Source organism: Podarcis raffonei, chromosome 4 (genome assembly GCF_027172205.1).
Source record: "Podarcis raffonei isolate rPodRaf1 chromosome 4, rPodRaf1.pri, whole genome shotgun sequence".
Lineage (NCBI taxonomy): Eukaryota > Metazoa > Chordata > Lepidosauria > Squamata > Lacertidae > Podarcis > Podarcis raffonei.
In genome coordinates this window covers 7,374,806-8,310,491 of record NC_070605.1, presented here as the reverse complement: position 1 = coordinate 8,310,491, position 935,686 = coordinate 7,374,806, and the positions used below count along the sequence as shown (strand labels likewise).

The 935,686-nt window shown below is 46.7% G+C and overlaps 26 protein-coding genes, 1 long non-coding RNA gene and 3 pseudogenes across 57 annotated transcripts; 18 read left to right on the top strand and 12 right to left on the bottom strand.

Moving 5' to 3' along the window:
* Window positions 1-14,561: 14,561 nt before the first annotated feature.
* MRPL48 (mitochondrial ribosomal protein L48) lies at window positions 14,562-38,505 on the top strand. Its single transcript, XM_053385382.1, has 8 exons — window positions 14,562-14,720; window positions 21,444-21,496; window positions 22,935-22,978; window positions 25,554-25,639; window positions 28,472-28,638; window positions 34,305-34,407; window positions 35,930-36,019; window positions 38,268-38,505. Exons 1-8 carry the CDS (start codon window positions 14,700-14,702, stop codon window positions 38,340-38,342), a joined length of 639 nt encoding a protein of 212 aa, XP_053241357.1. The 5' UTR covers window positions 14,562-14,699; the 3' UTR covers window positions 38,343-38,505.
* Window positions 38,506-39,311: 806 nt separating this feature from the next.
* Window positions 39,312-41,663, bottom strand: LOC128412453 (cytochrome c oxidase assembly factor 4 homolog, mitochondrial). The gene is made up of 2 exons (XM_053385381.1): window positions 41,508-41,663; window positions 39,312-39,815 (listed from the first exon to the last, which is right to left on the bottom strand). The coding sequence occupies exon 2, from the start codon at window positions 39,803-39,805 to the stop codon at window positions 39,542-39,544; it is 264 nt and encodes an 87-aa protein (XP_053241356.1). The 5' UTR covers window positions 39,806-39,815; window positions 41,508-41,663; the 3' UTR covers window positions 39,312-39,541.
* On the top strand, window positions 41,650-58,166 carry PAAF1 (proteasomal ATPase associated factor 1). Of its 3 annotated transcripts, none has more exons than XM_053385379.1 (12): window positions 41,650-41,908; window positions 43,569-43,609; window positions 44,528-44,631; window positions 45,245-45,334; window positions 46,567-46,665; window positions 47,747-47,897; window positions 50,025-50,219; window positions 52,044-52,135; window positions 52,785-52,900; window positions 53,782-53,864; window positions 55,347-55,429; window positions 57,503-58,166. In XM_053385379.1, the coding sequence occupies exons 5-12, from the start codon at window positions 46,630-46,632 to the stop codon at window positions 57,578-57,580; spliced, it is 834 nt and encodes a 277-aa protein (XP_053241354.1). In that variant the 5' UTR covers window positions 41,650-41,908; window positions 43,569-43,609; window positions 44,528-44,631; window positions 45,245-45,334; window positions 46,567-46,629; the 3' UTR covers window positions 57,581-58,166. The 3 variants fall into 3 exon arrangements, with proteins under 3 accessions (XP_053241354.1, XP_053241355.1, XP_053241353.1); XM_053385380.1 differs by having other exon boundaries at window positions 41,676-41,799; XM_053385378.1 differs by having other exon boundaries at window positions 41,764-41,916.
* Window positions 58,167-61,744: 3,578 nt separating this feature from the next.
* Window positions 61,745-73,884, top strand: DNAJB13 (DnaJ heat shock protein family (Hsp40) member B13). Of its 2 annotated transcripts, none has more exons than XM_053385377.1 (8): window positions 61,745-61,913; window positions 65,972-66,075; window positions 68,152-68,313; window positions 68,634-68,791; window positions 69,127-69,240; window positions 70,522-70,635; window positions 72,729-72,827; window positions 73,642-73,752. In XM_053385377.1, exons 1-7 carry the CDS (start codon window positions 61,846-61,848, stop codon window positions 72,816-72,818), a joined length of 810 nt encoding a protein of 269 aa, XP_053241352.1. In that variant the 5' UTR covers window positions 61,745-61,845; the 3' UTR covers window positions 72,819-72,827; window positions 73,642-73,752. The 2 variants fall into 2 exon arrangements, with proteins under 2 accessions (XP_053241352.1, XP_053241351.1); XM_053385376.1 differs by having other exon boundaries at window positions 61,748-61,913; window positions 72,751-72,827; window positions 73,642-73,884.
* Window positions 73,885-75,112: 1,228 nt separating this feature from the next.
* On the bottom strand, window positions 75,113-99,386 carry UCP2 (uncoupling protein 2). The gene is made up of 8 exons (XM_053385374.1): window positions 99,220-99,386; window positions 95,358-95,512; window positions 85,964-86,199; window positions 83,798-84,005; window positions 82,327-82,521; window positions 81,515-81,616; window positions 80,099-80,279; window positions 75,113-76,700 (listed from the first exon to the last, which is right to left on the bottom strand). The coding sequence occupies exons 3-8, from the start codon at window positions 86,087-86,089 to the stop codon at window positions 76,586-76,588; spliced, it is 927 nt and encodes a 308-aa protein (XP_053241349.1). The 5' UTR covers window positions 86,090-86,199; window positions 95,358-95,512; window positions 99,220-99,386; the 3' UTR covers window positions 75,113-76,585.
* A 10,437-nt stretch (window positions 99,387-109,823) lies between these two features.
* UCP3 (uncoupling protein 3) lies at window positions 109,824-126,610 on the bottom strand. The gene is made up of 8 exons (XM_053385373.1): window positions 126,408-126,610; window positions 120,943-121,159; window positions 118,092-118,296; window positions 116,349-116,546; window positions 115,609-115,710; window positions 114,052-114,232; window positions 112,005-112,482; window positions 109,824-109,973 (listed from the first exon to the last, which is right to left on the bottom strand). The coding sequence occupies exons 2-7, from the start codon at window positions 121,066-121,068 to the stop codon at window positions 112,368-112,370; spliced, it is 927 nt and encodes a 308-aa protein (XP_053241348.1). The 5' UTR covers window positions 121,069-121,159; window positions 126,408-126,610; the 3' UTR covers window positions 109,824-109,973; window positions 112,005-112,367.
* Window positions 126,611-135,079: 8,469 nt separating this feature from the next.
* On the bottom strand, window positions 135,080-198,852 carry C2CD3 (C2 domain containing 3 centriole elongation regulator). 8 transcript variants are annotated; one of them, XM_053385049.1, is made up of 33 exons: window positions 198,658-198,851; window positions 194,043-194,312; window positions 192,026-192,183; window positions 191,194-191,408; window positions 188,621-188,859; window positions 188,325-188,454; window positions 187,426-187,548; window positions 187,043-187,187; window positions 184,940-185,097; window positions 182,202-182,420; window positions 181,688-181,800; window positions 179,693-179,811; window positions 178,607-178,729; window positions 175,804-176,294; window positions 173,881-174,027; window positions 170,307-170,550; window positions 168,631-168,805; window positions 166,870-167,056; window positions 165,813-165,985; window positions 164,576-164,699; window positions 164,083-164,351; window positions 162,610-162,699; window positions 161,835-162,461; window positions 159,696-159,995; window positions 156,804-156,942; window positions 155,503-155,567; window positions 152,283-152,488; window positions 151,785-151,915; window positions 150,579-150,743; window positions 149,179-149,387; window positions 144,806-145,811; window positions 142,578-142,686; window positions 135,080-135,323 (listed from the first exon to the last, which is right to left on the bottom strand). In XM_053385049.1, exons 1-33 carry the CDS (start codon window positions 198,719-198,721, stop codon window positions 135,165-135,167), a joined length of 7,092 nt encoding a protein of 2,363 aa, XP_053241024.1. In that variant the 5' UTR covers window positions 198,722-198,851; the 3' UTR covers window positions 135,080-135,164. The 8 variants fall into 8 exon arrangements, with proteins under 8 accessions (XP_053241024.1, XP_053241023.1, XP_053241025.1 ...); XM_053385048.1 differs by having other exon boundaries at window positions 168,631-168,808; window positions 198,658-198,850; XM_053385050.1 differs by having other exon boundaries at window positions 150,579-150,740; window positions 168,631-168,808; window positions 198,658-198,850.
* A 1,277-nt stretch (window positions 198,853-200,129) lies between these two features.
* On the top strand, window positions 200,130-452,252 carry PPME1 (protein phosphatase methylesterase 1). 2 transcript variants are annotated; one of them, XM_053385106.1, is made up of 14 exons: window positions 200,130-200,334; window positions 204,276-204,370; window positions 204,743-204,834; window positions 211,772-211,829; window positions 213,268-213,319; window positions 216,661-216,815; window positions 218,024-218,114; window positions 222,627-222,692; window positions 225,278-225,407; window positions 226,862-226,991; window positions 227,998-228,042; window positions 230,502-230,566; window positions 232,730-232,797; window positions 452,214-452,252. In XM_053385106.1, exons 1-14 carry the CDS (start codon window positions 200,234-200,236, stop codon window positions 452,233-452,235), a joined length of 1,170 nt encoding a protein of 389 aa, XP_053241081.1. In that variant the 5' UTR covers window positions 200,130-200,233; the 3' UTR covers window positions 452,236-452,252. The 2 variants fall into 2 exon arrangements, with proteins under 2 accessions (XP_053241081.1, XP_053241082.1); XM_053385107.1 differs by lacking the exon at window positions 452,214-452,252 and adding an exon at window positions 234,522-234,598.
* P4HA3 (prolyl 4-hydroxylase subunit alpha 3) lies at window positions 246,634-280,442 on the bottom strand. The gene is made up of 13 exons (XM_053385095.1): window positions 279,804-280,442; window positions 274,942-275,084; window positions 273,740-273,963; window positions 271,857-272,006; window positions 270,921-270,972; window positions 268,946-269,109; window positions 267,985-268,161; window positions 261,104-261,168; window positions 255,644-255,803; window positions 254,362-254,424; window positions 252,322-252,390; window positions 250,687-250,783; window positions 246,634-247,482 (listed from the first exon to the last, which is right to left on the bottom strand). Exons 1-13 carry the CDS (start codon window positions 279,983-279,985, stop codon window positions 247,412-247,414), a joined length of 1,617 nt encoding a protein of 538 aa, XP_053241070.1. The 5' UTR covers window positions 279,986-280,442; the 3' UTR covers window positions 246,634-247,411.
* LOC128412242 (uncharacterized) lies at window positions 286,156-293,437 on the top strand. Its single transcript, XR_008330041.1, has 3 exons — window positions 286,156-286,252; window positions 290,538-290,661; window positions 292,445-293,437. It is a non-coding gene; the product is annotated as an uncharacterized LOC128412242 (long non-coding RNA).
* On the bottom strand, window positions 293,729-297,851 carry LOC128412224 (sialidase-3-like). Its single transcript, XM_053385103.1, has 2 exons — window positions 297,264-297,851; window positions 293,729-295,951 (listed from the first exon to the last, which is right to left on the bottom strand). The coding sequence occupies exons 1-2, from the start codon at window positions 297,468-297,470 to the stop codon at window positions 294,869-294,871; spliced, it is 1,290 nt and encodes a 429-aa protein (XP_053241078.1). The 5' UTR covers window positions 297,471-297,851; the 3' UTR covers window positions 293,729-294,868.
* Window positions 303,920-544,127, bottom strand: POLD3 (DNA polymerase delta 3, accessory subunit). 2 transcript variants are annotated; one of them, XM_053385100.1, is made up of 12 exons: window positions 543,915-544,126; window positions 541,980-542,035; window positions 541,417-541,519; window positions 539,061-539,100; window positions 536,225-536,357; window positions 534,743-535,010; window positions 531,612-531,684; window positions 529,680-529,830; window positions 527,286-527,392; window positions 522,725-522,813; window positions 521,121-521,199; window positions 517,008-519,239 (listed from the first exon to the last, which is right to left on the bottom strand). In XM_053385100.1, exons 1-12 carry the CDS (start codon window positions 543,972-543,974, stop codon window positions 519,049-519,051), a joined length of 1,350 nt encoding a protein of 449 aa, XP_053241075.1. In that variant the 5' UTR covers window positions 543,975-544,126; the 3' UTR covers window positions 517,008-519,048. The 2 variants fall into 2 exon arrangements, with proteins under 2 accessions (XP_053241076.1, XP_053241075.1); XM_053385101.1 differs by lacking the exons at window positions 517,008-519,239; window positions 521,121-521,199 and adding an exon at window positions 303,920-303,976 and having other exon boundaries at window positions 543,915-544,127.
* On the bottom strand, window positions 307,818-319,332 carry LOC128412223 (sialidase-3-like). The gene is made up of 3 exons (XM_053385102.1): window positions 318,838-319,332; window positions 314,416-314,646; window positions 307,818-309,425 (listed from the first exon to the last, which is right to left on the bottom strand). Exons 1-3 carry the CDS (start codon window positions 318,874-318,876, stop codon window positions 308,376-308,378), a joined length of 1,320 nt encoding a protein of 439 aa, XP_053241077.1. The 5' UTR covers window positions 318,877-319,332; the 3' UTR covers window positions 307,818-308,375.
* On the bottom strand, window positions 329,101-331,763 carry LOC128412227 (sialidase-3-like). The gene is made up of 2 exons (XM_053385105.1): window positions 331,087-331,763; window positions 329,101-330,119 (listed from the first exon to the last, which is right to left on the bottom strand). The coding sequence occupies exons 1-2, from the start codon at window positions 331,285-331,287 to the stop codon at window positions 329,136-329,138; spliced, it is 1,185 nt and encodes a 394-aa protein (XP_053241080.1). The 5' UTR covers window positions 331,288-331,763; the 3' UTR covers window positions 329,101-329,135.
* Window positions 342,249-356,518, bottom strand: SPCS2 (signal peptidase complex subunit 2). Of its 2 annotated transcripts, none has more exons than XM_053385116.1 (5): window positions 356,340-356,518; window positions 348,159-348,242; window positions 347,786-347,945; window positions 345,601-345,736; window positions 342,249-342,507 (listed from the first exon to the last, which is right to left on the bottom strand). In XM_053385116.1, exons 1-5 carry the CDS (start codon window positions 356,487-356,489, stop codon window positions 342,321-342,323), a joined length of 717 nt encoding a protein of 238 aa, XP_053241091.1. In that variant the 5' UTR covers window positions 356,490-356,518; the 3' UTR covers window positions 342,249-342,320. The 2 variants fall into 2 exon arrangements, with proteins under 2 accessions (XP_053241091.1, XP_053241093.1); XM_053385118.1 differs by lacking the exon at window positions 356,340-356,518 and adding an exon at window positions 351,683-351,805 and having other exon boundaries at window positions 345,601-345,734; window positions 347,784-347,945.
* On the top strand, window positions 352,092-393,867 carry XRRA1 (X-ray radiation resistance associated 1). 3 transcript variants are annotated; one of them, XM_053385058.1, is made up of 19 exons: window positions 352,092-352,203; window positions 355,327-355,421; window positions 359,567-359,679; window positions 360,617-360,774; window positions 362,251-362,322; window positions 363,018-363,090; window positions 365,440-365,537; window positions 367,007-367,140; window positions 368,163-368,261; window positions 378,247-378,476; window positions 379,520-379,560; window positions 381,038-381,148; window positions 383,071-383,164; window positions 384,006-384,124; window positions 386,238-387,956; window positions 388,763-388,925; window positions 389,849-389,964; window positions 391,636-391,741; window positions 393,234-393,867. In XM_053385058.1, the coding sequence occupies exons 3-19, from the start codon at window positions 359,583-359,585 to the stop codon at window positions 393,530-393,532; spliced, it is 3,729 nt and encodes a 1,242-aa protein (XP_053241033.1). In that variant the 5' UTR covers window positions 352,092-352,203; window positions 355,327-355,421; window positions 359,567-359,582; the 3' UTR covers window positions 393,533-393,867. The 3 variants fall into 3 exon arrangements, with proteins under 3 accessions (XP_053241033.1, XP_053241034.1, XP_053241032.1); XM_053385057.1 differs by having other exon boundaries at window positions 352,110-352,203; window positions 355,207-355,421; XM_053385059.1 differs by lacking the exon at window positions 355,327-355,421 and having other exon boundaries at window positions 352,099-352,203.
* RNF169 (ring finger protein 169) lies at window positions 398,051-417,366 on the bottom strand. The gene is made up of 6 exons (XM_053385192.1): window positions 417,057-417,366; window positions 410,759-410,835; window positions 407,477-407,623; window positions 404,748-404,860; window positions 403,278-403,374; window positions 398,051-401,955 (listed from the first exon to the last, which is right to left on the bottom strand). Exons 1-6 carry the CDS (start codon window positions 417,364-417,366, stop codon window positions 400,750-400,752), a joined length of 1,950 nt encoding a protein of 649 aa, XP_053241167.1. The 3' UTR covers window positions 398,051-400,749.
* CHRDL2 (chordin like 2) lies at window positions 439,901-485,063 on the top strand. Its single transcript, XM_053385129.1, has 11 exons — window positions 439,901-440,266; window positions 448,173-448,285; window positions 449,887-449,980; window positions 453,841-453,986; window positions 455,212-455,305; window positions 464,243-464,292; window positions 466,977-467,145; window positions 467,603-467,797; window positions 472,009-472,182; window positions 478,360-478,452; window positions 483,953-485,063. Exons 1-11 carry the CDS (start codon window positions 440,191-440,193, stop codon window positions 484,030-484,032), a joined length of 1,284 nt encoding a protein of 427 aa, XP_053241104.1. The 5' UTR covers window positions 439,901-440,190; the 3' UTR covers window positions 484,033-485,063.
* A 5,718-nt stretch (window positions 544,128-549,845) lies between the features above and the next one.
* On the top strand, window positions 549,846-814,173 carry LOC128412208 (zinc finger protein 850-like). Of its 11 annotated transcripts, XM_053385083.1 has the most exons (7): window positions 729,141-729,197; window positions 730,335-730,827; window positions 730,995-731,076; window positions 731,362-731,444; window positions 735,463-735,589; window positions 738,083-740,340; window positions 763,433-765,989. In XM_053385083.1, exons 2-7 carry the CDS (start codon window positions 730,426-730,428, stop codon window positions 765,794-765,796), a joined length of 5,316 nt encoding a protein of 1,771 aa, XP_053241058.1. In that variant the 5' UTR covers window positions 729,141-729,197; window positions 730,335-730,425; the 3' UTR covers window positions 765,797-765,989. The 11 variants fall into 11 exon arrangements, with proteins under 11 accessions (XP_053241048.1, XP_053241051.1, XP_053241058.1 ...); XM_053385081.1 differs by lacking the exons at window positions 735,463-735,589; window positions 738,083-740,340; window positions 763,433-765,989 and adding exons at window positions 809,180-809,306; window positions 812,304-814,171; XM_053385072.1 differs by lacking the exons at window positions 729,141-729,197; window positions 730,335-730,827; window positions 730,995-731,076; ... (1 more) ...; window positions 735,463-735,589; window positions 738,083-740,340 and adding exons at window positions 750,189-750,259; window positions 751,433-751,925; window positions 754,806-754,887; window positions 755,173-755,255; window positions 760,693-760,819 and having other exon boundaries at window positions 763,278-765,989.
* On the top strand, window positions 575,071-578,160 carry LIPT2 (lipoyl(octanoyl) transferase 2). Its single transcript, XM_053385120.1, has 2 exons — window positions 575,071-575,594; window positions 577,513-578,160. The coding sequence occupies exons 1-2, from the start codon at window positions 575,126-575,128 to the stop codon at window positions 577,743-577,745; spliced, it is 702 nt and encodes a 233-aa protein (XP_053241095.1). The 5' UTR covers window positions 575,071-575,125; the 3' UTR covers window positions 577,746-578,160.
* KCNE3 (potassium voltage-gated channel subfamily E regulatory subunit 3) lies at window positions 588,126-605,640 on the top strand. Of its 5 annotated transcripts, XM_053385126.1 has the most exons (3): window positions 588,139-588,243; window positions 591,571-591,665; window positions 604,500-605,640. In XM_053385126.1, exon 3 carries the CDS (start codon window positions 604,528-604,530, stop codon window positions 604,807-604,809), a length of 282 nt encoding a protein of 93 aa, XP_053241101.1. In that variant the 5' UTR covers window positions 588,139-588,243; window positions 591,571-591,665; window positions 604,500-604,527; the 3' UTR covers window positions 604,810-605,640. The 5 variants fall into 5 exon arrangements, with proteins under 5 accessions (XP_053241099.1, XP_053241097.1, XP_053241101.1 ...); XM_053385124.1 differs by lacking the exon at window positions 591,571-591,665 and having other exon boundaries at window positions 588,126-588,237; XM_053385122.1 differs by lacking the exon at window positions 591,571-591,665 and having other exon boundaries at window positions 588,126-588,243; window positions 604,503-605,640.
* On the bottom strand, window positions 608,702-676,124 carry LOC128412209 (maestro heat-like repeat-containing protein family member 7). Of its 2 annotated transcripts, none has more exons than XM_053385085.1 (24): window positions 675,957-676,124; window positions 664,502-664,749; window positions 661,830-661,954; window positions 660,524-660,646; window positions 660,212-660,285; window positions 658,566-658,710; window positions 656,513-656,608; window positions 655,268-655,372; window positions 652,620-652,755; window positions 642,607-642,722; window positions 640,815-640,967; window positions 639,465-639,625; window positions 637,696-637,825; window positions 635,662-635,840; window positions 632,803-632,940; window positions 631,376-631,490; window positions 628,776-628,916; window positions 626,227-626,391; window positions 624,424-624,579; window positions 622,710-622,832; window positions 615,422-615,521; window positions 614,152-614,217; window positions 612,398-612,950; window positions 608,702-609,163 (listed from the first exon to the last, which is right to left on the bottom strand). In XM_053385085.1, the coding sequence occupies exons 2-23, from the start codon at window positions 664,746-664,748 to the stop codon at window positions 612,676-612,678; spliced, it is 3,069 nt and encodes a 1,022-aa protein (XP_053241060.1). In that variant the 5' UTR covers window position 664,749; window positions 675,957-676,124; the 3' UTR covers window positions 608,702-609,163; window positions 612,398-612,675. The 2 variants fall into 2 exon arrangements, with proteins under 2 accessions (XP_053241060.1, XP_053241059.1); XM_053385084.1 differs by lacking the exon at window positions 675,957-676,124 and adding an exon at window positions 666,961-667,051.
* Window positions 676,354-714,519, top strand: PGM2L1 (phosphoglucomutase 2 like 1). Its single transcript, XM_053385090.1, has 14 exons — window positions 676,354-677,112; window positions 691,597-691,764; window positions 696,996-697,102; window positions 699,431-699,515; window positions 700,997-701,080; window positions 704,786-704,979; window positions 705,704-705,893; window positions 706,000-706,097; window positions 707,989-708,169; window positions 709,554-709,647; window positions 710,115-710,244; window positions 710,890-711,079; window positions 712,584-712,717; window positions 713,162-714,519. The coding sequence occupies exons 1-14, from the start codon at window positions 677,002-677,004 to the stop codon at window positions 713,262-713,264; spliced, it is 1,869 nt and encodes a 622-aa protein (XP_053241065.1). The 5' UTR covers window positions 676,354-677,001; the 3' UTR covers window positions 713,265-714,519.
* LOC128412284 (zinc finger protein 135-like) lies at window positions 770,550-771,746 on the top strand (annotated as a pseudogene).
* A 10,130-nt stretch (window positions 814,174-824,303) lies between the features above and the next one.
* Window positions 824,304-828,178, top strand: LOC128412319 (zinc finger and SCAN domain-containing protein 31-like). The gene is made up of 3 exons (XM_053385224.1): window positions 824,304-824,703; window positions 827,573-828,066; window positions 828,165-828,178. Exons 2-3 carry the CDS (start codon window positions 827,664-827,666, stop codon window positions 828,176-828,178), a joined length of 417 nt encoding a protein of 138 aa, XP_053241199.1. The 5' UTR covers window positions 824,304-824,703; window positions 827,573-827,663.
* An 89-nt stretch (window positions 828,179-828,267) lies between these two features.
* On the top strand, window positions 828,268-881,752 carry LOC128412218 (zinc finger protein 883-like; annotated as a pseudogene).
* LOC128412283 (zinc finger protein 91-like) lies at window positions 831,461-862,102 on the top strand. The gene is made up of 5 exons (XM_053385190.1): window positions 831,461-831,543; window positions 832,580-833,672; window positions 833,754-834,541; window positions 856,553-857,544; window positions 861,903-862,102. Exons 1-5 carry the CDS (start codon window positions 831,461-831,463, stop codon window positions 862,100-862,102), a joined length of 3,156 nt encoding a protein of 1,051 aa, XP_053241165.1.
* Window positions 881,753-899,792: 18,040 nt separating the features above from the next.
* On the top strand, window positions 899,793-901,465 carry LOC128412318 (zinc finger protein 420-like; annotated as a pseudogene).
* A 3,139-nt stretch (window positions 901,466-904,604) lies between these two features.
* Window positions 904,605-928,824, top strand: LOC128412238 (zinc finger protein 850-like). The gene is made up of 3 exons (XM_053385128.1): window positions 904,605-905,678; window positions 905,880-905,882; window positions 926,985-928,824. The coding sequence occupies exons 1-3, from the start codon at window positions 904,605-904,607 to the stop codon at window positions 928,518-928,520; spliced, it is 2,613 nt and encodes an 870-aa protein (XP_053241103.1). The 3' UTR covers window positions 928,521-928,824.
* Window positions 917,760-925,045, top strand: LOC128412232 (zinc finger protein 213-like). Its single transcript, XM_053385115.1, has 4 exons — window positions 917,760-918,374; window positions 918,571-918,652; window positions 918,937-919,019; window positions 922,968-925,045. The coding sequence occupies exons 1-4, from the start codon at window positions 917,973-917,975 to the stop codon at window positions 923,196-923,198; spliced, it is 798 nt and encodes a 265-aa protein (XP_053241090.1). The 5' UTR covers window positions 917,760-917,972; the 3' UTR covers window positions 923,199-925,045.
* Window positions 928,825-935,686: the final 6,862 nt, after the last annotated feature.

The window sequence follows — 935,686 nt, the reverse complement described above, 5'->3', positions numbered from 1 at the left end:
CGGGCAGGGAGAGGGGGCACGTCCCGCCCCTCTTCCCGCCTGACGGCCGGACGGACTGAGGGGAAGGAGGCGCGCGCGCGCCCGACTCGCCTGCCACTCATACCGCTAGAATAGCCCAGGCGGCCGCGGCGGCAGAGACGAGCCCACGCGCATGCGCGCAAAACGATAAAGAGGGCGTGGCCCGCAAGGAGCAGCTGGGTGGGGCTTGAGGTTGGCGGCGGCTGCAAGGTTCTTGCCTTGTTGCGCGTGCGCCCCCGGCCAGTGTTGATTGGTTAAGGTACCCTCCCCTGGGGAGGTGGGGTTTTCCCTCTCTTATATTTCGTCCTGGCGTGGCATTTATTCTGAATACCCCGCGGTGGGTGCAGTGCAGGTAACCTGTGCTGCATTTAGGTATAAGCTAAACAAGCTATAGCTTGGGGCCCCACTCTCTTGGGGACCCCCAAAAAATTTAAAGGAAAAAAACCTGGATGTACATTTCCAAAATTCAGTGGTACCTCGGGTTACAGACGCTTCAGGTTACAGACTCCGCTAACCCAGAAATAGTATCTTGGATTAAGAACTTTGCTTCAGGATGAGAACAGAAATTGTGCTCCGGTGGCACGGCAGCAGCGGGAGGCCCCATTAACTAAAGTGGTGCTTCAGGTTAAGAACAGTTTCAGGTTAAGAACGGACCTCTGGAACAAATTAAGGTACCCGAGGTACCACTGTAAAAGATAAAAAAATAAAAATAAAACCTACATACAGCAACAGTGTTTTGTGTTGTATTGGCTCGTGTGATGTAAGTCATGGGCCCCGCCTGCTAGCCTGCTCCCTAAAATATCACTTGTTTGCTCATTTCCATTTATAGGGATGTGGGTGGCGCTGTGGTCTAAACCACTGAGCCTACGGGTTGCCGATCAGAAGGTCGGCAGTTTGAATCCCCACAACGGGGTGAGCTGTTGTTCAGTCCCAGCTCCTGCCAACCTAGCAGTTCAAAAGCACGTCATGTACAAGTAGATAAATAGGTATCACTCTGGCGGGAAGGTAAACAGCGTTTCCATGTGCTGCTCTGGTTCACCAGAAGCGGCTTTGTCATGCTGGCCACATGACCCAGAAGCTGTCTGTGGACAAATGCCGGCTCCCTCGGCCAATAAAGCGAGAGGAGTGCTCAACTCCAGAGTCGTCCGCGACTGGACCTAACGGTCAGGGGTACCTTTACCTTTACCTATTTATAGGGTGCCTACATTCTGCATTATGGTTTATGAATTATTATTTTGAATTCTGGTGCTGGAGGAGACTCTTGAGAGTCCCATGACTGCAAGAAGATCAAACCATCCATTCTGAAGGAAATCAGCCCTGAGTGCTCACTGGAAGGACAGATCCTGAAGCTGAGGCTCTGAGACTTTGGCCACCTCATGAGAAGAGAAGACTCCCTGGAAAAGACCCTGATGTTGGGAAAGATGGAGGGCACCAGGAGAAGGGGATGACAGAGGACAAAATGGTTGGACAGTGTTCTCCAAGCTACCAACATGAGTTTGACCAAACTGCGGGAGGCAGTGGAAGACAGGAGTGCCTGGCGTGCTCTGGTCCAGGGGGTCACAAAGAGTCGGACACGACTAAACGACAACACATTCTGCATGTGCAAATGGCTTTAGATACCTGTTAGGTCCATAAATTACCATATAGCATATATTAAACACAAAAAACAGCAGCAATTTGTTGTTGACAATGGACAGCTGGACACATAAAGGGCCCCATTACCTTCAGTAGCTTAGGGCCTCATCAAACCTAAATCCGGCCCTGCAGGCAAGGGCTTTTCCTCCTGAAGTTGCACCTTGGAGTGTACATGAGAAGTCATTTGTTTCCTTTTTCCTTTTTTTTTGGAATAGAATTCGTGAGGTGCTCTGCCTTTGGCTGCAATCTGTATCCTACTTACCTGTAATAAAAAAAACAACAACCCTTGGCTTAGAATTAATAGAATTGTAGAGTTTGAAAGGACCTTGCAATGCAGGAATATGCAACTGTCCCATACAAGGATCGAACTTTCAGCCTTGGCATTATCAGCACCATAACCAACTTATATTATAACTAAAATTTGCATTTAGCTCCGGCCTTCAAGGTAGTGTAGTAGTGGACAGATTGTTGCGCATGTTAGACTGGGCCTCAAATAACCTAGGAATATCACCAAACAAGTTGCTATCTCACAACCTAATCAACCTCAAAATGCACATCCTTGAGCTTGAAGGAAACGTGGGGTACAAATGTGATAAATACTTTAAAAAATAAAAATCCCAGTGTTGATTCAGTGCTGAAGAAGTTACCCTGAGTGAAGGTTCAATAAAGCTTGCTTCAGAGGAGACATGGTTATAAAGCATTACCTTTACCTTACCAGGGATGTGGGTGGCGCTGTGGTCTAAACCACTGAGCCTCTTGGGCTTGCTGATCGGAAGGTCGGCGGTTCGAATCTCCGCTCAGTCCCTGCTCCTGCCCACCTAGCAGTTCGAAAGCACACCAGCGCAAGTAGATAAATAGGTACCGCTCTGGCGGGAAGGTAAATGGCGTTTCCATGCGCTGCTCTACTTCGCCAGAAGCGGCTTAGTCATGCTGGCCACATGACCTGGAAGCTGCACGCCGGCTCCCTTGGCCAATAAAGTGAATCTCTGGGTTATCTGTGGGGCATAAGAATTCGTTCATTCCCCCCATCCCAAAAAAATATAGTCTGGACCCCCACAAGGTCTGAGGGACAGTGGACCAGCTCATGGCTGAAAAAAGCTTGCTGACCCCTGTTCCGTGTTAACCGGCTGATGAAGTGACATACATTGTGAAGAAAGTGTACCAACTGACCAGAAGAAAGCTGTCTTGACCTGCTCTCTTCTGCCTTTTATCAGCAGCTTCACTTGCAGGAATCGGCAGGTGTCATTTTCACAAAGGAGCACTAATCCACCTGTTAGGTCTGCGCCACCACCTCACGCTAAAGCTATCACCAACTCGAGTCTAGTCGAAAAGCCAGTACCCCTAACAACATCTTGATTTATAAGAATGTAGAATGCATCCAGAGTAATTACTGTTCCTAATCCCTGCTGTGAAAGAACAATAAAAAGGGCGACTTGTCAATAAATAAGCACATATGTACCTAAAGCTATCTGCTGGCATTAGGGGCTTCCATTGTGCTTTCTGCCGAATTCCTGCACATTCCCAAAGGGCAGCCAGAATAGGATCCATTTAAATCATTTTGTGACTAAGGGTTTTCTAAGTGGCTTACTGGAAGCGCTTTCGTCGGTGAGTGAGCTTCAGTGGGCTGGAAAGAGTGGAAATGGCAGCAGGGCTCTTTCTGCAAGAGGGAGGCTGCTGGGGGCGAAGTAGCTGGTGTCTCTTTTTAGAAAACCAGCCTTGCACCAGCTGCGAGAGCCTGGAGAAGCTTGCACAGGAATGCTCTTGGTCACCATCTGCTGAGAATGTACATTTCATAAGCCCCTGCCTCCCCCACCCCGGCTGAAATGAATGGGCGCCGCCTGTCTTCCTACACAGGAACACGACCCGTGCTTTTTTATTTTTTATTTTCTTTATTTTCTGCACGCCTCCCATTCATTGCAAGCAGGCGTGCAACCCCGGGGGAACTCCCTGACTCGGAGCTGAGTCACGGGTTGCCAAGCACCTGTCCCCGAGAACATAAAAGCACGTCCGCTCCGCAGCAACAAATCATAGAATCATAGAATCATAGAGTTGGAAGAGACCACAAGGGTCATCGAGTCCAACCCCCTGCCAAGCAGGAAACACCATCAGAGCACTCCTGACATATGGTTGTCAAGCCTCTGCTTAAAGACCTCCAAAGGAGGAGACTCCACCACACTCCTTGGCAGCAAATTCCACTGTCGAACAGCTCTTACTGTCAGGAAGTTCTTCCTAATGTTTAGGTGGAATCTTCTTTCTTGTAGTTTGGATCCATTGCTCCATGTCCGCTTCTCTGGAGCAGCAGAAAACAACCTTTCTCCCTCCTCTATGTGACATCCTTTTATATATTTGAACATGGCTGTCATATCACCCCTTAACCTCCTCTTCTCCAGGCTAAACATGCCCAGCTCCCTTAGCCGTTCCTCATAAGGCATCGTTTCCAGGCCTTTGACCATTTTGGTTGCCCTCCTCTGGACACGTTCCAGTTTGTCAGTGTCCTTCTTGAACTGTGGTGCCCAGAACTGGACACAGTACTCCAGGTGAGGTCTGACCAGAGCAGAATACAGTGGCACTATTACTTCCCTTGATCTAGATGCTATACTCCTATTGATGCAGCCCAGAATTGCATTGGCTTTTTTAGCTGCCGCGTCACACTGTTGGCTCATGTCTAGTTTATTATCAACCAAGACTCCTAGATCCTTTTCACACGTACTGCTCTCAAGCCAGGTGTCCCCCATCTTGTATTTGTGCCTCTCATTTTTTTTTGCCCAAGTGCAATACTTTACATTTATCCCTGTTAAAATTCATCTTGTTTGTTTTGGCCCAGTTCTCTAATCTGTCAAGGTCGTTTTGAAGTGTGATCCTGTCCTCTGGGGTGTTAGCCACCCCTCCCAGTTTGGTGTCATCTGCAAATTTGATCAGGATGCCCTTGAGTCCATTATCCAAGTCGTTGATAAAGATGTTGAATAAGACCGGGCCCAAGACAGAACCCTGTGGCACCCCACTAGTCACTCTTCTCCAGGATGAAGAGGAACCATTGATGAGCACCCTTTGGGTTCGGTCAGTCAGCCAGTTACAAATCCACTGAGTGGTAGCATAGTCAAGACCGCATTTTACCAGCTTCTTTACAAGAATATCATGGGGCACCTTGTCAAATGCCTTGCTGAAATCAAGCAAATGTTTGCTGGTTTTCTTGCCCACCCAGACCCATTATAACCAGCTGGTGGTTTGTGCTATGTTTGGTGTTGAGTTGGGGCCAGCAGTTATTTTCATTTGGGCATAACTGTAAACTGTTTATTCCTATTGTTATTATTGGTTTCTCTTGATATGTTTGTTTGTTTGTTTGTTGCTCATATAGGATATTTGGGTTTTTTAAAAAAATGTTTGATGCTTTGTTGTGTTTTTATATACAGTGGTACCTCGGATTACAGACGCTTCAGGTTACAGACTCCGCTAACCCAGAAATAGTACCTCGGGTTAAGAACTTTGCTTCAGGATGAGAAGAGAAATTGCGCCGCGGTGGTGCGGCAGCAGCAGGAGGCCCCATTAGCTAAAGTGGTACCTCAGGTTAAGAACAGTTTCAGGTTAAGAACGGACCTCTGGAACGAATTAAATACTTCACCCGAGGTACCACTGTATGTTGTAAGCCGCCCAGAGCGGCTGGGGAAACCTAGCAAGATGGGGGGGATATAAATTTTAAAAATATTATTATTGTGTGCCCCTAATGCTATGGGGCTTCATGCATACAGTGGGGTTAAGAACTTAATTCATTCCAGAGGTCTGTTCTTAACCTGAAACTGTTCTTAACCTCGTATCTATGCGACCGCCTCTCCTGGTCTGCCCCGCGGAGGACCTTAAGGTCCATAAATAACCATAGTTTAGAGGTCCCGGGCCCTAAGGAAGACAGACTATCCTCCACCAGGGCCAGGGCCTTCTCAGTGATGGCTCCGACCTGGTGGAATGCTCTGTCCCACGAGACTAGGGTCCTTCAGGATTTAACCTCCTTCCGTCGGGCCTGTAAGACAGAGCTATTCCGCCTGGCCTTTAATTTGAATTCAGCCTGATCTTTTATTTCCCTTCTCTTCCCTCCCCCTTCCCTTTTATGAAGATCACCCGCTCCGAGACCCCACAGCTAATTCTCCCCTGGCCTCCTTGCTGGCCCAAGTAGGACCAATTCAGCCAGCTAGCCCTGGGGATTATCTAATTGATTTTTTATTTTTTAATTTGACCGTTATTCATGTTTTTATACTGTATTTTATGCTGCTTTTATAATTACCGTATTTTTCGCTCTATAAGGCGCACCAGACCACAAGATGCACCTTGTTTTTGGAGGAGGAAAAAAAGAAAAAAAATATTCTGAATCTCAGAAGCCAGAACAGCAAGAGGGATCGCTGCGCAGTGAAAGCAGCAATCCCTCTTGCTGTTCTGGCTTCTGGGATAGCTGCGCAGCCTGCATTCACTCCATAAGATGCACACACATTTCCCCTTACTTTTTAGGAGGGAAAAAGTGAGTCTTATAGAGCAAAAAATACGGTAAGTGTTTTAAATTTGTTGTTAGCCGCCCTGAGCCTGGTTTTAAACCGGGAAGGGCAGGGTATAAATAAAAAAATATTTATGAAGTTGATGATGATGAAGTGAATGGACCTAAATTAGCCATGTGCACTAATTTCAACGGATCTGCTCTGCTTGTGGCAAATGTTGGATTCAGAAGCCTTCTGCCTCCAACCGATCCCAGTTGCTCAAAACCACAGGAGGGGAGAGTTACTCTTGTGCAATGGTCCTGCTTGCGAGTTTCCTGCAGGCATCTGTGAATGTGTATTTTAATGAAGAGGCTAAACAGAGCGAAAGATTGAGTCATTGGGGAAGAAGGTGTGTAAACCTGTGTGTGTGTTTAGCTTCATTTTTCTTGCTATTTTGTTCATAACGGTTTTACACGTTATCAATGCTTTGTTAGTCATATAATGGGACATACTGCAGTTGCGATGTTTAGCCTGTTTCTTTGTTGCTGCTTTGCTAATAGTGTTTTATAGGTTGTAATTGTTTTATTGATGTTCTGCTAATTATATATGATTTATGCTGTACTTGTTATGTTATTGTTCTTTATTGTTTGGAAGCCGCTTCAATCAAGAAATCACTCCGGCTGGACACTGTGAGACAGGATGCGGGCCATTGGCCATTGGCCTTATCCAGCAGCCTCTTCTTATGGACTGAAATAAAAAAAATTAAGGTATACACACACACACACACATATATATATGTAATACATATATATATATATATATATATATATATATATATATATATATATGTTCATAAATATACCAAGCAAACCCGTATATAAACCACATGTCTGAAGCAGCACAGGAAAACAGCCCTGAAACCATTTTGACTCCCAAACTGACCAAATGTTTTCTCTGCAAGGTCAAGGAAAATGGAAAAGCCTCCCCATTGTCTTTTCATTCACAAATCCTGTCTTAAGGGTATGTCTGTGTATGAATAGGGTGTGCCTGTGACCTGGCTCAGGAACTAAGTATTTATCATTACAAAAGACTGGCCAGGCTTCCCAGGGTATCCAATCAAGTGGCCATTAACAGGTAACCTGCCAGACAGGAGGTAAACAACGCACTCAGATTTCTGTTGTAGACCGCCCTTTCTGCGATGTAGGTATGATGTGTTTGGGGGGTGGTCTTGAGCTACACCCCTTCTGTGATGTAGGTATGATGTTTCTGGGGGTGGTTTTGGACTCCAAGTTGGGCAATTTAAAATGTCTATATAAGGGCGGGCACACCTTGGTTTGGGGTCCTTCTCTTGCGTGTGAAGGGGGCACCCTGTTGCAACAGTTCAATAAAGATCAGGCTTACGAGCTGCTTTGCTTCTCAATATTTTCTGCTTGGCCTCTGTTATTTTCTCCGACCGATGGACAACCTACAAAGAACTCTATAAGTGCTCTTGTGTCCCCCATAAGGGAATAAGGGCAGATTTACATTTATTACAGACACGACTTACTTTGTAGTGATCTGCCGAGCAGCTTTGGGCCAGGTGGTCTCCCGTAAGATGCCCAATGTCATGTCTGAAGACCCTTCATTAGGCTTCCTCGTTTGCCTTTCCACTCTGGTGACACTTGATTAATAAGATGGGTTCAGTAGCCCTTCTGCTTAAGGGACTCTCTTCACACAGGTCTTGCTGTTTCTCGAAAGCCTATTAATAATGGAGGAAGTGAATGCATAGCTATTTTGCAGACTGGGGAGTCTATAGTTTCTATTTTCGGTCTTTTCAGTCCCGGTTCCTCGATGTAATGAACTGGGTCTCCGAGGGCTGCTCCAGGCCACAAATGACATATAATAGAAGTGAAATTACGGCTGTAATCAGGCAGCTGTTTTCAAAGAACTGGTAAATAGCGAAACGGAAAGTTCTTGTCATTTTCTTCACACTGATATTAGAATATCTTCCTCCTTTGTCCTGCAGAAAAATAATACCTGTATCTCCGGCTTACTGGTGTCAGTAACTTGATCGACGGTGAAATCTGTGAAAGCCACTCTCTGGTTCAACAAGGATTAGAATAAACGGGGCCAGGGGAAAGACAAATTAAGCAACATTAATCTTTTACAGGAATCAGTAGAGGATGGCAGTGGACTCAAGCTGTGGGTGGAATAAATCTATTGTTGCTGTTTAGTCGTTTAGTTGTGTCCGACTCTTCGTGACCCCCTGGACCAGAGCACACCAGGCACTCCTGTCTTCCACTGCCTCCCGCAGTTTGGTCAAACTCATGCTGGCAGCTTCGAGAACACTGTCCCACCATCTCGTCCTCTGTCATCCCCTTCTCCTTGTGCCCTCCATCTTTCCCAACATCAGGGTCTTTTCCAGGGAGCCTTCTCTTCTCATGAGGTGGCCAAAGTCTTGGAGCCTCAGCTTCAGGATCTGTCCTTCCAGTGAGCACTCAGGGCTGATTTCCTTCAGAATGGATAGGTTTGATCTTCTTGCAGTCCATGGGACTCTCAAGAGTCTCCTCCAGCACCATAATCCAAAAGCATCAATTCTTCAGCGATCAGCCTTCTTTATGGTCCAGCTCTCACTTCCATACATCACTACTGGGAAAACCAGAGTGTTATGTACTGAGTTGAATAGGATCCAAAAGGCAGCAGTCTGATTGGTCCTAGAACAATAGGATCCAAAAGGCAGCAGTCTGATTGGTTCTAGGACAATAGGATTCAGAATGCAGCAGTCTGATTGGTCCTAGAACAATGCAGCAGTATGATTGGTTGGCAGGAACTACCCAATCATGCTCCAGATAGAAGTGAATCCACAACCTGATTGGCTTACAGTAGAATTCCGGAATTAGCCAATCATGTGCAGCCCATTGTGTAAATAATGTATATAAAGCAGATACTTTGAGGGGACATTCATTCATTCCTCCTCACCACTATGAGCTGAATAAAGAGCATGAAATCACTTTGCGACTCTGAGTATATTACACAGAGCTTTAACTATACGGACCTTTGTTGGCAAGGTGATGTCTCTGCTTTTTAAGATGCTGTCTAGGTTTGTCATTGCTTTTCTCCCAAGAAGCAGGCGTCTTTTAATTTCGTGACTGCTGCCACCATCTGCAGTGATCATGGAGCCCAAGAAAGTAAAATCTGTCACTGCCTCCATTTCTTCCCCTTCATGGATCACTGCCTTGCTGTGGCGAAGGGGCTTGAATAACTCAGAGAAGCTATGAGCTATGCCGTGCAGGGCCAGCCAAGATGGACAGGTCATAGTGGAGAGTTTTGACCAAACGTGATCCACCTGGAGCAGGAACCAGCAAGCCACTCCAGTATCCCTGCCAAGAAAACCCCATGGACAAAGACAACAGGCATATAAAATCTATTACAAATCTTTAACTACTTGATGCTAATATTTCAGTTATCACTTCTACCTGATGTATATCCCAGTCATTTGCTCGTGCAGCCCATTTCTATTCATGCTTGCCTGGTGGGGAGAAGAATCTGATTGATTTCAGTATGGCTTACTCCTAAGTAAGGTTGCACAAGATTGAAGCCTTAAACCTCAGTACTTTGATTTCAGCTTGTTCGTTTTTAATTATTATTTTTACCAGCCTTGTTTCTTTGCCTCTTGTGCAAACCTTAGCAGTTAATAGTAATGCTTATCTTGATGCTGTGAAAAGCTTCACCTGCTTACAAATCAAGCTACTCCTTAAAAAGCATAAGAAGCCAGGCCTTCTTTCCTGATCAACTGACAGCTGCAATTCTAAGTAATTTTTAGGAAGTTGTATAAAGCAGCCTACCTGCTAAACCTACTCTGGATCTAAAAGCTTTGCGAGAGTGCCCACTTGATTAGTAGGGTTGGTTAGGGAAGTGAGCAAAAGGACCTTTTTTACCTTATTTGAAAGAGTCATATGACACACATCCGACAAAAAAACAAACAAACTGCCCTGCTCCTATGCTTTTAACAGCACTTTTGAAATATACTCTGAGTCCTGCAGTGATTTCATGCTCTTTATTGCAGCTTGTAAAACAGTGACTGAATTTCCCCCCAAACCTCAGGCCTTTATATAGTCATACCTCATGTTACGTTTGCTTCAGGTTGAGCATTTTCAGGTTGCGTCCCGTGGCGACCCAGAAGTACCGGAAAGGATTACTTCCGGGTTTTGCCACTCGCACATGCGCAGAAGGGCAAAATAACATCACACACATGCACAGAAGTGGCAAATCACAACCCACACATGCGCAGATGCACTGCTGCGGTTGTGTTCTTCTCATGTTGCGAACAGGCCTCCGGAACAGATCCCGTTCGCAAAGTACCACTGTATACATTATTTACACAATGAGTCCCGTCTGATTGGCTGATTCTGCTTCCCTCCTGGAGCCTGATTGGTCTTCTCCTGCAGGCCAATCAGTTGTTGCATTCTACGATCCTACCAGCCCAATAGGCTGATTAACTTCCTCCTGGAGCCTGATTGGTCTTCTCCTGCAAGCCAATCAGTTGTTGCATTCTACGATCCTACCTGCCTATTGTTCTAGGATCCAAGCTTAGTGCATAACAACTTTGGTTTACAGAAATCAACAGCTGAAATATTGAATGGACGAGATAAACATTTTCGGCTTCTAATGTCTGATACAAGGGTGTATGGAATGTTAGGGGAGGGGTAGTACCTCTGGTAGTGCTCCTTCTGGGGTGGTTTCCCCACCTTTGGTCCTCAGCCTGTACTCAACTCTCACCTGTGTCTTCTAGAAGATGTCAGTATGTGACAGCAGCCACACCCCAGGAAACAGCTTTGACCGGCCAGTTAAACCAGATGAGGGTAGCTGATGGGTCTCAAACCCTCAATGTGTTAGGGATTTCTCCGGTGAATTGAGTGGACAAGAGCAAGAGTGGGTCCAAAGGTCAAGCAGGCGGTTTCTGCGTGTGCTGCAGAGGAAAGCGAGGGGCAGAGGGGTCTTGTCCACCTGGGAAGGGAGCCTTGTGAGATATCTTCATTATGTTCTAAACATGCCTCTTCAAATTTTGAGACCTTGCTTTTTTTATATATTTTGCAGAATGTGGGCATACAAGTTCCCAACTCTCCAAAGATCATGCAACCTAGAGCCCAAGTCTTAATAGGTGTAAGCATTCCAGAAATCAGCTGGAACCATAGCTGTCAACTTTTCCCTTTTCTTGCGAGGAATCCTATTCAGAATAAGGGAATTTCTCTTAAAAAAGGGGAAACGTTGACAGCTATGGCTGGAACACCATTAAGCACATTGCAAATCACTTAAGAGGTGCCTTGCAAGAGGTAATTCATTAATAATAAGAAGAAAAAGAAGAAGAAGTTGCAAACATTAACAGGTAAAAATTGGGAAGACATTCTAAAGACAGTAACAAATAAAAAGTGAAGGCATCCAGAACCAAAGTGACATAACTAGTTCTAAATGAGCAAAGACCGAGCTGATATATACTCTGCTTTTAAAACCAGATTTCCCTCCCCGAAATGCCACACTCAATATGGCTCTTTCTTGGGGCTGAGAGTATGGGCCAATCAGAAAGCTAGTTCTTAGGAGCTGCCTCCCGGGGTCCCGTTGCTTTGATTGATGCTTTTGCAACCCAGTGACAGAGGCAGCAGAGAGGCCCAATCACTGTGGAATGGGCGGGGAATTCCTGCCAATAGGGTAGGATGCCCCGCAGTTTGGCTGCACCGTGCAAGCTGTTGCCACGTTTGAGATTTGCTGCTTTCTCAGCCTCCTGTGGGTCTCCCAGTGCTGCGCACCAGCCTTGTGCCTGAGGAAATATGACATCCTCTGGACTTATAGGAAAGGCCTATGCACAGAGGCCAATAGGAATAAGCCCCATGAAAACCTGCACTGTGTTTAATAGGTAAAGGTCAAGGGACCCCTGACCATTAGGTCCAGTCGTGACCGACTCTGGGGTTGCGGCGCTCATCTCGCTTTACTGGCCGAGGGAGCCGGCGTACAGCTTCCAGGTCATGTGGCCAGCATGACTAAGCCGCTTCTGGCGAACCAGAGCAGCGCACGGAAACACCGTTTACCTTCCCACCGGAGTGGTACCTATTTATCTACTTGCACTTTGACGTGCTTTCGAACTGCTAGGTTGGCAGGAGCAGGGACCGAGCAATGGGAGCTCACCCCGTCGCGGGGATTCAAACCTTCTGATCCTAGGCTCTGTGGTTTAAACCACAGCGCCACCCGTGTCCCTCTGTTTAATAGGTAAAGGTAAAGGGACCCCTGACCGTTAAGTCCAGTCGCGGACGACTCTGTGGTTGCGGCACTCATCTCGCTTTACTGGCTGAGGGAGCCGGCGTTTGTCCGCAGACAGCTTCCGGGTCATGTGGCCAGCATGAATAAGCCGCTTTTGGTAAACGCCGTTTACCTTCCCGCTGGAGCGGTACCTATTTATCTACTTGCACTTTGACGTGCTTTTGAACTGCTAGGTTGGCAGGAGCAGGGACCAAGCAATGGAAGGTCACCCCTTCGCAGGGATTCAAATCGCCGACTTTCTGATCGGCAAGCCCTAGGCTCAGTGGTTTAACCCACAACGCCACCCGCGTCCCTGTTTAATAGGTAGAGGTGCATATATAGAGTTGAAGCATGGTTCAGTCTGCCAGCAGATGGAGCAACTTAAATGTGCATGCCTGCAGCAGCTGAGTCACTATTGTATTGAGTTCTGCCTCTGCCTCTTGCAAGGTGATTCAGACAGTGCATTTGTCCTATGAGAGATCTGTCTTTTGTGCCAGCTGGTGTGTCAGTCAAATAGATACTGGAACCCACTGGTTTCTGGAAATCTCCTCCTGGCTGCTTCCAAGAAATGTTCTTTCCCCATAAACTGGTGCATAGATTTTTTTTTTAAGACAGAACAGATCTGAGTCTGGGATCTTCTGATGCTCTTCCTCTGAGCTCAGCGATTTCCTGATCACTCACTGTCAAAGAATATTTTGTTGTTTAGTCATGTCCGACTCTTCATGGCCCCATGGACCAGAGCACGCCAGGCACCTCTGTCTTCCACTGTCTCCCACAGTTTGGTCAAACTCATGTTCGTAGCTTCGAGAACGCTATCCAACCATCTCATCCTCTGTCGTCCCCTTCTCCTTGTGCCCTCCATCTTTCCCAACATCAGGGTCTTTTCCAGGGAGTCTTCTCTTCTCATGAGGTGGCCAAAGTATTGGAGCCTCAGCTTCAGGATCTGTCCTTCCAGTGAGCACTCAGGGCTGATTTTTTCCAGAATGGATCAGTTTGATCTTCTTGCAGTCCATGGGACTCTCAAGAGTCTCCTCCAGCACCATAATTCAAAAGCATCAATTCTTCGGCGATCAGCCTTCTTTATGGTCCAGCTCTCACTTCCATACATCACTACTGGGAAAACCAGAGCTTTTACTATACAGACCTTTGTTGGCAAGGTGATGTCTCCAAGCCTCAATTTTAAAGGAGCTTGGCTCATTCATATGAAGCAAGGTGCTATGAAATCAACAAGGACACTTTGCAACCTTCCTTCCTTACCTGTGCTGATGGTGCAAAGGGCAAAAAGAAAAGCAATCCCAGTGGAAGAATCGAAATAAGTTGCAAGTCCAGCCTTACAAGCTCTTTAAAGCCACTTCAGATGTTGCTGAACTCTCAGTTCCCATCATTCCCAGCCAGGATAGCCAATGGTCAGGGAGAGTGGGAGTTGAAACCCAGCCACGTGAGGGCACCAGGTTGGCTATCCCTGAACACACAAGGTACACTATAGTGAGGTATAGGCTTGCTTTGTTTTTGTTTTCTTAATGTATTTCGTGTTTTTATGCTGTGAACCGGCCTGAGATCATCGGGTGAAGAAGGGTATACAAATGTAATAAATAATAATAAATTCCAGGTGCACATTCAGCACATAGCAACCATAGCTTTGATATGATTATTATTTTATTATTTATTGAATTTATATACCGCCTTATACCCAGAGGTTTCAGGGCACTTCACAGAACAAAATCAAAATATTAAACCAAAAAAATAATAATCAAAATCAAAAAATATATGATCAAAATAAAAACAACCCAATAACCCCTAGATAGATGGATAGATAGATATAGGCAAGTGTATTAAAATGAAGGGAAAGAAGAATCATGCGTCTATTTAGTAAGTAGAAGCGGGAAAATATTCAGTAGTGCTGATGAGGCTTGCTTTTTGGGTAATGACGGATACAAGCCTCCTTCTCAGTAACAGGGAAACTCTTGAGCCTTGCAAAGAAAAACTGATTTAAAAGCCACGCAGACATGAGACCCCGCCTTCCTCTGTCGGTCTCCAGGCTCCCCGTCCTTAACCAATCGGAGCAGCCGTCGGGAGGAGGACGCCGCTGATTGGCGGCGACGGCCGTCTCCTCCGCGGCCTCGGGCTCTTTGATTGGAAGGACGAAATTGCGGCGGAACCCTGTGCGGACGGGCCGGGTGAGCGAGGGGGACACATTTTGTCGTTGCACGCGAGAGGCTTGGGGGGCGTGTGTCGGCGGTGGACCCATAGAAACTCGTGCTTGTCCCGCTGCGTCGCCGTGGTTACCGCCTGGAGGGGTTCTAGGAGCGGCTGGGGAGCATGAACGCGGCTCTGGGCAGAGTACGTACGCTTTTTTGGGTGGGCAGAGGGATGAGGAGAGAGACGGGGCGTTTTGACCTTCTTACTGCACTCCCAGGAGTCTTTGCTTCTGCATTGATTCTCATTAGCCTCCCTGGTCAAAGCAATAGCTCAGGGCCCAGTGATTCTCAACCTGTGGGTCCCCAGATGTTGTTGGACTACAACTCCCATCATTCCTAGCCAGCATGACCAGTGGCCAGGGATGATGGGAGTTGTAGTGCAACATCAGGGGACCCACAGGTTGAGAACCAGGCATAGGGAAACTCAGCCCTCCAGATGTTTTGGGACTACAACTCCCATCTTCCCTGACCACTGGTCCTGTTAGCCAGGGATGATGGGAATTGTAGTCCCAAAACATCTGAAGGGCTGAGTTTGGGGGTGCCTGCAATAGGTCTCTGCATTCCCAGAATCCTTTTTGGTCGGTGCCAGTGATTCTAAGCTGTGCCCATATGTTCTCAATGGGGCACCTTGTTAGGTATAGGACTGCATTGCGAATTTCCCTTTAATTTGCCGTGGATCCTCTCTTGAGTGGGATGAGCTGACTTACAGGGTTTGGGGAGGTTAAAAAAGGTAAAGGACCCCTGACCCCTAATGGTCAGGGGTCCCTTTACCTTTAAAGGACCCCTGACCGTTAGGTCCAGTCGCAAACGACTCTGGGGTTGCAGCACTCATCTCGCTTTACTGGCCGAGGGAGCCAGCATTTGACTAAGCCACTTCTGGCGAAACCAGAGCAGCGCACGGAAACGCCGTTTACCTTCCCGCTGGAGCGGTACCTATTTATCTACTTGCACTTTGACGTGCTTTTGAACTTCTAGGTTGGCAGGAGCAGGGACCAAACAACGGGAGCTCACCCCGTCGCGGGGATTTGAACCGCCGACCTTCTGATCGGAAAGCCCTAGGCTCTGTGGTTTAGGCCACAGCGCCACAGAGTTGAGGTCTATGGGGTGTTAGAGGAGGGGTGGTACCTCTGATGGGTGCTCCTTTGGGTTTGTTTGACCACCTTTGTTAAAATTTATTTATTTCGTTTTTCAAATTAAATTTTTAACAAAGATATATCACACAGAAATCATAGAAACAAGATTCCAAGGAATCTCCTAGACTTCCATCCTCCCCTTTGTGTGTCCACAAAGAGAAAAAAATTCTTTCCTCCCGCATCTTTTATGATAATTCAAAACCTTTATCTCTTCCGTTATGTTCGGAATTCAACCTTAGACTACAAGTGATATTCCAATCCTACTAATGATTTTAACTGTTTACAACAGTCTTTAAGTTGTAAATTTTCCCCATTCCTTCTTAAAATGTTAGTCTTCCTGATTTCTGACTCTTTCGGTCATTTTAGCCATTTTAACATAGTCCACTAACTTCATCCGCCATTCTTCTTTGTTGGGAACTTTTATCTTCTTTCCATCTCTGGGCCAGTAACATCCGTGCAGCCGTGGTCATATACATAAATGGTCTCTTCTGCTTTTTTGGGATTTCGGTTTTTCCAAACTGGTCCCCATCCTGCACTCAGCTCTCACCTGTGGCTTCTAGAAGCTGTCACCAGGTGACAGTGGCCACACCCCAGGAAACGACTCCCAGTGGCCGGCTAAACCAGGTGAGCGTAGCTGATGGGTGTCACACCATCAGTGAGTTAGACACTTCGCCTGCATGCGAAGGCGGACTCCAGCTGATGGAGAGTTGGGTATGTTGGGAGAGTGTTGGGTATGTTTAGCCTGGAAAAGAGGAGACCTGAGTGGAGATACGTTGTTGTTGTTTAGTCGATTAGTCGTGTCCGACTCTTCATGACCCCATAGACCAGAGCACGCCAGGCACTCCTGTCTTCCACTGCCTCCCACAGTTTCGTCAAACTCATGCTGGTAGCTTCGAGAACACTGTCCAACCATCTTGTCCTCCGTCGTCCCCTTCTCCTTGTGCCCTCCATCTTTCCCAACATCAGGGTCTTTTCCAGGGGGTCTTCTCTTCTCATGAGGTGGCCAAAGTATTGGAGCCTCAGCTTCAGGATTTGTCCTTCCAGTGAGCACTCAGGGCTGATTTCCTTAGGAATGGTTAGGTTTGAGCTTCTTGCAGTCCTCCAGCACCATAATTCAAAAGCATCCATTCTTCGGCGATCAGCCTTCTTTATGGTTCAGCTCTCACTTCCAGACATCACAACTGGGAAAACCAGAGCTTTAACTATACGGGACTTTGTTGGCAAGGTGATGTCTCTGCTTTTTAAGATGCTGTCTAGGTTTGTCACCTTCAAATATCTAAAGCAAAGCTTTCCAAACCTTTCATGCTGGCGAAACTCTTTTTAGGCATCATTTTGCGGCACAACAATTCAATTTTACTAGCAAACCAGAGGTTAAACTAACCCCTTCCCAGCCCCAGGAGGAGTGCGGGGAGCATCTGTGCGACACACCTACACATTGCAGCCAACGCATGAATGTGTCGTGACAGTTTGGAAAGCTCTGGTCTAAAGGACTGGCACATGAAATATGGAGAAAGCTTGTTTTCTCCTGCTCTGGAGGGTAGAACTTGAACCCATGGCTTGCAAGAAAGGAGATCCTGACTAAACACCAGGAAGAATTTTCTGATGGTAAGAGCTGCTCAACAGTGGAACGGACTTCTTTGGGAGGTGGTGGGCTCTTCTTCCATGGAGGTTTTTAAGCAGAGGTTGAATGGTCACCAGGGATGCTTTAGCTGAGATTCTTTCATTACGGGGGTTGGACTAGATGACCCTTGGGGTCCCTTCCAACTCTACAATTCTATGACTACAAAACCCTACAAACAGCTTGGAGGTAATCCCAAATTTTGGAGTTTGTAGTTAATGAAGCTTCCTTCCTCCATTATTTGCCTGATGCTGGTTGCCTTTTTTGTCTCAGGTTTCTCCTCCCAACAGGAAGCTAGGTCTTTAAATGTTTGTCTCCAAGGGACAGCCCTTTATAGGGTTGCCGTATTTCAAAAAATAACATTGTTGAGCTTTTGGAGGGAAACCTACCCCAAGCATAGTGATTTTAAGCTTTTTGACCTGTTTCTGCTGATTTTTCCATCTCGTTGCCATACATTCCCTGACATTTGGCCAATTCGGCAATATCCCCCCAACGCCATTTTTACACCCTAAAACCAGGACATGTCAGGAATTTTCCTGACGTATGGCAGGCCTAGCCTTTTTGATCTTTGCAGGTCATTTCAGAGCCCTCACTAAGGTATTCAAAGCTGTTTTAATCCATCCAGGAAACCTGGAAGTTCAAGCCTCATGGGACCCATCCTTTGATTGCTTGTTTTAACCCCAGGTAGCTTCCCCCACCTTCTCCCTTCTCCCGCTGTTTCCTTGCCACCTTTCCATTGTTGTTATTTTCCTCTGGTTAGCAGGAACCTCAAGGGGACGTGAAGTCATGTGTTCTATTTTTGGAACTGTCTTGGGAGCCTTATAAGAAACCCAAGTTGCTTACACAACATAGGACTCAAAGGTGACCTACAAAGGCTTGCCTATCTCCACAACCAACCTGTCCTCATTCACTGATGCAAACAGATAACAAAGGGCAAGGATTTGCGCATTCTGAGAATGTTGGTTTAGGGCTTGTCTACAGTTCCTCTATGGAAGTGAGAGCTGGACCATAAAGAAGGCTGATCGCCAAAGAGTTGATGCTTTTGAATTATGGTCTGGAGGAGACTCTTGAGAGTCCCATGGACTGCAAGAAGATTAAACGCATCCATTCTTAAGGAAATCAGCCCTGAGTGCTCACTGGAAGGACAGATCGTGAAGCTGAGGCTCCAGTACTTTGGCCACCTCATGAGAAGAGAAGACTCCCTGGAGAAGACCCTGATGCTGGGAAAGATGGAGGGCACAAGGAGAAGGGGGCGACAGAGGACGAGATGGTTGGATAGTGTTTTCGAGGTTACCAGCATGAGTTTGACCAAACTGCGGGAGGTAGTGGAGGACAGAGGTGCCTGGCGTGCTCTGGTCCATGGGGTCACGAAGAGTCGGACACGACTAAACAACTAAACAAGAACAGCAACAACACAGTTCCTCTTGTCCTGCTGCTTTCTCCCGGGGAAAACTGCTCTTTAGCGCTCAGTCGGAGCAAAAAGGCAATTCAGGTTTTTCATGGATTGCTGTTTGTTCCAGTTTAGAGCTAAAGAGCAGGTTTTCACTGGGAAAGGACTGGGGCAAGGGGGACATCACTTGGACCCGTGCCTAAAAAGCACGAGTCAAGCGCAAAACTGCTCAGACTGTGCTTCCTAGCCATGGGACAAGCAGAAGAAGAAGAAGAAGAAGAAGAGGAGGAGGAGGAGGAGGAGTTTGGATTTGATATCCCGCCTTTCACTCCCCTTCAGGAGTCTCAAAGCGGCTAACATTCTCCTTTCCCTTCCTCCCCCACAACAAACACTCTGTGAGGTGAGTGGGGCTGAGAGACTTCAAAGAAGTGTGACTGGCCCAAGGTCACCCAGCAGCTACATGTGGAGGAGCAGAGACGCGAACCTGGTTCCCCAGATTACGAGACTACCGCTCTTAACCACTACACCACACTGGCTCTCCAGTGTGGTAGGTCCAATAAGGGCTGTTCCACCCTTACTCTGCCATGCCCACTTACCCCATAAAACACCGTGTGTGGATGGGTAAAGCCTTGGCTGCAAAGGAACAATTGAAAGCTGTAAAGCATGCTCTTGAATGTTGCTTTGCCAGCACGGCTTGCCTTGGGCTCCTTTAAAATTCAGCACCGATTGCAAGCCTGATAGAATTGGTTCCTTTTGGGAGCTCCAGATCAGAGACAGTTGGTGCAGAGGAACACTTTTCTTTTGCAAACTAGCCTTTGCGGTACACTCTGTTTCCTTGCTCCAAGCTCTTGGGTCCTGGTGATACCAGGAAATCCACTCCTCCTCTCTCCTTGGAACAAGTAAGAGGGACTCCTCCATTTTCTCTTTCTCTCTCTTTCTTATCACCTCCATTCCCTAAATCTCACTTTTCATTTGCCCTTGCATGGCCCAAACTCGTGCCACCTTCCTCATATTTTGGACCGCAACTCCCATCATCTCCAGTCAGGTTGGCCAATGGTCAGGATTGATGGAGGGCGTCAGGTTGGCCAAAGCTTCCTGGGTGCATCTATGCTTCCATTTCAGCCTTCCCGTTCCTTAATGTCATCCTTTATACAGCAATAGTAGATTTCCAGCCTCCCATCTATCGCTGTCTGTGTCATCAAAACAAGTTAAGTGTAAACTGTTGTTCTGGGCAGAATGGGCTTTAAAAACTCTTCTGTACTATTCTCAAAATATGTCACCAGGATTATGTATGTAGACATGTTTGTTGGCATGTAATGTATGATTAGGGACAGGTGCAGACTTGGGAACTACCTCCCAGATTTGCTCTTTTCTTTTTAAAGATTGAAAGCCAGTGGGCAGATTTTGAAATAGATTGACTTAAGTGCATGTGTACAGTGGTGCCTCGCAAGACGAAATTAATTCGTTCCGCAAGTTTTTTCTTCTTGCGAGTTTTTCGTCTTGCGAAGCACGGTTTCCCATAGGAATGCATTGAAAATCAATCAATGCGTTCCTATGGAAACCGCCTTCAGACCAGGTCCGGGGACAGTCTGTCCCCCAACCTCTTCTGAAGGCTGGGGGGGGGCAAGGGCTTTTCTTCCCACCGCCAGCCTTCAGAAGGCTGTTCTGAACAGGACAGGAGGGCTTTCCTCCCGACCGCCAGCATTTTAAAAGCCCCCAGGACAGCGGAGACTTCTCCGCTGTACCGGGGAGATTTTAAAATGCTGGCGGGCGGCAGCGAAGCCTTCGCTGCCGACCCCCAGCATTTTAAAAGCCCCCGGGACAGAGGAGGTCTTCTGAAGGCAGGCGGTGGGCGAAAGTCTTTGCTCCCCCCCGCCTGCCTTCAAAAGCCGTCCGGGATAGCGGAGAAACGTGCTGCGCTTCTCCGCTATCCCGGGAAGGCAGGCGGGGGGGAGCAAAGACTTTTGCTACCTGCCGGCCTTCAGAAGAGGTCCAGGACCTCTTCTGAAGGCCGGCGGTGGGCGAAAGTCTTTGCTCCCGACGGCCAGCATTTTAAAAGCGGTCCGGGATAGCGGGAAAGCGCAGCGCACTTCCCTGCTATCCCGGACCGCTTTTAAAATGCTGGCGGTGGGGAGCAAAGCCTTTCGGCCCCCGCTGGCCTTCCTGGATCTCTTCTGAAGGCCGGAGGGGGGGCGAAAGGCTTTGCTCCCCACCGCCAGCATTTAAAAGAGGTCCCCGGAGATTTCCCTATGGGCTTTCTTCTTGCGAAGCAAGCCCATAGGGAAATTCGTCTTGCGGAACGACTCAAAAACGGAAAACTCTTTCGTCTTGCGAGTTTTTCGTTTTGCGAGGCGTTCGTCTTGCGAGGCACCACTGTATCATCTTGAGCTGAAGACGAGTCTGTGGCTTCAAGAGTAAATCCTAGCGTGTTCCCCATCCCCCTGAAGATTACGCTGTGGAAATACACAAGTACAAGTGACAGAGTATGCAAAAATAGAAATTGCACTCATCTGTCTTCCTGTTGTTCTCTTGTGAACAGCAGCCTTGAGGGCTTCTAATAACAGGTTGAGAGGTTTGCTGGAGGCTTGCAAATGCGGAGCTTTGAAGTAGGAGGTGAACGCTGGAATAGATGGCCGGAGAGCCATTGATGCCCTGAAAAACTTTTCAGTCTTTCTTGACATTTTAAGGGTATTTTTCTTTTCTCCCCCTTCTCCATCCCACTAGGCCTTCTATCTGGGAAAGGAACCCCTTTTAAAACAGACACCTGCGCTTATCAGGTAAGGTGAATAACATTGAAGCAAACATGACATCCTATCCTGAACAAATTTATTCTTGTCGGTAGGGCGGTAGCAGGAAAATAACCAAAATAGGTCAGGGATTGTGGCCTGGTCTTAAGGCATGTCTACACTGGAGGAGCAGCCTTATGTTCTCATATTCCACAGTCAGATGTACAACCAGGGAAAAGGGAAGAAACGACCCACCCTGACCCTCTGTCAGTTTACTCAGAATTAAGTCCATTTTGATGTTTATTTTATAGATTCATTGAGTGCATTTATATTCCACCTTTCTTCCAAGGCATCCAGTGTGGTCTACATTTAAAATACTGTATTGTTCCATGTATCAGACGCCCCCATGTATAAGACGCCCCCCTAATTTTGGGGACTCCAATTGAAGAAAATGGGGGGAGATGGCCCAGAGTTGTTGACCTTTTGGGAAGGGTTGCACAGAGTTTTTGAGCTTTTCTGGGGGAAAATCACTCACCGCACTGACAAGCGCTGCCTATCGCATGCGCCAAAAAAGCCATAAACAGCCTGCCCAATCGCAACCATCGGCCGGCAAGCGCACACACAATTGACACAGCAGAAGCCAATCAACAGCAGTCCTTGCCACATCCAACAATCACCATTGCAGTTGCCGCGGCAGCAGCCAGTCCAAAGCAGCCCTTGCCGCAGCCACCAATCACCCACCCAATCACCGCTGACAACTTCCTGCTCGCGGCTGCAACCAGTCGCCCCTCTGCACTATCTGTGTATAGGGCAAGCCCCAATTCTGAACAATCCTCAGTAAAAAAAGCTAGTCTTATACACGGAAGAGTATGGTACTTTGATTAATGGGACTATTTCTAAGTACAGTCGTACCTTGGTTTTCAAACACCTTCGTTCTTGGACGTTTTGGCTCCCGAACGCCGCAAAGCTGGAAGTGACTGTTCTGGTTTGCGAACTATTTTTGGAAGCCAAACGTCCGACAGGGCTTCTGTGGCTTCCGATTGGCTGCAGGAACTTCCTGCAGCCAATGGAAGCCGCACTTTGGTTTACGAACATTTTGGAAGCCGAACGGACTTCCGGAACGGATTCTGTTTGACTTCCGAGGTACGGCTGTATGTACACTTGGCTTTGGAGGCCAGCCTTAGGAAAGTTTCGAAACACGAAACACACGCATGTGGGTGAAGGAAGTCACATGGGTATTTGGGTATAAGGGGAGGTGGTTGCAGGGTTAGATGTGGGAAATTTGCAGAAATAATATATTCACGTTATGTACAGTGTTGAAGGTGTATGGCAATTAACATGTAATGTGAATTAATTGAAAATAATTTTAAAAATTATTAAACATAAAATAAAATGGACACAGACAGTAAAAAAAGAAAATTTCAAAGCATTTTGCAGATGGAGACATCAAGAGCCTGTAATGACAAACATTCTTCTTCTTTTTCTTTAGTCTTGCCTTAAAAACGTCCAGAAGGAATCCTGTATGTTCCGTAGGTAAGAATTGATTTCCAGGAACTTCTGCGCCAGTAGCCTGAGTGCTGTGCTGTGCTTTGTTGAGTGGAAGTTATAATTTCCCCCCCTCGTGTAGAGAGGCAGCCTGAGAATGGACAGAGCAGGCCTTCCACTGACAGCGTTCACATCAACATTATTAATGACGAGAAATGACAATACATTGCTAGACTAGCCTTTGACCCTCCCAGATGTTTTAGACTACAGCTCCGACCACCCCAGCCAGTATTGGTTGAGACTGATGGGAACTGCAGCCCAAACACCTAGGAGATTGTTGAAGGCTAGTCTAGCACACGTTAGCATAACGATGTGTGATGGGATGATGAGCTGCTTGTGCATAAAGTCCTAGTCCCTCAGAGTTTGGCTAAGTCCACAAACCTCTGTCTGTGACGGAGCTCCTTAAGCATGGCTCCGTCATTCGCTTGTAGAATTGGACAGTGGGCGTTTACGGAACTTCTTCCAGCATAAAAGTTCCTTAACGGAAACGCGTCTTCTGGACTCTTGGCGTGACAGTTTCCAGCGAGGAGTGGGTGTCCCTATGGGAGGTCCTGAAACCTCCCCACTGTTTTCGCTGGAAGTGTCTCTGAGCCCTCCCTCCGACTCACTTTCCCTTGGAACTCCTCCTCTCCCCCTGCTGGTTCCCTCCTCAGCTGATAAGTCTCTCTCAGCCTCTGTGAGCCCTTTCACCTCCTGTTTCTCCGATGGCAGTTCCCTGACACGATGGTTTGAATGATTTGCTAGATGTGATGCTGACAAATCTTCCCAAGTTCTTGCCTGCAGGTTTGCAACCTAAACATTTCTCACATGGTTAATTCAAGAGTAGGGGTGCATACCCTCTTTCTAACAGTAGTCTGTAATCATCCTTTTTCTTCACTTGATCTCCTTGTTTAGTGAAAACTGAAGCTGAAGCATACCAGCTGCTTGATCCTGTGCATGTTTCATTGTGCATTAATCACAGGGTGGATAAAAATCAATGATTTATTTAAAAAAATAAATCGAATTTTTTAAAATTTAAATTGGATTTTTAAAATAAAATGCTTTTGGAGGAAAAGTCTTTCTAAAGATAGTTTTCTATTTAAGTTACATTATAGTCCAAAGGCTATTCATCAGGAAATAAGGATTTGTTTTAAGTTTTTCATATGTGCAGTCTTTTTTTCTTTTAACTGTTTAACCACATCAGTTAACAAACATGGATGCATATGCTATAATGGTATTGTTTTAGTTAAATAAATTGTTTCAACTGTTATTCAGGAAATGGTTATTTTTCTCCTTCCAATAAAGTACAGCAGAAAAGTTGTCCAAATATAAACAGTTAACTTATTAAACCTCACAATAATTCCATAATTATCTGTCTATGTATTTCTAAGAGTATAACCAAATCAGTAATTTTTGATATAACTGTAAAAACTACTCTGAAAATTTATTGTTCCAAAAATGAAACCTTCATTTGGTTGTAAATATGCAAGAATGAGTCTTTCTGTAAAAAAACCGATTTAAATCAAGTCTTACTGACTAGTGATTTAAATCAATTTTATTTAAACCAAATCTACCCTAATTAATCATTTTGAGCTTGGGGTTTTGAATAAGCATGCATTGGATAGGATTGCAAGGGCTTGTTAAAGCAAATAGCTTTCAGATACCCATCCACTCTCCCTTCGTTTCTATGTCCTTGGGACCTCTCCCCAGTGCCCAATGCCTTTGATTCTTCTTCTTTTAATAAATTTTTATTCACTTTCTTTTCTGTCATTACAAACATCTCTTATCAATAACATACATATTACACATCTTCACCCCTTCCCTCCCGGGCTTCCCTTAGCTTCCATTTCTGGTTTGTTACCCCCTTATTACATACTGCTGTTTCTTACAACCCACTATATCATTTCTTCATTATTTTAAACGTTCTCTATTAATAAAGATGTGAGTGTTTATTTAAATCCTGCCATCAAGTCAATGTTCTTTCTTTGTTTCTGTAAATATATTATAAAAGGTTCCCACGCTTTTTCAGTCACTGTTGTCCTTTTCTCGTAGTCTATCCGTCCGTTTTGCCAGTTCTGCATAATTCATCAATTTCTCTTGCCATTCTCTAGTCCTCCAGTTTTGTTTTATCAAAGTTCTCGCCGCCGTAGTAGCATAGATAAATAACGTCCTCTTCTCTTTCGGCATATCTTGACCTAAAATACCTAACAGGAAGGCTACTGGTTGTTTAACAAATGTTACTTTCAACATTTTCTTCAATTCATTGTATATCGTTTCCCAATATATTGGGCAGTGTCTTTGCTTCTTGATGCAGCTGCTGTGAGTGTCTAGGCGATGCTGTGCAGCTCCTGCCGTCCCATCGTGACACCTGTGGCTCATTTGTGGTTTCATTTGAGCGGTTGGAGAGAAGAACGACACAGAAGGAAGCAGCTCCTGCTTTCGCCTGACACTGTCTTTCAGGAAGACGTGTTTGCCATGGTGAACCCAATTTGCTGGGTTCTTTGGAGCACAGTTCAAAAAGCGTTTGGCTAGTGGGTTTAAGGTTTCTGAAGGGACCTAACTGTGTCTGTTTTGTTTCCCAAAGGTAGCATGCTGCTGGACTGCCCCAGGCAGTACAGATCCCAGCCTACTCATCGCATTGGCCGGTTCAAATACCTGCTCCCCAAAGAGGTAAGCACCTCTGATCTTGGACTCTGCTGACTGGGCAGTTTCTTGAAAGAAAAAAAAATCAGAGATTGATGGGAAAACCTTCAGTGTAAACCATTTGATGTGGATTGGTGGAGTTGAGGAGCGCCTGTATTTCCTTTCTTTCCCTCCCAAAATATTTTTATTGATTTTGATGTGAAGAATTAATAAAAAGAAGGAAAATAAAAAAGGAAAAGGGAGCCGGCATACAGCTTCTGGGTCATGTGGCCAGCAGGACTAAGCCGCTTCTAGCGAACCAGAGCAGCGCACGGAAACGCCGTTTACCTTCCCACTGGCACAGTACCTATATATCTACTTGCACTTTGACGTGCTTTCGAACTGCTAGGTTGGCAGGAGCAGGGACTGAGCAACGGGAGCTCACCCCGTCGAGGGGATTCGAACCGCCGACCTTCTGATCGGCAAGTCCTAGGCTCTGTGGTTTAACCCACAGCGCCACCCGCGTCCCTGATGGCTACTAGCCATAATAATAATAAATTTTATTTATACCCCGTCCTCCCCAGCCAAGACCGGGCTCAGGGCAACTAACACCAGGTATAAAAACAATTGATTAAAATACAACTTAAAAACAAGATTAAAACACAACATTAAAACATTCAGTAGAAACTCAAATCAAAACCTTTTTTGGGGGGATGAAAACGTCAAATCTTCACCAAGGCCAACTATCCAGACTGGTCCTACATTGGCCAGAAAAAAGCCAGGAAAGTCCCCAAATAGGAGTTCCATCACAGGAGAAAGGAAAGAGGGGGAGGGGATCAAATTGATTCCAAACCAAAGGCCAGGCGGAACAACTCTATATTACAGGCCCTGCGGAAAGAAATCAGATCCCGCAGGGCCCTGGTCTCATGAGACAGAGCGTTCCACCAGGCCGGGGCCAGTGCTGAAAAGGCCCTGGCTCAGGTTGAGGCTAATCTGACTTCCTTAGGGACCTCTAAAGGTAAAGGGACCCCTGACCATTAGGTCCAGTCGTGACCGACTCTGGGATTGCGGCGCTCATCTCGCTCTATGGGCCGAGGGAGCCGGCGTTTGTCCGCAGATAGCTTCCAGGTCATGTGGCCAGCATGACTAAGCCACTTCTGGCGAACCAGAGCAGCACACGGAAACGCCGTTTACCTTCCCTGCCAGAGCGGTTCCTATTTATCTACTTGCACTTTGATGTGCTTTCGAACTGCTAGGTTGGCAGGAGCAGGGACCAAGCAACGGGAGCTCACCCTGTCACAGGGATTCGAACCACCGACCTTCTGATCGGCAAGTCCTAGGCTCTGTGGTTTAACCCACAGCACCTTCTGCGTCCCTTCTAGGGACCTCTAGGGTGTTGCTATTTGTGGACCTTAAGGTCCTCCGCGGGGCATACCGGGAGAGGTGGTCCCGTAGGTACGAGGGTCCGAGGCCGCGAAGGGCTACGCTTTGCCTCCGCAGTCTGGGGCAGCAACACTTCTGAATACCAGTTGCTGGAAGCCACAGGAGGTCAGAGTGTTGCTTTTGTGTTTGAATCCTCCTTGTTTGTTTCCTACAGGCACCCGGTTGGCCACTGTGAAAATTGGATGCTGGACTAAATGAACCATTGGCCTGATCCAGCAGGCCCTTCTTATGTTCTTAGGTTCCCAGTACCGGGACCAGAGGGGGTGGGGAAGAGCCGAAATGGTCTTGGAACAATTAAAATCTCTCCCTGCTCTTGACAAGCTAGGACAAACTGCTCCTATTTCAACTTCTGCCTTCAAGACATTCTGCCCAGATGAATGATTGGTTCATTATCTTTCCAAATTGCAAAGGCCTCCCCTTTCAGACTTCTCGTTCTCCGAAAAGTTCCAAGAGTGGCTTTCCATCTCTGCTGCTCGGCAACAGCACACAACTCAATTTGTGCTACTTCGAGTGTGATCCTAACGCCCCTTTCTGCTACTGGAGGGCGCCTGGAGTCAGGCAGAAGTGCCAATCTGGAGCTGGTGGAGCAAAGGAAGAAGAGGAAAAAAATCACCTGCCACCTTGGCCAGAGTGTGCAGCAAGGCTTGGGACAATTGTTGTATTGTTCCTTGTTTGTATCTCTATGCCACTTTTCAGTGAGACGAATCCTAAAGTGGTCGCCTGGGGTTTAGGATTGCTCTGCCCATATACAGTCATACCTTGTGTGGCATTTGCTTCATGCTACGTTTCATGCTACGGGTGGCGCTGTGGGTTAAACCACAGAGCCTAGGACTTGCCGATCAGAAGGTCGGCAGTTCGAATCCTCGCGACGGGGTGAGCTCCCGTTGCTCGGTCCCTGCTCCTGCCAACCTAGCAGTTCGAAAGCACATAAAAGTCCAAGTAGATGAATAGGTACCGCTCCGGCGGGAAGGTAAACGGCGTTTCCGTGCGCTGCTCTGGTTCTCCAGAAGCGGATTAGTCCTGCTGGCCACATGACCCGGAAGCTGTACGCCGGCTCCCTCGGCCAATAAAGCGAGATGAGCGCCGCAACCCCAGAGTCGGTCATGACTGGACATAATGGCCAGTGGTCCCTTTACCTTTACCTAGCCATCAGTAGCCCTCTCCTCCATCAATTTGTCTAATCCTTTTTTAAAGCCTTCCAAGTCTGCCTCCTCTAGAGGGAATTCCATAGTTTCACTATGCACTGTGTGAAGAAGTCTGTCCTTTTTATCTGTCCTGAACCTTCCGGCCTTCAGATTCGGTGGAGGAAGTTCCAGCGTTAGGAGGAAGAAAAGCTCCACTCGATCCATTTTCTCCATGCTGTGCTTCAGTTAGATCCTTTTACGCTTGCGGGTGCTCCCAGCTGCGTTTGAGACAATTCTGCTTCTTTCGTCTCAGGTTCCCAAGAAAAGGAGGTTACAAATGAAGGAGATTGACCCTGGGACAGAACACGAGTATGGAGTCTTGAACATCGTCATGACCGGCTACGACATGACCTTGGTCGAGCACTACGCGCAGTACGTCCACAAGCTCTGCAACCGACACTCCATCAAAGTGGAGGAAAGGTATAGATATCTGCTGGATCCCTTCCTGTGTTCTCCAGTGAGAGATCTACGCTTTGCCTCGTGCGGTTGAATGTTGTGGGCTGGCACGCCTGAGGCCTTCCAGATAGTGGGACTCCCACTGCCCATCAGCCCCAGCCAGCTTGGGGCCCAGTGGTCAGGAAGGATGGGTGTTGTAGTCCAGTGACATCTTGGAGCTTGTTGTTGTTGTTCAGTCGTTTAGTCGTGTCCGACTCTTCGTGACCCCTGGACCAGAGCACGCCAGGCACTCCTGTCTTCCACTGCCTCCCGCAGTTTGGTCAAACTCATGTTGGTAGCTTCGAGAACACTGTCCAACCATCTCGTCCTCTGTCGTCCCCTTCTCCTTGCGCCCTCCATCTTTCCCAACATCAGGGTCTTTTCCAGGGAGTCTTCTCTTCTCATGAGGTGGCCAAAGTCTTGGAGCCTCAGCTTCAGGATCTGCCCTTCCAGTGAGCACTCAGGGCTGATTTCCTTCAGAATGGACCGGTTTGATCTTCTTGCAGTCCATGGGACTCTCAAGAGTCTCCTCCAGCACCAGAATTCAAAAGCATCCATTCTACGGCGATCAGCCTTCTTTAGGGTCCAGCTCTCACTTCCATACATCACTACTGGGAAAACCATAGCATTAACTATATGAACTGTCGTGTGATGGGCCAATGGCCGTAATAAAGATCAATTCAATTCAATTCAATTAACTATATGGACCTTTGTCGGCAAGGTGATGGAGCAGGGGTTGGCAAATTGCAGGTGAAACCCAAAAAATTAGAATATCGTGGAAAAGTTTATTTCAGTAATTCAACTTAAAAGGTGAAACTAATATATGAGATAGGCTCATGACATGCAAAGCGAGATATGTCAAGACTTTATTTGTTACCATTGTGATGCTGCTTGTGCACCTTTTTCTTCCACACTTTTCCCTTCTGCTTAACTTTCCATTAATGTGCTTCAATACAGCACTTGGGAACATCCAACTTCTTCTGCAGTTACCTTTTGAGGCTTTCCCTCCTTATGGAGGGTCTCAATGATGGCTTTCTGCACAACTGTCAGGCCAGCAGCCTTCCCCATGATTGCGCCTCCTACTGAACCAGACTGAGAGACCATTTAAAGGCTCAGGAACCCACTGCAGGTGTTATGGATTGAATAGCTACTGCACCTTTTCACAATATTCTAATTTTCTGAGATTGTTAATTTGGGGTTTTCATCAGCTGTAGGCCATAATCTTCACAATTATAACAAATAAAGTCTTGACATATCTCGCTTTGCATGTCATGAGTCTATCTCATATATTAGCTTCCCCTTTTAAGTTGAATTACTGAAATAAATGAACTTTTCCATGATATTCTAATTTTTCGAGTTTCACCTGTAAGGCCCGGGGGCCAGATGCTGCCCCCCAGGCTTGCAAATCCAGTCCGCAGACCCTGCCACCTGCTCAGTCAGTCCCCGTGTGCTGCGGACGGCTCGCCGCACAGGGACTGACTTCTGCGACGCTGACACAGCTTCTGGGCGGGCGGTGACGCTGGCGCGGCTTCGGATTGGCTACAGGAAGTTCCTGCAGCCAATCCAAAGCCTTCCTGCCCATGGCTGAGGTAAACCCAGCGCAGCCATGGACGCCAGCGGGCAGGACTATTGGATCAAAGGTCATGATGACGCCTTTGCTTGATCATTCAATATGTGCGAAGAGGAAACTGCAAAATGGAAAAGCCAAATTGCTGAGTGAAGAATCTTAATTATTCTCAGAGGATTTGTCACTGGAGGAAACCCCAGAATGCCTCAGGGCATCCCCACCTTTGCTGTCTAGGTGGCCACCTAAATGCGTTCTCTGGCTGCTTCTCTGGCTGCTTAACCTGCTGCGATTTGTCCTGATGACATGGCTGCATTCTTCGGTTCTCATGCAACTTAAAAAACCATCGCTGGATTGCATCTGTAGCATGTAGTCACACACACTCCCTCCCACCTCCAAAATTGGATTAAAATCTGATGGGATCCTACCCTCCACTCTTTCCTGCCACTTCAGTGCTTACTTTCTGAATTCTGCTTGACCAATCAGGCTGGCCCTTTTTCTTCACCCCCCCCCCAGCACCAATGCTTCCTGCTGATACAAACTGGCTAGAATACAGTGGTGCCTCGCAAGACGAAATTAATCCGTTCCGCGAATCTCTTCGTCTTGCGGTTTTTTCGTCTTGCGAAGCACGGCTATTAGCGGCTTAGCGGCTATTAATGGCTTAGCGGCTTTAAGAAAAAGGAAACAAACTTGCAAGAACTCGCAAGACGTTTCGTCTTGCGAAGCAAGCCCATAGGGAAATTCGTCTTGCAGAACGACTCAAAAAACGGAAAACCCTTTCGTCTAGCGAGTTTTTTGTCTTGCGAGGCATTCGTCTTGCGGGGCACCACTGTATTGGTGTGAAAGAGAAGAGAGCGCCTTTAATAGGCACTCAGAATCCACAGATGCACTCTGGTGTCTAGGTCAGGGGTCAGCAAGGTTTACCAGCCATGGGCTGGATCACTCCCACGGAGATTTTCTGTGGGCTGGACTGGCGCAGCGCAATGCCGGAAATCCCATATGCGTATGTGTGCGGTGCCGGAAATTGCTTCTGCGCATGCCCAGATGCCAAAAATCGCACCTGTGCAGAAGCAATTTTCTGCCTCTGGACATGCGCAGGCGCAATTTCTGGTATCTGCGCTTGCGCAGACGTGATTTCCGGCGCCGCTCAGCGAGTCCCCGCGCTGTGCTGCGCTGGTTTAGCACAGTGCACGGGCGACTCGCCGAACAGGCGGCTCAGTTCGGGGGTGGCTTGGGGGCCGGTAAAACGGTCTTCGTGGGCCGCATTCGGCCCATGGGCTGCATGTTGCCGACTCCTGGTCTAGGTCCATGAAACATCGTATGATCTTTGAGGAAGAAAGGGGATTGTCTTCCATTGTAGTATTCTGAAATCTGTTGGGTGGTTGGTTTGTTTTTTAAAAAATCTCTTGTACTCTATTCTGGACATCTTAGAAAAGACTGGAGGGTTATGTTCAGCATCAACCTGCTTCTCTCTCTCTCTCCTGAGTTCTTCCTGTTTTGTGAGTAGACCTATTTTTTTCCTACCCAGCCCAGAGACAAAGGTCCGTTCAGCCTCTGCAGCTTGACCTTTTCCCTCTGCTTGGCTCTTTGAAAATCCCAGGAGCTGATCAGATCAGGCAGAACAGCAAGCTGGCTTTGTTCCGCCGCAAAGAGAAGCCTCCCAAAAGAAGATATCTTTAAAGGAATGTGTGGAATGGGCTTTTGAAAGGTGGTAGATAACATCAGAACGAAGGCTCACTGGATTGTGAGATGGAACAGAGGAAGCTGCCTGCTATATATATGAAGTTAGACCTTTGGTCCATCTTGCTTAGGGTTTTGTACATTGATTGGCAGCAGCGCTCCAGGGTGTCAGACGAGGCACTTTTCGTATTGGAGTGTTTCTTCCCCCCGCCCTGATTGTGTTTGATTTCTAAGTGTTTTACCCAGTCCTTTAAACTGCGTTTTTATTTTCACAGAATGTGCATTGGTGTAGTAGGACAGTGTGACTGGAGAGGATAATGGATGGGCAGGGTTCGGAATCTGTTATCTCTTGAATGCTAGACATATTTTCAAACTTCTGTCTCTATAATAATGAAAGCTAGAAGCGTCTCATGAATCCAGATCATGTGCTTGGTGTCACTTTTCTGCATGGGTCACACACATTAACAGCCCCCCACTTTTTTCCAGTTCACAAACAGCGGAAGCTTGCTTGAGCCAGTTGCAGCCTGTGCATTGAGCTAACTGCACATTGGTGTTTGTTCCTTTGAGACCTTTGAGCCAGTGTGGTGCAGTGATTAAGAACGGTAGACTCGTAATCTGGGGAACCGGGTTCACGTCTCCGCTCCTCCACCTGCAGTTGCTGGGTGCCCTTGGGCTAGTCACACTTCTCTGAAGTCTCTCAGCCCCACTCACCTCACAGAGTGTTTGTTGTGGGGGCGGAAGGGAAAGGAGAATGTTAGTCGCTTTGAGACTTCTTCGGGTAGTGATAAAACGGGATATCAAATCCAAACTCCTCCTCCTTTCCAGGTGAACAGTACATGCGCTGTTACCTCGCCTCACACATCCTTGCTGGGCAACTGTGCTCCTCAAAAGAGGCAATGCTGAGAGTACTGCCTGCCTCAGAGGTGCACTTAGTGTGTAAAAGAAACCGGGCTTTTAGTGTTGCAGTTCCAGGCCTTTGGAATGAGTTACCAGCCAATTCCCCAGCATTGTGATGTTTAGACAGGGGTCAGCAAACTTTTTCAGCAGGGGGCCGGTCCACTGTCCCTCAGACCATGTGGGGGGCCGGACTATATTTTGAAGGGGAAAAAAATGAATGAATTCCTATGCCCCACATAGGAACACACACCCGGAGATGCATTTTCAATAAAAGCACACATTCTACTCAATGCATTTTCAACATGCATTGAGTTCTACATTCTACTCATGTAAAACACCAGGCAGGCCCCACAAATAACCCAGAGATGCGTTTTAAATAAAAGGACACATTCTACTCATGTAAAAACACGCTGATTCCCGGACCGTCCGCAGGGCGGATTGAGAAGGCAATTGGGCCGGATCCGCCCCCCGGGCCTTAGTTTGCCTACCCATGTGTTTAGACATCTACTGAATATGTTTTTCTTTAATGAGGCTTTCCCTGTATTGTGACCCAGTCACTTACAACATATTAATCATACATCTGCAGGAATGGTTTTATTGTAAAGCTGGTAAAAAAGGTACCGCTTGCTTATAGAATTTGCATGGGTGGTTTTTTTGGTATTTCATCTTATTTTTATTTTTTTCTGCATCACTTTGATTGCCCTACACTGTAAATCAGTCTATAAATTTGTAAAATAATAAATGAAATGAAGACATCATTTTTTAAGATGGCAGGAGATTCGCCATCTTAGAATTGGAACTTTCACTTAAAGTCAAGTAGCTAGGCATTAATGCTGGGGCAGATAGCATGTTCAGATTGTTTAAACCAGAGGGGAAGTTGCACAGGGCATCTGGGTTTAGTTAATGTTGCTTCTCCCGGGCTACTAGAAAGAGAGACACTTTATAAAATATATGCAAATCTGCATTGTTTTTGCAAATTGCAAAAATCAAGCTTTCTCGGCATCAAATTTTAATGAACTTTCTCCCAGTTGAAGCCCACTCAGGGAACTTCAGAGCTCAACGGGAATGTTGCTGTCTCATGAAATCACCCAACCGAGCGCTCTGTGTCTCCTGCAGCACTCTGGTTATCTTGAAAATCAACCTACGGGGCATGTACTTGCTTTTTCTTGCGTTACACCCACCCCATGAGCCTTTGGGACGAGACCTGTAAACAAATACGCCTTGCTGGTTTTTGCAGAAACCATTTTCAATGCAGATTTCCCAATTCCGCTGGCACAGAGGTAGGAGTTTAGCGCCAACAGGCCTCATTAACGCAGGCGGCTGTGCTCCATTTAACGAAGGCAGCCAATCTTGTCTGCATCGCTAATTTGTCATGAAGGCTCCCTCTCAGGAGCCTCGCTCCCTGGGGCTGGAAGTTTGGTTCTTTCTGCTGAATAGTGCAAAAGTCTCCTTTCTCTCACTCGCCCCTTTCGTGCCTGTGGAATGCTGATAACAGCCGCTGTTTCCACAGCTATGCGATGCCCACCAAAACCATGGAGGTGATGCTGATGCAGGAACAAGGCTCCAAGTCACACCTGGATGCTGTTCTTACAACCCACCAACGTGTTGTTCAGGTAGGAGGTCTCACCTGCCCAATTTCCTCTTCGTTTTTGTCTTTTTAATAGTATGGTGACATCATGTTGCCCGGCAGTCTTTCAGCTGTGTTCTCTGTGACTTCTTTGGAGTAAAAGGTAAAGGACCCCTGGACGGTTAAGTCCAGTCAAAGGCGACTATGGGGTTGTGGCGCTCATCTCACTTTCAGGCCGAGGGAGCCGGCGTTTGTCCGCAGACAGCTTTCTGGGTCATGTGGCCAGCAGGACTAAGCTGCTTCTGGTGCAACGGGACACCGTGACAGAAACCAGAGTGCACGGAAACGCTGTTTACCTTCCCACCACAGCAGTACCTATTTATCTACTTGCACTGGTGTGCTTTCAAACTGCTAGGTTGGCAGGAGGTGGGACAGAGCAACGGGAGCTCACTCTGTCACGGGGATTCAAACCGCTGACCTTCCGATCGGCAAGCCCAAGAGGCTCAGTGGTTTAGGCCACAGCACTATCCGCCTCCCTCTTTTTTGGAGTACACTAAAAACAACAGGGGCAGTGCTGGAGATGCAGTCATTTTAAAGCCCCACTGCTCTACTTTGATCATCTTGGTGGAACACCTCTGCACACATTACAGTAGTGGATAAAGGTAAAGGGACCCCTGACCATTAGGTCCAGTCGTGTCCGACTCTGGGGTTGCGGCGCTCATCTCACTTTATTGGCCGAGGGAGCCGGCGTACAGCTTCTGGGTCATGTGGCCAGCATGACTAAGCCGCTTCTGGCAAACCAGAGCAGCGCACGGAAATGCCGTTTACCTTCCCACCGGAGTGGTACCTATTTATCTACTTGCACTTTAACGTGCTTTCGAACTGCTAGGTTGGCAGGAGCAGGGACCGAGCAACAGGAGCTCACCCCGTCGTAGGGATTCGAACTGCTGACCCTCTGATCAGCAAGCCCTAGGCTCTGTGGTTTAGACCACAGCGCTACCCGCATTGTAGTGGGTAGAGGAGGTCAGTTCCCCACATTTGGAATAGAGTGTTTTACAAGGGAGACCAGAACAGAGATACGCCGCTGTGGAGCTCAGTAGCTGGCATAGGTCAAGTCTTTTCCTCAATGTATAAAATGGGTGAAGACACATCTATCTCCTTCAGAGGAAGGTTTGGATATGACAGTAATAAAGAAACGCATCTTTTCAGGCCAGCCGCAGACCTACATAAGAATCCTGGTTTCACACTGTGCCTTCGGTTCCTGCTGGAAACAGGCTCTTTCCCCCCATAATCTTTTGTATTTGATTTTCCAAAATATAATCATACAACATAAAATAGTACAAAATCCAGATATTGAGATGACTCTGAATCTTCTGACTTTTCCCATACTTTAAAAATTGATTTTCTTATTATATGATTCTGAAAGCCTTTGTGTTACTTTCATCTTATCGTAATGATGTGTACTGATAACATAATAAGCCCGGTTTTGTGAGGGGGGTTTGCTCTCTTCCCCTTCTCCGACAACGATCCATTCCGCTTCTTTTTTCTTTTTTCCCCTTCCCCTTCAGATCAGCGGTTTGAATGCTGCATTCGCTCCTATTCTCTTGGAAATCGTTCAGAATAATCGGCCGGAAGGAGTCCATCTGTTAGTGAAAGAGGTATGTGGATTCTTACTGAAGCGTTCAGGTTTAACATTGTGGCTCCTGGCTTTTAAACTATTGTTAAAAAGCAGGTTCTGAGAAGTGCTCCAGGACACACACACACACACACACACACACACACACACACCCTCTCTCATGCGCATCCTTTCTCCCTCCTGAATTTGGTAGTTGGACACCTCTTTGGAATAAACTCCCCAGCAGCCATGATACAGAGCCTCCCTGTTCAGACGCAGTTTGCCTTGGAATACCAGGGGCCGGAGACAAATAACCAAGGAGGGCTGTTGTCGCTGTGCCCTGGAAGAAGCAAAGATCACCAGTGTTGAAGCAATGATTCAACTTCATTGGACTGGTCATGTTGTGCGGATGCCTGATGATCGTCTTCCAAAGCAACTACTCTATTCTGAACTTAAAAATGGAAAGCGTAACACTGGTGGTCAGCGAAAGAGGTTTAAGGACTCTCTCAATGTAAAATGTAGTATAGGTAAAGGTAAAGGGACCCCTGACCATTAGGTGCAGTCGCGGACGACTCTGGGGTTGCAGCGCTCATCTCGCTTTATTGGCCGAGGGAGCCAGTGTACAGCTTCCAGGTCATGTGGCCAGCATGACTAAGCTGCTTCTGGCGAACCAGAGCAGCGCACGGAAACGCCGTTTACCTTCCTGCCGGAGCAGTACCTATTTATTTACTTGCACTTTGGCGTGCTTTCGAACTGCTAGGTTGGCAGGAGCAGGGACTGAGCAACAGGAGCTCACCTGTTGCGGGGATTCGAACCGCCGACCTTCTGATCGGCAAGTCCTAGGCTCTGTGGTTTAACGCACAGTGCCACCCACGTCCCTAAAATGTGGTATAAACACTGACAAAAATGTAGTATAAACACCGACAACTGGGAAACACTTGCCTGCGAGCACTCCAGTTGGAGAACAGCCTTTTCCAAAGGTGTCATGGGCTTTCAAGACGCTTGAACTCAGGACGCAAGGGAGAAACGTGCTAAGAGGAAGGCACGCTTGGCAAACCCTCACCATAATCAACTCCCACCCGGAAACCTATGTCCCCCACTGTAGAAGGACGTGTGGATCCAGAATTGGCCTCCACAGTCACTTACTTACTCATTGTTAAAAAGACTTGGCTACTTGGCTACAAGGGATCGCCAAAGAAGAAGAAGAAGCTTGTGGGGTTCCAGGATGCACCTGCCTGTCCATTGCTAGGAGGAGGATGCCAGACCCGATGGATCTTTTGCTCAGACCCAGCAGGACTCATGTGGAAATGGTGACTTCTTGAGACAAGCTTCACAGCAGATTTGAACCTTGGTGTCTTTACTGCCTGGTCCCTTTGCACCACAGGAAATTTGTTCCAGAACAAACGGGGAAGTTTAAACCGAATGGCCGTGATTGCAATGGTAATGGAAATGACCAGAATCAAGCAAAACAGGCAAATTACCACGCACCCCACGTATTTGCATACTTTGGCTTTGAGCACAGAATCTGAGGGCATAATTGATTTTACAATGTACAGTCATACCTCGTGTTGTGTTTGCTTCAGGTTGAATGTTTTCAGGTTGCTTCCCGCAGCGACCTGGAAGTACCAGAAAGGCTTACTTCTGGGTTTCGCCGCTTGCGCATGCGCAGACACTCAAAATGACGTCATGTGCATGCGCAGAAGTGGTGAATCGCGACCCGCACAGACGCGGGTTGCATTCTGCTCGTGTTGTGAACAGGGCTCTGGAATGGATCCCGTTCGCAAGCAGAGGTACCACTGTATTCTCAGTCTTATATGGCCACCCATGTCCTGGTGCTCAGGAGGGGCGCAAGGCATGTGGTTTCTCTGCCAGGCAAGGTGCAAAGCCCTTCTTTTGCACCCTGTGAATCATAAATGCACAGTTTTTTAAAAAAACTGGGCAACGGCCACCCACCCGCGACTCCCCCAATCTGTCAAAACAGAGGGGGAAGGGGGCAAGAGATCAGGAAAGGCTTGGGAGTCATGGGCAGGCGGCAGACCGTTGTCCCGTTCTTTAAAAACTGCGCATTTATGTTTCACTGGGTGCAAAAGAAGGGCTTTGCACCTTTATACAATATGCATGTGTGCTTGGGCCCAGGGTCTTTTGCTTCACCATCCCCACTACTGACTCCCTGTTGCTACTCAGCTTAAAAAAAAAGTGTCCCCGGATTCATTGAAAAAAAATCTGGCAACCATATGCTAATATCTATAACGTCCTGCTGTTGTTGTTTTCCCCTCCCTGTCCCTCCACAGCACACGGAAGAAGACTTCAAGGTTCGGCTGAAGGCACGTCCAGAACTGGAGGACCTGCTTTCTCAAATGAGCTGAGTCAAGCACATTACAAATACCCATTTTACATGGGGGTTTGTGGCCGATCATCGACCTTTTCGCAACGTTCCACGACACGGTGGAAGTGGACCTCTGTGTTTGCTGCAAAAGCCAATACTGTCATAACGAGTCTGTTTTTTCATAATAAATGGTTTAATCTTTATGGCGTGCTTCTACGGAGTGCTGTAACATGAGGCAATTTCTGCTGCTGGAGTTAAGCAAAAGTTCATTGCGTCACCTGTACCAATTTAGACTTCTGCTTACAGAATCTGGGTAGAGTTTTCTGGGTATAGTACTGGCAATTCAGCACTGTGTACAGGGCAGGCCCAACCAGTTTATTGTTTGTGTGTGTGTATTGAGAGGGGGGGGGGAGAGGGGGAGGGAGAGAGAAAGAGAGTTAAGGTGTTATCAAGGCCTGAGCTGTAATGTGCCCCTGAGCTGGGCTGCTGCTCTCATGTCTGGTGGGGGAACTTTCCCATCCTGTCGTGAAGAAATATTCAGCTTTTGGCAGTGTTAGACACTGAGATAGAAAAGCAATTCCCCACATGGCTCCTGGAACCTGGGTTGTGGGTGCCAAAGCAAATTGTCCAGTAGTGTAGCCTCAAAGACAACATCTGGATTTTGAAATCAGCACAAATAGAGCTCTCTAGCAGATTTCTTCCCCATTCTGTGAATTGGTCTTAAAAGCAGTTCCATGTGCATATACAACACCAGTCTGACCTGCCCTATACTATTCCCCCCCCCCCAGTCCGGTTGAACGATAGATTCCTGAGCAACTATCAAATCCAGCGTGGGACAGGGGCAGGATTCATGAATGCCAACTAAGCAGTCTGGTCCAGGACCGCAGTTAAGTTTGTACGCATTAAGGGACAGAAAATAATTGAGAGTGATAAGGATGTGCTTATCTATCTCTACAATAACTTCATCTTTAGAAAACCCCTAAACGACAGAGAAAATGAAGAAGACATATAAATTCCACCTTTTATTTTTTGGCAAGAAAGTTTTGCTTGTTCTGTTAAAAAACCAGAAGAATTTAGCCAGGGGATTACTGCAAGAGCAATGCATGCAGTTACATCCCATCTCTTTGAACCACCTCCCACAGCAACCGTTTCCCAGAGCTCAACCTCTGTGCTGCACTGCCGTTATTTAAATATTTCCTCCAAGCAAGGGAACTGCCCTTTGTGCAAAGCTGGCTCTTGTCAGCTTGTGGTTTGATGCTGTTTCTGTTTTCTGAGCAGCTCTGCCATCCTCTGCTTCTCATGTTCCATCATGCAATCCTTGAAGCTCTTCACCTGCTCCTGGCACTTGCGCCAGTCCTGGTGCTCAGCCATGCACTCCTGCACCGCATAGTGGAAAGAGGCGCAACCGGTGCGGGAGATCATTTTGTCGAAGGGATCTTCCTCTTCCTCCTCCGCTTTTGGCTTCCGGTTCCAGTTGTGACCCGATGGGTTGGCGCTTGACATCCTGGTGGGTCTGGAGGGAGGATGAGAGAGAGAAGGAAATGGGCATTAAAAAAAAAGCAGAGAAGGGAAAGAGATCGCCCGGTTGTCATTAACAGCTGCTTGAACAATACCTGCTAAAGACTTGGAGCTGGATAAAGGCATTTTATAAAAGCAGTACAATGTCTCTTAGCCTCTTAAACATAAAATAATGCAAGAGTTTTATTCGCATTTGTGAAAGTAATCAGGGAAGGGCCATATGATTAATAGATTAAGATTAAGATTGCAGTCCTAACCCCATTTACCTGGGAATATGCCCCATTGAATTCAGTAGGACAGAGTAAACCTTGAACGTGGAATGCCCTCCCACCAGATGTCAAAGAGAACAACAACTACCGGACTTTTAGAAGACATCTGAAGGCAGCCCTGTTTAGGGAAGCTTTTAATGTTTAATAGACTATTGAATTTTAATATTCTGTTGGAAGCCACCCAGAGTGGCTGGGGAAACCCAGCCAGATGGGCGGGGTATAAATAAATTATTATTATTATTATTATTATTATTATTATTATTATTATTAGCAATGTGCTGTATGTTTTGTTACCTGAACTGCAGCCTTACTTTCTCTTTGTCATCTCTTATTACTGTTTATTGAGTTTATATACTGCCCTATACCCAGAGGTCTCAGGGTGGTTCACAGAAAAGATAACATACATAATCAGAATAAAAACAGCTACCCAATAACACCCCCCCGAAAAGAACCACATTTTAAAAGGGTATAGGATGTCAAACAGATCAACCAAAGCTCTTAAAGGTAAAGGGTAAAGGGACCCCTGACCATTAGGTCCAGTCGTGGCCGACTCTGTGTTTGTGGCGCTCATCTCACTTTACAGGCCAAGGGAGCCAACGTTTGTCCACAGACACTTTTTTCCAGGGTCATGTGGCCAGCAGGACTAAGCCGCTTCTGGCGAACCACAGCAGCGCACGGAAAGCTCTTAGGTGGTAGTTATTATTATGCCCTATACCAGGCTTCCTCAACCTCGGCCCTCCAGATGTTTTTGGCCTACAACTCCCATGATCCCCAGCCAGCCGGACCAGTGGTTAGGGATGATGGGAATTGCAGTCTCAAAACATCTGGAGGGCCGAGGTTGAGGAAGGCTGCCCTATACCCATAGATCTCGGGGCAGTTCACAACATAAAATTACAAAAAAAACAACACAAAATACATAATAAAAGTAACAGAAACAAACCAATCATCTGCTCTGCCACAGCACATTTAAAAGGGCATCGGATGTGATTATTTTGCCTTATGAATGGGGGGAATGAGAAAGAAAGATGGGAGCACAGTGCATAGCTGTCAACGTTTCCCTTTCCTTAAGGGAAATTCCCTTATTCCAAATAGGATTCCTCGCAAGAAAAGGGGAAAGTTGACAGCTATGGCACAGTGTCTTTTGCATGTGCAATATACTGAATTTCCCACACTTTGCATTCAAAGGCCCTAGAGTTTCTCCCCCACTTTCCTGACAATTCTCCTGGATTACTAAAGTCAAAAGAAATAACTGAAGCTTTTCCGGCAAGTTGATGTGAAGAAACTTCACTTGCGGATCCTTAGGCTGACTCCGCTTCCTACATCATCCGGAGAACTTGTCTTATTTATAAATAGCCTTCCTGCAGGAGGAGATGGGGGACCCTCTCCTCTGATACTCCTGGACGGCTATATAACCTTACTCGGGAGGAGTCTTTGGCCAGGTGCTCTGCGGGGAAAGGCCAAGCACGCGCGAGCTACGCGGAAATGACGCCGCCGCCGCTGCTCCGGTCTCCCATCCGAAAGCTGTCCGGGGCTGAGCCTGCTTAGCTTCCCGCGCGCGCCGGGCGCCCCGCCCACCGAGCTACGCAGGCAAAAAAAGAAGAGACCGCTCGACCGCCCACGCCCGGCGGCAGCCTTCCCACGCCCGCCCGCCCGGCTCCCCTCGGCCTTGGGCTCCCCTGAGGCCTCCTCGCGGGCCAAGCTGCTTCCTTGGTGGGCGGCGCCCGGGCCTTCCGGGGGGAGGGCAGCGGGATGCGCTTTCCGGGGAGGGGCCCCGGGCAAGATGGCCGCGGTGGTGCGGATCCAGAGCGACTGGGACCAGGTGCTGAGGTGGGCGAGAGGGCCTCCTCGCGGCCACGCGGGGGCACCTGAAGTGGCGGCACCCCCTGGCCCCCCGTTTCCAGTGCCCCCCTCAACCTCTGCTCCCCCCCATGACCCCTCGACCCCATTTTCAGTGCCCCCTCAAACTTATCTCGTCCTCTTCCCCCTCATTTCAGTCCCTCCTCAAACTTGCCTCTTCTCCCTGCCTCGCCCCCAATTTTCCGTGCCCCCCTCAAACTTGGCTTTTTTCCTCCCTCGCCCCTCCATTTTCAGTGCCCCCTCAAACTTGGCTTTCCCTTCCTCCCTTTTCAACGCCTCCTCAAACATGTCTCTCTTGTTCCCTCTTGACACCCCCATTACAATTCCCCCCTCAAACTTGCCTCTTCTCCCTGCCTCGCCCCCAATTTTCCGTGCCCCCCTCAAACTTGGCTTTTTTCCTCCCTCGCCCCTCCATTTTCAATGCTCCCTCAAACTATCTTTCTCTTCTTCCCCCTTGACCCCCATTTCAGTCCTATCCTCAATTTATTAACTTGTCTCTTCTCCCCCCTCCTTGCCCCTCATTTTCAGTGCCCTCTCAAACTTGGCATTTTTCCTCCCTCGCCCCTCCATTTTCAGTGCCCCCTCAAACATGTCTCTTTTCTTCCCCCTTGATCCTCATTTTCAATGCCCCCTCAAACATGTCTCTCTTCTTCCCCCTTGATCCCCATTTCAGTGCCCCCCTCAAACTTGTCTCTTCCCCGCCTCCTTGTCCCCCATTTTCAGTGCCCCCTCAGATACATCTCTTATCCCCCCCTTGAACTTTCACTTGTTTTTCAGCCCCCTTCACATCACCTGCTGCTGGTGGTCCTTTCAGCAGTCATTCTCCCCACCTCAAAGTAGGGCAGACCATTCATGGGGCTCCAGGAGTTGAGTTTCCATCTTGGGCTCACCTTTTTGAGTCAAGCACAAAGGAATCTGCCTGCCTGCCTTCGCCATCCTTTTCCCCCCACCCCTCGAGGTTTTGTTTTTTCCTTCCAGAAGGGTTGCCTGCTTTGACTTGAAAGGTTTTGCCCATTTTCTTTCACTGCCCTCTCCTTGCGTATGGTGCCAAGGTCCTCCCATAGTCTGCCCTCCACCATCTGTCATTTGCAACCTCCCTTCTCCCACCCCACATCAAATTTTGGTGTTTTTTTTGTCCCTTAAATGCTCTCCAGTTCCCCCAAATACTTCAGCCTGCACTAATAATGATAAAGAAGTGGTCCCTCCAACCCCTTTAGCCTTCAATGAACTCAATAGCTGCTCCTTTCCAAACCTTCATCTACTTCAGTTTCATTAATGTATAACCCCAAAATTTTGCAAATGGATGCCAATGTTTTGTGCTCATTTTGGTCTTGTGCTTCCCCACAAACTGAGTAATTGACACAGGAAACAGGTTGCAAGTTAACACCCCCAAATCCAACGTCCTCTGATCCCCTCCAAACTGATGCCAAGTGAGCATCTGATCCTTCATGCTAGGGATAGCCAACATGGTACCTTCTGATGTCGTTGGATCACAACTTCCCTCAGCCCTAGCTAGCAAAGTCAGTGGTACAGGATGATGGGAGATGTAGCCTAGCAACATTTGGAGGGCACCACGTTGGCTGTCCCTGCTTTATGCTAACTGGAGTTTCTCATCTTTGCAGGAAGAATGAGGAGCAAGTCTGGCTAAGCTGCAGCAGCCCAGGTGAACAAGAAGAGTCCTCTGTCCCTTTTGTGGTGATAATGTACAGTTCCATTCTCTTTGTGTCCAACCAGCTCTCTCTCCACACTTTAGCTTAAGCACCAAGCTCTGAAATTCTGCCAATATTCAGAGTTAGAGAGGCTTGGCTTTTCCACCAGCTAATGCCATTTGTGAAGCAGAAATAACAAATTTATTTTTTAAACAAGCCAAAATCAGTTTTAGATGAAAGTACTACGGACAAAAAACTTCAGAATTATAAGCCATTGGTACTTGGTGAACAAGTGTGTTAAGACTATAACAAGCCTCGTTTTCTGATTTTCTCTTATTTGATTACTGTTTATTTATGTTAGTTTGCTACAAGTGGGAGTCGAATAATAAACCTGACAGAGAACTGTTTGTGAATCATTAACTAAAAGTGGATCACATTTGTCTCTAGCTAGAGGAACTCATGTTGAAGGTCTCCATTAAAAATACAGTGGTACCTTGCAAGACGAATGCCTCGCAAGACAAAAAACTCGCTAGACGAAAGGGTTTTTTGTTTTTTGAGCTGCTTCGCAAGACAATTTTCCCTATGGGCTTGCTTCGCAAGACGGAAACGTCTTGCAAGTTTTTTTCCTTTTTCTTAACACCGTTAATACAGTTGCGACTTGACTTCGAGGAGCAACTCATAGAACGCGGTGTGGTAGTCTTTTTTGAGGTTTTTAAAGACTTCGGTGATTTTTGAAGCTTTTCCAAAACTTTCCCAACACCGTGCTTCGCAAGACGAAAAAAATCGCAAGACGACAAAACTCGCGGAACGAATTAATTTCGTCTTGCGAGGCACCACTTAAAACCTAAATAGATAAGGATGGCTTTATAAAGTACTGTCTCAAGGATTTAACACCTTTTAAGTCTTTCGTTTGTGTTTTTTGCATGCTGTAGGAAAACCTACTTTGTATGGTAAGCTGACTTGTCAGGGGGTGAGCTCAGATGGAATTCCTGAAGTTGTAGCCTCTGAAGGATTTGTTGTCAGTGAAATAACTAAGGTACGGTCACTTCCGTCTATGGGGTTGAAGGGCAAACTAGTGGCTCGTAGCAAGAACTAAGATAACTCTATGGTTTTCTATGTCAGATTTATAATCTGAACTTGATCTGGATTAAATTGAGGTGGGGGGATACGGGATGTTATTTTGACGAGGATGGTGTCCTGTGCAGATTACACAAAACATACATCCATGAGCAGCACTGAATTCACAAGAAACTGCTGCATGGAAGTGCCCTCTGTCATAACTGCAATTTTTAATTTGTTGGATTTATATTGTGCCTTCTGACTGTCACAGCCCCAATTCAGATTATTATATTTTATGGGTTTGGGCTTCTACTGGAGGAATAAAATGATCTCTGATGGCCTTAGAGCAACTTAGAGCTCATTTTCTTAAACATTAATATTTCCCCCCCTTAAGGCAACACTCAAAATTACTCATTACTGCAATGATTTATATCATATCTATGATATTTAACAGAAAAATCCAAAACAATTGTGGCTACCTGCTTTATTGTCTGGAGTTTTCACCATATTAGTTATTGGGTTTTGTGATGATGGGTCATAATCAGCTTCCAATAAATGTTATCTACTCCTTTCTGTTCTACTTACTCCAGAAAAGTCTGCTGGTTTCCTGCCCTCGTGAAAATGCGTCCACCAAATTTCTGGCACCCTACACAACCTTCTGTAGAATCCATCAAAAAAGTGTAAGTATTTTTACAAAGTGGTTTTTCATAAGATGACTTTAAATGATGATGCAGCTTCAGTTAATTAAATGAGTTGCAGTGTTCTTCGATAACTTGTCAGTGCTGGGTGTATGTGCTGTGGAAGCTTGCCACAGAAAACAGCTGTACACCACACTACATACACACACTAGTTACAGGTGGTACAAGAAGTCTTCTCTTAGTCCAGAGAGGATTCTTTGCTTCAAAGTCCTTGCTGTGTTAAATTCCACAGCCAAGCTCCAAGTTCAGCTTCTTTGAAGTCCTACAACTCTTCATAAAGTCTTCAGGCTTTCCCACAGTTCCCTCTTCTTCAGACTGTTTCACAATGTCTCACACCAATTATCCATCCCACCACACCAAATGCTAAATTTCCAAGTACAAACTTGTCTATATGCTACACAGGTAGGTATGTCAGATGAGTGACAGCAGAAATTCAAAGTCATCTAGGGAAGGAGGTGGTCAAGGCTGGGGAGGACATGTCAAGTGCCAGGGGGGCAGGGGGACTGAGATTTTGTTGCATCATTTGCTCCTAAAGGAGTGTCTCCACCCCCATCGTTCAGCCCGGACACTGAGGTCCAGCTCTGAGGGCCTTCTGGTGGTTCCCTCACTGCGAGAAGTGAGGTTAAAGGGAACCAGGCAGAGGGCCTTCTCGGTGGTGGCGTCTGCCCTGTGGAACGCCCTCCCATCAGATGTCAAGGAAATAAACAGCTGTCTGACTTTTAGAAGACTTCTAAAGGCAGCCATGTTTAGGGCAGTTTTTAATGTTTGATGCTGTATTGTGTTTTTAATATTTTGTTGGGAGCTGCCCAGAGTGGCTGGGAAAACCCAGCCAGATAGGCGGGGTATAAATAATAAGTTATTATTAATTTATTATTATTAATATTAATATTCCCTGTAAGTTCAAAATGGTTTTTGCCCGCTATTTTATGCACAGTTGTATATCATCTGTATTAGAGGTACTCAAAAACCTGGCAGCCATTTTTGATTGTTTAACTATTTGATTTGATCTTTTATATGTCTCCTTGAATAGCCTGTGTTTTACAAATTGGCAGTTTAATTATATGGAATAGAGATTTCTCAATAAACTCATTAGCCTATACATCGTAATACATTAGTGATACATGGACTGAACTGTATAACATGCCAGTGCCCATCAATATTTCACTTTTCTAGATTGTGGTCATTTATTCATTTTCTCTTCCTCTCCATCTTAGATTACTTGCCTTGACATTTCTAGTGGCGGAGGACTTGGAGTATCAGCCAGTGCTGATGGAGCTATGAAAATTTGGCAGGCTGCTAATGGAGAAATAAGAGTAAGACCAGTATTGAGGTTGAAATTTGCCTTTAAGAAACCTGCAGTCTAAATCCTTGAATGTTGAACTAATCCCTGCCCCCCTCAAACTGCTGTTCAAACTCCAGAGTTTTAATAGTCGTTTGATATCATTGGGAAAGAGAGAGAGAAACAACACGATAAATCTTAAGTGCATGTGCATACCTGCGAGTGCACCTGTGGATTGTGGCAAGGAAGTTGTTTCTGATATTTAACCTAACCCTCCTTTCCTGTAATGTATTATTGCTGCATGTTCTGTCTTCTCAGTGGGTAGAGAAATCCATTTCCCCCCTACTTCTTTCCATAAAGGAATTGGGATCTGGTCTCCTTACCATGTTGAGGATCATCTGACTTCCATGTCACAACACTCTGACAGGATAAAAATCAGTTCAGGAAGTCAACTATTATCTTACTTCTGATCCACCCCCTTCCGCCTGACTGCTTTCTGTATAATGAGTTTACTAACAGTGGCCCAACTCTCACTGTGATGCTAACCCTATGTCTGGACTACAGTTTCAGGTAGCAGGTAGAGTCTCACAAAGAGAAATATATTGGGGAAAAGGCTAGACTATGAAACTTCTTTCTGACATGCTAGTTGATGTAGGTTTTTGTTTTGTTTTTTTTAAATCAAGATCCCACCTGCAGTCTTAAGTTGATGGAAGTTTAGCATCTTAGTGAGAAACATAGTTGTCAACTTTTCCCTTTTCTTGCGAGGAATCCTATTCGGAATAAGGGAATTTCCCTTAAAAAAATGGGAAACATTGACAGCTATGGTGAGAAATAGATCTGCTGTGTCCTGGAAATCTGAGGCATATATGTACCTTGTTTGGGCAGCTGGCCTAGATTTAATTACCCTTGATTATGGTTTTAGGATACTTCCAGAACCTCAATGATACAATCTCTGCTAAAAAACAAAATAGATGATGACAATCTAGGATGCAGTGATGTCATGGAGGCAGTGCAGCCAGCCGGTGTGCTTGGCAAATAAGATGGCTGTTGCTAAGTAACAAGGCAGAGGATGAGATGAGGCTTTTAACTAGCGCTCAGTTCTTTTGTCTTCCCAGAGATGTCTGGAAGGCCACGTCTACGATGTGAATTGCTGCAGGTTTTTCCCGTCAGGCATTGTGGTCCTGAGTGGGGGGATGGATTCCCGGCTGAAGATCTGGTCTGCGGAAGATGCCAAATGCGTGGTAACATTTCAGGGTCACAAAGCAGGTACAGGAAGTTGGCAACTGAAATAAATGTAGTTGTGATAGCAGCTGAAGTTGAGTTAGGCTCCAAGCTGGAGAAAGAGGCCGGTGTTTCTCTTTTGTGGCTGGGCTGATAAGGTGTTATGAGCACCTCTGCAGCTCACCACCTAAATGAACTTGGAGGACAAGGGCAGTTGTACCTGGTGCTGCGGCACTCCAAAGCTCAGTGCAACTATAAAGATGGCTCCCACTCTACTTTCCAGTTCCAGGAAGTGAGCATGGGATGGTCCCTGCCCCTCGCGCATATGCACAGTGTGAGGTCAGGGATAAAGGCATTGGCAGGACCCTGGTGAATACAAGCTAGCTGTCAGCCAAAAACTCCTGATCATCTGTCCTGAAAAGCTCAAAGTTACAGATTGCCAAAATTATGCAATTTCATCTTAAGTACACAGTTATCAGAGCCAGCTGTCTCTTGCTGGAGAGGTTTACCACAGCAGAATTGAGCAGATACAAGAATTTGTAGGATTGGATTTCTTTTGTTTTATAAGTAAATGTATCAGCAGCTGTGGACAGCTGCGTCTATTAGAATCAATGATGTTATTGGAAAAGAGTGAATGCTCTTCCTTGCTCATTTCACAAAGGCATTTTGTTGGCCACTGTAGGAATAGGATGCTGGACTAGATGGGCCATTGGCCTGATCCAGCATGCCTCTTAAGATCTTATGTTCACTTGTAATCATTTGGTATTGACCTATTAGAGCTAAGTGCTAACACAGTATGGAATTTTGCAATTGCACACACACAAAAAAGACATTTGAGGCCCCAGATATCTGAGATTAGCCAATGCAATTCTGGCTGCATCAATAGGAGTATAGCATCTAGATCAAGGGAAGTAATAGTGCCACTGTATTCTGCTCTGGTCAGACCTCACCTGGAGTACTGTGTCCAGTTCTGGGCACCACAGTTCAAGAAGGACACTGACAAACTGGAACGTGTCCAGAGGAGGGCAACCAAAATGGCCAAAGGCCTGGAAACGATGCCTTATGAGGAACGGCTAAGGGAGCTGGGCATGTTTAGCCTGGAGAAGAGGAGGTTAAGGGGTGATATGATAGCCATGTTCAAATATATAAAAGGATGTCATATAGAGGAGGGAGAAAGGTTGTTTTCTGCTGCTCCAGAGAAGCGGACACGGAGCAATGGATCCAAACTACAAGAAAGAAGATTCCACCTAAACATTAGGAAGAACTTCCTGACAGTAAGAGCTGTTTGACAGTGGAATTTGCTGCCAAGGAGTGTGGTGGAGTCTCCTTCTTTGGAGGTCTTTAAGCAGAGGCTTGACAACCATATGTCAGGAGTGCTCTGATGGTGTTTCCTGCTTGGCAGGGGGTTGGACTTGATGGCCCTTGTGGTCTATTCCAACTCTATGATTCTATGAGATTAGACTGGATTTTCATCTAAACTAGGCTCACATCCACACCATACATTGGAAGCACATGGCTTCCACCTAAGTATCTTGAGAACTGTATCTTACCCCTCACAGAGCTACAATTCCCAGCACCCTTAACAAACTGCAGTTCCCAGGATTCTTTAGGGGGAAGCCACATGTTTGAAATGTATAGTGTGGTTGTCACCTAGATGAGCTGGCAAATCTTCAACCTCATAAGATGATCCGGATGGTTGCCAGATTCTGTGTACAGATCTGTAGGCACAGACTGTCCCCCGACTCAAACTAGTTCGTGAAGAAAATCCCCAAATTCAGTTCCATGGGTGACTCTGAGTCATATCTATGCCGTAGCTTATCTTAAAGTTTTAAGTGTCTATATGCTTAACGCATTTATAAATTTTAAATTTATTGTTGTACATTGTTTTAACTGTTTGTTTTCTTTCTGGGATTGTACCCCCAAGTGTGTTTTATAAGCTGGTCTCCGACTGTAATAAATTATCTATCATCTATCTATCTATCTATCTATCTATCTATCTAATCTTCAACCTTCTCTTCGGTTCCCTGAGGCTGTCTTAGCTGCTGACTCCTTGCTTTTTCCTTGTGGTGTGCTTTGGTCAGGATTATGGCGCACGGGGGCGGCGGAATTGTGTCAAAGTGTGGATAGACTTCCTTTCGCTTTCCTAAGAGCGCTTCCTTTGCCATACTGCAGGAATTCTGGACACAGCCATTGTGGATCGGGGAAGAAACGTGGTCTCAAGCTCTCGGGATGGCACTGCCCGCCTCTGGGACTGCGGGACATCGTCCTGCCTGGGTGTTGTCACAGATTGTGGCTCTCCAGTCAATGGTGTTGCTTTGGGTGAGGCCGACAACACCTTAAACTTGGGCTCTCCCGAAAAAATACCCAGTAAGTTAACAACATTAGGCAAGCGTTCTCTTCTTCTTTAAAAAAAAAAAAAAAGCAGAAGCACTTTTTATGGTCGTAAAGTCATGTCAAAAAGTTGCACACCTGAAAATAACTCCAGGTTTTATTTTGGCTGTAATTCATTGCTGGGAGAGCGGAGGATGTTTTGTATTGGCTAATTGGGCAGGGCCAGACCAGCAGGGGAGGAGCTATAGCCATGTGCCACTGACCTTTGAGCACAGGAGAACCCAGATCCGGTTCATGGGTGCTTAGTCCTGCATTGGCCATGTTTACAATATTGGGCTCAGTCAGACTTTCCCAACCTGGTGCTCTCTCTCCAGCTGCTTTGGACTACAGTTCCGTCCAGCCCCAGCCAGTACGGCCATGCGAGCTGCGGCTTAAGGAGTTTGGTAGTTCAATAACATCTAGAGCAGGCACGTCCAACTCACAAGAGACTGCAATCTACTCCCAGTATAAAAATTATGGAAGTGATCTTCCATGAAGGGGTGGGGGGATGGGATGCCAAAGTTGTTGACCTTTTAGGGAGGGAGCAATCCAAAGTTGTTGATTTTTTTTAGGAGAGGAAAATTGCTCACCTAAAAAAACGATGCAGTGCTGACAGATACTTTAATTTTCTAACCCATTTGACGCATCGGACTAACACAGTGGCAGAGCGGGGGGGGGGGGGCGGAGAATGTTGGGACACTGCCAGGGAGATAAAGTCCATCTGAGCCCCCAAGCTCGGTGCCGGACGATCCATCGACCTCCCGTAGTCACGCAGTACCAGCAATTTAGCGACACTAAGCCTCAGGCTTAGTGCACACTCTAACAGCAGAATTCACACAGCAAAAAGTTGCACAGCATGAGAGCAGAACATGCATATTTACAGTTTTATTCAGCGTTGGTCAGAACAAAGAAAACATGACCGTCTGCTCCGACTGCTCAGGCAAAACAGCCAGAAAACGAAAGGAACAGACAACATAAACATCCTGTGAGACAGGAAATTACGCAGGCTGTTATACAAACATCCTGCTCCCTTTTAAGGTGGAACGGAAATATCCTAACAGAGAATTCCCTTGCATTGCTTTTCACTTCCTCCAATAGAGAGGGATCGACCTCTCGATCGCGGTCGACCGATTAGACATCCCGGATCTAGAGGGCTCCAGATCTGGGGGAAAGCTGGTAGACCAGCCCTCTAGCTCAGTATAACGGAGTTTCATATGACAAGTGTAATAATTAAAATGTATTAAAGATAAGGCAGAAAGGTAACATTGATGCTGACCTGTTAACTTTTTATGGAGAGGTTTGTGGTCCAACTTTGTTTAAAAATAAAGCCTTTATATTCAATCAAACAAAGTTTGAAAAAGCATACTGAGAGCAAGGACAGCCTTATGCACACCTATGTATGCACTCACTCATTCATTCTCTCTCACTGCCATTCAGAAAAATACGTTGTCAATCTTTGACCATAGCATCTGGGCACAAACACACTGTGCTTAGTGAGCAGAACTGAAGGGGCAAATTCAACTCACTAGGTTTGGTCATTCACGTGTCTGTCCTGTTCCAAATACATGAAAAGCAGAGTGTTGCTTCGGGAACATTTCTCCTAGTTTGGCTCACTTCCGGGCAATGTGGAGCAGGGATTAGGGAGGTTCTGAATCTGAGATGGCAGGGAAGTAAAATAGGCGAGGGTCCTTATATAAAAATCAACCATGTAAGACACAAACATGGCTACTACCATCACCCCTAGTTTGGCCATGATTCTGGCCTTTAACAAACGACAAGGTGAGCAGCTGCTAACCCGAACCATGTTTCTTTCCAACACAGGTGAGCGTGAAATCGGAACAGAAGGGAAACTCCTGCTCTTGGCTCGAGAGGACAAAAAGCTGCAAGGGGTGGGGTTGCATAGCAGGCAGCCGGTAAGATATCACCATGACCATGTTTTATGTTGCCTTTTCTGCTGTTACTTGTTTTGAGCCTATCGGCAGACACACAATGCAACGACCCAGCCAGATTCGGAATGGGAAGATTCGGAATGGCCATGATGATTTGTTCCAAAAGGACTAGGGCAAATTTATACTCTATATGAAAGAAAATTGCAAACGGTTGAATACTTTTGTAGGTTTAAGTTGAAATGTTTGGTAATGGGAAATTAAGGAGCTGATTTACTTATAAGTAGGTGATTGTTAAAAGATCGATTGAAGGTAAAAAAGTGAATTTAGGAATGTGGAGAAATTGGTAATGAGATATGGACGTCTGCTAGAGGGAAGGAAGGAAGGTCGATTATTTAAGCAAAGTCCTAATTCATGAATTATTATTTTTTGATATTGAAATGTAATAAAATATGAAAAACTTAATAAAAATTATATTTTAAAAAATGCAACAACTCAGCCAGACCTAGGTCAGAGGCCGATTAGGAACATGCTTTTTTCAACCAGAATTTCAACTGCCGTTTTTCCTAGCTTCTCTCTCTCTCTCTCTCTCTCTCTCTCTCTCTCTCTCTCTCTCTCTCTCTCAGAGTAGCATCACAATATCCTTTTCATTCGCTCTTGCTTGTTTCCTCCTCAGGTTTTTCTGTTTGTTGGCTCGGATGCATTTAATTGCTGCACGTTCCTCTCCAACATCTACCTCCTTGGCGGCACGCAAGATGGAAATATATACCAGCTGGATGTGCGAAACACCAAGTGAGTAGAATTGAAGGGCAGCTGTTAATATGGCCTTAGGAGCATCGTTGCTGCTTCCCATGTTGCTCCAGCCATGCATGTCCCTGGGGAAGGGCTGTAAGCTCAGTGGCAGAGCCTCTACCGAAAGCCCTGGGTTCAATTCTCAGTGGCTGTGGCAATCACACAGGGTCCCCGGACGTTTCACCGTCTAGTGAACCCTGTGCCACCACTTTATTTCTCGCTGCCACCATCCAGGCCCTACCTGGTACAATACTGAGTCCAGTCAGGGTTTAAATTGGAACATAAACTTCTGTTTATTTATTGCAGTTCAACAAGCGTTTGGTTTCATAAACGATATAGGTCCATTACAATCATGGGGTGCCTATCCAGACCTATAACTTCCGCTATCTGCTCTCACTCATTAAACCACCTCTCATATATTTACTTCTCTTCCTAGCTCCTAACTGTTCCTGACTCAGCTTATTTCGCTACACTAACTCAACCTCCCCACAGACTATCCCAATTCACTCCCACTTCAACCAACCAACTCCCCCCTTCGCTCCTCCCAGAGCTGGTTTTATAGTCCCTCTGACTCCACCCCCTGGGTTCTGATTGGGTAACCTGTTTAACTATTTCACCTCCAGCACTCTCATATGTTAACGTCACAGTGGCATCTTGAGGTAAGAGGAGAGACTCCTTGCTTGAAACCCTGGAGAGCCCCTGCCAGTCAGTGTAAGCAATATAGAACTAGGTGGACCCGTGATCTGGCTCTGATTCAAGGCAGCTTCTTATGCTCCCTATACAACATGGCCCAGTTTATTTGTCTCTTTAAGAAGAATTCTGGCAAACTTGTTATAACGTGAGCGACTCTTTGTGATAAAGGTTCCTGCTGCTCTTTCTAGGGCTCCAGTTCGTGTTGTCCATAGATCAGGAGCACCAGTTCTTTCTCTGCTCCCTTTTAGAGATGGATTTATTGCCAGCCAAGGTAAGGTAAAGGTAAAGGTACCCCTGCCCGTACGGGCCAGTCTTGCCAGACTCTAGGGTTGTGCGCTCATCTCACTCTATAGGCCGGGAGCCAGCGCTGTCCGCAGACACTTCCGGGTCACGTGGCCAGCGTGACAAGCTGCATCTGGCAAGCCAGCGCAGCACATGGAACGCCGTTTACATTCCCGCTGGTAAGCGGTCCCTATTTATCTACTTGCACCTGGGGGTGCTTTCGAACTGCTAGGTTGGCAGGCGCTGGGACCGAACGACGGGAGCGCACCCCGCCACGGGGATTCGAACCGCCGACCATGCGATCGGCAAGTCCTAGGCGCTGAGGTTTTACCCACAGCGCCACCCGTGTCCCAGCCAAGGTAGCGCTCCTCTTTTCTTTCACTTACTGAGTTAGCATCCGCTTCGTCTTGGGAGACAATGGAGGGGCCCCTTTTGGGTGAGGGGGTGAAGTCAAATTGTTGGAACCATTAACGGACCCTCCTGAATTTCTTGCACCATGAGTTCTCAGCTGTTAAGAAGAAGTCACCACAGTCAAACCTCGGTTCCCGAACAGGTCTGTTTGGAACGTTTTGGGTCCTGAATGCTGAAAACCCAGAAGTAAATGTTCCGGTTTTTGAACACTTTTTGGAAGCCAAATGGCTTCCAGAAGGTTTTTTCCTTTTTTTTCTACATTGACTTTGCCAACTGCCCTTTGATCCTCGGTTGTCGAACGTTTCGGAACTGTCTTCCAGAACAAATCATGTTCGACAACCGAGGTTTGAGTGTATTCTCCATAGACAAAAAGCCTTACAGCACTGCACTTGAGGATCCAGCAGGTTTCTCACATTTGATTTCTCAGTATCTTGCACCGGTGGGTGGGCAACATAATGACATTGGTATGTAGAATGTAGAAAGGCTTGGAAGACGCAAGATTTACCCACTCTGGAAGAATGGCAGATGAAACTGATTGACTGTATGGGATTGGCAGAAATGACTGGCAGAATCCGTGACCAGGGAGAAGAGTCGGCAGAAGAAGATTGGAAAAAATTTAAGGACTACTTACAGAAATATTGTAAAATTAAGGAATGTTGAATGATGCTGGATTGAAATTGAGTGGTTTCTAGCTGTAATGGTATAAAGGAATACGAAAAAATGGTTCTTTATAAGTAAAAATTTAAGGTTATAATAACTTAAGATGTTGGATAGAAAATAAGGTGTTTTTATAAGCTGTAATGCTTTGAGTTAAGGATTTGCTGAACAAATAATTTGAATTGGAATACAAGAAGGGGAGGTATGAGGAGGTCAGAGAAATATGTTATTGAAAATTAAGTATTATGAACTATATGTCTTTTTAATTTTTTTGTTTGTTTTTTGTTTGCATAAAAAATTGAAAATTTTAATAAATATCTTTTTAAAAAAAAATAGAATGTAGAAAGGCTTGCGACATAAAGTGCAGTTTCTTGTCTTTCACATGTTCTGCATCTCTTTCCAGGTGATGGAACCTGCTTTATTATGCAGCAAGATCTGGACCATGTGGCTGAGCTCACTGGGCCAGACTGTGACCCCGTATACAAGGTACCATACAAGGGGAAATGCCCGTCTTGGTCTTGGTCTCGGCAAAGGGAGTTTCTGCCTAGAGAAATCACGGAAATTGCTGCTTAATAATATAATAATAATTTATTATTTATACCCCGCCCATCTGGCTGGGCCTCCCCAGCCACTCTGGGCGGCTTCCACAAAAACCAAAAATACAGTAAAATATCACACGTTAAAAACTTCCCTGAACAGGGCTGCCTTAAGATGTCTTCTGAATGTCAGGTAGTTGTTTATCGCTTTGACATCTGCTGGAAGGGCGTTCCACAGGGCGGGCGCCACTACCGAGAAGGCCCTCTGCCTGGTTCCCTGTAGCTTTGCTTCTCGCAATGAGGGAACCGCCAGAAGGCCCTCGGCGCTGGACCAGGGAAGAAGGAAAATAGGAAAACTCAGGGAATAAAATTATGATAAAATGTTTAACTATTATTTTATCATACGTGCTCACTCATAGAATCTCAGAATCATAGAATTCGTACAGGTGGGAGGGACCTGAGAGCCATCTAGTCCAAACTCCGGCAATGCTGGAATCTCAGATGGATCATACATGACAGATGGCCAAGCCTTATGAGGAATGGTTGAAGGTGCTGAGCATGTTTAGCCTGGAAAAGAGACTGAGAGGAGATATGATTGTTGTTGTGTAGTCGTGTCCAACTCTTTGTGACCCCCTGGACCAGAGCACACCAGGCACTCCTGTCTCCCACTGCCTCCCACAGTTTGGTCAAACTCATGCTCATAGCTTCGAGAACACTGTCCCACCATCTCGTCCTCTGTCGTCCCCTTCTCTATTAATACTTAATACTATTCTTCCCCATAGATTGGTGCCCAAATTATTAGACCTGGGACTTCCACCATGTTTGTGCAGGTGGATATTAGATTTTCTATCAAACCGTTCCCAAAGGGTCAGGTTGGGTTCCCACATCTCTACGGATCTCATCACGAATACGGGGACGCCGCAGGGGTGCGTGTTGAGCCCGCTTTTATATACGCTCTATACAGCTGACTGTGCCCCCAAATACCCCAGTAATAAGATCATTAAGTTCGCAGATGATACAACGGTGGTTGGTTTAATCACGGCTGGAGAGGGGGAGGCGGCCTATAGGAAGGAAGTTGAGCAGTTGGGGGAGTGGTGCAGGAAAAACAACTTACTCCTTAACTTAAAGAAAACAAAAGAGATCATTGTGGACTTTAGGAAATGTAAATTGAATATTCAGAGTTGGTCTCTAAGGTGCTACTGGACAATTTATTTATTTATTTTATATATTTCTACTGCGTCAGACCAACATGGCTACCTACCTGAATCCTACTTTTAAAAGACATCTGAAGGCAGCCCTGTTTAGGGATGTTTTTAATGTTTAATGGTGCATTGTGTTTTTAATATTCGGTTGGTAGCCGCCCAGAGTGGCTGGGGAAACACGGCCAGATGGGCAGGGTATCTATGTATGTATGTATGTATGTATAATTAATTAATTAATTAATTAATTAATGAATAATAGTGGGAATATGTGTGGCCAGTTCAGAGGAATTACTGTAATTTAACATAAATATTAAGTGTCCTTTGATAGCGTCTATTCTATTCAAAGTACACAGAGAGATCTTTGCCACCAGTAGGGTAAGATGGGGTTCTTCTTCTTTTCATTCATTCATTCATTCATTCATTCAATAAACCACCCTTTATCAAAAGATCCCAGAGCAGTGCACAACAATTAAAAATGCTTTACAGAACATCAATGATAAAAATATAATAAAAAACATGCTGACGGACAGCCTAATAACTGGGAAACAATGCATCTGTCCCTGCTTTATTTATGGTTTTAGGTGAGTGTAAAAGACCGAGATAACAATTAAACCTCCTTAACGCAATACAGATCAGAGCAGGTAAGATCAAACTTCCCAGGCCCTTGCATTGTAAAACAAAAAGCCCTATAACATACATGGAAAATATATATACAGATCATAGCATGGGAAGGGGTCAGTGTTAAGGAATGAACTAATCCAGCTTCTTATTTGATTGTAATAATACCACTTCTGAAACCTCTTTTCTTACCGTCTTTTTAGGTGGCCACATGGGAAAAACAGGTGTACACGTGTTGCAGAGACGGAATAGTGAGGAGATACCAGCTTTCAGACCTCTGACTTTACGAAAGCCATGAACACTGCGCTATGAATGCTGGACGCACTTCAGGGATTACTTAAACACCTATTTGAAACAAGTCATATATCCGTGTCCCCCGTTTCCAGGACTTTGTACGGTAGCGTGAATGGAGTGCGCAGGCATGAGATGTAGGGACCACGTTGAGACAGCACCCAAGGCCAAGCTGTAGGTAACCTTCCTGCCGAGCGATGTGAACACGGCAGCTCTGAAAGTTTAACGCCGTTTCCCTGCACCGAACAGCACGGAAAGTTTGTTGGGTCGATTGTGCCCTTTTTGTGTTTGCAAAAGTGTTTTTGATATCCACTGTGTGGCTGGTGGTTGTTCCTAAGTGAGGGGAAAGGAGCTGATGCGGGCGAGGAAAAGGGAGGCCAGCAGATGTCAATAGAAAGGGGTGTGTTGCTCAGGCTCGCCTGCTTCTTGTCTTGAGCTGCAAACTGCAGCAACCTTTTGTTTCCATCTTATGCCCTCCTTCCAGAATGACTCCTCTGTGGCAATTCTCACTGCCCACCAGCAAGCAGTCTGCTAGTTGTAAGTTTCCATCTTCAAATAAAGCTGCTTTGATCTCAAGCTGTTTGCCCAATTAAGTTGATTCTCTCGGGAGCAGCCCTCATTGATTTCTTTTTAATCCTCTTCCCTTACCGCTCTTCGCTTGCCATTCATCTTTGATTCCCAACAACCAATTGCGGAGGGTAGTTTTTTGTCATTTGAGGCTCTCACCAGGCCTCCTTTCATCTTTGACAAGACGAAATTAGGGTTCAGCTCTCTCATCTGACCTCATAACACAAAACGCAAAAATTACTTTTCAGGAGCTACACAGGAAGAGTAGCTGGTGGGGTCTATTGCAGTCTGGTGGAACCGAAACACTCTGTTTTCACTAAACTATGTTTATACCCTGCCCTATCCAAAAGACGAGTAGATAACAACAAAATAAAAAGAAACAAAATAGTTAATTCAAATGAAACAACTAAAGATATGAGAATTAAATTCTTCAATCTGCCATTATGTTTGCTAGTGCTGACGGGAGTTGGTAGTTAAGCAACATCTTGCTAGAGGGCCAAGGCTTCCCCACCTGCTGTAACTTAACAAAGACAAAATCGCAACATCAGTTCCTGTAACTTCGTTGTTGATGAAGAGAGTGATCAGTCAGGAATCTGATACAGTACAAGATGCCAAGGCAGTGGAAGTTGCTCCCAGTACTTGTCACCCCAGGGAAGCAGCTTAAGGTCCGAATGGTTTACTGTTGTGGAAGATAAGGCTCAGTCAAACAGTTCTGGATATAGATACAGACATATACAGATACAGATACATACAAGTATATATGTTCCTCCATATAAATCCTAGCAATTCACTGTACAACACTGGACAAGTAATACCAACAGACTGACGACTCAGACTTACAGAAAGACAACTGAGCTGACATGCATTGAACAGAGATGGAGTCTGAGCACTGGGCCACTGCTATAGCAATTGGCTTGGCTTGTAGTGCGCCTACGATTAGCTCATCCACTGAGTGATTTACTCTCATGAATGTTACCATCCCCTTCTCACATCCAGTTACTTCAACGTGATCAAGTACATGTGTTTGAAGTGGAAGACAGGACAGGTCAGAACATTTGTCCGTTTAGCCAGATTTTTATTATTTACAGTGGTACCTCGGGTTACATATGCTTCAGGTTACACACTCTACTAACCCAGAAATAGTGCTTCAGGTTACGAACTTTGCTTCAGGATAAGAACAGAAATTGGGCTCCGGCGGCGTGGCAGCAGCAGGAGGCCCCATTAGCTAAAGTGGTGCTTCAGGTTAAGAACAGTTTCAGGTTAAGAACGGACCTCTGGAACGAATTAAGTACTTAACCTGAGGTACAGTGGTGCCTTGCAAGACGAAAATAATCCGTTCCGCGCGTCTCTTCGTCTAGCGGTTTTTTCGTCTTGCGAAGCAACCCTATTAGCGGATTAGCGCGCTTAGCGGCTATTAAAGGCTTAGCGGATTAGCGGCTAAAACGCTATTAGCGGCTTAGAAAAAAGGGGGGAAGGCGAAAAAAATCGCAAGACTCGCAAGACGTTTTCGTCTTGCGAAGCAAGCCCATAGGGAAATTCGTCTTGCGAAGCGCATCGAAAAACGGAAAACCCTTTCGTCTAGCGGGTTTTTCGTCTTGCGAAGCATTCGTCTTGCGGGGCACCACTGTACCACTCTACACAAAATACAGTGGATGCTTGGGTTGCGAACATGATCCATGCAGGATGCACATTTGCAACCCCCAGCGTTCACAACCCGCAGAATGGACCTCCGGAACGAATTACCGTAAGTACGTAACCAGAGGTACCACTGTATTAGATTTATATACTACCCTTTTATCAGAAGATTTTCAGACTGAAAAGCAGCTCTCCAGAATCTTGAAGCAGAGGCCTTCTGATTCTTCTCTCGAAGCTACCAGTGTTCTCGAAGCTACCAGCATGAGTTTGACCAACTGTGGGAGGCAGTGGAAGACAAGAGTGCCTGGCGTGCTCTGGTCCAGGGGGTCACGAAGAGTCAGACACGACTAAACAACTAAACAACAACAACATATTGAGATGCTTCATAATTACATTTGTTAGTCACTTCATATGGTGGGAGAGCCCTGATGCAACTTCACAAGATAAAATACAACAGATAGAAACTAATGAAACCAGGAAATTCAAAGCAATATATAATGCAACAAGCTTAAAATGCTCATACATTAACAAAAATCCTACCCACTCCACTTCTATATTTTTTTTTATTAGGGGTACAAATAACATTAAAATGCTGCATAATGCTGTTGGGATTGTCTAGCAATGTAGATTTGCCAATCCTTTCTTAAAAGTACGAAAAGCAAGCTCTGGAGAGAAAACCCCAGCATTTTGGCCATTATTACTGCAATCATGTGCCTAATTCCACTTGTGAAATGACATTTAGCTTTTAGTCTCTTCCCCTGGAACTTCGATAAGAGCCGAAGGTGGGAAGACATTTACTTTATGTATGCATTTGCTGAATTAAAAACTGTCCCAAACTCCGAAACCTTTCTTCAATTGGGAGTTGCTCCTTCCTCTTGAACGTTTTCGGAGGCTCTCGAAAAGAAACATAAGAAGAGACTGCTGGATCAGGCCAATGGCCCATCTGGTCCAGCTGAGCATCCTGTTCTCACAGGAACCAAAGAGATGTCTGATAGGAAACCAGGAAGCGGGACCAGAGCCCAAGAGCAACTCTCCCCTTCTGTTTTTTCCAGGGAGTTTAGAAAGAAGCATTGTTGCCTCCAAATTTGGAGCGCAGAGCTATCCTGGCCAGTGGACATCGATGTTGTAGCTCTGCGTTCCACAGATTGGTGCGCTTCTCTTTTAAAGATCTCTAGGTTGGTGGTCAGCATTGTCTCCTGCGGGAAGGAGTTCCGCAGTTACATAGTCCTCCCCTTCCTTTGCCCCGCGCGCTGAGGTCTTGCTCTCCCTTCGCATCGGGACAGGGAAACTCCGCAGAAAGCCACAGCTCCCGTTGCCAGCGTTGCTTCTTGGAGAGGGAGAAGCGCGGAGCTGCCTGCCGGGGTTTCTAAAAGCCACCCAGCTCAGCCTTTCCCCGTTGGGGCTTCCTCGTCCCGAAACGCGCCGGCGCCGGAAGAAGGGGTGCATGCGCTTGCATTTGCTGCACTGCCGCATGCATTTGTTGCAGCAATTGCAAACGCATGAACGGGCGCGCAAAATAGCAATCATGCAGCAAATGCCCGCGGCGGTTGCGTGCGGCAGCGCAGCAATCGCAAGACACGCGGCGGCGCGCAAAATTGCAAGCACGCATCAGTGCGGGAAATGCAAGCACGCAGCAAGTGCATGTGGCGGTTGCGTGCAGTGGCGCAGCAAATGCAACCATCCAGCAAATGCACGCGGCGGGTGCGTGCGGCGGTTGCAGCAGTCGCAAACATGCGACTGCACAAAATTGCAAGCATGCAGCAGTGCGGGAAAAGCAAGCACGCAGCAAGTGCATGTGGTGGGTGCGTGCGGCGGCGCAGCAATTGCAAGCATGCAGCAAATGCACGCGGCGGCGGCGCAGCAATAGGAAAGCTTGCAGAGAATGGGGCTCCGGGCGCGGCCAGCTGCGCAAAAGGACTACGACTCCCGCCATGCACCGCGCCGGGCGGGGGAGGCGGGGCCGGGCGGCGTCCCTAGCAACGGGCGAGGCAGCGGGGTCGAGTGGGCAGAGCAGGCGGGCCGGACCTGGCCTGGCCCGGGAGGAAGCGCCGCGATGGGTCAGGATTACTACGCCGTCCTGGATCTCACCCGCAGCGCCAAGGATGCGGACATCAAGAAGGCGTGAGACCCGGGAGGGGTTGCGGGACACGGGTCCCTGCACGTGTGTGTGCGTGCTTGGGGCACATGCGGGATCCACGCGGTGGCGTTTGCGTGCACACGTTCCCCTATCTATGCGCGCGATGCACTTATTATTATTACCAGTGCGTTTCTGCCTTAAAAAATGTTTGGGGTACCTGACATTGCGCACGGCTTTTCCAGGGGATGTTTGGCCCCTGATTCCTGCCAGCCCCCTCTCCTTGCCTCTCCTATCAACTCTGGAAACAGATCTGCTTGAGAGCAGTGGGCTGGATCCTTACCTTCCCCTGCCCACCACAGGCCACGCACCTTGTCAATCACCATGACATCAGGGTACCCATTTCATTGTTGTTGTTTAGTCGTGTCCGACTCTTCGTGACCCCCTGGACCAGAGCATGCCAGGCACCCCTGTCTTCCACTGCCTCCCGCAGTTTGGTCAAACTCATGTTCGTAGCTTCAAGAACACTGTCCCACCATCTCATCCTCTGTCATCCCCTTCTCCTTGTGCCCTCCATCTTTCCCAACATCAGGGTCTTTTCCAGGGAGTCTTCTCTTCTCATGAGGTGGCCAGAGTATTGGAGCCTCAGCTTCACGATCTGTCCTTCCAGGGAGCACTCAGGGCTGATTTCCTTCAGAACGGATGCGTTTGATCTTCTTGCAGTCCATGGGATTCTCAAGAGTCTCCTTGCACGGGAAACTCCTTTTGCCCCAGCAAAAACGGATGTTTTGGGTCTATTGGGTCTTTGCAGGAGGGCATTTTCTGATGCTGATAAGATGCTGGAGCTGCAATGATGGAGACGTCTCACTGAGGCATGATGCGGGCATTTTGAAGGGTTGCCATATTTCAAAAAGTAAAAACCAGGACACCCCAAAAGTTGTTGATTTTTTTCTTTTGTTTGCTTGTTTTGTTTTGTTGAGCTTTTCTTAGGAAAAGATGAAAGTTGTTGAGCAATTCCGCCGTTGAAAACCCGGACATATGGCAGCCCTAATTTTCAGTGATGTAATCTGAAATATACTCAGAGTCGAGTGTGGATTTCATGCTCTTTATTCAGCTCAGAATAGTGAAGAATGGAAGTTCCCCCGAAATGTCTGCTTTAATATACATTATTTACACAATGGGCCCACGTGATTGGCTAATTCTGGGATTCTTGTGTAGGCCAATCAGGTTGTGGATTCACTTCCACCTGGAGTTGGATTGGGTGGCTCCTGCGGACCAATCAGACGGCTGCATTCTGGATCCTATTGTTCTAGGACCAATCAGATTGCTGCATTTTGGATCCTATTCAACTCAGTACATAACATAATATTATTATTATTATTATTAATTGAATTTGTATACCACCGGTGCTTTCATTCTTAAAAAATATTTAGGGGTCATTCTGACTCAAGAAAAGCACCATTTTATAGTTCAAATTGGGAAAAATAAATGCAGTAAGTGGACAAAAGTACAAAGATTCACAAAATATTTAGGGGTATGCGTCCCCCCCCCAGAAAAAAGCACTGATTATTACACTTCTTGCCACTCCCCTCCCCTTTCCTTGGAGGAGCGCTCATGCTTCTCTCCCCCCCCCCCACATTGCATTCTCACAACATCCCTGTAAGGGAGGGAGGTTGTCAGGCAGAGAGACCACCACCGACCCAAGGACACCCCAGGGTGCTGCGTGGCCAAGTGGGGATTTTAACCTGGGTGACTTTGGTAGCAGCCCACCCTAGGAAAGGCTGACATTTGATGCCCCTCCCAAAGGATCTTCTCAATTAGGGATCTCCTCCGTTTTGTGCCTACTCAACTTCAGCACCCTGCACAGGGGAACCACCCCAAAATCCAGCCCTGCTGGGTCTCTCTCTCTCTCTCTTTTTAATACCTTTATTGTCAGTGTGGTGTAGTGGTTAAGAGCGGTAGTCTCGTAATCTGGGGAACCGGGTTCGCTTCCCCGCTCCTCCACATGCAGCTGCTGGGGGACCTTGGGCCAGTCACACTTCTTTGAAGTCTCTCAGCCCCACTCACCTCACAGAGTGTTTGTTGTGGGGGAGGAAGGGAAAGGAGAATGTTAGCCGCTTTGAGACTCCTTAAAGGGAGTGAAAGGCGGGATATCAAATCCAAATTCTTCTTCTTCTTCTTCTTCAATGTACCACCTGTGTACAGTGAAATTAACCAAGCCTCCCCCCTCAAAACACTCAATCTCATTGCACTCTGTGTGCTTGTCGCACAACACACCAACCCTGAAAGTCAGTTGCACTATATTATTTTCCATTCAGCAGCCTAACAGCCCATGGATAGAAACTGTTTTTTAGCCTGTTGGTACAACTGATTATACTTCTCTATCTCCTTCCCGAGGGTGGAAGATTAAAGAGGTGCTGGCCAGGGTGTGAATCGTCCCTGAGAATTTTCCTCGCTCTCCTAAGGCAACGATCCCTTGCAATGTCATCTAGTGGGCTCAGGTGACTGAGGAGATTTCACCCCTCCCATTCCAAGAATCTGCTGATGTTCTCTGCTGATTCTCCAGAGAGGAGGGGGGCGGTTTCTGCTGACAGTGACAGCCCATGATATCATGCGCTGTGTTCACCACCCTCTGTAAAGAATTTCTGTCTGTGGCTGTCAAGCCAATGTACCACACTGTGATACAATATGAGAGGACACTTTCTATTGTGTAGAAGGCAAAGCTGCTGAGTCTCCCAGGTGTTAGTCCAGCACATTACAACTTGCTGAAGATACCCATATCCCCTGTGTGTTTTTGTACACACATATGCTTAGGGCTTGGGACGCGGGTGGCGCTGTGGGTTAAACCACAGAGCCTAGGACTTGCCAATCAGAAGGTCGGCGGTTCGAATCCCCGTGACGGGGTGAGCTCCCGTTGCTCGGTCCCTGCTCCTGCCAACCTAGCAGTTCGAAAGCACGTCAAAGTGCAAGTAGATAAATAGGTACCACTCTGGCGGGAAGGTAAACGGCGTTTCCGTGCGCTGCTCTGGTTCGCCAGAAGCGGCTTAGTCTTGCTGGCCACATGACCCGGAAGCTGTACGCCGGCTCCCTCGGCCAATAAAGCGAGATGAGCACCGCAACCCCAGAGTCGGCCACGACTGGACCTAATGGTCGGGGTCCCTTTTATGCTTAGGGCTTAACGGTGCTGCTGCTGCTGCTGTTGTGCTGCTTTTTAATGTATCGCTGGGCTCATTTAAAAGGGGATTAGGCAATTTTATGGAGGCGAAAGCTATCAGGTGGACCACTGGCCTGATGCAGCAGTGCTGCTGCTGCTATTATTATTATTATTATTATTGTATATGCAATGTATATAAATAAATAAATATTGCAATGTATATAAATAAATAAATAAATAAATAAATAAATAAATAAATATGCAATTATTATTACTATGTTCTCTGGTCGGCCACTCGTTCACATTCATTTCGGTGGAGGAATCTGACTCACAGAAGTCGATGGGTGTGTGGATCTGACCCCCGGTTGGAATTAACCAAGTTGGTCTTAAAGGAGGATGTGTGTTTGTGTTTTTGTGTATCAATTGCTGGTAACCCAAACCAAAAGACAATGCCCCCCATCTCCTTGCCCAGAGACAATGCCAGTGTAAAATGTGAACAATGATTCGTAAATTTTTTTAGTTGAATGGAAGGATTACACACTTGGCCGGTGCTTTCAGGCCTGTTAAAATCACTTAGCGAAAGAGTCTTTAAATGTATATATTTAGGGGAGCAGGGGAGACACAGAGAGAGAGAGACTCCAGACAGGCATCTCCAGGTAAGCCTGATAATATCCTACACCTGAAACCCTGGAGAGATGCTTGTTGTCTGTGCCAGGCATGGCCAAACCCGGCCCTCCAGATGTTTTGGGACTACAACTCCCATCATCCCTAGCTAACAGGACCAGTGGCCAGGGATGATGGGAACTGTAGTCCCAAAACATCTGGAGGGCCAAGTTTGGCCATGCCTGGCACTGTAGACAGTACTCAGCTCAATGGGCCAGCTTGGTTGGTACAAGACCACTTCCCCTGGCTCTGTGACTGCAGCAACCTCTTTGTGTGTGTTTTTTGCAGCTATCGGAAGCTGGCCTTGAAGTTCCACCCCTATAAGAACAAGGAGCCCTGGGCCAGAGAGAAGTTTAAGCAGCTTGCGGAAGCCTACGATGTCCTGAGCGATCGTGAGTAGGAGGGGATTCGCTTCTTCTGTGTGTGCTGCGCTCTTTGGAAAGGCCCTGGGCCAAGGACGCTTGCCTGAGTATTTAATGATGCATTTCTTTGGCTGTCGTTTATTTTATCAGAAAGCTTTTTAATGTCTGGTGTTTTGTTGTGTCCTTTTATATTCTGTTGGAAGCTGCCCAGAGCGTATGGGGGAAACCCAGTCAGATGGGTAAGGTGCAAGGACAGTGGTACCTCGGTTTACGAACTTAATCCGTTCCAGAAGTCCGTTCTTAAACCGAAACCATTCTTAAACTGAGCTGCGCTTTCAACGCAGGAAGAGACACAGATTGGCTAATTTATATGCATAGATGCAAATTTGAGAAATGATAACTACAGTGTACATCTCACCATTGTGGGAGGACTGTGACCAGCTGAGCTGTTTGCCTGCTCAGTTTTCTGCCCAGCTGCAAATTTTGAGGCCCCTTCTCCTTTTCCTTCTTGGGGTTCTTCACCTTTAAACTGGCTTGGACCTGGCAACCCTTCCACGAGAGGACTGCCCTCTGTAGATCAGACCATCAGGCAGTCCACCTTCCGTGTCCCAACTTGTCTCCCGTCTGCTCCCACGCCAAAGATAATTTTCAGAGTTGGTTACATTATAGACAATTACATGAGTTGTACAAGGAAGATAATAAGAAAAGGTTTAGTTACACCACTTCTAGATTTCAAGTGGAAGTGAAAGCTGGACCATAAAGACGGCTGATCGCCGAAGAATGGATGTTTTTGATTTATGTTGCTGGAGGAGACTCCATGGACTGCAAGAAGATCAAACCCCTCCATTCTTAAGGAAATCAGCCCTGAGTGCTCCCTGGAAGGACAGATCCTGAAGCTGAGGCTCCAAGACTTTGGCCACCTCAGGAGAAGAGAAGACTCCCTGGAAAAGACCCTGATGTTGGGAAAGATGGAGGGCACAAGGAGAAGGGGACGACAGAGGACGAGATGGTGGGACAGTGTTCTTGAAGCTACCAGCATGAGTTTGACCAAACTGCGGGAGGCAGTGGAAGACAGGAGTGCCTGGCGTGCTCTGGTCCAGGGGGTCACGAAGAGTCGGACATGACTAAACAACTAAACAACAACAACAACAAGATTTCAAAGGGAAGTCACAGAAGAAGACGTGAAGCTGCTGAAGAGAGCATATAGCATCTTGCTAGAATGGGAAACAAAAGATGAGGAGGTAAAATCGGTCATGATCAAATGGGCACAAGATATAGGACATAATATACAATTTGAGGACTGGGAAGAACTGTGGAAAACAGTTTTAAAATGTACAGACTGTTCCCTTCTGAAAGAAAATTACATGAAAATGATGTATAGATGGTATATAACACCAGTACAGATAGCAAAAATGTATAAATCCGGCTCTAATATTTGTTGGAAATGTAAATAGAAAAAAGGGACTTTTTATCGTATGTGGTGGGAATGTAAAGACATTTTTAAAAATTGGGAAATGATATATAATGAATTGAAGAAAAGGTTTAAAATGACACTTGCAAAAAAACCAGAAGCATTTTTGTTAGGGATTGTAGGACAAGGAAAATAAGGAACTTATTTATGTATGCTACAACAGCAGCAAGAGTCTTGATAGCACAAGGATGGAAGAATGAGGAAACCCCGACAAAAGAACAGTGGCAAGAAAAATTGATGAAATATGCAGAACTGGCCAAATCGACATACAAATTGCGAGACAAGTACAATTGTGACTTCAGGGAAGAATGGGAACTTTTTACAAATTATTTAAAAGGACAACAAAATGAACTGGACTCCTTGGCAGGTTTTGAATAAACATACACAAATTTAGTGTTGATAACATAAAGGACAGATAGGTAAGGATATATATGATTTTATAATATGCAGAGAAAATATGTGCAAGCGAAATCAGGGCGAGGAGCTGAGGGACGTCATTGGGGGGGAGGGAAAGGGGGGTTATGTAGGTGACTGTATGGTTTGATAATTTGTTATTGGAAATTGAGCAATAACAATATTTTAAAAAAACAATAAAAAACCCTCTCCGCCCCACCTGTTGTCTCCTTCTTCCTTAGCACTGAAGAAGGGCATTTACGACAAATTTGCTGAGGAAGGCCTCAAAGGAGGAATCCCCTTGGAGTTTACGGTGGACACCCCCTGGACAGAAGGCTATGTGTTCCACGGAAACCCCGAGAAGGTCTTCCGGGACTTCTTTGGAGGAGACAACCCCTTTGCTGGTAGGCCCAAGCACCGCGTTTTGTCAAGATACTCCACTCATCTCAGATCTCCCCTGTTTTCGAGCATTTTCCAGATCAGAGCCCTTTCCACAGGGTGAGGGGCGGGGGGTGCGGTTATCAAAAGCCAGACGGCAACTTGCAAATGCCACCAGCATCCTTTGCTTTCTTTCATTTAAGGTAGGCTGCCACAATTCTGAGTATTTATAGGGGCCTTCTTAGTGGTGGCACCCAGGCATCTCCCGACTTTTTCAGTTAGCAATGTGTAAAAAGAATAATAATCACTACACACCCGCCCTGACACTGACTTTTTTCTTGCTTAGAGTTCTACACTGCAGAAGGGGCTGAAGTCAACATGGCGTTTGGGGGGCTGCGAGGGAAGGGAGTGAAAAAGAAGGACCCGCCGATCGAGAGAGATCTCTACCTTTCGCTGGAGGACTTGTTCTACGGGTGCACCAAAAAAATCAAGATTTCTCGCAGGGTAAGGAAAGGAACTCCTTAGGTGTTTATTTCCTTGACATCTGCTGGGAGGGTGCCACCACTGAGTAGGTCCTCTGCCTGGTTCCCTGTAACCTCACTTCTCGCAGGGAGGGAACTGCCAGAAGACCCTCGGAGCTGGACCTCAGTGTCTGGGCTGCATGATGGGAGTGGAGACACTCCTTTGAGGCTGTTTAGGGCTTTCAAGGTCAGCACCAACACTTTAAATTGTGCTCGGAAACGTACTGGGAGCCAGTGTAGGTCTTTCAGGGCCGGTGTTATGTGGTCTCGGCAGCCACTCACCCAGGGACTTCCATGATTCCTCTCTAAACCTTTCAGGTCATGAATGACGACGGCCACGCTTCCACCATCAAAGACAAGATCTTGACCATCGATGTGCGCCCGGGGTGGAAACAAGGAACCAGGATCACCTTTCAAGAGGAGGGAGACCAGGTAGTGCCACCTTGGGGGCGAGGGAGGAGAGAGGCTGCTTAAATCTTGGAGCCCCTGTCCACGATTCCATCTCAATATTTGCTGTTACGAGAAGAATGATTCCGACTCGAGGGTTACCTCGCACGACCCTGTGCTAAAGTTAGTCCCCACAAAACTGGAGAGGTACCGTATTTCTCGCTCCACAAGACACACTTTTTTTCTTCCTAAAAAGTAAGGGGAAATGTCTGTGCTTCTTATGGAGCGAATGCGTGGTCCCTGGAGCAGAATTGCCCAGGGGCGAAAAGCAGATCATGGTTTGTTTGTTTTTTGAAAGAGGGAAGGGGGTGTTGAAAGGAAGCCGCTGATCGGCAAGCAATCGGGAGGGAGATAAGGGAGGCTAGCGATAAAGGAGGCTGCCTGGGAGCGGGGAGGTAAAGACAGCGAACTTGCAAGGAGAGGAGACAGGAAGACTAAAGCAATGAGGGGAGAAATTAGAAGAAAAGGAGGAGCAAAAAACTGCTCCAGCTAAGGAAAAGACACTAAGGCAAACAAGAAAGAAGGGAGTGTTGAAAGGAAGCAGTTGATCGGTGGGATCAGGAGGGAGATAAGGGACGCTAGAGATAAAGGAGGCTGCCTGGGAGGGGGGAGGTAAAAGCCCATGGATCCTCAGGATTTTTGCATTGGGTCACCCCAAATTCACCATCAGATCACATAGCAGGTCCATGGCTACAGCCTGCACCCAAAAAATCACGCATCCACTGTTGCGTGGGGTGCAAAAACATGGTTACAAAGCATGGATCCTCAGGACTTTTGCATTGGGCTACCCCAAACTCATTGTCAAATCACATGTCTGTGGCCAAAGCATGAACCACAAAAATCATACATCCACTATTTCGTTCAGAATATTTTTTTTCTTGTTTTCCTCCTCTAAAACCTAGGTGCGTCTTATGGTCAGGCACGTCTTATGGAGCGAAAAATACGGTAATTCTCACAGGGCTTGCTTCCAGGCAGGGGCAACGCTCCTGCCCCCAGCCTCAATAGCTGTAGCATGAGCGGTTTTTCTCCAGACTGCAGCCATGGGTTTTATAACGTCAGGTCGAAATCCAACCAGTGCAGCACTTGGTTGTTTTGGGGGTGGGGAGGTGGGACCGGCCTTGCCGCTGTGTGGGCACTCTTCCCACCTTGTGGTGGGCAAAGGGATCAGTGGGTCCCATCTTCTGCCCTCCCTGCAGATGCCAGGAACAACCATTGGGTCTGAACCCCCCCCTCGCCCTTTGGGCTTCTTCCTGCGTTTCGTTCCAGGGCCCAAACATCATCCCAGCAGACATCATCTTCATCGTCAAGGAGAAGATCCATCCCAGGTTTAAAAGAGAAGACGATAACCTGATCTATGTGGCCCCCCTCCCTCTGGGGAAGGTAATGAAGGCATTCCGGGAGCCAAATTAGCTCCCTTTTCCTCCCCAGGTTGACTAATAATGCCCCTTCCGCTTATTATGTGTTACTGGGGAGCCTAGCAGACTAACCCTCGTCTCAGGATCCATGCAGAGACCCGCCCTCCTGAGCTGACGGAAGACTGCCCAGCAGAGACTCGCGAAGAGGGGCAGCGGGCAGCCTCTTCTGAAGGCCGACACCTCGGCTCCGGCCTCGATTTCCTTTCTTTCTCACCAGTGAGCCCTGGCAGCTTGAGAACGAAATGTCTCGCGGGGGAATTTCATTCCCATGTTTGAAGAGCACAGCTAGAACTGAATTCCCGCAGCCTGCCTGCATGGAGGGAAGCGCTACTGGGGGAGGGGGGGCGAGAAATGCGTGTCCCTTCCTGCTTTTGTCGACGTCGCCAATCCTCTATTGGTAAAACCTATTTGGTGTTTCGCAACTTTCTGACTAGTTGCAGGACCTTAGCCAGACCTAGCAGAGTAAACGCAGAATCCACAGAAGCAATTGGCAACTTGGCTGCAGACACGATAGATGAATCAGGAACCAGGAACTTGTAGTTAGGTGTTTATTATATACAGTGGACTATGTACAGGAACAGAACACGGATCTTATGCTAGCTCTCTCTGACACGACTCACAACTCCTACACTGAAACACAACTCTGAACTCAAACACTGAACCTCTGAACACTGAACTAACACATTCCAGTTAGTAGACCATTAATTATCACTCCATTGAGAGAGCTTGACCAATTAGGGAGCGGTCTCCATGTCTCTGTTATCACCAGGCAGACTTACTCCTTCAGATTGCCTTCTGGCTCTCTGCCAAACCTTAATTGACTCTGTGTGAGTAGCTGCATGTACACAGTTTCCCAACATCCTCTTCCATCCGCGTGCTCAGTGTCACTGCAGAGCCCATTTATTCTTAGGTTTGTAGTCGCCGCCACCCCTCCAAGGAGGCTTCCCGTCGCTTCTCTGTGTGAAGCCCCGTTCTGCTTCCAGAGGCAGGGCCAGCACTCACGCAGGGACAGGGAGTACGGACTCCTCCACAGAGCCAGCCGTCCTCAAAATGTTGGTCGTAAGCTGAAAGCCAAGCTTCTCTGAGCACATGAGTCAAAGTGTGACTCCGCTACAATACAATAACCTTTATTGTCATTGTCCCATACAGAACAACGAAATTGAAAATCTACATCAGACATTCAGAAACCAACAAGCCTGCTATCCCAGCCTGGTTAGCCCCCTAAAAACTCTGATACCCCATAATTAAATACAATATACTCCCATAGAGACTATCTTAAAGGTAAAGGGACCCCTGACCATTAGGTCCAGTCGTGGCCAACTCTGGGGTTGCGGCGCTCATCTCGCTTTATTGGCCGAGGGAGCCGGCGTACAGCTTCCGGGTCATGTGGCCAGCAGGACTAAGCCGCTTCTGGCGAACCAGAGCAGCGCACGGAAACACTGTTTACCTTCCCGCCAGAGCGGTACCTATTGATCTACTTGCACTTTGACGTTCTTTCAAATTGCTAGGTTGGCAGGAGCAGGGACCGAGCAACGGGAGCTCACCCCGTCACGGGGATTCGAACCGCCAACCTTCTGATCAGCAAGTCCTAGGCTCTGTGGTTTAACCCATAGCACCACCCGCAGCCTTAAGACTACCTTACACAGCGTTTAAAACCAAAATCGCATTTGGATAGAAACTGTTTCTCAGTCCTAGTCTTAATAACCCTGGACCTTCTTCCAGAAGGCAGAAGCTGAAAGAGATCATTTCTGGGGTGCGCACTATCCTGCGCTATCTCTGCAGCTTTCTTATGGCACCTGGAAGCATAGATTTCATCTAAGGTGGGAAGAGTGCACCCAATTATTCTCTCCGCAGTCTTGGACAGCATTGTTTTTTCCCTGACCGTGCAGCTCCCAAACCACACACACAGGAGACTCCTGTTGTAATTCAGAAATTAAGTGTGCCTCAGCTGTCTGAAATTTAGGCTACCTTAACCTTGGTATTCTGTGAACCGTCCTGAGATCTTACGATGAAGGGCAATATTTAGATCTAATAAACAGATAACTAACCTGCCCTCAGCCTCCGGCACTTTGCTTTGCAGGCTCTGACCGGATGCACCGTGGATGTGAGGACCCTCGACGAACGGCTGCTCAATATCCCTCTCAATGACATCGTACAGTAAGTGCCTGCAGCCCACAGTCCTTATCCCAGGAACCCTAAGAGTTGTAGAGCTGGAATCCAGAATGCGGCAGCTAGACTGGTGACTGGGAGCAACCGCCAAGACCACATAACACTGGTCCTTAGAGACCTGCATTAGTTCCCAGTACGTTTCCGAGCACAATTCAAAGTGCTGGTGCTGACCTTGAAAGCCCTAAAATGGCCTTGTCCTTGTATACCTGAAGGAGCGTCTTCACCCCATCGTTCAGCCCGGACACAGAGGTCCAGCGCTGAGGGCCTTCTGGTGGTTCCCTCCCTGCGAGAAGCCAAGATACAGGGAACCAGGCAGATGGCCTTCTCGGTGGTGGCACCCGCCCTGTGGAACGCCCTCCCATCAGATGTCAAGGAAATAAACAACTATCTTACTTTTAAAAGACATCTGAAGGCAGCCCTGTTTAGGGAAGTTTTTAATGTTTGATTCTATTTTTAACAACAACAATTTATTATATATACCCCGCCCATCTGGCCGGGCTTCCCCAGCCACTCTGGGCAGCTTCCAACAAAATATTAAAATACAGTAATGCATCAAACATTAAAAGCTTCCCTAAACAGGGCTGCCTTCAGATGTCTTCTAAAAGTCTCGTATTCTGTTGGGAGCCACCCAGAGTGGCTGGGGAAACCAAGCCAGATGTGTGGGGTATAAATAATAAATTATTATTATTATTAAGCACCATCTTCGAATGCAGAAGCCCCTGGTTCAATCCCCAGTGGTGTCTCCCCTTTTCTACCCCCCCCCAGCCGCTGAATCTGACTCAGGCCTCTCTTTTCCCTTCAGCCCCAAGTACTTCAAGGTGGTGCCAGGAGAGGGGATGCCCCTGGCCAGCGACCCCACATGTAAGGGGGACCTCATCATGTACTTCGACATCCTCTTCCCCCAAAGGCTCACCCCAGCCAAGAAGGAGATGCTGAGACATGCCCTCCTCACCTGAGCAACGCCACCCCCCTGAAAGTCCACTCATTTGCTCCTTCCCGTGACCCCCTCTTTCTTCAAAGAAATAAAAGCTGACTAATTTTGCCAGATTTTGGTCCTTCTTTGCGACTGCTGGGGAGAAGCACCCTCAACCCCACAAACAGATGCAACCAGCTCATTTGCTGACAAACCTAAGCAGCATCTTAAAAAGCAGAGACGTCACCTTGCCGACAAAGGTCCGTCTAGTTAAAGCTGTGGTTTTCCCAGTAGTGATGTATGGAAGTGAGAGCTGGACCATAAAGAAGGCTGATCGCTGAAGAATTGATGCTTTTGAATTCTGGTGCTGGAGGAGACTCTTGAGTGTCCCATGGACTGCAAGAAGATCAAACCGATCCATTCTGAAGGAAATCAGCCCTGAGTGCTCACTGGAAGGACAGATCCTGAAGCTGAGGCTCCAATATTTGGCCACCTCATGAGAAGAGAAGACTCCCTGGAAAAGACCCTGATGTTGGGAAAGAGAAGGAGAAGGCGACAACAGAGGAGGAGATGGTGGGACAGTGTTCTCGAAGGTGCCAGCATGAGTTTGACCAAACTGCGGGAGGCAGTGGAAGACAGGAGTGCCTGGCGTGCTCTGGTCCAGGGGGTCACGACTAAATGACAACAAGTTGAGGCCGACAATGCAGAGGCGTATTTACAGATCTGTAGTACTGTGGTACCTTGGTTCTCAAACAGCTTGGAACCCAAACACTGCAAACCCGGAAGGAAGTGTTCCAGTTTGCGAACATTTTTCAGAAGCCAAACGTGCTCCGTTTTGAGTGCCACACTTCCGTTTTGAGTGTTACGCTGAGGTCTGTCTGTTTTTGCTATTTATTTTGCGTTTTTGTTTCTGCAGCTCTTTTTTGTTTAGTTTTTGTGACTGTGTGGAACCCAGTTCAGCTACTGATTGATTGATTGATTGATTGTGTGACTGCAGTACATTGTTTATTGCTTTCATTTTATGGATCAATGGTCTCGTTAGATAGTAAAATCCATGTTAAATTGCTGTTTTAGGGGTTGTTTTTAAAAGTCTGGAACGGATTAATCCCTTTTGCATTACTTTCTTTGGGGAAGCGCGACTTGGTTTTGGAACGGACTTCCAGAACGGATTAAGTTTGAGAACCAAGGTACCACTTGAAGGTTGCTTCCACCTGCAGATCTTTCTTCCAAGATCAGGACCTGGTCCATGGGCCAGGGGGAGGTATTTCACATTTTCTCGGTCAATTTGAGCCGCCTTGTGGAATCAGATACGCACCCACGATGGAAAAACCCAAAGACACTGCAGAAACGAGTACAGGGGCAGCTTTGTACTTCAGCTTTATTTTTAAAAAACAAGTCATGCACAACACAAAAGGTGCTTAAAATAAAAATCCACCGCCACTTTCCACCACCACAGACAACGCCACTGAAATGTTAAAACACACAAGAAGACTCACAATGCATTTTTCTCTACTTGGAAAGTTTTTAAAGTTGTGCACCGTTAACCGAAAGACAAGGTGCTTTATTAAGCTCTGCAGAAAATCCTAAAGGAGAGAGACGCTTCCCAAAAGAGAATGCAGACTGCAAGGACAACTTGGGCTGGTGGATTGGGACCCGGAAAGGTTTCCTGTTTGCCAGAGATGCCTTCAGCCAAGGAGGGTGAGGGTGCCAGATTCCCTCTCCACCAGCCAGCAACTCCTGCCAGCCAGCTTGATGCCAAGGAGACAGAACCGATGGCCAGGAGGCTTTGCCAAGTCGCAAACAGGCAACCCTAAAAAAATTAAATAAATACAGGCTTTTGGGGAAGCCTAGGAAAGGTCTACTGTTTTTCCTCTCTGCCCAATGGGACAGCCACACAATTAACTGGAGTTATAGGGCTTATGCCGAAAGCCTTGCGAGATGCGTAATGGTTTCCAAAAAAAAACCCAGTTTGCCTGAAACTGACCTTGACTCAAGAGGGACAAAGCAGTCGCAGTGGCAGATGTTTGTGTGCATGCAAGACAAGGTCCCTTGCCGACTTTCTTCAAAGCGGGGAGACACCGTACAGCACGGAAGGTTTTTTCCTCCCCTTCTGGGGGGCTCTAAGACTGGAAGCAAAACTACTTTTTAAAAAAAGGTTTATTAAAATGCAAAAGCACGGGAGGATTGCTACGCAGCCCAAACTCTGCTTGCAAATCGCCAGCACTTCATAAATAAATCGGCAGGAATCTGCACCTTGCTTGGTCAGAGCAACCCACAAGAAGCGCTGCCTTGCCCCAACCTGGTGCACTCCATTTGTTTCAGACTACAGCTCCCATCAGGACCCAAGCCAGGCTGGGGCAAGGCTGGGCTAGTCACTTATGAATTATTCCAAGCATCTCTGCTTGGGAAAAAAAAGCACAGCCCTGCGTAACGGGGGTAACTGACGTTATCTAGAATATCTAAAGCACAAATTTATAACTCTGTGCGGATGTCAGAGATAGAAAAGGGGAACAGGAGCTCTCTTGCAAGTTGAGCCCCTGCGGTCTAAATTCCTCAGAGCTTAATAAAGCACTTGCATCCCGCAGTTGAAAGGAGAAAGGTAGACCGGACCGTAACACGTTAAGAACAAATTTAAGAACTTTTTAAAAGCAGCCAGGAGCTTCTGTTTGTAACGAAACGGAAGCCACATAAACGTTAAGACAGGAGTAGTTAAAAAAAAATGATTATAAGGGAGAAAAGACGAGGGAGAAGGTTCTGCGAGGGGGAGATCTAGATTGAGGATCCGTTGCGCGCGCATATGCGTGAGATCTGTGAAATGCGCCCGCCCGCTAGCTCAGAAGGGGGCCTCCCGCGATCCGCGGGCCGCCATCATGGCTCGCTTCAGCTGCTCGTAGGTCACGAACATCACCACGTTCCAGGATCCCAGCCGCAAAAACGAGGGAGTGAAGCTGAGAGACAGAGAAAAAAGAGAAAAACAGAGCTTGGTGTTAGAACAAATGGAAAATGAGAGGAGATCCTGTTGATGGATGCCAAGGGGCGTTATTGCTTTTGTTACTAAGATATGTATTTTTCGGTTTTTTTATATTGCAAACTGCTTATAAAGGGCCAGGGCCTTTTCAGTGATGGCTCCAACCTGGTGGAATGCTCTGTCCCAAGAGACCAGGGCCCTGCAGGATTTAACCTCCTTCCGTCGGGCCTGTAAGACAGAGCTATTCCGCCTGGCCTTTAATTTGAATTCAGCCTGATCTTTTATTTCCCTTCTCTTCCCTCCCCCTCCCCTTTTATGAAGATCACCCGCTCTGAGACCCCACAGCTAATTCTCCCCTGGCCTCCTCGCTGGCCCAAGTAGGACCAATTCAGCCAGCTAGACCTGGGGATCATCTAATGCTTATTTCCGCTAAATTGATTTCCGAATTTTGAATTTTATTGTTATTCATGTTTTTATACTGTATTTCATGCTGCTTTTACAATTAAGTGTTTTAAATTTGTTGTTAGCCACCCTGAGCCCAGTTTTTGGGCCAGGAGGGGTGGGGTATAAATAAAAAAATATTATTATTATTTACTATTTGTGAGCCTCGGATGAAGGCTGACAAAGGAATTTAGCAAATGAGATAAAAGGTAAAGGGATTGGCAGAAATGACTGGCAGAATCCGTGACCAGGGAGAAGAGTCGGCAGAAGAAGATTGGAAAAAATTTAAGGACTATTTACAGAAATATTGTAAAATTAAGGAATGTTGAATGATGTTGGATTGAAATTAAGTGGTTTTTAGCTGTAATGGTATAAAGGAATATGAAAAAATGGTTTTTTATAAGTAAAAATTTAAGGTTATAAAAACCTAAGATGTTGGATAGAAAATAAGGTGTTTTTATAAGCTGTAATGCTTTGAGATAAGGATTTGCTGAACAAATAATTTGAATTGGACTACAAGAAGGGGAGGTATGAGGAGGTCAGGGAAATATGTCATTGAAAATTAAGTATTGTGAACTATATGTGTTTTTAAATTTTTTTGTTTGTTTTTTGTTTGTATAAAAATTGAAAATTTTAATAAATATCTTTAAAAAAAAAAAAAGGTAAAGGGACCCCTGACCATTAGGTCCAGTCGTGAGCAACTCTGGGGTTGCGGCGCTCATCTTGCTTTACTGGCCGAGGGAGCCGGCGTACAGCTTCTGGGTCATGTGGCCAGCATGGCTAAGCCGCTTCTGGCGAACCAGAGCAGCGCACGGAAATGCCATTTCCCTTCCCGTCAGAGTGGTACCTATTTATCTACTTGCACTTTAACGTGCTTTCGAACTGCTAGGTGGGCAGGAGCAGGGACTGAGCAACGGGAGCTCACCCTGTCACGGGGATTCGAACCACCGACCTTCTGATCGGCAAGTCCTAGGCTCTCTGTGGTTTAACCCTCCGCGCCACCCGCGTCCAAGGTACAGGTAGCCATGGGCAAAAATAGCTGGTGCCCATTGAGACTGGTAGGGCAGAAGGCAAGTAGCCTGCCACTAGGTGGCAGCAGAGCCCATAAAAGGCAGAGTCAACGACTGTCTTTTTCCATGTATAAGATGCCCCCAAGACTTTTTTTTTAAACCCAAAATTAATAAATCAATATTGCTTGAGTTGTTGAGCCTTTTTGGGAGGGGCAGATTTCCCTTCACTTGATTCCAATCACTCCCCCCCACATTCACTATCCGTGTATAAGCCGACCCCCCAATTGTTGATAATAATTTTTATTTGTTTTCCAATTACAATAATCCAATGATAGCTTCATAATAACAGTGCCGAATTAAAATACCATTCCCTAATACAAATCACTCAGGTGCCAAATTTAGGCGGCCTGCCGCGTGCTAAAATTGACGTTTTGATGATTCACTTTGTTTCTGCGTTCCAAAACCTTATTGATTTCAATTCCATTACAGTCATAATAGCAAGCCCTTATACATCAGCTGCAATATTTATAACTTCTATTCGTGTTAATGCATTAAATAATTTATGTGAGATCTTCACTTGTAGACCCCCCCAATTTTTGCCATTTTTTTAAAAAAGAAAAAAAAACAGTCCTATGCATGGAAAATTCCGGCAATTCTTTGTCTTGTCCCCATATTCCTCCTTCTGTTTCCCACATTGCACAAAGGGAAACATCGACACTAAGGAGGAGGAAGAGGAGGAAGCTGAAAGGCGGAATTGCCCCCTGGGCTGATTGCCGGATTTAGGTTTGATGTGGCCCTAAGCTACTGAAGGCAATGGGGCCCTTCATATGTCCAGCTGTTCTTTGTCAACAACAAATGGTCACTGTTTTTTGTGTTGAATATATGCTATATCAGGGGTCAGCAAACTTTTTCAGCGGGGGGCCGGTCCACTGTCCCTCAGGCCTTGTGGGGGGCCGGACTATATTTTGAAGAAGAAAAATATGAACGAATTCCTATGCCCCACAAATAACCTAGAGATGCATTTTAAATAAAAGCACACATTCTACTCATGTAAAAAAACAGCAGACAGGCCCCACAAATAACCCAGAGATGTGTTTTAAATAAAAGGGCACATTCTACTCATGTAAAAACACACTGATTGCTGGACTGTCCACTGGCCAGATTTGGAAGGCGATTGGGCTGGATCCGGCCCCCGGGCCTTAGTTTGCCTACCCATGTGCTATATGGTAATTGATGGACCTAATAGGTATCTAAAGCCATTTGCACATGACAAAATATGTATTTTATCAAAGTAATTGTTGAACTGAAATACAATTAAGAAGAAGTATATTTTAGGGGAGGGACACAGGTGCTGCTGCGGGTTAAACCACAGAGCTTAGGGCTTGCTGATCAGAAGGTTGGGGGTTCGAATCCCCGCAACAGGGTGAGCTCCCATTGCTCAGTCCCAGCTCCTGCCAACCTAGCAGTTTGAAAGCATGCCAATACAAGTAGATAAATAGGTACCACTCCGGTGGGAAGGTAAACGGCATTTCCGTGTGCTGCTCTGGTTCGCCAGAAGCGGCTTAGTCCACATGACCCGGAAGCTGTACGCCGGCTCCCTCAGCCAGTAAAGCGAGATGAGCACTGCAACCCCAGAGTCGGCCACAACTGGACCTAATGGTCAGGGATCCCTTTATATTTGGGGGGGGGGGGCAAGAGAGTGGAGCTCTATAGCTTGTTTAGCTTATATGTAAATCTGGTTGCAAGGAAGAAGACATGCCAGCAGGGGCTGGATGAAGGAGGGTTGAGGCTGGCAGGGGCACTGGCCTCCGATGCCCAGGCGTCTCCAGCCCCAAATGGCTGCAGACATCCCAGTCGCCTTGCCCTAATTCCCATCTCCCGCCAACCTCCTGTCCTGTGGGGGCCTTCAAGGGAGATGGAGACTCACCCTTTGTAGAAGGCGAGGGGCCCCTCCTTCCGCAGCATGGCGAGGGCACACTTCACGGCACTTCCGTATTGGCCAGGGGCAGAGTTCATATATCTGGTCTTCACTACGTCGACAGGGGAGGCGATGACGGTCGTGCAGAAGCCGGCTCCAAACGCAGAGGTGAAGTGGCAAGGGAGGTTGTCTGCAAGGACAAGCGGGAGGGAGGCATCATGAGCCGGGAAGAAAACCAAATCGCTTCCCCAAAGCTAGCCATTGCGGAATATGTGGCTGGACAATAACACGACAAAGCTAAAGCCAAAAGCTCGTGATGTGGAAGTTGCACAAAACAAATGAAATACCGTGAAAATCCCTGAAACGAGAAGTAATCGACTATAAATATTATCTTGTGGAAATCAACTAAATAATAAAAATCAAAAAGCTTAAGGGAAAAAATTAGAAAAACCTAATTTTCTTCCTTAAAGGTTTTGTTCTATTTTAGGTTTTGATTATTGTCTTCCAAAGCAACTGCTCTATTCCGAACTTAAAAATGGAAAGCGTAATGCTGGTGGTCAACAAAAGAGGTTTAAAGACTCTCTCAAGGCAAATCTTAAAAAAATGTAGTATAAACACCAACAATTGGGAAACACTGGCCTACGAGCGCTCCAGTTGGAGAACAGCCTTTCCCAAAGGTGTCCTGGGCTTTGAAGACACTCGAACTCAGGACGCAAGGGAGAAACGTGCTGAGAGGAAGGCACGCTTGGCAAACCCTCACCGTGATCAACTCCTACCTGGAAACCTGTGTCCCCACTGTGGACGGACGTGTGGATCCAGAATTGGCCTCCACAGTCACGTACAGACTCACTTGTAAAACGGTGTTTATGGAAGACAATCTCACTCGGCTACGAGAGATCGCCAGGAAGAAGAAAAAGCCCAGCGTGGAGAACCTTGAAAAATCAACATTTGTCTGTGAGAACTTACAGACTTTGGCTATTGCAGAAAAAATGCCCATGTCTCCAGTCCATGTTTAGGGCTTTAAAGGTACTGACCTTGAAAGCCCTAAACGGCCTCAGCCTTGTATACCTGAAGGAGCGTCTCCATCCCCATTGTCCAGCCTGGACACTGAGGTCCAGCACCAGGGGCCTTCTGGCAGTTCCCTCACTGCGAGAAGCAAAGCTACAGGGAACCAGGCAGAGGGCCTTCACGGTGGTGGCACCCGCCCTGTGGAATGCCCTCCTGGCAGATGTCAAACAGATAAGCAGCAATATGCAATTTTACATGGTGATATTAGACTGTCAGAACCCTTTGGTGATCCGCGGTAAGGATCCACCATAGCGTGGGCGACTTTTGCAGGAACCTCGCAAGAAGTGGACTCTCCACGCATCTCAAAATCCAGGAACTCCTTCAAGCAACAGCCCAGTCCTGTCCATCAGTCCTCACCTGTCATGAGGTTGTACTTGAGCAGAGCATCCTTGATCAGGTCGTAGGTCACCAGCTCAGCGCAATTCACAAGCGCATTCCGGGTTATATTAGGGGAGGTACCTAGACAAAGCGGAAGCAAAAATTATTTGATGTGTTAATGCGAACGGAGGTCGTCAAAATTGCAGCTGAGGTTTGTTCTTCGGACTGGCAGATCTAACATATAGAATAAGAGAACAAGAAGAAAATACGTTTAAAGAAGATTGGAATATTTTATTGAATATATGGGGGGGGAATTGTGCACACTTGAAAACGTTAGCAGCGTTAGGATAAATTCAACAGTGTACGTTTGATGGATGTAATAATGGAAAACTGAATGGTTTAGTTTATGTAAAATACGCAGGGATTCATGTTATGCAAAATGAACCAAGGAAAGTCATTGATATTTTAAGGTTGTTTAATGAATTTTTTTTTTCTGTTTTACAATTTAAAATAAACAAAGCAAAAGAAGCAGTAAGGCAAAGTCTCTTTGTAACAGGGCATGAGTTAGCAATTCTGAATTGAGCCACCGTGATATAGTGCTCAGAGTGCTGGACTTGGACCTGGGAGACATCAGGGTTCAAATCCCCACTCGGCCACAAAGCTCACTGGTGGCCTTGGCCTACCTCACAGGGTCGTTGTGCGGATGAAATGGGGAGGAGGCAAACTGTGTTAGACCACCTTGAGCCGCTCGGAGGAAAAGATGGGATATAAATGCAATAAGCAAAATAACAATGGCTTGGAGGACTTTGGAAGCGTCGGTTCCCCCTTTGCCAAAACCCAAATTTACTGACCTTTCCAGAGGCCTTGAACCCCTTCCTCTCTCGCGATGGTCTTGTAGGCGTCGAGGGTCCCTTGGTACCGCCGGCCGCCCTCCATCCGGGCTTGGGCTTGGAATCTTACTTTGACCACATCGGTCGGCTGGGCCACGGCGACAGCCATCGCTCCGGTGGTGCAGCCAGCGAGAAGTCGGCTGCCGATACCAGCATCTGCCAAAATCAGAGAAGGCAGCCACATAAGAACAGGATTCATTCCCAAAATAGGATTATAAATGAGCCTCTTTCATGTGTACCATAAGTGTACAAAGTCACTGAGAGGTGTGTGCTTGCTTTGGCCGGGTAATCTCATTTATATTAGGTCTAACTGGAGGCAAACAAACTCCTTATCGACCCAAAGAACCTCGTTTGCTTATCTTTCCTATTTGTCACAGAGTTGTTCGCGACAAAAAGTCGTGGAGAACTGTAGAAGAATAGCCAACGCTCTGGAAGAGAGGCTGTTTCTGGTTGTATATCCATTTATTTATTTTTTTACTATACTACAGTGGTACCTTGGTTCTCAAACGCCTTGGTACTCAAGCAACGTGGAACCCAAACACTGCAAACCCAGAAGTTAAGTGTTCCAGTTTGCAAACTTTTTCCGGAAGCTGAAAGTGTTCCGTTTTGAGTGCCACCCTTCTGTTTTGAGTGTTATGCTGAGGTCTGCCTGTTTTTGCTATTTATTTTGCGTTTCTGTGTCTCTTTATTTTTGTGACTCAGTGGAACCCAGCTCAGCTACTGATTGATTGATTGATTGATTGTGTGACTGCAGTACATTGTTTATTGCTTTCATTTTATGGATCAATGGTCTCGTTAGAGAGTAAAATCCATGTTAAATTGCTGTTTTAGGGGTTGTTTTTTAAAGTCTGGAACGGATTAATCCATTTTGCATGACTTTCTATGGGAAAGTGCGCCTTGGTTTTGGAACAGGCTTCCGGAATGGATTAAGTTTGAGAACCAAGGGACCACTGTTCTAAGTTATAGTCCAGTGGTACCTTGGTCCTCAAACTTAATCCGTTCTGGAAGTCGGTTTATTGTGTTTTAGCAAACAGCTATTATACACATGAAAATGAGAGCAATAATAACAGTGATTTACATTTATTCTCCTTGAGCTTTAAATGATAAATCACTTCCCTACCCCCTTTAATTTTTATAGCACAATTTGTAAGGCCTTAGCAAGAAATTTAGACCTCCTGAAGGTTATATACTATACCACACTGAAATGTTTCTTTGATTGCCCTTGAATCTTCCTGCCACCCTTTCCTGCCCCACGCTTTGAGAACCACTGTCTCTGGGCTTAGGAAGGAAGACCCCCATGCTGGCCTTCAGGTTCTTCCATCAGGGATTCCGAACTGCGGTCCCTGCACTGCAGCGGGTTGGACTAGATGGCCTTTGGGGTTCCCCCTCCCAACTCCACGATCCTTGGCCCCAGAGGCCCAAGTCCACTTACGCTCGGAGCCCTTGGTGTAGAAATGCTTCACCGAATCGTACAGCCCGATGCGGACAGAGGCGAAGCTCATCTGGCGCTGCAGGCCGGCCACCAGCCCGTTGTAGAGGCTCCTGGGCCCCTCGTTCTTCACCATCGTCGCCATGGTGCCAAAGACCCCTCTGTACTGCGCCGTCCTGGCTTCCACAGCCACCTTGTTCTCCCCTTGGATCTGCTCAGGAGGAGAAGAGAAGAGGGAGAGGGAGAGAGAGAGAGAGAAACAGGATGAAGAAACTTAAGAGTGAACTGGAGCCTGCCTGCCTGAGCTCAGAAGCAGCATTCTGTTTTTTGTTTTTTTAATAATTTTTAAAATTAATTTTAGCATATAAAAATTTTAAGACATACCACACAAATTATTATACATATATCCTTATTTGGATTTCCTTCAGCATCTCTGATAGCCTTCCGTCTTGATTATTTCTCCTGCAATTCTTAACTTAATATTGCCTTTATATTTTCTAACAAATTGTTTCTTCCTTTCCATTTTTACAATATTTCTTAAATTACTCCTCACAGAACTTCTTGTAGTCCTACAAATGTAATTTGATCATCGCAAATACTTTTCAGATACTCAGTAAATTCAGTCCAGTCTTCGGTAAACCTCTGGTCCCGGCGGTCTCGGATCCTTCCTGTTAGCTTATCTAATTCTGCATAGTCCATCAATTTCATCCTCCATTCTTCTGATGTTGGTAGTTCTTCTTGCTTCCATTTTTGGGCCAATAATATTCTTACTGCCAGAAGCAACATTCTGGTGCTATTTTATCCCAGGTTCAACAAGCAAGACAGGGGCCTTCTTCCAACACTCCCTTTGCCATCCAGGAAGATCTCCTGCACATAATTCCAGCGAACTTTGCACACGCTGTATGTTTTGGTAGGTGTTCAGCGACTAGCGTCCCACTTCTGACACCAAAGTTGCTGCCTAACCTTGACTTCTGGATGACAGATGCCGGCTGACTTAGGCGATTTCCCTGCAGGGTTATATACAACTCCCCGGAGGGGCTTCCTAGCACAAGCCTGCAACAGGGCTTCTCCTTCGCAAAGGAAAAGGGAATTCTGGGCTGTGTGGGGAAAATGTCACTTGGGGGCTCAAGTACGCAGGCTCACACCAAATTCTCAGCTGGTCAGGCTTTGTTCGACAGTGCATTGCAGGACAGAGTCCAGCCAGCCTGCAAGAGCTTTCCATTGAGACACACACTATATTGGAATAATATATATGCCATCTTAGCTATTCATCCTCTGGCCAACCCCCTTCCGCCACCCATTGCCCCATCTCTCCATCCAACTGCGGTGCTTGAAAACACTTCCTCAACCGTTTTTTTTTTTTTTACTATATGTGCAGAGCCCTCCTTGTACCTTATGTGGATCTGTTTTTCACTTTTAACAAAGTGTTAGGTTCCTCTTAACCTAGACAGCATCTTAAAAAGCAGAGACATCACCTTGCCAACAAAGGTCCGTCTAGTTAAAGCTCTGGTTTTCCCAGTAGTGATGTATGGAAGTGAGAGCTGGACCATAAAGAAGGCTGATCGCCAAAGAATTGATGCTTTTGAATTCTGGTGCTGGAGGAGACTCTTGAGAGTCCCATGGACTGCAAGAAGATCAAACGCATCCATTCTGAAGGAAATCAGCCCTGAGTGCTCACTGGAAGGACAGATCGTGAAGCTGAGGCTCCAATACTTTGGCCACCTCATGAGAAGAGAAGACTCCCTGGAGAAGACCCTGATGTTGGGAAAGAGGGAGGGCACAAGGAGAAGGGGACGACAGAGGACGAGATGGTTGGACAGTGTTCTCGAACCTACTAGCATGAGTTTGACCAAACTGCGGGAGGCAGTGGAAGACAGGAGTGCCTGGCATGCTCTGGTCCAGGGGGTCACAAAGAGTCGGACACGACTAAACGACTAAACAACAAGAAGTTCCTCTTATGCTGGTTCCCACCAGTTTTACATACATGACACTGATCTCACCGATAACGGGTTTTGCAGAAATCCCACACCAGCTATTTCCAAGCAGACAGTGGGCACCGTTAATTCAGGGTGCCTGACCCTAACTTGGGAGCTGCTCCCTGCCCACAAAGGCATAGTAGGAAAAGACATGGAAAGTCGGCCTCTGGGTGTGGCATCTGCTGGCGCTCACCTGCAGCCGGACTTTAGCCGTGTCCAGGGGGAAGGTGATCAGGTCTGCAATGCAGGCAGCCGTCCCGGCTCCAACGAACTTCACAGCAGCCGTCGGAGGGACGTCGGTGGGCTTGAATCCAACCATTTTAAACCAGCTTCACGCCTGTTTTTTTCGGAGGAGATGAAGGAAGCAGCGAGGGTCGCTGCTGGGTGCCGATGTTGGAAGAGGACAAGACCAATGAACTCTGCCCCTGTCTGGGGAGAAGAGAAGACACTCTTAAAATCCAGGTGTAAAACATGGAATAAATAATAATAATAATAATAAATAACCATAGTTTAGAGGTCCCGGGCCCTAAGGAAGTCACGACTATCCTCCACCAGGGCCAGGGCCTTTTCAGTGATGGCTCCGACCTGGTGGAATGCTCTGTCCCAGGAGACCAGGGCCCTGCAGGATTTAACCTCCTTCACTCAGGCCTGTAAGACACAGCTATTCCGCCTGGCCTTTAATTTGAATTCAGCCGCTCTGAGACCCCACAGCTAATTCTGCCCTGGCCTCCTCGCTGGACGAAGTGGGACCATTTCAGCCAGCTAGCCCTGGGGATTATCTAATGCTTATTTCCCCTAAATTGATTTTTGAATTTTATTGTTATTCATGTTTTTATACTGTATTTTATGCTGCTTTTATAATTGTTTTAAATTTGTTGTTAGCCGCCCTGAGCTCGGTTTTTGAACTGGGAAGGGCAGGGTATAAATAAAATTATATATTATTAATTATTATTATTATTATTATAAATGATTTATTCCCCAGCCACTCTGGGCGGCTCCCAACAGAATAATGATAATAATCAGTTTATTACAGTCATAGACCAGCAGTCAGAGAATAGAATATTAAGTGGATAAAAAAACAAAAACTGATAATTAAAACAGATAAAATCTAAAAACAAATATAACATTCAGTTAAAACAACTGTAAGAGCATAAGAACTAAAAGACTTGCAGTTAAAATAAATAATAATAATAATAATAATGCGACAAAACATCAAACATTAAAAACTTCCCTAAACAGGGCTGCCTTCAGATGTCTTCTAAAAGTCAGGGCAGCAAATTCCAGTTGTTGGACTACAACTCCCATCATCCCTAGCTAGCAGGGCCAGTGGTCAGGAAGGAGGGGAGTTGCAGTCCAAAAACAGCTCAAGACCCAAGTTTGGGAAATCCTTCTGTATTGGCTGATTTGGAGATAACAGAACCAGCCTAGTTGCTGCCTGGGCTCACTCGCTATAGCCTATTCCTGATCCTCGCCTTGTCTGATACACAATAAGATTCGAGGCTTCGTATTTAGGTTAAGAGTTCAGCATGCCGTCCACTCCCTAAACTGTGGTTCAGCTTCATGAAGCTTTCTGAAAAGCCACCTTCCTAAATGACGGTTCGAAGTTTCGATCAAGGCACAGTTAATTTTAATCACTGTTTGTCAAGACTGAACAACACAACAATCTGCAATTAATCTAGAACAGAGGCAAAAGCTTCCTGTCTCCTCCACAATAACAGAACTAGGGCTGCCGGACGTACGGACATATCCAGGATTTGTCCACCCAAAACAGTGTCCAGGCGGAATTTTCTATAATCAGCTAAAATGTCTGGGGAAACCCATATTGGAAGGATTGGGTTTTTTTGGCAAATTTCCTTAAGAAAGCTCAACTATTGTGTCTAATCTAATCCAGAATAGCTCAGCAACTGGTATTTGAAAGCATTGCAGCCTCTAGAGCGATGGAGTCAGTACAGTGCCATAATAATAATAATAATAAATAATAATAATAATAATAATAATAATAATAATTTATACCCCACCCATCTGGCTAGGTTTCCCCAGCCACTCTGGGCGTCTTCCAACAAAATATTAAAATACAGTGGTCTATTAAACATTAAAAGCTTCCCTAAACAGGGCTGCCTTCAGATGTCTTCTAAAAGTCTGGTAGTTGTTTATCTCTTTGACATCTGATGGGAGGGCGTTCCACAGGGCGGGTGCCACCACCGTGAAGGCCCTCTGCCTGGTTCTCTGTAACTTGGCTTCTCGTAATGAGGGTATTCGGGGTCAAGATCGACCGGGGGGGTCCGGCACACTTCCCTCTGCGCAGCTCTGGTCTTCCCCCCGGGACCTTTGACTCAGCAGAGCATAAAACACAGCGGAAGTAGAAGCTTGAACGTTCTGTCGTGTGGTAGCAATAACTCAGGCTGAACGCTGCAGTGTCCTTATCTTAAAGTCTTTATTGCTGTACAAATCAACACATCGTAAATCTTCCCGGTGAGACGCAACTCATGTTGCTCCTTTCTCCTTGAAGCAAACACGCAGACTGAAAGCACACACAGAGAAATCCACGCCCCTTCCGTGTTCTCTGCCCGCCCTCAGAATGTGAGGCGTCATCACTCAGAACTCTTAACCCTGTAAGTTCTGAGCCCCCTCAACACCCCCTCTCGAATCACATTCTGAGAGGACTTCTGAGTGTTCAACACCTTCCCCATTGCCTTCCGCCCCTTCCCGGCATCGTTGTTAGGCACCTGTTGAACCTCACAAACCTCAGGTTCGCACTGTGCGAAACCAACCCACGCATTTGTGACCTGAAACCTCTCAGGTGGAATCCCCTTTGTAGCCCTTGAAGACCGCCTGGGCACAAACTGGGGTTCTTCTCCTGACCCACTGGGGCCAGCATGTGCGTCTTCCTCATCAGAAGACTCCCCCTCTGACTTGACACGTCTGTGAGCTTTCTCCATTATGCGCACAGGAGATGAGGGCTCACTCTTGGACACTCTCTTAACAACCTGTGGAGACGCCCTACTCTGTTCAGGGACCTGGTCTCCACCAGCAGGTTCAGGCTCTGGCTCTCTTTCCTCCTCAGAGTCGGACAGACAATCTGAGTGAACGTCAGAGCGCACTTTGCGCCTAGCCCAGCCATCCTGCTCAAAGAACTCAGCCTGTTTACTGACCAGAAGCTTGGTCTGATCACCTTCTGGGTATGCGAATCTCCACCCCTTGGTCGCGGGTTCATACCCACAGAAGATCATTTCCTGGTACTTTGGACCACCTTCTTGCTGCAACCACTTTGGTACAGGCACCATGGCTCTGCAACCAAAAGTGCGAAAGAAATGCACAAGCGGCTTCTGCTGATGAAGCAGGAAATACGGGGTATCACCTACCACTGCATTGTAGCACCTGTTCATCGTGAAATTGGCCGTTTTTACCACCTCCCCCCAAAAACTGTGAGGCAAACCAGAGTCATCCAGTAGAATCTCGGATGCTCGGACCAGAGCTTTACTCCTAAGCTCTGCCACGCCATTCTCCTGAGGAGAAGTCACCTTGTGACGTATCCCCCTCTGGCGAAAGAAACCCTTTAGAGCAGACCCAGTGACCTCAGAACCACGGTCAAACTGGAAACCTTGCACCTTGGTAGAGAACCTCTGTTCCACCTCTGCAACCCAATCTTTGATCAGTTGCGCTGCTTCCTCCTTCGTTCTCAGCGTGAACGCCCATGCGTTCCTGCTAAAATCATCTGTCAGCACCATCAGCCACTTGGCCTTGCCCAGACTTGGCTGTGGCATACCTACAAGGTCTGCATGCATAAGCTCAAAAGGCTTTGTGGTGACTCTCTCTTCACTGGGATCATTAAACCCCTTGTTTCTGGCTTTCCTGCAAGCCTTGCACTTCAAAGGTTTACCACATTCTTTTACCTTGCAACCTTTGGTGCACTCTGATAACATCTGGACGTCCTCACAGGACCCATGTGACATCCTCTTGTGCCACACGCAAGCACACGACACATGAGTTTGGTCAGTGGCTTTCCCCTCACCCTCGAGAGGTGATTCCAGAACAAAGAGGTTGTTCTGATTTCTTTCAACACGTACCAGTTGCTCTCCACCTCTGGAAATGGTACAAACATCTTTGTCAAAACTCACAGAATATCCCTCCTGTAAAAGAGAAGGTACAGACAGCAAGCAATGCTTTATCTCAGGGAGAACATAAACCTTCAATTCAGCCTGTAAAAAAGAGACAAACAAGTTAGAAATATGGGTTACACGGCCCTGTGCACCTGTAGCAAATCTAACAGTTTTCTCAGTTGAAACAGCTTTGCAGTTCCACATTTGTCCATCAGGTGGCGCTGTTACCAAATGGGCATTCGCAGCTGAGTCAACAACCCAACGTAGGACCCTCCCCCCACTGGAGTTGTCCTTCTTTGTTGCCTTAGCAACTGACTTGACCTTGGAGCTCTCGCTGCAGGTGGTGGTGTCCAAAACCGCCATCGACGCAGACAGTTGAAAAACTCTCACACGTCTGCTCCCTCTGTTGCCATGGAAACCCGACTGGTTCCCATGGGAAGTGACCTTGGGACTTTCCTGCCCTTTGTCTCGTTGTGGACAGCTTCGGCGCAGGTGTTCAGCCGAGGCACAAACAAAACATCGCCTAGTGCCTTTGGTCTTCTCTGCCCTCCCAACCTCTCCAGCAGCCCTCCTCCTTGAGGCTTTTCTGCTGTTGGGAAAATGGCTTTTGGCTTCTGCTGTGGTTTCTCTGCAAACCCCATCCAGCTCCTGCCAAACAGCCTGGGCACTCTCAAGACTCTTGGACTGGCCTTCCTGGCCTGCATCCCCAAACTTGGGTGCACAGCCTCCAGAGGAACAGCTTGCCTCTGCTTTCCTCTTCCCAGCTTCCAGCAGCTTTCCAGCACACGGCTGCCTGTCTCTCTGGCGTGTCAAAGCATCGCAGCAGCTTTTAGACACGGCTCCAGCCCACTTTGGGCTTCTAGGGCGTCCCACAGCCCCTCCTTGACGCTCTGGGCGTTCCCCAGCTTCTGTGCAGCTCTTGGCCCCCTCTGGGCGTCCCTCTGGGCTTCTTGGGCATCCACCAGCCCCTCCTGGGCATGGTGCTTCCTCAGAGCAATTCTCAGCCCCCTCCAGTGGTGTGGCTCCCACTCTCTTCAGTGCCTGCCAACCGACCCAGGGCTTCCTCCCGTCTGCCTCTTCAAAAGGGACTGCACGCGATTCATGGCTGTCTGCCATCTCTCCCCGGGGGCCCGGCCTACTCACGATACAGTAGCACCTCCCGGTCCGGCAGATCCTCAGCTCCTCCCGGCTGACTCCAGCTACTCCTTAGCTGGCCTTTGGCTGCTGGCCTCTTTGCCTGCAGTTTCTCTTTCCCAGCGTCTCATCAGCTGGCCTCCTCACACGCACGAACGTTGCTTAACTTTATTGCTGGTCTCCCATAACCTATTCGGGGTCAAGATCGACCGGGGGGGTCCGGCACACTTCCCTCTGCGCAGCTCTGGTCTTCCCCCCGGGACCTTTGACTCAGCAGAGCATAAAACACAGCGGAAGTAGAAGCTTGAACGTTCTGTCGTGTGGTAGCAATAACTCAGGCTGAACGCTGCAGTGTCCTTATCTTAAAGTCTTTATTGCTGTACAAATCAACACATCGTAAATCTTCCCGGTGAGACGCAACTCATGTTGCTCCTTTCTCCTTGAAGCAAACACGCAGACTGAAAGCACACACAGAAATCCACGCCCCTTCCGTGTTCTCTGCCCGCCCTCAGAATGTGAGGCGTCATCACTCAGAACTCTTAACCCTGTAAGTTCTGAGCCCCCTCAACAGAGGGAACTGCCAGAAGGCCCTCGGAGCTGGACCTCAGTATCTAGGCAGAACGATGGGGGTGGAGTCGCTCCTTCAGTGCCAGATTTACATATAAGCTAAACAAGCTATAGCTTAGGGCTCTCTTGGGGCCCCAAAAAACTTTAAAGGAAAAAAAACTGGATGTACATTTCCAAAATATAAGATAAAAAACAATAAAACCTACATACAGCAAGAGTGTTTCGTGCTGTGAAGGCTCCTATGATGTAAGTAATGGGCCGCGCCTGCTAGCCTGCTCCCTAAAACATCACTGGTTTGCTCATTTCTGTATCAATTACTTTGATAAAATACATACTTTGTTATGTGCAAATGGCTTTAGATACCTATCAGGTCCATAAATTACCATACAGCACATATTCAACACAACAAAAACCCCAGGGACAATTTGGTTTGCATCCAAGCCAACTGCCATCCTAAACCTGGTGGGTGAAGAAGATGCATCTGAGACATATGCAAAAAGAAGAATAAAAAAGGCACTCAGGCAAGGAACTTTGGCCTGCTGACCTTTGATTCACAGGTCTGAAAATCTGATAAGTAGAAGCCATCTCCAGATAATAGAGATATGACTCCAGTCCGCCTAGGTTAAAGCAGCCGCACCCGAATGCTGCCTCAAAATGCTGCAACAGCAGCTTGGTTGCTAGCAAGGAGACGGACTCTGCTGCAATGACCTTTGCCGAAGTTCCCTTTTCTATTTACTGCCTGGACTGAGTCAGCGATAACCGGAACCCGGCTGAATCACACATTGCGTGTGGGAAGCAGGGACAGCCCACCCATGTCATTTTACAGCTTTCTCGCTGAGCAGACTAACTGGAGAGCCTGGGAGTGGATGCAATTTATCCTTTATTATCCTTTATCTAGGAAGCTCAGGATGCAACCCTCACCAAGCCTTCCTCTGCTCCCATCTCAACAGCTTTCGCTCGGCTGAAACGCAGCCTTGTTGTCACGTCCATCATCACAACTTCTGCTTCCCCCCTCTGCCGCTGGCATGCGGCCCCCAGAAAGTTATGAGGCCCTCGATCTCAACAAGGATACTGTTATGTACTGAGTTGAATAGGATCCAAAATGCAACAGTCTGATTGGTCCTAGAACAATAGGCTCCAGAATGCAGCAGCCTGATTGGTCCACAGGAGACACCCAATCCAGCTCCAGGTGGAAGTGAATCCGCAACCTGATTGGCCTACAGGTGAATCCCAGAATTAGCCAATCACGTGGGGCCCATTGTGTAAATAATGTATATAAAGCAGACATTCTGGGGGACCTTCCATTCCTCCTCACCACTATGAGCTGAATAAAAGGTAAAGGTAAAGGGGCCCCTGACCATTAGGTCCAGTCGTGACCAACTCTGGGGTTGTGGCGTTCATCTTGCTTTATTGGCCAAGGAAGCCGGCGTACAGCTTCCGGGTCATGTGGCCAGCATGACTAAGCCGCTTCTGGCGAACCAGAGCAGCACACGGAAACGCCGTTAACCTTCCTGCCGGAGTGGTACCTATTTATCTACTTGCACTTTGGCGTGCTTTCGAACTGCTAGGTGGGCAGGAGCTGGGACCGAGCAACTGGAGCTCACCCCGTCACGGGGATTCGAACCGCCAACCTTCTGATCGGCAAGGCCTAGGCTCTGTGGTTTAACCCACAGCGCCATCCACTTTCGACTCCGAGTATATTTCAGATACCCTCCCCAGATTTTGGCCATTAAGGAAATCACAGAACAGCCTTCCCCCACGGCAAACCGGAGTCGGTTCACCACCTCCGCTTTCTTCTTCCCTGTCTTTATCACCCGACTGGTGCAATACAGAATGGAATATATAGTTTTACAACTCTCACTCTGGTATTGCATGGGTGTGGCACCCAGGATCCGCACCCCCACCCCTGAAAGTACGATTTGAGCTCAAAAGTGCATCTTACAATGAGATGGTGCCTGCAATATCCTGGAATGAAGAGGGTTCATTATCACAGAGGCAGGTGAATTAGAGCATAGAGATTTGTACTTGGCACCTTTATGGCACAATAATGGTGCCTTAGGGCTCCAGTGTTCTCTCTATCCCATGATGCAGCGCAAGTTGATACATTCAGAGAGGAACAGGAAGCCCAAGTTTTGGGGGAAAACACAACTTCTGCAAGGGGTACGCTGATGACTCCCGAAATATTTATTTTCTTGCAACTGCTTCTGCAGCACATATTCTTGCAGGGGTGGTCAAACCCATCAGCGACTGCAAACAGGATTTTTGGGAGTTATTGCTTGTTAAGTACTTGAGGAGGCGGCTTTGTCAGTTTGCAGAAGTGCCAGTGTTTTGCTGAGAGACCGAGATAACTTGGCCTTGCAGAATTGGCTGGAAGAAAACTGGCTTAATGATCAGAGCCAGAGATCGTATCATTATGGTGAAATTTCGGAGGGCAAAAAACCCCATCACGGTTTGCAAGCAAGCAAGCAAGGTGTAAACAGATCAGCTAAAACAAGCTAATAATATGGCAAGGAAAAACTGGATGGATTTTCCTTTCATCCTGTACACATTATGGAAAGAGCAAGCAAATGTTTCCTTAAGTTATTCTGCTACTCTGGAAGAGAGGTGAGGGGTTACCCAGGGCAATGAGAGCCCTTCTGGGACAATTAAATCCCATTGCACACCAACTGAAAATCTCCAGAAGCCGGGCTAGAAGCCAGCTAGAATAAAACAGGTGCTGTCTGTACATTTTCAGACCTACATTTGCATCCCAGGGGTCTCAATTGCCTGCTCCATTGCTAAAAATCAAAGCAGGAACGCTGTTTTCAGAATTCTCAGGAACCAAAAACAATTTATGCAACTTGCGCAATATATTGAGAACCAACGTGGTCAGATAGAAATGCAGTTAATATACCTAAAGGTAAAGGTAAAGGTAAAGGGACCCCTGACCATTAGGTCCAGTCGTGGCCGACTCTGGGGTTGCGCCGCTCATCTCGCTTTACTGGCCGAGGGAGCCGGCGTACAGCTTCCGGGTCATGTGGCCAGGATGACTAAGCCACTTCTGGTGAACCAGAGCAGCGCCATTTACGTTCCCGCCAGAGCGGTACCTATTTATCTACTTGCAATTTAGACGTGCTTTCGAACTGCTAGGTTGGCAGGAAGTTAACATACCTAGAACTGCACTGCAGAATACATAGACTTCTGAATTGTCAGTTTGGCAAGTCTCAGATAGAGAGGATTCTAAATTTTTTCTCTCTGCATGATTTTTCTCCTGGTATTCAGAGCGAGCAACAAGATATACAGTGGTACCTCGGGTTAAAAACTTAATTCGTTCTGGAGGTTTGTTCTTAACCTGAAACTGTTCTTAACCTGAAGCACCACTTTAGCTAATGGGGCCTCCCGCTGCTGCTGCGCCGCTGGAGCACAATTTCTGTTCTCATCCTGAAGCAAAGTTCTTAATCCGAGGTACTATTTTTGGGTTAGTGGAGTCTGTAACCTGAAGCGTCTGTAACCTGAAGCATCTGTAACCTCAAGTACCACTGTACCAAGTATCCCCCAGAAGTCTCATTAATGCAGGCCTTCTACCATTTTTGAGATTTCTTCCATGTATTACCAAGCGTATCTTTACAACCAAACAGGACTAGAAACTTAAAGCTTATTCAAAAACTCAAATGTTTCGGAAGAGCAGTATTGCACCCAGCACCCTATTTTCCCGCACTTGTGTACTGTTGCAACACAGAGAGAGCTGTGATTTTACGCCATAGTTGTTCTCAAAGTCGTAGCTTGAACCTGAGAAGCCATCCTCACCTTATTCAAGTATTTCAGGATGCCGGCAGGTTGATCAGGATTCTCTAAAGGTGTCCCGTTCGTCGAAGTTGCTCAAGACCACCACAGTCTGAGTCCCTTTACTTTCCATAGAAAGATGGTTTGAAAGACGACACCTAATAATCATACTATTTATCCTGTGAAAAAGAAGAACAGAGGAAAAGCTGTCTGAGAAACTGGGGCATCAGCTCAGGTTGAGGTTGTCAGGATTACAGAATGATGCCAGAGAGCAGCCGACTTCTAAGATGCCAGCCTGCCAACGCTAAACCCTTATCTGGCCTTGCCACACCTCAGATTTGCATTAGACGCCAACAGCTTCTAATTCACAGCTCACCGGAGTCCAGCAATCCGCAAAGACAGAACCGGTTTAGACTGGCACCCAATAATTGCAGAAGCACCGGAAAAAAACAAGAGCCAACTTCAAGTCCACCGATGCAAAGCAGCACCCAGATAAAAACCGTTTAGGTGAACTTTGCAACGAGAGGACATGTAACAGCAAGCAGCGTTGCAATCGCCCTTGCGGAAGGGAATCCTCTTTTTGCAAGACCGGCACACACCTGTGCTAGCCACGCTTTAACACACCAGGGAGGAAGGCAATAAGATCTTGCAGATCTCCACCAAACAAGGCCATAATCTGCAATGAGTCCCAATGAAAAGAGGCACAAAACAGGCCCCAGCAAGCTTTGCTAAGCCTCTTTCCATTGGCAACACGGAAAATAAAATTAATCGGCAAGCTTCTTAAGTTAGGTAGAACTGTAGCTTTTTTTTTTAGCCAAGGAGAGAACTTTTGGGTCACCCTCCTCTCCCCCAGGGTTGCAGATGGATCTGGTAATTTGCAAGGAACAAAAGTTAAAATCAATTGCTTAAAGAAAAAAAAAGAGTAACAGATTTGGAAAAGGGGAAAGGGGCAAGTGCCAAAATTTGGAGAGATGCAAGCGCCAAAGGATGAGTGTGATTTGGTTCAGGGATTGTTTCGGAAAACGACAATTAGGTAAAGTTGCCTTTAAATGGGAATTGAATAACACACACACACTCCCTGCAAAACAATAACCCTATCTAGAGCAGAATATACAGCTCAATCCGGTAGCTGCCAAATGTTTCGGATTGCAGCTCTTCTGACCCCAACCAGCAGGATGGTCAGTGACCCAAAATGGGGGCCAGAGTGGACTGGGGGGGTGCAGGGGTCTCGCAACATCTGAAGAACCCCTGGTTTGCCATCCCTGTCCTAGAGAACTGAGCTTATGCCCCAGCAGTGCTGGCCACACAGGGCGCCAAGTTGACTAATAAATAATAATAATAATAATAATACCACCACGTATATTTATATGGGTGCCTACGGGATGCAGGTGGCGCTGTGGGTAAAACCTCAGCACCTAGGGCTTGCCAATCGAAAGGTCGGCGGTTCAAATCCCCGCGGCGGGGTGCGCTCCCGCTGCTCGGTCCCAGCGCCTGCCAACCTAGCAGTTCGAAAGCACCCCCGGGTGCAAGTAGATAAATAGGGACCGCTTACTAGCGGGAAGGTAAACGGCGTTCCGTGTGCTGCGCTGGCTCGCCAGATGCAGCTTGTCACGCTGGCCACGTGACCCAGAAGTGTCTTTGGACAGCGCTGGCCCCCGGCCTATAGAGTGAGATGGGCGCACAACCCTAGAGTCTGTCAAGACTGGCCCGTACGGGCAGGGGTACCTTTACCTTTACCTACCAAAAGTTTGGAACACCAAATTTTCTCCTTGCTCAGGGAGAAAGCCTGCCCTGCTCCCAGCAGCCTTATATGCGGGGGGGGGGGGGTTTGGTGATAGCTATAAGCAGTGCAGTGTACTGGTTAGAGCAGCGGTCTTCAACTGTTCGGGATGCCATGGAAAACACTGTCCTCTGTGCCTCTTTCCTTCCTTCTCTCCCTCCTCTGATGGCCTCTTGCATCTCTGCCTCCCAAAGGCTTGCACAGCCGTTTGTTGCAGCAGCCCTGGCTACAAGCTCCATAGGCGAATGGTGGCTCTGGCGCTGGCCAGGGGGGGGCTGGTTGCCAGGAGCTGAGGCAGCCTTGGAGTAAGCAAGGAAGTGGGCGAAGGAAGCCCAGCCAGTCTGCCAGGCCCTGCTTTTGGGAATGGACAGACAAGTCCCAGTGCCCTGTGGGGCAGTGTGAGGGGGCACCTCTCTTTGGGACGGGGAGGGGGGCAGCTCAGAGACCAGGGGTGGCAGCAGCAGATACCCAGAGGACTCCCAAGGAGAGGGGAGAGGAGAGGAGGCTGAGGGAACCCTCCACAAGGGAGGGTGTTGGAAAAGGGGTCAGGGGCTGCCAGCTCTGCAGGCAAGGGGTGACATAACTGGGCTCCTGGGTCCCACAGGGGTGCCAGAGAAAGAACACAGTTGGTCAAGGGAGCTGTGGACTCAAAAAGGTTGAAAACCTCTGGGTTAGAGTATCAGACTAGGACAGGGGTAGGCAAACTAAGGCCCGGGGGCCGGATCCGGCCCAATCGCCTTCCTTTCTCCTGCTGTGATGAGGCTGCATTTTAATGTTTCAATCTTTCAATGTTGTATTTTAATCTTGTTTTTAAGTTGTATTCATTCAACTTGTTTTTATTATTGCTTGTTAGCCACCCTGAGCCCGGCCTTAGCTGGGGAGGGCGGGGTATAACTAAAATTTATTATTATTATTATTATTAAATCCAGCCCGCGGACAGTCCGGGAATCAGCATGTTTTTACATGAGTAGAATGTATCCTTTTATTTAAAATGCATCTCTAGGTTATTTGTGGGGTATAGGAATTCGTTCATTTATTTATTTTTCAAAATATAGTCCGGCCCACGATATAGTCTGAGGGACGCTGGACTGTCCCACGGCTGAAAAAGGTTGCTGACCCCTGGCACTAGGTCCTGGGAGACCCAGGTTCGAATCCCCCGCTTTGGCCGTGAAGGGTGACCTTGGGCCAGTCCTTTTCTTCTCTCAGCCCAGCCTCCCCTCAATCCTGGTTGTTGTGGGGATTAAATGAGGAGGGAGTGGAGAGCCAAAAACACCCCCTTGAGCTCCGTGGAGCGAAAAAAGTTGCATATAAAAATAAATAACTTTACAGTTCTATGTGGTTTTTATGTAGGCAGCCCTGCTCAAGGAATCGCTAATGGTTGATGTTTCACTGTTTTTATTACTTTGCTGAGAGCAGCCCAGGGAGGCTTGGGCAACCCGTCAGATGGGTGGCATAAATACTAATTATTAATTATCATTAGTATGTGTGATTATTGTTTGGGTGCGTGCTGCAAATTGCTTTGATATTTTCTGTGCAACTGAGATGTGCAAGTATCAAAAGAAGATACAAGTTAAAACAGTGGCTACAGAAATGCAAAGAATTTGTAAAAGATGTTGGGGAGTCAGAAAGAGGAAGGGAAGGCCTCGGTTGACGCTTTGTTTGAGCAATGTTATATGTTTAATGAAAAAGGGAAAACTCAATAAAAATCATGGGTTGTTTTTTTTAAAGGAGATGTACAAGTCTACATATAAAATACTTGTACATCTCAATTGCGCAGATAATGTCAAAGCAATTTACAACAAACACACAAATAATTATAAATATATACGCGTAAAGCTTTGGGGAAGGCCAGGCCAGCCCCCTGACAAAGGCGCACAGAGATGCTTGCTGGCAGGAAGGCAGAATAAAGGCGGCGGCAGGAGGAGGGTGATGAAAAAAGATTTGGGGTGCGCATAGGGAGATAAATGAATGAATGAGAAGAAAACACATCCCCGGGTATCAAGGGGACCCCGGAAAGGAAACCCCACGCATGGGAGCAGGTTGGAGCGGGTAGAAGGGAAAAGGACCTCCCCACCCAAATAACCCCCCACCCAGCCACCCGCTCACCTTATACCGAGGGGGAGAACAAAACACCCGCGAGGCAAGCAGAGGCGGCTGTCGGCAGCGAGCGCCCAGATGCGGCGGCGGTGATGGATGCGCACGGAAGGGCGATGGCGAAGCCGGGCGAGCGAAGGCAGAGCGAGGCAGGAGCGGCCGCCTCTTTATAGCGCCTCGGGCGCCGCCTCCTGCCCGCTGGCCGCGCCTCCGACCCGCCCGCTTGCCGGTCCGCGCCCCCTCCGCACCTGCGGAGCCCAAGCGCCCGCAGGATCCAGCCCGCCGGGAGCAGAGGAGGAACCAGTTGGGCGCCGGAGCAAAGCCCCAGGGCGCACGCACGATTTACGCATAAGCTAAACAAGCTGTAGCTTGGGGGGGCCACTGTTTTGGGGGCCCCCCAAAAAAATTAAAGAAAAAACCAACTGGGTGTACATTTCCTTTTTTTTTTAATACAGTGGTACCTCGGGTTACAGACGCTTCAGGTTACAGACGCTTCAGGTTACAGACGCTTCAGGTTACAGACTCCGCTAACCCAGAAATAGTGCTTCAGGTTCAGAACTTTGCTTCAGGATGAGAACAGAAATCATGCTCTGGCGGCGCAGCAGCAGCAGGATGCCCCATTACCTTAACCTGCTTTAGGTTAAAAACAGTTTCAGGTTAAGTGCAGACCTCCAGAACGAATTAAGTACTTAACCTGAGGTACCACTGTAGTAATTTTTATTGCATTTTCAATTTTATCATAATCACAGTTTCCATACATAGTTCAGTAAATTCAAGCATTGCTCTAACAGAGCATGGACCTCTTTCTGACTTCCGTACATAATTACTTTATTCTTAGCATTTCTGTAGCCACTTTTTTACCTTCTCACTTATTTTTGTATTTCCCTTCATTAAATGTAAACCAGTTCCTTATATTTTCATTACATAACATTTCAACTCAAACCTACAGATGTTTTCAGATGTTTACAGGGCTGGGTGTGCATTTCCAAAGTATAAGATGAAAAGCAAATAAAATAAAACCTACATACAGCAACAGTGCTTTGTGTTGTGTAGGCTCCTGTTTGTTATGTGCAAATGGCTTTAGATACCTATTAGGTCCATAAATGACCATATAGCATATATTCAACACACAAAAACAACCATTTGTTGTTGACAAAGAACAGCTGGACATATAAAGGGCCCCATTACCTTCAGTAGCTTAGGGCCTCATCAAACCTAAATCTGGCCCTGCACACATCCCAGCCCCCCTGGGGGGGGGCTTGTGAGCCCACCGACTCATGAGTAGGCCCCGTTTAAGTCAGTCGGGGAAGCAGGATTGGGCAAATCCCTGGCGCAACAAGCCTCCATCGTCTCCCAAATGTGACACTCCCAAAACCACCATGACCCACTTTCTAGAAAAACCAAAATTTAGGATTGATTCAGCATCTTTCTGGGTGGGAAGACAAGAGCATAGCTGTCAACTTTTCCCTTTTCTTGTGAGGAATCCTATCCGGAATAAGGGAAAAGGGAAATATTGGCAGCTATGGACAAGAGCCCCTCCCCTACGACCCAGGACCTCATTTTGGGCATGCATTTAAACTAACCAAGTCTACTCGGAAGTAAGCCCTGCTGAATCCAATGGGTCTTACTCCCAGGTAAGCGGGGCTCGGCTTGCATCCTAATGAGGGAAAAACATCAGCAAGAAAAACAATTAAAAACAAAACCGCAGGTGAAAGCAATTCCACAGAGGCAAAACAATTAAAAACAGCTCCGTGTGGAATTGACAGCAATTGTCAGAGCTAAAAATAATTTTGAATCCCCTTAAAAGGGCTGCTGAAGGGGTTTGATAAAGACCTGCAAAGGGGGAGAGTTTGCAAAGGTTAGGTTCCACCCAGTGCTTTTCTTCCTTAAAAAAATGTTTGGGGTACTCTCATTTTCCTACTCATATTGAAATACTGCCCCTTAATAAGGCCAAATTTAGATTCACAAAATGTTTAGGGGTATGCGTACCCCCTGCGTCCCCCCAGGAAAAAAAGCACTGGTTCCACCACACTAAGATTATTTGCAGTCTTTCTGATTTCAATGATTTGCACCTTCTTTTTCTTTGCTTTGCTTCTCCCTACCTGAATTTGGTATGTGCCTGCCGCAAAACTCTTTTATTGTGTGTCCCCCCCCCCCCCCGCTGCTTGACTTAACATGGCTTCTCCCTCTCTGGAACCTTCATATGCTCAGGAGCCCTCTTGCCTAATTCCTTTGTGTTCTTTATTTCGTAAAATGTATACAGCGCTTGCTTCTAGGAAACACTCAAAAGTGGTTTCCTCCAGCTGTATTCCACAGCTGAGTCCAGAGCCGGATTTAGTTTTGACGAGGCCCTCAGCTACTGAAGGTAATGGGGCCCTTTATATGTCCAGCTGTCCTTTGTCAACAACAAATTGTCCCTGGTTTTTTTGTGTTGAATATATGCTATATGGTCATTTATGGACCTAATAGGTATCTCAAGCCATTTGCACATAACAAAATATGTACTTTATCAAAGTAATTGTCGAACTGAAATACAATTAAGAAGTACATTAATAGTGAAATAATTATTAAGCTCTAACTTAAAATGACTTTTTATTCATAACAAACTTAATAATGCAAACAGTTTACAACGACTCTAGTCTCTAGAAACTTGCTATAAGGTGAAATAAGAATAGGTGTAATTATATAATGCAAACTACTAATAATTATAAATAGTGGAATGTAGGCACCCTATATATAGAAAGGAGCAAACCAGTTATATTTTAGGGAGCAGGCGGGACCCATTGCTTACATCATAGGAGCCTATACAACACAAAACACTGTTGCTCTATGTAGGTTTTATTGTTTTTAACTTATATTTTGGAAATGTACATCCAGTTTTTTCTTTATTATTTTTTTGGAGGGGGCCAAGAAAGTGGGGCCCTAAGTTATAGCTTGTTTAAAGGTAAAGGGACCCCTGACCATTAGGTCCAGTCGTGGCCGACTCTGGGGTTGCGGTGCTCATCGCTTTACTGGCTGAGGGAGCTGGCATACAGCTTCCGGGTCATGTGGCCAGCAGGACTAAGCAGCTTCTGGGGAACCAGAGCAGCGCACGGAAATGCCGTTTACCTTCCCGCCGGAGCGGTACCTATTTATCTACTTGCACTTTGACGTGCTTTCGAACTGCTAGGTTGGCAGGAGCAGGGACCGAGCAACGGGAGCTCACCCCGTCGCGGGGATTCGAACCACCAACCTTCTGATTGGCAAGCCCAAGGCTCAGTAGTTCAACCCACAGCACTGCTTAAACGTAAATCTGGCACTGGTCCTGACAAGCTCTGGAGGTGAGCTCAATCCCATCCATAGCTGTCAACTTTTCCCTTTTCTTGCGAGGAATCCTGTTCAGAATAAGGGAATTTCCCTTTAAAAAAGGGAAACGTTGACAGCTATGATCCCATCCCATTTGCTGTGAAATTCACTTTAAGCAACGTTTCCCCCTTATACACTGTGAGGCTCCCTTCCATCATCATTACCGACAATTAACCACAAGGAGGCAAAACAAGCCGGAAAGCACCTCTACAAAACTCTAATTTATAGCAGTGGTTAATGCTTTCTCGGGGAATTAGTCAATCCTTTGGACCTCTCCTCTGAAACACCTGGCAGACCAAATCACTGCTGAATGCATGCACCTTCCCACAGCAAACTCGTTCCCCAAGTGCAGTGGCAGTGTGGTGCAGTGGTTGCAGTGCTGGATTTTAGAACCGAGAAAACAAGGCTTCCAATCCTTACTTGGCCATGGGGCTGGCTGGGTGACCTGGGCCCAGTCCCCATCTCAGCCTAACCTACCTCACCTGGTTGTTGTAAGGCTACAGCGGGGAATCGCTGCCTCGAGCTTCTTTCGGAGAGGAAGTGGGAGATAAATGCAGTAGTGGATTTTTAAAAAGACATATTCCTATCCATGCACTAGATATTGGCATGTTTAATACCAAGTGTTACAAAGGGTAAGCAATAATATCCTAAACACCCCCTTCTGTTCTTTTTATTATTAATTAAATTTGTAAAGGTAAAGGTACCCCTGCCCGTACGGGCCAGTCTTGCCAGACTCTAGGGTTGTGCGCCCATCTCACTTAAGAGGCCAGGGGCCAGCGCTGTCCGAAGACACTTCCGGGTCACGTGGCTAGTGTGACAAAGCTGCATCTGGCGAGCCAGAGCCGCACACGGAAACGCCGTTTACCTTCCCGCTAGTAAGCGGTCCCTATTTATCTACTTGCACCCGGGGGTGCTTTCGAACTGCTAGGTTGGCAGGAGCTGGGACCGAGCAACGGGAGCGCACCCCGCCGCGGGGATTCGAACCGCCGACCTTTCGATTGGCAAGCCCTAGGCGCTGAGGCTTTTACCCACAGCGCCAGCCGCGTCCCAATTAAATTTGTATACCACCCTAAACCCAAAGATCCCAGAGCAGTTCACAACCAGGCAGAGGGCCTTATCGGTGGTGGCTCCCGCTCTGTGGAACACCCTCCCATCAGATGTCAAGGAAATAAACGACTATCTGACTTTTAGAAGACATCTGAAGGCAGCCATGTTTAGGGTAATTTTTAATGTTTGATGTTTTACTGTGTTTGCTGTTTTCATTTGTTGGAAGCTTCCCAGAGTGGCTGGGGCAACCCAGTCAGATGGGCGGCATATTATTATTATTATTATTATTATTATTATTATTATTAATAATAATAATAAATAATATGAGCCTAACTATACCAGTTGCCATCTCGCACAGATCCCCTTATCTTTGTTCTCTTCAATGGCCCATCACCCAGGCAATCACCTGACCAGAAAGCTAGCCTGGCTTATATTTTAACTTCACACACAGCCTGCTTCCTCCCCGCCAGTTTTTAATGGTTGATGTTTTGTCGCATTATCATTATTATCATTATTATCATCATGTTGGGAGTTGCCCAGAGTGGTTGGGGAAACATAGACAGATGGGCGGGGTATAAATAATAAATAATTATTATTATTACAAAGGGGAGGAGAGAAGTCCAGGAGATCCTTTAGAATCTTGTTTCTAGGTGACTGTAAAATTTTAATCTGAAAAAGCAAATAAATATATATATTTTTAAAAAACCCCCAACATCCTGCCCTTTCCCTGAGCTCCTTTTCTTGCGTCGGATGGTGTCCTTGAGCGGAGATAGTGGCCTTTGCTTCGCCGGATGCAGAGATGTGGGGGGGTCGAGGAATCTCCCAACCGTGCATGTTGCTGGAACATTGCCTGTCGCTCGGTCACGTTTGCAGTTCTGTGCGCTGTACTTTTTGATCTGGGACAATCCGGCCTCTGGAAGGTCGCCCTCCCACACCGGCGAGAAATCTCGCCTGCTCAGCCCTGTTTTATCAGAAATTCTCCCAAGGATTCGACAATGCCGGGTCTGGGTATAAAATGCATTGACCGCTCTTCCTGTCCACAAAAATATCACAAGCCGTTCGGCAGCAAGGTGCGGGAATCTTGTCCGAATGCTTAAAAGGGTCTTTCTACGGTTGCTGCATCAGCTGATCAATGCCGGGTCCCAGGACCGGAGCCATAGCTGTTACTGTATTTTCCGTTCTATAGGACGCACCTGACCATAGGACGCACCTTGTTTTAGAGGAGGAGAAAAAGAAAAAAAAATCCTCCCCCTCTCTGCTCAGCGCCCCTTCAGCAAAGCGGCAGGAGATACGGAGCCCCTTCCATTTCTCCTCCCGCTTCACTGAAGGGGTGCTGCGCAGAGAGGGGGAGAAATTTTTTCTCTTGTTCTCCCCCTCTAAAACAAGGTGCATTCAGTGCGTTCAAGGTGTGTTCAGTCGCCTTCAGTGAAGGCAACCCGAAGCCTCCGGAGATGCCCCCACCGCCAGCCCCACAAGCTCGGGGGGCAGTGGGAAGGCTGCGCGCAGCCTTTGCGCTGCTCCCCGACCTGGTCTTTGAGGCTGGCTGTGGGGGAAAGCAGCCCCCAAGGTCGGGGAGCAGCACAAAAGCGTTGGGGGGAACTGCCAGCCTCAAAGATCCCTGAAGCCTTCGGAGCGCAGCTCTCCCGGCTTCAGCAAAAGGAACTTGAAGCCTGCGGAGCACAGCAGGAACTCGCGCTGCGCTCCAAAGGCTTCAGGCGGCTATCCCTGAAGCCTGGAGAGTGAGAGGGGTCGGTGCGCACCTGACCTTGCTACGCCACTGGGCAGAAGCGGAACTGCCTTGCACCTGCTATAACCTGGCCAGGAGCCCCCAGGTGTCCTTAGTGTTAAGTCGTGGGTGAACCTATCAGACAACGCAGCGATTCTTCAAACAGCTCTTGTTTATTCACAGGCCAGAACAGAACTAAACTGAAGGGTTCAGCCAGCCTGCTTATATAAAGCCCCACTACAACCAACTGTAACAACTTTCTGTAACTATCCAATCACTGAACGTCACTTTCAATCCCTTATTTGCATATGTGGACCTGAGTGAAAACTATCTACAGTATCCCCCTGCTGGCCCAGGGTGAGAACTTCAGTACAGTGGTACCTCTAGATGCAAACGGGATCCGTTCTGAAGCCCCCTTTGCATCTAGAAGCAAACGTAATCCATGTCCGCGTGTCCGCGTGTCACGTTTTGGCACTTATGCGCATGCGCGTGACATCATTTTGAGCTCCTGCGCATGCGCAAGTGGTGAAACCCGGAAGTAACACACTCCGTTACTTCCGGGTTGCCGCGGAGCGCAACTTGAACGTGCTCATCCCAAAGCACATTCAACCAGAGGTGTGACCATACATAACACTTAGGGATGCTGCTATCCTGAGTCACCTCTCAGTCCAGTCACATTCTAAACATGGAGGAGACGCGTTGTGCCAATTTGTGTTTTGCCACAGGCGGCAAAATGTCCCGGGCCAGCTCTGCAAGGCCCCCCACCATCGCAAATAAGTTTGTGGGCTGTGCATTTTCCGGGTTTGGCTTCCGACCATCCGGGTCAACTACAGTCATTTTGGTGCCAGGTGATTGATAGGTGGGAAGGCCCCGCCGGCCGGATCCTGTCCCCTACTCCCACAGAAAGGTGTGCCAGCTTCTCTTTCTCTCTCTCTCTCTCTCTCTCTCTCTCTCTCTCTCTCTCTCCCCCCCCCCTTTTCTGGCAAAGTTCCTGCATCTGATCTGACAAGGAGAAAGTTAATGGCCTGGAAAAGCTTTTAGTGCAAGTCGTCCAGCGCATTCTAGGAAGAACCAATGTTTCGGGAACTTCCTGCTAAATGAGAAATGCTTTTCATTTCCTCCTACGTGTAAGGAGAGATTGTTGTCTTGCTCTCCCTTGCCTGACTTCCCTCGAATTTCTAGCCTTTCACCTGGATAATTAAAAGTGCTATTAACAGTCTAGTGGTGTATTTGTGTGTGTGTGTTCCTAAGAGTTATTCTGTGGGTGTATATTAAGAGAAATTCTCATTACAATGCTGAAGTTTCATGAGGACCTTTCCCTTCCAATCTGGTGTGGAAATCTGGAGAACTGAATTTTAAAGGTGGAAAAATGAGAAATGGAGATACAAGCTGAATTCGACGTATATGTCCATCTCCATCTTTGGCCTTGTAGCTGGTAGGAATAAATCCTAGCCCAAATCCAATTATCTTCCTGATTATCTCAGCAGGGCAGTCCTTAAAAAAGGTCTATGACGAAGGTGCTGTACAGAATAGAATGACCTTTCTGTATTATGGACATTAGAGGGTCAGGTGATTTTTGGGGGGAGGCAGGGGAATAATGGGGTGGTGCATGGCAAGATTTGGGGAGCACTTCTAACTAGGAATGTGTTTCATTTCCATCTGGAAATTTGATTGCAGACTTCCTGCACGTGCCCCGGAAGCAGATGTTATATAAAAACAAAACCCGTGTTCTTATTTTTGATGATAAACTCTATTTTAGAGCCCTTCTGAGATGCTGCTACGAAAAACACACAAGGGTAGTCTAAAATAAAGTATCATTATGAGTTTAGTGGGGAGGAAGCAGGCTGTGTGTGAGGTTAAAATATAAGCCAGGCTAGCTTTCTGGTTTTCCCAGTAGTGATCTATGGAAGTGAGAGCTGGACCATAAAGAAGGCTGATCACCGAAGAATTGATGCTTTTGAATTATAGTGCTGGAGGAGACTCTTGAGAATCCCATGGACTGCAAGAAGATCAAACTGATCCATTCTGAAGGAAATCAGCCCTGAGTGCTCACTGGAAGGACAGATCCTGAAGCTGAGGCTCCAAGACTTTGGCCACCTCATGAGAAGAGAAGACTCCCTGGAAAAGACCCTGATGTTGGGAAAGATGGAGGGCACAAGGAGAAGGGGACGACAGAGGACGAGATGGTTGGATAGTGTTCTCGAAGCTACCAGCATGAGTTTGACCAAACTGCGGGAGGCAGTGGAAGACAGGAGTGCCTGGCGTGCTCTGGTCCAGGGGGTCACGAAGAGTCGGACACGACTAAACAACTAAACAACAGCATGAATCCACTACCTTTCCTTCCAGCTCTGAATCCTGTGATCCCAATCACGTTGTGGAGGATGCCACGGAACAATTCAAAGATGCTCCGTTATTCAGAAAACTGTCCCGAATCTTCCGCTAAGGCCCTGATCCACGGGGACGACAGAGGACGAGATGGTTGGATAGTGTTCTCGAAGCTACCAGCATGAGTCTGACCAAACTGCGGGAGGCAGTGGAAGACAGGAGTGCCTGGCGTGCTCTGGTCCATGGGGTCACGAAGAGTCGGACACGACTTAATGACAACAGCTTTCTGGTCAGGTGATTGCCCGGGTGACGGGCCATTGAAGAGAACAAAGATAAGGGGCTCTGTGTGAGATGGCAACTGGGTATGGTTAGGCTCATATTATTATTATTATTATTATTATTAATAATAATAATAATAATATGCCACCCATCTGACTGGGTTGCCCCAGCCACTCTGGGAAGCTTCCAACAAACGAAAACAGCAAACACAGTAAAACATCAAACATTAAAAACTTCCCTAAATGGGGCTGCCTTCAGATGTCTTCTAAAAGTCAGATAGTTGTCTTTCCCCTTGACATCTGATGGGAGGGTGTTCCACAGGGCGGGCGCCACCACCGAGAAGGCCCTCTGCCTGGTTTCCTGTAATGTCACTTCATAGAATAATAGAAGCTTAAGAGCTGAAAGGGACATCTGAGTGTCATCTAGTCCAACCCCCGGTGATGCTGGAATCTCAGCTAAAGCATCCATGACAGGTAGGCCACCCATGTTTCATCTTCAGATTGTATATGTGTGTAAATAAGCCACGTATTTTAAAGGCACTGCAGTCTCTGCTATGCCTCATTCCCAGAGACAACTTGAACCCTGAGTAAGCGCTGAGAACCCCTGGAATCTCACGTTGCTTGGAGACTGGAAACACTTCTTGTTTCAAAATTATTATTAATATGCAAATCTGATCAATAAACCAGTGGATTAATCAACTAACGCTTGTATGATTAATCCGTGTGAAATCCTATACAGTCATACCTTGGTTTTCGAACAGCTTAGTTCACAAACAACTTAGAACGTGAATGTCGCAAACCCGGAAGTAGGCATTCTGGTTTGCGAGCTTTGCCCCGGAAGCCAAAAGTCCGGCGCAACTTCCGATTGGCTGCAGGAGTGTCCTGCAGCCAATCGGAAGCTGCACCTTGGTTTCCGAATGTTTCAGAAGTCGAGCGGACTTCCGGAACGCATTCTGTTCGAGAACCAAGGTACGGCTGTACACAGTTACTCAGCCCTGTTGAACTCAATGTGGCTTACTTCTGAGTAGACATAGAGGAGAGAAATGTGAAGATTTCTATCATCAGGTGTCCTATAGAGTGTCTTTAGATGTTAGTAGGGGATTTTTTTCTGGGAGTAGCAGACTTCCTACCTCCACCACCCAGATTACAATTGCTTCTGAAAGTCCCTACAGTGCTGCTAATAATAATAATAATAATAATACCATTTTGTCAACTGGAGTCACAAGTCTGAGAAAAACAAACCCAGGCCACAACTATCCTACCCTTCCCCAGTTGGGGACCACATTGCTTTGAGAATCTGGGAGTTGATGGGAGATATCTTTTAATTATTTTGCATTCAGCCACAGCTGGAGAATGTCAAATCGTGGGTCAGCTGCTAAATTAAATGAAACTGATGTAGATCTGAAAGAGAAAGTTCTGCAAAGTAGAAAAAAAAGCTTTATCTGGGGTGGGGGAATGCTACAAAAATGGGAACATTGCTGAAATATACTCAGAGTCGCAAAGTGATTTTATGCTCTTTATTCAGCTCATAGTGGTGAGGAGGAATGAATGAAAGTCCCCTCAAAGTATCTGCTTTATATACATTATTTACACAATGGGCTGCACATGATTGGCTAATTCCGGAATTCTACTGTAAGCCAATCAGGTTGTGGATTCACTTCTATCTGGAGCATGATTGGGTAGTTCCTGCCAACCAATCATACTGCTGCATTGTTCTAGGACCAATCAGACTGCTGCATTCTGAATCCTATTGTTCTAGGACCAATCAGACTGCTGCCTTTTGGATCCTATTGTTCTAGGACCAATCAGACTGCTGCCTTTTGGATCCTATTGTTCTAGGACCAATCAGACTGCTGCAGTTTGGATCCTATTCAACTCAGTACATAACAATTGCAGAAGAGCTTTGATTTCCTCTTGAACAGGGGGGTGGGGGGGGGAAATTGCTTCTTCTTCATCCAATCTGTATTTACAGCAGGAGTTCCATCTGCCAGCAGATTTTCCGTGGTTTCAGTAGGGCAGGCGCTGGTGTGTTGCAGAAGTCATCTCTAGGCAAAGGAGAAGGAAATTTAAGTTAGTTCTGGGAAGGAGGTTCTGCAGCAGTCTGCAAGCACAGATATCTCTATGTTCCTACTCAGACAACAGCATCCCCCCATCCCTTGTCTGTTCATGCCCAACCTGCTTCAGGCTGCAGAATGCCAGTAAAATGTTGCATTATCAGATGTGTTTGCTGGTAGACTCGGATGGTGTTGCCGTCCCCTGTTTCCTGCAACCTATAGCCACTGTAGTTTTACTGGTCCACTTTTTCCTAGCCATCACCTGGAACTAAAACTCCCTTTAGCCACATTTTCCTTTAGGAGAGGAAAGTCTTCTTCCCGTCCTCATTTTTGCCTGCGACACCTCCCTGTTCAGTGTCATTGCGGGTAGCAAAAACAAGGTGTATTTAAAGACTAAGGGAGGGACGCAGGTGGCACTGTGGGTTAAACCACAGAGCCTAGGAATTGCCGATCAGAAGGTCGGCGGTTTGAATCCCCGCGACGGGGTGAGCTCCTGTTGCTTGGTCCCAGCTCCTGCCAACCTAGCAGTTCAAAAGCACGTAAAACTGCAAGTAGATAAATAGCTACCACTCCGGCGGGAAGGTAAACGGTGTTTCCGTGCGCTGCTCTGGTTCGCCAGAAGCGGCTTAGTCCTGCTGGCCACATGACCCGGAAGCTGTACGCCGGCTCCCTCGGCCAGTAAAGCGAGATGAGCGCCGCAACCCCAGAGTCGGTCACGACTGGACCTAATGGTCAGGGGTCCCTTTACCTTTTTAAAGACTAAAGGAGCTTCCAGACTGTTGCCATTTTCAGGTGAGATTCAGTTGCATACTGGCAAATTTAGGTTGCATAATTATGGATGACTGGGAGGTCAGTGTGGGATAATGCTTGCTTTGATGCATCACCTAAGATCCCTACAAACACTTCAGAGCGAAGGCTGAAAAAAGAGCCAACATTGTCAGATTTCCTTGAGAATAAATCAGGACAAAGGTTCTGTAAACAAGGATGACTGGAAGTGCCTTTATAAATGTATTATGGCTTAAATCAGGTGTGGCTAACCTGGTGTTTCTAGATCTTTTAGACCAGAGTTTCCCAAACTTGGGGTCTCCAGCTGTTTTTGGACTACAGTTCCCACCATCCCTGACCACTGGTCTTGGCAGCTAGGGATGATGGGAGTTGTAGTCCAAAAAACAGCCGGAGACCCAAGTTTGGACAACACAGTTTTAGATAAAGTGGTACCTTGGTTCTCAAACTTAATCCGTTCCAAAATCCAAACGTTCCAAAACCAAGGCATCCTTTCCCATAGAAAGTAATGCAAAATGGATTAATCCGTTCCAGACTTTTAAAAATAACCCCTAAAACAGCAATTTAACATGGATTTTACTATCTTACGAGACCACTGATCCATAAAATGAAAGAAATAAACAATGCACTGCAGTCACACAATCAATCGATCAATCAGTAACTGAACTGGGTTCCACTCAGTCACAAAAACAAAATGAAAAAGAATCGCAAAAACAAAAACGCAAAATAAATAGCAAAAACAGACAGACCTCAGCGTGACACTCAAAACAAAAGTGTGGCACTCAAAACGGAGCACGTTTGGCTTCCGAAAAATGTTTGCAAACTGGAGCACTTATTTCTGAGTTTGCAGTGTTTGGGTTCTAAGGCGTTTGAGAACCAAGGTACCACTGTACAGTGGTACCTCAGGTTACATACGCTTCAGGTTACAGACTCCGCTAACCCAGAAATAGTGCTTCAGGTTAAGAACTTTGCTTCAGGATGAGAACAGAAATTGCGCGGCGGCAGCAGGAGGCCCCATTAGCTAAAGTGGTGCTTCAGGTTAAGAACAGTTTCAGGTTAAGAAGGGACCTCCAGAACGAATTAAGTACTTAACCCGAGGTACCACTGTACTGGCAACATTATTGCTACTCTGTAGGTCTCTTTGCAGTAAGATTGAACTAATCACTTTTTTCCTTGTGAAATTAAGTCCTTCTCCCTAAAACAATGCAATGCTATTAATATTCCCCATGGCATATTTACCTGTCAGTCAGAATCTTTGGACCAGGCCACACGAGACCCCATTCAAATCTGGATAAACCTCCTGGGCAAGGAAACATCAGAGTCTCACGGTAATCTTTTGCTGGGGTGGCAGCACCCAGAAGTCACGGGCACATCTGTCCTTTTTAAAGCCTCCTTTTCTCAGCTTTAATATTATGCGCCACGGAGCCACACAAGCCCATTCTGAAGCAATTAAAACCATTGCCGTTTGCGCCTTGCCGCCGCGACAAGAGTGTTTCCTAAAAGCTCCTTGGCCAAAGCTGTCTCTCTTGTGTTTTCCTCTCCCGTGTTTTCCTCTCAGGGAGTCCTTGGAGCGATCCACCTTCTCCTTCCCGGCTTCCGGTTTCAGAAAGGGGATTCCCAGGTGACCTGGGCCAGAACCATCAGTCTTTTCAGCTGCTCAAAGGACACAAACATCACCACGTTCCAGGATCCCAGGCGCAGGAAGGAGGGTATGAAACTGAACAGGACAGAGGCACCCAGTTAGACATGTGCTTCCCTTGAAAGACATAGGAAGAAGCTCCCATGGGCATCATGGAGGCCAGGGGTCGGGAACCTTAGGCCTGGGGGCCAAATCCAGCCCTGCAAGCTTCTGGCTATGGGGGGCTGCCTTTGAAGGTGACCCGGAAACTGCAACTAATCCAGAATGCGGCAGCTAGACTGGGGACTGGGAGCGGCCGCCGAGACCACATAACACCGGTCTTGAAAGACCTACATTGGCTCCACGTACGTTTTCGAGCACAATTCAAAGTGTTGGTGCTGACCTCTAAAGCCCTAAAGCAGGGCTTTAAAGGACCAGGTGCACAGCCTGGGAGTCATTTTGGACTCGCAGCTGCCCATGGAGGCGCAGGTCAGTTCTGTGTCCAGGGCAGCTGTCTTCCAGCTCCATCTGGTACTCAGGATGAGACCCTCCCTGCCCACAAATTGTCTCACCAGAGTGGTGCATGCTCTGGTTATCTCCTGCTTGGACTACTGCAATGCGCTCTACGTGGGGCTACCTTTGAAGGTGACCCGGAAACTGCAATTAATCCAGAATGCGGCAGCTAGACTGGTGACTGGGAGCAGCTGCCGAGACCACATAACACTGGTCCCGAAAGACCTACATTGGCTCCCATTATGTTTCCAAACACAATTCAAAGCATTGTTGCTGACCTTGAAAGCGCTAAACGGCCTTGGCCCAGAAGACCTGAAGGAGCGTCTCCACCCCCATTGTTCTGCCCGGACACTGAGGTCCAGCTCCGAGGGCCTTCTGGTGGTTCCCTCCCTGCGAGAAGTGAGGTTACAGGGAACCAGGCAGAGGGCCTTCTCGGTGGTGGCACCCGCCCTGTTGAACACCCTCCCATCAGATGCCGGACAGACAAACAACCAACTATATGACCTTCAGTAGATGTCTGACGGCAGTCCTGCATAGGGAGGTTTTTTGTGTGTGATGTCCTACTGTGTTTTTACTATTTTATGTTGGGAGCCACCAAGAGTGGCTGGGGCAACCCAGTCAGATGGGAATAATAATAATAATAATAATAATAATAATAATAATAATAATAGGCTTTTTAGTTTATTGCTGCATTTTGAAACTTTGCTTTGTGATTTTATTCTGCTCTAATATATATATATTTAAAATTGTACACTGCTTTGAGGCCAGTTTAAAAGGTGGCATAAAAATGTGTTTAAGATAAGGAAACTGATACCAAAAAAGCATAGATGATGGCAATAATAATAATAAATCGTATTATTTATACCCCGCTCATCTGGCTGGGTTTCCGCAGCCACTCTGGGTGACTCCCAACAGAATATTGAAAACATTAAAAACTTCCCTAAACAGGGCTGCCTTCAGATGTCTTCTAAAAGTCAGATAGTTGTCTGTTTCCTTGACATCTGGTGGGAGGGCGTTCCACAGCGAGGGAGCCACCACCGAGAAGGCCCTCTGCCTGGTAGTGAACTGCTCTGGGCTCTTTGGGTATAGGGCGGTATACAGATTTAATTAATAATAAAAAGAACAGAAGGGGGTGTTTAGGATGTTGTTGCTTACCCTTTGTAAAAAGCTGTGGGTCCCTCTTTCACCACCATAGTGAACATACAGTTCAGAGCGTTCTTGTACTGTCCAGGGATGGAGTTCATGTATCTCGTTTTGACCACATCCACGGGAGATGCCACGATGGTGGCACAGAATCCGGCTCCGAAGGCGGCGACAAAATGGCAGGGGAAATTGTCTGTTGGCGACAGGGAATGGATACGAGATGGTTCAGGTTTGGAGCAGCCCCAAAACTGGGAGCTTCCTTCCTTAGAAAGCCGTTCCAGAAGCTACCTTTTGAGGGTTGGCCGCCTAGGCCAAAGGCTGGTTGAAAGATCTAGACTTATGAGGTAGTTTGGTGCAGCAGTTATAGTGTCTGATGAAGGACACCGGGAGACTTGGGTTCAAATCCCACCCTGCAACCATGACACACACTTGGTAACCCTGAGTTTCTCTCTCTCAGTCTAATTTGCCACACGCCCAGTCTCCTCCTCCTCTCACTGCGCGGGAGTCTTCTGCGCAGGGAGGGCGTGGGTAGTGGAGGACCTGTGCTCTCCCTGCTGGTGTCCAGTGAAGAGTCCTGGAGCCCTCGAGCCGATTCCCCCCTCTGCCCCCCTTTATCCCTGGTGTTGCGCTGATTTGCTTCCCCCTCTGCTGAGCTGCCTCTCTCCCTGCTGGGTCCTTCTCCAGCATCATCTGGGAGACTCCCCTTCGCCTCTAGCTCCGATGTCAGTTCCCTGACAGATATGTAGTATAATGCTAATGCTAATACTAATACTAATAATAATAGAAGGATCCCTGAAAGGGAGGGGGGAAGTAATGAGATTCAGAGAATCTCATGAAATTAGTATATAAATGTTGATATAAAGTTGTATCTGTAAAAACCAATAAAAATATTTCAGGGGGGAAAGGAGAGAGACTGGACTATATGGAAATGGCTGAGATGACTGGCAGAATCCGAGACCAGGGAGAAGAGTTGGTGGAAGAAGATTGGAGGAAATTTAAAAATTATTTACAGAAGTATTGTAAAATGTATGAATGCTGATGACATTGAAATAAAATGAAGGGGTTCTAGTAATAAGAGATAAAAATTATAAATTATAAATTTGGGAGGTAAAATATATAAGGACAAAGTAGTAGGATACGAATTTGCTGAACTAATTGTTAAAAAGGGATATAAAAAAGGGAGGCGTGAGGAAGTCAGGAAAATAAGTTAATTGAAGATGAATAATTAGAAAAGAGTGATTTGTGTTTTTCTTATTCTATGTTTTGTGTGTTGATTGTTCTTTTTTCCCCCTTGTTAAATGTTTGTATTTTATGTATTGTGAAAGTGTGTATTGTTGTGTTTTATATTTTCTCTGTGTTTTTATTGTTCTATTTTTCTATTATTAAACTTAATAAAATATTATTTTTTAAAAAAAGAAAGAAAAGGAGAGAGACTGAGCCGCCATTTTGAATCCCACCTCCTTCATTGGCTGGAGACTCCATAATCTTTAAGACCACAAGTTAGGTAACTGGAGCAGACCTAGATTTGAGGCCTTGATTTCCAGCATCTGGAAGAGGAGGTCTCCCTACCTGTCATCAGGCGATATCTCAGCAGCGTTTCCTTGATGAGGTCATAGGTTACCATCTCCCCACAGTTCACGATAGAGTTTCGGATGATGTTCGGCAGGGTCCCTGTAGTGGGTGGAAGCAAAGGGTTGGGGTGTGTGTAGAGATTCTGGATTTCGTGATCTCCTGGCTGGATCCCAGGAGCTGACCAGGAGGTCTCAGTGGCTAGAATTATCTGTTTTCACGACTGTAGTTCAATAAATGTTCTTGCTGTTATCGCTGCGTCTTGCCTCATGGGAGCCCACCTACTATTCAGAGAGATTTTTAGGCTCCGATTTTAAAATCGCTTGAACCGATTATAATTTTGCATTTTCATACTGCGGCATCTGACACCCGCACCCTGGGACCTTAGGGTGAGAGGCGGGTAGGAAATAAAATCACCGTATTTTTTGCTCCATAAGACGCACCAGACCATAAGACGCACCTAGTTTTTGGAGGAGGAAAACAAGAAAAAAAATATTCTGAATCCCAGAAGCCAGAACAGCAAGAGGGATCGCTGCGCAGCGAAAGTAGCAATCCCTCTTGCTGTTCTGGCTTCTGGGATAGCTGCGCAGCCTGCATTCGCTCCATAAGACGCACACACATTTCCCCTTACTTTTTAGGAGGGAAAAAGTGAGACTTATAGAGCAAAAAATACGGTAATAAATAGGACAATCATAATAAATATCATGCAGAAAGGGAATGAATGGCGGAAGACAACGCACCTTTCCAGAGTCCTCGGACCCCTTCTTCCCTGGCGATGGTCCTGTAGGCGTCCACAGTCCCATTGTACTTCTTTGGTCCACCAACCAACCTGATGTGTGCTTGGAAGCGGACCTTAACCACATCCGTGGGCTGGGCGCAGGTGACGGCCATGGCTCCGGTCGTGCAACCGGCGAGTAACCGGGTGGGGATGCTGGCACCTGAGAAAGAGAAAGAGGCGGAAGATAAAGTCCCTAACAGAGAAGAAGGGCAAATCAAGTTGATGGACTATGCCGAAATAGCAAAACTGACTGGAAAGCTCAGGAACCAGGAAGACCAAAACTTTAATAAGGAATGGGGAAAATATATATATAATTTACCTCAAAGACCATTGCAAGCAGCTGAAAACATTAGCAGGACTATAATAACACTTGTAACGTAACAAGAAATATGGTATAAGGGAGTTAATTTTTTAACACAACATATGGTATGTAGATACACAAAATATGGTATGTAGATCCATTGTTCAATATGTGTGCTATATGTTTTATTTCCTAATTTGTTAAAAAAACTACATTACAGTGGTACCTCGGGTTAAGTACTTAATTCGTTCCGGAGGTCCGTTCTTAACCTGAAACTGTTCTTAACCTGAAGCACCGCATTAGCTAATGGGGCCTCCCGCTGCCACCGCGCCGCCAGAGCACGACTTCTGTTCTCATCCTGGAGCAAAGTTCTTAACCCGAGGTAATATTTCTGGGTTAGCGGAGTCTGTAACCTGAAGCATATGTAACCTGAAGCATCTGTAACCTGAGGTACCACTGTATTATGTTTATCTGTATTATTTAGAGTTCTTTCGTCTGATACCTGCATACAGCAACTATATTTTGCAAAGCATATGTGAAGATCTTTCGTATCTTTCGTCTGATACCTGCATACAACAACTATATTTTGCAAAGGCATAGGTGGAACATTACAAAGAACAAGTTCATTTTCTGCAGGTACTGCTTCTTAAAGGTGTCGCGTCTGACACTTGTATTCGTAAAGACATACGTGGAACACAAAAAAAAGTTTCTATTTGGACATTACACATATAAGAATATTTGTATTTCCTGTTCAAAATGTTGGTCTTTAGTTGCTTCTGCTTAATTTGATAATGTGAAAAGAGGTATGCTTATATGATGTATAAAGAATTCATATAGTTAAACACAGCCCGTTGTGTTGTGAGTATATTTGTTAGTTGAATTTACGTAACTATAGGTTTGATAGTGTAGCGTAGGATGACAGGCTGATGTTTTGTCAATGGGATAGCTCATGATGATGATGATGATAATAATAATAATAATAATAATAATAATAATAATAATAATAATAATAATAATTTATTTATACCCCGCCCATCTGGCTGGGTTTCCTCAGCCACTCTGGGCGGCTTCCAACAAAACACTAAAATACAATAACCTATTAAACATTAAAAGCTTCCCTAAACAGGGCTGCCTTCAGATGTCTTCTAAAAGTCTGATAGCTGTTTTCCTCTTTGACATCTGGTGGGAGGGCGTTCCACAGGGCGGGTGCCACTACCGAGAAGGCCCTCTGCCTGGTTCCCTGTAACTTGGCTTCTCACAGTGAGGGAACCGCCAGAAGGCCCTCGGAGCTGGACCTCAGGGTCCGGGCTCAACGATGGAGGTGGAGACACTTGGAAGCCCGCCATGTTTCCGAACGAGACCACCGCCGGAGCTCGGGGCCACCGGAGGGAGTGGGGAACTTACTGTCTGAGCCCTTGGGGGTGTAGAACTGCTTCACTGAGTCATACAGGCCGATCCGGATGGATGCAAAGCTCATCTGCCGCTGGAGGCCGGCCACCAAGCCGTTGTAGAGACTCTTTGGCCCCTCCGTCTTCACCATGGTAGTGATGGTGCCCAACGCCCCTTTGTACTTCTTCGCTGTCCTGGAAGCCTTGCATTCCCCTTGAATCTGAAAGGAGAAGTTGACGAGAAATCGACCACTCATCACATGGCACAGCTCCGTTTTGTAGCAGACTGAGTCTGCATTCAGCAAGTAACATCCTTAATGGTACACTAGGCAGTAGATATTGGTCAAAATACAGTGGTACCTCGGGTTACATACGCTTCAGGTTACAGACTCTGCTAACCCAGAAATAGTGCTTCAGGTTAAGAACTTTGCTTCAGGATGAGAATAGAAATCGTCCTCCGGCGTCGCGGTGGCAGCAGGAGGCCCCATTAGCTAAAGTGGTGCTTCAGGTTAAGAACAGTTTCAGGTTAAGAACAGACCTCCGGAACGAATTAAGTACTTAACCTGAGGTACCACTGTATAGTCATGGAAGAAAACCGGGTCAAACACATGTTGGAAATGTAAAGAAAAAGAAGGGACTTTTTATCATACGTGGTAGGAATGTACAGAAGTTAAAAACTTTTGGGAAATGATATATAATGAATTGAAAAAAACGTTTAAAATGACATTTGTAAAGAAACCAGAAGCATTTCTGTTAAGGATTGTAGGACAAGACCTGCCAAGAAAAACGAAGAACTTATTTATGTATGCTACAACAGCGGCAAGAGTCTTGATAGGACAGGGATGGAAGAATGAGGAAATTCCAGCGAAAGAACAGTGGCAAGAGAAATTAATGAGCTACGTAGAGCTGCCTAAACTGACATACAAATTGCGGGACAAGGACAACTGTGACTTTAAGGAAGAATGGGAGCTTTTTACAATTTATCTAAAAAGACAACAAAATGAATTTTGAATAAAAATACACAAATTTATTGGTTGATAACATGGTAGATAGACAATGTAAGGATATGTATAATTGTATAACATGCAGAGAATATTATGTGCTGAGAAATCTGAGAAAGGAGCTGAGGGAAGAAGGGTGGGGAAAAAGGGGGAAAATAATGAATATGATATGTTTTGATAATTTGTTATGTTGAAATTGTTAATAAAAACTTTTTAAAAAATATAGACATGAAAGCATGGGAACAATTGTGGAATATACATATGGTCTAAGAGAAAATTACATGAAAATTATCGTTGGGATCTAACACCGAGTAAACTGGCAAAAATGTATAAATCTAAATCAAACAAGTGTTGGGAATGTAAAGAGAAAGAGGGTTCTTTTTATCATATGGGGTGGTCTTGTAGTGAGGTTAAAGCTTACTGGGGAATGATATATAATGAATTGAAAAGGATGTTCAAAATAAGTTTTGTCAAAAAAACCCAGAAGCTTTTCTTTTGGGAATTATAGGGACAGAACTACCTAAATTGTACAGAAATTTATTCATGTACAGCAGCAAGAATATTAAAGGTAAGGTAAAGGTACCCCTGCCCGTACGGGCCAGTCTTGACAGACTCTGGGGTTGTGCGCCCATCTCACTCAAGAGGCCGGGGGCCAGCGCTGTCCGCAGACACTTCCGGGTCACGTGGCCAGAGTGACAAGCTGCATCTGGCGAGCCAGCGCAGCACATGGAAACGCCGTTTACCTTCCCGCCAGTAAGCGGTCCCTATTTATCTACTTGCACCCAGGGGTGCTTTCGAACTGCTAGGTTGGCAGGCGCTGGGACCGAGCAACGGGAGCGCACCCCACCACGGGGATTCGAACCGCTGACCTTTTGATCGGCAAGCCCTAGGCACTGAGGCTTTTACCCACAGCGCCACGCGCGTCCCAAGCAAGAATATTACTCGCCCCAAAATGGAAAGAAGCAGAAGCCCCAGCAAAGGAAAATGGATACAGAAACTTACAGAATATATGCAGAAATGGCAAAACTTACCAGAAGAGTAAGAGATCAAGATAACAAACTTTTTATAAAAGAATAGGGTATTTATTTATTGAATATTTACGGATAAATTGCAAACAGATAAAAACATTGGTAGGGTTATTGTAATAACCTGCAATTTCATAAGACTAGACTGGACGCTCGGGTTGCGAACACGATCCGTGCGGGATGCACGTTCGCAATCCGCAGTGTTCACAACCCGTGTCTGCGCGTCTGCGCATGCGCAGGTTGCGATTTAGCGCTTCTGCGCATGCGCGACTGCCGAAACCTGGAAGTAACCTGTTCCGGTACTTCTGGGTTTCGGCAGTCCGTAACCTGAAAAAACGCAACCTGAAGCAGCTGTAACCCGAGGTATGACTGTATACATTTAAAGTAGATTGATAGATGAGGAAATTAAGTTAATTAAATTAAAATTAAAATTAAGTTAAATAAAATTAAATTTATTTGGATATGCAGAAGTTAATAAAAAATAAATTTAAGGAACCACAGAAAGAGGGGGAAGGAAGTGAAGTCTTAAAATGATTGTAAAATCAGTGAAATGTATATATCTGAAAAGTATAAATCAAATTTTTAAAAATGTCTGCATTCATACCACTTTAAGCAGCTGGGAGTGCTTCTTGCTTGTGCTCATATGCCACCTTTTCCCTGAAGGAAGTCAAGCTGGCATGCATAGTTTTCCATTTAATCTCAACAACAACCCTGCGAGGTTGGGCTGAGAGGCAGAGATTGGCTCCCATGGTCACCCAGCAAGCTTCATTATGGCTGAGTGGGGGATTTGAACCCGGGTCTCGCTGGTCCCAGTTCGGCACCCTAACCCAGCGGTTCTCACCTGCAGCCTGACTTTGGCCGTGTCCAGGGGGAAGGTGAAAAGGTCAGCAATGCAGGCAGCCGTCCCGGCGCTGAGAAACTTGACGGTTGCTGAGGGGGGGATGTCCGTGGGCTTCAAGCCGACCATCGTGCCACTGTTGACGGAGGCGTTTCAGCCCCGGAAGATGTCCGCGAACACCGAGAAGGAGGCTTTGCCGTCCTTGGCAATATAGATGAGCCTGGGGAGGGGAAATAAATCTTCATAAATCCTGTCCTTTCTCACTGTCCTGTCCAATTCATGACCTTGAAAGCCCTAAACCAGGCGTAGGCAAACTCGGCCCGCCAGATGTTTTGGGACTACAACTCCCATCATCCTTAGGTAACAGGGCCAGTGGTCAGGGATGATGGGAGTTGTAGTCCCAAAAACGTCTCGAGGGCCGCGTTTGCCTATGCCTGCCCTAAACGGCCTCGGCCCAGGATACCTGAAGGAGCGTCTCCACCCCTGTTGTTCAGCCCAGACACTGAGGTCTAGCTCCGAGGGCCTTCTGGTGGTTCCCTCCCTGCGAGAAGCAAAGCTACAGGAACCAGGCAGAGGGCCTTCTTGGTGGTGGCACCCGCCCTGTGGAATGCTCTCCCATCAGATGTCAAGGAAATAAACAACTATCAGATTTTTGGAAGACATCTGAAGGCAGCGCTGCTTAGGGAAGTTTTTAATGTTTGATGTTTTATTGTGTTTTTAATATTCTGTTATGGGACGCGGGTGGCACTGTGGGTTAAACCACAGAGCCTAGGACTTGCCAATCAGAAGGTCGGCGGTTCAAATCCCCATGAACCCCAGAGTCGTCCGCAACTGGACCTAATGGTCAGGGGTCCCTTTACCTTTACCTTTAATATTCTGTTGGGAGCCAGCCAGAGTGGCTGGGGAAACCCAGCCAGATGCGCGTGGTATAAATAAATAAATCATCATCATCATCATCATCATCACTGAATGGATAACAGTCCACACGTATTGAGAGCCTAAGAACTGACTCCTGGATCTGGAAAATGGCCAGTCTAGACCAGCATCCTGTTCTCACAGTAGCCAACAGGGAACCCACAAGCAAGATTGTTGGTAGACCTGATATCAACAACATTGTGATGGCCTGGGATTCGGACTCGGAGGCTGAACCTGAGGGATCCCAGCCTGCACAGGAGTCCCCGCCTCCAGAACCAGCTGAGGGTGTGAGCCTGAAGGGTCCTCACCTGTGCTGGATCCTCAGGAGCAGATACCAGCTGAGTCTGCTCTGGCTCCGGAGGTGATGGAGGACCCATTGCCTGCAGGTGCTCCACTCTCAGCCCCGTCATCGGAAGGTGAGGTTGCCTCTGGGTCCGATAATCCTCCAGCCTCTCCTGAGCTGCAGAGGCTCAGGGCAGAGAGGCGGAGGGAACTAAGTTCCCGCAGGAGGAGTGCTGGCCTCCAGGCCAGGAGAGGCGAGTCACCTGTGGACCGGGGCCGCCCTATGCCTCGGGGCAGATAAAAGCCAGCCAGCCCCAGTCCCAAGATGCGGGAGCAACATTGTTGGTAGCCTGTTCCTGTCTAGACCCTGTCCTGCTCTTCTGCCAGAGTTCCTGACCACGCCCGACTCCCTGCCTTGGACCACGCTTCAGCTTTGACGGACAGCCTCCATACCGCACCCTCGACCTCGGACTGGACTTGGACCTTGCCGCACGGTTAACCCTCGGGACCAGCACAAACATAAAACTAAATCAAAAGAGATACCAGTAGACCACTGTGGGGTGTATACTCTTCCTTGCCTGCGTAGGCCTGGCAGGCGTTTTAAAGTTGGCACAGGAGGTGACTGCTGAATCTCTAGTGGCAGTGTGTTCCACAGGACTGGGTCAATCGCCCAATATACCAGTATACCTGAAGGAGCGTCTCCACCCCCATCGTTCTGCCCGGACACTGAGGTCCAGCTCCGAGGGCCTTCTGGCGGTTCCCTCCTTGCGAGAAGTAAGGTTACAGGGTTACAGGGAAGCAGGCAGAGGGCCTTCTCGGTGGCGGCGCCCTCCCTACAGATCTCAAGGAGATAAAGAACTACACAACCTTTTGAAGACATCTGAAGGTAGCTCTGCACAGTGGATGCTGGAGTTGCGAATGTAATCTGTGCAGGAAGCACATTTGCAACTCACAGCACCGTGTGTGCACATGCGTGGGTTGCGATTCGGTGTTTCTGTGCATGCGCAAAGCGCGATTTAGCGTTTATTGCGCATGCGCAAGCGCCGAAACCCGGAAGTAACCAGTTCCAGTCCTTCTGGGTTCAGCGCAGTGCGCAACCCGAAATCGTGCAACCCGAAGCATCTGTAACCCGAGGTATGACTGTACTGTACTGGGAAGTTTTTAGTGTTTGACGTTTTAGTACAGTATGTTTTATATGTGCTAGAAGCTGCCAAAAGTGGCTGGGGAAACACAGCAGCAGATGGGTAGGGTATAAATGATAAAATTATGATTATTATCATTGCCTTACGACAATGTGTTATTTTCTTGTTGGAAAGGGGAAGACAGGAAGAAGGGGAACAAGGAGGGTGGGAAGAATTGCTATGACAAAATGTGCATCTCACAATGCCAAATCATTTAATCTCTGGGCAAGGTGGAACTTGTAGGATGACGGGAAACAACAGAAACTAGCCTGAGCTTGAGGGCCAGTAATTTAAGCCAGCGACTATTTGCATGAAGATTCCTGGAACGTACCTGAGAATTAAGACCGCTTGCCAAGACTGGGAAATGAAATATTTTGCCAGTTCTAAGTGCTAAGAGAATTTCGGAGAGAAATAAACTGGAAGTTGCAGCAAGAGTTGGGGGTTGTTTTAGGGGGAATTAACAATGTTAGTTGTGTGAAGCTGGCGCTGCCCAAACATTTGCTTCTCAAACGCTCCCACTTCATAGCTGCTTAGCACGTGTTGCAAAAAAGCGAATTATGACAGACGTAAAGACATCTTAACTTCCCAGCGCCTTTCTAAAGCGTCATGGCTCCTTAAAGGCTGCTGTGAATTCTGACTGCGTTGGAAGTTGGAGGAGAATGTAATTCTTGAACCAACGAAGTGCCCCTAGCCCAGCAGCCTAGTCTAACAGTGGCAAGCTTGGAAGCAGGATCCGAGCACAAGAGCAACTCTCCCCTGCTGTGGTTTCCACAGTTTAACCATTCGCTGCTTGAAGAAGGACTTTTTTGGGGGTGGGGAACTGACTGCTTTGAGAAGGCTGGTGCCATGCTGCTTTTATTGATATGGTTTTAAAAGATTTTTTAACAAAAAAAATTTAACAGATTTTTATATACGTGTATCTTTTTAATTCTATCAGTGTTTAATTGCTTTTCAATTATTGTTTTTCCCCTGTTTTCAGCAGTTCTTATTTTTATCTATAAGCTGCCCTGAAAAGACCCCAATGACTCCAATTTCCATTCCTAAGGAAATCAGGCCTGAGTGCTCACTGGAAGGGCAGATCCTGAAGCTGAGGCTCCAATACTTTGGCCACCTCATGAGAAGAGAAGACTCCCTGGAAAAGACCGTGATGTTGGGAAAGATGGAGGGCACAAGGAGAAGGGGACGACAGAGGACGAGGTGGTTGGACAGTGTTCTCGAAGCTACTAACATGAGTCTGACCAAACTGCGGGAGGCAGTGGAAGACAGGAGTGCCTGGCGTGCTCTGGTCCATGGGGTCACGAAGAGTCGGACACGACTAAACATCTAAACAACAGCATGAATCCACTACCTTTCCTTCTAGCTCTGAATCCTGTGATCCCAATCCCGTTGTGGAGGATGCCACGGAACAATTCAAAGATGCTCCGTTATTCAGAAAACTGTCCCGAATCTTCCGCTAAGGCCCTGATCCAGTGACAATCAGAATCGTAGAAGTGTAGGGATGGAAGGAACCCAAGGAGTCATATAGTCCATGGGTAGGCAAACTAAGGCCCGGGGGCTGGATCCGGCCCAATCACTTCCTCAATCTGGCCCGCGGACAGTCCGGGAATCAGCTTTTTTTTACATGAGTAGATTGTGTCCTTTTATTTAAAATGCATCTCTGGGTTATTTGTGGGGCATAGGAATTCATTCATTTCCCACCCCCCACCCCCACCCCCTGAAAATATAGTCTGGCCCCCCATAAGGTCTGAGGGACAGTGGACTGGCCCCCTGCTGAAAAAGGTTGCTGACCCCTGATCTACTCCAAGCCCCTGCAATGCAGGAATCGCAGCTAAGTCCCATTAAAAGTCCCAATAAAAGGAATTAAAAGAAAGTTTCTTGCTAAATAAGTCCAGGGTCTGAAATCAACCACAAGGCGAGTGCATGCGTAATATGGCCTCTTCGCATTCTCTAGTGCAGGCATGGCCAAACTCGGCCCTCCAGATGTTTTGGGACTACAACTCCCATCATCCCTAGCTAACAGGACCAGTGGTCACGGATGATGGGAATTGTAGTCCCAAAACTTCTGGAGGGCCAAGTTTGGCCATGCCTGCTCTAGTGCAACTTTTGCCAGCCTGGTGCCTCCCAGCACAGCTGCCTGCGGCTGATGGGAGGTTGTCTTCCAAAACATCTGTAGGACAGCAGGTTGGCAAAGGCATCTGCTCAAGTGCTAGTAGTAGTAGTAGTAGTAGTAATAATAATAATAATAATAATAATAATAATAATAATAATAATAATATATTACTTATGCCCCTCCCATCTGGCTGGGTTTCCTCAGACACTTTGGGCGGCTCCCAACAAGAGATTAAAAACACATTAAAACATCAGTGATTAAAAACTTCCCCAAACAGGGCTGCCTTCAGATGTCTTCTAAAAGTCAGGTAGTTGTTTATTTCCTTGACATCTGATGGGAGGGTGTTCCACAGAGCGGGTGCCACCACCGAGAAGGCCCTCTGCCTGGTTCCCTGTAACTTTGCTTCTCGCAAAGAAGACCTTTCAATCCAACCAGTGCTATTTCTCTAGAAAAAGAGGTGCCGGAACTCACTACGAATGCCTCCTTTGCTCTAATGGCAACGGCATAGGGACGCGGGTGGCGCTGTGGGTTAAACCACAGAGCCTAGGGTTTGCCGATCAGAAGGTCGGCGGTTCGAATCCCTGCAACGGGGTGAGCTCCCGTTGCTCAGTCCCTGCTCCTGCCAACCTAGCAGTTCGAAAGCACGTCAAAGTGCAAGTAGATAAATAGGTACTGCTCTGGTGGGAAGGTAAACGGCGTTTCCATGCGCTGTTCTGGTTCGCCAGAAGCGGCTTAGTCATGCTGGCCACATGACCCAGAAGCTGTATGCCGGCTCCCTCGGCCAATAAAGTGAGATGAGCGCCACAACCCCAGAGTCAGCCAGGACTGGACCTAACGGTTAGGGGTCCCTTTAACTTTTTACCTTTAATGGCGACAGTGCCCACCTGAGAGATGCCAGAACCGAATCCCGGCTGAACAAAAAGCCCTGAATCCGGCCAACCAACTCCATGCAAGCAAAGATAACCAGAAAAAACACACACCTTAGTTGGCCCCAGATGTTTTCTGCTTGAATCCCTTGCGGGCTGATCCGTAGTCGTTCCTGCCGAAAGGCGGTGATGTGAATTTTGCAGAGAAAAGTATTACTAAATCAGGGGGTTGGATCGACAGCCTAGGAATCGCAGCAGCAGCGAATGTTACGTTCAGCTCAACCATCCACCGAAGCTACTCTGTTTGGCATCTTCTCATTGAGACTCTCATTTATAAGATTTGCCGCGGTTGGCATTTCAGCAGGGAGCAGACGGGTGAAAACAGAGATCAGGTCTCCTCGGGTCAGTCAGTTCAAGAAGAGCACATGCCCCAGTCGCCGTGTCCTCATGTGAATTAAAATAGAAACGGGCGACTTCTGTTTGGTAATATCCCCAGTGGTGGTAAAAGGTAAAGGTAAAAGGTAAAGGTAAAGGGACCCCTGACCATTAGGTCCAGTCGTGGCCGCCTCTGGGGTTGCGACGCTCATCTCGCTTTAATGGCCGAGGGAACCGGCGTACAGCTTCCGGGTCATGTGGCCAGCATGACTAAGCCGCTTCTGGCGAACCAGAGCAGCGCACGGAAACGCCGTTTACCTTCCCGCCAGAGTGGTACCTATTTATCTACTTGCACTTTGACGTGCTTTCAAACTGCAAGGTTGGCAGGAGCAGCGATCGAGTAATGGGAGCTCACCCCGTTGCGGGGATTCGAACCGCCGACCTTCTGATCGGCAAGTCCTAGGCTCTGTGGTTTAACCCACAGCGCCACCCGGTAAAAAACCATGCAGTGAGGTTGAGGGTACGTTCTATCATATGTGGCGGACTTGTAAAAGGGCAAAAAAAGAGTATTGGGAAATAATTCATAACGAATTGAAAAAAAAAATGTTTAAAAGTACTCCCCCCCCCAAAAAAACCCAGAGTACTTTTTGTTGGGGATAATTCAGATTGAAATTCCCAGGTGTCAAAAGCGGTTATTCATGTATGACAGCACTGCAGCCCGTGTTTTCCTAGCACAAAAATGGAAAACAAGCAAGGTCCCAAACAAAGAAGAATGGCAACTTAAACTGAAGGAATATGCATGGCTTGCAGACTTAACATATAGAATAAGAGAACAAGAAGAATATTCGTTTCAAGATGATTGGAAAATGTTTATTGAATATATGGGGGGAAATTGTGCACACTTGAAAACGGCAGCATGAAGATAAATTCGACAGTGTAAATCAGGCATAGGCAAACTCGGCCCTCCAGATGTTTTGGGACTACAACTCCCATCATCCCTAGCTAACAGGCCCAGTGGTCAGGGATGATGGGAGTTGTAGTCCCAAAACATCTGGAGGGCCGAGTTTGCCTATGCCTGGTGTAAATAAGTTTTGACGGATGTAATAAAGGAAAACTGAATGGTTTGGTTTATGTAAAACATGCAGGGATTTATGGTATGCAAAATGAACCACGGAAAGAGAAAACAAAAATTTTTTTTTCTTTCCAGTAGCACCTTAAAGACCAACTAAGTTAGTTCTTGGTATGAGCTTTCCTGTGCATGCACACTTCTTCAGATACACTGAAACAGAAGTATCTGAAGAAGTGTGCATGCACACGAAAGCTCATACCAAGAACTAACTTAGTTGGTCTTTAAGGTGCTACTGGAAAGAAAAATTTTTTTTTGTTTTGACTATGGCAGACCAACACGGCTACCTATCTGTCACGGAAAGAGAAGAAGGGAGGGAAGCCATTGATATTTTAAGGTTGTTTAAATGAATATTCTAAAATGCAAAACAGAAAAATTGAATAAAAAGTATACCCCCCCCCAAGTCCCCAACACAGGAGCCTGGCTTGCAAATGTTATCTGTGGAGAAAGTAGGACCCTATTACTGCTTACAACCCCACTTTTAAGCTTACAAAGCGATTTAGAGTCTGGCTGTGCTTGCCCTTACAACAGCCTTGCGAGGTAGGACCCTGCCGTTCCCATTTTACAGATAGGTATGAGTCCCGCACTGCAAGGGAGCACTGGATGGGCCCCTTTCAGCTCTCCAGTCCCAAAAGTCTACGCTAGCAAGCTCCTCCAAATAATCAGGTTTTTTGGGGGAGGATTTTTCCTGATTTGCTTGCACAAAGTTTACGAGGAGATTAGCAGCGACAGGCGTTTATCTCGTGTCCTCAATTGACCTGGGGAACTTGTTATAAGCTTTGCAGAGGGAGACCAGCTCTCCTACGTAACTTTGCTGACGACTCCGAAGTTTATGTCCCCCTCGTTTCCTTGTAAACCGAGGACCTGGTGGTCTGGATATTGGCGCATTAAAAATAGATACTGACAAACATTGAGAGGACCTGGAATTTGACCAGGGCCTGGGGCTGTCCACCTGCTCTTCTGCTATTTAGAGAAGCTGCTTTGGTGAAACGAGCGAGGGAAATGTGGCCTTTGCACCAGATAGTTCATGTGTGTCATGTGTTTTTTGGGGGGGTGCCACATGCTGCAGCTTCTTTTGCAATTAGGGCTAATTGCTTGCAGGCCACTGATTGAGACGTCTAATCGCTAGTTCAGGGACGTTGCTCAGTTTTGACAGACAGCAGAGCTTGGAGGTGGAACAGCCCTGTGGATTTCCTGGAATCTGTTATGCGGCGAGGACCATAGCTGTCAAATTACAGATTTGAAAATAAGGGACCAGCAGCCTCGAAAATAAGGGATAAGCAGCCAAAATAAGGGATCAACCATTACTTTGATAAAATACATATTTTGTTGCGTGCAAATGGCTTTAGATACCTATTAGGTCCTATAAATTACCATATAGCATATATTCAACACAAAAAAACCAGCAACAATTTGTTGTTGACAAAGCACAGCTGGACATAGAAAGGGCCCCATTACCTTCAGTAGCTTATTTAAGGGACATCATCAATAAGGGAGAGCAGCGGGACATGGCCCTGGGACAAGGGACTGTCCCACCAAATAAGGGACGCTTGACAGCTATGGCAAGGACCCCTTGCGCTGCCTCTTGGTTCCAACTTCATGGGAATCAATCTGCTGCAATTTTGGGTATCTAACACCAACCCAACTTGCTAAAATGTATAGGACAAGAACTAAAGCATTTTGGAAATGTAAAGAAAAGGAAGGAAGTTTTTATCACATGTGGCGGAACTGTAAAGAGGTAAAAGCTTACTGGGAAATTATATATAATGAGTTAAAGGAAATGTTTTTGCTATGTTAACGGAGAAATCTGAGGGCTCCCTTGGACAAAAAACAAGGACACCAGCCAGGAATACCAGAGCAAAAGAGCAGCCAGTAGGCTTGGTCTTTATCGAAGACTGTCACAACAGGACTCCCACCTGCCACAAGGTGGAACAAGATGGAAGCCCCGAACAAAAGAGCACCCAAACTTTTATTAGCTGCTAATCCCCATGTTACACCCCCCCCAAACTACATCACTAATACATCATGGTTACATCATGAAAGGGGAGGTCTGGTGGCAGTAATCTGAGCATCCTGGACCCTGCCCCATGGTTCCCCTTGCCTTCCACCAAACACCCACAAATGTAACAAGAGATATTTACATTTCCCTGTTTCCCAGCCAAGTTCATCACACCTTTTTATCTTCATCTGGGTTTGGTATTTCTGGAATGGCTACCTGTCTGGCACTCAGGTATCAGGATGCCAGGGATTATCACTCAGGCAGAGGGGCTGCTGAGGAGCTGAGCTCACATGTCTAGATGAATTTCTGAAGTTTTCCCAGTGAGGCAGTACATAGATACATTTATCAGTGAATTCTTACATTTGGTATTCTGCAGCAGAGGCCCTTTGAATAGATAGGAAGAAACTGTGATGAAGTGTTTTGTGGGGACAAATCACAAAAGTCACAAAAGTGATTGCGCTGATTTTGGTAGTGGGCTGCATGTGCATGATATCTGCTGCAGGGGCACCCCCCCAACCTATACATAAATTTCTGCAACAGCTAAAACACCAGAAGCTTTCTTATTGGGTATGGTGGAGGAAGAGATACCAAAGGGAGATAAAAAGAAACTGTTTATGCATGCAACAACTGCAGCAAGAATTCTTTTAGCCCCAAAATGGAAGCAACAGAAAGTACTAATGAAAGAAGAGTGAGATGAAGATGATGGACTTTGCAGAACTGGCAAAGCTGATGGGCAAAACCCGAAACCAGCAAGATCAAGCATTCCAAAAAGACTGGAGTAAATATATACAATATTTGAAAGACCATTGCAAGCAATTAACACTAGCAGGGTTGTAACAGGACTTGTAATGATAACCGTATTGACCCTTTTATACAAAGAGCCCGAAATTAACAGGTCCGTGGCAAAGTACTGTTACATTGCAACAAGAATAAGACGAGCAATGATGTCAACAACGGAGTTCAAATTGTAAACATCGAAGGAACGATAATAAACAGTAGTGACACCTGAATTGAATTTTTAAAACCTTAAAAGTCGAAACCTGGTCATAAATATAAGCACCAATTCTGTGAATTGGCCATATTTCTACTGTTATTTGTAGCACAATACTACTTTCAATGTCATATTTTTATAAATTGCTTTCTGGTCACTGACCGTATTAAAGATATTTGAACCCTTTTATATTCATTTTAAAATTGTGAACTCTTAAAGGAGTGAAATGTAAATTGGAAAATGCATAAAATAAATGTATAAAAGCTCAACATCAAAAAAACTAAGATCATGGTCACTGGTCCCATCACCTCCTGGCAAACAGAAGGGGAAGAAATGGAGGCAGTGAGAGATTTTACTTTCTTGGGCTCCATGATTATTGCAGATGGTGGCAGCAGTCATGAAATTAAAAGATGCCTGCTTCTTGGGAGAAAAGCGATGACAAACCTAGACAACATCTTAAAAAGCAGAGATATCACCTTGCCGACAAAGGTCCGTATAGTTAAAGCTATGGTTTTCCCAGTAGTGATGTATGGAAGTGAGAGCTGGACCATAAAGAAGGCTGATCGCCGAAGAATTGATCCTTTTGAATTATGGTGCTGGAAGAGACTCTTGAGAGTCCCATGGACTGCAAGAAGATCAAACGCATCCATTCTGAAGGAAACCAGCCCTGAGTGCTCACTGGAAGGACAGATCGTGAAGTTGAGGCTCCAATACTTTGGCCACCTCATGAGAAAAGAAGACTCCCTGGAAAAGACCCTGATGTTGGGAAAGATGGAGGGCACAAGGAGAAGGGGACGACAGAGGACAAGATGGTTGGACAGTGTTCTCGAAGCTACTAACATGAGTTTGACCAAACTGTGAGAGGCAGTGGAAGGCAGGAGTGCCTGACGTCGTTTAGTCGTGTCTGACTCTTCGTGACCCCATAGACCAGAGCACGCCAGGCACTCCTGTCTTCCACTGCCTCCCGCAGTTTGGTCAAACTCATATTAGTGGCTTCGAGAACACTGTCCAACCATCTCGTCCTCCTCTGTCGTCCCCTTCTCCTTGTGCCCTCCATCTTTCCCAACAGCAGGGTCTTTTCCAGGGAGTCCTCTCTTCTCCTGAGGTGGCCAAAGTCTTGGAGCCTCAGCTTCAGGATCTGTCCTTCCAGTGAGCACTCAGGGCTAATTTCCTTAAGAATGGATGCGTTTGATCTTCTTGCAGTCCATGGGACTCTCAAGAGTCTCCTCCAGCACCATAATTCAAAAGCATCAATTCTTCGGCAATCAGCCTTCTTTATGGTCCAGCTCTTACTTCCACACATCACTACTGGGAAAACCATAGCTTGAACTATATGGACCTTTGTTGGCAAGGTGATGGTCTCTTTGATGGCAAGGTGCTAGTCCTCACCATTAGGGGTTTCCACCTCTCTGCCCTGGAATGGATCTCCTCCCATTTTCTCCCTCCCTCTCTCCCATCTCTGTGTGGCCCTGACTCTTGGCTTTTTCTCACCATTCAAGTGTCTGGTCCTTATTTTTAATCTGCAGCGACATCATTGCAGACTTCGCTGCAAAACAGCTTATCTGTTCCTTTTCTCAGGAACAGTGTTGCAAGCGTGTTCCTTGGATCGTGGCCCTGCCGTCAAAAGACAGGAAGGGGCTGATCTGAGGCTCGGCTTGCCAGCCAGCCAGCCGACCAACCCCTTACTGGATTTCTGGGACATCCAGTCCAGGAGAAGGCGTCATCACTTGTTTATAGAACTCCGTGATATTTGATAGCTTCACAGCAATCCGGCCTTGCATCTGATGAGGCAGCAAATTCAAATTGCTCCATTGTTTGAGCTCAAAGAGGAGGGGAGGAGAGTGAGAATCCAGGCACTGAATGTGATGTTGGATGGATGGAAGAGGAGGTCCAAGGATGGGCAAAGGGGCATAGCCAAAGTGCCAAATGTTACAGCTGCAGTTTTGAAGGGCTGTGAGTTTGCAGAGGGCAGAGAGGAAAGGATCCATCAGTATCTCTGACAGTGGCACATTCGCACAAAATATAGAAGAATATTCGCACCGGGGGTGTGTGTCCAGCAGTGTGGAAAATTAAAACTTGTTGAAGGAGTGTAAGGATCATAACGGAGCTATCTATCTTTTCGGTCCGGCAAGGTCAAAATGTATAACAAAGGGATTAGCTTGCTAGAGATCAGGCCAGAGTCCAAATACCACTTGCTGCAAATACCACAGCAGGGGAAGAGGTGCTCTTGAGCTCAGATTCTGCTCGCAGTTTCCTACAGGAACCTGACTGGCCACTCTAAGAAGAGGACGCTGGACTGGACAGGGCCACTGGCCTGATCCAGCAAAGGCTGTTCTTATGTAGTCCATCTAGGGTAACTTCAGCACAGCAGATGAAAAGCCCTGATGGAACTAAGAGAATGTTGAACCCAGGGATATGTTCTCAGCACCTCAATGGAACTGAGCTGACAGCCCCTTGCCCTGCTTATAATCTTTCTGCTTCTCAGTCGGCAGAGCACGAGACTCTTAATTCTAGAGTCATGGGTTCGAGCTGCATGCTGGGCAAAATATTCCTGCATTGCAGGGTTGGACTAGATGACACCTGTGGTCCCTCCCAACTCTACAATTCTATGAATTGGGAGTCAGAAATATTTGATGACCGGCTGAAAAATCACCTAGAATGGGAGGAGGGGGAAAGAGAGCTTTTGAGCTTGAGGGCTACATTCTCTTTTGGACCACCTTCCGGCTGGACCAGAGGTAAAAGTGGGTAATGATTCTAAATTTTAGCATTATACGCCAGGCTATTTTCTACACCCCTCTCTGTCCCCCATTCAGGCAAGCGAGAGGCATTATCAGAGTTCAAGGGTACATTTCCAGCGAGGCAAAAACACCTGGGTTGCGAAGTATGACCAGTGAGAGGTGTGTGGCCTGGAAAGAGTTTCAAAGGCCAAGTGCAAAGATCTGGAGGACTGGATTCGGCCCCCAGGCCTGAGGGTTCCCACTCCTGGCTTCGTTATCTACTAAGCAGATAATGATCTACCTTCCACTCCGACATTTGCAGTGCTTCCTAGGAGCTTCCAGCATTATATGAACAACTATTGCACAAAACATCACTTACTGAATAAACACGCTCAAGGTCACAAAAATATAAATGCCGTTTTATTGTAAAAAAAGACAGTGAGACTCGCAAGTCTTTAAAAAACTCTTTACAAATAAATTAGCATGATTTCCCTTTAGGGCAGATACTTTTCAAGCCCCGGTGTGCTTTTTAAAAAACTGACTTAAAAATATATATATGTAAATATGTGAAGATATTTATATCCACAATATTGCCTGTATTTTAACAAAAAAGTGCAACAATTTTATTTGCATATAAACAGTTCTGATCCTGGTGGACAACGTGCACAACCTACTTTGTGTGCATTTAGCAAAGTTTGCAAATGGAGGGACTATGCTGGGCAAGTCTCCCACGTTCACAGGCAGCTCACGAAACTCAGCAGGAAAGAGCAGCTACAGCAAGGTTTTCGTCTGAGCCCAGGGTCCTTTGCATTGCCCTTCTGCACGTTGTCAAGTGCACCCAGATGTACATGAGACCCGTTACCCTGGGCTGCGTTCTAAAGGACTGCGAGGATAAGAAACGCAACGCGGCAACTTTCATCGCTCACGCTAGACTCTCAGGCACTGTCTGCTTCTGCTCGGAAAGGCGTTTCTGTCCTGTTTGAACGTTTGGAAAACAATGAAGCAAACTTCATGGCCTCCAAGCGGGTGAGATGTCACACGAATCCCAGGCCTACAAGGGTGGAACAGTTGCTGCTACCTCTTGGGCTGCCAGGGTGGAAGTCTGACCAGCCCCAGACTTTACTGTAGCTCCTTCCCCACACCAGCACTGCCCTCTGGGAAACTGGGAACCCGGCGCAATGATAGGATGGACACCCAGGGCAAATCTCCAGCATGGTGTAAGGCCTCTCACGTTACTTAGTATAGGGAGGGAAGGAGCAGCACTGCTGCAACAGCTCCTGGGGTAAGAACACAGGCTAGGAGATGGAGCTGAACGCAGGACGGAGTGAGACTGGAACTGTAGCTCCTGGCAGAGCTCGGATCCGGAGGGTAGGCAGGGATCTGCCGTTGCCGTTACCTGTCACCTAATACCTTGGCTTATTTGACTAATGCCACGCGTCCTTCTAGGAGGAATGGACAGACTGCGTATGAGGCTCAGGAAGAGGGCAGGCTGAATCTCTGGCATATAGCAACAGATGTGTCTCCCGCTTTCACACCGGGCTCAGAACCCCCATACAAATCCAGAAGGGGCGTGTGCGGCTCCCGGGGCTCCTTAGGACGCGTGCTTGCTACGGCAGCCCAAATGAGCCATCGCTGACGGGCCTCCCTGCCCCCCCTCGTTCCACTACTGCTTTTTGGAGAACTGGGCTGAAAATATCCGAGCGATCCTTCTCATTTCCTTTTCCGGGAGCTCGTCTGGCGTCAGGCTCGGGTTGTGACGGGCCGGCCTTCGGTTAGGGATTCTCCCGGCAGCAGCAGCAGCAACGGCGGCGCCACTTCCAGCCTGAAACAGAAAGCGACATTGCACCAACTTCCTCTGAAGACACAGAAACTGCAGATCTTTGCTAATCATAAGAACGTGGGAAGCTGCCTTAAAGGGAGTCAGGCTGCAGCAGTGGGTGGCAGGGGGCCTTTCTCGGCAGGTTTTATACGTCAGGGACCGATTCCAAAGGCTGCTGGTCTGGCAGCTCCTTCTTCCCCTTCTACCCTCCAACCTGCCTGGTGTGATTCCAGGTGTGACCCCCCCCCCCAGTTTCAGGGGCCCCCAGTCTTTAGCTCCTAAGAGCAGAATAAAATGAAACCTTACGGCCCTTTCTTTTTATTCAAGCCTTCAGGGAAACCTAGGTGTCAACAGTCCTGTCTGAGCACCTATGGGTGTATATTTTTTATTTATTTTCAAGAATAATAATATCTAGTTGCAGAAGAATAAGGGGTTTTTCATTCTTCAGTCAGTAAAGGTGACTGCAAAGGTTGATGAATGCAATATTTTAGACACACGAACAAATAACTACATTGAGGTCCAGCTCCAAGGGCCTTCTGGTGTTTCCCTCACTGCGAGAAGTAGCGAGGTTAAAAAAAAGTTAAAGAATCCCGGACGGTTAAGTCCAGTTTAGGCCAAGGGAGCTGGCGTGAAGTAAAGTTACAGGGAACCAGGCAGAGGGCCGTCTCAGTAGTGGCGCCTGCCCTGTGGAACGCCCTCCCATCAGATGTCAAACAGGTAAACAACTATATGACTTTTAGAAGACATCTGAAGGCAGCCCTGTACAGGGATGTTGATGCTTTATTGTTTTTTAAAATATTTTGTTGGGAGCTGCTGAGAGACCCAGTCAGATGAGCAGCTTATAAATAATAAAATTTATTACATTATTATTATTAACACACACACCCTGCTGCCACAAGACCCCTCCTGCCCTTGAGCACCCATGTTTGGTGATCTTAGCCACCGATTCTGAACACTGCAACCTGTCCTGAGCTGTTGCTAAAAGGACGAGCTCAAAATCCAAAACAGATGACACTTGCGTCATTTTTAAACGCCTGTTACATATCGATATCTATCTGTATGCTTAAGTTTGAGTCACATAAACATGAATGCTGCTGCTGAAACACTTGAGAACGCTGAAGTTGCAGAACTTGCAGCCAGCTACAGCCGGCCTGGAGCTCGTGTTTTTGACCTCTGTACAGCTTTAGCCAGCAAGCAATGCAGGCAGGATACAGAAAAGGAGAAATGTGAACTTGGGCGTCTCCTAAAGCCTCCTTTGCCACAGGGTCTGCCCCTCCTTTCCAACTTGACATGCCTGAGAGCGGCTTAGCATGTTTCCTGTTTCAACACCAGGCCTGTGAATTCAGGTTGATCGGAGCTGACGGGATCGGGCTTGGTATTCAAGAAAACTCGCCTCCTCTTTCTGGGTCACTTAAAGATAAGTCAGCTGGCAGCCGTCCAGCCCAGGCAGCTGCCTAATGCTGTAAGGAAGCAATTCACAGCAGCCCCACGGGCTTTATAATAGGGCGACTCACAGAATGCTAGCGTTGGAAGGGATCCAGAGGGTCATCTAGTCTAACGCCGTGCAATGCAATCGCAGCCAAGGAATCTCTCGAGTAAGCTTTGCAATGCAAGTGTCTCGGCTGTGGGAAAGGCCAAAATTGAAGCCCCTCGCAGCAGAAACCATCTTAAACTTGCAACATTTAGGGCAGGGGTAGGCAAACTAAGGCCCAGGGACCAGATGAGGCCCATTCGCCTTCTCAATCTGGCCCGCGGACAGTCTGTGAATCAGCGTGTTTTTACATGAGTAGAATGTGTCCTTTTGTTTAAAATGCATCTCTGGGTTATTTGTGGGGCATAGGAATTCATTCACCCCCCACAAAAAAATATAGTCTGGCCCACCACATGGTCTGAGGGACGGTGGACCGGCCCACAGCTGAAAAAGGTTGCTGACCCCTGATTTTGGGGGTCTATAAAGCCACGGGTGCCTCCTGGCAAACCCAACTTTACAAGCCAGAACTGAAGAGTTGCATGATTCCGTCTGTGCGATAATTTTCATTTGTAGTGACAGAGCATGAACTAGGAGCTTTACCCCAAAGGGAAAGAAGTTAAATCGGATCAACTGAAGGGTTCAACAACGAAGGCTCTATGGCAGCCTCTGCAACCTGGTGCCCTCCAGATGTGTTGGACTACAACTCCCATCCGCCCCAGTCGGCTAAGGTTGATATGAGTTGTAGTCCCGAACATGCGAAGGGCACTAGGTGGACAGAGGAGACTCTTTGGCAGGGTTTCCCAAATTTGGGTCTCCATTTTTTGGGGGGACTACAATTCCCATCATCCCTAGCTAGCAGGGCCAGCGGTCAGTGACGATGGGAATTGTAGTCCAAAAACAGCCGGATGCCTGAGTTTGGGGAATCCTGCTCTATAGTAACAAAGCAACAGGAAGCAAGATCTATACAGGGCCAAATCTTATTCGCAGGACAAGGAAGACACAACACAGCTGCCTTGCTCTGGAGCTCACCTCACCCCACAGTGCAGACGCTGCACAACCTCTGCACTCATTTCATCAGCGAATGGCACCAGCTAATGAACATCAACCAAAATTCGCCATGGCACCAGATGGTTGCTTTTCCCAGCAGCTTCAGTTTACACCCACTCCACCCTTTTGGGGGAAGAACGTCTTCACTCTGCATAGTTTTCAGGGCAGCTTTGGCACTCACGTTGTGTTTACGCCATCTCTTGCCAGGGAAAAGCGCTTGGGCAGGTTCAGCTCAGGGCATGTGTGCAAACACCAGTTAACACCTCCCACGCCTGGCTCAACCTTTTTTCTACAGGGCTCGCTGCCAAATGCGGTCATACAGTGGTACCTTGGGTTAAGAACTTAATTCGTTCCGGAGGTCCGTTCTTAACCTGAAACTGTTCTTAACCTGAGGTACCACTTTAGCTAACGGGCCTCCCACTGCTGCCGCGCGATTTCCATTCTCATCCTGAAGCAAAGTTCTTAACCCGAGGTACTATTTCTGGGTTAGCAGAGTCTGTAACCTGAAGCGTCTGTAACCTGAAGTGTCTGTAACCCGAGGTACCACTGTACAGGGACTCTACGGCCTCATTGCGAGAAGTGAGGTTACAGGGAACCAGGCAGAGGGCCTTCTTGGTAGTGGCGCCTGCCCTGTGGAACGCCCTCCCTTCAGATGTGAAGGAAATAAGCAGCTATCTTATCTGGTTTATCTTATATGGTTTTGGAACGCTTTGGTTTTGGAACGGACTTCTGGAACGGATTAAGTTTGAGAACCAAGGTACCACTGTAGAAGCTGCCAGCATGCGACAGCAGCCACATCCTGGGAACAGCTTCATGTGGCTGGCTAAACCAGGTGGTGTGATTGGAACTTGAGTATATATATCCTTTTGAGGATAATTCCATGGCTGCCCCATTTAATATCAGATCCTGCTCATTTTATCAGGCTCACAAGCGTCTGCCTCCAGTTTTATCCAAGCAAGATGTTCTTTATAGAGTTCCCCCGCCACTCACCTCCATAGGCCATAGGGCAGGGGGGAACGAACCCATTAAACTTGCTTTGACGACCAGCAGCTGATAGGTCTGGCTACCATAACAACAAGAACTTGCCTGGTGAAACTTAAACCAGCTCCCTGGATTTATGGGGACGGTGTAAGCAACATTTAGAGACCAGGCTATAAAAAACCCAAACACCTGACGCTTTAAGGAAACTTCTTCCAAAGAAGCAAGCATTCCCTTTCAAAGCAACCAGTTTGCAAGAGGTACATTTGTGCACTTATAAATTAGCAACCAAATGTATTTTGATGTATTATTAATGCACACTGATCCCTTCCTAAGATTTTTAGTGCTCTCTCAGCTTTAACAGCCCGTCTGGTCTTCTCGCTCAGCAGCTTTTAGCCATAAGCTCATTTGTTAAGCCAGCGTCTCCTGCCAATTCCTGAAAATTCAACAGCGGCTTCTGCAAGTCCCTGCCCTCATTTCGTTCACTGATCTCTGAACCACAGACCTCTCGGCTCTAGATTCAACCCCCAGTCTCGTTTGTGCCAGCGTGAATACACCAGAAACCTGCCCCACTGCAGTGATGACAGCTGCCTGCGGTTGTGCGAAGGAGCGAGTTGTGTGGAATTCATTCAGATCAACTTTTCAGGGCCATCACAACTCAGCAGGCTGATTTAGGGCACAACCCAAATCGCTGGCCAATGGCTGGGCTTGATGGAGTGGATTAGCCGCCGTTGTATCGACTGCGCTGCAGTTTGCAGTGGCGAGAGCTGAAAGGGGGGCGGGGGGAGAGGAGGGAAGGAAGCGCCTCTTTGCTGTGCCAGCATCCAGGCTAGCGAAGAAGCCTGGATTAGGTCCATTACCATCATCTGACGGCAGCAAAGCTGTCTTAGGATCGTCCGGATCCAGTGATGGCCTAGTCCCATCCCCTTAACACTCCAGGGCGATCCTGCTGGCCGCCATTTGGGCATTCACTGGTAAGGCTCCCCTGCTGGCAGGGTGCGTCCGTCACATCCAAATTCCTTCCAACATGGTGGTGCACTTGGGGTCTGAACTGCTCTGTTAGTGTGATGGCCTGGGACTTGGACTCGGAACTGGGAGTCTCGGTCCGCACCGGATCCTTTGCCTCAGGCGGCATCTGAACAGAGTCTGGGGCCTGATTCTGAAGAGTCCCAGTCTGCAGAGGTTCCCCTGCAACAAACACCAGCTGGGCCGAGTCAGGGGCCTGAGCCTGCCCTGGCTCCAGATGCAGGGATGACCTCGTTGCCTTCAGCTGGGCCATCACTTACAGCTGCTCCAGCTGGCTCAGGGGAGGCTGAGGCGGCCTCTGGGTCTAGTAACCCACCGACGTCTCCCGAGCTGCAGAGACTGAGGTCTGAGAGAAGGAGAGACCTGAGTACTTGCAGGAGGAGTGCTCGCCTTCGGGCAAAACAGGGAGGTGAGTCGCCAGGGGATCAGGACCGGCTGTTACCCCATCAGCGATAAAAGGCTGCTGGAGCCCGCCCCAGGTTGTGGGAACAACATTGCTGCTTGCTAGAACCTGCCTGTTACCCTGTGCCTGACCTTGCCTGGTTTCCGGCCTTGGCCCTGTTGGACTGACTCCTCGCGGAATCCTTGGGTTCGGGACCGGACCTGGACCGCGTGGCTCGGGTTACCCCCAGGCCTAGCAGAGTTAGGTCCCTTAAACAGTTTTAAATATTCTCTGCCCACTTTCTCCACCCCACACCAGCACAGAATCTTCTGGGTCAAGGAAAAAACCCAACTTGTGCAACTTACAAATGATGCCCATCAAGTCACTGAAAAACAAAAAGAACCAAGTGCCCTGCGGAATCAGATTTAGGGCCACCAGCATTTGGTTTCCTCTAGCGGTTTGGCCACAGGCCTCCAGGAAGCTGGGGAAGGAAAGCCACAGGCCTCCCTGTTGCAATTTCTCAGCGTTTGCATTCAGAAATATTGACTGCCTGTGAGCACAAAGGTTCCACTAACTGTCTTGGGTCAACAACCGTTAATGGCAACCTGTTTGCACTTCATTTGCTAACTGTGCATAACTCCTCCTTTTTTACGTTAATGGGAAAGGGCACCTCTTGGATCAATGGAAAGCCTTCTTCCACTCAACCCTGCTTCCTAGATTCCACCAAACACAAGGCCATCTTCACAGCATTTATGGCTAAAAGCTTTCTTTCTTAGAAATGTCCTCTGGGTGCTGGGCCTGGCAGCAGACTCCAGGATTGTGAGGACCGTATTCCTGCACGCACACAACTCTGCCTGTGGGGCCCCCAGTGCCTCTGACTCTGCAAAGCCCTTTGCCTTGCCAGACTCAGCCTGCCCAATTGTACTTGAAAAGTCCTAGTTGTCGGCATCCGTCCATCTTGAGAGACAATGCAGTGTGCCTCCGGGGTGAAGTCAAATTGCTGAAGAATCACAGCGCCTGGTGTGGCTGCAGAGACCGGTAACTTCTAACTGCTGCCTCCTGCAATGTGTTAGTGACTTCCCTGGGGTACAAGCCTGGGAAGTGTGTCTGGGGGTCCTGGGCTGCCCTGATGACAAGACCCCCTGATGTGGTCCAAAAGAAAGCAGAGCAATACACTTGGCACCAGCTTGGCTGCAGGAGTTGCTGGAAGGAGGCGTACAAGGCCTCAGGGGCTCTACTCTGGATCTGTGTAGTGTTCACTCCTTAGCCTTTTCTTCTCCCAAAGATATCCCACAAGGCAGTGGGTAACTGGCTCTATTAGTGGGTTCATATCCCTATAATCACATAATCATATCCCTGCTCCTGCCAACCTAGCAGTTCGAAAGCATGCCAAAGTGCAAGTAGATAAATAGGTACCACTCCGGCGGGAAGGTAAACGGCGTTTCTGTGCGCTGCTTTGGTTCACCAGAAGCGACTTAGTCCTGCTGGCCACATGACCCAGAAGCTGTATGCCGGCTCCCTCGGCCAGTAAAGCGAGATGAGTGCCACAATCCCAGAGTTGGTCAAGACTGGACCTAATGGTCAGGGGTCCCCTTTACATTTTTATAACTATAATCTACGGACCACAGCAATGGACCTAAGTCGTCTCTCTCTTCCCCCTTTCCTTCCTTCCTTCCTTCCTTCCTTCTCTTTCTTTCTTTCTTTCTTTCTTTCTTTCTTTCTTTCTTTCTTGGGGCAAGGCCATGGTTCCTCTACCCCCTCCCGTGTAAAGCCACCACATACCTGGGTGAACAACATTAATAATAATATTATAATCATTTATTATTTATATCCTGCCCATCTGGCTGGATTTCCCCAGCCACTCTGGGCGGCTCCCAATTGAATATTAAAAACACGATAAAATGTCAAAACATTAAAAACTTCCCTAAACAGGGCTGTCAGATAGTTGTTTATTTCCTTGACATCTGATGGGAGGGCGTTCAACAGGGCGGGCGCCACCACCAAGAAGGCCCTCTGCCTGGTTCCCTGTAACCTCACTTCTCGCAGGGAGGGAACTGCCAGAAGGCCCTCGGAGCTGGACCTCAGTGTCCGGGCTGAATGATGGGGGTGGAGTCGCTCCTTCACGTATACCGGACCGAGGCCGTTTAGGGCTTTCAAGGTCAGCACCAACACTTTGAATTGTGCTCAGAAACATCCTGGGAGCCAATGTAGGTCTTTCAGGACCAGTGTTATATGGTCTCGGTGGCCATCCCACAAAATTCAAGGGGAAAACAAACAAATCACTCAGCCCTCTGCCTAGGCTCCTACTTGAAGAAAAGGCTGGGGAGAAAGCACAAGAGGCCATTCTACTTACTTTAACAGCAGCGGCCACTGGAGTAGGAGGAGTGATGCTGAGCAGTCGCATGGAGGCTTCCAGATGCTGCGGTGGAAGGAAGAAGTTGGGGACGACCACGGGGTCAGATCTGCAAGGCAGAGTTAAGGAAGATACTCTGGAAGCAGGTTGGGACTCCTGCTGGTGCCGCACTGGAACCAATTCCTCTGCAAGCCCTACTGGGAAAGGGCAGAGACTGCGTAGCTGCTGCATCTGCTGCTCTGGGCCTGTTGGTGCAAGGCGGCCACTTTGTGTGCATGTCCACAGCAATACCTTCTGCAAAATACCTTTTTTGGGTGGACAGGTAGAGAACAACACTGAGGGTGGCCATTCTTACACTCTGTGTGACTTTCATGTCAAGCAGCAACTCCTGCAACCAAGCTGGTGCCAAACGTATCTGGCACCTCTCTTTGTAAGATTAAACATCTTTTCTTACATGAAAGGCCACTGTATCTCCCCCCTTGGGCCCAGGAGTGATATGCCTCCAATTTTTGCAGACAGCAAGATGCTGCCTTATAGCAGCTCAGGCTATTTGCCTATCTAGCCTAGTACAGTGATAGCTTGGTTCTCAAATGGCTTGGTTTCCAAACAAATTGGCTCCTGAACGCCACAAACCCAGAAGTGTTCCAGTTTGCGAATGTTTTTTGGAAGCTGAACATCCAACGCGGCTTCCGATTGACTGCAGGAAGCTCCTTCAGCCAATTGGAAGCCGCGCCTTGGTTCTCAAACGCTTTTGGGAGTCGAACAGACTCCCGGAATGGATTAAGTTCGAGAACTAAGGTACCGCTGTATTGTATAACTGTTGGTGCATTCCCTCCCGCCCCAGCCCAGGTCTTCTCCCTGTTGCCTGCTACCCCAAACTTTTTATGTCTGGAGGGGCAGGGGTTGAGTTTTGGGGGTTTCCACCTGCAAAGTGAGTGCTCTAGCAATGATCTACATTGCCTCTCCAAACAGTTTTTCTGGTGAAGACTTCTGTGCAACTCACTTTAAGCTGGGTCTTTACAAGACAGGATTGTCTGCTGCCCAGATAGCACTTCTTCAGTATCTCACATTCTGTGTCTGAGATCATTTTAAAGGGAAAGGAGGGTTGCTCTGCCACTGACCTATGGACCCTTCATCTTGCGTACCCCTAGATGCAGAACCTGGCCTAACAGGAAGAGCCAAAATGTGGCATCATCATCCCAATCTATTCCCCCCCCCCCCCAGAAATCAGTGTGGTAACAAAAATCTGCACCACCTTGACATTAGCTTCCTGTGAAGGTGAGTTATGGGAATCTTTAAGATCTCAGCAGTGAGAAGGCTCACTGTCAGGGAATCTTAAGGGTACTGGGGTGATGTCCTGGGGTTGCATGCACTAATCCCAATCCAGTTACATCCTGCGGTCATTTGGCTGCATGGGGCTATTTTATCACTTGCAACGCTGAGGACACACGTGGCGCTGCTTCAACAAAATGTTAAAATTTAACTTATATAAGGTGGAAGAATCATCTTATGTTACGCAACGCCTTCTCCCAGAGAACACAAAATAAAAACAGGTAAGTGGAACGGACAGGCGCCGCCACCCATAACGAACAATCACTGCACCTTGTTCTTGACTGATCACAGATGTAGCTTTTGCAAGGAGGCAAAGCAAGGTTAGCCAGCGACTTAAAGCACAAGCCTCAACCTGGGCCTGTAGGGCAAATGCTACCGAGATTCTGACCCCCATCTAATGTGGGGCAGAGGTTGCGGCCAGCCCTACCAGCCAATTCTGCTCCATGAAACCTTTCCTGTATGGAAGCTGCGTCTGCCACAGCCTGTCCTGTTTTCTGCCTTCCCCAACCTGTTGCCAACCAGATGTCTTCAAGTGGCTGGGGCTGATGGGAGGTGGAGTCCAAGACACCTGGAGGGCACAAAGTTGTGGGGTTTTTTTGGGGGGGGGGCTGCACATTAGGCAGCAAAGAAGGAACCTGGTCACTGAGATGCTGTTTCTGAATGGAGGCAGCACTTCTGGGCAACATGGCTGGCTGCCCCCTCCTTTTGAAAAGCCACTTCTGCTCTTAGATAACCCCGTCAGGCTGCATGGCACTGAGGGCCTTGGACGCTATCTGCCTGTTCACGCTGGCCACAGCAAAGCTGGACCAAGAGAAAGGAAGAGTCTTCCTAGGAGAATTTCACTGTTTATTTGAAGCCCAGGGGGCTTGCTCAGTTAGCCGGGTGAAAAAGGATACAGGACTACACTGGGCTCCAGAGGCTTCTCTGACTCCTCAGGTAGGTCTTCATGGCTCTCGTCAGAGCAGCTTCCAGAATGCTGTTCAGCTCCCACTGTTCTAAGGCAAGTGTCTTCGCTCAAACGCCTTCCTTCCTCACCTCGGGGGCCGCTCTCTAAGCCCAACTTGCCCTCTCCCGTCTCTGGAGCACGGTGCTTAGCTGCTCCAAAGTCTCCATCACCACCACCGCCACATGGAATAAATGGTTCCTCTTCCACTATCTTGCCCCCGAATTCCTGCACTCTTCCGTCATCTTCCCTTCGCTCTTCTGCAACCCCATCCTTTGTTTGGATGGGAGCAGTTGGCAAGAACTCTTCCAGACTACCCTCAAGGTCCCGCCTCCTCACATGTCCGTCATCCCCATCTTCTCTCAAGGGGCTGTTACTGGATCTGGCGCTGCTGGGCACGCTCAGAGGGTCGTCTTGGGTGACGCTGGACACGAGGCTGCTTCTGACACTGCCTTCTTTCAGTGCATGTTCAGCAGTCCCTGCAAGCTGGCCAGTGCTCCTAAGGATTGCAGGATCATGCTCTGGTTCAGAGACAAGGCTGGACCAAGGGCTGGTTCTGTCCGTCACGGTGGTGATTTCGTTCAGCGTTCTCGGTTCTATGACGTCCTCCTCGTACTCTTCCTCCTCCTCCTCACTGTGAGACTGCGCAGAGCCTTCGCCTTTCTGGGTAAAGCAAGCAGGTAAGGGATGGCTGATTTGGGAATTGGCTTGGCCAAGGAATTTGTACAGCATGCCTACCCCGTAAGGGGATTCGCCAAGAGGGAGCGAAGGCTCTTTGTCGACACAGGTGCTTGAAGGTTCGTTCCTCAGGTGGCCTTTGAGAACCTCAGCCCTGGCAGCACCTTCTGTTTCGTGAAGACCATCCTCGCCGTGGGAGGCAGTAGCGCTTGAACACCGGCTGCCATCCACACAGGCGCCCACAGATCCTTCAGCATTCTTCCCCATGTTGTTCTGCAGGTCTGTGGGAAGGAAAACAGATTCAGGGCGTTGCTAAAAATGAACAAACACCAAAGGGGAAAAAGACCAGGGTTTCAACATTCATGCAGAGGTCAATCATGCCATGGCTGTTTCTGCAGTGCACAAGGAATGGAGTGGAAGAATGATATTTGTGTCGCCGGGTGGTGCATCTGGCCCAGTGCAGGTGTGATACAGGCTTCCTTGAAAGTTAGGAGCTGGGCCTGCGAATCGGAATCCAGTCTCAGGGTTGCAGAGCACCTCCCACCCCCTTTTTTGACTAGCATTACATCACGGTTTACCTCTCCTAAATTTTGAGTAGCTGGAGCATGAGCTAGAGTTCACCCACCCTTAGTAGTGGAATGCACACACCCTGCTTACAATTTCTGCAGAGCCACCCTTCTGGCAATGCCTCTCGATTAGAAAGAGGCAACTCCAGAGCAGGGAGTCTTGGACTACTCTTCCTAGAGCGGCACGTCTGACAATTAATTTACCTTCTTTTTGACACCAGGATAATACTAAAAAGAAGGACCATCAAGAAGGCTGATCGCCGAAGAATGGATGCTTTTGAATTCTGGTGCTGGAGGAGACTCTTGAGAGTCCCATGGACTGCAAGAAGAACAAACCTATCCATTCTGAAGGAAATCAGCCCTGAGTGCTCACTGGAAGGACAGATCCTGAAGCTGAGGCTCCAATACTTTGGCCACCTCATGAGAAGAGAAGACTCCCTGGAAAAGACCCTGATGTTGGGAAAGATGGAGGGCAAAAGGAGAAGGGGATGACAGAGGACCAGATGGCTGGACAGTGTTTTCGGAGCTACCAGCATGAGTTTGACCAAACTGTGGGAGGCAGTGGAAGACAGGAGTGCCTGGCGTGCTCTGGTCCAGGGGGTCACAAAGAGTCGGACACGACTAAACAACAACAACAATACTAAAAAGAAATGGACATATATCTCTATGCCTAACACCATTAGCATTTTTTTTTACCCTCACTGGATATTATTTAAGGTCATTATTTCAGTCTCTGCAGCTGATCCGTTTTGGAGCTGTTGTAGGAGAGCTGAGCTCTGTTGATGGGGTTAACCAGACAGGTGAAGTCCAAGACCTTCAAATCTTCACCAAGTACTGTTTCATTTTGCTTTCTATGTAAAAAAAAACCCCTAAAGCCCTTCATTTCAGGGGTTTTTTGTCTTCCATTACCCCTCATGTAGCAGGCTTTTCTCCCACATGCACAGCTGAGAGGTACGAACCAATGAAGAACAAGGGTCATGAGGGCTTTAATGCAAAAGTGGCAGTACTTTCACTAACTGTTTGTGTGTGTGTGAGTCTGTACACACTGAGCTACAAAGGGTTCTGCTTTATTCCCTGGTACCTTTGCTTGTTGAACTTAATCCGTTCTGGGAATCCGTTTGACTCCTGGAACAGTTCGAAAACCGAAAAACTCACTTCTGGGTTTGCGGCATTCGGGAGCCAAAACATCCGAGTACCAAGGCGTTTGACAACCAAGGTATAAGTGCACCAGGTTGGATCATTGGTGCACCTAGCTCAGAAATGCCTGCCCTCTAGGATTTCAGACAGGGAGCCTTTTCCCTGCCCTGCCTTGAGATTGTGCAGACTGAACCTGGGTCCTTCTGCATGCAAAACACCCCAATGAACTGCAGCCATCCCTGGATTGCATTAAGCCTATGAATATTAAGCTACACCATCCAGTCAACACAAAATGCATGGCACTTAGTTCAATCCCTACGTTTGTTGACTTGCTCCTGGGGAGCGAGAGGGAGGCTTATTTTTCACAGTTATGAACTCCGTGCCTTGGCTGATACTGGGCAGGCTGTGTCCAAAGAAGGAAGCCAGTCAAACCCTTTACGTACATATACTGGGCACAGAAAGAAAAAACAAGACGTTGCAGTGAAAAGGAAATGAAGCACAGCATCACTCGTTTTCTGCAAAAGAGGAACACAAACTCTGGCTGCCTAGGAAATGGCCCTGCAATATTGTGTCACCTGAGCTACATCACAACTGAATGAGAAGGAGGAAAGTCTCTTGTTTAGTTGCTAGGTGAAGCCTCATTTCCTCTGAGCATTCGAAAATTGGCACCCATCCAGTTAAGGGCAAGATTAGAAGGAAAACAAAAAGGTCACTGGAAAAGGAAAGTGCTCAAAGAGAGATCTGGGGACAAGATGTGATGGTAACATGTTGTGGGAACAAAAACAGAAAACAGTAAGGGAAAGAGCGTCAGGGTTGCTTGAGGTGTAACTTTGTTCCAACATAGGGGCTCATTCTTGAGTTGGAAAAAGCAGCACGTGAAGCAGTCTTGAGAAAGGGTTTTAGAGAAGACCACTTAACTAAAACAAAACAAAACAAGCCATCTTGCAATGATTGTGGAGGAGAAAGAAACAAGTGGAAAGTCAGAGAAACAGGAGCAAAGAGTCTGGGGGTCAAAGTGGTTGTAGCAAATGGCAAGGAAGGTTTTGCCAACTTCCCCCTCCTGTTTCTTCTCTCTCTCTCTCTCTCTCTCTCTCTCTCTCTCTCTCTCTCCCTCTTTCACCTTCTTAGGGCTGTTTCTGAATGGGACAATACATTCCATTTCATTTCACTTTGTATATCTCCTTTCTATATTACTATACATAAGGTAGTTTACAGGGACATAGGTAGCGCTATGGGTTAAACCACAGAGCCTAGGACTTGCCGATGAGAAGGTCGGCGGTTCGAATCCCCGTGACGGGGTGAGCTCCCGTTGCTCGGTCCCTGCTCCTGCCAACCTAGCAGTTTGAAAGCACGTCAAAGTGCAAGTAGATAAATAGGTACTGTTCCGGGGGGAAGGTAAACAGCGTTTCTGTGCACTGCTCTGGTTCGCCAGAAGCGGCTTAGTCATGCTGGCCACATGACCCGGAAGCTGTATGCCAGCTCCCTCAGCCAATAAAGCGAGATGAGCGCCGCAACCCCAGAGTCGGCCACGACTGGACCTAATGGTCAGGGGTCCCTTTACCCTTAAGGTAGTTTACAAGCTGAAGAAACAACAAAATAGACAACATATGTGGATAAGGCAGGAAGATGGGGACAGGAAGAGCACGAATCATGTTTCCTGTTCCCCATGCGCTCTTCTATTTCATTTGAAACCAACATTGTGCAGCACCCTGCCCTCCATGACCAGGTGCCCCATACACTTTCATTGGGCTCCGCAGAGGTTCACCCTGCACAGATTCATCTTTCAATGTACTCCTTTGCCCTCCCTGTCTCCGTCCCTCCTCTGAGCCTTCTGCCAGGTTTCTCCATTTGCCTGAAGTGGTCTTCTCCTCTCTGCCTGTCAAGCTGCACCCTCCCCTCCTCCCATTACTGCCACACCCCCCAACCCCCAATTCCAACATCTCACCAGCAATCAGGCTGCTGACTTGAGAAACCAGGTGACTGGATTTCTCCAGCAGATGGCGTCCTTCCGAATCTGCCACCATGGAGGCGGCGCTTTGGTGACTGGCACCCAGATCGTCCGTGTTTCTCCGTGGAGAACCCAAGTCGGGATGAGGTTTGGTGAGCTTTTGACTGAAGTACCTCTGAATCTCATCCAGCTCACTCAGGTTTTTCCTGGAAGGGAAGAGAAGTCAGAGAGGAAGCAGAGCCCTATCACATAAAGGGCCTTATGTGCAGCAATGGATAAGCAGGTGGAGGTCAAAATCCATTTTATTTCCCACTTCCTTAGCGAATCCTTTTGCCCTTGGGTCTCAGTTCTAGTTAGGTCTCAACAGGGGCTATGTCCCAGAACCATAGCTGTCAACGTTTCCCTTTTTTTAAGGGAAATTCCCTTATTCCGAATAGGATTCCTCACAAGTAAAGGGAAAAGTTGACAGCTATTCCCAGTAGTGATGTATGGAAGTGAAAGCTGGACCATAAAGAAGGCTGATCGCCAAAGAATGGATGCTTTTGAATTACGGTGCTGGAGGAGACTCTTGAGAGTCCCATGGACTGCAAGAAGATCCAACCTCTCCATTCTGAAGGAAATCAGCCCTGAGTGCTCACTGGAAGGACAGATCCTGAAGCTGAGGCTCCAATACTTTGGCCACCTCATGAGAAGAGAAGACTCCCTGATGTTAGGAAAGATGGAGGGCACAAGGAGAAGGGGACGACAGAGGACGAGATGGTTGGATAGTGTTCTCGAAGCTACCAGCATGAGTTTGACCAAACTGCGGGAGGCAGTGGAAGACAGGAGTGCCTGGCGTGCTCTGGTCCAGGGGGTCACGAAGAGTCGGACACGACTAAACAACTAAACAACAACAACATGCCCAGTACCCTTTTGCAATGCCAGGAGTTAGCTCTCGCCCCCCTGGATTCAAAGCAGAGTGCCACCTGCCTTCTCCTTGCCACTGAACAACCAGAGTCAGCTGAAGGGAGATCTGGGGTCAGAGGCATGAAGCCCCTGGATATCGGACAGTGGAGAAAGCCTGCAGAAAGGTTGCCTTCTTTGTGGGCTCCTGTAGAGGCATCTGCTTGGCCACTGTGGGAAACAGTAGGCTGGGACTAGACAAGCTTTTGGCCTGACCCAGCTGCAGGCACTCCTGATGTGGAATTCAAAAGCACCAACTTTCAGCAACAGAGGAGAGCTCCATCAATGACCAGGGAACATCCTAAGCTCTTCCTCTCCACTCCGCAAGCCTGCAAAGCATCTTGCTGTGATTTGGTGCGGAGGGGTGTTTGGGAAGAGCTAGCATATTATTTTCTAACAGAGCTCCTGCTGACACAGAGCGTTTTGCCGTCCTGCCACCTGCAACGTGGCTTTACCTGAGAGTTCTGAGAAGGGAAGTGCGTGAGGAATGGGAAAGGGAATCCAGCCTTCCCAACTGGGACGTGCTGCTTTCTGCCTGCTGCAGCGACTCGTGGAATCGGCGGATGTTCTTCACGTGCTCTTCGTGACGGGGCGTCCAGGACCCCAAGGACCCAGTCCTGCTAAAGGAAGAAACGCTGTTAGTGATTCTCTGCTCCATGCTTCACCTTCCGCCACTCTTGCTCAAGGGACAATAACATCTTTCTCTCCATTTCTGAAGATTCAAACACCTTATGCACAAAATCGCAGCCCGGTACACACTTCTTTCTCTGGAAAAACCATCCCCCTGGTTCCATGCTCAAAATCATTAAGGATCCCCTTCACTTAGAGAGGCCTCCTTTGAAAGCATGCGGATGTCAACACAGGGCTGAACACAGGCAGATCTTTCAGCCTTTCCTTACCAGATCTTTGACTTCTCCTTGTGGTTCTCCTTTGGCCCCTGCCCAGTTTGCTGGTTATTCTTTTGGAACATGGTACACAGGAAACAACCTTGCTGTTGGAAGTGGGTGTAAAGGTAAATACAGTGGTACCTTGGTTCTCGAACTTAATCCGTTCCGGGAGTCCGTTTGACTTCCAAAACCGTTCAAAAACCAAGGTGTGGCTTCCGATTGGCTGCAGGAGCTTCCTGTACTCAAGAGGAAACCACGTCGGACGTTTGGCTTCCGAAAAATGTTTGCAAACCGTAACACTTACTTCTGGGTTTGTGGCATTTGGGAGCCGATTTGTTCGTCAACCAAGCCGTTCGAGAACCAAGGTACCACTGTAACTATTTAAGGTTTTTTAAGGGGGGGGGGAATGGGGCAGCGTCCCTCCAGCACTGAAGACGTGGAGTGCACAGTCCACAAACATTAAATAAAACATGTCTAGCTAAACACACAGTATTGGCACTGAGGGGTTGGAGAACAGATGAGTTCTCAGTCAGCAGTGATGTTACAGGTGCTCTACAACAGGTTCCCGTGGAGCACATGGAAATGCCATAAATATGCTGAAGGCTGGTGGGAGGCAACAAAATAGTGATGTTTGAGTACTTTGGGAAGAGTGGCAGCCACACCGTGGAAGGTATTCTTGGCAAATAATATCTGGTACAATTACATAGTTACTTCACAGCCCCCTCTCATTTTTTTGGGGGGGGGGCTTGTCATTCCCCCCCATATTCTTCTCACCTCTCCAGACTGGTGGCATCAGTGCCCTTCAATGGGGACTTTAGATGTTCGCTGGTGCCTCTTGTGGAGAAGCTGGGGAATGCAGTGTACAAGTCCTGCGCTTGGAGGGCAAAAGAGCTGGTGGCTGGAACCTGCAACACAACAGAGAGGGAAACTGGAAGGAAGAAATATCTCCTGGGCTGAGCCAACATGCAGCTGTTTTGGAAGCCACAATTTCATTGGAATGAAAGCTTCCCCTCTAACTTTCCTTCACAGAATGAATGAACAAGCCAGAACATCAAAGGGGATTGTAGATAAAACTACCACAGGCCTCTTGGGTTAGATTTTTTAATTTGTTCATAATATTTGCCCAACGCCTGTGTCAAGTTAGTGTGAGAAAGGCCATGTATTATTTCTGACAGCTGCATCCCAAGACCCCTAAGCAGTCAATATGGAATATTTGCAGTAATTCTGTCAGTCCAGAAGTCAGAAACCTGAGAAACTGGGAAATGGACATACTGATGATCCTGAAGATTTGGTCTGGCTTCTTGCCTGTCTTTCTTCTTTGAGATGAGTTATATTTTCGAGGGGGGAAACGGCGACTTTGATCTGCCCCTGACACTGTCCGCTGAAGTCTGTGATGTTGTACCAGCCACAGACTAACTGGAAGCCGGAAAGGAGGGGGGACAGATCCACAGAGGCAAATCCTATCACCCGTTCAACATCTGTAAAAGAAGAAGAAGAGTTTGGATTTGATATCCCGCTTTATCACTACCCAAAGGAGTCTCAAAGTGGCTCACATTCTCCTTTCCCTTCTTCCCCTACAACAAACACTCTGTGAAGTGAGTGGGGCTGCGAGACTTCAGAGAAGTCTGATTAGCCCAAGGTCACCCAGCAGCTGCATGTGGAGGAGCGGGGAAGCGAACCTGGTTCCCCAGATTACGAGACTACTGCTCTTAACCACTACACCACACTGGCTCTCATATCAATGGTTGCCTCTCATCTGTAGGGAAAGCAGGGTGGAAAATACACAGGCGTCAGCCAGGAAAATATGGCCAAAAATCACACCTAACTAGCTACAGTAGGTATGTCCAAAGTCCGTTTCGGGGGCCTAATCCGGCCTGCCGGTTTAATCTGGCTCAACAACTTCAATCCTAAAAAAGGTCAACAACTTTGGTCAGCCCTCACACATGTTCACTTCATCAAATCTGGCCCTCTTTGAAAAAAGCTTGGGCACCCCTGAGCTACAGTATACCTTCTTGTTCTCAGAGTGGCCAACCAGGTGTGCCTGGGAAGCTCACATGGGGAACATGAGTGCAGTCACACTCTTCTCTGATGCCAGAGGTTAAGTACACAGCCACCATGACCAGCAGCCACTGACAACTTTGAATTCCTCCATGAATTTGTCTGACCCGCTTTTAAAGCCATCCAAGTTGGTGGCCAACACTGCATCTTTAGGTCGCAAATTCCAATACAGTGGTACCTCGGGTTACATACGCTTCAGGTTACAGACTCCGTCAACCCAGAAATAGTACCTCGAGTTAAGAACTTTGCTTCGGCCTGAGAACAGAAATCGTGCTCCGGCGGCACGGCAGCAGCAGGAGGCCCCATTAGCTAAAGTGGTGCTTCAGGTTAAGAACAGTTTCAGGTTAAGAACGGACCTCCAGAATGAATTAAGTTCTTAACCAGAGGTACCACTGTATTAGTTATGCACTGTGCAAAGAAAGTTTTCCTGAATCTTCCACCACTGATCTTCACTGGATGCCCCCGGCTTGAGCATTATGCAAGCAGGAGAAAACACCTCTATCCACTTTTATCCGCATCGTGTATGATTTTACGCACCTCTATCATGCTCCCCCCACCCCCATTTTTCCTAATCTAAAAAGCATTTTGCACTGCAGGAAAGAAGATTCCACCTAAACATTAGGAAGAACTTCCTGACAGTAAGAGCTGTTCGACAGTGGAATTTGCTGCCAAGGAGTGTGGTGGAGTCTCCTTCTTTGGAGGTCTTTAAGCAGAGGCTTGACAACCATATGTCAGGAGTGCTCTGATGGTGTTTCCTGCTTGGCAGGGGGTTGGACTCGATGGCCCTTGTGGTCTCTTCCAACTCTATGATTCTATGATTCTATGATTTAGTCGCCCACAGCCTTAAGGCACACACTCTCTGCGGAGGAGGGCATTCCGAGTGAAATCTTCCTGTGTGGAATTTCACACTGCCCAAAATTCTGCCCCTGGCTGTGGCATTCCTTCATGCCCAAGAGGAAAGAGCGCAACATCACCACCCCATGATCCTGAGCCTTGCTACTGGTGTTGGGGGAATACACTTCTAAAATACCTGGATAAAAAGGGTGAATAAATATATCCAACATAACCATCTCTTGGGTGGGCAAGGCTTTGGAAAAGAAATCACCTGAGTGCCCCCATGCGGAGAAGGAAACAAACAGGCTCCAAGGCTGTCTGAATGCACCCCCCAAATTAGGGCTGTTTGTATACTGTACGTTCTTCTATCTCTGCCCATTGCCAGATGGCCTCTGAATATTCAAGGACATTGAAAGGAGACTTGCTGCAGTTTTCCTTTGAAACAATCTGTCTGTTTTTTCCCTTCCCTGCACGGATGCCGGTGCAAACAAGAAACAGCCATTCCTTCTGGCAAGCACAAAAGTAACCATTGTTTGGATTATCTCCTGCAAGCGGATTTTGGCATTCTGGAGCAAAGCCCCGAGGGAGTTCAAATTCTTTTCTCGAAGCGCACAGACCTGCATGCATTTGCCAGACCCCAATATCTGAGATGAGGCAGAACCTGAGATGGTTGGGAGTGGGAGAACCCGGCAGGAACAGATGCAATCGTGCGCAAGAGCTGCACATATTAAGGCTGCAGGGAAAGGATGGAGAGCCATGAAGGGAATAAGAGGACGCTGCCTCATGGGGCATTTGGAGTCACTGTCTTAAGAACTAGAAACTTGATTTGGCTTTGTTTTATTTGAACCAAACTTGGCGGGGAGTGACTGATGAAAATCCCTGCATGCCTATCTCTCGGATGACAGTTGTGGCCAGGAGCGCATTGCCTAACTTAGGCTGGGTGGGCCCATTCCTGATAAGGGTAGACCTGACCACAGTGACACACGTCTTCCTTGCATTTACCTTTGAAGAGTCTTTGGAGGCAGCAACTACAGTCATACCTCGTGTTACGTTTGCTTCAAGATATGTTTTTTCAGGTTGTGACCCGGAAGCACCGGAAAGGGTTACTTCCGGGTTTCACCGCTCGTGCATGCGCAGAAGTGCCAAATGGTGCTGTGCACCTGTGCAGATACGGCGCTTCAGGTTGTGGGCTTTTCATGTTGCGAACGGGCCTCTGGAACGGATCCTGTTCGCAACCAGAGGTACCACTGTAGTCCTGAATGCAGCAGTGAGGATGCTGTGGGTGCTGGCTTACAGGATCCTACCACTCCTCTCCTGATACCGATTTGCTTCTGGGCACGATGCAAAGCACCCAATAGGTGTGTCTTCTGGATGCATGTAGAACTTCCTTCCTACTTAGAACACATACATGAAAACGGCCTCCCAAGTTAGGTCCAAGCCCTTTACCATTAGTTTAGTTGGAAAGAGCTCAACAGTCCACACAAGTGAAATGAAAAGGTTTCCGGGTCCTCAGCTGCATAAGGTGCTTTATTAACAGTTCCCCTTGGTATAGAGCTTGGGGGTTGTTGGCTATACGGTAACTGCATTTGGAGAATAATACCTGCTTTGTGCCACACTTTAAAGACCAGAGTTTGCTGAGGATCCAACAGAAGCTCTTTGGAGAGTCTGTCAAGAAGAAGAAAAAGTCAGAAATGCGCCTTGATCATGGTCGGATGAAACATTGCTGAAATTCAAGTTACATGTCATATGGAAAACTCTCCCTGAGGTATGAGAACGTAGGAACTTAGGAAGCTGCCCTACACTGAGTCAGACCATTGCCCCATCTTGCCCAGTGCTGCCTACACTGACTGGCAGCCGCTCTCCAGGGTTTCAGGCATGAGGGTCTCACAGCCCAGCATGGAGATGTCAGGGATTGGAGCTGGGACCTTCCGCAGGCAAGGCAGCTGCTGCTCTAACCACTGAGCTATAGCCGCTTCCCAAATACATATGGGGGTATGTGTGAATAGGTAGGCATGGGTGGCAGCAGCAGGGTCCACGCGCCTGAAAACTGGTGTGTACATTTCGACACTTCTGACTTTTGCTTAGAAGGTAAAGGTAAATGACCCCTGGACGGTTAAGTCCAGTCAGAGGCGACTATGGGGTTGCGGCGCTCATCTCGCTTTCAGGCTGAGGGAGCCGGCATTTGTCCACAGATAGCTTTCTGGGTCATGTGGGCAGCAGGACTAAACCGCTTCCGGTGCAATGGGACACTGTGATGGAAACCAGAGCACATGGAAATGCTATTTACCTTCCTGCCACAGTGGTACCTATTTATCTACTTGCACTGGCATGCTTTCGAACTGCTAGGTTGGCAAGAGCTGGGACAGAGCAACAGGACCTCACTCTGTCATGGGGATTCAAACTGCCTACCTTCTGATTGGCAAGCCCAAGAGGCTCAGTGGTTTAGACCACAGTGCCACCCGCGTCTCCTTATAACCCCTTAATCCTCATCCTTGAGCAAAACTAAACCTAACTTATTCTACCCCCTCCCTATTATTGTCATAGCTGTGGAAAGATTTAGATTGCAAGTTCTTTGGGGCAAAAGATTCTCTCTCTAAAGCACCATTCTGTTGGGTGGTGCTATATATATATACTACTGCTCCTAATTGGTACCTGCAGTGCATTTTTGCCTCCTAATGGGAGTGCTCTTGTTCAGGGTTTATCGATTTCCAAAAATTTAAGTACCGCTTGATTGCAAGCACACAAACAAAGAAAAAACCTCAAATGTGTAACATGCATTTCTGTTGCTTTGACTGGAGAAATCCCTCCCTGTGCAGGAAGCCTGCTATCCCAACTGATTGTCTGCATAGCAGATGATGGGGCTTCTGAGATTCCCATCTGTTAAAGGGTCACACTGCATACCTGGTCTGCTGCTGAAAGTCCCAAACAGGTGAGTCGGAATTTTCAACTATTTCCGTGGCAACGGGATTATCGGCATCGGCAGCGACAAAGGACACATAGCTACTGGGTGCCACGACCCCACGTTCCGTGAGAGGACTCCCTGAAAGACAAGTTGGGCAAATGTTGGTTTGGTGTGAAGTTATGAGAAAGGAGGAAACTTCAGGAGGTGCCACGGAATGCAGACTCTCCCCAGAAGAGCCACAATCCGTGAGGTCAAAGGAAAGGGCGCTTCCAGATGGTTCTGGGGGAATGACTCCATGATCCCAGGTTCCTGTGAGCCTGCCTGGCAGGCAAGCAAGCACAGCCTTGCAACTGGCAATGCGAACAAGAACCAGGTGGCTGGGGGCACCAAAGCCCCATTGCTCACATGCTCATGCACAGGCCTGTTTGGACAATAAGCAATCTTGGGAGAAGCAGGGCAGTACCCAGCTTGGCTTGGCAGCAGCTAGCCTGGTAACTGGCAGTAGCCGCCTGGACCATATAACACCGGTCTTAAAGGATCTTCACTGGCTCCCAGTACATTTCTAAGCACAGTTCAAAGCGTTGGTGCTGACCTTTAAAGCCCTAAATGGACTTGGCCCAGGAGATCCGAAGGAGCATCTCCACCCCCATTGCTCAGCCCAGACTCTGAGGTCCTCCTCCCAGGGTCTTTTGCTGATTCTCTCACTGCGAGATGAGAAGTTACAGGGAACCAGGCAGAGGGCCTTCTTGGTAGTGGCGCCCTCCCTGTGGAATGCCCTTCTTTCAGATGTCAAGCAGATAAAGAATTACAGAAGACACCTGAAGGCAGCCCTGTTTAAGGAAGTTTTTATTGCTTGATGTTTTTATTATGTTTTTAGATATGCTGTAATCCACCCAGAGGGACTGGGGAAACCAGCCAGATGGGCGGGGTATGTATGTATGTATGTATGTATGTATGTATAAATAAATAAATAAATAAATGATGATGAATGTTCTGGGTGATAGGTCTTTGTAAGGCCCACTGTCTTACAGCAAGCGGAAAATGCAGGGGGAAAGTGTAGGGGGAATGTGCAAATACAGTGGTACCTCGGGTTACAGATGCTTCAGGTTACAGACTCTGCTAACCCAGAAATAGTACCTCGGGTTAAGAACTTTGCTTCAGGATGAGAACAGAAATAGCGCAGCAACAGGCCCCATTAGCTAAAGTGGTACCTCAGGTTAAGAACAGTTTCAGGTTAAGAACGGACCTCCGGAACGAATTATGTTCTTAACCCGAGGTACCACTGTATAGAATTTGCTGAATGTTACTATAGCACTATAATACACAAGACAGGCCTTTAGGAACTGCCAAAGAGAAGACCGAGGGTTCTTTGGTGCAAGAGAACGGACAAATAAAAGGCTCCCCCCCCCCGATTACTATAATCTCTTTCATGGCTGGAGCAGAACTAGAGCTTACCAGCCCCCCAACCTGGGACTGTTTATCTCAAAAGCATGGGAAGAAGCCTGTAAGAATAGAGATTAGCTAATCGTTTAATTGGCTTGACCTAGTTTGCTCAGCACAAAGTTGCTGTTGTGCACCCGCAGAACAACAAGGTCGCCCTCTGGGAAGAGCCGCAATGCCGTTTCAGAGACAGAAACAATGTGGAACATGAATCCCAGGAAACTTTCCTGGGAAGGTGGTGATGCGGAGCCCAAGGCTGCCCAAATCAAGATCAGGACAAAGGGCATGTTGATGGCAGTTCTTTCGAAAAGCAAATTCCCTTCCAGAACACTTCTGCCCAAACGCCTGTTACCGATATCTTTTTGGAGTTTTGCAGTACTTTATGATTATCATAAAGGGATAGGAGTTTATAATAACTTCTGTCTAAAAGGGCTGGGCATATAATGCAAGAATTCCATTATGACTACAAGTGGTTAACATGCAAACATACCGTATTTTTTGCTCTATAAGACTCACTTTTTCCCTCCTAAAGAGTAAGGGGAAATGTGTGTGCTTCTTATGGAGCGAATGCAGGCTGCGCAGCTATCCCAGAAGCCAGAACAGCAAGAGGGATTGCTTCTTTCATTGCGCAGCGATCCCTCTTGCTGTTCTGGCTTCTGAGATTCAGAGTATTTTTTTTTCTTGTTTTCCTCCTCCAAAAATTAGGTGCGTCTTGTGGTTTGGTGAGTCATATAGAGCAAAAAATATGGTAATTAAATTGCTCGCTTATTTATTTATCCCCCTGCCTTCCAGGCTATTCACCCCCAAATCCTTTCTGAAGCAGCTTATATATAAGATCAATAACATCAGCAGCAAACACTGAGCTCCTGCTTACAACCTAAAAAGACACTAACAGAAGGAAAAATCATTATTTCACACAGAACTTTCTTCTTAACGAAGACTTATTACAGCGTGAATAATTTCCTGGGAGCAGACTGCACCTTTTCATTTTAAAAATGCAAACACTGGGAACAGTTCTTAGGATGAACCGGAGCTGTGCAAGGAAATTCATGTGCTCATGTAACAGATTAGTTGTTTATGCTGTTTCCAATGTTTAATTGTCAACTCACCCTGATAATGGGTGGAATTTAACTAATGTGTCCCGTAAGCAGAAGCACAGTGTAGGGACGTCCACTCGTGAAGTGGGGCGGTTTTCCTCAACTCTCCTCCCTCTGACACTGGCTCGGGGTGGGATAAACTCTGGAACAGGGCAGGGAGAGGAGAGGGGGGGGATCATTTTGTCTGGAAAACTGAAATGTTTGCCTTGACAAAACAATCACCTTGTTCAATTCCTCCTAGTGTTTTTAAAGGTGAATATAAACCTAAGCAAACAAGTAACAACAGAACACCGCCTTTATGTCCCATTTGTGGGATTTCAACCTAGACCCCAGGGAGCCCAGAGTTTTACTCACCTTTTAAGCTCAAGTGCATGGCCCTTTCCACAAGGATGCTGACGGCAAATGTCTGCTCGTGACCCACTGTGTGGGGAGACTCCTTGGATGGTTTCTCGCTGAGGGTTTCCACAACGGAGGTCTGATCAGGTTTCAAATCTTGCTCAGGCTCCTTCCGTCTTTCCTCGTGGTCACTGATGCCACTGCTGCCCTCTTCGGAAACATCAGGTCTGGAGGGGCTTTTGGGAGCCGCCACAATGTGGACTCGCACGGCGGCTCCCAACAAGTTTGAAGAATTGCGCCGGAACAAGGGGAAGACACCTGCAGTGATGGGAGAAGGCACATTTTAATAAGCAGAAGAGAGGCCGGGGGCCAAGTGTCTGGTTCTGTGATCTCTGAGATCTTGCTGGTACAGTGGTACCCCGCAAGACGAATGCCTCGCTAAACGAAAAACGCGCAAGATGAAAGCGTTTTCTGATTTTTTAGCCGCTTCGCAAGACAAATTTTCCTATGGGCCTTTCTCGCAAAACGAAATTTTTTTTGAGTTTTTCCCCACAGGCTCCCTCTAAACTTCAGCGGAGCGGGGCGGGCTGGGAGGGAATCCCTTGGACCCCCGCCGGACTTCCCGATGCTCTTTTGAAGTCCGGCGGGGTCCAAGAGATTTCCTCCCAGCCGCTCGCGTTTAAAAGCACTCCGGGGAAAGCAGCAAAGCGCGGTGCGCTTCGCTGCTTTCCCGAGTCCTTTTAAACGCGGGCGGCTGGGAGGGAATCCCTTGGACCCCCGCCGGACTTCCCGCAGCTCTTTTGAAGTCCGGTGGGGGGAGAAGGGCTTTTCTTCCTACCGCCAGCCTTCCGAACAGCCTTCTGAAGGCTGGCGGTGGGAAGAAAAGCCATTCTCCCCCCGCCTGCCTACAGAAGAGGTTCGAGGAAAGAGGCGAAGGAGCGCTGCCCCTTCACCTCTGTCCCCGGAGCTTGCCGTTCTCCCCTGGCCTGCCTTCAGAAGAGGTCCGGGGACAGACTGTCCCCGGACCTGGTCTGAAGGCGGTCTCCATAGGAACGCATTAATTGATTTTCAATGCATTCCTATGGGAAACTGTGCTTCGCAAGACAAAAAACTCGCAAGAAGAAAAAACTCGCGGAACGAATTAATTTCGTCTTGTGGGGCACCACTGTATTAAAAACTCTCCCAGAGGACCTTAAGGTCCATAAATAGCAACACCTTAGAGGTCCTGGGCCCTAAGGAAGCTAGATTAGCCTCAACCAGAGCCAGGGCCTTTTCAACACTGGCCCCGGCTTGGTGAAACGGTTTGTCTCATGAGACCAGGGCCCTGCAGGATCTGATTTCTTTCCACAGGGCCTGTAAGACAGAGTTGTTCCGCCTGGCCTTCGGCTTGGAATCAATTTGATTCCCTCCCCCCTCTTCTTTTTCCCTTTTCCCTCCCTGTGATGGAACTCCTATTAGGGACTTCCCTGGCTTTTTTCGGGCCCATGTAGGACCAGTCTGGAAAGTTAGCCTTGGTGAAGACTTGACGTTTTCATCCCCCAAAAGTTTTTGATTTGAGTTTCCATTGAAATGAGGCTGTATTTTAATATTTTAATGTTGTATTTTAATCTTGTTTTTAAGTTGTATTTCAATCAATTTGTTTTATATCGGGTGTTAGCCGCCCTGAGCCCGGTCTTGGCTGGGGAGGGTGGGGTATAAACAAAATTTATTATTATTTATTATTATTATTTCATTCATTCATTCATTTGTTGCCTCCCACTCCTGCTCAGGCAGCAAAGTGTGGGCAGCTTCCCTTTCCACCTAGGCTGGAGCCAGCCATCCCTGTTGGCCCCCAGCACCAGGTGATTGGAAGTATGTGACTCTGAACATGGGAAGTTATTTCCTGCGTCCCATGGACAGCGCTAGACCTCTCCTCCAAGAAACTGTCCCCATACTTTTTGAAAGCCATCTGTAGTGGCAGCCATCACCACATCTGTTGGTAGCAAACTCCATATGGTAAGTGGGTGTCGCATAAATATGCCAATAGGAACACAGCTGTTATAATCTTTGCTTGGTGATGGGGTTAAAAAGGAGAATGCAAAGACTACGGGTTGGATGGTAATTGATGGTTTGAGCCCCAAATCTGCCCAACGTTTTTTAAGCTGCTAGTGAACATACCACTAACTGTCCTTTTCCCCCTTGAGCTCTCCCCGAGCGCGGCAAGGTCCACGTAGGCCGACCCAATCAGTCGATCAGTATCCAGGGGCCTCTCGGTGTTGCTCTCGTTCCCATAGGCTCGCCATGCCTGGACCTCCAGCCTCTCCTCCTTGAAGTACCACAGTAAGGCTTGGCTCAACGGCAGATCCATTTCTTTGCTTTTCTTGAAGCTCACGGTCACGTGCTTCTGGTCTTCGGCTAATTTGGGCCTCCTAAGAGACGTCCACGTGGCTTCTTGGTCATACAGCTTATAGCGGAGGTAGCAATGGATGCTTTTGTTTAAGTGCGTCTCTCCTGCAAGTAACACACACTGCACTGGCAGCCACAGCCGAGGGATGGAAATGGCCACGGCTGCAGTGTTTGGAGTAGGCTGGCATTCGCCCTCACTGTCGTCCTGCAGGCGCTCAGCGCTGGCTTCCTTCAAATTCCAGCCTAAAAGTTTAGCCGCATCCAGGACACGCTGCCGGTCCCCAGGATGGGCAAAGGTGACAGAAAGCTCCAGGCCTCCAACTATGGTTTGCAGGATGTTTGCACAATGAGCAGGCACCAGATCCTCCGGCAGAGTTATTGGGAACCAGCCTCGGATACCTTTCACAAAGCACACAGGAAAAGAGTGTCATTATCACCTTTCAATGGAAAGTGGGGGTGGGGGAGCAGAACATTTTCATTTACTGAGCACCTCCCTATCAGAAAGTAACTCTGTTACATACACCAAAGGAAACATAGGTATCTTTACCTGATCTTCTGTTCAGCAGGTCTCTGGTTGGAATCTTGGCAGTTCCCAGGAGGTAATCCCTCGAAGCCTGGGTTTTTGCTCCATATGGTGCTGTAAGATCAAAATGAAGGACATAGCATAAATATGAAATAAATAAAAAATCATGGTTCATACATCCAGAATGTATTCAGAATGGCCGAGTGTAGAAAAGGTGCAATGGAAAAGCAATCCTTGCGCTACTGGCAAGGATGGATTTATAAGATCGAATCTGTGTGGGCAAAAATTGTCCTTCCTACAGCTGGGATGGGTGAGCTCCCGTTGCTCTATCCCAGCTTCTGCCAACCTACCAGTTTGAAAGCATACCAGTGCAAGTAGATAAATGGGTACCACTGTGGTGGGAAGGTAAACGGTATTTCTGTGTGTTCTGGCTTCCGTCACAGTGTTCCATTGCACCAGAAGTGGTTTAGTCTTGCTGGCCACATGATCCAGAAAGCTGTCTGTGGACAAACGCCAGCTCCCTCAGCCTGAAGTGAGATGAGCACCACAACCCCATAGTCACCTTTGACTGGACTTAATCGTCCAGGGGTTCTTTTCCTGACATAGTTGCTTATTTATGTGAAATGATTTCAGTTGTTATCCCTTGGAACTGGGCATGTTTGCCGCAGTTAACTGTGGGGCAATTCTTTGGGGCAATTCTTTATGCTAAGTGGTTGGTTGTTCTATGAAGGGTAATTCCCTGTTCTGTCATTGGGTGATAATCTACCACTGCTTCCTCATTCTTGGTGTACAAAGCCTAATGACTGGCAACCTAGTTAGATGAGTGGCATATAAATAATACAAATACAAATACAAATACAAATACAAATACAAATACAAATACAAATAATAATAATAATAATAATAATAATAATAATAATAATAATAATAATAATGTCATCACCACCACAACCATCATGGCCTCTGTTTCATCAGAACACAAACTCAAAAGCATGAAAGCAAGGAGCTCAAGTGATCTAGTCTAGGAAAGCTACATACAAATCCAGGAAATGAAGCACATATTGATCCCTTTGTAATAGAAATTGAGGGGCCCCAGTAAATGGACTGTTTGCTGGCTATAAGCTTGAAGGCAATCACTGGACCAGTCCCAAAGGCTGCCAGCTGCTGACGGTTTAAAGCCAATGTGTTGTGCTTTAAAAATACAGTAGAATATAGCAGCTGGATGGCTAGAAAGAGCTGGTGCTTGCTGCCAGAGCACCATCTAAGCCCTTGCTGTGCCAGTGCTGGAAATGTCTCTTGCACAAATTTGATGGAAGTTGATGGATGCTGTGCAAAAGAGCAGGTGGGAGTGCTGGGTGGGTTTGCAACCTAAGCAATCCTTCATTGGTAGCTTGCTGGGTCCATTCCCCTTGCCCACCCAGCTCAGAGTGATGGCGTGATGCAGGTTCTGTCACCGGCACAGCAAAAGTATGGGCTGCCCCCGTGTATTTTACATACCTGAGTTCAGGCTCTTGTGAAAGACGGAAAAGACTATCTCCGAAATCTGCAACAGCTCCCCCAGGGAACAGGCTTCTCCACTGCTTCTCTGGACCACAAGGTTGCACGGGAACTCTGTGTGGTGCTCGAATTCTGGGCAGAAAGTACGAGCCACGGCTCGGGTGTTGCGCCTCTCTGATTCGGGGAGGAAGGGCAGGTGCACGGAGACGTAAGCGTTCACTCCAACTTCTGCACTGCATTGGAGCGAAGGGTTCTTTTCTGCCACGGCTCTTAGCAAAGAGAAGAAAATATCCCAGAGACGCATATAAGGAGCGATTACAAAAAAATTAGACAGGGAAGCACATGGGTTTGTGTTCATTGTGCGTTGCCATATTTAATAGGGGCAGGAAAGCAGGATGGCTGCCCTTATACAAACTATCTGGACCATCTAGCCTAGGGCAGTCGGCTCTGACTGGCAGCAGCACTCAACACTCTCTTGTGGCTGTGAGCTTACCTGGCTGCTGCCTGCAAACCGGCTGCAAAGTGTATCTGAACGGAAATAGAAACTGCTTGAGCTGCCAGGATGCCTTCCGTCGCTTTCAGGGAGCGCCTGTATTTTACGCTCACATCAAGAAAACCTGGGGGAAAGGGGAGGAAAAAGGAATACATATTTAAGCTTTCCGTTGCTGAAACCGCAGGCAAGGTCTGCATGTGGCTGATGTGACAAGAAGTCATAGCTGAAGACCTTCCTGAAAACAGACGCTCCGGTCCTTCTCGTCAACCACGTGAAGGTTAATACTTGGAAGCATCTAAGGAAGGTAGAAAGGGGGACACAGGTGGCGCTGTGGTCTAAACCACAGAGCCTAGTGCTTGCCGATCAGAAGGTCGGCGGTTCGAATCCCAGCGACGGGGTGAGCTCCCGTTGTTCGGTCCCAGCTCCTGCCAACCTAGCAGTTTGAAAGCACGTCAAGTGCAAGTAGATAAATAGGTACCACTGTGGCGGGAAGGTAAACAGTGTTTCCGTGCGCTGCTCTGGTTCGCCAGTAGTGGCTTAATCATGCTGGCCACATGACCCAGAAGCTGTCTGCGGACAAACGCCGGCTCCCTCGGCCTCTAGAGTGAGATGAGCGCCGCAACCCCAGAGTTGTCTGCGACTGGACCTAATGGTCAGGGGTACCTTTACCTTTAAGGAAGGTAGAAACAGAATGATATGGCGGACAGAATGCAAGATGCTCTTTCTTAGCCTCAGGGTGGGAACTGACATTATAAGGCAAACACAAGGTTCCCCAATACCATGTTTGCCTTCTAATTCCAATGTGTGTGTGTGTGTGTGTGGTGGTGGTGGTGGGGATTTCAGGAGAGGCTGTATAACCAATTGGTCCTTCTTGCACCAATTCTCTCAACCCCTCTACCCTGGGCCTGTTTTCCCCCTTCCCCAGATAGCTATAAGACCAAAATTAGCTCAGCTGTGAGAAAAAACTGGAGGTCAAGAGAAAGACGAAGCCTTCCTGCCTCCACTTGATCTACCTTACACATACAAACACACCCCACCCCTGTTTTACTGTTAATCTCCAAACCTGTCTGCTAATATAAGAAGTTCTGCCCTGTGTCACCTGTAAAATAGGACCTCCCGTACAGGATCACCAGGAAGGTGAAGCTCATTTAAAGTCCTGAAAAATTATGCCTTGCACTCCAGTATAGTAAAACCTGACCAAACTCCAGATTTGCTCTGGGCCAATGTCTTCTGTTACCTGAGGAATGGGGATGGGGTTCCCCTGCACTCTCAGTCCTTGGGATTAAGGGTAGACTGAAGGTCTGGGTGCCCACGTCCTCTCGGTACTGCATGGTCACCATGGCACACAGGCGGGACAGCGGCAAGGTCCCCCTGGCTACCATCTGGTCTCGGACGTTAGGGTAATAATACCTACAAGAAGAGATGAAATGGAAGTAAACGTTAGGGGTAAACCCTTCTGAATGCAAAGAGGGCCCACCAAGCCAACTGCGGCCATGTACTGTATCCCGACAGCCCCAGTCATAGGAAGCTGGTTTATGCCAGGTCATACTCCTTGTCCATCTAAAGCAAGGCTGCCTGCTCTGACTGGCAGCCAGCCGCTCTCCATGGTCTCAGGGGAAAAGGGCCTCACTCATCACCTGGCCCAGTTGCATGCAAACTCTTAAGGTTTTGTTACAGGATCAAAGAAATGAGTCTGAAAGGGATAATTCTGAGAGTGAAGAGATCAAGTACAGAGGACTCAATTCCTTTAGGACTTTCTGTGCCCCGCTTTGAGGAGGATCCTTCGCATGCTCATCCAATAATAATAATAATAATAATAATAATAATAATAATAATAATAATAATTTATTATACCCCGCCCATCTGGCTGGGTTTCCCCAGCCACTCTGGGCGGCTTCCAACAAAACACTAAAATACAATAACCTATTAAACATTAAAAGCTTCCCTAAACAGGGCTGCCTTCAGATGTCTTCTAAAAGTTTGGTAGTTATTTTTCTCTTTGACATCTGGTGGGAGGGCGTTCCACAGGGTGGGTGCCACCACCGAGAAGGCCCTCTGCCTGGTTCCCTGTAGCTTGGCTTCTCGCAGCAAGGGAACCGCCAGAAGGCCCTCGGAGCTGGACCTCAGTGTCCGGGCAGAACGATGGGGGTGGAGACGCTCCTTCGGGTCTACTGGGCCAAGGCCTAACCACGGCTTGATGCCAGCAGAAAGGAGAGGGTGGGTGTTTGCCTTGGCTGCAAGTGCTGCTAAGTAGGGGGAATTGTAGGGATGGTGAGGGACGCCAGAAGAAATACCTGCACCAGATTTCAAACTGGATCCCTCCTCCTCCTCCTCCTAAGCCCTGGGCAGAGAAAGAGCTGAGCAGGAGCCTTTGGACAGGGACATCAGCAGGGACCATCAAGGCGTGATGACGCTCGTCGCCAAAGTTGGGGTCGGGGACGCACAAGGTGGTTGTCGAGCGGAAAGGCTTCAACACAAGGCCTGAGGAGGTAAAGCAAAGCCAGAAAAGACCTGTGATGGAAGGGACAAGGACCCATGTGCCACCCAAGCCACTAGCCAAGAGGACCCAAGGCTGCTCCTACGGCCGTCATTCACATTAGGCCTGTCTTTGGGCATTCATATTGGGTCCTAGCTTATTTCAATAATAATAATAATAATAATAATAATAATAATAATAATAATGATGATGTAAAGGTAAAGGGGACCGCTGACCATTAGGTCCAGTCGTGACCGACTCTGGGGTTGTGGCGCTCATCTTGCTTTACTGGCCGAGGGAGCCGGTGTACAGCTTCCGGGTCATGTGGCCAGCATGACTAAGCCGCTTCTAGTAAACCAGAGCAGCGCACGGAAACGCCGTTTACTTTCCCACCGGAGCGGTACCTATTTATCTACTTTGCACTTTGGTGTGCTTTCGAACTGCTGGGTTGGCAGGAGCAGGGACCGAGCAACGGGGACTCACCCCGTTGCGGGGATTCAAACCGCCGACCTTCTGATCGGCAAGCCCTAGGCTCTGTGTTTTGGACCACAGCGCTACCCACGTCCCTTCTTAATAATAATAATAATAATAATAATAATAATAATAATAATAATAATTTATTTATATCCCGCCCATCTGGCTGGGTTTCTCCAGCCACTCTGGGCGGCTTCCAATAGAATATTAAAAACACAATACAGCATTAAACATTAAAAGCTTCCCTAAACAGGGATGCTTTCAGATGTCTTCTAAAAGTCAGATAGTTGTTTCTTTCCTTGACATCTGACGGGAGGGCGTTCCACAGGGCGGGTGCCACTACCGAGAAGGCCCTCTGCCTGGTTCCCCGTAACCTCCCTTATCGCAGTGAGGGAACTGCCAGAAGACCCTTGGCACTGGACCTCCGTGTCCGGGCAGAATGATGGGGGTGGAGACACTCCTTTAGGTATACTGGGCCGAGGTCGTTTAGGGCTTTCAAGATCAGCACCAACACTTTGAATTGTGCTCAGAAACGTACTGGGAGCCAGTGTAGGTCTTTCAAGACCGGTGTTATATGGTCTCGGCGGCCACTCCCAATTACCAGTTTCTAAGCTCAGTCTGGCATGTTTGTGGGCCCTTGCTCATCCAGCATGTTGACCTGGGCTGACAATGACATTCAGCAGGTTGGGATGCTTGCAGCTGTCACTTCCTGTCTCTTGGCCACTTACTTTCTACATTCAGCTGAAGGGGTAGAGCAGCAGAACATACGGTATGTCTGCACCCTGAGGAGGCCAGTAGGCGATAACTCAGTTTTCTGGCAACATTCTCATGTGCAAGCTAGCCAGGAAGCGGTTCCATGCTCCAATCCTGTCCAATTACCTTCTAAACAGGAGAGGAGGCAGGTGCCCTGAGTGTAAAACCAGTCACCATCAGTGAGAGCAAAGCCCTGGCAAGCAAGCCACTGCTGGTCCTATTATAGATGAGCACCCTTGTTTCAGTTTGGAAGCTCAAATGCATATTTGTCCATCACCATGGCACTCTAGCCAGTTCAGTTCAGAAGCTGTGACGAACACCCGGAATAGCCTGATGGGCAAACAGCACTTACCATTCTCACAGAACTCGGTCCCATGCAGTGTGTCGGACTCCTGAACGGGAAAGTGGTACTGCACGTAACAGTCAGCCTCTCCCCAGACCGTGGACTGGAGGGGAGTGAGTCCTTTGACGCTCTCAATGTGGATCTCAAAAACGTGCTCCATCATCCCTTCCTTTTCTCTGCCTGACTGCTAAATAATAAACAAAATGGAATCCCTGTGAAAGAGGGGAATCCCTGTGGGGAGAGAGACCCCATCTCCGGTGAACAAAATGCCCAATCTCAGCATGTTCTGGGCAGGTAGTAATAATAATAATAATAATAATAATAATAATAATAATAATAATAATATTTATACCCCACCCTCCCCGGCCAAAACCGGGCTCAGAGCGGCTAACATCAAATGCATAACACAACATAAAATCAGGCAATCAATTAAAATACATCCTAAAATCAGATCAGGATTAGAATAAAATACAATCAGATGGCAACCCGCAGATTAGAGTTGGGGTAATAACCCACCGTCATTATTTATTTCATAAAAATTATACACCAGCTGACTGTGAAAGCAAAACAAAACCTCAAAGCGGCTTACGAAAAGAAGGTAATGAAAAGAACAAACAACAATATTTGAAACCATTAAAGCTCGCTTCAGTTTTCTAAACATCTGGGTAGGATTGTCTGAACACAAAGGTTCAATACGTGCCCAAGAGAGGTACCGCAAAGGCACCTGACTTATGCCCTGAGGCAGGGAGTTCCAGAGAGTAGATGCTATTGCACTAAGAGACTGATTGCTCACAAATGCGGAGTGATTTTGTGTGGCATTTGCAACAGCGCCAGTTCTGAAAACTAAAGTGGTTGAGTGGGTGTATATTGGGTATAGTGATCTCACAGGTATACCGCAGGTTTGCCACACCTGTAAGACAATCACTGATGTATAAACACAACACAAAACACACACACACACACACACACACTTTAAATGTTCTACACTCCTTCCCCATCAACACCACCCCAAGGACAAAGCTCTTGGAGACACAGCCAGGTGTGGTCTCTGGTGGGTCTCTAGGCCAGGCACAGGCAAACTTGGCCTTCCAGATGTTTTGGGACTACAACTCCCATCATCCCTAGCTAACAGGACCAGTGGTCAGGGATGATGGGAGTTGTAGTCCCAAAACATCTGGAGGGCCGAGTTTGCCTGCTCTAGGCGGGAAAAGTGCTGATTTTTAAAAAAAACTTTTTATTAAAATTTCTAAAATTATATAAAGACAAAACAAAACAAAAATACAAAAATACAAAAATACAAACATACAAGAATAAAAAAACAAGTATACTTTCAATCCCTTATTTTCTTGTAACTTACTTTCCCGACTTCCTCATACCTCCCCTTTCTGTATTCCAATTTCTAATTTATTAATTCAGCAAATCCTTTCCCTTAATTTCATTTAATTTTTGACCTTTCTTTTCTTTTTACTTATCCATTACAGCTGGAAACCACATAAATTCTAAACCAGCGTCATACTAACATTCATTAATTTTGCAATGTTTCTTAAGATAGTCCTTAAATTTCTTCCAATCTTCCTCCGCTGTCTCTCTCCCCTGGTCTCGGATTCTGCCAGTCATTTCTGCCAGAAAAGTGCTAATTTTGGGGGCAGCCTCAGCAAACACAAAGATATGTTTGATGGAAATACCTTTGGAAGAGGCATGGCCAGAGAGTCCAGAGCATGTGGAGGGCGCATTGCCACAGGAGGTGCCATTCCTTCCTCGTTCTTGAGCCTCTGCAGTGCCGCGATCTGCTCCGCGGAGCCCATGGCCAGAATGACCTTCAGGCTCCCCTTTTTGCTGCCGGTGAAGACGTCCACAACGGGCATGGAGCCATCTACAGCCAGCACCGGATACTGAGCCTGAAGCAGCAGGCTGGATATCTTGGGGTCCCTGGGAAGGGAGGGAGGGAGACAGTCATGCTATGCAAACTGCGTAGCGATTCCTGTTGACGCATGAAGTGGTGAATTAACTAACTAAAACATGCAGAAGAGTCCAATTTCCCTACCAGTGAATCTCCTTGCCACCTTCGCCTTTAGCAGAGACCGGCAACTTTTTCATGGAGGCTAGGCATTTTAAAATGCAGGAAAGCTGGGCTTCTATGAATTTGACATGTGAGATTACAGTGGTACCTCGGGTTAAGTACCGCATTTTTCGCTCTATAAGACGCACCAGACCACAAGACGCACCTAGTTTTTAGAGGAGGAAAACAAGAAAAAAAATATTCTGAATCCCAGAAGCCAGAACAGCAAGAGGGATCGCTGCGCAGCGAAAGCAGCAATCCCTCTTGCTGTTCTGGCTTCTGGGATAGCTGCGCAGCCTGCATTCGCTCCATAAGACGCACACACATTTCCCCTTACTTTTTAGGAGGCAAAAAGTGAGTCTTATAGAGCAAAAAATACAGTACTTAATTCGTTCCGGAGGTCTGTTCTTAACCTGAAACTGTTCTTAACCTGAAGCACCACTTTAGCTAATGGGGCCTCCTGCCGCCGGAGCACGATTTCTGTTCTCATCCTGAAGCAAAGTTCTTAACCCAAGGTACTATTTCTGGGTTAGCGGAGTCTGTAACCTGAAGCGTCTGTAACTTGAAGCGTATGTAACCCAAGGTACCCCTGTATATTCTGTAGTTCATGCTGCAGTTCCTAGACTCTCTGCTTAAGCAAGCTGCATACTTAATCTGATCTGTGAGCCTTCAAGGCCTCATCACTCATCTGAATTGTGCTGGATACCTGGGGCGAGCGTAAGTCTGGGGACAGGGGGAACTTTTCCAGCTTTAGGGTCGTATTTTCTGATGGGCAACCTTTCCAAGGGTGGCTGCATGTCATACAGGAGAGGTGGAAGGCAAGAGTGGATGGAGGAAGTTATGGTTTGTTTCTGTATGGTAGGGCACGTTCCAGCCAGATGAATTTTACTCACCGCTGGAATTCCCTCCATCATTTGTCAAAGCAAATTGAATGACAGTTCAAGGGCAGCCAAGCCAGTCAAAAGCACCTGAGGAGGGCATGGAGCAATGGCCTTGCTGAGTGTGTGTGTCCTGACAGTGTGCCAAGGGGCTAGGACGAATGCAGGGCCACATTTGACCCTCAGACTCTCAGTCCCCTTGGCTCAAATTCCCACTCAATCTTTCTGTGATTGTGTTTTCAATTTATGTGCCATACTCTGGAACCTCAGGGTGAAAAGTGGGTGAGAAATGCAATAAATTTGCCCGATAACAAATGTTGGAAATGTAAAGAAAATGAAGGTACATTCTTTCACCTTTGGTGGACGTGCCCTAGGATTAAGGCTTTCTGGGAAATGATATACAATGAGTTGAAAAAGGTATTTAAATATACCTTCTTAAAGAAACCAGAGGCCTTTCTCCTGGGCATGGTCGGCCAATTGGTGTCAAAGAAGGATAGAACGTTTTTTATGTATGCCACAACAGCAGCAAGAATACTCATCGCAAAGTATTGGAAGACGCAAGATTTACCCACTCTGGAAGAATGGCAGATGAAACTGATTGACTGTATGGGATTGGCAGAAATGACTGGCAGAATCTGTGACCAGGGAGAAGAGTCGGCAGAAGAAGATTGGAAAAAATTTAAGGACTACTTACAGAAATATTGTAAAATTAAGGAATGTTGAATGATGCTGGATTGAAATTGAGTGGTTTCTAGCTGTAATGGTATAAAGGAACATGAAAAAATGGTTGGATAGAAAACAAGGTGTTATTATAAGCTGTAATGCTTTAAGTTAAGGATTTGCTGAAAAAATAATTTGAAATGGAATACAAGAAGGGGAGGTATGAGGAGGTCAGAGAAATAGGTTATTGAAAACTACGTATTATGAACTATATGTCTTTTTAATTTGTTTGGGTTTTTTTGCATTAAAAATTGAAAACTTTAATAAATATCTTTTTTTTTAAAAAAAAAAGAGAAATGCAAGAAACGGGAGTCCACGGATTACTTGCACATGAAGGTGGCAGGTGGTTGGTGGCAGGACCCTGTGAGTGAGAGGCAAGGAAGGGAAGGCCTTCCAGGGTGAGAGACCCCACCCCCTGGGCTTGGGAGTCCTCATAAGGAAGCTGGACCTGGAGGAAGACTGTGAGGGGAGAGACTCCATGAGAGTATCCTCCTTCCACCTGCCTTGCCCCACCCTCCAGTCTCTGCTTCTCAATTTGTATTGCATTATTTTATGCACTGTGGCTTGCCGCTATTTTATTGATTGTAGTTTCGAAATTATTTGTTGCAATTGTTAAAAGTGGGTTTCTGTTTAATTTTTATATGCTGATATTATTATTCTATACTATTCTAAGGAATGTTTAACTTTATTTGATGTAGATTGCTTGTTTTAAAGCTGTTTTATTATCACGTTTGTACTGCATTAGATTGTTATAAGGTGTACATTCTTTGATTCTTCAGCTTGTAAACCGCCTTGAGTATTGTAAGATAAAAAGGTAAAGGTAAAGGTACCCCTGCCCATACGGGCCAGTCTTGCCAGACTCTAGGGTTGTGCGCCCATCTCACTCAAGAGGCCGGGGGCCAGCGCTATCCGCAGACACTTCCGGGTCACGTGGCCAGCGTGACAAGCTGCATCTGGCAAGCCAGCGCGGCACACAGAACGCCGTTTACCTTCCCGCTAGTAAGCGGTCCCTATTTATCTACTTGCACCCGGGGGTGCTTTTGAACTGCTAGGTTGGCAGGCGCTGGGACCGAGCAACGGGAGCGCACCCTGCCGCAGGGATTCGAACCGCCGACCTTTCAATCGGCAAGTCCTAGGCGCTGAGGCTTTAACCCACAGCGCCACCCGCGTAAGATAGAAAGGCGGTATACAAATTAAAAGTGATGGTGATGATAAGGAAGGAACGGTCCCAGTGAAAGCTGAGAGGGTCCATGGCTTTTTGTGAGAGACAAGAGAAGACTCTTTTCTCTTTCTCTGTTTTTGTTTAGATTACATATATGAGAAATGAAAGGAAAAAATGAATCAAAGCAAACTGGGTGGTGGATGTTTTGGGCAGCATACTACCCCTTAGCTTACTTTAGGATGAAGTCACAGCAATATATCATATGTAGCCCAAGTTAGGGATGGAAATTAAAAATCACTGCCTGGAAGTGATTTTTGGTTTTTTAATCTGATGGGGGGGCATTATCAGTGTTTCTTGAGCACTGAAAGAAGAAAATTGAGTAAATATGCCACAACACAGTAAAATAAAAACAATTTTAAAAAGGAAGAATGAGTTTTTACTTGAATGAAACGTAGAACTGATGCAGTGGAAGCTTCACCAGTCCTAGTAGGGCATCTCCTCCTGGAGTGCACACCTTGTTCCAGGCTTCTATGACCATCACATTGTTCTTCAGCCTCTCCAGATGTTTTGATGTCAGTGAAATAGGAGTTACCTAGAGATTTGATCAGACTCTTTGGTCAGAGAAGCAGGCCTACACACACACACACACACACACACACACACACACCCTTCACCTCAGCCTTTGCAAATATAAAAATAAACACCGTGGACCCGATACAGCTAACGGGGGCGGGGGCGGGGGTTAAGTCCCCTTGCAAGCTTACCCAGGTTTGATTAAGTTGCAGGTAAAATGTTTGCTGACAAGTTTTCCTTGTGAGGAAAAGAAAATGAGTTTCAAAAGTTAATTTTCTTTAGTGATGTTCTAGGCCAGGGGTCAGCAAACTTTTTCAGCTGTGCCTCAGACCTAGTTGGGGGCGGACTATATATATATATTTTTTTTGGGGGGGGGGGAATGAACGAATTCCTATGCCCCACAAATAACCCAGAGATGCATTTTAAGTAAAAGCACACATTCTACTCATGTGAAAACGTGCTGATTCTCGGACCATCCACGGGCCGGATTGAGAAGGCGATTGGGCCAGATCCGGCCTCCGGGCCTCAGTTTGCCTACCCCTGTTCTAGGCTGCCCCATAAAAGATGTGTTTCGCACACTTTAATATTTGGTCTCTCGTGGGGTTCTGTATGCGGGTGACCTGGGCATGCCTGAGCACACAGAGAATCACAGAATTGAAAAGTGGGCAGGGAACCCGAGGGTCACAGTCCAAACCCCTGCAATGCAGATGCCCATCCAACTTCTGCTTGAGAAGCTCAAAGGAAGGGGAGTCCACTGCCTCCCAAGAGAGACTGATCCACTTTCAAATAGCTCTTACTGTCAGAAAGTTCTTCCTACCGTTTGGTCAGGATCTCATTTCTTGTAATTCTAATCTTACCCAAACAAACTTGCTCCATCTTCCAAATGACAGCCCTTCAGATATCTGAAGATGGCTTTCATACCACCTCCCAGTCTTTTCTTCTCCAGGCTAAACATCCCCAACACCCTCATCAGGTTTGTTTTCCAGACACTTTATCATCCTGGCTGCCCTCGTCTGCACACATTCCAGCTTCTCAATATCTTTCTTAAACTCCAGTGCCCAGAACTGGATACAGGTGGGGTCTGACTCATGACTGAGACGTCCTTTGCTGCTGGGCATTGGGCGACTTTAATTATGGGGCCGAGCCAACTATGAATACCTGTATACCTGAAGGAGCGTCTCCATCCCCATTGTTCAGCCCGGACACTGAGGTCCAGCACGGAGGGCCTTCTGGCAGTTCCCTCACTGTGAGAAGTGAGGTTACAGGGAACCAGGCAGAGGGCCTTCTTGGTAGTGGCGCCTGCCCTGTGAAACGCCCTCCCAGCAGATGTCAAGGCAATAAACAACTATTTTACTTTTAAAAGACAACTTCCCTGTCTAGGGAAGGTTTTAATGTCTGATGCTGTATTGTTTTTAATATTCAGTTGGAAGCCACCCAGAGTGGCTGGGGAAACCCAGCCAGATGGGCGGGGTATAAATAAGTTGTTGTTGTTGTTGTTGTTGTTGTTGTTGTTGTTGTTGTTGTTGTTGTTATTGTTGTTATTATTGTTGTTGTTGTTATTATTATTATTATTATTGGCAGCAAAACACATTCTGCCTCCTGGCCAGTCTGACAACTACCCAACACTTTAGAATACAGAAACTGGCCCTCCTGCTGTAAAGCAGTGGCCAAAATTACAAAGTTTTGGGTCTGTATTTTGTTCTCTGACCTCACAAGTTTAAGGAATTGATGTTAAACACAGAGGTGGCACTAACCTTACCAGGATTACTGCGCACATGTAAAAACTGAAGCTTGCCTGAGAAAACTGGAAGATGGGTTGTGTGGTCCCCCATATCACAGCAGACCTTGTGGCTTCTTCTGTGCTGAAGAGCTTGCAGTTTAGATACACGTTACAAGAGCCATGAAATCCAGCATCTTTGGGAACAAAGACCTTCCCTTCTGGGACCATCAAGAGTACGTGCAACAGCAAACCTTCTTCTTCTGATGCACACAGCTGGTTCAGAAGGTTACGGGATACGGGGATGGGGACTGGCAGCTGACTCACGCCAACGTTGGCCCTTTCTGATACTGCAGGTGAAGACTCTTGGTTCCTCTTTGGGAGCTGGCAATTACTTTGCTTCAAAACTGGGGGGCTTCCAGCAGGAGTGGTGCTCCTGCCAACTTCTTGAAACTTGACGCCGGGACTCCTGATGGTGTGAACTGGAGCTTGTGGTGCCCCATTCGCTGCCTTGGCACTGGTGCTGGAGAAATCTTTATTATCAGCTGCAAGTTCCAATGACACCTGCCGGAAGAAAGTTAGAAATAATGTGTTACCTGCTGTCTGTTGAGAGCACAACCTTCTGCAACTGTGCTTTTCAAACTCTGCTCCTGTGAACCATGATGTCTCCACCACCATCGTTCTGCCCGGACACTGAGGTCCAGCGCCGAGGGCCTTCTGGCGGTTCCTTCGCTGCGAGAAGCCAAGTTACAGGGAACCAGGCAGAGGGCCTTCTCGGTGGTGGCACCCGCCCTGTGGAATGCCCTCCCACCAGATGTCAAAGAGAAAAATAACTGCCAAACTTTTAGAAGACATCTGAAGGCAGCCCTGTTTAGGGAAGCTGGTTATTGTATTCTAGTGTTTTGTTGGAAGCCACCCAGAGTGGCTGGGGAAACCCAGCGAGATGGGCGGGGTATAAATAATAGACGCGGGTGGCGCTGTGGGTAAAAGCCTCAGCGCCTAGGGCTTGCCGATCGAAAGGTCGGCGGTTCGAATCCCCGTGACGGGGTGCGCTCCCGTTGCTCGATCCCAGCGCCTGCCAACCTAGCAGTTTGAAAGCACCCCCAGGTGCAAGTAGATAAATAGGGACTGCTTACTAGCGGGAAGGTAAACGGCATTTCCGTGTGCGGCTCTGGCTCGCCAGATGCAGCTTTGTCACGCTGGCCACGTGACCCGGAAGTGTCTTCGGACAGCGCTGGCCCCCGGCCTCTTGAGTGAGATGGGCGCACAACCCTAGAGTCTGTCAAGACTGGCCCGTACGGGCAGGGGTACCTTTACCTTTATTATTATTGGAAGCTTTGTAGGGCTTCTTCTTCAGTAGCAAAATCAGTGTGTGTGTGTGTGTGTGTGTGTGTGTGTGTGTGCGTGTGTGTGTGTGTGTGCGCACAACAGGAAGGAGAACCAGCGCACCAATGGGCTCCAGTTGTTGGCATCACTGCACTTCCCGGGAGGGAGAGGGTCAAAGCAGCAGGGAGGCTGGCACAGTGCAAAAGTGCAGCAGCGGAGGTAATCTGTCCTTGCTACTGCGCTGACCTACCTGATACCTTGTCCTTCTCAGTAAGCACTGCAACACTGCTGATGGGAGGACAGGGGTGCGGTGACACCCCTCCCCACTGGCCACCCAGACAATCAGTAACAGCAGAGACAAGCTTCCTTGAAAGACACTGTGACTATTCCTACCCATCTTCCATTCCCTTGTGCAGCCACAGGAGAGTTTGTTCTGGGTTGCACCATCCGCTTAGAAGAGGTACAGGGAGAGCCCAGGCAGCCCTTGCCAGTGTGGACCTTGAAAGATGCCACAGAACCTTCTGCAATATGGAAAGCTTCTTCAGCAGACATTCTGCTTGCCCCCAAGGGAATCACTCTGTTTTCCACTGCTTTAGAGAACCACCAGCGCCATGGCGACATCAGGAACCATCCCTCCAGTCCCCACTTTCATCTCCAACCCCATCTGCGTGATTAACAGGCAACAGACCTCACAGTGGTGAATAAGGGAAGAGCAAATATCACCTTCCACGGGCCTGGAAAGCAAAGGGTCAGGAATGGAGGTGGCCCTAAAAAACCAAGCAGCACCCAGCACAGCCACTCAATACATATTCCCATCATTAGGTGACTGTTTTACTCTAGATACAGAAGGTCTTTGTTTTGGAATGAGCTGGGGCCCCTCTCTTCCCAGATGTAAACCTGACACCTGAATGAGCTCCAATGCGGAAAGCAGCCTCCTAGAAAAAAATTCCATGGCCAAAGCAAGAGGCAATGATACAAGCCAATTCTTTAGTCTCCTTTGGCAACAAACCTGTGGGCAATTCATGCCCTCACAGATTCAGGCCGTACAGTTGTACCTCCTCCCTCTGGTTACGGAAACTTCGGGATGCGCACGTGGCCAACCCGAAGTATTTTACCGGGTTTTGCCACACGCACATGCGCAGAAGCAGTTTGTGCATGCACAGAAGTGGTCCTCAGGTTGTAGAAATCTTGGGATCCGACTGGACCTCCGGAACGGATCCCATCCACAACCGGAGGTACCACTGTATTCGTCATGAAACTGAGAGGAGCAGAGAAAAGGAAGCTACTGATAAGATTTCACAGTAAAACAATAACCAATTCCCAAAGGCTACAGGGCAGGGGCTCACCCAGTGCTAACTAAAGCACCAAAGCCAAGGCAAATCCTTGGCATAGAATATATCCTGATATGCCATTAACACCCAACAACAATACCAGTTCTAAATAGTTCAACGATGTTGGCAGATTTTAGAAATAAGAGCGTATGACACCTAAGTGTTGCATTAAGATAAGCTACCTGTGTGTAGAACGGTATAGAAGCAGGTTGTGTATACCTTTAAAGGCCCGAGCTGGGCTGGACCTCCGACTTCTTTCACAGGCAGTTCACGGCTGACTGTTAGTTGCTCAGACTGAATTATGTCTCGCAGCGGGAAAACGGCTGAGCCAATCAACAGGGGCTGAAGACAGGAGAACACAATGGGGAAGGAGGGGGTAACATTGCGCATTTCACTTTTCAATATTACATAATCTATACTATATTGTGCTCATGGTAGTAAAACCTCTAGTAGGGTTTGGGGGCTGGGGTTCTGCTAAGGTCTTCAAGGAAACGTAATCAGTAAGAAAAGATATGTACTGTACTGGCCCGAATATAAGCTGCACCCGAATATAAGCCACACATTTAAAATTGGAGGGGGTGGGGAAAGGAAAAAATACTCGAATATAAGCCTCTCCATTCCTCGCTGCTCCTGGCTGCATACTTTGGGGGGGGGGGTGCGTTTCCGGCGGCCTTTCCCCTTTCTTGCTGTCTCCCTTACCAGCCTTGGGGGAGAGGACGGGGGACTATGCATGGGGCAGGCGCCACTTTGCAGCACTCCTGGTCCTGTTTGTCCTGCGCTCCTGGCTGCATACCATAAGGTTGCAAATATAAGCCACACTTTTCACGGTCAGAATTTAGGGGAAAAGTGAGGCTTATTTTCAGGCCAATACGGCATTGAGAACATTAAAATCCTGACTTTCTGACAAAATAGTGCTCTATGTGGCTAACTGTAAAACAAAAAAATTAAATTACCAAACAAAACTTATTAAAAAAATTATCATAAATTACACACAGGTCTAAAAAGGGTATCCATAAGCAGACAAGGTTTAAAATATCCATTTAAACCCAGTTAATACCCAGTTGCCCTCCTCCACCAGCGGAATGCCAAGCTATGCCTCTCAAAGGAGGGGTTGCAAAGTCTCAGTGGAGCCCGTGAAAAAGTCTCCTTGTTGGCTCTTGCCACATAGACATCCAACACTGGTGGGACAAAGAGTGAGGCCTTAGCTGCAGATCTTAATACGCAGCAGTCCCATGAGCAGGGCTTAAAGGTAGGTTGAAATGGGTCTACATAATCTGCTTCATCCAGAAAAACAATAACGAATACCTTTCTTTGTGTGCCTTGTTTTGAGTAGACGTGAAACTCAAGGTCCGAGTTCCACCAGTGGGTTATCATTGTGCCACTGAAGTGAACGGGGAACACGTACCGCTGTTGAAACTTCACCACTGAAAAGGTAAATTGACAGGGATTGGGTGCCCGATGGGATGGAAGAGGGAAGAAAAAGATGCTCAGTCAAAATTTCAAGGATACGGCAGAAGAAAGGTCTCCGGAGGCTTGTGAGGGAAAAGGTACAATGAAAGAAGAACAGAACTAACTACTTAACTAACCCACTCCTCTCTGGCAGATTATTTAGGCTTTTTGAATTTACAGAGTGATCCTATACATACCGTATTTTTGGCCCCATAGGACGCACTTTTCCCCCTCCAAAAATGAAGGGGAAATGTGTGTGCGTCCTATGGGGCGAATGCAGGCTTTTGCTGAAGCCTGGAGAGCGAGAGGCATCGGTGCACACCAACCCCTCTCGCTCTCCAGGCTTCAGGAAGCTATCCGCAAGCCTTGCAAGCCCGGCAGGAGTTCCCGCGGGCTCACAAGGCTTGCGGGCAGCAGCCTGCAGCCCGAAGCACGGGGAGCCCTCCGGAGGGCTCTCCGTGCTTCAGGCGGGTGTCCGCAAGCCTTGCGCGCCCGGCGGGAGGTCCCGCCGGGCGCGTGAGGCTTGGGGCGGCAGCCTGCAGCCCGAAGCACGGGGCGCCCTCCGGATGGCGCCCCGTGCTTCGGGCAGGTGTGCGCAAGGCTTGGGGCGGCAGCCACGGCTGGGGGGGGAATAATTTTTTTTATTCATTTCCCCCCCAAAAAACGAGGTGCGTCTTATGGGCCGGTGCGCCCTATATGACGAAAAATACGGTATATACTCCAAAGGAAGTCTATGAGGCTGTCTCCCAGGATTTCAGCATTTAAAATCCATTTTTATTAACCTGATTAATAAATATTTTTTTCTTAACTATCTAACTATTCTTTCACTCCCTTTCTTTTTGTTGTTGTTGTTTAGTCGTCTAAGTCGTGTTTGACTCTCCGTGACCGCATGCCTTGGAAACTCTCACTTTCTTCTCAAAGCTTCTCCTTTTTTATATCCATGGAGTTTTGTTGGAAAAACGCTGGAGTGGTTTGCCAGTTCCTTCTCCAGGTGGATCACATTTAGTCTCAACTCTCGGCTATGACCTGTCCATCTTGGGTGGCCCTGCGAGGTATAGCTCATAACTTCTTCGAGTTATTCAAGCCCCTTCGCCATGACAAGGCAGTGATCCATGAAGGTGATCCCTTTCTTTACAGTGGTACCTCGGGTTACATACGCTTCAGGTTACATACGTTTCAGGTTCCAGATTCTGCTAACCCAGAAATAGTGCTTCAGGTTAAAAACTTTGCTTCAGGATGAGAACAGAAATCGTGCTCCGGTGGCACGGCAGCAGCAGGAGGCCCCATTAGCTAAAGTGGTGCTTCAGGTTAAGAATGGTTTCAGGTTAAGAACGGACCTCCGGAACGAATTAAGTACTTAACCCGAGGTACCACTGTACTAGTAGCTAAATCCTATTGACCGAACTGCGGGAGGCAGTGGAAGAAAGGAGTGCCTGGTGTGCTCTGGTCCAGGGGGTCACGAAGAGTCGGACACGACTAAACAACAACAACAACAAATCCTATTCTGGTTAACTAGACTGCCACTCTTCATTTTCTAGTTGTCTTATAAAGTTCTTTGCCTCTATTTTTTTTTTGCGGGGGGGGGGGGGGAGCAGCTGATCAGCTTACTTTTCCTTATCAGAAAGATCCAATCCCCCCACCTTTCTCCACCTATAGTAGGGGCTGCCAGCCTTTTGGGGTCAATGAGGACATTTGGAATTTTGAGGAAGTGCAGGATTGCGGTGTGGCATAGGACAAAATGGATGCTACACCTAAAAGGACAGGACCAGAAAGTGGTGTTGGGCATGACACCATGCAGTCAGCTGCCCCATCCAGGGGAGAAAGGGCCCCTTTCCCCCAGGCAAGGCTTACCTTCCCCCGAGATTTTACTTGACGCTATCCGAACTATTTCTGTCGTTATGGCGGCCTGCCCTGCTCCAATCTTTGAAGCTCCCACTGGAAAGTGAAACTCGACAAAGAATGTCCTGTGAATGGGAGAAACAGAAAGCGTATTGGGTGAATCAACCAACTGTTTTTAATATAATGGGCCAAAGTGGAAAGGGCATCAACACAAGTCACTGAGCTCAAGCTCAGCGGCTGAGTGACAGCTTTGAATGCAGGAAGTCCTGGATTCAACCCCTGGGAACCCCAGGAAATGCACGGAAACACCCTTTTCTGAAATCTTGGAGAGCCATTTGCCAGTTAATGGAGGCAGCACAGAACTAAATGGGCCAATGGATTTGACTTGGTATCAACAGGGATTTTACATCATCCCCAAATCTTTGCTCTTGTGATAAAATGAACGATTCTAATGATTCCTGCTGAGATGGGATCAAGTCAATGAGCTTACATGCCTCGCCCCTAAGTGAGAAGGAAGAATTATTACCTCTTTTTGGCCAACGCTGGCCTGGGCGGCTTTCCAGTTGATCGTTTTTTGCCTGGAGTGATGTTTTCAGGGGGCACCTTTAAGCTCTCCACGACTGCTCTAGCTAATCGGACCCGGCCCAGCACTGCCAGTCTGTCAAGGCTCAAGTTGACAGCTCGTGTTTCCTCTGTAGATTCCATGGAAGCCTCATGAAGAGGAAGCGGCCCAGCAGGAGAATGGCTGAGAAGGGGGACACGAACGAGCAGGCTAAGATAACCTTCCTTATAAAAAGGAAAGAGAAAGGTGCTCCAAGGAGTTGTTTTATTACATCTCTTGCACATAAGAACATAAAAGTAGCCTGCTGAATCAGACCAGTGGCCTAACTAGTCCAGCACTCTGTTTTCAAAGTGGCCAACTCACAAGAGGCATGCAAGCAGTGCCAGAGTGCAATAGCACCCTATGAAGCTGTGATTCTCAGCAGCTGCCATTCAGTTACTGTCAGGGAACTGCCATCGGAGAAACAGGAGGTGAAAGGGCTCACAGAGGTTGAGAGAGACTTATCCGCTGAGGAGGGGACCAGCAGGGGGAGAGGAAGGGCTCCAAGGGAAAGTGAGTCGGAGGGAGGGCTCAGAGACAGTTCCAGCGAAAATAGCGGGGAGGTTTCAGGACCTCCCATAGGGACACCCACTCCTCGCCGGAAACTGTCACGCCGAGAGTCCAGAAGACGCGTTTCCGTTAAGGAACTTTTATGCTGGAAGAAGTTCCGTAAACGCCCACTGTCCGATTCTACGAGCGACTGATGGAGCCATGCTTAAGGAGCTCCGTCACAGACAGAGGTTTGTGGACTTAGCCAAACTCTGAGGGACTAGGACTTTATGCACAAGCAGCTCATCATCCCATCACAGTTACGTACTGTCTCCAACAGTGGAGATAGTACCTAGCCATTCTTGTGAGCAGCCACTAATCGTCTGATCCTCTATGAATTTGTAAACTCACACATTTGATACAAATGCACCAATTCTGTGTAGGGAAAAACACCTGAACTGAATTGAAGTTCAGAGGAAATCAGGAGTTGTGATGTCATTATTATTATTTCTTAATTTGTTAGTGATTTTTCTTGCCCAGGGCAACCCAAAGGGACTTAAAACAGCAGATAGAGAGAATTGATAAGAATAATGATCTGTTGTGACCTTGACGGAAGCATACAATATATGAGCCTTCTTGTGTTTTGGCTCATCTTCCTCTTTTTTCCTTTTTTTTTCTTTCCTCCTCCTCCTCCTCCTCCTCCTCCTTTCCTTTCTTTTTTCTTTCCCATAATGGCTTAAGTTCTATGCCATGTACTTAGATATTTTTTGTAGTTTTTTTAAAGCTTTTTTATCATCATCATTATTAAGGATTTTTCTTTTGTAATTTTGGTTGTTTATATTTATCTGTATTTGTTTAAAGCAAAACAAAAGTATTAAAAAAAAACAACAACTAGCCAAACAGGTGGACAATTCCCCACCCCAGTAGTTTTCAACCAGTGTGCCGTGGCACCCTGGAGTGCCTTGAATGATGGTCAGGGCTATCATGGGCAGTACTGGCCTCTGTCCCTCTTTCCTTTCCTCCCTACTTGAATGCCCTCTCTCACGTCTCTGTCTCCCAAAGGCTTGCACTGCAGTTTGTTGCAGCAGCCCTGGCTTCAAGCTCCCCAGGCGAATGGTGCCTCTGGGGCTGGCCAGAGTGTGCTGGCTGCCAGGATCTGAGGAGACCTCAGAGCAAGCAAGCAAGCAAGCAAGCAAGCGGGTGAGGGAGCCCAGCCAGTCAGTCTGCCAGCCCTTGCTGTTGGGAACAGACTGACAAGTCCCAGGCCCCTGTGAGGCAGTGTGAGGAGGCACCTCTCTTTGAGGCAGGGTGTGTGTGTGTGAGAGAGAGAGAGAGAGAGCGCTCAGAAACCAAGGACGGTGGCAGCAGCAGCTGCCCAGAGGACTCCCAAGGAGAGGGAAAAGGAGAGGAGGCTAAGGAAACACTCCACAAGGGAGGGTGTTAGAAAAGGGGTGAGAGGCTGCCAGCTCTGCAGGCAAGGGGTGACAAAACTGGGCTCCTAAGCCCCACAGAAAGAATGCAGTTGGTCAAGGGAGCTGTGGGCTCAAAAAGATTGGAAACCTCTACCCCACCCCATAGGTGCATTAAAACCACAAGGAAAAAGAAACACAGTGGTACCTCGGGTTAAGTACTTAATTTGTTCCGGAGGTCCGTTCTTAACCTGAAACTGTTCTTAACCTGAAGCACCGCTTTAGCTAATGGGGCCTCCCGGAGCCCAATTTCTGTTCTCATCCTGAAGCAAAGTTCTTAACCTGAAGTACTATTTCTGGGTTAGAGGAGTCTGTAACCTGAAGCGTACGTTACCTGAAGCGTATGTAACCCGAGGTACCACTGTACATTTAAAACACCCCACCCACTTCAAAAAGGCCACAGGTAGTTAAAGGCCCACGGCCTGGTTGTAAAGCAAAGTTTTTGCCTGGTGCTTAAAGACGTATAACAATGGGGTCTGACAAGCCTCCCTGGAGGAGCATTTCACAAATGGGGAGCCACTGCAGAAAAGGCCTGTTCTCGTGCTGCCGCTCTTCAGATCTCCCTTGGAGAGGGCACACAAAGAAGGGCCTCGGATGGTGATTGCAGAGTCCTTGTCGGTTCATATGGAGAGAAGTGGTCCTTAAGGTATTACAGTTCTGGGCTGCTTGAGTCATGTGTAATGGAGCCCGCAGCAACTGGTTTACCTGGGTTTTGCCTCTCGAGTCCCTTTCTGACCCAAGGGGCTAGAATCTGAAGCCTTGTTTGATCTCCGACACTTGCTGTTCTGCGATTTGTTTAGTTTTCCGGAAGCAACAGCATCTTCCTCGTCACTGAGGAAGTCACTTAAGCTGCTGTCGGACTTCTAAGGGAAAGAGTGAGAAAAGCAAAAAACATTTAACAGTCACAGAACACTCAGGAATTAACGATTCAATTACCAAAAGGAAGTTCTCCTTATCTTGAGATTAAAGATGGTAACCATTTATAAAAAACAGATGATGGAACGGAGGGAAGTCGAAAGCTCGGCAGAGCTAAAACTTTGTAAAAGGTGATATGATGTTATAATATTATCAAAAAATGGAAAATGAATAAAAAATATTTTTTTAAGAAATGTAACTCTAAAATTCAAACTCAGTTGCTGAAATACATGATCTGTTTTACTAGGCACATTGCTGGATTAATAAAAGGAACAATAGAATTATTTTTTTAAAAATATGGTGACCTTTTCCAAACACTGCAAGTTTTTAATCTCCACTCAAATTCTATTTTGTGGCCAAGCTAGACAGAGAGATATGAGGAGCATCTGGAAAGGTGTTAAGTTAAAGGGGCAGAGGCAGAACCTCTGGTCTTCACCCACTCCTCCAGCAAGACCCGGCACAAATGAGAGGTGTGGCAGATCTGATGTGTTCCTATATGAATACTTTTTTTATGTGGGATGCCTCTAGCTGCCAATACAGCTGTGATACAGATGCCTCACACTAAAAGAATTTTCATGGTGAGTACCACACATTATTTTCTCAGGAGAACACTCTGTGGACGAGCTGTGCTAATCTTCTATGGGGGGGGCACCACATAAATCTGATTGACCTAGGAGAGGGCTAGTGTTTTAAACTTCACTTAAGTCTTTTGCACACCTAAAACAAACGTTTTTGTCTTTCGGCAGCTCTCGTCTTTTGGACGATGCCCAGCGCAAGAGAGGTAAGACGGGATGAAAGGAGAGGCAGAGAGGAAGCCCATAAGCCAGCCTTCCCCAATCTGTTGCCCCCCACCCCCCCAAATGTTTAGACTATACCGTATTTTTCGCTCCATAGGGTGCACCGGACCATAGGGCGCACCTAGTTTTTAGGGGGGGGGAAATCCCCCCCCCGGTCCAGGAGCGGCGGCAAGATTGCGCGCAACCTCGCCGCCGCTCCCGGAGCTTGCGGGGCTAGGGACGGGGGAAGCCCGAGCTTCCCCTGACCCCACCCCCCAGAACAGGTCCAGGAGCGGTGGCAAGATTGCGCGCAACCTCGCCGCCGCTCCCGGAGCTTGCGGGACTGGGAAGCCTGAGCTTCCCCCACCCCAGCCCCCAGAACAGGCAGCTATCCACAAGCCTTTGGAGCCCGGCGGGAACTCCCGCCGCGCTCAGAAGGCTTGTGCATGGCTGCCTGAAGCCCAGTGAGAGCTGCGGGAATTGGTGCAGCGCTCGCCGGGCTTCAGGCTGCTATCCGCAAGCCTTCGGAGCGCTCCAAAGGCTTGCGGATAGCTGCCTGAAGCCTGGAGAGCGAGAGGGGTCGCTGCGCACCGACCCCTCTCGTTCTCCAGGCTTCAGCGAAAGCCTGCATTCGCTCCATAGGACGCACACACATTGCCCCTTCATTTTGGGAGGGGGAAAAGTGCGTCCTATAGAGCGAAAAATACGGTAACTTCCAATGTCTATGGATGCTGGGAGTTGTAGTCTAAAACACCTGGTGGGCGCCAGGTTACTGTGCTGACATAAGCAAAGCAGACTCTGATTTGCAGAATTGTTGCCTGGTTCATTCTAGCCCAGTACAGACAGCAGCCTTCCAGTATCTCAGGCAGAAAAGTATTTCACAGCCCCTCTTGAGACTCTTTTAACTAGAGATGACAGAGGTTGAATCTGGAACCTTGCACAGGCAAAGCATGGGTTCTACCACTGAGCAAGGCCCCCTCCTTCAAACACAGGATAAGAGACTAGGTACAAATAATGTTTTCTAGCCAGGAAGCTGACTGTGGTAAGACTGGCTTGGTTCATGGAAAGCTTAGTCACAATAACATGCCCAAACCACCTACACGCCTCTGGCGCTTACTCGAACAGTGTAGAACAAGTTTTCCAGGAGGCTCTGGTCATAGTGGGGGTCGTTCAGCTCACTGTCGTACACCTCACTCCCGGGAGAGATACATTCCAGGGGAGATCCTGTACCATCCAAAAGGCGCAGAGGGGAAGAACCAGAACTGTGGGGGAGAAAAGGAAAGAAGGTAAATATGCACATCATCTAGCTACGTACACAGACATGAGCATGCACACAGTAACGTTGAATTCAGCACTGTCCTAGCTTTTTGGTTTTTATCCAGCACCGCTCTGCTAGGTGATGTACAGGACACAAATGAGACTGAGCTGTGTTAGACAGAATCTATTGTACTCGTGATGACCCTTGTTGCTGCAGGATTCCCCACACATTTCACATCTTACCTGCCCAGCAAGAGCTGGATTGCTCTGTTTTCAGCATGTAAATCAAATTCTGAGCCATCAGGCAGTGGCTGAAGAGGCTCTTCAACGGCAGGTATGAGGCCAGGGTGCAGGTTTTTAAGATTCCTGGATAAGAAAATATGCCAATAAAGATGAACTAGGCACTTCCCGGGCATGGTACGCTCTGGATTCTTTGGACTACAACTCCCATCAGCCCCTGAAGTCATAGTGAATGGCCAGAAGTGATGGAAGTTGTAGTCCAATTTAGCCAAAGGGCACCAGGTTGGGTAAGGCTGAACGGGGGGGGGGGTTATGATATTAAGCAAGGATAAATTACCAAAACCAATGAGGTTTGCTTGGTGCCAACATTAGCATTATTTAGGCACCAGGCATTTAAACAAATTTTATTGCTATAGGCTGCAGTCCCATATACATTTAACTTGTAATAAATCCCATTGGACTTCAGACATATTCCTGCAGCAAAAAAACCCTAAAAACAATCTGAGCCCCTCTCTAGTTCAACAGGCTTCCATTTTCACTCATTTGAGTAAGAATTCGGAAAACAGGGTACCGAATGAGTAAAGATGATTACAGACTGTTGGACCAATCTACTGATTCCATCAATTTAGTATACACACACAAAGTTAGATCATATATCTCTGAAATGAGATGTAAATGTACACACTTCATGGTTGTTTTTTTCTGATACAGAGTTGGCAACTTGCATATTCATAATCCAGCAGATGTCAGAGACAAAACCATAACTATTTTGTCTGTGTCTATAGAATTGTTGGGCCCAAGCTACTCTGAAAAAGTGATTTGATACATACTGCTTTTATTAAGCATCCTGAATGCCATTATATCCATGACACAAACATTCCCACATACTCTCCCAAACTCACTTTTCAACTAGTTTGGAGACATCCTGCTTCATGGGCTGAAGTTCATAAAGCTGTATATCGGGGTCTGGATTCGATGTCATTGCAGACACTACCATAGCGTTTCGGAGTCTATTGCCTCTATCCAAAAGGGCTGGGGAAAAGAGGACAGGAGTGAACACTGAATTTAAAATAACAACTGTACATACTGACTTATGGGCGAGCCATTCCTAGACCACTCCTATAGGGGAAAGTGCAACGTGACAGAGCTTTTTAAAACGATAACATCGTAGATGAAACCCAACTATTTATATACATACCTGAAAGGAGATCTTTTGTGGGTGGGTTGTTGCAAGAAAGAACACGGGCAGGTTTGGGACTTTCCTTAGCCAACCTCACTTGAGCCTCAAGATCAGAGCCACCGGAAAACAACCCTTGTTGTTTGGGATCATTTGCATTGACGGAATCATTGTGCCCTTGGAGGTGGTGTTGGTGAGGTCGAAAAAACCCTTCTTTTAGGTTCTCGGAGTTCTCCTGAAAGTACAAGTGATCCTTGCCCCTGTTCCAAAACATAAGCACCATCACAAAGTTTAACTCAAGGATGGTTTTTCCAAAATGCCCCTAATGCTGTTCTGGGCATGCATATAAAGTACCTGTATTACTGACGGGTGGCGCTGTGGGTTAAAGCCTCAGCGCCTAGGACTTGCCGATCGAAAGGTCGGCGGTTCGAATCCCCGCGGCGGGGTGCGCTCCCGTTGCTCGGTCCCAGCGCCTGCCAACCTAGCAGTTCGAAAGCACCCCCAGGTGCAAGTAGATAAATAGATACCGCTTTATAGCGGGAAGGTAAACGGCGTTTCCGTGTGCTGCGCTGGTGCTGGCTCGCCAGAGCAGCTTCGTCACGCTGGCCATGTGACCCGGAAGTGTCTCCGGACAGCGCTGGCCGCCGGCCTCTTAAGTGAGATGGGCGCACAACCCTAGAGTCGGACACGACTGGCCCGTACGGGCAGGGGTACCTTTACCTTTACCTTTAATTGCATAGAGAGTTTTTTTTTTAAAAAAAAATGGTGAAGCAGTAAAGGTAAAGGGACCCCTGACCATTAGGTCCAGTCGTGGCCGACTCTGGGGTTGCGGAGCTCATCTCGCTTTACGGACCGAGGGAGCCGGCGTACAGCTTCCGGGTCATGTGGCCAGCATGACTAAGCCGCTTCTGGCGAACCAGAGCAATGCACGGAAACACCGTTTACCTTCCCGCTGGAGCGGTACCTATTTATCTACTTGCACTTTGAACTGCTTTCAAACTGTTGGTGGGCAGGAGCAGGGACCGAGCAACGGGAACTCACCCTGTCACGGGGATTCGAACCGCCGACCTTCTGATCGGCAAGTCCTAGGCTCTGTGGTTTAACCCACAGCGCCACCCGCGTCAGGGGTACCTTTACCTTTATTACTGACAGGGAGAGCTGAATAATGGGGACAGAAAACACACCCTTGCCTTCAGAGCACTGCAGAGTGAAGGGCTAGGGGACATTCTGGCCTGCAGAGTTACTTGGGCACTGAGACATTTGGCAATATGTTCTCCTGAGTTCCACTGCGGCGTGCAGTCTCCTTCTGCATCACCTGGCAGAGGTCATCATTACTGGGGGACACAGAGACAGGGCTCATGAGCCGTTTTGCAACCCAGGATGTTCAAGTCATGGCTTCACATGAACTGGAAAGAGACTGGCACGCCCGCCCACCCTGAAATGCTTATGGGTAATGACAGCAACCCACTTTGACATGCATAACAGACATCTATGCAGCTTCTGATCTGGTGAAATAAGCTTTCCTGAGGAATACTGAGCTCCCTGGGTGCTTAATGGAAGCCAGAGTTCAGCCCATTAGCATTTTTTTTTTAAGTACTTTAAGCAGGCATAAGACTTACTAGCAGCCGATAGTCTTGTTCAACCCAAATACATGAGAATGCAGAACACAATCATGTTGGTTCCTTGCCAGCAGTGGAAAACCTAGACCATGCTTCTCCCATGCCATTCTTCAAGGGAGGTGTGCAATCTTGAAATGGAGAGTGCTTTTCCCGGGCCAGTGGGTTGCCAGCTTTCCATCAATAGGAGATTATGGGACAAGGAACCCACTGGTGACAATATGGCCTCTCTTTCCATCTCAGATGAGCTCTAGCTGTTCTCCACTTACAAATCAAACCAAAACAAAAGTGTCCAGTACCCTTTCCTGGGTCTCTTGAGGGCCTGCCCTTTCTAGGTTCAGAGGCAATGGAATCCACGAGAGCCAAAGATGCCCTGGAAGCAGCTCTCCAACCCACCTGATGGGGTACCACATCCAGAACAGCCAGAGGACCTTGAATGCCACCTTACCCCTTGAATATGTGCTATGGGAAAGCGAATGGAGCTGTTTAGGGAAGTTTTTTAATGACTGAGGTTTTAAGGTATTTTTAATCTTTTGTTGGAAGCCACCCAGGGTGGCTGGGGAAACCCAGCCAGATGGGTAGGGTAGAAATAATAAATTATTATTTATTATTTCAAGAAAAATGGCAGTTGATATGACCCCATGAAGCCTTCTAGACATTGCTGAACTCCTGTTCCCATCATCCCCGATATTTGGCTGTGCCAGTGGGTTGATGGGAGTTTTGAGGGTCCCACCTCTGGAGGGTCACATGTTCCCCATCCCTGCCATCACTTAGTTAATTTCTACCTTACCCTTCCTCCCAAGGGAGCCCAGGGCGGCAAACAGCAGGTGATAAAATGACAAAAGCCCATTAAAGGGCTTCACAACAGAAACAAAAGCCTCCACCCTGACAAATGTGCGCCTCAAATATCTTTATCTGTCTCTTCATCTTAAAACATTCATTGAGATCAAAATGGAAAACAAAAAAAGAGAAGAACACCTTGGTGTGGTGGCCCTACTACTGCTAGCGGACTCTCTTCCAATGATATTCGTGCTAGCCGGCCTGTGAGGCTGCGAGGGTACAAGGAATGGGTTAGAGTCAGCCGCTTCTTTGGTTCCCCGGACTGACAAACCAGCACTGAAGCTGACGTCTGTGTTTGGGACGGAGCTGTTGCTGTCATAGGTTTCGGACAGCGGTTCCAGAACAAGCGATACCTGTAAGAAAATGTTTGAAAGGACTCAGCAGTAGTAGTTAGCATTTGGAAAGCGAGTTTTTTAATCGCTTCACACATTATTAAGGTAAAGGTAAAGGTACCCCTGCCTGTACGGGCCAGTCTTGACAGACTCTAGGGTTCTGCGCCCATCTCACTTAAGAGGCCGGGAGCCAGCGCTGTCCGGAGACACTTCCGGATCACGTGACCAGTGTGACATCGCTGCTCTGGCGAGCCAGAGCCGCACACGGAAACGCCGTTTACCTTCCCGCTAGTAAGCGGTCCCTATTTATCTACTTGCACCCGGGGGTGCTTTCGAACTGCTAGGTTGGCAGGCGCTGGGACCGAACAAGGGGAGCGCACCCCGCCGCGGGGATTCGAACCGCCGACCTTTCGATCGGCAAGCCCTAGGCGCTGAGGCTTTTACCCACAGCGCCAACCGCGTTATTATTTATTATTATTATTATTGTTATTATTTATTTATTTATTTATTTATTTATTAAATTCGTTAGTAGCTTTATCTTGTGCTTTTCATGCCCACCTCACCATGTGTTGAACTTGGAGCACATGTCTGACGTGGGGTGGGGGTGACCATTAAACAGGGAAAGGTTTGAGAGTTACCTGTAGCTCTCCCATCTTCTCAGATGTCGGTGAGACAATGGTGAAAAATCCGCTGATTGGGTGACTTGGAGAGAGCTGTGCCAGCCCATTGATTTGCACCCGGCCAATTGGAAGGTGATTTGGTTTGGCCATTACTTCCAGGACAAGAGCACCCATATCTGTAGGAGGCAAAAACAAACAAAAATAAACGAGCGCAATAAACAAAACGTGAAGAAACAGAACAATGTGTGCTTTTACTTCAAGACGCAGAAACAAGTGGCTGAGCTATTCAAGCTACCCTGTATGCAAAAACCAGTTCCTCACCTCCATCTCTTAGCCATGGGTGGATACTTACCATGATGGAAATAAGAAACTGGTATGGAGGTGGCCCAGGCTGGGCCCGGAACAAGGGGTGATGGAAGGAGCTGAAATGGGGAGAAAGTGAAAGGGGCAATGGGAAGGGGTCTCCCTCCCACCAAAAATAATAATAAATAAAATCCTTCTACCCCTTCATGGATCACTGCCTTGCCGTGGCGAAGGGGCTTGAAGAACTCAGAGAAGCTATGAACTACGCCGAGCAGGGCACACAAGATGAACAGGTCATAGTGGAGAGTTTTGACCAAACGTGATCCACCTGGAGGAGGAACCGGCAAGCCACTCCAGTATCCTTGCCAAGAAAACTCCATGGACAAAGACAACAGGCATATAAAAGTTATGACACTGGAAGATGAGCCCCTCAGGTCGGAAGGCGTCCAACATGCAACTGGGGAAGAGCGGAGGGCAAGTAATTAAAAGAACCTTTTAATGAGGGTGAAAGAGGAGAGCGCAAAATATGGTCTGAGGCTCAGCATCAAAAAAACGAAGATCATGGCCACTGGTCCCATCACCTCCTGGCAAATAGAAGGGGAAGAAATGGAGGCAGTGAGAGATTTTACTTTCTTGGGCTCCATGATCACTGCAGATGGTGACAGCAGCCACAAAATTAAAAGACGCCTGCTTCTTGGGAGAAGGGCAATGACAGGCCTAGACAGCATCTTGAGAAGTAGAGACGTCACCTTGCCAACAAAGGTCCGTATAGTTAAAGCCATGGTTTTCCCAGTAGTGATGTATGGAAGTGAGAGCTGGACCATAAAGAAGGCTGATCGCCGAAGAATTGATGCTTTTGAATTATGGTGCTGGAGGAGACTCTTGAGAGTCCCATGGACTGCAAGAAGATCAAACGCATCCATTCTGAAGGAAATCAGCCCTGAGTGCTCACTGGAAGGACAGATCGTGAAGCTGAGGCTCCAGTACTTTGGCCACCTCATGAGAAGAGAAGACTCCCTGGAGAAGACACTGATGCTGGGAAAGATGGAGGGCACAAGGAGAAGGGGACGACAGAGGACGAGATGGTTGGATAGTGTTTTCGAGGTTACCAGCATGAGTTTGACCAAACTGCGGGAGGTAGTGGAGGACAGAGGTGCCTGGCGTGCTCTGGTCCATGGGGTCACGAAGAGTCGGACACGACTAAACGACTAAACAACAACAAAAATCCTTCTAAAGCAGGCATCAAACTGAGGGACCATCAGCTAGCAACTTTTATAAGGCTCTGAAAAAGCAGAAGTTGCCCACCAATTATGAGAATGAAGCTTATCTGCCAGCAATGCAGAATAATTTCACTGTTTGTTCCATCTCATTCTAAGCTGACTCACTGGGACTTGACTTGAAGGGGCAAAACACAATCACTGCCTTCCATTTAATAGCAGTAGTAGTAGTAGTAGTAGTAGTAGTAGTAATAATAATAATAATAATAATAATAATAATAATAATAATAATTTTTATTTATACCCCGCCCTCCCCAGCCAGAGCCGGGCTCAGGGCAGCTAACACCAATAAAATCACAGTAAAAACATAATGGGGGGGGGACCAATTTAAAATACAGGTTAAAATGCAATTTAAAATGCAGCCTCATTTTAAAAGTAGCCAATTTGTGCTTTAGCAGCTTGTCCAACCCTAAACTAACAAGCCACACGCTCATACTTCAAAGGAGTAGCTGTACCTGTCAGATAGGAGACAAACTGTTTTGGTCCACACCGAACTGGGTAGCGGGTCGTAGTTTTGAGGTTTTTTTGCTCGGCCTGTGAGGTATCCCGGGGAACAAAGGCTGTCCCGTCTGAGGTTTCTCCCCACCACCTCACCCGGATAAGAAAGGAAGCAGGTGCCTTGGCAACCATCCATAAGATTTTGCTAATGGTCAGCTTCAGAAAGCAGCGCAGTTGTCCTTCTACAAGCGGAGGCAAGCTTGTAGAGGGGGAGATATCACTGACGTCTGTGGAGAAGAGGTAGAGCGCAGCATTACTATTTATCCAAAACAGGCCAGTTAGTTTATTTCTTTTTAAAAATGAACTTTGTTTATCATCTTTCAGTTATTAAATAGTAACCCAATAACATCCAAATACACAACAAAACATCAGCTTCTCTTCTCCCCGCCCCCCTGGTCCATTGTTTTAACTTCTCCCCCCCCCTTATGTTTTCTATTTCCTCTCCTCTTCCTTCTGTTTCAATTTTATCTGTTACAAAACGGAGCTGTGCAATTTAGGTAGTTCTGTCCCGAGAATAATTCCCAAATTCTATCAGTGCTAAATTGTACTTTGATGGTTGCTTTCCTTTTTTTGTTTGTAGCGGTTCTTGCTGTTGTCTGTAAGGCACCTTGAGTCCCTTACCAGGCGGCATATAAATATAAATGCAGTTGTAGTAGTAATAGTAGTAGTGATAATAATAATAATAATAATAATAATAATTATTATTATTATTATTATTTAAGGTATATGGTGAGCCCAGTAATTATACTAATACTAATAATAATAAATTTAAGGTATGTGGCGAGCCCGGTAATCATAATATTAATAAATTTAAGGTATGTGGTGAGCCCAGTAATAATAATAATAATAACAACAACAACAACAACAACAATATAAATAAATTTAAGGCATGTGGTGAGCCGGGTAATAATAGAAATAATAATATTAATAAATTTAAGGTATGTGGTGAGCCCGGTAATAGTAATAATAATAATAAATTTAAAGTATGTAGTGAGCTCGGTAATAATAATAATAATAAATTTAGGGTATGTGGTGAGCCCGGTAATAGTAATAATAATAATAATAAATTTAGGGTATGTGGTGAGCTCGGTAATAATAATAATAATAAATTTAGGGTATGTGGTGAGCCCGGTAATAGTAATAATAATAATAAATTTAGGGTATGTGGTGAGCCCGGTAATAATAATAATAATAATAATAAATTTAGGGTATGTGGTGAGCCCCCTTCATGGATCACTGCCTTGCCGTGGCGAAGGGGCTTGAAGAACTCAGAGAAGCTATGAACTACGCCGAGCAGGGCACACAAGATGAACAGGTCATAGTGGAGAGTTTTGACCAAACGTGATCCACCTGGAGGAGGAACCGGCAAGTCACTCCAGTATCCTTGCCAAGAAAACTCCATGAACAAAGACAACAGGCATATAAAAGTTATGACGCTGGAAGATGAGCCCCTCAGGTCGGAAGGCGTCCAACATGCTACTGGGGAAGAGCGGAGGGCAAGTACAAGTAGATTCAGAGCTAATGAAGCGGCTGGGCCAAAGCTGAAAGGACGCTCAGTTGCGGATATGCCTGGAAGCGAAAGGAAAGTCCAATGCTGTAAAGAAAAATATTGCATAGGAACCTGGAATGTAAGAACCATGAACCTGGGTAAGTTGGAGGTGGTCAAAAATGAGATGGCAAGAATAAATATTGACATCCTGGGCATCAGTGAACTAAAATGGACGGGAATGGGCGAATTCAGTTCGGATGACCATCACATCTACTACTGTGGGCAAGAAACCCGTAAAAGAAATGGAGTGGCCCTCATAGTCAACAAAAGAGTGGTGAAAGCTGTACTGGGATGCAATCTCAAAAATGATAGAATGATCTCGATACGAATCCAAGGCAGACCTTTTAACATCACAGTAATCCAAGTTTATGCACCAACCACTGGTGCTGAAGAAACTGAAATTGACCAATTCTATGAAGACTTACAACACCTTATAGAAGTGACACCAAAGAAGGATGTTCTTCTCATTATAGGGGATTGGAATGCTAAAGTAGGGAGGCAAGAGATAAAAGGAACAACTGGCAAGTTTGGCCTTGGAGATCAAAACGAAGCAGGGCAAAGGCTAATAGAGTTCTGTCAAGAGAACAAGCTGGTCATCACAAACACGCTTTTCCAACAACACAAGAGACGACTCTACACATGGACATCACCAGATGGGCAGCATCGAAATCAGATTGATTATATTCTCTGCAGCCAAAGATGGAGCTCTATACAGTCAGCAAAAACAAGACCTGGAGCTGACTGTGGCTCAGATCATCAGCTTCTTATAGCAAAATTCAAGCTTAAACTGAAGAAAGTAGGAAAAACCACTGGGCCGGTAAGATACAATCTAAGTCAAATCCCTTATGAATACACAGTGGAAGTGAGGAACAGGTTTAAGGACTTAGATTTGGTGGACAGAGTGCCTGAAGAACTATGGATGGAGGCTCGTAACATTGTACAGGAGGCAGCAACGAAAACCATCCCAATGAAAAGGAAATGCAAGAAAGCAAAGTCCAACGAGGCCTTACAAATAGCGGAGGAGAGAAGGCAAGCAAAATGCGAGGGAGATAGTGAAAGATACAGGAAATTGAATGCAGATTTCCAAAGAATAGCAAGGAGAGACAAGAAGGCCATCTTAAACGAGCAATGCAAACAAATAGAGGAAAACAACAGAATGGGAAGAACCAGAGATCTGTTCAAGAAAATTGGAGATATGAAAGGAACATTTCGTACAAAGATTACCATAATAAAGGACAAAAGTGGTAAGGAACTAACAGAAGCAGAAGATATCAAGAAGAGGTGGCAAGAATACATAGAGGAACTATACCAGAAAGAAATGGATGTCTCGTACACCCCAGGTAGTGTGGTTGCTGACCTTGAGCCAGACATCCTGGAAAGTGAAGTCAAATGGGCCTTAGAAAGCACTGCAAATAACAAGGCCAGTGGAAGTGATGGTATTCCAGCTGAACTATTTAAAATTTTAAAAGATGATGCTGTTAAGGTGCTACACTCAATATGCCAGCAAATTTGGAAAACTCAGCAGTGGCCAGAAGATTGGAGAAGATCAGTCTACATCCCAATGCCAAAGAAGGGCAGTGCCAAAGAATGCTCCAACTACCGCACAATTGCACTCATTTCACACGCTAGCAAGGTTATGCTTAAAATTCTACAAGGAAGGCTCAAGCAGTATGTGGATCGAGAACTCCCAGAAGTGCAAGCTGGATTTAGAAGAGGCAGAGGAACCAGAGACCAAATTGCAAACATGAGCTGGATTATGGAGAAAGCTAGAGAGTTCCAGAAAGACATCTACTTCTGCTTCATTGACTATGCAAAAGCCTTTGACTGTGTCGACCACAGCAAACTATGGCAAGTTCTTAAAGAAATGGGAGTGCCTGATCACCTCATCTGTCTCCTGAGAAATCTCTATGTGGGACAAGAAGCTACAGTTAGAACTGGATATGGAACAACTGATTGGTTCAAAATTGGGAAAGGAGTACGACAAGGCTGTATTTTGTCTCCCTGCTTATTTAATTTATACGCAGAATACATCATGCGAAAGGCTGGGCTGGATGAATCCCAAGCTGGAATTAAGATTGCCGGAAGAAATATCAACAACCTCAGATATGCAGATGACACAACCTTGATGGCAGAAAGTGAGGAGGAATTAAAGAACCTTTTAATGAGGGTGAAAGAGGAGAGCGCAAAATATGGTCTGAAGCTCAACATCAAAAAAACGAAGATCATGGCCACTGGTCCCATCACCTCCTGGCAAATAGAAGGGGAAGAAATGGAGGCAGTGAGAGATTTTACTTTCTTGGGCTCCATGATCACTGCAGATGGTGACAGCAGCCACGAAATTAAAAGACGCCTGCTTCTTGGGAGAAGGGCAATGACAGGCCTAGACAGCATCTTAAAAAGTAGAGACATCACCTTGCCAACAAAGGTCCGTATAGTGAAAGCCATGGTTTTCCCAGTAGTGATGTATGGAAGTGAGAGCTGGACCATAAAGAAGGCTCATCGCCGAAGAATTGATGCTTTTGAATTCTGGTGCTGGAGGAGACTCTTGAGAGTCCCATGGACTGCAAGAAGATCAAACCTATCCCTTCTGAAGGAAATCAGCCCTGAGTGCTCACTGGAAGGACAGATCCTGAAGCTGAGGCTCCAAGACTTTGGCCCCCTCATGAGAAGAGAAGACTCCCCGGAAAAGACCCTGATGTTGGGAAAGATGGAGGGCACAAGGAGAAGGGGACGACAGAGGACGAGATGGTTGGACAGTGTTCTCCAAGCTACCAGCATGAGTTTGACCAAACTGCGGGAGGCAGTGGAAGACAGGAGTGCCTGGTGTGCTCTGGTCCATGGGGTCACGAAGAGTCGGACACGACTAAACGACTAAACAACAACATGTGGTGAGCCCGGGGGGCGGGGTTGTCGTTTGCTTCCCTGCCCGCCTCACTCACCAATCCGGGGTTGGTCGCTAATGACACCCCGCCGTCCCCCGTTACTTTTACGGGGTCCCCGCCCCCCCCCAGACCCCTCCTCACCTTTCTTCTTGCGGCCGGACCCCGGCCGGGCCGGGCCAGCCGCCTTGGCCTTCCTCTGCTTCATCCTCCCGACTAGGCCCCCCGAGCCCGCTTCCCGCTGCTTAGCAACGGCCGCCGCCGCCGCCGCGCGGCCTTCTGGGAAACCGGCGCCAACGGCGGGAGGAAAGCCCGGGGGGCACTTCGCCGCCTCCGGTGCGACCTCCGACCTCCAGAGGGCGCTGCGGGGCTGCAGGCGCCGCCACGGAAAAGCGTCTCCGCGGGGACCTTGGCTAGCACCGTAGAGATAAGATTATAGAGGAGCATTCCAATTGAGATGCTGCGTCTCTGCTTCTCCCAAAAGCGCAGGGATGGAGAACAAGGGAGAGAGGGAATAATGGCAGCAAAGAGGAACGGCGGGTGAAAAGGGTGGAGTATTCAGATTTAGCAAATTCAACGAATTTAGTAATTATTAGTAATTATTATGATTACTATGATTATTAGAATTAAAAACAATGTTAGATTTTTAAATAATATTAAGAGTTAGTTAGTTATTTTTATTTATTTTTAAAATTTATTGTTTATTTAACATAATTGTTACAAAATATAAGCAAAATATTACAAATAAGCACATATATATATATGAAAAAAGGAACAAAAGAGAGAAAAAGAAGTAAAGAAGAAAGAAGAAAAAATAAAGAGGAAAAAAGAAAAATTGGAAGAATCTCTTCCAACTTAATTCTACAAATATCTCAATACGAAAATAATAATAAAATTTCATTGATTGACTTCCATCGCTTACACTGCACTTCCCATATACATTTTAAACAAGATTGTATCTGTTATTCTGTATTTTCCCCATACAATCTCACACAAGTATTCTAATCAATAAGTTTTCAAAATTTCTCATAAATCTATTCTAAACACATACCTTACATTTAATCCTTGTCTACATAAATAATCATTATTAATTTTAATAGTGATATTAATATCAACATTATTATTATTAACAATAATAAATTGTTGTTCTTATAGAATAAGAGATCAGGAAGAGTGGAGTATTTAAAGGAGAGTGGGAAATGTTTGCAGGTTGAAACGTTAGCAGGGATGGAGCGGATTAAAGTATATGAAGGTACGATTGAGGAGGGAGGACAATAAAACCTATGGAGCAATTAGAATATGCAGTCACAATGAGTAAATATACAGAATCGCGGAAGGGAGGGCAAGGGAAATCGATGATTATGACTGCATGAGTGAATTGAATGGAATATGAACATTTGTAATGGAAAAAGTATAAATATATTTCAGCTTTTAATTATGGAAAACTAAAGAGCGACTCTACACTTTACTATCTCTACGGCGCCGACCCGCCTCGCTCATATCCCTAAAACGGAACCGCGCCTCCCAGGGTGCACCGCGGCCGCTCCCGTTTGGAATTTTCAGAAACTCCATTTCCCAGCAGGCCTCGGGGCGCGGGGAGGCGTCCTTCCGGCGCACAGAGGCTGCTGGGAGCGGCTGGCCGGCGGCTCCTTCTGGGAGGGCGGGGGCCGGATCCTGCCCCTTCGCCGCCGCCGCCTCGCCTCTCCCCGCCGCCCTCGCCATGTCCGCCTTGGAGAAGCAGCTGCAGCTGGGCCGCCTGCCCCCTCGCCCTCCGGGACCCGCCGGGGGAAGCGGCCAGGCCCTCCCCAAGATGCGCATGGGGTACGCGAGGGGGAGACAGGGGGGGAGTCGGGTGACGTCACGCGGGACGGAGATGATGTCACGCGGCGGGGGGACCGGGGAGGTGGCGTGACGTCATGCGGCTGGGGTGGGGAAGGGGGCGCCGAGTGCAGGAGGGGGCGTGGCTTTGGGAGGATGAATGGGGCGGGGCGGGGTTTGCCCAGGGTTTATTTGGGGGGGGTGGGGGGATTGTCCACAGCACGCGTGGGTGGGGGAGTCTTTTTTGGGGGGGATGATTGTCTGCAAAATGATGGGGGGCTCTGAAGGGGGGGAGGGGGTGATCTCTGCTTTCAATGGAAGCCTGGTGTGTGTCTATACATACACTGTGTATATTCTCATATATATCTGTTTTTATATATCTATATGTGTGTATGTATATAAATATACAGTGGTACCTCGGGTTCCATATGCTTCAGGTTACAGACACTTCAGGTTACAGACTCTGCTAACCCAGAAATAGTACCTCGGGTTAAGAACTTTGCTTCAGGATGAGAACAGAAATTGTGCTCCGGCGGAAGCTGTACGCCAGCTCCCTAGGCCAATAAAGCGAGATGAGCGCCACAACCCCAGAGTTGGCCATGACTGGACCTAATGGTCCCTTTTCCTGTACATATATACAATATGGATATGTGTGTATATATGTATGTGTGTATCATGGGGGTTTGACATAAAGGCACACTCCTCCATTGTCTCCTGAAACAGACAGATCCCAACAGCAAATAGGAGATGTGTAATATGGGGGGGGGGGTTATATTAATGAGGGGCCCAGTTCCAAAGGACAGGGCAGAAGTGTGTAAAAGTGCCTGCTTTAAAAGGGCGGATAACAACAGCTGCGGTGCTCATAATGGTGTTTTCTGAAATGCATTGCGTGCAAAACAGCCCTGCAGGGTAGGCCAGCCTAGTTTCCCACTCCCCCCCCCCGCCCCAGTTGGCTGAGAGCGTGCGAGAAATAACCCTCACCCGCTCTACAAGGTTGGTTCATGAGCAGGACTGAATTTCTGCATGCAAGGAGGTGCTCTGAAGGCGGTAGTGCGCCCCATAAAAAGCACTGCTCCTGGGTTGCAGACGTGGACAGAGGCCACCTGGGGAATCCCCAGGTTGACTGCGGCTTCTGGCCTTATGCCATGGGGCGTTGCAATTTCTTCACCCTTACCCAAAGGGTTTAAGGGGTCCTTTTTTTTGCCCGGTGAGAAAGGATAGAGAAGGGGATTCTCCTGGAAATTGAAGGCTGTCGTTTGCGATGTGAAAGCTTAATGCGCTTCTCTCTTCATTGTAAAAAGGTAAAGGGTAAAGGGACCCCTGACCATTAGGTCCAGTCATGGCCGACTCTGGGGTTGCGGCGCTCATCTCGCTTTATTGGCCGAGGGAGCCTGCGTACAGCTTCCGGGTCATGTGGCCAGCAGGACTAAGCCGCTTCTGGCAAACCAGAGCAGTGCACGGAAACACCATTTACCTTCCTGCCAGAGCGGTACCTATTGATCTACTTGCACTTTGACGTGCTTTTGAACTGCTAGGTGGGCAGGAGCAGGGACCGAGCAATGGGAGCTCACCCTGTCGCGGGGATTCAAACCTCCGGCCTTCTGATCGGCAAGACCTAGGCTCTGTGGTTTAACCCACAGCGCCACCCACGTCCCGTCATTGTATGTGTTGTAAAAATCACATTGCAATAGGGGCAACCTCAAGACGGCAACCAGCTCAGAGAATGGGGGGGGGGGTTGTGCCTGATCCTGGTGCATGAGATTCCATCAGAGGTAAGTGATGTTCATCCGGCGCAAGCAATGCATGGGGGCTGTGAGGGATCGCGGGGTGTGCCGTTTGCAAAAAGGAGGGACTTGAACCCTACTTTAAAAGAGGTGGTGTTTGGGGGAAGGAGAGGGCGGTGTTACCATATTGTGGCGCTTGCTGGCCATTTGCCAAGGAAGGCTGGGTGGGGAATCGCTGAAGGAAACCTGCTGTGCATGGAAGATGCAAAGTGACAGCGGAAGGCGTCTGTCTGGGAGGGGCCGTCGCTCGCTGCTTGAACACACCATTTGCCCGCAGAAGTCCCAGGTCCACTCCCCAGTGAAAGCAATAAAAAACCAACAACACTGGCAGTGTAGCCAGCCAAGATCTCCGCCTGAGACTTTGCGGTGAGAACAGCTAACCAGCCTGGACCAGCCTTCCCCCAGTCTTCATGTTCTCCAGATGTTTTCGACGCTTCACTCCCAGCAGCCTTGTGGGAGTCCAAATCATCTGGAGGGCACAAGGTTGGGGAAGCTTGCTCTGCAGCACATCTGGCTATGCTTCTGGTAGATCTGAGCAGCTTTTTGGAGGACGGAGGCCACCTTGAACTAATAATCTCAGCTTCTGCCTGCACGGTGAAAATAATGAGAGAGGCGAGACTGTTTTGGTGTTCCTGTGGGGGAGAAATTAGGCAAGCGCCCCTTTCCTGGCTGGAGTAGTTTTAGGTGAAGCTTCAGAATACAGTCATACCTCGGGTTACAGACGCTTCAGGTTACAGACTCCGCTAACCCAGAAATAGTGCTTCAGGTTAAGAACTTTGCTTCAGGATGAGAACAGAAATTGTGCTCCGGTGGTGTGGCAACAGCAGGAGGCCCCATTAGCTAAAGTGGTGCTTCAGGTTAAGAACAGTTTCAGGTTAAGTACGGACCTCCAGAATGAATTAAGTACTTAACCTGAGGTACCACTGTATCTGGTTGTGAGAGAAGGAGATTTAGCCCCCAAACCCATATTCCAATAATCTCATAGGTAAAGGTAAAGGTACCCCTGCCCGTACGGGCCAGTCATGACCGACTCTGGGGTTGCGCGCTCATCTCGCTCTAGAGGCCGGGAGCCGGCGCTGTCCGAAGACACTTCCGGGTCACGTGGCCAGCGTGACGAAGCTGCACTGGTGAGCCTGCACCAGCGCCGCACACGGAAATGCCGTTTACCTTCCCGCTAGATAAGTGGCCCCTATTTATCTACTTGCACTTAGGGGTGCTTTCGAACTGCTAGGTGGGCAGGAGCTGGGACCGAACGGCGGGAGCTCACCCCGCTGCGGGGATTTGAACCGCCGACCTTATGATCAGCAAGTCCTAGGCACTGAGGTTTTACCCACAGCGCCACCCGCGTCCCATTTTAGTAATCTCATAGAACACCTTCTTTGTATGGAATGTGTTTGGCCTTCTCAGCCCCTGATGCATCCCTCCAGCAGGGGAGGAGGCTCTTGTGTTCGAATCCTGCTTGCAGGTTTCCCACAGGCATCCGGTTGGCCGCTGTGAGAACAGGATGCTGGACTAGATTGGCCATTGGTCAGATCCAGCATGTTGTTCTTATTTACCCACAACTCCCATCAAGCTAAGTCAGCATGGATAGCAGCCAGGGATGATGGGAGTTGTAGTCTGGCAACATCTGGAAGGCTGCAGGTTGCTGGATGTAGATCAGGCATAGGCACCTTCTTCCCTCCAGGTGTTTTGGGACTACAACTCCCATGATCCCTAGCTAACAGGACCAGTGGTCAGGGGTGATGGGAATTGTAGTCCCTAAACATCTGGAGGGCCGAGGTTGCCTATGCCTGATGTAGATCTTAGTCTTCCTTATATTCAGTCCCAGGATGATTGTAAAATGTCTGTGTGCCAGCCTGTGATATTACTTCTGTTGCCTGACTCCACCATCCAGCATTAGAGATTTCTAAAGCTTTCTTTGGTAAATACATGAAATGTTGAGTTGCTGGCAAAAGATGTGCAGTGATGGAGCCTGGATTATTTTGTGGTACCCCAGGGGAATTCAATCTGTAATGAAAGGAACGGCTGTAACTTTCTTCTCCTTCTTTTAAATTGCAAGAACAAGGCTGTCGTTGCACATAAAGGGCCTTCCTGCACACAGCAAAATACTTCTTAAGCCACCCATTTGCAATATTTAAGCATCGTGTCTCTGTTTTCCAGGCCTGGAAGGAAGCGTGATTATTCTGCTGTCCCGTGGAGCCAGTACTTCGAGTCCATGGAGGATGTTGTGGTTGAGAGCGACTCTGGCAAGGATATATCCTTTTCCCCCTCCTTTGTTAAAAAAAAATCCTGATTTATAGGGTCCTCTGTTGCGCACGTAGCCATAAGGCCACCTGCTTAGAAGCTGCCACCCTCCACGCAGTGTGGCTCCCGGCAGATGGCCTTGGGCGGTGATGTTTGCAAAATGTTTCCCTGATTGAGCTCGCTTTGGGTGGCACTGAACCGATTCAGCGCTGCCAAAGGACGGTGCCAAAGTCTTCTGGGCGTAACAAAATAAAATAATGTCCTGTTGACTGAGTGACGATGTGTTCTTGGGAGGCACAGACGATGTTGCAGCTTGCATCTTAACTCAGAGGTCTTTCTCTTTTTATTTTGAGAAGGTTACCATGTCCTTAACTGTTCATACACTTTTCGAATTTACAAGAGTGGGTCCGAGGGTCCCGTCTTACTCCTTCTACACGGCGGAGGCCATTCTGCCCTCTCCTGGGCTGTGTTTACCGTAAGTGAACAGCTGATTGCACGTCTTTTCCTGTGGTCAATATTTCGTTGTTTACGGAGCCCCTTCTGCTTGCGAGGCGCCTTTACAGAAAAAACCCGGAAAGCGTCCTTCGGGATGAAAATCCATCTTGCGGCTTGATGGCCGCAAGCAAATGCGTTGTGGCTTTCCAGCATAATAGCTGCCTTGTTTTTAAAGGCTACGACGGAGAGCAGGGCAGCTGCTGTGAATGTAGAAGCATCTCCAGTGAGAAGGAGATCTGGTTGCAGGGCTGGCAATAGGACTTGAAGAGAAAACCATACATCCTAAAGACACCACAGTCTCCGCTGACCTTTATTCCAAGGAGGCAAGATTGTTGAATCCCCTGGAATCTTCACACTCTGAGATTGTGTTGGTGTGTAACATTATACAGAGACACACACATGCACCCCTCTCCGTCCAGGCAAGCATAGAGGCATTATTGCTCTTCCAGGAGCCTTCCAGTCAGTCAGGAACACAGAATCCCACCCTTTTAACTCTGCGCTGCATGAAACAGACTTTTCTTCAGTTTGTCCTGCATCTTCCAATATTTAGCTTTGTAGTGAGGGGCATATTTTTTTCTGACTAAGCACCGGGAAGAACTTTGTGACGGCAAGAGCCATTTGGCAGTGGAACAGGCTCCCTCGGAAGGCGGCAGGTCTAATAATAATAATAATAATAATAATAATAATAATAATAATAATATATTTTTAAACTTAACCCCCCCAATCTGGCTGGGTTTCTCCAGCCTCTCTGGGCGGCCTCCAACAGAAGGCCAAAAATGCGCTAAAACATCAGCCATCAAAAGCTTCCCAAAATGTCATATATTTGAATAGAATTTATCACGGGACCTGGCCAGACTCACAAACCGTACTAAACAAATCAGAAGCACAATAAAATTAAGTTTAAATTAACAATATAACTATAAACAATACAATTAAGGCAGCAGTTAAAATATCATATAGTTGTTAAAATGTCATATAGTTGTTTATTTCTTTGACATCTGACGGGAGGGTGTTCCACAGGGCGGGTGCCACCACCGAGAAGGCTCTCTGCCTGGTTCCCTGTAACTTGGCTTCTCACAATGAGGGAACCGCCAGAAGGCCCTTGGAGCCGGACCTCCGTGTCCGGGCTGAACAATGGGGGAGGAGACGCTCCTTCAAGTATACTGGGCCGAGGCTGTTTAGGGCTTTAAAGGTCAGCACCAACACTTTGAATTGTGCTCAGAAACGTACTGGGAGCCAATGTAGGTCTTTCAAGACCGGTGTTATGTGGTCTCAGCGGCTGCTCCCAGTCCCGAGTGTAGCTGCCGCATTCTGGATTAGTTGTCGTTTCCGGGGCACCTTCAAAGATAGACCCATGTAGAGCACATTGCAGTAGTCCAGGTGAGAGATAACAGAGGTTTGGTGGTCACCTTTCAGGGATTCTTAAGGTGTGATTCCTGCATTGCAGGGGGTTGGACTAGATGACCCTAGTGACCCCTTCTTCCAACTCTCCAATTCTGTAAGCTGCTGCTGCTGCCAGTTAAGCTATCCCTGTTTTTCCCCCTAACCTAGTGTCCTCATTTGTTTTTTGACTACAACTCCCATCAGCCCCAGCCAGAAGGGTCCCAGGTCAGGGTACATGGACCAATGGTCTCACTCTCCCCTGTATCTCCTAGTAGAGCTAGGAGAGACTTGTCCTAAACCCTGGACAGCTGCTGCCAGCCAGGGAAGACAATACAGCTCTCAATGGAACAATGACCTGACTTGGTTGCAGGCGGCTTCCTGTTTGCTTGGACCACTGATGGAAGCAGAACCTTAGAATGAAACTAATGGACTATGCAAAACTTGATAAATTAACAGGAAAGATCTGAAACTGACGGGACCATAAGTTCACCGAGGACTGGAGTAAATTTGTAGATTATTTGAAAAGTATATGTGATGAACAAACAACGTTTGTTGCTTTGCAGGAAGCTCTGTGAAGAATTAATATTAGAAATATTGTAAAAAAGGGAGGGGGGAGGTTATTATTATAAGGCAATATAAAATTAGGAAATGCGCAAAAAAGAATCAAAACGGAGGATTGTCAGAAGAGCTGAGGGAAGTCTAAAAAGAATGTATTTGTGAGAAAGTATGTGTTATGTTCCTATAATTTGGTACTGTAAAATTAATAAAAATGTTTTTAAAAAGAAAGAAAGAAAGCAGAACATTGCATGGGAAATCCGATTCAGCATGGCTCTTCCTTAAGGCAGCAACCCTGGGTCCACTTTACCTGGGTAGCAAGCCGCATTGCCCTGCACGAGATTTTCTTCTGAGCAGACATGCCTAGGTTTTTGCCGCTACCGACTTGCAGAAATTCCCTCAACCAGCTCCTCTTTGTCCTTCCTTGGATTCCTGCAGCACAATAAATTAAAATAAGGGGAACCTGGATCCTTCCAGGGGCCGTTGAACTCCAACTCCCATCAGCCCCAGGCAACATGGCCTGTGGGATGATGGGAGTTGGAGTCCAGCTACGTCCAGAGGGCCACAGTCTCCCCATCCCTGGCTTAAAAGTTGGAGGGCATAATGGCTTCTGCAATTGCAGGCATCCCTTGTCTCCTTGGCTCTTGGGAGCCTTTTCAACAGGCATTCTCCGCCGCTGCCGGGTGCGCCTGGTTTTTTGCCACCCAGTCGATTTTCCTGGAACAAAAGGCCTATTTTTAAAACCCGCCTTGGAGCCTCAATGCCGCTTAATCACTGCAATTCCAAAAATATGTTATTTAGGTGGCAGGAACAAATCATGAAGCGTCATCGTCTTTGCAGCAGGGCTCTTATTTTTCATAAGTTTGCCTGGTGCAAATCCCACCCCACCCCTTATTTTGGGAAAGACGAGCTTTTTCCCTATTTCCACCCTTCCGGCTGAGAATTCACACATCTCCCCACCCAGTGCAAAGGAAACTCTGATCCTGCACACAAAAGGAGGCAATCGCTGTACTAGGTTCAGGTCTAAGGAGGAGCTGGCATGCAGATGGTTGTCTTCAGTAAATGCCAAGAGTTGAAAGTTACAGAATTGTAGGGTTAGAAGGGACTTCTAGAGTCATCTAGTCAAACCCCCTTCAATGCAGGAATCTCAGCTAGATCATACATGGCAGATGGCCCTCCAACCTCTGCTTAGAAACCTCCAAGAAGAGACGAGTCCGCTGTCAAACAGCTCCTACCCCCAGAAAGATCTTCCTCCTGTTTAGTTGTTTGGATTTGTAAGCAGTCAGGAAAGAAGGAGGGGCAGTTTTTGGATCAGCCCAAACCATCCTCTTGACCTGATCTCCACTGGATCACTCACCCAGTAGATCACGATCCCCTTATTTCTGCCTGCATCTCTAATAGTTGGACCATGGGTAGGCAAACTAAGGCCCAGTCGCCTTCTGAATCCGGCCCGCGGACGGTCCGGGAATCAGCATGTTTTTACATGAGTAGAATGTGTCCTTTTATTTAAATTCATCTCTGGGTTATTTGTGGGGCTTGCCTGGTGTTTTTACATGAGTAGAATGTGTGCTTTTATTTAAAATGGGTTATTTCTGGGGCATAGGAATTTGTTCATATTTCCCCCCCCCAAAAAAAAAATATAGTCCAGGCCCCCCACAAGGACTGAGGGACGGTGGACCGGCCCCCTGCTGAAAAAGTTTGCTGACCCCTGACATTTTCTTGTGCCTACTTGTTTCCAAAATCTGTTAAATTTGTTGGCGTTTTCTTATGAATATTTAACACAATGTAATTGCATAGAAAGGTTTTTTTTAAAAAATAGTGAAGCAGTAAAGGTAAAGGGACCCCTGACCATTAGGTCCAGTCGTGGCCGACTCGGGGGTTGCAGCGCTCATCTCGCTTTACTGGCCGAGGGAGCCGGCGTACAGCTTCCGGGTCATGTAGCCAGCATGACTAAGCCACTCCTGGCGAACCAGAGCAGCGCACGGAAACGCCGTTTACCTTCCTGCCAGAGCGGCACCTATTTATCTACTTGCACTTTTGACGTGCTTTCAAACTGCTAGGTTGGCAGGAGCAGGGACCGAGCAATGGGCGCTCACTCTGTCGTGGGGATTTGAACCGCCGACCTTCTGATTGGCAATCCCTAGGCTCTGTGGTTTAACCCACAGCGCCACCCGGCAGTTAAAACCTGCAGAATAAATTATTCCAAACAGGAGGGGACATGCATCGCAGGGGGTTGCACAATTCTACAATTCTATGACTCCTATGTTTACTTTTCATGAGTTTAGCTTGGGTCTGCAGAATTCGTTTTCCCCCTTCTCTGGGGATGTGGGTCACCTTGTCCCGATTTCAGCCTTTTCTTCTTTAAGTGGGTCGCCTTGTCCCCGTTGCACAGCCCCCCTTCCACTACTTAAAAGACCGGAGGCCCTCCGAGAGACTTGGCCTTCTCCCAATCCCACTGTTTCCCCACTCTCTCTCCCAACCCACTTAGCTTCATTCATATTCCTGGTGGGGCCTCCTTGCTACTTTACGCTGCTCCAAGCTGCCTGCCCTCTTTGTCCGAGGCCACCCCTGGCTAGTCAATGGGACCAGAGTGCTTCCTCTGGCTGGCAGCCCTTTCCCTTCCCAGGGGGCAGGTGAAGCACTTGCGCATGGCTTTACAAACTAGGCACATCGCAAACTGACAGATGCCGCCGTTACAAGAAAAAACTGCTCCTTTTCCCTTATGGGGTACCCAAGAGTCCTTAAGTAGGTTCTCCATCGGTAAGAGAAAATAACGCAGGCCAACCAGAGAATATTGAGATGCCTAGTAAGCCTGATCTTTATTCAACTCTTACAACAGGGTCCCCACTCTCCACACACAGGAGGGAAGAGGAACCCAGAACCATGGTGCACAAGCCCTTATATAGACTTTTGAAATTGACACCCTGTAGCTCAAGACCTGGGGCGCAGGTGGTGCTGTGGGTTAAACCACTGAGCCTCTTGGCCTTGCTGATCAGAAGGCCAGCGGTTCGAATCCCCATGACGGAGTGAACTCCCGTTGCTCGGTCCCTGCTCCTGCCAACCTAGCAGTTCAAAAGCACGTCAAAGTGCAAGTAGATAAATAGGTACCGTTCCGGCGGAAATGTAAACGGCATTTCCGTGCGCTGCTCTGGTTCGCCAGAAGCGGCTTAGTCATGCTGGCCACATGACCCGGAAGCTGTACACCGGCTCCCTCGGCCAATAAAGCGAGATGAGCGGCGCAACCCCAAAGTCGGTCACAACTGGACCTAACAGTCAGGGTTCCCTTTACCTTTCCCTTAGCTCCCCAAAAAAACATTATACGTACATCACAGAAGGAGGCTGGTCTACAGCAGAAAACCTGTCTGCCAGGATACATGATAAAGGTCACTGATTGCTTTTACCTGGGCAGCCTGGGCATTCTTTTGTGGTGGTAAAAACTCAGTTCCTAAATCCAAGTCACAAGCTCACCCTATTCGTACACAGATACGCCCTTAAGACAGGATTTGTGAGCAAAGAGACAATGGGGAGGTTTTCCCATTTCCTTCCTCCTTGCAGAGAAACGTTTGAGGTCTATTTGGGAGAGTCAAAATTGTTTCAGGACTGTTTTCCCGTCCTGTTTCAGACATGTGGTTTATATACTTATGTATGTGTTTGCTTGGTACATTTATGAACATTTATTTTATATCTTAGACCAGGCATCCCCAAACTCAGCCCTCCAGATGTTTGGGGACTACAGTTCCCATCATCCCTGACCACTGGTCCTGTTAGCTAGGGATGATGGGAGTTGTAGTCCCAAAACAGCTGGAGGGCTGAGTTTGGGGGTGCCTGTCTTAGACCTTATAATTCTCATAACACCACATAGTATACGTTCCTCGCTTGCAAGGAAACGATCCTCTGGAACTCCCTGCCCATTGATATTAAGCATGCCTTCGCTATGCTGTTTACAGCACCTTCCCAAAAATATATTATTGTTCAGGCAAGTTTCCCTGGCATGTAATTTTGACAAGTGCTTCAACATGTATCATAGAATTGTAGAGTTGGAAGGGACCCCACGGTTCTAGACCAACCCCCTGCAATGCAGGCATATGTGTGTGTACTTTTACTTACATTTTCACTTTTTAAGGTCGGCTTAATGCCTGATCTTTTTATAATCATTATTTTGAGTGGATAGTTCATATTGTTCTATATATAAATTAAATTAAAATTTCTGTTTTTCAATCTAAAATATTCATTTAAGCGACCTTAAAATTTCAATACTTCCCTTCCTCTCTTTCCATGGTTCATTTTGCATAACACAAATCCCTGCATATTTTATATAAAGCATTCAGTATTCCATTATTAAATCCATCAAAACTTATTTACACTGTTGAATTTATGTTAATGCTGCCAGCGTTTTCAAGCGTACACAATTCCCCCCAATATATTCAATAAACGTTTTCCAGTATTCTCTAAACCAGCCTTTCTCAACCTTGGGTCCCACAGGTTCTTGAACTACAGTTCCCATCATCGCTGACCACAGGCCATGCTGGCTAGGAATGATGGGAGTTGTAGTCCAACAACACTTGGGAACCCAAGGTTGAGAAAGGCTGCTCTAAATGTATGTTCTTCTTGTTCTCTTATTCTGCATGTTAGGTCTGCAAGCTACGCATATTCCATCAGTTTAAGTTGCCATTCTTCTTTGGTTGGGATCTCGCTCATTTTACATTTTGGGGCTAACAAAACACAGGTCACGGTAGTGGCATACATTAATATCCTTTTTTGACACCTGGGAATTTCCACATGAATTATCCTCAAAAGAAAGGACTCTGGGTTTTTTTGGAAAAGTGCTTTTAAACATTCCCCCCCCCAATTCATTATAATTCCCCCCCCCCAATAGTTTATATTGTACTTTTGTAAACGCCTTACAGGTATTGGTGATTAAGCCTTACATAAGCCCTGTTAAATAAAATGGATAAATGATATCTTTTCCTTCCTTGCAGTCTGCCATCATCAGCCGTGTCCAGTGCCGGATCGTGGCTTTGGATTTGAGAGGACATGGTAAGGAATCCTTTCAGAAATAAAAGGCGACTCTTTTTTTTTGGTACTGCTGTGGGTTTTTCTCTCCACAGCCAACCACCCTCTCTACTCCCTGACCTTAAATATAAATGGCAGTTCTTTCCAAAGGATTCATTAAAAGATTATATCGAGCCATCTAGCCCCACCTAGTGTGGTTAAATTATTTTATTCCAAAAACGTTTTACTCTGCTGTTCACGCAAAAGGCTCTTGTGATTGCCAAGACACAGGAAGTCTTTTTTTTTTTTTGCCGGGCCTCCGGCAGAGTGTGATTGAAAGCCCTAACCGGCTAGTAAAATGACAGAGACTAGACCAAAATTCTAGCGAAAAGCAAGGCAGCTAGTTAAGCCTGATCTTTATTAAAAGCTGTTGCAACAGGGTGCTCCCCCACACGCAGGAGAGAGGAGGTGGGCCCAGAACAGAGGTGGGCCCGACCTTACGTAGACATTTTAAATTGCCCGCCCTGGAGTCTAAGACCACCCCCAGATACATCATACCTACATCACAGAAAAGGCTGTCTACAACAGAAATCTGAGTGCACTGTTTTTACCTTGTCTGCCAGGTTACCTGTTAATGGTCACTTGACTGGATTACCTGGGCAGCCTGGCCATTCTTTTGTAACGATAATATTAATTCCTGAGCCAGGTCACAGGCTCACCCTATTCACACCTTAAATGTGCCCTTAAGGCAAGATTTGTGAGAATAGAGACAATGGGGAGGTTTCTGCATTTCCTTTTCCTTCGATTTTGTAGAGACATATTTGAGGTGACTGAAAGAGTCAAAATGGCTTTAGGACTTTTCCTATGGGTTTCAGAAATGTGGCTTATATATTTATGTTCGTGTTTGCTTGGTACATTTATTATATATCTAAGACCTTAAAATTCTTATAACAGGGCTCCTCTTTTAAATTGTTTTTAATTTCTGTCTGTGTTGTTTTAAATGAGACCACCTTGCGAGCCCTGGAAGACCACCCTGCCTTGCTGGCGCTTTCCCATCTAGCCTGGGAGTGCGGACTGACTCCAGCTACAAAAGCTGAGGCTGTCGAACAGATTCTTGGGCTGGTGTATATGTTCAGGGGAGGTTGAGAGAGCTTGTTGCTGTTATTGATATTATTGTTGTATCTTAAGTTTTAGATCTTATGATTTATGTGGAAATTGTTTTCATTTGGTTGTGTACTTTTTGATGTGCTTTATTTATTGTTTACGACTTTGGTAGTGTTTGCAATTATGTAAATCTTGTCATGTTGTAAGCCGCCTTGAGCATAGTTTCAATTATGGAAATGCGGTATACAAATGAAATGATGATAATGATGAATTTCAGGAACCAAAATGTCATATTGAGAGTCAGAGGCTTTGTTAGAATAAAGCAGCATATGAATTTTGTCAAACGGATCAAGTAAAAGAAATCCGCTTTCCTTTGCAGGTGAGACGAAAGTTAGGAACCCAGAAGATCTCTCTGCGGAGACGATGTCCAAGTAGGTTGTTCCGTAATCTAACCTTGTTGTGCTTGGTTTTCTTAGCCGTATAAACACAACCCATTCCGAGGTGCCCTTGATTTTGACGAGGACTTAAGAATGAAGTTGGAAGACCTGAGACTGGCCCTTAAGCATCTGTCAAAGCGATGAAACTCTCCATGCTAAAAAGTGGCCAGGCTGTGGGCATTTGGCTGTCTGCCTAGCACAGGGGTCAGCAAACTTTTTTTGGAGGGGACCGGTCCACTGTCCCCCAGACCTTGTGGCGGGCCGGACTACGCACATGGGGGAGGGGGCTTCCCTCCCCTCCCCCTGCCTACCTATGGTGCTGGTGGCGCAAGGGTGGGCTGGCTGGCTCTGGAGAGGTGCTGCGCTGCACTCTGCCAACCACGGCTCTTGTGCCTGCCCTTGCTTTCGGGCCGCTCGTCCCTCCACCGCTGCCGCCAGCCTCTGCCGTTCACAAGGGCAGGCATAGGAGCCGCGGTTGGTGCAGTACAGCGCCTCTCCGGAGCCAGCCAGCCAGCCAGCTCTGCCAACCTCGGCTCCTGTGCCTGCCCTTGCGAGCGGCAGAGGCTGGCGGCGGAGGGATGAGCGGCCCCAAAGTGCTGGCTGGCTCCAGAGAGGGGCTGCCCCAAATGGCGCTCAGCCAGCTCAGCCCAGCCCCCTTTATCCTCTACGCAGGGCGGGGAGAAGCCAGGAGGAGAGAGGGAGAAGGTGCCACGGTGCGTGGGGGGGGGGGAATGGCGGCGCAGGGGGGGAAATTAATGAAAATTAACAAACAGAATTCACACGATCCATGGACCATCCTGCAGGCCGGATCCTGGGGGCAGTTGGGCCAGATCTGGCCTGCGGCCCATAGTTTGCCGACCCCTGGCCTAGCAGTTTGAAAGCACACCTGTGCAAGTAGATAAATAGGTACCACTGTGGCGGGATGGTAAACGGCGTTTCCGCGGGCTCTGGTTTCCGTCACGGTGTCCCGTTGCGCCAGAAGCGGTTTAGTCCTGCTGGCCACATGACTCGGAAAGCTGTCTGTGGACAAACGCCGGCTCCCTCGGCCCGAAAGCAAGATGAGAGCCGCAACCCCATAGTCGCCTTGGGCTGGACTTAATCGTCCAGGGGCCCTTTACCTTACCTGGTCCTCAGCTGTAGCCCAACCGTTCTTGGGCCAGGCTCTTTGAAATTCAGTCATCTATCCACCCTGCAAATTTATTTTCTTGAGTCTCCAGATAGCTGCCTTCCGAAGGTGACAGAGTCCTTCACGCTGGCAGGGACATTTGCCTCCTTGCAGGGCGGCCATCTGTGAAACCACCAACAGCCACTTGCTCTGTTTTGGTCTAAAAGCAGCAGCTCTGCCCAACACAGCAGTTTGCGACGTTTGTGCGTCGGCACCAGGGTCTTGGAGAGTTCCCTCCCCAAAGACTTTCCCCCGATAACGGCCTGGAGCGAGAGATTTTGACAGACGGCTGTTGCTAACTTGCTTAAAAAAAAGTAAAATAAAAATCTAGCCTACCTTTCGTCCGAGCATCTTTCTGGACGAAATCAAGGCGTCTGTTTTCTAAGGGCAAAGTGGGTTTTGTGTAAGAGATACAAGTGCAGTATCTTAAATCCAACTCCAGGTTTATAGGGAGACAATGGTGCTTTTGCCAACTTTCCCCAAAAATCGGAACGGGGGAGGATGTTTGCACTTATCTAGTATTTTCTGATTTACAGGCAACTCCCCATATGCACAAGGGGTTGTGTTCCAGGCAACTCCCCATATGCGTTCCATGTCATTGCACATTTTCTGGGAAATCGGAAATCCATTACAAAAAGCCTGCAGACACCCCATTTGGCCTTTTGTTGTGTTGTTTCAGTGTCGTCTTTATGACGTTTCTGGGTCACTTCTGGGTTCAGTGCTGTGCCTCGGTCCTGCCTAAAATGGGAGTTTTCTGTTCAGTGGTACCTTGGTTCTCAAACTGTTCTGGACGTCCGTTCCAAAACCAAAGTGCGAAGAGATCGCCTTCCAACTGTTCACGGGTGTCGAGCTCCTGAGGAACGGGAGGGAAAGTTGCTGTGGTCCCTCTTCTCCCTCGGAAGCCTAGGTGCTCAGGGACGTTTAGCACCCCAGGACAGAAAATGTGGGTGCCCTCGCTTGCCTCTCCTATGTCTCCGCCATAGTATTATACGGTGCAGGCTTTGGAAAATGACCGTCGTTTTTGGGTGACGATAAACAGGCCCTCGCTTCTGCCTCCTTGGAAGCAGCCAAACGAAAACGAATTACAGTGGTACCTTGGTTCTCAGTCATAATCCGTTGCGGAAGTCCGTTCCAAAACTAAAGTGTTCCAAAACCAAGGCGCGCTTCCCCATAGAAAGTAATGCAAAATGAATTAATCCGTTCCGGACTTTTAAAAACAATGCCTAAAACAGCAATTTAACATGGATTTTACTATCTAACGAGACCATTGATCTATAAAATGAAAGCAATAATCAATGCACTGTACTATGAAATAAATAAGACAGTATTGTAGATGATAAAAATTAAAAGTATTTTGTTTTCTTACCTGCACTGATGATAGTCATTGGATGGGGGGCTTTTATCCATTTCTGCAGTCAGTAGTTGAACTGGGTTCCACACAGTCATAAAAACAAATTAGCCTGAAAAAACATCAAAAACAAAAACGCAAAATAAATAGCAAAAAGAAAAGCGCCAAACTTAAGCCGTTCTGGAAGTCTGTTTGACTTTTGAAATGTTCGAAAACCAAAAACTTCTGATTGGTGCAGGCGCCCCGGAAACAATCGCCGACAGCCGCATCGGATGTTCGGCTTCTGAAAAACGTTTGAAAACCAGAACACTTCCGGGTTTTCGGTGTTTGGGAACCAAGGCATTTGAGAACCAAGGGACCATTGTATTTGTGTGGCCGATATGGGAATCGAACCCACAACCTTGGCATTGCCAGTGCCTTGCTGCAACCAGCTGAGCTGAAACAGTGGCTCCCAGCTTTTTCTTCAAGGAGCTCAATGTGCATGCATGGTTCTTTGCCCTCGCACTGGAAGATAGGGGGCTAACTTATGCAAAAGCAAACCGTTGGCCAATCTAGTTCTGTGTGTCCAACACTGACTGGCAGCAGCTCCCCAGAGTTTCAGACACCGCGAGACACGAAGGATTATACCTTCTGGGGCTTGAGTAGGAGACTCTTAATCTCGGGGTTGCGGGTTCGAGCACCGCCTTGGGCAAAAGATCCCTGCATTGCAGCGGGTTGGACTAGATGACCCTTGGGGTCCCTTCCGGTTCGACAGTTCTGTGATTCCAAGTATTGTCCTGTGTGCAAGGAAGGAGCAACCAGCTTGTGCCTTTCTATTTGCAGGGACGTCGGGAGCGTGGTGGAAGCCATGTACGGGGACCTCGCCCCACCCATCATGCTGATTGGCCACAGCATGGGCGGGGCTATCGCCGTGCACACAGCAGCGTCCAACCTGGTGCCCAGTTTGCTGGGCCTCTGCATGATTGACGTAGTGGAAGGTAAGAGTCGGCGTCACTTGGTGCTTGTTCCCTCGGTTCCTTTCCTCTTTTTCAGCCATGTTTCCCTCCCCTTATGGTCTTGATTTATTGGCTATTTTCAATTGCATTTTAACCTGTATTTTAATATTGTTCCCCCCCCTTTTCCCCCTATTATGTTTTTACTGTGATTTTATTGGTGTCAGCCGCCCTGAGCCCGGCTCTGGCTGGGGAGGGCGGGGTATAAATAAAATTTATTATTAATATTATTATTAGTCTCGCTGCGGGACATACTAGGCCAGCATTTGCCTCTATATAGGCCAGCCTTCTGGGAAAACACCAGCCGCCACCATTTGTCTTTTCTTTCCATTAAAGCAAACCTCCAGGCATGCCCATAGCAGTTTTCCCCTTTCTTTTTGTGTTTTGTTTTTTTATTCAGTTTTCTATTTGACAATTTAAAATAGTCGTAAAGCAACCTTCAGATGTCGTTGACTTCCCTTCTTCTCTTTCCATGGTTCAGTTTGCATATCGTAAACCCCTGCATATTTTACGTACACCGGGCACATCCAACTCTCTTGAGACTACGATCTGCGCCCAGTATAATAAAACTGGCAGTGATCTACCCATTGTCGAACTTTTTTTGGGGGAGAATTGCCCATAGTTGTCAAGCTTTTTTAAGGGGGGAGTAGTGCACCCAGAATTGTTCAGCTTTTGGGGGGTTAAGAACTTTGCTTCAGGATGAGAACAGAAATCGTGCAGCGGCAACGGGAGGCCCCATTAGCTAAAGTGGTGCTTCAGGTTAAGAACAGTTTCAGGTTAAGAACGGACCTCCGGAACGAATTAAGTACTTAACCCGAGGTACCACCATACATCCATCAAAACTTGTTTACACTGTTGAATTTATCTTAATGCCAGCGTTTCCAAGTGCACACAGTTAGGTCTGCAAAGCTGCACGTATTCCATTGGCTTAAGTTGTCATTCTTCTTTAGTTGGGAGCTCGGCAGTTTTTCTTTTTAAATCATGGGGTCTAGAAACTTAAAAAAAAAAAAGCAAGTAAGTTTCTAGACCACACGATTCAAAAAGAAAAAACTGCTATGGGGGTATAAGGATAGGAGGAGTATGAATGGGCACCCTTGATTTCATCCCAGTCACAGTTATGTAGGTTTGGATATCATCTCCTCTGTAAAACACTGGTTTACTTCATGCCAGGTTCCCCCCTTTCTTGTTCATAGGCACAGCCATGGATGCCCTCAACAGCATGCAGAATTTCCTTCGGAGTCGCCCAAAGACATTCAAATCTCTGGAGAATGCCATCGAATGGAGGTAAAGGGGAAACTTTGGGTGTCGTACGCAGCCCATTGCAAAGGGAGCCCATTTACAGTCTTCTCTACTAGGAAAGCGATTCATTCTCTCTCTCTCTATTTTTAAATTAAATTTCCTATTTTACAATTTCAAGTAAGCATTTTACAAACTTTAAAATATCCAGTGACTTCCCTTCTTCTCTTTCCATGGTTCATTTTACATATCATACACCCCTGAGTATTTTACTGGTAAAGCGTAAAGGGACCCCTGACCATTAGGTCCAGTCGTGGCCGACTCTGGGGTTGCAGCGCTCATCTCGCTTTATTGGCCGAGGGAGCTGGCATACAGCTTCTGGGTCATGTGGCCAGCATGACTAAGCCGCTTCTGGCAAACCAGAGCAGAGGACGGAAACGCCGTTTACCTTCCCGCCGGAGCGATACCTATTTATCTACTTGCACTTTGACGTGCTTTCGAACTGCTAGGTTGGCAGGAGCAGGGACCGAGCAACGGGCGCTCACCCCGTCATGGGGATTCGAACCACCAACCTTCTGATCGGCAAGCCCAAGATGGTCAGTGGTTTAACCCACAGCGCCACCCGCATCCCTGAGTATTTTACCATAAGCATTCAAATCAGTTTTCCACTTTTACATCCATCAAAAATGAATTTATCTTAATGCTGCTGGCGTTTTCAGCTGCATACAAGTATTTTCCAGATATTCAATAAATGTTTTCCAGTCTTCTTTAAACGTATGTTTTTGTTCTCTAATTCTGTATGTTAAGTTTGCAAGTTGTGCATATTCTGTCAACTATAGCTGCCCATTCTTGAGTTGGGACCTCGCTCATTTTCCATTTTAGGGCTAACAAAACACGGGCCGCAGTTGTTGCACACATACCGTATTTTTCGCACTATAGGACGCACCGGTCCATAGGACGCACCTAGATTTGGAGGGGGGGAAATAAAGGGGAAAAATTTTATTTCCCCCCTCAGGCGCGGGGCTGGGGCGGGGGAAGCCCGAGCTTCCCGCTCCCCCAGAACGGGACCCAGAGCCATGCCGAAGCTGCGCGCAGCTTCGGCATCGCTCTGGGAGCTTGTGGGGCTGGGGGAGGAGGAAGCCCTCCGCCAGCCTCCAAACCATGTCAGGAGACAGCGGGATGGCGTGCTGCGCCTCTCCCACTGTCCCCCGAATTTGCGGGGCTGGCGACGGGGAGGAGCAGGCTTCTCCCGCCAGCCTTCTAACCGAGTCGGGGGACAGCGGGAAAGGTGCGCTGCGCCTCTCCCGCTGTCCCCCGAGTTTGCGGGGCTGGCGACGGGGAGGAGCAGGCTTCTCCCCCCGCCAGCCTTATAACCAAGTCGGGGGACAGCGGGATGGCGGCGTTCCGCCTCCCCGCTGTCCCCTGAGCTTGTGGGGCTGGCGGTGGGGCTCTCCTGAAGCCTGGAGAGCGAGAGGGGTCGGTGCGCACCGACCCCTCTCGCTCTCCAGGCTTCAGCGAAAGCCTGCATTCGCACCATAGGACGCACACACATTTCTCCTTCATTTTTGGAGGGGAAAAAGTGCGTCCTATAGTGCGAAAAATACGGTAAATAACCTTTTCTGATGCTTGGGAATTTCAATCTGGGTTATCCCAAACAAAAAGGACTTTGTTTTTTTGGGGGAAAGTAATTTTAAACGTTTTTTTCAGTTCATTATAAATAATTTCCCAATACCCTTTTACCTTTTTACATGGCCACCACATGTGGAAGAACGTTCCCTCTACCTCTTTACACTTCCAACACTAATCTGATTCTGTTTTATAAATCATAGCCAACCTACTCGGAGTTAAGTACCATCTATGAATCATTTTCAAATACGGTATTTTTTGCCTTATAGGACGCACTTTCCCCCCTCCAAAAATGAAGGGGAGATGTGTGTGCGTCCTATGGGGCGGATGCAGGCTTTCGCTGAAGCCTGGAGAGCGAGAGGCGTCGGTGCGCACCGACCCCTCTCGGTCTCCAGGCAGCTATCCGCAAGCCTCGCGCGCAGCAGCCTGCAGCCCGAAGCACGGGGCGAGCTGCGGAGCCCGCCCCGTGCTTCGGGCAGATGTCCGCAAGCTTCGCGCACCCTGCAGGAGGTGCCGCCGGGCGCGCGAGGCTTGGGGCTGCAGCCTGCAGCCTGAAGCACGGGGCGAGCTGCTGAGCCCGCCCCGTGCTTCGGGCAGATGTCGGCAAGCCTCGCACGCCCTGCAGGAGGTCCCGCCAGGTGCACGAGGCTTGGGGCGGCAGCCTGCAGCCCAAAGCACGGGGCGAGCTGCTGAGCCCGCCCCGTGCTTCGGGCAGATGTCGGCAAGCCTCGCGCGGCCTGCAGGAGGTCCCGCCAGGTGCACGAGGCTTGGGGCGGCAGCCTGCAGCCCGAAGCACGGGGCGAGCTGCGGAGCCTGCCCCGTGCTTCGGGCAGATGTCGGCAAGCCTCGCGTGCCCTGCAGGAGGTCCCGCCAGGTGCACGAGGCTTGGGGCGGCAGCCTGCAGCCCAAAGCACGGGGCGAGCTGCGGAGCCTGCCCCGTGCTTCGGGCAGATGTCGGCAAGCCTCGCGCGCCCTGCAGGAGGTCCCGCCAGGTGCACGAGGCTTGGGGCGGCAGCCTGCATCCCAAAGCACGGGGCGAGCTGCGGAGCCTGCCCCGTGCTTCGGGCAGATGTCGGCAAGCCTCGCGTGCCCTGCAGGAGGTCCCGCCAGGTGCACGAGGCTTGGGGCGGCAGCCTGCAGCCCAAAGCACGGGGCGAGCTGCGGAGCCCGCCCCGTGCTTCGGGCAGATGTCGGCAAGCCTCGCGCGCCCTGCAGGAGGTCCCGCCAGGCGCACGAGGCTTGGGGCGGCAGCCTGCATCCCAAAGCACGGGGCGAGCTGCGGAGCCTGCCCCGTGCTTCGGGCAGATGTCGGCAAGCCTTGTGCGCCGGGCTCGCAAGGCTTGCGGGCAGCAGCCTGTTCTGGGGGATGGGGTCGGGGGAAGCTCGGGCTTCCCCCGCGCCAGCCCTGCGCCTGGGGGGGAAATAATTTTTTTTCTTTATTTCCCGCCCCCCCCCAAAAAAAACTAGGTGCGTCCTATGGGGCGGTGCGTCCTATGGGGCAAAAAATACGGTAGTTCTCTTTCATTGAATAGCAGGCTGTAAATTTCTGGTTGCTTTTCCTGAGTTTCTCCCAGAGGTTTAGATCTACGGTATATTATGACCTATATCTATCGCCCATTGTGTCACTGAAGCTTTAACAAGCTTTGTTTCCCATTCCAATAAAAGATTACACATTTTAGACAAAAGTTTATCCTGATTTTGCAGGAGTTCTTTTTCAAATTGTGAACGTTGGTCCGAAAATCCATTCTTTCTATTTAATTTAAACATACTGTGTAACTTGTGATACTGCAAAAATCCGTAACTTGGCTCCTTAGGTTTTCTATTGGTTTTATTTTGGGGTACCCCCTCTGTAAAATCTAGCCGTTCCCTGTAGGGGAAGTGATTCTTTCCTTGCTGAGCTCTGCTAAAAAGCAGCAGGCAGTAACCAGGGTGGATTTGATTTAAATCAAATCGATTTAAATCACTTGTCAGAAGACTTGATTTAAATACTATTTTTTTTACAGAAAGACTCATTCTTGCTGGTATAATCTTAATATTTACAACCAGATGAAGGTTTCGTTTTTGGAATAATAAATTTCCATAGTCGTTTTTACAGTTATATCAGAAATTATTGATTTGGTTATACTCTTAGAAATACACTGACAGATAATTATGAAATTATTGTGAGGTTTAATAAGTTAACTGTTTATATTTGAACAGCTTTTCTGCTGTACTTTATTGGAAGGAGAAAAATAACCATTTCCTTAATAACACTTGAAACAATTTATTGAACTAAAACACGGTTGTCAAACACAAGGCCCGCGGGCCGAATCCGGCCCGCCAGACCTCGTCATGTGGCCCATGTAGCCGCCGCTGGCCGCCAGCCTTCACCTTTTATTCTCGCTTTTTTTTTTGACACAAGAAAGCCGCCTCTTCAGCGCATGCGTGGCAGCCTACAAGCTAGAGAACGTCTGCCCTCTAGCGGCACCGGCCGTTCTACACAGGAAACCTCCACTTTACATGCATTCAGGAAACCTCCACTTGTTTTTACAGATACAACCGGCCCTTTGAGGGTGACCAAACTGCTGATGCGGCCCCCAATGAATTTGAGTTTGACACCCCTGAACTAAAACAATAACATTATAGCATACGTATCCATGTTTGTTAAATGATGTGGTTGAATTTTTATTTAAAAACAAACTAACCTTAGACTGAGTTTTAACGCACATGAAAAACTTAAAACAAATCCTTATTTCCTGAAGAATAGCATTTGGACTATAATGTAACTTAAATAGAAAACGATCTCTAGAAAGATTTCCCCTCCGAACGCATTTTATTTTTAAAATCCAATTTAAATCCAAAAAAAATTAAATTAAAAATAAATAAATTGATATTTATCCACCCTGGCAGTAACTAACCCCCATCTAATGGCTGTTTTCTTTTCTCTTTCTCTAGCGTAAAGAGCGGTCAGATACGGAATCTTGAATCTGCCAAGGTTTCTATGGTTGGCCAAGTCAAACAGTAAGTCGTGCCTTCTTCAGTTGCCTTTTAGCGTCTCTTTCCGCCCCGTTTTCGTACATGGATGTGTGAAATGGTGGTGGGAGCTTCTCATCATGGCTGTGACATTCCCGCAGGAGCCGATCTTCTGGGGTTTGGATTGCAACTTAACAGTGTGTGTGCTCTCCCCAAAATCCCTCTGAGGAACCCCAGTCAGGTAGTTTAGATTTTTATTTTCTTTTGGGGGGGGGGTCCTGTAGATAATCAAAGGCAGCATAGGGTTATCAGGCACAGCAGAAGGAGCAAAAGGAATTATGCGGGCATTATTTTTGAAAGGCACAACCAAAAAATACTTTAACAATACATAGAATTCTGACTCGGAACTTGCCTCCCCTTTGCTGGACAGCCGGGCGCTGTGACTTTTTCTGAAGCGTAGTAGGAATACAGTGGTGCCTCGCAAGACGAAATTAATTCGTTCCGCAAGTTTTTTCTTCTTGCGAGTTTTTCGTCTTGCGAAGCACGGTTTCCCATAGGAATGCATTGAAAATCAATCAATGCGTTCCTATGGAAACCGCCTTCAGACCAGGTCTGTCCCCCGACCTCTTCTGAAGGCTGGGGGGGGGGGGAACAAGGGCTTTTCTTCCCACCGCCAGCCTTCAGAAGGCTGTTCTGAAGGCTGGCGGTGGGAAGAAAAGCCCTTCTCCCCACCTCCCGCCCCGCAAGCTCCGGGGACAGGAGGGCTTTGCTGCCGACCCCCAGCATTTTAAAAGCCCCCGGGACAGCGGAGGTCTTCTGAAGGCTGGCGGTGGGCGAAAGTCTTTGCTCCCGACGGCCAGCATTTTAAAAGCGGTCCAGGATAGCGGGAAAGCGCTTCCCTGCTATCCCGGACCGCTTTTAAAATGCTGGCGGTGGGGAGCAAAGCCTTTCGGCCCCCGCCGGCCTTCCTGGACCTCTTCTGAAGGCCGGAGGGGGGCGAAAGGCTTTGCTCCCCACCGCCAGCATTTAAAAGAGGTCCCCGGAGATTTCCCTACGGGCTTTCTTCTTGCGAAGCAAGCCCATAGGGAAATTCGTCTTGCGGAACGACTCAAAAACGGAAAACTCTTTCGTCTTGCGAGTTTTTCGTTTTGCGAGGCGTTCGTCTTGCGAGGCACCACTGTATTGGGGGAGTGGGGCTTGAAAGCCATGTTTTGAGTGGGACCACATTGCAGTCTTCCAAATCTGAACCTTTATCTTTAAATATTGTATTTTTCACTCTGTAAGACGCACCAGACCATAAGACGCACCTAGTTTTTGGAAGAGGAAAACAAGAAAAAAAATATTCTGAATCCCAGCAGCCAGAACAGCAAGAGGGATTGCTACGCAGTGAAAGCAGCGATCCCTCTTCCTGTTCTGGCTTCTGGGATAGCTGTGCAGCCTGCATTTGCTCCATAAGACGCACACACATTTCCCCTTACTCTTTAGGAGAGGAAAAGTGAGTCTTATAGAGCAAAAAATATGGTACTTCCATGCCACTTAATCCCTGTTACCCCATTCTGGGAGAAATTTTCCTTGGGGGTTCAAGTACAGAGGCTCACATCCCTTATCCAGTTGGTCAGGCTTTATTCAGTAATGCTTTATAGGACAAAGACCTAAGAATCTGTAAGATCTTTGTGTTACGATGCCCTCTACATAGGAAAAATATACATATTCTGAGCTGTTCTAGCTAACTCTTCATCCAACCACAGTCCTCAAAATTCAACTTTACTCAACTGATTTATTTTTGCTGTACAGTTGTAGCTTGGAAGTTGGAATCCATTCGACTTCCAAGGTACGACTGTACAGCAAAAATAAAGCAGTCCGTTCAACTTCCAAAACGTTCAGAAACCAAAGCGCAGTTTCGGATTGGCTGCAGGAAGCTCCTGCAGCCAATCAGAAGCCCCGTCGGATGTTCGGCTTCCAAAAGAATGTTCGAAAACCGGAACACTCACAAATCAGTGCGGGAGCTGATTTGTTCGGGAGCCAAGGAGTTTGAAATCCAAGGTACGACTGTGTTTGTTAGAACCCTTCCTGTACCTTATCTGGAGTTGTTTTTCACTCTAGCATTCTGCTGTTAGGTTCCCCGCTCAACTGGCTTTTACCAGTTTTGTGGTCAGACTGCAGTCTTGCGTCCGTGACACTGGCCTCGCGGACAATAATAATAATAATAATAAAATTTATTTATACCCCGCCCTCCCCAGCCAAGGCCGGGCTCAGGGCGGCTAACAACCAATAATAAAAACAAGTTGAATGAATACAACTTAAAAACAAGATTAGAATACAACATTAAAACATTAAAACACAGCCTCATCACAGGAGGAGAAAGGAAAAAAGAAAGAGGGGGAGGGAATCAATGAGTTTTACAGAAATCCCACATCCTTGACCGTGGAAGGAAGCAATGCATTCTGCCCCTGGGATTCTGGAAACCAAAACTAAAAATTCTGGGAGCTACATCGGATGCAATAACTTCAGTTTCCTATTTAACACGCTGGTATTTCTTGCCCTCCCGTTAAGGCCAAGGTGGAGCGTTTCAAATTGACTTGGGGGTCTTGTTGTCCAGGTCTCCATCACTCCTTGTTGTTCCTTTGAACCAGGTGCGAAGGTGCTGCCAGCCCCGGGGGTCCCAAAACCATCGTGGAGGGGATCATAGAGGAGGAGGAAGAGGAGGAGGAAGACGAAAACGGAGAATCCGTGAACAAAAGGAAGAAGGATGACGATGCAGAGGTGAGGAAGGCATCTTGTCAGGATTGGGAGAATAACCGCAGACCTCTGGCTGTTGTTGGGCTGTCAGGCAGGGGTGATGGGGTCGGAGTATAGCAACATCTAGAGAATCACAGATTTTCCCCATCCCTGACCCACAGGCTGCCTCTTCTCTCTTTCCCCACGACCTCTGAATTCTTCTTCAGCAGCCTAATACAGTCATACCTCATGTTATGTTTGCTTCAGGTTGCACATTTTCAGGTTGCGTCCTGCGGCGACCCGGAAGTACCGGAAAGGGTTACTTCCAGGTTTCGCCGCATGCGCAGACACACAAAATGACGTCACGGGCATGCGCAGAAGCGGCGAATTATGACCCGCACAGACGCAGGTTGCATTCTCTTCAGGTTGCGAATGGGCCTCCGGAACGTATCCCGTTCGCAACCAGAGGTACCGCTGTAATAATAATAAATAATAATAATCTATTTATACCCTATTTATCTATTTATACTATTTATAATCTGTTTATACCCTGCCCATCGGGCTTGGTTTCCCCAGCCACTCTGGGTGGCTACCAACAGAATATTAAAAACACGATAAAACATCAAACGTTAAAAATGTCCCTAAACAGGGCTGCCTTCACATGTCTCCTAAAAGTCAGATAGTTGTTTATTTCCTTGACATCTGATGGGAGGGTGTTCCACAGGGCGGGCGCCACCACCGAGAAGGCCCTCTGCCTGGTTCCCTGTAACCTCACTTCTCGTGGGGAGGGAACGTCCAGAAGGCCCTTGGAGCTGGACCTCAGTGTCTGGGCTGAACGATGGGGGTGGAGACGCTGCTTCAGGTATACTGGGCATAAGCCATTGTATAGGTTCAAATCCCCACGACGGGGTGAGCTCCCGTTGCTCTGTCTCAGCTTCTGCCAACCTAGCAGTTCGAAAGCACACCTGTTCAACTAGATGAATAGGTACCGCTGCGGCGGGAAGGTGAATGGCATTTCTGTGCGCTCTGGTTTCCGTCATGGTGTCCCGTTGCACCAGAAACAGTTTAGTCCTGCTGGCCACACAACCTGGAAAGCTGTCTGTGGACACACGCTGGCTTCCTCGGCCTGAAAGCGAGATGAGCGCCACAACCCCATAGTCTCCTTTGACTGGACTTAACCGTCCAGGGGTCCTTTACCTTTTACCCTTTATAGGTCAACACCAACACTTTGAATTGTGTTCGGAATAATATTAACAGCAATCTCCCCTCCTCTTACGCTTCCATGGATCCAGGTTGGGATACAACAGGGCTGGGGCAAACATTGTGGCCTTCTGGCACTTCCGGACTCTATCTCCCATCAGCCTTGCCCCAACGGTCAGGGATGATGGGAGTTGTAGTCCTCCGGGATCTGGAGGACTGCAACCCAATGCTCGCAGTTTGCGTTTCCGGTGTTTTAAAGCGGACATCTTCTGTCTCCCTTATCCCACCCCGAAATAAAGACCAAGAAGGATGTGGCCTACACATGGCGGATTGAGCTGGCGAAAACGGAAACGTACTGGGATGGCTGGTTCCGGGGTCTCTCGAACCTCTTCCTCAACTGCTCAGTTCCCAAGCTGCTGCTTTTGGCCGGTAGGTGTATTTCTGGCTTCGCTTTCTTCTGCAAGCCCCACAAAGACACTCCGCCCCCCAGTTCCTTGTGGAGAGTCTCCTTGTCACTGCTCACAGGTCAGATTGCCCTGGCTTAGTCTGCCCTGTGAGGGAGGAAGGGGTGTTTTTTACAGGTAGCATTCTGCAGCCACGTACTGAGGCGTTCCCAAAGCAAAGGAAGGAATGTTAAAGGAAGAACTTTAACACAGCGTTTGTAAGAACCAATCAGATTTCCTCTGAGCATTTCAAAAAATCCCCACGTGGGGACAAAGTCAGATCAGAGGAACCCTCTTACCTACAAAGAACTATGTATTATTTGAGCATGCATACATGTTGTTGTTTAGTCATTTAGTCGTGTCCGACTCTTCGTGACCCCATGGACCAGAGCACGCCAGGCACTATATTTATTTAGCCTAAACGTGCATACATGTTTAGGCTAAATAAACAGGAACCAAGGAGGAATGCATTTAGCAAACCCCGGAGGTAATAAACCCACAGTAACGACAGGCATTTTACCACCTCCATGTGAACTCTGTTCCTGGCCCTAAGTTCTACCTAAAGATTAGCAAAAGCTACATCAAAGCTACCTCCATCAAAGATGCCTCCTTATTTTTATATACCCAGGATGCCGGGTAAGCAACTGGTCTGTGATAGTATGCATTACTGTCAGGCATAGAGAAAATGGGGCAGAGATGCAGAGGTTTGTGGGATTGATCAGAAATCATGTCAATGACCCAAACCCAGTCAAAGCAATGCTTTCACCGCAGACACAATGGCTTGCTTCATTTTTCATAATTCCTCATAGCAATCCCACATGACCACTACAAACAGCAATTCCAGCAAGTTCTGGATTATGCTTCACTCCTTCTCTTCTCCTCCACCCCCCTTTGCGGGATTTCCAGCAGGGCAAAATAACTTGATTTTTTTATTTTAAAAAAACCTTCTCGTCCTTTTCTCTTTTTCCCCATGCCCTGGGATCGTTTTTTAGGTGTCGACAGACTGGATAAAGATCTAACCATTGGCCAGATGCAAGGTAAATATGCTGACATCCTGGACTCTGATTGGTTTTCAAGAGGATCACGGGGATTGTCTTTCGAGGGATCTAACAGGAGGCAGGGACAGTGGTAGCCGGTTCTGGATAATGTCATTCTAACAATGACCTCCGATAGATCGGCCCTTTGCTTGGGAATTAGAGGTCTTAAAGCTGGGAAGTGGGGACCAGGGTGTTGTCTGAACGCATGCTGTCGTTCCAAAGTGCTATTTTTTAATTGGGATTATTTTTTTTAATTGGGATTATTTAATTCGGATTATTTAAAGCAGACACGTCCAACTCCCAAGAGACTGCGATCTACTCCCAGTATAAAAGAACTGGCAGTGATCTACCCATTATTGAAGGATTGACCAGGGTTGTTGAGCTATTTTTGGGGAGCCAGCGTTGTTGAGTTTGTTTTTTCTTGTTTGTTTCTGGTGGGGATTTCTCAGGGGGTCCAAGATCAATCAGGATTTAATAAATATTATATTAAAACAAAAAAACAAAGATCGACCAGGGACATCCTGTGATAGGCCAGTAGATCACGATCAACCTGTTGGACATGCCTGGTTTAAAGGATCGAGACAAGTTCCGGATACGTTTGAAAGTGCATTTAATCCCAAAAACCTGGGAGGAAGCTGCACTGAAATTTCCGTCGGTTGTGGGTGGGCTTTGGCACTCCTCCTGGGTGCTTGGCTCCACCCAAAACGCAAATCCCCGTAACTTGCATGTAGACCGTTGCAGCATTTGGGTTTGCGGAGTTCAGGTGGCCTCGGGTGCAGAGTGAGACAAGCTCCTGAGGCCTGTCACGCAGAGATTCCTCAGCTAAGCAGCTGCTGCTGTTCCCCAGGTGTGCTGGAGGAAGCTATCCCATTGCTAGTGGCTGTGGCGATCACACAGGGTCCCCGGACATTTCACCGTCTATTGATCCCTGTGCCACCAATTTATTTCTCGCTACCACCACCCAGGGATGCGGGTGGCGCTGTGGGTTAAACCACAGAGCGTAGGACTTGCCGATCAGAAGGTCGGCGGTTCGAATCTCCGCGATGGGGTGTGCTCCCGTTGCTTGGTCCCTGCTCCTGCCAACCCGGCAGTTCGAAAGCATGAAGTGCAAGTAGATAAATAGGTATCGCTCCAGCGGGAAGGTAAACGGCGTTTCCATGCACTGCTCTGGTTCGCCAGAAGCAGCTTAGTCATGCTGGCCACATGACCTGGAAGCTGTCTGTGGACAAATGTCGGCTCCCTCAGCCAATAAAGCGAGATGAGCGCCACAACCCCAGAGTCGGTCATGACTGGTCAGGGGTCGCTATTACCACCACCCAGGCCCTACCTGGTACAATACTGAGTCCAGTCAGGGTATAAATTGGAACATAAACTTCTGTTTACTTATTGCAGTTTAACAAGCGTGTGGTATCATAAACGGTATCGGTGAATTACAATCATGGGTTGCCTATCCAGACCTATAACTTCCGCTACCTGCTCTCACTCACTAAACCACCTCTCAGATATTGACTTGTCTTCCTAGTTCCTAACTGTTCCTGACTCAGCTTATTTCCCTACACTAACTCAATCTACCCACAGACTCTATCCCAATTCACTTCCACTCCAACCAACCACCCAACTCCTAACTCCTCCCTTTGCCCCTCCCAGAGCTGGTTTTATAATCCCACTGACTCCACCCCCTGGGTTCTGATTGGGTTACCTGTTTAACTATTTCTCCTCCGGCACTCATACGTTAACGTCACAGTGGGGTCCACTGTTGGTTCAGTCAGCTTTTGAATGTGGGATGCAGGGTGGCATCCATCTACAGTGGTACCTTGGTTCTCAAACTTAATCCGTTCCGGACGTCTGCTCCAAAACCAAAGCGTTCCAAAACCAAGGCACGCTTTCCCATAGAAAGTAATGCAAAAGGGATTAATCCGTTCCAGACTTTTAAAAACAACCCCTAAAACAGCAATTTAACATGGATTTTACTATTTAACGAGACCATTGATCCATTAAAATGAAAGCAATCAACAATGTACTGCAGTCACATAATCAATCAGTAGCTGAACTGGGTTCCACGCAGTCACAAAAAAAGAGCTGCAAAAACAAAAGCGCAAAATAAATAGCCAAAACAGACAGACCTCGGTATAACACTCAAAACGGAAGTGTGGCACTCAAATTGGAAGTGTGGCATTCAAAATGGAAGCATAACGCTCAAAATGGAGCATGTTTGGCTTCCGAAAAAAGTTTGCAAACCGCAACACTTCCTTCCGGGTTTGCAGTGTTTGGGTTCCAAGTTGTCTGAGTACCAAGGCGTTTGAGAACCAAGGTACCACTGTACTTTACCTTGGGGGAAAAAAACCATGTCTTGGGCTGCCACCGCCTTCTCCCTGCCTATGAACCATGGAGTCAAATGCAGAAGGCTGGGAGCAAAGGATTCTGGGAGTCCTGCCTCACCCTCTCTTGCCCCCTTGCAGGGAAATTCCAGATGCAAGTCCTTCCGCAGTGCGGCCACGCAGTCCACGAAGACGCTCCAGACAAAGTGAGTGACATTTTGGAGCAGCTGGGGCTTTGAGGGCAGAATTCCAGTTCACCCCCTTGGTTTTTGTTTTTTGTAAAATGTATTTATTTATTATTTATACCCTGCTTGAGTGGGGGGTAAAAAAATAACCCCAGCAACCTCAAAGCGGTTAACAAAAAAAAAAAAGATAAAACCATAAAATTATCCCTGAGAAAAGTCAGCAACGGTAATTTAAGACCTTCAGAAAGAGTTAACGGATCACAAAACCCTGCCAGATGGGTGGGGTATAAATAATAAATTGTATAATTGTTATTATGACTTGCATCAACTTTCCAAGCAGCCGGGTTGCCTTGTTTTTAGCAGGTGCCGAAAACAGTACAGTCGTACCTTGGTTTTCAAATGCCTTGGGAGTCGAAACGTTTTGGCTCCCAAACGATCAAAAACCGGAGGTGATTGTTCAGGTTTTCGAACGTTCTTTGGAACCCGAATGTCTGACGCGACTTCCGTGGCTTCCGATTGGCTGGAGGAGCTTCCCGCAGCCAATCGGAAGCCGTGCCTTGGTTCCTGAACGTTTTGGAAGTCGAACGGACTTCTGGAACGGATTCCGTTCGACTTCCAAGGTACGTCTGTACAGTGAAAACTCCTGCTAGATATCAAATGCGGGGAGTTCCAATGTGTAAAAGTGGCCGCACCAAAATGTTGAGTTCTTACAAATACAGAGCAGGTATTATGGGACACCTGAAGCAGCGCCTATTGCAGCAGTCAGGTGGGCACATGCGGGGCAAGGCGACCTTGCAGGTAAACTGATCCCAAGTTGTTAAGGGTTTTGTATGCTAAGAGCAGGGATGCGGGTGGCGCTGTGGGTTAAACCACTGAGCCTAGGGCTTGCCGATCAGAAAGTTGGTGGTTGGAATCCCCACGACAGGGTGAGCTCCCGTTGCTCAGTCCCAGCTCCTGCCAACCTAGCAGTTCGAAAGCACGTCAAAGTGCAAGTAGATAAATAGGTACCGCTCCAGTGGGAAGGCAAACGGCGTTTCCGTGCGCTGCTCTGGTTTGCCAGAAGCGGCTTAGTCCTGCTGGCCACATGACCCGGAAGCTGTACGCCGGCTCCCTCGGCCAATAAAGCGAGATGAGCGCCGCAACCCCAGAGTCGGCCACGACTGGACCTAATAATCAGGGGTCCCTTTACCTTTTATGCTAAGAGCAACACCTTAAACCTGGCCCTGTAGCGACCTCTGAAGTGTTTTATATTTGCTGTTAGCCACCCTGAGCCCAGTTTTTAAACCGGGAAAGGCAGGGTATAAATAAAAATACTATTATTATCCGTCTGACTGACCAGTTGCTTCTAAGGCGAAGGTTTAAGAGGAGGGGTGCAGAATATTTGTTTGTTTGTTTTAGATTTATAAACTGACCTTCATTGGAAGATCTCAGGGTGGTTCACGAGATGATGATGATGATAATGATAATGATAATGATAATAATAATAATTTATTTATACCCCACCCATCTGGCTGGGCTTCCCCAGCCACTCTGGGCGGCTTCCAACAACATATTAAAATACAGTAATGCATCAAACATTAAAAGCTTCCCTAAACAGGGCTGCCTTCAGATGTCTTCTAAAAGTCTGGTAGTTGCTGTTCATTTTGACATCTGGTGGGAGGGCCTTCCACAGGGCGGGTGCCACCACCAAGAAGGCCCTCTGCCTGGTTCCCTGTAACCTCACTTCTCACAGGGAGGGAACCACAAGAAGGCCCTCGGAGCTGGACCTCAGTGTCTGGACTGAACGATGGGGGTGGAGATGCTCCTTCAGGTCTACTGGGCCTTTGAGGCCGTTTCAGGCTTTCAAGGTCAGCACCAACACTTTGAATTGTGCTTGGGAGCCAATACTGGGTGCCAATGTAGGTCTTTCAAATGTTATGTGGTCTTGGATGCTGCTCCCAGGCACCAGTCTAGCTACCGCTAGATGAAAACACAAATACTGTAGTTTAAGCACAAACAGCAAAGCAATAGCACCCTCCTCCTGCAAACACATTTAAAAGACTGTAGAATATTAATCGATTAATCAATAAATTTATTTATACAGTGCCCCTGATAGTTTGCAGGGAGGCAGGGCTTATTCAGGGCTCCCTTCACATGCAAGCCTTTCTGTTTTCTCTTTTAACATCTCCGGCCGTTCTCTTCCAGGTTGCCGAAGCCGTCGCCACGTTCCTGATCCGTCACAGGTTTACAGAGCCCATCGGTGGATTCCAATGGTGAGGCTCGTCGGGCAAAAGCAGCCCTAGACCGGCCTCTTCCCTTGCACAAAAGTCGCCCACGTGGCGCTGTTCCTGCCCTCCTGAAATACAACGGGGGGGGGGGGAGTTTCCTGCAATGCCTGAAAAAAGAAAATGCATTATTATCACATCTGACTGAACTCCAAAGTTCACTTATTATCTTGCCCAGATAGCACTGATCGGATGGAAATAGCTGTGCAGGTCAAACTGTTACTGAGCCAGGTGGCTGCTCGGTTTTAGCTGAGCTCACTATTATAGTGGTACCTCGGGTTACAGGCGCTTCAGGTTAAAGACGCTTCAAGTTACAGACTCCGCTAACCCAGAAATAGTACCTTAGGTTAAGAACTTTGCTTCAGGATGAGAACAGAAATTGTGCGGCGGCAGCGGGAGGCTCCATTAGCTATAAAGTGGTACCTCAGGTTAAGAACAGTTTCAGGTTAAGAATGGACCTCCGGAATGAATTAAGTACTTAACCCGATGTACCACTGTACTGGCTTGTGGAGATGCTTTGCATGTATTTATGACTAGTTCTGCAAAACTGCTACTTGAAGAAATCCCCAAACTTAATATTTTTGAACTTCAAATGGAGCTCAGAATCCCTTTAGGCAATCAAGCCTTAGCGGTTGAATTAGGAGGCACCGAGAGACAGCAGTTTTCTGCTTTAAAGTGAGCTGGGGAGGAGGGACGGACAGGGGCCATGGCTCCCAAACCTTCCCAGGACTTCAGGGGAATGGGGAGGCTGCTGGCAGAGCAGCAGGGCTCCCACCCCCCCACCCCCAATGGAGCACGGGGCAACAGCGCTCAGCCTGCCCGCCACTCCCAAACCAGAGAGCCAGTGTGGTGTAGTGGTTAAGAGCAGTAGTCTCGTAATCTGGTGAACCAGGTTCGCTTCCCCGCTCCTCCACTTGCAGCTGCTGGGTGACCCTGGGCCAGTCACACTTCTCTGAAGTCTCTCAGCCCCACTCACTTCACAGAGTGTTTGTTGTGGGGGAGGAAGGGAAAGGAGATTGTGAGCCGCTTTGAGACTCCTTCGGATAGTGATAAAGCAGGATATCAAATATAAACTCCTCTTCTTCTTCCCAAACCTTCCCGGGGCTTCAGGGGAAAGGGGAGGCCGCCGGCAGCCTGGGAGGGCGGGGCAACGGCGCGCGCGGCACTCGGGTGATTTGGCTCCAAGGAGCACACATTCGCTTCATAAGACGCACAGACATTTTCCCTTACAGTTGGTAGCGCTGGATGTGAACGGGATCCGTTCCGGAGCCCCGTTCTCATCCTGAAGCGAATGTACGACACGTCTGGATGTGCGCGGGTCACGTTTTGCTGCTTCCGTGCATGCGTGTGACGTCATTCTGAGAGTCTGCGCATGCGCGAGCGGCGAAACCCAGAAGTAACGCACTCCGTTCTGGGTCGCCGCAGAGCATAACCCGAAAATATTTAAGCTGAAGCATATTCATCCCGAGGTATGACTGTACTTTTTAGGAAGGAAAAGGTGTGTCTTATGGAGCGAAAAATACGGTTTACACCTGTTGCTTGTGGGCGACTGGGCGAAACCAGGATGGGCCCGTCTCATTCTCACAAATGCGGAGCAAGTATTACATGGTGCCTGTGACCCGTTGCTTGAGTGTGCAGGGGCTCGCTGGCTCGGGCAACATGGCGCTGTAATTCTGCTCTGAGTTTACCTCTCTTTCTGTCTCCCTCCACAGTGTTTTTCCTGCTTGTTAATGCCCCGACGGTCCTCCCGGCACCGACTCCCCTTGTAAATAAACCTGCACCAGAGGGCTATGGTGTTTTCTGTCTCCTCCTCGGCCATCCCTTTCAGTTGCCAACTCGGACCAACTGGCGCCAACCTTCTGCTGCCGGACCCCCAACCTGGTCCATCCCCGGATCGGGGGGGAGGCGGCCTCCTTCCCGTCGCCCTGAAGGAAGTAAGCCGGCTCTCTGCGAAATCACGGGTGGATGCGAAGGATTCTCTGCACAGCCCCTCCTGGAAGTTTTAGGAAATCCTTGGCCTGGACGGACCCCATCGAAGCCCCCTCTCCCCTTTGGTTTTTCTTAAGCATGCAGGATCCCGCCATTTCAAAGCTGGGCTCTCTGCTTCGCTCCTCCAGAGCAGGGCTTTCATTTTTGGGTTGCTTGGGCCAATCTTCCTCCCACCCTCTTCCTCCTGGCGAGTCCTCAGTAGCGCAGGCTGCCACGATGCGTAGAAATCCGAGACGCATCTCTCCATCCGTGGCTTGTGGCCTGTCGCCACCTTGACCGACCTCCTGTGTTTGCGTTCCCCAGCGAACGTGGGCTGCGCTTCGGTTTGGTTGACACACCTGCGTCCACCAAGGGGGCTGCAGATGTGAAGATTCAGGAAGGGGGCTGAAAAGCAGGGGGGTTTTCTGAGGTTTCCCCCAGCCTGATGTTTGAGAGCCCAGCCCGGCAGGTTCTCCAGATGTTCCCTGCTGGCCAGTGGCATTGAAACAGCTGCAAGAATTGGGCAGTTCAGATTCACACGGCGCTGTGCAATCGCGCCAACCAACAGCAAGCAAGAAGAGGGCCGGGGGCGGTGTAGTTTTAGGATTACAGAAATGGGGGAGGAGAGCAGGCCATTCCTTTGCTTCTGGGCTGCAAATGATGGTTTGGGCATCCTTCAGCTAAATTTCAAGGGAGCAACCCCTAGATTTAAAGCACCTTTATGGTCCTTCTCAGTTCCAGGGCTCTGGTGGGGATAACGTCCTAGAGCCCAGACCTCTCTGTATTTGAGGAGGTGTTTCTCATGCGTTCGCACTTCCAAGCCCCAGTTGAGAACAGGAGAGTTGCCCCCCTGAGCAATATTTTTAATACTAGGGGAGAGAGAGAGGAGCGTATTTGCATTGGGGTTTGGGGTCCGTGACTCTTAGAGGCAGGGATAGAAGCTGTGTCAGGAGCCTTGATAGTTTTCAAGGCGTGCTGCAGTCAAATCCTTCTCTGTCCTCTCTTGCAAAAAACAAACAGGTGAAGAGAAGCAATGTGAAATAATACGCAACAAGCAAAGAGGAAAGACTTTGGGAAATATCCCCAGCCACCCCCTGGGAAGTTCTCTTGCAAACTCCTTGTGCGGTTCCTGTTCAGTTCGGAGGGGTGTTGGCCAGAGACCTTCCTGGTGGATCGGGCCCTGTCAGGCCCAGAAAAGCCAAACCCTTTGCCAGATTGGGGGTGGTGGGTTGGTTTTGTGCCTATGTCCCAAGCTGAGGAATAGGGGCTATGACTTCTTCCTCACGCAGGAAAGATGAGCGAGGCATATTGGAAGACGCACCCTGCACATTGATGCCCCGAACGTTTTCCGGTTGGAAAAGTTTCTGGAATTTAATGTGCAGTCACAGCCCTGCCAAAAAAATTAAATCTGTTTGAGCAGCCTGCCCTTGCGGTCTCTTGCCTTCTCTGCCACAATGGCCCTCGCGTCTAAGATGGGAGCCCCCCGTTCTGATCCTTGGGCTGGAGGAAAAAAACCCAAACTTGCACGGTTGCTGCCCAGTCTCCAGAAATGGCGCTCAGACCCCAAACACCAGCTGGAGTGGGGAGCCAGGAGAGGAAGACCCCTCCCAGTGCAGTTTCCAAATTTCCACCAACATTTCCTGGTCACCTTTTGTTTTTCCCCCTGCTCAGGTCTGGCAGTGGTACCCAAGGATACTCTCCTCTTACTGGGGAGCAGCCCAAAATTAAGGGACCGCCTCTGGAAGTCGGACGGGCGAACCTGACCCTGCTGTGTCCCTTGTTTTGGCAGGGAGGGCTCTATTTCCCCCCCCCTTCAATTTTTTTCCAGGGGTATTCCCTTCCTTCCCTTGGATAATCGCCACTCAGTCAGATGTTTAGGATGATGGTGCTTCCAATGGCTTTTGGGGGTCTCCTGTCTTCCCCCTCTTCTCCTGGCTTTTGAATGAGCTGCCTTGGAAAGTGGTTGCCCGTCTGCCTGCGCATTCGATGCCGATTTTTGCCGATTTGGTGGTTTTCTTTGAACCAGATTGAAAAACGATCGCTTCCTCTCCCACGGCGTATGCAGCATATATCACAAAACTCAACGCAGAGTCGCCAGGTGACGGTCCCCCTTCGGTTAGGTACTAAGTCTGTGGGTCACTTGCTACATTCGGGGGCTGGGAAGCGTCCCTAGATTTTCCCGCACCCCCACACCCCCCAAACACTCCTTCCCACCCCAAACTCTGAACCTTCAGTATAATTTTCTACCCCTTTTCTGGGGAGGGAGGCAAACCATATCTGGTTCAACAAAGACTAGAGTCCTCGTTTAGCCTTGCCCCCTTTAAATAACACATACTGTACTGTTGACATTTTTTTCTGTGGGGGGGTGAGATTTTTTTTTGTCAACTCCCTGCTGATGATGACGACCACCCTTGTTTTATGAAATAAATATTTCGCTACCTGCCGTGGTGCGGCTGTGTGTGTGTGTGTGTTTGTTTTATTAATTTCAAAAAGAAAAAAGAAAAATTACAAACATCAAATTCAGCATCCATGTTTGTTTCACAAAAAAAAACACCTGTTACATAAATCAAAATATACCTAATTATTCTAAAATTTTATTTGCTGTATACAAATACATCACAATTAGAAATTTTGTATTGAAACTTTATATTATAAATATTTCACATTCCCCCCACTCCCCTTCACCCACGTGTGATCTCAAATTTTTACTACTTCCATCTTGTTGTGTTGTTATAATTTAATCATTATTCAGTTAATTTTAATTATTTTCTTGATTACCCCTGCACGTTTTACACATTATCTATTAATATTCCAGTTCCGGAACCATGTTTTTTCATATATTCCTTTACTCCATCCCACTCTTTATTCTCTGATTTGAACGGCCTCTAATAATTGCCGTCAATTTTGCCAGTTCCACAAACTCACAGAGTTTGCCATTCTAATAAGATATTTTCCCCCCTTCCAGTTCTTTGCGATCAGTATTCTGGCCGTTGCTGTTGCGTAAAGGAATACATTTATCTCTGGGAATGTCATTTGATATTAAGCCTAACAAAAAAAGCCTGTGGCTTTTTGGCAAACGAAATCTTCAGTAATTTTTTCACCTCATATACCTCGTTCCAATTTTTTTTTTTTACAATTTTACATCCCCACCATGTATGATAAAAGGTTCCCAGCTCCCTCTTACATCTCTAGCATAAGTTCGATTGCTTTTTGTAAATCTTCGCCAATTTTTTCAGAGTGAGGTACCAGCGCTAAAACATTTTCATCATGTTCTCTCTCATCATATAACAGGCTGTGAAATTGATATCCACCTTCCACAATCTTTCCCAGTTTTCTAGTTGGATTGTATAGCCAAAATCCTTTGCCCACTTTATCATTAATACTTTGGTTGTTTCATCCTTCAATTCCCACTCTAACAACAAATTGTTTGTGCGTTTAATGGTTCTTTGTATATAGTGGGAAACGGGGCAGGTGATAGAGGTTAAAAGGGGCGGGGCCTCTTTTCACCTGGGGGGTCACCTGGGGGTGGGAGGGGCCAGGAGCAAAAGTGTGGGGGGCAACAGAAGCGAGGTTCGTGCAAAATATATATTGTTACGGGTTTCAGAGTGTGGGGTCAGTTTGGATGATGCCCTGAGTCCCTTCCAATTCTTGGGATCCTCTGTCTCTGGAGGTGAAATGTATGAGTCCCGAGGTTTCCCAAGCTTGGGTCTCCAGCTGTTATCGGACTACAGCTCCCATCATCCCTGACCACTGGTCCTGCTCGCTAGGGATGATGGGAATTGGAGTCCCAAAACAGCTGAAGACCCAAGTTTGGGAAACTCTAGTATAAGAGCACCTTGCCAAAGTAGCCCTTTGAATGGATTTGGCTGGCGAATTATGCACCGCAGTTAGCATAGCTAAAGAAGTTGATCAGTGCCATGGAACAAATGGGTGGGCATGACAACCAGCCGCTAGGTAGGAGAACAAAACGCAGAGTTGTGTGTGAACTGGAAGCTGGAGACACGGAGATCTGCTTGCTTTGTGCTGGAGTCAAAGCTATGATTAATGCAGAAGCGAGATCTTGGGGGTTATTAATGCTCTGAGATTAAATTAATGCTCAACTTGTATATAAAGTAAAGGTAAAGGGACCCCTGACCGTTAGGTCGATTCGTGACCGACTCTGGGGTTGCGGCGCTCATCTCGCTTTAGTGGCCAAGGGAGCCGGCATACAGCTTCCGGGTCATGTGGCCAGCATGACTAAGCCGCTTCTGGTCAACCAGAGCAGCGCACGGAAACGCCGTTTACATTCCCGCCGGAGCGGTACCTATTTATCTACTTGCACTTTGACATGCTTTCAAACTGCTAGGTTGGCAGAAACTGGGACAGAGCAACGGGAGCTCACCCCGTTGCGGGGATTCGAGCCGCCGACCTTCCGATTGGCAAGCCCAAGAGGCTCAGTGGTTTAGACCACAGCGCCACCCATGTCCCTTTTGGAGTGGCGTAACAACACACCGACCCCGAGTTCTCTCTGTCCAGGCAAGCCGAGGCACGATTGCATTTCCAGGTCAAATATCAGGGAGGCAGGAACACAGGACAGATGTGATGCATAGCAAACCCCACCAGTTTTATTCTGTGCTATACAAAGGCCTTTATTTGGTCTGCCCTGAAGCTTCCAACATTCAGATTCCTTGGAGGGCCATGTTTTTGCCTTCTGACTAAGCGCCGGGAAGAACTTTCTGACAGCAAGAGCCGTTTTGACAGCGGAAAACGGGCTCCCTTGGAAGGTGCAGGACTCTTTATCATTGGAGGAGATCAATAGATTTTATTGCATTAGCCGTGTGGCCATAGCATGATATACATAGAAATAACAACATAAAATGGGGGTGGGGAGGTAAAGGTGGATATCGTCCTGTGCAAATACTTACAGGGGGGGGGGGGAGAGATAACAGAAGCGACAAGGGATTTAAAACATCGAGTGACCGATAATACAAAAACAAAAAGACCAAAAAAAAAACTGCTGAGGGTGGAGGAGGATCGTTAAAGGGGTCCTTCAGCTCCTCGGATTTGTCCTAGCCCCATTGACCTTGTACAATAAAGCTACTTGGAACTTCGTTCGATTGTGCAGCGTATCGACTGCAGCTGTGGTGTTAAAGAGAAGTTAGTGCCGCTTTCCTCTTCATCACACTGAGCAGGAAGTTAGCTGTCATCTCGGTAATCCAACAATCAGAATCCTGCAAAAAAAGGGACACTATCCAGGGCTGGATTGGGAGATGAAGCTTGTTCATGAGAGGAGTTAAAAACCGAGATCTTTCATCTGTCCAGTTGGGACAGAAGAGCATTACATGGTCCATAGTCTCCAGAGCCGTGTCATTACAGGTGCATGTTCTGTTTGCGATGGGGACTCTGGAATAACGACCCGACAGAACTGCTGTAGGAAAACAGTTGAGACGGGCACAGGTAAAGGCCCTTCGCTTAGCCTCCGAGGAAATTGTGAAGCAGTATAGAGGGATCCCTTCAGGGGGAGGAATAACATTGGAGGAGATCTATAAACAGGTTGTGTGGTCACCTGTCATGTTATTCAGCTGTAATCCCTGAGTTATGGGAGGGTTGGACTAGATGTCCTTTGGAGGCCCCTCCAACGCTTCAATTCTATGAGTCTTTTTTTCTTTCTGTGCTACATGCAACAGACCGCTGGGTGGCAGCACCCCCCAATATCTTAGACCTACTGAAACTTCCCTGCAGCAGCCGCAAGTTTGGACCAGTCGCTCATGCATATTTGCTAAATGAGGTTTTATCCTGACGCCTTCTGATAATTTGTAGATTTGCCAAAGCTTTTGCTGCTTTCTTTCTGGGGACTTCCTGTAACTCTCATAGATTTTTATTATACAGCATACCTCGGGATAAATATGCTTCAGGATAAGTATTTTCGGGTTGCGCTCCGCGGTGACCCGGAAGTAACGGAGCACATTACTTCTGGGTTTCGCTGCTCGCGCAGACACTCAAAATGTCGTCACACGCATGCGCAGAAGTGGCAAAACGCAGACGCGTCTTACGTTCTGTTCAGGATGTGAACAGGGCTCTGGAACGGATCCTGTTCGCATCCCAAGTTACCACTGTAGTGCATTTTTATTGTCATGCTTTATGTTTGTACAAAAACCTTCCAGTCAATAGGAAGGAGGCTGTGTATAGCAAACAGTTTTGTTGTTGTTGTTGTTTAGTCGTGTCCAATTCTTAGTGACCCCATGGACCAGAGCACGCCAGGAACTCCTGTCTTCCACTGCCTCCCGCACTTTGGTCAAACTCATGTTCGTAGCTTCGAGAACACTGTCCAACCATCTGGTCCTCTGTCGTCCCCTTCTCCTTGTGCCCTCCATCTTTCCCAACATCAGGGTCTTTTCCAGGGAGTCTGCTCTTCTCATGCGGTGGCCAAAGTATTGGAGCCTCAGCTTCAGGATCTGACCTTCCAGTGAGCACTCTGGACTGATTTCCTTCAGAATGGATAGGTTTGATCTTCTTGCAGTCCATGGGACTCTCAAGAGTCTCCTCCAGCACCATAATTCAAAAGCATCCATTCTTCGGCGATCAGCCTTCTTTATGGTCCAGCTCTCACTTCTATACATCACTACTGGGAAAACTATAGCTTTAACTAGACGGGCCTTTGTCAGCAAGGTGATGTCTCTACTTTTTGAACCGGCAAGCCACTCCAGTATCCCTGCCAAGAAAACTCCATGGACATAGCAAACAATAAGTTCAATGCATTTGCTGCATTTGCTTATTTTATTTTTACATGAAATGTGCTCTTATTAAGATATGTACAGTGGTACCTCGGGTTAAGAACTTAATTCGTTCTGGAGGAACGTTCTTAACCTGGAACTGTTCTTAACCTGAAGCACCACTTTAGCTAATGGGGCCTCCTGCTGCCGCCGCCTGATTTCTGTTCTCATCCTGAAGCAAAGTTCTTAACCTGAGGTACTATTTCTGGGTTAGCGGAGTCTGTAACCTGAAGCGTCTGTAACCCGAGGTACCACTGTACTCTCAGTTATGCACTGCGGAGATTTTAATGCAAGATGCTTAGCATTTCTAGTGCATAATGTTGTTTTAGATTAATTATCCCTCCCCACAACCACCCTATAAGGTGGGTCAGTATTACTTTCCCCCCATACTCACCCCCCCTTCCCTGAGAACTCGCTTTGAGTTTGATTGTTTGGGGAAGGAAAGAGTAATAATTAACAGCCACTCCGGGAATCTGGGCGCAGAATAGCGATCCCTGTGTCTGTGCAATGTGATGCCCTTGGCAGAGAGTTTTCTCACACCTCCTTGCAAAAACTGCATAAGTGGGTGGATAAGTGCCAAATCTGGGGAGTCCGGGACGTGCAGGAGACACCCGGGTCTGCTTCAAGCAGGGCTGTTCTCTCTTTTCTGATCTCTCAAACGCAAAACTCAGCAACCAGCTTTGCCCCCCCCCCCCAGACGGGGGGAGCCTCTTTGGAAGCAGCTGGCGAAAAGCAATTTTATTGCAGGACTGAAAAGCTGGGAGTTTTCAGGTTGGGGGAGAATCGCCCTTTTGCTAATAATCTTGTTAGTTTTTGTGTTTTTTTCAAAAATCACCATTGCAGACATACAACGTGGACATGTCCCGTTTATACTGTTTTTGGTCCAAAGTTATTGCCCACTCTGATGTTGTACTGGCTAAACCCTTGATACCTGTATTTTAAAATTTACCGTATTTTTCCATGTATAAGACTAGGTTTTCTTCCTAAAAAATAATGTCAAAAATGAGGGGGTGTCTTATGCACGGGGCCATCTCCCCCCATTTTTAAAAATCTGAGTTCCCAAAAATAGGAGGCGTCATATATATGGGGGCATCTTATAGATGGAAAAATATGGGTATATTCCTGTACTGAGGTGTTAAGGGGATAGCCCCCACGCTGCACTCAGCACCGATTTTCAATATTGCTTCACAAAAGTAAAAAGAAAACATACCACCTGTAAGTTTGCAAAAATACATTACATAGTAAGAAAAATGTTACCCAAAAATATATGTTACATATACAGTGGTACCTTGGTTTTCAAATTTAATCCGGTTTTCAAATTTAATCTGTTCCGGAAATCCTTTCCAAAACCAAAGCGTTCCAAAACCAAGGCACGCTTCCCCATAGAAAGTAATGCAAAACGGATTAATCTGTTCCAGACTTTTGAAAACAACCCCTAAAACAGCAATTTAACAGGAATTTTACTATCTTAATCCATTCTGGAAGTCCTTTTGACTTCCGAAATGTTCAAAAACCAAGACGCAGCTTCTGATTGGTGCAGGCGCCCAGGAAACCGACAGCCGCATTGGACATTCGGCTTCCAAAAAACGTTTGAAAACTGGAACATTTACTTCTGGGTTTTCGGCGTTTGGGTACCAAGGTACCACTGTAAATAAAATAAAGTTCTTGCACACTTTAAGACTTCTGTCTCTCTCAGCATGGGTCCTTCATTTCCTCATTAACTGCGTTCTGTTATAACAATTAACCTAAGATATATTGTCTATATTCTTTATAACATATTATATTGCATCAATTAGTCAAAACATGTTAAAAGGTTTCATATGGGAACAATCTTCTTTTAAATAAAATCTATAGTTATCTCATTCTTTACTGAACTTTTGGATTGTCTGATTGCTAATTTTCCCTGTCTTCCTTGCCAACACCTGTGGCTCCTTAGAGCTGTCAGCATATGACAGCGGCCACAACATAGCTGTCAACTTACAGATTTGAAAATAAGGGACCAGCAGCCTCGAAAATAAGAGACCAGCAGTCAAAATAAGGGATTTTGCTATCGTAAAGAGTTACATACATTGGTAGGACTGACAGATGCTGTCAATCCGGCATGAGGCGGTTGCGGCACGGCGGCGGCTGCTGAAGCGCTGCCCTTCTGCGTCCCTCCCCATCCCCTCCTCTTCCTCTTCCCTCAGGCCGCCGCCTCAGCTGCCACCACCGCTGCTGCCTCCGGGCTCGCGGGCACCGTGGACGAGAGTCTCTCTCCCTCCCCCCCCCCGGGTGGGGAAGGGCCGGTGGAACTCCTCACATCACGACGATGGCGGCAGCGCGCTTTCTCTCTCTCGTGGCGGAGAACCCCAAGCCGTTGCTTCCCTCCCAAGCCGGGCGAGCATGAAACCTGGGAAATTTAAGGGACATCATCAATAAGGGACAGCAGCGGGACACGGCGCTGGGATAAGGGAGTTTCCCGCCAAATAAGGGACGGTTGACAGCTATGGGCCACAATCCCAGGAAATGGCTTCGACAGGCCAGCTAAAGCAAGTCTCCCATCAGCTCCAGCCCAAAGTCAAGGTTGATGGGATCTGTAATCCAACATCATTTTACGGCCTTTTAAATGTGCTTGTGGGAGGGTGCGTTGTTGGTTTTTATTTTATTGTAGATCCTCATTCTCTATTTTTATGTTATGCACCACCTGCAATCTGCGGGTGAAGGGTGGTATACAAATTTAATATAATAATAATAATAATAATAATAATAATAATAATACTACATTTGGAGGACCAAATATTCCCCAGCCTTGAACTAGGTGAATCTCAGCCTGCTCCAACAAAGCACTTAACTGTTTTGTTTCTTTTAACTTTTAATCAAATCTTTTTGGTTCTAAAAGAGACACTCACATTTTTAAGCTCTTAGTGGGGGAAATACCATCAATGTCTGGGGCTTGTGGACGGCTGGACGTGTGAGATACAGGCGGAGAGGGAAAGAGAGGGGGCTTGTGTGGGGCGGAGAGACCGTGTATCATTCTTTTGTCTCCCAAGAGGCTCTCTCTGAAAGAAGAGGCACAGTCCGTTTCTGCTCCAGTTAACCACAATTTCACTTTTTCAAATATTGACTCGGCTGGCCTCAGGCCCCCGGGAGGTGTGTGGATCCACAGCTCCTTGGGAAGAAAGCAGCTTTCTTTCGCCCCCGCACATGCATGCTGCACCAGTTTGGTTGCCACTGAGAGTTTCTGCCTTTTGGTGGGCTGGGTGCCTTTAATAGCCGCAGAGCAGGCAGAAATCAACCGGCGAAGCTGTTCCCATCAGTGCTTCCATGTGTCAGGAAAAACTTCACGTTGTGGCAGCTTCTGATCAAGGACATGTGTATGTTTTGATGGTGAATTTCAGCTTCCGTTCATGAAAGAAATCAAGTGTCTAGACCTTTGGATTGCAAAAGAAATAATAATAATAATAATTTATTATTTATACCCCACCCATCTGGCTGGGTTTCTCCAGCCACTCTGGGTGGCTCCCAACAGAATATTAAAAACATGATAAAACATCAAACATAAACAGGGCTGCCTTCAGATGTTTTCTAAAAGCATGGAGGGAACCACCAGAAGGCCCTCGGAGCTGGACCTCAGTGTCCGGGCAGAACGATGGGGGTGGAGACGCTCCTTCAGGTCTTCTGGGCCAAGGCCGTTTAGGGCTTTCAAGGTCAGCAACAATGCTTTGAATTGTGCTCGGAAACGTACTGGGAGCCAATGTAGGTCTTTCAAGACTGGTGTTATGTGGTCTTGGCGGACGCTCCCAGTCACCAGTCTAGCTGCCGCATACTGGATTAGTTGTAGTTTAAGTGTCACCTTCAAAGGTAGCCCCACGTAGAGCACATTGCAGTAGTCCAAGCGGGAGATAACCAGAGCATGCACCACTCTGGCAAGCAGCACCAGAATGATATCTCCTTGTTGCAAGCCTGGGCTGTGTGTCTGTATAGATTATCTGGTTGCTCCCACCTTCGTAGACCTTTGCATCCCCTGTCCCACACCTGACAGTCCACAGATTAAATAAAATGAGAATAGGAAGTCATAAAACACAATAGGGATACATTTGAATTTGCAATTGGGTATAACAGGAACAATACAGATATAAGGTAAAGGGTAAAGGGACCCCTGACTATTAGGTCCAGTAGTGGCTGACTCTGGGGTTGAGGCGCTCATCTCATTTTACTGGCCGAGGGAGCCGGTGTACAGTTTCTGGGTCATGTGGCCAGCATGACTAAGCCGCTTCTGGCGAACCAGAGCAGCGCACAGAAACGCCGTTTACCTTCCCACCGGAGCGGTACCTATTTATCTACTTGCACTTTGACATGCTTTTGAACTGCTAGGTGGGCAGGAGCAGGGACCGAGCAACGGGAGCTCACCCCGTCGCAGGGATTCGAACCGCCAACATTCTGATCGGCAAGCCTTAGGCTCTGTGGTTTAACCCACAGCGCCACCCGCATCCCATCAATACAGATATAGCAACAGTTTAAAAATATATAAATTAAAACTTAGTCACTAACACATAACCTAAAATTATAATTTAAAACCTTAATTATTTTGATCGCACAGCTGTCTCCCTAAGTTTTATGGAAATTGCACAGAATTTGGCTACCCTTAATGTGATCTCAGGGTCCTTGTCCTCTACCAGGGATTTTAGACAAAACAAATGGAACTATTTTCATGTAAATCATAACAAGATCTAAGAAGAAAGGTACAAAAAAATTAATCCGTTCCGGAAGTCCGTTCCAAAACCAAAGCGCTCCAAAAACAAGGCGCGGTTTCCCATATAAAGTAATGCAAAAGGGATTAAACCGTTCCAGACTTTTAAAAATAACCCCCAAAACAGCAATTTAATATGAATTTTACTATCTAACAAGACCATTGATCCATAAAATGAAAGCAATAAACAATGTACTGCAGTCACACAATCAATCAATCAATCAATCAATCAGTAACAACTGATATGGATTTGTTTTCTTGTGCTTTTTTTAATGTTGGTTTTTGTGTTTTATGTATTGTTATTTTTTGATATTTTTCATGATGTTGTGTGGAAAATACTAATAAAATTTATAATTTAAAAAACAAAAACAGAAAAAAGCCGCAAAAACATAAATGCAAAATAAATAGCAAAAACAGACAGACCTCAGTGTACCACTCAAAACAGAAGTGTGGCACTCAAAACGGAGCACATTCGACTTCCGGAAAAAAATTCGCAAACCGAAACACTTCCTTCCAGGTTTGCACTGTTTGGGTTCCAAGTTGTTTGAGTACCAAGGCGTTTGAGAACCAAGGTGCCACTGTACCGGTAACAAAAAACCATACACTGTCAGTTCAGCCTCAGCTTTTGCAGCTGGAGTCAGTCCAGGCCCTGCCCTCCAAGGCCAGGTGGGAAAAGACCTGCAAGGCAGGGAGCAGGTCTTCCAAGACTCGCAGCCAAGATGGTCGCAGCCAAAGGCTCATGGGGAACCTGCGATCAGGAATCGAACCCAAGAGCAACTATCCCCTCTTGTGGCTTTCAGCAACTGAGATTCAGAACCATTACCTCCTCCGACTGTGGCTCCATTGCGGCCAGAGGCCACCGACAGCCCTTTCCTCCATGAATCTGCCCCATCCTCTTAAAGCCGTCCAAGTTGGTGGCCAACCACTGCGCCCAGTGGCAGGTAGTTCCATAGTTTAACCATGTGCTGCATCAACAGGTCCTTTCTTTCTCGGATGCCTGAGAAAATCTTTGCCAAGGTGTGGTTTGGCCGTGGTTCACTCCGAGGTGGTCTTTCCGGACCAGGCTGTGTTAAGATAGGGAGTGGGCCCAGATTCTCTCCCCACACTTGAGCCCCTGGCATTCGCCGAACCCAGCTGAGAGCACTTGAACATTTTAGTCTTCCGGGCTGGTGCCACACGGCCTCCGAAATTCCTGTCCATGTTCATGGAACCACTTGTTGGCCACTATTAAAGAGAGGTTGGGATTAATAATAATAATAATAATAATAATAATATCCCGCATTTCCCCCTGACAGGAACTACAGTGGTGCCCCACAAGACGAACGCCTCGCAAGATGGAAAACCCGCTAGACGAAAGGGTTTTCCATTTTGGAGGCACTTCGCAAAACGAATTTCCCTATGGGCTTCCTTCGCAAGACGAAAGCCCATAGGGAAATCTCCGGGACAGCGGGGAAGCGCAGCGCGTCTTCCCCACTGTCCTCGGACCTTCTCCGAAGGCTGGCGGTGGGGTCTCTCCACCCCACCGCCAGCCTTCGGAGGAGGTCCGTGCGAATTCTGCCAGACCTCAATATTTTCTCTTGAGTCGAATCTAACTTTTCTTTCCCGTCTGCCATACCACTCCAGATAAGTCCAAGGTCGCTCCCACAGCTGGGCTTTGTTATGGAGTGGAAAATTCCCTGGCTCAATTATTTTTGTAACAATGTCCAACTTCCTCTAGGGGGACACAGTTGCAGTCAGACTTGTAACTTTGAAAAATAACTTTTTTAAGTCCCCCAGTTTATCAAAAAAGACGACTGTATCAATTCCAACTATTTAAAAGTTACTCTAAAACCAGGAGAAGTCAGCCAGAAACACTGTATCTTTTTTGCAGAGTTAGCTGTCAAAAGCAATTTATTACGTGCCTTTCACAATGCGGCATTCATTTTCAAGGCAGTCCGTTCCCAGGATCTAAGCAGTGGATTTTACCTTCCTTTCCCCACTTTCTTTACAGGGAAGTAAAGTTCAAATCTTTTCTCCTCCTTTCCTGCAATCCGGAGGGGAAATCTTCTGTCTGACATTCGGATTTTGACCCTTTTAAAAGTTACTTTCAAAGTTCTAGCTCACAGTCTCTTTGCTTTATTATATATACAAGAAACGGGAAGCAGACTTCCTGTTTATACTTCCCCGTTTCGGTGCCAAATTTACTAATTTCCTTTCCTTTATAATCCAATTTAATCCTACTCACGGGTAGTTGTTTCTTGCAGCCAAATTGTCCAGGAAAAAGTCAGCGCTCTCCGATAACGGCTGTGCGGCTTCGCTCCGCGGAAGAAGCAGTCACTCACAGCACCGCGCCGCTCTCCCCGCTTTACTCCGGAGCCCCAAAAAGGGTTCCTTTGCATTTTGGGGGGGCGCTGAAGGTGCCCGCTGAGTCCCATGCTCACAGGCTTCACCCGCCTGTGATTTTTGAATGGGTCCCCGCTTCGCCGCAGAAGTCAGACCCGATCCCACGGAGCTGGTCCCTCGGAGATCAGAGGGAATCTGCCATTATCGCTGGCGCTAACCCGGAAGTCCTCAAAACTCAGGCAGGTTCTTATGGGGAAATACAGTCCTTCAGACCTAAGCCATATAGGTAAAGGGACCCCTGACCACTAGGTCCAGTCGTGGCCAACTCTGGGGTTGTGGCGCTCATCTCGCTTTACTGGCCGAGGGAGCCGGCGTACAGCTTCCAGGTCATGTGGCCAGCATGACTAGGCCGCTTCTGGCGAACCAGAGCAGCGCACGGAAACGCCATTTACCTTCCCGCCAGAGCGGTACCTATTTATCTACTTGCACTTTTGACGTGCTTTCGAACTGCTAGGTTGGCAGGAGCAGGGACCGAGCAATGGGAGCTCACCCCGTCGCGGGGATTTGAACCGCTGACCTTCTGATCGGCAAGTCCTAGGCTCTGTGGTTTAACCCACAGCGCCACCCATATAGGGCTTTATAAGTTATAACCAGCCCTTTGAATTGTGCCTGGGAAAAAGATCTGCTTTATCACGGGAATCGTCTGCTCGCCATAACCACCCCTGGTCAGCAATCCAGTTGCAGCTCTTTGAAGCAGCCAAAGTTATTATTATTATTACATTTATTCATCGCTTTTTTTTGCCACATATCCGCAACGATTGCCCTGTGCCATGCAAACACATGCAAAGAATAGCAATTCCCCTGCCTGGGTCTTCTCCTGGCCTGCTTTTTGAAGAGAGGGCAACTGGGGCCACACTTTATTTTATTTTTTATATACCGGTAATTTTTATTAAATTTTCTGTTTTGGTATTTAAAGTACAGTACTCATTTTTACTTTATTTAACTGTATTTTACTGTATTTAAAGTACAGTACTCGTGGGACGCGGGTGGCGCTGTGGGTAAAAGCCTCAGCGCCTAGGGCTTGCCGATCGAAAGGTCGGCGGTTTGAATCCCCGCGGCGGGGTGCGCTCCCGTTGCTCGGTCCCAGCGCCTGCCAACCTAGCAGTTCGAAAGCACCCCCGGGTGCAAGTAGATAAATAGGGACCACTTACTGGCGGGAAGGTAAACGGCGTTTCCGTGTGCTGCGCTGGCTCGCCAGATGCAGCTTTGTCACACTGGCCACGTGACCCGGAAGTGTCTCCGGACAGCGCTGGCCCTCGGCCTCTTGAGTGAGATGGGCGCACAACCCTAGAGTCTGGCAAGACTGGCCCGTACGGGCAGGGGTACCTTTACCTTTACCTTTACTCATTTTTACATCCTTCAGATATCAATGACGTCTTCTCTTTCCATGGCTCATTTGGCATATCATCAGTCCCTACATATTTTACAAAAACTCTACCCTTGTTCGATCATTACATCCATCAAAACTTATTTACACTCTTGAATTTATCTTAACGCTGCCCAGGAGTCACATTTTGGACGGTAGGACGTTTGCCCCTTTTTAGGCATCCCTCGCCACACTTGAAGGCAAAACTAATTTATAATTTATTGTTATATAATATTAATTTATTGTTTATTATTTAATAGGACTAATTTAGCCAGCTAGCCCTGGTGATCACCTAATGTTTATTAGATGGATTTCCCCCCTAAATTGATTTTTAAATTCTCAATTTATTGTTATTTACGTTTTATACTGTATTTTATGCTGTTTTTTGTTGCATCAATTAAGTGTTTTAAATTTCTTGTTGGCCGCCCAGAGCCCGGTTTTCTGAACCGGGAAGGGCGGGGTATAAATAAAAAAATATTATTATTATTATTATTATTATTATTATTATTATTATTATTAATGTCTATTTCACTTCCCAGCTTTTGATGGCATAGCAGTCAAATTGACCGAGCTCCTCGGCAAGGCATTTTTTGTGTGAGGCCCCTACCCTTGTAGGAACTTGACGGCTGAAATTAGCTGGTCAGTTCCATCCTTCCTGCACCCTAAGGTCGGCCCCTTACCCCATTTGTCTCCAGCAAGGACTGGGCAGCCAGCATGGAGGGTGTCATCGTCCCCGTCCCCATTCCTGCGAAGGTTCCACCAAAAGAGAGCCGCGTTCTGGAAAGGGGACCAGAAAATAAGAATGTTCATGGCGTGTCTGCAGAGAAATAACCCAGGCTCCAGAATTAGCAGCGTGGCAGGTGTGATAAGAATTTTAAGATCTTAGATATGCAATAAATGTTCATAAATGTACCAAGCAAAGACGTACATAAATATATAAAACGCATGTCTGAAAACCCCACGGAAAAAAGTCCTGAACAAATTGACCTCAATTATTTCTCTGCAAGGTCAAAGTGGGAAACCTCCCCATTGTCTCTTTCCTTCGCAAATCCTGTCTTAAGGGCACATTTAAGATATGAATAGGGTGTGGGCCTGTGACCTGGCCCAGGAACTAAGTATTTATCATTACAAAAGACTGGCCAGGCTCCCCAGGCAATCCAATCAAGTGACCATTAAACAGGTAACCGGGCAGACGAGATAAACAAGGCACTCTGATTTCTGCTATAGACCACCTTTTCGGTGATGTAGGTATGATGTATGGAGGGGTGGTTTTGAGCTCCAGGGCTGGGAATTTAAAATGTCTATATAAGGCCTTGCGCGCCATTGTTCTGGGTTCCTCCTCTCTCCTGAGTGTGGTGAGGACCCTGTTGCAACAGATCAATAAAGATCAGGCTTACTAGCTGATTTCCTTCTCAATATTCTCTGGTTGGCCTCTCTTATTTTCTCCTACCAATAGGGAACCTACGTGAGGATACCCCATAAGGGAAAAAGGGCAGATTTTTTGTTTTGTTTACAACATGGGCACCCAGCTGAGTGCACAAATCCTGTTCCTTTTAGCATGTACAGTGGGCAGTTTTCCTGAAAAAACGTGCTGAAAACAGGTAAAGGTAAAGGACCCCTGGAGGGTTTAGTCCAGTCAAAGGCGACTGTGGGGTTGTGGCGCTCATCTCGCTTTCAGGCCAAGGGAGCCAGTGTTTGTCCACAGACAGCTTTCCAGGTCATGAGGCTAGCAGGACTAAACCGCTTCTGGCGCAACGTGACACCGTGACAGAATCCAGAACGCACAGAAACGCCGTTTACCTTCCCGCTGGAGCGGTACCTATTTATCTACTTGCACTGGCGTGCTTTCGAACTGCTAGGTTGGCAGGAGCTGGGACAGAGCAACGGGAGCTCACCCCGTCGCGGGGATTCGAACCGCTGACCTTCTGATCGGCAAGCCCAAGAGGCTCAATGGTTTAGACCACAGCGCCACCTGCGTCCCCAGGAAACAAGAACCTTCATGGCATGTATGCAAGAGCAATAACCCAGGCCCCAGTTGAATGCACAAATCCCGTTCCTTTGAGCATGTGCAGAGGGGCAGTTTCCCCGAAAAAACATTTCCTGAAAAGAGACAGCCCCCTGAACACAAAGGGGTGTGTTGGCACAGCTGCCAAAGGGGTGAGAGGATGATAAATTTGAGCCTCAGACGCTTCTTTTTTATTTGTGCAAGAAGTTGGTGATTTGCTCCTCTGTCTCTTTTGATCTTGTTACCTTTGATACCTCTTTTCACGCCACGGAGAACCCTTCTTTCTGCAGTTCACAACACACAGACTTACCTTGACAGCAGGAATGCTGAGGTTTGCATAGATGAAGGCCGTGGACCCTCCGGCTTCTACCAAACTCAGCTGAGCAGGAAAAGAAATGGGACAACATTATACGATACAATACTCTTTATTGTTATTGTCCCATAAAGGTAAAGGTAAAGGGACCCCTAGGTGGCGCGGCAATCATCTCGCTTTACTGGCCGAGGGAGCCGACATTTGTCCACAGACAGTTTTTCTGGGTCATGTGGCCAACATGACTAAGCTGCTTCTGGCGAAACCAGAGCAGCGCGCGGAAACGCCGTTTACCTTCCCGCCAGAGTGGTACCTATTTATCTGCTTGCATTTTGACGTGCTTTCGAACTGCTAGGTTGGCAGGAGCAGGGACCGAGCAATGGGAGCTCACCCCGTCCTGGGGATTCGAACCGCCAACCTTCTGATCGGCAAGCCCTAGGCTCTGTGGTTTATCCCACAGCACCACCCGTTCCCAGAGACTACCTTACACTGCGTTTAAAACCAAAATCGCATTTGGGTAGAAACTGTTCCTCAGGCGGCTAGTCCTAGTCTTTATAACTCTGTACCTTCTTCCAGAAGGCAGAAGCTGAAAGAGATCATAAGTGCATACTATCCTGCGCTATCTCTGCAGCTTTCTTATGGCACCTGGAAGCATAGCTTTGATCTAAGGTGGGAAGAGTGCACCCAATTATTCTCTCCGCAGTCTTTACAACCCTGGACAGCCTTGTTTTTTCCCTGACCGTGCAGCTCCCAAACCACACACACAGTCCGTAAGTTAATACACTCTCAACAGTACAATGGTAAAATGCCATCAACAGGTCCTTTGAGAGATTGTTTTTCCAGAGGATTCTCAGAAAATATAACCTCTGCTGTGCTCTCTTCATCAGGTCTTTGCTGTTTTCTCCCCAGGTTAGGTCATCTCTCAACTCTATTCCCAAAAATCGAAACACCGGCTCAAGGTGGTGTATGGGGTTCTCTAGATCTCTCAGCCGAACTACCTCACAGGGTTGTTGTGGAGTTTAAAAGAGGACAGGGAGAACCATGTTGAGTTGTGGGGTTTTTTTGTACAGAAAAGGGAAGTTTTGGAGCTATTTTCAAGGAAATTCGCCAAAATCTACACTTCTGACATGGGTTGCCAGACGTATGGCAGCCCTAGGATATAAAGCATGAGACGCTTAATCTCAGGGTTGTGGGTTTGAGCCCCATGCAATGAATAATAATAATAATAATAATAATAATTATTATTATTATTATTATTATTATTATTATTATTACCCCACCCATCTGGCTGGGTTTCCCCAGTCACTCTGAGTGGCTCTCAACAGAATATTGTGGAGCGAGGAGTGTTAATGTATGTAGAATTGTACATATGGTCGATTTGAATATGTTATTATTGATTATGTATACTCAGTGTATCAGCCATCTGGGGAGGTTTCACTGTTTGGTTTTGGTTGTTGGTAAAAAATAAAGGGGGGGGGGAATACAATATAACATCAAACATTAAAAACTTCCCTTAGCAGGGCTGCCTTCAGATGCCTTCTAAAAGTCAGATTGTTGTTTATTTCCTTGGCATCTGATGGGAGGGTGTTCCACAGGGCGGGCGCCACCACCGAGAAGGCCTCTGCCCGGTTCCTGGCAACCCACCTTTTGCTGCTTTGCAAAATGGGCAGAACTGATCCTCACTGCCAGTAAAGAAGCTAAGTAGAAAAGCTGCTTTGGCTGGTGTGATGAGCATTTAGAAATATCAGGGGAGGTCTGATTAACCCTGTTTTCCCTTCTCCAAATCACCCTTTGCCCCAGTGACACTTCCTCCCTGTGAAAACATCTCCAAAATCATGCTTGTCCTGGAAAATACACTGCAGAAATCTAGCCGGAAAAGAAACACTGGGCCAGCTGTTTGAAGCTTGGAACTTTCCGTTTTAAACATGGAATGACAAAACAGAAAACAAAAGCAGCCCTATCCTTCTTGAAGCATATACAGAGTTCCCTGGCAAAACCACAATATCCTTTGCAGATCCCAGCAAAGAGAAGAAGACTCACATAGACCATCAACGTGGCAATTCGGTTTCCGGATTTCATCCTGTAAAGAGGGCTTTTTCTCGACTGCATTGGGAAAAAGAGAATTCCTTGATTACGGAACACCTGGTGGTTGTATTCATCAAGTTTTAGTACTTCCCGAACTGGGATTATCTATCACAAAACCTGAGCATAACTATAAGTTGTCCTGCAAGTGCAGAACTTCTGCAGTCAAACTGGTGGGAAGTCTCGGGTGGAAAAAGATTTGTACGGGAAAACAAGTATTCAGTTAAGAATCTGTGCTGTAAAGAAATCAAGTATATATGTATATGTACAATTTATAGTTAATAAAAATTATATATATATATATATATATATATATATATATATATATACACACACACACACACACACACACACACACACACACATATATATACCGGTTTAAATTTAAAAGTGTAGATGGAGCTTAGGACTGTGCTTGTGGCAAGGGGAAGCAGGAAATACATTCTTATAATAAGAGAAGTTTAAAAAGACAGAAAGACTTGGATTGCTTTCAAAGAAAAATGCAGGTGTTTACATCTCGGACAATACAATGGGACCTTGGTTCTCAAATGCCCTGGTATTCAAACGCCTTGGTTCCCAAACTCTGAAAACCCAGAAGCAAGTGTTCTGGTTTTCAAACGTTTTTCGGAAGCCGAACATCCGATGAAGCTGTCGGCTATTGTTTCTGGGGCGCCTGCACCGATCAGAAGCCGCGCCTTGGTTTTTGAGCATTTCGGAAGTCAAACGGACTTCTGGAACGGATTAAGTTTGGCGCTTTCGTTTTTGCTATTTATTTTGCATTTTTGTTTTTGAGGCTTTTTCGGTTCATTTGTTTTTGTGACTGTGTGGAACCTACTGATTGACTGATTGTGTGACTGCGGAAATGGGTAAAAGCCCCCCATCCAGACAATGACTATCATCAGTGCAGGTAAGAAAAAATCATAATTTTAATTTTTATCATCTACAATACTGTCTTATTTACTTTATAGTACAGTACATTGATTATTGCTTTCATTTTATGGATCAGCGGTCATGTTAGATAGTAAAATTCACGTTAAATTTCTGTTTTAGGAGTTGTTTTTAAAAGTTTGGGACGGATTAATCCATTTTGCATTACTTTCTATGATAAAGTGTGCCTTGGTTTTGGAACGCTTTGGTTTTGGAACGGACTTCCGGAACGGATTAAGTTTGAGAACCAAGGTAACACTGTATCAAACTGCTTTCATGCCCTATGGAACTTTGCAGCAACAGGTTTACTCACCGTCGCGTGGTCAAAATGGGGCTCATAGTGTCCACCTAATCCATAGTTTACCACCTGCAGGTATTCTGCGTAAGGAGGCTGGGTGTTGAGGCCGGTCAGGGCTGCGACCCGTCGATCTAAAGCCACGATTGCTGGATCCAAGGTGTCTTTCAGCCAGGCACTAAACAAGGCACAATGCCGGTAAAAAGGTACATATTTACCATAGCTGTCAACTTACAGATTTGAAAATAAGGGACCAGCAGCCTTGAAAATAAGGGATCAGCAGCCAAAATAAGGGATTTTCTGGGCACAGGTAGGTTCAACTTCTGAGCCCCTCCGAGCCAAAAGCAAAAAGCCCAGCCAGCAGCCAAACGAAGCCTCAAGTGGTGGTTCCCACAGCACAGCAACCCGGCAAAGGGGATGCAGCAAGGAAAACCACCGTCACCTCTCCGCTGGGAAGCGCTGAGCAAAGGCGAGTCCCCAGGCAACGCGGCCGATTTGATCGGCACAAGGCATGCAAGCTCCACCCCCAGTCGTTCTTAGACTCCTTATTGGGTGAGCAACGCAGCCAAGCAACACAGTTGGAGCCTCCCTCCTCCCTGGCCAGCAGGGAGGGAGGGAGAGGAGCTGCTTCCTTTGAAACCCGGGAAATTTAAGGGACATCATCAATCCGGTTACAGAAAGGTAGCCGTGTTGGTCTGCCATACTCAAAACAAACAAACAAACAAATTTCTTTCCAGTAGCACCTTAAAGACCAACTAAGTTAGTTCTTGGTATGAGCTTTCGTGTGCATGCACACTTCTTCAGATACACTTGAAACAGAAGTTGCCAGATCCCTCTATATAGTGAGAAGGTGGGGAGGGGTATTACTCAGAAGGGTGGTGGGAATGGGTGATTGGCAGATAGCTGTGATGAGCCTGTTGACGACTCTTAACGACTGCAATAGGTCTTACAGGAAAAAGCAAGGGGTGAGGTGAGAAGGTGAAAAATAGCTTTGTCATTTATAATGAGATAAGAATCCAATGTCTTTGTTCAGACCAGGTCTCTCCATGGTTTTAAGTTTGGTAATGAGTTGCAATTCAGCAGCTTCTCTTTCCAGTCTATTTCTGAAATTCCTTTGTAGTAAAACAGCTACTTTGAGATCTTGTATAGAATGTCCTGGGAGATTGAAGTGTTCTCCTACTGGTTTCTCTGTCTTGTGATTCTTGATGTCCGATTTATGTCCGTTTATTCTTTGGCGTAAGGTTTGGCCTGTTTGTCCAATATAGAGAGCTGAAGGACACTGTTGGCATTTGATGGCATATACAATGTTAGACGATGAGCAATTAAATAGTCCCAAGATGGTATGTGTGATGTTGTTGGGGCCAGTAATGGTGTTGTCCGGGTGTATGTGGCAGCAAAGTTGGCATCTGGGTTTATTGCAGGCTCTGGTGCCAGTGTCCGTGTTACGTCTGGTTGTAGTATTATTGTGGGTTAGGAGTTGTTTAAGATTGGGTGGCTGTCTGTAGGCAATGAAAGGTCTTCCTCCCAGAGCTTGAGAAAGAGAACTATCATTGTCCAGGAGAGGTTGTAGATCTCTGATGATGCGTTGTACTGTTTTAACTTGGGAGCTGTATGTGATGACTAGAGGTGTTCTGTTATTTTCTTTTTTGGGTCTGTCTTGCAGCAAGTTCTCTCTGGGTATCTGTCTGGCTCTGTTGATCTGTTGTCTAACTTCATCTGCTGGGTATTTTAGTTCTAAAAAGGTTTGCTGTAGATCTCTTAGGTGAGAGTCTCTGTCTGTAGAATTGGAACAGATACGGCTGTAACGTAGTGCCTGGCTATATACAATGGACTGTTTGGTATGTTTGGGATGGTAGCTAGAGGCATGTAGATATGTTTGTCGGTCAGTTGGTTTACGGTATAAGGTGGTGTCTATGCGTCCATCCTGTATTTTTATAGTAGTGTCCAAAAAATGTATTTCTTGCATAGATTGATTCATTGTTAGGTTGATTGTGGGGTGAAAATCATTGAATTTCTGGTGGAAGGTGTCTAGGGTCTGTTGACCATGTGTCCAGATGATAAAAATATCGTCAATGTATCGCAGGTACAAGAGAGGTTTGAGTGGGTAGGAGTTTAGGAAACGTTGTTCTAAATCTGCCATGAAGATGTTGGCATACTGTGGGGCCATGCGGGTGCCCATTGCTGTGCCGCTGATCTGAAGGAACAGGTCATCACCGAATTTGAAGTTGTTGTGGGTAAGGACAAATTGGCAGAGTTTGGTGGCAAAGTCCGCTGTGGTTTTATCTGAAATGGTGTTCCTTATAGCTTGTAAACCATCGTTGTGTGGGATGTTGATCATCAATCCGGGACAGCAGCGGGACACGGCGCTGGGATAAGGGAGTTTCCCGCCAAATAAGGGACGGTTGACAGCTATTATATTTACACAACTGCACTTCTGATCTCAAGTGCAGTCGTGTAAATATGTACAATTTTTCTGGCAAAGGGTGTTTAAGGAGATAACAGAAATCCCTGGGTTAAAGCTGAGCAAAAGTCCAGAGGCAGCATTTTTATCAATTTACGATGGGGTGGAAGTTTCGCAGGCTACGAAGGACTTGCTCACAAATTTATTGACAGCTGCACAAGTTATTATAGCTAGGAAGTGGAAGGGGCAAGCAGAATATAAAATGGAAGTGTGGTATAAAGAGGTGTGGGATATAGCTATTCATGATAAATTAACATGTGACATTAAGGTAAGACGGGGAATATGCATTTTGAGGAGATATGGAAGGCGTTTGTAGAATTTTGTACTGTTAAAACGGAAAGGGGTCAAACCATGGCAAGAGGTGTTGAAATTTTGGGAGGTTGGATAGTTTGCAATGGAATGGTCCCGGTGGTGGGGTGCACATTTTCATTCTTATTTATGTATGAGCATTACTTTGTCAAAAAATAAAATAAAATAAAAAATAAATAAAATAAAATAAAAATTACCATGACTTTAAAAAAAGGAAAAAAGAAGTGCAGTTGTGGCAGGGTAGGGGTGGGGAGAGAGAGAGATAAGAAGGTCAGGGTCAGGAGTGGATTTACTATAAATCTAATGAAACTTAGATCCTCCTAGTTAGACCCTATTTTCCAGGGACTGCCCCAGATTCACAGAAGCCAGCCTGGGACTCAGCTACATTAGTAAAAAAAATCCAACATTTTAAATGTGTTATAAACACGAAACAGCAGGTGGCGCTGCAGAGCACAAAACTTTTCCATGTGATTTTTACACAGCTTTTACCCCCTTTTGTTATAACGATCTAATGTATGACTTAATTATAGCGGGCTTTTTTCCTGTGTGTAGACCCACCCTGGTTTTTTATTTGATGCCAGAATGTCCCGCTTCCCCTCGCGATGCTGCACAATGTCGTGACCTTATGAGAGCAGTGCCATGAAGAGCCAGTCTGCTGAACCCAACGCCCCCTGACTATTGAGGGGGCTCATAAAACTACTTTGAGGGGCCCGAAACTGCCTTGGCCCCTAGGAGTCAGCGTGCCTGCTCAGAACCCAAAACAAACTACAGCTCCCAGGATTATTGGGGGGGGGCATGGCTATTTAAAGTGGTAAAAGGTAAAGGGACCCCTGACCATTAGGTCCAGTCATGGCCGACTCTGGGGTTGCGGCGTTCGTCTCGCTTTATTGGCCGAGGGAGCCGGCATACAGCTTCCGGGTCATGTGGCCAGCATGACTAAGCCGCTTCTGGCGAACTAGAGCAGCGCACGGAAACGACGTTTACCTTCCCACCGGAGTGGTACCTATTTTTCTACTTGCACTTTGACGTGCTTTTGAACTGCTAGGTTGGCAGGAGCTGGGACCCAGCAACGGGAGCTCACCCTGTCGCAGGGATTCGAACCGCCGACCTTCTGATCGGCAAGACCTTCTGATCACCTGCATCCCTATTTAAAGTGGTACATTGCTGCTTTTAAATGCATATTACAGATGAGTCCAGAGTATTAATCGATTTAAAAAAGCTTCACTGGCGTACGATTCTGTTCATTTTACTGCTGCCGTTTCAAGCCAAGTTCCTTCTGTTTTTCCCAACAGGGCCAGAGGTGAGGGAAGAGTTAATCGCTCGTTCATCCAACCATAATTCAAAGCCCCCCACCCTGCGGAGAATGGAATTCCAGCAGTCAGTGGGGGTCTCTCAAACCCAGATTGCAAAACCCGGCGCTGAGATCATCTCGGAAAATATTTGCCAAGGCTGCTCTGCAACCGCAGCCTATGTCTCCATCATCCTTTGTGTGGAAATTCCATATCTAGCTCTGCATTGCAAGACGACTCAATGAAGTCATTTTTTCCCAGCCTAGGAAGCCTGGAATGATAAACGCAGCTGTTGGCTATAAATCCTGCCCTTTGGCAGTTTGCAGAAGAATAGAAACCTGGATTATAGTGTACTAGGGAGATGGGAGGCCTGATCCTGAACTATTCACCTCTAGATTGCTTGCTGAGATTCCTTTGCTCAGTGGCAGAACACCTGGTTGGCATGCAGAAGGTGGCAGCTTAACCAAACAGAACGTCTGGTCCGCTCCCCAGCCTCTCCAGTTAGAAAAAAGGATTTTGGGAGAAGCTTATGTACATTTAGCAGCAGCTCCCAAACTTTTTTGGATCACTGTCCCAATGGTTCCATAAACTCATCCCCAGAGTCACGCCCAGCCTATGAAAGATTCCATCAACGGTGTCTCCCCAAAATGTTACACATCACTTGGGAAGACAGGCGAACTAATGCCAGAGGCTCAAAAAAAAGAGGCTCAAAGATTATCTCAAGGCAAATCTTAAAAAAATGTAGTATAAACACCAAGAATTGGGAAACACTGGCCTGCGAGCACTCCAGTTGGAGAACAGCCTTTACCAAAGGTGTCATGGGCTTGGAAGACACTCGAACTCAGGACGCAAGGGAGAAACGTGCTAAGAGGAAGGCACGCGTGGCAAATCCACACCGTGATCAACTCCCGCCCAGGAACTAATCTCCCCACTGTGGAAGGATGTGTGGATCCAGAATTGGCCTCCACAGTCACTTACACTGTTGGATTTATAGCCAACCGTCTTTATGGAAGACAATCTTACTCGGCTACGAGGGATCGCCAAAGAAGAAGAAGAAGACCCTATGAAAAAGTGTTATTCAGAAAAGCAGTTTGCACGACCCACTGAGGAAGATCACAACGCAATAAAATCCAGCAAATAATGTTGCATGAAAAGTATTGTTTATGCATTCTTGCTAACAAAAACATAAGGTTGAAGGAAATTTAGGGCATAAAATGTTTTGATTGATTGATTGATTGATTGATCTAGCCTGCAAACGTGACAAGAAGGCTAGCAACCTCAACCCTGCGGTGTGTGGGTTCCCTGGAGGCACCCCTAAATTTCACGCAGTCCCAGCTCCTTGCACATCCGTTGGTGCATCAAGTGATGCAGCTCCTTCGCTCCCTGTGATCTCTGTGTGTAGCTAGCAAGAGACTTTACCTTTTGCTTATTCGGTAGTCTGCTTTCTGCTGCTTTTCTCCCGAGGCAACCACTGACCTCTGCAGCTGGAGAGGAAAACAGAGAGAGAAAAATGCAAGATGTTGCAGTGTCAAATCTGGAGAGGAAAGGAGACAGGATGGGCTTCGCTTCTGATATTTGGCTGAGTTATAATAATCAAAAAACAATGGGAGGATGACATAGGCTCTGAGATTAACCCCACTCAATGGACCAGAATGTGGTCTAAACCCCCCCTTTAAATCCATATCAACGAAAGATGAACAAGTTAAATCGGTAATGATAGATGGGGCAAGAGATTTAGGACATAACATAATGTTTGAGGACTGGGAAAGATTGTGGAAGAAAGGGGTGAAGTTCACCGCATGTACTTTGTTAAAGGAAAATATTATGAAAATGATGAATAGATGGTATTTGACACCTGTAAAATTAGCAAAGATGTATCATAATTGTGATAATACATGTTGGAAATGTAAAGAAAAGGAAGGAACATTCTTTCATATGTGGTGGACCTGCTCCAAGGTGAAAGACTTCTGGGGAAAGATTTATAATGAATTGAAAAAAATGTTGAAATATACATTTATAAAGAAACCAGAGGCCTTTCTTCTTGGAATAACAGGTTCGGAATTGCCCAAGAAAGATGTTAATCTATTTTTGTATGCCACAACTGCGGCTCGTATTTTGTTAGCTAAAAAGTGGAAAACTCAAGAATTACCAACAGTAGAGGAATGGCAGATGAAGATGATAGACTGTATGGAGCTAGCCGATCTAACCGGAAGAGTCCACGACCAGAAGGAGGAGGAACATCACAAAGAATGGAAGAAATTTAATGATTATTTAGTTAAATTTGTTAAGCTAAAATAACTGGAAATAGCGTCCAGATACTTAAAGGGCTTAGGATTGTATTTATGTTAACTGATAAAATAATATGTTTAATACAAGAAGGAGAAGATTTAAAGATGTTAATGTTTAATTTAAAGGGTATTAAAATTGGGATTTGGAAAACCGTTATAAGGACATGCAATGAAATTCAACTAAGGGGAAACAAGGAAGTCGTTTTACAAAGTAAATAACTGTTATTTTCAATAAGGTTATGATTTATGTTTGTTATGTTTTGTTTGTTTTATGTTTTTGTTTGTCATTGATATTGTAAAAACTAATAAAATTTTTGCAAAAAAAAAATTAAATCCATATCAACAAAAAGAAAAGAACTCACTCTGAAAATTACCTACAGGTGGTACCTAACACCAAGAAAACTAGCGCTAGTAAGCTACTGCAGAGAGATGACCCAGAGTCACCCATGGAAACGAGTTTGGGGATTTTCTTAACGAACTAGTTTGGGTCGGGGGATGGTCTACGCCTACAGATCTGTACACAGAATCTGGCGACCATCCGGGTTGTCTTATGATCCTTGCCTAACAGGAAAAGGTCAAATTTTGTTTTAAATGTTTGTTTTCCTTCTGGGATTGTATTCCCAAGTGTGTTTTATAAGCTGGTCTCGCAACCCGAGCATCCCTTCAAGTGTCCCTTATTTGAAGGGACAGTCCCTTATTCCAGGGCCATATCCCGCTGCTGTCCCTTATTGATGGATGTCCCTTAAATGATGTCCCTTAAATTTCAAAGGAAGCAGCCGGCCAGGGAGGAGGGAGGCTCCAACTGTGTTGCTTGGCTGTGTTGCTCACCCAATAAGAAGTATAAGAACGACTGGGGGGTGGAGCTTGCATGCCTTGTGTGTGGCTAGTTAATGCAAGCTGAGGGGTTTTTTGAATGCTGGATGCCATTTTGTTGCACGTGCTGCTGCAAACTTTGCAGTGCAAAGCCAGGCCGGGGAGCCATCTTAAGTTGAGGCTGCATAGGCCTTGTGGTGCATGTGATTCCGATTCTATTCAGTTGAACCTCTGGTTAAAAAGATGGTTGGACAGTGTTCTCGAAGCTACCAGCATGAGTTTGACCAGACTGCAGGAGGACAGGAAGACTGGAGTGCCTGGAACAGGTGAGGCTGCAGGTCCCTTATTTTGGCTGCTGGGCCCTTATTTTCAAATCTGTAAGTTGACAGCTATGCCGAGCATCCACTGTAGTTGAGGAAAACAGCTCTCGGCAGTTGTTAGGAGCAACCCGCCCGGCGGAAAGGCGTCTAGCCTGGAGAACTGCAGCCATGATGACACACTCAGCCGAGATGCCAGGATGTCTGGAACCTGCCCAGAGGAATTGTGATGGATTGGCAGCCAGAGCCAAGTGCCGTCTGGCCTTGGGAAGGAGGAGAACCGCAAAAGCGATGTCCCATCCATGCCGTGGATTAGGTTAATAATCTCCATGTGGGCCTGTTTGTGCGGTTGCCGAGGCAACCGGCCGGGATGTTGGATGGAGAAGAAATCATTTCGGCCAAGTGTGGAGGAGCTGGACCGCAGGATCTCCTCCTCCTCCTCCTCGATCCGGTCTCGAGGTGGCAATTTCTAAGCTTAATTCTCTCCGCTGCTGAAGGAATCTGAATAAACAAAAAGGAAGTTTTCTGCCCTCTTGTTCAAAGTAGGGCTGGGCACACCATGTTAGCAGAACTTGAGTGATACTTGTAAACACATCAAATTCCGTTTGTGGAGTAGACGGGAACAATATTAAAGAATATAAAACCGCGGGGAAAACAACGACCGTATAAACAGTACAATGAGAATGATTGGAAGACTTGTTTTGTCAGAAGTCTTTTTTATTTAAGTGTTTATTTAAGTATTAATTAGGAAGATTAAGTTTTTTTATGCACGTAAATCTGCTTTTTCTTCTTTCTTTTTTCTGTATTTTCTGCTTTTCTTAATTGTTTTTTCTTTAATTTTCTTTCTGTAGTGTGAGATTGTAAATTCTTTGCATACTCTTTGTATATGTGTGTAATTTAAATTAATAAAGATTATTAAAAAAACAAAACAAAGTAGGGTTGGGGGTGCAAATTGGGGTGGTTCCCCCCCTTTTTAGGGGGGTTTGCTAGTATAACAGAATTTGGAGGGAACAAAATTCTCCAGCAGACTAACATGGTTAGAATGTGCGATTGGTATTTGTAATCATAATGGTAATGCGTTCTTTCGATTTAGCTGCGATTCCTGCATTGCAGGGGGTTGGTCTGGATGACCTTTGGGGATCTCTTCCAACTCTATGATTGTACGATTCTATGATTTATTAGTTGTCCTTGAGGGACTTACTAACCAGCCATCAGTATTCCAAACCCATAAGAAAGCCTCAAAAATCTCATCGACCACAGCAGCAGTAAAAAAAAACAAGTTTCTGGCCCAGGATAACCGCCCTTTGGCTCCTATGGGAGGAAGAGGGGCAGAAAAGACACCCAAGGTACAAAATAAATGGCGATCCATCAGGTGCTCTGGTAACCTCAAGGTTGGTTACTGCAAGGCAAACTAAGGCCCAGGGGTCAGATCCGACCCAATTGCCTTCTAAATCCTGCCAGCGGACGGTCTGGGAATCAGCATGTTTTTAAATTAATAATAATAATAATAATAATAATAATAATAATAATAATAATAATAATAATTATTATTTGTACCCCGCCCATCTGGCTGGGTTTCCCCAGCCACTCTGGGCGGCTTCCATAGAAACCAAAAAACACTAAAATATCATACATTAAAAACGTCCCTGAACAGGGCTACCTTAAGATTAGAATGTGTCCTTTTATTTAAAATGCACCTCTGTGTTATTTGTGGGGCCTGCCTGGTCTTTTTACACTGTTGTTTCCGCTGAAATGAGGCTGTATTTTAATGTTTTAATGTTGTATTTTATACATGTTTTAATGTTTAATGTTTTAATTTTATAATGAATGATTTTAGAGTGTTGTTTGTGTTGTACTTTTGTACTGTTTTATTGTTGTTAGCCGCCCTGAGCCCGGCTTCGGCTGGGGAGGGCGGGATATAAATAAAATTTATTATTATTATTATTATTATTATTATTATTATTATTATTATTATCATCATCTTGTTTTTAAGTTGTATTTCAATCAATTGTTTTTATGTTGGGTGTTAGCTGCCCTGAGCCCGGTCTTGGCTGGGGAGGGCGGGGTATAGATAAAATTTATTATTATTATTATTATTATTATTATTATTATTATTATTATTATTATTTACATGAGTAGAATGTGTGCTTTTATTTAAAATGCATCTCTGGGTTATTTGTGGGGCATAGGAATTCATTCACCCCCCCAAAAAAATATAGTCTGGCCCCCCACAAGTTCTGAGGGACAGTGGACTGGCCCCCTGCTGAAAAGGTTTGCTGACCCCTGCTGCAAGACGTTCTATGTAGGGCTGCCTCTGAAGACGGTTCGGAAACTTCAGTTGGTGCAGAATTCAGCGGTCAGGTTGCTCACCGGAGCAAGACTGTTTGAGTACATTACACTGATCCTGGTCCAACTGCACTGGCTACCAATTAGTTTCCAGGCCCAATTCAAAGTGCTGGTTTTGACCTATAAGGCTCAGGACCGCAATACCTCAAGGACCACCTCTTTCCATATGAACCTACCCAGACCCTGAGATCATCTTCCAAGGCCCTTCTTCGTGTGCCTCCTCCTTGAGAGGTCCAGAGGGTGGCAACACAAGAACGAGGCCTTCTCTGCAGTGGCTCCCCATCTCTGGAATGCTCTCCGCAGCGAAGTTCGCCTGGTCCTTTCATTATACACCTTTAGGTGCCAGGCAAAAATGTTCCTTTTTAATGAGGCCTTTGGTTGATCTTTGGGACATGGGTGGTGCTGTGGTCTCAACCACAGAGCCCAGGACTTGCCGATCAGAAGGTCGGTGGTTCGAATCCCCGCGACGGGGTGAGCTCCCGTTGCTCTGTCCCTGCTCCTGCCAACCTAGCAGTTCGAAAGCACGTCATGTGCAAGTAGATAAATAGGCAGGAAGGTAAATGGTGTTTCTGTGCGCTGCTCTGGTTTGCCAGAAGCGGCTTAGTCCTGCTGGCCACATGACCTGGAAGCTGTACGCCGGCTCCCTCGGCCAGTAAAGCGAGATGAGCACCACCGCAACCCCAGAGTCGGCCACGACTGGACCTAACGGTCAGGGGTCCCTTTACCTTTACCTTGGTTGTTCTTATTTGTGGGAATGTTCAGGGGTGCAGGAGAGGATATATTGTGAGATTATATCCTAATCCAACTTGTGCTAACAAGTTCCCAAAATATCAGCAGAGTTTATGACATTCCCCTTTTAGTTCGCAACGGTAACATCTGCACAGGTTCGCTAGAACCACTATAATAATTACTCTGGTAATTTCCCCTTTTGTTCCCTCTTAAAATACAAGACACGACACAGTCTTTATAAAAGTATAAAAGAGTTTACTCACGTTCTGTTCACAATATGATCCCAGAAGGCAGACATACTGAATGTTACATACATTCAGAATCTATCTTATAGCAAGATAGCCCCTTAGTCCTCTCTTGGCTGAGAGCCAAGAGGGCATGTTGCTCCTTCAGAAGATGAAGATGAGAGAGAGAGATATGGCTGCCTGCCCTGTGCTTTTTTATCATTTACCTGCACAGGTGAGGCCACACCCACCTCTGGTCACATGCGGAGGAAGTCTGTCCCCAGGAAGTTTACCTGCTTGCTGGACAGACATCCCTCCCCATGTTCTAACATGTACACTCTAGGAATGTTGTCATTGACTGCTCCTGTGTTTACATCCCACATTATTGACATCCTATGGCTTTTTAAAATGTAGTTCTTTTGGGGGGTTGTTATTGGGTTGTTCTTTTTATTTTGATTATATATATTGTGGTTTTTATATTGATCCTGTTCTGTGAACTGCCCTGGGACCCCTGGGTATAGGGCAGCATATAAATTCAATCAATCAATATTATTATTAATGTTGGTATTAATAATGTGTAATGTACTCAAGAACTTCCTGACAGTAAGAGCTGTTTGACAGTGGAATTTGCTGCCAAGGAGTGTGGTGGAGTCTCCTTCTTTGGAGGTCTTTAAGCAGAGGCTTGACAACCATATGTCAGGAGTGCTCTGATGGTGTTTCCTGCTTGGCAGGGGGTTGGACTCGATGGCCCTTGTGGTCTCTTCCAACTCTATGATTCTATGATTCTATGATTCTATGGTATTCACAGAATTGTAGGATCTTAGAGTTGGAAGGGTCCCTGTGGGTCATCTAGTCCAACCCCCAGCAATGCAGGAATCTCAGCTACAGCATCCATGACAGATGGCCACCCAACCTCTGCTTAGAAATCTCCAAGGAAGGAGAGTCCACCACCTCCCAAGGGAGACCGTTCTACCATTGAATGGCTCTTCCTGCCAGAAAGTTCTTCCTGATGCCCTTCTTGTAGCCTGAAGCCAACGAGGCAAGAGATTATGATGAAAAGAAAGGAAGTTAGTAATGTGAACTAGTTCATTTTATTAGAAAGTGAATATTGGAAAATTGCTAAAATGAGATTCAATGAAAACCAGTTAGGAAGGATTCGAGGAAGTCATTTAATAATGGAAATTAATTTGGATTTTTAATTGGAATAAATGTTATATGTTTGTTTGTTTATCTTCTTATATGTTTTGTTTATTGTGTTGTATTTGTTATAAATTTGCAAAATTAATTAAAAAAAATTGGGGGGGGGGGAACAAAAACGACGCAAGAGCCCAGGAGTGACCCATCCCGTTTTGCCACATAACACGGCTTCCAGGCTCTGGCAAGATATTGCTATAGCCCCGCAAGATCTCTCAGGGCTTTTGCGAGGTCCCGCCAGAACCTGGAAACCACTGCCGCAGCTACTTCCACAGCAGGCCTGCCCCTTCAGTTCCGTCGCCTGAAGCAGCTGCCTCGGTCTGCCTCGTGGATGGGCCGGCCCTGCAAGACCCCATTTCCTGCCGCCCCAATGCCCCCAAACTGCTCACCCGTGGAGCAGCAAGCTCCTTGATCTTCTCTGCTTCGGCATCGCTGACGAAGTCGTGGTAGAGGGCGATGTGGGGCTGCCGGTGAACAATCTCCCTCTTCAGAGGCTGGAGCATCAGGAAGGGGGTCCCATTGGTCTCGTAGGAGCAGTAGAGGTGTTGTTGCTGATACTGGGATGGCTGGAGGAGGACCAGAGAGAGAGGGTGATGCAAGGGAACCTACCTGCAAACCATCAATAGGCCAATGTCTATTGCACCAAGTTATAGGCAAAAGGCCCTAGCCTAGCAGTTGGAACCAGTGAAGGTAGTGAATGTCCTGTGTGAATGTCTGGAGGCGGTCGGAAGATGGATGGTGGCCAACAGATTGAGGTTGAATCCTGACAAGATAGAAGTACTATTTTGGGGGGACAGGGCTGGCAGGTGTGGAGTACTCCGTGGTCCTGAATGGGGTAACTGTGGCCCTGAAGGACCAGGTGCGCAGCCTGGGAGTCATTTTATATTGCAAAATTGTCCCTCAGATATCACAAGCAGATATATATACAAGTGTTATCTATATACTGTATTTTTTGCTCTGTAAGACTCACGTTTTCCCTCCTAAAAAGTAAGGGGAAATGTGTGTGTGTTTTATGGAGCGAATGCAGGCTGCGCAGCTATCCCAGAAGCCAGAACAGCAAGAGGGATCGCCGCTTTCACTGCTTCTGAGATTCAGAATATTTTTTTTCCTGTTTTCCTCCTCCAAAAACTAGGTGCGTCTTGTGGTCTGGTGCATCTTATAGAGCGAAAAATACGGCATTTAAAAGCTCATCAGATTCCCCATTTATCCCAAGGACATGGAAGGCACATCAATGCTCATTCCACAACCAACATCCGCCTGCTAACATCATCCTAACACTGCTGGGGTTTGTCACTATTTCGTAAAAACAAAACACCAAGGTTGGATTCCGTGCCTTTTCTGTGGCCCCACCTGAGACCCCAGAGTCTGACACAGCTTCTCATAAATATCTCTGGTCTCCAGCTGGGTCACGTTTGGCCTCTGCAGGGACCCCCCTTCTTCGCCACTCTCGGGGTTCACCAGCAGCAGCTTCTCGTACTTGAGAACATTCCTCGCCATCCTCTTGTTGCTTGGATCTGGTCGAGATAAGAGGTGGTCTGAATCCAAAAGTGGATATACATTTTTAAAAGCCCCCCCCTGCCCCTTTAATAGCCATCTAGCATGCAGAAATGAAGCGGTCGCCCATGTCCAGGAAAGTTCACTCCATGTGCCAGGTTGCCACTGAAGGCAAAGGAGCAGAGCCAGTAAGAAAAAGTTGGCAACCCGGTTTTAATTATTTGTAGCTTTTCAACTTGGCCCCATGACCGTGCCAACTTGGCCCTGTGGCTGTGGGGGCCCAGGGCCGTGGGGGGGGGGCCATGCAGCGTGAATATCCCTGGCATAGAAATTTGTGGGTCCCTTCATGGGGAATTTGGTGGGTGCTTGGGCACCGAGAGCCCCAGGGAGTTGGCACTTATGCAGAGCAGTACTGAAGCATGATAAGTAATGAGAATGACATTGAAACAAAGGTTTTGCTTTGTTTTTCTTTTTTTGGGTTGTTGTTTTTTGATCGCTTTGTGTAAACCGAAGGGTGGGTTGCCAACTGACTGTCAATATCCTGGCCTGCTCTTGTACTTCCCACCCCCCATTATTTTATTTTATTTTGACAAAGTAATAATCATAAATAAATAAAATAAAAATGTGCACCCCACCACTGAGACCATTCCATTGCAACTATCCAACCTCCCAAAATTTCAACACCTCTCGCGATGGTTTGACCCCCTTCCGTTTTAACAGTACAAAATTCTACAAACATCCTCCATATCTTCTCAAAATCATTTCTCCTGCATATTCCCCGTCTTACCTTAATGGCACATGTTAATTTATCATGAATAGCTATACCCCACACCTCTTTATACCATTCTTCCATTTTATATTCTGCTCGCCCCTTCTGCTTCCTGGCTATAATAATTCGTGCAGCTGTCAATAAATTTGTGAGCGAGTCCTTCGTGCTCTTCTACTTTTAACAGCAGCTGAATTCAGCTGAAAAGCTTCGTGGCAAGAAACTGAACACAATCACCTGCTAACTGAATGGCTGTTAGTTAGAGGCTGTGGTTTGAAAGCTAGCAGCTCTGGTGGTTTATGTACAGGTAATATTATTATTATTATTATTATTATTATTATTATTATTATTATTATTATTATACCCCGCCCTTCCCGGTTCAGAAAACCGGGCTCAGGACAGCTAACAACAAATTTAAAACACTTAATTGATGCTACAAAAAACAGCATAAAATACAGTATAAAATGCGAATAACAATAAAATCAAAAATCAATTTAGGGGGTAGATTTAGGTGGGTCTTGGGCTCGCTGCAGCCAGCTCCCTTTTACCTTCTGATTCTACGGATGCTAAGTTATTTGACAATCTCTGCAACAGAGAGAGAGAGATGATTTCAATGTCCGTTACTGATCCATGAAATCATTACCAGGAGACAGCATTACTTTCCAGTTAGGTAACCCAGAATAAATGTGGGATTGCTGCTCCGTTTTCAAATGGAGGGTTCTTAGTTGTGTAGGGAATTTCAGTAGAAAGCAAGTCATATCTGCTGAAAGTCCATTTTCACGGCTATGAAAAGTGCAGTAGTTTTTAGTTTTTTGTTTAAATGCCCGCCTCGTTTTAATGTTCCTCTGATATTTACTTCCCCATGTTCAACCCGGAATCCCTTACTCCCTGGGAGAAAAAATGCCCTGGCTGGTTTGCACAGAAACTGTCCCGTCCCCCCAGTTATGAAGGCCCATTGGTGATTGTGCAATTTTTGAGGAGCCCGTCTAATCCTTCAAAGCTTGATGTTTGGAGTGACTAAGTAACATTCTTCAGTCTGACAGGATCTGGACAAGAAGCACATACCGTAGTGAAGAAATTCTTGGGAAAGGCTTAAGGCATGAGAGATGTTTCCTGCCTTTAAGAAATGAAGAGGGGAGAGAGGAAAAAGTTAGATTTCTGGGGGGAAATAGACACTCAAGCTGACATGAAAGCAAAGTGTGTGTGTGTCTCTGTGTGTGGAGGCTATTCTTACTCAGCGAATGGGGAGAGTTGCACTCTACACATGCTCAGAGGAACACCTAATTTAGATTTAAGGAGAGAAAGATGAAAGATGGTTCATAGGGAGGCAGGGCATGCTGTCAAGTGTCACCCAGGGTCCCAAGTGAACAATTCAGTCTTCCATTGCCGGGCAAGCTGAATATTCCCTGCAGGGAGTTCCACCATTGTGACAGCGGAGGGGAGGAGCACACTGTGAGTGCCTGGAGGCGGTTGGAGGATGGATGGCGGCTAACAGATTGAGGTTGAATCCTGACAAGACAGAAGTACTCTTTTTGGGGGACAGGGGGTGGGCCTGTCTGCTTGCACTTTGATGTGCTTTCAAACTGCTAGGTTGGCAGGAGCAGGGACCGAGCAACGGGAGCTCACCCCGTCGCGGGGATTCAAACCACCGACCTTCTGATCGGCAAGTCCTAGACTCTGTGGTTTAACCCACAGTGCCACCCGCGTCCCCAGGAAGGACATTAATAAACAATAAATCCTCTCCTGCCTCCCTGAACGTTCCCACACAGAATAAGCGTGGAAGTTGTTCAGGACGAGCGGAGGTTGTGCAGAAGGACTGTAGCTCAGTGTCATCGCTTCTGCGTTCATGAGGCAGGCTCCAAATTCAATCTCCAGTGTGGCATCTCCCTGGCCTGGAGAGCTGCTGCCTGTCCGTGCAGACAGTACTGAGTTAGATGGACAGAGAGTCCGACTCGGTAAAGGCAGCAGCTCCCTGTGTGCTCCTGCAGCATCCCGTCTTACCTTGAAATAAGAAAAAGCCAGGTGGTCCAGGGCATCTTCAAGGCTCCCCTCGTCCTCCGTGTTCCAGCTCCCGTAGGAAACGCGGAAGAGGCTCACGGCTTCCTCCAGCCACAGAATGGAGTGATAATAATCTTCCATGTCGTAGGCAACCTGGAAGAAACCAGGAACGGTAAGAGAAAGCCCTTAGGAACTTGGGACCACTTTAACCTGCGAAATCACTGTCTAGATGAGGAGTTTTGCCTGCATAATTTCTACTGCTGCCGTTCCCGTGAACCAATGCAAGATTTTAAGTAAGTACAGTGGTACCTTGGAAGTCTGTTCCAAAACCAAAGCGTTCCAAAACCAAGGTGCACTTTCCCATAGAAAGTAATGCAAAAGGGATTAATCCGTTCCAGACTTTTAATTTGACATGAATTTTACTATCTAATGAGACCACTGATCCATAAAATGAAAGCAATAATCAATGTGCTGTACTATGAAATAAATAAGACAGTATTGAAGACGATATTTTGTTTTCTTACCTGCACTGATGATAGTCATTGTCTGGATGGAGGGCTTTTATCCATTTCTGCAGGCACACAATCTATCAGTCAGTAGCTGAACTGGGTTCCGCACAGTCACAAAAACAAATTAACCGAAAAAGCCTCAAAAACAAAAGCGCCAAACTTAATCCATTCCGGAGGTCCGTTTGACTTCCAAAATGTTCAAAAACCAAGGCACAGCTTCTGATTGGTGCAGACGCCCCGGAAACATTAGCCAACAGCCACACTGGACGTTCGGCTTCCAAAAAAGTTCGAAAACCGGAACACTTACATCTGGGTTTTGGGCATTTGAGAACCAAGGTACCACTGTAAAATATATTTTTTAACTTAACCCCCAAGTTGCTGCCTGATTCATGTTTAAAGAATATCTGAAAAAAAATTTAATATTTAAATCTTACAATAGCTTTGGAAGTGGATATAGGCTGTAGGGTTAGAAGTAGAAGATAGCGTATTTTAAAATAGTCTTATTTGTAAGTGATAAAATGTGAAGATTTTTATGGTAAAAGTAGGTGTGATAAAAAAATGGTTAAAAATTATGATATATGGAAGTGCTAAAGATGAGGTAAAATGAAAATCAGATAGGGGGGACTTGGGGAAGCTCACCTAACAATGTTTAGAAAAAATAAGGATAAGACAAGAATTTGTTTGTATTGTTTGTATTTCTGTTTGTATTGTTTATTTGTGTTATAAAATGAATTTAAAAAATTGGGGGGGGGGAAGTTGCTGCCTGATTCTTTGTTAAGCAGGGCGAAAAAGGGAGAACCAGTTTGGTAAAGGTAAAGGGGTAAAGGGACCCCTGACCATTAGTTCCAGTCGTGACCAACTCTGGGGTTGCGACGCTCATCTCACTTTATTGACCAAGGGAGCCGGCGCACAGCTTCCGGTTCATGTGGCCAGCAGGACTAAGCCGCTTCTGGCGAACCAGAGCAGCGCACGGAAACACCGTTTACCTTCCCACCAGAGCAGTACCTATTTATCTACTTGCACTGGCATGCTTTCGAACTGCTAGGTTGGCAGGAGCAGGGACCGAGCAACAGGAGCTCACCCCGTCGCGGGGATTTGAACTGCCGACCTTCTGATCGGCAAGTCCTAGGATCTGTGGATTAACTCACAGCACCAACTTTGTAGCTAATTCCTAATTTTGCAGCCTAATTCCTATGCTTTTAATTTGTTGGCAAGGATGGGGTTTTTAACCTACACACTTGGGTGTCTGGAGGGATAAACTGCAATTGATATAGCTTGCACAGCGCAACCCTGCCAACCCTCTGCCTCTTAGCATGCCTGCCAGGTAATCCTACTGATTTCTGCCCCCTTTGGAAACCACTGACCTGCCCCCCTTACCTTGCCAATATGGAAACAGTCGTCGGCAGACAGGGAGAAATCCTGGCTGGGGTTGTAGACGTCCGGAAGCGGAGCATTGCTAACCCTCTGGAATTTCCCTTTGGCCAAGCCCTTCACGCTCAGGGAGTAGACATCTTGCAGGCGCATCACCCCCCGGGCGGCTCCTTCCAGGTCCTCAAAGATGGGCAACTCCTCCTCCAACCGTTGGTAGCCATTCTTCAGTGCTGAGAACAAAAGGTAAAGAAAATGTGAAGGATCCCTGGATGGTTAAGTCCAGTCGCAGACGACTATAGGGTTGCGGCGCTCATCTTGCTTTCAGGCCGAAGGAGCCGGCGTTTGTCCACAGACAGCTTTCCGGGTCATGTGGCCAGAAGGACTAAACCGCTTCTGGCGCAACTGGACACTGTGATGGAAGCCAGAGCGCAGGGAAACACCGTTCACCTTCCCACTGCAGTGGTACCTATTTATCTACTTGCACTGGCGTGCTTTCGAGCTGCTAGGCTGGCAGGAGCTGGGACAGAGCAATGGGAGCTCACCCCATTGTGGGGATTCGAACCGCCAACGTTCTAATCGGCAAGCCCAAGAGGCTGAGTGGTTTAGACCACAGTGCCACCAGCGTTCCTGCTGAGAACAATACCAACTGCACTCAGATAATGAACATGGAATCATTGCACCTGCTAGTTAGCAGATAAACAACTCTTGCCCCCGCTCCTTTTAACCTCCCCACTAAGGGAGACTGGCAGTTAAAACTGATGGAATACGCAGAGATGGCAAAACCTACCGGAAGGATAAGAGATCAAGATGAGAGCCTTTTTCTAACAGAATGGGGAAAATTTATTGAGTATAGGAAGACAAATTGCAAATAACAGTTAGCAGGATTGACATAAACATGAGCAGTAAAACAATAACTTATAAAGAATAAAAATATTAAATTTATAAATCGATTATGCAGTAAGACTGTGATAAAAAATAAGGAACCGAAGAGAGGAGGAGGGGAGGGAAGTCAAAGAAAATGTTGCTGCCCAGAGTTTCAGGAAGGCAACATTCCCACCTAGAAGTTCTACTGTGGCTTGAACCTGGGACCTTCTGCATGCCAAGCAGGTGTCCTACCGCGATGCAACGAACCTTCTCCAAATGCCCATTGCTATCACTGTTATATTCCCTGCAGCTAAACAGTATGCTCCACCTTCAGCCGAACATACCTTGGGCGTTCTCGCTGGCTTCCGCGCTGTACACCACATTCAGCCAGTCCGACTGCAACCTCTTGATGAGCGTGTAGGCCAGTAAAGGGTTAACCACGGTGCTGCCCGCACCTTGGTGCAAGGCCTGGATCTTCCTGTAGAATCTGGTTGGGGAGGAAGGCATGAAGAAGGATATTATTCACAATTAGACAAAGCTCAGGAGGAGAGGGCTATGGAAGGCTCCTGTGGAAGGCTCCAAAGTTGGGGGCAGCGATACTAGTCTAGTTGTGGCAGCTAGACTGGGGACTGGGAGCGGCCGCCGAGACCATATAACACCGGTCTTGAAAGTCCTACATTGGCTTCCAGTATGTTTCCAAGCACAATACAAAGCGTTGGGGCTGACCTTCAAAGCCCTAAACCAGGGCTTTAAAGGACCAGGTGCACAGCCTGGGAGTCATTTTGGACTCACTGCTGTCCATGGAGGTGCAGGTCAATTCTGTATCCAGGGCAGCTGTCTACCAGCTCCATCTGGTACGCAGGATGAGACCCTTCCTGCCCACAGACTGTCTCGCCAGAGTGGTGCATGCTCTGGTTTTCTCCCGCTTGGACTACTGCAATGCGCTCTACGTGGGGCTACCTTTGAAGGTGACCCTGAAACTACAACTAATCCAGAATGCGGCAGCTAGACTGGTGAATGGGAGCGGCCGCCGGGACCACATAACACCGGTCTTGAAAGACCTACATTGGCTCCCAGTACGTTTCCGAGCACAGTTCAAAGTTTTGGTGCTGGCTTTGAAAGCCGTAAACGGCCTCGGCCCAGTAGACCTGAAGTAATGCCTCCACCCCCATTGTTCAGCCCAGACACTGAGGTCCAGCTCTGAGGGCCTTCTGGAGGTTCCCTCCCTGTGACAAGTGAGATTACAGGGAACCAGGCAGAGGGCCTTCTCGGTAGTGGCACCTGCCCTGTAGAACACCCTCCCGACAGATGTGAAGGAAATAGACAACTGTCTGACTTTTAGAAGACATCTGAAGGCTGTTTAGGGAAGTTTTTAATGTTTGATGTTTTATTGTGTTTTTAATATTCTGTTGTGAGCCGTCCAGAGTGGCTGGGGAAACCCAGCCAGATGGGTGGGATATTATTATTATTATTATTATTATTATTATTATTATTATTATTGATCCAGCCGGCTCTTCCTATATTTCCTAAAACTGAAAAGTCGCAAACACTGCAAACTCTCTTCATATGGGCATCGTTTCATCCCCTGGATCATTTTAATTTTCTGAACCTTTTCCAATGGAAATATATATCTAATATGTTTTTACTTAGGAAAACCCAATTCTTTATGGGCTGTTCCCATAAGGGGTTTTTTGGTGGTGGGGGGGGGGGAGAGGTTGTACTCACTTTCCCTTTCAAAAAAAACCCAAACCACAAAAACCCAGCCCTTCTCGTTCACATTCTATCATGCACAGCCAACACCTACAAAAGGTCAGATGAATATTTGCCAAGACACTGTTTCGAATTGCAATGCTCTCTTGCCAATTTTGCCGTCCAGAAGTTTGGTGGAGAAGGATTGATTTCCCTCCACACCCATCCCGGGAAAACTGCAAAGTGAAAACCTCAAACGGGGAGGGGCTGTTTGAAAGTGGACATGTTCGTGGCTGGTTCTGGCGTGGAGCCGGGCAAGGCGGCTGCCCCAAGTGGCAGATTCTGGGCACCTGTTCTGGTGGATCTGGGCTTTTTAAAAATATGCACCGTATTTTTCGCTCTATAAGACACACTTTTTCCCCTTCAAAAATTAAGGGGAAATGTGTGTGCGTCTTATGGAGCGAATGCAGGCTCCTTGGCTTCAGCGATAGCAACGCAAAGCCTCCGAAGTGCAGAGGAAGAGCTCCCCCCGCGCTCCGGAGGCTTCGCATTGCTTTCGCTGAAGCTGCCTGAAGCCCCTGGAACGCAGCGCGAACTCCCGCTGTGCTCTGGGGGCTTCAGGCAGCTATCCGCAAGCCTTCGGAGTGCAGCAGGAGTTCCCGCTGTGCTCTGAAGGCTTGCGGATGGCCACCTGAAGCCTGGAGAGCGAGAGGGGTTGGTGCACACCAATCCCTCTTGCGCTACAGGCTTCGCTTCGCTGGAGAGGCGCTGCACAGTTTTCCCTCTCTGCGCAGCGCCCCTTCAGCGAAGCAGGAGGAGAAATGGAAGGGGCTCCATTTCTCCTGACGCTTCGCTGAAGGGGCACTGAGCAGAGAGGGGAAATCCCCCCCCCCCCGTTCTCCCCCTCCTATGGTCCGGTGCGTCCTATAGAGCAAAAAATACAGTATGTATAATTGCAAGGCACAGAAGATGGAAGTAGGAAACAACTAGCAAGGAACAGTTGGGAGAGTGCCTTCTAGGAAGCCTCCAGACTGTTGTTGTTTTGGGTGGGAATCCATCGCATACTGGCAAATTAAGGTCCTGCAAGTAAATGTGATTTGGAGCTCTTGTGCAACAAACCAGCTCTCTCCAAATACCAGACTTTGTGATCGGGAAAGTGGTGAGAAAATGTGCTGGGAATCTTGGGATAACTTTTGCTTTGAGTCAATGTCGGGCTCCCTCATGCTGTCGATGAATGTGGGTAGTTTTTGCACCTCCATTCATTCTCCTTTGTCTCTATCAGTTGCTCCTCCAAATCTCTGTCTCCCCCTCTCCAGATCTTCAGACGTGCCTGCAGGCGCCAACAGGAGTCTGCCAACATCTGGAGAAGTAGAGGTTCCCCATTCCCGCTTTAACTAGAGCTGGCAGGGACTGATCCTGGCATAGCTGTCAACGTTTCCCTTTTTTAAAGGGAAATTCCCTTATTCCGAATAGGATTCCTCGCAAGAAAAGGGAAAAGTTGACAGCTATGAACCTGAGATGTTCTGAGAGCACAGCAGGCACCCAGTGTAGCACTAACACAAAACTAATGAAACTGGCAAATTCGATTTCAACAGGGAAAAATTTCAGGTTCTGCACCAAAGTCCAGATGCACCAAGTTAAAGCTATGGTTTTCCCAGTAGTGATGTATGGAAGTGAGAGCTGGACCATCAAGAAGGCTGATCGCCAAAGAATTGATGCTTTTGAATTCTGGTGCTGGAGAAGACTCTTGAGAGTCCCATGGACTGCAAGAAGATCAAACTGTTCCATTCTGAAGGAAATCAGCCCTGAGTGCTCACTGGAAGGACAGATCGTGAAGCTGAGTCTCCAGTACCTTGGCCACCTCATGAGAGTCTAGTGTTCAGATTGAGGGAAGTCATAGTCCTGCTCTACTCTGCTTTGGTCAGACCACACCTGGAGTCCTGTGTCCAGTTCTGGGTGCCGCATTTCCAAGCACAATTCAAAGTGTTGGTGCTGACCTTGAAAGCCCTAAACAGCCTCGGCCCAGTAGACCTGAAGGAGCATCTCCACCCCCATCGTTCTGCCCGGACACTGAGGTCCAGCTCTGGGGGCCTTCTGGCGGTTCCCTGACTGTGAGAAGTGAGGTTACAGAGAACCAGGCAGAGGGCCTTCTCAGTGGTGGCACCTGCCCTGTGGAACACCTTCCCATCAGATGTCAAGGAAATAAACAACTATGTTACTTTTAGAAGGCATCTCAAGGCAGCCCTGTTTGGTGAAGTTTTTACTGTTTGATGTTTTACATTGTTTTTAATATTCTGTTAGGAGCCACCCAGAGTGTCTGGAGAAACCTAGCCAGATGTGTGGGATATGATAAATAAATAAAATTATTATTATTATTATATTGACTGACTGGGTATGCAGATATCTGGAAATCGGGCCTTATGAGAAGTGGTTGAAGGAGCTGAGTATGTTCAGCCTGGAAAAGCGGAGACTGAGAGGGGATATGACAGCTGGTATACCTGAAGGTGCGTCTCCACCCCCATCATTCTGCCCGGACACTGAGGTCCAGCGCTGAGGGCCTTCTGGTGGTTCCCTCATTGCGAGAAACAAAGCTACAGGGAACCAGGCAGAGGGCCTTCTTGGTAGTGGCGCCCGCCCTGTGGAATGCCCTCCCATCAGATGTCAAAGAGATAAACAAGTACCTGACATTTAGGAAACACCTGAAGGCAGCCCAGTTCAGGGAAGTTTTTAATGTGTGACATTTTAATGTATTTTTAATCTTTGTTGGAAGCCACCCAGAGTGGCTGGGGAAACCCAGCCAGACGGGTGGGGTACAAATAATAAATTATATTATTATTATTAAGGTAAAGGTAAAGGGACCCCTGACCATTAAGTCCAGTCGTGACTGACTCTGGGGTTGCGGTGCTCATCTCGCTTTATTGGCCGAGGGAGCCGGCGTACAGCTTCCGGGTCATGTGCCCAGTAAGACTAAGCCGCTTCTGGCGAACCAGAGCAGCACACGGAAATGCCATTTACCTTCCCGCCTATTGGTACCTATTTATCTACTTGCACATTGATGTGCTTTTGAACTGCTAGGTTGGCAGGAGCAGGGACCAAGCAACGGGAGCTCACCCCGTCGCGGGGATCCGAACCACTGACCTTCTGATCGGCAAGTCCTAGGCTCTGTGGTTTAACCCACAGCGCCACCCGCGTCCCACTGCCACACCCATCCCTTATTATTATTATTATTATTATTATTTTAATTATCTGACGGTCTGTCACCTGGAGGATGGAGCAAGCTTGTTTTCTTCTGCTCCAGAGGGTGGGACCCAAACCAACACATTCAAATGCCGAGAAAGGAGATTTTGGCTAAGCACTAGGGAAGTAAGAACTGTTTGACAGCAGAACGGAAGGTTATCCGGCAGGGATTATTCAGCTGCGATTCCCTGCATTGGAGGGGGTCGGACTACATAGCCCTTCCAACTCCACCATTCCAGCCTCCCGGGCTTGATCCCCGCAAACAGAGCCCGGCCCTTACCTCCTGAGGTCCTCCAGCCTCTTGGCTTCCTCTTCCAGGTAGGTGTGCAAAAAGCGGAGGAGCTCCCTCTCGGTGCTGAGCGCCTGGTGGATGCTAAGCATGGAAGTGTAGGTCTCCGCCTGGACGCACTGCGAGAGACCGGCCAGGAGGACCACTGCCGCCGCCGCCGCGGGCCACAGCATCGCCTTACTCTTCTGCAAAATGCCTCTGTCTCTCGCCTCCGCCTCCCTTCCTCTCCCGCAGGCTGGGATCCAAAATCTCCCCTCTCCTGCGCCCTCCCAGCTCTTCCAATGCCACCCAGTCCCTCTCCCGAAGCCAAGGGAGCGTCGGTGGTGTCATGTGCGCAACCGGAGCATCCCTTTGCGCGGCTGTTGCGCGCCCTCGGTCCTCCTCCTCCTCCTCTGGAATCTCGCCCTGAGCTGCGAAAGCCAAAACGGCATCCCAGCACCGACTTGAATCTCTCTCTTTCTCCCGCAGCAGCAGCAGCAGAAATGAGCTGAATGGAAACCAGATGGGGAAAGAGGCAGTAAAAACCGCTGTGCGTTTCTCCCTTCCCTCTCCAGTCTCTGCAAAGCTCCGGCAAGGATTCGCTGGGGCTGCTCAGAAATCCGTCTATCTCTCCCTGTCTACTCCAGGATTGAAAATGGGGTGGGAGGGGAGACCGGGAAGTCCTCCCTTGGCTCAGAGGCTGAGCATCTGCTATAATAATAAATAATAAATAATAATAATAATACAGTCATACCTCGGGTTCCGTATAGTTTAAGCTATGGTTTTCCCAGTAGTGATGTATGGAAGTGAGAGCTGGACCATCAAGAAGGCTGATCGCCGAAGAATTGGTGCTTTTGAATTCTGGTGCTGGAGGAGACTCTTGAGAGTCCCATGGACTGCAAGAAGATCAAACCGATCCATTCTGAAGGAAATCAGCCCTGAGTGCTCACTGCAAGGACAGATCCTGAAGCTGAGGCTCCAGTAGCTTGGCCACCTCATGAGAAGAGAAGACTCCCTGGAGAAGACCCTGATGTTGGGAAAGATGTTGGGAAAGATGTTGGGAAAGAGTCGGACACAACTAAACGACTAAACAACAACAACACAGGCGCTTCAGGTTGCGTTTTTTCAGGTTACGGACCGCTGAAATCTGGAAGTACTGGAATGGTTACTTCCGGGTTTCGGTGGCCGCGCATGCGCAGAAGTGCTAAATTGTGCTTTGAGCATGTGCAGAAGTGCCGAATCGCAACCCGCACATGCGGGATGTGGATGCTGCGGGTTGCAAACGTGCCTCCCACACGGATCATGTTCGCAACCCAAGCGTCCATTGTAATTTATTATTTATACCCCGCCCGTCTGGCTGGGTTTCCCCAGTCACTCTGGGCGGCTTCAAGCAAAATATGAAAATGCAATAATTCACCAACTATTAAAAGCTTCCCTAAACAGGGCTTTGCATGCAGAAGGTCCCGGGTTCTGTCCTTGACGACTTCAAGGCTCCCACCTGGAAACATGAAGGAGAGGGTTCTGGCTGGCTCCTAGCCATGATGCCTATACGCTCTGCCTCCGCAGCTTCTGAATCCCAGTTCAGAGAATCGCAGAATTGTAGCGTTGGAAGGGGGACCCCTGAAGATCATCTAGTCCAACCCCATGCAGGGCAGGAATCTTTCGCAACGAGGTCATCCCCGCATCTGGAGCCAGGGCAGGCTCAGGCCCCTGACTCGGCCCAGCTGGTGTTTGTTGCAGGGGAACCTGTGCAGACTGAGACTCTTCAGGATCAGGCCCCAGACTCTGTTCAGATGCCGCCTGAGGCAGAGAATCCGGTGTGGACTGAGACTCCTCTGGCTCCAAGTCTGAGCCTGAGTCCCAGGCTGTCACACATGGCTTGGTTTCGAAAAGCAGGGGTTCTGTGGTACTTAGCTAATTGGGAAGCCACTGGTGCAGAGATTATGGAGCAAGATGGATAAGGCAGCCTGGTCCGTGTGTCTGGAGGTCCTGGGCTGCCCAGACGACAAGCCCCCCCTCTCGGCCTCGCTGATGGGGTCCAAGGGAAAGCAGAGCAAGAGGTTTGGCACCAGCTTGGCTGCAGGAGTTGCCGGAAGGAGGTGTACAAGGTGCGTGCTTCTGAATTGTAATTGATGGAAAACACAGGCAGTGGCGGATTTACGTAAAGCAACTACTCTATTCTGAACTTAAAAATGGAAAGTGTAATGCTGGTAGTCAAGAAAAGAGGTTTAAAGACTCTCTCAAGGCAAATCTAAAAAATGTAGTATAAACACCGACAATTGGGAAACACTGGCCTGCGAGCGCTCCAATTGGAGAACAGCCTTGACCAAAGGTGTCATGGGCTTTGAAGACACTCGAACTCAGGACGCAAGGGAGAAACGTGCTAAGAGGAAGGCACGCTTGGCAAATCCACACTGTGATCAACTCCCGCCTGGAAACCAATGTCCCCACTGTGGAAGGACGTGTGGGTCCAGAACTGGCCTCCACAGTCACTTACGGACTCATTGTTAAAACTGTGTTTATGGAAAACAATCTTAATTGGCTACGAGGGATCTCCAACGAAGAAGAAGAAGAAGAAGAAGAAGAAGAAGAAGAAGAAGAAGAAGAAGAAGAAGAAGAAGAAGAAGAAGCAGCAGCAGCAGCAGCAGCAGCAGCGGCGGCTAAACAAGCTATAGCTTAGGGCCCCACTCTCTTGCCCCCCCCCAATATACTTCTTAATTGTATTTCACTATTCATATACTTCTTAATTGTATTTCAGTTCAACAATTACTTTGGTAAAATACATATTTTGTCATGTGCAAATGGCTTTAGATACCTATGAGGTCCATAAATTACTGTATGGCATATATTCAACACAAAAAAAACAGTGGCAATTCGTTGTGGACAAAGGACAGCTGGACACATAAAGGGTCCTATTACCTTCAGGAGCTTAGGGCCTCATCAAACCTAAATCCACAGTAGGGGAGAGTGTTGTACTCAAATCCTGTTTGCAGGTTTTCCCTGGGGGCATCTGGTTGGCCACTTTGGGAAGAGGATTTTGGACTTAGAATCATGGAATCTTAAGAGTTGGAAGGGACCCCAAGGTCATCTAGTCCAACCCCCTGCAAGGCAGGAATCTCAGCTGACGCATCCATGACAGATGGCCGTCCAACCTCTGTTTAAAAACCTCCAAGGAAGGAGAGAGTCCATCATCTCCCAAGGGAGACTGTTCCACTGTCAAACAGCTCTTACCACCAGAAAGTTCTTCCTAACTTTCAGTTGGAATCTCCTTTCTTGTCACTTGAAGCCATGGGTTCGAGTCCTGCCCTCCGGAGCAGGAGGAGCAGAACTTGATAGGTCATGGGCTTGACCCAGTAATTTCTTCTTATGCTCTCCTTACGTTCCACCTTGCTGGAGATTCTATCCTCCCAGCTGCTTTCATTTGCTCTATGTTTTTGAGAGATAAACACAGGCAGAAGCGATGCCCTGAATTTTTTAGCAAAAAAATCTCTGAGTTTTGCAGTTATTCTTGGGATCCGAACATGAATGCCTATGATGCCCCCTTGTGGGAAGCTATTGCATAACAAGCAGAGCATATTTGGTACTGGGCTGAATGTGCATTTTCGAGGGCATTAAAGTAGGGTTTTCAGAGGTGTGAAAGGTTCCACCGCCCCCTAAATCTCTGCTCATCATCAGCAATTCTAGGCTGCCTTTTAGAGTATAAACAAATATTTCCTAAAATGTTGGACTGCTTCAGTTAATAATAATATTCTTCAGATTCAGTGGACCCTCTGGATACAAATGTAATTCGTTCCGGGGGTCCATACGCACCCTGAAAATTACGTAAGCAGAGCGATAGAGCGCTTCTGCGCATGTGCGAGGTGCACAGAGCACTTCTGCGCATGCCTGTGCGGCGAAACCCAGAAGAATACACTTCTGGGTTTGCTACATTCGCAACCCGAAAGTTATCCAAAGGTAATGTAACCCGATGGGACACGGGTGGCGCTGTGGGTTAAACCACAGAGCCTGGGACTTGCCGATCAGAAGGTCGGCGGTTCGAATCCCCGCGATGGAGTGAGCTCCCGTTGCTCTGTCCCAGCTCCTGCCAACCTAGCAGTTCGAAAGCACGTCAAAGTGCAAGTAGATAAATAGGTACCGCTCTGGCGGGAAGGTAAACGGCGTTTCCGTGCGCTGCTCTGGTTCGCCAGAAGCGGCTTAGTCCTGCTGGCCACATGACCCGGAAGCTGTACGCCGGCTCCCTTGGACAATAAAGCAAGATGAGCGCCGCAACCCCAGAGTCGGTCACGACTGGACCTAATGGTCAGGGGTCCCTTTACCTTTTAATGTTACCCGAGGGTCCACTGTATTTGAAAACAGCTATCATATCCCCTCTCAGTCTCCTCTTTTCCAGGCTAAACATACCCAGCTCCTTCAATTGTTCCTCATACGGCCCGATTTCCAGATTTCTGCACACCTTCCACCCAGTCAATATCCTAATAATAATAATAATAATAATAATAATAATAATAATAATAATATATTACTTATACCCCACCCATCTGGCTAGGTTTCCTCAGCCACTCCTAATATTCTGTTGGAAGCCGCCCCGAGTGGCTGGGGAAACCCAGCCAGATGGGTGGGGTATAAATAATAAATTCATTATTATTATTAAGAGAGGAGTGCCTGGCGTGCTCTGGTCCATGGGGTCACGAAGAGTCGGAAACGACTAAACGACAACAACAACAATTATTATTAACCCTAATGAATCAAATAAGCCTGGCAATGACAAGGCAAGCAGGCTTTGCAGCAAGGACGGTCATGGGATGTGCCCAAGGCCTGAAAGGGGAGACAAAAGCGTGAATAGAGCACAATTCTGCTGATTTGCTAGATTTCTGCTTTGTGATATAATAAGGGCTCACGCATACCCAGACAGCAGTGTTGAAAACCAGGGCTCTCCTTGTGTTGGTCCCTTACCTTTCTCACCCCGACCTGGCCACAGTGATCCCTGCAACGGTCACCTCCAGGCTTGATTATTTTAACTCGCTTTACGTGGGGCTGCCCTTGAAGCTGACCCAGAAACTCCAGCGGGTGCAGAATGCTGCAGCGAGACTCCTTACGGGGTCCTTGCCGTGGGATCACATTCACCCAGTTCTTTACCAACTGCACTGGCTCCCGGTGGAGTACAGGGTCAGGTTTAAGGTGCTGGTTTTGACCTTTAAAGCCCTACACTGCCTAGGACCCTCGTACCTACGGGACCGCCTCTCCTGGTATGCCCCACGGAGGAGCTTAAGGTCCACAAATGACAACATTTTGGAGGTCCCAAGTCACAAAGTGGCTAGATTGATCTCAACTAGGGCCAGGGCTTTTTCAGTACTGGCCCCAACTTGGTGGAACGCTCTGTCCCAAGAGACCAGGGCCCTGCGGGACTTGATATCTTTCCGCAGGGCCTGCAAGACAGAGCTGTTCTGCCTGGCCTTTTGGTTGGACTCAGCCTGACCCTTATGTTTCCCTCCCCTTACGGTTTTGATGAGGCTGCATTTTAAATTGCATTTTAACCTGTATTTTAAATTGCCCCCCCCATTATGTTTTTACTGTAATTTTACTGTTGTTAACTGCCCTGAGCCTGGCTCTAGCCAGGAAGGGCAGGGTATAAAAAAAAATATTATTATTATTAGCGTCTCCACCTCCAGCGTTCTGCCCGGACGCTGAGGTCCAGCGCCAAGGGCCTTCTGGCAGTTCCCTAATTGCGAGAAGCAAAGCTACAGGGAACCAGGCAGAGGGCCTTCTCGGTGGTGGCGCCCGCCCTGTGGAATGCCCTCCCATCAGATGTCAAAGCGATAAACAACTACCTGACATTCAGAAGACATCTTAAGGCAGCACTGTTCAGGGAAGTTTTTAATGTGTGACATTTTAGTGTATTTTTGGTCTCTGTGGAAGCCGCCCAGAGTGGCTGGGGAAACCCAGCCAGATGGGCGAGGTACAAATAATAAATTATTATTATTATTATTATTATTATTATTATTATTATTATTATTCATATCCCAATACTCCAGGGAGTTCAAGGTGGCGGCCTTGGTCTCCCTCTCTTCATATCCTCACAACAACTGTGCGAGATAGGTGAAGCTGAGCGCCAATGACTGGCCCCGGGGTCATCTAGTAAATTTCATGGCTGACCTCTGTTTGCCCGCTTGGGTGCGAGCACCAACGAATTCAGCAGAATTGAGTTTGGAGTAAACAGGCATACAGTCAGGCCGTATACAATGCCGAAGCTAATTCCTAAATCCTGGCCGCTCTGAGTCACGATGCGGCACGAGTGTGCCAAAGTCCACCTTTTTGCAGAGGGGGCCCGAAAGGATAAATGTCCGGACAGCTGGGATTTGGTGGACAGGAGCCGGCAGAAATATTAGCACCCGATCGATGCAGAACCATGAAAGCATTTGGACCACAGCTGCTTCTTTTGCTGGCGCTGCTAGGATTCATCGGTAAGTACCGTATTTTTCGCTCCATGAGACGCACCAGACCATAAGGTGCGCCTAGTTTTTAGAGGAGGAAAACAAGAAAAAAAAATATTCTGAACAAAACAGTGGATGTATGATTTTTGTGGCTCATGCTGTGGCCACAGACATGTGATTTGATGGGAAGTTTGGGGTAGCCCAATGCAAAAATCCTGAGAATCCATGTGCATCTGTGCTGTGTAACCACGTTTTTGTGCCCTATTTTTTTTTAAATGCATGATCTGTTTTTTGCCCCTGGGCAATTCGGCTCCAGGGACCACGCATTCACTCCATAAGACACACAGACATTTCCCCTTACTGTTTAGGAAGAAAAAAGTGTGTCTTATGGAGCGAAAAATACGGTATCTTCCAGTGACCAGATGCAAAAGGAAGTCTCTGTCTTAAAGGGAAATATCTCAAGCTGTCATGGGAGAAATAGTCTTTGTTGAAAGGTCCTCTTTTGACTGATGAAGGGATAGGAATTTTGTTTGGTCTGATTGCCGTGTATTTTAGGGTGCCTTGCCACTGAGGGCCTCTGTTATTTTAGCTCAGTGGTACGGGATCAGTTTATCATGTAGACAGAGGGTGGTGAACACAGCACATGATATTATGGGCTGCCCCCTGAGCCTGCTAGATGACAGCACAAGGGATCAATGCCTTAGGAGAGCGAGAAAAATTCTCAGGGATGATTCGCACCCCGGCCAGCACCTCTTTAATCTTCTACCCTTAGGCAGGAGATAGAGAAGTATTATCAGTCATAGGGTAAAGGTAAAGGGACCCCTGACCATTAGGCCCAGTCGTGACTGACTCTGGAGTTGCAGCGCTCATCTCACTTTATTGGCCAAGGGAGCCGGTGTACAGCTTCCGGGTCATGTGGCCAGCAGGACTAAGCCGCTTCTGGTAAAACAGAGCAGCGCACTGAAACACCGTTTACCTTCCCGCCGGAGCAGTACCTATTTATCTACTTGCACTTTGATGAGCTTTCAAACTGCTAGGTTGGCAGGAGCAGGGACCGAGCAACGGGAGCTCAGCCCGTTGCGGGGATTCGAACCGCCGACCTTCTGATCGGCAAGTCCTAGGCTCTGTGGTTTAACCCACAGCACCACCTGTGTCCCTATAATCAGTCATACAACAGGCTAAAAAACAGTTTCTATCCGTGGGCTGCTAGGCTGCTGAACGGAAAATAATATAGTGCAACTGCCTTTCGGGGTTGGTGTGTTGTGCGACAAGCACACAGAGTGCAATGAGATTGAGTGTTTTGAGGGGGAGGCTCGGATAATTTAATTGTACACAGGTGCTACTTTGACAACAGTGGTACCTCAGGTTAAGTACTTAATTCGTTCTGGAGGTCCGTTCTTAACCTGAAGTACCACTTTAGCTAATGGGGCCTCCCGCTGCCGACGTGCGATTTCTGTTCTCATCCTGAAGCAAAGTTCTTAACCCGAGGTACTATTTCTGGGTTAGCGGAGTCTGTAACCTGAAGCATCTGTAACCTGAAGTGTCTGTAACCCAAGGTACCACTGTATTAGGTTCAACCCTTAGGACCACCAGAGAGATCTTGTGGACCACTATGTTGTCACCTAGGATCAGGGCCGGATTTATGTATAAGCCAAACAAGCTATAGCTTAGGGCCCCACTCTCTTGGGGCCCCCCAAAAATTTAAAGGGCAAAAACCTGGATGTACATCTCCAAAATATGAGATAAAAAAACAAATAAAATAAAACCTCTGGGTATAGGGCGGTGTATACAGTAGTTTTCCGTGTATAAGACTAGGTTTCCCCCCTAAAAAATAATGTCAAAAATTAGGGGGCGTCATATACACGGATACATCTTCCCCCCATTTTCTTAAATCTGAGTCCCCCAACATAGGGGGCATCTTATACATGGGGGCATCTTATAGGTGGAAAAATATGTAAGTTGAATAAATAAAATAATAAAATATTCAGTTTCTCACTTTTCCAAACTTAAATGCAGTTCTTTGCATTTCTGTAGCGATCTGTGATTTATTTATTTTTAAATCCTCATGAAAATTGGTCAACATTTTAGTCCAAATCTCTCCTTGATATCATTATACTTCTGGACCTGTTTGCTGAGAATTCTTCCTGATTTGTTCGCGCAGTTTGTGGGGAGTTTAGACAAACTTGTCTCTTTAATGAGCATATATCCTAATTTGTTTCCGGGGTGTGGGTGTGTGGTGGTTCGATGGCATTTCATCAAAACAAATGGTATCCCACAATTTCCTTTGCAATTTTCCCAGCACTTTCCTTATCACAAAAACTCTGATTTTATGGGGGAGAAGTGCTTAAAAGTGCCAATTCAGTTTTAATTTTGTGACCTGAATTTCAATTGCTTAGCTAAACACGTGCCTGATCTCAGTTGCGTTCACTCTAAGAACACCCCTGTGATAAATCTCTCAAAGAGAAGTCCAGATGAATCACATTGGTTTAGACCGCAGGCACCATTCGAGACACGGACAAGCCATCCATTGTAAAAATATTGGCCGGGAAGAGCAGCTGCAGCGGAAAAACATGTCTGGGCTTTGTGAACTAATCCGCAGGAATTAATTGGGGCGACACAACATTAGTTCCGACACTCAGGATCTATCAACAATCCCCCTCTGTGTGAAGATGGGCCTACTTTATTTATTTATCCGATTTACAAAATATTCCTATACAACACAAACCAACAATAAAACAACCTCCGCAAAAAAAGCAAGCATGAAATACGTTGCGATTCAGTAGAAAGTTGGTGACATGAAATGGTGAGCCGGCCCACTCATTGCACAAATGGGACATTTGTCCCGCTGCTACTAATGCCCCTTGTTCTCCTACACGCTTGTGCAAATTAACTGAAACAAGCAATGTAGTTTATTGGACAAAACTCACACATACATGTCCAAAACTCACACATACGTACATTAGTAACAGATATGACCTCCGCTATTTTTAAGCAGCATTTGAACACAGTTTGGCATGGAGTCTACTGTTACGTACTTAATTCGTTCTGGAGGTCCATTCTTAACCTGAAACTGTTCTTAACCTGAAGCACCACTTTAGCTAATGGGGCCTCCCGCTGTTGCCGTGCCGCTGCTGCGTGATTTCTATTCTCATCCTGAAGCAAAGTTCTTAACCCAAGATACTATTTCTGGGTTAGTGGAGTCTATAACCTGAAGTGGATGTAACCCGAGGTACCACTGTACTAGTTTCAAACAGTCACTCTTGATTTTCGGATGCCTGTACCACACTTGAATCAGCACCTGAATGAGCTTCTCCATAGTCGTACAGTCTACAGAACGGAGGCATCTTTTGCATACACAGCCCACAAATTCTCAATGGGGTTTACGTCTGGGGAATTCCCTGGCCAATCAAGTACCTGTGTTTGCTGCTCTGTTCTGAATTTCTTTACCACTTTCGATGTGTGACGGGGGCTACATCCTGCTGCAATATCCCAGTACCATCAGGATACCTCTTTCCCAGCTCTGGAATAACTCTCTTTTATAGAACCTCAATATATTGTGGTGAGAGCATCATTCTGTCTATTGGCTACAGGCTTCCGACACCATAACGACCAACTGACTTTTTGTGTTTGTTTTGAGTACAGGATTAGGAGTAAGATAGAAAACATGCTTTTTTTCCAATTAATTTGCACACAGGTGTAGATGCTTTGCTCCCACCCCCTTCAATAAACTTGCTGGTCCAGTGGGAGGGAAGGAGAATTACCAACCAGTTGTTGTTGTTGTTTAGTCGTTTAGTTGTGTCCGACTCTTCGTGACCCCCTGGACCAGAGCACGCCAGGCACTCCTGTCTTCCACTGCCTCCCGCAGTTTTGTCAGACTCATGCTGGTAGCTTCGAGAACACTGTCCCACCATCTCGTCCTCTGTCGTCCCCTTCTCCTTGTGCCCTCCATCTTTCCCAACATCAGGGTCTTTTCCAGGGAGTCTTCTTTTCTCATGAGGTGGCCAAAGTATTGGAGCCTCAGCTTCAGGATCTGTCCTTCCAGGGAGCACTCAGGGCTGATTTCCTTAAGAATGGAGGGGTTTGATCTTCTTGCAGTCCATGGAGTCTCCTCCAGCAACATAATTCAAAAACATCCATTCTTCAGTGATCAGCCTTCTTTATGGTCTAGCTCTCACTTCCATACATCACTACTGGGAAAACCATAGCTTTAACTAGACAGACCTTTGTCGGCAAGGTGATGTCTCTGCTTTTTAATATGCTGTCTAGGTTTGTCATCACTTTTTAACCTTCATTGTTGTGACTTCTTATATCCTAGCTGGACAGGAGATGGGAATCCCACTGAACACACGGACCTGTGCCAGTTGGAGAGGTCTCTGCCGTCGCTCCTGCCTGGCTTATGAGATCCACCTGGGTGTTCACGGCTGCCCACGTCACTATAGGTATGGCTGTTCTCCTTGTGGGTTGATTGTTTATTGTTTGTGAGCACATTAAAGTCTCATCACGCTTGTTAACGCCTGCCTTGGTCCATTGTGACCCCAAGGTCTCGTTCGTGGTCCCTCACCACTGTGGCATTCCCAAAGCAAGGAAGGATTGGACTCTGATTAATAGAATACAGAGGTACCTCAGGTTACATACGCTTCAGTTTACAGACTCCGCTAACCCAGAAATATTACCTTGGGTTAAGAACTTTGCTTCAGGATGAGAACAGAAATCGTGCTCCGGCAGCGCGGCAGCAGTGGGAGGCCCCATTAGCTAAAGTGGTGCTTCAGGTTAAGAATAGTTTCAGGTTAAGAATGGACCTCCGGAACGAATTAAGTACGTAACCAGAGGTATCACTGTACACACGAGGCTTGACCAGCAAGACTCTGGGAGGAGTGTGTATTATAATTCTCTCTCCAACCCTTGGCCCAGGTCGTTTTATTCACAAAAGAACTTTTTACACAGTGTTTGTAAGAACCAATCAGATTTCCTCTGAGCATTTCAAAAAACCCCACGTGGGACAAAGTCAGATCAGAAGAAATTCTTTTAACTGCAAAGACTACTCTGAGCATGCATACACAATCTGAGAGTAAATAAAACAGGACTAGAGGAATGCATTCAGGTCATAAACAGGCAGGAAAGGAAGGAAATAGGGCAAGGAAAGAGTATTTACCATCTCCTTGTGAACTCTCTTCCTGGCCCTTAAAGGTAAAGGGACCCCTGACCATTAGGTCCAGTCGTGACTGACTCTGGGGTTGCGGCGCTCATCTTGCTTTATTGGCCAAGGGAGCCGGCGTACATCTTCCGGGTCATGTGGCCAGTATGACTAAGCCGCTTCTGGCGAACCAGAGCAGCGCACGGACACGCCGTTTACCTTCCCGCCGGAGCGGTACCTATTTATCTACTTGCACTTTGACGTGCTTTCGAACTGCTAGGTTGGCAGGAGCAGGGACCGAGCAACGGGAGCTCACCCCGTCGTGGGGATTCGAACCACTGACCTTCTGATTGGCAAGTTCTAGGCGCTGTGGTTTAACCCGCAGTGCCACCCGCCTCCTGGCCCTTAAGATCTACCTAAAGATTAAACTACATCAAAGCTAACTATCATCTTTATGACCCAGGGTGCCTGATGAAGCAACTGGCCTGTGTATTTAGAATGCTTATACGTGCCTGTCAGGTGTAGAGAAATAGGACATAGATGCAGAGACATGGATTGATCAGAAATCATATCAAAATGGCTCAAACCCAGTCAACGCAACGCTTTCATCGCGGACACAAATGGCTTGTTCCATATTTTTTATAATTCCTCATAGCAATCCCAGCTGATAAGATATTTTGCTCCGACGTGCATCAATTTCCACTTGTTTAGGTTGAATTGAATTTGCCATTTTACCGCCCATTGGTTCAGGGCTGCCTTCCTGGCATGGGGGCCAGTTTCCGCTAAGCGTTGGAGGGAAAGGAAAGCGGGGGGAAAGAGCTACGAGGAGAGAAAACCCCTTTACATTAAGTCCAAACACTACTTAGGTCTCTGCAATTGTTGCATGGATTCTTTGTCACCTCCCCAACTTTGAATCCAGCGAAATAGCCCAATATTTGGGAGGCTCAGGACAATGTGTGGGGCAGGGTGTGGGGCAGTGCTTTGGGCACCAGGCAGGGTGACCTTTCAACAACCTGCAGCCTTGTTCTTCTGAGACTGCCCTTGGTGACTGCAATTCTGAAAAAGACTCGTTTCCTCTTCATTCCCAGATGCTGTGTGCTGAGAACCTAGCACAGAGAGGAGGTCAAGGAAATCCATCACTCCAGTGAAGGGAGGGATGTTCCGGGTACAAGCTGATCAGAAGAAGAGTGGCCCCTGTTATAGACAAGTTTTGCAATACAGTGGTACCTTGGTTCTCAAACTTGATCCGTTCCGCAAGTCCGCTCCAAAACCAAAAGCGTTCCAAAACCAAGGCACGCTTTCCCATAGAAAGTAATGCAAAAGGGATTAATCCGTTCCAGACTTTTAAAAACAACCCCTAAAACAGCAATTCAACATGAATTTTACTATCTAGCGAGACCATTGATCCATAAAAATGAAAGCAATAAACTATGTACTGCAGTCACACAATCAATCAATCAATCAATCAGTAGCTGAACTGGGTTCCACACAGTCAGAAAAACAAAAAAGAGCCGCAATAACAAAAAAGCAAAATAAATAGCAAAAAACAGACAGAACTCAGAGTAACACTCAAAACGTAAGGGTGGCACTCAAATCGCAAGCGTAACACTCAAAACAGAGAACGTTCGGCTTCCGAAAAAGGTTTGCAAACCGGAACACTTACTTCCGGGTTTGCAGTGTTTGGGTTCCATGTTGTTTGAGTACCAAGGCGTTTGAGAACCAAGGTACCACTGTATCTGTTTATTTGACATCACCATGGAAATCATCGCCTCCCAACAATTCACTATGGCTTCGATTTGTTTTAAGCTGATATGTTTTTAAGTTGCTTATTTCTGCCTTGCAGCAAGGTGATTGCGACTGTTTAATTTTCTTTAAAGGAAACGCTTCAGAGAACACACGACGCAACTTTTGAAAAGTTCGACAAGGCTAAGTTAAAGCTTTGCAACTGGCTAACACTACTTTCTGCTTGTTTATCATTCCCAAGACAAAGATGTAGCACATATTGCAACCAACCATAAATAAAAGCACGGTGGAAAATTCATTGTTTGGCAATAATGATTAAAACATGCATTTATCTTGAACATTCTGTTTCAGCAAATGATCACCCACGACTGCTTTCCGTCTAGACAATAGGGTTTAGTCACAGACGGGGCATAAGCTTGGCTGCTTTTTGCTGCAAAAGAATAACAGGAAATTCTGGAAATTCACTAACTCTGAAAGGGAACACACCAGGAAGATAACTTATTTGGAAATATATGTTGCTGGCTGAGATGTGCATGTCCATTGTGTTCTAAGAGATTTTAAAAAAAAATACATATATTTTCACACCGGCAGACAACTGAAGAAAAACTTGTGCAAAATAATAATAATAATAATAGCAATATATTTTTATTTATACTCCGCCCTTCCCGGTTCAGAAAACCGGGCTCAGGGCGGCTAACAACAGATTTAAAACATTTAATTGATGCAACAAAAAACAGCATAAAATAAAGTATAAAACGTGAATAACAATAAATTCAGAATTCAAAAATCAATTTAGGGGAAAAATCTATCCAATAAACATTAGATGACCACCAGCTGGCTGAATTAGTCCTATTTGGGCCAGCGAGGAGACCAGGGGAGAATTAGCTGTGGGATCCCAGAGCGGGTAATCTTCATAAAGAGGGGAGGGTGAGGGAAGGAAGGGGAATAAAAGATCAGGCTAAGTTCAAATTGAAAGCCAGGCGGAATAGCTCTGTCTTACAGACCCTGCGGAAGGAAGTTAAATCCTGCAGGGCCCTGGCCTCATGGGACAGAACATTCCACCAGGTCGGAGCCATCACTGAGAAGGCCCTGGCCCTGGTGGAAGATAGTCTGACTTCCTTAGGGCCCGGGACCTCTAAACTATGGTTATTCATGGACCTTAAGGTCCTCTGTGGGGCAGATCAGGAGGGACAATGAGATGACCTGCTATAGATCTCCTGTGTCTCTGGGTCTGTAACACCCCACAGAACCTGGAAGCTCAGGGGCTGATTATATTTGGGTTTTTAAAAAAACTGTAACATATACATTTCTGCATATCCAAGGAACCCCCTGCAAGCACATAGGAACAAGCACTGCCTTGCTTTTGGGGTGACTCTGATCTTTGTCCAAAATTACACCCAAGATCTGCACAACCCATGAAGTTATGGAGAAATCAGCTGGGTCATTTTAAGGTCAAAGGGCCTTTGAAGGCATGAACACCCTTCCCTTAGATCAGGGGGTGACTAACTGTGACACTCCAAATTAATAATAATAATAATAATAATAATAATAATAATAATAATAATAATTTATTTATACCCCACCCATCTGGCTGGGTTTCCCCAATGATACTGAACTACAACTCCCATCGTTCCTGGCTGTTGGTGCTGCTGGCTGGGGCCATCTCTGAGGGTGATGGATTCTCCCTCCTTGGAGGTTTTCAAGCAGAGGTTGGACGGCCATCTGTCATGGATGCTCTAGCTGAGATTCCTGCATTGCAGCGGGTTGGACTAGATGACCCTCGGGGTCCCTGACTGCTCTGCGATTCTACAATTCCCAGGCCTTAGGTTCTTCAGAAGCTCAACGTCGCTGAAAAGCTGAAAGGCAATTTCTTCGCATGCAGTCGCCGCCCCGCATTCAAACAGGCACCCAAACATCACCGGCTTGCCCTCCTCCTGGCACACGGCCAGGTCTGAATACCCGCTGGGCCCTTTGTTCAGCACCCAAGGGGCTGCCCAGCACCCCTTCTCCAACGGAGAGGGGTTCAGGTAGATGCCCAGATCCGAACGTTTGTGGCTGTTTGTGGGGTGGGAGAAGACCAGCCACAACTTGGCGCTCCTCTTGTGAGGGGCCAAGGACGGATTGACACCCAGCAGACACGCCGATTCGCCTGCGCCTTCCTCTAGGCCCTGATCCGAGGGTTTTGGCGCCGGGACGAAACTCACCACACTGCCCTGGCACCCGTGGGGCGGCTCAGGCAGCTGCTTGCAAAGAAAGGGCTCCTGAAAATGGCCTCCGTTATCAGCACTGAAGGCCTCGGCGCGGCAGCGGCTCCAGCCCGAATGCCGGGCATTGACGTACAGTAAGCGGCTTCCGTCCTGGCGGTTGATCTCAGCCAGCTGGCACTCGGTGGCTCGCAAGTCCTTGAGGAGCCGGCCCCGTGCCCAACTGCGCCCTCCATCGTCGCTGAGCAACGCGAAGCAATGGGGAGCCGCACAGCAGAGCTGGCAGAAGCAAAAGCAACGTTTGCGGGTGCGGTAGGCGTACGCCGGGACCACCAGGCGCCCGGAGCCGAGCTGCACGCCGTGGCCCGGCCCGACGGCAAAGGTGGCCCACTTCCTCCGCTCACCTCCAAACATCTGCCTGGTTAAGTCCACCGCCTGGCTCCAGGTGCGGCCGCCATCTTGGCTGGAGACGTAGCAGAGCTTGGCGGCGTTCCTCCCCGTCGCAATCTGCCGCCGGGCCGTGATGTGGTCCAGAACGCAGATGAAGAACAGGAAAGTGGTTCCGCTCTTCTCCTCGTGAACTGGGCAGGGGTTCATGGTGCGGTATTTGGGGAGCGTGGCCATCGGCAGGGGCTCCTGAGGACCCCACTGGAGAGAAGAAGAAGAAGAGTTTGGATTTGATATCCCGCTTTATCACTACCCAAAGGAGTCTCAAAGCAGCTCACATTCTCCTTTCCCTTCCTCCCCCACAACAAACACTCTGTGAGGTGAGTGGGGCTGAGAGACTTCAGAGAAGTGTGACTGGCCCAAGGTCACCCAGCAGCTGCATGTGGAGGAGCGGAGACGCGAACCCGGTTCCCCAGATTATGAGTCCACCACTCCTAACCACTACACCACACTGTCTCTGAAACAGAGAAGGGACAAAAGGGTTTGCTCTCGGGGTGATGTCTCTGCGCACTTCACATCCAACCTGGAATCATCATCATTAATTAAATCTGCATACCTTCCTTCGTCTGCAGATCTCAGGGTGGATCACAACATGCAAGTTAGCGGATTAAAATGTATAAAAGGTAAAGGGACCCCTAACCATTAATAATAATAATAATAATAATAATAATAATAATACTTTATTATTTGTACCCCACCCATCTGACTAGGCCTCCCCAGCTACTCTGGGCGGCTTCCAACAAAGATTACATCAAAATGTCACACATTAAAAACTTCCTTGAACAGGGCTGCCTTCAGATGTTTTCAGGTAGTTGTTTATCTCTTTGACATCTGACGGGCAGGTGTTCCACAGGGCGGGTGCCACCACCGAGAAGGCCCTCTGCCTGGTTCCCTGTAGCTTTGCTTCTCGCAGTGAGGGAACTGCCAGAAGGCCCTCAGAGCTGGACCTCAGTGTCTGGGCTGAACGATGGGGGTGGAGACGCTCCTTCAGGTATACTGGACCGAGGCCGTTTAGGGCTTTAAAGGTCAGCACCAATACTTTGAATTGTGCTCGGAAACGTACTGGGAGCCAATGTAGGTCTTTCAAGACCGGTGTTATGTGGTCTGGCGGCTGCCCCCAGTCACCAGTCTAGCAGCCGCTTTCTGGAGTAATTGTAGTTTCTGGGTCACCTTTGCTCTTAGCTTGACATACATTCCTTCCTTCCGCCCTTGCCTCATCACCAGCTACTTGGCATCACCCCAAGCCCCATCCACTTCTAAAGGAGATGGGGGGAGTTGCTTCAGAAAGCATCCCCCCCCCATACATTATGTGCAGAGCACCTCCCCGCCTTCATTAAACAGCTTACCTGAGCTGCCTGCCACCCTGCTGTCACGCTGGAGTTGGTGTGGCCGCATATTGGCAGGCCCATAAACTGCTGCGTGACGACAGCCTTACATTTATTGTATATAGTAAGAAAGAAAAGAAACATGCAAGGAAGAATAACAGCGTTACGCTTTCTGCTCCTGGCCTTACCTGAACGGACGTTCCTTCCTTCCGCCCTCGCCTCATCACCAGGAACTTAGCATCTTCGTCCCGGGGGGATGAGCGCTCCTCTGCAAACGCCAGGAAGGTGGACTCGGAGGGCAGGTAAAGCAGCGCTGGGATGCGGTAGGTGAGGCCCCCTCGTTTTTTCTGGCTGAAAAGAACCACCTTCCCAGAGCCAGCCTGAACCTCGGCCATGTTTTCTGGGCATGCAGAAATATTTGGGGAGGTGAGAGGAGGGAAAGAGGGAGATGAAGAATCCAATTAGTTTGTTGCATCACCTGAAAGGTCCTTTCTCCCTTTATAAACCTGCCCAGGTGCCCAGATCCTCCTACCACCAGCCCATATTCCTCACCAGGGGGAACTAAAAGCTAAGTCGCACCCAGAATCCCCTGTCTTCCTTGATTCCCATAAGTATACAAATCCTGGATTTGCACCCTGTAAGGGACATTTTGCCTCCGGGACTCCGATCTGGAGAAATTTCACACTTCTGGCCGGAACCAGTCCAGGTTGCAAATCTGCCTGCCGACATGTACTGAGCAACCAGTAGCTAATTGGCAACCTGGGAAGAAAACAAGCCAAACAGACCCCCCCAACCCCCCCAATAACATCCAGTTTACAAAAGCTGCGAAGCTTGGTCACCTGCAAAAGATTCCTGCTCACTAAAGGTGACCAGTAGGCTAGTTATCGCCAGAAATAATAATAATAATAATATTTTTTTTAAAAAAATTCTACCCCGCCCTACCCGGCCAGAGCCAGGCTCAGGGCGGCTAACAACAGCAAAATTACAGTAAAAACATAATGGGGGGGGGACAATTTAAAATACAGGTTAAAATGCAATTTAAAATGCTGCCTCATCAAAACCATAAGGGGAGGGAAACATAAGGGTCAGACTGAGTCCAAACCAAAGGCCAGGCGGAACAGCTCTGTCTTGCAGGCCCTGCGGAAAGATGTCAAGTCCCGCAGGGCCCTAGTCTCTTGTGACAGAGCGTTCCGCCAAGTCGGGGCCAGTACTGAAAAGGCCCTGGCCCTAGTTGAGACCAATCTAACCACCTTGCAACTTGGGACCTCAAAAGTGTTGTTATTTGTGGACCTTAAGGTCCTCCGCGGGGCATACCAGGAGAGGTGGTCCTGTAGGTACGCGGGTCCTAGGCCGCATAGGTATTTAAAGGTCAAAACCAGCACCTTAAACCTGACCCTGTACTGATCTACAGGAAGCCCTCTTCAGCCAAACTGCAAGCCTTACATGCATAAGCTGCTTTATAGCGTCTCAGACTATTGCTCCACCTAAGCTCAATACTGTCAACACGGACTGGCAGCAGCAGGAATCACAGTTAAAGAATTCCTGTCAGGGGGCCATTCAACCAGCAATGTTTCATCTTTAAACACACACACACACAACCAGACTCTGCCTCTCAGAATATTTGCACAGGGCTACAGTATAGTCCTTAGGGTTGAGAGAATAAATCCTAACTAGAATTAGCTGCGCCTCTTAAAAAGCGGCACACAAAACACTAAAAAACCATTCTACGCTCTAAATCTTATATTAATAATCCAAAAATTGAGAGAGCTATGTACAAGATCTACTACAGAAGCCACAAACAGAAAACTCATTCAAATTGTGTCCAGAAGGAAGATACAGTCTTTAAATGTTCCTTTAGCCAGGCTCCTGTAGATATCAACAAAGGATAAGTTAGATCAAATGAAGTGTCGGTGGTGTTGTGCACAAGAGTTAGACAGGGTGCCGGCATTTGTCACCTGTTTCGCCCCTGAAGAGTCTTAAAAAGTAACAGCTTTTGTTTGTGTGTGTCGGGATTCACAGAATGCTGTGTGAGATAGTAAGTCTGCAGGCTTGAGTTTGCTAGCTGATGCAGCTGGCTGATGCAATACTTTCTATGGAAGTGCTGAGTCAGAAAGACTCAGCAGTAATAAGACTCAGCAGTAATATGCTGTCAGTTGATTGGCTGTCATCAGTTTAAAAGGGAACCTGGTGTGGAAGAGTGTGGAGAGGGTGGGTTGGTTGGTTGGTTGGTCGGTCGGTCGGTCGGTCGGTCGGTCGGTCTGTCGGTCTTCCTTCCTGTTTGCCTTAAGGTGCAGCCAGGCATTCTGTTTGTATGAAATTCTCATGTATTATAGCCTGTAGAATATTGTATATACAGGCATACCTCGGGTTACAGATGGTTCAGGTTGCGTTTTTTCGGGTTACGGACCGCCGAAAGCCGGAAGTACTGGAAAGGATTACTTCCAGGTTTTGGCAGTCAGGCATGCGCAGTAGTGCTAAATTGCAATTCGCGCATGCACAGAAGCGCCAAATCGCAACCCGCACATGCACAGACGTGGGTTGCGAACGCTGTGGGTTGTGAACATGCATCCCGCACGGATCACATTTGCGACCCGAGCGTCCACTGTATTTGTGTGTATATATATATATTATGTACTGAGAACAATAGGATCCAAAATGTAGCAGTCTGATTGGTCCCAGAACAATGCAGCAGTCTGATTGGTCCACAGGAGCCACCCAATCCAGCTCCAGATGGAAGTGAATCCACAACCTGATTGGCCTACAGGAGAATCCCGGAATTAGCCAATCACGTGCAGCCCATTGTGTAAATAATGTATATAAAGCAGATACTTTGGGGGAACTTTCATTCCTCCTCACCACTATGAGCTGAATAAAGAGCATGAAATCCACTCTCGACTTCGAGTATATTTCTCTCTCTCTCTGTATATATATATATAGCTCACAATAAATATACTGCACTGCACTGAAGAACCTGGAACTCTGATCATTTCTGCTAAAGCACAGCGGAGATTTTGCAACTGTGTGGGGGGGGGGCAGGATCAGTACCTTGGTATTGGGAAATGACTTTTTAATTTTCTACTGGGTTGCCACATTTCAAAGTAAAAACCAGAAAAACCTGAAAGTTGTTAACCTCTCTTGAGAAAAAGCCTGAAGTTTGACATATGGCACTCCTACTTCCAGCAGTCAAAATGGTATCCCTGATCATTATTTTCACGGTAAGGAACATTTCCAGGAATCAAACCCTTGCAAGATTTCTCCCAGGAGACAAAACAGCAAGTTTGGACAATGCTTTATCCAAGTTGCAAGCTCACCAGCTGCGATTATTATTATTATCATTTAAGATGTGGGGAGATCCTTGTCCTAAATCTCTACCGCTTTGGCTCTAGGCAGAAGCCGCATCTTCTGTTTAAAGGACTGGGTTTCCGCCCCCCCCCCCTCCCGTCACTGGCAGAAGCGTTTTGAAAACAGGAACTCGGCTGCTGAAATCCTCAAGCGCTTTCTCCGAAAAGCGGCGAGAAAAATGCCTTTTTCCTTTAAAAAAAAATAATGCATTGCAAATATTGCAACGTTCCTAAGCGGTACACCTGAGATTGCATCACATCCTTTTTTTGCAGGAAACGGGCGGGGGGGGGGACAAAAACACGACTCTCTTTGGATTTCCAGCAATCATCCTTCCCTCCTCCCCCCCAAAAAAATCCTGATGTGAGGAGGTCTCTTCCAGGGGACTGAAATCGATCTTCCTCCCTGGGCAAACTTCTGCAAAAATAAGTGGGGCTGCTGGAGACGCTTCCATCTAGGGCGGGGGGAGTTATATCCCCACCCCCATAAAAGAGATATATTCCCTAGTTTATATTTTACCCCTTTAAATGCACCACACTGCCCCCTCCCATCCTTTCATGGAGCTTCCCCTATTTTTTTTGCGGGGGGAGGATAATTATGGGTTTTCTCTCCCTGGGATTTCCCTGCAACGTCCTTCCTCCATCACTCACCGTGCAAAAGCTGTGCAAAAGCTCTCCAGCAGCGCAGGTGAAAGCGGCGCGGGGAGAGGATCGGTGCGCAGGATCAGCTCCTTGGATAGGGCGCAGGGCGAGATCAGGATTTCCTCCTCCGACGAAGCACCGCCCCTCCTTTAGCCGCGCCCACTGAGCATCACTCAGCACCCCAGAGAGACATCCCACAGCATCCCTCCTGCGCCATTCAGAGCGCAGACCCGTGGGAAGGTTTGCCCGTGTGAAACGCTCGCGGGCCTTTGCTGCCTTTGCCACTTCCGCCCCCGCCCCGTTGACAATAGCTTAACATTACTTTATCTCCTGCTCAGTTTATGTACATCAAGCTGTTAGCAAAGGCACTGTGGTTGTTTTTTAAAGTGATAATACGAGGCAGAAGTACAGTAGTGCTTCCAAGGATTATTTGATGCTCATGCATCAAAAGAATAAACAGATTTATTGCTCCAAACACAGCTACGCGGAAGCAAAGAGTATACTGTACAGTGGTACCTCGGGTTACATACGCATCAGGTTACAGACTCTGCTAACCCAGAAATAGTACCTTGGATTAAGAACTTTGCTTCAGGATGAGAATAGAAATCGTGCTCCGGCGGCACGGCAGCAGCAGGAGGCCCCATTAGCTAAAGTGGTGCTTCAGGTTAAGAACAGTTTCAGGTTAAGAACGGACCTCCAGAACGAATTAAGTACTTAACCCGAGGTACCACTGTATATGACATTTTTAAAAAATTATTCTTACCATGGTAGATGGCAAGGGAATCGACCATTTTGCTTCAACCAAATGTGCTCCTTCAACTACCATGGTCTCTTCCCAAATAAGTAGAATAATTTTTTTAAACCATGACAATATTTATGCTGCCCTTGTGTTCCACATCTGCGCTGACGCTGCACATAGCTTTTCCTTCTGGGATCTCGCTCAGTCTTACTTCTTATTTCTTTCTGTATTTCTTTTTTCATTTAAAAAGGAACAAATAAACACACCCACCCATACTATTATGTAGCTCAGAATCAGGGCCAGATTTTGGTTTGATGAGGCCCTAAGCTACTGAAGGTAATGGGGCCCTTTATATGTCAAGCTGTCCTTTGTCAAGTAGCTGTTTTTGGTGTTAAATACAATCATACCTCTGGTTTCAGATGCTTCAGGTTGTGTTTTTTTAGTTTACGGACTGCCGAAACCCAGAAGGACCGGAACAGGTTACTTCTGGGTTTCGGTGGTCACACATGCACAGAAGTGCTAAATTGCACTTTGCGCATGTGCAGAAGCACTGAATTGCAACCTGTGCATGCACAGACGCGCAGCTGCGGGTTGCGAACGCTGCGGGTTGCGAACGTGCATCCCGCACGGCTCACATTCACTACCCGAGTGGCCAATGTATAGGCTATATGGTAATTTATGGACTTCATAGGTATCTAAAGCCATTTGCACATGCAGAATGGAGGCACCCTATATATAGAAAGGAGCAAACCAGGGATATTTTAGGGAGCAGGCTAGCAGGCGGGGCCCATGACTAACATCACAGGGGCCTACACAAGACAAAACACTGTTGCTGCGTGTAGGTTTTATTTTATTTATCTTATATTTTGGAAATGTACATCCAGGTTTTTTTTCCTTTAATTTTTTTGGGGGCCCCCAAGAGAGTGGGCAGCCCTAAGCTATAGCTTGTTTAGCTTATATGTAAATCCGGCACTGCTCAGAATGCAACCATCCTTTGTGTGTTAACAGCTGCACTCGTATATTATGAGCTGGCAGCTTATAATACACAGGGTTACGCTGGAAATGCTGGGGTGCGATTCTGCTTGTCTGAAGGCTGATGGGTTTTGCGGGGGGGGGGAGAAAAGCAGCTAAGGAGGGGGGCCATCAAGTTTCCGAGGCTGCCTTTCTGACCTAGCTTGTGCTGACTTTCCTTCTGATGCCCTTAGAAAGGGGTCACAAACGTTTTCAGCAGGGGGCTAGTCCACTGTCCCTCAGACCTTGCGGGGGGCCAGACTATATATATTTTTTGGGGGGGGGATAAAAGGACACATTCTACTTATGTAAAAACACCAGGCATGCTCCACAAATAACCCAGAGATGCATGCTAAATAAAAGCACACATTCTACTTATGTAAATCCGCAGGCCAGATTTGGGGTTGTAAAGACTGTGGAGAGAAGTGGGTTCCCTCTTCCCACCTTAGATCAAATCTATGCTTCCAGGTGCCATAAGAAAGCTGCAGAGATAGCGCAGGATAGTGTGCACCCCGGAAATTATCTCTTTCAGCTTCTGCCTCCTGGAAGAAGGTCCAGGGTTATAAAGACTAGGACTAGCCACCTGAGAAACAGTTTCTATCCAAATGCGATTTTGGTTTTAAACGCAGTGCAAGGTAGTATCTACGGAGTATATTGTATTTTAAAAATGGGGTATCAGAGTTTTTAGGGGGCTAACCAGGCTGGGATAGCTGGCTTCTTAGTTTCTGAATGCCTGATGTAGATTTTCAATTTCGTTGTTCTGTATGGGGCAATGACAATAAAGATTATCGTATCGTATTATCATATCATATCGTAGAAGGCAATTGGGCCGGATCCAGCCCCCAGGCCTTAGTTTGCCTACCCCTGCTCTTTCTGAGCTCATTTTTTTACTACTTCTTCATCCTTTGAGAGAGGAGACATCTTTGTATCTCTCACCTGCTGAGAAGGAAAAGCAGGCATCCATCTTTGTGTCTTCACCTTCATTAGTTTGAACAAGGCTCATTCCTATAACAAAGCATGCAATTCTTTTATCAAACTAGGCATACTTTCCTTCCCTGAACTTAGAGATTCAGGGCTCAATCACACTTCCAGTTGCCCCACGATTTTTAGGCAGAGTTTCGAGAGCTTTTCATTTTGTTCCATCTCTTTCCCTGGGAAAACCTGCCGATGTCTGTTCCAATTCAGCAGTAAACATCGGGTTACATATACTTTTCTGACTTTTTGCAATGCAGTTATTGTCTATTTCTTGTCTGTATATGTATGTGTGTGTAAATCTATTTTAGCATAAAATATATTTAAATGTACATGTTTTAATGCACACTGAAATATGCCTTTTCATAAAGATTTATTTTTTAAAAAACTGCACATCAGTACAGAAACAGAATTGAACTCTTGAATAAACATATAAGGCAAAACGGATGGAAATCAGAAGGCGTCTGATCTGATCTGCCCATCCCTTCATGTAATAATAAATTTATATAAATAATAATAATAATAATAACTTTTATTTATACCCCGCCCTCCCCAGCCAAGACCGGGCTCAGGGCGGCTAACACCAGGTATAAAACAACTGATTAAAATACAACTGAAAAACAAGATTAAAATACAACATTAAAATGCAGCCTCATTTCAGTAGAAACTCAAATCAAAAACTTTTTGGGGATGAAAACGTCCAATCTTCACCAAGGCCAACTATCCAGACTGGTCCTACATGGGCCAAAGAAAGAGGTTTACTACAGGCTATCTCCCCTGATGTGCTAGATTTCCAGATACGGGAAGTAGTGTTGTTGTTTTTTAAGGGGATGAACTGCAACAGGAAGCGGTAGAGATCTGAGGTGGAGCATGGGCAGAGCAATTATCTGAAGTTATCACCAGCACGTGTGCCAGGACTTCATAGAGTGCCATGCGAAGCCAGAGGCAGGCACAGCATGCAATACAACATGTAGCTACACTAAGCAGAATTGGGTAGTATCACGCTATTCCTCACAAATAAGAGGGGCAGAACTCACAAGCCACAAGCCTTTGGCCAACATGGTGCCAGCCAGCCTGGAGGCCGGCACATGTGATATGTAACTTTAAGAACTGGTGCTAGAGTTTGCTCTTTTTCATTCCTCCTCCCTTCCCACCCTCTTTTCCTTGTGTGTCATTGCCTTTCAGAATGCAAGCCTGAAGACAGGATCTGTGTTAACTACAGATCTCCGTAAGCCACTCTGGGGGTCCAGACCATGAAGAGAATTATTGGTTAATGGTAATTAAGAGTAACAGAGAAATTAAGAAATGCAGAAGAAGTGATAAAGAACGGAAAATCGTCAGAGGTGGTTAGACGGAAGTCTAAAATATTGTATAAGATAAGAAGTTATGTTAAATGAATGTTGGAAATGATATGTAAAAAACCCCCAATAAAAATGTATATATATAAAAAATACTGTAGGTAAGTAAATGTAAATGTCAGTAAAATGGTGGTGGTGGTAATAATAATAATAATAAAATAATAATAATACAGTGGTACCTCAGAAGTTGAACGGAATCTGTTCTGGAAGTCCAGTTGACTTCCAAAACATTCGGAAACCAAGGCGTGGTTTCTGATTGGCTGCAAGAAGCTCCTACATCCAATCAGAAGCCACGTCAGACATTCGGGTTCCAAAGAACGTCCGCAAACTGAAACACTCACTCCTGGGTTTACGGTGTTCAGAAGCCAAAACGTTCGACTTGCAAGGCGTTCAAGATCCAAGATACGATGATGATGATGATGGTAATAATAATAATAATAATAATAATAATAATAATAATAATAATATATTCCTGTTTTCTAGCACTGCTGATCAAGACAAATCAGAAAGCCATGAAAGGCCACCATCTCGTTGCCACAGGAAAATGAACCTCTGGGCCCAAACTGAGCGACATCTTGCAGGAGTCAGGGAACGGGATACTCAAATAATCCAAAAACACACATCTGGGAATGAGAGAGACTTATTTCAAATGCAGCTCCTTTCTTTAGAAGGCACAGAAATTTGTGTGTGGGACAGAGAGCTGTTGTAGACGTTTTATGCATCCTTCCTAATGGGCTTAAGAAATCTCTGTTTTGCACAGCCATGTGATGGCTTTAATTTTGGTTTGGTTTGCAATGAGGCAACCACCTTCATTCATCTTCTCCCTGAACTACAGACTTGGGCTCCATTCTTTAGATATCCTCCCAATTTCTCCACTTTCTGCACCCTTCTTGGGCAGAAGTGAGGGGAAGCCCATAAACTCAGGGTTTCAGCGTAGTGGGGGAGCACAACATGGCACCCCCACCGCAAAGCTAACAGAAGATGCAGAAACTCCTGGCTTTGCCATTTGCTGTGAACCTTGAAGTCCCTTCTCTATAATAAATAATAATAATATTTTTTTATTTATACCCCGCCCTTCCCGGTTCAGAAAACCGGCCTCAGGGCGGCTAACAACAAATTTAAAACACTTAATTGATGCAACAAAAAAACCAGCATAAAATACAGTATAAAACGTGAATAATAAATTCAGAATTCAAAAATCAATTTAGGAGGGAAATCCATCCAATAAACATTAGATGATCACCAGGACTAGCTGGCTAAATTAGTCCTGTTTGGGCCAGCGAGGAGACCAGGGGAGAATGAGCTGTGGGATCCCAGAGTGGGTAATCTTCATAAAAAGGGGAGAGGGAGGGAAGGAAGCGGAATAAAAGATCAGGCTAAGTTCAAATTGAAAGCCAGGCGGAATAGCTCTGTCTTACAGGCCCTGTGGAAGGAGGTTAAATCCTGCAGGGCCCTGGCCTCATGGGACAGCATTCCACCAGGTCGGAGCCACCACTGAGAAGGCCCTGGCCCTGGTGGAGGATAATCTGACTTCCTTAGGGCCCGGGACCTCTAAACTATGATTATTCATGGACCTTAAGGTCCTCTGTGGGGCAGATCAGGAGGGACAATGAGATGACCTGCTATAGATCTCCTGTGTCTCTGCGCCTTTAACATTCCACAGAACCTGGAAGCTGATTAAGTTTTGCTTTTTGAAAACTATAACATATACATTTCTGCATATCCAAGGAACCCCCCGCAAGCACATAGGAACAAGCACTGCCTTGCTTTTGGGGTGACTCTGATCTTTTCCAAAATTACAGACGTCCGAGTTTGATATTTGAGAAAATAATGGGAGTCCTGGTTAAAGACGGCCCTAGTATGAAGTATGATGGTGTTCAGACTGTGGGGTCCTGCATCTGGAAACAAGGACGTGGAAGCTGGGGCCAGGATAGCACCTATGGGAAATGTCAGGGTGTGTGAGAGCGAAATCGCCAGCACCTAAGCTCGCATAGCCCTCAACCGTCCCATTTTAAGCGAGCGTCTTTTGCTCTTATGCTTTCGCGCATGCGCAAGTGCTCAGGCAAAGAATGAAGAGTGCCAGTTCTGGTGCCAAAAATCCCGGAGGGTATGGCATTGCCCATCCGTTTTTGAACTTTAAAAAAAGTTCCTCCTTTCGTGTACAGAAGTGGAAGGCAGCAAAGGCGGCAATGAGCAGGTTCTGAGCAATGCAGTTCTGTTTATATATCATTTTAGGCCCCAGGACATGGAAGGGCAAGACGTATCTTGTGACCGACAGGAGGCAGCTGTCAGCGATGGTGAAAAAGAGAGCCTCGAGGTAAAAATGAAAGAAAGAAATCACAATCATCTTGAATTGTAGACTGCCCCTTTCCATTTATCAATATAATTTCGCAGAAGATGCAGTACAGTGGTAACTTGATTCTAAAACGCCTTGGTTCTCAAATGTCGAAAACTCGGAAGTTAAGTGTTTTCAGACGTTTTCCGGAAGCCGAACATCTGATGCGGCTGTTGGCTATTGTTTCTGGGACGCCTGCACCAATCGGAAGCTACACCTTGGTTTTCGAACATTTCAGAAGTCAGATGGACTTCCGGAAAGGATTAAGTTTGGCGCTTTTGTTTTTCCTATTTATTTTGCATTTTTGTTTTTGCGGCTTTTTTTGATAATTTGTTTCTGTGAGTGTGTGGAACCCAGTTCAGCTACTGATCGACTGATTGTGTGGCTGTGGAAATGGATAAAAGCCCTCCATCCAAACAATGAATATCATCAGTGCAGGGAAGAAAAAATAATAATTTTAGTTTTTATCATCTACAATACCGTCTTATTTATTTTATAGTACAGTTCGTTGATTATTGCTTTCATTTTATAGATCAATGGTCTTGTTAGTAAAATTCTTGTTAAATTGCTGTTTTAGGGGTTGTTTTTAAAAGTCTGGAACGGATTAATCCCTTTTGCATTACTTTCTATGGGGAAGCGCGCCTTGGTTTTGGAACGCTTTGGTTTTGGAACGGACTTCCGGAACGGATTAAGTTTGAGAACCAAGTACCACTGTAATTCGTTTTCGTTTGGCTGCTTTCAAGGAGGCAGAAGCGAGGGCTTGTTTATCGTTACCCAAAAACGACGGTCATTTTCCAAAGCCTGAACCGTATAATACGAAGGCGGAGACATATCAGAGCCTGGCGGGAGAGGCAAGCGAGGGCACCCACATTTTCTGTCCTGGGGTGCTAAACGTCCCTGAACACCTATGCTTCTGAGGGAGAAGAGGGACCACAGCAGCTTTCCCTCACGTTCCTCAGGAGCTCGACACCCGTGAACAGTTGGAAGGCGATCTCCTCGCACTCGCAGGACACCCCACACTCAAACAGACACCCAAACATTACCGACTCGCCCTCCTCACACACGGCCAGGTCCGAATACCCGCTGGGCCCTTTGTTCAGCACCCAAGGGGCTTTCCAGCACCCCTTCTCCAGCGGAGAGGTGTTGAGGTAGATGCCCAGATCCACGCGCTTGTGCCTTTTCGTGGGGTGGGAGAAGATCAGCCACGACCGGGCGCCCTTGAGGGGGGCCGAGGAGGGATCGAGACCCGACGACTTGGCCCCGTCTTTCTTCCGGCCCAGATCCAACGGCTCCAGCTGCGGGGAGAAGCTCACCACGCTGCCCTGGCACCCGTGCGGAGACTCGCACAACTCCTCACACAGGGAGGGGCTGACAAACTGGTGGCCGTTGTCGGTGCACAGTGCCCCGACCCGGTAGTTGTGGAGGCTGCGGGCGTTGCAGTAGAGGACCCGGCTGTCGTCCGGGCATGACAGCTCGGCCACCTGGCACTCGGAGGTCAGCAAGGCCTCCAGGAGAGGGCTGCGTGACCAGCTCTGCCCGCCGTCGTCGCTGTAAAAAGTGAGGCAGTGGGGCTTGATCCAGCACTCCAGAGGGTTCCCCAACAAGCGCTTGTGGATGTAATAAGCGTACGCCGGGATCACCAAGCGGCCGGAGCTGAGCTGGACGCCGTGGCCCGGGCCGACGGCAAACGTGGCCCAGTTGGTCAGCTCTCCGCCAATGACCGCCTCGGTCAGGTCGGTCGCCTGGCTCCAGGTGCGGCCGCCATCTTGGCTGGAGACGTAGCAGAGCCTGGCGGCGTTCCTCCCCGTGCGGATCTGGTGCTGTTCCGTGATGTACTTCTCCACACAGATGAAGAAGAGGAAAAGGGTGCCGCTTTTCCTCTCAAATACGGGGCAGGGGTTCATGGTGCGGTGGTTGGGCAGGACGGCTGTCTCCAGGGGTTCCTGAGGACCCCACTGAAATACAAAGCAGAGGATGAGTTAGAGCACGGGTAAAGGTAACAGGACCCCTGACCATTAGATCCAGTCGTGACCGACTCTGGGGTTGTGGCGCTCATCTCGCTTTATTGGCCGAGGGAGCCGGCGTACAGCTTCCGGGTCATGTGGCCAGCATGACCAAGCCGCTTTTGGCGAACCAGAGCAGCGCACGGAAACGCCGTTTACCTTCCCGCCAGAGTGGTACCTATTTATCTACTTGCACCTTGATGTGCTTTCGAACTGCTAGGTTAGCAGGAGCAGGGACCGAGCAACGGGAGGTCACCCCGTCACGGGGATTCGAACTGCCGACCTTCTGATCAGCAAGTCCTAGGTTCTGTGGTTTAACCCACAGCGCCACCCGCATCCCTTAGAGCACGGGTAGTCAAGCTTTTAATACCTAAAGGTAAAGGTACCCCTGCCCGTACGGGTCAGTCTTGACAGACTCTAGGGTTGTGCGCTCATCTCACTCTATAGGCCGGGAGCCAGCGCTGTCCGCAGACACTTCCGGGTCACGTGGCCAGCGTGACGAAGCTACCCTGGCGAGGCAGAGCCGCACACGGAAACGCCGTTTACCTTCCCTCCAGTAAGCGGTCCCTATTTATCTACTTGCACCCAGGGGTGCTTTCAAACTGCTAGGTTGGCAGGCGCTGGGACCGAGCAACGGGAGCGCACCCCGTCGCGGGGATTCGAACCGCCGACCATGCGACCATGCGATCGGCAAGTCCTAGGAGCTGAGGTTTTACCCACAGCGCCACCCGCGTTAATACCTACTGCCCACTAATTCATCTTTCTTGATGGTAAAATTTCCTTACCGCCCACCAGTGCTCGATGGAAGGAGGATTCTGCTTGTGCCATAGAACGCCCTACTGCTCACCTAGAATCCTGAAATGCCCACTAGTGGGTGGTAGGGACTGTTAGAATTCCTGCTCCGTGATTGCAGTCATGGGACTGTTGTCTTTCACATGACGGTATGTGTTTTGACAACACAGAGTGGGAAGTGACGGAGACAGGATATTTGTGTTACTGTGTTGCGTGAAGTGGGACTATTGTCCTTTGTTCTTTCTCTATCTGATGCTAGAGAGAGAGGGAGCCATGTTGCAGTGCTCTGTGTGTCTTAACAACAACAAAAACAACAACAACAACAATAATAATAATATATTATTTATACCCCACCCATCTGGCTGGGTTTCCCCAGCCACTCTGGGCGGCTTCCAACAAAACCCTAAAATACAATAACCTATTAAACATTAAAAGCTTCCCTAAACAGGGCTGCCTTCAGACGTCTTCTAAAAGTCTGATAGTTGTTTTTCTCTTTGACATCTGGTGGGAGGGCGTTCCGCAGGGTGGGTGCCACTACTGAGAAGCCCCTGTGCCTGGTTCCCTGTGACCTCACTTCTCGCAGCGAGGGAACCGCCAGAAGGCCCTTGGCGCTGGACCTCAGTGTCCGGGCAGAACGATGGAGATGGAGACGCTCCTTCAGGTATACAGGTAAATAAAGTAGATTAGCCAAAATGCTGAGTTGCTGAGGTCTGTCATGCGCATGATGCCTAAGTGTGCCGGTGTCTGTTGGCATCGGTCACTGTGATGTTCGGGTTGAAGAAAGCTTTCGAAGCTCCCGAATGATCGACCAGGAGGGAGAGAACATGCCAGTTGGGCATGTGTCTCTGCCAGGGCCCTACTCGAGTGTAGGATGAGCTCCTGACAGAGACCAGGTTGACAACCTCCAAGTTAGAGAGTAAACCCAGATATTTCCCTCTCTTCGCTGCGGTGCAGTGGTTAGAGTGTTGGACCAGGAACCAGGGAGGCCGGGGTTCGAAGTCCCGCTCGGCCCAGAAGTGGACTTACCAAAATAACAAAAGAATCTATGTATGTATGCAACTACGGCTGCACGGACATTATTAGCACAATATTGGAAAGAAGAAGGTGTCTCAGCTAAAGAAGACTGGCAAGTTAAATTAATGGAATATTCTGAAATGTTTAGGGAAGTTTTTAAATATTTAATGCTGTATTGTTTTTAACACTCGATTGGGAGCCACCCAGAGTGGCTGGGGAAACTCAGCCAGATGGGCGGGGTATAAATAATAAATTTATTATTATTATTATTATTATTATTATTATTATTATTATTATATAAATGGCGAAACTGACAATGAAATTAAGAGACGACAACAAATTCAAGGAAGAATGGAAGATGCTTATTGCATATATACAGGAGCATTGTACACAGGTTAATACATTAGCAGGGTTTTAAAAGCACTTGTAATTTTACAATGAATGGATAATAGGTGATTTAAATATGTTCCAAATTTAACAATGGACATCCCTGTCGGCGGATAATTGCACTTTTTGCTGAGGACACAAGTGGCATCCCAGCGCTCGAAAAAGGCTTTGTGGTTTTTAATTTGAGAGTCAAGCGCCGTTGGAGTCAGCACAGAATCTATTTTCGGGTGGCTTTAAATAGAGGTTTAAATTCCACTCCCTTCTCGAACTCCCCGCAGGCTGTGTGTTCAAGGAGGGCAGCGCTACCCAACACTCAGACCTCAACCTATTCCTATATACTGTATTTTTGGGGCCGTCTTCCTCATAGGCGCTAGGGGTGTGGGGCACCCGGGCGTCGGGCTCTCAGGGGCACCAGGCCGAGAGTCCAGGGCCTGAGAGTTGAGTCTGGGGAAGAGCCCGCCCGCCGGTGGAAGCGCCTGGGACTGGGCAACCTGGCGCCGCATACAGCCCTGCGTACTTTTCTGTCGATAAGACGCCCCCATGTATAAGACACCTCCTATTTTTGGGGACTCAAATTTTAGAAAATGGGGGAGATGGTACAGAGTTGTTGAGCTTATTTGGGGGGGGGGATTTCCCAAGGTTGTTGAGGGGGGATTGCGTCACTAAATCCGCCTCCCGTCTGTCCCATCACCAGTGACCAGAATCTCCAGTGGCAGAGAGTTCCACAGGACTGGGACATTTGACACTAAAAGCTAGGTTTATTGCTGCTGTCAGATGAGCCTCTCTGTCTCGGGGAATGACGAACAATGCTCCTGCAAATGTTCCCAGTGATCGAGCTGAGATATCAGGGTTCTGGTGATCCCTGCGGTATCCTAGACCGAAATTGTTCAGGGCTTTGTAAATTAATACAGTTGAAGAAAATGAAACTTTCCAGAAGGAAAGCATTTCGGTGGCTTGGATTTGGAGAGGACAGAGCTGAGAGGCCTTGCCTGGATATTGTCTTTTAAAAAACAATCTCAAACTTGCTTCCTGGAAAATTGATGCAAGATTAGCAAATTTGCCCTTTTTCTTGTAGGAGTGTCTGCTTGCTTCCGCTATCATATACCGGGACTCAAACCCAAACCCCCAGTGTTACCAGGGCAAGTTCCCAGCAAGGCTTCAAGTTACTTATTGAGTCAGCGGCATAAATATACACAGACTGGAACAGCTGTCAGTCGCTCAGCCTGACTGGCAAGCTCTTAACCCTATCTTTCCATTCCTTTTTTAAAAATGTGGGCAGAAGTGATATGGAACAGACTCTTCATAGCCACACGTGGAAGAATCTATGTCATATATCTGTTGCTCATGAAGTGAGGAAGCCAAACGGTTTTAATCGGACAATTACTTGAATTACTTGGATCCGATTGCTGCAGCCTCAAAGCCAGTCAAATTTATCTGAATTTAGGTTTTGTCTGAATTTCCTTGCACAGTCGTTACCTTGGAAGTCGAACGGAATCCATTCCGGAAGTCTGTTTGAATTCCAAAATGTTCAGAAAGCAAAACGCAGCTTCCGATTGGCTGCAGGAAGCTCCTGCAGCCAATCGGACGCCGCGCCGGACGGTCAGCTTCCGAAAACCATTCGAAAACCAGAACACTCACTACTGGGTTTCGATCGTTTGGGAGCTGATTTGTTCGGCAGCCAAAGCGTTCAAGATCCAAGGTACAACTTTCTGTTTGTAAATCGTTATTAGCAAAGGCTGTAGATTTTTTAAAAATCTAGTTCCATGCGTGCATATCATTATTATAAATACAGGGTTGTACACAATGGCATAATGTAATTTGGGACAAAGCATTTTCTGAAAAGAAAGCGAAATACAATAAAAGAGCTTTAAAGGCACTCATATATATATATATATATATATATATATATATATATATATATATATAATGCAACATAAGCACAGAAAATTGGGAAACACTGGCCTGCAAGCACTGCAGTTGGAGAGCAGCTTTTACTAAAGGTGTCACGGGCTTTGAAGACACTCGAACTCAGGACGCAAGGGAGAAACGTGCTAAGAGGAAGGCACGTTTGGCAAATCTACACCGTGATCAATTCCCACCTGGAAACCTATGTCCCCACTGTGGAAGGACGTGTGGGTCCAGAACTGGCCTCCACAGAAGGGTTACCAGACGTCCCGGTTTCCCGGGGACAGTCCCCGGATTTGTGAATAAGTCCCCGGACAAATTCCATCCCCAGAATGTCCCCGGATTTCATCTAATGTCCCGGGAAACGCAGCAGTGGCAGTCTCAGTAGCCCGGAGCAGTTGGCTCTGGCTGGCTTCAGGAGCTGCTCAGAAGTCCCCATGTGATGGTGGTGCAGGGGCTCAAAGATGCAGCTTCTGGGCTGCCTCCACCTTCCCTGACCCCAGCAACTCAGCTGTGAAGGGAGGCTTCACGCTGCCTATCAGAGCTTGTGTGCAAGCAGGAGGGGGCAGGGATCTCTCAGGCAACGGGAAGCCTCCCTTCCCAGCTGAGGGACTTGCTTCAGAGAGCATTTCCCCCCATTATACACAGTGCACAGAGCTTCATTAAATCCCCGCCTTCATTAAACAGCTTACCTGAGCTGCCTGCCACCCTGCTGTCACGCTGGAGTTGGTGTGGCCCATGAACTGCTGTGTGACGACAGCCTTACATTTATTGTATATAGTAAGAAAGAAAAGAAACGTGCAAGGAAGAGTAGCAGCGTTACGCTTTCTGCTCCTGGCGTTACCTGAACGGACGTTCCTTCCTTCCGCCCTCGCCTCATCACCAGGAACTTAGCATCTTCATCTCGGGGGGATGAGCGCTCCTCTGCAAACGCCAGGAAGGTGGACTCGGAGGGCAGGTAAAGCAGCGCCGGGATGCGGTAGGTGAGGCCCCCTCGTTTTTTCTGGCTGAAAAGAGTCACCTTCCCAGAGCCAGCCTGAGCCTCGGCCATGTTTTCTGGGCATGCAGAAATATTCTAGGAGACGGGGAAAGGAGTGAGCCTGAAAGCCAGAACTTATTTAGTTACATTTCCTTTTAGTGCCCCTGCGCTTCTAGCAGAAACAGAAGCCTTCAGATCGGTTCGGTTGATTTGCTGACACAGCTTCCATCAATACATTTTGGTTACGAAGGCTATTGTGCTTTGCATTGTGCCTGTGTGAACCTGCTACTTGTGTTCTTGCGATAAGCGTTTTAGCTCCTCTCTTCCCAAAGTGAAATACTTTCTCAGCAGTTTCTTAACAGTTTATTAAAGCGATAGGCTACTAGAAGTTCCCTTTTCTTGGTAACTCCCAGGGGTCCACAATATCATAATTTGGAGTTCCCTTGGGGTCCCCGTACAACTTGACTTAATTTAACAAAATAGTTTGGATTTTGAATAAATGTGCAATTAGTTGTTACTGTTTTGAATTTCACTGGTCCATTATCTCCCGTAGCGGGCCAAGCAAACTGCTATTCTGAATTATGCTTTTTGCAGGGTACCAGGTACTGGGGATGCATTTATGAAACCAAGCTGGAGAATGGCCCCCAAAGATTTGGGAGCCAATGATCTAAACTATCAATCCTTTGGAAGAACCAGCCAGCTCCAAAGTTTAAAGGTACACTGTTTTGTGGAAGTAAGGGGGCTGGAGACTAGAGGGAAAAGAGACTACCCTCTTTCTGTATAGTAAAAAGGCAAAGGGACCCCTGACCGTTAGGTCCAGTCATGGATGACTCTGGGGTTGCGGCGCTCATCTCGCTTTACTGGCCGAGGGAGCCGGAGTACAGTTTCTGGGTCATGTGGCCAGCATGACTAAGGCGCTTCTGGCGAACCAGAGCAGCACATGGAAACGCCGTTTACCTTCCCGCCAGAGCAGTACCTCTTTATCTACTTGCACTTTGACGTGCTTTCGAACTGCTAGGTTGGCAGGAGCAGGGATCGAGCAACGGGAGCTCACCCCGTCGTGGGGATTCGAACTGCCGAACTTCTGATGGGCAAGCCCAAGAGGCTCTGTGGTTTAGATCACAGCGCCACCCGCGTCCCCTTTCTGGAGAGAGAAGATCAAAAAAGTGAGGAGGGGCACATTTTACCCTTAGGGGAATCGACTTTAAAAAAAAACCCACCTATTTATTGATTTATTTTTAATATACACCCACCCACTTCTAAGTAGGCTACATAATAATAAATTTTTATTTATACCCCGCCCTTCCCGCTTCAGAAAACCGGGCTCAGGGCGGCTAACAACAAATTTAAAACACTTAATTGATGCAACAAAAAACAGCATAAAATACAGTATAAAATGTGAATAACAATGAATTCAGAATTCAAAAATCAATTTAGGGGGGAAATCCATCCAATAAACATTAGATGAAATAAAATATTTAAAAATATGATAGAATTAATATTAAGCCAGTGTGACACAGTGGTTAAGAGTGTCAGACTAGGACAGGGTTCAAATCCCCATTTGGTCTGTGAATTCTCAGGTGACATCAATAAAATGCATGTTCATAATATGTGCGCATAAACCACACATCTGAAAGACGGCTAGCTCTGTTCTTTGGTTGCCTCTGTTCTCAGACCAGTGATCGGACCTTGATGGGGAGTTGGGCTGTAAAAGCCAACCCCAGTTTCCTTATAATAACCTCACGGGGTGATTTCAGACCCATTATTCCCTTCCAGGCTCACCTACCTCACAGGGTTGTTTGTGAGGATCAAATAGGGGGGCGGGAGAAGAACCCCAAACACCACCTTGATAATAATAATAATAATAATAATAAATTTTATTTATATCCCGCCCTCCCCAGCTGAAGCTGGGCTCAGGGCGGCTAACAACAATAAAACAATACAAAAGTACAACACAAGCAACACTCTAAAATCATTCATTATAAAATTAATTAAATTCAAGCCACTGGCCACCCTTGGGCCAGAGCTCCGCGAAGATTGCCGAGGGAGTCAGGCTGTGCCCTCGCCAAAGGCCTGGCGGAACAGCTCTGTCTTGCAGGCCCTGCGGAAAGATGTCAAGTCCCGCAGGGCCCTAGTCTCTTGTGACAGAGTGTTCCACCAGGTCGGAGCCACAGCCGAAAAAGCCCTGGCTCTAGTTGAGGCCAGCCTAACTTCTCTGTGGCCTGGGACCTTCAAGATATTTTTATTTGAAGACCGTAAGTTTCTCTGTGGGGAGGCAAAGGTAGGGCGTTGGTGCAACAAACAAATAAAAACAAAACCAATAAGTTGCTATTCCTGTCCATGAATTACTCCACTAAGGGTGATGTCTAACTAAGATGTGCTCAAAAGACTCAGACCCATCGACTTCAATGGAATGGCTGGTTTGGTGCATTGATTCAAATGGGCCCGACTCTGCATATTACTAATAAAGGATGGTCACACCGTCTATGGCATGGGTAGGCAAACTAAGACCTGGGGGCCGGATGCGGCCCAATTGCCTTCTAAATCTGGCCCGCGGACGGTCCGGGAATCAGCGTGTTTTTACATGAGTAGAATGTGTGCTTTTGTTTAAAATGCATCTCTGGATTATCTGTGGGGCAGAGGAATTCGTTCATTATTTTTTTTCCAAAATATAGTCCGGCCCCTCACAAGGTCTGAGGGACAGTGGACCGGCCCCCTGGTGTAAAAGTTAGCTGACCCCTGTACTGTATAATAATAAAATAAAATAAAATAATAATAATAATAATAATAATAATAATAATAATTTCTTATTTATACCCTGCCCATCTGGCTGGGCTTTCCCAGCCACTCTGGGCGGCTTCCAAAAAAATATTAAAATACTGTGATACATCAAACATTAAAAGCTTCCCTAAACAGGGCTGCCTTCAGATGTCTTCTAAAAGTCTGGTAGTTGCTGTTCTCTTTGACATCTGGTGGGAGGGCGTTCCACAGGGCAGGTGCCACCACCGAGAAGGCCCTCTGCCTGGTTCCCTGTAACTTCACTTCTCGCAGGGAGGGAACCGCCAGAAGGCCCTCGGTGCTGGACCTCAGTGTCTGGGTAGAACGATGGGGGTGGAGTATGGGGCTTTTTGTTTCTGAACTTTGGCAGGTACAACATTTTAATTTTAATAGTATTCAAGCTGAAGGTAATTTGTGGATGAAAGAAGGGGGAAAGGAATTTTTTTTTGAAATAGTGAATAAATGTGCAAACACCAAATAGATAGAGCTAGTGGATTGGCGTGAGATTCAGGACAGCCAAATGAAAATACTTTTTTCACATGCTGCATAAATGAGTCATGAAATTCTTGGACATAAGAAATAGTGGTAAAAAATAAAAATAAAATAAAATAAGGTATTGTCACCACTCCTTAAAGAATCTTAGAAAGTGGGGAGAGGGATCTACGGCTTCCTCTGCTACCCTAAGCGAAGGTTTGAGGAGGCCCTAAGCTACTGAAGGTAATGGGGCCCTTTATATGTCCAGCTGTCCTTTGTCAACAACAAATTGTTGCTGTTTTTTGTGTTGAATATATGCTATGTGGTAATTTATGGACCTAATAAGTATCCCAAGACATTTGCACATGACAAAATATGTATTTTATCAAAGTAACTGTTGAACTGAAATACAATTAAGAAGATGTACTGTATATTAATAGTGAGATACAATTAAGAAGGATATTAACAGTGAAATAATGATTAAGCTCCAACTTAAAACGATTTTTGTATTCATAACAAACTTAATAATGCAAACACATTGGCGTTTGGCAATAACAAAAGTTCCTTGAGAAACACAATTTACAAAGGCTCATAATCTAGACTCTATTCTAAGCCAAGAAAACTTTAATAAAAACAAACAAACAAAATAATCTAGTCTCCAGAAACTTTCGATAACATGAAACAATAATAGGTGTAAATATAGGATGCAAACTACTAATAATTATAAATAGCAGAATGTAGGCACCCTATATATAGAAATGAGCAAACCAGTGATATTTTAGGCTAGCAGGCGGGGCCCATGACTTACATCATAGGAGCCAATACAACACAAAACACTGTTGCTGTATGTAGGTTTTATTTTATTTGTGGATATATATTTTTTTGAAATCTACATCCAGGCTTTTTTTCCTTTAATTTTTTTTGGGGGGCCCCAAGAGAGTGGGGCCCTAAGCTATAGCCTGTTTAGCTTATAGGTAAATCCGGCACTGATTGCATGCCCTGCGCTGCCCGCTTCCCCATCCATCCATCACTCACCGCGCAGCGGATTCCTCGCAGTGCATAAAGACCCAGCATGGGGGGAGAGGGGGCTGGGTTAGGGGTTGGGTTGGGGGTTTGGGAAGCGCGATCCGCAGGCGCAGGATCCGACCCTGCAAGCCGAGGAGAGAGAAAGAGAGACCAGGAGAGGCGCTTCCTCGCCTGCGCGCACAGCCCAGCTTTGGCAACAGCTGAGCGCAATTTGCAACAAGAAATATAAATATAAATAAATGCTCGGCAGCTGCTTCCACAGGCTGCCAGCCAGCCTGCTGGGATCCGGTTCCCCGCTTGGCCAATGAGGGGAAGGGATCTCTTTCCGGAGCCATAGATTTAGTCCATAGATTTAGATGGATGGCTAGCAGCTCCAGCCTTGGAGAGGCTTTTTGCAAAAGCACCAAAAGGAAATTCAAAGTCTACCCGCAAGCTGGCGGCAGTGTGTCAGTCTACACTTTTTCTTTCTCTCTATGCCCCATGCAGATGAGAAAGAGGCAACGTCAGAGTATGTTAAATGAGCCATTTATGAATTGTTAATGGGTAAAAACTTCCCCTCTTTAGCCACTGTGAGCTGCCGAGAGACACAGCTGTCACAGAATTGTAAAGAAACCCAATGGTCCTTGATTGATTGATTGATTGAATTTATATAGTCCAGCCCCCTGCAATGTAGAAAGCTCAACACACGGTCTCCCATCCCATTTGAAATCACTCCAGATGCTGCTTATCTTTGCAAATGTGCTACAGTTTTATTGCTGCATCACTAGGAGGCTTGAATAATGGCGGGGTTGGGGGGAATATTTCTGTGCAGCCATATAATAAAATACTAGTGTGGTGTAATAATACATAAAACACAATTTACCAAAAAAGAAGAAGACCATCGTTAAGGTGATGGGTTAAGCAAAGTACAAAATAAACACCTGCAAAGGTCTGTTAGCAATTAAAAAAAGAATTTGAAGAGAATGTCAAAACCAGTGGTGACTGCAAAATCTCTTTCTCATACAGTGTGACTGGTGGCACTCTATATATTTTTTAATCCATATGAAAATACCTGTTTAAATCCATATCCAGATTCATAGTTCAGTTAAAAATACAGACTGTATTCAGTTCTCCTCCATCCCTACTCAAGATGTCTGTCACCCCATTTGGTGAAGCAAGACGGCCGTGTTAGATACTGTTTGTTTGACTTGTTTGATACTGGTTGTTGCATTTCAGTGCTGCAGTGCTTTTATACGATTTTGAAATCTTGACGTTGGGCAGCTGAACAATGCAATAAAACAAGGGATGCCCACAAAAATGAGTTTTTAGCCTGCCTGTTCCTGCAGGCTTTGGGGCGGGGCACAAACCCAGAACCTCACCAAAATGCTGGGGAGGGTGCACCTCCACAGGCACATACACCCACATGTGGTGGGAGTGTCCCAAAATTCAACTATTCTGGACAACAGCCATACAAGAAATATGTAAAATAACTAAGCAAGTAATAGACATCACCCCAGAATTGGCCCTACTAAACATCTTCCAAGACAACAATGCCCATTTACACCACAAAGAACTCACAACCTGTTGTGTATTGAGTCAAAGGATTTTATATCTGTATTATTATTGTCTGTATTTGCATTAGGGTAAAGTAACTGCCTTTTGGTTCCAGAGGGTACAGCTACTATTCGTTCATTTAAGCTGCTGTATTTGGATCCTCTGTCTTATTGGTTTCCTCCAAAAGGCAGGACTGTGATTGCCTGATATTGTTCCCTCCAAAATGTATCCTTTCTAGCTAGTTCCCTGTCCCTATAAATGTAGCTCTTCCCTCCTCAGTTCTCAGTCTTGTTTGCTTTAATAAAGAAGTGTTACTACAGAACTGTCTCCAGCATATTATGTCAAGAGAGCTGAAATCACAAACCCCACGTCACAACAACTGGCGACGAAGGTGGGATCCGGAATGCTGAGGAGCGGTTAAACGCAGCCCTGCCTCAGAGTCCGGATTGTAGCTAAGAACAAGACTCACTGACCAGCTGAGAAGACGACCCTGCCCACAGGACAATGGAGAGTCCAAGGGTATTGGAGCCCTTCCAGCCATCAGAGCCCCACACGTGGGAAGACTATGTTGAATGCTTCGAGTTCTTCGCAGTGGCTCAAGGGATCACCGATGCCAGCAAAAGAAGGGCCACATTCCTGAGCTACTGTGGGTCTGAGACCTTCAAGCTGGCCAAGGCATTGCTTGCTCCAGCGAAGCTAAGTGAGACACCTCTCAAAGATATTCTTGCCTGCCTGACAAGCCATTTGGCGCCTACTGAGACCAAGATGGCCCGGCAGTTGGAGTTTCATAAGAGGCAGCAGCGTGCTGGGGAGTCTGTATCTGCATTCCTAGCTGAACTGCGGAAGCTCGCTCAGCACTGCGACTTCCAAGATCTGGAAGAGACTCTCCTGGATCGGTTTATCGGCGGTCTGAGCAGCAAGAAAGCCAGAAGACGCATCGTGGCTAAAGAAGAGGTTACCCTTGCTTCAGCCTTGAAGGAGGCCACCGCCACGGAGAATTATGAAAGAGAGGAGCTTGATGCCAGTCGCAAGGCCCCTAAGCCACAGATTGAAGTTGCGCATGCCATGGACGAGCTAGAGGCTACTCCGAGCCAAAGCCCAGTCTGTGGGGTCGAGTCAGTGCGTCAGGCCTGCACAGTGCACAAAGATCACCGAGGCAGGTGCCCTGGTTGTGGCGGAAACCATGAGCGGAAGAGTTGTCGTTTCCGGGATGCTTTGTGCTGGATGTGCGGGAAGACAGGTCACATCGCCAGGGTCTGTAGATCGGCGGCGTTGGGAGCGACAGGAGCACCTAGACTGGAGCATCGCAGACCGTCCACGGCAAACCATGTTCTAAAGGACTGCCACTACGTAACGGAGATCAACGGGAGGGTCGTGCAGTTTCCAGCGCAAGGCAAGGCACACGTCAAGGTGAAGATTGAGGGTCAGCTGTGCGACATGGAGGTGGACTCCGGATCTGGATTCACTATCGTGTCGGACCAGACCGCGAGGACATTCTTCCCCAGGGGTAAGTTGCCCCCTCTGGAGCCCTTCCCGGCAACTTTGCAGTCATACTCAGCGGGCCGCATCCATGTCATGGGAATGTGTGCCGTGAGAGTACAGTTCCGGGACAAACAGGCGGTGCTCAAACTGGTGATTGCGAAGGGCAGTCGCCCCAGTCTCCTGGGCACTGACTGGTTCCCCGCCCTGGGACTGAGTATATCAGGGCTTAATTCAATCCAAACCTGCCCTGAGATGAGCGAGGCATTATGCAAAGAATTTGCTGGTCTCTTTAATGGAAAACTGGGTTGTTATAAAGGGACCCCAGTTGACTTTGAATTGGACCCTGGGGTGGCCCCAATCCGACTCAAACCAAGGCGAGTGCCATTTGCACTGCAACCCAAGATCGAAGCAGAGCTGGATAAATTGGTCAAGCAGGGAGTTCTCTCACCCGTGGACTCTGCTAAGTGGGAGACTCCAATCGTAACGCCCCTTAAAGCAAATGGGGAAGTCAGGATCTGTGCAGATTACAAATGTACTATCAATAAGGCACTCAGGGGAAACTCATATCCCATTCCAGTCGTATCACATCTGTTGGCTAAACTGGCTGGGGGCAAGGTGTTCGCCAAAATTGACCTGGCACAAGCCTACCAACAGCTGCCAGTAACCCCACAACCAGCGGAAGCACAGACTATTGTCACACATAAAGGGGCGTTCAGAGTTAACAGATTACAATTTGGAGTTTGTGTGGCCCCAAGGATTTTTCAAGGGTTCATGGAACGCCTGTTAAGAGGTCTGCCGGGGGTCTTGCCATTTTTTGATGACGTTTTGATCGCTGGAAAAGACCCACAGGAACTGGTTGCGCGTGTCCGTGCAGTGTTGCTCAAGTTCAAGGAGGTGGGGTTGCAACTAAAAAAGGAAAAATGCAGTTTTGGGGTGCCAACTGTGGATTTCTTGGGGTTTAAAATTGATGCATCAGGCATCCACCCCACAGATGCTAAGATTAAGGCCATCATCGAGGCACCACGACCACAGAACAAGACGGAGTTGCAGTCATTCCTGGGACTTATTAACTTTTATCATTTGTTCTTACCCCAGAAAGCTTCGGTAGCTGAACCATTACATCGACTGTTACAGAAAAAGAATGTGTGGCGATGGGGGCAGGGGCAGCAGAAGGCTTTTGACTCCTTGCGAGGAATGCTGAGTAGCAGGAGCGTCCTTGCTCATTATGATGAGTCGAAGCCGCTGGTCCTGGCATGTGATGCCTCTCAATACGGCCTGGGGGCGGTGCTGAGTCATAGGGAACCGGATGGGTCGGAAAAGCCCATCTCTTTCTATTCCCGTACGTTGTCGCCCACGGAGCGCAACTATGCTCAAATTGACAAAGAGGCTCTTGCTATTGTGGCAGGAATCAAAAAGTTCCATGATTATGTGTATGGTCGCCATTTCTCCATTGAAACGGACCACAAACCACTGTTAGGGTTGTTCAACCCGAACAAACAAGCGCCACAAATTCTCTCCCCCAGAATGTTGCGTTGGTCTATATTCCTGAACGGGTTCCAGTACACCTTGACCCATGTGCCGGGGAAACGGTTGTGCCACGCTGATGCGCTGAGTCGATTGCCTCTTCCTGGCGGGAGCAATGTGGATCCTGCTTCAGCGGAGCACATAATGATGCTGGAAACACTTCCGGGGGCTCCTGTAACGGCTACTGATATAGCTGAGAAAACTAGGAAAGATGCTGTTCTCTCCCGTGTGCTCACTTGGGTGGGGAGGGGGTGGCCAGGTGGTCCGCATGAAGACAAATTCAGGCCTTATGCGACAAGGCAGCACGAGTTGTCCATGCATAAGGGTTGTCTCCTGTGGGGAGATAGGGTGATCATCCCAGCACCACTGAGAAACAGGGTTCTTGAGACGCTTCACATGGGACACCCGGGAATGGTCAGGATGAAGTCGCTAGCCCGATGCTATGTGTGGTGGCCTGGAATGGACCAGAACATAGAACAATGGGTACGAACATGCAAGGCATGCCAAGAGGTGCGGCCAGAGGTGGCCAGAGCACCAGTTCACTGGTGGGAGCAGTCCAGATCTCCCTGGAGCCGGCTGCACTTAGATTTTGCTGGGCCATTCCAGGGGAAGGTCTTTTTGGTTATCGTCAATGCATATTCCAAATGGTTAGAAGTGGCGATGGTCCCTAGCATGGCATCAGCTGCCGTAATCAAGGTGTTGAGGCAGCTGTTTGCAACCCACGGGTTACCGGAGACCATTGTATCAGATAATGGGGCAGCTTTTGTATCCCAAGAATTCAGGGCATTCTTGGCTGATAACTTCATAAGAGGGGTCACATCCGCGCCCTTTCACCCATCCTCCAATGGGCAGGCTGAGCGCATGGTAAGAACAGCCAAAGAATCCATTGCGTGCTTAATGGAGGGTAACTGGTCAGCTCGCATCGCGCGAATGTTATTTTTGCAGCATGCGACGCCGTGTACTGCGACGGGCAAGTCGCCAGCTGAGCTGCTCTTGGGTAGAAGACTGGTAACGGTGCTGGATTATGTCCACCCCGATAAAATGCCAAACCGTAATTCAAGAGCAACCCCCCAGGCTGAGACTGACACAACAAGGCATCTCGCCCCTGAAGATCTGGTCTGGGTGAGGAACTATTCACGAGGTTCGCGGTGGGTGGCTGGTGTGGTCACCTGGACTAGTGGATCTGTGTCCTATTATGTGACCTTGGAAAATGGGCAAGTTTGGAAGAGACATATAGATCAGCTGAGGCGCCGGGCGCTCAGCAGGGAGGGGTCAGATAATTCATCCCTGGCTAACAACGCAGAGCTGCAAGACCAGAGTGAAAATGGCCCAGAGGTGCAGTCACCAGGGGCTTCAGCAAATGAACCAGGGTCTGCTAGTCCTCAGGATGACGAGGTACAGGTAGGGGACCCTGCCATGTCTGGGACTCCATCTGTTCCTGACGAAACCCCTATAGCACCCCCCCACCACCACAGGTAACATCCAATCCAGAACCGGCAACACCTGTTGTCAGGAGATCAAGTAGAAGTTGTAGGACCCCACAGTACCTGAGAGATTACGTCTGCGGTGCTCACTAGGGGGGGAGGGGTGTTGTGTATTGAGTCAAAGGATTTTATATCTGTATTATTATTGTCTGTATTTGCATTAGGGTAAAGTAACTGCCTTTTGGTTCCAGAGGGTACAGCTACTATTGGTTCATTTAAGCTGCTGTATTTGGATCCTCTGTCTTATTGGTTTCCTCCAAAAGGCAGGACTGTGATTGCCTGATATTGTTCCCTCCAAAATGTATCCTTTCTAGCTAGTTCCCTGTCCCTATAAATGTAGCTCTCCCCTCATCAGTTCTCAGTCTTGTTTGCTTTAATAAAGAAGTGTTACTACAGAACTGTCTCCAGCATATTATGTCAAGAGAGCTGAAATCACAAACCCCACGTCACAACACAACCCACCTGCTCTCAGCAGCCAGGAACACCATAACCAGACACTGGAGAGACCTGTCAGGAGTAAGCATGGACCAATGGTACCAAATAGTATGGGAAACAGCCCTACTAGAAAAATTAACTAATAAACTGAAACTGACACAGGGACAAACAGAAGAAGACGCCTTCACCCCGGTATGGCTCCCCTTTATCACATACACAACCCAACAGGACAATGACAATAATCCACCAACAGCATACAAATCAATATGGCTAACCTGATCCAAAACACACACACACCTCACTCACAAAAACAAAGATCACCACAGCCAATCACAAGCAAACAATCACACCCTAGGCCAACCCCAACCTCTCTCACCACCAAAGGAACACAAGTGAACAACACAAGCAACGCTGACACCAAACTCTACATACATTAAACATAATAGAAACACCGCCACCCGACCCCACCCCCATCCATCTTCCCTCTCTCCACCCCCCTTTCTTTTTTCTTTCTTTTTTCTTCTCCCCCTAATGCCTCAACAAATGAAACGGATTTGTAAAAATGTTACATGGAAGAAGAAGAAAAAATACGAGGCACTACACTTCTGTAAAACAAGAAAATCCTTAATAAAAAATATTTAATAATAATAATAATAATAAAAAACAAACCTCATGATGCTTTCCCCTCCTCCTGTCCCAGAGAAGAAACCAGTTTTTCTCCTAACCAGTAGCATGAAAAGGATTTTTAGATTCATCACATGGTGTTGGGCCATACAGTGTGCGTTCTACAGTTTATGATGTATGCAAAAACCCCTCCAGAAAAAAAGAAAGAAGCGGAAAACGGAACCGACAGCAGATCATTTTATGTAAACACATTCTCTGTAGGCTATTGTTCGTTAACAGCTTCTGCTTTTATTTCCCACATGCTCACAGTGCAATGTCCTGGGATTTGGCTGGCATTGGTGCCAGAAACTTGGGCAATACAGCTGGACCAAGCAAAGGCATAGATGGTGGGCAACAGGGAATGTGCCACTGCTTTAGGAAAACAAGCCAACTTCATAAACAACGTTTAGAAGTTCGGTTGTTTCAGTAAACCACAGTTAAGGCCAACCACAGTTTCTCGAGGTTCAGACATAACACAGGAAACAATAGACAAATGGAAACTTCAACTTCCAATCTCCTCCTCATGGCTGCACCAGGGAGGGAAGAAGGTTGCTGAGAAGGCTTGTTCAAATTTGGCTGAGCTATAATTTTAGCACAATAAGACCTTACTGTGAAATAGACAAAGGCACCCAAGGAAAACAGCCCATGCTGACGGCACTGCTAGCTTAAAAAGCAAAGAAAGCTCTTAGCTAGGGTCGCCACATTTCCAAAAGTAGAAACCAGGACAGCACCGAAATTGGGGTTTGTTTAAAAATAGCTCAGCAAAGTTGCTTGCAGTCCTATCTTAGCATCCGCTTTGAGGGAAGCCATGACAGTTAAAACTGGTAGAAAACCGATATACATTTGTAGCGTTTGACACATAATACATTTCCAGCCAAGCTGAGTTCATCCAACATAACAGAAGCACAGCAGATTGCAAGCGTTTTGGCACAAGAGTTCAAAACTGAGTATAAAGATTTTGGCACAAAGGTCTGGCTTAAGGCTCCAACATTTAGTCCCGTGCAGGGCCAGAAGGCTCAGAGTTCAATCGCCTGCGTCTCCAGATGAGGCTGAGAGAGAGAACTTTGCCTCAAACGCTGAAGAGCCACTGACATTCAGTGTAGATAATAAACATCATCATCAACAATAATAATTTATTTATACCCCGCCCATCTGGCTGGGTTTCCCCAGCCACTCTGGGCGGCTCCTAACAGAATAGTAAAAACCCGATAAAAGATCAAACATTAAAAACTTCCCTAAACGGGGCTGCCTTCAGATGTCTTCTAAAAGTCAGATAGTTGTTTGTTTCCTTGACATCTGATGGGAGGGCGTTCCACAGGACGGGTGCCACCACCGAGAAGGCCCTCTGCCTGGTTCCCTGTAACCTCACTTCTTGCAGGGAGGGAACTGCCAGAAGGCCCTCTGAGCTGGACCTCATTGTCCGGGCTGGACGATGGGGGTGGAGATGCTCCTTCAGGTATACTGGGCCGAGGCTAACTAGGCCAATAGTCTGACTCTGTGCACAAAGTACTATTCCGTTCTCGTCCCAGTCTTTCCAAGACCCTTGGGACTCTCCTCCAAGTCCTTGAAGAATGGCAGGGTGTGTAAAAAGATGGCCCCAGTATGAAATTGTCTGGTACCCAAAAGTTATCCAGCTCTCTATATATCAAGAGTGGGGAACTGCTTGAAGAATATGCCTATACAGTGGTACCTTGGGTTAAGTACTTACTTCATTCTGGAGGTCCGTTCTTAACCTGAAACTGTTCTTAACCTGAGGTACCTCTTTAGCTAATGGGGCCTCCTGCTGCCGCCGCGCCGCTGGAGCACAATTTCTCTTCTCATCCCAAAGCAAAGTTCTTAAGCTGAGGTACTATTTCTGGGTTAGCGGAGTCTGTAACCTGAAGCGTCTGTAAACTGAAGCGTATGTAACCCGAGGTACCACTGTATAGTGTGTACACACACACACACAGTATAAAAATATTGTTACATAAATAAAAATGAATTTAAAACCCCACCTTTTGCAATGATGGAGGCGTAGTGCTAAAGGTGTCCGCATCAGCAGAGATCATATCACCCAAACCCACACTTTCTGTGGTCTGAGGAAAGATGGAGCCTCAGGGAAAGTACAGAATGTATCTGCCAATATTTTAAGTGAATGAAACGACATCTTTCCACACTAACTGTTGAATATGGAAGCACCGAGTGTCTGAATGGAGCAGGTGGTTTTCTGTGCTCTTTCTAATGAGGTAAGTTTGGAGGACCCGATTGTTGTTCACTAGAAACAGCGACCATTTCCGAAGACCTACACCTCAGACCTACACCCATGACTTTGCCAAGATGTGCAAAAGAGGAGAACAGGCTTCCCCAACCTTAGCCCTCCAGATGTTTTTGGCCTACAACTCCCATGATCCCTAGCTAGCAGGACCAGTGGTCAGGGATGATGGGAAATGTAGTCTCAAAACATCTGGAGGGCCGAGGTTGAGGAAGCCTGGAGTAGAATGAACAGGTTCTGTTCTTGGGTGCTAAGGGCAGTGTCCAACACACTTGTTCCTTTAGTGTAATAAATAATAATAATAATATATTATTTATACCTCAACCACCTGGCTGGGTTTCCCCAGCCGCTCTGGGAGGCTCCAACAGAACACTAAAAACAGAATAAAATTTCAAACATTAAAAACATGGAACAGGTGTGTTGGACACCGCTCAAGTTTTGCTCAAACTTTGGGAGAGAGAGAGAGGGAGGGAGGGGAGGGGGAGGGAGGGAGGCGGAGAGGGAGAGAGAGGAGGGGAGAGGGAGGGGGAGAGGGAGGAAGAGGGAGGGGGAGAGGGAGGAGGGAGGGAGGGGAGGGGGAGAGGGAGGGAGGGGAGGGGAGAGAGAGGGGGAGGGAGGGAGAGGTAGGAGGATAGAGGGAGGGAGAGAGGGAGGGAGAGAGAGGGAGGGAGAGAGGGGGGAGGGAGGGGAGAGGGGGGAGAGAGGGAGGAAGGGAGAGGGGGAGGGGGAGGGGAGAGGGAGAGAGGGGGAGAGGGAGGGGAGAGAGAAAGAGGGGGGAGAGGGAGGGGAGAGGGGGAGAGAGGGGGAGAGGGAGGGGGAGAGAGGGGGGAGAGGGAGGGGAGAGAGGGGAGGGGGAGGGGGGAGAGGGAGGGGAGAGGGAGGGGGAGAGGGAGGGGGAGAGGGAGGGAGGGGAGAGGGAGAGAAGTGTCACAACATCATCCTTCCCTCACGTTCCTCAAAAGCTCGTCACTGGTGAAGAGCTGGAAGGCGATTTCTTCAATGGGATGGTGCACCCCACACTCAAACAAGCACCCAAACACCGGTGTGTTCCCCTCTTCTTGGCACACAGCCAGGTCCGAGTAGCTACTGGGACCTTTGTACAGCACCCAGGGAGGGCGCCAAGAGTCTTTTTCCAACGGGGACGTGTTCAGGTAGATGCCCAAATCCAAGCGCTTGTGACAGTTTGTGGGGTGAGAGAACACCAGCCATGACTTTGTGCTGCCGAGCGAGGCCAGAGAGAAGCAAGAGCTGCCCTCTTGCTGAGGGAAGAAGCTCACCACGCTGCCCTGGCACCCATTGGGCGGCTCACACAAGTCCTCGGACAGGTACCCTTCCTCAAAGTGTTCTCCGCCATCTGTGCTGAAAGCCTCGGCCCGGTACCTGTCCGGGCTGCGGGCGTTGCAGTACAGCACTGGGCTATCGTCCCGGCGGCTCAGCTCCACAACTTGGCACTCGGATGTGTTCAGGTGCATCAGGAGCTGTCCTCGGGCCCAACTCTGCCCGCCGTCATCGCTGTAGAACGCGAAGGAATGAGGTCTGGTCCAGCAGTTGAGCGCATGCCCAAAACATCGCTTGTGGATGTAATAGGCATAAGCCGGGATCACCAGGCGCCCGGAACTCAGCTGCAGGCCGTGACCAGGCCCAACCGCAAATGTGGCCCAGTTCCTCAAATTTTTGCCGATCACCTGCTCCGTCAAGTCGGTCGTCTGGCTCCAGGTGCGGCCGCCATCTTGGCTGACGACGTAGCAGAGCCTGGCAGCATTCCTCCCTGTGAAGATCTGGTGCCGTTCCGTCACGTGGGTCTCCACGCAGATGAAGAACAGGAAAACCCGTCCGCTCTTCCTCTCAACCACGGGGCAAGGGTTCATGGTGCGATGGTTGGGCAACGTGGCTTCCATCAGAGACGTCTGAGGACCCCACTAGAAGGGAAGAAAGATGGAGTAGTTAGCCGGTGGTTCTCTCACTAGAGCCAGGTGATGTATCCCTATATCATCCAAAACCGGTTTGAAGTCTATATCGTGATATCGGTTGAATAGTTTTTGTCCTGACAATATATGACAAATCATGATGTGTTTTAGGGCTGGGTGGAAACCCTCAAAAACCGGTTTCCAGTCCATATAGTGATTTTGGTTTCATAATTTTTGACCTGGCAATATATTGCAAATCATGATGTGTGAGGGTGTTTAGCGGCAGTGGGGAGTTCCCTGAGGCAGAGGAAACAGAATCCATTTTCATGACGCAGGTATGTGAGCTGGCAAGGTGCCGTTGTATTTAAGCAAGAGGTGTTTACCAATGAAGCCATTATGGAATTTTCTGGAATTCTGAAATTGGCCACAGTTCAAATGATTATTGGTACTAATACTGGTACTAATATTATTTATAAACATTTATTCATTTATTCTCTGTTAAATTTGCCACTTAAAACATTAATAAAAAAGAAGATGAGTTTAAAACAAACATCATTGCCAGGTCAACTAACATTTCAGATTGAAAGGAGTCAGAGAAGCTGTCCACAATGATTTCAAGACACTTCCTTGGGCGGTCAGTTCCAAGCCAATCCTCTTTCCTGGCAATACTTTTGTACCTGGAACCCAACTCAAATGCTACGCACAATGACAAATCAGGAAAAGCACAATCACATTTCCTGCACCTGGTGTTACCTGGAACACCTTGTCACCTTGTTACCAGGAACTTCACAGAGCACCATTAAACAGCTCACCTGGGCCACCTGCCACCCTTTTTTCACACTGGAGTTGGTTTGGCCACATATTGGTGGCCACATGAACTGCTGCGTGATGACAGCCTTATATTTTATGTATATAGGAAGAAAGAAGAGAATTATGGAATGAAATATAGCTCGGTTACGCTTTCTGCTCTTGGTGTTACCTGAACAGACATTCCTTCCTTTCGCCCTCGTCTCATCACCAGGAACTTGGCATTTTCGTCTCTGGGCGTTGAGCGCTCCTCAGCAAATGCCAGGAAAGTAGACTCAGACGGCAGGTAGAGGAGAGCTGGGATGCGGTAGGTGAGACCTTTTGGGTCTTCCTGGTGGAAAAGAACCGTCTTCCCTGAACCAACTTGGGCCATGTTTCCTGAGCGTGGTAGAAAAAGAGAGGTAAGAAGAATGGACAGTTTTTCCAATGGAGAGACTACAGTGGAGTCTCCGAGAATCGGTATTGGGACTGCTGCTTTTTAATTTGTTCATAATTGATCTAGAGAAAGGAGAGAGCAGTGAGGTGGCCGTGTTTGCTGATGATACTAAATCGACGGTGCTAAACCAAAAAGAGATCGTGAAGAGCTCCAATAGGACCTCTCCACGCTCCGTGAATGGGCGGTAAAATTGCAAACGCAATTCAACGCAAACAAGCGTAAAGCGATGCATGTTGGGGCAAAAAAAAATTAAAATCTTATTTCCACATATGCTCCCATGATGTCTGAACTAGTGGAAGGTGTAGGTAAAGGACCCCATGGCGGTTAAGTCCAGTCAAAGTCAACTATGGGGTTGCGGCTCTCATTTCGCTTTCAGGCCAAGGGAGCTGGCGTTTGTCCACAGACAGCTTTCCAGGTCATGTGGCCAGCAGGACTAAACCAAGAATACTTGGCTAGTTTAGATGTATTCAAGTCTCCAGGGCCAGATGAACTGCATCCAAGAGTATTAAAAGAACTGGCAGATGTGATCTCAGAACCACTGGCAGTCATTGAGAATTCCTGGAGAACAGGCGAAGTCCTGGCAGACTGGAGGAGGGCAAATGTTGTCCCTATTTTCAAAAAGGGGGAAAGAGAGGACCCAAATAATTACCGCCCAGTCAGTCTGACATCAATACCAGGGAAGATTCTGGAGAAGATTGTTAAGCAAACAGTCTGTGAGCACCTAGAAAGGAATGCTGTGATCACCAATAGTCAGCATGGATTTCTGAAAAATAAGTCATGTCAGACTAACCTGATCTCATTTTTTGACAGAATTACAAGCCTGGTAGATGAAGGGAACGCAGTGGATGTAGCCTACCTTGATTTCAGCAAGGCAATTGACAAGGTGCCCCATGGTATTCTTGTAAAGAAGCTGGTAAAATGAGATCTTGACTATGCTACCACTCAGTGGATTTGTAACTGGCTGACTGACCGAACCCAAAGGGTGCTCATCAATGGTTCCTCTTCATCCTGGAGAAGAGTGACTAGTGGGGTGCCACAGGGTTCTGTCTTGGGCCCGGTCTTATTCAACATCTTTATCAACGACTTGGATGATGGACTCAAGGGCATCCTGATCAAATTTGCAGATGACACCAAACTGGGAGGGGTGGCTAACTCCTCAGAGGACAGGATCACACTTCAAAACGACCTTGACAGATTAGAGAACTGGGCCAAAACAAACAAGATGAATTTTAACAGGGAGAAATGTAAACTATTGCACTTGGGCAAAAAAAATGAGAGGCACAAATACAAGATGGGTGACACCTGGCTTGAGAGCAGTACATGTGAAAAGGATCTAGGAGTCTTGGTTGACCACAAACTTGACATGAGCCAACAGTGTGACGCGGCAGCTAAAAAAGCCAATGCAATTCTGGGCTGCATCAATAGGAGTATAGCATCTAGATCAAGGGAAGTAATAGTGCCACTGTATTCTGCTCTGGTCAGACCTCACCTGGAGTACTGTGTCCAGTTCTGGGCACCACAGTTCAAGAAGGACACTGACAAACTGGAACGTGTCCAGAGGAGGGCAACCAAAATGGTCAAAGGCCTGGAAACGATGCCTTATGAGGAACGGCTAAGGGAGCTGGGCATGTTTAGCCTGGAGAAGAGGAGGTTAAGGGGTGATATGATAGCCATGTTCAAATATATAAAAGGATGTCACATAGAGGAGGGAGAAAGGTTGTTTTCTGCTGCTCCAGAGAAGCGGACACGGAGCAATGGATCCAAACTACAAGAAAGAAAATTCCACCTAAACACAAGGAAGAACTTCCTGACAGTAAGAGCTTTAAGCAGAGGCTTGACAACCATATGTCAGGAGTGCTCTGATGGTGTTTCCTGCTTGGCAGGGTGTTGGACTCGATGGCCCTTGTGGTCTCTTCCAACTCTATGATTCTATGATTCTATGAAACCGCTTCTGGTGCAACAGGACACTGATGGAAACCAGAGCGCATGGAAAAGCCATTTACTGTTGCCCCAGGAGGGATATAAAAATATGTAATACAAAGAAGTACATATGTAATACAAAGAAGTACATATGTAATACAAATATGTAATGCAAAGAAGTACATTTAAAACAGTCACAGTGTAGAAACTGGTCCCAGGGTGGGTGCAAGGGCGGGGGCTGCAGGTACGAAACTTGGTGGACCAGGGAACTGGACAGCAGGTTGATCTTTAAGAGCATACTGGTTTTCTGCATTTGGGGGAAGGGGGCGAAGAGGGGAGATTGTTTAATGCAGGGGTCAGCAAACTTTTTCAGCAGGGGGCCGGTCCACTGTTCCTCAGGCCTTGTGGGGGGCCAGACTATATTTTTTGGGGGGTGAACGAATTCCTATGCCCCACAAATAACCCAGAGGTGCATTTTAAATAAAAGCACACATTCTGCTCATGTAAAAACGCCAGGCAGGCCCCACAAATAACCCAGGAATGCGTTTTAAATAAAAGGACACATTCTACTCATGTAAAAACACACTGATTCCCAGACCGTCCGTGGGCCGGATTGAGAAGGTGACTGGGCCGGATCCGGGCCCTGGGGCTTAGTTTGCCTACCCATGGTTTAATGGGACTGCTTGCAAGACACACAAACAGGGGAAGAAGAATCTATTGCAGCTTAATGGACCACATAGGAAGTGCTGCAAAGAAGGCTCTGGGATTTGGAGAAGGGGCTCTGCTGTTACTCTGTGCTAGAGGAGTACTGCAAAGCATCTCAGATTTGAGGATGTGCGGAGGGGAAATCATTTCCTGCTGAAGAGGTATATTCTCTAAATGGGATTTTGACTGGGGTTCTTTATCCCCCTAGTTTTATGGACTGGGCAGGCCTTTCTTTTTGCTCTGAAAACATTTTTTTTTTTAAAGAAACCACCCGACTCTAGAATGCTATGATTATCTCTAATTGCCCCTCAGGCAGAAAGCAGTATTCAGGTTAGGTTAGGACATTCTTTTTTTTGAGAGAGAGAGAGAAATAATTAAAAACTAAATAAACCACCAGCCCCACCAGCGGGGGTTATGGACACGTGGGCCTGTCCTGTGAAAAGCTATAGTCTTAAATGCACAAATCCAGCCTCTGTGCATAAATAAATCAACAAAGGTCTTGGCATCCTGATAGCAGCTTCACAGCACGGTCCCTCCCTCCCTCCCTCCCTCTCTCTCTCTCTCTCTCTCTCTCTCTCTCTCACACACACACACACACACACACACACACAGGAATGAAGAAATAATTGTGGGTCTGCACCCCTGCAACCTGCCTCCCTCCCTTCTGACTCTTCCTCCGGCTCCGCGCATCTTTCTTTCTATATCTCTTTCTCCCTTTCCACCCACGTCGCCTGCAAAATGCAGTTTTAAAAGCGAGCCCTGAAACGACCCCCTTACACGCTTGGGATGCTGTGGTTGTTGTGAGCGGGTGCTGGGGGCAGAAATAGTTCATTTCCTCGCATAAAGGGTGAGAATAATGGGGGAATAATTCGGGGGTAGCCGCCCAATTCGGTTGTCCTCCCCCGCGCCGCCATCCCCTCCATCCTCATCTCCATCACTCACCAGCCAGCAAGCTCCTCCGAGATCAAGGGGGAGAGGGTGCTCTTTCGTGGGCAGGATCCACCCCACAAGTGATGGCAGGGAGGGAGCTGAGCCTCTCCACCCCAAAAACCAGGGCAGGAGGAGTTTATTCTTCTGCTACCCTCCTCCTCTCTGCAGCACCTGCCGAGCCCCGGTCGTTGCGTCAGGAATTGAGCAAAGCAGGTGTGTGAATTGGGAGAATGGAAAGAGGCAGAGGCGACAAGAACTAATGCATAGCTCTCAAGTTTTCCCTTTTCTTGCGAGGAATCCTATTCGGAATAAGGGAATTTCCCTTTAAAAAGGGAAAGCGTTGACAGCTATGAACTACAGTGGTACCTCGAGTTACATACGCTTCAGGTTACAGGCTCCGCTAACCCAGAAATAGTACCTCGGGTTCAGAACTTTGCTTCAGGATGAGAACAGAAATCGTGCTCCGGCGGCGCGGCAGCAGCAGGAGGCCCCATTAGCTAAAGTGGTGCTTCAGGTTAAGAACAGTTAATCCTGCACTTGAACCCAAATTGATTCAGAAGGACAAAAAAGGCAGAATTTTAATAATACAAATTAAAATCCAGGGAGAGAAAGTGATATTGGTTGGTATTTACGCCCCTAATGATAAAAAAGCAATTTTTTTCAGAAGACTAGAAACAGAACTACTTGAATTTGAAGATCAAAAGATTATATTAATGGGAGACTTAAATGGAGTTCCAACTTTAGACAAAGACAGATCAGCCAGGAAAAAAGAGGGAGGCTCCATTAGCTAAAGTGGTACCTCAGGTTAAGAACAGTTTCAGGTTAAGAACGGACTTCTGGAATGAGTTAAGTAAGTAACCAGAGGTACCACTGTAATGAGTGCTGGAAATGTAAAGAAAGGGAAGGTTTCTTCTAATCTACCACATAGGGTGGACCTGTAAAGAGGTAAAAGGCTTTCTGGGAAATGGTATATAATGAGCTAAAGAAAATGTTTGAAAATTTGTTGTTGTTTAGTCGTGTCCGACTCTTCGTGACCCCATGGACCAGAGCACGCCAGGCACTCCTGTCTTCCACTGCCTCCCACAGTTTGATCAAACTCATGCTGGTAGCTTCGAGAACACTGTCCAACCATCTCGTCCTCTGTCGCCCCCTTCTCCTTGTGCCTTCCCTGGAAAAGACCCTGATGTTGGGAAAGATGGAGGGCACAAGGAGAAGGGGACGAGATGGCTTCATCTTTGGGTGAGGAGCCACTATCCCAGAACGGGTGCCAGGCGTTTTTTTAATGGAGGTACAAGAAGGTTCTGTAACAGCTGCAGGGCAGAGCAGCCGGTGAGAAGTATAATCAGAACAATCATAATCATCTAGAAACCGGTTTGGCTGGACTTATGAAACTCTGCCTCACTAACATATTTTTATAAAACAGAACCAATTCTGTGCTGGAAGTGTAAAGAAGCAGAAGGAACGTTCTTCCACATGTGGTGGACATGCTAAAAAAGCTAAAAAGTGTATTGGGAAAGGATTCGGAGAACATGTTGAAAATACTCCCCCCCGCCCAAACCCCAATCCTCTTTCTTGGGAATAACCCAGACAAGAAATTCCTAGGTGTCAGAAAAGATGATTTATGTATGCAACAACTGCGCCCCATGTTTTGTTAGCCCTAAAATGGAAAGTGAGCAAGGTCCCAACCAAAGAGGACTGACAACCTAAGTTGATATAATATGCAGAGCTCTCAGATTTAACATATAGAATACGTAAGAGCAAGAAGAACATATGTTCAAAGAAGATGGGAAAACGTGTATTCAATATATGGAAAATAACTTTGTATAGCTGAAAATGCTGGCAGCATTAAGATAAATTCAACAGAGTAAATAACTTTTGATGGATGTAAAAGTGGGAAACTGAATTGAATAGTTATAGTAAAAGATGCAGGGATGGATGATAGCTAAAATGAACCATGGAAAGAGAAGAAGGGAAATTATTGGATATTTTAAAGTTTGTAATATGTTTATTTGATGTGTAAGTACCCTTGTTTTCCACCTTCTTGATGTTTCCTGGGAGAGTAAAAGTAAAATGACAGCGCACGTTTTTCTGTTCATCCTGCTAGCAATTTAGGTTACTTAAAATAGTTCTTCAAGTCATCCGCAAACTTTCCCCATTACAATGTCACCTTGGTTCTCAGATGCCTTGGTACTCAAATGCCGAAAACCCGGAAGTAAGTGTTCCGGTTTCCGAACGTTTTTCAGAAGCTGAACGTCCGATGCGGCTGTCGGCTATTGTTTCCGGGGTGCCTGCACCAATCAGAAGCTGCGCCTTGGTTTTTGAAGATTTCGGAAGTCAAATGGAGGTACGTTTTGTAACAGCTGCAGGGCAAGGCAGCGGCTGAGAAGTATAATCAGAACAATCATAATCATCTAGAAACCGGTTTGGTTGGAATCATGAAACTCTGCCTCACTAACAGATTTGGGATCCCGAGATGATGATGATGATAATAATAATAATAATAATAATAATAATAATAATAATAATACTTATGCTTCGCCCATCTGGCCAGGCCTCCCCAGCTGCTCTGGGCAGCTTCCAACAGGTTATTAAAAACACAATAAAAGAGCAAACATTAAAAACTTCCCTAAACAGGGCTGTTTGTGGAACCTGTAGATCAGGGGAAACCAACGTGGTGGGTTCCGCTTGTTGTTAGGCTACGATTCTCATCACCTCCAGCCACAGGATATGCTAGCTGGGGGATGATGGGAGTTGTAGTTCAGCAGCATCTTGAGGGCGCCACATTGGCTTCTTTCTCTGTCAAAGTCTTACAGTGCACCCTCCTCTCCCCTTTTGCCTTATCCTGAGTGATGTGGCACAGCCAAAGGCACTGTATGTTTCCCTTGGCAGTGAGAGCTCCCCGAAGTTCCTGGCTCTGGAAGTCTTGCTCTTGGGTGACAACTGCCTCTCCCATGCCAACGTCATTGTCAGCCTCGCCAACCTCCGCAGGTAAGGAAGACCTCCTGTGCTTACTGTAATAATTTAATAATAGTTTATTCCTTATACCCTGCCCATCTGGCTGGGTTTCCCCAGCCACTCTGGGCAGCTCCCAATAGGATATTAAAAACACGATAAAACATCAAACATTAAAAACTTCCCTAAACAGGGCTGCCTTCAGATGTCTTCTAAAAGTCAGATACTTGTTTATTTCCTTGACATCTGACGGGAGGGCGTTCCACAGGGAGGGCGCCACCACCGAGAAGGCCCTCTGCCTGGTTCCCTGTAGCTTCACTTCTCGCAGGGAAGGAACCACCAGAAGGCCCTCGGGGCTGGACCTAAGTGTCTGGGCTGAATGATGGGGGTGGAGACGCTCCTTCAGGTCTACCTACGAGACCGCCTCTCCTGGTATGCCCCATGGAGGACCTTAAGGTCCACAAATGACAACACTTTGGACATCCTAAGTTGCAAGGTGGTTAACTTGGTCTCAACCAGGGCCAGGGCCTTTTCAGTACTGGCTCCGACTTGGTGGAACGCTCTGTCACAAGAGACCAGGGCCCTGCGGGACTTGACATCTTTCCACAGGGCCTGCAAGACAGAGCTGTTCCGCCTGGCCTTTGGTTTGGACTCAGTCTGACCCTTATGTTTCCCTCCCCTCATGGTTTTGATCTATGGGCTACTATTAAAATGAGGCTGCATTTTAAATTGTATTTTAACCCGTATTTTAAATTCCCCCCCTCCCCATTATGTTTTTATTGTAATTTTACTGGTGTTAGCCGCCCTGAGCCTGGCTCTGGCCAGGGAGGGCAGGGTATAAATAAAAATTTATTACTATTATTATTATTACTGGGTCGAGGCCGTTTAGGGCTTTAAAGGTCAGCACCAACACTTTGAATTGTGCTCGGAAACATACTGGGAGCCAATGTAGGTCTTTCAGGACCAGTGCTACCGTATTTTTCGCTCAATAAGACGCACCAGACCACAAGACGCACCTAGTTTTTGGAGGAGGAAATCCTCAGAAGCCAGAACAGAATTCTGAATCTCAGAAGCCAGAACAGCAAGAGGGATCGCTGCGCAGTGAAAGCAGCAATCCCTCTTGCTGTTCTGGCTTCTGGGATAGCTGCGCAGCCTGCATTCGCTCCATAAGACGCACGCACATTTCCCCTTACTTTTTAGGAGGGAAAAAGTGAGTCTTATAGAGCAAAAAATACAGTCTCGGCGGCCACTCCGTCACCAGTCTAGCTGCCGCATGGTGAAGGCATGCAACTCTCAGCAGCTATCCATGAGCAGAGACACCCACATGCGCAATTTCAACCAGCCTGCCTTCAAACGCGTTCGGTTCAAACTGTTCAGGCGAAATGTGCATAAAATCTTCCTGCATTGCAGGGGTCGAACTAGATGCACCTTGACGTCCCTTCCAACTCTACAATTCTCTGATTCCATAAGATGTGATCGTACCGTATTTGCTATCACATTGTAGTTTTGGTATTCACGTTATCAAATTGTTCTTGAGATCGATTTTGAGATGTATCACTGTTTTTGTTGTTGTAAGTCGCTTTGATTTTTTTGTGGGCAGAAAGTAGCTTGCAAACAAAATGATGGCGGTGCTTTAAGTACCGTATTTTTCGCTCCATAAGACACACTTTTTTCCTCCTAAAAAGGGGAAATGTCTGTGCATCTTATGGAGCGAATGTGTGGTCCCTGGAGCCGAATTGCCCAGGGGCAGAAAGCAGATTGTGCTTTTTTTTTAGGAAGAGGGAAGGGGGTGTTGAAAGGAAGCCGCTGATCAGCAAGCGATCGGGAGGGAGATAAGGGACTCAAGCAATAAAGGAGGCTGCCTGGGAGCGGGGAGGTAAAGACAGCGAACTTGCAAGGAGAGGAGACAGAAAGATTAAAGCAATGAGGAGAGAAATTAGAAGAAAAGGAGGAGCAAAAAACTGCTCCAGCTAAGGAAAAGACACTAAGGCAAACAAGAGGGAAGGGGTTGTTGAAAGGAAGCAGCTGAGCAGCTGATCGGCAAGGGATCGGGAGGGAGATAAGGGACTCTAGAGATAAAGGAGGCTGCCTGGGAAGGGGAAGGAAAAAGCACATGGATCCTCGGGATTTTTGCATTGGGTCACCCCAAATTCTCCATCAAATCGCATAGCATGTCCTTGGCTACAGCCTGCACCAAAAAACCCCGCACCCACTGTTTCATGGGGCTGCAATGGCACAAAAACATGATTATAATGCACGGATCCACATGGATTCTCAGGATTTTTGCATTGGCCTACCCCAAACTCACCGTCAAATCACATATCATGTCTGTGGTCACAGCTTGAACCACCAAAATCATACAGCCTCTGTTTCATTCAGAATTTCCCCCCCTTGTTTTCCTCCTCTAAAAACTAGGTGCGTCTTATGGTCAGGTGCGTCTCATGGAGCGAAAAATACAGTATTTACCAGAAGGCTGCAGATTAAAAGCATTGGTTGGGAGAAGAGATAGAACTCAGTAGCAGAACATCTGCTTGCATGCAGGTCCTTGACTCAGTAGAAGGCAGCTTCTCAACTAAAATTAATTCAGCTTCTTCCTGACGTCACTGCCTTGTTTGCTGCATTATATTCTGCATTATATTATTTTTCTAATGATATATCATCTTATGGTATTACTCTTTTAAAAGGCTGCTGTTATGAGTCATCAAACCTCAGAAATACATATTTCCTTACCTCTCTCGCCCTGACCTAGCCACTGTGATCCACGCGACGGTCACCTCCAGACTGGATTATTGTAACTCGCTCTACGTGGGGCTGCCCTTAAGACTGACCCAGAAACTCCAGCGGGTGCAGAATGCTGCAGCAAGACTCCTTACGGGGTCTTTGCTGCGAGATCACATTCATCCGGTGCTATATCAACTGCACTGGCTCCCGGTGGAGTACAGGATCAGGTTTACGGTGCTGGTTTTAACCTTTAAAGCCCTATACGGCCTAGGACCCTCGTACCTATGGGACCGCCTCTCCTGGTATGCCCCACAGAGAAACTTACGGTCTTCAAATAAAAACATCTTGAAGGTCCCAGGCCACAGAGAAGTTAGGCTGGCCTTAACCAGAGCCAGGGCTTTTTTGGCTGTGGCTCCGACCTGGTGGAACGCTCTGTCACAAGAGACTAGGGCCCTGCGGGACTTGACATCTTTCCGCAGGGCCTGCAAGACAGAGCTGTTCCACCAGGCCTTTGGCCAGGGCACAGCCTGACTCCCTCCCTCGGCAATCTTCGCGGAGCTCTGGCCCAATGGTGGCCAGTGGCTTGAATTTAATTAATTTTATAATGAATGATTTTAGAGTGTTGTTTGTATTGTACTTTTGTATTGTTTTATTGATGTTAGCCGCCCTGAGCCCGGCTTCGGCTGGGGAGGGCGGGATATAAATAAAATTTATTATTATTATTATTATTATTATTATTATTTTCAAAACGGTTTCCGAATTTGGCTGCCCGGTGTACGTTTGTGTTACGCATATCTGTTACTGAGTGTGTTGAGGTCACACAAACCATTACATTTGCGAGAGAGGCAACAGGACTGCTTTGATTCCACTCCCAACCCCATGAACACTTTCACACTGTTTTGACATAAATTTGTTCCTTTTATTGGAGAAAAAAGTCATTTTAGAAAATGGTTGTTCAGAGAAGGGATAGAAGAGATTTTTCAGCATGAATAAAATGCACCAGATGAGACAAAAAAACAGATGGAATGGATTTTAAACCCCTCCTTGTTGTTTTCTTTTAAAAACTCCTGCCGTTGCCTTTGTCCTGAAATACACCCTGGCAGATTTACTCAGCTTCCTTCCCAGGTCTCTCTCCCATCCAATAAAAGGTTTTCTTTAAAAAAAAATTCATTTTCCTTCCACTTGATTGATATATATATAAAAAATCAAAACTTGCTTGCAAATGGACAACGTTGGCTTAATAATGCAAGTCCTGTCTTGAATCCCTAACATAAAAACTAAGAATCCTTTCGCAGCCAGCAGCCAAGACAAAAATTAATTCAGCATAGCTTTTGTGATAAATGCTGCGCGGTGCAGGGCTGCCTCCTAAAGCAGTTGCCAGCTTAAAATAAAAATAATTCTACAGAGGGCTATGCAACCTCCCCACTTCTGAGAGTCCTTAGCAAGTCCACCTTCATAGTAGCAAAGGAACCTGATGGAGCAGGTTGAAGACGTTCTTAAAGCAAGGCAAAGCGAATCCTGGCTGGATCTTTGCGTCTGTTTTGTATGTCTGAAATTTAAAATCTTTTCTCCCCCCCTCTGGAGAGAGACAGAGAAAGGAAGAAAGAACAGAAAGAGAAAGAGAGAAAAAGAGAGAGAGAGATATCTCAGGACAAAAACAGAGGCTAACATTCGTTGCTATTTTGCTTTATTGGCTTAAACTCAGCATGAGCCCAGCGGGTAAGGTGGACGCCGGACGGAGCCTATTTTATCTTCCTCTCTGTGAGCAGGCTGTCGTGAAGCTTGGAGACTTCTGGCTCAAAGGCTTCCATGACTAAGGTGCCGTTGCAGTCGAAGAATTTGGCGATGGACATGGTGAATTCCGCCTCCCTCTGCTGCCTGGTTCTGCCGCTGATGAATGTCATCTTCAGGGTGTATTTGTCGTCAAACCTAGAGAGATGGTTGCAGGAGCAGAGAGAGCTGGAGGTTAAGCCATTTAAGTCCTGGTTGCAGCTGCATTATAGAGCTGAACCTAATAATTCTGATGTTTTATTGTATTTTTAATATTTTGTTGGGAGCCACCCAGAGTGGCTGGGGAAACCCAGCCAGATGGGTGGGGTATAAATTATTATTATTATTAGTCTGGTTAAATGGATCGGAATCTCATTAGATGCCCTGTACTGCTTATCGAGTCCAGCATCCTGTTTTCACAGTGGCCAATCAGGAGACTTTGGGAAATCAGGAGATTTTGGGAATCCTGCAAGCAGGATTCTGATTTCCAGAAACTGGTATTATTGCTATTACTATTATTTGCTAAATTGGTATACCACCCTACGCCTCCAGGTCTCAGGGTGGTTACAACATAAAACCACAATATAAAAAAACACAAAATACATAATGAAAAAACAACCCAATAACGCCCCTCCCCCCCAACACTTTTAATCCGAATAGCACTCAATAACTTGTGATAGTTCAGCCCGACTCTCACTGGGGAAGGCTGAACCACTCCAGGGGCAAAGGGAGAAGGCCAACATGATTTTCCATAAGCAGTTCCCACTGTCCTCATAGAAAATTAGCCAGAGAGAGCAAATCCTAGCTCTGTACGTGGAAGGGATTTTTCTGCATGCAGCGTTCCCTGGGCGAGAGCCTTCTACCTCCAGTTTAGCACCGTGGCGAAGAACAAGCTTTCAGCAGCGTGATCCTGCTAGCCAAGAATTATCCGTTTCAAACTGTCACTATGTTTTCTTAGGGATAATGGTGATCGTGTAGCATGAGCGGGTTTCAAGTGCTTAATCTGAAAAATTAGCGGCGAGGCAGTCTGCAGGGCTGTGAGGGCAACATTTGGCTGCTATACTCTGCGACGGCGAGGTTAAGGTTCCTTTAAGGTCTTACAAGCGCAATACCTCAAGGACAGCCTTTCCATATATAAACCAACCTGGAATCTGCATTCATCACGAGGCCCTTCTTTGTGTGCCTCCTCCATGTGAAGTCCAGAGGGTGGCAACACAGGAACGGGGCCTTTTCTGCAGTGGCTCCCCATTTGCAGAGTGCTCTTCTATATACAGTCGTACCTTGGAGGCCAAACGCCTTGGCTCCCGAATGATCGAAACCCCGAGGCAAGTGTCCAGGTTTTCAAACGATTTTCGGAAGCCAAACGTCCGTCACAGCTTCTGATTGGCTGCAGGACACTCCTGTGGCCAATCGGAAGCTGCGCTTTAGTTTTTGGACGGTTCCAGGAGTCAAACGGACTCCCGGAATGCATTCTGTTCGAAAACCAAGGTACCACTGACCTTTAGGCGCCAGGCAAAAATGTTCCTCTTCAACCAGGCCTTGGGCAGATTAATATTCTATAGCCTTATGAATGTGTCTGTGGGAAGTGGGTGTTATTGTTTGGTTTTACTTAATTTACTCGTTGTTATCCTGTATTTTAAGGGACGTGGGTGGCGCTGTGTGTTAAACCAGAGATACTAGGGCTTGCCGATCAGAAGGTCAGCGGTTCGAATCCTCCCGTGGCTCGGTCCCAGCTCCTGCCAACCTAGCAGTTCGAAAGCACGTCAAAGTGCAAGTAGATAAATAGGTACCTCTCCGGCGGGAAGGTAAGCGGCGTTTCCGTGCGCTACTCTGGTTCGCCAGAAGCGGCTTAGTCCTGCTGGCCACATGACCTGGCAGCTGTACGCCAGCTCCCTCGGCAAGTAGAGTGAGATGAGTGCCGCAACCCCAGAGTCGGCCACGACTGGACCTAATGGTCAGGGGTCCCTTTACCTTTAACCTGTATTTTATTCTGTGAACTGCCCCAATATCTTTTGATGAAGGGCTATATATAAATTTAATAAATAGAATAAGTAAATGAGGTGGCACAGCTGGCAAACGGGAAGAGGGCAGAAATGGGGAACTGAGGATAGCAAGGCACAGCCGTGAATGCTCCGCCGGGGAGACATTACTTCTGCACTGAGGAGCAACATTTGTGACCTGAGCGAACTCTGCGAATTAACTACAGCTGCACCATGTTTGCTTACTGGGCCCAATTCAGGCATAGGCAAACTTGGCCCTCCAGATGTTTGGGGACTACAACTCCCACCATGCCTAGCTAACAGGATCAGTGGTCAGGGATGATGGGAACTGTAGTCTCAAAACATCTGGAGGGCCGAGTTTGTCTATGCCTGGCCTAATTGATTCTGGTCGCCAAGGAAATAGGCAAATCTCAGAACCTCCCCTCCTGTACCTTGGAAACAATGCTCAGCTCCCCACCTCTGGCTTACGCCATTTCAGCTTATGCAGGAACACAGTGTCAGACTACTGGGTCTATCTGGCTCAGTACTGTCTACACTGACAGGCAGCCACTCCCTAGTGTTTCAGACGGGTCCTTGCGAGCCCTGCTAGGAGATGCCTCAGTCTCGGTTCAGTATACCTGAAGGAGCATCTCCACCCCTATCATTCTGCCCGGACACTGAGGTCCAGCTCCGAGGGCCTTCTGGCGGTTCTCTCATTGAGAGAAGTGAGGTTACAGGGAACCAGGCAGAGGGCCTTCTCGGTGGTGGCGCCCGCCCTGTGGGACGCCCTCCCTTCAGATGTGAAGGAAATAAGCAGCTATCTTCTTTTTAAAAGACATCTGAAGGCAGCCCTGTTTAGGGAAGTTTTTAATATTTAATACTGTATTGTTTTTAACACTTGGAAGCCGCCCAGAGTGGCTGGGGAAACTCAACAAGATGGGTGGGGTATAAATAATAAATTATTATTATTATTATTATTATTATTATTATTATTATTATTAGCCAGGCATGTAAGCAGAGATCGTCTGCCTGCAAGACAGGTGCTCTGCCTCTGAGCTGCATGCGCAACATCCAGGGCTGGAAACTTGTGTTTCCTCCAGAAACAAATGACCGGCGAGATTATCAGGGTGCCAAATTCAACAGCCAAAACCAGCCCCTACAGCTGCGGGTTACAAATACAGAAATGGAGAGGATACTCAAAAGCCCTGAACCTCGTTACAAGGTTTCTCCCGGGGTGGGAGGGGAGAGAAGAGGCACGGCAGAGGGCTGGTACCTTTTCAGACTCGAGGAAAGCTGCCAGATGTCATCGGGATCCATTCCAGCTGGATCTTTCCTATGTGCTACCAGGAAGATGCTCTTCTCCTTATACGAGGTATAGATGGTCAAAATCCCCATCATAACAAAATACGTGGGGAGACATTAAGGAAAAGAGAGTCGGTGGCTGGAGACTGGAGCACACGGCGACAGAGTGGCATTAAGAGTCAGCCTGTTATTGTCCTATTAAAAGCCCTATTATTATTATTAAGAGTCAGCCTATTATTGCCCTACTAAAAGCCACATTGTCCAGATCTGAAGATTTTGCAAACGAGGAATACCACCGGGCTCAAGCCCTCTTGACGGGAGCAGCAATAAAACTGCCATATAACTGCCTTACAACTCAACAGGCTCAATTCTATGCTACCAATGGTTCAGGACCTGCTCTCGGACAGGAATGATCAAATTACTTTAACAGTGGCTGAATTTTTGAGTGCTGTCCATGTAGAAACACTGGGCCATTATAAAGAGATTTAGCGGTTCTTAATTGATCGGTGATGCGGTAGTGTTGTATTGTATTATTTATGCAAATTGATTTTCTCTGGAGTTAAAGATCTGACTGGGACAAACCTTGTTATGTTGAGCTCGTATTTTGCACAATTTGTATACGGGGTCTGTTTGGAAAAAATTAAACTGCCAGCGCGTTTGCAAAGCTAAGCAATGGTCCAGTATGGTTTCAAATTGGATGGGAGGATGCCTGCATTTTGGGGGGATTGGACAAGATAACGCTCTGTATCCCTTCCAACACTGCAATCCTATACAAAATCGCAAGAAATCAGAAGGGGGGGTTTCCCAGCAGTGTGGCCCTATCCTCTTGTGTGGACAGGGTTCTGGAGTAAGGTTCCATGTGATTAGGAAGTCATGTATTACTATGACTTTATTGTTGTGATGAATTCATTGTTGTTGATTCAGGTAGGTAGCCGTGTTGGTCTGACGCAGTAGAAATATATTTCAAAAATGTCCAGTAGCAGAGACCAACTAAGTTTGTTCTTGGTATGAGCTTTCGTATGCATGCACACTTCTTCAGATACCTCCAGTATTCTTCAGTATCTGAAGAAGTGTGCATGCAGACGGAAGCTCATACCATGAACAAACTTAAAGGGACCCCTGACCGTTAAGTCCAGTTGCGGACGACTCTGGGGTGGCGGTCTCTAAGGTGCTACTGGACAATTTTTTTATTTTTAATTTATATTTCTTTGTTGTTGTTTGCTTTATATGCCATTGCGTTTGACATTCTAGTGAATATCAATGTACAGTGGTACCTCGGTTTACGAACTTAATCCGTTCCGGAAGTCTGTTCTTAAACTGAAACCGTTCTTAAAACGAGGCACGCTTTCCCTAATGAGGCCTCCCGTCGCCAGTGCCCTTCCACTGTTTGGATTCCATTCTTAGACCGAGGTAAAGTTTGCAAACCGGGACACTACTTCCGGTTTTGCGGAGTTCGTAAACCGAATCGCTCGTAAACAGGGCTGTTCTTAAACCGAGGTACCACTGTATAAGTTGCATCTTCAGCTGAAAATGGGGAAACCACTTGAAGCATCTGTTGTGTCGAGCTGCAGTGGTACCTTGGTTTGCAACCGCTTTGGATTACAATCGTTTTGGATTACAACCACGTCAAACCCGGAAGCGCGTGTCCCTTTTTTTTGGATTGCAACCCATTTTTTTTTTGGATTACAACCAATTTTGGGGGGAGGCCCCATTGGCAAAAGTGCGCCTTGGATTAACAATCTGTTTTGGTTTACAACCGGACCTCCTGAACGGATTATGGTTGTAAACCACGGTACCACTGTATTTCAATTGCTTTTGTTTGATTTGCCCATTGCAAACAGCTGAAAGCCTGTAAATTTTTGATAATAAACCTAATTTGCAATGGGAGTTGAATAATTTTGATTGCAACTGTAGTTCAACCGTTTGCAATGCAGGAATCTTTGCCCAACATGGGGCTCGAACCCACAAACCTGAGATTAAGAGTCCAATGCTCTACCAATTGAGCTATCCCAGGTCTTTCCAAAATTGCACTTTTTATCTTGTGCAAGCGGGATGGGGGCAGCTTTGACAGGCTAGATCTGATTTCGGCAACCAAGCCATGAAGGGGAATGAATGCTTGGGGGAGTCCGAGGCCCCTGCCCACAGAAAAGGATATGATACAACACAGACAGCAAGAACTGGCTTGGATTCGGGGAAGGGGTGAAGGTAATCCCATATTAAAGCCACGATGGCGAAGAGGCAAGAGATTGTGCAGATAACAAGGCGGCCATCTATCAGGCAGAAGTTCTCCACGTACTTGTACTTTTCCAACAGAACCTAGAGGAGCGGAAAGAAGCGCATTTAACAAAAGAAAGAGCAAACCCGATCTAGACCTTGAGGACTCATAGGATCAGAGCGATGGAGAGATACAGGAATTTAGCAAAGTATTCCCCAACAGACTGCTGAGGAGGCTAGCAAGGAGGAGTAACCGAAGCCCGCAAAACCATGAAGGAAATACCCGGCTGTTCCACAAGGGAGGGGAAATGGTACCTTTTTGGCGGAATCGTCCAACGAGTTCTTCACGGCTGAACCATCCCACTTGTCCACTTTTACAGGTTTGTCATCAATCTTCCACTGTGGGGGTAAGGAACAAAAACACAAGCAAGAGTTGCATCAATGAGTGCACCTCAATTATCACAGGTGAAAGCGGTCGCTCATCTTGTGCGTCTGCTAAATTTATAATCATCTCTTCTATATGTCAACAGCAGCGTCTGGTTGGCTCCCAGACCATTTCCAATTCGGGGCCCGATGAATGCTTTCAGCGCATCATGCCTTAAATGTGCAACGCTGACAGCGACGGAATAATTTGTGTTGCAGAGAGGAACACCAGGTGCAGCTTGCCAAAGTCCTCTGCCTGCAATTAAACCTGACGATAAATACACTGGATTAAATCCAACAAGGTCATACTCGAGGGGAGACACACTAAAACCAATGGGCTTAAGTTAGCCATGACTAATGCAAGTCCATTGATTTCAATGGGCTTATCTCGTGTATGACTTAGCTGGATACAGCCCATGTGAAATGTCCATAGTAGTTTCCCCTGCAGTCAGGGGTTGATTGATAGACCTCACATGTCAGGGGGACCCCTATAACACTGACCATTACAACAGGAGACGCCACAGCTCACAGGCAGGCAAATCACAAGTCTTCCCAAGAACCCAGGCTCTAGCACAGGGGTTGGCAAAGTTTTTGTGGCGTGGGCTGGTTCTCCTTCCGGCGCAGAGGATGCGAGCGCAGCTTCCCATTGGCTGCAGGAGCTTCCTGCAGCCAATGGGAAGTCGGCCAGCGTCGTGGAAGGCGGTCCCCGCTCTGCTCTGTGCCAGTTTAGCATGGCACACGGGAGCCGACCGAGCGGGCGCCCATGGGCCGGTTAAATGACTCCCATGGGCTGCTTGTGGCCTATGGGCCTTAGGTTGCCAACCCCTGTTCTAGCATCTCAGGGCCAAACAAGATGTGGTGTTGATGTCTTCAGCCCTGACGCGCTTCATTTTATGCTACAGGGTGGCTGCTTGTGAGCACAGCCAGGTTGGGACCATGCCACACACAGACCGCAGGAAGAAGAGTGGAGCACGACTGTGCTCGGGCAAAGAGTGAAAGCCCCTCTCCCCATGCATAGAGAAAATACGGGGCTAAATGATCCATTTTCCATGTTCAAACAAAAAACTTTTCCCCACATTTGGTTATAAACAGTTGTTAAGATACATATGCTTGTGAAACATTGTAGCAGGAATCAACGCAAGCTTTTGAAAAGATGCATAAGCTTGAAGCATAAGCCCTAGGCTGCAGTAAATGAAGTTTTACTTGCTGTAATGGATAGATTGAAGTTAGTCACGTTCCTCAATTCCTACTCCGAGTGTGACTGAATGGAGCCCTGCTTAATAAAGATACTAAGAGCTAATGTGGCCTAACAGTAAGAGGCTAAGCCATGCCATGAACTTCCTTCCTCCTTCCATTTCTGCAGATTGCTTCCTGTTACTCGCTACAATCCTAAAACAGAGATACACACCATCCCACTTAAAGTACACATCATCCTTCTTGAGACAGCGGGAGCGTTTCAACTGCCCAAGGTTCAAAGGGAATTCTGAATCCATCCCTTTCCAACACGGGAGACAGAAAGCAAGCCTTTTTGTAGAAAATATGATATACCGTATTTTTCGTTCTATAAGACGCACCAGACCACAAGACGCACCTAGTTTTTGGAGGAGGAAAACAAGAAAAAAATAATTCTGAATCTCAGAAGCCAGAACAGCAAGAGGGATCGCTACGCAGTGAAAGCAGCGATCCCTCTTGCTGTTCTAGCTTCTGGGATAGCTGCGCAGCCTGCATTCGCTCCATAAGACGCACACACATTTCCCCTTACTTTTTAGGAGGCAAAAAGTGAGTCTTATAGAGCAAAAAATACGGTAATCCTACATAGGAGGGCAACAATTCAGATTTGTTTAAGACTCTGGAAGTCTAGGGCTGTGCGAGTCTCCTGCCTGAAACCCTAGAGAGCAGCTGCCCATCAGTGTAGGTGATACAGCTCTCACCATCAGAAAGTCGTTCCTGATGTTTAGTCAGGATTCGCCTTTCTTGTCACTTGAAGCCATGGGTTCGAGTCCTACCCTCCAGAGCTGGAGAAGACAAGCTTGCTCCATCTTTCACGTGTCGTCCCTTCATATATTTGACGACAACTAACGCATCTCCTCTCAGTCTCCTCTTTCCCAGGCTAAACATCCCAAGCTCCTTCAACTGTTCCTCATCAGGCTGAGTTTCTAAACCCCTGATTATCTTAGTCACCCTTCCTTGCACACTTTCCAGCTTGTCAATAAGCTTCTTCTTCAGGGAAGTTTTTAACGTAAGACATTTTAATGTATTTTTAATCTTTGTTGGAAGCTGCCCAGTGTGGCTAGGGAAACTCAGCCAGATGGGCGGGCTACAAATAACAAATTATTATTATTATTATTATTATTATTATTATTATTATTATTAAATTGTGCAAAGCAATGCTGCAGGGGAGGGAGAGAACAGCCTCCTCTTCCATGAACATCCCTCTTTCAAAGCCAACGCAGCAGGTGGCCACCAACGACATCAAGGAACACAAGAAGAGTCCTGCAGCTGAGTCAGGCCAAAGGGACACCCCCTAACCCCCCGCCCAGCATCCTGACATAGCAGTGACACGAGAGCTCAGTGGGCAGAGCACAAGGCCGTTGCTCTCAAGGTCGCGGGCTGGAGCCCCACGTTGGGCGAAAGATCCCTGCATTGCAGGGGGCTGGACTAGATGACCCTGGTGGCATTGCAGCCGCCGCACCTCCGTGCTTTTGCTGCCTCCTCCGAAGCCACCCAAATTCCTGGCTAACTCTTGTGGCAGCGAGTTCCACACGCTAACGGTGTGAAGAACCGGGAATTGGGGGAGGGGGAAAGCTGCCTTGTGGTTCCTCTGGGAATGGATGGATGGAGCCCAATAATAATAATAACAATAATAATAATTTATTATTTATACCCCGGCCATCTGGCTGGGTTTCCCCAGCCACTCTGGGCGGCTTCCAACTGAATATTAAAAACAATACAGCATCAGACATTAAAAACTTCCCTAAACAGGGCTGCCTTCAGATGTCTTTTAAAGATAAGATAGCTGCTTATTGCCTTGACATCTGGTGGGAGGGCGTTCCACAGGGCGGGTGCCACCACCAAGAAGGCCCTCTGCCTAGTTCCCTATAACCTCACTTCTCGCAATGAGGGAACCGCCAGAAGGCCCTCGGAGCTGGACCTCAGTGTCCGGGCTTAAGGATGGGGGTGGAGACGCTCCTTCAGGTCTACAGGACCGAGGCCGTTTACGGCTTTCAAAGCCAGCCCCAACACTTTGAATTGTGCTCGGAAACGTTGCTTAGCCTACGGAACTCCCCGCCACTGCCTTCGTCCAGGCGCGCGCGCGTGGTTTTTGTTTTTTGTTTTGCTCCCTCCTCCCTCGCCGAGGCCCTTCCCGCCCGGGTCCCTCGAAGCAGAACGACCACCGCCCGCTTAGCCCGGTCCACCTTGTCCAATATCCCGTTCTTGTTAGCGCCGCCGCCGCCTCCTCCTCCAGCGCCGCCGCCTTTCGCCGCCATCTTGCCTCCTCCTCCCTGCTTAGCGACCTGTTCGCCGCTGATTGGCCGGGAGCGGGAGGAACGGGGCGCGCAAAGGACGGCGGGATTGGTAGTTTAGAATGCGGCGGCGGGCGTGGAGGGAGACAGGCCGGCGCGTGCGCGCGTGCGCATTGGGGGGTTTGCCTGTTTTTTTTTAAAATGGACTGTGGAATTCTGGGAAGAACTAGGCGTGCCCTGCGCGACAATGGCCCGGATTCTCCTTCGCCGCCGCCCCGCGTGGCATTCTGGGAGGCGTAGTTCTCTCCCGGCTTCCGGCTTCCCCGTTACCGTGGCAACCGCGTGGCCGGGCGAGGACATGGGAACCGGGGCCTCCTCGTAAAGGGGGAAGGGAAAGAAGGCGAGCGGGGGGTGGGGTGGGGTCTTGCTCCGGAGGGGGCGGAGTAGCCTGACTGCTGCGGGGCAAAGGCCAGGTAAAGCGTGGTAGAGAATGAAAACAAACCTCTCTTTCTCTTTCTCTGTCCCCGCCTTTCTAGCCCTTGGAGGTCTTCGGCCTCTATGGCTTCCCCACCCCCAATGCTGCCTCACACCTGGACAGGTGACCCCGGACAGGTGAGGGGGTCGGGCTCAGGGTGCAGAGCCCCAGGCCTGCCCTCAATCCCCCCTCAGCTGTGAAGATGGCTGGAGGGGACCAGGCAGAGATGCTGCGCTCTCTCTCATTCTTCCTCAGCAGCCCAAGAGACTACCTCACAGGGGTGCTGTGAAGACAAAATGAGCCAGTCATATCCATCTATCTATTTCCATATCTATCTATTTATCTATATTTCTATTTCTTTACCAGCAACCCAATGGACTACCTCATAGGAGTGCTGTGAAGACTATCTATTTCCATATCTATGTCTATGTTTTCTATTTCTTTCTTAGCAGCCCAAGGGACTACCTCGCAGGAGTGCTGTGGAAATAAAACGGGCCAGCCATATCTATTATCTATCTATAGTTCCATTTCTTTATCCTCAACCCAAAGGACTACCTCGCAGGGGTGCTGTGAAGACAAAATGGGCCAGCCATATCTATCTATCTATCTATCTATCTATCTATCTATCTATCTATCTATCTATCCATCTATCCATCTATCTATCTATCTATCATTTCCCTATATCTATTATATATATATATATTTCGGTTTCTTTCACAGCAGCCCAAGGGACTACATCACAGGAGTGCTGTGGAAATAAAACGGGCCAGCCATATATATATTCCTCTCTCTTCCTTTCTGTTTCTATTTCTCAACAGCCCAAGACACTACCTCACAGGGTTGCTGTGAAGATACAACAGGCCAGTCATTCTCTCATCTATCTATCTATCTATCTATCTTTCTCTCTCTGTCTCTCTCTTTCTATTTCTTTCTCAGCAGTCCCAGGCACTGGGTGGCTGTGAAGCAATGTTGTCACCTTTGTTCTGGGAAAATACAGGACAGGACCATGGGCATAGCTAGCAGATTCAGAGTGAAATGTCTCAACAAGAGTTGTTTTAAATTACTTTCTTTTGATCCCAAGGGCTCAGAAAAATCTGTCAAAATCTTTCTACAATTTCTACTTTTAGTTAAATCTCTTTATTTATTTACTTGATTTAGGTGGGGGCAGCTGCTCCCCCCTGGCTACACCCATGGAGGGGGGGTTCCCCACCTGGTGCTGAAGTGACTTCAAAGCAATCAAGTACAAATTATTGCAGCCAACGGGGTGGCCCCTCTGGAATTTGTCACACACACACACACACACACACACACACAAATGTGTAAATCTGCCTATACTTGGCTACCCAGAACTTAAATACATCCCCTTTTGCACATGCAATTGGAGAGGATCCTTAACTTGGCAGAGAGAGAGAAAGAAATACAGGATGTAGTATTTTACATTGAAATATGGGACAATCCTGTATTACCGTATTTTTCGCCCTATAGGATGCACCGTCCCATAAGGTGCACCTAGTTTTTTGGGGGGGAAATAAAGGGGGGGGGGAATTTATTTTCCCCCCAGGCGCGGGGCTGGGGCGGGGGAAGCCCGAGCTTCCCCCGACCCCAGCCCCCAGAACAGGCAACTCTCCGCAAGCCGCGGGAGCCCGGCGCGGGCTCCCATGGCTTGCGGAGAGCTGCGTGAAGCCTGGAGAGCCTGGTCGGTGCGCACCAACCCCTTTCGCTCTCCAGGCTTCAGCGAAAGCCTGCATTTTTGAAGGGGAAAAAGTGCGTCCTATAAGGCGAAAAATACGGTATGTAAGACAGGTGGCAAGCCTACAGTGTGAAGATAAAATGGGCCAGTCATATCTATATTTCTCTCTCTTTCTGTTTCTTTCTCAGCAGCCTCGCAGGGTTGCTGAGAAGATAAGATGGGATAAGGGAAGGGGCTGGGATCATACCCTAGGACACTGGAGGGTGTGTGAGATGGAAAGGCAAGGATTGTAAGCTCGCAAAATTCTAGTCCTCATGGCAGCTGTGGGGTGCCTGGAAGGTAGAATTGTAGTTGGAGAGGTGTGGGTAGCTCAGTCCGCAGAGCACAAAGAGGGTCGTGGGTTCGAGCCCCTTGTTGGGCAGAAGATTCCTGCATTGCAAGGGGGTTGGGACCAGATCACCCTCAAGGCCCCTTCCGACTACGATCCTATGATTGTGTGAGAGAGAGTGAGAAGGAAGGAGGGAGGGGTGCCTGGCTGATTGCAACTGAAGCAAATGGGAGAGGCTGCATTTTCCCTGTGCAGGTTGCTGACGTGTTGCACCTCCTCAAAAAATAATAATACAGTCATATCTCGGGTTTCAGACGCTTCGGGTTGCGCGATTTCGGGTTGCGCACTGCGCCGAACCCGGAAGTACCGGAACAGGTTACTTCCGGATTTCTGCGCATGTGCAGAAGTGCTAAATCACACTTTGCAATGTGCAGAAGCGCCAATTGCGACCCGAGTGTGCACAGACACGGTGCTGCGGGTTGCGAACCTGCTTCCCGCATGGATCACGTTCGCAATCCGAGTGTCCACTGTAATCAGGACTGGAGGGGGAGGGCAGAGGCAAAGTGTTCAAGTATCCCATGCTTGAGGCAGTGTGGTGTAGTGGTTAGAGTGTCATACTATGACCTAGGAAAGGGGGGGTTCAAAGCCCTACATGGCCACAAAGCTCACTGCCTCTCAGCCTACCCATCCCTGAAGGGTTGTTTTGGGAATTATATGATGAGTGGGAGAAGCATTTTCTCCTTGGAGAAAAATGTGGGATGTAAATGCAATAAGTAAATAAATAATCTTGACATAACATACATAGGAAGCAGATGCCACTGTGGATAGATTTCTGCAGGCCGAGCAGTTGCTGGGCCCCTGAGCTACGGCCATTCCTCTTCCTGCCCCCCATTATATGCTGAAAAATAAAGCCCTGCATTTAAGGACCCAGCATGGAGGACATAATGCTGTCTCCGAGAGCAGACCATTGCTTTTCTTTCAAGGAATGAATGGCAACCATTGATTTGCAACGGGAGGAAGTCGCAGCGTGTCCTGCAGAAACACTGATCCTGGCCTGCTTTGACCCCAGTTATCAAGAATCAGCTCTGCTCCTGTCTGTGCAGCCTCCAGCTCCTGAACTCTGTTTCCAGCACTAAAGCTGTGGTGTGAAGTTTAAGGAACGGGATTTTATGTGAAGATTCCTACAGCATTTCTTAAGGTACGAAATCTGGAACAGTCCTCTGCCTGTCCCTGCAATAATAATAATAATAATAATAATAATAATAATAATAATAATAATAATAATTTATTTATATCCCACTCTCCCCAGCCAAAGCTGGGCTCAGAGTGGCTAACAACAGCAAAAATAGCACAGTTTACATAAAATTACAGTCAATTAATTGAAATACATTCTAAAATCAATTCATTCTAAAATCAATTCAGAATCAAATTAATCACAACCATTGGGCTAGAGTTCTATGAGGTTTACAGAAGGAGGGGGTCAGACTGTGCCTTGGCCAAAGGCCTGGTGGAACAGTTCTGTCTTTCAGGCCCTGCGGAAAGATGTCAAGTCCCGCAGGGCCCTTGTCTCTTGTGACAGAGCGTTCCACCAAGTTGGGGCCAGTGCTGAAAAGGCCCTGGCTCTGGTTGAGGCCAGCCTAACCTCTCTGTGGCCCGGGATCTCCAATATGTTTTTATTTGAAGACTGTAAGGTCCTCTGTGGGGCATACCAGGAGAGGCGGTCCCGTAGGTATGGGGGTTCTAGACCATATAGGGCTTTCAAGGTTAAAACCAGCACCTTAAACCTGATCCTGTACTCCACTGGGAGCCAGTGCAGCTGGTATAGCACCTGGTGACTGGCCCAAGGTCACACACCCAGCAAGCTTCATCATGGCCGAGTAGGGATTCGAATCCTGGTCCCCCAGGTCTTAGTCTGATGCTCTAACCACTACACCACACTGGCTCTCACACAGGGGCATACGGAAGGGGATGAGCCTTCAGCGTACCACCGCCGTGCCTTCGCGGAAAGATGGGGTGCTAATCTGATAAAACCCAAACCATTAAGACGTGATTTCTGGGGGTCAGCCCGCGACTTCTAAACAAACGAGGCTGAACTTTGCGATGCTCCTGGCTATACCTCACGTCCCCTGCCATGGTTCCTCCTCGTTCCGTTGCTGGTGCAAGGCAACGGTGAAGAGAAGGTCTTTTCTTGTAGGTGTTCTCTGGGAACGTTGCACCATGGCTGCAGCTTGATGTTAACCCTCACGTCCCCATGTGTCACCCGCATCGCTGACTTTCCTCACTGCCGCGATGCCATGGTGCTTGCTGGGCTCTGCCCCTCTGCAGAGGGGCCTGGCGGGAAGGGGGCCTTTGTGTTGTGTCACAGAAGCAAGGCTGCTTTGCTCAGCAAAGACATCACGGGGGTTTACTTAGAGCAGCAGCAAGTCCATAGAAGTAGCAAGCCCTTATGATGGGGCTTCTGTAGAGGTCAAAAGAGATGTAATATTCTGCTTCCGGCCACAAGGACTGTTCTGTTTCCAGTATCAGAGGCCATATGTTGTTGAATCCCAGTTGCTTGGAATCGCAAGTGGGCAGAGGTCCATTATACCCAGTTCCTACTGGTGCTGCTGTGGTCTAAACCACCGAGCCTCTTGGGCTTGCTGATCAGAAGGTTGGCGGTTTGAATCCGCGCAACAGAGTGAGCTCCCGTTGCTCTATCCCAGCTTCTGCCAACCTAGCAGTTCGAAAGCACGCCAGTACAAGTAGATTAATAGGTACCACTGTGACGGGAAGGGTGCGTTTCTGTGCACCCTGGCACTCATCACGGTCCTCCGTGCACCAGAAGCGGTTTAGTCCTGCTGGCCACATAACCTGGAAAGCTGTCTGTAGACAAACGCCGGCTCCCTTGGCCTGAAGCAAGATGAGCGCTGCAACCCCATAGTCGCCTTTGACTGGACTTAACCGCCCAGGGGTCCTTTACCTTTTTACCTTGCTGGTGGTCTTCCCAGTAAGTATCTGGCTGGCCACTGGGAGGACAGGATGTTGCACTCGATGGGCCATTGGCCTGATCCAGCAGCCTCTTCTTGCATTCTAATGAAATTTTTGGAACGACCGGCAGTAGACAAAGCCCCATGTAGGGTAGTGGAATGGAGCAGTGGACTTGAATTTGGAAGGCCTGGACTCAAACCCCTACTCAGACATGCAGTTCCCTGACTGCCCTGGAGCAAGTCATTCTCTTGCTCTCCTGGCCCGCCTCTAACAACTGTTTGAGAGGAAAGAATGGCATAGCTCCATCTGTACCCTGCGCTCCTCGGAGAAGGGAATGATGCAAACGTGAGAACCCCGAGTATGTGCACACTTTGCCAGGCCCCTAAAGATTTGATCAGTGCCATCCATGCACATTTTCTCACGCTTGTGGGTTTTGAGGGTCTGCAGCTGAGTGGCAGATCCCTGGCATCTCCCATTTAGAAGAAGGGTCCTGGGCATCAGGGCTGGGAAAGGCTTTGGGCAGTGGGGCTGGTCCGTATATTGATATAGCATCCCAAACCGGTTTGAAATCCATATCGTGATGTCGGTTTCATAATTCTTGACCTGAGAATATATCACAAATCATGATGTGTGTGTGTGTATGTGTGCTATGCAAAATCAGAATGTGGGAAAAACCGTGAAACCAGCCAATGGTTCTACATAGCACCATCCTTATTTCAGACAGTGATATATCAGGATATCATGATGTTCAGCTAGTGATATATCACAAAGTTGAAAACCAGCTCCATCCTTATTTCAGACATTGTGATATATCAGTATATCACAATGTTTAGATGGTGATACAGTGGTACCTCGGGTTAAGAACTTAATTCGTTCCGGAGGTCTGTTCTAAACCTGAAACTCTTCTTAACCTGAAGCACCACTTTAGCTAATGGGGCCTCCTGCTGCTGCCGCACCGCTGCTGCACAATTTCTGTTCTCATCCTGAAGCAAAGTTCTTAACCTGAAGCACTATTTCTGGGTTAGCGGAGTCTGTAATCTGAAGTGTATGTAACCTGAAGCGTATGTAACCTGAGGCGTATGTAACCCGAGGTACCACTGCATACCATGAAGTTGAAAACCAGATATCGCCCAGTGCTACTGTTCGCCTCTACGTAGTTCCATCCTTATTTCAGTCATCGTGATACATTGTGATGTTGAAAACCAGGTATCGCCCAGCCCTAGTGAGTTGTCACAGCAGACAGTCCTGGATTCAAGCAACCAGTGATCTGATGCAGGCAGCTTCATGACACAAGCCCAATCTTTGGCCCACCCAGAGCAATATTGTCAACACTCCCTGAGACAGTTGTAGCTAAGCAGTATATAGATTATCCGAACAAATAAAACAGCATCAGTCCATCGGTCATCCTTTTGCGTAGCTAATGGCCATTACAAAATCCAAACAGGCTTTAAAATATCATCAAACATCTAGAATCATAGAATCATAGAGTTGGAATAGACCACAAGGGCCATCGAGTCCAACCCCCTGCCAAGCAGGAAACACCATCAGAGCGCTCCTGACATATGGTTGTCAAGCCTCTGCTTAAAGACCTCCAAAGAAGGAGACTCCACCACACTCCTTGGCAGCAAATTCCACTGTCGAACAGCTCTTACTGTCAGGAAGTTCTTCCTAATGTTTAGGTGGAATCTTCTTTCTTGTAGTTTGGATCCATTGCTCCGTGTCCGCTTCTCTGGAGCAGCAGAAAACAACCTTTCTCCCTCCTCTATGTGACATCCTTTTATATATTTGAACATGGCTATCATATCACCCCTTAACCTCCTCTTCTCCAGGCTAAACATGCCCAGCTCCCTTAGCTGTTCCTCATAAGGCATCATTTCCAGGCCTTTGACCATTTTGGTTGCCCTCCTCTGGACACGTTCCAGTTTGTCAGTGTCCTTCTTGAACTGTGGTGCCCAGAACTGGACACAGTACTCCAGGTGAGGTCTGACCAGAGCAGAATACAGTGGTCATCTAAATAAAAATAGAGCCTGGATCCAACCCAACATGTATGTAGACATGTTGGGTTGGATCCAGACTTATTCATTGTGCTTCGATTAGACCTATTGAAATAAGTGGGACAAGCCGGTCATGAAAATAGGGACATCCTAAGGAAAAGCAGGACATTCCAGGATTGAATCAGAAACTGGGACGGCTTCTGTAAATCTGGGACTGTCCCTGGAAAATAGGGACACTTGGAGAGTCTGCTGGTGTAAGAGAGATGTGACTCAGTATAAGGAAGCTTTCTGTTTTCCTAGGGTGCTAAAAACCACCATTGATTTAGCCGCGGGAGCCTTGCTGTTCTAGGAAATCTTTGATCGCTTTCTCTGCTGCCTTTAGGTGCTAGAATGACAACATGGCTACCAAAGGAATGTATAAACTGGACGATGGAAACTGCTGCCCCACCAACTGCTTTCCGGCCCGGAGCCTTTTGCGGTCCAGATACGAGGAAGGTAACCCATCCCGACGTTGATAATGTGGAAATAAATTTCTTGGAGATCAATACGGCTCCCTCTTAGGTCTTCCTCCACCTCAAGGGCAACCTGGGTGCTGCACCCCAGTGGTGGGTGAGGCTAGAGGCAGGAATGGGGAGACGGATGTCCCGTAGATGTCCTGTTCTCCCTGGGCTCCCGGGTAAACATGGGACTCAACACAAGCAACACCAACAGGGTAACATCCAGGGCCTGATCAAGGTCAGGGTCCAGGCTAGGACAGACCACAACAAGAGTGAGGCAAGAGGCAAGGTTAGAGCCGTCCGTGGTCAGATTTGGTGCAGGCAGGCAATCCAATAACAGGCGAGGCTAAGCTGGTGCAAAGTGTTCCTGTTTTAGATTCCAGGAAGCCAAGTTTGGGGCAAGTCCTCTTTTGTGAGGGAACCCCAGCAGAGACTTAACACTGCAAAACATGCAGCACAGAAAAGCGTGGAAATGCAGGCTTTAGAATGTGCCCTTCCAGTGAGTCCTAAAGTGTCCCCTTCTAAAAGCTCTCTCCAAGGTTTTCCACTTCCCCAGCACCGTGATAGACCACACATTCGGTAAGTCATGGTTTACTTACAAAGCTCTTCAAAGGTCAGATTCATGTGGTGTTCCATACAGCAGTCAGACAAGGTGCACAGGCAGTTTAAAACGTTGCTTAGTTATAAACGGTAGAAGTTTCTGAACTACTGATGTAGATAAACACAAGTTTCAGGCTCCATTTTGGTCTGAAACAAAAGAGGGTGGTTGAAGCCATGCGGCTAGAGCGACCAAGTCAGAGCTCTTTATATACCGAAGTTCACATGGAGCCGTGTAGAAATTTTATGGAATGAATGAGGCCACGTGTGGCAAATCCACAGTGTGCTTTCTCCCGATTTGATGCTGGCCGTTTTCCTTTTCCATCGTGGCTCTTCAGGGGCTGGCCACTGGCAAGTGGCCCGCCGGACAGCAGAAAAGACCAAGATCGAGTTGCTGTTTGGGACAAAAGCCCCCCAGGTTAGGCTGAGAAGACCAGAAACAGCAAGTGGGGCTTATAGGCTTCTGGACAACAAAACCCTTGACGGCGCACAGCTGGTGAGTGCGATTGGGGTACTGATGTTTTTCTGTTGTGCGTGTGGAGTGACTTCAAGGAAGAGACCGTACACCTTGAGACTCATGCCGATCCTCGCACAAATATGTTAATAATAATAATAATTTATTATTTATACCCCGCCCATCTGGCTGGGTTTCCCCAGCCACTCTGGGCGGTTTCCAACAAAACACTAAAATACAATAACCTATTAAGCATTAAAAGCTTCCCTAAACAGGGCTGCCTTCAGATGTCTTCTAAAAGTTTGGTAGTTATTTTTCTCTTTGACATCTGGTGGGAGGGCGTTCCACAGGGCGGGTGCCACCACCAAGAAGGCCCTCTGCCTGGTTCCCTGTAACTTGGCTTCTCACAGCGAGGGAACCGCCAGAAGGCCCTCGGCGCTGGACCTCAGTGTCTGGGAAGAGTGGCTGGGGAAGCCCAGCCAGATGGGCGGAGTATCAATAAATTATTATTATTATTATTATTATTATTATTATTATTATTATTATTATTTAGGCTCTTCATCTCTTTGATCATTTTAGTTGTACCATTTGGGGGTGGTTGAGAGCATGAAAAACTCAAGCATCATTAGAAGAGGCCCAGAGCTTGGCTTTCCTTGGTAGAGGATTTGGCATTTATCTTTTTTCTGTATTGCTGCATTTAAATCCCACCTTTCCTCCCAAGAACTCAAAGTGGGCTTCATGGCTCTCTCCGTCACCCTGTGAGGTGACTGGTGACTGGCCCAAGGTCGCCCAGTGAAATTTCATGGCTGAGCAAGGAACTGAACCCTGGTCTCCAAAGTCCTGGTCCAGCACCCCGGCCACTAGGCCACACTGCCTTCCTTGGGCATTGTGTGTCCACAACCCTGTTCTCTGGCTTGTTGTATCAGGAAGTTTTTTTTCTTTTTTTAAAAAAATTATTTCCACTTTTCAAGTTTATACATTTCACTGATTTTATAATCATTTTGACATTTCAAAACTTGACTTCCTTCCCCCTCTTTCTGTGGTTCCTTACATTTATTTTTAATATCTTCTGCATATCCTAATTGTCTTAATTTGCTCGTTTGTTCATCTTCTTTAAATATATACTCTTATGAAACTGCAGGTTATTACAATAATCCTGCCAGTGTTTTTATCTGTTTACAATTTATTTGTAAATATGCAATAAACCATTTCCATTCTTTTATAAACAGTTTGTTATCTTGATTTCTTATTCTACCAGTAAGTTTCGCCATTTCTGCATATTCCCTGAATTTTTGTATCCATTCTTCCTTTGCTGGGACTTCTTTCCATTTTTGGGCAAGTAACATACTTGCCGCTGTAGTAGCATACATAAATAAGGAAGTTTCAGGAAGTTTTTAATGCTTGATGCTTAGTTGTGTTTTTATATTATGTTGAAAGCTGCCAGTTCAGATGGGCAGGGTACAAATAATATATTATTATTATTATTATTATTATTATTATTATTATTATTATTTCCAGATTAAGCTCCACCACGTGAAAAGCCCATCACATTTGTGCTCTGTGGACATCAGTAACCAAAATTTTGTCATGGTGAGTAGGAGGCTTGCCTTGTGAATTTACTCTGGTGTGCGTTGTACTGGGATAGCAGCAGCTCTGGTGAAATGGGTTGGAACGACAATCCACCTAACTGGCTGAATATAGCCATGGCCCAAGCCTGGAAAGTCATGTTGCTATGCAACCATTAGTTGGGGGCTTCTATGGGATGCGGGTGGCGCTGTGGTCTAAACCACTGAGCCTCTTGGGCTTGCTGATCAGAAGGTCTGTGGTTCGAATCCCCGCAACGGGGTGAGCTCCCGTTGCTCTGTCCCAGCTCCTGCCAACCTAGCAGTTTGAAAGCACGCCAGTGCAAGTAGATAAATAGGAACCACTCTGGCGGGAAGGTAAATGGCATTTCCTTGCACTCTGGTTTCCATCATGGTGTCCTGTTGCGCCAGAAGCGGTTTAGTCCTGCTGGCTACATGACCCGGAAAGCTGTCTGTGGACAAACGCCGGCTCCCTCGGCCTGAAAGTGAGATGAGCACGGTAACCCCATAGTCACCTTTGACTGGCCTTAACCGTCCAGGGGTCCTTTACCTTTGCCTTAGTTGGGGGGCTGGGGTCCGTCCATGGTTATGAATGTCAGAGGATTCCAGTTTGCTCTGCAGTTGGGAGCAAGCCTAACCATTCTGGCCCCGCTTCTGTTTCAGAATGTGTGGATGGAGCTTGTTTCCTTTTCACTTCTACAGGCAAAAGAAGAAGATTTTGAGCAGTTTGACTGCGTTGCCTATATCAACGCCACAGAAAATCTCTTGACCTTGGGTAAGGAATGTGCGGCAGTTTGTGGGCTTCAGCGCTGGCATGTTATTTTTAATTGGGCTTTTCGGTGGGCGATGAAGAATCAGCGGGCATGTTCACACAGGCGGCTTGAAATGTAGAGGTCATTTTCTGCATTTGCACAGAGATGTTTGCATCAAAATGGGGGTGGGGGTGTCTTCACCTGAAACACATGGTTTTTTGGGTTCGCCTGCCACCTGCAACACCCGTTCATTCAGCTGTCATCTGCACCTGCACAATGGCTGTTAGGGTACATCCTTGTGCAAATTAATTGAAACAAACAATGAATTTAGTAGCTTATTGTACAAAACTCACATATACGTACATTAGTAACGGATATGACCTTCGCTATTTTTTAAGCAGCATTTGAACACGGTTTGGCATGGAGTCTACTGTACTAGTTACAGTCACTGCTGATTTTCGGATCCATGTACCACACTTGAATCAGCGCCTGAATAAGCTTCTCCATAGTCGTACCTTCTATAGAACGGAGGCGACTTTTGCATATAGTCCACAAATTCTCAATGGGATTTACGTCTGGGGAATTCCCTGGCCAATCAAGTACCTGTCTTTGTTGCTCTGTCATGAATTTCTTCACCACTTTTGATGTGTGACAGGGGGCTAGGTCCTGCTGCAATATCCTAGTACTGCCAGGATACCTCTTTTCCAGCTCTGGAATAACTCTCTTTCGTAGAACCTCAGTATATTGTGGCGAGCGTATCATTCCTTCTATTGGCTGCAGGCTTCCGTACACCATAATAACAGACACATCCCCAAAACGTCTTTTCTGGGTGCTTGACAGACTGATCGATGTGGCAATCACGAAGCTTCTCTTAGATAGAAAACATGTTTTGTTTCAATTAATTTGCACAAGGATGTAGATTTAGGCTTCCTCAGAGCTGGAGACTTCAGACTTTTCTTTCTTTATGGTTTTATTAATGCACCATCACCTCCACTTCGTTCTTAGTCAATGGCTCCTTTCCCAGGTGATTTCCTGAACACGGGAAGCTGGTTTCGCCCAAATGTTAATGTGCTAAATCCAGTAACTTTCACTCAGGAAGGAGGGTGGTAGTCCAGGAACTAGAAGAGTAGTCCAGGCACCCCACAAACTCACAACACTACATTACCCTGTGTTTCTTGGCTATGATGGCTCCAATCTGGCCTGCTGGCGATGACCCACAGCCATTTAAAAAATAACACCAGGCACTCCACCTCCATGCCTCCTCTGTTGGAGATAGGGATGAAAGGAGCTGTCCGATTTTGCATCTCTCGGTTTCTGATTTTTCTAATCTTAAATTCGGTTCTTTACATTTCTACAGCAATTGGCAAACTCTTCTTTTCCTAATCCTCATAAAAATTAACCAGCCTTTCACTTTGAATTTCACCTTAACAAGTCCTTTTCTGTGTGCAGCTTCGACCAACGTACACATTTTTGCAAGCCCATTCCCCTGATATAGCATGTTTATTTGTACATAGCTTTCACTAACATACTCATTTTTATGCACACTTTCCCCCGATATATGTATTTTGGTAAGCATTGTTTGGTTCAGACAAGGGCACATTCTGAAGGATGGCTGTGTTACAGTTCTCGTCTTGTTTCGGAAACTGCAAATTTGATTGATTTGGATTTAAATGGCTGGGGAAACCCAGCTAGGTGGGTGGGATATAAATAAGAAAATTATTATTATTATTATTATTATTACTATTACTATTATTACGAACTGAACCCAATTTTGCCCCCATCCCAAGCTGGAGATCAGAGCAGCATGTTCCATAGACCAGTCATGCATCTAATTATTATTATTATTATTATTATTAATTATTATTATTATTATTATTTATACCCCGCCCATCTGGCTGGGTTCCCCCAGCCACTCTGGACGGCTTCCAACAAAATATTAAAATACAGTAGTCCGTCAAACATTAAAAGCTTCCCTAAACAGGGCTGGCTTCAGATGTCTTCTAAAAGTCTGGTAGTTGTTGTTCTCTTTGACATCTGGTGGGAGGGTGTTCCTATAAGCTAGACTTCTGCCCTCAGGGACACTGGAGGACCTGTCCCCTTTCCGAGTGTTGGAAGTGAGATTCAGCCGGCTTGTCCTTTTCTTCGGGCGGCAAAATACCTTGAGCTGGCCCTCCAACTGCTTAGAAAGTGTGTGTGGTTCCCTTTTTTGGAGACTCAGTGTTTCCCAAAAGAACATGCACATCTGGGGAGTCCTAAATGGGTGGTGGTGGCTATACCATTCACATTTGTGCCCAGTAATCCAAAACAATCGGCCACTGCTGCCCTGATTCTTTCGGTTGATGTTGCCTTCCCCCCTTTTATCACCCATTCAGACGCTTTCCGTACATTTCCTGGGCTCCGGGAACTGGAACTCTCCTTGAACGGCCTAAGGAATCTAAAAGTCAATGCCGGGGACTTTCCACACTTGGAAGTAAGTCAGAGGGGTGACTGATAGAGCTTAAGGGGCTAGCTTCTTGTGGCATGTAGGGAAAGGGCCTGGAACTCAATGGAAGAGCAGCGGCTTTGCCTACAGAATGTCCCGGGTGCATTCCTTGTTGTGGCATTCCCAAAGCAAGGAAGGATTGGACTCTGATTAATCAAATACACCCAGAGGCTTGACCAGCAAGACTCTGGGAGGAGTGGGTATAATAATTCCTCTCCACCCCTCAGCCCAGGTCGTTTTATTCACAAAAGAACTTTTTACACAGTGTTCGTAAGAACCAATCAGATTTCCTCTCTGCATTTCAAAAAACCCCACGTGGGGACAAAGTTACACTACAAAAGCTAATTTAGGCATGCATACTTCTAGGGTAAATAAAACAGGACTAAAAAGCAAGAATGCATTCAGCAACCCCAGAAGTCATAAGCAAGCAATAAACATGAGAGGAAGGATGGCAAGGAGATAGGGATCTTTATCACCTTCCTGTGAAACTATTTCCAGGCCCTAAGATTAACAAAACCAAGGAAGGGTACATCAGAGAAACTGCCTACTATCTTTTATGACCCAGGATGCCTGGCGAAGCAACTGGCAACTGGGCTGCGTACTGCGTGCTGCTTCAGACATGTGGATTATATACCATATTTTTCGCTCTATAGGGCGCACCAGACCATAGGGTGCACCTAGGTTTTTTGGGGGGGGGAATAAAGGGGGGGGGAAATTCCCGCTCGCTGTCTTGGCTTCTTTGCTCTTTGGGGCTTCCTTTTTAGCTGCGGGGCTGGGGCAGGGGAAGCCTGAGCTTCCCCCGACCCCAGCCGCCAGAACGGGTCCGGGAGCGGGGGCGAGGTTGCGCGCAACCTCACCTTCGCTCCCGGAGCTTGCTGCTATCCGCAAGCCTTCTGAGCCCAGCGGGCTTCCCTGGCTTCAGGCTGCAATCCGCAAGCCTTGGGAGCCCGGCAGGAACTCCCGCCGGGCTCCCAAGGCTTGCGGATAGCTGCCCGAAGCCCGGGGTGCACAGCGCTGCGCTCCCTGGGCTTCGGGCTGCAGGCTGCTATCCGCAAGCCTTCGGAACCCGGCGGGCACTCCCGCCGGGTTCCGAAGGCTTGCGGATAGCTTCCTGAAGCCTGGAGAGCGAGAGGGGTCGGTGCGCACCGACCCCTCTTGCTCTCCAGGCTTCAGCAAAAGCCTGCATTCACTTTATAGGACGCACACACATTTCCCCTTCATTTTTGGAGGGGAAAAATGCGTCCTATTGAGCGAAAAATACGGTATTTATTTACGTGTTTGCTTGGTACGTTTATGAACATTTATTTTATATATAAGACCTTAAATTTTTTATTTCACCCCCAAAGCCATTGGCAATAAAAACATCTCACAGTGTCGTTCGTACCTGCCGTGGCTGGGTTAGAGGTGACGCTGGTTCATCCCCAGCCATGGAACTGCCTGCTTTGCCTCTGCTCCAGGTCTTGGATCTCTCTTACAACAACCTTTCTCCCGAGGACATCCGAGCCCTGGGAGTTTTGTCCCACTTAAAAGCCCTCCATCTCACCGCCAATGGGCTCACTTCGCTTCCCCTCGACCTGGCTGCCCCTGAGAGGTAAGCCCACGGGGAGAGGAAGGTGGCAAGCAAGAGCTTTTATTTGTTGGTGGGGGAGGGGGTCAGGCCGCGTGGGGGTTGTGGAACCTGTAGATCAGGGAAAGCCAACGTGGTGCATTAATAATAATAATAATAATAATAATTTTTATTTATACCCCGCCCTCCCCAGCCAAGGCTGGGCTCAGGGTGGCTAACAAGCAATAATAAAAACAAGTTGAATGAATACAACTTAAAAACAAGATTAAAATACAGCATTAAAACGTTAAAATGCAGCCTCATCACAGGAGGAGAAAGGAAAAAATAAAGAGGGGGAGGGAATCAAATTGGCTCCATACCAAAGGCCAGGCGGAACAACTCTGTCTTACAGGCCCTGCGGAAAGAAATCAGATCCTGCAGGGCCCTGGTCTCATGAGGCAGAGCGTTCCACCAAGCCAGAGCCAGTGTTGAAAAGGCCCTGGCTCCGGTTGAGGCTAATCTGACTTCCTTAGGGCCCGGGACCACTAGGGTGTTGCTATTTATGGACCTTGAGGCTCTCCGTGGGGCATACCGGGAGAGGTGGTCCCGTAGGTACGAGGGTCCTAGGTCATGAAGGGCTTTAAAGGTCAAATCCAGCACCTTAAATCTGACCCTGTACTCCACCGGGAGCCAGTGCAGCTGGAAAAGCACTGGGTGAATATGCTCCCATGGCAGGGACCCCGCGAGGAGCCTCGCTGCAGCATTCTGCACCCGCTGGAGTTTCTGGGACAGCTTCAAGGGCAGCCCCGCGTAGAGCAAAATACAGTAGTCAAGCCTGGAGGTGACCGTCGCCTGGTTCACTGTGGCCAGATCAGGGCGATTCTCATCACCTCCAACCACAGGATATGCTAGCTGGGGGATGATGGGAGTTGTAGTTCAGCAGCATCTCGAGGGCTCCACTTCTTTTCCTTTCTCTGTCAAAGTCTTACACTGCACCCTCCTCTCCCCTTTTGCCTTATCCCGAGTGATGTGGCACAGCCAAAGGCACTGTATGTTTCCCTTGGCAGTGAGAGCTCACTGAGGTTCCCGGCTCTGGAAGTCTTGCTCTTGGACGACAACCGCCTCTGCCACGCCAACGTCTTTGTCAGCCTGGCCAACCTCCGCAAGTAAGGAAGACCTCCTGTGCTTGCTATAATAATGTAATAATAATAATTTACTACGTATACCCCGCCCATCTGGCTGGATTTCCCCAGCCACTCGGGGCGGCTCCCAAAAGAATATTAAAAACACAATAAAACATCAAACATTAGAAACTTCCCTAAACAGGGCTGCCTTCAGATGTCTTCTAAAAGTCAGACAGTTGTTTATTTCCTTGACATCTGATGGGAGGGCATTCCACAGGGCGGGTGCCACCACCGAGAAGGCCCTCTGCCTGGTTCCCTGTAACCTCACTTCTCACAGGGAGGGAACCCACCAGAAGGCACTTGGAGCTGGACCTCAGTGTCTGTGCTGAACAATGGGGGCGGGAAACGTCCATGGCAGGTCTGGAGGGTGGCAAGATGAGAACGGGCCTCTTCAGTGGTGGCTCCCCATTTGTGGAACTCCAGGGAGTTTCTCCTGGCACCATTGTTATCTATTTACGGGCAACAGGCAAAACAATTCCTTGTTAACCATGCCTTTCTTTGGCTTTTAACTATCTATGGCATTTTACAGAGCGTGGGATGTATTACAGTGGTACCTCGGGTTAAGAACTTAATTCATTCTGGAGGTCTGTTCTTAACCTGAAACTGTTCTTTACCTGAAGCACCACTTTAGCTAATGGGGCCTCCTGCTGCCCCTGCGCCACCGCTGCATGATTTCTGTTCTCATCCTGAAGCAAAGTTCTTAACCCGAGGTAATATTTCTGGGTTAGCAGAGTCTGTAACCTGAAGCGTATGTAACCTGAAGCGTATTGTGATGGGATGATGAGCTGCTTGTGCATAAAGTCCTAGTCCCTCAGAGTTTGGCTAAGTCCACAAACCTCTGTCTGTGACGGAGCTCCTTAAGCATGGCTCCATCAGTCGCTCGTAGAATCGGACAGTGGGCGTTTACGGAACTTCTTCCAGCATAAAAGTTCCTTAACGGAAACGCGTCTTCTGGACTCTCGGCGTGACAGTTTCCGGCGAGGAGTGGGTGTCCCTATGGGAGGTCCTGAAACCTCCCCGCTATTTTCGCTGGAAGTGTCTCTGAGCCCTCCCTCCGACTCACTTTCCCTTGGAGCCCTTCCTCTCCCCCTGCTGGTTCCCTCCCCAGCTGATAAGTCTCTCTCAGCCTCTGTGAGCCCTTTCACCTCCTGTTTCTCCGATGGCATTTCCCTGACATCCACCTCCCCTCCAGGGCCCCCTTCACCCCCTCCCCTTCCCTCCTCTGCGGGAGGCGAGGGAGCAAAACCCCTGAAAGAACCTCCCTCATCTTCCGAAGTTTCGAACACTTCCCTCCACCGGTTGCTGTTACCGGTTTCTAAGTCCTCCTCCTCATCGGAGTCTGTTCCTTCTTCCAACTCCGATTCCCTGAATCCTTCCAGTTCCTCCTCCTCGTCGGTGGTGCCAAAGTACTCCCTCCGGAACCTCGCTACTGGCTGAGGTTTCCTGGGGAACCTTTGGTGAAACGTTTCGATCAAGATCTCGTCACTGACCTCCTCTGCCGTCACCCAGGTGTTTTCCGACTCCGGTTCCCCTTCCCATGCGACCAAATACTCCACCTGATTACCCTTCCACCTGGAGTCGATGATCTCCGCCACATGGTTGCTGCTTTCCCTTTCTTCTAAGACTGGCCCCCGTGTGGAGACCCCTTCACCTTCCCCCCTATATGGTGACAGTAATGACCTGTGGAATACTGGGTGCAGTTTCATGTGGTTCGGTAACCGGAGTCTGAAAGCCACTGGGTTGACCTGTTGAATGACCTCAAATGGTCCCAATCTTTTGGGTCTCAATTTCTTGCAACCCCCCTTGAACGGCAACCCTTGGGTCGACAGCCAGACCTGACTCCCCACCCTAATGGTTTCACCTTCCCTTCTGCTCTTGTCTGCCTGCCTCTTATATTCTTCTTTGGCCCTTTCTAAGTTGAGTTGGAGTTGACGATGGATCGCTTCCATTTCTTCTACAAAATGTTCGGCGGCCGGGACACTCCATCTCTCCCCTCCTCCCCCTGGAAACGCCCTGGGGTGGCACCCATAATTCGCCAAAAAGGGGCTCCTCCCGGTGGACACATTCTCCGCATTATTGTAGGCAAATTCCGCTAGCGCCAACTTTTCGACCCAATCGTTCTCTCTGTCATTGACATAACACCTCAGGTATTGTTGGAGGATACCGTTTGCTCTCTCCGCCTGCCCATTGGTCTCGGGGTGCCTGGCAGTCGAAAAATTGACCTCTACGTGCAGTAAGCCCATAAGTTTCCTCCAGAACCTGGACGTGAACTGTTTCCCTCTGTCGGAGACCACCCTCAAGGGGGCGCCATGCAGCCTAAAAATATGTTCTACAAACAATTTCGCTGTCTCTTCCGCCGTGACTGCATGTGAGCAAGCTACAAAGTGGCCCATCTTAGTTAACAGGTCTACTACGACCAGTATGGCGGTTTTCCCCTGGGATTTAGGCAGATCAGTCATAAAATCTATCGATACCGCCTCCCACGGTCGTTCTGGTGTGGGTAACGGTTCTAATAACCCCGCCGGCGCCCGCCTTTCTCCTTTGGCTCTCTGGCATTGGTCACACCCTCTTACATACTCCCGTACATCCTCCCTCACCTTGGGCCACCAAAATTCCCTGGTCACCAACCACATGGTCTTGTGTTGCCCAAAATGCCCCGCTGTGGGGTTGTCGTGCAGCTGTTTGAGTACTCTCCCCCTCAATTCCCCTTCGGGTATATAAAGTGCCCCTTTGTAATACAATACCCCGTTTCTTTCTTCAAAACCTCCGGGGTCTTCTCCCTCTCTCCTTAAACCTCTGAGCTTATTCTGGGCGTATTCATCATTCACCGTTCCCTCTACCAGTTCCCTTTGCCCCACCCAGGCCGCCCCACACACCCAGCGGTCCTCTGGGATGATATGTCTCTCTTCAGGTGCTCCCTCCCCCTCCAAATATTCAGGTTTGCGTGAGAGAGCGTCCGCTCTGACGTTTTCTGGACCTGGCACATAGCAAATTTCAAAATGGAATTTGGAGAACTCCTGGGCCCACCTCACTTGTCGTTGGTTGAGCACTCGTGCCGTTCTCCAATACTCCAAATTCTTGTGGTCCGTACACACTTGCACCTTATGCTGTGCACCAATTAGTAAATGTCTCCATCTCCGGAACGCTTCGTGAATGGCGAGTAGTTCTCGGTCATATACGGTGTAGTTCCTCTCGGATTTGTTTAGCTTACGCGAAAAGAAGGCACACGGTCTCCACTCCGACTTATTCTTCCCCGGCTGAAGAAGCACCGCCCCCACCGCCCGGTCTGATGCATCAGTTTCCACTCTCATTGGTTTTTGTAAATCCACATGCAGAAGCTGTTCTTCCGAAGCGAATGCCCTTTTCAATTCCTCAAATGCTTGCTCCGCCTCCGCCGTCCAAACAAATTTCTTCTTGCTGCTGAGACAGTCCGTGATGGGAGCCGTTAAGTGGGCAAAGTTCTTGATGAACTTACGGTAAAAGTTCCCAAACCCTAAGAACCTTTGCACATCCTTTTTCGTTTTCGGTGTCTTCCATTCCAGCACCGCCTGGACCTTGCCTGGATCCATGGCTAATCCCTTGTCTGACAAGCGGTACCCCAGGAATTCCACCTCCTTGGTGTGAAACTGACACTTCTCCAATTTCACCCACAGCTGGTTTGCTTGCAGTTGGCTCAGCACTTCCCTGACATCCTTTACATGCTGCTCCTCATTCTCTGAATATATCAACACGTCATCTAGGAAGGCCACGCAATTCTTGTAGAGCAGAGGTCCCAGGACGTCGGGATTCAAGCCAAAATCCAGAGCCTCCAGCTCAGCTCTTAGTCCAGAGGAATTTGGCCACCCTCCAGGTGCCCGGCTTGAATCCTTAAGACCTCCTGCCAGCGTCTGCCGGCAAGATCAAAGGAGGTCTCTTCGGCGATTCTCCTCAACGTGAAGAGAACACACCACCACTCCCCCTCCCATCTCCGGGGGGGGGAATGAGACAGACAGAAATATATCTACATGTCTTTATTCCTGTCTTTCACCAGTACAGAGAAACATGTCTGCACACTCTGCTTCCCTGCTGCAGAGAGAGAAAAGACTCCACCCATGTACTTCCAGTACAGGGTCATGTGCTGCTCTGAGGTAACATCCGGCTCTCAGAGCACTTTACAGACAGTCCCAGTTTCCCACGGGACAATCCAATAACAGCCATATCCTGTTTACCATTCCAGCCACCTGGTGCTTGCTTCTGCATTGCTCCTTTTTCGTAACATCCTCCCCCAAAAGAATCAATGCGTGTTGCAGCAAGCAAAGCATGATCCAGAGAAGAAAACAAACAGTTGTTATACACATAACACTCCCCTGCTGTTTCAGTTCCACCCTTGGAACTCCCCGCCACTGGTTTCCCCAGTGTACCTCTCTGGTTGTTTGGTTTCCAAGGAATGAGTGCATCTGCATTACCTTGGCTAGCAACTTTCTGTTGTGTCTTTGTCTCTGACTTAGACACAGCTCCAACCTGTCCTCGGTTGTTTACAACAGCAACACATGCAAACTCTTTTGAGTACCTCTTGGGTGGTTGACCCTTTGTTACTCTCTCAGACCTACGTATGAGGTGCTGATCCTCTCTGCTCACTGGTCCAGTCTCAGGACTCTTTGGAGAACTAGTTCCAATGGTAAACAGTGGTTCATCCTTCAGTTGTGAAGGCCTATCTATTGTGTGAGATTTCCTCTCAATGACTGTGACAATTGAGCTCTCCGAGCTATCAGTGTCATCACTTTCAGTACAGCTGAAATCAGTGAAATCATCATCACCTGAATCGTCATCAGTGGGAAAAGTGTGTACTATCACTCTCTCCTGTTCAGGAGCACTCTCTAGAAATTTTGTGAGAATCACCTGACCAGATTCAGACAAAATTACTCTGTAGAGACCCTTTTCATACCCCACAAAAATGCCTCTGGCATTCTTTACTCCACCTGGAGCTTCTGTTCTCACATGAGACCCGAAAACCTTGAAATGGGCAACAGAAGGTTTTCTGTGGAACAGTTTCTCAAAAGGAGAACTTCCCAACTCTTTTGAAACCTTTCTCACTTTCGTATAACAGAACGACATTAGAGACTCGGCCCAGTACTCATGTGGCAGATGTGAACTTAGCAATTGCGCTTCCATCCCCTTTTGCAATTCTCTGTTCACCCGTACACAGACACCCCTGTTCCACGCTTCCGCTGAAACAGCAATCTTGTGTCTGATCCCCTTCTTCTGCAGGAACCTCTGGAAATCCTGCAAAAGAAAAATCTGCTTCTCATCTGTGAATAGACAATCAATGTTAGCATCATGCATACTCTCAACTTTGTCACAAAACTCCTGAAACCTCTCTAAGGCTTCCTTTGGCTTTCTCAACACATAAACCCAGACATAGTTAGAGAAATGATCCACACACACAAGATAATATCTTGCATTGCCTCTAGATGGTTCTAGAGGACCAATCACATCAGCATACACCCGCTGAAATGCTCTGTTGACTCCGGTCTTCTTCTTGCTCACACCTGCAAGAGAAACTTGGTTAGACACAGATGAATTACATTCCATGTAATCACTTTGTGCAAAAGTCAACAAATAAAGTCCATCCTTCTCCCTGGCTGAAAGAAATAACTCTCCATCTTTGTAGATCTCGCAGCTCTCAGCATCGTAGGACAGTTTCAGTCCTCTCTTTGCAATCTGCGAAACACTCAGCAGATTGAACTTCAATTCAGGAACCAAGTAAACATTGTTTATTGTCAAGTCCAGACTCTTAAGATAGACAGTCCCCACGCCGGCCGCTTCTAGCTCCTGACCATTGGCCTGTGTCACAGTGAAGCTTTGCTTCTTAAACGTTGAAAAGAGTTCTTTGTGTGGAGACATATGAACTGTCGCTGCAGTGTCGATAATAAACGCGTTCCCAACATCTGGCGTGGTTCCTTTCGCCATCAAAGCCTTTCCAGGTTTCACCATAGGCTTGGTACGACCTTTGCCTGACGCCTCAGGCTTTGCTGAGCGGCCCTTCGCTCCTTTTGGCTGACGTGGCTTCTTACAGCTCCGCTGAAGATGCCCAGCCTGTCCACAACTGTAACACTGGACAACATTCAAAGCTACAGCATTCTCTCCAGTAGCCTCATCTGCGGGGGAATTAGAACTCCGTTCCTCCCTCCCCCTGTCCTTTTCTTCCAGTGCAGCATGCCGGCTGTGTTCATCTAGAACCACGGCATTCAGGGGCACTCCCCCCTTCTTGGCATCCATGCTGAATCCAAGGGGCAGCTTTACACTCAATCTCAAGCCAGCTTTCACTTTTCAAGCCAGTAAACCTCCAAAAGTCTTTGTTTACTGCTTCACTGGCAGGCTTGCCTTTGGGCTGTTTTTTCAAAACCCTTGCACAGCTGCGCAGATACACTTTCGATTTCCCAGGCTCTTTTTAGGCCACTCAGTAACTGGCAGACGTTGCCTAGCAACCTGCTCAGGACGGAACTCCTTATCTAAACCACAGGAATTCCTGGTATGCAAGGTTGCTCTTTCAGAGCTGTTGTTTTTTTCAAACGCAGCTCTTTCTTGTGAACCAGAAAATAAATCTTTCTGCGTTCATTCTCTCTTGCCCGAAATGCAGCATACCTTCTCCGTTGCCTTGAAACACACTCCTCTCGGTGTCCAGCTGTCTGTTGAGCTTTTGGCTGCAGGCAGACGCTTTTCTTTATCTCCTTAGGTGCAGAGGATGGCAACGATTCATCGACCTCTCACCTCTCATGCAGATTCTCATGGATCGAAACCATCCTCTGCTACCAGTTGTCGGGATTCAAGCCAAAATCCAGAGCCTCCAGCTCAGCTCTTAGTCCAGAGGAATTTGGCCACCCTCCAGGTGCCCGGCTTGAATCCTTAAGACCTCCTGCCAGCGTCTGCCGGCAAGATCAAAGGAGGTCTCTTTGGCGATTCTCCTCAACGTGAAGAGAACACACCACCACTCCCCCTCCCATCTCCAGGGGGGGGGGAATGAGACAGACAGAAATATATCTACATGTCTTTATTCCTGTCTTTCACCAGTACAGAGAAACATGTCTGCACACTCTGCTTCCCTGCTGCAGAGAGAGAAAAGACTCCACCCATGTACTTCCAGTACAGGGTCATGTGCTGCTCTGAGGTAACATCCGGCTCTCAGAGCACTTTACAGACAGTCCCAGTTTCCCACGGGACAATCCAATAACAGCCATATCCTGTTTACCATTCCAGCCACCTGGTGCTTGCTTCTGCATTGCTCCTTTTTCGTAACAGTTCATGAACGATTGAAAACATGCTGAGCCTCCTTGTAATCCGAAGGGCATAACTAAATATTCAAAAGCCCCCAAAGGGGTGAACATGGTGGTTTTCCATTCATCCCCTTTCCTTATCCGTATCAGGTTGTATGCCCCTCTCAGGTCCAGTTTAGTGAATATCTTTCCCTTCCTCACCCTGGTCAAAATGTCATCAATTCTGGGCATGGGGAAAGCCACTGGTTCTGACACTGCATTCAAGGCTCTAAAGTCCACTACAAGTCTGGGTTTATCCGTGTGTTTTTTGTCCACAAAAAACACTGGGCTGCCCCCCACCGCTCTGGACTCTCTGATGAAGCCTCTCTTCAGGTTTTTATCAATAAACTCCCTTAACTCCTGCATTTCCCTGTCTGACATGGCGTACAGCTTGCCCACTGGGAGCTGGGCTCCAGGGACCAGGTTGATTTGGCAGTCAAAGGCTCTATGCGGTGGTAGTTTATCTGCTTCCCTTTCGCTGAAGACCTTGCTCAGGTCAGCGTATTGTTTGGGCACCTTCCCTTTGTCCGTTACTTCCGTCCCTGCTAGAAAGGCTTTTGCCCCTTCCGGCACCTTTCCCTCTTTGCAGTGTTCCAGGCAATGTGCTGACCCAAAGGAGACCACTCTCTGATGCCAGCCCACTAGCGGATCATGCAACGCTAGCCAGCTCATTCCCAAAATAACGGGAGCCCCTCCCAGGGTGGCCACATTGAACGCTATCCTTTCGGTGTGCCTGGTCACCCTCATAACCATTGGGACGGTCTGTAGGCTAACTTCTCCTCCCAACAGCTCCCTCCCATCGATCGTGGTCACCTGCAGGGGGTTACTTAAAGGGAGTATCTGTATCTGGTGTTCAGCTGCAAACTCCTTACTCATAAAATTACAGGAGCTGCCTGAGTCCAATAGCGCCTTTGTCTTTAGTGGGTGTCCGTTTGCCAGCTCTAGCAACACCTCTATCACTAGGGCTGGTCTTGGAGGTTCTGGCGTGGGCACTTTTACTGCTCCTTGGCCTGGCTGCTGTGCCCTGACGGTGGCAGCCAGGCGTTGGCTTTTACTTGCTCCTGGACTCCTTCCTCCTTTCCCCCAACAGCTCCCGCCATCCCTTGCCATTCCTTTCTTTGCGGGCAGACTCTGGCAAAGTGACCTGGCTGCTGGCAGAGATAACATTTCTTGGTGCTCTTCCCCTCCTTCTTCCGCCCTTCACTGGGATTTGAAACTGCGCGCGCGCTGTTCCAATTTCCATCGGCTCTCCTGGCGGGCAATTTGGCTCCGGAATCTCTGGAATGCGGAAATCCCTCCAACGCTCTCCTTTCCCTTCCCGCTTCTCCAAGGCTCTCGCCTCCTGGTGCGCTCCAATGGTCAGCGCTGATTTGGTCAGCTGGTCCATAGACTCCGCCCTGGGCGCCCGGGAAAGTTCGTCTTTCACCGCCGAAGAAAGCCCCTCTTCGAAAAGCATTTGAATGGGTTCCGCCGATAGGTCCCACCCCAATTTATGTATCAGCATGGTAAACTCAGTCCAGTACTCACGAACCGATCCCCTGTTTACAAGCCATCAACTGTCTGCGCGCCACTCCCTGCTCAATCTCGCTGGAAAACATCAAATCCATGGCGCGAAAAAACTTCCTCGTGTCCTTCAGCATTTCACTATTCCCTGCCATCAGGGGTCTAACCCAGTCTCTCGCCCCCCCTTCGAGATGGCCAACCACAAACGCCACTCGCGATGCCTCGTCGGGAAAGTCGTCAAACTGCAGATTGAGAGCATACTGCATCTCTGTCCTAAAGGCTTGATAGTTCCTGGGGTCCCCCCCAAACTTCTGCACCAATCCTGGCATCTTTCTTGCTAGTGGGGCGCCTTTTGCCTTTTCTGCATCCTGCGCCCTCCTTTCCTCTAGCCTCGCCGTTTGCAGCGCTAGCTGGACCTCCAACACCCAGTACCTTTCTTCCAGGCTTGGACCCTCTCCAGCTCCTCCTGCTCCCCCGGCTCCGGCTGGGTTGCTCATGATGCCTCTCTGCACAAGCTGCTTTCAGGGACTGTCCGATTGCTGTGATGGGATGATGAGCTGCTTGTGCATAAAGTCCTAGTCCCTCAGAGTTTGGCTAAGTCCACAAACCTCTGTCTGTGACGGAGCTCCTTAGGCATGGCTCCATCAGTCGCTCGTAGAATCGGACAGTGGGCGTTTACGGAACTTCTTCCAGCATAAAAGTTCCTTAACGGAAACGCGTCTTCTGGACTCTCGGCGTGACAGTTTCCGGCGAGGAGTGGGTGTCCCTATGGGAGGTCCTGAAACCTCCCCGCTATTTTCGCTGGAAGTGTCTCTGAGCCCTCCCTCCGACTCACTTTCCCTTGGAGCCCTTCCTCTCCCCCTGCTGGTTCCCTCCCCAGCTGATAAGTCTCTCTCAGCCTCTGTGAGCCCTTTCACCTCCTGTTTCTCCGATGGCAGTTCCCTGACACGTATGTAACCCAAGGTTCCACTGTACTGTATTCCCCACCCACCCCAAGTTTTCATATATGATTATTTTTTTGGTAAGTCGTCTTGTAAGTCACGTGGCAAAAAGTGACCAATAAATTTAGCAATAATATTATATAGTAATAATTGGAAAACAGTCTTGCGCCTTGCCCTGCAGGAGTTCTGCAAACCTTGGCCTTACTACTGGCCTCCTTGTTTCCATTTCAGCCTGAAGCAGTTAAACTTGGACAGAAACGGAATCAGAGAGGTGCCGTATCTCCACCACTTGGACAGCGGCCGATTCTCCATCCATCCTTTATCCGCCAAGTCGGGCATTAGGGAAGGATTGCGCAGCCGCAAGAGTGCTGGGAAACAGATCCGCCAGGATAAGTCCCCGGCTGGTGCTGGGCAGCCGGAGTACATTGTCTTCCAAAACAGCAAGGACCCAGACAGGACTGGTGGGCCATAATTATATATTATTCCTTTGTAGTGCAATGGTGCTCCTCGCCCCCGCGGATGATGGTGAAAGAAGCGAACCAAGCATAGGAAACAAAAAAGAAGCAAAACATAAGCCATTTATTAACAGCATAAAATTTTAATTTAAGGACCAGGTTTTATCCAAAGATAAGAGAACTGACAGTACATTTTGGCAATCCTCACAGAACTCTAGCCCAATGGCTGCCATTAATCTGATTTGAACTGATTTTATAATGAAATGATTTTAGAATGTTGTATCATTTTACTGTTGTTAGCCGCTCTGAGCCCGGCTTCGGCTGGGGAGGGCAGGATATAAAATAATAATAATAATAATAATAATAATAATAATAATAATAATAATAATTTACCGTATTGGCCTGAATATAAGCCTCACCCGAATATAAGCTACTCCCATAAAATTCCGCAGGCACTCAAACCCTTTCCATTTTACTGTATGTCTGTTTCAGCAGCAATATCGTAAAAGCCAATTTTTGGTAAAGTCGCAAATTTAAGCCACACTTTTTCCACGGTCAGTATTTGGGGGGGAAAGTGAGGCTTATATTCGGGCCAATGCGGTATTGATAGCCACTTGTATGGCTATTAATTGGGTGAAAATCTTAACTCTTTGACATTAGACGTATGGCTAGCCGAGGGACAGTGCAAATGATAGAATTGACAGACCTAGTTAGCACAAGCGAAGGAAGACCATCTAATCAATTTATTGAAAAGTGAAGGCTTTTCAGTATGTGTAGGAGCAATGAAATGCGAGGTGGTAACAACAGCTGCAGCAACAACAATACTAATAGACAGTACTGAGCTTGATGAGCCCCAAAAACAACCATGAACAGCAAGTCAGGAACAACCCTTGGTTACAGCTCATGGTTTCTTTGAAAGTGCCCCATTGAATCTCATAGGATATAGCCATGGTTAGGGCTGCCATCTTAGTCCTGTTTATCCTTCACCTGTATTCAGCATCTTGATACTGATATTCCTCTTTCTCTATTTTATTTTTTACAAAAAACAGAAGTTATCTTTCCATCCTGGTCCCCAGACCTACCAACACAGGTAAGATTTTTCTTTTCTTTCAAGTCATTCTCATCGGTCTAGGTAAAGGGTAAAGGGACCCCGACCGTTAGGTCTAGTCGCGGACAACTCTGGGTTTGCGGTGCTCATCTCGCTTTATTGGCCGAGGGAGCCTGCGTACAGCTTCCGGGTCATGAGGCCAGCATGACTAAGCCGCTTCTGGTGAACCAGAGCAGTGCACGGAAACGCCGTTTACTTTCCTGCCGGAGCGGTGCCTATTTATCTACTTGCACTTTGACGTGCTTTCGAACTGCTAGGTTGGCAGGAGCAGGGACCGACCAACGGGAGCTCACCCCGTCGCAGGGATTCGAACCACTGACCTTCTGATCGAAAGCACACCAGTGCAAGTAGATAAATAGGTGGCGGAAAGGTAAATGGCGTTTCTGTGCGCTGCTCTGGTTTCGCCAGAAGCGGCTTAGTCATGTTGGCCACATGACACGGAAAAACTGTCTGCGGACAAATGCCGGCTCCCTCGGCCAGTAAAACGAGATGAGCGCCGCAACCCCAGAGTTGTTCACGACTGGACTTAACTGTCAGGGGTCCTTTACCTTTTTTCAGCTGGTAAGAACGCTCCTTTTGTTTGATCTGCTTATTTACTGCCACTGGGGGAGGGAATCTGATTCCCCGAAGTCTGGTACTACCCACATATCTTTACAAAGGTTCGTGAACACAGCACATGATATTATGGGCTGTCCCCTGGGCCCGCTAGATGACATCGCAAGGGATCGATGCCTTAGGAGAGTGAGAAATTCTCAGGGACGATTCTCAGCACCTCTTCAATCTTCTACCCTCGGGCAGGAGATATAGAAGTATAACCAGTCATACCAACAGGCTAAAAAACAGTTTCTATCTGTGGGCTGTTAGGCTGCTGAACGGAAAATAATATAATGCAACTGACTTTCGGGGTTGGTGTGTTGTGCGACAAGCACATAAAGTGCAATGAAATTGAGTGTTTGGGTGGGGACGCTCGGTTAATTTCATTGTACAGTGGTACCTCGGGTTAAGTACTTAATTCGTTCCGGAGGTCCGTACTTAACCTGAAACTGTTCTTAACCTGAAGCACCACTTTAGCTAATGGGGCCTCCTGCTGCTGCCGCGCCGCCGGAGCACAATTTCTGTTCTCATCCTGAAGCAAAGTTCTTAACCTGAAGCAATATGTCTGGGTTAGCGGAGTCTGTAACCTGAAGCGTATGTAACCTGAAGCATATGTAACCCGAGGTACCACTGTACATAGGTTGTACATTGACAATAAAGGTATTAATATTATATGTTATTGTCAGGTGGCATCACAGAGCCACCACTTGCCTTCTGGAGTTGGACAGTCCCAGGGAGAGACTGACACGCCCATACGCAGAGATTCTAAGGGGGTGGATCACGACAACCCATGATGCATTGGGGCAGCTCCTCTTCTTTGGTGGCCTGGTTTCTGTTTCTCACCTCTCCTCTGCCTTCCTTTCAGGACAGTTCTCCTTCACCGCAGATCGCTTCTAAGGCGTCCTGTGCCAGTTTCAACCCCGAGTTCACTCTTCCCCTACCGGAGCTGAGGTTTCTCAGCCTGGCCAACAACCAGGTGACTGGATCCTTCCTTTTCCATTGTAAACGAGACACACTGTTTTTTTGCAACTAAGTGGTAGAGGCGGGTTTGTCTAGGAATCGCTACGATCTTATATCGCCCCGTTGGAGGACCTGGCTTCTAGTACTCAACATCATCATCATCATTTTATTTATACCTCGCCCATCTGGCTAGGTTTCCCCAGCCACTCTGGACGGCTCCCAACAGAACTGAAAACAGAATAAAACTTCAAACATTAAAAACTTCCCTAAACAGGGCTGCCTTCAGGTGTCTTCTAAAAGTCAGATAGTTGTTTATTTCCTTGACATCTGGTGGGAGGGCGTTCCACAGGGCGGGTGCCACCACCCAGAAGGCCCTCTGCCTGGTTCCCTGTAAGCTCACTTCTTGCAGGGAGGGAACTGCCAGAAGGCCCTCGGCGCTGGACCTCCGTGTCTGGGCTGAATGATACGGGTGGAGATGCTCCTTCAGGTCTACTGGGCCGAGGCCGTTTAGGGCTTTAAAGGTCAGCACCAACACTTTGAATTGTGCTTGGAAACATACTGGGAGTCAATGTAGGTCTTTCAGGCCCTCAGAGCTGGACCTCAGTGACCGGGCTGAACGATGGGAGTGGAGACGCTCTTTCAGGTGTCTAGAGGACCTCAGGCTTCAAAGCCCCTCCCCGGGAGGTACTTCTGGTGGCAGAGGAGACCACACTCAGTATGGAGTGGGGCAGGAAACACCTTTGCATGCCAAGAAGATGCTCTGCCATGCCTAGAAAATATTATGACAACACTCAGACGCCACCACTAAGAACAAGTTCTCACAGAGGTGGCAAATCTCTATGGCACTTCAGAGTTGCAAGTTGTTGCCCATCATTCTTCTTCATAAAAAACCACCCCCCAAAAAACCAACCTTCCAGACTGAAATCTAGACCCCTCACGGAGGAGAAAAGGCTAGAACCCTTCTCCCTGACATGCAAATTTTCTTTCTTTCTTTCTTTCTTTCTTTCTTTCTTTCTTTCTTTCTTTCTTTCTCAAAAGAAAGAACCCCCCCCAATATATATATTACGAAGGCCTATATTCCTATACATGCACCACAACTTAAAATAGTATCTATCCATCTGTAAAACATGTTCTTATGAAGTGACCCACAAGTTGCCTTTGGATCTGGTCTTTGCTTTCCTGGGTGATTTGTGAACGAAATGAAGCTCCAGCAAAGGCACCTCTCTGCTTTCTTCCCCCTGCCAGTCTTAATTTGTGAGGCAATTTTCCCCTCAGGGCAATACGGCACCCTCCCATGTACCAAGTGTTCAAATGTACACCCTTTAATACTCTTCTGAATGCGGCTATAACCCTATGCGCTGCCACTAAATGAAATTCAATTACCGGTTCATCCACCAAGCCCTGATTTCAGTCGTCGTTTAAATACAGGCTCTGTAGCGTAGGCTCTGGAGACTTCATGATATGCTGATGAGTAATTTTACTTATCGCATTAAACACTTGTTCCCCCCAATTTGCCACTTTTGTGCATGTCCACCACAAGTGTCTATAGGTGCCTCTGTTCCCCCATTCTCACCAGCACATCAGTGGAGTATGTTTATGCGCATATGAATGTTTACCTGAGGTTAAATACAATGTCTGCATTATCTTCAGAATTGTTTCGTTGATGCTGGGTGCATTTTCTATGTCCAGGAATTGATTGATTGATTGATTGATTGATTGATTGATTGATGGATGGATGGATAGATGGATGGATGGATGGATAGATTGTGCAAATATTTGGTCCTGTGAGCCACTTTTTGAAGTGGGGTAGCCCCAATGCACCAGCCTCCTTCCTAAGCCTAAATCTTAACGCTGGTCCTTTTAACGCTGGCTCCCTTTCACAGCCGTGACTCACAGTCACCTACCAGCCTGAAAGCACTGCTGTGCTCTGATTTGCAGATCGAACACGAGGAAGATTTGTTAGCCGTGGCTCTTTTCCCATCGCTGACCGAGCTGACGTTCCACGGCAACCCTTTCACCACATCGCGCAGCGGTAAAACGAGAACAGCAGCAACCATTTTCTAGTCCCTGTGGTTATGGGCAGGGCCAGCAACAGGTTTCTAGTCCCTGTGGTTAGGTAAAGGTAAAGGGACCCCTGACCACTAGGTCCAGTCGTGACCGACTCTGGGGTTGCAGCGCTCATCTCGCTTTATTGGCCGAGGGAGCCAGCGTACAGCTTCCGGATCACATGGCCAGCATGACTAAGCCGCTTCTGGCGAACCAGAGCAGCGCACGGAAACGCCGTTTACCTTCCCGCCAGAGTGGTACCTATTTATCTACTTGCACTTTGACGTGCTTTCAAACTGCTAGGTTGGCAGGAGCAGGGACCGAGCAACGGGAGCTCACCCCATCGCGGGGATTCGAGCCGCCGACCTTCTGATCAGCAAGTCCTAGGCTCTGTGGTTTAACCCACAGCGCCACCTGCGTCCCTGTGGTTATAGGCATGAAAATGCCTGCTGTGAAACCTTAGAAGCCAGAAGTTGCCTAAATTAGATTTTCTGTGCTCTGCAGATCTCACCTCTTCCTGTGACTAGGAGAGCCAGAATAAAGAGGGCAAAGTCATCAGAATAAAGTTACGTTGCCTCAATCTGCACATTTTATGTAGGTTGCAGAATTCATAGAGTTTGGAGCGCCCAGGTGCAAATTTTTAGTCCAAGTCTGCACAGCACTGCTGCAGCTGCCTCCACTCTCTGTGCTACCTTGTGGTTCCTCTTTGTCGCTAGCCGAAATGCATCATGGAAATGAAGCTAAACTATTCAACATAGACCACCCAGTTGCTTAATAACGATTCCCTCCCCCTTTCTTTTCTTTTCTTTTCTTCCCTTCCTTTCCAGGTGACCCGCCTTTACTCACCAGTTTCCTTCAGAACAAGCTGGGGATTAAAATGGTTCGGAAGAAAATTTCAAAACTGGAAAAGCCACGTATCTTTATACCCAACAAGCCTAGCCGGAAGGTAGGAGCCCTTTAGGAAGGCGTTAAGGAAGTCCGTTTCAGGTCGGGCGCGTAGGAATTCTCTGTGATTCCTGCATTGCAGGGGGTTGGACTAGATGACCGGTGGGGTCCCTTCCAGCTCTATGATTCTGTTGTTGTTTATTGAGGAGAATGGGGCAAGAGGAAGATGATGTTTCCGCTGTTGCCCATCAAACTTAGAAGGGCCAAGGAACCTCCCTGCAGCTGAGAGAGACTCATAACCTAAAGATTTGGCTGGCACATGGAGTTCAATTTAATATATGAATTTTAGCTTCTGCCCACCCACTGCTGCTCCCCTACAGACCCTCCCAGGTGCTAAGATCAGCAGAGGGGGGACCCTCTTAGTAGTTTCTCCACTCTCAGGCGCAAGCTGGTGGGGGCGGCCTGGGAGAATGCAATCTGTGTCACAGACACTCAGCCATGGAATTCCCTCCCCACAAAGGTGCGCTTGGCAACTTCCTTGCATACCGTAGTTTCCATCATAAGCTGAAGACACGCCTCCTTTCCCTGGCCCCTGAAATGTGCATTTTCAGGACCCGACCAATTGCTGTGGCGGTCATTTGTTTTAAACTCGTTTTCATATCAAATTGCCCTGACCTGCCCTTGGGCCTTAGGATGAATTATTTCATTATTATTTATTAAATTTGTACGCCACCCATCACCCGAAGGTATCAGGGCGGTTCACAGCATAAAAATACGAGATAAAAACACTAAATACATAATGAAAGCCAGAAGAAAAACATACCAGTAACCCCCACTCCCCCCATCCTGGGTAATAAATAACAACAACAACAACAACAACAACCAGTTGTTGTTATTTGGCAACCCAGATCCAAGATCTCATTCCTTCCCTTCCAAAGTCCTGCCTACTCCTGTTCTGCCAGCAGCAGATGCATTCCCTTCTAGCCTCAGAATAAGGAACTTCTGGACCTTTCAGATTTTGAACTCCCAACTCCCATCCTCCCTGACCCTTGGCCACTTTGGATGAGGCTGATGGGAGAAGGAGCCTGACCACATCTGGAGGGCCTATGGGTTCCTCCATCCATCTCTTAAGCCCTGAGTTTCCCCTGCCAGCTTATCATTTTCTCAGCTCTGTTCATTCCCCAAATCTTCCTAAACATACTCCTCTGCAATGGGAAAAGGGGTGCCGTTTTCTCCCACTGCTTAGTTTCTGAAAAGTGCAACGGTGATTGGGTGCATAGCTATCAACCGTCCCTTATTTGGCGGAAAACTCCCTTATACTAGCGCCATTTCCCGCTGCTGTCCGGGGTTGATGATGTCCCTTAAATTTCCCGGGTTTCATGCTCACCCAGCTCGGGAGGGAAGCGGTGGCTCAGGGTCCTCCGCCTCGAGAGAGCAAGAGAGAGAGTGCGCACGAGCTGCCGCGTCTCCGTCTCTCCCTTTTCCCCCTCAGGGGCACGTCATGAGGAGACAGGTGGCGGCAGGTGGGCAGGCAGCCCCTCTCTTGTGAGACTTCCGCTGCGCTGCCATGGGAAGCTGGAGGCGGCGGTGGCTGAGGAAGCGGCCTGAGGGAGGAGGAAGAGGAGGGGATGGGGAGGGATGGAGAAGGGCGGTGCTTCAGTGGCTGCGGCTGTGCCGCAACCGCCTCATGCCAGGCTCGCGGGCGAGAGTCTCCCTCCCTCCCTCCCTCCCTCCCTCTCTCTCGGGCGGGGAAGGGCCGATGGAACTCCTCGCGCCAGGACGACAGCAGCCCCGATGTGCATAAGCTAAGGAAAATCCCTTATTTTGGCTACTGATCCCTTATTTTTGAGGCTGTTGGTCCCTTATTTTCAAATCTGTAAGTTGACAGCTATGATTGGGTAGGGTGCAGGAAGAACGACACTTGTGGTTATTTATTTCATGAAGTTTTTGCACCATTTGATTGCAAAACAACGACAAGAAGTTCTTAAAAATGTGGAATGGGCACCATGGGGCAGCTGAAATAGTGCCAGTTCTGCTGATTAATGATTAGGGTTTTAAGAGCTGTAGGTTGCGGCCAGGGATGGGTGCTGGGTTTGGAAAGACAGGAGACTGCTGCGCTGTGGTCCTCCCAGGTCTAGAATGCATCACACCGTGGCCTTCTGTGTCTTTTGCAGGTGAAAGCACAGCTGCCCAAGGTCCAAAAGCGGCCTCAGATGCTAGAAGACCACCTGGAGACCACCTTCTGGCAGCTGTGGACAGGTGCAGACCTGGATCCCAATAAAAGAGCGAGTCTGGATGAGCCTTTACCACCCATCAAGAGATTTTCACTACCGTATAAACCAGAGAAGCCCGTCTTGCCTCTTAAGGAGGAGGAAATATCTGCACCCTCTTCTCTGGAGTGTTGTGTTTGTGATGCTCCAGCAGACCAGCTCTCAGAAGACCAGCTGGAAGACGTTCCTGAAGGCCAGTCTTCGCTAGCTGACTTAGTGTTTGGAAATGTTGCGTCCACTCAACCTCCTGTGGAGCAGCTCCCACCTGAACCTCTCCCACCAGAAGAGAATCTGCCTGAACCCAGCCCTCTGATCACAGCTCCTTCAAAGGGACAAGACTTGCCCAGGAGGCCTCAGTTCATCTCATTGTCTTTGCCAGGGCAGGACCACGGTGCTCCTGTCCCTCCTCCCAACTCACCTTTGCCTTTGCAAGAGCAGGGTCTCTCCGAAGGTTCTCCAGCAGAACCAGATCAGCTGAGGCCGTTTCCACCCCGCAGCTCGCTTTTGCCAGGACGAAGTAGATCAGAACCTCTTCCACCAGCTCATTCTCCCGCAGGGGAGCAGGACTTGTCCGGGTCTCCAGCCAGATCCCTGTCGGTGGGACAGGGCTTTCCTGATGCCTCTCCACCAGCTGGACCGCCGGCAGTGGAGGGTGAACACCTGGAACCCATCCCACCAGCCAGCTCAGCTCCCCAAGGACCGGAGTTGCCAGAACTTGTCTCAGCTACTAGATCAACCTTAGCAGGTCCACCGATGATTCTCCTGCCAACCACTTCTCCTGCAGAAGGTCAAGATCAGGTGGAGCCACCTCTGCCACGCAGCTCAGCTTCCGAAAGTTTGCCTGGACCTGTTCCACCACACTTGTCTGGGACTCTCCTGCCAACCACTTCTCCTCCAGAAGGGCAAGATCAGGTGGAGCCACCTCTGCCACGCAGCTCAGCTTCCGAAAGTTTGCCTGGACCTGTTCCACCACACTTGTCTGGGACTCTCCTGCCAACCACTTCTCCTCCAGAAGGGCAAGATCAGGTGGAGCCCTCTCAGGACCTGGCAGAACCCGTCTCTCCATCGATGCCCCGCTTGGAGGAACCAGCTCCCTCTGAGCCCGTTCCACCACCTGGATCCCCTCCAGCAGAACAAGATCACCTGGAACCTGCTCCACTGCCCACCTCACGTGCACAAGAGCAGATTCCGCCAGAGCCCGTTCCACCACCTGGATACCCTCCAGGGGAACAGGACTTGGCCCAGCCAAGCCCTCCTTCAGCTGAACGGAATCTTTCTTGGACTTCGCAACCAACCGGATCCCCTCCAGGAGGGCAGGATCATCTGGAACCCGTTCCACCGGCCACCTCACCGGTCCAAGAACCCGACCGATCGGGTTCCGAGCCCCAAGATGGATCAGAGGAAGAGGAGTTTTCAGAATCTCGACCAGCCAGCTTAACTTCTGTGGAATGTGGCCTGTCTGGGTCGTCTTCTAGGGAGCTTTACATGCTCTTTGCCAAAGTCCACTCGAGCACGAAGCCTATTTTTGAAACATATGATAGTCTTTCTAGTGAGGGCGAGGTGTTTAGCGGCAGCGGGGAGTTCGTGGAGGCAGAGGAAACAGAATCCATTTTCATGACGCAGGTATGTCAGCTGGCAAAGTGCCGCAGTATTTAAGCAAGAGATGTTTACCAATGAAGCCATTCTAGAATCCCAACCTGTAGTTTACACTAGACAATGTATCGTCCCAAAACCGGTTTGAAGTCCATATTGCAGGCATCTCCAAACTCAGCCCTCCAGATGTTTGGGGACTACATAGACATATCAAATAGTCCAAATAGGTACCCCTGCCCGTACGGGCCAGTCGTGTCCGACTCGGGTTGTGCGCCCATCTCACTTAAGAGGCCGGGGGCCAGCGCTGTCCGAAGACACTTCCGGGTCACGTGGCCAGCGTGACGAAGCTGCTCTGGCAAGCCGGCACCAGCGCAGCACACGCAAACGCCGTTTACCTTCCCACTATAAAGCGGTACCTATTTATCTACTTGCACTTAAGGGTGCTTTCGAACTGCTAGGTGGGCAGGAGCTGGGACCGAAAGACGGGAGCTCACCGCGCTGCGGGTATTCGAACCGCCGACCATACGATCGGCAAGCCCTAGGCGCTGAGGTTTTACCCACAGCGCCACCCGCGTCCCTCTAGTCCAAATATTCTGCCTAAATTATAAAAAAAAATTTGTTGGGACTTCCCATGCTTCACATTCGGGGGGCGGGGGGCTCTGATCATCTCATATCTCTGTTGCCTTGAATAGCCTTTCCAATAGTTCCTTTAAATCTTCCTTCTTTCATGGCCTCTGAGTTGTTTCCACAAGCGAGTTGAAATAAGCAATGATATGTTTCTGTGTGGGTTTTGTGTATGACTCTCACATACCTCCATTTCTTTCTTGGGTCTGAAGGTGGACGAGGAGTCTGGTCCCTTGCCGAAGACTGAAAGGGTGGCATCCCCACGTAAGATGTCAGGCAAAGGAAAAAGAGAAGCCCAGCCAGTCCCCGAAAAATACAAGGGTTATGAAGAGCTGCTCGGCGGAGACCCTGGCGCGGATTTCGTTGACCCAGTGGGTGAGTTGACCTGGGACTGCTGGAAATGTCAAGTGCAGGCTTTGACCTTCCTTGTTCCAGTTGACAAAAGGATCTTGGCTGGGGCCCATGGTTGAACTTTCCTCTCCCATCACACAGAGAGCTACCATCTAACTTTTGCAAAGGTCCATCTGTCTCTGCATTGTCTACACTGCATGGGCCCTCAAGATTCACCTAGTGTATGTACTCAAGTTTTTAAAAATGCACATCTATTTCTTGAAGTCACTCTGTACTCTCTGCATTGATCTGTGTTTCGGGTGCTGAGTTGCTGTGTGTAAAATGAAGCTCTGTGGTCCCCGTTCACTAGAATGGTAAATCTAAAAACAACTACAGTGGTACCTCGGCTTTCGGACATCTCCGTTGATGAACATTTTGGTTTTTGAACGCCGTAAACCTGCAAGTAAACGCTTCGGTTTTCAAACATGCCTCAAAAGTCGAACATCGAATTTTCCGTATTGTGTTTTCGGTTTTCGAACGTTTCAGAACTCGAATGGTCTTCCGGACCATTTGAAAACCGATCTACCACTGTATAACTTTCCCCCTTTTTGGATAAAGTGGATTAAATTTGCAGGCCACTTCAGAGTGGATTAAGCCTCTCCAATTGCAGAGGAGAAAAGGTTCAGGGCTTTCTGCTGGGGGAGTAAAGGGGATTCATTTCCCTTCATAATCTTGTATGGGGAGGGGAAGCAGGGGGTCAGTCGACTTTTGCTCTTTCCCACCCTAACATAATGCAGAAATAGATGGATGGTGTATCTTATTGCTTGTTGCTTATTTTAAAGAGCTTTGTGGTGTCGTGGTGGAATTTATTTTCTAGTTGGATTCCTGAGAGATCTTCTAAACAGGGTTTACGTTAACATGGTTCCCACCCCCAATTTCCCCTCTGCTCCCATTTTTATTTCAACCAGGAATACAGCACAATGTCCAAGCTCTAGAGAAGGCGCTCCGATATCCCCGTGTGTACCGCGAATCAAAGGCCAGGCTGGACAGCTACCAGAAGCCTTATGTGCCTGCAGAGAAAAAGGTACTGTATTTTTCGCTCCATAAGACGCACCAGACCATAAGACGCACCTAGTTTTTAGAGGAGGAAAGGGGAAAACCCCCGGTTTTTTTGAGGATCAGCTCACACTTATGCAGCTTCTTTTGCAAAGGGGAAAAGTCCCGTTATTTTGAGGATCAGCTCAAAGTTGTGCAGCTTACTTTGCAAAGGGAAAAAATCTTGTTTTTATGGGGTTCAACTCACAGTTCTACAGCTTCTTTAGGAAAGGAAAGGGTGCCGTTTCTACTGTTTCCAGACAGATTATCTAATCAGCCAGTCTCATGTCGCTGGGGAAACAAACAGTATCCGTTTGCAGAACATTCAAGAATGGAGGCCTGGGCAAGGGCCGGGGCAGGAAAGGGAGCCAGCGATCAACCACACATTCACTCCATAAGACGCACAAACATTTCCCCTTACTTTTTAGGAGGAAAAAGGTACGTCTTATAGAGCGAAAAATACGGTAAATGGTATCCAGGGAAGTAAAACTCTTGCCTCTAGACCTGGGAGGTTGGAGCTCAAAATTCTGCTCAGGGGAGGGGTGTTTGGCAAACGGTTCCCTCTCTGCCTCAGTCCCCTATCTGTAAAATGGGAAGATACAAATGGAGGGGGCGTGTTGTCAAATGAACAAGCACATCAAGAAAGCGCTTTGTGAAATACTTTGCAAAATATCAATGCTAAATTGTACTGGGGTCACCCTCTAGATTAGTGACTTCCAAACTTTCTGGAGCCACCCCCCCCCTTTAGGTTCCGTAAACTCACTGCCCGCCTCCATTACTGCACCCTATAAAAAGCAATATTCAGAATAGCACTAAGGAAGATGACAACAGAGGCGGATTTCGGGGGACACAACCGGTTCGGTCACACTAGGTGCAGAACCTCAGGGACACTGCAACTATGATGTAGAATGGAAGGCGGGGGGAGGCACAGATTTTTGCGCTGCTCTGGTTTCTCCAGAAGCGGCTTAGTCCTGCTGGCCACAACTGTCTGGAAAACTGTCTGCGGATAAACGCCAGCTCCCTCGGCCGCTAAAGCGAGATGAGTGCCGCAACCCCAGAGTTGTCCGCGACTGGACTTAACTGTCAGGGGTCCTTTACCTTTATTTATACCGCGGTGGGCAATCCCCAGCAAAAGGTTGCAGCGTGGAGCGTGAAGGGCAGGCAGACACAACACCCTCCAGGATGCTCATTTGCATTCCTCCCTCCTCTCCTGTCCCCCCCCCATAAAAAGCAGACACTGGGCATTCCATGGCCACTGAGCATGCTCAGTCCTCATCCAGCTGCCTCATTGTTTTTTAGCACTCCCCCCCCCGCACCATTTTGGCTATGCAGTGGTACCTCGGGTTAAGTACTTAATTCGTTCCGGAGGTCTGTTCTTAACCTGAAACTGTTCTTAACCTGAAGCACCACTTTACCTAATGGGGCCTCCTGCTGCTGCCGTGCCGCCAGAGCACAATTTCTGTTCTCATCCTGAAGCAAAGTTCTGAACCCGAGGTACTATTTCTGGGTTAGCGGAGTCTGTAACCTGAAGCATATGTAACCCGAGGTACCATTGTATAAGGATCGGCCCGCACTCCTGAGCATCACCAATAGAGGGAACGGTAAGTGAAGATGTGGGGATTGTCCGTGGCCTTCTCATTTTGATCCGCTTTCTGTGCAGGCCTTGAGTGTCCGTCCGCCACCAGCTGAAAAGACCCGGCTGCAGAAGCTGGAAGAAATCCTCCTGAAGATGCGCAACCCGACGAATATCATACAGATGCCGCTAGGTATTTATTTATTTAATAAAATTAACGCACCACTTGATTGCAGAAAGAAACCTCTGAGCGGATTACAAACAAGGTAAAGCAACAAAAGGATCAGTGAGAAAAATTAAGAAAAATGAGCAACAGTTAGTGTTGCTGGGGGGGGGGGACGCTGGTGGCGCTGTGGTCTAAACCACACAGCCTAGGGCTTGCCGATTGGAAGGTCAGCGGTTCGAATCCCCGCGACGGAGTGAGCTCCCGTTGTTCAGTCCCTGCTCCTTCCCACCTAGCAGTTTGAAAGCACGTCAAATGTGCAAGCAGATCAATAGGTACCGCTCTGGTGGGAAGGTAAACGGCGTCTCCGTGTGCTGCTCTGGTTTCACCAGAAGTGGCTTAGTCATGCTGGCCATTTGACCTGGAAAAAACTGTCTGTGGACAAACGCCGGCTCCCTCGGCCAGTAAAGCGAGATGAGCGCCGCAACCCCAGAGTCGTTCGCAAGTGGATTTAACTGTCAGGGGTCCTTTACCTTTTTTAGCTCCGTTGGTTAGAAGGTGGTGCTGAGAATGCCAGGGTTGCAGGTTTAATCCCCATATGGGGCAGCTGCCCTTTCCTGCATTGCAGGGGGTTGGACTGGATGACCCACAATGTCCCTTCCAACTCTAAAATTCTATGAAACCTTCTAAAAAGTTAAAACAAAAATAGACTAAAAAGAGATTAAGACTCACTCACACAGCAACGCTAACCTGTTTTCCATCTAACCTCCCTTGCTCCTCTCTCGCAGTGGGCAGAAGCAGAATACAGTGGTACCTCGGGTTAAGTACTTAATTTGTTCCGGAGGTCCGTTCTTAACCTGAAACCGTTCTTAACCTGAAGCACCACTTCAGCTAATGGGGCCTCCCAGTGCAGCCGGAGCACGATTTCTGTTCTCACCCCGAAGCAAAGTTCTTAACCCGAGGTACTATTTCTGGGTTAGTGGAGTCTGTAACCTGAAGCGTCTGTAACCTGAAGCATATGTAACCCGAGGTACCACTGTATATTATGCAAATGCAATGAAAAATAGACCTGCCTGACTGCAGTTTGGTTCTGTTAATAAGAACACAAGAGCCTACTGGACTGGGCCCATCTAATGGAGAATCCTGTTCTCACAGTGGCCAACCAGATACCTGTGGGAAACTGGCAAGCAGGATCCGAGCACAAGGGCCCTCTCCCCTGCTGTGGTTTCCAGCAAATGGGATTCAGAAACATTGGAAGCAGAACAGAGCCATTGTGGCTGGTAGCCCCCGATAGCCCTCCATGCATTTGTCTAACCGTCCTCCAAAGCCATCCCAGTGCATAGCTGCCAACGTTTCCCTTTTTAAAAGGGAAATTCCCTTATTCCAAATAGGATTCCTCGCAAGAAAAGGGAAAAGTTGACAGCTATGTCCCAGTTGGTGGCCATCACTACCTCCTGTGGGAGTTCCATAGTTTAGTTGTGTACGGCACAAAGAGGCCCTTTCTTTCCTGCGTTCTTTGCAGTGTGCATCCTGCGGAGGAAGAAAGACAACTGGCGCGAGTACCGGCAGGCCCTGGCGATGCTGAAGGAGTTCCGGAAGGAGTATAAAGCGGCAGTGGCCAGCTGCAACAAGCAGGTCGAGTCCAAAGCCATTAGTAAGAAGGGTACCAGTGCAGAGGAGACGAGCCAAAACTTGATGCTCGAGGGTCTCCCGGAGGCCGAGGTGGGTGGGCACCTGCTTGAAGAATCCTCGGTCCCTATGGAGGAGAAAGGATTTTCTCCATCCAATCCGAAGAAAGCTCAATTTAAACTGGACTGCTGAAGAACCTCCTCTTTTTACAAGACATAGAGCTATTTGCTGTATTTTCCAAAGAGCCCCTTGTCCCAGGAGGCCATAGTGGTGTAACTAGCAGCCATAGGAACAGAGGTTACCTACTTTCAAAACCCTCTGCGAAGGTTTGACCCGCTCGGGGTTACAGGCTAAGAGTAGTTCAGGCTCCACTTCGGTGCAGACGTTCAGAGGCGCAACAGAAAACCGACGGGAACCGCTAGGCGCACTCCGAAAGGCTGTTTCAGGACGCAGTTCCCATCTAAATCATGAGACTTGGACCCGGGCAGCCGCCGCAAAAGCAGTGAAATAAAGGTGTCATGGTGGGCCTCCGGTTTTATCGAATGACTACGGCCTAAGTCCCCCCTTTTACAATTGTTCAGATGGAAGAACCTTGGTAGAATCTGTTGGGAGAGGGAAAGAAGTCATGCCAAGACAGCCTTCCATAGAAGCAATGACTGGCACAGAAAGGCTTTGTCACCCCAATTGCCCATGTAGTTGCTAGACATTTCCCCACTTGCCCCAAACCAGAGGAGTCGGTAAAAGGGCATGTTGTCCCTTGCACACTTCTTTTGCTTTGCAGGTTTAAATTGCCCCCGACACCTCACGACTGCTTGCCCCGACTCTTTCCTTTCCCCTTAGGCTGTGGCTCCAGGGGGGGGAAAAAAGGAATTAAATATTTAATCCTTAAGGTAATTGTGCAGTTAATATTCTGCTTTATGTACCCGGTAATACTTCACAATCCACTCTCTGAGCTCGAAGAGAATTGGCATTTGCAGATGTGGTCTTTTCAGATCAGTTAGCTAAACTACCCAATAACAATTCATGGGCCAAACCTTGCTGTTTCTTTTACCAAGGCAGAATTCCCTCTTAAGACCACTCAAGGTTCAAAGGGCAACCACTTAAATTAGTACAGTTCTGCAGGGAGGGAGAGGCAAGGGCAATGGCCACCCCCAGCGGCAGGCTACCATGTACACACAGGACACACACACCCAGTCCCATTCTTCCTCATAGTCCAGACTTCCGAGTCCCATGGCTTTTCCTCCATGAGCTCAGGCAGAATGGCTTGGCTTCCTCACACCGAGTCACCATCATGTTTTCTCTAGATTCAAGCACTTCTCTTTTGCCCATGCGTGGGAATGCCTGCATCTCATTCCCTGGGCATGTACATGGGAGCATGAAGGCACATGCCCAGAGATCAGCTCGGCCTGTTTCCTCTGTGAGCCCCCTCTCTGGTGCATGAAGCACATTTTACCCTCTCAGATCGAAATCTATTTTTGTTGCACAGAACTCTCTAAAATTCCTTGAAACCCAAGCCAGTCTGGGGCTGCATTCTACCTTGCTGGTACAGTGGGACTACTAGACAGAGGTAGGGATGCATAGGCTACTGAATGTGCATTTGAGTAGCCCTTGGAAAATTCTAAGAAACTTGTAAGTAGATGGAAGAAATAAAAGCATCTCTAAAGAAGAGTTAAAATCACCACTGCTGGATCAGCATGGAAGATGGGCTAAGTCCCGTCCCCCTTCCAATTTATCTGACTGCTAGTTAAGTATTGATCCTTGTCCAGGGTGGCAACGTAGGTAAAACTACGCTAAAGGGGGTTGTGGGTGAATAACTACAAAAATGATCCACTCTCCACAGTCATTTCCTGGTCAACTCAACTATCTTATTTTAGGTGGAGGGGCTTGTCAGAGGGAAACTGAGGAAAGCATGCAATTTCATTGTGTCAGAATCAGTAGCTGGGTTGGGTTAAAGGACATCCACTTTTCTTTTCTTTTTTACTGTTGCAAACCGCCTTCCCCCACCCCCACAAATCCATTTCTAAGGACTTAGCGAGGGAGACTTGTCTATCTTTACCCATAAAGACACACACACACATTCGTTTCTCAGTAAACAGATTTGTTTTATCAAAAAATCTGATGAAGCCACAGTGATTCAGTTGCGATCTCAAAAATGATGCTTTGTCTTGTACTGCACTGGTTTTCAAGTACCAAGCGGAGGATACACACCAAAGCACAAAATGATTTAAAGCATACTGGGGGGAGGGGGGCGGTGTTGGGAGAAGGGAATTAGATAAATGCAGCAACATCAATTTTTCTGGGAACAGTCTGACAGTAAACACCAGTAGAACCTAGCTTACACAAAATCCCACCAATGGTAACCAAAAAAAGGTGTTTTCTTTGTTTGCATAGTGGATAGCTAATTCTAAACCTGCTTGCAGTGTTTTAAATAGTTGGAAAAGGAACAATGTTTTCCATCAGATTCCTAATAACACAACATTTAGGAAGATGGCGGCACCAGCTGCAGAGTTCAGCAGTGCAGTTTTGACCTTACTGTGGAGACTCAGCACAGAGTTTCACATCCAGTCAGTTCCTGGGCAAGGAATGTTACTTTAAGCAACTGCATCTGGTCCTCTCCGAGAGCTGAGACTGGTTTTGGGTGGCACCTTCCTGAAGGCAAGGCCGCCTTAATCCACCAGTAAAGATGAAAATCAAGATGCCAGCGTGATCCTTTTTAAAAAGCCCAACAAGAAGCCTTGCAGGTGCTCGTTGAAGCAATGTCCAGGTTTGCTTTTTGTCCTTTTTTTTGGGGGGGGGGGAATCAATGCATTATAGAAAGTCTTTAAGGCTTGTACTTTCCTCTTCCTTTGCCTTCATTGAGAGAACTTCAACAAAGTGCTTGGGTTTGACCTGTAGTCCATGACATGCCCCACAATACATTTGAAGAGAAAGAATACTGACAGTTATATAATAAAATGCAATACAATCATCGTACAAAATCCAATCTTTTGGCACTTTCCCCATCTTCGCTATTTCCACCGACATCCGTAATCAACTGAAGAACTTGCATCGCTCCCTTTTCCAAACAGGGATATCCAGGAGGGTCAGAGTGGATTTTCAGGGTCAGATTGTGTCTTTGGCAGCTGCATTCATTCACTCACTGTCAAGATCTCTCCCCCCCAACTGAGCTTTAAACAGAACCCCATTTTTAAACCTCATCAGGAACCAAAAGTCTGACAAAGGCAAGAGCCGGTAAGCAGGAAGTTCACACCCACTGACATTTATGGCAAGACTCTCTTTGACCTCTGTGGGTACGTAACAGGCCCAACGGTAGTGCTCTCCTTGATAAGTAGGCAAGCCTGGGTCAGTTTCTGAACAAATGAGGGCAGATCTCTCAAAGGCAAGGAAAACACAAAAACTCCAGGCACGCTTTTAGGCTATGAGGTGGGCAGCCAACCTTGCAAGATTAAGGCCCCCCACATCTATCTAGACTAAAGGGCCCCTTTAATACATTCAGTGGCCTATAGGCTCATATGTCCAAAGAGATTTGTGTTTGGCATCAGGTCGGCCAGAACCTTGGGCAAAAGCACTCTAGTAGTAGTTTGCAACTGTTCCTACCCAAGGGCCAGTATAGAGGATGTAAGGGCCACACAGCTACCTCTTGTCAGTTTACATCCCTGCAGTGTGCATCACCACATTCCCCACTAGCTAATGATGCATGGCGCGGAGGTTCACAGCCATGACTTCATCTAATAAGTGATCTCTCGCTCACAAACATGTGTACACACACACAACACACACGCAAGAGCCTTGTTTGGCCTCCTACTCCTGAATCTTGTTCACGTCCCACACCCTGAAACAGTCACATTTGCGTTCCATACACACCCCTCTTCCGGAATGCCTGCATTTGAAACACCAAGCTGAGGCCGCTCGCCCACTGCACAGATCCACTTTCAGAATGTGCTTCCGTTTGGAGCTTCACGCAGCAAAATCGCAGGGGATAATAATGCTCGAAGCTACCAACATGAGTCTGACCAAACTGCGGGAGGCAGTGGAAGACAGGCATGCCTGGTGTGCTGTGGTCCATGGGGTTACAAAGAGTCAGACATGACTAAACAACAAATACTGCTCCTTGCGCCCACTTCCAGACATTGCCCTGGATTACAAGAGCATATAGCAGATCTCTGTTTGCAAGAGGGCTAGAGCTCTTTTGCAACTGGTGTGTTTCCTTCAAAAAGGAGGAAAGTCCCAGAATACTACTGGGCGCCCCTTGGGCCATAGGGCTACTTCAATAGTCCACTGCAAGGAAGTTAAGAGCCAAACTGATACATGTGCAGGTGTGCCATGCAGGTACATTACATTCCTCAGGGTGCTCAGATTGGCTTCGCTTTCCTTCCAAGCGGATGATCAGTCAAAAATCTGGGTTTGTTCCTATATAATTTGTGGAGTTGTTCTTTGTGCCTCTTGTCATGAAATCTTGATGTCCCCACAAAGAAAAGTGCAGCCTTAGGCAGTCTCTTGTCTGAGACCACATGACCTTTTCGCAGCATATCCTGGAAGGAGACCGCTGGTGTGAAGATACCACATGGGTAAAGCTTTGCTTCCCTACCTTTCCACAGACTGTCAAGACCTAGACCATGCTTTTCCAAATTCAGCCAGGGCCATATCACACACCTGACTTCGCCATTGCTTCTGCCATCCCAGTTTGCCAACAGGTGTACCTGTAGATACCTGGCACTCACTTAAATCACTTGTACACCCCGAGGGTGTACTGATCAAAAGTCTAACATCCATGGGTGAAGAAGCCTTCACTCTCACCCATTCATTTTTACCAGTAATGAGACATGGCAGAGTGATATTCTCTGTTGTTCCATGCCAGCCTTAGGCTGGAGCCTTTAGCATTCATCTCCTGCCAGGGCCTGTGGGGCGAAAGGAACGTCACTGGGCCCTAAATGGGTCTCGAGGGCTGAGCCCCTGCAACATGCACCGGGACAACACGGAACAGACAGCCTGACTACCTGTGTGCGGTAGTGCAACAAAAGAACTGGAAAGCCACATAATTCTTCCAGTGATGATCCTAAATTCCCATTAAGAAACATGATCATCAGCTCACCCAAATTATGTTACTTGACGTGCGATCACTTGGAAAAAGTGTTCTACATTCACCAGAGATTATGCTGAAATAAGCATCTGAAGTGAACTCATACTTTCCAAGTTTTTAAGGCCCAGTTCTCCTCCTCTTGAAATGTCTTTCCAATCCCCTTTTCTTACCAAGGGGCCACATCTTTCCAAAGGGCCTGAAAAGGTCTGGTCTCCATAAGGGCTTCCTTACTGTAATGGCAGTCTTTGGCATGTTGAGAATAATACCGATTGCTCCCAGGTTTTCAGCAAGGAAACACTGCATTTTACATAAGCATTTTCTGTCTCTAACAGATCAACAAAATTTAAGGTTGCAGTTCTACTCAAGCTTACCAAAAAGTGAGCCCCACTGAAACCAGTGGGGCTTCCTTCTACCTAAATATGATAGAATGGTAAGGACCTAAGGAAATGAAGCAAAAGTGAAACCAAAAAATATTCTAGTTCTGTTCGCCAGGAAAACAAACCAATTTGGAATTAGTTCAAAGGGTGAGAGCAACACTTTCCTCCACATAGTTTTTAGAGAATTCTCTTACGTGCCAGATTTGCTTGGTCCAAGCAAGTGTCAAGGCTGATGCTAGACAGTGCCGACCGCAAGAGCTCTGCCCCTCCAGCAAACAGCTGTAGAGAGGAAGTTGCAGGATAACAAAGGAAACTCCGCAAGGCAGTTGGAATGAACGAGTCAAGCTGGAAGACAGGTGGGGGGTAGCTCTCTTGCCAGTGATTGAGGAAGCCTTGAGAAGTGTATGCCAAGTTTTAGCTTCCCACCTCCAAAGGGATACAGCAGCACAACAGAGAGACCTGGGTCTACAAGTGACTGTTGAAGTGCTAAGCGCATTTTCAAACCGCAACCTGCTTTTAGAGATTACAAGTTTTCACCCGTTGAGAGCTTCTTTCGCTCTAACCAGGCTAGGGTGATGTACTTATAGACTGTTTACTCTGTATTTCACCTTTTGTGGCTTTCAATTTTTCCTGAGCAGCAAACCCAGAGGCCTCAATGTCAATCTATCATGGTACGTAGTTCAAAGGGGCTTAAAAACACCTGCTCCTAGTGTGGGACAAACCTGGCTGATTGCAGTGGCCACTTCTGAAGTCATCGTGAGTCAACTTATCCTCTTCAAATTCTTACGACAAAGCAGGCTTGTGAAAAGCCTTCAGCAAAACAAAAAACCCTCTGTAGCACACTAGGAAACAAGCATTGCTGAAGAGATTGTAAATATGACACACTTCCACATGTGGAAACTTTAACTTGCTGACCAAGTGAGCACTGGTTAGGGTGGGTGTCCAGAAAATACTATCAACACCACCTATCTCCAATTCAAAACCCACTTTAAATGGGACAGTTTAGCCATCTGCATTGGGCCTTTCAACTCAGCAATCTCAAAAACCAGACCCTGGAAGAGTTCAACAGAATCCACTCTCCACGGCCGTCTCATTCACACAACACATCCGCACACATTTCCAGTCACAGAAGTCGTTCCACAGCTGTCATAGTTTATATCCCCAAAGCTGTGCATGAGGAGGAGCAAGAGGAAGGCTTGGGACAGCAAACAAATCGCCACGGTAGTGAGAGAGACTAGGTGCAATTTCTCTGCCTTCAGTTCTGTCTCGCCAGAGTGGGAAGACTTGTAGCTGTACACTGCAAATCTGACTCCTATTAACATGGCCTTGGGATCAAAAAATAATCTATGGCAATGCAAACGGATTGTGCCAGGTCTTAAGAGATGGACAGCACAAATAGCAGCCACAGATCTGGCAAAAGGTTATTAGTTTGGGGTCTGTATAAACAGCCCTCCATAGATGTGAATGCTCAATAATACACTGTATATTTAAATACATTCCTGTGTATCCCACAGTTCCAAGTGACTAGCCTCCCTCCCTCTCAAGGCTGCTCCTGAGGTTAAAATATCACTTACAGCAACTGGTTTCAGTGACAAAAAATGCCAATCCAATAGTGTCATCTACTCGCAACCTGGAAGCAGTTTGCATACCAATGGGACTCGGCTGCAGACACGGGTCTATGCCCTTCTGATCAGTGAAATTTAAATGCATTCCTGTGAGTGGGTCTGAAGAGTCTCAGAAGCAACTTCAGTAAAAAGAATAAAGTGTAGCCTACATCTGTGCAAAGACCTTGACTGTAGCGTGAACTGGATTTAACTCACCTTACCATAAAAAAAAAGGAAACGCAATTGGGGGAGGGGGGGAGGTAGGATAACAAAACAGGTATTCCTCCTTCCCAGATCATTTTGACCAACCTCACATTAACTAGAAAAGGCAACATTGTTCAATAAGTGCTACTTTGCACCCGTGGTGCTCTTTGACCGCAGGAAATACTGATCTGCTCTTCCTTTCCGCCTTGCCACTGTCCTGTTCTCGCTGTCAAACTTCCGCTGGAGCTGCAAGGCCAGCCGGCGGTCTTCCTCCTCCTGCTTCAGCCTCTGCTCCATCTCACTCCTCCTCCTCTTCCTCGGGGGTTCGGGAGCAGCCAGCGCCCCGTGGTGACAGGCCACCTGCCTCAGTCTCTTGACCGAGCCGGCCTGTTCCAAGTGCTTCATTTTGCACTGTCTCTTTCGGCCCCTCCTCAAAGGCGAGGCCTCGTCGCCGAGGGCTTTCTCAATACAGACGCCGTTCGGGAAGTTGCTCCGCTCACTTTCGTTCAGGTACTTCAGCTGCTTCCTGCCGGCTGCCTTGACCGATGGGCCGAGGGCCCCATTCTCTGGAAACTCTGAGCTGACTCTAATCACTTTCCGGGTCACCATTTTGGCATCGATGTTCAGACACGTTTCCGTCTGCCGCAAGGCTGCTTTTGCGCTGGGGACCTCAGAAATCCTGGTGTTTAGGTTGTTTTCGTTGTGTCTCGCTACGGGTGCTTTGGGGTGATCTTCCACTGCCTCCAAGTCTCTCCTGATATTGCCAGAGCTTTCAAACTTTGAAACACAGACGGAAGGAGAACAGTCTGTCGCTGCCTGCACGTGCGTGATGGTTTCAGGCGGCAGCACGTCGTTTGATATCTGCAGGGGCTCCTTGACGAGTGAGTTCGCGCTAGGAACCAGAAAATCTTCCCCCGCCTCTGGGGCCAGGGATGTTAGGGTGGCTTTAGAAAGAGTCTTTTTCACCTGCCGTTCCTGGAAGATCTGCTCCCATTTTTTCAAGATCCTGGGACTGGCTTCGTAAGTGGTTGGCTTCTGTAAACTCCTCGTTAGGTTCCTCGGAGTAGACTTGATAATTAGGGGACTGAGAACTCCACCGTCGGGAAGCTGCTTTGGAGGTGTGCAGGGGGAACAGACAATGGGCTTGAAGTGATTGAGTTCTTCTGAAATGCTGTCATTGCTCTCGGGGCTGATAGAGCGCTCTGGCTTCTGGAGGACGGAGAAGGAAGCAGCTGCATGGAAGACAAGGCGCTTATCAGCTGTTAGGTCTGGGGCGGAGAGGCAGCGATTGTTCTGGGTGGACGATAAAACTCCAGCGAGGGGAGCAGGTGCACCAGATAACTGGTTTATCTGCAAGGAGCAAGCGGGTATCATTATTAACTAATTTATACACAGCTTAATGCCAAAAGGGGTTTACAAAGTACAGTGGTACCTTGGTTTACAACCACAATCTGTTCCAGACGTCCGTTTGTAAACCAAAACAGGTTGTAACCCAAGGAGCGCTTTCGCCAATGGGGCCTCCAAAATTTTTTTGTTCGTAATCCAAATAAAATGGGTTGTAATCCCAAAAAAGGTTGCAAACCGGGACACGCACCTCCGGGTTTGCCGTGTTTGTAATCCAAAACGTATGCAAACCAAGATACCACTGGATAAATACGATTTTCAGATTATGTTGAGAACTGCTACTGCTGCACATTAACATGGAAGGCAGATTCAGGCTAATAATGAAAACAGCTGTAATACAGCCCTCCAAGCACATTACAAAAAAAGGGGGCAAATTCCACGTTATATATCATTAAAAATGGGGATGGGAAATCAAACTGTCAATATCATGACGACGTTATACAAAACTATGGTACAACCACACTAGATGTACTGCGCAGTTCTGGTCAACACACACCTCAAAAATGACAGTGGAGAGCTGGAAGGTTAAAAGAAACCCACAATTGAAGTGATTGTGGGGCTGGAGCAATTCACCAACGAGGAGAAGTTTCACAACATTTGGGGATTAATTCAGTGAAAAGGTGGATAAAGAGGGAGGCATGATAGTGGTGTATAATGTTTATGGATGGTGAAGGCAAAGGGGACAGAGACAGAATAGTGCAGTACAATAGGAAGAACCCAAGGTTATTTGATGAAGCTAGATGATGGAAGATTCAGAACAGAAAGAAGAAAGTTCTTATTCACACAGCGCATAGATAAAACTATGGCATTCACTCCCAAATGATGTAGCGATGTCCCAAACTACAGGTGACTTTAAGGGACAAATTCAGAGAGGAAGAGGCTCCCACTGGTTGATAACCTCCACTACAGGAGGCAGTAAAAGCCTCTGAAATGCCCCTGAAAACCAGTTGTTGGGATTTGCAAGTAGGAAGAGCGCTATTGCACTCAGGGTCCTGCCTAGGGGTGTCTTATGGGCACCTCTGTGAAAAGAGGGTGCTAAGCTAGGTGGGTCTTTGGCTTGAGTCAACAACAAACTGCCACATGGAAGCACCCACAGGACCCTCTGCAGTAGTAAAGGAATCTGTCAACACACACACATTCAGTATTACAGAAAGCCAGCAGATGCAGCAGTCCCCTGGTCAAATCAAAGACTCTTTGCAATATAGCTCAGGACATTTTGAGGCAGTGGAACCCAACACGATAGCCACCATTTTCAAAACCATCATCACCTTTGTTCTGACTGGAGCTGATCTTTGCCTGCTTTTGGATCTTTCTCGAAGGGTATCGTTGCAACTCTGGCTCCTTTCTACCTTGGAGCTCAAGCTTCTAAAAAAAGGTAAAGAAAACAAAAGTTTAATGGCACAATAAATTAACACAATGCCTACATAATGCTATCATTAAACACCAGTTTGATCTTTGTGCAACATGTTCCTCTTCGTCTCACTTGGAGGAAGGTACAGGCACAGACCCACAGTATATATGCAGGTAGACTTACATGTATTGAACAAGGTACTGTTCTGGTTCAGCCCTCTATCTAGAAATCATATTTCACCAGTTTTAGTTTTATTGCTTCTAATGGACTGAGCTTTATTTTAAATGTTGTGAACCCATTAGTAATAAGGATACTTCAGATATGGTATAAACACCATTTATTTTTACTAATGGCCCATGACCTACAGAGAGCCCCCTCACCCAGAACATGAAGGGGCTGTGAAATCTTTATAGAGAGGAGCTCCAACTGTTCAGCATTTCTGGTCCACATGATTGCCAAGATGATTGCAAAGCAGGCAAACAAAATCCAGCTAAATTGCCCTTTCACGCAACACTGCCCCCCTTTTTGTTGTTTAGTCATGTCCGACTCTTCGTGACCCCATGGACCAGAGCACGCCAGGCACTCCTGTCTTCCACTGCCTCCCGCAGTTTGGTCAGACTCATGTTTGTAGCTTCGAGAACACTGTCCAACCATCTCGTCCTCTGTCGTCCCCTTCTCCTTGTGCCCTCCATCTTTCAACAGGCTTCTGCTGCTGAAGGCTTTAAAACTACAAGATCTGTATAAGGAATTCAGTATTTCACCTCTATGCATAATATGCATTAACACTTCTATTTTCCCCCCTCTGGTGGCCAGTAGGCAACTGTGCTATCTTATTTATAATCCTACAGTTTTGAATGAATCACCCAGAAGGCTCTTCTGTTGTTTAGTCGTTTAGTCGTGTCCGACTCTTCGTGACCCCATGGACCAGAGCATGCCAGCCACTCCTGTCTTCCACTGCCTCCCGCAGTTTGGTCAGACTCATGTTTGTAGCTTCGAGAACACTGTCCCACCATCTCGTCTTCTGTCGTCCCCTTCTCCTTGTGCCCTCCATCTTTCCCAACATCAGGGTCTTTTCCAGGGAGTCTTCTCTTCTCATGAGGTGGCCAGAGTATTGGAGCCTCAGTATTGCCCCCCCCCTTAGAGCTCCACAAAAACCAGGAGTCACAACTTCCTTGTGCCCCAGTCCCTGTAAAACATCTGCATAAATGTGCACACAATTTCGAAGTGGTTTCTAATTTGCAGTTTATTCCAGGAACAAATTCCGGGCCACTATAACACTGTCCAGAGTCATCTGCTCACTCTCCTAATATTCCCTGCCCCACCTACCTCCACTGTCTTAGCTGGAACTTTCCCCTAAAGACAACCCAGAAAGTGACCAAGGACTTACTCTGCCACCAATGCTATTGAATAGGTGCTTCCCTTGGAGACAAAAGCTGACCGATGTGCAGATTTGCCCTGGAATGGTTCCTCATTCTCGGAATCAGAGAGGCGTTCCGGAAACTGAAGGGATCAAGGAAAGATTAGTTGACACTTTCCTTATTTATAACAATATTTTAAACCGCCAACTCACAAAAAGTACCAATGTGGCATACAGTGGACCACAAACAGCCTCACTCTGGCAATTCACTGCTTCTTCCAACAGTGTTTTGAGCCTCCGTTCCGCAGAGCAGTTACGTTTGAAGTACGCGCTGAGTGGAGGGGGATTTGTTGGCTGTAACCAAATTTGAGACAACGGTAGAAGAACAAAAGAAGAGCCTTTCTGCTGGATCAGATCAAAGACCATGTTGTCAAGCATCCTGCTTCCCTTGGTGGCCAACTAGATGCCCCTGGGAAGCCCAAAAGCATGATACTGCCTCTGTGCCTGAAGGTGATTTACATCACTGTCAAATAGATTTCTACATGCTCATCACTGCAAAGTCTCAGGGAAGTCTTTTTAGGGAAGCTTTTAATGTTTGATGTATTACATTATTTTAATATTTTTGGAAGCCGCCCAGAGTGGCTGGGGAAGCCCAGCCAGATGGGCGGAGTATAAATAATAAAATTGTTGTTGTTGTTGTTTTTATGTAAAAAAACTCACAACAGTAAAATCCTGACCAGTATATAGCCACATGGTTTCAGAGTTAAGGGACTAAAATACAGTGGTACCTCGGGTTACGAATTTAATTCATTCCGGAGGTCCGTTCTTAACCTGAGGCGCACTTTTGCTAATGGAGCATCCCGCTGCTGCACAATTTCCGTTCTCATCCTGGGGCAAAGTTCTCAACCCAAGGTACTACTTCCGGGTTAGCGGAGTTTGGAACCCAAAGTGTTTGGAACCCAAGATACCATTGTAATATGGCAGCTATGGCTATCCACGACTAATACGTCATGATGGCTAGATTTATATCCAACATCACAGGGAGTATGCCTCTGAATACCAGTCACCGGGGAATTAGAGAGGGAAAGGGATACTAGCCAATCCAGTTTCTATGCCTGGGTCCTAAAATCCTTAGCTCATCAACATCCCATGGGAGATTACTCTGTACCTCTTGATACACATGTCTGAAAGCGAGTCCTACTGAAATCAACTAGGCTTTCTTTTGAGCAAAGTTTTAAGGTTAGGGTTGTGATCTAGGTAAATCAGGGGTCGGCAAAGTTTACCTTGCCTGGGCCGGTTCACTCCAGCGGAGATCCCTCCGTGGGCCGGATCGCATGTATGAGAGAGAGAGAGCGCGCCCGCAATTTCCGGTGTTTGCACAGACACGATTTCTGGCGCCACGGAATAAAGTCCCCGCACCGCGCTGTGCCAGTTTAGTGCAGTGCATGGGCAGCTTGGTTCGGGGGCGGCTCGGGAGCCTGTTAAACAACCCCCGTGGGCCGCTTGTGGCCCATGGGCCTTAGGTTGCTGACCCAAGTTAGATGCCCCCTTCTCCCATCCCACTCAGCATTTTGTCCGCACATTCATGTAGTTATAGCTAGGGAAGAGGAGCCCGCTCAGCACTTTCAATCCCTGCAGTCCATGTTCGTGGGAATCTTTGTCCTGCGTTGGTTCACACAGCTGAACAACAAAATCTGTGGCTTCCTACGGCAAGACGTTCCGGAGGAAACAAGGTCTCAAAAGTTCCTCCTTCAATTCTGCACTGAATTTGGTGTGGCCATGAACCTGACAATAAAGTCCCAGGAGAAGACAGTGTGCCATCGTCACGTGACATAGACCCTAGTGTCTGCAAGATATTTCTAGGAGGAACACCCAAATTATTGGCTTCTGCATTAAAAGCAGCAGTAATTTTTTTTATCCTACATCCACCATATGGACTGTAGCTTATGGTTACCAGATTCTTTTCAATGAATCTGGGGACACTTTTTTTTTTAGGAAGCTGAGTAGCAACAGGGAGTCAGTAGTGGGGATGGCGAGGCAAAAGACCCTGGGCCCAAGCACACGTGCATATTGTATAAAGGCGCAAAGCCCTTCTTTTGCACCCTGTGAAACATAAATGTGCAGAGTTTTAAAAAAACTGGACAACGGTGTGCCGCATGCCTGTGACTCCTGAGCCTCCCCCGATCTCCTGCCCCCTTCCCCCTTTGTTTTGACAGATCGGGGAGGCTTGGGAGTCACGGGCGGGTGGCTGTTGCCCAGGAAGGGCGCAAGGTGCACGGTTTCTCTGCCAGGCAAGGTGCAAAGCCCTTCTTTTGGACCCTGTGAAACATAAATGTGCAGTTTTTAAAAAACTCTGCAACTCCCGAGCCTCCCCCGATCAGTCAAAACAAAGCGGGAAGGGGGCAGGAGATCTGTACCGCCGGATGTCCCCAGTTCTCCTTCGGCAGTGGCAGTCAGCAGCCCAGAGTCAGCCTAGTAACGCAGTTGGCTCCGGCTGGCTCTGGGCTGCTGAGGATGCTGCTGCCACGTTTCCCGGGGACAGATTTGCAAATCTGGGAACTGTCCCCGGGAACTGGGGACATCTGGTAACCCTACTGTAAATAAATCATAGTATTTGGGGGGGGGCACTGCACATGCTTTGCCCACAAAAGGTTCAATCTCTGATGCCTCCAGGCTACCCTGGCTATAGCAGGTAGTTATACAGGGTTTTTTTGGTGGCGGGGAGGCAAAGCAGCATAGCACAACCCACAGTTACTTACACGTTCTTGGGTCATTTTGACCATTAAGGACTCCTCTTTCTTCTGATCTTCTGTTTTTCTTTTCCCTGCATCAGTCGTGTCCTCAACAATCAGCTTGTGAATAAAATCATCAGAGGTCCTCTCTTCTTGCAGTTTTTCATCCCTCAACTAGAAGCAAATGAGAATTCATCTCCTGGTTTAATCTTGCTTTGGCTGCTGCTCTTTTTTAAAAAAATGCAGCTGTTTTATTACTGCGGCTACATTTGGGTGCCACAGTTAAAGAGAGACATTGACCAACTGCAGTGTGTCCCAAGACGGGGGACCAGGATAGTGAGGAGACTGGAAACCAAACTGTATGACAAATGATGGAAAGACCTGGATCTCTTTAGCCTGGAGAAGTGACTTTTACACTGATTTTAAGGCAAAACCTTCCAAAGCAGTTAATGTAACTTAAAAACAAAGCAATCTATTGAAATACAATAAAACAGCTGAAGAACAGTAACGTTAAATCCAGATAAAACACATCATTAAAACCCGAAAACACTAAAAGGCGGAAACAAATGAAGATAATCTTCACCTAGCACTGAAAAGGTCTGACTCTGCATCATGTAGACCTCCCTGAGAAGAACGTTTCGGAATCCAGGTCCCACAATCAAAAGGCCCCTATTGTGGTCACCACTCACCTTGCCTGGAAGAGGCACCTAAGTTGGCTCATGGTAGCCATTTTAGAAATATAATTACTTATTTTTGGTGTTGCAAGGTTCTGCTTTTTAAAAAATAAAAAATAAGGCAGTTATTATGGGGAAGACTGGAGCTGCAGCTGTTTCTCATGCAGAAAAGTCTCAGGAACAATCCCTGACATGTCCAGGTAGAGCTGGAAATGTCTTGTCTGAAACCCTGGAGAGAGACGGCCGGTCAGTGTCGACAATATTGAGCAAGATGGAGCAAAGGTCTGACTCCTATTTTCCTATCTATTATGCGAAAATTATAGTGAAAAGATCAGGTGTAGCATAGGACTAAATCCCAAGACTTGGCAGTAACTCCTGAATTTAGGCACGGGACAAGTCCCACCTGAGCATAGGTTTAGGAATCTGCTTCCTTTGGGCATAGTTTAAAGTTCAGAAAAGGTGTTTAAACCTTGAGAGGAAGCACATTTAAGCTCTGCCAGTGTGTCTGAAGAAAAAGAGCAGGGCCAGCAAGCCAAACAGGAAGTGGACAAAAAGCTGTCTCCCAACTAACTGCACACGTGGCAGAGTCCGGGCCCCAGAAACACTTGAAAACATTTTCTCCTCAATTGCTGCAAAGGAAATCATTAGAACTATTGCCAGAAATGCTTCTACAGCATGAAGAAAATCTTAGTACAGTTTCAACAAGGAAGCTGCGTAGGATATGCAATTCCCAGCTTCCCTTTCCTAAAGTCACCGGGCTTCTGCTGCTGAAGGCTTTAAAACTACAAGGAATTCAGTATTTCACCTCTATGATACTGCATGCATAACATTTCTATTTCCCCCCCTCTGGTGGTCAGTAGGCAACTGTGCTATCTTATTTATAATCCTGCAGTTTTGAATGAATCACCCAGAAGGCTCTTCAAGGAGGATTAAAAACTAAGAACTATTTCTATTGGGCAACTGGGTGCTTTACCAAGGAAAGTACATGGGGCCTAGAGTCCCTCTGGAGAAAATTAAAATGGTGGGTAGCTAGGGCACTGCTTTGTAGTGTGCCCAACCACCCAGTGAAAATAGTTTTAAGGAGGAGATGGTAAGGCCAAAAAGAGCAATGGAGATGGAAAAAGAATGATGGAAGAGGTGAGAGTAATGAGCAGAGCGTTAACGAGGAATGAGTAAGGGTGTGAGGATCAATCAAGCCTGGTTTGCACAATGTCTTCCACCCCACAAAAGACAAAACACTTGCACAACACAGGCACACACAGCACCCTGCAGGCATGTGTCCTCCTTGCTTTTCCATGGGCCTGGCAAATGTAGAATCCCGTGGAAATAAAACAAAGCAACTTGAATTTATAATAATAATAATTTATTATTTATACCCCGCCCACCTGGCTGAGTTCCCCCAGCTACTCTGGGCGGCTCTCAACCGAATATTAAAAACATGATACAATTTGTGTGATTTTTACAAGGGATCCCCCCAAACGCGTCCATGGGTGCGTACTGTCATTTTGTTGGCACCCCATGTAAAAATCTCGCAAGACCCACGAAGATCCATGACTTGGATCAACATCTGTGTGTCATGACAGCACTGGGAGTGGCAAGGCAAGAAGAGAAACTGAGGTGTACAGCTCTGGCACACTCTCAACATTCCACAGGTCTACAAGGGTTGGGAGCTCTTGCATAATAATTCGCAGAAAGCATGGAAAACATTGCGCAGTTATCTCCTTTGCTCCACCTAATCTCTTTCTCTCATCCTCTACCACGGCTGAGAAAGATTCCCACAAAATGAAACAGAAGTTCTCAACTGTGCCCAAGCAAACCTCCTTAGTCAAGGAAGAGAACAACAATTAACATACTTTAAATCGCCCTCAGTAGTAAAAGACTGCCCAAATTCACATTTACAGAGATGTGTATAAATTTGATGTAAATAAATGGAGAGATAGATAGATAATTGATCTGACATTTAGAAAGAGAAGACAACAGAAATCTGCAAGCGTCTACGGCATGCCTTAACACCCCTGAATGCAAAATGCTTATTAAAAATAGGGTATGGATCCTATCAGCCCCCAAGAATATCTGTCAGTAAAATAAAAGGATGAGCACAAAATAAACACCGGCTCTATGCTGGAGACAGATACACACTAGGCACATGTAGCAGTGACTGCTTTAAACTTTAACAGCCATAGACCTAGAAGAGGGGCAGGGCACATCTGGCCCTCCAGATGTTGTTGGACTCCCACCTCCCACTAAGCCCCACCAGAAGGTCCAAAGTGTTGGGGAAGAAGAAGAAGAGGAGGAGTTTGGATTTGATATCCCGCATTATCACTACCCGAAGGAGTCTCAAAGCGGCTAACATTCTCCTTTCCCTTCCTCCCCCACAACAAACACTCTGTGAGGTGAGTGGGGCTGAGAGACTTCAGAGAAGTGTGACTGGCCCAAGGTCCCCCAGCAGCTGCATGTGGAGGAGCGGGGAAGCGAACCCGGTTCACCAGATTACGAGTCCATCGCTCTTAACCACTACACCACACCTGGTGCAGATGGGTGGTGGACTCCAGAAACTTCTGGAGGGCCACAAATTGCCCATCCTGGTCTTGATGATATGGCTGCAATAATTTATCACAGAATGCAACTGTCTTACCTTTCGTAGCTGGCTTTTGTATTCCTCATGCAGCTCTCCAGGCTTGCTTAATGTGATGGGTGCTCTGAATATAAAATCTGCAGGCAGAAAGAGGGGTGGAGTTGTTGTTTAGTGTTTTGAGCATTCACAGAAATGCTACAGAAATGCAGTTAAGCATGGTTATTCTTACTACTATATCAGAAATTTGTTTTTTCCTCATACTGGGGCTCACCACAAGGAGATGAAACCACTTGGCAACTGCAAGCTAAAATAACGACCCAAAAAGCAGCCCTCAGCCTCTCAAAACTTTTTTTAAAAATCAAGTGCAACAATGGTAGCCTACCTATGCAACTTGAGTGAAACTAAGGAGGGTTCGCGCACACAGATGTCCTGCAGCTGGAGAGCAAAATGTCGCACTACCTCCTGTGCCATCTCTAGTAAAAAGCTCAACAGCAACTTTAAAAACCACACCCACTTTGGCAAAACACATGCCCAGGCAAGTCACTCGCTGGAACCAGAGATTCTCTACAAAGGAATTCAAGACCAAGTCACCCATAAAGCCATCCAGTTTTATCTCAGCATGTTTGCAAAGAAGAGACTATCGCAAAACAAATATAACTCACTGATAAGAAGCTGAAAAGGGACAGGTTAGCCAATCCACAATTTGTGCCCACACAGTACCACCAGCTAGCTTTAAGAAAACTTTCCACATTTAAGTTACAAAACACAGGACCCATTTCAGTATCACGTGGGCATGTTTATTTTCAAACGTTAAGTGTGTGGACATGAGTGCAAGAAGCAAAAATCAAAAATGTACCGTGTGCCTCTGTCACCGCCCCATCTTCTAGGCATCAGCTTGGACTACAGACACCCATTTGTGATATATTGCCGGGTCAAAAATTATGAAGCCATTATCACAATATGAACTTCAAACTGGTTTTGGACGATTTATCGACATATTGCCCAGCCCTAGATGACATGGGGGTGACATGTGTACAGCACCCCAAAAAGGTGTCTGCATCCAGCATTGAACGTACATTACATGCGTTAAGGGACTTATGTCAATTCTTTCCCTAACAAACATTTGAAAAGTCAGGATTTTCCAGAAAGTCAAAGAGTCTCTAAATGTGCTCTCCTTTATACAAAGGAAGCCTGTCCTGAATTTCCCTATCACTTGAAAGGGAGCATGATTGTATAACAGAGTGGAAATGCTTAAAGGGAACCACGTCTGCCTCTCAATAGTCCTTTCTAGTGGCAAAATGTATCTTTTACTTTCCAGACAGGTGAGTTTGCCTTTCTTGGCACAAGGTCACGATAAATCTATAGGGGGAGGAGCATGTGTGTGCACACACACCAAGATTCCCACACCAGCAGCACCCATAACACAGGCATGCACAAAGCTACACAGCCAGTCAGCTGCAGTGAGCAAAATTTATCTGCCGGGGCCCAGGGAAGCCTCACAACACATGGATTTTTTATTTATTAAAAAAAATCATTTAATGGTTTAGCACCAGTGTTGAAGCAATGATTCTTCAACATCAACTTCGTTGGACTAGTCATGTTGTGTGGATGCCTGATTGTCTTCCAAAGCAACTACAGTGGTACCTCTAGATACGAACGGGATCTGTTCTGGAGCCCCATTCGCATCTAGAAGCAAACGTAACTAGCAACAGCACATCTGCGCACATGTGGGTCGTTTTTCACCGCTTCTGCGCATCCACGTGATGTCATTTTGAGCGTCTGAGCAAGCGGCGAAACCCGGAAGTAACACGCTCCGTTACTTCCGGGTTGCCACAGAGCGCAACTCGAACGCGCTCAACCCAAAGCGCATTCAACCCGAGGTATGACTGTACTCTATTCCGAACTTAAAAATGGAAAGCGTAATGCTGGTGGTCAACAAAAGAGGTTTAAAGACATGTCTCAAGGCAAATCTAAAAAATGTAGTATAAACACTGACAACTGGGAAACACTGGCCTGTGAGCGCTCCAGTTGGAGAACAGCCTTGACCAAAGGTTTCATGGGCTTTGAAGACACTCGAACTCAGGACGCACGGGAGAAACGTGCTAGGAGGAAGGCATGCTTGGCAAATCCACACCGTGGCCTCCACAGTCACTTACGGACTCATTGTTAAAACCGTGTTTATGGAAGACACTCTCACTTGGCTACGAGGGATCGCCAAAGAAGAAGTGTGTGTATGGAGAGACAGATCTAGCAACTTTGTGTACTCGTGCAAGGTTCCCCTAAGACAAAACAGCATGTCCCCATGGGCCGACATTGCTCTGAAGTGACCCAACATTGGGTTGCATGAAATCTGACAGAACTGTTGCTCAAGACTAGGCAGAATTTCCTAGATTAACAAAACAAAATCCAGTTTCCTATTTGAGGAAGTTTAATGACAGGGCAGGGCCTAAAAGCAGAAGACCCCCTCTGAAGTTTAGCAGGTCAGAGTTTGGTCAGTGCCTAGATGTTTAAAGCTAGGGCAGAAAAACTGACTTTGAATAAACTATTTCTTAACATGTTTGTGACAGTTTACTGCATTTAGTTTACCTGAAACCATGCCATACACAATCTTGACATAGAACACTTTTTCCATTCTGATAATCCAATTTAGATAGAAGAGCTGGATATTGCAAACAAATGTAACCTGGTACATATGATAACAGAAAATAAATTAATTCAAGTTTCATTTGCAATTTCCCAAAATCAAACCAACAGCGGAATGTTGCTGTGCACTCCCCCCGCCCCGCAATTACAACCCCTATTTTGTGTGCTCAAGAATCAGCCAGTGACTTCTGTTCAAAGAAAGAAAGCCAACCATTGAGACCTGAAGATCCACAAGACTCCACCTTAACTCTTTGTGTCCCCCTCAGGTGACATCACTTGAGTGGCAAAAGTGCAACTTGCAGGCCAAAGCTCAACACAGCATTATCTGAGGAATTCTCCTGAACTGAATAGTCAGTTTCAAAAAGCAGTTTTCAGAAAACCTGTCAAACTACACCTAACCCAGACTTTCCATCCAACACTAAGCTATTCATTCTTTTCTGTAGTTGTACAGCAGACCAGAACAACCAGAAACTGTCAATTTATGGGGAGGGGGGAGCTGATAAAATTAGTGGCACTGAAGTGCTTGTAGAGATGAAAAGGTTTCAGTGTAGGTAACACAAAGTTTTATGGCACACTGGAATCTAGGGACCTGTTGCACAAGGAACACTCTCTCAATAACAAGAAAGAAAAAAGAAGGGTTCAGCCCTGGACACAGGTCAGACAAAATGAAGGTAATCTGGTTAGCGGAGATCCAGCCCAGACAAGTAAAGGAAAATGGCACAAAACTGAATTTACTCATGACATCTGATTCAGTGCCCAAGGTAGTGGTGGTTGTTAAAACCCATCAAATCCCTTGCTTTAGGACAGTAACAACCTTGCCGAAGGCGGTAGGAATTGGAGAATAACAGTAAGTCCAGGTGACCCTTGCACCTTTGACCAGAGAAGGGACAGTGCCATTCCCTGTATACACACCTTAGGAAAACCTTTCCCCCATACTATCACTGTCTCAATTCACTAATCATCTTCTTTTTGGCAGCATTATGTGTCCAGCATACATTATGTAGCTCAGTAGGTAGAGCATGAGACTCTTAATCCCAGGGTTGTGGGTTCAAAGCCCATGTTGGGCAAAAGTGTCCAACATTGCAGGGGGGTGAACTAGATGACCCTTGTGGTCCCTTCCAACTCTACAATTCTATGATTTAATTCTATGTCCAGAACGTTCAATACATCTACCCACAAAGTCAAGAAATATATGACCAACACAAGAAGCAAAACTAAACTCACACTTGCTCATCTCCAGAGCATGTTTAAAAGGTGCAAATTCACACTCCATGACAAAACTCTCAAACACACATACACAAAGCCCTGCTTTACACCATGCAAAATATATTTTGGACTAATTCAGCACCATGAGTGTTAGTTGTTTTCAAATACACAGGCAGAGTGACTAAAAAAAGAATCATCTAATGTTTGTGTACAATTGCAATCCATGAAAGTGATTCAAGGAGTGGCCATCGCTCCATCAATAATCAAGAACAGGAAATTAGCAGACTTAGAAACATATTTTGCATTATGCATCATTACACAGCCAACCTCTTGTTCTTAGGAACATCACCTCACTAAGTGTTACATTGTTCTAATAACACTGTGCTCCACAAACAATTAGTGATGCATGTGCCTTTTCCTAATGTGCATGACTATCACACCCAATTTCTCTTTACACTGATGTGGCCCCACGTGTACGACACAATACATTTCTTGGGCTTTCAATGCTACATTCTCCTCTGTCCACCCCTCCTTTCAACACCTGACTCAAAGCAAACCTCACACACCCAGTCAATCAGGCACTAAATTTATCACAACACCCGAGACCCACAAAGGCTGTACTGTTTGGTACCTCTGGTTAACACGTACTTGAAAAGCCTCACAATAACACGCCCAGCACACTGCCCATGCCCCATAGCCAACGGATGATCAACCCGTGTGGTGTAGTGGTTAGAGACTAGGAGCTGGGAGGCCAGGGCTCAAATCCCAGCTCAGCCATGAAACTCGCAGGGTGACCTTGGGCTAGTTCTCAGCCTAACCTACCTCACAGGGTTGTTGTGGGGGGGAAATGGGGAGGAAGAATACGCCTTGAGCAACTTGGGAGAGAAAGTGGGATACAGTGGTACCTCTGGATGCGAACGGGATCCATTCTGGAGCCCCGTTCGCATCATGAGCAGAACGCAACCCGCGTCTGTGCATGCGCATGACATCATTCTGAGCGTCTGCGCATACGTGAACAGCAAACCCCGGAAGTAACCCGTTCCGTTACTTCTGGGTCTCCGCAAGACGCAACCTGAAAAGATTTAACCTGAAGCATCTGGGTTAAAGCACAGAGCCTAGGACTTGCCGATCAGAAGGTCGGCGGTTCGAATCCCCGCGATGGGGTGAGCGCCCATTGCTCGGTCCCTGCTGCTGCCCACCTAGCAGTTCGAAAGCACATCAAAGTGCAAGTAGATAAATAGGTACCACTCTGGCAGGAAGGTAAACGGCGTTTTGGTGCGATGCTCTGGTTCGCCAGAAGCGGCTTAGTCCTGCTGGCCACATGACCCGGAAGCTGTATGCCGGCTCCCTCGGCCAATAAAGCGAGAGGAGCGCCACAACCCCAGAGTCGGCCACGACTGAACCTAATGGTCAGGGGTCCCTTTACCTTTACCTATGACTGTATAAAGGCAATAAAGAAAGAAAATTGAACAGGGCATGTCTGGAGACTGTTCCCCTGAATGACCCGCCCCTGCGAGGAAGAAATACACACACAAGACTCCTTCACTTCACAAGATACACTTCAGACAGATGCCAACTGTGCCAAGGGGTGAGGACAATGCAAAAGATAAGAATGCAAACATAAAGGAGCCACAGCCAATTGCAACTGACGGCACAATACATGTGCTTGTTACACTCCTCCTTTGAGTGCTTCAAAGATGTATAAAACATGGACCTCCAGCACACGGCTGATGTTTTAAAACAAACACACACCCACACCCCAATGTTGTGGTTAGCAAATTCCTTAAAATCATTCTTTTTTTGGGAGCAAACTTGCATTTTGTAACTCTGGGTATTAAGGTTTAAGAAAGCGATCAATTATTTCTGGGTATTTAACCAATTCTTCCTGGAAATAAAGCTTGAAGGAATCAATTTCAGCAAGACTCGCAGAGAGTGGTTAAAAGCAAGTGGAAAACACGGGTCTTTGGGGTCACCACGCATCATCCGGCTCTCTCATTTGCTCTGAAGGCATTGCAAAACAACCACCGCAGCCACCACACGCATCTCAAGCCTGTGTCCACTTAGCTAGAAATAAATGCAATTGGGCTTCTCGGGCGAAGCCCCACGCAGAGCTGCTCTCCCCGCGTGACACAGCCCCACGGAATTTCATGTTTGCATCTTGTGTTTTTCATGTTGCGAACTGCCCCGAGATCTACGAATGCAAATTTAATTAACAAACAACAGCCACCTGCCCGCAGACCCAGGCGCCTACGCCCGCCCCCGTGAAATTTACCCATTCACACACGCGCGCCGCGCCTGGGCGCATCCCGACGTGCTTCGCTGGCAACTGGGGCGCCTGTCCAAAAAAGCCACACACCCTGAGGCTCCGCTGCCCACGTAGGCAGAAACGCGAGCAGGCCCGCGCCCAGAGAACATCAACGAGTCGCGTGCATTTCCTACTCTCACTCTCTCACACACGCACACGTAACCCATTCACACGATACGTGTCGCGCACGGGCGGGCGCCGCACCTCGCTCTGCCTGGGCGGGCGGTGGCGGAGGAGGCGGCGGCGGCGTCTCCCCTTCCGACGGGGCCCGAACCGAGGAGAAGCTGCCGAGGCGGCTGCGGCAAAACGGGCGGCCGGGGCCCTGAGGCGGGCAGCGCCGCGGCCCGTAGGCGCACCGGGGCCCGCCGCCCTCCGCCGCCGCCTCTTTCTCCTCAGGCCCGCCTTGGCGCCGCCTCCTCCGGCCCCGGCCCCGTCGCAGGAGCGGAGGCGGCGGCGGCGGAGACCCCGCGGCCCGGACGCCGAGCGCCGCCGCCGATGCTGCCGCCGCCGCCATTTTCTCACGGCGTGAGGGGAGGGAAAGGAGCCCCCGCGTCGGCCACGCCCACCTCCTCCATATTCATGAGCCCTTCCACCGCCAGCCTCCGCCTCCGCTGCTGCTTGTTTGTGATGGTGGCGGCGGGGGAGGATAGTCCGTTAATGCGCGCGCCGCGGACGACGGTTAGGAAAAGGCCCGCGCCTGCCTCGGCCGCCGCCGGAGCCCCGCCCACTTCTCCCCCCACACCCAATAGCCGGGCGAGGGTGGGTCGGCCGCGCCCAGTCAGAGGAGCGGGCCGGGAAGGAGGCTCCTCCTCCTGCTGTATAAAGTGACGCCGCGGCCCTCTCCCCCCACCGCCTCAGCCCTCACGGGCGTCGTTCGCTTTTCGCCCCGGTTTTCCCCTCAACGTTACACGGCTGCACGTTGTCAATACACGCAAATAAAGTGACTGGAAACACGCGTGTCTCTGTGTCTAGGCATACGCATATTTACACGAAAAGGGTGTATATAACGTGTGTCTCGCATATCACTGGGGAAGAGAATACAGAGACGGATCTCTCTGTGTGTTGTGTAACGGGGTATGCAGATAAAACAGATATTCACAAAAACAACGTGTTTATATAGCACACAATGTGTGTGTGTGTGTGTGTGTGATATAAAGTCTCAAACTCAGACCCATCTCAGACCTTCCAAGGCTCTCTTTTGGCCAGGGACGTCCCTGATTTACAGAAGCTGTCCTAGTTTCTGATTTTATATATATACAGGGTGAGTCTTTTAAAAGAGGCCTGTGGAACATGTATACATGTATTGTTATTGTTTCAGTTACAGATAGGTAGCCGTGTTGGTCTGCCATAGTCAAAACAAAAACAAAAATTCCTTCCATTAGCACCTTAAAGACCAACTAAGTTAGTTCTTGGTATGAGCTTTCGTGTGCATACTGGAAGGAAAAATTTTTTTTGTTGTTGTTTGTTGTTGTTTAGTCGTGTCCGACTCTTCATGATCCCATGGACCAGAGCACGCCAGGCACTCCTGTCTTCCACTGCCTCCCGCAGTTTGGTCAAACTCATGTTTGTAGCTTCGAGAACACTGTCCCACCATCTCATCCCTGTCGTCCCCTTCTCCTTGTGCCCTCCATCTTTCCCAACATCAGGGTCTTTTCCAGGGAGTCTTCTCTTCTCATGAGGTGGCCAAAAGCATCAATTCTTTGGCGATCAGCCTTCTTTATGGTCCAGCTCTCACTTCCATACATCACTACTGGGAAACCATAGCTTTACCTAGAAGGACCTTTGTTGGCAAGGTGATGTCTCTGCTTTTTAAGATGCTGTCTAGGTTTGTCAGGCGTCTTTTAATTTCGTGACTGCTGTCACCATCTGCCGTGATCATGGAGCCCAAGAAAGTAAAATCTCTCACTGCCTCCATTTCTTCCCCTTCTATTTGCCAGGAGGTGATGGGACCAGTGGCCATGATCTTCGTTTTTTTGATGTTGAGCTTCAGACCATATTTTGCGCTCTCCTCTTTCACCCTCATTAAAAGGTTCTTTAATTCCTCCTCACTTTCTGCCATCAAGTGCCATCTGCATATCTGAGGTTGTTGATATTTCTTCCGGCAATCTTAATTCCAGCTTGGGATTCATCCAGCCCAGCCTTTCGCGTGATGAATTCTGCATATAAGTGGAATAAGGAGGGAGACAATATACAGCCTTGCTGTACTCCTTTCCCAATTTTGAACCAATCAGTTGTTCCATATCCAGTTAAAACTGTAGCTTCTTGTCCCACATAGAGATTTCTCAGGAGACAGATGAGGTGATCAGGCACTCCCATTTATTTAAGAACTTGCCATAGTTTGCTGTGGTTGACACAGTCAAAGGCTTTTGCATAGACAATGAAGCAGAAGTAGATGTCTTTCTGGAACTCTCTAGCTTTCTCCGTAATCCACCAACTATAAGTACCAGTTATAGATAGAGAGATAGATAGATGATAGATAGATAGATAGATAGATAGATAGATAGATAGATAGATAGAATAGTAGCCACAATTGAAAGCATCTGAAGCATCCGTCCGGTTCAGATCAATAGTCCACTCCAGTTGGACTTTAAAAGGCAATCTCTGGTTCTGAATTAAATTTCCAGGAGCTTAAAGGACAAGATCCATCTCTTTGTGGCTTCCTGATGATTCCTCACTTTTGACTTTCATGTGTCAAAAGCTTCATCAAGACTTATTTATGTCCACAAGCCTATGCAACAGTGGCTTGAACCATTTTTTTCCAGTACCCAGCTATTTTGCAGATTTTTCTGCACTGCTTTGAATGTTTTTTTCTATTGCTGTACACACATTCTGGATATTTTGCGATTGAGCGATACATAAATATAAATACTGATTTATTTATTTTCTAACGGGAGGCAGAGAGCTAGCTGGGCAGTCCCACAGTTTGGTGCCACAACTGAGAAGGCCCTGGATTTTATTTATTTATTTGTTTAAAAGAATTTATATAATGCTTGATTTAAAAAACAAAACAAAACAAAAACCCCAAACCTCAAAGCGGTTTTACTGTGCTTCTGATAGTGGGGACATCATTCAGCCTAAGGCCTCAGGAAAACACAGCAGAGGGGAGTTGGTACACGGGATGAGGTGTTCCTTCACATAGTTATAAATAAATTCATGAATGTCAGAATCTACCGTATTTTTCGCTCCATAAGATGCACCTGACCATAAGATGCACCTAGTTTTACAGGAGGAAAACAAGCAAAAAAATATTCTGAACGAAACAGTGGATGTATGATTTTTGTGGTTCATGCTGTGGCCACAGACATGTGATCTGATGGTGAATTTGGGGTGACCTAATGCAAAAATCCTGAGGATCCATGTGGATCCATGCTTTGTAACCACATTTTTGCACCACTGCAGCCCCAGGAAACAGTGGATGCTTGATTATTTTGGTGCAGGCTGTAGCCATGGACATGCTATGTGATCTGATGGTGAATTTGGGGTGACCCAATGTAAAAATCCTGAGGATCCATGGGCTTTTACCTCCCCCTCCCAGACAGCCTCCTTTATCTCTAGCGTCCCTTATCTCTCTCCCGATCCCACCGATCAGCTGCTTCCTTTCAGCACTCCCTTCCCTCTTGTTTGCCTTAGTGTCTTTTCCTTAGCTGGAGCAGTTTTTTTGCTCCTCCTTTTCTTCTGGTTTATCTCCTCATTGATTTAGTCTTCCTGTCTCCTCTCCTTGCAAGTTTGCTGCCTTTACCTCCCCTCTCCCAGGCAGCCTCCTTTATTGCTAGCCTCCCTTATCTCGCTTCCGATCGCTTGCGATCAGTGGCTTCCTTTCAACACCCCCTTCCCTCTTTCAAAAAAAAGAAAAAAGAAAAAAAAGCATGATCTGTGTTATGTACTGAAGTTCTCACCCTGGGCCACCAGAGGGATACTGTAGATAGTTTTCACTCAAGTCCACATATGCAAATAAGGGATTGAAAGTGATGTTCAATGATTGGATAGTTACAGAAAGTTGTTACAGTTGATTTGTAGTGGAGCTCTATATAACCAGGCTGGCTGAACCCTTCAGTTCAGTTCTGTTCTGGCCTGTGAATAAACAAGAGCTGTTTGAAGAATCGCTGTGTTGTCTGATATGTTCACCTACAACTTAACAATCTGCTTTTCGCCCCTGGGCAATTCGGCTCCAGGGACAACGCATTCTCTCCATAAGAAGCACAGACATTTCCCCTTACTTTTTAGGAAGAAAAAAGTGCATCTTATGGAGCAAAAAATACGGTAGCTAATATTTGGGATAGTAAGGGAAAATGCAAGCTACAGAACGTAGCCAGCTTATTCAAACCAGCCTGGTCAAGCTGGCTGAATGCAAGCCAAGATGAAACAATGGCCAGTCATCTATGTATTTAAGAAGGTTCTCAGGTCTGGGCAAAACAGGGGTTTGCCGAGGTGTGTGAGGTGACAGGGGAAAGTGTTGTTTTACTGGAGGCTTGGCTTTTTGGCGAAAGTTGGTGGGGAAAAGGAAGAGAACGAAGGCCAAAAAACCATCTCAGTGCTAGCTGGAGGAGGCTGCACTAAGAGACCGGGAGCCGCGACTGACGGCCGCTTTGGAGCCAAGCTTGCTGAAGCTATGAAAGGGGCAACGAGAGATACTCTTGGGATATAATGTTCTGCACCCCTCCACGGCAGACTTCCCGGTGTCATTCGGAATAAATAACAAGTTGAAAGATGAAAAGATCTTTTTTAATAATTCCAGTAATTTAGCTTTAGTATGTATAATGGGACATGAATCCAATATCTCCATTCAGATCAGGTCTCTCCGTAGTTTTTAGTTTGGTAATGAGTTGTAATTCAGCAACTTCTCTTTCAAGTGTATTTCTAAAATTCTTCTGCAATAAGACAGCTACTTTAAGATCTTGTATAGAATGCACTTAGAAGCTAATTTTGGTCATCTATCCCTTTAAGAATCCCTTGCCCTTCCCTGTGGAACCAACTGCCATAACAGTCCTCAACAGTTATAAGGTTGAAGTATCTGACGAAGTGTGTATTACACACGAAAGCTCATACCTTGAAAGCTTTATATTGAGTTGATCTTTAAGGTGCAACTGGAATTATTAAAAAATGTTTTTTCATCTTGTTATTTATTATGACTATGACAGATCAACATGGCCTTCCACCTGAATCTGGTGTCATTCGTAGTTGACCTCTCCCACGCACACTGTCTTAGGCGACTTATTCCGGTTTTCAACTTCGGCTTTTGATCTCAAAACGTTCTGTTTATTGTTAAGTTGTGGGTGAACATATCAGATGACACAGCGATTCTTCAAACAGCTCTTCTTTATTCTGAGGCCAGAACTGAACTGAGCTGAAGGGCTCAGTCAGCCTGCTTATATAGAGCTCCAGTATCTTGTTACTGTAACAACTTTCTAAAACTATCCAATCACTGAACGTCATTTTCGATCCTTCATTTGCATACAAACTATCCAATCACTGAACATCACTTTCGATCCTTCATTTGCATAACTATCTACAGTATCCCCCTGCTGGCCAGGGGTGAGAACTGTAGGAATCAAGCCTAGTCAGAGGAATTGGCCACTCTCCAGGCACCCGGCTTGAGTTCCTTGTTGACCTCCCCGTCTGCGACTCCCGGCAAGATCAGGCGAGATCTCAATCGGCGATCCTCCTCTAACGTGAGAAGAACACACCACTCCTCCCCTGCCATCCCCAGGGAGGGGAGAGAGACAGACAGAAATGTATTTACATGCCTTTATTTCTGTCTTTCCAGCAGTACAGAGAAACGTGTCTGCACTCTCTTAACACCAACAGCAGAAAGAGAAAACTCCTCCCCCGTACTTCCAGTACAGGTCAGATGACACTCTGAGCTAACATCCGGTGCTCAGTACAGTGAATAGACTGTTCCACCGGAGCACGGAGAGGAATTAGAAGGAAGGACGCGATTCTTTCCTTTCCCCTCTGCTTGCCTGGAGGGGATTTGCCTGCTCTTTGTTCCGTTTGAGCATACAGCAACCGAAACAGAAGAGGGTGGGCAGGAAGACCCTGAGGCAGAATGCAGGAAGCAACAGCTTCCTCTCTCACGGAGCTCCCTCCTCCCTGATGCGCGCGAATGGATTTTTGCCTGATTTTTGCCCCTGCGCTCCGGCCAGTCGGCTCCAGGGACCACACATTCGCTCAATAACACGCACAGACATTTCCCCTTACTTTTTAGGAGAAAAAAATCTGTGTGTAATAGAGAGAAAAGTACGGTACTTGTGGTACGATGGACTTTCTTTACATCCCACATTATAAAAGAAGTGCGCTCTTCTGGTGGCACTGAGGAGGCCATGATTGTTAAATTTGGTGGGAACGATGTGCCAAGAGTTGGGCAGAGCGTTACGCTTTATGCTGTGTGTTTTTCTTCTTCTTCCAAAGATGTACTCCTTGCTGTCTGCCTCTTGTCACGTTTCTCTGCCTGGCTGGGACAAAAAGAGCAACCCAGAGCCTTGGAACAAGCTGTGACCCAGCAACCAGTACAAGGTATGGTAGGAAATACTTAACTAGGGTTATGATGCTGGTTATCCTATAGGCCAGGAATGGGAATCCTGGTGTCCAGCAGAGATTGTTGGGACTCCAACTCCCATCAGCCCCATCCCTGAAATCTACGGAAGATAGGCTAATAATAATAATAATAATAATAATAATAATAATAATGGCCATTTGGTGGGAGGAATAATAAGCTTCAGCTTTGGAAGGCCTGGTGTGTGTGATCACAGCATTTGGGGTTGGACTAGATGACCCTTGGGTTCCTTCTATGATACTTCATTCTCCTTTCCAGTTCAATCTTCTAAACTCTGACTGAATAAGCAGGATAGATCCCTGAGTTTCTGCCATTGACTTGTGGTTCATTCTGCAAAACTGCTTTTAAGCCCATTAAAGTTGAATGATTAGAGATCCTTTCCCCCACTGAGGCAAAGGTTGTAGCTTCCAAGTCACCTTCAATGGTAGCCACACGTAGAGCGCATGGTAGTAGTCCAAGCTGGAGATAACGCTTAACCGTGCTGCCCTCTTTCAGTTCTATGCGGTGAATGCAGACTATGACAAGCTGAAAAAGGAGTGCCCAGATATCGGAAGAACAAACGAATCTGGGAGCTATAGTTTGGGTCATAGGGTTTGATGCTTTTGTAACTGGAACTGTAATGGCTTTTAGTCAAATACAATAAATGATTGATTGATTGATTGATTATCATAGAATCATAGAGTTGGAATAGACCACAAGGGCCATCGAGTCCAACCCCCTGCCAAGCAGGAAACACCATCAGAGCACTCCTGACATATGGTTGTCAAGCCTCTGCTTAAAGACCTCCAAAGAAGCAGACTCCACCACACTCCTTGGCAGCAAATCCCACTGTTGAACAGCTCTTACTGTCAGGAAGTTCTTCCTAATGTTTAGGTGGAATCTTCTTTCTTGTAGTTTGGATCCATTGCTCCGTGTCCGCTTCTCTGGAGCAGCAGAAAACAACCTTTCTCCCTCCTCTATGTGACATCCTTTTATATATTTGAATATGGCTATCATATCACCCCTTAACCTCTTTTTCTCCAGGCTAAACATGCCCATCTCCCTTAGCCGTTCCTCATAAGGCATCGTTTCCAGGCCTTTGACCATTTTGGTTGCCCGCCTCTGGACACGTTCCAGTTTGTCAGTGTCCTTCTTGAACTGTGGTGCCCAGAACTGGACACAGTACTCCAGGTGAGGTCTGACCAGGTGAGGTCTGATTGATTGATTGACTGATTGGTGAAAAAGTGCTTTTTTACTGAGATGCTAACTTTCTCAGTGCGTGTCATTCCTTGCACAGCTTCCTGTGCAAAGATAAGGCTTGTGCATTTGACTAGTGTTGTGTGGAGGTAAATGCAGCCTCTGGGCTGAAAAATGTCCCCTCCTGCCCCCTTGGGTTTCCAGTGTGGCCTTCCAGTATTGGCACAACGTGGGGGTGTGTGTGGCTGCTGAGCTGCACCCCCCATTGTGAGGGCTGAGGGGGTGATGGTGATGCCTCCCCAGCTGCTGCCATTATCTGTGGGTTGACTGTGATGCCACAAAAGCATTTGGCAGCTGAGCGGGTATCAATGTGGGCCAAGGCGCAAGCCTCGGCAGTTGCCCTCCCCAGAGAGAAATGGGCAGCTCGGTGGCACTCAGCCCTGGTGGTCTCCTGCCCCGTGGCGGCAAGCTGGCAAGCGGAAGGAATCAATGGCCTGGTGCTGGGATGCTGTGGAGCAAGGAGAAGGCAAGCACAAAGTTCACTTGCTGGTGGGATTGCTACTTGAAGGCGACTGATATTCACCTCTGAAGCTGATTGATGTCTGGCAATGGACCTGGCGAGGCTGCAGCTGGTGGGTGGTTGCTGGAAGAGTTTGCGTTCAGGGTAGTGGATGCCGCGAGGCTACGCTGGCTGAGATGGATGCAAAGTGGTTTAGAAGCCTTGTTTGTTAACAGGCAGCCAAACAGAGGAGTCGTCTGGGGAGACGCTGTTGGATGGGGGCCATCCCACTCAACTGTTTGCCTTTGCCTTACAGGGATGTCCGGAGCCGGTGAGGTTTTCCCCAAGTCCAAAGTCATGAAGAGAACCGCAGGACGTCCCTATTTACATCGGAGAAATGAATGCGAAATGTTGGCAGTGAGCAATGGACAAGGCCGTGGCCGTACCTGAGAGAAGGAGCTTTGAAGGGAGACTGCAGGCGGACATCTGCTGCATTGCAAGTGATGGGGCAGTGGGGAAAGAGACGAAAAAGAGGGAGGAAACATTAGGCCACATTAGGCGCACCGTCCGTCCATTGGAAGTGCTATGAAGACGCTTTGAACAGGAATGGCTTCCCCTCAGGGATTCTGGGAACTGTAGGTGGTTAAGGGGACAGAGAGTTGTTAGGTGGGTTAGGTTTAGGCTTAGGCTTGGGAGTAGGAGTAGGGTTGAGTTGGGGTAGGGTTAGGGTTAGGGATCCCTTCTTGTCAGGGAACTTTGGGAAATGTAGCTCTAGTTAAGGGTTAAGGGTTAGAGTTAGAGTTAGGGTCAGGGGTAGGGGTAGGGGTAGGGGTAGGGGTAGGGTTCCCTTCTTGTCAGGGAACTCTGGGAAATGTAGCTCTAGTTAAGGGTTAAGGGTTAGCGTTAGCGTTAGAGTTAGAGTTAGGGTCAGGGGTAGGGGTAGGGGTAGGGGTAGGGGTAGGGTTCTCTTCTTGTCAGGGAACTCTGGGAATTTCAGCTCTAGTTAAAGGTTAAGGGTTAGTGTTAGGGTTAGCGTCAGGGGTAGGGGTAGAAGTCCCTTTTTGCCAGGGAACTCTGGGAATTGTAGCTCTGGTTAGGGGGTAGGGGTAGGGTTCCCTTCTTGTCAGGGAACTCTGGGAATTTTAGCTCTAGTTAAAGGTTAAGGGTTAGTGTTAGGGTTAGAGTTAGGGTTAGCGTCAGGGGTAGGGGTAGAGGTCCCTTTTTGCCAGGGAACTCTGGGGATTGTAGCTCTTGGAGGGGAACAGGGGGTCTCCTAACAACTCTCTGCACCCTTTTCAAACCATAGCTCCCAGATTCTTTCGGGGAAGAAGCCATGAGTGTTTAAAACGGCTTCATAGCGCATGAAATGGTGTGGATGTGGCCCTGGCCTCCCTCACCCCACTGCCCCTTGTTATTGCGGAATCGAAAAGATTTCCCCATGCAAATCTCTCGGAGACAATGTATTTCATCTGGAAAAATATTTAATAAAGATTATTTTTTATTAAAACCTTTGAATGTGTTTGAACTGTGTTTGAGTGCGCAGAGAACGATTTCCCTTGAAAGCAATGCCCTTAGATTACAGAATCATGGAGTTAGACAGGACCACAAGCGTCTTCAAGTCCAGCCCCTGCAGGAATCTTTTGCTCTACATGGGGCTCAAAGGACAGCCCTGAGATTAAGGGTGGCAGTAATCTGAGCATCCTGGACCCTGCCCCATGGTTCCCCTTGCCCTCCACCAAACACCCATCAAGTGTAACAAGAGATATTTCCATTTCCCTGTTTCCCAGCCAAGTTAATCACACCCTTTTGTCTTCATCTGGGTTTGTTATTTCTGGAAGGGCTACCTGTCTGGCACTCAGGTATCAGGATGCCAGGGATTATCCCTCAGGCAGAGGGGCTGCTGAGTAGCTGAGCTCACATGTCTATAGGAATTTCTGAGGTTTTCCCAGTGAGCCAGTACATAGATACATTGATCAGTGAATTCTTACATTTGGCATTGTGCAGCAAAGGCCCTTTGAATAGATAGGAAGAAACTGTGATGAAGTGCTTTGTGGGGACAAATCACAAAAGTCACAAAAGTGATTGTGCTGGTTTTGGTAGTGGGCTGCATGTGCATGATATATGCTGGAGGGACAACCCCCCCCAACGTATTCATAAATTCCTGCAACAGTACTGAGGTAAAATCAGGCACTGAATGGTTTGTGCACCCAAAAACAGAACGCTCAATGGTCTACTCCTGAGTAATCTATTTAATCTCCCTTTCACTTTTCTCGTTTGCTTCTGTTGTATCCAAAAATTAGATCTCAAGTAAAAGGTCCAGTTTAAAGCGTACAGCTGTGTCTGTTTTCCACGTGGTGAGACAATGTCAGTAGAGTTAAATTTATCTCATGAAAATAATTTCCCTTTTCATCTTTTTAATAATAATAATAATAAACTGGTGAAACCAGTTCCTGGTTCCTGTTTGCTAGTTTTCTACAGGTTGGCTAGATGGGCCATTGGCCTTGTCCAGCCGGCTACTCCTATGTTCTTATGTCTGATATTTTAATTTATAGAAATGTACCAAAGGTGTGAATGAAAATCCATGTGTAACCAGCATGCATTCCACCACAGTTGCCAGCAGATGTCTCTGTTGCCCAGAAATACAATTGTTCCAACTGGAGTGTTAATTGACATGGAATAATCACATACACATGCAGATCAATGGAGATCAGGATAGCTAGTATTAGTTCCCCTTTAATATTTACATTGTTAGCAAATCTGAACGCTTATAATCTTAGGGTGGCTGGGTGTCCTACTTAAGAAAGGACAGTCCTCTGTTTGAAAGAGTCTAATTATAGGATAGTCCAGTCTGAGTCTTCATTCTATTAAAATCTTTTGCGTAGTTCCAGCTGCCTTCATAGGGTCAATGACTAATAATAATAATAATAATAATAATAATAATTGATTTTAATTAATTTTTATAATGAAATATTTTTAGAATGTTGGTTTATTTGATTGTTTGATTATTTGATTGTTGTTAGCCGCCCTGAGCCCGGCTTCGGCTGGGGAGGGCGGGATATAAATAAATTTATTATTATTATTATTATTATTATTAATAATAATAATAATAATATATTAAATTTGTATACCGTCCTTCATCGGAACACCACAAGTCAGTTCACAACATGAAACTACAAAATGGGGGAAATACATAATAAAACAAAAACACATTTAAAAGGTGATATAATGTTAATCAGCCAAAGGCCTGGTTATACATAAATATTTTCCCTGGGTACCTAAAGATATGTAATGAAGGTGTCTTTCTTTCTTTCTTTCTTTCTTTCTTTCTTTCTTTCTTTCTTTCTTTCTTTCTTTCTTTCTTTTGTTGTTGTTGTTGTTGTTTAGTCGTTTAGTCATGTCTAACTCTTCGTGACCCCCTGGACCAGAGCACGCCAGGCACTCCTGTCTTCCACTGCCTCCCACAGTTTGGTCAGACTCATGTTGGTAGCTTCGAGAACACTGTCCAACCATCTCGTCCTCTGTCTTCCCCTTCTCCTTGTGCCCTCCATTTCCCCCAACATCAGGGTCTATTCTTTCTATTAAAAGGTAAAGGTACCCCTGCCCGTACGGGCCAGTCTTGACAGACTCTAGGGTTGTGCGCTCATCTCACTCTAGAGGCCGGGGGCCAGCGCTGTCCGCAGACACTTCCGGGTCACGTGGCCAGAGTGACATCGCTGCTCTGGCGAGCCTGCACCAGCGCAGCACACGGAAACGCCGTTTACCTTCCCACTAGTAAGCGGTCCCTATTTATCTACTTGCACCTGGGGGTGCTTTCGAACTGCTAGGTTGGCAGGCGCTGGGACCCAGCAGCGGGAGCGCACCCCGCTGCGGGGATTCGAACCGCCGACCATGCGATCGGCAAGTCCTAGGCACTGAGGCTTTTACCCACAGCGCCACCCGCGTCCCTATTACTACAGCGCCACCCGCGTCCCGCGTTCTTTCTATTACTATTTATTAAATTTATATCCCACTCTTCACCCAAAGATCACAAGAGAGTTTACAACATAAAAACCACAAAATGCATGACACAATAATAACAAAACAACAATCCCTGCCGCACAGTCACAGTTGTTGTTGTTATTTATTAAATTTATTATTTATTAAATTTATATACCACCATTAAAACCGCCCAATGTTGAACCTTTAAAATGTTTTTTGTGTAGTGCGTGTGAGACTCATACTCATACTGTTCATAACTCATACTGTTAGGAGCTTGGGTGAGTCAGTCTGGATGTTGCCCTGAGGAGGTTGCAGAACTGGACAGGCAAGCAAGACAATGGCCTTAGCTGGCCGTTTAAGTGTCTTCATCATCATCCCAAAAGAATGAGCTCCTTTGCCGAAAAGGGATCTATTTATGTATGCAATAACAGCGGCAAGAACGTTGTATGCCCAGGGATGGAAGGAAGAAATAACTCCATTGAAAGAAAAATTGATATTGAAACTGATGGACTATGCCAAAATGGCAAAATTGACTGGGAAGATTAGACATCAAGAGGACAATAAATTTAAAAATAACAGGCTAACTTTATAGAACATATGAAGGAGCACTGCAAATATCTCAAAACCTTAGCAGGACTGGACTAGCACTTGTAAAATAATTTGACAAAGGATATTAAAAAGGAAATTGAATAGTTTGGATTAAGGTATTTAGATGCAGAAAAGAGAAGAGATAATTATTGGAAGTCGGGGAGAGGCGTAGGGGGAAGTCCGGGGGCTGGAGGAACCCCCATAAAGATACTGAGATTGTTTGTGGCAAATAATAATGCATGTTAAACCTTTAAAAATAAAAAATATATATAAAAGAATGAGCTCCTTTGCAAGCGCTACAACTAAGTGACGGGGCCCTCTTAGCTTTTCCTCCACCCCTTCAGCTTGCTGCTAGGTAGAAGAAGGAGAGCCCAGAGATTTGTGCATGAGCTGAGCTGGAAGCTGGAGAAACAGTGACCCGCTTGCTCTGTGCTGGGGACAAAGCTCTGAACAACGGAGAAGCAAGGTCTGTTGGGCTGTCAATGCCGTGAGACCCTCCATCCTATGCTCAGGTTGTATATACAGTGGTACCTTGGGTTAAGAACTTAATTCGTTCCAGAGGTCCGTTCTTAACTTGAAACTGTTCTTAACCTGAAGCACCACTTTAGCTAATGGGGCCTCCTGCTGCTGCCTTGCCGCCGGAGCACAATTTCTGTTCTCATCCTGAAGCAAAGTTCTTAACCCGAGGTACTATTTCTGGGTTAGCGGAGTCTGTAACCTGAAGCGTATGTAACCCAAGGTACCACTGTACAGTCATACCTCAGATAGAAGTAGCTTCAGGTTGAGCATTTTCAGGTTGTGCTCCGCATTACTTCCGGGTTTCACCACTCGCCATGCGCAGACGCTCAAAATGACAACACGCGCATGCACGAAAGCGGTGAGTCGCGACCCGCACATGCACAGACGCAGGTTGCATTCGTTTCAGGATGCGAACGGGGCTCAGGAACGGATCCCGTTCGCATCCAGAGGTACCACTGTATGTGTAAATTGTTGGAAAACGCCCAGGGGTGCCCCTGCAGCCCCCGAACTCCGAGCGTCCTCCAGTATGCACAGCTCTGGAAAAGGCATTTCCCTTCTTCTCCAGTGCGCTTCAGCGACATATATCAAATGATAAAAAGGTAAAGGGACCCCTGACCATTAGGTCTAGTCGCAGACGACTCTGGGGTTGCGGTGCTCATCTTGTTTTACTGGCCTAGGGAGCCGGCGTACAGCTTCCGGGTCATGTGGCCAGCATGACAAATCGCTTCTGGTGAACCAGAGCAGCACACGGACACACCGTTTACCTTCCCGCCGGAGTGGTACCTATTTATCTACTTGCACTGGTGTGCTTTCGAACTGCTAGGTTGGCAGGAGCAGGGACTGAGCAACGGGAGCTCACCCCGCCGCAGGGATTCGAACTGCCGACCTTCTGATTGGCAAACCCTAGGCTCTGTGGTTTAACCCACAGCGCCACCCGTGTCCCATACATATCAAATGATATATGCACGCTAATCTTCTAGCATAACACAGCAAGAAGCGCGAGACATCGTAGAGCTAATCTACGTAATTATTTACACACTATGTACAGACAGAGGAATCATGGTGTCCTCTCTCTCCATCTCCAAGAGAAGAAGAGGAACAAGTAAAAGAAGAAGTACAGTACAATAGTACATACAGTGGAAGAGATAAGATTGTCTTCTGTTCCCACAATCTTCCCAGACAGGCATGTGATTTACACCAATCTCATCTGCAGCATCAGAGGAGTGAAATACTAACATACACAGGCTGTGTGTGTGTGTGTGTGTGTGTGTGTATAAACAATAATTTATTATTTATGCCCCACCCATCTCGGTGAGTTTCCCCAGCCACTCTGTGTATGTGTATATGTGTAAATAAGACCAGATATCATAAAGATGCCATAGTCCAGGGGTCAGCAACCTTTTTCAGCAGGGGGCCGGTCCATCGTCCCTCAGACCATGTGGTGGGCCGGACTATGTTTTTTTGGGGGAAAATGAACGAATTTCTATGCCCCACAAATATTTTTTTTTAATAATAATATTTATTAAAGTTTTAAAAATACAACAAAAAAGAGAAAGAAAAAACAACAAAAATATCAAGAAAAACAGAGACAATCAAACAACAAAAAAGAAAATACACAAAAATACAATAAACCTTATTAACTTAACTTCATTTGCTTATTTCTTTGACCTCCTCCCGCCTCCCTTTTTTGTATTCTGCTTCAATTAATTATTTCAGCAAATCCTTTCCATCTTTCCCCAATTTTTAACCATTAATTTATCTTAACCTAATATAATTTTACTTTCCCTCATTTCCTTCAACAATCTATTTAACTTAAGTCCTTTATGATATTTATACAAAAGTCACATAGTTTCTTTCCAGACTCCTTCTAAACTTCCTCAATTTTGCTATGTTTTTGTAAATAAACTTTAAATTTCTTCCAATCTTCTTCCACCGACTCTTCTCCCTGGTCCCGGATTCTGCCCGTCATTTCGGCCATTTCCATATAGTCCATCACCTTCATCTGCCATTCTTCCCGGGTGGGTATATCTTGTGTCTTCCAATATTTTGCGATGAGTATTCTTGCTGCTGCTGTGGCATACATAAAGAAAGTTCCATCCTTCTTAGGCACCAATTGGCCGACCATGCCCAAGAGGAAGGCCTCTGGTTTCTTGAGAAAGGTATATTTAAATACCTTTTTTATTTCATTATAGATCATTTCCCAAAAGGTCTTGATCTTTGGGCATGTCCACCAAAGGTGAAATAATGTACCTTCAGACTCTTTACATTTCCAGCATTTATTATCGGGCAAATGGTAAATTTTTGCAAGCTTGACTGGTGTCATGTACCACCTGTAAATCATTTTCATTATATTCTCTCTTAAGGCATTGCATGCCGTAAATTTGACACCTGTGGTCCATAACTGTTCCCAGTCAGCCATCATAATGTTATGTCCAACATCTTGTGCCCATTTAATCATAGCTGATTTCACAGTTTCATCCTGGGTATTCCATTTCAACAGCAAGTTATACATTTTTGACAAATTCTTACTTTTAGGATCTAGCAACAATGTTTCCAGTTTTGATTTTTCCACCTGAAATCCAACTTTCTTATCCGAATTGTATGCCTCCATTATTTGATAATAATGGAGCCAATCACGCACTTTGTTTTTTAATTTTTCGGAACTCTGTAATTTCAATCTATCTCCCTCTTGTTCCAAAATTTCCCAATATTTCGGCCATTTGGCCTCCATATTGAGCTTTTTCTGAGCTTTCGCTTCCATTGGAGATAACCACCTTGGGGTTTTGTTTTCAAGCAAATCCTTATACCTTATCCAAACATTAAACAAAGATTTCCTAACAATATGGTTCTTAAATGCTTTATGTGCTTTGACCTTATCATACCACAAATATGCATGCCATCCAAATACATTGTTAAAACCTTCTAAGTCCAACACATCAGTGTTTTCAAGAAGCAGTCATTCTCTCAGCCAGCAAAAAGCGGCTGATTCATAATAAAGTTTAAAGTCTGGCAGGGCAAATCCACCTCTTTCTTTAGCATCTGTTAGGATCTTAAATTTTATTCGAGGTTTCTTGCCCTGCCAGACGAATCTTGATATATCTTTCTGCCACTTCTTGAAACAGTCCATTTTGTCTATAATTTGCAATGCTTGGAACAAAAACAACATTATAGGCAATACATTCATTTTTATAGCAGCAATTCGGCCCAGCAGTGATAACTTCAAATTTGACCAAATTTCTAAATCCTTTTTCACTTCCGTCCAACATTTTTCATAGTTATCCTTGAATAAATTCACATTTTTAGCTGTCATATTAACTCCTAAATACTTCACTTTCTTAACCAATGTTAGTCCTGTCTCCTTCTGGAACCTCTCTCAATCTCTGTTAGATTTTTCTCTAGGACCTTAGTTTTCATTTTATTCAACTTAAAACCTGCTACCCGACCAAATTCTTGAATTAGCTCCAATACTCTTTTACTACTAGGCTCTGGCTCCTGTAGTGTCAATACCAAATCATCGGCAAATGCTTTCAATTTGTACTGTTTAGCTCCAACTTGTATACCTTCAACCGATTGGTCCCTTCTAATCATGTTTAAAAGAACATCCAGGACCGATATAAAAAGCAATGGAGAAATTGGGCAACCTTGTCGTGTTCCTTTCTCTATCTTAAATTCTTCTGTCACTACATTATTCACAATTAACTTAGCCTTTTGCTCTGAGTAAATTGCACCTATACCATTTTCAAAACCTTGACCAACCCCCATCCCTTGTAGATTTTTCTTCATAAAACTCCAAGAAATATTGTCAAAGGCTTTCTCCACGTCCACAAATATAAGAACAGCTTTAGTATTAATGTTCACTTGTAATTTCTCCAAAATATTAATTATGTTCCTTGTATTGTCAGACAAGTGTCTGCCCGGGAGAAAGCCCGCCTGATCTTTATGAATTCCTTCTGCTAAGACCTTCTTCAGTCTTTTAGCCAAAATATCTGCAAAAATTTTGTAATCCACATTGAGCAAAGATATGGGGCGGTAGTTCTTCAACTGTGCCTTTTCAGATTCTGTTTTCGGTATAAGTGTGATATAGGCTTCCTTCCACGACTCTGGTGCCCTTTTCCCTTCCAGTATTTCATTGCAGATATCCTTTAAAGGTTGTATTATCCATTCTTTCAGAGATCTATAGTATCTTGCAGTTAGACCATCCGGTCCTGGTGATTTACCTAATTGCATATTTTGAATAGCCACTTCTACTTCCTGATCTGTTATTTTATAATTTAACATTAGTTTATTTTCTTGAGAGATTTTTTGTAGTCCATTTATTTCCAAAAAGCGGTCAATGTCTATTTCTTTCTGTGTCTCCTGTGAATATAATTGTTTAAAGTACCTCTGAAAGCACTTTCTATCTATGCCCCACAAATAACCCAGAGCTGCATTTTAAACTGAAGGACACATTCTACTCATGTAAAAACACGCCAATTCCTGGACCATTCGCGGGCTGGATTGAGAAGGCGATTAGGTTGCCTACCCCTGCCATAGTCTCTGCTGAACTTCATTCCAAGGAAACTGAACTTGGGCAAACGCTAGAACCCCTGCGATCTCTCACCACTCAGAGATTGGGGTGGCGTGCAGCAATACTTTCATTCGGGAAGCAACAGAAGAAAGGGGAAGCAGGAAAAGATTGAAGAGGTATCTGTGAAACTTGGTTGAACCTTAGCATTATGGAGTTTGGTTCATCCCGAAGGCTATTGAGACTCCAACCTCCTGCTCAGTGCAGATAGCTGCGAAGAACGCCAGCAAGACAGAGCCTTTGGGTATTGATTGCACGGTCCAAATGCTCTTAGCACCCATGTGTTCTTCCTAATGCTCAACCCACTGGAGACTGATCCATGAAAGCAGGGATGTCCAACAGGTTGACCGCGATCGGCAGGTTGAACCCCAGTTGTTAGAAGTCGATCGCGGTCGATTGCTGGCTCTTTTTCATCCGCGGCGGGGGGGGGGAGGAGCATTCGACCTCGCCCCCTCCCTCTGTCCTTTATCGTGCACAATTTCAAGAACAGAAGATGGAGTTTCCACTAGCGGGATGACTTATTGTTTATCGATTTATGTCGCAGCCCCACCAGAAAAGCGGCAGAAGTATCAGCTGTCCCCCCTAAAAAAAGGTTGACAATTTAGACTTGGTCCCTTAAAAAAGCTGGGTAGATCACTTCCAGACCTACCAATGGGTAGATCACTGCCAGTTTTTTATAGATCGCAGTCGGACATCCCTGCATTAAGGCAAACAGGGGCACAACCCACTGACCTCAGTTTGCCTTCTGCTAACAGCACCAACCTGCAGAGAATACTTTGCCAAGCAGTGTCCCAAAATATACACCTGGACTTGTTTCGATTAATTTCTATAGGAGACGTTGTAGTTTTTTAAGTCATAATTAGGAAAAATGGTAATAATCACATATAAAAGAAACAGGACACAAAAAAGAAATAAGGAGGCCATTTACAGAATAAAGGAAGTCTTTTATTTTTATATTATGTTTTCTTTTCTTTTCTTTTTAAAAAGTTTTTATTAACAATTTCATCATAACAAATAATCAAAACATATAGTATTCATTATTTCCCCCCCTTTCCCCTCTTCAAACCCTCCCCTCCAAGACTTCCCTCAGCTCCCCTCTCTGATTTCTCAGCACATATTATTCTCTGCATGTTATAAAATTATACATATCCTTACATTATCAATCTACCATGTTATCAACCCATAAATTTGTGTATGTTTATTCAAAACCTGCCAAGGAGCCCAATTCATTTTGTTGTCTTTTTACATAACTGGTAAAAAGCTCCCGTTCTTCCTTAAAGTCACAGTTGTCCTTGTCCCGCAATTTGTATGTCAATTTAGCCAACTCTGCGCAACTCATCATTATGTTTTCTTTGTGTAAGGGGATAGGAGTTTAATTGTCAATGGAGGTGGGTTTGTTTGTATGTATGAGTTGTTGACACAACCTTGATGGCAGAAAGTGAGGAGGAATTAAAGAACCTTTTAATGAGGGTGAAAGAGGAGAGCGCAAAATATGGTCTGAAGCTCAACATCAAAAAAACGAAGATCATGGCCACTGGTCCCATCACCTCCTGGCAAATAGAAGGGGAAGAAATGGAAGCAGTGAGAGATTTTACTTCCTTGGGCTCCATGATCACTGCAGATGGTGACAGCAGTCGCGAAATTAAAAGACGCTTGCTCCTTGGGAGAAAGGCGATGGCAAACCTAGGCAGCATCTTAAAAAGCAGAGACATCACCTTGCCAACAAAGGTCCGTATAGTTAAAGCCATGGTTTTCCAAGTAGTGATGTATGGAAGTGAGAGCTGGACCATCAAGAAGGCTGATTGCCGAAGAATTGATGCTTTTGAATTGTGGTGCTGGAGGAGACTCTTGAGAGTCCCATGGACTGCAAGAAGATCAAACGCATCCATTCTTAAGGAAATCAGCCCTGAGTGCTCACTGGAAGGACAGATCCTGAAGCTGAGGCTCCAAGACTTTGGACACCTCATGAGAAGAGAAGACTCCCTGGAAAAGACCCTGATTTTTTTTTTAAGAAAAACTACACCTCATTACAAAATGCATGAAAAGTCATAAGCCAGCATAAAGTAAAGCCACACAGCATGACAATGGATAAACATAAAGAAAACATTATAAAAACCAATGGGGGGAAAACATTGGGGGACATGGCGATGTTTCGGGGGAAAACACATTATTTGATCTACAGTATTTGTATCCTGACTACTCAACAAAGTTCTTTAGGTGGTTTACAACGTAATTAGAATTTTTAAAAGGCCTGAGGGAATAAGGCAGACCTACATAGTTCACATTTTCTGAAACAATAGGTGAACCAAAACACAGCGGTTCTCTGAAAAATTGCACTCCTCTGAATTTTCCAATGCAGTTCGCCAGCCAAGCAGTGTGTACAAAAATGCACACAGTGGGGTAAAAGGTACGTAAAAATGAATGTACGAGGGGAAATATCATGCAGAAATGCATTATGTTCGGGAAAATTGGTTTGCAATTTTTTTTGCAAAATTGCATGCGGACGTGCAAACACTGGAACAAATTTTGGCTAAAATGCTGGTGGGTTTTCACGAGGGCTCTTCTCTTCCCCTCCAAAACACAGAATGGAGAGAACTGGATTTAAGACTGGAAGAACGAGAAACTGAGGGATGCAGAAATCTACAGATTTGCCCTAGGACCAGGTGGCCGTCTCAGGCCAGGGCGTTTGACAATGGGAGCATCGCCAGCGAATCTAACCTCTTTTTACTGGCCTCTTGCCCAGCCTCGTCTAGGTGGGGCAGGGTGGGGGCTGGAATCTGGGGAAGGGAGTGTGCCAGTCACACGCTGCGGATCCCGAACCCGTAATCATTACAGCGAGGAATACTGCCTGAGGAACAAGGAATCCAGAGCGGCTGCCAAAACCACCCCGGGTTCAAGGTCGATGCAGATCTTTTCAAAGTGACAGGTTCACCATCAAAGGAGCCGAGCTGTTGCACAACTTCGATTCGCTGCGGGGTGGTCCTCAGGGCCCGTCTGAATTGCCGCCACGTGCTACCCTTGTGCTTGTGCCAATTAAGAAACTGCAAAGATGTGAGAGATAAGGGAGGCCGGAGCAGATGCCGTCGCTCCTTCGTATAATCGTAGACCTGGAAGAGACCTCAAAGAGCATCTAGCTCAGTGGTTCTGAAAGTGGGTGGTACTTCTCCCTAGGGTACAGGGGATTTTTAGTGGCTGCTAAGAGGCAAGGGATGCAGGTGGCACTGTGGGTTAACCACAGAGCCTAGGACTTGCCGATCAGAAGGTCGGCGGTTCAAATCCCCACGACGGGGTGAGCTCCCGTTGTTCAGTCCCTGCTCCTGCCCACCTAGCAGTTCGAAAGCACGTCAAAGTGCAAGTAGATAAATAGGTACCGCTCTGGCGGGAAGGTGAACAGTGTTTCCGTGCGCTGCTCTGGTTCGCCAGAAGCGGCTTAGTCATGCTGGCCGCATGACCCGGAAGCTGTACGCCGGCTCCCTCGGCCAATAAAGCGAGATGAGCGCTGCAACCCCAGAGTCGGCCACAACTGGACCTAATGGTCAGGGGTCCCTTTCCCTAAGAGGCAAGGGGGTGGCAGCGGCGGCGAAGGTGTAAACGAATATCAGTGAATAAAGTCCATTGGTTTTGTTGAATTACCGTATTTTCCCATGTATAAGACGAGGTTATTTTATTTTAAAATTATGCAAAAAAATTAGGGGTCGTCTTATACATGGATGGTGGAGTGGTGGGATGGGTGATTGGTGGCTGCTGCGAGCAGACGATTGTCAGTGGCATTTTTGCGGGCGATTGGTGGGTGCGCTGGCTATTGGCAGCTGCGGCAATAGAGTGGGCGATTGGCGCTTGCTTTTGGCAAGCATGCAGATGATTGGTGGCTGCGTCAATGTGCATGCGTTTGGCTGTGGAGGTCCTGAGGATGAGTGATTATATATATATATATATATATATATATACACACACATATCATTTTCAACAGTAGTTAAACATACTTTTACATCTTAGTCAAATTTTTGACTTCCATCAATCTTGTCTGAAAATTTTCCAATCTAATCTCTCAGTATGCATTTCTTATCTTCCCTATTACATTTCAAACTCATAACCAATATCTCTATCTTTTTCTACTTTGTAACACTTCGTATATTTCTCTTTACAAAACTTCTTGTAGTCCTACTAGCGTAATTTGTTGATTACAGTTGCTCTTCAAATAATTCATATACTTCTTCCAATCTTCTGTAAATCTCTGGTCCCGCAGGTTTCGAAACCTTCCTGTCATTTTGTCCAATTCTGCATGATCCATTAATTTTGTCTGCCATTCTTCTTTCGTCGGAATTTCTTCTTGTTTCCATTTCTGGGCTAACAGTACTCTTGGCGCAGTTGTTGCATATAAAAACAATTTAACATCTTGCCTATTAATGTCCTGACCTATAATACCAAGTAAAAATGCTTCTGGTTTTTTTAGAAATGTATATTTTCAAACCCCCCCCCCCATGTTCAACAAGTCCAGACAAGCCCCAACCCCGAAAAAAAGCTCAGGAAATGTGGACAACACAGGGGCATGTTATACATGGAAAAATACAGTAATTAAATTTAATAGTTTTTGTTGGATTTTGAATACATGCACAGTTAATTGTTACTGCTTTTAATTTAGTTGTGTTATTATATTCCTTCTTGGGTCATGCAAACAGCAGTTCTGAACGATGCTTTTTCTAGCACGCATTGGGAATGAGTTTATGGAAGCAAGTAGGGGTCAGTCGTCCCCCCCCCCGGCAATAAAGATTAGGAACCATTGCTCTAAGTTAAGGTGTTTCCAGATGCTTTGGCAATTGTCATCATAAGTATTATCATCATCAGAGAACGTTCCGGCAACGTGACTGAGATGCTTCCCCAAAAGGTGCAGATAGACCAGCTGGACTATTTCCTTCATCTCCCAAGTTTCTTCTCACGAGGGAGGAGAGGATGGAAACATCTGAATAGTTGTTGGCATTTAACGAGAGAAGAATCCAAGAAAGAAAGAAAGAAAGAAAGAAAGAAAGAAAGAAAGAAAGAAAGAAAGAGAAGTCTCAGAAATGAAGGAGTTAAAGTTTTCCGGATTTCAGCCCCTCCTGCTGCTTTGCTTAAGAAAACTTGGGAAGGGGGGGGGAGAGAAGAGAGGTTTTTAAAGGGTGATTTTTTAGGAATTGTGCTCCAGTGGTTCCTCGCTTTCCCTGAAGGAGGCATTATTGCTGAGCCCAGGGCACCTGGTTCTGCCGGCAAGAACCAGCGCAGTTCTCCCAGGTGGATGGCCAAGAAGGCGTCTGCAGGCTGACGACTCTGGTCTTTGCTCCCTCCAGAAACTCTCCAAAGAGAGGCAGATAGATAGATAGATAGATAGATAGATAGATAGATAGATAGATAGGTATCGGGATACATCTACATTTTTTCTCTCCTTTCCCTCGCTCTCTCCTGGCGTCGCATCTTCAGCTTAAGAATGGTTGCAGAAGTCCAAGAGGTTATTTTTGGCCTGGGATGCTTGCTCCTTTATTTAACTCTGGAAACCGATGCCGGTAAGTAAACTGCGATGGAAAGGCTTAAACAAAAATGAGAGAAAGGTCCAGGTGAACGGATGGGGAGGCGGAGGATCTGTTGGCTGAAGGAGGGTGTGTGGTGCAGTGGTTAGAGTGCCAGCCAAGGACCTGGCAGAGACCGGAGTTTGAATCCCCACCAATAGCTGTCAAGCGTCCCTTATTTGGCGGGACAGTCCCTTATCCCAGCGCCATGCCCCGCCGCTGTCCCTTATTGATGAGGCTTTGTTTGGCTGCCGGCTGGGCTTTCTGCCTTTGGCTCGGAAGGGCTCAGAAGTTGAACATACCTGTGCCTGGAAAATCCCTTATTTTGGCTGCTGATCCCTTATTTTCGAGGCTGCTGGTCCCATGTTTTCAAATCTGTAAGTTGACAGCTATGTCCCCACCTGGCTATGAAGTTCGCTGGGTGACCTGAGGGGGGTGGTCCAGTCACAGCCCCTCTCAGCCTGACTTACCTCGCAGGGTTGCTGTGAGGATTAAATAGGGAGAGGGAACCCTGTCAGCTCCCTTGGGGATGAATGCAAGAAATAAATAATAATAATAAATAAACCTGGGCATTCAGTGTGCCAATTTTGACTGCGCAAATATTGTCAAGATGTTGAGATTCGCGTCTGTTATGAGATTTGCGTCTAGCAAAGGGAGATAAAGTCAGCAAGAGGTGGTTTGACCTGTTTCTATAATACTCCTACAGCATGATGATCGACTGGGGGTGCCTCTGATGAGATACCCGTTTGGATGTTCTTCCTGGGGCTCCTTTCCTTTTAGTTGGGGCTTGCGCTAGGGAGATTCTCTGTGCGGATTGTGCCCTATTTGAGCCACATGCATGAGACTTTTTTTGCTCACCTTTGCAACAGCGCCGTCAGGAGGGCACCAACCACCCTGAGTCAGATCTCATGCAACTGGATTGAATCAAATTGCTCTTTCCCTCTCAGTCTCGGCTCCCCATTTGTAGCAGAGGTGACGCTGTTGCAACGATGAATGGGGGAATGTCTCTAGAGCAGGTATGGGCAAACTCCGGCCCTCCAGATGTTTGGGACTACAATTGCCATCACCCCTGAACACTGGTCCTGCTAGCTAGGGATGATGGGAATTGTAGTCCCAAACATCTGGTGGGGTTGGAGTTTGCCTATGCCTGCTCTATAGCATGGGTAGGCAAACTAAGGCCCCGGGGGCCAGATCCTGCCCAATCACCTTCTAAATCTGGCCTGCGGACGGTCCAGGAATCAAGGTGTTTTTACATGAGTAGAATGTGTGCTTTTATTTAAAATGCATCTCTGGGTTATTTGTGGGGCATAGGAATTCGTTCATACTTCCCCCCCCAAAAAAATATAGTCTGGCCCCCCACAAGTTCTGAGGGACAGTGTACTGGCCCCCTGCTGAAAAAGTTTGCTGACCCCTGCTCTAGAGAAATTCGTGGAGGAAGAGAGGGCTGCTAGCCATCCCTTTCTCACCAAAGCAGAATAGTCTACCTCTCTTCTGCCTTGGTCAAGGCCCCACCTGGAATACTGTGTCCAATTCCGGGTACCACAATTTAAGAAGGATGTTGACAAGCTGGAAGGTGTGCAGAGGTGGGCGACCAAAGGCCTGGAAACTAAGCCTGATGAGGAACGGTCGAAGGAGCTGCGTATGTTTAGCCTGGAAAAGAGGAGACTGAGAGGAGATATGAGGAAATGTACTGAGGGTTGTCACATGGAAGAGGGAGCATGCTTGTTTTCTCCTGCTCTGGCGGGTAGGACTCGAACCCATGGCTTCAAGTCTCAAGAAAGGAGATTGTGACTAATTCGGGGGGAAACTTTCTGTCAGAAAGAGCTGTTCGGCAGTAAACAGACTCCCACAATTGGTGGTGGATTCTCCTTCCTTGGAGGTTTTTAAGCACAGATCGGACGGCCATCGGTCATGTGTGCTTTAGCTGAGATTCCTGCATTGCTGGGGGTTGGACTAGATGACCATTGGGTCCCTTCCATCTCTAAGATTCTATGATTCTTTGAACCGTAATTCTGTGATTAAATGCAGACTTAAAGGAAGGATGTTGTGTTATTTTGCTATGTATGTCCCAATCTAAAGGAAAAAATTTAATGGGCAGGATCTGAAAGGGCTTCCCTCTGAGGACTTGCTGACATGATTGCCCTTTCTGCAGCCATCTGGGATTTCCTTCTCTCTCTCCCGCCCTGGCAGTATGTGAACTGACTCACTTACAGGAGGAATCTGTTTTGAATCAACTCAACAGGGTGCAGATTTTTGTAGCTTAGATGCCTGTATTACCCTGCTAAGATGGAAGACACGTCATAAAATCATAGAATCATAGAATCATAGAGTTGGAAGAGACCACAAGGGCCATCGAGTCCAACCCCCTGCCAAGCAGGAAACACCATCAGAGCACTCCTGACATATGGTTGTCAAGCCTCTGCTTAAAGACCTCCAAAGAAGGAGACTCCACCACACTCCTTGGCAGCAAATGCCACTGTCGAACAGCTCTTACTGTCAGGAAGTTCTTCCTAATGTTTAGGTGGAATCTTCTTTCCTGCAGTTTGGATCCATTGCTCCGTGTCCGCTTCTCTGGAGCAGCAGAAAACAACCTTTCTCCCTCCTCTATGTGACATCCTTTTATATATTTGAACATGGCCATCATATCACCCCTTAACCTCCTCTTCTCCAGGCTAAACATGCCCAGCTCCCTTAGCCGTTCCTCATAAGGCACCGTTTCCAGGCCTTTGACCATTTTGGTTGCCCTCCTCTGGACACGTTCCAGTTTGTCAGTGTCCTTCTTGAACTGTGGCGCCCAGAACTGGTTCTTCAGTTGAGTCAGATTGTTTGTTGTGGGGCGGGGGCCAGCGGGCAATGAAAATGAAAATTAAACTGACAAAAGAGAGGTGATACGATAATCTTTATTGTCATTGTCCCATACAGAACAACAAAATTGACAAAATCTACATCAGGCATTCAAAAACACACAAGCCTGCTACCCGAGATATCCCAGCCTGGTTAGCCCCTAAAAATTCTGATACCCCATAATTGAATATAATATACTTCCATAAAGACTACCTTACCCTGCGTTTAAAATGAAAATCGCATTTGGATAGAAACTGTTTCTCAGGCGGCTAGTCCTAGTCTTTATAACCCTGTACCTTCTTCCAGATGCGGGTGGCGCTGTGGGTTAAACCACAGAGCCTAGGACTTGCCGATAAGAAGGTCGGCGGTTCGAATCCCTGCGACAGGGTGAGCTCCCGTTGCTGGGTCCCAGCTCCTGCCAACCTAGCAGTTCGAAAGCACGTCAAAGTGCAAGTAGATAAATAGGTACCGCTCCGGCGGGAAGGTAAACGGCGTTTCCGTGCGCTGCTCTGGTTCGCCAGAAGCGGCTTAGTCATGCTGGCCACATGACCCGGAAGCTGTACGCCGGCTCCCTTGGACAATAAAGCGAGATGAGCGCCGCAACCCCAAAGTCGGCCACGACTGGACCTAATGGTCAGGGGTCCCTTTACCTTTACCTTCTTCCAGAAGGCAAAAGCTGAAAGAGATAAGGTTCTCCTCCTGGTCAGATCAGTTGTGTGAGCTTGCCTTTTTCGGGTTTTCCTTCCTTCGCTTGTGGCGCAGGACTATGCGGCTTGGCTCACTTGCATGAGTCGCCAGGAGCGTTGTAGCTCTGGGAAATCATAGAACAGAAAAAGCTTCTTCTCTCTTTCATGCTGAGGCCCACAGTGATCTGGGCTGAGTGTGAGAGTATCTGTATTCTTGGTTGTTATTGTGGTGGTGCGGCTTCTACATTGCCACATGTGTTCCAGCTCTACAGTTTGATGATTCTTGCTCCCTTTAAGTCCTGTAGATACCATTTTACATCCTCTAGACCAGCCTTCTTCAACCTGTAGCCCCCAGATGTTCAACTACAAACCCCATCATCCAAGTTGGTTGTGGATTTTTTAATTTTTTTAAAAAAATTTCAATGCAAAATCACAACAAAAATTACAAACATAGAGTCCAAAACAAAGCAGTACAAACAAGAAAAGACAAAAAACCAAAAACAAACACACACAAAAAGGAACACACATCTACAAAGAAAACCATATCATCATACTAATCATTATGTACATATATACATATTGACTTCCTTCCTTTGTTCTGAGACTTCAAAATTTTTAATCTTTCTAAATTGTTGTGTCTGATGTAAATTACTTCTATCTTTATGCTTTTTGCACAATTTTTCACTTTCTTTAACCCTGCAAAGCTTCATTCATTACATACCAATATATTTACTCCAGAACAATGTTTTTTCATATATTCTATAACACAGTCCCATGCTTTTACTAATTTTTGGTCCGATTGTGGATTGTCGGTTGTGGATTATGGGAGTTGTAGTCCGACCATGTCCGGGGACCCAAGCTTGAAGAGCTCTGCTGGAGACCACAGCAGCCTTCCGGTGCTTAAATTCCTTGCTCTCTGTCAAACCATCGGGTCCAACTCAAAGTTGCACCTATAGAAATGGACGCATTTTCTTACTCAGGTGCACCTAAGAAAAGAATATGGAATGAATATGGGTGCTCAGGAGGAGATAGGCTGTGCATTGTGGTTTGCTCCCTTCAACAGTGCGGTAAACCACAGAGCCTAGGACTTGCCAATCAGAAGGTCGGCAGTTCGAATCCCCGTGACAGGGTGAGCTCCCGTTGCTTGGTCCCTGCTCCTGCCAACCTAGCAGTTCGAAGGCACGTCAAAGTGCAAGTAGATAAATAGGTACCGCTCCGGCGGGAAGGTAAACAACGTTTCCATGCGCTGCTCTGGTTTGCCAGAAGCGGCTTAGTCCTTTTGGCCACATGACCCGCAAGCTGTATGCCGGCTCCCTCGGCCAATAAAGCGAGATGAGCGCCGCAACCCCAGAGTCATCCACGACTGGACCTAATGGTCAGGGGTCCCTTTACCTTTAGCAGTGGGATGATGGCATCAGTCTTAGCTCTCTGAAGTCGCGCTGCAGGCTGGGGGAAAGCCCTCTCTTTTGAAACATGAACTTTGCAATTCTCACAGGCCTGGGGATTCCTTGCAAATCCGAACAGGTGAGCATCAGCCTGTTGCTCAACCGCTCTTCAGGAAAATCAGAACATCAGCGTCTGAAGGCAGCCCTGTGTAGACATCTTCCCGCATATATAAAAACATAACAAAGCATGAAACACTAAAAAACTTCCCTATACAGTGGTACTTTGGTTCTCAAACTTGGTCCATTCCAGAAGTCCGTTTTAAAACCAAAGTGTTCCAAAACCAAGGTGCACTTTCCAGTAGAAAATAATGCAAAATGGATTAAACCGTTCCATAATTTTAAAAACAGCCCCTAAAACAGCAATTTAACATGAATTTTACTATCTTACGACACGGTTGGTCCATAAAATGAAAGCAATAAACAATGTACTGCAGTCACACAATCAATCAATCAATCAATCAATCAGTAGCTGATCTGGCTTCCACACAGTCACAAAAAAAAGCCATAAAAATAAATAGCAAAAACAGACACACCTCAGCGTAACACTCAAATTGGAAGCACAACACGCAAAACGGAGGACACCCGACTTCCGAAAATAGTTCGCAAACCGGAACACCTTCTTCCGGGTTTGCAGTGTTTGGGTTCCAAATTGTTTGAGTACCAAGGTGTTTGAGAACCAAGGCGCCACTGTACAGGGCTGCCTTCAGAAGTCTTCTAAAAGTTGTATGGTTACTTATCTCCTTGGCTTGGGGGGGGTTGCATAACTCCATAGCCTCCATCATCATCATCATCATCATCATCATCATCATCATCATTTATTATTTATACCCTGCCCATCTGGCTGAGTTTCCCCAGCCACTCCAGGCGGCTTCCAATTGAGTGTTAAAAACAATATAGCATTAAATATTAAAAACTTCCCTAAACAGGGCTGCCTTCAGATGTCTTTTAAAGAGAAGATAGCTGCTTATTTCCTTCACATCTGAAGGGAGGCATTCCACAGGTCGGGCACCACCTATGTCTGGTTCCCTGTAACCTCACTTCTCGCAATGAGGGAACCGCTGGACCTGAACGACGTCTGGGCTGAACGATGGGGTGGAGACGCTCCTTCAGGTATACAGGACCGAGGCCGTTTAGGGCTTTCAAGGTCAGCACCAACACTTTGAATTGTGTTCGGAAACGTACTGGGAGCCAGTGTAGGTCTTTCAAGACCGGTGTTATGTGGTCTTGGCGGCTGCTCCCAGTCCCCAGTCTAGCTACCGCATTCTGGATTAATTGCAGTTTCCAGGTCACCTTCAAAGGGAGCCCCGCGTAGAGCGCATTGTAGTAGTCCAAGCGGGAGATAACTACAGCATGTGAAAATAGGGACGTCCTAAGGAAAAGCGGCTGCTGTAGATCAAGGGTCGTCTCTGGAAAATAGGGACGCTTGGAAGGTTTTTATTCATGGAAGAGCACCTCTGATTCTCAGTGTTTATGGAGCTCTCAGAATGTAAATCAAGCGCACACCTGACAAATGTTGGAGGGCAGGCACACCCTGGGAGGAAACACTTGTTTTCTGGATGAGAAACACAACCACAATTTGTCTGTGCAACCGCAGATGGGTATCTCCGCCTTTGCTGATCTGCCTGTGCGAATACCAGAGAAGGAAGCTAAGCATAGGAAGCCGCTTTATGGTGCATCAAACCATTGGCCCATGTTGTCTGCACAGACTGTCAGAGCAGCTCTCCATGACAGCTGATAGAAACATGATAGGAGTTTGTAAAATGATGCATGGCGTTGAGAAAGTGACTCAAGAGACGTCCGTCCCCCCATAATAACTCATGAAAACCCACTAAATGAATGTTGGTTGTGCTTGCAAGTTTCCCCAGGTATCTGGCTGGCCACTGTGAGAACAGGATGCTGGACTTGATGGGGTTTGGCCTGATCCAGCCGACTCTTTTCTGATTTACTATAAATTTGGCAGAGTCAAGCAGCATTTAAACCGAAACCTGCAAGCTCAGCACACACTTGTTTAGCTTTTAACAGGGCCATCACCTTTTCACCTAGTTACAAAAGAAGAGATGACCTTATGCAAGACTGTGACATACTCATTTTTGTCCTGACTTTTCCTTTGTCGTTTTCATCGGACTATCTCCAGGCTACTTAATGCTCTCAGCAAAGAAACCAATAATCCCAATGTTGCTAAGAAGCTATTCATTCCGTTGGCCTCACATAGGATTGTGAAAATCAGCTCAATAATTTCTTATGTATCCCCTGTGAACAGAAGGCACTCTGATTTTTTAAAAAGTGTTGTGTTGTTTAGTCGTTTAGTCGTGTCCAACTCTCCGTGACCCCCTGGACCAGAGCACGCCAGGCACTCCTGTCTTCCACTGCCTCCCGCAGTTTGGTCAAACTCATGCTGGTAGCTTCGAGAACACTGTCCAACCATCTCATCCTCTGTCGTCCCCTTCTCCTTGTGCCCTCCATATTTCCCAACATCAGGGTCTTTTCCAGGGAGTCTTCTCTTCTCATGAGGTGGCGGGTGGCGCTGTGGGTTAAACCACAGAGCCTAGGACTTGCCGATCAGAAGGTCACGGTTCGAATCCCCGTGATGGGGTGAGCTCCCGTTGCTTGGGCCCAGCTCCTGCCAACCTAGCAGTTCAAAAGCACGCCAAAGTGCAAGTCGATAAATAGGTACCTCTCCAGTGGGAAGGTAAATGGCGTTTCTGTGCACTGCTCTGGTTTGCCAGAAGCGGCTTAGTCATGCTGGCCACATGACCTGGAAACTGTACGCCGGCTCCCTCGGCCAGTAAAGCGAGATGAGTGCCACAACCCCAGAGTCGATCACGACTGGACCTAATGGTCAGGGGTCCCTTTACCATTTACCTTTACCTCCTGGTTGCTTTTCCCCTCCCCACTTTGAACATGACACCCTCATGTTTTGATTTCCAGATCCGGATGTCTCCTGCGTATTTAACAGCAAGAAGTACAAGGCAGGGGAGAGCTGGCACCCTTACCTGGAGCCGCAAGGAGTGATGTACTGCATCAGGTGCACCTGCTCTGAGGTACCTCGCGAAATCCTTAGCTGGCTTGGCGGCAGGATCTCCAGATGAGATATTTTGAGCGACGATGACCTGAGCAGCCATCATGATCAATAATATGTATATGCTGCTTAATGTGCAAAATCCCTAAGCACAGTAATATAATCTTTAAAAATGAAAATGTATAGGTGATACAACATTTTAAACCAAAAAAATACAAAGAAATGTATCTGTGGTTTTAAGCAACAGCAGTGGGGAGGGGATATTTCGTGTTTGATGTGAGACCAGGGCCGGATTTGGGTTTGATGAGGCCCTAAGCTACTGAAGGTAATGGGGCCCTTTATATGTCCAGCTGTCCTTTGTCAACAACAAATTGTCACTGCTTTTTGTGTTGAATACATGCTACATGGTAATTTATGGACCTAAAAGGTATCTAAAGCCATTTGCACATATTGCCATGCAACCTGTCCATGCACATAACAAAATATGCATTTTATCAAAGTAATTGTTGAACTGAAACCAGTGATATTTTAGGGAGCAGGCTAGCAGGCGGGGCCCATGACTTACATCAGAGGAGCCTACACAACACAAAACTGTTGCTGTATGTAGGTTTTATTTGTTTTTTATCTTATATTTTGGAAATGTACATCCAGTTTTTTCCCCTTCTTCTGTGGGTCCCCAAGAGAGTGGGGCCCTAAGCTATAGCTTGTTCAGCTTCTACGTAAATCCGGCACTGTGTGAGATGATGAGGTGAGGGTTGGCAGACGTCCTCTCTGATCTGCCTTATGGCTGCAGTCAGTGATTTCAGTTCAGCCGAGGCGACTGTTGCCCAGCAGTGATTTCAGCTTGTGGAAGCTAGCCAAGGCTGCATACCTAGCCTAGCATCCCATTCTCATCACCAGTGAAGTATAGGTGGGTTTCCACGAGGCAAGACACAGCGATAACAGCAAGAACCTTCATTGAACTACATAACTGGGAAACGGGGGTGAAGCAACTGCTTATATACATTCCTAAAAGCCTGGGCCACTCCCACTCCCAGCGTGATTGGCTGTCTAAACTTCCAAGCTGCGAATCACGACTCAAGAGTTCCAGGGCCAATGGCAGAGGCCCAAATCCTGAAATGTTCTGTGATTGGACATCATTTATCAAATCAGAACACAGGAGCTCATCGGAATTCTCAGTCTAGACTCAAGCTCAGGCAAACTCAGACCACTGAATACTAAGCAGGTTTGGCTGTTTATCGATCTATTAATTGATTCTAAGTTTTAATTTATATTGCTATATCTGTATTGTCCCTGTTATACCTAATTGCACATTCAAATGTATCCCTATCGTGTTTTTTGACTTCCTTGATATTGTATGTGGGCTGGAACTGGTCTATGACCGAAATAATAAAATTCAATTCAATTGATTGATTGATTGATCTATCTGGATAAACATTGACCAGTCAAACAAAGCAAATGAAAAGGCATGGAGCTGTTTAAAGACTTTCGCTGCATTAAGAACGGTCTTCTTGAAAAAGGCTGAAGCTTCTAGGTCAGAGAGCAGAACTGGTGGGGATTTGTTCTGGTGATAGATATTGAGCCAATAGTTCAACCTCACTGATTATTCCCTTTTCCATGCAGGATACCAATGTCAGCTGCTCCCAAATCCAGTGCCCGCCTCTTCAGTGTCCGAATCCCATCAGTGACCCACACCAATGCTGTCCTAGGTGCCCAGGTAAGTGGATTTGAATGCCCCTCCCTGACAGCACACAAACAGCTTATACATATCTATATCTTGCTATTTACAGCAGTGGCCCCCATTCCCCAGAAATGTATGTGTGAATACACTGGTGATAAATATCCTCATATGGGGGGGGGGGGAGGAGACAAAATTGCTGGAAAAGAAGTGTCTCTGGTAGGAGAAATTTCCAGTAAAAGGCTGATGACTTTTCATGACTTTTCAAAATGAAAACTGATGCGGAAATGTGGATATCATCAAATCGTAGGGATGGAATAAGTTCAGCCCCCCAAAGTGAACTTAATTTTTTTTTAAGTGAGGAAATAAAGCAGGCATTTTTACCAAGCAAGATAATGTGACTTCAGTTGCAATCTCTTCTACTCAAAGATAGGGATATGAGTGTCTTGTGAGCGCTCTGCCAATGTTATTTTTCAGATAGGTAAAGGTAAAGGGACCCTTGACCATTAGGTCCAGTCGTGGCCGACTCTGGGGTTGCGAGCTAATCTCACTCTATAGGCCGAGGGAGCTGGTGTACAGCTTCCGGGTCATGTGGCCAGCATGACTAAGCCGCTACTGGTGAACCAGAGCAGCGCACGGAAACACCGTTTACCTTCCCGCCGGAAGTACCTATTTATCTACTTGCACTTTGACGTGCTTTCGAATTGCTAGGTGGGCAGGACCAAGGGCCGAGCAATGGGAGCTCACCCCGTCGCGGGGATTCGAACCTCTGACCTTCTGATCAGCAAGTCCTAGGCTCTGTGGTTTAACCCACAGCGCCACCCGCGTCCCTTTTTTCAGATACCCTCCATTAATTGTAGCATTTGGTGAAAGCTGAGAGAAAAGCCCAGCCTTCTGAATTTTGGGGGTGGATTTCTGGACAACTTCCCAAACTGCATCTGGATTCTGGCACTAAACTATAGGCTTCACCCTGGCACAACCTCACTAGGCTTTGCTACCAACATTTATTTTTCCACTTCCTTTTTTAAATTTACTGGGAAGTCTTCTATCATCACGACCTGGGTTAGAGGGGAATTTGCTGATATCAGTTTTCCTTTATATTTCACCCACATCTCAGTGATATTTCTTAATAAGGGATTTTCAATATTCTGCCACCATTGCCTGCTTGGTTTGATAAAAAAATATATTCCCTGACTTCTCCCTCATTTCCTATGTACAGTGGACCCTTGGGTTATGTACTGATCTGGATACATAATTTTCGGGTTGCAAAAGCGGCAAACCTAGAAGTGTATTCTTCCGGGTTTCGCCACTCGCACATGTGCAGAAGTGCTGTATCGCGCTGTGCGCATGTGCAGAAGTAGCACCTCTGGTTACAGATTTTTTGGGTGTGCATGGACCCCTGAAACGAATTAAATTCAGCCGTCAGAATATTGATTGCAAAGAATTGGAAGGGGGGGGGGAATTCATCATTATTAGAATGGCAAAGCAATCTCTGTGAGTTTGTGGAAATGGCAAAATTGACCTCACTCATTAGAGGCCATTCAAATCAGAGAATAATTAGGAGTGGGATGGAGTGACGGAATACATGAGAAAATATGGTTCCGGAACTGGAATAGTAAAAGATAATGTGTAAAACGTGCAGGGGTAAGCAAGGAAATAATAAAAGAATCAATTGAATAATTATTAAACTACGACAACACAACAAGATGGAAGAAGTTTAAAAAAATATTGAGATCACACATGGATGAAGGGGAGTGGGGGGGTATAGGGGAAATTATAAAAATTTCTAATATAATATTTCTAATTGTGTTGCATTTATATATAGCAAAGCGAAGTCTATAGCAATTAGGTATATTTTAATCTAGTCAAATATGTAATAGGCTTATGTTACAAAACGAATATGGATTTTGAATTTGATGTTTGTAATTCTTTTTCGGTTTTGGAATAAAGTTTAAAAAAAATAAGAAAGAAAGAAAGAAAGAAAGAAAGAAAGAAAGAAAGAAAGAAAGAAAGAAAGAAAGAAAGAAATTAAATTCATAACCAGAGGGTCCACTTTACCACTCTCTAACCATTCTATCTCTTCTTGCTCTGTTATCCCATCTATGATATACAGTGGTACCTTGGGTTACATACGCTTCAGGTTACATACGCTTCAGGTTACAGACTCCGCTAACCCAGAAATAGTACCTTGGGTTAAGAACTTTGCTTCAGGATGAGAACAGAAATCGTGCTCCGGCGGCAGGAGGCCCCATTAGCTAAAGTGGTGCTTCAGGTTAAGAACAGTTTCAGGTTAAGAACGGACCTCCGGAACAAATTACGTACTTAACCTGAGGTACCACTGTATCTTAACTGATTTGCTATATAATATAACTTTATGTTGGGGAGACACAGTCCTCCTGTTTTCTGGGGTTTATACCATCTTCTTTTTGTTAATTCTAGGTTTCTTATCCCCATTACAAAATTTATTGATCATACCAACTTTTCTACAATCCTTTTCCAGCCCAGGAGCTTCTCTGTGTTGTGGGTAGTGTGGCTGTGTGTCCCTCTTCAGAGTGGACAGTCCTCTATTGCAGCGGCCCCCCAAAAAACTTTTCCGGGCTGCTGCCCCCTTGGTCCCACAAACGCCTCCGCAGTGCCCCCTCTCCTATAAAAAGCAATATTCGGAACAACAGTTTGCATGTCCCCCTAAGGGAGATAACAACACAATAAAATCAAAAGCAGCGGAAATTGATTGCACACTTACTCAAAATCCAATTAAAGCCATTTAGTTTAATTACCGGTAACTCAACGGGATGAATGAACTTGATTCAGCGATGGCAGCTTTTCGAAATCTGATAGTCATTGACACCTCCAGGGCTCCCTTGGCTCTTAGCACCCGCTAGGTGACTCCCCGGCAGGGGGTGGTACCACCACCCAGTGTGGAAACCACAGATCTACTGATAGTGAAAGCTCTGGTTTTCCCAGTAGTGATGTATGGAAGTGAGAGCTGGACCATAAAGAAGGCTGATCGCCGAAGAAAGGATGCTTTTGAATTCTGGTGCTGGAGGAGACTCTTGAGAGTCCCATGGACTGCAAGAAGATCAAACCTCTCCATTCTGAAGGAAATCAGCCCTGAGTGCTCACTGGAAGGGCAGATCCTGAAGCTGAGGCTCCAAGACTTTGGCCACCTCATGAGAAGAGAAGACTCCCTGGAAAAGACCCTGATGTTGGGAAAGATGGAGGGCACAAGGAGAAGGGGGCGACAGAGGACGAGATGGTGGGACAGTGTTCTCGAAGCTACCAGCATGAGTTTGACCAAACTGCGGGAGGCAGCGGAAGGCAGGAGGGCCTGGCATGCTCTGGTCCAGGGGGTCACAAAGAGTCGGACACGACTAAACGACTAAACAACGACATTGGGTGGGGGGCTGTCCAAGCCCAGTTTAAAGATGATGAACTCTAAGAAGGGAGAGCAGGGGTGTGTGTGTGTATGTGTAAAGCCATCTTGGTTTGTGTTAGCGGCACCAAAGTGACCTCTCCTGGGCAGTGTGTCTGGAGGTCTTGGTCTGCCCAGACAACAAGACTCCCCTCTCAACCTCACTGTATGTTAAATTGCTGTTTTAGGGGTTGTTTTTAAAAGTCTGGAACGGATTAATCCATTTTGCATTACTTTCTATGGGAAAGCGTGCCTTGGTTTTGGAACGCTTTGGTTTTGGAACAGACTTCCGGAATGGATTAAGTTTGAGAACCAAGGTACCACTGTACATAAAATTGCCAGAGGGTCATTACTTCTTATTGGGGCTTGCTTGCCTCCCAGAGATCATTACATGTGGTTTGCCACGGCTGGCCACTCCTGGAAAATCGTCGCAGGGGGATGTAGGGAGAGAAAATGTTCTCGATCGTGTCTTCTTCTTCCTCTGCAGAGCTGCTCACCCCGCCTGGGGTCCAGACGCCAGCCAATTCCTCGTGCCGCTACAACGGAACAGCCTACCGGCATGGCGACATCTTCACCCACAACGAGCTCTTCCCTTCCAGGCAGACAAATCAGTGCACCCAGTGCAGTTGCTCGGTAAGTGACTTTGGGGAGCCGTTCTGGTCGCCTCTCCCCAAAACGGACGTTGAGGAGTTGGGAAAGGTTCGGAAGAGGGAAACCCGAATGATCAAATCTCACGGAACAGGGCAACCCGAGCATGTATCAAAATTGAGGCGCTGCAATATATGACAACAGGCCTGGGGGAAACGAAAGAAAGTATTTGCTTAGCACACACTAACATTAGGGTAGGGGCCTGGTAGGGATACGATACGATACGATAATCTTTATTGCCATTGTCCCATACAGAACAATGAAATTGAAGAAATCTACATCAGACATTCAGAAACCAACAGGCCTGCTATCCCAGCTATCCCAACCTGGTTAGCCCCCTAAAAACTCTGATATCCCATTTTTAAATACAATATACTCCCATAGAGACTACCTTAAAGGTAAAGGTAAAGGGACCCCTGACCATTAGGTCCAGTCGTGGCCGACTCTGGGGTTGTGGCCGAGGGAGCCGGCCGACTCTGGGGTTTACTGGCCGAGGGAGCCGGCGTACAGCTTCCGGGTCATGTGTCCAGCATGACTAAGCCGCTTCTGGCGAACCAGAGCAGCGCACAGAAACGCCGTTTACCTTCCCACCGGAGTGGTACCTATTTATCTACTTGCACTTTGACATGCTTTCAAACTGCTAGCTTGGCAGGAGCAGGGACCGAGCAACGGGAGCTCACCCCGTCATGGGGATTCAAGCTGCCGACCTTCTGATCAGCAAATCCTAGGCTCTGTGGTTTAACCAACAGCTCCACTCACGTCCAGAGACTACCTTACCCTGCGTTTAAAACCAAAATTGCATTTGGATAGAAACTGTTTCTCATGCGGCTAGTCCTAGTCTTTATAACCCTTCTTCCAGAAGACAGAAGCTGAAAGAGATCATTTCCGGGGTGCGCACTATCCTGAGCTATCTTTGCAGCTTTCTTATGGCACCCGGAAGCATAGATTTGATCCGCCTTACCTTGGAAACCCAGCTAGATGCGCAGGGTAGAAATAATAAATTATTATGATATGATTATTATTGGAAAGGCAGGAGTGTACAGGCAGGAGCCTTTTCAGTCAGAAGCTGGATACCCAAGCTCTGGGGGAATGGACGGTTAGACTACTGCAATGTGACGTAACTGGGCCTGCCCTTGAAGACGGTTTGGAAATGCTAGCTAGCTCAAAACAGCTATTGACGAAGTGTCTGGATTTCTTGTGTTTTTCTCAGGAAGGCCACATTTACTGCGGCCTGGTGACCTGCCCAGAGGTGCTTTGTGCTTCTCCCGAAACCATGCCAGGCTCCTGCTGCCAAGTCTGCAGAGGTAATGTAAGAACCATGATCCTCGCCGCATCGCTCCCTCCTGCACCATGGACCTTTGGAGGGGTGGGAAACGCAGCCGGAGATCTTGTCTGCCGCCAAACACTGCCATTTGTTAACATTTCCTGGGCTGACTTGTGCAGGAATTAGTTGGGGTTTTTTTTCCTTTTTTTTATAATATTTTTATTAAACAATTTTTTATATTAATACAAACAAAACATACATAAACAAACAACAAACAATAACAGAACAAAAAACAGGTACCATTTCATATCCTAATTTCTTTAACCTTTCTTCCTCGACTTCCTCTTGCCTCCCGTTTCTGTATTCCAAATTCTTATAATTATTCAGCGAATCTTCCCTTATTTTACTATAAATTTATGTTAATCATCCTTATTCTCTTTGTCTTAACCATTACTAATAGTAACCATTTATTTTAATCCAACATCATTTTAACTGTCATTAATTTTGTAGTATTTCTTTAAATAGTCCTTGAACTTTTTCCATTCTTCTTCCGCCGCTTCTCTTCCCTGGTTTCGGATTCTGCTCGTCATTTCTGCCAAGCCCATGTAGTCCATCACCTTCATCTGCCATTCTTCCAGTGTGGGTAGATCCTGTGTCTTCCAGTACTTTGCAATGAGTATTCTAGCTGCTGTTGTAGCATACATAAAAAAAGTTGTATCTATCTTTAACACCCCCTGGCCGACAATACCCAAGAGAAAGGCCTCTGGTTTCTTGGGGAAAGTATATTTAAATACCTTTTTCAGTTCATTATAAATCATTTCCCAGAATGCCTTAATCTTCGGGCACGTCCACCAGAGGTGAAAGAATGTACCTTCCTTTTCTTTACATTTCCAACATTTATTATCAGGCAAGTGGTAGATCTTTGCAAGCTTGACTGGGGTTATGTACCACCTATAAATCATTTTCATTATATTTTCTCTTAAGGCATTACACGCCGTAAACTTCAACCCGGTGGTCCACAACTTTTCCCAATCAGCAAACATGATGTTATGACCAATGTCCTGAGCCCATTTAATCATACTTGATTTTACCATTTCATCTTGTGTATTCCATTTCAGCAGCAGATCATACATTTTTGACAAATTCTTAGTACTGGATTCTAACAGTTCAGTCTCTAGTTTTGATTTTTCCACCTGGAAGCCTATTTTACTGTCTAATTTAAACACTTCATTTATTTGATGATAATGTAACCAATCTCTCACCTTACCTTTTAGTTTTTCAAAACTCTGCAATCTCAATTTGTCCCCTTCCTTTTCCAAAATTTCCCAATATCTTGGCCATTTCGACTCCATATTTAACTTTTTAACTGCTTTAGCTTCCATTGGTGATAGCCATCTTGGAGTCTTATTTTCTAGCAAGTCCTTATATCTAACCCAGACATTTAATAGTGCTTTCCTGACAATATGATTTTTGAAACTTTTGTGCGCTTTAACCTTGTCATACCACAAATATGCATGCCACCCAAAAATATTGTTAAATCCTTCCAAATCCAAAATGTCTGTGTTTTCAAGAAGCAGCCAATCTTTTAGCCAGCAGAAAGCTGCCGCTTCATAGTACAATTTAAGGTCTGGCAGGGCAAACCCCCCTCTTTCCTTTGAATCCGTTAATATCTTAAATTTTATTCTGGGCTTCTTGCCCTGCCAGACAAATTTAGATATATCTTTCTGCCACTTCTTGAAACAGTCCATTTTATCCATTATTTGTAATGCTTGAAACAGAAACAACATTCTTGGCAATACATTCATTTTTATAACTGCAATTCGACCTAACAAAGAAAGCTTCAGATTTGACCAGATCTCCAGATCTTTTTTCACTTCTGTCCAAGTTTTTTCATAATTGTCTTTAAATAGGTTCACATTCTTAGCTGTCATATTCACACCCAGATATTTCACTTTTTTAACCACAGTCAACCCCGTCTCATTCTGAAACCTTTCTTTTTCAATCTGTGTTAAATTTTTCTCCAATACCTTAGTCTTTGACTTATTCAGTTTAAATCCTGCCAATTGGCCAAACTCTTGAATTATCTCCAAAACTCTTTTCGTGCTAGCTTCTGGCTCCTGTAAAGTAAGTACTAGGTCATCTGCAAATGCTCTCAGTTTATATTGTTTAACTCCGACCTGAACCCCTTTCACCAACTGGTCCTTCCTAATCATATTAAGCAAAACCTCCAGGACCGAAATAAAAAGTAATGGGGAGATAGGGCACCCCTGACGTGTCCCTTTTTCAATCTTAAACTCTTCTGTTACCACATTATTTACAATCAATTTTGCTTTCTGTTCAGAATATATTGCACCTATACCATTTTCAAACCCTTGGCCTACCCCCATCCCCCGGAGGTTCTTCAACATGAAGCTCCAAGAAATATTGTCAAAGGCTTTCTCGGCGTCCACAAATATCAAAACAGCCTTAGTGTTTATATTCACTTCCAACTTCTCCAAAATGTCAATTATATTCCTTACATTGTCCGACAAATGCCTTTTCGGGAGAAAGCCCGCCTGGTCCCCATGAATCTCCTCCATCAACACTCTTTTCAGTCTCTTTGCTAAAACATCAGCAAAGATTTTGTAATCCACATTTAGTAAGGAGATGGGTCGGTAGTTCTTAAGTTGGGTCTTTTCAGTCTCTGTCTTTGGTATAAGTGTAATGTAGGCCTCTCTCCACGTATCGGGTGCCCTTCTCCATGATCTCGTTACAGACTTCCTTCAAAGGTTGTATAAGCCCTTCCTTCAAAACTTTGTAGTATTTGGAAGTCAATCCATCCGGTCCAGGTGATTTGCCCAACGTCATGTTTTGAATGGCATCTTCTATTTCCTGTGCTGATATCTCCTGGTTCAAAATTGTCTTACTTTCCTGAGAAATCTTTTTCAGCCCATTTTTCTCGAGGAATTGTTGTATGTCTTTATCTTTTTGCGGCCCTTGTGTATACAATTGTCTAAAGTAGCTCTGAAAACAGTTCCTAATTTCCACTGGGTTGCATATGTTCTTTCCCTCCACTTCTAAATTTGTTACCGTGTTGAGTTTTTGTCTCTTCTTTATTTGCCAAGCCAGTAACTTGCCACATTTATCTGCAGATTCAAAGGTCTTTTGTCTCATTTGTTTAATTTTCCATTCTATTTCTTGATTCATCAGTTCCATATATTGTGTTTGGTACAGTTTAATTTCTCTTAAAACCACTTGCGATTTTGGCTTCACTCTTAGTTTCCTTTCCCCTTCCTTTATCTTTTCCAGAATTTTCTCTTTCCTCTCATTTTGCTTTCTTTTCTTTAATGTATTTTGTTGTATCAAAAACCCTCTCATCACGGCTTTACTTGCGTCCCATATTATTCTTTTTTCTACTTTAGATCTTAGATTAATTTCAAAATAATCCTTCAACGTTTTTTGGGCCTTTTTACAGATCTCCTCGTCTCTGAATAAGGTGTCATTCATTCTCCATCTGAAGGAACCAGTTGTTGTTTGCTTCATCACCATCTTTACTGCGTTATGGTCGGAGAGAGTTTTTGGGCAGATTTCCACTTTCTTTATGTTCGACGCCATGTTGCTAGTCACCCAAATTTGGTCAATCCGAGTCCATGTCATTTTGGCTTCAGAAAAGAAGGTTCCCTCTCTCTCTAATGGGTGTTTTGTTCTCCAGATGTCTATCAAATCCATATTGTCAGTCATTTCAAAAAAAGTTTTTGGTAGTCTTCCATCTTTTGTAACTACCTGTCTTTGTGCTTTATCCATATTTGTTGAAACTACTCCATTCATGTCTCCCATCATAATTAGTTTGTAGTCCATATAGTCCATTAAAGTCTCATGCAACTTCTTAAAAAATTCTGCTTTCCCTTCATTTGGTGCGTATATCCCCACTATCAAAAGTTTTTCTCCTTGAAATTGAATTTCAATTGCCAGATATCTTCCTTGGTCATCTTTAAAAATTTGTTTCGGCTGTAGATTTTCCTTTGCGTAGATCACCACTCCTCTTTTTTTTACTTTGTCTGAGGATATAAATTCTTGTCCCAATCTCTTATTTATTAATAGTTTCCTGTGTGCTCTTGTTACGTGGGTCTCTTGTAGACAAATCAAGTCCAATTGGTCTTTCTTTAAAGCATGAAATATATTTTTCCTTTTTCGGGGATTGTTTAGACCATTACAATTCCAGGTTAGAAGTTGCAAAGCCATGATGGGGTTATTTAATTCCTCCTACAGCTCCCAGTTGTTGTTCGTCCTTTGTCGGTGGCTCTGTGTCCGTATCTAGTCTTGAAGGATGTCCTTCTCCTGGATAGGTCTCTTTCTGTAGGTCTTCTTCGTGTTCTCCCAGGAACTTGTCTTTATCACTCACTGTTTTTATTCTTCTTTTCTTCCCCTTGTATTTAAAAGACAGGCCTTGGGGAAACTCCCACCTGAATGGTATGTAGTTCCTCTTCAGTAGTGTCACCAAATCCTTGTAAGGACCTCTTGCATCCAAAATACTTTTGGGAATATCTTTAAAGATCTCAATATGAAAATCTTCAATTCGAAGGGTTGTTTGGTAGTGCAGGTTCAATATTTTATCTCTCTCTTCTTTGGATCTTAGAGTTATCAAGCAATCTCTGGGTCTATTCTTCTTCTGCCTTATTCCCAACCTAAATGCACTCTCTATTTTGAACTCTTCTTCTTTCAAATCTTGCTTCCAGAAGTCAGAAAACTCTTTTGTCAGATAATCCACCAAGTTGTCTCCTTCCTTTTCCGGCACAAGTCTAATCCTTAGGTTCTTCTCCTTGCGTTGCATATCCTGCATAGAAAGTGTCAGTTCATACTCATCCAGTTTCCTGTACACCGGTGGAAGTTTCCCTTCAACAGCAGTGGCAATTTCCTTGGCTTCCTCAGCTATCTTTCGTGTTGTAGATGAATCTTCCAGTAGTTTCCCAATTGCTTCTGCGTTAGAGTTCACTTTATTCCCGAGGTCAGTTATGCTTTTAGTATTTAAATCAATTTTCCCAGAGATTTCTTCAATTTTCTTATTTGTTTCAGCGCCTTGCTTCTTTAATTCCTCTAAAGAATCATTTATTTTTCCCAATGCCTTTGCAAACGCTTCTTCAGAAGACATTGTTTTCACTTTTGCCTTTGTGACAGCTGCAGTTCCCGAGGCCCCTGATACAGAGGCCCTTCTTTGCATAGAAAGATCAACTTTGTATTGTCTACCAGATCTCAAAGTCGTTTCTTGTGAGTCTTCTTTCTGTTTACCATCTGCCATAACAAAGTCTTTCATTCAAGGTCATTCCCACACTCTTAAGCTGTCAAAAGATAAAAGTTCTCAGGTTTTAAATTCCGCTTGTTGCTGAAACTGTCCAAATCCTCTAGAGGGCGTAAAGTCAGTTCTTAAACTTTAAGTTGTTCCCACACTTCCAAAAGGCAAAAGCCCTCCAAGTCCCTTTCTTTGTAAAAGATCCAAATCAATAGTGTCCTGCAAGTAACTTACTATATAGCAAGATACGATGTTTCAAGTTGAGAGTAACCGGAGTCTATATTACAGTTACTTTCTAACCTTTTTTGTAACGACCATCCTTAGCCGGTTCCTTTCCTCCGGCAGTCCGACCCCCAGGTAGATGAGCAGCGGTAAACAGTTCAATCTCCTTTAAAAACAGGCAGGGAATCCCTTTAAAATCTTCTCCCCCCCCCCTCCTGCCTTCTGGGGGGGGGGAGTTCTTTACTTGGTGTTGGGTTTCTTGGCTCGTAAACTCTCCTGTCAAAAAGTTACAGCTTAAATGCCTTTCGCTTTAATCTTGCTGCAGGACGGAAAGCAGACTTCCTTTTTAATACTTATCCGTCTCGGTGCCCAATTTCTTTAGTTTTAGTGTCCAATTATTAATGCAAGCTCAATCCTACTCACGGAAAGTTGCTCTTTTTTAATCCAAAATCTTCGGAAGAAGTCAGCGCTCTCCGCTAATGGCGACGCGGCTTCGCTTCGCAGGCTGGGTGAAAGCGACTCTCAGCACCGCTCCACGCACCCTCCGCTGATCTATAGCCTTTAAAAAGGCTATTTCACAACGTCGGGGGGGGGGGCAAAGGTGCCCGCCGAGTCTCCGGTTCACAGGCTACGCGCCTGTGACTTTTGAGGGTCCTTGCTCCGCCGTGAGCTACGGGACCCGAACCCGCGAAGCAGATCTCTCCCGGAGCTCCGGGAGAAATCCGCCATTCAGCGCTGGCGCTAACCCGGAAGTCCTTTTCCTTTTTCTTTTTTTTATAATAATTTTTGTTGAGTTTTCCATATTTGTGGTTGTTGTTTAGTCGTTTAGTCATGTCCGACTCTTCGCGACCCCATGGACCAGAGCACGACAGGCACTCCTGTCTTCCACTGCCTCCCGCAGTTTGGTCAGACTCATGCTGGTAGCTTCAAGAACACTATCCATATTTAGTCACATTTTATTACATAAATCTATAAGGTTGAGCTGGGATGCGGGTGGCGCTGTGGGTTAAACCACAGAGCCTAGGACTTGCCGATCAGAAGGTCGGCGGTTCGAATCCCCGTGATGGGGTGAGCTCCCGTTGCTCGGTCTCAGCTCCTGCCAACCTAGCAGTTCAAAAGCACGTCAAAAGTGCAAGCAGATAAATAGGTATTCCTCCAGCGGAAAGGTAAACGGCGTTTCCGTGTGCTGCTCTGGTTCACCAGAAGGGGCTTAGTCATGCTGGCCACATGACCCGGAAGCTGTACGCTGGCTCCCTCGGCCAATAAAGCGAGATGAGCGCCGCAACCCCAGAGTCAGCCATGACTGGACTTAACGGTCAGGGGTCCCTTTACCTTTTATAACGTTAAGCATTGTTCAAACAGAGCATCAACCTCCTTCCCTCCCTCTTTCTGACTTCCAAACATCTTTAAGTACAGTAAATTCTTAGCATTTCTATAACCACTTTTTTTTACCTTCTATCTTCTTTTAACATTTCACCTCATTATATGTAAAACAGCTCCTTATTTTAACATTACAAAATATTTCAACTCAAACCTACAAACGTTTGTACTAAGGTCAAAGCCTTCTGGGATATAATATGTAATGAATTAAAGAAGGTTTTTAAATATAATTTCAACAAAAAACCAGAGGCATTTTTGTTAGGTTTAATTGGAGAGGAAATTCAGGAAAAAGACGTAAATTTGTTTATGTATGCCACAACGGCTGCAAGGATACTTCTGGCCCAGAAATGGAAGCAGCAGGAACTTCCTATGTTGGAAAAATGGCAGTTAAAGATGGTGGAATACATAGAGTTGGTAAAGTTGTCGGGGAAGATCTGGAATCGGCGAGACAAACTGTTTCAAAAGGACTGGAGCAAATTTATATTTTACATGAAAGAAAATTGTAAACATTTGAAAACGTTTGTAGAAATTGGTTGTTTTTCTAGCACCATCTCAAGCACCTTTGCTCTCCCCCTAGAGGATGATTATTTTTCCAGGTGGCGCTGTGGGTTAAATCACAGAGCCTAGGGCTTGCCGATCAGAAGGTTGGCGGTTCGAATCCCCGCGACAGGGTGAGCTCCCGTTGCTCGGTCCCTTCTCCTGCCAACCTAGCAGTTCGAAAGCACCTCAGAGTGCAAGTAGATAAATAAGTACCACTCCGGCGGGAAGGTAAACGGCGTTTCCGTGCGCTGCTCTGGTTTGCCAGTAGCGGCTTAGTCATGCTGGCCACATGACCCGGAAGCTGTACGCCGGCTCCCTCGGCCAGTAAAGAGAGATGAGCGCCGCAACCCCAGAGTCGGTCACGACTGGACCTAATGGTCAGGGGTCCCTTTACCTTTACCCAGGAGCAACTGGAGCTGTTTTGCTGCCTGAGGCAGAACTTTAGGACAGCAGGCTAGTTTGAGGGCTGCAGGGCAGACCACGTGGCCCCCATTCCTAGCTCCATTCCAACACCACCCGAATTTACCGCCTGAGGCAGCTGCCTCACTCTGCCTCATGTAAGGACCGGCCCTGCCTCTCCCCATCCCATCTGAACTCCTTGCATTTGGTTATATAGGGCTGTGGAGGTATGGATTCAATGGCAGGGGTCAGCAAACTTTTTCAGCAGGGGGCCGGTCCACTGTCCCTCAGACCTCGTGCGGGGGCCGGACTATATTTTGAAGGAAAAAAAAATATGAACGAATTCCAATGCCCCACAAATAACCCAGAGATGCATTTAAAATAAAAGGACACATTCTACTCATGTAAAAACACCAGGCAGGCCCTACAAATAACCCAGAGATGCATTTTAAATAAAAGGACGCATTCTACTCATGTAAAAACACGCTGATTCCCCGACCATCCTCAGGCTGGATTTAGAAGGCGATTGGGCCAGATCCGGCCCTGGGGCCTTAGTTTGCCTACCCATGGGCTAGAGCAGGCATAGGCAGACACCGGCCCTCCAGATGTTTGGGACTACAGTTCCCATCACCCCTAGTTAACAGGACCAGTGGTCAGGGATGATGGAAATTGTGTGAATTTCTGGTCCCGCCAGTTTCGAATCCTTCCTGTTAATTTATCTAGTTCTGCATAGTCCATTAATTTCATCCTCCATTCTTCTTTCGTCGGTAATTCTTCTTGCTTCCATTTTTGGGCCAATAACGTTCTTGCTGCTGTTGTTGCGTATAAGAACAGCTTACATTCCTTTCTATTTATATCACTTCCTACAATGCCCAGTAAAAATGCTTTTGGTTTCTTTAAAATGTATATTTCAACATTTTTTTCATCTCCTTATATATCATCTCCCAGAAGCTTTTCAGTTTTTCACTTTACTTGATCCTGGAGAGGAAATGGTTCAGCTGGACAAAATATAGTGAGTGTGTTACAAAGGGGTGCCACAACTCAAATAATGTTTTGGTCAGGTTAGGAATCTGAATGAATAAACAGGACAGGCTAAACTGATGGACCAAGACGTATGCTTACTACATGACGCTCCCACCTAGTTCTATGCTTTTTCTTTTCTCTCAGCAGATAATTCCTTTGAGAGGTTGATAGAAGAGCCCCAATTAAACAGAGGCGTCGTAAGTAAAGCTTTCAGTTTTTATTCCTTTAAAATACACAATTACCGTATTTTTCGTCCCATAGGACGCACCAATTTTTTGGGGGGGGAAATAAAGGAAAAAATTTTTCCCTTTATTTCCCCCCCAAAACCAGGTCGGGGAACACTGGGATGGTGGCGCTGCGCCTCCACGCTGTCCCCCGAGCTTGTGGGGCTGGCCGATGTCTGCCCTGCGCGAGGGGCGCTCTGCTTCAGGGCGCCCCACGCCCGGGGCGGCAGGCTGCGGACACCTGCGCGAAGCACGGGGCGTCCTCCGGAGTGCGCCCCATGCTCCGCGCTGCAGGCTTCCGCCCGCAAGCCTTGCGCGCCGGGGGGGAGTTCCCCTGGGCGCGCAAGGCTTGCTGACACCTGCGCGAAGCACGGGGCGTCCTCCGAATGGCGCCCCATGCTCCGCGCTGCAGGTTGCCGCCCGCAACCCTTGCGCGCCCGGGGGGAGATCTCCTGGGCGCGCAAGGCTTGCGGACACCTGTGTGAAGCACGGGGTGTCCTACGGAGGGCGCCCCGTGCTCCGCGCTGCCGGCTGCCGCCCACAAGCCGTGCACGCCTGGGGGGAGTTCCCCCGGGCGCACAAGGCTTGCGGACACCTGCGCGAAGCACAGGGCGTCCTACGGAGGGCGCCCCGTGCTCCGCGCTGCAGGCTGCCGCCCGCAAGCCGTGCACGCCCGGGGGAGTTCCCCCCGGTGCGCAAGGCTTGCGGACAGCTGTGCGAAGCATGGGGCATCCTCCGAAGGGCGCCCCGTGCTCCGCGCTGCAGGCTGCTGCCCGCAAGCCTTGCGCACCAGGGGGGAGATCTCCCGGGTGCGCAAGGCTTGCCGACACCTGCACGAAGCACGGAGTGTCCTACGGAGAGCACCCCGTGCTCCGTGCTGCAGGTTCCCGCCTGCAAGCCTTGCACGCCTGGGGGAACTCCCCCTGGGCGTGCAAGGCTTGCGGATAGCTTCCTGGAGCCTGGAGAGCGAGAGGTGTCGGTGCGCACCGACGCCTCTCGCTCTCCAGGCTTCAGCGAAAGCCTGCATTCGCCCCATAGGACGCACACACATTTCCCCTTCATTTTTGGAGGGGAAAAAGTGCGTCCTATAGGGCAAAAAATACGGTAATTAAGAGGCATGTTCTTTCGACATCGCTCACTAGCAGGTCGCCTCATGTGCAATAAATGTTACGGGTTCTCAGAATTTGCTGTAATAAAAGGTGACATAGAGAAAGTGGATAGAGGTTTTTTTAAAAAAAATAGATTTATAGTTTTTTTTATAGATTCATAGAATTATAGAGCTGGAAGAGAGCCATCTAGTCCCTACAATGCAGGAATCCCAGCTGAAGAATTCCTCTCATAACATTGGAATTGAAGCTGCATTTTGGGATATTCGGGGCAGATAAAAGAAAGGACTTCTTCACACAGCGCACAGTTGAACTATGGAACTCCTTGCCCCATGAGGCAGCAATGGCCACCAATCTGGATGGCTTTAAAAGAGGATGGAGAAAGAACTGGAAATTTACAGCCTGTGAAGTATTGAGGGAAAACCTAATCAAGATGTTTTATAGATGGTACTGAACACCTACCAAAATAGCTAAAATGTAAGGGATGCGGGTGGCGCTGTAGGTTAAACCACAGAGCCTAGGACTTGCCGATCAGAAGGTCGGCGGTTCGAATCCCCGCGACTGGGTGAGCTCCCGTTGCTCGGTCCCTGCTCCTGCCAACCTAGCAGTTCGAAAGCACGTCAAGTGCAAGTAGATAAATAGGTACCACTCTGACGGGAAGGTAAACGGCGTTTCCGTGCGCTGCTCTGGTTCACCAGAAGCAGCTCAGTCATGCTGGCCACATGACCCGGAAGCTGTACGCCGGCTCCCTCGGCCAAGAAAGCAAGATGAGCGCCGCAACCCCAGAGTCGGCCACGACTGGACCTAATGGTCAGAGATCCCTTTACCTTTATAAGACGAAAACAAATCTGTGCCGGAAGTGTGGTAAAACAGAGGGGACACTTATACATGTTTGGTGGACCTGTGGAAAAAATCAAAAGCTTCCGGAACATAGTATATGACGATCTTAAAAAAATGTTTAAGTATAACTTTATGAAAAATACAGAAGCTTTTCTACTAGGGATAACGGACACAGGTATAGCAAGAGAAGAGCAGAAAATATTCCTCTATGCCACAGGAGCGGCAAGGATCCTAATTGCTAAAAACTGGAAAAAAGAAACTGTGCCAACAAAAAAGGAATGGCAAGGCAAACTGTTAGAGTATATTGAACTGGCTAGATTAACGTATGCTATGTTCATGTTTAATGAGGGTGGATTTCTGTATTGGGGGGGTGGGGGGTTAATGTTATGTTGTAAATAAAATTTCCAATAAACATTTATAAATAAATTTTTAAAAAGGATGCTGGAGTAGATGGGCCGTTGGTATGATCCAGGAGGTTCTGCTTAGGTTCTTATGCAACTGATTTCCAGCACTGTCCCATTTATTTATTTATTTTTAATTGCAAACCGTAAGACAAAGAAAGAAAGAACTTTGGCCTACATCCACAACGATCCATTAATCCCAATCTAAAAATATATATCAGTATAGGCAGCCCATATATCACAATAGCTATCCAAATGAGATCGCCTGCTGAATTGACTGGGGATCTTTCCATGTTGTCTGGACCTGCAGAGACACCCCCGTTATCACTGCGCGGTGGGCGCCGGGAGCAGAGGATCTGCCGGAGCAGTTGATCCCCCGACGGGAGCCTCGCTGGAACTGATCCCCAAGAGCATCAAGCAGAAAGTGGGGAGCGGCGGAACAACGGTCAGAATCATCCTGAAGGAGCAGAACAAAAAAGGTAACGTCAGTTCAGGTGAACACTGCGATGCGCTCTAGCTGGGGCTTCTTCCCTTGCGCCTGAAGCTGTGGTCAGCGCAGGATTAGGGTGTGTCAGATTTTTCAACTTTCCTTTTTTAAATAATTTTTTCATTGGCTTTTTTGATAATTTTATACATACATCTTCTTTTCTCGTGAGGTGGCCAAAGTATTGGAGCCTGAGCTTCAGGATCTGTCCTTCCAGTGAGCACTCAGGGCTGATTTCCTTCAGAATGGATCGGTTTGATCTTCTTCTGAAGAGTCTCCTCCAGCACCTTTACCTTTTACCTTCCTACTATCCTTAACTTTCCCACACATCTCAAATGGTTTGAACTTGAACGGCACTCTTTATTTTTTTGTATTTTCACCCGTGGTCTTCTCTCTCTCCCTCTCTCTCTCTCTCTCTCTCTCTCTCTCTCTCTCTCTCTCTCTCTCTCCAGCTTGTGTGTACAACGGGAAGACCTATTCGCATGGAGAAGTGTGGCACCCCACGATCCGCCACTTCGTGCTCCTGCCCTGCATCCTGTGCACCTGCAAAGACGGGAGCCAGGATTGCCAGAAGATCACATGCCCCAAGGAGTACCCCTGCGAGGAACCCGAAAATGTGGAAGGGAAATGTTGTAAAGTCTGCCCAGGTAATAAACAGACACGCTGACTGCATTTCATGCTTGTGTGTATTACCCCTTTGCTGTATAGGACGGGGGGGGGCAGATGCATTGCAGGGGGGGTGGACTAGATGAACCTCAGGGGTCCCTTCCAAGTCTACAGTTCCAGGATTCTAGGACTAGGAAGAATACTAAGGTGGGGCGTGCACAGAAATGCATATATTCCCAAAACACATGGGGAAAGATGAATGCCAAAATGTGAATTTTAGGCAACACTGAATACGAAAATGTGTATGTTAGGAGGAATTTGCACTAAGATTGCAAACCTGGTGTGGAATTGTGGAGAATGGATAGACATCATACATTACAAGGACGGGAAGAAACATTACAGACAGAATAATTGACACACAGGAAGAACCAGAAGAAAGTTTGAATGCTTCGCCTGTGGGTGTATAAATCATTTCATGTGCCAATACGAATGGAAGTCGTTAAAACTGCAGCTGCGATGTAAAGGATTGCTATTTCAACTGGAGCCTAATTGGAATTTGTAAGATCTTGGAACGCAGAAATAAAGTAAACCATCAAACCATCAATTCTAGCTCACAGGTTGCCACCTAAATTGTTTAATTTGGCATCTTGGTGATTGGTATTATTAGTTGTATTGTAATTTGGCATTGTTATAATGAGGCTGGGGCCGCGAGTGGCGCTGTGGTCTAGACCACTGAGCCTAGGGCTTTCCGATCGGAAGGTTGGCGGTTTGAATCCCCGCGATGGGGTGAGCTCCCATTGCTCTGTCCCTGCTCCTGCCAACCTAGCAGTTCGAAAGACATCAAAGTGCAAGTAGATAAATAGGTACCACTCTGGCGGAAAGGTAAACAGTGTTTTCGTGCGCTGCTCTGGTTTCGCCAGAAGCGGCTTAGTCATGCTGGCCACATGACCCGGAAGCTGTGCGCCAGCTGCCTCGGCCGATAAAGCGAGATGAGTGCCACAACCCCAGAGTCGTTTGCAACTGGACTTAACTGTCAGGGGTTCCCTTTACCTTTACCTTTTAATAATGAGGCTATTATTGGATTATTGTAATTGAAAACTAATAAAAAGTATTTTTAAAAAATGGAAATGTGGAGAGTGGGAAAGTGGGAAAAATTAGAATATGGGAGCTCACAAAATGGATGGATTAGCTCATCCAAATGCAAGGGTTGGGACGCGGGTGGCGCTGTGGGTTAAACCACAGAGCCTAGGACTTGCTGATCAGAAGGTCGGCGGTTCGAATCCCCGTGAAGGGGTGAGCTCCCATTGCTCGGTCCCTGCTCCTGCCAACCTAGCAGTTCAAAAGCACGTCAAAGTGCAAGTAGATAAGTAGGTACTGCTCTGGTGGGAAGGTAAACGGTGTTTCCATGCGCTGCTCTGGTTTGCCAGAAGCGGCTTAGTCCTGCTGGCCACATGACCGGGGAGCTGTACGCCGGCTCCCTCGGTCCGTAAAGTGAGATGAGCGCCGCAACCCCAGAGTCGGCCACGACTGGACCTAATGGTCAGGGGTCCCTTTACCTTTACCTTTAATGCAAGGGTACGCCAGGGTTGGGTGAAGTCTACAAATCACTGGGTACAAATGAGGCTCCCGCATCTCTGCCAGGAGAAATTTCACAGGGTTCCCTGATGGATGAACTTTGGGACATGTTGCTTGTATGCGGAGCTGTCGCCTCTGAATTAAACGCCACTTATTTATAGCTCTGCCCCAGGAAGAAAATCTCAAGGAAGAGGCCACGGCCGGCTGGGGCGTCCAAGAACCTTGACTAGACACAATAAACCCAAACTTAATTTATTAATTACTCCGCAAGCAAAAACAGAACATTACCAGTGGCAGGTGAAGGAAACACCCTGAGGGCCAGACTACGTCTCCGTGAGCCCCTTGGCAGGCCAAAGATAAACATGGCAGGCGGTTGGAAAACAGGAATGATGCAGGGGGAACCGGGAAGAGTGTAAATGACACCTCAGCGTTGGTGCGCAAAGGAGCCAGCCGGGTGTCACTCATTTGGGTCCTGGAACTAGGGCCATGCCATGACCTGAGGCTTTGACGGACTGTCTCGCCAGAGTGGTGCATGCTCTGGTTATCTCCTGCTTGGACTACTGCAGTGCGCTCTACGTGGGGCTACCTTTGAAGGTGACCCGGAAACTACAACTAATCCAGAATGCGGCAGCTAGACTGGTGACTGGGAGCGGCCGCAGAGACCATGTAACACCGGTCTTGAAAGACCTACACTGGCTCCCAGTACGTTTCCGAGCACAATTCAAAGTGTTGGTGCTGACCTTTAAAGCCCTAAACAGCCTCGGCCCAGTATACCTGAAGGAGCATCTCCACCCCCCATCGTTCATCCTGGACACTGAGGTCCAGCTCCGAGGGCCTTCTGGCGGTTCCCTTGCTGCGAGAAGCCAAGTTTCAGGGAACCAGGCAGAGGGCCTTCTCGGTGGTGGCACCCACCCTGTGGAATGCCCTCCCACAAGATGTCAAAGAGGAAAATAACTATCAAAGTTTTAGAAGACATCTGAAGGCAGCCCTGTTTAGGGAAGCTTTTAATGTTTAATAGGTCATTGTATTTTAGTGTTTTGTTGGAAGCCGCCCAGAGTGGCTGGGGAAACCCAGTCAGATGGATGGGGTATAAATAATAAATTATTATTATTATTATTATTATTATTATTATTATTATTATTATTATTATTGGGCTGCATCAATCTAGCACGCTCATTCCACCTGGCAGATGGTGGAACAAGCTGGAGAATCAGCGAGACAGAAGTTTAGCGTTTGCCCTGATGACCCAGGTTACTACATAAAGGGATGGTTTGGTTTGTTTTGTTGTTTGTTTTGAACATGCAAAGCTGTATCAAGTCCTTGGGACTCTGACATGAGAACACAGGAAGAGCCTGGAAGCAGCAAGAAATACCGACTGTGGAAGAATGGAGAATGAAGCTGTTGGACTATGCGGAGCTGGATAAATTGACAGGAAAGATTAGATACTTAAGAGACCAAAAGTTCATCGAGGACTGGGGGAAATTTGTGGAATATCTGGAACATATAAGTGAAGGACAGATAACGCTAATGGGATTTAAAGAAGCACTGTGAAAGACTAATAAATATTGTCTAAAGGGAATAGAAAGAAAGATATAAATAATGTCAATACAAAATTAAGAAATGCGTAACTTAAATTATAATTTACGGATGATTTACGGATAAGCTGGAGGAAGTCCTAAAAAGGAATATGTTATGAAATTTTGATGTGAAATTAATATGTTTTTTGTTTGTTTTTTCATTTGATGTAAATTAATAAAAATTTATTAAAAAAAAAAAAGAGAACACAGGAAGAGCCTTGCTGGATCAGGCCCACGACCCAATATGTAGGAGTGCAGAGGCGGTGTGGGCAGCGGGAGGAGGCAGGCTCTGTCAGGAGCTCAGCCTACACTTGAGTAAGACCCTGGCAGAGACACATACCCGACTGGCATGTTCCCTCCCTGCTGGTCGATTGTTCGGGAGCTTCATAAGCTTTCTTCAGTCATCACAATGACCGATGCCAACAGAAACCGGCACACTTAGGGATCCGCACAGTTTGCACATCTTGTGTGACAGACCTCAGCAACTCAGCATTTTGCTCCCTCTCTCTCTAGCATCAGACAGCAAAGAGAAAAAGGACAAAGGACAATAGTCCCACTTCACGGAACACAGTAACACAAACATTGTGTCTCCGTCACTTCCCACTCTGTGGAGTCAAAACACATACCGTCATGTGATAGACAACAATCCCATGACTGCAAACGTGGAGCAGGAATTCTAACAGGCTCCGTGCAAAGCGGTGGAGAAGCAGGGGAAGGAGGGAGGGGCGCTGGGGGCAGCAGTTGCAGCGTGTAGCATCGAGTGCGGGGATCTTTTGAGGTAGAATGGACGGGGGGGAGCGGTGGTAGAGTCATGTTTATTATGCACAGAGCTTGGGGTGCAAGCACACCCCACACAGCCGAGAAGGTGGTGTGTTGCGGAGCCGGCGGAGAGAGCTCTGGACTGCGGGAAAACATCCGGAGCATTCCCGCCTCCGACGGGCACCGGAGGCGCGCAGGCACTAAGGCCCTGCTCTGCCTCGCTTACCTCCCGCTCTCCCCTCCCCGGACTCTCCGCCTGGCGCCCTCCATGGCATGGCGCCCTGGCTCGCCGCGCCACTACGCCCAATGGTAAAGACGTCCCTGTTTGTGTGTATTTTTAGAGGACAAAGAGGCGCCCACAGACAGCGGGGTCGATACCACCAGATGCCAAGTCTCGGTCTACATGTTTGTTCCGTCCTCCGCCTCGGAGAACCCCAAAGAGAACTTGAGGAAGATTGCGATCGAGCGGGAATCCTCGGAAGATGTCGAGATCTACATCTGGAAGCTCGTGAAAGGTGAGGAACTCTTTTGAACCTGCAGCGCTCTCGCTTTTGTGCGTCTGGGTTTTGGCCTTGCTTTTAATGAGTATTATTAGTTCAATCTATTTATTTGGAGGACTTATATACAGTCTTTACCAAAGCGTTCTCTCTTTTTTTAATAATTATTATTATTAATTTTCCATTTAAACCTATATATTCACATCATTATTATCCACTTTACCTCCCTGCCTCTTTACAGCCTATCAACTTCCTTCCCTCCCACCTCTTGGCTTTCAAAAGTAACCTTTATATTACAGCATTTTATATGTTTTCTGATTCTAATATAACTCATTACAAAATATCTCAAAATTTAAATAAATATAGAAAGGTAAAAAAAATTCTCATTACAAGACTTCGGATAACCCTGCTAGTGTTGTTAATTGCTTACAATGATCTTTCAAGTATCATATAAATTTACTCCAGTCCTTTTGGAATACTTGATCCAACTGGTTTTGGATTTTTCCTGTCAGCTCCGCAAGTTCTGCAAATTCCATCATTTTCATCTGCCACTATTCTTTTGTTGGTACTTCTTCTTGTTTCCATTTTTTAGGCTAGAAGGGTTGTTGCCACCGTTGTTGTATACATGAACAGTCTTGGTCCCAGAACAATAGGATTCAGAATGCAGCAGTCTGGTTGGTCCTAGAACAATAGGATTAAAAATGCAGCAGTCTGATTGGTCCTAGAACAATAGGATTAAAAATGCAGCAGTCTGATTGGTCCCAGAACAATAGGATTCAGAATGCAGCAGTCTGGTTGGTCCCAGAACAATAGGATTCAGAATGCAGCAGTCTGGTTGGTCCTAGAACAATAGGATTCAGAATGCAGCAGTCTGATTGGTCCACAGGAGCCACCCAATCCAGCTCCAGGTGGAAGTGAATCCGCAACCTGATTGGCCTACAGGTGAATCCCGGAATTAGCCAATCACGTGGGGCCCATTGTGTAAATAATGTATATCAAGCAGACATTCTGGGGGAACTTCCATTTCTCCTCACCACTATGAGCTGAATAAAGAGCAGGAAATCCACTTTCGACTCCGAGTATATTTCACAACTTGAGAGTCCAAACTCATAGCTACTTGGAAGGAGGGGGTAATAAATACATCCAGAGTAACAAATGATTTCTGGACCGAGAGAGCAGGTCACCCAGTTCCTTGTCATGTTTGACCAGTGATATCGCTTACAACCTGTCAGCGGTGGAGGCGCTATGTTTGGGGGGTTTGCCAGTTTTATACGGCGTTCATTGGGTGGTCCCTAGGCTGGAGAGGAGCCACCCGAAAGAAGTGATATGGAAGGAAAGATTCTGGGCAGCAGAACAAGCCGAACTGAATTTCAGGTTTTCCCAATGAGTTGGCCTCCCAAAAAAATTACACACAGAAGGTTGGCATGTGAGAGACTGTCCCAAAGTCGCTCGGCGAACTTCAAGGCCGAGCCAGGATTTGAACCCAGGACTCCGCAATCCTGGCACTCTAACCGCTAGACCACACAGCCCTCTGGGCTTGATAGGAGGCTGGTGGATCACGCTTCCCTCTCCGCCTGCCACACTGCAGTGTAGTGGTTGGGCTAGAAAGTGGGTTAGGAAGAGTGGGTGGTTTGGGGGCTCCCCTAATTTTCGCTGAAAGTTCTCTGTGGAAAAAATTTCAAGTTCTCAGGTTAATTTAGGTTACATCTGCCTTCGTGCAGAGTTGTGATCCCAAAGCCCCTCCACCAATAAATTATTATTGAAATAAAAAAAATTAAGGTCATATATATTTATATAATGTTCATAAATGCACCAACCAAGCACATACATCGATATATAAACTACATGTCTGAAATAATAATAATAATAATAATAATAATAATAATAATAATAATTTATTATTTATACCCCGCCCATCTGGCTGAGTTTCCCCAGCCACTCTGGGCGGCTCCCAATCAGTGTTAAAAACAGTACAGCGTTACATATTAAAAACTTCCCTGAACAGGGCTGCCTTAAGATGTCTTCTGAATGACAGGTAATTATTTATCTCTTTGACATCTGATGGGAGGGCATTCCACAGGGCGGGCGCCACCACCGAGAAGGCCCTCTGTCTGGTTCCCTGTAGCCTCACTTCTCGCAATGAGGGAACCGCCAGAAGGCCCTCGGCGCTGGATCTCAGTGTCCCCACAGAAAGTCCTGAAACCATTTTGTCCTTCCCAAATTGACCTCAAATATTTCTCTGCAAGGTCGAAGGAAAATGGAAATGCCTCCCCATTGTCTCCTCCTTCACAAATCCTGTCTTAAAGGTATGTCTGTGTATGAATAGGGTGAGCCTGTGACCTGGCTCAGGAACTAAGTTTTTGTCCTTACAAAAGACTGGCCAGGCTCCCCAGGGTATCCAATCAAGTGAGCATTAACAGGTAACCTGCCAGACAGGAGATAAACAACACACTCAGATTTCTGTTGTAGGTATAATGTATCTGGAGGTGGTCTTGAGCTAGACCTCTTCTGTGATGTGTGTATGATGGTTCTGGGGGTGGTCTTGGACTCCAGGGCGGGCAATTTTAAATGTCTATATAAGGGCAGGCACACCTTTGTTCTGGGTCTTCCTCGTTTCCTGCGTGTGAGGGGAGCACCCTGTTGCAACAATTCAGTAAAGATCAGGCTTAAGAGCTGCTTTGCTTCTCAATATTCTCTGCTTGGCCTCTGTTATTCCGATGGAGAACCTGCAAAGGACTCTATAAGGGCTCTTGTGTTCCCCATAAGGGAATAAGGGCAGATTTGCGTTTATTACATTATTATTATCATTATCATCATCAACTCTGGATCCATCCTGAGTCTGAGGGCACATTTCACAGAATCGTAGAATTGGAAGGGCCCTCAAGGCGTCATCTAGTCCAACCCTCCGCAATGGAGGTTGCCTCTGTGTGGATGGGGGTCCAGGAGGGGTCTCTCAGAGCAGGCCCCACACCCCCAAACCTTTTTTTCTGAGTGCCCCAGATGTTTCTCAGTAGGTAATTAATTTTGGGGAGATCAAATGGGAGTAACCGGGTAGGATATTTACACGAGGAAATAAACTAATTGAAGATGATTTTATCTAGAGTTGCGGGGGGGGGGGTGTTCAGGAGGTGATAATTGAAGGGGAACTGAGTTTATTTGGAGCAGGATCTGTGGTGAAGTTAATTGGAAGGACTTGACCTAAAGTAATCTGGGGTGGAGCCCCAATTAATAGGAGACTATCTGGCAAAGGGCTAGATGTAAATATCAGTTGGCATGCCTTCTGTGGCATTCAAATTATGGATCTGCATTGTGTATGTAGGAATTAGCATATGCAAATTCCATGCAAAGTTGTGCCCCGAGGCTGGAGCCCCAGATCTTTTATGTGCCTAGCAAATTGCCCCTGCTTTAAGTCTCTTGGCAGGATTCGACTCCGTGACTCAATGTGGGCGCCCACCCTCTCTCTCTCTCTCTCTCTCTCTCTCTCTCTCTCTCTCTTTCTCTCTCTCAGAAAAAAAGGCACCTCAGTCCGTTTCCCTCTCCGCTTTAAACAATTGACTCAATGGCAGCGGCACAGAAAGGCGCATAAATCTGCAGACAAATATTTTTATATTTCCTGTTTGAGCCACGTTTCAAAACGTCGGGGGATTAGCAGAAACCCAAAACCCAGTTGCTGTGTCTGCCAGGACGGATGAAATATGTACCACGTTTGGCCGGAGCTGTGGAAAAAAAGGGCAGGGCAGAGAGGAGGAGGTTTCTCTTAGATAGGAGAAGGGATGAACGGGCAAAATAAAATAAATGTCCTTTTTATGCTCCGTGTTACGGCACAAGCCGGAGCTCCAGGTGGTTCGATAATAGAGCCAAAGAGTCATAGGATTGTAGAGTTGGAAGGGCCCTCCAGCGGTCATCTAGTCCAGCCCCCTGCAATGCAGGGATCTCAGCTGAAGCATTCATGACTGATGGCCACCCAACCTCTGTTTAAAAACCCCCAAGGAAATACCATATTTTTCGCTCTATAGGACGCACCGGATGATAGGACGCACCCAGTTTGGGGGACAGGAGAACAAGAAAAAAAATATTTTGAATCCCAGAAGCCATAACAGCAAGATACCGTGGGACTTCTGGGATACCGTCTGGCTGTTCTGGCTTCTGGGATAACCGCGCCAAGCCTCTTCAGGGCAGCGGGATGAAGGCTCCCCCTGCCCAGAAGAGGCTGCGCACAGCTAAGGCAGAGGCCAGGGCAGACGCATGGCTGAAGGGTCGCTGCGCAGTTCAAGCGAAGCTGGAGAAGGACAGGCTTCGCAGGACAGGCGCGTGGCTGCGAAGCTGGAGGAGGAACAGAAGGAGACCCTTCTGCTCCTCCTCCGGCTTCTAGACAGGCGCGTGGCTGAAGGGGTGCTGCGCAGTTCTCCCTCTCTGAGCAACACCTCTCCTGCGAAGGAGAGGCACTGCGCAGAGAGGGAGAACTGCGCAGCGCCCCTTCAAGCGAAGCTGGAGAAGAAACAGAAGGAGACCCTTCTGTTCCTCCTCCGGGTTCTCAGGACAGGCGCCTCGCTGGGAATCTGGAGGAGGAAAAGAAGGAGGAAAAAAGTGTGTCCTACGGAGCGAAAAATACGGTAGTTTGAGCCTGTTCTTAGGTTCCCTTCCAGCGACATACCTGAGGCCGGGGAGGTGTCCATGCACGTGACAGAATGAGGTGGTCGAATCCTGGCAAGGCAGCATGGCCTGTGCCACTTCAGTCTGCATAAGAACATGAGAAGAGGCTGCAGGATCAGGCCAGTGGTCCATCTAGTCCAGCATGTGGTTCTCACAGTGGCCAACCAAAGGCCCATTGCGGTGTTAAGCTGTGGGCCAGACCAGGGGCGAACGAAGGCGTCGTGACACGCGGGCAGGGCATTGCTACATAGGGCGCATGTGCGGTGTCACTACGTATGACACATGTGCTGTATGTAGCGACGCCGCACATGCGCTGTCCATAGTGGTTTGCCAGCAGCAGGTTTTATAACATATAACTTTTTTACATTCCCCTTTTAAACTCACAGCGGTTAGCTTGTTGCAAGCTTGTTTAAGCTTCTCAATATTAGATTCCTGTAAGGTAAAGGTAAAGGGACTCCTGACCGTTAGGTCCAGTCGCGGACGACTCTGGGGTTGCGGCGCTCATCTCGCTTTATTGGCTGAGGGAGCCGACGTACAGCTTCTGGGTCATGTGGCCAGCATGACTAAGCCACTTCTGGCGAACCACAGTAGCACACGGAAACACCGTTTCCCTTCCCACCGGAGCGGTACCTATTTATCTACTTGCACTTTGACGTGCTTTCAAACTGCTAGGTTGGCAGGAGCAGGGACCGAGCAATGGGAGCTCACCCCGTCACGGGGATTCGAACCGCCGACATTCTGATTGGCAAGCCCTAGGCTCTGTGGTTTAACCCACAGCGCCACCTGCATCCCTTTAGATTCCTGGTAATTTCCCTTATATCCCTCTTAAAAGAATAGACACGACACAATCTTGTGTAAAGTATACAGTGGTACCTTGGGTTAAGTACTTAATTCGTTCCGGAGGTCCGTTCTTAACCTGAAACTGTTCTTAACCTCAAGCACCACTTTAGCTAATGGGGCCTCCTGCTGCCGCCGCGCCACCAGAGCACAATTTCTGTTCTCATCCTGAAGCAAAGTTCTTAACCTGAAGCATTATTTCTGGGTTAGCAGAGTCTGTAACCTGAAGTGTATGTAACCTGAAGCATATGTAACCTGAGGTACCATTGTATATAAAAGAAGTTTACTCACACATTCAGTTCACAGATGGATCCCTGAAGGCAGACTTAGTTACAAAGTATATACATCTGGAATCTATCCCATATGGAGATAGTCCCTTTGTCCTCTGTTGGCTGGAAGCATCTCTAGCTAAAAAGCTGTTGTTCCAACGATGGAGGAAGTCAAAGAGAATGCAGTGTGCCTTGTCCTTTTGTGTTACCTGGTCAGGTAAGGTCACGCCCACCTCTAGTCACATGTAAGAGGAAGTAAGTCCCAGCCCAGGAGGAAACAGGAAGTTCCGACTGGCTGGACCAAACATCCCCTTGCATGTCCACTCTAGGAAAACAAGGGATGTTGTACTTGACTGCTATCTATGTATCACATCCCACATAATTTTCTAAACTATGCATCTGTGTCTGGTTCTTGGTTTTTTTTTTTTTTTTGTAGGAATCTTTCATTTGATCCAGATCAAGAAGGTCAAGAAACAAGAGTTCCGGCAAGAAGTGCAGAACTTCCGGCTAGTTTCCAGGACAAACGAAGGTATGGTTGACCCGAGCAGAGCTTTCGAAGGTGGCTTGGCGGTTCAGATCGGGTCCGTTTGGGGCTTTGCCAACACAGAATCCCAGAGAGGTGGTGGTTTGGTAAAAATGTTGTTAACTCCAGCGGGAGGAACAACCGAACTTACAAAAATGTATTTAATTCCCCCTCCCCTCTCCGTTGAAGCATAAAGTAAAGGGTAAAGGGACCCCTGATCATTAGGTCCAGTCGTGGCCGACTCTGGGGTTGCGGCGCTCATCTTGCTTTACTGGCCAAGGGAGCCGGCATATAGCCACAGGTCATGTGGCCAGAATGACTAAGCCACTTCTGGCGAACCAGAGCAGCGCACGGAAACGCCGTTAACCTTCCCGCCGGAGCAGTACCTATTTATCTACTTGCACTTTTGACGTGCTTTTGAACTGCTAGGTTGGCAGGAGCAGGGACTGAGCAACGGGAGCTCACCCCGTCGCGGGGATTCGAACCACCAACCTTCTGATCGGCAAGTCCTAGGCTCAGTGGTTTAACCCACAGCGCCACCCACGTCCCTTCCATTGAAGCATAGCTGTCAACTTTTCCCTTTTCTTGCGAGGAATCCTGTTCGGAATAAGGGAATTTCCTTTAAAAAAAGGGAAACGTTGACAGCTATGCGTTGAAGCAGGAAAGATGAGGTAGGATTGCAAGACCAGTGGGGTTGGGGGGGATGCAATAAAATTCAAAGACAAGCTACCTTGAAACGTTTGGCTTTCTTAGCTGTTGAGGTTAATGCACACCCCCCCAGACACTTTACTTTCTGGTACAGCTAACAACATCGAATGGGGGCTTCTTGTAAAACTAAGCATGCCATGCGAGGCAAAGCCCTCTTGGGAGTCTACCACTGAGATTCTAGGTTGGGGGGTGTGTGCCTTGCGTGTTTGAATGCTCCCCAGTGGAAAATAACTCCTGGCTTGCAGAACACTAACACACCAGAGAAATTTTGGAGTCTTTTGGTTAGGGGGGTGGGGGAGAAGATGCTTGGGAATGATATGATAGGGCACCCTGGCACCCTAATAATAATAAAAAATTAAAATCATAATAAATAATAATAATTTATTATTTATACCCCGCCCATCTGGCTGGGTTTCCCCAGCCACTATGGGGGGCTCCCAACAGAATATTAAAAACACGATAAAACATCAAACATTAAAAACTTCCCTGAACAGGGCTGCCTTTAGATGTCTTCTAAAAGTTTGGTAGTTATTTTTCTCTTTGACATCTGGTGGGAGGGCGTTCCACAGGGCGGGCGCCACTACCGAGAAGGCCCTCTGCTTGGTTCCCTGTAACCTGGCTTCTCGCAGGGAAGGAACTGCCAGAAGGCCCTCGGCGCTGGACCTCAGTGTCCGGGCTGAACAATGGGGGTGGAGACGCTCCTTCTGGTCTACTGGACTGAGGCCGTTTAGGGCTTCAAAGGTCAGCACCAACACTTTGAATTGTGCTCGGAAACGTACTGGGAGCCGATGTAGGTCTTTCAAGACCAGTGTTACGTGGTCTTGGCGACCGCTCCCAGTCCCCAGTCTAGCTGCCGCATTCTCTGTTCCCCAACAAACACTTCCCCAACCTGACAAGCACCGGAAAGCAACGGAACGTGGGTGAGCTTCAAACCAGCCGCCCTTGCAGACTTTACCCGGTGTGAACACATCGCCTTAAGATAAATAGATAAAACTTTATCTGCATTAGCCAATGGCCATAGCAACAGTAGAACATTACAGTATACGCAGAAAAGGAGATTGGATATAAGAGCACAATTTAAAGTCCTGAATCAGCCGTCAGTTAGCGGCCCTTATTCTGACTGCCCCTGCTATGAACCTAGCAACCTTTGCTGTTATCTGATAGAAGAAAGGCCATCGTGGCAGTGGTTGAGCGCCCTGGGATGGTTAGTACGAGTGGGGTGATGATCTTGTTTGTCAGGTCTTTGTAGAGAGTGCAAGACAGGAGGACATGTGCCGCTATTTTCAGTGCTACCGTCTCCACAGGGGCAAAGGCGTTTCTCAGGCGGGATCTTTTGGAATCGACCCTCGAGTACCGCAGATGGCAAAACATCCAGTCTTGCAAGTGCAAAAGCACGTCTGTATTTTGGGATAAGAAGTTTGTGCCGATATGGGGCCAGAGAATCAAAATGGAGAGGTGGAAAATGAACATACCAAGGGCAGAATTTCCTTATAGTGGCCAGGTTGTTCCGAAGCTCAATATCTTTTAGACGTTGACCAATTAGACTGTTTGCTTTAGTAGGGCCCATAGTGACTAGGTGTTGTGGGCACAGGCCACAAGAGTGAAGTTTTTGATAGACGGTTTTAAGCCAGGCACTTTCATGGGAGTCATGAAGTAAACCGGGGGGGATTTGAGTTTAGCTGGAACCAGAAGTTAAGAGTTCTTTGCCAAGTCCATACATTGGTACCTTGGGTTACATACGCTTCAGGTTACATACGCCTCAGGTTACAGACTCCACTAACCCAGAAATAGTACCTTGGGTTAAGAACTTTGCTTCAGGATGAGAACAGAAATCGTGCTCCGGCAGTGCGGCAGCAGCAGGAGGCCCCATTAGCTAAAGTGGTGCTTCAGGTTAAGAACGGACTTCCAGATCGAATTAAGTACTTAACCTGAGGTACCACTGTACTTCTACTAAAGGGAGACTTGCCTCAAGTCTCAATGCACATCGCCTTAAGCTCGCAATTTGTTCTGTTCTGTGCCCTGTTAGTCACTGGACTGCTGGGAGTCTTTCTTCCGTCTCTGCACTTTACGGGACATCAGAAGCTGCCAGAGACACCCGCTCGCATTTCGTTGAGGGCGGACCGAGGGTTACGAAACCCCCACCCACGCTGAATCGCGTCCCTTCCCGAGTCTGTAGAGCTGCTTGGTGTCTAATAATATGCAATCCATCTGGCATTCTGGGAAGCGGAAGATGTGTCAGACGAATCCATTCCCCCTCCCCATATTAAAAATAATCCCCCATATTAAAAATAGCTCCTGGAGCATTCCTGGAAGATATGTAAGTGTTGTTACCAGAAACTGAAAGAACAGGCTTTGCTTTCCTGTAGGAATCATTTGTTAAGATTGCTTAAAAGGCCAGCAGACAGATACCTCTCTAAGGTTAGCGATTGTGTCATGGCTGTTCCGGAACATGAAAGACGCAGAACGTCATTAAACTCTGGGACTCGCTCCTGCGCATAGCTGTCAACGTTTTCCCTTTTTTTAAGGGAAATTCCCTCATTCCAAATAGGATTCCTCGCAAGAAAAGGGAAAAGTTGATAGCTATGCTCCTGCCGGAGGCAGCGATTTCCACCAAACTTTAAAAGAGAATTGGGTAAATTTGTGGAGAACAGGACCATCGATGGCTTCTAGCTATGATGTGGCTGTGCTCTGCCACCATAGCTGGGAGACAGAAACGCTCCTGAATACCCCTTGTTGAAAACTACAGGAGGGGAGAGGGCTTTTGTGTGAGAATTTTCTGCTGTGGTCTAAACCACTGAGCCTCTTGGGCTTGCTGATCAGAAGGTAGGCGGTTCGAATCTCCATGACGGAGTGAGCTCCTGTTGTTCTGTCCCAGCTCCTGCCAACCTAGCAGTTTGAAACCACGCCAGTGCAAGTAGATAAATAGGTACAGCTCCAGCGGGAAGGTAAACAGCATTTCTATGCACTCTGGTTTCCATCTCAGTGTCCTGTTGCACCAGAAGTGGTTTAGTCCTGCTGGCCACATGACCTGGAAAGCTGTCTGTGGACAAACACCGGCTCCCTCGGCCTGAAAGCGAAATGAGTGTTGCAACCCCATAGTTGCCTTTGACTGGACTTAACCATCCAGGGGTATTTTACCTTTTTACGTTTGGGGCATCTGATTGGCCACTGTCAGAACCATAGGTGCCAACTCTTAAGGGGCCCAGGTCCCTCCGCCGCCCCCCCAATAAAATATTTGCAGTGGGGGGTCAACAATCAGTTGCAGAGGAGGCTGATCACAGTTTGTCAAGGCTTCAGTGACTGATAGGGAATTCCCAGACATGTCCTCTTTTGAGGGGGTGGGTCCTATATTCTCATCCGGAGAGAATTTTACATTTTAAAGCAAATGTCCTGGATTTTGAGTTTTTTAACTTTTGCATGCGCCATCAACCCCCCCCCCCCAAATCTTCTGGTCAAGTTGGTGCCTCCGGTGAGGACAAGTTGCTGGACCAGAAAGACTATTTAGTCTTCTCACCTTCTTAATGTCTGCCACAAATCTGTTTTAAACCCACAGATGTCCATGACCTTTCCATATCTTGCAGCAAGTTTCCATTTAATGTTTGCATCATCATCATCATCATCATCATCATCATCATCATAATTTATTATTTATACCCTGCCCATCTTCTGGGTTTACCCAGTCACTCTGGGTGGCTCCCAACAGAATATTAAAAACACAGTAAAAGATCAAACGTTAGAAACTTCCCTAAACAAGGCTGCCTTCAGATGTCTTCTAAAAGTCAGGTAGTTGTTTATTTCCTTGGCATCTGATGGAAGGGCGTTCCACAGGGAGGGTGCCACCACCGAGAAGGCCCTCTGCCTGCTTCCCTGTAACCTCACTTCTCGCAGGGAGGGAACCACCAGAAGGCCCTTCGGAGCTGGACCTCAGTGTCTTTGGTCAGCTCGAATCTAGAGGCAGGCTTGGAGAGGCCCTTGGCTGAAACCTTGGAAACCCACTGCCAGCCTGGTCCAGCCTTTGGCAACCTAGTGCCCTCCAGCTGTTTGGCACTATGGCTGCCCTGCCAAGTGCCAGGGCTGGATCTACTATGAAACTCATGAAGCTGCAGCTTCTGGGCCACTAATCCTGGAGCGGCCCCAGAAGCAACTTGAGTACACATTGCTTTAAAAAATTGGCGCATGTAGACCCAATTTGAGTCATGCAACTCAAATGAGTTATTTTTGTTGTTGTGAAGATTTCAACAATCTCAGAGTCTGAGAGCCAGCAGCAAAGTTCTTCTAAAGGGGGTTGCGATCTGTTCTGGAACAACTCCATTGAAGATTATATTGATGGGACCCAACGTTGCGAAGGGGGCCCCATGACAATTGAAGCTTCATGGCCCTCAAAATTTAGGTCCACCACAGCCAGATGCAATTGACAACGCTGGCTGGGAACGATGGGAGTTGTAGTCAAGGCATCTGGCATTTCGCCAGGCTGCCAATACCAAGCTAGGCGGACTCAATGTTTTAACCTAGCCAAAGTCATCTCCCTGCGTTCCTTATAGAGGGCGTGTGGTTTGCGAAGGAATAGATTCATTTCGCAAAAGGCGGTTCATCTGCAGAAGGAGATTCCCATTTGCAAAAGGTCACGCTGCAATAAATTAGTATTTAAAGTACCAGAGGATCCTTTCTCTTTGCTAGCATTTTTTTTTGAGGATGGGGAATGGGGGAGAGATAATATTCTATAAATAGTTTATTGCCCTTATAGGGTATACGTTTCATGGGAATAGTGAGTAATGAATATCCTTCTATCTTCTCTCAGCTTACTGGAACACGTTCCTGGTGCAAGGCCCAGAAGCGAAGATCTCCGAAAGTCCGGACAGAGAAATCAAGAACTTGTAAAAGAATTGGGGGTGGGGGGTGGAGTCTATTGATATTAATATATATGGGGGAAAGTTGCATTATTGAGTAAACTATCGCCGCAGAAGCAGGAAAGACAATCTGCAACCAGCTTTGTGAAAATGCCAGCAAATTAACCCCTGGGAATGAGGACGACCAATATGGCTGCTTGACTTCAACGCTCTAGGTGCTGCCGATGCAACCAGCCTTTCCAAATGCTGCAAGAGTGAATGGGTGGCTCTTTCGCCTGCTTCCTGCGAAGGGTAGTGGGGGGGGGGAAGAACCAAGAAAGATGCTTTAACCTTTTAGGGGAAGGGGAGACTGAGAGGTTGCCACTTCCTATAGAGCACGTAGGAAACCGTCACAATAGAGCTTTGATTCTGCTGTTTCACCGATTGTTCTGGGATAGCAAAGGGCAAATAGGAAGAGGGTTTCCGTTGCAGAAACGGAATATTTTTCATTTGCCTCCCAGCCGTTCTGTCGGAGTCTCTGTGTCGCTCGAGGTTTTGGGTGCAACCAAGAATTGATGAAACTCCAGACTCGCAAGTTTTGTCATCCGATGCCGGAATTTGAAATCTGAATTCAGGAACTGGAACAGGTTTTCCACAATTCAAACGCTCTCCCCTGGATACTTTGACAAACTACGCCTTAAAAAGCCCACTCTCCTTCTGCTTCTCCTTTGAATTTTGAATGTAAACCTTATGTCAAGGGCTTTTTGTTTTGTTTGGGTGTCTGGCGCAGAGGTTGGGCAAAATTTCCCCGCCTTGGCATTCCGCAAACTCATCCCCATTCTCCCGCTACCTTACCCTATGAAAAGCGTTCTTCAGAAAAGCAGTTTGCACAACCCACCAAGGACGATAATAACACAACAAAATTCAAAACAGTAGCAATTGCACATTTATTCCAAAGTCAATTGAAACGATTTAGTTTATTATTTTTATTTATTAAATGTTTATACCACCCTTCATACATAGATCTCAGGGTGGTTCACAGCATAAAAACACAAGATAAAAATAGCAAATACATAGCAAAGCAAAACAATAACCCCCCTCCTGCCACCGCCACCCCCCCCCCCAAAATCAGCAAAATGGATGAACTTTATTTATATATATATAAATACAGTGGTACCTTGGGTTAAGAACTTAATTCATTCTGGAGGTCCGTTCTTAACCTGAAACTGTTCTTAACCTGAGGTACCACTTTATAGCTAATGGGGCCTCCCGCTGCCACCGTGCGATTTCTGTTCTCATCCTGAAGCAAAGTTCTTAACCTGAGGTACTATTTCTGGGTTAGCGGAGTCTGTAACCTGAAGCGTCTGTAACCTGAGGTACCACTGTATACATTTCACTCATTTTTCAATCAGTTCGACATTTTAAAACCTGACTTGCTTCCCCCTCTTTCTGCGGTCCCTTCAATTTATTTTTAATATCTTCCGCATATCCAAATGAGCAAAATGGATGACCTTGACCCACTGATACCTGTTTTTCAAAGTCTGGTGGTGGCCGTTTACTCCTCCAGAAGCCCCACTCCTTTGCCTCTTAGCGCCCTCTCCATAATCCCAGAGGTGGAGCAAGGTAAGGGCTGGGGGGGGCGGTCTGCGCCAGGTGCCATCTCTGAGGGGGGTAACATCGCCGCGGGCGGTGTACCCCCAGGACGCGTGCCGACGATGGTGCTCCCCCCTGGGATGCACGCCTATGCCACTAGCTCCGCTTCTGCCCGTCCCTATGGGCACCATGCAGCGCGGCTGGTTCCTAGCCCATATGGGTGCCGCGCCACGCACCCCGCCCCACCCCTACGGGCGGTTTGCCCCGCCCCAGGTGCCCGAGAGGTTTCCTCGGCCACTGCGCAATCCCACCCAGCGATACCACCCACTTTGGGAACCGCTGATCTAGAGGGATTTTAAAAGAAACCCTCTAACATTTTACCATAGAACCGTAGAATTTCAGAGCTGGAAGGGAATTCAAGGATCCTCTAGCGAGCGACCAGCGGTTCTCAACCTGTGGGCCCCCAGAAGTTGTTGGACTACAACTCCCATCATCCCTCACTAGCTGAGGGATGATGGGAGTTGTATCCCAACAACATTTGGGGACCCACAGGTTGAGAACCGCTGCAGTCTAGTCCAACCCCTTGCAATGCGGGAATGTTCAGCCGTCCCGTACAGGGATCGAACCTGACACCTTGGCGTTATAGTTACCAGGCTCCAACCAACTCCCTCCTAAAAAGTAAGGGGAAATGTGTGTGCGTCGTATGGAGCAAATGCAGGCTGCGCAGCTATCCCAGAATCCAGAACAGCAAGAGGGATTGCTGCTTTCACTTCGCAGCGATCCCTCTTGCTGTTCTGGCTTCTGAGATTCAGAATATTTTTTTTCTTGTTTTCCTCCTCCAAAAACTAGGTGCGCCTTGTGGTCTGGTGCGTCTTATAGAGCAAAAAATACGGTATTTTAAAAAAATGGCAGAGCTGGTAAATGATGCGTGGAAGAATTGGGACACATCATGTCTGTATTCTGCTTCCACAGTCAGAGGCAACCCAGCTTCTGAATCCCAGCCACCAGGAGGGGAGAGGGCTCCTGTGTTCGGATCCTGTTTGCAGGCTTCTGGCTGGCACTGTGGGAACAGGATGCTTGACTAGAATCATAGAATCATTGAGTTGGAATAGACCACAAGGGCCATCGAGTCCAACCCCCTGCCAAGCAGGAAACACCATCAGAGCACTCCTGACATATGGTTGTCAAGCCTCTGCTTAAAGACCTCCAAAGAAGGAGACTCCACCACACTCCTTGGCAGCAAATTCCACTGTCGAACAGCTCTTACTGTCAGGAAGTTCTTCCTAATGTTTAAGTGGAATCTTCTTTCTTGTAGTTTGGATCCATTGCTCCGTGTCCGCTTCTCTGGAGCAGCAGAAAACAACCTTTCTCCCTCCTCTATATGACATCCTTTTATATATTTGAGCATGGCTATCATATCACCCCTTAACCTCCTCTTCTCCAGGCTCAACATGCCCAGCTCCCTTAGCCGTTCCTCATAAGGCATCGTTTCCAGGCCTTTGACTAGATGGGCCATTGGCTGGCTCCAGCAGGCTCTCATGTTCTCAAAAGTGGTTCAGCCCTTCCCACGTGGAGTTGTTGTTGTTTAGTTGTTTAGTCGTGTCCGACTCTTCGTGACCCCCTGGACCAGAGCACGCCAGGCACTCCTGTCTTCCACTGCCTCCCGCAGTTTGGTCAGACTCATGTTGGTAGCTTCAAGAACACTGTCCAGCCATCTCGCCCTCTGTTGTCCCCTTCTCCTTGTGCCCTCCATCTTTCCCAGCATCAGGGTCTTTTCCAGGGAGTCTTCTCTTCTCATGAGGTGGCCAAAGTACTGGAGCCTCAGCTTCAGGATCTGTCCTTCCAGTGAGCACTCAGGGCTGATTTCCTTCAGAATGGAGAGGTTTGATCTTCTTGCAGTCCATGGGACTCTCAAGAGTCTCCTCCAGCACCAGAATTCAAAAGCATCAATTCTTTGGTGATCAGCCTTCTTTATGGTCCAGCTCTTACTTCCATACATCACTACTGGGAAAACCAGAGCTTTAACTATACGGACCTTTGTTGGTAAGGTGATGTCTCTGCTTTTTAAGATGCTGTCTAGGTTTGTCATTGCTTTTCTCCCAAGAAGCAGGCATCTTTTAATTTCGTGACTGCTAGAAAACCCTTCCAGCTGTCCCCGTGTTTAAAACCAGACTTTCCCCCATCACTCGCCTGTGCCTGGGATGATGGCGGTTTTGGCGCCACGGGTCTCGCGCAGACTGTCTACACTGTGCACTACGGTAGTGGTTTAGTACATGGTTATATCACATTTATAATGTATCTCACACTGTTCTTCGCTGCACTCAGATCAACCGAAAGATTCATCTTCCCAAGAACCAAATGTGGTCCATTTGTCACAAGAGGAGAGCGTGCAAAGGGACTTGCACTCGCCCCTGTATGTTTTTTGGGGGAAAGGGTCACAGTCTGATAAATGTATTTATGCTTGTTTTGATTGGGGGTGTTTGGGGAGAAATCTATTTATTTGGAGATGCGTATCTCTGTCTCATAGATCAGAATAAACTGGTTTCTGAAGCCAAGCATCCTCCTCCTGCTATTTTATATATATAATGTCTTCCTTTTTAAAATAATAATCTTTATTAATTCAAATTACACGATTATAGAAAGAATTTACAATCTCATACTACAAAAAGAAAAATAAAGAAAAAACAAGAAAAAATGAAGAAAAAGCAAATTTACATACATAATTTTTTTTAATCTTCCTAATTAATACTTAATTAAACACTTAAATAAAAAAGACTTCTAACAAAACAAGTCTGCCAATCATTCTCATTATACTCTTTATACTGTGGTTGTATATTAAAGAATATAAAACTGTGGGGGGGGGAATAAAATAAAATATAATGAAGATAGCGGTAAAAACTTAACTATAGAAAATACATTTTGGGGGTTTACAGCAATAATCAAATAATAGATCTTATTCTAATTGCCCCGCTAAAAACCTTGCAGTTTTTGCTGTCACCTGATCATCTTGATCTGCTAAAAGAAAGGACACAGTTGCAATGGTTGAGCAACCCAGCATGGACAATAGTAGAGGGGTAATAACCTCACTCCTCAAATCTTTATAATGGATCCAAGCCAGAAGCACATGAGCCACTGACTCAATACTGCCACCTCCATAAGGGACATAACCGCTTTTCTAGTGGAATTTTTTGAAATTGACCCTCAAGTACGGCCGAAGGCTGTATATTCAATCTTGCGAAAGAGCGTCTGTATTTTGGAATTGTCAAATTTTGCAAATCGGGTGGCAAAGTGTCAAAATGATTAGGTGGGAAAGAATAATAGCATGGGGAAAACTTCCTTATTGCAACCAGATTATTCTGTCGCTCAATATCACATAGGCGCTGTTTAATTATGACACACTTTTTCCCTCCTAAAAAGTAAGGGGAAATGTGTGTGCATCTTATGGAGAGAATGCAGGCGGAAGGCAGGCGGGAAAAACCTGCAAGTGCTGCACACATGCTCCACGCGGCTCGTGAAAGGGAGCGCTGAGCAGAGCCTGGGATGCATACATGCTCTGCTCAGCGCTCCCTTTTAAAAAAAATTTTTTCTTGCATTCCCCCTCTAAAAACTAGGTGCGTCTGATGGTCAGGTGCATCTTACGGAGCGAAAAATACGGTAAATTATTTGCTTTACCTATCCCACAGAGATTGAATCAACGGCAGCTTTCAGATCAATGGAATGAAGGTTAGCAGAGAGGGCGCTGCCTTTAGGGTACATGGCTTTTTTTGGTTCTCAAACACCTTGGTACTCAAACAACTTGGAACCCAAACACTGCAAACCTGGAAGGAGGTGTTTCGGTTTGCGAACTTTTTTCAGAAGCCAAACGAGCTCCGTTCTGAGTGTTACGCTTCCGTTTTGAGTGTTACGTTGAGGTCGGTCTGTTTTTGCTATTTATTTTGTGTTTTTGCAGCTCTTTTTGTTTGGTTTTTGTGACTGAGTGGAACCCAGTTCAGCTACTGATTGATTGATTGTGTGACGGCAGTACATTGTTTATTGCTTCATTTTATAGATCAATGGTCTCGTTGGATAGTAAAATCCATGTTAAATTGCTGTTTTAGGGGTTGTTTTTAAAAGTCTGGAACGGATTAATCCATTTTGCATTAGTTTCTATGGGCCTTGGTTTTGGAATGCTTTGGTTTTGGAACTTAATCTGTTCCGATTTAATTTGAGAACCAAGGTACCACTGTATAAACCAGGGGTCAGCAACCTTTTTCAGCAGGGGGCTGGTCCACTGCCCCTCAGACCATGTGGTGGGCCAGACTATATTTTTGGAGGGAGAAATGAACGAATTCCTATGCCCCGCAAATAACCCAGAGATGCATTTTAAATAAAAGGACACATTCTACTCATGGGAAAACACCAGGCAGGCCCCACAAATAACCCAGAGATGCATTTTAAACAAAAGCACACATTCTGCTCATGTAAAAACAGATTCCCGGATCGTTCGCAGGACGGATTTAGAAGGCGATTGGGCCGCATCCAGCCCACGGGCCTTAGGTTGCCTGCCTCTGCTATAAGCAGCCTGAGCATAAGACGGAGAGGCTCACAGTGTCAGCACTAAAACAGGTTGTGCTTCTCCATTAGTCGCAGTTTTGGGTCCAGCACAGAGCAAGCAGGACTGTGTTTCTCCGGCTCCCATCCTTCCTTAAACTCTGCTCTTACACAACTCTCTTGCTCTTGTTCTGCTACCCAGCAGATAGGTGAGGGGGCTGGAGGAAAAGCCCACCCATTAGCCCACCCTCTCTTAGCTGTAGCTCTCCCAACCTGGCTCATCTTTCTGGGATCTTGATGAGGACACTCAGGTGGCCAGCTGAGGTCATTGACTTCTCACTTGTCAGAGCAGCTCAGTAAAAGAAACCTCTCTTAGATTCCACAACCTCAAGAATTGGGGAGGGATGCAGGGCATCATCCTGACTCCCAAATCCACAACATCAAGTTGCCACCACACCTGTCAAGTATGTCAGGGTACGGTAAAGGTAAAAGACTCCTGGACAGTTAAGTCCAGTCAAAGGCGACTGTGGGGTTGCGGCGCTCATCTCGCTTTCAGGCTGAGGGAGCTGGCGTTTGTCCACAGACAGCTTTCCGGGTCATGTGGCCAGCAGGACTAAACCACTACTGGCTCACAGAGGACCGTGATGGAAATGCTGTTTACCTTCCTGCCACAGCAGTACCTATTTATCTACTTGCACTGGTGTGCTTTCAAACTGCTAGGTTGGCAGGAGCTGGGACAGAACAAGGAGAGCTCACTCTGTTGTGGGGATTTGAGCAGTCGACCTTCCAAACGGCAAGCCCAAGAGGCTGAGTGGTTTAGACCACAGCGCCACCTACTTCCCATCCTTTATAGACCCAGTTATGACTTCAGGGATAGGGACACGGGTGGCACTGTGGGTTAAACCACAGAGCCTAGGGCTTGCCGATCAGAAGGTTCGAATCCCCGTGACGGGGTGAGCTCCCATTGTTCGGTCCCTGCTCCTGCCAACCTAGCAGTTTGAAAGCACGTCAAAGTGCAAGTAGATAAATAGGTGTCACTGTGGCGGGAAAGTAAACGGCGTTTCCGTGTGCTGCTCTGGTTTCGCCAGAAGTGGCTTAGTCACGCTGGCCACATGACCCGGAAGCTGTACGCCAACTCCCTCGGTCAGTAAAGCGAGATGAGCGCCAGAACCCCAGAGTTGTCCGCAACTGGACCTAACGGTCAGGGGTCCCTTCACCTTTACCTTTATGACTTCAGGGATGGAAATCAATGCAGCTGCCCATGGAAATTAATGGAGGAGAAATCCAATATTATAATGCAGCTCGCATCGACAGTCGGCACAGAAACAAAATGGAGTGGGTGGTGGGGAAACCCCCAAACAAGAGAGATTTGGCAAAACAGCCAGATGAGCACTAAGCTTGCCCGGTGGGCAGGAATTACAGACTGCAGTCTGGCTTTTGGCAGGCTGGGATGTGGGATAGCGCCACTTGCAATATCGTCTGGAGGGATGTGGGGGAGATGCGTCGGGAAGATGTAGAAGCCTCTGCCTTTTGCAGACATTGCTTCTCGTGCAACGGTAATAATAATAATAATTATTATTATTATTTAAATATAACCCGCCCATCTGGCTGGGTTTCCCCAGCCACTCTGGGCGGCTTCCAATCGAGTGTTAAAATCTCGATAAAACATCAAACATTAGAAACTTCCCTAACAGGGCTGCAGAACAGCTGTTGTAAAGGGGGTGGCAATCTGTCGTGGAACAACTCCACTGAAGACAATATTGCTGGTACCCAATGTTGCTGGTTGCGAAGGGGCCCCCATGGCAGTTGAAGTTTCAGGGTCTGCCACGGCCAGATGCAATTGACCGTGCTGGCTGGGAATGATGGGAGTAATAATCAAAGCAGCTGGAAGGTCACCAAATAATGTATGTGGTTATATGGTTTGATAATTTGGTATGTTGAAATTGTTTAATAATTTTTTTCAATAAATAAATAAATAAAAATGTGGTATAAACACCAACAGGTGGGAAACACTTGTCTGCGAGTGCTCCAGTTGGAGAACAGCCTTTACCAAAGGTGTCATGGGCTTTGAAGACACTCGAACTCAGGACGCAAGAGAGAAACGTGCTAAGAGGAAGGCATGCTTGGCAAATTCACACCGGGATCAACTCCTGCCCAGAAACCAATGTCCCCACTGTGGAAGGACGTGTGGGTCCAGAACTGGCCTCCACAGTCACTTACGGACTCACTGTTAAGACCGTGTTTATGGAAGACAATCTTATTCGGCTAAGAGTGATCGCCAAAGAAGAAGAAGAAGAACCTGCTTCCCAAAACCAGGCAAGCTCTTACCAGGCTTCGGAAGAAGAGAAGAAGAAGAGTTTGGATTTGATATCCCGCCTTTCACTCTCTTTAAGGAGTCTCAAAGCGGCTAACATTCTCCTTTCCCTTCCTCCCCCACAACAAACACTCTGTGAGGTGAGTGGGGCTGAGAGACTTCAGAGAAGTGTGACTATCCCAAGGGCACCCAGCAGCTGCAGGTGGAGGAGCGGAGACGCGAACCCGGTTCCCCAGGTTATGAGACTACCGCTCTTAACCACTACACCACACTGGCTCTCGAGATGTGAAACCTGTGCCCCCTTTTTATCAGCAGAATGTTGGGGGTTATATGATGCTGTTATAAGAATTCTAAGGTCCCAAATATAAAATAAACGTCCATAAATGTACAAGACAAAGACATACATAACTATATAAACCATGTGTCTGAAATAGTACAGGAGAGCAATCCTGAAGCCATTTTGACTCTCCCAAACCATTTTGACTGAAATATACTCGGAGTCGAAATTGGATTTCATGCTCTTTATTCATCTCATAGTGGTGAGGAGGAATGGAAGTTCTCCCAGAATGTCTGCTTTATATACCGTATTTTTTGCACCATAACACTCACTTTTTTCCTCCTAGAAAGTAAGGGGAAATGTCTGTGCGTGTTATGGAGGGAATGCCTACGGGTGGCATGCCTACGGATTTTCCTCCTCTAAAAACTACGTGCGTGTTATGGTCGGGTGCGTGTTATAGAGCGAAAAATACGGTACATTATTTACACAATGGGCCCCATGTGATTGGCTAATTCCGGGATTCTCCTGTAGGCCAATCAGGTTGCGGATTCACTTCCAGCTGGAGCTGGATTGGGTGGCTCCTGTGGACCAATCAGACGGCTGCCTTCTGGATTCTATTGTTCTAGGGCCAATCAGACTGCTGCATTTTGGATCCTATTCAACTCAGTACATAACATTGACTCTCCCAAATCAACCTCAAATATTTCTCTGCAAGAAGGAAGGAAATGGGTATAGCCTCTCCGTTGTCATTTGCTTACCCATCTTAAGGGCGTATTTGTGTGTGAACAGGGTGAGCTTGTGACCTGGTTTCAGGAATTAAAGTATTTGCCATCACAAAAGAATGGCCAGGCTGCCCTGGTAAAGCAATCAGTGAACATTGTCAGGTATCCTGGCAGACAGGATTTCTGCTGCAAACCACCTCCTTCTGTGATGTATGTATGATATTTTGGGGGGTGGTCTTGGGCTACAGGGTGGGCAATTTCAAAAGTCTATATAAGGGCTTGCGCACCATGGTTCTGGGTTCCTCCTCCCTCCTGCGTGTGGTGAGTGGCGACCCTGTTGCAACAGTTTAATAAAGACATACTACAATGGTACCTCGGGTTACATACGCTTCAGGTTACAGACTCCACTAACCCAGAAATAGTGCTTCAGGTTAAGAACTTTGCTTCAGGATGAGAACAGAAATCGTGCTCTGGCAGCACGGCAGCAGCAGGAGGCCCCATTCGCTAAAGTGGTGCTTCAGGTTAAGAACAGTTTCAGGTTAAGAACAGACCTCCAGAACGAATTAAGTACTTAACCTGAGGTACCACTGTACTTAATTCGTTCCGGAGGTCCGTTCTTGGCGGGTGGGGCTATTGGTTTGTTGTTTTATTTTTACTGCCGCCGTGTGATTTCTGTTCTCATCCTGAAGCAAAGTTCTTAACCCGAGGTACTATTTCTGGGTTAGCGGAATCTGTAACCTGAAGCGTATGTAACCTGAGACACGACTGTAGCCGCTTTGCTTCTCAGTATTCTCTGGTCGGCCTCTGTCGTTTTCTCCTTCCGACAGGGAACCCACCTAAGGACTCTATACGTGCTCTTGGGTACCCCATAAGGGAAAAGGAGCAGTATTTTGCTTATAACAATACTTTGCTCGGGAGGGGAGGTGGCCCTCGAGCCAGAAGAAAAGTCCCCGCTTAACTCTCCTGTTTCAAGATGGAAGGAAGGCATGCGGAGCACAGCTGAAAGCAAATGTCATCCAATCTGGATGACCACCAAATGTCCAAATCTTGTCCCCCCCAATCCCCAGCAATATCTCTTTCCCTGAACTGACATCTCCTTCCCTGCCTTTCCCATTTATGGCCAGGCTTCTCCTTATCTCCTCCCAGATCTTCATTTCTACATCTCCCCTCTCTCCAAATTCTTCCTGCCTCTATAATTTCCACTCGATTCCACCCCCTGCTGCAGCAAAAAAAATTAAAAATAAAAAAGCACATTGTCATTGCTGGTGCCCCAGCAACTCTCCTGCTTAGACCTTGGTGTCTGTGATTTGCTTTCCATTTTTCCGAATCCTGTTGCCATTACCTTGAGATGCATTTCAGCAGGAAAACTGCTCCTCTTTGGCTGACGTTCCTTTGGCAGCGGACGCTGAGGCAAGGCCAGCGAAGGACATGCCACCTATGTGGGCCCATTAATCATGGACCGACCTGCCTCCCCTCCCATAAAAGGGTTTGGGTTAGCAGCACCACCCTTGGCATGTTGACCTGTCAATTTGGATCAGGGCACACTTTGCAGGAGGGGCGGAAATGAGATACCGTTGAAATGACTCCACTCTGACGAAAGGCTTGTTGCACTTAGGGTAGCAGAAACGCAGCTAAGAAGCTCAACTCTGATAATAATAATAATAATAATAATAATAATAATAATAATAATACTTATACCCCGGCCATCTGGCCGGGCTTCCCCAGCCACTCTGGGCAGCTCCCAACAGAATATTAAAAACACGATAAAGCAACAAACATTAAAAACTTCCCTAAACAGATGCTTTCTAAAAGTCAGGTAGTTGTTTATTGACATCTAATGATAAGGGTGTTCCACAGGGAGGGTGCCACCACCAAGAAGGCCCTCTGCCTAGTTCCCTGAAACTTCACTTCTCACAGGGAGGTAACCGCCAGAAGGCCCTCGGAGCTGGACCTCAGTGTCTTGACTGAACGATGGGGATGGAGACGCTCCTTCAGGTATACTGGGCCAAGGCTGTTTAGGGCTTTAAAGTTCCTGATGTTCTGCACTATAACAGAAAGACAAAGCTCCTGTTGCTATGTCCCAGCTCCTGACAACCTAGCAGTTTGAAAGCACACCAGTGCAAGTAGATAAATAGGTACCGCTCTGGCGGGAAGGTAAATGGTGTTTCCTTGCGCTCTGGTTTCTGTCACGGTGTCCTGTTGTGCCAGAAGCGGTTTAGTCCTGCTGGCCACACGACCTGGAAAGCTGTCTGTGGACAAACGCCAGCTCCCTCGGCCTGAAAGCGAGATGAGCACCGCAACCCCATAGTCGCCTTTGACTGGACTTAACCGTTCAGGGGTCATTTACCTTTTTACCTTCTTCTGGTCAGTCCAAAAAGGAACTATATAACGGCAGTTCAATGCTCCACCAAATAAATCGGCTCCAACCTTAGAAAGGCGTTTTGCTATTTTGCAGCAGAGCTCTTTTAATATCAAAGGTGTAATGTTATGTAATGTCGAAAGCCCACGATCAAAAACCATGGCAGGAGGCACTGCGTGAAATGATAAATAATAATTTGTTTCTCTCCTCTTTCTAGGTTCCAATGCTTTATAGTTCCAAGCAGGCACAGGGCCAGCCACAGCCAGCTGCGCCCTCAGAGGTGCGAACAACCATCTTATCATGCGAAGTCCTCTTGGGAAGATCCAAGAGGGGAATCACGCGCTGGGTTTGCATATGCCTCTCAGGGCTTGTTCCCTGCCCCAGCAAGAACATAAAAGCACAGAAGCAAACATATCGATCAGGGGAGAAGGAACATGACTGGTGAATGTTGCCACCCTGCTAGCAAAGCCCAAAGGGAGGGAGGCAAGACAGGCTGGGCTGCTTTTGCTGCTCCACCCAATTTCCTCTGGAAGAAAATCAATAACTCTCAGGTAAAAGGAGTCAGCATCTCTCGCACCCCTCCATGTTTTCAACCTCTCTTTTAAATCAGAACCAGTGAAGGCAGTGAATGTCCTGTGTGAGTGTCTGGAGGCGGTTGGAGGATGGATGGCAGCTAACAGATTGAGGCTGACTCCTGACAAGACAGAAGTACAGTCATACCTCATGTTACGTTTGCTTCAGGTTGCGTCCCGTGGTGACCCGGAAGTACCGGAAAGGGTTACTTCCGGGTTTCGCCACTCACACATGCGCAGACGCGCAAAATGACGTCACGTGCATGTGCAGAAGCGGCGAATCACGATCTGCGCGTGTGCAGACGTGGGTTGCGTTCTTTTCAGGTTGCGAACAGGCCTCAAGAACGGATCCCGTTTGCAACCAGAGGTACCACTGTATGGTTTTGGGGGAGACAGGGGGTAGGCGGGTGTGGGGAACTCCCTGGTCCTGAATGGGGTAACTGTGCCCCCGAAGGACCAGGTGCGCAGCCTGGGAGTCATTTTGGACTTACAGCTGTCCATGGAGGTGCAGGTTAATTTTGTGTCCATCTGGTACGCAGACTGAGACCCTCCCTGCCCTCAGACTGACGCAGGCTGAGACCCTCCCTGCCCGCAGACTGTCTCACCAGAGTGGTGCATGCTCTGGTTATCTCCCGCTTGGACAACTGCAATGCACTCTATGTGGGGCTACCTTTGAAGGTGACCTGGAAACTACAACTAATCCAGAATGTGGCAGCTAGACTGGTGACTGGGAGCGGCTGCTGAGACCACATAACACCGGTCCCGAAAGACCTACATTGGCTCCCAGTACATTGCTAAGCACAATTCAAAGTGTTGGTGCTGACCATTCACCAATGCAGGGTGCAGACTAGGATCCAGTTCCTGATCAGGAAGGACACTGCAGTTTGAATTCCACCGTTGGGGCCCCAGTGAAGCCTCCTCTGTCCCGCAATGCCGCCCACCAAGGGAGGTGAGCGGACTTATCCGCCTCCGCAGTTTGAATCCTGCTTGTTGTTTCCCTTTGGGCTATCTGGTCAGCCACTGTGTGTTAATAATAAATAATAATAATTTTTTATTTATACTCCACCCTTCCCAGTTCAGAAAACCAGGCTCAGGGCGGCTCACAACAAATTTAAAACACTTAATTGATGCAACAAAAAACAGCATGAAATACAGTATAAAACGTGAATAACAATAAATTCAGAATTCAAAAATTAATTTAGGGGGGGAAATCCATCCAATAAACATTAGATGATCACCAGGGCTAGCTGGCTGAATTAGTCCTATTTGGGCCAGCGAGGAGACCAGGGGAGAATGAGCTGTGGGATCCCAGAGCGGGGAATCTTCATAAGAAGAGGAGGGGGAGGGAAGGAAGGGGAATAAAAGATCAGGCTAAGTTCAAATTGAAAGCCAGGGGGAATAGCTCTGTCTTACAGGCCCTGCAGAAGGAGGTTAAATCCTGCAGGGTCCTGGTCTCATGGGACAGAGCATTCCACCAGGTCGGAGCCATCACTGAGAAGGCCCTGGCCCTGGTGGAGGATAATCTGACTTCCTTAGGGCCCGGGACCTCTAAACTATGGTTATTCATGGACCTTAAGGTCCTCTGCAGGGTGGACCAGGAGAGGCGGTCCCGTAAATACGAGGGCCCTAAGCTAATGTGTTAATGCTGCTTTCAAATGAGGATTGCCTCCAACAGCCCTTCAAACAGATGAGTGTCTCCCGTAAAGCAGAGCTATAACACCTGCCCCAGATATCTCCTCAGTATCTGCTTTGCTGCCAGGAGGAAACTGAAGCCAGATTTGCCAGCCAAACAACAGCCTTGCTTTGTGAAGGCCCTTGAACCTCTCCTTTGGAGTTGCTTCCAGTTCTGCAGTCATTACTCACTCTCCCTGCGATTTCCTTTTCTCCCTCCCCCCTTTTTCTTTTTTGCCCATGGTGAATTGTGTGATCAAAAAACACCAACCAGGAGTCTCTATTGATCTGCTTGCACCTGTGAGTCTGGCATCCTCTCTGATGGTTTTGCCAGTAAATGTCGAGGATGGGGGTGGCACCTTTGCAAAAGAAAAGAAGAAAGCCAGGCAAGGTTTTCAATGCCCCCCCCAAGCCCCTACAGGTACCAGGAACTGCCATTAGGCACAGAACGTTTGAAAAACACACAATTCAATCAAATTTAGTATCCCTACAAAACCTGGCACAGAAGGCACAATCTCCAAATTTTGCCAGAACCAGACTTCAAAAGCGGTTTTGTTCTATGCTTTTAAGTTACGGCATGTTTCTGGGTGTTTTGGCAATCGCCATCATCATCGGAGCCAAGTTCTAGGTATGAATGTTGGCTAATGTTGGTACTTAACCCCTGTAAGGTAAAGGTAAAGGTACCCCTGCCCGTACGGGCCAGTCTTGACAGACTCTAGGGTTGTGCGCCCATCTCACTCAAGAGGCCGGGGGCCAGCGCTGTCCGGAGACACTTCCGGGTCACGTGGCCAGCGTGACATCGCTGCTCTGGCGAGCCAGAGCTGCACACGGAAACGCCGTTTACCTTCCCGCTAGTAAGCGGTCCCTATTTATCTACTTGCACCCGGGAGTGCTTTCGAACTGCTAGGTTGGCAGGCGCTGGGACCGAACAACGGGAGCGCACCCCGCTGCGGGGATTCGAACCGCCGACCTTTCGATCGGCAAGCCCTAGGCGCTGAGGCTTTTACCCACAGCGCCACCCGCGTCCCTTCCACGTCCCTTTAGCTGTAAAACTGGCTAAAATGTATAAACTAACATTGAATCTGTGTTGGAGATGTAAGGTATCAGAGGAATCCTTATATCATGTATGGTGGGGATGTGATAAAATTAAGAAATTTTGGGGAAATATACATGAGGAACTGAAAAAAATGTTTAAAACAGCGATAGGTAAGAAGCTGGAATCATTCCTTTTAGGAATTATAACAAATGACATCCCAAAAGAAATGAAGAGAATATTTTTACATGCAACAGCTGCTGCAAGGTTAGTGATTGAAAAAAATTGGAAATCAGAAGAAGTACCAACATTGAAAGATTGGCAAAATAATTTTTTTGAAATGATTGAATTAGCAAAAATGACGGCAACAGTTAGAATGCAATCCAATCAGAATCTCAAACAGGAATGGAAATGTGTGGAAGAATACATGACCAAAAGATGTTCTAACAAGAATTTATTGATATGTATAGATATGTATTGATATGTATAGACTGATTTCACAAAGTTAAGCTAAGCAAAGCAAAGCAGATATATAAGATTGAATGTTTAATTATTAAGATACAAAATTACAATCTCAATAATAAAGTTACAACATAATAACAAGGAAGTCACGCACGGGTGGAGGGAAGACAGAGGGCAAGAAATAAGAAATGGATAAATGTTGGTACATAATGAAATGTGAAAATGTGAATTTACTTCATCCAGGAGCCTGATTGGCTGTTCCTGCAGGCCAATCAGATTGCTGATTCACTTCCACCTGGAGCTGGATTGGGTGGCTCCTGTGGACCAATCAGACTGCTGCATTCCTGGTCCTATTGTTCTAGGAACAATCAGACTGCTGCATTCTGGATCCTATTGTTCTAGGATTCAGCTCTGAAAGGAAAGGAAAGCAATAATTTGGCACCAGCTTGGCTGCAGGAGTTGCCGGAAGGAGGCATACAAGACTCCAGATTTGTGTAGGGTTTGTTTCCTCTCCCAAAGATATTCCAGAAGGCGGCGGATGTTTAGGATCAGAGTTTTCCTTCTCCACTTGCGATTCCCAGCAAATGCACCATTTTTGGTGGGGAAACTGCACCACACCATTCAGAGAAGGGCAAAGGATATATGTGTTTCGGCTCACGTATAGGTCCGAGAAGTGCAAAAACAGGTAGGCTCACTTTAATAAAATGCAAACCAAGCAATTTTCTCCCCATTCCTAAATTAAAATGAAATAATGTTCTCTGTTGCTGCCCAGGATATGGGAAGAGGGAGTCTTAAAACCCTGATACGATCAACTTCCTTGTGTGCCCATTTAATTTCCAGCCGCAGTAGTGGCATACATAAATAACCTTTTTTGACACCTGGGAATTTCAGTCTGAATTACCCCCAACAGAAAGGAGAAAGTACTTTTAAGCATTTTTTTTCAATTCATCATGGATCATTTCCCAATACTCTTTTACCCAGTTACAAGTCCGCCACATATGAAAGAACGTTCCCTGCTGTTCTTATGTTCCCAAACTTGCTTTTCTGAACAATGGTGAGTCATCGCCAGCAGTATTGACATCACAGGTCATGTTGCTAATCATTATGCAAACTTTTTCTTCGTAAAACGGGCCACCTCATTGCGGGTTTTCCGCACGGTTTAATTGGCCAGGCTTTCAGGTGCCGAAAGGTGTCTGAACAGGTCTCTTTCTTCTCTCTTTGGCGATCACTCTTCGCCTACTAAGATTGTCTTCCATAAACACGGTTTGTGGAGTCCATAAATGACTGTGGAGGCCAGTTCATTGTATAAAGGTAAAGGTAAAGGGACCCCTGACCATTAGGTCCAGTCATGGCCGACTCTGGGGTTGCGGCGCTCATCTCACTTTATTGGCCGAGGGAGCCGGCGTACAGCTTCCGGGTACATGACTAAGCCGCTTCTGGTGAACCAGAGCAGCGCACGGAAACACTGTTTCCCTTCCCGCCGGAGCGGCACCTATTTATCTACTTGCACTTTGAGGTGCTTTCGAACTGCTAGGTGGGCGGGAGCAGGGACTGAGCAACGGGAGCTCACCCCGTCGCGGGGATTCGAACTGCTGGCCTTTTGATCGGCTAGCCCTAGGCTCTGTGGTTTAACCCACAGCGCCACCCGCATCCCTTCATAGCTTGTTTAGTTTATACGTCAATCCGGCACTGCTCCTATCCTTGGATTATTTGTTCTCCCCCTTCCGGGGAATTGACCTTTTCGCTGAGCTGTCACTCCTTCCTGGAACCCAGTTTTTAATAAGCGGCTCCAACCTTTTGATTTCCCGCGAAGCGACTGCGTCTCACCAGCAAGCAAAAGCAAGACACTTGGCAGCCCGAGGTGGGTGGGTGGGATGAGAAAAGACAGCTCTTGGGTGCTGGAAGCCCTTGCCTGGCCGTGGGCGCTTTGAGCCGTTTCTGGCACCGAGTGGGTGGCTGTTTCTGGAATGCCTTCCCCCTCCGGGGAACGGCTTTCGGCTTCTGCCGTCATTCCTGAGCCCAGCGCAGCAACATCCTGCCGTATGGTAAGCGTCAAAAGGTTTCCGCGGTGCCAGGGATGAAAGATCCTGGAAACTGAAAAGGAAGGATTGTCGTGCCCTCAAAAAAACAACAACAACAAACCACCACAAGATACTACAGTGGTACCTCGGGTTACAGACGCTTCAGGTTACAGACTCTGCTAACCCAGAAATAGTACCTTGGGTTAAGAACTTTGCTTCAGGATGAGAACAGAAATCGTGCAGTGGTGGTGCAGTGGCAGCGGGAGGCCCCATTAGCTAAAGTGGTGCTTCAGGTTAAGAACAGTTTCAGGTTAAGAATGGACCTCCGGAACGAATTAAGTACTTAACCCGAGGTACCACTGTAAATGGAAGGAGTTAACTGTAGTAGAAAGATGATTTTGGAGAACGGTTACAAGCTGATACAATGAAATTCAGCTAGAGGGGATTCGAGGAAGTAAATTAACAATGAAATTTAAAATGAATTTTAGAAAGAAGAAGTGTTTTTATTTTCCTTTTTTTTCTTTTTAGTAGTATTGTAGGGCGTTTTCTTTTGTATGTTTTATATGTTCTATTTGTTAAAATCAATAAAAAAAATTGAAAAAAAGAACAGTTTCAGGTTAGGAACGGACCTCCAGAACAAATTAAGATCTTAACCCGAGGTACCACTGTACAAAGATACAGGAAAGAGAAAGCAGCCCTGGTGCATCCTTTGCAGAAATCGGGTCCTCCCTTAAAGAGGGCACGTATTGCGGTGAGACCCGGACAACCGACACCCTGTGTTGTGGGTGGGTATGACTGGTCAGCCACAACACCCGACTGGTAGCTCCCTCGAAGCTGGGTGCAATCTGGCCAATGGGACGCAGTCCAAATGGTTCGAGGGACCTATTTATGCCCATGCACATGACCCAGAGCTTCCTCTTTCGGCGTGTGCATTTGGAACACTAGCCCACCTCTTCCTACTTTTAGGGCTTTGCGCTAGACCTTGCTATGCCGTCGTGTGTCGTCTGTCGTTGGGACAGGGGCACGGCAGGAATTTTCCCCACTTGGCTGATTGGCTGTTGCCATTTGGGTTTCGCCTGCCGCGTAGCAAATCGTCACAACTTGTAAGGTTGCAGATAGGCTCTGGTTCAGGTGATAGGGATGGGAGAAGGCTCTCGCCATCCCTATGTGAAGAATATTCCGTTAAAGGAATCCAGGGAAACGATGGTTTGGTTAAGCCCTGTGAGGGGGTTGTGCCCGTGCCTGAGTCCGGGGGGGGGGGGCATTTGGGTGGCAGAGTTGGCCTGTTCCCAGCTTTCCGCTTAGCCAGGTGTTCATCCTAGGCTGACCTATGCTGGAACCCTGGGTCAGCGCTACCTGCATGGCAGGGAGCTAGTCGAACCAGAGCCTATGCAACCAGTCACTTGCTGTAATCAATAAAGTTGTGGCCTAAATTCTGCCAAAAACCAAAATTTGAGTCTTGTGTGAATTTATTTAGGGAGGAGGTTTCTGGGTCCGAACACACAAAAGAACAAGATAGCATCACTCCTGAGAGATCAGGAAAGGCCCTGCAGGATCAGGCCAGAGGAATCTAACGCATCTTGTTCTGGCCAAACAGATGCCCTGATGGGAATCGGGCAAGTGGGACCTGAGTGTGAAAGCAGCTGGTATTTCCCCTCCAAGCAGCTGGTATTTCAAGGACTCCTGCCTCCGAACCGAGCCATTTTGGCCAGAAGCCATCTCAGTTGCATGGCATTCCACTTTTGATTGTTGTCGTTTAGTCGTGTCCGACTCTTCGTGACCCCCTGGACCAGAGCACGCCAGGCACTCCTCTCTTCCACTGCCTCCTGCAGTTTGGTCAAACTCACGCTGGTAGCTTCGAGAACACTATCCAACCATCTCGTCCTCTGTCGTCCCCTTCTCCTTGTGCCCTCCATCTTTCCCAACATCAGGGTCTTTTCCAGGGAGTCTTCTCTTCTCATGAGGTGGCCAAAGTATTGGACCCTCAGCTTCAAGATCTGTCCTTTCAGTGAGCACTCAGGGCTGATTTCCTTCAGAATGGAGAGGTTTGATCTTCTTGCAGTCCATGGGACTCTCAAGAGTCTCCTCCAGCACCATAATTCAAAAGCATCCATTCTTCGGCGATCAGCCTTCTTTATGGTCCAGCTCTCACTTCCATACATCAGTACTGGGAAAACCTTAGCTTTAACTAGATGGACCCTTGTTGGCAAGGTGATGTCTGCTTTTAAAAATACTATCTAAGTTGGTCATTGCTTTTCTCCCACAAAGCAGGCGTCTTTTAATTTCGTGACTGCTGACATCATCTGCAGTGATCATGGAGCCCACTTTTGCTTAGTGTACTGCTTTTCTATAATACTATGGTTTACTACAGCAAAAAGACTGATACTGATGAATTGGGGGGGGGGGAGCAGCTCCCTTCCACAATTGGATAGAAGACTTATACAAACTTGCAACATATGAATAACTTGCATATAAACGCAGACTTGCCATGGACAAATTCAGTGTTATTCGGAATCCATTCTTTCAAATACTGTAATAGGTTAAGATCTGGTGAACTACAATAACAACCTTGTACAATAAATAATTTTGGGGTCTCCTTTATTTTTCCTTCTACATGAGTTCTGTTTCTCTTTTATCTCTCTCTTTTATTTACATCTCGCCATGTTTAGTGCACATATAATTATGTACTTTTTGAACTTTCAATAAAGGTGTTTTTTTAAAAAAAAACTACACCCAAGGCAGTTTACAGCAAGAAAATAAAACAATGAAATTGTCTGTAAAAAACGCTCTATAAAACTATATTATTATTATTATTATTATTATTATTATTATTATTATTACCCCCTATACCTGCAGGTGTACTATTATTATTATTATTATTATTATTATTATTACCCCTTATACCACGCGGGTGGCGCTGTGGGTTAAACCACAGAGCCTAGGGCTTGCTGATCAGAAGGTTGGCGGTTCGAATCCCTGTGACGGGGTGAGCTCCCGTTGTTCAATCCCTGCTCCTGCCAACCTAGCAGTTCGAAAGCACGTCAAAGTGCAAGTAGATTAATAGGTCCCGCTCCGGCGGGAAGGTAAACGGCGTTTCCGTGTGCTGCTCTGGTTCGCCAGAAGCGGCTTAGTCATGCTGGCCACATGACCCGGAAGCTGGACACCGGCTCCCTCGGCCAATAAAGCGAGATGAGCACCGCAACCCAAGAGTCGGCCACAACAGGACCTAATGGTCAAGGGTCCCTTTACCTTTACCTTTACTTTTACCTGCAGGTATCAGGACAGTTCACCGGATAAAATCAGAATATAAAGCCACAAAGTACATAATCAAATAAGACCCAAATCTCCCCCGACACATTTTAAAAGGGCACAGGATGTAGGTTAAAGACAGTTATAACACCATAAAATATATATTTTAAAAATATTTCAAAAAACAATAATTTGAAAGCAATTTAACAAAGAAGCAAACAAAAAACAATGAAAAAGAGATTAAAACATAGACCAATGTCTGAGCAGGCTTGGCTAAACAAGTCTCCCTCCCCCCTTGAGTGCTGAAAAGAGTACAGTGAAGATGCCTGCCTGGTGTCAAGTGGCAGGGAGTTCCACGGGGCAGGTTTTGCCACATTAAAATATCCAGTTTTTACAAATGCAGAACGGGAATTATGTGGCATCTATAACAGTTCTGCCGGTTCTGCAGACTGAAGTGGTTGTGTGGGTCACATGTTGGGTAAGGCGATCTTGCAGGTATGAGAATTATACGACTCTATGAACGCACACAGGGAGGAATTTCTTTCTGACACCTTTGCTTTGCGCAGCTAATGGTTTTCCAAACCTCCGTCGTGCCCTTCTGAGTCATGCCAAACGTTGTAATGACACGTACAAGGATTGGGGCGATACGTAAGAGATTAGGCATGTCGAACGACCTAGATTAAACCACAGGTCTCGGGGCAGTTACAACATAAAAGCACAATGCAAAAACACAAAATTCGTAACAAAAACAGAAGAACCTGAGGTGCCAACCTGAGCCTGGACAGACCCACAATATCGCGTGTGATCGGAACACCTTGGAATGGATAATTTTGGCAACGTTGCGACAGGACCCAGCTGGAGCCCGAGAAAGCTGGCAATAATAATAATAATAATAATAATAATAATAATAATAATAATAATAATAATTTATTATTTATACCCCTCCCATCTGGCTGGGCTTCCCCAACCACTCTGGGCGGCTTCCAACCAAATATTAAAATACAGTAATACAACAAACATTAAAAGCTTCCCTAAACAGGGCTGCTTCAGATGTCTTCTAAAAGTTTGGTAGTTGTTGTTCTCTTTGACATCCGATGGGAGGGCGTTCCACATGGCGGGTGCCACCACCGAGAAGGCCCTCTGCCTGGTTCCCTGTAACTTGGCTTCTCGCAGCGAGGGAACCGTCAGAAGGCCCTCGGAGCTGGACCTCAGTGTCCGGGCAGAATGATGGAGGTGGAGATGCTCCTTCAGGTATACAGGGACAAGGCTGTTTTAGGGCTTTCAAGGTCAGCACCAACACTTTGAATTGTGCTTGGAAACGTACTGGGAGCCAATGTAGGTCTTTGAAGACTGGTGTTATATGGTCTCGGTGGCCGCTCCCAGTCACCAGTCTAGCTGCCACATTCTGGATTAGTTGTAGTTTCCGGGTCATCTTCAAAGGTAGCCCCACGTAGAGTGCATTGCAGTAGTCCAAGCGGGAGAAAACCAGAGTATGCACCACTCTGGCGAGACAGTCTGCAGGCAGGGAGGGTCACATCCTGCGTACCAGATGGAGCTGGTAAACAGCTGCCCTGGACACAGAACTGACCTGTGCCTCCATGGACAGCTGTGAGTTCAGAATGACTCCCAGGCTGCGCACCTGGTCCTTGGGGGGCACAGTTACCCCATTCAGGATCAGGGAATCCTCCACACCCGCCCACCTCCTGTCCCCCCGAAACAGTACTTCTGTCTTTTCAGGATTAAACCTCAATCTGTTACCCACCATCCATCCTCCAACCGCCTCCAGGCACTCACACAGGACCTTCACCGCCTTCCCTGGTTCTGATTTGAAAGAGAGGTAGAGCTGGGTATCAGCCGCATATTGATGGACACCCAGCCCAAACCCCCTGATGATCTCTCCCAGCGGCTTCAAGTTGATATTAAAAAGCATGGGGGAGAGGACGGAACCCTGAGGCACCCCACAAGTGAGAGCCCAGGGGTCTGAACACTCATCCCCCCCCCACTTTCTGGACACGGCCCAAGAGGAAGGAGCGGAACCACTGTATGAAAGTGCCCCCAGCTCCCAGCCCCTCAAGACGGTCCAGAAGGATGTTATGGTCGATGGTATCAAACGCCGCTGAGAGATCCAGCAGAACTAGGAAACAGCTCTCACCTTTGTCCCTAGCCCGCCGGAGATCATCAACCAGCGCGACCAAGGCAGTTTCAGTCCCATGGTGAGGCCTGAATCCTGACTGGAAGGGATCCAATGGCAACATAGCTGTCAAGTGTCCCTTATTTGGCGGGACAGCCCCTTATTCCAGCACCATGTCCCGCTGCTGTCCCTTATTGATGAGGCTTTGTTTGGCTGCTGGCTGGGCTTTCTGCCTTTGGCTCGGAGGGGCTCAGAAGTTGAACATACCTGTGCCTGGAAAATCCCTTATTTTGGCTGCTGACCCCTTATTTTCAAGGCTGCTGGTCCCTTCTTTTCAAATCTGTAAGTTGACAGCTATGAATGGCAATGGCAGAGGAAGGCAAGAAATTTTGGGGTCTGCGAGGCTTTGGGGCTGGTTTGGGCCTTAGGCATGCGACCACAAGGTTTTCTCGTGATACCTGTGCCCTCCAGAGATGCCAACCCCCATCTGGTTGTGTAATGCTAAGCAGGAGAGAGACAGGATTCTTCCTTTAATGTTTTTGGCACCTGCCGCTCTTCTTTCTAATTTCTTGGAACCTCTCAACCAGCATCTTCCCGCACTGTGCAATCACAAAGCCTTGGCACCCTGGGATGTTTTAATTTAATTTCATTCCATTGGGTGGGTTTTTAATTTTCCAATAGTTGGAACTTGCCCGGAGGAAACAGAATTCTTGCTATCGTTGACAGGAGCCCTTGGGGAATGGAAAGCTTTGACTCAGTTGGCAAAGGGGTGCAGGGCTTGTGTTTGAGGGGCAGGGTGCCCCCACCGCGGGGACAGAAGGGGTGGCGGCAGTGCCCCCTTCTGGCCACCCTTGGCTTCAACCACAGGTTGATAAAACAGCATGGAACAGCCGCATGGATACTGTGAGTTTTGCTGTGCCAGGATTGTTAATTACTGGACTGAGATTATACCATGCTGGAGAGATAATAATAATAATAATAATAATAATAATAATAATAATAATAATAATAATAATGTATTTATACCCCGCCCTTCCCGGTTCAAAAACCGGGCTCAGGGCAGCTAACAACAAATTTAAAACACTTAATTGTAAAAGCAGCATTAAATACAGTATAAAAACATGAATATCAATAAAATTCAAAGTTCAGAAATCAATTTAGGGGGGAAATCCATCCAATAAACATTAGATGATCCCCAGGGCTAGCTGGCTGAATTGGTCCTACTTGGGCCAGCAAGGAGGCCAGGGGAGAATTAGCTGTGGGGTCTCAGAGCGGGTGATCTTCATAAAAGGGGAGGGGGAGGGAAGAGAAGGGAAATAAAAGATCAGGATGAATTCAAATTAAAGGCCAGGCGGAATAGCTCTGTCTTACAGGCCCAACGGAAGGAGGTTAAATCCTGCAGGGTCCTGGTCTCATGGGACAGAGCATTCCACCAGGTCGGAGCCATCACTGAGAAGGCCCTGGCCCTGGTGGAGGATAGTCTGACTTCCTTAGGGCCCGGGACCCTATGAATAACTATGGTTATTCATGGACTTTAAGGTCCTCTGTGGGGCAGACCAGATAAAGAAGGAACATAGCTTGTATATTATAGTAACAGAAATGATTGTGCAACCAGTCAAGCAATAAAGAAGCTTTTCACTGTGAATTTGAGTATGACTCCTGTTCTTGCCCTCTGCCTCCAGGGAAAAGTCTGATAGAAAACAGTAAGAAGTGGATTTACTGAGGTGTCACCACACAAGCAGAAAGCGCGGCAGAAGTGTGTGGGCAGTAACCTCTAATACTGGGACTTACCTGCAATCAGAGAGGAGAGTGACTTTGGCACCCTTGCCATCAGTGATGGGTAGCACCTTAACTCCCCTTTGGGTTGTTCTCTGCCAGTTTTAGGATAGCAAACCAACCATCGGCCTGTCAAATACAGCTGTGTCTCAACTTATGGGCCTTATACGTGGCAAACAGGATGTATAATCAAATTAAAAGGCACTAAGCACTTAAGAGGGACGCGGGTGGCGCTGTGGGTTAAACCACAGAGCCTAGGACTTGCTGATCAGAAGGTCGGCGGTTCGAATCCCCGCGATGGGGTGAGCTCCCGTTGCTCGGTCCCTGCTCCTGCCAACCTAGCAGTTCGAAAGCACGTCAAAGTGCAAGTAGATAAATAGGTACCGCTCCGGCGGGAAGGTAAACGGCGTTTCCGTGTGCTGCTCTGGTTCGCCAGAAGTGGCTTAGTCATGCTGGCCACATGACCCGGAAGCTGTACGCCAGCTCCCTCGGCCAATAAAGCGAGATGAGCGCCGCAACCCCAGAGTCGGTCACGACTGGACCTAATGGTCAGGGGTCCCTTTACCTTTAAGCACTTAAGAAAGGTGGTTGTGTTTAAGGAGCTTGGGGAACAAGTGCTCTCTCACCCTCCCCCCCACACTTTCCTCCCCATTTACGACAGGAGGATTTAATAAGAGGGTTGCTTTGTTTTTCTACCCCACCTGGACAGAGAGAGCACGCCGCATTCCACATCTGCCAGGCGGCGTAACCAGAGTCTAATTAAAATCGCACGCCAAGCGAGAGTTGGGCTCCCAGTGCAAAATGGGCCTTTGGAAGCAAGCTGAGAACATCAGCCTTGAGGTGGAACGGGAGGGTCTGTGGCCTGGAACGTTTCCACGAAGAAGAAGCAACCAGATTTTGGAAGGGATGTCTTTGTGCATGTGTGACAAGGATAAATCAGAAGACCCAACAGGTTGGGCAGAGGCTGCGAAGGGAAGGGTCTGTCTGCCTCTCAACGGACCATGGTCAGGGTAGCTTGTAAAGGTGCTGAGATTTTGGCTGCCGGAACGGGGTTTTATGGCCGGCTGGGAAGGGATGTCGTGAGCAAAGGATCCAGGTGGTCTTCTTGGGAGTTATTCAGATGACTCACAGAACCTGGCAGAACCACCTTAAGGTCCTCTGACCCTGAGGAAATGGAAGTTGTACAGTTCTCCTTGCATTCTTGCGGACCACTTGAACTTGAACCAGACCTTTGGTTCATGGATGGATCTCAATCTCTCATTGCATTCTACGTAGGGCTGCCTCTGAAGACGGTTCGGAAACGTCAGCTGGTGCAGAATTCAGCGGCCAGCTTGCTCACCAGAGCAAGACAGTCTGAGCATATTACACCGACTGCACTGGCTAAAAATTAGTTTCCGGGCCCAATTCAAAGTGACACTTGGAATGTAGAAAATATTGTGGATGAAAATGGAGAGATATAAAGTTTGGGTGACAAAATAATATGCAGTTGAAAAGGTTGACAATTGGACCTATGGCGGGGTCTCTAGATTCGGAGAAATCTCTGAAGGTGGTTATGTATTTTGTACTGTCAAAATTTTATAGTTGTAAAATCAAAGACAGTGGTACTTCGGGATGCGAACGGGATCTGTTCCGGAGCTCCATTCGCATCCTGAACGGAACGCAAGATGCGACGGCACGACGGTGCGTGCACAGATTGCGTTTCGCCACTACCACGCATGCACATGATGTCATTTTGAGTGACTGCACATGCGTGAGCAGCGAAACCTGGAAGTAATGCACTCTGTTACTTCTGGGTTGCTGCGGAGCGCAACTCAAACGCACTCAACCCGAAGCACATTCAACTTGAGGTATGACTGTAAAAATTATTTCAAAAAAAGATGAAGGTAGCTCTTGGGAGGTTTGAAGGATGGAGAAGACAGGAGTGAATCAGGAGACATTTGGACCCCATTTCATCCTAAGGGTGGAATCCAGTGGAGGTAAAGGAGATTGTTCTGCTTGCCTAATGAATGGGAACCCCCATATACTGTCCTGGGGGTTCTCCCAACCTTCTAGAGTGGATTTGGGGAAGGCGTTGGGTGAGGAGGGGGAAAGCTCTTTTGAGATAGCAGGATTCCTTGTGCTAACTTCTACCGGCGGAACAGGTTAGCTGAATCCAGCCCTATATATGTGGATCCTTATACATCCAAAACAATATACCGTACTTTTCCATCTATTTTCCCATGTATAAGATGCCCCCTATTCTCGGGGACTCTAATTTAAGAAAAAGGGGGGAGATGGCGCAGAGTTGTTGAACTTTTTTTTGCAGAGGGTTGCCCAGAGTTGTTGAGCATTTTCTAGGGGGAATACTGAAAATTGCTCAGCCACATGCGTTGATAAATCTGCCAAACTGCCAGAGCGTCAGCCAATCAACACAGTACTTCATGGACAAGCGGAAGGGATCAGCTGGCTCAGGGAAACATCAAGGTTTGCATAAGTCAGGGGTCAGCAACCTTTTTCAGCCGTGGGCCAGTCCACCGTCCCTCAGACCATGTGACAGGCCGGACTATATTTTGAAGAAAAAAATGAACGAATTCCTATGCCCCACAAATAACCCAGAGATGCATTTTAAATAAAAGGACACATTCTACTCATGTAAAAACACAGATTCCCGGACCGTCCGCGGGCCGGATTGAGAAGGCAATTGGGCCGGATCCGGCCCCCGGGGCCTTAGTTTGCCTACCCCTGGCATAATAAGTATGGGGCACCGTAAAGGGGTAGATGCCACCCAAAACAGTCCAGGACTGAGCATGCTCAGTGGGTGCCAAATGCTCGCTGTTGAGGCCACAGAAAACAGGACCATGTTGAATCTCCACTAATAACTTTGGATGATCCTGCCACTCATTTAGCTCCCAATTGCTCCATTTCTTTCCCCTCTTCTTCTTGTTTCACAAAACTTTATAAGAAGCCAATCAGAAATAACAAGGTGCTCAGAAATCCTAGAAAAGTGGTCCACTCCTTTTTCATGAAAAGTTACATCTCTGCATGGCTGTTGTGCCACTCAATTACTCACCCTTTAATAGCCCTCCGTGTTTTCCTTGGCTCGAGACGAGATATTTTCTCTGCACATTCACCAGCGGCTTCTCGCTTCCCCAGCCATGAGCCATTACCTGATTTCTTCATCAGAACTGACACTTTTCACCCGAGTGTCAGTCTATTAAACTGAAGACAGAAACCTTATTTGTTCAGCAAATATTAGCTTGACCTCTCAGGACTGTAAAACCGGGGAGCGGAGATATAAAACAGAGGGACCCCATTGAGATGACTTGTTCTCTGGGGAGACTTGCTAAAAACTTGGCCAAACACCATTCGGAGATTTGGGTTTATGACTTATTGGGCAATTGGCGGCGGAGGAGAATGATTTATGTATTTATGCCCCTGAAAGAAAACAATTCCTTCTCGCATCCAAGGTTTGGGCAGGACTTTATTGTATGACGGTGCAAAACTTATTTTTAAACAGCACGGCTGTCTAATCCACGATAGAGAGAGGCGCTTTGTAGCCACAGCTGTCTGCGGTCAGCGCTAGAGTGAAAATCTCGCAGTCGGGGAGCAGGAGGGTGGCAGGGGGGACGATTTTCAACCTTTCCTCCTAGGTAACCTTGTCTCATACTGAACACAAATGGTGGAAAAGACTATGAATAAAAAATGGAGACGCAATGTGTACTTTTCCTTGTTTGTTTGCTTTGTAACAGAAGAAGATATTTAATAAACACTATAGATTGTGAAGCTGAGGCTCCAGTACTTTGGCCACCTCATGAGAAGAAAGGTTGAAAATCGTCCCCCCTGCCACCCTCCTGCTTTAGGATTTGTGCAAAATATGGTTTGAAGCTCAACATCCAAAAAACGAAGATCATGGCCACTGGTCCCATCACCTCCTGGCAAATAGAAGGGGAAGAAATGGAGGCAGTGAGAGATTTTACTTTCTTGGGCTCCATGATCACTGCAGATGGTAACAGCAGCCACGAAATTAAAAGACGCCTGCTCCTTGGGAGAAAGGCGATGGCAAACCTAGACAGCATATTAAAAAACAGAGACATCACCTTGCCAACAAAGGTCCATATAGTTAAAGCCATGGTTTTCCCAGTAGTAATGTATGGAAGTGAGAGCTGGACCATAAAGAAGGCTGATCGCCGAAGAATTGATGCTTTTGAATTCTGGTTCTGGAGGAGACTCTTGAGAGTCCCATGGACTGCAAGAAGATCAAACCTCTCCATTCTGAAGGAAATCAGCCCTGAGTGCTCACTGGAAAGACAGATCCTGAAGCTGAGGCTCCAAGACTTTGGCCACCTCATGAGAAGAGAAGGCTCCCTGGAAAAGACCCTGATGTTGGGAAAGATGGAGGGCACAAGGAGAAGGGGACGACAGAGGACGAGATGGCTGGATAGTGTTCTCGAAGCTACAAACATGAGTTTGACCAAACTGCGGGAGGCAGTGGAAGACAGAATTGCCTGGCGTGCTCTGGTCCAGGGGTCACGAAGAGTCGGACACAACTAAACAACAACAGCAACAGTATCAGGAGGAGCTGCTGCCGACTTTATTCGTCCCTATTTGCCTTCCCACCTGCGACCCCGCAGTTCCTCCAAGGCACCTCTCATCACCTGGACCAATACATCTCTTCCCCCCCCTCCTTACATCAAGTTTACTTCTGCTAACGTGCATCGCTTCTGACCTCCCATCAGCACCAGAGCTGGATCTGACCCAGGACCCACCTGGGTACCTGATCTGTGACCCAATACCTCCGCCCTGGCCTGACGACACACCTCAGCCCTGACCTCGGAGCCCCTGCTGCTCTTGCAGGCACAAGCAGGCAGCCAAGGTTGGCGTACGTCAATCGCGATGCCAACAGGGAGCCAGCCACCTGCTGCTCCCAGCCTGGGGTTCAGAAGCTGCCAGCCTGCCGTTGTTTCTTCCCCATTGAAATGGTGGCCTTTCGCTCTCTCCTTATTAATATCATGCACAGAGGTTAATTTGGAGCCATTCCCAGACCTCAAAGCAGCAAAACAGCTTGACCTTTCTGCTAACGAGAAAGCCAGCTTCCTTGCAGGCCTGGATGTAGCAAGCGCCAAATTTTGGATGCTTTTTCTTCTTCTAATTGCTAATTAAAGTTATACGCTGCCCTTCATCCGAAGATCGCAGGGCGGTTTGCAACAGAAAAGCGCAAAATGCATCATTTTACAGGTTCCTGGCTGCCTGCAATGGCACTCCCCAAAGGCTCAGAGGCACTCTGTAGCTCCACATGCCCTAGGGCAGAGCTGTGGATTGAAATGTTCTTATGTCCTGAGTTCTAACGACTTGCCTGCAAACTGAAACCATTTTGATTCTGAGCAGCAAGAATGCAGGAACCTTCTTTGCTCGGAGACTGGCCCTCAGGGCCCATCCTGCGAGATGGTCTTGCACAGCAAAGGCAGTTTCCTATGTTCCAGCTGCAGGTAGCACTGAATGGATGTGAACGGGATGCTAAGGCAAATAAAGGCACAACTCCCTCTAGAGATAATGCGCAGCATTACAGGGAGAAATGCAGTCAAATCATTTTGGACCAGATTTGAAGTCTCCCTGGGACTCCCTGGTCCTGAATGGGGCAACTGTGCCCCCGAAGGACCAGGTGCACAGCCTGAGAGTCATTTTGGATTCACAGCTGTCCATGGAGGGGCAGGTCAGTTCTGTATCCAGGGCAGCTGTTTATCAGTTCCATCTGGTACGCAGGATGAGACCCTCCCTGCCCACACACTGTCTCACCAGAGTGGTGCATGCTCTGGTTATCTCCTGCTTGGACTACTGCAATGTGCTCTATGTGGGGCTACCTTTGAAGGTGACCCGGAAACGACAACTAATCCAGAATGCGGCAGCTAGACTGGTGACTGGGAGCTGCCACCGAGACCATATAACTCCGGTCCTGAAAGACCTACATTGGCTCCCAGGATGTTTCCAAGCACAATTCAAAGTGTTGGTGCTGACCTTAAAAGCCCTAAGCCAAGGCTTTAAAGGACCAGGTGTGCAGCCTGGGAGTCATTCTGGACTCACCGCTGTCCATGGAGGCGCAGGTCAAGTCTGTGTCCAGGGCAGCTGTCTACCAACTCCATCTGCTACATTTCCAAGCACAATTCAAAGTGTTGGTGCTGATCTTTAAAGCCCTAAACGGCCTTGGCCCAGTATACCTGAAGGAGCATCTCCACCGCCATCGTCCAGCCCGGACACTGAGGTCCAGCTCCAAGGGCCTTCTGGCTGTTCCCTCCCTCCCTAAATCTGACGTTTAGAAGACACCTGAAGGCATCCCTGTATAGGGAAGCTTTTAAATGTTGGATGTTTTATCACATTTTTTTCTTTTGGGAGCCACCCAGAATGGTTGGGGAAACCCAGCCAGATGGGCAAGGTAATAATAATAATAATAATAATAATAATAATAATAATAATAATAATAATTGCTGCTGCTCTCAGGGAATGTGGAAGAGCACTTTGGGAGGGAAACGATGGGAGGTTACTTTTATCCTTTAAAGGCCACATCCACTGCCCCAGATTTACTGCTGCTTCTCCTGGAAAAGTTCCTTTGAACTGGAATCCTTTATCACACTTCCCCATTGTGATGTCCCTGCCTCTACAAGAATTACTGGAGACCTTTTAAAAACTTTCACAACGCCACACTTTTTAGCATTAGCTGCGCCTTGTTACGATAACTCCCTTCCGCTGTTCCATCTCTGTTACTTCAATTCTCTCCTGATTCAAGCCCATAATTTTCTCCTAAGATTTAGACTTAACTCCTTAATCCTCACCCCGAGCAAAGCCAGAGGGCAGATAACTACACATGCTCATTCATCTGTGTGACCACTGTGAAAGGTTAGAGCGCTACTGCCTCTGCACACAAAAATGTTGTGAAACGCCACATGTATGGTGAAGCTGAACGTATGGAAGCTGCCATCAGTATAAATGCAACCCAGCACTTTCATTTCCAGCATTCTTTCTCAGCCTCAAGAGATGCAGATGTCTTGGGACTGTGTATATCAGCCCTAGCACAAGTCCAAAATATCTGCAGAGTGGCAGATTGCGGAAGGCTGTCATTTAAGTCTCACTATTGTGGGGACTACCAAAGTTTGCCACCAGACAGTAGCTCCTCTTGCTAAGTAAATACAGTGTTAGCTTGCTTCTCAAACACTTTGGTTCTCAAACTCTGAAAACCCAGAAGTGAGTGTTCCAGTTTTCGAATGTTTTTTGGAAGCCAGACATCCAATGCGGCTGTTGGCTATTATTTCTGGGGCACCTGCATCAATCAGAAGCTGTGCCTTGGTTTTTGAACATTTCGGAAGTCAAATGGACTTGCAGAACTGAGTATGTTTGGCGCTTTTGTTTTTGCTATTTTGTAATTGAAAACTAATAAAAATTATGTACACACACACAAAAAGTAGACTGTTTCATGTTTTGCAACCCACCCAATTCAGAGTTTATTTAACCAACTGGTCAGTTCTTACTCCATCCATCTCTTTTGGTGGAATCAACAACCAAAAACAAGTGGATGCAATGCTAAGGACCCCTGGGCGGTTAAGTACAGTCAAAGCGACTGTGGGGTTGTGGCGCTCATCTTGCTTTCAGACCAAGGGAGCCGGCGTTTGTCCACAGACAGCTTTCCGGGTCATGTGGCCAGCGTGACTGAACCACTTCTGGCACAACAGGACACCATGACAGAAACCAGAGTGCACGAAAACGCCGTTTACCTTTCCGCCACAGTGGTACCTATTCATCTACTTGCACCAGTATGCTTTCGAACTGCTAGGTTGGCAGGAGCAGGGACAGAGCAGCAGGAGCTCACTCCGTTGCGGGGATTCGAACCGCTGATCTTCTGATTGGCAAGCCCAAGAGGCTCAGTGGTTTAGACCAGAGTGCCACCCCCGTCCAATCACAGAGTGATACAGGTTCTGGGGCACCTATGCCTCCCTGGTGCCCCTCCAGATGTTTTGGACCACAACTCCCATCAGCCCCAGCCTGCATGTTGCTGATGGGCAAGCAAGATGAGCCCAGCTGCCATGTGACTGCTTCCTCTATCCAAAGGACAGGGTCGACAGCAGGCTCAGCAGCTCAAAAGCCCCTTCTGAAATCCCTGGCCGCCCTGCGATAGGTGAGGAATTCCAGCTGGCTTTTAAATTATATGTGTATTTGTACTTCTGAACATGATAGAGAGAGTTCTTGGACGACTTCATCCTTAAGTATTCGGTTGCATGGAAAAACCTTCAAAGCTCAATGAAAATGCTTCAGCCAAGCGGTAGTAGCACAAGTTCAGACACAAAAACATCTCTTCAGCAAGATTTTTTTATTTATTAAAAAAAAGATGTTTAGCAGAAGAACGCATCTTTATTTAACATTTTGCTTTTTTGCCCCAACATAAACATCTGAGCACACAAAGGAGGAAGGGGAAAGTGTTATTTTATTGGGAAAGAGTTAAAAAAAAAAAAGATTGGCAAAAAATGGACTAAGGCTTTCCAGCAGAAGCCTCCTATTTCATATTAAAAAATAACCAACACTAACCCAAAGATGTGAAGCCTTACTCAGCTGTTGGCCTGAACTCCTTAAGAGTAGTCTCACTCAACATTGTGCCCTCCATGTTTTGGGCTGTAACTCTCTCACCAGAACACCCCTGCTGCTTGTGTCTGGTGAGAGTTAATAGTCAAATTCATCTGGAGGGCACCAGGTTGGGGAAGGAATGGTTGTAGGTGAGGATGTTGCCAAACCCACCTTCCCAAGCGTAGGGGAAAGCGGGGATGAGAAGGCCAAGCAGGCTTGTCTGTCAGGAAGGTCAGCCTGCAGGCCTGGGCTAAGGACTGAATGCACTTCATTATAAAATCAGCAACTACAAGAACACCATGTTGAACGTGAAACCCCCAAGGATGCCAGCCAGAGGGCAGGCCGGTTCGTGCATCAGCAACAGCCGTGAACGGATTCCGATTGTTCAAATAATGGATTTCAGAAACCAGACTAGTTTCAGTAGGGGCTTGGGGAGGTTGAGAAACCTCCACGGCTAAGCCTCAAAATAAAAATATTATTTCTGTAATACAGGGTTTGAATAATGAACCCCTTTTGTTTTTCCTTTGGCCTGGGCACCATCTATAATAGGCAAATGACTTTTTTTTTTAATGTCACCAGCAGCTCTACCTGCTACTCTATTTTGGTTGTGGTTTAGTGAGTGGCTGTGGAAGACCGCCCACTCCACCGCTAGACCTAAACCAAACCAGAATGGAGTTCTTGCCCTCTCTTAATGTTTCATTGAACGGATCTGTCCAAACTGCAGCATTGTGAGAAGAATGGCCGGTCTCCATCCCTGCTCCTTTCCTTTCATTCTAACGTTAAAAAAAAGAGTTGGATCTTCCGAAACAGGGTTGCTCGTCATTTGGTTCCTCATTAACAAGTGGTTTCTCCATTAAAGTGGAGGGGGACACACCCTGCTTGGCAGTTGATCAAGGAAGCCAACCAGTCAGAGACCCCAACCCACCTTGTTTATGCTAAAACTGATGCAAACCTCATGCAAGGCAGCAGCTACAGGCGGTCTTTGGTTGGGCTCCCCTTCCGAATGACAGGAGGAAGACGAGAAGGGCAAAAGATTATTTGGGCAAAAGCCCCATACAAACAGATGGAGCAAAGAGGGCAGTCCGGGCTGGTTCTGAATTGTTTCTCATTTCCAGTGTTTATCATAACAGAGGCAGCCTGCGTCAAGACTCACGGCCAGAATACTCTTTTCGACATTTCTAAAGCTGCCATTGCTTCTCCCGCCTTTCACAGCGTTTGGTTGACAAGGAAAAAGACCCACCAACGTTCTTAAGCTATCGCTGCCCTTCCGCATAGCTACAAGAGCAGGCAACTGTGTGAAGGGCCCGCGAGATTTCCCTTCCAAATAGCTGCCTGGCCGCAGAGAAATCTTGAAGACTCCATCAAGCTCTCTGAAGGCACCACTGTGAAGAGGAAAGGGTTGGAGGTGGGACAGCGATAGCTGGTGGGGATACTGAGACGCATCACATTTCGTTGACCTGAGCCAGTGGGAGCGGCCAGCCCACCTGCAGGGCTTGCCGCAGGACGGGGCGGCTAAAAGAAACAATTGGCCTTTACATATAGAGATACATATTTAACAGGCCCGCACAAAGCAAATTAATTTGATTCTCGAACAGCAACTCTGTTGCCTCTAGTGGCTGCCTTCTAAGCAGCTTTGGCACCGAAAGGTTCCCACGTGTGGCGAGTCTCGTTTCCCGGTTCCGGAGAAAGCCCACTTACACGGTAAGTATTTGTGCCTCAAAAAGGGTGGCGGCCTCCTCTGATGCAGCTTCTGCAAACCAGGCAGTGGCTGGAGCTCATTTCTTCTGGAAGAAGCCCATGATGGAAGCCTGCTTGTTGGCCTTCGTGGCTCTCTTTGCGCCTCTCTTCTCCTCCTTGGGCTCTTTCTTGGCAGCCCCGGCAGGCGGCTTGCGAGCCGCGGAGGGCTTGGAGCGGAAGTCGCCTTCGCTGTCTGTGCAGGACTCGCTCTCGTAAGCCTTTTCGGTCACTGGAAACAAAAGGGCGGTGTGAACCGTTTGCACCACTGGAAAGTCCCTGATTCTTGCAGCCTCTGGGTTACCTAACAGTCTCTTAAAACTGCCCCAGATCAACCCCCCAATTCTGAAGGCCACCAAAGGAGGCAAGCACGGCCCGGACTCCTGATTGCTGCCCAACCCAACACCCATCTTGCCTTCACCGTTCTTCTCCTGAAGAACTATATTCCTGGGCCTGCTGGCCTTTCCTCACCCTTAGACTGAATCCATATACAGTGGTACCTCGGGATGCGAACGGGATCTGTTCCGGAGCCCTGTTCGCATCCGGAAGGAAACACAACTAGTGACGGCATACCTGCGCACGCTGCTTTTTGCCACTTCTGCGCATGCACGTTACATCATTTTGAACATCTGCGCATGCGGCGAAACCAGGATGTAACGCGCTCCGTTACTTCTGGGTTGCCGCGGAGCGCAACTCGAATGCGCTCAACATGATGCATATTCAACCCAAGGTATGACTGTAGTAGGGACGCGGGTGGCGCTGTGGGTAAAACCTCACCGCCTAGGAGTTGCCGATCGCATGGTCGGCGGTTCGAATCCCCGCGGCGGGGTGCGCTCCCGTTGTTCGGTCCCAGCGCCTGCCAACCTAGCAGTTCGAAAGCACCTCCGGGTGCAAGTAGATAAATAGGGACCGCTTACCAGCGGGAAGGTAAACGGTGTTTCCGTGTGCTGCGCTGGCTCGCCAGATGCAGCTGTGACCCGGAAGTGTCTGCGGACAGCGCTGGCTCCCGGCCTATAAAGTGAGATGAGCGCACAACCCTAGAGTCTGTCAAGACTGGCCCGTACAGGCAGGGGTACCTTTACCTTTTTATGACTGTAGTATGAAACCCCTGACGCAAGCCATAATAGCTTGGCTCCCAACAGGAACCCAAAGTTAAACATGGGAGGAGTGGGAAATCTCTCTGGATTGGACACCTAGAAATCCTCTACATACCTACGACCCAAATGCCCCTAATCCCAACCCCTGACAGAGGTGCATATACAAATACAAACATTTTGGAAGTTTGGCAAAGGCAACATTCAGATCTCTGACTTGAATGTATGGCTAGGCCTCTTCTCCCACTCAAACAATTTTCACCACGATTCCGTTCCGTTCTTTCTTTGCTACACCAGACCGTCTGCCAAGAACACACCAGAGGTGCGGGTAGCAATGAACCGGGCCGGATCTGGAATGCAAATCGGTAATGTCAGCATTCCACAGAGGACTATTTATTCCAAGTGGTGAAGGAAAGCTTCCCACTCTTGACATGTTTAGAAAAGACTGAAGTTAAAGAGTAAAACCCACACTTTCTTTGGAAGGGGAGGGGGGTCCATCTTTGTTATTGCAAGCTCTGGGTGCATCCTTTCGGAGAGGTGGGGGACGGGGGGGGGGAGGTTGGCTGAGGATAGACAGAAAAGAAAGAGCCTGTTTCTTCGGAGGCGCCTGAAGTGGAGGCCAGAACACTTGGCCAAACTTGAAAAGTCAGATCCTTAATCCATTTCTAACTTGACAAAACCCAGGCTAGAGGTTTGCATGACGAATGTGCACCAAGGGTTTCTCATCAACACACGGACAGACTTCCCCACTTTCCTCCAGGCTCCCAAGGCCCCCACTTGCAACGGGTCTTGAGAAAGGGGTCCTACACAAAATGACAGTGCGTCCCGAGCTTGGCAGGGTAACTTAGGATGCTACACAAATTGCACCGCACCTGTTAATACAGAGCCCAAAGGGATTTGCCCTCCCATATCCAACAGCAGCTCACTGTTTTTCCTACTGTTTATGTTACTTAATCGATCAGTTAAAACGAACACGGTTCATTGGCTAATCCCAGGACAGCTCCACAGCTAAGCCTCACCTATGCAGCCTTCCTCATCCACAAATGTTTTGGACTTCAGCACTCGCTTCCGCTTCCGTTTTTTCTCTCCTGCTGATGCCTGAAAAAGAGGACAGTGCAGATTGTGAAGATGGTGTGCAGTGAACGTTGCGACAAACAGCATCTACTCTTGTCCCTTCTAGTGGCTGCCTGGGACCCGGGGAGGGGCTCAATGTGCTACCAACGGAAGAGGCCATTCCTCTGGTCAGAAAGCAGGGAAGATTTCAATGTTTTACTGTGTTTGATGTTTTGATTTGTTGGAAGCCGCCCAGAGTGAATTGAGCAACCCAGTCCGAGGGGCGGCATATAATAAATTATTATTATTATCCTCATCATCAATCATTATTCTCACAATGGCTGCCCCAGAGGCCTCTGGGAAACCCACGAGCAGGACCTGACTGCAACAGCACCCTCCCCACTTGCAATTCCCTCTGTCTCCAAAAGCGGAGAGGTGTATTTTACAAGTTGGATCTATGCATATTTACTCAGAAATAAGCACCCCTAAAAAGAAATTTCAGTTCAGCTTTTAAAATCAAAGTGCGTAGCTGGGGGAAGTTGGATGGCGTTTTATAACAACCAGAATACATCCAATTTCTTCATTCACCCCACTTTGAAGAGAGAAGTTTGCTGAATTGATTCTGAAGTGAAACCTTTTGGAGATGTTAACAGACTCCGACAATAACGCAAATAGGTTTTGTCTCTTTGCCAAATTTTGGGTTTTCAGCCAGGCGTTAAGAGCAAAGTGGCATCTGCTTGTGATTGCATGACTGGGTTGGATCATTTGTAATGGAGGCTGTGGCCACGAAGAATTCACTTCTCACTAAGCCCATCAGTCACAAAGAAGGTGCTGAAAGCAATTACAGCTGAACTGAGAATCACTCATCTTGCACTACATTCCCAATTCTGCCACTTTGGGCCAGTGATCTAGTATATGAGAAGCAACAGCTTGAGATACATTTATATATCTATATCTATATTTAAGCAAGATTAAGAAGCAAGTGAAGCTTCTACTGAGACCTTAGAAATGTAGTTCAGACCAAGGTAAGACTTCCTCCTTAATTCCTTCTGCCTCCAACCCCACAAGAAGGGACATGGGTGGCACTGTGGGTTAAACCACAGAGCCTAGGGCTTGCCGATCAGAAGCTTGGCAGTTCGAATCCCCGCGACGGGGTGAGCTCCCGTTGCTCGGTCCCTGCTCTTGCCAACCTAGCAGTTCGAAAGCACATCAAAGTGCACGTAGATAAATAGGTACCGCTCCGGCGGGAAGGTAAACGGCATTTCCGTGCGCTGCTCTGGTTCGCCAGAAGCGACTTAAGTCATGCTGGCCACATGACCCAGAAGCTGTACGCCGGCTCCCTTGGCCAATAAAGCGAGATGAGCGCCGCAACCCCAGAGTCGGTCACGACTGGACCTAACGGTCAGGTGTCCCTTTACCTTTTTTTTTTTACCAACCCCACAAAAACTCTCCCCACTCCATAAAATTATGTAAGCCAAGCGAGCGAAGGACGTTTGTATAAAAGACAACCCCATGTTCAGAATGTGGGGTTTCCCACTGTCTGAAACATGCCTGCAAAACCAGTCTTTACCTCCATGGGCAGAGGATCAGGCTCTGGGTTCGGGTCTGGCTCAGGAGAAAGGTCTTTCACTTCAGGAGTTACAGGCGATTCCGGGACATCTGCAGGGGAAAAGAGGAGTTAAGTTGCAGTCTTGGAACCATGGCCCAATGAGAGATTGCAGCATTATTGTGTCATTCTATTCATTTATTTTCCTACCTTTGCATTTTGCCTTGCTTCCATCACAGAAGCCAAGGAATGGTAGCAGCCTCATGACCTCCACATGGCACACTGGATATTTATGACTGCTTGTGTAGTTCAAGCCAGGGCAAACCTGCCTCATTTCTAAATCAGCCACTGAAATGAGTATTTGAGGCCTGATCTTCATAAGGGCCCTGATGCCAGCTTGGAAAATGAAGCAGTGAGTTACCTTTCAAAAGCAAAAGTGCACATGCTCCATTTTGATCCAATATAGGCTCTTTTTAAAAAAATAATAATATTATTTGTACCCCGCCCATCTGGCTGGGTTTCCCCAGTCACTCTGGGCGCCTTCTAACAAAAACCAAAAATATACTAAAATGTCACACATTAAAAACTTCCCTGAACAGGGCTGCCTTCAGATGTCTTAAAAATAGGATAGCTGATTATTTCCTTGACATCTGATGGGAGGACATTCCACAGTGCGGGTGCCACCACCGAGAAGGCCCTATGTCTGGTTCCCTGTAACATCACTTCTCGCAATGAGGGAACCGCCAGAAGGCCCTCGGCGCTGGACCTCAGTGTCTGCGTTGAACGATGGGGGTGGAGATGCTCCTTCAGGTATACTGGGCTGAGGCTGTTTAGGGCTCTTAAATGTGTTTGATTCTTTGGGTGAGAGGGTACAGTAAAGTGTGGTAGGATGGACTCAAACACAACTTTTCTAACAAACCCATTGGAAAAACTCACGTTATAGCCCAACACTCCTGTAAATTCACACATTTAAGACGTTCTCTGCCACAAGCACCGATAAAAACATACCAGAGCAGCGCACGGAAACGCCGTTTACTTTCCCGCCGGAGCGGTACCTATTTATCTACTTGCACTTGGGTGTGCTTTTGAACTGCTAGGTTGGCAGAAGCAGGGACCAAGCAACCAGAGCTCACCCTGTCATGGGGAATCGAACCGCCAACCTTCTGATTGGCAAGTCCTAGGCTCTGTGGTTTAACCCACAGCGCCACCCGCGTCCCTTCTAATGGCTGGAGGTGGCTTTAAAAAAACCCTGATACAATCAAGCAGTCTAAAAACCACGTCAATACAGAGGTTACTAACCTCTCCTCAATTCCACAAGATGCTTTCAAAAATGTTTTGGTCCTCGGATCCTATCCTGACTAAACCCTGGGCATTTCGCATGGAGTACTCTGTGCTATTTGGGTTCAGCTACGGCAGCAAGTTACAACCTGTTGTGGTTCTGCCAAAGAGAATGGCGAAAGCCACTGATGATCACAAGGCAGATTTCATTTTAATGCTCCCCTGAGCTGGCAGGAATGCGGAAACTGCGTTAGCAGCGGCACCTGTATCATTCAACCCCCCGCTGCGTCACCCTGACTAGTTGAAAGGTTGCAAGGGAGCCCTGCTAAGTTCAAGGAGAACAACTGCCATGGGGAGCCTCTCTAGGGTAAGCAAGCAGAGAAGGGACTTGCCCTGCTAACCTGCTTGCTTAATAGAAACAACGGAAATGTTGGACAGAACACCAGCCAAGCTTCCCTTTCAATCCACTTTTGGCTGGCGGCAGCTCTGTGCTCATACCGTAGTTGCGACTTGTGTTTTTTTGGACGTGAAACCAGCCCAGCTTATTAGGTCAATACCAGGAATGCTGCGTCTGGGCCAGGCATCAGGCCAAACGACCTTTCGCAGGTTAAGCAGGGCTGAGATCTACTGGTGGACGGCTTCCAACCACGGAAGAATGAATTGATTTCTTCTGTCAGGGGAGGAGTGGAAACACGAGCAGTGAGGTAGATGGCAGCGCATGGGGCATTGCACAAAAATACACACCTCAATATGCGCAGTCAGATGAAGCGGTGGCAGCAGCCAAGGTGTGCTGTCCTCGTATTGATGAGGACTGATGCAGCAACCAAAAGGTTCCTTTAAGGGCTTAAATCCCAAATTCTCGCGGTTATCTGATCGTGAGAATAAATGCAGTTGGGGTCGAGGTGAAAAATCCAGTTCACCCCTCCAGCAAGACCCTTTGTAACTTGCAAGGTGCTACTGAAAAGTCCAGCCTGTCCACCAGGTGCTCATATGCCTGAACTGGAAAAGGTGACAAGGTACCATTTGTACCTTGATGTTGGTATACAAATACTAAACGGCAGCAGCAAAGGTTACGATGACAATCTCCACCATGCGGCCTTTAAGGCAGAGGAACAGCTTTAACTGTGTATTCCCAGCCTTCCTGGGACAAACCAATAGAGTATCTGGTTTTGTTTTCTTCTGTGATGCTGCTAATTACACTTTAACTTTGGCCTCCCAAATTTCTTCTGCTGCCTGGCTTGCTGGATGCCTGTTGTGTTCAGAGCGCAGGTGCAGAGTGAGGTTACAGGGAACCAGGCAGAGGGCCTTCTTGGTAGTGGCGCCTGCCCTGTGGAACGCCCTCCCAGCAGATGTTAAGGCAATAAACAACTATTTTACTTTTAAAAGACAACTGAAGGCGGCCCTGTTTAGGGAAGTTTTTAATGTCTGACGCTGTATTTTTTAAAATATTTGGTTGGATGCCGCCCAGAGTGGCTGGGGAAACCCAGCCAGATGGGCAGGCTATAAATAATAAATTATTATTAGTATTATTACTCCCACTACATCTGGTTCGCAACTTATGATATGGCGATTTACTACAGACAGCAGCCCAGTATCTGCCCAAACGGGAACACGGAAGTCCTTGTTACAGATGAGCATCCTGGAGACGTATCCATTGTCTTGGCAGCTTGGCTTTCAGTGCCATCACTTGGACCATTTTAGAAACCATTTTGAATCCTACAACTCTCCACAAAACAAACCCCGGCTTATTCATTGAGACAAGGTAGCTGTGGTGAGTTACAAGAGCCTAGCTAGATGCTGCTGCTCCCAGAAGACAGAACAAAGGCTTCGGGGAGACTCGTGGCAGCAGGCTCTTGCCAAGAAACAGAACTCAGCTCCAAGAGGGAGCCAACTAGTCTCACTCTGCAAGAAATGTCTTTTAAAAAATCTTACCTTTCTTTTAAAAAATCGCCCAGCAAGCTGCTGGTCTAGAGGGCTGCGGAGATGCATTTGAAAGAGGGACTGCTGATACCTGCAGAGGGTGTCAGTATTTGGGGTGGGAGCTACTGTGCTATGCTTGTCTTCCTGCCTCTCCTTACTTGTTTTTAAATTACCGTATTTTTCGCTCTATAACACGCACCTAACCATAACACGCACGTAGTTTTTAGAGGAGGAAAATCCATAGGCATGCCACCCGTAGGCATTCCCTCCATAACACGCACAGACATTTCCCCTTACTTTCTAGGAGGAAAAAAGTGAGTGTTATGGTGCAAAAAATACAGTACATCCTGCCTTTCATTTGGGATACTGTCTTCCATACACAGTTCCTACTGCCCTTCGCTTACCTATTATCAAGGTTATGCTAAAAAGAAAAAGATCCAAGTTTCTTGCAAAAGAAATATCATGGATTCCATAGAGAAAGTGAATTATGTGTAACAAAGGGCTGTCTCCAACATTAGCCATACTCAAGAGCAGATCCACTTATATTTGTGGTTATGACTTAAATCCATTCCTTTCAATAGGTCTACTCAAGAGCAGAACTTAGTTGGTTACAACAGACTTCTCATTGCCACAACCTCTCTGTTGCCACTGTATCAGAGAGAGGGATCAGGCTTTGATTAACAAAGCAGATTTAATTTCTGTTAATTTCAGCAGAAATTAGAGAGCCAGTATGGTGTAGTGGTTAAGAGCGGTAGTCTCGTAATCTGGGGAACCGGGTTCGCGTCTCTGCTCCTCCACATGCAGCTGCTGGGGGACCTTGGGCCAGTCACACTTCTTTGAAGTCTCTCAGCCCCACTCACCTCACAGGGTGTTTGTTGTGGGGGAGGAAGGGAAAGGAGAATGTGAGCCGCTTTGAGACTGCTTAAAGGGAGTGAAAGGCGGGATACCAAATCCAAATTAAGCCTGCTTTGTTAATCACATATCGTATATATTTGATTTTTATTTTCTGCGGCATCTTCTTTTCATGAGCTGCGTTTTATTGGAAGCTCTTTGTTTCATTTGAAACCAATATGATGGGGAAGAATTCTGCAACTCAAAAATAAATAAAACGCCTGCAAAGAGGCGATCTCTTTTCAGCACAGAAGTCTGCATTTCCCTAGTGGTAAGACGAAGGGTCGTATGCCTGGGCAGAAAGAACAACCATTTATAGCAAAGACATAAGGAGAAAGAGAAGCCTCGTCGGACGGGACTTTGCACTTATCCAGGGCAGATGCTTAGCACTGCTGTACTCACTTGCTTCCAAGAAGACCAGGATCTCCTAGAGATACTGGCTTCAATGTAAGTACAATCTCATCAAACCTCCACCCCCCCCCCATCTTCCATTTACCCTCATCATCGCTGCTGTCAGGTTGAGGCTGTTTGATCCGACGCCTCTTTCTCTTCAGGCTCTCAACCTCTTTCTCCTCCTCGTCTGACATCTCCAGCCTCTTTGTTCTGCAAACAAATAAGGCTCGTCACCTCAAATGTATTTGGGGGTGTGGAACAGGCGGAAAGAGAACAACTTCTCCAAACGCAAAATGCGCGACTGCTAATCTGGAGCAAAGAACAATAGCAGCAGGCTTTTCCTCTTCTACCACCTATAATTAAAGACGGCTGCATACGCTGAACTCTAAGAGGAAGAAGCGAGCTGAAAAGATGCTCCCAGGGTCATGTATGTTCTGCAATCAAAAACGAACAGAACGATCCGAGGTAGTGATTCTATCCGGAGGAAGACAAGTGCGGGCCAAACGGCAGTCCAGATATCAGGAACCACCATCACCTGTGTGCAGATATGCATGCCATGCCATTAACAGCGCTCAAGAAGCCTGAGAAAGAAGGGAAACACAGGAGGCGTTGGGCTAAGGGGGGGGACACTTGCTGGTTTCCTAGCAATTGGAAAAGGTAAAGGTAAAGGACTCCTGACAGTTAAGTCCAGTCGCGGATGACTCTGGGGTTGCGGCGCTCATCTCACTTTACAGGCCGAGGGAACCGGCGTACAGCTTCTGGGTCATGTGGCCAGCATGACCAAGCCGCTTCTGGTGCAATGGAACATTGAAACCAGAGCAGTGCACTGAAAAGTTGTTTACCTTCCCGCCAGAGCGATACCTATTTATCTACTTGCACTTTTTGGCGTGCTTCCGAACTGCTAGGTTAGCAGGAGCAGGGACCGAGCAACGGGAGCTCACCCCGTCACGGGAATTCAAACCGCCGACCTTCCGATCGGCAAGCCCAAGAGGCTCAGTGGTTTAGACCTCAGTGTCACCATGGTAACTACCAGCCAGCACCCTCTGACTTGAGGCCAACAAAACAATGTGTTATTAAAAACAGCATCGACCACCAGCCCACCCAAGATCCCCCAAAACGAATCAACTTGTTCTGAACCCTTGAACAGGGCAGGACGTAAAAGTCAATGACACCTCAGATGCAAAATGCCACGTTACGAAAGCGACTGCAGAGCTGTGAAAGCTAATATCCCCCAGACCTGGGATCTCATCCTGCCTCAGGGGGTCTAAACAAGTTTGTCCCCAAAGCACAGTTTTTACAAGAAATCACGTCCCAAACGGCCAATCAATACTCTTTTAGTGGAGTCGCTATGAGGTAGTGTCTCAGATGTCTGGAGTGGCTTTGAAATACATTTTAGCATGATCATATTTTTACTAGTGGGAAAAAAAATTAATTAAATGGCTTCTTTCAGCACTGATGGGAAGGTGCCAGCTAGCTAGTGCTGGTGGCAGAGACAACTCTGGGCACTGCGGCCTCTGCTCTTCTGCCAAAGGGGCGTCCTTTTCTCCAGGCCTCTGGGGCTAAAAACAAGGCAGCTAGTTAGAATCAGCTGACTGGCGAAAACTCAAGCGAGGAGGGGGCCTCCACAACAGGAAACTGCCCGCACCAGGCTGCAGACAAATGTTTGAGCTAAAATTAAAAGTAAGCACAGAAGGATACCAGTCCAGAATTCTGCTATTATATGATTCTGGTGAAGCAGCTATTCCTGTCATCCTGTGATAGATTTCTATTAGGCACCAAACTAAAGTATACAAATGCAATATGAGGTGTGTGCATGCATGCATGCGTTTTTCTTGTCTTGCTCTTTCAACAACCCGTTCCTTTCTGCGCCCCCCCCTTACAATGCTCCCCACCTGCACCTCAGTCCTTCCAGACACTCTATACACATACAAATCTAGCGCTGAAGAGAAGTATCTGAGCTCCAGAAACTCACAGAAGCCTGCAATATTGGTAAAAAAAAATCTGGACATAAATTTAGGTTTAGCAGTCGCAGAATATCTAGCAGCTTTTGCTCTGCTGCTCTCAAAATCAGAGAAGTGATGACAATTGCAGCTAGTTTAAAGCTGAATCACTGGACTGTTTGTGTTATTTGTGTAATACTCAAGTAATACTGCAATACTGCAATGTGTGTGCACATTTTACTTGAGTGGTTTTTAAAAGGAAAAATTAGGATGGAAAACAGCAATGAGCCCCAGCTTTAATACTGACGTCATTTGCAACCCTGCCTCCAGTTTCTGAGCCTTTAGAAGTGCAATCAGTCTGGAAGAAAGTCAATGGAGTTCAAGACTTCTTATGCAATTCAGTGCTTGACTCAGCCTTTTAAAAATCTGTGTGCCACCTTCCTCCCCTTCCAGGCACTCCGTTACAGTACAATGAACTCCTGCAAATGAATGAGCCAAGCTGGCAATTTATACCCCCAAAGCCTTAGACAACCATAAACTTAAATGGGGAGGGCTACCTTTTTTTGTCCTTCTGCTGTCCTCTTGCAGGGTCAGCTTTCTTGCTGGGTTTCTCACGTTCTGGTGCACCCGGAAGCGATTTGGGTTCCACCGGGGACTTGGCTGCAGCTTTCTCTTCCTTTCGCTGTTCGGGTTCAGGACTTGCTTTGCCTGCATTTGTCACAAGGGAAAGCAGGAAGGCTGCAGTTTACCAGTTCGTTCCCTATGGTAGGATCTGGCTACAAGAAGGGGCTCCGTTCTCAGCAAAGGGTGGGGAAGGGATAGAAGTATGTGGCAAAACTACAAAAGAAAAACTGGACAGATGCTACTGGAGCAATGTAATAAATCACACACAAGACATATTCAGGCCTGGTCTGCATGTACAGCATTTTTTTACAGTAGACTTACCGTATTTTTCGCTCTATAACACGCACCAGACCATAACACGCACATAGTTATGGAGGAGGAAAACAAGAAAAAAAATATTCTAAACGAAACAGTGGATGTATGATTTTTGTGACTCATGCTGTGGCCACAGACATGTGATCTGACGGTGAGTTTGGGGTAGCCCAATGCAAAAATCCTGACGATCCATGTGGATCCATGCTTTGTAACCACATTTTTTTGCACCACAGTGGCCCCAGGCAACAGTGGGTGCGTGATTTTTTTGGTGCAAGCTGTAGCCATGGACATGCTATGTGATCTGATGGTGAATTTGGGGTGACCCAGTGCAAAACTCCTGAGGATCCATGTGGATCCGTGCTTTGTAACCACGTTTTAAGTGGGGAGGGAAGGAGAAGCACTCAAGGGACAAGAAGCACGCGTGGGGTGTGTGGAGAAAGGATGCTGCTAATAATGCAGAAGAGGGGTATAAGAGGAGAAGGCTCCTCTCCTCTCCCGCTTTGCTCCTTTAAAGAAAGCAGGCTCTGCTTCTCTCCCTCCTCCCTGGCTTAGCGAGCTGAAAAACTTTGCTGCTATTTAGCGAGCTGAGTGGGGAGGAGAGAGGGACAGAGATCCTGCTTGCTTTAAAGGAGCCAACTGGACAGGAGCCGCTTACACTTGTGTAAGCGGCTCCTCTCCTCTCCTGCTTTGCTCCTTTAAAGCAAGCAGGCTTTCTGTCCCTCTCTCCTCCCCACTCAGCGGCTCTTCTCCCGCTTTGCTGTTTCAAAGCGAGCCACGGAGGAGGGAAGGAAGGGGAACCATGGATCCTCTGCTCACGACTGCAGCAGATCCCCCCCCCCCCCGACATCTGTAGGCATTCGCTCCATAACACGCACAGACATTTCCCCTAACTTTCTAGGAGGAAAAAAGTGAGTGTTATGGAGCAAAAAATACGGTATTTGTCGCCTTTTTCAACAAAATAATTCAAAGTGAATTACAACAAGAAATCAGTAACACACACATTGAAACCAGCATAAAACTGAAACGAGAAAAATCTAAAACTCAATTCATGTTTTTTAAAGGTAGGACTAAAAAAACCTACCCACAGATAACTAAAAGCCAAATGCCTGGGGAAATTAAATCTTTTTGCCTGGTGCCTAAAGATAAGTATTGAAGGCACCAAGTGAGCCTCTGGGTAGAGCACTTAACAAGTGAGAAGCCAACACTGAAAAGGCCTCTTCTCGTGTTGCCACCCTCCAGACCTTCAGTGGAGGAGCCAAAATATTGCAGCACCTGTGCCGTCGAAATCCCTGCCTATTGACATTATGCTGGCATCCTCAACGAGCCTGCTGAAAACGTTTTGTTTCAGCAAGCCTTTGTTACCTATATTTCCCTGCTGAACTCCTTAAGATTTGCAAATGAAGAGACATGCTTAGGAACAAATTGCTAGCATATCCTTTATCTAGCTATAATAAGCCCTTTGGAGCCAAGGATTTGAATGTAAATGCCGTAAGCTGTATTTAGCCCTTGACAATGGGGCAGGCAACACAAGAAGGCTCGACAATCCTTACCCAGAGCAGCTTTTCCAAAGAAGTTGTTCAGCAGATTTGCTTTAGCAGGTGCCTTGCTACTTGCTGTGGAGGCCTGGAAGCAATGAAGAGAAACTGTCGTGAGAGAGAGAAGCCTCTAAAAACTGTTTCTTGAAATGCCCAGGTGTGAAACAGCAAAAAGGAAAGCATGCACACCTCTTATTCTTCTTTGAAGCGACAGAAGACATTCTTACAGAAGGTGCTCAAAGCATGTGCTTTTTCATTTTCAATTATCTTTCTGAAAGCCCAGAAGGGAAGGGAAAATATCTTTCCGCTAGTGCTGGATTCTGTGTGTGTAAAAATCTTGGTCATCTGCTAGAGTTCAGGAGCCAGGGATTAGAGCAAGTCAGGAACAGGAGTCCATTGATTTTGGCTGGCCTTGTAAGGCAGTCAAACCATGTGGACACTGCTGTCCCTCCCCTAAGCCGGATGAGGTTTTGTCCCTGACATCTCAGAACAGCGAGAGAGGCCCTGCTGCTTCCCTAGGGCAGCATCAGAGGATGGAAGAAGAATCAAAGGTAAGTCCTAGAGCAGGGGTCGGCAACCTAAGGCCCATGGGCCACAAGCAGCCCATGGGGGTCATTTAACTGGCCCATGGACCCCCACCGCCCGCTCAGGGACCCCGCCACCTGCTCGGTCGGCTCCCGTGCGCCATGCTAAACTGGTGTCGAGCAGAGCGGGGACTGCCTTCCGTGATGCATGGCCAGCTTCCCACTGCAGCCAATGGGAAGCAGCACATGTCTCCTCCACACCAGAAGGAGTGCCGGAAATAGAGTTTGTGCATGTGTGCACACACTCCGGCCCACAGCGGCATCTGCAGGACCGTGAACCGGCCCAAGCCACAAAAACTTTGCCAACCCCTTCCCTAGAGCCCTCAAAGCAGTGAGTGGGATATTAAATCAAAATATAACAGTAAAGGACAACCAACCTCATAAACCCATAGGCGATCAAGACAGCAAAATCACAAAATGCAATGCAATAACCACAGTCCTTTGAGACTTCAGCTCATGTGCCACCAGAATTTTAGGCCTGCAACCAGCCAGTTGGGTTAAAGTTTGATAGGGCAAGGGCTCTCCCTAGGCTGCAGGCCGGTCCAAGTTCCATCAGCTGACTTCCACCCCGTGAAGATGGTCACACGACCTCCCAAAACAACAGAAGCCCTAGAGAGCTCTTTGTGCTAGGCTGGTCCAGCAGTCTGACTGCCCAACCTCATCCAAGGAACTGTGTAGGCTTTCTCTCTCTCTTCACCTTGCTTCTGATGAGTTCCCAAAGCAAAGGAGAGCAATCATGTCCTATATAGCCCTTCCTTCAGAACCCCTGACATCTTATGCAGATACTCCCTTCTCCTATCCCATCAGAGCTACTTCTTTTCTATTCATTTTCTCCTGGTTTTTCATGACAGTTGAAAGTGCTTTCTCTCTTTCTATGCGGCTTCAGAACAATCAGAAGGGGCATCATTTTATTTGATAAAAATAAATTGATTCTAAAAAACTTATTCAGCTTATACCCCCAGCAGTCTGAGAACCAATTATCAGCCTTCCGTTGTGTGCACACACATGTGTACTTGTATTAAAAGTCAGAAAGGAATTACTTTCACTTGTTTCTGTAAAAAAGAAGAAGCCTCTGTATACCGTATTTTTCGCCCTATGGGACGCACTTTTTCCCCTCCAAAAATGAAGGGGAAACGTGTGTGCGTCCTATGGGGCGAATGCAGGCTTTCGCTGAAGCCTGGAGAGCGAGAGGCGTCGGTGCGCACCGATCCCTCTCGCTCTCCAGGCTTCAGGAAGCTATCCACAAGCCTCACGCGTCCAGCAGGAGGCCCCACCGGGTGCGTGAGGCTTGGGACGGCAGCCTGCAGCCCGAAGCAGGGGGCAAGCTGCGGAGCCCGCCCCCTGCTTCGGGCAGATGTTGGCAAGCCTCGCCCGCAAGGCTTGGGGCGGCAGCCTGCATCCCGAAGCAGGGGGCAAGCTGCGGAGCCCGCCCCCTGCTTCGGGCAGATGTTGGCAAGCCTTGCGCGCCCGGCAGGAGGTCCCGCTGGGCGCGCAAGGCTTGGGGCGGCAGCCTGTTCTGGGGGCTGGGGTCGGGGGAAGCTTGGGCTTCCCCCACGCCTGCCCCGCGCCTGGGGGGGGGAAAATATTTTTTTTCCTTTATTTCCCCCCCCAAAAACTAGGTGCGTCCTATGGGGCGAAAAATACAGTACTTGAAGGAAATGCATTAAAGCCAGCCAGAAAAACGTCTTGAGTGTTCCTGCATAGGATTTGGAAATTCTATCCTGAGTTTGGCATGGTGAAAACAGAAGCAGGACATTAATTATTGTAGTTATTCCAGAACATTTTTTGTCTCTGCCTTTGCCCACCACTGACACTTGGCGCCAAAAGATTATCTCCAAAGGAGAACATCCTTAAAAAATAAAAAAAAGTTTTGCCTCTCCTGATTCAAGGCACTGAAAAACTGTCAAAATCAAGTTTTCCAGAAAACCTGTTTCACTGGTGCTTAGTACCCTGTGCAAGGTGGATTCTGCAACCCTCACAACCATCACACTCTGGCCGTCCCAGAAAACTATGAATCTTCAGAGCTGAGTGCAGGAATTCTCTTCGAAATGAATATATTCAAAGCAAACTGTATTTGTTCTCCCTTTCATGCCTTTGTGTCCAAAGCTGAACTTTGCGGTGCAGCCCTGAGATGAAGTTGGGGGGGGGGAGAGTAAAAAGGTAAACGTAAAGGGACCCCTGACCATTAGGTCCAGTCGTGACTGACTCTGGGGTTGCGGCACTCATCTCGCTTTATTGGCCAAGGGAGCCGGCGTACAGCTTCTGGGTCATGTGGCCAACATGACTAAGCCGCTTCTGGCGAACCAGAGCAGCACACGGAAACGCCGTTTACCTTCCCGCCAGAGCGGTACCTATTTATTTACTTGCACTCTGACGTGCTTTTGAACTGCTAAGTTGGCAGGAGCAGGGACCGAGGAATGGGAGCTCACCTTGTCGCGGGGATTCGAACCGCCAACCTTCTGATCAGCAAGTCCTAGGCTCTGTGGTTTAACCCACAGCGCCACCCACGTCCCGGGGGGGGGGGTAGCTGATGACAAGGGGTGCCAAAGCCTGGAAACTTACACTTGGTGTCTCTTTAGCTTCTACATTGGTCTCTTTCGGGGTCTCCTGGGACTTGGTAGAAGACTTGGCCGCAAACATTCCCATAATGCCCTTGGCCTGCAGGGAGGTCTGCTTTGAAGAAGCGCTTGGGGCATGGCCGTTGACCACAGGAGTAGCGGTTTTATCCACGCCATGAGGTGGCTGGCGATCCACCTGGGCCGGGGTTTCGGCGCAAGACATTTCAGCGGCTGTCCTGGCAACTGCAGCAGCACAGTGAATAGCACTAAACCTGGGTAGCAGGAGGGGGAAAACTTCAGTTAGCGCGACTTGGGAGTTTTATCATCTGACGTCCGTGCCAAACACTCTCAAAGAGCCTTGGGATAAAGGTGTTTCCTGAGAAAACAATTCCTATTTCATTTCTCATGCATTCCTTAAACATGTGCAGCAACAACAATATTATGTCATACTGACCAATAAGATGGGAGCAGACCAAGAAAGGTTTCTGCTCCTTTTTATACAAATGTCTTTTAAACTTGTCCTAAGAGTCACTTGCCCAAGCACAGCAGTGTGGACAGGAAGCAAGGGAATCTCTTTTCACTGAAGAGAACTGGCCAGAAGAACAAATATATTTTCATGCCAACTTAAGGCAGGATATAAATATATTAAATACTCCCTGCCTACTGAGATCAAGCAGTGCCTTCACTGTACTCTTTTTGCACCTGCTAAAAACATTCCTGTTTAGACAAGCTTACTCAGCTGCTTAGAAAGTTGAGGTGATTTTAACCTGTTTTAGTATTTTAGCTTTTGCATGTCTTAAAGTAGGGTTGTAATTTTTTCTTGATTTTACTGTTCATCTTTTGTAACCATCTTTAGAGATTTTTTTACAATTAAGATACATTCAGTTTTTATGAATTAAATAAATAATAATCACTCAGTCAATCCAAGTGAAGCAATACTGTATTGGCCCAAATATAGGCCGCACCTTTAAAATTCAAGAGGAGAAAAAGAAAAAAAGACAATAGCCGAATATACGCCACTCCCTTAAAATTCCACAGGCACTCACACCCGTTCCGTTTTACCGTCTGTCTGTTTCAGGAGCGATATTGTAAAAAAGCCCATTTTTGTAAGGTTGTGAATTTAAGCCGCACTTTAGCTTTTCACAATCCGAGTTAGGGGAAAAAAGTGAAGCTTATATTCGGGCCAATACGGTAAATGAGAACATAGCAATTAAACTGGTACGGACTGTCAGAAAGGAAAAGTTTGGGACACTTTGCATGTTGCCAACTCTGAATTCAAACAGCAAGCAAAAGAAAAACCAGCACCGTGAGGGGGGAGAAACAGCTCAAAACTTTTCCTAGCAGAGCGGGGGAAACCACTACTGCAGGGGCACTCTGAGATGGGTTCTGGAGATCGCTTACAGCCTGAGCACAATCTGCAATGATGGCAAGATAAAGGTGGGCTTATCTGGATGACCAGCAGATCAGTTACCAAGACAGAACTCACTTGCTGCAGTTCTGCAGGTTTGCTTTGATGACATCGTAGTCCGTGTTATAGAGCGGACTGCTGTCCTTGAGCATGGCTTTCTGGATGCTGTAGACGTGCACGCTGGCAATGGTGGACAGCTTTGACTTCATTGCTGAAAAGGAAGACAGGTCTGTGAAATGGAAAGGACCTTATAAAAAGCAACCATTTCTCAGTAGGATGGTTCGCAACTCGACAAGCGATCTGGGAGTGCACTGGGCTGCTGGGAGGCCACACTTGTATGCTCAGATGAAGCTTGTGCAAACTGGTGCCTCCATATACATGTTGCAATGGCAATATGTGTATAATCATGGCACAAAACTGGGGTAAATATTGGGAGGGGATAACTCTTAAAATCGAGAATGGGCACCCAACAAACGAACTGATCCCAGGACACCTTAGAAGACTCTCATGAGAAGCCTGCATTGCTCCTTGCCAGTTTCACTCAGTACCTAAAGCGACTATTCTGAAACTATCATGCTCTTGGCAGCTGAACATTTGGCTGTCAAGAGACTCACAATGTAAGACTGTCTACCATACAGCTGAATTATGGCTACAAAAGCATTTGTAGTCAAAATGTCTAGCCCACATGCCTCTCCCCTGAGAAGGAGAAACATTAGACCTGCGATAACAATCTGAGGGCTTGCAGCCCAAGCGCTTCTGCCAAGGCTGTATCAGATCACACGAAGCAGAGTTTGGTCGAAACAGAAGTTTGGAGGAATGTCTGCCTCACCTCTACAGTAGCTGGCTGTAATCTCAGATGCTTTCGCTTCTGCATCACACTTCCCCCCCCAACCCTATGCGGACAACTGGCTGAGGTTGCACAATTTTTGAAGGACAGACTTGCAACCAGAGGCACATTGATTCTGGCCAGAATTGTTGCCTGGGATGGGATCTTTATCTCTGGTGTCGCGCTGGATCTCAGAGGCTGTCTAAGTGCTTCAGGAGCAGAGTGCAAGACTGGGAACAGATCCCTTTTTCCAAGCTCAGGAAGAGGGCTGGACTAGTACGCATTGCACCACGCTTCTGAAGCTCTAACTGCCTGTTTTTGGAGATGGGGCAGGATTCTCCCCGCAATCACGCTGTGCTTCAGAAGTGCTTCATGTGCCTGCAAAGGACAGCACAGCACAACGCGGTCAAGCCTGGCTCTCCACCCAGGCTTGGGTCTGGTACCTGTCATAGTCCTCAAAGCAGGGAGGGATATTGTCCTGACCGCAACTGAAAAATAGCATGTGCTCAAACCAGGAAGAGGAGACTTCCAAGGAGAGTGCGTCAGGACAACTCATTCAGGCAACACCTGATCATCTGTCTCCTCGTTTGACCTCAGGGACTGCAGCAACTGGAGCACCAAAATTGTTGGGCAGTTGTTTGAGATTCTGGTCCTTGAATACTGTTTGCGTTGCTTGAGCAGGGAAAGGGGAGCCCGTCAAGAGGGAAAGGCAGGAGGGGACAGGAAGCATGACAACTCCCCCTGAGAAAGGTCAGACAACACAAGAGGTTTAACTGGGTGAAAGGAAAAGTAGAACAGGGTAGGGGAAAGTTGACATGTAGGCAATGTCCCCTTAAGAATGAAAAAGGACTGAGCATTCAGAAATTAGAGTTTAAACCAGGTATGTGGATTGTTAACATTCAGTCTAAGTTCTATTCTGCATTAAAGGGGTTTGTGCTCTTTTAAGTTATTTCCCTCAAGTCTTTGGGATACAGTAGTTTATGGTTCACGGGATGCAAGTGGTGCTGTGGGTTAAACCACAGAGCGCAGGACTTGCCGATCAGAAGGTCAGCGGTTCGAATCCCCGCAACGGGTGAGCTCCCATTGCTCGGTCCCTGCTCCTGCCAACCTAGCAGTTTGAAAGCACGTCAAAGTGCAAGTAGATAAATAGGTACCGCTCCGGCGGGAAGGTAAACGGCGTTTTGGTGCGCTGCTCTGGTTCGCCAGAAGCGGCTTAGTCATGCTGGCCACATGACCCGGAAGCTGTACGCCGGCTCCCTTGGCCAATAAAGCGAGATGAGCGCCGCAACCCCAGAATCGGCCACAACTGGACCTAGAGGTCAGGGGTCCCTTTACCTTTTGTTAATGGTTAAGTATATAAGGCAAGACATGCCGAGCCTCTCCAGAGGTAAGCTTCATCCCACTTCTTTATTATAATTGACTTCCAACAGGTACAAGCTCCCTTAACCCTCTCACGTTTCAGCCAACCAATCTCCACGCCAAGAGCAATCAGAGGGCCAGTGGGGGAAGGTGGCTATTTGCATTATTTTCTGGTCCACTCCCTCACCTGCATGCAAACTGCCTTAGACAGAGTAGGAACACTGGTCCCCCTGGCTCAGTATTTTCTATACTGGCTGGCAGAGACTCTCCAGGTTTCCAGACAGGGATCTAAAAACCAGCCCTTTCTGGAGGTGCCTGGGGACTGCCCTACAACTAGGCTACAGTTCTTCCCCAGATACAAAGTGCATAAATACAAAGCTAGATATGGGAATATGCTGCTGCAGACACCTTTCCAAAGGTATGTGAAGTCCTATGTAGCTTTGTCTATTTTCTCTTCATCACTCTCACTCCATAGTTGCATTAAGTATTCCAAACCAATGTTAAATGCTGTGTTTTCCGTTCCTCACTCTAGAGGCATTATGACGACACAGAGGTGAGTTGGCAACAAATGTGGGAACATCCTTAGAAAATAGCATGGAAGCAAGGTGTTCCAGACAAACTCGCAACACTACCCAAACTCATAAATTTGCAAACGGAAAAAAGTGATGTTAGGATTATTTACAAAGACAGAGCAAGCTTCTTTGGAAGCACAGCTCTCAATGGACCTACCTTCTAGCTTTTCTTCTTTCACTACTGCAACCTTGTGGCACTGTAAAGAAATGGCAACTTATTAAAGAAGCAAAATATAAAATAATATAATTGGAAGGGGCCACAAGGGCCATCCAGTCCAACCCCCTGTAATGCAGGAATATTTCACCCAGCGTGGGGTTGAAACTCATGACCCTGAGATCATTGTTCTAGCTAGTAAAGCAATATTCTGATCCTTACCATGTTTAACCTGCAACAAAATCTTTTAGATCTCAGTAAAACTCACTTTTAAGAAAGCAACTTAGGACTGCAGCCTCAGTCTTGTCCCCCAACTTCTAGCTTAAGTATTTCAAAAGGACTTGTGTGAATTTCTCGTTGTGTGAATAATAAACTCTGGTTTCCCTTGCCCACCCCACCATTGTAGTACTAGGCAGTGATCCTACTGGGGGTGGGGCTGCCCTCTCATAGAACATGCCAGACCAAATATCCAAAAAGCTTTCAGCAAAATAATATGTATTATTATTATTATTAACTATCCACCATTCACCCTATGGTACCAGGGTGGGTTACAACATACTGCAAAATGTATTGTACGAAACAATTAAAATTATCAGTTATAAATCATCACAGACAACAGTATCAGCTCAACACCTCCCACAACCTTGAAAAGCCTTTATTTCAAACACCCAATGCTCAGGAATGTCCCTTTCGCAGCACATTAGTGCCCTCTGCTGGACCAAGCTCATTACTACAAGAGAGTTGCCATTTCATTTATTTCTTCCTTCAGTTAACAACTCATGAGGAGGGCAGCCGAGTAAGCATGCCGGATCTGGCCCCCGCCCCCAGTGCCCATTTTCATCACCTTCTGCTCATTCATTGTCCAGGATTCCAAAATGTGTGGAAAGCCTTCGGATACAAGACTCATTGCTGGATGGCAATGAAAACAGACACACATAGAGGGCACGCTCTTGCCTGCTGCCCTCTCACAAATAATAAATCATCTGATTGCATGAAGTCTAAAGAGGGCTACTATGCCAAAAGGAACCAAGAGGAGATATGATAGCAGTCTTCAAATATCTAAAGGCTGTCACATGGAAGATGGAGCAAGCTTGTTTTCTGCTGCTCCAGAGGAGAGGACCTGAACCAACGGCTTCAAGTGACAAGGAAGAAGATTTCGACTAAACATCAGGAAGAACTTTCTGACAATAAGAACAGATTCCCACAAGAGATGATGGATTCTCCTTCCTTGGAGGTTTTTAAGCAGAGGTGGGTCATCTGTCATAGATGCTTTAGCTGAGATTCCTGCATTGCTGGGGGTTGGACAAGATGACTTCTGGGGTCCCTTCCAACTCTACAAGTCTATGATTCTATTATCACCATGGATCTCAGATGCTGTGGAGTAAGAACAGCCAGTGGGGTGCCCTCCCACGTTGTGGACTGCAACTCTCATCAGCCCCTGCCAGCACAGCCAATGGTGAGGGACGATGGGGGTTGTAGTCTAGCATCATATGGAGCAGGCATAGGCAAACTCAACCCTCCAGCTGTTTTAAGACTACAATTCCCATCATTCCTGACCACTGGTCCTGTTAGATAGGGATGATGGGAGTTGTAGTCCCAAAACAGCTGGAGGGCCGAGTTTGGAGGTGCCTGATCTGGAGGGCACTGTGTTGGTTACCCCTGCTGTAGAGACATGACAGCGTTTGTACTTTTTCTGCAAGGAACACTGCTCTAGAATGTATGGGAAAGTAGCACACTCAACACACTGAACGAAGTTGGTTGGAAATGCAAATATTTTTAGTCACTTTGGTTTTAACCCAAACACTTAATGCTTCAAAAAGACAGTTTCAATAACTGTTACTGACTACAGAAGCACTGTCCGCTTTCTTTAGCCTGTTGTCCTAACAATGGAGTGTGCCTCTGAGGGTGAGGTCAAACCGCTGCATTAGCAGCACTGAGGTGACCTCCTCGTCCTTGTCACTGAGGTGACAAGCCTGGGCTGTGTGTATGGCAAGACACACACACCCTCATTGATGGGGTCCTAAGAAAAGCAGAGCAATACGTTTGGCACCAGCTTGGCTGCAGGAGTTTTGGGAAGGAGGTGCACAAGCTGCCATCCAACCATCTTAGGGACTCCACTACAGATTTGTGTAGGGTTTGTTCCTTAGCCTTTTCTTCTCCCAAAGATATCCCAGAAGGCGGTGGATGTTTAGGATCAGAGTCTTCCTTCTCCTGGTTGGGCTACCTTCCCAGGTTGACAAGCCCCATCTGCTCTGTTTCCCTTTATAATCCCACTGAACTCCTTTGCCCATACGTTATGGGCAACAACCCCCGAGGTGTAAGGCATTTGTACTTGTAATGGAAGAAGCTGTGCACTCACTGTGTGTCCATTCTGAACGAGGTTTCCAGCCACTAAATAGGTGACATGCAACTGGGCTCCCGAATTCTCCTTCCGCTTTCTTTCCACATAGTCATACAACATCCTGCGTAAATGGGGGAGGGGGAGGGAGAGAGAGACACTAAAATGAAGATAAATCCCTTAAGTTCCTTGATAAAGTTATTATTAGTGAAGGCAGACCGCTTCCAATAAAGAATTATTCTATTCAATCTTTTTTTAAAAAAATCCCACCGAGAATTATTTAGTCTTAAGAGGAGAACTGAAGCTACAGCTGAGAAGACTTGCTCCTCTTTTTATCAATACAGTGGTACCTCTGATTGCGAAAGGGATCCGTTCCAGAGCCCCGTTCGCAACATGAGCAGAATGCAACCCACAACTGCGCGTGGCGATTCGCCGCTTCTGTACATGCGCGTGACGTCATTTTGAGCGTCTGCGCATGCGACGAAACCCGGAAGTAACCCTTTCCAGTACTTCCGGGTTGCAACCTGAAAAGATTTAACCTGAAGCAAACATAACAAGAGGTATGACTGTATATCAATACTTACTGCTTAGCTTGGTTGACGTGAACACCTAGTGTATAGCTCAGCCATTTGTATGTTACCTGCAATGGAGAACAATTCGATCTCAACATGCAACCAGTGCCAGCAGCCCCCCAAAAACTGCCGACCATCATTCCTGCAATCGCCCATAGAGAGCCAAGCTTGTCATTTCTGCGCCAATTTCTTTTAACCCACTGCCATTAGGTTCAAGGTAGGATATAGCTGCAATAAACAACCTTCTCTGCAGCTGATCTGAGACTCTAGGACTCCCTCCCTGGTGGAGATAGATTGGCTCTGCCTAGGAGGTGAGAAGACTTGCTTGTCCCAACGGACTTTTGGGAATGGACTGCTTTTAAAGAAAGGGCTATTGCCACACTGTTTTCCTTGTAATTATTTGTATGTTTTTGCCACACACCCAAGATATATATTCTATTACTGTTCAATTGGGTTTTTTTAATTAACACCCCCCCCATGTTTTCAAGCTGTTACTTTTATCTGTAAGCCACCTTGATTCCTTGTCGGGGGGGGGGGACAGGCAGGCTACAAATAAATACACAACAATATATTTAAATACATTTAGATATAAATATAAATATATTTATATAACTAACTCAGTCAGTCAGTAGAGCATGCAGGGCTGGATTTAGGTTTGATGAGGCCCTAAGCTGCTGAGGGTAATGGGGCCATTTATATGTCCAGCCGTTCTTTGTCAACAACAAATGGTCGCTGTTTTTGTGTGTTGAATATATGCTATATGGTAATTTACGGACCTAATAGGTATCTAAAGCCATTTGCACATAACAAATAGGAGCCTACACAACACAAAACACTGTTGCTGTATGTAGGTTTTATTTTATTTGTTTTTTATCTTATATTTTGGAAATATACAGACAGTTTTTCCCCCCTTTAATTTTTTTGGGGGTCCCCAATAGAGTGGGGCCCTGAGCTATAGCTTGTTTAGCTTATATGTAAATCTGGCACTCATGCTAGACGAGACTCATAATCGCAAGGTTGTGGGTTCGAGCGCCACGCTGGGCAAAAGATTCCTGTATTTTATTTATTTTATTTTTGAAATTTCTATACCGCTTTATATTTTAAAGAAAAACCTCAAAGCAGTTTACAGCATATTAAATCCATAAAACACAGATAAAACAATCTGAAGTAAGCAGGGTATACAGTCAAAGCAATGTAACAGAAAACTAAGATATTATCCTAAAGATTTCAAAAGAAAACACTAGAAAGGAGGTCAACTACAGTGGTACCTCGGGTTACATACGCTTCAGGTTACATACGCTTCAGGTTACAGGCTCCGCTTACCCAGAAACAGTGCTTCAGGTTAAGAACTTTGCTTCAGGATGAGAACAGATATCGTGCTCTGGCGGCGCAGCGGCAGCAAGAGGCCCCATTAGCTAAAGTGGTGCTTCAGGTTAAGAACAGTTTCAGGTTAAGTACGGACCTCCGGAACGAATTAAGTACTTAACCCGAGGTACCGCTGTACAGAATACATATTTAACATAGTAGGGCTGGTGAGTGTGGGCCCTGCCCCCTAGGGGCTGGACTAGATGAAGCACCACTTTAGCTAATGGGGCCTCCTGCTGCTGCTGCGCTGCCGGAGGATTTCTGTTCTCATCCTGAAGCAAAGTTCTTAACCTAAAGCACTATTTCTGCGTTAGCGGAGTCTGTAACTTGAAGCGTATGTAACCTGAGGTACCACTGTAAAAGCATGTTTAATTACTGTTGAAAATGATATGTTAAAAAAAACTAATAAAAAATTATTTATAAAAAAAATAATAAAAAATATTCTGTGAGTTCGGCCCCCCCCGCTCCGCCCAATCCCCCTCCCCTCCCCCAACAGCCCCTCCCCCTCCCGCTCTGCCGCCCCTCCCCCTCTGAAGCACCTGCGAGCCCCCCCCCCGCTTCCGCACCCCTCCCCCCACTCACGACTCTATTCTGGTCCGTGACGAACTCGTCGATGTTCTCCAGGTACAGCTCGTCCTCCATGGCCGGCCGGGTCGGTAGCGCCAACTTAGGCCCCACTCGCCCACTTCCCCCTCACAGGCGCCGAGCGGAGACGAAGGAAACCGCCGCTGCCGCCGCCATGGCAACCTGAGGCCTCCCTAGAAAGAGCGCGCTACGGCGGCCGCGCGGGGACACACTCTCTCTTTCTCGCGCGCGTTACGGAAGCCGCAGTGGGCCAAAGGCAGCTGAGGCGCCTCCAATTCCCGCGCGTTTCGGCCGCTCTCCCGGGGGCTGACGGGAGTTGTAGTCCAGAAGGTGGAGGGAGAGCGCCAGGTCTCTGGGGAAGGTGGCCGTCGTTGTATCGAGGTTGTGGCGTCTTGCTGGCGTATATTTTTGCCCCCGCCAGGGCAGGCCATGATGCCTTCCCAAGAGGTTTGCTGCTTTGCCCCTCCCTGAGCCGCTGGTAATTCAGAGGTAGACTGCCTCTGGACATGGAGGCTCCATTCGGCAGCTCTTACACCCAAGGAATCCCCATGGCCATTTCCTCCACAGTATGCAGCCCGTGCTATATGTTGAGAACGGCCCTGTGATCTGCAGATGAAGGGCGGCATACAAAATAACAACAACAACAACAACAACAATAATAATAATAATAATACGCAACTTTCCAAAGACATCTGAAGGCAGCCCTGTATTGGGAAGCTTTTAGTTTATTATGCTTGGCTGTGTTTTTATATTGTTGGAAGCTGCTCAGAGTGGCTGGGCAACCCAGACAGATGGATGGCGTATAAGTTGTACCTTGGTTGTCAAATGCCTTGGTTGTTGTTGTTTAGTTGTGTCCGACTCTTCGTGACCCCATGGACCAGAGCAAGCCAGGCCCTCCTGTCTCAGGAAAGGCCCTGCAGGATCATGCCAGAGGCATCTAATGCAGCATCTTGTTCTGGCCATACAGATGCCCTGATGGGAATCGGGCAAGCGGGACCTGAGTGAGAAAGCAGCTGGTATTTCCCCTCCAAGCAGCTGGTATTTCTTTTTTTTTTTAAATATTTTTATTCAAGAATTTTTCCATAACATACATAAACATACAAAGACAAAAACAAAGACAAAAACAAAACAAAAAACATGTACCATTTCATATCCTGATTTCTTATACCTTCCTTCCCCGACTTCCTCATGCCTCCCTTTTCTGTATTCCAAATTCTTATCAATTACTCAGCAAATCTTCCCTTATTTTAATTTAAGTTTAAACTAATCTTCCTTATTCTCCTTGTCTTAACCATTACTAATAGTAACCGTTTACTTTCCAGTCCATCATCATTCTAACTTTCATTAACTTTGTGATATTTCTTTAAATAGTCCTTGAATTTTTTCCATTCTTCTTGCGCTGTTTCTCTTCCCTGGTTTCGGATTCTGCTCGTCATTTCTGCCAAACCCATGTAGTCTATCACCTTCATCTGCCATTCTTCCAGTGTGGGTAGATCTTGCGTCTTCCAGTACTTCGCAATGAGTATTCTAGCTGCTGTTGTAGCATACATGAAAAAAATTATGTCTGTCTTTAACACCCCTTGGCCGACAATACCCAAGAGAAAGGCCTCTGGTTTCTTGGTGAAAGTATATTTAAATACCTTTTTGAGTTCATTATAGATCATTTCCCAGAATGCCTTAATCTTCGGGCACGTCCACCAAAGGTGGAAAAATGTACCTTCCTTTTCTTTACATTTCCAACATTTATTGTCAGGCAAATGGTAAATCTTTGCAAGCTTGACCGGGGTTATGTACCACCTATAGATCATTTTCATAATATTTTCTCTTAGGGCATTACATGCCGTAAATTTCATCCCGGTGGTCCACAACTTTTCCCAATCAGCAAACAAAATATTATGACCAATGTCCTGAGCCCATTTAATCATAGCTGATTTAACCGTTTCATCTTGTGTATTCCATTTCAGCAGCAAATTATACATTTTTGACAAATTCTTAGTACTGGATTCTAACAATTCAGTCTCCAATTTGGATTTTTCCACCTGGAAGCCAACTTTACTGTCCAGTTTAAACACTTCATTTATTTGGTGGTAATGCAACCAATCTCTCACCTTCCCTTTTAGTTTCTCAAAACTCTGCAATCTCAGTTTGTCCCCTTCCTTTTCCAAAATTTCCCAGTATCTTGGCCACTTAGACTCCATATTTAACTTTTTAACTGCCTTAGCTTCCATTGGCGACAACCACCTTGGAGTTTTGTTTTCCAGCAAATCTTTATATCTAACCCAAACATTTAATAATGCTTTTCTGACAATATGGTTTTTAAAACTTTTATGTGCTTTAACCTTGTCATACCACAGATATGCATGCCACCCAAAAATATTGTTAAAACCTTCCAAGTCCAAAATGTCTGTGTTTTCAAGAAGCAGCCATTCTTTCAGCCAGCAGAAAGCTGCCGCTTCATAGTACAGTTTGAAGTCTGGCAGGGCAAACCCCCCTCTTTCCTTTGAATCCGTTAATATCTTAAATTTAATTCTGGGCTTTTTGCCCTGCCAGACAAATTTAGATATGTCTTTTTGCCACCTCTTGAAACAGTCCATTTTGTCCATTATTTGCAGTGCTTGAAACAAAAACAGCATTCTTGGCAATACATTCATCTTTATAACTGCAATTCGACCTAACAAGGAAAGCTTTAAATTTGACCAAATCTCCAAGTCTTTTTTCACTTCTGTCCAAGTTTTTTCATAATTATCTTTAAATAAATTCACATTCTTAGCTGTCATGTTTATACCCAAATATTTCACTTTTTTAACCACAGTCAACCCTGTCTCATTCTGAAACCTTTCTTTTTCAACCTGTGTTAGATTTTTCTCCAATACCTTTGTTTTCAAGCAGCTGGTATTTCAAGGACTCCTGCCTCCGAACCGAGCCATTGTGGCCAGAAGCCATCTCAGTTGCATGGCATTCCACTTTTGATTGTTGTCGTTTAGTCGTGTCCGACTCTTCGTGACCCGATGGACCTGAGCATGCCAGGCACTCCTGTCTTCCACTGCCTCCCGCAGTTTTGTCAAACTCATGCTGGTAGCTTCCAGAACACTGTCCCACCATCTCGTCCTCTGTCGTCCCCTTCTCCTTGTGCCCTCCATCTTTCCCAACATCAGGGTCTTTTCCAGGGAGTCTTCTCTTCTCATGAGGTGGCCAAATTATTGGAGCCTCAGCTTCAGGATCTGTCCTTCCAGTGAGCACTCAGGGCTGATTTCCTTCAGAATGGATGCGTTTGATCTTCTTGCAGTCCATGGGACTCTCAAGAGTCTCCTCCAGCACCATAATTCAAAAGCATCCATTCTTCGGCGATCAGCCTTCTTTATGGTCCAGCTCTCACTTCCATACATCACTAAACGCCTTGGTATATATTAAAAAATTAAAAAAATTATCCAGTAGCACCTTCAGAAGAAGTGTGCATGAACACAAAAGCTCATACCAAGAACAAACTTAGTTGGTTTCTAAGGTGCTACTGGACATTTTATTTAGTTATTTATTTCTACTGCATCAGTCCAACACGGCTACCTACCAGAATCTAGAGCCTTGGTACTCATACGTTTCGGCTCCCGAATGATCAAAACCCAGAAGTGAGTGTTTTGGTTTTCAAACTTTTTTTGGAAGCCAAACGTCTGATGCGGCTTCTGCTATTGTTTCCTGTGCCCCTGTGCAGTTGGGAGCCAATTGAGAGACACGCCTTGGTTTCCGAACATTTCGGAAGTCAAACGGACTTCTGGAACACATTATGTTTGAAAACCAAGGTACGTACGTATCTGAAGAAGTGTGCATGCACACGAAAGCTTATACCAAGAACAAACTTAGTTGGTCTCTAAGGTGCCACTGGACAATTTTTTTATATATCTCAAGGTACCATAATTAGCCTTTTCCCAGGACTGGGGCTCAGATGTTGTTGGACTCCAATTTGCATCAGTCCCAACCATTGATAAGGGATGGTAGGAATTGTAGTCCAGGAGTGGGACCTTTGGGTCACAGAAGAGAGCTCAGTGAAGCTGTAAATGTTGCTATGATAAAGGCAAACCCCATGCTAGGGATCATTAGGAAATAATAATGTAATAATAATAATAATTTATTATTTATACCCCGCCCATCTGGATGGGTTTCCCCAGCCACTCTGGGTGGCTTCCAACACAATATTAAAATACAGTAATGCCTCACACATTAAAAGCTTCCCTAAACAGGGCTGCCTTCAGATGTCTTCTAAAAGTCTGGTAGTTGTTGTCCTCTTTGACATCTGGTGGGAGGGTGTTCCACAGGGCGGGTGCCACCACCGAGAAGGCCCTCTGCCTGGTTCCCTGTAACTTGGCTTCTCGCAGTGAGGGAACCGCCAGAAGGCCCTCGGAGCTGGACCTCAGTGTCCGAGATGAATCAAAAATAAAGATGCCAATATCATGATGCCATTGTGTAAATCGGTGGTGTGACCACATCTGGAGTACTATGTACCGTTCCAGTCGCCTCGCCTACAAAAGGATGTGTAACGGCAGCAGCCAGAATAATCTATGCACAAAGATGGAAGGACAAAAGAAGACTGGCAAAATAAGTGAATAGAATATGCGGAGCTAGCAATGTTGACTGTAAATATAAGAAATCAGGATGAGTCTGAGGAGTGGGAATAAAATGGAGAATACTTAAATAATTACAGTAGCCAGATAAATTCCCAAGTCGGACAAGATATAAGGAAATGCAGCTCAACAAGGATTAAATATGAACCCATGGAGGGATGTGTGGGGAAGTAAAAGAATGTAGAATAAGTGATTATAAAGTGGATGTATCAAACTATGGAAAATGCATAATTTTATTTATTTATTTTTTAAAGGATGTACAATCGGAAAAGCTTCAGAAAACGGCCCAGTGCACAGGGCGGAGCAGTCATCCATTCTGATTTCTCTGTGGGAGTGTTTGCACATCTTCCTGTTAATCTTTCGTTCGACCCATACTTTTCAATGCACTTCCCTGCTACTTTCCAGACAGCAAAAAAAGGGCACCTTAAAAAAAACTGTATTTATTGTGCTAGACTGCTTTAATCCACTTTAAATGTGCAAATCTAGAGTGCCGCCATGCACCCGAGTTTGTCGTGCAAAACACTGATAAATCTGGAGGCACCCGTAGGTGCCCTGAGCTCAGAAGTGCGGCAGAAGGGACACCCCCCCGCCCATCTTGTCTTTTCCTGCCCGCTCCTAGGTCTGGATAGTGAAGCTGCCATAACTAATGATAAAGAAATGAAACAATTCATTAGAAGTCAGAGCAAAAGCCGAGGAGAAATAATTTTATTGTTTGCACGCTGTTTTATTGTTTGCACGGTGTTTGCTGCACTGAAGGGGCTGCCGTTTTGTGCTCTTTGTTGCCTGCCCTCCTGCAACCATCCTCAATAAATTCTCTTCACAGCCCAATCACTCGGTTATTAATCCAAATTGCTATCCCAACATGCCTGATATGCAGCAGCTGTAAACAGAAAGAAGAAATGGTTAAGAGAAAGCACTGCTAGTACACCAAATTATTAGCAAACCTGAACTTCAGTGTACAAGATATATGTACCATATGTGACTAATAATAATAATTCAATAATAATTTATTATTTATACCCCGCCCATCTGGCTGGGTTTCCCCAGCCACTCTGGGCGGCTCCCAACCGCATATTAAAAACACAATACTAAGAAGACTGTGTATGCACTATGCCTTTAAAACTCAATCAAATGATATTCTTTCCCTCAAAGAATTCTGGGTACCGTAGTTTAGCGCTCTGAGAGCTGAAGTTCCCACCAACCCTGAACAAACTGCAGTGCCCAGAATTCTTTGAGGGAAAGAATGTGCTTTAAAGGGATGGTGTGTGCCATAGCTGTCAAGTGTCCCTTATTTGAAGGGACAGTCCCTTATTCCAGCGTCATGTCCCGCTGCTGTCCCTTATTGATGGATGTCCCTTAAATGTCCCTTAAATGATGTCCCTTAAATTTCAAAGGAAGCAGCTCCTCTCCCTCCCTCCCTGCTGGCCAGGGAGGAGGGAGGCTCCAACTGTGTTGCTTGGCTGCGTTGCTCACCCAATAAGGAGTCTAAGAACGACTGGGGGGTGGAGCTTGCATGCCTTGTGTGTGGCTAGTTAATGCAAGCTGAGGGGGTTTTTGAATGCTGGACGCCATTTTGTTGCACGTGCTGCTGCAAACTTTGCAGTGCAAAGCCAGGCCGGGGAGCCATCTTAAGTTGAGGCCTTGTGGTGCATAGGCCTTGTGGTGCATGTGATTCAGATTCTATTCAGTTGAACCTCTGGTTACAAAGTTGGTTGGACAGTGTTCTTGAAGCTACCAGCATGAGTTTGACCAGACTGCAGGAGGACAGGAAGACTGGAGTGCCTGGAACAGGTGAGGCTGCAGGTCCCTTATTTTGGCTGCTGGTCCCTTATTTTCAAGGCTGCTGGTCCCTTATTTTCAAATCTGTAAGTTGACAGCTATGGTGTGTGCACACAGCCAGTAGTGACAAAAGATGGTCTTCTGGTGCATGAATTTTTAAAACAATACCACACTGAGACATCGCAGGAGTTTAGGGTGGTCACCTGTGTGTTTGCCGAAAAGGAGGACAAAAGATTTACAGATTTGCATACATTCTGCACATGCTAATTCATAAAGAGATAGATGCAAATTTAGAAATAATTGCTAGGATTTAAACTGCATATGATGCATTTCACCATACCGGGCAAGACGGCCCAGGTCACTTGCAAACTATTAATTGGCAACTACTATTTTTATTTTATTTATTTATTGAATTTATATACCGTCCTATACTCGGAGGTCTCAGGGTGGTTCACAGAATTTTAGATTTCCGTTACCACCAAGTCACATGCAATTTAAGAAGTTCTACCCAATTCTGTAGATTTTTGGATGTTGGCAGAAACTGAAAATTGGTTTTCACTGTGTCATGAGATAGTTCTTTCAGGCATGTAGCTCTCTCTCAAGAGTCTCCTCCAGTACCATAATTCAAAAGCATCCATTCTTCAGCAATCAGCCTTCTTTATGGTCCAGCTCTCACTTCCATACATCACTACTGGGAAAACCAGAGCTTTAACTATATGGACCTTTGTTGGCAAGGTGATGTCTCTGCCTTTCAAGATGCTATCTAGGTTTGCCATCGCCTTTCTCCCAAGAAGCAGGCGTCTTTTAATTTCGCGACTGCTGTCACCATCTGCAGTGATCATGGAGCCCAAGAAAGTAAAATCTCTCACTGCCATTTAAGTTTGGTTTCCCTTATTTCCCACCAGGCTGTTGCGCTCTGAGAATTATTTATCATCTCAACAACAGAAAGATCAGAACAGGGAAGGGGGCATAGAAAGGAGACTTACACCAAGCCTTCAGCACAGTCTTCGGGCCCCAGAGATTTTTCCTGGGGGAAACAGTCCTTGCGGCAGTAGCCTCGGTAGTTTCCGCAACCCCATTCTCCAGTGCGAACATCCAGACCTGTGAATGGCAACAGCAGAAAGGAAAATCCAAATACATGAATGCCCTCTTAAAAGATAGGTTCTGTCCAGATTATATGCCTCCATTATCTGATAATAATGGAGCCAATCTCGCACTTTATTCTTTAATTTCTCAAAACTCTGCAATTTTAATCTATCTCCATCTTGTTCCAAAATTTCCCAATATTTCGGCCATTTAGCCTCCATATTGAGCTTTTTCTGAGCTTTCGCTTCCATCGGTGACAGCCACCTTGGGGTTTTATTTTCCAATAAGTCTTTATACCTTATCCAAACATTAAACAATGCTTTCCTAACAATATGGTTTTTAAATGCTTTATGCGCTTTGACCTTATCATACCACAGATATGCATGCCATCCAAATACATTATTGAACCCTTCCAAATCCAAAATGTCTGTGTTTTCAAGAAGTAGCCATTCTTTCAACCAGCAGAAAGCTGCTGATTCATAATAAAGTTTAAGGTCCGGCAGGGCAAATCCGCCTCTTTCCTTTGCATCCGTTAATATTTTAAATTTTATTCTAGGCTTCTTGCCCTGCCAGACAAAGAAAATTGGCTTCCAGGTGGAGAAATCAAAATTAGAAACAGAATTGCTAGATCCCAAAACTAAGACACTTTCAAGAATGTATAACTTGCTGTTAAAATGGAATACGCAGGATGAAACGGTTAAATCTGCAATGATTAAATGGGCACAAGATGTTGGACATGACATAATGTTTGCTGACTGGGAACAGTTGTGGACCACAGGTATGAAATTTACGGCATGTAGTGCCTTGAGAGAGAATATTATGAAAATGATTTATAGGTGGTACATGACCCCGGTCAAGCTTGCGAAAATTTATCATTTGCCCGATAACAAATGCTGGAAATGTAAAGAAAATGAAGGCACATTCTTTCACCTTTGGTGGACGTGCCCTAGGATTAAGGTCTTCTGGGAGACGATATATAATGAATTGAAAAAAATATTTAAATATACTTTCTTGAAGAAACCAGAGGCCTTTCTCCTGGGCATAGTTGACCAATCGGTGTTAAAGAAGGATAGAACTTTCTTTATGTATGCCACAACAGCAGCAAGAATACTTATTGCAAAACATTGGAAGACACAAGATTTACCCACTTTGGAAGAATGGCAGATGAAGGTGATGGACTATATGGAATTGGCGGAAATGACCGGCAGGATCCGAGACCAGAGGGAAGAGTTAGTGGAAGAAGATTGGAAGAAATTTAAAGAGTATCTACAGAAATATTGTAAAATTAATGAATTTTAGAATAATGTTGGATTAAAATTAAAGAGATTTCTAGCTGTAATGGGTTAAAAGAATATGAAAAAAAAAGGGGATTATAAAAGTAAAATATTAGGAATGTAACAATCTAAGAATAATGATTTGGGTAATAAAGAGGGAAACAAATTGCTGAGTTAACAAAGGGAATTGGAATACAAAAAAGAGAGGTATGAGGAGGTCCAAGAAACAAGTAAATGGAAATTAATGTGATGGAAAGATCTTATTTTTCCTTTTTTCTTTTTTGTTTGCTTTTATTTTTTGTAATGTAAAAATCTTAATAAAAATCTTATGGAAAAAAAAAAAAAAAAGATAGGTTCTGTTGCAGTTCGCCCAGAGAGGGAGATTTTTGGGGGCTAAATCCTCGTGGCATGCTTTTTGTCTGCTGCAAGCAACAGGAAATTTTGTTCTTCCCTTGATATCTTCTTCCTTTGGGCAAGCATAATGCACAGGTGTTGGGCAAGGGCTGTGGCTCAGCAGCAGAGCATCTGTGCGCAGAAGGTTCCGAACTGTGTGCAGAATTCCTGCCATCTCCAAGCAGGGAAGGGAGAAACTGCAAGTCATTGCAGACAATACTGGGATGTGTGGACCACTTCACACACATTACACTGTACACATATAATAATATATAATAATAATTTATTATTTATACCCCGCCCATCTGGCTGGGTTTCCCCAGCCACTCTGGGCGGCTCCTAACCGAATATTAAAAACAATACAGCATCAGACATTAAAAACATCCCTATACAGTTGTCTTTTAAATGTAAAATAGTTGTTTATTGCCTTGACATCTGCTGGGAGGGCGTTCCACAGGGTGGGTGCCACCACCGAGAAGGCCCTCTGCCTGGTTCCCTGCAACCTCCCTTCTTGCAGGGAGGGAACCGCCAGAAGGCCCTCAGCGCTGGACCTCAGTGTCTGGGCTGAATGATGGGGATGGAGATGCTCCTTCAGGTATACAGGACCGAGGTCATTTAGGGCTTTAAAGGTCAGCACCAACACTTTGAATTGTGCTCAGAATCGTACTGGGAGCCAATGACAAACTCTGGGACAAACTCTGTCTACACATTCCTGCATTGCAGGGGGTTGGACTGAATGACCCTTCTTGCAGTTAAAATATTTCAAATCAATACAATCTTTGCGTCTAGACAGCAGTGAAGCTCACTGGGTGACCTGGGCCACTTACCACCTCAGCCTCACTTATCTCACATTGTGGGGATAAAATAGGAATGGCAGAATCATAGAATTGTCAAGTGGGAAGCTATCCCTAAGGGTCCTAAAGAATCACAGCTAAAGCACCCTTGGCAGATGGCCTACCAGCCTCTGAACGGCTGCCACTCCAAGTTCCTTTGAGGAAAGGGGATTGATTTGTTATTGTTTTTATGGTCAAGGGATAAAGGATACTGATAGTTACCCCTCTAAAAATTAAGGGATGAGGGATATTGCCCCATACTCACAGACAGCAGCAGCTATAGCCAGGAACAGCACCAACAAAAAGAAATTAAGGTTCACAAAGGCAGCCATTTCCTTGGAGAGACTTCAAGACGAAGCAGACCGACTTGGCTCCACAAACTCCTTCTGCTTAGAAATCCACTGGGGACAACCGCACCGTTCAATGGGATCCCTTTGAATTGATATTCCCACAGGACAAGGGAGTCCCTAAGAGAGCAAATCTGTCGTGTGTAGAGGGGGAAAGAGCTGTATGGATGAGGAGTCAATAACGGATGGCGTATCTTATGACACACAGTTAATGAAATTAAAAAGCTGGCCCATTGGCCTGGTCACAAGAAACCGATTGGAGACTGCTGAAGAGAACCCCTGTATGGGGTCAGGAAATGAAGAGGTTTCGCCTGACTCGGCGGGTAAGGATTTCAATTAGTGTTAACAACATACACTAGAGTCCCTATGGATCAGCCCAAGGGCTGCCAACTTTTTGGAAGAGCGGACACATTTTGAATTTTGAGAGTGCTGGGGGTGCCCCTCACATAATAGCTTCCACAGAGGAGGCATGGCACAATGCAAAATGGCTGGCTGTGGGGAACGGCCTAACCCAAAATGAGAGAGACAACCATTCTTGACAGCCTTATATTTACCATGGGAAGACAGCTATGTCCTGATTATGGAGATCACACACACACATAGATGATGTTGCTATCTAATAACAACAGGGTAACAAAACACCACCACAAACTGGCTTATAAGTATAAAACCAAATTTACTAAAATAATAACTAGACAAAGCCACAACGGCAAGGGTAGCACACTGGAGAATATGAAAAAGTTTTTCAAAGCAGTTTTTCTTTTCCATTGTGGCGGCACGGGGTTGCCGTTCTGTGACTGGGCTTGCGCTACTAGTTGAACGGTTCATTTACCCAGTCTGTATAACGTTTACTGCACATGTAACTTGTTAAGATAGAGTTGTACATTTATCCACTCCATGTTTACAGTATCTCCAGGCTTTGTATTGCACATGGCACCTTAGCATGTTTGTTGTTTGAATGCTTACAAGTCTATCTCTGTTCTAGCTATTATTCTAGTAAATTTTGTTTTATACTTATAAGCCAGTTTGTGTCCATTAAACTTTAATTAGTTTAATGTTAAGTAAACGTCCAGTGCGCTTCCAACGCCATAAATCTTATCTCAGCAGAGAATTTCGTGCAGCGGTTTAAGAAGGCAGGAGAGTCAGTACCTTTCAATGAAGAGTCCTAGAGCAAGCACTTTGGAACTCAAAAAAAAAACTTTATTTACAAAAGAAAAAACCCTGGCGATAAAGCACACATGCTTTTATCTCCGGCATAAAGAAAACTTTACTCTAAACCTAACTCATATCAGCCCACCGGCCACAAACTGAGTGAACTGACTATTTATACAAACTAACTCACATTCTTGGATGCTTAATGACTTCCAGCTGCTCAGTGATTAGAGCGACTTGTTACCTCTTAACCCTTTAGTACCAACAGTTTGTGGTGTTGTTCTTTTGTTGTATCATTATTACTGTCACCAAAGTTGATACTTTGTGTATATAATAACAACAGGGAACATTCCTCAGCACCAGGAAAATTCAATGTGCCCACACCACACTCCTTTCACAGATACAGCCTAGAAGATGCTGCACACTTTGCCCCAAATTTTTATTTCTCGCAGGGCTACAAACATACTTTTTTCAAAGCAAAAGCTCAGAATCTGGGGCACCTGCCCAGTTGTACCACCTGAAGCCTTTATGGTTGAATAGGCAATCTCTCTACCCAGGCAATTCTGGGAACTCCAGCTCTGCGAGGGGAATAGGAAGTCTCCTAACAATTTTTGGGGGGCCACGACAGTTTCAGGTGGTTGGACGGCCATCTGTCCTGGATGCTTCAGCTGAGATTCCTGCATTGCAAGGGGTTGGGGTCCCTTCCAACTCTACAATTCTGTGGTCTCATACTGTATCACTTGAGATGCATGGAGAATGTGGTCCAAGTCCACCAAGGTGCTCTCCTAACTTGTAGATGGAGCTGGCCCTACCAGGAGGCCAAGTGAGGCAGCTATATATGTTAATGTATGAAATATATTGGCTTAATGTAATTATGCAAAGGATTTAGAAAGTAAGAAATGTTAGATTCTTATGTTAGATTATTATTTCATTGATGGTGTGTGAGAAGGTGAACCCAAGATCTCTGTGACCATGAGCCATCTGTTTTAGCCATCTGTTTTGGAGTGAATAGGGCAATAGGGCACCTTAATTAACATTTCACCTTTTGCCCTATTGCCCTATTACCCTAATGCTGAAGGGTAGCGAGGGGACAGAGCTCTTGAGTGTGTGCCATGAAGACTTTCCTGGGCCCCTTAAGCTCACCTGCTCCCCTCAGAGCCAATGGAGGATGCTGATGAGATTCAGGTTACATCCGCATGGTGCTTTTAAGGCACATGGCTTCCCCCAGAGAATTCCAGGAAGTGTCACCTGCCCCTTACAGAAGCACAGTTCCCAGCACCCTCAATGAATTCCAGTTCGCAGGATTCTCTGGGGGGGAGTCATGTGCTTGAAACCTCAGTTGCCAGTCTAGTCAGTTTTTGCACATGGAATGGAGAGAGGCAACATCTTGTTCTTTGCCTCAGGCAGCAAAGTGTGTTGGGCCGGCCCTGATTGTGTAGGTTATGTCCGACAAAGCACATCATCATTTTATTATTTATATGCCACCCATCGGACTGGGTTTCCTCAGCCACTCTGGGTGGATTCCAGCAAAATATAAACAACATCAACAACATAAAAAACTTCTCTTTACAGGGCTGCCTTCAGATGTCTTCTAAAAGTCAGGTAGATGTTTATTTCCTTGAAATCTGATGGGTGGGTGTTCCACAGGGCAGGCGCCACTACTGAGAAGGCCCTCTGCCTGGTTCCCTGTAATCTCACTTCTTGCAACAACAACAACAACAACAACAATAATTTGTTTGTACCCCGCCCATCTGGCTGGGTTTCCCCAGCCACTCTGGGTGGCTTCCAACAAAGATTAAAAATACATTAAAATGTCACACATCAAAAACTTCCCTGAACAGAGCTGCCTTCAGATGTCTTCTAAATGTCAGGTAGTTGTTTATCTGTTTGACATCTGATGGGAGGGCGTTCCACAGGGCGGGTGCCACTACTGAGAAGGCCCTCTGCCTGGTTCCCTGTAACCTCACTTCTCGCAGTGAGGGAACTGCCAGAAGGCCCTCTGCGCTGGACCTCAGTGTCTGGGCACAACGATGGGAGTGGAGACGCTCCTTCAGGTATACTGGGCTGAGGCCGTTTAGAGCTTTAAAGGTAAGCACCAATACTTTGAATTGTGCTCAGAAACGTACTGAGGGTACCAACAGAAGGCCCTCGGAGCTGGACCTCAGTGACCGGGCTAGATGATGGGGATGGAGATGTTCCTTCAGGTATACAGGGCAAAGGACATTTGGCGCTTTAAAGGTCAGCACTAGTACTTTGAATTGTGCATAGAATCGTACTTAACTTTGTAGCAATTGTTTGCATCTTCTAAAACTCTCTCTCAGCAAACTAGCTTGAGAAATACCAGCAAAATGGCACCTTGCCGTTCAAGATAACCATCTGTTTGGCGGAGCTAGGCGGGAAGGAGGGGTGTCACACCGTTTTGCCAATGCCTTGTGCATCATGCTGTTCTGCTTTGGGTAGAGAAGGGTCATTCAGTTCTCTGGCCTGTGGGAGCCCTTGGATTCCTTACTAGAATAATAATGATGATTTTGCTCCTCTCCACCATGCCCCCTGCTCCATGTGCGTATTTGCTGACCCCAAATTACACTCCTGAGACAGTGATGGGAAGAGAGGAAATGCGAGGAAGTTCGTGTTTGCGTCCGACTTCTCATCTTCATGCCCTGTAAGAACCATGAAGGAAGTTGATCCAGAATTCCTCCTGGTGGTTTGGCAAGGCATGGAGGCCACAGTTGCACAGTTCAGGTTGGCGCATAGCCTCAGCTGCTCCTTGGCCCATATTGTTTTCCACAGAAGGTGCCAAGTACATTTTCCTTGCTGGTGTGGCCCCATCTGCAGGGGACATTTAAAGCAGTGCTGCTCTGCTTTCAACAATCGTAGCTTCTCCCAAAGAGTCCTGGGAACTGGGAGTTGTTTGGAGTTTTTCCAGACAGCTCCCTGATAGTTTACACAGAATGTAAAGGCAGCCCATGTTCCCCAAGTCTCATCCAGAGCTCAGGAGAGCATGCCGGTGTCCCACAACTCTGATCCTATATGTTCAGTGTTATGTACTGAGTTGAATAGGATCCAAAAGGCAGCAGTCTGATTGGTCCTAGAACAATAGCATTAGAATGCAGCAGTCTGATTGGTCCTAGAACAATAGGATCCAGAATGCAGCAGTCTGATTGGTCCTAGAACAATAGGATCCAGAATGCAGCAGTCTGATTGGTCCTAGAACAATAGCATTAGAATGCAGCAGTCTGATTGGTCCTAGAACAATAGGATCCAGAATGCAGCAGTCTGATTGGTCCACAGGAGCCACCCAATCTACCTCCAGGTGGAAGGGAATCCACAACCTGATTGACCTACAGGAGAATCCCGGAATTAGCCAATCACCTGGGGCCCATTGTGTAAATAATGTATATAAGGCAGACATTCTGGGGGAACTTCCATTCCTCCTCACCACTATGAGCTGAATAAAGAGCATGAAATCCACTCTCGACTCCGAGTATATTTCATTCCGTAAGCTGGATTTCAAGCATCTAGACAGGCAAGGAATTGAGAAGAAGAAGAAGAAGAAGAGTTTGGATTTGATATCCCGCCTTTCACTCCCTTTAAGGAGTCTCAAAGCGGCTCACATTCTCCTTTCCCTTCCTCCCCCACAACAAACACCCTGTGAGGTGAGTGGGGCTGAGAGACTTCAAAGAAGTGTGACTGGCCCAGGGTCACCCAGCAGCTGCAGGTGGAGGAGCAGAGACACAAACCCGGTTCCCCAGGTCATGAGACTACCGCTCTTAACCACTACACCACACTGGCTCCTAATTGAGAACCCTGACGCTGGCAATTGTACACACTTTGGTGATCAAATAGTGAAACTTTTATTAGAAATAAAAGGTAGGGGGAAAGCAGGCTGCAGAATGTATACCAAGTCATCTTTGGAACTTGCTTCTCCTTGATGCCTTAAAAAAAAATTATCTAAATGGAGGGACTCATCACAGCCCCATCTGTGCCTTTGTATTTGTAGGAACAACAAACGGCCTCTTTCACGGCAGGACTTGGAACCAAGACCTCTCTCTGCATAACAAGCAGGATGTTGGCAGTAAACTGACCACAACATTCCCCTCTTCCTATTTTGAACAGGAACCCTGACCTGTTTGGATCACGCAACCTTCCTGCCGCTGCGTCCTGTCCTTGCTTCCCCACGGCCAGCCAGAGAGGAAAAACGTTGGCCTTTGATATTTGGGAGTGAAATGTGGTGCTTCCTCCAGAAAGGAGGAAAATAACTGGGCGATAAACACACGCAAATGAAACGAGGCGGGTTGGCTCGTATCTGTGCGTGTTCACAAACCTTAGCTGAGCTGGTGTAGCACAGGAGAAAACAAACTCTTTGCATGTGGAACTCTCTCTGCCTAATGAGGTGTGTGTGGCCTCAGGAAGTTGGTCAACAAGGCGTAACTTTTTTGCCGCTATTAGTCATTGTTGTGCATTTTCAATGCAACAAGCTATGTTTTTCCCTGTTATGGATGTTATGTATTCTTGATCTACTTGTTTTTACTGTAAGCCACCTTTTGGGGGCTATAAATCATGTACAGTCATACCCCGGGTTGAATACGCTTCGAGTTGAGCACGTTCGAGTTGCGCTCCACGGCAACCCGGAAGTAATGGAGCGTGTTAACTTCCGGGTTTTGCCGCTTGCACATGCGCAGACACTCAAAATGACGTCACGCGCATGCGTAGAAGCGGCAAAAAGCAACGCGCGCAGACGTGCCATCACTAGTTACGTTTGCTTCTAGATGCGAACAGGGCTCCAGAACGGATCCCATTCGTATCAAGAGGTACCACTGCAAATAATGTTACATGTGAACCCTATTTCCAAGCAGCGAAAGACTCCAGGGGTTCCAGGCACTTACCCAGGTTTGGTTTCCTTGGGATGAAGGTCAGCGGAGACTGTGGTGTCTAGGATATATGGTTTGATTTGCACATACATTTAACAGTTTGAAAGCACGCCAGTGCAAGTAGATAAATAGGTACCACTGCGGCGGGAATGTAAATGGTGTTTCCATGTGCTCTGGTTTCCGCCGCGGTGTTCCGTTGTGCCAGAAGCAGTTTAGTCCTGCTGGCCACATGACCTGGATAGCTGTCTGTGGACAAACGCCGACTCCCTTGGCCTGAAGGCAAGATGAGCTCCACAACCCCAGAGTCGCCTTTGACTGGACTCAACAGTCCAGGGGTCCTTTGCCTTTACCTTTTTTACATTTAACCTGGCATTGATGCCAAAACAGATCTTGCTTCTCCGTTAGCACAGATCAAGCATGGCTAGCTACCAACCTGCTTCCAGCTCAGATCACACACCCTGCTCTGGCTATTGCTCTCCTACCTAGCAGCCAGGTGACAGTGGTGGATGAAAAGCCCACACATTAGACTGGAGGGCATCATCCCTTAGATTTAGTTCTTGCAACTGAGATTATTTCGAGATGCTGATGGCCAGCTAAGGTCATTGCCTGACCAGTCTAGCAACCTCCTCAATTAGATTCCAACCCTTACTGGGCACAGGACTCCAGGTACTGGAAGGGATTAAGGGTGTCATTGAACTGACCCGCCCCCCCCAGCAAAAAAAACCCCTACAACATTAAATGTTTACAACACATGCTGCTTGAGTAAAAATGTAAAAAAAGGGGGGGTAGAGCATGGGTAGGCAAACTAAGGTCCAGGGGCCAGATTCGGCCCAATCCTTGTCTAAATCTGGCCCGTGTTTGGTCCGGGAAACAGTGTGTTTTTACATGAGTAGAATGTGTGTTTTTATTTAGAATCATAGAATCATAGAGTTGGAATAGACCACAAGGGCCATCGAGTCCAACCCCCTGCCAAGCAGGAAACACCATCAGAGCACTCCTGACATATGGTTGTCAAGCCTCTGCTTAAAGACCTCCAAGCAAGGAGACTCCACCACACTCCTTGGCAGCAAATTCCACTGTCGAACAGCTCTTACTGTCAGGAAGTTCTTCCTAATGTTTAGGTGGAATCTTCTTTCTTGTAGTTTGGATCCATTGCTCCGTGTCCGCTTCTCTGGAGCAGCAGAAAACAACCTTTCTCCCTCCTCTATATGACATCCTTTTATATATTTGAACATGGCTATCATATCAACTTCCTCTTCTCCAGGCTAAACATGCCCAGCTCCCTTAGCCGTTCCTCATAAGGCATCGTTTCCAGGCCTTTGACCATTTTGGTTGCCCTCCTCTGGACACGTTCCAGTTTGTCAGTGTCTTTCTTGAACTGTGGTGCCCAGAACTGGACACAGTACTCCAGGTGAGGTCTGACCAGAGCAGAATACAGTGGCACTATTACTTCCCTTGATCTAGATGCTATACTCCTATTGATGCAGCCCAGAATTGCATTGGCTTTTTTAGCTGCCGCGTCACACTGTTGGCTCATGTCAAGTTTGTGGTCAACCAAGACTCCTAGATCCTTTTCACATGTACTGCTCTCAAGCCAGGTGTCCCCCATCTTGTATTTGTGCCTCTCATTTTTTTGACCCAAGTGCAATACTTTACATTTCTCCCTGTTAAAGTTCATCTTGTTTGTTTTGGCCCAGTTCTCTAATCTGTCAAGGTCGTTTTGAAGTGTGATCCTGTCCTCTGGGGTGTTAGCCACACTCCCCAGTTTGGTGTCATCTGCAAATTTGATCAGGATGCCCTTGAGTCCATCATTTAAAACGCATCTATGGGTTATTTGTGGGGCATAGGACTTCGTTCATTTTTTCCCCAAATTATAGTCTGGCCCCCAACACGTTCTGAGGGACAGTGGACTGGCCCCCTGCTGAAAAAGTTTGCTGACCCCTGGGATAGAGGAAAAATAGGGATGCCTGTCCTGGATCACCACTTGCTATGCTTGCTGGAAGCAGGGATCCTTGCCCAGACTCAGTCCTGGTGCCAGCCTTCATTTTTTTATAAATTTACAGTAGTACCTCGGGTTACATACACTTCAGGTTACATACGCTTCAGGTTACAGACTCCACTAACCCAGAAATAGTACCTCGGGTTAAGAACTTTGCTTCAGGATGAGAACAGAAATCGTGCTCCGGCGGCGCGGCAGCAGCAGAAGGCCCCATTAGCTAAAGTGGTGCTTCAGGTTAAGAACAGTTTCAGGTTAAGAACGGACCTTCGGAACGAATTAAGTACTTAACCCGAGGTAACACTTTATATAAATATGAAATTTTGCCATTTTTTTTAAAAAAATGTGTGGTTTTGATAGCAGTTGTTTGCCCTCGCACTCTCAGGAACAGCGAAATGGTGAGCAGGTGACTTACGCCAGCATCAATTTGAAAAACACTTGCTATTCCCCATGGCAATGGAATATTGAAAAGCTTTCAAACGAAATGACATTCCGAACGAATGTTATCAATGACGGCAGTCAGGAAGATTCCACAGCACACCAACTTGTGTGTTTGGGCTGATATTAGGGAACAGGTTCTGGAGCCCTTTTGAAAGAGAATGAAGTACTGGGGAGGGGAGGAGAAACTGGGCTTTCTGTGGCAAGCAGTAAGCTGGGATGCACTTGTTTCATTTACTTCATTTGCAGCAAAGGCCACCAGATAACGGGAAAATTCTTGGGACTCCATTTCTGCAAACTGGCAGTAGAAAATGAGAGTATGAAATCTGTCCTGGAAACAATTCCCGAATGCCACCTGATCTTGTACTGTTTTTTTAATGCAATAGCAATGCTTATCTGTTTTAAAAGTTCTGTTTATTCTAAGGATATGTATACATTTTATATATTCATTTTAGAGCAACCTTTGCACTTTTTGGGGGGGGGGGAATCGAACACTTGGGGTTTTTTTTTTGTTTCAATCTGCTGTGGTCCATGGGCTGATGTACGAAGTGTTATTCATTCATGATAGCAGTTACGGTAAATTGGCCCCCGGCTGCCCTGGGGTTCCCAGGAGAAGTGGAAACAAGACAAACAGGGCAGATCACAAAGCAGATCAGGACCCTGGACAGCTCCCAGGCAATGCCCCCATCCCATACTGCTCCTACTAAGCAGAACTTAGAAGGTGTCTCAGCCAAGAGCTGTGGCCATCCCACACCTTATTATAGGTAGATCTCATCTTACGTGGAGGTTATACTCCTAGCTATCCTGTGTATAAGCAAAATCACGTAAAGCCAGGGTGACCCTCTGGAACGGCCCTGCGCAACCATCACTATCTGTCCAAAGCTGGTGCTGAGCAGACCTTGCCCCCACCTCCAGGTGGAGAGATGTTTAAGGCCCCCATCTTGCTTACAGCCTGACCAAGAAGCAGAAACCAGGATAAAAGGAAAGGGGTGTGCAGCTGCCTCTATATAAATGAATGGCGAAAATTCCTTTGGAAGAGTTTCCTTTCGCCCAACACCTGGTAGCTTGGACTTCCGCAGGGCGGGTGGCAATTTGTCTTTTGGCACAAAGGTCTTCAAGCTTTATTGTGAGAAACACTGACGAACATTATCTGGATCCATAACTGAACAGGGAGTCAAATGATGTATCTGAGGCCTTGCCCTGGTTGTATTATGTGAGATTTGACTAGGAACAATGAGTTTTACCAGTGTTGTCTTGGACAACGCTTTTCTCATAAACATAGTTAACAGTCTTCCTTATGGTCCTTTCTCCCCTACGTTTTTTAATGAGTGAGAAAGTAAACAACGGACAGCAGCACATTCCTTTATGCTTGTTGCAGTGTGCGGCACGGTTTACGTATTTTAGGAAGTACAGTGGTACCTCTGATTACATACTTAATTTGTTCTGGAGGTTCGTTCTTAACCTGAAACCATTCTTAACCTGAGGCGTACTTTCGCTAATGGGGCCCCCCCACTGCCGCTGCGCGATTTCTGTTCTAATCCTGGGGCAAAGTTCTTAACCCGAGGTACTACTTCCAGGTTTGCAGAGTCTGTAACCCAAAGTGTTTGTAACCCGAGGTGTTTACAACCCGAGGTACCACTGTAGTGGAAACGATGAGACATTATAGACTCCACGTGAAAGCGCCGACTTTGTCTTGCTGACGTCACATGCGGGGGTTGTGATGTTCAAAGGTTCCCTTGCCGCATGTGCAGCTTCCAGGAGACTTGAGCAGGAAGAACCAGCTGCACAGATATAAAATGGGGGACACCTGGCTTGACAGCAGAACCTGTCAAAGGATCTAGGGGTCTTGGTGGGCCACAGGTCTAGGTGAGTCAACAGTGCAACAAAAAACAGCTAATGTGATTCTAGGCTACATCAACAGAAGTCTAGCGTCCAGATAAAGGGAAATAATAGTCCTGCTCTACAGTGGTACCTTGGGTTATATACGCTTCAGGTTACCGACTCCGCTAACCCAGAAATAGTGCTTCAGGTTAAGAACTTTGCTTCAGGATGAGAACAGAAATCGTGCTCTGGTGGCGCAGCGGGAGGCCCCATTAGCTAAAGTGGTGCTTCAGGTTAAGAACAGTTTCAGATTAAGAACGGACCTCTGGAACCAATTAAGTACTTAACCTGAGGTACCACTGTATTATGCCTTGGTCAGATCACACCTGGAGTCCTGTGTCCAGTTGTGGGAACCACATTTTCAAGAGGATACCTCTGGAATATGTGCAGAAGAGAGTGACCAAGATATAAGGTTCTAGAAACAAGGCATTATGAGGAACGGTTGAGGGAGTTGGGTATGTTTAGCCTGAAGAGAAGATTGAGATGTGATAGGATAAAGGTAAAGGGACCCCTGACCATTAGCTCCAGTCGTGACCGACTCTGGGGTTGTGGCGCTCATCTCGCTTTATTGGCCGAGGGAGCCGGCATACAGCTTCTGGATCATGTGACCAGCATGACTAAGCCGCTTCTGGCAAACCAGAGCAGTGCATGGAAATGCTGTTTACCTTCCCGTCGGAGCAGTACCTATTTATCTACTTGCACTTTGACGTGCTTTTGAACTGCCAGGTTGGCAGGAGAAGGGACTGAGCAATGGGAGCTCACCCCACTGCGGGGATTCGAACCGCCGACCTTCTGATCGGCAAGTCCTAGGCTCTGTGGTTTAACCCACAGCGCCACCCGTGTCCCATGTGATAGGATTGTTGTTGTTTAGTCGTGTCCGACTCCTCGTGACCCCATGGACCAGAGCACGCCAGGCACCTCTGTCCTCCACTACCTCCCGCAGTTTGGTCAAACTCATGCTGGTAACCTCGAAAACACTATCCAACCATCTCGTCCTCTGTCGCCCCCTTCTCCTTGTGCCCTCCATCTTTCCCAGGATCAGTGTCTTCTCCAGGGAGTCTTCTCTTCTCATGAGGTGGCCAAAGTACTGGGGCCTCAGCTTCACGATCTGTCCTTCCAGTGAGCACTCAGGGCTGATTTCCTTAAGAATGGATGCGTTTGATCTTCTTGCAGTCCATGGGACTCTCAAGAGTCTTCTCCAGCACCATAATTCAAAAGCATCAATTCTTTGGCGATCAGCCTTCTTTATGGTCCAGCTCTCACTTCCATACATCACTACTGGGAAAACCATGGCTTTAACTATACGGACCTTTGTTGGCAAGGTGACATCTCTACTTCTCAAGATGCTGTCTAGGCCTATCATTGCCCTTCTCCCAAGAAGCAGGAGTCTTTTAATTTCGTGGCTGCTGTCACCATCTGCAGTGATCATGGAGCCCAAGAAAGTAAAATCTCTCACTGCCTCCATTTCTTCCCCTTCTATTTGCCAGGAGGTGATGGGACCAGTGGCCATGATCTTCGTTTTTTTGATGTTGAGCTTCAGACCATATTTTGCACTCTCCTCTTTCACCCTCATTAAAAGTTTCTTTAATTCCTCCTCACTTTCTGCCATCAAGGTTGTGTCATCTGCATATCTGAGGTTGTTGATATTTCTTCCGGCAATCTTAATTCCATCTTGGGATTCATCCAGCCCAGCCTTTCGCATGATGTATTCTGCATATAAATTAAATAAGCAGGGAGACAAAATACAGCCTTGTCGTACTCCTTTCCCAATTTTGAACCAATCAGTTGTTCCATATCCAGTTCTAACTGTAGCTTCTTGTCCCACATAGAGATTTCTCAGGAGACAGATAAGGTGATCAGGCACTCCCATTTCTTTAAGAACTTGCCATAGTTTGCTGTGGTCGACACAGTCAAAGGCTTTTGCATAGTCAATGAAGCAGAAGTAGATGTCTTTCTGGAACTCTCTAGCTTTCTCCATAATCCAGCGCATGTTTGCAATTTGGTCTCTGGTTCCTCTGCCTCTTCTAAATCCAGCTTGCACTTCTGGGAGTTCTCGATCCACATACTGCTTGAGCCTTCCTTGTAGAATTTTAAGCATAACCTTGCTAGCGTGTGAAATGAGTGCAATTGTGCGGTAGTTGGAGCATTCTTTGGCACTGCCCTTCTTTGGGACTGGGATGTAGACTGATCTTCTCCAATCTTCTGGCCACTGCTGAGTTTTCCAAATTTGCTGGCATATTGAGTGTAGCACCTTAACAGCATCATCTTTTAAAATTTTAAATAGTTCAGCTGGAATACCATCACTTCCACTGGCCTTGTTATTTGCAGTGCTTTCTAAGGCCCATTTGACTTCACTTTCCAGTATGTCTGGCTCAAGGTCAGCAACCACACTACCTGGGGTGTACGAGACATCCATATAATTCCTCTGTGTATTCTTGCCACCTCTTCTTGATGTCTTCTGCTTCTGTTAGGTCCTTACCACTTTTGTCCTTTATTATGGTAATCTTTGTACGAAATGTTCCTTTCATATCTCCAATTTTCTTGAACAGATCTCTGATTCTTCCCATTCTGTTGTTTTCCTCTATTTGTTTGCATTGCTCGTTTAAGAAGGCCTTCTTGTCTCTCCTTGCTATTCTTTGGAAATTTGCATTCAATTTCCTGTATCTTTCACTATCTCCCTCCCATTTTGCTTGCCTTCTCTCCCCCGCTATTTGTAAGGCCTCATTGGACAGCCACTTTGCTTTCTTGCATTTCCTTTTCATTGGGATGATTTTCGTTGCTGCCTCCTGTACAATGTTACGAGCCTCCATCCATAGTTCTTCAGGCACTCTGTCCACCAAATCTAAATCCTTAAACCTGTTCCTCACTTCCACTGTGTATTCATAAGGGATTTGACTTAGATTGTATCTTACCGGCCCAGTGCTTTTTCCTACTTTCTTCAGTTTAAGCTTGAATTTTGCTATAAGAAGCTGATGATCTGAGCCACAGTCAGCTCCAGGTCTTGTTTTTGCTGACTGTATAGAGCTTCTCCATCTTTGGCTGCAGAGAATATAATCAATCTGATTTCGATGCTGCCCATCTGGTGATGTCCATGTGTAGAGTCGTCTCTTGTGTTGTTGGAAAAGCGTGTTTGTGATGACCAGCTTGTTCTCTTGACAGAACTCTATTTGCCTTTGCCCTGCTTTGTTTTGATCTCCAAGGCCAAACTTGCCAGTTGTTCCTTTTATCTCTTGACTCCCTACTTTAGCATTCCAATCCCCTATAATGAGAAGAACATCCTTCTTTGGTGTCAATTCTATAAGGTGTTGTAAGTCTTCATAGAATTGGTCAATTTCAGTTTCTTCAGCACCAGTAGTTGGTGCATAAACTTGGATTACTGTGATGTTAAAAGGTCTGCCTTGGATTCGTATCGAGATCATTCTATCATTTTTGAGATTGCATCCCAGTACAGCTTTCGCCACTCTTTTGTTGACTATGAGGGCCACTCCATTTCTTTTACAGGTTTCTTGCCCACAGTAGTAGATGTGATGGTCATCCGAACTGAATTCGCCCATTCCCGTCCATTTTAGTTCACTGATGCCCAGGATGTCAATATTTATTCTTGCCATCTCATTTTTGACCACCTCCAACTTACCTAGGTTCATGGTTCTTACATTCCAGGTTCCTATGCAGTATTTTTCTTTACAGCATTGGACTTTCCTTTCGCTTCCAGGCATATCCGCAACTGAGCGTCCTTTCAGCTTTGGCCCAGCCGCTTCATCAGCTCTGGATCTACTTGTACTTGTCCTCCGCTCTTCCCCAGTAGCATGTTGGACGCCTTCCGACCTGAGGGGCTCATCTTCCAGCGTCATAACTTTTATATGCCTGTTGTCTTTGTCCATGGAGTTTTCTTGGCAAGGATACTGGAGTGGCTTGCCAGTTCCTCCTCCAGGTGGATCACGTTTGGTCAAAACTCTCCACTATGACCTTTTCATCTTGTGTGCCCTGCTCGGCGTAGTTCAGAGCTTCTCTGAGTTCTTCAAGCTCCTTCGCCACGGCAAGGCAGTGATCCATGAAGGGGATGTGATAGGATAGCCATCTTCAAATATCTCAAAGATGGAAGATGGAGCAAGCTTGTTTTCTGCTGCTTCAGTGGATTCAAGTTACAAAGAAGAAGAGTCTGACTAAAAGTTAGGAAGAAGTGTCCGACAGTAAGAGCCATTCAACAGTGGAACCGACTACATACCTCAGAAGGTGGTGAACGCTCCTTCATTGCGGGTTTTCATGCAGAGGTTAGATGGCTATCTGCCAGGGATTCTTTATCTGTGAGTAGGGGCTAGACTAAACCAAGCTTGGGATCCCTTCCAATCCTATGGCTTCTATGATGCAAGCAATCCTCTTAGCAGCACAGGACAGATGTATACGGAAACGTAATAATCTGCCTCATACTGAATCAGACTGTTGATACCTCTAGCTCAGGGGATGTGGGTAGCGCTGTGGTCTAAACCACAGAGCCTAGGGCTTGCCAATCAGAAGGTCGGTGGTTCCAATCCCCACGACAGGGTGAGCTCCCGTTGCTCTGTCCCAGCTCCTGCCAACCTAGCAGTTCGAAAGCACGCCAGTGCAAGTAGATAAATAGGTACCGCTGCAGCGGGAAGGTAAACGGCGTTTCTGTGCACTCTGGTTTCCGTCATGCTGTTCTGTTGTGCCAGAAGCGGTTTAGTCCTGCTGGCCACATGACCCGGAAAGCTGTCTGTGGACAAACGTCGGCTCCCTCGGCCTGAAAGCGAGATGAACCCCATTCAGGGGTCCTTTACCTTTACCTTTTACATGTAGCTCAGTACTGTCAACACTGACAGGCAACAGGGCTCCATGATTTCAGACAGGGAACAATAGAGCCCAACCTGGATATGCCACGCACTGAACCTGGGAACTTCTGCCTGCAAAGCAGATGCAGAAGGTCCCACTGAGCTATGGTGAGCCAGTGTGGTGCAGTGGTTAAGAACGGTAGACTCGTAATCTGGGGAACCAGGTTCGCTTCCCCGCTCCTCCACATGCAGCTGCTGGGTGACCTTGGGCCAGTCACACTTCTCTGAAGTCTCTCAGCCCCACTCACCTCACAGAGTGTTTGTTGTGGGGGAGGAAGGGAAAGGAGAATGTTAGCTGCTTTGAGACTCCTTCGGGTAGTGATAATGCGGGATCTCAAATCCAAACTACTACTACTTCTTCTTCTTCTTCTTCTTCTTCTTCTTCTTCTTCTTCTATCTGCACTATCTGCAGACTGAAAGAATCAACGGGACGCAGAGAGCCACTGTACCGCATGGGATAATGAACACTGCTTAGCTCATGGGTAGGCAAACTAAGGCCCGGGGGCCGGATCTGGTCCAATCGCCTCCTCAATCCAGCCAGCAGACGGTCTGGGAATCAGTGTTTTTTATACAAGTAGAATGTGTCCTTTTATTTAAAATGCATCTCTGGGTTATTTGTGGGGCATAGGAATTCGATCACCCCCCCCCAAATATAGTCCAGCCCCCCACAAGGTCTGAGGGGCAGTGGACTGGCCCACGGCTGAAAAAGGTTACTGACCCCTGGCTTAGCTCCTGTTTGTTATATCTTGGAGTGCGCGGTGTGAATCTCTTGAAAGAAGCACCATCAGGGCATGCGTCAGGCTCAACCGAGAACCAGCTTAGGCTGGAAGTTCCGCAGGTGAAGTTTTATTATCTGGAAAGTCATCAGTAAAAGCTACTTTTAGATCATTTTAGTATTGTTTTAGGCCTTTTAAAACGCTGCAAGCCGCTTGGCTAGTTCCCTAAAGGCACTGTAAGAGTTTTAGAAGTTTTGGAGCTATATAAAAGTTTGTAGTAAACAGAAGCGAGTAGGTGCACATCGTGAAGGATACACGTGGACTTTCGATGAGCTTTTGCATAACAGATCCCCATAACTTGTTTTAAGGCTGCGAAGTTCTGCACTGATTTTTTGGGAAAACCCAAAACAAACACAAAATTCAATGTCCCCAATTACTAGTGTTGCGAGGGAATTCCCACCACCACCACCTTTATCTATCCATGTATAATGTTATAAACTTCTATCATGTCAAAGATCTTCTATCACTGTAGCTGTCTCAGAGAAAAATAATATCCTAATGACCAGTGCTGTTTTTTTCTTTGAAAAAGAGGTGCTGGAGTTCACAATGAAATTCTTCCTTGTTCTCTTAGAATGGCAATGGCACCCATCTGAGAGGCGCTGGCACTGGCGGAGGAAGAGAGGGGTGGGGTGCCATCGCGGCTGCCCCCCCCCCCACTGGGTGCAACATCCCCGCAGGCAGCATGCCACGCCCCAGTCACGCCCCCGTCTGCTCTCCGCCCCCCCCCCCCGCCAGAGCATGAAGCTCTGCCACTGGTTGCTGGAGCTGAGTTCTTGTAAGCTCCAGCTGAACAAAGCCCTGCTAATGCCTCTCTCTCTCTCTTTTTTAAATTTTCAAAGATCTTTATTGAAACTTAACATATATACATAACCCAAATTCCCAACGATTCCCTCACATAAAATATAATATCTAAATTACAACAGCTGCATAATTATACACTTAATTATAAAAACCACCCCCACCCCTCCAAAGCAATTCAACTTCTTTATATTTCTTTCTACCTTCCCCCCTTGCATTCTATAATAAATTATTTTTGTTAAATTCTGATTTTTCCTTCTTTCTTTGCTTTGTTACTGCTTACATTTTTTATTCTAAGCCTATTAACATGTCGTTTTTAGAACAATATTTGGACATATAATCTTCGAAATACTTCCACTCCATTCTTAGCTTTTGATTTGATTGATATCTTGTAATTGAAGTTGTGGGAGTGGGGCCCCAGCCAACACGATGGCTGGGACAAGTTCCACAGGGGGGGAAGCACCGGGACATCCGATCTCAGTGATCACAGGCAGGAGGAGGAGTTACGCTAAGACCAGACCATGTCATTACCGAGGAGGCAGGTTTAGTCGTTGTTTGAAGACTATCCCTGCCTCCGGGTCTGGCCTTGACCGGATGGATACTGGAATCAACTGGGGAAACCCACATGACCTGAAGGTGTTGCTGTGTAATGCCAGGTCAATGATGAATAAAACCACTGCCATCCACGACCTGATTGTGGATGGAGGATTTGACCTGGCATGTGTGACAGAGACCTGGTTGGAGGAAGCAGATGGGCCTGTCCTTGCCGCTGCTTGCCCACCAGGTTTCTCTTACGCACAACAACCCAGGTCATGTGGGCGGGGAGGGGGGGGGTTGCAGTGATTTTTAGGAAGTCATTAGTTTGCACCGGGCGTCCTATTGGGAAGACCCAGTTTTCTGAGTGCATGTTCTGGAAGTTGGGCAATAGGGGCAGTACAGGATTCCTTTTGGTGTATCGACCTCCCCGCTGCACCAAGGATTCCCTGCCCGAGCTGCTTCAGGTCGTGGCGGATGTTCTCCTGGAGACACCTAGCTTGGTCGTCCTAGGGGATTTTAACATCCATGCCGACACGACCTTACAAGGGGCCGCTCGGGACTTCGTGGAAAGCATGGCCTCCATGGGGCTGTCCCTGAATAAGTTGGGCCCAACTCATAGTCATGGACATGCCTTAGACCTGGTATTCACCTCTAGTGACGTGGGTGATCTGACACTAAGTAAAAGTGAAACCAAAGAAGTGCCATGGTCAGATCACTTCCTGGTGCAACTGGACTTCTCCGCGACCCTTCCCCTCTGCAGGGAGGTGGGACCAATTCGGATGGTCCGCCCCCACCACTTAATGGATCCAAATGGTTTCCAGAGAGTGGTAGGGGATGCTTTATCCCATGTTGATGGCCTTTCAGCTGATTCCCTGGTGGCCCGCTGGAATGCGGAGTTAACCAGGGCGATCGACTGTCTGGCTCCGAAGCGCCCTCTCCGATTGCATGGAGCCCGGACAGCCCCGTGGTTTTCCCCAGAGCTGAGGGTGATGAAACAATCGTTGAGACGGCTAGAGCGCCGGTGGCGGAAAACTCATTCTGAATCAGACCGGACACGGGTTAGAGCTCAACGTCGAGCCTACCAAGTGGCGATAGCGACGGCGAAGAAGACTTTCTTCACCGCCTCTATTGCATCTGCAGAAAATAGTAGCAGGAGACTCTTTCAGGTGGTCCGCAATTTAATGGAACCACCTTTACCACCGGGGCCTTGTAAAGACCCCAAGATCTCCTGCAACGATTTTGCAAAGTTTTTTGCAGATAAAATCACTCATATTCGGAAGGAGCTAGACACCACCGTGGGAGCAGGGGTGGGGTGGGAGAGTGCTAGAGCCCTGTCTGGTCAAGTTGCATGGAATCAATTTCAATCTGTTACCCCCAAGGATGTGGACAGGCTGCTTGGACGAGTGAAACCAACCACCTGTCTCCTTGATCCTTGCCCATTCTGGCTAATAAAAGCAAGCCGGGAAGGGCTGGGCGATGGGCTCTGCGGGGTGGTGAATGCTTCCCTCTGTGAGGGAACATTCCCAGATTCGCTGAAAGAGGCGTCATTAAACCACTTCTTAAAAAACCATCTTTAGACCTGGCCAGTATGGCCAACTATCGCCCAGTCTCAAATCTTCCATTCTTGGGCAAGGTGATTGAGTGTGTGGTTGCTGAACAACTCCAGGCACGCCTGGAGGATGCGGACCATTTGGATCTCTTCCAATCGGGGTTCAGGCCTCATCATGGGACTGAAACTGCCTTGGTCACACTGGTTGATGATCTCCGGCGAGCTAGGGACAAAGGTGAGAGTTGTTTCCTAGTTCTGCTGGATCTCTCAGCGGCCTTTGATACAATCGACCATAACATCCTTCTGGACCGTCTAGAGGGATTGGGAGCTGGGGGCACTGTTATACAGTGGTTCCGCTCCTTCCTCCTGGGCCGTGTTCAGAAAGTGGTGGTGGGGGATGAGTGTTCAGACCCTTGGGCCCTCACTTGTGGGGTGCCTCAGGGTTCTGTCCTCTCCCCCATGCTTTTTAACATCTATATAAAGCCGCTGGGAGAGATCATCAGGGGGTTTGGACTGGGTGTCCATCAATATGCAGATGATACCCAGCTCTACCTCTCTTTCAAATCAGAACCAGTGAAGGCGGTGAAGGTCCTGTGTGAGTGCCTGGAGGCGGTTGGAGGATGGATGGCGGCTAATGGATTGAAGTTGAATCCTGACAAGACAGAAGTACTGTTTTTGGGGGACAGGGGGCGGGCTGGTGTGGAGGACTCCCTGGTCCTGAATAGGGTAACTGTGCCCCTCAAGGACCAGGCGCGTAGCCTGGGAGTCATTTTGGACTCACAGCTGTCCATGGAGGCGCAGGTCAATTCTGTATCCAGGGCAGCTGTCTACCAACTCCACCTGGTACTCAGGATGAGACCCTACCTGCCCACGGACTGTCTCACCAGAGTGGTGCATGCTCTAGTTATCTCCCGCTTCGACTACTGCAATGCGCTCTACGTGGGGCTACCTTTGAAGGTGACTCGGAAACTACAGCTAATCCAGAATGCAGCAGCTAGACTGGTGACTGGGGGCGGCCGCCGAGACCACATAACACCAGTCTTGAAAGACCTACATTGGCTCCCAGTACGTTTCCGAGCACAATTCAAAGTGTTGGTGCTGAGCTTTTAAGCCCTAAACGGCCTCGTTCCAGTATATCTGAAGGAGCGTCTCCACCCCCATCATTCTGCCCGGACACTGAGGTCCAGCGCCGAGGGCCTTCTGGCGGTTCCCTCATTGCGAGAAGCAAAGCTACAGGGAACCAGGCAGAGGGCCTTCTCGGTAATGGCGCCCACCCTGTGGAACGCCCTCCCACCAGATGTCAAAATGATAAACAACTACCTGACATTCAGAAGACATCTTAAGGCAGCCCTGTTCAGGGAAGTTTTTAATGTATGATATTTTAGTGTTTTTTGGTTTCTATGGAAGCCGCCCAGAGTGGCTGGGGAAACCCAGCCAGATGGGCGGGGTACAAATAATAAATTATTATTATTATTATAATTGAAGTTAATTTTGCCAATTCTATATACTCACTTCATTTACAAATCCACTCTTCCTTTGTTGGTATGTCCTGAGATTTCCATTTGGTAGCAATCACTACCTTGGCAGCTGTTGTTGCATATAAAAAGATTTTTTTTTCATATGTGGTATGTCTTTGCCCACAATTATTATACTATATTATATATTATATTATAAATAATAATAATAATTTATTATCATCATCAGTAGCAGCTGTTATTATTATTATTAATTTATATGCCACCTAATAATAATATTTATTATAATAAATATTAACAACAACAACAACAACACTGTTGTGAAACTATACTACATTATTATCATTAATTTATTATTACCACCAGTAGCAGCCGCAGCCAAAATAAACCCCCCAGCCCAGGCGAAGGCGTCGTCGTGTGTACTCTGCACGCGCCCCGGAGCCCCCTCGCGGCCTGAGCCAGAACTTCTTCCTTCCTCCTCCTCCTCCAAAGCGGGGGGTTCCGCCCCTGCCCTTCTCTTCCTCCCCGCTGGCGTGCCCGTGGCGCCGGACCCCGGCTGCCGGATGCGGCCTCCCCCGGTGCGGGTGCTGCGCCTGGGCCGCGCGGCCTACCTGGACTCCCTGGCGGCGCAGGGCCGCTGCGTGAGGCGCCACCGCGAGGCCCCGGCCTCCTCTGAGGCGCCGCACCGGCTGCTGCTGTGGGAGCCGTCGGGCCCCGTCTTCACGGTGGGGCTGCGCGGCCTGGACGCCCGGCGGGCCTCGGCGGCGGAGGAGGAGCGTCGCCTGAGGGCGCTGGGCGCCGGCTTCGAGCGCGTCCCCCGCGGCGGCCTGGCCACCTTCCACGGGCCCGGCCAGCTGGTGGCCTACCCGGTGCTGGACCTGCGGCGCTTCGGGCTGCCCGTGCGGGGCTACGTGGCCGCCCTGGAGAGCGTGGCCGTGGCCGCCTGCCGCAGGCTCGGCCTCCCGCAAGCCGCCGCCCTGCCGCCGCCCTGCACCGGCGTCTGGCTCCGCGGGAGGAAGGTCTGCGCCATCGGTGGGTGAGAGGAGAGAAATCTCTGTCCTCCAGAGGCACAGCTGTCTGCCTACCTAGGGCTATCTCTCTCTCTCTGTATATGTATATGTGTGTGTGTATATATATATGTATCTTGCTATACCTGTATATGTATATATATGTATATATATACCCATCTCTCTCTCTCTTTGTATATATGTCTATGGCTATCTATATGTACCTAGGGCTATACCCATATGCACATCTATATCCCTATCTATCTATATGTATCTATACAGTCTATATCTATATATGTCATATATCTAGGGCTATATCCATATCTATATCCCTATCTATATGGTTATCTTTTTCTATATCTACCTAGGGCTATATCTATATCCCTATCTATCTCTGTACCTACCTACCTATATAAATCATATCATACCTACCTAGGGCAATATCTATAACCATATCTATCTCTATACCCCCCCCCTCTCTCTATATATATATCATATCATATCTACCTAGGGCTATATCTATGCCTATATATGTAGCCATCTCTCTCTCTCTCTCTAGCTATCTACATCTATTTCTATTTCTACAATGTATCTATATCTGTCTAGGGCTATACCCAAACTGATATATAGAGAGATAGATATGAACATATATAGATACATAACTATCTGTGTATGTCTATATGTCTATGTCTCGATATATATGTGTCTATATGTCTATATCTGTATGTATGTATATATCGGTCATATATCTACCTAGGGCTATATCCATCTCTATATCCCTATCTATATGGCTGTCTTTTTCTATATCTATCTAGGGCTATGTCTTTATCTAGCTATAGCCAAAGCCATTTCTAATTCTATATATATGTCTATATCTATCTATATATCTATATATCATATCTATCTACTGGTATATCTATATCTATGTATATCTATGGCTATACCTGTATCTATCAGCATCTACAGCTATACAGTATATCATGGGGTGGAAATGGACCGATCCGTCTTTTCTGAAGGAAGACGCATCTTTTGTTCACTTTTGGGTGCTGCAGACATGTCTTCCAGGCATCATCTTAGAAGAATTGTTCCCTCCAGTGTGTGAGAGAAACAAACATTGGAGGGAACATTCCTTTCTTAAATTCGGACTTGCCATTTACAGCGTTAACACATGCTGATAGCCTTTAGCCAATTAAACTATTTGTAAGTTAATTCATTTCCCTGGTGAGTCAATTAAATATTGCAGCCCTAATCTTAAATTTTGCTACCTTTTAAATCGTTTTAATAGTTTGCTGGAAGTTTATTTATTCCGGTGTTCACTCTGAGGTTACTCCATGCAGTTGTTTTCTTCAGTACAGTGCTACCTTGGTTCTCAAATGCCTTGGTACTCAAACAACTTGGAACCCAAACACTGCAAACCCAGAAGTTAAGTGTTCCAGTTTGCGAACTTTTTTCAGAAGCTGGAAATGCTCTGTTTTAAGTTACGCTTCCGATTTGAGTGCCACACTTCCGATTTGAGTGTTACACTGAGGTCTGTCTGTTTTTGCTATTTATTTTGCATTTTTGTTTTTGCGGCTCTCTTCGTTTTGTTTTTGTGTCTGCGTGGAACCCAGTTCAGCTACTTATTGATTGATTGTGTGACTGCAGTACACTGTTTATTGCTTTCATTTTTATGGATCAATGGTATCATTAGATAGTAAAATCCATATTAAATTGCTGTTTTAGGGGTTGTTTTTAAAAGTCTGGAACAGATTAATCCATTTTGCATTACTTTCTATGGGAAAGTGCACCTTGGTTTTGGAACGCTTTGGTTTTGGAACAGACTTCTGTAACGGATTAAGTTTGAGAACCAAGGACCACTGTATTGCGACACAGCACGTGATCAATCGACGGGCAGCTCTCCCTTCCCAGTAAGTTTAATGCATCTCTCTTGTCTCGCTCTCCAGGCATCCACTGTGGAAGGCATATCACCTCTCACGGTTTGGCTCTGAACTGCTGCACCGACTTGACGTGGTTTGACCACATTGTTCCTTGTGGGCTGGAGGGGAAGGAGGTGACGTCTCTGAGCAGAGAACTCCAGAGACACGTCTCAGTTGAAGAAGCCACCGAGCCTTTTCTGGCTGCCTTTCAAGAGGTGTTCAAGTGCACTTTGATGGAAGGATCTCCAACAGAGAATTAGGAGTTTGGGAGAATGAATTGTCCTAATATCCGCCTGCTCCTTAGGAACACACAGTGCTGTTCCTAACGGAAGATCTACTGAATCATGAAAATCACTGTATGCCTTTGTGTATGAGGTTTGTCTTCTGCTACCAATGTGGTGCCTTCAGATATTACTGTGTTACAACTCCCATTATCCCATTAGCTGTGTGGGCTGGGTATGATAGGAATTGGAGTTCAACGACATCTGGAGAGACTGGGCCAACCCAGTTCTGCTGCATAGACTTGAAATGTTGGAGCTTCCTTTCCCAGCCAGTCCTGGGAATTTTGCCTTTTTGTGAAAGGAGAGTCCCAAGGAATTTTCAACGGAATGATCAGCGTCTCAAATAAACTACGGTTTCCAAGAAGCCGTGATGGTATTAAAGGTGTTCAAAGTTTGTGGTGTAATGGGGTTTCTGTTCAGTTATTTCCGTTAGGAGAGCTGAAGATAATGCCAATATATTTTGCATCTGGCAACACAACGTTCCCCTCTGGTTTCAGATTTTCAGATAGTACCTGGGTAGACAAGTCTAAAAAGTCCGGGAGACAAATTTTCACAGCCCTCTAGCAGCTATGGTGGCTCATTGACCACAAGTGTATACTCGATTCTGACCCAACTAAGTCTCCTAGAACAAAAAATACCTCAGGAGGTTTAGTTTGGTCAGAATCTAGTACAGTGGTACCTTGGGTTAAGAACTTAATTTGTTCTGGAGGTCCGTTCTTAACCTGAAACTGTTCTTAACCTGAGGTACCACTTTAGCTAATGGGGCCTCCTGCTGCTGCCATGCCACCGGAGCATGATTTATGTTCTTATCCTGAAGCAAAGTTCTTAACCTGAAGCACTATTTCTGGGTTAGCGAAGTCTGTAACCTGAAGCATCTGTAACCTGAAGCATCTGTAACCCAAGGTACCACTGTATACTGGGAAAGAATATAGACTTCATGATTTTAGAGATGATTGTAGAAGTGGAACAGGGTTCACTGTGATAAAATGCTGAAGGTTCCCCCCCAAATGTTTGGAGATCGCATAGATTAAGACACTTTGAATTTTCCCAATCGCCTCTCCACCCCCACCCCCCGCCCCAGTAAACTAATAGAATAAATAATCTATAAAGCCATCTTTGTTAGGTGGTTTTTCAGTGGGTGACATTCAACTGTTCCTGCTGGTGTCCTTGTCAAGTATTTCCATTCTTTATTCACTAGGGTAAATTTATATTCTGGCGATACTATGTAATCTGAAAAATGCTTAGTTCCTCTAGTAAATGGGTTTAGGATTGCAGCCTTACGAGTGTGTACAGCTTCCTGAGACAAGTTAATATGGAATATTTTCATTGTTCTAATTGAAAGGCCAGTGGCTGCCATATATATATTTCTTCTGGGACACCTGAAACATGCTTTCAGGTCCCCTTTCTGTGGTCACAACTGAAGTGGTTAAAGAATGCTAGATAAGTAGATTAGTTCCACTACTTGACAGCATTCTTACGAATGTCATTGCAGTTCTGATCTGCAAGGGCTAAGAGATATTCTAGAATCCCGCATCCAGAATAAAATGATTTTCATAATAGCTGGGTGGTGCCAGAAGAAGCCCTGGTGGTTGTCTAGACATGTTTTAGGATTCAGATGCTGCAGCCTAACCTGACAAATATCAGTGTATGAGGAAAAGGAAATTTGGGTCTGTCTGGCAGCAGGAAGGATAGGAGGTTCTAAGTAAGTTTGATGGTCGACACTCAAGTGTTTCATTCTTTACTTTATCTGTAAAGGTATTTATGAGCCGTAGTAGCTCATAATACTGTAGCAGCACACAACAAATAAAATTGAAAACATACAACAAAAATCATAACATACAACATAAAATGGTAGCATACAAGATCAAATGACCCAACAATGAATAAAGTGTATTATCTCAAAATGCTTGGCAGAGCAAAAATGTTTTTGGCTAATGGCAAAACGTTTTTCCAGCTCTGCTTTGAATCCCTCCTGGATAACAAACAAATACCTGTATACAGGTAGAGGAATGGGGTGGGGAACTTTTCCTGCTTTATGTATGTTGCCTTTTCGGGAGATAACAAGGGAAACCCCCAACCCCAGCCCATAAGGCAGGAGAACACAGTACAGTGGTACCTTGGTTTACGAACTTAATCCGTTCCGGAAGTCCGTTCTTAAACCAAGGCGTGCTTTCCCATTGCAGCGGGGGACTCGATTTACAAATGGAACACACTCAACAGGAAGCGGAACGTGTTCTGCTTCCAAGGCAAAGTTCACAAACCAAAACACCTGTTTCTGGGTTTGCAGCGTTCTTAATCCAAGTTGTTCATAAACTAAGCTGTTCTTAAACCAAGGTTCCACTGTACTGCTTCCCTTCTGGAAAGGCAACAGTGCTGTGGGGAGAAGAGGCACAGCAATACTTCTCATGTGGCTCTGGGTGTCTGATATTTCCCCAAATGATGCAGAAAGGAGCCATGCCACAAAGACACGATCCTTTTCTCGAGAAAGGTAATCATCAAGGCAACCAAAGCCAATTTGGCCCTATAACTAGGCATGAAATACGTCGAGACAATCTGTTCCAAGGGTACTTGTCAAGTATTGCCACACAACCCTGTCAACCGCCTTCCTGAAATGGGTCTTTGGGATTAGGCAGTAGTAGTAGTAGTAGTAGTAGTAGTAGTAATAGTAATTTATTTGTACCCCGCCCATCTGGCTGGGTTTCCCCAGCCACTCTGGGCGGCTTCCAACAAAGACTAAAAATACATTAAAATGTCACACATTAAAAACTTCCCTTCAGATGTCTTCTTAATGTCAGGTAGTTGTTTATCTCTTTGACATCTGATGGGAGGGCGTTCCATAGGGCGGTCGCCACTACCAAGAAGGCCCTCTGCCTGGTTCCCTGTAACCTAACTTCTCACAGGGAGGGAACTGCCAGAAGGCCCTCAGGGCTGGACCCCAGTGTCTGGGCAGAACGATGGGGGTGCAGACGCTCCTTCAGGTATACTGGGCCGAGGCCGTTTAGGGCTTTCAAGGTCAGCACCAACACTTTGAATTGTGCTCAGAAACATACTGGGAGCCAATGTAGGTCTTTCAGGACCAGTGTTATATGGTCTCGGTGGCCGCTCCCAGTCACCAGTCTAGCTGCCGCATTCTGGATTAATTGCAGTTTCCAGGTCACCTTCAAAGGTAGCCCCACGTAGAGTGCATTGCAGTAGTCCAAGCGGGACAAAACCAGAGCATGCACCACTCTGGCAAGGCAGTTTGTGGGGAGGTAGGGTCTAAGCCTGCGTACCAGATGGAGCTGGTAAACACCCCAGCCACTCTGGGCTGCTTCCAACAGGATATTAAAAACAATAAAACATCAAACGTTAAAAGCTTTCCTAAGCAGGGCTGCCTTCAGATGTCTTCTAAAAGTCAGATAGTTGATTATTTCCTTGACATCTGATGGGAGGGTGTTCCACAGGGCGGGCGCCACTACCAAGAAGGCCCTCTGCCTGGTTCCCTGTAACCTAACTTCTCACAGGGAGGGAACCGCCAGAAGGCCCTCGGAGCTGGACCTCAGTGTCTGGGCAGAACGATGGGGGTGGAGACGCTCCTTCAGGTATACTGGGCCAAGGCCGTTTAGGGCCTTAAAGGTCATCACCAACCAACAGATTTTCTGGAGTGGTGAGATCATGGTGTCTTTCGGGACAGCTGAGACCATTCCTGCCCTAACACATTGACTGCATGCTGGACCCACTTGGTCAAATGCTCTTGGCAAGCTTTAATAAGCCCAAAGGGTCAAGGGGACAGACACACTGCAAGCCACATCATTGTGAGGAACTTGTCCACATCATTGATTGAAACCAATCCTATGAACTTGCAGCAAACGCCACTGGACACCTCATTGTAGATGGCCAGGAATGTGGCTCGCCATGAAGATTGCTATGAAGGCAAGTGACGCTCAAGGTGCCTTGCAAACAGTTCACAGTGGGCTTTTCTGAAGGGTCTAAAAATATTTTTTAAAGTGTTGAAGAATCGCTACAAACCTTTATATTCAGCTCTGCAAAAACCTGGCTAGCTTGTGAATGTTAGAGCATCGCTTCTCAATCAGAAGGTGATTCTTAAAATATGTGTGTACAAGTATTAAGATGGAGGTGAAGAGGTCCAAAGTCAACATTTGTTCAAAAACCCCGATTAAAAAGGCTTTCCCTTTCTTTCACTTCTGCTCCTTAACTGGAACTAAATGTCCTTCCAGTGAAGAATGCTCTCTTTCTGCCCTTCCCATCTCTACCATTTGACACTTTGATTTATCTGACGTTATTTATTAAACGAATTATATGGGTTTGGCTTTTTTAATACCAGGTCAGGCTTGGCCAGAGAATCATGGCATATAGCCAGTGGCTTGCTTAGAAGAGTACAACGTTGGGGTTTTTTTGTTTTGTTTTTTGTGGAGTTCTTTTTAAAGCTTTCAGCAATTGTGTTTCCTTGAGGCTTCTTCTGTTGAAAGAAAGTTGGGGATTCTTGAGTTAGTGGCATTTAGGCTCATCATCAATTTCCCACAGGAATGTGGGAAATAATCCAAGCAATTTGCAAGGGTTCCCTGAGTAAAGAGTAGCATCATTTATTTAAATATATATGAGCCACACTTTTATAAAGTGTATCGCTGTGGCTGGCAGCGTGGCCATATAATCAGTTCATACAAATAGCCATAAAACATAACGAAAATCATTACGAGTTGGTTAAAAAGGAGAAACTCATTGTGAAGGCCTGTCTATAAACAGCAGATCTTTCAGAAGATGCCTGAGGTTTGCCCTGGTTTGACTCATGGGCGCTACAATCCTTTCACAGTTTTTTGTTTTTTTACCTTCCCTTCGCAGTGGTACCTATTTATCTACTTGCCCTGGCGTGCTTTTGAACTGCTAGGTTGGCAGCAGCTGGGACAGAGCAACGGGAGCTCACCCTGTCGCAGGGATTCGAACCATCGACCTTCCGATCGGCAAGCCCAAGAGGCTCAGTGGTTTAACCCACAGTGCCACCTGTGTCCCTCATCCTGTGCACAGTTACGTGGAGATAACCGTCTTTGAAAAAAGTGGGCTTTACTGCCAAGTAAATTCCTGCCTTGCAGGCGGGTTGGTGTCCCTTCCAACTTTACAGTTCAATGATTCTAAATATGCATGTAGGGTCAGATTTAGGTTTGATGAGGCCCTAAGCTACTGAAGGTAATGGGGCCCTTATATGTCCAGCTGTCCTTTGTCAACAACAAATTGTCCCTGTTGTTGTTTTTTGTTGTTGAATATATGCTATATGGTAACTTATGGACCTCATAGGGATCTCAAGCCATTTGCACATGTTGCCATGCAAGAATGTAGGCACCTATATATATAGAAATGAGCAAACCAGTGATATTTTAGGGAGCAGGCTAGCAGGTGGGGGCCATGACTAACAGCATAGGAGCCTACGCAACACAAAACACTGTTGCTGTATATAAAGGTAAAGGGAGCCCTGACCATTAGGTCCAGTCGTGGCCGACTCTGGGGTTGCGGCGTTCATCTCGCTTTACTGACCAAGGGAGCCAACGTTTGTCCACAGACAATTTTTCTGGGTCATGTGGCCAGCATGATTAAGCCACTTCTGGCAAAACCAGAGCAGCACACGGAAACACCGTTTACCTTCCCGCTGGAGTGATACCTATTTATCTACTTGCACTTTGACATGCTTTCAAACTGCTAGGTTGGCAGGAGCAGGGACCGAGCAACGGGAGCTCACCCCATCGCAGGGATTCGAACCGCCGACCTTCTGATCGGCAAGTTCTAGGCTCTGTGGTTTAGACCACAGCGCCACCCGCGTCCCATAGCTGTTGTATGTAGGTTTGATTTTATTTGTTTTTTATCTTATATTTTGGAAGTGTACATCCATTTTTCCCCCTTTAAATTTTTTGGAGAGTGCGGCCCTAAGCTATAGTTTGTTTAGCTTTTACGTAAATCTGGGATTGGACCATATGTCTCCGATCTGGCTAGGCACCCCCAAACAGCTTGCAGGGGTTCCTGCTTTCGGTCAAACTTAACCTCAGATCGCTTTCATTTAAAAGCATTTTATCAGCCCCATTTTTCTCAGCTAGCAGAACTAGTGGTTTCTGAGGATTGAGATCTGCCACTATTGTTGCTTAGCGAAACAGCTGGGAGTCTCTTGACCTCTGCTCCATTGCAAAATAACCCATCCTTGCCATTGCGCGACATTTATGGCTTCTAGGAACGGGAGCGGCCGCTCCTGTTCAGAGGGAAGATGAGGTCAGGACCTTCCAGCGCAGCTGAGACATGCCCCACAATTGCGTAATTCGTCCCAGGTTTGTAGCCTGAAATATGCACCACAACTGCAGATTTAACTCATAAATCCAGGCAGTAATTTAGCCCTGCCATCTTGCAGGAGGAAAAAATAAAACAAGGACTGAGGCGGTGGCTTAGGACATGTCTGCACGAATGTCAATCAAGTGAAACTCTGACGAGGGCGAGCCTGATGTGGACCCTGCTGTGTTGCAAATAGGAGTGAGACCAGAAGCACGTTGCAAAGTATGAGAACAATCTCTCAAAGGACCTGTTGATGGCATTTTACCATTGGACTGTGGAGAGTGTATTAACTGTGGTCTGTGTGTGTGGTTCGGGAGCTGCACGGTCAGGGAAAAACAATGCTGTCCAGGGTTGTAAAGACTGCGGAGGGAATAATTGGGCGCACTCTTCCCACCTTGGATCAAATCTACGCTTCCAGGTGCCATAAGAAAGCTGCAGAGATAGTGCAGGATAGTGCGCACCCCGGAAATGATCTCTTTCAGCTTCTGCCTTCTGGAAGAAGGTCCAGGGTTATAAAGACTAGGATTAGCCACCTGAGAAACAGTTTCTATCCAAATGCAATTTTGGTTTTAAACGCAGTGCAAGGTAGTCTCTATGTGAGTATATTGTATTTAATTATGGGGTATCAGAGTTTTTAGGGGGCTAACCAGGCTGGGATAGCTAGGATAGCAGGCTTGTTGGTTTTTGAATGTCTGATGTAGATTTTTTCAATTTTGTTGTTCTATATGGGACGATGACAATAAAGATTATCGTATTGTATCGTATTGTAACATCAGAAGAGCCTGCCGGATCAGGCCAATGGCCCGTCTAGTCCAACATCCTGATCTCACAGCGGCCGAACAGTTTTCTGTGGCAAACCAGCAAGCAGGATCTGGGCACCAGAGCAATCGTCTCCCTGTGGATTTCCATCAACTGGGATTCTGAAGCATCGCTGCGCTGTGGAGCGCAGAACAGAGCCATCGTTGGCAGAATTCTCCTGGAGTTTGTCTAATCCTCTTTTATTTTTTATTTATTTTTATCTTTTTTAGAGAAGATTGGAAAACGTTTATTGTTGTTTTTTAAAAAAAATATTTAACATAACTATTACAAAATACAGTGGTGCCTCGGGTTAAGTACTTAATTCGTTCCGGAGGTCCGTACTTAACCTGAAACTGTTCTTAACCTGAAGCACCACTTTAGCTAATGGGGCCTCCCGCTGCTGCCGTGCTGCCAGAGCATGATTTCTGTTCTCAACCTGAAGCAAAGTTCTTAACCTGAAGCACTATTTCTGGGTTAGCGGAGTCTGTAACCTGAAGCGTATGTAACCTGAAGCATATGTAACTCGAGGTACCACTGTATAAGCAAAATATTGCAAATACATACATACATGTATATTTCAGATAAGCACGAGTATATATAAAAAAGAACAAAAAAGGAAAAAGGAAGAAAAGAAAAAGGAGAAGAAGAAGAAAAGTTGGAAGAATTTCTTCCTAAATTTATTCTACAGATATCTCAATAATAAAATTTCATTGATTGACTTCCATCGCTTACACTGCACTTCCTATATACATTTTAATCAAAATTGTATCCGTTATTCCTTATTTTCCCCATACAATTGTATGGTCTAATCCTCTTTTAAAGCCACCCAAGTTGGTGCTGCAGCAGGGAGTTCCACAGTTTAGCTACGCACTGTGCACTTTCTTCTCTCTAATTTATTTTTTTGGTTTTTCAACTTAAAATTCTACAGAGGTATATCAAACATAAATAATAAAAAACAAGATTCCAAGGAACCTCCTGGACTTCTATCCTCCCCTATGTGGGTCCTATCATTAATCAATTCCTCCCTCATCTTTTATGATAATCCAAACCCTTTACTTCTTCTGTCATGTCCAGAATTAGCCTTAAACAAAAGAGATATTCCAATCCTACTAACAATTTTAACTGAGTGGGGCCCCAAGCTATAGCTTGTTTAGCTTATACATAAATCCGGCACTGCGCATATCCCTAAACATTTTGTGAATCTTTGTACTTTGGTCCATTTACTGTATTCATTTCCCCCAATCTGAACTATAAAATGGTGGTTTTCTTGAGTCAAAATCAGAGTACAGTACCACTAAACATTTTTTTATATATATATAGAAAAAGAAAGCACTGGACTTACCTCCAGGTAAGCGTGAATAAGAGTTTTTGCTTTTGTTTTTCATGTGCTGCAGACTCTATGGGGTCCTGAAAACACATGCAAGCGGCAGGTCTCTCCTGCGCTGTGAGATTACGATATTGTATTTATTTGAATTACCTACAGCCTGTTCTACTGATGAAGGCTAGGATGGCAAAACAAGGCTAATATTCCGGAAATCCTTGTCTTAGACTCTGTGAAAGGATTCTGTGGAACTGTAACAACCCTTCATGTGGATGATTGGACTCTTTGAACAGACAGGTGGAACATATATCTGGATACATGTATGGACCTTATGCATGAACTCACTAGAGAATGAACTGATCCACTGGGTCTTCTGCTTTTTTCCTTGAACTTTATGAGACTTCCGTTGAAATCTACAATCTGATACAATGAATGGTATACAGTGGTGCCTCGCAAGACGAACGCCTCGCAAAACGAAAAACTCGCAAGACGAAAGAGTTTTCCGTTTTTGAGTCGTTCCGCAAGACGAATTTCCCTATGGGCTTGCTTCGCAAGAAGAAAGCCCATAGGGAAATTTCCGGGGACCTCTTTTAAATGCTGGCGGTGGGGAGCAAAGCCTTTCGCCCCCCTCCGGCCTTCAGAAGAGGTCCAGGAAGGCCGGCGGGGGCCGAAAGGCTTTGCTCCCCACCGCCAGCATTTTAAAAACGGTCCGGGAGCTGCGCTTTCCCGCTATCCCAGACCGCTTTTAAAATGCTGGCCGTCGGGAGCAAAGACTTTCGCCCACCGCCGGCCTTCAGAAGAGGTCCTGGACCTCTTCTGAAGGCCGGCGGTGGGCGAAAGTCTTTGCTCCCCCCCGCCTGCCTTCCCAGGATAGCGGAGAAGCGCAGCGCGTTTCTCCGCTATCCCGGACGGCTTTTGAAGGCAGGCAGGGGGGAGCAAAGACTTTCGCCCACCGCCTGCCTTCAGAAGACCTCCGCTGTCCCAGGGGCTTTTAAAATGCTGGCGGTCGGCAGCGAAGGCCCATCAGCATTTTAAAATCGCCCCGGGACAGTGGAAAAGTCTCCGCTGTCCCGGGGGCTTTTAAAATCCTGGCGGTTGGAAGCAAAGCCCTCCTGTCCCCGGAGCTTGCGGGGCGGGAGGTGGGGAGAAGGGCTTTTCTTCCCACCGCCAGCCTTCAGAACAGCCTTCTGAAGGCTGGCGGTGGGAAGAAAAGCCCTTGTCCCCCCCCCCCCCCAGCCTTCAGAAGAGGTCGGGGGACAGACTGTCCCCGGACCTGGTCTGAAGGCGGTTTCCATAGGAACGCATTGATTGATTTTCAATGCATTCCTATGGGAAACCGTGCTTCGCAAGACGAAAAACTCGCAAGAAGAAAAAACTTGCGGAACAAATTAATTTCGTCTTGCGAGGCACCACTGTATCTTATTTATTCAAAAGTACAGCCGGTTACGTCTTGTGTGTTTATTATGTTTCACGTAACCATAGGTTTGTTGTCGTTTTGCAGCGTGCAGCAGGCAGCAGGCAGAAGTTCAATTTTTTTATTGATTTTCACAAAATTATAAACAAGCAAGCAAGCAAGCAAGCAAACAAACAAACATAAATCATAACCTTATTAAAAATTACACTTAATAACATTGTTAAGTGACTTCCTCGCTTCCCCTTGGCTGAATTTCAATGCATATCCTTCTAACGGTTTTCCAAATCACAATTCTTATAAAATTTAACTTGAACATTAACATCCTTAAGCCTTTCCATTTGAAATTAAACATATTAATTCATCACTTAACTTATATAAAATCCTAAACCAATTCAGTATCTGCAAGCTGTTTCCAGTTAATTTAACTTCCCACCTGTTGGATTTCTGCCCAGGAAAGGGCTGCCTCCAGGATCAGGCTTGGGTTGCCTGCCAGGGAGGGAGGGACGGCCCCGGCCCAAGGGGAGGGCCGGCTTCGCCTCGCCCAAGGCGGCTGCTGCCGGGAGACGCTCCGCCGCAGAATCCCGCAGGCGAGTGAGCCGGCGCCGCTGGAGCAGCAGCAGCAGCAGCAGCAGGTGGAGGTGAGTCCGGTGCAGCGCGCAGGGGAAACTGAGGCCGGGCGCGGGGAGGATCATCACCAGCCCCGGATTCAGCGCCCGAACCGTTTGCCTAGCTGTGGCGAAGCGCTGGCTGGGACACGCGATCCACTGCCTCGTGTGAAAGCGCTTATCTGGGGACACGCGAATCGCGGGTTTGGGTCCCGATCCGGGCGAGGCAGCTCCTTACGAATGAGAGGGTACCCCCCCCCAGAACATGCAGACACGTGTTGACTCCTCTCGCCCGTCAGAGCCCAACCTCATCTTCTTAGAAAGCCCCAACAGCTCTAAATTGATGGAGCTGCCTCCTGGACACGTGTCAAGGGATTATTGAGCTGTGATTCCCGCATTGCAGGGGGTTGAGCTAGATGACCTTTGGGGTTACCTTGCGTATCTACATTTCTAAGATGCTATGAATTGATGCCATCCTCCTTTGGGGCATCCTGATTTAACTGTTTATATTTGGACAACTTTTCCGCTGTGCTTTATCGGAAGCAGAAAAACAATCGTTTCCTTAATAACTAAACAATTTATTTAACTGAAGCAGAAACATTATAGCATATGTATCCATTTTGTTAACTGATGTGGTTAAACATTTAAAAATAAAAAAACTTAGACTGAGTTTTAGCACACATGAGAAACGTAAAACAAATCCTTATTCCCTGATATTATACCCTTTGGACTATAATGTAACTTAAATAGAAAACTATCTTTAGAAAGTTTTTCCCTCCAAAAGCATTTTATTTTAAGAATCCAATTTAAATTAAAAAAAATCTGTTTTGAATTTTAAAAATCCAATGTTATATATACTGTATATATATATTAAAAATCATTGATTTTTTTATCCACCCGGCTTTCTTGCAAACTTCTCTGGGGACAGGGGAGGCTGGGTTTGGGTCCCAATCCGTCTGAGGCAGCTCCTTACGAAGGAGAGGGTGCCCCCCAGAACATGCTAGATGACCTTTGGGGTTCCCTTGCGTATCTACAATTCTACGATTCTATGAATGGATGCCACCCTCCTTTGGGGCAGCCTTGATCAAGCTCATACAGTACTCCAAATTCTCCATCTGATTTTCTGACCCTTTGGTTAGCTGCACAATTTAAATTGCTAGTCGGTAAGCCTTGATTTAGATCATTTATTATTATTTTTTTACAGACTCTTTCTTGCTGGTATCATCTTAATATTTACTACCAGATGAAGGTTTCCTTTTTTCCGAATACTAAATTTTCAGAGTAGTTTTTACAGTGACTGGTTTGGTTATATGATTAGAAAAACATAGACCAATCATTATGAAATTCTGGTGATGTTTAATAAGTTGACTGTTTATATTTGGACAATTTTTCCGCTGTGCTTTATCGGAAGGAGACAAAACAATTGTTTCCTGAATAACTAAACAATTTATTTAACTGAAACAGTAACATGATAGCATATGCATCTATGTTGGTTAACTGAAGTGGTTAAACAGTAATAAATTTAAAAAACTTAGACTGAGTTTTAGCACACATGAAAAACTTAAAACAAATTTCCTGATGAATAGCGTTTGGATCAGGGGTCAGCAAACTTTTTCAGCAGGGGGCCGGTCCACTGTCCCTCAGACCTTGTGGGGGGCCGGACTATATTTTTTTGGGGGGGGAATGAACGGATTCCTATGCCCCACAAATAACCCAGAGATGCATTTTAAATAAAAGCACACATTCTACTCATGTAAAAACACGCTGATTCCCAGACCGTCCATGGGCCGGATTTAGAAGGCGATTGGGCCGGATCCGGCCCCCGGGGCCTTAGTTTGCCTACCGATGATCTGACCCTTTCATTGGCTGTGCATCCTTTTCTATTCTGCAAACCCTCCAATTAAGGCTGAGTGTGTCTATCCAGTGCCGGATTTACATATAAGCCAAACAAGGTATAGCTTAGGGCTGCCCACTCTCTTGGGGGCCCCCAAAAAAATTAAAGAAAAAAAATCTGGATGTACATTTCCAAAATATAAGATAAAAAACAAATAAAATAAAACGTACATACAGCAACAGTGTTCTGTGTTGTGTAGGCTCCTATTTGTTATGTGCAAATGGGTTTAGATACCTATTAGGTCCATAAATTACCATATGACATATATTCAACACAAAAAACAGTAACAATTCGTTGTTGACAGCTGGACATATAAAGGGCCCCATTACCTTCAGTAGCTTAGGGGATGGGTAGGGGATGGGTAGGCAAACTAAAGGGACGCGGGTGGCGCTGTGGGTAAAAGCCTCAGCGCCTAGGGCTTGCTGATTGAAAGGTCGGCGGTTCTAATCCCCGCGGCGCGGTGCGCTCCCGTTGCTCGGTCCCAGCGCCTGCCAACCTAGCAGTTCGAAAGCACCCCCGGGTGCAAGTAGATAAATAGGGACCGCTTACTGGCGGGAAGGTAAACAGCGTTTCCGTGTGCGGCTCTGGCTCGCCAGATGCAGCTTTGTCACACTGGCCACGTGACCCGGAAGTGTCTCCGGACAGCGCTGGCCCCTGGCCTCTTGAGTGAGATGGGCGCACAACCCCAGAGTCTGGCAAGACTGGCCTGTACGGGCAGGGGTACCTTTACCTTTACCTTTAGGCAAACTAAGGCCTGGGGGCCGGATCCGACCCAATCGTCTTCTCAATCCAGCCGGGAATCAGCATGTTTTTAAATGAGTAGAATGTGTGCTTTTATTTAAAATGCATCTCTGGGTTACTTGTGGGGCATAGGAATTTGTTCATTCTCCCCCAATATAGTCCAGCCTCCCACAAGGTGAGGGACAGTGGACCGGCCCCCGCTGAAAACGTTTGCTGACCCCTGGCTTAGGGTCTCATCAAACCTAAATCCGGCCCTGTGTGTATCTGTTTGTGGATTAGAGTTAAACAGCTTCTGTTTTCCTTTTGTGGTGACTTTTGTGATCAAATGGCACCCCTGGAACAATATAGAATTGCGAATTATCATTGTATGAAAGGCCCTTGATGAAATGTCTAATACAAAACGGCAGGCTGGTTGGTAGCAGAAGAAACTTCTGCTGGGAATTCCCATCTCAAATCCAGGTATTTGCAGGCCGATCAAGATTCATGGGGGGAAAGCACTCTGCACATGCTCAGAAAGCAAATGATTATTACGTTCTGTGTTCCATACTGGCATTGGGGGAAAAGGGTTCCTGTACGCCCAGGGAGAGGAATCTTTTTCTTTCCAGTCTGAGGGCCACAATCACTCATGGGCAAGTTTCGGGGGGGGGGGGAGACCACAAGCAGTGGGCGTGGCCAAACACTAAAGGGGCGGAGCAATGGATGTGACTCTTCACCTTGCATTCCAGCTACGCAAAAAGCAGAGGTTTCTACCGACGCAAATCTCTGTATCTTCCATCCAGACAAACAAAAGGCACCGTCACAGTTCAAGAACGTTTTCCAGGTAATTGAAATCGTGTGAGGAGGTCGTGAGACGGGACTAGAGAGAGATTTGGCCTGGGGGAAGAGTCCACACGGCCGGGAAGGAAGCCTTCGAAGGGTACCTTTGAAACCTGGTTGGCAGGGTCCCTGCCTCTATTGCAGGGCTCCAATTGCCTCTTGGCTCAAATTAAGCTGTGTTTTCGATGCCACAACACACCTTCGGTATCTCGGGGGGGGGGTTGCGCCTTTGTCAAAAGCACAATGGTGCTCAAGTCCATCAATCACTGGACCCTGCCACACTTTCCCCCAGGCAGCCGAAAGATTGTGGATCATGTGCAAGCTTTTGTGTTAACACAGAACGGTTCAGCAGGCAAACAGTTCCTTATACAGTGGTACCTTGGGTTACAGATGCTTCAGGTTACAAACGCTTCAGGTTACAGACTCCGCTAACCCAGAAATAGCACCTCGGCTTAAGAACTTTGCTTCAGGATGAGAACAGAAATCAGGCGGCGGCGGCGCAGTGGCAGTGGGAGGCCCCATTAGCTAAAGTGGTACCTCAGGTTAAGAACAGTTTTAGGTTAAGAATGGACCTCCGGAACGAATTAAGTTCTTGACCCGAGGTACCACTGTATATTTACTAGGATTTTGGTTCCGGCTGCTAGCCATGCCAACCCCGCTGCGGACTTTGCATATGAGAAGTTACCTTATTTAGAAGACCGGAGAAAAATTCCAGTCCTCCTCAAAAAATTCTAAACTTGGGTCTCTCATCTGCACCATCAGTTTTGCCATCTCTGCGAATTCCGTGGTTCTCTTCCGCCATTTTCCTCGGAGGGCATTCTTTGAGAGGAGATCGCTCTTGTGTTCAGGTTGTAGAATCATAGAATTGTAGTGGCGGGAGGGACACCCAGTGTTAGCTAGTCCAACCCCCCTGCAATGCAGGAATCTCAAATAATCATCCAAGACAGGTGGCCTTCTTCCTGTTACTTAACTAAACTCCCATTGTCCCTGACCATCCTTGCTGGGGCTGATAGGAGTTGTAGTTCAGCCACATCTGGAGGGCCAAATGTTCCACATGCCCAATGTAGACAGACTTGCAGGCTCGTTAATAGCCACTCCGACCATACTCTGCCTCCGCAGTTGGAGTCAGCAATGCAGAACACGGCAAGAAATTTATTAAAAAGGACGAAACTGGAGATGATGGAATTTTAAAAATGCAATTGCATGTACAGTGGTACCTCGGGTTAAGAACTTAATTCGTGTGCCTGCTCCTCGAGAGGTCTGGAGGGTGGCAACACAAGAACGGGGCCTTCTCTGCAGTGGCTCCCCGTCTGTGGAATGCTCTCCCCAGGGACGTTTGCCTGGCGCCTTCATTGTACACCTTTAAGTGCCAGGCAAAAACGTTCCTTTTCAACCAGGCCTTTGGCTGATTTGATTTACATCCTATGCCCTTTTAAAATGTGTTTTTCCTTGGGGGGGGCTATTGGTTTGTTGTTTTATTTTTACAGTGGTACCTCAGGTTAAGAACTTAATTCGTTCCGGAGGTCCGTTCTTAACCTGAAATTGTTCTTAACCTGAGGTACCACTTTAGCTAATGGGGCCTCCTGCTGCCACCACACGATTTCTGTTCTCATCCTGAAGCAAAGTTCTTAACCTGAGGTACTATTTCTGGGTTAGCGGAGTCTGTAATCTGAAGCGCCTGTAACCTGAAGCGTCTGTAACCTGAGATACCACTGTAATCCTAATTTTGGTTGAGCGGGAAGTTGCCGGTGTTGTGAAATGGGATTATAGCTGTTGAGTGATAGAGCGTAACTCTGAATCTTGAAATAAAATAAGATATTACTGTAAAAGTGAAAAGAGAAATCTCTTCTGTGGCCCTCCAAAGGCGGTTGGAGTTCAGTCCCAGCAAGAGTGGCCAAGATGCTGGAAGTGTAAAAATGTAGAGGGAACATTCTTCCACATGTGGTGGACATGTAAAAAGGTAAAAGAGTGTTGGGAAATAATTTATAATGAACTGAGGAAAATGTTTTCAATTACTCCCCTCCCCCCTGAAAACTAGAGTTGTTTCTGCTGGGGATAACCCAGTCTGAAATTCCCAGGTGTCAGAAAAGATTATGTACGCGACAACTGCAGCCTGTGTTTCGTTAGCCTCAAAATGGAAAGTGAGCGAGGTCCCAACTCAAGAGGATTGTCAACTCAAGTTGACGGAATATGCACAATTTGCAGATATAACATATGGAATAAGAGAGCAGGAAGAACATATGTTTAAAGAAGTCTGGAAAACGTTTATTGAGCATATGGAAAATAGCTGTGTACAGCTGAAAACACTGGTAGCATTAAGAGTAAATAATTCTTGATGGATGTAATAGTGGAAAATTGATTTGAATGGTTATAGTAGAGTACGCAGGGATGTAAGATATGTAAAACGAACCACGGAAAGAGAAGAAGGGGGAAGTCATTGGATATTTTAAAGTTTGTACAGTGGTACCTCTGGATGCGAACGGGATCCGTTCTGGAGCCCCGTTCGCATCCTGAGTAGAATGTAACACTCTTCTGCGCGTGCGTGGGTCGCGTCTCGCCACTTCCGTGCATGCGCATGATGTCATTTTTAAGCATCTGCGCATGCGCGAGCGGCGAAACCCGGAAGTAACGCACTCCGTTACTTCCGGGTCACCACAGAACGTAACCTGAAAACGCTCAACCTGAAGCATATTTAACCCAAGGTATGACTGTACCTTGAAGGGACGCGGGTGGCGCTGTGGGTAAAACCTCAGCGCCTAGGACTTGCCGATCACATGGTCGGCGGTTCGAATCCCCGCAGCGGGGTGCGCTCCCGTCGTTCGGTCCCAGCGCCTGCCAACCTAGCAGTTCGAAAGCACCCCCAGGTGCAAGTAGATAAATAGGAACCGCTTACCAGCGGGAAGGTAAACGGCGTTTCCGTGTGCTGCGCTGGCTCGCCAGATGCAGCTTGTCACGCTGGCCACGTGACCCGGAAGTGTCTCCGGACAGCGCTGGCCCCCGGCCTATAGAGTGAGATGGGCGCACAACCCCAGAGTCTGGCAAGACTGGCCCGTACGGGCAGGGGTACCTTTACCTTTATGACTGTACAAGGTTTATCTGAAATTGAAAAACAGAACATTTAATAAAAGTTATTATGGTGTAAGACAATGGGAGCTATAGTTCAGCTATATCTGGAGGGTTTAAGGTTTCCCACACTCAGTTTGGATGTGACCCCCATTCGAGGATCTGGCTGCCTTTCTGCCTTTTGGGGACGGGATGGGACGGGACGGCGCTGTTTTGCCCTGCCAAAACATACAGTGTCTGATGATGCTTTCAGGTGCAGTGCTGGGCTTCTGAGTATAACACACGCCCGCTGCAGGTGTCATGAAACTGGGGAACTTTGTTTGCACAAATCTGTAAAAGCACACAGCCCAAGCAGTCCTTGGAAATATGCAGCTAATTCCCCAGTGTAAATACTGAAGGGTGTGGAATGAGGGAGGCCTCGACGAACCCTCTTGCTCCTCAAACCTGAATGGGCCTCGCCAGAGACGTCTCAGCATCGCCGTAGGTGTGCGACCGAGGAGGGATGCTTTGCAGGCAGTGCCGGATTTACGTATAAGCTAAACAAGCTATAGCTTAGGGCCCCACTCTCTTGGGGGCCCCAAAAAAATTTAAAGGGAAAAAACCCTGGATGTGCATTTCCAAAATGTAAGATAAAAAACAAATAAAATAAAACCTACATACAGCAACAGTGTTAGGCTTCGGAGCGCAGGTTAGGCTGAGAGCAAGTGCCTGGCCCAAGCTCACCCAGTGGGCTGAGTGGGGAATTCGAACCCTGGTCTCCCAGGTCTTAGTCCAGTGCTCTAACCACACTGACTCTACGTACTTGGTACTGCTGTCTGATTGTGCCTGGGAGGCAGGATCTTGGATCATGTTTCTGTCCTGCGCCCGCAGCCAGCAAGGAAGTGGTTTCTCATTTGCATTCCTCATTTTTTGCAGAAAGGGAGTTTGGCAAGCTCAGCCGGGCAGGCACAATGGAATTGTGGACGGCCCGGTTTTTTGGTTGACCACCGAGCTCTCGGCCAGGGGCTTATCAGTCTTTCCCCTTCTCCGAACAATAGCGGCTTTCACAAAACAGAAAAGGGGTGGGGGTGGGAAGGGTGCCTGGAACTGCAGCACCCAAGCAAGACCAGGAAGTCAAATATGTCAGCTGGAATCAGTGGAGGTTCGAGTCAAAGAATTGTAGAGTTGGAACAAGTCATCTAGTCTAACCACCTGCAACACAGGAATCTCAGCTAATCATAGAATCATATTATAGAATCATAGAATCATGTAGAGTCATAGTACCGCCAACGCCATCATGCCATTGTGCAAATCTGTAGTGCAACCACATTTGGTATATCATGTACCGTTCTGGTCGCCTCATCTCAGAAAGGATATTGTAGAGTTGGAGAAGGTTTCTCCTTAACCTGGGGAGAAAACAGCAAAGACCTGATGAAGAGAGCACAGCAGAGGTTATAATTTCTTAGAATCCTCTGGAAAAATAATCTCTCAAAGGACCTGTTGATGGCATTTTACCATTGGACTGTTGAGAGTGTATTAACTTATGGTCTGTGTGTGTGGTTTGGGAGCTGCACGGCCAGGGAAAAAAACAATGCTGTCCAGGGTTGTAAAGACTGCGGAGAGAATAATTGGGTTCACTCTTCCCACCTTGGATCAAATCTACGCTTCCAGGTGCCATAAGAAAGCTGCAGGATAGCGCAGGATAGTGCACACCCCGGAAATGATCTCTTCCAGCTTCTGCCTTCTGGAAGAAGGTACAGGGTTATAAAGACTAGGACTAGCCACCTGAGAAACAGTTCCTACCCAAATGCGATTTTGGTTTTAAACGCAGTGTAAGGTAGTCTCTAGGGACGTGGGTGGCGCTGTGGGTTAAACCACAGAGCCTAGGACTTGCCGATCAGAAGGTCGGCGGTTCAAATCCCCGCGACAGGGTGAGCTCCCGTTGCTCGGTCCCTGCTCCTGCCAACCTAGCAGTTCGAAAGCACATAAAAGTCCAAGTAGATAAATACCTTCTCTGGCGGGAAGGTAAATGGCATTTCCATGTGCTGCTCTGGTTTGCCAGAAGCAGCTTAGTCATTCTGGCCACATGACCCAGAAGCTGTACGCCGGCTCCCTCGGCCAGTAAAGCGAGATGAGCACCGCAACCCCAGAGTCGTCAGTGGTCCCTTTACCTTTACTAATCCTGGAAATGTCCGGTATAATCTGGGTGTGTGGCAGCCCTGCAAACCTTGCAAACGTTCTTCATTGGGGAGTTGCACCCCACCCATTGATCATTTGGGTTTCCCCGTCTGAATGTTTTCCAACTTCGCAAGGTCCTTTAAAAAAATGAAAACTCTCAGGGCAGGAAAATAATAATGCTAGAGCGATGATAGCACAGGAACACAGCCTCACAGCAAACCGCTTTTTCTCGACTGAGTTTACCATTCCCACACATGTAGATAATGTTTGTTTGCTTTTCCAGAAGGGCAATGAAGCATAATTCATTCATGTTTGCAAAGCCCTTGAAAATCTTTGAGCAAGCAGAGCTGCGATGGAATTAGTTCCACCACAGAGCTGCTTTATACTTACTTAGCAGGAACGTTGCCATTCTGCAGATGTGTGCTCCATTATAAATAATAATACAGTGGTACCTTGATTCTCAAACTTAATCCGTTCCGGAAGTCCGTTCCAAAACCAAAGTGTTCCAAAACCAAGGCGCGCTTCCACATAGAAAGTAATGCAAAAGGGATTAATCCGTTCCAGACTTTTAAAAACAACCCCTAAAACAGCAACTTAACATGAATTTTACTATCTAGCGAGACCATTGATCCATAAAATGAAAGCAATAATCAATGTACTGTACTATGAAATAAATAAGACAGTATTGTAGATGATAAAAATGAAAAAAAAAAAAATTCTTACCTGCACTGATGATAGTCATTGTCTGGATGGGGGGCTTTTATCCATTTCTGCAGTCACACAATCAATCAATCAATCAATCAATCAGTAGCTGTACTGGGTTCCACACAGTCACAAAAACAAATTAACCGAAAAAGCCTCAAAAACACAAAATAAATAGCAAAAAACAAAAGCGCCAAACTTAATCCGTTCCGGAAGTCCGTTTGAAATGTTCGAAAGCCAAGGCACAGCTTCTGATTGGTGCAGGCGCCCTGGAAACAATAGCCAACAGCCGCATTGGATGTTTGACTTCCGAAAAAAGTTCGAAAACCGGAACACTCACTTCCGTGTTTTCGGCATTTGAGAACCAAGGCGTTTGAGAATCAAGGTACCACTGTATTAATAGTACAAACTTTCAAGCCCTCATTGTGCAGTGGATGAAATCTTGAAACCTAATAATTGTTCATTAAAAATTTATCTCTGCAAATCAGCTTTGGTACTATCCTAAATCCTACAGTGCTGAAAAAATAGGTCCCTGCTCCCAAGGGCATTACAATCAAAAACTGTGATAGTGGTGGAGAGAAAGGGAAGGAGGAGAGAGAAAGTTAACAAAGGATGAGTGCGTGTGTGCAAAAATAGTTACGTGTTCTTAGGCTTTGTTTTAGATGGGGAGGATAGGGAGCTATTTGAGGGCTATTTAGCTGTGGATGGAAATTGTAGTTCAGATTTTCTAGAGTAGACGGTGCCGGGTTGGCGAAAGGCTGTGCTAGGAATGAAGTGCTGGCTGGGGGCTTCTGGGAGTTGTAGTCAAAAACATTCAGGTTGAGGAAGGATGCATGACAATGAGAAAAGAGGCTGCAGTACACATTTCCCTGGGAGTAAATCTCATTGAGCTCTGCAGGGCAAATGATGATTGCACTGTAAGCGAGAGTATGGAAACCGTGCAGAGTGACATGAATCAGGTCCTGTTGCCTGGCTAGCAAAGGATTTGCGCCTTCCTGCCAGCACGTAACTGGCACCATCCTGCTAATTACCTTTCTTTGCAATGGCCATGGGAGATCAGCTGAAGGTCAGCTGGCGGCATAAAAGCCGAAGGGTTTGTAGACGCCACCCGTCACTGATTATGTGGACACAACAGGGCTTCTGTCGCGGCAAAGCAGAATTGGGTCTGTACATATGTTGCATCAGATCAGAGAAGATTGAGGCATTTTCAGTCAAGAAACCCAGGATATCTGTATATGGGGACTTCAAGGGAGGGGGTAAAAGGAGAGTGGGGGCTGAGGAGTTAGGAGTCCTTCCCAGACACGACTCTGAAGAGCCTTTTCAGGTTCAAGGTGCTACTATTAGTATACAGTGGTACCTCAGGTTAAGTACTTAATTCGTTCTGGAGGTCCGTTCTTAACCTGAAATTGTTCTTAACCTGAAGCACCACTTTAGCTAATGGGGTCTCCCGCTGCCGCCATGCCGCCAGAGCCCGATTTCTGTTCTCATCCTGAAGCAAAGTTCTTAACCTGAAGCACTATTTCTGGGTTAGCGGAGTCTGTAACCTGAAGCGTATGTAACCTGAAGTGTATGTAACCCGAGGTACCACTGTATACAAAGCCCTTAGGTAAAGCCCTTAGGGATGTGGGTGGCGCTGTGGTCTAAGCCACTAAGTCTCTTGGGCTTGCCGATCAGAAGTTTGGAGGTTCGAATCCCCGCGACAGGGTGAGCTCCCGTTGCTCGGTCCCTGCTCCTGCCAACCTAGCAGTTCGAAAGCACATCAAAAGTGCAAGTAGATAAATAGGTGAGGAGGAATTAAAGTGGCAGAAAGTGAGGAGGAATTAAAGAACCTTTTAATGAGGGTGAAAGAGGAGAGCGCAAAATATGGTCTGAAGCTCAACATCAAAAAAACGAAGATCATGGTCACTGGTCCCATCACCTCCTGGCAAATAGAAGGGGAAGAAATGGAGGCAGTGAGAGATTTTACTTTCTTGGGCTCCATGATCACTGCAGATGGTGACAGCAGCCACGAAATTAAAAGACGCCTGCTTCTTGGGAGAAGGGCAATGACAGGCCTAGACAGCATCTTGAGAAGTAGAGACATCACCTTGCCAACAAAGGTCCGTATAGTTAAAGCCATGGTTTTCCCAGTAGTGATGTATGGAAGTGAGAGCTGGACCATAAAGAAGGCTGATCGCCGAAGAATTGATGCTTTTGAATTATGGTGCTGGAGGAGACTCTTGAGAGTCCCATGGACTGCAAGAAGATCAGACCTCTCCATTCTTAAGGAAATCAGCCCTGAGTGCTCACTAGAAGGACAGATCCTGAAGCTGAGGCTCCAATACTTTGGCCACCTCATCAGAAGAGAAGACTCCCTGGAAAAGACCCTGATGCTGGGAAAGATGGAGGGCACAAGGAGAAGGGGACGACAGAGGACGAGATGGTTGGACAGTGTTCTCAAAGCTACCAGCCTGAGTTTGACCAAACTGCAGGAGGCAGTGGAAGACAAGAGTGCCTGGCGTGCTCTGGTCCATGGGGTCACGAAGAGTCGGACACGACTAAACGACTAAACAACAACAACAACAGATAAATAGGTACCAATCTGGCGGGAAGGTAAACGGTGTTTCTGTGCGCTGCTCTGGTTCTCCAGAAGCGGCTTAGTCATGCTGGCCACATGACCCGGAAAAAACTGTCTGCGGACAAATGCTGGCTCCCTCGGCCTGTAAAGCCAGATGAGTGCTGCAACCCCAGAGTTGCCTGCGACTGGACTTAACTGTCAGGGGCCCTTTACCTTTAAAGTCCTTACAGATGTGGGTGGCGCTGTGGTCTAAATCACTGAGCATCTTGGGCTTGCCGGTCGGAAGGTCAGCGGTTCGAATCCCTGCAACGGGGTGAGCTCCCGTTGCTCTGTCCCAGTTTCTGCCAACCTAGCAGTTCGAAAGCACACCAGTGCAAGTAGATAAATAGGTACTGCTGTGGTGGGAAGGTAAACAGCGTTTTCGTGCGCTCTGGTTTCCGTCACGGTGTTCCGTTGTGCCAGAAGCTGTATAGTCCTGCTGGCCACACGACCCGGAAAGCTGTCTGTGGACAAACGCCGGCTCCCTCGGCCTGAAAGCGAGATAAGAGCTGCAACCCCATAGTCGCCTTTGACTGGACTTAACCATCCAGGGGTCCTTTACCTTACAAAGCCCTTAACTTGGGACTAGTTTGCCTGCGAGATCTCCTTACCCAGGATAAGCTTCCTTGATTGCTTGAATCAAAGGAACTGGTCCTGTTATGGGTGCCGGTTCCACCTCGAAAAGGAATCAGTCTTGTAGTTCAAAACAAGCTCAGCTGGTAGAACGTCAGAGTCGTGGGTTCAAGCCCCACCTTAAGCAAAAATAAAATAAAATCCTGCATTGCAGGGGGTTGGACTAGAATGATGATCCATGTAGTCCCTTCCAACTCTACACTTCTATGATTCTATGTCTAGGGTTACCAGATGTCCCCATTTCCCGGGGACAGTCCCCGGATTTGTGAATAAGTCCCCGGACAAATTCTATCCCCTTCCAACTCTACACTTCTATGATTCTATGTCTAGGGTTACCAGATGTCCCCATTTCCCGGGGACAGTCCCCGGATTTGTGAATAAGTCCCCGGACAAATTCCATCCCCGGATTTCATCTAATGTCCCCGGGAAACGCAGCAGCGGCAGTCTCAGCAGCCCGGAGCAGCTGGCTCTGGCTGGCTTCAGGAGCTGCTCAGAAGTCCCCATATGATGGTGGTGCAGGGGCTCTCAGATGCAGCTTCCGGGCTGCCTCCACCTTCCCTGACCCCAGCAACTAAGGTGCAAAGGGAGGCTTCACGCTGCCTATCAGAGCTTGTGTGCAAGCAGGAGGGGGCAGGGATCTCTCAGTTAGGCAAGGGGAAGCCTCCCTTCCCAGCTGAGGGTTCCTCGCCCCCTCCTGCTTGCACACAAGTAGGAATGGATTGGGGCTGCTCCAATGGGAAGAGATCCCTGCCCCCGCCTGCTGTATCTTGGGCACGATAATCTCTCCAGCGAACCTCTTAAGGGTCAAGATAAGGAGATGGTTATGGTCTGTTTACTAACACGCTGGCTTCTGAAGCTGGGATTGTGAAGTGAATGAGTAACTGTCCAGCATTGTGTAATATTGTGTCTGCATTCACCTGCAAAATTCCACCGGTTCCTCATCCCTGGTCTACTTTTTAAACCAGGAAATGGTGTAGCTCTGCGGCAGAGTGCTTGCTATGCACACAGCAGGTTTCAGGGTCAGTCCCCAATGGTAGGAGAGACTCCAGCTTGAAATCCTGGGGAGCTGCTGCCAGCCAGTGCAGGCACTATTGAGGTAATTGGCGCAATGGAGAGGGTGGGGCAGCAGCTCAGTGATGGGGCAGCTGCTTTGCATGCCCCAGGTTCAATCCCTGGATTCTTCAGGTAAGGCTGCCAGAAACCTTGGAGAGCCACTGCCAGTCCGTGTAGGCAATACTGAGCTAAATGGACCACTGGAGAGGGTGGAGCAATAGCTCCATAGTAGAGTGCTTGCCTTGCAAGCAGGAGGTCCCAAATTCAATCCTCAAAGGCATTGCTACATAGGATTGTGTAGGGATATCGCGGAGTGGGGAGTGGGGTCCGGAGGGAGCACACTCTCCACCAGCAGGCAGCCACAGTCTGCCTGCCCCCTCAGACAAGCCACGGCTGTCGGAACATTGTCCCCTACGTCTGACCTTTTGCAGTCTCAGCAGTCAGTGGTGTCCTGTCTGTAACCTTTTGTCCCTGAGACCTTTTCAGTGGCGTAGCGTGGGTTGTCAGCACCCGGGGCAAGGCAAGTAATTTGCGCCCCCTAACGCTGAGTGAGCCAGGTAGGGGCAGAGAGCTGCGAGTGCGAGCGCCCCCCCCCCCAGATGTTGCGCCTGGTGCAGCCGGACCCCCTTTCACCCCCCACGCTACGCCACTGGACCTTTTGTCTCCATTCGTCATACACTGTGCAAGGGGGAAATGACGCTGTGGAACAGGTGCCAAAATAGCTTTGTACCACCCCACGATCTTGGGACAGAAGATGTGCAAAGGTCACAGCCCAAAATGTATTTGCCTGGCTTGCATATTTATCTCAATAAAAGGAATGACACACAGCAATGACAGCAGCTGGCTTCAGCGCAGCTCACATGATGATCAACTCCTGTCTTGGGCCTTCACTTCAGGGTTGGGAGAGACTCCTTGAAATCTTGGGGAGCTGCTGCCAGCCAGTGTAGTCAGTACTGAAGTAGATGAACCAACTGTCTGCTTTCTATTATGTTTTTATCATTGGTGTTCTGTAATGTGTTTTTAATGTTGGACGCCGCCTTGGGATAATCTGATGAAGGGCAGTATACAAATCGAAATGATAATGATAATTTATTATTACAGTGGTACCTCGGGTTAAGAACTTAATTCGTTCTGGAGGTCCGTTATTAACCTGAAACTGTTCTTAACCTGAGGTACCACTTTAGCTAATGGGGCGTCCCGCTGCCGCCGCTCGATTTCTGTTCTCATCCTGAAGCAAAGTTCTTAACCCAAGGTACTATTTCTGGGTTAGCGGAGTCTGTAACCTGAAGCGTCTGTAACCCGAGGTACCACTGTATTATTATTACAGTGGAACCTTGGTTCTCGAACGGCTTAGTTGACGAACAAATTGGCTCCCGAATGCCGAAAAGTCAAAAGTAAGTGTTCCAGTGTTTGAACATTTTTTGGAAGCGGAACATCCGGTGCGGCTGTCAGCTATTGTTTCCAGGGTGCCTATTCTAATCGGAAGCCACACCTCGGTTTTCGAACATTCCGGGAATCGAATGGACTTACAGAATGGATTAAGTTCGAGAACCAAGGTTCCACTCTATTATGATTATTATGATTATTATGATTATTATTGTCAGAGGCTCAGGAGCAGAAGAGCAGGGGAGAGAGCAAATAGAGAGCGGAGGAGAGGAATCAGAGGGGAGCGTAGGGGAATATGACAGTGGCCCGAGAGATTCCATGAGCTTCTCCAGCGAATCAGAAGATTCCCAGGAGGGGGCGCCTATGGTAAGGGCGAGGGGAGTCCCAGGGGGGACGATCCATAAACAAGGAACCAGAGGGGACTCCCAAAGGAGTAGCGGAGGGTTAGGACTAGTTCCCCCACCAGAGCAGTGGGGGGGAAGAGTCACATGAGTCAGGACCAGCTTCTCCTCCATCGGGGAGTGGGGAAACGGAGGGAAGGCCAGGTCCAGCTAGCCTCCCCGAAAGAGGGAGCAGTGACACAAGTGTAACGGTCAGAAGGAAAGTGGGAGGCTGCGCGCGCGCGCCAAGTTCAAATGTGGAGGAGCGCGGGACAGCAGAAAACCCGGATTGGGAGCCAGGTCCTAAGGCCCGAAGGAGGGGGGGAGAAGAGTCGGCGGACTCAGCGTCAGAAGAATCGAGGAGGGCTGAGACTCCGACTAGCAGGAGGACCCAGAGAAAGAAGGAACAGAGGAAGAGGTGGAGTAAGGCTAGAATCTTAAGCTGGTGTCAGGGGGGAGGAGATTCAGATGGGACTTCTACGGTCTGAGGCATAGACGTAGCGTTGCGCGCTGCGCGTCTGGAAATGAAACTGAACTCCAATAAAGACTTTTTAACTTGAGGAAGAAGCAGCGTTGGTCTTGTGTGAGCTGGGACCTTGGGCAGCGCTGACAATTATGATTATTATGATTATTATGATTATTATGATTATTATGATTATTATGATTATGATTATGATTGTGATTATTAACAACAACAACAACAACAACAGCAACAACATTTGTGTGCCTGAGGGTGCCTACAGTCTATTTCCTGTGCTTCCTGGGGCAGCTGAATATCTTGGGCCGGCTCTGAGTGCGAATGAGGCCGCCCCACGTGCTTTCGGAGGTCTGCTTGTTCTGAAACGGTTCCTGTTTCTGTTTTTGGCAGCAGCGACGGCACCCCCCGGGATAGGACGATGGCCTCCGCGTTGGGGAACCGGACGGAGACCTGGCTTCAGAAGCTGGACTCGCTGATGCGGGCCCTGAACCAGACTCTCTCCCACGCTTGCCCCCAAGATGCGAAGCCCGTCGAGGAAGAGAAGGACAACTACGCTTGCATCTACATCCTCTTCGTGATGATCCTCTTTGCCGCGACGGTCGGGAGCCTGATCCTCGGCTACACCAGATCCCGCAAGGAGGTGGACAAGCAGAGCGACCCCTATCATGTTTACATCAAGAATCGGGTGTCCATGATATGAGGAGGAAGACCAAGGCAGGAAGGACTTGAGAAGCCTCGGGGCAGAAATCCTTGGTGCATCCTTTGCAAGAAGACAACACGCCTTTTATAGCCTTTTATTCACCAACCTGCGCCCTCCAGATGTGTTGGACTACAACTCCCATCAGCCAGGGCTGACAAGCAACCCCTACTGGTTAAAAAAGGTTCTGCCTCATGAGCTGCCTTTTAAATTTTGCAGAGATCCAAAGCCTTCAGCTCCAAACCTATTCTCACTTACCTGGGAGTTTTAGTCGTTTAGTCGTGTCCGACTCTTCGTGACCCCCTGGACCAGAGCACGCCAGGCCCTCCTGTCTTCCACTCCTCCCGCAGTTTGGTCAAACTCATGCTGGTAGCTTCGAGAACACTGTCCCACCATCTCATCCTCTGTCGCCCCCTTCTCCCAACATCAGGGTCTTTTCCAGGGAGTCCTCTCTTCTCATGAGGTGGCCAAAGTCTTGGAGCCTCAGCTTCAGGATCTGTCCTTCCAGTGAGCACTCAGGGCTAATTTAAGCCTCCCTAAAGTCAGCGCTGCAGATACAGTACAGATGATATCTCAATGGGGCAGTACCTTTTCTAACCAGTAGAGGTCATCCTACCAGCATGGCTGTGGCTGATGGGAGTTGTAGTCCAGGCGCCAGGTTGATGAATCTTGCTTTTCCTGGTTCCAGTTATATCCCCCTTCTGGAACTGGGGCGCACCTGTGTGCTGATGGGTGGAAATCTAAGATGTGGTGAGAGGAAACACTGTTTTCAAAGAAATTTGGACTGGTGGGGGTGCCTTCAAATCGCAGATTATCAAGAGGGTATATATATATATATATATATATATATATATATATATATATATATTTAAAGTATCCGTTTGATTGATTCCTCTTTCCCTGCCCCCAGTACACAATAAACAGATCAGTTTCCTACCCTGAGAATTAAATTACTAGCGTTCAGGAGCTATGGAAGATGTTCTGGTGCCTAAGGTTGATAATCCAGTGGAGGTTGCAGAAGAGGGTTGGACAGGGTCTAGGATACCTGATTCATCTAATATCTAATATTTGGTCCGACAGGTTTAACAAATTCACATCCAGTATTTTTATTATAATAATAACAATAACAATTTATTATTTATACCCCAGTTTCCCCAGCCAATCTGGGCGTCTTCCAACAAAACACTAAAATACAATAACCTATTAAACATTAAAAGCTTCCCTAAACAGGGCTGCCTTCAGATGTCTTCTAAAAGTTTGGTAGTTATTTTTCTCTTTGACATCTGGTGGGAGGGCGTTCCACAGGGCGGGTGCCACCACCGAGAAGGCCCTCTGCCTCGTTCCCTATAACTTGGCTTCTCGCAGCGAGGGAACCTCCAGAAGGCCCTCAGAGCTGGACCTCAGTGTCCGGGCAGAACGATGGAGGTGGAGACGCTCCTTCAGGTATACTGGACCGAGGCCTTTTAGGGCTTTCAAGGTCAGCACCAACACTTTGAATTGTGCTCGGAAACGTACTGGGAGCCAGTGTAGGACTTTGAAGACCGGTGTTATATGGTCTCGGCGGCCGCTCCCAGTCACCAGTCTAGCTGCCGTATTCTGGATTAGTTGTAGTTTCCAGGTCACCTTCAAAGGTAGCCCCACATAGAGCGCATTGCAGTACTCCAAGCGAGAGATAACTAGAGCATGCACCACTCTGGCGAGACAGTCTGAGGGCAGGGAGGGTCTCAGCCTGCGAACCAGGTGGAGGTGAGAAACAGCTGCCCTGGATGCATAATTGACCTGCACCTCCATGGATAGCTGTGAATCCAGAATGACCTGGTCCTTCAAGGTCACAGTTACCCCATTCAGGACCAGGGAGTCCTCCACACCCGCCCGTCTCCTGTCCCCCAAAAACATTACTTCTGTCTTGTCAGGATTCAACATCAATCTGTTAGCCACCATCCATCCTCCAACAGCCTCCAGGCACTCACACAGGACCTTCACCGCTTTCACTGGTTCCGATTTGAAAGAGAGGTAGAGCTGGGTATCATCTGCATATTGATGAACACCCAGCCCAAACCCCCTGATGATCTCTCCCAGCGGCTGCATGTAGATGTTGAAAAGCATGGGGGAGAGGACGGAACCCTGAGGCACCCCACAAGTGAGAGCCCAGGGGTCTGAACACTCATCCCCCCCCCCACTTTCTGAACACGGCCCAGGAGGAAGGAGCAGAACCACCGTATAACAGTGCCCCCAGCTGCCAGCCCCTCTAGGCGGTCCAGAAGGATGTTATGGTCGATGGTGTCAAAAGCCGCTGAGAGATCCAGCAGAACTAGGAAACAGCTCTCACCTTTGTCCCTAGCCCGCCGGAGATCATCAACCAGCGCGACCAAGGCAGTTTCAGTCCCATGAGGCGGCCTGAATCCTGACTGTAAGGGATCCAAAACATCTAGTGAATTAGCTTAGGGTACCTGATTTATCTGTTCTGGGAACCAGCCAAGGCAAATTCACCCCAGTGGCAGTCAAGGCAAGCCCCATGAATTCTTCTTTTGTTTCCCTTGAAAGCGGACTTGATAAGAAAAGAACTTCTATGCCAACAGGATATTGGGCATCGGCCCTGAAGCAGGTAAATCTGTCTTTCTTCTTGGACTGCCCGCCCCCAAATTCTCCCCTTCCTTGGTGGTTTCATAACATCTTCAAACACTTCCTGCAGCGCTAGAAAGAGATCGTTTTTATGGGGCAATATAATCCCACAATAGGATAAAGGATTCTTTCTTCCAAGCCTGAGAACGTCAGCCGTCCTTTCTCCTCCCCACCCTCCGCCACACGGTGAAATATGTTTACTCAGTGAGCTTGCGAAATCCGCTCTTAAACCGCACGCATGCTTAGCGGATTTGCTTTTCTTTTCTATATCGTGCTGAGATTTAAACATGGATGGCAGCCTCTGGTTTGTCCCGTTTTCTAAAAAAACCAACAACTCTGGAAGGTGGGCTAAGCTCGGCAGAAAGTTAGGATAGAGACTTAAAACTAAATATTGGGTGTATACATTAACAAGGATCGTTTCCTGCCTTGCATTGGCTGTGGTGCCAGGTTTGGATTTGGTTCAGCTCCCTGTTCAGAACGGGAGATTTCTGTGAAGCTGGCACTGCTGGGAGGTGTAGTCCCAAATGCCTAGAACAGGGGTCAGCAAACTTTTTCAGCAGGGGGCCGAGCCACTGTCCCTCAGAGCTTGTGGGGGGCCGGACTATATTTTGAAAAAAAATATGAACTAATTTCTATGCCCCATAGATAAACCCAGAGATGCATTTTAAATAAAAGCACACATTCTACTCATGTAAAAACACGCTGATTCCCGGACCATCCGCGGGCAGGATTGAGAAGGCGATTGGGCCGGATCCGGCCTCCGGGCCTTAGGTTGCCTACACATGGCCTAGAAGCTACCAGCTTGGATAAAGGCTGACCAGATGGGTTTGTTCCTGCTTCCTGTAGGCTCAGGAATGTCTCCAATGTGATAGAAGGCACCCCACACCCATATATTTAAGGCTGCCATATTTAACTTGATCCTATGGATTTTTAAAAAGAAAACCTACGCAACTTTGGAATTTGAACATGGCCCTTCCAAGGACAAGGCCAGCAAGGACTGCTAAGCCTACGAGGACATAAAAACTTTTAGAAAAATCACACGCAGCACATGTGATTGCAAGGGCTCTGATTAGATGACCCTAATGGACGATAATCCATCCTACAATTCACCCCAATTTGTTCTTATACGTTTCCCCATTAATATCACACTTTTTCCTAGAGTCCTTCCTTCCTCAACCGGATAAAATCTATTCATTTTTTAAATAAAAAAAGAGGATTTCTTGCACTAGGACAATAGAGCGCTTTAATCCACTTTCATTGCACAAGCCTACATCTCTGGCATGCACTTGAATTAATTATTATTATTATGAATAATAATAATATTCTGCAAGATAGTGGCAAATCTGGAGGCACACATAGACTTCAACAAACAGGTCCAGAGAGTCAGTTAGGTACACATACAAAGAGAAATCTATTCCACTTTTGTGAAACACAAACTGACTTTTAAAAATAAATCGGAAAACACAAATTTACTGGCTTAAAGTCCTCAAGGTATACGTGCATATAAATATATATATATGAGAACATTGCTATATATTGCTTGCAAATTCTATCTTGATGCAGGAAGTTGCATTTTGCAAGCAGCGTGAAGGCCCTTACGGTAAGGGTTCCTCAGCAAGCAAGAACCGCCGGCTTGCATCCACCATATTTTGGGTTTCTCATCTGCATCCTTCGACTGAGGCTTCTCCTGCAGCCACCGCTGGGCTGGCTCTGTCCTCCTGCAGCCAGAAAGCTCCTGGTGAAAGAGAGAGAGAGAAAGGACAGAACGCCCTCTTGTGGTTGCTGATCTGTGCGGGGGGGGGGGGAGGAAGCAGAAGGTCTTGGGAGCCTGAATACGGTGGTACCTCGGGTTACAGACGCTTCAGGTTACAGACGCTTCAGGTTACAGACTCCGCTCTCCCAGAAATAGTACCTTGGGTTAAGAACTTTGCTTCAGGATGAGAACAGAAATCGTGCTCTGGCGGCTTGGCAGCAGAGGGAGGCCCCATTAGCTAAAGTGGTACCAGGTTAAGAACAGTTTCAGGTTAAGAACGGACCTCTGGAACAAATTAAGTTCTTAACCCGAGGTACCACTATACAGGGAAGGTGGACAACTGGCTTGACTGTAGTACATGTCGAAAGGATCGAGGGGGACTTAGTAGACCACAAGCTGAACATGAGCCAACAGTGTGATGCAGCAACAAACAAAGCTGATGCTATTCTAGGCTGCATCAACAGAAGTCAAGTGTCCAGATGAAGGGAAGGCATAAAGGTAAAGGGACCCCTGACCATTAGGTCCAGTTGCGGACGACTCTGGGGTTGCGGCGCTCATCTCACTTTACTGGCCGAGGGAGCCGGCGTACAGCTTCCGGGTCCTGTGGCCAGCATGACTAAGCCGCTTCTGGCGAACCAGAGCAGCACACGGAAACGCCGTTTACCTTCCTGCCGGAGTGCTACCTATTTATCCACTTGTACTGGCGTGCTTTGGAACTGCTAGGTTGCAGGAGCTGGGACAGAGCAACAGGAGCTCACCCTGTTGCGGGGATTCGAACCACTGACCTTCTGATCAGCAAGCCCAAGAGGCTCAGTGGCTTAGACCACAGCGCCACCCGCATCCCTAAGGGCTTTAAAGGTAAAGGTAAAGGACCCCTGACAGTTAAGTCCAGTCGCAGACCACTCTGGGGTTGCAGCGCTCATCTCGCTTTACTGGCCGAGGGAGCCGGTGTTTGTCCGCAGTTTTCCCCCGGGTCATGTGGCCAGCATGACTAAGCCACTTCTGGCGAAACCAGAGCAGCACATGGAAACGCCGTTTACCTTCCCACCAGAACAGTACCTGTTTATCTATTTGCACTTTGACGTGCTTTCGAACTGCTAGGTTGGCAGGAGCAGGGACTGAGCAACGGGAGCTCACCCCGTCGCGGGGATTCAAACTGCCAACCTTCTGATCAGCAAGTCCTAGGCTCTGTGGTTTAACCCACAGCGCCACCCGCTCTATTCTGCCGTCTTAAGCATATCTGGTGCTGTGGCGCAAAGGCCCCCCCACCATTTCCCAGAGTTGTCGACCTTTTTTAAGGGGGGATGGCGCTGCCCGCGGGACTGGAGGAGGCGGGCAGCACCTCCCAGCTCAGCTGGCCACTTTGTGCCGCGGTGGCCATGGCAAACGGAGGCTCTGGGTGTGGTGTGGGCGGCATGGCAGAGGCGGGCGAGGGCAGCGAACTGGTGCCGGGAGGGGCTGTGTCCAGCCTCTGCCTTTTCCCTGGCACCCTCCAGAACTATGGGTAAGATGCCCCTGCCTGAAATACTGTGTCAGTTCTGGGCACCACAATTTAAGAAGGATGTTGACAAGCTGGAAGATGATCAAGGGTCTGGAAACCAAGCCTGATGAGGAACGGTTGAAGGAGCTGGGTGTGTTTAGTCTGCAAAAGAGGAGACTGAGAGAGAGCCATCTTCAAATATCTGAAGGGGGGGGAGGGAACTTGCAACCTTCCAGGTGGCACTAAACTGCAATTCCCGACAACCCATGGGCAGTGTCATGGATGATGGGAGTTGTAGTTCAGCAAGATCTGGAGGGGCAAAAGTTCTTCTGTTTCACGTGCAGAATGCGTCAGATTCAATCCCTGGCATCTCCCAGGTAAGGCTGATTTGCCACAAGAGGGCAGCTCTGCATTTTTTTTAAAAAAGCTAGTGAATATTCTAGCGGAGAACAGGCTTCCTTAACTCTGCGACTTCCAGGTGTTTTGGACTATAACTCCCATCAGTCTTGGCCATTACGGCCGAGGGCACTGTGCTCTTATAAGCGTTGAGAATGGAAACAGGCTTCTTGGGTTTGGGGCCTAAGCTCCCAGTCCTCAAGGAGGAATGACACAGTGTAAAAAGAGCCCAGGTGGGCCGGGCCAAACGTCTATCTCAGAGGTGGCCAACATGGCGCCCTCATTGGCCAATGGTGCGAGGGATGATGGGAGTTGTATTCCAGGTTTATGATTTAATCCCGGAATGTCCCACTTTCCCTTAGGATGTCCCTATTCTCATCGGAGGAATGTTGGAGGGTTTGGAGTTATGTGACTTCTGAGACCAGGAGATAAGTAACTAGACAACCTTTAGAAGACATCTGAAGGCAGCCCTGTCTAGGGAATTTTATTTTTTTTAAAAAAGTTTAATGTTTCATTATGTTTTTATATAGGTGGGAAGCCACCCAGATAGGTGGGGAATAATAATAATAAAACAGTGGATGCTTGGGTTGTGAACATGATCTGTGCGGGAGGCACGTTCACGTGGGTCGCATTTTGGCACTTCTGTGCATGCGCATGCGCAAAGTGCGGTTTAGCATTTCTGTGCATGCACAAGCGCCGAAACCCAGAAGTAACCCGTTCCAGTACTTCTGGGTTCGGCGCGGTACGCAACCTGAAAATGTGCAACCTGAAGCATCTGTAACCTGAGGTATGACAATACTAATAATAATAATAATAATTAGAATTAGAATAGGGGTGGCCAACTCCCAAGAGACTGCAGTCTACTCACAGAGTTAAAAATTGGCAATGATCTACCCTCTTTTTGGGGGTTCAGGTCAAAGTTGTTGAGCTATTTTTAGGAAGGTGAGCCCTGTTTTGGGGGATGCAAGGCAAAAATGTTGAGCTTTTTTAGGGGAGCCAATGTTGTTGAGCTTCTTTCGGGGAGCCAGTGATCTACCAGCGATCTACCACAGGCGTCTAGCAATCTATCAGTAGATCACGATCTACCTGTTGGACGTGCCTGGAATAGGATGTCCCTATTTTCAACTGAGAAATGTTAGAGGGTATTATTCCATGGCTGAAGGTTGGTTTAGGGCAATGGTTCTCAAAGTGGGTGGTACTTCATCATCATAATCTTTTATCTGTATATCACCCTATACCAGTAGATCTCAGGGTGGTGCACAACATTGTAAACGGAATGAAAATAAACGGGTTAATACCTGGCCCCATTTCACACTCTCCTCCCCTTAATGGACACTCACCATGCAAGGCCACCCTGGTTCTATGGAGGAATGCAAGAGGAAGTCTTGATGGTTCGCACCACAGAACGTTCCCTGTTCCTGTCCTGCTGCGGACGCTGGCCGAATCCAGGCACGCTGAGCATCCTTCTCCTGCCGCCTCCTTTCTCCCGCTCCTTCCTTTCTGGTCCTCTCCCATCATCTGTGGCTCCGGTGCCTTTTCGACTGGAAGTTGTGTGCAGGTCTCCTGAGCTTACGTCGAGCGCCTCCCATGGGAGTGCAGGGCGTCTGGGTAGGTAGGATCAGGCCTGCCGGGTTGGCCCGAAACCTCTCTTCCTGGCAGCGCTGGGCACCAACCGGTGGGAGGTGGGGGAAGCTGGGTTCCACCGGTGCGTCAGGGCAGGATCCGGCATGTCCCAGTGGCCCCGGTCAGAGGAGAGGCTGTCTTCCCCCTCCGAGCCAGAAAATCGGGGCGAGACGGCAGCCGAGACGCCACAGGCTTCCTGCACCATCCGGGTGGCTTGCAAGGCCGTCAGGCGGACAGAGGGGTCAGGATCCTGCCGCAGTTTGGAGAGCGCTGGAGCAAGGGAGAGAAAGGCAGGCCCGTGAGAGAGGAGGACACACTTTGGACAAAAGCAGAAATGGAATGAACCCAGGGAGATAAAGCCCATGGCTGCCTGACTTAAATTGCCATTGGTTTTGCTTGCTTTTTTGTCTCTCCTCTGGTTTTGCTTCATTTTTATAAGATTTGAGAATGCGAACTCAAAACCCAGGCCTTTATCCGAACCCTGACACAAACCGAAACTTAAACCTAACCCCAACTCTAACTCTAACCCCAACCCCAACCCTAACCCTGACACAAACTAACCCTAACCCAACCCCAACCATAACTCTAACCCCAACCCTCTAATCCAACCCTAACCCCTACTGTTAACCCCAACCCTAGGTAAAGGTAAAGGTACCCCTGCCCGTACGGGCCAGTCTTGACAGACTCTAGGGTTGTGCGCCCATCTCACTCAAGAGGCCGGGGGCCAGCGCTGTCCGGAGACACTTCCGGGTCACGTGGCCAGCGTGACAAGCTGCATCTGGCGAGCCAGCGCAGCACACGGAAACGCCGTTTACCTTCCCGCTAGTAAGCGGTCCCTATTTATCTACTTGCACCCGGGGGTGCTTTCGAACTGCTAGGTTGGCAGGCACTGGGACCGAGCAACGGGAGCGCACCCCGCCGCAGGGATTCGAACCGCCGACCTTTCGATCGGCAAGCTAGGCACTGAGGCTTTTACCCACAACGCCACCCGCGTCCCAACCCCAACCCTAACCCAACCCTAATCCTAACCTTGACGCAAACCTAAGCCTAAGCCTAACTCTGACAATAACCCTAACCCTCTAACCCTAACCCCTAACCTTAACCCCTACTGTTAACCCTAACCCTAACCCTGGTTTAAATCTGCTTTAGAATTTATGTTAATCTTAACTCCCTTCTCATCATGCGTACACCATATGAACGGAGACATGGTGAGAATAAAATGTGATACAATAAGATAAAATAAAAGAGAATGGGTGCGTGGCATCTTATGGATTGTATTTTTGCACTTCAGTGTAAGCTGGAGGGACCATACGCCTCCTTATTCGTAAATGATATCAAATCAAAACGTACGGCATAGAACCTTCTCCCTTTACTAGCGTGAGACGGTCTTTAATTTGTAAGTCTCCCTGGAGCTAGGAGTTCATGTCGTCATCATGCAAAGGGGCTTGAGTCCCGCGGTGTTGTTACTTACAGAGGAATATCAAGTCCTTTTTTTCCTGAGTGATCGCAATTGGCTCTGCACACTGGGCAACGCAACCTGAAAGACAGGAAGTCCGTGAGCCTCTCAGGAAGTCACACCTTTCCCATGAGCATCGACATCCCGCCCCCTTTGCATCGGGACGAGAAAGACCCCAGGGACAGAGAGGAGAGGCAGCCCACAGCCTGCCTAGACCACGGACTCATTGTGTGACCTCAAACAATTCACTCTTGTTTTCCCTTTTACTGTAATTTTAAATGGTTTATTTTGTTCCGGCAGGTATATAGCATCAGGTAAGAGGAAAAAGGAGAACATAATATAATATAATATAATATAATAATATAATATAATATAATAATATTTATAGCCCACCCATCTGGCTGGGTATCCCCAGCAACTCTGGGCGGCTTACAACAAAATATTAAAATACAGTAATGCATCAAACATTAAAAGCTTCCCTAAACAGGGCTGCCTTCAGATGTCTTCTAAAAGTCAGGTAGTTGTTTTTCTCTTCGACATCTGGTGGGAGGGCGTTCCACAGGGCAGGTGCCACTACCGAAAAGGCCCTCTGCCTGGTTCCCTGTAACTTGGCTTCTCGCAGTGAGGGAACCGCCAGAAGGCCCCCGGAGCTGGACCTCAGTGTCTGGGCAGAACGATGGGGGTGGAGACGCTCCTTCATGTCTACTGGACCGAGGCCGTTTAGGGCTTTAAAGGTCAGCACCAACACTTTGAATTGTGCTCGGAAATGTACTGGGAGCCAATGCAGGTCTTTCAGGACTGGTGTTATGTGGTCTCGGCGGCCGCTCCCAGTCCCCAATCTAGCTGCTGCATTCTAGATTAATTGCAGTTTCCGGGTCACCTCCAAAGGTAGCCCCACATAGAGCGCATTGCAGTAGTCTAAGCGGGAGATAGCCAGAGCATGCACCACTCTGGCGAGACAGTCTGCGGCAAGTAGGGTCTCAGCCTGCGTATCAGATGGAGCTGGTAGACAGCTGCCCTGGACACAGAATTGACCTGTGCCTCCTTGGACAGCTGTGAGTCCAAAATGACTCCCAGGCTGCACACCTGGTCCTTCGGGGGCACAGTTACCCCATTCAGGACCAGGGAATCCCCCGCCCCAGCCCGCCCCCTGTCCCCCGAAAACAGTACTTCTCTCTTGTCAGGATTCAACCTCAATCCGTTAGCGCCATCCATCCTCCAACCGCCTCCAACTAGTGCGATGAATCACAGGGTGATAAAGGAATAGGGGCACTATTTTGCTCACCAAGAAAGATGGCAGCTGCTCTCCGAATCGAGACCTGCGGGCACTGAAGGTGGTCCAGACATTGGAGCAAGATGACAGGGATGGTCTTGACCTTCCAGGACTAGCAAAGCAAAGAGGAACGTTACGAACATAAGCAGAGCCTGCTGGATCAAGCCAATGGTTCATCTAGACCAGCCGTCTGTCCTCACAGTGGCCAACACGATGCCTCTGTCATGGAATTCTACTCCTATTGATCCAGAGCAGAACTCCAATGTATAGTTTATTATTATTATTATTTAATTTTTTATTTTTTACCAACAACCAAACACAAACAGTGAAACCCTCCAGGCAGCTGATACATTGGGTATACATAATCAATAATAACATATTCAAATCAACCATATGTACAATTTTATATATGTTGACACTCTTCCATCCACAAGGTTTATTTACTGTATTTTTTGCTCTATAAGACTCACTTTTCCCCTCCTAAAAAGTAAGGGGAAATGTGTGTGCGTCTTATGGAGCGAATGCAGGCTGCGCAGCTAACCCAGAAGCCAGAACAGCAAGAGGGATTGCTGCTTTCGCTGCGCAGCGATCCCTCTTGCTGTTCTGACTTCTGAGATTCAGAATTTTTTTTTTTCTTGTTTTCCTCCTCCAAAAACTAGGTGCGTCTTGTGGTCTGGTGAGTCTTAGAGAGTGAAAAATACGGTAACTTTTAACATTTTAATTGCTGCAAATTGTTCAAACCTACCCAAATAATTCACTATCTTCTCAAACCAATCCTCCTCTTTCTCACTGACCTTAAACCCTTTCAATCTGTGTATCTTCACAGTTAGATATTCTAAAATTATAATATTATTCAGTTTTTTCCTCCATTGGTTCATCCCTAGCTCTTCTGCATTTTTCCAATTACTCACTATAACGTGTCTGGCTGCAGATACCATCAATTTTACCCATTTACACTCCTCTTTTGTTTTTAACTCGGTGCTACTCAGACGAATAAGAACCATTAATTTAGATATTCCCACCTTCCTACACACAATTCCTGAAATTTCTATACCAATCTGTTCCCAAAATTCATTAACTAACGGACAATCCCACGATTGTTATGAAAAAGGAGCAATGCAGAAGCAAGCACCAGGTGGCTGGAATGGTAAACAGGAAACTGATGTTATTGGATTGTCCCGTGGGAAACTGGGACTGTCTGTAAAGTGCTCTGAGAGCCGGATGTTACCTCAGAGCAGCACATGACCCTGTACTGGAAGTACATGGGAGGAGTTTAATCTCTCTCTGCAGTGGGAAGCAGAGTGTGCAGACATGTTTCTCTGTACTGGTGAAAGACAGGAATAAAGACATGTAGATATATTTCTGTCTGTCTCTTTCCCCCTCCCTGGGAGAGGAGTGGGAGGAGTGGTGGTGTGTTCTCCTTCACGTTGAGGAGAATCGCCGAAGAGACCTCCTTTGATCTTGCCGGCAGACGCTGGCAGGGGAGGTCAAGGATTCAAGCCGGGCACCTTGAGGGTGGCCAAATTCCTCTGGACTAAGAGCTGAGCTGGAGGCTCTGGATGCTTGCTTGAATCCCGACAACTGGTAGCAGACCGATGGATATCTGATCTATGAGAATCTGCATGAGAGGTGAGAGGTCGATGAATCGTTGCCATCCTCTGCACCTAAGGAGATAAAGAAAAGCGTCTGCCTGCAGCCAGAAAGCTGAAACAGACAGCTGGACACCGAGAGGAGTGTGTTTCAAGGCAACGGAGCCTGAAAAAAAGGTATGCTGCATTTTGGGCAAGAGAGAATGAACGCAGAAAGATTTATTTTCTGGTTCACAAGCTGCGTTTGAGAAAAACAGCTCTGAAAGAGCAAGCTTGCATACCAGGAATTCCTGTGGTTTAGATAAGGAATTCCGTCCTGAGCAGGTTGCTAGGCAACGTCTGCCAGTTAAAGAATGGCTAAAAAGAGCCTGGGAAATCGAAAGTGTGTCTGCGCAGCTGTGCAAGGGTTTTGAAAAAACAGCCCGAAGGTTTGCCTGCCAGTGAAGCAGTAAACAAAGACTTTTGGAGTTTTACTGGCTTGAAAAGTGAAAGCTGGCTTGAGATTGAGTGTAAAGCTGACTCTTGGATTCAGCATGGATGCCAAGAAGGGGGGAGTGCCCCTGAGTGCCGTGGTTCTAGATGAACACAGCTGGCATGCTGCACTGGAAGAAAAGGACAGGGGGAGGGAGGAACGGAGTTCTAATTCCCCCACCGATGAGGCTACTGGAAAGGATGCTGTAGCTTTGAATGTTGTCCAGTGTTACAGTTGCGGACAGGCTGGGCATCTTCAGCAGAGCTGCAAGAAGCCACGTCAGCCAAAAGGAGCGAAGGGCCGCTCAGCTAAGCCTGAGGCGTCAGGCAAAGGTCGTACCAAGCCTATGGTGGAACCTGCAAAGGCTTTGATGGCGAAAGGAACCACGCCAGACGTTGGGAACGCGTTTATAATTGACACGGGCTGCACGGTTCATATGTCCCCACACAGAGAACTCTTTTCATCGTTTAAGAAGCAAAGCTTCACTGTGACACAGGCCAATGGTCAGGAGCTAGAAGCGGCCGGCGTGGGGACTGTCTATCTTAAGAGTCTGGACTTGACAATAAACAATGTTTACTTGGTTCCTGAATTGAAGTTCAATCTGCTGAGTGTTTCGCAGATTGCAAAGAGAGGACTGAAACTGTCCTACGATGCTGAGAGCTGCGAGATCTACAAAGATGGAGAGTTATATCTTTCTGCCAAACAGAAGGATGGACTATATTTGTTGACTTTTGCACAAAGTGATTACATGGAATGTAATTCATCTGTGTCTAACCTAGTTTCTCTTGCAGGTGTGAGCAAGAAGAAGACCGGGGTCAACAGGGCATTTCAGCGGGTGTATGCTGATGTAATTGGTCCTCTAGAACCTTCTAGAGGCAAAGCAAGATATTATCTTGTGTGTGTGGATCATTTCTCTAACTATGTCTGGGTTTATGTGTTGAGAAAGCCAAAGGAAGCCTTGGAGAGGTTTCAGGAGTTTTGTGACAAAGTTAAGAGTATGCATGATGCTAACATTGATTGTCTATTCACAGATGAGAAGCAGATTTTTCTTTTACAGGATTTCCAGAGGTTCCTGCAGAAGAAGGGAATAAGACACAAGGTTTCTGTTTCAGCGGAAGCGTGGAACAGGGGTGTCTGTGTACGGGTGAACAGAGAATTGCAAAAGGGGATGGAAGCGCAATTGCTTAGTTCACATCTGCCACATGAGTACTGGGCCGAGTCTCTAATGTCGTTCTGTTATACGAAAGTGAGAAAGGTTTCAAAAGAGTTGGGAAGTTCTCCTTTTGAGAAACTGTTCCACAGAAAACCTTCTGTTGCCCATTTCAAAGTTTTTGGGTCTCATGTGAGAACAGAAGCTCCAGGTGGAGTAAAGAATGCCAGAGGCATTTTTGTGGGGTATGAAAAGGGTCTCTACAGAGTAATTTTGTCTGAATCTGGTCAGGTGATTCTCACAAAATTTCTAGAGAGTGTTCCTGAACAGGAGCGAGTGATAGTACACACATTTCCCACTGAGGACGATTCAGATGATGATGATTTCACTGATTTCAGCTTTACAGAAAGTGATGACACTGATAGCTCGGAGAGCTCAGTTGTCACAGTCATTGAGAGGAAGTCTCACACAATAGATAGGCCTTCACAACTGAAGGATGAACCACTGTTTACCATTGGAACTAGTTCTCCAAAGAGTCCTGAGACTGGACCAGTGAGCAGAGAGGATCAGCACCTCATACGTAGGTCTGAGAGAGTTACAAAGGGTCAACCACCCAAGAGGTACTCAAAAGAGTTTGCTAACTTAGCTGTTGCATGTGTTGCTGTTGTAAACAACCGAGGACAGGTTGGAGCTGTGTCTAAGTCAGAGACAAAGACACAACAGAGAGTTGCTAGCCAAGGTAATGCAGATGCACTCATTCCTTGGAAACCAGACAGCCAGAGAGGTACACTGGGGAAACCAGTGGCGGGGAGTTCCAAGGGTGGAACTGAAACAACAGGGGAGTGTTATGTGTATAACAACTGTTTGTTTTCTTCTCTGGATCATGCTTTGCTTGCTGCAACACGCATTGTTTCTTTTGGGGGAGGATGTTACGAAAAAGGAGCAATGCAGAAGCAAGCACCAGGTGGCTGGAATGGTAAACAGGAAACTGATGTTATTGGATTGTCCCGTGGGAAACTGGGACTGTCTGTAAAGTGCTCTGAGAGCCGGATGTTACCTCAGAGCAGCACATGACCCTGTACTGGAAGTACATGGGAGGAGTTTAATCTCTCTCTGCAGTGGGAAGCAGAGTGTGCAGACATGTTTCTCTGTACTGGTGAAAGACAGGAATAAAGACTTGTAGATATATTTCTGTCTGTCTCTTTCCCCCTCCCTGGGAGAGGAGTGGGAGGAGTGGTGGTGTGTTCTCCTTCACGTTGAGGAGAATCGCCGAAGAGACCTCCTTTGATCTTGCCGGCAGACGCTGGCAGGGGAGGTCAAGGATTCAAGCCGGGCACCTTGAGGGTGGCCAAATTCCTCTGGACTAAGAGCTGAGCTGGAGGCTCTGGATTTTGGCTTGAATCCCGACACATATGACTCCAGCGTATAGTTAGCAGAGTAAAAACTTAAACACGTTGCAGGATTCCCCCCCAAAACAGACCAGAAGCAATTGTATTTCATCCGGCAGAGATTTACTGCTACTGAAGGCAGATGAGCATAATGGTTACAAATCCAAAACATTCAGGATTGGCACTGGCCATAAGAAATCCAGTTGCCGCAGACTTAGCTAAAACTTACAATAACTTATTATAAGTCTAAACCTTAACACTATATACAGAACATCACACCAGAAGGAAAAGAGATCAGAGAAAGTGAAACCCAGGCTCCTTTTGGCCTTACTATTATAGTCACCATGACCTTGACAGAAAGAGATAACAGAACCAGTTTAAGGCAGCTGTACAGTGGTTCCGCTCCTTCCTCCTGGGCCGTGTTCAGAAAGTGGTGGTGGGGGATGAGTGTTCAGACCCCTGGGCTCTCACTTGTGGGGTGCCTCAGGGTTCTGTCCTCTCCCCCATGCTTTTCAACATTTACATGCAGCCGCTGGGAGAGATCATCAGGAGGTTTGGGCTGGGTGTTCATCAGTATGCGGATGATACCCAGCTCTACCTCTCTTTTAAATCAGAACCAGTGAGGGCGGTGAAGGCCCTGTGTGAGTGTCTGGAGGCGGTTGGAGGATGGATGGCGGCTAACAGATTGAGGTTGAATCCTGACAAGACAGAAGTACTGTTTTGGGGGGACAGGAGGCGGGCAGGTGTGGAGGATTCCCTGGTCCTGAATGGGGTAACTGTGCCCCTGAAGGACCAGGTGCGCAGCCTGGGAGTCATTTTGGACTCACAGCTGTCCATGGAGGCACAGGTCAAATCTGTATCCAGGGCAGCTGTTTACCAGCTCCATCTGGTACGCAGGATGTGACCCTATCTGCCTGCGGACTGTCTCGCCAGAGTGGTGCATGCTCTGGTTATCTCCTGCTTGGATTACTGCAATGCACTCTACGTGGGGCTACCTTTGAAGGTGACTCGGAAACTACAACTAATCCAGAATGCGGCAGCTAGACTGGTGACTGGGGGCGGCCGCCGAGACCATATAACACCGGTCTTGAAAGACCTACATTGGCTCCCAGTACGTTTCCGAGCACAATTCAAAGTGTTGGTGCTGACCTTGAAAGCCCTAAACGGCCTCGGCCCAGTATACCTGAAGGAGCGTCTCCACCCCCATCATTCTGCCTGGACGCTGAGGTCCAGCGCCGAGGGCCTTCTGGCGGTTCCCTCATTGTGAGAAGCAAAGCTACAGGGAACCAGGCAGAGGGCCTTCTCGGTAGTGGCGCCCGCCCTGTGGAACGCCCTTCCAGCAGATGTCAAAGCGATAAACAACTACCTGACATTCAGAAGACATCTTAAGGCCCTGTTCAGGGAAGTTTTTAACGTGTGATATTTTACTGTATTTTTGGTTTTTATGGAAGCCGCCCAGAGTGGCTGGGGAGGCCCAGCCAGATGGGCGGGGTATAAATAATAAATTATTATTATTATTATTATTATTATTATTATTACTCAGCTTCTCAGAAGGTATAACCCAAACATCATGAACCTTGAAACAATAATAATAAAAAAATGTCCAGTAGCACCTTAGAGACCAACTAAGTTTGTTTTCGGTACAGTATAAGCTTTCGTGTGCATGCACACTTCTTCAGATACCACGAAATCAGATTGCATGCACACGAAAGCTTATACGTATCCAGAACAAACTTAGTTGGTCTCTATTCCCCCCCCCCCATTTTTTTATTAGTTTTCACAATATTATAAACAAACAAACACACACACACACAAAACAGACAAACATAAATCATAGCCTTATTGAAAATTACAGTTATTAACTTTGTTAAGTGACTTCCTCGCTTCCCCTTGGTTGAATTTCATTGCATGACCTTTTAATGGTTTTCCAAATCCCAATTTTTATGAAATTTAACTTAAACATTAACATCCTTAGATCTTCACCTTATGGAATTAAACATATTAATGCATCACTTAACATCACTTAGTTGGTCTCTAAGGTGCTACTGGACATTTTTCTTTTTATTTTGACTGTGTCAGACCAACACGGCTACCTACCTGAATCTAGAACCATGAACCTTCTCCTTGTTTCTTTCACACAGAGAAGCTTCCAGAACATAGCTGTCAACTTTTCCCTTTTCTTGCAAGGAATCCTATTCGGAATAAGGGAATTTCCCTTAAAAAAGGGAAACGTTGACAGCTATGTTCCAGAACCCTCTTGAATTAAGTAGAATAGGAAAGGTCTCTACACATCAGTGCAATACTTTCTGCACTAGGGAATGCAAACTGACAGCCTCAAGAGGAAACCTGCAATCAGGATTTGAACACAAGACCCCTTTGCCTCCATGAGATTCGCAGCAACTAGTATTTAGAGGCATAAACCAGAATCAGTGAACTTGAGAGTTTTTACAAAATCTGGAATGTGCGGTCAAAATATTTGAAAAGCCGGCTCTGAAGATATTTGATTCCAAACCCGGAATCCTAGAAACTGAATACCAAAAATTTTGGGATCCAGAAAGACTCAAGGGGATTTGCAGAGATGGAATCTCAAATTGAAATGGGGGTGCTTGCAATTTTTTGACTTGCCTCCCACCTGGCCCTTCGGGGGGAAATTTGGAGCATACCCTGCCAAGCCGTTGCTATACAAAGGCTGGTGACTTACGATTTGCCGGCAGAGGGTCTCTGCGATCTGAGGGTGGTCGTGCCAAGCCTTCTTGCTGTTAATCTTCTTCGGGAGGGACCAGCCCAGGAAGCGGAAGCACCTGGCGAGGGCATCCTGGCAACCCTGCCATGGGGAGTCAAAAGGGGCGACAAGGGTCAGTCAGGGAGAGGGCAGGTCAATGGCAACAGCGACTGCCAAGCTGGCAACCTCTGCCTCTGCTCACAACCACCCTGATCTCCATTTCCGTCCCCTAAGTTGTCTTCCTCATTTTATTCTAAGTTTGTATTAAAATTTGTAAATTGTAACCGGGGGGAAATTGAACACACATTTTTTAAAAATCATTTGGGGGTGGGAGAGCATAGAAATCATATGTAACATTAAGATCCAGGAGGAGAAGTCGAAAAGCACTTCCTGCATCCTTCCATATGTATTATTATTAATAATAATAACATGAAATATGAAATAATATGAAATAATATGAAATAATATGAAATAATATGAAATAAAAATTTAAAAATTTAAAAAAATTAAAAATTTAAATTTAGAAATAAAAAATAAAAATAAAAATAAAATAAAATAAAAATTTATTATTATTATTTATACCCTGCCCATCTGGCTGGGTTTCCCCAGCCACTCTGGGCAGCTTCCAACAAAATATTAAAAATACGGTACATTGGCCCATGAAGCACAGGGAAACCGGATTCTGCAAACTCAGAGCAAGGAAAGGTTGGGTTCAGTGGTAGGGCATCTGCTTGGCATGCAGAAGGTCCCAGGTTCGACGGCATCTCTGGGTTGGACTAGGAATGTCCCCTGTTTGAGATCTTAAGACAGCTGCTGCCAGTCAGTGCAGACATTACTGAGCTAGATGGACCCAAGGCATAGCTGTCAACTTACAGATTTGAAAATAAGGGACCAGCAGCCTCGACAATAAGGGATCAGCAGCCAAAATAAGGGATTTTAGTCAACCAGCTGAAGTTAGAAGTTAAAAGGGACCAGATCATTTGGGAGAGCAGCGCCGGTTTTTAGCCCTTCGTTTCCAGAGGTTGCTGCTCAAGACACCAGCCGATGAAACACTGCAATTCAATAACTACAAGCAGCAACCACTTTTCGCGCAAAATGAAGTCCAAGCTACGAAGATGCTGCTGCAGTTCTGTATCTTTTCTCTTGTGCGCCATCTGCAGCTCTCAGTTCCATCAGGCAGGGCGGGAAGAAGGGGGGGAGGGAAATAGCGCCCAAAGTAAACCCGCAGATCAGACCATCTATGCTAGTCTACCACTACAAATCATGGGAGAAGCGCTTGCGGTCCTTCCTCCGCTTTCACCGTCTATGCTTAGCCCTTGGAACACCTGCCTGCGCCTCCTCCTCTCTCTGAACTGCTTTCTCTATGGTTGCCCTCGCTCTCCTCTCAAGGCTCCTCAGTCCCGGCAGGGAGGGGCTCCTGGGGCCGAGGCTGGTGAGAGGAGGCCGGAGGGGGGCGGGCTGGGCAGCCAAGCAACACAGTTGGAGCCTCCCTCCTCCCTGGCCGGCAGGGAGGGAGGAAGAGGAGCTGCTTCCTTCGAAACCCGGGAAATTTAAGGGACATCATCAATAAGGGACCACAGAGGGACACGGCGCTGGGATAAGGGAGTTTCCCGTCAAATAAGGGACGGTTGACAGCTATGACCCAAGGTCCTGACTCAGGGCAAGGCAACTGCATCCTCTGTTCCTGGCTCACCTTCACCACCTCAGGATCCTCGTCTTGCAGGTGGAGGAGCAGCGGGAGCAAACTCTGGGTCACCTGCTCTTGGATGAGGTACTTCTCCTTCTTCTTGACCACGTTGGGCAGCTCAGCAAACAGGGCAATGGCGGAATTGCGGGTCCTGGCCTCTGCCTGCGGGCAACAGAGGCCACTTCATGTGGGTGAGTCTTAAAAGTTCAGAGCTTGGCTGAAAGCATGGGTTGATCAAACGGGGGCTGCTATGGGGAAGTCCCACAAGCCTTGAGAAGGGAGAAACCTGCCACTCTGGCTGCCCCTAGCCCTCGCTGACTGAAATATACTCGGAGTTGAGTGTGAATTTCATGCTCTTTATTCAGCTCGTAGTAGAATGAATGAAACTTTCCCCAAAAGATCTAGCTATATATACATTATTTACACAATGGGCCCGCATGATTGGCTAATTCCAGGCTGCTCCTGTAGGCCAATCAGGTTGCGGATTCACTTCCTCCAGAAGCCTGATTGGCTGCTCCTGCAGGCCAATCAGGTTGTTGATTCACTTCATCCAGGAGCCTGATTGGCTACTCCTGCAGGCCAATCAGGTTGCGGATTCACGTCCTCCCGGAGCCTGATTGGCTGCTCCTGATTGGTTTAGCTCTGCCCTCTTCCCACCCTTGCCCTCAACCCATTCCCCAACCCGGCTTTATGTGGAATGTAATCCACTGGAGCAGTCAAGTACAACATTCCTTGTTTGCCTAGAGTGGACATGCAGGGGATGTTGGTCCAGCCAGTCGAGCTTCCTGTTACACCTGGCTGGAGCAGCCTTCCTTTGCATGTGACTGGTAGGTCGGCGTGACCTTTCCAGAACTGGTCAAAGGCCAAGTCATTTAACCATCTTCCCTTTCCTTCTCTTTTTTCTCCTGCCTGCTTCACCTGGACTGCACTTTCAGCCAGCAGTCCCTGGGTGATCTCCCATATGGGGTAAACCTATTTGTACATATTTGTAACCTTAAGCCTAAAGCCTGCCTTCAGGGATCAGTCACACTGTGCTCTGCCTGATTGTGAGTAAACTTCTTTTTGTTACTTATGAACAAGACTGTTGTGTCTTTATTCTTTTAGAGATTTGTTATGTACTGAGTTGAATAGGATTCAGAATGCAGCAGTCTGATTGGTCCTAGAACAATGCAGCAGTCTGATTGGTCCGCAGGAGCCACCCAGTCCAGCTCCAGGTGGAAGTGAATCCACAACCTGGTTGGCCTACAGGAGAATCCCAGAATTAGCCAATCACGTGCAGCCCATTGTGTAAATAATGTATATAAAGCAGATATTTTGGGGGAACTTCCATTCCTCCTTGCCACTTTGAGCTGAATAAAGAGCATGAAATCCACTCTTGACTCCAAGTATATTTCAGGATCCAAGGGATATTACCAGGAACATATCCCAATCTCGGGAAGCCAGATTGAACTGCTTATTGTTTTAAGAGACTCACATGAGTCTGCAACCAGCTTCTGGCTGTGTAATAGGGGAATGCGCTCTACTACTTGCTAGCGCGAGTTAGGAAGGATAATATTAATCAATATATCCTCTCCTGTTACCCACAACATTCCCGCACCTTACGGATCTGGCACTGACCCAGCCTCTCCATTTTCAGGGCTAATGGAGGGAGGAGACATAGCCAAGCCACCAGGTACTGGAGGGAGAAGGGGGTGCAGGGAGCCCTGAAAACAGAAGTAGGGGGCACGATGGGACCATGGAGAGTTCTGGGGTCACGGGGCGGTGGGAGGCGCACCCCAGACTGGAAGGAAATCTCCCCCAATTTCTTACATTGCTGAACAAAGGAAGCAGCTTCTCAGCCAAGCTGACAATGTCGCTCCTCTGCATGAACTTCAAAAGGTTCTGGATGGCCGTGATGCCCTCAGCGACAACCACGCCGTCTGCCTCTTCTAAGCTGCCCAAGAGCGTTGGCATGAGGGTCTTGACCTCCTCCACCTGCAAACAGGAAGCAGCTGAACATCACTCCCTTCCCCAAGCTTCTTCTGGACAGAAAGCACACTCTTGGGTCTCTAGATAATGTGCGGTGTGTCATCACTGTAGCAGACAAGTACAACACTTCCTGTTTGCCCAGAGTGGACACACAGGGGAATGTTGCTCCAGCCAGGTGGACTTCCTGTCACACCTGGTCTGGAGCATCCTCCCCCCCCCACATGTGACCAGGTAGATGGGCGTGACCCTGGGAGACCCCATAAAAGGGCTGTTCACACAGCCATCTTCCCTTCTTCTTTGCTTTATTCCATCTTGATTCCTTTTGCTGTCTGCTGGCTCTCAGCTAGCAGCACATGGGCTCATTCCCATATGGCAGGGATGTCCAACAGGTCGACGGCGATCTACTGGTAGATCCCCACGAGGTTTTGGTAGATCGCGGTCGATCTCTGGCTCCCTTTCCTTAGCGTCGCTAAAACTGACTCCTGCCCCACCCCCTTGTCCCGCCCTCTATTGTTGTATGATCTCTGGAAGGGAAGACGGAGCTCTCTTTGTGCTGCTGTTTTGATCCATAGCAATCTTTTTCTGAGTGACTTTACCCCTTTTTCCCTTGCCTTTAACACCCCCGCCCAACAGAGCTTCCCCCCCAAAAGCTTTTCTTTAACCCCCCCAAAACAGGGCTCCTCTCCTCCCTAAAAAAAAGCTCAACAGCTTTGAGCTGAACCCACCAAAACGGGGGTAGATCACTGCCAGTTTTTAATTCTGAAAGTTGATCGCAGACTCTTGAGAGTTGGCCACCCCTGCCATATGGGATGGAGTCAAACTCTCTTCTGTAACTACAAGCTAAAGTCTGCCTTCAGGATCGTAGTGTGAACTGAATGTAAGTAAACTTCTCATTCCTTTTAAGAGAAGACTGTTGAGTCTTTATTCTTTTAAAGAGGGATTAAATGGGAATTTATAATAATAATAATAATAATAATAATAATAATAATAATAATAATAATTTACCAGGGACAAATCCCATCTGGACAAGCCAAACTGGATTGCTTAACTCAAGAGATTCAAATGAATCTACCAAATTGCTTCCTGCGATATACAGGGGAATGTGCTCTGCTACCAGCTCACTAGTGTGAGTGAGGAAGGATAATATTTAATCAATATATCCTACTATCCACAACATTCCCACAGATAAAGATAAAGGTAAAGGTACCCCTGACTGTTAGGTCCAGTTGCGGATGACTCTGGGATTGCGCGCTCATCTCGCTCTATAGGCTGAGGGAGCCGACATTTGCTTCTGGATCATGTGGCCCACAGGACTAAGCCACTTCTGGCAAACCAGAGCAGCACACAGAAATGCCATTTACCTTCCCGCCGGAGCGGTACCTATTTATCTACTTGCACTTGACGTGCTTTTGAACTGCTAGGTGGGCAGGAGCAGGGACTGAGCAACGGGAGCTCACCCCATCACGGGGATTCGAACCGCCCACCTTCTGATCGGCAAGCCCTAGGCTCTGTGGTTTAACCCACAGCGCCACCTACGTCCTCCCACAGATTCGAATCCCCGCGACGGGGTGAGCTCCCGTTGCTCGGTCCCTGCTCCTGCCCACCTAGCAGTTCAAAAGCACGAAGTGCAAGTAGATAAATAGGTACCGCTCTGGCGGGAAGGTAAACGGCGTTTCCGTGTGCTGCTCTGGTTCGCCAGAAGTGGCTTAGTCATGCTGGCCACATGACCTAGAAAAACTGTCTGCGGACAAACGTCGGCTCCCTCGGCCAGTAATGCAAAATGAGCACCGCGACCCCAGAGTTGTTCGCGACTGGACTTAACTGTCAGGGGTCCTTTACCTTTTTAAAATTATGCCCTGCTTCCCCTCTCCGTGATGGAGCTGCTGAAAGCGGATTGTGAGACAAGGAGAGCCAGCAGGAAAGGGGCCAAGTTCCATTCGCCAAGAACACAAATTGTCGAGCGGAAAAACAACAGGGAAAGACCGAAGCGCAAAGAAGATAATCAGGGATCAACGCCCTAAGCAGAAAACTTGTTTAGACAGCAATATTCTCAATTGCTGACGGAAAGCAGATAAAGAGGCGGTGGCAGGGAGTTCCGCAGGTGGGGCACCGTTGCAGAAAAGGCACTTTCAACCTGCCGCCACCAGCCTTCCTGCAGAAGGCAGCATCTCAGGATCCAGGAAAGCTGTGGTTACATTCTCCGTACTACCCTTTGCCAGCCCGGCATCTTCATCCTCGTCCCTCATCCCTGGGCTCGATGAACCAAAGTATAAAGCAGCTTCCTAGCAGCGGGGATGGACTAGATGACCCTGGAGAGCCCTTCCAACTCCACAATTCTCTCGATTCATGTGAGAGAACGGAGGGGTTGTCCCTGCCCCCTCCTTCCTCACCTTATCAGGGTGGATGGCTAAGATGCCTAGAGCTCTCAGGCCAAGGGAACGGACGTCCGGGCTGGGGTTCCTGGTCCACTCCTCAAGACTCTCAAAGATCTGGTCCGCCGGCAGCTGCTCAATCTCCTGGTAGTGGAGAAGCTGAGGAACAAGAAAGAACCATCGGCCACGTGAGAGAGGATCGGGCAGGATGCGACCACCTCTTTCCCTGGGATGGAGCTTGCCTAGACGAGCAGGGCTAACAGCCGTAAAAACGTCCGCACTAAGTCTCCAAAATGCTGTGTGTGTGTGTGTGTGTTGTTGTTGTTTTTGTTGTTATACCCAGCTACTCTGGGCAGCTTCCAGCACAAAAAAATAATAAGAATACATCAAACATTAATAGTAACAATCAGATCCTACACAAAATAGGTCACAATAACTTTAAAGTAAACAACGTATACCAAATAAAGTAATATGCAGTAATCCAACAGTAAACACTAAAATGAAACATCAGCTAGTAATAATTAAAGTTATCAATTACAATAAAGAATTACTCATCCATAATGGATAAAAACAGCAGCAAATCACAATGCATAAAATGCGACAAATCATGCAAGACGATGGAAAAGGATTAAATTGCAAAACAAGGGCGCACAGCTTATAAAATTATTTTTTTAAAAAACTATCCCTGAACTCTCCTCCCAGCTGCTTCTCACTGTGTGCAAAACAACGAGGTGGTTTAAGGCAGTAGTTTTCTACGTTTTCAGACCCAGGACCCTCCTTTAACCCAAACATGCACTTGTCTTAACCCTTTACCATACAATAGCTTTATTACATGTTTACTTAGGTTGACTGAGCTGCATGTAATCAGCCCAGGGTGCAAGGAGGGAAAGAGGCAAGCAAATTAAAAAATAAATAAATCCTCAACCAATTCATTAGGCCGGCCTGCTGTTTAAACAGTCCTTAATCAACTAAGGACTCACCTCAAAATTAGCCATTTAGATAACTCATTAATCCGTTACATTTAATTCCATTCGATTTAAATGTCTTTTAAATTGATGAGCTGAGCTCACCCTTAGGATACAGTCTTTCTCCCCCCTCCCCCCACCAGCATTTCTTACAGGAGGAATCAAAATAGCTTCCAAAAATTAAAATGTCTTTAACCCCTTAAACACACAGACTCCGAATGGGGTTGCCTGTGAAGAGGGAAGGAAGACCACGGTTCAGTCTCTCCTTTGCTTCAAACTTGATAGGTGACGTTCTCCTAACTGCACATTTAAAAACACACAGTGCGTTTCTTATTTCCTTATTTCCTTTTTATTCCACCTCTCTCCCCAGGGAGATCAAGGTTGTGCGTGCGAGGTTCTCCCATTCCTCATTCAATCTCCACAACAACCCTCTGGGGTAGGATAGGCTCAGAGAAGGCGTCTGAGGGTTTCGGACCAGAATCTTTCCAGCCCTTCTCAGGGATTGAACCCAGAGAGGTTCTGCATGCCAGGAAGATGCTCCAGCCCTGAACGATGGCCTTTGGGGCGCAGCAGCCATCCTAAGCCTCTGCGGGGATCGCTCTCCTCCTGGTCCTGAATGGGGTAACTGTGCCCCTGAAGGACCAGGTGCGCAGCCTGGGAGTCATTTTGGACTCACAGCTGTCCATGGAGGCGCAGGTCAATTCTGTATCCAGGGCAGCTGTCTACCAGCTCCATCTGGTACGCAGGATGAGACCCTCCTGCTCGCAGACTGTCTCGCCAGAGTGGTGCATGCTCTGGTTATCTCCTGCTTGGACTACTGCAATGCACTCTATGTGGGGCTACCTTTGAAGGTGACCCGGAAACTACAACTAGTCCAGAATGTGGCAGCTAGACTGGTGACTGGAAGCTGCCGCCGAGACCACATAGCACCAGTCCTGAAAGATCTTCATTGGCTCACAGTATGTTTCCGAGCACAATTCAAAGTGTTGGTGTTGACCTTTAAAGCCCTAAACGGCCTCGGCCCAGTAGACCTGAAGGAGCGTCTCCACCTCCATCGTTCGGCCCGGACACTGTGGTCCAGTGCCGAGGGCCTTCTGGCAGTTCCCTCGCTGTGAGAAGCAAAGCCACAGGGAACCAGGCATACGGCCTTCTCGGTGGTGGCACCCACCCTGTGGAACACCCTCCCACCAGATGTCAAGGAAATAAACAACTACCTGACATTTAGAAGACATCTGAAGGCAGCCCTGTTCAGGGAAGTTTTTAATGTGTGACATTTTAATGTATTTTTAATCTTTGTTTGAAGCTGCCCAGAGTGCCCGGGGAAACCCAGCCAGATGGGCGGGGTACAAATAAAAAAATATTGTTATTATTACTCCTGTGGAGGCTTGGGAGGCAAGCTACATGCCCGCCAGCCATATGGTTGACGGGGCACAGCTGGCGGGCGTACGGGGAAACGGGAGGCTGCTGGCAAAGCCACACAGCTTCCCCCACTCGCTGGGGCGCCCCTGAGAGGCAAGTGCCCTGGCGCAACGCACCAGTAAGCCCAACAGGGAAAACGTCTCTGTTTCCCCACCTGGCCCTGTATGGGAGAAGGCATTCTGTCAGGTCACCTGGTCCCAGGTTGTCGCTCTGCCTATCCTGCGCATCTCTTACCTCTACGAAGAAAGCGATGGTGGTCGGCTTGAGTTTCTTGCTGCCTTTGCTGAGCAGAGAGAACATCATGTCCAGGATCCTCATGGTCTCAGGGCAAGCAAAGTGCAGCATGGCTCTGGAAGACACCAGGGGGAAGGCGCCATGCTGTTACAAGGAAGGAGGGTGACGCCACCCCTGCGAGGCGGCCACAGCTGAATAATGCAGCACCCCTCTTGTAGTGATATTGGTTAAAAACTTTGGTTCATGTAGAAGAGGAGCATGCTGGGAGAACCAAAGACTGTAGAATGTTGGGAATGGATATCTGGGTCTCAATTACAGACTTCTGACTTTAAAAGTGTGAACGGGGTTATCTCTTTCCCTTCACAGGAAGAAAGTTTCTAGCTGATTTGTGGTTTTGACACCTGGGTGTCTGGGACGTAGATTCAGTGTGAGAGGGTTAACTGGCTAATTTACAACTCAAAGAATTTGGTCTGTCTCTGGGAATGCTTTAATCTTCAAGGCCCTTTAATAAACAGAATTCAGCTAACAAGCCTGAGTTACTGTTCCTCCACGTAACTATTGGCAAATTGCTAATTAGTTCAAAGAACTGATTGGTTTCTAAGTTTGAATCCACATGGGTTCAAGAAGGATAAAACCTCAAGAAACTAAGATGCAAATTGCAGCAGACCATCTTGCCAATGGCCTGAAGCTCAACATCAAAAAGGCTAAGATCATGTCCACTGGTCCCATCACCTCCTGGCAAATAGAAGGGGAAGAAATGGAGGCAGTGAGGGATTTTACTTTCTTGGGCTCCATGATCACTGCAGATGGTGAAAGCAGTCACGAAATTAAAAAACGACTGCTCCTTGGGAGAAAGGCGATGGCAAACCTGGGAAGCATCTTAAAAAGCAGAGACATCACCTTGCCAACAAAGGTCCGTATAGTTAAAGCTATGGTTTTCCCAGTAGTGATGTATGGAAGTGAGAGCTGGACCATAAAGAAGGCTGATCGCCGAAGAATGGATGCTTTTGAATTCTGGTGCTGGAGGAGACTCTTGAGAGTCCCATGGACTGCAAGAAGATCAAACCTATCCATTCTGAAGGAAATCAGCCCAGAGTGCTCACTGGAAGGACAGATCCTGAAGCTGAGACTCCAATACTTTGGCCACCTCATGAGAAGAGAAGACTCCCTGTTCTCCCTGTGATTATTAAAGTTTCTAACTGGTAATAAGACTCCTTTTCTTTTGTTCTGCTTATCTCCTGCCCCCCCCGGGGGGGTGGAGCCGATTCCCTGAAACCTGACACCAGCCTTCTGGGCCCAGGGCCTTGGCTCCCTTGGGGAACAGCTGTATTGGTTTTCGAAATGGCAGAGCCAGTGTGGCAGCCTGGGTGCCAGCGGGCGCCTCTCCTTGGCCAGGGGCGAAGTCGACGGAAAAGCAGGACCCTCACCTTGCCAGCAGCGTGGCCCCCTGGAGCACTTCCCTGGCGCTCTGCAGCATGCTCCAGCCCCGTGTCCTCTCCATGAACGTGACCTCGTAGCGGCAGCCAGTGCGAATCAGGAGCAACTTGAGGGCCTCCGCTGAAAAGCTAAGCCAAGAGGACGGCCTGGTTACATAAGGGCATAAGTGAAGCTCTGCAGGATCAGGCTGTGAGGAAGCTCAGCCAGATAGGCATTTGGCCTCACCCAGCAGGCTCCTCTTAATGGTTTTAACTGTTTTTATACCTGCAATTGTTTTGTGCATGTCTTTATACCTGAAAGAGCATCTCCACCCCCATCGTTCTGCCCTGACACTGAGGTCCATCTCCAAGGGCCTTCTGGTGGTTCCCTCCCTGCGAGAAGTGAGGTTACAGGGAACCAGGCAGAGGGCCTTCTCGGTAGTGGCACCCGCCCTGTGGAACGCCCTCCCATCAGATGTCAAAGAGATACACAACTACCTGACATTCAGAAGACATCTGATGGCAGCCCTGTTCAGGGAAGTTTTTAATGTATGACATATTAGTGTATTTTTGGTATTTGTGGAAGCCGCCCAGATGGGCGGGGTACAAATAAAAAAATTATTATTATTATTATTATTATTATTATTTATTTATTTATTTATTTATTGCATTGTGAAATCGCCTTGACATAATTCATAGCAAGCAATACATAAATATTGTTGTTGTTGTTGATAATAGTATTAGTCTGGGTAGAAATGGAGAAGTCACTTTCAGAATAATGTAAGAACATAAGGGCTTGCTGGATCCAGCCAATGGCCCATCTCATCTAGTACAGTGGTACCTTGGGATGCGAACAGGATCTGTTCCGGAGCCCCGTTCGTATCCTAAACATAACGTAAGACGTGACAGTGCGTCTGCGCGTATCACGTTTCGCTGCTTCTGCGCATGCACGTGATGTCATTTTGACCGTCTGCGCATGCGCGAGGGGTGAAACCCGGAGGTTACGCACTGCATTACTTCCAGGTCGCCGCGGAGCACAACCTGAAGATGCTGAACCTGAAGCGTATTTATCCCGATGTATGACTGTATCCTGTTCCCACAGCGGCCAACCAGATCCCTCTGGGAAACCCGCAAGCAGGATTCGAACACAAGAGCAACAAGAGGGCAGAGCAGAGCCATCCTGGCTAATAGCCGCCCAAAGCCCTCCATGAATTTGTCTAATCCTCTTTTAAAGTCATCCAAGTTGTTGGTCATCACTGCTTCCTGTAGGAGTTAACTATGTGATGCATGAACAAGGGCTTTTAACCATCCTGAATTTTCCAACATACAGATGTTTACGAGTTCTAGCGTTCTTTCCTTGTCTGTGGGTGCCCAGCGACCTAGATGCCTGGCTTATATTTTAACACTTGAGTGGGTACAAGGCAATGCCTGACTAAACAGGCCTGTCTTCAAAAGCCGGCGGTATGCCAATGCAGATGGATGCCTCTCTTATTTCAGCAGGGAACATGTTCCATAACCATGGGGCTACCAGTGAAAAAGCCCAGCTCTGCGTTATAACAAAATGGATAGCTATCAGACTGCGGAGAGACTAACCAGGTTACATTTGTTAATCTTTAAATATATATATATATATAACTTTTATTAAGTTCTTCTATCATGCATTTTAGAATATTCATTTAAACAACCATAAAATACAGTGGTACCTCGGGTTACAGACGCTTCAGGTTACAGACTCCTCTAACCCAGAAATAGTACCTTGGGTTAAGAACTTTGCTTCAGGATGAGAACAGAAATTGTGCTCCAGTGGCGTGGCAGCAGCAGGAGGCCCCATTAGCTAAAGTGGTACCTCAGGTTACGAACAGTTTCAGGTTAAGAACAGACCTCCTTCTCTTTCCATGGTTCATTGTACATAACACAAATCCCTGCATATTTTACATAAACTAAACCACTCAGTATTCCATTATTACATCCATCAAAAATTGTTTACACTGTTGAATTTGCCCATGTTTTCAAATATACACAATTTCCACCCATATAGTCAATAAATGCTTTCCAGTCTTCTCTGAACGTATCTTCTTCTTGTTCTCTTATTCTATAGGTTAAGTCTGCAAGCTGCGCATATTCTGTCAGCTTAAGTTGCCATTCTTCTTTGGTTGGGACCTAGCTCGTTTTCAATTTTGGGGCTAACAAAACATGGGCCGTGGTAGTGGCATACATAAATAGTCGTTTTTTGACACCTGGGAATTTCAGTCTGAATTATCCCAACAGAAAGGACTCTGGGTTTCTTTGGAAAAGTACTTTTAAACATTTTTTTTCCCAATTCGTTATAAATTATTTCCCAATACTCTTTTAACCCTTTCAGGTTAAAAAGCAACATTTGCTAATCTGAATGTTAGAATTCCTGCTCCACGATTGCAGTCATGGGATTGTTGTCTTTCACATGACGTGGTATGTTTTGACTCCACAGAGTGGGAAGTGACGGAGACAGGATGTTTGTGTTACTGTGTTCCATGAAGTGGGACTATTGTCCTTTGTTCTTTTTCTATTTGCTGTCTGATGCTGGAGAGAGAGGGAGCCATGTTGCAGTGTTCCGTGTGTGTTTATATGTAAATAAATTAGAATAGCCAAAATGCTGAGTTGCTGAGGTCTGTTACACAAAGCTGTGCAAACTCTGCGGATCCCTAAGTGTGCCGGTGTCGGTTGGCATCGGTCACTGTGATTTTCGGCTGATGAAAGCTTTTGAAGCTCCTGAACAATCGACCAGGAGGGAGGGAACATGCCAGTTGGGCATGTGTCTCTGCCAGGATCCTACTCGAGTGTAGGCTGAACTCTTGACACTGAATGCCCTCACCGGGCAACCGAGGTACCCACCTCGCGAGGTTTTCCCCACGACCACATTGCTTCCGGAGGAAATTCATATCCGGCAGAGCTTCGGCCTGGTTGCTGAAGTAGAGTTCAATGAGCAGAGCAGTCAGAAGGTCTGGATAAAGTCTCTGGATGGTGTCTTTAGATTCAGGCACCGAGATCACTTCGTAGAGAGCCTGAGTGATCTGATTGGGGAGGAGAGAAAACAGTGGGTGGGGAGGCTTGGAGGACAATTCTCTCGTGTCCTTTTAAAATACAGTCATACCTCAGGTTACAGACGCTTCAGGTTGCATTTTTTCGGGTTACGGACCCGCCGAAACTCGGAAGTACCGGAACGGGTTACTTCTGGGTTTTGGCAGTCGTGCATGTGCAGAAGCGATAAATTGTGCTTTGTGCATGCGCAGAAGCACCAAATTGCTACCCACACATGCGCAGATGCAGCGCTGCGGGTTGCAAAAGCTGCAGGTTGCAAACGTGCCTCCCGCACGGATCATGTTCGCAACCCAAGCATCCACTGTAGTATTTTATTTATATTTTTCAAATTTACCATACATTTCATTAGTTTTACAATCAATTTAACATTTCCAAACTTTGACTTCCTTCCCTCTCTTTCTGCGGTTGCTTAATTTATTTTTTTAATATCTTCTGCATATCCAACTTGCTCATTTATCCATCTGCTTTAAATATATACTTGTATAAAACTGCAAGTTATTACATTAATCCTGCCAATATTTTTATCTGTTCACAATTTATCTGTAAATATTCAATAAACAATTTCCATTCTTTTATAAGAAGTTTGTTATCTTGGTTTATTATTCTTCCGGTAAGTTTCGCCATCTCTGCCATATTCCACGTGTTTTTGTATCCATTCTTCCTTTATTGGGACTTCTGCTTATTCCATTTTGGGGCAAGTAAAAATTCTTGCTGCTGTAATAGCATACCTGAATAAGTCTCTATACAATTTAGGTAGTTCTGTCCCTATAATCCCCAAAAGGAAAGCTTCTGGGGTTTTTATAATGTTTGATGTATTATAGTATTTTAATATTTTTTTGGAAGCCGCCCAGAGTGGTTGGGGAAGCACAGCCAGATGGTCGGGGTATAAATAATAAATTATTATTATTATTATTATTATTATTATTATTAAGTCCAGGAATCTGTTTCTTGACTAAATGGGGCACCCAGTCCTTCCACACAAGATCTGCCTGCTGGTTACCATCGCCTCCCTTTCTTCAATTCAGCAGTATTAATTTATTTTGATTTATAAACTGCTTGATCAAAAATCTCTCCAATTGGATTGCAAATAAAACGGGAGACGAAACACCGACTAAAACCCACAGTCTAATCAAAAACAGTATGTAAGATCATCATTGAACAAACACACACAAACATTTAAGAAAATGCTTATTATGTTGACAGGCAGCTTCATTGAACTGTAGAGTTGCAAGCGACCCGCAGGGGTCATCTAGTCCAACCCCTTAAAATGCACAAATTGTCACTAAATATAAAATAAGCTTAAGAAATGAACACTCGCAGCTAAACAAAATATGCACACAACCACTGTCATTAAAAGCAAATACAAAACTAATAAATATTTAAAAACAGATGTAAGTAATAAAATTATATGCCTCGATTGGCTTGCTGGGGAAAAAAATCCTTTTCAGCAGGCAATCTAAAGCAATCTAGCGAGGGTGGCTGCCTAATATTCTTAGTGTAACTGAGGGCAGTCCTTTTGTTAAAAAATGGGGAACTGAGAACTTTTACCAATCACCCAGAGATCTGCCAATCAGATCCCAATCTTCATTCTGCCCAGGCCAGCTCAGACGGTGGCAAGATGAGAACGGGGCCTTTTTGGTATTGGCTCCCTGCTTATGGAACACTCTCCCCAGGGAGGTTTGCCTGGCACCGTCATTATATAGCGTTAGGTGCCAGGGAAAAACCTTTCTTGTTAACCAGGCCTTTGGCTTTTAACTATCAATGGCGTTTTAGAGCAGGTGGGATGTTCAGAGAGACACGTAGCTCCAAAGATATGGCAAGACTCACGGCAATAGAGGCTGCGGAGGTCTGCAGCTCAGTGCTGTGGTGGTCCTGTAGCCTGGCCAGCAAATTCTCCATCAGCTGCTCCTCCACGACTTCCTCGGTAGAGAGGGACTGCCACAACTCGGACGAATTGCTGCAAAGGGCCAAAAGAGGATGGAGCAACATCAACAGCAGAGGGCCTCTTAAACGTGTCTCATCGTCCCACTCTGCTCTGCCTTGTTCGGACCCCCAACCTGGAGTCCTGTGTCCAGTTCTGGGCACCACAATTTAGGAAGGATGCTGAGAAGCTGGAAGGTGGGCAGAGGAGGGCGGCCAAGAGGATCAAGGGTCTGGAAATGAAGCCTGATGAGGAACGGTTGAAGGAGTTGGGTATGTTTTTTTTTTTAATATTTTATTTAGGATTTTCTTGTTTTACAGAAGTGTAATGCCTCGTATTTCCCCCCCCCCCATGTAACATTTTTACAAATCCGTTTCATTTGTTGAGGCATTAGGGGGAGAAGAAGAAAAAAAAAGGAAAAAGAAAGGGGGTGGAGGGAGGGAAGATGGATGGGGGTGGGGTCAGGTGGTGGTGTTTCTATTATGCTTAATGTATGTAGAGTTTGGTGTCAGCGTTGTTTGTGTTGTTCACTTGTGTTCCTTTGGTGGTGAGAGAGTTTGGGGTTGGCCTAGGGTGTGATTGTTTGTTTGTGATTGGCTGTGGTGATCTTTGTTTTCGTGTGTGAGTGGGGTGGGTGGGTGTTTTGGATCAGGTTAGCCATATTGAATTGTATGCTGTTGGTGGAGAGTTGGGTATGTTTAGCCTGGGAAAGAGGAGACTGAGAGGAGATAGGATAGCCGTATTCAACTACCTACAGGGGTGTCACACAAAAGAGGGAGTGTTAAAGTTTGTGGGTCGTAAATCCTTTGACCCACAGAGTCTGCTGCAACGGCACTGCAATAAATTTGATTTATTGGCACTCCGACAAACTTCAAGGGCGCCCACACGCTTCCACTCGCGCGCTGCCTCTCTTCTCAGTTGTCGGATAGTAGCAGAGTTCACACGCAGCGTATAGTGGCTTTGTCTGTGTCTGCGTGGTGTCTTCAATAACTCAGCTCGACACCAGTGCTTCTAATCTATCACTCTTTATTTAGGTAAAGGTAAAGGGACCCCTGACCGTTAGGTCCTGTCACGGACAACTCTAGGGTTGCAGCACTCATCTCGCTTTATTGGCCGAGGGAGCCGGCGTACATCTTCCCGGTCATGTGGCCAGCATGACTAAGCCGCTTCTGGCGAACCAGAGTAGTGCACGGAAACGCCGTTTACCTTCCCGCCAGAGCGGTACCTATTTATCTACTTGCACTTTGATGTGCTTTTGAACTGCTAGGTTGGCAGGAGCAGGGACCGAGCAACAGGAGCTCACCCCGTCGCGGGGATTCGAACCGCCAACCTTCTGATTGGCAAGCCCTAGGCTCCATGGTTTAACCCACAGCGCCACCTGCATCCCATTTGCATAGATAGTTGTTTACATCCAATACATCCAATCTGAAACCAAATCGTACCTGAAAATGCCCCTGAGGATTGAACCCAAGACCTTCATCAAAGTAGGTGCCTGGACTGAGCTATGGATGCACCTGATGAACATAGGAAATTGCCTTATACTAAGTCTGACCACCGATCCATCTAGCTGAGTACCATCCATGCTAAAAACCAGAGGCACCAGTTTTTCCCATGTGGACAGAGACTTGCTGCAAAGAGTTCGGTTCTCAAGGGAGAAACGCGAGCAACTTGTTACCTGTCTGGTGGGAAGGAATGCTCCAGGAGGCTGGAGATGACCGTGTCCAAGTGCTCGGTCCTGCCTGCCAGCAAGCCCACCAGCTTCATCACCAGCCTCCTTGCGCTGGGCTGGTGGATCAGGTCCAGGCGGCTGCAGATCCCGTCCACAATGTCCGAGACCTGGAAGGGGAAAGGGGTTGGGAGGCAGGAGGGCAGGAAGGAAGAGGGAGGAGGAGGAGGAGGAGATGGGGAAGGAGAAAGAAGGAGGAGATGGAGGAGAAGGAGAGGGGGAAGGAGGAGGAAGGAGATGGGGAAGGAGGAAGGAGGAGTTGGAGGAGAAGGAGATGGGGAAGGAGGAAGGAGAAAGAAGAATGAGATGGAGATAGGGAAGGAGGAAGAAGAAGGAGGAGATGGAGGAGAAGGAGAGGGGGAAGGGGGAGGAAGGAGAAGGAGATGGAGGAGAAGGAGAGGGGGAAGGGGGAGGAAGGAGAAGGAGATGGAGGAGAAGGAGAGGGGGAAGGAGGAAGGAGAAAGAAGAATGAGATGGAGATAGGGAAGGAGGAAGAAGAAGGAGGAGATGGAGGAGAAGGAGAGGGGGAAGGGGGAGGAAGGAGAAGGAGATGGAGGAGAAGGAGAGAGGGAAGGAGGAAGGAGAAAGAAGAATGAGATGGAGATAGGGAAGGAGGAAGAAGAAGGAGGAGATGGAGGAGAAGGAGAGGGGGAAGGGGGAGGAAGGAGAAGGAGATGGAGGAGAAGGAGAGGGGGAAGGGGGAGAAGGAGATGGGGAAGGAGAAAGAAGAAGGAGGAGATGGAGGAGAAGGAGAGGGGGAAGGAGGAAGGAGAAAGAAGAATGAGATGGAGATAGGGAAGGAGGAAGAAGAAGGAGGAGATGGAGGAGAGGGGGAAGGAGGAAGAAGGAGGAGATGGAGGAGAAGGAGGGGGGTAGGAGGGGAAAATGAAGAAGAGGAGGAGGAGGAGGAGGAGGAGGAGGAGGAGGAGGAGGAGGAGGAGAAGGAGAAAACCTTCAGCCAGAGTCTTGAGTGATGGGCAGGTCTCTGTAGGTTGTAGTCACCCAATGGAGAGGCTATTGTGAAGTTCAGAAAAGCTCAGCTCCACTGCAAGAAGGACTCAGGGGGTACCGTGCGGGGGGGAGCAGACACATTTTTTTAGGGGGCCCTGTGCATTTGGCAAAGTGACGTAGGGCTGGCATTGCTCCTGCGGTGGCAGTGAGGATTGGGCTGCTGCGGGGAGCTCCGTTCACCCTCCGCGCCCCGGGTACCGGCAAGCAATGCTACGCCGCTGCAAGGACTCCCCACCTGCCAAATCAGCATCCTCAGGATGCCCACCTGCTGCCTCCGACCTGCCCCACCTTCTCTATCTCGGCGCCACAGTGCCTTGCCATGCTGGCAAGGAGCCCCTCTGTGGTGGCGCAGCAATGGGTGGTGCACTGCACCGTCAAGCCATCCAAAGCGGTCAGGATGAAGTCGGTCTTCTCTCTTGGACTGAAGTAAACGCCAAAGACCTGGCGGGACAGAGAAATGGGGACAGAGAAATGGTGTGTGGTTGGCTAGGGTGGGTTGTGCAGAGATGCCCCTGCTTTTTTCATTTTCTTAAAATAAATTCTATTAGCAGAAAACCATGGCTAGAAAAGCCACCTCTATTGGTCTGTCACCCCCCCCAACTGTATACCTGGGTTATGAAGGCGCCCTAAAGACGTTAAAGCAAAGATTATGGGATAATGCACACAGTGACTTGCGATCTCGATCACACACAGTCTGTAGTCCGCTGGCAGTAGGAGTACAATATGCGCATGTCTTTAAGTTAACATCTTACATTAAAAACATGACAGTACCAAATTATCGAAGGCTTTTCACCAAAGCCAGACTAAACGTCTTTCCTTCTGCAGTGTTGGATGGCAGGTTGAGAGGAGTTCCCTACCAGGACAGACTTTGCTCGTGTGCTCAAGACATCGATTCCATAAAACATATTTTGTTGCACTGTGCAAAATATGAGCAAGCCATAGCTGAACTGATATTACCCTTGCTGGTACCTTTCCCGGGAAAATCAGAGGCTCACTGTGTCAGGTTCCTATTGGAAGACCGGACAAATGCTAGAACATTAGCAGTGGCAAAGTTTTTATCGGTGGTTGCAAGAACCAACGATCCTTATGTTCTGAACGAAATGCTTGTTTAACCTGGAGGTAGACTGTATGAATTACGTATTGCTTTGTAACGATTTGTTGGGTCTCTGGACCGTAATAAAGGTTGATGATGATAAATTCTATTACGGCTTGCACAGAAAAAATTGAAGCTTAATATCTTTTCCCTTATTTTAAACCAAACCAAGACTTTAGATAAAAGACTTTAGGTATCGTAAGGACACAAAAAGGGCGGGGCGGGGGGAGAGAACTAGAGAAAGAAAAAGACAGAAATTTTAAAAGAATAGGAAAGAGTTTAAAAGAGGAAGATAGAAAAATATGACCAGAAAATAAAGAATTTCTGATCCTTCATCTGCCCACTATGTAAAAACAATATTCACTTCCACAAAGCGGTTTTCTATCAACAAATACTAAAAATATCCTCAAATCCAGATATCGTTATTTCTTTTTCACGCAAAATGTCCGCGAGAGGTTTCCATTCTTTAAGAAACGTTAGCAATGACTTCTCTCTGATTAAACATGTCAATTTTGCCATCTCAGCTAAGAGGTGAGCCTTTTTTCCCCATCCAGGATGGCCAGAACAGTGGGAAACTTATGTAAAAAGGTGAAAAGCTTCTGGGAGATGATATATAATGAGATGAAAAAAATGTTGAAATATACATTTCTAAAATTATGGAATTATTGCAAAAATGGATAAGGGGGAGAAAGATTCGCTAGGATATTTAAAGGTAATATAAATTTAAGAAATGCATAAGAAGTGGTTAAAATGGTGGATCATCAGAGGTGCTGATGGAAGTCCAAAAAATTGTATAAGTGACAAAGTTTTGTGGTACGATTTATAATTTATATGTTAAAATTAATTAAAATTATTATATATATAAAAAAGAAAGGTGGGAAACTTAATATCCCAACCTGAAAGTAACCAAGGGGATTCATGGAGCCACAGATATTGTAGTGAGCAATATCCAAGCATAAATTTGTCCAGTTGTGTCCTTCTATTTACCTCTGCAACTCTGGAGGGGTTTTTGAGAAACACGGCCGGATTCCAAGATTCCAAGAACTCCTTGTGCTTGCGCTTGATGGCTTCCGTGTGGACGTTCTTCTCATCCAGCCTCGCAACTGACACACCCCGGAAATTTCAAAAAACAAGAACACACATGTCAGTTTTAGGGCAGTGCGGTGTAGCGGTTAGAGCGCCGGGCGAGGGTGCAAATCCTTGCTCAGCCATGAAGCTCACTGGGTGAGAGTCGCTGCCTTCTCAGCCTAACCTACCTCACAAGGTTGTTGTGAGGAGCAAATGGGGAAGAAAAAAATCACGAGGAAAGTTGGGGCATAAATGTAAGAAGTATGATATAATAATAATAATATTTTTTTATTTATAACCCGCCCTTCCCGGTTCAAAAACTGGGCTCAGGGCGGCTAAGAACAAATTTAAAACACTTCATTGTAAAAGCAGCATAAAATACAGTATAAAAACATGAATAACAATAAAATTCAAAATTCAGAAATCAATTTAGGGGAAATAAGCATTAGATGATCCCCAGGGCTAGCTGGCTGAATTGGTCCTACTTGGGCCAGCGAGGAGGCCAGGGGAGAATTAGCTGTGGGGTCTCAGAGCGGGTGATCTTCATAAAAGGGGAGGGGGAGGGAAGAGAAGGGAAATAAAAGATCAGGCTGAATTCAAATTAAAGGCCAGGCGGAATAGCTCTGTCTTACAGGCCAGCTCTGTCTTACAGGCCCAACGGAAGGAGGTTAAATCCTGCAGGGCCCTGGTCTCATGGGACAGAGCATTCCACCAGGTCGGAGCCATCACTGAGAAGGCCCTGGCCCTGGTGGAGGATAGTCTGACTTCCTTAGGGCCCGGGACCTCTAAACTATGGATATTCATGGACCTTAAGGTCCTCTGCGGAGCAGACCAAGAGAGGCGGTCCCGTAAGGAGATGAATATTTCTATACACAATGGGGACCTACCTATTGGGCCTATTAATTAGGTGCACAAAGTTACTGGGAAGCTATACTAATCTCGTATTTATTTATTTTGAAGACTTATAAGCCGTTTGATCAGAAAAGCTTCCCAGGTAAAATCCGCACTCCAGTTAAAAACAAGTAATACTGAAGCCTTAGATTAGCAGTACCCGGAGGTCCAGCGGTCCGCCAACCCCGTGGCCAGAGGGGAAAAACAATTCCAGAGACTTCTTGGTCAGAGAAAAGAGATTTATTGAGATCTGCGCAGAGGCAGCCAGTGGAGTCCTCTCCAAAGACTGGCTACGCCCAATTTCACATTTGCAAACTTTCTTATACCTTGAAAACACCCTTCCCTCCCCCAAGCTTCCCCAAAACCTTCTCCAATCAGCTGGCAAGTTTTAGCTTACTTCCTTATATGGCATATGGCTATCTAAACGCCCCTCCTTCCCTTGTTCGTGTGTTCTTCTCTTGCATTACTGCATCAGAGAGCATGTGCAGAGAGTACTGCAGTTTCTACTTAGCTGAGAGAAAAAACAGGAAATGGGCTTCCCTGCTAGCCAGCAGAAAGAGGAAGTAGCTCCCAGCTTGCAAAGCCGCTGCTCGCTGTCTGCTAGCCGGCAGAAAGAGGAAGTGGGCCTCTTCCCAATTCAGCAAAGCAGGATAATATGCAATTTTAACAGAGCAATTTAGAAAAGAATTTATCAGAGCAGAACAATTTACTTAAATATAAAATACAGGGAATACCTTCCCTGTCCCTTCATTCCCTCCTCTTCTTTTGGGACAACCTATCTCCTAGGTTCGTCCTGGTCTCTCGGGTTTATAATCCTGGGGAAGAGCAATAAGGGCCATGATTCTTTTTGCATCACACCTTGTAAGCATTGCACGAAGCAGGATATACAGAAGCAAAAAAAAAAAAGCAGAAGGATTAACAGCGGCCCTGCTAATAATACCACAATATGCCTGAGCCAACTGCCATGAGGCAGCCAGGAATATAACCAACCCCATAGATCACCTCCTGTAGTTTTCAGCGGGTTCCTGGCTATCATTGTTTCCATGTGATCAATGGTGACTGAAATATTATCTAGGACATATCTATTTTATTGCTGAAGGGCCCACTGATACTCGTGCTCTATCAGCTGCCTTGCTTTTTGGGAGGTTGTGTCCCACCTCTCTGAGGAGGAGCCTATTATCTTAACCAATTTTCCCACCTGTCCTTGTGGATGCTTAATACTCTCATGATTTCCTCCCAACATACTGTATCCGAAAGGGGCTTCTCCCTCTACATATATTAACATATACCCACAGGAATATATCCACCCTTGCAGAGGCCTGACATACGGAGTGACTATATCAAAGAGTTCTGGCCCCAATATCAAAAGTCCTGGCGGTGCCTTAAAATTTGCTGGGGGAAAAAAGTCTCTACGTTGGGGACGCTGCCCGCGGGCGTCCCTCCCATCCACTTGTCCAGCCGTCTGGCGCTCTTCTGGAGATGGTTAGCTTCAGAGGATCATCAGGATTTGGTGTAACTGTCCAATCTAAAATAGCCTTCTTCACTTAAGTGTGGTGGACCCAAGGGGTGAGGTAACAGCAGTGGGCCTGGGTCCACCTGTTAAGAAAGAGACAAAATCTCGGGAGAGTTACTGCACATAATTATCAAACTGCACATTTTGACTAGCATGGGGGGTTATTGCAAAACTGAGTGGACAAAGGCTGGTCCATTGTCAGATCCTATTGACCTAGGTAGTCCATAGCGGGGAATGATCTCCCTAAGCAGGCACCTGGTTACTTCAAATGCCTTTTCAGTTCTGGTGGGCCAGGCTTCAACCCATCCTGTATACGTGCAGATCGCCACAAGCAGGTAGCGGTATAGTCCACAGCGGGGCAATTCAGTGAAATCCACAACAAGGTCTTCCATGGGTGCAGTTCCACTATGCTGAATCCCCGGGGGAGCCAAGGGTCCGGTTCTAGGATTATTCTTTTGACACAGCAGGCATTTCCTGGAGATCTGGGCTGCCAGTTGATAAAGGTGGGCTATATAGAAGCACTGCTTCAGCTGTCTGGTTGTGGCATCTGGTCCCATGTAGGTGGACTCATGGTATCTCTGAGTAATCTGCTGAGAAAGGGACTCTGGAATCCATATTCTGTCATCATGAGTAAGGTACCATCCTTCTTTGGACATGGTCAGCCCCTGGGCATCTGCAGTGTCCCTCTCCTTTTGGTGTATATTGGCTTATCAGCGGTGTTCAAGATCCTTCCAGGGACCAGTGCTCCAATAACTGACGCGGGAGCTGGTTCTCGGGCTGCTTCCTTGGCCACCCTGTCTGCTAGTCGGTTTCCTCTGGCCACTTCTCCTAGTCCAGTTTTGTGTCCATAACAATGGATAACTGCCACTGCCTTGGGCTCCCATACAGCATCCAGAAGGTTCAATAAGGCTTGTGGGTGGGCCACCTGGTTTCCTCTGGAGGTAAGCAAACCTCTTTCCTTCCATAAGGCTCCATGGGCATGTAAAGTCAGAAAGGCATACTTAGAGTATAAATGTTTATCTTCTGTCCCTTTGCTAGGGTCAGGGCTCTGGTGAGCGCTGTTATTTATGCCAGCTGGGCCGACGTTCCAGGCGGGAGTGGCTGCGCTTCGATCACTTGGTCTTCCAAGGCTACCACTGCATAGCCTGCCTTCCGCTGTCCAGCCTTAACAAAGCTGCTTCCATCCACAAACCATGAAGGCCAGTGGGGGTTTGCTTCATCTTTGAGGTCAGGCCTGCTAAAATATTCTTCATCCATTACTTCAATGCAATCGTGCATCTGCTCCTCATCTTCTCCTACCGGGGACAGGGTAGCTGGGTTGAGGGCGGTGGTGACCTGAAACTTCAAACACGGATGCAGCAGTAACATCTGGCACTTTCTCATCTTCGCTTGGGAGAGAAAATAGGTACCCTTCATGTCAAGCAGAGCTGGGACTGCATGCGGGGTCACACAAACAGTGTCTTGGCCAAAAATAAATTTGTCTGCTTTGTTCAGTAGGGTGGCTACTGCCACAACTGCTCTCATGCACGGTGGTAAGCCTTGTTCTGTAGGCGTCAGGCGCTCAGGTACCCTTCATGTCACTGGCTGTTGCCAGCTTCCCAATTTTTGGCACAAAACCCCTTTCCCCGTCCCTTGGTCCTCATCCACGAATAGAGTAAAGGGTTTCTCAGGGTTTGGGATGCCAAGCGCTGGGGCTTGCTGTAGTGCCCTCTTCAAATCCACGAAGGCTTGCTGTTGTTCTGTGTTTCAAACAAAGGGGTCTCTCTCAGTTCCTCTGGTTGACTCATGTAGAGGCTTGGCAATGATGCTGTAATTAAATATCCATATCCTACAAAATCCTGCAGACCCCAGAAAGCCACAGAGTTCTCTGCAGTTCTTTGCCTCTGGTATCAGGATAATAGCCTGCTTCCTTTCTTCACTGGTAACAAAGGGGTGTTTCACTGTGATTGGCATTGCCTCAAGATCCTATGTTGGAGCAGTCGCTCTAGATGCACCTACACCCCTTCAGTCGCCCTTCGTGGGATGGGATACTTATTTACTGCAACAGGATTGACAAATGGCTTGGGCTTCACAATTATTGGTGGGATATTCTTTGCCATTCCTGGGGGGTTCACTTGTTCCAGAATACTGGCGGGGATGGGTCCCTCCTCTTCTTTTACCATCATGAGGCGCCAGTACTCCCTCAGGGGTGCCTCCACAACCAGTTCCCCAAGTGACATATTGGACAATGTGGCTTCTCCCGATGGCTTAAAAGTAATTTGGGCTTGCAACTTTACCAACAAATCTCTTCCTAATAATAGAATAGGGCATTCTCTCTCTTCCAGTGCCCTTCCTGTCGGCAGATGGCGCACTGATTCCGTCCAAGACGGCTTCGCCCTCCTCCCCGGGCACTTCCTCTTTTCTGAGGGGTGGGGGCGGCTGCCTGTAATGTCATCAACTTCCTTGTTTGATACTTCTCCTTTTTTCTCTGGGCCTCCTCATCTCTCTGATTGTAAGTGGTTTGAGCTATTTCCAACATCTATTCCAGCCCATGGCCGATGCACCCCTCAGGCTTCTGGATTTTTTCTTTTGGCGAATATCGGACGCTGCCTGAGCTACAAAGGCAGCCTTTATAATGGGGCGTTGGCAATATCATCTGGGTTCTCCTCAAAGGTAGGGTTCTAATTTCTCCAATTGCACACATCAGCACTTGAAAAAGGCACATGTTGGACTGTATAAGTGCATGGTGGTGCTTCCCCACCCTGTCCTGGGGGGCTGGTGGGTCATACACTCTGCATAGAGGCATCATTGCAGTCCCACCCTTTTTCTGTGCCTTATGGGACTTATGGAGGGACACCCTGGTTGCTGCTAACAAATGGGAACTAACATCCACTTCTTTCACATAGGGTTGTACATACTGTTGCAATCTCAATTGTCTGATACTGTGTCCACATTTTTCCTTTCTTTGCTAACTCAATTAGTCCCTTCATAAACTCCTCATCATCCTCTTCCTCTTTGCTCTCTAATTCATCAACCTTGGAGGGTTCAGGCTGAGGGCCGGCTCCTCCCTGGTCCTGGGGCCCTGGGCCTGGGGGATTCGCTAGAGGGGCAGCTGGTGGAGCATAGGGTGGCGGCGGTTTAATGACTTCCCCCTCTTCTCCTTCCTCTCCTTCCGGCTCTGATATCACCGGAGGCTTTTCTGACTTCCCTGCCGGTCGGACTGCACATATTGTATTTTGTGGGGCGTCGCCTCGGCAGGCTTTCAGCCACGGTGGATTCTTTTCTACATTGATTTTCCAGGTAGGAATATAAGGGATCTGGTCTGGGTGGACGTTCAAGATATTTTGATATAGTGGGTTGATTAGTTGCAAATTAAATCTGCCCTCCAAGGGCCAATTAGTTCCTTGGGTGGGCCAATCAACCTCACATCCTCTCTCTTCTCAATTTGAACCCAATCATCATGCTTCGTAGCTGCTTTCCAGTTGGTTAAAAAGCATTTCAGAGGACTACGTTAGCTTGCCCCAGACCCCATTTTTTTTTTCCAGACCCCATTTTTTTTTTTTTTCAGATACTCCGCTCCTAACCGGGCTTAAGATCCTTTCACACACCAACCACTACAGACTGTGACTTGGCGAACTCTCGTTGCTAAGAAATGCACAGCCCTGCAATCGCTCGGCCAAGGGGACGCTAAGCCCCGGCCCACACTTGACAATTCAGCCACTGGAGTATCTGACATGCAACACACAAAACACACCCCAATATAATTCCAACATGCAACACACAAAACACACCAAAATAATTTTCCCTCTGTTTCCCCTTTCCCCAACCTTACTGGCGGCACTCTACTGCCACCTCTGTTTCCCCTTTTCCCTTTTCCCGTCCCTGTCTGGCGGGGCGGCACCTTATTGCCACGGCCAGTTCCTTTGTTCCTTTTCTGGCGGCACTCTACTGCTCACAGCCAGACCCTTTATCCCTTTTCTGGCGGCACTCTACTGCTCACAGCCAGAGGAAGCTGATCGGGCTTCCTACCACGCCCTTTCCCTTGGGCTTACCTGTTCCGCTGCGGACCCCTCCTTCGGCCGTCCTCTTTTCTCTCTCGACTGGGTGTCTCGGCTCAGGCACAGCGTGGCGATCTCCCCCTACGAACTGGCAGGGTGCGCGCTGGAGATTGCGAGCGCTGGTCCTGGTTGCTCACCCGGTCGAGTCTGGCCCCTCGGTCCACCTTTTGTGGGGTGGGGACCCATCCCGGACACGAGCCCCCAAAATGAAGCCTTAGATTAGCAGTACCCGGAGGTCCAGCGGTCCGCCAACCCCGTGGCCAGAGGGGAAAAACAATTCCAGAGACTTCTTGGTCAGAGAAAAGAGATTTATTGAGATCTGCGCAGAGGCAGCCAGTGGAGTCCTCTCCAAAGACTGGCTACGCCCAATTTCACATTTGCAAACTTTCTTATACCTTGAAAACACCCTTCCCTCCCCCAAGCTTCCCCAAAACCTTCTCCAATCAGCTGGCAAGTTTTAGCTTACTTCCTTATATGGCATATGGCTATCTAAACGCCCCTCCTTCCCTTGTTCGTGTGTTCTTCTCTTGCATTACTGCATCAGAGAGCATGTGCAGAGAGTACTGCAGTTTCTACTTAGCTGAGAGAAAAAACAGGAAATGGGCTTCCCTGCTAGCCAGCAGAAAGAGGAAGTAGCTCCCAGCTTGCAAAGCCGCTGCTCGCTGTCTGCTAGCCGGCAGAAAGAGGAAGTGGGCCTCTTCCCAATTCAGCAAAGCAGGATAATATGCAATTTTAACAGAGCAATTTAGAAAAGAATTTATCAGAGCAGAACAATTTACTTAAATATAAAATACAGGGAATACCTTCCCTGTCCCTTCAATACGTGAGACCACCGTGATTAAAAACCAATGTACATATCATAATTAGAAATGAATAATTATGCTAGAAACATTCTTGTTTAGGCAAACCTACCCAGATGCTTCAAAAGCCGGTGTGAATTTTAAGCTGCCTTTAGTATTTTTAACTTTTTGTGTGTTTTAAGGTATTGCGATTTTTCTTGCTTTTAAAAAATATTTTTGCAATAAGCTTGATTTTTAAAAAATCAAGCGGTATATAAATCTCATTGAATGGAATCAGTAAGTAAAGATAGCAATGAAACAAACAACTACACAGCTTTCCAAAGACATCTTGTATCAGGAAGTTTTTAATGCCTGGTGTTTTGCTGTGTTTTTGTGTAATCTGTTGGAAGCCGCCCAGAGTGGCTGCTTGCAGATGGGTGGGGAATAATAATAATAATAATAGTAATACAGTGGTGCCTCGCAAGACGAAATTAATTCGTTCCGCAAGTTTTTTCTTCTTGCGAGTTTTTCGTCTTGCGAAGCACGGTTTCCCATAGGAATGCATTGAAAATCAATCAATGTGTTCCTATGGAGACCGCTTGCCAGGCTGGCGGTGCGGAGAAGGGCTTTTCTCCACACCGCAAGCCTTCAGGACAGGTACGGGAACAGAGGGGAAGGCGCACAGCGCTTCTCCTCTGTTCCCGGGGCTTGCAGTGGGAGGAGGGTTTTTCCTCCCCACCGCCAACATTCAGAACAGCATTCTGAATGTTGGCGGTGGGAAGGAAAACCCTCCTCCCACCGCAAGTCTTCAGGACAGTTCCGGGAACAGAGGGGAAGGCGTGATGCGCTTCTCCTCTGTCCCCGGACCTGTTCTGAAGGCTGACGGTCCACCGCCAGCCTTCAGAACAGCCATCCGAAGGCTGGCGCAGGGAGAAGGGCTCTCGTCCCCACCGCCAGCCTTCGGAGGAGCCTTCCGAAGCCTGGCGGGGGGAGGAGGTCTCTCCGCCCCACCGCCAGCCTTCGGAGGAGGTCCGGGAACAGAGGGGAAGACGCGCTGCGCTTCCCCGCTGTCCCGGAGATTTCCCTATGGGCTTTCGTCTTGCGAAGGAAGCCCATAGGGAAATTCGTTTTGCGAAGCGCCTCCAAAACGGAAAACCCTTTCATCTTGCGAGTTTTCCGTCTTGCGAGGCGTTCGTCTTGCGGGGCACCACTGTAGTAATAGTAGTAGTAGTAATAATAATAATAATAATAATAATAATAATGGTGACAACAAGAACAACAACAACAGATGGTGATGGTGATAATAATAATTATTGTTGTGATTTTATGTTGCTAACCACCCTGAGATCTGCAGATGAAGGGCAGTAAATAATAATAATAATAGATGGTGATTGTGACAATAATAATAGTTATTGTTGTTGTTATCACCATCTCCATCTATTATTATTATTATCACAGCCACTGTGATCCACGCGACGGTCACCTCCATACTGGATTATTGTAACTCGCTCTATGTGGGGCTGCCCTTGAGACTGACCCAGAAACTCCAGCGGGTGCAGAATGCTGCAGCGAGACTCCTTACGGGGTCCTCGCTGCGAGATCACATTCACCCGGTGCCATGCCAGCTGCACTGGCTCCCGGTGGAGTACAGGATCAGGTTTAAGGTGCTGGTTTTAACCTTTAAAGCCCTATGTGGCCTAGGACCCTCATATCTATGGGACCGCCTCTCCTGGTATGTCCCACGGAGGACCTTACGGTCTTCAGATAAAAACATTCTGAAGGTCCCAGGCCACAGAGAAGTTAGGCTGGCTTCAACTAGAGCCAGGGCTTTTTCGGCTGTGGCTCCGATCTGGTGGAACGCTCTGTCACAAGAGACTAGGGCCCTGCGGGACTTGACATCTTTCCGCAGGGCCTGCAAGACAGAGCTGTTCCACCAGGCCTTTGGCCAGGGCGCAGCCTGACTCCCTCCCTCGGCAATCTTCGCAGAGCTCTGGCCCAATGAATGGTTTTAGAGTGTTGTTTATGCTGTACTTTTGTACTGTTTTATTGTTGTTAGCCGCCCTGAGCCTGGCTTCGGCTGGGGAGGGCGGGATATAAATAAAATTTATTATTATTATTATTATTATTATTATTATTATTATTATTATTAATTTACTGCCCTTCATCTGTAGGCTGCATCTTAATGTTTTAATGTTGTATTTTAATCTTGTTTTTAAATTGTATTTTAATCAACCTGTTTTTATTATTGGTTGTTAGCCGCCCTGAGCCTGGTCTTGGCTGGGGAGGGCAGGGTATAAATAAAATTTATTACTATTATTACTATTATTACTATTATTATTATTATTATATCTCAGGGTGGTTCGCAACATAAAATCACAATATAAAAAACACAATAAAAATAAGAACAAAACCAAACCAATAATCCCCCCCTCTCGCTGGGGTCTGACATCCTTCCCAGAGGTTCTGAGCTGGCCACCCTATGGCCATTGGTTCACCCTGCCTCATGGGTGAGCCGGCCCTGGGATGAAAGGGAAAAGGAAGGCGGATGTGTTGCCTGCAATGATTGGCATCCATTCTCCAAGATTTCAGGCAGGAGTTGGCAGGGACTGAACCTGGGACCTTCTGCTCGCGAGGCAGAGGCTCTGCTGCTGAGCTACGCCCCCCCCCGCACTCTGTACATGCTCAAGGATGGCTTTGCCACCCGTTTCTTACTTTTCTGGCCAAGCACAATCGCCAGGAGGAGGTGGACGCTCTTGGCTGCCTTGGAGCTGATGGACTTGACGGCGTCTCCGCAGCAGATCCCCAGCACCGCGACGAGGTGGCCCAGCCTAGAGAATTTGGACAGTGTCTGGCGGAGGAAAGGGGGCACAGTAGTGCTTTTTTAAAAAAAAAATTGTTGGAAATTTTATTTACAACATAACATAAAGCCCCCGCCCCCCAACACAGAAATCCACCCTCATTAAACGTGAACATAACATACAATAAGCATAACATACAACAATACAAATAAATAAAAAAAATAAAAGACTTCCTTTATCCTGTATCTGGCCTCCTTATTTACTTCTTATAAGCTGTTTCCTTTACGAATAATTATTGAGATTTTTCTAATTATAACTTAAATATCCACAAAGTCTCCTGCAGACATTAATCGAAACAAGTCCAGGTATGTATTTTAGGGCACTGTTTTGTGAAGTGTTCTCTGCATTTTCCCCATGCTTTTTGAAACTCTTGTCTGGTGTGATCTCTCATTGCCTCTGTTAATCTAGCCAGTTCAATATACTCTTAACAGTTTATCTTGCCATTCCTTTTTTGTTGGCACAGTTCCTTTTTTCCAGTTTTTGGCAGTTAGGATCCTTGCCGCTCCTGTGGCATAGAGGAATATTTTCTGATCTTCTCTTGCTATACCTGTGTCTGTTATCCCTAGTTGAAAAGCTTCTGTATTTTTCATAAAGTTATACTTAAACATTTTTTTAAGCTCGTCATATACTATGTTCCAGAAGCTTTTGATTTTTTCCACAGGTCCACCAAACACGTATAAGTGTCCCCTCTGTTTTACCACACCTCCGGCACAGATTTGTTTTTGTCTTATACATTTTAGCTATTTTGGTAGGTGTTAAGTACCATGTGGGACGCGGGTGGCGCTGTGGTCTTAACCACAGAGCCTAGGACTTGCCGATCAGAAGGTTGGCCGTTCGAATCCCCGTGTCGGGGTGAGCTCCCGTTGCTCGGTCCCTGCTCCTGCCAACTTAGCAGTTCGAAAACACGTCAAGTGCAAGTAGATAAATAGGTATCGCTCTGGCGGGAAGGTAAACAGTGTTTCTGTGCGCTGCTCTGGTTCACCAGAAGCAGCTTGGTCATGCTGGCCACATGACCCGGAAGCTGTACGCAGGCTCCCATGGCCAATAAAGCGAGATGAGCATCGCAACCCCAGAGTCGGCCACGACTGGACCTAATGGTCAGGGGTCCCTTTACCTTTAAGTACCATCTATAAAACATCTAGATTAGGTTTTCCCTCAATACTTCGCAGGCTGTAAATTTCCAGTTTTTTCTCCGTAGTTCTTCCCATGCTGTTAAAGGGGGCACAGCAGTGCTGAGCACGAGGAAGGAGTCTCAGGGAGCCCCACGATTTCAAAAAAGAGCGGCCCAAATAATCAAGGGGACGGACAGGCTCCCTTATGAGGAAAGCTTGCAGCAATTGAGACTTTAGAGCAGGCATCCCCAAACTCGGCCCTCCAGCTGTTTTGGGACTACAACATAGCTGTCAACTATCCCTTATTTGGCGGGAAACTCCCTTATCCCAGCGCCGTGTCTCGCTGCTGTCCCTTATTGATGATGTCCCTTAAATTTCCCGGGTTTCAAAGGAAGCAGCTCCTCTCCCTCCCTCCCTGCCGGCCAGGGAGGCTCCAACTGTGTTGCTTGGCTGCCCAGCCCGCCCCCCTCCGGCCTCCTCTCACCAGCCTCAGCCCCTGGGAGCCCCTCCCTGCCAGGACTGGCGGGAGCCTCGGGCCTTTCCGCCGCCATCCTTCTCGCAGCCGCCGAACTGAGCGTCTCTGCCTGGGGCCTCCCCTCTGCCCGTCACCGCTGCTCCCACTCCCGCTGGGCTGTACTGCGGCTGTGCCGCCGAAGGACCCGAATGAGATGGGCAGCCTGGCATGATCTATGAATTGATGAGGAGCCTTGAGAGGAGAGCAAGGGCAACCATAGAGAAAGCAGTTCAGAGAGAGGAGGAAGAGGAGGAGGCGGAGGCCAGGCACAGGTGTTCCAAGGGCTAACCATAGAGGGGGAAAACCGGAGGAAGGACCGCAAGCGCTTCTCCCCTAGATTTGTAGTGGTAGACTAGCATAGATGGTCTGATCTGCGGGTTTACTTTGGGCGCTATTCCCCCCCTTCCTCCTGCCCCGCCTGATGGAACTGAGAGCTGCAGATGGAGCACGAGAGAAAAGATACAGAACTGCAGCAGCATCTTCGTAGCTTGGACTTTGTTTTGCGCGAAAAGTGGTTGCTGCTTGTAGTTATTGAATTGCAGTGTTTCATCAGCTGGTGTCTTGAGCAGCAACCTCTGGAAACGAAGGGCTAAAAACTGGTGCTGCTCTCCCAAATGATCTTTGCACTTCAGCTGGTTGACTAAAATCCCTTAATTTAGCTGCTGATCCCTTATTTTCGAGGCTACTGGTCCCTTCTTTTCAAATCTGTAAGTTGACAGCTATGCTACAACTCCCATCATCCCTGACCACTGGTCCGATCAGGAAGGGATGATGGGAGTTGTAGTGCCAAAACATCTGGAGGGCTGAGTTTGGGGATGCCTGCCTTAGAGGAAAGTTTGTTGGATAGCTCAGTTGGTTATTTCACAGTCTACTCACCTCCAGCTGTAATTTGCTGGCCACAAAGTTGAGCAGCGACGCACTGGTCCAGATAGCCCTCTCTCGCAGGTCGGCCTCCGAGGACTGTAGCCAAGGAGCCATCAGCTGTTGGGGAGGGAAAACGCAACAGAGAGAGAAAGATCTGCAGCCATCCGGTCTATTCACTTGTCTTCCCAAAGTACCAGAAAGTGCAGAGAACTCTAGGGTCAGTGTCCATGAAAAATACGTAACATACATTTTGAATGTGGGCCCATAAAAATTATCTAGATGGAGCAGACACTGCATATACCGTGGATACGCGGGTTGCAATTTGGCGCTTCTGTGCTTGCGCAAAGTGCAATTTAGCACTTCTGTGCATGCGTGACCGCTGAAACCCAGAAGTAACCCGTTCCGGTGCTTTCGAGTTTTGGCGGTCCGTAACCTGAAAAAACGCAACCTGCAGGGTCTGTAACCCAAGGTATGACTGTATAAAATATATAGAGGTTGAGCAGGAACTCCCACTTAGCCAGCAACCAAACCCATGGGCAGTAAGATGGAATCCTGACAGTCTGAAGATACTGTCCATGGAGGCGCAGGTCAATTATGTCTCCAGGGCAGCTGTCTACCAGCTACATCTGGTATGCAGGATGGGACCCTAGCTGCCCGCAGACTGTCTCACCAGAGTGGTGCATGCTCTGGTTATCTCCCGCTTGGACTACTGCAGTGCGCTCTACGTGGGGCTACCTTTGAAGGTGACCCGGAAACTGCAATTAATCCAGAATGTGGCAGCTAGACTGGTGACTGGGAGCGGCCACCAAGACCATATAACACTGATCCTGAAAGACCTACATTGGCTCCCAGTATGTTTCCGAGCACAATTCAAAGTGTTGGTGCTGACCTTGAAAGCCCTAAACGGCCTCAGCCCAGTATACCTGAAGGAGCGTCTCCACCCCCATCGTTCTGCCCGGACACTGAGGTCCAGCTCCAAGGGCCTTCTGGCGGTTCCCTCCCTGCGAGAAGTGAGGTTACAGGGAACCAGGCAGAGGGCCTTCTCGGTGGTGGCGCCTGCCCTGTGGAATGCCCTCCCAGCAGATGTCAAGGAAAAAACCAACAATCTGAATTTTACAAGACATCTGAAGGCAGCCCTGTTTAGGGAAGTTTTTAATGTTTGATGTTTTATTCTGTTTTTAGCCTGTGGGGGCCTCCCAGAGTGGCTGGGGAAACGCATCATGATTATTATTATTATTATTACTCCTTTCCTCTTACCTGCAAGATCCTCTCCAGCTCCGAAGGAATTGGGTTTTCCACCATCAGCTGCTGGAGCATCTCACTGAAGGTCTGGTATGTTCTGATGAAGAGGTTCTGGAGGAGCGGGGAGGAATGTTGAAGGAGACCAGTTCACTAAGGGCCCAGGAAAGGATGGCCTTGGAAACTAGGAGAGCTAAGTGCCCTGCCTAGATTACTGCTCAGGACCACAAGGGTCATCTAGTCCAAGCCCGTCCCTGCAATGCAGGAATCTTTTGCCCAATGTTGAGGCTTGAACCCATGACCGATGAGATGAAGAGTTTCGTGCCCTACTGGCTGAGCTGGAAGTGTGGATTAGTTCCTTGTCAGGATCCAAGCCACAAACTTCCCACTGGAGCAGTGTGGGAACAGAGATGATAGATAGATAGATGATAGATAGATAGATAGATCTGTAACTTTTCGATTTGTGGACATTCGATGAAGCTGGAGATTGAAGATTCAGGAAAGAGAAAAGTAAGCATTTCTTCATGCAGCACACATAATGCCAGAATAGCTCAGCTGGTTACCAACACAGTGCTGAGAACGCCAAGGTTGCAGGTTCGATCTCCGTATGGGACAGCTGCATATTCCTGCATTGCAGGGGGTTGGACTAGATGACCCGCAGGTCCCAATTCTACAATTCTATGATTCTGTAATGGAATATTGGGCTGGCTGGGCTGGTGAGCTCCAGGATCTGGGGGGATTCCCATACATAAAACCCCTTCTTTATATCACGGCTGCATAAAAAGTCCACTAAACCAGGGTGGCTAAGCAGTTTGTTGGAGTGCAACTCCCATCATCCCTAGCCAGCACGTCCAGTGGTCAAGGTTGATTGGAACTGGAGTCCAGCAATATCTGAAGTGCCACAGGTTAGCTATTCCTGCTGCAAAACTGTCAAATTGCATTTCTTGGTACAGATAGTATTGATATGATGTGCAGATATCTTTCCTATTCTACTTTATTCAAGAGGGTTCTGGAAGCTTCTCTATGTGAAAGAAACAAGCAGAAGGTTCATCGTGATGTTTGGGTTATACCTTCCGAGAAGCTGAGTACAGCGGGATTAAACTGGTTCTGTTATCTCTTTCTGACAAGAAGAAGAGTTTCAATTTGATATCCCGCTTTATCACTACCCGAAGGAGTCTCAAAGCGGCTAACATTCTCCTTTCCCTTCCTCCCCCACAACAAACACTCTGTGAGGTGAGTGGGGCTGAGAGACTACAAAGAAGTGTGACTGGCCCAAGGTCACCCAGCAGCTGCATGTGGAGGAGCAGAGACGCGAACCCAGTTCCCCAGATTACGAGACTACCGCTCTTAACCACTACACCACACTGGCTCTCAAGGTCATGCTGGCTATAAAAGTAAGGCCAGAAGTAGCCTGGGTTTCAATTTCTCTTTCTATCTCTCTTTCTGGTGTGGTGTTCTGTACACAGTATGCTTAGTGTTAAGGTTTAGTCTTGTTGTAAGTTACTCTGCGGGACGCGGGTGGCGCTGTGGGTTAAACCACAGAGCCTAGGACTTGCCGATCAGAAGGTTGGCGGTTCGAATCCCCGCGACGGGGTGAGCTCCCGTTGCTCGGTCCCTGCTCCTGCCAACCTAGCAGTTCGAAAGCACGTCAAAGTGCAAGTAGATAAATAGGTACCACTCCAGCGGGAAGGTAAACGGCGTTTCCGTGCGCTGCTCTGGTTTGCCAGAAGCGGCTTAGTCATGCTGGCCACATGACCTGGAAGCTGTACGCCGGCTCCCTCGGCCAATAAAGCAAGATGAGCGCTGCAACCCTAGAGTCGGCCACGACTGGACCTAATGGTCAGGGGTCCCTTTACCTTAAGTTACTCTGCAGTTCTATGATTTTATGATAGTTGAACTATGTGACTCGCTGCCATAGGCTACAGGAGGGAAGAGGGCTCTTGTGCTTGCAGGATCCCCAATGAAGCATCTGGTTGGCCACTGAGATGACAGGATGCTGGACTAGATGGGCCATTGGCCTGATCCAGCAGCCTCTCCTTATGTTCTAAGCCAGAGAGGAAGACAAAACTACCTTTGCGTACTGGGCATTGGCAGAATTGGCCGTTCCTTCCTCTTGTCCTGCCTTCAGGGGTGACAGGGCAAAGACACTCTTGAAAAAGGTGCGGAGCAATATCCCCTTCTTGTAGGACCCCATCGTTTTTGTGACGTTCGCCTTGCTGGTGGAAGAAACGGGAGTCAGAAAATAGCATTTTGCCAGCTGGGGATGATGCAAGATGGAGTCTGAAAATTCTGGTGGGCGTCTGGCTGGGGAATGACTCACTCGTGTTACTTTTAAGATTTCAACCCAGTCTTTTGACCTTTGATCTCACGGATTGACCCTTTCGTTTTTCTTCAAATCTGTCATTTTAGGACAATAATACAGAAAGACCTACATTGGCTCCCAGTATATTTCCGAGCACAATTCAAAGTGTTGGTGCTGACCTTTAAAGCCCTAAATGGCCTCGGTCCAGTATACCTGAAGGAGCGTCTCCACCCCCATCATTCAGCCCGGACACAGAGGTCCAGCTCTGAGGGCCTTCTGGCAGTTTCCTCCCTGCAAGAAGTGAGTTTGCAGGGAACCAGGCAGAGGGCCTTCTCGGTAGTGGCACCCACCCTGTGGAACGCCCTCCCATCAGATGTCAAGGAAATAAACAACTATCTGACTTTTAGAAGACACCTGAAGACAGCCCTGCTTAGGGAAGTTTTTAATGTATGATGTCTTATTGTGTTTTTAGTGTTCTGTTGGGAGCCACCCAGTGTGGCTGGGGAAACCCAGCCAGGTGGGTGGGGTATAAATAATAAATTACTATTATTGTTATAGAAACAATAAAGGATTGCAACTGATTAGTTAGTTAGTTAGCAGACATAGTTGCTGGACTTTTTTTCCAGCCAGAAGTCACCAGAAGTCAATTCTGGCACCTCTCAGGTGGGCGTCATTGCCATTATAAGACAACAAGGGAAATGTTCGTGGTGAGTTCTGGCATCCCTTTTTTCCTAGAAAAAGTAACTGCAGCGTCCTGAGCAACAGGGTAACACAGAAGGACATTAAAAGATCTCATCTACCATTAAAAGCCCAAGAGAGCAGGACGGGCAGTGCCTGGTGCCCAAAGGATGGTAGACTTATATAGCTGTCAACGTTTCCCTTTTTTTAAGGGAAATTCCCTTATTCTGAATAGGATTCCTTGCAAGAAAAGGGAAAAGTTGACAGCTATGCAGAGATGTGACCAAGCAAACCTGAGTGGAGAGTATTCCATCATTTGGGTGCCACCAAGAAGAAGGCGCTCTTCTCCAGCAGCTTCCTGCTAGATCTCAGAAGGCAGGGAAATTAGAAGACAGGTCTCTGAAGAACATATTTACTGAGGGATAGGTTCGAGTGGAAGAAAATGACCCTTTAGATAGTGCTGGGCCTAGCCTTCACCAATGTGGCAGCCTACAAATGTTTTGGACTACAATTCCCATGATCCCTGGCCATTGGCTATGATTGCTGAGGAGTTGGAGGCCCAATGATATCTGGAGGGCACCATGTTATATCTCCTCCTAATCTATGAGGCGTCACTTCGTTTGAAACCCTTGGGCACAAGTGTAAAACAGATTCCTTTTGCACAGCGGAATGCAGTTGCCGCAGTGGGTCAGGAATTAGAAGTCAACCCAGGAAGGGAGCTAAGGAATTGAATCTACCTCAAGTCAATAACGGTGGCCATAGCATGAAGACAGACGACGCTGGATTCTGGAAAGTCTCTCTTAATCATCTCCTGTAAACGAGAAGTGGGATATCCTCAGTCAGTGAGGTAGAAATCCTGCAAAACTCATCGACAGTGAGGTCAGCGTCAGCGCACAAGAGGTGGCCTGACCACAAGACTGGTAAAAGGAGGAGCTTTAACTCCAGTTAAGGTACAATGAGGGCTCTGCATGCACAAGAAAAAAGGAAGGGTTGGGTAAGTATTTTCAAGAGCGGGATCAGATTGAAAACAAGCAAATAGAGAAACTCACTGTTAAGACTCCCACAACATCGGAGGTAAAGTTATCCATAAAAAAATCAGTCATGTTGCTCCAGTTGATTGTCTTGCTGAGGATGGATAAGAACCTGAAAAAACTTTTCTTCATGACATCTTCCTAAAGGAAATTGGGTGTGTGTGAGACAGAAGTATTTATTATTATTATGGATTTATTGCAGACCTATCCTGCCTTTTTTTTCTTCAGGGAGCTTGGGGTGGAGCACAGGGTTGTCCCTCTGCTCTTTTAAGCCCCACAACAACCCTGTGAGGGAGGCCAATCTGAAAGAGACAGGGACAGGCCCCAAGGTCATATACCCAGGGAGCTTCATGGCCCAGTGGGGATTCGAACCCTGGTCTCCCATGTCCTAGTCCGACACTAACCACTACACCACACTGGCTCTCTTTGTCCTGTGCCCATGGAGGAGAAAGTAGACAGTGTTTAAAGATGGGGGATCCTTTGGATCCAGAATGGGGGTCAGATGGGGAACCCCCTGGAGGCCGGATTGGATGCTTAGGCTGGCAGTTGATAACCCTACATGGTGGTTGAGAGAGAGAGAGAGAGAGAGAGAGAGAGAGAGAGAGAGTCTCCACCCCCATTGTTCTGCCTGACACTGAGGTCCAGCTCCGAGGGCCTTCTGATGGTTCCCTCCTTATGAGAAGTGAAGCTACACGGAACCAGGCACAGGGCCTTCTCGGTGGTGGCACCCGCCCTGTGGAATGCCCTCCCTTCAGATGTCAAGGAAATAAACAACCATCTGACTTTCAGAAGACATCTGAAGGCCTCCCTGTTTAGGGACGTTTTTAATGTTTGATGTTTTGTCACTTTTTTATTATTGTTATTGGTGTTCTGTTGGGAGCCACCCAGAGTGGCTGGGGAAACCCAGCCAGATGGGCGGGATATAAATAATAAAATTTTGTTCTTATATTATTATTATTTATATCTCACCTTTTCCCCAGTCCAGGACTCAAGGCAGCTTACACAAATTAAAAGAACAGAGGTAAAATACACACAGCTAAGAACATATAAAAGATAATGGTTAAAAAGTAAAAAGGGAACCCAAGGGTCATCTAGTCCATCCCCGTGCAATTCTGGAATCTCAGCTAAAGCATCCATGACAGACGGCCATCCAAACTCTGCTTGAAAACAATACAAGAAGAGCCCGCACGTCCCGAGGGAGTCCATTCTACTCCCTCTTTGTTGCCCTGCCTTCTGCCTCTCCTGAACACCTTGGAGCCTGGGCAGGCTAGTATGGGACAGTACGGTCCCTCAGGTAGCCTGGTCCTAAGTCGTGCCCCCATACCTCTTTTTTACTGTTGAAGTAATCTATGGTGCTCCTCCAGGAGTTCAGCAGGAGCTCAGGTTCCTGAGCAGAAGCAGGGTTCTCGCTTTCTTCCCAGATGGTTGCCATAGCAGAGAGATCAGGGACTAAAAGCGCCGAGGAAGAAGAGGGAAAGGAGAAATCAATTACAGTGGTACCTCGGGTTACAGACGCTTCAGGTTACATATGCTTCAGGTTACAGAGTCTGCTAACCCAGAAATAGTAACTCGGGTTAAGGACTTTGCTTCAGGATGAGAACAGAAATCGTGCAGCGGTGGCAGTGAGAGGCCCCATTAGCTAAAGTGGTACCTCAGGTTAAGAACAGTTTCAGGTTAAGAACGGACCTCCAGAACAAATTAAGTTCTTAACCCGAGGTACCACTGTACAGTCATACCTCGGGTTACAGATGCTTCAGGTTGCATTTTTTGGGGTTGCAGACCGCTGAAACCTGGAAGTACCGGAACAGGTTACTTCTGGGTTTCGGCGGTCGCACATGCACAGAAGCACTAGATTGCGCTTTGCGCATGCACAGACGCACCGAATCACAACCCACGCATGTGCAGATGCGCCGCTGTGGGTTGTGGATGCTGTGGGTTGTGAATGTGCATCCTGCACGGATCATGTTCACAACCCGAGCATCCACTGTACTCTCCTAAGGGGGATTCAGGGTCCCTTGATGAGTAAGGATCTAACAGCTTGCTCCAGAGGTAGTTTGCCTTTAGCAGGGGTGGGCCAAATGTGCATAGCTGTCAACCGTCCCTTATTTGGCGGGAAACTCCCTTATCCCAGCGCCGTGTCCCGCTGCTGTCCCTTATTGATGATGTCCCTTAAATTTCCCGGGTTTCAAAGGAAGCAACTCCTCTCCCTCCCTCCCTGCCGGCCAGGGAGGAGGGAGGCTCCAACTGTGTTGCTTGGCTGCGTTGCTTACCCAATAAAGAGTCTAAGAACGACTGGGGGGTGGAGCTTGCATGCCTTGTGCCAATCAAATTGGCCGCATTGCCTGGGGACTCGCCTTTGCTCAGCGCTTCCCAGCGGAGAGGTGACGGTGGTTTTCCTTGTGCATCCCCTTTGCTGGGTTGCTGCACTGCGGGAACCACCGCTTCAGGCTTCGTTTGGCTGCTGGCTGGGCTTTCTGCTTTTGGCTCGGAGGGGCTCAAAAGTTGAACATACCTGTGCCCAGAAAATCCCTTATTTTGGCTGCTGATCCCTTATTTTCAAGGCTGCTGGTCCCTTATTTTCAAATCTGTAAGTTGACAGCTATGCAAATGCGGGGGCCAAATTCAGCCTGCTTGGCACCTCTCCCTGGCCTGCGGGACTTTCTCCAGGCCACCCACCCCTTCTCTCTAGGTCACCTGCCCTGGATGGAGAATAGAGGGGAGTGAAATCAGCCTATGCTGCAAAGCTAAGCATCTTGTTCATTGCTCCGCCCACTTTTGCAATTGGCCCCGCCCACCAATGGCAAGTGGCCCCCAGAAGGGAGGGCAGCCCTCAGTCTGCAAACGATCTCCTAGCCTTGGCTTGCAGGATCCATGAAAGCTTTCCTCAACTTCTTTTTTTTTTTTTAATAAATTTTTATTAATTTTCCAACACATATTAAATAACAATACAAGACAATACAAAAACAAACACACATATAAACATGTATAATTTCTTAACCTTCTTTTCCTTAAACCTTCTTTCAACGACTTCCCCATACCTCCTTTTTCTGCATCCTTGTTTTAAATTTTTCCAGCAACCTCTAATTTTATTTACTTATAGCACTTCGAAAGCTTTCCTCAACTTCTGTGTGTGCATGTGATATAGAATTAAGAACTTGGGGTGCTGTCTGATGCCAGCCTACCAGAGAAGCGTGTGAGGAGGTCTGAGCAGTGCTGGGTTTACATATAAGCTAAACAAGCTATAGCTTAGGGCCCCACTCTCTTGGGGGCCCCAAAAAAAATTTAAAGGGGGGGAACTGGATGTACATTTCCAAAATATAAGATAAAAAACAAATTACTTTGATAAAATACATATTTTGTTATGTGCAAATGGCTTTAGATACCTATTAGGTCCATAAATTACCATATAGCATACATTCAGCACAAAAAAGCAACAATTTGTTGTGGACAAAGGACAGCTGGACATATATAAAGGGCTCCATTACCTTCAGTAGCTGAGGGCCTCATCAAACCTAAATCTGGCCCTGAGTCTGAGCTGCACTGAGCTGGTTGCTGCAGCTCAGACCACATGGCTCTTACAAGCCACACTTGAATTCCTATACCAATAATTTGGGAACTCTCACCACTGTAACTAAGCCAGGTTTTACTGGCTGTGCAACTTTTCTGATGGGTGTGTGGAAAAGCACATAAACCTGACCTTTGAAGAGTTTGTAAGTAAACCCATTTTTAACTTACCAAACCTGTGGTCTTCTCCTATGCTTGGGGCAGCAGGGACTGTTCGGTTACTCAGAAAGGCATATTTTAAAGGCCTAACAGCCGATATTGCTGCCTGTTTCACTTTGCTGCATATTATAAATCTCTGCTGGGATTCTGTCACCAAAGAGCACTAGCCCCAAACCTGGAACTTGGCATCTAGGAATTATCCTTTCATATGTATTTGTTTTTCCTCGCATCCACAATTCCAACGCAATCTGAGCCGCTGAGACCTTGCCTTACCTGAAGTCATGGTTTTTCGTCGCCTCGTCTTTTCTTTCTTTCCCTTCCGGTAGATTTTCTTGAGGCATCGAAGCAGCGGCCCGCTTTCATCCGTGATAGACTCGGTTGTGTCATCCTGCAAGTCCCCTTGGCTCAGATCTGTCCCACTCTGGCTACCCAGAAAAATTTCAGAATCTTCCCACCCCAGGGGGGAAGACCCTCGGAAGATGTCATCTTCATAGTCTCCCAGGTAGCTGCTCAAATCCATTCTGCAACAGACAGGAAGAAGGGACACCTCAGGTTGTGTTTACAGAAACAAAAGGTAAAGGTAAAGGAATAGAATAGAATAGAATTTATTATTTATACCCCGCCCATCTGGCTGGGTTTCCCAGCCAGTCTGGGCGGCTTCCAACAAAGTATTAAAATACAGTGATCTGTTAAACATTAAAAGCTTCCTGAAAGAGGGCTGTCTTCAGATGTCTTCTAAAAGTCTGGTAGTTGTTCTCTTTGACATCGGGGGGGGGGGGCATTCCACAGGGCGGGCGCCACCACCGAGAAGGCCCTCTGCCTGGTTCCCTATAACCTCACTTCTTGCAGGGAAGGAACCGCCAGAAGGCCCTCAGCGCTGGACCTCAGTGTCCGGGCAGAACGATGGGGGTGGAGACGTTCCTTCAGGTATACTGGACTGAGGTCGTTTAGGGCTTTAAAGGTCAGCACCAACACTTTGAATTGTGCTCAGAAACGTACTGGGAGCCAATGTAGGTCTTTCAAGACTGGTGTTATGTGGTCTCGGCAGCTGCTCCCAGTCATCAGTCTAGCTGCCGCATTCTGGATTAGTTGTAGTTTCCGGGTCACCTTCAAAGGTAGCCCCATGCAGAGCACATGGCAGTAGTCCCAGCGGGAGATAACTAGAGCATGCACCACTCTGGTGTGACAGTCTGCGGGCAGGTAGGGTCTCATCTGCATACCAGATGGGGCTGATAAACAGCTGCCCTGGACACAGAATTGACAGTGGTGAGTCCAAAATGACTCCCAGGCTGCACACCTGGTCCTTCAGGGGCACAGTAACCCATTCAGGACCAGGGAGTCCCCCACACCGGCCTGCCTCCTGTCCCCAAAAAACAGTTCTTCTGTCTTGGCAGGATTCAGCCTCAGTCTGTTAGCTGTCATCCATCCTCCAACCGACTCCAGACACTCACACAGGACCTTCACCGCCTTCACTGGTTCTGATTTGAAAGAGAGGTAGAGCTGGGACAGAGTGACGGGAGCTCACTCTGTCACGGGGATTCGAACCGCCGACCTTCCGATCGGCAAGCCCAAGAGGCTCAGTGATTTAGACCGCAGCGCCACTAGTTAGGCAGCTAGGCTGTCCTGTTGGAGCTTTTCATTTGGCGGCCCTCCTTATTAGGGTTGACAAAGTGCATAATTCAACTATGGAACTCACCCCCACTGGAAGCAGTGATGGCTTTAAAAGAGGACCAGAGAAATTCATGAAGAATAAGGCTACCAAGGGCTGCTAGCCGCAATAGCTATGCTCTGCCTCTACAGCTGGAAGCAGCAGTGATTCTGAATCCCAGCTGCTGGAAACTACAGGAAGGGAGAGAATTGCTTTTGTGCTCAGATCCTGTTTGCAGGTTCCCCGAAAGAGACCAATGAGAGGACAGGATGATGGACTAAATGGGCCACTGGCCTGATCCAGACAGACTCTTCTGATGTTGTTATGCCATTCAGGGACCCCATTATTATAGCTTAAGCAAACATATATGGGCAGGAGCTTCTCAAATATATAAAAAAATCACAGTCCTAGTTATGGATGCAAAGGTAAAGGAGAAAACTGGTTCCGTTTGCATTTTAATATGACCCAGCCCAATTTGCTCTTCCTGAAACTGTACACCAACCGAAACCAGCTGAAATTCCCCTTTTTCCAAATCTATTCTTGAGATGCAGCTCTTCAAATAAAATTTGGGCACCGCGATGTATATATTAGCTGAGAGCGTGCCTAAAAACACATAAACTCATGAAAACAACATACAAAATGCATTGTATTTCTTACAGAAAGGTGCCCTTTTTGGCAAAAATCGCATACAAAAATGTGTATATTATGAGAAGTTTCTATGAAATTGACAGATTCCGGCATCTGTAATGTGGATGCTGCTGGCGAGCTGCTGCTGGTGGAAATCAAGAGGGTAAAATAATGATTCCACCATTATTTAGAATTATAGAATCATAGAGTTGGAATCATAGAATCATAGAGTTGCAATGGAACCCCATTCCAACCTCCTTGTAATGCAGGAATCTCAGCTAAAGCATCCATGACAGGTGGCCCTCCAATCTCTGCTTGGAAACCTCCAGGGAAGGAGAGGGTCTTAATTTATCTGTGTTGTAGATGCACTGTGTGATTTCACCTTTCCTAACGAACTGAGATGATGCAAACAGCTTATTCCTCCAGAAAAGAAGGACCACAGATCTGTAGCACTTACTGTCTGGCTGAGAGTAGATTTGATCTTCGGTTCACTCCAGGCAAGCAGCTCAAGAGGCAGAACTCAGCCCTACATCGCAACAAGGGCAACTAGTTCTGGGGGGGGGGGGGGGATTCACTGGATGGAGGGTTTACACTGCAGCTGGATGAGGTCACCCGGGAAACCGCAAGGCAGAGTTGCTATGAAAACACACAGGTAATAAAGGGTGGACCAAGGTGTGTGCTGACCTGGCGATGTGGTCCCTCGGCTCACGAAGCTTTTCTCAATGTTGAGCTCAGGTGAGTTTATAAAATTAGGGATGGATTGGAGAAAGGGGATACAGAAAAGGTTTTCCTCCCTCTCTCATCATACTACAACTCATGGTGGGAAGATTTCAGGGCAGATAAAAGAAAGTACGACTGTACTTGTTAATCCATGGGTAGGCAAACTAAGGCCTGGGGGCCAGATCCGGCCCAATTGCCTTCTATATCCGGCCGGTGGACGGTCCAGGAATCAGCGTGTTTTTACATGAGTAGAATGCGTGCTTTTATTAAAAATGCTTCTCTGGGTTATTTGTGGGGCCTGCCTGGTGTTTTTACATGAGCAGAATGTGTGCTTTTAGGGACCAAGCAACGGGAGCTCACCCTGTTGCGGGGATTTGAACCGCCGACCTTCTGGTTGACAAGTCCTAGGCTCTGTGGTTTAACCCAGAGCGCCACCCGTGTCCCACTGATGACAGAGCATGATGCAAATATGCAGCAAAAGAAAAAGTAAATCTGTTCTATTCAGGTTGAAAGTATGGACCCGGTAAGGTATACCGTGGCTGGAAGCAGCTTTTGGGACCCAAACATGGGACCTAGGGAAGGAAACATGTCGTCAGGAGAAGGGTGATGCCTCTGTTGCATTGATGATGATAAAGTGGTGGGACAGAGAGCCAGCAAAACCTTTGCAAATTCTGCTAGGGCCGCATCTGACTTTGCATTACATGAAACCGGGGAGAGATTTTTACCATTGTGATCAAGGAACAGCAGAGTCAACCTGAATGGGGGATGACATCACTGGCAGCCAATCAGAGGGACGCTGCAGAATTCCAAAGCATCGCCCCACCATCTCCATAGCAAGGCTTTTGCTACAGAACGGGCTTCCCCAACCGGGTGCCTGCTGGAGGTTAGGGACTATGACTCCCCGGCAGAGCTGCCAGCCTGGCGTTGATCTCGTGGGCATCCAACAAAGCGGAAGGCTGGAAGATTCAGAGCAGATAAAAAGGACTCCTTCACATTGTACGTAGTTATACTGTGCAACTCAGGAGGCAAATCCAGCTAAAATTTTCAAACTTTTATTGGCATATATACAAGATTCCAGGAGGGTTCAGCTCAATAAAATCACTCATCAAAAACCTGCATCTAACACTTAAGTTCTATATTAACATTCACGAATCCTCGTTGCATGTTGCTAAAACCTGGCTGCTATCTCCATCTTATCCTGGTACACAGGTGAGACCCTACCTGCTCGCAGACTGTCTCGCCAGAGTGGTGCATGCTCTGGTTATCTCTCGCTTGGACTACTGCAATGCGCTCTACGTGGGGCTACCTTTGAAGGTGACCCGGAAACTACAACTAATCCAGAATGCGGCAGCTAGACTGGGGACTGGGAGCGGCTGCCGAGACCACATAACACTGGTCCTGAAAGACCTGTATTGGCTCCCAGTAAATTTCCGAGCACAATTCAAAGTGTCGGTGCTGACCGTGAAAGCCCTAAACGGCCTCAGTCCAGTATATCTGAAGGAGCATCTCCACCCCTATCATCCAGCCAGTACACTGAGGTCCAGTGCCGAGGGCCTTCTGGCGGTTCCCTCCCTGCGAGAATCCAAGTTACAGGGTACCAGGCAGAGGGCCTTCTCGGTAGTGGCACCCGCCCTGTGGAACGCCCTCCCACCAGATGTGAAGGAAATAAGCAGCTATCTTATCTTTAAAAGACATCTGAAGGCAGCCCTGTTTAGGGAAGTTTTTCATATTTAATGCTGTATTGTTTTTAACACTCGATTGGAAACCACCCAGAGTGGCTGGGGAAACTCAGCCAGATGGGTGGAGTATAAATAATAATAATAATAATAATAATAATAATAATAATAATAATAATTACAGTGGTGCCTCGCAAGACGAAATTAATCCGTTCCGCGAGTCTCTTCGTCTTGCGGTTTTTTCGTCTTGCGAAGCACGGCTATTAGCGGCTTAGCAGCTTAGCGGCTATTAACGGCTTAGCGGCTATTAACGGCTTAGCGGCTTTAAGAAAAAGGAAACAAACTCGCAAGAACTCGCAAGACGTTTCGTCTTGTGAAGCAAGCCCATAGGGAAATTCGTCTTGCGGAACGACTCAAAAAACGGAAAACCCTTTCGTCTAGCGAGTTTTTCGTCTTGCGAGGCATTCGTCTTGCGGGGCACCACTGTATTATGCTGGACTAGATGGGTCAATGGCCGGATCCAACAGGCCTCTTCTTACATTCTTAACCTTTGGGTTGAATGGGACAAAAACACTCAGCTGCTGTGACCCCAGGTCAGACGAGAGACTCAGCTCAGAACCAAGCCGCTTCACTTTTTTTTAAATGCTTTTTATTGATGTTTCATTTAATAAACAAAATACAGTAAAATTCAACAGTCATTTACCCATATTCTTTCCCCACACTCTGCTGAGCATTGACTTCCTTCCCTCCCTTCAACAGGTTTTTTTATGTCAGTTACTTTTCCACAGTTTCTTATTGTATCCAATCCTATCTACGTCGTAAGATTTATTTCAGTCCTGCCAGAGTCTTCAAATTTCTATAATTATTATTTATGTACCCCATAAATTTACTCCAATCTTTTTGGAATTTTGTTTCCTCCTGATTTCTGGTTCTACAGGTGTGTTTTGCTAGTTCCGCATAATCAAGTCTGTCACCCCTCTCTTGTTGGTAATTCTGGTACTTTCCATTTTTGGGCTAACAAAATTCTGGCAGCAGTCGTAGCATACATAAATAACCTTTGATCTGCTTTTTCTATTTCCTCTCCTATCAAGCCTAGCAAGAAAGCTTCCGGCTTTTTCGGGAAAGTGTATTTAAATATCTTTTTCAATTCGTTATAAATCAGTTCCCAAAACTCTTTCATTTTCTCACATGTGGTAAAAATCTCCATCTTTATCTTTGCATTTCCAACATGTCTTACTATTAATCCTGTACATTCTCGCCGCTTCACTTCTTCGCATAGCTGTCAACTTACAGATTTGAAAATAAGGGACCAGCAGCCTCGGAAATAAAGGACCAGCAGCCAAAATAAGGGATTTTCAGAGCACAGGTATGTTCAACTTCTGAGCCCCTCCGAACCAAAGGCAGAAAGCCCAGCCAGCACCTAAACAAAGCCTCAAGCGGTGGTTCCCACAGCGCAGCAACCCGGCAAAGGGGATGCAGCAAGGAAAACCACCGTCACCTCTCCGCTGGGAAGCGCTGAGCAAAGGCGAGTCCCCAGGCGCGTCCGATTTGATCGGCACAAGGCATGCAAGCTCCACCCCCCAGTCATTCTTAGACTCTTTATTGGATGAGCAACGCAGCCAAGCAACACAGCTGGAGCCTCCCTCCTCCCTGGCCGGCAGGGAGGGAGGGAGAGGAGCTGCTTCCTTTAAACCCTGGAAATTAAGGGACATCATCAATAAGGGACAGCAGCGGGACACGGCGCTGGGATAAGGGAGTTTCCCGCCAAATAAGGGACGGTTGCCAGCTATGCTTCTTTGTTGCTCCTCCTGCAGTGAGCCAGCATTGAAGATGCTTTCATTTAAAAAAAACCCAAGTTTAAGGTTTGCCAGAGGTTGGGAGTGAACACACACACACCAGCTTAACAGGGACAAAGCGAAACATCCAGCCCCCAGGGTATCAGTGCCTCGTAATCTGAGACATCCAGATAAAGCAGGACAGTATTGGTGTTAAATAAGTAATGATCAGACGAAAGGCATCTTGGAAAAAAGGAGATTGATCTGTGTGTGCAGCTGGTCTTCTGGAGAGCCACCAAGGTCACCTTGCATGACCCTGAAAGGCTGATGCAATGTAAGAACCTAAGAATACAAGAATCTTGCCGGATCCATATAGGTCCATATGAGGTCCATATAGTTCAGCATCCTGGTCTTATCTCAGGGACCAACCACATACTCCAATGGGATGCCCATTTGAGATTCCCAGCAAGTGGTATTCGGAAGCATATTGCCTCATACAGCGGAGGTCCAACACTGTAGTCCTACAACAGCCATGCAATGTGGGCCAGGGCCCCTGGTCTGGATAGAGACAGAGGCTTAAAACCCCCAGCCCTTCGCACTAGGTTCTGTGATAAGAATTTTAAGGTCTTAAGGTAAAGGGACCCCTGACCATTAGGTCCAGTCGTGACCGACTCTGGGGTTGTGGCACTCATCTCGCTTTATTGGCCGAGGGAGCCGGTGTACAGCTTCCGGGTCATGTGGCCAGCATGACTAAGCCGCTTCTGGCGAACCAGAGCAGCGCATGGAAACACCGTTTACCTTCCCGCTGGAGCGGTACCTATTTATCTATGTGCACTCTGACGTGCTTTCAAACTGCTAGGTTGGCAGAGCTGGGACCGAGCAACGGGAGCTCACCCCGTCACGGGGATTCGAACCGCCGACCTTCTGATCGGCAAGTCCTAGGCTCTGTGGTTTAACTCACAGCGCTACCTGTGTCCCTTAGATATGTAATAAATGTTCATAAATGTACCAAGCAAACACATACATAAATATATAAACCACATGTCTGAAAACCCCACGGAAAAAAGTCCTGAACAAATTGACCTCAATTATTTCTCTGCAAAGTCAAAGTGGGAAACCTCCCCATTGTCTTTTTCCTTCACAAATCGTGTCTTAAGGGCACATTTAAGATATGAATAGAGTGTGAGCCTGTGACCTCGCTCAGGAACTAAGTATTTATCATTACAAAAGACTGGCCAGGCTCCCCAGGCAATCCAATCAAGTGACCATTAAACAGGTAACCTGGCAGACAGGAGGTAAACAAACCACTCAGATTTCTGCTGTAGACCGCCCCTTCTGTGATGTATGTATGATGTATGGAGGGGTGGTCTTGAGCTCCAGGGCAGGGAATTTAAAATGTCTATTTAAGGCCTTGCGCACCATTGTTCTGGGTTCCTCCTCCCTCCTGCATGTGGTGAGTGAGGACCCTGTTGCAACAGATCAATAAAGATCAAGCTTACTAGCTGCTTTGCTTCTCAATATTCTCTGGTTGGCCTCTGTTATTTTCTCCTACCAATAGGGTACCTACGTAAGGACTCTATATGGGCTCTTGGATACCCCATAAGGGGGAAAAAGGACAGATTTTTTTTGTTTACAACAGTTCCCAATTCAGATCAGGCCTTTGGGTTGGCAATTTGTTTTTGTTTGTTCGTTTGTTTTTTTAAAAAACAAATGGATGCAAAGCAAATGTATCATCCAATTTAGTCCCCAGTAAGCACACAGGTTTGCATTGTGCAATTAAGGGTTTACACAAAAGCAAGTCCCGCCGGTCCACTGGAGTTTCTTCTCAGGAAAACAGGTTTAGGAGTTCAGTCTCCTTCTGCTCATGAGACACACTTTTCTTTAGGGCTTCACTCATTCCAGAGCTAAACGCATTTATTCTCTTTCCCTTGTGCAATTTTACGATAATGTGGCTCGTATTGATAAACAGCAAAACAATGGCATCTGATTAAATGTAATTTAATTTACAGATGAAAGCCGCACCTGTCTGAAAACCAGTGAAACCTCTTTACAGATATGAAAAGAGTGAAAGGAATGAAGAGCAATTGTGCCAGGCCCTGTGCAGGATAAAATTCCGTCATCTGTCACCCCTGCTTTGTGACCATCATTTTTGTGTTTATACAAAAGGGGGATTTATGAGGGTCCAGACCCACTGCTTGTGTTTCTGGGGGAGATGGGCATCCATTGCTTCAGGGGTGGGGTGCCCCTCCAGCACCCAGAGACACGCAAACAGCTCCATCGCCACAGATGATCCAGATTTCTCTGCAGTGCCTGTGGTCACCATGGCAACAGAAGACTGGATAATGGATTCAGGGATGCCTGTGCTTCCTTCTCTAGCAGCAGGCCTTAAGGGGAAAACCAGCATCCAGACATACTGTGACAATTCCTTTATTTGAGCTTTTGAGTCAGAGTCCAGCCTCAGAACATACTTCAGATATCTAAGTTCCATGCACATCTTCTGTATATCGGGGCAGCCCCTTCCCACCCTGTACATCAGCCTCTCCTTTTGTCTTTGAAGGACGTCTTATTAAAATGTTGATATTTGTTTTACACATGTAATTGGGGCTATTATTTTTTAATTGTGTTCTTTAAATTTCCCCTGAGACCCCTGTCCTCCAAAATACATTATGAAAACCTATATTCCATTACATACACCACAACTTTATACATCTGTAAAACACGTTCTTATTAAGGGATCCACAAATTAGTCTAAACCTTTGGAAGTCGTCTTTGGGTTTTCGGGGGGGGGTGTTTACACGAAACCTGGATTTCTGAAGGTTACAGTTTGCTTGTGGGCAGTTCTCATAGACACCTGGTTGAACTAGACAGGGCACTGGCCTGATCCAGCAGGCTCTTATATTTTTTAATGCCTTCCCCTGGGTGAAACTATTGGTCTCTCAAAGCTGCTGTTGTTTACCCTGATTGAGGCCTGCAGTTCAAAGTGTCTGGCAAAGATCCAGGACTGATCCATTTGTGGGCTTTGCCCTAGAAGAACTAGACAGCAGGATAAGTCTATCTATGGCTACTAATATTGCCAGGATGGCTAGATGCTTCTTCCATGGAAGGAGGCAGTAACGCTTCTGAATAACACTTGCTGGGAGCTGATGGAGAAGAGAGTGGTCTTGTGCTCTGCTTGTGGGTTTCCTTTTGAGGTATCTGGCCTGATCTAGCAGGGCTTTGCATTCATAAGATTCTCCCAATACCAGAGAGAAAAATCTCACAAGGGGGGACTTTGGGCCAGTCATTGCCTTTCAGCCTAACTGGTGGCGCTGTGGTTTAAACCACTGAGCCTCTTGGGCTTGCTGATCGGAAGGTTGGCGGTTCAATCCCCACAACAGGTTGAGCTCCCGTCGTTCTGTCCCAGCTCCTGCTAACCTAGCAGTTCGAAAGCACGCCAGTGCAAGTAGATAAATAGGTACCGCTCCAGCGGGAAGGTAAATGGTGTTTCCGTGCACTCTGGTTTCCGTCATGGTGTCCAGTTGCGCCAGAAATGGTTTAGTCCTGCTGGCCACATGACCCGGAAAGCTGTCTGTGGACAAACGCCGGCTCCCTCAGCCTGAAAGCGAGATGAGCGCCACAACCCCATAGTTGCCTTTGACTGGACTTAACTGTCCAGGGGTCCTTTACCTTTACCTTACCTCACAGCATTGTTGTGGGCATTAAATAGGGGAGAGAACCAGGTACACCACCTCCAGCTCCTTGCTGGAAACAGTGAGATATAAAATAAATAAATGCAATTTACATCCAGGTGCAATTTAATTTTAGACTCCATACTATCAAATGAATAGGTTCAGTTTGCTAAACGCATTTTGTTCCAGAAGCTAGTTTGGAAGTGGGAGATAGCAAGGAAAATGAAGGCAACGCAGGGCAGATGGGGAAGAATCTCCAGCGCTGGTATCTAACCGGGGCTGTGTGACGACAGGAAAGAGTTATTATGAGAAATCCATCATTAAGCCGCACGGCAGTGAGATGCTTTCACTGGAACAACAAACCACTTAACGGACTTGCACTTTCCCTTTCCCCCTCCTGGCAATGGTTGCAGCTCGTTTTGAATGCAAAACAGGTAATTAAAAAGAGGAGCCTGATAAGAGATGTCTGGTGGCAGTGGCAGGCAGTGGGAATCCCTGCAACCATTTCCAGATGCAGCCTGCACTGCACACAAAGAATCCTTAGAAGCATGCAAGCTCCTTCTTCAGGATACGCAGTCAGCCCGGACAGCTCAGTGGGTTGAGCATGGTGCTGATGACGCCAAGGTTACAGGTTTGATTCCCTGTGTCTGCATATTCCTGCACGGCAGGAAGATAGTTGAACCTCAGGGTCCCTTCCAGCCAGTGCCGGAGTTACGTATAAGCTAAACAAGCTAGACAAACCTAGACAGCATCCTAAAAAGCAGAGACATCACCTTGCCAACAAAGGTCTGTATAGTTAAAGCCATGGTTTTCCCAGTAGTGATGTATGGAAGTGAGAGCTGGACCATAAAGAAGGCTGATCGCCGAAGAATGGATGCTTTTGAATTCTGGTGCTGGAGGAGACTCTTGAGAGTCCCATGGACTGCAAGAAGATCAAACCTATCCATTCTGAAGGAAATCAGCCCTGAGTGCTCACTGGAAGGACAGATCCTGAAGCTGAGGCTCCAAGACTTTGGCCACCTGATGAGAAGAGAAGACTCCCTGGAAAAGACCCTGATGCTGGGAAAGATGGAGGGCGCAAGGAGAAGGGGACGACAGAGGACGAGATGGTTGGACAGTGTTCTCGAAGCTACAAACATGAGTCTGACCAAACTGCGGGAGGCAGTGGAAGAGAGGAGTGCCTGGCGTGCTCTGGTCCAGGGGGTCACGAAGAGGCGGACATGACTAAACGACTAAACAACAACAAAACAAGCTATAGCTTAGGGCCCCACTCTCTTGAGGGCCCCCCAAAAAATGTAATGAAAAAAGCAACTGGATGTTCATTTCCAAAATATGAGATAAAAAACAAATAAAATAAAACCTACACGCAGCAACAGAGTTTTGTGTTGTGTAGGCTCCTGTGATGTAAGTCAGGGGCCCCGCCTGCTAGCCTGCTCCCTAAAATATCCCTGGTTTGCTAGTTTCTATATATAGGGTGCCTACATTCTGCAATATGTGCCAATGGCTTTCAATACATTAGTTCCATAAATTACCATATAGCGTATATCCAGGACAAAAAGCAGCAACAATTTGTTGTTGACAAATGACAGATGGACATATAAAGGGCCCCATTACCTTCAGGAGCTGAGGGCCTCATCAAACCTAAATCCGGCCCTCCTTCCACATTTCTCAAGGGCAGCTGTCGGGGACGACAACGCCCCCAAGTGGGAGAGAGCGAAAAGAGCGAGAAAACTACACGCCCCATCAGCCCTCGGGACAATCCCTTAGGGAAAGCTGCGCGCGCAACCCAAACCTGCCGCAGCGCGTTACTCAGCCTAAGGGGCGGGGCTTGGGTGGTTCCCGCCCCGTCCTCCTGCTCCTTATTATTATTAAGTCCTGGCCGTTGGGCGTGTGCGGGCGGCGGTTGAGCGAGAGGGCGGGGCCTGCCTGCTCCTTGGGCGGGGCCTGGCGGGGGCGGGGCTCAGCTCGTATTTTCTCTTATTTACGGCGGGCGCCCGGTGGTCGAGGTCGGCTCAGTGCGCGCGCCTTGGAAGTTCGCGAGCGCGCTCGCTTGCGCGCGCAGCTCCTCTGAGGGGAAACTTGAAGGGGGCGGGGAGCACCTTCTCCGTGAGGGAAAAGTGAGGGGAAGGTCTCCCGCCCTGTGAGGGAAGGGGCTTCTTTTTGCCTGAAAAGGGGGGCGTGAGGGGGAGGGGTGCCCTTTTTCGACAAAAAACCCCCCCACCCCAAATATTTGCCGCCTCCCCACTCCCGGCGAATTCTCTCTGTGCGTGAGAGGAGGGGCTTCCCCCACCCCAAAACCGACTGAGGGCTTATGGGGGGAGATTGACAGGCCCCTCCTCCCTTCCACGCCCCCCCGACCAATTTTGGACCAGCCCCTCCCCCCCCCGCCGGGTGGGGGCAGTGAGCGCCTCCATGCCCTTGGCTGGGCTGCTGGGCGGTCTCCGTGCCAGCGGCAGCCCCGCCCACCCGGCCGGCCAGCAGGTGGGGTGGGGGCGTGGGAGGGGGCGGGGGTGAGCCTTTGCACACGCATACACACACACACACACACACACGCGTGTGCCTGCGAGATCGGCGCCCGTCTGCACGCTCGCCCCTCGCTGCATCGCCCGAAGTGCTGCTGCTGCTGCTGCTGGCGCCCACCGGGACCCCTGGGGAGGCGATGGGGGACCACCGAGAGGCCGGCGACGTCAACTCGAACCTGCTCATCACCTTCAGCACGGGGGACCTGCAGCTGGACAAGGCCATCTGGCAGTGGCTGACCTGGGACAAGGTGGGTCGGGCTCTTCTTCCCAATAGCCCCCCACGAAGCCTCCTGGATCTGTTAAGTAGCTGCCAGAAAGAGAGAGGGGGCGATACTATACATTTCGCTCCTCGTGCAGTTAAAGGGCTTTGCCAACGCCAGAAATAGGAGTTTGCTGCGCTGGGCACTGCTGGAAAATCGTGCGCACGTTAACGTGCTTGAGAGGCTTGCTGGGGGGTGGGAAGGCTTCGGGGAAACTCACATCTCCCTCCTTTGCAGCGTAGGTGAATTTTCGGCGCTGGCAAGAAATACACCGTTATCGATTGCCTTTAATTGTGAATGTGCGATCGAGATCGGTCTGCGTGTTTTCCTTTGCCATTGCCATTTCTCCCCTCTCTCAAAAACGAAGCCCTGCGGCATAACGTTTCGTGCATCTGAAGACTGTAGTCTACAAAAGCTTGCGCCATAATAGATTTGTTAAGTCTTTTAAGTTGCCAAAGACACTCTGCAAACGACTAACATGGCTACTCATATTTTTATTGCGAGGGATTCCTTAGTGTCCAGCAAACCTTTGCATTCATGTTCCCTTAAAATAGGGCTCCTGGTCCATGCAATTAGGCAGAAGACCATAGTTTAAAATTGGGGTGAAGCCCCTCTCTGAGTAGGGGGCTCATGTGGCTCTGGAAGAAAGAAATTAATGCATCCCCTCACTTCGAAAGAGATGCTTCTCCCATATTTCAGCACCATGTACTGCTATCCTTAAGCAGTAGTGCTTAATAAACAGTGATGCAATGTAGAGCAGTGACTCATCTATGTTGTAGACAAAGGAAAGTGTTTCTGAGAGCTGGATGTTTTGCATTTTCCTGCTTTGAAATTTCTGTTTTCAGCAGAGGGCAGCTCTGCTATTTTGATTTCATTTTGTTTTTGCAAAGCTGTGCAATTCTAAGACCAAGCTTAAACAACTTTCTTGGCTGGGCTGTTCTGCCGTAAGTGCCCCATAAGTTCCTTTGACACTATCATTCTTGGAAAGGTATGACATTGCAGAATACAAATTAATTTGCAAGTCACAATTTGTGTGTTAGTGTCTTAAGACACTTCCCTTTTCTCTCTCTCTCTCTCTCTCTCTCTCTCTTTTTTTTTTTAAACTAGGCAGTGCTGCAAACTGTGTGGCTTTGCTTTGTTGCTTGTTTTGTTTTGCACTGTTCTGCTTCCTCCGGGAAGCTATTTCAGTCTGGCATCAAATTTGCTTTTGCACTTGGTTATCAGTAGTGTGTAGGTCTTTTGGCCAGTTAAAGCTGATCTGGTTCCCTGATGTCTTACTCTTCCTCCTCCTCCTCCTTGCTTGGTGATGTCATACAGAGTCTGATTAGCATTGTGCAGAGGGAATCTTTTGAAGTGGTCTAGGGGGTGAGAGCTGTCTGAAAGGCAACAATCGGTAATTTGGAAACAGACAGTTTTATTTTTTGAATTCTCAGTCACAGGGAAGGTTCTCTGTAAAATAGCTTTTATATATAGCACAAAAATAAAACTGAAATAGTGGAAAAGAACATGACATCTTGCAGGTGGACTACGGATGTATTTTTTCAAGGGGAAGGAGGACATTTTGGTGTCTGCATTTTTCAAATAAACTCAGGAAACCAACAGTTTCTACATTAATGCAAAAGGGTGATCTTACCTTACTGCAGATGGGACTGATGTAGCTATGGGCATTATCACACTCTAAAATTTAGTGGATAATATGTAAAAGAAGCTTAACGTGTTTTACTGCTTCCAGGTGCTCCATAGTTAGATCCTTAGATGACTATGGTTGTCTATGGGAATTCTAGGCATTTAAAAATGTGGTTCTCCAAACCTTGCATCTCTTTGATGTTTCAACATTTTATTCCATGCTCTTCAACAGCATTACATAATTCCACATATTTCAGTTTTTCCACTCTTGTCACTTCCAGCAGTTAACCTGGGCTTGTGATGTAGATGGCAGCCTACATGGGTCATTGCTTCATTTTGAGCTTAATTGTTCCTTTGTTAATACAAAATCTTACAAAGGGGCAGGTGGCACCTGAGCCCCAGTATGTGACGTCAAAATTGTACCCAAGTACTGCAGCTCTTTTTTTCCTTTTCTTTTTGGTAACAATGGCCATACATCAATATTTCATTATCTGTGCAGCTTGCTGATGCTGCAGATTGGCTTGGGGCCTATTTTTAGGAACTGTTGCCTCTGAGGTTGGATGTAGCAAGTGATTAATAATGCATGCCACCAATTGTATAAGTGAGGAAAGTTAGTAAAAAAAAAATCATCCTGCATTTGAAATGTGAAGGATACAGTGGGGGGGAGTTCAGTGATGGAGGAAATGTTTTGCTTACAGAAAATTGCAGGTTGAATCCCTAAAATTTCCAAATTAAAAAAGGGTCAGGTAGCAGGTGATGTGAAATAGCACTGCCTGCGATGCTGGAAGGCTGCTGCCAGTCAGAGTAGCCGTTCTGGGCTAGGTGAGTGAATCAACCCAGGATCAACCCAGCTTCCTGTGCTCCTAAATGTACTTGCCTATGTCTTGAAATTACCTTGAGTTACAGGAGATCAACAAATGGCTAGATTCACATCCAATTTAAATTGAAGTACTTTGCTTAATTGGATCAAGCGGAATAAAGGTGTAATTTTAAAGGTGTAATCATGGTGACCCACATAAGCTCTGTAACATTTATCTTATTCAGGCATGAGGTGTAGACTTGGAGCATTACATGATAATTGATATCACATTTGGAGAAATGTCAAAATACTTTTTTGCAACCTATGTCGTCTTATTCTAGAAACAGATGAGCTTGTACAAATAAAACAAGTTGTATGTGCGTCTGTTTCTCTCTCTCTCTCTCTCTCTCTGAATGTATGTGAAAGCTAGGCCATGAAATTGGGACTTTTTAGGTAAGATTTAAGTTTTGTTGTAGCAGAAGTGCATACATAATTCTGGCAATTCACTACTGCTTTTTTATCTTTGGTTTACTGACAAACTGTCAAACAAAACCAATAATTCAGAAGATAAGTTGATAATGGTTTTACATTCTTGCCTCCTTTCTCTTTGGGATTTGACTTCTAGAAATTAGAATCAAGCTCTGTCCAGTATTTGGAAACCTAGAACTGTGGTGGGCAGAGTTTATTTACAGGAGTTGTACCACAGGTAGCTGACTTGAGTTGCCCAGATGCTTGGAGCCAGCCTAGAATCTCTGGTTTTCAGGGCCGAACTAAAAGTCACATTATTTATGTTTTTAGCCCTTGAGTGTTTGGGGTTTTAAATATATAAATACAAGTGTCCCCATCCAGACCACCACGGGGAAGGGAAACTTCAACTTTTTGCTCCTGCCATGGTTTCAATAGGAATCAAGGTGTCTGGACCTGTCATCTACAGTGGGAAGAGAGACTGTTCATGCCCCACACATGCTTACTAAACCATCACCAAATTAGCCTCTAAAGGATTAAAAGATGCTGATAAAATAGGGTCAATTTGGGGCCTTGGTACTTGATGTGTAGCTGGATGCTTGTCTGCAAGACATCCACTCCCAATATTGGAAGAAGGGAACACTGTAACTCTTTCCCCCGTAACATAGTTCTTATTGAGCACAGTGGGACTCAGTTGTGGGTGAACATGCACAGACTTACACAAAACTAATATTTTTTACTTTCACCTTAAAGTGGCTATAACAGATTGATTTAGCTGAATAAGAGCTTGTAGTGTTTTGGTATCTGGGCCTGTCTTCCAGTGAAATAAATATTGCTTTCTTTTAAGAGACAGGAATAAGAAAAACATGGTTTGAAGACTTGATGATGTTAGAACTTTAAAATGAATTGACAACTAAAAGAGAGAAAACAAAATAATATATTAACTAGTAAGACTAAAACTGCAATTATATGCACACTTTTCAGGGAATAAACTCCATTGATTACAGTGGGATGTATCATTTATCTAGCAAATTGATTGTATATGATATTTTATGGTGTCATAAGCAAAAAGCATGCATAATAAATGTGCATAGTTGATAAGGCTGTAGGTCTTGGAATTAGACCTGCCATGGATAAATTATTTTATAGGATTACATATCTGACAGTCACCTTCAGAGTCATTCCACTGAAATTGATTTATGTGGGTCTCCTGTGAGAATGACCCAATTGGATACCACATACAATGTATTCATATTATTATTTGGATAACTTGAAGCGACTTTTTACCTCCCTACTAAAGCCCATACAAGGCCTGGTTCTTAATGGAAACTTGTAAGGAATGAAGTTCATGCGTGTATTTATTTTGGCACATCAGTTAACAGGCTGTAGATTGCTTCCACACAAGCTCTCTGAAGCCTCGCTCAAGTGATCCTGGATTTCATCTTTGGCATGTTGATTTCTGCGCCAGGGTCTTATCCGGGTGAGCAAGCCACTAAAATGTAGACGTAATGCAACTGAATTCACTTCACCTCAGGCAGCTGCATTTTGAAGATCTTAATTGCTGCCACAATTCACTGGGAATGTCAGGGGAATTATGAAGTAGGAATGTATGGCAGGGAACCCTTTTTTTGCCAGAATTTTGGTAAATTATTGTGTATTGTGAACCACTGCGGGCACAGTTTCTTGTGGAAAGCGGCATATAATTAAACTGAAGCTTAATGTACTGTGTCCATGAAGACAGTAAAACTGCTGCTTCCTTGTAACTTCTTGCTGGCCTAGTATTTTGTCATATTTAATGAGCCATAGTTAGGAGGAGGTGAATATAAATTACAGTACATCACATTCTTAGGCTTATAGGTTTATGGATAGTTGGGCAGGGATGTCTGCGCTGATAAGTCACGAACACTCTGTAAAGGGGATTAGTCCTATAGGGGACTGACTATGCATTTAGATAAGGCAATTATAAATCTATATACAGTGGTACCTCGGGTTAAGAACCTAATTCGTTCTGGAGGTCCGTTCTTAACCTGAAACTGTTCTTAACCTGAAATACTACTTTAGCTAATGGGGCCTTCCGCTGCCGCCACTCGATTTCTGTTCTCATCCTGAAGCAAAGTTCTTAACCTGAGGTACTATTTCTGGGTTAGCGGAGTCTGTAACCTGAGTGTAACCTGAAGCATCTGTAACCCAAGGTACCACTGTAAAGGTTTTAGGAAACAGTATGAATCACATCAGGATTGTCTACAGTGTAAGAGCTTAATCCCTTGTTTTTAGCCCTGTTTTACAGCAGGGCTCTCTCTGCTTGGCTCCTATCTCAGGCTTTTGATTCTGCACCCACTATGGAAACTTTTCAAATTGTGGAAAAACACAGATCTGCCTCATCTTTATCAGCTCGCTCTTCTAAGTGGAACATAGGAAGCAGCCCTATACAGTACTCAGTCAGACTGATGGGTCCATCTAGTCCATCTAGTTCCACATTGTCTACTCTGATTAACAGTGGCTTTTTAGGGTTTCTGGCAGGCAGGCATCTCTCCCAACCTTACCTGAAGATACCAGGGATTGAACCTGGGACCTTCTGCAGGCAAAACACAAATGCTCTACTGCCCTTTCTCATGCTTGGAATTTTGCACAAATGAGATCACTTCTCAGTTTTAAAAATATACAAAAAATGTACTCTTGTGAAGCTGACCATTTGAGATATGTGCGTAACTGCAGCTTGTTCTCAAGTGTTATAAAGAAGATACCGTATTTTTTTGCTCTATAAGACTCACTCTTTCCATCCTAAGAAGTAAGGGGAAATGTGCGTGCGTCTTATGGAGCGAATGCAGGCTGCGCAGCTATCCCAGAAGCCAGAACAGCAAGAGGGATTGTTGCTTTCACTGTGCAGCGGATGATCCCTCTTGCTGTTCTGGCTTCTGAGATTCAGAATATTTTTTTACTTGTTTTCCTCCACCAAAAACTAGGTGCGTCTTATAGAGCGAAAAATACGGTGCGTAAATGTGTCTCAGATTACACTAAACAACTTTCTTCATTTGGTTTGCATTGTGAATGTCTGATTTCTGTTGAAGATGGTGGTGTGTAGAGCGAAGAGTTATGCTGGAGTTTGGTGAATCAGTATTGTGCATGCTCAGGTGTTGTGTGGCTGTGAAAATAACAGCCTAGGGATGTAAGATCTAATCTGACTTGCTCAGTAAAACTTCCAGCATAGCGTGCAGGGTGCAGAAGGACTGGTTAGAGAATAGGGATGCAATTTTACAGTGTGAAAAACTCTACACCATTTTAACTGGCGGTGTGGGTTTTTCAGAAAAAAAATGTTATGGTAATTTTGCATAGGAACCCTTTCACTGGAAAAAAATTTTTATACTCTTGTTTATTTTACTTGTATTTAGTGAACAGTGCTAAAAACCTTGAACCTGCCAAGCTTTCCTAATAGTGTCTTTGCATTTGGCATCCATTTATGGTTAAAGCTGAACTTATTAATGGAATATTTTCTGCAGAAAAAATAAGCACTGGAAAACTCCGCATCTTGGAAAACCTTCCGCCCACATCACTAATTTTCACGTAGAAATAATTTCTATCTTTCAAAGATAGACCCATTCAGTTGAATTAGGCTTACTTTCTTTCTTTTTTTTCTTTTTTTAATAGTATTTATTACTTTTACAACAATTTAAACACTACAAAAAAAAACAAAGAAAAAACAGTACATTACAATACAAAAACACCACACAACACCAAAACATCAAACTAACAAGACAAAACAAAAACAATTTAAAAACACAACAAAAAAAAAATTTCAATATCTTATCTTTCTTTCACATATTTCCCCGACCTCCTCACACCTCCCTTTTTGTATTCCACTTCAATTAATTATTTCAGCAATTCCTTTCCATCTTCCCCTGTTTTCTGTCCTATAATTATCTTAACACATTTTAACCTTATTTTCCTTTGATACTCTATTAATCTATTTATACTTAATTCCTTATAACCTTTCTACTAAAGCCATATCACTTCATTCCAACATTCTTCTAGCATTCATTAATTTTACAATGTTTCTGTAAATAGTCTTTAAACTTTTTCCAGTCTTCTTCCACCGACTCTTCTCCCTTGTCTCGGATTCTGCCAGTCATTTCCGCCAGTTCCATATAGTCCATCAACTTCATCTGCCATTCTTCCCTGGTGGGTAAATCTTGTGTCTTCCAATACTTCGCGATGAGTATTCTTGCTGCTGTTGTTGCATACATAAAAAAAGTTCTATCCTTCTTTAGCACCAATTGGAGAACCATGCCCAGGAGAAAGGCCTCTGGTTTCTTCAGGAAGGTATATTTAAATACCTTTTTCATTTTGTTATAAATCATCTCCCAGAATGTCTTAATCCTTGGGCATGTCCACCAAAGGTGAAAGAATGTACCTTCAGTCTCATTACATTTCCAATATTTATTATCGGGCAAATGGTAAATTTTTTCAAGCTTAACATGTTGTTTTGTCCAACATCTTGTGCCCATTTAATCATAGCTGATTTCACCGTTTCATCCTGAGTGTTCCATTTCAACAGCAGGTTATACATTCTTGACAAATTCTTGGTTTTTGGGTCTAACATGAATTAGGCTTACTTTCATATCTTTCAGGTCTTTCTAAGATTAACGTGTGCTAATTTTATTTTGGGTATGCATGCTGATTTAGAAAGTATGGTTATACATAAATGTTATGGACAAGATAATAATGGGAGTGGGATGGGGCTTATTGGTTTTTTAAAATTTTATTATGATGTATTTTGTGTTCTCATTTTGTATTATAATGTTGTGAACCATCCTGTGATTTTTGGATGAAGGGTGGTATACATATTTAATTCATCATCGTCGTCATCACCACATATTTTGCTTGGCTATTTCAGGTCAAAACCTGAATTGCCTTGATCTTAAGTAATCCAACCTGTTGCTGGATGGCGGAAGAGCTCAGAGAGCATATCTGCACCATTTTCTTGCTCTGAAAAGCAGCGTCATGACTCCCTAGAAGGGAGGATCAGTCCCAGCCCCTTTATTGATTCTTCAGCCTCCGGTCCTTTCGTCCTTGCATTGGTTCCAGGGCTTATTGACTATAGTAGGTGCTCCAGTTGGGGCTGCCCTTTGAAACATTCTGCATACAGTGGTACCTCGTGTTACATATGCTTCAGGTTACAGACTCTGCTAACCCAGAAATATTACCTCGGGTTAAGAACTTTGCTTCAGGATGAGAACAGAAATCGTGCAGCAGCAGCAGGAGGCCCCATTAGCTAAAGTGGTGCTTCAGGTTAAGAACAGTTTCAGGTTAAGAACAGACCTCCAGAACAAATTAAGTACGTAACAGAGGTACCACTGTATTTCAGCTGGTGTAGAATGCTCCAGCCTGCCTCCTGGGTGTGGGGAGATGGGGTCATATTCAGCCACACACAGTGGCAGACAGCTGTTCTGCTTCTACCAGTTTGCCAGGTCCAGTTGCCACCCTGGGCTCCTTTGGGATGAAGGGCAGGATATAAACTTAGAATGCTATTCGGCTAAGTTTTACTCAGACCCATTGAAATTAACGGACCTAACTTAAAGGTAAAGGGGCCCCTGACCATTAGGTCCAGTCGCGGATGACTCTGGGGTTGCGGTGCTCATCTCGCTTTATTGGCCGAAGGAGCCGGCGTACATCTTCCAGGTCATGTGGCCAGCATGACTAAGCCGCTTCTGGCGAACCAGAGCAGCGCACGGAAACGCCGTTTACCTTCCCGCTGGAGTGGTACCTATTTATTTACTTGCACTTTTTGGGGTGCTTTTGAACTGCTAGGTGGGCAGGAGCAGGGACTGAACAACGGGAGCTCACCCTGTCGCGGGGATTCGAACTGCAAACCTTCTGATTGGCAAGTCTTAGGCTCTGTTGTTTAACCCACAACGCCACCCGTGTCCCTGGGCCTAACTTAATCGTGTCCATTTATTTAACTGCGTCTACTCTGATTAAAGCTTTGCTGAATACCCTGCTTTATAATTTTAAAAAATAGTAGGAGAGGTGGTGTTGGTCTTTCATTTTCTTTGCATTCTGGTGCTCGCCGCCTCCTCTCTTCTTTCCATAGGAGAAATGACAGTAAATCATCAAGTTGGTTCTTGGAAATGCAGAAGAAACCTGTTCCTTTGGCTTTCAAAAGCTTGCGCTGGTGCTGTTCCTTTGCATGCCTAGAGGATATTGCATCGTGTGTGTGCCTCTTTTACCGTTTTATATTTATCAGAGTTCAATTGTTGTAGTCTTGTGTCTGACAAATCAGGAGAGGTGAGCTATAAAGGGCTGTATCAAACAGCATTGTTCAATTGACAGGTTTCTGTCATCGGAATGGGGAAGGAAATAATTTTCAGCAATTCCCCTCCTCCCCTTCCTAAAATTGTCTGGAGGGTTCCGGAATGCGGGGGGGGGGCAGCAGCGAGAGGGAGAATTGCTGGAAATTGCTTCCCTCCCTCCCTGGAAGACTTAGCGCTGGACAGAATCGTTGGATGCAACCCAAATCGATAAAATAAAAAGCATGCTTATAATTTGTACCTGGGGAAAAAAGCAAGTAGTTTCTAGCTACTAGTGAGCACTATGGGAAAATGTGTGTCGTATGTTGTCTTTTTCTTCTCCTAAGCTGGTGGGGTGGGGTGTTTGAAGAGTTTGCTGGAGTTCCACTTTCTGATATGGTAGCCGTAGGAAGAAAGTGACCACTCTACACATTTTCAAGAGCCTTTCATTACCCAGCCTTCCCTCTCCTTGTCATGACCTATCATTACAGTGGTACCTCGGGTTAAGTACTTAATTCGTTCTGAATGTCCGTTCTTAACCTGAAACTGTTCTTAACCTGAAGCACCACTTTAGCTAATGGGGCCTCCTGCTGCTGCTGCACCGCCGGAGCACGATTTCTGTTCTCTTTTTTTTTTTTTTGTGAAAATAATTTTTATTAACAGGCCAATCACATCACATTATCATATCACATTAGTTCCAAATTATACAGCCAAATTTTAAATTTTATTGGGGGTGCCCATACATCAAACTCCGCTCGAGTCCAAAACAGCATCACTTTCTTACTGCTTTCATTAGACAGTTCTGTCCAGTTTTATCCGGATAGTCCTTTATTAATTCCTTTCTCTTCTTGTTGTTATCATAAATTCCTTTCTTTGCAATCTCTGATTTTCACAAGCAGGTTGTAAGAGCACGATTTCTGTTCTCATCCTGAAGCAAAGTTCTTAACCCGAGGTACTATTTCTGGGTTAGTGGAGTCTGTAACCTGAAGCGTATGTAACCTAAAGCGTATGTAACCCGAGGTACCACTGTACAGAGTTGCAAGTTGAGATGCAAAGAGTGGGTGGGGCAGGGGAGAATAGTTAAAATGCAGCAATAAGACAGCTCTGAATGTAATGGAATATTGTGCTTGAAGAGCAAGCCTTTTATATTGCAATAAATAAATAAAATAATATATTTATGAAAGGCAATAAATAATTTTTTTAAAAAAATGCGCTCTTTTTGCAGAAAGACAACTTTGTGACATCAGTTGCAAATGGGTTTTGCGCCCACTTAAAATTTTCTGTTTCTTCGACAAAAAGTAGTGGACAAATTTTGACTAAGCAAACTTCAAATCGTCCTTTGCTAAACTCTTTACTAACCCTGCCAGCAGATCCAGTCAAGGTTTGAAAAACAGTGCTAGTACAAGGAGTTATACTGAGTGACTGTTACAGCTCACCTCTCAATGCGCAGCCATGCGTGAGTCTAGCCCTTCATTTCCCTGCAAAAGAAAATGCACAATGGCATTTACCAATAAATGCTTACCTTCCATTGAGTGTTATTTAGAGATATAAATCTACAGGGTGGGATTCACCTATCAAATCCCATCAGCAAAAAGCCTGTGCAAGGACATAAGCTTGTGCAATGGTGCTTTCCCTGCCCTCCTCCCCCCATGTGCCCCCAAAACAGCAGGAGGGGGTTGGGAGAACCCACAGAACAGTGGGGGGGCTGGTGGAGAGGGGGGTCATTCTGCTTGGCAAGCTGCAATGCCTGCACAAACAACATTCGTCATAACATGAATTCCGCTCACAGTTTCTACCTCCTTTTCATTTTATTACTCATTCTATGATATTTAATTTATTTTTCCTATCCTCCTGTTTTACAAATAGAGTTCAGAGCAAAAATTAGACCTGGCGTTGTTTGTAGAAGAGATAGTTGGGGACGCAAGATTCTGCTTTTCCAGGCCACAGTGGTGAAAGGAGCATTAATTCCTAGAAAATAGTAGAGTTCAACCAAGGTTAATTTCCCACAGTCCATGAATCATCCCTCTGCTTTGTTCATTATTTGCAGTCGCTCACATCTTACCCTTTCGGCAAGATTCAATTCCCCACCCCATTCGTGCAGAAAGAAGTATAATAATAGTGGCACTACGTCTCTGCCTAACCAATTCCGAGGCCCTCTAATTGGTGGGGAGAGCAGCTGGCGCTGGGCCTAAGCAACATCCTGCTCGATTTTCAGCAGCCTCTGCCCCTTTTGTCTTGCTGACGGAGTGGAGTGGGATGAAGCTACAGCACTGGAGAACAGCCACCTGCAGCAGATGCGCAAAGCAGGAGCTGCTCAGGAGTGGGCAGGGGAGTGTGGTAGCTTTGCTGCTGTCCTATATTCATTGCCATGGAGTCAGCTGCATTTGTTATTGATTTATTTATTAATAAAATTCCAGTCCCTGCATGATGCAGCTGTAGAATGGCAGATTGCCTACAACCCTGATCAGAGCCAGGTCATTGGCTTGAAGCCCTGCAAAAGCTGGCCGCCAGGTGCCAGTGGCATAGAGCATCTGTCGATAAATTAATGGAAACTGATAGAAATAGTTTTGAATCAGGGGAACTTGGGTTATAAAGCTGGCAGTAGTGGGTGAGGACTAAATGAAGTGGGTGAGCACTAAAGCAGTCAGTGCATCTGCTCCACCACCCACCAAATGCTTGTGTTCCAGAATATGGGTGTGTGATCTGGATGTTGGTAATAATAATAATAATAATAATAATAATAATAATAATAATAATAATATAATAATAATAATAATAATAATAATAATAATAATAATAATAATTTATTTATACCCCGCCCATCTGGCTGGGTTTCCCCAGCCACTCTGGGTGACTTCCAACAAAACACTAAAATATAATAACCTATTAAACATTAAAAGCTTCCCTAAACAGGGCTGCCTTTAGATGTCTTCTAAAAGTTTGGTAGTTATTTTTCTCTTTGACATCTGATGGGGGGGCGTTCCACAGGGCGGGCGCCACCACTGATAAGGCCCTCTGCCTGGTTCCCTGTAACTTGGCTTCTCGCAGCGAGGGAACCGCCAGAAGGCCCTCAGCGCTGAACCTCAGTGTCCGGGCAGAACGATGGGGGGGAGACGCTCTTTCACGTATACTGGACCGAGGCCGTCTAGGGCTTTAAAGGTCAGCACCAACACTTTGAACACTTCGGTTCTTCGTATAGATTTTTTTTGTGTGTGTGCATTCTATGAAACTCTTTAACTAGTGGCAGGTTGTTATTACAGTGTGTATTTTTGTCTTTATATTGTAAACCGCCTTGATATCTTCAGATGACGAATAATTAAAAAACAGACAAGAAGAACTGTTTGTTGATATTCATTTCCATGGTGCTGCATAGTTGCTTTGGTTTCAACAGGAAATGAAACTTTTTTTAAGTTTCCCCCTGTGACACTCAGGACTTTCTTCTGTCGAACTGCTTGCAATGTTAGATCTGGAGACCGAATAACATTAAAACTGCACCATGGGTGTTTTCCTCATTCTGAAATAAATATTATTCAGGCTTCACAAGCTGATTGGTGCCTTGCAGTTGCTGGACCTAGAAGCTGGCTGACCTCCTTGTGGTAAATGTCACTGTTGCTCACTCACCCTTGAGACTTCAGATTCCATTGCCTTTTTTAAACCCCTGCTGAGGAGTCCTGTTTACCCTGCTCAACGTGGAGAATGGCTTCAGAGACATGCATATTGTTGAGCAACTCTACGTTATCAAAAGTAGTTTGGTTTTATTATGTAGTACAAATTGCACTTAAGATCATTCCGTGCTGTCAGCCAGCCAGCTCCAAGTTCTGGCTGAAGCATGAAAGCAATAACTAGCAAAGGTTGCTGTGATTACATATCCACTTCAGAGAGTCTGGCAGAACAAATCTTTGCATATGTACTAGGCTCCCACAAATCACCTTGGAATTTCCCCCTAATCTCAGAACAGGTTTTGTCTTGTTCTTAGCATTTACTGAATATGACTGGAATGAATTGCTGGTGCTTCATACGTGTGCCCTGGGGACACCTGGATGGGAAATAGACATTGAAAAGGGGGGTGGACTGGAATCGGTTAAATGAAGAATTATTATTATTATTATTATTATTATTATTATTATTATTTCACACATTTTCTCCAAAGAGCTCAAGTTGGCATACACACTTTCCCTCCTCTTCTTTTTATTTCACAACAACCCTGTAAGGTAGATTAAGCTGTAGGACAGTAACTGGCTGAAAGTCACCCAATGGGCTTCATTCTCAAGTGGAGATTGAATCATTGTCTCCCAGGTCTGAGTCTACTCCAGCACTCTAATCACTACTCTACACTGGTTCTCCTTCTAGTTTTTCTTCTTCTTCTTCTTCTCAAGTAAACTTTAATATATTTTTATGGGGCATAACACACCTACACACTATAGCTGTCATACTAACCTGTCGCGACACACAGTTTGGAAAGCTCTGAACTAGATCGTCATCCTGCACATAACATAGGCTGGGTTGGCAATCTTCTCAGTGGCGTCTGGAGATGCCAGGCATTTGGACCATGTAGTAATTATTGGGGGCGGGTTGCTACAGATACTATCGCTGCTGCTTATTGTATTTTATTTGATTCTCTGTTTTTAATGATATTTTATTGACAAGTGGCTGTTTTGTTGCCTTGTGTTCCATACTGACTAACTGGGCAGCATACCTAATTATGCTACATGTTCTCTGGCTTCAAAATGTTTCTTGGCACAATTTACATAAGTCTATCTGCTTTGTTTTGTTTTGAAGGGAGTAGGTCCTGCATGCTATGATCTGTATGATCTGTTAATGCCCTTGACCCCTTATATCCTAGTGTTCGGACTTTGCAGTCAGCCATGAGGTTTATTAAGATGCTATCTACTGACATCAGCTTGGTTTGGGGTACTTGGGCCACATTTACTCACCTCCCTAGAGGAGTAAAGACATAATCAGATGAAGAACAGTTAGGGTTGATTCACCCAAACCTCTCCCTGTCCACAGCAACAGAGATTCTGCGCTCGTGCACACCCCCCCCCCCTGGGCTCATGTTGGTGTGTAACCATGTCAGGTTGTGTCAAGGCAGCAGGGCACGTGCTCTGTACTTGGCCTGGCTTTGGTGTGCTACTGCAGATTCTGACGTAACAATTGTGGCTTTTATGTGCTGAAAAGGCTGTGAGACTTAGTCCTCAGATATAACCCAAACATACATGATTTCACGCAGCATAAATGCCGTCCAGTTCTGAGTTTTGTGTTTGTAAAACATAACCCTATTGTGTGTTTCATTTGCAGAATCCGAAAACGAAAGAGCAAATTGAAAACTTGCTACGAAATGGGAAGAATAAGGAGCTGCGGGACCGTCTATGCCGTCGGCTTACCTTTGGAACTGCCGGGCTCCGCTCTGCTATGGGGGCCGGCTTTTGCTACATCAATGATCTTACTGTGATCCAGTCAACACAGGTGAGTTCCAGGCAACATGGTACAGGCAGGAAATCTATATGCTACTGTCTGTCCCTCTTCTTCTCTGAGTAACTTGCAAATACAAATATTTGTATTTTACAAACACAAACATTTCACTTTCCAGTCCTGAGCCCTTCTGGTGTGCGGTAGTTGCCCCATAGAGTATGGACGCCGTGGAGTCAATTAGTAGAGGAAATAAAAAATTATTGTTATTTATAAAGTGTCACCTGTGTGCACAAGAGGGCAGATCCCTGCCCCGAGGAGCTTGCAATCTAATACAGCACAACGGAAACAACAGTGCGGGGAGTGGAGGCATGTGGAGCCCTGTGTACAGCTGTTTCAGTGGCACTGGCACATGCCAAGGTGTAGTTGCAGAATGAGTTACAGCAGGGCAAGGAAATAGCAGGTTATAATGAAACCTTCATGATAAAGGTGGGCCTTCAGCGATAGCAAGGAAGAGAGATGGCATCATATTGGTGTTCTGGGAAGGAGTTCTGAGCAAACAGGGTAGCAAGGGAGAAAGGGCAGAGTCTTTGGAGGGAGCAGACCTCTGGACAATGGAGGGTGAACAAAAGCTTTGTCCAATTGAGTCTGCACAGGGAATTCAGGGGAACAAATTTGTCTGTCTGTTAAGAGCAGTTAGGTAAGGCCAGTCTCTAGCTCTCAACTTAATCTACCTCACAGGGTTATTGTGCAGTTAAAAAGACCAGGTGGAGCAGTCAATGCTTCCCTGAACTGCCGCCTTTTGGTTTTAAAACATTTTTATTCATTACATTTTAAAAAATCTTCAGTGTCTGTGGTCTGCCAGAATAGCAAGAGTTTTAAAAAAGTGTTTTGAAAATGTGGAAGCACCAAGGCAGTATATTCAGAGGAAACAAAGAGTGGCATCATGGCTGCCTCACTAAGCAGGAACCCAATTGTGCAAAGCTGTGCTCAAGGAGCCGAACTACACATCAATGTGGCTCCTCTTTTGGGGGTTTATGTTGGCTTTTCTGAAATTTCAGGAGCTCCAAAAGAGAGCTGTTTCACACCAAAATCAACTACCTTGCTATATAAATGTGAGCTTCCTGTGTGCATATGGTCGATGTAATTCCCTTTGTTGAACATGAGCGGCTAACAAGCTGAAAGCCTTCAACTATAAATGATTACCGAATTAATATATGCATATGAGGAGTACCAAAGCACTTTTACTACAGGGCAGGCTTTAAGGAACTAAACGTGCTCATGGGCCTTGCTGGACTGCTGAGGAAGCAAACACAGCTTTGTACTTTCTGACCTCTCTGTTTTGTTCACTTTGAAAGTGTTCATGCTGTGACAGCCTGAAGAGCACGTGCCGGCTTTGTGTTTTGGTCTGCTGGAAGCACGAGGAACTTTGGATTGGCTGCTAAGTAATAATAAGCATTCTTGGCAGAAGACTTCAGTTCAGATACCAGGAAGTCTTTGCGAACACTGTTGTGCTAGCTTTGCAGGTTATTATCTCCCTTACTGGTGGTTATTTTCTTCGGTAATGATTTCTTGTTGCATAAGACACCATTCTTTGACAAGTGGGTTAAGGCAGGTTTTCCCCTGAACTTCAGGAGTTCTTGAAAATCCTTGTTTGTCTTCTTCAAGCCCTTTGTTTCAGGTTTATATTTGCATTTTGGTGAAGGCTAAGACTGGGAAATCATTTTGGGAGGCTGCCAGCTACATTGCAGGTTTTGACTAAACTTTTGCATTTTGCATTGACTAGAAAATAAATAAGTACAGGGCTGGTCCAGCTTTGCCATGCCAAATACAGTGGTACCTCGGGTTACATACGCTTCAGGTTACATACGCTTCAGGTTACAGACTCCGCTAAACCAGAAATAGTACCTCGGGTTAAGAACTTTGCTTCAGGATGAGAACAGAAATCGTGCTCTGATGGCGCAGCAGCAGCAGCAGGCCCCGTTAGCTAAAGTGGTGCTTCAGGTTAAGAACAGTTTCAGGTTAAGAACGGACCATTGGAACGAATTACCGTATTTTTCGCTCTATGGGACGCACTTTCCCCCCCTCCAAAAATTAAGGGGAAATGTGTGTGCGTCCTATGGAACGAATGCAGGTTCCTTGGCTTCAGCGATAGCAACGCGAAGCCTCCGAAGCGCAGAGGGAGCGCCCCCTCCGCCTCCGGAGGCTACGCGTTGCTTTCGTTGAAGCCTGGAGAGCGAGAGGGGTCAGTGCGCACCCTTCCCTCTTGCTCTCCGGGCTTCAGGGATAACCGCCTGAAGCCTTCGGAGCACAGGGCGAGTTCCCGCTGTGTTCCGGAGGCTTCAGGTTCCTTTTGCTGAAGCCAGGAGAGTCTTGCTCTCCCAGCTTCAGCAGAGAGGGAGAGCTGCGCAGCGCCCCTTCAGCCAAGTGGGAGGAGAAATGGAAGGGGCTCCGTTTCTCCTGCCGCTTTGCTGAAGGGGCACTGAGCAGAGAGGGGGAGAATTTTTTTTTCTTGTTCTCTAAAACAAGGTGCGTCCTATGGTCCGGTGCGTCCTATAGCGCGAAAAATACGGTAAGTACTTAACCCGAGGTACCACTGTACAGGTATACCTTAGATAATTGAATATAACTATTTGATATAAGTTGTTTATTTTAAAGTTATGTTTTTATTATTTTTTGTATTGGATCAGAGTGTTATAAAACCATCTTTGTTGTCTATTTTGTTGTTTCTTCAGCTTGTAAACCAACTTGTGTATAGTAATGTAGAATGTAGTAATGTAGAAAGGCGGTATACAAATTAAAAGTGAAATGAAATGAAATATTTAGATTGGGAAGATTATTCCCCTTAGGACAGACTGGTTAATGGCCTTGGGTTGCATATGCCCTCCTGTATCGTATCCTGGCTGGCTTGCTAATACCATTTGGAACTATTTGCTAATCAAGCACTTACTGTGGTGCAGCTGCTCTCCTCTTTTGGCACACATCCACCTGGGTTGCATCTGGCAGGCTGGCATGGGAATGGGGAGTTGGCCACCTTTGGCACCTTACAGCTCAGATTCTGGAGCTCCCTGTTCTTACTCTTTTGTGGGGAAAAGAGGCAGTATGAAACTATGTCCGCCGTTCTCCTTGCCTGAATTTGCAGACCCCCAAGCCCTTCATGGTGTCCCAGCTAAATCTCTATCAAAGTCAGCATGATGGGGGAAAGGCTTTGCAGTGCAGTCATACTGAGCCTCAGATAAGCATGCTAACTAGCTGGTCAGCAATCTCATGACTGAGATTTCTGCTGGCCGTGGCTGAAGTGCCAGGAGCTTAATCAGCATTCAGGTTTTGAGCCTCTCTCTATGTTGGCTTTGTGCTGAGTCAAGAGAAGAGGTGTCCTATGGTACACAATCTGAGCCACAACCATGCTGGATTTGTGGGAAGCTGAAGAAAAAGGGCTTTTCAATATGAGCAGCACCATTATTTCAGCCATTCTGAAAGTGAAATTGGTACTAAAAGTTCTCCCAGACCAAGTAAAATTACAAATTGTGGCATTGCATTTGGAAAGGGTGAGGTGTTGCTTGCTTCCCTATGGAACCATCTGCTTAATCAGAGACCTCAAGTGCAGACTGCTACGAAACATGCTGGGGCTGGCATCAGTTGCATTTTGCACTAAGCATAATTTCTGATGTCAAGCCCTAGGGACTCCTTGGAGAGTCCATGGCAGAAGTCTAGTTTGGATGTTCATACCACAGCTGAATAAACCGAGATGAGCATGATCCGTTTGCCCATGCATGTCATCCTCATGCAAAAAACCAATGGAATTCTGCATGGTAGCATTTTTAATGTCAGTTTGTACACTGCTTAGAAATACTTTTAAATAAATAAATGACCGCACCAATTCTCACTGTGCTATAATAAACCAGGAAGTCTTCAGTTAACCATAATTTCCTGTTAATGTCTAAACAGGGCCACCATGGTTACCAACTTTGGGAAAAGGCTGGTTCTTAAAACATGGGTTGAAGATGGCTCACTATCCTGGCCTATTCCAAGCCTGGTAACCATATTTTAAATATTTTCCCTGAGTGGGAAAGGGTCTTTGAGTATAGGCACAATATTTGTTCATATTAGCTAATTAAACTGAGCTATGGTGGTTTGAATTGGGCCACAGTGTTCTACAACTGCAGATGCCATGTTTGCTGGAGACTGTATGAATAAGTAATAGCCATTAATTATGTGAAGAATAATTTGCTTTACTGTTGAGTAAATACAGTGGTACCCTGGGTTACGAACTTAATTTGTTCTGGAGGTCCGTTCTTAACCTGAAACTGTTCTTAACCTGAGGTACCACTTTAGCTAATGGGGCCTCCCGCTGCCGCCGCTGCATGATTTCCTTTCTCATCCTGAAGCAAAGTTCTTAACCCGAGGTACTGTTTCTGGGTTAGTGGAGTCTGTAACCTGAAGGCTCTGTAACACGAGGTACCACTGTACCATTCATTGTGAAGGTTTGCTGACAGGGGTGGGGAACCTCCAGTCCGTGGGCCAGTCTTGACCTGCTGCCAAGGTTGTCCCATAAGTTTATTTTCCCCAAACCACACCCTCCTGACCATCCGTTTACATCACTGGGTGATGTCAGCTGATGTGTGGAGTTCAGTCCTGCTTGGGTGCTGCTTTGCTAGTGAAGCAGACCCTTTCCCCGTGGGTCGACTTTAGAGAAACCCCGTGGTACCACCCATCTTTCAGTCGCCTGGCATAATTGCGACATCAGATGATTGATAGGTGGGTGGCCTTACCCACCTGTCAGAGTTGGCTCATGGATTGGGGGAAGCTAAAGATTTGGCTCTCTGGGCCAAAAAGACTCCTCATACCTGGCTTACTATGTAGGGAACCTTTTCATTGAATAGCACTGGAGACAGTTGGTAAGGGTGAATTAAAGTCAAATTTATGGATTTCCTTTTGTTTCTCTTGCCTTGCTGATGGCAGTAATCAGTGCCAGATTTGAGACTATGGTTGACCAAGGTTCAGATGTTCCACCTGCTCCCCAACTTGGTGTAGCCAACGTTGCACGACTGATGTGAAGTTACAAATGAGAACACATTGTACTATAGCTTCTCCTGAGATTGCTCAATAAAGAAGGAAACAACTCTAATTGATAATATAATTTGTCCACCATGACAAATTCAGATTACATAGCTGGGACATACAATTCTTTATTACAACTTCCCTGTGCCAGTGGAATAGGGAAGCTTTGAAAACCTAATCAAATAGGAGGCTTTACGCATGGGACTTCTCTTTTTACTTTGCTGCAGGGGATGTACAAATACCTTGAGAAATCGTTTCCAGACTTCAAGCAACGTGGTTTTGTTGTTGGATATGACACGCGAGGCCAGATAACCAGCAGTTGCAGCAGCTTAAGGTATGGGCTTTGTTGGGAGTAGAAACAAGATTGCCATGGAATGACTAAGTCCCCTTTGCACTAAGCAGAAAGCAAACTTTTAAAATTTGAAGATGAGAAGAAACATGGACTATATATCAGTTCTTTTTGAATGTGAACGTCTGTATCTGAAAGCGACACGAAGGCGTAGCCTCCGTTCTGCCACATTACAGATCTCATTTCAGTCATAAGGGGCAGTTTGGTGGATGAAGTCAGGTACAGAGTAACTCAAGCCATGGATTTGATACTTAGGCATTACACCTGTTGCACAGGCCTGGCTCTTTTCATTAAATGCATAATTTGTGTCAGGTCCTACAGATAAGGCCTAGGATCAGGCAGATTTGCAGAACCTCTGCCCAAGCCTTCCTGATGCTTTAAAAACTTCTCTCAAAAGCCACTGAACTATTTAATATGAGGACAGTTCAAGAGAGACCTTCTGGCAGTGTGTGTGTATTATTGTATTTTCTTTGAGTTTCAGTAGTTTAGAATTAGAGAGCAGATATGTCCCATGTTTGGCACATTACAGACATCAAATTGTGCCCCCTGGAGGAAGAGGGAGAGAACCATAGTAGATTTAGAGTGCAGACAAACAGTATAAGGAACATAGTCAGCCTAGCTTCCTTCTCGCCTTGCAACTCAAATGACAGGTGTTTGTACCAGTGAACTGAATGCTGACTCAGCTCTCTGTCTCAAGCATAACACAAGAGGAGCCCTTCTGGATTGGACCAAAAGCCTAGTTGCTTCAGCATCCTGTTTCCCACATTGCCCAGCAAGAAGCCCTCAAGTAGCACATGAACACCATAGCCCTCCTGCTGTTTGTTCCCCAGTGCCACATCCAGAGGCATATGCTGCCTGCCTCTGATCCTGGAGGTGGCATATTGCTGCCATGACCAGCAGCTGTTGATAGCCTTTTCCGCCATGAATTCGACTAATCCCATCTTAAAGCTGTCCAAGTTGATTGCCATCAAGCAGGACTTCCCTGTATTCTGTCCTGAACTGACCCCCACTATTCAGCTACATTAGATGATCCCAAATTATAGTCTTATTAGATGAGGGGGAGAAAATCCTCCCTATCCACTTTCTCTGCACCAGGCACAATTTTATATTTCTCTGTCATCTTTCCCCTTACGCACTTTAAGAAGCCCTCAACGGTGCGCTCTTTTCCTTGTGTGAGAGTAGCTCCAGACTCCAAATTATTTTGATAGCCTGTCTCTGCATGTTTTCCAGCTCTACAATATCCTTTTTTTGAGATGTGGCAACTAGAACTGTGCATAGTATTCTAGGTGTGGCAATACTATAAAGGACCCCTGACCATTAGATCCAGTCGTGGCCGACTCTGGGGTTGCGGCGCTCATCTCGCTTTCTTGGCCGAGGGATCCGGCGTACAGCTTCCGGGTCATGTGGCCAGCATGTCTAAGCCACTTCTGGCAAACCAGAGCAGCACACAGAAACGCCATTTACCTTCCCACCGGAGCGGTACCTATTTATCTACTTGCACTTTGATGTGCTTTCGAACTGCTAGGTTGGCAGCAGCAGGGACCAAGCAACGGGAGCTCACCCCATCGCGGGGATTCGAACCGCCAACCTTCTGATTGGCAAGTCCTAGGCTCTGTGGTTTAACCCACAGCGCCACCTGTGTCCCTTAGGTACTGTAGATACTTAGATACTATAGATCAATACTATAAAGGTAAAGGTACCCCTGCCCGTACGGGCCAGCCGTGTCCGACTCTAGGGTTGTGCGCCCATCTCACTTAAGAGGCCGGGGGCCAGCGCTGTCCGGAGACACTTCCGGGTCACGTGGCCAGCGTGGCGAAGCTGCTCTGGCGAGCCAGCACAAGCGCAGCACACGGAAATCCCGTTTACCTTCCCGCTATAAAGCGGTACCTATTTATCTACTTGCACTTAAGAGTGCTTTCAAACTGCTAGGTGGGCAGGAGCTGGGACCGAACGATGGGAGCTCACCCCGCCGCGGGGATTCGAACCGCCGACCATGCGATCGGCAAGCCCTAGGCGCTGAGGTTTTACCCACAGCGCCACCCGCGTCCCAGTATATCAATACTATAGATGCCTATAAAAGCATAGTGATATTTGCAGTTTATTGTTGATCCCTTTCGTAATGATTCTTAACAGGGAAGCTACCCTTTGCACAGCTGCCCTACATTGGGTCAGGTGACATTACCCATTTATTTCTCCATTTGCCACTTTATTCTTCTTCTTTTTAATAAGGAAATGGGAATTTGTCTTGTCTTAGGATTTTGGGGAGAGTGCAATGGACAGGAGAGTGGCATTATCATTCTTTGTCTTCCACAGACTTGCAAAGCTCACAGCAGCAGTCCTGCTTGCTAAGGGTGTACCTGTCTATCTGTTCTCAAGATATGTTCCCACTCCTTTTGTGGTAAGTCCGTCCTTATATTATTATTATTGGGAACATGGCCAGCAGGTTCTAAACTGGATCCACATCTCTAGTGCGAAACCTTATTGAATGTTGTGGCACAGCAGTCCCTGGGGTAAGAAATGAATGTTTGGATTGATCACAGCTTGTTTGCTGTAAGGGCTAGCATTTACATACGGTAATGGAACAGTGGTGTGCTTGATACTTAAAGTAGAAATTAGAATTCTGAATACAGTGGTGCCTTGCAAGACGAAATTAATCCGTTCCGCGAGTCTCTTCGTCTTGCGGTTTTTTCGTCTTGCGAAGCACGGCTATTAGCGGCTGAGCGGCTTTAAGAAAAAGGAAACAAACTCGCAAGAACTCGCAAGACATTTCGTCTTGCGAAGCAAGCCCATAGGGAAATTTGTCTTGCGGAATGACTCAAAAAACGGAAAACCCTTTCGTCTAGCGAGTTTTTCGTCTTGCGAGGCATTCGTCTTGCGGGGCACCACTGTAATGTCGCGCCTTGGCTTGATGAAATTACCGGTATATATCCTCTGGTGATCCTTTGCTAGAGTCGGAATAGGTGACTTGAACCCCTGTATCAAAACCATTTGAAATCTGTTGCAACATCAACATGTGTATGTCAGATGCCTTGGGAGTTATTTTTTGTTTTGTTTTTGTTTTCACTATTTATTTTGTGCCTTTACCCTGTATTTTTATCTTGCCAACCACCCTGAGATCTTTGGATGAATCAAATAATTAAAATGGGGGGGGGGTTGAATATGTGTCACCTGAAGTCTCTTGGAGCTGCAATTCTTTCTCATACCAGAAATTGCACAAATAACATTGCAGAAGGTCTGCCCACTGAACATATCTCAACTTCTGGCAGATGTGCTCCTCAAATGTATGGATTACCATTATTACCATTTGTAGCACTTGCTTTCCAGAGTCGTGAAAGGTCAACATCCTGGGCCCCAACCCATCTCAGCATGCGCAGTCGATGTTTGAACTCTTCCCTTGGGTATGGCGTGGCTTGTGCTTAGAAACTAGACCCGAAGCCTTTGCTTTCATGTGCCTGGGGCTTTCTGGACTGCAGCCTTGGGTGCAATACAGAGAGAGCTGAACATGTTTTCAGGCCTTTTGATATCATTGGAATGTGTGTGTCTTCCGGGACACAACACCATCTTGGGCTCAGTTAGGCATATTGATTTTCCTGTATCTTTGGCACTAAGCTTATGAACAGCTCTGAGCACTTACAATAACTTGCTTGTTTAGAGGATGTGACTTGGGAAATATCATGGGATTCTTCTTTGGTTTAATAGCATTGTTAAGCCAAAAACGCTGCTTAACTCAAAGGTCACCCTGAATGGCAGTTGTCATTCAAGGGTCCACATATTCTTCTTGCATCAGTTGTCCAGGCGCTTGGAATATCCTGAGTTCCTGTCTGGGCTGTTTCGGAAATTCTGGCATGCTGGAGAGTGAATGTGATTTTTGTCTTGCAGCCCTACGCAGTTCAGCAGCTCAGAGCTGTAGCTGGGGTGATGATTACTGCTTCCCATAACCGTAAGGAAGACAATGGCTACAAGGTACGTCGGAGAACTCTCTAGATGCCTGCTAGCTTTTAACAATCCTTTAAATCAAGAGTCTAAGAAAAGATCTGTGTTAGATACTGGAATTGTTTGGGGAAAGGTCATAACTCAGCGGTAGAGCAGATGGTCCTATGTTCAATCCCCAGCGGCATATTTAGATAGGGCTGGAAAAAACTCCTGTATGAAACCCTCAAGAGTCACTGCCAGTCAGTGTAGACAGTACTGAGCTAAATGGATTCAATGGTATATATATATATATGTGTGTGTGTGTGTGTGTGAATGAATTTAAACAAAACATATTACCGTATTTTTTGCACCATAACACTCACTTTTTTCCTCCTAGAAAGTAAGGGGAAATGTCTGTGCGTGTTATGGAGCGAATGCCTACGGATGGCGGGGGGAATCTGCTGCAGTCGTGAGCAGAGGATCCATGGTTCCCCTTCCTTCCCTCCTCCGTGGCTCACTTTGAAACAGCAAAGCGGGAGAAGAGCCGCTGAGTGGGGAGGAGAGAGGGACAGAGAGCCTGCTTGCTTTAAAGGAGCAAAGCGGGAGAGGAGAGGAACCGCTTACACGAGTGTAAGCGGCTCCTTGCCGGTTGGTTCCTTTAAAGCAAGCAGGATCTCTGTCCCTCTCTCCTCCCCACTCAGCTCGCTAAATAGCAGCAAAGTTTTTCAGCTCGCTAAGCCGGGGATGAGAGGGGAGGAGAGAGAAAAGCAGAGCCTGCTTGCTTTAAAGGAGCAAAGTGGGAGAGGACAGGAGCCTTCTCCCCTTATACCCCTCTTCTTCATTATTAGCAGCATCCTTCTCCACCCACCCCACGCATGTTCCTTGTCCCTTGAGTGATTTTCTTTCCCTCCCCACTTAAAACGTGGTTACAAAGCACGGATTCACATGGATCCTCAGGATTTTTGCACTGGGTCACCCCAAATTCACCATCAGATCACATAGCATGTCCATGGCTACATCTTGCACCAAAAAAATCACGCACCCACTGTTGCCTGGGGCTGCAGTAGTGCAAAAACATGGTTACAAAGCATGGATCCACATGGACCCTCAGGATTTTTGCATTGAGCTACTCCAAACTCACTGTCAGATCACATGTCTGTGGCCACAGCATGAACCACAAAAATCCTACATCCACAGTTTCGTTTAGAATATTTTTTTCTTGTTTTCCTCCTTTAAAAACTATCGTCTGGTGGTGTGTTATCGTCTGGTGCGAGCGAAAAACACGGTATTTTAAAACATATCCCCATTTCCCCCCTCCCCCCAATAAAACAAGCCCCCTCCCCTCCCCCCCGACTTCCCTCAGTTCCACTCTGGTTTCTCTATAGATGCTATTCTCTGCCTGTTACAAAATTGTATAAATCCTTAATTTAGCTGACTGATTATTATCAATAAAAAGTTTGTGATTGTTTATTCAAAGCCTGCCAAGGAGTCCAGTTCACTTTGTTGCTTCTTTAAATACTTTGTAAAAGGTTCCCATTCATTTTTAAAGTCACAGTTATCCTTCGTTTATCCTTAGTCTCGTAGTTTATGTGTCAGTTTTGCCAGTTCTACATAGTCCATCAGTTCCTCTTGCCATAGTTCTTTAGTTGGGGTTTCCTCATTCTTCCATCCTTGTGGATGGATCCAATGGTCTGACCTGATGTCAGGAAGTTTCCAGACTGTAATATTCTGGAAAATGCTCAAGAATGGAACACCACATACTGTATGTTCTGTTAATGGAATAATTGCCTTTTTATGAAAATAAACACATGCTTTCTGCTTTGGTTCTTTGGCCCCTACTGGTTTGCGCAGACAGTAAATCAGGGTAGGCAACCTAAGGCCCATGGGCCACAAGTGGCCCACAGGGCTCATTTAACTGGCCCACTAGCAGCCCCTGAACCGAACAGACTGCTCGGTGAGTCCCCACGCGCTGCGTTAAACTGGTGCAGCGCGGTGCAGGGACTCTTTTCCGTGGCGCCGGAAATCGTGCCTGTGCATGCACAGACGGCGGAAATCATGTCTGCGCAGACGCCGGAAGTCGCTGGCGTGCACAGTCCGGCCCACAGAGGGATCTCCACTGGAGTGAACCAGCCCAGGCGAGGTAAACCTTGCCGACCCCTGCAATAAATTGTTCTTTTTTCTGTGTTTATATGTAAAATGTCTGCTAAAACTTGCTGAGACTTGCAGGTGGGGAGAGCTCAGTGCTACTTGCAGGCTTCCCATAGGCAAACAGATGTAATAGTAATTTATTATTTGTACCCTGGCCATCTGGCTGGGTTTCCAACAAAGATTAAAAATACATTAAAATGTCACACATTAAAAACTTCCCTGTCCACTGTAAGAACAAGGATGCTGGGCTAAATGGACCTTTGGCCTGGTCCATCTGCCGAGCTCTGCTGATAGGATGATGTTGGGTGAAAATACCCTCCAAGGGAGAGTGAAGGGAGTTTTTCACACTTTGGTGAAAAGACTTTTTATTTTGACACCCCCAGAGTATTGAAAGCTGGCATTGTAGGTGCATTTCCATGTCATCAGGTATCATTTTAACACAACTTTAAAGGGACCCTGTCTGAATGATCAGCACAGAGCAACAAGAAACCCCCTCTTTCCAAATAGCCCCTGGCCTTTACAAATACTAGGGTTGTATTCAACTAAGTTTTACATGGAGCAGACTCATTGAACTTAATGGCTATAAATAACTTAGGTTTGTTGATTTCAGTGGATCTATGCAGAGTAAAAGTTGGTTGAATACAATCCATGGATTGCTGTATCCTCCCAGTTTTGGATATAATTAATTACTGTCTTTACTATGAATTTCTAAAAGTAGATAATAAAACACCAACCACAGCTTTTTATTATTCTGATACATCAGACTATCAAATATTGACTTATTTGCCCTTCAGAGTTCTTTCTAAACTGGAACTTAGTTCTGTATTGCTAAATGAGCATGTATGTTTATTGATCATTTCAATTTTGTTTTCAAAAATACAAACCAAGTGGAGAATACTTACATAGAAAAGTGATATACCAGCACCGCTTTTGAAAAAGTGTGCTGCTGTTGCATTTTATAGATCAAGGCTTTTTCAGCCCACATGAAGTCAAAGCAGGCAGAACAGCAGATATGACGCTTAGCTTCTTACAGCAGGCTACAGTCTAGCCCTGCAAGCCCGCCTACCCACATTTCTCTCCAGGCAAGCAGGAGGTATTAGCTGGACAGAAGCACTTGAGGAGTCCTCTAAGGAGCCGTGGTCTGGTGAGACTTCTGAGAGTCAAGTATAAATGGCTGAGGGGCCACATTAGCCCCTAGGCCTCAGGTTCCTCACTTTTCTCATAGAGCTTGCATCACTACATGCATTCTTTTTCTTCTTTTTAAAAGAATTTTTAAATTAATTTTCTTTTCTATTATTTAAAAACATCTCATATCAATAACATACATATTACACATGGTCTCCCCCTCCCTCCCGGACTTCCCTCAGCTTCCATTTCTGATTTATTGCCTCCTTATTATATCGCTGTTTTATACAATCCACTATATCATTCCTTCATCACGTTAATTGTTCTTTATCAATAAAGATGTGAATGTTTATTTAAACATCACCACATGCATTCTCGTGCTATAGTTGCTGAACGTTTGGCATTTAAATTTAGGAGTGCTCAGACCCTGCCCAGAGGTCTTGCAGTGATTGAGCTCTTACCCTTTCCCAACTCTCACGTTAGGTATACTGGGAAAATGGCGCTCAGATCACATCTCCTCATGACAAAGAAATCCTGAAGTGTATAGAAGAATGTGTTGAGCCGTGGAACGACTCGTGGAATGAGAATCTGGTAGAAAGCAGCCCTCTTACGCGAGATCCCTTGAAGGAAATCTGTACAAGCTACATGGAGGACCTGAAAAAGATCTGTTACCATAGGTAAGAAATCAAAGCACAACTCCTGTAAGCATCAATTCCATATGTTAGAAGCCCTCAAAGGTGGAGGTTCAGAATTGGAAGCAGGTAAGATGCAAATTGTTTGTCTTGGGCGTAGATATTTGAACAAGAGCAGAAGAAGAGTGTGTATTTTTAAATTTTTGTTTATAAGACCACCTTTCTGGACAAAGACTACTGAAAGATGGCTACCACTGTAGAGGAAAACTTAGTTACCAAAGGTTTGACTGAATAAAAATGACGTAGCCTGGTGCCTGAAAATTGAGAACAATGGAACCAGGCCACATTTCCCTGGGGAGAACATTCCACGAGTGAAGGGGCCACCACTGAAAAGGCTCATTCTCATGCGACCACCTTCTGCACCTCCCTCAGATTTTATGGTTAGTTTTGTATTTACTTTGGCTTTTCCCCCCTTATTTGCTGTAAGCCACCCAGAGAACTTTACCAGACAGCGCACTTGAAGTCTAGGAGAAGGGCAAAGGTAACGGCTGAGCCCGCATTAGATTTGCTGGTTATCCATGTCTATCATTTTTAGTTGCAGTGTCCCATGAAAGCCTGGCTCATTCTGCAAATGCTGGACAGGTGCTGTGAGCTGTTTTTATATGAAGTCTGCTTTGGCTTCTGGGCATGTCACCATCTCATGTGATGCCACACCACCTTTAGAGAACAGCAGGTCTCCTATTAATCCATTCTGTTGTTTTCTTTATAGGGAGCTGAACACAAAGAGCAGCTTGAAATTTGTTCACACGTCCTTTCATGGGGTTGGGCACGACTACGTGCAGTTGGCTTTTCAGGCGTTTGGCTTTCAGCCTCCCATTCCAGTTCCTGAACAAAAAGACCCAGATCCAGATTTCTCCACTGTAAAATGTCCGAATCCTGAAGAAGGAGAATCTGTGCTAGTAAGTTTGGCAGGCGATTTTGTCAACGGTTCTGTATGTAAATAAGGGTGGGTGAAACCGACTGGCTGTTTTGTGTTGAGTAAAAATAATAACTTTTCTCTTCCAGGAATTGTCTTTGAGGCTTGCGGAGAAGGAAGGTGCCAGGGTGGTGGTGGCAACTGACCCTGATGCAGACAGATTAGCTGTGGCAGAACTGCAGAAGAAGTAAGTGTGTGTTTGTATGTATGTGAGAGAGAGTTTACTCTGTGAAGGGGAAAAGACAGGCAAGTCTTGTGGGTGTTCCTTGAGATGCAGACCTCCATACTGAATAATGTTTGAATATCTAAACTTCTGTTTTAAAAATGACACCAGTAATTGTAAGTGGGGTGGTGGTAAGGTAAAGGTAAAGGGAGCCCTGACCATTAGGTCCAGTCGTGACCGACTCTGGGGTTGCGGTGCTCATCTTGCTTTACTGGCCAAGGGAGCCGGCGTACAGCTTCCGGGTCATGTGGTCAGCATGACTAAGCCGCTTCTGGCGAACCAGAGCAGCGCACGGAAACGCCGTTTACCTTCCTGCCAGAGCGGCACCTATTTATCTACTTGCACTTTTGACGTGCTTTCAAACTGCTAGGTGGGCAGGAGCTCATCCCGTTGCAGGGATTCGAACCGCTGACCTTCCGATAGGCTTTGTGGTTTAGCCCACAGTGCCACTAAAAGCACATATAGCTGAAGCTCCCTGTGCTTCAGATATTCCAAGAAATTGAATTAAAGGGTTGGAAGGGACATGAAAGTCCTAAGATCCCTCTATAGTCCAGGAATATATCTGCACCTGCCTCTCTCAGGCCACATCAGAAGAGAAACAAACAGATACACAGCACCAACGCATAAAAGCAGCCCGGTTTCTGTTTTCCCTTCTGCCACCATCTCCATCCCCTCCCTACCACACCATTATCCCATGGCTCCGTTCCAGTTAGCAAGCTCTTAGATTGTTTCTATACTGTACACAGCAAGGATCAGGGCTTTTTCCTTTCAGGGGTACTCAGGGGTACTTGGTACGAGCACCTCTTTTTTGTAGTTGTTAAAAAGTGTGGCACTTACTGTAACAACTTTATGGTGAGTGCAGGCACCTGTTTTTCTAGGAAAAAAGCACTGGCCAGGATGCTCCCAGTTTGGGAGCAGGGAGTGCTTAGGGAAATGCACAAAGGTTCCAGTGTGCCTATAAGTAGCAAAAGTTGCATAAAAATGTGGAGCTGTTCTTGTTCTCTCTGTCCTGGCCCATCTCATTTCCCCTTTGCTACCAGCTTGTTCTCCCCGATATCTCCCTCTCTTCCTTCCTTTACTCCTCTTGTTTCCTTCTCCATAAACCTTCCAACTGGGAGACTTTTCTGCCACAACTTATTCTTCTGAGTTCTCCTAGTACTCTCCCTGCCTCTCCTTCCACCTCTAGTTCTCAGGCCACTTCCAAACAAGTCTGTGTTGAGAGATGGGTGATTCACATACCTGCAGGTTTTTTGCCGCATCCGCACATTGTTGTCGTCATCAGGATTCCTACCCATATTCCCATATCCACCTATTGGGTTGTTTTTATTTTGATTATATATTATGATTATATCATGATAATATTTTGTGGTTTTGTATTTTGATTTTATTTTGTGAACTGTCCTGAGACCTGCGGGTATAGGGTGGTATATAAATTCAATTAAAAATAAATAAATCTCAATTTACCCATCCTGTAAAAAATCCAATAACTTTAAAAAAAAATCACCTGTTGCCAAAGTCTGAATTGTTTGCAAAATTAAGCCTCAATCTGAAAGTCCCTTGAGTGCCTTTCAAATGAGTGAGTCCACAAGCCAGCCACAGTGCAATGAGTGCAGGGGAGGAGCTTCAGTCACCTGGGAAACTCTGCTTCCTGGACCATTCTGAAAATGATGGGGTGTTGTAATGGCACCCCCAGGCAGCCGTTTAAGAAGCCCTGCTGGTGGACAAGTCTCCTCTTCTGCACAGAAGAAACTTTGAAAGCAACTGTGTTTGTGGCTGCGTTCCTCTGTGTTTTGGATTCTCGTGCGTATTCCTTTTGACCTCTGGTGCTCTCCTCCTCCTCTTCCTCCTCCTGCAGTGGCCGCTGGAAAGTCTTCACCGGCAATGAGCTGGCAGCGTTGTTTGGGTGGTGGATGTTTACATGTTGGAAGGAGAATTGTTCCAAAGATGCCGACGTCAAGAATGTTTACATGCTGGCCACCACGGTCTCCTCTAAGATCCTGAAGGCCATCGCGCAAAAAGAAGGATTTCACTTTGAAGTAAGAGCTGAATTCCGTTCAGGGTTGTGGTTTGGCTGAGTAAATCCCAGCCATCTTTGTACAGTGGTACCTCGGGCTAGGAACTTAATTCGTTCCGGAGGTCCATTCTTAACCTGAAACCGTTCTTAACCTGAGGTGCGCTTTCGCTAATGGGGCCTCCCGCTGCCGCCGCGCCGCCAGTGCGCGATTTCCGTTCTCATCTTGGGGCAAAGTTTGCAACCTGGAGCAACTACTTCCGGGTTAGCGAAGTTTGCAACCCAAAGTGTTTGTAACCCGGGATACTACTGTACAGGGTGCATCTGACCATGGTGGGGTATGGAATATTACTACATTCATTATGAGCTAAAGGAGAGAACTGAAGCTCCTCTGGGGAGGAGCTCCAGGCAGAAGGGGAAACTTTTGAGCGTTTGGGGCAGAATTTAGAGGTCTTTTTAAAGGACACGCAAGATGTTAGAAAGGAATGAAGCAGTGAGCACCCCCTCACTTATGCCTTTGACATGTAATAAGTTATACTCAGAGGGGACCCATTGAAATTAATGTAGAAGACTTAAGTTAGACCCATTTATTTCAATGGGTTTACGCTGAATAAAATTTTTGTGGGGGGAGTATCGAGTTGATCCAGATGGTGTGCAGATGTACAAATTTGGGTTTGGGCAGGATCTTTCTCTTGCTTCTTGCAGGCAATTTACCTAGCTCTGGTCAGCTTCAATGTGATATATAATGAATTTATAGAGTGCAATGTGACTAGATTGCAAGGGCTGAGATGATTAAAGCTGTAGAGAGAGCATTGACTCCTTTTCATTATTGCAACTCTTACTGCCCTCTAGTGCCCCTTCTGGAGCACAGCTGCTGTGGCATCTTTCTGAGAAAATCTGTTTTGTTTGTTAGGCCTTTCAAGCCTTCAGTTTCTGATTTGCAGCACTGTCCTTGTGTGCAGTTTAAACAGGGCAGACTATTATTCTAATGGTCTAAAGAAATTGTTTAGTTATGGTAGACTTTTGAGAAAAGGAAACTTCAGTCACGTCTTCCAGGACCACTGATCTTGGGCCAGAGGGCTGTTTTTAATTTGGGTACCATTCTACAATGTGCTGGCATATAAGAAGGAGCCCTTTTTGCCCATTTAGAGAGCAGAGGCAGTACACCTGGTTGGCTAGGGAGTTCAGGGATGCTCCCTTGGGAGCCATGCTTAGGACTCTCTTCTGAGTAACCTTTTCCCAATCTTGGGTGACCCAGCTGCAATTCTAAGCCCACTCAGGGCTGCATACTTAAAAGAAAGTTGCTCTCAGAAGGCTTCCTGGAGTGAGCAGCTTGGTGAATTTGTGTGCAGTTGGCATGTTCCATGAGAACGATCTGTATTAAGTGAAGGCACCTTCCTGTCTTTCAGGATACACTCCCAGGCTTCAAATCGATTGGCAGCAGAGTTAAAAACCTCCTGGACAGCGGCAAAGAAGTCCTTTTTGCCTTTGAAGAGTCCATTGGTAAGCACAGCAAGTGTTGGGTGCTATGCCAGGCAGAAGTAGGGGCCAGAGCCAGAGCCCAGTCCTAAAATCTGGCCTCTCCCTTCAGGCTGTTGTTTCCCATCACTCCATTGCATGGTCTAACTCTCAAACTCTTTGTGTTTGGTTCTAGCTTCATATAACCTTCTGAATAGATCCCTTGAATGCAGGGTGGAGGAGCGGGTAGACAGTGATCACTTAATGCTTTGCCTCCACTTTGATGTAAAAAGGGACCTATTCTGTAATGACAGACTTGAACCCCCCCAGGCCTACCAACTTGGAGCTGAGATTTTCACGTATTAGATGGTCGGATGAGCTGGATAAGGAAATTTCCAGGAAGCTACTCTTTGTGTTTGGTTCTGTTGTACAGAAATGTTAAGATGATGGATTTAAGGCGACGTGTGAATAAAATAAAACAAAATGCTGTTTTGCAAATTTTTGTTTTCCAGGCTTCATGTGTGGCACTTCCGTGCTGGACAAAGATGGCGTCAGCGCAGCTGTGGTGATTGCAGAAATGGCTGCTTATCTAGATACCAAGAGCCAAATGCTGGCATCCCAACTAACAGAAATATATAAAATGTAAGTTCTGTGCGTCACCATCGCTATTCTGATTTATTACCCGCCCTTCGCCTGAGGTCCCAGGGCAGGTTACAACATTAAAACACAATGCCGAAGACAGTTAAAGCAACTTTCCATCACAGAAGTTACTCATGGAGCTGGTTGCATCAATTCCAGCTGGTGAAAAATAAGTTTAGTCATTACTAGAACTGTAACTTAAAGCTTGATCTTGCTTTTCTCCTCCTCCACATTGCTTCCTTGTGTGTTGTACCTTTTTAGATTATAAGTGTGAGGTAGGGAGTGTCTTATGGTACTGATTTTTGTAAGCCATTCTGGGAGCCTTTTTGGTCAAAGGGTGACGTTAAAATGCTTTCAATAAATAAATAAATCTGAATGGAAAAGAGTAGGAATTGTCTTTCCTGTGTTTTTGCCTGTGAGATAACTCAGAAATGTTGGAAGTGGCTGAAGGGGTAGCATTCGAAAAAGAACTTCTGGCAGGGCCTTACTTTATCCCTTTTCTGTGCCACCATTTGTAGAGACATCATAGATACGTTTAGTGATATGGAGGACTCTGGTTTCTGCTTAGCTTAGCTTTCCTTTCTTTTCCTAGTGACTGAATTTAGAGATCTAGAACACCGTGGCTGACTATATATTGTTTTTGTGTAGGTATGGCTACCACATTTCAAAAACCTCGTATTTCCTGTGTTATGATCCTCCTACTATCAAAAGGATATTTGAAAGACTCCGAAACTTTACATCGCCTAATTCTTACCCAGCAGTTTGTGGCACTTTCAGTATATTGGACATCCGGGATGTGACCACTGGGTATGACAGCAGCCAGCCAAATAAGAAGTCGGTGAGTTGTGCGACTCCTGTTAGGAAGCTATTGCAGATCATTCTCATAATAGCTTTAATGTGAACCCTTTTGCCTTGCAACCCTTTGCAGAGTTTTCAAGTAACAGAGGTGTTGCTTGGAGGAAATAAGTAATTACCATATTTTTTGCTCTATAAGACTCACTTTTTCCCTCCTAAAAAGTAAGGGGAAATGTGTGTGCATCTTATGGAGTGAATGCAGGCTGCGCAGCTATCCCAGAAGCCAGAACAGCAAGAGGGATTGCTGCTTTCACTGCGCAGAGATCCCTCTTGCTGTTCTGGCTTCTGAGATTCAGAATATTTTTTTTCTTGTTTTCCTCCTCCAAAAACTAGGTGCATCTTGTGGTCTGGTGCGTCTTATGGAGCGAAAAATATGGTAGATTGTAGGCTTGGATGTTGAGAAGGAGAAGCGAGTACATCATTTCAGTCTAGGCCAGTGTTTCCTAACCTTGGGGCTACAGCTCTTTATGGACTACAACTCCCATCATCCCTAGGTAGGAAGACCAGTGTTAAGGGATGATGGGAATTGTAGTCCAAAAACAGTTGGAGACCCAAGTTGGGGACACACTGGCCTAGGTTCTGTCAGGCTGACCACCTTTCAGCAGGTGGGTTGCCACCTTAAAGGAGGAAACCCATAAAAGATCATATTGGCATGCAGATACTTATGATGGTTCACATAAACTTCAGCTGCCTTATGTGTTGGATTGTAGTTGAGCACAGTGCAGAGTTTTCTGTGCTTTGATCGCAATCCTGCGTATTAAAATTACATCCACATCCCATGTTCCCTCAACAAAAAGTAAACTCCGGTCAGGACTGAGTCAGGTTCAAAGATACCTGACCCCAAATTCCTCAAAGCAGAATATGAAATTGTTAGCCTATATACAGAACAGCCTTCCCCAACCTGGTGCCCCCTAGATGACTTCGGCTACAACTTCCATGAGCCTCAGCCAATAGGCGATGCACTTTGAAGCATCTGGAGGGCACAAGGTTGGGGATATAAAACAGACTAACTGGATTCAAAATCCTTTAGGAGGACTCTTCTTGCAGTGTTCAAATAATTTTTTCCTCCTGCCAGAACTGGCTAAGGAATTTATCATTCCTAACTTGAGAGTCAAAGGAACCTCTCTATAAATAAACAGTAGTTGACGAATTCTGTTGTATATACTTTGAACAAGGTCTAACTAGTTCATCAGTGGGTTCATTTGCACAGTTCTGTAACTTAAAATCGCAGAACAGCAACGAACATGTGACAGATTTATTTGTACCATGCCATCAGTGCTTTAGAGAGTAAATTCAGGTCTACAGATACTATTACTATCACCATCATAATGCATTGTTTTTAGTCTTTGGCTTGAAACTTGTCCACAAAACTCTTAACTGGAGCACTTCATATGTAATTAGTGGGTGGGGGGAGGCTGCAGGAACCCCTACATCAATTCCACAATGATTTTTCTCCTGATACTCTGCTGCTCTTGTTGTCGCTGCAGGTACTGCCTGTGAGTAAAAACAGTCAGATGATCACCTTCACCTTTCAGAATGGCTGTGTTGCCACCCTTCGGACAAGTGGAACTGAACCAAAGATAAAATATTATGCAGAGATGTGTGCACCACCGGAACAGAGGTGGGGAATTCTGTTTGTGTCATCACTCCCATGAGTTAGGTTTTATGCCTGCCAGTGGTTCTGTGAACAGTCTTGTCTGAACCAAGCATTTAGAGAGTAGGAGGTGTCTCAGTGTGGCTTGATCTGGACACAACTTCTCACTTGATCTCTACAAAGTCCAGCCAGGCGGAGCATGCATGGTCTTCTGATAGCTAGAGCATGAAACTCTTAATCTCAGAGTTGAGGATTCCATATTGGGCAAAAGATTTCTGCATTGCAGGGGTTTGGACTAGCTGACCCTAGTCCCTTCCAACTCTATAGTTCTATGATTCTGTGACAGCAGAGTAGCTTTGGCATGATGAAAATGAATGGAAGTCTGATAGAACTTTTCTTTTTAGAATGTAAGTTGGCATTTTGGATTGTGGAGGGGTATCTTAATAACCTCTGACTCCTCTTCCCTTTTAGCGACACGGTCTTCCTGGAAGAGGATCTACAGAACCTCATTGATGCCCTGATTGAGAATTTTCTGGAGCCTAGTAAGAATGGACTAATCTGGCGTTCGGTGTAGCCTTCCTCCTGCTGCTGCTGCTGCCATTGGCTGTGATAGCAGTCACTCCATGCACTGCGTAATGTGGAACAAAGGAACCAAGATGATAACTCCTGTTTGCATTTATATATATACAATATATATATATATATGAATGCCTCTGTGTGTGTGTGTTTTATATATAGATATATATGTTCCTTAGCCAGCATATTTATATGGAAGCAGTATCATTTTGTCAGCTTTCTTTCCAAAATGAGAAGCAGATTACCACACAGCTTTGGGCTTCCACATGGATCCATCAAGCCAAAAGGAAAGGACTGAGCAGTTTCTGGCAAATTTGCCAGGAGTGATTGGTGAAAGGGACTTCCTCTACCGCCGCACCTCAAAAACGAAATAAATGCAAACCTGGAGGCTTTCCTGGCTGCCGCCTTGTAATAAACCAGTGTTGGGTATCTGAAGTCTTCAACTTGCTCAGTCCCTTGGCAGCTGGCCTGGATGATCATATTGGACTGGCAGAATGGTCCTGCTTCCTTGTAGCTGTTTTGAGTGTAGGTATCTTTACTGTACTGTTGAGTCTTACCTTTTTTAAAAAAATCAGTCTGTTCAGTAGAATTCAGTACTTAGGGTTTTCTAGTGCAGAAGTTGTTTAGAAGTCATAAAGGTTCCAGCTCTTTAAATCTCTTCTTTTGAAAGGTGCTCTTTGTGCATTGTATTCTTATCTGTCTGTGTATTTGCTGAAGTTTACTCGACAGTTAAGCAGTAGTGGCAAGCTATATCATATGAGGTGTAGCTATCTAGCCCTGGGGCCAAAGCAGGTATGATGGACCACCTCATTCCTCTTTTGGCCCTCGGACTGCCTACTGGGCTTCTTGGAAGTTAGGAAGCAAGACAGAATGCAGACCTCTTGGCTCAAGGGGATACAAAATTGATCATTGCTGTGCCTGCTTTGCCTTCACCTGCCACCATTAGAAATCCTTCTAGTCTAGACATACCAGCTTTGCCCCTGCCACTATTTTAAAGTCACAGTATCTTTAAAATAAACAACCTACATCAAATAAAGCAATATTCAATAATCCATCCAAATCTAAGAGTAAACAGTAAAGCATCAGCGAATAATAACTAAGCAGTTTGCACCTATCAGTTACAACAAAGAATTACTAATCTATAATCAATAAAGATAACACCAAATCGCAATGCGTAAAATACCACAAAACCTACAAAACCATGTAAAAGGGTCAAATGGAGAAACAGTCACACACAACTAATAATTATTATTTTTTTAAATATCTCTGAACGCCTCTCTTCCCAGCTGGTTCTGCTGTTCTCAAAGTCATGGAAAGGCTCCCAGAGAGGGCTGGAGGGTGGGGCAAGACTTTTCCAAATGTTCCTTCCAAAACTGGCGGGGGCAAGGCCGAGCTTCTGGCTAGAGTAAAAGCCCTTCTTGTGTTTCTTGATGCGAGAAAGTAGAGGTATACTGCCGGGGCCGCAACATATCTCTCATTGTCTGCAATTATATAATTGGGGGACCTCAAGCAGTCCTGTTGTCTCTCTGTATCCATGATTCTTTGCCTGACCACAGATCTTGCTTGACCCAGGCCCAAATGGAGCATTTGGTCATTGGAGCCTCCAAGCTGCAATGTGAAATGGTACAGGCCAGACACAGCTTTGCCACCTCAGAACTAGACATAATGCCACTTGGTTAAATTGATCAAGTATATATTTGAAATAGGGAGAAGTCCCATCCGTTTCCCCATCTGGCAATACCAAAGTTTCCAAGCAGATTTTTTCTTCTTCTTCCAAACCCAGTAGCTTCTTTCTTCTGAGTTGACGGAAAAGCTGAGTTTTGGTAGCCCAGCTGATATAGCTTTGCCACTGTTGCTTGACTTTGTCCTCCTCTTTCTCCTTACGCCCTTTGTGAGTTGGATCTGATAAGGTGGTGCAGGTGACTTCTGTCCTGATGACCCAGCTTTAGGCCACAGGGACAAGAAACTCCATTTCTTGTACATCTGGGTTGGGGGTTTGGGGGGAAAGAGGGGGATTGATGCCAACTGAAGCTTTTGCTCTGTGGCATAACAAAGTACCTCCGTGGTATCTGAATGTATGTGGACAGCAGGAACTTGCTTGTATTGCACGAGGCTTTTGGGGCAAGATCCACCAGGAACTCGTCCCGTGCACGGGACGTATTCCTGTTGTGTTTTGCCGTTGATTTACATGCAATATTTATTTATTATTTTTATTATTTAATGCTTAAATGCCTTCCAGGTTGTTCGTATATATCTGAGTGAAATGTATTGAATGCCAAAAAACCTTCCTTTTTATTTTATTTTTTACTCTTTGTTTTCTTTTTCATTTACTGTATATTTGAAAGTGCTCCAGCGTAGCGAGGAGAAATTACGAGGGGGCAATTAAAGCGACAGAGCTGCCCCAACCTACGCGCCAGAAGGCATCCAAAGACAGTGGGGGCAAATGTTTGCCTCGTGGGAGTTTTGTCATCCTTTAATCCAATTCCAATCTCGTTAAAGTGTTGCTGTTTGGAACAGAGAGAGCAGAATCCAAGGCCTTAAGAGGCTCTTTCTGAATCCTTTGCTGATTTGGGGGGGAAAGAACCCTCTTTCTCTGGTTTAGTTTGAAGAAACATAAGTCATGGGAGAACAAAGCAACATGTTTATTGACAAGTTTTCTACTTGTAGAGAGGATAGCAGAGGTGGCAGCCTAGGTCCTCCCTATTCACATGATGGGGTGCGTAGCTTAGGGATCCCTATCGGATTGATTCTGTCCTGGGACAAGAGTTTAAGAGAGAGGGAGCATATACTCCCTACCCCCAAAATGTATGGGAAAGTGGGCTATGGCTCCAGTTTTGTTTAGTGTCCTGAGAAAGCTGACTTGTTAAGGATTTGATTATTTCTGCTGGAACCGCTGCTGTCGGTGGTTTTTGGTTTCCCCCCCCAATTGTTCACAATGCTTGAAAATCCATCCTATTCCATTGGGGGAAGTTTCTTTTTCTTCTCTTCCCTGCTTTTCTTAACTGTGAAAGATCACCTCCTCCTCTTACCTCACCAATGAGCAACATGGAGGTCCTTTGGCCTTCTGCTCCCACCCTTCTTCCCTGTGGGGTTTCTCTTGACTGATGCCAGGAACATTTATAATGTGGCATGACAGGCAAAAGTATTTGAAACCACTTCAGAAACACACTGTGGTTTGTTTAAGATGCCTCTTCCCTTCTAAGAGGTTGGTGTGGAGCGATATCACCAGGTTGTTGTATGATGATTTGATAAGGTGGGGGGTGGTTTGTTGTTTTGCTCTTTCAAATCTTGAAATGATTTGCTGAAAGCACTTTCGTCTCCTGAAATTCTGTAGCATGGTCTCTGTGCATGTCTCCTCAGAAGTAAATCCCAGTGAATACAGTAGGACTTACTCCAAGCTAAAAGAGTATAGGTTTGCAGCTTAAAATGCAGGCTTTGAAAAAGCAAAATACACACATGAAGTTTGCTAGTTGAGAATATTTATAATTCACTTTGGCTACTTGGTTTACTTGAGCATGCTTTTGAGAAAACGTCCCCTTTCCTACCCAATAAGAAAACGTCTTAATGGTCTTCATCGTCTTAATCGTCTGTTATGACAATAAATGGCAACCACTGTTTTGGGAATAGGTGAGGGAGAGAACAGACTTTCCCTTGTAATATCAACCTCAAAGGAAGAGCCTAAAATCTGGTCTCATTTTTATTATGGAGAAGACTCCCTTTCTGGTGCAGCCTTGCACTTGATGAATCACACCCCATAAAGAAGAAGCCCCACACATGCAAGCACGATTTTTTCCATTATCAGCCGAGTCCAGTGCTATAGTGGGCTCTGTATACTTGGAGCTCCAAATCACACTCAGTAAGTTTTTAAGTCCTCATGCCAACAGAGTGTGTTGAAATAACCTTTCGAAACTGGCAGGGCACATCCAGTCCCCTGCCTCAGTTTCTTCCAGCTGCTGCCACTCCCTGTGCCAGGTTTACAAGTCCCAGGCGGAGCCCTCTCCTGCATGTCTTTCAGCCTTGACTGCTGCCTGAGCAGCTGTGCTTTGCGCTGAGAGGGAGCCCAGCAGCATCTCCTAGGCCAAATAGAGAGAATCACTGCAATAATTGGTCAAGCGGAGATGAGTCTCTTTGACTGACACGTTGTTGGTTCTGGTGAATGGAGCTTCGTAGCTCACCTGTGCCTCACTGCATCCAATTTCATCTCACTTAAGGATGCTTTCAGGGCATGGGGAGTCATGCTCTGCAATGTGCGCTTGCGCAAACAACCACTGGAGTTTGTGTAGAACTTAAGGCCATAAAGCATTCTGTTGTTCAGTGTGAAGATAATTCAGTTTTTTGCAGGTGGGGCATGACCATTCATAGTCTATAGATGTTTGACTCAAAGCAAGACCTTCCTTCATAATTTTTGTTCAGTGTGTACTGAGACTTTCAGAAATGTGTACCGCTTCTTCTGGGCTTTTTATTGCAGACAGCCCAAGTGCAGCAGGAATGCCAACTGAGATGAGACTTGGTGGGAATACTTGTTTGGCTGCCCCAACCCAGCAACATCCCAAGCTATAATGTGGCACCACCCTCTTCCTCTTTTCGCAAAGCTCCAAATTGTTGAGAGGCTTCAAGAATATATATATAGAGAGTGTGAGAGAGAGAGAGAGTGCGTGTTTTGCCCTTTATTGGAAATACACATCTTATGTGCCATAGTGAGAGACCTTGTGTGTTCCCTCTGGGACCTTGCAGCGTTATCTGCCACTCAAAAGCTGGAATGGTAGGAGTTGAGGGTGTGATTCTTACAACTGTTAAGATTCCATGTCTCTTCTTTTTGTTTTGTTCTGAAAGATGCGCATGTCCTAAGTTTACATAGGTGTACCCTTCCCACAAGACAGGGTGTGTGTAGTACAAAACACGGAGTACAAAAAGCAAAGCGAGGCTTCGCCCCTTACTATGTCTGCCTTCGTTTGGTAGCCCCCTTAGCTTGGAAGGAGGTGATGCACTTAGCACCTGCCCAGCCCAACCTCCAGCTTCCTTTTTATGTATCCTACTTGACTTCATTTTCAGGACTGTTGCTTTAACCAGGGTAGTCACCATCTTGGACTGCCCTTCAACTGAATCTAAAGAGTGGTACCAGGCAAGCTTTTCATTACCCTTCTTTCATTTCAGATGTGCTTTTCTGCCTAAGAGACAATGGGTGTATTATCAATATGGACTGAAAATTTGCACTTTGATTCTGTTGGAAGTATTTTTTTGTGTCTGGATTATGAAGTGGGTTTAGTTGAATAAAGTGTTAAGTTAATAAAACATTCTCCTTGTAGAAGTCTTCTTCTGTGACTTTGTTTCTCCAGCTTTTGAAAAGGGCTGCGGGGGGGGGGGGTTCTTGGTAACCAGATAATTTCCTGGGCTCTCTGGACAGAGACTCAAATGCTTGTTTGTTTCTAATTAAAAGCAAATTGTGAGGCAGATGAATTTTGCCTTCTGTGCTCTGTGTGTGGGGTTGCAGTCTAGATGCAGCCTTGCTTGTGGCTCCCTGATGGCCCCAGGGAGGCAACAGGGCAGCCAGGGTTATATAAAAAGGTAATGAAGGAATGGGTTTCCCAAATCTAAAACCTGAATGTGTAGTCAGTCTGAAACGGGCCCCAAAATCCCCATTTTTCCTCCCCCAAGGATGCATTAGCTAAAAACCATTAACGTAACCACTTGAGCAAATGTGTAACAGGAACCCAGCTGTATAAACAACAGCTCTCTCCTTTATGAGTCTGTGACGCTTAATGGATGACCTTGTCAGTGGAGACAGGATGGCAGAGCTGGGGCTTCTCTTGTAAGCACACTGACGCACAGACTCTGCAAGACAGGAGGCTTTGCGCAGCTAACCCCAAGCTAGAACAGTGAGATGGAGCGCTGCGAATCGCTCCGTCTCCCTGTTCTGGCTTTGGGCTTAGCCGCGCAGCCTGCATTCGCTCTATAGGACGCACACACATTTCCCCTTAATTTTTGGAGGGGAAAATGTGCGTCCTATAGAGCGAAAACTACGGTATGTCCCCTCTTAGTCCCTAACAGGAGTGCTGTTGTTCAGCATTCCAGACAAGCCAAAAACTTGGCAGCAGTTGGGCTGCGGGGAGAGAGAAACCAATTTTATTTGTGTGCACGCGTTGCAATTGACATAAGAAGAGGCCTGCCTAGTTTAACTGTGTGTTGTGTGACAGCTTTTTTGTCTGGCATTCAGCTTCATTGGATGACCAAGGGTTGGGTTCTAGCATGATGGGTGTGAACAAATAGCGCACTTTCTGCTGTGGCATGGCTCCCCAAATCTATTTTCTGATGAGAGCAGCTTTTGCATCTCATTTGGAAACCAAGGACCCAGAGTCTGGAGGAAGAATGGGGAGGCACACAATGCCAGATGCTTGAAGTCCGGAGTGAAGTTTCCACAGTCTGTGTTGATTTGGGGAGCCATGTCATCAGCTGGTGTTCGTCCACTGTGCTTCATTAAGTCCAGGGCCAACGCAGCCATCTACCAGGAGATTTTGGAGCACTTCATGCTTCCTTCCACAGACAAGCTTTATGGGGATGCTGACTTCATTTTCCAGCAGGACTTTGGCACCTGCCCACACTGCCAAAAGTACCAAAACCTGGTTCAATGCCCATGGGATTACTGTGCTTGATTGGCCAGCAAACTCTCCTGACCTGAACCCCATAGAGAATCTTTGGGACATTGCCAAGAGAAAGATGAGAGACATGAGACCGAGCAATGCAGAAGAGCTGAAGGCTGCTATTGAAGCATCCTGGTCTTCCATAACACCTCAGCAGTGCCACAGGCTGATAGCATCCATGCCACGCTGCATTGAGGCAGTAATTGATGCAAAAGGGGCCCAAACCAAGTACTGAGTACGTATGCATGCTTCTACTTCTCAGAGGTCCAATATTGCTCTATGTGCAATCCTTGTTTTGTTGATTTCATTTAATATTCTAATTTTCTGAGATTTTTAATTTGGGGTTTTCATCAGCTGTACGCCATGATCATCTCAATTATAACAAATAAAGGCTTGACATATCTCGCTTTGCCGGTCATAAGTCTATCTCATATATTAGTTTCACCTTTTAAGTTGAATTATTAAAATAAATGAACTTTTCCACGATATTCTAATTTTCCGAGTTTCACCTGTATTATGTTCTGAAGAGAAAAGATAAATCTGGGTCAGATGACACCACAAAACCCACCTTGGATGGCTGCAAGAGAGCACAGAAGCAGCCCCAAGCCAGGAAGGATGGGCCTCCCTCTGGTTTGGACCCAATCCCTTGCCCCAGAGGACCTCCCTGGGCACCACAGCCTCCTGGGCAGAGGTGGAAGGGCAGCATCAGGAAAGGGAGCAGGAAAAGCCTCTGGCCTCATCATGCCACCCAGGGACACATACTGCATCATCTGTGTTGAAAGTTGTCGGGAGTGATGGAAGCAACCAAAGAAATGAATACAGGAAGGAGAGCTACTTATTCTGAGGTAGGGGAATCTCTGCGCAAAGGCCAGCAGTTCAGAAATGTTGCTGGCCGGTACTTTCCCCAAGGGCGCAGCCTTGAAGGTCCTGCGGGAGGAAAGAGTGTCTCAGAGTCAGGGGCCAGTCTGGGCCAAAGCGGCCCCCACTGCCCCCACCACGGAGTCCCTGGCACTCCTGAACCATGAAGGCTGCAAGTTTTGGTCTTGGGCCAACCCCACCCTGCCTATGAAGCAGACAGGAACATCTTCCCAGAGCAGGGTCACCATTTGGAGTTTCCGCATTGGCCTAAAGGAAAGTTACTAAAGTTCTAGCGATTCTGCCAGTCTCTGCTTCCTGTCCCTGCGTTTGTAATATAAGGGGTCACAAGGTGGGTCTGCAATACGGGGGGTCTAAGAAGTGCTGAAGTGGGACGCGGGTGGTGCTGTGGATTAAACCACAGAGCCTAGGACTTGCCGATCAGAAGGTTGGCAGTTCGAATCCCCGTGACGGGGTGAGCTCCTGTTGCTTGGTCCCTGCTCCTGCCAACTTAGCAGTTCGAAAGCATGAAGTGCTAGTAGATAAATAGGTACCACTCTGGCGGGAAGGTAAACGGTGTTTCCGTGCGCTGCTCTGGTTCGCCAGAAGCGGCTTAGTCATGCTGGCCACATGACCCCAGAATCGGCCACAACTGGACCTAATGGTCAGGGGTCCCTTTACTTTTACCTAAGAAGTGCTGAAAAATAAGGGTTTTTTAATAATAATAAAAATACCCCACAATCAGTTGTAACAATGGCAGATGACATATGGCATCCTAAAATCTGCATTTACTTCGACAAGAGGGAAAACATTTCCAAAACAATTACAGGGCAGGATTAATATAGGATCCGAAATCCCTCATTTGCACAGACACCAGAGCTGCTGTTTCTGGGAGAAAACGCTAATACAGTGGTACCTCAGGTTACAGATGTTTCAGATTACAGACTCCGCTAACCCAGAAATAGTACCTCAGGTTAAGAACTTTGCTTCAGGATGAGAACAGAAATCGTGCTCAGGAAGCGGGAGGCCCCATTAGCTAAAGTGGTACCTCAGGTTAAAAACAGTTTCAGGTTAAGAACGGACCTCTGGAATGAATTAAGTTCTTAACCCGAGGTACCACTGTAAAAGAAAAGTCGTGGATCAAGACAAAGAAAGCCCCACCCCCAGATGCCTGGCCACGTCCTTCATCCTGCAAACAGAACTAAACTACGCTACACAGACTCATTCCTTCCTGCCTCGCTGCCTCTGCTGTGGAGAATAAACTCTTTCTCCACGCTTGGAAGCTGGGACGTGGGCGGCGCTGTGGGTAAAAGCCTCAGCGCCTAGGACCTGCCGATCGAAAGGTCGGCGGTTCAAATCCCCGCAGCGCGGTGCGCTCCCGTCATTCGGTCCCAGCGCCTGCCAACCTAGCAGTTCGAAAGCACCCCCGGGTGCAAGTAGATAAATAGGGACCGCTTACTGGCGGGAAGGTAAACGGTGTTTCCGTGTGCTGTGCTGGCTCGCCAGATGCAGCTTTGTCACGCTGGCCACGTGACCCGGAAGTGTCTCCGGACAGCGCTCGCCCTCGGCCTCTTGAGTGAGATGGGCGCACAACCCCAGAGTCTGGCAAGACTGGCCCGTACGGGCAGGGGTACCTTACCACGCTTGGAAAAGGCTGCTGCTCCACTTTGGGCTGGCCTGAAGCGTCCATCGGCCGGCTGGCTTTAGAGAGGAGGGCAGGCTCAAGGGCCTGAGCACTGAGCAAGTTGGGGGGCAGCCCACAAGGGCCAATTTCTGTTCTCTCCCCCCCCCCCAATAATTTTTATTATTTTTTTCCAAATGTCGTAAACACAATAATAATATTATTCTCCTTTAAATCTATATCTTATCCGAATTAACTTCCCTCCACCCCCCTTCTGGCTTCTCTACATTGCTCTTACTTAAGCGTGATTACTATATATACATTCTATAAATGTCTATATTTCCTTAATAAATTTTTGTATTATACTTTAGACATGCATTCCTTATTACAGCATTACATCTTGTGGTCTAACCAAATGTTTACAATAAACGTTATGAGTTTTATTCCAGTCCTGTGAGTGTCTTTATTTATTTTTTTAAACAAAAATTTTATTAGTTTTTATAATATCAACAACAAACAAAACCACAAAACAAACAAAACATAACAAACATAAATCATAACCTTATTGAAAATAACAGTTATTTACTTTGTAAAACGACTTCCTCGTTTCCCCTTAGTTTAATTTCATTGCATATCCTTATAACGGTTTTCTAAATCCCAATTTTAATACCCTTTAAATTAAACATTAACATCTTTAAGTCTTCTCCTTCTTGTATTAGACATAATATTTTATCAGTTAACATAAATACAATCCTAAGCCCATTAAGTATCTGGAAGCTATTTTCAATTATTTTAGCTTAACAAATTTAGCTAAATAATCATTAAATTTCTTCCATTCTTCGTGGTGTTCCTCCTCCTTCTGGTCGCGGACTCTTCCGGTTAGATCGGACATACCTCTCTGTCGCCATCCTTTTCTGCACCCCCAAGAACTGCCTCCATGGTCCTGTGCAGGATCACACTTCCCATATCGCAGCTGAAATTGGGGCCTCATGTTGCTGCAGAGATGAAGGGGAGAGGGTTAGACGCTGCCTCCTCCAAGTCTCCCATGCATCGGGTTTAGGGGGAGGGAGATGAAGGTATTAATTGAAACTGAAATTGTTAAAGATTGTACAGGATTGAGGAGATTTAAAATAAGGAATGAAAACAAGGGAAGAAACAGCAAGAAAGGTGTTGGAGAGAAGATCAGTGTAAATGAAAACAGGAGGCTTAAGGTTTTGTTATAAATGATTTTATTCTGGATCTGAAGTGCTTTGTTGTAAAGAATGTACATTATGTGAATAAAACAATTAAACAAGAAGAAAAGAAATTGGGGTCTCATGATGCTGCAGAGATGAAGGGGAGAGGGTTAGACGCTGCCTCTTGAGAGTCTCCCTTGTCCCCTTCTCCTTCCTGCTTGCTCTTCCCCACCCAGAGCTCCCCCTGGAGTTCTGCCCCCCACCCTGTCCATCCCAAAGACCCCATTCACCTCAGCTGGAGGAGGGCCTCCAAGGCCAGGGCCAGGCTCAGGGATTGATCCCTGAAGCACTCCAAGTGCCCCAAGATGTCCTGGAAGAGAGCAGAGGAGGAAAGTGTGATAGGAATTTTGAGGTCTTAGATATATGGTAATGTTCATAAGCGTACCAACCAAGCATGTACATAGATCAGCACAGGAAGACCGACCTGGAACCATTTTGACTCCTAAGCTGAGCAAATGTTTTCTCTGCAAGGTCAAAGTGGGAAACCTCCCCATTGTCTCTTTCCTCACAAATCCTGTCTTAAGGACACATTTAAGATATGAGTAGGGTGTGAGCCTGTGACCTGGCCCAGGAACTAAGTATTTATCACTACAAAAGACTGGCCAGGCTCCCCAGGCAATCCAGTCAAGTAACCTGCCAGACAGGAGATAAACAACGACAGGAGAAAAACAACATTCAAATTTCTGTTTTAGACCGCCTTTTCTGTGATGTAGGGGTGGTCTTATGTTACACCCCTTCTGTGATGTATGTATGATGTTTCTGGGAGTGGTCTTTGACTCCAAGGTGAGCAATTTAAAATGTCTATATAAGGGCGGACACACCTTGATTCTGGGTCCTCCTTTCCTGTGTGTGAGGGGAGCACCCTGTTGCAACAGTTCAATAAAGTCAGGATTGCGAGCTGCTTTGCTTCTCAATATTCTCTGGATGGCCTCTGTTATCTTCTCCTACCAATAGGGAACCTATGCAAAGACTCTATATGGGCTCTTGGATATCCCACAAGGGAAAAGGGCAATTTTTGTTGACAACAAAAGTCAGCTCCTTTATGGAATTGGCAACCCCATGCCCTAAGCCGGCAGGGTCCTCCCCAAAGCCCCTCCCCTCCCTCCCCCACCTCTCCATGGGGGTCCCTCCCCAGAACGGCCTCTGCTGTCGGGTGCTTGGACACCTGAAGGGTGGGTGTAATCTTCGATACCTCCCTCTCCATGGAGGCGCAGATTACAGCTATAACAAAGGCGGCATTTTTCATCTCCACCAAGCTAAGCAGTTGGCTCCTTACCTCTCTCGCCCTGACCTAGCCACTGTGATCCACGTGACGGTCACCTCCAGACTGGATTATTGTAACTCGCTCTGCGTGGGGCTGCCCTTGAGACTGACCCAGAAACGGGGGGGGGGGGGCGGCGCTAGGGGCACATTGGAAGATGGCCAACAATACCATCTCTCTGGCTCACACGAGGTAATTAAGAGGCTAATATGGGAGTAATTAGCCTCCTGGCTTTTCCCAGGGAGAATGGGAAAACGCTGCCTTGTCCGCGGATGCCTATAAATCACCCTTGAGTTTGAAAGAAGGAGGGGGTGAGGGCACTGGACGGAAAGCCCTTGTGTGAGTTTTTGGCTCTCCCAGACGCTGCTTCTGATCGCGACCCTAGTTGCATGACTCAAGATAAACAATTGGAGAAGAGTAAATGCACATGCTTCAAGCGAAAGAAAGGGAGTATTGATTGCTAATTGAATCGACCTCTGATAAGCTGAGTGACGGGTTGGATTGAACAGAAAACTACATCAAAAGAAGACTACATCAAAGAAGCACAGCTATGTCGGTATGTGAAATGGAGCGCAAAGGAGGGGGGAAACTTTTCTTTTTTTCTCTGTGTGATTTACCTAACAACCCCTCCCTAAGAAGAACCGTCGCACGACCGATAGCAAACCAGATGGAATAATAAACTGTGTGGAAATGAATTATTAACCAGAGGCTTTGTTTTGTGGAAGATCTGGAAAGGAACTGAGACAGGCTTTTTTGCAGGATTTACGGTCAAAAGGGGGAGGAAGCCACGGCTTTGCTATTATATCTGAATTCTATGTTTGTTCTGGCAAGAACTCCCCTGAAAAGACTGATGTTGGAGCAACAGGTCTGGGAAAGTTAATGAGCAGACGCTTAGACTGTATTTTACAGGAAATGCTGAAATGGCGTCTGCCGTTCGAACAGGACCTTTGGATTAATGTTAAAATCCACACAGGACTACAACAATGTTTGTTTCAACTCGCTTGTGGAGACTCTCAGAGGTTATAAAGAAAGGGGGGGGGACAAAAAACGATAACAACAAGAAGATTGGAAGACAATTTGTAAAGGATAATAACAAAGAGATGGAAAGATAGAACTGTGAACATCAAAGCAGCAGAAATATGAGAGCTTTCTGAGCTTGAAGCATGGGTACCCCCAACAAAAATTTAAAATTCAGCTAAATATTTGGAAATATTTGGAGTTTATTATGTATTGGTATAATTTGGAATTAATGTGATTTGATTGGTTTGTTAATAAAAATTATTAAAAAAGAGACTGACCCAGAAACTCCAGCGGGTGCAGAATGCCGCGGCGAGACTCCTTACGGGGTCCTCGCTGCGAGATCACATTCACCCGGTGCTATACCAGCTGCACTGGCTCCCGGTGGAGTACAGGATCAGGTTTAAGGTGCTGGTTTTAACCTTTAAAGCCCTATACGGCCTAGGACCCTCGTACCTACGGGACCGCCTCTCCTGGTATGTCCCACAGAGGAACTTACGGTCTTCAGATAAAAACATTCTGAAGGTCCCAGGCCACAGAGAGGTTAGGCTGGCCTCAACTAGAGCCAGGGCTTTTTCGCCTGCAGCTCCATTCTGGTGGAACACTCTGTCACAAGAGACATGAGCGGGACTTGACATCTTTCCACAGGGCCTGCAAGACAGAGCCTTTGGCCAGGGCACAGCCTGACTCCCTCCATTGGCAATCTTTCCAGAGCTCTGGCCCAATGGTTGCCAGTGGCCTGAATTAATTAATTTTACAATGAATGGTTTTAGAGTGCTGCGTTGTGTTGTACTGTTGTGCTGTTTTATTGTTGTTAGCTGCCCTGAGCCCGGCTTCGGCTGGGGAGGGCGGGATATAAATAAAAATTATTATTATTATTATTATAGAGGTGTCTCAGGGCAGCTGCCTGGCAGCTCTGCATCACCTGGAGCAAGAAATCTTGCTCTGGCTCCAGCAAAAGTCAGGCTGTCAGTTCCTCGCAATTGAGAGTCCCGGCAGCGGGGATGAGGTCTTTGGGATCCTCTCCCTCATAGCTGTCAACTTTTCCCTTTTCTTGCAAGGAATCCTGTTCGGAATAAGGGAATTTCCCTTAAAAAAAGGGAAACGTTGACAGCTATGCTCTCCCTACTCTTGTTTCCTCCAATACTCACCATTGCTGGATGAAGAAAGCCTGTGGCACATCTTCAGGAAGAGAAAAACAAGTAATAAATGAAATAGGAAGCGAAATAAGAAACTGAGAAAACAAGAATCCACTGATTGCCTCGCCTTGTCCTCCGTCAACTGCCACCAACTGCTCTCTCCTCCACTCGCCTCACTGCTAACCCAAAATGGCCGCCTGCAAGTCTGTGGTCCTTGTCACCATGGCAACCCCCCCTCACCTGGACCTGGGCCCACCTGGCTCCACCTATTGGGAGATGATCTATAATGAAATGAAAAAATGTTTTAAGATAACATTTGTTAAAAGATCAGAAGCATTTTTATTAGGTATTTTAGGGAAGGATTTACCAAAAGATAAGGAAAATCCCTTCATGTATGTGACAACAGCGGCCGGAATTTTACTAGCTCAAAGATGGAAAAGTGACGAAATACCAGCGAAAGAACACTGGCAAGAAACGTTGATGGAATACGCTGAAATGGCGAAGCTAACTGAGAGACTTAAAGATAAGGACAATAATGACTTTTTAAAAGATTGGCAACCTTTTAAGATGTATATACAGAAACAATGCATAGAAACGAACTCACTGGCAGGATTTGAGTGATACACTTACAATGGACAAATACAAACAGAAAATGCAATTATGAGGTAAAAATGAGAAGAATAGACAAATGTTATAACCTTCATTTTAATATATAAGGAATACAAATTTATAAGCAAAAGAAACAGAGGTGTTATAAACCAGGAAGGGAAGTTGGGGGAAGTCGCATGGGGGCGGGGTGTTAATTAAAATTGTAAAATGTAATTTGAATGTTTGATTATGTTAAAATTTCTTTAATTCAGTTATTAAAAGTGGCTCCTCTTACTTAAGGGCCGCACAGACCTCATGGGACACCAGAGCAGATTCCCTTGTTGCTTTTTTGAGTCGACCAGCAATGGGGGTTGCATTTCCTTATTTCCAGGAGGGCTGTTGCTGAAGCACATGACATGCTCTTCTCACTTAGTTATCTATTAGGAACACAGGCACAAATTATTGTGTGTGTGTTTGTATTTGCAAACTACCCCAGTCTCTTGAGGTTTGAGATTCCAGGGGTCCCAGGCGCTTCCCCATCTTCGGTTTCCTTGGAACGAAAATCAGTGGAGACTGTGTTGTCTTTATGATATCTAGTTTTATTTACTCGTATACACAACCTGCGTGTAGGACGGAGGGGCTCACAGCATCAACACCCAAACAGATCTTGCTTCTCTATTATATATTTATACCCATGGGTTTCCCCCGCCACTCTGGGCGACTTCCAACAAAATAATAAAATACAATAGTCCATCAAATATTAAAAGCTTCCCTAGACATAAAAATAACAACAATCCATTTTCAGTCCATTGAATTAGCAATTAATCATTTCTGGAAAGGGAAATGGCATACTTTTTTATTAGCCTAAAAAGCATGCATGAGAAAGTATTACTCATTTATGATGAGAATAGGATTAATTTATTTTGAAATTTGCTTGGTTCCTCCTTGGTAGCCAGTGCGATTGTTTCAGCAGGGCTAGAACTCAGGACCCGCTGCCTTGAGGGACATCTAAGAGCAGTTGGGCAGGGGAAAGGTCTCCCTTGGGAGGTGGTGGACTCTCCTTCCGTGGAGGTTTCTAAGCAGAGATCGGAGGGCCATCTGCCATGGATGCTTTAGCTGAGATTCCTGCATTGCTGGGGGTTGGACTAGATGACCCTGGGATCCCCTCCTATCTCTCCACTCCTGAATTCTAGGAGGAGCTTCCTTGCCTCCTGCAAAGCCCTTTTCCCTGCAAGCTCTTCCTCTGGTTTCTGGCCAAGGGAGGGAGATGCTCAGAGTCCAGCCAAGAGCCTCACCCCCAAAGGATATCTGGGCATGGGCGTAGCCAGGGGGGCAGCTGCCCCCTTAATCCATAAGAAATAAAAAGAATCTGAGGTTCTGCCAAGCGAGAGAGGGCTGAGCCGGAGGGACTCGGCTTGGCAAGGGTTAAAGGGAAGTGAGCTGCCTTCCTAGAGAGGCCAGGAAGCACGGGGGGGGGGGGCAGGTCCTCCAGAGCCAAGGCCACTCCCTTCCCAGTCCTTTCCTTGCTTTGGGGTCTCTCCTGCAAGGGCTGCCTCGCTGTCCCCTCCTGGGATCTGGTGAGTCTCCGCTCTCTCCCCCCAGAGGGTGCAGTGGGGAGACGGGGGGGGGTCCCAGGGCTGCAGCAGGGGAGGGTGCTTGGGGAGCCTGATCTGCTCCTGCAGGGGGGGGACCCCAAGTCAGGGAGGAGAGGGTCCTGCCAGGGAGGGGCCAGGCCTGCCACGCTCTCCTTCCTGGAGATCAGAGGATCCCTGACTCCCACGAAATCTCCCTTCTTTAAACAAAGGAGTCCCTGGGACTTTAACTTTGTGTGACATCGCTCAGCCTCATTGCACAACAGAGGAAACGTGTGCAAATGGTATTCCAAAGCTGGACGAGGAGGTGGACTAGCCCCCCCCCTCCCCAGGAAAGGCCAGGAATAAAGAGAGGGATCCCAGCCCATAGTCTGGCTGCTGCATTGCGGACCAGTTTCCCAGTCGTCTCCAAGGGCAGCTCCCCACGGAGGCCACTGCAGCAATCCCCTCGCACCCAGAGCATGGCATCCCAGGACCACGTCCTCTCTGTCCCAAAGGGATTGTTGCTGGCAAAGCAGCCGGAAATGGGCGCAGCTACTCACTGAACCTGCAGGGACCTTGGCATCAATGGCTCTGTGTGTGTGTGAAGCTATCTAGTGGAATAATAATAATAAATTACCCGCCTAAATTTCAAGGGAGATGTTTTTGGCCCTGCCCACTTGGACCTCAGGGGATTGGTCAGATACATACCTGGCATTCAGGGACCCCACCCCAGGAGTCTGTCTGGAGAGCGGCAGAGAGTCCAAGGGCAAGAAAAGGAGACAGAAGCAGGGGAGGGGGGAGCAACTCCTGAGGACCCCCGGGTGAGGACCCCACTAGACCCACAAATGACTCCCTTGTCAGTCGGTTCTGACTTCATGCATTGACTGGAAGGCAGCAGAAACCATGTTGATTAATCTCCCAGAAATCCCTTCAGTTGCCTCCACATTTTGCGTGGCTAGGAGGCTAGAGATTTATTTCTCCTCCTCTTCCTCCTCTTTCTTTTCAAAAAGATAGCTCATGGTCTGGGATGCGGTGCAGTCCAGCCCTGGTTCCCAGCAAGACTCATCCACGCTTGCTCAGGGAAATATTTCTTTTCCTGTCCCAAAAAATTTGTAACAGAACAATGTATTTGCTTTGTAGGATTTGCTACAGCTTCTCATTTATAAGGGCAGAACTTGGCAGAAGACTAAAGGGTTCCTTCCGATCTCTCAAAGGCTTCCTGAGAGCACAAATGGATGAGCAAGATTCAGCTGGCCCTGAAGCAGGAAGAGGCCATGCCAGCCAAACTGGGAGCAGTGGGGGATTCTGGGAAAACCCAGTGCAGAAGATCCTGGGTGAGGAGGACACCCTCTGCTCAGAGGTGCAGAGCCAGCAGTTGAGGCAGTTCTGCTGCCAGGAGGCCAAAGGACCCCGAGAGGCTTGCAGCCGACTCTACCACCTTGACCATCAGTGGCTGAAGCCAGAAAGGCACACGAAAGCTGAGATGCTGGACCTGGTGATCTTGGAGCAGTTCCTGGCTGTCCTTCCCCTGGAGATGGAGAGCTGGGTGAGGGAATGTGGAGCGGAGACCAGTTCCCAGGCGGTGGCCCTGGCCGAAGGTTTCCTCCTGAGTCAGGCAGAGGAGAGAAAGCAGGTGAGAGAGACTTCCCTCTGGATACTCCCAAGGGGCTCCAAACAGGACAGAGAACATCCCATAATGGTATGCTGATGGCCCATCCATTTTCTGGGAAAGCATCCATGGAATGAGATCTCACAGCCTTTCTCACCATTCTGTGTTTTGAATCCTTGTTTCTTTTTCAGGGAAAGGATCTCTTTGCAGAAATGGACCTGGATTCCTGTGAGGCAGAGAGGCCTCCGTTGGACATCAGAGAGAGGCCACTGGGTAAGGAGGAAGGTGGTTTTTCTCCGTTTGGTCTCATTCTGTTGGTTTTCCAACTCATCTGTGAGTTGTTTTCATCTTGTTTTGGAGGGAGACAGTTGGGAAGAAGGGTCCAGAGGAGGGGAGATGTATTTCTGCACAACTAACATATGAAATGGGCACAAACATTCAAATGCTGTCAGTAGGTAAGGCTTTCTCAAAAGCCCATCTGTAGTAAGAGATGCCCTGTTTCACCCGTGAGAGAAGCAGGCACTCCAGGCGTCCTGATCACCTTTTTTTCTCTTGCAGGTGACAGAATGATGCCGGCAAGACCTCCTGATCCGTCTTTTCATGGGGACAGAAGGGAAGCAGTGGCTGTGGAACCAGATCAGGTCAGGGGAAGCTGCCTTGTGGGGACAGAGGCCGAGGGATGGAGCAATGTCATGGGCTGGTTGGGCACAGCGGAATGGTGGGAGGAAGCAGCTGGGGAACCAGGAAGGGAAGACGGCTCAGAGCCGAAGGAGTGGAGGTAGAAGAAGGATGGGCGGTCAGAGGGAGAAGAGGGCGAAGCCTGGGAAGAGGAGGTGTCAGAAGCTGAAGGGCAAAAGGGGCTTAGTGAGCTGGGAGACTCTGTGGCAGAATGCAGTGCAGAATCAGAGGCAGAAGAGGAAGGAGGCGAGTGGGAGAGGAAGGTCGAGAGGCAGAGGTGAGTCAGGAGAAGGAGGAACCACCGGTGGCTCCCTCTCCTTCTGCCAGAAGCCACCCTCCCTGCTTGTCTCTCAGAGCCAGGAGACCCCGTGCATTGCAGGAATCTCTGCTAGATCACTCAAGATAGATGGCCATCCAAAACAGGCTTATTTTATTTCTAGATTGATCACTGAATGCTCAGATTGGTTTCTAAGCAGTGAACAAATCAGAACAAATAGTGGCCTGGATTCACCTAACCAGCCCCATCGGCTACAAAAAGGGGCCTGCCCTCCATTCCTCCCCCTCTCCATATCCCCACGAACCCCTGGATTTTGGCTCTAGGGCATTGGGAGGGAACTCCCCAGAACAGCTCAGGAGGCGAGGAGAAAGTGGACCCTTCCATCAGGCAAACTGGAATGCTTGTGTAGGCAGAATGACTTGGAAAACACAAGGTGGAGTACCACCTATTTGCACAAAGATGAATGCCCATAATTAAAACTTAGAATAAAATAAGCATCCAGAATTAAAATGTGCAGCAAAGTAATCCTATTGAAACAACTCCCCTGCGTGAGTGCCTGAGGGCCCTGTTCCTGCCACTCACCACCTGGCCCAGGGCGGGGCCTGAAGCCCCATAAGGACTGCTTGTGCCCAGGAGGACTCCCCTGCATGAGTGCCTGAGGGCCCTGCTCCTGCCACTCACCACCTGGCCCAGGGCGGGGCCTGACAGGCCTCATAAGGACGGTTGCTGCTGCTGCTCCTGCTGGCCAGGAGGACTCGGAGCGGCGCAATGTTCTTTTTAAAATGTTTTTAAAATTTTCTTTTTCCCTTTTGATTACTTTTTTTGTGGGGGGTAGGGTGGATGTTTGGTTGGGCTCGGGAATTTGTTTGATTTTGATTGTAATTTTTACAGTTTTTTGTTTGTATTGTTTTATTGTGGGTTCTTTCTTTTCTTTAAGGGTTTTATTTTGTTCTTAAGGGGGGGTAAGGGCTGCCGGGGAGTGGGCACCAGCCCACAAAATAGCTGGGGCATGTTCCACCGGGGGGGGGGTGCACTGGGACAACCGATCTCAGTGATCACGGGTAGGAGGAGGAGTTACGCTAAGAGCAGACCATGTCATTACAGAGGAGACAGGTTTAGTCGTTGTTGGAGGACTATCCCTGCCTCCAGGTCTGGTCCTGACTGGACGGATACTAGAATCAGCAAGCGATACCCACATGACCTGAAGGTGCTGCTGTGCAATGCCAGGTCAATGATTCATAAAACCACTGCCATCCATGACTTGATCATGGATGAAGGACTTGATCTGGCATGTGTAACAGAGACTTAGTTGGATGAAGCAGATGGGCCTGTCCTTGCCGCTGCTTGTCCACCAGGTTTCACTTACACACAGCAACCCAGGCCTTGTGGGCGGGGAGGGGGGGTTGCAGTGCCATGGTCAGATCACTTCCTGGTGCAACTGGACTTCTCTGCTACCCTTCCCCTCTGCAGGGAGGTGGGACCAATTCGGATGGTCCACCCCCGCCACTTAATGGATCCAAATGGTTTCCAGAGAGTGGTAGGGGATGCTTTATCCCATGTTGATGGCCTTTCAGCTGATTCCCTGGTGGCCCGCTGGAATGTGGAGTTAACCAGGGCTGTTGACTGTTTGGCTCCGAAGCGCCCTCTTCGATTGCATGGAGCCTGGACAGCCCTGTGGTTTTCCACGGATCTGAGGGCAATGAAACAATCGCTGAGACGGCTCGAGCACTGGTGGCGGATAACTCATTCTGAAGCTGACCGGACACGGGTTAGAGCTCAAGGCCGAGCCTAGCAAGTGGCAGTAGCAACGGTGAAGAAGACTTTCTTGGCCGCCTCTACTGCATCTGCAGAAAACAGCAGCAGGAGACTTTTTCAGGTGGTTCACAATATAGCAGAACCACCTGCTACATCGGGGCCCAGTATGGGCCACATTATCTCCTGCAAAGATTTTGCAAAGTTTTTTGCAGATAAAGTCGCTCAGATTCAGGAAGAGGTAGACTCCACTGTGGGAGCAGGGCCGGGGCAGGAGAGTGCTAGAGCCCTGTCTAGTCAAGTTGCGTGGGATCAATTCCAATCTGTTACCTCTGAGGATGTGGACAGGCTGCTTGGACGAGTGAGACCAACCACCTGTCTCCTTGATCCTTGCCCATCGTGGCTTATAAAAGCTAGCCGGGAAGGGCTGGGCGATGGGCTTTGAGGGGTCGTGAATGCTTCTCTCTGTGAGGGAGCCTTCCCAGACCCTCTGAAAGAGGCGGTTATCAAACCACTTATTAAAAAACCATCTTTAGATGCGGCCACGATGGCCAATTATCGCCCAGTCTCAAATCTTCCATTCTTGGGCAAGGTGATTGAGCAAGTGGTTGCTGAACAACTCCAGGCACGCCTGGAAGAAGCGGACCATTTGGATCCCTTCCAGTCAGGATTCAGGCCTCATCATGGGGACTGAAGCTGCCTTGGTCGCACTGGTCGATGATCTCTGGCAGGCTAGGGACAAAGGTAAGAGCTGTTTCATAGTTCTGCTGGCTCTCTCAGCAGCGTTTGATACCGTCGACCATAACATCCTTCTGGGCCGTCTTGAGGGGCTGGGAGCTGGGGGCACTGTCATACAGTGGTTCCGCTCCTTCCTCCTGGGCCGTGTTCAGAAAGTGGTGGTGGGGGATGAGTGTTCAGACCCCTGGGCTCTCACTTGTGGGGTGCCTCAGGGTTCCGTCCTCTCCCCCATGCTTTTCAACATCTACATGCAGCCGCTGGGAGAGATCATCAGGGGCTTTGGGCTGGGTGCTCATCAGTATGTGGATGATACCCAGCTATACCTCTCTTTCAAATTGGACCCAGTGAAGGCGGTGAAAGTCCTGTTTGAAAGTCCTGTTGGAGGATGGATGGCGGCTAACAGATTGAGGCTGAATCCTAACAAGACAGAAGTACTGTTTTTGGGGGACAGGAGGCGGGCAGGTGTGGGGGGACTCCCTGGTCCTGAATGGGGTAACTGTGTCCCTGAAGGACCAGGTGTGCAGCCTGGGAGTCATTCTGGACTCACAGCTGTCCATGGAGGCACAGGTCAATTGTCTGTCCAGAGCAGCTGTTTATCAGCTCCATCTGGTACGCAGGCTGAGACCCTACCTGCCCTCAGACTGTCTCACCAGAGTGGTGCATGCCCTAGTTATCTCTCGCTTGGACTACTGCAATGCGCTCTATGTGGGGCTACCTTTGAAGGCTAGACTGGTGACTGGGAGTGGCTGCCGAGACCATATAACACTGGTCCTGAAAGACCTGCATTGGCACCCAGTACGTTTCCAAGCACAATTCAAAGTGTTGGTGCTGACCTTTAAAGCCCTAAAAGGCCTCGGTCCAGTACACCTGAAGGAGCGTCTCCACCCCCATCGTTCTGCCCAGACACTGAGGTCCAGCGCTGAGGGCCTTCTGGCGGTTCCCTCGCTGCAAGAAGCCAAGTTACAGGGAACCAGGCAGAGGGCCTTCTCGGTAGTGGCACCCGCCCTGTGGAACGCCCTCCCACCAGATGTCAAAGAGAAAAATAACTACCAAACTTTTAGAAGACATCTAAAGGCAGCCCTGTTTAGGGAAGCTTTTAATGTTTAATAGATTATTGTATTTTAGTGTTTTGTTGGAAGCCACCCAAAGTGGCTAGGGAAACCCAGCCATATGGGCAGGGTATAAATAATAAATTTTTTCCCTTTTTGTTTTAGGGTCCAGCGTGCTTTGAAGATGTTGCTGTTCGTTTCACGGACGAGGAGTGGGCATTGCTGGATCCTGACCAGAGAGCTCTGCATAAGGACGTCATGGAGGAGAATTGTGGGATATTGGCCTCTCTTGGTAAGGCTCCCTGTGGGATCGTCATATCAGCCTGGAAATTCAAAAAAATACCTCTATGGGACCAACCTCATATATTCTCACAGAGCTCAACAGCGCCCCCTATAACACCTGGGAACCTAACACCCCCACAATAAAGAGTAAATTACAGTTTTTTCTTTGAACAATCTTTCTCAAATTATTCCTTTTTCTACCATGATTGGGCTGGTCTATACTTCCTAGGCCACCTTCAATGTCAGCTTTAGAATTGTTAGGAAAGCTAAGTAGCTTCAGGTTTTTGTTTTTGTTGCTGTCAGGCTTGGGTTGACCAAAGAGACGACTGTCAGCGAAGCTCAGGTGCTGCCAGCCAGAGAAGAAGCAGGCCTAGGGAGAGGAGAGTTAGCAGCGGAAGGCAGAGAGGAGGGGGAGAGGAACTGTCATCTGAGCTCTGAACAAAGGGGAGAAGAAAAAGGGAGACAGAGTGACAGACAGCTGTGTGAGAGCTACAGGAGTGAGTCAGACACTGGAATGCAGGAAGCATTCTCTGCCAAATCTCGTAGGATCTGAAAAGTGGCAGAGACGCTCTAAAGATACTGGAAGAGAAGGTGGGGGCTTCCGTTCTGGGGAAGGGGGAGGAGCTCAGTCTGGGCAACTCCATCTTGTGGGGAGGACGGTGAGTAGAGGAGCTCCGTCCAAGTTTGCTGTTTTAGCAATAAATCTGAAATTATTAACAGTCGTCTCACGTTTGTGGGAGAGACCAAGCCATAACAAGGACTGACATTGGAGATGGAGGGGATGCCATGACTGGGCCAAACAAAATCCATCCCAGAGAAGAGCTAGGCTTATGGAATCTCAGGTAGTAGTAGCAGTGATGAGGATGAGGATGATACAGTGGTACCTCGGTTTACAAAATTAAGCTTGTCCAGAACAGGTTCCACTGTAGTAATAATAATAATTTTTATTTATACCCTGCCGATAATAATAATAATCTGATTCCATATAAAAAGAACATTAACTTTAAAATGAACAACTTATACTAGTGGCCAAAATTGTGGAAAGCTTTTGTGAAAAGTGTATTTCTGAGGTTTGATGGCTCATAACTCCACCTTTGTGTGGAATAATGCCATAAAATTATATAGCAATGGAAAGATATTTTAATGAAAAATGTAATGCAATGACTTTTATGAAGGAGTTTTTTTTAGAACAGCAGTCATAACGAAAAATTGTGGAATCTTTGGTAACCATTGGTAACCATTAGCTTTCACTACTGCCTTACAATGCCTTCCCATGAAGTGAACCAAATTTTTAGTTCTGCAACTGTAAGAATGTGAAACCAAGATTGAATTATTGGCTCTGTTCATTGGGCATTATTGCTGGGTTAATTCTGACTAACAAGTTTCTTTCAAGTATTTCATTTATGTATTTGGGGGCATTTACATTCCCATTAATGACGCAAATTCTGCCCACACCTTTTTCTGCCATCCAACCGCAGATCATCACACTATCTGGGTGTTTCACGGTCGGTGTAATGCAAGTCGGATGTAAATCTCTGGTTCTTCTCACGTATTTCATGCCATCACGACCAAGCAAGGAGATTTGGGTCTCATCGCTCCAAATAACACTGTCCCATTGTTCCGCTGTCCAGTTAACATGGGTTTAATCTTTTCAACCTTTGCTTGAGAGATAATAATGGCTTTTTCCTTAGAATTCTAACATTTAGAGCAGTCCTTGCACTCAACTTCACATTGCATCTCGCCATGTCATCTTGTATACACCCAGATGACATTTTTCTGTCATGTAGGGACAGTCTCTCCATTCTTCAATCGTCACTTGCCTTTGTGCACCTCTTCCTGCCTTTACCAGTCTGATTTTGTAGTGCCTGAGTCTCCTTATACCTCTTCAAAAATATAGAAAGGCCAGCTTTGGTTATGTTTTCCCCAATCTCTCTTCAAATTTCTTCATAATTGTAGCCTTGTTCACTTAATAGTACTATTTTACATCGCTTTCTGGGTGACCCGTCAATTCTTTGTGCCATTTCTATAATTTTATTATTATTTACAACCTCACTAAATGAAAGAAAAAAGAAACACCAACCAACTTGATAGCAATCACATAACACATTGACAAAAGTCAACCTAAGCAAGTTGTGCTTCCTTTTTCTGGTTATTTGACTATAACATTTGATAAAATACGAGTAATTGAACAAACTTGCATTCTTGATGGATTGCATTCTTGATTAAATTATCTTTCCATTGATATACAATTTTATGTTATTCCTATAAAAGAAGTGGTGTTATGAGCTATCAAACCTCTGAAACACACTTTTTTCCAAAAGTCTTCCACAATTTTGACCACTACTGTATATTAAACAAACCAACATTCAACAACTCATCAGAATCTAATAATAAATATGTTGGTTAATGACAAACAACACAGGTAATGAACACCCCCCCCAACTTCCTTCAGTTCTTCTCCATTTGTTCCTGAGGCTCTAATCCCTTTTTGTCTCCATTGCAGATTGTGATGAATCGGAAATCGAGAACAAAGGTGACCACGATAAAATCCCCAGAGAGGAGAAGCCACGTAAAAATTTGGAGTGTGGAGAAAGCTGCAGTCAGAGCTCCCATTCCACTTCCCATCAACAAAATCTCATTGGAAAGAAACTCTATCAGTGCATGGAATGTGGAAAGAGCTTCAGTCACAGCTCCAATCTAATTTCCCATCAAAGAATTCATACAGGGGAGAAACCCTATCAGTGTGTGGAATGTGGAAAGAGCTTCAGTCACAGACACAGTCTCACCTCCCATCAAAGAATTCATACAGGGGAGAAACCCTATCAGTGTGTAGAATGTGGAAAGAGCTTCAGTCACAGCCACTGTCTCACCTCCCATCAGAGAATTCATACAGGGGAGAAACCCTATCAGTGTGTGGAATGTGGAAAGAGCTTCAGGAAGAACTCCCATCTCACTTCCCATCAAATAATTCATACAGGAGAGAAACCCTATCAGTGTGTGGAATGTGGAAAGAGCTTCAGGAAGAAGGACAAACTCACTTCCCATCAAATAATTCATACAGGAGAAAAACCTTATCAGTGTGTGGAATGTGGAAAGAGCTTCAGGAAGAAGGACAAACTCACTTCCCATCAAAGAATTCATACAGGAGAAAAACCCTATCAGTGTGTGGAATGTGGAAAGAGGTTCAGGACACGCTACGAACTCACTTCCCATCAAAGAATTCATACAGGGGAGAAACCCTATCAGTGTGTCGAATGTGGAAAGAGCTTCAGTCAGAGCTCCTCTCTCACTTTCCATCAAAGAATTCATACAGGGGAGAAACCCTATCAGTGTGTTGAATGTGGAAAGAGCTTCACTGATAGCTCCTCTCTCACTTCCCATCAAAGAATCCATACAGGGGAGAAACCCTATCAGTGTGTCGAATGTGGAAAGAGCTTCAGTCATAGCTCCTCTCTCACTTCCCATCAAAGAATCCATACAGGGGAGAAACCCTATCAGTGTGTCGAATGTGGAAAGAGCTTCACTGATAGCTCCTCTCTCACTTCCCATCAAAGAATTCATACAGGGGAGAAACCATATCAGTGTGTGGAATGTGGAAAGAGCTTCATTGTTAGATCCGCTTTCACTTCCCATCAAAGAATTCATACAGGAGAAAAACCCTATCAGTGTGTGGAATGTGGAAAGAGCTTCAGGAAGAGCTCCGATCTCACTTCCCATCAAAGAATTCATACAGGGGAGAAACCCTATCAGTGTGTCGAATGTGGAAAGAGCTTCAGTCACAGTCAGAATCTCACTTCCCATCAAAGAATTCATACAGGAGACAAACCCCATCAGTGTGTGGAATGTGGAAAGAGCTTCATTCACAGCCACCATCTCACTTCCCATCAAAGAATTCATACAGGGGAGAAACACTATCAGTGTGTCGAATGTGGAAAGAGCTTCACTGATAGCTCCTCTCTCACTTCCCATCAAAGAATCCATACAGGGGAGAAACCCTATCAGTGTGTCGAATGTGGAAGGAGCTTCAGTCATAGCTCCTCTCTCACTTCCCATCAAAGAATCCATACAGGGGAGAAACCCTATCAGTGTGTCGAATGTGGAAAGAGCTTCAGTCACAGCTCCTCTCTCACTTTCCATCAAAGAATTCATACAGGGGAGAAACCCTATCAGTGTGTGGATTGTGGAAAGAGCTTCAGTCAGAGCTCCTCTCTCACTTTCCATCAAAGAATTCATACAGGGGAGAAACCCTTTCAGTGTGTGGAATGTGGAAAGAGCTTCATTCACAGCCAAAGTCTCACCTCCCATCAGAGAATTCATACAGGGGAGAAACCCTATCAGTGTGTCGAATGTGGAAAGAGCTTCAGTGTTAGCTCCGCTTTCACTTCCCATCAAAGAATCCATACAGGGGAGAAACCCTATCAGTGTGTCGAATGTGGAAAGAGCTTCAGGAAGAGCTGCTCTCTCACTTCCCATCAAAGAGTTCATACAGGGGAGAAACCCTATCAGTGTGTGGAATGTGGAAAGAGCTTCAGTCAGAGCTCCTCTCTCACTTACCATCAAAGAATTCATACAGGAGAAAAACCCTATCAGTGTATGGAATGTGGAAAGAGCTTCAGTGACGGCCGCAGTCTCACCTCGCATCAGAGAATTCATACAGGGGAGAAACCCTATCAGTGTGTGGAATGTGGAAAGAGCTTCAGTCAGAGCTCCTCTCTCACTTCCCATCAAAGAATTCATACAGGGGAGAAACCCTATCAGTGTGTGGAATGTGGAAAGAGCTTCAGTCACAGTCAGAATCTCACTTCCCATCAAAGAATTCATACAGGAGAAAACCCCTATCAGTGTGTGGAATGTGGAAAGAGCTTCAGTCACAGCCACAGTCTCACTTCCCATCAAAGAATTCATACAGGGGAGAAACCCTATCAGTGTGTTGAATGTGGAAAGAGCTTCAGTGATAGCTCCTCTCTCACTTCCCATCAAAGAATCCATACAGGGGAGAAACCCTATCAGTGTGTCGAATGTGGAAGGAGCTTCAGTCATAGCTCCTCTCTCACTTCCCATCAAAGAATCCATACAGGGGAGAAACCCTATCAGTGTGTCGAATGTGGAAAGAGCTTCGGGACGCGCTCCAATCTCACTTCCCATCAAAGAATCCATACAACGGTCGAAAAAACCATTATACAGCTTTAGGAACCAGGCAGACGCACCTTTTTAACCAGGCTTTTGGCTGATTGACATCTAATGCCCCTTTTAATAGGTTTTTTTTTGTTTCTTTTTTTTTATGTTGTAACCATCCTCAGGCCTTTGGGTGTAGGGAATAGGTGCCAACTCTTAAAGGCCTAGGGTCTTTGCCCCACCCCCCAATAAAATATTTAAGGATGCCACCCCCCAGCTTTGGTGTGTATTTTTCCAAACACAACCTTTTATTCTTCTGCAGCTTGCCATACAATTTCTCTTTCAATTTGCCCTCTTAAAAAATAATAAAAAAAATAAACGCACAAAGGTCATGAGGAAAACAAAATACAAGAAAAGACAAACGTGGACAGGTCCCATCTTTGCAGGTAAAACGGAAAAGTTGCTTTGAAGCTGGGTTTCCCAAGCTTAGGTCCCCATCAGCTCCCGGACTACAGTTCCCATCATCCCTCCCCATTGGTCCTGCTAGCTAGGGATGATGGGAGTTGCAGTCCAAAAACAGCTGGAGACCCAAGTTTGCTTTAAAGGGAAAGTAGGCTGGCCCTGTGACACCCTCTGCTGGACAAAAGCACTGCCCCAGAATCTGAACCACCCCCAGTACTGCTAATTGGAATTAACAGAGCGCAAAACTGAAGTTTGATCGGCACTTCAACCTCTAGGGAGCTTCTAGGTGCTTTCTGCGCCACCCAGAGTACCCACAGAATTGTGGCGTCTACTGGCAACACACAAAGGAGAACAAATGAAAGACAAACACAAGGGGCAGGGAAAAACCTGGAAAGGGCCATACCAAATGGAAATCCGGTGTGAAGAGGTCACTTTCCCCACTGCTGAACAATGCCACAGGTAGAGGAGATGGAATGCTAGAAGTGTCTCCGGGGCAAGGGGAGCTGCTGGGAAACTGAACTACGGGCTCAAAATATTACTTTTTTAAAAAGTTGTTGCCATTATAGGCATTGCCATTCAAATGGCATGCATGCATCATGTGACTGTGCAAGGTGGGCCTTACCTGGCCCCCCATCAATATTTTATTCAAGTCGCAGCACTGGGTCGGGTGGTTTCCAAATTAAATAAAGACATAAATTGCCTTGCTTTGCACATGTCAATATCCTCATTTATTATTTTTAAAATTTATTTGCCCTTCATCTGAAGATTTTACAATATAAACATAGAGGATAAAAGCATGGCTTTCTCAAAAACAAGTGAAGCCAAAGAAATCTCTCCTTTTCTTTTCTTTTTTTGGATGGAGTTACAAACTTTGCTGATCAGGGAACTGCTTTGGAAGTAGTGCATCTCGATTTCAGTAAGGCTTTTGACAAAGTCCTCTGTGATATTTATGTGAGGAAGGTGGTAAAATGTGGGCTGAATGAGGTAACTGTTAGGTGGATTTGACTGACCGAACCCAAAGAGGACTCCTTCATGGGTCCTCCTCATCCTGGGGAAAAGTGACCAGAGGGGTGCTGCCGGGTCTTGATAAATGACATGGATGAAGGAACTGAGGGGATGCTCATCACATCTGCAGACGAGATCAAACGGATCATAATGGTGTCCTCTTTTTCAGCAACAGACAGGGAGACACAGAACAGTGCAAAAGCACAGCAGAGCAGAAGAGATAAGACTGACTTCCGTTCTTACACTTTCCAAGCCTAGGAAACTAAACAGGTTCATGTTGAAAATGAACTTTCTTAAACACCCTTTTTATTAGGTATCCCAAACCAAGCGCTGCCAAAAGAAAAATGGATATTATTTATGTATGCTACAACAGCGGCCAGAATCTTGATTGCACAATATTGGAAGATAGAAGACATACCATCAAAGGAACAATGGCCAGAAAAACTGATGAACTATGCAGAGTTGGCCAAGCTAACAGATAAACTATGAGAGAAGGACAAAAAGGACTTCAAAAGAGTCTGGGAACCATTTACAGTCTATTTGCAGAAACAACAAAATGGACTGGATTCACTGGCAGGGTTTGAATAAACGTTCACAACTTTATTTCAGTAACAGATGCTTTAGAGAAATGATTTGGGAAATTGCTTTTATATAAGAAAAGCAGGATACAACAAATAAAGCTAAATAACTCAACAGAGGGGAAGTTGAGGGAAGTCCAGAAGAGGGGAGGGAAAACAATGGCAAATAACATGATGATTGAGACCTGTATTTTTATTTGTTATAAAATTCAATAAATATTCATTTATTTATTTTAAAGAAAGTAAAGAGAGACATGTGACATACTAGCCACTTATCCAGCAATGGGAGGAGTGAATTGCTAACACAACACACATGATTGCAGATGTTACGGAAATTACATGGGATGGCAAATCTTTAAAGTCACAATGTGTTCAATTCTGGGCATCACCGAAGGAGAAGGGACGTGTCTGCAAGCATTGGAGAGTGAATTTTAAGTTATGGTGGGGTGATGGGCTGAAATTTAGCCAAGCTTTGTTCTTTGGTAGAAAAAGATGGAAGGATTGGTTTTCAGAGTTTGGAATAGAGAGTGTTAAGAAGTGGAAGATGAAAACGGTGATGTTTTGGAGCAGAGCTGGCGATATCAAGCATTTGAGTGATTATCTGGGGATTTTCATCACTTTGTCTGTTATTCAAATTGGACTTCAAATAGGCTAAAGTCAAGCCAAAGTTTAAAGCACATACAAACTCATAATTAGGTGGAATGTGCCTTGACCAAACTTTTATTCCTGGCTTTTGGTGGGAAAGTTGAGTTGTTGGGTTGTCTGAATGTTGAAGTTCTGATCTATTTAAAGTTACAGATCTATAAGCCTGCTTGCTAAGCAAAAATAAACAGGAAAGCATACATATCAGAAATGTCTTAGGACATCAAACTGGGAAAGTGGATTTTAAACTAACTGAAAAGGTTTTATGCCCTTGGGAATTTGGTCTCTTAAATCTTAAATCTACTCCTTCGCCTTCCTTGAGTCCCTGGTAGGACAAGCCAATCATGGCTTTATTCAAATGGTAATTTAGTCAGGTGATGCAACACTTCAAATGGTATAATAGATTGCTGAATCATGTACCCTGTACATGTACAGTGGCTACATTAGTTTAAAAAAAGAAGAAAAGAAAAAGTAGGTTTAAACCAAGAGGTGACAAAGCTATGCTCTGCACATGAAACTTGATTCAAATTTCTTTTTGTAAAATTGGGAGCCATTGAGGGAACTGCAGTAAGAAGGACCCCTTTTGTGTGTTTGTGTAAAATAGTTCTTTGCCCCAAATCTTTGCCCCAGGGGGTCCCAAAGGGGAAATAATGGTGAAGTACATCAACAATGGAAGAAAGGTTGCCAAGGTCCAAATCTAACATGCAAGATTCTTTCCACAGGTAAATTTCAGAGTTCTCCCACTCTGAATTGTCTCTGAGTAGTTTGTTTTTTTTAATGGATTTTTATGAATTTTATCAGGTTTTGTTTTGTGTGTATATACCTATGCATTATAGCAGGGACGTCCAACTTCCAAGAGACGTTACTAACTCCCAGTAATAAAAAACCTGCCAGTCATCTACCCATTGTCTTTGCCCAGAGTTGTTGAGCTTTTCTCAGGGAGCAGTGATCAGAGCTGTGGATCCACCAGTAGATCGCGACTGACCTGTTGCACGTACCTCCATTCTAGGAACAGCATCCCTGACACAGAATTTCACAGGAAGTCCCTAAGATGATTCCCCTTTCAAACAGGATACCTGAACATAAGCCAGCAGGGTCCTCCTCTCCGGTGGCCCCAGAATGGCCTCTGCTGTCCGATGTTTGGACACCTGAAGGGCGTGGAGTCTTCTTAGGGCAGCTGCCTGGCAGCTCTGCATCACCTGGAGTAAGAAATCTTGTTCTGGCTCCAGCAAAAGTCAGGCTGTCAGTTCCTCTCAACTGAGAGTCCTGGCGGGGGGGACCAGGTCAGGGATCCTCTCCCTCATACCTGTCAACTTTTCCCTTTTCTTGTGAGGAATCCTATTCAGAATAAGGGAATTTCCCTTCAAAAAAGGAAAACGTTGACAGCTATGCTCTCCCTACTTTTGTTTCCTCCAATACTCACCATTGCTGGATGAAGAAAGCCTGTGGCACATCTTCAAGAAGAGAAAAACAAGTAATAAATAAGAAGCGAAATAAGCTGAGAAAATAAGAATCCACTGATTGCCTCGCCTTGTCCTCCGTCAACTGCCACCAACTGCTCTCTCCTCCACTCGCCTCACTGCTAACCCAAAATGGCCGCCTGCTAGTCTGTGGTCCTTGTCACCATGGCAACCCCCCCTCACCTGGACCTGGGCCCACCTGGCTCCACCTATTGGCAGATAATCTATAATGAAATGAAAAAAAAAAACCTTTGTTAAAAGATCAGAAGCATTTTTATTAGGTATTTTAGGGCAGGATTTACCAAAAGATAAGGAAAATCTATTCCTGTATGTGACAACAGCGGCCAGAATTTTACTAGCTCAAAGATGGAAAAGCGATGAAATACCAGCGAAAGAACCCTGGCAAGAAAAGTTGATGGAATACGCTGTAGAGTGTGGTGGTTAAAGAGTAAACCTCCTTGTGCTTCGTGCCTGAGGGAGGGACTCCTAAGGGAAGTCAGTCAGGATGTCACGTCACAGTCCTTTGTTCTGTGAGTCTGCTTTCAATTTCAGTTGGAGTGTGTCAGAGTTATGCTTTGAGACGGAGAAGATGTCTGAATCTTCCGATGGTGTAATTTACTGCTTGTAAATAAAGCTATTAGATTTGAAGAAGCCGTGCCTGGACTATTTTTCACTCCCTATTCTACTTCACGACAGCAACGCCGCTGCATCTCTGCTGTTCCTGCCTTAGGTGAGGTTTTCCCAGAAGATTGCACTGAGAGCAAAGCAGTGTTTTGTACGCAGGGGAAACGCACTGGACAGGCAGAAGTTCAAGAGGTTATGGGAGCCAACGTTTTGGTTGCTAAGTGATGAGAAGGGAGTGCAAGGAGATGCTGTGCCAGCTGGATCTCCTGATGTCTTCGGAGCCCGGTTTGGCAGAAGAGTGAGTAGTCCTTTGTAGTCCTGGCAGGAGATCCAGCTGGCACAGCGTCTCCTTGCACTCCCTTCTCATCACTTAGCAACCAAAACAGACTCACAGAACAAAGGACTGTGACATCCTGACTGACTTCCCATAGGAGTCCCTCCCTCAGGCACGAAGCACAAGGAGGTTAACTCTTTCACCACCACACTCTACACCCCCTCTTGCTTCGTGTCTGAGGGGAAACACATACCCACTGTTATCCCAAACCCAGACCTTCGCAGAACTCTCCATGCCTCTGGAAGGTTAGTGGTTTCGTAAAACCATCGGCGAGGTTCCTAGCTGAGGGACAGTACTTCAGCATAACTAACCCCTCCTGAACACTCTGACACTGGCAAGAAAAGTTGGTGGAATACGCTGAAATGGCGAAGCTAACTCAGAGACTTAAAGATAAGGACAATAATGACTTTTTAAAAGATTGGGAACCTTTTTAAATGTATATACAGAAACAATTCATAGAAATGAACTCACTGGCAGGATTTGAGTAATGGAAAAATACAAACAGAAAATACAATTGTCAGCGCTGCCCAAGGTCCCAGCTCACACAAGACCAACGCTGCTTCTTCCTCAAGCCAAAAAAGTCTTTATTGAAGTTCAGTTTCATTTCCAGACACGCAGCGTGCAACGCTACGTCTATGCCTTAGACCGTAGAAGTCCCATCTGAATCTCCTCCCCCCTGACACCAGCTTAAGATTCTAGCCTTACTCCACCTCTTCCTCTGTTCCTTCTGCTCCTGAGCCTCTGACAACAATTATGAGGTAAAAATGAGAAGGAAGAGACAAATGTTATAACCTTCATTTTAATATATAAGGAATACAAATTTATAAGCAAAAGAAACAGAGGTGTTATAAACTAGGAAGGGAAGTTGGGGGAAGTTGTGTGGGGGCGGGGTGTTAATCCAAATTGTAAAATGTAATTTGAATGTTTGATTATGTTAAAATTTCTTTAATTCAGTTATTAAAAGTGGCTCCTCTTACTTAAGGGCCGCACAGACCTCATGGGACACCAGAGCAGATTCCCTTGTTGCTTTTTTGAGTCGACCAGCAATGCAGGTTGCATTTCCTTATTTCCAGGAGGGCTGTTGCTAAAGCACATGACATGCTCTTCACACTTAGTTATCTATTAAGAACACAGGCACAAATTATTGTGTGTGTGTGTATTTGCAAACTACCCCAGTCTCTTGAGGTTTGAGATTCCAGGGGTCCCAGGCGCTTCCCCATCTTCGGTTTCCTTGGAACGAAAGTCAGCGGAGACTGTGGCGTCTTTATGATATCTAGTTTTATTTACTCGCATACACAACCTGCGTGTAGGACGGAGGGGCTCACAGCATGAACACCCAAACAGATCTTGCTTCTCTATTAGTCGCAGCTTTGGATCTGGCACAGAGCAAGCTGGTTTCGGGGTTTCCCACAACTCTCTCTGGGTCTTGCTTTCCTACCTAGCAGCCAGGTGAGATGGGAGGGGGGAGGACAGCCCCCCCCCATTAGCTGCATCTCTTGCAACCCAGCTCCTTCTTTGGGGATGCTGAGGAGGACACTCTATGGCCAGGAAAGGCCCTTGTCTTGCCAAGAAACTTGTCTGTGGGAACCGTGCATCCATAATGCTATGGACAGGGTGAATGTCTTCTAGAATTCTCTGGTGTCGCCAGAAGAGAAAGCCGTTCTTTTCAGTTAGGTCTGTTAACAACTGCAGAGGATGAGTAGTTTGGATTTGTTTTGCGCGAAAGGTGGTTGCTGCTTGTAGTTATTTAATTGCAGTGTTTCATTGGCTGGTGTCTTGAGCAGCAACCTCTGGAAACGAAGGGCTAAAAACTGGCGCTGCTCTCCAAAATTATCTGGTCCCTTTTAACTTCATATTTCAGCTGGTTGACTAAAATTCCTTATTCTAGCTGCTGGTCCCTTATTTTCAAATCTGTAAGTTGACAGCTATGGCTTGATGTCACATTTTAACACAGTTTGCAGCACATCTGCAAAGAGAGGGACATGGGGACAGGTGAGTCCGTCCCTGAGCACCTGGCAAGGCTATTCCAAGAGTTTCCTCCTGGATTCCAAGTCCTACTACAGGGGAGGAGGGACATCCCAGGCCTTGGGGGCTAATCCTGGCCTCCTTCAACCAGAATGTGGCTCCCCACACTAACGAAATGGTCAATATCCGGTTCCACTCCACCCCTTTAAAATTTAAATATCAAAACAGATCCCAACTTTCTGAGCATGTAAATCACAGGAGTGGAAAGACCTCTGCTCCACTCACAGAAATAGGACTACACTTCCTTCTCCCACCTTTAAAGTATACGTAAGGAACCTCAACTTCGCTCTTCAAGCCAAAAGACAACACTTCCGCGTCCCCAGGCAAAATCCCCTGGCCTTTCATTGGTAGAACCACCACCACACTTGTGGCGTTTACCTCAGCGGGACGCAAGGACTGACTGAGCGGGCGGCGAGATGCTTTCAGCCTCGGACACTTGGCGGGTTCTGAAATGGCTGTGCAGGCCAGATTCATGACCCTGACAGGCTGGATTCGGCCCACAGGACATAGTTTGAGGATCCCTGGTCTACATTGACTGGCAGCTTCTCCCTAGAGTTTCAGGCAGGGATTTCATCCAGCCCTTGTAGGAGATGTCAGGGGTTGACCCTGGGAAATTCTGCATGCCAAGCAGATGCTCTAGGGCTCCCCATATTTCACTAGCCATTCAATGTTATGCTATTAGCAACCATGGAGATTCCACCTGCCTCTTTCAAAAAGAGAACACTCAACTGATCAATTTCAACAACATAAGGAAAATCCCTTCATGTAAGTGACAACAGCGGCCGGAATTTTACTAGCTCAAAGATGGAAAAGCGACGAAATACCAGCGAAAGAACACTGGCAAGAAAAGTTGATGGAATACGCTGAAATGGCGAAGCTAACTGAGAGACTTAAAGATAAGGACAATAATGACTTTTTAAAAGATTGGGAACCTTTTAAGATGTATATACAGAAACAGTGCATAGAAATGAACTCACTGGCAGGATTTGAGTGATACACTTACAATGGACAAATACAAACAGAAAATACAATTATGAGGTAAAAATGAGAAGGAAGAGACAAATGTTATAATCTTCATTTTAATATATAAGGAATACAAATTTATAAGCAAAAGAAACAGAGGTGTTATAAACCAGTAAGGGAAGTTGGGGGAAGTCGCATGGCGAGGGGGGGGTGTTAATTAAAATTGTAAAATGTAATTTGAATGTTTGATTATGTTAAAATTTCTTTAATTCTGTTATTAAAAGTGGCTCCTCTTACTTAAGGGCCGCACAGACCTCATGGGACACCAGAGCAGATTCCCTTGTTGCTTTTTTGAGTCGACCAGCAATGGGGGTTGCATTTCCTTATTTCCAGGAGGGCTGTTGCTAAAGCACATGACATGCTCTTCACACTTAGTTATCTATTAGGAACACAGGCACAAATTATTGTGTGTGTGCTTGTATTTGCAAACTACCCCAGTCTCTTGAGGTTTGAGATTCCAGGGGTCCCAGGCGCTTCCCCATCTTTGGTTTCCTTGGAACGAAAATCAGCGGAGACTGTGTTGTCTTTATGATATCTAGTTTTATTTACTCGTATACACAACCTGCGTGTAGGACGGAGGGGCTCACAGCATCAACACCCAAACAGATCTTGCTTCTCTCTTATATATTTATACCCATGGGTTGCCCCTGCCACTCTGGGCGGCTTCCAACAAAATAATAAAATACAATAGTCCATCAAATATTAAAAGCTTCCTTGAACATAATAACAACCATCCATTTTCAGTCCATTGAATTAGAAATTAAGCATATTATTTATTATTATTATTATTATTAATTAGCATAAAAAGCATGCATAAGAAAGTATTACTCATTTAATTTATTACTCATTATTACTCATTTTGCCAGGGGAAAGGTCTCCCTTGGGAGGTGGTGGACTCTCCTTCCTTGGAGGTTTCTGAGCAGAGATCGGACGGCCATCTGCCATGGATGCTTTAGGGAGATTCCTGCATTGCTGGGGGTTGGACTAGATGACCCTGGGATCCCCTCCTATCTCTCCACTCCTGAATTCTAGGAGGAGCTTCCTTGCCTCCTGCAAAGCCCTTTTCCCTGCAAGCTCTTCCTCTGGTTTCTGGCCAAGGGAGGGAGATGCTCAGAGTCCAGCCAAGAGCCTCATCCCCAAAGGATATCTGGGCATGGGCGTAGCCAGGGGGGCAGCTGCCCCCTTAATCCATAAGAAATAAAAAGAATCTGAGGTTCTGCCAAGCGAGAGAGGGCTGAGCTGGAGGGACTCGGCTTGGCAAGGGTTAAAGGGAAGTGAGCTGCCTTCCTAGAGAGGCCAGGAAGCAAGGGGGGCCCAGGTCCTCCAGAGCCAAGGCCCCTCCCTCCCCAGTCCTTTCCTTGCTTTGGGTTCTCTCCTGCAAGGGCTGCCTCGCTGTCCCCTCCTGGGATCTGGTGAGTCTCCTCTCTCTCCCCCCAGAGGGTGCAGTGGGGAGACGGGGGGGGGGGTCCCAGGGCTGCAGCAGGGGAGGATGCCTGGGGGGCCTGATCAGGGAGGGGCCAGGTCCGCCACGCTCTCCTTCCTGGAGATCAGAGGATCCCAAACTCACTTGGCCCTCCGCCCCCCCCCTTCAGAAAAGATCTCCCTTCTTTAAACAAAGGAGTCCCTGGGACTTTAACTCTGTGTGACATCGCTCAGCCTCATTGCACAACAGAGGAAACATGTGCAAATGGTTTTCCAAAGCTGGACGAGGAGGTGGACTAGCCCCCCCCCCCAAGAAAACCCCACGTGGAGGAAGGAAGGAAGGAAGGAAGGAAAGGTGGGAGAGAAAGGCCAGGAACAAAGAGAGGGATCCCAGCCCAGAGTCTGGCTGCTGCATTGCGGACCAGTTTCCCAGTCGTCTCCCAGGGCAGCTCCCCACGGAGGCCACTGCAGCAATCCCCTCGCACCCAGAGCGTGGCATCCCAGGACCACGTCCTCTCTGTCCCAAAGGGATTGTTGCTGGCAAAGAAGCCGGAAATGGGCGCTGCTACTCACCGAACCTCCAGGGACCATGGCATCAATGGCTGTGTGTGTGTTAAGCTATCTAGTGGAATAATAATAATAAATTACCCGCCTAAATTTCAAGGGAGATGTTTTTGGCCCTGCCAACTTGGACCTCATGGGATTGGTCAGATACATACCTGGCCCTCAGAGCAAAGAAAAAGGGACCCCACCCCAGGAGTCTGTCTGGAGAGCGGCAGAGAGTCCAAGTGCAAGATAAGGAGACAGAAGCAGGGGTGGGGGAGGAACTCCTGAGGACCCCCGGGTGAGGACCCCACTAGACCCACAAATGACTCCCTTGTCAGTCGGTTCTGACTTCATGCATTGACTGGAAGGCTGCAGAAACCAGGTTGATTAATCTCCCAGAAATCCCTTCAGTTGCCTCCACATTTTGCGTGGCTAGGAGGCTAGAGATTTATTTCTCCTCCTCTTCCTGCTCTTTCTTTTCAAAAAGATAGCTCACAGTCTGGGATGCAGTGCAGTCCAGCCCTGGTCCCCAGCAAGACTCATCCATGCTTGCTCAGGGAAATATTTCTTTTCCTGTCCCAAAAATTTTGTAACAGAACAATGTATTTGCTTTGTAGGATTTGCTACAGCTTCTCATTTAGAAGGGCAGAACTTGGCAGAAGACTAAAGGGTTCCTTCCGATCTCTCAAAGGCTTCCTGAGAGCACAAATGGATGAGCAAGATTCAGCTGGCCCTGAAGCAGGAAGACGCCATGCCAGCCAAACTGGGAGCAGTGGGGGATTCTGGGAAAACCCAGTGCAGAAGATCCTGGGTGAGGAGGACACCCTCTGCTCAGAGGTGCAGAGCCAGCAGTTGAGGCAGTTCTGCTGCCAGGAGGCCAAAGGACCCCGAGAGGTTTGCTGCCGACTCTACCACCTTGACCATCAGTGGCTGAAGCCAGAAAGGCACACAAAAGCTGAGATGCTGGACCTGGTGATCTTGGAGCAGTTCCTGGCTGTCCTTCCCCCGGAGATGGAGAGCTGGGTGAGGGAATGCGGAGCGGAGACCAGTTCCCAGGCGGTGGCCCTGGCCGAAGGTTTCCTCCTGAGTCAGGCAGAGGAGAGAAAGCAGGTGAGAGAGACTTCCCTCTGGATACTCCCAAGGAACCCTCTAGATGTGGGCTCGCCCCACAGACACCTGATCCTAATGTTCTACAACAAATAGGCAGATCCAGAATTAAATGGTCCCCTTATGTTAATAACAATTTTAGCATTTGGACACAATCAATGGAAGGTCAACTCCTCTGGGCTGATCTGACCTGCAACGACACTGAAGAGACCTCCCTAATTGACCATTATAACACTTTAATCCGAAAACTCCAACCGTTATTGTCAAGACTCAGGAGACCTAACCACAATGAGTCCCCTACCAACAAAAAATGGTTTGACCGCGAATGCATCCAGGCAAAACTTATACTCAGGGAATGCTTTAAGGTCTTCCAGCAAAATCCTAACCCTTTCACCAAATTAGAGTTACAACTTAAAAAAAAGAACTACAAAGAGTTACTAAAAACCAAAAAAAGAACCGCAGACTCTCTCATCTGGCAGGCCCTCATAAAAGCATCAATAGAAAAAGACAATACCAACTTCTGGAAAATTATCTCCAGTCAAACCAAAGCTCCTAACGAGGGCACAATAATCCCTGCAAATTTATGGGAAGAGCACTATAAAGTGCTGTTTAGGGAACATCGTCCTTCTGCGCTGCTTAACATCCCCTTAGATAATGATATACCATGGCCCCCAACATCTGAAACTGAAATCACTTCGTTAATTCTACAAATGAAATCTGGCAAAGCCCCAGGAAGTGATTTCATTGTCGCTGAACTTCTGAAAGCGCAAATAAACTGGTGGGCCCCGGTTCTTGCAAATCTATTTTCATATATAGATAAGACAACTGAAATCCCTAAAGATTGGGGACTGGCTATAATTGTTCCTATATTTAAAAAGGGGCAACCCCTCTGACCCATCTAATTATAGACCAATCAGTCTTCTGAATGTGATCTGCAAACTTTATATAAAACATCTATGCCTAAAATTATGTGAATGGTTAGATCATAATGACTTGCTAGAAATTGAACAAGCAGGGTTTACATCTGGACGTTCCACCATAGATCACTGCTTAGTGTTAGATTATTTTGTCTATAAGTATGTGAAACATTGGAAAAAGTCATTGTATGCGGCCTTTGTGGACCTAAAAGCAGCATTTGATTCTGTATCCAGGGGTAGGCTCTGGTCCAAATTGGCCAATATGGGTATTAACAGAAGGTTATTACTTCTGATGATTAAGCTTCATGAGAACAATACCCTCCAGATAAGACTCGCACAGGACGGCAGACTCTCTAGAGAAATCCCAGTCCAAAGAGGAGTTAGACAAGGATGCCTATTAGCCCCATTTTTATTTAACATCTATGTTAACTCCCTGGTCACATGTTGCCGTGAAATCGAAACACCCCCCCCCCCCCGTGTTCTCTAACGGCAGAAAAGTACCAGTTTTAATGTATGCGGATGACGCTGTTCTTCTCTCTCAAACCAAAGTGGGTCTGAAACGTGCCTTAGGAAAGTTTAGTGACCAATGTAACACTGAACTGTTAACAATTAATTTTGCCAAAACCAAAATTGTACATTTTAACCGCTCCTTCAGGAAAGATAATTGGAGCGTAAAGGGAAATGCCATTGAACAGACTAAGACCTTCCAATACTTAGGCATTACTTTCTCTTATAATGCCAAATTGTCAACACACCTGACCACATCAGCTATATCAGCAGGAAGAAGTGCAAATGCCATCCTTAGATTATTCAGAAGGAAAGGAGCTGGCTTCCTCCCAATGGCCCTAAAAGTTTTTCAGGCAAAATCTTTAGCCCAACTCCTGTATGGCTCTCAAATTAGCCCCTCTGCCAACCTTAAGACCCTTGAAACAGTACAATCAAAATTCTTAAGATCATTATTTGCTACCCCAAAGTGTACACCTAATGCAGTCTTAAGGCAAGAGGCAGGACTGCCCAGAGTGGAATTAAAAGTCTGGGAGCAAGCAATATCCCTCTGGCTGAAAATCCATTACAATCCTAAGGGACTGTTACCTTGCTTCCTGGCCGCAGTTCCCTATCCTCCTTGGCTTATGCAAATAACTAATAAGATCAAACAAATTGGCCTAAACCCTGAAAACCTTTTTATTGGAACTCTGAACAAGGCAAAAGCAATTATCACTCAGAGACTTTACGATGTCGAATTACAACAAGAAGACGCCCTACTCCCGGAGACGTATAGATGTTTAAAAGCTTGGCCTAATTTTGCAGCTGCCCCTTACTTAACTAACATCACTAACGAAGCTTATAGATGGGCTTTCTCTAGAACCCGCTTTGAGACAATGCCCTCAGCAGTGCTGCATGGCAAATTCACACGGGTACCAATGCATGCGCGTCTCTGCCCCTGTATGTCTAATAAGGTAGAATCTGTCACACACATCCTTCTATTTTGCGAATTTTATAGTGAAGAGCGAGTTCAACTTATTTTGCCGCTTTTATCAAAATTTATACCCCTACAACATTATTTGGAATCCTCCCCCGAAATTCTACGAAAATACCTTCTGGAAGATTCCTCAAGCTCAATATCATATGAGGTGGCCAAATTTTGCACTTTAGTAATCAGGAAGCGTAAATCTCCCCTGTTGAATGGCACACTGCGAAGTTCCCTTGTGTAATCCTTTTTTTTTCTTTTTTCTTTTCTGATGTTGTTGTTGATTTCTTTTTGTTTGATCTTGTGGTGTTTAGTGTCACTGGCTTTTGCCGTAATAAAACTTGGAACTTGGATACTCCCAAGGGGCTCCAAACAGGACAGAGAACATCCCATAATGGTCTGCTGATGGCCCATCCGTTTTCTGGGAAAGCATCCATGGAATGAGATCTCGCAGTCTTTCTCACCATTCTCTGTTTTTAATCCTTGTTTCTTTCTCAGGGAAAGGATCTCTTTGCAGAAATGGACCTGGATTCCTGTGAGGCAGAGAGGCCTCCGTTGGACACCAGAGAGAGGCCACTGGGTAAGGAGGAAGGTGGTTTTTCTCCGTTTGGTCTCATTCTGTTGGTTTTCCAACTCATCTGTGAGTTGTTTTCATCTTGCTTTGGGGGGAGACAGTTGGGAACAAGGGTCCAGAGGAGGGGAGATGTATTTCTGCACAACTAACATATGAAATGGCCACAAACATCCAAATGCTCTCAACAGGAAAGGCTTTCTCAAAAGCCCATCTGTAGTAAGAGATGCCCTGTTTCACCTGTGAGAGAAGCAGGCACTCCAGGCGTCCTGACCACCTTTTTTTCTCTTGCAGGTGACAGAATGATGCCGGCAAGACCTCCTGATCCGTCTTTTCATGGGGACAGAAGAGAAGCAGCGGGTGTGGAACGAGATCAGGTCAGGGGAAGCTGCCTTGTGGGGACAGAGGCCGAGGGATGGAGCAATGTCATGGACTGGTTGGGCACAGAGGAGTGGTGGGAGGAAGCAGCTGGGGAACCAGGAATGGAAGACGGCTGAGAGCCGAAGGAGTGGAGGTAGAAGAAGGATGGGCGGTCAGAGGGAGAAGAGGGAGAAGCCTGGGAAGAGGAGGTGTCAGAAGCTGAAGGGGTTACAGGGCTTAGTGAGCTGGGAGACTCTGTGGCAGAATGCAGTGCAGAATCAGAGGCAGAAGAGGAAGGAGGCAAGTGGGAGAGGAAGGTCGAGAGGCAGAGGTGAGTCAGGATAAGGAAGAGCCACAGATGGCTCCCTCTCCTTTTGCCAGAAGCCACCCTCCCTGCTTGTCTCTCAGAGCCAGGAGACCCCGTGCATTGCAGGAATCTCTGCTAGATCACTCAAGATAGATGGCCATCCAAAACAGGCTTATTTTATTTCTAGATTGATCACTGAATGCTCAGATTGGTTTCTAAGCAGTGAACAAATCAGAACAGAGACTTCCGGGTTGGCGCCATTGTTTAATGGCGGATTCCCTCCGAGCTCCGGAGGGAATCGGCTCCGTAGCGTCTGGGTCTGGCCGCTGCGGCGAAGCGGGGACCCTTAAAATCACAGGCGCGGATGCCTGTGAACACAGAGACTCGGCGGGCACCATTTGCGCCCCCCCAATCCGCGACGGAGCCTTTTTAAAGGCTTCGGAACGGAGGCAGGGTGAGGCGTGGTGCTGAGAGTACTCCCTCGCCTACGGAGTGAAGCCGCAAGCCATTGACAGAGAGCGCCAACTTCTTCCAAGATCGACTGGACTCTAAAATACTAACCCGTGAGTAATACGGAGATTGGGACTTAAAAAAAAATAATTTAATTTTGAATTTGGAACGAGCGGGAAGGGGCTAAAAAGGAAGTCACCCCCCCCTCTTTGTAAACAAGTTAAAGCAAAGGACTGGGCAACCAAGGTCGAGAGAACCTGTTTTCTAGTGAAAAGATCTTGATTTCACGGTTTTGACACTATAAGGATTTACTGGAGGATAAAAAGAACTTGGGGACTGGAATTTCACCCCCCCCCCCGAGACCCGGGAACACCCCAAGAGAAAGTCTGTTGCATGGAAGATTTTGACAGCTGTCAAGAGAGCTGCTAGTCAGCTAGTTGCCAGCTGGAAAAAGAGAACATTGTTTCTGCTGTTTTTGTTGGTTCATCTGGTATAACTTTGTTGAAAACAACGAGGGCTGATACAAAATAAGTGGACTTTTGGTTTCGAGCTGAAAGGAACATTAAGGAACTAAAATCCCCCTAGAGGGGTAATAGGGATACTACACTACAAAAATGACTGGAGTATGTAAATTCCAAGCAGAACTGGACAGAGCGCTCGTTCTCTTGGGAAATTTGAAAGATGAATACAATGTTATGTCTACAAAGATATCACTACTACACCGGTCAGTAAACAACAGTTTTGAGCTGGATAAAGATTTGAAACAGGAAGCCTACTTAACTGAACAAATAAATGAAATTGAAAGTGCAGAAATGATGGAGCAAGGTGTTGTTTTTGAAGAAAATGAAGGAGAAGCAGGAGACGTGCAGGAGCTAAAGGAGAGTTACAATATGAGGCCTGACATGATGATAAAAAAGGATAATAAAAACTGGATGTGGAAAGCCTGGTCTGAATGGGAGCCTGGAAAAAGGAGAGATCTCCCTTGGAGGAGATCTGAAGACCTGAGGATTATAAATCTGCGGAAGGTGAAAGCTGGAGCCTTGGGGACATCTGGATCTGTAAGAAATTTGAAACAAAAGTTGGAGCCCCCCATAGGCTTTGTTTTTAAGTATGGAAGACTGGCTGGAAGTAACAAGGATTCTGCTGGTCCGGAGCCCCTTCGAGACTTGGGGTTTAACATTAAGGACCATCAAAGAGACCGGCAGAAAGGAACTGAGAGAGATAAAAGGGCCTCAGATGTGAGGTCTCCAGGTTAAATAAATAACACAAAGACTGATGGATATTGGTTGGGGATTGGAACCGGGAAAAGGGTGGGTGGAGGTTGGGAATCCAAAGGGCACATAAGCATAATTTGTTTTCTTTTTTTATTTTTAATTAGTGGTAAGGAAATTGGGTAAATCGTGGAAGGGAAATTTTGGTCGACTTTAGGAAAAAGGTCTAAGAATAGCTAATGAGGTATAAGTATTGATGTGTGTTTTAAATAAGGTAAAATTGATTTCTTCTTTTTTAAATTAATTGAAAATAAGATTGTTAAAAATAAATGGAGGAAATGGAAAAAAGGAAGTAAAGTAAAAAATGGTATGTCAGAATAAATGTATAAGTTAAGGTAAAGAAATAAGTTAAGGACTTGCTGAACTGACAACTTAAATTGGAATACAAGAAGGGGAGGTGTGAGGAAGTCTGAGAAATAAGGTTAAGAACGATAACTTTATGTGTTTTTTCTATTTTTCTTTTGTTGTTTAATTTTGTTATGTATTTTTGTATTTTTCTTTTGTTCTGTTTATTTTTTGTTCTTGTTTGTTTTTTGAAAATGCTAATAAATATTATTTAAAAAAAAAAAAAAGAACAAATCAGAACAAATGGTGGCCTGGATTCACCTAACCAGCCCCATCGGCTACAAAAAGGGGCCTGCCCTCCATTCCTCCCCCTCTCCATATCCCCACGAACCCCTGGATTTTGGCTCTAGGGCATTGGGAGGGAACTCCCCAGAACAGCTCAGGAGGCGAGGAGAAAGTGGCCCCTTCCATCAGGCAAACTGGAATGCTTGTGTAGGCAGAATGACTTGGAAAACACAAGGTGGAGTACCACCTATTTGCACAAAGACGAATACCCATAATTAAAACTTAGAATAAAATAAGCATCCAGAATTAAAATGTGCAGCAAAGTAATCCTATTGAAACAACTCCCCTGCTGGTCCCTTGTTTTCAAGGCTGTTGGTCCCTTATTTTCAAATCTGTAACTTGACAGCTATGGCCTTGTGGGCGGGGAGGGGGGGGGTTGCAGTGCCAAGGTCAGATCACATCCTGGTGCAACTGGACTTCTCCGCAACCCTTCCCCTCTGCAGGGAGGTGGGACCGATTCGGATGGTCCACCCCCGCCACTTAATGGATCCAAATGGTTTCCAGAGAGTGGTAGGAGATGCTTTATCCCATGTTGATGGCCTTTCAGCTGATTCCCTGGTGGCCCGCTGGAATGTGGAGTTAACCAGGGCCCTCTTCGATTGCATGGAGCCTGGACAGCCCTGTGGTTTTCCACGGATCTGAGGGCAATGAAACAATCACTGAGACGGCTCGAGCACTGGTGGCGGATAACTCATTCTGAAGCTGACCGGACACGGGTTAGAGCTCAATGCCGAGCCTACCAAGTGGCAGTAGCAACGGCGAAGAAGACTTTCTTGGCCGCCTCTATTGCATCTGCAGAAAACAGCAGCAGGAGACTTTTTCAGGTGGTTCACAATATAGCAGAACCACCTGCTACATCGGGGCCCAGTATGGGCCACATTATCTCCTGCAATGATTTTGCAAAGTTTTTTTCAGATAAAGTCGCTCAGATTCAGGAAGAGGTAGACTCCACCGTGGGAGCAGGGCCGGGGCAGGAGAGTGCTAGAGCCCTGTCTAGTCAAGTTGCGTGGGATCAATTCCAATCTGTTACCTCTGAGGATGTGGACAGGCTGCTTGGACGAGTGAGACCAACCACCTGTCTCCTTGATCCTTGCCTATCGTGGCTTATAAAAGCTAGCCGGGAAGGGCTGGGCGATGGGCTTTGAGGGGTCGTGAATGCTTCTCTCTGTGAGGGAGCCTTCCCAGACCCTCTGAAAGAGGCGGTTATCAAACCACTTATTAAAAAACCATCTTTAGATGCGGCCACAATGGCCAATTATCGCCCAGTCTCAAATCTTCCATTCTTGGGCAAGGTGATTGAGCAAGTGGTTGCTGAACAACTCCAGGCACGCCTGGAAGAAGCGGACCATTTGGATCCCTTCCAGTCAGGATTCAGGCCTCATCATGGGGACTGAAGCTGCCTTGGTCGCACTGGTCGATGATCTCTGGCGGGCTAGGGACAAAGGTAAGAGCTGTTTCATAGTTCTGCTGGCTCTCTCAGCAGCGTTTGATACCGTCGACCATAACATCCTTCTGGACCGTCTTGAGGGGCTGGGAGCTGGGGGCACTGTCATACAGTGGTTCCGCTCCTTCCTCCTGGGCCGTGTTCAGAAAGTGGTGGTGGGGGATGAGTGTTCAGACCCCTGGGCTCTCACTTGTGGGGTGCCTCAGGGTTCCGTCCTCTCCCCCATGCTTTTCAACATCTACATGCAGCCGCTTGGAGGGATCATCAGGGGCTTTGGGCTGGGTGCTCATCAGTATGTGGATGATACCCAGCTATACCTCTCTTTCAAATTGGACCCAGTGAAGGCGGTGAAAGTCCTGTTTGAAAGTCCTGTTGGAGGATGGATGGCGGCTAACAGATTGAGGCTGAATCCTGACAAAACAGAAGTACTGTTTTTGGGGGACAGGAGGCGGGCAGGTGTGGGGGGACTCCCTGGTCCTGAATGGGGTAACTGTGTCCCTGAAAGACCAGGTGTGCAGCCTGGGAGTCATTCTGGACTCACAGCTGTCCACGGAGGCACAGGTCAATTGTCTGTCCAGAGCAGCTGTTTATCAGCTCCATCTGGTACGCAGGCTGAGACCCTACCTGCCCTCAGACTGTCTCACCAGAGTGGTGCATGCCCTAGTTATCTCTCGCTTGGACTACTGCAATGCGCTCTATGTGGGGCTACCTTTGAAGGTGACCCGGAAACTACAACTAATCTAAAATGTGGCAGCTAGACTGGTGACTGGGAGTGGCTGCCGAGACCTTATAACACTGGTCCTGAAAGACCTGCATTGGCTCCCAGTATGTTTCCGAGCACAATTCAAAGTGTTGGTGCTGACCTTTAAAGCCCTAAAAGGCCTCGGTCCAGTACACCTGAAGGAGCGTCTCCACCCCCATCGTTCTGCCCAGACACTGAGGTCCAGTGCTGAGGGCCTTCTGGCGGTTCCCTCGCTGCGAGAAGCCAAGTTACAGGGAACCAGGCAGAGGGCCTTCTCGGTAGTGGCACCCGCCCTGTGGAACGCCCTCCCACCAGATGTCAAAGAGAAAAATAACTACCAAACTTTTAGAAGACATCTAAAGGCAGCCCTGTTTAGGGAAGCTTTTAATGTTTAATAGATTGTTGTATTTTAGTGTTTTGTTGGAAGCCGTCCAAAGTGGCTAGGGAAACCCAGCCGGATGGGCAGGGTATAAATAATAAATTATTATTATTATTATTATTATTATTATTATTATTATTATTATTATTAACAAGAATGAAATAACAGAGCATTGTGTAGCAGATCATATTTCTGCTGTCTCAGAGGAGGACATTTCCCTTTTTCTTTTAGGGTCCAGCGTGCTTTGAAGATGTTGCTGTTCGTTTCACGGACGAGGAGTGGGCATTGCTGGCTCCTGACCAGAGAGCTCTGCATAAGCACATCATGGAGGAGAATTGTGGGATCGTGGCCTCTCTTGGTAAGGCTCCCTGTGGGATCGTCATATCAGCCTGGAAATTCAAAAAAATACCTCTATGGGACCAACCTCATAGAGGTTCTCACAGAGCTCAACAGCGCCCCCTATTACACCTGGGAACCTAACACCCCCACAATAAAGAGTAAATTACAGTTTTTTCTTTGAACAATCTTTCTCAAATTATTCCTTTTTCTACCATGATTGGGCTGGTCTATACTTCCTAGGCCACCTTCAATGTCAGCTTTAGAATTGTTAGGAAAGCTAAGTAGCTTCAGGTTTTTGTTTTTGTTGCTGTCAGTCTTGGGTTGACCAAAGAGACGACTGGCAGCGAAGCTCAGGTGCTGCCAGCCAGAGAAGAATCAGGCCTAGGGAGAGGAGAGTTAGCAGCGGAAGGCAGAGAGGAGGGGGAGAGGAACTGTCATCTGAGCTCTGAACAAAGGGGAGAAGAAAAAGAGAGACAGAGAGGCAGACAGCTGTGTGAGAGCTACAGGAGTGAGTCAGACGCTGGAATGCAGGAAGCATTCTCTGCCAAATTAAAAGATACTGGAAGAGAAGGTGGGGGCTTCCGTTCTGGGGAAGGGGGAGGAGCTCAGTCTGGGCAACTCCATCTTGTGGGGAGGACGGTGAGTAGAGGAGCTTCGTCCAAGTTTGCTGTTTTAGCAATAAATCTGAAATTATTAACAGCCAGAGTCCTCTCACGTTTGTGGGAGAGAACAAGGACTGACATTGGAGATGGAGGGGATGCCATGACTGGGCCAAACAAAATCCATCCCAGAGAAGAGCTAGGCTTATGGAATCTCAGGTAGTAGTAGCAGTGATGAGGATGAGGATGATACAGTGGTACCTCGGTTTACAAAATTAAGCTTTTCCAGAACAGATACCACTGTAGTAATAATAATAATTTTTATTTATACCCTGCCGATAATATTAATAATCTGATTCCATATAAAAAGAACATTAACTTTAAAATGAACAACTTATACTAGTGGCCAAAATTGTAGAAAGCTTTTGTGAAAAGTGTATTTCTGAGGTTTGATGGCTCATAACTCCACCTTTGTGTGGAATAATGCCATAAAATTATATAGCAATGGAAAGATATTTTAATGAAAAATGTAATGCAATGACTTTTATGAAGGAGTTTTTTTTAGAACAGCAGTCATAACGAAAAATTGTGGAATCTTTGGTAACCATTGGTAACCATTAGCTTTCACTACTGCCTTACAATGCCTTCCTATGAAGTGAACCAAATTTTTAGTTCTGCAACTGTAAGAATGTGAAACCAAGATTGAATTATTGGCTCTGTTCATTGGGCATTATTGCTGGGTTACTTCTGACTAACAAGTTTCTTTCAAGTATTTCATTTATGTATTTGGGGGCATTTACATTCCCATTAATGACGCAAATTCTGCCCACACCTTTTTCTGCCATCCAACCGCAGATCATCACACTATCTGGGTGTTTCACGGTCGGTGTAATGCAAGTCGGATGTAAATCTCTGGTTCTTCTCACGTATTTCATGCCATCACTACCAAGCAAGGAGATTTGGGTCTCATCGCTCCAAATAACACTGTCCCATTGTTCCGCTGTCCAGTTAACATGGGTTTAATCTTTTCAACCTTTGCTTGAGAGATAATAATGGCTTTTTCCTTAGAATTCTAACATTTAGAGCAGTCCTTGCACTCAACTTCACATTGCATCTCGCCATGTCATCTTGTATACACCCAGATGACATTTTTCTGTCATGTAGGGACAGTCTCTCCATTCTTCAATCGTCACTTGCCTTTGTGCACCTCTTCCTGCCTTTACCAGTCTGATTTTGTAGTGCCTGAGTCTCCTTATACCTCTTCAAAAATATAGAAAGGCCAGCTTTGGTTATGTTTTCCCCAATCTCTCTTCAAATTTCTTCATAATTGTAGCCTTGTTCACTTAATAGTACTATTTTACATCGCTTTCTGGGTGACCCGTCAATTCTTTGTGCCATTTCTATAATTTTATTATGTTTTACAACCTCACTAAATGAAAGGGGGGAAAAAACCAACCAACTTGATAGCAATCACATAACACATTGACAAAAGTCAACCTAAGCAAGTTGTGCTTCCTTTTTCTGGTTATTTGACTATAACATTTGATAAAATATGAGTAATTGAACAAACTTGCATTCTTGATGGATTGCATTCTTGATTAAATTATCTTTCCATTGATATACAATTTTATGTTATTCCTATAAAAGAAGTGGTGTTATGAGCTATCAAACCTCTGAAACACACTTTTTTCCAAAAGTCTTCCACAATTTTGACCACTACTGTATATTAAACAAACCAACATTCAACAACTCATCAGAATCTAATAATAAATATGTTGGTTAATGACAAACAACACAGGTAATGAACACCCCCCCAACTTCCTTCAGTTCTTCTCCATTTGTTCCTGAGGCTCTAATCCCTTTTTGTCTCCATTGCAGATTGTGATGAATCGGAAATCGAGAACAAAGGTGACCACGATAAAATCCCCAGAGAGGAGAAGCCACGTAAAAATTTGGAGTGTGGAGAAAGCTGCAGTCAGAGCTCCCATTCCACTTCCCATCAACAAAATCTCATTGGAAAGAAACTCTATCAGTGCATGGAATGTGGAAAGAGCTTCAGTCACAGCTCCAATCTAATTTCCCATCAAAGAATTCATACAGGGGAGAAACCCTATCAGTGTGTGGAATGTGGAAAGAGCTTCAGTCACAGACACAGTCTCACCTCCCATCAGAGAATTCATACAGGGGAGAAACCCTATCAGTGTGTGGAATGTGGAAAGAGCTTCAGGAAGAACTCCCATCTCACTTCCCATCAAATAATTCATACAGGAGAGAAACCCTATCAGTGTGTGGAATGTGGAAAGAGCTTCAGTCGGAGCTCCTCTCTCACTTCCCATCAAATAATTCATACAGGAGAAAAACCTTATCAGTGTGTGGAATGTGGAAAGAGCTTCAGGAAGAAGGACAAATTCACTTCCCATCAAAGAATTCATACAGGAGAAAAACCCTATCAGTGTGTGGAATGTGGAAAGAGCTTCAGGACACGCTACGAACTCACTTCCCATCAAAGAATTCATACAGGGGAGAAACCCTATCAGTGTGTCGAATGTGGAAAGAGCTTCAGTCAGAGCTCCTCTCTCACTTTCCATCAAAGAATTCATACAGGGGAGAAACCCTATCAGTGTGTCGAATGTGGAAAGAGCTTCACTGATAGCTCCTCTCTCACTTCCCATCAAAGAATCCATACAGGGGAGAAACCCTATCAGTGTGTCGAATGTGGAAAGAGCTTCAGTCATAGCTCCTCTCTCACTTCCCATCAAAGAATCCATACAGGGGAGAAACCATATCAGTGTGTGGAATGTGGAAAGAGCTTCACTGATAGCTCCTCTCTCACTTCCCATCAAAGAATTCATACAGGGGAGAAACCATATCAGTGTGTGGAATGTGGAAAGAGCTTCATTGTTAGCTCCGCTTTCACTTCCCATCAAAGAATTCATACAGGAGAAAAACCCTATCAGTGTGTGGAATGTGGAAAGAGCTTCAGGAAGAGCTCCGATCTCACTTCCCATCAAAGAATTCATACAGGGGAGAAACCCTATCAGTGTGTGGAATGTGGAAAGAGCTTCAGTCACAGTCAGAATCTCACTTTCCATCAAAGAATTCATACAGGAAACAAACCCTATCAGTGTGTGGAATGTGGAAAGAGCTTCATTCACAGCCACCACCTCACTTCCCATCAAAGAATTCATACAGGAAACAAACCCTATCAGTGTGTCGAATGTGGAAAGAGCTTCACTGATAGCTCCTCTCTCACTTCCCATCAAAGAATCCATACAGGGGAGAAACCCTATCAGTGTGTCGAATGTGGAAGGAGCTTCAGTCATAGCTCCTCTCTCACTTCCCATCAAAGAATCCATACAGGGGAGAAACCCTATCAGTGTGTCGAATGTGGAAAGAGCTTCAGTCACAGCTCCTCTCTCACTTTCCATCAAAGAATTCATACAGGGGAGAAACCCTATCAGTGTGTGGATTGTGGAAAGAGCTTCAGTCAGAGCTCCTCTCTCACTTTCCATCAAAGAATTCATACAGGGGAGAAACCCTATCAGTGTGTGGAATGTGGAAAGAGCTTCAGTCACAGCCAAAGTCTCACCTCCCATCAGAGAATTCATACAGGGGAGAAACCCTATCAGTGTGTCGAATGTGGAAAGAGCTTCAGTGTTAGCTCCGCTTTTACTTCCCATCAAAGAATCCATACAGGGGAGAAACCCTATCAGTGTGTCGAATGTGGAAAGAGCTTCAGTCAGAGCTCCAATCTCACTTCCCATCGAAGAATTCATACAGGGGAGAAACCCTATCAGTGTGTGGAATGTGGAAAGAGCTTCAGTCGTAGCTCCTCTCTCACTTACCATCAAAGAATTCATACAGGAGAAAAACCCTATCAGTGTATGGAATGTGGAAAGAGCTTCAGTGACGGCCGCAGTCTTACCTCGCATCAGAGAATTCATACAGGGGAGAAACCCTATCAGTGTGTGGAATGTGGAAAGAGCTTCAGTCAGAGCTCCTCTCTCACTTCCCATCAAAGAATTCATACAGGAGAAAACCCCTATCAGTGTGTAGAATGTGGAAAGTGCTTCAGTCATAGCTCCTCTCTCACTTCCCATCAAATAATTCATACAGGGGTGAAACCCTATCAGTGTGTGGAATGTGGAAAGAGCTTCAGGAAGAGCTCCTCTCTCACTTCCCATCAAAGAATTCATACAGGGGAGAAACCCTATCAGTGTGTGGAATGTGGAAAGTGCTTCAGTCATAGCTCCTCTCTCACTTCCCATCAAAGAATTCATACAGGGGTGAAACCCTATCAGTGTGTGGAATGTGGAAAGAGCTTCAGGAAGAGCTCCAATCTCACTTCCCATCAAAGAATCCATACAACGGTCGAAAAAACCATTATACAGCTTTAGGAACCAGGCAGACGCACCTTTTTAACCAGGCTTTTGGCTGATTGACATCTAATGCCCTTTTTAATAGGTTTTTTTTTGTTTCTTTTTTTATGTTGTAACCATCCTCAGGCCTTTGGGTGTAGGGAATAGATGCCAACTCTTAAAGGCCTAGGGGTCTTTGCCCCACCCCCCAATAAAATATTTAAGGATGCCACCCCCCAGCTTTGGTGTGTATTTTTCCAAACACAACCTTTTATTCTTCTGCAGCTTGCCATACAATTTCTCTTTCAATTTGCCCTCTTAAAAAATAATAAAAAAAATAAACGCACAAAGGTCATGAGGAAAACAAAATACAAGAAAAGACAAACGTGGACAGGTCCCATCTTTGCAGGTAAAACGGAAAAGTTGCTTTGAAGCTGGGTTTCCCAAGCTTAGGTCCCCATCAGCTCCCGGACTACAGTTCCCATCATCCCTCCCCATTGGTCCTGCTAGCTAGGGATATTGGGAGTTGCAGTCCAAAAACAGCTGGAGACCCAAGTTTGCTTTAAAGGAAAAGTAGGCTGGCTCTGTGACACCCTCTGTTGGACAAAAGCACTGCCCCAGAACCTGAACCACCCCCAGTACTGCTAATTGGAATTAACAGAGCGCAAAACTGAAGTTTGATCGGCACTTCAACCTAAAGGGAGCTTCTCGGTGCTTTCTGCGCCACCTAGAGTACCCACAGAATTGTGACGTCTACTGGCAACACACAAAGGAGAACAAATGAAAGACAAACACAAGGGGCAGGAAAAAACCTGGAAAGGGCCATACCAAATGGACCTCCGGTGTGAAGAGGTCACTTTCCCCACTGCTGAACAATGCCACAGGTAGAGGAGATGGAATGCTAGAAGTGTCTCCGGGGCAAGGGGAGCTGCTGGGAAACTGAACTACGGGCTCAAAATATTACTTTTTAAAAAAGTTGTTGCCATTATAGGCATTGCCATTCAAATGGCATGCATGCATCATGTGACTGTGCAAGGTGGGCCTTACCTGGCCCCCCATCAATATTTTATTCAAGTCGGCAGCACTGGGTCGGGTGGTTTCCAAATTAAATAAAGACATAAATTGCCTTCCTTTGCACATGTCAATATCCTCATTTATTATTTTTAAAATTTATTTGCCCTTCATCTGAAGATTTTACAATATAAACATAGAGGATAAAAGCATGGCTTTCTCAAAAACAAGTGAAGCCAAAGAAATCTCTCCTTTTCTTTTCTTTTTTTGGATGGAGTTACAAAGTTTGTTGATCAGGGGACTGCTGTGCATCTCGATTTCAGTAAGGCTTTTGACAAAGTCCTCTGTGATATTTATGTGAGGAAGGTGGTAAAATGTGGGCTGAATGGGGTAACTGTTAGGTGGATTTGACTGACCAAACCCAAAGAGGACTCCTTCATGGTTCCTCCTCATCCTGGGGAAAAGTGACCAGAGGGGTGCTGCAGGGTTTGGACATTTCTTGAGAGAGATGTCTTTGCCTTGGCCTTTCTGTGGGATTTTTATTATTATAGGCTCTATGGAAGTTGCTCAGTTGCAGCCTGGATACACTGGCCCAATTCAAACTGAGTCCAATTAGAACTTATATAGCCCCATGGTTCTCAGCTTTTCAAAGCAATCTGTGAAAAACCATTCTAAAAAGGTCAGTTGTCCAAATTAGTCAATTTAATTCTATAAGGGACCATTCCTGCTAAATCAAAGCATATACACCTTCATGTATCTGCTGTTTAATGGATCCTGAAGCTTTGTCTTGGCGAAGTGGATTTGAAACCATTTAAAAATGGATAGAGAAGGTTGGCACACTGCAGAGTGCCAGGTGGAACAAGGAAATGTGGTCCTAAATTGATCTAATCTAAATACTGGACTATGCAATAGCCTGATCTATTAGAAAGCTTAAAATGCATGAGAATCCTCCATTGGGGTGTAGGCAATAAGACACTATACATTGAACATAAAAACAATTATACACAAAAATTGAGTCCCCCCTTTGTGGAAATAACATACTGTCAGACACATGTTAGCATTCCTACATAATATCACACAACACACAACATACTAATTAAATCTCAGTTGGAACAACTGTTACAATGTAAGATTATATAGACAGGCGCAGCATTGATTTTAGTTATAGGTGGCAGAAATCTGCAGCTGTAAGGTTTTCTTCTTAAAGTGACCCCTTTAAAACAACAAATGTAAAACAAACTTTATCCATACACAGCTTTGTTAATTTGTTAAAATATGTTGAATTACAACATTGTATTCATTTATATTATTCCGGAAATCCTTGTCAACACTGTGGAACTGTAGTAGTCCCCAATTTGGACTTTATGTGGAACAGAAATTAGCAGACATTTGGTCTTTATGAATGAACTGATTTATTGGGACTTCCGTCTATATTATTGCACTTTATGTGTTGTTTATGTGAGGAGAATCAGAACTTACAGGGTTAAACAGTTCTGTGTGACGTCTCACATTCTGAGGCGTGGTTATGTTCACATACGGGAATCTTTCTCTGTGTGTGAGTTCTCTTTCGGTTTTGACTGAGACGAGAAAGGATGTCTACTCTTTCGCTGGGCTAATTTATGAAGTTTTCCTACACATTAAAGACTGTTGGAGATAAGCAAGAAGTCTGGAGCAGTTTGATTTATTACCCACACACGGCAGCAGTTTCTCCCGCTGCTGAACTCTGCTAGGACTATGCAAGGAGAGCTCAAGGTTTATATCGGCACGGAAGCGCAGTGGCGCAGCAGAAACGTGCCGGACGCCATCTTATCTGCAGAGTTTATGTGGAAGATACAGATTTGATATTGTGATAAGAATATATAGAAGAGTATTGTTTATGTGAATCCGCAGCCGGTTACGTCTTGTGTGTTTGTCCATTCCGGGAACAGCATTCCTGACCCAGATTTTCACAGGAAGTCCCTCAGATGATTCCCCTCTCAAACAGGATACGTGAACCTAGGCCAGTAAGGTCCTCCTCCCCGGCAGACGGACAACCCCTTCCCCAAATCCCCTCCCTTCCCCACCTCCCCATGGGGGTCCCTCCCCAGAACGGCCTCCGCTGTCCGGTGTTTGGACACCTGAAGGGCGTGGAGGCTTCTCAGGGCAGCTGTCCTCACAGCGGGGAGCAGGTCTTTGGGATCCTCTCCCTCATAGCTGTCAACTTTTCCCTATTCTTGCGAGGATCCTATTCGGAATAAGGGAATTTCCCTTTTAAAAAAAGGGAAACGTTGACAGCTATGCTCTCCCTACTCTTGTTTCCTCCAATACCATTGCTGGATGAAGAAAGCCTGTGGCACAAGTAATAAATGAAATAAAAAGCGAAATAAGAAACTGAGAAAATAAGAATCCACTGATTGCCTCGCCTTGTCCTCTGTCAATTGCCACCAACTGCTCTCTCCTCCACTTGCCTCACCTCTAACCCAAAATGGTCGCCTCCAAGTCTGTGGCTTTTACTGGTCTTTGTCACCGTGGCAACCCCCCCACACACACCTGGACCTGGGCCCACCTGGCTCCACCTATTGGGAGATGTTCTATAATGAAATGAAAAAAAGGTTTTAAGAAAAGACCAGAAGCGTTTTTATTAGATATTTTAGGGCAGGATTTACCAAAAATTAAGAATAATCCATTCATGTATGTGACAACAGCGGCCAGAATTTTACTAGCTCAAAGATGGAAACGCGACGAAATACCAGTGAAAGAACACTGGCAAAAAACGTTGATGGAATACGCTGAAATGGCGAAGCTAACTGAGAGACTTAAAGATAAGGAAAATAATGACTTTAACAAAGATTGGGAACCTTTTAAGATGTATATATAGAAACAATGCATAGAAATGAATTCACTGGCAGGATTTGAGTGATACACTTACAATGGAAAAATACAATCAGAAAATACAATTATGAGGTAAAAATGAGAAGAGACAAATGTTATAACCTTCATTTTAATATATAAGGAATACAAAATTATAAGCAAAAGAAAGAGAGGTGTTATAAACCAGGGGGGTGTTAATTGAAATTGTAAAATGTAATTTGAATGTTTGATTATGTAAAAAAAAATTAATTAAGTATTTTTTTAAAAAAAAGAAAAGAAAGAAAAGCAATGGCTCCTCTTACTTAGGGCCCCACAGACCTCATCGGACACCAGAGCAGATTCCTTTGTTGCTTTTTTGAGTCAACCAGCAATGGGGGTTGCATTTCCTTATTTCCAGGAGGGCTGTTGCTGAAGCACATGACATGCTCTTCACACTTAGTTATCTATTAGAAGCACAGGCACAAATTATTGTATGTGTGTTTGTATTTGAAAACTACCCCAGTCTCTGAGCAGTGAGATTCCTGGGGTCCCAGGCGCTTCCCCAGATTCAGTTTCCTTGGAATGAAAGTCAGCGGAGACTGTGGTGTCTTTATGATATCTAGCTTTATTTACTCATATACACAACCGGAGTGTAGGACGGAGGGGCTCACAGCATCAACACACAAACAGATCTTGATTCTCTATTAGTCGCAGCTTTGGCTCCGGCACAGAGCAAGCTGGTTTTGGGGTTTCCCACAACTCTCTCAGGGTCTTGCTTTCCTACCTAGCAGCCAGGTGAGATGGGAGGGGGGAGGACAGGCCTCCCCCATTAGCTGAAGCTCTTGCAACCCAGCTCCTTCGTTGGGGATGCTGAGGAGGACACTCTATGGCCAGGAAAGGCCCTTGTCTTGCCAAGAAACTTGTCTGTGGGAATCATGCATTCCATAACGCTATGGAAAGGGTGAATGTCTTCTAGAATTCACAGCTGGCTCCAGAAGAGGAAGCTGTTCTTTTCAGTTTGGTCTGTTATCAACTGCAGAGGATGAATACCCTTGGGAGCCTCTTGGGGAGATGGAAGTGTTGAAAGGACTGAATCCATGAGGGAGAGCTACTTGCTCTGAGATGGGGGAACCTTCGGGCAAAGGCCAGCTGAGTAGAGATGCTGTTGGCTGCTAGTTTCTGTTCCTCCCCACTTTCCCAAAGGGCGTAACATTGGAGGTCCTGCGGGAGGAAAGCTTCAGGAAGAACTGCGATCTCACTTGCCATCAAAGAATTCATACAGGGGAGAAACCCTATAAGTGTGTGGAATGTGGAAAGAGCTTCTGTCACAGCAACTGTCTCACTTCCCATCAAAGAATTCATACAAGGGAGAAACCTTATCAGTGTGTGGAATGTGGAAAGAGCTTCACTGATAGCTCCTCCCTCACCTCCCATCAAAGGATTCATACAGGGGAGAAACCTTATCAGTGCATGAAATGTGGAAAGAGCTTCAGTCACAGCCACAATCTCGCTTCCCATCAAAGAATTCATACAGGGGAGAAACCCTATTAGTGTGTGGAATGTGGAAAGAGCTTCAGTCACAGCCACCATCTCACTTCCCATCAAAGAATTCATACAGTGGCCAAACCCTATCAGTGTGTGGAATGTGGAAAGAGCTTCAGTCAGAGCTCCCATCTCAGTTCCCATCAAAGAATTCATGCAGTGGGAAAACCCTATCAGTGTGTGGAATGTGGAAAGAGCTTCACTGATAGCTCCTTTCTCACTTCCCATCAAATAATTCATATAGGGGCAAAACCCTATCAGTGTGTGGAATGTGGAAAGAGCTTCAGAAACAGCCGCAGTCTCACTTCCCATCAAAGAATCCATACAGGGGAGAAACCCTATCAGTGTGTGGAATGTGGAAAGAGCTTCACTCATACCTCCTCTCTCACTACCCATCAAAGGATTCATACAGGGGAGAAACCTTATCAGTGTGTAGAATGTGGAAAGAGCTTCAGTCAGAGCTCCCATCTCACTACCCATCAAAGAATTCATAGGGGAGAAAACTTATAAGTGTGTGGAATGTTGAAAGAGCTTCACTAACAGCCAAAATCTCACTTCCCATCAAAGAATCCATACAAAGGTGGGAAAAACCATTCTACAGCTTTAGAATCCAGGCTTTGGCTAATTGACGTGTATGAAGATCAAAGTATTATGGGCCTTAATTTATGATGAGTTAAAAAAAGTGTTTGGAATAACCTTTCTAAAAAGACCAGAGGGATTTCTGTTAAGTATTGTTGGCAGGGACATCCCGAATGCCTTTAGAGAGGTATTTTTATATGCAACAGGTGGGAAAGGGGTGGAAGGAAGAAGAAGTCTCGACAATAACGGACTGGCATAACAAGCTACAAGAATTTGCTGAAATGGTGCAGTTGACAAATAGCCTGAGAAGCACTTCAAAACAAAAAAATATTTAAAAATGGGATAGATATATGTTCAAAAATACAGTAAAGTTTCGCTATCTATGCTAGCATTCAATTGACGTTGGAAAGAGACTGAGTTGAGAAATAAGACCAAGGGTACATATTGATATAGCAATGTATTAGAAAAAATGTAAATAAATATACAATAATAAGAATACATTCATTTGTGAAAAAGGAATATACAACGGGATAGACAGGAAGTCCAAAGTGTTGGTACATATATGATTTTGGAATAATTTTTTGTCCTTGTTTTCTTTTTCTTTTAGCATGTAAACTTTGTATACATGTTGAAAATTATAGTAAAATAAGCCTTGTGATGTAACATGATCATGTTTACCGATGTAACATAAGAACATTAATAAATAATTTTTAAAAAGACATCTAATGCCCTTTTAACATGTGATGTTTTGTGTTTTTATGTTGTGTTTTTATGTAGGGAATAGGCTACAACCCTTAAAGGCCTAGGGGTCTTTGACCCATCCCCCAATAAAATATTTGAGGATGCCACCCCCCAGTTTTTGGTGTTGTTTTCCCCCCCAAACACAACCTTTTATCCTTCTCTTAAAAAATAAAAAAATAAACTCACAAAGGTCATGAGGAAAACAAAATACAAGAAAAGACAAACGTGGACAGGTCCCATCTTTCCCGGCAAAAAGCAAAAGTTTCTTTAAAAGAGGCTTTCCCAAACTTGGGTCCCCAGCAGCTCCCGGACTACAGCTCCCATCATCCCTCCCTATTGGACCTGCTAGCTAGGGATGATGGGAGCCGTAGTCCAAAAACAGCTGGAGACCCAAGTTTGCTTTAAAGGGAAAGTAGTCTGGCCCTGTGACACCCTCTGCTGGACAAAAGCACTGCCCCAGAATCTGAACCACCCCCAGTACTGCTAATTGGAATTAATAGAGCGCAAAACATAAGTTTGATTGGCACTTCAACCTCTAGGGAGCTTCTAGGTGCTTTCTGCACCACCTAGAGTACCCACAGAATTGTGGCTTCTACTGGCAACACACAGAGGAGAAGAAATGAAAGACAAACACAAGGGGCAGGAAAAAACCTGGAAAGGGCCATACCAAATGGACATCCAGTGTGAAGAGGTCACTTTCCCCACTGCTGAACAATGCCACAGGTAGAGGAGATGGAATGCTAGAAGTGTTCTGCGGGGCAAGGGGAGCTGCTGGGAAATTGAACAACGGGCTCAAAATATTACTTTTTTAAAAAGTTGTTGCCATTATAGGCATTGCCATTCAAATGGCATGCATGCATCATGTGATTGATTGTGCAAGGTGGGCCTTACCTGGCCCCCCCATCAATATTTTATTCAAGTCGGCAGCACTGGGTCGGGTGGTTTCCAAATTAAATAAAGACATAAATCGCCTTCCTTTGCACATGTCAATATCCTCATTTATTATTTTTAAAATTTATTTACCCTTCATCAGAAGATTTTACAATATAAATATACAGGATGAAAGCATGGCGTTCTCAAAAACAAGTCAAGCCAGAGAAACCTCTTTTTTTTTTTTTGATGGAGTTACAAACTTTGTTGATCAGGGGCCTGCTGTTGAAATAGTGCATCTTGATTTCATTGAGGCTTTTGACAAAGTCCTCTGTGAGATTTTTGTGAGGAAGGTGGTAAAATGTGGGCTGAATGAGATATATGTCTTAGGACATCAAACTGGGAAAGTGGGTTTTAAACTAACTGAACAGGTTTTATGCCCTTGGGAATTTGGTCTCTTAAATCTACCTCTTCGCCTTCCGTTTCTGTGCGCTGCTCTGGTTCGCCAGAAGCGGCTTAGTCATGCTGGCCACATGACCTGGAAGCTGTACGCCGGCTACCTCGGCCAATAAAGCGAGATGAGCACCGCAACCCCAGTCAGACACGACTGGACCTAATGGTCAGGGGTCCCTTTACCTTTACCTATGCATTATAGAAGGGACGTCCAACTTCCAAGATGCTGAGATCTACTCCCAGTAATAAAAAACCTGCCAGTCTACTTTTTAATTTAAAATTACTTTTTATCCCAGTAATAAAAAACCCATTGTCTTTGCCCAGAGTTGTTGAGCTTTTCTCAGGGAGCAGTGACCAGAGTTGTGGATCAACCAGTAGATCGCGATTGACCTGTTGCACATGCCTCCATTCTTGGAATTTGCAAAACAACATCAAACCTTGCGTTACATGAAATACATTCGACAAACACAAGACGTAACCGGCTGAGGATTCACTTAAACAATACTCTTCTATATATTCTTATCACAATATCAAATGTTTATCTTGCACATAAACAACACATAAAGTGCAATAAATCCGTTCATTCATAAAGACCAAATGTCTGCTAGTTTCTGTTCCACATATGTTCATAAAGTCCAATTTGGAGACTACTACAGTTCCACAGTGTACTAGTGTTGCACATGCCTCCATTGTAGGAACTGCATTCCTGACCCAGAATTTCACAGGAAGTCCCTGCATGATTCCACTTTCAAACAGGATACGTGAACCTAGGCCAGCAGGGTCCTCCTCTCCGGCAGACGGACAACCCCTTCCCCAAAGCCCCTCCCTCCCCCACCTCCCCATGGGGGTCCCTCCCCAGAACGGCCTCCACTGTCCGGTGCTTGGACACCTGAAGGGCCTGGAGGACTCTCAGGGCAGCTGCCTGGCAGTTCTGCATCACCTGGAGCAAGAAATCTTGCTCTGGCTCCAGCAAAAGTCAGGCTGTCAGTTCCTCACAGCTGAGAGTGCAGAGTGGGGGGCAAAGAGCCCTGGCAGCGTGAGGAAGGTCTGAGGGATCCTCTCCCTACTCTTGTTTCCTCCAATACTCACCATTGCTGGATGGAGAAAGCCTGTGGCACATCTTCAAGAAGAAAAAATAAATAAGTAATAAATGAAATAAGAAGCGAAATAAGAAACAGAGAAAATAAGAACCCACTGATTGCCTCGCCTTGTCCTCCGTCAACTGCCACCAACTGCTCTCTCCTCCACTCGCCTCACTACTAACCTAAAATGGCCGCCTGCAAGTCTGTGGTCCTTGTCACCATGGCAACCCCCCCACCTGGACCTGGGCCCACCTGGCTCCACCTATTGGGAGATGCTCTATAATGAAATAAAAAAAAAGGTTTAAGATAACCTTTGTTAAAAGACCAGAAGCGTTTTTATTAGGTTTTTTAGGGCAGGATTTACCAAAAGATAAGAAAAATCTATTCATGTATGTGACAACAGCAGCCATAATTTTACTAGTTCAAAGATGGAAAGGTGATGAAATACCAGCGAAGGAACACTTAAATTTCTTTAATTCAGTTATTAAAAGTGGCTCCTCTTACTTAAGGGCTGTACAGACCTCATGGGACACCAGAGCAGATTCCCTTGTTGCTTTTTTGAGTTCACCAGCAATGGGGGTTGCATTTCCTTATTTCCAGGAGGGCTGTTGCTGAAGCACATGACATGCTCTTCACACTTAGTTATCTATTAGGAGCACAGGCACAAATTATTGTGTGTGTGTGTGTATTTGCAAACTACCCCAGTCTCTTGAGGTTTGAGATTCCAGGGGTCCCAGGCACTTCCCCATCTTCGGTTTCCTTGGAACGAAAGTCAGCGGGGACTGTGGCGTCTTTATGATATCTAGTTTTATTTACTCACATACACAACCGGAGTGTAGGACGGAGGGGCTCACAGCATCAACACCCAAACAGATCTTGCTTCTCTATTAGTCGCAGCTTTGGCTCCGGCACAGAGCAAGCTGGTTTCGGGGTTTCCCACAACTCTCTCTGGGTCTTGCTTTCCTACCTAGCAGCCAGGTGAGATGGGAGGGGGGAGGACAGCCCCCCCATTAGCTGCAGCTCTTGCAACCCAGCTCCTTCTTTGGGGATGCTGAGGAGGACACTCTATGGCCAGGAAAGGCCCTTGTCTTGCCAAGAAACTTGCCTGTGGGAATCGTGCATCCATAATGCTATGGAAAGGGTGAATGTCTTCTAGAATTCTCTGGTGTCACCAGAAGAGGAAGCCATTCTTTTCAGTTAGGTCTGTTCTCAACTGCAGAGGATGAGTAGCCTTGGGAGCCTCTTGGGGAGATGGAAGTGATGAAAGGACTGAATCCATGAGGGAGAGCTACTTGCTCTGAGGTGGGGGGACCTTCGGGCAAAGGCCAACAGAGAAGGGATGCTGTTGGCTGCTGGTTTCTGTTGCTCCCCACTTTCCCAAAGGGCGTAACATCAGAGGTCCTGTGGGAGGAAAGAGCGTCTCGGAGTCAGGGGCCAGTCTGGGCTAAAGCGGCCCCCATTGCCCCCACCACGGAGTCCCTCGCACTCCTGGACCATGAGGGATGCAGATTTTGGTCTTGGACCAAATTGGGGGCCAAACTGTCAGTATTTCATTCTCCCATTGCTAGTGTACTATGATATCCATGTTTACATCTTCTGTACTGTCTGTGTAAGAATGGAAGTCAGTCTGTAAATCACTTCCATCCTTTCTTCTCTTTTACTCTGACCGAGGAGGAGACGGCTGTGGAAGACAGTTCACGCCATGTTTCTTTGTTATCTTCTGCTGTAAATAAAGCTTGATGTCACATTCCAACACAGTTTGCAGCACATCTGCAAAGAGAAGGACATGGGGACAGGTGAGTCCGTCCCTGAACACCTGGCAAGGCTATTCCAAGAGTTTTCTCCTGGATTCCAAGTCCTACTGCAGGGGAGGAGGGACATCCCAAGCCTTGGGGGCAAATCCTGGCCTCCTTCTACCAGAACGTGGCTCCCCAGGCTAAGGAGATGGTCAATATCCAGTTCCATTCCACCCTTTTAAAATTTAAATATCAAAATAGATCCCAACTTTCAGAGCATGTAATTCACAGGAGTGGAAAGACTGCTGCGCTACTCATCGAAATAGGACTATTCTTCCTTCTCCCACCTTCAAAGTAAACGTAAAGAAACCGAATTGATCCAAACCTGCCTTCCTCCACCAACCCCAAGCTTCGCTCTTCATGCCAAAAGACAACATTTTCCAGTCCCCGGGTGAAACTCCCTGGCCTTTCATTGGTAGAGCAGCCACCACGCCTGTGGCGTTTACCTCACGGGGACTGACTGAGCGGACAGCAAGATGCTTTCAGCCTCAGACACTTGGCGGGTTCTGAAATGGCCGTGCAGGCCAGATTCACGGCCCTGGCAGGCTGGATTTGGCCCATGGGACATAGTTTGAGGACCCCTGGTCTACACTGACTGGGACATTCTGCATGCCAAGCAGATGCTCTAGGGCTCCCCATATTTCACTAGCCTTTCAATGTTATGCTATTAGCAACCGTGGAGATTCCACCTGCCTCTTTCGAAAGGAGAAAACTCACCTGATATAATAATAATAATAATAATAATAATAATAATAATAATAATAATAATGTATTTATACCCCGCCCACCTGGCTGGCTTCCCCAGCCACTCTGGGCGGCTTCCAACAAAATATTAAAATACAATAGTCCATCAAATATTAAAAGCTTCCCTAAACATAAAAATAACAACAATCCATTTTCAGTCCATTGAATTAGCAATTAAGCATTTCTGGAAAGGGAAATGGCATACTTTTGTATATTACCATAAAAAGCATGCATAAGAAAGTATTACTCATTTATAATGAGAATAGTATTAATTTATTTTGAACTTCGCTTGGTTCCTCCTTGGTAGCCAGTGTGATTGTTTCAGTAGGACTAGAACTCAGGACCCGCTGCCTTGAGGGACATCTAAGAGCAGTTGGGCAGGGGAAAGTCTCCCTTGGGAAGTGGTGGACTCTCCTTCCTTGGAGGTTTCTCAGCAGAGATCGGACGGCCATCTGCCATGGATGCTTTAGCGGAGATTCCTGCATTGCTGGGGGTTGGACTAGATGACCCTGGGATCCCCTCCTATCTCTCCACTCCTGAATTCTAGGAGGAGCTTCCTTGCCTCCTGCAAAGCCCTTTTCCCTGCAAGCTCTTCCTCTGGTTTCTGGCCAAGGGAGGGAGATGCTCAGAGTCCAGCCAAGAGCCTCACCCCCAAAGGATATCTGGGCATGGGCGTAGCCAGGGGGGCAGCTGCCCCCTAAATCCATTAAAAATAATAAGAATCTGAGGTTCTGCCAAGAGAGAGAGGGCTGAGCTGGAGGGACTCGGCTTGGCAAGGGTTAAAGGGAAGTGAGCTGCCTTCCTAGAGAGGACAGGAGGCAAGGGGGGCCAGGTCCTCCAGAGCCAAGGCCCCTCCCTCCCCAGTCCTTTCCTTGCTTTGGGGTCTCTCCTGCAAGGGCTGCCTCGCTGTCCCCTCCTGGGATCTGGTGAGTCTCCTCTCTCTCCCCCCAGAGGGTGCAGTGGGGAGACGGGGGGGGGGGGGGTCCCAAGGCTGCAGCAGGAGAGGGTGCTTGGGGAGCCTGATCTGCTCCTGCAGGGGGGGGGACCCCAAGTCAGGGAGGAGAGGGTCCTGCCAGGGAGGGGCCAGGTCTGCAACGCTCTCCTTCCTGGAGATCAGAGGATCCCTGACTCCCACGAAATCTCCCTTCTTTAAACAAAGGAGTCCCTGGGACTTTAACTCTGTGTGACATCGCTCAGCCTCATTGCACAACAGAGGAAACATGTGCAAATGGTTTTCCAAAGCTGGACGAGGAGGTGGACTAGCCCCCCCCCCAAGAAAACCCCACGTGGAGGAAGGAAGGAAGGAAGGAAGGAAGGAAGGAAGGAAGGAAAGGTGGGAGAGAAAGGCCAGGAACAAAGAGAGGGATCCCAGCCCAGAGTCTGGCTGCTGCATTGCGGACCAGTTTCCCAGTCGTCTCCCAGGGCAGCTCCCCACGGAGGCCACTGCAGCAATCCCCTCGCACCCAGAGCATGGCATCCCTGGACCATGTCCTCTCTGTCCCAAAGGGATTGTTGCTGGCAAAGCAGCCGGAAATGGGCGCTGCTACTCACCGAACCTCCAGGGACCTGGGCATCAATGGCTGTGTGTGTGTTAAGCTATCTCGCGGAATAATAATAATAATAGTAACAATAATAATAAATTACCCAACTAAATATCAAGGGAGATGTCTGGCCCTGCCCACTTGGCCCTCAGGGGGTTGACCAGATACATACCTGGCCCTCAGAGCAAAGAAAAAGGGACCCCACCCCAGGAGTCTGTCTGGAGAGCGGCAGAGAGTCCAAGTGCAAGAAAGGGAGACAGAAGCAGGGGAGTGGGGGGGGAGGAACTCCTGAGGACCCCCGGGTGAGGACCCCCACTAGACCCACAAATGACTCCCTTGCCATTCGGTTCTGACTTCATGCATTGACTGGAAGGCTGCAGAAACCAGGTTGATTAATCTCCCAGAAATCCCTTCAGTTGCCTCCACATTTTGCGTGGCTAGGAGGCTAGAGATTTATTTCTCCTCCTCTTCCTGCTCTTTCTTTTCAAAAAGATAGCTCATGGTCTGGGGTGCGGTGCAATCCTCACCTGGTTCCCAGCAAGACTCATCCATGCTTGCTCAGGGAACCATTCCCCCCCCCTTCAGTTGCCTCCACATTTTGCATTGCAATCTTCTTTCTAGGAGAGCTTCTTCTTCTTCTTCTTCTTCTTTAGAAAATAGCTCATGGTTTGCTTGCTAAGGGAAACTTTTTCTTCCTCTGACCTACAAATTCTGTAACAAAACAATGTATTTGCTTTGTAGGATTTGCTACAGCTTCTCATTTAGAAGGGCAGAACTTGGCAGAAGACTAAAGGGTTCCTTCCGATCTCTCAGAGGCTTCCTGAAAGCACAGATGGATGAGCGAGACTCAGCTGGCCTTGGAACTGGAAGAGGCCCTGCTAACCAAACTGGGAGCAGTGGGGGATTCTGGGAAAAACCAGTGCAGAAGATCCTGGGTGAGGAGGATACCCTCCGATTAGAGGTGCAGAGCCAGCAGTTGAGGCAGTTCTGCTGCCAGGAGGCCAAAGGACCCCGAGAGGTTTGCAGTCGACTCTACCACTTTTGCCACCAGTGGCTGAAGCCAGAAAGGCACACGAAAGCTGAGATGCTGGACCTGGTGATCTTGGAGCAGTTCCTGGCTGTCCTTCCCCCGGAGATGGAGAGCTGGGTGAGGGAATGCGGAGCGGAGACCAGTTCCCAGGCAGTGGCCCTGGCCGAAGGTTTCCTCCTGAGTCAGGCAGAGGAGAGAAAGCAGGTGAGAGAGACTTTCCTCTGGATACTCCCAAGAGGCTCCAAACAGGACAGAGAACATCCCATAATGGTCTGCTGATGGCCCATCCGTTTGGATCTCACACCCCTCAAGTCTTTGTCATTCTCTTTGTAGTATTTCTCACCATTCTCTGTTTTGAATCCTTGTTTCTTTTTCAGGGAAAGGATCTCTTTGCAGAAATGGACCTGGATTCCTGTGAGGCAGAGAGGTCTCCGTTGGACACCAGAGAGAGGCCACTGGGTAAGGAGAAAGGTGGTTTTTCTCTGTCTGGTCTCATTCTGTTGGTTTTCCAACTCATCTGGGGGTTCTTTTCCTCTTGTTTTGGGGGGAGACAGTTGGGAAGAAGCGTCCAGAGGAGGGGAGATGTATTTCTGCACAACAAACATATGAAATGGGCACAAACATTCAAATGCTCTCAGCAGGAAAGGCTTTTCAAAGGCCCATCTGCAGTTAGAGATGCCCTGTTTCACCTGTGAGAGAAGCAGGCACTCCAGGCATCCTGACCACCTTTTTTTCTCTTGCAGGTGACAGAATGATGCCGGCAAGACCTCCTGATCCGTCTTTTCATGGGGACAGAAGAGAAGCAGCGGGTGTGGAACGAGATCAGGTCAGGGGAAGCTGCCTTGTGGGGACAGAGGCCGAGGGATGGAGCAATGTCATGGACTGGTTGGGCACAGAGGAGTGGTGGGAGGAAGCAGCTGGGGAACCAGGAAGGGAAGATGGCTCAGAGCCGAAGGAGTGGAGGTAGAAGAAGGATGGGCGGTCAGAGGGAGAAGAGGGCGAAGCCTGGGAAGAGGAGGTGTCAGAAGCTGAAGGGCGAACAGGGCTTAGTGAGCTGGAAGACTCTGTGGCAGAATGCAGTGCAGAATCAGAGGCAGAAGAGGAAGGAGGCGAGTGGGAGAGGAAGGTCGAGAGGCAGAGGTGAGTCAGGATAAGGAAGAGCCATCGATGGCTCCCTCTCCTTTTCCCAGAAGCCACCCTCCCTGCTTGTCTCTCAGAGCCAGGAGACCCCCTGCAATGCAGAAATCTCTGCTAGATCATCCAAGACAGATGGCCATCCAACAGAGGCTTATTTGATTTCTAAATAGATCACTGAATGCTCAGATTGGTTTCTAAGCAGTGGACGAATGAGAACAAATAGTGGCCTGGATTCACCTAACCAGCCCATTGGCTGCAAAATGGGACTTGCCCCCCATTCCTCCCGCTCTGTGCCCCCATGAACCCCTAGAATTTGGCTCTAGGGCATTGGGAGGGAACTCCCCAGAACAGCTCAGGAGGAGAGGAGAAAGTAGACCCTTTCATCAGGCAAACTGGAATTCTTGCGTAGGCAGAATGACCTGGAAAACACAAAGTGGAGTACAACCTATTTGCACAAAGACGAATTCCCATAATTAAAACTTAGAATAAAATAAGCATCCAGAATTAAAATGTGCAGCAAAGTAATCCTATTGAAACAACTCCCCTGCGTGAGTGCCTGAGGGCCCCGCTCCTGCCACTCACCACCTGGCCCAGGGCGGGGCCTGAAGCCTCATAAGGACGGTTGCTGCTGCTGCTGCTGGCCAGGAGGACTCGGAGCAGTGCAATTTTCTTATTAAAATGTTTTATAAATTTTCTTTTTTCCTTTTTGATTACTTTTTTTTGTGGGGGGTGGGGTGGATGTTAAGACCAGAGCATGTCATTACAGAGGAGGCAGGTTTAGTCGTTGTTTGAGGACTATCCCTGCCTCTGGGTCTGGTCCTGACTGGACGGATACTAGAATCAGCAAGGGATACCCACATGACCTGAAGGTGCTGCTGTGCAATGCCAGGTCAATGATTCATAAAACCACGGCCATCCATGACTTGATCATGGATGGAGGACTTGACCTGGCATGTGTAACAGAGACTTGGTTGGATGAAGCAGATGGGCCTGTCCTTGCCGCTGCTTGTCCACCAGGTTTCACTTACACACAGCAACCCAGGCCTTGTGGGCGGGGAGGGGGGGTTGCAGTGCCATGGTCAGATCTCTTCCTGGTGCAACTGGACTTCTCCGCTACCCTTCCCCTCTGCAGGGAGGTGGGACCGATTTGGATGGTTCACCCTCGCCACTTAATGGCTCCAAATGGTTTCCAGAGAGTGGTAGGGGATGCTTTATCCCATGTTGATGGCCTTTTAGCTGATTCCCTGGTGGCCCGCTGGAATGCGGAGTTAACCAGGGGTATTGATTGTTTGGCTCCGAAGCGCCCTCTCCGATTGCATGTAGTCCAGACAGCCCCGTGGTTTTCCACGGATCTGAGGGAACAATCGCTGAGACGGCTAGAGCTCTGGTGGCGGATAACTCATTCTGAAGCTGACCGGACACGGGTTAGAGCTCAATGTCGAGCCTACCAAGTGGCGGTAGCAACGGCAAAGAAGACTTTCTTCACCGCCTCAATTGCATCTGTGGAAAACAGCAGCAGGAGACTTTTTCAGGTGGTTTGCAATTTAGCGGAACCACCTGCTACATTGGGGCCCAGTATGGGCCACATGATCTCCTGCAATGATTTTGCAAAGTTTTTTGCAGATAAAGTCGCTCAGATTCAGGAAGAGGTAGACTCCACCATGGGAGCAGGGCCAGGGCAGGAGAGTGCTAGTGTCCTGTCTAGTCAAGTTGCGTGGGATCAATTCCAATCTGTTACCTCTGAGGATGTGGACAGGCTGCTTGGACGAGTGAAACCAACCACCTGTCTCCTTGATCCTTGCCCATCGTGGCTTATAAAAGTTAGCCGGGAAGGGCTGGGCGATGGGCTTCGCGGGGTCGTGAATGCTTCTCTCTGTGAGGGAGCCTTCCCAGACCCGCTGAAAGAGGCGGTCATTAAACCGCTTCTTAAAAAACCATCTTTAGATGCTGCCAATATGGCTAACTATTGCCCAGTCTCAAATCTTCCATTCTTGGTCAAGGTGATTGAGCGAGTGGTTGCTGAACAACTCCAGGCACGCCTGGAAGAAGCGGACCATTTGGATCCCTTCCAGTCGGGATTCAGGACTCATCATGGGGACTGAAACTGCCTTGGTCGCACTGGTCGATGATCTCCGTCAGGCTAGGGACAAAGGTGAAAGGTGTTTCCTAGTTCTGCTGGATCTCTCAGCGGCGTTTGATACCATCGACCTTAACATCCTTCTGGACCATCTTGAGGGGCTGGGAGCTGGGGGCACTGTCATACAGTGGTTCCGCTCCTTCCTCCTGGGCTCTACCTCTCTTTCAAATCGGAACCAGTGAAGGCAGTGAAGGTCCTCTGTGAGTGTCTGGAGGCAGTTGGAGGATGGATGGCGGCTAACAGATTGAGGTTGAATCCTGACAAGACAGAAGTACTGTTTTGGGGGGACAAGAGGCGGGCAGGTGTGGGGGACTCCCTGGTCCTGAATGTGGTAACTATGCCCCTGAAGGACCAGGTGCGCAGCCTGGGAGTCATTCTGGACTCGCAGCTGTCCATGGAGGCACAGGTCAATTGTGTGTCCAGGGCAGCTGTTTATTAGCTCCATCTGTTATGCAGGCTGAGACCCTACCTGCCAGCAGACTGTCTCACCAGAGTGGTGCATGCTCTGGTTATCTCTCGCTTGGAGTACTGCAATGCGCTCTATCTGGGGCTGTCTTTGAAGGTGACCCGGAAACTACAATCCAAAATTCGGCAGCTAGACTGATGACTGGGAGTGGCCGCCGAGACCACATAACACTGGTCCTGAAAGATCTGCATTGGCACCCAGTATGTTTCCGAGCACAATTCAAAGTGTTGGTGCTGACCTTTAGAGCCCTAAATGGCCTTAGTCCAGTATACCTGAAGGAGCGTCTCCACCTCCATCGTTCTGCCCAGACACTGAGGTCCAGCGCCGAGGGCCTTCTGGCGGTTCCCTCGCTGCAAGAAGCCAAGTTACAGGGAACCAGGCAGAGGGCCTTCTTAGTAGTGGCACCCACCCTGTGGAATGCCCTCCCACCAGATGTCAAAGAGAAAAATAACTACCAAACTTTTAGAAGACATCTAAAGGCAGCCCAGTTTAGGGAAGCTTTTAATGTTGAATAGGTTATTGTATTTTAGTGTTTTGTTGGAAGCCGCCCAGAGTGGCTAGGGAAACCCAGCCAGATGGGCGGGGTATAAATAATAAATTATTATTATTATTATTATTATTATTATTATTATTATTATTATTAACAGGAAAGAAACAATAGAGCATTGTATAGCAGATCATATTTCTGCTGTCTCAGAGGAGGACATTTCCCTTTTTCTTTTAGGCTCCAGTGTGCTTTGAAGATGTCGCTGTTCGTTTCACAGACAAGGAGTGGGCGTTGCTGGATCCTGACCAGAGAGCTCTGCATAAGGACGTCATGGAGGAGAATTGTGGGATCGTGGCCTCTCTTGGTAAGGCTCCTGGTGGGATCGTCATATCTGCCTGGAAATTCAAAAAATACCTCAATGTGACCAACCTCATCTATTTTCACAGAGCTCAACAGCGCCCCCTATAACACCTGGGAACCTAACACCCCCACAATAAAGAGTAAATTACAGTTTTTTCTTTGAACAGCCTTCCTCAAATTATTCCTTTTTCTACCAGGATTGGGCTGGTCTGAACTTCCCAGGCCATCTTCAATGTCAGCTTCAGAATTGTTAGGAAAGCTAAGTAGTTTCAGGTTTTTGTTTTTGCTCCTCTCAGTCTTGGGTTGTCAGGGAACTGACATCGGAGCGAGAGGCGAAGGGAAGGCTCCCAGATGATGCTGGCGAAGGACCCAGCAACAGGGGGAGAAGCAGCTCAGCAGAGGGGGAAGGCAATCAGCGCGACACCAGGGATAAAGGGGGGCAGATGGGGGAATCGGAGAGAGGGCTCCAGGACTCTTCACTGGACATCAGTGAAGAGAGCACAGGTCCTCCACTACCCACGCCCTCCCTGCGCAGAAGACTCCCGCGCAGTGAGAGGAGGAGGAGACTGGGAGTCAAACAGCTTTTATGCTGGAAGAGGTTTAAGAAACGACCACTGACGGATTCTGCTAGCGACTGAGGCAGCCACGCAGAGATGGGCTGTGCAGTCAGAAAGGTTTAACAAGGCAATTTAGCCTGGAGAGGCGGCAGTTTACGCACGAGTAACTCATACCCATCACAGCAATCCGTCAGTCCCTGAAAGTTGCTTGTGCGCAGCAGCAGGCAGGCAGCATCATGAGCAAAGCAGGAGAAGCGAAAGCCGCGGAAGGAGCAGCTGAAGGACAGACTCTGGTGGAGAGGAACCGAGAGTTGGAACAGCATGTGGCCCTTCTGACAGCGCGGCTGGAGGAAAGGCGGGCTCAAGATGCACAGGTCAGGCCCACCCCCATAGCAAGGAAGGTACCGGGACTGGTACACAAATTTGGAGGGAAGCCCCAGGACTATAGTGCGTTCTGAACGGAAATTGAGTATGCCTTGGAACTGCAGCACGACGATTTTGTAGACGATGGGGCACGGGTGGCATACATTGTGGGTTACCTGGAGAATGGGGCCAGGGAATGGATCAGGCCCCTTATGGCAACACAGAATGCAGCCATGCAGGACCTGAGGAAATTCTTCCAGGCGATGGACGCAATGTTTTCCAGTGATGTACAACAAAGTGTGACTAAACGAGAACTGATGAACTGTAAACAGGGAAATCAGTCAGAGACTATTGGTCACGCTTTGCGATGATAGTTCACCGTCTGGGGTGGCAACTGGACTCTGAACCCATACAGATGTTATTTGAGGAGGGTTTGTCCCCAACGGTCAAGGATGAGCTTTCGCGCGCACCCCGCCCGCAGTCCATGGATCAGCTGACCAAGGCTGTGCTTGGGATTGGAATAAGGCAGGAAGCGCGGGCCCAGGAGAGGCGGGAGGGGAGAGAGCAGCGTTGCCATGACTACCGCATTCCTGAAATACCAAGGCCGCCTTCCCCGCCGGTGGAGCCAATGGAAATAGACGGTGCACGCGGGAAGTTTCAAGTTCCAGCGGAGGTCGCAAAAAGGAGGGAAAGGATTGGAAAACCACCAAGAAGTGTTTCCTCTGCCAGCGGCCAGGGCATTTCGCCAGGGTCTCCCCTCAAAGAAAGGCCTGGCAAGGAATGGTGGGAGCCACAGGGGGTGAGGAGGAGGTGGAAAAGGCACAGGAACAGGGAAACGCGAACGCTTGGCTGCCACTCGGGCACAGCAGCCAGGCCAGCAACCAGTAGAAGTGCCCCAACCAGACCCCCCTAAGGCGGCTATAGCCATCGAAGTGGTGCTAGGACTCCCGAATGGGCACCCAGTCAAGGTGAAAGGGATGCTGGATTCAGGCAGCTCCTGTAATTTCTTCAGCAAAGACTTTGCGTTAGAGCATCAGATCCACTTATTGCCTTTGGATTTCCCCTTGCAAGTAACCACCATTGATGGCAGGGAGCTTCTAGGAGGGGAAGTGACACACCAGACCCCACCAATGAGAATGAGGGTGTCCAGGCACTCGGAAACCATTGCCTTTCACATCGCCTCACCAGCAGGGCCTCCAATTATATTAGGGATGAGCTGGCTAGCACAACATGATCCAGTGGTGGCGTGGCATCAGAGGACAGTCACCTTTGGGTCAGCCTACTGCCTAGAACACTGTCTAGGAGGGGAAACTCCCAGGATGAGCATGGCCAGGGTGGCTGGGATGGCTGTGGAGCGGAAGGGGGAGGTGCCGCAGCAATATGCTGATCTGCGGGAGGTCTTCAGTGAGAACGAGGCAGATAGACTACCACCCCATAGGCCCTTTGACTGTCAAATCAACTTGCTCCTGGGGGCACAGCTGCCGGTGGGTAAGCTGTATGCCATGTCGGACAGGGAGATGAAGGAGTTACGGTTTATTGACAAGAACCTGAAAAGAGGCTTCATAAGAGAATCAAAGGCAGTGGGAGGCAGTCCAGTGTTCTTTGTGGACAAAAAAGACACAAAGCAACCCAGGCTCGTTGTGGACTATAGAGCCGTCAATCTGGTGTCGGAGCCCGTGACCTTCCCTATGCCTCGTATCGACGACATTTTGACGAGAGTGAGGAAGGGAAAAATCTTTACCAAGCTGGACCTCAGGGGGGCATACAACTTGATCAGGATGAGGGAGGGGGATGAATGGAAGACCACCATGTTCACACCCCTAGGGGCATTTGAGTACTTAGTTATGCTTTTTGGATTACAGTCAGGCTCCGCCTGTTTTCAAGCTTTCATGCACCACGTGCTGGGGTCTCTGCTGTACAAGAACTGTGTAGCCTTCTTGGACGACATCTTAATTTATTTGGACAACTAGGAGCAGCACGTCAGAGAAGTAAGGGAAGTGTTACAACGATTGCAGAAGCACCAGCTGTGGGTCAAGCTAGAAAAATGTCAGTTTCACGCCAGAGAAGTCGAGTTCCTGGGGTACAAGTTATCTGACAAAGGCCTAGCAATGGACCCAAGCAAGGTGCAGGCGGTGCTGGAGTGGAAGGCCCCCAAAACACGGAAGGACGTGCAAAGGTTCCTAGGGTTCAGCAACTTCTACAGGAAGTTCATAAAGAACTTCACCCACTTGACAGCACCCATCATGGATTGTCTCAGTAGCAAAAGGAAGTTCGTGTGGACGGAGGAAGCCCAGCAGTCCTTTGAAAAACTGAAGAAGGCATCCGCGTCGGAAGAGCAACTCCTACACGTAGATTTGGAGAAACCCATGAGGCTAGAGACCAATGCGTCCGACCGGGCCATAGGGGCGGTCCTATTGCAGCCAGGAAGGAGCAAGCAGGAATGGAAACCGTGTGCTTTTTTTCAAGGAAGCTGAGCAAGTCGGAGCAAAACTATACCGTGTATGACCGAGAACTGCTTGCGATCTACACGGCCTTTCGTCGTTGGCATCATCTGCTGATAGGAGCGCAACACCAAATCCAGGTTTGCACAGATCACAAGAACTTAGAGTACTGGAGGACTGCACGGGTACTCAACCAGAGACAGATTCGATGGGCACAGGAATTCTCCAAATTCTCCTTCGAAATCCGGTATATCCCAGGAGAGGAGAACGTAAGAGCAGACGCTCTCTCCCAGAAGCCGGAGTACTTGGAAGGAGAGGGGCCGCCGGAGACACGACACATGATCCCCGAGGACTGATGGGTGTGTGGGGGAACCTTGGTGGGGAGACGAGAACTGGCAGGGCTTACCAGAAACGATGTGTTCGCACCGGGGGAGACCCTGAGGGGGAAGGTACTCAAACAACTCCATGACAACCCCACAGCTGGGCACTTTGGACAGCACAAAAGCATGATGCTGGTCACCAGGCAGTTTTGGTGGCCCAGGGTGAGGGAGGATGTACGGGAATATGTACGGGGGTGCGACCGCTGCCAAAGGGCAAAGGGGGAAAGGGCTGCCCCCGCAGGATTGCTAGAACCCTTGCCCACACCCGGAAGGCCCTGGGAGGTGGTGTCCATTGATTTCATGACAGATTTGCCCAAGTCCCGGGGAAAGACAGGTAGTGGTCTTACTGACGAAAATGTGCCATTTTATAGCTTGCTCACATGCGGTGACAGCAGAGGAGACAGCCAGGTTGTTTGTGGAGCACGTTTTCCGGTTGCATGGCACCCCCTTGAGGGTTATCTCCGACCGCGGGAAACAATTTACCTCCCGGTTCTGGAGGAAGCTCATGAGCTTGCTGCAAGTCGAGGTCGGGTTCTCGACGGCGAGACACCCGGAGACCAACGGGCAAGCGGAAAGAGCGAACAGTATACTCCAGCAATACCTACGCTGCTACGTCAGCGAGAGACAGAACGATTGGGTAGAGAAACTGGCGCTGGCTGAATTTGCGTACAATAATGCTGAACACGTGTCCACGGGCATGAGCCCATTCATGGCCAATCATGGGTGTCACCCCAGGGCCTTCCCGGGGAGTGGGGAGGAAAACTGGAGCGTACCCGCGGCGGAGCAGTTTGTGGAAGAAATGGAGGCCCTACACCAGCAACTTAAGATGAACTTGGAAAGGCCAAAGAAATTTACAAGAGGCAGGCAGACAAGCACTGCAGGGAAGGGGAGACCATACGGGTGGGGGACCGGGTGTGGTTGTCCACCCAAGGGTTACCCTTCAAAGGGGGGTGCAAGAAGTTGCAGCCCAGACGGCTGGGACCATTTGAGGTAACACAGCGGGTGAATCCCGTGGCATTTAAGCTCAAGTTGCCTGACAGCATGAAAATACACCCGGTGTTCCACCGGTCCCTACTCTCACCACACAGAGAGGGGCGGGAATTCCCGGGGCGAGAGGGAGAAGTCACCACACACCCGCAGGTAGAAGAAAGGGAACGCCATCACGTGGCCACGGAAATAATTGATTCAAGGTGGCGAGGGCGCCAGGTGGACTACTTGGTGGCTTGGGAAGGGGAACCCGGGTCAGAAAACACGTGGGTTCCCACGGAAGCCATCAATGACAGGTATCTGGTGGAGGTATTCCACCGCCGGTTCCCGGACAAACCCAAACCCCTAGAAAGATTCTGGGAGGAGCAATTTGGAACCACAGACGACGAAGAGGAGTTTGAGGGGTTTTCTGACTCCGAGGTGGAGGAAGAAGAATCAGACTGGGAGGGCCACTCCGTTGGCAGGAATCAGAGCAGGTGGGAAGCGGGTTTCGAATCCACTGAGGATGGTGACAGTTCCTTCCGGGGGTTCCCCGCCTCGGCCGAAGAAGGGGACGAAATTGGTTCCACAGGTCGGGCTGGGGGTGGAGGGGGTCCTGGGGGGAAGGTGGATGTCAGGGAACTGACATCGGAGCGAGAGGCGAAGGGGAGGCTCCCAGATGATGCTGGCGAAGGACCCAGCAACAGGGGGAGAAGCAGCTCAGCAGAGGGGGAAGGCAATCAGCGCGACACCAGGGATAAAGGGGGGCAGATGGGGGAATCGGAGAGAGGGCTCCAGGACTCTTCACTGGACATCAGTGAAGAGAGCACAGGTCCTCCACTACCCACGCCCTCCCTGCGCAGAAGACTCCCGCGCAGTGAGAGGAGGAGGAGACTGGGAGTCAAACAGCTTTTATGCTGGAAGAGGTTTAAGAAACGCCCACTGACGGATTCTGCTAGCGACTGAGGCAGCCACGCAGAGATGGGCTGTGCAGTCAGAAAGGTTTAACAAGGCAATTTAGCCTGGAGAGGCGGCAGTTTACGCACGAGTAACTCATACCCATCACATGGGTTGACCAAAGAGACGACTGGCAGCGAAGCTCAGGTGCTGCCAGCCAGAGAAGAAGCAGGCCTAGGGAGAGGAGACTTAGCAGCGGAAGGCAGAGAGGAGGGGGAGATCAATTGTAATTGTAATCTGAACAAAGGGGAGAAGAAAAAGAGAGACAGAGTGACAGACAGCTGTGTGAGAGCTACAGGAGTGAGTCAGACACTGGAATGCAGGAAGCATTCTCTGTCAAATCTCCTAGGATCTGAAAAGTGGCAGAGACGCTCTAAAGATACTGGAAGAGAAGGTGCGGGCTTCCGTGTTGGGGAAGGGGGAGGAGCTCAGTCTGGGCAACTCCATCTTGTGGGGAGGACGAAGAGTAGAGGAGCTCCGTCCAAGTTTGTTGTTTTAGCAATAAATCTGAAATTATTAACAGCCAGAGTCATCGCACGTTTGTGGGAGAGACCAAGCCATAACAAGGACTGACATTGGAGATGGAGGGGATGCCATGACTGGGCCAAACAAAATCCATCCCAGAGAAGAGCTAGGCTTATGGAATCTCAGGTAGCAGTAGCAGTGATGAGGATGAGGATGAGGATGATACAGTGGCACCTCGGTTTACAAACTTAATTTTTTCCAGAACAGGTAGCACTGTAGTAGTAATAATAATTTTTTGTAATGGCTTGGCTCTTCCACAGAAGCGATATACCAGCAGTAATTATCTCAGGTTTATTGTTCAAACACATAAATCACTCCGGAGCTCCTTCACTCTGTCTGATTTCAAGTTTGCAGTTGCAAAGTCTAAACTTCGCCCCTGCCTCTTCTTCCAAGAGGGAAAAAAAACCCTTTCGCTTCCGCTCTTTCCCCCTCCTCTCACTGACCTTTTCATGCCTTCGAGTTTTTGGGCTAGCTATTCCTGGCCTCTCCCCTTCTGTCTCTAAGCTAAGATTCGTATTTTGTGGATCTTTGCTATCTGCTCTCTGTTCTCTGAAGCTCTGCCACTCGGCTGCCCCTCCTCCCCCTCACATTCCGGCTCACATTCCAGTTTCCTTATCTCTCTTTGCTTGCTTTCATACATTCCAGCCTCTGTCAGCAGTCATAAAGAAAAAACGTGAAACCTTTGGTAACCATTGGTAACCTTTAGCTTTCATTACGGCCTTACAACACCTTCCCATGAAGTGAACCAAGTTTTTAGTTCTGCAGCTGTAATAATGGGAAACCAAGACTGAATTATTGCCTCTGTTAATTGGGCTTTATTGCTGGATTGCTTCTAACAAAGAATTTTCTTTAGTTGGCTCCATAGATTTCTGATTGGGTTAATGTTTGGGCTATTCCCAGGCCCTTACGGCAGTGGAATAGGATTATCTTGAAAGCACCGTTTGCACACAGCAGCAACAGGACATGGAGCTGAATCTTGTTGAAATAGAAAAATAAATAAATAAATATGCTTCAGTATCTGGGAAAGATCACCTGCGGAATGCTTCAGTTTGGGCTAAAGTATTTCATTTATGTATTTTGGGGCATTTACATTCCCATTAATGGTGCAAATTCTGCCCACACCTTTTGCTGCCATGCAACCCCAGATCATCACACTATCTGGGTGTTTCACGGTCGGTGTAATGCAAGTAGGATGTAAATCTTCTCTGATTCTTCTCCTCACGTATTTCATGCCATCACTACCAAGCAAGGAGATTTGGCTCTCATCCCTCTAAATAATACTGTCCCATTCTTCCACTGTCCACTTAACAAGGGTTTAGTCATGGCGTGTTGTAGTGGTTAAGAGCGGTAGACTCGTAATCTGGTGAACCGGGTTCACGTCTCCACTCCTCCACATGCAGCTGCTGGGTGACCTTGGGCCAGTCACACTTCTTTGAAGTCTCTCAGCCCCACTCACCTCACAGAGTGTTTGTTGTGGGGGAGGAAGGGAAAGGAGATTGTTAGCCGCTTTGGGACTCTTGAAGGGGAGTGAAAGGTGGGATATCAAATCCAAACTCTCCTCCTCCTCCTCCTCCTCCTCCTCCTTTTTCTTCTTCTATCTTTTCAAGCTTTGCTTGAGAGATAGCAATGGCTTTTTCCTTAGAACTCTAACATTTAGACCAATCCTTGCACTCAACTTCACATTACATTGCGCCATGTCATATTGTATACACCCAGATGATATTCTTCTGTCATGTAGGGACAGTCTCTCTATTCTTCGATCGTCACTTGCCTTTGTGCACCTTTTCCTGCCTTTACCGGTTAAGTTGGTTAAGTTTTCCCCAATCTTTCTTCTAATTTCTTCATAACTGTACCCCTGTTCACTTAATAGTACAATTTTACATCACTTTCTGGGTGACCAGTCAACTCTTTGTGCCATTTCTATAATTTTATTATGTTTTTCAACCTCACTAAATGAAAGAAGACAGAAAACCAACCAACTTGTTAGCAATCACGTAACACACTGACAAAAGTCAACCTAAGCAAGTTGTGCTTCCTTTTTCTGGTTATTTGGCTATAATGTTTCATAGAATATGGATAATTAAACCAACTTTGTTGAATTGCATTCTTGATTAAATTATCTTTCCATTGATATATAATTTTATGATAGTACTCCAAAAGAAGCAGAGTTTTGAGCCATCAAACCTCTGAAATGCACTTTTCTCCAAAAGGCTTCTGCAATTTTGACCACTACTGTATATCAAACAAAACAACATTCAACAACACATCAGAATCTCATAATAAATATGTTGATTAATGACAAACAACACAGGTAATGAACACCCCCCCCGAGCTCCATTCAGTTCTTCTCCATTTGTTCATGAGTGTCTAACCCATTTTTGTCTCCATTGCAGATTGTAATGAATCGGAAATCGAGAACAAAGGTGACCAAGATAAAATCCCCAGAGAGGAGAAGCCACGTAAAAATTTAGAGTGTGGAGAAAGCTGCAGTCAGAGCTCCCATTCCACTTCCCATCAACAAAATCTCATTGGAAAGAAACCCTATCAGTGTGTGGAATGTGGAAAGAGCTTCAGTAAGAAGGACAGTCTTACTTCCCATCAAAGAATTCATACAGGGGAGAAACCCCATCAGTGTGTGGAATGTGGAAAGAGCTTCAGGAGGAAGGACATTCTCACATTTCATCAAAGAATTCATACAGGGGAGAAACCCTATCAGTGTGTAGAATGTGGAAAGAGCTTCAGTCACAGCTTCAGTCTCACTTCCCATAAGCGAATTCATACAGGGGAGAAACCCTATCAGTGTGTGGAATGTGGAAAGAGCTTCAGTCACAGCTCCGGTCTCACTTCCCATAAGCGAATTCATACAGGGGAGAAACCCTATCAGTGTGTGGAATGTGGAAAGCGCTTCAGTCACAGCTCCAGTCTCACTTCCCATAAGCGAATTCATACAGGGGAGAAACCCTATCAGTGTGTAGAATGTGGAAAAAGCTTCAGTCAGGGCTCCAGTCTCACTTCCCATCAAATAATGCATACAGGGGAGAAACCCTATCAGTGTATAGAATGTGGAAAGAGCTTCAGGAAGAGCTGTGATCTCACTTCCCATCAAATAATTCATACAGGGGAGAAACGCTACCAGTGCTTTGAATGTGGAAAGAGCTTTAGTCACAGCCACAATCTCACTTCCCATCACAGAATTCATACAGGGGAGAAACCCTATGAATGTGTGGAATGTGGAAAGAGCTTCAGGAAGAGCTCCCATCTCACTTCCCATCAAATAATTCATACAGGGGAGAAACGCTATCAGTGCATGGAATGTGGAAAGAGCTTTAGTCACAGCCAGAGTCTCACTTCCCATCACAGAGTTCATACAGGGGAGAAACCCTATGAATGTGTGGAATGTGGAAAGAGCTTCAGGAAGAGCTCCCATCTCACTTCCCATCAAAGAATTCATACAGGGGAGAAACCCTATCAGTGTGTGGAATGTGGAAAGAGCTTCAGGAAGAGCTCCGATCTCACTTCCCATCAAAGAGTTCATACAGGGGAGAAACCCTATCAGTGTGTGGAATGTGGAAAGAGCTTCAGGAAGAAGGACCAACTCACTTGCCATCAAAGAGTTCATACAGGGGAGAAACCCTATCAGTGCGCGGAATGTGGAAAGAGCTTCAAGAGGAAGGACCAACTCACTTGCCATCATAGAGTTCATACAGGGGAGAAACCCTATCAGTGTGTAGAATGTGGAAAGAGCTTCAGTCAAAGCTCCAAACTCACTTCCCATAAAAGAATCCATACAAAGGTAGGGAAAACCATTTTACAGCTTTAGGAGCCCCGAAATCCGCACCTTTATTACCTGGCCTTTGGCTGATTGACATCTAATGCCTTTTGAACATGTGGTGTTTTGTGTTTTCATGTTGTAACCATCCTGAGACCCGTAGGTCTAGGAATAGGAGCCAATGCTTAAAGACCTAGGCGTCTCTCCCCCCCCATAAAATATTTAAGGAGGCCTGTGGGGTTTGCCCTCCTAGGCGTGTGACATCATACTAGGTCATAAGGAAAGGGTTAACTAAGTGTAAAATGATTAACCAATAGGAACCCAAGGGGAGGAGTTAGAGTTGTTAGGAAGTGAGTCTGGAGTTAGAGAAGGGAGAGGGAGGATAAGTCTGTGGGTTGGGCTAGTGTGATGTGAGAGAGTGAGAGAATCTGTTAAGAGGAGTCAGTTAAACAGCTGGGATAATCAGTTAGAAGGTATTAGGAAGGTATAGGCCAGTAAAGAAACTAAGGTTAAGAAACTGACAAAAAAAATTTATCTGAAACCATAAACTTGTAAATGCTTATAAAATAAACTTGTTTATTTGGTTTAATGTTAACAACTGTCTGGACTCAGTGTGTACCCGAGAGAAATGGGTTGGTGGCAGCGGGGAAGCGATCACAGTGGTGGCACAGGGATCAATAGACCGTCAAACGTCTGGGGACCCTGTGTGGTCGCCACAAGGCCACCCCCCAGGTTATTTTGGTTTTTTTTCCAAACGCAAGCTTTTATTCTTCTGCAACTTGCCATACAATTTCTCTTTCAATTTGCCCTCTTAAAAAATAAATAAATAAACGCACAAAGGTCACGAAGAAAACAAAATACAAGAAAATACAAATGTGGACAGGTCCCATCTTTACGGGCCAAACTTGGGTCCCCAGCAGCTCCCGGACTGCAGTTCCCATCATCCCTCCCCATTGGTCCTGCTAGTTATGGATGATGGGAGTTGTAGTCCAAAACCAGCTGGAAACCCAAGTTTGCTTTAAAGGGAAAGTAGGCTGGCCCTGTGACACCCTCTGCTGGCCAAAAGCACTGCCCCAGAATCTGAACCACCCCCAGGACTGCTAATTGGAATTTAAAGAGCTCAAAACAGAAGTTTGATCGGCACTTCAACCTCTTGGGAGCTTCTAGGCGCTTTCTGCACCACCTAGAGTACTAACAGAATTGTGGCGTCTACTGGCAACACACAAAGGAGAACAAATGAAAGACAAACACAAGGGGCAGGCAAAAACCTGGAATGGGCCATACCAAATGGACATCCGGTGTGAAGAGGTCACTTTTCCCACTGCTGAACAATGCCACAGGTAGAGGAGATGGAATGCTAGAAGTGTCTCTGGGGCAAGGGGAGCTGCTGGGAAATTGAACTACTGGCTCAAAATATTACTGTTTTAAAAGGCAGCTTCCTGGCAGCTCTGCATCACCTGGAGCAATAGATCTTGTTCTGGCTCCAGCAAAAGTCAGGCTGTCAGTTCCTCACAACTGAGAGTCCTGGCAGCGGGGATGAGGTCTTTGGGATCCTCTCCCTCATAGCTGTCAACTTTTTCCTTTTGTTGCGAGGAATCCTATTCAGAATAAGGGAATTTCTCTTCAAAAAAGGAAAACGTTGACAGCTATGCTCTCCCTACTCTTGTTTCCTCCAATACTCACTATTGCTGGATGACGAAAGCCTGTGGCACATCTTCAAGAAGAGAAAAACAAGTAATAAATGAAATAAGAAGCAAAATAAGAAACTGAGAAAATAAGAATCCACTGTTTGCCTCGCCTTGTCCTCCATCAACTGCCACCAACTGCTCTCTCCTCCACTCGCCTCACTACTAACCCAAAATGGCCGCCTGCAAGTCTGTGGTCCTTGTCACCCTAGCAACCCCCCCTCACCTGGACCTGGGCCCACCTGGCTCCACCTATTGGGAGATGATCTATAATGAAATAAAAAAATGTTTTAAGAAAACCTTTGTTACAAGATCAGAAGCATTTTTATTAGGTATTTTAGGGAAGGATTTACCAAAAGATAAGGAAAATCCCTTCATGTATGTGACAACAGCGGCCGGAATTTTACTAGCTCAAAATGGAAAGGCGATGAAAAACCAGCGAAAGAACACTGGCAAGAAAAGTTGATGGAATACGCTGAAATGGTGAAGCTAACTCAGAGACTTAAAGATAAGGACTATAATGACTTTTTAAAAGATTGGGAACCTTTTAAGATGTATATACAGAAACAATGCATAGAAACGAACTCACTGGCAGGATTTGAGTGATACACTTACAGTGGACAAATACAAACAGAAAATGCAATTATGAGGTAAAAATGAGAAGGAAGAGACAAATGTTATAACCTTCATTTTAATATATAAAGAATACAAATTTATAAGCAAAAGAAACAGAGGTGTTATAAACCAGGAAGGGAAGTTGGGGGAAGTCGCATGGCGGGGGGGTGTTAATTAAAATTGTAAAATGTAATTTGAATGTTTTTGTGGGAGCCATGAAGTCATGGCAAAGGCTTGTAGCGCCACCTGGTGCCTCGCTGACCTCGGTGACCTGCATGTCCGTGCCTTGCAGTGTATTAAGTGCATAACCTTCTATGGAGTTATGTTCCCTCTCTGGGCAGTAATTACCTTATATGGTGATGGGTGTTGAAAAGCCATGATCGGGCGATGTAACGTGAGACATTGGCAGACGGCCATGCAGGCAGTTAGACAAAGGATAATAAAGATACTGGACAGGAGAGAAGTTCGAGTGAGCTGCCCTCCACCCTGAAAATACTGATTTTGGAAAAATGGGCAGCTCCTTGTCTATTCCACAACAGAAATTTTTTAAAGACTTAAAATTTCTCCTCTCCTCCAACAAATTGGAAGTTCCTGAGGGTGATTTGATACAGCTCATTCTGGCCATCGATGAACATTGTCCCTGGTTTCCTGCAGATGGGACTTGGGAATTAAAACATTGGGATAAGATTGGAACACATTTTCATGGACACCACAGCATTGGTGTTCGGATTCTAAATGCATGGTGCAAGGTTCGTTACGCCATGGGCTCTTTATCACCAAAAAATATCTCCATGGCTGCATTGCCAACACAACCTCCAGCTTCTTTAGTCCAGCCTGCTGTGTTAGCGTCTGTTCCGATACTCGCCTTCCCAGCAGCCCCAGACCCCAAACCTCCGGACTACAGTTCCTCACCAGAGGACCCAATCCTGCAAAAATACCGTGGTCAGGCTGGAAATGACCCTACTCTCTCAGCGGCAGAACCAGCTACCCCTTTTCAACGTGCAGTCCTTGCCTGTTCCTTAATTCAGGATACTATGGCATTCCCTGTTATTGTGCCCCCTGCTGGCGCTCCAGCAGGAACTCAAGCCCAACACCAACCTTTTGACTTTAAGATCTTGAAAGAACTGCAACAGTCAGTAAAGGCCAATGGACTCAAAGCCCCATATATGCAGGCACTTTTAGAAGCCACATTAGCCCAGCTCTTGGTTCCAGAGGACATCAAGCTTTTGGCCCATACAATGTTACCTCCATCAGCGGGCGTATTGTTTGCCCACAAATGGGAAACCGCCTGCCGTGTTTATGCTCCGGCTTTATTACAACAAGTCAGAGGGAATAACCCTAACGTTACCCTCAGCGATGTCATAGATGCCATGATGGGGCGTGGTCTCTTTGTTCAGGCTTCAGTGCAAGCCACACTGCTGCAGATCTTATTGAGGGATACTGCTCTTGCAGCAAAAGAAGCAATGAGAAAAATTCCAGAACCCACTAGTATTCAGTCTAGATGGGGTTCAATCAGGCAAGAGGCAAGAGAATCATATTCTTCCTTTATGGACAGGCTGCTTACAGCAGTGAGTCGCCAAATAGAAAATCCTGAAGCCAAACAAATAATTATCAAACAATTGGCCTTTGAAAATGCCAATGAGGATTGTAAGGTTGTGTTACGACCGATAATACACAATCCTACCACAGACACAGCAGCCATGCTTCGCATTTGTCAGTCTGTAGGTACAGCCACCCACAAGGCTCATCTGCTGGCAGCAGCGCTAAATACAAACCAGCCTGTAGCCACCGATAAAACTTGTTTCCAGTGTGGCAAACCAGGCGCAATGCAGATCCACGCAACAGCCCCGGTGTCCTTCTACCAAATGTCCAATCTGCCAAAAAGGCTTTCATTGGGCCAATCAATGCAGATCTCTTCCCCAAAACCAACAGCAGGGTCAGCACACTGCCCGAAATCAGCAAAAAAAACAGCAGGGAAACCGGCAGCCGGGCCCAGACAAACCAATAGGGGACCCCCCGGAGTCTAGGGAAACAGCACCACAGCTTCGCCTGACCCAGGACATGGAATTCCATTTGCCTTTCTGCCCTTTAAAGACTCATGTCCTCGCTGAAGCAGGGTTGGACAATCATGCCACTTGCCTGGTATTGCCTTTATTATCCGCGCAAGCAGCAGGAATTCATGCAGTACCGATGTTAACACACGGACCATATGTGAATTTCCCTGAGATCACGCTATACGCGGATCGTCCATGCAGGATACAGTCAAATACTCCAGTAGCAAAGATTATCATCTTCCCCCCATCCGAACAGCCACCCCTGATTGCAGCAGCCATGGACATTACAGCCTTGCGCCCTTCTGTGTCTTGAAACCTTTCCGCATGCGCCACCCAGAAGTGATATGTTATCTTTACATGGATGACATCTTAATAGCTGCGAAGAAACTCCCGCCCGCTATTTTTCAAGAACTTTCTGCCACATTGGCGGAAGCGGGACTTTGCGTAGCGCCTGAAAAAATTCAATTGACGTTGCCCGCCACTTACTTGGGACATAAAGTCACTGCACAAGCAGCGCTGCATATTGTTCCCCAACTGACTATCCCTTCAAGCATGAAGCTTGTGGAATTACAGCAACTTCTTGGGCATTTGAATTGGGCTCGCTCTTTCCTTGCATTACCCACCAGTACATTATCACCATTGTTTTCGGCGCTCGCGGGACACAAGGATCCAGCAGATGTAATTCAGGTCACCTCGGCAATGATCACTGCATTACAAACCATTAATCAGCACCTGCGATCTACTCTCGTGGACAGGATCACAGAAGCCTCTGCACACGAGCTGCATCTGGCAGTGTTTGCCACACCATTGTTGCCAACAGGAATTTTATATGCTCAGACGGACAAGAGGAAGACTATCTGCATTATAGAATGGCTACATTTGCCAAATACCCCACCAAAAAACATTAATTCAGTAATTGATTCCACATCAGACATTGTCATAAAAGGACGTTCTCGCGCCATGGCCTTGAGCAGTTTTGATGTTGCATCAATGTATTTGCCTTTCTCACAGACTGAACAGCAGCATTTATTGGTAACTAATGCTGCCGTGCAAATCGCCTTGGCTGATTTTATAGGTGTGATCATTTTCAACCCTCCGAAGGATGACCGTTTGACTTTTCTGACACAAGTCACCTATGTTTTGGCCACCCCCTTGTCTCTCACACCTCTTCCCTCTGCATTGACCCTCTTCACGGATCGAACAAAAAGTAGGGGGGTGGTGACATGGGAGGAGGGAGGAAAATGGAAATATTTATTTACCCCTCCACAGTCTTCTGCTCAGCGAGCTGAGCTAGCGGCTGTGATTCTTGCCTTTCAATCTTTTTCTATTCAACCTTTCAATCTCATTGTGGATACTCAGTATGTATATCGTCTTTTTGCTATTTTACCAATATCTCCGAGTGGTACACCAGCAGGGGCTTGATCTTCAGGTCGCCGCTTGCGTTGGCACAGAAGAGCAGGGTCAGATGGTCCTTCATGGGCTTGTGGCCAGGCAACTTGGACTCCTCCTGTGTGATGAAAGTCCTTTTGGGCATCCTCTTCCAAAACAGCCCGGTCTCGTTGCAGTTGAAGACCTGCTGTGGAACGTAGCCCTCCGCCTTCACAGCCTCCAGGAACTCCACTGCAAAGTCTTCAGCCGCAGGAACATCAGAACTGGCAGCCTCTCCATGCCTGACCACGCTGTGGATTCCAGATCTTGCCTTGAACCGGTCAAACCAGCCTCTGCTTGCCTTGAAGACTTCTGGCTCGCCTGAGGTTCCTGGCTGTTCCCGGATGAGGTCAGCGTGCAAGGCCTTGGCCTTCTCACAAATGACGGCCTCAGTCACTGTGACCCCTGCACGCTGCTTCTCTTCCAACCAGATGAGCAGCAACTTCTCGACCTCCTCCAGAACTGCTGGGCGGTTCTTCACGATCCTGGTGACTCCCTTGGCTGCATCAGTCGCAAGGATCTTCTCCCTCATCTTCAGGATGGTGCCGATGGTCGATGGGTTCCTGCCGTACTCCCTGGCGAGGTCTGTCACACGCATTCCACCGTCGTGCTTCCAGATGATCTCCTTCTTCATTTCCAGTGTCACCTTCTCCTTCTTCCTCTCGCCGGCCTCCGCAGCAGCAGTCTTCTTGGGTCCCATGGCAGCACAGCTCCTACCTTCGTAAACTCAGAAAAAGAAAAAGAAAAAATCAGCAATTCAAACCCAGAACCAAGTCCTTGGATTCCAAACACCCAACCCAAAATCCAAAAAACCCCCAAAAAAGTTTTAGAAGTTTAACTTACGAAATGGCTGCAAATCACCAAAGTCTTCAAAATCCTCAAATGGCTGCAAAAGAAGTTTTGGAAAAGCTTTAAAAATCACCAAAGTCTTCAAAAACCTCAACTGTTCCCCCAGCCACCCACCCACCACACAGAAATTGCAAATCCCTCCCCAACTGATCCCCCAGCCCCTCCCCAACTGTTGCAAACCCCTCCCCAACTGTTCCCCCAGCCAGCCAGCACAGCACACAGAAATTCAAAACCCACAATTTTTTTTTAAAAAAATCCAACATGGCCCAATGGTTACAGAAAACCATAAAAATTCAAAAAAAAAAAAAAAACCACACAAGCTCCCAGATCCTTGCAAACCCCTCCTCAACTGTTCCCCCAGCCAGCCAGCACACAGAAATTCAAAACCCATAAAATTTTTTTTAAAAAAACAACATGGCCCAATGGTCACAGAAAATCATAAAAATTCAAAAAAACCCACACAAGCTTCCAGATTCTTGCTAACCCCTCCTCAACTGTTCCCCCAGCGAGCCAGCACACACAAATTCAAAACCCAGAATTTTTTTTTAAAAAACAACAACATGGCCCAATGGTCACAAAAAATCAGAAAAATGCAGAAAAAACCCACACAAGCTCCCAGATTCTTGCAAACCTCTCCCCAACACCAAGTCCTTGAATTCTAAACACCCCAACCCAAAATCCAAAACCCCCCAAAAAAGTTTCAAAAGTTTAACTTACCAAATGGCTGCAGAAGAAGTTTTGGAAAAGCTTCAAAAATTCAGCAAAGTCTTTAAAAAGCTCAGAAAGGCTACCACACCGCATGCTATGTGTTGCTCCTCGAAGTCAAGTCGCAACTGCACCTCTTCAAGCAATGCACCCTGCGTTTTAACGGTTTTAAGACAAAGGAAACAAACTTGCAAGACGTTTTCGTCTTGCGAAGCAAGCCCATAGGGAAATTCGTCTTGCGAAGCAACTCGTAAACGGAAAACCCTTTCGTCTTGCGAGTTTTTCGTCTTGCGGGGCACCACTGTACTCACATACACAACCAGAGTGTAGGATGGAAGGGCTCACAGCATCAACACCCGAACAGATCTTGCTTCTCTATTAGTAGCAGCTTTGGCTCCAGCACAGAGCAAGCTGGTTTTGGGGTTTCCCACAACTCTCTCTGGGTCTTGCTTTCCTACCTAGCAGCCAGGTGAGATGGGAGGGGGGAGGACACCCCCCCATTAGCTGCAGCTCTTGCAACCCAGTTCCTTCTTTGGGAATGCTGAGGAGGACACTCTATGGCCAGGAAAGGCCCTTGTCTTGCCAAGAAACTTGCCTGTGGGAATCGTGCATCCATAATGCTATGATGAGGCATCTGATCAAGACCTGCATTTTAAAATGAGCTTTAAAGATATATTTGCAAATGCTTGTATGTTTCATGCCAGGTGGCAGCTGTTTATCTTCCTGCTCAAGGGCCCCCCTGATTTATAGCAGTAGCAGGAGACACGTTTCTCAAAGTTGTAAAAGGAAATTACAGGCTAGGAGCAAAAGGTCATACTGACCATACAAATTACAGAATACAATCAAGCTGCAAAAACACTAATTAAGAGTTGGTAAATAGTAAGATTTATTGTTTAACAGAAGACTCGAGCAATATTTTCCTAAGGTTAAAGGGCAAGAGCTAATGGGAACAGCAGCTGGCTGGGGAAAGGGAGTTGTAAACTGAAGAGGTTTTTTGAAGCTGTTTCCTTTTTACTTTGAAAAGGCCTTTTCTTCTAAAAAGCTATATATGTTAATGTATGAAATATATTGGCTTAATGTAATTATGCAAAGGATTTAGAAAGTAATAAATGTTAGATTCTTATGTTAGATTCTTATTTCATTGATGGTGTGTGTGAAGGTGAACCCAAGATCTCTGTTACCATGAGCCATCTGTTTTAGCCATCTGTTTTGGAGTGAATAGGGCAATAGGGCAATAGGGCAATAGGGCAAAAGGTGAAATGTTAATTAAGGTGCCTTGTCGAGGCAAATGTAAGATATATGGCTACTTGTCTGCCATTTATGGATAGAAGGAAATATAGCTCTTTGTCTCCCATAAAAGGTAATAGGAAATGGGTGTATCTTTTATGATTGGTTCTAGCAAACAGCCAATAGGAATTTCAACCAGGCTGATTGGACAGAGGCAGCCAAAGGAGGAGCAAGGGGGCTGGGCTGAGGAAATATAAGTGCTGGCCATCAGGGCTGGAAGGGGCAGAGCTTTGGTAACCATATACCACTGTGCCTATCATTTATTTGTCTGACAAATAAATTATTATTTTAATTTCTCTATTGCTGCGTTGAATATTTCATTCCAGCTAAGCGTTAACCACAAGCAGGGTGCTACAATGGAAAGGGTGAATGTCTTCTAGAATTCTCTGGTGTCACCAGAAGAGGAAGCCGTTCTTTTCAGTTAGGTCTGTTATCAACTTCAGAGGATGAGTAGCCTTGGGAGCCTCTTGGGGAGATGGAAGTGATGAAAGGACTGAATCCATGAGGGAGAGCTACTTGCTCTGAGATGGGGTAACCTTCGGGCAAAGGCCAGCAGAGAAGGGATGCTGTTGGCTGCTGGTTTCTGTTGCTCCCCACTTTCCCAAAGGGCGTAACATCAGAGGTCCTGTGGGAGGAAAGAGCGTCTCGGAGTCAGGGGCCAGTCTGGGCCAAAGCGGCCCCCATTGCCCCCACCACGGAGTCCCTGGCACTCCTGGACCATGAGGGATGCAGATTTTGGTCTTGGACCAAATTGGGGGCCAAACTGTCAGTATTTAGGTCTCCCATTGCTAGTGTACTATGATGTCCATGTTTACATCTTCTGTGTAAGAATGGAAGTCAGTCTGTAAATCACTTCCATCCTTTCTTCTCTTTTACTCTGACCAAGGAGGAGACGGCTGTGGAAGACAGCTCACGCCATGTTTCTTTGTTATTTTCCGCTGTAAATAAAGCTTGATTTCACATTTTAACACAGTTTGCAGCACATCTGCAAAGAGAAGGACATGGGGACAGGTGAGTCTCTCCCTGAGCACCTGGCAAGGCTATTCCAAGAGTTTTCTCCTGGATTCCAAGTCCTACTACAGGGGAGGAGGGACATCCCAGGCCTTGGGGGCAAATCCTGGCCTCCTTCTACCAGAATGTGGCTCCCCACGCTAACAAAACGCTATTAGCAACCTTACGCTATTAGCTATTTCGAAAACGCTATTTCGAAAGGAGAACACTCACCTAATAATAATAATAATAATAATAATAATTATACCCCGCCCATCTGGCTGGGTTCCCCAGCCACTCTGGGTGGCTTCCAACAAAATATTAAAATACAGTAGTACATTAAATATTAAAAGCTTCCCTAAACATAATAACAACAATCATCCATTTTTAGTCCTTTGAATTAGCAATTGAGCATTTCTGGAAAGGGAAATAGCATACTTTTGTATATTATTATAAGAAGCATGCATAAGAAAGTATTACTCATTTATGATGAGAATAGGATTTATTTATTTTGAAATTTACTTGGTTCCTCCTTGGCAGCCAGTGCGATTGTTTATGCAGGGCTAGGACTCAGGACCCGCTGCCTTGAGGGACATCTAAGAGCAGTTGGGCAGGGGAAAGGTCTCCCTTGGGAGGTGGTGGACTCTCCTTCCTTGGAGGTTTCTAAGCACAGATCAGACGGCCATCTGCCATGGATGCTTTAGCTGAGATTCCTGCATTGCTGGGGGTTGGACTAGATGACCCTGGGATCCCCTCCTATCTCTCCACTCCTGAATTCTAGGAGGAGCTTCCTTGCCTCCTGCAAAGCCCTTTTCCCTGCAAGCTCTTCCTCTGGTTTCTGGACAAGGGAGGGAGATGCTCAGAGTCCAGCCAAGAGCCTCACCCCCAAAGGATATCTGGGCATTGGCGTAGCCAGGGGGGCAGCTGCCCCCTAAATCCATAAAAAATAATAAGAATCTGAGGTTCTGCCAAGCGAGAGAGGGCTGAGCTGGAGGGACTCGGCTTGGCAAGGGTTAAAGGGAACTGAGCTGCCTTCCTAGAGAGGACAGGAAGCAAGGGGGGGCCAGGTCCTCCAGAGCCAAGGCCCCTCCCTCCCCAGTCCTTTCCTGCTTTGGGGTCTCTCCTGCAAGGGCTGCCTCGCTGTCCCCTCCTGGGATCTGGTGAGTCTCCTCTCTCTCCCCCCAGAGGGTGCAGTGGGGAGGGGGGGTCCCAGGGCTGCAGCAGGAGAGGGTGCCTGGGGGGCCTGATCCGGGAGGGGCCAGGTCTGCCACGCTCTCCTTCCTGGAGAACACAGGATCCCAAACTCATCTGGCCCTCCGCCCCCCCTTGCTGAAAAGATCTCCCTTCTTTAAAGAAAGGAGTCCCTGGGACTTTAACTCTGTGTGACATCGCTCAGCCTCATTGCACAACAGAGGAAACATGTGCAAATAGTTTTCCAAAGCTGGACTAGGAGGTGGACTAGCCCCCCCCCTCCCCAGGAAAGGCCAGGAATAAAGAGAGGGATCCCAGCCCATAGTCTGGCTGCTGCATTGCGGACCAGTTTCCCAGTCGTCTCCAAGGGCAGCTCCCCACGGAGGCCACGGCAGCAATCCCCTCGCACCCAGAGCATAGCATCCCAGGACCACGTCCTCTCTCTCCCAAAGGGATTGTTGCTGGCAAAGAAGCCGGAAATGGGCGCTGCTACTCACCGAACCTGCAGGGACCTTGGCATCAATGGCTGTGTGTGTGTGTGTGTGTGTGTGTGTGTGAAGCTATCTAGCGGAATAATAATAATAATAATAATAATAATAATAATAATAATAATAATAGTTACCCACCTAAATATCAAGGGAGATGTCTTTGGCCCTGCCCACTTGGCCCTCAGGGGGTTGACCAGATACATACCTGGCCCTCAGAGCAAAGAAAAAGGGACCCCACCCCAGGAGTCTGTCTGGAGAGTGGCAGAGAGTCCAAGTACAAGAAAAGGAGACAGAAGCAGGGGAGGGGGGGAGAGCAACTCCTGAGGACCCCCAGGTGAGGACCCCCACTAGAGCCAAGCATCTATTTTTCACAAGATACAAACGATTCTCTTGTCAGTTGGTTCTGACTTCATGCGTTGACTAGAAGGCTGCAGAAACCAGGTTGATTAATCTCCCAGAAATCCCTTCAGTTGCCTCCAAATTTTGCATTGCTAGAAGGCTAGAGATGTATTTCTTCTCCTCTTCCTTCTCTTTCTTTTCAAAAAGATAGCTCATGGTCTGGGATGCAGTGCAATCCTGACCTGGTTCCCAGCAAGACTCATCTATGCTTGCTCAGGGAACCACCCCCCCCCCGGCCTACAAATTCTGTAACAGAACAATGTGTTTGCTTTGTAGGATTTGCTAGAGCCTTTCATTAAGACAGGCAAAACTTGTCAGAAGTCCAAAGGGTTCCTTCCGATCTCTCAAAGGCTTCCTGAGAGCACAAATGGATGAGCAAGACTCAGCTGGCCCTGAAGCAGGAAGAGGCCATGGCAGCCAAACTGGGAGCAGTGGGGGATTCTGGGAAAACCCAGTGCAGAAGAGCCTGGGTGAGGAGGACACCCTCCGCTCAGAGGTGCAGAGCCAGCAGTTGAGGCAGTTCTGCTGCCAGGAGGCCAAAGGACCCCGAGAGGTTTGCAGCCGACTCTTCCACTTTTGCCACCAGTGGCTGAAGCCGGAAAGGCACACGAAACCTGAGATGCTGGACCTGGTGATCTTGGAGCAGTTCCTGGCTGTCCTTCCCCCGGAGATGGAGAGCTGGGTGAGGGAATGCGGAGCGGAGACCAGTTCCCAGGCGGTGGCCCTGGCCGAAGGTTTCCTCCTGAGTCAGGCAGAGGAGAGAAAGCAGGTGAGAGAGACTTTCGTCTGGATACTCCCAAGGGGCTCCAAACAGGACAGAGAACATCCCATAATGGTCGGCTGATGTCCCATCTGTTTTCTTGGAAAGCATCTATGGAATGAGATCTCACACCCTTCAAGTCTTTGCCATTCTCTGTCTAATATTTCTCCCCATTCTCTGTTTTGAATCCTTGTTTCTTTTTCAGGGAAAAGATGTCTTTGCAGAAATGGACGTGGATTCCTGTGAGGCAGAGAGGCCTCCGTTGGACACCAGAGAGAGGCCACTGGGTAAGGAGGAAGGTGGTTTTTCTCTGTTTGGTCTCATTCTGTTGGTTTTCCAATTCATCTGTGAGTTGTGGAGATAACAGTTGGGAACAAGGGTCCAGAGGAGGGGAGATGTATTTCTGCACCACAAACATATGAAATGGGCACAAACGTCCAAATGCTCTCAGCAGGTAAGGATTTCTCAAAGGCCCATCTGCAGTTACAGATGCCCTGTTTCACCTGTGAGAGAAGCCGGCACTCCTGGCGTCCTGTTTACCTTTTATCTCTTGCAGGTGACAGAATGATGCCGGCAAGACTTCCTGATCCGTCTTTTCATGGGGGCAGAAGGGAAGCAGCGGCTGTGGAACCAGATCAGGTCAGGGGAAGCTGCCTTGTGGGGATAGAGGCCGAGGGATGGAGCAATGTCATGGACTGGTTGGGCACAGAGGAGTGGTGGGAGGAAGCAGCTGGGGAACCAGGAAGGAAGATGGCTGAGAGCCCAAGAAGTGGAGGTAGAAGAAGGATGGGCGGTCAGAGGGGGAAGAGGGGGAAGCCTGGGAAGAGGAGGTGTCAGAAGCTGAAGGGGTTACAGGGCTTAGTGAGCTGGGAGACTCTGTGTCAGAATGCAGTGCAGAATCAGAGGCAGAAGACGAAGGAGGCGAGTGGGAGAGGAAGGTCGAGAGGCAGAGGTGAGTCAGGATAAGGAAGAGCCACTGATGGCTCCCTCTTCTTTTTCCAGAAGCCACCCTCCCTGCTTGTCTCTCAGAGCCAGGAGACCCCGTTCATTGCAGGACTCTCTGCTAGATCATGCTAGAGACAGATGGCCATTCAAAACAGTCTTATTTTATTTCTTGACTTCGGTTACCAGACGTCCCCTTTTCGCAGGGACTGTCCTCGGATTTGTGAATAATTCTGCGGACAAATACCATCCCTGGAATGTCCCCAGATTTCATCTAATGTCCCCGGGAAATGCAGCAGTGGCAGTCTCAGCAGCCCAGAGCTGCCTGAGAGATCCCTGCCTCCTCCTGCTTGCACGCAAGTAGCAGTTGGGATGGGGCTGCTCCGAAAGGCAGTGTAAAGCCTCGCTTCGCAGCTAAGGGATCTACGCTCCCTCCTGCTAGCATGCAAGTAGGAATGGAATTGGGGCTGCTCCGATGAGAAGGGAGGCATCGCGCTGCCCGAACCTTGGTGTTGCTCTTGGCCCTCCTTCTTCGCCTTCCATGCCTGACCCACCGCGCAGCGCTTCCCCATCACCACCACCACCGAAGAACCAACAACTCAGGGGCTACCCAGGCTCATGGAGAAAGGAGATAGAAGCCTCGGAGGAAGGGGAACCGTGGCGGTTGAGGTCAAGGTGGTGGCCGCCCCTCTGCCACCTCCATCGCTGCAGCATCAACGTCCCACACATGTAGTATTATTTATTTATTTATTTATTTATACTTAGTGTCTCCGGATTCATCGAAAAAATCTTATACAAGATTGATCAATGAATGCTAAAATTGGTTTCTAAGGGGTGGACAAATGTGAACAAATAGTGGCCTGGATTCACCTAACCAGCCCCATCGGCTGCAAAATGGGGCCTGCCCCCCATTGCTCCCCCCTCCATGCCAACATGAACCCCTTGAATTTGGCTCTAGGGCATTGGGAGGGAACTCCCCAAAACAGCTCATGAGGAAAGGAGAAAGTGGATCCTTCCATCAGGCAAACTGGAATGCTTGCGTAGGCAAAATGACTTGGAAAACACAATGTGGAGAACCACGTATTTGCACAAAGACAAATACGCATAATTAAAACGCAGAATAAAATAAGCATCCATATTTGAAATGTGCAGCAAAGCAACCCTATTGAAACAACACCGCAATGTACAGGAAGGAAACAACAGAGCATTGTGTAGCAGATCATATTTCTGCTGTCTCAGAGGAGGACATTTCCCTTTTTCATTTAGGGTTCATTGTGCTTTGAAGATGTCGCTGTTCGTTTCACGGACGAGGAGTGGGCGTTGCTGGATCCTGACCAGAGAGCTCTGCATAAGGATGTCATGGAGGAGAATTGTGGGATCGTGGCCTCTCTTGGTAAGCCTCCCTGTGGGATCGTCATATCTGCCTGGAAATTCAAAAAATACCTCAATGTGACCAACCTCATCTATTTTCACAGAGCTCAACAGCGCCCCCATAACACCTGGGAACCTAACACCCCCACAATAAAGAGTAAATTACAGTTTTTTCTTTGAACAATCTTTCTCAAATTATTCCTTTTTCTACCAGGATTGGGCTGGTCTGAACTTCTGAGGCAATCTTAAATGTCAGCTTCAGAATTGTTAGGAAAGATAAGTAGCTTCAGGTTTTTGTTTTTGCTCCTGTCAGTCTTGGGTTGACCAAAGAGACGACTGACATTGGAGATGGAGGGGATGCCAAACAAAATCCATCCCAGAGAAGAGCTAGGCTTATGGAATCTCAGATAGTAGTAGCAGTGATGATGATGATGATGATGATAGGTCCTGCGGGACCTGACATCTTTCCGCAGGGCCTGCAAGACAGAGCTGTTCCACCAGGCCTTTGGTCAGGGCGCAGCCTGACCCCCTCCTCTGGCAATCTGCACAGAATTTTGCTTAATGGTTGCCATCAATTTGATTTTAATTTGATTTTAATTAATTTTATAATGAATGTTTTTAGAATGTTGGATTATTTTGATTGTTGTTAGCCGCCCTGAGCCCAGCTTCGGCTGGGGAGGGCGGGATATAAATGAAATTTTTATTATTTATTATTTATTATAATACAGTGGTACCTCGGTTTACAAACTTAACAACAACAGCAACAATAATAACAAGAGTAATATAGTGGTACCTAGGTTTACAAACTTAATCTTTTCCGGAACAGGACTGTTCTTAAATCGAGGTACCACTGTGATAATAATAGTAATTTTTATTTCTATGCTGCCCATCTGGCTGGGTTGCCTCAGCCACTCTGAGCGGCACAACACATATATAATCATGAAACACAAATAATAATAATCTGAACCCATATAAAAAGAACATTAACTTTAAAATTAACAACTTATACTAGAGGCCAAACTTGTGTAAATCTTTTGTGAAACGTGTATTTCTGAGGTTTGATGTCTCATAACACCACTTTTGTGTGGAGTAATACCATAAAATTATAGAGCAATGGAAAGACAATTTAATGAAGAATGTAATGCAATGACTTTGATGAAGGAGTATTTATTAGAGCAGAAATCATAAAGAAAAAACGTGAAACCTTTGGTAACCATTGGTAACCTTTAGCTTTCATTACGGCCTTACAACGCCTTTCCATGAAGTGAACCAAGTTTTTAGTTCTGCAGCTGTAAGAATGCCAAACCAAGACTGAATTATTGTCTCTGTTAATTGGGCTTTATTGCTGGGTTGCTTCTGACTAATAAGTTTCTTTAGTCGGCTCTATAGATTTCTGATTGGGTTAATGTTTGGGCTATTCCCAGGCCATTCCGGCAGTGAAATAAGATTATCTTGAAAGCACCTTTTGCACACAGCAGCAACATGACATGGAGCTGAATCTTGTTGAAATAGAAAACAAACAAACAAACAAACAAATATAAATGCTTCCGTATCTGGGTAAAGATCACCTGCGGAACGCTTCAGTTTGCGCTCAAGTATTTCATTCATGCGTTTTGTTGTTGTTTAGTCATTTAGTCGTGTCCTACTCTTCGTGACCCCATGGACCGGAGCACGCCAGGCACTCCTGTCTTCCACTGCCTCCCGTAGTTTGGTCAGTCTCATGTTTGTAGCTTCGAGAACACTGTCCAACCATCTCGTCCTCTGTCGTTCCCTTCTCCTTGTGCCCTCCATCTTTCCCAACATCAGGGTCTTTTCCAGGGAGTCTTCTCTTCTCATGAGGTGGCCAAAGTATTGGAGCCTCAGCTTCACGATCTGTCCTTCCAGTGAGCACTCAGGGTTGATTTCCTTAAGAATGGATAGGTTTGATCTTCTTGCAGTCCATGGGACTCTCAAAAGTCTCCTCCAGCACCATAATTCAAAAGCATCAATTCTTCGGCGATCAGCCTTCTTTATGGTGATGCGTTTTACATTCCCATTAATGACGCATATTCTGCCCACACCTTTTGCTGCCATGCAGCCCCAGATCATCACACTATCTGCGTGTTTCACGGTCGGTGTAATGCAAGTAGGATGTAAATCTCTGATTCTTCTCGCATATTTCATGCCATCACTACCAAGCAAGGAGATTTGGGTCTCAATGCTCCAAATAACACTGTCCCATTGTTCCGCTGTCCAGTTAACATGGGTTTAATCATTTCAAGCTTTGCTTGAGAGATAACAATGGCTTTTTTCTTAAAATTCTAACATTTAGACCAGTCCTAGCTCTCAACTTCACAGTACATTGCTCCATGTCATCTTGTATACACCCATATGATTTTCTTCTGTCATGTAGGGACAGTCTCTCCATTCTTTGATCGTTATCTGCCTTTGTGCACTTTTTCCTGCCTTTACCAGTCTGATTTTATAGTGATTGAGTCTCCTTATACCTCTTCAAAAATATAGAAAGGCCATCTTTGGTTAAGTTTTTTCCATCTTTCATCTAATTTCTTCATAGCGGTAGCCTTGTTCACTTAATGCTACAATTTTACATCTCTTTCTGGGTGACCAGTCAACTTTTTGTGCCATTTCTATAATTTTATAATGTTTTACAACCTAAGCAAATTGTGCTTCCTTTCTCTGGTTACTTGGCTATAACATTTGCTAGAATACGGATAATTAAATGAACTTTGTTGAATTGCATTCTTGATTAAATTATCTTCCCATTGATATATAACTTTATGATATTACTCCAAAAGAAGTGGTGTTGTGAGCCATCAAACCTCTGAAATACACTTTTTTCCAAAAAGCTTACATAATTTTGACCACTACTGTATATCAAACAAAGCAACATTCAACAACACATCACAATCTCATAATTAATATGTTGGTTAATGACAAACAAAACAGGTAATGAACACACACCGTTCAGTTTTTCTCCATTTGTTCCTGAGGCTCTAACCCCTTTTTGTCTCCATTGCAGATTGTGATGAAACGGAAATAGAGAACAAAGGTGACCATGACGAAATCCCCAGAGAGGACAAGCCATGTAAAAATTTGGAGTGTGGAGAAATGTGTAGTCAGAGCTCCCATTCCACTTCCCATCAACAAAATCTCATTGGAAAGAAACTCTATCAGTGCATGGAATGTGGAAAAAGCTTCAGTCACAGCTCCAAACTCACTACCCATCAAAGAATTCATACAGGGGAGAAACCCTATCAGTGTGTGGAATGTGGAAAGAGCTTCAGTCAGAACTCCCATCTCACTTCCCATCAAAGAATTCATACAGGGGAGAAACCCTATCAGTGTGTGGAATGTGGAAAGAGCTTCAGAATCAGGCACGATCTCACTTCCCATAAGAGAATTCATACAGAAGAGAATCCCTATCAGTGCGTAGTATGTGGAAAGAGCTTGAAGAATAACTCCAATCTCACTTCCCATCAGAGAATTCATACAGGGGAGAAACCCTATCAGTGTGTAGAATGTGGAAAGAGCTTCAGTCAGAACTCCGATCTCACTTCCCATAAGCGAATTCATACAGGGGAAAAACCCTATCAGTGTGTGGAATGTGGAAAGAGCTTCAGTCAGAGCACCCATCTCACTTCCCATCAAAGAATTCATACAGGGGGAAAACCCTATCAGTGTGTGGAATGTGGAAAGAGCTTCACTGATAGCTCCGATCTCACTTCCCATAAGCGAATTCATACAGGGGAGAAACCCTATCAGTGTGTGAAATGTGGAAAGAGCTTCAGTCAGAGCTCCTCTCTCACTTCCCATCAAAGAATTCATACAGGAGCGAAACCCTATCAGTGTGTGGAATGTGGAAAGAGCTTCAGTCACAGCCACAGTCTCACTTCACATCAAAGAATGCATACAGGGGAGAAACCATATCAGTGTGTGGAATGTGGAAAGAGCTTCAGTCACAGTCAGAATCTCACTTCCCATTATCGAATTCATACAGGGGAGAAACCTTATCAGTGTGAGGAATGTGGAAAGAGCTTCAGTCAGAGCTCTGATCTCAATTCCCATAAGCGAATTCATACAGGGGAGAAACCCTATCAGTGTGTGGAATGTGGAAAGAGCTTCAGTCGTAACCACAGTCTCACTTCCCATCAAAGAATTCATACAGGGGAGAAACCCTATCAGTGTGTGGAATGTGGAAAGAGCTTCACTCATAGCTCCTCTCTCACTTCCCATCAAAGAATTCATACAGGGGAGAAACCCTATCAGTGTGTGAAATGTGAAAAGAGCTTCAGGAAGAGCTCCGATCTCACTTCCCATCAAAGAATTCATACAGGAGCGAAACCCTATCAGTGTGTGGAATGTGGAAAAAGCTTCAGTAACAGCCACAGTCTCACTTCCCATAAGCGAATTCATACAGGGGAGAAACCATATCAGTGCGTGGAATGTGGAAAGAGCTTCAGTCACAGTCAGAATCTCACTTCCCATCAAAGAATCCATACAAAGGTTGAAAAAACCATTATACAGATTTAGGAGCCAGGCAAATCCACACTTTTTTAACCAGTCCTTTGGCTGATTGACATTTAATGCCTTTTTAAAATGTGGTGTTTTGTGTTGTTGTTTTTTTAATGTTGTAACCATCCTTAGACCTGTGGGTGTAGGGAATAGCTGCCAACTTTCTGCACCACCTAGAGTACCCACAGAATTGTGGCTTCTACTGGCAACACACATAGGAGAACAAATGAAAGACAAACACAAGGGGCAGGAAAAAACCTGGAAAGGGCCATACCAAATGGACATCCGGTGTGAAGAGGTCACTTTCCCCACTGCTGAACAATGCCACAGATAGAGGATTTGAAATGCTAGAAGTGTTCTCATGGGCAAGGGGAGCTGCTGGGAAATTGAACTACGGGCTCAAAATATTACTTTTTCAAAAAGTTGCTGCCATTATAGGCATTACAGGCAAAAAGATGGAAAAAACTGCGACCAGGGCCATGGGCTAAGCTGGGTGATTGACAGTGGGGCCAGTCACCACCTCATGCCATCGCCATCTAGTGTTTTTTTGTGGAACTGCAAGGCTGTGAAAACTGGAAGAAGTGTAACACTTGCAGATGGTTCCAAGCGCTAAGTCTGGCTCTGTTTATTGTTCCTTTTTACAGGTGGAGATTGAGGCCTATGTCATTCCAGAGATGCAGTGCTGTTTGCTTTCTGTTTCCTCTCTTGTCCATGATGGATTCAAAGTGTGTTTTGAAAATAATGTTTATTCCATTTCCAGAGGTGGGTGACAACTGGTCAGTGTTGAGTGCAAAGACAGGCTGTTTGTGCTAGAAGCGCCTACTGCAGGTAAAGGTCCCACTGAGGATGCACAAGCACAGTGTGCTAAGGTTCCCATCCATGATGGGTGCCATCATGGCATTTGAGACCGGAGAATGTCATATGTCAACTGGGGTACATGAAGAAGGTTCCAGGGTGCACTGAAGGGTGCAAGATGAAGGCATGTGACAAATACCTGGAATGCAGGGCCTTCAAGAAAGCCAAGGTTCAGACGTGCTCTTATCCTAGGTCTGACAGGGTAACCACAAAACCTTTTGAGCTAGTCCTTGCAGACCTTTGGGGCCCTATGCCAGTTGCCAGTCTGGGCGGGGCCAAATTTGTGTTATCTCTGGTGGATGATTATTCCAGAAATGGGTGGATTTTCTCTCTGAAGCACAAGGGAGAGGCCGCTGCTTTGGTGAAAGACGGGATAATGGCAGTAGATCTACAGATCTCACTGCAGGTCAAGAGCTTTCAATCAGATTGTGGTGGAGAGTTCACCAGGTCTGCGTTGCAGAACTGCTTCTGCCAGAAAGGCATATGTCACAGGTTGACTAGCAAATTCTCCTCAGGAGAATGGAGTTGCAGAATGCAGGGAGAGAACGCTGCAGGAGGCAACCGAAGCCATGCTCTTTGACACAGGGTTGCCCCAGCAGTTTTGGGTGGAAGCGTGGAAATCTGTGTCCTTCACTCAGAACCTTTCTTACAGTTCTGTAGTAGGGGTCACGCCCTATTTTCTGCTGCATGGCAAGAAGCCCAATGTGCATTTCTTCTTTTCCTACAATCCCTAACAATAATGCTTCAGGCTTTTTTACAAAAGTTAATTGGAACATTTTCTTCAACTCATTGTATATCATTTCCCAGAATTTTTTTATTTTATTACAATCCCACCACATATGGTAAAAAGTCCCTTCTTTTTCTTACATTTCCAACATATCTTTGAGCTGGTTTTATACATTCTTCCTATCTGCACTGGTGATATATAGCGTCTATACATCATTTTCATGTAATTTTCTTTCAGCAAAGAGCAGTCTTTAAATTTTAAATCAGTTTTCCACAATCTTCCCCAATCTTCAAACATTAAATTATGACCTACATCTTGTGCCCATTTAATCATGACTGATTTCACCTCTTCATCTTTTGTTTCCCATTCTAGCAGAATACTATATGCACTTTTCAGCAACTTCCCTTTCCCTTCTACGACTTCCTTTTGAAATCTAGATGTCGTGTAGCTAAATCCTTTCTTATTGTCTTCTTTGTATGTTTCATGTAGTTGCCGATAGTGTAACCAACTCTGAAAGTGGTCTATTTCCTTGTAATCTCTTCATTTGCATTTTCCTTCTTGATCCTTTAACAAGTCAGCATACGTAAGCCACTTTCCTTTCTATCCAAGTGGTTTGAGCAGTAAAGCTTCATGTGGTGAAAGCCACCAAGGGGTCTTCTGTTCTAACCTATCTTTATACAGTAGTACCTCGGGTTACATACGCTTCAGGTTACACACTCCGCTAACCCAGAAATAGTGCTTCAGGTTAAGAACTTTTTCTTCAGGATGAGAACAGAAATCGTGCGGTGGCAGCAGGAGGCCCCATTAGCTAAAGTGGTGCTTCAGGTTAAGAACAGTTTCAGGTTAAGAACGGACCTCCGGAATGAATTAAGTACTTAACCTGGGGTACCAGTGTATCTCTACCATATGCTCATTAGTGATTTCCTAATTATATGGTTATAAAAACTTTTTTTATATACCTTCCCTTTCCTATGCCATAAATATCCGTGAAACCCCCCCCCCCCCGATAAACCTGATAATTTATTTCTGCCATTTTTTGAAACATTTTGAAAAATCTTTCACAATTACTGGGGCTGATTGAAAGAGGAATAGCATTTTTGGCAGAACATTCATTTTAACCACTTAAATTGATCTAATCTAAATACTGGACTACACAATAGCCCGATCTATTTGAAAGCTTAAAATGCATGAGAATCCTCCATAGGGCTGTAGGTAATAAGACACTATACATTGAACATAAAAGCAATTATACACAAAAATTGGGTGTCCCCCCCCCCTTTGTGGAAATAACATACTGTCAGACACATGTTAGCATTCCTACATAATATCACACAATACACCATATGCTAATTAAATATCAGTTGCATATCTTGAGTCAATTGTGATCTTTTACATATCTTTTCAATCCTGGGGCACAGAGTCTTGATGTTTAAAAGGTGAGAGAATGTGCTTGCAATTCAACTTTCCCCCCTTTGTCAGCCCCGCCCCCACCCCGTCAGTCTATATCCTTTGGAAAGAGATAGCTGTGGTCACTCTGGTGTCTTTTGTTGTTGCTACTGCAGGTAATGAATAGTCTTGTGGTCACGAGGTCTGTGTTGGCATCTGTAGAAGGGATATCCTGCAAGGGGGGGCAGGACTTTTGGGACTTAATGACACAGTTATAAAGGGAAGAGGTAAAAGCCAAAAAGGCGAGAATCTTCTTGAATTTTCTTGGGAAGCTGCAAGCATTTTATTCATTTCACTATTATTATCTTAGCGAGTTAAGCATTTTATTCATTTCAATATTATGATCACATTTCCATATACCGGTATTTACTACTGTTATTATATGCTAAAAATACAAAAAAAGTAAAAATATAAAAAGAAAACAAAAGTAAAAAAGATAGATTACCAGTTAAACATTTTCTTCCAGATGAAAAATTAATGGACTTGATTCAAAGATAGCAGATTTTTTAAAAAGTTATTATTAAATATTAAATAATACAAAGATATTATCAAAACCACACAGATTGTTACTGGACTGGAACCTTAAGGACTAAGAGGTGAAGGAGGTGATGGTGAAATGGGCACACGATTGTAGCTATCCAATCAAGATGAAAAATGGGAATTATGGAAAAAGACATAAAATTCACCATGTGCTATCTGATTTTTAGATGGTACCTGACCCCATCCAAATCAGTCAAAATAAATAAATATCAGCAATAAGTGCTGGAGATGCAGACAAAATGAGGAAACCTTATTCCACATGTGGTGGACATGTCCCCAAAGGGAAAATAAAATAAAGTAAAGTAAAAAAAAATGCTATTTATTTTAAAGAAAACCAAAGCTTTCCTATTTGATATTCTAACAATAAGCATACCAAATGAAAATAAAAGAGTGCTTCTTTACACAACAACAGCGGCTAGGATGTTAATAGCAAAATACTGGGAAATGAGTTAATATCAACAAAAGATGAGTGGCAATTAAAGTTGTGCTAGTACCTTGAACTAGCCACAATGCCAGAACTTCCAAGAGACTGAGATCTACTCCCAGTAATAAAAATCCTGCTAGTGATTTACCCATTGTCTTTGCCCAGAGTTCTTGAGCATTTCTCAGGGAGCAGTGACCAGAACTGTGGATCGACCACTAGATCATTTAACAAATTAAAATTATATAAACAATTGTGCTATAAAAGTACATGCCATATATGAAGTGTTACGAAAAAGGAGCAATGCTGGCTGAGTGCTCCAGATGGCTGGAAAGCCAAACAGGATGTTGCTGTTTTGGGACTGTACCGTGGGAACAAAGGAACAGTCTATTCACACCACTGAGCACCGGATGTTAGCTCAGAGTGTCACCTGACTTGTACTGGAAGTACATGGGAGGAGTTATTCTCTCTCTGCTGTTGATGTAAAGAGAGTGCAGACACGTTTTCTCTGTACTGCTGGAAAGACAGAAATAAAGGCATGTAAATATATTTCTGTCTGTCTCTCTCCCCTCCCTGGGAACGGCAGGGGAGGAGGGATGGTGTGTTCTTCTCACGTTGGGAAGAATCGCCGATAGAGATCTCGCCTTGTCTTGCCGGGAGTCGCTGACGGGGGAGGTCAACAAGGAATCCAAGCCGGGCACCTGGAGAGTGGCCAATTCCTCTGACTAAGGCTTGAATTCCGACATGAAGTATCACGATAATAGAACTTTTAACACAGTGGTTTCTTCGGTGAACAACAACTCTTGCAGTGTATATAGACAGGCGCAGCATTGATTTTAGCTACAGGTGACAGAAATCTGCAGCTGTAAGGTTCTCTTCCTGCTTGGCAGGGGGTTGTTCCTGCTTGGCAGGGGGTTGGACTCGATGGCCCTTGTGGTCTCTTCCAACTCTATGATTCTATGATTCTAAGTGACCCCTTTAAAACAACAAATGTAAAACAAACTTTATCCATCACAGGTTTGTTAATTTGTTAAAATATGTTGAATTACAACATTATATTCATTTATATTACTTAGAATATGTACAACGGATGGAGCCCATGAGAGCAAAACAGGGCATTGTTCCGGAAATCCTTGTCAACACTGTGGAACTGTAGCAGGCTCCAATTTGGACTTTATGAACGTATGTGGAACAGAAACTAGCAGGCATTTGGTCTTTCGGATGAACTGATTTACTGGGGACTTCCATCTATATTATTGCAATTTATGTGTTGTTTATGTGCAAGATATTGTGATAAGAATGTATAGAAGAGTATTGTTTATGTGAATGCACAGCCGATTACATCTTGTGTGTTTGTCAATTCCGGGAACAGCATTCCTGACCCAGATTTTCACAGGAAGTCCCTAAGATGATTCCCCTTTCAAACAGGATACGTGAACCTAGGCCAGTAGGGTCCTCCTCTCTGGCAGACGGAGAAACCCTTCCTCAAAGCCCCCCTCCCCCACTTCCCCATGGGGTCTCCCACACCACCCATCACTCACCAGGATGGCTTTGGCCGTCTCCTGCTTGGAGCACTTCAGGGTTCGGAGCCCCCTGAGCTGAGCTGCCTGGCAGTTCTGAATCACCTCCGGCAGGTACAGCTGATCTTCTTCCAGCAGCTGAAAGACAAAAGTCAGTTCCTCACAAGGGAGGGCTTCTCCACATCCGAGAGGGCAGAGTGGGGGACAAGGAGGGCAGGTCTGAGCCCCTGCTCTGGTTCTCTCCAATACTCACCCCTGGGGGAGGGATGTGCAACCACAGCACATCTGCAAAGAGAAGGACATGGGGACAGGTGAGTCTCTCCCTGAGCACCTGGCAAGGCTATTCCAAGAGTTTCCTCCTGGATTCAAAGTCCTACTGCAGGGGAGGAGGGACATCCCAGGCCTTGGGGGCTAATCCTGGTCTGCTTCAAACAGAATGTGGCTCCCCAGGCCAGGGGTAGGCAAATTAAGGCCTGGGGGCTGGATCCGGCCCAATCGCCTTCTCAATCCGGCTCGCGGACAATTCGGGAATCAGTGTGTTTTTAGATGAGTTATTTGTGGGGCATAGGACTTCGTTCATCCCCCCCCAAAAAATATAGTCTGGCCCCCTACATGGTCTGAGGGACGGTGGACTGGCCCATGGCTGAAAAAAGGTTGCTGACCCCTGCCCCAGGCTAACAAGGTGGCCAATATCCGGTTCCATTCCACCCTTTAAAAATCTAAATATCAAAACAGATCCCAGCTTTCAGAGCATGTAAACCACATGAGTGGAAATACCGCTGCTCCATGCACAAAAATAGGACTATACTTCCTTCTCCCACCTTTAAAGTAAACCTCTACGTAACGAAACCGAATTGATCCAAGTCTGCCTTCCTCCACCAACCTCAACTTTGCCCTTCAAGCCAAAAGACAACACTTCCCCATCCCCAGGCAAAACCCCCTGGCCTTCCATTGGTAGAGCCGCCACCATGCCTGTGGCGTTTACCTCAGTGCAGTGCGGGGACTGACTGAGCTGACGGTGACATGCTTTCAGCCTCAGACACTTGGCGGGTTCTGAAATGGCCGTGGAGGACATAGTTTGAGGACCCCTGGTCCACACTGACTGGGACATTCTGCATGCCAAGCAGATGCTCTAGGGCTCCCCATATTTCACTAGCCTTTCAACATTATGCTATTAGCAACCGTGGAGATTCCACCTGCCTCTTTTGAAAGGAGAAAACTCACCTGATCAATTTAATCAATTAATAATAATAATGATAATATATTTATACCCCACCCATCTGGCTGGATTTCCCCAGCCACTCTGGGCAGCTTCCAACAAAATATCAAAATACAATAGTCCATCCAATATTAAAAGCTTCCCTAAACATAATAACAGCAACCATCCATTTTCAGTCCATTGAATTAGCAATTAAGCATTTCTGGAAAGGGAAATGGCATACTTTTGTATATTAGCATAAAAAGCATGCATAAGAAAGTATTACTCATTTATGATGAGAATAGGGTTTATTTCTTTTGAACCTCGCTTGGTTCCTCCTTGGCAGCCAGTGCAATTGTTTCAGCAGGGCTAGAACTCAGGACCCGCTGCCTTGAGGGACATCTAAGAGCAGTTGGGCAGGGAAAGGTCTCCCTTGGGAGGTGGTGGACTCTCCTTCCTTGGAGGTTTCTAAGCAGAGATCCCCCTTCATGGATCACTGCCTTGCCGTGGCAAAGGGGCTTGAAGAACTCAGAGAAGCTATGAACTATGCCGAGCAGGGCACCCAAGATGAACAGGTCATAGTGGAGAGTTTTGACCAAACGTGATCCACCTGGAGGAGGAACCGGCAAGCCACTCCAGTATCCCTGCCAAGAAAACTCCATGGACAAAGACAACAGGCATATAAAAGTTATGACGCTGGAAGATGAGCCCCTCAGGTCGGAAGGCGTCCAACATGCTACTGGGGAAGAGCGGAGGACAAGTACAAGTAGATCCAGAGCTGATGAAGCGGCTGGGCTAAAGCCGAAAGGACGTTCAGTTGCGGATATGCCTGGAAGCGAAAGGAAAGTCCAATGCTGTAAAGAAAAATATTGCATAGGAACCTGGAATGTAAGAACCATGAACCTGGGTAAGTTGGATGTAGTCAAAAATGAGATGGCAAGAATAAATATTGACATCCTGGGCATCAGTGAACTAAAATGGACAGGAATGGGCGAATTCAATTCGGATGACTATCCTATCTACTACTGTGGGCAAGAAACCCGGAAAAGAAATGGAGTGGCCCTCATAGTCAACAAAAGAGTGGCGAAAGCAGTACTGGGATGCAATCTCAAAAATGATAGAATGATCTCGATACGAATCCAAGGCAGACCTTTTAACATAACAGTAATCCAAGTTTATGCACCAACTACTGGTGCTGAAGAAACTGAAATTGACCAATTCTATGAAGACTTACAACACCTTATAGAAGCGACACCAAAGAAGGATGTTCTTCTCATTATAGGGGATTGGAATGCTAAAGTAGGGAATCAAGAGATAAAAGGAACAACGGGCAAGTTTGGCCTTGGAGAGCAAAATGAAGCAGGGCAAAGGCTAATAGAGTTCTGTCAAGAGAACAAGCTGGTCATCACAAACACGCTTTTCCAACAACACAAGAGACGACTCTACACGTGGACATCACCAGATGGGCAGCATCAAAATCAGATTGATTATATTCTCTGCAGCCAAAGATGGAGAAGCTCAATACAGTCAGCAAAAACAAGACCTGGAGCTGACTGTGGCTCAGATCATCAGCTTCTTATAGCAAAATTCAAGCTTAAACTGAAGAAAGTAGGAAAAACCACTGGGCCGGTAAGATACAATCTAAATCAAATCCCTTATGAATACACAGTGGAAGTGAGGAACAGGTTTAAGGATTTAGATTTGCTAGACAGAGTGCCTGAAGAACTATGGATGGAGACTCGCAACATTATACAGGAGGCAGCAACGAAAACCATCCCAATGAAAAGGAAATGCAAGAAAGCAAAGTGGCTGTCCAACGAGGCCTTACAAATAGCGGGGGAGAGAAGGCAAGCAAAATGCCAGGGAGATAGTGAAAGATACAGGAAATTGAATGCAGATTTCCAAAGAATAGCAAGGAGAGACAAGAAGGCCTTCTTAAACGAGGAATGCAAAGAAATAGAGGAAAACAACAGAATGGGAAGAACCAGAGATCTGTTCAAGAAAATTGGAGATATGAAAGGAACATTTCATTCAAAGATTGCCATAATAAAGGACAAAAGTGGTAAGGACCTAACAGAAGCAGAAGACATCAAGAAGAGGTGGCAAGAATACACAGAGGAATTATATCAGAAAGAAATGGATGCCTCGTACACCCCAGGTAGTGGGGTTGCTGACCTTGAGCCAGACATCCTGGAGAGTGAAGTCAAATGGGCCTTAGAAAGCACTGCAAATAACAAGGCCAGTGGAAGTGATGGTATTCCAGCTGAACTATTTAAAATTTTAAAAGATGATGCTGTTAAGGTGCTACACTCAATATGCCAGCAAGTTTGGAAAACTCAGCAGTGGCCAGAAGATTGGAGAAGATCAGTCTGCATCCCAATGCCAAAGAAGGGCAGTGCCAAAGAATGCTCCAACTACCGCACAATTGCACTCATTTCACACGCTAGCAAGGTTATGCTTAAAATTCTACAAGGAAGGCTCAAGCAGTATGTGGACCGAGAACTCCCAGAAGTGCAAGCTGGATTTAGAAGAGGCAGAGGAACCAGAGACCAAATTGCAAACATGCGCTGGATTATGGAGAAAGCCAGAGAGTTCCAGAAAGACATCTACTTCTGCTTCATTGACTATGCAAAAGCCTTTGACTGTGTCGACCACAGCAAACTATGGCAAGTTCTTAAAGAAATGGGAGTGCCTGATCACCTCATCTGTCTCCTGAGAAATCTTTATGTGGGACAAGAAGCTACAGTTAGAACTGGATATGGAACAACTGATTGGTTCAAAATTGGGAAAGGAGTACGACAAGGCTGTATATTGTCTCCCTGGTTATTTAACTTATATGCAGAATTCATCATGCGAAAGGCTGGGCTGGATGAATCCCTAGCCGGAATTAAGATTGCTGGAAGAAATATCAACAACCTCAGATATGCAGATGACACAACTTTGATGGCAGAAAGTGAGGAGGAATTAAAGAACCTTTTATTGAGGGTAAAAGAGGAGAGCGCAAAATATGGTCTGAAGCTCAACATCAAAAAAACGAAGATCATGGCCACTGGTCCCATCACCTCCTGGCAAATAGAAGGAGAAGAAATGGAGGCAGTGAGGGATTTTACTTTCTTGGGCTCCATGATCACTGCAGATGGTGACAGCAGCCACGAAATTAAGAGACGCCTGCTTCTTGGGAGGAAAGCAATGATCAACCTAGACAGCATCTTAAAAAGTAGAGACATCACCTTGCCAACAAAGGTCCGTATAGTAAAAGCTATGGTTTTCCCAGTAGTGATGTATGGAAGTGAGAGCTGGACCATCAAGAAGGCTGATCGTTGAAGAATTGATGCTTTTGAATTATGGTGCTGGAGGAGACTCTTGAGAGTCCCATGGACTGCAAGAAGATCAAACCTATCCATTCTTAAGGAAATCAGCCCTGAGTGCTCACTGGAAGGACAGATCGTGAAGCTGAGGCTCCAATACTTTGGCCACCTCATGAGAAGAGAAGACTCCCTGGAAAAGACCCTGATGTTGGGAAAGATGGAGGGCACAAGGAGAAGGGGACGACAGAGGACGAGATGGTTGGATAGTGTCTTTGAAGCTACAAACATGAGTCTGACCAAACTGCGGGAGGCAGTGGAAGACAGAAGTGCCTGGCGTGCTCTGGTCCATGGGGTCACGAAGAGTCGGACACGACTAAACGACTAATCAACAACAAAAGCAGAGATCGGGCGGCCATCTGCCATGGATGCTTTAACTGAGATTCCTGCATTGCTGGGGGTTGGGCTAGATGACCCTGGGATCCCCTCCTATCTCTCCGCTCCTGAATTCTAGGAGGAGCTTCCTTGCCTCCTGCAAAGCCCTTTTCCCTGCAAGCTCTTCCTCTGGTTTCTGGCCAAGGGAGGGAGATGCTCAGAGTCCAGCCAAGAGCCTCACCCCCAAAAGGATATCTGGGCATTGGCATAGCCAGGGGGGCAGCTGCCCCCTTAATCCATAAAAAATAATAGAAATCTGAGGTTCTGCCAAGCGAGAGAGGGCTGAGCTGGAGGGACTCGGCTTGGCAAGGGTTAAAGGGAAGTGAGCTGCCTTCCTAGAGAGGCCAGGAAGCAAGAGGGGGCCAGGTCCTCCAGAGCCAAGGCCCCTCCCTCCCCAGTCCTTTCCTTGCTTTGGGGTCTCTCCTGCAAGGGCTGCCTCGCTGTCCCCTCCTGGGATCTGGTGAGTCTCCTCTCTCTCCCCCCAGAGGGTGCAGTGGGGAGACGGGGGGGGGGGGGGTCCCAGGGCTGCAGCAGGGGAGGATGCCTGGGGGGCCTGATCAGGGAGGGGCCAGGTCTGCCACGCTCTCCTTCCTGGAGATCAGAGGATCCCAAACTCATTTGGCCCTCCGCCCCCCCCCCTTTCTGAAAAAATATCCCTTCTTTAAACAAAGGAGTCCCTGGCACTTTAACTCTGTGTGACATTGCTCAGCCTCATTGCACAACAGAGGAAACATGTGCAAATGGTTTTCCAAAGCTGGACGAGGAGGTGGACTAGCCCCCCCCCCCCAAGAACAATGGGGAGGAAGGAAGGAAAGGTGGGAGAGGAAGGCCAGGAACAAAGAGAGGGATCCCAGCCCCTAGTCTGGCTGCTGCATTGCGGACCAGTTTCCCAGTCGTCTCCCAGGGCAGCTCCCCACGGAGGCCACTGCAGCAATCCCCTCGCACCCAGAGCAGGGCATCCCAGGACCACGTCCTCTCTCTCCCAAAGGGATTGTTGCTGGCAAAGCAGCCGGAAATGGGCGCTGCTACTCACCAAGCCTCCAGGGACCTTGGCATCAATGGCTGTGTGTTTGTTAAGCTATCTATCAGAATAATAATAATAAAGTAATAATAAAGTACCTGCCTAAATTTCAAGGGAGATGTTTTTGGCCCTGCCCACTTGGCCCTTAGGGGGTTGGTCAGATACATACCTGTCCCTCAGAGCAAAAAAAGGGACCCCACCCCAGGAGTCTGTCTGAAGAGCGACAGAGAGTCCCAGGGCAAGAAAAGGAGACAGAAGCAGGGGAGTGGGGGTGGGGAGCAACTCCTGAGGACCCCCACTATTTTTCTTTTTTTTATATAAATTTTTATTAATTTTCCAACTTAAATTAAAACACAATACAACTAACAATACACAGACAAACAAACATATAAACACGTATAGTTTCATAACCTCTTTTTCTTAAACCTTATTTCAACGACTTCCCCATACCTCCCTTTTCTGCATCCCTATTTTAAACTTTTTCAGCAACCCCTAGTTCCAATTACTTATAATTCACTTTCTTTAATCCTTTTTCTCTTACCCAATTATTTATCACTGCAATTTTGTTTCACATTACCCATGACATTTTAGCACTCATTAATTTTACAACAGTTCTTAAGATAAACTTTAAATTTCTTCCAATCTTCTTCCACCGTCTCTTTCCCTTGGTCGCGGATTCTGCCAGTCATCTCGGCCAGTCCCATATAGTCTATCACCTTCGTCTGCCACTCTTCCAGCGTGGGTAGTTCTTGTGTCTTCCAATACTTAGCTAAAAGAACTCTTGCTGCTGTTGTAGCATACATAAAGAACGTCCTATCTTTCCTTGACACCAATTGGCCCACCATGCCCAGGAGAAAGGCCTCTGGTTTCTTCACAAATGTGCATTTAAGCACCTTTTTCATTTCATTATAAATCATTTCCCAGAAGACCTTAATCCTTGGGCACGTCCACCAAAGGTGGTAAAAGGTACCTTCAGTTTCATTACATTTCCAGCATTTATTATTAGGCAAGTGATAAATTTTTGCAAGCTTGACTGGAGTCATGTACCACCTATAAATCATTTTCATAATATTCTCTCTTAAGGCATTACATGCCATAAACTTTATACCGGTGGTCCATAACTGTTCCCAGTCAGCAAACATAATGTCATAACCAATATCTTGTGCCCATTTAATCATAACTGATTTAACCGTCTCGTCCTGTGTATTCCATTTCAACAACAAGTTGTACATTCTTGACAGATTCTTAGTATTGGGTTCTAACAATTCTGTTTCTAATTTTGACCTCTCCACCTGGAAGCCAATTTTCCTGTCCTGTTTAAACACTTCATTTATCTGGTAATAGTGAAGCCAGTCTCTTACTTTAGACTTCAATTTCTCATAACTCTGTAGTTTCACTTTTCCCTCCTCCTGTTCTATGATTTCCCAATATTTTGGCCATTTAGATTCCATATTGAGCGTTTTCACTTCCTTAGCTTCCATTGGTGACAGCCACCTAGGGGTTTTATTTTCCAACAAATCTTTATACCGAATCCAAACATTATATAGTGCTTTCCTAACAATATGGTTTTTGAATCCTTGATGAATTTTAACCTTGTCATACCATATATATGCATGCCAACCAAACCTATTATTGAACCCTTCAAGATCCAAAATGTCTGTGTTCTCAAGAAGTAGCCAGTTTTTCAGCCAGCAAAAAGCCGCTGATTCATAATACAGTTTTAAGTCTGGCAGGGCAAACCCCCCTCTTTCTTTTGCATCAGTTAATATCTTAAATTTTATTCTGGGCTTTTTGCCCTGCCAGACAAATCTAGATATATCTTTCTGCCACCTCTTGAAGCAGTCCATTTTATCCACAATCTGCAATGTTTGGAACAAAAACAGCATTCTCGGCAAAACATTCATCTTAATAACAGCAATTCGACCTAACAAGGAAAGTCTCAAATTTGACCATATTCTAAATCTTTCTTAACTTCTGTCCAGCACAAGCATCCATTTTTCACAAGATACAAACGATTCCCTTGTCTGTCTGTTCTGACTTCATGCATTGACTGGAAGGCAGCAGAAACCAGGTTGATTAACATCCCAGAAATCCCTTCAGTTGCCTCCACATTTTGCATTGCTAGAAGGCTAGAGACGTATTTCTTCTCCTCTTCCTCCTCTTTCTTCTCAAAAGATAGCTCATGGTCTGGGATGCAGTGCAGTCCAGCCCTGGGTCCCAGCAAGACTCATCCATGCTTGCTCAAAGAACCAATCCCCCCCCCTCCTGTTCTACAATTCTGTAACAGAACAATGTATTTGGTTCGTAGGATTTCCTAGAGCTTTTCATTACGACAGACAGAACTTGTCAGAAGACCAAAGGGTTCCTTCTGATCTCTCAGAGGCTTCCTGAGAGCACAAATGGATGAGCAAGATTCAGCTGGCCCTGGAACAGGAAGAGGCCATGCCAGCCAAACTGGGAGCAGTGGGAGATTCTGGGAAAACCCAGTGCAGAAGATCCTGGGGGAGGAGGACACCCTCCGCTCAGAGGTGCAGAGCCAGCAGTTGAGGCAGTTCTGCTGCCAGGAGGCCAAAGGACCCCGAGAGGTTTGCAGTCAACTCTACCACTTTTGCCACCAGTGGCTGAAGCCAGAAAGGCACACGAAAGCTAAGATGCTGGACCTGGTGATCTTGGAGCAGTTCCTGGCTGTGCTTCCCCTGGAGATGGAGAGCTGGGTGAGGGAATGCGGAGCGGAGACCAGTTCCCAGGCGGTGGCCCTGGCCGAAGGTTTCCTCCTGAGCCAGGCAGAGGAGAGAAAGCAGGTGAGAGAGACTTTCCTCTGGATACTCCCAAGGGGCTCCAAACAGGACAAAGAACATCCCATAATGGTCTGCTGATGGCCCATCCGTTTTGTGGGAAAGCATCTATGGAATGACATCTCACACCCTTCAAGTCTTTTTCATTCTCTGTCTAATATTTCTCACCATTCTCTGTTTTGAATCCTTGTTTCTTTTTCAGGGACAGGATCTCTTTGCAGAAATGGACCTGGATTCCTGTGAGGCAGAGAGGCCTCCGTTGGTCACCAGAGAGAGGCCACTGGGTAAGGAGGAAGGTGGTTTTTCTCAGTTTGATCTCATTCTGTTGGTTTTCCAAGTCATCTGAGGGTTCTTTTCATCTTGTTTTGGGGGGAGACAGTTGGGAAGAAAGGTCCAGAGGAGGGGAGATGTATTTCAGCACAACTAACATATGAAATGGGCACAAACGTCCAAATGCTCTCAGTAGGTAAGGCTTTCTCAAAGGCCCATCTGTAGTTAGAGATGCCCTGTTTCACCTGTGAGAGAAACAGGCACTCCAGGTGTCCTGTTTATGTTTTTTCTCTTGCAGGTGACAGAAGGATGCCGGCAAGACCTCCTGATCTGTCTTTTCATGGGGGCAGAAGGGAAGCAGCAGCTGTGGAACCAGATCAGGTCAGGGGAAGCTGCCTTGTGGGGACAGAGGCTGAGGGATGGAGCAATGTCATGGATTGGTTGGGCACAGAGGAATGGTGGGAGGATACAGCTGGGGAACCAGGAAGGGAAGATGGCTGAGAGCCCAAGAAGTGGAGGTAGAAGAAGGATGGGTGGTCAGAGGGGGAAGAGGGAGAAGCCTGGGAAGAGGAGGTGTCAGAAGCTGAAGGGCGAACAGGGCTTAGTGAGCTGGGAGACTCTGTGGCAGAATGCAGTGCAGAATCAGTGGCAGAAGAGGAAGGAGGCGAGTGGAAGAGGAAGGTCGGGAGGCAGAGGTGAGTTAGGATAAGGAAGAGCCACTGGTGGCTCCCTCTCCTTTTGCCAGAAGCCACCCTCCCTGCTTGTCTCTCAGAGCCAGCAGATCCCGTACATTGCAGAAATCTCTGCTAGATTATCCAAGACAGTTGGCCATCCAAGACAAGCTTATCTTATTTCTGTATTGATCTTTGAATGCTAAAATAGTCTTCTAAGCACTGGACAAATGAGAACAAATAGTGGCCTGGATTCACCGAACCAGCCCCATCCGCTACAACAAGGGGCCGGCCCCTCATTCCTTCCCCTCTCAATGACCCCCTTGGATTTGGCTCTAGGGCATTGGGAGGGAACTCTGCAGAACAGCTCAGGAGGAGAGGAGAAAGCGGATCCTTCCATTGGGAAAACTGGAATGCTTTCATAGGCAGAATGTCTTGGACAACACAAGGTGGAGTACCACCTATTTGCACAAAGATAAACACCCATAATTAAAATGCAGACTAAAATAAGCATTCATATTTAAAATGTGCAGTAAAGCAATCCTATTGAAACAACACCGCATTGGAAGGAAACAACAGAGCATTGTGTAGCAGATCATATTTCTGCTGTCTCAGAGGAAGACATTTCCCTTTTTCTTTTAGGCTCCAGTGTGCTTTGAAGACGTTGCTGTTCGTTTCACGGACGAGGAGTGGGCGTTGCTGGATCCTGACCAAAGAACTCTGCATAAGGACGTCATGGAGGAGAATCGTGGGATCGTAGCCTCTCTTGGTAAGGCTCCTGTGGGATCGTCATATTTGCCTGGAAATTCAAAAAATACCTCTATGGGCCCAACCTCATTTATTTTCACGAAGCTCAACAGCGCCTCCATAACACCCCCACAATAAACAGTAAATTACAGTTTTTTCTTTGAACAATTTCCTCCAATGATTCCTTTTTCTACCACAATAGGACTGGTCTGAACTTCACAGGCCATCTAAAATGTCAGCTTCATAATTTTTAGGAAAGATAAGTAGCTTCAGGTTTTCTGTTTCTGTTTTTGCTCCTGTCAGTCTTGGGTTGACCAAAGAGATGATTGGCAGTGAAGCTTAGGTGCTGCCAGCAAGAGAAGAAGCAGGCCTAGGGAGAGGAGAGTTAGCAGCGGAAGGCAGAGAGGAGCAACTGTCATCGGAGCTCTGAACAAGGGGGAGAAGAAAAAGAGAGACAGAGTGACAGCTGTATGAGAGCTACAGGAGTGAGTCAGACGCTGGAATGCAGGAAGCATTCTCTGCCAAATTTAAAGATACTGGAAGAGAAGGTGGGGGCTTCCTTTCTGGGGAAGGGGGAGGAGCTCAGCCCGGGCAACTCCATCTTGTGGGGAGGACGGTGAGTAGAGGAGCTCTGTCCAAGTTTGTTGTTTTACCAATAAATCTGAAATTAGCCAGAGTTGTCTCACAAGCCATAACAAGGACTGACAATGGAGATGGAGGGGATGCCATGACTGGGCCAAACAAAATCCATCCCAGAGAAGAGCTAGGCTTATGGAATCTCAGGTAGTAGTAGCAGTGATGAGGATGAGGATGATAGCAATAGTAATACAGTGGTACCTCGGTTTACAAACTTAATCTTTTCCTGAACAGAACTGTTCTTAAATCGAGGTACCACTGTAGTAATAATAATAATAATTTTTATTTCTACCCTGCCCATCTGGCTGGGTTGCCCCAGCTACTCTGGGTGGCTTCCAACACATATATAATCATGAAACATAAAAAACAATAATCTGATTCCATATAAAAAGAACATTAACTTTAAAATGAACAACTTCTACTAGTGGCCAAACTTGTGGAAATCTTTTGTGAAAAGTGTATTTCTGAGATTTGATGTCTCATAACACCACTTTTGTGTGGAGTAATACCATAAAATTATAGAGCAGTGGAAAGATAATTTAGTGAAGAATGTAATGCAATGACTTTTATGAAGGAGTATTTATTAGAACAGCAGTCATAAAGAAAAAATGTGAAACATTTGGTAACCATTGGTAACCTTTAGCTTTCATTACGGCCTTACAAAGCCTTCCTTTGAAGTGAACCAAGTTTTTAGTTCTGCAGCTGTAATAATGGGAAACCAAGACTGAATTATTGCCTCTGTTAATTGGGCTTTATTGCCGGGTTGCCTTTGATTAACAAGTTTCTTATTCGGCCCCATAGATTTCCAATTGGGTTAAAGTTTGAGCTATTCCCAGGCCATTCCGGCAGTGGAATAGGATTATCTTGAAAGCACCATTTGCACACAGCAGCAACATGACATGGAGCTGAGTCCTGTTGAAATAGATAGATAAATAAATAAATAAATAGATAAATAAATAAATATTTATAAATATATATATAAATGCTTCAATATCTGCGAAAAGATCAGCTGCGGAACGCTTCAGTTTGGGCTAAAGTATTTCATTTATGTATTTGGGGGCATTTACTTTCCCATTAATGACGCAAATTCCACCCACACCTTTTGCTGCCATACAACCCCAGATCATCACGCTATCTGGGTGTTTCACGGTCAGTGTAAGGCAAGTAGGATGTAAATCTTCTCTGAATCTTCTCCTCGCGTATTTCATGCCATCACAATCAAGCAAAGAGATTTGGGTCTCATCGCTCGAAATAATACTGTCACATTGTTCCACCGTGCAGTTAACATGGGTTTAGTCTTTCAACTTTGCTTGAGAGATAACAATGGCTTTTTCCTTAGAATTCTAGCCTTTAGATGAGTCCTTGCAATCAACTTCACATTACATTGCACCATGTCATCTTGTATACACCCAGATGATATTCTTCTGTCATGTAGGGACAGTCTCTCCATTCTTCGATCATCACTTGCCTTTGTGCACCTTTACCTGCCTTTACCAGTCTGATTTTATAGTGACTGAGTCTCCTTATACCTCTCCCAAAATATAGAAAGGAAGCTTTGGTTATGTTTTCCCCAATCTCACTTCTAATTTCTTCATAACTGTTGCCTTGTTCACTTAATAGTACAATTTTACATCGCTTTCTGGGTGACCAGTCAACTCTTTGTGCCATTTCTATATTTTTATTATGTCTTACAATGTCACTAAATGAAAGAACAAAAACAACCCAACCAACTTGATAGCAATCACATAACAAACTGACAAAAGTCAACCTAAGCAAGTTGTGCTTCGTTTTTCTGATTATTTGGCTATAACGTTTGATAGAATACGGATAATTAAACAAACTTTGTTGAATTGCATTCTTGATAAAATTATATTTCCCTTGATATATAATGTTATAATATTACTCCAAAAGAAGCAGAGTTTTGAGCCATCAAACCTCTGAAATACACTTTAATCCAAAAGGCTTCCACAATTTTGACCATTACTGTATATCAAACAAAGCAAGATTCAACAAATCTCCAGAAACTCATAATAAATATGTTGGTTAATGACAAACAACACAGGTAGTAAACACCCCCCCCAAACTCCCTTCAGTTCTTCTCCATTTGTTCCTGAGGCTCTAATCTCTTTTTGTTTCCATTGCAGATTGTGATGAATCGGAAATCGAGAACAAAGGTGACCACGAAAAAATCCCCAGGGTGGAGGGTGGAGAAAGCTGCAGTCAGAGCTCCCATTCCACTTCCCATCAACAAAATCTCATTGGAAAGAAACTCTATCAGTGCATGGAATTTGGAAAGAGCTTCAGTCAGAGCTCCTCTCTCACTTCCCATCAAAGAATTCATACAGGGGAGAAACCCTATCAGTGTGTGGAATGTGGAAAGAGCTTCAGTCAGAGCTCCGATCTCACTTCCCACAAGCGAATTCATACAGGGGAGAAACCCTATCAGTGTGTGGAATGTGGAAAGAGCTTCAGTCAGGGCTCCCATCTCACTTCCCATCAAAGCGTTCATACAGGGGAGAAACCTTATCAGTGTGTGGAATGTGGAAAATGGTTCAGTCAGAGCTCCCATCTCACTTCCCATCAAAGAATTCATACAGGGGAGAAACCCTATCAGTGCGTGGAATGTGGAAAGAGCTTCAGGAAGAGCTGCGATCTCACTTGCCATCAAAGAATTCATACAGGGGAGAAACCCTATCAGTGTGTGGAATGTGGAAAGAGCTTCAGGAAGAGCTCCGATCTCACTTGCCATCAAAGTATTCATACAGGCGAGAAACCCCATGAGTGTGTGGAATGTGGAAAGAGCTTCACTCAGAGCTCCAGTCTTGCTAAGCATCAGAGAATTCATACAGGGGAGAAACGCTATCATTGTGTGGAATGTGGAAAGAGCTTCACTCATAGCTCCAATCTCACTTGCCATCAAAGAATTCATACAGGGGAGAAACCCTATCAGTGTGTGGAATGTGGAAAGAGCTTCAGGAAGAGCTCCTCTCTCACTTCCCATCGAAGAATTCATATAGGGGCGAAACCATATCAGTGTGTGGAATGTGGAAAAAGCTTCAGTCACAGCCACAGTCTTACTTCACATCAAAGAATTCATACAGGAGAGAAACCATATCAATGTGTGGAATGTGGAAAGAGCTTCAGTCACAGTCAGAATCTCACTTCCCATCAAAGAATTCATATAGGGGAGAAACCCTATCAGTGTGAGGAATGTGGAAAGAGCTTCAGGAAGAGCTCCCATCTCACTTCCCATCAAAGCGTTCATACAGGGGAGAAACCCTATCAGTGTGTGGAATGTGGAAAGAGCTTCAGTCAAAGTCAGAATCTCACTTCCCATCAAAGAATTCATACAGGGGAGAAACCCTTTCAGTGCATGGAATGTGGAAAGAGCTTCAGGAAGAGCTGCGATCTCACTCGCCATCAAAGAATTCATACAGGCGAGAAACCCCATGAGTGTGTGGAATGTGGAAAGAGCTTCACTCAGCGCTCCAGTCTCACTAAGCATCAGAGAATTCATACAGGGGAGAAACCCTATCAGTGTGTGAAATGTGGAAAGAACTTCAGTCAGAGCTCCCATCTCACTTCCCATCAAAGAATTCATACAGGGGCAAAACCCTATCAGTGTGTGGAATGTGGAAAGAGCTTCAGTCAGAGCTCCGATCTCACTTCCCATCAAAGCGTTCATACAGGGGAGAAACCCTATCAGTGTGTGGAATGTGGAAAATGGTTCAGTCAGAGCTCCCATCTCACTTCCCATCAAAGAATTCATACAGGGGAGAAACCCTATCAGTGCGTGGAATGTGGAAAGAGCTTCACTGAGAGCTCCAATCTCACTTGCCATCAAAGAATTCATACAGGGGAGAAACCCTATCAGTGTGTGGAATGTGGAAAGAGCTTCAGGAAGAGCTCCTCTCTCACTTCCCATCGAAGAATTCATACAGGGGCGAAACCATATCAATGTGTGGAATTTGGAAAGAGCTTCAGTCACAGTCAGAATCTCACTTCCCATCAAAGAATTCATACAGGGGAGAAACCCTATCAGTGTGTGAAATGTGGAAAGAACTTCAGTCAGAGCTCCCATCTCACTTCCCATCAAAGAATTCATACAGGGGAGGAACCATATCAGTGTGTGGAATGTGGAAAGAGCTTCAGTCACAGGCAGAATCTCGCTTCCCATCAAAGAATCCATACAAAGGTTGGAAAAACCATTATACAGATTTAGGAGCCAGGCAAATCCACACTTTTTAACCAGGCCTTTGGCTGATTGACATTTAATGCCCTTTTAAAATGTGGTGTTTTGTGTGTTTTTTTGGTGTTTTTTATGTTGTAACTATCCTGAGACCTGTGGGTGTAGGGAATTGCTGCCAACTTTCTGCACCACCTGGAGTACCCACAGAATTGTGGCTTCTACTGGCAACACACAGAGGAGAACAAATGAAAGATAAACACAAGGGGCAGGGAAAAACCTGGAAAGGGCCATACCAAATGGACATCCAGTGTGAAGAGGTCACATTTCCCACTCCTGAACCATGCCACAGGTAGAGGATTTGAAATGCTAGAAGTGTTCTTCGGGGAAGGGGAGCTGCTGGGAAATTGAACTACGGGCTCTAAATATTACTTTTTTAAAAAGTTGCTGCCATTATAGGCATTACAGGTAGAAAGCTGGAGGGAGAGTAGGCCCAGGCTGTGCTGCGCCCAAGAATGGGGGTGAAGGGAGAAGTGAAGAAACAGTGAAAGCTTTTTCTTCCCCACGTTTCCGGTGCGGCTCTGAATTCCACCTGCTCCGGAATTGTCCAGTAGAGGGACAGGATGTCTCCAAGGCCATTTTCTGTGGCAACCAGATAACAGGAGCTGCCAAGTGTGGGAAGCCTCACAAAGGTCCCAAGGGAAGTGGCAGAGACATGTTACAGCATCATTTTGCTGCTGCTATGGCAACAGTGAAAAACTGCAACCAGGGCCACGGGCTGAGCTGGGTGATTGACAGTGGGGCCAGTCACCATCTCATGCCATCGCCATCTATGTTTTTTTGTGGAACTGCAAGGCTGTGAAAACTGGAAGATTGCAGATGGTTTCAAGCGCTAACTAACTATGTCTGGCTCTGTTTATTGTTCTTTTTTACAGGCAGAGATTTAGGCCTATGTCGTTCCAGAGATGCAGTGCTGTTTGCTTTCTGTTTCCTCTCTTGTCCATGATGGGTTCAAAGTGTGTTTTGAAAATAATGTGTGTTCCTTTTCCAGAGGTGGGTGACAATTGGTCAGTGTTGAGTGCAAAGACAGGCTGTTTGTGCTAGAAACGCCTATTGCAGGTAATGGTCCCCCTGAGGATGCACAAGCACAGTGTGCTAAGGTTCCCATTCATGATGGGTGACATCATGGCGTTTGGCACCACAGAATGTCACATATCAACTGGGGGTACGTGAAGAAGGTCCCAGGGTGCACTGAGGGGTGCAAGATGAAGGTATGTGACAAATACCTGGAATGCAGGGCCTTCAAGAAAGCTAAGGTTCAGACGTGCTCTTATCCTAGGTCTGACAGGGCAACCACAAAACCTTTTGAGCTAGTCCTTGCATACCTTTGGGGCCCTATGCCAGTTGCCAGTCTGGGCGGGGCCAAATTTGTGCTATCTCTGGTGGATGATTCTTCCAGAAATGGGTGGATTTTCTCTCTGAAGCACAAGTGAGAGGCCGCTGCTTTGGTGAAAGACTGGATAACGGCAGTAGAACTACAGTTCTCACTGCGGGTCAGAGCTTTCAATCAGATCGCGTTGGAGAGTTCACCAGGTCTGTGTTGCAGAACTTCTTCTGCCAGAAAGGCATACACCACAGGTTGACTGTAGCAAATTCTCCTCAGGAGAATGGAGTTGCAGAATGCAGGTAGAGAATGCTGCAGGAGGCAACCAAAGCCATGCTCTTTGACACAGGGTTGCCCCAGCAGTTTTGGGTGGAAGCGTGGAAATCTGCGTCCTTCACTCTGAACCTTTCTTACAGTTCTGTAGTAGGGGACACGCCCTATTTTCTGCTGCACGCAAGAAGCCCAAGGTGCATTTCTTCGTCTTCTTTTCCTACAATCCCTAACAATAATGCTTCAGGCTTTTTTACAAAAGTTAATTGGAACATTTTCTTCAACTCATTGTATATCATTTCCCAGAATTTTTTAAATTTTATTACAATCCCACCACATATGGTAAAAAGTTCCTTCTTTTTCCTTAGATTTCCAACATATATTTGAGCCAGTTTTATACATTCTTCCTATCTGCACTGGTGATATATACCATCTATACATCATTTTCGTGTAATTTTCTTTCAGCAAAGAGCAGTCTTTAAATTTTAAATCAGTTTTCCACAATCTTCCCCAATCTTCAAACATTAAATAATGACCTATATCTTGTGCCCATTTAATCATGACTGATTTCACCTCTTTATCTTTTGTTTCCCATTCTAGCAGAGTACTATATGCACCTTTCAGCAACTTCACTTTCCCTTCTACGACTTCCTTTTGAAATCTAGATGTCGTGTAGCTAAATCCTTTCTTATTCTCTTCTTTGTATATTTCATGTTGTTGCCGATAGCGTAACCAACTGTTAAAGTGGTCTTTTATTTCCTCGTAATCTCTTCGGTTCCATTTTCCTTCTTGATCCTTTATAAAGTCAGCATACATAAGCCACTTTCCTTTCTTTTCAAGTGGTTTGAGCAGTAAGGCTTCATGTGGTGAAAGCCACCAAGGGGTCTTCTCTTCTTACATATCTTTATACAGTGGTACCTCGGGTTACATACGCTTCAGGTTACAGACTCCGCTAACCCGGAAATAGTGCTTCAGGTTAAGAACTTTGCTTCAGGATAAGAACAGAAATCGGGCTCCTGCGGCGCAGCGGCAGCAGGAGGCCCCATTAGCTAAAGTGGTGCTTCAGGTTGAGAACAGTTTCAGGTTAAGAACAGACCTCCGGAATAAATTAAGTACTTAACCTGGGGTACCACTATATCTCTCCCATATGCTCATTAGTGATTTCCTAATTATATGGTTATAAAAACTTTCATGTACCTTCCCTTTCCCATGCCATAAATATGCGTGCCAGCCAAATCTATTGTCATGTCCTTCCAATTCTAATGCTTCTTGCTTTTCCAACTTCACCCAGTCCCTAATCCATACCAGGCATGCTGCTTCATAATATAATGAAAGATCTGGGAGGGCAAAACCACCTCTGTCTTTTATGTCTGTAAGTACCTTGTGTTTTATCCTTGGTCTTTTGCCCCCCCCCCCCACTAAACTTGCCATTTTTTGAAACATGCATCTTTCACAATTACTGGGACTGATTGAAAGAGGAATAGCATTTTTGGCAGAACATTCATTTTAACCACTTAAATTCATCTAATCTAAATACTGGACTACACAATAGCCTGATCTATTTGAAAGCTTAAAATGCATGAGAATCCTCCATTGGGGTGTAGGCAATAAGACACTATACATTGAGCATAATAGCAATTATACACAAAAATTGGGTCCCCCTCTTGGCGGAAATAACATACTGTCAGACACATGTTAGCATTCCTACATAATATCACACAATACACCACATACTAATTACCATATTTTTCGCTCTATAAGACGCACATTTTCCCCTCCAAAAATTAAGGGGAAATGTGTGTGCGTCTTATGGAGTGAATGCAGGCTCCTTGGCTTCAGCGATAGCAACGCGAAGCCTCCGAAGCGCAGTGGGAGCGCTGCTGCCGCGCTCCGGAGGCTTCACGTTGCTTTCGCTGAAGCCTGGAGAGCGAGAGGGGTCGGTGCGCACTGTCCTCTCTCGCTCTCCAGGCTTCAAGGATAGCCGCCTGAAGCCTCCGGAGCGTGGCGGGAGCTCCCGCTGCACTCCAGAGGCTTCGGGTTGCCTTCACTGAAGGGTAGGTGCCCCTTCAGCTAAGGTGCAGCGCCCCTTCAGCTAAGCGGGAGGAGAAATGGAAGGGGCTCCGTTTCTCCTGCCGCTTCGCTGAAGGGGCGCTGCGCAGAGAGAGGGAGATTTTTCCCCCATGGTCTCCCCCCTCTAAAACAAGGTGCGTCCTATGGTCGGGTGCGTCCTATAGAGCAAAAAATATGGAAAATATCAGTTGCATATCTTGAGGCAATTGTGATCTTTTACATATCTTTTCAATCCTGGGGCACAGAGTCTTGAGGTTTAAAAGGTGAGAGAATGTGCTTGCAATTCAACTTTGCCCCCTTTGTCAGCCCCCCCGTCAGTCTATATCCTTTGGAAAGAGTTAGCTGTGGCCACTCTGGTGTCTTTTGTTGTTGTTGTTGTTGCAGGTAATGAATAGTCTTGTGGTGACGAGGTCTGCGTTGACATCTGTAGAAGGGATATCCTGTAGGGGGGGGCAGGACTTTTGGGACTTAAAGACACAGTTATAAAGGGAAGAGGTAAAAGCCAAAAAGGGGAGAATCTCCTTGAGTTTTCTTGGGAAGCTGCACGCATTTTATTCATTTCACTATTATGATCACATTTCTATATACCAGTATTTACTACTGTTATTATATGCTAAAAATACAAAAAAAGTAAAAATATAAAAAGAAAACAAAAGTAAGAAAGATAGATTACCAGTTAAACATTTTTTCCAGATAAAAAATAATGAGGGAATTTTATTTCACAAATAAAGTAAAATAAAATAAAATAAATGCTATTTATTTTAAAGAAAACCAAAGCTTTCCTATTGGATATTCTAACAATAAGCATACTAAATGAAAATAAAAGAGTGTTTCTTTACACGACAACAGCGGCTAGGATGTTAATAGCAAAATACTGGGAAATGAGTTAATATCAACAAAAGATGAGTGGCAATTAAAGTTGTGCTAGTACCTTGAACTAGCCACAATGCCAGAACTTCCAAGAGACTCAGATCTATTCCCAGTAATAAAAATCCTGCCAGTGATCTACCCATTGTCTTTGCCCAGAGTTCTTGAGCTTTTCTCACTGAGCAGTGACCAGAGTTGTGGATCGACCACTAGATTGTTTAACAAATTAAAATTATATAAACAATAGTGCTTATAATTGTTATGACATATAAAAGTTATGACGTATATAAAAGTTATGACGCTGGAAGATGAGCCCCTCAGGTCGGAAGGCGTCCAACATGCTACTGGGGAAGAGTGGAGGACAAGTACAAGTAGATCCAGAGCTGATGAAGCGGCTGGGCTAAAGCCGAAAGGACGTTCAGTTGCGGATATGCCTGGAAGCGAAAGGAAAGTCCAATGCTGTAAAGAAAAATATTGCATAGGAACCTGGAATGTAAGAACCATGAACCTGGGTAAGTTGGATGTGGTCAAAAATGAGATGGCAAGAATAAATATTGACATCCTGGGCATCAGTGAACTAAAATGGACGGGAATGGGCAAATTCAGTTCGGATGACCATCATATCGAATGGGCGAATTCAGTTCGGATGACCATCATATCTACTACTGTGGGCAAGAAACCCGCAAAAGAAATGGAGTGGCCCTCATAGTCAACAAAAGAGTGGCGAAAGCAGTACTGGGATGCAATCTCAAAAATGATAGAATGATCTTGATACGAATCCAAGGCAGACCTTTTAACATAACAGTAATCCAAGTTTATGCACCAACTACTGGTGCTGAAGAAACTGAAATTGACCAATTCTATGAGGACTTACAAGACCTTATAGAAGTGACACCAAAGAAGGATGTTCTTCTCATTATAGGGGATTGGAATGCTAAAGTAGGGAATCAAGAGATAAAAGGAACAACTGGCAAGTTTGGCCTTGGAGAGCAAAATGAAGCAGGGCAAAGGCTAATAGAGTTCTGTCATGAGAACAAGCTGGTCATCACAAACACGCTTTTCCAACAACACAAGAGATGACTCTACACGTGGACATCACCAGATGGGCAGCATCGTAATCAGATTGATTATATTCTCTGCAGCCAAAGATGGAGAAGCTCAATACAGTCAGCAAAAACAAGACCTGGAGCTGACTGTGGCTCAGATCATCAGCTTCTTATAGCAAAATTCAAGCTGAAACTGAAGAAAGTAGGAAAAACCACTGGGCCGGTAAGATACAATCTAAATCAAATCCCTTATGAATACACAGTGGAAGTGAGGAACAGGTTTAAAGATTTAGATTTGCTAGACAGAGTGCCTGAAGAACTATGGATGGAGGCTCGCAACATTATACAGGAGGCAGCAACGAAAACCATCCCAATGAAAAGGAAATGCAAGAAAGCAAAGTGGCTGTCCAATGAGGCCTTACAAATAGCGGGAGAGAGAAGGCAAGCAAAATGCGAGGGAGATAGAGAAAGATACAGGAAATTGAATGCAGATTTCCAAAAAAATAGCAAGGAGAGACAAGAAGGCCTACTTAAACGAGCAATGCAAAGAAATAGAGGAAAACAACAGAATGGGAAGAACCAGAGATCTGTTCAAGAAAATTGGAGATATGAAAGGAACATTTCGTTCAAAGATTGCCATAATAAAGGACAAAAGTGGTAAGGACCTAACAGAAGCAGAAGACATCAAGAAGAGGTGGCAAGAATACACAGAGGAATTATACCAGAAAGATATGGATGTCTCGTACACCCCAGGTAGTGGGGTTGCTGAGCTTGAGCCAGACATCCTGGAGAGTGAAGTCAAATGGGCCTTAGAAAGCACTGCAAATAACAAGGCCAGTGGAAGTGATGGTATTCCAGCTGAACTATTAAAAATTTTAAAAGATGATGCTGTTAAGGTGCTACACTCAATATGCCAGCAAGTTTGGAAAACTCAGCAGTGGCCAGAGGATTGGAGAAGATCAGTCTACATCCCAATGCCAAAGAAGGGCAGTGCTAAAGAATGCTCCAACTACCGCACAATTGCACTCATTTCACACGCTAGCAAGGTTATGCTTAAAATTCTACAAGGAAGGCTCAAGCAGTATGTGGACCGAGACCTCCCAGAAGTGCAAGCTGGATTTAGAAGAGGCAGAGGAAGCAGAGACCAAACTGCAAACATGTGCTGGATTATGGAGAAAGCTAGAGAGTTCCAGAAAGACATCTACTTCTGCTTCATTGACTATGCAAAAGCCTTTGACTGTGTCGACCACAGCAAACTATGGCAAGTTCTTAAAGAAATGGGAGTGTCTCATCACCTCATCTGTCTCATGAGAAATCTCTATGTCGGACAAGAAGCTACAGTTAGAACTGGATATGGAACAACTGACTGGTTCAAAATTGGGAAAGGAGTACGACAAGGCTGTATATTGTCTCGCTGCTTATTTAACTTATATGCAGAATTCATCATGCGAAAGGCTGGGCTGGATGAATCCCTAGCCGGAATTAAGATTGCTGGAAGAAATATCAACAACCTCAGATATGCAGATGACACAACCTTGATGGCAGAAAGTGAGGAGGAATTAAAGAACCTTTTATTGAGGGTGAAAGAGGAGAGCGCAAAATATGGTCTGAAGCTCAACATCAAAAAAACGAAGATCATGGCCACTGGTCCCATCACCTCCTGGCAAATAGAAGGAGAAGAAATGGAGGCAGTGAGAGATTTTACTTTCTTGGGCTCCATGATCACTGCAGATGGTGACAGCAGCCACAAAATTAAGAGACGCCTGCTTCTTGGGAGGAAAGCAATGACCAACCTAGACAGCATCTTAAAAAGTAGAGACATCACCTTGCCAACAAAGGTCCGTATAGTAAAAGCTATGGTTTTCCCAGTAGTGATGTATGGAAGTGAGAGCTGGACCATAAAGAAGGCTGATCGCCGAAGAATTGATGCTTTTGAATTATGGTGCTGGAGGAGACTCTTGAGAGTCCCATGGACTGCAAGAAGATCAAACCTATCCATTCTGAAGGAAATCAGGCCTGAGTGCTCACTGGAAGGACAGATCGTGAAGCTGAGGCTCCAATACTTTGGCCACCTCATGAGAAGACTCCCTGGAAAAGACTCTGATGTTGGGAAAGATGGAGGGCACAAGGAGAAGGGGACGACAGAGGACGAGATGGTTGGATAGTGTCTTCGAAGCTACAAACATGAGTCTGACCAAACTGCGAGAGGCAGTGGAAGAAAGAAGTGCCTGGCGTGCTCTGGTCCATGGGGTCACGAAGAGTCGGACACGACTAAACGACTAAACAACAACAACAACAAACAATTGTGCTATAAAAGTACATGCCATATATGAAGTATCAAGATAATAGAACTTTTAACACAGTGGTTTCTTCAGTGAACCACAACTCTTACAATGTACCGTATTTTTTGCCCTATAGGGCGCACCGGCCCATAGGGCACACCTATTTTTCAGGGGGGGAAATCAAGGAAAAAATATGACCCCCCCCCATAGCTCTGGGAGCAGCGGACAGGCTGCACGCAGCCTGTGCGCTACTCCAAGACCTTCTCCCTGCTTTTGCGGGAGGTGGTGGAATTCCCCCACCTCCCAAGCGCGACTCCTGCAGGCTTTTCGACCAGGAGGGAGAAGGGACTGAAACGGCGCTACTCCAAGACCTTCTCCCTGCTTTTGCGGGAGGTGGCGGAATTCCCCCATCTCCCGCAAAAGCCCACAGGAGGGAGAAGGGACTTACTCAGCCAGTCAGTCCCTTCTCCCTCCTTGGGGAAAAGCACCCAAGAGTGGTGCGCTCTTTAAAGGCTGCACGGCTCCTGCGGGATTTTCTATGAGGTGGGGGAATTCCCCCATCTCCCGCAAAAGCCCACAGGAGGGAGAAGGGACTTTAAAGAGTGTGCGGCTCCTGCGGGCTTTTCAACCTAGCTTGTGGGGCTGGCGCTGCTTTTCCCCACCGCCAGCCTCAAAGCCGGGTCGTGGAGCAGCGCTTAGGAGTCACGCGCCTTCCCGCTGCCCCTCCCCCCAGCTTGTGGGGCTGGCGGTGGAGAGAAGCGCTGCTTTCCCCCACTTCTAGCCTCAAAGAGCAGACTCTCCTGGCTTCAGCGAAGCAACGCGAAGCCTCCGGAAAGCAATGCGAAGCCTCCGTTGTTATCGCTGAAGCCAAGGACACGCACACATTTCCCCTTCATTTTTGGAGGGGAAAAAGTGTGTCCTATAGGGCGAAAAATACGGTATATAGACAGGCGCAGCATTTATTTTAGCTTCAGGTGACAGAAATCTGCAGCTGTAAGGTTTTCTTCTTTAAGTGACCCCTTTAAAACAACAAATGTAAAACAAACTTTATCCATTCACAGGTTTGTTAATTTGTTAAAATATGTTGAATTACAACATTATATTCATTTATATTACTTAGAATATGTGCAACGGATGAAGCCCATGAGAGCGAAACAAGGCATTATTCCGGAAATCCTTGTCAACACTGTGGAACTGTAGTAGTAGGCTCCAATTTGGACTTTATGAACGTATGTGGAACAGAAACTAGCAGACATTTGGTCTTTCGAATGAACTGATTTACTGGGGACTTCAGTCTATATTATTGCAATTTATGTGTTGTTTATGTGCAATATAAACCTTTGATATTGTGATAAGAATGTATAGAAGAGTATTGTTTATGTGAATGCACAGCCGATTACATCTTGTGTGTTTGTCAATTCCGGAACAGCATTCCCGACCCAGATTTTCACAGGAAGTCCCTAAGATGATTCCCCTTTCAAACAGGATACGTGAACCTAGGCCAGTAGGGTCCTCCTCTCTGGCAGACGGAGAACCCCTTCCCCAAAGCCCCTCCCTCCCCACTTCCTCATGGGGGTCCCCCACACTACCCATCACTCACCAGGATGGCTTTGGCCGTCTCCTGCTTGGAACACTTCAGGGTTCGGAGCCCCCTGAGCTGAGCTGCCTGGCAGTTCTGAATCACCTCCGGCAGGTACAGCTGATCTCCCTCCAGCAGCTGAAAGGCAAAAGTCAGTTCCTCAGGAAGGGAGGGCTTCTCCACCTCCGAGAGTGCAGATTGTGGGGCAAGGAGGGCAGGTGTGAGTCCCTGCTCTGGTTCTCTCCAATACTCACCTCTGGGGGAGGGATGTACAACTGCAGCACATCTGCAAAGAGAAGGACATGGGGACAGGTGAGTCCCTCCCTGAGCACCTGGCAAGGCTATTCCAAGTGTTTTCTCCTGGATTCCAAGCCCTACTGCAGGGGAGGAGGGACTCCCCAGGCCTTGGGGGCAAATCCTGACCTCCTTCAACCAGAATATGGCTCCCCAGGCCAGGGGTAGGCAAGCTAAGGCCTTGGGGCCGGATGCAGCCCAATCATCTTCTCAATATGGCCCGCGGACAATTCTGGAATCAGGATGCTTTTATATGAGTAGAATGTGTCCTTTTATTTAAAATGCCTCTCTGGGTTATTTGTAGGGCATAGGAATTCGTTCACCCCCCCATATAATCTGGCCCCCTATATGCTCTGAGGGACGGTGGACCGGCCCATGGCTGAAAAAGGTTGCTGACCCCTGCCCCAGGCTAACAAGATGGTCAATATCCAGTTCCACTCCACCCTTTTAAAATTTAAGTATCAAAATAGATCCCAGCTTTCAGAGCATGTAAACCACATGAGTGGAAAGACCGCACAAAAATAGGACTATACTTCCTTCTCCCACCTTTAAAGTAAACATCTACGTAACGAAACCAAATTGACCCAAGTCTGCCTTCCTCCGCCAACCTCAGTTTCGCTCTTCAAGCCAAAAGACAACATTTCCCCGTCCCTGGACGAAATACGCTGGCCTTCCATTGGTAGAGCGGCCACCACGCCTGTGGCGTTTACCACAGTGCGACGCAAGGACTGAGCGGATGGTGAGATGCTTTCAGCCTCAGACACTTGGCGGGTTCTGAAATGGCCATGCAGGCCAGATTCCCGACCCTGGCAGGCTGGATTCGGCCCATGGGACATAGTTTGTGGACCCCTGGTCTACACTGACTGGCAGCAGCTCCCCAGAGTTTCAGGCAGGGATTTCGTCCAGCCCTTGCAGATGTCAGGGGTTGACCCTGGGACATTCTGCATGCCAAGCAGATGCTCTAGGGCTCCCCATATTTCCCTAGCCTTTCAATGTTATGCTATTAGCAAGCGTGGAGATTCCACCTGCCTCTTTCGAAAGGAGAACACTCACTTGATCAATCTAATAAATAAACAAACAAATAATACCCCGCCCGTCGGATTTTACCAGCCACTCTGGGCGGCTTCCAACAAAATATTAAAATACAATAGTCCATCAAATATTAAACATAAAAATAACAACAATCCATTTTCAGTCCATTCAATTAGCAATTAAGCATTTCTGGAAAGGGAAATGGCATACTTTTGTATATTAGCATAAAAAGCATGCGTAAGAAAGTATTACTCATTTATGATGAGAATAGGATTTATTTATTTTGAACTTCGCTGGGTTCCTCCTTGGTAGCCAGTGTGATTGTTTCAGGAGGGCTAGAACTCAGGACCCGCTGCCTTGAGGGACATCTAAGAGCAGATGGGCAGGGAAAGGTCTCCCTTGGGAGGTGGTGGACTCTCCTTCCTTGGAGGTTTCTAAGCAGGGATCGGAGGGCCATCTGCCATGGATGCTTTAGCTGAGATTCCTGCATTGCTGGGGGTTAGACTAGATGACCCTGGGATCCCCTCCTATCTCTCCACTCCGGAATTCTAGGAGGAGCTTCCTTGCCTCCTGCAAAGCCCTTTTCTCTGCAAGCTCTTCCTCTGGTTTCTGGCCAAGGGAGGGAGATGCTCAGAGTCCAGCCAAGAGCCTCACCCCCAAAAGGATATCTGGGCATGGGCCTAGCCAGGGGGGCAGCTGCCCCCCTAAATCCATAAAAAATAATAAGAATCTGAGGTTCTGCCAAGCGGGAAAGGGCTGAGCTGGAGGGACTCGGCTTGGCAAGGGTTAAAGGGAAGTGAGCTGCCTTCCTAGAGATGCCAGGAAGCAAGAGGGGGCCAGGTCCTCCAGAGCCAAGCCCCCTCCCTCCCCAGGCCTTTCCTTGCTTTGGGGTCTCTCCTGCAAGGGCTGCCTCGCTGTCCCCTCCTGGGATCTGGTGAGTCTCCTCTCTCTCTCCCCCCAGAGGGTGCAGTGGGGAGACGGGGGGGGGGTCCCAGGGCTGCAGCAGGAGAGGATGCCTGGGGGGCCTGATCAGGGAGGGGCCAGGTCTGCCACGCTCTCCTTCCTGGAGATCAGAGGATCCCAAACTCATCTGGCCCTCCGCCCCCTCCCCCCTTTCTGTAAAAACATCCCTTCTCTAAACAAAGGAGTCCCTGGCACTTTAACTCTGTGTGACATCGCTCAGCCTCATTGCACAACAGAGGAAACATGTGCAAATGGTTTTCCAAAGCTGGACTAGGAGGTGAACTAGCCCCCCCCCCCAAGAAAACCTCACGTGGAGGGAGGAAGGAAGGAAAGGTGGGAGAGAAAGGCCAGGGATAAAGAGAGGGATCCCAGCCCATAGTCTGGCTGCTGCACTGCGGACCAGTTTCCCAGTCGTCTCCAAGGGCAGCTCCACATGGAGGCCACTGCAGCAATCCCCTCGCACCCAGAGCATGGCATCCCAGGACCACATCCTCTCTGTCCCAAAGGGATTGTTGCTGGCAAAGAAGCCGGAAATGGGTGCTGCTACTCACTGAGCCTCCAGGGACCTTGGCATCAATGGCTGTGTGTGTGTTAAGCTATCTAACAAAATAATAATAATAATAAGTTACTGGCCTGAATTTCGAGGGAGATGTCTTTGGCCCAACTCACTTGGCCCTGAGGGGGTTGGTCAGATACATACCTGGCCCTCAGAGCAAATAAAAAGGGACATCACCCCAGGAGTCTGTCTGGAGAGCGGCAGAGAGTCCAAGTGCAAGAAAAGGAGACAGAAGCAGGGGAGTGGGGGGGGGAGCAACTCCTGAGGACCCCCACTACAAACGATTCTCTTGTCTGTTGGTTCTGACTTCATGCATTGACTGGAAGGCAGCAGAAACCAGGTTGATTAATCTCCCAGAAATCCTTTCAGTTGCCTCCACATTTTGCATTGCTAGAAGGCTAGAGACTTAGTTATTCTCCTCTTCCTCTTTCTTTTCAAAAAGATAGCTCATGGTCTAGGATACGGTGCAATCCTGCCCTGGTTCCAAGCAAGACTCATCCATGCTTCCTCAGGGAACCGTTTCCCCCTCGTCCTACAAATTCTGTAACAGAACAATGTATTTGCTTCGTAGGATTTCCTAGAGCTTTTCATTACGACAGACAGAACTTGTCAGAAGACCAAAGGGTTCCTTCCGATCTCTCAAAGGCTTCCTGAGAGCATAAATGGATCAACAAGATTCAGCTGGCCCTGAAGCAGGAAGAGGCCATGCCAGCCAAACTGGGAGCAGTGGGGGATTCTGGGAAAACCCAGTGCAGAAGATCCTGGGTGAGGAAGACACCCTCTGCTCAGAGGTGCAGAGCCAGCAGTTGAGGCAGTTCTGCTGCCAGGAGGCCAAAGGACCCCAAGAGGTTGGCAGCCGACTCTACCACTTTTGCCACCAGTAGCTGAAGCCAGAAAGGCACACGAAAGCTGAGATGCTGGACCTGGTGATCTTGGAGCAGTTCCTGGCTGTCCTTCCCCCGGAGATGGAGAGCTGGGTGAGGGAATGCGGAGAGGAGACCAGTTCCCAGGCGGTGGCCCTGGCCGAAGGTTTCCTCCTGAGTCAGGCAGAGGAGAGAAAGCAGGTGAGAGAGACTTTCCTCTGGATACTCCCAAGGGGCTCCAAGCAGGACAGAGAACATCCCATAATGGTCTGCTGATGGCCCATCCGTTTTCTGGGAAAGCATCTACGGAATGAGATCTCACACCCTTCAAGTCTTTGTCATTCTCTGTCTAATATTTCTCACCATTCTCTGTTTTGAATCCTTGTTTCTTTTTCAGGGACAGGATCTCTTTGCAGAAATGGACCTGGATTCCTGTGAGGCAGAGAGGCCTCCGTTGGTCACCAGAGAGAGGCCACTGGGTAAGGAGGAAGGTGGTTTTTCTCCGTTTGGTCTCATTCTGTTGGTTTTCCAAGTCATCTGAGGGTTCTTTTCATCTTGTTTTGCGGGGAGACAGTTGGGAACAATGGTCCAGAGGAGGGGAGATGTATTTCTGCACAACCAACATATGAAATTGGCACAAACGTCCAAATGCTCTCAGTAGGTAAGTCTTTCTCAACAGCCCATCTGCAGTTAGAGATGCCCTGTTTCACCTGTGAGAGAAGCCGGCACTCCTGGCATCCTGTTTACCTTTTATCTCTTGCAGGTGACAGAATGATGCCGGCAAGACCTCCTGATCCGTCTTTTCATGGGGGCAGAAGGGAAGCAGCGGCTGTGGAACCAGATCAGGTCAGGGGAAGGTGCCGTGTGGGGACAGAGGCTGAGGGATGGAGCAATGTCATGGACTGGTTGGGGACAGAGGAATGGTGGAAGGATACAGCTGGGGAACCAGGAAGGAAGATGGCTGAGATCCAAAGAAGTGGAGGTAGAAGAAGAATGGGTGGTCAGAGGGGGAAGAGGGGGAAGCCTGGGAAGAGGAGGTGTCAGAAGCTGAAGGGGTTAGAGGGCTTAGTGAGCTGGGAGACTCTGTGGCAGAATGCAGTGCAGAATCAGAGGCAGAAGAGGAAGGAGGCGAGTGGGAGAGGAAGGTTGGGAGGCAGAGGTGAGTCAGGATAAGGAAGATTGTCCCCCTCTCCTTTTGCCAGAAGCCACCCTCCCTGCTTGTCTCTCAGAGCCAGGAGACCCTGTGCATTGCAGGAATCTCTGCTAGATCATGCTAGAGACAGTTGGCCATTCATTTATTTTTTTTTGTCACCAATGGAAGCGAAAGCTCAGAAAAAGCTCAATATGGAGGCCAAATGGCCGAAATATTGGGAGATTTTGGAACAAGAAGGAGATAGATGGAAACTTCAGAGTTTTGAGAAGTTAAAAAATAAAGTGCGAGACTGGTTACATTACTTTCAGATAATGGAGGCGTTTAATTTGGACAAGAAAATTGGCTTCCAGGTAGAAAAATCAAAATTGGAAACAGAACTGTTAGAACCCAAAACTAAGATTATGTCAAAGATGTATAACTTGCTGTTGAAATGGAATACTCAGGATGAAACGGTGAAATCTGCTATGATTAAATGGGCACAAGATGTTGGACATAACATTATGTTTGCTGACTGGGAACAGTTGTGGACCACAGGTATGAAATTTATGGCACCCCAGTCAAGCTTGCAAAAATATATCACTTGCCCGATAATAAATGTTGGAAATGTAAAGAAAATGAAGGTACATTTTTTCACCTTTGGTGGACGTGCCCTAGGATTAAGGCTTTCTGGGAAAGGATTTATAATGAATTGAAAAGGGTATTTAAATATACCTTCCTGAAGAAACCAGAGGCCTTTCTCTTGGGCATGGTCGGCCAATTGGTGTCGAAAAAGGATAGAACTTTCTTTATGTATGCCACAACAGCAGCAAGAATACTCATCGCAAAGTATTGGAAGACGCAAGATCTACCCACTCTGGAAGAATGGCAAACGAAGTTGATTGACTTTATGGGATTGGCAGAAATGACTGGCAGAATCCGTGACCAGGGAGAAGAGTCGGCAGAAGAAGAATGGAAGAAATTCAAGGACTATCTACAAAAATATTGCAATATCAATGAATGTTGAATGATGCAGGATTGAAATTAATTGGTTTCTAGCTGTAATGGTAATAAGATTATGAAAAAATGGTTCCTTTTTTCTTGGTAAATAATCAAGAGCTTAAGATATAATATTATAAGAGGATGGTTAGAAAATAAGGGGTTTAATTGTAATGTTGGGAGATAAGGATTTGCTGGATAAACAATTCGAACTGGAATACAAGAAGGGGAGGTATGAGGAGGTCAGTGAAAGATGTTATTCAAAAATAAGTTTTGAACGTTATGTGTTTTTTATTATTTTTTATTTTTAACTTTTTCTTTTTATTGTTTGTAAAAAATGGAAAATCCTAATAAAATATCTTATAAAAAAAAGAGAGAGAGACAGTTGGCCATTCAAAATAGTCTTATTTTTTTTCTTGACTAGGGTTACCAGACGTCCCCTTTTCGCAGGGACTGTCCTCGGATTTGTGAATAATTCTGCGGACAAATACCATCCCTGGAATGCCCCCAGATTTCATCTAATGTCCCCGGGAAATGCAGCAGTGGCAGTCTCAGCAGCCCAGAGCTGCCTGAGAGATCCCTGCCTCCTCCTGCTTGCACGCAAGTAGCAGTTGGGATGGGGCTGCTCCGAAAGGCAGTGTAAAGCCTCGCTTCGCAGCTAAGGGATCTACGCTCCCTCCTGCTAGCATGCAAGTAGGAATGGAATTGGGGCTGCTCCGATGAGAAGGGAGGCATCGCGCTGCCCGAGCCTTGCCGCTGCTCTTGGCCTTCCTTCTTCGCCTTCCATGCCTGACCCACCGCGCAGCGCTTCCCCACCACCACCACCGAAGAACCAACAATTCAGGGGCTACCCAGGCTCATGGAGAAAGGAGATAGAAGCCTCGGAGGAAGGGGAACCGTGGCGGTTGAGGTCAAGGTGGTGGCCGCCCCTCTGCCACCTCCATCGCTGCAGCATCAACGTCCCACACATGTAGTTTTATTTATTTATTTATTTATTTATTTATTTATTTATTTATTTATTTATTTATACTTAATGTCCCCAGATTGATTGAAAAAAATCTGGTAACCTTATACAAGATTGAGCAGTGAATGCTAAAATTGGTTTCTAAGCGGTGGACAAATGTGAACAAATAGTGGCCTGGATTCACCTAACCAGCCCCATCCACTACAAAATGGGGCCTGCCCCCCATTGCTCCCCCCTCCATGCCCCCATGAACCCCTTGAATTTGGCTCTAGGGCATTGGGAGGGAACTCCCTAGAACAGCTCATGAGGAAAGGAGAAAGTGGATCCTTCCCTTGGGGAAACTGGAATGCTTGCGTAGGCAGAATGACTTGGAAAACACAAGGTGGAGTACCACCTATTTGCACAATGACGAACACCCATAATTAAAAAGCAGAATAAAATACCGTATTTTTCGCTCTATAGGAGACACCCGAGCATAGGACACACCTAGTTTTTAGAGGAGGAAAACAAGAAAAAAATATTCTGAATCAAACGTTGTATAAACTACTGTGTTTAATAAACAACCAGTATATCAGAATCATATTACAGCCATGTAAAGTGATCAGCAGTCAACAGTGGCATTAAGAACCACCACCACTGTCATTAACAAATGAAGAGAGACTTTAAGGTTTGAGTACTCTTCTAGTCTTCTGTGAACCCCAAGAACTCATCGCTGCTAGAGTCAGAATTTATGAAGCTCAGTTGCTCACAATCACTGACATCACTTTCTTCGCTATCTTCATGTAAAATACCATCTTCGTTTCCATCCAAAGCATTGCTAATGCCACATTTTTTGAATGACTGGACAACAATTTCCTCCTTCACCGAGTGCCATGATGTTTTCACCCATTCACAAACTTGAGTGATAGTGGGCCTCTTCATTTGTCCAGTGGGTGTTAGATCATGATTACCATTAGCCATCCATTTGTTCCACTCTTCTCGCATAAAGACCTTAAATGGCTTGTTGATGGAAACGTCGAGAGGTTGCAACTGGCTGGTAAGACCTCCAGGAATTACAGCTAGATGAGTCTTCACTTCTTTAAAGCACTTTTTTGTAGTTTCGCTAATATGTGCTCTAAACTGGTCAAGTACTAATAAGGCAGGTTTTTTCAAAAGCGTGGTCCAGGACGTTTGGACCACACTTTTTCAACCCATACTCTCATTCCATTTTCATCAATCCATTCTTTCTCATGAACATGTACAAATAATTCCTCGTGGAATCACTTCTTTTGGAAATGTTTTCCTTTTGAAAATTAACATGGGTGGCAATTTGGTGCCATCTGCACAGCAAGACAACACAACCGTGTAATGGGTTTTCTCATGTCCAGAGGTTTTCATGGCGATAGTTTGGGCACCTTTCAGATCAACAGTCCTATTAGATGGCACATCAAAGGTTAGCGGGACTTCATCCATATTCCCAATGTGGCCAATTTCAAATCCATTTCTCTTCCTAGCATCAATTACAAATTTATGAAAAGACAGAATCTTAGATTCATATTCTTCTGGCATTTTTTGTGCCATTCTAGTTTTGGTGCACATAGCAAGGCCACATCGCGTCATAAATCTGTAGCACCATGATGGTGAGCCAGTAAAATCATGAATGCCTTTCTCTAAAGCAATGCTTTTGGCTTCATTTATTATCATTTTTGTAGAGACTACAAATCCATTATTCCGGTGATTGGTGATCCATTCTTTCATGGCAATGTCCATCTGTGGCTACTTTGTAGCATTTCCACAAAAAGTGTGCTTACTTCTATCTGCTTTTTCAAGCTGATCCTCCTGTTTCCTCCACTGTCTTATCATTTTTTCAGTTGGAGGTGGTCCAAAATGTCTCTCTGCTGCTCTGTTTCCATGCTCCTTAGCGTATTTTACTACCTCTAGTTTAAAAGGAATCTTATATGCTAGTCTTTTCTGCTTTATCATCCTTATCAGAATGGGGGAGGTTTTCTGCAAGAAAATACAGTGATTAAGGAACTGTCAGTAATGTACAGTACAGTATCTCCAGTGTTTACCATTGAGCACTTAACTTACTCCCCCCAATATTTTATTCAAGTTGGAAGAGGGAGGGAGGGAGGGAGGGAAGGAAGGAAGGAAGGGAGGGAGAGGGAGAGGGAGAGGGAGAGGGAGAGCTCAACCTGTGGGTCCCCAGATGATGTTGGACTACAACTCCTATCATTCCTCAACTCCCATCTTCCCTGAGCTCTGGCCTTGCTACCTAGGGGTGATGGGAGTTGTAGTTCAACATCTGGGGACCCACAGGTTGAGAAAGGCTGAATTGTATGTGAGGTGGGGCTTAACTGCCCCCCTCTAATATTTTATTTAAGGTGGAAGAGGGAGGGAGGGAGAGAAGGAAGGAAGAGAGAGGATGTCTGTGAGGGCAGCTGCCTTGCCTCGTGGAACCAGAGCAAAAGGAGGAAATTCCGGGAATTACCGGCACAGTAAGCTGGGGGAGGGGCGGAAGGGGCTATCCCCATCCTTCCGGCTCATTGTAAAGCCAGCAGAGTAAGAGCTGCTTACACGTGTGCAAGCGGCTCTCCCTTTGCTTAAATTACAGTCAGCTGGGGGAGGGGCAGAAACAGCTGGCCTCGGGGCTGAAGGGGGAAGCCCGGGGTTTTCCCAGCCAGCCCCCAAGAGCGGCTCACGGGACAGTGGGCAAACTGCACGCAGCCTCTCCGCTGCGCCCTGAGCTTGGAGGGGCTGGAGGGGGAAGCCTCAGGACCACACATTCGCTCCATAGGACGCACAGACTTCTCCCCATAGTTTTTAAGGGGAGAAATGTGCACCCTATGGAGCGAAAAACACGGTAAGCATCCAGAATTAAAATGTGCACCAAAGCAATCCTATTGAAACAACACTACAATTAACGGGAAGGAAACAACAGAGCATTGTGGAGCAGATCATATTTCTGCTGTCTCAGAGGAGGACATTTCCCTTTTCTTTTAGGGTCCAGTGTGCTTTGAAGATGTCGTTGTTCGTTTCACGGAGGAGGAGTGGGCGTTGCTGGATCCTGAGCAGAGAGCTCTGCATAAGGACGTCATGGAGGAGAATCGTGGGATCGTGGCCTCTCTTGGTAAGGCTCCCTGTGGGATCGTCATATCAGCCTGGAACTTCAAAAAATACCTCTGTGTGACCAACCTTATCTATTTTCACAAAGCTCAACAGCGCCCCCTACAACACCTGGGAACCTAACACCCCTACAATAAAAAGTAAATTACAGTTTTTTCTTTGAACAATCTTTCTCAAATTATTCCTTTTTCTACCAGTTTTGGGCTGGTCTGAACTTCCCAAGCCCTCTTAAATGTCAGCTTCAGAATTGTTAGGAAAGATAAGTAGCTTCAGGTTTTCTGGTTTTGTTTTTGCTCCTGTCAGTCTTGGGTTGACCAAAGAGACAACTGACATTGGAGATGGAGGGGATGCCATGACTGGGCCAAACAAAATTCATCCCAGAGAAGACCTGGGCTTATTGAATTTAAGGTAGTAGTAGCAGTGATGATGATGATGATGATGATGATAGTAATAGTAATACAGTGGTACCTCGGTTTACAAACTTAACAACAACAACAGTAATAGTAATAACAAGAGTAATACAGTGGTACCTAGGGTAACAAACGTAATCTTTTCTGGAACAGGACTGTTCTTAAATCGAGGTACCACTGTGATAATAATACTAATTATTATTTCTATCCTGCCCATCTCTCTGGGTTGCCCCAGCCACTCTGAGCGGCTTCCAACGCGTATATAATCATGAAACATAAATAATAATAATCTGATCCCATAGAAAAAGAACATTAACTTTAAAATTAAAAACTTATACTAGTGGCCAAACTTGTGGAAATCTTTTGTGAAAAGTGTATTTCTGAGGTTTGATGTCTCATAACGCCACTTTTGTGTGGAGTAATACCATAAAATTATAGAGCAATGGAAAGACAATTTAATGAAGAATGTAATGCAATGACTTTGATGAAGGAGTATTTATTAGAACAGCAGTCATAAAGAAAAAATGTGAAACCTTTGGTAACCATTGGTAACCTTTAGCTTTCATTACGGCCTTACAACGCCTTTCCATGAAGTGAACCAAGTTTTTAGTTCTGCAGCTGTAAGAATGCCAAACCAAGACTGAATTATTGTCTCTGTTAATTGGGCTTTATTGCTGGGTTGCTTCTGACTAACAAGTTTCTTTAGTTGGCTCTATAGATTTCTGATTGGGTTCATGTTTGGGCTATTCCCAGGCCATTCCGGCAGTGAAATAAGATTATCTTGAAAGCACCTTTTGCACACAGCAGCAACATGACATGGAACTGAATCCTGTTGAAATAGAAAACAAATAAACAAACGAACAAATAAATAAATAAATATAAATAAGTAAATATTTATAAAAATATATATAAACGCTTCAATATTGGCAAAAAGATCAGCTGCGGAACGCTTCAGTTTGGGCTAAAGTATTTCATTCATGTATTTGGGGGCATTTACATTCCTATTAATGGTGCAAATTCTGCCCACAATTTTGCTGCCATACAACCCCAGATCATCACACTATCTGGGTGTTTCACGGTTGGTGTAATGCAAGTAGGATGTAAATCTTCTCTGATTCTTTTCCTTGCGTATTTCATGCCATCACCACCAAGCAAGGAGATTTGGGTCTCATCCCTCCAAATAACACTGTCCAGTTAACATGGGTTTAATCTTTCAACTTTGCTTGAGAGATAACAATGGCATTTTCCTTAGAATTCTGACATTTAGACCAGTCCTTGCACTCACCTTCACAGTACATTGTGCCATGTCATCTTGTATACACTCAGATGATTTTCTTCTGTCATGTAGGGACAGTCTCTCTATTCTTTGATCGTTATCTGCCTTTGTGCACCTTTTCCTGCCTTTACCAGTCTGATTTTATAGTGACTGAGTCTCCTTATACCTCTTCAAAAATATAGAAAGGCCATCTTTGGTTAAGTTTTTCCCAATCTTTCATCTAATTTCTTCATAACGGAAGCCTTGTTCAGTAAATACTACAATTTTACATCTCTTTCTGGGTGACCAGTCAACTTTTTGTGCCATTTCTATAATTTTATAATGTTTTACAACCTAAGCAAATTGTGCTTCCTTTTTCTGGTTACTTGGCTATAACATTTGATAGAATACGGATAATTAAATGAACTTTGTTGAATTGCATTCTTGATTAAATTATCTTCCCATTGATATATAATTTTATGATATTACTCCAAAAGAAGTGGTGTTGTGAGCCATCAAACCTCTGAAATACACTTTTTTCCAAAAAGCTTACATAATTTTGACCACTACTGTATATCAAACAAAGCAACATTCAGCAACACATCAGAATCTCATAATTAATATGTTGGTTAATGACAAACAACACAGGTAATGAACACACACCCAACTCCCTTCAGTTCTTCTCCATTTGTTCCTGAGGCTCTAACCCCTTTTTGTCTCCATTGCAGATTGTGATGAAACGGAAATCGAGAACAAAGGTGACCACGATAAAATCCCCAGAGAGGAGAAGCCACGTAAAAATTTAGAATGTGGAGAAAGCTGCAGTCAGAGCTCCCATTCCACTTCCCATCAACAAAATCTCATTGGAAAGAAACTCTATCACTGCATGGAATGTGAAAAAAGCTTCAGTCACAGCTCCTCTCTCACTTACCATCAAAGAATTCATACAGGGGAGAAACCCTATCAGTGTGTGGAATGTGGAAAGAGCTTCAGGAATAGCTCCGATCTCACTTCCCATCAGAGAACTCATACAGGGGAGAAACCCTATCAGTGCGTGGAATGTGGAAAGAGCTTCACTGATAGCTCCTCTCTCACTTCCCATCGAAGAATTCATACAGGAGAGAAACCATATCAGTGCTTTGAATGTGGAAAGCGCTTCAGGAATAGCTCCTCTCTCACTTCCCATCATAGAATTCATACAGGGGAGAAACCATATCAGTGTGTGGAATGTGGAAAGAGCTTCAGGAGGAGCTACAGTCTCACTTCACATCAAAGAATTCATACAGGGGAGAAACCCTATCAGTGTGTGGAATGTGGAAAGAACTTCACTGAGAGCTCCAATCTCACTTGCCATCAAAGAATTCATACAGGGGAGAAACCCTATCAGTGTGTGGAATGTGGAAAGAGCTTCAGGAAGAGCTCCTCTCTCACTTCCCATCGAAGAATTCATACAGGGGCGAAACCATATCAGTGTGTGGAATGTGGAAAAAGCTTCAGTCACAGCCACAGTCTTACTTCACATCAAAGAATTCATACAGGAGAGAAACCATATCAATGTGTGGAATGTGGAAAGAGCTTCAGTCAGAGCTCCGATCTCACTTGCCATCAAAGTATTCATACAGGCGAGAAACCCCATGAGTGTGTGGAATGTGGAAAGAGCTTCAGTCAGAGCTCCAGTCTCACTAAGCATCAGAGAATTCATACAGGGGAGAAACCCTATCAGTGTGTGGAATGTGGAAAGAGCTTCACTCATAGCTCCAATCTCACTTGCCATCAAAGAATTCATACAGGGGAGAAACCCTATCAGTGTGTGGAATGTGGAAAGAGCTTCAGGAAGAGCTCCTCTCTCACTTCCCATCGAAGAATTCATACAGGGGCGAAACCATATCAAAGAATTCAAAGCTGCAGTCAGAGCTCCCATTCTACTTCCTGTCAACAAAATCTTATTGGACATAAACTCTATCAGTGCATGGAATGTGGAAAGAGCTTCAGTCAGAGCTCCCATCTCACTTCCCATCGAAGAACTCATACCGGGGAGAAACCCTATCAGTGTGTCGAATGTGGGAAGAGCTTTAGTCACAGCAACAATCTCATTAACCATCAAAGAATCCATACAAAGGTTGGAAAAACCATTTTACAGATTTAGGAGCCAGGCAAATCTGCACTTTTTTAACCAGGCCTTTGACTGATTGACATTTAATGCCCTTTTAAAATGTGGTGTTTTGTGTTTTTATGTTGTAACCATCCTGAGACCCGTGAGTGTAGGAATAGGCGCCAATGCTTAAAGACCTAGGGGTCTCCCCCCCCATAAAACATTTAAGGAGGCCACCCCCCAGGGTTTTTTTTTGCTTTATTTCCAAACACAACCTTTTATCCTTCTCTTTAAAAATTAAAAAATAAACTCACAAAGGTCATGAGGAAAACAAAATACAATAAAATACAAACGTGGACAGGTCCCATCTTTGCAGGCAAAAAGGGAAAAGTAAAGCAGGCTTTCCCAAACTTGGGTCCCCAGCAACTCCCAGACTACAGTTCCCATCATCCCTCCCCATTGGTCCTGCTAGCTAGGGGTGATGGGAGTTGTAGTCCAAAAACAGCTGGAGACCCAAGTTTGCTTTAAAGGGAAAGTAGGCTGGCCCTGTGACACCCTCTGCTGGCCAAAAGCACTGCCCCAGAATCTGAACCACCCCCAGTACTGCTAATTGGAATTAATAGAGCGCAAAACAGAAGTTTGATCGGCACTTCAACCTCTAGGGAGCTTCTAGGTGCTTTCTGCGCCACCTAGAGTACCCACACATAGGAGAACAAATGAAAGACAAACACAAGGGGCAGAAAAAAACCTGGAAAGGGCCATACCAAATGGACATCCGGTGTGAAGAGGTCACTTTCCCCACTGCTGAACAATGCCACAGGTAGAGGAGATGGAATGCTGGAAGTTTCTCTGGGGCAAGGGGAGCTGCTGGGAAATTGAACTACAGGTTCAAAGTATTACCTTTTTTAAAAAAATTGCTTCCATTATAGGCATTGCCATTCAAATGACGTGCATGCATCATGTGATTGATTGTGCAAGGCGGGCCTTAACTGGCCCCCCACCAATATTTTATTCAATTCGGCACCACTGGGTCAGGTGGTTTCCAAATTAAATAAAGAGATAAATCTCCTTCCTTTGCACATGTTCCAGCTTGTCAATATCCTCATTTATTCTTTTGAAAATTTATTTGCCCTTCATCTGAAGATTTTACAATATAAACATAGAGGATAAAAGCACGGCTTTCTCAAAAACAAGACAAGCCAGAGAAATCTCTCCTTTTCTTTTCTTTTTTTGGATGGAGTTACAAACTTTGTTGATCAGGGAACTGCTTTGGAAGTAGTGCATCTCGATTTCAGTAAGGCTTTTGACAAAGTCCTCTGTGATATTTATGTGAGGAAGGTGGTAAAATGTGGGCTGAATGAGGTAACTGTTAGGTGGATTTGACTGACCAAACCCAAAGAGAACTCCTTCATGGGTCCTCCTCATCCTGGGGAAAAGTGACCAGAGGGGTGCTGCAGGGTCTTGATAAATGACATGGATGAAAGAACTGAGGGGATGCTCATCACATCTGCAGACGAGACCAAACGGATCATAAACAGTGGCCAGAATCTTGATTGCACTATATTGGAATAATTAGGTGAAATGTGCCTTGACCAAACTTTTATTACTGGCTTTTGGTGGGAAAGTTGAGTTGTTGGGTTGTCTGAATGTTGAAGTTCTGATCTATTTAAAGTTTCATATCTATAAGTCTGCTTCCTAAGCAAAAAGAAACAGGAAAACATACGTATCAGAAATGTCTTAGGACATCAAACTGGGAAAGTGGATTTTAAACTAACTGAAAAGGTTTTATGCCCTTGGGAATTTGGTCTCTTAAATCTTAAATTTACCCCTTCGCCTTCCTTGAGTCCCCGGTAAGACAAGCCAATCATGGCTTTATTCAAATGGTAATTAATCAGGTGATGCAACACTTCAAATGGTATAATAGATTGCTGAATCATGTACAGTGGCTACATTAGTTTAAAAAAGAAGAAAAGAAAAAGTAGGTTGAAAACAAGAGGTGACAAAGCTCTGCTCTGCTCATGAAACTTGATTCAAATTTCTTTTTGTAACATGAAAGATTAACATGAAAGATTCTTTCCACAGGTAAATTTCAGAGTTCTCCCACTCTGAATTGTATCTGAGTAGTGTTTTTTTTAATGGATTTTTATTGATTTTATCAGGTTTTGTTTCGTGTGTACATACCTATGCATTATAGCAGGGACATCCAACTTCCTTTAAAAAAAAAATATTTATTACTTTTAGACCTTACAAAAAAGAAAAAAGGGGGGGGGGAAAGAGAAAAGAAAAAAGAAAGAACAACAATACAATACAATATATAAACAATACACAACACAACATTAACACAATAATCTAAACAAAACAAAGCAAAAACAATTTAAAACACACATTATATCATTTCAATATCAATATCGTATCTTACATTCCTTGTTTCAACGACTTCCTCTCACCTCCCTTTTTGTATTCCACTTCTATTAAATGTTTCAGCAATTCCTTTCCATCTTCCTTTATTTTCTGTCATAATATTTGTCTTAACATATTTTAACCTTATTTTCCCTTTAATACTCCAATGATCTATCTGTACTTAATTCCTTCTAACATTTCTACTAAAGCCGTGTAACTTCATTCCAACATTTTTCTAACACTTATTACTTTTACAATATTTCTATAAATAGTCTTTAAACTTTTTCCAGTCTTCTTCCACCATCTCTTCTCCCTGGTCTCGGATTCTGCCAGTCGTTTCCGCCAATTCCATATAGTCCATCAACCTGGTAATCTTCTGTCCGAGGCTCTTAACTCTTTTCCAAGTCCCTTCTGCAAGTCTTCTTCATATTTATGCATGCACTTTACTTTGTCTTCTGTTGATCTTATTCTTATTTTCCTTCCTTTGATGCTGAAGAGTAGATCTCGGGGAAACTCCCACCTAGTGATGTTTTTATTCCTTCTCGACAGGGCAACCAAATCTCCATAGTTAAAACTAAGATCCAAAAGATATTTCAGGACATGTTTCAGGATTCCTCCAAATCTGAAGGCCCCCACGACTCCAATCTCCTCCTGACCCAAGTCCAGGTCCCAAAAATCAGCAAATCCCTGCATGGGGGGATCTATCAAACTTTCCTTCTCCATTCCAAGCAGGGCTCCAATCCTCAAAACCTGACTTTCACTAAATTCAATCATGGAAGGCATCAACTTATTGTCATCAAATTGCATCTGTAAGGCCGGGGCTCTCTCCCTCTCCACTTGTGTTACTTTAGGTTCAACGGCAACGACTTTCTCCCTAGCATTCTCCACAATTTGCCATGTCAAAGTAGATTCCTGTATCAATTCCTGAATAGTTTCTGTATTGATGTTCACTTTTTGTTCCAAATTGTTCACTCTTTGTCCCAAATTATCAATTTTGGTAGTTGTCACGTCCATCTTCTTGTGGAGCTGTTCCAGTGAGTCATTTATCTTACATAATGCAGCCACTAAGGCTTCTTCTGTCGACATTCTTAACCGATTCAAGGTCAGTCCCAGATTCTCAGAGCTTTTTATCTTGCAGCTGGAAATTCCCCCAGCTCAATTCTTGTAACAGTTTCAAAGGCTTCCTCTAGAGGGAAACAGTTTCTATTTGTATCGATCCTTTTAAACAATTTTCTTTTTGTAAAATTGGGAGCCATTGAGGGAACGGCAGTGAGAAGGACCCCTTTTGTGTGTTTGTGTAAAATGGTTGGTTGCCCCAAATCTTTGCCCCAGGGGGTCCCAAAGGGGAAATAAGGGTGAAGTACTGAACCATCAACAATGGAAGAAAGGTTGCCAAGGTCCAAAAATAACATGAAAGATTCTTTCCACAGGTAAATTTCAGAGTTCTCCCACTCTGAATTGTATCTGAGTAGTTGTTTTTTTTAATGGATTTTTATTGATTTTATCAGGTTTTGTTTCGTGTGTATATACCTCTGCATTACAGCAGGGACATCCAACTTCCAAGATGCTGAGATCTACTCCCAGTAATAAAAACCTGCCAGTGATCTACCCATTGTCTTTGCCCAGACTTGTTGAGCTTTTCTCAGGGAGCAGTGACCAGAGTTGTGGATCGACCAGTAGATCACGATTGACCTGTTGCAGATGCCTCCATTCTAGGAACAGCATCCCTGACACAGAATTTCACAGAAAGTCTTATGATGATTCCCCTTTCAGACAGGATACCTGAACGTAAGCCAGTAGGGTCCTCCTCTCTGGCAGACGGACAACCCCTTCTCCAAAGCCCCTCCCACCCCCACCTCCGCATGGTGGTCCCTCCTCAGAACAGCCTCTGCTGTCTGGTGCTTGGACACCTGAAGGGCGTGGAGGCTTCTCAGGGCAGCTGCCTGGCAGCTCTGCATCACCTGGAGCAATAGATCTTGTTCTGGCTCCAGCAAAAGTCATGCTGTCAGTTCCTCACAACTGAGAGTCCTGGCAGCGGGGAGCAGGTCTTTGGGATCCTCTCCCTCATTCATAGCTGTCAACTTTTCCCTTTTCATGCGAGGAATCCTGTTCGGAATAAGGGAATTTCCCTTCAAAAAAGGGAAACGTTGACAGCTATCCTCTCCCTACTCGTTTCCTCAAATACTCACCATTGCTGGATGACGAAAGCCTGTGGCACATCTTCAAGAAGAGAAAAACAAGTAATAAATGAAATAAGAAGCGAAATAAGAAGCTGAGACAATAAGAATCCACTGATTGCCTCGCCTTGTCCTCCATCAACTGCCACCAACTGCTCTCTCCTCCACTCGCCTCACTGCTAACCCAAAATGGCCGCCTGCAAGTCTATGGCTTTTACCGGTCCTTGTCACCATGGCAACCCCCCTCCCCCTGGACCTGGGCCCACCTGGCTCCACCTATTGGGAGATGATCTATAATGAAATGAAAAAAAAGTTTTAAGATAACCTTTGTTAAAAGATCAGAAGCGTTTTTATTAGGTATTTTAGGGCAGGATTTACCAAAAGATAAGGAAAATCTCTTCATGTAAGTGACAACAGCGGCCGGAATTTTACTAGCTCAAAGATGGAAAGGCGATGAAAAACCAGCGAAAGAACACTGGCCAGAAAAGTTGATGGAATACGCTGAAATGGCGAAGCTAACTGAGAGACTTAAAGATCAGGACAATAATGACGTTTAAAAAGATTGCAAACCTTTCAAGATGTATATACAGAAACAATGGATAGAAATGAACTCACTGGCAGGATTTGAGTGATACACTTACAGTGGACAAATACAAACAGAAAATACAATTATGAGGTAAAAATGAGAAGAAGAGTTATAATGAAATGTTATAACCTTCATTTTAATATATAAGGAATACAAAATTATAAGCAAAAGAAACAGAGGTGTTATAAACCAGGAAGGGAAGTTGGGGGAAGTCGCAGGGGGGTGTTAATTGAAATTGTAAAATGTAATTTGAATGTTTGATTCTGTTAAAATTTCTTTAATTAAGTTATATTTTTAAAGAAAGAAAAGCAATGGCTCCTCTTACTTAGGGGCCCCACAGACCTCATGGGACACCAGAGCAGATTCCCTTGTTGCTTTTTTGAGTTGACCAGCAATGGGGGTTGCATTTCCTTATTTCCAGGAGGGCTGTTGCTGAAGCACATGACATGCTCTTCACACTTAGTTATCTATTAGGAACACAGGCACAAATTATTGTGTGTGTGTTTGTATTTGCAAACTACCCCAGTCTGAGCGGTGAGATTCCAGGGGTCCCAGGGGCTTCCCCATCTTCAGTTTCCTTGGAACGAAAAACAGCGGATACTGGGGCATCTTTATGATATAGATTTATTTACTCACATACACAACCGGAGTGTAGGACGGAGGGGCTCACAGCATCAACACCCGAACAGATCTTGCTTCTCTATTAGTGGCAGCTTTGGCTCCAGCACAGAGCAAGCTGGTTTCGGGGTTTCCCACAACTCTCTCTGGGTCTTGCTTTCCTGCCTAGCAGCCAGGTGAGATGGGAGAGGGGAGGACAACCCCCCCCATTAGCTGCAGCTCTTGCAACCCAGCACCTTCGTTGGGGATGCTGAGGAGGACACACTATGGCCAGCAAAGGCCCTTGTCTTGCCAAGAAACTTGTCTGTGGGAATCGTGCATCCATAATGCTATGGAAAGGGTGAATGTCTTCTAGACTTCTCTGGTGTCACCAGAAGAGGAAGCCGTTCTTTTCAGTTAGGTCTGTTCTCAACTGCAGAGGATGAGTAGCCTTGGGAGCCTCTTGGGGAGATGGAAGTATTTCGAAAGGAGAACACTCACCTGATCAATTTTAATAATAATAATAATAATAATAATAATAATAATAATAATAATATTTATACCCCGCCCATCTGGCTGGCTTCCCCAGCCACTCTGGGCGGCTTGCAACAAAATATTAAAATACAGTAGTACATCAAATATTAAAAGCTTCCTCACAGGGACTGACTGAGCTGACGGCGACATGCTTTCAGCCTCGGACACTTGGCAGGTTCTGAAATGGCCGTGCAGGCCAGATTCACGACCCTGGGGGGCTGGATTCAGCCCGTGGGACATAGTTTGAGGACCCCTGGTCTACACTGACTGGCAGCAGCTCCCCAGAATTTCAGGCAGGGATTTCATCCAGCCCTTGAAGGAGGTGTCAGGGGTTGACCCTGGGACATTCTGCATCCCCGTATTTCCCTAGCCTTTCAATGTTATGCTATAGCAACCCTGGAGATTCCACCTGCCTCTTTCGAAAGGAGAACACTCTCCTGATCAAATAATAATAATAATAATAATAATAATAATAATAATAATAATATATTTATACCCTGCCCACCTGGCTGGGTTCCCAAGCCACTCTGGGCGGCTTCCAACAAAATATTAAAATGCAATAGTCCATCAAATATTAAAAGCTTCCCTAGACATAAAAATAACAACAATCCATTTTCAGTCCATTGAATTAGCAATTAATCATTTCTGGAAAGGGAAATGGCATACTTTTTTATTAGCCTAAAAAGCATGCATGAGAAAGTATTACTCATTTATGATGAGAATAGGATTAATTTATTTTGAAATTTGCTTGGTTCCTCCTTGGTAGCCAGTGCGATTGTTTCAGCAGGGCTAGAACTCAGGACCCGCTGCCTTGAGGGACATCTAAGAGCAGTTGGGCAGGGGAAAGGTCTCCCTTGGGAGGTGGTGGACTCTCCTTCCGTGGAGGTTTCTAAGCAGAGATCGGAGGGCCATCTGCCATGGATGCTTTAGCTGAGATTCCTGCATTGCTGGGGGTTGGACTAGATGACCCTGGGATCCCCTCCTATCTCTCCACTCCTGAATTCTAGGAGGAGCTTCCTTGCCTCCTGCAAAGCCCTTTTCCCTGCAAGCTCTTCCTCTGGTTTCTGGCCAAGGGAGGGAGATGCTCAGAGTCCAGCCAAGAGCCTCACCCCCAAAGGATATCTGGGCATGGGCGTAGCCAGGGGGGCAGCTGCCCCCTAAATCCATAAAAAATAATAAGAATCTGAGGTTCCGCCAAGCGAGAGAGGGCTGAGCCGGAGGGACTCGGCTTGGCAAGGGTTAAAGGGAAGTGAGCTGCCTTCCTAGAGAGGCCAGGAAGCAAGAGGGGGCCAGGTCCTCCAGAGCCAAGGCCCCTCCCTCCCCAGTCCTTTCCTTGCTTTGGGGTCTCTCCTGCAAGGGCTGCCTCGCTGTCCCCTCCTGGGATCTGGTGAGTCTCCTCTCTCTCCCCCCAGAGGGTGCAGTGGGGAGACGGGGGGGGGGGTCCCAGGGCTGCAGCAGGGGAGGATGCCTGGGGGGCCTGATCAGGGAGGGGCCAGGTCTGCCACGCTCTCCTTCCTGGAGATCAGAGGATCCCAAACTCATTTGGCCCTCCGCCCCCCCCCTTTCTGAAAAAATATCCCTTCTTTAAACAAAGGAGTCCCTGGGACTTTAACTCTGTGTGACATTGCTCAGCCTCATTGCACAACAAAGGGAACATGTGCAAATGGTTTTCCAAAGCTGGAGGAGGAGATGGACTAGCCCCCCCCCCAAGAACAATGGGGAGGAAGGAAGGAAAGGTGGGAGAGGAAGGCAAGGAACAAAGAGAGGGAACCCAGCCCATAGTCTGGCTGCTGCATTGCGGACCTGTTTCCCAGTCGTCTCCCAGGGCAGCTCCACATGGAGGCCACTGCAGCAATCCCCTCGCACCCAGAGCATGGCATCCCAGGACCACATCCTCTCTGTCCCAAAGGGATTGTTGCTGGCAAAGCAGCCGGAAATGGGCGCTGCTACTCACCGAGCCTCCAGGGACCTTGGCATCATTGGCTGTGTGTGTGTTAAGCTATCTAGCAGAATAATAATAATAATAGTAACAATAATAATAAATTACCCAGCTAAATATCAAGGTAGATGTCTTTGGCCTGCTCACTTGGCCCTCAGGGGGTTGCTCAGATACATACCTGGCCCTCAGAGCAAATAAAAAGGGACATCACCCCAGGAGTCTGTCTGGAGAGCGGCAGAGAGTCCAAGTGCAAGAAAAGGAGACAGAAGCAGGGGAGTGGGGTTGGGGGTGGGGAGCAACTCCTGAGGACCCCCAGGTGAGAACCCCCACTAGAGCCAAGCATCCGTTTTTCACAAGATACAAACGATTTGCTTGTCAGTCGGTTCTGACTTCATGCATTGACTGGAAGGCAGCAGAAACCAGGTTGATTAATCTCCCAGAAATCCCTTCAGTTGCCTCCACATTTTGCATTGCTAGAAGGCGAGAGTTATTTCTTCTCCTCTTCCTCCTCTTTCTTTTCAAAAAGATAGCTCACGTTCTGGGATGCGGTGCAGTCCAGCCCTGGTTCCCAGCAAGACTCATCCATGCTTGCTCAGGGAAATATTTCTTTTCCTGTCCCAAAAAATTTGTAACAGAACAATGTATTTGCTTTGTAAGATTTGCTACAGCTTCTCATTTAGAAGGGCAGAACTTGGCAGAAGACCAAAGGGTTCCTTCCGATCTCTCAGAGGCTTCCTGAGAGCACAGATGGATGAGCAAGATTCAGCTGGCCCCGAAGCAGGAAGAGGCCATGCCAGCCAAACTGGGAGCAGTGGGGGATTCTGGGAAAACCCAGTGCAGAAGATCCTGGGTGAGGAGGATACCCTCCGTTTAGAGGTGCAGAGCCAGCAGTTGAGGCAGTTCTGCTGCCAGGAGGCCAAAGGACCCCGAGAGGTTGGCAGCCAACTCTACCACTTTTGCCACCAGTGGCTGAAGCCAGAAAGGCACACGAAAGCTGAGATGCTGGACCTGGTGATCTTGGAGCAGTTCCTGGCTGTCCTTCCTCTGGAGATGGAGAGCTGGGTGAGGGAATGCGGAGCGGAGACCAGTTCCCAGGCGGTGGCCCTGGCCGAAGGTTTCCTCCTGAGTCAGGCAGAGGAGAGAAAGCAGGTGAGAGAGACTTTCCTCTGGATACTCCCAAGGGGCTCCAAACAGGACAGAGAATATCCCATAATGGTCTGCTAATGGCCCATTCGTTTTCTGGGAAAGCATCTATGGAATTACATCTCACACCCTTCAAGTCTTTGTCATTCTCTTTCTAATATTTCTCACCATTCTCTGTTTTGAATTCTTGTTTATTTTCAGGGAAAGGATCTCTTTGCAGAAATGGACTTGGATTCCTGTGAGGCAGAGAGGCCTCCGTTGGACACCAGAGAGAGGCCACTGGGTAGGGAGGAAGATGGTTTTTCTCTGTCTGGTCTCATTCTGTTGGTTTTCCAACTCATCTGTGAGTTGTGGAGATAACAGTTGGGAACAAGGGTCCAGAGGAGGGGAGATTTATTTCTGCACCACAAACATATGAAATGGGCACAAACGTCCAAATGCTCTCAGCAGGTAAGGCTTTCTCAAAGGCCCTTCTGTAGTTAGAGATCCCCTGTTTCACCTGTGAGAGAAGCCGGCACTCCTGGCGTCCTGTTTACCTTTTATCTCTTGCAGGTGACAGAGTGATCCCAGGAAGACTTCCTGATCCATCTTTTCATGGGGGCAGAAGGGAAGCAGCGGCTGTGGAACCAGATAAGGTCAGGGGAAGTCAAAGGAAGTCAAAGTCAAAGGGGAAAGAGAGATAAGCCTGGGAAGAGGAGGTGTCAGAAGCTAAAGGGGTTACAGGGCTTAGTGAGCTGGGAGACACTGTGGCAGAATGCAGTGCAGAATAACAGGCAGAAGAGGAAGGAGGCGAGTGCGAGAGGAAGGTCGAGAGGCAGAGGTGAGTCAGGAGAAGGAGGAGCCACAGGTGGCTCCCTCTCCTTTTGCCAGAAGCCACCCTCCCTGCTTGTCTCTCAGAGCCAGGAGACCCCCTGCAATGCAGAAATCTCTGCTAGATCATCCAAGACAGATGGCCATCCAACAGAGGCTTATTTTCTTTCTAGATTGATCACTGAATGCTCAGATTGGTTTCTAAGCAGTGGTCAAATGAGAACAAATAGTGGCCTGGATTCACCTAACCAGCCCCATTGGCTGCAAAATGGGACTTGCCCCCCATTCCTCCCGCTCTATGCCCCCATGAACGCCTAGAATTTGGCTCTAGGGCATTGGGAGGGAACTCCCCAGAACAGCTCAGGAGGAGAGGAGAAAGTGGACCCTTCCATCGGGCAAACTGGAATGCTTGCGTAGGCAGAATGACCTGGAAAACACAAGGTGGAGTACCACCTATTTGCACAAAGACGAATTCCCATAATTAAAACTTAGAATAAAATAAGCATCCATAAATAAAATGTGCAGCAAAGCAATCCTATTGAAACAACTCCCCTGCGTGAGTGCCTGAGGGCCCTGCTCCTGCCACTCACCACCTGGCCAAGGGCGGGGCCTGAAGCCTCATAAGGACGGTTGCTCCTGCTGCTGCTGCTCCTGCTGGCCAGGAGGACTCGGAGTGGCGCAATGTTCTTTTAAAAATGTTTTTTAAAATTTTCTTTTTTCCTTTTTGATTACTTTTTTTTGTGGGTGGGGTGGGGTGGATGTTAAGACCAGAGCATGTCATTACAGAGGAGGCAGGTTTAGTCGTTGTTTGAGGACTATCCCTGCCTCTGGGTCTGGTCCTGACTGGACGGATACTAGAATCAGCAAGGGATACCCACATGACCTGAAGGTGCTGCTGTGCAATGCCAGGTCAATGATTCATAAAACCACTGCCATCCATGACTTGATCATGGATGGAGGACTTGACCTGGCATGTGTAACAGAGACTTGGTTGGATGAAGCACATGGGCCTGTCCTTGCTGCTGCTTGTCCACCAGGTTTCACTTACACACAGCAACCCAGGCCTTGTGGGCGGGGAGGGGGGGTTGCCGTGCCATGGTCAGATCACTTCCTGGTGCAACTGGACTTCTCCGCTACCCTTCCCCTCTGCAGGGAGGTGGGACCAATTCAGATGGTCCCCCCCCCGCTACTTAATGGATCCAAATGGTTTCCAGAGAGTGGTAGGGGATGCTTTATCCCATGTTGATGGCCTTTCAGCTGATTCCCTGGTGGCCCGCTGGAATGCAGAGTTAACCAGGGGTATTGACTGTTTGGCTCCGAAGCGCCCTCTCCGAATGCATGGAACCCAGACAGCCCCGTGGTTTTCCACGGATCTGAGGGAACAATCGCTGAGACGGCTAGTGCGCTGGTGGCAGATAACTCATTCTGAAGCTGACCAGACACGGGTTAGAGCTGAATGTTGAGCCTACCAAGTGGCGGTAGCGACGGCAAAGAAGACTTTCTTCGTCGCCTCTATTGCATCTGCAGAAAACAGCAGCAGGAGACTTTTTCAGGTGGTTTGCAATTTAGCGGAACCACCTGCTACATCGGGTCCCAGTATGGGCCACATGATCTCCTGCAATGATTTTGCAAAGTTTTTTGCAGATAAAGTCGCTCAGATTCAGGAAGAGGTAGACTCCACCGTGGAGCAGGGCCGGGGCGGGAGAGTGCTAGTGTCCTGTCTAGTTAAGTTGCGTGGGATCAATTCCAATCTGTTACCTCCGAGGATGTGGACAGGCTGCTTGGACGAGTGAAACCAACCACCTGTCTCCTTGATCCTTGCCCATCCTGGCTTATAAAAGCTAGCCGGGAAGGGCTGGGCGATGGGCTTTGAGGGGTCGTGAATGCTTCTCTCTGTGAGGGAGCCTTCCCAGACCCGCTGAAAGAGGCGGTCATTAAACCGCTTCTTAAAAACCCATCTTTAGATGCTGCCAATATGGCTAACTATCGCCCAGTCTCAAATCTTCCATTCTTGGTCAAGGTGATTGAGCGAGTGGTTGCTGAACAACTCCAGGCACGCCTGGAAGAAGCGGACCATTTGGATCCCTTCCAGTCGGGATTCAGGCCTCATCATGGGGCTGATACCCCCATGGTCGCACTGGTCGATGATCTCCGGCAGGCTAGGGACAAAGGTGAGAGCTGTTTCTTAGTTCTGCTGGATCTCTCAGCGGCGTTTGATACCATCGACCATAACATCCTTCTGGATCGTCTTGAGGGGCTGGGAGCTGGGGGCACTGTCATACAGTGGTTCCGCTCCTTCCTCCTGGGCCGTGTTCAGAAAGTGGTGGTGGGGATGAGTGTTCAGACCCCTGGGCTCTCACTTGTGGGGTCCCTCAGGGTTCTGTCTTCTCCCCCATGCTTTTCAACATCTACATGCAGCCGCTTGGAGAGATCATCAGGGGGTTTGGGCTGGGTGTTCATCAGTATGTGGATGACACCCAACTCTACCTCTCTTTCAAATTGGAACCAGTGAAGGCAGTGAAGGTCCTCTGTGAGTTTCTGGAGGCAGTTGGAGGATGCATGGCGGCTAACAGATTGAGGTTGAATCCTGACAAGACAGAAGTACTGTTTTGGGGGGACAAGAGGCGGGCAGGTGTGGGGGACTCCCTGGTCCTGAATGGGGTAACTGTGCCCCTGAAGGACCAGGTGCGCAGCCTGGGAGTCATTCTGGACTCGCAGCTGTTCATGGAGGCACAGGTCAATTGTGTGTCCAGGGCAGCTGTTTATTAGCTCCATCTGTTACGCAGGCTGAGACCCTACCTGCCAGCAGACTGTCTCACCAGAGTGGTGCATGCTCTGGTTATCTCTCGCTTGGAGTACTGCAATGCGCTCTATGTGGGCCTATCTTTGTTTTTTGTTTTTTTAAATGTTATTTATTATAAGGTAAAAAATTGCAGAAAAAAGCAGAAAGGAAAACCACAAAAAATTACAATACATAAAAAAAAGAAAAAAGTAAAACATAAAAACCAATAAAACAATACAGCAAAAAAGAACAATAACATTAAAACACGCATCCAATATTCCATATCTTTATCTTTCATTTGCTTGTTTCATCGACCTCCTCACACCTCCCTTTCTGTATTCTAGTTTAATTAATTGTTTCAGCAAATTCTTTCCATCTTTCTCAATTTTGTTGAATAATTTATCTTAACGGTCTAAACCTATTAATTAACTCAGCAAATACTTTCCATCTTTCACTATATTCTGTCATTCAGTTTACCTTAATTTATTTTAACCTTATCTTACCATAAAATACCTTAAAACCTAAAACTTAATACTTATTTATACATAACTCCTTATACGATTTCTACTAAAGCCAAATAGTTTCATTCCAACATTTTTCCTAACACTTATTAATTTTACACTAATTCTCAAAATAAATTTTTAAGAACTTTCTTCCAATCTTCATCCAGCATCTCTTCTTCCTGGTCTCGGGTTATGTCAGTCCTTACTGTCCGTTCCATCTAGTCCATCAACCTGGTGATCTTATGTCCGAGGCTCTTAAGTCTTATCCATGTCCCTTCTGCAGATCTTCTTCTTGTTTATACCTGCACTTTACCTTGTCTTTTGTTGATCTTTTTCTTAATTTCTTTCCTTTCTCATTGAGGAGTAGGTCTCGGGGAGACTCCAACCCAAGAATATCTCCGTCTCCCCTCCACAGATCAGCCCATTCTTCACAGTCAACACTGTAGTCCAGAAAGTATTTAAAAGCATGTTTCAAAATCCCTCCAAAGTTAGGAGCCCCCACAACTCCAGACCCCCCCCTGGCCCTATGTGGGCCTATCTTTGAAGGTGACCCGGAAACTACAACTAATCCAAAATGTGGCAGCTAGACTGATGACTGGGAGTGGCCGAGACCACATAACACTGGTCCTGAAAGACCTGCATTGGCTCCCAGTATGTTTCCGAGCACAATTCAAAGTGTTGGTGCTGACCTTTAGAGCCCTAAATGGCCTTGGTCCAGTATACCTGAAGGAGCGTCTCCACCTCCATCGTTCTGCCCAGACACTGAGGTCCAGCGCCAAGGGCCTTCTGGCGGTTCCCTCGCTGCAAGAAGCCAAGTTACAGGGAACCAGGCAGAGGGCCTTCTTGGTAGTGGCACCCACCCTGTGGAATGCCCTCCCACCAGATGTCAAAGAGAAAAATAACTACCAAACTTTTAGAAGACATCTAAAGGCAGCCCAGTTTAGGGAAGCTTCTAATGTTGAATAGATTATTGTATTTTAGTGTTTTGTTGGAAGCCGCCCAGAGTTCTGGCTGGGGAAACCCAGCCAGATGGGCAGGGTATAAATTATTATTATTATTATTATTATTATTATTATTATTATTATTATTATTAACAGGAAAGAAACAATAGAGCATTGTGTAGCAGATCATATTTCTGATGTCTCAGAGGAGGACATTTCCCTTTTTCTTTTAGGGTCCAGTGTGCTTTGAAGATGTCGCTGTTCATTTCACGGACGAGGAGTGGGCGTTGCTGGATCCTGACCAGAGAGCTCTGCATAAGGACGTCATGGAGGAGAATTGTGGGATATTGGCCTCTCTTGGTAAGGCTCCCTGTGGGATCATCATATCTGCCTGGAAATTCAAAAAATACCTCTATGGGACCAACCTCATACATTTTTACAGAGCTCAACAGCACCCCCTATAACACCTGGGAACCTAACACCCCTACAATAAAGAGTAAATTACAGTTTTTTCTTTGAACAATCTTCCTCAAATTATTCCTTTTACTACCACAATTGGGCTGGTCTGAACTTCCCAGGCCATCTTCAATGTCAGCTTCAGAATTGTTAGGAAAGCTAAGTAGCTTCAGGTTTTTGTTTTTGCTCCTGTCAGTCTTAGGTTGACCAAAGAGACGACTGGCAGCGAAGCTCAGGTGCTGCCAGCAAGAGAAGAAGCAGGCCTAGGGAGAGGAGAGTTAGCAGCGGAAGGCAGAGAGGAGCAACTGTCATCTGAGCTCTGAACAAGGGGGAGAAGAAAAAGGGAGACAGAGTGACAGACAGCTGTGTGAGAGCTACAGGAGTGAGTCAGAAGTTGGAATGCAGGAAGGTCTCAGAGGTCTAATCTCAGAGGTCTGAAAACTGGTCGAGACAGGCGAAAGATACTGGAAGAGAAGGTGGGGGCTTCCGTGCTGGGGAAGGGGGAGGAGCTCAGTCTGGGCAACTCCATCTTGTGGGGAGGATGATGAGTAGAGGAGCTCCGTCCAAGTTTGTTGTTTTAGCAATAAATCTGAAATTATTAACAGCCAGAGTCCTCCCACGTTTGTGGGAGAGACCAAGGATTGGCATTGGAGATGGAGGGGATGCCATGACTGGGCCAAACAAATCCATCCCAGAGAAGAGCTAGGCTTATGGAATCTCAGGTAGCAGTAGCAGTGATGAGGATGATACAATGGTACCTCGGTTTACAAACTTAATTTTTTCAGAACAGGTAGCACTGTAGTAGTAATAATAATTTTTTGTAATGGCTTGGCTCTCCCACAGAAGCGAGACACCGGCAGTAATTATCTCAGGTTTATTGCTCAAACACATAAATCACTCCGGAGCTCCTTCACTCCGTGTCTGACTTCAAGTTTCCAGTTGCCAAGTCTAAACTCCGCCCCTTCCTCTTCTTCCAAGAGGGGAAAAAACCCTTTCGCTTCTGCTCTTTCCCCTCCTCTCACTGACCTTTTCGCGCCTTCGAGTTTTTGGGCTAGCTATTCCTGGCCTCTCCCCTTCTGTCTCTGAGCTAAGATTGGTATTTTGTGGATCTTTGCTATCTGCTGCCTGCTCTCTGTTCTCTGAAGCTCTGCCACTCGGCTGCCCCTCCTCCCTCTCACATTCCAGCTCACATTCCAGTGTCCTTATCTCTCTTTGCCTGCTTTCATACATTCCAGCCTCTGTCAGCTCCGGAACAAAGCTGACATTTTTATTTCTACCCTGCCCGTCTGGCTGGGTTGCCCCAGCCACAATGGGCGGCTTCCAACACATATATAAACATGAAACATCAATAATAATATTCTGTTTTTGTTTTTGTTTTATAAATTTTTTATTGGTTTTTTAACACATATTAAAAGACAATACAAGACAATACATAAACAAACAAACATATAAACACGTATAGTTTCTTAACATTTTTTCTTTAAACCTTCTTTCATCGACTTCCCCATACCTCCCTTTTCTGCATCCCTGTTTTAAATCTTTCCAGCAACCCCTAATTTCAACTTATAGCACTTTTTTTTCCTTTAAATCCTTTTTCTCATATCCAATTGTTTGTCCCTGCAATTCTATTTTGCATGACCCACGACATTTTAACACTCATTAATTTTGCAACAGTTCTTAAGATAAACTTTAAATTTCTTCCAATCTTCTTCCACCGTCTCTCTCCCTTGGTCACGGATTCTGCCAGTCATCTCCGCCAATCCCATATAGTCAATCACCTTGGTCTGCCATTCTTCCAGTGTGGGTAGTTCTTGTGTCTTCCAGTACTTTGCTAAAAGTACTCTTGCTGCTGTTGTAGCATACATAAAAAACGTCCTATCTTTCCTTGACACCAATTGGCCCACCATGCCCAGGAGAAAGGCCTCTGGTTTCTTCACGAATGTGCATTTAAGCACCTTTTTCATTTCATTATAAATCATTTCCCAGAAGACCTTGACCCTTGGGCACGTCCACCAAAGGTGGTAAAAGGTACCTTCAGTTTCCTTACATTTCCAACATTTATTATTGGGCGTGTGGTAAATTTTTGCAAGCTTGACTGGGGTCATGTACCACCTGTATATCATTTTCATAATATTCTCCTTTAAGGCATTACATGCCGTAAATTTCATACCTGTGGTCCATAACTGTTCCCAGTCAGCAAACATGATGTCATGACCAATGTCTTGTGCCCATTTAATCATAGCTGACTTAACCGTTTCATCCTGTGTATTCCATTTCAACAGCAAGTTATACATTCTTGACAGATTTTTAGTACTGGGTTCCAAAAGCTCTGTTTCTAATTTTGACCTCTCCACCTGGAGGCCAATTTTCCTGTCCTGTTTAAAAACTTCATTTATCTGGTAGTAATGTAGCCAGTCTCTTACTTTAGATTTCAACTTCTCATAACTCTGCAATTTCACTTTTCCCTCCTCATGTTCTATAATTTCCCAATACTTTGGCCATTTGGATTCCATATTAAGTTTTTTCACTTCCTTAGCTTCCATTGGTGACAACCATCTAGGGGTTTTGTTTTCTAACAAATCTTTATACCGAATCCAAACATTGTATAATGCTTTCCTGACAATATGGTTTTTAAAACCTTGGTGAATTTTGACCTTGTCATACCATATATATGCATGCCAGCCGAATCTATTATTAAACCCTTCCAAATCCAAAATGTCTGTGTTTTCAAGAAGCAGCCAGTTTTTCAGCCAGCAAAAGGCCGCTGATTCATAATACAGCTTTAAGTCCGGCAGGGCAAACCCTCCTCTTTCTTTTGCGTCAGTTAATATCTTAAATTTTATTCTGGGCTTTTTGCCCTGCCAGACAAATCTAGATATATCTTTTTGCCACCTCTTGAAACAATCCATCTTGTCCAAAATCTGCAATGTTTGAAACAAAAACAACATTCTCGGCAAGACATTCATCTTAATAACAGCAATTCTACCCAACAAGGAAAGTCTCAAATTTGACCATATTTCTAGATCTTTCTTAACTTCTGTCCAACATTTCTCATAGTTGTCTTTAACTAAGTTCACATTCTTGGATGTCAAATTAATCCCTAGGTATTTCACCTTCTTTGCTACCGTCAAACCAGTTTCACTCTGAAACTTCTCCCTTTCAACAGCTGTTAAGTTTTTAACCAGTACTTTCGTTTTCTGTTTGTTCAGCTTAAAGCCTGCTACTTGACCAAATACTTGTATTAGTTCTAAAACTCTTTTCGTACTAGTGTCTGGCTCTTGCAAGGTTAAAACTAGATCATCTGCAAATGCTCTCAGTTTATACTGTTTAGCTCCGACCTGAATCCCTTTAACCAGCTGGTCCTCTCTAATCATGTTTAATAGGACCTCCAGGACCGATATAAAAAGTAGTGGGGATATTGGGCATCCCTGTCGTGTCCCTTTCTCAATAGCAAATTCTTCGGTAACCACATTATTTACAATCAATTTTGCTTTTTGTTCAGAATAAATTGCACTTATACCATTTTCAAAACCTTGGCCTACCCCCATCCCTTGGAGATTCTTTTTCATAAAATTCCAAGAAATATTGTCAAAGGCTTTCTCCGCATCCACAAATATTAAAACTGCCTTAGTATTGATATTAACTTCCAGTAACTCCATAATGTCTATTATGTTTCTCACATTGTCTGACAAATGTCTTCCTGGAAGAAAGCCCGCTTGGTCTTTGTGAATCTCCCCCACCAAAACTCTTTTCAGTCTTTTTGCCAAAATGTCTGCAAAAATTTTGTAATCCACATTGAGTAATGATATAGGGCGGTAGTTCTTAACCTGGTTCTTTTCAGTCTCTGTCTTTGGTATAAGTGTAATATAAGCTTCTTTCCACGATTCAGGTGCCTTCTTCCCCTCTAAAATTTCGTTACAGACCTCCTTCATTGGTTGTATAAGCCATTCTTTCAAAGCTTTGTAATATCTGGAGGTCAGTCCATCAGGTCCTGGAGATTTTCCCAATTGCATATTTTGAATGGCTCCCTCAATTTCTTGATCAGTTATCTTCTGGTTCAAGATCACTCTACTTTGTTCAGAATTTTTTTGTAATCCATATTTTTAAAGAAATTCTTCTATTTCTTTTTCATTCACCGGCCCTTGTGCATAAAGTCTCCTGAAGTAGCTCTGAAAACAGTTTCTAATCTCATTTGGTTTATAAATGTTCTTTCCCTCCACTTCTAAGTTTGTAACCGTATTCTGTTTTTGTCTCTTCTTCAATTGCCATGCCAAAAATTTCCCACATTTATCTGCCGATTCAAATGTCTTTTGTCTCATTTGTTTTATTTTCCATTCTATCTCTTGGCTCATCAGTTCCATATATTGTCTCTGGTAAAACTTAATTTCTCTCAATATTTCATGTGACTTTGGTTTAGATCTCAATCTTTTTTCTCCTTCTTTTATCTTTTCCAAGATCTTATCCTTTTGCTCATTCTGTCTCTTCCTTTTTATGGCATTCTGTTGTATTAAGAATCCTCGCATGACGGCTTTACTTGCGTCCCAAATTACTCTTTTTTCCACTTCTGTTCTCATATTTATCTCAAAATAGTCCTTTACCACTTTCTGGGCCTTTTTATACACCTCTTCATCTCTAAACAGGGAGTCATTCATCCTCCATCTAAAGGAGCCAGCTGTTGTTGGGTTCATCAATAATAATATTCTGATCCCATATAAAAAGAACATTAACTTAAAATGAACAACTTATACTGGTGGCCAAAATTGTGGAAACCTTTTGTGAAAAGTGTATTTCTGAGGTTTGATGGCTCATAACACCACTTTTGTGTGGAGTAATACCATAAAATTATATATCAATGGAAAGATAATTTAATGAAGAATGTAATGTAATGACTTTTATGAAGGAGTATTTGTTGGAACAGCAGTCATAAAGAAAAAACGTGAAACCTTTGGTAACCATTGGTAACCATTAGCTTTAATTACGGCCTCACAACGCTTTCTCATGAAGTGAACCAAATTTTTAGTTCTGCACCTGTAAGAATGTGAAACCAAGACTGAATTATTGCCTCTGTTAATTGGGCTTTATTGCTGGATTGCTTCTAACAAAGAATTTTCTTTAGTTGGTTCCATAGATTTCTGATTGGGTTAATGTTTGGGCTATTCCCAGGCCCTTACGGCAGTGGAATAGGATTATCTTGAAAGCACCGTTTGCACACAGCAGCAACATGACATGGAGCTGAATCTTGTTGAAATAGAAAAATAAATAAATATGCTTCAGTATCTGTGAAAGATCACCTGCGGAATGCTTCAGTTTGGGCTAAAGTATTTCATTTATGTATTTTGGGGCATTTACATTCCCATTAATGATGCAAATTCTGCCCACACCTTTTGCTGCCATACAACCCCAGATCATCACACTATCTGGGTGTTTCACGGTCGGTGTAATGCAAGTAGGATGTAAATCTTCTCTGATTCTTCTCCTCGCGTATTTCATGCCATCACTACCAAGCAAGGAGATTTGGCTCTCATCCCTCCAAATAACACTGTCCCATTGTTCCACTGTCCACTTCAAGGGTTTAGTCATGGCGTGGTGTAGTGGTTAAGAGCGGTAGACTCGTAATCTGGTGAACCGGGTTCACGTCTCCACTCCTCCACATGCAGCTGCTGGGTGACCTTGGGCCAGTCACACTTCTTTGAAGTCTCTCAGCCCCACTCACCTCACAGAGTGTTTGTCGTGGGGGAGGAAGGGAAAGGAGATTGTTAGCCGCTTTGAGACTCCTGAAGGGGAGTGAAAGGTGGGATATCAAATCCAAACTCTCCTCCTCCTCCTCCTCCTCCTCCTCCTTCTTCTTCTTCTTCTTCTTCTATCTTTTCAAGCGTTGCTTGAGAGATAACAATGGCTTTTTCCTTAGAACTCTAACATTTAGACCAGTCCTTGCACTCAACTTCACATTACATTGCGCCATGTGATCTTGTATACACCCAGATAATATTCTTCTGTCATGTAGGGACAGTCTCTCCATTCTTCAATCGTCACTTGCCTTTGTGCACCTTTTCCTGCCTTTAACGGTATGATTTTATGGTCACTGAGTCTCCTTATAGCTCTTCCAAAATATAGAAATGCCAGCTTTGGTTAAGTTTTTCCCAATCTTTCTTCTAATTTCTTCATAACTGTAGCCCTGTTCACTTAATAGTACATTTTTACATCGCTTTCTGGGTGACCAGTCAACTCTTTGTGCCATTTCTATAATTTTATTATGTTTTTCAACCTCACTAAATGAAAGAAGACAGAAAACCAACCAACTTGTTAGCAATCACGTAACACACTGACAAAAGTCAACCTAAGCAAGTTGTGCTTCCTTTTCTGGTTATTTGGCTATAATGTTTCATAGAATATGGATAATTAAACAAACTTTGTTGAATTGCATTCTTGATTAAATTATCTTTCCATTGATATATAATTTTATAATATTACTCCAAAAGAAGCAGAGTTTTGAGCCATCAAACCTCTGAAATACACTTTTCTCCAAAAGGCTTGCGCAATTTTGACCACTACTGTATATCAAACAAAGCAACATTCAACAACACATCAGAATCTCATAATAAATATGTTGGTTAACACAGGTAATGAACACCCCCCCCAGCTCCCTTCAGTTCTTCTCCATTTGTTCATGAGTGTCTAACCCCTTTTTGTCTCCATTGCAGATTGTAATGAATCGGAAATCGAGAACAAAGGTGACCAAGATAAAATCCCCAGAGAGGAGAAGCCACGTAAAAATTTAGAGTGTGGAGAAAGCTGCAGTCAGAGCTCCCATTCCACTTCCCATCAACAAAATCTCATTGGAAAGAAACCATATCAGTGTGTGGAATGTGGAAAGAGCTTCAGGAGGAAGGACATTCTCACATTTCATCAAAGAATTCATACAGGGGAGAAACCCTATCAGTGTGTAGAATGTGGAAAGAGCTTCAGTCACAGCTTCAGTCTCACTTCCCATAAGCGAATTCATACAGGGGAGAAACCCTATCAGTGTGTAGAATGTGGAAAGAGCTTCAGTCACAGCTTCAGTCTCACTTCCCATAAGCGAATTCATACAGGGGAGAAACCCTATCAGTGTGTGGAATGTGGAAAGAGCTTCAGTCACAGCTCCAGTCTCACTTCCCATAAGCGAATTCATACAGGGGAGAAACCCTATCAGTGTGTAGAATGTGGAAAGAGCTTCAGTCAGAGCTCCAGTCTCACTTACCATCAAATAATACATACAGGGGAGAAACCCTATCAGTGTATGGAATGTGGAAAGAGCTTCAGTCAGAGCTCCCATCTCACTTGCCATCAAATAATTCATACAGGGGAGAAACGCTATCAGTGCTTTGAATGTGGAAAGAGCTTCAGTCACAGCCACAGTCTCACTTCCCATCACAGAATTCATACAGGGGAGAAACCCTATGAATGTGTGGGATGTGGAAAGAGCTTCAGGAAGAGCTCCCATCTCACTTCCCATCAAAGAATTCATACAGGGGAGAAACGCTATCAGTGCTTGGAATGTGGAAAGAGCTTTAGTCACAGCCAGAGTCTCACTTCCCATCACAGAGTTCATACAGGGGAGAAACCTATGAATGTGTGGAATGTGGAAAGAGCTTCAGGAAGAGCTCCCATCTCACTTCCCATCACAGAGTTCATACAGGGGAGAAACCCTATCAGTGTGTGGAATGTGGAAAGAGCTTCAGGAAGAGCTCCCATCTCACTTCCCATCAAAGAATTCATACAGGGGAGAAACCCTATCAGTGTGTGGAATGTGGAAAGAGCTTCAGGAAGAGCTCCGATCTCACTTCCCATCAAAGAGTTCATACAGGGGAGAAACCCTATCATTGTGTGGAATGTGGAAAGAGCTTCAGGAAGAAGGACCAACTCACTGGCCATCAAAGAATTCATACAGGGGAGAAACCCTATCAGTGTGTGGAATGTGGAAAGAGCTTCAGTCGGCGCTCCTCTCTCACTTCCCATCAAAGAATTCATACAGGGGAGAAACCCTATCAGTGTGTAGAATGTGGAAAGAGCTTCAGTCAAAGCTCCAAACTCACTTCCCATAAAAGAATCCATACAAAGGTCGGGAAAACCATTATACAGCTTTAGGAGCCAAGAAATCCGCACCTTTATTACCTGGCCTTTGGCTGATTGACATCTAATGCCTTTTGAACATGTGGTGTTTTGTGTTTGTATGTTGTAACCATCCTGAGACCTGTAGGTATAGGAATAGGCGCCAATGCTTAAAGACCTAGGCGTCTCCCCCCCCCCCATAAAATATTTAAGGAGGCCTGTGGGGTTTGCCCTCCTAGGCGTGTGACATCATACTGGGTCATAAGGAAGGGTTAACTAAGTATAAAATGATTAACCAATAGGAACCCAAGGGGAGGAGTTAGAGTTGTTAAGAGGTGAGTCTGGAGTTAGAGAAAGAGGGAGCATAAGTCTGTGGGTTGGGCTAGTCTGATATGAGAGAGTGAGAGAATCTGTTAAGAGGAGTCAGTTAAACAGTTGGGATAATCAGTTAGAAGGTATTAGGAAGGTATAGGCCGGTAATGAAACTAAGGTTAAGAAACTGACAAGAAAAATTATCTGAAACCATAAATTTGTTAATGCTTATAAAATAAACTTGTTTATTTGGTTTAATGTTAACAACTGTCTGGACTCAGTGTGTACCCGAGAGAAATGGGTTGGTGGCAACGGGGAAGTGATCACAGTGGTGGCACAGGGATCAATAGACCGTTAAACGTCCGGGGACCCTGTGGACAGGTCCCATCTTTACGGGCCAAACTTGGGTCCCCAGCAGCTCCCGGACTACAGTTCCCATCATCACTCCCCATTGGTCCTGCTAGCTAGGGGTGATGGGAGTTGTAATCCAAAAACAGCTGGAGACCCAAGTTTGCTTTAAAGGGAAAGTAGGCTGGCCCTGTGACACCCTCTGCTGGACAAAAGTACTGCCCCGGAATCTGAACCACCCCCAGTACTGCTAATTGGAATTAATAGAGCGCAAAAAAGAAGTTTGATCGGCACTTCTACCTCTAGGGAGATTCTAGGTGCTTTCTGCGCCACCTAGAGTACCCACAGAATTGTGGCTTCTACTGGCAACACACATAGGAGAACAAATGAAAGACAAACACAATGAGCAGGCAAAAACCTGGAAAGGGCCATACCAAATGGACATCCAGTGTGAAGAGGTCCCCACTGCTGAACAACGCCACAGGTAGAGGATGTGAAATGCTAGAAGTGTTCTCCGGGGCAAGGGGAGCTGCTGGGAAATTGAAGTACGGGCTCAAAATATTACTTTTTTAAAAAGTTACTGCCATTATAGGCATTGCCATTCAAATGGTGTGCATACATCATGTGATTGATTGTGCAAGGCGGGCCTTACCTGGCCCCCCACCAATATTTTATTCAAGTCGGCAGCACTGGGTTGATTGGTTTACAAATTAAATAAATACATAAATCTCCTTCCTTTGCACATGTCAATATCCTCTTTTATTATTTTTAAAATTTATTCACCCTTCATCTGAAGATTTTACAACATACAGGATGAAAGTATGGCTTTCTCAAAAACAAGTCAAGCCAAAGAAATCTCTCCTTTTCTTTTTTTGGATGGAGTTACAAACTTTGTTGTTCAGGGGACTGCTGTGGAAATTGTGCATCTTGATTTCAGTGAGGCTTTTGACAAAGTCCTCTGTGAGATTTATGTGAGGAAGCTGGTAAAATGTGGGCTGAATGAGATATATGTCTTAGGACATCAAACTGGGAAAGTGGATTTTAAACTGACTGAAGAGGTTTTATGCCCTTGGGAATTTGGTCTCTTAAATCTACCCCTTCGCCTTCCGTTTCTGTGCGCTGCTCTGGTTCGCCAGAAGCGGCTTAATCATGCTGGCCACATGACCCGGAAGCTGTACGCCGGCTCCCTCGGCCAACAAAGCAAGATGAGCGCCGCAACCCCAGAGTCGGCCATGACCAGACCTAATGATCAGGGGTCCCTTTACCTTTACCTATGCATTATAGAAGGGACGTCCAACTTCCAAGATTCCATTCTAGGAATTTGCAAAACAACATCAAACCTTGCGTTACATGAAATACAATCGACAAACACAAGACGTAACCGGCTGTGGATTCACATAAACAATACTCTTCTATATATTCTTATCACAATATCAAATGTTTATCTTGCACATAAACAACACATAAAGTGAAATAAATTAGTTCATTCATAAGGACCAAATGTCTGCTAGTTTCTGTTCCACATATGTTCATAAAGTCCAAATTGGAGCCTGCTACAGTTCCACAGTGTAGTAGTGTTGCACATGCCTCCATTGTAGGAACCGCATTCCTGACTCAGAATTTCACAGGATGTCCCTAAGATGATTTCCCTTTCAAACAGGATACGTGAACCTAGGCCAGTAGGGTCCTCCTCTCCAGCAGACGGACAACCCCTTCCCCAAAGCCCCTCCCTCCCCCACCTCCCCATGGGGGTCCCTCCCCAGAACGGCCTCCACTGTCCGGTGCTTGGACACCTGAAGGGCGTGGAGGCCTCTCAGGGCAGCTGCCTGGCAGCTCTGCATCAACTGGAGCAAGAAATCTTGCTCTGGCTCCAGCAAAAGTCAGGCTGTCAGTTCCTCGCAGCGGGGAGCAGGTCTTTGGGATCCTCTCCCTCATAGCTGTCAACTTTTCCCTTTCCTTGCGAGGATCCTATCCGGAATAAAGGAATTTCCCTTTAAAAAACGGGAAACGTTGACAGCTATGCTCTCCCTACTCTTGTTTCCTCCAATACTCACCATTGCTGGATGACGAAAGCCTGTGGCACATCTTCCAGAAGAAAAAATAAATAAATAAGTAATAAATGAAATAAGAAGCGAAATAAGAAACTGAGAAAATAAGAATCCACTGATTGCCTCGCCTTGTCCTCCATCAACTGCCACCAACTGCTCTCTCCTCCACTCGCCTCACTGCTAACCCAAAATGGCTGCCTGCAAGTCTGTGGTCCTTGTCACCATGGCAACCCCCCCTCACCTGGACCTGGGCCCACCTGGCTCCACCTATTGGGAGATGATCCATAATGAAATGAAAAAAAATGTTTAAGATAATCTTTGTTAAAAGACCAGAAGGGTTTTTAGTAGGTATTTTATGATTTACTAAAAAGATAAGAGAAATCCATTCATGTATGTGACAACAGCGGCCAGAATTTTACTAGCTCAAAGATGGAAAAGCGACGAAATACCAGCGAAAGAACACTGGCAAGAAAAGTTGATGGAATACGCTGAAATAGTGAAGCTGACTGAGAGACTTAAAGATAAGGACAATAATAATAATGACTTTTTAAAAGATTGGGAACCTTTTAAGATGTATATACAGAAACAATGGATAGAAATGAACTCACTGGCAGGATTTGAGTGATACACTTACAGTGGACAAATACAAACAGAAAATACAATTATGAGGTAAAAATGAGAAGAAGAGTTATAATGAAATGTTATAACCTTCATTTTAATATATAAGGAATACATGGCGGGGGGGGTGTTAACTGAAATAGTAAAATGTAATTTGAATGTTTGATTATGTTAAAATTTCTTTAATTCAATTATTAAAAGTGGCTCCTCTTACTTAAGGGCCGTACAGACCTCATGGGACACCAGAGCAGATTCCCTTGTTGCTTTTTTGAGTTGACCAGCAATGGGGGTTGCATTTCCTTATTTACAGGAGGGCTGTTGCTGAAGCACATGACATGCTCTTCACACTTAGTTATCTATTAGGAACACAGGCACAAATTATTGTGTGTGTGTTTGTATTTGCAAACTACCCCAGTCTGAGCGGTGAGATTCCAGGGGTCCCAGGGGCTTCCTCATCTTTGGTTTCCTTGGAACGAAAATCAGCGGAGACTATGTTGTCTTTATGATATCTAGTTTTATTTACTCGTATACACAACCGGAGTGTAGGACGGAGGGGCTCACAGCATCAAGACCCGAACAGATCTTGCTTCTCTATTAGTCGCAGCTTTGGATCCGGCACAGAGCAAGCTGGTTTCGGGGTTTCCCACAACTCTCTCTGGGTCTTGCTTTTCTATCTAGCAGTCAGGTGAGATGGGAGGGGGGAGGACAGCCCCCCCATTAGCTGCAGCTCTTGCAACCCAGCTCCTTCGTTGGGGATGCTGAGGAGGACACTCTATGGCCAGCGAAGGCCCTTGTCTTGCCAAGAAACTTGTCTGTGGGAATTGTGCATCCATAATGCTATGGAAAGGGTGAATGTCTTCTAGAATTCTCTGGTGTTACCTGAAGAGGAAGCTGTTCTTTTCAGTTTGGTCTGTTATCAACTACAGAGGATGAGTAGCCTTGGGAGCCTCTTGGGGAGATGGAAGTGATGAAAGGACTGAATCCATGAGGGAGAGCTACTTGCTCTGAGATGGGGTAACCTTCGGGCAAAGGCCAGCAGAGAAGGGATGCTGTTGGCTGCTGGTTTCTGTTCCTTCCCACTTTCCCAAAGGGCGTAACATCAGAGGTCCTGTGGGAGGAAAGAGCGTCTCGGAGTCAGGGGCCAGTCTGGGCCAAAGCGGCCCCCACTGCCCCCACCACGGAGTCCCTGGCACTCCTGGACCATGAGGGATGTCAGCTTTGGTCTTGGACCAAATTGGGGGCCAAACTGTCAGTATTTCATTCTCCCATTGCTAGTGCACCATGATAACCATGTTTACACCTTCTGTACTGTCTGTGTAAGAATGGAAGTCAGTCTGTAAATCACTTCTAGCCTTTGTTCTCTTTTACTCTGACCGAGGAGGAGACAGCTGTGGAAGACAGCTCACGCCATGTTTCTTTGTTATTTTCCGCTGTAAATAAAGCTTGATTTCACATTCAATCGTGAAGGGAGTAAAAAAATTCCATGATTTCTTGTACGGGCGGCCCTTCACCGTGGTGACTGACCACAAGCCATTGCTTGGCTTGTTTGCCCCCGAAAAGCAGACCCCCCAATTGCTGTCTCCTCGCGTCCTCAGGTGGTCAATTTTCCTTGCCAGCTACCATTATGCACTGATTCACCGCCCTGGGAAGGCGATGGGCCATGCGGACGCCCTCAGCAGGCTACCACTACCGGAAACAGGCCCCGACCCAGCACCTGCACAAGAGGTTATGAGCCTGGAGCTGCTTCCTGAGCGCCCCATTCAGGCACAAGAAGTGGCACACCATTCCAAGAAAGATAGGGTCATCTCCCGGGTCCTGGATTGGGTGTGGAGGGGATGGCCCAGCAGCAGCCCCGGGCCAGAATTCGCTGGCTACACAACCCGCAAACATGAACTGTTGGCCCACAAGGGGTGCCTGTTATGGGGAAGCAGGGTCGTTGTTCCCCAGCCCCTCCGCAAAAGGGTCCTCACAGCCCTACACGAGACACACCCAGGGGTAGTAAGAATGAAGGCCCTTGCCAGGAGTTATGTGTGGTGGCCGGTGATCGACGGAGAGATAGAGGCCTGGGTCAAACACTGCCAGGCCTGCCAAGAATCCCGCCCAGATCCCCCAAGGGCCCCAGTCCAGCCCTGGGAGTCCGCCCGAGCACCATGGTCACGCCTGCATGTGCACTTCACTGGCCCCTTTCAGGGGAAAACATTCTTCATAGTGGTGGACTCCTACACCAAATGGCTGGAAGTCGCACTGGTACCATCCACTTCTACGTCCGCAGCCATCCGGGTACTACGCAGGCTGTTTGCAACCCACGGGCTCCCTGACACTCTCGTCTCAGACAACAGGACTGCATTTACGTCAGGAGAATTCCAAACCTTCACAGCACAGAACGCCATCCGCCACATCCGTTCGGCGCCATTCCACCCTGCCACCAATGGCCAAGCAGAACGCATGGTGCGGACCACCAAGGACACCCTTCACTGCATGACGCAAGGGGATTGGGAGTACCGCCTTGCCACATTCCTTCTAGCACAGCACAGCACCCCCAGCTCAACGACTGGCCGGAGCCCCACTGAACTACTAATGGGTCGGCGCCTTGCAATCAGATTGGACCGCCTTCACCCCGATAGAGCTCAGGATGAGGTAGTGGTGGGGGAAGGCAGGAACCCCCGGACCTTCGAGGCCCAGGACCCAGTGTATGCAAAGAATTTTGGGGCAGGCCCTGCATGGGTACCTGCCACAGTCACCAGGGTCACTGGCCCCGTGTTGTACGAGGTGCTAACAGATTGGGGGCAATGTTGGCGCCGCCACTGCGACCAGATACGGCGACAATTCCCGGGAGAAAACCAGGAGGAGGAGGACAGGTCAGAGGAGTCCCAAGGGAACAGTGGGGCAGTGAGGCCCATAGAGCAGCAGGGGCAAGCAGGAGAGGCAGAATCAGTAAATACAGAGAGGACCCGTGAGGCCGAAAGGACACTGGAACCAGAACCACGACTGAGCGAGCCGGTTGCGCCAGACCATACAGCCCCATCACAGCCAGCATCCTTGGAACACGAGCCAGAACCTGAACCCCGGACCAAGGAACACCCCAGGCCGCAACACACACGTAGGCCGCCGGCGTACCTTGAGGACTATGAATGTGACCTCCTGGGCAGGACTGGAACTTAGAGGGGAGGGGTATTATGTACTGAGTTGAATAGGATCCAAACTGCAGCAGTCTGATTGGTCCTAGAACAATAGGATCCAAAAGGCAGCAGTCTGATTGGTCCTAGAACAATAGGATTCAGAATGCAACAGTCTGATTGGTCCTAGAACAATGCAGCAGTGTGATTGGTTGGCAGGAACCACCCAATCATGCTCCAGATAGAAGTGAATCCACAACCTGATTGGCTTACAGTAGAATTCCGGAATTAGCCAATCATGTGCAGCCCATTGTGTAAATAATGTATATAAAGCAGATACCTTGAGGGGACTTTCATTCATTCCTCCTCACCACTATGAGCTGAATAAAGAGCATGAAATCACTTTGCGACTCTGAGTATATTTCACCTTCCTTGGAGGTTTCTAAGCAGAGATCGGAGGGCCATCTGCCATGGATGCTTTAGCGGAGATTCCTGCATTGCTGGGGGTTAGACTAGATGACCCTAGGATCCCCTCCTATCTCTCCACTCCGGAATTCTAGGAGGAGCTTCCTTGCCTCCTGCAAAGCCCTTTTCTCTGCAAGCTCTTCCTCTGGTTTCTGGCCAAGGGAGGGAGATGCTCAGAGTCCAGCCAAGAGCCTCACCCCCAAAAGGATATCTGGGCATTGGCATAGCCAGGGGGCAGTTGCCCCCCTAAATCCATTAAAAATAATAGAAATCTGAGGTTCTGCCAAGCGAGAGAGGGCTGAGCTGCAGTGACTCGACTTGGCAAGGGTTAAAGGGAAGTGAGCTGCCTTCCTAGAGAGGCCAGGAAGCAAGAGGGGGCAGGTCCTCCAGAGCCAAGGCCCCTCCCTCCCCAGTCCTTTCCTTGCTTTGGGGTCTCTCCTGCAACGGCTGCCTCGCTGTCCCCTCCTGGGATCTGGTGAGTCTCCTCTCTCTCCCCCCAGTGGGTGCAGTGGGGAGACGGGGGGGTCCCAGGGCTGCAGCAGGGGAGGATGCCTGGGGGGCCTGATCAGGGAGGGGCCAGGTCTGCCACGCTCTCCTTCCTGGAGATCAGAGGATCCCAAACTCATCTGGCCCTCCGCCCCCCCTTCAGAAAAAATCTACCTTCTTTAAACAAAGGAGTCCCTGGGACTTTAACTCTGTGTGACACCGCTCAGCCTCATTGCACAACAGAGGAAACATGTGCAAATGGTTTTCCAAAGCTGGAGGAGGAGATGGACTAGCCCCCCCCCAAAGAAAACCCCACGTGGAGGAAGGATGGAAGGAAAGGTGGGAGAGAAAGGCGAGGAATAAAGAGAGGGATCCCAGCCCATAGTCTGGCTGCTGCATTGCAAACCAGTTTCCCAGTCGTCTCCAAGGGCAGCTCCCCACGGAGGCCACGGCAGCCATCCCCTCGCACCCAGAGCATGGCATCCCAGGACCACATCCTATCTGTCCCAAAGGGATTGTTGCTGGCAAAGCAGCCGGAAATGGGCACAGCTACTCACCGAGCCTCCAGGGACCTTGGCATCAATGGCTGTGTGTGTGTTAAGCTATCTAACAGAATAATAATAATAATAATAATAATAAATTACCCGCCTAAATTTCAAGGGAGATGTTTTTGGCCCTGCCCACTTGGCCCTCAGGGGGTTGATCAGATACATACCTGGCCCTCAGAGCAAAGAAAAAGGGACCCCACCCCAGGAGTCTGTCTGGAGAGCGGCAGAGAGTCCAAGTGCAAGAAAAGGAGACAGAAGCAGGGGAGTGGGGGGGGAGCAACTCCTGAGGACCCCCAGGTGGGAACCCCTACTAGAGCCAAGCATCCGTTTTTCACAAGATACAAACTATTTGCTTGTCAGTTGGTTCTGACTTCATGCATTGACTGGAAGGCAGCAGAAACCAGGTTTATTAATCTCCCAGAAATCCCTTCAGTTGCCTCCACATTTTGCATTGCTAGAAGGCTAGAGACTTATTTCTTCTCCTCTTCCTCCTCTTTCTTTTCAAAAAGATAGCTCATGGTCTGGGATGCGGTGCAGTCCAGCCCTGGTTCCCAGCAAGACTCATCCATGCTTGCTCAGGGAACCATTCCCCACCTTCAGGGAACCATTTTTCCCCATCCTACAAATTCTGTAACAGAATAATATATTTGCTTTGTAGGATTTGGTACAGCTTCTCATTTAGAAGGGCAGAACTTGGCAGAAGACCAAAGGGTTCCTTCCGATTTCTCAGAGGCTTCCTGACAGCACAGATGGATGAGCAAGATTCAGCTGGCCCCGAAGCAGGAAGAGGCCATGCCAACCAAACTGGGAGCAGTGGGGGATTCTGGGAAAACCCAGTGCAGAAGATCATGGGTGAGGAGGACACTCTATGCTCAGAGGTGAAGAGCCAGCAGTTGAGGCATTTCTGCTGCCAGGAGGCCAAAGGACCCCGAGAGGTTGGTAGCCGACTCTACCACTTTTGCCACCAGTGGCTGAAGCCAGAAAGGCACACGAAAGCTGAGATGCTGGACCTGGTGATCTTGGAGCAGTTCCTGGCTGTCCTTCCCCCGGAGATGGAGAGCTGGGTGAGGGAATGTGAAGCGGAGACCAGTTCCCAGGCGGTGGCCCTGGCCGAAGGTTTCCTCCTGAGTCAGGCAGAGGAGAGAAAGCAGGTGAGAGAGACTTCCCTCTGGATACTCCCAAGGGGCTCCAAGCAGGACAGAGAACATCCCATAATGGTCTGCTGATGGCCCATCCGTTTTCTGGGAAAGCATCCATGGAATGAGATCTCGCAGTCTTTCTCACAATTCTCTGTTTTGAATCCTTGTTTCTTTTTCAGGGAAAGGATCACTTTGCAGAAATGGACCTGGATTCCTGTGAGGCAGAGAGGCCTCCGTTGGACACCAGAGAGAGGCCACTGGGTAAGGAGGAAGGTGGTTTTTCTCCGTTTGGTCTCATTCTGTTGGTTTTCCAACTCTGTGAGTTGTTTTCATCTTGCTTTGGGGGGAGACAGTTGGGAAGAAAGGTCCAGAGGAGGGGAGATGTATTTCTGCACAACTAACATATGAAATGGGCACAAACGTCCCAATGCTCTCAGTAGGTAAGGATTTCTCCAAAGCCCATCTGTAGTAAGAGATGCCCTGTTTCACCTGCGAGAGAAGCAGGCACTCCAGGCGTCCTGATCACCTTTTTTCTCTTGCAGGTGACAGAATGATGCCGGCAAGACTTTCTGATCCGTCTTTTCATGGAGGCAGAAGGGAAGCAGCGGCTGTGGAACCAGATCAGGTCAGGGGAAGCTGCCTTGTGGGGACAGAGGCTGGGGGATGGAGCAATGTCATGGACTGGTTGGGCACAGAGGAATGGTGGGAGGATACAGCTGGGGAACCAGGAAGGGAAGATGGCTCAGAGTCGAAGGAGTGGAGGTAGAAGAAGGATGGGTGGTCAGAGGGGGAAGAGGGAGAAGCCTGGGAAGAGGAGGTGTCAGAAGCTGAAGGGGTTACAGGGCTTAGTGAGCTGGGAGACTCTGTGGCAGAATGCAGTTCAGAATCAGAGGCAGAAGAGGAAGGAAGCGAGTGGGAGGAGGGAGGTTGAGAGGCAGAGGTGAGTCGGGATAAGGAAGAGCTCCCTCTCCTTTTGCCAGAAGGTGGCTTCCTCTCCTTTTGCCAGAAGCCACCCTCCCTGCTTGTCTCTCGGAGCCACGAGACCCCGTGCATTGCAGGAATCTCTGCTAAATCACCCAAGACAGATGACCATCCAAAACAGGCTTATTTTATTTCTAGATTGATCACTGAATGCTCAGATTGCTTTCTAAGCAGTGAACAAATCAGAACAAATAGTGGCCTGGATTCACCTAACCAGCCCCATCGGCTACAAAAAGGGGCCTGCCCCCCATTCCTCCCCCTCTCCATGCCCCCATGAACTCCTGGATTTTGGCTCTAGGGCATTGGGAGGGAACTCCCCAGAACAGCTCAGGAGGAGAGGAAAAAGTGGACCCTTCCATCAGGCAAACTGGAATGCTTGCGTAGGCAGAATGACTTGGAAAACACAAGGTGGAGTACCACCTATTTGCACAAAGACGAATACCCATAAGTAAAACTTAGAATAAAATAAGCATCCAGAATTAAAATGTGCAGCAAAGCAATCCTATTGAAACAACTCCCCTGCGTGAGTGCCTGAGGGCCCTGCTCCTAGAATCATAGAATCATAGAATCATAGAGTTGGAAGAGACCACAAGGGCCATCGAGTCCAACCCCCTGCCAAGCAGGAAACACCATCAGAGCACTCCTGACATATGGTTGTCAAGCCTCTGCTTAAAGACCTCCAAAGAAGGAGACTCCACCACACTCCTTGGCAGCAAATTCCACTGTCGAACAGCTCTTACTGTCAGGAAGTTCTTCCTAATGTTTAGGTGGAATCTTCTTTCTTGTAGTTTGGATCCATTGCTCCGTGTCCGCTTCTCTGGAGCAGCAGAAAACAACCTTTCTCCCTCCTCTATGTGACATCCTTTTATATATTTGAACATGGCTATCATATCACCCCTTAACCTCCTCTTCTCCAGGCTAAACATGCCCAGCTCCCTTAGCCGTTCCTCATAAGGCATCGTTTCCAGGCCTTTGACCATTTTGGTTGCCCTCCTCTGGACACGTTCCAGTTTGTCAATGTCCTTCTTGAACTGTGGTGCCCAGAACTGGACACAGTACTCCAGGTGAGGTCTGACCAGAGCAGAATACAGTGGCACTATTACTTCCCTTGATCTAGATGCTATACTCCTATTGATGCAGCCCAGAATTGCATTGGCTTTTTTAGCTGCCGCGTCACACTGTTGGCTCATGTCAAGTTTGTGGTCAACCAAGACTCCTAGATCCTTTTCACATGTAGTGCTCTCAAGCCAGGTGTCACCCATCTTGTATTTGTGCCTCTCATTTTTTTTGCCCAAGTGCAATACTTTACATTTCTCCCTGTTAAAATTCATCTTGTTTGTTTTGGCCCAGTTCTCTAATCTGTCAAGGTCGTTTTGAAGTGTGTTCCTGTCCTCTGGGGTGTTAGCCACCCCTCCCAGTTTGGTGTCATCTGCAAATTTGATCAGGATGCCCTTGAGTCCATCATCCAAGTCGTTGATAAAGATGTTGAATAAGACCGGGCCCAAGACAGAACCCTGTGGCACCCCACTAGTCACTCTTCTCCAGGATGAAGAGGAACCATTGATGAGCACCCTTTGGGTTCGGTCAGTCAGCCAGTTACAAATCCACTGAGTGGTAGCATAGTCAAGACCGCATTTTACCAGCTTCTTTACAAGAATATCATGGGGCACCTTGTCAAATGCCTTGCTGAAATCAAGGTAGGCTACATCCACTGCGTTCCCTTCATCTACCAGGCTTGTAATTCTGTCAAAAAACGAGATCAGGTTAGTCTGACATGACTTATTTTTCAGAAATCCATGCTGACTATTGGTGATCACAGCATTCCTTTCCAGGTGCTCACAGACTGTTTGCTTAATGATCTGCTCCAGAATCTTCCCTGGTATTGATGTCAGACTGACTGGGCGGTAATTATTTGGGTCCTCTCTTTTCCCCTTTTTGAAAATAGGGACAACATTTGCCCTCCTCCAGTCTGCCGGGACTTCGCCTGTTCTCCAGGAATTCTCAAAGATGACTGCCAGTGGTTCTGAAATCACATCTGCCAGTTCTTTTAATACTCTTGGATGCAGTTCATCTGGCCCTGGAGACTTGAATACATCTAGACTAGCCAAGTATTCTTGTACTATCTCCTTAGTTATTCTGGGCTGTGTTTCCTCTGCTGAATCATTTGCTCCAAATGATTCAGCTCCAAATGATTCATGCTCCTGCCACTTACCACCTGGCCCAGGGCGGGGCCTGACAGGCCTCATAAGGACAGTTGCTGCTGCTGCTCCTGCTGGCCAGGAGGACTCGGAGCGGCGCAATGTTCTTTTTAAAATGTTTTTAAAATTTTCTTTTTCCCTTTTGATTACTTTTTTTGTGGGGGGTAGGATGGATGTTTGGTTGGGCTCGGGAATTTGTTTGATTTTGATTGTAATTTTTACAGTTTTTTGTTTGTATTGATTTATTGTGGGTTCTTTCTTTAAGGGTTTTATTTTGTTCTTAAGGGGAGGGGTCAGGGCTGCCAGGGAGTGGGTCCCAGCCCACAAAATAGCTGGGGGATGTTCCACAAGGGGGATGCACTGGGACCACCGATCTCAGTGATCACGGGTAGGAGGAGGGGTTACGCTAAGACCAGAGCATGTCATTACAGAGGAGGCACGTTTAGTCGTTGTTTGAGGACTATCCCTGCCTCTGGGTCTGGTCCTGACTGGATGGATACTAGAATCAGCAGGGGATACCCACATGACCTGAAAGTGCTGTTGTGCAATGCCAGGTCAATGATTCATAAAACCACTCCCATCCATGACTTGATCATGGATGAAGGACTTGATCTGGCATGTGTAACAGAGACTTGGTTGGATGAAGCACATGGGCCTGTCCTTGCCGCTGCTTGTCCACCAGGTTTCTCTTACGCACAGCAACCCAGGCCTTGTGGGCGGGGAGGGGGGTTGCAGTGCCATGGTCAGATCACTTCCTGGTGCAGCTAGACTTCTCTGCGACCCTTCCCCTCTGCAGGGAGGTGGGACCGATTCGGATGGTCCGCCCCCGCCACTTAATGGATCCAAATGGTTTCCAGAGAGTGGTAGGGGATGCTTTATCCCATGTTGATGCCTTTCAGCTCATTCCCTGGTGGCCCGCTGGAATGCGGAGTTAACCAGGGCTATTGACTGTTTGGCTCTGAAGCGCCCTCTTCGATTGCATGGAGCCCGGACAGCTCCGTGGTTTTCCACGGATCTGAGGGCAATGAAACAATCGCTGAGATGGCTAGAGTGCCGGTGGCAGATAACTCATTCTGAAGCTGACCGGACACGGGTTAGAGCTCAATGTCGAGCCTACTAAGTGGCAGTAGCGACGGCGAAGCAGACTTTCTTTGCCACCTCTATTGCATCTGCAGAAAACAGCAGCAGGAGACTTTTTCAGGTGGTTTGCAATTTAGCGGAACCACCTGCTACATCGGGTCCCAGTATGGGCCACATGATCTCCTGCAATGATTTTGCAAAGTTTTTTGCAGATAAAGTCGCTCAGATTCAGGAAGAGGTAGACTCCACCGTGGAGCAGGGCCGGGGCGGGAGAGTGCTAGTGTCCTGTCTAGTCAAGTTGCGTGGGATCAATTCCACTCTGTTACCTCCGAGGATGTGGACAGGCTGCTTGGACGAGTGAAACCAACCACCTATCTCCTTGATCCTTGCCCATCCTGGCTTATAAAAGCTAGCCGGGAAGGGCTGGACGATGGGCTTTGTGAGGTCGTGAATGCTTCTCTCTGTGAGGGAGCCTTCCCAGACCTGTCGAAAGAGGCGGTTATCAAACCACTTATTAAAAAACCATCTTTAGACGCTGCCAATATGGCTAACTATCGCTCAGTCTCAAATCTTCCATTCTTGGGCAAGGTGATTGAGCGAGTGGTTGCTGAACAACCATAACATCCTTCTGGACCGTCTTGAGGGGCTGGGAGCTGGGGGCACTGTCATCCAGTGGTTCCGCTCCTTCCTCCTGGGCCGTGTTCAGAAAGTGGTGGTGGGGGATGAGTGTTCAGACCCCTGGGCTCTCACTTGTGCGGTGCCTCAGGGTTCTGTCCTCTCCCCCATGCTTTTCAACATCTACATGCAGCCGCTGGGAGAGATCATCAGGGGGTTTGGGCTGGGAGCTCATCAGTATGTTAGCCTGGGTCAGCAACCTCTCTTTCAAATCGGAACCAGTGAAGGAGGTGAAAGTCCTGTGTGAGTGTCTGGAGGCTGTTGGAGGATGGATGGCGGCTAACAGATTGAGGTTGAATCCTGACAAGACAGAAGTACTGTTTTTGGGGGACAGGAGGCGGGCAGGTGTGGAGGACTCCCTGGTCCTGAATGGGGTAACTGTGCCCCTGAAGGACCACGTGTGCAGCCTGGGAGTCATTCTGGACTCGCAGCTGTCCATGGAGGCACAGGTCAATTGTGTGTCCAGGGCAGCTGTTTATCAGCTCCATCTGGTCCGTAGGCTGAGACCCTACCTGCCCGCAGACTGTCTCACCAGAGTGGTGCATGCCCTAGTTATCTCTCGCTTGGACTACTGCAATGTGCTCTATGTGGGGCTACTTTTGAAGGTGACCCGGAAACTACAACTAATCCAAAATGTGGCAGCTAGACTGGTGACTGGGAGCGATTGTCGAGACCATATAAACCGGTTTGAAAGACCTACACTGGCTCCCAGTACGTTTCCGAGCACAACTCAAAGTGTTGGTGCTGACCTTTAAAGCCCTAAACGGCCTCGATCCAATATACCTGAAGGAGCGTCTTCACCTCCATCGTTCTGCGCAGACACTGAGGTACAGCGCCGAGGGCATTCTGGCAGTTCCCTCACTGCAAGAAGCCAAGTTACATGGAACCAGGCAGAGGGCCTTCTCGGTAGTGGCACCCGCCCCGTGGAACGCCCTCCCACCAGATGTCAAAGAGAAAAATAACTACCAAACTTTTAGAAGACATCTAAAGGCAGCTGTGTTTAGCGAAGCTTTTAATGTTGAATAGATTATTGTATTTTAGTGTTTTGTTGGAAGCCGCCCAGAGTGGCTAGGGAAACCCAGCCAGATGGGTGGAGTATAAATAAAAATTATTATTATTATTATTATTATTATTATTATTATTATTATTATTATTATTAACAGGAAGGAAACAACAGTGCATTGTGTAGCAGATCATATTTCCGCTGTCTCAGAAGAGGACATTTCCCTTTTTCTTTTAGGGTCCAGTGTGCTTTGAAGATGTTGCTGTTCGTTTCATGGACGAGGAGTGGGCGTTGCTGGATCCTGACCAGAGAGCTCTGCATAAGGACGTCATGGAGGAGAATCGTGGGATCGTGGCCTCTCTTGGTAAGCCTCCCTGTGGGATCGTCATATCTGCCTTGAAATTCAAAAAATACCTCAATGTGACCAACCTCATCTATTTTCACAGAGCTCAACAGCACCCCCATAACACCTGGGAACCTAACACCCCCACAATAAAGAGTAAATTACAGTTTTTTCTTAGAACAATCTTCCTCAAATTATTCCTTTTTCTACCAGGATTGGGCTGGTCTGAACTTCTGAGGCAATCTTAAATGTCAGCTTCAGAATTGTTAGGAAAGATAAGTAGCTTCAGGTTTTTGTTTTTGCTCCTGTCAGTCTTGGGTTGACCAAAGAGACGACGGACATTGGAGATGGAGGGGATGCCATGAATGCTGAATGGTTTCTTTAAATGTAAAGGTTCATCATTGTTCCACCCGATGTGTATGTCTTTAAAGGGCCAGAGCAAGGGCCAGAGCAAGATAACGAGACCCAGCTTTACAGCTGTGAAACATAGCAGGTGCTGCTGAGTTGTATTTCATTAAGGTGTGTCAGCATTTGGGTGTAGTATATAAGGAGCAGCACCTAGCTCTCCCATTACCCTGGGGGATGGGTTGGTGGTCGGGTCTGGTTTGGTTGTTAATGTATTTAGTGTAAAAGGAGTTTTTGTTTTTCTTATTAAAACCTTGTTTAAGTTATTTTTGAGTCCATTTTTTTTAATGCATGGTTTCCCCAGCAAGCTCTCCGGAGCGCTATCCTTACTGCAAACAGCCAACAATGACTGGGCCAAACAAAATCCATCCCAGAGAAGAGCTAGGCTTATGGAATCTCAGGTAGTAGTAGCAGTGATGATGATGATGATAGTAATAGTAATACAGTGGTACCTCGGTTTACAAACTTAATCTTTTCCGGAATAGGACAGTTCTTAAATCGAGGTACCACTGTAGTAATAATAATAATAATTTTTATTTCTACCTCCCATCTGGCTGGGTTGCCCCAGCCACTCTGGGCGGCTTCCAACACATATATCATCATGAAACATAAATAATAATAATCTGATTCCATATAAAAAGAACATTAATTTTAAAATGAACAACTTATACTAGTGGCCGAAATTGTGGAAACCTTTTGTGAAAAGTGTATTTCTGAGGTTTGATGGCTCCTAACACCACTTTTGTGTGGAGTAATACCATAAAATTATATCGCAATGGAAAGATAATTTAATGAAGAATGTAATGCAATGACTTTTATGAAGGAGTATTTATTAGAACAGCAGTCATAAAGAAAAAACATGAAACCTTTGGTAACTATTGGTAACCTTTAGCTTTCATTACGGCCTTACAATACCTTCCCATGAAGTGAATCAAGTTTTTAGTTCTGCAGCTGTAAGAATGCCAAACCAAGACTGAATTATTGCCTCTGTTGATTGGGCCTTATTGCTGGGTTGCCTCTGATTAACAAGTTTCTTTAGTCGGCTGCATAGATTTAATCCAACCCAATTGGATTAAAGTTTGGGCTATTCTCAGGCGATTCCGGGAGTGGAATGGGATCATCTTGAAAGCACCGTTTGCACACAGCAGCAACAGGACATGGAGCTGAATCCTGTTGAAATAAATAAATAAATATGCTTCAGTATCTGGGAAAAGATCACCTGCGGAACGCTTCAGTTTGGGCTCAAGCATTTCGTTTATGTATTTGGGGGGGGGGGCGTTTAAAGTTAAAGGGACCCCTGACTGCTAAGTCCAGTGGCGAACGACTCTTGGGTTGTGGCGCTCATCTCGCTTTATTGGCCAAGGGAGCCGGCGTACAGCTTCCAGGTCATGTGGTCAGCATGACCAATCCTCTTCTGGCGAAGCAGAGCAGCGCACGGAAATGCCGTTTAAAACCAACCAACTTGTTAGCAATCAACCAACCAACTTGTTAGCAATCACGTAACACACTGACAAAAGTCAACCTAAGCATGTTGTGCTTTCTTTTTCTGCTTATTTGGCTATAATGTTTGAAAGAATACAGATAATTGAACAAACTTTTTTGGATTGCATTCTTGATTAAATTATCTTCCCACTGATATATAACTTTATAATATTACTCCAAAAGAAGAGGGGTTATGATCCATCAAACCTCTGAAATACACTTTTCCCCCAAAAGGCTTCCACAGTTTTGGCCACTGTTATTGTTGTTTAATCTCTTAGCCGTGTCTGACTCTTCGTGATCCCAGGGACCAGAGCACGCCAGGCACTTCTGTCTTCCACTGTCTCCCGCAGTTTGCTCAAACTCATGCTCGTAGCTTCGAGAACACTGTCCAACCATCTCATCCTCTGTCATCCCCTTCTCCTTGTGCCCTCCATCTTTCCCAACATCAGGGTCTTTTCCAGGGAGTCTTCTCTTCTCATGAGGTGGCCAAAGTATTGGAGCCTCAGCTTCAGGGTCTGTCCGTCTTTAAATTTCGGTCACCATCTGCAGTGATCATGGAGCCCAAGGAAATAAAATCTCTCACTGCCTCCATTTCTTCCCCTTCTATTTGCCAGGAGGTGATGGGCCCAGTGGCCATGATCTTCCTTTTTTTGATGTTGAGCTTCAGACCATATTTTGCGCTCTCTTCTTTCACCCTCATTAAAAGGTTCTTTAATTCCTCCTCACTTTCTGCCCTCAAAGTTGTGTCATCTGCATATCTGATATTTCTTCCGGCAATCTTAATTTTGGCTTGGGATTCATCCAGCCCAGGCTTTCGCATGATGAATTCTGCATATAAGTTAAATAAGCAGGGAGACAGTATACAGCCTTGTCGTACTCCTTTCCCAATTTTGAACCAATCAGTTGTTCCATATCCAGTTCTAACTGTAGCTTCTTGTCCGACATAGAGATTTCTCAGGAGACAGATGAGGTGATCAGGCACTCCCATTTCTTTAAGAACTTGCCATAGTTTGCTGTGGTCAACACAGTCAAAGGCTTTTGCATAGTCAATGAAGCAGAAGTAGATGTCTTTCTAGAACTCTCTAGCTTTCTCTATAATCCAGCGCATGTTCGCAATTTGGTCTCTGGTTCCTCTGCCCCTTCGAAATCCAGCTTGCACTTCTGGGAGTTCTCGGTCCACATACTGCTTAAGCCTGCCTTGTAGAATTTTAAGCATAACCTTCTAGCATGTGAAGTGAGTGCAATTGTGCGGTAGTTGGAACATTCTTTGGCACTGCCCTTCTTTGGGATTGGGATGTAGACTGATCTTCTCCAATCCTCTGGCCACTGCTGAGTTTTCCAAACTTGCTGGCATATTGAGTGTAGCACCTTAACAGTATCATCTTTTAAAATTTTAAATAGTTCAGCTGGAATATCATCACTTCCACTGGCCTTGTTATTAGCAGTGCTTTCTAAGGCCCATTTGACTTCACTCTCCAGGATGTCTGGCTCAAGGTCAGCAACCACACTACCTGGGGTGTATGAGACATCCATATCTTTCTGGTATAATTCCTCTGTGTATTCTTGCCACCTCTTCTTGATGTCTTCTGCTTCTGTTAGGTCCTTACCACTTTTGTCCTTTATTATGGTAATCTGTGTACAAAGTGTTCCTTTCATATCTCCAATTTTCTTGAACAGATCTCTGCTTTTTCCCATTCTATTGTTTTCCTCTATTTCTTTGCATAGCTTCTCTGAGTTATTCAAGTCCCTTCGCCACGGCAAGGCAGTGAAATATGAAGGGGATTTTGATCACTACTGTGTATCAAAGAAAGCAACATTCAACAATTCATCGGAATCCAATAATAAATATGTTGGTTAATGACAAACAACACAGGTAACGAACACACACCCAATTTGACGCACAGTGTAAATTAATAATGCTGAGTTTTTAAGTGAAAGAATAAGAGCTTTACTGAGTTAAAATAAACTTCTTCATAAAAACATGGTTCCAAACAGTTTGACTGAGATTACATACTGACTCTGCTCACAACTGAGGCAGACTGACTCTGACTGAAATCATACAGAGAACACAGAGAGAAAATGGCTGCCAAGTCACATGTCAGAGTGACTCAACAGTTAGCAGTTAGGCCTGAATGATTTTAGTAGACACAAATGATTGTGGACCTCCCAGCCTGTTCCCTGTTTCTGCTCTCATGTGTCTTTGTCACATGACACAACTCCCTTCAATTCTTCTCCATTTATTCCAGAGGCTCTTATCCCTTTTTGTCTCCATTGCAGATTGCTATGTATCGGAAATCGAGAACAAATGGGACCATGACAAAATCCCAAGAGAGGAGAAGCCAGGTAAAAATGTGGAGTGTGGAGAAAGCTGCAGTGAGAGCTCCCATTCCACTTCCCATCAACAAAATCTCATTGGAAAGAAACTCTATCAGTGTGTGGAATGTGGAAAGAGCTTCACTGGTAGCTCCCATCTCACTTCCCATCAAAGAATTCATACAGGGGAAAAACCCTATAAATGTGTGGAATGTGGAAAGAGCTTCACTGATAGCTCCTCTCTCACTTCCCATCAAAGAATTCATACAGGGGAGAAACCCTATCAGTGTGTGGAATGTGGAAAGAGCTTCCGTCAGAGCTCCCATCTCACTTCCCATCAAAGAAATCATACAGGGGAGAAACCCTATCAGTGTGTGGAATGTGGAAAGAGCTTCCGTCAGAGCTCCCATCTCACTTCCCATCAAATAATTCATACAGGGGAGAAACCCTATCAGTGTGTGGAATGTGGAAAGAGGTTCAGGACACGCTATGAGCTCACTTCCCATCAAAGAATTCATACAGGAGAGAAACCCTATCAGTGTGTCGAATGTGGAAAGAGCTTCCGTCAGAGCTCTGCTCTCACTTCCCATCAAAGAATTCATACAGGGGAGAAACCTTATCAGTGCGTGGAATGTGGAAAGAGCTTCAGTCGCAGCCAGAATCTCACTTCCCATCAAAGAATTCATACAGGGGAGAAACCCTATCACTGTGTGGAATGTGGAAAGAGCTTCAATGATAGCTCCTCTCTCACTTCCCATCAAAGGATTCATACAGGGGAGAAACCCTATCACTGTGTGGAATGTGGAAAGAGCTTCAATGATAGCTCCTCTCTCACCTCCCATCAAAGAATTCATACAGGGGAGAAACCTTATCAGTGTGTCGAATGTGGAAAGAGCTTCAGTCACAGCCACGATCTCACTTCCCATCAAAGAATTCATTCAGGGGAGAAACCCTATCAGTGTGTGGAATGTGGAAAGAGCTTCAGTCACAGCCACAATCTCACTTCCCATCAAAGAATTCATTCAGGGGAGAAACCATATTAGTGTGTGGAATGTGGAAAGAGCTTCACTGATAGCTCCTTTCTCACTTCCCATCAAAGAATTCACACAGTGGAGAAACCCTATCAGTGTGTGGAATGTTGAAAGAGCTTCAGTAACAGCCGGAATCTCACTTCCCATCAAAGAATCCATACAAAGGTTGGAAAAACCATTATACAGCTTTAGAATCCAGGCCTTTGGCTAATTGACGTGTATGAAAATCAAAGTGTTATGGGCCTTAATTTATGTTGAGTTTTAAAAAATGTTTGGAATAACCTTTCTAAAAAGACCAGAGGGATTTCTGTTAAGTATTGTTGGCAGGGACATCCCGGATGCCTTTAGAGAGGTATTCTTATATGCAACGGCTGCAGCTTGGACTTTGGTGGGAAAGGGGTGGAAGGAAGACAATAACGGACTGGCATAACAAGCTACAAGAATTTGCTGAAATGCAGTTGACAAATAGCCTGAGAGGCATTTCAAAACAAAAATTTATGGAAAAGTGGGACAGATATATGTTCAAAAATACAGTAATGGTTCGCTGTCTATGCTAGCATTCAATTGGCGTTGGAAAGAGACTGAGTTGAGAAATAAGTCAAAGGGTACATATTGATATAGGAATGTATTAGATTAAATGTAAAGAAATATACAGTAATAAGAGCACATTCATTTGTGAAAAAGGAATATACAACGGGATAGACAGGAAGTCCAAAACATATATGATTTTGGAATAATTTTTGTCCTTGTTTTCTTTTTCTTTTAGCATATAAACTTTGTATACATGTTGAAAATTATAGTATAATAAGCTTTGTGTTGTTACATGATAATGTTTACCAATGTAACATAAGAACATTAATAAATAATTTTTTTGAAAAAAAAATCTAATGCCCTTTTAACATGTGATGTTTTGTGTTTTTATGTTGTGTTTTATGTTGTAACCATCCTGAGACCTGTGGGTGTAGGGAATAGGCTACAACCCTTAAAGGCCTAGGGGTCTTTGACCCATCCCCCAATAAAATATTTGAGGATGCCACCCCCAAGTTTTTGGTGTTTCCCCCCCCAAACACAACCTTTTATTCTTCTCTTAAAAAATAAAAAAATAAACTCACAAAGGTCATGAGGAAAACAAAATGCAAGAAAATACAAACATGGACAGGTCCCATCTTTGCAGGTGAAGCGCAGAAGTTGCTTTGAAGCAAGGTTTCCCAGACTTGGGTCCCCAGCAGCTCCCGGACTACAGTTCCCATCATCCTTCCCCATTGGTCCTGCTAGCTAGTAAGGTTCTGCAGCTGTAAGAATGTGAAACCAAGATTGAATTATTGCCTCTGTTAATTGGCCTTTATTGCTGGATTGCTTCTAACAAACAAGTTTCTTTAGTTGGCTCCATTGATTTCTGATTGCGTTAATGTTTGGGCTATTCCCAAGCCATTCCGGCAGTGAAATTGGATTATCTTGAAAGCACCTTTTGCACACAGCAGCAACAGGACATGGAGCTGAGTCCTGTTGAAATAGAAAATAAATATATAAATAATTATATAAATATATATAAATGCTTCAGTATCTGAGTAAAGATCACCTGTGGAAGGCTTCAGTTTGGGCTAAAGTATTTCCTTTATGTATTTGGGGGCATTTACATTCCCATTGATGACGAAAATTCTTCCCACACCTTTTGCTGTCATACAACCTCAGATCATCACACTATCTGGGTGTTTCACGGTCGGTGTAATGCAAGTAGCATGTAAATCTTCTCTGATTTCCCCCCTTGTGTATTTCATGCCATCACTACCAAGCAAGGAGATTTGGGTCTCATCCCTCCAAATAACACTGTCCCATTGTTCCGCTGTCCAGTTAACATGGGTTTAATCTTTTCAACCTTTGCTTGAGAGATTTTCTTTAGTCGTGTCCGACTCTTCGTGACCCCGTGGACCAGAGCACGCCAGGCACTCCTGTCTTCCACTGCCTCCCGCAGTTTGGTCAAACTCATGCTTTAGAGATAACAATAGCTTTTTCCTTAGAATTCTAACATTTAGACCAGTCCTTGCACTCAACTTCACATTACATCTCGCCATGTGATCTTGTATACACCAAGATGATTTTCTTCTGTCAGGTAGCGAGAGTCTCCATTCTTTGATCGTCACTTCCTTTGTGCACCTTTTCCTGCCTTAACCAGTCTGATTTTGTAGTGGCTGAGTCTCCTTATACCTCTTCAATAATATAGAAATGCCAGCTTTGGTTAAGTTTTTCCCAATCTTTCATCTAATCTATTCATAACTGTAGCCTTGTTCACTTAATAGTACAATTTTACATCGCTTTCTGGGTGACCAGTCTGTTGGGATACTGCCAAGGAGACGTGGCCAGCAGGCAGCCTCCACGTCGTCTCCAGACAATCTCCCGGTCTCCCATAGGACAGCATCAGTCAATTAGCGACACGAGCCTCAGACACATTCCGAGACTTGTGCACACCCTTTTTGCAGAGTTTCTACACTGACAGGAGAGCATATTTACAGCTTTATTCAATGTAGATCAGAACAAAAGGAAAACATGATTGCTTGCCTCCGTGTCCAGGAAAACACTCGGAACAAAAGCTATATACAAAACGGAAACTCCCAGTGAGCAGGAAGTAAACAGGCATGTGACACACAACAATCATGCCTGACTCTTTTAAGGTGGAACGGAACTATATCCTAGTTCTTTGTGCCATTTCTATAATTTTATTATGTTTTACAACCTCACTAAATGAAAGAACAAAAAACCCCCCAACCAACTTGATAGCAATCACATAACACACCGACAAAAGTCAACCTAAGCAAGTTGTGCTTCCTTTTTCTAGTTATTTGGCTATAACGTTTGATAGAATATGGGTAATTGAACAACCTTTGTTGAATTGCAGTCTTCATTAAATTATCTTTCCATTGATACATTATTTTATGATATTATTCCAAAAGAAGTGGTGTTATGAGCCATCAAACCTCTGAAATATACTTTTTCCCAAAAGTCTTCCACAATTTTGACCACTACTATATATCAAACAAACCAACATTCAACAACTCATCAGAATATAATAATAAATATGATGGTTAATGACAAACAACACACCCTCAACTCCCTTCAGTTCTTCTCCATTTGTTCCTGAGGCTCTAATCCTTTTTTGTCTCCATTGCAGATTGTGATGAATCGGAAATTGAGAACAAAGGTGACCACGGTAAAATCCCCAGAGAGGAGAAGCCACATAAAAATTTAGAGTGTGGAGAAAGCTGCAGTCAAAGCTCCCATTCCACTTCCCATCAACAAAATCTCATTGGAAAGAAACTCTTATCAGTGCATGGAATGTGGAAAGAGCTTCAGTCGGAGGTACAATCTCACTTCCCATCAAAGAATTCATACAGGGGATAAACCCTATCAGTGTGTGGAATGTGGAAAGAGCTTCAGTCAGAGCTCCCATCTCACATCCCATCAAAGAATTCATACAGGGGAGAAACACTATCAGTGCATGGAATGTGGAAAGAGCTTCAGGATGAAGGACATTCTAACTTCTCATCTAAGAATTCATACAGGGGAGAAACCCTATCAGTGTGTGGAATGTGGAAAGAGCTTCATTCAGAGCTCCTCTCTCACTTCCCATCAAAGAATTCATACAGGGGGAAAACCCTATCAGTGTGTCGAATGTGGAAAGAGCTTCAGGAAGAGCTCCGATCTCACTTCCCATAAAAGAATTCATACAGGGGAGAAACCATATCAGTGTGTGGAATGCGGAAAGAACTTTAATCACAGCCACAGTCTCACTTGCCATCAAAGAATTAATACAGGGGAGAAACCCTATCAGTGTGCGGAATGTGGAAAGAGCTTCATTCAGATCTACTCTCTCACTTACCATCAAAGAATTCATACAGGGGGGAAACCCTATCAGTGTGTGGAATGTGAAAAGAGCTTCACTGATAGCTCCTCTCTCACTTCCCATCAAAGAATTCATACAGGGGAGAAACCCTATCAGTGTGTGGAATGTGAAAAGAGCTTCACTGATAGCTCCTCTCTCACTTCCCATCAAAGAATTCATACAGGGGAGAAACCATATCAGTGTGCGGAATGTGGAAAGAGCTTCAGTCAAAGCCACAATCTCACTTCCCATCAAAGAACTCATACAGGGGAGAAACCCTATCAGTGCTTTGAATGTGGAAAGAGCTTCAGTCAGAGCTCCCAACTCATCTCCCATCAAAGAATTCATACAGGGGAGAAACCCTATCAGTGTGTGGAATGTGGAAAGAGCTTCAGGACGAAGGACATTCTAACTTCCCATCAAAGAATTCATACAGGGGAAAAACCCTATCAGTGTGTGGAATGTGGAAAGAGCTTCAGTCACAATCAGACTCTCACTTCCCATCAAAGAATCCATACAAAGGTCGGGAATACCATTTTACAGCTTTAGGAGCCAGGAAATTCGTAACTTTATTACCAGCCCTTTTGCTAATTGACATCTAATGCCCTTTTAACATGTGGTGTTTTGTGTTTGCATGTTGTAACCATCCTGAGACGTGTTGGTGTAGGAATAGGTGCCAATGCTTAAAGACCTAGGCGTCTTCCCCCCAATAAAATATTTAAGGAGGTCACCCCCCAGGGGTCTTTTTCTTTTTTTCCAAACGCAACCTTTTATTCTTCCGCTACTTGCCATACAAATTCTCTTTCAATTTGCCCTCTTAAACAAACAAACTAACAAACGCAGAATGGTCATGAGGAAAAGAAAATACAAACATATACCCTTCCCATCTTTGTGGGCAAAACGGAAAAGTTGTTTTAAAGCAGGCTTTCCCAAGCTTAGGTCCCCAGCAGCTCCCGGACTACAGTTCCCATAATCCCTTCCCAATTGTTTTGCTAGCTAGGGGTGATGGGAGTTGTAGTCCAAAAACAGCTAGAGACCCAAGTTTGCTTTAAAGGGAAAGTAGGCTGGCCCTGTGACACCCTCTGCTGGCCAAAAGCCAGCAGTTTGATTGGCACGTCAACCTCTAGTCAGCTTCTAGGTGCTTTCTGCGCCACCTAGAGTACCCACAGAATTGTGGCTTCTACTGGCAACACACACAGGAGAACAAATGAAAGACAAACACAATGAGCAGGCAAAAACCTGGAAAGGGCCATACCAAATGGACATCCGGTGTGAAGAGGTCACTTTCCCCACTGCTGAACAATGCCACAGGTAGAGGAGATGGAATGCTAGAAGTGTTCGGGGCAAGGGGAGCTGCTGGGAAATTGAACTACGGGCTCAAAATATTACTTTTTTAAAAAGTTGCTGCCATTATAGGCATTACAGGCAGAAAGCTGGAGGGTGAGCAGGCCCAGGCTGTGCTGCACCCAAGAGTGGGGGTGAAGGGAGAAGGGAGAAGTGAAATGTAGCCTTATTGGAGTTCACCGATTGGGTCTGCGTTGCTCCAGGACAGGAGGAAGGAAGTCAAAACAACACCGAGGTGGATTCAAAGAAAGAGTTTATTCTGCTCTCCGGATAGCAGAAGGCACTTGTGTGATCAAGTCCACGACAAGTCCAAAGACATGGCAAGTTTCATGCAGTATATATATCCTCCAGGCATCCTCTCCCCCTTCCCCAGCCACGTCAACTTGTATACGCAGGTTGACATCACATATGTTCCTACTCTGGTACTCTCAACCATAAAAGGATCTTCCTTCCTGTACTTCTGACCATAAAAGGATCTTCCTCTCCCTACTCTTATCTGGGAAGACGTCATAATCTCCGGGAACACGCTTTTGGCATTTTCCCCGGACATTGGTCTTGCGCGTATTTTGTGGTCAGCACATAAGATAAAGTTCTGACGTGTTTTCTTTGTTCCCCTGGAGGGCCAAGGCCATCCCTTGCCTGTCCTGATAAAGGAGAGAACTGTTTATGCAGTTGTGTCCTTATTATGGTTTTGCTCAACAGTTCAAGTTTTACGCATTTAAAAGTGCTCTCTTTTGAAAGAACAAAAGGCGGGGGTTGAGTCAGTTTTTAAAATTACTACACAGAAACCCATTCCTTCAGAAACAGTGAAAGCTTTTTCTTCCCGATGTTTCCGGTGCGGCTCTGACTTCCACCTGGTCCGGAATTGTCCAGTAGAGGGACAGGATGTCTCCAAGGCCGTTTTCTGTGGCAACCAGATAACAGGAGCTGCCAAGCGTGGGAAGCCTCGCAAAGGTCCCAAGGGAACTGGCAGAGACATGTCGTCACAGCATCATTTGGCTGCTGCTATGGCAACAGTGAAAAACTGTGACCAGGGCCTGAGCTGGGTGATTGACAGTGGGGCCAGTCACCACCTCATGCCATCGCCATCTAGTGATTCTTTGTGGAACTGCAAGGCTGTGAAAACTGGAAGAAGTGTAACTCTTGCAGATGGTTCCAAGCGCTAAGTCTGGCTCTGTTTATTGTTCTTTTTTACAGGCAGAGATCGAGGCCTACGTCGTTCCAGAGATGCAATGCTGTTTGCTTTCTGTTTCCTCTCTTGTCCATGATGGGTTCAAAGTGTGTTTTGAAAATAATGTGTGTTCCATTTCCAGAGGTGGGCGACAACTGGTCAGTGTTGAGTGCAAAGACAGGCTGTTTGTGCTAGAAATGCCTATTGCAGGTAAAGGTCCCACTGAGGATGCACAAGCACAGTGTGCTAAGGTTCCCATTCATGATGGGTGCCATCATGGCGTTTGGCACCAGAGAATGTCACATGTCAACTGGGGGTACGTGAAGAAGGTCCCAGGGTGCACTGAGGGGTGCAAGATGAAGGCATGTGACAAATACCTGGAATGCAGGGCCTTCAAGAAAGCCAAGGTTCAGAGGTGCTCTTATCCTAGGTCTGACAGGGTAACCACAAAACCTTTTGAGCTAGTCCATGCAGACCTTTGGGGCCCTATGCCAGGTGCCAGTCTGGGTGGGGCCAAATTTGTGTTATCTCTGGTGGATGATTATTCCAGAAATGGGTGGATTTTCTCTCTAAAGCACAAGGGAGAGGCCGCTGCTTTGGTGAAAGACTGGATAACGGCAGTAGAACTACAGTTCTCACTGCGGGTCAGAGCTTTCAATCAGATCGCGTTGGAGAGTTCACCAGGTCTGTGTTGCAGAACTTCTTCTGCCAGAAAGGCATACACCACAGGTTGACTGTAGCAAATTCTCCTCAGGAGAATGGAGTTGCAGAATGCAGGTAGAGAATGCTGCAGGAGGCAACCAAAGCCATGCTCTTTGACACAGGGTTGCCCCAGCAGTTTTGGGTGGAAGCGTGGAAATCTGCGTCCTTCACTCTGAACCTTTCTTACAGTTCTGTAGTAGGGGACACGCCCTATTTTCTGCTGCACGCAAGAAGCCCAAGGTGCATTTCTTCTTTTCCTACAATCCCTAACAATAATGCTTCAGGCTTTTTTACAAAAGTTAATTGGAACATTTTCTTCAACTCATTGTATATCATTTCCCAGAATTTTTTTAATTTTATTACAATCCCACCACATATGGTAAAAAGTCCCTTCTTTTTCTTACATTTCCAACATATCTTTGAGCTGGTTTTATACATTCTTCCTATCTGCACTGGTGATATATACCATCTATACATCATTTTCATGTAATTTTCTTTCAGCAAAGAGCAGTCTTTAAATTTTAAATCAGTTTTCCACAATCTTCCCCAATCTTCAAACATTAAATAATGACCTATATCTTGTGCCCATTTAATCATGACTGATTTCACCTCTTTATCTTTTGTTTCCCATTCTAGCAGAGTACTATATGCACCTTTCAGCAACTTCACTTTCTCTTCTACGACTTCCTTTTGAAATCTAGATGTCGTGTAGCTAAATCCTTTCTTATTCTCTTCTTTGTATATTTCATGTTGTTGCCGATAGCGTAACCAACTGTTAAAGTGGTCTTTTATTTCCTCGTAATCTCTTCGGTTCCATTTTCCTTCTTGATCCTTTAAAAAGTCAGCATACGTAAGCCACTTTCCTTTCTTTTCAAGTGGTTTGAGCAGTAAGGCTTCATGTGGTGAAAGCCACCAAGGGGTCTTCTCTTCTTACATATCTTTATACAGTGGTACCTCGGGTTACATACGCTTCAGGTTACAGACTCCGCTAACCCGGAAATAGTGCTTCAGGTTAAGAACTTTGCTTCAGGATAAGAACAGAAATCGGGCTCCTGCGGCGCAGCGGCAGCAGGAGGCCCCATGAGCTAAAGTGGTGCTTCAGGTTGAGAACAGTTTCAGGTTAAGAACAGACCTCCGGAATAAATTAAGTACTTAACCTGGGGTACCACTGTATCTCTCCCATATGCTCATTAGTGATTTCCTAAGTATATGGTTATAAAAACTTTCATGTACCTTCCCTTTCCCATGCCATAAATATGCGTGCCAGCCAAATCTTTTGTCATGTCCTTCCAATTCTAATGCTTCTTGCTTTTCCAACTTCACCCAGTCCCTAATCCATACCAGGCATGCTGCTTCATAATATAATGAAAGATCTGGGAGGGCAAAACCACCTCTGTCCTTTATGTCTGTAAGTACCTTGTGTTTTATCCTTGGTCTTTTGCCCCCCCCCCACTAAACTTGCCATTTTTTGAAACATGCATCTTTCACAATTACTGGGACTGATTGAAAGAGGAATAGCATTTTTGGGAGAACATTCATTTTAACCACTTAAATTCATCTAATCTAAATACTGGACTACACAATAGCCTGATCTATTTGAAAGCTTAAAATGCATGAGAATCCTCCACTGGGGTGTAGGCAATAAGACACTATACATTGAGCATAATAGCAATTATACACAAAAATTGGGTCCCCCTCTTGGCGGAAATAACATACTGTCAGACACATGTTAGCATTCCTACATAATATCACACAATACACCACATACTAATTACCATATTTTTCGCTCTATAAGACGCACATTTTCCCCTCCAAAAATTAAGGGGAAATGTGTGTGCGTCTTATGGAGTGAATGCTCCTTGGCTTCAGCGATAGCAACGCGAAGCCTCCGAAGCGCAGTGGGAGTGCTCCCGCCGTGCTCTGGAGGCTTCGCGTTGGTTTTGCTGAAGCCTGGAGAGCGAGAGGGGTCGGTGCGCACTGTCCTCTCTCGCTCTCCAGGCTTCAAGGATAGCCGCCTGAAGCCTCCGGAGCGTGGCGGGAGCTCCCGCTGCACTCCAGAGGCTTCGGGTTGCCTTCACTGAAGGGTAGGTGCCCCTTCAGCTAAGGTGCAGCGCCCCTTCAGCTAAGCGGGAGGAGAAATGGAAGGGGCTCCGTTTCTCCTGCCGCTTCGCTGAAGGGGCGCTGCGCAGAGAGAGGGAGATTTTTCCCCCATGGTCTCCCCCCTCTAAAACAAGGTGCGTCCTATGGTCGGGTGCGTCCTATAGAGCAAAAAATATGGAAAATATCAGTTGCATATCTTGAGGCAATTGTGATCTTTTACATATCTTTTCAATCCTGGGGCACAGAGTCCTGAGGTTTAAAAGGTGAGAGAATGTGCTTGCAATTCAACTTTCCCCCCTTTGTCAGCCCCCCCCGTCAGTCTATATCCTTTGGAAAGAGTTAGCTGTGGCCACTCTGGTGTCTTTTGTTGTTGTTGTTGTTGCAGGTAATGAATAGTCTTGTGGTGACGAGGTCTGCGTTGACATCTGTAGAAGGGATATCCTGTAAGGGGGGGGGGCAGGACTTTTGGGACTTAAAGACACAGTTATAAAGGGAAGAGGTAAAAGCCAAAAAGGGGAGAATCTCCTTGAGTTTTCTTGGGAAGCTGCACGCATTTTATTCATTTCACTATTATTCTCTTAGCGAGTTTAGCATTTTATTCATTTCAATATTATGATCACATTTCCGTATACCAGTATTTACTACTGTTATTATATGCTAAAAATACAAAAAAGTAAAAATATAAAAAGAAAACAAAAGTAAGAAAGATAGATTACCAGTTACAGTTACAGATAGGTAGCCGTGTTGGTCTGCCATAGTCAAAACAAAATTTTTTTTTCCTTCCAGTAGCACCTTAAAGACCAACTAAGTTAGTTCTTGGTATGAGCTTTCGTGTGCATGCACACGAAAGCTCATACCAAGAACTAACTTAGTTGGTCTTTAAGGTGCTACTGGAAGGGGGAAAAAAATTGTTTAGATTACCAGTTAAACATTTTTTCCAGATAAAAAATAATGAGGGAACCTTATTTCACAAATAAAGTAACATAAAATAAAGTAAAATAAATGCTATTTATTTTAAAGAAAACCAAAGCTTTCCTATTTGATATTCTAACAATAAGCATACCAAATGAAAATAAAAGAGTGTTTCTTTACACAACAACAGCGGCTAGGATGTTAATAGCAAAATACTGGAAAATGAGTTAATATCAACAAAAGATGAGTGGCAATTAAAGTTGTGCTAGTACCTTGAACTAGCCACAATGCCAGAACTTCCAAGAGACTGAGATCTACTCCCAGTAATAAAAATCCTGCCAGTGATCTACCCGTTGTCTTTGCCCAGAGTTCTCGAGCTTTTCTCACTGAGCAGTGACCAGAGTTGTGGATCGACCACTAGATCATTTAACAAATTAAAATTATATAAACAATTTTGCTATAAAAGTACATGCCGTATATGAAGTATCAAGATAATAGAACTTCTAACACAGTGGTTTCTTCAGTGAACAACAACTCTTACAATGTACCGTATTTTTCGCCCTATAGGGCACACCGGCCCATAGGGCGCACCTATTTTTCAGGGGGGGAAATCAAGGAAAAAAATATGATCCCCCCCCTCCGTAGCTCTGGGAGCAGCGGACAGGCTGCACGCAGCCTGTGCGCTACTCCAAGACCTTCTCCCTGCTTTTGCGGGAGGTGGTGGAATTCCCCCACGTCCCGAGCGTGACTCCTGCGGGCTTTTCGACCAGGAGGGAGAAGGGACTGAAACGGCGCTACTCCAAGACCTTCTCCCTGCTTTTGCGGGAGGTGGCGGAATTCCCCCATCTCCCGCAAAAGCCCACAGGAGGGAGAAGGGACTTACTCGGCCAGTCAGTCCCTTCTACCTCCTTGGGGAAAAGCCCCCAAGAGTGGCGCGCTCTTTAAAGGCTGCACGGCTCCTGCGGGATTTTGCAGGAGGTGGGGGAATTCCCCCACCTCGTAGAAAAGCCCGCAGAAGCCACGCACCCTTTAAAGAGCGTGCGGCTCCTGCAGGCTTTTGCAGGAGGTGGGGGAATTCCCCCATCTCCCGCAAAAGCCCACAGGAGGGAGAAGGGACTTTAAAGAGCGTGCGGCTCCTGCGGGCTTTTCAACCCAGCTTGTGGGGCTGGCGCTGCTTTTCCCCACCGCCAGCCTCAAAGCCGGGTCGTGGAGCAGCGCTTAGGCGTCACGCGCCTTCCCGCTGCCCCCCCCCAGCTTGTGGGGCTGGCGGTGGGGAGAAGCGCTGCTTTCCCCCACCGCCAGCCTCAAAGCCGGGTCAGGAAGCAGCGCTAAGGCATCGCGTGCCTTCCTGCTGCCTCCCCAGCTTGTGGGGCTGGCGGTGGGGGGAAGCGCTGCTTTCCCCCACTGCCAGCCTCAAAGAGCAGACTCTCCTGGCTTCAGCGAAAGCAACGCGAAGCCTCCGGAAAGCAATGTGAAGCCTCCGTTGCTCTCGCTGAAGCCAAGGACGCACACACATTTCCACTTCATTTTTGGAGGGGAAAAAGTGTGTCCTATAGGGTGAAAAATACGGTATATAGACAGGCGCAGCATTTATTTTAGCTTCTGGTGACAGAAATCTGCAGCTGTAAGGTTTTCTTCTTTAAGTGACCCCTTTAAAACAACAAATGTAAAACAAACTTTATCCATTCACAGGTTTGTTAATTTGTTTAAATATGTTGAATTACAACATTATATTCATTTATATTACTTAGAATATGTGCAACGGATGAAGCCCATGAGAGCGAAACAAGGCATTATTCCGGAAATCCTTGTCAACACTGTGGAACTGTAGTAGGCTCCAATTTGGACTTTATGAACGTATGTGGAACAGAAACTAGCAGACATTTGGTCTTTCGAATGAACTGATTTACTGGGGACTTCCATCTATATTATTGCAATTTATGTGTTGTTATGTGCAATATAAACCTTTGATATTGTGATAAGAATGTATAGAAGAGGGCATCCTGATCAAATTTGCAGATGACACCAAACTGGGAGGGGTGGCTAACACCCCAGAGGACAGGATCACACTTCAAAATGACCTTGACAGATTAGAGAACTGGGCCAAAACAAACAAGATGAATTTTAACAGGGAGAAATGTAAAGTATTGCACTTGGGCAAAAAAAATGAGAGGCACAAATACAAGATGGGTGACAGTGGCTTGAGAGCAGTACATGTGAAAAGGATCTAGGAGTCTTGGTTGACCACAAACTTGACATGAGCCAACAGTGTGACGCAGCAGCTAAAAAAGCCAATGCAATTCTGGGCTGCATCAATAGGAGTATAGCATCTAGATCAAGGGAAGTAATAGTGCCACTGTATTCTGCTCTGGTCAGACCTCACCTGGAGTACTGTGTCCAGTTCTGGGCACCACAGTTCAAGAAGGACACTGACAAACTGGAACGTGTCCAGAGGAGGGCAACCAAAATAGTCAAAGGCCTGGAAACGATGCCTTATGAGGAACGGCTAAGGGAGCTGGGCATGTTTAGCCTGGAGAAGAGGAGGTTAAGGGGTGATATGATAGCCATGTTCAAATATATAAAAGGATGTCACATAGAGGAGGGAGAAAGGTTGTTTTCTGCTGCTCCAGAGAAGCGGACATGGAGAAATGGTTCCAAACTACAAGAAAGAAGATTCCACCTAAACATTAGGAAGAACTTCCTGACAGTAAGAGCTGTTCGACAGTGGAATTTGCTGCCAAGGAGTATGGTGGAGTCTCCTTCTCTGGAGGTCTTTAAGCAGAGGCTTGACAACCATATGTCAGGAGTGCTCTGATGGTGTTTCCTGCTTGGCAGGGGGTTGGACTCGATGGCCCTTGTGGTCTCTTCCAACTCTATGATTCTATGATTCTAAGAGTATTGTTTATGTAAATGCACAGCCAATTACATCTTGTGTGTTTGTCAATTCCGGGAACAGCATTCCTGACCCAGATTTTCACAGGAAGTCCCTAAGATGATTCCCCTTTCAAACAGGATACATGAACCTAGGCCACTAGGGTCCTCCTCACTGGCAGACGGAGAACCCCTTCCCCAAAGCCCCTCCCTCCCCACTTCCTCATGGGGGTCCCCCACACTACCCATCACTCACCAGGATGGCTTTGGCCGTCTCCTGCTTGGAGCACTTCAGGGTTCGGAGCCCCCTGAGCTGAGCTGCCTGGCAGTTCTGAATCACCTCCGGCAGGTACAGCTGATCTCCCTCCAGCAGCTGAAAGGCAAAAGTCAGTTCCTCAGGAAGGAAGGGCTTCTCCACCTCCGAGAGGGCAGAGTGGGGGGCAAGGAGGGCAGGTCTGAGTCCCTGCTCTGGTTCTCTCCAATACTCACCTCTGGGGGAGGGATGTACAACTGCAGCACATCTGCAAAGATAAGGCCATGGGGACAGGTGAGTCTGTCTCTGAGAACCTGGCAAGGCTCTTCCAAGTGTTTTCTCCTGGATTCCAAGCCCTGCTGCAGGGGAGGAGGGGCTCCCCAGGCCTTGGGGGCAAATCCTGACCTCCTTCAACCAAAATATGGCTCCCCAGGCCAGGGGTAGGCAAGCTAAGGCCTGGGGGCCGGATGCAGCCCAATCATCTTCTCAATCCGGGCCGCGGACAATTCGGGAATCGGGATGCTTTTATATGAGTAGAATGTGTCCTTTTATTTAAAATGCCTCTCTGGGTTATTTGTGGGGCATAGGAATTCTTTCACCCCCCCCCATATATTCTGGCCCCCTATATGGTCTGAGGGACGGTGGACCAGCCCACGGCTGAAAAAGGTTGCTGACCCCTGCCCCAGGCTAACAAGATGGTCAATATCCAGTTCCACTCCACCCTTTTAAAATTTAAATATCAAAATAGATCCCAGTTTTCAGAGCATGTAAACCACATGAGTGGAAAGACCGCACAAAAATAGGACTATACTTCCTTCTCCCACCTTTAAAGTAAACCTCTACGTAACGAAACCAAATTGACCCAAGTCTGCCTTCCTCCGCCAACCTCAGTTTCACTCTTCAAGCCAAAAGACAACACTTCGCCATCCCTGGGCGAAACCCGCTGGCCTTCCATTGGTAGAGCCGCCACCACGCCTGTGGCGTTTACCACAGTGCGACGCAAGGACTGAGCGGATGGTGAGATGCCTTAAGCCTCAGACACTTGGCGGGTTCTGAAATGGCCATGCAGGCCAGATTCACTACTCTGGCGGGCTGGATTCGGCCCATGGGACATAGTTTGTGGACCCCTGGTCTACACTGACTGGCAGCAGCTCCCCAGAGTTTCAGGCAGGGATTTCGTCCAGCCCTTGCAGATGTCAGGGGTTGACCCTGGGACATTCTGCATGCCAAGCAGATGCTCTAGGGCTCCCCCTATTTCCCTAGCCTTTCAATGTTATGCTGTTAGCAAGCGTGGAGATTCCACCTGCCTCTTTCGAAAGGAGAACACTCTCCTGATCAATCTAATAAACAAACAAACAAACAAATAATACCCCGCCCATCTGGCTGGGTTTCCCCAGCCACTCTGGGCGGCTTCCAACAAAATATTAAAATACAATAGTCCATCAAATATTAAACATAAAAATAACAACAATCCATTTTCAGTCAATTGAATTAGTAATTAAGCATTTCTGGAAAGGGAAATAGCATACTTTGTATATTAGCATAAAAAGCATGCCTAAGAAAGTATTACTCATTTAATTTATTACTCATTATTACTCCTTTTGGTAGGGGAAAGGTCTCCCTTGGGAGATGGTGGACTCTCCTTCCTTGGAGGTTTCTAAGCAGAGAACGGACGGCCATCTGGCATGGATGCTTTAGCTGAGATTCCTGCATTGCTGGGGGTTGGACTAGATGACCCTGGGATCCCCTCCTATCTCTCCACTCCAGAATTCAAGGAGGAGCTTCCTTGCCTCCTGCAAAGCCCTTTTCCCTGCAAGCTCTTCCTCTGGTTTCCAGCCAAGGGAGGAAGATGCTCAGAGTCCAGCCAAGAGCCTCACCCCCAAAAGGATATCTGGGCATGGGAGTAGCCAGGGGGGCAGCTGTCCCCCTAAATCCATAAAAAATAATAGAAATCTGAGGTTCTGCCAAGCGAGAGAGGGCTGAGCTGGAGGGACTCGGCTTGGCAAGGGTTAAAGGGAAGTGAGCTGCCTTCCTAGAGAGGCCAGGAAGCAAGAGGGGGCCACGTCCTCCAGAGCCAAGGCCCCTCCCTCCCCAGTCCTTTCCTTGCTTTGGGGTCTCTCCTGCAAGGGCTGCCTCGCTGTCCCCTCCTGGGATCTGGTGAGTCTCCTCTCTCTCCCCCCAGTGGGTGCAGTGGGGAGACGGGGGGGGGGTCCCAGGGCTGCAGCAGGAGAGGATGCCTGGGGGGGCCTGATCAGGGAGGGGCCAGGTCTGCCACGCTCTCCTTCCTGGAGATCAGAGGATCCCAAACTCATTTGGCCCTCCGCCCCCCCTTTCTGAAAAAATCTCCCTTCTTTAAACAAAGGAGTCCTTGGCACTTTAACTCTGTGTGACATTGCTCAGCCTCATTGCACAACAGAGGAAACATGTGCAAATGGTTTTCCAAAGCTGGACTAGGAGGTGAACTAGCCCCCCCCCCAAAGAAAACCCCACATGGAGGTAGGAAGGAAGGAAAGGTGGGAGAGAAAGGCCAGGAACAAAGAGAGGGAACCCAGCCCACAGTCTGGCTGCTGCATTGCAGACCAGTTTCCCAGTCGTCTCCCAGGGCAGCTCCCCACGGAGGCCACTGCAGCAATCCCCTCGCACCCAGAGCGTGGCATCCCAGGACCACATCCTCTCTGTCCCAAGGGATTGTTGCTGGCAAAGCAGCTGGAAATGGGCGCTGCTACTCACCAAGCCTCCAGGGACCTTGGCATCAATGGCTGTGTGTTTGTTAAGCTATCTATCAGAATAATAATAATAAAGTAATAATAAATTACCCGCCAAAATTTTTAGGCAGATGTCTTTGGCCCTGCCCACTTGGCCCTCAGGGTGTTGACCAGATATATAGCTGGCCCTCAGAGCAAAAAAAGGGACCCCACCCCAGGAGTCTGTCTGAAGAGCGACAGAGAGTCCCAGGGCAAGAAAAGGAGCCAGAAGCAGGGGAGTGGGGGTGGGGAGCAACTCCTGAGGACCCCCGGGTGAGGACCCCCACTAGAGCCAAGCATCCATTTTTCACAAGATAAAAACGATTCTCTTGTCAGTCAGTTCTGACTTCATGCATTGACTGGAAGGCAGCAGAAACCAGGTTGATTAATCTCCCAGAAATCCCTTCAGTTGCCTCCACATTTTGCATTGCTAGAAGGCGAGAGACATTTCTTATTTCTGTCTGGTCTCTTCCTCCTCTTTCTTTTCAAAAAGATAGCTCACGGTCTCAGATGCGGTGCAGTCCAGCCCTGGTTCCCAGCAAGACTCATCCATGCTTCCTCAGGGAACCAGTCCCCCCCCCCCCCCGTTCTACAAATTCTGTAACAGAACAATGTATTTGTTTTGTAGGATTTCCTAGAGCTTTTCATTACGACAGACAGAATTTGTCTAAAGACCAAAGGGTTCCTTCCGATCTCTCAGAGGCTTCCTGAGAGCACAAATGGAAGCGCAAGATTCAGCTGGCCCCGAAGCAGGAAGAGGCCATGCCAGCCAAACTGGGAGCAGTGGGGGATTCTGGGAAAACTCTGTGCAGAAGATCCTGGGTGAGGAGGACACTCTATGCTCAGAGGTGCAGAGCCAGCAGTTGAGGCAGTTCTGCTGCCAGGAGGCCAAAGGACCCCGAGAGGTTTGCAGTCGACTCTGCCACTTTTGCCACCAGTGGCTGAAGCCGGAAAGGCACACGAAAGCTGAGATGCTGGACCTGGTGATCTTGGAGCAGTTCCTGGCTGTCCTTCCCCTGGAGATGGAGAGCTGGGTGAGGGAATGCGGAGCGGAGACCAGTTCCCAGGCGGTGGCCCTGGCCGAAGGTTTCCTCCTGAGTCAGGCAGAGGAGAGAAAGCAGGTGAGAGAGACTTTCCTCTGGATACTCCCAAGGGGCTCCAAACAGGACAGAGAACATCCCATAATGCTCTCCTGATGGACCATCCGTTTTCTGGGAAAGCATCTACGGAATGAGATCTCACACCCTTCAAGTCTTTTTCATTCTCTGTCTAATATTTCTCACCATTCTCTGTTTTGAATCCTTGTTTCTTTTTCAGGGAAAGGATCTCTTTGCAGAAATGGACCTGGATTCCTGTGAGGCAGAGAGGCCTCCGTTGGACACCAGAGAGAGGCCACTGGGTAAGGAGGAAGGTGGTTTTTTTCTGTCTGGTCTCATTCTGTTGGTTTTCCAACTCATCTGAGGGTTCTTTTCATCTTGCTTTGGGGGGAGACAGTTGGGAACAAGGGTCCAGAGGAGGGGAGATGTATTTTTGCACAACAAACATATGAAATGGGCACAAACGTCCAAATGCTCTCAGTAGGTAAGGATTTCTCCAAAGCCCATCTGTAGTAAGAGATGCCCTGTTTCACCTGTGAGAGAAGCCGGCACTCCTGGCATCCTGTTTACCTTTTATCTCTTGCAGGTGACAGAATGATGCCAGCAAGACCTCCTGATCCGTCTTTTCATGGGGGCAGAAGGGAAGCAGCGGCTGTGGAACCAGATCAGGTCAGGGGAAGCTGCCTTGTGGGGACAGAGGCTGAGGGATGGAGCAATGTCATGGACTGGTTGGGCACAGAGGAATGGTGGGAGGATACAGCTGGGGAACCAGGAAGGGAAGATGGCTGAGAGCCCAAGAAGTGGAGGTAGAAGAAGGATGGGTGGTCAGAGGGGGAAGAGGGAGAAGCCTGGGAAGAGGAGGTGTCAGAAGCTGAAGGGGTTAGAGGGCTTAGTGAGCTGGGAGACTCTGTGGCAGAATGCAGTGCAGAATCAGAGGAAGACGAGGAAGGAGGCGAGTGGGAGAGGAAGGTCGGGAGGCAGAGGTGAGTCAGGATAAGGAAGAGCCACCGATGGCTCCCTCTTCTTTTTCCAGAAGCCACCCTCCCTACTTGTCTCTCAGAACCAGGAGACCCCATGCATTGCAGAAATCTCTGCTTGATAATCCAAGACAGATGGCCATCCAACAGAGGCTTATTTTCTTTCTAGATTGATCACTGAATGCTTAGATTGGTTTCTAAGCAGTGGACAAATGAGAACAAATAGTGGCCTGGATTCACCTAACCAGCCCCATTGGCTGCAAAATGGGGCCTGATTCCCATTCCTCCCCCTCTCCATGCCCCCATGAACCCCTGGATTTTGGCTCTAGGGCATTGGGAGGGAACTCCCCAGAACAGCTCAGGAGGAGAGGAAAAAGTGGACCCTTCCATCAGGCAAACTGGAATGCTTGCGTAGGCAGAATGACTTGAAAAACACAAGGTGGAGTACCACCTATTTGCACAAAGACGAATACCCATAATTAAAACTTAGAATAAAATAAGCATCCATAAATAAAATGTGCAGCAAAGCAATCCTATTGAAACAACTCCCCTGTGTGAGTGTGTGAGGGCCCCGCTCCTGCCACTCACCACCTGGCCCAGGGCGGGGCCTGAAGCCTCATAAGGACTGCTTGCTGCCCAGGAGGACTCCCCTGCATGAGTGCCTGAGGGCCCCGCTCCTGCCACTCACCACCTGGCCCAGGGCGGGGCCTGACAGGCCTCATAAGGACGGTTGCTGCTGCTGCTCCTGCTGGCCAGGAGGACTCGGAGTGGCGCAATGTTCTTTTTAAAATGTTTTTAAAATTTTCTTTTTTCCCTTTTATTACTTTTTTTTGTGGGGGGTGGCATGGATGTTTGGTTGGGCTCGGGAATTTGTTTGATTTTGATGTGTTTGTAATTTTTACAGTTTTGTGTTTGTATTGTTTGATTGTGGGTTCTTTTTTTTTTAAAGAGTTTTATTTTGTTCTTAAGGGGAGGGGTCAGGGCTGCCAGGGAGTGGGTCCCAGCCCACAAAATAGCTGGGGGATGTTCCACAAGGGGGATGCACTGGGACCACCGATCTCAGTGATCACGGGTAGGAGGAGGGGTTACGCTAAGACCAGAGCATGTCATTACAGAGGAGGCACGTTTAGTCGTTGTTTGAGGACTATCCCTGCCTCTGGGTCTGGTCCTGACTGGATGGATACTAGAATCAGCAGGGGATATCCACATGACCTGAAAGTGCTGTTGTGCAATGCCAGGTCAATGATTCATAAAACCACTGCCATCCATGACTTGATCATGGATGGAGGACTTGACCTGGCATGTGTAACAGAGACTTGGTTGGATGAAGCAGATGGGCCTGTCCTTGCCGCTGCTTGTCCACCAGGTTTCTCTTACGCACAGCAACCCAGGCGGGAAGGGGGGTTGCAGTGCCATGGTCAGATCACTTCCTGGTGCAGCTGGACTTCTCTGCGACCCTTCCCCTCTGCAGGGAGGTGGGACCGATTCGGATGGTCTGCCCCCACCACTTAATGGATCCAAATGGTTTCCAGAGAGTGGTAGGGGATGCTTTATCCCATGTTGATGGCCTTTCAGCTGATTCCCTGGTGGCCCGCTGGAATGCGGAGTTAACCAGGGCTATTGACTGTTTGGCTCCGAAACGCCCTCTTTGATTGCATGGAGCCCGGACAGCCCTGTGGTTTTCCACGGATCTGAGGGCAATGAAACAATCGCTGAGATGGCTAGAGAGCCGGTGGCGGATAACTCATTCTGAAGCTGACCGGACACGGGTTAGAGCTCAATGTCGAGCCTACTAAGTGGCAGTAGCGACGGCGAAGAAGACTTTCTTTGCCGCCTCTATTGCATCTGCAGAAAACAGCAGCAGGAGACTTTTTCAGGTGGTTTGCAATTTAGCGGAACCACCTGCTACATCGGGGCCCAGTATGGGCCACATGATCTCCTGCAATGATTTTGCAAAGTTTTTTGCAGATAAAGTCGCTCAGATTCAGGAAGAGGTAGACTCCACCGTGGAGCAGGGCCGGGGCGGGAGAGTGCTAGTGTCCTGTCTAGTCAAGTTGCGTGGGATCAATTCCAATCTGTTACCTCCGAGGATGTGGACAGGCTGCTTGGACGAGTGAAACCAACCACCTGTCTCCTTGATCCTTGCCCATCCTGGCTTATAAAAGCTAGCCGGGAAGGGCTGGACGATGGGCTTTGCAAGGTCATGAATGCTTCTCTCTGTGAGGGAGCCTTCCCAGACCCGTCGAAAGAGGCGGTTATTAAACCGCTTATTAAAAAACCATCTTTAGATGCTGCCAATATGGCTAACTATCGCCCAGTCTCAAATCTTCCATTCTTGGGCAAGGTGATTGAGCAAGTGGTTGCTGAACAACCATAACATCCTTCTGGACCGTCTTGAGGGGCTGGGAGCTGGGGGCACTGTCATCCAGTGGTTCCGCTCCTTCCTCCTGGGCCGTGTTCAGAAAGTGGTGGTGGGGGATGAGTGTTCAGACCCCTGGGCTCTCACTTGTGGGGTGCCTCAGGGTTCTGTCCTCTACCCCATGCTTTTCAACATCTACATGCAGCCGCTGGGAGAGATCATCAGGGAGTTTGGGCTGGGTGCTCATCAGTATGTTAGCCTGGGTCAGCAACCTCTCTTTCAAATCGGAACCAGTGAAGGAGGTGAAAGTCCTGTGTGAGTGTCTGGAGGCTGTTGGAGGATGGATGGCGGCTAAAAGATTGAGGTTGAATCCTGACAAGACAGAAGTACTGTTTTGGGGGGACAGGAGGCGGGCAGGTGTGGAGGACTCCCTGGTCCTGAATGGGGTAACTGTGCCCCTGAAGGACCACGTGTGCAGCCTGGGAGTCATTCTGGACTCGCAGCTGTCCATGGAGGCACAGGTCAATTGTGTGTCCAGGGCAGCTGTTTATCAGCTCCATCTGGTCCGTAGGCTGAGACCCTACCTGCCCGCAGACTGTCTCACCAGAGTGGTGCATGCCCTAGTTATCTCTCGCTTGGACTACTGCAATGCGCTCTATGTGGGGCTACTTTTGAAGGTGACCCGGAAACTACAACTAATCCAAAATGTGGCAGCTAGACTGGTGACTGGGAGTGATTGTCGAGACCATATAAACCGGTCTTGAAAGACCTACACTGGCTCCCAGTACGTTTCCGAGCACAACTCAAAGTGCTGGTGCTGACCTTTAAAGCCGTAAACGGCCTCGATCCAATATACCTGAAGGAGCGTCTTCACCTCCATCGTTCTGCCCAGACACTGAGGTACAGCGCCGAGGGCATTCTGGCAGTTCCCTCACTGCAAGAAGCCAAGTTACATGGAACCAGGCAGACGGCCTTTTCGGTAGTGGCACCCACCCTGTGGAACGCCCTCCCACCAGATGTCAAAGAGAAAAATAACTACCAAACTTTTAGAAGACATCTAAAGGCAGCCGTGTTTAGCGAAGCTTTTAATGTTGAATAGATTATTGTATTTTAGTGTTTTGTTGCAAGCCGCCCAGAGTGGCTAGGGAAACCCAGCCAGATGGGCGGGGTATAAATAATAAATTATTATTATTATTATTAACAGGAAGGAAACAACAGTGCATTGTGTAGCAGATCATATTTCTGCTGTCTCAGAGGAGGACATTTCCCTTTTTCTTTTAGGGTCCAGTGTGCTTTGAAGATGTTGCTGTTCGTTTCACGGACGAGGAGTGGGCGTTGCTGGATCCTGACCAGAGAGCTCTGCATAAGGATGTCATGGAGGAGAATCGTGGGATCGTGGCCTCTCTTGGTAAGGCTCCCTGTGGGATCGTCATATCTGCCTGGAAATTCAAAAAATACCTCAATGTGACCAACCTCATCTATTTTCACAGAGCTCAACAGCACCCCCTATAACACCTGGGAACCTAACACTCCCACAATAAAGAGTAAATTACAGTTTTTTCTTTGAACAATCTTCCTCAAATTATTCCTTTTTCTACCAGGATTGGGCTGGTCTGAACTTCTGAGGCAATCTTAAATGTCAGCTTCAGAATTGTTAGGAAAGATAAGTAGCTTCAGGTTTTTGTTTTTGCTCCTGTCAGTCTTGGGTTGACCAAAGAGATGACGGACATTGGAGATGGAGGGGATGCCATGACTGGGCCAAACAAAATCCATCCCAGAGAAGAGCTAGGCTTATGGAATCTCAGGTAGTAGTAGCAGTGATGAGGATGATGATGATGATAGTAATAGTAATACAGTGGTTCCTCGGTTTACAAACTTAATCTTTTCCGGAACAGGACAGTTCTTAAATCGAGGTACCACTGTAGTAATAATAATAATAATTTTTATTTCTACCTCCCATCTGGCTGCGTTGCCCCAGCCACTCTGGGCGGCTTCCAACACATATATCATCATGAAACATAAATAATAATAATCTGATTCCATATAAAAAGAACATTAATTTTAAAATGAACAACTTATACTAGTGGCCGAAATTGTGGAAACCTTTTGTGAAAAGTGTATTTCTGAGGTTTGATGGCTCCTAACACCACTTTTGTGTGGAGTAATGCCATAAAATTATATCGCAATGGAAAGATAATTTAATGAAGAATGTAATGTAATGACTTTTATGAAGGAGTATTTATTAGAACAGCAGTCATAAAGAAAAAACGTGAAACCTTTGGTAACCATTGGTAACCTTTAGCTTTCATTACGGCCTTACAACACCTTCCCATGAAGTGAACCAAGTTTTTAGTTCTGCAGCTGTAAGAATGCCAAACCAAAACTGAATTATTGCCTCTGTTAATTGGGCCTTATTGCTGGGTTGCCTCTGATTAACAAGTTTCTTTAGTCGGCTGCATAGATTTCCAATTGGATTAAAGTTTTGGCTATTCTCAGGCGATTCCGGGAGTGGAATGGGATCATCTTGAAAGCACCGTTTGCACACAGCAGCAACAGGACATGGAGCTGAGTCCTGTTGAAATAAATAAATAAATATGCTTCAGTATCTGGGAAAAGATCACCTGCGGAACGCTTCAGTTTGGGCTCAAGCATTTCGTTTATGTATTTGGGGTGCGTTTAAAGTTAAAGGGACCCCTGACTGCTAAGTCCAGTGGCGAACGACTCTTGGGTTGTGGCACTCATCTTGCTTTATTGGCCAAGGGAGCCGGCATACAGCTTCCAGGTCATGTGGTCAGCATGACCAATCCTCTTCTGGCGAAGCAGAGCAGCGCACGGAAATGCCGTTTAAAACCAACCAACTTGTTAGCAATCAACCAACCAACTTGTTAGCAATCACGTAACACACTGACAAAAGTCAACCTAAGCATGTTGTGCTTCCTTTTTCTGCTTATTTGGCTATAATGTTTGAAAGAATACAGATAATTGAACAAACTTTCTTGGATTGCATTCTTGATTAAATTATCTTCCCACTGATATATAACTTTATAATATTACTCCAAAAGAAGTGGGGTTATGAGCCATCAAACCTCTGAAATACACTTTTCCCCCAAAAGGCTTCCACAGTTTTGGCCACTGTTGTTGTTGTTTAATCTCTTAGCCATGTCCGACTCTTCGTGATCCCAGGGACCAGAGCACGCCAGGCACTTCTGTCTTCCACTGTCTCCCGCAGTTTGCTCAAACTCATGCTCGTAGCTTCAAGAACACTGTCCAACCATCTCATCCTCTGTCATCCCCTTCTCCTTGTGCCCTCCATCTTTCCCAACATCAGGGTCTTTTCCAGGGAGTCTTCTCTTCTCATGAGGTGGCCAAAGTATTGGAGCCTCAGCTTCAGGGTCTGTCCGTCTTTAAATTTCGGTCACCATCTGCAGTGATCATGGAGCCCAGGGAAATAAAATCTCTCACTGCCTCCATTTCTTCCCCTTCTATTTGCCAGGAGGTGATGGGCCCAGTGGCCATGATCTTCCTTTTTTTGATGTTGAGCTTCAGACCATATTTTGCACTCTCCTCTTTCACCCTCATTTAAAGGTTCTTTAATTCCTCCTCACTTTCTGCCCTCAAAGTTGTGTCATCTGCATATCTGATATTTCTTCCGGCAATCTTAATTTTGGCTTGGGATTCATCCCGCCCAGGCTTTCGCATGATGAATTCTGCATATAAGTTAAATAAGCAGGGAGACAGTATACAGCCTTGTCGTACTCCTTTCCCAATTTTGAACCAATCAGTTGTTCCATATCCAGTTCTAACTGTAGCTTCTTGTCCGACATAGAGATTTCTCAGGAGACAGATGAGGTGATCAGGCACTCCCATTTCTTTAAGAACTTGCCATAGTTTGCTGTGGTCAACACAGTCAAAGGCTTTTGCATAGTCAATGAAGCAGAAGTAGATGTCTTTCTAGAACTCTCTAGCTTTCTCTATAATCCAGCGCATGTTTGCAATTTGGTCTCTGGTTCCTCTGCCCCTTCGAAATCCAGCTTGCACTTCTGGGAGTTCTCGGTCCACATACTGCTTAAGCCTGCCTTGTAGAATTTTAAGCATAACCTTGCTTATGTGATTTGAGTGCAATTGTGCGGTAGTTGGAGCATTCTTTGGCACTGTCCTTCTTTGGGATTGGGATGTAGACTGATCTTCTCCAATCTTCTGGCCACTGCTGAGTTTTCCAAACTTGCTGGCATATTGAGTGTAGCACCTTAACAGTAGCATCTTTTAAAATTTTAAATAGTTCAGCTGGAATACCATCACTTCTACTGGCCTTGTTATTTGCAGTGCTTTCTAAGGCCCATTTGACTTCACTCTCCAGGATGTCTGGCTCAAGGTCAGCAACCACACTACCTGGGGTGTACGAGCCATCCATATCTTTCTGATATAATTCCTCTGTGTATTCTTGCCACCTCTTCTTGATGTCTTCTGCTTCTGTTAGGTCCTTACCACTTTTGTCCTTTATTATGGTGATCTTTGTACGAAATGTCCCTTTCATATCTCCAATTTTCTTGAACAGATCTCTGGTTTTTCCCATTCTATTGTTTTCCTCTATTTCTTTGCATAGCTTCTCTGAGTTATTCAAGTCCCTTCGCCACGGCAAGGCAGTGAAATATGAAGGGGATTTTGATCACTACTGTGTATCAAAGAAAGCAACATTCAACAATTCATCAGAATCCAATAATAAATATGTTGGTTGATGACAAACAACACAGGTAACGAACACACACCCAATTTGACGCACAGTGTAAATTAATAATCCTGAGTTTCTAAGTGAAAGAATAAGAGCTTTACTGAGTTAAAATAAACTTCTTCATAAAAACATGGTTCCAAACAGTTTGACTGAGATTACATACTGACTCTGCTCACAACTGAGGCAGACTGACTCTGACTGAAATCATACAGAGAACACAGAGAGAAAATGGCTGCCAAGTCACATGTCAGAGTGACTCAACAGTTAGCAGTTAGGCCTGAATGATTTTAGTAGACACAAATGATTGTGGACCTCCCAGCCTGTTTCCTGTTTCTGCTCTCATGTGTCTTTGTCACATGACACAACTCCATTCAGTTCTTCTCCATTTATTCCAGAGGCTCTTATCCCTTTTTGTCTCCATTGCAGATTGCTATGTATCGGAAATCGAGAACAAAGCTGACCATGACAAAATCCCAAGAGAGGAGAAGCCAAGTAAAAATGTGGAGTGTGGAGAAAGCTGCAGTCAGAGCTCCCATTCCACTTCCCATCAACAAAATGTCATTGGAAAGAAACTCTATCAGTGTGTGGAGTGTGGAAAGAGCTTCACTGATAGCTCCCATCTCACTTCCCATCAAAGAATTCATACAGGGGAGAAACCCTATCAGTGTGTGGAATGTGGAAAGAGCTTCCGTCAGAGCTCCCATCTCACTTCCCATCAAAGAAATCATACAGGGGAGAAACCCTATCAGTGTGTGGAATGTGGAAAGAGCTTCAATGATAGCTCCTCTCTCACTTCCCATCAAAGAATTCATACAGGGGAAAAACCCTATAAATGTGTGGAATGTGGAAAGAGCTTCACTGATAGCTCCTCTCTCACTTCCCATCAAAGAATTCATACGGGGGAGAAACCCTATCAGTGTGTGGAATGTGGAAAGAGCTTCAGGACACGCTATGAGCTCACTTCCCATCAAAGAATTCATACAGGAGAGAAACCCTATCAGTGTGTCGAATGTGGAAAGAGGTTCAGGACACGCTATGAGCTCACTTGCCATCAAAGAATTCATACAGGAGAGAAACCCTATCAGTGTGTGGAATGTGGAAAGAGCTTCAGTCAGAGCTCCAATCTCACTTCCCATCAAAGAAATCATACAGGGGAGAAACCCTATCAGTGTGTGGAATGTGGAAAGAGTTTCAATGATAGCTCCTCTCTCACTTCCCATCAAAGAATTCATACAGGGGAAAAACCCTATAAATGTGTGGAATGTGGAAAGAGCTTCACTGATAGCTCCTCTCTCACTTCCCATCAAAGAATTCATACGGGGGAGAAACCCTATCAGTGTGTGGAATGTGGAAAGAGCTTCAGGACACGCTATGAGCTCACTTCCCATCAAAGAATTCATACAGGAGAGAAACCCTATCAGTGTGTCGAATGTGGAAAGAGGTTCAGGACACGCTATGAGCTCACTTGCCATCAAAGAATTCATACAGGAGAGAAACCCTATCAGTGTGTGGAATGTGGAAAGAGCTTCAGTCAGAGCTCCAATCTCACTTCCCATCAAAGAAATCATACAGGGGAGAAACCCTATCAGTGTGTGGAATGTGGAAAGAGTTTCAATGATAGCTCCTCTCTCACTTCCCATCAAAGAATTCATACAGGGGAAAAACCCTATAAATGTGTGGAATGTGGAAAGAGCTTCACTGATAGCTCCTCTCTCACTTCCCATCAAAGAATTCATACGGGGGAGAAACCCTATCAGTGTGTGGAATGTGGAAAGAGCTTCAGGACACGCTATGAGCTCACTTCCCATCAAAGAATTCATACAGGAGAGAAACCCTATCAGTGTGTCGAATGTGGAAAGAGGTTCAGGACACGCTATGAGCTCACTTCCCATCAAAGAATTCATACAGGAGAGAAACCCTATCAGTGTGTGGAATGTGGAAAGAGCTTCAGTCAGAGCTCCAATCTCACTTCCCATCAAAGAATTCATACAGGGGAGAAACCTTATCAGTGCGTGGAATGTGGAAAGAGCTTCAGTCGCAGCCAGAATCTCACTTCCCATCAAAGAATCCATACAAAGGTGGGAAAAACCATTATACAGCTTTAGAATCCAGGCCTTTGGCTAAATGACGTGTATGAAAATCAAAGTATTATGGGCCTTAATTTATGATGAGTTTTAAAAATGTTTGGAATAACCTTTCTAAAATGACCAGAGGGATTTCTGTTAAGTATTGTTGGCAGGGACATCCCGGATGCCTTTAGAGAGGTATTCTTATATGCAACGGCTGCAGCTTGGACTTTGGTGGGAAAGGGGTGGAAGGAAGACAATAACGGACTGGCATAACAAGCTACAAGAATTTGCTGAAATGGTGCAGTTGACAAATAGCCTGAGAGGCAATTCAAAACAAAAATTTATGGAAAAGTGGGATAGATATATGTTCAAAAATACAGTAATGGTTCGCTATCTATGCTAGCATTCAATTGACGTTGGAAAGAGACTCAGTTGAGAAATAAGACAAAGGGTACATATTGATATAGGAATGTATTAGATAAAATGTAAAGAAATATACAGTAATAAGAGCACATTCTTTTGTGAAAAAGGAATATACAACGGGATAGACAGGAAGTCCCAAGTGTTGGTACATATATGATTTTGGAATAATTTTTTGTCCTTGTTTTCTTTTTCTTTTAGCATATAAACTTTGCATACATGTTGAAAATTATAGTATAATAAGCCTTGTGATGTAACATGATCATGTTTACCGATGTAACATAAGAACATTAATAAATAATTTAAAAAAATACATCTAATGCCCTTTTAACATGTGATGTTTTGTGTTTTTATGTTGTGTTTTATGTTGTAACCATCCTGAGACCTGTGGGTGTAGGGAATAGGCGCCAACCCTTAAAGGCCTAGGGGTCTTTGACCCATCCCCCAATAAAATATTTGAGGATGCCACCCCCCAGTTTTTGGTGTTTTCCCCCCCCCCAAACACAACCTTTTATCCTTCTCTTAAAAAATAAAAAAATAAACTCACAAAGGTCATGAGGAAAACAAAATACAAGAAAATACAAACGTGGACAGGTCCCATCTTTCCGGGCAAAACGCAAAAGTTTCTTTAAAAGAGGCTTTCCCAAACTTGGGTCCCCAGCAGCTCCCGGACTACAGCTCCCATCATCCCTCCCCATTGGTCCTGCTAGCTAGGGGTGATGGGAGCCGTAGTCCAAAACCAGCTGGAGACCCAAGTTTGCTTTAAAGGGAAAGTAGGCTGGCCCTGTGATTCCCTCTGCTGGACAAAAGCACTGCCCCAGAATCTGAACCACCCGCAGTACTGCTAATTGGAATTAATAGAGCGCAAAACAGAAGTTTGATCGGCACTTCAACCTTTAGGGAGCTTCTAGGTGCTTTCTGCGCCACCTAGAGTACCCACACATAGGAGAACAAATGAAAGACAAACACAAGGGGCAGAAAAAAACCTAGAAAGGGCCATACCAAATGGACATCCGGTGTGAAGAGGTCACTTTCCCCACTGCTGAACAATGCCACAGGTAGAGGAGATGGAATGCTAGAAGTGTCTCTGGGGCAAGGGGAGCTGCTGGGAAATTGAAGTACGGGCTCAAAGTATTACTTTTTTAAAAAGTTGCCGCCTTTATAGGCATTGCCATTCAAATGGTGTGCATACATCATGTGATTGATTGTGCAAGGCGGGCCTTACCTGGCCCCCCACCAATATTTTATTCAAGTCGGCAGCACTGGGTCGTGTGGTTTCCAAATTAGATAAAGACATGAATCTCCTTCCTTTGCACATGTTCCAGCTTGTCAATATCCTCATTTATTCTTTTTAAAATTTATTTGCTCTTCATCTGAAGATTTTACATTATAAACATACAGGATGAAAGCATGGCTTTCTCAAAAACAAGTGATGCCAAAGAAATCTCTCCTTTTCTTCTTTTCTTTTTGTGGATGGAGTTACAAAGTTTGTTGATCAGGGGACTGCTGTGGAAATTGTGCATCTCGATTTCAGTAAGGCTTTTGACAAAGTCCTCTGTGGTGTTTATGTGAGGAAGGTGGTAAAATGTGGGCTGAATGAGGTAACTGTTAGGTGGATTTGACTGACCAAACCCAAAGAGGACTCCTTCATGGTTCCTCCTCATCCTGGGGAAAAGTGACCTGGGGAAAAGTGGATGAAGGAACTGAGGGGATGCTCATCACATTTGCAGTCAACACCAAAGGGATTATAATGGCGTCCTCTCTCTTCTTCAGCAACAGACAGGGAGACACAGAACAGTGCAAAAGCACAGCAGAGCAGAAGAGATAAGACTGACTTCTGTTCTTACACTTTCCAAGCCTAGGAAAGTAAACAGCTTCATGTTCAAAATGAACTTTCTTAAACACCCTTTTTGTTAGGTATCCCAAACCAAGCGCTGCCCAAAGAAAAATGAATATTATTTATGTATGCTACAACAACGGCCAGAATCTTGATTGCACAATATTGGAAGACAGAAGACATACCATCAAAGGAATAAAGGCAAGAAAAACTGATAAACTATGCAGAGTTGGCTAAGCTAACAGATAAACTATGAGAGAAGGACAAAAAGGACTTCAAAAGAGTCTGGGAACCATTTACAGTCTATTTGCAGAAACAAAAAAATGGACTGGATTCACTGGCAGGGTTTGAATAAACGTTCACAACTTTATTTCAGTAACAGACACTTTAGAGAAATGATTTGGGAAATTGTTTTTATATAAGAAAAGCAGGATACAACAAATATAGCTAAATAACTCAGCAGAGGGGAAGCTGAGGGAAGTCCAGAAGAGGGGAGGGAAAACAATGGCAAATAACATGATGATTGAGATCTGTATTTTTATTTGTTATAAAATTCAATAAATATTCGTTTTTTTAAAAGAAAGTAAAGAGAGACATGTGACATACTAGCCACATATCCAGCAATGGGAGGAGTGAATTGCTAACACAACACACATGATTGCAGATGTTACAGAAATGACATGGGGTGGCAAATCTTTAAAGTTGTCACAATGTGTTCAATTCTGGGCATCACCGAAGGAGAAGGGATGTGTCTGCAAGCATTGGAGAGTGAATTTTATGTTATGGTGGGGTGAAATTTAGCCAAGCTTTGCTCTTTGGTAGAAAAAGATGGAAGGACTGGTTTTCAGAGTTTGGAATAGAGAGTGTTAAGAAGTGGGAGGTGAAAGCGGTGATGTTTTGAAGCAGAGCTGGCGATATCAAGCATTTGAGTGATTATCTGGGGATTTTATCACTTTGTCTGTTATTCAAATTGGACTTCAAATAGGCTAAAGTCCAGCCAAGGTTTAAAGCACATACAAATTCATAATTAGGTGGAATGTGCCTTGATCAAACTTTTATTACTGGCTTTTGGTGGGAAAGTTGAGTTGTTGGGTTGTCTGAATGTTGAAGTTCTGATCTATTTAAAGTTTCAGATCTATAAGCCTGCTTGCTAAGCAAAAAGAAACAGGAAAGCATATGTATCAGAAATGTCTTAGGACATCAAACTGGGAAAGTGGATTTTAAACTAACTGAAAAGGTTTTATGCCCTTGGGAATTTGGTCTCTTAAATCTTAAATCTACCCCTTCGCCTTCCTTGAGTCCCTGGTAGGACATGCCAATCATGGCTTTATTCAAATGGTAATTTAGTCAGGTGATGCAACACTTTTCTTTTCTTTTTTTTAAAGAAATATTTATTGAGGTTTTACAAAAACATAAATACAAGAACACATAATAAAAGAAAAAAGAAAAAGAAAGATACAACATATAAAAGCACAGAAAAAATAAGAAAAATTAAAAACAATTCCATTTTTCCTAACTTAAAACTCATTTGCTTGTTTCTTTGACCTCCTCACACCTCCCCTTCTTGTATTCCCATTTAAATAATCAAGTCAGCAAATCCTTACCCTCTTTCATTTATCTTAACTCTATATCTTAACATTTTATAACTCTGTATTTTCATCCATTATCAATTCATTTTTGCATATTCTTATTAACTTTGTTGCTAACACCACTTATTTCCAATCCAACATCATTTTAACATTCATTAATTTTACAATATTTCTGAAGATAGTCTTTAAATTTCTTCCAGTCTTCCTCCACCAACTCTTCTCCCAGGTCTCGGATTCTGCCAGTCATTTCCGCCAATTCCATATAGTCCATCACCTTCATCTGCCACTCTTCCAGGGTGGGTAGATCTTGTGTCTTCCAATACTTTGCAATAAGTATTCTTGCTGCTGTTGTTGCATACATAAAGAACGTTCTATCCTTCTTTGGCACCAATTGGCCGACTATGCCCAGGAGAAAGGCCTCTGTATTTTTCAGAAAGGTATATTTAAATACCTTTTTCATTTCATTATAGATCATCTCCCAGAAAGCCTTAATCTTTGGGCACGTCCACCAAAGGTGAAAGAATGTACCTTCATTCTCTTTACATTTCCAACATTTGTTATCGGGCAGATGATATATTTTTGTGATGCAACACTTCAAATGGTATAATAGATTGCTGAATCATGTACCCTGTACATGTGCAGTGGCTACGTTAGTTTAAAAAAAAAAAAAAGAAGGAAAGAAAAAGTAGGTTTAAACCAAGAGGTGACAAAGCTATGCTCTGCACATGAAACTTGATTCAAATTTCTTTTTGTAAAATTGGGAGCCATTGAGGGAACGGCAGTGAGAAGGACCCCTTTTGTGTGTTTGTGTAAAATGGTTGGTTGCCCCAAATCTTTGCCCCAGGGGGTCCCAAAGGGCAAATAATGGTGAAGTACTGAACCATCAACAATGGAAGAAAGGTTGCCAAGGTCCAAATATAACATGCAAGATTCTTTCCACAGGTAAATTTCAGAGTTCTCCCACTCTGAATTGTCTCTGAGTAGTTGTTTTATTTAATGGATTTTTATCGATTTTATCAGGTTTTGTTTTGTGTGTATATACTTATGCATTATAGCAGGGACTGAAGGGGGACAGTTAGGGGGAACAGTTAGGTTACCCTAAAACTGTTTGTGAATTTCCTCCCCCAGCCAGGCCTCAAAGCCTCAAGCACTTTTCAAACTGCACTTTTCAAAGTTTTTCTCTCTCTAAGGCTAAAAGCTTTTAGCTCAGCATATTTCTATGTAACAAAGTGAAATATACTCAGAGTCGCGAAGTGATTTCATGCTCTTTATTCAGCTCATAGTGGTGAGGAGGAATGAATGAAAGTCCCCTCAAAGTATCTGCTTTATATACATTATTTACACAATGGACTGCACATGATTGGCTAATTCCGGAATTCTACTGTAAGCCAATCAGGTTGTGGATTCACTTCTATCTGGAGCATGATTGGGTAGTTCCTGCCAACCAATCATACTGCTGCATTGTTCTAGGACCAATCAGACTGCTGCATTCTGAATCCTATTGTTCTAGGACCAATCAGACTGCTGCAGTTTGGATCCTATTCAACTCAGTACATAACACCCCTCCCCTCTAAGTTCCAGTCCTGCCCGGGAGGTCGCATTCATAGTCCTCGAGGTACGCTGGCGGCCTACGTGTGCGTTGCGGCCTGGGGTGTTCCCTGGTCCGGGGTTCAGGTTCTGGCTCGTGTTCCAAGGATGCTGGCTGTGATGGGGCTATTTGGTCTGGCGCAACCGGCTCGCTCAGTCGTGGTTCTGGTTCCGGTGTCCTTTCGGCCTCGCAGGTCCTCTCTGTATTTACTGATTCTGCCTCTCCTGCTGGCCCCTCGTGCTCTATGGGCCTCACTGCCCCTCTGTTCCCTTGGGACTCCTCTGACCTTTCCTCCTCCTGGTTTTCTCCCGGGAATCGTCGCCGTATCTGGTCGCAGTGGCGGCGCCAGCATTGCCCCCCATCTGTTAGCACCTCGTACGACACGGGGCCAGTGACCCTGGTGACTGTGGCGGGTACCCATGTTGGGCCTGCCCCAAAATTCTTTGCGTACACTGGGTCCTGGGCCTCGAAGGTCCGGGGGTTCCTGCCTTCCCCCACCACTACCTCATCCTGAGCTCTATCGGGGTGAATGCGGTCCAATCTGATTGCAAGGCGCCGACCCATTAGTAGTTCGGCGGGGCTCCGGCCAGTTGTTGAGCTGGGGGTGCTGTGCTGTGCTAGAAGGAATGTGGCAAGGCGGTACTCCCAATCCCCTTGCGTCATGCGGCGAAGGGTGTCCTTGGTGGTCCGCACCATGCGTTCTGCTTGGCCATTGGTGGCAGGATGGAATGGCGCCGAACGGATGTGGCGGATGGCGTTCTGCGCTGTGAAGGTTTGGAATTCTCCTGACGTAAATGCAGTCCCGTTGTCTGAGACGAGAGTGTCAGGGAGCCCGTGGGTTGCAAACAGCCTGCGTAGTACCCGGATGGCTGCGGACGTAGAAGTGGACGGTACCAGTGCGACTTCCAGCCATTTGGTGTAGGAGTCCACCACTATGAAGAATGTTTTCCCCTGAAAGGGGCCAGCGAAGTCCACATGCAGGCGTGACCATGGTGCTCGGGCGGACTCCCAGGACTGGACTGGGGCCCTTGGGGGATCTGGGCGGGATTCTTGGCAGGCCTGGCAGTGTTTGTTTTTTTTTTTTTTTTTTTATAAATTTTTTTTATTGCTTTTTTCCAGAATCTAAATCCATCATCAATAACACAACAAAAGCGGTTTTACAGAAAAAAAAAGAAATTAAACAAGAAAAAATTCATTTTTCGAAGTCTTTTTTTTTTTTTTTTCATCATCCACTGGACTTCCCCATCTCCTCCATCCCTGCATTCTTTATAATAAATATAAACAGCAAATTAATACCTTGTTTCCTGTGTTTTTGTATTTTCATCTAATTATTCACTCTGAAATTAAAACTTTTCTCAATCATTAACTTTGTTTCTATCAACTCCGAATTTCAATACTGAAGCATATTTACCTCAAACCTTAGCAAATTTTTAACATTCATATATCTTATAATGTTTTTGTAAATAGTCCTTAAATTTTTTCCAATCCTCTTCCGCAGCCTCTTCTCCCAGGTCTCGGATTCTGCCAGTCATTTCGGCTAGTTGCATATAGTCCATCAGTTGTGTGTGCCATTCTTCCAGTGTGGGTAGCTCCTGTGCCTTCCAGTATTTAGCTATGAGAATTCTTGCTGCAGTCGTTGCATATAGAAAGAAGGTTCTGTCTTTCTTAGGTATCCTCTGGCCCACAATGCCCAAGAGGAAGGCCTCTGGTTTCTTCTGAAAGGTATACTTAAATACCTTTTTCAACTCGTTATAAATCATTTCCCAGA

Excerpts from the sequence above, each read along its gene's own strand:
- DNAJB13 (XM_053385376.1), top strand. The coding sequence starts at position 61,846 with ATGGGTCAGGATTACTACGCCGTCCTGGATCTCACCCGCAGCGCCAAG. Across the intron at positions 68,792-69,126 it reads AAATCAAGATTTCTCGCAGG|GTCATGAATGACGACGGCCA; the intron begins GTAAGGAAAGGA and ends TAAACCTTTCAG. Across the intron at positions 72,828-73,641 it reads CCTCTCAATGACATCGTACA|CCCCAAGTACTTCAAGGTGG; the intron begins GTAAGTGCCTGC and ends TTTTCCCTTCAG.
- POLD3 (XM_053385100.1), bottom strand. The coding sequence starts at position 543,974 with ATGGAGGACGAGCTGTACCTGGAGAACATCGACGAGTTCGTCACGGAC. Across the intron at positions 539,101-541,416 it reads TCGTTCAGAATGGACACACA|TGCCACAAGGTTGCAGTAGT; the intron begins GTGAGTGCACAG and ends ATTTCTTTACAG. Across the intron at positions 519,240-521,120 it reads GGATGAGGAAGGCTGCATAG|TGACCGAAAAGGCTTACGAG; the intron begins GTGAGGCTTAGC and ends TTTTGTTTCCAG.
- MRPL48 (XM_053385382.1), top strand. The coding sequence starts at position 14,700 with ATGAACGCGGCTCTGGGCAGA. Across the intron at positions 22,979-25,553 it reads GAATCCTGTATGTTCCGTAG|GTAGCATGCTGCTGGACTGC; the intron begins GTAAGAATTGAT and ends TGTTTCCCAAAG. Across the intron at positions 36,020-38,267 it reads TCCATCTGTTAGTGAAAGAG|CACACGGAAGAAGACTTCAA; the intron begins GTATGTGGATTC and ends GTCCCTCCACAG.
- LOC128412232 (XM_053385115.1), top strand. The coding sequence starts at position 917,973 with ATGGAAGCGCAAGATTCAGCTGGCCCCGAAGCAGGAAGAGGCCATGCC. Across the intron at positions 918,653-918,936 it reads CACCAGAGAGAGGCCACTGG|GTGACAGAATGATGCCAGCA; the intron begins GTAAGGAGGAAG and ends TATCTCTTGCAG. Across the intron at positions 919,020-922,967 it reads CGGCTGTGGAACCAGATCAG|GGTCCAGTGTGCTTTGAAGA; the intron begins GTCAGGGGAAGC and ends TTTTTCTTTTAG.
- PPME1 (XM_053385106.1), top strand. The coding sequence starts at position 200,234 with ATGTCCGCCTTGGAGAAGCAGCTGCAGCTGGGCCGCCTGCCCCCTCGC. Across the intron at positions 216,816-218,023 it reads CATGATTGACGTAGTGGAAG|GCACAGCCATGGATGCCCTC; the intron begins GTAAGAGTCGGC and ends TCTTGTTCATAG. Across the intron at positions 222,693-225,277 it reads ATGGTTGGCCAAGTCAAACA|GTGCGAAGGTGCTGCCAGCC; the intron begins GTAAGTCGTGCC and ends CCTTTGAACCAG.
- LOC128412227 (XM_053385105.1), bottom strand. The coding sequence starts at position 331,287 with ATGGCCCAAGTTGGTTCAGGGAAGACGGTTCTTTTCCACCAGGAAGAC. Across the intron at positions 330,120-331,086 it reads AGGAAGGAATGTCTGTTCAG|TGGGGTCCTCAGACGTCTCT; the intron begins GTAACACCAAGA and ends CTTCCCTTCTAG.
- LOC128412238 (XM_053385128.1), top strand. The coding sequence starts at position 904,605 with ATGGAATGTGGAAAGAGCTTCAGTCGGAGGTACAATCTCACTTCCCAT.
- LOC128412319 (XM_053385224.1), top strand. The coding sequence starts at position 827,664 with ATGGATGAGCAAGATTCAGCTGGCCCTGGAACAGGAAGAGGCCATGCC.
- LOC128412224 (XM_053385103.1), bottom strand. The coding sequence starts at position 297,470 with ATGGCCGAGGTTCAGGCTGGCTCTGGGAAGGTGGTTCTTTTCAGCCAG. Across the intron at positions 295,952-297,263 it reads AGGAAGGAACGTCCGTTCAG|TGGGGTCCTCAGGAGCCCCT; the intron begins GTAAGGCCAGGA and ends TCTTCTCTCCAG.
- P4HA3 (XM_053385095.1), bottom strand. The coding sequence starts at position 279,985 with ATGCTGTGGCCCGCGGCGGCGGCGGCAGTGGTCCTCCTGGCCGGTCTC. Across the intron at positions 261,169-267,984 it reads AGGAGCTTGCTGCTCCACGG|CTGCAGAGGTCAGTGGTTGC; the intron begins GTGAGCAGTTTG and ends TTTCCTCTCCAG. Across the intron at positions 250,784-252,321 it reads TCAGCATTCCTGCTGTCAAG|AACGCGGCTCTCTTTTGGTG; the intron begins GTAAGTCTGTGT and ends TCCCCTTTCCAG.
- PGM2L1 (XM_053385090.1), top strand. The coding sequence starts at position 677,002 with ATGGGGGACCACCGAGAGGCCGGCGACGTCAACTCGAACCTGCTCATC. Across the intron at positions 691,765-696,995 it reads CTGTGATCCAGTCAACACAG|GGGATGTACAAATACCTTGA; the intron begins GTGAGTTCCAGG and ends ACTTTGCTGCAG. Across the intron at positions 706,098-707,988 it reads GTGGCAGAACTGCAGAAGAA|TGGCCGCTGGAAAGTCTTCA; the intron begins GTAAGTGTGTGT and ends CTCCTCCTGCAG.
- LOC128412223 (XM_053385102.1), bottom strand. The coding sequence starts at position 318,876 with ATGCTGGGTCTTTATGCACTGCGAGGAATCCGCTGCGCG. Across the intron at positions 314,647-318,837 it reads TGCGAGGAATCCGCTGCGCG|AATATTTCTGCATGCCCAGA; the intron begins GTGAGTGATGGA and ends CCCGTCTCCTAG. Across the intron at positions 309,426-314,415 it reads AGGAAGGAACGTCCGTTCAG|TGGGGTCCTCAGGAACCCCT; the intron begins GTAACGCCAGGA and ends TTTGTATTTCAG.
- LOC128412283 (XM_053385190.1), top strand. The coding sequence starts at position 831,461 with ATGACGCAAATTCCACCCACACCTTTTGCTGCCATACAACCCCAGATC. Across the intron at positions 833,673-833,753 it reads GGGAGAAACCCTATCAGTGT|TGCATGGAATGTGGAAAGAG; the intron begins GTGGAATGTGGA and ends AAACCCTTTCAG. Across the intron at positions 857,545-861,902 it reads TCAAAGAATTCAAAGCTGCA|ACAGGATACCTGAACGTAAG; the intron begins GTCAGAGCTCCC and ends TTCCCCTTTCAG.
- C2CD3 (XM_053385048.1), bottom strand. The coding sequence starts at position 198,721 with ATGAAGCAGAGGAAGGCCAAGGCGGCTGGCCCGGCCCGGCCGGGGTCC. Across the intron at positions 188,455-188,620 it reads CACAAAAGATCTCCTTTCAG|CCCTTTTGGATAGAGGCAAT; the intron begins GTATGTATATAA and ends TCTTTTCCCCAG. Across the intron at positions 162,700-164,082 it reads TCACAAGAGCCTGAACTCAG|CACCATATGGAGCAAAAACC; the intron begins GTATGTAAAATA and ends TTGATCTTACAG.
- CHRDL2 (XM_053385129.1), top strand. The coding sequence starts at position 440,191 with ATGGTTGCAGAAGTCCAAGAGGTTATTTTTGGCCTGGGATGCTTGCTC. Across the intron at positions 455,306-464,242 it reads CTGCTGCCAAGTCTGCAGAG|ATAATTCCTTTGAGAGGTTG; the intron begins GTAATGTAAGAA and ends TTCTCTCAGCAG. Across the intron at positions 472,183-478,359 it reads CATCTGGAAGCTCGTGAAAG|GAATCTTTCATTTGATCCAG; the intron begins GTGAGGAACTCT and ends TTTTTTTTGTAG.
- UCP3 (XM_053385373.1), bottom strand. The coding sequence starts at position 121,068 with ATGGTCGGCTTGAAGCCCACGGACATCCCCCCCTCAGCAACCGTCAAG. Across the intron at positions 115,711-116,348 it reads GGTCCGAGGACTCTGGAAAG|GGACCCTGCCGAACATCATC; the intron begins GTGCGTTGTCTT and ends CACCCACTACAG. Across the intron at positions 114,233-115,608 it reads GAGATATCGCCTGATGACAG|ACAATTTCCCCTGCCATTTT; the intron begins GTAGGGAGACCT and ends TGTCGCCAACAG.
- RNF169 (XM_053385192.1), bottom strand. The coding sequence starts at position 417,366 with ATGGCGGCGGCGGCAGCATCGGCGGCGGCGCTCGGCGTCCGGGCCGCG. Across the intron at positions 410,836-417,056 it reads GCCCGCCCAGGCAGAGCGAG|ATTTTATATTCAGAGCACCC; the intron begins GTGCGGCGCCCG and ends TTCTGCCTGCAG. Across the intron at positions 403,375-404,747 it reads TCAATAGCATTGGTGGCAGA|AAGCTTGAGCTCCAAGGTAG; the intron begins GTAAGTCCTTGG and ends ACCTTTTTTTAG.
- LOC128412208 (XM_053385083.1), top strand. The coding sequence starts at position 730,426 with ATGGATGAGCAAGATTCAGCTGGCCCTGAAGCAGGAAGAGGCCATGCC. Across the intron at positions 730,828-730,994 it reads AGGCAGAGGAGAGAAAGCAG|GGAAAGGATCTCTTTGCAGA; the intron begins GTGAGAGAGACT and ends TTTCTTTTTCAG. Across the intron at positions 740,341-763,432 it reads GGGAGAAACCCTATCAGTGT|TGCATGGAATGTGGAAAGAG; the intron begins GTGGAATGTGGA and ends AAACTCTATCAG.
- LOC128412209 (XM_053385085.1), bottom strand. The coding sequence starts at position 664,748 with ATGGATTTGAGCAGCTACCTGGGAGACTATGAAGATGACATCTTCCGA. Across the intron at positions 660,286-660,523 it reads ATGTTGTGGGAGTCTTAACA|GAGATGATTAAGAGAGACTT; the intron begins GTGAGTTTCTCT and ends TCTCGTTTACAG. Across the intron at positions 622,833-624,423 it reads AGGATCCTGAGGTGGTGAAG|GGTTGCCAGGATGCCCTCGC; the intron begins GTGAGCCAGGAA and ends TCCCCATGGCAG.
- LOC128412453 (XM_053385381.1), bottom strand. The coding sequence starts at position 39,805 with ATGTCAAGCGCCAACCCATCGGGTCACAACTGGAACCGGAAGCCAAAA.
- LIPT2 (XM_053385120.1), top strand. The coding sequence starts at position 575,126 with ATGCGGCCTCCCCCGGTGCGGGTGCTGCGCCTGGGCCGCGCGGCCTAC. Across the intron at positions 575,595-577,512 it reads GAGGAAGGTCTGCGCCATCG|GCATCCACTGTGGAAGGCAT; the intron begins GTGGGTGAGAGG and ends CTCGCTCTCCAG.
- XRRA1 (XM_053385058.1), top strand. The coding sequence starts at position 359,583 with ATGGCTACCAAAGGAATGTATAAACTGGACGATGGAAACTGCTGCCCC. Across the intron at positions 384,125-386,237 it reads CCAACAAGCCTAGCCGGAAG|GTGAAAGCACAGCTGCCCAA; the intron begins GTAGGAGCCCTT and ends TGTCTTTTGCAG. Across the intron at positions 388,926-389,848 it reads GGATTTCGTTGACCCAGTGG|GAATACAGCACAATGTCCAA; the intron begins GTGAGTTGACCT and ends TATTTCAACCAG.
- UCP2 (XM_053385374.1), bottom strand. The coding sequence starts at position 86,089 with ATGGTTGGATTCAAGCCCACCGACGTCCCTCCGACGGCTGCTGTGAAG. Across the intron at positions 84,006-85,963 it reads CGGCTAAAGTCCGGCTGCAG|ATCCAAGGGGAGAACAAGGT; the intron begins GTGAGCGCCAGC and ends CCTCCTGAGCAG. Across the intron at positions 80,280-81,514 it reads CAAGTACAACCTCATGACAG|ACAACCTCCCTTGCCACTTC; the intron begins GTGAGGACTGAT and ends TTGTCCTTGCAG.
- SPCS2 (XM_053385116.1), bottom strand. The coding sequence starts at position 356,489 with ATGCGGGTGACACATGGGGACGTGAGGGTTAACATCAAGCTGCAGCCA. Across the intron at positions 348,243-356,339 it reads ACCATGGCAGGGGACGTGAG|TGGAAGATTGATGACAAACC; the intron begins GTATAGCCAGGA and ends TTACCCCCACAG. Across the intron at positions 345,737-347,785 it reads TCTTGCTGTCTGTGTTGTAT|CGTATTTTGTTATGATGGGG; the intron begins CATATCCTTTTC and ends AATGTCTCCCCA.
- PAAF1 (XM_053385378.1), top strand. The coding sequence starts at position 41,870 with ATGGCCGCGGTGGTGCGGATCCAGAGCGACTGGGACCAGGTGCTGAG. Across the intron at positions 50,220-52,043 it reads CTCTCCCGAAAAAATACCCA|GTGAGCGTGAAATCGGAACA; the intron begins GTAAGTTAACAA and ends TTTCCAACACAG. Across the intron at positions 53,865-55,346 it reads TGGATTTATTGCCAGCCAAG|GTGATGGAACCTGCTTTATT; the intron begins GTAAGGTAAAGG and ends ATCTCTTTCCAG.
- KCNE3 (XM_053385124.1), top strand. The coding sequence starts at position 604,528 with ATGGCCTCCGCGTTGGGGAACCGGACGGAGACCTGGCTTCAGAAGCTG.